The sequence below is a fragment of the Anolis carolinensis genome, chromosome 6, assembly GCF_035594765.1.
Source record: "Anolis carolinensis isolate JA03-04 chromosome 6, rAnoCar3.1.pri, whole genome shotgun sequence".
In the NCBI taxonomy this organism is placed as follows: domain Eukaryota; kingdom Metazoa; phylum Chordata; class Lepidosauria; order Squamata; family Dactyloidae; genus Anolis; species Anolis carolinensis.
Window position 1 is genome coordinate 109,412,746 of NC_085846.1, and position 999,250 is coordinate 110,411,995.

At 40.2% G+C, this 999,250-nt stretch overlaps 3 protein-coding genes and 2 long non-coding RNA genes across 11 annotated transcripts in view; 2 read left to right on the top strand and 3 right to left on the bottom strand.

Moving 5' to 3' along the window:
• The window catches only part of LOC103279079 (uncharacterized), a 19,891-nt gene extending 6,189 nt beyond the window's left edge, over positions 1-13,702 (top strand). Inside the window, exons 1-4 of one of the 2 annotated variants that reach the window (XR_010007118.1) lie at positions 1-4,670; positions 6,119-9,027; positions 10,969-11,212; positions 11,531-13,702. The exon at positions 1-4,670 is cut by the window's left edge and continues 6,189 nt beyond it. This is a non-coding gene — a long non-coding RNA (uncharacterized LOC103279079). Of the gene's footprint in view, positions 4,671-6,118; positions 11,213-11,530 lie in introns of both variants that reach the window. The other variant, XR_010007117.1, reaches the window with a different exon arrangement.
• Positions 13,703-77,722: 64,020 nt separating this feature from the next.
• Positions 77,723-91,204, bottom strand: htr5a (5-hydroxytryptamine receptor 5A). Its single transcript, XM_003221924.4, has 3 exons — positions 90,068-91,204; positions 86,576-87,573; positions 77,723-79,893 (listed from the first exon to the last, which is right to left on the bottom strand). Exons 2-3 carry the CDS (start codon positions 87,320-87,322, stop codon positions 79,561-79,563), a joined length of 1,080 nt encoding a protein of 359 aa, XP_003221972.2. The 5' UTR covers positions 87,323-87,573; positions 90,068-91,204; the 3' UTR covers positions 77,723-79,560.
• An 18,108-nt stretch (positions 91,205-109,312) lies between these two features.
• On the top strand, positions 109,313-146,320 carry paxip1 (PAX interacting protein 1). The gene is made up of 21 exons (XM_062983930.1): positions 109,313-109,920; positions 113,139-113,273; positions 114,103-114,146; positions 114,715-114,778; positions 115,385-115,498; positions 116,591-117,223; positions 119,803-120,610; positions 121,632-121,726; positions 122,211-122,306; positions 123,818-123,955; positions 124,243-124,364; positions 131,170-131,354; positions 131,717-131,760; positions 132,497-132,564; positions 133,177-133,279; positions 133,538-133,706; positions 134,109-134,209; positions 140,958-141,092; positions 141,189-141,264; positions 144,078-144,137; positions 144,524-146,320. The coding sequence occupies exons 1-21, from the start codon at positions 109,756-109,758 to the stop codon at positions 144,538-144,540; spliced, it is 3,372 nt and encodes a 1,123-aa protein (XP_062840000.1). The 5' UTR covers positions 109,313-109,755; the 3' UTR covers positions 144,541-146,320.
• An 11,750-nt stretch (positions 146,321-158,070) lies between these two features.
• On the bottom strand, positions 158,071-715,254 carry dpp6 (dipeptidyl peptidase like 6). 6 transcript variants are annotated; one of them, XM_062984637.1, is made up of 26 exons: positions 715,020-715,254; positions 347,029-347,143; positions 340,067-340,165; positions 309,423-309,517; positions 308,197-308,271; positions 276,861-276,913; positions 263,049-263,130; positions 249,001-249,121; positions 218,602-218,756; positions 218,085-218,182; positions 211,113-211,236; positions 210,567-210,605; positions 205,152-205,259; positions 203,005-203,096; positions 198,204-198,251; positions 195,653-195,771; positions 182,981-183,028; positions 179,298-179,396; positions 177,106-177,175; positions 170,804-170,998; positions 169,796-169,850; positions 167,245-167,356; positions 166,165-166,223; positions 164,088-164,160; positions 163,915-163,988; positions 158,071-160,942 (listed from the first exon to the last, which is right to left on the bottom strand). In XM_062984637.1, exons 1-26 carry the CDS (start codon positions 715,077-715,079, stop codon positions 160,796-160,798), a joined length of 2,415 nt encoding a protein of 804 aa, XP_062840707.1. In that variant the 5' UTR covers positions 715,080-715,254; the 3' UTR covers positions 158,071-160,795. The 6 variants fall into 6 exon arrangements, with proteins under 6 accessions (XP_062840707.1, XP_062840709.1, XP_062840706.1 ...); XM_062984639.1 differs by lacking the exon at positions 715,020-715,254 and adding an exon at positions 647,468-648,148; XM_062984636.1 differs by lacking the exon at positions 715,020-715,254 and adding an exon at positions 586,221-586,953.
• A 147,906-nt stretch (positions 715,255-863,160) lies between these two features.
• LOC134292644 (uncharacterized) lies at positions 863,161-870,925 on the bottom strand. Its single transcript, XR_009999901.1, has 3 exons — positions 869,512-870,925; positions 866,701-866,787; positions 863,161-865,902 (listed from the first exon to the last, which is right to left on the bottom strand). It is a non-coding gene; the product is annotated as an uncharacterized LOC134292644 (long non-coding RNA).
• Positions 870,926-999,250: the final 128,325 nt, after the last annotated feature.

Here is a 999,250-nt window from a genome sequence, read left to right on the forward strand (position 1 = left end):
GGTAGTTAATGCCAAAAGGTTGGTCAACAGTTGTATTTTCAAATGTGTTAAATGCAGGCGCCTTAGGCGAAACTGTCAAAGTCAGTTGATGGCAGAATTACCTCAGGATAGGACTTTGACAGACCCACCCTTTTCCCATGTGGGAATCGATGTGTTTGGTCCTTGGGAGGTTGTCACTAGGAAAACCAGGGGTGGTGTTGTAAATAACAAGAGGTGGGCAGTTTTGTTTACTTGTTTAGTAATACGAGCTGTCCATATAGAAGTCATAGAAGGGATGGACACTTCATCATTTTTAAACGCATTAAAAAGGTTCATAGCCCTCAGAGGGCCAATTAAGTCAATTCGGTCGGACTGTGGCACCAATTTTGTAGGTGCGACCAAAGAACTCAATTGTGTGTCTAGGTTTGGGAGAGACCCAAAGGTTCAGAACTTTACGAATACTGAACAAATTATGTGGACTTTCAATGTTCCTCACGCCTCCCATATGGGTGGTGTTTGGGAGAGGATGATTGGTATTAGTCGCAAAATCCTTAATGCCATGCTTTTGAGTCATAGGTCATTGACGCATGATGTTTTGGTGACACTTATGGCGGAAGTTACCGCAATTATCAACAACCGGCCGCTGGTTCCCCTTACCAGTGACCCTGAGAACTTACAACCACTGACTCCTGCACTTATTTTGACACAAAAGGTGCCAGGATGGAAGGACGTCATGTTGCCAGTTCCGGACGGAACTCACCGTGCCCTGTGGAAACAGGTGCAGTCCTTGGCCAACCACTTTTGGAAAAGGTGGAAAGCTGAGTACTTAAGCCAGCTTCAAGCTAGAAGAATCTGGCAAAGCCCACAGGACAACATTGAGGTTAACAACGTTGTGTTGTTAAAGGACAAAGACTTGCCCCGCCATGCATGGCCCATGGGCATTGTATTAAAGACCTTTCCTTGCCCGGATGGTAAGGTCAGGAAAGTTCAATTAAAGACTTGCAACAGAGACAAAGTGTCCATTTTGGACAGACCAATTAGTGACCTCGTGTTGCTTATTGGAGATGTTTAAAGTTCTAGTGTTTGTATTGTTGTGTATACAAAGGTGTTTGTATGTTTTTGATTGATAAATTCCCACATCCTGGGAATTTAGCGGGGAGTGTTCCGTCCCCCAGGACGATGGTTTGCCTTACCTATTGGTCGTTTGTTTGTTTTCCCGCCTTTGCATTTTGTTTGAGCCTCTGGCTGCAAAAGCCTAGGAAAAATGGCTTGGAATTTGCAAGAGCTGGCTGCAGTTTTCTTTGCAGTGATTGGTCAAAGAATGCAACATCTTAGGACCGCCCTTTTTACCAGGGTCTAGTCTCCATTTTGGAGCTTCATTCTGGCTATAGTCTTACAACGTGCTGGAGCTGTGCAAGGCTAACTGGGACAAATCATCCTCAAAACCAGGCCAATCTAAGCCTATCCAAATTAGATAAGTATTGAATTATATTGATCTGGAATAGAAAATCTAGTTAGAGGAGCAGGGTTATTCTGTCGCTTCTAGAACTAATCTTTGCTGTAAAGATAGGGAAGGAAAGAGTTTCTCCTTCTAATATAGGCAGCGTGATTAGGGTATAGTGGTTTTATAATCACCTTTGCTTTCTGGAACCAGGGATAATTCTGTACCTAAAACCTATAGAAATTTGTTTCATTTTCTGCAACTTTAAGATCTGTGCCAGGTTTACAACCTTGTATGAATAAACATCCTTTTTTGAAGTTATCCAGACTCAGTCGTTCAATATCTATAGGACAGCTTATAGGGATTTGCAGTTCGCCCGGATAAAGGACAGCACGTTTCAGTTTTATAGTTTTTATTGTCCGGCGGACGGCACAATGTCTCTTTAGTCAATCTTCTGCTTCTACTTGTTTGTCTGGTCTCTGTTATCTTAGTCAAAGATGGCTCATCCACTTGTGACCAGTCACCATTTCCTTTCTTTTTACACTCTTCCCTTTTGTTCTTTTTTAGGCGGTTTAAGTGCCTCATCATTCTTGTCCCACCTCTTTGGAGCAGATCTCCAATTGCCTCATTTTACACATAGGAAAATAAGGTTGAGAGACAGGCATTTGATCAGCCCTTGGGAAATTATGTCTTCTTTAGAAAGAGCCATTTACCAAGCATGATCACTGACCAGGCTTGTCAGGGGATTCTGGAACCTGTAGTCCAAAGTGCAACCCCCACCCCACACCTCTGCATTTAACCAAGGTCAGCCAGAGAATTCACAATGATTAAACCATCTTTTGAACACAACCCAGATCTTCCTCTGAACTACAAGCCACAAACCACCCCCTCACTTCCCACCCTCATGTTTATGTCATCTTGAGCAAATGAGAATCCTTAGGCAAAGCTAGATGTTGATTTTCTTCTTTGAAAGCATTTCGGGGACTGCTATAAACAAATGAATTGTATATGCGGCATCATGTTTGCTCCCAATTTATATGTGGATGTGTCAGGCAGATTACTCTGCACCAAATGTTTTCAGTTCCTTGCACATCCTGAAATTAGTATGCTGTAGCAGTGCCTGCTTTTCTCCAGCATGTTGTTCCTCCTGTTTTCCTATGTAAACATCCCATAATTAGTACTAATCTAGCAGGCTGTCATCAGCCTCCTCTGCCAGTCACCTATGGGACAAATTCCCCCTCAGGTCTTTGCTTTTCTAGCTCTTTTCCACCACCCTCCACGCTGAATGCATGCATTTCTCATCTTCTTGCTTTGATTTCCTCCCCAAAATATTTGGCCTGCTGCCACTTTCTTCTCTGTTACATGTTCTAGGGAACTAGTCCCCCAAGTGTCATTTTAACTCAGCTATAGAGGTCATGTTGCTGGCACAGTTTGGGCAATCATACCATATCCCTCAATATGGGGAAATTAAAAATAAAAACCGGATTCAACAAGCTTGCCATAGGGAAGATCAGGAGCATGAATTCTATCTTTCTATGTCTGAGCATATCCCTGTATTTGGCCTGCCCTCCTCACCACCCATAGACTATGGCCCCTTCTACACTGCCATATAAAATCCAGATTATCTCCTCTGAACTGTATTATATGGCAGTGGAGACTCAGATAATCCAGTTCAAAGCAGATAATGTGGATTATCTGTTTTGATAATTTGATTACATGGCAATGTAGAAAGGGCCTAAATCAGTGGGAGCTATGCACCTCTATAAATGCTATAATTTTCAGCATTCCTCATAATTATACCGAGAGATGCCTTTTCTGGCTATATCACTGGATTGATGCTGCGGGGGCATTGAAAACATGTAAGGGTCTGTATTTTTCCATACAATAGTGAAAACAGGAATATGTGTATGGAGGAGGACTGGAGGTTAGAATGTAGTGAGAAAATAGCACAAGCGGGAAAGGAGTAAGGTTTTCATCTTCCCTCCCATCAATCTTGCCTTTCAAACAGGAGCCTCAGCAGCTAAATTTCATGGAAAGGTTTTTTTCTTAATATGACCAGTATTCTATAAATTGCCCTGCTGGAATCTAGTGCATAGTAGACTACGGTATTATTTCTCTTGAGACCATTTGTCATAGTATTGGAAGAAACAAGATAAACTGTTGGTTCTGGAGCATTGATTTCATAAGACGAGGAAAGCATGTCACCTCTCCTCTACTTGGCAGGTTTGGGAATGCCAAAGAGTTTTGCAAGTGTTCTCTTTTCTAAACACATTATGCTAACTTTAGAAGGAGTAAATGCTTGCAATATGCTTAAATGTATAGCTAGCCTTTCTCGTTATAACAAGGTGTGCAGGGGATGTTAACATTTTAGTTTCTACAATAGAAGCACTACACAATTATAACATTATAATTTCGCTCTAATTGCACTGGTTCCATCCTATGGAATCCTAGGAGCTGCAGTTTAGAGAAGAGTGCAGAGGGCCCTTCCATAGTCATAAAACCCACAATAATTCACAATATCTGCTTTAAACTGGGTTATCTGAATCCACACTGCCATATAATCAAGTTCATTGTGGATTTTATACAGCTCTGTGGAAGGGGCCTTACAATCCTCTTCCAGAGAATTTAAGTATCTCACCAAACTACAAAACCAGGATTTCATGGGATGTTTCCAGAGCAGATAAAGAAGCTAAAAAAGAATCATAGTGCTGTGGTTATATAGTGTAAATATAACAAATGATTTGCCTAAGGAAATCCAGTAAATGACAGATTGGATGGAAACTATCAGAACTCAGAAAAAATATTTATGATGGCTTTGATTCTCAGAACTTGCCCAGCCAGTATGGCCAATGAATGTCATGGCTGGGGAATTCTCTTAGTTATAGACTTAAAATGGGCCTTTTCCAAAACTTGGTGGTGACCCTTGTGAAAGCATAAACAGGCCTTCCTGTTATTATGGTGGCTGTTAAGAGATACATCATAGTTATCTGTCATAACTTTGTGTGGGTGTTTGGAATGGATAATTATGGATCCAGAATTAGGTGTACAGTGTCCACCAGGCAATTGGTGGCTTTTGGAGCAGATCTTGCCCCTTGTTTGGGAGTCTTCCAGACTGGTCTCTTATTTTATTCCTAAGAGATCTGACAGCAAGCTGGATCTGCAGACTCATCGATCAACAGCCAGGTTGGTCAATGCCTAGGTCCAGACCCATATATGAGCCAATCCTGTCTACAACTGTAGCCAAATAAAGGTGTGGCCTTTTTCTTTTCAGTATGTCGTGTCTGTTTTGTCTTTGGGGTTGTTGTGGATCTCAACCCTGAACATGCAACACATTGGGCAACCATATCACCAAATCTGATTGTTAGACTGAGTTGTGTGTGTGTGTGTGTGTGTGTGTATATACACATATACACATATATATACATACATACACATACACATGATCAGAGTCATTTCATCTGGCAGAACTCATAAAATGTATGTTTTGTTCTAGAACTTATGAAATGTATGTTTTGTTCTAGTCAATTTACCAAAAGGAATATGATAGCTCCTTCTTTGGGGAATTCTACCAAGACTTAGGAAATGGGATCTCTTTCACCCCTGAATTTGTTTTTCAGGGAATATTTTCTAAGCTTCCTCCACATGATCCCTCAATAGGTGGCGATGGTGGGTGTATGTCTCAGAGGAATATCATTATTACCATCACTTTTAAATATTTTAACCTTCTTTTAGCAATTTTAAATGTTCTGTCTGCTCTTAACCAGGGTCAGGCCTGGTTAAAACTTGAATGGAAGATGTTGAAGGTATACCATGGACTGCTGGCTATATTTCAGAGAAAAAATGTTATGAAATGGATGAGGTCACCATAAATCAACAGGAAGCTCGAAGACGAGCATATATGTACACATATACATAACTCAGACAGTGTAATCCTAAATCCTGCTGCCTATTGCAATCTGTATTGAGCCTTCTATGTACTCCCTAGAATCTGTAATAACAACTTGGTTCTTAGAACCCCCTGTGCCTTGGGAGTTTTGAGTTAACATTGCCCCACTTTTGAAACAACAGTGTTTTATTAGCTAGCATTGAGGACATGTGTCCTGTTAAGCTTTCCCATCATGTTTACAATTATCCTGTTAAATTGTTGCGTATGTTAGGGGTCTTGTATTTTAAAGAAAATTCTCCTTTATGTAGTTCCATGCACTGGTTTCAAGGCACATCTTTATTGGTATAGGACCAGTTTCACATTCAGTTTCACATAATGAATTCATAGGAACCGTTAAGATCTTTCTATGACTCTGAACAAAAAATTTGTTGCCCAATAGCTTGTGAGGGCCGAATATGATGATGATAATTTGTATCCTGTTTTCCCACCAAAACTGGGATTCAACACCCTGGTGACTAAACCTGAAATGTACCTTTGAACTGACCTACCAGATGAAATGATCCAATCCCATAGTGTCTTCGGATCCTCCCAGTCAGGCCAGCAAGGGTGAATACTAACCAAAATGCCTTGGATGAGACCTTGTTTTGAATATTGTGCCACTCAATTTTGAATTACTAAATGGATATGAGATTTGTCAAGGGATGAAGAATCTCTAAGAAACTTTTGTTTGTTTTGTGTTTTAACCCATTCCGCTATTCAAACTCAAGGCCTGCGGGCTGAATCTGACCCTCCATGTCTTTTACCTTTTCCAGAACTTCAGAGCCACAAGTGCTGTTGGATTGCAATTCCCATTATCCCCAGTCCACAATTCAGAAAATCAAAAGTAATGGTGAAATCGAGCCATTTAAGGCAGTTGTGAATAGTGAGATCCGGACCACAGATAGCAATACCCACACCACAGATACCAAGCCCAGTTAAGCAAATAATTGGCACCGGTCACTGGCTGCCTGTGGATCCGTGCCTGGTGAGACAAAGACGCTATAGCCCAATGTTCCCCAATCAAGAAGTCTCACCAGTTGAAGAAGAAGCCAATGAGGTATTTTATTCAATCCAGCTGGAAAGGATGATAGCTCGTAGTAAGCCACTAAAGGAAGCTGAGACCCTTGGTACAGACAAAACATACTTTTTATGCAGAGGAATATTTGGTTTTTCCTGCTCACACCCTAGCTGGAGCTGGCTTCATGCTGATTGGCAGATCTGCTCTTGACGTCATGGCCAGCTGGAAGGATTCCTTTTGAGAGGTGGGACTGTTGTGCTCGCCAGCCAATCAAGGAGCGTTCCCCGCTTCCAATGCAGATTCCTGCTCTCCAATGGCTGATGGGGCAGGATGACTCGGGAGACAAAAGAGTGTACGGTTTTGTGAATGAATCACCTTGTCTCACTTTTGAGATGAAAAAAAGCAGGACAATCAGGTCTCTGATGGTTATGGGATTGTTTCTTTGTGTTGTGATTGACCCATCAAGGTGGGTCAGGCACCCACAGTGCCCATGTCCATTGTAGTCCATATCAGAGTATTGTCCAAAGTGATGGGATTAGAGAAGAGGGAAGATAGAATGTATCCACGGTGCTGGAAGCTGCTGCTAAGTTCTGCCGTACCTCCGGATGTTTGCATAATTGATTCTAGTGAGGCTCCGAGCTCCTGCTCTCCACGACTCTCTCCACTGTGGCTTCCTATAATACTTCATGATTAATTTGACATGTGTGTATGACGCTCAACCTCAATGGGGGTTGTCATTCAATAACACCTGGGGATCCAAAATGGGTAAAAACTAAAGAGCTATGTAAAAAAATGATCGTATCCACAGATCTTCTGTCCATTCTATGGCCCTTTGAAGGCAACCATAAGCTTGATGTGGCCCTGGATGGAAACAATTTTGACACTTCTGCTCTAAGTCACAGACAAAAAGAGAAGAAAATCTGACAATCTTTTGTCCCCTGGAAAGCAGGGCACATGACAACCTGAGCTACAAAGGGAGAAGTCTAGAGAAGAGAATTTTAGGGAGGGCAGCCAGGATACCTGCAGGATGCAAGCGAGGTCATTTTGAAAATCATATTTGGCCTTGGGTGTTACTTGTTGTTTACAGTAGTGCAACCATTAGCCTTTGACCGAGAACATGTTGACACATGCCTGAGGATCATCCGGTTGAACCTTCTGCATGAGGCCATGCTACACCTGACAATACTGAAAAAATGTTTTTTAATTTGCCTATTACAAGTTTATAATGAAAGACATGAACGCACAAAATCCCAACTTCTAGAATCTCCCTGCCAGCAAGGCCATTGTAGCTAGCTCAGGCATGGGCAAACTTCAACCCTCCAGGTGTTTGGATTTCAACTCCCACAATTCCTAACAGCCAGTAATCCAAAACACCCGGAGGATTGAAGTTTTCCCATGCCTGAGCTAGACAGATGGGAGAATTCTGGAAATTGAAGTCCTTTACCACAATTTTTCCATTCCCTGAATCAAGAATGCATGAGCAGTGATTCCCAAGGCTTGTTTTCTTTTCTCTATTTGAGAAATACTGAGGACATGGTATCATGTACAAAATATGTACTCTAAAGAAATGAACCCACTGTTGTGTTGGCTAGGTAATCTAGTCTGTCTTCATACTTTAAAGTTTTGCTTAAAAAAATAAAACCACTTCCTTCTCTTGCTTATGGAATAATATAGAGCTTTTCTGCCAGGGGAAAATCTTCTGTTTTCTGCCTACAAAAAGGAATAAACCTTGACATTACAGATTAATTATCAGTTCATATAGCCTCATTGTGTAATAAGTTTTAATGGTTTATTGTAATTATAATTAACATTGCCTTAAGACCTATCTGTCAAACATTAAAACAAGGAATTAAACCAAGGCATTAAAACCAAACAGTTCATGTTCTTAAATCAGTTACCTATCCATAGATTACTTTATCCCATGACTGCTATCTGTACTCAGGAATATTTGAAAAGGAACTATGGCCCCACCTACACTGCGGTATAATCCAGTTTCTGAATGCAGATTAACTGCATTGAACTAGATTATCATCATTAGCTTTTGATCTATGTTAATTTTATCAATAGTTGTATGTATTTTTATCCTTTACAATTTAGCTTGTAAATTGCCTAGAGCATCTTGGATGGAGGGCGATTAATAAGTAATTAAATAATGATGATGATGATGATATCCCCATCATCATAGGCAATCACTATGTTCTGCAGGTGCATAATAGAGTTAGAAGAACAATAGCTTTATAAACAAGCATCTTGGTATCCCTATAAATGTCCTGATCCTCAAACCCTCTCTGCTTCATTTGGAAAAAATGCTGCACTCGCAAAGCTTAGACAGTGTTGTATTTCAGCATTGATACCAACCTTTATGGAGAGGTGTCTGCTTAGCAGAAATGGAGAATGTTTTCTAGTTTTACACCATTAATTTTTATTGCTGGCATTGCAGAAGGATTGGTTGGTGCCTGCTGGTAGAGCACTTAACAGTGGATTATTGTTTTGCTGATGGTTAACATGATAGTCAGTGGTCTCTCATCTGTTGCAGCCTTCTTCACCTTCACAGTCGTTGTAACATGCACCATATTATCATCCGCGTGCTCCACCATTGAGGTCTTTGGACTGGTCTTCATTTGGTTCCTCCCCTATTACCCTGCCTCCTTGAGATACCCCTCTGTGAGTACTTGATTCTAAGAGCTTCACCCATAGGTTCACTGGAATACACAAGCCCCTGCACCACAACAAGGTGACGATCCATGAGGGGGAGTCCAAGACTCAACTCACGATGTCACACAATCTAATCTCACTGTGGAGGGAGTTCCACAGCTGAGGGGCCACCACCAAGAAGGCCTGTCTCTCGTCTCCACCAATCGCACCTGCGACAGTGGCGGGACCGAGAGCAGGATCTCCCCAGCTTATTTTAATGCTCTAACTCTAACATAAAAGGAGATGCATTCGGATAGGTAAGCTGGACTGGAACCATTTAGGAATTTAAAGGCTAAAGCCAACACTTGTGCTCTGTAGCAGATTTACAGCCAGTGGAGCTGACGCAACGAAGGGGGGGTGTTAAAATAATATAAAACCATATGGGGGGGGGGGGATTTCCCAGACACCAGTGTGTGCAAAAATCCATTTGTCAACTTTACATAAAACTCACATGTTGTTCATGTCAAAACATGAAGATCTTATTGAAATTCAGTGTACCTCTGTTTTAAAAACAAATTTTTAATCTGTGTCACTGAATGACTTTTGGGTAGGACTGATGGATAAAGCCATCAGTAGCTAGAAATGCAGTCAAAGCCTTGTTCCCTATCATATTCACCTATTGATTCAAATCAGGCTTTATGCTTACATAAAAAACAAATATAGGAGTAAGTTGGATACCACCCACATATTCAGCTGTCAGGCAGAAAGCTCAATTTTTAAAAATTATTTTAAATACAAAATCCAAATACAAAATTTCATTGCTCCAATATTTTCTTGTATCAAAATAAATGTTTGTGGTTACATCCAATATTTTCTTGTATCGAAATAAAGGGTTGGGGTTATATTTGAAATGTTTTCTTTTTATTTCCAAACCTAGGTAAAGGTAAAGGTTTCCCCTGAAATTAAGTCTAGTCATGTCTGACTCTGGGGGTTGGTGTTCATCTCCATTTCTAAACCAAAAAGCCAGCATTGTCCATAGACACCTCCAAGGTCATGTGGGCAGCATGACTGCATGGAGCAGTGTTACCTTCCTGCAGAAGCGGCACCTATTGATCTACTCATATTTGCATATTTTCGAACTGCTAGGTTGGCAGAACCTGGGCCTAATAGCGGGAACTCACTCCCTGGATTTGAACCACCAACCTTTCAGTCAGCAAGCTCAGCAGCTCAGCGGTTTACCCCACTATGCCACCGGGGACTCCATTTCCAAACCTACTACGTTATATAAAACACTCAGGGAATATGAGTAGACGAAAGAAGGATGAACTTTGTAGATCCACAATGCTTAGTTTAAAAAATCAGGGTAAAATTATTCCTCCCATTTATTCTCCAATCCAAATTGTGACTGGAATTTACATTATGCTTCTCCCTACCACCATTCTGCACAAGGGTTGTGAGAGGAATTGGTGCTGGCCCCCCATGACAATCTCCCACCCCCTACATTACATTGATGATATTCCTGACTGGGTTAAACCCTTGTGCCAGCTGGACTGCAGACTTGAAGGTTGCTGGTTCGAATCTGCGAGATGGGGTGAGCTCTCATCTGTCAGCTCTAGCTTGCGGGAACATGAGAGAAGCCTCCCAGCAGGAGAAGCCTCCCAGGCATCCCCTAGGCAACGTCTCTGTAGACAGCCAATTCTCTAACACCAGAAGCGATTTGCAGTATATTCCCAAGTCACTTCTGATACGATAAAAAAAATCCTAAATATAAGTCATAATGCCACCCAATAGCCTAGAAGGTAGCAAGGCTCCTTTTATGAAGGAACACAGCTTTTAAAAAACTGATTCACCCTGAAGCCCCCACTCACCCACCCTCCTGTGCCCAAGACCTTCCTAAAAGCTTTTTAGAAAGTTACAAGCGGAAGTATTCAGCTGCCTGCAATGTTTGGTTTGACCTTTCTTTTATTCTAGAGGCTGCCAGCTTTTTGCTGAAAAAAAGAAGAGGACAAAAGCCAGGGAAAGAAAGTCTATTGCAATCAGAGCTTGTACTGCGGTTTATCTCCACATAATCGGCTTCCTGGCTGAGCTGCTGCAAAATGCCTTGGTTGCCCTCTGTTGAATCCTTTTCATCCCTGCAATTCAGGGATCCTTTGAAAAGGAAAGAAAGAGAGATTTTGAACCACTTGGGGAGGAGGAGCAGTTCCTTCTAAGTCAGGTATCAAGTGGTGCTGCTTTGTTCCATTAGCCTAAGACTAAATGGCACAAAATAAAATGATCGGTGCTGGACAGAGCATTGCTATACTCTGTGAGATGTAAGCCTAGATGCTTTAAAAATGGTTACACCTGGGTCACAACATGATGCCAGAAATGATGTTACACACAACTTGACTTTACTTGTCTCAGATTTTCACCTGTTACTTTTATAGTTTCAGATATGAAGATATTTGAATATTGTATTTGTGTGTGTTTGGGGGGGGTGGTACGTTATTATGAAAAAAAGATTGAAACAAAATTTATTCCTATTTACTGCTAGGAAAAAATATGGATGTGGATCCCAAATGGAACTTTGAAAAAGGAGATGGAGGGCCTGATTCTTGCAGCCCAAGAACAAGCAATTAGATCAAATGCCATCAAAGCCAGAATTGAAAAGACAACTACGATTCCAAGTGTAGACTCTGCAAAGACTGCTTTGGATCACATCCTCAGCTTCTGCAAGAAGACCGTGCAGACAGACTATAAACAGAGGTATAATACTGTTGCTCAGATGATCCACTGGAACTTGTGCCACAAATACCATCTGCCTGTGACAAAAAACTGGTGGAATCACAAGCCTGAAAATGTTACACAAAATGAACACGTCAAAATACTCTGGGATTTCTGAATTCAGACTGACAGAGTTTTGGAGCACATTACTCCTGATCTTATGATTGTGGGGAAAAAAATGAAGTATGGATTGTCGAAGTTGCAATCCCAGGTGACAGCAGAATTGAGGAGAAGCAACTGGAAAAGCTTACACGATATGAGGATTTAAAGATAGAACTGCAAAGACCACGGCCAGTAAAGCCAGTGGTCCCAGTGGTGATCCCAGTGCCGAAAGACCTTGGCCTGTACTTAACAACAATCCGCGCTGAAAAAACGACCATCTGTCAGCTGCAAAAGGCCACCCTACTCGGATCTGTAAGCATTATTCGCCGATACATCACACTGTCTTGGACACTTGGGAAGTGTCTGACATGTGATTGAATACAAAAGCCAGCATAGTGATCTTGCTTGCTGTGTACTAATCTTGTTGTGTATCAAATAATGATAATAACAATTTATTTGTTATGAGCCTCATTGCATGGCTTGACACAGTTAAAAGACATCACCGTAAAATACTGTGATGTGCTCTGATTAAAAAGGAGGCATTCAGTATCACAAACTTGCTGAAATACACAGGGACTCAAAGCCAGATTTCTAAGAGGCAAACCCTTAAAGCTCTCTGCGTGCAGAGAGGAATCTCTAAGTTCTGCTTCTTCCCAAATTTTAATTTATAAATTATCAATTAGGAATTGTTTGTCATTACTTGGTGCCAAGTGGGGTTTGCCTTATGGAGACCCTGAAAACCAGAGTCCAGAATCAAATCATTTGTAATATCTTCTGTTCCTACTGCCTTCCATTTTACTGATTGTTGTCATGCTTTGTAATTAATCTTGTTGTCTCATGATGTGTCCAATGTATAATAGCCCCAATTTAGACATTTTGCCTGTAGGGAGGGCTCCGGCTTGATTTTCGCTAGGATCCATTTATTGGTCTTTTTCACAGTCTATTATGCCTGGAATACTCTTCTCCAGCACAACATGTCAAATGAATTGATTTTCTTCCTGTCAGCTTTATTTACTGTCTAGCTTTCACAGCCACACGCGGAAACTGGAAATGCTATGTCAGATATGATTCTGATGTTGGTGTTGGATAATACATCTGTGTCCTTGACGATGTTATCTAATTTCTTATAGTCTCCATTTTGGTTAATGACTGAGCCAAAGTATAGGAAATCTTTAATGTATTTCAGTGTCCTCATTGCTCACTGTGAATTTGCAGATGTTGATCAAATCTTATCAAATATGAACTGAAATGAAATTCTTACGCTTCCCATATTACCTTCAGATCATGCGTGCAAGAAGTTGCCATTATTTTGTAATATGACAAGCTAATATTAAGCAGACACATCTCATAAAGTGCTATGCAGAACCATTTTGTCATCCCCCCCCCCCCCCCCCCCATCCTGGTTGCACCAGAAGTCAGTAATTCATGCCTTTGGGCTATTTCTTTGCAACTCATTTCAAAGGCATCTCTTCTTACTGACTTGGAAGAAATTCATCTGAATCCCATTAAGTCAGCAGAAACCCTTCTCTCCGTCCCACTGGGTCTCCAAAGAGGTCATGAACCCTATCTGTTTGTTCCATTTCTTCCCCTCATCAGGTGGCAATTTTGTTCAATGATTTATTATAAGCCACATGCATTTATCCAGCATGACATTTCAATCATGCAAATAAGGATTTTGCTAATGAATTGGAAATTAATTTGGCGTCTGCCGCTGTGTACACATTGACAGTTTTGCTAATGTTATTACACTTGTAATATGGTCAGTGGCTTCTTCGTAATTGCTATAAAGTGTTGCATTTAACACTTAGAATAAAGGTTACATCAAAGGAAAAAAAACCCACCCAGAATGTTTCCTAATTTTGTTTTCTTGGATCTTGTTTACATCTTGCAACAAGACGGCAACAAATAAATGGGGATGAAAGCATTCCAGATAGTCTGCTGCTAGGTGGTAGATATGAAGTTGTGAATGCTCAGCAAAAAATTATTATCTGGAGTGAGCTTCAACTTTGTGAGGCTATCAATATGAACAGAGATACTCTCAGGTATTTATCAGCAACAAAGCTGTTCCTATCATTAGGCCAAGTGAAGTGACTTCCTTTGGAAGAAGATACTTGGGAGCAACAGCACTGACTATTGGCATTTCCTCTTGAACTTTGTTCAGTATTTCTCCAATCCATTGGAGGAACAGACACATTTGTATGCAACACAATCTATCCTAGGCTTTCTAAACTAGGTGTCTTTTTTTGCCCCAGATGTGATCAGAGATGCTGTTCTATGACAAGTGCTCAAGTAAAACCAAGGGCTCCATAAATCACCTGAATGTGGACTGGGTAGAGGCCACCATCTTGTTCTTTGTTTCATTGGGTGGAATAACTTGTCTTATGATAGACCACAACATAGTAAGCTTTACACTCAAAGGCACCAGATTCTGTCTGATCTCGGAAACATAGCAAGGTTATCCTTGGTGGTTAGTACTTGGATAGGAGACCACCTGCCAATGCCAGGTGTTGTAGGTTGTATTCCAGAGGAAGGAACTGGCAAAACTACTTCTGAGAATTCCTTACCTAAGAAAACTTTGTGAAATCCATGGAGTTACCACAAGTTCATAGGTGACTTGAAGGCACATGCACATATCCTAGGCCTCCTTACCAAACTATAAGCCTCTCTCAGTCTCTTGTCCTTGGTCTTCTAGACAAGCTTGTCTCCTCAGGTATTGTGAAGAACATCCCATCTCCAGTCTAGAAGCAAGGTGCAGCCTCCAATCCAGAAAGCATCTCTTCATGGAATAGAGATCAGGCCCCATTTTGACAAATATCTTGGTCCATCCTAGGTGGCTTAAGTCCTGTTAAGACAAATAGTGTTTTGTATCATTCTAAGTCACAAGTACTAGGCTCGTATATGATAATGAAGTTGAAAAAGTAACATTTTAAGATCAAAACTTTCTATATACCCAGATAACATAGGGAGAAACCATGCTGGCTATGAAATTCTGCAAGTTGTTGACCACCTCAAGTATCGTAACTCCTCCATTCCCTCTGTGAGGATCAAGCCCAGAAGAGGGGATCACAGGATTTATGCTCTGAAAACCTAGGAGGGGGGAACACTTTTCTTCATTGCATAATGCTAAACTCATTCGCTCATAAATAAATAGCAAAGAGGTCAATGGGCATTACTTTCAGGTCATTAAGTGTATCGGATTTCAGCCTAAGTAGAGAAATACATTCTATACTTAATTAGTGATGTAATTACCTAATATAAATAATAATAGATGTGTTCTGCCCACTCCTTCATATTAGGCGCAAGGAGGGGGGCATTGTTGAAGAACAGGGCAGGCAAACAAGCTTCCTTCACCCTTGGGTATATACCATTCCCTTCTTTAGAGACATACCATTGGATTGGCAGGGGTATTGTGACAGGGCTCTATCTAATGGGGGGTATCCTCCTACTATGGCCTTTTTTTTCGTGTCAGGAGCAACCTGAGTTGCTTCTGGAGTGAGAGAATTGGCCGTCTGCAAGGACATTGCCCAGGGGACACCCGGATGTTTTTGATGTTTTACCATCCTTGTAGGAGGCTTTTCTCATGTCCCCGCATGGAGTTGGAGCTGATAGAGGGAGCTCATCCGCACTCTCCCTGTGTGGGATTCAAACCTGGCAGCCTTCAGGTCAGCAACCCAACCTTCAAGTCACAAGGCTTTTATCCTCTAGGCCACCGGAGGCCTTATCCTACCCAACAAGATGACGAGGTGGCAGTTGTGTCTTTGGGCCACCAAGCACTAAGCTATGGTCCTGCTCTCAGGGTTCCCTGAGTCTCTAGTTCTCGAGTGAGGTGGATGAACCTCGGTATGAGAGCACTGCCATAAAAATTATCTTCTCACCACATTCATGTCCAGGTCCAGGTCCAGGTCCAGGTCCTGGTCCTGGTCCTGGTCTTGGTCTTGGTCCTGGTCCTGGTCCTGGTCTATGCTCTCACTTTTTACACTTGGGTGTTCATTTATTTGTTTTGTCTGAATGCTATATTCTGTGCAACTGTGGCTAATGCTTAATGATATCGTCAGGAACTGCCCTTTGTAATATAACCAGGGTCAGAGACGAAGGGAAATGAACTTAGTGATGGCATTCTGAATTCACCCACAAGGAGAGTGAGAGTCTGTGAGAAGATTAAGCCTGTGTAGCCAGTAGTGAAAACTTTGAAACAGAAATCAATTTTTGTGGAATTATCTTGATTTGTGGCGTCTTCTGCATTTCTCTCCCCCTAATCCTACCAAAAAAAATTAGATATATATGTATTGAAAATGATTTCTTGATGTTTGGAGTGCTGAGAGGTGAAATTGGCATTTCTGAGACATGTCAAGCAGATGGAGTTGAGATATCTTGATCCTGTCTCAGGAAGGGATGACAGCAGTTTAAAGACTCTATGTGTCTCTCTCCTCTCCCCCCAAACCTAAAACACCTCCACCTCCCTCACGAAGTGAGATGTCAAGAAGTAATTCAGCAGATGGACACTAATGGAGGAGCAATGATCTTACCGAGCAGGAATACACAATGTTTGCGTGATTATCACATTTTTAAAATGCTGAATATAAAATTGAGTCAACAAGAAGAGTCTGATGGAGACTATGTCATGACAGAGATATTTCTGGCCCATGTCCAACGACTGGAATGAATTTGGCGAGTTTTTTTGGAACTACAGTCAGCCCTCCACATTTGCAGTTTTAATTTTTGCAATTTTGATTTTTCAAGGATTTGATTACTATGTTCCCCGTAAGAATTTCTAGGTCTTTCAGGGCAATTTCATGGTCATATTCTAGCTGTTGACCATAAAGCTGTTATGGAGTCCTGGAGATCTGGTGCCTTTAAGCAGGCATGGGCAAACTTGGGCCCTCCAGGTGTTTTGGACTTCAACAATCACAATTCCTAACAGCCGGTAGGCTGTTAGGAATGGTGGGAGTTGAAATCCAAAACACCTGGAGGGCCCAAGTTTGCCCATGCCTGAGCTAAGCACCCCAAGCTTTCTGTCTGTTTTGCTTTCTTCCACACTTCAGTTCTTTAAAACCTCAAGTTATTTCCAACAGATTTATGAAATCATGTAAACTTTAGAAACCTTTTGCATTTTATTTTAATTCACCTTGTATAATCCTATCCCATTGCTTTTTCCAGTTCATGTATATTACTCTAAAGTGCAGTAACAAGGAACTGTCACTAGATAGCAGACTATGTGTTGGCCATGGAAACCCCAGGTCCATTGCAAGCTAACCGCTAGATCAGGAGGAAAGCTGGAAAAGTGGTTCAAAATATCTGTCCTTTCTTCCCAGAGAGAAATTGCTGGCACTTTCAAGCTCAGCAGCTTCGTAAATGGATAGCTTGAAACAGATCAATGCCAATAAATTGACCGCTTTCATAGGAAGTTAGAGATGGAATGCCTTGAAGTCAGCTGCAGTCTTGGTACCAGAGAGATGTAGAACAGTGGTAGATGAGACATCCCTTCATATACTAGACCAGGCATGGGCAAACTTGGGCCCTCCAGGTATTTTGGTCTTCAACTCTCACAATTCCTAACAGACTCAGGGCCTTTCCTTTTTCTTAAGCGGCTGAGGGGGGAAAGGAAGGGGCCTTAGGAATTGTGGGAGGCCTAAACACCTGGAAAGCCCAAGTTTTCCCATGCCTGTACTAGACCGTAACTCCCAAAAGTATAGCTAAAAATGGGGAATGCTGATTGCTATAGCCCAACAACATTTTGGAGTGGCTGCATGATTGCCACACCTGATTTAGACCTATCAGCCCAGATAAAAGCTTCAAAGGATGCACTCTTCAGTATGAAAACGGAATTTAGCAGGTGGGAAAAAAACAGATCCTATTCTTACAGCTGTGTAGACAAGAGTTTTACTTGAGCAAACTCATTTGGTCATGCTGAAAAGGATCCTTGCAGTTCCTTGGTCATGCAAAGGACCCTTATACATCCTTCTTTGCAACAGATATTGAAGTGTCTCATGTAGCTACCTTTTATTACTGGAATGGTCTACTGTAGGCACGGGGAAACTTCAGACCTCCAGATGTTTTGGACTTCAACTCCCACAATTCCTAAAAGCCTACTGGCTGTTAGGAATTGTGGGAGTTGAAGTCTAAAACATCTGGAGGGCCGAAGTTTGCCCATGCTTGGTCTACTTCACAAGGCCTGGCCTCAATTTTCAGTCCTTGGGAAGCTTCATAAACCCTTCTGTATGGTCAAAATGCTATAATTTATTCTTTGGAGGTGACCAAAATCCACTTCATTATGTTAAATGGTACAACATAATTCTTTTTAAAAAATATAATTCCCAATGTAGGACAAGAGACTACTGTTAGGACAGAAGATGGAGAAACAGAATGGTTTACAATTGGAAAAGAAGTTAGACAAGGCTGCATTTTATCACCCTATCTATTTAGCTTGTATGCCCAAAATACACAGAAAGCAGGATTAGATTCAGAGGAAGGAGGCATGTAAATGAGATGAATGGCTACTAATTACAGATGCTGCATAATGACATTCCACTGGTGTACAGTTATACTATGTTAGAGTGATGAAATATCTCTGACATTTGCTGCTCCTTGAAATGTCTTCTTCTAAAGAGGAAAGCGACTTACCAGCTGAAAAGACTCAGCAGATGCCATTAGACCATGCCAACTCCCTGTTGAGAGCAACACCATTCCCAGCTCTCACCTTTTGGCATGTTTACCTTGTTCATGACATACTCTATATCTCTTATATTACTTAACAATTTGATGTAAGAGCCAATGACACCTGCTTTCTCTCTTGCTACTGACAACATTTTCTTCTAATATTGAAATTTGCCATCAATTTGACCACAGCCGATGGTTTCTAGATATCTGAACTTCATTTGCACTTCAGTTGAAGAAGAACAATCTCAGCCTTGCATGTGCCATGATTCACAGAGTACTTGGGACTGTGTGTATATGTTACACAGTTATAGCAGTCTGTTTTCTTTATCCCTGTCCATCTTGGCTGGTTGTCCAGGGAGGAGATGCAATTTGATCTCAAATACAAAAAGAATTATTAATGCATCTCTCAGGGAGGGGAATTTTCCATCTTGTTTAAAAGAAGCAGTAGTTAGATCGCTGCTCAAACAGCACTTCCTAGATCCCTTGGACCTTCCTTTTTTGGGCAAAGTGATTGAGAAGGTAGTTGCCCTCCAGCTCCAGGTGTCTTGGATGACACACATTCGCTTGACCCATTTCAAACCGGCTTCAGAGCAGGATACAGAGTTGAGACTACTATGGTCGCTTTAGTGGATGATCTCCATCTCAATACTGACAAGAGGTTTGTGTCCCTGTTGGTGTTTCTAGACCACTCATCAGCCTTCGATACCATTGACCATGGTATCCTTCTGGAACACCTAGAGTAGGCACTGTGTTCAGGCAGGTTCCCGATGGTGGTGCTTGGGGATAGCTGCTCCTCAAAACAGGAGCTGTTGTGTGGTGTGCCACAAGGTGCCATTCTATCCCCAATGCTCTTTAATATTTACATGAAATTTCTGGGAGAGATCATTGTAGGGATTGAGCGGGATGTTATCAGTATGTTGATGACATCAAAATATATTTCTCCATGCTTTCAAAAACAGCCTTAGCTAAGGATAGTGTGTCTCCTATGAATGAATGCCTGGAAAAGGTAATGGGTTGGATGAGAAAAAAATCAAAACTGAATCCAAACAAGACAGAGGTTACATCAAGGGTTCTAATCTGGGGATTGAGGTGTGTCAACCAGTTCTGGATGGGATCACACTCCTTCTGAAATATTGTGTTCGCAACTTGGGACAAGGACTTTTGGATCTGTATCTCCAAATGTCAATCTAGGTCAGGAGTGCTTACTACCATCTTTGGCTGATATGCCAGCTGTGCCCCTTCCTAGATTTGGAGAATCCTAAGATGCATGTGTTAATAACCTCAAGGTTGGATTTCTTCATTGCTCATTATATTGGGCTACCTTTGTACCAAGTTCAGAAACTCCAGCTGGTTCAAAATACGGTGGCCAGATTGGTTATAGGACCATCCAGGAGTGAGCATATCACACCAATCCTAAAGTCACTTCACTGGATGCCAATTAGTTTCCAGGCATAGTACAAGATCTTAGTTTTGACCTTTAAAGCCCTACATGGTTTGGGTCCAGGTTACCTAAAGTATCATCTTCTCCCATACAATCTGCCTTGAATACTTAGTTCCTGCCAGAAACCGACTGGCCACCATCACCCAGAGGACCCTCTTTTCAGTGACTACCCCACGACTGTGGAATGACCTGCCAGAAGAGCTCCAACAACTAAATGATCTGTTGGAATTTAAAAACCATCTAAAGACCAATCTCTTTTAGCAGGCCTACACAGTCAGGTTTAAGCATGAATTTTAAATTTGTGTCCTTTATTTAATCTCTGTTTTATGTATTTTAATATGTATTTATAGAAATACATTTTAATATGTGTATTTGTGGTATTTTTTACCTTGATTGGGGAAAGGCGGGGTACAAATTTCATAAAGAAATAATTATATAGTATAGATACACTATTGATTTTCCCTCTTTGGCCTATCTTGGCTAATTTATTTATTCATTCATTTATTTAATTTATATACTGTTTTTCTCTCATGTATGGGACTTCATTTGGGATATAGTTGAATAGAAATAGTTAGTTTTCCCTTGTGGGTAGAGATTAATTGCAAAGGCCTTGCTTGAATAAAAAGGTTTTTGTCAGCTGAGGAAAAGTCAACAGGGATGGAGCCATCTTTACCTCTCTTGTTAATGAGTTCCAGAGCTTTGTTATCCTATTTATATGCCCCTTTTACAATGTTTTTGAAACATTTCACTTTCAGGCTAGATGGTAGCAAAAACCTATAGGAAGTGTGAGCTTCTTGCTGGACTGTAGGGGGTAATGTTGTTACATTTACTCATAACTGCTGGCTAAAATAAACCCTTTCAGTGGTTATTTGGCTGTTTGAGTGAATTTTCTACAGTGGAAGAAACATAAGTACACTGAGAGACATCAGTTGTCTCTCATCCCCATCAATAAGATGGGACCCCAACTTCAAAAGCAGGAGGCACTAGCTTATGGACTGAGTCTAGTCCTTGCAGAGCTGGTCGCAGTCAGTGTCCCTACTTGCCAACTCAATTGCACAAAGGGGCACATAAATGAGTGGCAGCTTTAGAAATGAGAATACCCACCAACAGATCTGTTGGGTGAGTGGGCTTAATAAAACACCCTCCCCATAAATGTATAGCAGAGTAACTTATTAGCAGCAGCGTGACCCAGCACCAGTAGCCCAAAGTGACAAAAAACAAAAACACACAGACCAATGTTATCTCTTCCTTTGGAGGCTTTTCCTTGTAGTAAAATAATATGGTTACACTATTTACAAGAACAGGGTTTCCATAACACAAATAAAGTTCTTTATACTTCCTTCTTTGCTTTCACATTGGGCTTCTTTCTCATGTAGACAAACAGCTTCACTCTCACAGAGCCTCCTCCCACAATGAACTTACACAGGAGTTTCACACAGTAGCTTTACACACGAAGCCTTCATACTGAAGCTTCACACACAAGGCCTTCAACCTGGGGCTTCTCTCACAGAAGCTTCTCACACATCAGGCCTTCTCACACCAGGCCTTCGCATACTGAGGCCTACTTCACACTAAGGTCTATCTCACACTGAGGCCTTTCTCCCACAGTGGCACCTCTCACACAGAGGCCTACCTCACACTGAGGCTTCTAAGCTACAGGCACACTTGCTTATATAGAACTACAGCTTTTGCGGAGTCATTGCATTCATTTAATTAATTAATTAATTAATTTACAGTATTTATATTCCACCCTTCTCACCCCAAAGGGGACTCAGGGTGGATCACAATGTACACCTACATGGCAAACATTCAATGCCATATGAATATAGAGGCAGAGACACAGAGGCAATTTAACATTCTCCAGCTTCCAGTTTACTGAGGGTATGCTGGATTCCAGCCACAGGGGGAGCAGCTTCTTCATAATCCACTGTGACACCAAGTCCTTGATGGATACTTCCTCATTCCAAATGCTCTTGGATGATTTTTATGGTGTCGTAAATTAGTAAAATTAGCCTCCCCACATAAGCGGTACCTAAACTTCCTACTTGATAGATGTAACTATCTTTCGGGTTGCTTAGGTCAACAATGAGCAGGTCTATTTTTTTTAATGGTCGGGTGCTCACTCTGATATGGGCTAGCTTCGAACTCATGACCTCTTGGTCATAGTGATTTATTGCAGCTGGCTACTAACCAGCTGCGCCACAGCCCGGCCTAGTGCTTGACTCACATTTTTGTAATGTAAAATACCTAGTTAATTTTTAATATTTCTTACAAGATTGGCTTAGGTGACTGGGCCAAGAGCTAGGAAACACTTTTAAAAGAAAACTTAATTCCCTAGCCACCATGTGGTCTAGAGCAGGACTTCTTAACCTTTCCCCACTCGTGACCCCTTTCCACCCAAGATCTTTCTACGTGGCCCCAGATATATTGGTATGATATTTATTTACGGATAAATATTGAGCCTTTGTAAGGCTTGCTAAACAAGCTGATTTCCCTTTTTGTGGATTATAGCTGAAGCATTTTCTTCAGAGTCTATTGTAAACACTGCAGGTTGTTGCTAATAGATTTGTGTAAACAGGCGGTATTCAGAAGCCTGCCAATTTCTCATGACCCCAAAACTGAGCAAAGGGACCCCATTTGGGTTTGGGACCCACAGTTTAAGAAGTCCTGGCTTAGGGCAGGGCTTCTTAAACTTTTCCACTTGGGTACCCTTTCGGCCCAAATATTTTTTGCATGACCCCGAGTACATATGTATATGAAATAGGTATTAAAAAAAACAAACATTTACTGGTAATAAACCAGCATTCACAAGGCTTGTTAAACAGTCTGTTTTCCCTTTTCATGAAGTACAGCTGAAGCATCATTTGCAGAGTCCACTGTAAACACTGCACTGCACAGCAGATTTGTGTTAATGTCTAAAACAGCCATTAGGTGATGTTCAGAAAACCTTTGGTGCTGCCAAATTTTCAGGACTCCAACATTGAGCTAAAGGGACCCTATTTGGGTTCGGTATCCACAGTTTAAGAAGCCGTGGTCTAAGGAACTATGGCCATTGCTATCCAAAAGAAGTAACTTTTCCAAACTCTGGGTGAGACACAGTAGACCTCCCCTTCTGAGTGCTGGCAAACTTTCTCCCAGTTTCCAGCCCACAAGAAGACAATACCTTGTGGGTGTCAACTATGACTTGTTGAAATTTAATAACAGAAGGTTTCTAACTAAACTGCTGCTCAAATTTGGATTCTAAACAATTGCAGAGAAGGATAGTTTACCTGTTGGGGGAAAAAATGAATTGCCCAAGGGCATGACTTGGCCTTTATTTCATTCCCTTTAGTCTTCTCAAGAGACACTGCAGCAAATGGGACAAAATAGCTGTTTTCATTGAAAGCGACTGTTTTCTCTTGTCAAGGACAGATAGCTCTGTGAGGTGTGTGTGTGTGTGATGTTTGGGAGCTAGAGTAACGTCCCCAAGTACTCTTGAGAATAAGTGCAAGACTACAACTGCCTGTAATTGAGTTTCTCTTCAATACTAGCCTTTCAACCCCTTTCAAGCAAGATGGAGCCTTTGGTATACAATAGATCTCCCCGGCAACAGAAAGATCACATAATCTTTGAAATGTAGTGTTGAAAAGGACCTTGGAGTCCAACTAGACCAACTCGGTGCAGAAACTTGTGCCCACAGATTTCTTTCAGTTGATAATGCATTGTGGAATTTGCAATGCTTTTAACAGTCCGTTCCACATATTACATGTAGGTATGTTCACTAAAGGTTATTTTAGGGGTATTGTATGTCTAAAGAAATAACATGTGAACATGACCGGCACACACCCGTTCAGGTGTGGTTTAAGTAGATATCAAAGGTGGTCATTACTCTGAAGTAGTGACTCAACATGAATTTTATCTGAGGGCCCCCAGATATTGAGAAGGCACCAGATCAAGTCTGATCCTGGAAGCTAAGCAGGGTCAGTCCTGGTGAGCACTTGAATGCAAGACTGCCAATGAAGACTAGATGCTATAGAAGGTTACAGAGGGGAAAAAACTAGCAAAAGTTGCCTGAATGGTCCTTACCTATGTAAACCCAAGTGGGTTCACCATAAGTCAACAGGCGACTTAAAGGCACTTGCACAGACATTCCTGTTTTTTTTAAAAGGAGTTATCCAATGTACTGAACCAAAATGGATAACCTTGGATAACTCTTGCAGAACTCACTGCAGTTTCTATAGAACCCAAAGTGGACACACTGCCTACAAGCAAGAAAACATATTTACATTGTCCTCTGGCTGAGAAAGGCAGCCTTCAGAGGAAGAGAACTTCCTCCATTGGAAGAGACTATCCACACCATTGTGAATACTGATTTTCCATACTTTTGGATCACATAGTAAGGCTATACAGATTAAAACGAATTGTTTAGAACGATTCTTCTATGATTCCTCCACCACCTTGCATAAGCCCTGCAGAGATGGGAAGCACAGATTGGAAACATTATATTTTGGGCTTGGCATGGATAGCTTGAAAAGTGAGGATGAGGGGGCTAGTGGAAGGCTCAGTGGCCAATCTGGAGCCCAGCAGTGCTCAACGGCTCTCTCAGCTAAGTGTTGAAGTAACACTCATGAATGGAGCTATTGCTCAGCCTGCAGAATAAATGGAAGTGAGTTCTTTTGAGCAGGCTGAGGAAGAGTTAACTGTTGCAGCTTTATGGACCTGCACAGAGAAAGATCTCAGCTGTGCAGGTCCTCAAGATTAGCTAAGATGTGATCCAGCGACAGTTAATGCCTGTGAGTTTAGGATATAAGTAGCTCAAAGGTGGCAACTGATGGCTGCAACATCAGTTCTAGAAACTACAACCTTGGACTCTTACTATCTTCTTCTTAACTCTGGACTTACCTTGGATATTGGCTTATAGATTCTGATTTAACCTTGTATTCTGGACTCTCTGATATTCAGCTTAAAATCCTGAAACGGACCTTCGGCTTCTGTTTTTGTGTTAGTCTGCTATTGTTTGCCTCTCTGTTGGACTATTGGCTTGATCTCGGGCTATTGACCCATTTTTTCATGTCATGAGCGACTAGAGAAACTAGAAGTCACTTATGGTGTGAGATAATTGGCCGTCTGCAAGGATGTTGCCCAGGGGATGCCCAGATGTTTTGATATTTTCATCATCCTTCTGGAAGCCTTCTCTCATGTCCCCACATGGAGCTGGAGCTGATAGAGGGAGCTCATCTGTGCTCTCCCTGGGTTGGATTCAAACTGGCAACCTTCAGGTCAGCAACCCAATCTTCAAGCCATCAGTCCTGCCGGCACAAGGGTTTAACTCACTGTGCCACTGGGGGTTCCTGCTGGTACAGTAGAGTCTCACTTATCCAACACTCGCTTATCCAATGTTCTGGATTATCCAACGCATTTTTGTAGTCAATGTTTTCAATATATTGTGATATTTTGGTGCTAAATTCGTAAATACAGTAATTACAACATAACATTACTTCGTATTGAACTACCTTTTCTGTCAAATTTGTTGTATAACATGGTGTTTAGGTGCTTAATTTGTAAAATCATAACCCAATTTGATGTTTAATAGGCTTTTCCTTAATCCCTCCTTATTATCCAACATATTCGCTTATCCAACATTCTGCCGGCCCGTTTATGTTGGATAAGTGAGACTCTACTGTATTTGTCAAGGCTTGTGACATCCCAGAAGCTTCCTGCCATCAGCAACTATGCTGAATGGGAGATTTAGGAAGACTCTCAGTAGATTTTTTTTCCATGTATTTTTCTGTGTGTGTTTGCGTACATCACAAGATTTACAAGCAGTGAAGCAGCCTGAGACTGCAGCTACATATTTTATCATGGGGATTCTTTGCAAAGCCCTTGTAATGCCTCTTACAGATTGCCATTCACTATAGCTAAAGATATAGATGACAGAAGAAAATCTAGAGGCAACACTCAATATGACTGACAAAGTGAATAGGTAATGTTGAAACGTTATGTGATGTGCATGGCATTTATTCATAAAGATTTAGATGTATACAGCTGCAATGGAAAGAGAGACACAGCAAGTCTCACCAGAATGCCCAGCCCTACTGTCCCTTCATATGATCCTTTCTCCAAAGGCTGGAAAAGTTATATTTTGGGACTACTGCTCTCCAGAATCAGGCAGCCACTATGGGCAATGCCCATGCTGTTTGTATGATTTCAGAGTTGTAATCTGAGAAAGCCAGCCTTTCCCTTTCAGCTACTCTTGGGCTGAAAAGAGAGAACTTTCCACTGTAAAGTCCCCTCTTCTGACTGAACCAGGGCCCAGCAGGCCCACTGAGTTGATGCCAGTGGAGCTCCACCTGCCAGGGCCTCTTTTGACCCATTAAGTGGGCGTCTCTTGAAACGTTCCTGCCAGGTCTTTCAAACCTGCTGTGACTTGATGATATCCTCTCCTGCCGTGGTGCTAATTTTCTATTCTGAGCTTCGTTGCAGGATGCAATTAAATGAGGAAAGTTTCTGAAAGTGACTTTTGTCGGAAGCTCTGGCAATAAGGAAAGAGGCGTTGGAAGCAACGGGTTTCTTGTAAATAAAAAATGCCTTGCAATTAATCCAAGACTCAGGGCTCCATTTTTTTTAAAAAAAGGTAACCTGTTCTACACATATGTGTTTTATTTAAAAGTTATTGGAGGAGGATAGGTAAAGGTAAAGGTTTTCCCCTGATATTAAGTCTAGTCGGACATGACTCTGGGGATTGGTGCTCATCTCTGTTTCTAAGCCAAAGAACCGGCGTTATCCGTAGACACCTCCAAGGTCATGTGGCTGGCATCACTGCATGGAGCATTGTTACCTTTCCACCAGAGCAGTACCTGTTGACCTACTCACATTTGCATGTTTTCGAACTGCTAGGTTGGCAGAAGCTGGGGCTAACAGCGGGAGCTCACCCTGCTCCCTGGATTCGAACCACTGACCTTTCGATCAGCAAGTTCAGCAGCTCAGCGGTTTAATCTGCTGCACCACTGGGGGCTCCTGGAGAAGGATATGCACATGGAAAGAAATAACCATTAGGGAATCCTTTTCAGAAACATGATAACGTGGATGTTTAGATCATTCCCCCTTGAACTAAATGAAATGGCGGTTTGATAATTTTTCACAATATGCCCGGAACTCGTACCATGGCCAGTATTCGACATCAGCTACTCAGATGAAAGCAATGGGCAAAAATTATAAGCAAAAGGACTAAATTCCCTAAAGCAGGCATGGGCAAACTTTGGCCCTCCAGGAGTTTTGGACTTCAACTCCCACTCCTAACAGTCGGTAGGAACCAGTAAGAAACCTCTTAGCATACCTAACTAAGAAACCCATGAAAACTGATGGAAACATCATTTACTCATGTGCCAATCACCAGCAGAATGGACTTCATTCTCCCCATGCAGCTGATGCAACCTAAAGTAGGCTAGGTAAGGAGTTACAATCAAGGCAATAGCACCACAATAGTAAATTCTGGTAGCAGATCCATATTCACGATTGCTTTATTTATGCTATACTTTATACAGGCTGAGCATCCCTTATCCAGAAATTTGAAATACACTACTCTGAAATCTGAATGTATTCTTATGAGTGGCTGAAATAATGATATCTTTGCTACTGACAGTGCACACAAAATTGGCAAAAAATAAAATAAAATATGGAATAACATTACCTTCAGGCTATATGTATAATGTGCATAGGAATGGGGGGAGGAGAGGTTTCTTATGCAGGAGGAAATAATTGTATTTTTCATCTGTAGAATTGGTGGTATGGCGGCCCCGGTGGTGCAGTGGATTAAATCACTGAGCTGCTGAACTTGTTGACCGAAAGGTTGGAGGTTTGAATCCAGGGAGCAGGGTGAGCTCCTGCTGTTAGCCCCAACTTCTGCCAACCTAGCAGTTTGAAAACTTGCAAATGTGAATAGATTAATATGATTATGTACTGCTCCAGCAAGAAGGTAACGGCACTCCATGCAGTGATGCCAGCCATGTGACCTTGGAGGTGTCTATGTACAACACTGGCTCTTTGACTTAGAAATGGAGATGAGCACCACCCCCCAAAGTCGGACACAACTAAACTTAATGTCAGGGAAAAACCTTTACATTTACCCTGGTATGTTCCAAGAACTTCACAAGTATATGCACTATGTCAGCAGCAACAATATCCTTTTAAGGATGATCAATATTACCATTCATAGCATTTGAATGTGAAGTTAAGAAAGAGAGTGATTTGTCCATAAGACAGTGGGAACTTGTGGTTTCCACACCGGTGGGATGGTGAATCCTATAAGGTTTTACTCCAAACCTTATAGGATCTCTCCAAACCAGTGAACTCTTTCTCTCTCAAATAGATTTAGCATGTTCCATTGAAATTTGACGAAAATCAAGAGTGGAATTGCCGATGTTCTGACATGAAAGCCATTAGCTGCTACGCACTGCTGTATGGTCAGAAGTTATGGGTGAGGCTAAATTTGAATGTTCTGGTTTGCAGCTCAATTTCCTAGCGAGGCCATTGCAAATACAATTATAGGCACAGCTGTGTGTCTGCTACAGCGAAAGGATCCAAATGGTACACCAAGGAAATCTGCAATGAGTGGCTTCTAATTTGCTAATTTAAATGTGAGATTCATGTCTTCCCTATGTTTGGATGCTGGTTGCTGTTGCAAAGGATGGGGTGTAGGAATGGCAATAAAGGGCAGGAGGTGCTAAAGAACCAGCCTAGAGGTTGCAGACAGGGCCAGCCTTGAAACATTCTGCTGTCTGAAACAAAGGCTGGATGCTCCTTGGAAAACTGTTATGAAGATCAGAATGATACCAAAGAGTTTGGACATTCAAAAGAAACAATTTATCTTGAAATCACAGGAACTTGGAATTTTTCTGGTTGGCTTGAAGATTGAAAGTTTAGTGTTTTGATTGTTTTAGTGCTTTGATATTATTTTTCTGCATGGCAAGGGGTTGGAACTGAATGACTCTTGTGGTTTCTTCCAATTCTATGATTGGAAGCCAGACTGTGGCGCAGCTGGTTAGTAGCCAGCAGCAATAAATCACCACTGATGGAGAGGTTATTGGTTTGAAGTCCGGATTGGGGTTAAGCTCCTGTCCATTAACAGCCTAGCTTGCTGCCTACCGAAGCAGTTCGAAAACAGTTGTGTCTGTAAGTAGAGAATTATAGGTACTGCTTAATGTGGGGAGGCTAATTTAATTTAATTTATGACGCCATAAAACTGCTGGCGGAGTGCGAAGAACATGAGGAAGTACTACCATCAAAAAGGACTCGGTGTCACAGTGGATGATGAAGTGGCAGCTCCCCCTGTGGCCAGAATCGAGCATACCCTTATGAAGCCAGAAGCTAGAAAATGTTAAATAGCCTCTATTGTCTGTCTATATATGTGGTATGTCTGATAATGGCATTGAATGCTGTTCTGTCCTGTCTGTCCAAATGGCATCAAATGTTTGCTGTGTATGTGTACTGTGATCCACCCTTGAGGAGATAGGGAGGAATATAAATAGTGTTGTTATTATTATTTTTATTCTTATTTTATGTTTCTACAATCTATATCAGCAAGTTGAGACAGATTGGAAATATTACTTTATTGGGAGGGATGTTGGGTCAGCAGTGTAGTCTCATGTTATCGCAACATCCCATTTTACTTTTGGGGGTTGTTGAATTCTTCTGTCCATACACACAGCCTTTATTGGCATACAGAAACAAAATCACAACACAAACATAATTTATCTATATAGATCTAGATCTAGATATACCGACTAAATAAAAAACAGGAAGAAGTGGTTTGGATTATCAAAGAATAAGGGAGAAAATCGTGGCTTCCAAAGTTGTCTTCTGTTTTGATGCTTAGACCAAAACTCTGGCATGGGTTCCGATTGTTGAAGGCATTACTTATGACCTTATGTTCTTGTCAATCTGTTGGGAACGTGGATTATAAAGTGAAGCTTGATTGCGTCTGCAAAAAATATATACTGTATGATGAAACCTATGCACGAAAGGAGAACTGTTCTGAGACTTGCCATTTCACTTCTTTTTGTGAGATGTATTTTGATTCACTCTTTTTCCAGGAATGCCTACCACCCTATTTTCTCCATTTCATTTAGTTCAGTGGAATTAAAGATCCAAATTATGCCCTGCTTGTGACAAGGGGAGTAGGGAACAAAAGCTCTAATGAACCAGTTGAAGAACATAATACAATGTTTCTGCAAAATGGGGAGATAATTAGAAAATGGAGTGGAGACAGGAAAAGTGAGCCACCCTTTCAACACAGTGTTTGATCAAGGGCAATGCTGTCGATCTTCCATGGGACTCTATGTGAAAGTAAAGAATACAACAGATTGCAAGTAAAAGGATACAGCTAGTGTGGCAAATAGGGCTCTGCCGTTATGGCAAAGCCGCGAGACATGACAGATATTAAATTTGTACATTGGGTTGCTGTGAGTTTTCTGGGCTGTGTGGCCATGTTCCAGAAGCATTCTCTCCTGATATTTCGCCCACATCTATGGCAGGAATCCGCAGAGGTTGTGAGGTATATTGGAAACTAGGCTAGTGAGGTTTATATATCTGTGGAAGGTCCTGGTGGGAGAAAGAACTCTTGTCTGCTGGAGGAAAGTGTGAATGTTGCTATCAATCACCTTAATAAGCAGTTGATGGCATTGCAGCTTTAAGGCCTGGCTGATTCCTGCCTGGGGGAATCCTTTGTTGGGAGGTGTTAGCTGGCCCTGATTGTTTCATGTCTGGAATTCCCCTGTTTGCAGAGTGTTTATTTATTTATTTATTTGCAGTATTTATATTCCACCCTTCTCACCCCGAAGGGGACTCAGGGCGGATCACATTACACATATAAGGTAAACATTCAATGCCTTAACATAGAACAAAGACAGAGACAAACACAGGCTCCAAGCTGGCCTCGAACTCATGACCTCTTGGTCAGAGTGATTTGTTGCAGCTGGCTGCAGCTGGCTGCTCACCAGCCTGCGCCACAGCCCGGGCCTGTATTGTATTTTATTTCCTGTCCTGCACAAAGCTGGGGGTCACAACAACATGAGGAACTATATTAAGGGTTTGCGGCATTAGGAAGGTTGAGAACCACTGTGCTAAATAATGCTATAGAGATGGCAAAGATGAAACTGGGGGAATAAACATTTCTGCTATGCTGAGGAAACGAAGAAGGGGAATGTCATGGAAAGAAGATAAAGACAATTATGGACAGTTTTAACTGGAAGATTGCCATATCAATTAGCACAATAGTCTTCTGGCTATTCCTAATCCCTTACAATCAACTCCTCTTAGTTTTACGACTTCGCTATTGGTTAATTTATGGAAGCCGCCTGTGTTAGTATTACCATGTAAAGGGAACTGTAGTTGGAAACCAAAAAGTGTAGCATATAAACAGCCTGCTGTCTCAATAAAATAAATTTTAAAATCTGTCTTTAAAATGTGGAGCTGGAGGATCAATGTTGATTTTAGCCAACATTTTGACAGCTCAGCAGCAAGCCGTGATAGACCCAATGATCATGAAATGCAGCCATCACAGTAGAAGCAGCAAAAACAGAATATCAAGGAGAGCCCTGGGGAAATTAAGTTGAACATCACACTCCAGGGAAGCAAATGAAATACCTGCAAGGCAATTGGGAACTTAAGTGAGCCATTAGCAGCCTTTTGCAAAAGTAGTCTTGGGACTGTCAGGGCTGAATGAGAGTGTGTGGGTGCACAACGTTTCTCCTTGCAATTACTCTGAATCCCAGAAAGTAGCAGGAAGGAAACCTAGAGAGCCAGCTTCGGTCTCAAGGTTTCTTCCCTAGTTTGAGTCTTGGACTACGACTCTGAAGAGCAAGGTTTCATTCCTTGCTTGATCCTGGAAACCCACTGGGTGACCTTGAGTAAATCATACACTCTCGCCTCCAGAAAGTCCCATGATAGGTTCGCCTCTGGGTTGCCATAGATTGGAAATAACCCGAATGCACACAGCAACAACAACTCAATAGGAAATCTAGCTTTTGTAGAGTTGAAACTAAGAAACCAAATTTGACTGAACTTTGTCCTGGGGTTTATTTATTTACAGTATTTATATTCCGCCCTTCTCACCCCAAAGGGGACTCAGGGCGGATTACAATGAACACATATATGACAAACATTCAATGCCAACAGAAAAACAACATATATAGACAGACACAGAGGCATTTAACATTTTTTTCCAGCTTCACGATTCTGGCCACAGGAGGAGCTGTTGCTTCACTGTCCAGTAGTGGCTGTACTTCCTCATTCCATTCCTGGCAGTTTTATGATGTTGTAAATTAGTTAAATTAGCCTCCCGCATAAAGCGTACCTAAATTTCCCTAATTGACAGATGCAACTGTCTTTCGGGGCTGCATAGGTCAATAGCAAGCCGGGCTATTTAATGGTCGGGGGCTTAACCCGACCCGGGCTTCAAACTCATGACGTCTCGGTCAGTAGTGATTTATTGCAGCTGGTTACTAGCCAGCTGCACCACTCTTTTCCTCCAGTCTCAGTCTAGGGATGTCATATATTCCTATGGGAAAAAAACGCAAAGAGGCTCAGGCTGGATCTACACTGAAATACAATCCAGTTTATCAAATCAGATAATCCACATTATCTGCTTTGAACTGAATTATATGAGTCTACACTGCCATATAATTCGGTTCATAGCAAATAATCTGGATTTGATATGGCAGTGTAGAAGAGGCCTCACTAATTGCTGATTATGGATTTTGCTAGGCTAGATCAATCAAATCTGTTTTTGTGAGTGTCTTGGTCTGCTGTAAGCAAGTGCACAGAAAAGACAAACTGCTGTCCTCCTCACAATGCACAGCCTGTTCACCAGTCCTTGTGTACCCTTTTTTTACATGTATACACAATTTACCATAATGATGAACTGCTTTTTCATAAATAGGTGTATTTATTTACAACATTTATATCCCAGCCTTCTCACCCGAAGGTGTATTGAAAGGCTTTCGACTGCTGTTGCCATGCCATATCTGTCCCAGAGATGATCACCGCAGTCAGTGGCTTCTGGTGGTTTCAACGCCAGTGAGGCAATGCTTCTCTTACAAATTTCAGAACAAGCTTCAAAGTAACGATCCAAGGCACTGAATATTATAGGTTAAACTCATTTCTGCAAACACTTGGATTTTATTACTGCTGAGCTCTGTGCAGAGAAACTGGGAAAAGAAACAGTTGAACTGAGTTACGCTTACAAATTCTAGTCCACGGGTAGAAGCACAAATACAGATAAGGGTTTCATAGCACATTACATGCACTACGCGATTTAACACAAATTTTGTTCCTGGGTTATAAATGTCATTTCCTAATTTGTTCTATCATAAAAACATGGAAAATTTTTACTAAAATGCAAAAATATGTTTTTACGCAGTGCATTTTGCTATAGTTTTTCAATGGATATCTCCTAGAGTCTCAACCAATTTAATATAGTTTGTAGCAGCCACAAAAATTAAGTTTCTGGAGTATAACAACTACTTTCAAAATAAGTACCTCATAATTAAACAGGAAATGGCACTTTTGAACCAGGAACAGATTTTTTTCAAATTTTATTACATAGTGTTATTAATACCTGAGCTACAACTGCAGGCATGCCGAAAGGGAGGCTTTTGACCCCAAGGGAACTGACTTTTGTTGTATTGCTCTCACACATTAATACTAATTGATCACTATCAAGATCTGAAATACATGTATCACTTCACGTGTGACCCATTCAAGATCACCCAGTGGATTTCCATAGCTAAATTAGCAATCAAACCCTAGTCTCCAGAGTTGTAGTCAATCTCAAAACACTACACTGGCTCCTATCCACAAAAACACATGCTGGAATATAAATTGGTTAATGTTATAAGTGCTGCTGAGTTTATTTTTTTCTTCCCCTCCCCTTTCTCTTCATATGGGTCTAAGAGGAACGTCTATTAAAGCAAAACAACTTTCTTATGGCAAAGTAAAGCAATTGTCTTCCAAAACCTCAGCAATGAAGAGACTGTTGAAGGTGATTCAGTACCTTCACTAACCTACAATCAAGCACACACATCATTTCCACAGCTCAAGAAGAAGATCAACAGTGCAAACTCAGCTGCTGAGGCAATTGACCCAAACACCCTTTTCCACAAGGGAGGACTTGATTACCGTCTGTTTTCGTCTAGGTTTGGGGATGATGAGTGTCCCTCCTCTGCCCGGATGGAAAAGGTAAACGAGAAAATAAAACTGCCTTCCATGGGCTTATTCTATTTTTTTCCTTTTAGAATAAGATACCAACTTCTTTATAAACTAGCACAAAGAGGGAGCATTTATTATTGCATCATCAGGTTTAACATATTGCAGACTCTCTTAAATGAGATGGGAGACAAAGTGTGCATCTACAATGTAGAATGAATGCTGTTTGATACCATTTTAACTGTCATGACTTAATGTGAGGCTGGGCTGTGGCGCAGGCTGGTTAGCAGCCAGCTGCAACAAATCACTCTGACCAAGAGGTCATGAGTTCAAGGCCAGCCCGAGCCTGCGTTTGTCTCTGTCTCTGTTCTATGTATTGGCATTGAATGTTTGCCTTATATGTGTGCAATGTGATCCGCCCTGAGTCCCCTTCGGGGTGAAATGGGCGGAATATAAATACTGTAAATAATAAATGTGATGGAATCATGAGCCTTCAAGGTTTTTAGCCTTCTCTGCCAAAGAGGGATGGTTCTTCATTAAACTGCAAATGTCATGATTCCATAGAGATGAACAACGGCAATTAAAGTGGTGTCAAACTGCATTCATTCTACAGTATGGATGTACCCAAAGACCCAGTAAGTGTAAAACTGACAAATCAATACTGAAACTGCTTTGTGTTTGTAATCACACACATAACATTATTCTGTGTGCTATATCTAGGACGAAACCAATCAATTGGTTTATCTATGTGTTTGTTTGTTTTTTCGTGTCAGGAGCAACCGGAGTTGCTTCTGGAGTGAGAGAATTGGCTGTCTGCAAGGACGTTGCCCAGGGGACGCCCAGATGTTTTGATGTTTTACCATCCTTGTGGGAGGTTTCTCTCATGTCCCCGCATGGAGCTGGAGCTGATAGAGGGAGCTCATCCACGCTCTCCCCGGGTGGGATTCGAACCTGGCAGCCTTCAGGTCAGCAACCCAACCTTCAAGTCACAAGGCTTTTATCCCCTAGGCCACCGGAGGCTCTATGTGTTGATACACCAATATGATATAGCAGTTTAGGAGTTGAATCATGACTCTGGAGACCAGAGATTGATTTCCTACTTGGCCATGGAAATTCACTCACTGCATGTCCTTGGGCTAGTAATGCTTTCTCAGCCCCTCAAACCACATGATAGGTTCATCTTAGGGTTGCCATTAGTTGGAAATGACTTGAAGGCACACAACAGCACATGTTGATTTTCCCTTTGGCTATAGATTTCAGTGGATCTGCTCTAGTTAGAACTAACCAACAGGATTTCAGCCAAACAATTGTGCATTTTTGTACAGCCGATGATGATTAAACAGTGCCTCAATGGGCCACTTGATTCACTGGGACTGCAAAAAGACCCAGTGCACACTGGATAAACACATCATTGACTGCACAATGCAACAGAGCAGTGGTGTAACGCGACTAATGTGTGCCAATGTGGCAATAGATTTACACTACACTAGCATGAGATAGGATTTTAGATGTATATTCACAGAAAGTGAATTTCCTGTTGCAGGTACTAAGTAGCTGGAGAAGTAAAGAACCTCTTCCAAGTTATTCCTTCCATGCTTTTTAAACGAGAATGTTGTGTTCTGATTGTACATGGATGTACTTGAGTAGCTGCACTGGTATAGAAAATGTAATATTTTAGGGTCTCCGAGGCTAAGAGTGAGATATTTATGTCGCCCAAGCTAAGTCACCAGGAACTGCTGCAAATGCCAGTTCTCATTACATTGGGCATAACGCAGCCTGTGTTTGTGCCACCGATATCTAGGAAATAGAGATCAATTGGCAGCCCAGTGTATCACTGGAAGGAAGTCAGAAAACCAATTTCCTCACCATCTTAATTTGGCTTTTCAAATCTCTTGCAACAAATATGATCATGGCTCGTCTAGGAATAAGAAAGCCAGATGTCAATTTTAATTAAAATGCTTATTTACAGATTCATATCGGGCTTTGTGCTTTGTACGGGAGCTCTTGGCACCGGCCCCCCTTCCTGTCTTTGCTTTCAGAGAAACGCTGGTACACTCTGTGCTCTAGCAAAGGACCCTCTTATGCCGCCCATCTTCCAAGGAGCCGTGTTAAAGAGATAGGGAAAGGAAATGAGATTCCTTGCCATTTAAGGATGTGGAGTTTTGCTTGTAAGATTTTTGACTGTCATCCTAGCTAGAACCGGTGCTCATCCCGACATCTAGTTCCTGGAAGTTAGCATAGCAGGATCTTCATGAAGAATTAACCCATAACATAGATGGTTCAGGTTGCCTTAACTCTCACTGCTTTCCCTTTAAAGGCCTCAATAAGTACTGCATATACAGTAGGTAAGGTAAAGGTTTCCCCTGACGTTAAGTCCAGTCACGTCTGACTCTGAAGGTTGGTGCTCATCTCCACTTCTAAGCCAAAGAGCCGGCATTGTCCGTAGACACCTCCAAGGTCATGTGGCTGGCATGACTGCATGGAGCGCCGTTACCTTCCCGCCGGAGTAGTACCTATTGATCTACTCACATTGGCATGTTTTCGAATTGCTAGGTTGGCAGAAGCTGGAGCTAACAGCGGCCACTCATGCCGCTCCCGGGATTTGAACCTGGGACCTTTCAGTCTGCAAGTTCAGCAGCTCAGTGCTTTAACACACTTCGCCATTGGGGCTCCTATACAGTAGACATGGAATAATTTACCACTACACTGTTCCATTCTACCCATTTTCCTTTTGCTTTCATCCCACATATTTGGCAGAGTTATTTTTAAATACCAGATGCCCATCTGAAGCGGTCTTATTCTGTACTGGACCATTGTTCCATCTAACCAAGTACACTTTCATCCAGGGATAGGGATTATATCACTTTCCAAATGGAGCCCCCAGTGCCACAATGGGTTAAACCCTTGTGCTGGCAGGACTGCTGACTGACAGGTCTGCGGTTTGAATCCGGGGAGAGCGGGTGAACTCTCTCTGTCAGCTCCAGCTCCCCATGTGGGGACATGAGAGAAGCCTCCCACAGGATGGTGAAACATCATACATCCGGGCATCCCTTGAGCAACGTCCATGCAGATGGCCAATTCTCTCTCACCAGAAACAACTGCAGTTTCTCAAGTCACTCCTGACCCGAAAAAACAACATTCCAAATATTACTGGATTACAACTCCCAGCACTCCTCACCATTAGCTATGATGGCTAGGGCTAATGAAAGTTGCAATCCAAGTGCATCTTAATGGCCACATGATTCCCAGCCCTCCATGTCCAGTTTGTACTGTCTACAGCTTTCTAGGGTGTCATGAAAAGTACTTTCCAAGCCTAGGTAGCTGAGATCTCTTTCATAGGAGATGCTGGTGCTGAAGTCTCTCTTTTCAGAGATATTGAAATTGCAAAATTGGTTGAGATTGGAGAATATCAGTAGTCCTTTTGACCTCTCTATCTAGGGACTTCATTGGGGAAGCAATGACCATGAGTTTGCAAGACTTGAGTAGGACTATGAGGATAGATAACTTGGAGATCTTTCATCCATAGGGTCACCATAAGCTGAAACTGACTTGAAGGCAGTTGACAACACCACCACCACCACCAACAACAACAACAAATGATTCTGTGATTCTGCATTTCCAATAGCAGAATCTTTGGACCAGATTTCTTTAGACCATCTGGATTGCTTCTTTGGTATCATCAATGCCTGTCATTGAAGTTTTTTTTTGGAAAATTGTCAAACTGCCTCAAAAGTCTTAGCCATCTTGGTAATACCTTCCTTTTCTCCCCGTTGATTCAGAACTCTAACCCACAAAGTGCTGTTTTAAAAAATTAAACTTAAATTTGATTTTATTGTTGTGGTTTTATGCCCTTTATCAATCATATTTCAAAAATCGAATAAATGATGCAAAGAAGGTGAAAGCTTTTGCTGTAGAAAGGAAAGCTGATGAAGTCAGCAGAAGAGCAAGAAGGAAGTTGATTTTGAAGGCTTTTGCTGTATAACTTTTATGAGAGTCAAGACATTAAGCTCCTCAAGGCTTGCAGGAAGAAATGGCTCCTTTCATTCACCAAGCAGAGTCAGCAGGAGGAAGGATGAAAGATACAAAGGAGTGGTGGGAAACAAGAAAGATGCTCACTTTATGTGTGCAACCGATAGCGAGGCAGAGAAAGAGAGAGTTGCTTATTTATGTGAATGCAGCGCTGTCATTACCCCAAGCAGAGCCCGAAAAGATGGTTAGGATAAGCACACAGAGCAGAGGACACAGGGTTGCATCTACTTCCCTTTCCACCAAAAGCAATTGCTGCCAAAATGTGTCATAGCAAACAGACAAGGATGATCAACAGTAGCTGCACACATCCTTTCTGTGCAGAAAGTGTATCCAGAATTCAGGCAAAGTTAAACTGCATATGACAGATTCATTGGCGAAATCCATTCTGAATTTTGATACAGTTGTCCTTCAAATCCCAGCTGGTGCATTTTCCTGGCAGTGCAAACTGTACTCTGCCACTGATTCCTTGGATAGCCTTAGGCAAGTCCTCCCACTCTGTCATTGTTTGAAATAGGCAGGAGGAGCTGGTGGAGAAGTTGGAAGAGAGAACTGGGAATGGGAGGAGGTCCACTCAATGAGTTTATTCCCTTTCATTGTCCTGAACCCATCCAGCAGGGCCTCTTCAACCATCCTGAGGTTGGTAGCTCAACATTTGTGAGGTTAGTTTTCTACCTTTAAATTTTAATTAAATGGAGGCGCACCAGTTATAGGTGTTGTAACAATTTCCTTCCAAGGGTGCATTGACACTATGGAATTAATGCAGTTTGATACCACTTTCACTTCCATGGCTCCATGTGATACAATAATGGCATCTTTAGTTTTACAAGATATTTACCCTGCTCTGCCAAAGAGTCCTCTATGTCATGGTTTGCAAAGGCACTGTGCTGTGTGTGTGTTAAATGGAAAATGAAGTGCATGAAGCCGATTGGCTGAGCCTTAAAAGACCTGGGGATTGATTTGATACTGTTTCCGTTCTGCAGCTGAGAAACCAATTTGGACAAGTCTTTCAGTGCTGACTGAGTACTGCTGGTGAAGACAGCAGTGTACTCAGAGAGGCCTTGCTATTTTGAGGTCAGTTTGCTGCTGAGAAAAGAGGGTGAAGAACCAGGACTGTATTCTTCTCTGAAGTAGATTTGTGGACTGAGAAAGGATTGTTTATGACTGTGGACTTCTGTAAGTGATCAGAGAGACCATTGTAAATACTACTGTTTTTTATCTCTTGGAATCAGTAAAGTTCCTGTATTTTTATTCTGCAAACCTGAGTGGCATGTTATTGTTCTGCGGGTGACTCTGGATCGCAGGCACACGTAAGAGCTTCCATTTATCATCATCAATCTGGAATACTCTAGGGGAGATGGGGTGGCATATAAAGTGTTAAAGAGATAGTAGATGCTACCTTTTCACTAAATCAGTCTAAGAAATACTTCTTATCAACCTAGATAATGCAAACTGAATTGTGGACCAATTCTTCACATTGGGAGGAGGAAAGACAAGACTGTCTGCTGCCCAGCTTGAATCACTGAAAATAAAGAGGAGTGTCATCCGCCTGAGACCTTATTAAAGGGAGCAAAGCTGAGTAAATGCCACTTAGCACCCAAGGGCAGGGAGAGGTGGCCCATTTGCACCCGTTTGAGGAGGTGACATGAAGAAATAACACTTCTGCCAAACAAGATTCATTCCGATAGGGAAATCCAAGCAGTTGCCCTGACAACGTTCCACTGTGATATGATTTTTTTTATTTTGAAAAAGCCACAACATTTTAGCTGAGAGTTATTTGTGGCATTCGACGCAGGGAAACTGCCAATGGAAATTAAAGATGCCAAGAAGACAAACACTACCTGGCTTTTTAGATGGAAACCATGCATATTTGCAAGCGGAGCTGTCAGAATGCTGCACATTACAATTGGCATCCTGTTAGTTACACTGGCACAACAGTTAGACATATGATATTGCAATTGCAATATATTCTCATTTGTGGTTATGACATGTTTGCCATAACTGGAAATGACCTTGAAACCTACCTTAAGAGTATTGAGTTGTTGAATTGTGTTCTAAGTAGACAGCAAATGCAGTCATTGACTTCATTCTACACTGGATTTTATGGGAGTAGCTAAACACCCTAAAGGCACCAGATCCGATCTGACATTGGAAGCTAAGTGGTGTCATCCCCAGTTGGAGACCACAGATGAATACTATATGCTATGGGTTATTTTAAAGGGAAAAAAACTGGCAAAACCATCTCTGAGTATTCCTTACATATGAAAAGCCTATGAAATTCATAAGTCAACAGACAACTTGGAGGCATATTCATAGTCACTCCAGGTTTTTATGAGAACTGTCCAATGTACTGAGTTGAAATGAGTCCAGCACCTTGGATTTTTTAAAAATTGTGCCAGAAGCGACTTGAGAACACAAAGTCGCTTCTGGTGTCCAGGGGACACCCAAATGTGTTCCTGGGAGGCTTCTCTCATGTCCCCACAAGCTAGAGCTGACAGATGGGAGCTCACCCCATCTTGCGGATTCGAACCGGCAACCTTCAAGTCAGCAACCCAACCTTCAGGTCAGCAGTTCAGATGGCACAAGGGTTTAACCCAGTGGTCCTCAACCTTCCTAATACTGTGACTCCTTAATACATGTTGTGGTGACCCCCCATCCAGAAAATTATTTTCATTGCTACTAAATACTGTAACTGTAATTTTGCTACTGTTGTGAATAGTAATGTAAATACTTGATATGCAGGATGTATTTTCATTCACTGGATCAAATTTGGTACCCAATACTGGTGGGGTTGGAGGGATTGATTTTGCCATTTGGGAGTTGTAGTTGCTGGGATTTATAATTCATCTACAATCAAAGAGCATTCTGAAATCCACCAATGATGGAATTGAAACTTGGAACACAGAACTCCTATGAGCAACAGAAAATACTGGAAGTATGAAGGGTAGAAAGTAGGCATTTAGATGATACCCTGCAATTCAGAATAAAACAAACTCTGATGCAAAGAATATGTGGTGCTTGATGAGAGGGGATTGGCCCCTGAGATCTGTTGGCTGAACACTGAGATTGAAGCCTAAATAGGACCTTCCAAGTGTCCCAGAATGTAACACATACAGTATTATGCAAAGGAGGAAACGTACCAAAAGAACAGCAAAAATTATTATTAACCCTAATATCTAACCCTAACATAAATTTGAGTAAAAACCAAGATAAAACACTTTTCCTACTAGGGACTGCAGTGAGACTTGTTTTAGCAAGATTCTGGAAAGAAAACAAAGTTCCCACTACAGAAGACTGAATATTAAAGTTTTTCGACATAATTCAAATGGACAGCCTAACACAAAAGTTAAACAATAAAAAGTCAAAAACAGATTGGTCGGGTTTTAAAGACTTTATTCGAAAAGAAGGATACACATTAATAATAGATATATCCAACATATGAAGCACTTTTTCATGACATCAAGATGGCAAGATCGGAAATAGACAAAGGAAATCATGATGAACCACAGACCCTAGAAGACAATGGGAAGTTTTTTTTTCTTGGGGAGGGGGGGGTGTATATATATTATTTTTTATTTTTATTTTTCTCTTGCCAACTTGATCTTCTATTTACTCCTTTGTTCCATCTCATACTCTTATCTCTCTATCCCTACACCAATGTTTTCCTCGCTTTCACTGTATATATTACTTATAACCACAATAAAAATCATTATATATATAAAATTATTAATAATCCTCATTAGAGGAAAATCCTCAATAGAAGCACTGCAAAATAATGCCTGTTGGGAGACAACAAAGGTATTGATCATTATTTAAAATAAAAATAGATATCTTGTATCCAGGTATCCAGGACCCAGGGTGCCTTTGAGTCATAATTCTGCCCAGCGATTCCCTCTGTCATCTCACTGCAATCCCAGTATTCAATTATTTGTTAGCTGATTATGAGGCTGCCTTGGGGTGCACAGAGGGAGAAAAGGATTGGGAGCTGAAAATATTACGATGCTTGAACATGATTGATTTGCCACGTGGGGAGAAATATTTCTAAGCTGCAAGGTGCAGGCAGTAATATTTATATTCTTAGATGTGATGATTAGAGAATCTGGTTTGTGGGAGCAATGACATGGTTTTGACTGGCTTCCTCAACCGGCAGCCCTTTTGTCTGGGAGTTAGTCGTGCATGGTGTAATTTGCAAACCCTGAGGAAGAGACATTTCGACACCTCTATCAGAGCGTAGGATTAGCCGTACAGTTGAAGTGAGTGGAGAAATTAAACAGGCTTAAAGCAAATTGTCTGTTTTGATCCTGTGATTTATATTATGAGCCAACCTTCACAGCGCATTACATCCAGGAAAATCTCTGCAATGTTCCTAGGGCTGACTTTCGCAGGCCATTGTGATGATGCTCAGAGCAGGTTAACTCCTTAGTAAAGGTAGATGGTTTAGAAAGGTGTCTTTGGAATGGCAATATGGGCAATCATTTTCCAATTAAGCCCTAAGAAGTTTCCAGACTGTGGTTAAGAGACAGGGGTTGTGCCTGCTGCTACCAGAACTATTACAAAACAGGGCTATGATCAGGTCCCATCTTGAGATTGCCTTGGATCAGTCACATTTCCACCATCACAACCAGAAATTGATGGCAATGGAGTCTTCTACAGCTCATAATCAGAAAATGGCTCAACAGGTTGATCTAAAGCAGGCATGAGCAAACGTCAGCCCTCCAGATGTTTTGAACTTCAGCTCCCACAATTCCTAACAGCCGGTAGGCTGATTGGGAATTCTGGGAGTTGAAGTCCAAAACACATGGAGGACTGAAGTTTGCCTAGCCCTGATCTAAGATGTGGAACCATAGAAGGCATCTAATTCTGACACAAGAAAGGCAGGAAACAAATAGTTTGTAGAAGTTTAAACTAGAAAACTCTACCAGCATGATAGGTTACAACTGGTTACAATGAATTTCAGAGAGAAAGATTCACTTTTTCTCATTTACATACTGTTCCTTAATGCAGACCCGATCCTACACCTTTCTGCACAATCATAATTATACAGATTCTACTATAGATGTCATTGTTACTTTTAGTGTATGCTCCAGTCATTTATGACTTGTGGCGACCCTAGACCAAACCTATCTTTGCAAGATTAGTTCAGAGAGAAGTTGTCTTTGCCTTCCTGCAAGGCTGAGAGAGTATGACTGGGGCCAGGCTGTGGCGCAGGCTGGTTAGCAGCCAGCTGCAATAAATCACTCTGACCAAGAGGTCATGAGTTCGAGGCCAACCCATGTCAGGGTGAGCACTCGACAATTAAAATAAAAAATCCAGGATTGATTGACTTCCAGGATTGAAATCTAAAGCTCTTTATAAATGTTATAGCATAGTGTTAATAGATGTTATTTGACTCAACACACACTCTATCTACTTGAAGAGTTTCTTCCAATGTGTTTAATACACAGTATTTTGCAAGTGAAAAAAAGAATGTGGAAAAGCTAATTGAAGGTAAAGGTTTCCCCTGACATTAAGTCCAGTCGTGTCCGACTCTGGGGGTTGGTGCTCATCTCCATTTCTAAGCCGAAGAGCCGGTGTTGTCCGTAGACACCTCCAAGGTCATGTGGCTGGCATGACTGCATGGACCGCCGTTACCTTCCCGCCGGAGCGGTACCTATTGATCTACTGACATTTGCATGTTTTCGAACTGCTAGGTTGGCAGAAGCTGGAGCTAACAGCGGGCGCTCACTCCACTCCCCGGATTTGAACCTGGGACCTTTCGGTCTGCAAGTTCATTAGCTCAGTGCTTTATGCAAACTAGCCATTAGAGAATATAGACATGCAAAGACTGCTAAGTCTCACAAAGATGGGCCTTTAGTGTGATCCAACAGGGCCCTTAGACTTGAATGTAATTTTTGTTTCCTATCATTGTTTGCCTTTTTTTTTTTTTTTTTTGTAAAAGGGCCCTTCCCTTACAGAGTGAATGAAAACCATTTCCTTACTTGCTTCATTCAACCGTATACAGTAACACAAATAATGAAGTCCTAAATATCTCTGAGTCACAGCCAGGCTGCAATATAAATTTAGCCCTCTCAAATCTCTATTGTTATGATGCTGGCATGGTTGGATTTGATCAGCACCCTTTTTATATCCTCCCAGTATGAGTTGTTTTGTCACTGGGGCTGTGAAATACTTTCCCCTACAGCTTGGCAACCGTTCCTCCCTTCATCTCTTCAAGTCTTCCTCATTTGTGGAAAAAGCAATATTTTCATTTATTCCCACAGCACCTCACAGTTTGCCACTCAATCTTTACATTTATTTTATTTCATTTTGCAGCACATCTTGCTTTGAGGTGTGGAGTTGACCATTCCTTAATCTCTTTTGGGACTTTGAAATTCCTGCCTATTGTTTTATTGAAAACTTCTTCTCTGTTTGCTGTCCTTGAATGACGCATCCTGAATTTCTGAGTCTGCTGAAAAACAGTAAATAAACATTTGTCTTCTATTCCAAGGAAAACAATTGGTAGTCTGTCTGCACTGTGGCATTATCCAAGCCTGAGGACTGCATTGTATTCATTATTCATGTGACTGCTATTGAAAAAATTCCCAGAATTTCACCAGTTTCAACTTACATATTTTTACCTATATGTTTTCACCTGTTCTTGTTTTAAGTTCCCTAAGCCACCTTCAGTCCCAGTGCTGAGTAATAAATGAATAGTAGCAGTAACATTTCCAGGAGATAACATCTAAGAAAGTTTAGAAATAATCCACAAAAACTCATACTAAAATGAATATAAGGATATAGTCATGGCATTTAAAGTGGGATTACAGTGCTATAATTGTGTAGTGTTAAAGACTCTGTCTCACTTAAGAATTTTCATTGCCTCCAAATATTGTTTCCAGTGTCACTTCAAAGTATTGTTTTCAATTTTAAAGCACTAAGGACCGGGCTGTGGCACAGCTGGTTAATAGCAGGCTGTAATAAATCATTACTGACCGAGAGAACATGAGTTCAAATCCAGCCCAGGTCGGAGTGAGCTCCCAACCATTTAATAGTCTAGCTTGCTGTTGACCTACACAGCCTGAAAGTAAGTTGTATCTGTCAGGTAGCAAATGTAGGTACCACTTTATGTGGGGAGGCTAATTTAATTAATTTATGATACCATAAAACCTTCCAGCAGTGTGTGAAAGAATGAGGAAGTACTCCATCAAGGACTCGGTGCCACAAGTGGACAATGAAGTGGCAGCTCCCCCTTTGGCTGGAATCAAGCATACCCTCATGAAGCCGGAAGCTGGAATGTTAAATTGCTGCTGTGTCTGTCTATATATGTTGTATTGTCTAAATGGCATTGAATATTTGCCATGTATATGGGCATTGTGATCTGCCCTGAGTTCCCTTTGGGGTGAGAAGGGCGGAATATAAATGCTGTAAACAAACAAACAAACAAATAAAATGCAGGCAAATCTGGCAGCCAAAATGTCATCTCCAAGACTTGTGATCCATGCCAGCTCCCATGCCCCAACAAAACTGGAAGTGACTGCAAATCCACTGCACGATTTGCAAACTTCCATTGAGGATGGATTTATTCTTTCTCTGTTTTGTAAGAGACTTTCCAATACTGGAGGCTTCAGAGAGTGGCACTTCTCATTTTCCCCACTTGAAATGTTTTCGGGAGTAAGTATATCAGGAATGTATAAATGGCAAGAGGGGGGGGGGCATATATGGTCCTTTGGCTGCACAGGTTTCACTGCATTAAATGGTTTTGGGCATTGATCACCGAAGGACTTTCTGCTTCTTCTTAGCATCCATAATAAACCCTCCTTCGTAAACTATGGGTAGGCTTTTGGAGTGATTGCAGCAAAATAGCCTATGAAGGTGCTCATTAGCTATTGTGAAAGTTTGGAAGTGAATTTTTCATGAAACTGAATCACAGTCACAAAGGATACATTTGGGTTGGATGCAAATACAAGCTTGAAGGCCATCTGCAAATAAGAAAAATGGAACCCATGCTGCCATAATATCTTCATGTTTTGCTGCCCAGGCACAGGGCTGCATGGAATTGTTCCCAGTGACCTGCTGGCATTTCCTGTAGTGCTTTTATAGTTGCATCTGTGGCCTCACATAATATACTTGCATGCACTCTTCCTTTCCACATTTTTAAACATTTCACTCCTATCTGTTCTAATTGCTCTCTTTTTGTTTTGCATATCTGTTCCCGTTCCTCCATAGGACTTGCATGGTTTTATGGTGTTCTGTGTACTGTTGTTCTTATATCTGAAGTCTTCTTCTCTTTCTTCTGCACAGAAGTTTTCAGATGATATCAGAGCAGAAGGGAATCCTGACACCCCAGAAGACAGAATCAGGATTCAGAATAATCTTAACAGGCAAAAACTAAAAACACGGATAAATATAAGGGACATGGACACTGTAGAATTAATGCAGTTCGACGTCACTTTAACAGCCATGGCTCAGTGCTATGGAAACCCGAGATTTGTAATTTGGTGAGTCACCAGCACTCTTTGGGAGATAAGGCTAAAGGCCTGGTAAAACTAAAATTCCTGTGATTTCACAGCATTAAGCCATGGCAGCTGCCATGTTTCCCCGAAAATAAGACAGTGTCTTATATTAATTTTTGCTCCCAAAGATGCTCTAGGTCTTATTTTCAGGTTATGTCTTACTTTTCAATGAAGAAGAATTGATGAACAAAAAAATGAACATTTATTATATCCTGTACAGTAGTTGTCATCACAAACTAGCATAACCAGACAAACTGAATCCTATCAAGAATTTCTTGTTACTACAAATATTTCCATGTACAACACTCTATGTACATTTATTTCCATGTACATTTACCAATCCTGCATGCTCTGGTGTTCTGTTCGTTGGGCATGCTTCCAAACAAAACCTTTGCTAGGTCTTACTTTTGGGGGAGGCCTTATATTTAGCAATTCAGCAAAACCTCTACTAGGTCTTATTTTCTGGGGATGTTTTATTTTAGGGTAAAGTGGTGTCAAACTGCATTAATAGTACAATGTAGATGCACCCCAGGTTACAATTTCTACAGTGAGATGCCTTGTATGTCTACATTTAAATAACAATAGGCAGCAAATAACAATTATTTGCTGCCTTCAAATAATCTATTATTGATCCTATGGCGACCCCATGAATTTCATGGGGTTTTCTCAGGCAAGGAATACTCAGAGGATTTTAGTACTGATGTCTAAATTTGAAATTAGCAAATGCAAATTTGTATCCTGCTCCTCTCTTTGTTTTTAGGGTGACACATAAATTGCCACCCTACGTTCTATGGGGGAGCCTTCAGTCATTGGCATCCTCAAACTAGTCACCAGTTTACCTCCTCCGTGATAAGTAGCTTTTCAGCCTCAGGTAGCATAGTGTATAATTAGAAAACTTGACATCCTTGTCTTTTCTGTTCCTACTTGTCAAAGGTCTATGAAGAGGAAGAGAAGCATTCTCTCCAACTCAGGGGCTTTGCTAGAACAATAAATCTGTCAAAAGCTGTCAAATCCTTTGCAATTAGTTCCGAAGTTAAATGTCTCCAGCTGTGTGTTTACTTTTCACTTTGAAAATTAAGGTGTCTCTCACTCTGTCTTTGTCATCTGCTCGAATGAGGAAGGCAAGGCGGTGCTGCTTTGAAAAACAACAAGGTAGTAACTTGACTTCAAGATGGCTACGTTCCATCCCTCAAGGCTAAAGGAAACAAGACCAGGATTGTGTTTTAAGGTGTTATCATTTAAGGTGATATAAAGCTGGCGTGGATACAACTTAGAAATGTTACTTTCCCTAGGGTTATGTTCAGATTGCTTAATCAGAGTTGATACTAATAGATGTAGTGATTCTCTTGGGTTTTTTGCAGACCAAAATGGCTTTCCAACAGGCTAGCTTTTTCCAATGCAACATCAGGCTAGATCAGGGATAGACTAACATTGGCCTTCCAGGTGTTTTGGACTCCAACTCCCACAATTCATAACAGCCTACCAGCTGTTAGGAATTGTGGGAGTTGAAGTCCAAAACACCTTGAATGCCAAAGTTGGCCTATGCCTGGGCTAGATCTAATAGGATGGCAGCCTAACCAACTTCCCACTCCAATGAATGGAAGCTGTTGACCCCCAGTTCAGTGGATCCATCCTACATTTTAGTCTGAATGTTAAAGATGCTGATCAAGTTTAGGAAATCTACAATCAGCCCTCCACATTCACTGAGGCTAGAGCAGGCATGGGCAAACTAAGGCTCTGGGGCTTAATGCGGCCCCCAAGGAAAAAAGTTTGCCCATGCATGGGCTCTAGGCACAGGACCCCTGTGAAAATGAAATACCATGAATAACAGGATTGTTATTTTTAAACTGGGGGAACACTTCTCTAGGAATTTCTAGCATGACCTTGAGGTCAACTTCTACCAGAGGCCGACCATAGAATTGCACTCTTCAGAAATATTTTTTTTTAATTTTGATTGAAAAAGGTTGCCTTTAAAGTCATTTTGGCGGGCCCAGAGAAAACATTTTAATCAAATCTGTAGACAATTAAATCCAGAAATTTCAAAACCCAAAATGTGGAGGGTCAAGTTCAGCACTTGGATAGCTCCTTTAAAGCATGAACTGGATTTACCACCTCACTTACATAGGAGTCACTAACCTTTACTGTTGTCAAAGGTAGCAGGGAGATTAAAATCCTGTGTATCCCATGGTCCTTTCACACTGTACAATAATGGTCCTCCAATTTCACAATAAATTCAATGTTTGCACTCTAGGAAACCCTGGGATTTATGGTTTGGAAGGGCATTAGGACTTTCTACTTGAAAAGTCTAGTGCTCCCTCCTTAACTGTAAATCCCAAATTGTATGATAGCAGTATAACAATGCATTGTAAAAGGTTCCCAGGTGTTATGGCTCAAAAATTGACTGTTAGCAACTGCAGAATGGAAGAAGGATGGGAGGCACCTATTGACATCCAGCCATGGTCCTTAAGTAGCCCATTGCATCAATCTAGACCCGGCATGGGCAAACTTGGACCCCCCAGGTGTTTTGGACTTCAAGTCCCACAATTCCTAACAGCTGACCGACTGTTAGGAATTGTGGGAGTTGAAGTCCAAAACACCTGGGGGGTCCAAGTTTGCCCATACCTGATCTAGACTGACAATGGGAGCTCCATATCCACACATTCTGTATCCATAGATTCAACCATCTGTGGTTTGAAATTTTTTTAATGACAAAAAATCAAACCTGGGTTTTGCCATTTTAAACAAGTGACACCATTTTACTATGACACTGTACATAATGGAATTTGAGCATCCATAGATCTTGGTATGTATGGATGGTCCTGGAACAAAACCCCATTGGATACCAAGGGCTCTCGATACATATTTCCAGTTCAGGCTCTGACCTTCTTTGACTTCTACTGTGTTGCTCCATAGTCATTCATTTCCATCATAATTAGAGGGAATATATATAAAAAAGGTAAAGGTTTCCCCTGACGTAAAGTCCAGTCGTGTCTGACTCTGGGGGTTGGTGCTAATCTCTATTTCTAAGCCGAAGAGCTGGCGTTGTCCGTAGACACCTCCAGCATGATTGCATGGAGAAAATATATCTATATATCTATATTTATTTCTAAAATCAAACCGCCAGATCCTTTCTGAATGTTTCTAGGAAGTGTCATCCCAAAAGCAAACTTCCCAGTCTCTGTGTTGTCGAACTCTTTCCAGTCTCTGATTTCCTCATCTCCTTCCCGACTGCCAGCTTTCCTATAAACTTCTTTGTCCTTCTGTTGGCTGCAGCAGGGGAAATAGCAACATTTACCCGCACATGTCATTTGCTTAGTTTCCCAAGCAAAGCTGTTATTCTTCACTGGGAAACCTGCTGCCGTTAATCACACAAACCCTACTGAAATGAAAACCCTCTTTATTAAAACTGTTGACACTCATGCAGTTTATATAACCCCAAACCTATTTGCAAATACAATCATCAAATCATTTTTCTAACACTATGGCAGTGTGCAAACACATGAGATTGAAAGAGAAGGGAAAACTCATGAAACGAAGTGAATGGCAAATAGATTTCAACCCATGAACAGCTTGGGAGCAATCATTTTTCCCAGCAGGACTAACGTGTGCTAAACGTCTTCCACGAAGTTGCACAAAGTGAACACTTTTAATGTAGTTTACTGGGGAAAGGGCTGATAGTTCAAGTTGTTCTCTTTTGGTTTCACACCGTAGCAGTTCTCTTCTCCTTAATATAATATTGTACTGATTTCATTTTCTTACATTTAGATGCACACGTATTGTTCTTGATTAATGAGAAAAGAACACTCTGAACATGGACAAGACCTTAGGACTTGGGCAGGCTAATATAGTTAGACATAAAAAAGGTAAAGGTTTTCCCCTGACGTTAAGTCCAGTCATGTCTGACTCTGGGGGTTGGTGCTCATCTCCATTTTTAAGCCAAAGAGCTGGCGTTGTCCATAGACACCTCCAAGGTCATGTGGCCGGCATGACTGCATGGAGCGCCAGGATTTGAACCTGGGACCTTTCGGTCTGCAAGTTCAGCAGCTCAGTGCTTTAACACACTTCGCCACCAGGGCTCCTCTATAGTTAGACATAGTCCTCCAGATATTCTGCATCTAAGCCTTTTATGTGTTTTGAATCCCACTGTTCAGGTTCGGTGGATGAACTTGGATTCTAGAGAGTGTAACAGATATCTAGATGCAATAGCGAGCTGTGGCACAGCTGGTTAGTAGCCTTCTGCAATAAATCACTACTGACTGAGAGGTCATGAGATCTAAGCCTGGGCTGGATTGAGCTCCCAACCATTAATAGCCTAGCTTGCTGTTGACCTAAGCAGCTCAACAGACAGTTGCATCTGTTGGGTAGAAAAATTTAGGTACCGCTTTATGTGGGGAGGCTAATTTAAGTAATTTACGACACCCTAAAACTTCCAGCAGCATATGGAAAAGGAATGAGGAAGTACTACCATCAAGAACTCAGTGTCACAAGTGGACGATAAAGCAACAGCTCCCCCTGTGGCTGGAATCGAGCATACCCTCGAAGCCGGAAGCTGGAAATGTTAAATTGTCTCTTTGTTTGTCTATATGACATATGTCTAATGGCACTGAATGTTTGCTATGTATATGTGCAAAGGAAGGGGCCTGAGGCTGTTAGGAATGGTGGGAGTCGAAGTCCAAAACACCTGGAGGGCCAAAGTTTGCCCATGCCTGTGCTATAACTTATTTATAGGTCATTATTTCTTTTCCTTTAGCTGCCTTTTTCACTCAACTCTCCCTCCTGTTGGGTCACACACAATAAATTTGCTGATCTGTTCCTCTCCTGAGACACTTCACCCCATTATAAATCTCTTCTTCTTAGACTAAACAGCTGGTTTGAAATTTGGGCTTTCGGCTGAACATCTCAGAACCGTCAGTATTTGGGGGAAAACAACTCCATAAGCATTATTTCTTTTTGGTCAGAAGGCTTAAAGAAAACATCAGGGCTCTTTTGATGAGTCTGAGCAGGGCTCCTCCAGGGAATCCATGCGGCAGACATCAAAAAGCTCCAGTGCGCCAAGTGAGAAATACAACCAATTAGCTTTTGCTTAAACTTTACAGGATAACTGATTTCTGGCTGCCCTTGTAAAAGGGCCTGTGATTCAAGCTTCATAAATTTGATGACCTTTTCAAGCCTCTGAAGTATAAATTTACCACTAGAATGAGTTGAATGCAGGCTTCTAAAGCTCAGAGCTTGGCCTGGGTTGTCTTCTCCATTTAAGCCAAGGGGAGGAAACTCAATGCAAGAGTGTTGCCTTGAAAAATATTTTCCTTCTCCATTTAGATTTAGATGACAGAGGTCAGACTTGCACAACTAGAATTCATTCTTCCCCCTTCCTCCTTTTCCTTCTCATTTTTGTCCTCCTCTTTGAAGAAGTAGGAATTCTTGGCCAACTTGTGAATACCACTTCCCCTTCAAGCAACAAGGCCTCCACAATATTATCACTTTCATGTCTGCCCTTATTGTAATTGCTGGACTCTACTCTGTTTATCCTTCAAAGTCAGAGGGTTAGTAAGCAATGGGAAAGAAGGAGCAGCAGCTTACTCCACCTGCTCACTTTCCAGTCAGTGATGGGCAAGGAGAAGGAAGCTAATTTATGATTGCGAGGAGGAACTGGGAGATATCTTGAAAATATCTGAAGTTTGGACTATTAGCAAAAGGTCCCAAGAATTCATATGGGAGCTTCTCACTCATCCGTTCCCAGATGGTGAAGCTGGGGGATACCTGCTCGGACCCCTGGCCTTTGACCTGTGGGGTCCTGCAAGGGTCTATCTTATCCCCCATGCTATTTAACATCTACATGAAACCGCTGGGAGAGGTCATCCAGAGTTTTGGAGGGTGTTGCCATCTCTACGCAGATGACACGCAAATCCACTACTCGTTCCCATCTGACTCCAAGGAAGCCCCTCGGATGCTGAACCAGTGCCTGGCCGCTGTGGCGGACTGGATGAGGAGGAACAAGCTGAGGATCAATCCTGACAAGACAGAGGCCCTCCTGGTCAGTCGCCTGTCGGATTGGGGTATTGGGTGGCAACCTGTGCTGGACGGGGTCGCACTCCCCCTGAAATTACAGGTCCGCAGTTTAGGGGTCCTCCTGGACTCAGCGTTGACGCTTGAAGCACGGGTGTCGGCGGTGGCCGGGAGGGCCTTTGCACAACTCAAACTTGTGCGCCAACTGCGACCATACCTCGTGAAGTCTGACTTGACCACGGTGGTGCATGCCTTAGTTACCTCTAGACTGGACTACTGTAATGCGCTCTACGTGGGGCTTCCCTTGAAGGCGGCCCGGAAACTACAATTGGTCCAACGCTCGGCTGCCAGATTAATAACGGGGGCAAGTTACAGGGAGAGATCCACTCCCTTGTTTAAGGAGCTCCACTGGCTGCCGTTCATCTTCCGGTCCCAATTCAAGGTGCAGACCATCATCTATAAAGCCCTGAACGGTTTGGGACCCACCTACCTCCGTGACCGTATCTCCTACCATAAACCTGCCCGATCTTTGCGATCATCCGGGGAGGCCCTTTTATCATCACTGTCTATATCCCAGGCCCTCCTTGTGAGTACAAGGGAGAGGGCCTTTTCCGCTGTGGCCCCCTGACTATGGAATTCACTGCCCACTGAGATCAGGCAAGCTCCCACTCTGTTAGCTTTTAGGAAAGATTTGAAAACATGGCTCTTCCGCTGTGCTTTCGGTGAGTAATTTTGCTATATATTTCTGTGTTACTCCCCCCTCAGCATTTATTTTCTAGACTGCCCTACTTTCTTGTGTCCCTGTCCACAATGGAGTACCCCCTCTGTCCCTCTCACTCCGAGTTTTATTCTTGTGTCCATGCGGCCTGCCCTTCTTTTATTGTTTTACTGGTTTTTTTGTTTTTTGTTTTTGTTTGTTTTTTTATTTCTTGATGTAATGTCTATTATCATCTATTGTATTGCTTTTAATTGTGTTATGATATGTTGTTTTTATATGTTATTATATTGTATTGCTCTGGGCGTGGCCCCATGTTAGCTGCCCCGAGTCCCCGTTGGGGAGATGGTGGCGGGGTATAAATAAAGTTTTATTATTATTATTATTATTATTATTATTATTATTATTATTATTATTATTATTATTATCCAGGCCCTGGCTAACATTATGCTGGTGGACCAGCCAAGCCTGCAGTAGGATCTGCAACCACAGTTCCTTTTCTGGCAGTCTTCTAGTTTTGCATTTTGTGCAGTTTGGGGATCTTGAGGCAGAAGAAGAACAAGTGGATACTGCATTCCTTCCAACATCTCATATATGAAAACTGGGAGAAGACATATGGCTGAGCCACAGCAGAGTGTGATCCAGAGTGTCTCCAGGTCATAAGAAGGCAAATGTTATTAATGAGGTTGAACACCCAAAACTACTACTTAACTAAATAAATGCATGCTGTGATATTTCAATGCTAGATTTGAGATCGACGATAGCCTCAACACACCAGAGCATGGATCCACTATAAATCTGGTTTCTGCCTCCTGCATAATTTTGCAGTTTGCAGTTTAGTGAGGTCCATGATCTGTCTGGCTGAGCAGTTTAAAGGTCCCTCATAAACTACAAGTCCCAGAATGCTGCAGGAGGCAAAAACTAGATTTAAAGTGAATCTACGCTCTAGTGTGTTGAGGTCCATAGAGTGATCCCTTGTGATGTTATTGGAAGAGAAGGTGTGATGGTCCTAAAAGGGTGATGTTACAAAGTGTAGTAGTTGATCATGTTTAATGTATCACGTCTAGGTCAGGATTTGGCAAGAAACCAAGTATGACAGCATATCCAGGTCAAAATGACAAGGCAAGTTTAAGTGTCTGATGAAACCATGAGGTAATGCCAAAACACCAGGGATGATGAAATGCAATATTTGATTGTCTGGGCCTCATATAAAAGCGGGGCAGCCAACACTGGTTGTTGGTGTTGTTGAAGAATGTTGGTGTGAGAGATCTAGATTAGAGAATTTGCTGAGAGTAAGAGAAGGAGGGAACGTGATTTTTGTACAAATCTGTTCATGTTGTTTGTGTTATGAACTGCAAGATAAAAACCTTCCTGATTTTGGAATGAAACCTTTCCTGTTTGCCTGTGTGTGCTGTTCAATCAAGTACTTCCAGACTACTTCGGTACTTAGAGCTAGCATTCCTCGCTCATACAATGAACACAAGATCCTAACAGTTTGATGGTACATTAATAGTACATTAAGCATCAACTGTAGTTGCAAAGGGTATGTCATTCAAACAAAAAACAAGATTAACAAATGAGGAAAAACTGATATTTTGAGTTGAAACGTTTAGCCTGTGGTTGATCAGGATTTCATGTTTAAGCTTGAAAGGTGAATTGTTCTTTTCGGAAACTTCCTTGGATAGTTTTTTTAATGCAAAATGGGTGGCCCAGACCATCTGGAGGTGCAGAGATGGACAAAAATAATAACGTTGGAATGAGTTTTAATGTACCATAATAAAAGGTGAGTAAGTTTGCTGTTGTTTCACTCTTTTGGTTTTGAAAAATATCTTTCCGAACTGCATTCCTTTGTATCATTTCCACTGAAGCACTGTGGCTTTTTTCTTATTTTTCTTTTCCTCTTTTCCACTCTCTCCAACCCTCCTCCTGCTTGCTCTCCTGTTAATAATACCCTGCAAGCCCTTCTTAGGAATGAGTCTCCATTTTTAATAATAGTGGAGGAAAGTTAAAGATGGTTTACTATCTGTTTGGGAGCCTTGCGATTATAGCAGTTCTGGCGAAGAACAAAGCAAAGTCCCACCTGCAAGACTGAGTCCCGGAGCGAATGCAAGACATTACTAAATGCCAATAAACATGTAGTATTAAACCTTTCCCCCCCATTTGGTTTCCATTGTGAATCTCAAATCTAATGCTGTGCCTTACAGGGACTCTTAAGCAGCAAGATCAAGCACCAGTTAATGCACACCTTCTCAATACCCAAGGTAGGGCCTGAACTATTCAGAAACAATAAACTCTCTCTGTTGCCAACAGGAGTATCATTATGTAGGCAGGCTTCTCAGAATTCAATTATTAGTGTTTTTAACCAGTGATTGTAATTTAGCAGCTTAGGGTTGGGTAGAAGAGATGTGATAACAGGGCCAGTGTGAGATATTTCGCTGCCTGGAGCAAAGGAAAACATGGTGCCATTACCTTCCACATTCAGAAGCAGATTGGACTGGAAAATGTTTCTTTTCAGTATTACCCAAGGCATTTTTAACATCTACCAGGAACACTTCCCTGGTTATAAAGAAGTCCTGGTGCTTTTGCTCTGTGTGTTCTGCTTCCATCACATTATGGACTGGTTAGGAAATTCAATGTCACCCCGAAAAAAATTTAAGCTTACACATATTGTTATCTTTGGGCTGAGAATAGTGACTTTCTTAGACTACACTGCCAGAATCCTACCATTATGGCTAAAGTAAAGGTAAAGGTTTTCCCCGACATTAAGTCTAGTCTGTCCGACTCTGGGAGTTGGCGCTCATCTCCATTTCTCAGCCAAAAAGCCGTTGTCCGTAGACATCTCCAAGATCATGTAGCTGGCATAACTGCATGGAATGCTGTTACCTTCCTGACAAGCGGTACCTATTGATCTACTCACATTTACATGTTTTCAAACTGCTAGGTTGGCAGAAGCTGGGGCTGACCGTGGAAGCTCACCTTGCTCTCCGGATTTGAACCGTTGACCTTTCAGTCAACAAGTTCAGCAGCTCAGTGATTTAATCCTCTGTGCCACTGGGGGCTCCTTAACCATTATGGCTACTACCCAATAAATATTTGATGCTGAACATAGGCAAACTTTGGCCCTCCAGGTGTTTTGGACTTCAACTCCCACAATTCCTAACAGCCTATCGGCTGTTAGGAATTGTAGAAGTTGAAGTCCAAAACACCTGGAGGGCCAAAGTTTGCCCATGCCTGACGTAGAAGATGTAAGAGAAATGTTGCCAAGAGTTTCACATGATTCCTCCCCCGAGTTCTGGTCAAACATAGAATAATGTCTACATGAAACTTAGTACTTTCTATGGGACTTGGTGGACTGATTGAGAACAAGGTGGATGTAACAGATGGATGAAAACCATGGCCAAGTTGCACAGGTTTAGATATTCCTATCTGAGAACCTACACTCTTGCCCAAAAAACTAAATCTGAGGTCGTTTCCATTTCCCAAATTTCCAGGTTTGGGGAGGGGGGCAATGAAGGCTCGACTGTTTTGAAGAGTGTTGGTCTGTTTCAGTATAAAAAGGTTAGGAGGAGGAAAGGAGTCTACTTGAACTCCAAGACTATGTGATTACTTTCAGCATGAAATTTTGCAGATTTCAGTCTTTATGTCTTCAGATGGAATGTGGTCTTCAAGCCACAGATAAAACAGTAAAGTGTAATGGGATGCAGAGGGATGCAAGTGGTCATACTGACCATAATGCTTCCTAAAGTAATGTCTTGTTAAAGGCTTTCATGGCCGGAATCATCAGGTTGCTGTGAGTTTTCCAGGCTATGTGGCCATGCTCCAGAATCATTCTCTCCTGACATTTCGCCCACATCTATGGCAGGCATCCTCACAGGTTGTGAGGTCGGTTGGAAACTAGGCAAGTGGGATTTATAGATCTGTGGAATATCTGGGGTGGGAGAAAGAGTAATTCAGCTTTTTCAGGCATTTGTTTCACCCAAAATTCATTTTTGAAAAAATTGGGAGAGGACTGAAGGGATTTTCAGGGGTACGAAAAAGGGTTTGTAGCTACATGTGTCCATCCTTTTCTCACTTCTGTAACCTATTAAGAGGAAGCAAATACACTAAATATCCCTGAAAAACCAGACCCGTGCTTCAGATAAGCATTAAATATACCGAAGCCACCAGATCCCAGCTGTTCTTATAAGCTAAGCAGGGTCAGCCATGGTTCGTTCTTGGGGTGGGAGATCACCAAGAAATAAAAGGTGCTTTAAGCTATATTCCTGAGGAAAAAACTGACAAAATAAGTCTTCTTTGCCTAAGAAAGCACTATGATGTTTATGAGCTGACAAGTGACTTGAAGGCCTTCACATACACTTACAGTATATAACACCAGGTACCCTTCTGTTTCCATCAAACAAATCAACATTCATTTTCTCTTTAGTATTGGCACTCTAAGGAAACCTTTCACCTTTCTTCCTTTGTGCTGTAATTTTTTTCAGCTATTAGACTGTCTTCTTGTAACAAAAACCTTTTCAGACTGAATCTATCCAAGGTCTGGATCAAGCAGAGCGTGCACATTTGGTATCCTTGACATTTTCAAAATCACCGCTTCTTTTTTGTTCTTTTTTATCCAGTGTGTTTTCTTTCACACAGTCAAGGTAAAAAAAAAGCACTATTTCGCCCCTCGCTGACAGTTAAAGAGACAAGCGCATGATACAGCAGGGTGCGCAGTGTTGTTCAATTCCAAGGCAAGTGGAATGAAGTTGAGGCATCGCTCATAATTCTGGAGGAAGCTGTGAAACTGAATCTGCTCTAACAGTTCCTTCTTGAGGACCCAGAGGGGAAGGAAAGGAAGAAAGGTCAAAGCCTAATATACTGAGATCTGAAGTGGTACTTCAACTAGAATTGCCACTGGTGAGCTCAGCCTTACAGAATCAAAACTGGCAGTTCAAAAAGGCAGATAGACTCAGCACCAAGGACACATATCAAGAGGCAAATGGCTCTGCAAAGAACTAATATCCTATCCAGCAACAAAACCAAACCAAAACTAAGGCTATCTGTCTATAGGGAGATTGAAACTGTTGTTATTGTTGCATACGTTCCAACATTTCACAGATATTTATCGTGTCAGAAGCAAACCAAGGATACAAGTTGTAATGTATTTGCAAATACAGTAGAGTCTCACTTATCCAACATAAACGGGCCGGCAGAACGTTGGATAAGCGAATATGTTGGATAACAAGGAGAGATTAAGGAGAAGCCTATTAAACATCAAATTAGGTTATGATTTTACAAATTAAGCACCAAAACATCATGTTATACAACAAATTTAGCAGAAAAAGTAGTTCAGTATGCAGTAATGGTACGTAGTAAATACTGTATTAACGAATTTAGCACCAAAATATCATGATGTATTGAAAACATTAACTGGATAATCCAGAACGTTGGATAAGCGAATGTTGGATAAGTGAGACTCTACTGTACAAACAAAGTTTAAAAACTTGGTATTATACTAAATGTACTTTGACCAATAGCTGGCCACTTTTTACTTTCTGACCACCTCGGGTGTTGCTATAAGAAGGTCCTCCATTGTGCATGTGACAGGGCTCAGGTTGTATTGTAATAGACGGTCTGTGATTTGCTCTTCTCCACACTCGCATGCTGTGGACTTTGTAGCCCCATTTCTTAGGGTTGGCTCTGCATCTCGTGGTGCCAGACCACAGTCTTTTCAGCACCTTCCATGTGCCCAGGAAGGAGTCTCTCATCCAGTGTCAGCCACTGATTGAGATTCCAGGTTTTAGCCTGCCACTTTTGGACTCTTGCTTGCTGAGGTGTTCTTGCAAGAATCTCTGTAGGTCTTAGAAAACTATTTCTTGATTTAAGGCGTTGGTGTGCTGGCTGATACCCAAACAGGGGGTGGGCTGGAGATGTCAATGCCTTGGTCCTTTCATTGCTGGCTGCTACTTCCCAGCGGATGTCAGGTGGTGCAATGCCGGCTAAGCAGTATAATTTCTGCAGTGGTATGCGGCATAGACATTCTGAAAACATGTAGCCAAGAATTGCAAAAATGAGGAAGGAAACACAAACTAAGAGAGGATGCAGCAATTTGCTTTTGTCTGAGTCTACTGGGAAGGGCATGATATTGCCCCTTTCTATCTTCTCAATTGCTGAGTTCAGTGCAAACTATTTTTTGCATTTTGAGCTCAGTTTTCTGCAGTTTAAAGTAAACTGAGAACAAAAGGGGAAAGTGGAAAAGTGAGACAGAAACTGGGACAGAGGGAAAAGTGGAACCACAGAGGATGAATTGGGGCTGTGCTTGCCAAACTTGGATAGGTGGGGGATATTTTATTGTCATTGTTGTCAATTATTGTATATTCTGCATTTTTTTTGTACTTCATCCCAAAGCGGCTTAGAAATCTACAATAAATGTAGATTAAAATGCACACAAACATGTACAATCGTATAATCACGGAGGTGGAAAGATCCTCTGAGACATCAAGTCCAATGCTGTGTTCAGTAGAGGATCTTCAGCATTCTCAATGCAAACAAACATGCATGAGCTATTATTGAAGTTTAATCAAGCAACCTTTTGAAATCCACTAAAAGACAGAAGCAAAAGAGGACATCATTGAAAGCCCATAAGAGTCAAGTTGCTTCTTTTTTAGGAAATCCTTCTCCATGCTACCAACCAGATTTTATCCAGGTCACCATCCTACCGCTACCTATTTATAGATGACATTTGCATGGCTTTAACTTTTCATGCTTTGCTCAGATAGAATCAGTTGTTGGTGCTGATGCGTTCAGCTCAATGTGTAAAGGCAAGGCATCAACCCTTCTCTGGACAAATGACCAGTCAGAAGATGAATTATAGTGGAACTGTAAATCTGCTTCCTAGGAACAGGCCAAATGAAATTGCCAGCACAAGCAGCAAATGCAAGGAAGCAGGGAATGATGGCAAGATCTTGGCAGACAGAGATTTTAACTTTGTACCTCCAAAGTTAAAATTGCTGCTCTGGTTTATCTTTGCATGGTTTTATCCTACAACTAGTATTGAGATAGGATTACATTGTCATTCAGTCACACTTTGTGTATGGAGTAGAAACAAGGCATCCTCACTTTGTTCTTTGTTACAGCCCATATATGGTCTGCACATTTTCGAAATATGAGAAAATAAATGTTGAGACATTTTTTCATGTCTTACAAAAAGGCCCAGAAATACTGGGCTCAAATCTATATGATGCTGGAAGAAATGGTTAAGGTTAAAATTATGATGAGATAAGAGGGGGTATTTTGGTGGGACTCTTGATGAACTTGGCAGAAAACATGGAGGACTATTTCAATATATGATAACTGCAGGGAGAATTGTCTATGTACAGAGATGGAAAGAACCTGCTATCCCAATGCAAGAAGAATGGCTGATGAAGATCTATGAATGATCCAAGATGGACAAACTGACAATGCTGATCAAGGAGAATTCCTTGACTAACTTTGAAAAATCAATGGGACTTGTTTATCACTTCTTCACAGCAACAATGGAGGCAAACCTCAACTATTGCATGTATGAATTAGAGGAACGTCATTAAAATTAGAAGTGTGGATATACAGTTATAGAAAGGGAGTGGAACATTAAAGGATAAAAATCAACAAACAATGAGTGTGAGGTTGGTAGAAGAGTTTTAGTAGTTGTGTGTCCAGTATGTGTGTCTATTAGTCTAGGCATATCTTAGGCTAGTGTGTTTTAGATTTAGTTTTGTTAGATAAAGTAGTTTTTTATCATCATAACAATAACAATTATATTTATTTATATACCTGGTTTGCTGTGAGTTTTCCAGGCTGCATCTCCATGTTCCAGAAGCATTATCTCTTGATATTTTGCCCACATCTATGGCAGGCATCCTCAGAGGTTGTGAGGTCGGTTGGAAACTATGCAAGTGGGCTTTATATATCTGTGGAATGTCCGTCGCGGGAGAAAGAGCTCTTGTCTGTTGGAGGCAAGTGTATATGCTGCAATTGGCCACCTTGATTAGTGTTGAATAGCCTTGCAGCATCAAAGCCTGGCTGATTCCTGCCTGGGGGAATCCTTTGTTAGGAGGTGTTAGCTGGCCCTGATAGTTTCCTGTCTGGAATTCCCCTGTTTTTTTCTCCATAAGAGGCTCAAAGTGGTAAAAACAATACAGCATACAATTAAAAACCTGTAGAGTATAAACATTAAAATAAAATGTAACTTCAAACTATCCAAAAATTACTAATTAAAAACAATTTCAACAGGATAAAATACTACTCACACCCCAACTCATTCCTAAAGGCCTTTTAACGATGTAGATAAGGGGGGAAATCTGTTTTTGTGGGGGGTTTTGTGTTTTTTGTCTATTGTTTTCCTTTATTTCTGAATAAAAATTAATTATGAACAATATTTTGTGCCATCCTTGCCCAAAAAGACATCTAACGCCAAGAGAACATCCATAATCTAGTGATTTCTTTTCTCTTCCCTCCTCATTCCTCTTTCCTTTTTGTATTATTTGTATTAGATTGGAAGTGGAAGCTGTCTGGTCTTTTAATCTCTCCAACATTCTTTGACAAATTATCTGCTAAGTGAATAACAACAACAATAATTTCAATGAGAAGCAGAGTTTGAAAGGAGACATTGTCCTGCCTCTATAGCCGTGCCCAACAAACGTCTTTCAGAAGCTAGTGATTGACATCTCTGTCACCAAATGTTACTCCTTCCCATGGAGCTGACGTTCTCCACAGGTTGTGTGGGCAGCTGATGGAACAACTTCACATTTTATTGAGGGGTTATTTTGACAGAAAAATTATTTCAGAACCAAAATGAGGGACTGATTGAGATCCCCAACTATCTGCATCAACATCTCACAGCAACACAGAACCAAGAAGAAGCTACCACAAAAAATGAAAGACTTAATAAAATATAATTAATTTGTTATATAAAACAACCTAAGGTGACAATATTCAAGAGACTGGCTTACCTTCATTTGAAATTCTGAGCAATTTCTCTAGCAGGCTGTAGGCTACACTACACTAATTACTATGGCTATTGTGTGCCTACAAGTTCTTTCCGACATAAGGAGATACACAGGCAAACCTATCACAGGATTTTCTAACGCTAAGAGTATGGGATTTGTCTAAGGTAGGCATGGGCAAACTTCAGCCCTCCAGGTGTTTTGGACTTCAGCTTCCAGAAATCCCAGCCAGTTACTGGCTGTTAGGAATTGTGGGAGTTGAAGTCCAAAACACTCAGAGAGCTGAAGTTTGCCCATGCCTGGTCTAAGGTCACCCAGTGGGTTTTCATGGCTGAGCAGGAATTTGAGCACTGGGTTTTGAACAGTAGTGTCAGAATCCTGCCCAACAAGTTTCTGTAAATCAGCCAATCCACAGGCAGTCCAGAGGCAGTCCAGGACTACACATTCATTGGTTAGCCAAGCAAGGAGGAGGCAAGTGTGTAAGCCATAAGTTCGTTCCACTAGTCCAAAGACAGGATATTTCACCAATGCAGTTTCCAAGTATAGTCCACAATCCAACATCCAGGGTACAGTTCAAGGTTCAAAACACATAACTTCAGTTCAATACCAACATTGCTACCAGCAACTAACTATTCCAAGCTTCAGTCATTTATGCAGATCTCTCAAGTGATCCCCCCTGCTATCCCTCTCTCAGACAAATGACTAGATCTCCACACTTGAATCCCATCTGTCCTTAATTGTAGTCAGTCTTGAATACTTAACTCCTGGTTTCCCATTTCAAGGCCCTGATCCAACCCTTGCTCTGAGCTCAGAGGAAGTCTTCCATTGTCCGCTTGGGATTGCTGTTGTGCGTGTTCCGAAGTGGTGGGTTCTTCACATGCTGATGCTCTGTATTTGAGCCCAAATTGAATGCTGGGCGTAGTAATCCTTCTTCCACATCCTCTTTGTCAGCACTAGCCATGACAAGTAGTAGCTGGTGTTCTACATAGCTTACTTAACAATGTTTATGTAAATCAGTAACATCTCCATCAACTTTACCAGGCATTTTTCCTACCAAGAGAAGGAAATCTCTTTGCTGGAGATCAAGGCATAGCTTGATGATATTATCCCTGCCTACTATCGAGTGAGGTCCTGGTTCCAACTGTCATGGCCTCATTCCTTGTCTGGACGGGAGTACATTACCGACATATGACTTAACAACTAGCAGAATGGATCTCCTTGTCTCAATGCAGCTGATGTCTGTGAAATAGATTCTGGAGAATAGTTACATTTGTGTTAATTTTGCCATGATCATGGCCTTATAGTAGGCCTGGGCAAACTTTGGCCCTCCAGGTGTTTTGGACTTCAGTTGCCACAATTCCTAATAGCTAGTAGGAATTGTGAGAGTTGAAGTCCAAAGCAGCTGGAGGGCCAAGGTTTGCTCATGCCTGCTCTATAGGAATCATAAATAAGGATCAGTTAACTTAAAAGACACAGATATCTTCCCTGGTTTGTCTCCAGCAGCTCAGTCTCCATCAGTACATATATTAATTTTTAATTTTTAGTTCACACTTCATCCTAAACTATGGTTGCCATTTTAATTCCCATTTTCCTGCTCTGGAGAGAAGCTCTTCTCAATCCATGTTTCGTGTAACCACTTTAAATAATTCAGTGTTTGCAAACCGAGCTACCCCATCATTCACCCTTTTTTTCTTATATTATGTGAACAAGTAAAAAGGATCATTCCTAGTATGGTCATCCCTCTGTATCCACAGAGTCTGCATCCAAGGACTCAACTATCCACAGCTTGAAAATATTTTTAAAATATTTTTTTAACATAAGGGACACCATTTTACTACTCCATTGCATACAATGGGACTTGAGCATCCATAGAACCAAGCCCCCGCAGATACCAAAGAAAGGCCCACTGTACAGAAACTTCATAGAATGGCCTGTTATTGAAAGAATTGCCCATTTGTTCCTCTTTCCTCATTTCTATTTTGATTCAGTTTTTGATCCATGTAAACAACCTTTCTTCTTATCCCCAGGACCACTAAGCCTTTCTAAGAGTGCTTGGTAAGTAAATAGTTCTCGTTGGAAGCCCTTTGAAACCTCAAGAAAACCATGTCCCTGCTGCTTTCCTTGGTCTTCTCCAGCCCTTGAGAGTTCTCAGCAGTGCTGCCAAATAATCTATGGGAAAGCAGTGAAATGCAAGCACATTGTTCAGCAGTTTTATAAATTGGAGCTGTTAGGATTAAGTGAAAATGCAGTTTCAGAAGCCCCTTTTCTTTTCAGTTCTCATACATTAAGTTGAAGCCTTCTTGCGAGCTGCTCTATTCCCATGAATCAAGGTTGCTTTCATATGAATTTATGAAGGCACCAACCAGCAGAGTCAGATTCATTTTTTTTCAATGACAGAGGCTCAATTGCCACCTACCAGCTCTAGAAGCACACCCACACTACACAATTATGGCACTTTGATACCAATAACTACTGAAATAAAATATCTTCTCCTGAAGGCTCAAAATGTTGAAGTGTTCTTCTATTTAGTGGTGTTTGAACTGATGCCTGCTGTTTTCATGTTGTTTCCACCTCTAGTTTCTATTAAAGAAGTGAAAGAAAAGGAACACATCTACTTTAACTATTGCGGTAAAGCTTGGAAAGGCTTCTGTCTGAAAAGCAGAAGCTTAGCTGGCAAGTCAGTGAGCTAGACTGACCAATGATTGATCCAGTTCTGTAGCATGAAATAATTTTATTTTCCTCTTACCACTTGTGTGTCTCATTTCCAAAGGAGTTGGGGGTATAACAACAGCACATAAATCATGGATGACAGTCACTTTGTTCTTTCTCTAGCTCTTCAGATGAGATATTTGATCACTGAAGTGTGATTTTTGGAAAAGTAGAGATCCCCAGGAGACATGCTGCAGAGAGAGGAAGAAAAGGGGAGATTTGGCCTTGAAAAACTGTTATATGAGTTACGAACAAATTCTGTAGATGGGATTCAGAATTCTCTTTGATTGTACGTGAACTATAAATCCCAGCAACTACAACTCCCAAATGTTGAGATCTATTGTCCCCAAATTCCACCAGTGTTCACATTTGGGCATATTGAGTATTTATGCCAAGTTTATCTGGACCCATCATTATTTGAGTCCACAGTGCTCTTTGGATGTAGGTGAATTACAACTCCATAATTCAAGGTCAATGCCCACCAAACCCTTCCAGTATTTTCTGTTGGTCATGGGAGTTCTGTATGCCAGATTAGTGGAGTTCAGAATGCTCTTTGATTGTAGGATAACTATAAATCCCAGCAACTACAACTTGCAAATGACAAAATCAACCCCCCCCCCCCCCCGCCCCGGTATTCAAATTTGGACATATTGGGTACTTGTGCCAAATTTGGTCCAGTGAATGAAAATACATCCTGCAATTCAGATATTACATTGCAATACAGTTCATAACAGTAGCAAAATTACAGTTAGGAAGTAGCAACAAAAATAATTTTATGGTTGGGGGTCACCACAACATGAGGAACTGTATTAAGGGGTTACGGCATTAGGACTGCTTTAAGGAGTCAATTTCCTTTCCAAGGGGCAAATTTCTCTCACTTCCTATTATCTCACCTCTGTTCTTAACTAGGAGTCATATGTAAATTGGATGTTTGTATCTTGGGGACTGTCTGTAATTGCATTTCTTGCTCTTTGGGTTTCTTATGTTATGGCATGGTCTGAACTTTTGCTTTAGGAGATAAATGTGCAAACAGCAAAACAGAAGTCCTGCTACTTTCCAATGCTTTCACAGATAAAATCTTTTGTTTATAGTTAGAAGCATTTTGGTTAAAGGTAGATACAATAAGACTAGACCTTAGAAAATGGAGAAGAAATCTTATGGATTACAGCTTCCAGAATCCTACAGGTGCTGGTTATTGGATTCTGGAAGATGTAGTCCTAAAAGAAACTTTGGCTAGTCTGATTGCCACATGTTTAAGGGAAAACACTAGATCCAGTTTTATTTTGTTATTTTTCTGAATAGCTGAATTTCTGTAACAACCTCTAATAACAGGCCCGGGCTGTGGCACAGGCGGGAGAGCAAGCCAGCTGCTGCAATTAACTGCAATGAATCACTCTGACCAGGAGGTCATGAGTTCGAGCCCCGCTCGGAGCCTATGTTTGTTTGTCTTTGTTCTATGATAAAAGGCATTGAATGTTTGCCTATATGTGTAATGTGATCCGCCCTGAGTCCCCTTCGGGGTGAGAAGGGCGGAATATAAATGCTGTAAATAAATAAATAAATAAATAAATAAATAACATGTTTTCCTAATAATCCTGGAAAGGCTACAGGATTTGATGAAAGGTCTGCACTCTATCCCAACTGCTACTGCCCTGGCCTTGGAAGAGAGAAGAAGAGGTAGGCATAGCTCCATCATTGCTAGGAAAAAGAAGCAGATAAAAATGCCAACTGATACTGCTCATGTAGTGGAAGGACAGAAGAAGAGCCAGGCACAAGTCCATCATGACTCAGAAATAGAAGCAGATTAAAGGCTCTTCATCCATCCTAACTGCCACTGCCCTCATCCTGGAAGGACAGAAGAAGAGCTAGGCACAAGTCCACCATGACTCAGAAATAGAAGCAGATTAAAGGCTCTTCATCCATCCTAACTGCCACTGCCCTCATCCTGGAAGGACAGAAGAAGAGCTAGGCACAAGTCCACCATGACTCAGAAATAGAAGCAGATTAAAGACTCTTCATCCATCCCAACTGCCACTGCCCTCATCCTGGAAGGACAGAAGAAGAGCCAGGCAGAAGTCCATCATGACTCAGAAATAGAAGCAGATTAAAGGCTCTTCATCCATCCCAACTGCCACTGCCCTCATCCTGGAAGGAAAGAAGAAGAGCCAGGCACAAGTCTATCATGACTGAGAAATAGAAACAGACTGAAGGTCCTTCTTCTATTCCAACTGCCACTGCCATCATCCTGGAAGGAGAGAAGAAGAGCCAGGCACAAGTCCATTGTGACTGGGAAATAGAAGCAAATTAAAGGCTCTTCATCCATGCCAACTGCCATTGCCCTTGCCTTTGAGGAAGAGAAGAGCCAAACAAAGTTATTTCATGCCTAGGTCTGGAAGCAAACGAAAGGCTTTCCCTCCATGGCAATTGCCACTGCCCTCATCCTGTAAGGAGAGGAGAAGAGCTAGGCACAAGTCCATTATGGCTGGGAAATAGAAGTAGATAAATAACCATCCCTCCATGCCAACTGCCACTGCCTTTGCCTTGGAGGGAGAGAAGACGCAGGCAAAGTTCTGCCATGTCCAGGCCTGGAATCACATGAAGACTTTCCCTCCATCCCAACTGCCACTGCCCTGGCCTTACAGGAAGTGAAGGGCTTAATCACCCCTCACACTACTATCCTCTTTTCCTTTTGTGTCATGTCTTCATTAGATTGTAAGCCTGAGGGTAAGACGCTGTTTTGTTGTTCTTTTACTTATCTAGTATCATGTACAGTGATGGTGCTATATAAATAATTTAATACCATCATCATCGTTATCGTCTTCCCAATTGAAAAAGAGATTTTCCACAGAATGCCTCGTGAGAATTGCAGTTCAGGCCCTGATCAAGAACCCACCCGCACTTCTGAATGCCCATCACATTTGTCCACCTCTCCTCCTTCCTCCCCACCTCCTTTCTTGTAGCCAGGCTCTTCAAGGAATGCATTCTGCATTTTAACTAACTTTTACATCATCGGTGCCAAGCAACGGTCTACTCTGAAGGACGGCTGGCAAGCGTCATCTGCCCGACAGCTGACACACTGATGCCACATACTGACAATTATAGGGCAGAAGAAAGAGGTAGGAGAGACAGATCTTCAGAGTGAGTGAGAAAACAAGTTTCAAAGTCCTCCTCCTTCTTTTAATTATTTTTTAAAAAAGCAAATCACCCTAAATGCTGATGGAACATCCAGGCATGACATAAAAAGTCACTCAGGAGATCATTGTTGTGTGCCTTCAAGTTGTTTCTGATTTATGGGGACCCTGAGGCAAACCTAGTGGCAAGATTTAGTCAGAGAGGGTTTGCCATTGCCTTCTTCTGAGGCTGAGACAGTGTGACTTGCCTGAGGTCACAAAGTTAATTTGCATAGCCAAGGAGGGATTTGAATGCTGCTCTCCAGAGTCATAGTCCAACACTCAAATTACGCTGGATCATGCAGCTGTTCTAAAGGGATGCCCCCATCTTGGTCTAAGTTTCAGAGAGCAAAGAACTAGCCAATCTGGGATTTTCAGTTACTTTCTTTCAGCTCCGATTTAGAGGAAACGGAAGCCCCTTATTGCAGCTGGAGACACATTTAATGAAGCTGTTTCCCCATCTCTGGATGAGTATCACTCAGTAGGTGCCATCGCATCATGTCCTAATGATAAGATCTACTTGACAGGGAAAAACACTGCCTCAGGCTGTGGCAGTGGGCCTCTTTAATTGAAAGTATTTCAGCTGAGAATGCAAAGAGACCCACCTGGGATACTTCAAATCTATAATCCTTCATTCCAGATCCTGTAGTGAGTGGAGGTATGGGGGGGGGGGGGGTGTTGTGGTTCAGCCTTTGATCGTTCTTGCACCTCATCTCACTGGGGATTCTGGGCCTGCAGGCCAGTAGGACAGTCAAGAGATTTTAGGCCCTGAAAATGAGTGGTCTCTGTCTGAAGGCTACATTCCAGAAAGGCAGTTCATTAGAGAAGCAAGGTCAGATACATCTGGTCATTGACCGTAATAAAAGTTTACATTACATTACAAGGTCAGACACAGAACTGAGCTCAGAGGAAGGAAGCCAATGTCCAGGTGCACAGTTTAATGAGCAGTTAGATAGGAGAGTTATGTTTCATCAACATGGAGCTTCTCAGGAGAGAGTACTAAGGTCAAGATGCCTATTAACCGAAAAGTCCTCATTACCCTAACAGCCCTTATCAAGTTCCCAGGGCAGAGACCATGATTTTCTCTCTATAGAACAGTGAACTATTCCATCAGTCTGGGCAATGTTGGTGACTGAGAATAGAACTTATGCCATGTCAAGTTTGGTAAAGGATTTCGAGTTCCATGTTTCCTTTGTTCATGTTTCTAAAGACTGTTCCCGAATTTCATGTTTGGATTTATCCTGCTTTTGTATTCCTGGTTTTTGATGCTACTCATGTACTTTGACTTTTGTGGATTATTCCTGATATTTGAATTTTGGATTTTTATACTATTTTGCTGAATTGCTTTTCATTTATAATCTTCAATAAACTGCTTTTCTATTTTACCTTGGAGTGGAGTGTGTGTTAAGTTCAGAGGGGGTTTCCAGCCTTGGAGCACAACAGGTGGACTAGATGACTTCAAGGGTACTTTCCATTTCTATACATCTATGACTCTATAACCTTTCCAGATTATAAAAATAATGCCAGCCATGCAAGGCATTGATGACACTTGGAGGTGAATATTTCACTTTTTAAAAAACAGAACTTAACTTTCTCCAAATTTGCCTCTGAAACAGAAGGTCAAATTCCTGTTTAGAGTGATGAGTCCTGAGTTTTAAGCCCATCCCTTTCTCAAGTCGAAAAGAGAGCTTAGCATTCATTTCCCAAATCCATATTTTGAGTTGAACTTTTTCCCCAGGCAAATAAATACCGATGTGACCTTTTAATCTTCCGAATAGTACTTGGTAATTAGTACCATACCATGGAAGGAACCATTTATGTAAGTGCGCTGGGAAATTCTGACAGTGTTTGCCATTCATTTGGAATCTGAGAAAGTTATCCAGATATCTCGATGGAAAAGTAGCTGTCTTGCCAGCTATACAGCAAACTAGCAAGAAGCAGTCTCAGCTGAACTAATTTGTACAGATTTTTATCAGGCCCAGCAATCCCGAAGCTTCTTATCCTTGCTTCATATCTTCAACTCCTGCAGAAAGGAAATGAAAACAGTACAGGCATCAAGGTAATTTCAACAGTAGGACAAAAAACAAAAAACAGAAAAAGCCTGCTTTGGGAGAATATAATCATGTGAGTTATAGCTTTACTAGCTCTTTAGTTTCTCTTGCCTTAGGGAAAAGGTAATGGTTTCCCCCGGACATTAAGTCTAGTAGTGTCCGACTCTGGGTGTTGGTGCTCATCTCCATTTCTAAGCCGAAGAGCTGGCGTTGTCCATAGACACCTCCAAGATCATGTGGCCAGCATGACCGTTACCTTCCTACCGGAGCAGTACCTATTGATCTACTTACATTTGCATATTTTGAACTGCTAGCTTGGCAGAAGCTGGGGCTAACAGCAGGAGCTCACCCCTGCTCTCTGGATTCGAACTGTCAACCTTTCGGTCAGCAAGTTCAGCAGCTCAGTGGTTTAATCCACTGTGCCATCGGGGGCTCCTTTAGTTTCACAACCTCTTTAGCCTTCCCTGCCTTACCAAACTACAATTCCCATGACTCCACAGCATTAAGCTAGGCAGTTCTATAGTATAGATCAGGCCTGGGCAAACTTTGTCCCTTCAGGTGTTTTGGACTACTGGCTGTTAGGAATTGTGGGAATTGTAGTCCAAGATACCTGGAGGGCCTAAGTTTGCCCATACCTGGTGTAGATGCATTCAACAAGCTCTGATCTAAACCAGATGCTCTCTCACATCTCTTTCCCTCTGGGTGGGCCTTTGCAGCTTAGTTTGCTAGCAAAATTGATTGAAATGTGCAACCTTGGTAATTAATCACCTCCCTGTTACATTTTCTTTTCAAGTACACAAACAGCTAGTGGGAAGCTCTTTCTCTTAATAAATCACAGCAGAGGAGGTGGCATTGAGCTCACTTTTGGCTAATAGTACTGTACCTGAGAAGCCCACCTTTTTCATGCCAAAAAGGTACCTTAAGCAGGAGGCTGCTTGCTTCAATGAGCCTTGTTAGGCTTTGAATGGGTGGAAAGCCAAGTATTCAACATGCTTTACCTACCAGAATAGTGTCCAGGGAGGACATATTTATTAATTCAGGCTGGAATGTAGCCAGTGAAGAGGACAAAGGGTCATTATGATTGAGGAGAACTGGCCAGAAAGATCCTTTTGAAGCCTCGAGGACAAGACGAGGCTTCCTATCGCATCAGAAAACGGCATTTTGTGGCACCCCTTAAGAAAGATTCTTGGAGGAAAACATCATAAAAGTAACCTTTCCAAGCATATTGCAAGATTCCTTTGCATCTCCTTTCTTTTTTATACTGAAAAGACTATCACGGCTGTCTCTGAAAACATTGTTCATTCTTATTCAACAGATAATGAACTATACAACCACATAGACCAAGGTGGGTGTATTCAGTGATAGGGATCACTTTTCTACTTATATCCCCTGTGAGCTACAATTTCTATCCCACCAAAGAACCAAAATATCTCAATTTCATTCCATTTCTGCTCCAAAATGGCTACCAAATGTGATGGTCCATCACCTCCTGTCACCATTTTGGTGAAAAACATATATATTTGAACACAGGTGTTCTGGGTGAGTTTGGTAACTAGGGAATGGGCCCCCTCCTTTGCATAATTTGGGGGATTTATAGTCTCCCACCCCATTGATCTGCAATATTGTTTTTGCAAGAAAACGAATCTTATGAAATACTTCTTTCCTGAAGTTTTCTGGCACTCAGGAAAGGACAGAGTGAAAAACCAAATTGCTCAGCAAAGTAAATACACAATGAAACAGATGGGCTGTAGGCTTAAGACAGGCAAATAGAAATTATTTCTTCACAAAGGGCCCAATTAATATATGGAACTCACTCCTACAGGATGTGTCAATGGGCAACGCTTTTATGGTGTGGGGGAGACACAATTTATCAATAGTTTCATAAATAGCCATGTCACATATCAGAAATAATGGGCTACAAATAATAGTGATCCGTAACAAATTACTGGGCTGTTTTTTCTTTGTTATGTACAGAACTACCTTTCCACAGAAACAGAATGACTGGGAACAAAATTATATTCTGGAGGTGTGTAATGAATAGCATTGTATAGGACAACTAGCCATTTTCATGGCAATGCAGCCATTCCAGATTGAAGGGAGCTGTCCAATGTGCTGGACGTGAATGCGGCAGGACTTGAATGGTGCTGAGCTTGAATAGCGCTATGCAAGCTATTGAACCTTCAAGCCTATGATAAAGAATTATTTGAAAACATAGAGAGGCCTTGCTTGCACTAATGGTTGGTGCCTTTCATTTCATTGGGGCACTAAATCCATCATGATTTTTCATCCAGATTTTTAAAGAAGTCATCCCAGGTCCTGGAGCTAATTTGGAAATAGCGATCCAGACCTGGGTTGGATGCTTTGGTTTTAAAGCCAAAGTGCATATCTTGACCCAATGTATGGAAACTAATAGTCATTGCAGGAGAAATACTGAAGAAGACCACTGTATATTGAGGAGATAAGTTTGGTGTCATAATTGTTTCTATCTATTCCCCTAAAAACGTTAAAACTATCTGTAAGCTCTTTTTTTTTTTGCAAAATATATATATTTTGAAGTTAGTTTTAACTGGGAAAGTATTAACCTTGGAATGTGGGAAGATTAAGTTTAACTCTCCTTCATTCAGTGCTGCTTACCTGGATACTGTCGACTTGTTTATTTTTTCAGGCAGCCTGTCATTTACGTGATTTACAATGAAAGCCAGTGTTTGAGTAACTATTTTTCAAACTGTATTTTCTTACATCCTGATAACATGTATTTAGTATGTTCAGCAACATTCAAAGCACCTTTCAGGCTGTCATTATTACTTGTCAGTTGTGACATTTGGCACTTTCCTCCATCAAATTGTCATTGCATGGAAAAAGGAACATTCATCTCCCCAGGTGGCAAAAGGTCGGTTAAGTTGCTTGCTACAATACCTTGAACTTTAAAGGATCTCTAATCATATCTTCCCAATGTGCATGGAACAAAATGAACAGAACAAAAGCTCTTTGTAATACAGGCTTACAATCCTAGGCTGCTCTGTCCTTCCGCAAAGTGCTACTGAATACAAAGAATGAACAAATTGCAGGAACATTGTGAAGCAGTTTCTTTACCCAAAAGGCTTGGAATGAGGACACAATTCTGAGAAACAAGAAGAGTCTTTTAGGAATCCTCATGACTTTGACCTTGTGTGGGCCAGGGAGCAGGACTCTATTCTCACCATCACTTGAGTGCAAATGGCTTGTACCAAGCATCAGGCTACACATCCTTTCCCTTAGAGCTAGTGTTTAATGTTGGCATATATTATCCAAGCCAAACTTTGACCCTGCAGGTGTTTGGACTTCAACTCCCACAATTCCTAACAACCTATTGGCTCTTACCTTTCCTTCTTTCCTTTTCCCAGTGCAATGCAAGGAGAATTCCTTCTTCATGAAATTAAATAAAGATACTACGTTTAGTTTGTGCAAGACTAAACCACAGGGGGAGATGGACTCTCTGTATGAGATTTCATGAGCTGATTTGCCTCTTGCTGTAGACATTAAGTACTGTTTATTTATTTATTTATTTATTTATTTACAGTATTTATATTCCGCCCTTCTCACCCCGAAGGGGACTCAGGGCGGATCACATTATGTACATATAGGGCAAACATTCAATGCCCATAAACACATCGAACCGAGACAGAGACAACAGACAGACAGACACAGAGGCAATTTAACCTTCTCCTGAGGAGATGTTCGATTCTGGCCACAGGGGGGAGCAGCTGCTCCATCACCCACTCTGATGGCACTTCCTCACTTCCTCATTCCAACGTTGTAAATTAGTTAAACTTGCCTCCCCACTTTTATAAGTGGTACCTTATTTCCTACTTGATAGATGCAACTGTCTTTTGGGTTGCTAGGTCAGCAACGAGCAGGGGCTATATTTTATTTTTAATTGACGGGTGCTCACCCCACCACGGGCTGGCCTCGAACTCATGACCTCATGGTCAGAGTGATTTATTGCAGCAGCTGTTTACCAGCCTGCGCCACAGCCCGGCACACAAGAAGGACAGAAGAGCAGCCAAGGCAACTCTATTGTTCTTTGGTCTTAGTAGCTGTTGAGAGATCCTCCCTTCATTCCATTGCTATGGTTCTGGCTTCCGAGGGAGAGGAGATCAGGCCAGTTGACAGTAATTGTATTGCTAGATACAGACTCAAGCTGAGATTTCCTTGGTTTTAGACCTGCCATTCCAGCCACTACACCATACTGGCTACAAAGCTTCCTCGATGTAGGCTCATATGGCTATGATTAAGCCCTTTCTAGTGTCCACAAGCCTTGGTCTGCTATATTCTCCCTGACACCACATATTGATGGATGGTTTCTATCTCGATCTTGAGTTTGTCCTCACCAAGGTGAGCAACATCTCAAAAATGAAATCCTTCCAGTGCTGGTCCTGAAGTTTCCATTAGTCCCTTGCCTCATCTTCCAGATGTTCTGAATTCTGAAAACAAAGGCTTAAATTGAAATAAATCCAGATTAGAATAATCTATGAAATTATCAGGACTTTCATACATGCTCACTTACTATTTAGCAATTGATAAAAATGGGAGCCCCGGTGGCGAACTGTGTTAAAGCACTGAGCTGCTGAACTTGCAGACTGAAAGATCTCAGGTTCAAATCCTGGGAATGGAGTGAGCGCCCGCTGTTAGCTACAGCTTCTGCCGACCTAGCAGCTTGAAAACATGCCAATGTGAGTAGATCAATAAGTACCGCTCCAGCGGGAAGGTAACGGCGCTCCATGCAGTGATGCCGGCCACATGACCTTGGAAGTGTCTACGGACAACAGCAGCTCTTCGGCTTAGAAATGGAGATGAGCACCAACCCCCAGAGTTGGACATGACTGGACTTAACGACAGGGGAAATCTTTAACTTTAAAAAAAAAAGGTTGATTGGGACTTGCAATTAGATGTAGGGCTAATAGCTTGGATTAGAACTTGGAAATGTTATTTTGGATTTTTTCGGGGAGGTGTGATCCCAAAAAGTAACTTTTACAAGGTTTGGACCAGTTTGTCGAACCCTGTCTTTATCTGAATAATTCCTTTCCACACTCTTGATTCCAATATACTTTTTCTTTTATAGTCATTGAGGCATTTAGGTTCCATACTGGAGCAACCGAGCCATGCTTCAGATTGTGTGTGGGCAGGAATGGCTTGTCCATCATCCCATCAGGCAGTCCTCTTCCCTTGGCTTAATCCTCCAGAAAGCACTGAAGCACTTTAGGCTCTGCTTTTACAATACCGGAACAGCAAGTGGCCCTCAGCCCCCCACTCCCCATTGCCTTGCCGTTTGCAATGATCGCAGAGTCCTTGGGATCAAGGAGGATTTTCTCTCCATTTTATTACACACTTAAAGGGAAGCAATGCAATTTTATCCTTCCACCAGCATTTTAAAAGCTGCAATCACTAGACAGAATCCTATTGGCTAGCCACAACTACAGTGGACTTGTTCAGTTTATTCTTGGTCAACACATATCTAAAGCCTATCGAAGCAATAGGTCTCTGCTAACTGAAGACTTACAAGAGGATTCAGCTATATCACTGCTGATGAGAGGCTTATGAAATATTTGCCTTAATAGCCCATCTCCATTGGAAATAAATCCAATTTATTTTTGGTAAACATTAAGACTTTCTAAAGAGAGTGTTGTGTTATTATTTTGTTCTGGGTTGACACAACAGTTGAAAATGTCAGCAATAGGTTTTTATCTTCAGCTAGAATCTTGTTAGTGAGTCCCAACAAGAGTAAATCCAAAATGAGTCAATACATAGGTAAGACATTCATTCCATGACTCTGCTTTAGTCAGGGCATAATAGGACTTCATCTCCTGCACTCCAGTTTCATTCATTTGTGTTGAAGAGAATGGAATCCCTTCTGTCAATTGAGTTTGAGACAATTGTCCAGAACCCCACCAACTATTTGGAGACTTTTGGAGCTTTGAGTGCCAGCATATAAGAAAGGCATCAGCTTAAGCTCACTTCCTTTTGTGATACTATTTTCTTGGAAGAACTGCTATATCAAGGCTTCAAGAGTGCATAACAGTGCGTAGTTTGCATTTCTGCCTTTAAATATCTTTTTTTTTTTTAACCATAAGCATTGATTGTTATTCTAGGTTAGCTAGTGATGTAGCTTAGTAATGTCTCTCAGCCTGCCCTGTTCCCAACTTACCAGGCAGCAGCTCTTGGGTTGTGACTCAGCTATGAATGCATAAATCTGGATTATGCATGCATGACTGAGATTGTGAATTCCAACCATAATCTCTGAGCGGAATCCAGAAAAACAGGTCACTTTCTCCAATCACTTAATATGAGCAAGTGAAGTACAAGCATGCATGGACCAGATTCCACAGAGTGGAGTCAGCTTCAAGTTTTAGCCTGAACATTAAAGGATCTGCCCAACGTGCTGAATCTAAGTGAGGATAAGTTTCAGCACCATTGATAGCTCTATTAACGCTTTGCTTTTTTGAACCTTATTTTCAGATAGGGTTCAGAGCCTTGGGTGGTTCCTTTGAGTTCAGACTAAAATTCAAAATAATGTTCAGATCTCTCAATACCATCCCATTTCCTATAGGAAGAGATACTCATCTAGAACCAATCGTCCAATATCCAATTTGTTTTTAACCCAAAATGGAAAAAGTGTTTCATACCAGAGTTGGATACTTAAGAAAAAAAAGAGGATAATTCCTGCCCCAGCATTACAAAGGAGCAGCACATTGTGTTGTCGAAGACATTACTGGCTGGAATCACTGTGTTGCTGTGAATTTTCCAGGCTGTATGGCCATGTTCCAGAAGCATTCTCTTCCGATGTTTCACCCACATCTATGGCAGGCATCCTCAGAAGTTGTGAGGTCTGTTCGAAACGAGGTAAGTAGGGTTTATATATCTATGGATTGTCCAGGTTGGGAGAAAAATCTCTTGTCTTTTTGAGACATGTATAAATGTTGCAATTGATCACCTTGTTTAGCATTGAATAGCCTTGCAGCTCCAAAGTCCTTTGCTGAACGTTTGCTTAGGATGCCTGCCTAGATGTGGGTGAAACATCAGGAGAGAATGCTTCTGGAACATGGCCATACATCCCAGAAAACTCACAGCAACCCAAGGAGCATATTGCCTTCAAAGAATAAGATGAAAGGAAACCATGTAAACAAACTGAAGGGAGTCACTGAGAAAATCTGTTCCAAATTATTCTTGTTGAATTCTGTTTGGAACCTTCACCAAAAGAACTGACTGTGAATCAGATGCTGGCAGGGGAAGGAAGTGCTATCTGCGTTCCTCATCTAAAGCATCTGGGATATAGGACAAACATGAAAAATGTTACCATTCGTTGAGCATCAAGGGCTAAGAGATGACAGGAGGAAAGAAGATTGACTCTAGATGAGCTCTTTTTGTTAAGGTCTAACAGTCAGGAAATGATGAAAACATATTGAGTCTATCTCGGCTTTGTTGTTAGAAGCAGTTTTATTACATAGGGAACACTGTGGAAATATGAAAAGGAAACACATGGGTTCTAAAGGAGTATTTCAGGTTTCCCCTTGTAACATGGACACCTAGGAAAAATCACTTCCTTAGACCACAATCCCCACAATCCTGGCCTCTGCTTTTCATTTTTGGTAGTCCAAAAAAAGGAATACTCCCAAGCCTTTCCATGCATAGACTGTGATAATTGACTGTGAATGTTGCCTCAGTTTCAGTAGTGTTTAGTCACTCATGTAGTTTTTGCTTAAGGGGAGGAGTGCAAAAAGGTATTTCTGAGAAACCTGGGGTACATCTACAGTGTAGAAAAAACTCAGTTTAATAGTATTGCCAAGACTCTAGTCTATGGAAGCCTGGGAGTTGCAGTTTTAGAAGATCTTTCATCTTTGTGTTGTCGAAAACTTTCATGGCCAGAATCACTGGGTTGCTCTATGGCCATGTTCCAGAAGCATTCTCTCCTGACATTTCACCCACATCTATGGCAGGCATCCTCACAGGTTGTAAGGTCTGTTGGAAACTAGGCAAGTGGAAAGTCCAGGGAGGGAGAAAGAACTCTTATCTGTTGGAGGCAAGTGTGAATGTTGCAAATTGCCAGCTTGATTAGCATTGAATGGCCTTGCAGCTTCAAAGCCTGGCTGCTTCCTGCCCAGTATTAGCTGGCCCTGATTGTTTCATGTCTGGAATTCCCCTGGTTTTTTTGAGTGTTGTTATATATTTACTGTTCTGGTTTTAGAGTTTGTTAAAATAGTGGTAGCCAGATTTTGTTCATTTTCATGGTTTCCTCCATGAGGAAAATGAAAAGGCAGGAAGCAACCAGGCTTTCAAGCTGCAAGGCCATTAAATGCTAATCAAGGTGGCGAATTGCAACATTCACACTTGCCTCAAGCAGACAAGAGTTCTTTCTCCCTCCCTGGACTGTCCACAGATATATAAACCCCACTTGCCTAGTTTCCAACAGACCTCACAACCTCTGTGGATGCCTGCCATAGATGTGGGTGAAACGTCAGGAGAGAATGCTTCCAGAACATGGCCATACATTCCGGAAAACTCACCGCAACCCACTCTTTCATGACAGTATGCCCGTGGTTGGGCTAGCCCATAAGGACATCCAATTTGGATATTATTTTGAGAAGGACTGACTAGGAAAATAGAAGTATTTGGGCTTGCTTTTGGGGAGTGAAATCTGGGGGGAAACTGACTCCATTCCACCATTCTTCTGAAACTCCTCGCTGTAATGGAATACCAAAAAACATTGAACTAACATTTTTAAAGTGCTTTACCTGTGTTCGATATTCTCTCCGTCTTCCCATTTTTAGGATCAAGTGAATACTGTGCTAACTAATACGGTTCACAGAGGTTTCGATCCTCTAAGGATTTAAACAGCAACATTGTTGTTTTTCTTTTCATAAAAAGACACATTAACACCACTCATCACAAGTGATTTCACAGATATCATCAACCGAATGGGCGTGACAATCACAAATGTTGATGTTCTACACAACACCAAGAACTGCCCTTGGACTGTAACCTGGGAACAAAAGAAAACCAGGTTCACTCAGCAGCAAACTATTGCTTTTTAAACACTAGGGAGAAATACAGTGTCTGCACAAGAGAAGTGCTGTCTTCGAGGGCAATGCCTGAACTCACAAGAATGTTTTATTTATATTGGAGTATCAACAGCTCATCTTGGAGCGCCTGAGTTTCTCTGCATTCATGTCTCCCTCTCTGTGCAAGGTAAAGACGGAAGGTGCTTTGACTTGTTATTTGTAAAAGAAGGTCTTTTGCTCTCGGCACACATTTCACGGCTGCCTGGAGAACAGGCTCTTGAAGGCATTGTTGTAGTTCTTGTTGAAGGCGGTGTAGATCAGAGGGTTGAAGAAGGAATTGGAGTAGCCAAGCCAAAGGAAGATGCTTTTCCAGAGAGGGGGGATGTCGCAGGAGCAGAGCGGGTTGAGCAGTTCGGTGATGAAGAAGGGGATCCAGCACAACACAAAGACGCCAATGAGGATGCCCACCATCAGGGCAGCTTTCTTCTCCTTCTGCTCCCTCCAAGTGTCTCCGTCCGTCTGGAAGGTCACGGTTGCGTGGCGGACAGTAAACACCATCTGGGGCTGCTGAGAGGCTTCCTTGACCTGCCGGAGACAAATGTACTCTTCAGAAAGGAGCAGTACTTTGTGAGCCGAGAATGAATTCATGCCCATAGAGAGATCAGGCTAGACCCCACTCCCCAAGCCTTCCATACACATGACTTTTCTGGCAAGCCTTTGACCATATTTAGATTCTTTATGAATATATAAGAGGACCTTCAGATTCTTTATCAAGCATTTTACAAGACTGAGATTGATTACTGCTGCTTTTACCTGCAGCAATTGCTGTATTTACTGTTTTTAATCAGATGGCATTGTGAAGTTTTGATCTTTATGTTGTCTGATTATTGCGTTATGTTATTGTTTCTGCACTTTTTGTATTTTGCATGTTATAATAATAATAATAATAATAATAATAATAATAATAATAATAATAACTTTATTTTTAAACCCTGCCTCTATCTCCCCGAAGTGTAAACCATAATATAACAACATAATTATACACAACATAACATAATGAAATTTAAAACCAATACATAAGTTGCTGCGTATAGAGGTGATTTGTGCCAAGACTTTTGAAAAGGTCGATGAAAAAGGTAGGACGAGTAAGGAGGACATGGAGCTGGTCATGTTAAAATACTAAAACCTATAAAATGTATAAAATGTGGGGCAATGATAAAGTGCAGAATAATTTTGTAAACAAATACATGGCTAGATACATGTTGCACCTCTGAGTGCTTTGTGAGCCGCCCTGAGTCCCTCTGGGAGATGGTGGTGAGGGGTGTAAATAAAGAAGAAGAAGAAGAAGAAGAAGAAGAAGAAGAAGAAGAAGAAGAAGAAGAAGAAGAAGAAGAAGAAGCTATAAAGATATTGGAAAACTGAGTTCTGCTTCCATCACATTTCATGGCAAATTGAGGATATGAAAAAGCCATACTCACAGAGTCAAGCCCCCAAAATTTGGAGATTTTGGCTGACATTCTGTACTGCAGTTACCAATTCGTAAGCTAGAATCAAAATCCGTAACTGCTCCATATTGTGATACTATATTGTCTTACTGTAAGGCAGGCATGAGCAAACTTTGGCCCTCCAGGTGTTTTGGACTTCAATTCCCACAATTCCTGACAGCTGATTGTTAGGAATTGTGGGAGTTGAAGTCCAAAACACTTGGAAGGCTGAAGTTTGCCCATGCCTGCTCTAAGGCTATTTAAATGTCCATACCACCTAAACTGTCATTAGCCACACTGGGTAAAGGAGGTCTGTTCAGTAGCTGATCAGGGGACAAAGAAGATCACATTCCCAGCCTCTTCCTACTAGGAAGTAAGTCCGAAACAATAATAAGTTGGACTGTTCTTGCAATTCATCAAAGCAGCCTCACTTGCTGGTCATAGGCATCTGGAATTGTCACCCTCCTTGAATCCCAATCAGTAGCTGAACAGACTTCCTTCACCTAATGCTGTTAAATTGGGCTTGGATTAGAAGACATTATTCATATAGAATATCAGCACTCATTCTTTTGAGGGACAGTGTTCAGAGGGTGGCTACCAAATTTTAGGGGGAAATTGTGATGTTTTTGAGCACTATTAAATAGCTCTGCATCAATTTTTGAGTCTAAAATAATGGCGTTTTTCTCCTGTTGTATATAATTTCTTTGCTAGTATATATCTCAAGAGCATTCCAATTTCATTTCACTTAGCAATTTTACTGCCAGGCTGTCTGGATTTTTCCATGGAAAAAGAGAAAGTAAGAGAAGCTAAAAAAAACAACAACTAGGTATTCTGGGGATGAAGAGGAAGGATTCTCACTCATTTCTAGCTAATGCTATTGTCTACACAGAACTATGGTATGGTTGGATGATAGTTTTTGTGAAGGAGCTATCCAAGGTGCTGAAAACTATGTCTAAAACAGATTCAGCACCTTGGATCACTGTTTTAAAGTTCAGGTTGGAACTTGGAGTGGATTTCCAATTCCATCGGTATTGGGTCCTCTAGTTATTACTATCTAGGACTAGTTGTAGTTCCTATAGTCATCTAGAATAGAAGGATAAGGGAATCTCTTCCAGATTGCAAACCAAATTCAGTTTTAAGGTAGTTCTTGGGATGTGGGGAATATTAGGTAATGGGTGAGGAGAAAAGGGGGGGAAAGGATCAGAATAATCTACAAAATTTGGTTTAACTCTCTTAGTGCTAGTAATGGCATCTGAAGAGATCCTCAAGAGCTGATATTCAACTCCAGCTCCATGCGAGGACATGAGAGAAGCCTCCCACAAGGATGGTAAAACATCAAAACATCTGGGTGTCGCCTGGGCAACGTCCTTGCAGACGGCCAATTCTCTCACACCAGAAGTGACTTGCAGTTTCTCAAGTCGCTCCTGACATGAGAAAAAAACCCCTAAATCCTTCCCTTGGTTAGAAATTAGCCACCCCGGGTCCTTTTGGAGCGGGACCGGGATATAAATAATGATGATGATGAATCACCAACTAGGGGGAAGGAGCTTCATCTTCCTGGGAAAGTTTAGGAAGGTTAAACTCCCCATCTCTGATCTATAAGCACAACAAAAGTAAGGTATGGAATATGGCAATCTGGATCTTCCAGTAGGTTCCTGGGTTGTTTTCAGAAAGTATCTGATTTCTATATATTTATGGGAAATAATGCTGTTCATTGCCCTGCACTGTATTGCTGAAATGAGGAAAGTGCAGAAGGACGATGAGGTACATTAAATTCTGCTGCTTAAAAGGAAATTTCAGGGCTCATAAGTCTTTAATTATAAAGCACACCGTTTTCTGCATCCAGCTTATATCTTAGAATAGTTTATATTTTTAAAAATTAAGTGAAGCCCCTGAACTGATGACAACCCAGCCTTGGAATATGAAATTGCCCAATGAAATATTATTCCCAGCAACCCCAGCCCTCTCTCCATGTAGCCTCATCCATCACCACAGCTGCCAGAAAATGCAAATGCTGCAGACAACCCAGCTGCCCAAATGAGGAGAGAAATGACAAGACCATCTGGTGCTCCCTGGCCTGAGCTAACCGGCTGCTCCTGGAAACATTCTGCTTCCCCTCCTAAACAATCCTTTGACTGGAGTTTAATAGGGGTGCTCAAGGAGCAGCAAAAGCAAGTGATGGTTGCTGCTTTTTTCAGTCCATAACACATATCATATTGATGGATTATGCTATAATTAACTGCAACTTTGCCATTGTTATGTAGGACTTTTCCTCTACCTCTGCACAACAGACAGACCCCAAACATGATGCTCCAAAGAACAAAACTGAAAGTTGTGGAGAGTTCTGGAAAAAGAATAAAATGTCATAAACACGGGTGCTTAGATCATATTTAAAAGGAGAAGCAATGCACCTTGGCTTTCATTGTATTCTTTCCTTCCAGAAAAAGGAAAAGGATGTGGTTGAAACTAGCCTGGGGGCTACATGCAATCCCAAGACACACTTTGCCCTCTTTTCTATATTTAAACTGAGAATCCAGTCCTATTCATAGCACCCAAGGACTGCCTATTAGAAGGAAATAGATTCAGCTTCATTAGGCGGGACATTCAGAATGTTCCTTATTTTGGAAATTGAAAAATCCCAGATAACTATGGCTATGCCATGGTCTCCTGCAAAATCCCAAAGAAAGTGTCTTCTCTCCCCGGTGGTGCAGCAGATTAAAGCCTTGTGACTTGAAGGCTGGGTTGCTGGCCTGAAAGCTGCCAGGTTCGAATCCAACCCAAGGAGAGTGCGGATGAGCTCCCTCTATCAGCTCCAGCTTCATGTGGGGACATGAGAGAAGCCTCCCACAAGGATGGTAAAAACATCAAAATATTTGGGCGTCCCCTGGGCAACGTCCTTGCAGACAGCCAATTCTCTCACACCAGAAGTGACTTGCAGTTTCTCAAGTCGCTCCTGGCATGAAAAAAAATCGGAGCTATTATTCTAGTTTAGCCTTGCTGAACTTGGGGCACACCAGATGTATTGAATGGTAACTCCCATCATTCTTCATCAGCCTGAGAAATAACATGTGGAAGTCAAAAGGTTGGGGAAGGATGTTTTGTCTGGTTTGTCTGTCTCCTTCCTTCCTTCCTTCCTTCCTTCCTTCCTTCCTTCCTTCCTTCCTTCCATCCATCTTGCTATGGTAGAATTTGGACCGGGTTTGCCTTTGCCTTCCTCTGAGGCTGGAGAGTATGACTTACCCAAAGTCAACCAGTGGTTTCCAAGTCTGACTGATTAATTACATTAAATTAAATAGTGAGGTCACCTATATTTGGTGCTTAGTTTATTCTGTAGGTGTCAACTGTGGATGAGTAATTAACATAACGCTTTCCAACTCAACACTGTAGAATTAATGCAGTTTGACACCACTTTAACTGCTATGGTTCAGTATTATCGAATAATGGGAGTTGGAGTTTTACAAGGTCTTTAGCCTTCTCTGCCAAAAGAGTCTTGATGCCTCACCAAATTACTACTCTCATGATTCCACAGCACCTAGCCATGGCAGTCAAAGTGGTGTAAAACTGCATTAATTCTACAGTGTAGATGCACATGTAGAAGTCACAACACAAGCCACACTGAGTATACTATTTGTACAGTTGCTTATTTGTACTGTCTTGCCATTAATGTAACCCATTAGACCAAGCAACACAACTTTTTTTTGACAAACCAGCAAGAGATCTCACCAGATAACAAGAGATAACAGCGTCTGGGTGAGGCAGAAAATCCAGACGAACTCCTCCACCTCACCACAACGATAAACACAAAGCACAGCCCAACTATGACTGCATAGTTTGGAAAGGGGCAGAGGAGGGAACAGCTGTGCACACATGCACACAATGCCTGAAATGAAGCGACTGTAGGCAAACACAATGACTGGAACCACGCAGTTCCACCATCAATTAAAACTGTTTGGGTACACAGGGTTCCATCGTCTGTGCCTCATCGGGATGAATGAAGCTTTGGGACTGTTCCTGGTCCTACATTTCTCTGGGATATCCCTACCCTTAATGCAGTGGTTCTCAACCTGTGGGTCCCCAGGTGTTTTGGCCTACAACTTCCAGAAATCCCAGCCAGTTTACCAGCTTTTAGGATTTCTGGGAGTTGAAGGCCAAAACTTCTGGGGACCCACAGATTGAGAACCACTGCCTTAATGTGACGAGACAAGGGTCTGACTTCACTTCGGGCTGCAGAGCTTCAGGTCCCATGGAAAGGCAGCTTTCTTTCTTCTTTCCTTCCTCTTTATAGAAAAATTAAGTGTTTATTAGAAGTAGAATTAATGCGGGGTATGGCCCAGTGGGTTTCCATGACCAAGGATTTGAACCAAGGTCTCCAGACTCCTGTTCAACACCAAAACCACTATGGCTCTTTGGTGAGCTCATGCAAAACTGAGCATAAGCCATGCAAACTGCAGTAAAAAACGGTATAAAGCACATTAGGGCAGCATAATGAGTTCACAAAGTATTATACTGTTTTGATGCTTTCTGAGTATTGCAATGATATTTTATAGCTTTTCTCTTCGATTTTAGTGGTGCTTGTGACTTCTCGTGTGTGTCTTCTATTCTTAATGGAAAGACAGTACAAAAATGTAATAATATATTTTATGATATGCATATTATGCAGGCACTCCCCAAGTCCCAAACAAGATAGATTCTGTAGGTTTGTTGCTAAGTTGAATTTGTTTGTAAATCAGAACAGGTGCAATTTTAAGTGTAACTCTAGATATAGACTTTAGACAGCATAGGGAAAGGTTGACACCCCTATGGTGTTTCCTTTGCTGTCTGTGCCCTTGTTCAGAAGATTTCCCTCACTTTGTGTCTCTGTAATAACTGGATTTTGAATAATTTGACTTGTTGTGGAAACAAGGATTAGTGATAAAGCTTCAGTTGAGAGACCTTTTTCCTCATGATAACTCTTCCAAGAATGAATTTCCCTTCTAAGAGTAGATTTCTCTTACTTCGTGTTGTCTCACCCCTGTTCTTAACTGACTCATTTGTAAATTGGATGTCTGTAACTTGGGGACTGCCTGTAATAGTGTGTTCTATAAACATACAACAAAACTGTTGCCATTATGTGAAGATGGAACTCACCTAGTTTACAGCATGCTTATGGGCATCATATTATCCCATATGACAGCCAGTCATGCCTAGCAAAGAACCAGACCTTTCTTTGGACCCAAATTCTCATACTGGCTGAAGGAGTTCTACGGTCCCTTCTACACTGCCATATAATCTAGATTTTCAAAGCAGATAATCCATATTATCTACTTTGAACTGGATTGTGCGAGTCTAGGTAAATGTAAAGGTTTCCCCTGACGTTAAGTCCAGTCATGTCTGACTCTGGGGGTTGGTGCTCATCTCCATTTCTAAGCCAAAGAGCTGGCCTTGTCCATAGACACCTCCAAGGGCATGTGGCTGCATGGAGCGCCGTTACCTTCCCACTGGAGTGGTACCTATTGATCTACTTATATTTGCATGTTTTCGAACTGCTAGGTTGGCAGAAGCTGGAGCTAATAGCAGGTGCTCACTCCGCTCCCGGGATTTGAACCTGGGACCTTTCAGTCTGCAAGTTCAGCAGCTCAGTGCTTTAACACATTTCACCACTGGGGCTCCTTTGTGTGAGTCTACACTGCCATATAATCCAGTTCAAAGTAAATAATTTGCATTTTATGTGGCAGTGTAGAAGGGGCCTTGGAAACATAGTGCAAAATATTGAGGAACTTTTCCTAGCACTGTAGAAAGCTCACCTCCAGGGCTTCTGGAGAGATTGGCGTGATGGAATTGCTTTTGCGTGATCCAATGCGAAACTTGGCTGCCTTGTAGATTTTCCAGTATACGAAAAGCACCACACAGAGAGGCACGTAAAATGCCCCAAATGTGGAGAATATGGTGTAGGAAGGCTCCCGGCTGACTTGGCACTCTTCGTTGCCCTCCGAGTAGGTCTCCCCCCAACCAAAGAGTACTGGAGCCAAGGAAATGATGGCCGAGAGGAACCAAGTCAGAGCAATCATGATGTTGGAGATGCGTCTCCGGGTCCGCAAGGTGTACTCCAGGTGCCGGGTGATGGACCAGTACCGATCCAAAGCAATGGCGGTAACGTTCCAGATGCTGGCGGTGCAGCAAAGCACATCGCAGGAGATCCACGCTTGGCATAGAGCCCTCCCCAGCCGCCAACGGTGCCCGGACAACTCATGCACCAAGCTGAGGGGCATCACCAAGGCGGCCACCATCACGTCTGAGATGGCCATGGAGGCCACCAGATTGTGGGGCACCCGGTGAAAAGTGCGCACACGCAGAATGGTCGCCAGCACCAGCAAGTTCCAGAGGAAGGTGGCCACTGCCAACATGGCCAAGAGGGTCAAGATGAGGACGGTGAAGACCGATAAGGATCGATCCTTGGATGGGAGATCCTCAGCAGAGTCAGAGCCTGTCTGGTTGGAATTGGCCAAAGCGGTGACCGAGAAGCAAGTGAAGTTTGGAGACCAATCCATCATGCAGCGATTAGCCGAGGAACATATCTTGGTGGAGACAACCAGATGGATAGGCTTCTTCTAAATTAAGCACCGGCCCTTTTTTATGCCCAAGATAATATCATACTTCTGGAAAAGATGATAGATGTGCCTTATTTCAGAGCTCTGGCATGCTCCCAGTTTAGAAGAGCATCAATCTGGCAAGCGTAGGCATTGGCACGGAACACACTAAGGACACGTTCGCGAACCAGTCTTAAATCCATTTTTAAATCCACCTGTAGATCAAAGAGAAAACAAAAAGACAAATTCATAAGGAGCCAGTTGAAAATGCTCTGTTGTTCTTGCTATTGTGTTCCTTATAACATATAACAACCCTAAGGCAAACAAACCTACAGTGGGTTTTATTTCTTCGGAAAATTTGTTCAGAGGGCATTTCCTATTGCCTTCCTCTGAGGCTGAGAGAGTGTGACTTGCCCAATGTCTCCCAAAGGGTTTCCTTGTCTGAGCAGGACTGCAGCCCTATTCTGCCTGATTTTTCTCAGAGTTTCCATAGCTGGGCAAATATTTGAATCCTCATCTCCCAAAACTCAAGTCACTCAAACTACTATACCACACTGACTCCTTAAACAGGGAGTCCCAAAGTTACAAACATCCAACTTACAAATGACTCCTAGTTAAGAAGGGAGGTGAGACAACAGGAAGTGAGAGAAATCTATTTCTAGGAAGGGAAATCCACTCCTGAAAGAGTTATCATGGGGAAAAGGTACTCCACAGAAGCTTTGTCACCAAGCCACATTTTTAAAAATCCAATTATCACAGGAACAGAAAGTGTGGTGAACTCTTCTGAACAGGGGCACAGATAGCAAAACACCACAGTGGTGTTACTGTTTCCTATGCTGTCCAAAGCTTTTTTATATATAAGCTTATATATAGCATATATATAGCATATATTGGAGCCCCAGGTGGCGCAGTGGGTTAAACCACTGAGCTGCTGAACTTGCTGACCAAAAGGTTGACAATTTGAATCTGGGGAGTGGGGTGAGCTCCCACTGTTAGCCTCAGCTTCTGCCAACCTAGCAGTTCAAAAACATGCAAATGTGAGTAGATCAATAGGTACTGCTCTGGCGGAAAATGAAGACGAGCACTACACTCTAGAGTGGGACACAACTAGACTTAATGTCAAGGGGAAAATCTTTACCTTTACCTATAGCATGCATATATATATGTATGTATATATATATATATACTTTTAAAATGTACCTGTTCTGACTTTCATACAAATTCAGCTTAAGAACAAACCTACAGAACGTCTCTTATTCGTAACTTAGGGACTGCCTGTGCACTGAAATTGCTTGTTTTTTTTTTTACTTTGTAACATTCCAGAGTTGAATAAACACATAAATTACACGAAAATCCATAAAAACAAGAATACAGGAGAGTGGCATTTGCAATACTAAGATACTTGCCTTTGACATGCCCACCCTTATATCACCTCATTTGACCCTTTAGTATCTTTTTTTTGTAAATATCTCTTTGCTGTTAAGCTACCTGCCAGGAGAGTTGAACTCTAGTTCCCATCAGCCCTAAGACACCTGAAAGGAAGGGATGCAAGAGACCACCAACTAAGGATGAACATGAACCTAATCCCCACACCTGGAAAGCCCATTTTGAAATTTTATTACACAATGCAGAATGATCCCTCTGAGCATATTCAAAGTGCTTTCTCTACCTTCTTACTTAAATCAAAGAAGAAAAACCTTCTAAGGAAGGAGACATATAATATCAAACCTCTATTGCTTTAGAAATTCAGTTGCACCCGCATCTATTTTAATTGCATTGCAAGAACAAAAGTGTGTATTAAAACACCCGCTTTGAAACATATAAAACGGATATTTATTTATTACAATATTTATATCCCGCCCTTCTCACCCAACAGGGGACTCAGGGCGGCTTACAATAAAATGCATATATAAAAAAATTATACAGTACAATATAAATCAGTTAAAAAATTATAACTGATAAAAACACATTATAAAATGTACAGTGTAGATATGTAAGATTAGATTGCACAATATAAGATAAAACACATTATAAAATATAGGATACCTTTATCAGTTGCACTACAGCTCACCCAACTGTGTTTGCTTTACAGCCAGGCATTTGTAATGCAAATAAGCAATGTGACCAATGCACAAGATTATGAGGATTTTTTGTTCTATTATCCACTGCAAAGTGATGGAAGCAATTCTTCAGTTACATATGACAGATAACAAACCCTTAAGGGTTCCTTTGTCATGCAGTGTGATGAAACTGTGCACTGAACTGAGGATGCATTTACACCAGGCATGGGCAAACTTTGGCCATCCAGGTGTTTTGGACTTCAACTCCCACCATTCCTGGCCTCAGGCCCCTTCCTTTTCCCCCTCAGCCGCTTAAGCGGCTGAGGGGGGAAAGGAAAGGGCCTGAGGCCAGGAATGGTGGGAGTTGAAGTCCAAAACACCTGGAAGACTGAAGTTTGCCCATGCCTGCTCCACACTGTAGAATCAATGCAGTTTCCAACTCTTATCTTTCTATGAATCTATGGCTGGATCTACACTGCTATAAAATGCCATTTGCATGATATAGCCAGTGTTGACCCATATAATGAGGTTCAGTGCCATTAAACTGCATGATATGGGTCTACACTGGACACTTAATGCAGTATGGCAGTATAAATCCAGCTACTGAAAATAAGAGTTTTGTATTGCACCCTGAAGAATTCTCACTCACCTGTAGCCTGATGCCGTAGCAAATGAGATCCGATGCCAAAGCTTTTCGGGTTTTAGCAAGGCTGCATCCAGATGGATAATAAAATCCGCGGTTTACTTGGGGGTAAGTCTGGCGAAGCTCAGGAAAGTGCCAGCTGGGTCAGGATTGACCTAACACTTTTCCTGCTTGGAAGTCAGTCCCAAAGTCTTCTCCATCTATCTCCCTTCGTGGAAAGAAAGAAGTCCCAAACCGAGTTAAGTAACAATACTTTCCTAAATCAATACCGGCGACTCTTGAAATGTGTCAAACCAAGCTCTCTTTCAACAGAGGTTGCATTAGTAATGAATTCTTCTCTAGGAAAGGGTTGGACTAGATGCCCTTTGTGGTCCCCCTTGACTCTTAAGACTTAATGTATAACAAACATTTTTTCCCTCACATCCAAATGATTACAGTAGAGTTAAAAATATGCAGAATGCCGACATTAAAAATGGATTTAAAGGACAGATAATTCTCGGTATCCACTGATAGGGATCTGAAGGTTTGGTGGAAATCAAGTTGGCACAAAGAGCTGAGCTGAGACCTGGATCTCAAAAGGGGCGATGAAATACTTCTTTCTCCCCATCATCATCATCCTCATTTCCTTGCCCATCATCCCCGGCTGACTCCCGAAAAAGCTCCTTCCTTTGCGCTTTGCTTTTCTCCCCGAAGGAACGAGATTGGAGCTGAAACACGAAGCAGCGTCGGATCAATGGGGACCTAAAGATCTGCAGGTCTTGTTCATTTCCAGGGGGGAAAGACAAAGGGGGGGGGGGTGTCTGTTTTCCTCCGAGTCGGGCGCGGCTCCTTTCTTCCTCCAACGCGATGAAGGCTTTGGGAGGAAGAGGAGGAAGAAGAAGGCGAGGCAATGCAAAGGCGGGAGAGGCACCTCCCCGGGACCCAACCCCTTTTCGCCTTATTCTGGGGGTCTTGGGAGGGATCTGTTCATACTGTTGTCTCCTGCGACTTCTGATCTCTTCGTCCAGACGTGTCCCGGTTTGATCCCGGCAGAGAGGGAGCCAGAGCGAGACTCAGAGGCGTGTTCCTCCTCCCCTCCTTTTCATTCTCCTTTTTCTTATGGATGGAGGGAGTTGAGGACATGCGACGCTTCCAAGCATGACTTAAGGTGCATTTATTTCAGGCCTGGGCAAACTTGGGCCCTCCAGGTGTTTTGGACTTCAACTCCCACCATTCCTAACAGCCGGTAGGCTGTTAGGAATGGTGGGAGTTGAAGTCCAAAACACCTGGAGGGCCCAGGTTTGCCCAGGCCTGATCTACATTGTAGAATGAAGGTAGCTCGACACCTTTCACTGCCAAAGTTCAATGCTCTGGAATGCTAAATTATTTTACTTTCTCTCCCAGGGTCTCACCAAACCACAACTCCTAAGACTCCATTGCATTCAGTCCTGGCAGTTAATGCAGCGCCAAACTGCACCCTTGTGTAGATAATACACAAGCACTCTGGAATGAATGAAGATTGTAGGCAATGGCTATATTGCGAGGGTTGAATGAAAAGTAATGCCTCCACCTTCGTAACTCCTCAACAGATGGCAGTACTGGTATGCATCAGGTACTGTCTTGTTCAGTAGACTCTCCTTTACAGTTCCATTTGGTGGGAAGCCTTAGCATTGAACGGTTGTATTGTTAAAGTGCGAAGTATGGAACCCTGCGCAGACTGTCGGTCAATGCAACTTAAGCAACCTGGCTCGACAGCAGTACCTGTGAAAAAGATCTGAGTCCTTGTGGACAACAAGTTAAACATGAGCCAATAATGTCAAGAGGAGGCTTTAAAAGCCAATGGGATTTTGGCCTGCATAGATAGGAGTTTGGTGTCTAGATCCAGGGAAGTTATGCTACCCCTCTATGTATTCTGCCTTGGTCAGACCACACTTGGAATACTGTGTCAAACTCTGGGCACCACAATTGAAGGGAGATGTTGACAAGCTGGAAGATGTCCAGAGGAGGGTGACTAAAATGATCAAGGGTCTGGAGAACAAGCCTTATGAGGAGCGGCTTAAAGAACTAGGCATGTTCAGCCTGCGGAAGAGAAGGCTGAGAGGAGACATGATGAGGGCCATGATAAATATGTGAGGGGAAGGCATAGGGAAGAGGGAGCAAGCTTGTTTTCTGCTGCCCTGGAGGGTAGGATACAGATCAATGGCTTCAAATTACAGGAAAGGAGATTCTACTTGAACATTAGGAAGAATTTCCCCACTGTGAGAGCAGTTCAGCAGTGGAACTCTCTGCCCTGAAGTGTGGTAGAGGCTCCTTCTCTGGAGGCAATTAAACAGAGGCTGGATGGCCATCTGTCTGGGTCCTTTGAATGCGATTTTCCTGCTTCTTGGTAAATGAGGTTGGACTGGATGGTCCACAAGGTCTCTTCCAACTCTATGATTCTATAGTACTGAGCCATGACAGATAAAGTGGTGTCAGAAGTCATTAATTCAGCAGTGTATGCATTACTTTCTTCTGAGGCTGAGAGAATGTGACTTGCCCAGTTACCCAGGTCACACAATGGCTTTCCATGACTGAGTAGGGATTCGAATCCTGGTCTCCAGAATCACAGGGCTCTTCCACACAGCCATATAACCCAGAATATCAAGGCGGATAATCCACAATATCTGCTTTGAACTGGGTTATCTGAACCCACTCTCCCATATAATCCAGTTCAATGAGGATTTTATACCGCTGTGTGGAAGGGACCATAGTCCAACACTCAGATCGTTGCACCACGCTGTCTCTTTTGTCTTTGTGTCTGCCCAGTCCTAATTTAACATTTTATCTTTAAATCAGGTCAGACAGGCAATGAAAAAGGCAAGGCTTTCTCAGTGAGCTGCTGAGAGCATTGATGTAAAACACAGATGATTTCTCTCTGCTTTGTATGGAGAGCAAATACCAGTGTTTATGTAACAAAGCAGGTAAAAAAGAAAATGATTCTCTGGCCTTTCATATCAAACATCTGATGATCCAGAGGAGGTTTCTTCTTTAGGTTTGAAGGACTGAAGGCCACTATATACAAATTTATCCCTAAAGAATCCAATTGTATAGTTATAGTGGCACCTTAGAGAGTTTATTAATTTTTGGGTTGCAACACACTCTTTATTGCCTTGCTTCCAATGGAATATAACGGCTATTCTTTTGTGATTGTTTAAAAGTAACTTTCCCATTCAATTACTTCTTTTTAAACATTGAATTGCTATAAGTCTATATAGAAGGCATGGGCAAACTTGGGCCCTCCAGGTGTTTTGGACTTCAACTCCCACAATTCCTAACAGCCGGTAGGCTGTTAGGAATTGTGGGAGTTGAAGTCCAAAACTCCTGGAGGGCCCAAGTTTGCCCATGCCTGCTATATACATTACATGGTCTCCTTTTGTCCACCTTTTTACTATCTGATGAGTTTAAGATGCTGTTCAATGTAATCCTAGAAACATGTTACAGCTTTCCTCCATCATTTAATAGTTACCTCTGTAACTAGAAAAGTAACTAAGTTACTTCCAAAGTAATAAACCAAGGAAGTTACAATTCTAATGTGGTGTAGAGTACACCTTCTTAACTGGAAAGAGGAATCCAGTGCAAACAACTAGTTATTTGTGATGTCCAAAGCTTTCATGGCCGGAATCACTGGGTTGCTGTGAGTTTTCCGGGCTGTATGTCCATGTTCCAGAAGAATTCTCTCCCAACGGTTCACCCACATATATGTCAGACATCCTCTGTAGTTGTGAGGTCTGTTAGAAACTAGGCAAGTGGGGTTTATACCTCTGTGGAAACAATCGGGGCCAGGTAACACCTCACAACAAAAGATCCCCCCAGGCAGGAAGCAACCAGACTTTAAAGGCAATTCAGTCCTAAATCAAGGTGGCCAATTTGCAACATTCACGCTTGCCTCCTCAGGCAGACAAGAGTTCTTAGATATCATGTATAGAACCAGATATTCCACAGATATATAAACCTCATGAGCCTAGTTTCCAACAGAGCTCACAACCTCTGAGGATGCCTGCCATAGGTGTGGGTGAAACATCAGGAGAGAATGCTTCTGGAACATGGCCGTACAGCCTGGAAAACTCACAGCAACCCAACTAGTTATTTGTAACTTATTTCTTCTGAATTCTGGGTAAATTAGGCTCATTGATACTGGCAGTTAACTGGTGGAAACTACCATTATTCCCAAGAACAATGGGAACATGCCTTTGTAACCTTTTTGAATTTTCTGCTTCTATAAATAATAAATCATAAAATTTAATGTCTATACCGCCCTATCTCCTCAGGAAGACGCAAGGTCGTTTCCAATGTAAAGCAAAACATTCAATTGACTATACCACAACATTGCCTATGTTTTCTTCTCTCCTACTTTGGGAAAAGATGCCAATCTCCCAACATAGCAATGACATATCCCTGGCGCTGGTGAAATGCAAGAATGCTTTGCACACATTGCTCTTTCAATGCTTCAATTCTTTTTCGTCAGTTTTGATTTTCCTTTAATCTTTTTGGTAAGTTGCCCAGAAAATTCTCACGAAGGGCAAAGCAGCACCTTGCATCATAAATAAGGGATAAAAATTGCAGCCCTGAAGCTAAGATCAATGCATTATCCTCTTATTCAAAGAGCACAGAGAACCATATTTACTATTTTATCTATCAATTTTCCTTTGTTTTTTTTTACCACCACAGTGCTGTATTGCCCATTTTATTTTTGTTCTGAAGATATCTATCTGACATGTTCTCCTGAATAATTTTCCTGGATAAAACATCACTAAAACATAGGGTGCATCTACATGTTGGATTAATGCAGTTTAACGTCACTTTAACGTCCATGGCTCAATGCTATGGATTCCTAGGAAATTTGGTGAGATACCAGCAGCCTTTGGCAGAGAAGGTGACAGACCTTGCAAAGCTATGATTCCACAGCAATGAACCATGACAGTTAAACTGCACTAATTCTAGAGTGTAGATGCACCCATAGTCACAGTTATTGATGATTGTATTATTATTATTATTATTATTATTTATTAGCAACATTTATATCCCACCCTTCTCACCCCGAAGGGGACTCAGGGCAGTTTACAAGTATATATACATACAATATATTATATTATACGACTATATTGCAATATTATTAGTAATATTGCATGTAATATAAATATACAATTATAATAATGAATAGAATAATACTAATAGTAGAAGCGTATATAGGGCTGCTTCACACTAGGATAAAATTATGACAAAATTAATCTGCATCAGACACACCAGGAGAACAGGAGTGGGGACTGTGCCAAAGTGAAAGGCAGGAAATACAAATAAATATTTAAACAAATGCATCTTGATGAAGCCTGTTGGTATGAAGGCAGAAGAAAGTATCAGTAGCTAGCTACTAGTCATAACAGCTATATGTTAATTATGGTTTCCTATCAATGAACACTTTCCAGGAAATACTAGAGTACATAAATTCTTCATAGTCTACTTAATTACGCAGGGTGCAAAATTGTATCTAGAATATACTGTCCCATAGCATTAGGTCCTTCTAATCTAAAACCAACTGATATCCTCTGTTCGGATATCAGCTAGCATGCCAACTCCTTAAATCAAGAAACAGCTATATAAGATCTACAGAGATACTCACAGGAACATCTTAGCAAGCAAGAGTCCAAAAGTGGCAGGCTCAAACCTGGAACCTCAATCCATGGCTGATACCAGATAAGAAACTCTCTCCTGGGTGACTTGGAAGGTGCTGAACAGACTGGGCTCTGGCACCACAAGATGCAGAGCCAGCCCTAAGAAATGGGGCCACAAAGTGGAGTCCATGACATGTAAATGTGAAGAAAAACAAACTGCAGACCACTTACTACAATGCAGCCTGAGCCCTGCCACATGCACCATGGAGGACCTTCTCACAGCGACACCAGAGGCACTCCAAGTGGCCAGTTTCTGGTCAAAGGAAATCTAGTATAATGTCAAGTTTTTAACGTTAAAATACATTATAACCATACCCTCAATTTTCTTCTGACATGATAAATATCTAAAACCAGCATAGTGTGGTGGTTTGAGCATCAGAATATAACTCTGGTGATCAGGGATTGATTCCATGTTTGGCAATGGAAGCCCCACTGGGTGACATTAGGTGAGTCTCATACTCTCAGGCACATAACTGTTACTACTGCTGCTGCTGCTACTACTACTACTAATTATAATAATACTTGCATTTTGGTATTAAGGCCAACGTGGCCAGAACCTGTTCTGGAAGTTGTCAGACAAACAGATGGCACTGATGGCAGAAAACAAATGCCATTCAAAAACTCAATTACCATTTCATTTGGGGAGCCTTTCATCCATCTGCCTTTCTTTACAGCCAGTTTTTTTCCACACCTTGGAGGACAATAATAAGGCAATGGAGCCAGGAAACAATTGACACCATGCAGGTCAATTAAGGAGGAGATCAAAGGCAGAGAGGGATATACAGGTGTTTTGTTAACCTCATTATGAGTCGCCTCTACAATCAGTGCTTTGAACACAATCCTTTCATGGGGTGCCTCTATGGTAGAATTGATGCTTGCCCTTTAACTACCATGGCCCAGTGCTATAGAAGCCCAAGAGTTGTAGTTTTACAAAGTTTTAGACTTATCTGTAAAAAAAGTACTAATGGCTCATCAGCTAAGAACTTTGTGGTATTTTCAAAAAGCTGTTCATTAATGTGCTGTCAAAGGCTTTCATGGTCGGTATCACAGGGTTGTTGTGTGTTTTCTGGGCTGCATGGCCTTGTTCCAGAAGCATTCTCTTCTGACGTTTCGCCCACATCTATGGCAGGTATCCTCAGAGGTTGTGAGGTATACAGCCCGGAAAACATACAACAACCCAGCTATTTATTATATTGTACGCTGGGAAACAATGAAGAGGGAAGAAATGAGAGCACTGTTCCTAAATAAGAGGACATCACAACCTCTGAGGATGCTTGCCATAGATGTGGGCAAAGCATCAGGAGAAAATGCTTCTGGAACATGGCCTGCAACCCAGTGATTTTGGAAATGAAAGCCTTCAACAACAGATAAAATGTTGTTGTTGTTGTTGTTGTTGTTGTCTTCAAGACATTTTTGGCTTATGCAGCCCTAAGATATTTGGGGATTTACTGTGGCTGAGAGAGTGTGACTCTCCCAATGTCACCCAGTGGGTTTCCATGGTAGAGTGGAGGGTCTAACACTCAAATCACTACAAATGCTGGCTCTCCAAATAAAAATGCTGTGCAAATCTAAAGTGGAATAGAGACTGCTTCATAGTAACCGACTGAATGTTCTATGTCCTAATGTTAAAAACCGCCATAGATGTAGATCAAGAGAGATGCCAGTTTTTCATATGCATAAAAAAATCATTGCTAAGAAAATTTATTACCTTGAATCTGGTTAAATCATTTGCCAGTCTGGAAGCTACACACATAAGGGCCGAAGGGGGAATGTGCAATTACAACAGTGAGTACTAAAGTGATTTAACCTTGCTTGAAGTTAAAAATGAGTAGGCGCCACGGTGTCTAATAAAATGCAGATCTCATTTTCTGTTTGTTGTGTGCTCTAGGAGATAACTTTTTTAAAAGTGTGAAAATGATTTAATCCACAGGGCAGCTTAAATACAATCCAGCCTGACCGGTCTTGCTATGCAGCCGCCTTTAGAACAGAATTAGAGATAAGGGCAGAGTGAAATGAATGGAAATATATAACAGGTGACAAGACTACATTAAAGCATTTCTGTCCAAGCTTACAAAAAGGTGAGTATATGAAATGCCCAGAGGAAACAGCATTACATCTGCCATACATACATTCAAATGTCACCTTGAAGGACTTGACGGCACTGTCACAGCGGTAAAACTGATGCAAACTGATTGTTTCTTTCCAGAGTTACCACAATATTATGACAAAAGTCGCCCTAGTCCTCAGTTTTCCAAGGCTGTGGACTGTTCTACAAAAATTTTTAGAACTGGAGGGAACCACAAGGGCCATCTAGTCTAGCCTGGCACATGGAAATATATAACCACAGCACTCCAAAAATATGCCCATCCAATGTCCACCAAACCCTGGCTCATGAGGCAATCTATTCCACTGTCAAACAGTTCTTATAATAAGACCTTCCCAATGTATAGGTGGAACCTCTTTTCTTGTTATTTTAATCTATTTCTTTGGGTTCTAGTCTCTGGGGTGGTGGAAGATGCCATATTTCTCTATATTCCATATATCCCACCAGGTAGTTAAAGATAACCTATCATGTCACCTCTCTGTCTTCTCTTCTCAAGCTAAACAAACTTAGCTGTTCCTTGTGAGGCTTGATTTCTAGACATTTTGGTTGCTTTTATTTGGACACCTTCCAACTTGCAATAAGGCGAGGTGTCATCCACTTGACAGCTACTCTGTGGGTGATCAAATGTTTGGATACCTCTTATGTGAGGATGGCAGAACTTGCAACTTGTGAAAAAGTCACATTTCTGGCCTTTAGAGGGGCCTTTGGTTTTATTTCTCTCTTTAAACTCTGAAGTCCATGAAGAAACAGATCCCATGAAGTAGCTGTATATTTGACTTCTGTCTTGGTGTTTCACATCATAGGAGTATCAAGGGTGGAGGTGCAAAACAGAGCTTCACGTGACCATGTCTGACCCTGCCTTGGACAAAGTGAAGCTTTATGTGTAGAAGCAATGGAGCTCCATCCATCATCACACTGGACAGTCCATCCACCATCACATGTAGTCAATCCATACACATTGCACAATCAGTTCAGCATCTCATGAGGCTCTCCATACACATTGGACAATTAATTAAGAATCATATGAAGTATATTCATATGCATTGGACAGTCTATCCACCATTGTGTATAGTCAGTCCATACATGTTGCACAATCCATCCAACATCACATGAAATCAGTCCATACACACTGGACAATTCATACAACATCACAGGTAGCCAATCCATACATGAAGAGGACATATTGGACAGTCCAGCCACCGTCACATGTAGTCAATCCACACACATTGGACAATCCATCTGCTTGCTATCTATCTATCTATCTATCTATCTATCTATCTATCTATCTATCAATCATCTATCTATCATCTATCTATCTATCTATCTATCTATCTATCTATCTATCTATCTATCTATCTATTTACAGCATTTATATTCTGCCCTTCTCACCCCGAAGGGGACTCAGGATGGATCACAATGTACATATACATGGCAAATATTCAATGCCATTAGACATCTGACACACACAAACAAAGACACAGAGGCTATTTAACATTTTCCAGCTTCTGGCTTCATGAGGGTATGCTTGATTCCAGCCACAGGGGGAACTGCTGCTTCGTCATCCACTGTGATACTGAGTCCTTGACAGAGTACTTCCTCATCTTCTGCACAACATTTTTATGGTGACATAAATTAGTTAAATTAGCCTCCCCTTGACAGATTCAACTGTCTTTCAGGTTGCTTAGGTAAACAACGAGCTAGGCTATTTAATGGTCGGGCACTCAATCCAACCCGGGCTTCAAACTCATGACCTCTTGGTCAGTAGTGATTTATCGCAGCTGGCTACTAACCAGATGTGCCACATATCTACTACATATCTACCAAAATATGAACCTATGGACATGCATTTCCCACATGTCTGCATATATCAGTATATATGCAGACATGTGGGAAATGCATGTCCATAGGTTCATATTTTGGTACAGAAAACATTTAGTGCTTCTTCTTCTTTTCCAAAGCACCTTTTTCATGTCTTGAAGTTGTAGAAAAAAGCCAAATTGCTACTCATTATTGAAAGAGAGCAAAGCTTCACCATTAGTTCTATGCTTCGAAGCCCAAAGGACAACAGTCACTCCTTTTTTTCAGCTGTGTAGTGGCAGTCACAAAGTGTGCATTGAACTTATTGGGGTCCAGGGGTGTGAAGGGTCCTCTCTTGTCCCTGGATATGTATGTAATACCTGCCACATGGGGTACATCTTCACTCCCAAAGAATGGTCCCCTTTCATTGAATATACAATGGCATCTGGAGTCTCTGCCATATGGTCCTGCTCTTCAGTATTGGGTTGTACTGCTGTAGCAGCCAGTTGCTGTTGCACAGCTGAGAAGTGTGAATTACACAAGGAGGTACTGGCTATCTTATTGCACAATGCCCCTGAAATTATTTACAATGGCATAAGCTTAGTTACTCCAACGTAAGTTACCAACAGGGCTCTGATCCATATTATCAAAGGCTGAGTTTCTACACAGCGTAACTCATCCATGGCTCCCGCTTTTGCTTTTCTGGCTCCTCCTGCAAGCTATTCAGCATATGTTGCTCCTTGCTTTTGATCACACTGCTTTACATAAACACAAACACATATGTACTATTTTACATAACATAAACACATATGTACCTTTTTACATGACGTAAAAACAACTGCTCATTCTGCTGTAAAACAATTGAGATTCAGCCCTTCACTAACTATCTATCTATCTATCTAATCTATCTATCTATCTATCTATCTATCTCAGAAATACATACAACCAGCAAATGTAAAATAAATGCAATCTTGCAACTACTTAGACCTTTCTTGGCTCTTGATTACTGCTAAATGAATAAAAAAGATGCCAAACCAATGGTTATAATTTGTATGTGGAAAGTTGCAAATAATTAGGGGGCTAAAAGTGTTCAGTACAGGACTAAATAATATATTCTACAGAACTTGCAGAAGAATAAAATGACGGATCTGTTTTAAATCAACCATCTTTGTGTTTTTGGCATTGCTAAAGCAAAGATTTGAAGAATTGGATTACTGCCTTGTTAGGAACAATGAGTTTACTGATTGAGCAAGCATCGGCAGCAACTGTTTCAGAGCATTGCTTTTAATCCTTCTGCTAGCACTAGAGAACTCAGAGTGGATTTTCATTGTTCTTTTGGGGCTGCTAAGGAACTCTTATAGCAGCATAATATAGGCAAGTTTACTTAAAAGGGAGTCTCATTGCCTCCAAAGTAAGTTGACACATTACCACAGCTTTTCCAAACTAATAAAATATATCCAGAGAGCATATCCCTTAAAGCTTCAAGAACCATATAATGAAATCATAGCACTGAAAATTGGAAGAGTGCAAATGAGGCCAAAGTGTAATCAAAGTGATACAATGGTGTGGAATAAAAGGGCCATACGGGTGTGTCTATACTAGAGAATTGATGCAGTTTGACACCACTTTAACTGCCATGGATCAATGCTATGGAAATGTGCTAGTTGTAGTTTGGTGACATGCCAGCACTATTTATCAGAGAAGGCTTAAGGACATTGTAAAGTTACAGCTCCCACGCTTCCATAGCATTGAGCTGTGGAGTTAAATGTCATACTGTGGCCCCGTTTATACTGCCATATAAAAGCCAGATTATCTGCTTTGAATAGAGGAGGGTGACTAAAATGATCAAGGGTCTGGAGAACAAACCCTATGAGGAGCGGCTTAAAGAGCTGGGCATGTTTAGCCTGCAGAAGAGAAGGCTGAGAAGAGACATGATGAGGGCCATGTATAAATATGAGAGGAAGTCATAGGGAGAGGGAGCAAGTTTGTTTTCTACTGCCCTGGGGACTAGGACTCAGAACAATGGCTTCAAACTACAGGAAAGGAGATTCCACCTGAACATTAGGAATAACTTCCTCACTGTGAGAGATGTTCGGCAGTGGAACTCTCTTCCCGGGATTGTGGTGGAGGCTCCTTCTTTGGAGGCTTTGAAACAGAGACTGGATGGCCATCTGTCCGGGTGCTTTGAATGCAATTTCCCTGCTTCTTGGCAGAGGGTTGGACTGGATGGCCCATGAGGTCTCTTCCATAATTCTATGATTTTATGAACTGGATTATATGGCAGTGTTGAGTCATATAATCCAGGTCAAAGCAGATAATATGGATTATCTGATTTGATAATATATGGCAGTGTAGATCCATCCTGAATTAATTCTACAGTGTAGATGCTTCCTATATCTCAGTACAAAAGGTGTGTTTCAGACTGTTAGTTCAATAGAGTTGTTTTCTTACAGCTACAGGCAGAAATCATCAGACTCTTAAAAAATGAAAATCAGTATTAATGTCATACCTTTAGTAGGTTAACCTTGAGACAGAAAAATGTGCAAACCTTTCTGATATCCAGATCTGATATCCAAGTAAGGTGTTAAAAAAGCCAGATGCGATTTCCTGCTTCTTGGCAGGGGGTTGGACTAGATGGCCCATGAGGTCTCTTCCAACTCTACTATTCTATGATTCTATGGGGAGAGAGGAAAAAACCCAGATTCATCTGGTGTTAAATTCATGGTGTTTTTGAATGAAATCTCCAATTCTACATTAAACTATCTTCTTTCGATCTGATACTTTTGTCCAGAAGAGGGCACTAGTGCACTGAGACAAACCATGCAAAAATCAGAATGAGAAAAGATAAAACTAATTAAACAATACTTTATAGGGTTTTTTTTGCAGTAGACATATTATTAGTGACCTTGAAGATGAAACAGTTAACAATGCCAACACTTCCATACCATTTCACTGGGATTTTTTTTAATACTGATTCTTTTTCATCCTGTTTTAATGTTTGCATATTTGTATATTTTAAATTGTACGCTGATGCTTTTATATTAAGCCGCTTTGAGTCTCCTGCAGGAGAGATAAAGCAAGATATAAATAAATATATTTTATTATTGTGTCAAACGCTAATTGAGAACGTATTGCAAGTTGCCTCTGGTATGAGAGAATCGGCCATCTTCAAAGATGTTGCCCAGAGGATGCCCTGATGTGTTACCATTCTGCCGTGGGGCTTATCTCATGTACCCTTATGGGAAGCTAGAGCTGACAGATGGGAGCTCACCCCGTCTCGCAGATTCGAACCACTGACTTTCAGGTCAGCAGAGCTTGAAAAGTACCATAAAAGAAAATGGGTTCACCTGGAACTACAAAGACAAGTATCCACTATTACAGTAATACAGAAATTGTTTTAGATGTCATTAAACCTAAATTTAGTTCAATGCATCAATATGAATACAGATACAAAAGGCGTTGCTAAACAATCAAACAAAGGACTGTTACATTCACAGTAAAAACAATATTTTTCTCTTGAAGGATGAATTTACTCCTCTTATCATGAACAATAAATGTTCTTTAGTTCTTTAATTGTTCCAAATACACAAATTGAGTCCTCTTCTTATATATAATAATTGTTCTTATTTCTTTATTATGGATAGTAGACTCCAAAACCACAACCTGTTTCAACTCAAAAGAGTCTTCATCAGGTGGATTGTAGTCTTTTTTTCAGTTTTTTTTTGAGTTTTTTAATATGGATCCTATAGGGAACATATATAGTGGCTACAAGTTATTTACAATACATGCTATAATAGTGGATACTTGTCTGTATAGTTTCAGGTCAGCAGCTCAGCCGGCACAAGGGTTTAACCCATTGTGCCCCGTGGCTAATAATAATAATAATAATAATAATAATAATAATAAGCAGCTACACCACTTGTACTGCCATGGCTTGATGTTATTGAATCATTGGCGTAGTTTTGCAAGGTTTTTATCATAAATTAAAACTGCATAAATTCTAGAAGGTCAATTCCAGTTTGCTCAGAATCAATTAACATTTATAAAATGGGAACATTTCTTTGCCTTTTTTAGCCTCAATAGTAATATTTCATTGTTTGGTTTCTAGGGGAAAATGTAGAATCAAATCTACAGCAGAGGACACCATATCTCATGACCCCAGAAAAACTGATAGAATTAGAGTAAAACATGGTGCGCTAACGCTCATGGGTATAAATATATATTTGGCCAAGAACTATTCATGCAACAGAGTTGGGTTTTTATCCCAAAAAGTAAAGTACATTGAAATAAATACATTACTTTCCCTTTTAACAAAGAGTATCCCAAAGTCACTGTCTTCAATGTCAGCTGATCTGTTGGACAAAGGGCCTGAAACCTAACTCACATTTAAAAAATAAAATATATCTATCTCCCATGTTGTTGTATAAGGGAACATTACCAGTGAAATGCTGCCGAAGAAGCCAGCTGTTGCTACAAGATTGTGTATTATTGACACAGACTCAGCCGAGGCTTATGATCACCGGAGCAAAACGAAGAAATTTGTGTTTGGAATTTACTTAGAATAGCTTTGAGGGCAAAGTACACCAGACAATATATTGAAATGGGATACGATGCAGATTGGCATCCCTGATCATCCTTCGCTGGAAACAAACTTTGCATGACATTTGTGACAACAATTCCCAAATAGCGGAACGGTATAATATTTTGGGAGGGCTCAAGCAACCAAATGCAATGTGGATCGAGATGTTAGGTAATTCCCCACTTCTTCTTCTCCTCTTCCTCTTCCTACTTCTCTTCTTTCCTTTCACCATCCAATTGATGGTGGGATAAAAGTTAACCCAACTGCCATTGACTTCAATAAGAGGAAATTACAAATTCTGTGCAGAACAAACACTTTTTTCCAGTTTGGAAAAAAGAACTGCAGAAAGTTGTCAAAGGCTTTCATGGCCGGAATCACTGGGTTGCTGAGATTTTTCCAGGCTGTATGGCCATGTTCCAGAAGCATTCACTCCTGACGTTTTGCCCACATTTATGTCAGGCATCCTGAGGTTGTGAAGTATATTGGAAATTAGGCAGTGGGGTTTATATATCTGTAGAAAGTCCAGGGTGGGAGAAATAATTCTTGTCTGTTTGAGACTCGTGTGAATGTTGCAATTGGCCAGCTTGATTAGCATTGAATAGTCTTGCAGCTTCAAAGCCTGGCTGCTTCCTGTCAGTTAACACCTCCCAACAAAGGTTTCCCCCAGGCAGGAAGCAGCCAGGCTTTGAATCTGCAAGGCTATTCAATGTTAATCAAGCTGACCAGTTTCAATGTTCACATTTGCTTCAAACAGAAAATAGTTCTTTCTCCCACCCTGGACATTATTCCACAGATATATAAACCCTACTTGCCTAGTTTCCAAGAAACTCCACAACCTCTGAGGATGCCTGCCTTAGATGTGGTTGAAATGTCAGGAGAGAATGCTTCTGGAACATGGCCATACAGCCCGGAAAACTCACAGCAACCCAACTGCAGAAAGGTTTTAAAGATGTGAAGCAATTTTCAAAAGGGATTTATATATGTGTTAAAATTGTGAATACAGAAAACTGGGTACTACAATAAGAAATGAGTTAAAATACATGATGTTGTCATTTCCTACAACTGATACAAGAAGAAAGCTTATCAGTAACTGAATGAGTCTCCTACTATTTATCATATTCGACACCTAAAGCAAGGCTTCCTTCCACTTTTTCTTGGAGTTCAATAGGAGATAAGGTAAATGTTTCCTAGGCAAATTTATCATTATATTTAATCCAAAAGAAAACATCTGCAGCTCAGAGAATAGTAAAAGTTATAAGTGGGTCTTCATGTCTCACTTATTTAAAACATAAGGGCTTTTCTGTTTCATCTCTCATTATAACTCTTGACTTCTATTTGTTGGTTTTTCTGCCTCCTTTTCTTTGTTCTCATCTTATTAAATATCCATTCCTCCTGATGGAATTAAACTTTGCGCTGAGATCTCTATCATAATTGGCCAAGAAGTGAAGTTTCGGCTCAGACTGACATTTTATTAATGGGATTTTCCTCCAACTGCAGCACCCTGCCCTGCCTTGGTTAACATCTGATGCTTTAAAGAGGCTTGTCAGGTTGATGGGATTTTAAATATCAAATGGATCTCTTATTTTCCCTGATTTGTCATGCTGAATAAATATTGGGAGACAAAAGGGCTTTATTCCAACACTGACAGTGGACTTATCAGGTTAATTTTTAATGTTTTTTTGCTTATGCAAAAGTATTTGCCATCAGAAAAATTAAAACTGATTTTTTTTACAAGGGAAGTAAAATTGCATCATGCATCTTTGATTGGGCGTGCATCTACACCAGGCATGGGCAAACTTTGGCCCTCCAGGTGTTTTGGACTGCAACTCCCACAATTCCTAACAGCCTACAGGCTGTTAGGAATTGTGGAAGTTGAAGTCCAAAACACCTGGAGGGCCAAAGTTTGCCCATGCCTGATCTACACTGTAGAATTAATGCAATTTGACACCATGGAATCATTAGAATTGTAGTTTTGCAAGGTTTTGTATCTTCTCTGCAAAAGGGTGCTGGTTCCTCAAACAACTCCCATGATCCCATAGCATTGAGACATGGCAATTAAAGTGGTGTCAAACTGGGTTTATTCTACAGTTTCCAGTTCCCCCAACCCCCCCCCCCCCCCGACATCAAATTTCGGCATATCAGGTATGTGTGCCAAGTTTGGTCCAGATCCATCAATGTTTGGGTTCACAGTGCTCTCTGGATGTAGGTGAACTACAACTCCTCCAAATCAAGGTGAATTTTCCCCAAACACCTCCAGTATTTTTTGCTGGTCATGAGAGCTCTGCCAAGTTTGGTCCAATTCCATCTTTGGTGGAGTTCAGAGTGCTCGTTGATTGCAGGTGAACTATAACTCCCAGTACTTACAACTCCAAAATGTCGGCTGGCTAAGAATATATCTTAGCACTTTATTCCACGCTGGTTCTGTTATCCATGGTTGCACATCCTGCCCCTTCCATGCAACTTGAATAGTTCCACTTTTGCTCTGTAATTGATATGTTTTTGAACTGTCTTATGTTTTAAGTTATTTTAACTTTTGTAAGCTGTGTTATTGTACTGTGGTTTTATTGTGTTACTATTTTTATTGATATAATACTGTTTTGGGCTTGTTCCAGCGTAAGCTGCCTCGAGTCCTTTGGGAGATGGAGCGGGGTATAAATAAAGTTTTATTATTATTATTATTATTGACACAACAACATTGTATGACATAGCAAACAAGATAGATATGCTGGATTTCGTATCACAAAATCACATCGAACACTTCTCAAGTGATCCCAGTAGGATGGCCTTTTGCAGTTGGCAGATCGTGATTTTGTCAATGTCTATTGTTTCCAAATGCTGACTGAGATCTTTTGGCACGGCACCCAGTGTGTCCATCACCACCGGGACCACCTGCACTGGTTTCTGCCAGAGTCTTTGAAGTTCAATCTTGAGGTCCTGATAGCGGCTGGGTTTTTCCTGTTGTTTTTCATCAATTCAACTGTCACCTGGGATGGCAACATCAATAATCCAAACCTTTTTCTTTTCCACAACTGTGATGTCTGGTGTGTTGTGTTCCAGAACTTTGTCAGTCTGGATTCAGAAGTCCCACAGTATCTTTGCATGCTCATTTTCCAGTACTTTTGCAGGTTTGTGATCCCACCAGTTCTTTACTGCTGGCAGGTGGTACTTGAGGCATAAGTTCCAATGAATCATTTAGGCCACATAGTTGTGCCTCTGTTTGTAGTCAGTCTGAAATTTTCTTACAGCAGCTGAGGATATGATCAATGGTTTCATCACCTTCCTTGCACAGTCTGCATTTTGGGCCATCAACTGATTTTTCAATCTTGGCCTTAATTGCCTTTGTTCTGATGGCTTGCTCCTCGGCTGCAAGGACCAGGCCTTTTGTCTCCTTCTTCAGGGTCCCATTCGTGAGCCAGAGCCAGGTCTTCTCCTTATCAGCTTTTCCTTCAATTTTGTCAAGGAACTTTCCATGCAATGTTTTGTTGTGCCAGCTGTCAGCTCTAGCTTGTAGTGCGTTTTTCTTGTACTGGTTTTTTGTCTTCTGTGCTTTGAGGAGTTTCTGATTTTTGACTTCAATCAATTATTATTATTATTATTATTATTATTATTATTATTATTGTGGTAGTGTGTTCGTTTTAAGATATTTTAAATAATTGTTTTGCTTTGTTTTAATCTTGTGATTTGTATTGTGCTTGAATTGTACATCAAACTGATGTTTTTAGGGCATGTGAGCCACCCTGAGTCCCTTGGGGAGATGGAGGTGGGTTATAAGATTATTATTATTACTCCCCCAAACATATTGTTTTTGTGATTAATCACTATGCTTTAATTATGTTCAGTTTGTAACAATGAAAGTACCTCCTGCATATCAGATATTTACATCATGATTCATAACGGTAGCAAAACTAGTTATGAAGTAGCAACCAATATAATTTTACGGTTGGGAGTCACCACAACATGAGGAACTGTATTATGAGGTCCTGGCATTAGAAAGGTTCAGTGTTCCTGGTTGGAAAGTGTGATTTCCTGTTTAATTGTGCTGTACTTACTTTGGAAGTGGTTGTTATATTTCGGAAACTTTGTTTTTATCGCCACAACTATGCTGAATAGGTTGAGATTCTATTATATTCATTGAAAAACTGCAGCAAAATGTGCTGCAGGATGATGTGTCTCCTGCACAAAGTTTTGGCAGTTTAATAAACTTTCCCCATGATTTCATGACAGAACCAATTAGGGACTGGCATTTATAACCCAGGAACAAAAAGCACCAACCACCCTCCAGACAACCCATAAAAGCTGGTCTGTCTGAAATGCAGGGTTTATGATCCCAGGGCCAATTAAGCCTGGAATTGCAGGGACATCTGGGCGTCTGGCTCCATCCAGCCTTTGAACTGGCCATAAAGCTCACACTACTTTCTGTCTTGTTTTTTTGGGAACCCTCTTAGCACCAAATCACCTTTGGGCGGATAGAGGTTCTGACTCCTTGCAGCTTGAGTCGCTTTCCCTCCATTCCTACCCCTTTTGCGCGCTTTCCAAAGGATCCTGGGAGATGTAGTTCGGAAAGGCTATCGCCTGCCTTAACAAGAAGTCTTTGCTTCCCTTTCAGAACTACACTTCCCATGATACCCTTCGAGACCAAATGACAGTACAGTATCAACCTTATTCCGGCGTTCGGGAGTTTTGGACTCCGTTTCCCATAAATCCTGGCCGTTTCCCAAACTGGCGGAGCCCTCTGGGAGTTGGAGTCCAAAACAGACGCGCGAGACGACTTTCCTGAGGCGGGAGATCACAGAAGGCAGAGCCAAATCATATGGGCGGGGCCTACGGCTCGGCCTCCCTACCTTAAGGAGGCGGGATTAGGAAGAGTGCATTATGCCTATAGAGAGGGGTATATCCGAACTTTCTCATGCTTATTTTTAAAATATGGCGAGTTCATTCATAAAAAAATATCAATTTCTTAGAAAGTTTAAGTTCTACTATAATTCTGGAGTATTATTGAAAAGACAGTCGTAGAGATTGACTTTTTTTTAAAAAAAAATCTATATCTCTCCCCCCATTCTTGGAAGAAATGGTTCGCTCCGCAAAAAAAAGTAACCAGAGGAGGTGGAGTCAAAAATAGTGGGCGGAGTTTACGGTTTAGGCCTCACTACCGGTTGTTATTCCTAAAGAGGCGGGAATTGGAAGAGTCCATTTTAACAGGAAGGGGGGGGATTCGAAATTTTCTCCACTTGTTTTTTTTTAATTGAGATATCGTTTGTCAAGAAAGCGGGTAGTATTAGAAGTTAGACTTTCTACTGTAATCTAAGAGTGTCCCGCCGGATGTTGGGAAACAAATGAAATATTTATTTTGAGGCCACCATTTTTCCTCCCCCCCCTTTTTTCCTGCTGATTAAGAGAGGTGGTTCGCCCCGCAGCGCGCGCCCTGCTCCCGCGGTTTGGAATGGAGTAAGTGCCTGGCGGGGGGAGCGAGGCCCTGAGCCGCCTTTTGGGAGAAGAGCCTGAGAGATCGAAGCAACTGGACGGAACCATGGCGAAAGAGGAGGGGGAGGAGGAGGAGAAGAAAAATGAAGAGGAGGAGGAAGAGGAGGAGGAGAAAAAGAAGGAGGAGGAGGAAGAGAAGGAAGAACTGAAGGTTCCCGAGGAGATGTTCAAAGATGTCAAATTCTTCGTCGTGGGAGACATAGACCCTAAGGTACCCTCGCTTTAGCTTCCTTTCTGTATCCCCCCCCCTCTTGTTCAATGGGCTGTTCCACTTGGATCCTTATCTCCCCTCCCCCCACGCTCTGCCACTCTCAGCGCCTTCTCTCTTTTCCCAAGAGGGGAGGGAGCGCTCGAACTCGAGGCGGACGGTTCCATTGTCTTTTTTAGAAGGGGGGGAGAAGGAGACATGAGCAATCTTTTCCCCCAACTGACTTTTAATATATATATTTAATTTGTATACTCCTCTCTTCTTGGCAGGGTAGGCCCTCAAGCTGAGAGAGAGATTGAAAAAGGGACGAAACATGACAGTGTGACGGGAAAGGGCATGATGGGTTTCCCCCTCTCCTCTGATTGGGTTGACAAGGCAGGTTTCCCCCCTTGCGCATGCGTGGTTCGCTTCCCTGCTTGTGGCCCTTCACCAGTAGGCCTCTGGCTTTTTTCCTGTCAGTATAATGGGAGCAGTTCCCTTGTCTGGGATTGGACACACGGCTTTGCATTCATTATATAGTAGAGTTCAGACCTGGGCCAACTTGGGCCCTCCAGGTGTTTTGGACTTCAACTCCCATCATTCCTAACAGCCGGTAGGCTGTTAGGAATGGTAGGAGTTGAAGTCCAAAACACCTGGAGGGCTCAAGTTGGCCCAGGCCTGATCTATATACTGACAGCTTCTGGATGATGCTGAAATCACAGGTTTGCAGCTTGGGAGTTCTAGATTCAGCAGCAATTCGCCCGCACCTTAAGAAGCCAGACTTGGCTATGGGGGTGCTGTCGGGGGTGCTTTGAATGCGATTTCCTGCTTCTTAGCAGGGGGTTGGACTGGATGGCCCATGTGGTCTCTTCCAACTCTACTATTCTATGATTCTATGATTCTATGGTAGTCCACGCTCTTGTTACATCTCAAATAGACTACTGCAATGCACTGTACTTGGGGCTGCCTTTGAAGACTGTTCGGAAGCTTCCAGTAGTCCAGATTGCTTACCAGAACGGTGTACAGGGCGCATACAGCCCACCCGTTATGTCAGCTCCACTGGCTGCCAGTCTGCTATCGAGCACAACATTTTAAGCAAAACACTATTTATTTATTATTTATTTACTACATTTATATCCCGCTCTGCTCACCCCGAAGGGGACTCAGAGCGGCTTACAAATCAAATGAACAAATAATATATTATTAGCATAGCACAATATAAGCATTAAATTACTATATTGTACTATATCATTATATGGTAATATTACATTTAATATATAATTAATATTATATTGTATTATTATTAGTAGTATATTATATTCCATTATAATATTATTGGGTTGTTGTATGTCTTTCGGGCTGTTATTAATATTATATGTATATACAATATATTTATAAATTATTATAAATTATATATATATATGTATATAAAATTAGCATAGCATGTTACTATGGCACAGGAGACAAGATGGAACTATCTTCCTGGCTCTCAGGTTGGTATGATGTTTACTAGGGCCTAGAAAGCCCTAAACGGTTCTGACCCACCTTATCTGTCCAAACATATATCTTCCCGCAAACCAGCTTGAGCGTTAAGATCTTCTGGGGAGACCCTGCTCTCAGTCCCACCTCCTTTGCATGCACAACTGATGGGGATGAGAGACAGGGTCTTCTCAGTGGTGGGCCCTCAGTTATGAAACTCCCCAGTGATATTAGATCAGCCTCCTAGGTGTTTGAGGAGCAGCATAACCACATTGCAATATACTTTTATGGAATCGACATAAATGAAGCAGCCTGGATGACGACTACGGGGTTAGTTGCTATGTTTTAACAGTTTTGTTTGTATTTATATGTTTTATTTTGATTTTAATGCATGATGTATGGTATTTGTATGTTTTTATTGTAATACGGCAGGGCATGAGAGAAGCTTCCCACAGGGATGGTAAAACATCAAAACATCCAGGCGCACCCTGGGCAACGTCCTTGCAGACGGCCAGTTCTCTCACACCAGAAGGGACTTGCACTTTCTCAGGTTGCTCCTGATACGAGAAAAAAAATGCAATATGGCATTGGATGATTGTGAAAACTGTAAGCCGTTCTGAGTCCCCTTCGGGGTGAGATAGAGTGGGGTAGAAATATAGTAAATAAATAAATAATATAGATCAATTTCAATCTGGTTTCAGGCCCTGCTAGGGGATGGCTTTGATCACCTTGGTAGATGAACTATGCAGAGAGCTAGGCAGGGGGAGCGTGTCCCTGTTGGTTCTCTGAACCTCTCAGCAGCCTTTGATACCATCAACCATGATATCCTTCTGGGCTGCCTGATTGGGATGGGACTGGGAAGCATTGTCTTACAGTGGCTCCAGTCCTTCCTGGAGGGATGGACCCAGAAGGTGGTGCTGGGGGACTCCTGTTGGATCTCATGGCTGTTTTTCTGCGGGGTCCTGCAGGGTTCTTTTTTGTCCCCCCATGCTGTTCAACATCTACATGAAGCCGCTGGGAGAGATCATCTGGACTTTTGGGGTTTAGTGCCACCTGTACGTAGATGACACCCAACTCTACTATTCGTTTCCACCAAAAGACAAGGAAGTGGCCCAGATCCTGAACCGGTGCCTCTCAGCAGTAAAGGACTGGATGCGGACAAACAAATTGAAATTTAATCCAGACAGTTTGTTTCCAAGCCCAATTCAAGGAGCTGGTTTTGACCTTTAAAGCCCTAAACAGTTCAGGCCAACCTGCCTGAACCCTAAGATCATCAGGAGAGGCCTTACTCTCTCTTCCGCCACCATCCCAAGTACGGTTGGCTGGGATGAGACAGAGGGCCTTCTCGGTGACCACTCTGCTCAGGAACACCCTCTCCAGGGAGATCAAAATAGCACTCTCCCTTCTATCATTCAAGCAACAGCTAAAAACTTTCTTATTCAAGCAAGCCTTCAGCGATTAAACCTCACGCTGAAGAGACAAGAAGGCTTAAGGGCGGCTAAGGATAACAAAATTAATGTATCTTGTTTTTAAATGTTTATTTATGTACTATGTGATTGTTTACAATGTTTATTTATTGATACATTGACAGAGTTTGATTTTGTACTGTATTTTAAAATGTTAGGAGCCACTTTGGGTCCCCACTGTGGGAGAAAAGATGCATATAATTACATATTTTTTATTGTTGTTGTTGTTGTTGTAGTGTGAAACACTAGATTTTCCTTATGACAGTTTAAAGTTTAAACCCGATAGTTGTCTTTCAGGTTATTCAATTTCTGAAAGATGGCAAAGGAAAGGAAGTTTCTTACAACGCACTAGCATCGCACATCATTGCAGAAGATGGAGACAATCCAGACGTGAGTGAATCTCGTGAGGTGTTTGATCTTCCAATTGTAAAGGTGAGTGTGGACAGCTGTGTAGTAAACGTCACTCATCACTGCAGTATACTTCATTTTAAGGAAAGGGGTTTCAGGAATATCAGTATCTTATTCCTTTGCCATGCATGAAACAAATGCTTTGTTTAGGGTCAGGATGGAACCACTATAAACCTTGTCACACATGCTTCGTGACTGAACCCTAAAAATCCAGCTGCTACCGCCAAAAAAAAGGTCTTAAGTTCTGTATTTTCCATATACAGTGTATGAAGAAAACAATTGCAACATTGAATGCACTGGATTCAATTTCCTTTACTTAGAAAGTTGGACTTGTTGAATGTTTTTATGTTGAATGTTTTTATATTGTGGAATGATATTTTAAATTGTAAGTCGCTCGGAGCACTCTGGTGGAGAGCGACTAATTAAGAAATAAAGTGAAGTGAAGTGACTAGGCATATTAGTGTCACCAGTCATCTTGTATATAAAGATAGGATGTAGACCCTTTGTGTCGACACATACAGGTTGTATTTCCCACAGAAGATTTGGAATTCTAATGTGGTAGGAAGGACTGTGGCTCATCTTGGCATGGAATGGTTTCACATTCTAGTTCAATTCCTCCAGGATGAGCTAGGAAGATTTCTGCCAGAAAATTTCGGAATGTTGCCAGTCAGGGTAGACAATATTGAACTAGATGCCTCAATGTCATTATAAGCTTTGTATGAATGTGTGTATGCTTTATATGAGTTGTTAACTTAAATTTGTTATGTATTCATTGAATAAGGACAACTGTTGTTACGTGGTGATGTACATTTGTTGCAAAGCACTTACCAGATTAATTTTTAAAACTTTTTAGCCTTCCTGGGTGACTTTGTCTGTTCGTTGTGGAGCTCTTCTGCCGTATCCTTTTCCAGTTAAAATGTAAACAATGTTGAGTTATGCTTACTTAAAAATTTCACAAATGTACTCAGTGGGTATATGGAAGGGGAATTCCTGCTCAGTGAAGATGTTTGCAAGTACAAGTGGTGATTTATTCATTTGCTTTTCATTGTGCTGTTCTTTGAAATATTTGAATAAACTGAGATTGTAGTTTTTCCATACCTTGTATTTGATTGTGAGCATTCTTGTTTTTATTTCTTAATAACTATGTATGATTAATTTTATGTTAGGCCATGTCTTTCCTTAAAAATTAGAAAATAAACAGGCTGGAAAACCCAGGAATAGACTCTGGTTGCCCAGCTTCATTCAGTACATTATGGCAAAGGTGGGACTCTAAATATAATTTTTCAGAACCAAGCTGTTTAATCGCTTTACATAATAGCTTCAAATGTATTGCCATGATTTCAGTGGAATTGGGCGCTTCAAGAATTAGATACTAGAATATTTTATGAGGCAACTATCAAAAATGGTATCTTTTAAAGTGTTTGAAAATTTCATTTGTATTTTTGCCTTGACTTCATTTTGTCAGAGTAAATGGCTTTTCCCCAGAATCCTGTCAGATCTTTTTTGGTGTTGTTGCTTGTCTATCTCAGGTAAGTTGTTCAAGCATTTAGTTAAATGTGTACTATGAACTCCCATTTGTTTCTGAATGTTGTTTTTGTGTGCCTTCAAGAAATTTCCGGCTTATGTCAGCCCTAAGGCTACCCCATTATGGAGTATTCTTATCAAGATTTAGTCAGAGGGAGTTTTGCTTTTTGTTATAAATGATTTTTATTGAAAATTTTTACAGGGGTTACAGCTAAAGGGAACGGTAGGGAATGGAATTTAAGGTAAGATAAGGGAAAGGTAAGAGATAGGGGGGGGGGTGGGAGATTAAACTAAAGGGGGTGTGGGGAATGGGGGGTGGATGGATACCTAGTATATGGTGTTGGTTTGGGATACTGGGGACGGGAAGAGCATAAGGGAAAAGTAGGCTGGGGGAGGAAAGAGACCCTACTCAGGAGGTGGGGGGAGGGTTAGACTTCCGCTCTTCTATCTTCCGCTTATCATCTTCTTTGTGTTATCTTCTTAATTCTTCCTCTATATATTCTTCAAATTCCGACCAGTCCGTTTCCTTCATGGCTCTACCTGCTTTTTGATGAACCTGAAAGATTTTCCTAATTAGTTGGTATTAAAACAATTTTTATATTTTCTGATAGGTTTCCTCTGAAGACCGGAGTATGCTGTGGGCCATGATTACATTTTATGGTGGGGATTGCTGGCTCAGCCTCAATAAAAAATGCACTCATTTGATTGTGCCTGAACCAAAAGGGGTAAGTATTTTATTATGTTTCATTGCTTTGCTTTGTTTTGCTTTGCCAAGCTAGAAGTAGTTTGGCTTCTGCTAAGAGAAATTGTACCTTGCCTATGTTTTCAAAATGTGGAAAGATCAACAGTGTTTCTCTGTTGAAGACTCTGAATATCTTCAAGAAGATTTTGACAAAATTGCCGAGGAAATTTGAAAGTTCTTGGAAGCAGAGTATTGAGTCTCCTTGTATTTTTTTAAGAGGCTGAAAGTTAGATAGGGATAAATTAACACATTTGAGCTGGGAAAGTTTCAGCCTTTTCTTTTGAAAAACTCAATATATTTATTTATGTATTTAAAAGGAAGTATTTTGCTTTGTGAATGTTCTGATGTTGAATTGAACACTTATTTATACAGGTGGGCATTGCCTATTTAGAATGGTATAACATGAGTACAGATTAAACTGAGTAGTACAGTTGCATCTGGATGTATGTTCCATCAAGGCAACTTCAGCTTTTTGTCATTATTGTTGTAATACTTCTGCTTATTCCTACCATTTAAACTTGCAGTCTGTGCTTATAGACTGAAACACTGCTTCTCATTCAGTATTTTTGATAGCAGAGTCACTGTGATTTTTTCTTGCTATCTATTAAATGTTTAGTTTATCACTTCTCAGCATACTAGGGGATTTTGTGCATCATAAGGTGATGCACAATAGGTAGAAATAATTAAAAACAGTTGCAATCGTTCAGGACCAAATTGATATACTAACTACTGTAGTTTTGGTAATTAAAACTTCTCTAGGAAGGGTTGCTTGGGTACCTACTGTTTTAAAATTTCCTAATACATAGGAATTAGTTTTTCATCCCTAAAGGCCAACTAAGAATGCACTAATATGTAACAATTGAAAGAATAGGTTAGACTTCAAAGGGTATTGGACTGATATTAACGTACTTTAGTATCTTTTAAAAACATTATAATTCATTTCAGGAAATGTGTCATCTTAGAAACCAGGCAGATAACTGTACTGATATAATACAGTCTTTAAAATAAATTTAAAGTTTCCTGAATTTATAATTTTTCCAACTGTAATTGCAATTCAACTTCCTGTCCTTCCCAGGAAAAATTTGAATGCGCTTATAAACAAGAGAACATTAAAATTGTGACTCCCGACTGGGTTTTAGATTCTATAGCTGATAAAACAAAAAAAGACGAGGCTCCTTATCATCCCCGATTAATTATATATGAGGAGGAAGAGGAGGAGGAGGAAGAGGAAGAAAATGAAGAGCAATATTCACCAAATGAAGGGAGTACAGATGAAAAATTATCAAGTCCAGCATCTTCTCGAGAAGGATCACCTTCAGGTGACCAAGCTTTTTCTCCTAAATCTGTTGCTGCTGACAAAACAAAAGGCGAATTGATGTTTGATGATTCGTCAGACTCTTCTCCTGAAAAACATGAAAGAAACTTAAACTGGACACCTGCTGAAGTTCCACAGACTGCTCCAGCGAAGTGTAGATTGCCGCCAGGGAAGGATTCGGGATTGATTAACTTGTGTGCAAATGTCCCACCAGTTCCAGGCAATATTTTGTCCTCTGAGATCAGAAGTAATATAATGACTTCAGTACAAAACCCCACAAGCTCTGGGCGTCCAGAAATGATGGCAACATGGAGTCCAGCGGTACGGACACTACGAAATATTACTAATAATGCTGATATTCAGCAGGTTAATAGGCCGTCAAACGTAGCACATGTAAGTATGGCACCCTTTGCTTGAAAGTGAATTAATTCTATCCTATTTCTATAAAATATAAATACCAGCAGTTCCCGAGTTACAAACATCTGACTTACAAACCACTCACGAATAAGAATGGGGAGGAGACAACAGGAAGTGAGAGAAATCTATCTCTCAGAAGGGAAATTTACTCCTGGAAGAGTTATCATGGGGAAAAGATATTGCCACTGAAACTTTATCCCCAGTCCTTGTTTCCACAACAAGCCAAATTTTTCAAAATCCAATTCTCACAGGGACAGAAAGTGAAGTGAAATCTTCTGAATAGGGACACAGAAAGTAAAACAAACACCACAGGGGTGTCAACCCTTCCTTATGCTGTATATATCTGGAGTTAAAGTCAAAAAATCAACCTGTTTTGACTTGCATACAAATTCAACTTAAGAACAAATCTATAGAAACTATTGCATTCGTAACTTGGGGACTGCCTGTAACAAATTGAACATAAGTACATTTTGCTTCCTGTTCCAATATTGCTTTTTTAAAAAAAGTTCTGAATTAAGTGAACTCGATACTAATGCATATTGCTTATTACTAATGACAGTTTTCAGTTTAGACAATGTCTGAAATTGACATTCATTTGGTTGTATACCATCTTAACTTTTTAAACCAGTTGTAACCTACCCAATGATTTAATATGTTTTTAATCTCCTTGAGTTATTTTATTGTTTGAAACAGTTTTAAAAGTGGCATTGTATGCTACCTTGAAGTCTTACAATGTAGTGTGAGATTTAATTATTTTAAATGGTCATTGCTATAGCGTAATCCTCCCAGTCATCCCACGGCCTGTGTATTGCATTGCTTGTAGTGTGTGGAAATGCAGAAATGAAATGCAGGCTTTGATAGTATCATCTATAAACAGCAGATTTGTAGCATAATTCTGTATTTGGTTAGACAATATTTATTAGTCCTGTTTAGTTGATCTTTATTTGAGGGAAGAAAGTTTTGCTGTAGGGCTCTCCTTTTTAAAATAATGTAACTTGCAGATATTATTGCACCATTAGATTAAAAGATTCCTTCCTACTGCCTTCCACTTCTTTCTAGCTGTCACTACTTTCCCCATTAATCCACATTAATCCCCTCTCAACAAGGAGGAATGACACATTTAGTAAGGCTGATCATAAGTTTGCTAAATATTGCACTACTCCATTCATTCTTACTACCCCTAGAAGGCAAATAATATATCCTTCACATCTGTGTCAATGATAATTATTTGTGATAGCACACATGATCAGAGGCTGCACTGATTTTCTTGCCTTTACTTGGCATGAGCATTCAAGAGAAAGCAGGAATATCCATGTTTAGAAGTGGTGAGGAAAATATGTGATCTGAATGTCCTTGTTTTGGGGAAAGTACAGCCCCATAGCCTTGAGCCTTGGCTTTAAATAATCTTCTCTTTTTTTAGAAAATCGAACCCTATATAGGATATTTAATCAGTTCTCTTTTAAAAAGTTTTGTAGAATAACTTTATGCTCATTCATAAAAAAGAGCATTTTAATTAAATATAACCCTAGTTATGTAATATACAAAGGTTTGTAGGAATACCTAGCAGCCTTGTGCACAGATCCATTTTATCCGTTTTTCTTTGGCTTGTTCAGCTTCTCCAGACAGTCGTAACAGCAAGGGCTCAGCCACCTTTTTTTTTTTCCTCCTGAAATGGCCCACTTGGCTGTGGGCACGGCTTCTTCCCTTCTATTTGGGAGTATGTTTTGCATGCTTCCTTAACCCCGTTGTCCAAACCCTGGCTCCCTTGAAGGGAAGGGAAGGATCCCAGGAAGGGTGCTTCCTTAACCCCATTCCTCAAACCCTGGCTCCCTTAAAGGGAAAAAAGAAAAGGAGCCAAGGAAGGATGCTTCCTTAACCCCGTTCTTCAAATGTAAGCCTCCTTGAAAGGAAGAAAGGAAAGTTTCACAGGAACGGAAAGGGGAGCCTTTTAAGTTCCCCATTGTTGCCAGTTGGCCAGATCTTCCTGGATCTTTTAGCTGACTAGCCGAAAACAGATTTTTCTATTAGCCGATTTTTGGGAGGCTCCTGAAAATGGATCTGGGTATCCAACAAAATATAGATACCAAAAACAGATTGCCCTCCAGCCAGATTGCACAAGCCTAATCTGTAGCAAAGCAGAGTGCAGTGTAGCCAGTACTCCATGTGAGCTTATGGTAGGAAACATAAGTAAAAAATATGCTCTGATAAGATTAAAATAAGGTAAAACCTCACTTTTATTGTTGCAGTGAATACAACTCAAATAAGAGAGTAGTTAGACAAAATAAAGTTATCTAACTTTGGTAGAAGAGTCTGTAATGGTGATGCTGATGTATCTGCAGAGAAGGCTCATGGTGCTCCCATCTCAAACTAAGAATAAGAAACACTCTAAAGCAAGCATGGGCAAACTACGGCCCTTCAAAACACCTGGAGAGCTGAAGTTTGCCCATGCCTGCTCTAAAGACTTTTAAGAAAAGGGAGATGTGACCTCTACCGGTTTTATGTTCTTGCATTTTCAAGAAGACATCCTTTACAAGGATTGTTGTTGTTTTTTGTAGATCTTGCAGTCACTTTCGGCACCTACGAAAACGTTGGAGCAGCAGGTAAACCACAGCCAACAGCAGGGACATTCAAATGCAGTTTTGCTTAGCCAGGTTAAACTGGCCCCAGAAACACACTTATTGCAACAGCAGCACCAACCACAACAGCACCAACCTCAGCAACAGCAACAACAACAGCAGCAGCAGCACCACCCCCTCTTACATCTTCAGCCCCAGCATATCATGCAGTTGCAACAACAGCAGCCCCAGCAGCCTCAGATTACGCAGCAGCCTTTCTCGCAGCAGCCTCATCAGTTTGTCCAGCAGCAGCAACAACAGCAGCAGCAGCAAGTTCATCAGCACCAGTTTTCCCAGCAGCAGCTTCAGTTTCCTCCACAACAGCTACATCCGCAACAACAGATGCATCGGCCTCAGCAACAGTTGCAGTTTCAGCAGCAGCAACAGCATGCCTTGCAGCAGCAGTTGCATCAACTACAGCAGCAACAAATGCAACAGCAGCAGTTGCAACTGCAGCAGCAAAACCTCCAACAACTGCAGCAACAGCAGCATCAACAGCAGCAGCAGCAGATGCAACAACTACAGCAACAACATTTGCAGCGCATGCAGCAGCAACAGCAGATGCAAAACCAGGCATCGCAACACCTGACTCAGGCACCTCAGACTCAGACACTACAACAGCATCAGGTTTCTATTCAGCAGGCACAGCACTTACAGCATCCACAGCAGCAGCAACAACAACAGCAGCAGCAGCAGCAGCAGCAGCTTCAGTCTCATCAGCTATTTGGACATGATCCATCCGTGGAGGGTTTGTGATCCATCTTGTTAAGAGCAGGGGATGAAGTCTAAGATTATTTGTTTTAGGCAGCTTTCTGTTTTTAATTTTTTTAATTGAAAGTTTTAAAATACATTTAAAATTACAAAGATTAGAAACAAAAATTTATAAGAAACTGAAATATAATATAAATAAAAGTTTAAAAATGCAGAGCAAAAGCAAAGAGAAAACAAGTGACTTGAAATCTTCATGTCGGTGGTTATGTATACATAAGTTATTTATGCCTCCCTTGCTAAAATCTCCACATAATCCCTTTCATGTGATAAAATGTCCCTTGTAGTAGTTCACATTTTCAACATTCATTAGACACCCCTTTATACATTCCATTTTTCCTGTTTTGTGACTAAGGATATACCCACACTGTAGGATTAATGCAGTTTGATACCACTTTAATGGCCATGACTCAATGCTATTAATTATGGGAGCTGTAGTTTAATAAGGTCTTTAGACTTCTCTGCCAAATAGTGCTTGTGACTTACCAAATCACAACTCCCAGGATTCCGTAGCATTAAGCCAAGCATTTATTCATCTGAATAACACTTGTGTAAGAGAAATCTTGGGCACATTAATGTGCTCGCATCCTGGTTTCTATCCACAGTGTTCTCATATTATTTAGGATCCACATAGTAATTTTCACAATGCACCTTAATTTAAGTGAAGAGCAATCCTTGCATGCTGTGCCTTCAATTAATATAAAATGGATTAAAGAAAGTAAAGCAGACATAGCTCTTGGAATCACAATAATACACACTGAGGCCCCAGTCTTCTGAACAGCTGCATTTGCAGGATACCCAGTACATCTAGATGACCTTTGTCCCAACATTCATCACTTGCTTACTTAGAAAAGGTGGATTGCAATCTAGGAACAAATAAAACAAACACAGTTAATTTTTTAAAAAACCCATAGCTAGTAATAAGATAGTAATTGCTCAATGAGCAAATGCTCACAGAGAAATTATGTAGAAGCATATTCATTCTGTTTCTTTTATTCCAGTTCCTGAAGACTATTTCTTACTGGGTTGTGTCTTTGCAATGGCTGATTACCCTGAACAGATGTCTGATAAGCAGCTGTTAGCAACATGGAAACGGGTAACTATGACTCTTGTCAATCTTAATTTTCCACATCAGTTTTTCAGACTGTCTTAACAAAAAAAAACTATTTTACAAATAAATATGTTCTCTTAATAGCGGTTTATTTATAAGACTGACACATTCCGTTCATTGCCAGAAATGTAATAGATTTTTCCTTTGTGGATGAGCCCTGCTAATCATGCAAATCTCATTCTCTCTGCCCTCTTTATTTCCCTTTCCTCTGCTGGCTAGCTTTAATCACTATTTTCACCTATCTTCATTATCTTTAATATTTAACATCCTGCTGCCAAAAATGTCTCATAACTTTATAGTGTTTTCCCCCCAGTGTACTAATAAATTCTTTCTTAAAGATTGCTTTATAATAGGCAGTCTTTTCAAGCAAGTTGCCTATTTAAACTGTGAGATATATGTAAAGTAAAAAATAATTATTGAGAGGAATTGTTAGCTACATCAGCCTTATGCATGCTTTTTTCTATTCTAGATAATCCAAGCACATGGTGGCACAGTGGATCCTACACTCACAAATCGTTGTACACATCTTCTCTGTGAAAGCCAGCTCAGTAATATGTATGCTCAGGTAAAACAATATTGGGTATGCTGCCCCATTATTTCAATAAGAAATTGGGTGATATAAAAGTCAGTGAGAAAGCATTCCATGGATGGATTGCTCCCATGAAAGATGGTTGCTCTTAATAGCAGCTTTTAGGTGTTGAATGTAGATAATTAAATCTATCCCACTGGATGAAACTTTTTGTAATTTGAATAGGATTGTTCAGATTAACTGTCCTTATGAAGCAAGTAATTCTTGTTGTTCTTTAGCAAATGAGAAACTGTAATAAATAGTTACTGCTTTAAAAAGTCAGTATTTATCATGTCAAAAGTGAACTGAGAATAGTTATAATGTATAGAAAAAAACACAAACAAAGTTAAAAACTTGGCATTATACTAAATGTCCTTTGACCAATAGCTGGCCACTTGGAGTGCCTCTGGTGTTGCTGTAAGAAGGTCCTCCATTGTGCATGTGGCAGGACTCGGACTGCATTGTAATAGGTGGTCTGTGGTTTCCTCTTCTCCAAACTCGCATGTCATGGACTCCACTTTGTGGCCCCATTTCTTAAGGTTGGCTCTGCACCTTGTGGTGCCAGAGTGCAGTCTGTTTAGCACTTTCCAAGCCACCCAGTCTTCTGTGTGCCAAGGGGGGAGTTTCTCATCCGGTATCAGCCGCTGATTGCGGTTCCAGGTTTTAACCTGCCACTTTTGGACTCTCACTTGATGTAGATCTTAGAAAACTTTTTCTTGATTTAAGGCATTGGTATGCTGGCTGATATTGAAACAGGGGATGGGCCAGAGATGTCACTGCCTTGGTCCTTTCATTATTGGCTGCTACTTCCCAGTGGATGTCAGGTGGTGCAATACCAGCTAAACAGTAGAATTTCTCAAGTGGTGTAGGGCGTAGACATACTGTGTTAATGCAATATGTCTCATTAAGGGCCACATCCACTGTTTTAATGTGATGAGATGTATTCCACACTGGGCATGCATATTCAACAGCAAAAGTCAGTAAACCCACATCAGTGATGCTCCTGACATCTAAATAATCAGATATGTCAATATAATAGTACATACGGTGCCCCTCTTTAAACATTAGGCAATCCATTTATTTCAAATTTTTTAAAAAATTAAAAATCAGTTATAACAAGCTTTATTTGCATTTAGTATCTACTGTATTACTGCCAGTAATATATACAATATATTTACATTGTAATTAATAAAAAGCATACATTTATTTCACAATAATTTTAATTGTATCTTTTCCCACTTGCTTTTATTTTTTCAAATGTCATTCTACTTATAAAAAATAAATTATAGCTTTATAGTAGATAGGACCCCTTTGTCTCTTGGCAACTAATATTTTTAGACCCAGTCTGTCACTGACAGAGTACTATCATCTTAATTTAGTTTTAAAGCATGACAGTTAAAAGCTTTGTAAATTAAATAAATCTTTTCAAAATGTTATTCTACACTTCTAAAATAGAATTTAATAACTTAAGAAGCAGCACCGTGTATGTGTGTGTGTGTGTTTTGCAGGCACTGAAAGAAAGGAAGAGATGTATCACTGCTCACTGGCTGAACTGTGTGATAAAAAAGAAGAAAATGGTGCCACCCCATCGAGCACTACATTTTCCAGTTGCATTTCCACCAGGAGGAAAACCATGTTCTCAACATGTAAGGAAACTGTATATCTAGTGTTTGGTTTGAAAGGCTCATATCTACCAGGAGGAGAAGGCCAATGGAAATTCCATAAGTGTTTTTATCAATCAGAAGTGAATGTAGTGGGTCTGCTTTAGTTGACACACTATTCTCATTGTTCACACTGAAAAAGGGCCAAGAAAGATTTGTACTTCATGCTTGTAAACTGTTCCAGCTTCATACTTTGGGAAATTAAGATTACTTAACAGAACTTAATTGGAATGTCTGTAACCCATACAATCTAACGTTCTTTTCTGTTCCAGATAATCTCAGTGACAGGCTTTGTCGACAGTGACAGAGATGATCTGAAGTTGATGGCCTACCTGGCAGGTGCAAAATACACAGGCTATCTTTGTCACAGCAATACAGTTCTCATCTGTAAAGAGTAAGTGTTGCGTATATTATGTAGTACAATTCTGGTGTCGCATATATGACTACTGTAGTACAATTCTTTCTTTGTTTAGGCAGCTTACTCTAGCACACCTTTTTCAGAATAAAACAGCAATTTTCATTTAACATGATCTGACAAGTAGTACTGGGAATGCTCAGTTACATCAGTTTAGTGCCTCCAAATGTTTTGATTGCATTTTTCAGAATAATGGACCATTTGGAAGCACCTGTTAGGGCAACAGTGAGTTACATTGTTAAGCCATACCATAGTCTGAATGTTTTCTTTTTAGTCATTAAAGGGTACTTGCATCTAAGGTCTCATCTACACTGCCATATAATGCAGTTTAACTGCATTGAATTGCATTATATGAGTCCAGACTGACCATGTACATTCTCAACATGATAAAAATGTGGCCAGGCAAACAGTAACCTCACTTTTTCTTCGTGTACTCTGTGAATTCACACTAATGGAGAGGCTGCGCCTGCGCAGGTCCCAACGGAAACTCTTCCCAAGCTGAAGTTTAAATTTTGGCGGTAGCCACGCCCCTCCGTCCCCGGAGGGCATATAAGGCAGCCCTCGGCGTGTCCTCCTCAGTTCCTTTTTTTCCGCCGCAAGGTTCACTTCGGATTCTCATGTCTACGACTCGCTTCAAGCGCTGCACTCAGTGTGCCGCTAAAATTCCTGACTCCGACGGCCACGCCAAGTGCCTCTACTGCCTTGGAGAAGCACATGTCGTCGGTACCTGCCGTTTCTGCCTGGCCCTAACGGCCCAGGCTCGCAAAAATAGAGCCGCGAGGCTTAGAGCGGCGCTCTACGAAAAATCGCTCGCTCCTGAACCCGCTCCGTCGACTTCGGGCACGAAGTCGCCGCGTAACCCGGAACCGATGTCGTCTTCAGCGGCTAAAGCCCCTTCGGTCTCGTCTAAGGCGTCCAGAGCCTCCAGGTCGTCCAAGGTCGCTAAACCACCGTGCACTCTCACCACGACCACGGTGTCGACACGTTCTGGTCGGGTCGGCCCTTCCTCGACGTCGAGCTCGGTAGCTTCCGTTTCCTCGGCTCGATCCCAGCTCGGGGCTCCTCCATCGACCTCCGCGATGAAGATCGCCTTTAAAAGGGCTCATGAGGAAGCTCGTCGGACCCAGTCCGACTCAGCAATGATCCCTCCCACACCGGGTAAATCCCTGAGGGTTCCAACAAAACAACCGCTCGCTAAGAAGAGGGCAACCCAGCGCTCTTCCTCTTCTGCCTCCTCCAAGATGGATGCCCCTTCTTCGGCAACTTCTTCTAGAAGGTCTTCTCCGATCGCTCCCGCTCAGCGACCTCGCCAGCCTTCTCCTCACCAACTCTCGGACGGCGAGTTGCAGGACTCACCCCACCACTCCACTCAGACAGTGGTCAGGGTCCCATCTCCTCGACCTGCTGCTTCTCATCGTTCATCTCGTCAGCAGCTCTTTCCCCCGACCTCGACACCGGAACGGGGTAGACAAACCACTCGCCTGGCTCGAGCGGTCCAGGCTTCGGCCTCCAAACAAACTCGGCCGCAGATAGCTCCTGCTCTTGAGGCGGTGCCGCCACCAGAGACTGTGTTGTCATCTCCTCCCCAGTCCCCTCAAGGGGCTGGGGACGATGAGATAGATATTGATCGCCCGGATTCTGCTCTCTCGGCCTCGGTGGTATCCTTAGGCCTCGATCTCTCTCCTCCCCATGATGCCTATGAGGTGGATCCTCCTTCGCCTACCGACAACATTCGGGCTTTCTCCGAGCAAATGATTAGAATGGCTGATGCCCTGGGTTTAGAAATTAAACAGACTTCCAAAGCAGTAACTGACCCGGTTTTCAAACGGGTCCAAGCCCAGGCCCCTCCAGCCACGCTGTTGCCGTTCTTACCCTATCTCCTCGATGTTATCCAATCTTCGTGGAAAACCCCCTCCTCGATCCCTCCTACCTCGAAGAGAATCGAGTCCTGGTATCGTACGGATGACGACACCTTAGAATGGCTTAAACACCACCCCGACCCGAACTCCATGGTCGTGAAGGCCTCTCAGTCCTCCGGTCGTGAATCCACTACCCCTGCAGACAGAGAGGGTAAAAGGTTCGACGCGGTTGGCAGAAAACTCTACTCCGGAGCCCTTCTACTTTGTAGAATGGCGAACTATGGGGCCTGTATGGGGGCATACCAGCAGATCCTCTGGGAAAAAGCTCAGCCCTTCTTCGCGAAGTTGTCTGACGAAGACCGGTCGGTCATGTCCACCCTCCAGCAGGAGGCCGATTCCTTAGCGCATCATCAAATCCAGATGGCTAAGCATACTGGCGACACGGCCGGCAAGATGATCGCCCACGCCATTGCCATTCGCCGCCACGCCTGGCTGAGATCTTCCGGTTTATCTTCTTCTTCGAGGCAGGTCATCGAGGACCTCCCCTTCGACGCCATGGGCCTCTTTAATGCTGGCACCGATGACAAACTTAAAACCAACCATGATTTTAAAGTTCTGGCCACTAAATGCGGCGATCAACCCCAGGCTCACCGCACCAAGTGGTTTCCTCAACGCTTTCGACGCTTCCCGCCTCCTTCTTACCGCCAGCAATCTTTCAGACGTCCCTCGGTATCGAACAACCAAAATCGCCAACAGCCCCGTCGGGCTGCACAACCTCAAAGACAACGCGGCCGGGTCACCCCCACCGCTGGTCAACCTATCCGGCGTTCCTGACGCCATCTCTCCTTCCAGAGACTCTTTCTCCGGTACCGATGTCGTTCTCACTCCTCCGCACCCCTCTCCCCCACCAAATCAACCTCATGGTCTCTTTATAGACCGCCTGGCTCCTTTCTTTCACCGATGGAAATCTATTACTTCAGATGCCTGGGTTCTAAAAATTGTCCAAGAAGGCTATGCCTTAGAATTCGAGGAACTCCCTCCCACCGGTCAGGTCCTTCTCTCCAACCCCTCTCAAGAAATTCTCGCAGAGGTCGACACCCTCCTCGCCAAAGGGGCTATTCGGCCTTCTCCATCGGCACAGGACCCTCAAAGCTTCTTCTCCAGGTACTTTACGGTCCCGAAGAGGGGTGGGGGCCTCCGCCCAATTCTGGACTTACGCATGCTCAATGTCTTCATATGCCCAACCAAGTTCAGGATGGTCTCCATCGCCTCCATCCTCCCGATGCTTCACCGCGGAGACTACTTCGTGTCTATAGACCTCCGAGACGCCTATTTCCACGTGGCGATTCGAGAAAACCACAGGCGCTTCCTCTCTTTCAAGATCCTCGACCAAACCTACCAGTTCACCGTTTTACCCTTTGGCCTCGTTACCGCCCCAAGGGTCTTTACCAAAGTCGTCGCTGTCGTGGCTGCCCACCTCCGGCTCCAGGGGATCACAGTTTTTCCCTATCTAGACGACTGGCTTCTGGTCGAATCCGACCCTGTCCTACTCCGTCGTCACGTCGACTACACCCTCTCTCTTCTAGACTCTCTCGGTCTCCAGTTAAACCACGACAAATCTCACCTCAACCCGTCGAACAAAATCCGCTTCATCGGCGCCCTGTTCGACTCAATCGCTCAGTCTGTCTCGCTCCCGCTCGACAGGTTTCTAGCTCTCCGTCAACAAATCATCTTCTGCGAGACCCACCGAAGGGTTCGGGCCCGATCCATCCAAATACTGCTGGGCCACATGGCCTCCACAGTCCTCACGACCCCGTTCGCCAGGCTCCGTCTCCGGCCCCTGCAGAGGTGGTTCATAGATGTTTTCAAGCCATTTCGCCACCCCAACTCGAGGTTTCTCTCGGTCCCGCCTCATGTTCGTCGGTCGCTCCTTTGGTGGAAGTCCCTCTCCAACGTCTGCAGGGGTCTTCCGTTCCACTCGGTTCCTCCCTCGATCACCATAACCACAGACTCATCCAATTTCGGCTGGGGAGCCCACATGAAGGGCCTCACTGTTCGAGGCCTCTGGTCTCCTTCCGAAAAGGCCAATCACATAAACTTTCTCGAACTCCTTGCTATCTTCAAGGCTCTGAAAGCCTTCTCCCGCCTGATCTCCCAAAGATCTGTCCTCGTACAGTCAGACAACACAGTAGCAGTATTCTACATCAACAAGCAGGGCGGCACGGGCTCAAGGAAGCTGATGCTTCTCTCCTCCCAGCTGTGGCATTGGTGCATAGCCCGCAACATCCAAATCTCGGCGATTCACCTTCCCGGGATCCAAAACAACTTGGCAGACGCCCTCAGCAGAATGACGACGTCCTCCCACGAGTGGATGCTCGACCCCGAGACTCTTCTTTCTCTCTTTCTCAAATGGGGTTTCCCCACCCTAGACCTCTTCGCTTCTCCCCAGAACGCTCAGCTGCCTCGGTACGGGGCAAGACTTCTCCCGTCCTCCTCTCCAGGCTGCCTGGGAGACGCCTTCCTTCTGGACTGGTCGGCGGAACCGATCTATCTCTTTCCGCCCTTTCCTCTGATACCGAAGGTCCTCCAGAAGCTCCGGTCGGTACCGATGTCGGCGATCCTGATAGCGCCAGCCTGGCCTCGTCAACCGTGGTTCCCGGCTCTTCTTCGTCTTTCCAAGGCGACCTTCTTCACTCTGCCTCTTCTACCACACCTCTTATCCAGAGAGAACGGCCAGATTCTACACCCGGATCTCCCCTCTCTACATCTCACTGCTTGGAGGATTCTCGCCTGACCTCCCTCCCGCAGAACTTACAAGAGGTCCTCCGCGCAGCTCACAAGCCGGCTACAACCAGGGCCTACACTTATAAAGTCTCTCGCTTTCGTTCCTTTCTTCGCTCCCGAGGAATCACTGCTTTCCCAACCTCGGTACCGATTGTGCTGGACTTCCTTATGTCTCTAGCAGAGCAAAAACTTTCTCTTGCCTCTATAAAATCTTACCTGGCTGCTCTATCCTGGTGCTTTCAACAACATGGTAGACCATCATTGTTCTCCGACCACCTCGTCAAGACCTTCTTGAAAGGATACAACAACATCTGCCCACCGGCCCAACCTCCTACCCCAGGATGGAGCCTCGAGCTTGTCCTTTCCCAGCTCACTGCTTCTCCTTTCGAACCCTTGGCCTCGACCGACCTACGTCTCCTTTCCTGGAAAGTTGCCTTCTTGGTGGCCATAACCTCAGCGCGCAGACCCTCGGAGCTGGCGGCCCTTCGGGTTGATGAACCCTACCTCCGTTTTCATCACGACCGCGCCGTTCTCCGTCCGGACATCACCTTCCTCCCCAAGGTGGTCTCGGCCTTTCACCTTAACCAGGACATTGTCCTTCCCGCCTTCTTCCCGGACCCCTCGTCTTCCCTCGAGCGGAGACTGCACCTCCTTGATGTGCGTAGAGCACTTCTTTTCTACCGGGACCGTACTAAGGACATTCGAAAGACCCCAAAACTTTTTGTGGCCCATGCCCCAGATAAACTGGGCAATCCTATTTCTTCTCAAAGACTCTCACACTGGATTGCTCAGGCCATTGAACTGGCCTATGAACTAGCCAAACGGCCTCCCCCCCCGTCGGTTCGCCCGCGTTCGACAAGAGGTCTCTCCACGTCGACTGCCTTTCTAAGGGGCATTCCACTAGACTCTATTTGCAGAGCAGCAATCTGGTCCAACCCCCTTACATTTGTGTCTCACTATAGGGTAGACCAAAGGACTTTAAAGGACTCAGCCTTTGCTAGAGCAGTTTTATCCTCATGCTTGTCCTAAACCTTCTGCTCTTACGACTTCTCTATGGCTACCCCTTCTTCTCAGGTGCCTCTCTTCATTGTTTTTTCTCCTGTTCAGTACATGTTTGCACTGTTCTCTGACAATTTGTGCCTTATTGTTACTACCTTCTCCCTTGGAGAATGATGTTCCTGCCTACACATGTGCTCTTACAAGGGTTATATCATGCCTTACCGGTCTGTTCTCGGTATTTGGTGTGTATTGATGCAATACCTTATTGGGTCCTCGGACCATGGTTTTTTCATGTTTTTTCATGTTTTTCATGTCTAATAAACATATGTTTGGACAGTTTCTCGTTGTCAGGGTTTGCTTAGCCCGCCTCCGAGACTTAAGCTTGCTAGTCTCCATTAGTGTGCATTCACAGAGTACACGAAGAAAAAGGACAGGTTGCTTACCTGTAACCATGTTTCTTCGAGTGTACTCTGTGAATTCACACAAGCCCGCCCTTCCTTCCCCTCTGGCAAACCCTCTTCCTTTCTCGTTGCCTTAGCGGCGTAGGAACTGAGGAGGACACGCCGAGGGCTGCCTTATATGCCCTCCGGGGACGGAGGGGCGTGGCTACCGCCAAAATTTAAACTTCAGCTTGGGAAGAGTTTCCGTTGGGACCTGCGCAGGCGCAGCCTCTCCATTAGTGTGAATTCACAGAGTACACTCGAAGAAACATGGTTACAGGTAAGCAACCTGTCCTTCTCCCTGCGGCTGGCAACTAAGGATGGAGCTGCCGGATCGGGGCTTCATCCTCTGGCCGGGTTTCTCCTCATGTCGTTGGCACTTTTCCAAAAGCCCGGTTCTCTCCCTCAGACTGGGCCTCAAAAGGGGGGGGGGCGAAATGGGATGGATGGGACTTCGAAGAGGTGGTGCATGCACACCCTAACTCCATCCCCTTAGGTCTAGAGTGGTGGTTGTGCACTTCTACAAAGTCTAATGACAGCCTCGAGCCTCTGCAATTCAGTTCGAAGTTCAAACTCTATGCCACAGCAACACGTGGCCAGGCACGGCTAGTAAATTATATATAAAAAAATGTGGAATGGATGTTAGCACATTCTGAGATGTCTAGTTACCATTAATATGGTTTTTTTTTTGTCCCTGAAAAGGCCTACTGGCTTAAAATATGAGAAAGCCAAAGAGTGGAGGATACCATGTGTGAATGCACAGTGGCTTTGTGATATATTACTTGGGAATTTCGAAGCATTGCGGCAAATGCAGAACAATCGATACACAGTGTTCAACCTTCAAGAACCACTTGCTCCTAACCAGCATCTAGTTCTAAACCTGCTCGGTAAGAGAAGCTACCAGATGGGGAAAAGATGCAAAAAAGAAAAAGAAAACTTTAGGCATCTATAATGCTGCTGCTACTTTGAAATTTAATCTGCTGGATTTGAGATATTGCAGAACATGACTCACCCCCTGATAAAGACCTTTATGACTCAGTGGAACTTACTCTCAGAGTGTTTCAAAATCATGATAATTTTAAATTAGTGGTCATTAAGACTGTTGGAAACTGCCTTTGCAAGAAAAGCTATTCCCCCTAAATATTAGGAAGAGGCATGATCCAGACCCTGATTGGCTGTGGCTCTTTCAGACAGGAATTCTTGGTCTGCTATTCTTATTTGCTTTTTTCTCCCTTTTCATTAATTTCAGATGCTTGGAGAGTGCCGTTAAAGATATCATCAGAAATTTTAATGGTATGTGAGCTTGCTTTTAATCTTTTAGCCCAGGCAGGCCAGTAGGAATTGTGAAAGTTGAAGTCCAAAATACCTGGAGGGCCAAAGTTTGTCCATGCCTGCTTTAACCTAACAAATGTTTCATTTGATAAATGAAACCATGGATGGGGAGTTGTACTGCACACATCAAATGTTTTATATAGCCCTTCAGTTCAAATTGGTTCCAGTGCAATTACAGCAGTATAAAAAGGCACCAGATCCTGTCAGTTGTGATTTAGTCTTTGTCTTCAGTCATAGAGAAAATATAGATGTTCCATGTAACCACATTTCTTGTCGAAATTATACTAAATTCTGTCTTAGCATTAACTGCAGAGTGGGATGTTGTATTTCTGACACATACTTTTGAAAAAGTGCTGAACAGAAATAGAAAATGTAAAAGCATTGGGGAAATTACTGATAAGTTGTGAAATTGGATTTTCTTGGAAAATGTTCAAGTAATTTTGTGGCCAGATTCTTGAAATAATCTCATTGAATTTGACGTGTAGATTGCACTATAAGTGTATGAGTATTTTGAATATCAGAATTAAGTAATTTCTTTCTTTGTTTAAATATTTAATCCTATTGGAATATAGAATAAACAAGTTTGTTTTGTTTTTACACAAGTTTGTTTGATTTTCATGCTACTTGGCAGGGGGTTGGACAGGATGGCCCGTGAGGTCTCTTCCAACTCTATGATTCTATAACTGTTCCATTGTAGGGTGTGAGATTGCCACTTAAACCAAAGCAAAATGAACCAGTCATCCAACCTTCAATCAAGCGACCAAGGTGAGGAAGAGAGAGATATATATATATTATGTCCAGCAGTTCATTTTCTATTTCTTGTGAATAGCATATTGTTTTCAAAATCGGTTAGACTAGTTTTAAGACAAGCAGTTCAACTGATGTTTATCTAGACAGAAGTGCCACTAGGGAGCAAATGAATCACTATTGCATTTTGAGGAGAGGCCTAAAGATAAAAGGTTCATATTTCAATTCGTAAGAAAAAATATTGTTAGTGTAAGTGTAGACTCCGGTAATATGTTTTAAGTCAGAAGGAGAGTGTCACAAAATGCTTTGCCCTGAAAGAGTAAGTTGTTGCAGTATCTTGCTCAAATGGGGTTTATGCCTCATCACCGTAAACTGCATAGAAGTATTGCCATTAATGGACATTCTACACAAAAAAGTGACGTGATATTTATAGTAGCTGAATTGAAACAAAGCAATGAACGCACATTTAGTGAACATATTTATGAGACTTATAGGTTATCTGATACTACTTTTTTCAAAGGTTTACTAAATGATTATCTTTGTTTAGATTTTGCTTTTGCAAATATATAACTACAGTTGTCTTGAATTTAAAATTCAGAAAGTGCTGAACCATATTTTTTCATTTTGTAGAATTGAAGACTTGCCACCGCCTACTAAAAAATTGACACCAGAATTGACCCCAGTAGTGCTCTTCACAGGGTTTGAGCCTAACCAGGTGCATCAGTACATCAAGGTGACTTTCCTTTTTCTCTTAAGTAAAACAAAGCTCTATTATTCTTTGTGTTTACAAACTGCCTTTTAGATCTAAAGGGTGTTCTCATGTCAGAGGGAATATGTTTTTAACCATTTTTAGTCATGATACAGTGGGGTTGTTTATATAATTTCTATATTTCAAATATACAGCAATACAATTATGTATGAGCAAGCCCTTCATTAGTTGATCTCTTATGATGTGGCTTAAAATTCTTTTTTTCCCCCCTCCAATTTTCAGAAACTCTACATTCTTGGAGGTGAAGTGGCAGAGTCAGCTCAGAAATGCACTCATCTAATAGCTAGCAAAGTGACACGGACGGTGAAATTCCTAACAGCAATTTCAGTTGTAAAACACATAGTGACTCCAGACTGGTTAGAAGAGTGTTTCAAATGCCAGACGTTTATAGGTAAGCAGGTGATAGCATTGGTCACCATAAATATGTAAAGGTTCTCTCATTAAGCATAATTGTAAAACCGGTCTCTTTTGTCGGTAAGGGGATAAACAGTATTTCAACATTTTAAAAAATTACACTATGAAAGAGGCTATTTTAAAAATATATGCAAAAATAATTATTCATTCTTTTTATGGGGGAATGTTGTAAAGCAGTATTTTTGATTTTATAATATATGTTACTATTGTTATGACTGATTGCACAAAAGTGGAAAATCACCATGTTACATGTTTTCTCCACCATCATCATCTGACCAAAGGAGCAGGATCCGTTCTAGATGTGATTCTCAGTAATAGATAACCTTTGCATTCCTTTGCATTGTCAGTAATTACGGTTATATTTTCTCCCTTATTTTAGAAGAGCAAAACTACATCCTCAGAGATGCAGAAGCTGAAGTTCTATTCTGTTTCAGCTTAGAAGAATCTCTAAAGAGAGCGCAAGCAGCTCCACTCTTTAAGGTACATCATGTTTTAGTATGATGTACAATATACAGAACGACCCCCTATTTCCCTCTAGGAATTTGCTGGATCCTCTAGGGCAGTGGTTGTCAGCCTGTGGGTGTTTTGGTCTACAACTCCCAGAAATCCCAGCCAGTTTACCAGCTGTTAGGATTTCTGGGAGTTGAAAGCCAAAACATCTGGGGACCCACAGATTGAGAACCAGTGCTCTAGGGTGTGATGACCCATGGGCCTTGTAGTCCTGCTCAGGACATTGTAATTCCTGATGAAGATGAAAACTTGGGTTTTTTACCTTCCCAGTCTGAACTGGATTCCTCTCAGCCAGATCTTTCCCAGGCAGATCTGGGAACCTTGCACCTGCAAGAAAGTTGTCTCCCAGAAGTATGTCAAACAAGCCCAGAGCCTACTTCTCCCGTATTCTTGCGCCGGGAGTTTTGTAAACAACAGAGAAGTTTGGATTCAGCTTCGCGCAGGAGTGCGAGGATTGCAGCTAAGAATGTGGCCAATTAAGACTGCTTCTCGTGAGAATCTTTGGGGAGTCTCACATCTGGTCTCAGAGTTAGCTTTCGGTTCTGATTCCCAGAGAACTGCTTCGGCGGGAAAGCTAGACTCTATTTAGGTGTTTTACCCGCGTAGTAACTTCGCGGAGTCAATTCGTCAGCCTACGGAGCGAGTTGTGTCTGGACAGCGCGCTCCGGTTCAAGCCTCGCTCCTGCTCAAGCCTTGCCTTGCTATCCAGCCTTCGCCTTGCTTCCCAGCCTTTGTTTATCTACGGACCTTGCCTTGTTTCCCAGGATCAATCCTTGCCTTGTTCCACGGATTTATCAAGTTATTCCACGGACCTTGTTCTTGTTCTTAGTTACCTTGTTCCACGTTCAAGCCTTGTTTTAAGTATCAAGTTATTTCCTAGCCTCGCTCAAGTTTCATGGACTAAAGGACCTTGTCATCTCCCCTCACTTTGCTTGGCAAAGTGAGTGTTTCGGTTATTGGATTACAACTTTGGACCTTAATATTTCTTATTGGACATTGCTTTTTTGGACTAATTCTGACCTTTCCTGAAAGGTCTAATTCCGAACTATTTTCTACACTTGTTTTTATTAACTTTATATATTCCTTCAATAAAGATATTAGATAGATTCTGGCCTCTGTGTATGGTTATTGGTGCTCTGCAGCCTGGGTCGTGACAGTTTGACTCCGCCACCCTAAGCACCAATTAACCTCGGCCAGAATGTCTACCGGAGTCGTACCTGGGCCGAGCGGCCAGCCGATTACCTACACCATCGACAAGGAAGAGGTGGACCGAATCCGTGATAAGCTCAATGCACAGGATGGAGAAATAAGGGGTTTGAAGGAACGCGGAGTTCGTCTTCCGGCCATGGCGTTGCCAACCAAGTTTACTGGAGAAGCTTCTAAGGTTCATGTCTTCCGTCGCCAATGTCAAGCTTATCTGGAGGCCCGTGCTGCCGAGTTTCCCCAAGAAGACATCAAAGTGGCATGGGTTTACAGTCTTCTAGACGGGCCAGCGGCCAGCTGGGCGACGGCACTGTTCGACCAAGCCTCTCCACACCTAAGATCAGCGCAACACTTCTTGGACCACCTCAAGGAGACTTGGGGAATCGAGGACAATTTGGAGGCAGCCGGTCACAAACTCCGTCGCCTTTTCCAAGGAGACAGACCTATGTCTCAGTATATAGCCGAGTTCCGAGTGCTGGCCCACAACACCGGCTGGAACGATGTAGCCCTCAGGGGACAATTCCGGGAGGGTCTCAACATTGAAATGCTGGAAGAAATCTCCAAGGTGGATCCTCCCCAGACCCTCGAGGCACTCATTGATCAATGTTTACGGGCTGAAGTCATGATTGCCAACAGAAAACAGTGGGTTCGAGGCCAGGGCAGTAGAGCCGGGGCAAAACCCCCCGCTCCCGCCAGCGTTCAGCCACGTCCGGTGTGGAGACCCCCACCGCCAACCCCATACCCCAGAGGAGGCGAGGAGGTGCCGATGCAGTTGGGCAATGTGCGTCCCAGACTAGATGCCGCCGAGAAGGCCCGTCGTCAACGCTTAAACCTCTGCTGGTACTGCGGGAACGGGGGCCACTTCGCCAGAGAGTGCCCAGCCAAAGGGAAGCCTGCCGCCCGTCTTGCGGCGGCGTCCTCCACGGAGACGAAGGCGTCTGAGCCGACTGGCACACAGCCGGCGGGGGAAGCCAACGACCGGGTGTAGAGAGGCTCGCCAACCCGGTCAAAAAATCCATCCAAGAGCCGCCAACCGGGGTCCTGTTCCTTCTCGTGGTCACATTATGGTCAGCAAAAAGGGGACCCGTCATGATCCACGCCATGATAGACTCTGGAGCTACCAACAATTTCATCGATAGAGAGTATGCCGACTCTCTGGGATTACAATATCATGATTTCAAGAATGCCCGTGTGGTGCAAGCCATAGACGGCCGTCCCCTCAAGACGGGCCCCGTAAGTCAGTGGTCGGAACCCACCAGGATGTGGATAAGGGAACATATGGAAGAGATTTCCTTCTTTGTTACCGAGGTCCCCCATTTCCCTGTGATTTTGGGAATTCCATGGCTGACTCTCCACGACCCTAACATTTCCTGGTCCAACAGAGAACTGCAGTTTGCTTCACCGTACTGCCAAAACCATTGCCTCGTAGCCAAGGTATGCCATGCCACAGACACCGAGCCCATCATCACCTTGCCAAAGAAGTACTCCGAGTATTGGGATGTATTCAATGAGAAAGAAGCCGAAAAATTACCCCCACATAGACCTTATGACTGTGCCATTGACTTGGTGGAGGGGGCCCCGATCCCGCGAGGGCATCTCTACTCCCTGACTGAACCAGAGCAAGAAGCTCTCAGGGAATTCCTAGAGACAAACCTTCGCAAGGGATTCATCAGACCCTCTCAATCCCCAGCCGCCTCCCCAGTGATGTTTGTGAAGAAGAAGTCAGGGGAACTACGCTTGGTGGTGGACTACAGAGCATTGAACAATATCACCAAGCGGAACAGCTATCCCCTGCCCTTAATCTCGGATCTACTGGATCGGCTTCGAGGAGCCAAGGTTTACACCAAGCTGGATCTTCGGGGGGCTTACAACTTAGTTCGCATCAGGGAAGGGGACGAGTGGAAGACCGCCTTCCAGACCAAATTCGGATTATTTGAGTCCCGAGTTATGAATTTCGGTTTATGCGGAGCCCCCGCAACGTTCCAGCATTTTGTCAATGACATTTTTCAGGACTATCTAGACAGGTTCTTGATAATCTACCTGGACGATTTTTTGGTGTTTTCCAGATCACAATCAGAACATGAGAACCACGTCAAAATGGTGTTACAACGATTGCGGGATCATGGACTTTATGCCAAGCTGGAAAAATGCGCTTTTGATCTACAAGAGGTAGATTTCCTTGGTTACCGCATCTCGCCTCTAGGGCTTTCCATGGATCCAGCCAAAGTTTCAGCAGTATTGGAATGGCGGGCGCCAACTAACAAGAAAGAGGTGCAGCGTTTCTTGGGGTTCGCGAACTACTACCGCAAGTTCATTCCAGATTTTGCCCGCTGGTCCGACCCCATCACTAGCTGCATCCGTGGAAAGCAGCCTTTCCGCTGGACTGATCAAGCAGAGAAAGGGTTCCAGCAACTAAAGAAACTATTCACCTCCCAGCCAATTCTACAGCACCCAAATCCTGGAACCCCTTTTGTGGTGCAAGCGGACGCCTCTGATGTGGCAATTGGGGCTGTACTCTTACAACCGGTGGGAGATCACCTCCACCCCTGTGCCTTTTATTCTCGTCAACTAACCACACCAGAGAGGAATTACACCATTTGGGAAAAAGAACTACTGGCCATAAAGGCAGCCTTTGAAACTTGGAGACATTGGCTAGAAGGGGCCAAATTTCCCATTGAAGTCCACACTGATCATCGTAATCTAGAACATCTAAGAACTGCCCGCAAACTAAATCAGAGGCAGCAACGTTGGGCTTTATTCTTTGAACGTTTCAACTTTCAGATCCATTATGTGACCCCAGCCCAAACCAAGCAAGCAGACGCCCTGTCACGTAAACCGGAATACGCTGCAGGACGCAAGGAGACCTTTGAATCCCAACTGCTACAACCTGAGAACTTTGCCACGCTCACGGTGGGGAACACCAAATCCATTCCCATTGGTTCAACTTCCCCTACTCCAGGACCCATCTGTGCTCAAGAAATCAGGGCTAGTCAGCAAGCAGATGCCTGGGCGCAGGACCAACTTCGCCAAGGTCTGCATTTCCCCTTTTCGCTTAAAGATGGGCTGCTCTGCTATAGAAATCATGTTTATATCCCACCCGGACCGGGCAGGGAAAAAGCGCTTCGTCTGTGTCATGACTGCAAACCAGCAGGACACTTCGGACTATTTAAAACTATGCATTTGATCCTAAGGGATTTTTGGTGGCCCAAGATCCGCAAGGATGTGGAAAAATATGTCAACACCTGCCCAGTATGCCAGCGCTCCAAGATACGAAGGGAGAAGCCCTCAGGACTTTTACACCCCCTTCCTACCCCATCTCGCCCATGGGAAATAATTTCCGCGGATTTCATCACTGACCTACCACCTTCCTGTGGATTCACCACGATCTTAGTGGTGGTGGACCTATTCACCAAGTTAGCCCATTTCATTCCCTGCGAAGGCCTCCCCACGGCCAAGGAAACTGCGGATCTATTTCTTCAACATGTTTTCAGACTACATGGATTGCCCAAGAGTTTAGTCACAGACCGTGGATCTCAATTCACCTCTCGTTTTTGGAAGGCACTACAAAAACTATTGGGCATAGACTCTCGCTTATCTTCAGCTCATCATCCCCAAACAGATGGGCAAACGGAGCGCACCAATGCCACTTTGGAGCAGTATCTTCGCTGTTATGTAAACTATCAACAGGACAATTGGGCTTCTCTGTTACCACTGTCTGAGTTTGCCTACAACAATGGAGTTCAAGCTTCTACAAAAGAAACGCCGTTCTTTGCAAACTACGGCTTCCATCCACGTTTCTTCCCCCCTGTCATTGAAACTTCAGAGGTTCCCGCAGCAGAGGATTGGCTGCAGGAACTCACAGCGGTGCAACAACTTTTGCTCCAGCAACTGGACCAAGCCAAGGAGGACTATAAACGCCACGCTGACAAACATCGCCAGCCGGGCCCCGAAATCAAGGTAGGAGATCGGGTTTTCCTGTCCACTCGCTTTCTGCCCTCCCACCGCCCTTGCCGGAAGTTAGATGCCCGTTTCATTGGTCCCTATCCAGTGGTGGCGCAATTAAACCCCGTGACTTTCAAACTCCAACTTCCGCGTTCAATGCGCATTCACCCCGTGTTTCACCGTTCCCTGCTCCTTCCGGCGGATGGTGTGCGACCTGATACAGACCAACCGGCCCCCCCTCCTGTTTTGATGAATGGGGAGGAGGAGTTCGAGGTTGAGGACATTTTGGATTCTCGCTTTCACCGCCGCCGCCTACAATATCTCATTGACTGGGTGGGTTTTGGCCCTGAGGAACGCTCTTGGGAAGACGCCTCCACAGTCCATGCTCCTGATCTAACCCGTCGCTTTCATCAGACCTATCCCACCAAACCACGACCTCGCGCCTCGGGGAGAGGGCCCCAGTTTGGGAGGGGCCTTGAGGAGGGGGATAGTGTGATGACCCATGGGCCTTGTAGTCCTGCTCAGGACATTGTAATTCCTGATGAAGATGAAAACTTGGGTTTTTTACCTTCCCAGTCTGAACTGGATTCCTCTCAGCCAGATCTTTCCCAGGCAGATCTGGGAACCTTGCACCTGCAAGAAAGTTGTCTCCCAGAAGTATGTCAAACAAGCCCAGAGCCTACTTCTCCCGTATTCTTGCGCCGGGAGTTTTGTAAACAACAGAGAAGTTTGGATTCAGCTTCGCGCAGGAGTGCGAGGATTGCAGCTAAGAATGTGGCCAATTAAGACTGCTTCTCGTGAGAATCTTTGGGGAGTCTCACATCTGGTCTCAGAGTTAGCTTTCGGTTCTGATTCCCAGAGAACTGCTTCGGCGGGAAAGCTAGACTCTATTTAGGTGTTTTACCCGCGTAGTAACTTCGCGGAGTCAATTCGTCAGCCTACGGAGCGAGTTGTGTCTGGACAGCGCGCTCCGGTTCAAGCCTCGCTCCTGCTCAAGCCTTGCCTTGCTATCCAGCCTTCGCCTTGCTTCCCAGCCTTTGTTTATCTACGGACCTTGCCTTGTTTCCCAGGATCAATCCTTGCCTTGTTCCACGGATTTATCAAGTTATTCCACGGACCTTGTTCTTGTTCTTAGTTACCTTGTTCCACGTTCAAGCCTTGTTTTAAGTATCAAGTTATTTCCTAGCCTCGCTCAAGTTTCATGGACTAAAGGACCTTGTCATCTCCCCTCACTTTGCTTGGCAAAGTGAGTGTTTCGGTTATTGGATTACAACTTTGGACCTTAATATTTCTTATTGGACATTGCTTTTTTGGACTAATTCTGACCTTTCCTGAAAGGTCTAATTCCGAACTATTTTCTACACTTGTTTTTATTAACTTTATATATTCCTTCAATAAAGATATTAGATAGATTCTGGCCTCTGTGTATGGTTATTGGTGCTCTGCAGCCTGGGTCGTGACATAGGGAGAGACTGGTTGGTGTCATTGGGTTATAAAGTCAAAATAGCAATATTCACTTGCTAATCTCTTTCAGGAAATAAACATCTATGCTTTTCGTTTCTTTCTACTTTAGGGGAAGTATTTCTACATTACACCCGGCATTTGTCCAAGCCTTTCCACCATGAAATCCATTGTGGAATGTGCAGGTGGAAAAGTGTTGTCCAAACAGCCTTCTTTCCGAAAACTTATGGAACATAAACAAAACAAAGTGAGTATAATCTCAACTCATTTTTTCAGAAAAGTATTTCAGATGTGAAAAAAAGTTTTACTTTCAGCTCATGCAGTTTCATTTGTTTCAATTTAGAGCTTGTCAGAAATCATCCTGATTTCATGCGAAAATGATCTCCACTTATGCCGAGAATATTTTGCCAGAAGCATAGGTATGTAGGCATTATCCTTCTATTTATACCATATAGTGTGGCTGTTTGCCTTCAAGTCAATTGTGTGTTTGAGATGAGGGTATTTTCACATATGTTCATGCACGAGGAGGTTCTGAGTGATTTTGTCCAGGGCAATAGACACGATCGCTCCTGAGCGTCCCCTCGCTGCGTGGAGTTGCCCCAGCTCCCTAGTTTACTGGGGAGCTGGCGGAGATGAAACGTGCAAGAAGGAGACTAGAGTGCCGCTGGCGGACAACTCGTGACGTATCTGACCGAGCACGGTCTAGAGCCGCTATTAGGGCCTATTCCGTGGCATTGCGGGCAGCCAGGAAAGTTTTCTCGACTGCCCGCATCGCGTCTGCAACAAATAGATCTTCAGAGTTGTTTCGAGTTGTTGGGGAGCTCCTCCACCCTCCTCAGGTTGGGGGAGCACCCGACATCTCGTCAACTCGGTGTAGCGAGTTTGCTCACCATTTTGCAGACAAAGTCGCTCAGATTCGTTCCGACTTAGACGCCGGCCTTGATGCATTGCCAGGTGAGGTAACCGAGGCATCTGTCTGTTCGATCTTGTGGGATTCGTTTCGGCTTGTGCAGCCTGATGATGTGGACAAGATTCTTGGAGCGGTGAGGGCGACCACCTGTGCCCTTGACCCTTGCCCATCTTGGCTCTTAAAACAAGCCAGTGGAGGGCTAGTTGATTGGTTTGTGAAAATAATCAATGCCTCTTTGGAGCAGGGCATATTTCCATCTGGCCTAAAACAAGCTGTGGTGAGGCCTGTTTTGAAGAAAGCCTCCTTGGATCCGGCTAACCTCAGTAACTACAGACCAATCTCTAACCTTCCATTCTTGGGCAAGGTCTTGGAGCGGGTGGTTGCTTCCCAGCTCCAGGGATTCTTGGAAGATACGGATTTTCTGGACCAATCGCAGTCTGGTTTCAGACCTGGCTACAGTACCGAGACGGCTTTGGTCGCCTTGGTGGATGACCTCCGCAGAGAGCTGGACAGGGGGAGTGTGACCCTGCTGGTTCTCTTGGACATCTCAGCGGCTTTCGATACCATCGACCATGGTATCCTTCTGGGACGTCTCTCCGGGATGGGCCTTGGGGGTACTGTTCTGCAGTGGCTCCAGTCCTTCCTAGAGGGCCGTTCCCAGTTGGTGAAGCTGGGGGACACCTGCTCGGACCCCTGGCCATTGACCTGTGGGGTCCCGCAAGGTTCCATTTTGTCCCCCATGCTTTTTAATATCTACATGAAACCGCTGGGTGAGGTCATCCGGAGTTTTGGAGTGCGGTGTCATCTCTACGTGGATGACACCCAACTCTACTACTCCTTTCCACCTAATTCCAAGGAAGCCCCTCGGATACTGGACCAGTGTCTGGCCGCTGTATTGGCCTGGATGAGGGCGAACAAGCTGAAGCTCAATCCTGACAAGACAGAGGTCCTCCAGGTCAGTCGTACGTCTGATCGGGGTATTGGGTGGCAACCTGTGCTTGACAGGGTTGCACACCCCCTGAAGGCGCAGGTCCGCAGCTTGGGGGTCCTCCTGGACTCTGCGCTGACACTTGAGGCCCAGGTGTCGGCCGTGGCTGGGAGGGCCTTTGCACAACTAAAACTTGTGCGCCAGCTGCGACCATACCTCGAGAAGTCAGATCTGACCATGGTGGTCCATGCCTTAGTTACCTCTAGACTGGATTACTGCAATGCGCTCTACGTGGGGCTGCCTTTGAAGACGGCTCGGAAACTACAACTAGTACAACGATCGGCAGCCAGGTTTCTAACTGGGGCAGATTACAGGGCGCGCTCAACGCCGCTGTTTAAAGAGCTCCACTGGCTGCCATTTATTTTCCGAGCCCAATTCAAGGTGCAGGTTATCACCTACAAAGCCCTTAACGGTTTGGGACCCACCTACCTTCGAGACCGCATTTCCCCCTATGAACCCGCACGACCTCTTCGCTCGTTGGGGGAGGCCCTCCTCTCGCTTCCACCAACTTCGCAGTTGCGGTTGGTGGGGACGAGGGAGAGGGCCTTCGCCGTGGCCCCCTGGCTGTGGAACTCGCTCCCCAGGGAGATTAGGCAGGCCCCTACCCTACTCTCTTTCAGGAGGAGCCTGAAAACTTGGCTATTCCAGAAGGCCTTCGTTGACTGATCCTTGTGGGATCATGTTATTTACCTATTAAGCAGTAGACCCTCTGGATTGTTTTTAGGATTCATTCAGCACTTTAAGTATTACACCTGCTGTATAATTATCCCTCCCTGATAACTTGATATTGCTTTGCACCTTGGCCTGGATCTTTTGACCCAAATCGGGATTTTAATATTATTGTGTATATTGACTTTTATTACTGTTTTTAATCATGTTGAAGTTTTACTGCTCGGTTTAATGTTTTATCTGATTTGTGCTGTCGTGTCTGGGCATGGCCCCATGTAAGCCGCCCCGAGTCCCTCCGGGGAGATGGGGCGGGATATAAGAATAAAATTATTATTATTATTATTATTATTATTATTATTATTATTATTATTATTATTTTGAAGACAAATGTTCCTCTCAAATGATACTTTTAAAATAACAACAACAACACCTGAATGTGCAGGTGCTCACATACATTATTCTGAGTAAAATAGCCAATCAGGATACATTGTCCTTTCACTTGGCAACGCATGGACCTAGGCTTTCCCAGCTAAGGCAGTTCAAGTATAACACTCATGAGATGCAGGCTCATCCAAATCAAGAGCTGATATGAATTCATCATGGAGCATTCTTTTGTATTGATGCACTGATGTATATATCTATGGTTCTTCTTTCTCTGTTTGCAGATGTTCATAACGCAGAGTTTGTTCTGACAGGCGTTCTTACCCAAACACTGGATTATGAATCATATCCTTTCAAATGCTGAAAAAATATGGCAGTGATTTCAGTAAAAGCTGCCGTCTTTTGATTTATCTAAGAAGCAAAAGATTTTTGGATATTTTGGAATAGTATTTTATTGTCTAAAGCAAGTATGGGCAAACTTGGGCCCTCTAGGTGTTTTGGACTTCAACTCCCACCATTCCCAACAGCCTCAGGCCCCTTCCTTTTCCCCCTCAGCCGCTTAAGCGGCTGAGGGGGAAAAGGAAAGGGCCTGAGGCTGTTAGGAATGGTGGGAGTTGAAATCCAAAATACCTAGAGGGCCCAAGTTTGCCCATGCCTGGTCTAAGTGTATTGAAATTGATTGTCGAGCCTGTATACATCTCAACATTGTTTCTTTCCTTAATAAAGTCTACATATAAAATCATTTGACTAGGAAGAAAGATGCCTTAAAGCTTCGACATTCTTAAAGCCTTCCCTCAAGCTTTTCCAGCCTATAGATGGATCAATCAGTATTTCCTCGTGTCCTCATTTTACACTTAACAGGTTTTTTTTTGTTGGAAGGGCAGTGAACTGGTTACGGCAGGAGAGCAAACATTTACTGCATCTGTTTAAGATGTGCAACCTTTTATTATTAAAACATAATTAACTATGTTTTTGTATTATACTACAAACTAGAGAGAGCCTAGTTTTTATATTGCAAATTAGTTTTCTTGATTTTTTTTAGGTTTTAACAATCAGTGGTATGTAACCAAAATCAAATTTGAAATGTAAAGAGAAAAGGGCTTTGTGGTATGTTTTAAATTATGAAGGTAAATATTTTGTACTTTATTTTATTACAGTGTTTCTTTTATATTGATGCTATCCCAGTTTTTAAATAAACATACTTTTAAAATATTTTTTTCTTTAAAATTTACTAGTGGTTCTTTAAAATATATATATATATATTGTGCAATTGTGGCACTCTCTGGTAAGAGTAAATTACTCTAAATGACTCTAGTTATTCTTTCAAATGCTGTAATATATTCTTCCACTTATTTTACCAGGTGTGTTTTAATATTGAAAGCCAAGTATTTTACGCAGAATTTATTGTTACTGTTATGTGTGTTTCTACTGAAGTTAGCCTGAACTCACTCTTACTCAGCTGTGATAAGTTTTCTTGTAATTTTTATGAAATAAATATGCAAAAAAAGGAATTGATGGATGCAGTTATTTCATCCAAAGTGTTTTGCTCTTGGAAATGCTACTGTATGTAGGTAATTATAAATTGAATGTGAGTTATCTTTAAAAATAATCAAAGTCTTTTGAGCAGGAACAAGTTTGGAGTAATATGCAGCCTGTTGGTTATATATGGTTCTTCTGTATTAGGGACAAATGCTTGTCTGAAATCCAAAGTTTGGTTCTTTTGAAAATACTGTTTAAGTTTGCAGCCAACATAAAAATGCAAGACAAATTTAATAGGATTCTTTCTCTGACTAAATCTGGGAGGAAATCTTATTTAGCATTATTGGTGGGGGGAGGGGGGTTCAGTAATTTGGGCTTTGCATTACCAGTGAGTTGTTGCTAATTTACAAAGCCTGAAATAACTGAAGCATTTATTTCACTTGTCAATATGCCTCCTTTGTATTTTCTGAAACCGAAGGGCCATGTATGGAAACAGCTGTATTTAATTGAAACTGAGAAGCTGCAGGTTTACTTTGTGTTACGTTTAGATCATTTGTTCTACATTTGTGATAACAATGTATTAACTGCTTACCACTAAAGTTTTTATCTCCTGCTTGAGATACTGACGATATATGCTTAAGCAAACTTCACTTTGATCTTGCATACTTTTTAAAGAGCACTACTGTTGGTAAGCTTTGGCAACTATATTGGTGAATATTTCAATGAGCAATTGGTCTTGGGACGTATTTTGGCTGCTTTATTTACACTGGTAAATGGCACACCCAACTGTAGAAAAATACAAAAGGTCCACTACCACAGCAGTATCAATAGCATGCAGGTAATAGTAATCTCTATATGCAAAACTTTTAAAAAGCACCATATTTTCTTACATGATTCTCCATGATGGTTGCTTGCTTCTAAGCTGGAAACTTCATGTCTCATATAGTTTATTTTTGCCTGCAGAAATCTCTTCCATGTTTGTGTTCTGTATGCATTTCAGTATTTTATGTATGTTCATGCTGCTTATAAAAGAACTGTGAACAAGGTATGTATCCATGTCATCTTTCATCTTCAGAAAGCTTGCGGACATGCCCAGTGTTCAGCATTTAGCAAGAACAGCCTTATAATCCTTCCCTCCTAAGAAATGATGTTATAGTGCAGGAATGGGCAAAATTCAGCCCTTCAGGTGTTTTGGACTTTAACTCCCACAATTCCTAACCGTCGATAGACGGTTATGAATTGTGGAAATTTGAAGTCCAAAACACCATGAGGCCCAAGTTTGCCCATCCGTGACCTATAGAATTCTTTCAGTTGTTCCTTATCTTTCCCATGCTTACTGTAATACATGAGACAAATAGATTTTCATAGAACATACTTGACAGAGAAGTGGTTTAAAAAATTAGATCAGTAGTAAATGAATCTGTCCTTAATTCTACCTCCTATTTCCCACTTAACGATAGTTTTGCATGCCACTGTGGCCCATTAATGCTCATTTCAAATGCTTATCAACTCACTGATCAAGCTTCGAATATTCTTTTTGAAGCGCAAGCGGTCTCGTCTGCATCCCAGTCAGATCTCTATTGTGTCTTTCCAGTTCTAAAATGTCACATTAAAAAGCAAAGGTTAAGCTCATAGAAAGCTCTCTTATACCCAGACCAGCAGTCAGTCTAGTTTAGTACTATTTATCTTGACTGGCTGATGCTTCTCATGACCTTGGCGTATCTTTTTCAGTCCTAAGTGAAGAAACTGGGGGTTAAATGTGAGGATTTTTAAAGGCAACACATGCTCTGTCACTGAATTATAGCTTCTTCTCTTTCATAAAATCAGTTTCCTGAATGCAAACACTCTTTTCTGTTATAATATAATCATATAATATAATACCATCACAGTACAAGGCATTCAAGTAAAAGAACAACAAAATAATTCCCTTCCTTCGGGCTTAGAATATAATTAAGCCGTGGCACAAAAGGAAAAGGGGATGATGGCCGGGTGGGAGGAGGTGAAGTGCAGCAGATAACGGCCTCGCCGTTGCCTTCTTTCCCTCTGAGGCCAGGGCAGTGGCAGTTGGGGTGGCCCTTCACCTGCGTCTGAGCTTGTCATTCTCTTTCATCCAGGAATTTTCATAGCAACTACCCATCCATTTCAAATCTTATTTGCTAAGTCAGTTTTTTGACTTAACAGCAATCCTGGGAATGAGGGACCTCCAAGGAGGGCCTGTTATTAATTGCCCTGCTTACACCTGTGAACAAGCTGTGAGCAAAATAGAATGCAAATTAGTATAGTAAGTATTTCCATCTCAGGTAAGTCATTTACACGTAATGACACTTTTTCAAATGTGTGTTCCTTTGCTCACAAAATGCTCCTTGATAAAACTAAAGCAACTGCTCTTCTAATCAAGGTAGCTGGAGGAATGCTAATAATAATAATAATAATAATAATAATAATAATCTTATTAAATAAAGTATAAATAAAGTTTTATTATTATTATTTTATTATGACACAGCAAACAAGATAGATATGCTGGATTTCGTATCTATCTTGTTTGCTGTGTCATAATAAAATAATAATAATAATAATAAAACTTTATTTATACCCCGCCACCATCTTCCCATGGGGACTCAGGGCAGCTAATAGTAAAGCATTGGTTAGCCTTGCACAGAGAATAATTTATTCAGAAGTGTTGTACATAAAGGTGCATTTTGTATTCATACTCAGCCAGAATTCAGAACCAAATTGGTCTGATTAGTCCTAGCAGATTCAGAAAATATTCAGAACGAAGTGGGGTCCCTTCAATGCAGACCGTGCCTCAACACACTGCTTCTGAAGATTCATTAAACATTTGGAGTCGGAGGGAAACTGAGATTGTAGTCCTCTTTGGGTGCTAATGTGAACACACATAGGATTCAATTGGAACAGGGATGTGAGCACACATTATAAGCTCCACTTAGCATCCCTGAATATCAGAGAGAAAAGACTTCTTGCCCATTGGATATGAAGATCTTAAGAAGGCTCTACATTTGACCGAATCTTCAGAGATTTACTCAGAGAGCCAAGGTCTATTGTCTGGGTGTTTAGGGTCAAGCCTGTAGGCATATTTATATTCCTTGTCCCACATTAGGTGTGATATCTTCAACTCTTGCTGTCCCACTAACCACTTCATATAAGATTTACTCCAAGTGTTTGTCCATACTCTATGAAACTTTAGTTTATAGACTGAAGGTATTGAAACACACTGGACAACGGGTAGAATGCAGATGGTGTGAGTTGCAGAGCAGATGTGACCAAGAATGAGCAAAGATTCCATTGTGTCTACTATGCAGCAGAGAGGCAGGCAAAAAGATCATAATTATACCACCAGGATTGCGTCCTCAACTTTCTAGGTAAAGGTAAAGGTTTCCCCTGACGACTCGGGGTTGGTGCTCATCTCCATTTCTAAGCCAAAGAGCCGGCGTCCGTAGACCCCTCCAAGGTCATGTGGCCGGCATGACTACATGGAACGCCGTTACCTTCCCGCCGGAGCGGTACCTATTGATCTACTCACATTTGCATGTTTTCGAACTGCTAGGTTGGCAGAAGCTGGAGCTAACAGCGGGCGCTCACTCCACTCCCCAGGTTTGAACCTGGGACCTTTTGGTCTGCAAATTCAGCAGCTCAGTGCTTTATACATGGACCGCATCCGCCTTGTGGTTGCCTCCAAAGTGCCATTGAATCCATGGATGGAGAATCCATAAATAAAGAGGACCAACTATAACTTATTTACATTGTGATCAGTGCTTGAGTTTTTACCCAGTTTGGGTCTCCAGATGTTATTGAATGCCCCGTGGAGCTGAATGAACAGAAGAAATGAGGCATCTCTCTGTTGTCTTCTAGATTACAGGAACATCACCCCATTGCTTATAGGAACAATAGGCGGCTATGACAATCTTGCAAGAACCTCGTGAGTCAAGAAGGAAAAACCCTTTAACATCCAGTTTTGAATCTGATGTGTCCCAAGGGACAGCTGGATAAGCAGGACTTATCTGTTGACTCACCATCCAGCAATCAAATAGTTGAGATTAACTAATGCACTTCTGGTTTTTACCAGCCAAAATTTAATGCTCAGTTCTTTTTTTCATAGGCACATAGGAAGATGCTTTATATATGGACAAAAACTATTTTTCGATCTCATCCAGTATTTTTTACTCTGATTATCAAGTGGTCATTGGTAGTCTTTTGGAAACTTCTACAAATAGCCCAAACAGTAACTTTTCCAAATTCCAATCTTGGGCAAAAATCATCGCTTCATTTCATCTGGAGATCTCAGCAAATGACTGTAATTTTTTCTTTTCTTGTCCAGTCTTTACTCAATTTGACCCTCAAAGCAATTTACAACAAATTAATACACAATTAAAAATTCACAAGATTAAGCAATATTTTTTTCGTGTCACGAGCAACTTGAGAAACTGCAAGCCGCTTCTGGTGTGAGAAAATTGGCCGTCTGCAAGGATGTTGCCCAGGGGATGCCTGGATGTTTTACCATCCTGTGGGAGGCATCTCTCATGTCCCGCATGGGGAGCTGGAGCTGACAGATGGGAGCTCACCCTGCTCCCTGGATTCGAACCCCTGACTTTTCGGTCAGCAGTCCCGCTGGCACAAGGTTTTAACCCACCACGCCACCAGGACAATCCCATAATTAAAGCATATATTATTATATGTTTTAGGGTACTTACAGGAATTGTTAAATGCAATCCTAAATCAGTGCCTGCTGAAAGAATGAATTTGGGAGTAAACAACACCCAAATCTGGTCTTTGCTGCCATCTTGTGTTTCTTTGCTGAATTACAGGAACAAGTTTATTACCAGATACATTTTGTGACTGTAAAGTTTAGCATATTTCTTGCTTTGAACATTTGCTGATTAATCATGATTTAATACTAATTTAAATCTACAGGCATCATGGTACATACGAGTATAACATGTTTATTTTTATAGACAATAAATGTGTCACATAGGCCCCTTCTACACTGTCCTTATATCCCAGGATTTGATCCCAGGTTATCTTCTTTGAACTGGGTTATATGAATCTCCACTGCCATATAATCTGGGATAAGCAGATAATCTGGGATCTACTTTTCTTGGTACTAATGACATTATTAAGGTCCTAGATTCATGGGGATGCATTCCAAGACCTGCACATACCTGAATCTTTGGATAACCATATGTAACAAAATTTGAAATATGTTCTGTTCCTGGTTTGAAAGTGTTATTTCCTGTTTAATTGTGTGGTACTTACTTTGAATGTAGTTGTTATATTCCAGAAATTTCGTTTTTGTGGAGGCCACAAACTCTGAAAAATGATTGCGAAATGCGCTGCAGTGTGTCATGCAAAAAACAATGTTTTTTTTCAGTGTAATACACTTTTTCCATGTTTTTATGATAGAACTAATTAGGAAATGACATTTATAGCCCAGGAATAAAATTTGTGTTACATAGTGTAATAGGAAATCCTATAATTTGACTGTACCTGGAATGGAAGTATAATGTAGAATTGCACTGGAAGATTTAGAGAGGCCCATAGACATGTAATGACAGGGTGTGTGTTTATTTTGGAGTGTGAAACCATGGATATTGAATAAGGGGATCATATTGTCCACTTTTCTCTTTTTCTGAAAAACACCAAGCAGGGATAGTCCCATCAATGGTCAAGATGTTTGGGGTCAGAGCTATACAGTCAGGACATCTATATTCATTGATTCTGCTTCCACAGATCAAACCATCCGTGGCTTGAAAATAATTTTTAGAAATCCAAAAAAGCAAACCTTGATTTTGCCATGTTATATAAGGGGCACCATTTTACTATACCATTGTATATAATGGGCCTTGAGCATTTGTGGGTTCTGATATTCCTAAGTGGTCCTGGAACCAAACCCCAGTGGATAGAGAGCCACCATATTCTCTAAGATTAATAAAAAGTACTTATATACTCGAGTATAAGCCTAGTTTTCCAGCCCTTTTTTAAAGACTAAAAAAGTCCCTCTTGGCTTATACTCGGGCGAGGGTCCTGGTTGGCTTATATTTGGGTCAGCTTATACTTGAGAATATATGGTACATTTATTATTTTTCTCTATTATTATTGGTATTATTACATTTATTTTTCTGTATTATTGTTGCTACTATTACATTTATTTTACATTATTATTATTATTATTATTATTATTATTATTAAAACATTTATTATTTCACTCTGATATTATTATTATTGTATTTATTATCACTTGTATTATTTTCCTGTATTATTATTATTATTATTATTATTATTATTATTATTATTATTATTATTATATGTATTATTTTACTCTATTATTATTAAAATGATACATAAGCACATTTACATTGAAGAAGATGAGAATAATGATTTGATCAGAGTTGGACAGTCTTATCTTAAAACTGAGCTTTATGTAAATATTAAAAAACATTTACCCTACTGATGCCTCAATTAATGTTATTTTATTGGTATTTATTTTTATTTCTGAAATGTACCACCCTTGGCTTATACTGGAATCAATGTTTTCCCAGTTTTTTTGTGGTAAAATTAAGTGCCTCGGCTTATATTTGGGTCAGCTTATACTCGAGTATATACGGTAGATAGGTTTAATGTGTTGTTGAAGGCTTTGTGTTTTACTTGCCACTAGGTGGAGTGATGCCTACTTTCAGATTATGTCTCATCTCCCCAAAAATGTCAAAAGCACCGCATCTGCCACAATATTCAATGCATTGAGAGGGTTACAAACTGCTCTTCAGTTCAGGGGAGTTCTGGCTTGCTTTTGCAGTCGTTTTACAAAACACCCCTCGCATCTAAAATGAGGCTGGAAAGAGACATTACGGGCCTGCCACCAGAGGAATTAAGCTTCTTGATGGAGCTGAAAGCCTCCTTATCTCAGCTTGCAGCACTGGCTTTACTGGCCATTGCACCCGGAGAAATAGATTGGTGCCCTACTCAATCAAACTGCTGGCCCTTGACAAGAACTACACATTTTTGTGTTCTCTTTAAATTAGGAGCCCCGGTGGCCAAGTGTGTTAAAGCGCTGAGCTGCTGAACTTGCAGACTGAAAGGTCCCAGGTTCAAATCCCGGAAGAGGAGTGAGCGCCGATTGTTAGCTCCAGCTTCTGCCAACCTAGCAGTTCAAAAACATGCCAATGTGAGTAGATCAATAGGCACTGCTCTGGCGGGAAGGTAACAGCAGTCCATGCAGTCATGGCAGCCACATGACCTTGGAGGTGTCTATGGACAACGCCGGCTCTTTGGCTTAGAAATGGAGATGAGCACCAACCCCCAGAATCAGACATGACTGGACTCAACATCAGGAGAAACCTTTACCTTTTACCTTAAATTACTACAATCTATGAATGCATGGGAATATTTGCCTGTGTGAACTCACTACACCACTGGCTTTCAGTCTTTACTCCTCTGGATGTTTTTGCCATGGACTTCCAGAATCCCCAGCCAGAATGGACACTGGACAGTGGTCAAGGAGTACATTCTGGGAGTTAGTGTTCAAAACAGATCAATGGCTAAAGGTTCAGAATTCTTTCCATTCTGAAGTGGTCCATTTTCAACTCTCCAGGAGAGCTACAAAATAGTACCATAGGGGCCATTGCCTATTAGTCTTGCCAATTGCACTTTCCTATTACTTGGTGAGCAGGTGAGCAGTTTCTTGATAGTCATCAAGATCATATTCCACAGCTGGAATGACTTTTCTTTATTTGTTCTTTGCATGATGAGAAAAGAATTAGCCTTACGAGTCAATCATGTTGACCACATAAACACATGCACACACATACGTCTTGTATGTCATGCACAATTCTGATAGGGAAGATTCTCAAGGAGACTGCTGTCAAAGATGGAATGATTATCTTGATGAATTAGTGTTTGGCCACAGGCTGTCCAGCCAAAAACAACTCTGTCATGAATCAACATTAAAATATCAAGGAGAGCAATATATTTTATTATTATTATTCTTTTCTAACAAGCGCAAGAGCTGCCGCTAAAACCTTCTGTCAGATCCCATGGGCCAGAGTCAAAACCTTCTGGCAAGGTTGATTAAGTCCAGCAGTAGATGCCAGTCGTTCCCGACAATTCAGTCGGAGTAAAATTAAATGAATGGTGGCTTTTTTGTGGCGGGAACTCCAGCATTAATAAGTGTCATGCCGAGCTCAGTGCTCTGTCCAATGCATAATTTATCCAGCTTCATAAATATCAAAACATGCCACAGCTGTTAGGACTTTTTCAGAGCAAGCGCCACAAATATTGCTTGAATAATTCAACAGCTCCACTCGGCAGAAAGCAGTCAACCGCATCCAAGGTAGACTTTCATAAAGTATCAATTGCAGGAGGCAACGTTGCCCCTGATCTTCAAGGGGTGTTGTGAGACAGGCTTAAAAATCTCCCTCCGAAGGCAAGTGTCCTGCAAAAAAGACTTGAAAGAATGCAAACCAAACTAGGGAAGATGGCCAAGGTCTGGCTGAATAAACACTTGGCTACTTGCATCTATATCCTTCTCAGCCTAGTGGTGTGAGAAAATATATACATACTACTATCACCATACAGAACTGGTAAATTTAGAAGACCAAGGTTGGAGTCCCCACACAGCTTTGGAAACCTACTAGATGATGTAGTGCAAGTCTCTTGCAGTTTCAGAGGAAGAATTGCAAATCTCTGAAGAACCCAAGGAGAGAAGCATCATGAGTCAGAGTTGCCCTGAGGGCACATAACAGCAAGAACACAATCTTCACTCTGTCATAACTTTGCTAAGAGCTGAAGGTTTTTGAAGATGATGCTGTACTGTAAGTTCCATCAGACCCAGCCAGCAAAGCAGTCCAAAAATATGTGAGTTAGCTCTACACTCAGAATTAAAGCATTTTAAATCCAGAGTTTCCCTTTGAGCACCAAGACTGCTTATATTGTTTCCACACACACAAATTCACTTTCGGTTACAGTTATTCTCATTTCAACAGTACATCTTAGGGTGAAGATAGAAAATAAATTTTCTGATGCTCAATCACAGGGGACTTGAATCCACGCTGACCTGGAAATGAGTGAGAGATCTGCCAGAAAGGCCTGCCCAAGACAGTGTGTTGCCTTAGGTGGAGGCCTACAAGCTGACAGTGTCCACGTAATATGCCCAAACATATCTGAAAGCAGCCACATTATTTTCACACATGAAGTAGAAAATCCCGCAGGCCTGTTTGTCCCTGACAGTAAAAATACCATCATGATAAAATAAGGTGCCTAAGGTATCTTTTTCACTCTGCCCAATGTTAGGGCTAGGATCTAGCTCCTAGTAAATTCTGATTTATCTTCTGTCCACCTTTGCCTTACTGTGTCTAGCAGCACAACCATGCTCTCCAATGCCTTCAAGACTGATTTGCGGTGGAACTGGATTTCTCCATCTTTGGTCTGCCAGAAAGACCACACACTGGTGAATTTCTTTGCAGCTTAATTTGCAGAACCAATTCTGGCAGCAAATACTGCTCTGTAAAAGTGACGGCTTCCTGGATGTCCCTAATGAACTCTTTAGCTGTTTCGTTCTGTTGAAGAGCAGACCTGTGTATATTTTACTCAATCTTCTGTTGACCCCCTAAACTCAACAGATAAGATATAGTGGATGAAATTGTCCATAACCCCTGCTTCTGAATATGGGCAGAGGAATGGACAATAATGTATGAGTACAAATATAAAATTTATTAACTGGTTCCTTTTTATGTCAACTGTAGGAATATTTGATATCTATAGCAGAGTGCAACATAGCCAGAGCTATACAAGAACATATAAGAAATAGGAGAAAGAATATACAGGATATGGTTAAAAAAGGTTCTGGTGTGGTTAAAACAGCAAAAACTTACTTTTATTTATAGACAAAATTAAGTTACCTAACTTTGGTAGAAGAGACCCTAATGCTAACTCTCATGTCTCTGTGTTTGGCATCTTGAGGCAGATAAGCATCATGATGATCCCTTCTCAAATAAAGAGTAATAAGCACTAAATACTTTTGGGGAAAAGGGAGAAATGACCTCCACCTGCAGACAGAAAGCAAAACACCTTGAGTGACATTGACCAAGGAAACAGAGGTGAAAAACAAGACAGCCAGCATCCTTTAAACTGGTTCCTCTGTCTGTAATTGTTCTATATGCAAGTGCTGATTTTTCTTCACTTCCAACACTAACCAGGTCAAATGATATTGGCTTGGATTCAGTTCATGACTTGTGTCTTCCTAAGTGGACTTACAAGTCTGTGAAATAGAAGTGAATGGTTTTTTAGCATCCATATTCACTAAGTTCCTGCCAACCTAGCAGTTCGAAAACATGCAAATGTGAGTAGATCAATAGGTACCACTCCAGCGGGAAGGTAATGGCGCTCCATGCAGTCATGCTGGCCACATGACCTTGGAGGTGTCTATGGACAACGCCAGCTCTTCGGCTTAGAAATGGGGATGAGCACCAAACCCCCAGAGTCGGTCATGACTGGACTTAACGTCAGGGGAAACCTTTACCTTTACCTATTCACTAAGTCTGCTGTGACATTGCATAAAGGGACATCCATTGCACTATATTGGGGGGGGGGGGGCTGCTGCATCATGGCCCAATGCACAATGGATAGCGATGTGCACCGTGAAGCTCCCCAAGTCTATGAAATGCCAGAACCAAATAGAAGCACATCAGAAGTGCCTATGGGAATTGGGTCACTCTTGCTAATGCTCTAAGAGAGTTGCATTGCGCCTCTGAAAATTCATAAAATTGTGCAATGCACAGTGTTCCCTCACTACTTTGCGGTTCACTTTTCACAAATTCACTGTTTCGCGGTTTTTCAATAAACTCTAAAAGACTATTATAAAACATAAAAAAATTACAAATTACAGCCTAAGGAAGGGTGGAAAGAGAAGCCAAAGGGAGAGAAAAGGAGCCCAAGCAGCAACGGGAGGAGAAGGCGGCTATTTATCAACACACAATTGGTTGATCAAATTTAAAATAGTGTATAACTACTAAAATAATGTATAAATATTAAAATAAATATAACATCCCTACTTGCGGATTTTCACTTATTGCGGGTGGTCCTGGAACCTAATCCCAGCGATAAGTTAGGGAACACTATAGATCATTTCATAGAATCTTGGCCATTATTATTTTTTCTCTTTAACATGGACCACTACTTCTCCTTTTCCTTCTTTACATGTAATGAAAGAATGTCTTATTTTTAATGGGATCGCATCTGCGGAAAGAGGATGAATATTACATGGTTTGAGTTCCAAACATGGCTCACTTTGCCAAACTACCTTCAACACAGTAAGGATTCATACAGAGGATGTAAGTGTATATGTTTACGCAGTATATTTGCTTATGCAAGGTATGTCTCCCATCATATTGCTGCTGGTAACCAGAAAAGCGACCAGAGTGCTTGATGCTACCCGAACGACACAAACACCAAATTACACACCAGTTCAAATAACTTGTGCAGATTACATGACAGTAAAAAGGGATGGCAGATGTTGCAACTGTAAGAAAAACTATATGTCTCACAAAGCAACAATTCAGTACCTTGAACAACGGGATGATGTTTCCTGCATTTTAAACAAGATCAGCAGAAAAAGCCTGTTTGATATCTCAGGTTAGTAACTGAACGGTTAAAAACATTCAAAATATAAGCAAATGCAAGCGAGGATTTGCATTTTGTATTCTTTTTCTGACTACACTGTGTCCAAAAGAACATGAGTTGCAAATTAGATCTTGGATGTGTTCATATTTGAAAGCTAAAAACACTGAAAATACAAACATGAGACACAGAACAGGCTTTTCCTGCTATTTCTTTGTTTAAAATGCAAGGAGCATTTTATATTTCTTCAAATCACTGAACTGTGGCCGTGCATTCATTGGGAGATATGTTTAGTGAGTTAGTGTGGACTAGTGGTTTGAGGGCTGGACTTGGACTCAAGAGAGCCGGGTTCAAATCATCACTCAGACATAGAGACACACTGTGTGACTTTGGGCAAATCATACTCTCTCAGTCTCAAAGGAAAGTAATGTCCCTTTTGAACAGGTCTTTCAAAAAAACCTCATGATAGGTTTGCTTTGAGTTGCCATAAGCAAAAATAACAATAATGACAACTTGAAAGCAAATAACAACAACAACAAATGCTATATCCAAAACACTAGGCTTCCCAAATCAAAATCCTACCAGAACATTTTGACTAACATATTTGAATTAGCTTCTCTTGACATGACTTCCAGTAATTTCTGCTGGAAGGCATTCATTTTAGAGGTTTTTTTTAGTATCCCATTTCCACTTTCCATGGTTAAGTTCAAGAATATTTTTCCATGCTGATATGTGGGTTGTAGTGCATTTAATTTTTTTTCTAGGCTGCTCTTTAATATATTATGAAAATAAATATGAAATAATGCAATGACATTCAATGCAATAATAAAATTGCAATAGTAAGAGGCTTAAAAAGCTTGTCATCCAGGGACTTCCAAACAAAGAAGGGACAGGGCTCACCTGGTCAATAGGTGCTGCGCTGTGGGAAGGTGACGGCGCTCCATGTAGTCATGCAGGCTGAATGACCTTGGAGGTGTCTACGAACAACGCCGGCTCTTCGGCTTAGAAATGGAGATGAGCACCAACCCCCAGAGTCAGAGACAACTGGACTTAATGTCATGGGAAAACTAAACCTCCCAAGTTTAGTTATAAAACAAAGTGTAAGGGTTATCTTATGAGCCCTCTAAAGAAAGGTTACATATTCTTTTAATAAAAAATGAACACAGCAACCTGGATGGTAAAATAATGCTTTATTTTATGGATGAAGAAACACTACTATGCCACTCCTGGGCTCTCCTACAAAAGTTTACAAACAGAGCAGGCTGTCAGCTCCCCTGGGTCAAATTCAGTCCAGTCCAAAAGATTATCGAAACCCAGATATGTAGCATTCACGTGGTCTATTTGGCATTTGGCTGAAGAAAGCCATGTTATTCTGCAAATCCTGTTCATAAAGATTTGGATGGACGGTAAATCATGAAAAGAACAACAATGCAATGAGAACGTCCCCCCACCTTTTCTGGTTGGTTTTTACTGGTTAATCTCCCTTAATGATCGAATTACCAACAACAACCAACAGATCGAACCTAAAACAAAACAGAGATATAATGAAGAAGACTTTCAAGATGATCCACGTTGTGTGTTGTTCTCGGGGACGGAGATTTTGAGCAACAGCACACTGTAAAAATGTAGAAATCTGCCACTGACATTCAAGCTGTCAAAAAACCATCAGAAAAAGAAGCACACAATTGATAAAGAGTTTGGATGAATACTTTAAAGGGGTCTTAATAAGCAAACGAGTGTTATCTCATGCATGCCGAACACAAGACATAAGAAATACTGGATCGGGGAGGGGGCTTGACAAATCATAGACTTACATTCCTTTTATATACAACAAAATGAATTCTACAGTATTCATACTAGCTGTACATTTGGTCAGAATAATTTACAGGGAACAACAATAGCAGGGGGGAAAGTGCAAGGAGTTCAAAAAGGGTCAGGAATAGCATTGGAGCTGTTTTGGTCTTTCCTCCAGGACTCTAAGGAAGTGGGCTGTTGGGGAGGTGCGTGTGTGTTTGTGTGTGTTCAAAATTGTAGCCCCAATCCTAAATTTTCTTCAACACAATAATATTTGATACAAATATGCAGGTTGGTTAGCAATGATTATAATGCACACTGGATTGTAAAGGTAACACTTGCAGTTTTAGAACGGTTACAATCAATAGAAGCTGGATTGTAAAAGGGTAAGGAGAGACAGACTTAATGGGGATTCAAGTGCCATACAAAGAAGTTCACACATGAGGCCAAAAGTCCTATCCTCAGTCCCTGTAAACATTGACCGACTGGCCTTTTAGGAGACATTTCTTGTACTTCTCTGCCTTTTTCATCCACAGAAACCCCCGGTGGCACAATGGGTTAAACCCTTGTGCCGGCAGGACTGCTGACCAAAAGGTTGGGAATTGGAATCCGAGGAGCTGGGTGAGCTCCTGTCTGTCAGCTCCAGCTCCAGCTCTAGCGGGGACTTGAGAGAAGCCTCCCACAGAATGGTAAAATATCAAAACATCCGGGCATCCCCTGGGCAACATCCTTGCAGATGGCCAATTATCTCATACCAGAAGCCACTTGCAGTTTCTCAAGTTGCTCCTGACAAAAAAAAAATCCACAAGAATAACATAGATATGTATTGTTTTATAGCATTTCTGTTCTAAGTTAGTATTCTAAATTTTGTAGGGCAACAAGTACTTTTTAAAAAAAAAAAAAAAAGATTTAACCATTTGACAAAATATTTGATATCACTATGTGACATTCTTGAATCATAAAGCTGAGTCACAACCAAAGCCCACAAATTCCTGAGCACTGTAAAGAAAGATCTCAAAAGCAGGAACATATTCTAGTGTCATTTGTTGTGTGTGGCACAACGGGTTAAAACTTTGTGCTGGCTGGACTGCTGACCCGAAGGTTGGGTTGCTGACCTGAAGGTTGCCGATTTGAATTTGCGAGACAGGATGAGTTCCCGTCTGTCAGCTCTAGCTTGCGGGGACATGAGAGGAGCCTCCCAGCAGGATGCTAACACATCTGGGTGACCCCTGGGTAACGTCACTGCAGATGGCCAATTCTCTCACACCAGAAGCAACTTGGAGTATCTTCTCAAGTCGCTTCTGACGTGATAAAACAAAAAAAAAAATCATTGTGTTAAAATATTTTGTTCTCCTTACCCAGAATACATTGCAGCACTGAATAATCAGTCCAGGGCTAAATTAAAAAAAGAAATTAAAAACTATATACAGAAATATTCCTTCGACACACAAAATTTAATTAAAAGGTTAGTGTAACTAACTACAGCAGTGATTTCTACAAAGGAAACCTCTGCTCAGCTGAGCAGTTCTGTAGTAAATGGTCACTTCTTTGAAAATGGAGAAGACAATGGGGCAAACAACGCATGAATCGGTACGTCTGAAAAATAATTGTGCTATAATCTTGTTTTCATGGTTGGTAGTTTTATCTGAGACAATGAGGCATTAACTAAGGGAACCCTAACACAGACAGATGGTGGGTTTTCATTCCTACAGCTTGAACCCTTTTGATGCAAAGGGTCTTTTTCAGAGTCATCTTAGGGGAAATCTCTTTCTAGGTCCAGTTTCCTGAACATCTCATTCCAGAAGTCACTTTGTGGCAAGAAAGGTGATTAGATCCTTTTCTCTCTTCTTTTTTGTTTTTGTTTTGTTTAAAACTCCGTTTGTTTTAAATGAAGTTCTGCTGAGTTCTTCATGCTTAAATGTTCTTCCATTCGGGAAGAAAGGAGTCATGATCCAGTTCGAGCAGGCACACTGCTTTCCCTGTTCCAGTTTTGTTAAATACATGCTCATGATAACACTCCTTTCTCCAAGGGGGAAAACAGAGAGATTCAGTTGCATATTATTATTATAAACTGCCTTGTGCATCTCAGCACAAGCCCGAAGGGTTAATCTTCATCCTCGTCTTCTTTCGTTACAACTACTGGGGCTTTGTCTTGTTCTATGAAACATTCCACAAAGAAATTGACCATGGACTTGTACAGGTGCTGCTCAAGGGACGGACTGTTGAAGTAATGGCCTTCGTCTGGGTATATCTGCAAAAGAATGAAGGCGGTTGTGAGTAGTAGCAATGGTTTTCTTTTTTTTCTTTTTTTCAGTTTTTTATTTAAATTTTTGAAAATTTTTGAATTTTACATATTCAGTACATAAAACTTATACATTCTTTAACATATTTGCAATACAGAGTTATGTATATCATAGCTCCTATGGTATTTTCACTCTCTAACTATATTACATACTCATATTATTTACCTTTTGTTACCCTTCACCTAGTGCTATCCCTTCACCCCAGACCAGCCAATTACAATATTTATTTCCAAAATTCCATTGTTTCTTTTACAGGTTTTCCCCCCTTTCCTTCTATGTATACAAACTCTATAATTTTCCCCCATATCTTCCCAAAATCATCCTTTTTTAATAACCCTTTTTTAATTTTAATATTACATGTCAATTTATCATTTATCGCAATATCCCAAACCTCCTTATACCATTCTTCCAATTGGCACTCCTCCCTTCCTTTCCATTTTTTGGCTATTAACAATTTTGCTGCTGTTACCAAGTTGGCGATTAGTTCCTTTAACTCTTTTGATATTTGAATATTATCCATAAATGACAACAGTGCTATTTCAGGCGTTCCTATTATTTCTGTTTTGGTGATTCCCTTTATTTCTTTAAAAACGTTCTCCCAAAATATTTGAACATATTTACAGGACCACCACATATGTATATATGTACTGATTTCCTGACAGCCCCTCTAGCACTGCTTAGAGTATTTCTTATCAATTTGATTTAATCTAACTGTTGTGAGGTACCATCTCCAAACCACTTTATAACAATTCTCTTTTATTCTTATAGACATGTTTTTTAATATACGCATATTCCACATTTCTTTCCAGATTTGAGGGAGTATTTCCTTATTGCAATCTAACTCCCACATTTCTTTAAGGTGATCCTGCTCTTGCTCTTTATCTATTAGCAATTTGTAAATATCACTTGTTATACCTTTAGTTCTTTCTTTTCCTTCCCTTCCCCCCCTTTGATTAATCATCTTCTCAAATTTTGTAAGTTCTCTATCTCCCTTATATTTCTTTCTTATTTCCCTTGCCCATCTTTCCAATTGTAGCAATGGTTTTCTACCGGGATATAGATGCATGCCATTGAGTGGATAGATACAGACCTCTTGGTCTTCACACGTAAGGTCTACATTAGTGGTTCCCAACCTTCTTTTGATCAGGGGCCACTTTGACTACTCTCCAACGTTAGTATCAAAAGGATTACGAATCAATTTTTTGTCAACATTAGATTCGGTTTAGTTATTTGGGGTGCCGATTCAGAAAATTTCATTGGATAGACCACATCAGCTCTAGTTTCTGATACAGAACATATACCATCCAGTAGTCACCTTCTACTTGCCTACAGAGAACTATAGTTAATAATCTAGAGCTGATGTGGTCAATCCAATACAATTTTCTGAATCAGCACCCCAAATAACCCCAGGAACAGGCCTAAAATCGAAGACATCAAGGCGCCTCCACTTCTAGGTGCCACATGGAAAAGGTTTGCTCAGAGGGAGGGAGGAGAAGGAGAAGCAGCAGTCAGAAGGCTTGTTGTCATGCCTTTCATGGGTAATCAGCCTCTCCCCTCCCAACATCCCTGCTGCCTTGGCACTATAAGGTTTCGTGAGACCAGTTGCTTTCGTTCCAATGGTGTAGCAACAGTGAAGCAGCAGACCATATTTTAGTTCTTGGGGACCATTGGTGGTCCATAGACCACAGGCTGGGAATCACTGGTCTACATAGATGGTCAATGGACCCCCTGGATGGTGTGAGCAGAGATATGACAAAGAGCACCCCAATAATGGATGAAGGGGCATTTTGTGAGCAGCGGCCTTCAACTTATGGAAGATCCTAAAACCTCAATACACTCATCATGATGGGTTTCAACTGAAGTACCAGATCTTCAGACAACCTTTGGGACCATCCAAAACCATTCAGTTTGATTCATCCTTCTCAAAACTGATAATCGACTGACTGATCTATCTCTCCAATCAGTTCTATCCAACCTATCCAATCTATTTTATCTAGCAAGCTATTTATTCATACATCTAATGTATTCTAGCTATGTTATCAATTTATCTTACTAATATCATTCTCTCTCTCCATGCAATCTATTTCACTTGTCTATCTTATAAGCCAGCCATGGTATCATAAAGACTAATTAAATGTAACCTGAAAACTCTTTCTCACCATAAGTTAGTTGACCTTGACCCTCCTATTGCGAATTATTAAGTGCTCCTTTCTGATGAACGTCTTTTTCAACAATGAACAATGGGACATTTCTAACCATCTCACAAATTGGTCAAGATGGATATGTAGTCATTACGAATTTAGCAAGCTTTCAAGCAATACTTGTGAGCTCCCTCATTCACTGATATCCCTGAATAACACACATTTGAGTCTGATAGAAGGAGAAATTTTGAAAAAGCAGGCCAGGTGGGTGTTCAGAATCAAATGGATTTCGTTTCCCCACACAAAAAAGTAAATGGCCAAACATGTATTAAAACATTCTTTTCAAAAATGACAATTAATGTAAGTAATTTCTACAGCCAATCTAAATGTTTTGTCTATCCCATCTTTAGAACTATTGTCAATTCTTTGTTTATGCCATAGGTACCATAGGTAATGGAAACCCACTTGGTGACCTTGGGCAAGTCATACTCTCTAAGAACGTAATGGTAAACTCCCTCTGAACAAATATTGTTAAGAAAATTAATGATGGAGTTACCTCAAGATTGCTGTAAGTCAAAAACAACTTAAAGACACACAAGAGCAAACCAGGTTAATCCTTTAAACATCTGGGTTGGAGGATCCCAAACAATTTATTGTTCATAGATTTGCAGTGAAGCACGTGTGTATTTGTATATCACTTTGCATACCACTGTGTATATTCAAAAAGTGTGCAATAAACTTAACAGCTGTATTTAGAAAAAAGAATAACAATACATTACCTGCAAGCTGTAATTGGCCGCTGCCCTAATTAGGTGTGTAATGAGGTCAGCAGTATGCTGAAAGTGGATTTTCTCTGTAAAATCAGAATAGGATCATTATCATCAGAAAGGTAAAATAAGTATTTCAGCCTTATAGAATGTATTGAGTGCCGGGACTCAAGGCGGATACTTACCATCAGCAGTTGCATGAATGATCAAAAACTTTTGGTCTTTTGTTGACCGCACTCTGTGTGCCAGTTTGGTACTCTGAGAAGATGAAAAAAAAAAAACACAAGGGAAATTCCACATTACATTTTGGCACTGATACCAAAAAATTCTGAAATAAACCTACATGGCATGACATTTACCCAGTACAGTCAACTTCAATCAAATCATCACCCGGTATTCACAAAACATTTATGTGCTCATATTTCAGTAAGGTAAAGGTAAAGCTTTTCCCCTGACGTTAAGTCCAGTCGTGACCGACTCTGGGGTTGGTGCTCATCTCCATCTCTAAGCCGAAGAGCCGGCATTGTCCGTAGACACCTCCAAGGTCATGTGGCTGGCATGACTGCATGGAGTGCCGTTACCTTCCCACCGGAGCGGTACCTATTGATCTACTCACATTGGCATGTTTTTGAACTGCTAGGTTGGCAGGAGCTGGGGCTAACAGCGGGCGCTCACTCCGCTCCCGGGATTTGAACCTGGGACCTTTCGGTCTGCAAGTTCAGCAGCTCAGTGCTTTAACACACTGCGCCACCACCAGGGCCAGTTAAAGCAGTTACAAATGTTCAAAAATGAACTTCGATTAGAGACAACTCTTAGGCTGGATCTACACTGCCATAGAAAATCCAGTTTATTTGTCTTGAACTGGATTATACAGGAGTGTAGATTCATATAATCCAGTTCAAAGCAGATAATCTGGGATGAGATCCTGGGATATAGGGCAGGGTACATCCAGCCTCAGATTGCTCCAGCCTACTGAATTTGGACAGAAAGACCAAATTCCACCTTAGTTTCCCACATAGGGATATGATACAAATGCTTGTTTCTTAGACCCCATCTACACAAGACTTATAATTCACACTGAAGTGGATTAACGTGAGTGTGGGGAAATGATGCATGCCCACAATCCAGGCAGAACCATATTAAATGGAAAAAAACGTGTGTTTAAAAAGATCTGAAGAAAGTCCATGTTTGGCTGAAAAATGTGCTGCAACGGACGGACACTCTTATATTCCAGGTACGCAGAAAATATAAGACTTTGTGAGATTTCCATGCAGTGTACTGGTGTTGATGGCACCAGCACATAATGAATGAAACTTTGCTTATAGCCCTAACTATCTCCTTACAATAAAATACACAGTGGCAAACATTCAGTGCCGACAGTAATATATATAAACAAATTAAAACAATGCAATAAATTATAAAACAACGTAAATAAACAAGACATAACATAATCCACATAATTACAAACATTAAATCCTTAAAATCTCATTAAAAACTACATTAAAAACTCAGGACATTATTGCATTCTTCGCATGCGCTGCAGCGCATCTCCACACCTACGTGGAGGGGAAATAGCCAATTTGAAGTCTATGGTTTTTATTACCATGGAAATCCAAGTGTTGAGTTTTGTCTTGGTGACTCTAAATGCCTTTGCCTTATGACATTAAATGGGGGAAAAGGGCAGAGTTTGGAAAAGTTCCCTTTTTAAAATTCAGAAATCTTAGAAATCTGTCAGCCAATATAGTTGGAGAATTCTGGGCATTGTCACCTGATAATGGAACTTTCTCAAGTTCTGGGGAGGGTCTTATCTGTCATGAAATTCCTACCATGGGTCACCCTTTTTCTTAACTTAGATTTAGGTTCCAGGTTTCAAAAAACCATTGTAGCATTTTAAGATACTAATAATGAAGTTACTTAATGCTGTTGGTTAATTCCACACGCTGTTCTAAGTACAGTCTTTGTTATAGCTTCATTCTTTTGTGTTTTTGTTTTTGCAATATTTTAAGCCACTTTGTGAATGTTTTGCTATACTGAAAAGAAATGTATTTATGTCTTAAGCAGCAAAACATGCAAATAAAACATGGCACATCATCTAAGCCAAAATCAGCAGATGTCTTTTTAAGACTAGCAGTTTTAACTTATCCGAGTCTCCATATTTTCAGCTCTCAAGCGGCATCCATGTGGGCAGGACTATAAAGCTAAATGGCATCCTGTATCAGGGCTAAAAATAGATGTTTCTGCTGCCATGATCCATGCGGTTACCTCATATGCTTTATTGTCAATCCCTTGTAATCCTAAGTATCTTTCTGAAAAGGCTGAAGCTGAAAAGAAACAAAGAGAAGCATGTTAGGTACTATTTACTGGGATTACACCAAAGCTTCAGATAATGATAATGTTGAGAACTAAAGACTTTCCTCTTCGGAATCTTTCCTCTTCAAAAGATTTATTCAATATTTATTCTTTTTAAAAGACTGGGTTTTTGATTCTCTGAAAAACCTGGACAGATTAAGATGGTTTGTTGACCAAGGATTGAAAACTCTGTTCATACCTCTTTTTCTGTCCACTAAGATTGTAACTTGAGGCTCATCTGTGAATTGTACAATAGCCTTCTAAGGTCCCATGTACACTGCTATATAATGCAGTTTGAAACTACATTGTATGGTCAGTGTAGATTCATATAATGCAATTTCAAACGACATTCTTAGAACTCTGAATCAAAACGAACTGACTGGAAAAGATGGGGTGCCTTAAGAGTAGAATGAATGTAGCAAACCCTCCTAGGACTGCCAGGCTGAAAGTTTCAAACAGTTTCTCTGCCTTTAATGGTTGTGTAGAATTTCAACAGGTGTTGCTGACTGTGTGATAAGCAACATATAACAGAAATTCCCATCTTTGCACATCAATTAAAGGAGCAGGAGTGGGCTCCAGTTTTCACTCTGGCAATCCTACATCAGGATCATGTGAAACATGGCCAAGTAACATCAGAGTATGATCAAGATGATATATATTGATATATATTGATGGAGAAGAACAGACAAGCTAGAAAAGCCTAAAGGAGGGTTATTTACATTATCACTGCTAATTATGGATGAAGTCATGTAGGGCACAGAAAACTCTACCCATTGAAGCCAACTATCTACTGTCTTCGTTTTTGAGATTTCATTTTCTGTGTGCTTCAAAGCTAGTTTTGCATTAAGGGTTCGAAGGATCTATTTCTGAAGTAGCAGCAACAACAGCTTAAATTTTCCAAGGTAGTAGCAGTGTTTGCATTTGCCAACTGCAGTCTCCAGACTAAAGATTATATGCTTTTGTATCTATTGCTTTGATGGAATCTGTATTTACCATATAACCTGAAGTCTGTTAGTGGTGAAAGGGCAGCACCACATTGGAAGAGTGGCTCCTTATTTTCCTCTCCAGCAAGAAGTATGTAAGAACTCAAGTAACCTCCGTAATCCTGAAAGGTAAGAAGAGAAAGCAAGAAGATGACAGCTCGGCTCTTGGCAGGCAACAGTATTGTTCTGGAAGTGGCTGCCATCTGGCTGAATGCTTTTTAATAAACATTTATTTATTTACCTTATTTGTACTCTGCCCTTCTCAACCCCAAGGGGGACTCTGAGCAGAACATGAGTTATTTTCCTTATTTTATTCATTTATATCACACTTTTCTTCCAATAAAGAGACTAAAGGGGGCATACAACATATTTTAAAACTCTATCTATCTATATATACATATATATATCTGTATGCACACACACACACACACACACACACCAGCATAAGTTTAAATACAGAAAATATTTAAACGACAATTATACAATATATGGTTATGAAATCAATTAAAGGGTGATACAAACAACGAACACAGCACAGAAAATTACTAAAAGCCCATCCTATTCAGTTTCTAAAAGCCTGATGACACAAGACTATTGAACCAAATGGAATAAGAAGAGCAAGAATGGGGCCATCCTGGCCTCTCCAGTTTTAAAGTCTTGGAGCAGCTACCAAAAGTAAGTAAGTAAGTAACTTTATTCTTATACCCTGCCACCATCTCCCGACAGGGACTCGGGGTGGCTAACTAAACAAATACAACAGTTAAAACACATTACAGTAAATAAAACCACAATAAAACCAACACTATAGAACAATACATTACAATGATCATAAAACTCATTTAAAAGCATAAAATGAGTACAGACATAGTAAAATGGAACGAACCACCAGGTTAATGGAGGGGGTAGTATGGAGGGGACATTTGAACTAAAGTGCAGTAATATTGTTATAAAGTGCTGTGGGACAAACGACAAGATGGAATTTTTTTAATCGTTTACAGGGGATGGACATCTCCAGAAGATATCAGAACTCTAAAAGGAGATGTAGTCCTTCCAATATTTTAAACCAAGCTATATAGAGCTTCTTGAGTCATCACTGGCACAATGACTTGCATCCTACAATGAACTGGCAGCAATCTAGGATACACCTATATGCCAGGGAACAAACCAAAGGGGTTTGTGTGGTACTCTCTCGGCATTACAAGATATATCTTATTTGCATACAGGAAGGGTGATCCCATGGTAGAGAAGCTTCTTAGCTAAACAAAAAAACAAAACAAAACAATGGACTAAATTAAAGTGACCCTCTTGATATGGTTGAACTGTGACTCTCAGCCAGGATAGTGAACGATATGGAGCACTGGGGGCCCATAAACACATTATTCCACATTATCTGCTTTGAATTGGAATATATGGTAGTGTGGACTCAGATGACCCAGTTCAAACAGATATTGTAGGATTTTCTGCCTTGATATTCTGGGTTATATGACTGTGTGGGAGGACCCTAGGATATTATATTCCAAGAATATCTGGAAGGCCTCTGAATGGGAAGTCAACACTTATGTAAGTGCCATTGATTAAATAAGAGTACTGTAGTAAGGAAATAACAGTTTGATTTAGACTTGATTTATAAATTTGCAAAAAGGAAGAACCACTCTAATTCATTAATCAGGCCAGGGATATGCATGTAAATGTCTGATTTACATAACCAAAGGTCCTTAACCCCTAGATTCCATGTTTTTTTGAGCACATGGTTACTATAGCTACAGCTAATTTGTTTTTGTTTTTTTAATGGATTGGCACCACAATAGTGCACTTGTTCATTGCTTACATCTTGAGTAGATTATGAGAGTGTAGTCAGCAGTGTTTGTCTCCTTCTCCCACCCCCAATGCTTCATTGCATTGGTGCTTAAAGAGACACATCCAAGGTTCACAAACAGGCACAAAACGGAACCTGGGCAAAATCTCATCCATGTTCCATGTAGTGAATCTCCCAAAAGAAATATTGCAACACTTGACAGCAACATGAAAATGGTCAAGGGTGGGCGACAGGGGTGTGTCATCCAGGTTTGGGGTGGAAGTTATAGCTATCAAGCTATGTTTTCATAGCTTTGAAGTCTGATGCAGCATTTCAGCATTTCAAAAGCAGACGTGGAGTTCTAGATACTCCAAGTTTTTTTTTACTGTTCTCTATTGGTATTATTGTTCTCTAATGGTACATTGCAGGGTTCTTACTGCAGTCATCTCCATCACCCTTGGCTTAAAACTAAATACAGTATGGCATCTGTATCCCAGGATCCTGAGAACTAACATTAGAAAGAAAGATGATAATGGAAAATTCTCAGTGAGAAACCTTCTAAGAAACAAGCAGTATGCTTCTCTTTCAAAATGGGAGTTATAAGAAAATGAAGACTGACATTGTGATTAAAAACATCTGAGCCCTCATCCTTTGAAGCAACAAGCATCCATAATAAATCTTAGTCAGACACAGTCAATCTTTCAAGATATAGATCTCAATCCTTAAGCAAACTAGAGTTGAAAGAAGTGATTTCAAAGGAACTCACCTTTCCAAACACACCAACTCGGGAATTGTCAATAAATGTGTTTTGCAGCATTTTCCTACAGGAAAAACAAAGAAGACTTAATTATTCTAATGAGTTGCCTTAAATATAGCAGCTGGCAGATAGTAATGCTAATGCTGCCCAAATTTCATGTACTGGTAAAATTATCAGATGAATAATTTGCTTGTTGTCATGCATGAACTGAACCTTTTCCAATCCGGCCACCTCAAGATGTGTTTGCACCACAACTCCCATCAACCCCAGACATGCTGACTGAGGAGAATTGAGACCATAGTCGAATTGATGTTGGGCACCAGGAAGGCATCTTGAGTTGATTAGTTATCTTGAATTGTCCATATTGTTTTTGGAAAAGTAGAAATGATTTTGGGAGGAAAATACTCTTTTTTGGATTACAGCTCCCCAAAATGAACATTCAAATTTCAGGAAATTGTAGTCAAGAGCAGATTTTCCAAGTTCTGCTGAGATCCTGCACCGGAGGCTATGATATGTAACCTTATGCCAGTGGTTCCCAACCTTTGGGCCTCCAGGTGTTTTGGATTTCAACTTCCAGAAATCCCAGCCAGCTTACCAGCTGTTAGGAAGTGTGGGAGCTGAAGTCCAAAACACCTGGAGGCCCAAAGGTTGGGAAACACTGCCTTATGCTGATGGATTTACATTGTGGACATGATATATAACCTAACTATTCCTATAATAAATTGTAGTGATGCACAATGGAGAACTGTGCAAGTTGTTTGACACTGATTTACAATGTATCCCAATGTGAATCAGTACATTTGTGCAATGAGCATATTGCTGGCTGCATTTGTGCAATGGTCCTAGAAGTGTAGCTATGCTTCTTCTCCCTCCCTGAAATTATACAACATCGCAATTCACCTTTATGTAATTGTAAATCAGATTATAACAATGTAAGTATCTGTCAAAAGGCCATTATTTGAAAAAAAAAATACAATTGCAAACAGAATTTTGTTGCAAAACGACTATGGCATTCACCGGACAGCTTCTGTTTGGTCCTTCTCTTCGAAAAGGCCCAGCTTTCTTTTAATGTCATGGAGCAGCTTGGTCCCTTGGAATCCACTTCCACGGCCATCAAACTTCATCACAATGGCACCATGAGAACTGACCATGACGCTTTCCCAGTTCACTTCAAATTTGTCTGTTACACTCTGCGTGCCAGGTGTTCCATCACTGAAAAAGGAACAAACAAAAGAATCTCATCATTTCATATCTATGGATAGAATAGGATGATGAGCAAGTCAAACCAATGTGAAGAGAAGGATTGTAGTTTGGTGATGAAGCACACACAGACAGGGTCCTGAAAAGTGCTATTTTTGGACAATAACTCCCGGAATTCTCCAGCTGGCATTACTACTGACATACTTTGCATGCAGGTTCTAGATTCAATTCCTGGTACCTCTAGTTAAAAGACTGAGTAGCAGATGATAAAAGAGAGGCAATTCCCAGAGAGCTTATAGGCACCACTTCCAGCCAAAGTAGATATCACTGAACAAGGAGGGTAAATAATCGGAACTATTTCTTATATTACTTATTTGTATGAGTGATCTTGGGTTCCCTGTCCTTTAGACCTCCAAACCACCCCAGAAGGAGGGAATCTTGTGTTCTCCCATGATGGTAGTTGACATGGAGTCTCCACTGGCTGACATAGAAAAAAAACTAAAGTAATTATGCACCAGAAATAGAAAAAAAATCCATATACAGTAGAGTCTCACTTATCCAACACTCGCTTATCCAACGTTCTGTATTATCCAACACATTTTTGTAGTCAATGTTTTCAATATATCGTGATATTTTGGTGCTAAATTCATAAATACAGTACTTACTACATAGCATTACTGCATATTGAACTACGTTTTCTGCCACATTTGTTGTCTAACATGATGTTTTGGTGCTTCATTTGTAAAATCATAACCTAATTTGATATTTAATAGGCTTTTCCTTAATGCCTCCTTATTATCCAACATATTCGCTTATCCAACATTCTGCTGGCCCTTTTATGTTGGATAAGTGAGACTCTACTGTATATATATGTGTGTGTGTGTATGTGTCTGTATATATATATATATATATATATATATATATATATATCCACACACACACAGTAGAGTCTCACTTATCCAAGCTAAATGGGCCAGCAGAAGCTTGGATAAGCAAATATCTTGGATAATAAGGAGGGATTAAGGAAAAGCCTATTAAACATCAAATTAAGTTATGATTTTACAAATTAAGCACCAAAACATCATGTTATACAACAAATTTGACAGAAAAGGTAGTTCAATATGCAGTAATGTTATGTTGCAATTACTGTATTTACGAATTTAGAACCAAAATATCACGATATATTGAAAACATTGACTACAAAAATGGCTTGGATTATCCAGAAGCTTGGATAAGCGAGGCTTGGATAAGTGAGACTCTACTGTATTTTCAAGTGTTGATAAACTCTGATGAGAAGAATCCTGGACTGAATGAAAATTTCACAGTTTTGGATTTTTTTCTGTGCAAACTTTGCAAATGGTTGTTTTGTGTAGAAAACAGCACACTCTGTGCAGAAAACAGCATTTTCTGCATGAACAATTTCAAGCCAGAAATATTAATTCTTGCTCAGACAATGTTCCATTTGCAGACTAAACTGCATGGGGAATTGTTCTGCATAAAATTAGCACATAATTAATGTGCACAGTAAATAGCATCTCTGACACTGAAAACAGAATTTCCGGACACAATACTTCTGCATCGTAATATTGTTTTCCATGCAAAACTGTTGTTTCCCATGCAGGAAATTGTGTTTTCTCTGCAAAACAAGCATGTGCAAATTTTGTACAGAATACGATGTCGAAGGCTTTCATGGCCGGAATCACTGGGTTGCTGTGAGTTTTCCAGGCTGTATGGCCATGTCCCAGAAGCATTCTCTCCTGATATTTTTCCCACATCTATGGCAGGCATCCTCAGAGGTTGTACAGAACAATCATAGATTGTGGACAGTGTGCATGGTTTCTAAATACTTCCCTGCTATGGAGATCTATTGCTGAAACTACTCATTGTTATATTTGCAAAGAAATTTCGTGAAGAATAACATCTCTGTTTTACAGAAATGCCAGGAACTTAGAGGTTCTCCCAGTTGCCTACTTTAGGAAGCCCACTTTTCTCTTGTGGCTGCATAACAAGCATTGACATTTTATGGTAAGAGTCAGGCTTATCTGTTCTTTTGCACAGATGCTGCAACACAGATACATTTAAAGCAATACTGAGGGATTCTTAACATGCTTCCTTGTCAAGCCAAGCTGTCAGGTTTTAATTTCTTTAGGGCAGCTCTAGCCACAGGCCACACTAAGAAAAATGCAGATGACCTGCTTCAGATTTTGAAAGACAATGGATGGCGTCTCTAGGAAAGCCAGCATGATTGTCAGAAGTAATTTCACTCCATTATTTTCCATTGCTATCTCTCTTCACCCTGAAAAAGTGCCCCAAGGGAGGAAACAAAACCAAATTACAATAAAAGGCATGTAGCTGTCTATCAAAGCGCCTCCTTTAAACATCATCATTATGACATAGTGTATCATAAAAGCTTGTCTGCGTTTTGAGCTTTTGAAGGTTTGAACAACTAGTGGTACTTAATACTAAATTGATAGGTAAATAGAAAAAAAGGCTTGTGTTGCATTTTAAATTAGAGAAGCAAATAAAACGCTTTGCTTTTTAAATGCTCTTTCTTTTATACTGATGCTATCACAGCGTTTAAACAAACTTACTTTTAAAAGATTTTGCTTTAAAATTTAGCAGGAGTCTTTTTCTAAAATATTGTGCAAGTATGACACTCTTTGGTTAAGAGGAAATTACTTTAATTGTTCTTCTAAATATTGCAAGACGCTCTACCACTTATTTTTACCAGGTGCGTTTTAACACCAAGAGCCAAGTACTTGAAGGGAAATGTGCTGTTAATGTTAAGTGTATGCCTCCCAACGTTACCCAGAACCTAGCTAAGATCTAATCAAACTGGCATCTTTTCCTGCAAATACGGAGAGTTTAAAGCTTTTAATCTTCTGGACAATTAGATCAGGAGGGAATGGAGTCACACTAAAAAGGCCCTTCTTCCCATGAATATAATTCACTTAACAACCCTCATATTCTAGACAGCAGATACTTCTAGGAATCATGTGCCCATCAAATGCTGTCTAACTGTAACTTCTGGCATCACTCTGCATTGGCTTTGCTGTCTGGGATTGCTAGGAGCTGCAGATTAACACCATATCGAGAACCATGCAATTCCCACCTGATGTATGACTTTAAAGGTTAAACTAGCACTGTAAACTAATGTATTTTATTTATTTATTTATCATATTCATATCTCGCCTTTCTCAATCTCTGAGGGGACTCAAGGCAGCCTTACAACAGGCAGCAATTTCATGCCATACACACATATATCAAATAAACAATTACAATTAAAACTAATGATTACAACATGAATTATTAAAACATCAATTAAAATCACACCATCCAAAACATAATCCAGGGCCGTTCCATTTGTCAATCACATTGATTCATAGTGACATATTGCACTGCCCCAAATTACTTATCAAAATCTTGGTCCCAAAGTCACATCTTGAGTTTTTTCCTGAAGGTCAGGAGAGAAGAGGCTGATCTGATCTCACTGGGGAGGAAGTTCCATAATCGAGGGGCCACCACTGAGAAGGCCCCGTCTCTTGTCCCCACCAATTGCACCTACGAAGGTGGTGGGACCAAGAGCAGGGCCTCCTAGATGATCTTAATCTCTGAGATGGTTCATAGAGGGAGATACATTCAGACAGGTAAGCTGTACATTTAGGGCTTTATAGGCTAAAGACAGCACTTTGAATTGTGCTTGGTAGCAGATTGGCAGCCAGCAGAGCTGGTGTAACAGGGGGTTGTGTGCTCCCTGTAACTCAGGGGCTCTAAGGGCCAACAAAGACAAAGTGAGACCACTGCCTTAGATGGCAACCAATCTTCTTGAGTTACTTAGGCTTCCCTTTGAATGTAAGAAAAAGCAGTATTCATCACATGGCTTGCTTTCACACTTCTAACCAATGCTTCTAAACATATCTTGTTAGACCAACAATTTCCACCCAATGGGTCAAAACCCAATGTCATGTTTCTGCCATATCATTATAATATTTTCATTGTTTCTTGGAAATTTGCTATGGACCAGCAAACAATGGCTGGCGAACTGGTACCACTTTCAATAGCAGTACTCTAAACAAGTAATTCCTAAGCTGTTTGACAAGATATTTTCCTCCTGAATCCTAAACTGCACCGTATTTGTTCAGATTTACTACAAATGTTTCTTTCTATGATGGAAATGTCTGCCCTGGACTTCACAGATCAGTACTGATCCATGGACTACCATGTTGAACAGCACTGCCTTAAACTAATGACTTCAAATCCTGGACCTCCAAGTGCTTTAGACTCCAGTCTCCAGAGGTTCCAGACAATATGGCCAATCCTCAGAAATTTGGGAGCTGGTGCCTTGGACATTTGAAAGACCAAATATTGGTGACCACAGCTCCAAACCAGTGCTGCTCACAGTAAGGGTCCCTGACTGATGTTCCACAAACCATCGGACAGTTTCCAAGAGTAGAAGAAGCAGTTGTAGCCAATGTGCACAAATATGGTACCAAACCCTAATGTACTGGAAAAAAATAATTTCTGGTTTTCTATGTCAGTGAGAATGAGAAAAATTACTCTAAACCATTCTGTTGTCCTTTAAGGACAATGAGGAACCAATCTTATTTAAACAAGATTCGGCTTCTATTTCAGTTTGCTGCTGCTCCGACCCCAATTTCCTCAGAAAGTGAAATATTTTGACTGGCTGGCAACCAAATGCATATTCCTGTAAGAAGCCACATAAAAGCTGCAAGAAAGGATAGGGAGTTTGGCTAGAATAGTTTGCAAGGAGAAAAGAACAAGGAGATCATAAAGGCATCCAAGCTACACATTCTTAGCCTATTCCTATCCCTTTGGCAGTGAGACAAGAAATTTCCTTCCAGCTTGGCTCTGTGCTGTGAGTGTAACATTTCGTTCCTTCTCCTCGTGTGTGACTTGGCTCATTTGCATTCGTTCAACGCACACACCCCAGCAGCGCATCCTCATTCGGAGCCGGCCTAATCAAGTGTTGTTAGCTTGATGAGTAGCAATCTTCCTCAAGCACTTGTATAATGAAACACATTTCCCCAGAGATCGTCCCGATGTGATGTAACTGCAGGCTTCACGGCAGAGCTTTTGTCCTCCCTTCCAGCAAGCTTCAGGGTGACATTTTGGAATACTCCAGCAATGTCACCACTCTCCCTTCAGCTTGCCAAGAGAAAGGAAAGCCAAAGCAATGCAAAACATCACCACCACGTTCTTTGATGTCCTCTCTTTTTAGCCTTGCTTGCTTTGCAAAGCTTTGAGGTCACATCTAGGAAGAGTTGGAGGGGGTTGGCCAAAATAATCTTCCTTCAGATTGAAATCATTCCTAAATCCTAAAGAGCTGTTGTTAATCAAAGCTGACAATACTGAGGTAGATAGACCTAGGAATTATATGCTGGAATTCAGGGTGGACTTGTATCTGCCAGAAATAGTTCAGAAGAGTTTCACAAGGGGATGTTATGAGTTTATTACCAAAGGAGCCAATGAAGTAAGTGTTGTGCATCAGGACAGTGGCAAGGGATTGCCAATGCTCATCAGTAAAGGCTGATGCTCATGAAGGCAATGGTAGGCAGTGCCAATGTGCATTGCTAGTGTCTGATCTTTCAGGACACCAGCTAGAGAGTGCCAATTTGCATCAATACAGCCAACTATGCATTGGGCATTTTTGCATCTTTGCAATTCACTAGGATAGATGCATAGCTCCTCTGCTACACAGCTAAGTGTACAATGTTACTCAATTTATTTATTTATTTATTTACAGCATTTCTATTCTGCCCTTCCCAGCCCGAAGGGGACTCAGGGCAGATCACATTACACATATAGGCAAACATTCAATGCCTTTTAACATAGAACAAAGACAAACAAACATAGGCTCCGAGGGGCCTCGAACTCATGACCTCCTGGTCAGAGTGATTCATTGCAGTTAATTGCAGCTGGCTTGCTCTCCCACCTGTGCCACAGCCCGGGCCACAATGTAGACCACAAAATAGAATCGCAGTTGTAGTTAGTTTCCAAAGCCCAGACCTTCCCACATGAGACATTTCTCTGAGTGACAAGCAAAGTGCAGTCTCAGTTGGGTGTTTGTATACACCAAGAAAATGGATAAAATTACTCACACAACGAGAAGCAATGGGTAGTGCATGTTTTCAGTGAAGATCGCTGGCTTGGAGACTTGAATCAGCAACTCTAGTTAAAGGCAACAAGAGAAGAGAGCAGTGTGAACTGTGCATGAGCTGGAACTCAATGGGGATGAAATGACGTTTGACAAAATAGGCTGGCAAATTACATGCTAGCAGAATATATACTTCCAAAGACAAGGCTGGCAATGTAATAGCAAGGATGACAAGAGATCCAGCACAAGGGCACTATAAGAGGCACAGTCGTGTATCAAGCATGCAATTAGTGGCTGCTGATATGTATAATTTCTCCCTTTAGGCAGGTGGATGAGTAGCCTAGTGCGGCAAACCAATATTTTGGAGGCCCAGGGGAGAGAGAAATGGGAAGGAAGGCGCAACGTGAAATGAGAATGCCCCATGGTGAGCAGCAGAATGAAAAACCCTTGCCGTGGGGGTTTTAAAACAAAGGGTCCTCACTGTGCATGTCAAACTCTGAGGGTTTGATTGCAACCTGCCTTGACTCACAGAATAAAATATTGGTTAAAAGATGTAATTGGATGGATCAAGTTAAAGGGAACATTTCTGGGAACTGCCAGCAGAAGGAAGGTCTGCCCTAGAACTACATTAACCCAGGCTTTGCTTTTCCCTGAATGTGTCTTGGTGCACTTGCATAAATAAGTTGCGGAAGGAGTCTCTTCATGACTTCATTTGTTTCCAAAATGTTAACCACCTTTCCAATTACCCCCAAAGAATAGCAATTAAATATAGCTTTAGCAGCATTTTCAGGCCTGTTAATAGCAAGAGGAGTCAATGTGTGTAAGTGGCTCGCTTGGCAATCTTTTCACAATACTTTTGCCTAATTAATTATTCCATCAGACAGGCTAATGGATGGCTGATGGGATCATTAGTCCCAGGACACGGCAGACTTTGGGCTCAAAAGTATACAAAACAATGAGGTAGATGAGATTGCAGCAGAAACGGAGCAAGTGAGATATGGTTATGGTGTTACTGCTGGTTTATATTTGTGACCCTTTTAATTAGCCCCATGATCCCATTTTAATTGCCATGGCTCCATCAGTGGAATCCCAGGTTTTGTAATTTGATGAGGCCGTGCAGCAATCTGGCAGAGTGAGGGAAATTTACCCCTTGGAAGAGAAATCCACTCCTGGAAGAGTTATTATCATGGGGAAAAGTAGTCTCCATTGAAGATTTATCACCAATCTTTGTTTCCACAGCAATCCAGATTTTACAGAATCCAATTCTCACAGGGACAGATAGTGAGATGAAACCTTCTGAACATGGTCACAAATAGCAAAACAAACACCTTGGACACAGATATCAAAACAAACATCTTCCCTATGCCATCCAAAGATAAAATATAAATGTTTTGGTTGGAGTTACACTTAAAAAACATACCTGTCTCAACTTACATAAAAATTCAATTTAAGGACAAACCTACAGAACCTATCTTGTTCAAATTTGGGGGCTGCCTGTATATGATTGAATTTCATGCACAGCTTGGAAACGTTATTTTTTCAAAATAACAACTCCCCAAAAAGTAAATCTTCCAAACCCTGATTTCCTGTGCTAGAGTTTAAAAAAACTCTCAAATAACATCTATAGAGGGGCAATCAAGATTTTGCAAGGAACATGCAAGAAGAGAGGTGAGAACTTAGAAATTCCTTCCTTCTATGGCTCTGACAAAAAACTGAATCTTTGAAGCATACTTTGGTCACATTTTAAATTGTTTCTGGGCAATCAAATCAGTGTTAACACATCTATTTCTACAAAACAAAAAACAAAAACAAAAAAACTTTCAAATGCTATACCTTTATATGCAATCCCAAATTTGACCTATTAGTTTAATTCTAAAATGTTCCTGAGCTCAGTGGCCATATCATAACAGCAGCCGCGGTGGCACAATGGGTTAAACCCTCGTGCTGGCTAGACTGCTGACCTGAAGGCTGGGTTGCTGACCTGAAGGTTGTTGGTTCAAATCCGTGAGATGGGGTGAGCTCCCATCTGTCAGCTCCAGCTTGCAGAGACATGAGAGAAGCCTCCCAGCAGGATGGTAACACAACTGGGCATCCCCTGGGCAACGTCTTTGTGGACAGCCCATTCTCTCACACTAGAAGCGATTTGCAAGTTGCTTCTGTCACAACCAAAAATATCATAAATTGTATTTAACTTACTGTAATCATGAATTTTCATATCTACATAGTCCCGGATGGGCATCTGTCTTTCTGCTACTGTCTTCTGCACTTTTTCATTTAATTCTAGATCAAAGAGTTCTGAAAAGAAAAGGTAGAAAAAAAATCAATATTTCAAAAGTTTAATTCATTATACATTGATTAATTGCAACCATGTTTTGTATAATGGAAAACTGGAGTGGTTGGGGGGGGGGGGACCACAAGCACAACATTTGCGCAACACAGAATTAAATACTGGAATATCAGGACTGTAAGAAAGCTAACTGGCTAGGTTTGTATGATCAGAGACTTTCCTCAAAGGGACTATTTCTGGTGCAATGCTATCAGTCTTAAGCACCACCCCAACTGTGCACACATGGAGCTCTTTCAGAAAAACAGCTAACATATGCACCAGCTGTTTGATGCTTATTTTTAAATCATTATTTCATTCCTCACAATACAGTTCTGGATCATGTCATCACTGCTCTCATTTTTTTTAACAAAATCTGTTACTATTTGTGTTTTATGGCCATGATATTGTGGCAAGCTGTGTTTGAAAATGCTTTGGTGGCTGATCATTCCAAGGGCCCAAAGTAATTTCAAAGAGACTATCCAAGGCACTGAATATATTTCGAAGGCTAGGATTCAGAACCTTGGATAGCTCCTTTAAAGCCTTAATTAAACCCTGGTGGGAATTCACTATCCTAATGTCATGAGAAATGCTTATTATTGAAAGATATATTTTTTAAAAAAGGCCATTAACTGTTTCATCTGTCCATTGATACATGAGAAAAAAATTGTGATGTCACCAAATCTATTTTTCTCCATCTGTTCCACAACAGCTGATCACTTCATGACAACATGGCTCTTCATCCATATCATGGGGTTTTCTTGGCAAGCTTTGACTTTGACTTCCTCTAAGAGTGTGGTTTGATGAAAGTCACTTATATAGTTTAATGATGGAGTGGGGATTTAAACCTTAGTCTCCAAAGCCATAGTCAATGGCTCAAACTATTATACCACACTGGCTTCCAAACTGAAATTACACCGGGTTGCTGTGAGTTTTCTAGGCTGTATGGCCATGTTCCAGAAGCATTCTCTCCTGATGTTTTGTCCACATCTATGGCAAGCATCCTCAGAGGTTGTGAGATATATTAGAAACTAGGCACTGAGGTTTATATATCTGTTGAAGGTCCAGCATGGGAGAAAGAATTTTTGCCTATTGGAGGCAAGTGTGAATGTTGTAATTACAGTAATCTCATTTATTAGCATTGAAAAGCCTTGCAACTTCAAGGTCTGACTGACTCCTGCCTGGAATCCTTTGTTGTGAAGTGTTAGCCGGCCCTGAATGTTTCATGCCTAGAATTCCCCTGTTTTCAGAGTGTTGTTCTTTATTTACTGTTCTGATTCTAGAATTTTTTAAATACCAGTAGCCAGATTTTGTTCATTTTCATAATTTCCTCCTTTCTGTTGAAATTGTCCACCTGCTTGTGGATTTCAATGGCTTCTCTGTGTAGTCTGACATGGTGGTTGTTACAGTGGTCCAGCATTTCTGTGTTCTTAAATAATATGCTGTGTCCAGCCTCCGACAACACATGGAATTACACCATCATAATTCTGTAGTGTGAGAATGCCCATAAAGCATTATTACTCTTACTTGACATTCAGAACTTCAAAAAACCAACTGATGCATTCCCAGTGTCTGTAAACATCTCTGAATATAATCTATGATTGGATTGCCATACAAACTAAAGGAATAAATACTTGTGTACTTGCTGGGACTTGCAAGCATGTCCTGGGCCCACATGTTTGTCTCCGATGAATTAAGCAAGGAGAGGCTGCGTTACAAAGCCCTGCCAATTCCAATTAATGAGCTTTCTTTCATAGAGATTTCAGCAGGTGGGTTTAACGGTTCAGTGAGCACTCAGACGGGTTCCTGAAAAGGCTCTCCTCATCTTTATTGAAATCATAACCCTTCTGAAAGCTCCAAAGCATCAGACTATTAAGTTTGGTTAAATGTTAGGATCCTTATTTAATTATGGCTTGCACAATTAGCTTTATCAGCAGAAAGAGGCTGGCCACGCAGGGACTCGGGAAAAGCCATTCTATTTGCTCACATAATTGCATCCAGAGAAAAGCAGGAGACGAGTGGAGGAAACAAGAGGAGACTGACATATCTCCCAGAGAATCCTCAATTTACTTCCCTGCCTTAGGACCGCTGGGAACCCTTGTCTGCGCAGTACAAATAGCCCGCTCTTAATTAAATGTAAGCACACCATAATATTGGGTGAGATTTGCACTTATCTGATCATTGCAGAATTCTCCCTTAATGTGGCCTCACATTATGAAATAAATAGAACTTCGTGAACAAGAGGCGCTCACAATGGTTCCCTTTATCCACCGAGCCAAGAGAGAGTTGCCTAACGTGCGGAAGATTGGGCAAAAGGTAATCAGATGCAAAATGAGGCCATTCAGCAAATCTATGCGTGCCTCATTTACCCTCTTATATCTTTTGTACATAAACACATTTTACTTTCCCAAATCCCCAACTTTCACCGCTGGCCTTGTTCAAATGAACTTAAGTTGGTGGATTCCTTGTCCCTGTATGTGTCTACGTTTCACATCCAGCATCTGTATCAAAACTTTTGGAAGTTGCTCTGGGCTGTGGCGCAGGCTGGAGAGCAAGCCAGCTGCAACCAGCTGCAATGAATCACTCTGACCAGGAGGTCATGAGTTTGAGGCCCGCTCGAAGCCTATGTTTGCTTGTCATTGTTCTATGTTAAAAGGCATTAAATGTTTGCCTATATGTGTAATGTGATCCGCCCTGAGTCCTCTTCGGGGTGAGAAGGGCGGAATATAAATGCTGTAAATAAATAAATAAATAAATAAATAAATAATAAGTTGTCTAAAGTGCCAGAATGTCCAGTATTAGGTTAAATACCTTGTATATCTTCTATGAAACTTAAACAAAACCCAAGAATGAATGAATTAGCCAATTAATGTGAGAAATAACCACCACTGCAGCCCTACTTCAGTTGTGTGCATTGAACTTTTACAAATATTTGGTTTCCACTCCAAAAGGTAGCAGAGGGAGATGTATAAAAACCACGGGTTTACCAAGCTTCCAAATATTTTGGTAGCCAGGTTCAAACACTATTCCTAAATACAGTGAGTGTAATTTGTATACATTTGCAATACAGAAAGGTTGAATCAATAAATTAGAAGGCAATGTGTTGTCAAAGGCTTTCATGGCCAGGATCACAGGGATGTTGTGTGTTTTCCGGGCAGTATGGCCATGTTTCAGAAGTATTCTTTCCTGACGTTTTATCCACATCTATGGCAGGCATCCTCAGAGGTTGTGAGGTATATTGTATATCTCATAACCTCTGAGGATGCCTGCCATAGATGTGGGTGAAACGTCAGGAGCGAATACTTCTGGAACATGGCCATACTGTCTGGAAACCACACAACAACCCAATTAGAAGGCAACTGGTGCATTTTTATAAATCATGGCAGTCAAAGCATGATCGAACTGCTGTAACTGTGCAATCCCTCTTTTGCTAAATTCAGTTATTCAGACAACTGAGAGAAAGAGCTTCAATTTCAGCGGCGAGTCTTTTCCTTCCTAAAATCCCCATCTCTCCAAGAGTGAAATGCAAAATGGCACCCTTGAGATCCCTACTTACTTTGTTTGTCAGATACATTGTAGACAGTCACCATTGGAACTCTTGGACCTAGAAACGAGGAGGAAAAAATAGATTGCATTAAAAAATAACACAGCCAAAATTATATCAAGATGTCTGATTCTGTTAAGGATTTGATTGCTTGGAAGACTGGCATAAATAGGACATCATCCACGGCATATAAGGATATTTAGCTTCTGCTGAAAATAACAATCACAACAAAAGACAATAGCAGTGATAAAAAGCCTCTGCCACCACTGCAACCATTAGGTTAGAGCAGGCATTGGCAAACTTGGGCTCTCCAGGTATTTTGGACTTCAACTCCCACAATTCCTAACAGCCAGTAGGAGTTGAAGTTTACCCATGCTTGGGTTAGATAGACAGTCAAGTTTCCTTGATATGTATTATCAAAGGCTTTCATGGCCGGAATCATTGGTGTATGTGAGTTTTTCGGGCTGTTTGGCCATGTTCCAGCCAACGTTCCTAATATTTCACCTGCATCTGTGGCTGGCATCTTCAGAGGTTCTGTTGGCAGTGAGGCAAGTGGAGTGTGTGTGTATGTGTATACACACACACACATGCATACACTTGTGGGATGTTAAATGTGCACATGGTGCTTTAAAAAAAGAAATTTAATTGATATAGGAATGGAGCAGATCAGATTACTGAATTAGCATTTGCTTTGCTGACCAATATGTCAAGCATACTGCAACGTGTGGGATTTGCAGGAGGGAAATTGATGAAAGAGTTCAAGCCTTGATTTGCATGTACATCTGTATCCAGCCAGAGTGACACAAACGCACCAGCAATCTTGCTTTTATCTGAGCCACTGTGATGCATTACATTTTCCTACTCACAAAGTCAAAACACAGGAAAGAATGTCATTTGATGACGGAAACCTAGAATGTGGGGTGTGAAATCTGCTGTCACCAATATGCTTTCATGGTCTTCTCTTTTTCAGGCCATTGCCTGGAGGCACACCAGTGTAGGAGATGGGAACATTTTGGGAGTTTGCAGTATATGACAATGTTCTCTGTGCACCAAAATACCTAAAGTGACTCCAGATCACTGTGCTGATGTGTTTAACCCACAGAACAGCTTTTTTATATATAATCTGGGCATGATCAGGTAAAAGAAAAGAAAGGGTTTAGATAACTGTTATATTTTCTACAGAAGACATTTCAGAATGTGATTAGCCTTTCTGATTCCCACCTAACACAAAATCTCCTCTTTTACTAAACAGAAGAACTTTTCCTCCTTTGGATTTAGTTGTATTAGAAGATAACTAAACATCTGAGACTGCAGGGAAAAATCTGGATTGTATTTACATATATTGCAAACACTTATCTCCTTCCCCACTCTCCATTCAGGGTACGGTATACGAAAGAATATAAACATAGGCATAAAAAATAACAACACTCCTCCATTAATATTGGATATAGAGCACCAATTCATCTAAGAAACAACAAGAACCAACGGAAGAGATAAACATAGCCAAGAGTGAGGTACGTTTCCCCCTCTTTTATGTAGTTACTTGTTGATAGGCCATACATAAATGCTCTGAAGGCACCAGTTCAAATGTGACCTTGGATGCTAAACAAGGTCAGGCTTGGTTAGGGATCTGGCAAAGAGACTATATTTTAGACGAAAGCAATGGCAAATATGGTGTTTGACTCATGGAGCAAAATTGATTGCACTGCAAAGTGGAAGTGGAGTGATAGGTGCCATGCTGGATCCACGGGGCTGGACTTTTTCCCAGCACTTTTTGTGGCTGGGCGAAGAGTAGCTGAGGATGACAAAAAGGACAGCTATTGGATTAAAACTAAGGTTTGAATCCATTGGCTGGATGGATGTGGTGGTCCAAGCCCAATGGTGTTTTTACTTTGGTTGGGCACCACAGTATAATCCTGGCTCTTGGATTCAATTTGCTCTGAGCTTCAATCCATCCTTGCACCCTATTGTTGGTTTGTCTTGTGATGTATTGCTACATGTCACAACTTTGTGTGCAATGGTTGGAATGTGTAATCAGTGTCCATTGGGTATTGATTAGGAGGTTCCAGTGGGAAATTCATGTGGTCTGCATGGCATCACCTAACTGTGGGGTAGCCATACTACACCCCTTAGTAACTGCAAGACCATGCTGGGTATTTGCACAGATGGATGTCACATGTAATTCCTGGATTCAGGTTGTGCTTGGAAAATTAGCTCGTTGATCAACAGTGGGTTGGTTGATGTCTAGATCCAAAATCATGTGTGCGCCAACCTTATCAATAGCTGTAGCAATCCAAGTTGTGGCTAATTTATATCCAGTAGTCTATTTTTCTTTCTTTCTGGATATAAAGCAATTATAATTTTGTAGGCATATATGTATATACAATATACACCTACTGCAAATATGCTTCTGTTTGGTTTGTTTGAGTGGACCAGAACTCACCATTACAAAAGTGAACTATTTCTGAGTAATTACAAAGTAGCATACACAATCATTAAGTCTCCTTGGCAAGTCTATGGCAGATAATGTTGAATTAGAAATCCATGCTCACTTGCCATATTTGTTGGGATTAATGGGTTTGGAGTCAAACAATATCTGAAAAACCACTCTCCCCAGTCCTTATGGCAAAACTTAAAGCATTTGTTTTCCCCAGCTCTCTGACAATACACTGATGAGCAAGATATTCTATTTTTGTTACACTGGTATTGTGTGTGGTTTTAAATTATTAATACTAGCACAACATATCATATTTTCTCCAATACAATGCCCGCAGTTGGAATAGGGCTTACGGTTTGGAGTATTAAGTGGGGGAAAATTTGCTGTCATCTATACTAATATAAATCTTCCAATATTCCCCACTAAAGTCACGGAAATGGTCTCAGATTTCTGTCTATTTAAGAGACTCTTTCTGTCTTTTGCAGAGAAAATATATTATTAGCGTTTGTTCCATTTTTCACTTCAGACAAATTCCTCATTTATATGGTACGGATGGTGAGGGATGGCATCTAGACTTCTTTTTCCTGATTAATAAGGTGATTCTGATTCTCATTCCCTGTTAACGAGAGACTCTTCATTAACAAGCAGATCTTTGTATTCTGTACTGGGGAAATGGGCAGTAAATGAAGCATAATCTGGAGAATATAGAAAAGGACACCCTGAAATGATTTTTAATTTTTCATATAGATATTTAACTGAGTGCCATCAGATTTGATTTCCTGTATAAATAATACATGCAGTATAAGAGAAAGAGACTGTCTTTCATCTACACCAGTGATTCCCAACCTTTGGGCCTCTAGGTGTTTTGGACTTGAGCTCACACAGTTTCTAACAGCTGTTAAGCTGGCTGAGATTTCTGGGAGTTGAAGTCCAAAACACTGGGAGGCCCAAAGGTTGGGAACCACTGATCTAAACCATCTAGTGCAGTGATTCCCAACCTGTGGTCTGCAAGATCTAAAATATGATCCGTGGCCTCACCTTTACTACTACAGATAATAACACAGCCCAACCAAAAAAACATTTTTTTCTTGGTGTCTTCATTTTTTGACCTGTTCCTGGGGTTTTTTTAGGGCACTGATTCAAAAAATAGCATTGGATAGACCACATCAGCTCTAGATTATTAAATACAGTTTTCTGTGGACAAGCAGATGGCAACTACTAGATGGCATATGTTCTGTATCAGAAACTAGAGCTGATGTGGTCTATCCAATGCAGTTTTATGAATCAGCACCCCAAATAACCAAACCGAATCTGCGCCGGGCTGTGGCGCAGCTGGCTACTAACCAGCTGCAATAAATCACTACTGACCGAGAGGTCATGAGTTCAAAGCCCGGGTCGGGTTAAGCCCCCGACCATTAAATAGCCTGGCTTGCTGTTGACCTATGCAGCCCTGAAAGACATTTGCATCTGTCAATTGGGGAAATTTAGGTGCGCTTTATGCGGAAGGCTAATTTAACTAATTTACAACATCATAAAACTGCCAGCAAAACACGAGGAATGGAATGAGGAAGTACAGCCACTACTGGACAGTGAAGCAACAGCTCCCCCTGTGGCCGGAATCGTGAAGCTGGAAAAATGTTAAATGCCTCTGTGTCTGTCTATACTGTATGTTGTTTGTCTGTTGGCATTGAATGTTTGTCATATATGTGTTCATTGTAATCCGTCCTGAGTCCCCTTTGGGGTGAGAAGGGCGGAATATAAATACTGTAAATAAATAAATAAATAAAGCTGACCAAAAAACTGATTCGTAACCCTTTTGGTACTAATGTTGGAGAGTGGTTCCTGGTCAAAGTGGTCCTGGATCAGCTTTCCTCCTGTTAGATAAGCAAGAGCCTTGAAACGAACAACCACCTTCCACCACCCTCCCTTGGCCACCTCAGAATCATCTTCCCTTTTTTGTGCCTTTTATGTACATTCTATTGTGATATAGACACTTTTATCAGTTTTGATTGTTGCCCATTCATGTCCTATATTGGACTTTTTACTGGCATGTGATGACTGTTAACTATTTTGTGTTTTTATTGATGTTTATTTAAACTACAACCTGTTTAAATTGTTTTTATTAGGATGCTTGTTGTATAACTGATTACCTTATGAAGTTTAATGTGATTGATCGGGCTTGGTCCCCATGTGAACCGCTCTGACTCCCCATTGGGGGAGATGGAGGCGGCATACAAAAATAAAGTTGTTATTATTATTGTATGACACAGCAAACAAAATAGATATGCTGGATTTCGTATCACAAAATCACAAGTCGAACACTTCCCAAGTGTCTAGGACTGTGTGATGTATTTTCGGATGATGCGTGCAGACCCCAGTAGGGTGGCCTTTTGCAGTTGGCAGATCATAATTTTGTCAATGCCTGTTTCCTATTGTTGTTTTGCTATGTTATTATTATTATTATCAGTGATGGCCAACCTATGACACGCGTGTCAGCACTGACACACCTAGCCATTTTTGCTGACACACTGCTGCATGCAGATTGATTGGATGACTAATGTCTTTTTTGACCAAATTTGGTGTGATTTGGTCCAGTGGTTTTGTTGTTTACTCCATGGGAATTATGCACATTACATTTATATATATATATATATATATATATATATATATATATATATATAATCATTCTATTATTATTCTATTATTATTGTAGTATATTATTATATTACTACAATTATATTATTATTATATTATTCATTATTCATGACTACATTGAAACTACAATAGAGAGAAACCAGCGTGGAAACTGAAAGAGGTACCATAGATTGTTGAACATGGAAATAATGGTAGTCAATAGTTTTTGATTTATTAAATACAGTTATATATTACAATTATATATTTTTGTTATTTAAACTATATATATTGTGAAATTATGGTTTTTTTCTCGAAGTGACACACCACCCAAGTCATGCTAGGTGTTTTGGTGAATTTTGACACACCAAATACAAAAGGTTGCCCATCATTGTTGTTGTTGTTGTTGTTATTATTATTATTATTATTATTATTATCAACACAACGACGTTGTATGGCACAGCAAACGAGATAGATATGCTGGATTTCGTTTCGCAAAACCACAAGTCGAACACTTCCCAAGTGTCTAGGACTGTGTGATGTATTTTCTGATGATGTGTGCAGATCCCAGTAGGGTGGCCTTTTGCAGTTGGCAGATGGTGATTATTATTATTATTATTATTATTATTATTATTATTATTATTATTATTATTATTTCCAAGGGTGAAATCTACACTATAAAATTCATGCAGTTTGACAATTGAGGCTCTTAATGAATCAGCTCAGCCATGACTCTGAACCAATATAATTCTTTTTCAAATTGCCAAGGGCTTTTAGAATAAAACCCTGGCTGAAATATCCAGAGTGTATAGCCTTTCTCTTCCTTTCTAAAAGTCCAATGAAAGCACTGACATCGAACAATCAATATTCCGCACCATCTTGCAATATAGAGAAAATATCTACTATAGATGTAACGATGCGAAAAGGTGAATGAACGACCGCAGAGTGACAACTGAAGTGATTTCTGCTGGCTTCCACCAGAGTATCTCTTAAGCAGTAATAATGAATGATTTAAAAGGGCAGCTGCAAGTGGCCAGACAGTGGGGAAGCGGGGAGATTTGGAAGCCAGGAGGTTGGAGGAGAATGATAATTGGCAACAGCTGTCTTCCCCGCATCCCTCACCCCGGTGAGCGGAGCCCAGGATCTCTTTATTTGCTAAGCCATGAATTATTTATCTCTTAATGCATGCAAGTTCATACATGGAGGCCATATTATCATACTAATAAACAAAGGCACCGGGAGCGTCTCAGAGCTGCCGGCTTTAATTAAAAGATCTGTCCCATCCATGGAGCACCCAGAGTCAATACCAGGCACAGATGTTCGTGGCATTTGCTGGCAGTCCTAGATAGGAAACAAAAGGGGACTGAGACTGCTTTTGAAAACCTAAGATGCTTTGTGTCCCCTGGACCCCTAAACCCAACTACATAGTTCTTCTTTTACAGGTATGTATGGTGCATGAAGCAAAATAATTTTTGTCAAGGTTTAAGAAATCAAGGCAAGGCAGCACACATTTTTTGCAGACATGTTCTGGGAGACTGTAGTAGGGATGGAAAAAAATATTTTAAAAGATACAAAATGACTACAAATGTTGGGTTGCTGTGGGTTTTCCAGGCTATATGGCAATTTTCCAGAAGCATTCCCTCCTGACATTTCACCCACATGTATGTCAGGCATCCTCAGAGGTTGTGAGGTCTGCCGGAAACAAAGCAAGTGGGGAAGGTCCAGGGTGAGAGGAAGAACTCTTGTCTGTTGGAGGCAAGTGTGAATGTTGCAATTGGCCAGCTTGATTAGCATTGGATGGCTTTGCAACTTCAAAGCCTGTCTGTTTCCTGCCTGGGGGAATATTTTGTTGGGAGGTGTTAGCTGGCCTTGATTGTTTCTTGTCTGGATTTCCCCTGTTTTCTGAGTATTGTTCTTTATTTACTGTACTGATTGTAGAGTTTTTTAAATACAGCTAGCCAGATTTTGTTCTCTTGAATTCAGGAAACAATCAACCTAATATTGAGTCCAGCTGGCACAGGAGGCGAAAGACCCAGCTCTTCTTAAAGCCTTAAATCTTGAGGGATGGGGACATCTGCACTTAAACACTCAAGAATAATGAGTTCAGCCAAGGTCTTTCTCGTCAAGTGGGATGTAAACAGGGTCCCTTCCTCCTGATCTCAGAATGTCTGCTGGGACAACTTCAGAGTTTTATTACATGGCACTCCATAGGGACTCCATTGCTATGATCATTTAGTGATTCTGAAGGGAACCACAACACTCACCACTTTTCAAGGCAGTAATCTTTCTCTGAGATTCCTCCTCTTTGCTCTGGGAACCATAGCAAATATTGAAATTTATAGCAAAGTTCTGCTTTGCATGAGTTCTACAACTAAAATCTCTTCATATTTATTCATAGACACCTTGATTTACAATTCTATATATTCGACACTGTTCTTATGCTAGAAAATCTGAACGCTATTATTTTGTTTTATTCCACTCCATACAATTGGAGAACTATGCAATACACTGTGTTGTCGAAGGCTTTCATGACCAGAATCACTGGGCTGCTGTGAGTTTCTCGAGCTGTATGGCCATGTTCCAGAAGCATTCTCTCCTGATGTTTCACCCACATCTATGACAGGCATCCTCAGAGGCTGTGAGGTCTACTGGAAACTAGGCAAGTGAGGTTTTTATATCTGTGGAAAGTCCAGGTTGGGAGAAAGAACTCTTGTCTACTTGAGGCAAGTGTGAATGTTGCAGTTGGCCACCTTGATTAGCACTGAATAGCCTTGCAGCTTCAAAGCCTGGCTGCTTCCTGCCTGGGGGAAACTTTTGTTGGGAGGTGTTAGCTGGCCCTGATTGTTTTCTGTCTGGAATTCCTTTGTTTCCAGAGTGTTGTTCATTGTTTATTGTCGTGATTCTAAAGTTTTTTTTTTTAATACGGGTAGCCAGATTTTGTTCATTTCCATGATTTCCTCCTTTATGTTCAAATTGTACACATGCTTGTGCCTTCTCTGTGTAGTCTGACATGGTGGTTGTGAGAGTGGTTCAGCATTTATGTGTTCTCAAATATTATGCTGTGTCCAGGTTGGTTCATGCAGTGCTCTGCTATGGCTGCTTTCTCTGGCTGAGTGAGTCTGCAGTGCCTTTCATGTTCCTTGATTCGTCCTTGGGCAATGCTGCGTTTCGTGGTCCCTATGTAGACTTCTCCAGAGCTGCATGGTACATGGTAGACTCCTGCAGAGGTGAGGATGCCTGCCACAGATGTGGCCGAAACGTCAGGAGAAAATGCTTCTGGAACATGGTCATACAGCCCAGAAAACTCACAGCAACCCAATGTAATATACTCTTTGCCAAAATACAAATTGCTTGGCTTAACACCTGTATTGTGATGCTGCCAGATTTCCCACAATTCCTTTGTAACTATTTACATCTATGATAAGCAAACAGGGCTGCTCTTCCATAGAGTCATCCATTTACGCCATTTTCATGGATAAACCTTTGTACCATGTGAATGTCAATGGTATTGTAAATTGGAAGCCACCACTCGCTTTTCCCTATTTCCCATTTCCCCCTTATTTCCTATTTTTTACATGTCAATGTTAATTACTGTAATTAATATTAAATTAATGATGCTTCACACTACAATAAAATATTTTATGACATACAAATGGCTGGTCTGTTCAGAGGAAGCAGTAACGTAACACCGACATCCACATGAGTGACAAATCAAATTAATCACAGTCGGCTTTAATAAGTACTGGTATATTGTTAAAGGGTGACAGAACAGATGTTCTTCTTTAAAACATTAAGTGAGCTAGTTAACATCCTATATTTAGCGGGATGAACTGCACTTCAGACAGTTAAACTTTCTACAAAAGACTTCCAATCTGTTCGGTATTCAACTCAGTAGGGCTTGAATAAATGTTCCTTTCCCCCCCTTGAGTTCCTGTTGCAAGAACTATTAGCTTAACATGCAAACTACCGCTATGGCTAGTATCTCCCAAACAAGAGTTTTAACGTAATGCTCAGGAAGAAGACGGATTCTGAAATGGAGCCAGCTGTGCGCGAATTATTTTGGACACAGGAGCTTCTAAGTTGCCCACTTGTTGCAGCAACTATATATTGTTTTTGACATTTGAACCTAGATATGATCATATCTGTGCAGCACTGTCCCACTTGATTTGTTCCGTGCTGTTGCTGTAGCTACAAATTGAGGATAAGAAGAGGTTTTTCCAATATCTGGGCAAGGTCAACAGGACCAGATTAAAAGGCAAACCCCAGTGTCAGGTATCACCATGGGCACTTTATAGTGCTTGATTTAACATTTGTACAACACAGCTGCAAGGAAATGAGAAGCTATCACTTTTATTTTCAATTAACTTTACTACATTAATTTATATTATTTCTGAACTCAAATGTAGACAATTTTAAGTATGGTTTAGGTCAGTGTGGTTCAACCTTTAGTTACCCGAGGGCCAATCAAACTTTAGTATAGGAATGTGAGAGACAGAGACATTCCAGAAATAAAATGTTTCTTAAAAACTTAAAGCAGTAAGAAGGGTAAACAATTTTTTCCAAATGTTAAATTAAAATATTTTTTCCAATAAGAAGGGCAAGGGCCAACAGAAATAAATTGGTGGGCCATATGCAGCCTGGACCACACTGGTTTAGGTAAACAAACCAACTTTAAAAACCTGGATAAATTTATTTGCTTCTTTATCTTATTTTGGGTAGGAATTGCTGTTAGGTGGAGAACAAAAGAGAAAGCTTCTGAATTCTACATATTGCCTCTCCTCAATTGATCTTCCAAAATATATTACTAAAGGGAGGAAAACAGATGTTTATTTCTTTATTATCTTTATTTATACCCCACCTTTCTCCCTGTGGGGGCTCAAGGCATACCAATGACTGAATAGGTATGAAGCCTTACCTATTTGACAGTCTTACCTATCAAATATATTTTTGTTCCAATAAGTTAACATAATTACACATTTTTCTCTGCTTTGGCAGAACATGCAAAATTATGTTAATTGATTCTGAATATCAAGCATAACTTGTTTTCTAGCTTTCTGAAAAGGTTAATATTAAAGTCATATAAACTCTAGCTATTAGGCATTTCCCCTTAAAGCAAAATAAGAATAATTTAAGTGTTCAGAACACACTTCAAAGAGTGAGAAATACGTAGCTAGCTACAGGCAAATTTTATACATTCTAAGCCTTCAGCAAGTATATATCTTTTTCTAACAGATTATATGTGTTATGGATCAGGAATATGGAAGAAACAGTAGTTTTCACTTGCCCTGAGCAAACATCCAAGTGCTTCTTGCTGCAAGAAACAACAGTTCTATCTGGTACATACAAAGTCAGTAGAAGGACCCAATAAATTGAACAGGAATTCTGCACCGCTATGCCATACACACACAAAGTTTTCTATTGTATTATGTACACTGCATTTTACACTGTCTTGTTATATATGTAAATAAAGGCTTATTGGATTGGAGTCACCACTATGCAAATCAAAGAATCCAGCTCTTCCAGGCCAATTCCATTGCTGGAGGACCTAGAGATTCTTGGCTAATTATGCTATCTAAGAATTTCTTGGTCTTTCTGGTGAAATTTGACTACAGAGTCATCCTGGAACACTTAGAGATTGCTAAAGAGAACACACTAATCAAATCTACAAGTAACGAAACCCCCAAAAGTTAAACCTGCAAATGTGGAAGGGCAACTGCAGTTGTTGTTGTTGTTGTTGTTGTTATTGTTGTTGTTCTTACCTGCCTCTCCTTGTGGCCTGAGGCAGATTGTAACAATGCTAAAAATACACAATCTTCTAAAAACATTCTACAAAATATGTAGGGCTTTAAAAGTAAAAACCAACACCTTGTACTTTGCCTGGAAACTAATTGGCAGCCAGTGGAGTGGCTTTAGGATAAATGTGGCAGGTTCACTCCTGGATGCAACCAATCTGGCTGCCATATTTTGAACCAACTGGAGTTTCCGAACTTGGTACAAAGATAGCCCAAGGTAGAGCATGTTGCAGAAGTCCAACCTTGAGGTTACCAGCACATGCACTACCATTTTCAGGTCCTCCAAATCTAGGAAGGGGCGCAGCTGACGTATGAGCCAGAGCTGGTAGTAAGCACTCCTGACTGTTGCATCTACTTGGGCTGACATTTGGAGAAGTGGAACCAGGAGCCCTTGTCCCAAGCTGCAAACCCCTTCCAGGACTGGTTGACACACCTCCATCCCCAGATTAGGACCACTGAAGGCAAGCACCTCTGTTTTGTCTGGATTCAGTTTCAATTTGTTTTTCTTCAGCCAGCCCATTACCTCCTCCAGGCATTCATACAGAAACACACACTATTCTGAGCTGAAGCTGTTTATGAAGGCATGGAGAAATATATTTGGGTGTCATCAGCATAATGATAACATCCCACCTCTCCCAGCAGCTTTGTGTAAATATTAAAAAGCATTGTGGATAGAATGGCACCTTGTGGGATGCCACATAACAGCTTCTTTTTTGAGGAGCCAAGTGCCACCACATGGAATCTGCCTGAAAAGTATGACAGGAACCACTGTAGCTTAGTGCCTCCAATTCCCAGCCCCTTCAGGCCTTACAGAAGGATACCATGGTCAATAGTATTGAAGGCCACTGAGAGGTCTAAAAGCACCAAAGGGGACACAACCCCCTTGTCAGTGTCAAGACGGAGATCATCCACTAACTAAGGCAACCATAGCAATCTCAACTCTTGCTCTGAAGCTGGTTTGAAATGGGTCAAGGATGTGTGTGTCATCCAAGACTGCCTGAAGCTGGTGGGCAATCATTTTACCCAAATGTTTGAGACTGGTCTATAATTATTAAGGAGCAGGAGAGGACTTTTAAAGCAATGATCTAACTACCACTTCTTTTAAACAGGATAGAAAGTTTCCCTCCCTGAGAGATGCATTAATAATTCTTCTATTTGAGATCGAATTGCATCTCCTCCCTAGATGACCAGCCAAGAGGGATAGGGATCAAGAAAACAGGTTGTAATCCTTACTTGCCCCAGAAGCTTATACATCAACAGTACTCGAACAATTGAAACTGAACTAGAATTGACTCCATGCTCAACAGCCAATGGGTCATACCACAGCCTTCTTGAATGTCTTCAAAAACCCATGAAGAATGAATGATGAAAAAACCAAAGGTTCACGACACCCACGTTGTCTTGATAATAGGCAAAATATTGATACGTCTGATTATGGAAGTGCATTTTGGACACTAAGATATTAAGAAATAGTGGTTTTATGTTTGATGGCCAGAAACAACTGCTTAGCATGAGAAGTGGGTGAGCCAGTGATTTTGACACTTGTTTAATTAGGAGCGGAGGAGGTAAGTAATTGCCACTCAGCCTTGATTTCCACTAACATTCTTGACTTTTATCTACCATAGAAGCATGTGATAACAAAATTCATTCAAACTTTCCATACTAGCGGTTTGCCAGATGTTTAAAACAACTGCATATCTTAACATTATCTGAATGTTAATTTGTTATTGGTCTTGGAATAAACCTACACTTTTTACACTTTGCTTGGTTTATAATGGTGATCAAGGATCTCCTGGGGGGGGGGGGGGGTCATAAGAAACCTACCTTCACAGGTCAATATGAAATATGCCATGTTGTGGCTGAATGACGCACTGAAGTATGTGCAGTTTTGAATCAAATCACAGGAGATACACTGCCTGTTGAAGTTCCCTTTAGTGCTGGCACTGGAAAAGAAGAAGAAAATAATATATCCATGAATATCAAGAAACCTAAACTGCTTTTAATTGGTATGTTTATCTATTGGGCTATAGCATCTTATGGACCCTCAAGTGCTACTACTTGATTAAAACTACTTGAGACACATGGGAAATCAGAACGGCCATAGCTCAGTGCTTAGTAAGTCAGTCATATTCATACTCGGGTATAACTCATAGGGGAGAAACAGTGCTTTCCAATGCAATATAAGGCATATACCCTGGTACATAACACCGTATGATAAAGCAAGCCCCAGTTTTAAAATTTCACATTTTCAAATAAAGTCATCAAATAGTAAGTGAACATTTTTGCTTGGGAATCTTGAAAGTTATTGTGTTCATTCAGAAGAATGCAATACTGAGCTAGATAAACACTCTGAATCCTTACAAGACTGCATCCCAATGCAATGTAATATTAGGCTGAACTACAGCTCCCATCATATCCAGCCTATTTGATCCTAATGTCTTGGCTTGCTGGAGACTGTAGTCCAAAAATTGTTTTTAGATAGTATCAATTGTGTGGATAATTCAATTACTTTTTGACAATGACTTTTAATATGTTTTCCCATATCTCTTTCTAAATGCATTTAACTGTATTCATTTTTTGTAACCTGGGATATAAATGTTTTCATCACCATCCTCACCACTGGAAGGGTAAAATGGGACTTTGTGGAGTTGAATTGTAAGCAGTAGGCATTATTCAAGTTTAAAAGAAGTTGATGGATAACGTTTTCCCAAGAGATAAAGTGGAAGTCAGATCCCAAGCTCTTGGTGTCAGCTAATAATTTAGAATGAGTCTATCCATCACTGCAGCACATCGGGAGCCATATATAGCTCAACCACCCATCATTCTGGCACAAACGTGGAAGGCCAAAGCGTTTTCAATTTGCCTGTCTGGAACACAGCCGACTCGGCTGAGCCCAGAATTCTGCTTCCCTTAGATTCAAAAACAAAGCACAAAGGCAGCTGGCCATCCTTTTTAAACTCTTGTAAGAGGTATGCAGATATACCATAGCCCTAAACATGGCAGGGAGAGACTAAGTCTTCAGTCAAATTAAATGAACATGTTGAGTACTGGTCCTTAACATATCCTTTGTATCCATGAAGGATATGCTTCTGTTTGGGTCATGGTTATGTGAAATCATTAACATGAATGAAGTGAATTATGTTACTTCCAGTCCCAGCATAGCAGTACAAAAGGTTCTAAAAAGATAAAGTCAGTTGTTAGCTAAAATGATAAATCTGTTGTACCGAGCCGTGGGACACACCATTTCACCAGACACCATGCAGGGATGAGAGAATTCACTAAGTAAAGTTTATTAAAAAACATTTAAAAGATAAGAAAAAGCATAATAAAAAGTACAATCCAAAGTTGCTGAGTATAGATGACATTCAGTTTCATGAATCAAATCACAGGAATTCAAAAGCTTGGAACCGCATTTTGAGGCGATACAGTGAAACAAGGCAAAATCCATACATTTGACCAAAATTATATTCAGAACTTGAGAACAAAATAGAGTATAAGCCAGACCAAAAACCATGAAGACCTGAACAGGAATTACAATCCAGAAAGTTGAAACTTAACCAAGAAAACATGAACAAGACACACAATCCAGAAACTTAAAACACTTGAAGCAAGGCCATAGAACTTTAGAGTTGTTTCCACTTGAAATGCAACATTGTTCTCACAAACAGCTGTACTCTTGGAGCCCATTTAAAACCCTCAGTTTCCTCCCATTACATCATTCTTCGTAAACCTGCTTCTTCGCTGCTTATCTCAAAGCTGCTGGGAAAAACGAGTCTGTATCTCTTTCACATACTTGCAGCACAGCTGCAACTACTCTAACCTAGTAACAAACTCACACTCCCCCACATTTTTCTCAAGAGCAAACTCTGGCAGATTCTCATGGAAACAAGTTTCACTTTCTCTAACATCCCAAGAACTCCCAGGAGATTCACTAACACATCTCTCCATGCCACTTCCATTCCCCAAAACCACCTCCTGAGACCCCACAAAATGTCCTTCCTCATTCTCTGAAGCATCAGATTCTTCACAAACCACAACAAAATCATCCCTGTTTGGGAAATTAATTTTTACAATATAACTCCTTTTATTTTTATTGGGGGGGAAAATCACACAAGTTCATCCTTCCCTCCCAAGAAAGAAACAAATCCAACAATCTATTCAAATAAAGCAAAAGCAATTTTTTTGGAAACAAACTCTTCAGAACTTTTGGAAACAAACTCTCCAGAAGTTTTGGAAACAAACTTCACCTCACATTTCATGACATGGTTGCATGTATTTGCTTTCAGCTTATTTTGCAGATAATCTGCTCATGTGTTAGAAGAACAGGCAACAACCTCTTTCCGAGAATTTTTTTTCCACTTAAAATTCATCTTACTTGTATAAATGTCGTGTCCTTGGTAATTCTTCTGTGCTGAGGAAATAGCTAAAATAAAAAGAACATTAAATATAATTAGATATTCAGCAGAAACATTTATTTCATCTGTATTACCTGCACAGGTATGTATTTTTTATTTGTCCATTTATTCATTATGATGCCCCCTTTCCTCTACAAAAAGGGAGTCTCTGAAAAGCATCTTACCAATATAAAAGCAAAGCTCCTAATCATGAAATCATAGCAACCAGCTAAAAGCCACAGTAAAGACACAATAAACCAAACTAGCAGGCAGTTAATAGCATTAAGCAATGGAAGAGCCAACCATGTTCCACTTTCCCAAGGATTATTGGCTATTCATGCAAGTTATGGCATTTCATGGTATGTCTAAAAAGTTTCATAAACACTACTAACAACCTTCCCAAGCCTTTTGACTTTATTCAAAATTGAGATCATTTTAATCTGTATGTTTTTAAGAACACAGTTTTCAGACCAATCTATGGTAGTGGAAGAAAGAGACTATGGCAGAAAGAATCTATGGCAAATCTAGGTCAGAAGCCTACCAACTCATATCACTCAGGATATTTATTTGTTTATTTATGGTATTTATATTCCACCCTTCTCACCCCGAAGGGTGGATCACAATGTACACATACATGGCAAAAATTCAATGCCATTAGACATATGACATATATAGACAGACACAGAGGCAATTTAACATTCCAGCTTCTGGCTTAATGAGGGTATGCTCAATTCTGGCCACAGGGGGAGCTGCTGTTTCACCGTCCACTTGTGACACTGAGTCCTTGATGGAGTACTTCCTCATTCTTCCGCACGCTGTTGGAAGGTTTTATGGCATCGTAAATTAGTTAAATTTGCCTCCCCGCATAAAGTGGTACCTAAATTTCCTAATCAACAGATGCAACTGTCTTTCAGGCTGCACAGGTCAACAGCAAGCTAGACTGTTTAATGGTCGGGAGCTCACTCTGACCCAGACTGGCTTCGAACTCATGATCTCTTGATCAGTAGTGATTTATTGCAGTTGGCTACTAACCAGCTGTGCCACAGTCCAGCTCAGTTGTAGATGATAAGGAGAGAGAATATCCATGTTTTACACTTGCTTGGGGTCTGCCAGGGATTTTGAGACTAGAAAATCTGAGGTCACAATGAACTCCCACAGCCAAAACGCTTTAATTTCTCTTCATTGTAGAAATACCAGCAGTACATCTAATAGCAGCTTTCTGCTGGCTTTATGGGAGCTCTTCTAGGAGGACAAGTGCCTAACAGCAAGACTTCCACAGGATCACAAGGCAGATTAGGTGCTGGCTGGTTAATTGCAGGGTTGCAATCTTGATTGTTTAACATGTAAAGCTTTCAAAAGGTAATTCTAGAATAGTTCACATGATGTTGTAAACTTAGAGAACACACTTTCAAACTCCAATGCTATTATAGGTTGAGTATCCCTTATCCAAAATATTCCAAAAATCCAAAATTGTTCACAAGATGGTGACATCTTTGATTTCCAATGTATACAAACTTTGTTTCATGTACAACATTATCTAGGATACCTCCAGGTTATACAAGATGTATATGAAACATGAATGTGTTTAGACTTGGTGCCATCTCCAAGATATCGTTATATATGTCTATGCAAATACAGGTATTCCAAAATCTGGAAAAAAATCCAAAATACTTCTGGTCTGAAGCATTTCACAGGGGAATACTCAAGTTGAATTATAAGTTGGATTCAAACAAAGTTAGTGACACTTTATTCCCTTTGAAATGAAATCAATCAATTAGCAAACAGTAGCTTAAAGCCTAATTGATCTTACTGAGACTAAATGATGAATCAATTAGTTTGGTTCTTATCTAAGCTTTTTCAAAATTATTTTTGACTACAACTCCCATGGTTCCCCTGGTATGATGGGCATTGGTCATGTTGGCTAGAATGTTCTTGCAGTTATGATGCAAAAAATATAACTTTTTCAATCTCTGATCCAAGCTGTTTTCGTTCTGCCCACACGCCAAAACTGTTTTTGACATATATGCCATAGGATTGGCTTGTTTTACAATTGTACAAATTTCTCAAAATCCCTAGAAAATATCTATCCAATTTGTTTTGCTAAAAAGATAATTATGCGGCATGCATGGTGTTGGCGCAACAAATATCTCATGCAGATTTCTCACATTTGAAGATAACTGTCACAGAAAGCGCAATGCGCTCACAAATTGCAGTTGAACATGTGATACGCTTGTCATAAAGATATGGAAATGGTTAGTTATATGCAATTAAATATAGAAAATTAGAAGCAGCATCCCAGCTGTCAGGAAGAAATGAACAAAGAATCTTATTAATATTCTTCAACAGCTATAAAAGCCATAGGAAATGAGAACAGCTGTCCATTGTGCTGATTTTGCACTGATGTTTCACATGTATGGATATATAACTCTCTCTCTCTCTCTCTATATATATATATATATATATACACATATATATACACACACACACACACTTCTAAAGCTTTCTGAAATTCCATGCATGCATCACTACCCAGAGAAACCTTAATGTTAAGTACCAATCTTTGTAATGTTGAATGTCTTTACATACTGTCTTTAAGACATAAAATTTACATGCTAATGTAAGTCCACTTTCCTTCTAATATGACCAATACCACAAAACGATAGGGCTTGGAAAAACTATTTTTTGGAGTAGAAATTCCCAGAAATTCCCACGCCATCTGCCCTGATAATTCTGGAAGTTGTTATTTAAAAAGTATATTTTCCAAGCTCCGTTAAAAGTGAAGATACATCAAAAATATAAAGAAGTTTAGCCTCTGGGTTGCTGTGAGTTTTTTGGGCTGTATGGCCATTTTTCAGAAGCATTCTCTCCTGATGTTTCACCCACATCTATGGCAGGCATCCACAGAGGTTGTGTGGTATGTTGGAAACTAGGCAAGTGGGGTTTATATATCTGTGGAATGTTCAGGGTGGGAGAAAGAACTCTTGCCTGTTTGAGGCAAGTGTGAATGTTGCAGTTGGCCACCTTGATTAGAATTGAATGGACTTGCAGCTTCAAAGCCTGGCTGCTTCCTGCCTGGGGGAGTTCTTTGTTGGGAGATGTTACCTGGCCCTGATTGTTTCATGCCTGGAATTCTCCTGTTTTTTGAGTGTTGTTCTTTATTTACTGTCCTGATTTTAGAGAAATTTACCCCTCAGAAGGTAATTCAGTCCTGGATGAGTTATTATCATGGGGAAAAGTGTCTCCACTGAAGCTTCCTCTCCAATCCTTGTTTCCACAACAAGCCATTTATTTCAAAATCCAATGATCACAGGGGCAGAAAGTGGGGTGAAATATTCTGAGCAGACAGCAAAACAAATACCACATGGATGTTGAACCTTTCCTATGCTATCCAAAGCCTTTGTCTGTCTGTCTGTCTATCTATCTATCTATCTATCTATCTATCTATCTATCTATCTATCTATCATCTATCTATCTATCTATAATCTATCTATGTGTGTGTGTGTGTGTGTGTGTGTGTGTGTATATATATATACATACACACACATACACACACACACACACACACACACACACATACATAGATGGCTGGAGTTAAATTCAACTTAAGAACAAACCTACAGAACCGATCTTATTCATAACTTGGGGATTGCCTTATACACAATACTTCAAATATTTATTGCATGAAACAAAGTTTGCGTGCATCGAATAATCAAAAAGCAAAAATGTTACAATCCCTGTCATCATCTTGATGATTTTGAGGTATTTCAGATTTCTGGAGTTAGGAAAAGAGATTTTTATTTATCGTATCAGAAGCGAAACCAAGGTTACTGTTGTAATGTATTTAGAAGCACAAAGTTAAAAACTTGGCATTATACTAAATGTCCTTTGACCAGAATTTGGCCACCTGGAGTGCCTCTGGTGTTGCTGCGAGAAAGTCCTCTATTTTGCATGTGGCAGGGCTGAGATTGCATTGAAGTAAGTGGTCTGTGGTTTGCTCTTTCTCACACTCGCATGTTGCGGACTCCACTTTATGGGCCGGAGATGTTGTTGCCTTGGTTCTTTCATTGTTGGCTGCTACTTCTTGGCAGATGTCAGATGGTGCAATACCGGCTAAACAGTATAATTTCTCCAGTGGTGTAGGGCGTAGACATCCTGTGATAATGTGGCATGCTTCATTAAGAGCCACATCTTAATTTTAACGTGGTGAGATGTGTTCCACCCTGGGCATGCGTACTCAGCAGCAGAGTGTAGTAGCAAAGCACAAGGGCAGATATCTTCACTGTTTCTGGTTGTGATCCCCAGGTTCTGCCAGTCAGCTTTCATATGATATTGTTTCCAGCATCCACTTTTTTGCTTGAATTTCAAGCAGTGCTTCTTGAACATTAAGCAAAAAAGAGATAATCAAATTTATGCAATATTCTTCACTCCCTTCTGCTGTAATATAATATCAGATACTGTAAAATATGTTAATGTGATTAATTTCACTGCAGGCTTCTCTTAGCAACCACTCCTCTCAAAACCCCGAGGCGGCTTTTGGGCAAGAGAGCTCTCACAATTGCAGTGTGATTCTGATGCCCATTTTGAACATTCAGATTTAATCAGTGCTCAGTTTCCATATTTAACCCAAATTCTTTAGGTTTCAGTCCATAGAATGATTCACCAGGTTATCTAAGTAATCTAGTGGTCCAATTTCTCTGCTTATTTGCAACAACAACTGATGGCAAATATCACCTTCAAAAAGATGAAAGTTCTTTTCAGCTCTGAAAAGAAGAGACTACTTACATTTTATGCTGCTTTTCATCATATCCCAAAATCTTGGTCACATCCCAGTCCCCCGATGTGATGGTCTGTAGGTTATCATTGCTGCTGTTGGGCTGCCAAAAAAAATTGAAAAAAAGTTGAATTTCAGACAGAAATGCCAACCTGTCTTTTCTACCTCTACAGATCTTCAAAGCAAGCCATCCCAATGTCTCTGACACAGTTAGTTAAAAAGTAAGGTACTCATTTATTATTATTCTTCCTTCTGCTAAAGTCCTGGGAGTATAAGTGACAAACATAAATGGAATGAAATCTGTGCCTGACATAACTCTAGGAGTTCCCAAAGTATGTTGTAGTCTCCCTGAAATGAGATGAAAAGAATGTTTGAAGGCTGCATCATATGGTTAGTCCGAACTTGTGTAGAGTCATGGATTCTCTTGAATGTACCTATGGATTAACTCACCACTCATTAATTCAACAAATCTGCACTAGATGGAGCTAACCAATATAATTCAAAGCAAAGTTTCCACAAATGTAGTGTTGGATACATTGATCAATTTTGGTTTCCCTCACTTTCCCATTTCTCCAACCTTTTTTCCCCGTTTCACTGTCATAAAGTATTTTCAAACCAAAATGACACAAATTGCATTATTTTCATGCATATTTCTGACTGCACAGTTGTTCTCATACACAGCTTTGCTGACTATGTTGAAATCTACTCATTCTTTTATTATATTCTTTTGTTTTTTATTGATAAATAGATGGATTTGGCTGCATGTTTTCATCCAATATACACATTTAGGATGTAGTTTTGGCTGATCCAGAAAATTAAAATAAGTGAATGTACCCATTTTCCAACGCACTCTGTCCTAAAGTACACATCTTTGGACTGGAGGATGTCATTGTGAAATGCTGAGAACTGTGAATACTGAATGTTAGCAGTGTTTCAATATATTCATTGGTCTTGAAAGCATGTATTAGATAGGCTTGCATCAAAATCATAATCAAATATATTTTCTTGCTGTCCATTTGTGAGTTTGGCAAAGACAAGATGTTACTCTTAATTGCTATTTAAGTCAAGTTTGATTTCTGGAAACCCATGCTTGAAATACATCCAAGTCACACTGTTATCAGTATCTCTACAGCCTCTTCCAAACTCATAGCTGTGTCTTTCTTGACTGAGTCTAGTCACCTTTAATGCACTTTCCCTTTTATTGTTTTGCCTTGCCATGCCTTGCTGACTTTTCTTGTGACTCATCTCTTCTTGGGTAATGGCCAAAGTATGACAATGATAGTTTAGTCACCTTGGTTTCTAGGGAGTGTTTAGGCTTAATTTGCCCTTGGACCTATTTATTTATCCTATTAGCAATTCTTTATATGCTCAGAAATCCACCCTTTCATAATGACCAAATCTATCCCCATCCCCAACTTAGCATTGAACCACTGGAACCCAGTCATAGTTGTTCTGTGGCTAGTGGAAACTGGGACATCAGAGAAGCATCTGGCTATGTCCCCATAGTCAGATAAGAAATTATGGAAAATGGTTGTATTAGCCATCCATTTCTCAGTGGATGATCTGGTTCCAGGGGCATAGCCAGATGCTTCCCCAATACCACACCACCACCACTTTCCACCATTCATGGAATGACCATTGGAGTTATCTCCTTCAATGCAGCAGCTCAAGAGCAAGTATTAATGGTCCTCAATAACCACCTGTAGTGTAGTCCTGCACGTATTTTACGGTGTCATGTTCTGCCATATAGGATTCCAACCGAGGTGTGCATTATTATTACTTCTCAAGTGCTTATAAAAGGAATTAGGCAGCAATTTAAAATAATAATAATAATAATAATAATAATAATAATAATAATAATAATAACAACTTTATTTTTATACCCCGCCCCATCTCCCCGAAGGGATTCGGGGAGGCTTACATGGGGCCTTGCCCGATAAAACAATCAAATATCAAAACACAGCAATAAAACAGTTATCCAATAAAAACATCAATTACAGTAAAAACAATCGTTAAAATCAACATAAAACATACAATATTAACACTGGAGACTAATTCATAGAACCCAGGCAAAGTGCAACATGTGTCGAAATGGGCCGAAATGGGGAAGGTAATTTCACAGTTGAAATGGACAAAGTGTAATATAGGGTTTTCTCACCTGTGATGAAGACATGGCAATATGGTAGAATTCACCCCGCCCTCCCTGAGGAATGGCTCGGACAAAGAAGAACTTCCTCCCATCTTTGGAAAAGACAGGCTCTTCATTCTGCAAATGCCAAGGAGTTGTAAATGGATGTGAGTAATATAAACATACTAGAAAGTTTTTAAATAAAGCATTTGAAAGGGTGTCATAGTGAAGATGGAGCCAGATTGTTTTTGGCTGCTCCAGAGGCTAGGACACAGAGCAATAGATTTAAATAGCAGGAAAAGAGATTTCACCTAAACATTAGATGGAAAAAGCTGTTCAGCAATGGAATATGCTACCTCCTCGGAGTGTGGAGTCTCCTTCTCTGGTGGCTTTTAAACAGAGGCTAGACAGCAAATTGCCAGGGCTCCTTTGATTATATATATTCGGGTGCCTGATGAACCTGTTGGCCACTGGGATCTTTTCCAACACTATGGTTCTATGATTCATGCTAAAAGGACAATGATTCAATTTCTTTGGATACCATCCACCAACCAGATGTAAGTCAAACCTTGGAAATTTCAGAAGCCCAGCTTAAAACATGTTCAGTTCTGCCGAACTTTTTCCTGTTGGACTGGGTTTTGGAAATGGCTGTTTTCAGGTTGTCAATGTGATGGTTGTATAGAAAAGGTAATTTTACCTACGAACCTTATTTTCCCTGGCATTTCCCCTTAATATGGTGATAGGGAATGATATAATTTCATGTGTCACCAGTGGAAAAATGGGGTATTTTGGCTTTCTATGGAAATGTGATCAGTGAAGGGAGTCAGAGGAAAGAAATTGCACATATTTGAAAAATGGGGTTATATTCACAAAAATCCACTGGAAAATAAAACTAGCTAGCCTTAAAGGTGCTTCCACATTTATTTTTCTTGTTTCCTTCCTTTTAATAGTGAAACCCATGTTGTTCTGCTAGGATAGCCCATAGAGTCTGTCCAAAATGTGTATTTTCCAGACTTCAACACAAGACTAGGCAGGAAAGAGAACAATTCCTCTACTTTCTGTAGTTGTTGCTTGAGAACTACAAAGTGAGACGATTGATCCTTCGAATCACAGAGTGATGCTGTTTTGGAACTATCTTTCATTGTCATTCTTTGAGATTGTAAGGCTTTGTTCTTCTTCTTTTTGACTTACCATTGTCTAACAAAGAAGAAACCCTGAGGAGATCGGGTGCACTGAAGCATTTTAATCTTCAAGGATATTATCCTTTTGCAACATTAAAAAAAATCAAACATATATAGATCTACAGTGAACCAGCTGGAAGGCACCTCTGATACAAGCTTCTGTGAAAAGAGGTTGCAGCTGAATACGTCTTTTCTACCAAAGGCTACATGGTATAATTTAACAATTGAGCCAAACTTAGCTGTTTGCATGCTTTCCTTGCCCAAAAAACTGTCCATTTTGCTGTTCACAAAGACACCAACAACACTCCATTATGAATTGCACTATTGTTCAGAACAAAAAGCAGGATTTTGAAGAACTGCCCAGGGTGTAGATATGTTGCAAGAGAACAAAATGAGTATATTGTTTTTGTTGCAGGCCTCCAGGTTGTTTCTAATTTGTGTCAGGGACAGTCTTGACTACTCTACTGTTGTCCCACTTTGTCCCAGTCTTTTTCTCTTCTTTCCACTTTGTCCTCTGCTTACATCGGTCACTGCAAAGTGAGTTCAAAGTGCAAAGATAGCATTCAACTAACTGAATGGCAGAAGGGGAAAGGAGGGAATAAAATCTTCCCTTCCCAGTCAACTTAGGCAAAAGGAAAGTGCTGCAGCTTTTCCTAGCTTGTGAGGTCTTCCTCATGATTGATTTTTGCTGCCTTGATCACATCTAATTGCTACTTGATTTTCATCTATGCAATGATGGAGGGTATAGTATTATTTGTTAAACCAATCAGGAAAGCAACTTGTTTGGGACTATACAAACAAACAGACCATAATGGAAAGACATGTAGAGAGAGTATCAATCCCGGGTAAAAAGGCAGGTAAGAGATGATAGTCTGGCCTTCTTCCTCTTTGTGGTCTTTGTATGGTCTCATCTGCAGAAATAATGAGCCCCCTCCCATTCCTCCCTTTCTTTCTTTGCTAAATCATTGCTTTAGCAAAGCCCTAGCAATGGATCTTTGATGCACAGGTTTCGTGATAATTCTGTTCCTTAGTTTCCCTAATTCACACTGTCACGGTGTGCTGGGTTTTCTAATGATTCCCATTCTCTCAGCTTTACTGAAAATTACATGGCATGAATTACATTATTTAATAGGAGGCAGAGAAATCTGTTGAAAAGGCTTCGGTTCTTTTTGTCAGGATGCAGAATTGAAACTGGTACAACACTCACCGCTGTCACTTGATGTGCTAGTTTATTGTTAAGGACTATTTATTAGTTACACATATACCCTGTCTTTCCTCTAATGAACTCAAAGTGGACTGCGTGGTTCTCATTCATTTCACTTTGTCATCATAACAACAACCGTATGAATGAAGTGAATCAAGCTGAGAGAGCATGATTGGGCTAAGGTCACACAATGACTTTCATGGCTCAATGGAGAACTGAAATATAATTTCCTAAATCCCAGTCCAATGGTTTTAGCATAACATGCCATGGTCTTGGATGTATTTCTTGCAGTTTTTTAAAATATTGTTGGATTCCAGTTTCCCTCATCTCCAGACTTTAGGCCTGATGGACACCAGATCTAATGATACATAGAGGACCCAAAGTTCTCCATCCCTGATCTAAGGGGATGTCTAACATGAGTAATAGCCAAATCGTTTTGCTATATAAAATGATTGACAGTAACATCCATTGCAATTTGTGGTGCTAAGACCAGTTTTAATGGAACAGCTATCAACTTTGTGCTTTTTTAAAAAAATACATAGTTCGAACAATTCTGAAAATTACCTTCTGACCTTAAAAGAAAGGAAATGGGGGAAATCTATGAGATCTAAAACCTAGTAATTGGTATGACTGTTATAGCCTGATAATTTGAGACAGTATTAAAAAAGAAAAAGAGATGTCCTATTAATCAATCACTTAATGAAACTGAGCAGCTTGGAATAGCCATGCTATCAAATGCAATTCCTGTAGACTTCCTTAGGAAAGCAGTTTTTACTTATCTGTGGAACTGTGTCAAATGCTATTATATTTTGGAGTGATTAATAGCATAGGATTCTTCCCCTGGGCCCTAGTAACTTAGGGCTCAGAAAAGGGATGTAGAGAGCAACAGAGAATGTTGGACCTTTGTGGGAAGCAGGAGATCATGGTTGAGAGAATGCAGCAATACAACTAGCCAGTAGTTGGCTCTCCACTTTTGCAGGGATTGAGGGGTCAGGACTCCCATAAAAGTGGGAAAAAGTTGGTATCTTAAGCCCCCTGCTCAATAGGCATGCTGCTAATTCTGCTGTGTTTTCTTTTAACCTATGTTGTAATCTGTCTCAAGTCCTACACTGGGAGAAAAGTGGAAAACTGGTTTAAATACATACATACATTCCAGGTCCTATTTATTTCCATACTTCAGTCTTACAGTTACAGAATCATAGTGTTGGAAGGGATCGCATAAGTCACGTAGTCCAAGCCCTGATCGCATAAGTCACGTAGTCCGTAGCCCAGGATCTTCAGCTAAATTATTCCCAGCAAGAACCTGTCCAGCTTCTTTTTGAAGATTTCCAGACAAGGAGACTCGCCACCTTTCTAGGCAGTTGGTTCCACTGACAAATGGCTCTTACCATAAAGCAGGCATGGGCAAACTTTTTCGCCTTAGGGCCAGACTGCGGGCCTAAGGAGTGGGGGGCCGGGCACATACTGGGTGGGAAGGACCCGGGCCTGGGAGAGGGTGGGGCAGGAGGGGGCAGAGCAGGGCCTGGGTCATCCTTAGGTTGCCCTCCCAGCATAAGTACAGGACTGCTAGCCCCATCCTTATGCCGGGAAGAAGGCAGGACACACGATGACTGCCCCGATCTTTGGGCTGTCCTCTTGACATTATGCCAGGAGGAAGGCAAAAACATTTGTGGCTGAGAGTGCTCTGGAGGGTTCTGAGCTGCCACATGTCGTCCTTGAGCCTTCCTCCTGGCATAAGGATGGGGCTACTCGCACCGTCCTTATGCCGGGAGGAAGGTGAGACACACAGTGGCTGAGAGAGTGCCAGAGGGTTCTCAGCTACTACGTGCCTTTCCTTCCCCATCTTTTTGCCATAAGGACATGACAGGCCACCGTGTCTTTCTGCAACAGGATAGGGAAAATTAGGAGGGCCTGAGGTAAGACCCCTGGGCCTTAGTTTCCCCATGCTTACCATAAAGACGTTCCTTCCAATATTCAATAAACAATCATTCTCTTATAACCTAAAACCATTAGGCCTCTCGGGCAGCATAAACAAACCTGCCCCCTCTTCTCTTTGACGTAGGTGTCAGTCTTTGTTGTGTGTATTTGATATATGCATTTTAATATGTCTGTCTGTTTTAACCATGTTGTACTCTGCCTCGAGCCATAAGGAGGGACAGGTAATAAATAGAATTATAATTATAATATTATTGACATATTATTATTATTATTATTATTATTATTATTATTATTATTATTACAGTAGAGTCTCACTTGTCCAAGCTAAACGGGCTGGGAGAAGCTTGGATAAGCGAATATCTTGGATAATAAGGAGGGATTAAGGAAAAGCCTATTAAACATCAAATTAGGTTATGATTTTACAAATTAAGCACCAAAACATAATGTTATACAACAAATTTGACAGAAGAAGTAGTTCAGTACACAGTAATGTTATGTTGTAATTACTGTATTTACGAATTTGGCACCAAAATATCACAATATATTGAAAACATGGACTACAAAAATGCCTTGGATAATCCAGAGGCTTGGATAAGCGAGGCTTGGATAAGTGAGACTCTACTGTATTATTATTATATCACTGACAGTCCTTGAAAGTATTTTAAAAGGGTAATCATGTAATCCTGTAATCTTCTCTTCATCAAGCTGAACAAGCCCAGCTCTTTCAACCTTTTTTCCTAGGTCTTGTCCTCCACACCTTTCCACATTTTTGTTGCTCTTCTCTGAATCTGCTCCAATTTGTCTATATCCTTAAAATGTGCTTCCCAGAGCTGAATGTAACATTCCAGATGAAGCCTGACCAGTCCAGAATATAGTGGGACTATTTCTTGTAAACTATGCTTCTATTAATGCAGGCGAAAGTTGAATTTGTAAATAGGAACTGGGAAGGCAGATCCTGAGATCACCATTAATCATCGCCAAACAATTAATTTACATCTCTTAAACTTGTGCCTCTTTCTCTTGAACATGCACCTTAGTGGTTTTTCTCTGTTGCTTTAGATGTTGGGCAGAAATCAATCTCTTTTATTAAGGACAGAAGGAAAAAGGAAAGGCCTGCATTACCTGTCGATGCAGCCAGGCTGTGCTCTCATCTTCGTGTTTCTGAAATGAAGAAACATAATTAAAATACTATACTGTGGTGTACATCTATTATACCTGGCTCATCAGGGCAGAAAGCTATTTGACTCAATTTCAACCTGGGATTAGCAAACACAGAGGAAATCATCTGAGCGTGCTTTATGAGAAGGCAATGCGAATGCCGCTCATCACGCTGCCCTCTGCTTCTGCTTCTGGTTAAACAACTGGCTGCATTTAAAGTGGGGTTGTTATCTTATGCCCGAGAATAGGCAGATTTAAGACCTTTCTTTCTTCGTTAAACTGAGATCATTAGGGTGAGGAGAAAAAGAGGGCGAGGTTTTAGGAGTGTCCAAGGTCAACCAATGGGTTTCCATTGCTAAGATTTTCTTGCAAAGAGACAATGAGTACTGCATGACATCATGTGATAGAGACTGTCATCAAAGCCACTGTTATTCAAATATTTAGGTATCTAAACATGTTTAGTTTCTGGGGGGGGGGGGTTGTTATGTGTAATAGATTTAAAATATATACCTTTGTGCAGACCCCTGTGGTTGCATCACAGAGAGTTAGGATAGAAAAATTCTGTGCCCTGTTTAGCCAGTTGACTGCCACTTTGGTACTGGTTGCCCATTTCACCATGGTTATGTAGTGCTCCCTGAAAAAACAAACAAGGGTGTTGTTTGCTTAATTGTCATGTACTAAATAAAACAATAAAAGCAAGGTAAAAGAACGTTATGATATTTCATTTTGTAGCATTGGTAGAAGGGTGCATTATTTCAGCTGGAAACTGCCATAAGAAGGTTGTTCCATTCACTATGAGTGTATTCAATTCTAGTGTCCTCAGGGCAAGAGATAGGACAATTAAGTTATTCCCATTAGTCTTATTAAGACCAGCTGCCATATTGGCTCCTGCCCATTCAGCCCTGCTTCCTGTAGCCCAGCCAATCAGCATGGCCATTAGCTAACTTCATAATTCAATTTCCCTTATCTGGCTTTGCTTGTTTGCCTCAGTTTTCCTGCCACCATTTACAAGGAATATTTAGTCATCACCACCACTGCCTTATTTCTTATCTGCCTTTCCTCAAGGCTGGGTACAACAGAATTTACCTGTATATACTCGAGTATAAGCTGACCTGAATATAAGCCGAGGCACCTAATTTTACCACAAAAACTGGGAAAACTTTTTGACTCGAGTATAAGACAAGGGTGGGAAATACAGGAGCTACGGGTCAATTTCAAAAATAAAATAAATATTAATAAAATTGCATTATTTGAGGCATCAGTAGGTTAAATGTTTTTGAATATTTATATAAAACTGTAATTTAAGATAATAAGACTTTAATAAGATAAGACTGTCCAACTCTGAATACCTATATACTCAAGTATAAGCCGACCTGAATAGAAGCCGGCCAGGATCCTCACTCGAGTATAAGCCGAGGGGAGCTTTTTCAGCCCTAAAAAAGGGCTTATACTCGAGTATGTACAGTAAATACATAGATAAAAACAAATATATATATAAAATATATGGACGTAAGATTGAAACACATAAAACATTAAAAATAATTTAAAAGGTCCAGTGTATGGGCAGCTGAAAAGAGGTGATAGCCAGGAATTCCTGGTACCAAGTTAGATGTTTTGTCGGGAAAAAATCTCACTTCTTTGTACCAGTCTGCTCAAAGAGGGAACAGATAAACCTGTCAGTGTGTGTGAGTGTATGTATACATGTGCAAACAATTGTCCCTCCATATCTATGTGTTCAACCAACCATGGCTTGAAAAGAAAAAACCTTGTTTTCGCTGTGCAACAAGCACTATGTATAGGCATACCCTGTTGCAACCTCCTGGCATTTCACAGATGCTCAGGTTCCTTACAGCATTCATTTGAATGGTTCACCATTTTACTCTGCCATTGTACATAATGGGATTTGATTCTGGTGACAGTAGAAGTGTCCTGGAGTCAAACCACAGCAGATACCTAGGGCCCACCATAGATGGATGGGTGGGTGGGAGGAACATGGGGTAGATGATCTCAGCATCTTTGATAAGCAAAAAAGTCCCACCCCTGTGACCCCCGCGAGGTCCATTGCACTACTGCCTAGTGATTTGAAATGTGAAGAGGCAAGGTCACACACAGGTCAGCTGTATAGGAATCACTTCTGCCTCTGTGTATTGCTCCGGCTGCTGCTGAATGTTTAATGCATGTCAGGATTGTGCAAAGCTCTGGAATGATTCAGTTCAGGTCCAAATGGCTTAAAATCTGTGTCAGGCAGCAGACAGTCATGTCCACAAGCTCATTAACAAGTGAGCCCTGGGGACACGAGATGGAGTGAGCAGGGAAAGGGAAAACGGAAAAGGAAAGCAAGTCTCTCACAACAACAACAACAACCTCAAATCTGCCACGTGGAAAGTAACCGAGTGGGGAAAAGGTGGGTAGATCAGTGTAAGAAGGTAGAGGTTAATACAAGTCAAAAGAAATTAGTCTTTCAGTACTGAGTCAGCTGCTCAACTATCAAGCAATAAAACTAGAAGGACACAGCAGGATTTGTTGTCTATATAGGCAGTCCCTAAGTTACAAACAATCGACTTATGGTTAAGAATGGGAGTGAGACAACAGGAAGTGAGAGAAATCAACCTCTTGAAAGGAAGGGAAATTCACTCCTAGAAGAGTCATTATCATGAAGAAAAGGTGTCTCAGCTGAAGCTTTCTCTCCAATCATTGTTTCCACAACAAGTCAAATTTATCAAAATCGAATTATCACCGGAAGAAAAAGTGAGGTGAAATCTTCTGAACAGGGGTAAAGAAGACAAAACACCACAGGGGTGTTCACCCTTCCCTATGCTATCCAAACCACATATATATATATATATATATATATATATATATATATATATATATATGTGTGTGTGTGTGTGTGTGTGTGTGTGTGTGTGTGTGTGTGTGTGTGTGTATATATATATATATATATATATATATATATATATATGGGTTGAATGAAAAGTAATGTCTCTGCCTTCGTTACTTGGGTTTGGATGGGAGTATTTTAATAAATCAAACGCAAAAATAATCCTTAGAATGTGCTCTTTAACTGCCATTATTCACTTTTCTACATAATAACCAGACAATTGGATACATTTCTGCCAACGATGAACAAGTTTTCTGAAGCCGTCACAGAAGACGTCGACACTCCTTTTCCGCAACCAGCGTCTCACAGTACCCATTGTGCACAGATCTTCCGATAGCCAAGCAAAGCAATAATGTGAAACACACATTCTTGTGAAATGCCAATTATGCTTGAAATTTCTCTCTGAGTGATACGATGATCATCCTGAATCAATCTGTCAACCTCTTGCTTGTGAAACTCGGTGGTTGCTGTCACAGGACGTCCAACGCTTTGTTTGTCATGCAAGTCAGATGTTCCCATCTCAACATCTTTAAACTTACTCGCCCAACGATGCACAGTACTCACATCAACACAATCACCATAAACAGCTTGCATTCTCTGGTGAACCTCTCTTGGGGTGACACCTTCTGCTGTCAAGAATTCAATGACTGCACATTGCTTAACTGACCGCATTGACTGACCATTTGCGCAGGGTTCCATACTTCACGCTTTAACAACACAACTGTTCAATGCTAAGGCCTCCCTCCAAATGGAACTGTAGAGGAGAGTCTTACTTTTTTTTTCGTGTCAGGAGAAACCAGAGTTGCTTCTGGAGTGAGAGAATTGTCCGTCTGCAAGGATGTTGCCCAGGGGACGCCCGGATGTTTTGATGTTTTACCATCCTTGTGGGAGGCTTCTCTCATGTCCCCCTTAGAGCTGGAGCTGATAGAGGGAGCTCATCCATGTTCTCCCCAGGTGAGATTCGAACCTGGCAGCTTTCAGGTCAGCAACCCAACCTTCAAGTCATGAGGCTTTTATCCCCTAGTCTTACTGAACAAGACAGTACCTGCCACATACCAGTACTGCCATATGTTGAGGAGTTACGAAGGTGGAGGCATTACTTTTCATTCAACCCTTGTGTGTGTATGCTTGTGTGTGTGACCTTAAAATGTACCTGTTCCAACTTACAAACAAATTCAACTTAAGAACAAACCTATAGACCCTATCTTGTTCATGACTTGGGGACTGCCTGTACTCATGTATAGGTCAATCACATGCAAAAGTTGAGGGCTACTTTTGGCGATAAAATTGGAGATTTTGCTATGATTTTTGGATAAACTGAGGGTAAATATTAGGGGCATATTTAAAACTTAGAGACATACAAGCAGGAATGTCTATGTGTAGAGTGCGTAGATGTTGTAGTGGTGACCCTGGACTTCAACTCCCACCATTCCTAACAGCCTCAGGCCCTTTCCTTTCCCCTCTTAGCTGCTTAAATGGCAGAGAGGGGAAAGGACAGGGCTTAAGGCTGTTAGGAATGGTAGGAGTTGAAGCCCAAAACACCTGGAGGGCTGAAGTTTGCCCATGCCTGTGATAGTGGGATTTTTGCCTAGTATTACTAATTCAATCTTGGATGCATGCAGTGAGCAGCTCCTGCTCCTCAAAAGTTGAGAAATGAACAAGTTCAGCCTCTGCAAGATTGTCAAACCACCCAGCATTTACATATTCAAGTTGAATGCACAGGTCAAGCTATCTTTAAATTATAATACAATGGCTTTTCAGAGTGTGTACAGTCCATAAAATTTTTATGAGTTCATTTGTTTGCTATAAAATATGCATAAGGAACTGTTGCTCTCCTTGGGATTAACGTGCTGCCTCACTGGAGAAAACCTGCCTTCTGGAAAGGGTTCGTCATGCATACAGAAGAGGGAGGCTTCGGAAACACTGACAATCTGATTACCCAGCAAAATAATAAGTTAGATATTAACTCCGTGGTGCTTTGCAATGTTTAGCACAATAATTCAGCAGCTTCATGCTCAGCATTTGAAGACAGAGCCACACAATCTGTGATGGGAACGCATCAGCATCAACATTTCTTTCTCATTTATTGACACATCACTCCAGTACATTATGGAGGATAGCTTGTTGCACTATGAATTCTGGAATAAGTGTAATTTGTGCATAATAATAATGAAAAAAGTTTTCTCTCAGCAATAGGCTACTGCAATTGGAGGGAAACCAATACAAAAACTAGAAAATTGCTGGTAGAAAAAGGAGATTTTTCATTATTGCCTTATTTGGTGAAAATATTGGTGAAAGTTATGAAATCTGAAGTCTATTTCTTATGCTTTAGACCAGGAACACACAAATTATGGCCTTCCAGAGTTGAACTGCAATACCTATCGACATAGTCATTGATGAAGGATTCTGGAAGTTACCATCCAATAAGTATCTGAGGGGCTGTACTTCAGACCAGTGGTTCTTGACCTGTGGGTCCCCAGATGTTTTGGCCTTCAACTCCCAGAAATCCTAACAGCTGGTAAACTGGCTGGGATTTCTGGGAGTTTTAGGCCAAAACACCCAGGAATCCACAGTTTGAGAACCACTGCTTTAGACTGTTCAAGAGTTACTACATCTTTTTTTGAATGAAAGAACTTGCAGTAAAGTCCAAATAATCTAAAAATATGCAAGAGGTTGGGATTTGGACAACGCTTATTCAACAAATCCACCAAATTCCATAGCCAGGGATTCAGAATTTGAGACAATGTTTTTTGGACAACAGCTACAAGCCATGGCCAGTGATCATGTTGGTTGAGAGCTTCTGTGAGCTTTAGCTGAAAAACTTTGAAGATCACACCATAATAAATCACGTGATTTGTGTAGTTACGATACTTGATTATGGCCATAACCTCCAACTGATTTTGTAGGCACAATCCGGACCAACCTCTGTCTCTGTATGCTTTTAAAATGTCATAGTTCTTTTTCTCTCCTCCATGTTTTTCTACTTTGTCTCTAGCTTTTTTTTCCAACTACTGCAAGTGGAGTTCCAAATGCAACAGCAGTTTGCATTCAATTAACTCAGCACAGGGCAGAGGAGGGTGACAATCTTCCAAGTAGACTCAGGCACCAGAAAACCACTGCAGCCTCTCCTAGCTTGTATGTTCTTTCTCATTAATCAATTTGCTATCTTGGCCACATTTCCTGGATTTCATGTGTGAGATATTGGATGGTATACAAGACCTGAATCCTATTAGTTAGTTTCCATCTTGGGCAGACCTATTGAATCGGTGGTTCATTGGGTGAGTCACAGCATTAGTATATCCAACTGACTCGACCAATCCCCTTTAGATGGGAAGAAGCATAGACTTTATAGGATTTTCCGAGTCGTATGATCTGGATAGAACAAATGTTAATAGTAGAGGGTATCCATGAGACATAGTAAAGGATCAGAGATGGCAAATCCAGAATTGCTCAGGGTTACAAGGTAGTCCTTGTAAGAAACTGGCCACTGGCCCAGAGTCATTGCTTAAGGTAAAGGTAAAGGTTTTCTCCTGACATTAAGTCTAGTTGTGTCCAACTCTGGGGGTTGATGCTCATTTCCATTTCTAAGTCGATGAGCTGGCATTGTCCATAGATGTCTCCAAGGTCATGTAGCCAGCATGATTGCATGGAGCGCTATTACCTTTCCACTGGAGTGGTACTGACTGATCTACTCACATTTACATGTTTTCAAACTGCTAGGCTAGGTTGGCAGAAGCTGGGGCTAATAGCAGGAGCTCACCCCGCTCCCTGGATTTGAATCATCGACCTTTCAGTCAGCAAGTTCAGCAGCTCAGCGATTTAACCTGCTGCGCCATCAGGGGTTTAACCCACTGCTTATTTCAACAAAATTGCTGGCATCTATGCAGATCCACCTGAGAGCTGTGGTTCGAGCATTTTTACATATTTAGACACACTCATGGTTGTGCATTTGGGCCCTGATTTATTATTTATCTGACTCTGGGTTTTGTAAACAGTTTTAGGCCATGGCTAACCACTGCACCTTTTAAATACCTAACTCATCTCAATAAACTTCAAGGTGAATTTGGAGCTTTTAAATCTAATTTGGGACCTAGAATACAATCTGCAGAGCATAGATGATTAACCTTACCAGTACATTGGATGTGTGTGACAGCACAAACTCGCTGAGTGCCCTGGAAGGTGTCCAAAGCTCTGAAGTGATCAGAGATTTTAAAGAACATTAGCGTCATTTTCATAAGGTTATGCTGACATGAAATCCAATCGTTTGCTAAATAATGTGTTTCAAAATTAAGCCTGCTTCAAAGGTAATTCCAGATGAACAGCTCTTAGTAAATGAAAGGCACTGTATAGCTATTAAGTCTTTCTCCTGTTAACAGATTTTTGATAAGAAAAAAATGGAAGGAATGGTATGAAAACTGCAGAGACAACCAATTGAATATGAGGGCATCCGGACTCTTCTCCTTCATGGGTCAAATTACTCTGCCAGCACCCAAAAGATGGAAAGAAGAAGGGAAAAACAGGAAAACGAGGAACTGCAGAAGAGAACAAAAGAAATAGTAGCTATTTGTCATATATTCATATTTTATTAACACAACACAAACCTCATTCTTGCATCATCAGGAGGAGTCATTTCCAAATCATGCGTAGGCCCATTCAAACCAATGACATGTAACGATATACTTGGATTTTCTGTTCCAACCTAGCAGACAAAAGAAAATAATTATTTATGAAATGGCCTAGGACTGTACAAAACAAAATCTTGTTGATTTAAATGGTTTTTCCTCTATATATTGCTAAATTTAGACCTAACCCACTTTCCATCTAAGACAGTTGTTCTCAACTTGTGGGTCCTCAGGTGTTTTGGCCTACAAAATCTTAGCTAGTTTACCAGATGTTAGGATTTCTGGGAGTTGAATGCTAAAATCTGGGGATCCACAGGTTGAGAACCACTGATCTAAGATAACCTGGCACAAACAAATGAGGATTTTGACATTGAGCATAGTAAGTTTTGGAGCAGCATTAAACATACAGAACAGACAGTGTCAAACTATATGGTATCTCTCAGTCCGTTTTCTCCTCTAAAGGGAATGTTTTCTAGCATTGTTGACTCAAACCTACCTTTGGGTAATGATAGGTTTCTACTTTAGGGTAAAGGCTGCCAGTGAACATGGGGATTTCCATTGTGGGGACTCTGGAGTCATTGATGGTTGCATACGCCAACCTCGTGCCATCCGGGGACCACCAATGGGCAATGTGAGTCTTCAGGATCTCCTCTGTATATAAACAAGAGAAAAGCAGGCAATGAGATCCAAAATGATAGTTAGAAAAGATGTGGAGCAGAGAAGTAAAGAAATTTCAGTCAGTGTGCAGTGCATCAAAAGAAGAGTCTGAAATTAACAAAGAATACCAAAGCAGGATCTATTGTTATGAAAATACCGATCACCCAACCTTGATTAGACTTATAGTTTTCCACACAAAGGAATACTTCAGCAAAGCGGAATATTAAGTGAGGCAAATGAAGGATTAACCAACTCCAATGAAAAGGAATGCTGGCAGAGATAGATTGGAGGCTGCAATTCTTTACTTGCTTACTTGGAAATATATTCCATTAAGCACAGTAAAGGCGATTTATTTCCGAGCAAGCTTTCAGAGGACTGCAGTACCTGAAGGCCTGTTTTTATAACCCAAGTAGTATATTTTTAGATTTCTTTAAACAGCTGAATCTAAACTTTCTGGAAGCAGTGGGGTGACACAGAAACCAATTTAAATGACCATATCCTCGCATATGAACAAACACGGTGAAATGCGTTGGACATTGGATTATGACTCCAGAGACGAGAGTCTGAATCCCTTTTCGGTTATGGGAACCCACTGGATGATCTTGGGCAAGTCATTCTTTATTGGGCTTGGCTTCCAGAACTGTGGTCTGGCTGGTTATATATCCTGCATCAATATTGATAATTAAATTGTACTTCCACTTTTGTTTGATGTGTACTTTTAGTTATAATAATAATAATAATAATAATAATAATAATAATAATAATAATAATAATTTTATTTTTGTACCCCGCCACCATCTCCCCAGAGGGACTTGGGGCGGCTTACAGATATAAAACCAGCATACAGTATACAGCATACAGTAATATCAAATACAAAAACACACAAATAAATTTAAAAGGCATTAAAAAAAATCACAATCATTATAAAACACATGAAAAACACAGCAATAAAAACTTTTGTAAGCAATAAAAACAGTTGTATCTGTTCTAACTTTTGTAAGATGCCATGAAACCAAGGGCTGGAAAAAAGATGGCAGCAAAATTAACTAAACAAACACATATGTATATTTTATATATTTTAATATTTCAAAAACGTATGTTTTTCCCTTCAGTGAAGTTAGAAAAAAAACTGGAGATAGAATATATTTCTAGATGGTTCTCTAGTTCATTTTTGTATCTTTATTTTCACCCTGAAATCCTATTATATGTGTTTCTTTAGGAATCAATTCCGTTAAACTCAATTGGAGTAATAGCCAAAGATCTACAGTATGAGCTCTTGATGCAAGTTTTTACAGGAATTTAAAAAAATATATCAGGTACGACTCAATAATTAAATGTCTGATGGGAATAAAATGAGAGGGCTGGCAAGTCCTTGACACTTCAGCATTAATTAGGAATTACTTTATTCTGCAAACATCTTTCTCAGATCTCTGAAGCTTAATGAAGCACTTCAAGAGAAGATCATTTGAGATTCTAATCCTGGTTCCGGAGGGCATTTTCACATGTTATTTAATGCCAGAGACTTTTAAAGGTACTGAGGCATGGTGAGACTTTATGAAAAAGGAGCAATTGTATAACCAATTCCGACTCAATATTAATGTCAAACTGTAAAATAGCAGATCAAACTATCCTTCACCATTTCATTGAAAATCAGGACAGATGTGGTCAAGATGGAAAAAGTTATAAAGCAGGAATACTTAAATTAGGAGAAGCAACAGCAGTTTGCATTGCCTGGGAATGGCAAGGACTCTCAATTCAAATGAGTGCAAACATTTGCACTTTGGTCTCAATTTGTGGTCTCTTCCAACTCTGTGATATTGAAACCATATATCAGATATAAGTTCCAAAGCAAGAGCAAATTTAAATCATCCTTAGAGCAAATTAGATTTTGGATATATAATTAGGGGAACAGATGACTGTTTAAAATAAGAAAATACCATATATGATAATTAATTAGTAAGTTGACTGAAAAACACAGCCAAACAAACAAACAAAAATCTCTTAGTGTCCTAGCTTTTAGACCTGTGCTTATTTGAAGAACTGATTCAGAAAATTGCATTGCATAGACTGCATGAGCTCTCGTATCTTACAAATGGTTATCCTAGTTTTTTATGGGCGAGGAGATAGCAACTGGTATATGACATATGTTTTGTATCTCAAAAACATTTATTTATTTATTTATTGGATTTATATTCCACCCTTCTCACCCGAAGGGGACTCAGAGCAGCCCACAGAACACACATATGGTAAACATTCAATACCATTATACAAACAAGACAGACAACAGATAGAGGTATATATAGGCATTCTCAACTGCGACGTCTTGAAGGTTGTGCTTGATTCTGGCCACAGGGGGGTGCTGTTGTTCCATCCTCCAAGTCTTAGAGCTTAGATCACAAAATTCCTCCTTTCTTTTGAATGTCGGCATTTTCTGGTATTTCCCTTTTATGGTGCCATAAAATACTTCCCTGCTTAAGTGGTGCCAAAATTTATCTACTCACAGCTGTTTTCAAACTGCTTAGGTGGGCAGTAAGCTGAGCTGAAGGTCGGGCGCTCATCCTGACCCGGGCTTCAAATTGCCAACCTTTTGATTGATAAGATCTATTGCAGCTGGTGATTAACCAGCTGTGCTAAAGCCCTGTGCTAAAAACTATAGCTGATAGAGGAAAACTGGTGCCATTTTTGGAATCGGCAGGTCATATATACACACCAAAATGTTGGACAGTGTAATATCAATAGGACAGTGCATCTGCTCTTGATGCTAGTTTGAATGTTACAAGAGCAATCCAAGGTTCTGAACTCATTTTGGAGACGGGTGATAGGGCACCGCAGATGCATTGCCCCATTGATTTGAGGTCACCAGTCACTGCTGCAGGGAGAACTCAGGGCTTTGCAGTAGATATACATCACTCTTCATTAAATAAGCTGGGCATGGCAGAAGAAATAAAGGGCAATGAAATACTGAACTCCCAAAGCAACAAATGGAATGGAAAACTGTGGTACAGTGCAGTTTCCAGTACAGCTAGCTCCACTTAAACACTTTAAGCTCCCTAAGTCTCCATTACTGCCCCTACTCAAAAGCCAAATTATTTTCCGCTGTCCCTTCACCTTTTCATGGTTTCACAAAGAACAACAACAACTTTTATTTATTACCCGCTTCTCCTTACGGCTAATGTTATTTGGCTGCATCCCAAGATCATTGCACCCAGTCTTCATGGGTTAACTGACACAGCCAAATATGTAACATCATCCTTGAGCCCTTTAATATCTATTCATGTGCATTAGAAACATGGCTTGGCTTTCAGATAGGGAGCTGGCAGTGCCCAAAATGTCACAAAATGGCAATGCGGAACCGGCAACAAAATGATGGCAGATGTAGGCAGAGCTTGACATCAGAAACCGGCACTCACTTCCTGATTTAACTGAATCTATAAATTGCTTTTCTGTCCACCAGTTCCTTGATAAAAGCACACAACGCAGAAACGGAACAGGACAAAATATTCATTAAAAACAGTTACTGGTATCATTATACACTGATGTTTAATTCATGTTTGGAAACTGCAGAATTCGTTTCCACAAGGAGTTCCATAATTCATCTTTTCTCAAATTAAGTGTGGAACGGACTCCAAAGGCAACATGACTCAGCCTCCCCTTTTTTGGGAGGGGGCATGGCGTTAAGTCGATATCACGCCTGTCCCTTGAAAGACAGCTCTCCCAACTTTTAAATGCTTCTTCTGCAAATACACGTAATTGTTCGAAAGGTCTCCTCCTACCTTGGATAGAGAGCCCCTTGACAACACACTTCCCATGAAATGCCATGTCACTGTCCTTTGCTTGAGGGAAAAGGGGAAATTTGCTGTTTTTGCTCTTTTCTCAGTCAGAGTGTCAGGTCACTCTGTCTTGTGTTGGCAAACCTCAGGAAGAGGAAAGAGCAGGGAGACAAGGTGGACTATTTCTGCTTCACACCTGGCATTAATCCACTATGACAACCTGCTTGTGGAAATTAGGGAAGGCAGTGTCATCCTTAATTATCATTGTGCCATCGTGCTAGGAGATCTTTATTATTTTAGTGCCTCAGAGTGTAAGCAGCGAATGTCTGTTTCCTATCTAATGACAACCATAATGCTACTCGAGTTCTTCCTAGTAAATAATTGTTTTATTGCCCCAATACTCTTGTGGCTGTATGATAACAGTACTGGTCTCCTTTGCAGGATTGTTGTAATGAAGAGAAAAGTTGCATGAAGTTGGGGAGGGGGAGACCATACCATAGAATCATAGAATAGTAGAGTTGGAAGAGACCTCATGGGCCATCCAGTCCAACCCCCTGCTAAGAAGCAGGAAATCGCATTCAAAGCACCCCCCGACAGATGGCCATCCAGCCTCTGCTTAAAAGCCTCCAAAGAAGGAGCCTCCACCACGGCCCCGGGGAGAGAGTTCCACTGTCGAACAGCTCTTACAGTGAGGAAGTTCTTCCTGATGTTCAGGTGGAATCTCCTTTCCTGTAGTTTGAAGCCATTGTTCCGTGTCCTAGTCTGCAGGGCCGCAGAAAACAAGCTTGCTCCCTCCTCCCTATGACTTCCCCTCACATATTTGCACATGGCTATCATGTCTCCTCTCAGCCTTCTCTTCTGCAGGCTAAACATGCCCAGCTCTTTAAGCCGCTCCTCATAGGGCTTGTTCTCCAGACCCTTAATCATTTTAGTCGCCCTCCTCTGGATGCTTTCCAGCTTGTCAACATCTCCCTTCAACTGCGGTACCCAGAATTGGACACAGTATTCCAGGTGTGGTCTGACCAAGGCAGAGTAGAGGGGGAGCATGACTTCCCTGGATCTAGACGCTATTCCCCTATTGATGCAGGCCAGAATCCTGTTGGCTTTTTTAGCTGCCGCATCACATTGTCGGCTCATGTTTAACTTGTTGTCCACGAGGACTCCAAAGTCTTTTTTGCACACACTGCTGTCAAGCCAGGCGTCCCCATTCTGTATCTTTGCATTCCATTTTTTCTGCCGAAGTGAAGTATCTTGCATTTGTCCCTGTTGAACTTCATTTTGTTAGTTTCGGCCCATCTCTCTAGTCTGTCAAGATCGTTTTGAATTCTGCTCCTGTCTTCTGGAGTGTTAGCTATCCCTCCCAGTTTTGTGTCATCTGCAAACTTGATGATCGTGCCTTCTAACCCTTCGTCTAAGTCGTTAATAAAGATGTTGAACAGAACCGGGCCCAGGACAGAGCCCTGCGGCACTCCACTTGTCACTTCTTTCCATGATGAAGACGACGCATTGGTGAGCACCCTTTGGGTTCGTTTGCTTAACCAATTACAGATCCACCTAACCGTAGTTTTGTCTAGCCCACATTTTACTAGTTTATTTGCCAGAAGGTCGTGGGGGACTTTGTCGAAGGCCTTACTGAAATACCCCCCAGCATTTCACAGATGAATACCAGGACATGTGTGGCCAAGTAACAGTGGATGAAGATGTGTGGTCAAGATGACAAAATGAGGATGAATACACTAGGAAGGAGAGATTGCAGCAGTTTGCTTTTGCCTGACTTGACTGGGAAGAGAAAGATTTTGTCTCCTCTCCTCCATATTGCCTCACAAACTATCTGCACTTAACTCAGACCCCATCTACATTGACCATTTAATACCATTTAAAACCAGTATTGAAGAAAGTGGTTTCACTATGCGGATGATTACACAGGAAATCCTGAAACCATTTTGAGACCTGGATGATGATTACATAAACCACAGAGCACTGATTGCTGTAGATCACCCAGAGGCTGATGGTTTAACTGAGGATTTAGAGAAGATTGTGGGCTTTCCTGTGGCAAAAAGTGGTGGGCTCTCAAGCCTGGGAAATTCAGATCTGGGAAATGATGTTTCTCTCTGTGAGAAAACTGGCTCGGAAAGTGCAGGACCTCAAGGCCAGTCCGAGGAGTCAAAACTAGATAACAATTCGAGCGAAGAGCTAAGTGATAAGGAGTGTTCACAGGAGAAACCACCTGTTGCTACAGAGATCAACAAAAGTCTCAGTTTACAAATGAGAGTCGAACATAGAGTACACCAGGCTGAGAGATTATGTGGGATAGTTGGGGAGAAAAGTCATGGGAGACATAATGCTTTCATGGGTGGCTATCAAACAACAAGTTGTTGACCTTAAGGGTAGTTCAGGCAATGCTGCGTTAGAGTGAAAAGCTAAGCCTGAGTTCTTTTGTTCATGATTCAAGTCAAGCCTTGATTTTGGATTTAACATATCCTGGAAGTTTTCTATGTTCCTGTTCATGTACTCCTGCTCAAGTCTTATGATTCCTGGCTGTTCCTGGATTTTGTCACTTTTGGAACATGCAGATTATTGTTTGGTTCTCACCTTTTTCTAAACCCTTTTGGATTATATATCTTCCTTCCTTATTCCTGATTTTCTACATGCCTTTTATCTGTTTTAACAATGAAGTGTTTGCTTATATTCCTGGACCTTTGTGTGGTGCAGTGGTCATAGGTGTTTCTAGGCCTTGAGTGCAACACTGATGAGCTTTCTTTCCAGTGCCTTTGTGGGAGTTGGTTGTATAACCGCCACAATTTGAAGCTGTCTTCAAAATGCATTTAATGGTTAATATAGATGGGACCTGAATTTGCAACAACTATAGTCAAGAATAAAAACTGGAACATTCCTAAAGCAGCTCAAATAGTGGAATGACAGAGGATGAATTGCTCTGCTAATTCTGGACATTTGGAAGATATGAGGAAGGAAACTATTTACTCCATAATGATTACTGCTATTCAGACAATCTGCTATACAAATTGTCTGACAGGATTTGTAAAAATAGGAGTGGGATGGAGCCAGATTGCCTTAGATCCAAGTCACAGCACCGGCCTCAAATGTTAGCCCTGTGTTGTGACTCAGCAGTAGCGGAGTCAGAGTGAAGATGAGGAAGGGGATTTTGGGTTACAGATGCAGGAAACAATAGATGATGGGATGCAAGATGAATTCCAGGATGATGTAATGGGGATGGGAAATCATGGAGTCATACAGGCTGGTTCAGAAGCACAGCCTGTGGATGAACTCTTGAACTAGCCTGTCATAGATAAATACCAGGGAGACATTCCCATGGGAAATAATGAGCTGGATTTGTCTCAGGCTCCTGTTCAGGTGCAAGATAATGAACCGTGTGACCTTGACAGTCAAGAAGCTCCATTGCTATCTCAGGCAGATCATTTGCAATGGAAAGGAATGCCTTGGCGTAGCCTGAGATTAGCTGGAAAACGGGAGGCCACTGAGGGGAAGAGAAATGCATTTTTAGGTTGCTTTTAAAACTGTGTGTTGAGAGACAAATTTCTGTCAAAGCAAATTCTCGCTTCATCAGAGTGGATGGTCTAAGTCTTCATGCTTTGGAAATTCTCCTGTTTATGAATCCTTGTAACCTGTGGCCTATTATATCTTTGGAAATGGACTTTTGGTTTTTGCCTGTGGATTACTGGATCTGTTGACTCTATTTTATAACTACTTTGGGAACTATATTTCTGCCTGCTTTGATATTATATATATATATATATATATATATATATATATATATATATATATATATATACACACACTACTTTTGCTCAATAAAACTACAAAAGACTATCTTCTGTGTGTGGCTTGGTGTCAATAGCAAGGTGAACTATTCTGAGGTGCGACACCCTGTTTCTGGGTATATTTGACCTGCTGATTCTAAGAACTAGCAGCTGTAGATTTTGAGATACAGATCATGTGCCATATGCCAATCTTCATCTACTCGCTCATAGAAAGTCATGATATCCATATCTAAGAAACTAGAGCTGATGCAGTCTATCCAATGCAACTTTCTGAATAAGCACCCCAAATGACCCTGGAATAGGCCTAAAAACCAAGGCTGTGTTATAGTTTGTGGCTACCATAGATTTTGTTCTTGGTTTCAACAGCCATGACTCTCCACAATCTCTACAAATTATACCGGGTGATAATATATTTAGACTCTCATCTCTGAATTAGTCATGCATCACTAGTCTTCAGCCTTCATCTCCCTTTTCTTAATATTGTTTGACACAAGGCTTTCATCTCGCCTTCCTGCAGGAAAGATTATGAGATCAGACTCCCTGTTTTCCGCGCGTCTGCCATTGAGCAGGATCAATAGTGCTCTCTTATAAAGGGGAGAAAAACAAGCATGTTTCCCTTCAGCCTACACAGTTTCCAGTCTCCCTGCAATTTTCTTCCAGCATGAACTGCCACTCAGATTTGATGTAGTGCATGATATATTTATTACAGACAATATTGGGTCTCTAATGGCTAGATCATGCCTTTCAGTGGTTCTGAATGGCAGCTCACAGGGAGAGGCAATAGGTATTTATTAGGGCTACGTTTCCATGCAAAAGTGCACCCAGATCGGCAGGGCTTTTGTGAAATTTGGTGTCAGTATTTGTACAAAACACATTCCTATTGCTTTTCTGCTCACTTATTATTATAAATTTCCAAAGAAACCCTTGTATGCAATTTCAAGGTATAATTTCGGCATTTTGCACAGGTCCCTTTTGGCTACCCTCTGTAATATTTGTATTCAAAACATGGTATTTACTGAATTATAAAGAAAATATGATGTAGTAGTGTGAATGTTGGAACATGACTCCAGAGACCAGGTTTTGAGTCCCTATTTGGCCATGGAAGCACACTGGGTCACATTGGGCAAGGCTCACTCTCTCAGCCTCGGACAACGGACACAACAAACCCCCTTTGAGCAAATCTTGCTAGGAAAATCCCATAATGGATTGGACTTAGAATCATCACAAAACTAACAAAATAAATTTCAACAAGGTGCAATGTAGGCAGAAAAAAATTAACTGCACAGATACAGAATGAGTGACACCTGGCTCGAAAATGGAAAACGTGAAAAAGATCTTGGGAGTCTTGGTGGACAACAAGTTGAACATGAGCCAACAGTGTGATGCAGCAGCTTAAAAAAGCCATAGGGATTTTGGGATGCATCAAAAGGACTATTTTTGTATGTGTCAGGAGTCACTTGAGAAACTGCAAGTCGCTTCTGGTGTGAGAGAATTGGCTGTCTGCAAGGGCGTTGCCCAGGGGACGCTCGGATGTTTTACCATCCTGTAGGAGGCTTCTCATGTCGCCGCATGAGGAGCTGGAGCTGACAGATGGGAGCTCACCCTGCTCCCCAGATTCAAACTGCCAACCTTTCAGTCAGCAGTTTTGCCAGCACATTGGGCCAATGAGGGCTCCTAGGCTCCTACCATAGTGGCTAAATCAAGGGAAGTCATGGTGCCTCTCTCTTCTGTCATCCTAAGATCACACAAAAAAGACACCAAACACATGGAAAACAATCTAAAATCTCATAAGAATCCCAGAACTTCAGAGTGTCTTTTTATTGCAGCTCATTCTCTAAAACCGCCACCTTCACATAATCATAACAACTGGTTGGAATTCTGCACACAGTTAAAGTTACCTATCTTCTGTTTATTTCACAGAATTTGAAGTTCAAATTGCAGTGACAGCTGCTTACAGTCCTCTCTCCCCGCCCCCCCCCCCCCCCCCAGTCTCCCCAGTGGCGGTATATGTGCATGGTTTCCATTCCTGGTTATTTTGCTGTGATATTCAAAACAGAACTGCGACTTGGGAATCGGTTCAACCTTCTCCATGCTCTGCTAGTTCCCCATATTATTCTTGCCTCTCTTTGCAATATTGCCCAAATCTGTTTGCTATTTCCACAATTCCATTTTTATGTGTGTGCGCTTAAATGAAAAGCAAGGAAGCAGTGGCTTCTGTTACAAAAATCAATCCAGCAAAACTTCATGACTCAGATGCAAAGAAACCTATTGGAATATACATTAGAAGCATGTTATTGGGTCTAGAACTATGGGGAGAAAGATCCCAGTTATATTCATACTGGTGATCTTATAAAGGGAACCTACCCTCTCATACCTACTATCATTACCAAAAGATTTGATAAGCTTGTGATAAGATCACTAGTGGTATACAAAGCATATAAGAATCATGAGCTGGAAACTCTTTTATGGATTCAGTTCGTTATACAATTTATGCACAATGCAATTAAAAGAGTGAAATATACCCATTGGATTAAGCTACACATTGGCTCACCATTCCACAATTGGATCAATTAGGTTACCAATAGGATTCCAAGTGATAATAAAGTAAAGGTAAAGGTTTTCCCCTCACATTGAGTTCAGTCGTGTCCGACTCTGGGGGTCGGTGCTCATCTCCTTTTCTAAGCCAAAGAGCTGGTGTTATCCACAGACATCTCTAAGATCATGTGGAAACTGGCATGACTGCATGGAGTGCCGTTACCTTCACACTGGAGCGGTACGTATTGATCTACTCACATTTGTATGTTTTCGAACTGCTAGGTTGGCAGAAGCTGGGGCTAACAGCAGGAGCTCACCCTGCTCTCCGGATTTGAACCGCCGACCTTTTGGTCAGCAAGTTCAGCAGCTCAGTGCTTTAAACCACTGTGCTTCCAGGGGTTCCAGTGTTAATACATTCCATATATTTTACTTTGGAAAACAATTGGGAGAATTACAGAGGCTTAATTCCAATGACCAAAAAAACCTACTGTACATTCTTAGTAACTTTTGATATCCCAAAAGGACAGAGGTATCCCGGTAGCCTGTATGCACTTGCCTGTTTGGCCATAAGTGAAATAATTCAGAACATTGATCTGGGATATCACAAAGGACTATTATAGGAAGGCAATCTATTAGTTAGCCCAGAGTTAGCAGAATAGAGGGTAGACGACTGAGCTGCGAATCAGTATGTTGTCGGTTCAATTACCATCCCAATAACTCATACATTCTTATATAAAAACTTGGCCAGAATTTCTTTTTGTTGCTAAAATAGGTTACACATCATGGCATTAGTGTAATGGGAAAGCTTACCAGGCAGATGCAGGTAATTATGGGCTGTAGAGCAAAAGGGTCAAGAGGGCATTCAGAGATGTACAAAATAAAATAGTAATGATTCATTATATAACAAAAAAAACATAAACATCTAGCTTAATGCTGGTTCCATACACAATAGATGATAACAACATAGTTTTAAAGTAGCAATTCTCTCTGAACTCTCTCTACAATTATCACCTCTGGAAAAACTTTACCCAGCTCTTCTCAATTCCTGCTCTTCCTACCTGGCCTTCTTTCTGTTTCTACCTGGTCTTTTTTAAACAGACGTGTGGTTTATACATTTCTCACCACAGGTTGCCCTACCATGAGTTGTGATTGACTGAATTTATCCAGCCATGCCCAGCTCCTCACTTCACAGATAGCTATGAATGCATTGCACTCCTTTCTGGCATAGTTCTCCAAGAGCCCGATACAACTTTTTTGAACCTTTGTTGGAATGAGAATAGCCTTTGTATCACATCTTTACATGTTGGCACTAGACCTGAATTGCTTGAAGATCAATAGCCTTTTAGTGACTGGTCTTGGAAGTATTCTTTGGTGGTGTTGAAGGATCTATGGTTAAGAATAGCAGCCACTAGGAGTGGTTTCACCCCAGGACAGCAGCCTGCTCTGATGGTGCCATCCGGTGAAGTTGGGTCAATTAAAAACAATAAACTAATAGGCAAGTGCATGACTGGAAGAGTCAATTCAATGCATGAGCCCCTGCAACATGAAGCTCAGACATAGTTTTAACTCAGCCATAGAATGACAAATAGAGCACATGCCCTTGTAGCACCGCCCTGTTATTATCGGGCTATAAATATGCAAAAAACAAATAAATTTTTGATGTACCTAGAATAAAATATTCTCTTATAATGTGCAGAGTCTGAAACTACCTAGAAAAATATGAGTGTCAGAAGGTGGGATCTGCATATTTATGGGAGACAAGAAAAGGTGTCATATTTATAAAAACAGCAACCCCAAATGCATTCGTTCTTCACTTACTTTACTTCTCTACAAATGACGTGTTTAATACCAGCGAAGGAAAAGACTAGAATAAAAATTAGGCAACCTGCTCACAGCAAATCCAGCGCTGCAAAGGTAAACCCATATGCAGACTCATTCTGGATCTCAGCCTAGTCTAACAACCATTTCTAATTAGAATCATGCTATTTGCATTTTGCATTGTTCCGTTGTAATCAGAGAAGATGATTCTCAGCTGGAATCTTTTCAAATAACAGATGCTACTGCATAGCTCGAAGCTGCGGCCCAACTTGAAAATGATTTTGCCACATGGTGGCGCTTTGGGTTTTTAGAAGGATGGATCAAAGCCACAGGCTTATCCTCTGCTGCCACGAAGGGCTTTAAATCCAGGCACATTTGCATGAATTCTGCACCTCACTTAATAGCCACAGAGAGCATAGCTTGGATGCAAAGGGAAGTGTGAATACCAGTGTAAAGATATGTAAAGACTCACAAATTTGATTAGTGAGCCAACTAAGGAAATACATTCAAATATTTTGTGTATATATCCCATCTCTTCTCTTTGTTAGAGCAAAGGGAATTGGTTCTGCATAGTGAGCAGAAAAAGAGGCTTTTCAAAACCCAGATTGGCTGCAGGCAGTGACTTCGCTATGGTATGCCCCACACACCCATCTTTACCATCTCTGCTTTAGCCCCTACAAATACTGTTGGAAATATTAACCTTCTCAAGCCTCCACTAGTTTGCTTACTACATTGTATATGTATGTTTTGGTATGCAGCTTTCCCTTTATGTTTGTTGAGGTTGTGGGAAGGGCTGCAGACCACATGATCAAATTTGGGACTACCCTGATATCTGAGACTCCGTTTTAGAAGGCAAGAAATGCTTTATTCACGAGATACTTTGGACTCAGACAGCTTAGAGCACAGACTACATCAGACGCCATGTAGACTTTGGACAGTTAAGTGTTTAAAGCCAACCTTAAAAACTGTGGCATAGACACTGAGAACTGGGAAGCTCTGGCCCTTGAGCACTCTAATTGGAGGTCAGCTGTGACCAGCAGTGCTGCAGAGTTCGAAGAGGCACGAATGGAGGGCTTAAGGGAGAAACGTGCCAAGAGGAAGGCCCGTCAAGCCAACCCTGACCAAGACCACCTTCCACCTGGAAACCGATGTCCTCACTGCGGGAGAACATGCAGATCAAGAATAGGTCTCTTCAGCCACCTACGGATCCATCCCCAAGATAACAGAAATGGAGGACCATCATCCTCGAACTACAACGTAAGTAAGTAAGTGCAAACTCATGTTGCTCTTGATTATTAGAAAGATGCCCTGTGTTATCTGCCCAGAGAAACTATTTCAAATCCTATCTATAACTGGATTGATAAGTTATGTACCTGTATGCTGAACACATGAAGGTTGTGAGTAAACTAAATATGTTACTTTTAACAAAGTCTGCTTTATTTTTGTCTCTTCAGAGCATGATATAGAAACAATATGTTTTATGGGAGAGGAGATGTTTTTGGGCACTGAAAAGAAAGACTTCTGAAGAACTACTATTTTGTGCATTGGCATAATCTCTGTTCCTAACAGATCAGAGACAACAAAGTTATCAATCGAACAACTGAAAAGACAAATTGCCTTGCATAAGTACATGTGGATATAAACCACTAAAGAGAAGATTTTACTCAAACAAGTTTTTGGCTCATCTCTGGAAGATCACACTTCTACAAAAGGTTATGATTTTCAAATGGTTGTGAATTCCATTTTTTCTCCAAAAGGTTATGGAGATTCTGGTTTTCCAAAAGGTTACAATCTCTAAAAAGGTTATGCCTTTCCAAAAAATACAAGATAAGAAAGAGGAAAATGCCACTAGATAAGGAACACCAAATTCAAAACCACATTGATGACCAACTATGGAATGACAAGACCAGACACAGAAAGTTGGATTAAATAAGGTCCTCCTGATTTGACAGCCTCTTCAAAGACACACCCCAAGCTAGTCACAAAACTCCCTCAGATACAGTATGGGGTAGGCAAAAAGAGGGTGAAAGAGAAAAAGCCTTGAAGGGAATAGTAAACTCACATTGCACAGAGGGTGGGCGCATGAGTCACATTGTACTGACTGACTGAAGCATGAGGGAGGCAGCCAGGTCTTAAATAGCCTGAACATAGTAATAAAAATGTGCCCTCTTAAGCAGCATCCTTTGCTGAATCTGTGCAAGTATGAATTCCCAGAAAAATTCTAGTTCCAATTTTGATATGACTGTTTTTTCCCTTGTGCAGTACACAACAGATACCCTGTTTCCCTTAAAATAAGACATCCCCAGAAAATAAGACCTAGTAGAGGTTTTGATGAATTGCTAAATATAAGGCCTCCCCCGAAAATAAGACCTAGCAAAGGTTTTGTTTGGAAGCATGCCCGCCAAACAGAACACCAGAGCATGCAGGATTGGTAAATGTACCTACCATATACATGGAAATAATGGTAGTAACAAGAAATTATTGACAGGATTCACAGTTTGTCTGGTTACGCTGGTTTGTGATGACAACTACTGTACAGTATATAATAAATGTTCATTTTTTGTTCAACAATAAATGTGAATTCTTCTTCATGGAAAAATAAGATATCCCCTGAAAATAAGACCTAGCGCATCTTTGGGAGCAAAAATTAATATAAGACACTGTCTTATTTTTGGGGAAACACGGTATGAACACTAAGCAGCCATTTTAGAACAGAAATATGATCTCCTTTGTTGCCATAAGTTCTTTCTTTCTTTTCTCTCTGTCACTTACTGATCCTCTTGGAAGAACTAGGAAGAAACATAACTTTTAAAACTATCTCACAATATGCTGTATTTAAAAGTCCATAATGTATCTCAATCCAAGCATGTGAGGAGACTGTCTGAGGACCTGCCCAGGCCAATATATATTAGGGCATGGAAGCTATTCATACAAATGTCAGGATAAATCAGTAAGTGGGAGGTGATCCTGTTGGAAAAACTAATTAATAGTGAGCCACTACCCAATTAAAGCAGTTTTTCAAAGGCTTTTTTGTGGCAACCACCATTCCATGACAATCATTCTGAATCATTTTATGAGTCATAGTTAATGAAGAGAATGTGACCTGCAAGGAGAAGTTGTGATGAGGAGTGCTTTTGTGCAGAGTGACAGCAAACCATGCTCTCTTCCAGGAAACTCTATTCCAAGTCTGCCCACTCTGGGATTTTTCAAGTTCTTCCCCCTCAATGATAGGAACAACTTTATGGCCTCTCAATGGGGAATGGGATGACGTGGCCTTTGTCTGCCCACTTCATTCTTTTGCCCTAATTTTCCAAACCCATGCAAATTTTGGGCACCCTCTAAGGTAGCTGTTACATGAAACCTCCTCCTTGTGCAAGATGCCCTGTTTTGTCTTTGTAGAGATCTTCAATCAGAGAGTGAGTTCATTTTGAGCACAAGTGGGAAATCTTTGGTCTTATAGATATTTTGGACGTTAACCACCAGCAACCCCAGATGCCCTGTCCAGTAATGCAAATTTCAAAATACTTGGAGAGTCAGCGGTCCCCACTCCTACAATATGTTGAGGAATAAAACTGGAGGAAGGCCTTGTGTCATGCTTGTGCACTTCTAGTGGTCATTTGTTGGATTGTATAGATTCCCATAGAAATCAAGTGATTCTTTGGTCTGAACCAGAAGGTCTTCTGCCTCCTCCTGAGAAGATGGAACCAACTTGTTTTCTGCTGCTCCAGAAGATAGAGCACAAACCAATGCTTTCAATGGTTAAAAATTGCAATCCTGATGAAATTTCAGGAACAATAGTAGAAAAAGACTGGCTTGGATAACAATAGTCACTCCGTCTTGTGAGGAGAAGACAATAGAAAATCTATTTTTAAACCTGCAGTGAAAGAGTTCGCTATCTTCAGGTACAGTATAGACCAGGCATGGGCAAACTTCAGCCCTCCAGGTGTTTTGGACTTCAACTCCCACAATTCCTAACAGCCTCCCGGCTGTTAGGAATTGTGGGAGTTGAAGTCCAAAACACCTGGAGGGCTGAAGTTTGCCCATGCCTGGTCTATACTACAGCACTGTTTGGCAGTTCATATTGACAGAGTTGCTCCAAGGAAGAATATTCAGTTTTAAGTCGAATATTCAGTTTCTTTCTCCAAATTTTTCACATGTACCTTTCCTTCTTATTAATACAAATGTCTGGAGTCACAATGGTGCAATGGGTTAAGCCCTTGTGCTGGCTGAACTCTGACCTAAAGGTTGGATTGCTGACCTGAAGGTTGCTGGTTTGAATCCATGAGATGGGGTGAGCTCCCATCTGTCAGCTCTAGCTTGCAGGGACATGACAGAAGCCTCCTAGCAAGAAGGTAACACATCAGGGTGTCCCCTGGGCAACGTCTCTGTAGACGGCCAATTCTCTCACACCAGAAGCAACTTGCAGTATGTTCTCAAGTCGCTTCTGACATGATTAAAAAAACCACACAAATCTCTGTGTAGTATTTTAGGTAAAGGTAAAGGTTTCCCCTGACGTTAGGTCCAGTCATGTCTGACTCCGGGGGTTGGTGCTCATCTCCATTTCTAAGCTGAAGAGCCAGCATTATCCATAGACACCTCCAAGGTCATGTGGCTGGCATGACTGCATGGAACGCCCTTACCTTCCCACTGATCTACTCACATTTGCATGTTTTCGAACTGCTAGGTGACTCCAGACATTTGTATTAATAAGAAGGAAAGGTATATGTGAAAAATTTGGAGAAAGAAACTGAATATTCGACTTAAAATCCAGCATCAGAACAATCTGCTACTCAGGAAATATCATGATAAAGATGTTTTTTATATGCATTCTTCTCCTTCATAACAGGCATTTGAGTAGAATAGCACTGGGGTTACTTTGAAGGATAGGGAAGAGGAAAAGCTAAAATCTCACCACAAGGTGGCATATAATATTCAAAAATCTTTTCAGAAGAATAATGTGAGCTTCAGAATAGAGCCCATGAAACCATGGTGATGGGGAGATTAGCTTTGTCTTTACCTCTCTAGAAGAAATCCCTTTTCCCATCTCAGTCTCTCACTTTCTGCAAAAAAAAAGGGGGGATATGAGAATCCAGGGCATCTCCAGCTGTTTGCTGGAAATGAACTTGTGCTTTGGCTTCAATTCCGCACAAGCCATTTACTCCAAAGTAGCTTAACTGGGGATAAATAGTTCCAGGACTGTATCTAATGGGGCATGCTGAAAATCACTTAATGCAGATTAGTTACCCCTTAACGCTCTTCAACCACCCAGTCATTCTCACAGTAAAAGAGTGGCTTTGTTTCTGGGTTTTTTTCCCCCAAAGCATGATGATGGGCCAAGCAAGGATTCTTACTGCAGTAATGATTATACCCACTGATGAATGATGTAGTAGCTTTTCCAGGCTGATCAATATGGAAAACACTGATTAAATCATTTGCAAAATTAGACTGCGATCATAGCCTATTCTATGTCTTCTTTTAAGCCAATGATTGTTTTTGGTGCTTTTGTAAGCACAATTGCCTGAACCCCTGGCTAGTCTGCAACTACAGTAGAGTCTCGCTTATCCAACGTAAACGGGCCGGCAGAATGTTGGATAAGCGAATATGTTGGTTAATAAGGAGGGGTTAAGGAAAAGCCTATTAAACATCAAATTAGGTTATGGTTTTACAAATTAAGCACCAAAACATCATGTTATACAACAAATTTGACAGAAAAAGTAGTTCAATACACAATAATGCTATGTAGTAATTACTGTATTTATGAATTTAACACCAAAATATCATGATGTATTGAAAACGTAGACTACAAAAACATGTTGGATGATCCAGAATGTTGGATAAGCGAGTGTTGGATAAGTGAGACTCTACTGTACTTTCTCATTTAGAAAAGACAGAAAGAATTTGAAACACAGATCATATAATTTTGGTTGGCCTTAATTTATTTGGTTTGGAATGCCACAGAGTTTGAAAGTTCATCTCAAAAGAGTAGTATGTTACAGAATCCAATAGATTTTAGCTTTGGTTATACTCAAAAATTTAAAAGAAACTTTATCGTCTCTCATTTTCAAATGTAACTTGTTGCGTCTTCATGGCTTTTTGAAAGAAATTTGAATATTACAAACTGCTGTTCTGTGGTAAGAAACATAAAAGTACAATTGCGTTGCCAGATTTCAGGGTAATAATATACTTCTAAGGTTTTCTATTTGGGGAAGAAATTAAAGGGTGTAGTACAGGCAAGGACAAACTTGGGCCCTCCAGGTGTTTTGGACTTCATCTCCCACCATTCCTAACAGCCTCAGGCCCTTTCCTTTTTCCGAAAAAGGAAAGGGCCTGAGGCTGTTAGGAATGGTGGGAGTTGAAGTCCAAAACACCTGGAAGGCCCAAGTTTGCCCATGCCTGGTGTAGCACTCAGGTTTTTTTTTTTGTGGGGTGGCTTTAGACCTTAGGTAACCATGCCTATTGATTTCATATTTTCCATTACACTGGCAAAATGATTTCTATACTCCCCACCAAGTTAACTGAATTGAAAACGCTTTTTCATTCTGACCACAGCTTCCTGCAATTGAGATGTTGTGCACCTGAATGTTCGACATTTCCTCCTATTAAGACTGTAGCTTCAAACTTCCAAGGGAGCATGAACCAAAACCATAAAACCTAGAATGAGTCGGTATTTTTGCCAGGTGGTATTTAGGAATGGAAATAATATTTAAAACTATCCCTGAAATGAATTACCAACAGGTTTCTCAAGTGCTGGCCAACCCTAATGAGGATAGTCTTCAATATGATACTTGTTCTGCATTTAAAATGTTCATGGGTGGGATTTTTTGTACAGAAAATGACATTTTTCTGTAGGGGGAAAACCATTTCTCCTTTAAAAAAAACATTTCTGCATAGTATACATAATTTTCTGCACAGAAAAGTTATTTCTGTGCAGAAAAATTTGGGTGTTTGTTGCACACTAAGCTTGGAACACCTTTTTCCCCAGCACCACACAGAGTCCAGTAGTTACTAACTACAGCAGTTTGTTTACAAAGCCTGTACACAAGGAGAGAAAGGACAATTCCCAAAAAGCAGTAGAAAAGATGCTATGAAATAGCAGTAGTCCATATATACAAAAGATCAATAGTCCAAAATAGCAAGGTACATGAAATCCAGGAAATCAAGAACATAGGCATAAATCCATAAGCATGAAGACAAGAACTTTTCCAAGGCAAAACTCCTTCAGGTATATAGGCAAACACAAGAGAATTAGATTCATGAGCATGAGAGCTGAAACAGGATGTTGATTTATGGCAACGTTGTCTGCTCTGGAAACACAAGTAAACAAGACTTAATTTAAGCTCAGGCCTAACCAAGAAGCCATGAAGTCTCAAAGTCTTCTCACTGAGTCTTTCTGAATGCCTAATTAATTAACATATCCTTGACTCCCTCTGTGCAAAGGCTTAATCTGATATCATGGGAGAACTCCCCATCTGCACCTGTAGAAGGCCCTGAAAGTGAATGATCAAAAGAAATTGACTTTCCCCCGGTTGCTAAGGAATGGACATTGGAATCCAAAACCTCCCCTGTCTCTGCTGCAATGGCCGGCCCTTCTCTCTGATATGAGGTCTGCAAATCACCCTGATCACACACAGACCTGTCAATGGGAAACCCATCATCCTCCCTTTTCTTCCGAAGAATCCTCAGCATCTGGCTGCTGAACCCCAGCAGTGTTTTTGGCCCATAAAACTATGTTTTCTTTTCACGTAACTTGTTTTCTGTATAGAAACTTTGTTTTCTGCACAGAAACTGCAGTTTTGTGGACAAAGATATCCTGTATGATTTTCTTCATGTGGATAATAAGTCCCAAACTTCAAATAGCCTTTGAAATGTATATATTTTTGGTGTCTTTTTCACAGCCAGGGAAAAATAGTAACACTAATCATTCTCCCTGGTGAGAATGAAATTTACGAAGATTTTTATATACCTGGATCCTCCAACATGAGATGAGACACACCTCATAACTATAAAACATTGCAGCTATACTTCAAAAGGAGTGAACTTATAAATTTTTAACTAACCATCATAACATGGCATCCTTAAACCATAGTTATTGGGGAAGGGATCCAATTACAAGTAACCTCTGAGCTGTGTGCAAATTTCAGATACTTTTCAAAGGCAAACGTGCTCTTCACCTCCTGTCTCTGTTGCTGGCAATTATCATAGATTTCTTCATGATTGCCAGCACTATTCAAATGAACAGGGATCCCAGTGATTTCAAAGAACAAGTGAAGAAGGGCCACTGAGTGTTAAGAACAGATTGTTCGGGCTTTAAATGATATGAAACCTAAGCTGCAATAAACCTAATGAGGGGTGTGTGTTCAACTGGGATGCCTCTTTTGTGCAGCTTGAATGGCACTTAAAATTCCAGCAGGGATGGATTGCAGCTGAAATATGACTCAAAAGTCTTCCAAACAAATGATGCATGCTCTTGCTACCATACAGAATGATGGGGAAACATCTGTTTGTTCCTCCTGACCTGGCACTGCAATGCTCACTCGTGAAAGGGAATGACTTGCTGAAAGTATGGGAGGCTAGAACTTACTACAAGGGTGGAAAAGTTGCCTTCTTGGACTACAGTGCTCAGATTCTGCCAAACAACATTGCAGTGGTCATGCATTGGTCTGACTTCAAATCTAAGCACTGTTTCAAAGGGAGGAGAAGGCTAAAGATACAATTGATAGGCAAATGGGATGGACTTTCTCCTTAATTGTTCGTAGATTGTGAAATGGACTGCCCTCATCTCAAACTTCCACTTTTGCAGTGTTTGGGAAAAGGCTGAAGACCCACCTTCTCCATCTGGTCTCTTATGCGGTTTGGCTGAAACAATTTTTATAGTATTCTTGTTTAATCTCTTTTCTGATTAATCTGTGCAAAGTCTAAGAATGTTTCTTAATATCCTGCAGAACTATCCCCCCCCCCTCCAATGGACTGATGAGAATATAGTAAAATAAGGGATTTGGGACATGTTTTTGTTATGAAGATATATACAAGGGATGGGAATTATGTAACATTCAAGATATTGTTCTACTGGAACTTCCAGCATTCCTCACCATAGACTAGGTTAGCTAGGGCAGGTGGAAATTGCAGTCCAACAACATCCAGAGTGTTGAGTCCTTCTCTCACCTAACATGTTCCGTCTGTCTTTCTATCGAAAGCTTTAATGAGAATTTGAAAGCAATGGGCAGGTGACAATACATGGCTCCCTTGCAAACACCAGCAGCCAATGTTGTTCTAGTCACTGATGTGCTTCCAGTGGTCAGGTCATCCCAAATTATCTGAGGTTTGGAGTCAAATTTCTCCCAGGGGGGAAGCAACCTTCCTGCAGCTTATCTTCTTCTGACAGAGAGTCTATGTTGTGGGGGGAAACCTCAAGTCCTGGGTCTAAGGCCCCTTCTACACTGCCATATCTTTCAGATTATCAAAGCAAATAATCCACATTATCTGCTTTGAACTGGATTATATGAGTCTACACTGCCATATAATCTAGTTCAAAGCAGATAATCTGGATTTGATATGGCAGTGTAGAAGGGGCCTCAGTCTCACTTTCCTGTAGTCCCAATCTAGACCTTCAAAGTTTTCCAGATTTTTTTGGACAATTCCCTATGAGGGTAGCTGTGAGTTTTTTGGCCTATATGGCCACGTTCCAGTAGCAGTCTCTACTGATGTTTCACCTGCATTTATAGCAGGCATCCTCTGAGGTTTGTTCAGAGGTCTGAACAAACCCGAGGGTGCCTACCATAGACCTGTGAACAAATCTCAGAATGCCTTCCGCAGATGCAGATGAAACGTCAGGAAAGAATGCTACTGGAACATGGCCATACAGCCCGAAAAACTCTCAGCAACCCAGTGATTCCGGCCATGAAAGCCTTCAACAACACAATTTCCCATGATATCATTTAACAGTTTTCTGGTTCTTGTATGAGTTATTTTCTCCCCTCCAGAAGGTTTAGGCACTGGCAGAAGAATCTTTCAGGCCAAAATCAGCGTGACTTTGAATATATGCTTTTGTCCTGGCCAATGGAATGCAGCTTTGAATTTGGGCATCATGCTGAAAGATGTCCTCATCTTGCAGCCCTTGTTCTGCATCAGGATTTGGATTTATGCAATCCTCCAGATATTATGTCCCAGAATCACCAGTCAGCAGTGGCAAGGAATGCTGAAAATCTCAGTGTAACGTTTGGAGACTCTAAAGCTCATGGGGTTTGCTGCAGACTATCCAATCTGACAGAAAGAAGGACTCCAGCATATTTTAGGTCTCCTATCTTAACATTTCAAACACTAGCATCTGGGATGTTAAAATCCAAGGAAGTTTCAGCAATCTGATATCGTGAGACAATGACATCACAAGCTTATCAATAACTTTGGTTGTTCTCAAATTTAAAAAAAACTGCAGACTTAGATCTTTCCAGAGCTGCTGCGCAAATACTTCAAAAGACAGTGCACTAAATATAGATAAGTAAAACATATCTGGTCTCTTTCCCATTATGCTAAACACATAAAAGATGCTGTTTGAAAAGTAAGCTATTTGATTTGATAGATGTAGCAAGGGATGGCGCCTTTAAGATGACAGGATTCTAAATATATATGTTTTAAGTGCTTGATCATTTGATTGCCAAGCAGATAGAAGAGGGTGAATCATACTGTCAAGCGGAGAGAAAGGACAGCCACCCAGATTTCCAGCCCTACGTATGCATATATTATAAGAATAACAGAAGACCCGTCATTCTTCATATCTGGTCACACTAATTATAAGAGAGTTTCCTGGTGACATTGTCGCCAACATACGCAGGTCATTCGGGGACAAAAACTTACGCTTCTTTTTTTGAACCTAAAATATTCGATCAAAGCAGTGACATCTTAGTCTCATCCAGCAGATGTCAGTGTAAAGTTATGGCATGGAATAACAACAACACAGGTATGGACACATTAAAAGTTAAGAGGCTATGAGAAAAATCCATTGCTTACTACGGTAATGTATTTTACTCCATACCATAGGAGCAAAAACACTGCAGCAATGATGTTTGAGACATAAAGTGGCGCAAAGATTAATAACAGGGAAAAATGGTTGTATAACAATTATGTTCTGTGACAGACTGTTAATGGATGGATACACTTCTGTATCTGCTTACACTACCTAAAATTACAGATGTGAAGAAGTCTCACTACATGGTTCATTTGTTATGAGACAGCCTATTAACGGTCTGTAATCCATAATATAATAAACACTTTTCTGAGGCTGGAGGTAAAGGCGTCTGCATTTTTCTCAATTTCTCTCTGCAAAATTTATTTTACAAATCAAAGGACAGAGATGCGTTGTAGCAGAGTTGTAGACTCATAAGGTTGGAGAGGATCATAAGGGCCACCTAATTCAATCTCCTGCCATACAGGAATCTACTGCCAAAGCTCCTGAAAAAGAGATCATATTACAATAAAAGAGAGCCTCCTGCTTTCTAGGATAATGCTAAACAGATCTTATCACCAGGAAGTTTCCAATGCCAGTTATTTGAATACATGCCTTTGGCTGTTATCCTCTGGAGCAAGCATGCACCATTAAATGAAGCCCATACAGATAGGTAAAGACAATCATGCCGGTGGCGCAGACAGTTTAAACTGCAGAGCTGCTGGACTTGCTGACTCAAAGGTCAGTAGTTTGAATCCAGGGAGCACGGTGAGCTCCTGGTGTTAGCCCCAACTTCTGCCAACCTAGCCGTTCAAAAACATGCAAATGTGAGTGGATCAATAGGACCCGGTCTGGCGGGAATGTAATGGCGCTCCATGTAGTCATGCCAGCCACATGACCTTGGAGGTGTCTACGGACAATGCCAGCTCTTCGGCTTTAGAAATGGAGATGAGCACCAACCCCCAGATGCTAGCCTTTACCTATGCTATCTCCAAAGGGCCATGAGCACCAACCCCCAGAAATGGAGATGAGCACCAACCCCCAAATGCTAGCCTTTACCTATGCTATCTCCAAAGGGCCAGCATGGTGTAGTTGTTTGAGCATTGAATCTTTGCTTAGTCATGGAAACCCACTGGGTGACCTTCAACAAGTCAAATGCTGTCAGAGGAAGGAAAAGCCAAACTCCTTGTGAAGAAACCTTGCCAAAAAACCCCCATGATACTTCGCTTTAGGGTTGCCATAACTCCAAAACAACTTGAAGGCACACAGCGATGAATGAGTCATATTTATCAAATCCATCTATTGCTATACGTTTTCCATATACCACAAATGAGGTTGCCCTCTGATATTCGTGTTGCAAATGACCTAAAGCAGGGCAAAATAGGAGTCAGTAGGAAAAGCAGAAAGCCATATTACAGATGGATTGATACAATCAAGGAAGCTTTCGGCTGTGGATGAAAGGGTTTCTTGGAGGTCTCTCATTCATGGGATTGTGATAGACTGAACTTGACTTGTCATAAGTTGACAGCAATAATGTGATCTTAGTTAATTCCAGTCTGAATTGAATATGAATCACCTCTCAGGTTTGCCTTCTTCAGGCTGAACATACAGAGCTTCTTCAAATGCTCCACAAAGAGTCTGATTTCCATCCCTTTCACCATCTTGGTCACCCTCAAAAAGAATGATTGAAAAGATACAAACAACTGCTCCAACACATGAAAAACTTCATGCAACAAGGTAGGAGCTGCTACCCATTCACTATGCAATCCATGCAATGTAACTTGCAGAGAAATATATATGCATAGAAATTTTTGCGATTCCTCATTGCTGTACACAAGAACAGAACAAGTATGGATTTACATACCAAGCACAAATAGCTGTATTTTCTGGTGATGCCTCATTGCACATAGAAAAATATGTGCACTCCACCATGAAAATGTATATTTACAGGCAGGTGAATATAAACTTCTCTACCTGTATTTAGTAGTTTGCTGTGCCTTTTACAATGCTGCTATTACCTACATTAAATCTTTGCAGTTTGGAAGTAAGCCCTAACTTCTCTTTCAATGGCTCTATGAATTTTTAGTAAACAAGTCAATGCAAAAGCATCTAAAATCCACCTCTGTTTTAACCATCAGCTCCTTTTCTTCAGCTATGTTCCTTTTCTCTCTGGGGTGTTTCAATGACAATTGTATAATTATCAACCCTTCAATAACATATAAAACATTAAAAAATAATGGTGTTTGAAGAAGAGGTCTTAACATGATGTGTCTCATTCGAAGGAGGATATTGGTGCATCTAGGAAAGCAGCATCTTGCCAGTGTTGCTAAGTTTTCAAAATAACAATAAGGGACAAGCAAAATTCATGGCATGCAGGGTTGATAATAAGGAGGAAGCCGTTAACATCTTTGTGTTTTAATAAATGAAAATACTGACTTCAGTTAATGTGGTCTAATCATGTATTTCTTTAACATTTCTAGCTGGTAGATTCTAAGACTTGTAGTCACATTATCACAGGATATCTACATCCTACACAGTTGGAGAAATTATACTGTTTAGCCGGTATTGCACCACCTGACATCTGATGGGAAGTAGCAATTAAAGGACCAAGGCATTGCCATCTCCGGCCCATCCTCTTTTCAGATATCAGCCAGCATGCGTACGCCTTAAATCAAGAAACAGCTTCCTAAAATCCACAGAGATACTAGCAGGAACACCTTAGTAAGCGAGAGTCCAAAAGTGGCAGGCTAAAACCTGGAACCTCCATCCATTGCTGATACCAGATGAGAAACTCCCTCCTGGGCACACAGAAGACTATTAACAGCTGGAGTTCCATCTACACTGCCAGGTAGTGCAGTTTAATCTGCATCATATGGTCAGTGTAGACTCATATAATGAAGTTCAGTGCAGTTAGACACCACTGTTTGAGTCTACATAATGCAGTTTGACGCGGTGTAGATGGGGCCTGGGTTTAATTTTACATACCAATTAGACTGAATGATTTGCAGCTGGATCCCAACTCTTCCAAAACAGATTGGTAAAGGGCTAAAAAAAGGAAGTGCTTGAAACAAGCAACAGTGATGTTAAATGTTTTATTCCTATAGAATCAAAGATCTGGAATTAACTCCACTACAGGTGGTTCGGGCCCTTTGCCCTCTCTTCTGCTGTGTTACGTACTACTATTTTGTTTTTGCACTCAAAAGATTTTTCTATAAAAGTAGAAAAGCTAGATCATAACGTGCAAATGCAATGCTAATGTTCCTTTCAGCTTCAAAAACCAGGCTTAATCTAGCCTTTCATGTTATGACCAATCTATTCCCCAGCCTGAAACTTTCCAGCTAAAGTCACTAAGTAGATTATACTGCAACATCAGTGCTGATTGATTTGAATATATTTTTGGCCCTTCGTATCATCAAGAGTCAACAGTTCAGCGTAATACCTTGGAGAAAGTTTACCCTTTAGTAGATTTATTGAAGTTTATCTTGGACACAGATAAACTCTTGCATTTCAAACATAAACCCCCTTTAAATCCCTTTCCGGATTTACAAAAGAAACGCAAGTTGAAGGCGTTGTTTTGATTAATACTAGAATTTGTTTTCTTTATAGTAACAAAAGCACTCATGTGCCAATAAAGAGACAGGTGGAAATCCCCCTCCTCCCCTTCCTGGCTTACTGTAGGAACCATAATCTGAAAAGTCTAAACCACACATGCAAAATAAATCTTACCAAGAAAAGAAAAGCCAAGATCTTTGCAAGCAAAACATTTACCACTTGCCTCTAGGGGAAAACAAATGGGAGCTTCAAGAAATAATCCTCAAATTGCATCATGTTTTGGGGAAAAAACAATAAAGCAGATTACCAACCTCAGCAATGGCTATGCTGGTGGTTGCAGTTACATTACTCGCACATCACATACAATTTTGAGGAGCGAGATGACAGGACAGCCACACCTCCCTCCTGGGGTAGATGCTGCAAGCTTCATCTCAGTGTGCTCGGTGATTACATGGTGTCTGTATTTTTGGCGCAGATGGAAAGAAGGCTGAACATATGCTCACAATCCACTCTGCCACAGACACTCGCTAAAGCGAGAGGAGCATAAACAAGTACAAATATAAGAGTGCAAATCCGTGGAGACTGACAGATCGAGAGGGCAAGCATAAGGAACCCAGCGGAGGCTTGTCAGCTTCAGTGGGTTGGCAACATGTTGGAATAAGAGCAAGTCAGTGCTGGAAAATAAGTTCTTTTTAGAAGCTCCTGTCCAGAATCCCCCAGACAGTATAGTCACTGGCTAGAAAGTTTTTGGAAGTAGCTTTTCCGTCATTTGGAGAAATTCATAAAATGATTTTTTATCGTATCAGAAGCAATGTCGCTTCTGGTGTGAAAGAATTGGCCATCTACAGAGATGTTGCCCAGAGGATGCCTGGATGTGTTACCATCCTGATGGGAGGCTTCTCTCGTGTCCCTGCAAGCTAGAGCTGACAGATGGGAGCTCACCCCATCTCACGGATTCCAATCGGCAACCTTCAGGTCAGCAGTCCTGCCAGCACAAGAGTTTAACCCATTGCGCCACTGCAGCTCCATGATCCCATGATAAAGGGCAGAATAGAAGCACATTAAATATTCACTCAATCAATATGTAATGATGAGGATACATTTTACCAGTGTGGCACGATTTCTCATCCTAGCAGTCTATATTATGTTATTGAACAAATTATCTTGCGAATAGCCTCATCTACACTGTCATAAAATTGCATCATATGGCCAGTATAGATTCATATAATGCAGTTTTTAACTGTATGTAAACTGAGTTATATGGCAGTGTAGACGGGACCCCAGCTACCTTAAAATAACCTATGTATCTAGGCTTTCTTTTTCCAAGAAGCCCAAAAAACTGAGTGAGCTCAAGATTTAATTAAACATTGATTGTATCAAATTTTTTTCCAATAATCATTTAAGCATTCCCCAAGATAGAAAAAATAGTGACATGTTTTCTGCTTCTCATAAAGGACTGGCTCAGAAGGCAAAGTCAAAGAGGTATTCCAATAATGGAATACAAAGAAGTGTCAGCAAAGTATCAGCAACATTGTTCTCCTCGCCTCTGCCCTCCAAACACATCAACATAAATAATTTCTACCTGTCAGCAGTTTGTCTTGAGCAGGACATTTGGAGAGGGGAGTTTGTCCAAGGGAACTTTCTGATAAAGCAGATACATTGTTATGCAAATGTTAGACAACAAAATATGATTTCACCCAAGCTTACTTTCAATTGTGTGCATATAAGCACACGTGAAGGAGGAAATGGGCAGTATATGGCCTTATTGTAAATTAAAGGGACCTTGGGTCAGTCAAATATATCTTGGGCACCATTTACATTGCTATAGAATACAGTTTGAAACCACATTAAATCAACAGTGTAGATCAGGCGTGGGCAAACTTGGGTCTTTCAGGTGTTTTGGATTTCAATTCCCACAATTCCTAATAGCCGTTAGCCATTAGTTTGCCCACACCTGGTATAGATTAATAAAATGTAGTTTAACTGCGCCACACTGCATTCTATGAGTCTACACTGACCAACTAAACCAATTAGCATTACCTAAGCACCTAACTCTATGCATATGTCCTTGAACTCTTCTGGACAAAAGGACAATATATAACTCTGGCAAGGTTGATAATACTTCATTTTTCCTTAACCTGACCTCTTATCAACTACTAAGCTCAATATTTTGAGGCTTTGGTGTCATCATTTCAGATGATACAATTCTGTGTTGCCAATCCTTAAGCCCTTGAGTTTAGCTAAGTAAGTGAGTTAGAACTGTGAGCCTAAATAAAAACCAATTAGTTATTAATAGTTGTTGTTAAAAATTAGCACTCAGCCCTAGTATCTCGCAGCACCTCATCAGTTAGGCTGTCCAATTACAGTATGCTGAAGCTTACTAGAAAAAGGTCACATCATTATAAATTTTTCATACATATTCCCACATAAATGTCAAAATCTGTTTAATAGAAAAATAAGCTTTAGCCAGCAGCAGCAGCCTTCGCTGCTGGAGATTTTCTGGAAACATCAAGATTTTCCTAGAATAATTTTTTAAAGCTCTAACATATTTTTGGCAAACCATGTCTGCTAAAATCCAATACTTGTGAAACCTTCAAATGATTTATCACAATGACCCTCACAACGTATTTGGAAGATTTATTCACAATTTAGACAAATTGGCAGTGGCGACTCATATAATCTGTATAATTATATGGCAGTGTAGTAGGGCCCTAGAGGTCTCTGAGCAGAAACTAGATGTCAAGACCTCTGGGGAAGATATTTTTTGTGCATTATCCAGAAACTGAGGATTTTGAGATTCTATAACTTGAATCCTATTCTTAGTCTAGAGTAGACTCATTCAATCAATGAGAAACTGGCACAACCTGGGGATCACAACCAGACACAGTGAAGACATCTGCCCTTGTGCTTTGCTACTGTGCTGCTGAATACACATGCCTAGTGTGGAATACCTCTCACCAAGTTAAAACAGTGGATGTGGCTCTTAATGAGACATGCTGCATTATCACAGGCTGTCTACATCTACACCACTGGAGAAATTATACTGTTTATCCGGTACTGCACCACCTGACATCTGTTGGGAAGTAGCAGCCTGTAATGAAAAGACCAAGGCATTGACATCTCTAGCCCATCCTCTGTTTGGATATCAGCCAGCAAACCAACATCCTTAAATCAAGAAATAGCTTTCTCAGGTCTACAGACTTACTCACATAAACACCTCAGCAAGTGAGAGTCCAAAAGTGGCAGGCTAAAACTGGGAACCTCAATCAGTGGCTGATACCAGATGAAAAACTCCCCCCTGGGCACACAGATGACTGGGCCACTTGGAAGGTGCTGAACAGACTGTGTTCTGACACCATGAGATGCAGAGTCAATCTTAGGAAATGGGGCTACAAAGTGGAGTCCACGACATGCGAGAGTGGAGAAGAGCAAACCACAGACTACCTATTTCAATGCAGCCTGAGCCCTGCCACATGCACAATGGAGGACCTTCTTACAGCAACACCAGAGGCACTCGAAGTGGCCAGCTTTTAGTCAAAGAAAATTTAGTACAGTGCCAAGCTTTTAACTTTGTTTGTGGTTTTTGTATACAGTATAATGTATTTTCAATTCGCTTCTGACACGATAAATAAAAATTGGGAAATCCATAAATATTGATTTACCATTCATTCAACGAGCTTGCTCTTGCTAGAACTAACCATAGAATTTAGGAAAGCGAATCTGTGATATATTATGTTAACTATATCCTTTGGTACAGTACACAACAGGGCAAGGCCTTTGGGAATGTCCCAGACCTGGCCGTGCTTTTGACTCCTCCATCCTACCTTCATACAGCCAGTCGCTGAGCCCATTGAAAATAACCTTCTCTTTTCCAGTGGAGACCACGCGGATGGCTTGCTTCCCCACATGGGCACAGTAGTAGATGTTGTTCTCAAAGATAAATATCTGCACAGAAAAAAAAATGAAAGAAGAACCATTTTGATATTTTGATCAATATGGATGGCTTAACAGCATAACACAAACAGCTTGATAGCAAAGAGCATTCATGGGCTAATAATGGACAGTATGGAAAATTTGGGGATTATAATCCTACAAACTCCCATTCATCATAATGTTCAGGTATATATCTCATGAGTGGAGCACACTGCCTGTTAATATTGGAAGCAATGTTTTTTTGGGAAAAAACCTTGCCTTTGATATAGGCTGGATCTACACTGCCATATAATGCAATTTGAACTTTATCAAACTGCATTATATGGTTAATGTAGACCAGGCATGGGCAAACTTGGGCCCTCCAGGTGCTTTGGATTTCAACTCCCACCATTCCTAACAGCCGGTAGGCTGTTAGGAATTGTGGGAGTTGAAGTCCAAAACACCTGGAGGGCCCAAGTTTGCCAATGTCTGGTCTATATTAACCATATAATGCAGTTTGAATTGCAGTATATGGCAGTGTAGATTCATCCATTAACAACTGCATGGCAGATGAGACCACCCAATATGAGCTCCCGCCAATGGTAGATAAAAAATTGGGTTTTCTCTTGTAAAATTCTTCCAAACTATCCCTGTTTATTTATCTATGTACCACCATTCTCCTAGCATGGGGCCCAAGGAGGCTCATAACAGCAAAAAAACAAGATTAACTAAATACCTGACAATGTTAGAACACAAACATCACATTAAAACATGATTACATTTGAAAAGAGATAAAATCATTTGTAATGTTTGCCATCTTATCCACATGTTGATGTTGTCTTGCCACACCTGTCCCAGTTTTGATCTGTGAAATTTTGCATGGTATATATGAAAGTCATTTGCCCCATTCCCTAGATTTTGTTAGAAGTCCATATCCCAGAAGCCTCCAACTACCAGAGCCAACAACATCTCATAAATGTGGAAATCGTTTTTCTACAACACTAAGTTTATTAATGTTTAAAGCCAACATCGCTAGTGTTAGGACTGATGGGCAATGAAGTCCAATAATATCTGAAGGTTCATAGTTCACCCAACCATGTCTCAGAGGAATCTTTGTTACAGAGGAAAATGGGCCATGGTCTGGTTATTCTGTATAAAAGAGGACAAAAGATGAAAACTGATGAATTGTGAAAACAGAAAACAAACATAGAATCCAATGGATGATTTAACATTTTGTAACTTCACATGCTTCTTCTTCTCTGAATGAATGCTGGAGCCTAAACCAAATGCTAATCCTAAGGAGAGAAGATCCATGTAATCAACCCCAGCGTTGCAAATCAACACTTATATAAGTTCCCTTGATTCAGCCAGATTAGTCCAGTTAGAACTAGTATTGGGGTTCATCTACACTGTGAAATTAATGCAGTTTGACATCACTTTAACTGCCATGGAATCATGCGAGGTGTCATTTGGTGAGGCACTAGCACTCTTTGGCAGAGAAAGCTAAAGATCTTGCAGAACTACAACTTCTGGGATTCCAGGGCATTGAGCCATTGCTGTTAAAGTGGAGTCAAATTGCATTAATTTTACAGTGGAGATGCATGTTTAGGTCGCTGATTCCTAGTATCAACAGCAATGGAGCTATTGTTTGGATTTCTTTGTTACGACTAGAAAATAGTATTCGGTTTACAAACAGCATCTCTGAATTTTAAAACATCTCTGATTTATCCTGAAAAGCCTGTGAGTGTATGGAATAAGCAGCCTGGAAACACTGAGATTTAAAAGACAATTATGGTCCTCAGTAATTTAAAATGTGGGTTTTGTACATCTGAATGTACTCAGGATAACATTAAATCTCTGCTCCAATGTCAGTCACCAATTTCCTGCTTCATGCTTGTGAAAAGGCAGCAGTGAGAAAAGGGATTTGCTTTCTGCTCAGGTTTCAACCCAGTGCGAGTGGGCATGTATGTTTCGACCAGAGAAAATCTGGAACGGATCCCAAAGCAAGTAGAGATCCTAATTTATTTTCATCAGCTGTTTGGATGATTTAGCTTGTGGCGAAAAAGAAAATTAGAAATAATAGAGAAATAGCATTATTGTATGCTTTTCAAATCTTCGTGGAGTTAGGAAAGGCTTACAACAGAGCTGCCTTCAATTCATAACAGCTGGAAATAAACATGCTGCGACAGGTATTGAAGAATTTCCTTCTTCACTTTTTTTTTCCAAATCCTTCCTCATTTTGTGAGATATTGAAAATACAGAGTGAAACAAAGAATAGAATGAATTCAGGGAGCCAGAAGAGGGTATGTATAGCTCTTCCAGAAAGTCCACATTTTGCATACAAAAGGCAACAGAACTCTCAATGCCAGTCAATGAGGGATCTTCATGAACTTGGCCAGAAGAAATGGTTGAATCCCATTACTAGGGAAAGAGGTTGGATATAAATAAGGCGAATACAGGTTAAGCATGTCATCAGGCTTCTAAGATCCGAAAGAGTCCAAAATCCCAAATGGTTCACATAGGAGGCTGAGTTAGTGACACCTTTGCTTTCTGATGGTTCAATGTATACAAACTTTGTTTCTTGCACAAAACTGTTAAAAATAGGTGTTGTCAAAGGCTTTCATGGCTGGGATCACAGGGTTGTTGTATGTTTTCTGGGCTGTATGGTCATGTTCCAGAAGTATTCTCTCCTGACGTTTCGCCCAGGTATCTCACAACCTCTGAGGATGCCTGTCATAGATGTGGGCGAAACATCAGGAGAGAATACTTCTGGAACATGGCCATACAGCCCGGAAAACATACAACAACCCTGTTAAAAATAGGCTTTGAGTATACTAAGGTGTATTTGAAATATAAATGAATTCCATGTTTAGACTTGGGTTCCATCTCCAAGGTATTTCACTATCTACATGTTAGCAAAAAATCCAAAGCATTTCTAGTCCCAGGCATTTCAAATAAAGGAGATTCAATCTATATTGCTAATTCTAATGGGATTGCTAGGTTGCTAGTGATGTCCTAAAGTGTTTTGCATTAAGTATCAACCACAATTGCTCACAGCTTTTTCGTTCAGAAATCAAATTAGAAATCTTAGTTGAATTGTCTCATCCCAAATCGAGAAGAAATTACAACATTTTGTTACTTCAGATGTTTCTTTGAATGAATGCTGGAGCCTAAGGCAGTGGTTCTCAACCTGGGGTCCCCAGATGTTTTTGGCCTACAATTCCCAGAAATCCCAGCCAGTTTACCAGCTGTTAGGATTTCTGGAAGTTGAAGGCCAAAAACATCTGGGGACCCCAGTTTGAGAACCACTGTCCTAAGGAGAGAAGCTTCATGCAATCAACCCTGGCGTCGCAAATCAACACTTATATAAGTTCCCTTTATTCAGTCAGATTACTTGAGTTGTTGGGGTTCATCTACACCAGGCATGGGCAAACTTTGGCCCTCCAGGTGTTTTGGACTTAACAACCTCTGAGGATGCCTGCCATAGATATGGGCGAAACGTCAGGAGAGAATGCTTCTGGAACATGGCCATACAGCTCAGAATACTCATAGTAACCCAATGAAAAGATTATTCTTTCTTATCTACTTCCACAAAGGAGACATAGGACATTTAGTCTAGCAACCTAGAAAGTAGATGCAAAGCAGAATGGAGGCTATGGTAAGTTAAGAAAGTAGTAAATAAACTTCCCTCCCTATCTCGTGTCCTTTAGCTTGCCTGTGAGCCATTAGCATAGGGAAAACCTAACCAGAGAAGCAGCTACAAGGTCATAACTTGATAATATTACAAGACATACACACACATATTTAACTTTCAATCTCCATTCAGAATAAATGGATTTATATTGTGCAGGAGTCCCAAATTACCCATGACAAAGATATGATTTGTTCCTGGAAATAAGCTTCTAACATTATAACAAGCTCTGATAGTTTTGACATTAAAAAAAAGAAGACAGACGTCTCCCCAAATAGCTTTAATTCTTGGAAGTGGCCCATATTTTATATGAATTACAGGCAATATAAACTGTAAGAGACAATAATTTAATACATGCTGCATAATAGTACATTACTTCCCCTTGTTTCCTCTGTTTTCAAAGTTTATCCATCCTAAGTAGACCTTCAGTCTCAACGATGGGGCTACCAAGCTGAGGAACTGAGTTGCCCCCAAGTTTGATTAAATTCAGTGAGTTCTAGGGTGCATCCACACTGCATAATTAATGAAGTTTGGCACCACTTTAACTACCATGGTTGCATGCAATGCAATCCTGGCATCTGTAGTTTAATGAGGCACCAGCACTCTTTGGCAGAGAAGTCTAAAGACTCTGTACAATGGCAACACCCATGACTCCCTTGGTTTGAGCCATGACGGTTAAGATGCTGTCAAACTACATTAATTCTACAATGTAGATGCATCCTCAATCTGATGCACAGTAAGCATATTGGACTACAACTCCCAGAACTGCCCATTAAATGTAAAAGGGGGCAACATCTGCAAAGCAAACTACACATAAAGAAGAACAAGAAAAATCAGAGAGGCTACATTTGTCTTTCAGCATACAGCAATGCTGAGTAAAGAGCATGCATCTAGCATGCATTTTAGTACCTTTCTGCGTGAAACCAAAACTGCAATAATGCATTAGTTATACATTCTAGTATCTATCTATCTGTTTTTCGTGCAGAGGCAATGTTCTCTAAGGACCATGAATGAGCTTGCCAAATTCATTTCTTTGCTTTCCCTAACAAAAAAAGAAATCAACAAAGCTTATTCACCAGCTGAATCCAACACTTTCCATCAAGACATGGGAGACATTTTCCTCTTTCTCCAAGTAGAAGGTTATAACCTTATAAATATGATGAGGTTATGTCCTTGTACCTGGGGCTCATTCATATAGCAACATTTTAATGCTATTATTCCACTTTAATGGTCACTGTTTCATCCTGTGGAATCATTGGGTTTGCCATTTGGAGATGGGCATTTAGGTTTTTCCGCTTCAAAACATTATAACCTGTAGGACTCTAGTGGATTCTGCCATGGCACTTAAAGTGGCACAATAGCACTATAATTCCACAGTGTGAACAGGACCCTAGAGATGGGGAAAATACTCTTCATCTCCTCCCAATATCTCAAAAATGGGTTTTGGGAACCCTGTGCTAACCATGGGCTAGATTTTCCCCATTCCTAATATAGATGTTTACACACACACACACACACACACACACACACATACATACATACAAATACACACACACATACATATACACACACACACACATACATATACATACGTATATACATATATATATATATATATATATATATATATACATACACACACATTACATACACACACACACAGATTTTATATATATATATATACACACATACACACACACACACACACACACACACGACTGAGGATAAAATCTAACAATGCACATACATTTAAAACCGCCTTATGGATAAGGAGCAGAAACAAAGCTAGCCCCATTTCCTTATTATGGTGGCCATGTGTTAATCACAGAAAGGATATTGGAATTGGTGGCTCTGTTTCTGGAAACTGGCAAATGAGATTTGCAGAAATGATTTGTTGCTGCTATTTCAGGACAAGCTCTGTGCAAATCAGGTTATGTCCACACCAGTTGTTTCTCTTGTTAAATGTGCCAGACTATGGTTCAGAAAAACTAGTACAGCTCACACACTACCGTAAATGGCAATTCGATAATATTATCTTCCAGGAACTATCTAGGGAAACCAATATTCTCATTTTTCAGCTTTTACTTTCTTGAAGGCACAACTGAATCTTCCCCCTTCATCTGTGATCTTCCTGACAAAACAGTTAGAAAGTCAGGAAGAAAGCTACACCATACTCCTTTTACACATAAGGAATTTCCCATGAAAAGGATAATTCCAACATACAACCTCTTCCTTTATTTTTAAGAGGCAGAGCCTGTAATAGAGCTCCATCACTGGCCTTTGTGGAAGCATAAATCTGTTCTTTTAGACGGAAATTTGGAAACTTTTCCTTTTGGAGTACCATTCCTGGAATTCTCAGTCCAAATGGTCAGTGGCCCTGGTGCTTGGGGAATTCTGGGAACGCTAGTCTAACAAATGCATGATTCCAATGTCTGCATTTATTCCAAGAATCCCAATTGCATAGAGAGATGGTGAGTTTTCCTTCTTTGAATAAATAGCTACCTGCTGGGATTGAATATCCTGCATTGAGGAGAGCATTGGCCTTGATGGCCCATGAGGTCCCCTCCAACTTTATGGTACTATGATTCTAGGACAGTGGTTCTCAACCTGTGAGTACCCAGGTGTTTTGGCCTACAACTCCCAGAAATCCCAGACAGTTTATCAGCTATTAGGATTTCTGGAAGTTGAAGGCCAAAACATCTGGGGACCCACAAGTTGAGACCCATTGTTCTAGGGGAACCCTTCAAAAGAGTTCCATATTTCCATGACATCTCCAATCTACCTCTCAGAATCATAAGGGTTGAAAGAGACCATCCAGTTCATCCCCATTCTGCCATGCAGGAAAACACTATCAAAGCACTCCTGACAGATGACCTCCAGAGAAAGAGACTCCACTAGACTCCCTGGCAGTATATTCCACTGCCAAACAGCTCTTATTACAAGGAAGTTCTTCCTAATGTTTAGGTGGGATTTGAACCCATTGATCCATGTTCTAGTCCACAGAGCAGCAAAAAACAAGCCTGCCCCTCCTTGGTGGGACATCCTTTCATATATTTAAACATGGCTATCATGACCCTTCTCAGCCATATTTTCTCCAAGTTAAACATACCCAGCTCCCTCAGCCATTCCTCATTGGTCTTGGCTTCCAGACCTTTGACCATTTTGGTCACCCTTCTCTGGACATGTTCTAGCTTGTTGATAACCTTCTTGAATTGTGGTGCCCAGAACTGGACACAGGATTATTCTAGGTGAGGTCTGACCAAGGTGGAATAGAGTGGGATAATTTATTTCCCAGATCTCGAGACTATACTCGTATTGATGCAGTCTAGAATTACATTAGCTTTCTAAGCTTCTGCATTACACTGTTGACTCATGGTTCAGCTTGTGATCTACTAAGACTCCTAGATCCCTTTCACATGAACTGTTTTCAAGTCCACATGGTGGTATCACCCACCATGTATCTCCCTTTATTATACTTCACACTGACCTGACAAGGACTATATTGCTCTTTAGAAAACCTGAACATCCTAGTCTACCCATTGTATCTCCCCTCCTGTCTTCATATGCTTTCTTCTCAAAGGCACTTCTGCTGTAATTTTAGCCAATTAATAAAATAAACATATTGGCTTGTGGTTCCTGTGTGTGGAAGATCCGGACATACCATCTGCAACAACAGAAGGATTTCTGGCAAAGTAAGTCAGTGGTTTTGATGTCAGTGGGGTGCTGAATGTGCTCCAAGTTTCAGTCCAAAATTTCAAGGAGCAATCCAGCATATTGAGCTCTATCCTGAATGATACGTGTCACAAAATTTCAAATTTGTTCTGCAACAATTCTGAGCTGTCAAACCAAAAGACACCATTTTATACAATCACTTGCCTTGGAGCTCCAATTCTAGAATTCCCCAAGACAAAGAAAAGACATTTCATTCTGACATTTCCCATCTAAAAATATTATTGTAGCAATACTCCTTTTGAGTGATCTGAACAAATCTAAGCATTATAAATATACTCTATTGCTCATTTGTATATACTTTAAAACCAGCTTCTCAATCCTAGAAAGGGACACACTCCTCTTCAAGAACTATACCTTGAACTTTAAAACCAAACAGCTACAATAATTTCATCAATTTTAAAGAAACCTTGCAACACATTTCAAGTGCTTTAGAGAACAGAAAAGAGGTTTTTAATGTCTCCAAATAGAACTGTGGCTGGATAGAATTCTGTGCCCAGACTTCTAAAGTGGTTATTTTGCATGATAACTGCCTAGTTATATTACTTCAAGTATGTATCAGTAAATGTGGCTTTTAATATGAGCCCTGATTTTGCTTTTAAGTTCTGCATGATAGATTATCTTGTATTCTTTAACCCGATATCACTGATGCTTGTGTAGGGCACCACTGTAAATTAGATTTTCCTCATGTGAAATGATACACACTGCTTCATTGATAATATTTTATTACATTATAGAATAAGAAGAGAACACAGTTTCGTGGTTAGCATAAATAATGAAGAACTTAGGATTCATGCTAGGCAGTCGTTGGCAGAACAATCTGACAAGTTCAAGTCAAGGTTTTTAAGCTGTGGAGAAATGTGTGGTTGCTGATAGTACGCAAGCATGGGCTGGATACTCAAACAAATCAATGGCCATCTATATTCAACAATAATGATATTCTACAGTTCCCCAGTTCCACTATTATTGCCTACAGAGGAAAATACTGGAATACATTGTTCATGTGATGAGTAGGATTGGAGAAGGTAGAGGAACTGGGCATGTTCAGTTTGGTGAAGAGAAGACTGAGGTGTGACATGATTGCATTCTTTAAATTCCTCAAAGGCTGTCACAGAGACAAGCAGGTTTGTTCTCTGCTGACCCAGGGGGTATAATGGTTTTAGGGTACAGGTCCAATTGTTTTAAGTTATAGGGGCATAAATTATGTTACAGGATGGCAGAACCTGAGAAGGAGCTTCTTGACGGTAAGGTAATTTTGGCAACAATCCCCAATTACCTAGAGAGGCAGTTGAGTCTTCTTCTCTGGATGTATATGGTTCCAGTTCAAGCTATTTGGCAGACTATATCTCTACTTCTTCACATATAACATATACTGGATTATCTCTGACTTGAATGCCAAAGTTGACATAGGTCCACTGGATATAACATTGGCTTGTCTCATATGAATGGGGATTTTTCAATGTGTACAGCCCAAAGATGTGAACAGGATCCTTGCAAAAGTAAGAGCCACCACATATGTATTAGACCCTTGCCCTTCTGGACCTATTATATCAGTGGTTCTCAACCTGTAGGTGCCCAGATGTTTTGGCCTTCAACTCCCAGAAATCAGCTGTTAAACTGGCTGGGATTTCTGGGAGTTGTAGACCAAAACACCTGCGGATTCACAGGTTGAGAACCACTGTATTACACAGAAGAAGCAGATGTGGGTAAGGGAAGCAATTTGTGCATCTTTGGGGTCCCAACATGCCTGAAGGATGCTTGTGGAAAAAAAAAACATTCCCTGGCTCCTATGGTACTGGACTGGCCAGTTTTAAACATTCTGTTTTTTGATACTAGAGCATATGGTTTCTCGTGTTCAGGGATTTCTATCTGAGGCAGATTATCTAGATTCATTTCAGTTTGTTTTAGGCCTAGGTATAGAATGGAGACAACTTTGGTTGACTTGTTAGATGACCTATGTTGGGAACTGAATGGAGTGATGTGTCTTTCTTGGTTCTGCTGGAACTCTTAGTGGAATTGACCATGTTATCCATCTTGGTCAGCATGCTGACATGAGATTTGAAGGCATTGTTCTTCAATAGCTCTGTTCTTGACTGGAAGGCGATTCTCAGAGTGTGGTGCTAGGGTGTTGGTGGGTTCCTGTTTTATTACTTGGCTACTGGTTTGTAGAGACCTTTGTGGTTTTGTCTTCCCCATTAAGTGATTCAACATATACATAAAACCAATCAGAGAGGTTGAATTTTAAAGTTTTCAATGTTTAATATTTTAACTTTATAAATGGTTTCATCGCCGTTTACATTACTCTTATAGTAATATAATATACTCTTATAATATACTCTTATAATAGTTTCCATTTGTATTGCTTTTAAACATTTTGTTAGCTGCCTTGAGTCCTACACTGGGAGTAAGACAAGATATAAATGAAATAAATAAATAAATAATAGATTGATAGACAGATAGCAGATTGATTGATTGATTGATTGATGGATAGATAGATAGATATCTATATTATGATACAAATATTCAGGGTTGGGAATGAATGAGTCAAGACTTCAAGTCCTTTATTACTTTCCTGAGTGACAGATGGTCATTATGAGCCTCCTTCTCCTGTATAATTCAGCCTTCCTGACGGTTATTTTTATAGCTTATCCTTTACAAGCTAGATGGATATAACTGTTCACAATATGATACCACCATGGTTTCCTACTTTCTCCAACAAGTCCTCTAAACCAGCCCAATTATACACGGAGGGTAGAGTTTAATACTGACTCAGATGTCACTGCAAATGATAAAAGATATACGAGAATAACATCATGAAAAATTAATGGTCTGACTTTGTGAAGCTTTGCTAGAAAACAAACACACCTGCCAGGTTTACATTTATGTGTAGATCAAAAAGCCAGCTGAAGTTAAAAAAAAATGGCAACTTAAGAGCCAGCTTTGAAGTTGTTCTTCCTTTCTGTTTGGACAACATCATGAAAACAAAGTGAGATCCACAGCCCTGAGCTCAAGTCAGCAAAAAATAATGAGCAGATGAGTCAAATAACTATTGCCACTAAGCTCTTCTGTGTTTTAAAGTATTTATTGACCCACCATATGCTCTGCATGTCAATGGTCCCACTGACTGATTGATTCATTCATTTAGACTATTTTGTATTCTGTCCCTCAACCACATTATTTCCTAGAGCAGTTGACAATGATTTAGACAGTTCCTTTCTTGTTCTCAACTTTACAATATAAATTAGACACAATGCACATATGTAGAAAGGGGGATATTGGGTGCAAATTAAGTTCAGCATTTTCTGGCTGCTTTCCTCCCCACTTCCTGAGGCCACAACAATGGCAGCTCCAGCTTCCCATGCGGGGTCATGAGAGAAGCCTCCCACAGGATGGTAAAACATCCAGGCATCCCCTGGGCAAGGTCCTTGCAGACGGCCAATTCTCTCACACCAGAAGCGACTTGCAGTTTCTCAAGTTGCTCCTGACATGAAAAAAATGGCAGCTGGATCATGGGAGAAGGGTGTTCACCCTTTACTAGATCCTGGGCATAATGGAGCTATGCCGGACCAATCTCCTCCTCCTCAGAGACCACAGCATTGCAGAACATGGAAGAAGGTTCCTCAACTGATTGAGCTCTGGTATGATGGCGGTGTGGCTGGATTATCTTTCTCCCTCAGAAACCACAGTAATGGCAATTGGGACATGTTCTCCAATTAAAAAGCAACAACACTGTACAAGACCCCCTCTCTTTCCATTTTTACAGACATTCTGCCAATTTGAATAATGTGAGCAGTATTGGGACAGGCACACCAACATGATGGTGAAATGACTGAACACTGCTCCTTTTACACCTTCTCATTCAGATGCAGTGAACGCATGTATGTATGTGAGGGCACTGCCATGAAAGAGTATATCCTCTACCTATGGTTGTAGACTATTTCCTAATGTCGGTTCTGTCTACTTGGTCACAGGTTTTTTCTGCAGCAGCGGTGGAGTAACCTATAGATTACCAGATATTGCTGGACTGACAGCAAAGCCAAGGTAAGGGAATCTGCAATCCAACAATATGGAGAGCTTCATGTCTTCCCCATTCCTACTCCAAAGGATATTTGCAGAGAGGGCACTCTATGCACACAGCTATACATGAAAGAAACACATTGCAGACATGTCAAGGATTATGAAAAAGTTAGGGCAGGGCATGTTGCTAAAATACTACAGTTGTCTCCTCCATAGGTTTGTTCTTAGAGAATGAACTGTGTTTCTCACTAGGCACATCAGGAAAGGGCTGCTAACAATGTGAGTATCATCTGTATTTATTGTTTTTGAAACAATGATTGCTTTTAGTTTCTATTGATTGTGTGATTGTAACTTAATTTTGGCATGTTTCAGTATATCTGTAAATTTTGTAAGCTGCCTTGAGTTCCAGAACTTGGAGAAAGGTGAAATATAAAGAAAATGGAGGAGGAAGAGGAGGAATCATAGAATCATAGATTAATACAGCTGGGAGAGACCACATGGGTCATCTAGTCAACCCCCTGCAATGCAGGAGGAGGAAGGGACGAAGAAGGTGGAGAAGGTGGTGGACATGGGGAAGCAGCAGCAGTCCTAAGACTTTGACAGCTATGTTGAAAGCTATGAGAAATCTTCAATATCTGTGGATATTGCTTCATCCCTCGATTTCCTGAACCACTGACACCAGGGGATGGAAATTCTTGGACATGCAACTCTGTGTCAAAATTGGCTGATTCTAGTGGGTGAATTGTGACAAAACCTTGTGATGATCATGCCGAAAAAGGAAAAATTTCCAGTCCTGTATACTAGTGCAAGAAGTAAAGCAACTTCTACAGAACAAAAGGTGTAAATCCAACCGATTTGATGGTAACACCTGCTTTCCAGCGATATCACAGAGTCCTTTGCCCTCAAGCCCTAAGCTGGAAACTCCCCAAAGCAAGTACAAAGCTATATAACAGGAGTGTATAATAGAGGAGGCATTGTCTCCATCTGAATTATTGGTAGATGTGATGATGGAGAACAAGAAGAGGTTATCCTTCCCAATCCTGCCATTACAGGCAGATGAATGCATATTGATCACTCATGCAGCCTCAGCTGTAAGACTCCTCAGTGGCTCATTTCTTTTGCAGACAGCAGCAACAACAAACAAGCTTGCAAACCAACAAAAACACCAGATCATACTTGGAATCCATTTCCTTCCTCCCATTTCCTCTGTGAGCTTCTGGAGGCTGTTTCTGGTCAAGGTACAAGTGGTTTATTAGATACAGAATTGCATTATGCAGCACAGTCTTAGAAAATGATCATGCCAAACACAAAGGAACAGGGCTCATGACAAACTCAATATGCTGTACCGCCAACATCACAGAGAACCTTCAAATTGTCATTTTATGCAAACAGTATTCTCTATCCCCATCTGTCTTCCTAGCTTTCTGCACAAGAAAGAGACATCCAAACCCCACACTACTATTGCAAAATAGAAATCATGGAATGGCTTGCTTTGCTTGCAGGAATAGGATCTGTTTGGAAATTGTCCATGTTAATCCAGTGCGATCCCTGTATCTGTAGGGGCTGTTTCTGAACTTATCATGGAAGCAAGAAATCGTGAATAATAGCAAAACCTATTGAAATGAATGGCTTCTACCCCTCTCCACTGTAATCCTAATGAATTTTACCAGCAATGTCTCAGAAAGACCTCTCATGTTTTCTCGCCCTTTCAAAAACAATGTCCTGTTGAATTTTGAGGTTCTCTATATGAGATTTCAATTTGGAACTCACCAAAGCAATTTGGGCAATAACCCAAAACTCTTTGTTAAATTTTGAAGTAGCTACCACAATGTCATAATACGTTATGTGATAGGCCTCCTTTTGTTTTTAGTAAGCCCCCTCAACAAGAAATTTCCAACTTTTTCACTTGAAAGGTAATTCTGCCACTTTGATATCTTTTCTCCCAACACATGAACCAAGATTTCTTTCATGATATCCCAGTGAATTGTGGATGTTAGAGACATCTAAAAGCATACAGGCCTTCACTTTACCACAGATGTTTTGAGGATATGGAACTAGAGACAACTGTGATGTTATGTAGCAGGTCTACTCTTATTTTTGCAATACTTTCAACAATTTAAATGAACTTACAACCAAAGGTGTTATTAAAACAGCTCTGTACATTGAGTCCATGATCTCTGAAGCTAAAAGATATTTGTTTACTCAAATGTCACTTTGCTGAATTTAAACTGGACCCAAGAATACAAGATACTTCTTTACATTTTTCTCCTACAGTTACTTTCAACATTTCACAGATGAAAACCAAGACACATGTGGCCAACCAATATTACAGTCTGGGCAAAATGCCCAAAGTCAACTGCTCCGAACACAAGCGCTGACACACATTCTTCTGCCTGTTAATGTATGAGCAACAGGGGAAGGCAATATGAAATGCTATAGAATCAAAGAGTTAGAAGAGGGCCGTCCAGTTAATCACATTTGTGACTGTATCTAGGTAGCAAAATCATACTAGAGTTTTCTTACCAGCTGTTGGCCTTTTGGTCCCCATCCGGCATACTGGAGCTTTGTGTTGCTAACTTCAGGAGGGTACAAATTCTGAGGCTCTCTGTAAGAAATGAGAAAAAAATGTTGAGCCACAGAGCATTTTTTTTACATTAGCACAAGAATAACTTGAGGCTCTTTCCAGATTTTCAAAGCGCTTGTCTTTATTGACTTCCATTTGGAAAGCTATGTAGAATACAGCATGGTGTGTTGAGAGAGAGAGAGCTGGGGACATGTTTTTTCATTTTGGATTTTAAGTTTGGATTTTGCCATATCATGCCAATTGTGTTTTGTCCATTTCATCCCACTTTATAATAGTGATAATCCTTCTAAAATATTTTTATTTATTTTATCTTAATTCAAAACATTTGTTATACATCATTTGTTATATAGCAGACACATAATTGACACATAGTCATATTTCTTCTTGCCTCAAGAAAGTATTCAAAAACTGTAGAGTTCTTACCCTGGCAGTATAGATGAAACAATATTAAAAATATTTGGAAAATGTTTTAAAAAACTGTTTCCTGCAAAGAAAATGTTGTTTCCTTCATTACACAAAACAGTTGTGTGTGCATTTTGTTTAAAATAAGTCTTGAACTGCAAAGAGTTTTGTCAGTTTGAGATTATTTTTGACAAGAAACACATTTGTCAACAACTGTGGAATTCTGAACATTCCTCCCTTCTCTAGCTACCTTTCTTGAACCTAAACTGTTCGATAGTAAAATAAACATGGAGGCACAAACCAACATGCCTTTGCAAGTTAACTATATGAAGACACGGTTATTTATCATGTTGTTGTGTGCCTTTAAATTGTTTCCAACTTATGGGGACCTTAAGATGAATCTATCATTGGGGTTTCTGAGGTTCAGAAGGTATGACTTGCCCAAGGTTGCTCAATGAACTTCAATGGCTGAGTGGAGATTCAAACCCTATTCTCCAGGGCCAAAGTCCAATGCTGAAACCACTACACTACATTGCCTCTATTGATTATCATACTATCCCCTAATAGTATAATTTCCATTCTACCCTTCTCTCTAGGGCAGTGGTCCTCAATCTGGGGTCCTCAGATTTTTTTGGCCTTCAACTCCCAGAAATCCTAACAGCTGGTAAAGTGGCTGGGATTTCTGTGAGTTGTAGGCCAAAAACATCTGGGGACCCCAGATTGAGAACCATTGCTCTAGGGAGTATCTGGAGTAAGTCCACTTCATTTTATGATCACAACAACTCTACAAGTTCTTATTAAAATGATGTACATTCTCCATCTATTATTTATAATATACATTTCATTTATCTCTGATAGAAAACTCCTTTTAACGTTATTATTAGCACTTATTTTCAGTATTCCCATGGAAGACTGATGATGATAGGTGGAACTGGGCAGGTAGAAAAGCCTTATGAGTCCATTAATGCATCAACTACTACCGATAATGTTTTTCTCCATTTGTCTCCCTCTTTTCCTGTCTCTGAGAGAAAGAGAATGTGAGAGAGGAGAGAGACTAATTCACAAGGCAAAGAACTTTGGCACCTCTTCAATTTCCTTTGCATCTGATATGCAAATTAACATAGTGGAATACTATTTGTACTATCTGCTGAATACCGATCTGTCACAGCTCCTTTCCCAAAGAATCTTTTCTGTTTGCTCGTTTGAAACTTTGATTGCGTTTAAAAATAAAAACCAAGAGTGAGTGTGGCAAATAGGATTTGGGAATGGAAACTAGACAGTTCATTCAATAATCTATACCAGAACTGGGAATCCATGGGAATATATGCAGCCCTGGAGGGGTGCTGTCCAGCGTAACCTTTGAGACCTTCATACTCACAATAATGTGGCCTTCCATGATCTTTGAAGAGCCCAAAATGGTTCTTTTAAGCTCTGGAGCAAGTCCTCCTCTTATTACATTAATGAGAAGTGGGCCTGGTTTGGTCTCTTAATAAACAAAACACCCATATACACAAATCACTTCTCAGATGTATTATTTGTTCCAGACGTCTAAGTCATGGAGGCACAATGAGCCTGCAGCTCATATTAGATGGGATATGAATAGCCCACTACGAGTCATGGTATAGGCAGCAGGAGCTTTGCAGAAGCAATAGAATCAGAGTCAAAATTCCAATTTGGGAGATTTGGGCATGAAATGGTATGCCATCCCATCACTCTTTTCTTGCATGTTTAACTTGCACAATAAGAAAGCTCAGTTGGATGGATAATGAGCAATGCACTATGATGGTATTACTTACTCCAAAAAATGATAGCTGCATAGCAGCTGGTGAGTGCAATTGCTTACTAGAAGTGGAAGCACCCTCCATTTCCAGACTGTCTGACTTTAGTATCAGTTTAACATATTGAGATATAGGTAAAGCTTTTCCAGATATATAGATTAAAATTATCCCATATTTAAACAGGCATAAAAGCAGAAAGAATAAAAATACTCCCTTCCATTGCCCCTTTGCTTAAAGCACGAAGGTGCATGTTTATAAAGCTATTGTCCTCCCAACTTTGCTATATGCATGTGAAATGTGGACTGTCTACAGACGTGACACTCAACTCCTGGAACGATTCCATCAGTGTTGCCTCTGAAAAATCCTGTGAATCTCTTGGGAAGACAGGTGGACAAATGTCAGTGTTCCAGAAGAAGCAAAGACCACCAGCATTGAAGCAATGCTCCTATGCCATCAACTCTGCCGGACTGGACACATTGTACAAATGCCCGATCACCATCTCCCAAAACAGTTACTATGCTTCCAACTCAAGAATGGAAAATGGAATGTTGGTGGATGGAAAAGATTTAAAGATGGACTTAAAGTTAACCTTAAAAACTGTGGCATAGACACCGTGAACTGGGAAGTCCTGGCCCTTGAGCACTCTAAGTGGAGGTCAGCTGTGACCAGCAGTGCTGTGGAATTTGAAGAGGCATGAATGGAGGGCAAAAGGGATAAATGTGCCAAGAGGAAGGCGCATCAAACCCACCCTAACCATCTTCCATTTGAAAACTGATGTCCTCACTTTGGAAGAACATGAGGGTCAGGAATAGGGCTCCACAGTCACCTATGTGTCCACTGCCAAGACCCTACCTTTGAAGGGCCATCATACTCGGACAATGAGGGATTGCCTAAGTAAGTAAGAAAGTGAAGTAAGCTTAAAGCAGCTCTTCTTTAATTACTTGGCCCTCAAACAAAAGGGAAAGGCATCAGAGCCCTAATCCAGGTAAATTCTGCGCCCTCTCAGCATCCATTAGATACCAGTTCTATGGATCAAATCCATGAATGCTCAAGTCCCTTATCATCATCATCATCATCATTTAATAACTTATTAATCGCCCTCCATCCACGATGCTCTAGGCGATTTACAAGATAAAATTGTAAAGGATAAAAATACATACATAAAAATATTAATAAAATTAACATAGATTAAAAGCTCTAGTAAAGAGCCAGGTCTTGAGTGCGAGGGTAAATCGCACTCAATATGTTGTATCCCCATATATTTCATTATCACAATTTATGTATGTGTCCATACCTCTCATAATGGGTTGGTTTAACCTCCAGTTTGCTGATAAAACTGAATTACTGTGTCGTGAAATTATGCATGTTTGGAAAGTTCTGTTTGAATGTTTCAGCTTGTCATCTCAGCTAAGCTAGGACATTGTTTGCAGAGCAAGGAAATGGACAAGCTCTCTTTCCTTCCTCATTAGGTTTTTAAAGTAGGCACAGCAGGTATCATCGCCCAGGTTTAAAAACATTCTTGTAAGCAAACTTGTTTTCTATTTAACAGAAATGTGACAATGAAAAAGGCCAAGACAGTCCCATCATCTTTCTAAACAAACAGGCTGTGCCATGTTCAGACCTCTAACTAAGACTTTGGAGAATGAACTTGGCACGGAGGAGCCACAATCCCAATTATGAACAATCATCCAGAACATGTCCTGTCAGTTCCTCTTGATGCATCATCTTTCACAAAAACAAGCATCTATTACAAGCAGAACCTATTGCAGAAACCTGCTTTGATAACTGATAAGGGATGATGTAAGACGGCCTTCTTCCAACAATATCCCTTTGTTCCTGCCATAGTTTTGCCACAGATAGAAAGCCAAGGAGATTTTTCTTTGCTTTTCAGGACTCCCTGTAATCTATTTTTAAAGCTGAGGAAAAATAACAATGTCAGCTATTGATCTTCTCCTGATTAGATGATGCAAGTCTACAAAGCCTTTCTAGTTTATTTCCAAAGTCTACAGTGACTTCGCAAACAACTGCAGGTGAAAAAGAAATTTCATTTTTGAGAGTTTTGCTGGGGAATTCAGGAAGGCATGCTTTTTTTGCAGCAATGGCATTTGCCACAGGTAGGGGTGGTTTACTGGTCTCATTCTGAAGTCAAGCAGTATCTTTTGCACATTGGTTGGTTGTGCAAGCTGGAAAACCTGGTGGGAGAAAAACATTTGTAGCAGAATTGAGGAATGATGGTTGATGGATATAGACATCCCATTTGTCTCTGGTGAACTGGAGTGCAGAAATATCATTTTATAACAACTGTAAAAACCTGACACTCCTATTTGAACAGGTTGACAGTAATGGTTTTGCCACACCACTTCCAATAACTGGAAAAAGTCTGTTCTCTGCTTGAGTTGTTAAAGCACTCCTTTTTGCCTCCTCCTTCCAACATTGCCACTTTCTCCTTTCTATTGGGTCTGTGAATGCCATGGAGCAGGTTATTTTTCTTTTTGTCACTCCTTGACTTCACAAACCTAGGGTACATGAAAGAAGGCTGCACAACACTTTCATAGGATTTATCTACATGATAGAATTGTAGCAATTTGATATTACAGTTGACCATATTTATGATTTTGACTTTTGCAAATTTGATTAATAAATTCTCTATAGGACCCTCTAGGTCAGCATTTCTCATCCTGGGGGTTGGGACCCCTGGAGGAGGGGTCGTGAGGGAGTGTCAGAGGGGTCGCTAAAGACGATCAGAAAACAAATATTTCTGATGGTCCTAGGAACTCCTTTAGCAGAGAATCCTGAATATCTCTTCACTTGTCTTTCCTTTTTGGAAACAGATGGCAAATCCTCCCACCAGGAGCCTAATTTGCCCAATTCTATCATTGGTGGGGTTCAGGGGATCTTTGATTGTAGGTGAACTATAAATCCTAGCAACTACAACTCCCACGAGTCAAGGTCCACCTGTCGCACCTCAGGATAGCTTCACCTTGCTGAACACACCAGGCTGTACACAGGTTGAAGACTTTTGTAGTTTATTAGGAAATAGGAAATAAATAGTTCTTAAAAAGCAAAAGTAAAGATCCAAAAGGTTTTTGCAAAACCAAGGCTATACAGATTAATCCAAGAAAACCTTAGGCATAAAACTCGGTTCCATTAATACATGACATAGTCCCATGAACTTGATTACAGGATAATCCAAGAAAGCAAGAGCTGCTTCTAACTCAAACGAGACGCTGCTTTGACAAAAATTCCTCTCTCAGCAGACTGTTTTAATAGCATAACATGAAGGCATTCCTTTGCCCTTTGATCTCTCTCTTATTTGCTATTCTAAGACTTCTGCGAACCCTCCTAAATTCCAAGCGGCTGGCCCGGTCCAGAGATGCTGTATCGTCAAGGCCAAACTGCTCGTTAGTGTTATCAGGCTGGGAGCTGCTCTCCCTTCCTGCTTCTTGCACCTGGGAAACATCCGCATCAACAACACCATTTCCTCCTGTGGAAAAGCCTCCCTGTTTCCCATCTTCCACAGAAGGAACACCCTGCACCTGAATCCCATAATTCCCATCATCTTGAAACTCATCCTGGACCTGAATCCCCTCATCCTGAACCTGTATCCCAAAATCCTCATCAGAGTCACTCTGAGGCTGAGTCACAACACCACAAGTGTTCACATTTGGGCATATTGAGCATTCATGCCAAGTTTGGTCCAGATCCATCATTGTTTGAGTCCATAGTGCTCTCTGGATGTAGTAGCATTATGAAGTAGCAACAAAAATAATTTTATGGTTGGGGGTCCCCACAACATGAGGAACTGTATTAAGGGGTCACGGCATTAGGAAGGTTGAGAACCACTGCTCTAGGTCCTCTAGTTAACTGGAAGTTGATCTCGTTTCCCAGAGAGATATTATCTCAAGTTAGAAATGTTTTTTATTGATTTCCTTTTTATTTTTTAACTTTTGTGAAGATCCCATGATCCTAACTATAGCAAATGTGGAGAGACTGCCATGTGTTACCTGTTGTGGCACCTTTGTATGGAACTGTGGGATTTTAAAAAAAATTAGTGGGGTAGTAAGTTTTCTGTGACACAAGACTCTAGTGCTGTGGACTGGGGCTTCTAGAGGGATTTTTGACCACCTCACCAAATTGCAATCATGGGATGACGTCATGACATTTAAAATAGCATCAAACTTTCAATATACAGTATAATACACAAAGTGTGACCTTTATCAGAGGTTATATATGAGGGAGGGTTGAGATGGGTTTGAAAAGCACTATGAATGAGATGTATGTGCAAAATTACATATTAATTTTTGGGTAGGTTTTGAAACAGAGAATCCAATTCCTTTCAAAATAGTGCTTTGAAAAAAAATTCAGAAACGGACTGATTTATCCATCCGTGCCTTGAGGCCCTTCTTCCAAACACAATCTCAATACATCTCAGAGGTGAATCCAATGTTGAACTTGACAGAATACAGCTCTAGAAAAAATCAAAGGTTGCTCTTATAGACAACTCATGAACTGGATTATCCTCTCATGGATGACTTTACAACTGAATTCTTAAGGAGTAATCCATGGTGGACCCAAGATAGTTCAGCAAAGTTTGGCCAGAAACATAGGATAGTGCTCTTGGCTACATACATGAGAGTGTGTGCTTACAACCACACACATGTATAGGACTTTTTTTCTTGCACAAACACAAATGGGAATTTAACAAGTGTCCCTTATCCATCAGGCTTCAACTGACAAAGTGTCCTCTCCTAAAAGATTAACAGCAGTAAAAATGAGGTCTTGCTTCATTTTTATTTGACAACAAAGTGGAGAAGCTGAAGGACAGAGTGTGCTGACTAAATGAGTAGGGTTTTGTTTTTTTCAAAAACTTCACCTTAAGAGCCATAAAATAACAACCCCTGGGTTCTTTCTGAGCGTTTCATAAATCGATAGGTACTCTCTGTTACGTCTGGTACTTGTTGATTCTCCCGTCTCCATTCTTGCCTCTGACAGTTATATTAAGTGCATCACCTTTTCCAAGGGTCCAATTTAGCTGACAAAAGCTCATCACCTGTCTTCTTCCTCTGAGGCTTCCCTTGCGGCCTCATTTGAAGAACAATGGCAGGTAAACAAGGATTTGGGATGCCATTGCATTATTGAATTCAGGGAAATGTGTCCAACAAGCTCACCTCGTTATGTATCCCTTACGTTATCACTTTCTCTCTAACTACTCAGCAAGGAATGGTCCAATTAATTTTATTCCATTCTGCCAGGATATTTTTTGAGTATAATGGCTACTGCCACAGTGCAAACAGTATGGACTTCTGAGAAAATTCAGCCACAAAACATACTGCCTTCTGGTGATGGATATCTATAGACAAAGGTCTGATTTATTTACCCCCTCTCTTCAATTTCACTATAGATAGTAATAAGCAGGAAAGGGAAAATAAGAATATACTTATTGATCTGTCTTTACTGATGCTGGTCAGTAATTTCCATCTGATAGGTCTAATGTTGGCCCATAATGGTGACTTGGTGCTATAGTCATGCATCTTTCTTTACAGGAACAAGTCATCTAAGTGAAGTCATCCTCTGTTTCATATAAGAATCATGTGGCCCTTCAGGTTCCATATATGATGGCAATATCACTGACCCCTTGTAAGATTTCTAAATCAGTCCATGTCTCAGCTATTCAAGCCATTTCTATCCATGTAAAGTTATTTTTTATTGTGTCAGAAGAGACTTGAGAACATACTGCAAGTCACTTCTGGTGTGAGAGAATTGGCCGTCTACAGAGACATTACCCAGAGGATGTCCAGATGTGTTACCATCCTGCTGGGAGGCTTCTCTCATGTGCCCACAAGCTAGAGCTGACAGACGGGAGCTCACCTCTTCTCGTGGATTTGATCTGACAACCTTCAGGTCAGCAGTCCAGCTGGTACAAGGGTTTAACCCATTGCACTACCATGCCTTCTATCCATGTAAAGTGAAACCAAAAAAACCAAAGTATCCAAATGATGAAATTGACGATTTAATTCCAGTTGGTGTTTGCAACTGGAATTAAAGAGAATGGTTATTTTGCAGGTCATTAGCTTCACCAGGGACTTTCCATCATAAATGGGGATGCTGCATATGGGGGGGCCAGGAATTATACCAGTCATCGTTCTTCAAGGACAAATAGGTCTATATCATGTGCAAAGGGAAAAAAAAGACCAAAATCTGACATCCACAATGGCAATATTCAAAAATCAGTGCGGGAACAATTTATTCTTCCAGGATTCAGTGTTTGCAACTCAAGATAGCCATTGCTGAATGTATAACCTGCAAGACTGGATCCAATACAAAACACTGAAAAGAAAATATCAAAGGACTATGGTTTAAATCACCACTTGGTCATTCTTTGATCTTGGACGAAAAGTCACACGCTCTCTGCTGCAAAAGGAGCTAAAGCTAGATCAGCTCTGAACGAATCTTGCCTAGAAAACCCTATGACAGGATTACTGTGCGTTGAAAACTATATAAAGGCACACAACAACCACAATTTTCATAATACAGTAGAGTCTCACTTATCCAACATAAACGGGCCGGCAGAACGTTGGATAAGCGAATATGTTGGATAATAAGGAGGGATTAAGGAAAAGCCTATTAAATATCAAATTAGGTTATGATTTTACAAATTAAGCACCAAAACATCATGTTATACAACAAATTTGACAGAAAAAGTAGTTCGATACACAGTAATGCTATATAGTAATTATCATATTTATGAATTTAGCACCAAAATATCAAAATGTATTGAAAACATTGACTGCAAAAATGCATTGGATAATCCAGAACATTGGATAAGTGAGACTCTACTGTACTACTATGAGGGTTGAGCCCCTGGTAGCGCAGTGGATTAAACCTCTGAGCTCTGAACTTGTTGACCGAAAGGTCAGTGTTTTGAATCTGGGGAATGGGGTGAGCTCTTGCTGTTAGCCCCAGCTTCTACCAACCTAGCAGTTTGAAAACATGCTAATGTGAGTAGATCAATAGGTACCGTTCTGGCAGGAAGGTAACAAAGCTCCATGCAGTCATGCCAGCCACATGACCTTGGAGGTATCTACAGACAACACCGGCTCTTTGGCTTAGAAATGGAGATGAGCACCAACCCCCAGGGTTGGACATGACTAAACTTAATCTCAGGGAAAAACCTTTAATTTTACCTACTATGAGGGTATTAAGACAATGTGTTTTGTTAGGTTTTCAGTCAAAAGAATGCCATTAGAATCAACTTTATGGAACCCCCCTATACAGATGATTTTGTCAGGCTTCTAAGATACATTTCAAGTAATTCAAAAGAATACAGTAATGCCACAGAAAACTATGGCGTTATCTGTTTACAGGAGTATTGGAAGTTATAGTAACATTAGAGTCCACGAGATGGCACTGCAGCGCAGCATGATTTTCATTAGGAACCTAATAAAATACTGCGAAAAGGAAGATGGACAAAGGTGCCCAGATTCCTTGTTTGTGGCTCTGCTAATAAACTTCTAATGTGAACATCTGCTGCTGCAAATGTGCACTTTAATAGGTCATCCTGCTGGAAAATAAAAATAATAAAAGGAGGTCTTCATGATAATGGGGCTGTTTGAACTTTAAACTTTTACTCCAAAGGCTGGAAAGCTCCCAGGTTAGAAAAATATGATATGATTTGCAGGGCAGGGGGAAGATATCCATTAAAAGGTGTTGGAGCTGTAACACACATGATAGGTATGTGTATGTATGTTCTGTTGCAACATGCACAAATTACAAAATATTTTATATGAGCATCTGTAACATTTTGAAACACTGTATTTTATTCGAGTTTTATTTACTGTAATAATTTTGGTATGGTTTTTGAAGTACAGCAAACAATTTGGAAGAGGAAAAGTTGATATTGCAGGCAGCATATTTGTGGAGGAAATATGAATGAAGAGTGTCCAAAATAAGGTCAAACAAAAATCTTATGATCTCCTAATTTTGCTGGTATTTCTCATTAAAAATAAAAATAAAACAATTACATTAAATTGGGAGTGAAAACCATACCTCAGTGGCAGAAAATAGCACATACAGAAAGTTCAAGGATTCTCCATTTATGCAAACCAGCTAGAAGGCAAGACAAAGATTCCATCTAGACTGCCATATAATGCAGTTTGAATTATGTGGTCTGTGTAGACTCATATTATGAAGGTTATTGTGAGATCTGAACTGCATTATATGACTCCAAACAGACCACATAATTTAATTCTAAACTGCATTATATGGCAGTGTATATGGGGTCAAAGATCTCTGCTAGAGGTTGTGCTGTCAAAATTGATAAACGATTGACTTCCAGAAATTCTTGCTAGCTTACAACTCCTACCCTTCTTGATCATTGGTCATTTTGGATAAAGCAGATGAGAACAGGAGTCCAGCCACTAGATACTCTGACCCTGCCTTGCAGCATCAGTATTGGCAATATTGAACTGGTTGAACAAGCTATCTTATCTAGCAGAAGGCATCTCACCAAGGGTGTTTACTGATGAACCTGAAGTACATGCAGTCCCCAAGTTTCAGTCATCCAACTTACACCCGACCCATAGTTAAGAACAGGGGTGAGACAAGAGCATGACAGAAAACAGAGTGCAGACTGATTAATCTGATTATACTATTATTATACTTATTAATTGTTATGCACTTTTATTGATGGTTTCAGGGTCAGAAATATCACTGGATGGAACAAACCAAACTGAAATCTATTTGGGGCCGTGGAAATTTCATGGGAAAAATACAGTTCCCATTATGGACTTTTAGCTTCAATGTAACAAGGAAAACCACCATGGGCACCCCTTCCAACATTCAGGATCCTATGTATAATATCCTGCCAGTGAGTATATACTCAAATGCTTCTGTACACTGACATATATACATAACATAGTCAATCGACTATGTTAGTGCTAATAGCCATCGACAGAGCTATTTGCTATGCATGATTTCTCCAATCCATTTCAAAGCATTCTAAAGTAGTGGCCAGTGGCATGTATTAGCTGAGGTTAATTCCATAATTTAATTAGGGGGCAAACAGGGAAGCCCTTTTCTTCTAAACCAACTCCCAATGAATTTCACTGAGTAACCAAAGAAGGTAAGGAGGTCAGAACTCCTTTTCCTCTATAGAGCAATCTCTGCTCTAGAAAGAGAGTTTGACTCATAAAAAGGGGGAAATAAATAAATAGGGGGGGGGGGGAGGGGGAAATAAATAAATACTCCATTCTTCATTGGCATGCTGATTGGGAATAATGGAGGCAAAGAAAGATGAGAATGATAATGATGATGATGATTAATATTATTATTATCTTTATTTATACCCTGCCTTTCTCCCCATGGGGATGCAAGGTGGCTAACACTCTGCACTAGGCAAGTTTAAAAATTGAAATACAAAAGTTAAAAAGCAATTTTAAAGCAATTAAATAGTAGGAGTGTGGTGGAAAAAAATAGTAGATATACTAAAATGACATTTAAAACTCATATTCCTTCCAATTGCACCCACATAACCCCCAGAAGATCTCAGAACCCAAGCAGGTTCGTACAAGGAGACACGGTTAGCCAAACAGCCTGGACTTGAACTGTTTGGGGCTTTAAAGGTCATAGCCAGCACTTGGAATTGTGCCCGGAAACAGGCTGGCAGCCAGTGTAGCTGCTTCAACAGGGGGATTGTCCGCTCCCTGTAGCTCCCCAGTGAGCAACCTGGCTGCAGCTCTTTGGACCAGCTGAAGTTTCCGAGCACTCTTCAGAGGAAGCCCCATTACAGTCATCCAGTCAGGATGTAACTAAGACATCCACCACTGTAGCCAGATCTGGCTTCTCTAGGAACGGGCACAGTTGGTGCACAAGTTTTAATTGTGCAAAGTCCCTCCTGGCCAAAGCCGACATCTGAATGTTCAGGTTCAGTGGCAAGTTTAGGAGAATCCCCAAACTGTAAACCTGTGTCGTCAGAGGGAATGTGACCCCATCCAATACAGGGCTGGGTCCCTATTGCCTTCCAATTGACCGGGAGTATCTCTATCTTTAGAAATAGTCAGGCCTCTGAGTACAGAGGTATCTTCTTTCCATGACAAAAAGATAAGCAAATACTATAAAGGTTCAAAACATAAAATGCAATATGTATATTAGAGCATCATATACATTCAATTCACCTGAGAGTTAACAACAATAATAAAAATAATAAGTACAGTCAACTGTTGTAATACACAGTGGTATCCTACAGACTGTAATGTTTTAAGGAAACTGTAATCATAAAGGCTTAAATGTGGACTATTATTTTGCAAAGGTTGAATGTGTTTATAGTGTGTTGTTTGCCAAATCCAATTGGAGTCCTCGGAAACTGTTTAAATAGTGGAGACTACTTGATATGTTTTGACTCTAGTACACATCAGTGTACATCAGTGGGGCTCAATGGTTTGCATGCCATACCAGGACCTAAAGGGAGGCATCTAAGGTACTGATTTGTGGGATAAGAGCTAGTATCTTAGAATCTAATCTAATCTAATCAAAGTTCAGACTACAATCCGCAGCAAATTCACTACTACATGCTATGATGATTGCCAGCCACTATTGTATCACAATATTATGGGATTTATTTCCACCAGATCTGATGATGACCATCAACACAGAGGAGTTGAAAGGGGGAAATGGAAAAATTCAAAATTCACAAAGCTATCAACTAACCATGATGGGTGATGGGATCACCAGTATCAGAGACAATATGACTCTCAGGATCGGGCATTAAGGAATGGATTTCCAGAAACACATCAATTGTAGAATGGAGCACCAGGTGGCACAATGGGTTAAACCCTTATGCCGGCAGGACTGCTGATTTGAAGGTTGGGTTGCTGACCTAAAGATTGCCAGTTCAAATCCGAGGACAGCGTGGATGAGCTCCCTTTGTCAGCTCCAGCTCCCCATGTGGGGACATGAGAGAAGCCTTCCACAAGGATGGTAAAACATCAAAACATCTGGCATCCCCTGGGCAACGTCCTTGCAGATGGCCAATTATCTCACACTAGATGTGACTTGCAGTTTCTTAAATTGCTCCTGATATGAAAAAAAAAATCAATTTTGGAAAACCAAAAACTGAATTGGACAGACTTTTGAGCCATAATGCATAAAAAACTATTTTTGGACTGCAACTTTGCAATAACCGAGCCATCATAGCCATTTGGGATTCTTGGAGTTACCATTAAAAAAGTAAATATTTGAAGCCCTGAACTGAGCAATGTTCTGCTTGGTTTCTTGAAACAAAAAAAAGTCAGATTAAGAAGGGCTTGTGGATTAGCTGGCATCAGTGTGAGTGCTGGTATAGCAACACTGTTTTGTTCCCAACTGTGGGATGAGGCTGTTGAGATGAAACTCAATATGCATCCTTTTCATTATAGGACCTGTCAATTTTCATGCCATGCTCAATGGTTAAAGTAATGGAACGCACAGCAGCATTGCATAGGACTGTTCAATACACACAGTTTGTCTTCCTTGTAGTATCCTGCTTTAAAGACAATGCATGTGTTTAAAATGCAAATGTTGCATTACATCACTTACCCATTAGGCAGTTTTCTGAGGACATAAAAAGCTGTATACGAATGCCGGTAAATCTGCAGGTTCAAATGAAAATGAGAAAAAAGGGCGGATTAGTAATGTAAAGTGTCAAGAAGCCTGCTATCACAACCAGCCTGGCACTGAGTAAATAATCTGCGTTTGGGCATTTGTCTCATATTTAATTGTATTTGCAAAGGGAAAAATAAGAGATGCAAACCAATTTCCTTCCAGCCAGAGAATGAATTGATACACCACTCTCGCCATTGTGTATTCTTTCCACCCTGCACCTTATTAGAACGATTGACAACTCCTCTCGCTCCAGATGCTCTGTGTCATCACTATGGATACCAGGTCTTTGATTATACCAGGGGCAGAGGCTCCCAGCAATAGCTAAATTTGGAACAGCCATTAATGAGGACACCTTGGTCTGCCAGAGACAGGACACACAAGTATAACCAAGCTCAACAGGGAAATATCCCATGCACACCGTTCTCATCCATTGTAAATATGCCCAGGCATTGTATATTTGCTAGTACTGGAGAAAAACTCACAATGTCCTTTCCTAACAGTCATGTCAGAGCTCATTGGCTTAACCCTTGTTTTTACATTTTAAATTCTGATCTTACTGTTTATTGCTAGAAGTGCCAATTTACAATAGGCTGTACGGAGCAAAATCATTGACCCAAGAAGATGAATTTGGGAAGTTTCCAAGAAAAGCATCAAATATCAGCCTTGGCATTGTGCAGGGAAGAAAAATATCAACGTGTCACCAACTAGGATGCTAGCTCTCATTGAGATCTTCAGGATGATAATAACATTTATTACAGTACAGATGGGTATTCATGGAGGATACATTCCTGGACTTTGCATGCATACATGCACAAAACCAGAGATACAGTAGAGTCTCACTTATCCAACATAAACGGGCCGGCAGAATGTTGGATAAGCGAATATGTTGGATAATAAGGAGGGATTAAGGAAAATCCTATTAAAAATCAAATTAGATTATGATTTTACAAATTAAGCACCAAAACATCATGTTATACAACAAATTTGACAGAAAAAGTAGTTCAATATGCAGTAATGTTATGTAGTAATTACTGTATTTACGAATTTAGCACCAAAATATCACAATGTATTGAAAACATTGACTACAAAAATGTGTTGGATAATCCAGAACGTTGGATAAGTGAGTGTTGGATAAGACTCTACTGTAATAGCAAAGCCTACTGAAAAGAAGGACCTCTTGTCCAAGAATACAATAGTGTTATGCTGAAAGACTTAGAAAACGCCTATAGAGGACATATTTTGCCCAACCATAGGAACTGCTTCCATAGATATGGGAGTTGTACTGGATATTAAAAATACAGAAGTTCAGTTGGTTAATATTAATGATTTTCTGAGGATTCTCATATATTTTTGTATTGTTGTTGTGCATGCCCAAGTTGGTTCTGACTCACGGCAACCCTAAGGCAACCCTACCATGAGGTTTTCTTGGGATGATTCATTCACAAGTGGTTTGCCATAGCTTTTCTATGTTATATTACAATATTTCTAAGCTTACTAGTCTCAGTTTTGGGCTTCTGCTGAGGTCTGAGGTTTGATTTGCTCTCAAGACTCATTTATTTACTCAGGATAGATATACTGCAAGAAATGAACATATCTAAAAATATCCAGGTAAACTTTTGAGAAATAAAATGACAATGGCATGGCTCATTTTGTACAAAATGGGCAACAAAAAAAGAATAAAATGTTTGAAGCAACCTAGAAATCATTCATCTTGTCTCCAAAATACACCTATGTGCCATTATCTTTTGCAAATCTGGCAACACATTGGACTCCTGAAAATAGCTTACATAAGCAGGCACATGCGTGTACATGCACAGAGATCGTATACTTTTCCTCCCATCTCCAGAATCCTAAAATAGATGATCTGGGATCGCTTTGATATGGAAATGCAGAAACATTTTCACAGTCTGGGGAAAAGCAGCCTAGAAGCTGTTCATTTATTGCAATGCAAATTTTCTGCTGACATGAATCTAAATTTGGATTTTTCCTTTATTTACCTTCAGCATATGACAATAGAGTTTTAAATAGAGTAGGAAAATGTCTGCCCCATTTGAAAACTATTCTGAATTTGTTTTGACACTTTGCAGCTCATCAAAAGGGAGTTATTGCCAAAATCTATGAGCAAACTACACCAGAGAATAGCCCCAGTGGGATTTTGCTCTTCTGGTCATACAAGCATAAATGCCATTTCCTCATATGGAAATAAGTTGCAATTAACATTGGGATAGACTCTATTCTAATTGGGAACCAAATTGGTAGCCCCTTGGTATGATGCATCTAATGTATTCAGAAGAATGGAGCAAGAGTGATACTATTTATCTTTTAGGTACAGTAGAGTCTCACTTATCCAAGCCTCGCTTATCCAAGCTTCTGGATTATCCAAGCCATTTTTGTAGTCAATGTTTTCAATATATTTTGGTGCTAAATTCGTAAATACAGTAATTACAACATAACATTACTGCGTATTGAACTACTTTTTCTGTCAAATTTGTTGTATAACATGATGTTTTGGTGCTTAATTTGTAAAATCATAACCTAATTTGATGTTTAATAGGCTTTTCCTTAATCCCTCCTTATTATCCAAGTTATTCGCTTATCCAAGCTTCTGCCGGCCCATTTAGCTTGGATAAGTGAGACTCTACTGTACTAGTTTTGCCCTAGAGATCAATGGTTGTCCATCATTTGTTGTGATATAGGAGCCATGGTGGCAAAATGAGTTAAACTCTTGTGTCAGCTGTATTGCTGACTTGAAAGTTTGGTTGTTGACCTGAAGGTTGTCAATTCGAATCCGCAAGATGGGGTGAGCACTTATCTGTCAGCTCTAGCTTGCGAGGACATGAGAGAAGCCTCCCAGCAGGATGGTAACACATCTGGGCATCCCCTGGGCAACGTCTCTGTAGATGGCCAATTTTCTCACACCAGAAGCGACTTGCAGTATGTTCTCAAGTCGCTTATGACACACTAAAAAACTTGTGATTCAGATACCTCAAGCTCAGTTTTGGTTTCTTTATAAAAATGTAACCCAAATGAATTTCAGTATAGATCAATCTATTTCTGATATCTTAAACCAATACTTAGAATGGTGAATTTCAGGTTGTGGAGCCAAATCTGAACCTCTTGAATGTCCAAACTGGTCTCCTGAGGTCCCACAGAAGGCCACACACCCTTCCCCATAACATTATAATTGGGTGTGTTTCTAATTGGGTGTGGAGTTGTCCCTCATTCAGAAAGATTGCAGAGTCAAGGCATAATGACTTGAATGCTGGTCCTGACAACTTTGAAACTAAATTGAGCTCTTAGGCTAAAAAAGGTTCCTTCAGCATTGCAACCTACAACCTAGAATCTTTCAATTTTTAGACTTTTATGAATGTTTAGATACAACTGAGATACTAAAAATCCCATCTGTTATGTGCTTGCAGGCCGTTTCAGACTTACAAAGAACCTAAGACAAAACTATCATAGAGTTTTATTAGCAAGATTTATTCACAGGTGGCTTGATATTGCCTTCTTCTAAGGCTGAGATAATGTGTCAAAGCTCAGCCAATGGGTTTCCTCTGGTTGAGAAGGATTTTGAATCCTAGTCCAATAATGAAACAATTATATCACACTGCCCTCTTCTCAAATGCATAGGTCAAAGGAAGCTCTGTACAAAATAAAAGGCCCACATTAGGGAAACATATCGAAAAATGTTGTGGTGCTAGAAATGTTTGTAGCAGGTGGCATTGTTAAGAAAATGTCACAAAACATGAAAATACTGAAATGCAGTAAAACAAATTGAAAATAACTAGAAAATACAGTAGAGTCTCACTTATCCGAGCTTAACGGATAAGTTAAGCAGAAGCTTGGATAAGCAAATATCTTGGATAATAAGGAGGGATTAAGGAAAAGCCTATTAAACATCAAATTAGGTTATGATTTTACAAATTAAGCACCAAAACATCATGTTATACAACAAATTTGAAAGAAAAAGTAGTTCAATATGCAGTAATGTTATGTAGTAATTACTGTATTTATGAATTTAGCACCAAAATATCATGATATATTGAAAACATTGACTACAAAAATGGCTTGGAATATCCAGAGGCTTGGATAAGTGAGACTCTACTGTATTACTTATTAAACATTTTTAAAGGGTGGCCTAAATATAACTGCTAGTACTGAGTGATAAACGGGATTTACAAAAGTGGGATTTAGTAATTAATTCAGTGGCCATATTGCAGTTGAGACTTGTCTATGGATTTACTCCATTGTTTCCACTTACTAAGGAACTCCTGGAATGTGATTCTCTTATGCACATTTACCAAATAAAATGGGAAAATCTTTATGGACAGGTATTTGAGTTGTAGTTTATTACTTCAGGCTCTGTTGCATATATAATTGTGGATGTTGGAACCCTATATTTGAAATATTTGCAATAAAGTAACATAACTGTGACTTTGATGGTAATACCTAAAATAAAATAAATGTATGTCTGTTGAAGGCAAATGTTAAACCTGTTTAATTAGAATATTTTCTGTTTATTGTTTTTTTCCCCTTACTTGAAGTTGGACAGATCTGACATTCAGAGAAATATATCTGAGTGGGCTATAATTAGGAGTTTGTGGAGATAAATGATAGATTGCCAAGAAGGAATATCCCAAGGTGTTTAGGAATACATTCTTAACTGACCTTGTCTGCCTTTGCCTCAATGCTGACAGTTCTGCAGCTAAAAGCAAGAGAAATGAAACATGTTTTCATAGCTGGCTTCTCCTCAAATGACCCCATAAGGTTGGACTGACCAAGGGCACTTCCTAGAAGACCGCAATGAAGATTTCTGAGAGTGAGCTACACAGCCTTAAATGGCGGAGGTTCTTCCAGTTCTTTGGAATGAAAACCTGTTGTATTTCTCTGCCTTATCCTCTCTCTGCTCCCAACCTGTTCTTCAGCATCTGTTCTTGAGAATTCACTCTGAAGTGGATTAGTTGATTTGGAACAACAGGGAGATAATTGCCTCACTTCTGTGTGGGAGACGTTAGAGTGATGTTCCTTTTTACCACTTGCGGTGTGCTGCCGTGGCAAAGCCTGTGGTCATGGAAACACTCTGACTTCTAATTGCCAAGGTGCTTGCTTCTGACATTTCTGATACTGTCGTTCTTAATGACATGACGGGGACATCTAAACACAGAGAAAAAGATCCAGTTCTATGGGGCCTTCACTGTTTTTGAAGGAAAACAAAAGGCCTGGACATAAATATCATTCCTTCCCAAACCACCAATCTGAGATAAATAAATCTTACAAAATGTCATTCAATTTTAAAAAATAAAAATTATTTCTTTGTGTATGCCCACAGAGACAGAGAGAGCAGTCCTGCAGCACAGAGGTAAATAGCAGAACTTCCAATATTATATCTGTCCAGACCTGTATTGACCTATATCCTATGGGCAACCCAGACATCACTGGACAGGTTGCTTGAGAGTCCAGAGGAGGGCAACAAAAATGATCAAGGGTCTGGAGAACAGGCCCTATGAGGAGCGGCTTAAAGAACTAGGCATGTTTAGCCTGCAGAAGAGGAGGCTGAGAGGAGACATGATAGCCATGTACAAATACGTGAAGGGAAGTCATAGGGAGGAGAGAGCAAGCTTGTTTTCTGCTGCCCTGCAGACTAGGACACGGAACAATGGCTTCAAACTACAGGAAAGAAGATTTCACCTGAACATCAGGAAGAACTTCCTCACTGTGAGGGCTGTTCAGCAGTGGAACTCTCTTCCCCAGACTGTGATGGAGGCTCCTTCTTTGGAGGCTTTTAAGCAGAGGCTGGATGGCCATCTGTTGGGGTGCTTTGAATGCAATTTCCTGCTTCTTGGCAGGGGGTTGGACTGGATGGCCCATGAGATCTCTTCCAACTCTACTATTTTATGATTCTATGATTCTATGAGGTAGGTTCTCACCTCAAGGTCCCAAAAGTCCAAAGTCTAAGCCAGTGGCCAACCATTGCTCCTCCAGGTGTTTTGCCCTTCGGTTCTCATAATTCCTGAGCATTGGGCAAGCTGGTGAAGGCTTCTGGTAGTTGGAGTCCCTAACACCTGGGGGATTAAAGGTTAGACACGGATGGTCTAAGCTATCCATGGGACAGGCTACTTAAACAAGGGCAGTCCCCCAAAAAGGTCAATATTCAGCACAAGGGGAAATCTAGCCAAGTCAAAAGTCAAGCAAATTAGATGAGAGTGATCAAGGGCAAGGTTCAAACAGCTTAAGTCCAGTCTGAGCTCAAGCAAGCCAAGTTAGAGTAGTCTACAGCAGGGTCAAACATAGGCATAGTTCAAGTACCACAGGGTCAGTAACATTAACAGATTATAAAGTACAAATGATCAACAGATATTGCTTCCAAAACTAATTCAGAGTGGACCTTAAGTTTTGTTGCCTGGTCTCGTTGCAGACCTTTGCTTTAGAGACTCTTCTGTAAAGATCCTCCAGTTCTTTATTGACATCCATTACAACAGACCCAAGGTAGGTTTACAACAAGCTTAAAGTAAGATTTTATAAAAATATCTGGTGATATGAAATATTGTTTTTAAGAGTTCAACTGATAAGCTGGTCAATGTTGACAGCCCAGATTTTTTGATTCCAAAAAACACATGTTTTGATAGTACTTGACAAGTAACTTCAGTGGATATCTTTAAATGGTGATTGCTGTAAGTTTTTAAAATTGTTTTATTTGATGTTAACTGGTTTTTTATATCGGGATATGATGTTTTAACTGATTATGTATTGCGGTCGGATGTAGTTGTATGAATTTTATATGTTGTGCACCACTTTGAATCCCACCCATGGGAGAAAAGCGAGATAGAAATTAATTAATAATAATAATAATAATAATAATAATAATAATAATATGTTCCCGTTAGTAGCACACTTGCTGTCTGCCACTGCTGTGGTTTTTCCCACCCAATTCCAAGTGATATCCTAGTGAGCACCAGAGAAGAATTCTACGTGTCCTATTTTGGTGCATTTTGATTGAGGATTTGGAAAATGTAATCTAATACTTGCCAGGAATAAAAAATACTTGAGGGAGCTAAGCCTTCTCTCTAGAATCTAATTGTCTTATATCTAATTAGATTGGCTTGAGAACAGCTTTATCAGTTGTCAGTCACCATGCTAAAGTTTAGTCCCATCTGATTAGTGTTTGTCATCTGGATGGCATGCATTCCCCGGTCTCCACTTCTGCAACCTCTGAGACTCTTCACCATCCCCTCAAAGCCCTTAAACCTTCATTTTTTCACATTCTTTGCAAACTTTTTGGGCACTTTTTGTTTGAAAAACACCACAGGGGAAAAAAAAACCAATGCATGAAACACACCAAGAAACCCCGATGCCCTAACAACCTTCTCATAACACCCAAGTATTCTCCTCTGTATCATTTCAACATCATTTCAGGTACCATTTAGAAAGGCAAGGCAGAGGGAAATGTAGATATTTCAGCTGTTTGTCAGTCAGTCTGTCAATCTATCAGTCTGTAGAAGGGGTTTGTGGCCTAAGCATCTAATGAGATGGAATTAGATCTATCCATCCCACCTCTGAGTTTCCATCAATCTCTGCACTTTGTTTGGGTTATTCATTATATTACTAATATATCAACATTACTTGACTTCTTGATCAATTTCTGTCTTCTGCTTTATGGATTACAGCAAAGTCTTTGATTGTGAGGTTCATGAAAAATGATGGATTCCTCTAAAAAAAAAAAGTGGAAGTGCCACTGTATTTGGCTTTCCTGATATATAACCAACCATATATTCTATACAAGAGGGTACTGTTGGGACAAAGAATGGTTTTTCAATAGCAAAGGTTGGGGGTCATAAAAAGATGAATTTCAATCACCCTATGTATATTATTTAAATGCAGAACATATCACACAGAAAGTACAATTAGAACTGAAGAAAGGGGATATGGAAATTGGAGGAACAAACATCAATAATTTAAGATACACAGTTCATTATACCAGCAGAAAGCCTTGAGACAATGACTGATTGAAGTTAAGGAAGAAAGTACAAAAACAGGGGTGCGGCTGAATATTAAGATAACAAGAATAATGTCCAAAGATGTTTTACATAATTTTTAAGTAGGTGATGTAGCCAACAACATTGTCAAAGATTTTCGGTATCTTGGCTCAGGCATTAATCAAAATTAAGATGATATTCAAGAGATTTGAAGAAGACTCAGGTAGCTATGGAAGAATTAGATATGATCCTAAAGTATAAAGTTTTATTAATGAAACTCCGAAGTTAGAATAATTTATGCCATGATGTTTCCAGTATCTATAAATTGTTGTGAAAGCTTGACAATGAAGGGAGCTGACAAGGAAAAGTCAACTCATTTGAAATGTGGTGTAAGAGGGGTATTCAGCAGATAAATGGGTCAAAATTAAGTCTGAACTCTCATTCAAAGCCAAGATGTCTAAGCTGAGGCTATTGTAGTTTGGGCATATCATGAGACGGCATCACAAATGGGAAAATATGATAATATTTAGTAAAGATGAATACAGTAAGAAACTTGAAAAACATGTGCAGAGCAGTTAATAGAAGAGTCTCTTGGAGGGATGAATTCAATTTGAAGTACATAACAGCAGCATCAAGGAGTTTACAGCATAATCCTTAAAGATTTCTATTTTGTGCAAATTCATCCTAGCCTGCACCATCCATCAATCATCATATGTGCTAATATTCATTTCAGAATAACAGGTGTTATTCTTTCTACCAGATTTAAATGTTCCCTAGGCTGAACAGGCTAATCGTCAATGAAAAACTCTCTGTGCTGCCTGGTCATGGCATTCCATAATGAACTGAAATTGATATATATCTGAATCTGGTTCACTGCCTTTCTAGAGCCAATCTAGAGACAAAAACACACAATGGTTTTGTGTGGCATTCTTTAATATTTGATGGGAGGAAGAAAGGCAAAATAGGAAGAATGAAAAGTCTTATGAGGTTGACACAAGGCTACCAGAAATGGCACCAATTTCCCACATATAACATTGGTCATAACACGTTTTGGTGCCTCAAATGTTAGACCTGTTTCTGAATATATTTGATGTGGTGATTCCAGAAATGTTACATTTTCCCTGATCAGTTTTTAAGATACAGAACATATGCCATTTACTAATCTTCATCTGCTCGCCCATTAAAAATAACCATATCTAACAAACTAGAGCTGATGCAATATGTCCAATGCAATTTTCCAAATTTTCGGAATAGTACTGGAAGATCTAGAGAGGCCTATAAACAAAAGTCTCTAAATTCTTTAGTGGTATTCTGTGGGATGTTTCCAGCCCACATATAGAAAAAATATAGGGTTCCCTATTATCTGTGGTTTCAGGTACCTATGTTTTTTAAAATATATATCCCCTGAATATGGTGGTTGTACTGTACTTCTTTCATAGCTCTGAAAAAATAATTACATCTATAACACCATTTAAAAAGTAACCCATTCATATGATCAAAAGATGTAGCTTATTCAATAATTTATTGTACCATGAATTATTTCTGTATTACTTTCTTGGTGTGGTTAGTTGAAAAATTCCAGGGGATATTTATAAAAGTGATCCTTCAAGGTAAATTTTGAAAATAACTAGAAAGTATTTCAGGAAGAATTCCAAGGATAACTTGAGAGGTTCATTCAATAGCTGCTGTCAGATTACCTTCTCCAACTTCTAAAAGTTGGAGATGCAGCTGGAGACCAGGTACTTCCTGAAGCAATGCCAAGATATTTATCTTACCTACTATCAGGCATAAGAGTATAATAAATCATCCTTGTTTTGCTATTTTGACACTTACTATTTTCCAATGATATTCCTGTTTCTGAAAATTTATAATCAGAGTCAGATTAAAAAGACAAATAAAGAAATAAAGGCCAGAAGGATCTGATCAAGAGCACAAGAAATTTTAAGCATGCTGGAGATTCACTTGGTTTTTTGGGCAATTTCAGTGATAACTTCCCGGGGGTTGCATGCAATTACTTCCTTGTGATCCCATGAACACTTAAAACATGGAGCAAGTTTGGTATCCATTATAATGGTTTATACAACATTTTGTTTCTCTAAACCTTTAAGCTACAGTTTCATCCTCCCAACTCTTCTCACTGTGCAATTTCTGTGACTTATAATAGCAGAAATGACTTTCACGGAAGGCATTTCTTAGCAATTTATACTCTGCCTCTGCTTCTCCTTTTGATGATGACAGACTGTGAGGAGCTCCCTTGCCACCTGCCACTATTAACAGTTTTTTCTCTGGCACTGGTGGCAGATATTTCACATGAATCCATTTCCCCTTCCTCTCAAACTGAAAACATATGTATTTCTACATACATTTGAGATTCTTGTTCTGCATGACCATATCTCAGACGGCTTCAACACACTCTTAGAACTGAAATCCCAGCCCACTATGAAAAGATTGTGATCTATAGTTGCTATATACTAAAATGTGTCACCATGGACAATGGTATCAAAATCCTCTAAGATATACAACAGAATTAGTAGAATTATGCCCCTCTAGTTCATCTCTTTGCATAAGTTACCTTCAGGACTCTGCAAATTACTCTACTTCAGTTGGCTTCCCAGTAAATAAAGAAGTTAAGCTGAAGCAGGTTCAGTTATATGGCCAAAGATGCTTGAGTATCAACAGTACGTTAATCCCTTTATTCCACACAGTATCCTGAACAAATTCAATGTTAACACACTGCTCTGAACACAAGAAAGGCCATCTATTTTGGAAATTAAGACCGGGTTGGTACTTGGATGAGAACCACCAGAGAATACCAAGGATCTTCAATTCAGATTCCTGTCTGAACACCTAGAAGATTGACAATATAGTACAATCCCTGAATTCTTGGGGAACAAAGTATCCCATACTCTGTTTATCCAGATAATAGCAAACACTATTGACATATCTATATGTATAAAAGGGTAATGAAATTTTGGCCTAGGACAAAACAACAAAACTACACATCCCAGAAACACTAACTTGCCAGCACAACCCCTCATCCATGCCTCTACGTTCATACAACAAAAAGAAAAGAAATATAAAGTCCTAATTAAAGGGAGAGGAATAATTGTCTTTATCCAATTGCTGCCAGTTAGAAGGCTAAGCTCCACCCACTTGGTCTGCTGTCAGTTAGAAGGCTAAGCTCCACCCACTTGGTCTCCTAGCAAACCACTCAGCCCAGGGCCACTTCAATCAGGCCTCTTCCACACTGCCTATAAAATACAGATTATCTGATTTCAACTGGATTATATGGCAGTGTAGACTCAAGATGAGCACCAACCCCCAGAGTCAGACACGACTGGACTTAATGTCAGGGGAAAACCTTTACCCTTTACCTTAACTACCATCAGTTCCTCAATACTTTATTTCCCATACCACCATACTTCGCCACAGCAACGCATGGCCAGGCACAGCTAGTGTATGTATGTATGTGTGTGTGTGTGTATGTGTGTATATATGTGTGTATATTATATATATATAATAAAAGTGAAATCGGAGTATGTATCAGCGTTTTGATTGGCCTGGCGGAATATGTGCTCGCGTTTTGATTGGCCACCACTATCCCAGGCCACTGAGACCAACAGGAATGACGGATCTGCACCAAACTTGGCACACTTCATCCCCACGATGCACTTTATGACCTGCTGCCATTTGGGGGAGGATGGACCACAGATGATGGGATTTGCAGTACTTTCAAACACTTTAACTCCCACAGACTACTGCAATGCCCACCAATGATAGAAATGGAACAAACTTGGCACACCGAACTCCTGTCGACCCCTTTACATCCTGATGTATATTGGGGCAGGATGGACCAAGGATGATGGAATTTGCAGTACCTTCCCTCACTTCTTGAGACCACAACAACTGCCACAAATCACACAACTGAACCAAACCAGGCACACATATCCCAAATGACACACTTCACATGCTGCAGCAGTTTGACGGAGGGTGGACCAAGGATTATGGGATTTGCAGTACATTCATCCAATTCACCTCCCACAAACCACTGTGATGCCCATGAATGACAAAACTGTATCAAACTTGACACGCAGGTGCAGGGTAGCCCACTTTACATCCTGGTGCAGTTTGGGGGAAGAGGGACCGTGGATGAGGGGACTTACAATATCTTCAGTCACTTCCTGGGACTACTGTGACCCCCACCAATGACTGATCAAGACCAAACTTGGCACATAGAGCCACCATGGCCCACTCTACATCTTGGTGAGATTTGAAAGAGCTTGGACCTTGGATGATGGGACTTGCAGTATATTCATTCACTTCCTGAGACCACTGTCACCCCCATCAATGTCTCATCAAGACCAAACTTCAAACAGAGAACACCCATGACTCACTCTACACCCAGGTGCAGTTTGGAGGATGATGGACCATGGACGATGGGACTTCCAATACCTTCACTCACTTCCTGAGAGCACCGCGACCCACACAAATGACTGATCAAGACCAAACATGGTACATGGAGCCCTCATGACCTATTCTACATACTGGCTCTGTTTGGAGGGGGATGGACACTGGACGATGGGACTTGCATATGGGAGTTGGAGCTCACCCGCACCCACTGAACCCAGCTGACATTGGATATAGGCTACACTTGGAACACAGGCAAACAATGCCTTTCTCAAATGACCCGGGCATCGCCGGGTCTCCAAGCTAGTATATATATATATATATATATATATATATATATATATATAGAGAGAGAGAGAGAGAGAGAGAGAGAGAGAGAGAGAGAGAAAGGAGGGAGCAAGCTTGTTTTCTGCTGCCCTGGAGACTAGGGCATGAAACAGTGGCTTCAAAATACAGGAAATGAGATTCCATCTGAACATTAGGAAGAACTTCCTCATTGTGAGAGCTGTTCAGCAGTGGAACTCTCTGCCCCGGAGTGTGGTGGGGACTCCTTCTTTGGAGGCTTTTAAGCAGAGGCTGGATGGCCATCTGTTGGGGTGCTTTGAATGCAATTTTCCTGCTTCTTGGCAGGAGGTTGGACTGGATGGCCCATAAGGTCTCTTCAAACTCTATGATTTTATGAAGGACATCCAGCCAAAGGATATTGCACACTGGAGCCAGAAGACACAATACATGCATCAGGAAGTATAAATCAAATCAAATCGGTGAATTGATTTCATTTGCAGAGGAAAGGATTCAAAAGTAGGACCCCATTCTCCATATCCATCATTTGATGCTGTGTGTCTTCAAGTTATTTCTGACTTATGGTGACTCTAAGAAGGACCTATCATGGAGTTTTTTTGGCAAGACTTGCACAAAGTCACCCGGTGGGTTTCCGTGAGTTGTGGTCCAACATGAATCACTACTTTGGTCTGGTTCTCCATGCAAAGTCAGTGGAATGTAGATGACTGCATCTCATATTAGCACAGCTGCTAAAAAATACTTTAAATATTTAACCAGACAAGAAGATATCAACCACACAATAAAAGATATCATAGTGTTCATCATAGTGTTGGGTGGCAAATGAGAAAATACAGATTCAGCTTGATAATAGATAATAGAAGGACCACAAATAGCACTTGAAACATAGCCTAGCAGCAAATAGTCAAGTACAATAAGCATAATGGAAATAAATTGGTGCTGTATTAAATGTACAATGCATGGAGAATCCAATATTCTCAGAAATATAAAAGTAATCAAGAGTGGCTTTATATAAATCATTCAATGAATAAAACGTCCAATGTGCTAAGATTATTGAACAAATATGTGAGCAGGTGGAACAATGATTCCTGGAAAACCCAAAAGTGGCTTGTTAAGCAAATCAAAACAAATATATACTGATGTCATAATAATGTGCTTTAGGTGTTTAATGGCTGAAGATCTGTATTGATTTCTCACTAAATTTAGCACAGAGTTAAGGAGAATGATTCAACTAGTTCCTAGTTTTATGCAATCTGCTTTATTAGATATGTGATTACTATTAATTGAATAATAATATTCCAGTACATTATTTGTTAACCATAAGTATTAATTCAATTTAACATGGCTAATTTGACTGTTATTGCAGCTTATTTGCACACCCTGCTGAACCTCATTACTTTTTCTTAATAAGTGGTAAAATATTCCTAGCATTCACTGAGCCCTACTGATGCTAGTCTTTTCAAGTAATGTTCGTCCTGTTACTATGGTAATATAAGAGATTTAGCACATTTTAGGCAGATTCGGGACATCAGAGGGGAAAAGATTTGCCTCTACTGTTTGCTACCAAACATTTGGGCCACTGCAAAAAAATCAAAAATCAAAATATCTATATCATAGACAGAGTGTTGACCAGGGATTGGTTATAAGTATATGGAGTTGCACAGTCTCATATAATGTGTAAATATTTGTCAATGTACTTTTTCACTCACTGGGATTACAGAAACATTTACTGTGGTTCCATCTATACTGTGCCATGTAATAAAGTTTGCTACTGCACAATATGATGCAGCTCAATACAGTTAAACTGCAATATATGAGGACACTGACCATATAATGCAGTTTCAAACCAAATTATATGGCAGTGTAGACAGGACTTATTGGAAAATGGAAAACTTAGCAAGCACTTTAGTAAAAAAAAGTTGGGTAGTGCAACTACTATCAAGTGCAGATGTACACTTCACAACAGAGTATCTTAGCCTTTGTTTTCCCTCTATCAAATATCCTTTTTATTTGCACATTTTTTTTGGCATTCAAGCAAGGCTGCTGTTAAAGTAGGTTTAAGATCTGTCAGGAGTTACTTCTTTTCTTAAAACTGACATGTTTTTAATCTGTTCTAACTTTTTTTTGAAGTGCTGTGACTGGTAGGCTCCTTGAGTGCCATGTTCTTCTCTCTCTTTCTCTTTGCAGGTAGGCAACATACATTTAATCAATAAAAATAGACTCCAGCTGAAATTGCACAGGCATAATCCTTCTGCCTTCAGGGGACAATATTTGAAATGGCAGCACTTGCAATGATGTCAGCTTGCCGTGCAATCCATGTTTTCAAATCTTTGTATGGCTATCTGAACCACGGGTATTGTGCACACACAAACCAAGCTGTAGGAGGACCTTAATCCAATCCGCCACCTGGTATATGGCATGCTCTAGCAGAGAAGACAAGCAAAATACAAAGGAAGATTTTTTGTTGCTTGGCCACCTGTCCCTCACAGCACCCCACCAGCTCCACTAGAATCGAAAGGTCAGCAGCAACGGAGTGGAGGACTTTTTCTTTATGTTACTATTTCACTTTTTCCATGAATAAGTTGAGAAACTGCACATCCCTGACAAAACATCCCTAACAAAATTTCAAGTTAACCGAGATTATTGCCTTCTCTCTTTTGCACACATGTAAGCAAATATTTACAGAGTGGAAAAAAAGAGGAAGAGGTGGATGAGGTGGGTACCTATTGTTACTGATCTTTGTCATTGGCGGCTGGTAGCTCCCGTGGCAGTGAAGTAATGCATCTACCCCAAATTTTAGTCCAGACTTCAAAGGTGTAAACCAAAGTGCTGAACTCTCCCCATCAGAGTACATTCAGCACTTTGGATAGCTCCTCTGAAGCTATCCTAAACCAATTTAGTGATTTGGTTCAGCTGCTGCTGAGTACTTGGAAGGGGCTAATCCAGGTATGGACAAATTTTGTCCCTCTAGGTGTTTTGGACTTCAATTCCCACAATTACTAACAGCTGGTAAGCTGGCTGAAATTTCTGGGAGTTGAAGTCCAAAATACCCGGAGGGCCAAAATTTTCCCATGCCTGGATTAATCTGTATCATTTTTGGAAGATGTCAAATTGACCTTTCCTTCCAAATAATGTTTCACAGGCTGCAGAGATTAGTGGTGAAGGCTTGCTGATATGATCAGCAGTTGAGATTCTCTGTATAAGAAGAGGTCTGCAAAAGATTGCTCTTTGGAAACAGTACCATTGCACTATGGGATGTGTATTTTGGCTGTTACCCCTGGGTTGGATCTCAATACCTAGACCTTGCTCTTGTGATCCTGTCATGTATTTTGTTTTATATCTTGTGATACCTGGATACATGAATTCTGGACTGAATTCCTGGCTTGACTTGTTGGATTTGAATACCAGTTTGTGCCTTTAGACTATGGTCTTCAGTTAACCTTGCTTATCTGTCTTGTTTTAGGAATCCTGACTTCAACATGTTTTGGAACATGAGACTTTGTATTACCACAGCTGTGTGCTATATTTCTGTGATGTAGTCAGTCCTTGGGATGACTTTATGTTTTAGTTCTTAGGTTTTGGCATATCCTGGATTTGCTTTGGTTAAACTCTGCTCTTGTTGCCAGCTGAGAGCCCTGGAACATGACATATTATTTATTTATCAAAATATTTATATCCTGTCCTCTGTCTTGAAATCTCTAGGTGATGTGCAATAAAATCAATCTAGCACACTTAAAACAGTAAAAAATAACAATTTAAAGTATTTTTAAAAGGCTAAATATATATCAAACAAGTAACGCATTAAAAAAATAAATTAGAAGTGTTGGTGTAACTCAAAATAAATTAAAACTACAAACAGAGGATGGTTTTTAAAATAAAACCAGTCAGACTTCCAAAGCTTTAATGAATAACTATATTTTTCGAAATGCCTTAACAGCAGCCTTGTTGGTGCCAACTGGGTCTTTCTGGTCTTCTTTAGAAGGCAGTTCCCCAAAGTTATGGAATCCAGTCTAGTTTGCAAACATCCCCTTGAAATAGCAGGTTAATACATGGCATGGCCGACTACTTTCCCTTTGTTTTTTCTTGTTTACCTTGAGGACAAGTGCATGCAAAGCCAATGGAAACCGCCTTTGTCAAACTACACACAGAAAAGGAAATCAGCTCTAACATCTCCTTTGGAGCTCTCCTCCTGTGCATCTGTCTACACAGTCCTCCTTCCTGACTTTCACTGCCTTTGCACAAATGTCATGTAGAGAATGGAACAGCCAGCGATGCTATCTGATGCTAAGAAACAAAACATATCCCCCGTTCTGTGCTCTGCAGGTGATAAGAACAAACAGCCAAAAGATTCCTTACAAAATCTCCTTTTCCATTAGGAAACTCAGCAGGGTTGAAAGATTTGTTTTCCAAATGTTAAAAACAAATTGTGGGGCCAGAGCCTGGCATCTCCCAACCATCCCTATACTGAAAATCCTGATGAAATTTTGCATTTTTCCTCTCCAAAAAGAATAGTATTTTTACCCCTCTCTCACAGAGGAACAAATCTGCCTTAGAAAGGGAGTAGGAAATTTGGTTCAGTGTTACCAATAAGCAGAGATTAGTGTATTTTATTAGTGAGATAAGAACTTCAAGAGAAGACAATTACATCATTAAGACATTGAAACATATGCAAGATACATACTACAAATGAATGTATTAGTCCATTTTCCCAGTTATTTAACTAGTGATTTGTAGCTGTTGGAATGACCCAGTTCTACCAAACTTCCCAGCTTGGTTTCTTCAATATAATTCTTCCTTGCCACCAATGGCCAGGTAAATGGCTATGGAAATGTCTGAAGTAAGAAGCTCCCTCTCTGAGGGTCTTATATATTATGTATCTTCATATTTCTCTACCCACTAGGGATATCAGGTCATAACCTAAGGCCTTTCGTGCTATAATGATAGCACAACCAAGCCAACTTCCACTGCTTGGCACTTCAGGGAAGGGCACTGAGAAATCTTAACCAGAGAGCCCCAGTGCCTGAATAAACTACAAATCCCACACCGTGTAGCCAAGGTATTTGAAGTACCAGCATATAGTGTAGCACAAAAAGGCACTGGAGTTTGAATAGTCCTACAGCTGTGAACAAAAATGTATGAACATTTCCTAGGTATTTTTGCATCCTTTGTCCTGCTAGAACAGGTGTAAGCAACTTTTCAGGGCCCAATTTCCCTCCCAGGTATCCTTTTTTGACAACTAGACCCTCCCCAGTATGCCATATTACCTCTGTCAGGGGTACTTTAGTTGTGCTTACCCTGCATGGCATGAGGTTGGATTGTGGTTTCTACGTGGTCTCTTCCAACTGTATGATTCTATGTTCTTCTTCATATGGCAACTAGAAGTGGCAGTCTTTTTGAGATGAACTCAGAAAGCAGAGACACAAATGGATGGGTGAATTTTAGTGTTTCTGTGTCGGCATGTTTTCATGTGTATGGGGCTTCTTGTGGTTTTCAGGAGAAACAGTACTGGGGATTTGGGGCTTAGTGGGAGCTTCAGGGCTCACAAAAGTAGGAATCTAGGGACTGTGTGTACCCCAAAGGTGAACCTTTCCTCTATAATGTGTTAAAATACTGAAACAGGGTATTTCTCAACCTGTTTTGTTGTGGGAGACTGTGACTGGGAGTACAGACTATGGTATCATCTCTTCCCTTCCTTTCAATTACTGTACATTGGACTGGAAAATGTTATAGGTTCATGTCTTTGCTACTCATGGAAGACCTCATCCCCAGTGCTTTTGAACCAGCAGCCATGAAAGGAAGGCCATGAAACATCAGCCTTATGGAGTTACCATTTGAGGCCAGTTGTAATGAGTAGGGGATGACACGAAGGTGGAGGCAGGATAAACCAATGGAGACACTGTGACTGTCTCTTTACTTGGTTCACCATCCAACCAACACATTCCTAGATGCTCTAATGAAAACCAATGAGATTTTTTTTTTAAAAAACCCATCTGCTGGTTAATGCAAAATGAATGAGTGGCCAAAATGGGACTAGCTCAGAGAAAAACAGATCCAGAAGAATTATTGAATGCTCTTGGGGATTTTCCAGATTGGCATTTCATATCTCACTGTGGTTCTGTGGAATGGTGAGATGACCTGGGCAGTTGACACACTCATTACTGATAATCTTTTAATTAGTGGTAAATCATGGGATTTGTTGTTTTCTAAGTTACCGAAAGCAAGGAAACACCTAGGGCTGCTTCCACACAGCTGTATAAAATCCACATTGAACTGTATTACATGGAAGTGTGGACTCAGATAACTGAGTTCAAAGTATATAATGTGGATTATCTGCCTTGATATTCTGGGTTATCTGGCTGTGTGGAAGGGCCCTAGGTAGAGGTCCTGAATGATAGTAAAGAAAGAACCTAGGATAAATATGATAAAACAGCTGGCTGGGCTGTGGTGCAGCTGGTTAGTATCCAGCAGCAATAAATCACCACTGACCAGGAGGTTGTTAGTTCAAAGCCCAGGTTGGGGTTAAGCTCCCAACCATTAATAGCCTAGCTTGCTGCCCATCTAAGCAGCTCAAAAACAGCTGTGTCTGTAAGCTGAGAATTCTAGGTACCACTTAATGCAGGGAGGCTAATTTATCTTAATTTATGACACCATAAAACTGCCGATAGCATGTGAAGAACATGAGGAAGTACTACCATCAAAAGGACTCAGCATCACAGTGGATGATGAAGTGGCAGCTCCTCCTATGGCAGGAATCGAGCATACCCTCATGAAGCTGGAAGCTGGAGAATGTTAAATAGCCCCTACTGTCTGTCTGTATATGTGGTATGTCTGATAATGGCATTGAATGCTGTTATGTCCTGTTCTGTCCTGTCTGTCCAAGTGGCATTGAATGTTTGCCATGTATGTGTACTGTGATTCGCCCTGAGTCCCCTTGGGGAGATAGGGCGGAATATAAATAAAGTGTTATTATTATTATTATAATATATTAAATATGAGTTTGAAAACCTACTGCATGGTAGCAAGGACAGAGTGAGAATAAACCTGTTTCTCATAGTTCTAGGATTATTATACCTGAGATTTCACAGTATTTAGGAGGAACCATCAGAAATGAAATGAAGCTGCAAAATATTTTGCGGAAAATTTGCTTGGATCTGTTCTGTCTTGGACTTAGAACTTTGAAAAGTAACTCAGGTTTAGATGAATGAGTTTCATTTTGTGCCTCATGGTCACATGGACAAGATAGATGGAGGAACTTGGTCAACCTCTTGTCCAATCTGGAAGATTAGAGTGGTTATACGGCAGGTATGGTCAAACTTTGGCTCTCCAGGTGTTTTGGACTTCAACTCCCACAATTCCTAACAGCCGGTAGGCTGTTATGAATTGTGGGAGTTGAAGTCCAAAACACCTGAAGGGCCAAAGATGGACCATACCTGGGTTAGAAGGAGTCTGGCCAATTGTACTTCTTTGAGAAAGAGTTGTACATCCAAGCCATACACAGCAGTGGAATATTTCATATTGAAATGGCCTTAACCTCCTCCAGAGCTAGTAGATGAAATCATGGACCTTCACAATATTCAATATACACCCAGAAGCAATTGCAGATTTTATAATGGAATGAGCTTCAATGTGTGAGCCCTCCTTCATGGCTGGTAGATGAAATCCCAGGTCTTCAAGATATTCAATATACACACAGAAGCAATCTAAGATTTTATAGCTGGCTGGACTTAACTCTTGAATTATATGTGTGAGCTCCCCTGCAGGGCTGGCAGATTTTCATATAAATTCTGAACAGACAAGTGGAAATACGGTGGAGGCGGAGGGCAGGACAGCCTTTCAGAAAGACGGACACTCGCCAATATGATTACTATACTCCGAGATATATTCAGCAAGCTATTGCTCGACATGGCTCAAGCAAGCAATTAATAGAAAAACAATTGTCTTCCTTTCCAAGGCTGAGTTTCCTCATATCAGAGCTAAACCAGTAATTACTTGTCACATGAAATGTGTAAACGATCATGCTAAAAGACACACCATTTCTAACATTTGTAGTCTAAAAACTAGTGGAATACAAAGTTTCTAAAAGTGAGAGCACAAGAGTTTCCATTAGCTATACCTTTTAGCTTTTGACTTCACCAAATCATCTGTTTTTTTTTCTCTAAATGAAGAAGCCAGAGAACCTGGAAAATTATTTGGTTTCTATGTTTGCGCAAACTGACATAATTCTGTATAATTTTACCAAAATATATGTAAATTATTTATTCATTTATACTTATTTATTGTTTTCAAATGATTTTATTGTGTTGTTGAAAACTTTCATGGCTGGAATTACTGGATTGCTGTGGGTTCCAGAAGCATTCTCTCCTGACTTTTCACCCACATCTATGGCAGGTATCATCAGAGGTTGTGAGGTCTGTTGGAAACTAGACAAGTAAGGTTTATATATCGCTGGAATATTCAGGGTGGGAGAAATAAGTATGAATGTTGCAACTGGCCAGCTTGATTAGCATTGAATAGCCTTGCAGCTTCAAAGGCTGGCTGCTTCCTGCTTGTTTCCTGTCTGGAATTCCCCTGTATTTTTAGTGTTTTTCTTTATTTTCATCAGGGACAGCTAACACCTCCCAACAAAGGATTCCCCCAGACAGGAAGCAACCAGGCTTTGAAGCTACAAGGCTTTTTAATGCTAATCAAGGTGGCCAATTGCAACATTCACACTTGCCTCAGACAGACAAAAGTTGTTTCTCCCACCCTGGACATTCCACAGATATACAAAAACCCCACTTGCCTAGTTTCCAACAGACCTCACAACCTCTGAGGATGCCTGCCATAGATGTGGGAGAAATGTCAGGAGAGAATGCTTCTGGAATATGGCCATACAGCCCCGAAAACTGACAGCAATCCAATTTTATTGTAATTTTTGGATTACATGGGTGGGATATAAATGTTTTAATATGAATGAATGAATGAATGAATGAATGAATGAATGAATGAATGAATGAATGAATGAATGGAGACTTTCAGGACAAAAACCCTATTAAGCAGAGTTTGGAGGAGCTATTTATTTTTAGACTGCAGCTCCTAAAATCCCCCAGAGAGCATGGCCTTTGGAGATTCTCAGAGTTGTAGTTCACAAAAGTAACTTTTATAAGATTCCACCCTCCCTTCCCCAATGGATTTGGTTTAGGTATGAATTGTCACTTACTCAGTGTTCAGTGAATTCAGGTGAATTTGCCTTTGAGTGTACAAACAAAAATTTGAATCATTATAAAGAATAGTTTTAGCCCTCCAATCAGTTCTTCCCAGTCAGAAATGGGCTAATTTTAGTTAAGTGCTTATTAATTCTTTGCAGTTTTTCAGCAATATGGAGTCACACTGCATTTAACACAAAACAAATGACAGAGTAAGTAGACATCTCTACGGATTAATTGTAGTCTTCAACTAATCTTGCCTTTCTCGGTTTTTAATTTTTATTTAGTTGTCTAACATTAGCTACAACAGACTGAGAAATCAGGAACAAAGAAAATTCAGACATTAAAAAATATCTGGACAAGCTTTACCAACACCAGGTTAGAGCTATACCTATTCATGACAAAAGGAATTAAGTATCCTCTAAGTAATACCTTGTGTCACATAAGAAAGCCAGTTATACTCTCATTTACTTTCTGGTGTTTCTTTTATTACTCACTAGCTTGGAGACTCAGAGGTGCCCAGGTTATTAGAAGAAGACATTGTTTGTTTTGGGATATTAGATAATATCACTTACGTTTGGTCCAAATCCATTGTCAGCTGGGTTCAGGGCTCTCTAGATAAGGGTGAACTACAACTCCCAGATTCCCAGGGCAATCACCCCCAAACCCTGCCAGTATTCACAGTTGGCCATGTTGGGTCTGTGTGCCAACTTTGGTCCAGATTTTTCATCAGATAAGTTCAGTGCTTTCTGGATGCAGGTGAACTATAACTCTCAAAATCAAGGTCCATTCCTACTAACCCCTACAGTATGTTCAATTGGTCATGGGGCTTCTCTGTGGCAAGTTTGGTCCCAGTCCATTGTTGGTGAGGGTCACAGTATCAGTGAAGGTACTGCAAGTCCCATTATCCATTCAAGTTTGGTCCAGATCCATTGTTGGTTGGGTTAAGTACAACTCTTGTAAATCATGGTGAATTCTCCCGAAACCTCTTGTTCAGTTGCTGATCAATTCCTCTGTTAACTGTGTGCCATAGCAAAGGGTAGGAAAGGGTTAAGGGAGAAGCAGTGGGCAGGGTCATGCAGATTAAGGAACCCTGGGATAGCTATTTGGGAGGAAAAACTGAACATCTAGGATGAAATAGTCCCTGCATGAAAGCCTTCGCTCGGGTGGTGGGCAGTATGGTGTTTGTGGAGGACAAGGGAAGGGTTTGGGCTACATGTTCCTGGCACTCACTATAACCTGCATCCTCTTGATGTCCCCCCAGCAACAGCAAGGGTGTCCCTCTGGGCAGCTAAACCAGGCAATTCTAACTGGATGGCCCCTCATCTGGGTCTTCCTCCAGGGGCAAGCCAAGAATGGGCAACTTGGAAGTCCCTGAACAGACTCAGAAGTGGAGTGGGCAGATCAAAAGACAACCTGGCAAGATGGCACTACCTGGAGGAATCTTCCACCTTGTGTGACTGTGGAGCTGAACAAACAACTCCTCATATGTATGCTTGCCCACAATGCCCTGCCTCATGCACGGAGGAGGAGTTGTTTAAAGCTACAGACAATGCGATTGCTGTTGCCCGCTTTTGGTCCAAAACTATTTAGCTGTTTGTGATTCCTTTATTTTATTACTTTTAAACTTATTTATTATGCAATGCTTTTGACACGAAATAAATAAACTATAACCTGCATATCAGTGGAGGGAGGGCTATTGGTGTCTTCTTCTCAGTGGGAGCCATAGCTGTTTGTAGAGGTGGGAGGCTGTCGGTGTAAGAGGATACCTCCGCCACATACACTCATACACATTTTTCACTTTTACTATGTGTATAGATGTGTATAGAAGACTGAAGATAGATTATGTTAATGTGGGATTTGTGTATTGGTAGTGTTTAAATGAAATTTGTGTCTTTCCTGTATTGCATACTGATTGCATCATCCAGAGTGTAACATAGTCTGGAAAGAGTTAATTACTAAGAAGCTGTGATGTCCTTGATGTGTGGCTGGAACCAGGGAGTGTCCAGACACAAGTGTGTGCATTGCTGATTGATTCAGTTCTGTTCTGTTCCGTTCTGAGTTGAGTCGAGTGCTGTCTGCTGAGAGTCAAGTCCTGTGTCCATTGTCTACAAATCTGTTTGTCTTGATTACTGCTTTCAGTAAAACTTGTATATAGTTTTACTATTGTCTCTGATGTCTCTTCGTTCAGCGTTCTACTGGCTCCATCCAACTGCTGCTGCGCTGCTTAATTACTCTGACAGATTATGTGTATAGATGTCTATTATACCAACTCTGGTGGCTAATTCAGATTACCGTAAGGCCTTAGACACAGTGCTATAAAGTATTTTGGCATCATTAAGATATAGACAGCCGGTAGACTGTTAGGAATTGTGGGAGCTGAAGTCCAAAACACCTGGAGGGCTGAAGTTTGCCCATGCCTGATATAGACCATACTTTCCAACTGTTTGGCTGAGAAGTAGCGCAGCTTGACACCATTTGAACTGCCCTGAGATTTCTAGTTTGGCCATTGAAACACATTGGGTGACCTTATTAGGTTTGCTTAAACTGGCACTGACTTGAAGGTACACAGCAATAACAACAACGTCAACCTCCTTACACTTTCATGGATCTTTGGATCTAGTATTAGAAGGTCTTTATTTGGACAGTTTAAAATTCGCTCTCATTAAAGTCTGAGCAAACAAAAAATGGCTTAAAACCTTCTTCCTGTTCCAGCATTTAAAACTCCTTTGGCAGAAACATACAACTGACTGCAATAAGAAGGGCTGAGTGAGCCTCGCAAGACAGAGAAGTCTTGGTTCAAAAAACACTGGGGAATATTGTCCCCAAAGAATCCCTGGCTGGAATAGGAGCTGCCGGCAATTCAGGATCAGCCTGAACAATGTAGGAATTGAGAGTACTGTGAAATCCCCCACAACATGCATTTGTGTGAAATTATAAAACCCTCCCATTCGTAGCTCCTACTCTACCGACTTGAATTTGCAGCCAAACTGAACGAAGGCAATAATGAGGAAGATTGCTTTGGCTCAGCTTTTCTTGTAAGAGTAATATACTGAAATTGAAACTGTTCATTTTGTCAGTATAGAAATGGAAATAATAAGGAATCTTATGATGCCTGATGGACTAAAAATGTTTCTTGATATGAGCTTTTGTGGACTCCATATTACACCCATAAAAGGTTTTGTTTTCTAAAGTTGCATTGTGCTCTGAATTGTTTTTCCTGCAAATGACTGATATTGCTGGAATGTAGTGGCCAAAGGATATGAATTTTTTAAACTTTTTAATGCAAAACAGGAGGGGGGCTGCAAATATTTAACATAAAGACAAATATCAGCAAGTCTTACGATACTTTGCACTCATCATTTGGTTGCCTTTTTAATTGTAGCATGTAATGCCATATCCTGTGGTTGATATATTTAATTTGGTAATATGTCCCAGGCTTTTTCATTGAATTTCAACATGATATACAAATAAGATTAGTGGAAACAAGATGGCATTCTGCTTTGAATGCACATATGCCTCTGTAAATGGTCTTAGGAGTGCCGAAAAACTGAACTGGATTGATTTGTATCATCCATAGTAGCAACCATGATGTCACAATATATGAGCACTCATTGTGCAAAAGTGGAATGACTGATGCACAATAGGAGTGTCTAAAGGGTATTAAATGTTTAAAATATTTAAACATGGGTTGCTGTGAATTTTCCGGGCTGTCTGGACATGTTTAAGAAGCATTCTCTCCTGATGTTTCGCCCACATCTATGCAAGGTCTACTCAGAGGTTGCAAGGTCTGTTGGAAAATAGGCAAGCGGGGTTTACATATCTGTGGAATGTCCAGGATGGTAGAAATAACTCTAGTCTGTTTGAGGCAAGCGTAAATCAGCTAGCTTGATTAGCATTGAATAGCCTTGCCACTTCAAAGCCTGGCTGCTTCCTGTCTGAGGGCATCCTTTGTTGGGAGGTGTTAGCTGGCCCTGATTGTTTCATGTCTGGAATTCCCCTGTCTTCTGAGTGTTATTCTTTATTTACTGTCCTGAATTTAGAGATTTTTTTACATACTGGTAGCCAGATTTTGTTCATTTTCATTGTTTCCCCCTTTCTGTTGAAATTGTCCACCTGCTTGTGGATTTCAATGACTTCTCCGTGTAGTCTGCCATGGTGGTTGTTAGAGAGGTCCAGCATTTCTGTGCTCTCAAATAATATGCTGTGTCCAAGTTGGTTCATCAAGGGCTCTGCTATGGCTGACTTCTCTGCTTGAGCTACCTTGGCTACCAAACTTTGAGTCACCCTTCTCTGGACACCTTCCAGCTTGCCAATATCTTTACTGAGTTGTGATACCCAGAAATGGACAGTGCTATCCAGGTTAGATCTCACCAAAGCACAATAGAAATGCCCAGTGTGCATCAGAAGTCTCCAGTGCATATCAGATGTGTCTGATGCACATGGGAGCACCTTGCCCAGTGGGCAGATGCATGTCTTTGCAGTTTGCCAGTGTTGTGTTTCTGTAACGTATGGATTTGTAAAGTTACAAATTGTAGACCAGGGGTCCCCAAACTTTTTATGCAGAGGGCCAGTCCACAATCCTTCAAACTTTTGAGGGGCCAAATTATCATTTGAAAAAAAATACAAACACATTCTGATGTTCACTACGCATGTCTTATTTGTAGTGCAAAAACAACAAAAACAACAAGAACAATGAAATAACAATGAAAGAGCAATACAATATTTAAAAATAAAAACAATTTTAACCAACATACATTTATCAGGATTTCAATGGGAAGTGTGGGCCTGCTTATGGCCAATGAGATAGTCAAGTTAATTAGGATTGTTGTTGTTGTTGTTGTTGTTGTTGTTGTTGTTGTTGTTGTGTGCCTTCAAGTCATTTCAGACTTTGGGTGAGCCTAAGTCTAAAATTTATTTATTTATTTACTATATTTATTTACTACATTTGTATCACACCCTTCTCACCCCAAAGGGGACTCAGAGTGACTTACAACTTATATGTACATACAATATGTTATATTATTAGCATAGCACACTATTAGCATTATATATTACTATATTGAACTATACCACTATACTGTAATATTATTAGTAATATATAATATATAATTAATACTATTGTATGGTATTATTATTATTAGTGTTATATTGTATTACATTATAATATTATTATCAATATTATATGTATATACAATATATTATATTATTAAAACTGATATAAAAATATTATATTATAAATGAGGGCGGGGGCCAGGTAAATGACCTTGGAGGGCCGCATCCGGCCCCCGGGCCTTAGTTTGGGGACCCCTGCTGTAGACCATAGTGATGTACAATCTTAGCCCAGAATTCTTCAAGCAGAATTTGATGCAATAACAAATAACTAAAAACATACTAATCAATTTAGCAAGGCATAATAGGTTTTAAAAAGGCAAAGGCAAACTTCAGCCCTCCAGGTGTTTTGGACTTCAACTCCCACAATTCCTAACAGCCGGTAGGCTGTCAGGAATTGAGGGAGTTGAAGTTCAAAACACCTGGAGGGCCAAAGTTTGCCTATACTTGCTTTAATGGCTGTGTAGAAGAGAAGGCTTCAGCAAGTATTGCTTGCATGACAAACAGTTGCACTAAAATTAATTGAAGTCAACACAGGAAACTCCTGCCTAATTAAAGGGAGCAGAGTTTTAGCCAATCAATCTTTTTCCATCAATTAACTGATTAATCGATAAAACACAGTGGACGTAATCAGATGTGGTAAAACATAATGAACATCTACAAGGATTATTTGGGTAGTGTTTCTTTACAACTAAATGTGACATTATTTGGGATAAGAGGGGAAAGGCTTCTAAATCACAGCAAGTGGTCACAGACAGGTACAAGTACAGGTACAAGTTGCTGGGCTTCTTTATTTCCAAATTAATTGTTCCTAAAGACCAGGCACTTGGCAGTGAAGGCCTGTTGCCATGATGGTGGACTAAAGCCATGCATATCTGTCAACACTGAAAAATTACACCTGGGTTTCTATAACCCGCTGAGATGATGATATACCTTGGCTGAAATCCCCATGCTGGGAGTTTTCGTTTCAGAAACCTGGTATTTGTCTTTCGCACAAATATATCCAAGCCATAATGTCACCTGCGGCCAACTTTGTCCTTCCTCCCCACTTTTAATAAGAAGGGGTATGTGTGTCAATTACTCCTATCAAGATGTACAATGAATATAGGAGAAATATAGTTGGCTGTGTCCCTGATCTCTATTTGTTGTTGTTCAATGCCTTCAAGTTGACTTTAATTTATAGGTAAAGGTTTCCCCTGACGTTAAGTCCAGTCGTGTCTGACTCTGGAGATTAGTGCTCATCTCAATTTCTAAGCTGAAGAGCCAGCATTGTCCGTAGACACCTCCAAGGTCATGTGGCCGGCATGACTGTATGGAGCGCTGTTACCTTCCTGCCGGAGTGGTACCTATTGATCTACTCACATTTGCATGTTTTCGAACTGCTAGGTTGGCAGAAGATGGAGCTAACAGCAGGCGCTCACTCCACTCCCCAGATTCGAACCTGCGACCTTTTGGTCTGCAAGTTCAGCAGCTCAGCGCTTTAATACACTGCACCACCAGGGGCTCGTGATGCTATAAAATGAGAGACCTCCAAGTCTCCCCTTTGCCCCACAGCTCTGAAGACACAGGGTTGTGGCTTCCTTGACTGAGCTTATCCATATGGAACTGAGTCAAGGTATGGAAAAAAATGAACTATTTCAACATGTTCATATATGATTTCCATTTGTGAATGTGCATGCAGGTGTCGTCCCTATGCACATTCTAATAAATTAAAACTGAAGTAAAACTTTCGGGGAGGGAGGTGTCTAAGGACATGAACTATTTCAACATACAGTAGAGTCTCACTTATCCAACACTCGCTTATCCAACTGGATTATCCAACACATTTTTGTAGTCAATGTTTTCAATACATCATGATATTTTGGTGCTAAATTCGTAAATACAGTAATTACTACATAGCATTACTGCGTATTGAACTACATTTTCTGTCAAATTTGTTGTATAACATGATATTTTGGTGCTTAATTTATAAAATCAAAACCTAATTTGATGTTTAATAGGCGTTTCCGTAATCCCTTATGTTGGATAAGTGAGACTCTACTGTATTTATATATGATCTCCATATGCGAATGTATATGCAGGTGATTTCTCTATGTACATTTTAATGAATTAATACTGAAAGAAGACGTTTTAGGGCAGTGGTTCCCAATCTTTGGGCTTCCACGCGTTTTGGACTTCAGTTCCCACAATTTCTAACAGCTGGGATTTCTGGGAGTTGAAGTCCAAAACACATGGAAGCCCAAAGGTTGGAAACCACTCTTTTAGATGTATCTAAGGACAGGATCTATCAAACTCATTACCTCTCCAGAGATCATAGCATTTGGTTTGTCCAAATGATTCAGATTTTCTAGCTCACCAGGCCCATATCAATACATCTCTCATTATATTTAGAACAAAATAGCAGTTATTATTCAACTATCAAATGTAAGAGGAAGCAATACCATATTTCTGCCAATCGGCTATAATTGTGTCTCGGAAACCATACAACATCCCAGTTGTGTCTCTCTTCCTGGAAACCCTCCAAGGACTTGCAGCTGATGGCTCATGAAACATCAGCATTGTTGTACACATTCCTCAAATCCCAACAAATATCTTGACCTTCAGCATGAGCACATTGGACTAAATGTCCCTCTTAATGAATTCTGAGAACTATAATTCAAAAAAGTCACTTTTTGGAGTCTTGCCCTCGATCATTGTCAAAGAATTTCCAATCACCCTTTAGTCTAGATTTATTTCTCTTTTTTTAAAAATCTGAAATATGCATTTGCCTCGATTCTAGGGACACTGGCTCCAAGAAGACTAGATTCAGCTCTTCTGCATGATTTCCCTAAAGAACTGAAGATCTGAAGATCTAATAGTAACAAAATCCAATAATCCATCCTTAATTCTGGTAGTAGGGATGGAAAGATTAAATTGAATTGGTTCTTTCAGGACCAAAAGACAACTATATATAAGATGATTGAGGGAAGAGGATTAATGGGAATATTGCAGAAAATCATATAAAGAGCAAATTTAGAAATAGCAACAACATGCCTGCACAACTGCACAAGCACTTTGTCTACAGATCTTGGTTCTATATCCATTGCATCTGCTAGATGGCAGTGTGACCCACTTGGGAAAATATGGATCTCACTTCAACATGGTATATAAATGCTGGCAGTAAAACAGCCAGCGATGGCATATGCTCCCGCTTAGGAGCACTGCCTTTTCCCTCCAGTGTCTACTGTATTCGTCCCTGATATGGAACAGACGGCCATAAAGTATCTCTTTCCACTGCCAACTTTCCTGGATTTCTTATGGCTGGGGCATAATACTCTCTAGAGTCTATAGCAGCCAGCAGTTAAATCTGTGTGATACACTAAAACATATGCTGATATGCTGGAAAAAATATGGGCTTCCAAGACACTAGGGAACTATACATGTTGGAATTTTAAAAAATCTTGCAGGATGGCAGACTAAACTCAAGACTAACAGAAGTGGCAAGACCTTTGACTTTTTTAGACTATAGCTAGTATATTTCCCCTTCTGTTATTTATTTATTTGTTTGTTTGTTTATTTATTTATTTACAGTATTTATATTCTGCCTTTCTCACCCCAAAGGGGTCTCAGGGCGGATTACAATGAACATATATATGGAAAACATTCAATGCCATCAGACAAACAACATGCAGTATAGACACACACAGAGGCAATTTAATATTTCCAGCTTCATGAGGGTATACTCGATTCCAGCCACAGGGGGAGCTGTTGCTTCACCATCCACTAGTGACACCAAATGCTGTACTTCCTCATTCCTTTCAGCGTGCTGCTGGCAGTTTTATGGTGTTGTAAATTAGTTAAATTAGCCTCCCGCATAAAGAGTACCTAAATTTCCTAGTTGACAGATGCAACTGTCTTTCAGGCTGCTTAGGTAAACAGCAAGCTGGGCTATTTAATGGTCAGGGGCTTAATCCAACCCAGGCTTCGAACTCATGACCTCTCGGTCAGTAGTGATTTATTGCAGCTGGTTACTAGACAGCTCCACCACAGCCCGACCCTTCTTCCAATTTTAACTAGCAACCAATGACCCTTTTGCAATTTTGCTTTCCTCCATTTATGAGGTGCTCCAACTAAAAGGTGAAACAGTCAATGGCATAGTTATCTGACACTGAGTTTGAACAAGCCTATATTCTCAAGCATCCAAGTTTGTCCTGTCTGTATGCATGTTGTAGTTAAAGGATAAATTAAATAAAGCTATATTCAACTGATCAAAGTTGGTAAATACAATATTTGCTTCTTGGTCTGCTTACTTACCGGTGCAATATCATATGCAAAAAGTCCATATTGTCTGTCTGGGGAAACTTCATAGCGAATAGCCTTTATGGACACCTAGAAACCAATAACCAAAATAAACACTTACTTAATAGGTGTGTACAAGTTTGAAATTCAAAACTTAAACAACATGCTCCTGAGGCATTTTCATCTATCTTTTCTCAGATGCATGAGACAGACATGCCCTACCACTAAAAACATAGAAGGAACTTCAAAGTTTATCTAGTCCAACTAGCAAAGAGCCATAGCAATTAAAGAAGTCAAACTGCAATAACTCTACAGTGTAGACACATCCATATCTCCTGCCTTTCGAGGTGCAAGGGCATTTACACACCACTTTAAAGCAGAGCTTGAGAAACTTCCTGTTTTTAAACATTACAAGTTCCAAAATCCAATAATAATAATAATAATAATAATAATAATAATAATAATACACTTTATTTATATTCCGCCCTTCTCCCCAAGGTGACTCAGTGTGCATCACAGCATTTACATACATAGGCAAACATTCAATGTCTTTACTATCATACACATACAAACACAAGCAAAGGCAAATGCTTCTCCTTTCATTTCCGGCTTTGGAGGTGGTGTTCATTTCTGGCTCTGGGAGGTGCTCTTTCTCCATTTTCAAGCCAAGGAACCAAACATTGTTACCTCCTGGTCATATGGCTGACAGGATTGCTTGGAGCATTTCTTTGTCTTTTCCCACAGAAGCAGTACCTATTTTTCTACTCACATTTGCATGTTTTCGAAGTGCTAGGTTGGCAAGGAGCTAGGGCTAACAGACGGGAGCTCATCCCTGTCTTGCAGATTCAAACTGCTAACCTTCAATCAGCAGATTCAGCGGCATAAGGGTTTATCCTGTTGCACCACCTTGGCTCCATAGTTGGCATGGCCACTTTAAAAAATACCATCCCATCTGTCCAGTTCTGTGCAAGAACCGAGCGCATCTACAGTTTAGAAATAATGTAGCTTGATACCAATTTAACTGCCATGGCCCAAGTCTATAGAATCATGGAAGTTTTACAAGGTCTTTTACTTTCTCTGCCAAAGAGTGCACCAAACTACAACTCCCAGGATTCCATTGCGTTGAGCCAGGGCAGTTAAGGTGCTATCAAAATGTATTAAATAAAATACAATATAGATGCACCTTAAGTTAAAGAGCCAAAACAATTGTGAAACGAAACTTCCCATTAAAAAATACTTACAATGATTTTATTCTCTATTAACACTGTTGAGTCGTTCGTTTCAACGTTGTGTACTATCACCGAACCATTTCTGTTTCTATAAATGAATTCTGCATCTGAAAGAAGAACAAATGACAAAATAACCATCTAATACTTTCAAAGAAAATGAAGCCATATAGAAAATTTGGTGAATGGTAGTTTTTGGCATCTGGACTTCCTTGTCAGTAGATCAGTAAATGCACTTAGGGTTTTAGTCTGGACTTTGAAAGAACTGTCTAAGACACTGAACACCATCTTCAAAATAGGTTCCGCTCCTTGTATATCTCCTTTAAGCTTGGACTAAAATTCAGATTGAATATCAACAATAATTCACCTACTGCGGGATAGTGTTTTAGTGCAATAAAGTCCTTGGAAAAAGATTTCTTGTATCTATTAGTCTTTAATCATGTCCTTCCTTTCTTCCATTGTGGACTATCTCTCAGTTCATTAGAACTACGTTTAACGATAGCCCCAGAACCTATATGCACTGTATAAAACCCATTTATAGTATAAATACATGAATAAAATGCTTCAAACAGATTAAAAGCACCCCTTAAATTAAATTTAAAATAGTAGACCATTAAAACATCAAGAATAGTCACCTCTAATTCAAGAGACTAAAGGCCAAGCAAAGTAATATAGTTTTAGCTGTCTGACAAGAGTCCAGATATTGTCCCTTTGACCTTACTTATTTTATTAATAAAATACAAGTGTGCAATGTGATAAGCGAAAGTTAAATCCATTGTATTCACTGACATTAAGCAGCAAATTCCCAGAAAGAAATGTATGTATATATGTTAATTACATCTGTGGATGTTGCGTTTTATCAGGAAACCATAAGGCACAGTGCTCTGAATCAAAACCCACGAAGTGGAAATATTTCACATAAATATATTCTGAGTCCAGTTTTGCCTAGTGAGGATTTAAATTTGGGTCTAACTATGTTTAAATTAAAAATTAAACAAGTAAGTTAAAATTAGGGCATCTTCATGTTAAAGTTTCATTTGACAAATATTCAATTTAATAATAACATTCAAGAGGCATATTCAATTTTCCTTTTTCTAAAGGCTTCATATTGTATTCAAGAAGTTAATATTAAAAATGTCTTTTAGTGGACCAAGGAAAATACAGTCACCTAATTATATGATTCATATACAATAAGAACTACAGTATACCATTTTTCTAACCATGACAGTGGTTAGATTAACTTAAAATAGAGCAACTGAATAAAATATTAACTAAATCATGAAGCCAACCGGGTGTGTATGGGCCATAATCTACAAAATTTCATACATGAAAACTGGAACATATGTGGGCAAATGACACCAGGTTATAGTCGAAATGATAAAAATTATTAATGAAAAATAACACAATATTAAAGCAATGATATTATATGACACGATGTAAAATATAATATAAGGGTTTGTTAACTTTTCCTATCAATTGAGACTTTGGGGACATCCTGTAATATTAAACTGCTGTATCACTGTAGTGAGAAATAAAGTTACAGAGCCAACGAGAGTATAGATATTATCACATCACTAAACTATGCCCAAAAAGGAAGAAGGATTTGATGCAAAATAGAATTGTTCACCTGAAGTACAGCCTCCAAGGTACAGATGGAATTTGGAGAGATAATGTGCTTTTGCCGAAAGAATAAGCTGTTGTGGCTCAGAAGCAGCCGAGGATTTTTTCTGACATTTTAGAGGACGAGGGATTTGATGGGTTTCAAAGTGAAGAGTCAGTCAGTGTTAGGAGGGAATTGCAGCCAGATGAGGCCAATGTTTTGGATTCCTGTGCTCATTCCCAGGCAACCAAGGAAAGTGAAAGTCCCCGGTCTCTTGAAAAACGGCCTTTGTCTAATAGGGAGTTTTTCAGAGAAGGCAGATTAGGCTTGAGAATGGAGGGAGTGAAAAATAGATTAATTAGATGCTCTGAGAAAATCTGTGATAAGACCTTGAAGCCCAGGTGCGTTCAGCATGGTCTCATGGCTATTTGGACGGGCTTAAAATAAGTGGTGTTGGTTTCATGCTTCTCAGAGGAGACAACGTCGCCATATGGGATGGCTCTCTTGTCTCTGCTCTCAAATTCATGATTCAAGTATTCTCAAGTTTCCTGTTCTGAGTCATGCCTTTGTTTCCTTGATGGGTTTACCTTGGAAAAGTACTTGCTTTCTTGTTTATGGATTTATGTTTGAATTATTGCTGTGGATTTTGGGTCTCTTTATGAACTTTGTCATTTTTGGATTACTGCTATTTTGTATTTTCCATTCTGTGGATCCCTTTTGGAAATGTCCTTTCCCCCTTTTTATCTGCTTTCTTCAATAAACATTTTGAGATAGAACTATTGAACTCTGGTGCAGTGCTGCATGAAAAGGTGTTTCAGTGCTAGAGCGCAATATAAGCTTATTAGACCCATAAAGGAAATCAAGCAACATATTCATCACCACAACAGTAGACAGAATGTATCTACGCATTTAGATGTGAAATAATTAAACCATCTCCCATGGATTTCATTGTCCTCCAGAAGTTCAGATTGCAAACTCCACCTCATCTTAAAATGAAGGGAAAAAGTAAACAAGCATTGATCTGATGGGCCTGTAGATTTTGCTGCTACGGTCAATATGCGTCATCAGCAAAGGGTCGAAATCTAATGAAGAGCAAATTGGCTTTCTTTAAAGAAGATGAAATTGATCGGCTTTGTGACCCAAAGCAAAACACAATTCAGCTTTGCTGGTCTCCAAGTTCTGTAATCACTGTCGCCTTAAGAATCAATGAGTAATAGGCCTTCGTTTGTGTTTTGAAATGTGTGATTCGTATTATTGAAGCTGCATTCATTTTAATAGGGTGTCCCTCAATCAAAGGCAGCAAATAATGCAACAATCTTTGTCGATAATGAATTCTGTCCAGCGGGTTGATGAGAATTTCAGCCTGATTTATAGCTGTCATCAGAACTGATAAAGGTCATCACTGAATTTCATTTTTTAATGCTTCCCAGTTTTTAGAGGAGGCTTTTGCAGCTGAAACAATGCCCAAAATGTCCTAATTCATAGTGAAAGAGCTGTATATATGGAGGATATCCTGAAATCCCTTCACTCACCTGCCTTTCTCACTTTTGGTGTCTAGAGAACTACTTGATAAAACTCATGCACTCAATGGAAAATGCTTTTGTGCATGCAGACAAGAAGGGCTATGTTTGCTGGCAAAGGCCCAGAGATAAGAAAAAAATAAACAGTTTATAAATAGTTTATAAATAGTTTATAAAATAAAATGTAATTCTATTCTGTATTTTCACTGAACAGGGGATGTTATAACCATTAAGTTAATTTTAAAAATGAAATTTAAATTAATGCTACATTGCTACACTTATCGTATTTTAAAAAGTACTGCACCAGAATCATGGCTTTTTAAAAAACACACATTTTATGGCTTTCCCTTAACCTTTCCTCAATTTTGAGCATGATTTCAAGAAGGAAACAGTTGTGCGTGTATGTGTGTGTGCAATAAAGATAGCAGATTAATGGTATTGACTCGGACAACGACTTGCATTGTGTGATATTAATTGATGTTTTTAATGATTAATGTTTAATTGTATGGTTTTTAATTGTATTTGTTTATTTTTTGATTGTATATGTGTTGGCATCGAATTGCTGCCTGTTGTCCCCTTCCGTGTGAGAAGGACGGGATACAAATGCAAGAAATAATAATAATAATAATAATAATAATAATAATAATAATATGTATATATGTAGGTATGTGTCTATACACACCATACATATCATTTCTCAATCAATCAAAACTTTATTATGGTCCAAATACCCAATTTGCCCAGCGGTAAAAGGTGCACAACTGCAAACAAATTCATCAACTGATAAGACCAATTGTGCGTTTAATATCATTTCTCATCCACCCCATCAAAACCCACCTTTTCTACTCTTTTTGTGCTCCACCATGGATGCCAGCAAATGCCTAAGGTCTAAGATAGTTAAAGTCTTCGAAATTCAGTTTTCTGGATGGATGAGGCACTGTTATGCAATTATGTCACTGAACACAAGAGGGACTTGTATACGAGTAAGTCTTGAAATTATTCATTCACAAGGATGAAGTCTGAAGGAGTGAGGACTAAACTTTGGAACCAACTGAGAAATGAAAAATCATTACATTCCTTGGTTGCTCAGAATTGTAGTCCATTTAATAAAGTAATAATTTAATATTGGAGGAAAATTTCTGCCAAATTTTCAACTTAAAATAAATCATGTTTGTTAAAAAATATATTCACTTAAATAGCCCATATTTTTCTCAAAGTTTTCACTGAATTCATCACTTGATTGATTTTAATGTGGTTGTTGATCTCACTGTGACGTGTGATCCTTGCTTCTCCTCCTGTCTTGGAGGGGGATTTCCTGGGAAAGCTTATGACCGAAGGAGCAAGTGAAAAGTTCCCCTCCATGAGCAAAATTTACATTTTATCTTTGTATTTTATGATTTGTATGTATAGTGTATGTGCACATTTGTTGGTCCTATCTATCAATAACAAACGTATCTTCTGTATGTGTCATCAAAGTAGCTTACAAGAGTGAAGAATCAGCAGCTTTCAAAGAACTTCAAAGATTTTACAAGTACAGAATACCCTCCTGCCACCTAAAAGCAACCTGATGGGAATTGAGCATGCTCTGGACAAAATTGTGGCTACATGATGAAAAAAATGAAGAAACCCAGAAGGGAAGGATAACCCAATGTAAGATGAGACTGGTTTCTGGTTGAACGTCTAAATGAGGGTCCTGTTCATGAATGTTTGCAAATGTGAGCATTGAGCACGATTGTGGATCCCATTATTTTGATTTATTTAGAGCACATTATGAGCACCATGCTTATTCAGAAGATACGTTCTTGAACTTACAGTGGAAACAAGAAACTGTGGATAACAGACAACCCAATTTAAAATACTGACTTCTGCCAAATGTTTCTATAGAGTCACTCTAGAGGACTTACAGATGAATTTGATAGGTCCTCCAAGAGGACTCCATAGTAATCTTTGGCAGAGGACATCATAGGAATATTCTTTGCGAGGATATATGCAGAGTTTGTTTTCCAACGTTATCAATTTTTTTTAATGAGTTATTGGTGGCAACACCTTGTTGGCTAGGAATAGAATATTATGTACAGATCAAAACTATCCAAATGTATCAAATTACTGTGGTGCAGGGCATGGAAAACAGCATTTTAGAGCAATAGAATGCACATTCTTTTTGATCCATGTAAAATTATTCAGATGAATTTGGTATCTTTTGGAAACAAGCTCCCCATATGTTGCTGGATGCAGGTACAGGGATCAGACCACATTTTTGGATTGCTATGTCATAAACTCAGAGTGCTTAACAGTACATAGAGAATATACAAATCTGGATTGAATGAGACTATTAGTAAGAGTGATGTTCAAGAACAGAAAAAAGACTGTTGAAGGAAGAGAAAAATCAATTCTTTCAAGCAACTTCTGGCTCAACTTCATCCTGAATTCCATTCAAGTGGATGACCAAAAGACTTGCAATTGTAACACCCATCTAATAAATTTATTCATGTTCTCAGAGTTTGAGTTTTCAACTTCTGTCTTAACTGTTTAACCACAGTGACCCTTTGGAAACCAGTAAGAGCCAAAATACTTTGTTTTATTTTAAACCTTACAGCAGAATAGTTGTTTGTGACTAAAAACATTCACACAATGAATAATAAAGTATCAATTGCAGTAGTTTATCCAAGTGGTTAGGGGCCAGCTGCCTCCAAAAATGTTACCTTTTATTCTTCTATAATAGCAGCAGCCAACGATCATCAAAAGAAAACTAGAAAAAGACAAATAACACTTGAAAGGGGGGAAAAAACATCACTGCCTCTTTTCTCTCTCTTCTTATCTTTTCACAAAGCAACAGTTTAACATGGCTGAGCTACAAAAAAATTCCTACATGAACAAGCCAAGCATTTTTTTTAGCATTTGTTACTGTTGTAGTGCCACATTTTGGAGTTTGGGCTGTAAGGATGGAAAGAATATTTGAAAATATTCAAAAATGGTAGCAGAGAATCCTGAACTGATGGAACCCTTTACAGTTTTGGATTTGTTCAGCATCAAAAACACAAATTGCATTTTTGTAAAGAAGAGAGTAGATTATCTACAGGAAATAACATTTTCTGTGCAGAAAATAATATGAAAAGAAACAAGGTAACATCCCATAGAAGGGATGTAGAGAAGAGTAGCATTCTCAAGGTGTGGAAATGTTATTTTATTTTTCCAATTAGTCCACTGGGTTGGGTTTCCTCATCAGGAGCTTATCATTGCCTTCCTCTGAGGCTGAAAGAGTGGGACTCGTCCAAGGTCATCCAGTGGGTTTCCATGGCCAAGTGGGGATGCAAGCATTTTTCTTCAGAATCCTGGTCCAACACCCAAAACTGCTTTTCTCTAAATCAGGCTGGGTCTAAAGGTGCATTCTTATGGTGCTAATTGTCACGTGCCTTCAAGTCATTTCTGACTTATGACAACCCTAAGCCTAATTTATCCTGGGATTTTCTGAAGCTAAGAATGTGTGACTTGCCCAAAGTTACTCATTAGCTTTCCATGACCAAGCAGGATTTGACTCTTGTTCTCCAGAATCCTATTCCAACACTCCAATTGCTACACTAGGATAAAACTATAGTGCTATTATTGTGCTGCTAATTTACATGTGCCTTCCAATTGTTTCTGATTCATGGGCACCTAAAAATTGGGATTTTCTGAAACTAAAAATGTGTGACTTGCCCAAAGTTGTCAAGTGGGTTTTCATGGCTGCGCAGAGATTATCTAGACTGAAACCAGTACATTACACTGGCTCCCAAAGGTGAAGAACACCAACGTTTTACAGATAAAGACCAGGACAGCTGTAACCAAGCAACACTGGAATGTGATCAAGATGCCAAAAAGTTATTAATGGGAAAAGACCCACAAGTTAGGAGAAGCTGCAGCAGTTTTCTTTTGCCTGTGTCTACTGGGAAGGACAGATTTCCTCCTACTCTTCCCCGCTGAGTACAAATTTTGCACTTTTAATTTAGATTGAAGATGAAGAAAGAAGGTGGGAAGAGATTAAAGAAACTGGAACATTTTTAAAGTATGTGTGATATGTGGGATGACAGATAATTAATTAATGTTGTCCCTACCAAACTGTGACATTTGTTGAGCATGGTGCACCTTTCCATCCTTATTGAAAAGGAGGCTAGCTTTCAAGTGACAAAAAAAGGTTTTCAAGGAAGGAAACCAGACCATCAGCAGCACATCCAAACCCTTGCCCCAGTGCAGTCATATATTCTATATGGTTCATACCTAGTCATTGGTATTCACAACCTATGAGGCTGCACATAAAAAGCATTTGGCTGAGGTGTTCAAGCAGATGGCAATGGCTAGGTTTATAGCAGATTTACAGATTAAAAACAAATAAGCAATTTGCCAGTGTGTTCTCCATGTTTCATATGGAATATAAACAGGGAAGGCAATGGAGGCAACTCTACATTAGGAAGATGTTTCTTTGCAATAGAGAAGAAGCCCTTGACAGGTGGATGAGAACAACCTGATTTTATTTCTAGATTATGCTGGCCTTTAAAAGTAGACAACAGTCAATGTTAAGCCTTCATTCACTCCCATTGACAGATATTGGTAGAAAGCCTTAACACAAAGGTGAATGATGGAAGTTGAAAAAGTGGAGTTATACACTATAGCTGTCCTCTCAATTTCTCTCTTTCAGTATTTTATTTTGGGAGAGGGATATTGATTCAAAATAGCAAATAGCACCCAAATCTATCTCATCTTTTCCCTCTCTATTCTGCTCCAATCCCTCCCTTTATGAAGAAAGGCTTGTACAGATTGAGCATCCCTTCTCTGAAATTCCAAAATCCAAAATACTCCAAAACGCAAATTGTACAGGTGGAGACAGTGACAGCTTTGCTTTCTGATGGAAGCTTTATTTCAAGCACAAAATGATTAAAATTTCCTTCAGGCTATGCGTATATGTGTCATGTTCTGCCAGTTAAATTAATAAGACAATATTCATACAAAGTTTCTAATATAACATAGAAACAGCCCAGAGCTAAGTCCTTTGGAGCTCAGTGTTAAAAAGCACACACTAAATATTGAAAGTAATACAAGGTCCAAATTTCCAAGTCCAAAAACCATGGTCATGCTGAGAGAGTTCCAGAGTCACAAAGCCGGTCAGGCTGATGATAACCAAGTCCAAGGCCGAAGACAAGATCCAAATGCAGAAGCCAAGATCCAGTCCAGAGTAAAAAAAATCAACAACAAAGCATCCAGAGTTTCCCCACACAGAATGACGTTGCTTCCAGCAACCAGACAGTAAACTTGAAAGCCTTTTATTCTATGTTCTCTGGTGTTGCTTGTGAAGAACCCATTTCTCTGCTAATCACGCAACCTGTGATTTGCAACACGCTCTCATTTTAATTGCAAAAGAGATAGAACACTTCCTCATCCTGTCCTGTTGTACTGGCTTTTGCTTGTTGATCCTGCTAAGAAGCGGTAGCTTCTGTTGAAGGCCCTTCTGCACTGACTAAGGAGGGCTGCTGAAGGCTGTTAGTCTACAAATTAAACACTTTTCCTCACTGTCAGAGCTGCCCACAAAAATAAGATGTATAGGAAGCTTAAATTAACTTCATGTTCAGACTTGGGTCCCAGAGTCATGATATCACATGACTAAGACATTCCTCCAGACTATACTAACTGATAACAGAAGTAACATCAGAGGATTGTGACTCTAATGCTGCAACCTATCTTCTCCTGTACGCTTTCCAACATGTTTGCTTGATGAAGACGAAGCGATGAGTTGGCATATTGTAATAACAGTATGAATGTTTTGTGGATTTTGAAAAAAATGTATTTAAAAAGAGTGGAGTTGGTTCTCAGCCCAACACTTAAAACCAGGAGTGGGGAATCATGGAAGATTGGAGGCTGCATTAACTCATAAGGAGACTGCATCCCAAAGGAAAGAAGTGGAACTCACTACCTCATTTTTAAAAACACACACATATTCTTGATAGCCCAAGGAGAGGGCAAAATGTGGCCCTCTCCCTGGGGACAATATTTTTTATCCTTGGGAGCCCCGGAGACCAAAAAATACCAATACTGAGGGGATCTCATATAGAAAGTTCCTGACTTTATGACCTGTGTTTGTACATTTTGGGGCTGGAACTAGGAGGGCGTCTTCATCCCTATCTATTTGAATGCAAAAACCAGCCATTCCTTCTGCTTCCAGATTATTAGAATGAGAAACACAACTGGCATAGGCAACTGTTTGCTTATAGTGTTATGAAGAGGGCCTTTAATTCCCAGAGACACCCACCATATCTTTTAAAAATCTCTCTGATATTATGGCTCATTATCTTCTTCTTTTTGTACAGTTCCCTACACTGTTCTATTTCTTTCCTTTTTAATGGGAAATTGGGCTTGGGGAGACTGCTAAACAGATGATTTGCTGAAATGTAGCTAAACAATGAATATCTTAATACATTGGGACATTAAACTGGCATAACATGGTTTTCTATGCCATTATGCAAGAAATTACTTTAAACACTCTTCATTTGGATGGGATATGTTTTGCACCATTCCAAAGTATCACACATGCACTTCCCACAAATGGAAAGCAAATACTTTCCTTCCAGTCCAAGAGCATTTGTGTGTCTCCTCAATTGCTGAGAGATGGATTGTTGACTAACTCCATGACATGAAACTCGTCTGTAAAGTATCAGACTGAAAATACTGCAGGAATGGTAGTAATTATAAATACAACTCTAGCACATAAATGGATACTGGAGCAAGGTTGTGTTCTGCTGCTCCAGAAACTAGCACACAAACCAATGGATTCAAATTACAGGAAAAAGGATTCCACCTGAATATTAGGTATACCTTTATTTTAAAAGCTGTTCAACATTGGCAAAAATTGCTTGTTGAATGGCTTTGGAATTTTTTACGCAGAAGTCAGACAGGCCTCTTTCAAGAGTGATGCAGTTGTATATTTCTGATGGCAATGAGTATTTGGATTTATCAGCATGGCAAGGAGTTAGATTGGATGGTCTTTCTAGGATTCTGTGATTCTATGAATGGAATATATTCACAGGAGAGTATGCTTAGGAATGTAGACTTAGCTAGCAACAAAACTCAATTCATTTACCAGCTCTTACTTCTGAAGAGGCTTGCATAGGACTGTTTTGTTGGCTGATTAAATTGAGTAAAACCCTTGGGATCAATCTATCAACTGTATCTGCAAGATACAAAGAAATTATCTTTTCAGATCGTCCTGGGGAGATAGGGTGGGTTATAAATAAAGCATATTATTATTATATCATCCCTGACCATAGGCCTTGTGGCTGAGGATGATGGACATTGTAGTCTAAAACATTGTGTGGTCCATTCTAGATAGAGTTTTATGGGGATCCGGTTCCCCTAACTCACACTAAAGTGAAAGGGCTACTGTAGTCACTGTGGTGATTGAATACATGTTACAGTGCAATTGTAAGCATGTTTGCTCGTAGGAAATCTCCTCAATAGTATGTGTACACCCACATATGTGTGTGTTGGTGTATTGCCAAGCTCTACTGCAAAGTCAGGAACCATATGGTGCTCCAGATATTTTACACTTCAGTTTCTAACAACCTAAGCAGCATAGACAGTAACAAGGAATTCTGGAATTAGAGTCCAGCAATGTTTGTAGGGTTGTAGGCTTCCCCACCCCTCCTGTATAGGACTGTAGCTGTCAAATCTTCCAGGGAGCAAAGATAACACAGATGAAAGAAAAGCCATTCTAGCTTAACCTTGCCTGTACTTCTGCCAACATTTTGCTGTCCTTTACTTCATTCCTATTACACATTTGTCAGACCCTGATATCTCTCCTGTTACCAGTGAGCCCTCTGTGGTGACATAAAATGTAAGCCCTCCGTGGAAGTGCTGTGCCATTTCTCTGTTCTATATTTCACACTGTCAGTGCTATAAAAATATTAAATGGTTCTATAGATTGTTGACAACCAGAAGTATCTCATGAACAAGAGCTGGCTTACTTTTGACGCCTTTTTCTGCCTGTCCATAATAGGTGCAAACTCTGAGAACCAAATCAAATTAATTATAAATTAGGTTGTTTTATATTGTATTGATTGACTCATAAGTAAAAACAACTCTGTTAAGAGTTTCTAAGTATATTTGTTTTACATTTAAATATATTTGTAACCCACTGATTAAGTAGAAAATGGATGGATTGTATACTTTACATCATCATCATCATCATTTGCATTTATATATGGCTTTATCTCTCTCAAAGAATTATAAATATAAATATCAAATATATGATAAATAATATAATAATTGTATAAGATCAAAGAGAAGATTATTATTATTACTATTATTACTGCTACTACTAACCTCAGCCTTTCCCCCAAGGTGACTATAAATTAAAAATCATAATATACCATATATACTCAAGTATAAGCTGAAGTATAAGGGCACATCAACTTCTGAAGTCTGGCATCACCTTCCAGCTGGTGTAGGTTTCAGTCCACACTAGTTCCAAACGTCCAAAATGAAATTAAACTGGCTAAAACTCCATTTCTAATGTTGTAAAACTATTTCGCGGGGATCAAAACAAGATGCAATCTTATTTAACAAATGAAGTTGCTATTTCTGGGTGGAGATAACAATTTTTAAAGGACAGTGTGATCAATGGGAGAAAGATTTTCCTCCTTGTCCGATTCCCATTGAATTGCCATAGAAGAATAATTTACCTACCAAGGCATGATGGACATAAAATAATCTCTCTTATTCCATTGGACAGATGTTAACATTTGGCCACTATGCTTAAAAGGAATTTAAACCTTTTCTGTCTGATAGCATTGCTCATTTTTCTACAGTTTGGTACATGGAAATTATGTGACTTGAACTATGCTGATCTATTTTTGTGAAGCACCATAAATGTCAGAGGTTTTGGCTGTAGGCAGAACTTTGAAAAGCTACTTTTAATGAACTAAACCCAAGGATGTTTTTTTAAACCTATTTTTTACTACAATTCCCTGTGGTCCTATTGGCTGGGGGATTTGGGGAGCTGTGATGCCCTCAGAATTATATATTTTTTCAAGTTCGGGCACAAAGGAACAAATTTTGTTTTTTAACATTTTAGAATGTCGCTAGTTACCTCCCTCTCCCATGAAGCAAAAGAAGGAGACCAGAAGCTATTTATTCACACAGCAGATGGAGAGGGAAGAACAAAGGATGCCAAAAGAGAACATTAAAATTTCCTTCACATTATAAAAAGCCAGGTCTGATGGAAACTCACGCAGGGCCCACCTTCTGACAGGCTCCAGCAGCGAGGCTGGAAGGTTTTCCATGAAGAATTGGCAGGCGTGGACTCTCAATATTTTCCCCTTCCCTTCACTCCAGATTGTGTTCAAGGTCACTGTCTATCAGATGCACTTTGCTTGCTCTGAAGAACAGACCTTCTTTACAGCCGACTGCCCGAATCCCACGTTTGCTTTCTTGTCACCCAGCTACAACATGGGCTCTGGTTTACCCGCATGGCCAGTCAAACGTCTTTAGACAGCTGCTACTCAAACAATGACTGATTTCCACACCATATTATTTTAACTCAAATTCACCATTATTTGCACTGGTTTAAGGCCACAGCAACTTCTCTTCATCCCATCTCCTTGATGGGAGACCAATCTTATCTGTTTAATAGAGCTCTTCCCTCCCTTCCTCCTTCTGACTTCCCCCTTCTTAATTTCTTAATAGCATTTATGGGGTTTTTTTTTAACTGAAAGAAATCTGAATGCTTGGTGAACCAACCTGAACACAGCATATTACAGTAGAGTCTCACTTATCCAACATTCTGGATTATCCAACACATTTTTGTAATCAATGTTTTAATACATCGTGATATTTTGGTGCTAAATTCGTAAATACAGTAATTACTACATAGCATTACTGCGTATTGAACTACTTTTTTCTGTCAAATTTGTTGTATAACAAATAGTTGCTTACCTGTAACTGTGGTTCTCTGAGTGGTCATCTGTGAAATCCGCACATGTGGTAGTTAGTTGCACGTGTGCAGCTAGTTCGGAACCTTTAACAGCTGTTTTCAATTAGAGGGCTATGGCCCCGCCCCTCCTCCCCAGAGGGTATATATATGGCTTGCGTGGCCATAGCCGCAGTTCCTCCGCCGTGTAACGGCAGAGTCCCCAGGCATGACAAACAGCGGGAGGAAGGGCGGGGATGTGCGGATTTCACAGATGACCACTCAGAGAACCACAGTTACAGGTAAGCAACTATTTGTTCTCTCACGTGGTCTCTGTGAAAACCGCACATGTGGTAGATTAACAAGCTACTCACCGAGGCAGGTGGGTGTCATGCCACCGCTGAAAAAAGGACTGCTCGTCCGAAGGCTGCATGGCGTTTCGATAGAATGTCCAGTTTGTAGTGTTTAACAAATGTTAATGGTGTGGACCAAATTGCTGCTTTGCATATGTCCTCCAAAGGGACACCATGGTTGAAGGCTATCGAAGTTGCCACTGCTCGTGTAGAATGCCCTTTGATATGCATGGGGGGGTCCTTCCCCGCCATCTGGTAGGCTAGACGGATGGTGGCAACCACCCATCCCGAGAGTCGTTGTGGAGATACAGGGGAGCCTCTAGTGTCCTTACGGTATTTGAGAAATAGTTTGGGTGAAGAACGAAAAGGTTTGGTTCTGTTTAGGTAAAAGGAAAGTGCTCTCCGTACGTCCAAAAGATGAAGGGAGCGTTCTAATGGTGTGGTCGGTGTTTGAAAAAAGGCTGGTAAAATAATATCCTGTGAGATGTGAAAAAGAGATGCTCTCTTGGGCAGGAAGGATAAATCAAGTCTCATTACTATTTTATCTGGGTGAAAGCGGATATATGGTTCATCTGAACGGAGAGCACAGAGTTCGCTGGCCCTACGACCCGAAGTTACAGCTACGAGAAAGACTGTTTTCCATGTGATATATGAGAGATCTACTGTTGCCATTGGCTCGAAAGGCGGTTTCATGAGTGCGGAGAGCACAAGGTCAAGATGCCATGCTGGTGGTGGAGGGGCATGGGGAGGGTTGATATTTTTGAAGCCTTGCAGAAAAAGCTGTACCATGGGGTCTTGGAAGCAAGAAGAGTGACCATGTCGTCTTCTGTATGCGGTGATTGCGGCAAGGTAGCAGCGGATGGATGAGAGTGAGAGGCCAGCGGCTGCGAGGGAGGCGAGGTATTCCAAGAGGACAGAGGTAGGTGCTAATAATGGGTCTGCTCCATGAAGGTGGGCAAAGGAAGAGAATTTCAGCCACTTCGATTCATAGGAGCGTCGAGTAGATGGCCTATGGGCTGCATGTATAATGTCCATTACTGCTTGAGAGAGAGGTCTCCGTGTATCCTCCAAGCTGTGAGGCGGAGGCGATCTATGTCTGGGTGGCGTAGACGACCTTGGTTGGCTGTGAGGAGGTCTCGGCGACGTGGAAGAGTGACACAGTTGCCCTTTGCCATGGTTGACAGAAGCGGAAACCAAGGTTGGCGGGGCCACCAAGGTGCGAGTAGGATACAATTGGCTTTGTCGCTGTATACTTTGGCGATCACCTTGATTAGAAGAGGTACCGGAGGAAAGATGTAGAGGAAAGGACCGTTCCAATTGAAGAGGAAAGCATCGCCCAAACAGTTCGTCAGGTTTGGTGGGGATGCCCGGGCACAGTAAAGACGGCATTTGGTGTTGAGTGATGATGCAAAAAGGTCGATTTGAGGTTGGCCCCATTTGTTGAATAGCTGTAGAGCTTGGGTCAGATGAAGGGACCACTCGTGCGTAGCTAGTGTGGCCCTGCTGAGATGGTCGGCCAAGATGTTCTGTTGGCCCGGTAGATGTATGGCTATGAGAAAGATGTTGTGATCGATGCACCAGTCCCAGATTGCTAGTGTGATGTCCAGGAGGGTCTTGGACCGGGTACCTCCTTGTTTCTTGATGTACCACATTACCGTTGTGTTGTCGGTGCAGACTTGAACTGTAGTATTGGATAGTATGTCCTGAAACGCCCGCAAGCCCTTGAAGAGAGCCAAGAGTTCGAGGACATTGATGTGGTGTGTTATTTCTGTAGAGGTCCAATGGCCGTGGGTTGCAAGGTTTCCTGAGAATGCTCCCCATCCAGTGAGGGAGGCATCTGTTGTGATGGTGGTGGATGGGTCGCTTGGGCGGAATGGAACGCCCACGCAAATGTTGTTGCGATGAGTCCACCATTGAAGGGAGTGGCGGACGTGACTTGGGAGTGAGAGTTTGGTGTGTGGAGAGTCCTTTACAGGGTCGAAGGCCTTGATAAACCAGGCCTGAAGCGGACGCATCCTTAGGCGGGCATATGGAGTGACCGCCGTTGTGGAGGCCATGTGGCCTAGAATGGTTTGTATGTCCTTGGCTGAAGAGAAAGGGCGGTGAAGAATGAGGAGGAGAGATGTGCGTAGAGCACGAAAACGGTCTTCTGGGAGTTGAGCTGTGTACGTGGTGGAGTCTAGTAACGTGCCGATAAAACGGATCTGTTGAGTTGGCTGAAGGTGGGACTTCTTGAAGTTGACTACGAGTCCTAGATTCTGGAGGAGGGAAAGGGTAGTGTCAATATTGTGAAGGAGGGACTGTCGTGACCTCCCAATTAGAAGCCAGTCATCCAGGTAGGGGTAAAGAGTGACTCCTTGCAGGCGGAGGTGGGCTACTACTGCCGCCATGCATTTAGTAAAAACACGGGGGGCTGTAGAAATACCGAAAGGTAAAACACGAAAACAAAAAGCTTGGTCACCGACCATGAAAGCAAGGTACCTGTGGTGTTCTGGAGCTATAGCCACATGAAAGTATGCATCCCGTAAATCCAGGGTAGCAAACCAGGCGCCTCTCGGTATTAGGGGTAAAATTGTGGTTATTGTCACCATTCTAAATTTCCGAGAAGTGATATAAAAATTAAGGGGTCGCAAATCAAGGACTGGGCGTTGGCCTCCATCTTTTTTTGGGACCAAGAAATAACGAGAAAAAAATGAAAATGGAAAAAAGGAAGGGTGTAAGGGTACAATTGCCCCTTTTTCGAGCAGGGTAGTAATCTCCTGGCAAAGGACAGGGGATGGGGTTGTGGATCTGATGTAGCCTGTCCTTGGCTGTGTGTGAAATTCAATAACATAACCATGTGATACTACATTAAGCACCCACTTATCTGTGGTAATATGGTGCCATTGATGTGCAAAGTGTGCTAAACGTGAACCAAAATAAACAGGAGGCTGGTGATCAGTGGAGGGAGGAGTAACAGGGTGGTGAACGTGTGCCTTTAACTCAGTGAGGGGAAATGGGTTTGGAGGTGAACAGGGGGAAGGTTTGTTAAAAACAACCCCGTGATCTAGGTTGGTACCGTCCCCTGCCCTGTTGGCGAGAGCGAGTAGATGCTGGCTGTCTCGAAGGGGGGGGGGGTTGGGATGGTTGCGGCAGTTGTCTGGTATTGGAACCATAGGGCCTGCGCTGGTAAGATGAGTATGGGGTCCATCTATTCCTGGGAGGGTAGTTACCAGAAGAAGTAAAGCCGTAGCTATGAGTTGTCTTTTTCATCTCCTGAGTACTCTTTAATTGGCCATCAGTGTCCGGGTGGAACAGGGCATCATCATGGACTGGTAAACTCTCCGCAGTATCTCTGCCCTCCTCGGAGAGTGTGGAAGCTCGAAGCCATGCATGTCTACGAATAGCTGTCGCCGTTGCAAACATGCGACCTGCGGTATCCGCTGTATGTTTCGCCATCTCCTTTTGGGCTCTTGCAAGGTCAAGGGCTTCATGGTGGCATGCCGTAGCAAAGGAGCGGTGTTGCGGAGGTAGCATGTCGAGGTATGGACCGACCTTCTTCCATAAGTAATCTTGGTAGGAAGCCATATAGGCCCCATAGTGAGCAAGCCTCGTCACGAATCCAGCGGTGAGGTGAACCTTTTTGCCCAATCCCTCCAGTTTCCTGCCTTCCTTGTCAGCTGGGGTAGGGCATGACTTGGAGGAGCGTCTACCCTGAGTGACCTTTATTGCTAAAGAATTGGGCTTAGGTGGTCTTGCTGCCCAAAGGTTGGAGGTAAGGTCAATCCTATAGAGGCTGTCGCATCTCCTTGAAACCGGTGGGACAGCAAAAGGAGGGGTATCTGGGGTTCTGGCCAGTTGTAGGAGGTATGGTAAAGGAGGAAGAACCATAGCAGGGGTTGGAGTTTGTTGTTGTTCTGAAGGAAACAACGGGTCCTCTATAGGCTTCTGTGGGTTGGGTATTGGTAATGCTAAAGCCCGCGAGAGTCTCGTGATAAGGGCTGAAAATGTTAACATTTCTTCGGGTGGTGCGGGGTCTGACGGTGGTGGCCCCGCTTGGTCGCCCTCAGATATGTAAGATTCTGAGTCGGAGGCAGAGAGGTATTGTGGTGGCTCTTCATGTTGGTATGAAGGTTGTGTCATGGGTGGGGCGTCTTGTGGAGATAGCAAGGGTGGTTGAGCTTGATTAAAGGCTGCTACTGGGCCAAAAAAATATTCTCTACCACCAGGAGACCGGTGAATAAGGTCTTCATGTAGTGGAGGGAGTGCACTGTGCATAGGTGGTTCACTCCATGTAGAGCGACGAGGAGGAGATTGGAAGAGGTCATGAGAATAGGAGGCAGCCTTTGGTGAAAGGAGGCGCTGAGCCGGAGAGATTCTTTCAGGCGACGGGATGGTAGGAAGGGAGGTGGTTGCCTGGCCCTCCTCCGCATTGTGAGCCCTGCGTGCCTCGGTCCCGAGAGCACGGGCCCGTGTGTCCAGCCTCATCGGGGTGGAGAGGCTTTGTTGAGACAACGGTGCAGGGGGATTGGCTGACTCCTTTAGGAGCAGGGCCGTTTCCTCACCCCGAGAAGGTGTTGCGTTCGGAGGCTGGGGTTGCCCCGCCTCCTGGCTAAGGTGACGCCCTGGTGTGGGCGGAATTGGCGACGGCGCCGCCCTCGGAGCGGTGAAAAGTGAGTGAGAGAGAGACTGGCTGGAGGAGGCGGAGCGATGCTTCTTTCGTTTTTTCTTCTTCTCCTTCTCCTTTTCCCCGCCAGCATGCTCCCTGGTTGTGGAGGAGGAACGGCTGCGTTTAGCTGCCGCTGACGGCGTTGGAGGGAGAGACTGAGGCGGGAGACAAAGAGAGCGTCCTGGCGTTGGAGGTGCCGAGGGGTTTGCTTGAGCTGCCTGAGGAGGGAGGAGCGCTCGCTCATAAAGGAGTGCTTTAAGTCTTGTTTCTCTATTTTTCCGCGCCTGGGGTATGAAGGCCCGGCAGGCAGAGCAAGAGGCTGTGGAGTGAGCCTCTCCTAGGCAAAGAAGGCATTTGTCGTGCCTGTCGGTGTCCGGGAGCTTTCCTCCACACGACAGGCATTTTTTGAAAATTGGAGTCGCCATGTTTGGCAGAAGGGGAACGAGGTAAGTAAGGGAAGGAAAGGGAGTTACAGGAGGTTCCTATAGACTGCTGCTTACACGGCGGAAAAAAAAGGAACTGCGGCTATGGCCACGCAAGCCATATATATATACCCTCTGGGGAGGAGGGGCGGGGCCATAGCCCTCTAATTGAAAACAGCTGTTAAAGGTTCCGAACTAGCTGCACACGTGCAACTAACTACCACATGTGCGGTTTTCACAGAGACCACGTGAGAGAACATGATGTTTTGATGCTTAATTTGTAAAACCATAACCTAATTTGGTGTTTAATAGGCTTTTCCTTAATCCCTCCTTAGTATCCAACATATTCGCTTATCCAACGTTCTGCTGGCCCATTTATGCTGGATAAGTGAGACTCTACTGTATTTGAGATCACAGAAATGCTATAGGACTCTAACAAACACCATGTCAGACTACACAGAGAAATCATTGAAATCCACAAGCATGTGGACAACTTCAACAGAAAGGAGGAAACCCATAATTAAAAAAAAACTCTAAGATCAGGAGAGTAAATAAAGAACAACACTCAGAAAACAGAGGAATTCCAGGCGTGAAACAATCAGGGCCACCTAACACCTCCCAACAAAGGATTCCCTCAGGCAAGAAGCAGCCAGGCTTTGAATCTGTAAGACCATTAAATGCTAATCAAGCTGGCCATTTGTAAAATTCACACTTGCTTCAAACAGACAAGAGTTCTTTCTCCCAACCAGGACTTTCCACAGATATATAAACCCCACTATATAAACCCCACTTCACAACCTTTGAGGATGCCTTGCCATACATGTGGGTGAAACGTCAGGAGAGAATGCTTCTGGAACATGGCCATACAGCCTGGAAAACTCACAGCAACCCAGTGATTCTGGTCATGAAAGCCTTTGACAACACAATCTGAATGCAGCTCAAGCCCTGCACAGTATTGCCACAATGACCCCTTTCAATATTAATGTGAATGCAATTATTACAGGTGCTTAAAAGTTTGTGTTTATCATCAAGTGGGAGTGATCATCATCCAATGCCTAATACAGTCAGATCTCCATATCTGTGGGGGATATGTTCCCAGCCAGACTGCAGTTAACACCATTAAATTTACCAATTTCTAATCCCAGCACACTATAGAATCAACTTTAAGTATCTTCTCTAGGAATTTGGTGAGGTATGATAACTTCTGGAGGAAGCATAAAACAGAACTGCCTGGAGGACCTAGCAGATTTCTAGAGCACAGTTAACTGAAACTGAAGATATGGGTGACATGGTTATACAGGCCTTACAGTGTTTATTCTTTGCTGAGTGTTTAAACATCACTAGGTGTTATCATAATTTAGAGAAAAATCATCATCCTCACCACCATCATAATTGTGAAAAACAATAACCTAGAAGTTCCCAAAAGGCGTGATCACCCACATGAGTGTCTTATGATATTTTAATCCATTATTCATTTTATCTAATGGCTCAATTCCACTTGTTGGAGAAAGTGGATGAAAAAAGGAAGGATAGGTGGTATAGAGATCTGGATGTTAGAAGGGCTGCTGCAATCAGCATCACACAAACGCTCTGCACTAGGTTTCATGGTTGCTTCTTCCAGCATGGAATGAATTGGCACTGAATTAAGGATGGTTGTGATGCTGATGGCAGCAGAGTTAACCACAAACTTGCAGACAAAGAAAAGGAAGATGAGACAGAACATAAGAAAAGTATGGGTGGAAAGACTATTAGAACCCATCAATGAGACAAAAAGTCAAGGAGAGACCACAGCTAGAGGAATCTTCAGCTTTGGTGTTCTTGTTTTCCAAAAAAGGAGCATAATAGAAAGAGGCTGAATACTAAAGGCCATATATGTCCAGGGCAAAGGCATAACCAAAGAAACATAGGAAACAACGAGAAATGAGGAAAGCCACAGGGAACTGTTGGGATGCTCAGCCTCCCAAAATCTGTCGGAATAATAAAAAATGGACAGCAGCAGGAAGTGCAGTCAGTAGCAACTAGGGCTCCTCACATGGACCTACTTGTGTACTTTTGTTATTATTTAATCCTCGTTCACACATATTAGGAGAAGGAGAGAAAATGATGCAAAAATGAGAGAGACATAAAGAAGAAAAATGTCAGCTGGTGTGGGCAGAAAACCTTGAATCACTCTGTTGAGCTCCAAGACTGATTTTGTGTTTCAATAGCAGATAATCTCCTGTGTGTGGGCTACATCTTTCAAGTGTCAACACCAAATACCGTTCCCACCCCTACTGTCATCCTTTATTTAAAGAGAGAGGGAAGGAGAGATGCTCCATTTGAAAGCATGGAACAAGAGCAAGATCCTGTGACATTTTGGCAGGTACAGTTATAAGATAACATTGCCGTACTCAAAAGCTACATTGAGTTGTAAAAACATCCCACCCCAAAGGCTGTTTTTGGGACTTTTCAGCAAGGGTTGGAAATCTGGTTTGAGCTATGATTCAATGATGGTCAAAGTTTGTGTTCTAAAAAAACAACATGACTACTTTATATTGAAACTACCTTTGCCCGGCCACGCGTTGCTGTGGAGAAGTATGGTGGTATGGGAAATAAAGTATTGAGGAATTGGTGGTAGTTAAGGTAAAGGGTAAAGGTTTTCCCCTGACATTAAGTCCATTATAAATGGGTTATATAGCTGTGTGGAAGGGCCTTGAGTCTACACTGCCATATAATCCAGTTAAAATCAGATAATCTGTATTTTATAGGCTGTGTGGAAGAGGCCTAAGTGAGGCCTAACTCTACCTGTCCCCTGGGCTGAGTGGGTTGCTAGGAGACCAAGTGGGCGGAGCTTAGCCTTCTAACTCGCAGCAATTGGATAAAAACAATTATTCCTCTCCCTCTAATTAGGACTTTATTTTTCTTTTCTTTTTGTTGTATGAACGTAGAGGCATGGATGAGGGGTTGTGCTGCCAAGTTTAGTGTTTCTGGAATGTGTAGTTTTGTTGTTTTGTCCTAGGCTGAAATTTCATTACCCTTTTATATATATAGATGGGAATCAATCCAGTTTGGGGTGCATCTGCATTCTAGATTTAATGCAGTTTGACACCACTTGACCCATACTATGGAACAGCTCCTTTTGAATTTCCACACATATGAACAATCTACATTGTTTTCTTGCTAGTACCATCACAGTTGAGGCACCACTATGGAAAAGATCTAAACGTCACAAATTGAAAAGGTGAAAAAGAAAGGAAGTCTTCTTTTTGTATACTATAAAGATGAAGCTGCCCTGTTTGATCTTGAAAAGAATATAGGATTAGAAAGAGAGACTGAGACTTGTGCCAACACATTGGGAAGACATGTGCCTGTCTCTCTGCAAAAACATGTTTGAGATGGAGAACAAGGAGAGCTCAAATTAGAAGGGGAATTTAAATCAGGATCTGATTTGGGTAAGAAATAACAGGATCCATAACACAGTGAGCTGCTATTCCTTTGGGTATGGAATAGAAGAGTGGATCTAAACCTGCACACTGTGTTTGTACAAGTGTGGCAACTATATCATTTCACTCCATCTCATGCTGAAAACAAAACAATAGCAATCCCCAATGGTCTGTATACCCAACAATGCTCAGGTGTAAACCCTCCTCAGTCCAAAGCAAGACAACAAAGAAGGCAGCACAGACATTTTCTCCTGCATCAAATCTGGCCCCAAATATCTCCCCCACTTCCTCCAAGAAGTGTTCTGCTTGCAGTTTGTCCAGTCACATTTTTTTCCTTCTAATGGCTTTTAGTTGAAGTTGAATCCCCTTCACCGGTCACCACATTCATCTGACCTTTCAAAGCTTGTCTCGACTCCACCATCCTTGCCCTTTGGCTAGACTCCGCTCATTCAGGAATGATTTATGCCACTGCTATATTTAGGCACCAAGACCAGATTTCTTTCCCCTTTCAATCCAAGCATCTGAGAACAGATACAAGGCTGACAATCTGGTTGCTGAGACTTTGTAACAGTTGCTGGAAAAGGTTTTAGGCAAGGGAAATTTCCACGTTGCCCCAATAAATCTATTAAAAGTGCTATCATTAGAGATCTCCAGAACCCAAGCTTGGAAATGTTACATTTTTGGTCCATCATTAAGTGTCACTTGTTGTGTTTGACTGAAAGCCATTACAAATCCACTAATGGGAATACATATATGTTACGTAGATAGAATAATCAAAGTTGATTTTGCATCAATCTCTAGGCCAGAACAGGCTTCAGGGTTCTAGGAGATATGGTGAAAAATGTGTTTTATCCAAGCTTCATGCTGTTGTTGCATTTCATTAACTATTGACACTGGCATGAAAAAGAACAATGTAACTGGAGAGATCTCTCATGATCAAAGCTTTCATGGGCTACTGAAGCAGCTTGTGAACCTGCCAATGAAGTAGCTTTATGACTGTTACTTCAACCCCACATATAAGGTCAAAGTAAATTTAGAGTAGTCCCCAGATTCATCAGTAATCTTTGTCATAATTTGTGATTTAACAGGTCTCTAAAGCAGGCCCAACACATATAAAGGATTCTGGTTCTCCTCATATAAAAGATGCAACGAATGGGCTGGACTGCTTTTGGTTACAGTGACACAGACAGATTTATACATTACTTGGCTGACGACAGTGAGGTCAACAGGTTGACAACTGAAATTTTTAAGTTTTGGGTAAAGGCAGAATTCCCCACAAAGGCTTTCTGGTGGTACTTCTTGATGGAAGATTTGAAGAGTGATTATTCTGTCCATGTGACATCCATAAATCCCAATGGATTAGGATGGTTCCCACTGATCTACGCAGAACACCAATGGAACTATAGAGCCAGTAAACCATCTGATCTTAAGTCCAGTTCCTTGACCCAAGGTCAGACTTTATCTCTCTCTCTTGTAGTCATACAGCTAAGCTGAATTGCCTTTCCAGAGGGAAAAAGGTGCCTTTCCTTACAAGGCAATGAGGAAAAGGACTCAAAAGCAAAGAATCAGTTGGCATAATTAGACAGAATGGTTGCAAATGTTTTATTGTTGATCTTTGTTCGCTCTTAGCAGAGAAAACACATGCTTGCTGAACATGTGAGATTTCTCCACCACCACTTGGTTTAAAATGTAGGGTTATTAGTTTAGTTCTTGTCTTTTTTGCAGGGCTTTAATTGTTAACTAGCTAAGGGTTCAGGAAAATATTGATCCTACTTCATCCATGTCTTCACAATCAAATGGCTAGTTACTTTAGGTAGGGCAGTGGTTCCCAATCTTTGGGCCTCAAGGTGTTTTGTACTTCAACTAGGGCGTATCTACACTGGGGAATTAATGCAGTGTGAACCACTTTAACTGCCATGGCTCAATGCTATGAGGTCATAAGAGTTGTAGTTTTGGAAGCTCTTGAGCCTTCTCTGCCAAAGAGTGTGCAGGTCCCTCACCAAACTACAAAGTCTCCATTGTCTGGTGCAACCTTCTTGGCAAAAGTTAGTATATGCATGGTCCAAATTCTGCTGTTAATTCTGACTACTAGGATAGGCCATTGGATCAATAGATTCAATTTTTTAAAGCATGTCAGAAGTGACTTGAGAACATACTACACGTTGCTTCTGGTGTGAGAGAACTGGCCATCTACAGAGACATTGCCCAGGGGATGCCTGGATTTGTTACCATCCTGCTGGGAGGTTTCTCTGATGTTCTCGCAAGCTAGAGCTGACAGACAGGAGCTCATCCCATCTTGCAGATTCGAACCGGCAGCCTTCAGGTCAGCAACCCAACCTTTAGGCCAGCAGTCCAGCTGGCACAAGGGTTTAAGCCATTGCGCCATCATGGCTCCAGGATTCAAAATGTGGATTTTGACTCACCATTCAATAACTGATTGAATAGGTCTACTTTACTTGGGATTAACCATTGGTACGTCAACCCGTGTCTTGGCACTGCATAGATAGGAAACCATTCAGAAATGACACATATACTATCTTGAGTTCAGTGACAGAGGAACTAGGGCTACTATGTGTCAAAGAAATAAATGATTTCACCAAGTGCTTCTTCTCAGAGGATATTGGGAACTGACTTCTAATTTGCAAATAAAGTCGGTACTTCATAAGTGGAAGAACTTTGCCAATGAGGAAAAAAATCTCTTTACCTGACAGTTCTGCTTCTTTTAAAAAATATCATGAAGGTACTAATGCTTCTTTACAAAGGCTCTTTAAGTATTATGCAGAGTAAACCATAAATAATTCATGTCCCGCCCACATGTCTGAGACTCATTTGAGAAGCTCCTGTGGCTTTATCAGCAGATTGCAATAAATCTACTGTCAATCTCAGGTCACAATTGCAAAAGGGATGCAAGCAGATTATTTTATTTACCATCAAAACCATATATAAACTTCACAAACCCTCCATGCCATGAACTTGTCCTTGGCCCTTAGCTCCAGTCATTAAGAATTTGCATAGCCTTTCATGCTGCACTGCTGTATACGAAATCAAACTATTTCTTTGCCATTTAGGGATAGAAAGGAAATTTATATCAGCCAAATGTTCAAATGAATTCATCCAATTTGTGGCCTGTGAGTATATCAATGAAAAAATAACTTATCTGTCATTTTGCTGTCATCAAAGAAGAACTAAGAGCAGCATTTTATCATTCTACCCCATTTTAAAGAAATTATGTAAATATATAGTCACAAGGCAGAATGCATTTATTTCAGAATTTTCAGATAAGGGAGGCTCAACCTGTATCAAAACAACTCTTTATATTTTAAGAAAGGTATGTGCAAAAACAGGTATAGAATACTGGACTGGGAGAACACAAAAAGTCACATAGCCCAATAAAAAACAATAGGGGCAACACTAGAAATTCAGAGAAATATTTAAAAAAATGAGAGATCATTGTGCTCTTTATAGCCAAATGATTTAGGTCAGACATGGGCAAACTTTGGCCCTCCAGGAGTTTTGGACTTCAACTCCCACAATTCCTAACAGCCTTCTGGCTGTTAGGAATTGTGAGAGTTAAAGTCCAAAACTCCTGGAGGGCCAAAGTTTGCCCATGCCTGACCTAGAATGTATTACTCTGACTGGCATATACTCCCAGCACCTCAGGCCAATCTCTTTCCCATCACCAAATACATATTTGATCCCCTTCTACTGAGCTATGGTCCCTTCTGTAAGGTCGTACTTAGTTTTATGTTCTCAGACAGTGAGAATAACTGCGATTTTCACTCTATTAAACTTCATATTGATCTGTAAAAATTAGTAAGTTGCACATTACAAAAAAGCTTGAGGAATACAGTGACTGAAATGTTTTCTCTGATCACCAAGAGCACCCAAGGCAATGGATCCAAACTACAGGAAAAGATATCCAACTGGAATATTTTTTAAAAAAAACTTCCAGATGATAAGAGCTTTTTGACGGTGGGCTATGTTGCCTCCAAGTGTGGCGGAATCTACTTCTTTGAAGGTTTTTAAACAAAACCTGGAAGGTCACTGATCAGGAGTGTTTTGATTGTGTATTCTGATAGAGCAGAATGGGGTTGATTCTGTGATTCTATAAACTATCTGCTTATTCTGAACACTAGGGATGGAAATATAAAACAAACAAGCACCCTCCCCTGCAAAAAAAAAGCATGATTAATAGATTGTGAACAGGCCCCCACACTGTCCTCCTTTTGCATGGATTTGAAGACATAGCTTTTCAAACAAGCTTTTGAGAATGCTTAGTCCCTAGATGTTCTGTGCAGTAGTCGCACATCTTTGCTTTTTTTCCTATGCCCTCTCTCCATCGTTGCAACTTGCACTTATTCCATTCCTATTGTTTACAGCTTGGCCATATTTACAGCAGCTTACTGCCACTGGTTGATGACCTGAATTTATTGAGTCTGAGTTATTGTTTTTATATGTGTATATGTTTTATTTTATTGTATTTTATATTGTGCTTCATTTTTATGTTTGTTTTTAGGCGCTTGTGCCATCCATAAGCCACCCCGAGTCCCTTCGGGGAGATGGTGGCAGGATATAAGAATAAAGTTGTTGTTGTTGTTGTTGTTGTTGTTGTTGTTATGCCTCTTTTCATGCTGTCTCCCACAAAAAAGAGGGTGAGGGTATATAACCACATTTTGTAGGACCCAAGACATTTTAAATCCGGGACTGGCTTTTTTAACAATAGGAACTGACCTAAAAAAATCTTCTCTTCCTTTAGAATTAAGACTTTGCCTGGGCATGTAATGATCCCAGGAGCACAGATATGTGGGGAAATGTCCTCAGGCACCCAGAAACTCTTCACACAGGGACTTACCGTATGTGGGCACATGTCATCCATGGGCTATGGAGCCTCCGGTGGCCTAGGGGATGGAAGCCTCATGACTTGAAGGTTGGGTTGCTGACCTGAAAGCTGCCAGGTTCAAATCCCACCCAGGGAGAGTGTGGATGAGCTCCGTCTATCAGCTCCAGCTCCATGCGGGGACATGAGAGAAGCCTCCCACAAGGATGGTTAAAAAAGCATCAAAAAGCATCCGGGCGTCCCCTGGGCAACATCCTTGCAGATGGCCAATTCTCTCACTCCAGAAGCAATTTTGGTTGCTCCTGACACGAAGAAGAAAAAAAACCCCATGGGCTGTGTTTTGCCCTCTTCCATTTAGATAAATGTGTACGCATCTTCATATTTAACCTTCTAGTCTCCAAGACCAAGCTGTACTCATACAGTCTGGCAACACGTCATGCTGGCTATTCAGAAACTTTTGAGTGTTTATATTTCTTTGTATATCTGCATTGTAGCTTTAGAGAAACTCTTCTCTTGGACATTATTTGTGGATGTTAAGACAATTTGGACATGACTGATATCCATTCTTTCAAATTATCTTCCTAGATTCCCAAATATATTGTTGTAATCCACTCATCAATATACATTAATGCATGGCCCCTAGAACTGTTTTCTGCTAAGAAGGGTTATTGTACATTAAGACATTTTCCCAGTCGGTTGAAACAAAGAGAAAGACAATAAAATTGGTTGGAGACCACATTGTACATTATATTGTTCCAAGGCCTAGGAGACGAGCACACCATATTGTATTCCCATACCATCTACTGTCTTTCCGGTGACCTTAAAGATTCATCACTCTGTTTTGTTGTTTACCCAGCTGTAAAACGAGTGCAATCATATTTGCCTGCCCCACGGGGTGATGCAAGAACTAATTAAGTCTGCTGAATTGTTCTGATGACCTCTGATGAAAATAATGGCATTTTAATATTTTTCAGCAGGGGCCCCTCTCTTTGTAACACAGGGCTCATAAATTGGACAGAATGCAGTCCTACGCCATGGAGACCCTTTCTGAGCATTTGTGTCAAATGTAACTGGAACCAGAATCTGAAACCTCACAATATGAAGCAGAAGCAAAAGGCCAAGCCATTCTGTTCAAAGAGCCGCTTGACATTTATTTAATGGCTTTCCTAGTGACAGTTTGCCATAGATCTTTTTCAGTGCCCGATCAACCTTCAATCTTCTCAACCTGAATCAAATCCTAGTCAATGAGTTTCTTCCCACTAACCCCACTGGATGCACAGCTCCATTTTTTCTTTTCTCCCCAAAAGAACACAAAAGCAAAATTATACCTTTATATGAAGCTTTGTGTGAAATTGTCCTGCCCTTTCTTAAAGAAAAGTGGCCACTTGAGGCTGCAATCAAGACCATAGAAACAGCAAGCAAAAAGTGAAGGCTGACCCTCTATATTTTATTTTCCAAAATGCCCCCAGAAGTTTATCTTGTGCTTTCTACAGGTTCCTGGATCTGCCTTATTGTCATCAACACTTTGTGTGCTCCAGGCTTCCCAGCCTACCAGCCAGCCAATGTTACTGATCAAGGTGCTCTATTTTATTCAGCTATATTCCACCTCTCTCCTTGTTCAGAAGCCAAAGATCTTAAGGAGCTGTCCAACAGAAGCTTTCTGAAAGTCTGCCCAGTCAAGATGTAACATCAGTAAAAACAAGAACTTGTCACCAACTGAGTACCAATATAGCTGTTGTGTCTACTCTACAACTTCCATTAGTATCGGTAAGTCCTTGAACATATAAATAACTTGAATCCTTGAAGCTGTTGGTTAGCAGTGGGACACAGTTGAGGCAGAAATCCCCTACACCAATAGTTCCCAACCTGTGGGGCCCCAGGTGTTTTAGCCTACAGCTCCCAGATTTCTGGAAGTTGGAAGCCAAAGCATCTGGGGACTCACAGGTTGAGAATCACTGCCCTATATATGTCTTGGGAGTAAGTCTCACTGAATCTAATATAGAATGTCCCTATATAGATGCCCCATAAAGCTCCAAAATGTCATTGCAACAAACTCTCCCACTCATACTGATTGGGATCTGCTTGTACACTGTCCCCAAATGTCTGCAAACCAATTGCTAAGAACCATAGTTTCAAACAATGACCAACACCTGTTCTGCTACAGTCTTATATACATTTAACATTTGTTTAGGGGTACAATTCTTCTTTATGTGCGCCTCTCCACTTCTGCTTGCAGTTGTTAAGGATGTGGCTATTAACAACATGACAGAAGATAAGAAATAGCTAAATGTTGTCATAGGAAAATATGTGATTGTGGAGATCAAGGTGCTCAGGGATGATGCTTGTATCTGTATGCCTATGATGACTGAAACATCTATCCATGCTGCTCTCAGTCTAGAGTTGCAAGAGGACAGTTTACAGTCTGATCATTTATTTCCCCTTATTCGACCACTGCTAGACAAGCATTAACTAGCAGGATATCTGTATAAGAAAACACGGATCAAGAAAGATATGGATAATTTTAAAATATCTAAGTATAAGTTTTCTCTCCACCTGAAAGAATATGGGCTGGATTTGATATCCATGCTAATGAGATGGGACACTTACACATTTTATAATGGGATATCTGTTCCAGAATACAAACCGTAAAGTGAGAACTGGCCTTTCTGCTTTACATAAGGTCAGGACCCCAATAAAAAGCAAAAAGCATATCAGGTCTAACTAGATTTAAATCAAAGGGAGAACTCAGCATAAAATTATCTTGTGAGCTATTTCCCCATACTTCTTCACAATGATTTCTTTCCAGAGCACTGTAGCAATATTCTGCAGTCTGAGTCTGACTATCAAGCCAGGCAAGTTCTGGGGTTCTTAACAGAGAACAGCTCTGCAAGGTTCTTCAATACAGCAAAGTTGAAATGCAGCCAAAATCTTGTGGATTCACAGACTGAGTTATGCAGCTGCTATGTTAGTTTCTCATGACTGTAAATCCTCCATGCAGTAATTCTACTACAATTTAAAGAAATTAATAGATCAAGGTTAGCTACTAAGCACATAGGAAAGCTCCTATATAACATGGAGAGTTTGCCAGTTTTTGAGCCTAGCTTCACCATTCAGCATGAGAAACAAGAGAAAGCATTCTTCTCCATACTGGCCTTTGAGTTATCAGCTTCTCTCCATAATATCTTCTGCCCTTCATTCTGACAATCTGCCCTTCCAGGGAAATTCAGTGATAGTGCATTGAAATGGATCTATTTCATTATCAGGAGGCAGCATATTCTAGAGCAGGGTTCTGAATCTAGAGAGAGTCATGCACATGTATGCAATTGTTTACCACATGTATCTAATATCCTGTGTCTTCATGCAAAGAAATCAGATTAAGGTATTTTAGGATATTCCTCATTGCTACTCATTCTGTAAGGCATGTAAGTTGGGCAAGAAAATGAGCAGATGTTTCAGAGACAAATAAGAGACTTCATAGCTCTGTACAGAATATGTATCTGGATCTATTGGATATTTAAGGGTCTAAAATACCTGTAATTTTTATGCTTTTCAATATAACTGTATAGAGAAGTTTAAGTTTCATTGTGATATTAATGACATGAAAATAAATGACATTTTGGATTGCCTTGAGATACACTTTGGAATGAATATGAATGACTATCCCTCCTTCAATAGCTGGGTATTGATATTTGGGAAATAGCATCTACTTCATCCCAGAGAAAATAGCTCCCAGTTATGAATCGACAACACTGGATTAGATGGGCTACAGTTTTGGCTCAATTGAAAGTACTGTGGCTTCAGTTTGTGAAAACTTGCAAGATAAAAATAAAGTGAAATGCAGCGTGAGTGGGGAGAGAGGAGAGCTTGAAAACCAAATGATACAAGAGGTGACAGAAGTTAGATTCGCATCTGATTGCAAGACTTACCACTTATCCATTTAGCCTCTGGGTCATGGATTTTGAAGTCATCAGAGAACAGATCTTCCACTGTAATCTTCTTCTTTTGAGACTGGCTGTTATCTTCAACTGGAAAACATTCAGAAGGGGGGTGGGGAGATATGCGTTATTGCTCCACATCCCACAAATTCCATCTTATCATTTTCTACTGACCAAGGACCATGTAGCTTTCACTGAAATTAATGTTACTGGTCCAGCAGATATCTGCAAGAGTACTCCTGAATCAATGATGGAAAGAGAGTAGGTTCAATGACCCTATTTATTCATGAACCTGGGAAATTTATATTTGATTAGAACTCTCAGAAGTCCGAAAGCATAGATTCTGGAGGCTGCAGCACACAAAGGAAATTTTCTGAATAAATGCACCTGTTCTGTCTTTTACATGGGCATCTTATAGAAAATAGTGAGAGAACAAATACTTTAATAAGCCATGTTGCACCATTTTCTTCTAATGGAATTTTATGATTATGATGAATTTTAAGATTTTTGGGTGAGTTGGGTGAGTCTGTGTTGGGCTAGCCCTATGATCAACCAAAACAAGGTAACTGCCTCAAGTGGAAGATATCGAAAGCTCTCCTTCCTGGGGCCAACAATCTGTTCTACAACCCCAAATACTCATTTCTGGAACTGTGAAAGACAATATTTAATAAATACCCCTGACACCATGTTCTCATTTGCTTCAGACATCCAAACCTCCTGAATCAGGTCTTGTTTGCCCATTTCTAGGATTTCCATGCACCTCTCATTCTTGACCTACTTCTTTATCCTTAGCTCCAGAATATAACAGCAATGCATGTTCTGTAAACCTCCACTCCATGAAGCCAGAGCTAGGAAACATTACTTTTTGGACTACATATCCCAGAATCTCCCAACTAGAGTGGTCACTAGCCATGCTGGCTGGAGAGTTTTGGAAATGGAGGACTTTCAGTATGCAATGAATAGATGCAAATGGAGCAAGAGGTTTCTTTGAAATTTCTGCTGCATACCAAGGAGTGACGAATCCATTTCAAACTACAGCCAGGGAAGCAGACGGCATTTAAGAACTGGGACACAATGAGTCATAAATATTAATAATCATTTTCATTATGGGCAAATGGCTGCTCCTTCGTGCTCCAAGGAGCTGTAGTTTTATTCTGAAATATGTGAGTATTGTGCTTCCTCTCCCCATACTGATATTTAATCATTACAAATGGATTAGCCACCACAGTGGCAATTATTTTTTAATGGCTACCACGCAAGTATATTCTTGTATATTTTTAATGTGCATTGGTTCCTTCTCAAAGCAAAAATTGCACGATGTATGGATTCTAGCTAACATGCACATCTGTCATGGATGGGTCAACAGAAGGGGGGAAATTAATATACATTTGATGGTCAATGTCTCATTGCTTGCCCAAAATTCTGAAGGGTTCAGATGCTTTCTAAGCAAGAGGGTGAAGGTAATGATAGCTTATACTCTTATTTCCCCAAAGCTGCTAGGCTGGCTGCCTTTGCTCTAGACTGCCTCCCACTCCGTTTCTTAAGGTCTCTCTCCTGTGGTTATAACACAGGTTTAACAACAAGCCAATAAAATCACCAAAGCTTCTAAAAAACAATGAATATGTTCCAAACATCATTCCACCTACTCGCCCCACTCCCAGGACAGCAACCTCCATGAGGAGATGCAAGATTTCATAAGAAGAAACTGGCAAAACCACTTCTGAGTATTACTTGCCTTACAAACCCTATGAAAAATTCATGGAGTTGCCATGAGTTGACGGACAACATGAAGGCACACAAAAATAACAACAAATGACAAAAGTTACTAACGCCTGATGTATCTTCTTGAAACTCAGCTCGATTGGTTCCAATGGGACAAAGTCTTTGGGGAGACATGGAAACCGGGCATATGTATATATATTATATTTATTCAAATCCAGTGTTCACCTTTTTTCCTGCTAAATTACCTTCCCAATTAGAGTGTGCATTAGAGTTGTATAATATGGCAAACTTTTTTTGATTTCAGGGTTTTGAAAATTGAGGTGTGCAACTGTGCATTAGGCTTGAGTAAATAGTATGTAAGTTTTTAAGATGGAGCAAACTGGTTTTCTTCTGTTCCAGAGGCTAGGGGTGCACACTGTGTAATTATTGAGGTTTGCTACCACTTTTATTACAATGACTTGATGTTTTGGAATTACAAGAATGGTAGCTTTATAAGGTCTTTTGCCTTCTTTGCCAAATAGTGCTAGTGCCTCACCAAATGACATATCTTGGGATCCCATAGCCTCGAGCCACAGCAGTTAATTTGGTGCCAAACTGCCTTAATTCAACAGTGTAGATGTCTCCTAGGACACAGAGAAATTGATTCAAACTACAGGAAAAGAGATTCCAGTGAGTTTCAGGAATACCTCATGACATTAGATGCCTTTTCCTGTTTTTTAATATTAACTTGTTATGCAGGCAAAACACATCCCTGTTTAGAGATGCCATAAACAGACTCCAATGAGCCAATTAATGGAGGAGAAAATGGCTTTTTACTTCACTGGTCCCAAGGTACTTGAGCCACTTAAGATTCCAGTTTCTCTCATTAATAGGCACACAGGCTTCCACTTGCTACTATATTCAAGTAGCTCAGTCCTAAGACTTATTGTTTTAGAAGTATACATGGGGAAAATGTTACTGAGGGCAATGACAATGAAATGGAAATGCTACGGTATCAGGAACATCACTAAAAGCCCAATTGCCAGTGAGGAAGAGGTAAAAAGACCTCAGTTGAACCTCTTCACTCACATGACAGAGTTACCTTAGCCAAAAGGACAAAATTTTATTGCCTTGCATGTCAAGTCCTGTGGAATTCCTTCACTTTTTGCATGCAGTATCACTAAGCGTTTTGGATGAAGTGAATGCTGTTCTGAAAGGCCCTAGCATTAGGTAGAAGGGGGTAACCAACTTAGATTCTTCCGGCTATTCCTATAGTGCAATGTTTCCCAAACTCTGGTCTTCCAGGGGTTTTGAATTTCAGCTCCCAGAATCCCTGGTTGCTTGCCAAAGTGGAAACGGTTCCTGGGAGAAGAAGTCCAAAACACCTGGAGAACAAGAGTTTGGGTGTCACAACTTTAGTGTGTCCTAGCCATTCTCCTCTGGTGGAAAACAGAGGTTTGTATAACACTTGGTGTATCTTGCCCTGCACCTCAAATTAACTTTCTTCAGATGTAGCATAGAATACCCAACTGTGTAATGTGGTATATACTTGTGCAGAAGTCTAGACATTTTGATTTTAAAAGTCTCAAAAAACTTGGGTTGACATATTCATGGGTCCATGTAAGTACTATACCTTAACCCACCAAAAACGAAGTGCAGAGGTGAAAAGTGAGACCTCAATCCTTCCTGGAAAAATCCATAATATTGTTCCCAAAACCTGACCTTGACTTATGCACGAGGTCGACTTATACACAAGTATATACGGTAAGGTCTTTCATTTAACTTTCTGATGTTTAGCCTGGCAGACGTAAATGTTGGCTGAACATGTACCTAGCTGTTCATAAAATCAGTTCTTTATCCTGTTAAAATAATCCATGCTCTTCTCTATCCCTGCTCTCAATAACAACATCTTGCAGGAGCTTTCTGAAAACCTCACCCTCTGCCAATCCCTGTATGGATGGCTGCTCTGCTGTTGTGAATTGGATCAAATCCAAAGTAAATATGCTAACATGCCACTTCCTTTGAAAAGTATTAGTGGTGATTCTGACACACATCGAAGTTATTGTTTCATCTCTAATTGTAATATATCATACTCTTCTTTGTCATCTTGTCATATTCCACTGTTGTAGGCTGTCTCCAGGGTCTAACTAAAACACACTAATAAGTGTCGGGTAGAATGGTGACCTTCTGTTTGGCATGTTCTTGGATCATTTCTAAAAACAGAAGTTGTGGGAAGTCACAGCTGGTAATCTGTCATAATATGAATTATTCGTAACACTTCTGTCTAATAGTGTTGCAGATGATAATTCTAACTTCTGGCCAATTCTTGCACTAACTTTCTGCTGTCGGAAACATTAAAATCAGAACTAGAAAGCTCTAGATCAGGAGTAAGGACAATTTGGTCTATGGGACACTTGTGCCAAAAATGTTCTCCCACTTGAGTTTTTTTTTTTTTTGCATTCCCCCAGGCCATTTTGAATCCATAAAAGTTCTTTAAACAGTTTTGTTGAAAAAATGGGCAGCCTTAATTCAAGAAGGAACAGCACAGTCCACTGGTTCAGCCCATGCACAGGCTGCACAAGATTCTCATGTTTCATCCTCTATGTTTCTAATTAAAAGGATCAGGGACAAAATGCGAGTTAAGGCTCAAACATGTTCAAACTGCAAAAGTTTCCTTTCCAGAACTCTGTAAAACTCTTCAAGCCTCCCAGAAGCATACAAAAGCAGAATTGCCAAAAAATTAATCATCTCTTTGGGTGCCCACGTAGCCCACCAGGCAAGAATAGGATGGAAAAATGTCCCTGCGTAGTTGCCCACTCTTGGGCTAAACTTGTCATTCTTACATAGACTAAAGCTTTTGAAATGAAATGCACTTATTAGTCATCATAAATTGATGTCCAGTTCATTCTAATGGGCCTCATCTGGTTAGGACTAGATTCAACCTATTGCTCTCTGTTTGGTTAAGAGCTGGTAAGGTTAGTGACACTGTGTGATGGACAATCACAACAGAAAGGGTGTGTCCATGTGTGTCTTCAAGTCCTCTGATGACATAGGCAAGATATGGTTTTGCCAGTTCCATTCTCCGAAATATAGCTTACAGCACTGGTATTGGGTGTAGGTCTCCCATCTTCTTATATTGAATTAGACCACTACATTTATTGGTTGAATTTTGAACCACAATGATTATGCCATGGGAGCTTTGGATTTATGATCAGTCTGCCTTCTTTATAGTCTCCATAAACCAAACTTCATATAACATGTTCTGCTATGCAGTGGAAGTTGTGTTATATTGAATCATCTCATTGGCTCACTTAGACTAGTATTAACATCTTTGATGGGACGTGTCTCTCTAGAACAAACTTCAGCCCTCCAGGTGTTTTAGACTTCAACTTCCACAATTGTCTGCTCTAGAATTTCAAGTATGGTGCTTCTAACTTGAGATCCCTAGCATTTCCTAGTGATCTCCCATCCAAACACCAATGAGACCTGACTCTGCAGTTATCATCAGGTATGTTCAGGGTGACAAGATCCATAATCAATCTATTTTGTGAAGTTACCATCCATGCAAGACAATAACACTGTGTCTACTTTTTTAACCTTGATCATGCATGTACATGGAGCCCTTGGTGGTGCAATGGGTTAAACCCTTGTGCGTGGAGCCAATGCGTGGAGTATATGGATCAAGTCTCTGACAGATCTCCCCTCCTATGTGGGGTACCCCAAGGTGCAATTCTCTCCCCTCTTCTCTTCAACATCTACGTTAGACCCCTTGCAAGTTTGGCTCGGAGTTTTGGCCTAGACTGCTATCAATATGCAACTCCTTCTGCGCTTGGAGCCTGGAGCAACGTCAATACCAGACAATTTCACCTTATGTCTGGAGGCTCTGTCGAACTGGCTACGTGTTAGTAGATTGAAGGTGAACCCGGCGAAGACTGAGATTCTCTGGCATGGCCGCTCAACTGGTCTGACCCACTTGCTACCCACCTTCGATGGTGCTGCCCTATCTCCTTCGCCCACCGTTAAGAGCCTGGGTGTCGTTTTAGATTCGCAGCTGACAATGGAAGCTCAGGTCGCTGCTGCCAGCAAACAGGCCTTTTTCCATCTACGACAAGCGAGGCAACTGGCACCCTATCTATCTGATGAGGCCCTGGCAACAGTCATCCATGCCACGGTCACGTCTAGGCTGGACTATTGCAACGCCCTGTATGTTGGCCTTCCGATGTCCACGACCCGGTAGCTCCGTATTGTTCCGAATGCGGCAGCCAGGCTACTCACAAGAACACCTATGAAATGCCACATAACACCAGTGCTGCAGCATCTGCATTGGCTTCCAACTGATTACCGTGGTCTATATAAAATGCTAGTCCTGACTTTTAAAACTCTTTATGGCCAGGGCCCATCATATCTTAGGGACCGTCTCTCCTTCTCCCATCATCAGAGGTCGCAACGACCATCCCAACGAGACTTACTCTATGTACCGGGTCCTAGAGAAGTGCACTTGGAGAGGACCAGGCGCAGAGCTTTTTCTATTTCTGCCCCTGCCTTATGGAATGCCTTGCCACCCTATGAGAGCCATGCGTGAGTTAGGGCCTTTTACCCTAGCACTCAAGACCTGGCTCTTTACTAGAGCTTTTAATCTATTTTAATTTTTATCAATATTTGTATGTATGTATTTTTATCCCTTACAATTTTATCTTGTAAATCACCTAGAGCATCGTGGATGGAGTGCGATTAATAAGTAATTAAATGATGATGATGATGATGATGATGATGATGATGATGATGATGTACATGGAGCCCTTGGTGGTGCAATGGGTTAAACCCTTGTGCAAGCAGGACTACTGGCCAAAAATCGGCAGATTGAATCTGGGAAGCGGGGTGAGCTCCAGTTTGTTAGCTCTAGTTTCCAATGCAAGAACATGAGAAAAGCTTCCCACAAGTAAAACATCTGGGTATCCCCGGGCAACATCCTTGCAGACAGCCAATGCTCTCACACCAGAAATGACTTGCAGTTTCTCAAGTTGCTCCTGACACAAAAAATGCATGTAAATGTTCATCCATATTTTTTAAAAAACAAGTATTCCTGCCCTCAAGACAGTGCAAAAACAACAGAAGAATTTTTTTCTCCACCTGACTGATCTAGCAGTCAAGTTCACTTCAATCAGTCATCTGTCTTTTTTACAATGAATCCCCATAGTACATGCTGGAATTACAATAGCAGCATCAGCCACAGCTAAAGGTTATACAAATACCTGGTGTCAGCAAGATAACGGAGGTGACAATCAAGGAGCAAATAACCAGAATAACAAGTAACGCAATTGCGATTCCTTTCCAGTTCCTTTGCGGAGGGTTGCTTCCCACCAGTTCCTGAAAAACAGCAAAAAGAAAAGGGATATTTAGCAAAGGCAAGGGACAGGAGCCAAACCTAAGGAACAATTAGCACAAGGAGAGCTATAGTTTAAATAGCATGGCTGCAATAGCTTTCTAAGTTGCAGATGAAGATAGAACAGGATCGATGATTTCACTCAAAACTGCTTAACAATAGCCACCTTTTGAAATGATAGTTCCTGAAATATAGGAGACCTTGGATTGCCTGGAACAAGCTTTTCTTCAAGAAAAATTCCTTTCTGGCACAAAAAAAATCAAATTCCCAGGCTTAGGGACGCTTCATCTGCAACTCTTAAGTGCATGTCTTTTGCACCTGGCTCTGGTTGGTGGATCTTGCAGTTCTAATGCAAAAATGAAATAGGTTTAACCCAAAGACAGCTCACCTCGACCCTATGTGATTAGGAGAGCAAAACAGCATGGAACTGCTGCCTGAGGAATTTAGCGATGGTGATAAATTTTTAAGGCACAGGATGTAGATGGCTCTTCTTGCCATTGGCAACTTTGATATCAGAGAGGAACTAAGCCAAAGTGCTTAAGGAAGTTGGAAGACTAAAAATCTCAGCACCTTCCAGCTAGCATGACCAAAGGAGGGATGGCCCACAGACATGAAGGAAAAGAAATGAAAGCCTAAAGGAAAGGGAAAGTAGGACAAAAGAAAAAAGGCTTCTCAAGTTGTTTCAGACTGTGAATTGAGCTGAAATCCCACCCAGTAATTCCCAGAGAGACCAGGTTATTTCAGAATATAGCATCCAAGTCTAACAGCTATGTTTCTATAAATGCTTACAGAGGAAATATCTATTTCTGGAGAGCCTTTAAACACTAAACATATCAAGCAATATCCTCTTACATTTATTGAAGGAGCTGGAGATATGTGTAACAAACCTCCGACTTATCAAGAAACCTTTACAATATCCCAGAGACAACCCCTTACTGTGCTTTTTGTGGGAAAATTGTGTCTTTACTGTGAAACATTAATTTATAATTTTATAAATCACAGGCATACAAATCTATACACTGGGTGCACCTTTTCTACGACTGAAGGATGTTTTTTGTCACTCAACCTCCCTTTTGTGCTGCACAGTAGCTCAGATTATCTACTGTTCAATGAAGCATCCAGGTTTTGACTAGGTATCCACGAATAACATTTCAAAAGAAATGTGAAATATGCAAGAACTCTCAACTCATGGCTCTCTTGTGGAGAGAAACACTCAACTAAGCTTGCTGTCCTATGAATCCTTTGTGTGTTTCGAAAGCTTGGAGATGCAGGTAGGAGAGAAGTCAATTTTCAGGAATTCTAAAGAAATTGTTCTGAATGCTTAGCTGTGAGTTTCAGCAACAACAGGGTGCCAACCACAGGTGGGCTAATTTATGTTCTGGGATATAAAGAATGATTGCATATCAAGATGAGACTTATTTGTTTGTTTATTTTTGTATCTTGGAGTTGTTGCATCCCTACAAATTTTGCATAAAAACCTGTATCTTTTTGTGAGAAAAGGGTTTCCCACCCCAGCTTTCTAAGTAAATAATGGTTTCATGCATATTACATGTAAAATTTCTCAAGACTTCTCAAATGCAAAAACTTCTTCAAAACACACAAAGGCTCAACCAGCAAGTGAAAGACTTTTGGAATTCTTAGTTCTTTCATCATGTGTGAATGATCACATTTTTATTTGAGATTTTCAAATAAAATAAAAAAGAACATACAAAGGGAAAGCAAGAAAAGGATACCACAAAAAGTAGGAAAGGTAGTTACATTTAACACCTGACTTTCCTAACTGTGATTATAGATAAATGTATGAAATAACTTCTCTTATTGTTCCATTTTACCAAACCCACCCATTATCAAAACCTACTGTTAACATATTATTACCTCTTTTTCTGCAAAAAAAAGCCAAGTAAATGTTCCCTGTCTTTGAAAAAATATTGTCAATGGTTTTCTCTGATCCTTATTGTGAATTTGTCCATTTCGGCAACCAAGAGGAAGGAAGGGAATTAATCAAAGATGGATTTTCATGGCAAAGGTAGTGAGATTATATGGTACACTAGGCTGGTGCTCTCTTTAGGAAGACTGAGCCGGTTGCCTCAGGTGACAGTGTCTGAGACTTGCAATGAATGCTTGGAGGGTCAGAGAAATGCATGTCATTCAGCCCACCCCATGCTTTGCATGTGGAGAGAAACACTCTCCTAACTCAAGTGCTGGAGTAAAATTCAATGACCACATTAAAAGGTAAAGGTTTTCCCCTGACATTAAGTCAAGTTGTGTCTGACTCTGGGGGTTGGTGCTCATCTCCATTTCTAAGCCAAAGAGCTGGCATTGTCCATAGACATCTCCAAGGTCATGCAGCTAGCATGACTGCACGGAGTGCCGTTACTTTCCTGCCGAAGCGTTACCTATTGATCTACTCATATTTGTATGTTTTCGAACTGCTTGGTTGGCAGAAGCTGGGGCTAACAGCAGGAGCTCCCCTCCCCTCCCTGGATTTGAACCACTGACCTTTTGGTCAGCAAGTTCAGCAGCTCAGCAGTTTAACCCACTGTGCCGCCGGGAGCTTCAATGACCCCATAGAACACACAAAATAGGCATAGACACTGTCTATTTTGTCCTGTGTTTTAGACAAGCAAATTTCTTAAAGCTCACTTGGATAGGATTATAAAGCTCAGTCAAGCAAATACATGGCATCATAGTGTCAGTGTAAAACACACACACACACACAATGTACGCTACAGCAACACTATATTGGATTTGACATGTGTTCCATGTACGAAAACATTGTCCACTTCTGGCAATGTTGGATTTCCTGAGAGTACCTTTTCAGTTTTATGGAACACAATCTTGGAAGTTCTTACAAAGCAACTTGATGCTTGGTTACATAGAAAACTCATTACATTGTTGGACCCATTCTAGCATAATGGTTGTCCTCATTATCTATGTGGTGGAAAACAAGTGACACTGCATAGGTGGTTATGAGTCTCAGCACAGCTAATGCTACTTAAGAAAAGTAGTCCAATAAGAAGAGCCACATATGCTGCATCCCTGATACATTCTTGGGAACTTGGAGACATTACCCTTTTTAGATTACAATTGTAAACTATATTTTAGGGTCTTGCTTCTAGTTTCTTCTTCTTCTGATAACCTCCTTTATTGTATATCCAACAGATACTGGCTATAGAATTCTAGCAGTTCCAAAAGGAATGTTTCTAAGGACTGATTTGCACCATTCTGTTTAAACCCTTTGCACTTCAATTTTAGATAGACACCTATCCTATTGCATTGGTTGGTTTGAGGGAAACAACAAATATTTTTTTTCACCAGTTTAAAAATAAGAGGAAGAATGAGACAGGAAATCTGGGAAATAAAGATGGAAACACTAAGCCTCCAAAACAACAAAACCAAGAGGGGTCCATAACATGCTTTTATACAAGCACTTTTCGAACATTAAGGTCAACACATCTTTGGAAACTGAAATAAATGTATCATTTTCCTATACATGAGAGGTAGAGTAGAAATGCTTTCTTCATGTCTCAGCAAAGGATATAGAGATTTAGTGATTTCTCCAATGTCAGGATACTGTTAGCAGGACGGCCAGGAAAACAATCCAAGACACGTTATCTCATTTCACAGCCAATGCTTCCTTTCACATCAAAAACACAGTAGGATGAGAAAAGGAAGGGCAGAAAGACTGGAGGATTAGTATGAGACAATGCTACCAAGAGGCCAAAACCTGCCCCAACTGTTCAAATTAAAACGAAATCCAAACCCCACTCTTGTCTTGTTCTTGAAACTTTCAGAAGCACCAGGGTGACAGAAACCATCAGACACAGTTCTTATTAGCCCGGAACAAAAACAACATCTATTAATAGTTCTACCCTCAACTCACTTTCTCTCAAGTTGTCTCAGTAGCACTCACAGAATCATAAAATCTTAAATCTTGATAGTCCAATTGTTAGAGATATACAATTACAGCAATCTTGAAAGATATCTATCCAACCTCTTATAAAAGACTTCTAAAGATGGAGAATCCATCAGCTTTTCAAGCAGTCTACAGTGTGATAATTTCAAATTCTGGTCATCATTGTTGTTGCTGTGTATTTTCAAGTCATTTCCAATTTGTGGTGATCTCAAGCAAACCTATTCCAGGGTTTTCATGGAAAGGTATGTTCAGAGGGATGTTGCCATTACTTTCCTCTGGGAATGAGAGAATAGGACTTGCCCATGCCCACCAGCTGGGGTTCAAACCCTGTTCTTCCAGCACTCTAATCACTACACCAAGCCATCGTTTTCTTTCAATCTGCCACTGTTGAAAAGTCTTCCTTTCTCATCCCTCCTACATTATTGCTCCAACACTATTAGTCCAATGCTGGGGAGAAGAATGATAAAGATTCTTACATCAGCACTAGACTTTTAGGGTTTTTCTGGGCTCTAACAATAGACAACCTACCTTGAAACTCCAATGCTGGAAAAAGGTGAGCAGTATGATGGGGACAGTGTGAATGACATTCTGGACCAGTAGTTCCCAACCTTTTTTTGATCAGGGACCACTTTGACCAGATACCACTTTGACTAGGGACCTCTTGAACAGGGACCACTTTCCAACATTAGTACCAAAATGGTTGTGAATCAGTTTTTGGTCAACTTTAGATTTGGTTTGGTTATTTGGGGTGCTGATTCAGAAAATTGCATTGGATAGATCACATCAACTTCAGTTTCTGATACAAAACAAATGACTTCCAGTAGTCGCCATCTGCTCGCCAACAGAAAACCATATTTAATCATCTAGACCTGATGTGGTCTATTCAATGCAATGGTCAACTCTACAGAAAGGAGCAGCGTCCCGTTGGGTGAGAAAGGCGGGGTAAAAATGTTGTAAATAAATAAATAAATAAATAAAATTAATAAAATAAAATAAAGAGGAAGGAGATTCACGGACTGGATTTTTATTCTCAGCCAACTGCTGGGCCGTGGCCCACAGGTTGGGAACCACTGTTCTGGACTGAGCATGGGAAAATATATATAGCAGCCCCAAAACTAGTCCATATTGTCCCTTCTCCAGTACTGCAGAAGGAAATAGTAAAATAAACAAGTAATAGTTTTCTGCCTCTTCTCTATCACATGGCAGGGCTTTGGAAATGTCAGTGGGTTCCCATGCGATGGCATTATGGCTATAAGCTCATTATTAAAAATAAGAAGCCTAGCCAGATGTTCATGCCTTTCCCCCTAAAGCAGAAAACAGCAGCATAAATTAACCCAATCTTGTTTTTAAAATGTGCAGTTGCATTAACATTCCAGCATGCCATGCTGCTATCCATAAGTAAGACTTAGAGAATCCAGATCTATACTCAGTAGCATATTTGTTAAACCAAGTCTAGGGGGAAAGATTATAATACAGTCCTGCTAAGAAATATTTTGTTGAGCTGTTTTCAACAGAAGAGTTCAAATTATTTTCCCATCTACGCTTTGTGAATGCTGAAAAGATACACTATAAAGTCCTTCTTTATGTTCCATGGGCCATTTGCCATGGCTGGAGAAGGTAACAACAAATTATAAAACCAACAGTGCATATATTTCGAGCATGGGAAGCTGGCGTCTAATCACTTCTCTTATTCCTGTAGAAAGATATTAGAAGGCCAGTAGAGATGCTTAAAATAATTTCCATGACTGCAGAATCCTTTGCAAGATTTATGCTTTCCATCTCGATTTCATGATTACCACTGATTAATTCACTAAATCATGCCCTCGTTCGCCTCTGTCTTCTGCAGACCGTTTGCCCCTCCTTCCTTAGAAGTCTTTGCTCCAGGTTAAACAAGTCCAGCCATAAATCGTGGTGCTCCATGAAACATTCAGGAAGGCCTGTGCCATTGGGATGGAATTGCCCTAAAATAAATGAGAGGGAAATCTTTCTTTCTCAGTGCCCTTCCCCAACTTTCAACCCTCTCAGGGTTCACAGAGTTTTGAACATTTCTGATCAGTGATACTTCACATGAATACGTAAGATTTATTTATTTACAGTATTTATATTCCGCCCTTCTCACCCCGAAGGGGACTCAGGGCGGATTGCAATGAACACATATATGGCAAACATTCAATGCCAACAGACAAACAACATACATTAGACAGACTCAGAGGCATTTTAAACATTTTTCCAGCTTCACGATTCCGGCCACAGGGGGAGCTGCTGCTTCACCGTCCAGTAGTGGCTGTACTTCCTCATTCCTTTCCTCGTGTTTTGCTGGCAGTTTTATGGTGTTGTAAATTAGCCTCCCGCATAAAGCGTCCCTAAATTTCCCTAATTGACAGGTGCAACTGTCTTTTGGGGCTGCATAGGTCAACAGCAAGCCAGGGCTATTAATGGTCGGAGGCTTAACCCGACCTGGGCTTCAAACTCATGACCTCTCGGTCAGTAGTGATTTATAGCAGCTGGTTACTAGCCAGCTGCGCCACAGCCCGGCCCAACAAATAAGCCAAACAGACCTCCTAACTGTCTTAATTTGCTATGATCTCCATTATTTGTCATCCCTGTTTTTTTCAGATGCCCTTTCTCTCCTTCTTCCGCTTCCTTCCTTCCTTTTGAGCTCACCTCATTTGCTAAAACTGAGTTCAAAATGAAATGTAGGCTGTCTTCAATTAACTCATTGCAGGGAGAAGCTAAGAAAGCCTTTGCTGAATTTTCCTTGGCTGTAGACTCAGGCAAGGGCAAACTTGGGTCCTCCAAGTGTTTTGGACATCAACTCTCACTATTCCTAACAGCCTCAGGCCCTTTCCTTTTCCCCCTCAGCTGCTTAAGCGGCTGAGGGGGAAAAGGAAAGGGCCTGAGGCTGTTAGGAATAGTGGGAGTTGATGTCCAAAACACTTGGAGGAACCAAGTTTGCCCATGCCTGCTGTAGACTCAAGCAAAAGCCAACTACTGTACCTTCTCTTGGTTTGCACTGCTGTTATGAGGTTCGAACAAGATTCTGGTGGAGATACCTCTCTGATGACGGGTGGGGAGAAATGATAAAGCAGCAGAAAAAAATTATAAGAGCAGAAGATCAGTATACAATTACCATGTAAATAACCACCCAGAGAACAGCAGGCAATAAGAGCAGCAAATGGGCCAGCATTGCCTACTGGAAGCTAATGCTGATCACTGTAGCCCTAGGCTAGTTCTGTTTCTCCTCCTAATCCTCTTTCCTTCCTTCTTCATTATAGCCAGGAGGTGGCTGGCTGGGAAAGTATACACAGATACGAATGCATTTATTTATTTATTTGTATGTATGTATGTTTAAAATAAAGAGCCCCGGTAGCGAAGTGTGTTAAAGCACTGAGCTGCTGAACTTGCAGACCGAAAGGTCCCAGGTTCAAATCCCGGGACCGGAGTGAGCGCCCGTTGTTGCTCCAGCTTCTGCCAACCTAGCAGTTAGAAAACATGCCAATGTGAGTAGATCAATAAGTACCGCTCCGGCGGGAAGGTAACGGTGCTCCATGCCGGCCACATGACCTTGGAGGTGTCTACGGACAACGCCGGCTCTTAGAAATGGAGATGAGCACCAACCCCCAGAGTCAGACATGACTGGACTTAACGTCAGGGGAAACCTTTTCCTTTACCTTTACTATGTTTAAAATATGGTATCTTTTTGATAACAAAATGGTGTTTAGTCTCAAATAAAATTCATTTTGCACCAGGGCATCAGACACAATCGGCATTTTATTGTTGTAGTCATGACAGTGCTCTCATCTCTGTGGGTTTAAAATGCAAAATTCAAAAAGCCCAGATTATTTTTTAAAAATATGGGTTTAAAGCGTTTTTTTCTCCCCTTGCTGTAATGCATAGGTTAAAAGCAATTCTTCCTACTCCAGCAAATCACCATGTTGTGGAGCTGATCTGGAGGTTCATGAAATCTAGGCGAATGGAGTGTGAGATATTGTTGTCAGTTCTACCAGATTAATCAGGATTCATGTAAGTGTTCCCTCACTACTTCACAATTCACTTTTTGCAGATTTGCTGTTTCGCGGATTTTCAATAAACTCCAAAAAACTACTATAAATCATAAAAAATTACAATTTACAGCCTAAAGAAGGGAGGAAAGAGAAGCCAAAGGGAGAGAAAAGGAGCCCAAGCAGAAACAGGAGGAGGAGGAGGCAATTTATCAACACACAATTGGTTGATAAAGTCTTAAAATAGTGTATAAACTACTAAAATAATGTATAAACATTAAAATAAATATAGTGTCCCTACTTCACGGATTTTGACTTATTGCGGGTGGTCCTGGAACCTAAACCTCGCGATAAGTAAGAGAACACTGTACATCTCCGAAAGCAAATTATCTGTTGTCTATGAACCAACCAAGCTAAGAACAGCCACAAGAAAGGTAACAAATTGGCTTGATTCATAAATTGTATTTGTGGTCTCCAGACAAAAATGATATCTAAGTCCCTAGTGGTTGTAGAATAGGCTTCTGTGGCAAAATTGTCCCCTATGTCCCCCAAAGAGCATCTGGATGGCATTTGGAGCAAATGTGCACACGAGGGTATAGTAGTGAACAATGTGGTCCCAGAACTCACATCCCTCCTCTTCTAGTCAACAGGTAGCCAACATTATGGAAGATGGAAATATCAATATCTATTAGTCATGGAGATTGAACAAAGATTTCTGTTAACATGCCATGCCATTTTCTTTGCTTTGGGAACAAGCAAGGCCTATTGTCCTCTTGTTCTGATGTGGGATTGTGGTCCGCCATTCTGAGAAACGTGACAGATTAGACAGACCTTTGGCTGACCCAATGGGCTCAGCTTATGTTCCTATGCTAATAGCTTTCTTTGAGAGCTCCACTCCCCCGATCTTATCACCCTAGAGAAGCTTTTGATAGGTAGGGAAAATCACTGCCTTTCACTGACTCAGTCCAATTATATAAAACCAAAAGGACAGAAACAGCTCAGTCCTACAATGTTCAATTCCAAATTCTAAAGAATCCACTTTGCTTTTTAATAGTGATGAGCCTGTGTGGTTATTAAAGTGGGGTGGGATGAGACCGGGTACACAAATCTCCCACTCTTAACAAATGTATGTGTCAGTGAGGCACACATAATCAGTCAGAGAAACTTTCAGATAATAGAAGTCCTTTGCTTTTTTTTTGGTAATGACAAAGAATTAAAGCAAAGCCTGCACGTCATTTGCAAATTAATCAAAACTCCTGTAAATCCCGTTGCACATACTTCCTGCTTTCTTTTGATTTGTTTTGTCCTGCTTATATAAAAAGCTTCATGCTGGCCCTGAATGTAGCATGCACAGACAATCATTATTAAAGCTTGGGAATGCCATTTAGTTTTTTTTTTTTAAAAAAAACCACTCGGATTTGCCCTGAATATTTCCTTGTAGATGAATATATAATCCACCTGCTCAGCAATACCTTCCCCTTTCCTTTACACCTTCTAACATAAACCCTGATGCTTGAGTTTAATTTTCTAGTAGCTATCACAAGGCTCCAAGATGGCACAGCTTCCCGAATGAACCAGTGAGTCTGGAAATCTTTCATTACAGAAGGCTATCAACAAAATCATTACTGGCATGTTTATCTCCAGTCTGCCAAAAATCTGCCACCTCAGTTGCCATTGTTTACGTTTCTCACTGACCTCAGGGAAATGCTCTCTAATCATAGTTTAAATTTGCCTTTTAAACTATCATACAAGTAAATCAGAGAGGGAACGTGCAGCTATCAATCATTAATCTAATATACACATATATATGTATCTCTTAATAGGGGGCTAAACAACCTAATGGCATCAGTTTCCATTTAATCTTGAAGCTAAGTGGTGCCAGCCCTGGTTTCTATTTGGATTGAAGACCACCATCAGGTGCTGTAGAAAGGAACTGTCAAAGCCACCTCAAATGTACTCTAGTTGACTAGAACTCTAGTTCTTAATGACACATCCCTGTCTTAAATCTATACATGTTTCCTTTATTCTATTTCTAAACACATTATTTTCACATCTCTCTTTTCCAGGCAAAAATGCAAGGTAGTCATAAGTAATGGAGCAGCAGAGCCAGGTAGCATTGATGGCTCTGCAGTATGAAAAAGAGCTTGCATAACTGGCACCTATTCCAATTTTGTAAGTTTCAGAACTGCTTGTCAACATCAAGGTAGGAACGTTCAGCTATGAGAGAAGAAAGTCAATGCTATTTTTGTTTTTAACTGGCAACAAATATTCTGCACTTGGCAGGTAGATGCTGGATGCTGAAGAGGCCTGTCAATGCTACAGCGCATTTGCCCAGATCAAGCAAGGAAGAGTCATACTTGGAAAAGTAGAAAAACATCCAAGAGTCTAGTGGCACCTTAAAATCTGACAAGATGTGCTTGGCATAGACTTTCCTGGACTCCAGCCCACTTCATCAGATGTGGAATAGTTTTCTGCATGTAAAATAGCTTGTGGTGCAGGTGACCAATGACTGTTTGCTCCAGAGGTACTAGTGAATGGCTTTAATGCCTGCGGTGGATTTATCTCTGTATCTTGTTAATTTATTTAATATCCTTTAAACGTTTTCCTGCATGAAACAGTTTACTGTATACTATCTTGAGATACAGTGTGGATACATCTTTTAAACAAACAAATACATACATACATATAAATATACACACACACACACACATACATCCTTTTGTCATCATTAGGTCTGGTGGTAGGGCACTCACGTTTTGCAACTCTGCACATTCAAATTTTTTCTGACTTACAATGACCCTAAGGCAATCCTATAATTGGGTCTTCTTGGCAAGATTTCCCTAGAGGCAGCCTGCCATTGGCTTCCTCTGAAGCTGACAGAGGGTGACTTGCCCAAGGTCACCTCCAATGGGGTTTCCATGGCCAAATAGGGAACCAAATACTAGTTTCCTAGAGTTTTAGCCCAACACTCAATCTACTATGCCCTCTTTGCCCATCCAGGACTTCTGTAGATTGCTAAAACCTTCTATATTGACCTCAAGTCAAAAGCGTAGGTACAGCATGGAAATAATGGTGTAGAATACATTTCTATTGAATTTGATCTCTGTCCATGCTTATCCAGAACCATTAGGAAGAGTGAGGCCAAGCTGGCTTGTTCCTTTTCTATTTAATCTCTTTGTTCAGCTCTATGTAGCCGTATGCATACTTTAAAACCACATAAGCATAACAGACACTGAACCTCCATCGCACCTCCCTATTCTTCCTTGTAATATCCAACTTTATAAAAACCTCCATTGCACCTCCCTATTATTCCTTGTAATATCCAACTTTATAAACTGCTTGAAAGACCATAATTTGTTCTATAAATGATTTGGCAGTAAAGGGAGCAGGAAAAACTCAATTACATTTCCCATATTGGCTTATGTGTACATTAAGATTTGGCTTGAGATGTTTTCCTGGGCTAGGGCAGATGATGAAAAGAATAGTATTTTCTTTTTGGTACGTCTCTGGCTTCAGAATTTGGTCAACCACCTCCAAGTCCATCCCATCTTTTGCTGGCATGTCTCCTTCCTCATGCAACAATGGGTTTTGCATATCATTCAGAAGATTAAAGCGTGTGTGTATGTGTTGTTTCAAGTCATCTATTGACTTTGCCAGACACTATGAATTTCATTGGATTTTCGTAGCCAAGGAATACTCAGATATGGTTTTGCCAGTTCTTCCTTTGAAATATCGCCTGTAGGACCTGGCTTACATTGGCAGTCTTCTATCCAAGTACTACCAGGACTGACTCTACTTAGCTTCCATGATCAGATGAAGCTGATGCCTTTAGGACATTGATTCTCAACCTTCCTAATGCCGCGACCCCTTAATACAGTTCCTGTATTATTTTCGTTGCTACTTCATAACTGTCATTTTGCCTCTGTTCTGAATTGTAATGTAAATATCTGATATGTAGGATGTATTTTCATTCACTGGACGAAATTTGGCACAAATACCCTATATGACCAAATTTGAATACTGGTGGTGGGGTGGGGATTGATTTTGTCATTTGGCAGTTGTAGTTAACTTACAATCAAAGAGCATTCTGAACTCCACCAACAATGGAATTGAACCAAACTGAGCATACAAAACTCCCATGACCAACAGAAAATACCGGAAGGGTTTGGTGGGCACCGAATTTGAGTTTTAGAGTTGCTAGTCACCTACACCCAGAGAGCACTGTGGACTCAAACAATGATGGATCTGGACCAAACTTGGCACAAATACTCAATATGCCCAAATGTGGACACTGATGGAGTTGGGGGAAAATAGACCTTGACATTTGGGAGTTGTAGTTGCTGGGATTTATAGTTCACCTACAAACAAAGTGCCCCTTGAACCTCACCAACAATAGAATTGGGCAAATTGGGCTTTTGGTGGGAGGATTCGCCATCTGTTTCCAAAAGGGAAGGGAAGTACAGGCAAAGAGATATTCAGCCTTCTCTGCCAAAAGGGTTCCTAAGACCCTCAGAAACATGTGTTTTCTGATGGTCTTTGGCAACCCCACTGACACCTCCTTACCACCTCCCCAGGGGTCCTGACCCCCAGGTTGAGAAATGCTATTTTAGGAGATAGATAGATAGATAGATAGATAGATAGAGCAAGTACACACTAAACTAGACTAAACTATATAAGATTGAGGAGAATTACAAGATAATTGGCTATAACAAATCTATTTTTTTAAAATGTATATCCTACTTTCCTCCTGAATAGAGCTCAAAGGGGTTGACACTATGTAGCAAAGGATGAAGAAAAGAATGGCAGACTTCCTAAGATATGAAGGGGGCTTCTGAACTCAAATCTGCCCCAAGATTCAGGGAAGAAAACATGAATTCAACCCATTCCATCCCACTTAGAACATACCTGCCTATGTCTTGAAAAATTGCACATTTCTTAAAAGATGAGTAACATCTTAAGGCACTGAAGGTCACAGTTTGCTGAGTCAGACCATGAATCATAGGCTTTATGAAGGAATGCATGAAAACCAGCAGGATTTTACTTTAGCAAATGATAACTTGATGATGATGAATGATCTTTCAAATATAAACACTCTGAGCCAAACAATGACAGGTAACAGGGTAGCTAAAAGAACATATTTCTTGAAACAGCCAAGATAATACACTGCTACAGGCTCTTGTGACAGTCACTGGCAGTAATGGCTTCAGAAAATGACAAAGAAATCCATGGAGCAAATATCTATCTGCAAGTAAATATTTTTCTCTACAGAATACCTCTTTCACATATTGGGATGTTAAGATATAAGAATTCTGCAAATTACCATAACTGTAAATCCTTGCATACAATGTTGAAACAGTTGAGAATTTGCATCCCTATCTTTGAGATGTGGGACTAAGGGACAACTCTGAAGCAATAATCTATTCTTGACTTCTTGGGGTGCATCTAAACTATAGAATTCAAGTAGTTAGACATGAGTTTAACTTCCATTGCTCAATGCTGTAGTATTATGGAAGTTGTAGTTTGGTGAAGCACCAGCTCTATTTTGCAGAGAAGACTAAAAGCATACACCTTATTATTCCATAGCATAGAGCCATGGCACATAAAGTAGAGTCAAAATGCATTGATTGTACAGTGACACACACAAACTCTTTCTCAAGTTCAGGACTTGCATAGTTTTTTCCTCCAAAATGAAATTTTCCCAGTAGGATTTTATCAAAGTTTTCTTAACAGAAGCTAAGATCAAAGCTGAAGTTAACTTTATAGCTGTTCCATAGAATGCATGATCCTATCTTGACTGAGAAGCAAGCCCACATACGATTTGCTGTCAAGATAGTGAATTATAGTTAAACCTTGCTATCCAGTGCTCTCCAATTAAGCAGCTATTCATCACAGATAATGTGAAAGAGATCTTTGACCTCATTAGACTTTACCATTCCCATGGCCATGTATTTATAGAATTCCCAGTTCTGGGATGAATTTAGCACTTGACAAACCAACATGACAACTTGTCAAGGCTCTGCGGTCAAATGGTTTCTGGGTATTTACAAGTCTATTCTTTGGGCTCCCTGTTAATTAGTTTTTTGTTTTGTTGTTGTTGCTGCTCATTTTCATTTCCAGAAAACAACTTTAGTGACAGCGTGAAGCAGAGAATAAATAATTTCTCTTGGGAGGGTATTATGTTAATTTTCTCTACAGCCAATAGCCAGGGACACAATAATGCACAATGACTTGCCTTTCCTCCCTTTCAGTGCTGGGGACCATTTTTGCTTTTCTGACTCTTTAAAAGAGTGATGATATTAGATGATAAATATCGCTAGTGCGTGGAGAATGAATGCAATGTATTTACAGCCCAAAGCTATCCATGTGATTCGAATGAAAGCACCAAGGTATACTTTTGGTTACAGAGACATCTGAATGTGTGCTCTCATAGGAGAGCCTTAGGAGCGCAGATATTTGGAGGAGAGTGCTGTAGTTTGATGAGGCACCAGCATGCTTTGTCAGAGAAACTTGAAGGCCTTGTAAAACTACAACTCCCATGATTCAATAGCAATGAACCACAGCAGTTAAAGTTGCATCAAACTGCATTCATTCTACAGTGTAGATGCACCCTATAAGTAGAAAAAGATGGCACACTTTATTTATTTACAGCATTTATATTCTGCCCTTCTCACCCCGAAGGGGACTCAGGGCAGATCACATTACACACATAGGCCAACATTCAATGCCTTTTAACATAGAACAAAGACAAACAAACATAGGCTCAGAGCGGGCCTCGAACTCATGACCTCCTGGTCGGAGTGATGCATTGCAGCTGGTTACAACTGGCTTGCTCTCCAGCCTGCACCACAGCCCGAGCTTTGACATCCAACATGGAGATCTCAGAAAAAAAGGACCGAGGGCCCTTCCACACAGTTGTATAACTCAGAATATCAAGGTGGATAATCCACAATATCTACTTTGAAAACGATTATCTGAGTCCACACTGCCATACAATCCAGTTCAGTGTGGATTTTATACAGCTGTGTGGAAGGAGCCTGAGTATGATAGTAAGGATTGGCTTTTTCCTATTACCCAAAAACTGTAAATGACTAAAGAGGCTAACTCTGTTCTGGTTTTCTCAAAAATCAATTAGAGATAATTGGCTCAGCTGCAAATTAGTCTTTCATTCTATGGGAGGGAATCTTCAAACATACTTTCACAAGAGGGAAAAAAAGAATTTAAGAGAAAACTAGGCAAAATTGTATTGCTCCCTGATGTCTTCAGACAGAGAAAACAATAGTGACAATGTGTATTTGATGTTCTTTGATAAGAAAAAGTCTATTGTAAATGAAGGATGGTGTTAAGTCTTAATTAGAAATCTCTTTCTTTTTCTTCACTTGATACTGGATTTGAAGGGAAGGATATAAATCTAAATAATAAAAGAGTATAAAAATAAAGAAATGAAGAAATAGACTCTCAGAGTCCCTTTTAAAAGATTGTAGGTGCATCTACATTGTAAAATCAGTGAGGTTTGACACCGCTGCCATGAATCAAGGCTATGGAATCATGTGGAATTGTAGTTTTACAAGGTCTTTATCATTACCTGCCAAAGATGATGTGCTTCACCACACTACAGCTCCCTTGATGCCATAGCATAGAGCCATGGCAATTAAAGTGGTGCTAAGCTGCATTACTTCTACAGTGTAGACCAGGCATGGGCAAACTTTGGCCCTCCAGGTGTTTTGGACTTCAACTCCCACCATTCCTAACAGCCGGTAGGCTGTTAGGAATTGTGGGAGTTGAAGTCCAAAACACCTGGAGGGCCAAAGTTTGCCCATGCTTGGTGTAGACGGACTAGAAGCATGAGATTGTAGCTGACTGGGATCTGCTTCCAAGATCAGGAACTTATTTCCATAGATAACAGAGGAAAAGTGTGTTCAAAAATATTGTACTACTAGTCTGATTTCATGCATTTGCAGTGCTATTGCTATTCCTGTAATAAATATTATATTTAGAATAGGTGGTGCACCTTCACTCATATGTTGTTTAATTTTTCATGGTGTGGGTGGATGGCATATTTATTGGTCCTTCACTTGTAAATGCCCTTCAATCTAATCTTGCACAATATTATTCCAAAATAAACACATTTATTTTCCGTGAACTAATATGATAGAAAGATTGCCTATCTCAGATTTGTCGTGGTTGGGAATATCGGCTTAGATAGTTATCAATTTTTAATTTATAGCCATATAGTCAGACGTTTATATTCATTTTTCTTATATATTCATTTAAGATCTTTGGTATTTATGCCTCACATAAATCTGATGGCAATGTAATTTAACACATATTTTATTTGTGTTGTTTTTATTAAGTTTCTGTATTATTAATGTTTTATTAATGGATCCTGCAGGGTTTTTTATTTGCTGCTTGCCACCCTGTGAATTATGACTTTGCCTTGTTTTAAGGCAAAGAACAACATCTTCAGGGGGACTATTTGTCCTCTAGTCCTAGCACAGTAAGGTCAAATGGATAACATTTTGGGAGAAACATGGCTATTACAATCAGAAAGTATTATCCTGTCTTTTGGAGTGTTATCTTCATGCTTCCAAGGTAGACAAAGTACATGCTATGTACTTGAATGAGGTTGTGAAGAAAGACTATTGATCACAATCTTTCAGCTGCATTGCTGTCTGCTTACCTGATTTAGGAGTAGCAAAATCAGACAGGCAGCATTTTAAAAAAAAAAAAACAGACCAGCTGTCTGAGCATATATTCCCTAAGTCATGATCTCGCTTCATCCTCATATCTTGGAGATTAAACGCTCCAAAAATCCATTTTTAGTCCTATGGACTAGGGTGGATTGATCAATGGTAACGTGGTAAATAAACATTTATGTACATTCCATTGATTTAATGGATCTACTCTAGTAGGTTAACAATAAGATTCAGGCAAATGTGTCTGAAATGAGCAGTTTGTCAAAAATGGCCACCTATAGCTCTTTGACTTTTTCCACACTGCGAACCTATAGTGATTTTTATTGTTTATTTGGTTAGTCATTTCCAACTCTTCGTGGCCTCATGGGCCAGCCCATGCCAGAGCTCCCTGTCAGCCACCCCCAGCTCCTTCAAGATCAAGCCAGTCCATCTATCTTGCCCTTGGCCAACCCTCTTCCCTTCTCCTTCCATTTTCCTCTACATCATTCTCTTCTCCAAGCTTTTCTATCTTCTCACCATGTGGCCAAAGTACTTAATCTTTACCTCTAAAATCCTTCTCTCCAGTGAGCAGCCGGGCATTATTTCCTGGAGGATGGACTGGTTGGATCTTCTTGTGGTCCAAGGCACTTTCAGGATTTTTCTCCAACACCACAGTTCAAAAGTGTCTATCTTCCTTCACTCAGCCTTCCTTATGGTCCAGCTCTCACATCCATAGGTTACGGCGGGGAATAGTGATTCTCATCCTGGGGTCCCCAGATGTTTTTGGCCTACAACTCTCAGAAATCCCAGCCAGTTTACCAGTTGTTAGGATTTCTGGGAGTTGAAGGCCAAAACATCTGGGGAACCCAGGTTGAGAAGCACTGCTCTAAAGTCCCAGGACCTCATCACATGGAGGTCCAGAAGCCAGGGAACATTGAGGGAAACTGTGGGTCAGCACCCAGCTTCATCCACATTGGAGTACCCCTCTGTCCCTCTCACTCCGGGTTTTATCTTTGTGTTCATGCAGCCTGCTCTTATTTGACTGTTTCTTGATTTCTTGATGTGATGTTTATTATTATGTATTGTATTACTTTTAATTATGTTATGATATGCTGTTTTATATTTTATTATATTGTATTGCTTTGGGCATGGCCCCATGTTAGCCGCCCCGAGTCCCCGCTGGGGAGATGGTGGCAGGGTATAAATAAAGTTTTATTATTATTATTATTATTATTATCCCCTTACTGTGGTTGGTCATTTCCCAGTTGTGACCGACATCCTCCCGTGTTGTCTCCAGCTTCTCTTAATGACACTGCCAGGACAGAGCCCAATGGAGCCCCACCAGAAGTAGCCTTGCATCATATAATGGGCTCTGGTGGATTCCATCCCAGCAGCATACTAGGATGGAGGAAAGAACGCGTCTGATGAAGTGGATAGTCTGATGTTCAAAGCACCTCATCATACTGTCTCCAAGAAAACTGTACTTGTATACGCTTCTAGAAAAGGATGGTATGAATGCATCCATTATTACCACTATTATTGTCCATCATCATTATCATCACCATCATCTCTTCCTTTATGTGAATACCACCCATCCCAAACCTTCCAGATACATCGCACTTCAGCTTCCCAAATACTGTGGTTATGGTCAAAGGCTGGCACTGTTTGCTTGCTCTACAAAAAACAACTGAGTGAGGCAAGGAAGTGGAGAGAGCTCTCAGGGTTAATTTACTTTCATTATCAGCTGGCATCAAATTAAATACATTGGTGCAAGGGGTTCTTTGGAATGAACAGAAACCACAGCTGAATATTTGGTTACATAAAAGCTATTTGTCCCCCAAGAGTGTCTCTTCTGAACTGCAAAGGAAAGATGGTAGTGATTTGTTATGCCTGGAAAAGATGTCTGTTTTTTGCATCTCCAATCAGCAACCCAACCACTACTCCATCTATAGACATAGGTAAGAGAAAGAAAGGCCTACTTTCACATAATGGGAGCAGGCAGCTCATCGTAATCATCTGTTGCTACAGTTAACAACCAACACTTTCTTACTAGTTTTGCCAAGAGAGAATGGAGCAGATGAACTCCTCTTGGAAAATACTACTGGGTATTACTTTTCCTTTTCCATTATCTGTCAGATCCAACCTCTTTATATTTCATTAGCTCCTTTTGTGCTGCACGAATGAACACTATGTTTGGTTTCGGCTTAATACCTATGCTATCAATTATTTAAAAGCATTGGTCTCAGGAGGAAAACTGACAGTGCAAGAATCCTTGCTGAAGAACTGAACGTTCAGTAGCTATCAGAGAGAGGTTTGAACCAGAGACGTTCTAATCCTTGCTTTAGACTTCTCTGTGTTCTTGCACTTGTCAGGTAGCCTGTGGGTGGGCTGAGACTGTGACACTGAAGAAAACATGACATTGTTTACAATAAGGCAGTCTAAAGGGATGTGCAAGGAACTACAATTACAAGGTGCTGTGGCAAATGGGAACATTTCTTGTCCCCCTTTTAGCTGATCTAATGCCTCTGTTCCAGGCTAAAGGCAGACTTGCAGCACCTCTCCTGGGCCTCTGAAGACATGGAAGCCAGCCAGAACAGTAAGGAAAAGAAGTTGTTTAAGGTGAAAAGACATTTTTTCAAACCAAGGGCAAGTAGAAAAACTGGAAGAAGGTTGTGGAAATAAAGGGGCATGCAAGTGGATTTAGCGTATAAAGAATGTATGTTATAAGGTAAGTGGACAGACCAGTCTGTAAAAATTGTGTGTTTCCACAATAGCTCCCAGAATCTACCACACTGGCTGTGAATTTGGGAAAGCCGTCAGGCCAAAAGTTGACTTTCCCTTCTACATTCTAAGGGCCAGGCTGTGGCAATAAATCACTATGACCAAGAGCTCAGGAGTTCGAAGCCAGACCGTGTTGGAGTGAGCACCCGATCATTAAAAAACAGCCCTGTTCATTGTTGATCTATTTATTATTATTATTATTATTATTATTATTATTATTATTGTTGTTGTTGTTGTTGTTGTTATTATTATTATTATTATTATTATTATTATTATTATTATTATTATTGAGTTTATTTATATCCCGCCTCCATCTTCCCTGAAGGGGGCTCGGGGCGGCTCACAGAAATATCAAATAAAAACAATAACAGTATACAGTACATCAATGGACAAAAACATGCATCTAAGCAACCCGAAATATAGTTGTAGCTATCAAGTAGGAAATTTAGGTACCGCTTATGCGGGGAGGCTAATTTAACTAATTTACGACACCATAAAAATCGAGCAGCAGCATTTGGAATGAGGAAGTATCCATCAAGGACTCAGTGTCACAGTGGATGATGAAGCAGCAGCTCCCTCTGTGGCTGGAATTGAGCACACCCTCAGCAAGCTGGAAGCTGGAGAAAGTTAAATTGCCTCTGTGTCTCTCTTTGTCTCTGTCTCTATGTTCATATGGCATTGAATGTTTGCCATGTATATGTACATTGTGATCCACCCTGAGACCCCTTTGGGGTGAGAAGGGCGAAATATAAATACTGTAAATAAATAAATAAATAAATATGTATGTATGTATGCTGTGCGGGCATGATAAATTGAGGCATTACACAGATCACTTGTATCAGTGTGAAACTGGCAGAGGAGGAAGCGGATGATTACATGGGAAGTCTTGGGAAGTGTGAGGCCTGAATGCTATTTATATATACCACAGAGGCTTTCATCCTATTCCGAGGTCCACAGTATCCACAGCTTCACTGCTATGGAGAATTTTTTTTTCCTCCCTGCTCCAGAGTGCAGGTGCGAATTGTTGGAACTCCCATTCCTTAATCCCATTCCTTTTGCTATGCAATATGGTTAATATTAAAGTGCACGGATTTACACTAAGGTCTCTATTTCAAAGTACTCCTTCCCCATCTTTGGTTATCTCAGATTAAAGCTCTTAATATGCGTTACTATTCATGCATTTTATAAAAACTGCATTGTGAATCTGCCTTCAATCCACATTAAGTGGTCAATGAAGCTATGGCCTGAGAGATTATTGGAACCACTGTCCAAAAAAGTAATTTCCCAATCTCTGGGGCAGACTAAGCCCCTTCTTAAAGGCTGACATACAGAGGCTGTCCAATACATGCCCATTCTGAAGCATTTTGGTACAGCTGACCTACATGAGTGGACCATTACAAAAACAAAAACCAGATCCATATCTTCCTAGCACACAGTATCATCTAAAATTCAATACTAGGTATAGGTAGCAAGTATTATCAGGTGCCACAGTACTTCAGTCTATAGACCTGATATATCAGGTGCTCTTTTCTACTATGGTATCTGTATAAAGTGACCCAAAGACAGAACTATAAAGCTCTGGTTTAGATCACCTGCCGTTAGTACAATTTCTTGAGGCTGGAGTCAGGCTGCAATGTTAGCAATACATCATTCATGGTTACAGGGAATATTTCAACACTCAGTCCTCCCTTCCTCTATGCTGTGTTCATTGAGATGGTCAATCTGAGGCATTTTAACGCTTTTGTGCAAATGATGATGCACCACTGTGTTTTGGCATAGCAAATGGAAAAAACTAGAAAGCATTTTCAAGCACGTTACTTCTGCGGGAACACAGATTAAGGCTCCTCTGCACACAACTCACACATTAACATCTCATAAAGGTTTATTGCATCAGGTTGCCAGAATCGATATAAAATTGGATTTTACTACTTTTCTTAATCCGCTGAAATAAATCACTCATAATGATGCTATTCTATTAGAATTTTCAGGAAGGATTATGCAGATGAGAGAGAAAAAGAAACACTTCTTTGAAGAATAAATACATAATGTTTATTACATTAAAAGGGGGTTGTTTATCAAGGGTGAAGATAATAGTACATAGTCACTGCAGTTAAGCAAAGAGCTAAGAGTAACTTATTAAAGACAGCTGATTTAACCTTAGAGCTGGAAAGAGCTAAGTTGATTTCACCATATAGTTAGATAAAGATGGAATATGATCTGCAAATGAACATTAGTAAATGTTCACAGATCAGGGATGATAGGATATGCAGTACAAAAGATCTTAAGCATGGCAGGTTTCCCAAGGTTGCCACATCCAAGAGAGAAAGATAACAACAGCAAAAAGAGCTCAGAATAAGCACACTTGTAAAGGGTGAGTCTACATCATGTTCAATCTAGCACATGGATTATGCTGTCTGGAGTAAATCCAACAACCTAATCTGTATCCAATAAATTATTTCCACTGTCAACTGGGCCCTAGGCAGAACAGTGCAAATGAATGAATTTTTAATACCTTTGCCTGCTTTGCTCTAATGAGTAGTTATAAATAGTTAAACAACTACGTCAAAATCCTGCATTTTATTATTGAGGAGGATTAAATCTTGGTGCTGCAGCCTGTGCTGTAAGAATTTATCAATCAGATAATCAGTCTTGAGATTAAGCCAATATCCTTGAACTATAGGATCAATTATGGAAGCTGTCATTCTAATTTATATCACAGAAAACACACCAACATGAATGTGCAACGTAATAGCCTTTGAAATGTTGCAAAGAAGTGTCATACTTCATAAAATCAGAAGTTGAACTCAACTAGTTACAAGTAATAAATTACTTATAATCCATTTTACACATGAGTAATGTGTGACAATATTAGGTCTGCTACTTAACATGAGATCAGTTTACTTTTTTGTAATCTTACTGCAACTTTTAAAGTTATGTTGTGGTTACAGGAATGAAGAAGAAGAATATCACCTGGTTGAAATGTCCTATGTTTTGCCTCATACCTTTACTGAATCCTTGTTGTGAGAGTTATGGTGACAATGAGGTGGACATTTTTTTTATACCACATTAGTGCTAACGAATTACTTTTTGAGACCTTTGTTACCACAATAGTTGGCCCGAGTCCCTTCGAAGAGAGAGGTGTGGGTTAGAAATAAATTATTATTTTATTGTATGACACAGCAAACAAGATAGACATGCTGGATTTCATATCACAAAATCACAAGTCGAACACTTCCCAAGCGTTTAGGACTGTGTGATGTATTTTCGGATGATGCGCGCAGATCCCAGTAGGGTGGCCTTTTGCTGGGATATTATTATTATTATTATTATTATTATTATTATTATTATTATTATTATTATTATTATTATTATTGTGGCAGCTTTAAAAAAAACCTTTCTAAGATTCCTAATGTATTGCTTCCCTAGAAAGGAAAAGGGGTTTGGTTTTTTTTGGCAGCAGTGGAGAGGCATTCTTTTTTCCAGCCAAGACTTCATGGGGAATTTCTAGATTTAAGATGAGTTAAATATCATTATAAACAAACAAATTGTATAAAAGTTTATTTTTAAGACTCTAGGAATGGATGAACTGGTGGTTGACCACTGAATCATGCTAGAGGATATACCAGATAACCTATTTTTTATTTCTATATGTGATTGTGAAAGATAGACAGAGAAGGAAACTGGCAGTAAACAAAAGCAACACATATGAAATATATTCCTGGAAGAGAACCACCAAAAACATAAACAAAGGCAAACAAGAGCAAATCAAGGCTGAACTCTCACTTGAAGCCAAACACCTAAACTGAGACTATTTCACTTTGGGCAAATGATAAGAAAACATATGTATATGGAAACACATGATTCAGTAAAACAATACAATGAAAAATTGAAAGCAATTGATAAAAGAAGTTTGTGTTGCAGGTGAACTGGCTCATTAAAAGAAGCCATGATTCCGAGTTTCTAAGGTTTTGGGAGAACTATTAGTAGAAGGATCTGTTAAAGGTCTTTCATAGGATTGCCTTAAGTCAAAGTCAGTATGAAAACACATAACAATGAAAACAACATACAGTAGAGTCTTGCTTATTCAACAAATGGGCCGGCAGAACGTTGGATAAGTGAAAATGTTGGATAATTAGGATGGATTAAGGAAAAGCCTATAAAACATCAAATTACATTACGATTTTACAAATTAAGCACCAAAACATCATGTTTTATGAAAAACCAACAGAAAAAGCAGTTCAATACACAGTAACATTAAGTAGTAATTACTGTCTTTAAGACTTTAGCACCAAAACATCGCAATATATTGGAAAAAATTGACTACAAAAAATTGACTACAAATAAAGATAGAATTTCTCTCTAGAGAAACATCTGTGGATCCAGGTGGGAGGCAGACTGTGTTGGATAATACAGAGCATTGGATGAGTGAAGGTTGGATAAGTGAGACTCTACTGTTGTAAGTACAAAACACATATTTCCAAGCTGTGCGAGGAATACCATGGTCATGTCATTTAGTTATCTAGTTTGCCACTATAGGAAAAAAGGATGCTAAATATGACAGGTCTTTGATCTGATCCAGCAAAGCTTTTCTTAGATAAAGATCCTCCTTTTATTATGAAGTATGTGTCAGTATATGAGTTGGAATACAACCTGGAAAAATAGGAGTTCTGTACTATTATCTTGCACTCAAAAACAGTTGAAAATCTCCAAAGATTTCCAATGATTTTCAAAGTCAGTCCAGATTTGCTAACACCAGCAAGAATGGCTGCTCTAAATAATTTATTGACACTTCCACACAAATTAAATACTGCAAGGTGAAGATGCCATGAACTCTGCAGTGCTTGCTACATGGTCAACAATCCATCTACCAAAAATGATTTGAATATCCATACTTAGGTTTCCTGCTGGGAAAGAGTTCAAGAGCTCTAGTGACTGCAAGGTATTAGTCACAAGGTTACTCGCAAACAAATGAGCAGCCAAATGACAAATGATGTTTCAAGTATGAATTATACTGAGAAGGAAGGAATGAGTCCTAAATTCATATTGATATTGATGGGGACCGACCTTGCAATAAGGAGGGAGAGATCAAGGTAATAACGATGATTGACGGTGATAATTTCATCCCCAGCAAAATGGGTTATTTAGAAGACTAGGTAAGAAATTCTGAAAATGGGGGGAATAAATAGAAATGGTACATCATGCAAAAAACAACAACCCAAAAACATGTTGTTTGAAAGCAGACACCAGGTTTAAAAGACATCCCATGCATACTTTCCAATATTTCACAGATTAAAAAGTGGGATACATGCAAAGAAGATGGCAAAAAGTTTTTAATGAGGAAGAGCACACAAGTGAAAAGAGATTACAGGATTTTATTTTCCTGGCTCCTAATTTTCGTTTTTGACTGAATCTACTCCCTTTCCCACTCCCTACCGAGTTAATTTACAGAGAAGACTTTTGCATTTTGAACTCAATTAGAAGCAAACTGAGGATAAAACAGGAAATTGGGAGGAAGAGAGAGAAACTGGGATATTAAAAGAAAAGTTGAAAAGTAGGATAATAAAGGAGACATTTCGAAGGCATGGTCTGATTCCAGCAAGGAATCAGAAATCAAAACTCCTATGTATATCTGTCAAAAGACACACTGAGTTCTAGGGAGGTTAATGCTGAAAAAGCAATTTAATAAGGTTTGAGAGGACAATTATTTCACATATTCGTGTCTCTGGCCACCTCTTCACACAGCCCTTTGACTTACTGATTCCTTATTTTTCAAATCAAAGCGCTTTTGCCAGCTTCAGCGAAAACTAACAAGGAAAGAAATCTTCCGGTGTATCATAGTGGGTTACTGCTGTGTGAGAATGACAGCTCAGCATGCTGTGACACTGGAAATGGCAAACTCAATTAAGACTCATTAAAACGGGTACTGGAAATAAAAATGGCAATATCAGCACAACTCCATAGGCAGCTATAGTTGGAGAGCTTTTTTTCCCCCAACAATGAAAAGTCAAACTACTTGAGTATTTTTTGTTTATGTCTTAAAAGGCACAATTAGCCATGGCAAATAAAGTGTTGTAGAATTGTACAGTGTAGATAAGGCATGGGCAAACTTTGGCCCTCCAGGTGTTTTGGACTGCAACTCCCACCATTCCTAACGGCCTCAGGCCCCTTCCTTTTCCCCCTCAGCCGCTTAAGCGGCTGAGGGGGAAAAGGAAAGGGCCTGAGGCCGTTAGGAATGGTGGGAGTTGCAGTCCAAAACACCTGGAGGGCCAAAGTTTGCCCATGCCTGGTGCAGATGCATCTAAAGACATCTAAAGGAGAAGCAAGTTGTTGACCAAACTCTGTGAAACATACACAGGCATGCAACATGACTCACCTAAGACTGATGCCTGTGGCTTAAACGTGACCTAGGAAAATGGGAGTTGAAGGTCTATTTCAAATTACTCTCTTAGTTAAGCTAAGGGTGCATCCACACTGTAAAGTTTGGTGAGGCACTAGGTCTCTTTGGCAGTAAAAGTTAAAAACCTTGTAAAAAGACAACTCCACAATCTATAGCATTGAGCCATGACTGTTAAAGTAGCGTCAAAGTGCATTAATTCTACAGCGTAGATGCGGCCTCTGATCAATGCAAAGCTTGATGGGTTTCTTCAAGTTTGCATTATTTTTATTTTGTGTCAGAAGCAACTTGAGAACATACTGCAAGTCGCTTCTGGTGTAAGAGAATTGGCCATCTACAGAGACGTTGCCCAGGGGGATGTTACCATCCTGCTGAGAGGCTTCTCTTGTGTTCCTGCAAGCTAGAGCTGACAGACAGGAGCTCACCCCTTCTCGCGGATTTGAACCAGCAACCTTCAGATCAGCAATCCAACCTTCAGGTCAGCAGTTCAGCCGCCACAATCTATAGCATTGAGCCATGACAGTTAAAGTAGCATCTAAGTGCATTAATTCTACAGCATAGATGTGGCTTCTGGTCAATGCAAAACTTGATGAGTTTCTCCAAGTTTGCATGATTTCTTTCGTGTCAGAAGCGACTTGAGAACATACTGCAAGTTGCTTCTAGTGTGAGAGATTTGGCCATCTACAGAGACGTTGCCCAGGGGGATGTTACCATCCTGCTGGGAGGCTTCTCTCATGTTCCCGCAAGCTAGAGCTGACAGATAGGAGCTCACCCCATCTCGCGGATTTGAACCAGCAACCTTCAGGTCAGCAACCCAACCTTCAGGTCAGCATTTCAGCTGCCACAATCTATAGCATTGAGCCATGACAGTTAAAGTAGCATCAAAATGTATTAATTCTACAGCATAGATGTGGCTTTTGGTCAATGCAAAACTTGATGAGTGTCTCCAAGTTTGCATGATTTCTTTCGTGTCAGAAGCGACTTGAGAACATACTGCAAGTCGCTTCAGGTGTGAGAGAATTGGCTGTCTACAGAGACGTTGCCCAGGGACACCTGGATGTGTTCGCTAGGCGGCTTCTCTCTTGTCCCCACAAGCTAGAGCTGACAGATCGGAGTTCACCCCATCTCGCGGATTTGAACCAGCAACTTTCAGGTCAGCAACCCAACCTTCAGGTCAGCAGTTCAGCCGTTACAAAGGTTTAACCCATTGCACCACTGTGGCTCATTTGCACGCTACTACAGAGATATTTTGCTATCTGATGTGGAGCAGCCAATCCATTCTCCAGATGCAGATCAACTCAAAATAGATAAAGGTAAAGGTTTTCCTGACATTAAGTCTAGTCACGTCCAACTTTTGGGGTTGGTCCTCATCTCCATTTCTAAGCCAAAGAGCTGGCATTGTCCATAGACACCTCCTAGGTCATGGGGCCAGCATGACTGCATGGAGCACCATTACCTTCCCGCCGGGGCAGTACCTATTGATCTACTCACATTTGCATGTTTTGAACTGCTAGGTTGACAGAAGCTGGGGCTAATAGTGAAAGCTCATGCTGCTCCCCGGATTCGAACCGCCAACCTTTCAGTTAGCAAGTTCAGCAGCTCAGCGGTTTAATCCGCTGCGCCATGCAGGGGCTCTGCCAACTCAAAATATGAAGTACTAAAAGCTAGACATACCCATTAGGTCCCTTTTGGGCAGCCCTGGTGTTTTAAAAAGACAAAAAAATCATCAAACAGCTGGGAATCAGTGAGCACCAAAACCCTGCCATCTGTAGCAGCCATTGTCACTGTACTACGTAATGACAGAGCTGGCCATGGGGTCTCAGTCGCTTCAAGTCAATTCCCTTGGCTCTCTGTAGGAGCCATCTTATTTGAATTGCTTTTGAATAAAAGACAGTGATGGACAGGAAACAATATTTTTCTTGAAGATGGAGATTCTTGGATTGTAGGCATTCATTCTGCCTTTGCAACTTGTGAACAGGCGACATTTTTTTTTTTTTGTCGCATCTAAAAACGTGTTTGGTCAGACATGAGAGTAGAAGAAAGAGAAATGTTATACCCAAAGGGCACTCATCTTTGAAATCACCATTGTCTGTCTCCAACCCCAAATCATTCAAACTGCCAGATGCAAATTACTGAAAAGAACAAAGCATCCGAATCAAATCCAAAAACCTCAGAGATTGTAACAGTTCTTAAGATTTTTAATCTTAAAAGAAATCAGCAGCGACTGTAATAAGAATGGACCTTTACAACATTATAATAAGTTCTCATGGGGAAGTTTAAAAAGACAGATTAAAAATAAATCCTTCCACGATCCATGGTTTATGGTTCCATAGTTCTGTTTAATGTCTTTCTAAATTCTTTTGTTTGTATTAGCATAACTTTCCTTAAACAATAGGTAAAAAGAAATGTCAGTAGTAAAGGCATCAGATATTTTAGATTTATGAGAGTGCAAGTATATTGGTGCTTCTTTTCTTTTAGAAAACTTAGCTCTGTGGTTATTCTTGTGTGTCTTTAAGTCACATTATATTATTATACCCTAAAATGGTGTCCTTTATAGGAAAAGGTAAACGTTTCCCCTGACGTTAAATCCAGTCGTGACCGACTCTTGGGGTTGGTGCTCATCTCCATTTCTAAGCCGAAAAGCCGGCGTTGTCCATAGACATCTCCAGGTCATGTGGCCAGCATGACTGCATGGAGCGCCATTACCTTCCTGCCAGAGCAGTACCTATTGATCTACTCACATTGGCATGTTTTCGAACTGCTAGGTTGGCAGGAGCTGGGGCTAACAGTGGGCGCTCATTCCGCTCTCGGGATTTGAACCTGGGACCTTTTGGTCCACAAGTTCAGCAGCTCAGCGCTTTAACACACTGTGCCATCAGGGGCCCCATGGTGTCCTTTATATAAAATGGAAAAATCAAAACTTTTAAAGTTGTGGGTGAATACCAAATCCTTGGACAAAACGGGCTGACTGTACCACTTTCCTAATTCTTTCTGAAATTACTATTTTTGAATTTCAGTGTGATTAAAATTAATTTATGGCAATGCTGGGAAGTGGATCCAAAACATTTCCTAGCCTACCTAATCAGTCATTGTATGCTCTGCCTCCCCACCCCCACCCCCACACACACCATTATATAACCAGCCATACGAAATAATCCATCCCAGCATTTACTTTACTGCTAAACAGTCGGTCACACATTAGCATCAAGGGCCATCTGCTTGCATGCAATGCCAGTCCACCCTGAACTACAAAGCTTAACATGTCTAACTAATTGCCCATTACCAGCTGATTCTTCGAGGTGCCATAAGAACAATATGAATACTGAGCATATTTGCTGCAGATAAATGCTAATGCCTCCAAAAACACCAGTCCATTTGACTAAACTGCAAGCTTATCTCCAGTAGAGCAGTAGATCCATTCGAGGCACATAACAATTCCTCACTGTTAGCAGCCGGCATTAAACGGCATGAAGAAAAATGGGCGCACTCCTGTAAATGTACTTAGATCTTTAAACAAATGTTCAGATGAAGAATAGCTAAATTATTCATACTTAGATGCTCTGATTTGTACAGCCATCCGCCTACTTACCTTGCACAGTGGCAAAGTGCGTTTGTGCAAGCAACGTTTTCAAAGTCATCTCAGAAATTGCATGTTTTTCAGTCATTGGACTTGGAAAACAACAGCTAAGTAAATCTTGTTTAGCTCTAAACATCCAAATCCCATCACGGAAAGTAAATGTGGTGGCACTGGAGGGCTTGCAAGCTGACAAAGCAATAGCAACATTCTGCATTAGACAGTTGGGATTCGCAATTGCATACAGAACTCAATTGATGCAGATAGTTGGGCCAGCCCTACTATTAACCAGAGGATGCTGATGAAGGCCCTCCTGTCATCCCAACTGCAATTGCCCTGCCCTTGGAAGGAGAGCAGAAAAAGGAGATACAGCTCCATCATGATTAGACCCAGAAGCAGATGAAGGGCCTGGCTGTGGAGGGAGAGAAATGGCAGGCACACCTCTATCTTGTGTTGGCCCAGAAAGCTGATGAAAGACCTCCACCCCAACTGCTACTGCCCTGGCCATGAAGATAAAGGAAAGAGGCACATCTCCATCATGCCTAGGCCTAGGAGCGGAATAATGACTTTCCCTCCGTCCCAATTGCCACTGCTGGAGCTTCCAGAGGGAGATAAGAACAAACGGGCATAGGTCCATCTTCTGGATGAAAGGCCCTTTCTCCATCCCAGCTGCCATTGCCTTGGCCCTGGAGGGAGCAACGTTTTTGCCATTCTCAGTATTGCCATCTACATTGCCAAGGTGAACTAAACCACCTAAACTGGGCTCTACAGACCAATGGATACTCCACCACAGACATCAGAAGAGCTGCAAGGCCAAGAACAAGCCATGAGAGTCAAGACAAAGATCCACCCAGAGGAAAGGTGTTCTTACCATACATCAAGGGAACCACTGACCACATAGGCAAACTAATGAAGAAGCACAACCTACAAACTATCTACAGACCCACACAGAAAATCCAACAAATGCTATGGTCAGCGAAAGACAAGAGGGATCCTCTCTCCTCTGCAGGAGTCTACCGGATACCATGCAGCTGTGGACAAGTACACATAGGGACCACCAAATGCAGCATTGCCCAGACACAAATCAAGGAACATGAAAGGCACTGCAGACTAATTCAACCAGAGAAATCAGCCATAGCAGAGCACTTGATGAACCAGCCTGGACACAGTATATTATTTGAGAAAACAGAAATGCTTGACCACTTCAACAACTATCACGTCAGACTACACAGAGAAGCCATTGAAATCCACAAGCATGTGGACAACTTCAACAGAAAGGAGGAAACCATGAAAATGAACAAAATCTGGCTACCAGTATTTAAAAACTCTAAAATCAGAACAGTAGATGGGAACCAACACTCTGAGGGCAGAGGAGCCCCAAGGACGGCTAATGACTGAACAAAGGATGCCCCCCAGGCAAGAACCAAACCTTTCCAATGCTAATTAGGGTGATTAACTGAAACATTAATGCTGGCTTCCAACTGACAAAGGATTCTTGTCACACCCTGGACTCTCCACAGATATATATTTTTTTCCTTTTGTTGCTTAGTTTATCCATGCCTCACATCTCTGAGGATGCCTGCCATAGATGTGGGCGAAATGTCGGGTGAGAATACTTCTGGAACATGGCCACACAGCCCGAAAGACATACAAGAACCCTACATATTAATTGCTCTTGGATGCACTAAGGCAATATTTACAATTGTAACGCCTTTTGGTGTCTATACAGGAACCATCACTTCTAAGTGCCTTGGCCACTCCTGCAGTGTTGGAAGCATTACCAATATCCTGAATTGACCTGAAACAAACACATTGAATCTACAAATGTTTGAAAGCACGAAACTTGAGGCAAATTGAAGTTAGAATTCTGCAGAACACAGAGTTGAATTCCAGAATGTAAAAATTACATATGGTTCAACGAATTTTGAGGAAAGGAAAGTATATTAGAGCTTTTTAGAAAACAATGTCTACCCCAGGCTAGTGTTGGTAATACAATACAAAGGAAGCTTCCTTGTGGCATATTATGCAAGCACGTTCAGTTATCTTTTCTGGGTGGAGGTGTTATGATTCACTAATTTTATATTATGAAATCTCTCTTTTTTGTATGTGTGTCAGGAGCGACTTGAGAAATCAGAGGCTTTTCTCATGTCTGCACATGGAGCTGGAGCTTAGAGAGGAAGCTCATCCAAGCTCTCCCTGGGTTGGATTTGAACAGCAGTCCTGTCAGCACAAGTGTTTAACCCACTGTGCCACCGGGGGCTCCTATAAAAATCTCTGATATTTGTAGACATACACATATCTTTAAACCATATCTCCATGACTTGGAATTTAACTGATGGCCAGAATAGATTCTCCATTTTTTACTGTAGATAAAAGAATTACACTCCAAAGTTGAAAAATTAAAATTAATCTCCCATCAATAAAATTAATCTCTCATCAATAAATGGTCAGAAGATTCTACAGCTAAAACTATACCTAGAGATGTATTCATTCTCATTCTCTCTCTCTCTCTCTCTCTCTCTCTCTCTCTCTCTCTCTCTCTATATATATATATATATATATATATATATATATATATATATATATATACACACACACACACACACACAGAGACACATACATACACGAGAGCAGCTTATATTATGCACAATTATATGCTACACAATCTCCACTCCCTTTTCTTTATTCTTCTTTCTCCCTTATCTTTGTATTTCTCTTTCAAAAATGCAATTAAATGATTTTAAAAACTTAAGCCTGATTCAGATTGATAATTGCCATTTACAAAACCTTCCACGGTAACACACACATACACACACACCCCAATGGGACATATTTATGTGATACTAAATAAGACTAACCACAGCAGATAGTGGGACATTAATTGCAGTTTCCAAATGTTTGGCAGATTTCTAATTGCCACATCAATGGAAATGACACCCTCTCTTTTGAATTCATTTTTTTCTAATGAGATGGAGAGAAAAAAATCACATTATTGCTACTGTTCTTATCAAGGGAAATGAAAGGCTATTTCGGTTTAATTACACAATGCAGTTGCGGAGTGTCCAATTATTGTTATTACCATTACTATATTGCCTGAGGGGGTGTGGGGGTGTCATGATGCTACTAATATTGCCAGCCTGGAGTAGTTCACCTGTCAGTCGTCCAAGTACATACAGCCAGACGGTCAAGCAAGCTGTCGCAGGTAGGACAAAATCTGTGCTCCTTTCATATTAACACAATATCTGTTTGTAAACCATTGATCTGCAAAAGGAATGAGAATGGTGCATTTCTACAGATATTTTTCCGCAGTTCTAGCCAACACAGCTAAAGGTGAAAAATGTTGGGAGGCGCAGACCAACAACCTCTGAAAATCTGCACAATTCCCACCCTTCATATGTAGAATAGGATCCAGCAGCACCAAAACAATAAAACCTGACAAAGTATAGCATGTTGCTGCATTATTACCTAAAATTTGCATTCTAGGACTTCATCCCACAAACAGGGGGGGGGGGGGACTCAATGGGAATCCATCTTTGAACTGTCTTTGAACCATCTTTGAAGCATGTAGAACGATGCCTCCATGGGAGTCCATCTTTAAACCATCTTTGAACCATCTTTGAAGTGTGTAGAACAATGACTCCATGGGAGTTCATCTTTGAACCGTCTTTGAAGTGTGTAGAAACAGAGGGAAACTGTCTGATGAAGTCCTCGGTCATCCCACTTTCACAGAGATGAGCCTACCAAAACTAGAGAATTTATACTGCTGTATCTTGTCCAGATATAGCCTATGAAAACTGGAGAACCATGGGCAGGCCCTGATATCTAGCAATCATAATCCTCTTTGTTAGAAAGATGGTAAATATCTAAAATAGGGTCTTACTATTGTCATAAGTTTGTTTCAGTCTACAGAGCATGAAAACAAATATTATCATGGCATTTGTGGCACATACATACAGATGTACGGCTATACATACATACACTGAACTTTACATATGTAGGCAAATAAATGTAACAAAAAACTTCCTTCCATAACTGCCCAGAGGATACTGGGATTTGTAAGCCAACATATCTGGACAGCACCAAGATAAAGACAGGCGATCTTGCAGAGAAGTACATTTCTCAACTTGCTGTAGTGAATGTGTCCAACACAAATTATTCTTTCCACATCCCTGTTTTGATATGGTGTTTCAAATGTTTTGAGATTTCACCCTACTGTTCTGGGGAAATTGTTTCCAGGCTTTCTCCTCTCAGTTTCTTTTTCCTTTTATATCTCTTTAAAGAAGACAATAAAGGTAAAGAGTTTGTTCTGATCTCAGCATCTAAACATTTGGTTGTTCCCAGCAAGGATTTTGCTCTGGGAGAAACAGTCTGGCTGTCATTATTGCTCAGCATGGGGAACCCTGGAGATATAGAAACAGCATAAAAGCAAATACCAGTTTGGAGGCTAGCAAAACCATTATTAGTGTACCTGACTGCTGTGTTAAATGCAGTGACAGACATGCTATAAAATCTATTCCAGCTTTCACTGTGGAGATATTCACCCAGTTCTCCCAGAAACTATTCTTCCTTGAAAGGTTTGCAGATCACACAAGAGTTTCTTCTGTTCTGACGTGACCATTCCAATAAGTTGTATGTAGGTGGATGGTTTATTAATTATTCAATATTAATTTAAAGTGTGTCTTCCTAGGTGGCTAACAACAATGGCAGGTTAGAATAACAAAAAGGTCAGCTACTTTAATAACAGATATTAAAATGATTTGTTGTGTTCATCCTTCAAGTTGTTTCTTATTCATGGCAACCCAAAGACAAAATTATTGCGGAGTTCTCTTGGTTCCCTCTGATGTTGAGATTGTGTGACTTGTCCAAGATCAACCAAAGGGTTTCCATGGCCAGGTTGGGGTTTGAACTCTGGTCTTCCAGAGATTTCATCCAGCACTAAATCCATGACACTATGACATCTCTTGAGTTGGCATACTATTGGCGGTTCTGTGTGTTCGGTATTGGTGATCCCACTGATTTAGTGCATTGCTGCACAATGCTATCACAAATAGAAGGTCTGGGTTATATCCTTGGTGCCATCTCCCGCTGTTGTAGGAAGGTGGAAACTTACTATTATGAATAAACAGTAGCTTATGCAATTTAGCCCAGGAGAGGTCAGCCTTTCCATTATTATCTCCTGAGCATAGTCCCATTCATGGCTATGGCCATTAAAGTCACCAATTACTACCGCCCTTTGGTGCCTATCAAAGTTCTCAGGAGATTGAACTTCAGAAACACAGATTGGCCTAAATTCTCAGACATGTTAGATGATAAGATCATATTGGTCACCCCAATCTCTGAGGAATACGAGCACTGTCTCTTGAGTTAAAACCATTCATACTATGAAGCACCTTATTTCTCTAATGTCTACTTTCTTTAGTGGGGTATAGACAGGGAGAAGATCCTACAAAGCCACCATGACCTTGAAAATTTGGGAAATTGCCTGGAAAATTGCCATTTGTATGGTATAGTGACTCCACAAGTTAGTCTCCCCAAAATACCTAGACTTCAGGATGCATAATTTCTTCAAAGTAGGAAGTGGAGGAAGTCTTGGCAACCTTCCCTCTTGTCCTCCCATCTTTCTTCACCATCACTAACTGATTTTTCCAAAAAAAAAAAAGTATTAGAGGAATGCACCAATCGATAACATGGAGACAGGAAAAATTGAAGTGTTATCCCTTTGTGTAAAGTGGTCAAAAAACAACCTAAAACCAAATATTGAGTCTAAAGAATAAAATATATCTGTGTACAATGATATACATTTGGCCCTCCACATATAGGGAGGGCCAATGTATATCATTGTACACAGGTGTACATGGTAGATTTGATTTGATTTATCCATTGATTTAATTGTTTACATATGTGATGAATACTTTCACTCTAGGCATTTCTAGATGCTTTGAGTGAAAGTATTTAGGGAGCCCCTGGTGGCTCAGCGTGTTAAAGTGCTGACCTGCTGAACTTGCGGACCGAAAGGTCATAGGTTCAAATCCAGGAAGTGGAGTGAGCACCCGCTGTTAGCACCAGCTTCTGCCAACCTAGCAGTTCAGAAACATGCAAATGTGAGTAGATCAATAGGTACCATTCTGGCAGGAAGGTAATGGCACTCCATGCAGCCATGCCAGCCACATGACCTTGGAGGTGTCTACTGACAACGCTGGCTCTTTGGCTTAGAAATGGAGATGAGCACCAACCCCCAGAGTCAGATATGACTGGACTTAACGTCAGGGGAAAACCGTTACCTTTACATTTCTAGGTTCTCTAGGTGGATTCTATGGCAAAAATGCTATTTTTTAATTTAACAATTTTTCACTTTTGTTGTTGTCCTGCTCCCAACAAGTGAAAACAGAAGGCCCACTATATATACTATACTCTCTCTTTCTTTTAAAATAAGATAGTGTATAATCAGCTGAGCCTTTCTGTTTCCTTTATTGTTTCCTGCACTAAAAAAACACACACACCCCAAGACTACCGAAATATGTGAGCTCAAAGGCTTTTATTATGTGCTTTTATTATGTATTCCAAGACCCATTTGTCAGACCTTTCCATGGGGGTCAATTCACTCTGAAGGCTTGTTGCCTTCCTTCTGACAGCTGAATGACAAAGAGGGAGCTGGAATAACTATTTCAAATAATAGGAAACAAAGCTATTTCTATGCTAATATGTTGGGAAATATTATGTTTCCCTGACAATATCATAATGTTGGGAATCTATAAAATGTCTGTCTGCTGTTTCCTTGCTGTAATGACAAACAAACATTCATTATTCTAATTTTGTCCTTCAGCAGTCTCTAAATAAAGGAAAACACAACTTTGACAAAGCAGCACTAGCATCAACATAGCCCCTGATGGCTGACAAGGTGTTTTATAGCAATAATAGTAGTAAGTAGTAGTAGTAGTAGTAGTGGGAAATCTGTTTTCTCACTAATTAAAGATTACAGGTAATGAACTGTCATCTAAGGGTGCATCTACACTGTGAAACTAATTCAGTTTGATCCCACTTTAATTGCTATGGCTCCATGCTATGGAATAATGGTAGCTGTCATTTGATGAGACAGCAACGGTTTTTGGCAAAGAAGGCTAAAACCCTTGTAAAACTACAACTCCCATGATTCCATGGCATTGAGCCTAGGCAGTTAAAGTGGTGTCAAACTGCATTAAATCTATGGTATAGATGCACCCTTAAATTTTGGCTCTTTTAGTGTTTGTGTTGTGGACAGTCATAAACGGTTTCCAACAGCTTAGGTCTTGACCTTGGAGATGGCATTCAAATAAAAGAGGCCAAGGCTTCATTCAGTTGAGGCTTCTCCAATTACTAGGAAATAGGAATGACATCAGCAAGGAAGCCCTAGGGAGCCATATTAAAAACCACCAATGTACAATAGTATAAATAACGTGTGTGTCTGTGTGTGCAGAGAACACTCATATAATTGCACACTACTCTTTAAACTCATCATAGGAAACCATACATATCCCACACTGGATATGATCTAGGAATTATCCATCAGCTGCTCAAAAGTCTTTAAAGAAAGAGCAAGCTTACTAACTAAATAAATAACTGTAATCACCATCATATTTGCAAGCAGATTAGGGAGGCTTACCGAAGTAATACCACAATTAAAAGATTCTGTTTCAGTACCATGTAAAGAGATTGAAAAACACTGTGGCATAGGCTCAACTTTTAAAAACAAACCATACTTTCAGAGAGGACGAAGCACAAAAACAAATAGTTTGAGATGGTTCAGATAAGAGAAATAAAGAACCAAGGACTATCGCTCTTTCCATGCATAGGGCTAAGATATATACTGACCTATCACATTAGAGCTGAAAGAGTAGGCAAGGAGTGTGCATCTCCTCTGAAATCATGTGGATGCCTCCTGCAGAATTCTGGGGCTTGTAGTTTATGGAGAGGCCTTTAAAATGCTCAGCCAGAAAGGTCTTGGGTCTCACTAAATGATGCTTTTGCTTAATGGGATGCCGGCCATAAATTGAGCAATGGACTCCACTTCTGTCCCAACCTTGTTTCTTCCACTGCCACCTACAGCCTAAATATCCCTGTATTTTAGTAAGTGAAAAGGGATGATGATAAAGAATGCAAAGGGAAGCCTAGGTGCATTGCATGCTTCATCCAGGGTCTCCATACACAGTCTGCTGGCTTCCATGTCATTGAGATGGTGAATCTACTCCAGGACTTAATATGACCTCTGCAGGATCTATCTAAGGTGCTGAATCTCCTTTGAGGGTTATGCTCAGCACCTTAGATTGCTGCTTTGTCATTATGTTCCTTCAAGTTGGTTGTCCCTTTTGGTAACCCTAAGGCTAAACCTATCAAGAGGCAAAATGCATTCAGAGGGTGTTTGCCTTCTTCTGAGGTTGAAGAATAGGATTTGGCCAAGGTCACTCAGTAGATTTCAATGGCCAAGACAGGATTCAAATCCTGGTCTCCCAGCAGCCTACTCTAACACTTCAACAATTATACTGCACTGGCTCCTTAAATAATTCCTTCTACATCACAACATGAATTCGCTGCTGCACTGCCATGGAACCCAACAACCACAATTGCCTACACATAAGCAGTTGTGTTTATAAAGACACACAGGTGTCAAGAGAGCAGACCCAAATGGTAAGAGTATACTCCCCTTCTTCATCCAACTTATGGCATCTCTATGTACCAGTAACATGAACATAGGGTTTGGTAATAATTTGTTATGATGGAAGCAAACTCACAAGGAAGTTCTCTAGATCTTACAGTAGGCTGGCAACCAGGCTTACAGTAAGACCCCCATAATCATAGAATCCATAGCTGTGGTCTCGCTTACCTGTGCTTCAGGAAAAACAGTTTTGAATTTGGTAAGTTAGGTATGAAACAGCAGGTTCAACTCTCATTGCTGCCTATTATATTCACTGAATGTCAGTCTCATAGGAGTTCTGTGTTCACATACAGAATGCATAAAAGGTGTCATTAAAATAACCAATATAAGTCCTGGATGGAGCTTATGGGTTTCATCCAATGCTGCTAAAGCATCCCTGACAATCCAGGCCAGGACTATTAGTTGTGGATTCCCACACAAGTATGGGATTAGATAGGTTTTTGGGGGTTCCTTCCCAACTCTATGATTTTATAGTGTCATTCTAGTATTGCAAAGCTTCTAGTATTGGATGAAACCAAATTTCCATCTCAACATAAATGTCAGATCCAACCATTTGACTCTCCTTGCACAGACCATCCAATAAGCGATTGCAGAAGGCATACCACCTGCACTGTGACACTCATTACCATTTCAGTGGGATAGGAATCTGTATCACTAATGCTCCTTCTGCTGTTGAGTTGCTGGATGCCAACTCTTATAACACTAGATAGACTAGCTCTATGCAAATATATCTGCTCATGTGCAAGTGCTGCACAAGAAAAATAATGTTCCCATTAACTTCTACAGTTGTATTTATGGAGACAAGGTCTGGACTTTCTTCTAAATGGGGTGGTTGGAACTTCCTTCCCCCTCTCTTTCTATACATGTCATGTTAAATGAACAGGGTTACAGTTAATGGAATATTAATACAAATGCAAATCAGATTAAAGCTCAGCTGCTACCAGCTGAGAAAGCCACATAAGATACTAAAAAATGACCACTGCCACCCCACTCCCCAAAACCGAGAGTTAAAAGGACACTTTATAGTTCCTTGGCTCAGGAATTTGAAAAGGATTTCTTGTTTCCCAGCAAGATGAGGAAATTATTTATCAGAAAACTGATGCATGACAGTACTTACCTTAAACCTACTGACATTATTGCCAAGAAGAGAGTGATTCCTTGAAATATAAAGTCTACAGATCATGTCAAGAAGAAGCAAATTCCTAGCACTCAGATCTATGAGCAATAGTGGTTGGCTAGTGGATGCTACACCAGGAAGGAGAAAAATCTGGGCTAGAGTTTAGTCTTAACTGTTAAAGGAGCTGTGCAAAATGCTGTACTGAATTTGACAACAATGGGGTTAAATCCATTGGATGTTTGTTTTCAAAGTTCAGGCCAAAACTGTGGCGCAGGCGGGAGAGCAAGCCAGCTGCAATTAACTGCAATGAATCACTCTGACCAGGAGGTCATGAGTTCGAGGCCCGCTCGGAGCCTATGTTTGTTTGTCTTGTTCTATGTTAAAAGGCATTGAATGTTTGCCTATATGTGTAATGTGATCCGCCCTGAGTCCCCTTCGGGGTGAGAAGGGCAGAATATAAATGCTGTAAATAAATAATAAATAAAACACAAGGAAATTCAAGGAGGATTCACAACATTTTTACTCGAATTGTTTTTCTGTGTTTAGAGAATGGAAATACCACCAATTACAAGAGTCTAGGAGGTGAACTATTATAAAAAGGCTTTGTGTTGAGAAAAGTACACTTCTCCATTGATATTGCATATCCCTGGAAACACTTATTGAAAAACAAGTACCCAAGCCCTAATCTGCATTTCAAGCATATACATATTATCCACTCGCTGACCCTTCAAATCTCATTTACCAGAACAGGACATCTTAACCCATCTAAGATTCATGTTTTGTTGCATAATCCGCACAATTTGCATCATATTTTCCTGAAGAGCTGAAAACATTATTCTTGAATTTCAACCAATTGCTCTGTACAAGCTTTCTTTTCATATATCTGTGCCCATGTCTCCATCTCTCTGTCTGACTATGTCTGTCTCTGTCTCTATATCTATGGCTGTTGTGTGCCTACAAGACATTTCTGGCTTATGATGAGTCTAAGGTAAACCTATCATGGGGTTCTCTTGGCAAGATTGAACAAAAAAAAGAGCCTTGTGCCCAGAGGAAGTTTGTCTTTGCCTCTCTTTGAACCTGAGAAAATGTAACTCGGTCAACCAGTGGGTTTCCATGACTGAGAGAGGATTCAAACCCTGGTCTTCCAGTGCTGAATGCCTAAACCACTATCTCTCTGTGTGTCTCTTCCTTCCCTCTCTCTTCCCAGAAAGATAGATATCCCAGAAAAATCGATTGATATTTACTTTGGAATATAAATATCCCATCTTTTCTCTCACACATTTCTTGATAATTGGAATGTATTGTGTGTTTGGAGGGGAGTTGTGCCCTGCTCTCCCTGTCTCCTTTCCCCACCCATTAAACCATAATATGGTAAAACAGCAGATGACTATGTTTGGGGGAAACCAAATCTCCTCCACCATGTGTTCACATTGCAGTTAATTAGGTCAGGAAATACCCCCAGGAAACAAAACTATTCATTTTATTTCACTTTCATCCCACATGGAGCTTCTGGGCATTTTGGGGGGAAAGATTGCACTTGACTATATGCATGAGCACTCCTATGGTGATGGAGGTGTTTCTGTTCTTCACAAACTACTGAAATTCTCATTGGAGAATTCAGTTGTTGGGGGGCGGGAAGTCCTCCATAAGTTACACAATGCAAAGTTATTGTTTTCCCAAATTCTAATGCATGAGGGTTATATCAGACACACACAGGGAAGGAAACAACCTGTTGTGAATTAATGTGGATGTTTGTTTGGATTTGATGTTTGTATATAATTTTGTTTGACTACATGTAGTTTAATTTATTGATGTTAGGTTTAATTTACTGATGTTAGACTTTAAACTGATGTTAGGTTTTAATGTTATTTTTATATGCAGGGTTTCTCTGGGATTTTTATGTCAGTATTTGTTTGTTTACGGAGGCATTGAATGTTTGCCATTGTATGCTGGAATCCACCCTGAGTCCCCTTGGGGAGATAGAGTAGAATACAAATAAAGTTGTTTATTATTACTATTATTATTATTATTATTATTATTATTATTATTTTATTATGACACAGCAAACAAGATAGATATGCTGGATTTCATATCACAAAATCACAAGTCAAACACTTCCCAAGTGTCTAGGACTGTGTGATGTATTTTCGGATGATGCGCGCAGATCCCAGCAGGGTGGCCTTTTGCAGTTGGCAGATTGTAATTTTGTCAATGTCTGTTGTTTCCAAATGCCGGCTGAGATCTTTTGGCACGGCACCCAGTGTGCCCATCACCACCGGGACCACCTGCACTGGTTTCTGCCAGAGTCTTTGAAGTTCAATCTTGAGGTCCTGATAGCGGCTGAGTTTTTCCTGTTGTTTTTCGTCAATGCGACTGTCACCTGCAATGGCAACATCAATGATCTAAACCTTTTTCTTTTCCACAACTGTGATGTCTGGTATGTTGTGTTCCAGAACTTTGTCAGTCTGGATTCGGAAAACCACACTATTATTATTATTATTATTATTATTATTATTATTATTATTATTATTATTATACCTTGTGTCTGGATAGCAAGGTATCAAAGAGAAAGCGGCATCATGGGCTCATAGCTGAATGCATTTTACTTTCATTCCTCCCCATTTATACCAGAATTCTTTATAATGGAGAAAACAAAAAGAAAAAAATCAAACAAAATACATCTTATTCAATGATTTCCAGAGGAAGGAAGGAAGGAACAAAACCTTGCCACCTTCTAGCACAAGGGATTTCATTTTATGACTCATCCTGTAAAATGATTTCATTTTTTTAAAGAAAAGATTTTTATATTTGTCTAATGAGACCTCCTGTGTCATCAGTCTCCTGAAGGTGATTATGAATTGTGCCTAAAAGCCTTGTTCTACAGAACCTGGGATAGCAAAGGTACTTCATTTGTGCCAGCTCAGTGGGGCAAGTCTGCAATGTCAGAGATGCCCGATTATGGACAGGGGCTTGTCCTCTGCTCATTGTTGTGTGGACAACACACCTTCTCCAGTTAATCAGAGACAAGGAGATAGAGATATTTCCTTCTTATGTCATAAAGAAGCTTCAAAAAGATGTGCTGCCTGCAGGAACATCCCCTCCTCCCTCCACTGAAGTTGCATCAAATCCATTTTAATTTAATGTTATCAAGACCTCTCTTGTTTCTAGCAGAGGAATGATATGGAAGGCATATCCTTTGTCATAGTCTTGTAAATGGCAATCCAAGTGAATACTGTGAGTGATACTGGAAGAAAATGAAACAGCCCTGACTCAGAAGAAACCCCACAGGCACAAGGTAGATAATCCGGATGGTGGGAAGACAAAGGCAGGAGATGCGGATGGTGGGAAGGATGAATTGGAAGCAGAAGCAGCAACAGAGGAGAGCTCCCCTATGGAGATGAAAAGGAAGCTCACACCATTTGGAAACATGCTGGGGAGAGAAGGGAAGATTTTCTTCATGCAAATGCTCAGCACAAAAAGAGAGACAACTGTTCTCAGCCTTGGCTTCTTATCTCTCCCAGTTCTTATCCATCAATTCACTAAAGTGAGCCCCCATGAGACTAAAACAACCTCTATGACGAAAGCTCTTCTCCCACATTGACCACCCAGATCCTGGAACCAAGGCATGGAATTGGTAGGTAGAAAGGTCTCTTTGGAAGCCTAGAAATAAAGTCCTTGGCAAAGAATCTAAATAAATGCTGTTCTGGAGCTATCAACTAAAAAGACCAAGGAAAAGGGGCAAAGGGCTAAAGCAATAGTGGAGCCATACATCAAACCTTTAACTCTGATTCCTCTACTCCAACTTGTTTTTACTGTTCAGCTCCAGAGGATACTCTTTCAAGTTCACAAAAGTGATTGTCATGCCATCTGTGAAATACTGGAGGGCTGCTGTGTGAATTCTTGCAACTAAAGGGGGGAAGGAGATATATAGAGATGTCCTGAAGATAGGACTTTTCTCCAAAATGAAATATCTGTGTGGTTTTTTTCACCATTTGAACAGCATCATGTCAAAATCAGAGTCTGATTGCCATTAGGTCAGACTGGTAATGAACATATATTGATTAGAAACAAGATGGGGTGGGAGTGCAGAGAAATTCCCAGCAATTGATTCTAAGCTAGAAAGATGGAATACCCCCGAACCTATCTGCATGATTCTATAGGAGAAGTAATGAACGCTGGTAATTTATAAAATGAGATGGGAAAGAAACCAAGATAATAAAGAAATCAATGACACTAAAGGTTACTAATTGTTACTAATAACTAGCATTACTAATAGCTATATCAAATGACTTCAGCAGTTTCTCTTTCTCTGCTGAATGCATTTTAAATAATCCACTCATTCGATGAAGCTTGACATGTAATTACTGGTTAAAATCTCTCTCTCTTCAATCTCCCTATCTCTCTCTCTCTCTTGCGCATTAAATGCCAAGCATTCCTTGTTCATACAAGTAAGGCTTCTGTCCAACCGTGAAATCCAAATACAATAGAACTACTCATCTTATCCCAAGAGAAAAAGGGTGTAAATAACACAACATAAGACAACACTATTATTTATGGGCACTCAACTATTGTTGGGTCTAGCAAATGCATTTAGGTCTCAACTGAGTCTTCAGAATGATCTGGCTCAGAGTTTGGCTGTTTGAAGATGAAAGACTTTGCCAACATGCTGGTTGGGGAAATTCTGGGAGTTGGAAGTTCAAAAATAGAAATAACCTTTATTTAATTCTGGCTTATATTGAAACCTGCTTAGAAATAGTTGTAAAAATTGCAACAAGGGTGCAACTAAAGTCCAGGCTACAGGTTCTAGAGAACAAAGAACTGTACATTCAAGTCCACATTGCCCTTCATCACTAAGACATTGTTCAAACTCAATTGTAGCTGAAGCAAGAAAGTAGGTAAGCCACCTGATGACTGCTATCGTATGAAAAGAGGAAAGAGGGACAGGATCTGGTCTCAAGCCAACATCAAGATGTAGGCCTGTGCTATGCTGAGCCATATGCCGTCCCCCATGAGCACCAATATGTGTAATAGTTTCAGTGTTAAACTACAACTTTGGAGAACAGGGTTCAAGCCCCTGATCAGATGTGGAAACTCATTGGGCGACCTTGGATGTGTCATTAACTCAGCCCCAGAAAACTCCATGTTAGGTTCACCTTATCTGAAAATGACTTGGCAAACAACAACAATACTCTCCATTGTAATGCCCCTATAGCCATCCTATATGGCCAATTCATGCTTTGCAGCTAGAAAGCAAGCTTGGAAAAGCATCTGACAACATTGCCATAGTCAAATGCAAATGATCACAGCAGCACTGAGATCTATGGAGGACCCTGGAGAATCTCAGAGTTGCATATTTACTAATTTGGTGTAAAAATGCCAGCATAGGTGATGGTGACAGCAAGAGGAAAGGGCACAGGTGGAGTAGCTGAGAAGCAAATAAGGCAGTGGAGGCTGATTGGAACTGGCCAGTTTTCTCAGCGTCCCTCTGCCATTATACAATCACATGGGCCATAATTCCAACATGTCAAGGTGATTCTTTAGGGTAGAAATGGAACCAGGAAGAAAACTACATTCTACCACACTTCTTTCCATCATGTTTATTTCTCCCCCCTTTTCTTCTAATTGTCAGTACAAATGGGGGGAGGAGAGAAAGACCTGGTAGTTAGGAATTAATTCCACTTCCTATTGTTACATACAAACCTGAAATAACAAAGGTATCACGGCCAAAGGGAATCAGGGCATACGGTTTATAATTAACAGCTCACTTCATTTTTTCCTGAATGATATCATTACAGACTTTCATTACTCTGACCCTTTAAGTGACCATTCCTGATTACATCAACTCCTATTATGAGCTGATTATCAGTTACTCAAGAGTTCCAAGTGATACTGACAAGTAAAAAAGATATACGAAATCTAAGAATTAATAATAATTATAATCATTCTGATTTGTAAAAGAGGGGGAATGGGCCATTATTTAAGTACTGCATTTCTAAAACGAATGGGTGGAATAAATTAGCAATTGAAAAGCCTGATATGAAAATTAACATTAAATAAGCCGTTAGTCTTCTTCAACTTCTTCTTTGGAGAGGAATGAGTGATTGGGCTCCTTTTCGAGGTTTGAAGGACATCCCTGGATAATGTGACATGTTCCACACAGTGTTACTACTTGTTGTTGTGTGCTTTCAAGTAGTTTCCAGCTTATAGGGTCCTTAAGAGAACCCTAATGTGGGGTTTTCTGAGGCTAAGAGTGTGTGACATGCCCAAGGTTACTCTTTGGTTTTTATAGCTGAGTAGAGATTTGAACCATGTTTTTTTCAGAATAGTAGTCCAACGTTCAAACCACAACCATCACTACCACCACCACCACCACCACCATCATCATTATTTTTGTTCTTGAGCACTCACTTTTCCCCCATCCCAGATTTTCTCAACTTTCCATAGGCTAAAATTAAAGCATGCAGATTTTGCAAGTTAATTGGCACTAAAGCTTCAAAATTACCTATCAGGTACACATGCAACAAAAAAGACATATAACCTATTCCTCAGAGAGAAGCAATTTAATCCATAATAGCGTACTTTATTATTATACTGGACCAATGCTATTAGCCTAAGAACGATAGGATTGCTAATTCCCTGAAAGAAGCTGAAATTCTCCACTTTGTATGCTGCAGCAAGGAAAGGTAAGAAAGGCTCCTATTAAAAAGATGACAAGATTTTGAAAAATAGGCATTCAGAATAGATGATTTTTTTTCCAGAAGCATGACAAATGGCAGCCTTCAGTATGGCAGGCACGATGTAGCTACGCTGTATTTTACAGCCTTAAAGAACAAAAACTATGATTACCTGTTCTGGCACAAGTTATGTAAAGGTAGGTATCAGGAGCCATCACTGCTGCTGAATTTAAGGAGGCGTTTTGTACGGAGACAGGCCACTTGGAGTATTATTGGTGATGGATAAGAAGTCCTGAAGGGCTTGAACTTGGGACTTTCTGCTTTCATCCTTCCAAAATGCTAAAATAAAAGCAGTTGGTGATGTGACGCTAATGCTCGGTCTTGCACTCAATCCTCATTGCTCCAGGCATAGAGCAAAAATAGACAATATTTTGTGGCAACAACTGCATTATAGGATTTCTGATACTCTCACTTCAGCCTCCAAAGCAATGTCTTCAAAGAAAGACACAACTCACCATGATATTTCCCAGTGTAGATGCTGTACTTTAGTGTTTTCAGACAGACAAAAGACCACCCTGTGCCCATGCTCTTGACCCATATATCCTGATTTTTGTAGTCGCTGTTGTGTGCCTTTAAGTCTTTTTAAACCAAAGGCATTCTCAGGTGAACATATTACAGGATTTTCTTGACATGATTTTTTCAGAAGTTTTCCACTGCCTTCCTTTGAGGGAGAGAATGTGGGGCTTGCTCAGGGTCCCCCAGTAGATTTAAACCTTAGTCTCCAGAATCACTGTCCAATGAACAAGCCACTACACATGATTTTTAAAACACATCCCATGTCCTGGAGGATGGTATAATTTCACACTATAAGCTTTATTTATATCCCACCCCCTCTCCACACAGGACTCTGAGTGGCTTACAGAGTAAAACACAGTGCAAAACATAGAATAAAACATAATACATAAAGGGCAATGTCAAAACCTAACAGAAAATAAAATACAAAAACTAAAGCAAAAATAAAAACATAATCTATAGCGACATTATCCAAAACCTAACAGACAATATAACAATAGCACAACAAAGATTAGCACAAGTTAAAACTTATTTGCTGGATTTAAACATGTTCAATGTGTTGTCGAAGGCTTTCATGGCTGGAATCACAGGGCTGTTGTGTGTTTTGCGGGCTGTATGGCCATGTTCCAGAAGCATTCTCTCCTGTACAACCTCACAACCTCTGAGGATGCCTGCCATAGATGTGGGTGAAACGTCAGGAGGGAATGCTTCTGGAACATGGCCATACGGCCTGCAAAACACACAATCATTTAAACATGTTGTCCACCAAAGGCAAACAAGTTCAAACTCGTTGGCATTTATAGCCACCATTATATTATGAATCAACCATTTTTGAACGCCTGCTTCCACGTCCATGTTTAGTTCTTTCCTGAAGGAAGCTAAGAAAGGAGCCTGCCTAATTTTCTTTAGGGAAGGCATTCCAGAACCGGGGAGCCACCACCGAGAAGACCCTTTCCTACATTCCCACCAGCCACACTTGTGAAAGTGGTGGGACCATGAGAAGGGCCTCCTCGGGACTTTAAAGCCTGTGCAAGTTCATAGGGGAGACATGGTCACGCAAATAGTCTGGACCCAAATTGTAAAGGGCTTTATGGGTGATAAACTACTCTTTGAATTGGGCACAGAAACTCACAGGCAGCCAGTGGAGCTGCTTTAACAGTGGAGTGGTGTGCTCCCTGTAATCAGCTCCTGTTAGAAACCTAGCTGCTGCTTTCTGCACTAATTGTAGTTTCCAAACCATCTTCATAGGCAGCCCCATGTAGAGTGTATTTCAGTAATCCATCTGAGATGTCACCAAGGCGTGGAGAACTGTAGCCAGCTCAGACTTTTCGAGGTATGGGTGCAGCTGACACCTGAGTTTCGAGGTCCAGGAGGACCCCCAAACTGCAAAGGTTGAGCGCAGGTTGCCACCCTATACCCCGATCAGCCCTGCAACTAACCAAGAGGATCTCTATCTTGTCTGGATTAAGTTTCAGTCTGCTAGCTCTTATCCAGCCCATCAGACATCACACAAACTGAAAATATATTTTATGATTCTAATTCTATATTTCTGACTAGTCATTAGATTTTTTACATTATGTTATTAATGATTTAGACTGCTGCCAATACGAACTGTGTGGGACTCTAAGGGACCACAGTTTTGGGGTAGCAAATATTATAATGATAATTTCTAAATATGGAGCTTGAAATTGATTTTGCTTTAATCACTCCATAATGTGAATGTAACCCTAACAATAGCTATAACAAAAGTTTTTGGACCCCAGAACCTGCAAGACAGTATGGCTAGACCTTGCATTCTTTTTCTCTTGTACTTTCAATGCTAAAGGACACGTACAACACAAAAGAGGCTCAAAGTTGCTTTTTAGTGGCAAGTGAAGAAATGTCAAAGTGATCCCTTCTCAAGGTCATGAAAGTGGGCAGCTCTAAGTGCTAACATTAGAATTCCAGGCTAGGAGTCTAGCTCCTGACCTGAACCTTGTCCCTATTAAATATACTCTATGCAAATTAACATTGTGCAGTGGAATTCAAATGTCAAACCAATAAGTCTGCAGAAAAGGTTAAGGGAAAGCAATGATTAATTAGAGCTTCCCCCATTTGGATTGTTCTCGCCTGTCAATAAGAGGGAGCAGATGAGCTGCCCAGCTGAGATGTGCCACGTTTTTAGCTCTTCGGCACTGAAAATGAGGCAGAAGTTCAATTTGGCCACTATAATTTATTGTTTTAGAATCAAGATTCTGTCTGCAACGTTCTCTCATCTGTTACCTTCAACAATTCCCATAGCTATTTGTTATTTCCCCCTGAACAGCTTTTGAAGCTAATTGGTCAACCTGAGCCAAACTCCAAACAACTAAGAATGCTTTTGCTGGCTTTATATATATATCCTTTTTCTGTTTATGGAGATAATAATATGAACTTGAGCAATAACTTTATCCCCACTGAAGAAAAAGGACCCCTGATTTTCAGGAAAGGCACACTTCCCTATTGATTCTTGGGTGGCAGATGTTGTATTAATCTGTTACAGCAAAAAGAATAAAAAGTATTGGGCACATGAAAGATTAGCATGTTAAAAGTAAAAGCTTTCACGGACAGCTACTTACTCCATTAGATGCATTTTTAAAGTACCAGAAAAGTAGAAAGAAAGAAAAGAAATGCATCAATTTTCCTTTTCTGCACAGGCAATATGTTTTTTAACATTCAGGAAACCCAGAGGTGAAGAATAACATGAAAGTGAGAATATTGTGCAGTTTTTGCCTGGTATTTGCATATCCTAAAGTGGTTTGGAACGTAATTCTGCACAGAAATACATTCCTACTCACAACAACATGCCTCACAACACCCTCATTTCTCCACATAAGAGCCATGTGTGTTTCTGGAAAGTGTTTTTTCACATCACACAAAACCCTCTCTTGCCAGGAATATACTAGTGTTTTTGCACAAAACCACAATTATTGCACAACATGCTCAAACGTGGTTCTGGAACCTGTGCCTGGCATTTTGTTCAGTATTAAAGATGTCAAAAGTCTGAACTATGCCATAGATTTTGGGATTCATATTGCACTCTTGCAAGGATTATATGTGCCTCTCAGGATGCACAGTTTAAGAAGCAGAGCGATAGAGTGGGGCTTCCACAGAGTCCCATCACAGCCGCCTTCTGCAAAGCCTCTTGCTGCCAAGTGAAGGCTGTGGGCATTATCACATTGTTCTGTTCTCCAATGCCTTGGAAATCCTTCTGTTGGTAGGAATGCATTGCTAAAAAGGTAGATCTGGGGAGGGGGGTAACATTGGGAGGTGTAGCTATGACAACGGAGCTCTGTCACTATGCATTTTGATGTAGGGTCTCAGCTAGTGTATATAAGTTTATATTGATTTCTTCCTAAAATCTTATACAAATGAAAGGAAGGGGGGAACTGCGCCGAAACAGGGAGAAAACCGTGGAACTGACTCATCCTTGCATGCGATGATGAATAGTCAAAGATTACAAAAGACATTTTGCTTCTATTTCATAAGCTAGCAAGCCTTGGTTTACTGTGCAATGCCTTCTTTAAAAGGTCACTCTACAATAAAGAATACGATTGAACCCAGATTTTTGACACTGGACAGCGCAGAGGCAGGCAGTTTTCCAGACAGTTGAAAGCAACGGAAATAGATATGATCATCCATTCTAAATATACATTTTTTCTCTGTCAGCTCTCATCATAAACCAAATTGAAAGCTTAGCTTAGTCCTCAGTCAAGTCTTTTTCCCTTCTTTGAACAGGAATTTGTTTATGTAGAGGTGCAGCTACTGAAACATTTCCTGAAGACTGAATCTTTTCCTTGCAACCCATGCAGAGCTTGTATCCACAAGACATAATCCAAGGTATGGCCACATTGTCATGTCAAGAACAAGCATTTTCCCATGTCACTTTGTTTTCTTACCTCCAATAGGCAGAATATCTCATGGCAGTTTACATTGGTGCTAAAGAATCAGCTTCATTCACATTAAAGCAGTGGTTCTCGACTTGTATGTCCCCAGATGTTTTGGCCTTCAACTTCCAGAAATCCTGACAGCTGGTAAACTGGCTGGGATTTCTGGGAGTTGTAGGCCAAAACACCTGGGGACCCACAGGTTGAGAACCACAGCCTTAAAGCAAGGAAGCTGTGATTCTGATTTATGGTAAGGAGATGTCAAAGCTGCTCTCCTCCATTGGATCCAAGGAGCTATCTGTTGAATCTGTTCTCATACTAATTCAGATGGCGTACAGGCAGTACCCAAGTTACAAAGATAGCTTCAGTAGGTTTGTAATTTATAAATTGGAACAGGTAGTTTTAATTGTAACTCCAACCATATATATATATATATATATATATATATATATATATATATAGTTGGAATATATATATATATATATATATATATATATATATATATATATAGTTGGAGTGTGTGTGTGTGTGTGTCTGTATATATGCTTTGAATAACATAGTGAAAGGTTCCTCTGTGGTGTTGCCTTTGCTGTCTGTGCCCCTGTTATTTGTTATTTGGGGAGTGCCTGTATTCACATAAACCCTTCCAATGAACAGATTTCAATGGACAATATCCTGACCAAACTGTCCTATGAAAAGAACTGGAGCAACAGAGGATTAATCTTGGCGCTTGCTTCCTCTAGCCATTTCTTCCGGGGTCTACAATTCCCAAATCTCTGTCTCTGTCTCTATTTCTGTCTTCCTCCCTTGATCATCGTTGTAGTTTTCACCAATCCTCACTTGCTGAATTACTTTAGTCCATTTAAACAATGCCCTGATTTTGCTGGATCTTCTTCTCTCCATCTGATGATATCAACATCTGATGCCACTAAATAGCACTGTCATCTTGGGCTAAAGTTTTGTACAGCACAGACCAGCAATTTGCTAACAACTTGCCACCCTGAGTCCCTTTTGGGAGATGGTGGCGGGATATAAATAAAGTTATCACAATGATGATTATGATGATGATGATGTTTCTGACAATTTAGTGTGTCTTGTTGACTTGTCCAATCTGAAATAGTCTCCTGGATTTGCATTAGACCCATGTTAGATGCTATTAAAAACACTGTATAGAAAAACAGAGTTTACAATAACTGCATTACTATATGGAAATGTCTGTATCCTTATATGGAAATATCTCTATACAACTCCTATCTTGACTCGTATATAATTTCTGTTGCTTGCAAATAATCACAAATAACAAGTGTTGTGTTTGTGTATGCATACACATGGGCTTCGGAGAGAACTATTATAATTACTCACAACAGATGTGCTCCGGATTGTTTATTTGCCCCCATTCATTCGTTCCACTTACGCACCACATTTCTCCTGCCAAGGCACCCAAGGCAGTTTACAACATTTAAAATAAGAGTTTAGCAAAGATAAACAAACAAACTCAAGCAAAATTATATCTTGCAGAGTTATTTCCACAGACACCAAATCTACATAATCTGCAGATTTATAAGCAGGAAATTCATAATGGGTTGCTAACAATATTCCATCAACTCCCATCTCCATTCTTACACCAAATATTTATCTCTGAATATTTGAAGACATGTAAGCTTGTCTGCCAAGAGAGTTAGATCATTACTTTAATCAGCTAGAATTGGCCGAGTGAGTGAAGATTTCTGCAAACAAACACCCAACCCTAACAGTTCAATTCTCAGATGGCATGAAGCTATGCACTAATCCTTGTTTGGTGATTCAGAAGTCGTATGGGAGGCCTCAGAGCAATGAAAAAGAATGAACTATAGCTTTAGTTGATTGTTGATTCAGCAGCTAACAATTTCAACACAAACAGTATACAGCAATAAACAGAGCTCCTTAGATCTGCAGCTTTCTTTCATTTTATTAAAAAATCAGTAGTAGTAAACAAGCCGAAAGGTTTGCTGAAGTCCACAAAGACCAGGCAGGTAGAGGAGATGAGAAAAAGCCACTAGCAGATTTGATAACAAATTTGGAAAACATGAACTGTTGTTCTTCACAATTTGTTTTTTAAAAAAGCAGAAAGTATAGCAAATCTCAGCAAAACAGGCAGGTCTGCTTGCAGCAACCATGTCATATTCAGAAATCAGCATGGCAGGCATGCCACTTTGCAGTTAATAAACTGGAACACTCTGCCCATGTCTCCCTTGTGTATGAAATATTTACAATTCCAGTTTGTTTGAGATGGAGGCGGAAGAGCAACCTAACCCTCTGGTGTGTAACCCAACCAGCTGTTAACTTTATCTGTTAGCAGCTTATGTTCAACATAGCCCTATGCACACACATTGCTCTTGCCTGCATTATTAAACAACAAAATCTTCGCAAACTGATATATTACAACCACAAATGATGATTTTTTTTTTGTGGGTCAGTGCCAATGATCCATTATGCCTAGTAGCTGTTCTCCAACCCTGGTGAGGATGAGGTGTCTTCTTCATATAAAAAGTAATATAGGAAGGTACTCAAGAGATGGCTGAAGTTTTTGCCTTTCTAGATTTCAGGGTCACGGGGATTTAGACTTACAGTTTAGATGCCACTTAAGGGATACTTTGCACAAAGTCTCAAATGCACCTTTAAAACGGTTAACTAAGGTAACAGCTAATTGCTCAGTGACTGAGCTGAAGCTGGAATTTACTAGGCTTCCAAACTTTAAGACTTGTTTTGGTGCCAAACCTCTCAGAGACAGTCGAATATCTAAGGCAAAATACACTCCAGCCCCATTACTACATGGATTTCCAAACGCTTTTCATTTTATAGATCAAGCCAGGAGAATGAGAATAAATTCATTTCAGCTTTCTGCTGTTTCTTAAAAGCACACACTGGAAGCAGATTCACTTACCAAAAAGTGCAACCACAATCACATTTTGTAAATGATCCCTATTTATCTAAGAAATTCAACTTCAATATATGCTTTTCAAGCATTTCCTACAGTTCCCTGCAGATAGAAAGAAATGTTTGCCATGGTAACATTTATGAGATTTCACCCAGACCTGATCGGATTTGGCGGATACTTCCTCAAATCAATGGGATTTAATCCATACCATTGAGTTCAATAAATCTGTCCAATGTAAACACAGCTAAATCTGGATTCAACACAAAAAGATATTTCTGGGGTATCAGGGAATATAGTTTATGACAGTGATTCTCAATCTGTGGGTCCCCAGGTGTTTTGGCCTACAACTCCCAGAAATCCTAGCCAGTTTATCAGCTGTTAGCACTTTCTGGGAGTTGAAAGCCAAAACATCTGGGGACCCACAGGTTGAGAACCACTGGTCTAAGACCTTTATGTCACTAAAACACCAGTGCTGAACACTTTTGGGAAATGATATTAAATCTCTGAATACTTTAATTGAAACAAGCCCTATATCATATGCTATAGTTCCCTATTACACACATATATTTCAGGAAATGGTTTCAGCTGTGATGAGGACCATCAAAGTACCAGCTGCTAGGTGCACTTAGGTGCAATTGCTCCTCCCTTATTATAGGATGTATACGATGAAGGTAAAAATGGGAGAGAGAGGGAGAAGGGGGATGGATGAGGTTTTGTTTTAAAATAGCATTAGCATGCTGGTAATAATTCAAAGGAACAGTCTGCGATGAATATATGATGCACGTGCATGAAAACTGTCAGCCAAATATCTGCTGAGCTGCTGAGATTGTTGACCAAAAGATTGGTGGTTCGAATCTGGGGAGTGGAGTAAGCTCCTGCTGTTAGCCCTAGCTTCTGTCAACCTAGTAATTTGAAAACATGCAAATGTGAGTATATCAATAGGTACCGCTTCTGCAAGAAGGTAATGGCACTCCATGCAGTCATGCTGGCCACATGACCTAGGAGGTGTCTATGGACAATGCCGGCTTAGAAATGGAGATGAGTACCAACCCACAGACATAACTGAACTTAATGTCAGGGGACAACCTTTACCTTTACCTTTACCTATCCTATAGGCTAGCTTTCCCCAATATGGAATCCTTCAGATGAAGTTGATGTCAATAGGACCTCATCACGTAGTTGCCAATAACTTGCCAATGGACATTGATGGTGATGGGTCTTATAATCCAATATGTCTGGATATTACCAGATTATGTTTTTGTTTACTGATGTATTGTTTACTGTCATTGTTTTTATCTGATATCTGTGAGCTGTCCCGAGTCCCCTTCAGGGGCGATGGAGGCGGGGTATAAATAAACTTATTATTATTATTATTATTATTATTATTATTATTATTATTATTATTATTTATGGAAGGCTCTTATAGGTTATTTCTGTTCCAATGTGGGAATCAGCCTTACAGATTACTGGCTGAAGCCATATCTCCAGTCTATGAGAGATGTTTCTAAGCATACTCTCTATTCACTTTTTAAGCTAGGTTGTAACATAATTCCCTATTATCATTTGAGGAAGGAATTCAAAAGGACAAAGCAGAGCTCCAGACGACTGGAAGGGATGACATATTTTGAACAATGATAAACTCTGTTAGCCCGGCAATAATGGACTGCTTTGTGCATTCCTTCCTTCCTTCCTGCCTTCGCTTGCTCCATCACTTCTTGATGTCTCTCCCTTCTTAAATTACTTAGAGAGGCAGAAAGTGACTATCAAATGAAATCTGTTTAACAAATCTTTAGCTCTGCCCTGAGATACACTAAAATGTTCATCCTTCATGAAGAAAGATGGCATTCTGAATAACGAGGCAACCGTCAGTAATAAAATGAAAGCATTTTCAATTAACTTGTCTGTAGCTTTCTCCTACCAGAATGCTGTAAAACCTACACTTTTTGTCATGTCTCTCCTCCCCTCCCTTCACTTGCATAAGTGCTCTTTATATTTGGCCTTTCTGACACAGCATAATAAGATTTTCAAAAAATGCCACGCAGCCACCTAGAGTCCTGTTTTCCAGCGCAGTAGATCATTCTTGCTAACCTAATGAGCCGTAATGGATGAAACAAATTCTTAGGTATCTCAACTCACTCTTGGGATATGAAATCTCTTTATTCCTCTTTATTTAATCTCTTTATTCCTACTGTTCCTAGTGGTATTACATTAACACCGAATTTAGTGGCATAGACTAATGCAAGTACTAATCTGTATTCAATACTCTCCAAGGTTATTTACAGTCGATGGCTTGAATCCCCTTGGCATCTTATGCTAGTATGAATGGCATTATGCTTGTGAAAGTAATGTTTTGGCATTGCACAAGGAGGTATCCTATGCCTTGCTGTGCAGGTGTTTTCCCCAGAGTAATAGCTGACAGATAGCACTAAATACAGCTTCTCTCCCCAATCCAAATGGCCAGTACTTGCTCAAAAATTGTGTATTTAGAATATACAATTACACTATTGCCTGGTCAACAAACATCAGCCTCCTGGCTTCTATATAAAAAGACTGGCAGAGCTTTACCTTCTGCCTGGTTTTCAAGGTACACTAAGAAAAAAAGTTTCTACAGGAAGCTTCTTTGCCATTATGAGTAATCTTATCATCCAGATATTGCCAGAGCACCCGGTGGTGCAACGGATTAAACCCTTGTGCTGGCAAGACTGCTGAATTGAAGGTTGGGTTGCTGACCTGAAGGCTTCTGGTTCGAATCTGGGGAGAGTGAGGATGAGCTCCCTTTGTCAGCTCCAGCTCCCCATGTTGGAGCATGACAGAAGCCTCCCACAAGGATGGTAAAACATCAAACATCCAGGCGTCCCCTGGGCAATGTCCTTGCAGACGGCCAATTCTCTCACACCAGAAGCAACTTGCAGTTTCTCACTCCCGACACACACACACACACACAAAACAGATACCAATATCATTTTGAAGTTGCTATACTATTGATATTGTTAAGACTGCAGTAATTACCTGGGTATAAGCCTTACTGAATACAGTGGGACTTATTTCTGTGACTCAATTTATCATCATATGAATTCCTAAGAAAACAGGATGAAATCCATATGTGGTTCCGTGGTCAAAGAGAGGGAATAAAGGTGGAGCCTCAATCTCACTTTTCACCCCAAACTGGATCTATAATATAGTTCGATACCACTTTAACTGCTAAGGTTCAATGCTATGGAGCCATGAGGTCTGTTGGTCGAGTAGGCTAAATATCTTGTAATATTACAACCCCCCATGATACCATCATCTTGAACCATGACAAGTTAACTTGATATCAAACTGTGCAGATGCATTACCAATGGGAGAGTTACCTGAAAGACCAATGATGCCCCAATAAACTTGATAATTTTTATATCTTGCAAAAAAAACAAACAAACCTTTATCTGGCATTTGCGTGATTATTTCATAAAACCAGCACCACCAGAATGCTGACAACTACATAATTATTCAAACACCTTTAAACATCTATCCAATGTAAGTGCTAAATGAGTCCTGCGCCTTTGAATGAGCCTGTACTTCCGAGAGGCAGTCAGGTGTTTAAAACAACAATGGAAAATGAAGAAATATTCGACCTTCCCTAGAATGAAAGTCAGAAAGGTTCACTGATCAATAAACATTTCACTAATGGACAAGCCTTATGTGCTAAGTACTTTCAGAGAATATTTCAATCAATTTCTCCTTGGATTTTGCTGGCTTGTAAATTTAGTTTCACCCAGGTACTTTCAGTGTGCATGTGGAGATTTTTTTTAAAAAAGAAACTTCCTGCTTTAATAAAAAAGCATTGAGAGTAAAGTCTAGCATCACTACGAACCATGTAAAACCCCGCATTACACCTTAAGAGGACACGGCCACAGAAAAGAATCAGATGTAATTCTCCTGAATCTTGTGCCGCTTAAGCTTCGTAGAGAATTAATCTCTAAGCCTTTACTTTCAGAAGGTCATCATTCTAAGAAATGACAGCATGCTGAACTTTTCATCAACCACATTACAGTAACAGGGAAAAAAGAGGATGATTTCTTCCCTCATTTTAATAGGGACTGCAATGTGAATCCAAAGGATACGAGACCATGGACAAATAACATCCTGACAAGGAGGAAAGCAAATATCTTTGTCCAAAGGGAATCATTAAGCTCCCACTTTACTTATTGATGCAATTGGATATGCCAACGGCTGCTAAAGCTACAACCTTATCTGCATGTAGTTGGGAGTAATTCCCATGGTATTAAATGCTTCTTTGCAAGATTGTGCTGTATATAATGTTGCACAGTTTCTGTTCTCTACATATACCCTATACACTGTTGGGTGCTTCCTGTTATTGAAGCTGCTTAATAATATTTTTATAATGGACATTAGCTGCAAGTGGAATGAAAACTAATAGAATAATTGTTTGCCCTAGGTCTCCTCATCCACAGCTTCCACCCTTGGATGACTGGAGGCCCTTGTAGAGTTGGAATAGGACTCATGTAGGCATTCAGATGTTTGAGGACTGTAATTCCCAGCAAATATATGAATGATGGGGTTTGCAGTCCAGCAAAACCTAGAGTCTACTTTTTATCGCATCAGAAGCAACTTGAGAATATACTGCAAGTTGCTTCTGGTGTGAGAGAATTGGCCATCTACAGAGATGTTGCCCAGGGGATGCCCAGAAGTGTTACCATCCTGCTGGGAGGCTTCTCTCATGTCTCCACAAGCTAGAGCTAAGAGACGGGACCTCACCGTGTCTCACAGATTCCAACCGGCAACCTTCAGGTCAGCAACCCAACCTTCAGGTCAGCAGTCCAGCTGGCACAAGTCACTGCGGCTCTAAGTAGATTCTACTACAGTAGAGTCTCACTTATCCAACACTCGCATATCCAACATTCTGGATTATCCAACACATTTTTGTAGTCAATGTTTTAAATATATCATGATATTTTGGTGCTAAATTCATAAATACAGTAATTACTACATAGCATTACTGCATATTGAACTACTTTTTCTGCCAAATTTGTTGGCTAACATGATGTTTTGGTGCTTCATTTGTAAAATCATAACCTAATTTGATGTTTAATAGGCTTTTCCTTAATGCCTCCTTATTATCCAACATATTTGCTTATCCAACATTCTGCCGGCCCGTTTATGTTGGATAAGTGAGACTCTACTGTATATAGTAATTTAGGGAAGAGAATAACATAGTTCTTTTACATTGAAAAAACGTGATTTGAATACATTGGTTTGAGTAAGTCGATCCTGACATATTGGTAATATTGACCCATCCTCAACCTACTTCCTTAATAAACAATTATGACAACAATGAAGATGATGATGAAATATACATGCATACAATATCCTTTACTCCGGTATTGACAAATAATGTGTGCACACATTTTTAAAAAATAGCTAATCAAAATAGCAAAGTTCATACTTGAACAGTCAATATATTTAAACCAATGAATGGAATATATGTTAATTAAGTCTTACTACGGGAAACATCTCACTATAAAAGATGAGGCAACTGTTCTCGATTGCACTAAATTAAAGCTAGGCTATGGGCTGTGTATAATAAGCACAGCATGCATCCACAGACAGTCAACTCTGCATTTATTGTGGTATCTCTGCAGAACTCTAACAATAATAAATCAAGCCCTAACTGCAATATTCACTTTCCAAACACCATACAATGGAAATAAGCATCTTACGGCCCAGCCTCAGCAGCAGCAAATCCACCAAGACTCAATGCCGGGATTCCAATTTCTTATTTCTTATTTATACAGAGCAGCCATATGCTATGTATCAAAAACCAAAGGCAGGCTCCTGCCCCTTAGGAGCTTACAATAGAATGAGCAAGGAGTGAGAACGAGTAGAGAAAGAAGCAAGCCCTTGAGCAGATCAGGAGGAATGAAGGTCATATCTGGCCATGACAGCAAGAAGAGAGCAGTTCTGCAGTAAAACATCTCAAAATGTATGATACCACATTGGTACATTCAAAAATAAATTAGTCAAAAGCAGGCCCACACTTCCTATTAAAATACCGGTAAGTTTATGTTGGTTAAAAGTGTTCTTCATTTTCAATATTGTATTGTTCTTTCTTTTTTTGCACTACAAATAAGATATGTGCAGTGTGCATAGAAATGCATTCATGTTTTATTCAAACTATGGAGCCCTTGGTGGTGCAGCAGATTAAACCACTGAGCTGTTGAACTTGCTGACAGAAAGGTAAGTGGTTCAAATCCAGGGAGTGGGGTGAGCTCCCACTGTTAGCCCTAGCTTCTGCCAACCTAGCAGTTTGAAAACATGCAAATGTAAGTAGATCAATAGGTACCGCTCCGGCGGGAAGGTAACAGCACTCCATGCAGTCATGCTGGCCACATGACCTTGGAGGAGTCTACAGACAATGCTGGTTCTTCAGCTTAGAAATAGAGATGAGCACCAACTTCCAGAGTTGGACACAATTAGACTTAATGTCAGGGAAAACCTTTACTTTTATCTTTATTCAAATGATAGTCCAGTTCTCCAAGAGTGTGAGGGACCGCGAACCAGCCTTCAGCTTAAAAGGTTTGAGGCCACCTGCTTTATTGCATTGTTTACTGCAGACATGCTGGTATGTTTGTTCATCTCCAAATGGAAGTTTTTAAGATGGATGAAAGCACTCCGACAGATGGTCTTCCATCTCTATAAGTCTATGAAATGTGTCAAGCTAGGCTAGGCATGGACAAACTTTGGCCCTCCAGGTGTTTTGTACTTTAACTCCCACAATTCCTAATAGCCAGTAGGCTGTTAGGAATTGTGGGAGTTGAAGTCCAAAACATCTGGAGGGCCAAAGTTTGCCCATGCCTGAACTAGGCAGAAGACAAGAAAAGGAATGGGTGGGTGCTAGGCTCAAAAAGACACACATTTTCCATTATCTGTTTCCATGCTGACAAAGGGCCAAGGCATTATAGAAAATCATGGCATGGTGAACTCAGGAGCCAGTTCATAAACTCTCATTTGTATTGTTCTAACTAATGCAATTCACCTCTACATACCCTTTAACTAACATGACACTAGCATCAGATTGAATCCCATTGCTTCTGCCTATAAAAACTGTGCAGGCAGAGACAAAAACCTATCCATTGATAGCCTGTATTTCTGGCAATGTGAGAAATGCTGCTTCTGTCTTGCACAAGGCTTGTTAGCAGCTCTGTAACTTGGAAGCTCTTGCTAGAGAACTCAGCAATATCACATTACATTACAGCTTCTCTAGGACCTTTTTGCAGGAAACTAGTACACTGAGAAATGGGTTAGACGACACCAGTGGGATAACAGTAATGATTAGATTTTACTTTTATATTGGGCCCACATGACACTATACGGCAGTAGGAAAGAATAGAACTCATACTGCAAGGTACTCAGTTGATGAGGGACAACTATGAGATCTAATCCAACTTCTCCTCTATCGGTATTGTGCTGAATGAGTCAGCAGTGCTCCAATTGTAGTGAGAAACAGAGGAAGAGTTCTGGCCAGTGAAGCAGCACCATGGACAGCTCTAAACAAAGCCAGGAGGAGGATATATTCATTCATACCAGAGACATTCCAGCTGGAGTCTGCTAGAAAAGCAGGGAAATAGAGAACCTTTGGAAAGGGAAGCAGCTTTGAGTCAGGCTGAGCAACACACCAGACATTCCAACTCCCGATTAGACACAGTTTTAGATGCATAAAATGCTGTTAGGTCATCTGCCAGAGGAATGAATCATTGAGAAGGGACACTGACTGTGGATTTCATGAGCAGCTCTTCTAACTAAGCATATCCTCTTGCTGAAGCAGAAATCCACAGACAGAAAGCTGGATAGACAAGCCTGCCATAAAGGACAGAATTAAGACTCTTTAAGCAAAAAACAGACCAAATAAATTTCAGTATATAGTTTGGGAAAATCCTGAGAGTGCCTTGGACTGCAAGAAGATCCAACCAGTCCATCCTCCAGGAAATAATGCCCGACTGGAGGGAAGGATATTAAAGGCAAAGATGAAGTACTTTGGTCACATCATGAGAAGACAGGAAAGCTTGAAGAAGATAATGATGCTGGGGAAAATAGAAGGAAAAAGGAAGAGAGGCCGACCAAGAGTGAGATGGATGGATGGTATCCTTGAAGTGACTGGCTTGATCTTGAAGGAACTCGGAGTGGCGATGGCCGACAGGGAGCTCTGGCATGGACTGGTGCAACAGTTCACTTTAGTGGAAGTGTTTGAGGGTTCTGCAAACACATTGAGAGTTGCTGAAACAGAAGATTCCAAATGCCTAGCATTTAATAAATATGGTCCTCTCTGGGTGTGGTGTGGTTGTCTAGTCTGTGTGCAAGTACCTGTTACACTGCTATCTTGACTCTGTATATGTGTAAACAAGTATGAATTATTTATGCCCTCCCCTTAATTGTAGTTAGGTTTTTGTAAGTGAGAGGAAAGGTGAAGAAAATGTCTGGGAGGCAAGTGCTGGGCTTGACAGTTAACTTGTTTTTGCTGAGTTATAAAAAAATCCAGTAAAGAAGGAAGAAACAAACATTGCTTCTGAGAATTTGAAGAGCTCTATTGTCAAGTTTGTGATCTCAGCTCTACTCCCTTTGTGGGTGAAATGATGGGTTTTAAGAGGGTGAGACCCAATTCCTCAAGGAATTCCAGAGGAGACTTTGGATCTGCCAAGAGTGTAGACATAGGCCAGAATCTTGTGAGTGACCTACACAGGAGTAAGTGAGGCCAAAGACACAGGAGGAAAAAGACTGTGAAGGAAATAAGCCACTGGAGAAAGAAGAATGTAATCTGCAGGACAATGCCAACAAAAGTACAGTACTTGAAATCTGAAGCAATGAGCAAGGAAACTTCTCCAGAACATGAAGCCATGGCAGATTTCTGGTTCCTTGACTTAGACTAAAAGTCTTTTTTTTTAAGGTGACATTTTTCATGGCACCTTGTTGGTCCTTTTGCTTATAACTATCATAGCAGATTTCTACTCTGCTTTTACATCTCTCTCCTTGACTGCTTCCTTGAATGTCAATACCTCTACAAGGACATCCATCTTGTTGGTCCATAACTACATTAGAAGAGATCCAAAAGCAGGATGTGGGTTTGGCAAAGAAACTCAGTACACACAGGAAGGGATTCACCTTTGGGAGGGGAAAGCTTTTCAAGTCAATGTTCAATAGGAGGCCCATGTTGCCAAGAGGGAATGCTGACTTCACAATTTCCATGGGTGACTGAGTTTGCCAGCTGCTTCTCAACTGGGCAGCCTAGGGCAAGTGATTCAGCAAAATCCCTGATAAAGTCCTTGATGTAGTACAACAAATGGGAGGCAGCTGAGTCATAGTTTTCACTGTGCGTTTTTGATGGAACCTTGGCTGACATTTTTAACCCACACAATGTTTCTGTTCATGTAGAACTTTCTGCATATAATGTGGTGGGAATCAAATGTGCAGTAGGGTGCTTGTGAGTCATGGGCATCCTAAAGCACAGCCCCTCCCTGCTCAAGACCCCCTAAGTTATGTGTAATAACAATCTTGGAAGTGTGGGCTGAAGTTTTTCTAGAGAAGAAATGAAGAAATAAGACACAGTCAACTATCACAAATCATCTTCTGGACTCTACTGGCTTTGGGGATTTGAGGTCACAGCTTTGTCAAGGCTTTTGGATTTCCACCAGAAAGGGAACAAATGCCCTTTGCTGAAATTTGGCTACCTCTACCAAAATAAAGACAAGAGAGTTGGGCAACTCTCTTCCAACTCTGGATTTTTAACTACTGTGGAAATAAAAAGGTCAATGAGATGGAGGGCAACAAAACAAACAGTTTAATTTTAAAAGGCCCTTGCAAATATGAATGGGTTTAAACCCATTCTATTTGTTTGTACATAATGCTAAACTCCATTTTAGTGCTACATGCATGAGATTTGGACACAATAACTGCTTCTACCACTCTTCCAGCAGAAGATCAGAAACTTGCTCTTCCATCTTCAACTACCTACAGCAATAAATGCCTTAAATAGTGTTAACACCCATCATGAAGGCAACAAAAAGACTTATGGAGAAGAAGCCAAGATTATTAACAATTGTCTGAACTTGGCTTGCTTCCCTAAATCATAGGTAATGCTAGCCATGTTCAAATAGTAAGAGGAGGAGGGAGGAGCAGTACATTAATAAGACCAATATTCATGTTTGTTCAGATGCAATGACTTAGGGTACATTTATACCAGGCATGGGAAAACTTCGGGCCTTCGGGTGTTTTGGACTTCAACTCCCACAATTCCTAACAGCTGATAAGTTGGATGGGATTTCTGGGAGTTGAAGTCCAAAACACCTGCAGGTCCAAAGTTTGCCCTTATCTGATTTATACTGTAGAACTAAGGTGGTTTTGATACTACCTTAACTGCTATGGCATAATGCTATTGAATCAACTGTAGATTTACAAGTTCTTTAGCCTTCTTCAGCAAAGAATGCTGGTGCCTCACCAAACTACAAATATGAGGTTCCTTAGCATTCAGCCAGTGTAGATGCAACCTTAGTTTCAAGACAAGGAATAGTTTTAATCAGGTTGTGCCCTGGAGCCAACCCAGTGGCCCTGAAGGCAACTAGAGAGGGAAACCTTGTGTTCTCTCTTATCAGAGAAGCACAGAGTTTCCTAGCATCCTCTCAACCAGAAAGTAGAATGGTATGAAAGTAGATTTCTTTGTGGGAGAGAGGCAAACTGTTGATGTACCTCTAGGCATAGACATTTCCTACATATCCCACTTACTTTCCAGACTGGGAAAGCAATATGAGCAACAAGAAGGGTGAACAATTAGGGAAGGAATCCAGCTTTTCCATACAATAGGAAATGGATAATTCCACTCTTCAATGAACACACAGGCTACTTCCCAGCTGTCGCCACTAACTGAACCAACTGTTCCAACCAGTATTAAGGGGTCCACTGGAAGCTGCTACTGGGAAAATTTGGGGGCAGGATCCAGATGAGATCCCACAGGACTGAAGTGTTCTCAAGTTCATCTCAAGTGATGATGTTTGAGTTTGAGTAAATGTTAGCCACTTGGAATATATTTCTCCAGTAACAGATAGGAGTTTTAATCAAATATAAAACCAAATGAATACCCTTGGCAAAGCAAAGACTGCAGGAGGAAGAGATACTAAAAAGTTTTAACCTGAACTGTCTACAAGTTGTGAGCTTGTCAAAGATTCACAGCAGGACAAACTGTGTACGCACACTGATAACCTTTCACATTTGGATTTCGAGCAGAAAGGCTGTGCCAGTTCATACTCCACATCAATGATTAATTCTTGAAGCTTGGAGTGGAACAGGCATAAACTCCAACTCCCCTTCTTGAAGGCTCCAGATTCAGCATCCCTGACCCTTTATGCAATGTTATCTGCTGTGCTTGTTGTACAATGTGCATTCTTACATCCTCTACAGTAAAATAGTCCCATCTGATTTCACTTTGGTGATACTGGTGTAAAAGACCAATCATGGGGTCGATAAAGTTCTTAATATCCTGTTTAGGGACAACCCTTTCTCTCAACAAACTTGTAGACTAGCCAGTGTTTAAACTAATAAACAGATTAATTTCCTAGCTTTTAAAAATCATGTCAGAAGCAAATTGAGAACATACTGCAAGTTGCTTGTGGTGTGGGAGAATTGGCCATCTACAGAAACGTTGCCCAGAGAATGCCCGGATGTGTTACCATCCTGCTGGGAGGCTTCTGTCATGTCCTCATAAGCTAGAGCTGACAGACAGGAGCTCATCCCATCTCGCAGATTCGAACTAGCAACCTTCAGGTCAGCGACTCAAGCTTCAGGTCAGCAGTCCAGCCTGCACAGGGACTTAAGCCATTGCACCACTGCGGCTTTAATTTCCTAGTGATTAGCGTCAACTGGACCTGAAGCATCATGTCACTATATTTCAGTGTGCAACTTTTTCTCTAATACAAGTAAAATATTTTAATGGAAATCATTGGGGAAAATGCTAGTTTTCCCAAATGCATTGTAGAAAGAATAGTTATACAATTATACTTCAGCTAATTCAGATGTCTCAGTGGCATCATAAGGAAGGAAAGAAGAAAATGTTCACAAAATTTTGTGACAGTAACAGCTGCTACTAAAGTGAGAACACGGCAAAATCCTCAGCTCAACAAACTTTTGCCTTCCATTAATAGCATGGATATTTTTTTTCGAAATTTCAACAAAAAGGGAAGAGTGTCATGGCACAAATCTGACCCATGTTCCCATTTAGACAAGACCACTGACTCCAAGGGATTTACATGAGTGCTGGTTTACCAAGTTTGTTGACATTGGCCAACTGTAGTTGGGATCAATCCAATATTGAATAAAGGCCTATAACTCCAATTCAACAAAAGACACAACACTCACAAATAAATACCAAACTGGAATTCTTTACAAACTACATGTTATACACAAAATAAGTTACTAAGTTATCTGTGGGATTTAAAAAACAACAACAAATGCATCATCCAAAATAATATGAATTAAAATGTTTTTTTGGGGAGTAATAGTATGAAGAGTTCCAAAAGTAGAGCTCTCAGTTGATTGTGAAAATAATATTTATTGGCATGTATGTATCCATGAGTGCTTCATATGTCTGTATGAGATCAATGTTATAGTAAAGGTAAACGTTTTCCCTGACATTAAGTCTAGTTGTGTCCAACTCTGTGGGTTGGTGCTCATCTCCATTTCTAAACCAAAGAGCCGGCGTTGTCCATAGACGCCTCCCAAGGTCATGTGGCTGGCATTACTGCATGGAGCGATGTTACCTTCCCACAGTAGTGGTACCTATTGATCTACTCACATTTGCATGTTTTCGAACTGCTAGGTTGGCAGAAGCTGGATCTAACAGTGGGAGCTCACCCCACCCTCTGGATTTGAACCTACAGCCTTTCGGTCAGCAAGTGCAGCAGCTCTGCGGTTTAACCTGCTGTGCCACCGGGGGCTCCGATTAATGTTATACATGAAACAATATACGTTCTTAACACAGTTACTTTGAACACGTGGGCACACTGCCTCCTCATCAATTATGAAACATTTTACCAGTCAAAATTCTCAATAATACCTCCCTCCTAGAATCCAATCTTATCTGCCTTTGCAGTTTCTCAAGTGGCTCCTGACATGAAAAAACAATCTGTCCTTGGGAAACAGAACCCACTTATTTCAATAAGAGCCAACTTTATGAGCAAGCATGTGCAGGATGACAGTGTCTATGTGGAGGGAAAATTGCTGTCAGAACCTCCCCCATAACCATTCTGAGGGAGAGGGAAGGAGGAAGGGAGAAAAGGAGCTTCCTTATGTAAGAGCAATAACTTACATAAAGAGTTTCTTTCCCCTGTCTTGGGAATCAGTACTCTTGCAAAGGAGGCCTGTTCATTTGGTTTGCTGCAAAGGAACAAGGAAAATGATAACCGCAATGTCTATATGGAAGCTTTACACTGACACAGTGTTCTTCAGCAACTAGAACGGAAAGGGAGAGAAATCTAAACATATGAAGGGAGCAGAGGCCAGGCTGCTTAATGATGCCAAGGTGCCTTGAGTCACTTTGGGAAGCAGCTTATTTGCAACACTTCCAGCAAGGAAGGAAGAGGAGGACGATTAACCAGCAGGAGGGAACAGCAACACTGCAAAGATCCAGGAACACAAGACTTTCAGACACAAGATTATTAATTTTAAGTGCACACCTTCAGAGGCATGCTTTATCTATAGAAAACAGATAAATGCCTGAGCTATAAATACAACCAATCTTTGAAAAGAGAGGTGAAAAGCCATTTTTAACAAGAGAGAGTCCTTGTGAATTAAAAGAGTATGTGCTGGGAACAAGGACAGGAGTTACTTCCTACTTATGCAAAAAAAGCTGATCAAGCTTTTCTCTCTTTCAATAAAGTGCCACCCTGAACAGACATATCCTTTTGTGCTCTTTCTGGTTGTGTTGCATCTCAGGAGGAATTAGCTATCTGGTCTTCCCGCTTTTCTTTAAACATAAACACATGCAAAGGAAAATGAGAGGCACGGAGAAGATGAAGGCAACTCTCAGCACACTGAGCCAGAGGAAACCTATTTTAAGAATTAATTTGCATCTTGAGAGACCTGTTTTAATTAGTTTGCTACACTGTCCCAGCCAATGACTAAAAGGGGCAGTATTACAATCTCTTCAAAGTAAGAATAGGCTTTTGAAAAATGTTAACAACAAATTACAGTTTACCAATAGAAGAGGGAGAATCAGTGAACCTTGGGTTTGAATATTCCTCCCTCCTTCAACACACCCACAAAGAATATTTCAGAAACAGCAATTTCTGCCTTAGATTAACCACAGCTTTCTGCACCATCTGAATCCAGACAAGCAGTGTAGTTTTTTTCATGTCAGAAGTGACTTGAGAACATACTTCTGGTTGCTTCTGGTGTGAGAGAACTGGCCATCTACAGAGATGTTGCCCAAGGGACACCCAGATGTTTTACCATCCTGCCTGGGGAGGCTTCTCTCATGTCCCCGAAATCTAGAGCTGACAGACAGGAGCTCATCCCATCTCTCAGATTCAAACCAGCAACATTCTGGTCAGCAACCCAAGCTTCAGGTCAGCAATTCAGCCAGCACAAGGGTTTAACCCATTGCACCACCATGGAGGAACAGTGTAGTTAAACTGATCTAAAGTAGAGTTAGATGCAGAAAGCCAACAGGAAACCAGAGTTTACAAAGCTGTCTTGTTGTAACATAAGATTGGCAACTAAATGCAGTTTAGCATTTAGACAACATCTGACACCAGGATTAAAATGAAAGGGGAGCAAATGCTTCTGGTCTCCCTGGTCTGGCTGTACTGGAGGAGAAAGAGAAGTGATGATGGGCCAACGTGTGAAAATAGAAAGAGGCGAGGCAAGGAAAAAGTCCTGATCATAGTGACAAACTATGGTTTAGGTGATGTCTGAATGAAGCAAAAGATGTGACATCTGAAGCAGGAGATTAACCATTTACTTCTCAGTAAACTCTCTGGCAAATGTGAGTGAAAGGAAGTGAGAAGGGGAAGCAGCACTTGTTGGGTGACAAAAGAGAAAATGTTATTTTGCTAAGCTACTGTACAGGAAGACCTCTGAATTTTATTTTATTTTTTGCAGTGTTCAGCTGCATCTCAGATGTCTTGGCCAGCCTTCTTATATATCATCCCTTCTTATCTGTGCCTATTACTCAGGCCCAATGAACAGCTATTGCTTTAGCAGCAGGGAATGTTGATTCTGTTGAAGAGGAAGTCCAAAGGAGAAGCGTTGATTTTATAAACTGGGCCAGAAAAATCAATCAACCATTCTTATGTAAAAGGTGCAGAGGTGAGTCTAAAGCATATTTTCCCCTTTCCTTTTACTGGTGGTGTACCTGCATGTTTTAAGGGGAGAAGTTGGCATACGTGTGTTAAGGAGATGAAACATGGAGATAAATGACCAGAAAAAGTTCCATTTGATCTATATATGTATGTATATCAGGTTTCTGCCTCTTTTCAGAGCAAGGCCATGGGTGGGTAGAGTGGGAGGCTAGGAATGGCAAACCTGTTAGATTATGTTAACAAACACAGCATGGGGTTGTTGTACACAGTAATGTGCAGTGATTTCCCCATTAAGAAATCTTAATCCAATTGATCTCTGCATGGAGCAGTGCATCTCTCTGGCTGTTCACAATCAATGGTACTGTTAGGGTAAAACTTTTGAGACAAACATTTGAGTATCCACTCAACAGAACGGAGAAGAGGCTTTCCAAACACAGTAGGGCTAGCTGAGTATATTTTGAAGGAGATGCAATCGTACATACTGTCATCTAAGAAGAAGTGAACATCCACAATGCCAGTGAAATCTAGAGACTATATCCTCCAAAGTGCACTACTGCTCATAATTTTTTAAGAGACAGAAAGAGAGAGAGACACCAAAGGAATGATGCTACCGTGGCAATTTCACTGGCAAACACACAAACCTTGCTTATGCCAATTAGGGCACAACTGGAGACAAGAATAAACTCATTAGCACAGTCATCCCTTGTAAGCAAGTTTTAAATGCTCCAATGGGGTCATTCCACCAAGAAGTGACTCTCCCCTTGCTCCTGTCCTACCTGGATATATTCAAAACACACACACACATTAATATTGTCTGATTCTATATATGAAAACAATAGGACTACAATGGTAATACCAACACACTCGAAATTTCAAATTTATGCTCACATGTATTTATAGTCAACGACAGCTCCGAGGTAACAGCACTGACTTGGTGACTCATTTGGAAACATTAGCCACACAGTGTCAGAAAAGGGTGGGGGGAAAGAAGTCGGCACGCAAACTGACAAATACACAAGGCAAACAATCCTATACCTGTCCTCTACAAAAGAAAGTCAATGGCATTACCTGTTCCTGTTGTTGGATTGATTTCCCCGAAGAGCTTGCCTCCTTAGCTGTAGTCATGTTCACCTACTTGTGCCCACTGCAGAGGCAAAACAGAGTTTCACACGTCTGGGTGTGTGTTTGATGGTGTGTCCGTGCATGCAAGAGAGAGGAGGAGTGAGGAAGCGTTCAACTGTGTTTTGAGCCACCAGAGCTAACGGAATATGAATGAAGTCCAGCCCTTCATCACCAACTGAGAGAGCAGCTCCTTTTCCACACACCCCTTCCCAATTAAAATTTAACGCCACCAGAATAAGAGCCCACCCTTTATCCCTTCTTGTCCTTTCTTTCTGCCTCTAAAATTTTAAGGAGGAGAGTGGAAGAGCAGAAAGGAGGATGCTGAGAGGCAATTAGCAACAGCCTCCGCAATCGTCACAGAAACAATAACTGCTTGGCAACCAGGAACTGGCAGCTCAGAGCTCAAAAGACCGCGATGTGGTACTCCTCTCCCCCCTCTTTCCACCTCCACAGCCAGTTGAGGACTAAATCTGCGCATGCTCCAGCCAGCCTTGTGCACAGAGTGGAGCTCAGTAAGCCAATTTAAACTCCCGGCATTTCAATAAAGAATCAATAGGGACAAATGCTGAGCTGGCACCTCTGATAAACTATCCTTGCATTGTGCTCACTCGCTTAGGCTTAATCACACGGAATAAGTGGCTGCCTTGTGGCTCCTTTTAAAAAAAACCCAGCACAGTGGCTTTCTCACAGCATGTGTGTGCTTGTGTATTTTGAATGAGTGTGCATTACTTGTGCACACCTAAGTGTGGCACCTTTCCTTGGTGATTTCATAGATGGGGAAAGTTTGGCAGCTTTGACTAACACATTACTGTTTCTATAGGGTTCTCAAGAAGCAACTTGAAAACATACTGCAAATCGTTTCTGGTGTGAGAGAACTGGCCGCCTGGACATTGCCCAGGGGACATACAGATGTATTGCTGGGAGGCTTCTCTCATGTCCCCACAAGCTAGAGCTGACAGATGGGAGCTCACCCCATCTCACAGATTCGAACCAGCAACCTTCAGGTCAGCAGTTCAGCCAGCACATGGGTGTAACCCAGTGGTTCTCAACCTGGAGTCCCCAGATGTTTTGGGCCTTCAACTTCCAGAACTCCTAACAGCTGGTAAACTGGCTGGGATTTCTGAGAGTTGTTGGCCAAAAAGGTTGAGAACCACTGGTTTAACCCATTGCACCACCATGGCTCATTCTTTATGGGTCACTCATCATAGTAAAAGCAGTTTCAGTAGCTTTATTGTGTCAACCATAATGTATGTACTGTGACCACTAAGTACATTACAGAGATCTTATAGATCTTTTGAGAACACAGCAAGAAAATAGAAACTCATAGCTAAAGTCTTAAATATAACAAAGAAACACTCTCTAGTAAAATATTGTGAAAGCCACCCACTGCATGACTATCAGCCTCCTTCCACCAGACTCAAATCAAGGAAGGGCTTCATGAGAACCACCACTCCTCTTGATGTTCCTCCAGCAGCAGCAAGGGTGTCCCTCTGGGCAGCTAAACCTGGCAATTCCAACTGGATGGCCCCCCAAGAGGGTCTTCCTCCAGGGGCAAACCAAGAATGGGCAACTTGGAAGTCCCTGAACAGACTCAGAAGTGGAGTGGGCAGATCAAAAGACAACTTGGCAAGGTGGCACTACCTAGAGGAATCCTCCACCTTGTGTGACTGTGGAGCTGAACAAACAACTCAGCATATGTATGCTTGCCCACAATGCCCTGCCTCATGCACGGAGGAGGAGTTGTTTAAAGCTACAGACAATGCGGTTGCTGTCGCCCGCTTTTGGTCCAAAACTATTTAGTTGCTTGTGATTTCTTTTTTTTTCTTTTTTAATTTTCTTTTTATTTCCATTATTTGAAATGTACAATGCTTTTGACACGAAATAAAGTAAAATATATCCGGGGTTAATAAATCCAGAATTATAGTGTACAGTCATTAGCTACATGTGAGTATGCTCTGAAAATGCTGGGTTCATTATTACTAAAGGATAAAAGGGAATTCTATCAGAATGCTCCTTTGAGCCCAAGTTTCAGCAGCAAGATTCAGAACTGGTCACAAGTTGCTGCAACTTGTGCCTAGTGACTTCTTGCTTGGAATTTCTGAGCAGATCAATAAAAAAAAATCCTCACTAAATTATTGTGCTCACAAAACAAGGAGATAACACCATATGTTCAGTCTTATGATGTGATGTCAATGAAATGATTCCTTTTATAATTTTTGAAACAAAATGGGGCAGGTAGTAATTTTAGAAGCAGAAAGCATAGAAAAGGGACAACCCCATCCTCTCCCGTCTTTGTCATGCACAGTTTGAACTTGAGTAGTTATCATTACTATAAGTGCTGAACGCCTCCCTGGTAAATTAGCTTATGAGTAGCAAATGCAAATGTTTGGAAAGGAGCTTATTTTTTCAAATGACCCATAATGACTGTATGATGGCAATCTGTGTCTATTCACATGCATGCATCCTTTCAATATGTAGCATCCCACTCTTAACACTCACCTAGACTTAAGTTCTGAAGCCAAAGTATGATAACAAACAGTCTTAGGTCACAAAATTGGCCAGTGAAAAACACATCTCTCAAAATAAATGTAGGCATCTCAACAGACCAAGGAGTAGCTGTTATGTCTGTTGCAAAATTCAGGAGAGGTTTGCTCATGCATCTTGCCTCAGACTCTGTGCCAGCTTTCAGTAGCCTAATGTGAGTTGCACTGTTAGGTTATTGTAAAATGCTGTCAAGCAGTCAGCCAGTCACCAACATGCTGTCAAGGATAATTTTTCATTTGGGGCTCTACTCTTTGTGAAGAAAGGCATTTTCATTGTTGCTAACAGTCAGATATAGCCTTGCCTCTGCCCATAGCAGTCATATAACATGATTTCGAAATTCAGTTGTTGAATTTCATGGTAGATCTCTACTCCTGGTGCACACCTGAAATGCTGAAATTCTTGGCTAAATTGATTACTCAAGTCTGGACAAAGTCAGAGCCAAGATACTATTCTGAATTGTGCCTCCAAGTGCATTATCCCCATTCCCTTTTCAAAGTACTCAGTCAATTTCAGCATGCAATGGTGCGTTTGTCCAGGAGCTTTTTGAGCACCTGGCTAGTAAAATGCAGACTGAATAAGCACAAAGTGGGTATTTAAATCCATCATATTCCTGAATTAACGTTATGAATGGAATACAATTTTCAGAGTTAATAGAGCTAGGTACATATTGTGAGTTTAGTAATCTGCATTGCAAGGTCAGTATTTGGGCCCGGGCTGTGGCGCAGACGGGAGAGCAAGCCAGCTGCAATTAACTGCAATGAATCACTCTGACCAGGAGGTCATGAGTTCGAGGTCGCTCGGAGCCTATGTTTGTTTGTCTTTGTTCTATGTTAAAAGGCATTGAATGTTTGCCTATATGTGTAATGTGATCCGCCCTGAGTCCCCTTTGGGGTGAGAAGGGCGGAATATAAATGCTGTAAATAAATAAATAAATAAATATTTCCAAGCATACTGTATGTACGACTGCTAATGACAACTTACAGTCTTAGCATATCATGTCTCTTTTAGAACCATGATGGAAAGTATGATTGATTGATTGATAGACTGAACACATAAATATAACAGATTGGTTTAATTTTATTTTTTTTATTTTGCCTTTCTCCTAAAAGGAAACCAAGGAGACACATAACATGATTAAAAACAGGTACCCATAAAAAGATTGTAGCTTATATTTTAAGACAAAAATAAATAGTTTAAATATTAAAATACAATAATTTAAAGGCATTTCCAAAACAATTAAAATATTAATTTTAAAATATAATGTAGTAATCCATTATTGTAGTCATCTAGTTCATTGACCAAAGTCTGCCTCAACAACAGAGTGGGGATCATGTGATTCTACAGAGGCTGCTGGACTGCAATCCCAATCAGCACAGCCAATTGTGAGTAATGCTGGGAGCCGCAGTCTAACAGCATCTGGGCGGGGAGTCTAACAGCATCACAGAGGATTCCCATCCTTTTTGATTTCAGCAGACCAGCCTTTATTGGAATGGTATTCAACTATCTGGGTTGGCAGTAGGCAATGGTACACAGGTCTTTTTGTGGCTCCTTCCTTCCACTCACACACGTCACATTTCTTTCAAGTGACATCACAGAGGACCACTTCATCTAGCAACAGCCAATCCTCACCTAGCAACAGCCAACCCAACAACATCACTAAGGGTCACTTCACCTAGCAATAGCCTTTGTGGTACAAACAGACATATATACTAGGCATGTGCAATCCATTAAAAATGTCATTACAAAACTGGGGGAGGGGGGCACTGGCATTTTGTTTCTAACGTATCATTAGTGAAAATTTCATTACTGTAATGAGAGTAATGAAATTTTGTTATTTTTCATTATAGTAATGAATGAATTACATTAATTGTAATTAATTCAGGTGCTCCCTTCTCCCTAATTTTTACAGCTATTAAGGTGAAACTTGCTACAATGATTTAATCACCAAATTTCAGAATGTTTCACTTATCCACAGATTTTTGGGGAATTTTTAAAGTTTTTATAAACAACATTTTAAAAAACCACAAGAGCTATTTCCTTGAATTTTGTATCCAATGACACAAGATAACAGGAGATGATTGAGTAAGTTTCAATTTGTAAATTTTTGTCCTGACCACACCGACATGTTGGAAATCACTTCGGAAGTACAGATTTTACAAATTTTGATCCAATCTTAGAAACTTTTGCACAAGTCTAATATAAACATACTTTTGACTTTTATATTTAATGGAGCTATCCAATGCTGACCCTATTTGTGAGATGAGGTCCAGATTGAAGCCTGGAGCATCATCATTGGCCCATAGACACTAGAGCCGCCATCTACCAACTCACCACAAGTCAAAAGCCAGGGATAAAATCTGAGAAACAGACCTATTTTCCATTCTCTGCCAATGCTTCCAGCAACCAGCCAAGATGCAGTTGCTCCTCTTTTAATAGTGATTCATGTTTGCGATAAAATTATACTATTTTCCTCAGGATTACTTTTGACTAGTGATGTAATTCTCTCCTAATTTTCTTCTGAAAGCAAGTAATTGACCAAAACATATACAAGTCCCCCTTTTAAACACTCCCTGTACATGAAAATAACACAAAAAGGCTTCACAGCATTGTTTTCTTTTTCCTTTTTGTTTCTCTTTTGACATTAGAACTTTCTTTGAAGTGACAATTCCCAATGTGAGATACATCAGACAATGCTGTTGGTTGTGTATCTTGGCTCTTCATTTCTGAAAAATGTTTGACACTGAATTTTGTAAGCTAACGTGTCAGTCTAGTCTAAAGCAAAGCCAAAGATATCTGGCTGAAAGCGATAGGTCACTAGCAAGAGAATGGTGGCTTGTGCCACTTGCATCCCTTGTCAAGCTGTTGGGTTCTGACTTCCAGTCTTGTCTCCATGGGCTCATTCACAGCCATCTGGACAAGGTCAGCAATGTGATGTGTGTAAGTGAATGATGAAGGATGAACAAGACTTCTTTCACCTGTCATGCTAGCTTCTGTTCTTTTCCCAGCAATTCCAGCATCTGTTGCCACTTCACAACCTAGACTTCCACCTGTGCCAAACGCAGCTACACATCTCGTATAATTAATACATGTTGAAACAAAGGATCAGTGGGGAACTGAGACACTGAAATAAATGAATGAGTTTCCAGCACCATCAAAGAAAGAGATGGCCTCACTTCTTTTGCCCTTCTGACAGATACACCTTTCAACATGGTTTGCCCTCTCATAATGTCAAGGAAGTCTGATGGTGAAATTAAATACAGCTAGAACGAGGGGTTTGGGATGGATGGTGGTGGTTTTAAGGTGGTTCAAAGTAATATTCCACCAAAAGAAACTTTGGTTTGATAGTCTATTGTCTTAGGTTAGGCTTAAAGTAGTTAAACTTATCGATCTGAACTACTTAACCAATTCTTTGGCTGCAGACTAAACAGTATCCAGCCATTCTGGAATGTGGATTGTGCAGGTTTTTAACTGGTAGTGGCTACAATATGCTGGTAAATCTAAGAAGCACTAGTTAAAAGAGAAGTAATTGATTTTTAGTTACTAATTAGTTGCTATTACTGCCAATCAATCTCTTTATCAACTATGATCTATGCTACATCACAGTTGGATTTTACCAATCTTTTTGTGATGCAACTATAATAGTTTAGTGGTCATACTAAATAGCAGAAGTGGAACATGCTGCTTCATTATATGATCTCTGACAATGTCACACTACATAATTATAGCACAAGTCTACTTTAGTATGTAATTTAGGACTAATTCTCAGATAAAGAACTCTATTGCCATGTCAACTACATATCCCATGATTCCATAGGATGATGCCTTGGCACTTCAAGTACAATATATTGAAATAATTGTAAAGTATTTATAGGCTATGTTGTTCTGTGTTAAAATGACAGCAAGAAAAAGGAAGAGTGCCTTTATCACAGGAGAGGAGATTGTATGTAGCATTCCATTTTCTTTAAGAGCAATTCAATTACTGTTGCTATTGTTGAGAAACCGGACCGTAGAAAATTATAGTCTTGAAGAGGAACTAACTACAATGATAACTAATTGGTTGTGGCAGGCCTGGTGCCATAACTATAATTAATGGCTTTTTAAAAATTAAAAGTGGCTTTTCAAGCTCTGCTTTGTTGATATAAATGTAAAGTGCCCAGGAAAGGAATGATTCAAGTTGGACAGAAACATACAGGCATGAGACTAAAAGAATATTCAGCATGCATTGCTTTCAGCTTGGTGGAAATACTAACACTGAAGGAAGCAAACCAAATAATGACTGTGTCTTTTGCCAAAATGTAATAAAATCACTGTCCCACTGTTATGGAACCAATCAGTCAGTTAAAATTAAAGTAAGATATTGCTTCTCTTTATTGATCTATTTCTATTTTTTGTTTTAAAATCAGTTGTTTGTTTTTGCTTGTTTTTGCACTTTTCTGCTGAGCCCTTTTTTGATATGAAGTTGAAAAATATATTGAAAAAAAACCCCCAAATAAATTGAATGAATCTGGATGGGCATTCATGCATGGTCAAAACAGAGGGAGTGCCTAATCAAAACAGAGGGTACAGATTTGTATAAAATGTGCCCGTGCTCATTTGTATTCCTAAATGCAATGCTAGACATAATTACAATAATGTAAACAGTAATGCTAAACATCGCACCCTGGTGAAATGCAAGAATGTGGGGATCCACTAGGAAAGTGCCTACTCTGAAGTTAATATGTCTTTCCAGTGCTCCCCCCATACTGTGGTTCATTCATTGGGTTTGCCTACTATCAGAGATACCAACATTCTGATTTAGCAATCTCTTCCAGTTCAAGAAACATTCGCTTCTGGGCAGCTAGGCAGGGGAAGTTATATCAGCTGGAAGAAAGCAGATTCTTTCTGTCTTCTTTTCTTCCTTTTTAATGGCCATTGAACTGCTAACAGAAGTATGCTTGGATAGGGTCACTAGAAACAGTTTCTATGGCTAGCTGTTTGAACGGATTTATTTGCAAAACCACAAATAACTGTTGAAACATAATACCATATTTTAACTAGTCTTGTGATTTGCGTAATAGATCTCCCAGGAAAGCATTATATTCTAACAGGAATGCTATAGTAAGCTAATTGCTATCAGTATCCAGGTTTAAAATGGTGAAGTTGGGAAGCAGACTATCAATACTACTGTGTTTTCCCGAAAATAAAACAGTGTCTTATATTATTTTTTATTCCCAAAGATGCGCTAGGTCTTATTTTCAGAGGATGTCTTATTTTTCCATGAAGAAGAATTCACATTTATTGTTGAACAAAAAAATGAACATTTATTCTATACTGTACAGTAGTTGTCATCACAAACCAACATAACCAAACCAGACAAACTGTGACTTCTGTCAAGAATTTCTTGTTACTACAATTATTTCCATATACAACTGGTATGTACATTTACCAATCCTGCATGCTATGGTGTTTTGTTTGGTGGGCGCTGGGCATGCTTCCAAACAAAACTTTGCTAGGTCTTACTTTTGGGGGAGGCCTTATATTTAGCAATTCAGCAAAATCTGAATGGGTGAAAAACTCGGGGCTATGTCTGTTTTTATTGTTGCTTTTATTGTTGTTTTTATTGTTTTTATTGTTATTTTAAAGCCAAGTGTATTGTTTTAATCTATATTTGTAAACCGCTCCGAGCCAAACTGGGAGTAGCGGTATATAAGTTTAATAAATATATAAGTTTAAGTTTAATAAATAAAAATCTCTACTAGGTCTTATTTTTTGGGGATGTCTTATTTTAGGGGAAACAGGGTATGATTGTTTCCTACCATATCTGCTTTCCATTTAATCTACAGTAGTTAAGTTATTGTATAGCATCACAGTTGTACATGAATGAGTTTTCCCTTTCTCTGAAAAATAATAATGGTGAAAGAATCCAATAATGCCTCAACATTTTTGAATTCAACCCCACCACCCAATCACATACACTTCCTAACTTAGCATCAAGCATCTGTCCACAGATGTGTACTATGAAGATGCAGCTTGTACACACTTGACTTTCTCTCAACACATCCATAGTTGTGTTGACTTTGCACGTAAACATTTATGGTTTCGTCAACTTTGCATTTATACATCTGTGGTTTTCTTGACCTTGCAATTATATTTTTGACATGAGAGGGTTTTTCTGTTTGTTTCTTGAAAACTACTTGCAGATGACTGGCCATTTTGTCTGGGAGATTTGGAGGAGGGATGAAATCTAAAAAAGTAATTTTTCCAAAAAATTTCCAACATTGGGATTAGAAAAGGACCACCTCAGATTGTTGGTGACCCTTCCTAAAACTGCAAACAATAAAGTATCACACAGACAGACAGACAGACAGACAGACAGACAGAGTATTCAACAAAAAATCAAGTCGGAATGATAGCACAAATGGAGAAGCAGTAACTGAAGGAAAAATCCTATAGTAGCTGACATTTGTTCTTTAATTGCTAAGAAAAAGAAGATTCAATCTAACTTTCCAAGGAAGTCTGCATTCCTCAATTCTAAGTCCCCCAATGTTTCTCCTCTTATTTCAGAACTAATGCCTTACTCTGAAAAGTTATTACCTGAGGGGGCCCCGGTGTAAACAGAAAGCCCAGAATGCTCCGTGTTTTAAGCTCAGTGAACACGCATCTTCACGCCTGAGAAGGGCAGTGAGTATTTATGGTGATTGCCTGGTTACTACCTCCTACTCTGCTTGCCAGCCTATAAATCTTACTCAGGATGGTGGAGCAGACATCTAATAAACATTTATCCAGGCTTACAAAGTCTGCCTCATTATTTCACAGGTACTGCTATTTTTAATAACCTTTCATTCCACTTAAGTGTATTTACCTTTAGCACAGAAAACACACAAGGCAACCAAACTTAATAAAAAGTGTTAATGAGACAGATCTTGCATTAGTCTCTCTACTGTGTATGCCCTCATTATTTCACCTGCTTTTGCAATGCCATGAACCATCCTGATAGGCCTGGGAAGGCATTAAACCTTATCTGGTCCAAAAAGTCAATCTGATAACATCTTTGTTTGCAACTTCAGTTCCTAACCTCCCATCATCTTTTATGCATTCCTGTCCAGTGACCAAGATAGTTGTTTCCAACTCTTTCCCTTCAGGACCACTTTTATCCTCCTCCATTTCTTCTGCAAAGCCTTTCTGGTATCTTGATTGATTTCCCCATTTTCCTTACATCTGCTTTATTTATTTCTTGCTGCTCCTTTATCTCACTCCAAAGCTCATTCCATTCTTTGTCTCTACAACCACATTAGCAAATCCACTTGCCAAGGAACATGGACATCCAGTGCTTGCAAGGCATCTTGGCAAGAATGTGGCACTAATTAAATGAAACATTAATAAACATACTCATTAATGCTCCATATATTAGTTAACTGCAAGTATTCATAGAAATTTTGCTTTCAGTGACTTTCATTAGCTGGACTCCTAGTTGAACTGTTTCAATAAGTCACAGTGTCTTGAAATAAAATTTAGTCCTATTTAAGAGTAGATTCACCAAGAGTAATGGGCTTAAATATTATCCACAAGGAACTAAAGTCTCTCTGATTTCAACATGACCAATAAGATTAAATCTGGATCCAGTTTATTAATTCTACTTATTAGAGAGAGAATCAATTGAAAATATTTTTCCACATAATTTTCTTCCCAATGTCTTCCCGTTATTAGACTTTTTTAGAATAATAAAATAGAATTTTAGAGCTGAAAGGGACAATGTTCAGCCCTCTGCCATGCAGGGATACACAACTAAATCACTCCTGAAAGATGTCCACCATCTCCACTTCAAAACCTCCAAAGATGGAGAGTTCACCAAGGTAGTCCATTGCACTGTGTTCTTGCAGCCATTTATGACTCTTTACACAGCCTTCCAAAGGGTTCTGGAGCAGACAATTTCAAATATTGGTCAAAATTCAAATGAAAGTCCCAACTACAGCAGAGTCATTCAATGGATCTCACATAAGCTTCCATATCAAGTTCCCATTGTTCCAATGTGTCTATTTTTAATTGGAACTAATGACTGGATTGAGGCCAACTTACTCATCCACATTTCAATACAGATCTTGTAAGTAAAGGGTTTTTTAAAGTCATATGTTCTGTGAACTTGTTACAAAGGCACAATTCATTCATTAGCATGAGGAAAAACATTCTGTAACTCACATCACTCATTAAATAACTCATTGAGTTACTGAGTGGATTGACTTTTGACTTTGTACAAGTTGGTGATGAAAAATGCTTCTGTTTTACCCTTTTAAATATGTGTAGCTATTGGTCACTGTGTTGCTGCCCAACTCTTCCATTTCTCATCTAAAATGGAGAAAAAATGTATAACAAGCATATGGTATCACTCAATCTCAAGCCATGTGAGGATGTTTGGCCACCTGAGAGCCACACATCCCAACACAGTCTGAGACTGAAGAATAAAAAGGAACCACATTTGTTGCACCATTCTTTGCTATTCCAGCTGAAAAATAAACAATTCAGGAGCCAGATGGCACACAACAGCATTCCTTCCTATCTCCAGTGGGGAAATGAGTAACAATTGTGCCCAAAATTGGAGTCTTTGGCTAGCAGCTTACATCATGCAGGTAAGAAGTAAATGCCAGGCACAGCTCCAATGAGCTTTGGTCCTAGTAGCTGGTGAGGAGCCCTTACTCCAATTGTCACAGCTGTGGCCTCTGAGGAGGATGAGAACAGCCAATATTTGCCTGACAATTCCCTCTCCTACTGCCATCCCCTTTTCTTTCTGTGCCATGTCTTATTAGATAATAAACTTTAGGGTAGGGAGTTGCCAAATTAACAATTTGTAAGCTGCACTCTGAGAGCCTTTTTAGTTCAAGGCTCTTTTTTATATTGAAAAAAAAAACAACTAACTTAACACTTTGGCCATATAGTTCTACATCTCTCCCACTTGCTGCTTAGCATGCTATTATGGCTACTTTCTAACTGAAAGGTAGGAGCATCTATTTGTAATTCTGCAGCTGGGGAAAGGCAGCTGACATCACCCTGGAGACGTGTTGGTGATCCAAGAGGACTACATCAATTCCTTTCTTGCATATTTGTACTAACTTGGAACCTCTTACATTCCCACTTGCCACCCAACTAGTAAATAACTGTGACAGTTCCAGTCTTAGAACTGCTGGAGAGGGGAATATAGCACAACAAGGTACTGAATAGCTCCTTCCACGATGTCTAAAAAAGGAACATATGTATGTGCAACCCCATGTTACATGTGTATATGTCACTAGCAGAATTCCAGCTCTTACTATATATACCCATGTTGACCTTATATATAAGGTGATTTGGATATATATAGATTTGGATATAACCCAAGGATACGTCAAGGGTCATTCCACATAGAGGGGAAAGAGTCACAGAATTATAGATTGGGAGGAGACCTCACAGGTCATCCAGTCCAACCTCCTGCCAAGAAGCAGGAAAGTCACATTCAAAGCACCCCCAAAAGATGGCCATCCAGCCTCTGCTTAAAAGTCTCCAAAGAAGGAGCCTCCACCACACTCCGAGGCAGAGAGTTCCACTGCTGAACAGCTCTCACAGTTAGGAAGTTCTTCCTAATGTTCAAGTGGAATCTGCTTTCTTTCCTGTAGTTTAAAGCCATTGTTCTGTGTCCTAGACTCCAGGGCAGTAGAAAACAAGCTTGCTCCCTCCTCCCTATGACTTCCCCTCACATATTTATACATGACTATCATGTCTCCTCTCAGCCTTCTCTTCTGCAGGCTAAACATGATTCATCAGTGTTGAATCATGAGGCCGGCTGCCCCTGGCCACCACCATTAATCTCCCATCCAGTCAGTCAAAAAGTCCAGAAGAGTCCAGAAAAGTCCAGAGGGCATCAGTGCTTCTTTTAGGTCACAGGGTGGGTTAATTTATTATTTATTATTTACTTCATTTCTATCCTGCTTTTCTCCACCCCAAAGGAAACTCAAAGCCCTTGCCCTTCACTCTTCTGCTCAGAGAAGGGATGGTTCCTTTGTTTGATAAGAGTTAAATTATAATATTCATATTGAATATTAAATTCACCCAGCTTTTTTTGGTTGGGGAGTTGATTTTTGACTAAAATTTCTAGATGTATATATATGGGTATATTATCCATTACCCCACCACCACCAAAGCAACTTATCACAGGCAACATTGTTCCTTGCAACATATTATTTTCAAGCTTTGCTTCAATGTAGCATCCACAAATACAATTATACAGAACTGTCATATTCACTTGGCATGCCGCGGTTCTGATGCTGCCGGCTAACACCAAGCTGGCCGCTTTTCCTCCAGCTTCCTGGGTCTGTTCCAGCTGGTATGACCTTGACAGCTGGAGAACCAGACAGGCCTCGCTCTCGCTGGTTATTGACCCTCAGGAAAGTCTCAGGCACTTTGTCATTGTGCCACTTATACAAGTTGCAGGTACACATGCTAACTCATTTGGTTTTTTTTTAAAAAAAAAAAAACAAACGTAATAGTATATCTAGTAGAATACAGAAATTAAGGTAATGCAAAATATCAAAAACTGTAAACAAATGTTCGAGTTCCCCAGAACTCTTCTTTGGGCTATATGTTCTAAAAAAAAAAAAAAGAAAACAACAAAACCAAGGAAGAAGACATAAAAAAAACCCTGTTTTTGGTAATCTGAGGAGGGAGCCAGATTGTTCTGTTGTGAAGCAACACATCCAAACTCCAAGAAAAGAGATTCTACATATAGATTAAGAAAAACTTACTGATGGTAAGAGCTATTCAACAGTGGAGCAGAAAACCTTGGGTTTCTACTTAAGCAGATGCTGGATGGCCATCTGCCAGGACTGTCAAGGGGTTGGACTGGGTGGCATTTGTGATCTTGTCCAGCATTATGATTCTATGAACAAATAAGTCCCAAGGCCAATAATCCACGTAGATCAAGTAAAAGTTATATGTCCATTAGAGAGATAGAGTTGGATTTTTTTTTACCAAATGAAAAGTTTTGGGAACTGTCCAAAAGGTAATTTTTTAAAGCTGTTCTATGGGGCAATACAAATAAGTAATCTGCAGGTAATGTAGGCGTATAGGTTTGTAACATAACACACAGTCTGTAGACACTAAATGATGCTACTTTAGCAATATTTTGAGTTCAGTTGGGCTGTCTTACTTAAAGGCACGAGCAGACCAAGTCTTCAAAGCATCAATTCTTCCATTGGGAGAAGGTCATCACCAGTTTATGTGTTCCCATCTAAGTGAGTCGGAGAGATACTGCAGCAACCTTTCAATGGCTTTTCCCATGATGCATGTTGTCTTGGTACAATTTTATACTGACAATCACTCTTTAATGTTGACCATGGCAGATACTGCCGAACGCTCCCACATCAAGTTAGAAGGCAATGAACAGAAAGTGAAGTCTTCCTCTCATCCGCTATATAATAAGGATAGCAACGTTAAAGTTACAGCCTGATCATTCTTCCAAGACACCCCAGGGAAGACTAATGAGTACTTCTCTAAACGGCCCATCATGTAAGACCTTTCTACCTCCCTCGCATTTTATAAAATAACATCTGAGCAAAGATGGGAGGAAGGGAGGGAGAGCAAAAGGGTCACATGGCGTTCAATGCAGTGGTGTGAAATATCCTCACATGCTGTCTGAGGATGGCAGGCTCAGACTCACCAAATAGGAGGAATTTAATTTGCAGGCTACTGAGGTTTGAATTTTCTGCATATGCTGGCATGTCATCCTAGTGACATCTCCTTAAATTATTTTCTCGCACAGAATAATTTCCCCATCATTCTTACATCACAGTCCTCTAATGTACTGTGGCAAGGCAGTGGCAAGAATGGCACAGCAACTCATTCGATCAGGTGCCAGTGTCCCATTGCCACCATATAAAGGTCACAAATACTGCACATTACCAGTTTTCTGACCCTTGTCTGAGGCTCTGCATAAAAGCAGCCACCAGCAAACTCCTCACAGGTTAACACAGGGCAATGGACAGGTATTTGTAAGATTTAAAAACAAAAGCAAAAACCAGGGCCAAATTCCCAAAAATCACTGTTTTGCCTCTTTTTGTTTAGGTTGTAAAGCTGGGGGGGGGGGGGGGGAGGAAAAGATCAGAACTGCTGAAGAGTTGGCAACTGCAAAGATCTAGCAGGTATTATTCTAATGAACAGCCTGAACTATTTTGTGCAGTGGGAAAATAAAAGATGTAGTTGGGAATAGTTTTTTTTGTCCAGTTGGGAATGTGGATTTCAATCAGAAACAAGGCTATTGTATACACTCATGTACTGTATGTCAAAAGTGGAATTTGAGGCCATGATCCATGGAGTGTCAAGGGCCATTCCATGGAGGCATGGGAGAAACACCAATACCACTTGAAAGGGCCAGTGTTGCCATTTTTCAATCCAGATATTCAAAATACCCTTTGCCATTCTATTCGGGGAAGGGAGTGGTTACTTTTGAAATACGAGTTAAGATAAAGTATTAACTCTTATAAACTATGAACTATCACCCTCCCTGAGTTGGGTGGTGAAAAATAAGAGCTTAGTCAATCCCAGGAGCAACTACAAAATGCATCGACCCCGTTATTCTCTTCGCACGCTCTTGAGGGGAAGCGCCAGAGAGCTGCCACTGCTGTTTTCCCACCCAGGCATTCATAAATACCAGTAATGTCTAGATTATGGGGAGATACTACCAGAAACATTTACTAACACTGGGCAAATAATTCAGTTGGGAAAGGAAACTATTCCAAATTTCTCTCCATCTCCGAACCCAAGAAAAACAGAAATCTTGCTCCGTCTGGAAAAGCCTCCAAATGAAGTGGAGGGCCCCTATGCATATGTGAGGAAAGTGATGGTGATGAAGGAGGGCTAGGTGCACACATTCTCCCACGTATATGGCAAGTAACAATTGCTGATCTTCCTATGTGCCTCCAAATCATTTCTGACATACGGAAACCTTAAACCAAACCAATCACAGCATATTCTTGGCAGAATGGGTACAGAGGGGCTTTGCCCTTGTCCTTCCTCTGAAACTGAGAGAATGTGACTCACCCAAGGTCATCCAGTAGTTTCTGTGGCCGAGTGGACATTTACACACTGGTATCCCAGTATTCTATTTCTACACTCAGTTGCACAGGGCTTCGAAGTCAACCAGTTGCAGACCAGGGAAGGGTCTAAATACTTTCCCTCAAGTTGAGTTAGATGCTACTTACTCTTCCTCAAGTTGAGTTTGGTGGTGCTGTACAGTAAACTTGATCTCATTCAATATACCACAGTGATCCAGCTGTTAGTTATCACTTGCCTTTCTAAATAAACAGCTGTTTTAGCCTATGTGAAAACTGAAACTTTCTCTCACGTGAAAAATCCAGTCTTCTAAATCTCAGTTCAATGCATTTATTCAATCTTTTCCTGCTTCAATCAATTAAGAATTGCCAGATAGCATCCCTTAGGCTCAATATAGAAAAAGCAAAAGAAAAGGATTTCAGCAAGCATCTTGAATGAATCTGAAACGAATGTCAATGAATTATTCCTGTAACACAGTGCATAATATCCCTGGTGGACTTGCAAGACTGGATTATAACCTAAATATAGTTCTCTAATTTCATTCCAGCACTAATCAAAAGTTTCTCCTTTTCTGCCTTATGTACAGCCTGTAAACCAAATGTCTAATCTGAAGGCAGTGGAGAGTTTTCCAGTCTATTTTTCAGCCACTTAGGAATCCCACACCCAATTCAGAATACCAAAGAAACTACTTCTGGGTTTTAACAAAGGAAATTACATACAAGGTAGCACATACAAGATTGCATAAATAAAACCAGAAATTGCAGAGTACTTTACAATGAAAAGGGACTGAAATGGCAACTGCTACAGCAGTGATTTCCTTTTCTTTGCTTGATTGATATTTTTCTGCTACAGAACAGGAGCTTTGTAATTGTGCCAGATGTTTACATTGGCCTTAGTTCTCCTGCCGCAGTGGAATCCCTAAAGTCAATGTGAAATTTACTAAGCTTAGCCAGAGGTTTAGGGTCTAATTCAAAAGCCAACCTTTCCATTTTCTTCTCTCTATTCAACATCACTCTCTTTTAGAATAGTTCTTTCAAGAAAAAAATACAGAAAGAAACATAGAGAGCAAAGAATCTCACCGGATTGTAATGCACCTTAAGGGACACAGTAATTTAATATAATGCCATGTAGCTCATGAATGCTATTCAAACACGACAGAATGTCAACCAGTAGAAGGGGAACAGAACAACAGCCCAAGTGAGTGGGTTTTATAATGGCATTACCAACTGTTTCAATACTTTGAAAAGAACTACCTTTAAATGCCAATTTCCCCCTTCCAGGTCTCTTTATTGTTTCCAGCAGCTCCTACTCCTACTGTTATGATTACATATTACCTAAAGACCCATTTAGTTACACAAATAGAGGTGGAGAAAAGGGGGTAGAGTTCCAATCCTTTAATGCAACTATATGAACCACCAACCTATATATAAACATCCATTGCCCCCAAAGAGGTGAAACTAAATGAGCTTCCAGATTTTTCAGCTGCTTATTGGTCCATCAAAGCTTCCAGTTGAAGGAAGTTAATACAGTTCCTCATGTTGTGGTAACCCCCAACCATAACATTATTTTTGTTGCTACTTCATAACTGTAATTTTGCCACTGTTATGAATCATAATATAACTATCTGATATGCAGGATGTATTTTCATGCACTGGACCAAATTTGGCACAAATATCCGATACGCCCAAATTTGAATAATAGTGGGGTTGGGGGGATTGATGTTGCCATTTAGGAGTTGTAGTTTCTGGGATTTATGGTTCATCTACAATCAAAGACTATTCTGAAATCCATCAAGGATGGAATTGAACCAAACTTGGCACACAGAACTCTCATGACCAACAGGAAATACTGTTGAGTTTTGGAGTCGTAGTACATCTACATCCAGGGAGCACTGTGGACTCAAACAATGATGGATCTGGACCAAACTAGACACAAATACTCAATATGCCCAAATGTGAACACTGGTGGAGCTTGGAGAAAACAGACCTTGCCATTTGGGAGTTGTAGTTGCTGGGATTTATAGTTAACCTACAGTCAAAGAGCCCCTTGAACCTCACCAAGGATAGAATTGGGCCAAACTTCCCACACAGAATCCCCATGACCAACAGAAAATACTGGTCTGGTCTTTGGTGACCCCTCTGAACCACCCTTGTGTCTCCTCCCCACCCAGGAGTCCTGGCTCCCAGGTAAAGAGACACTGCTTTAAATGATCATTTCATTAAGTCCTCAAATTTCCAGCATTGCAGTAACAAAATTCAGTTGAGTACAGGCAGCCCCAAAGTTACAAGCATCTGACTTACAAATGACTCATAATTAAGAACTGGGGTGGGCGGGTGGGGGGGATGAGACAACAGGAAGTAAGAGAAATCTACCCCCAAGAAGGAAATTTACTTCTGGAAGAGGTATTATCCCTGGGGAAAAGGGTTTCCGCTGAAGCTTTATCACCAAACCTTGTTACCACAACAAGCCAAATTTTTCAATATAAAACAATCCAATTAGAATGTGAGGTGAAATCTTCTGAACAGGAACACAGACAACAATACAAACATCACAGGGGTGTTAACCCTTCCCTATGCTCTCTATCTGTCTGTCTGTCTGTCTGTCTGTCTGTCTGTCTGTCTGTCTGTCTATCTATCTATCTATCTATCTATCTATCTATCTATCTATCTATATAAAAGGGTAATGAAATTTCGGCCTAGGACAAAACAACAAAACTACACATCCCAGAAACACTAAACTTGGCAGCACAACCACTCATCCATGCCTCTAGGTTCATACAACAAACAGCTCCAGCTGCTCCAGAAAACGGACAGGCTTTGAGACTGCAAGGCTATTCACTGCTATTCCACTGGCCAACAAAGGATTCCCATAAGCCACAGCAACGTGTGGCCGGGCAAAGCTAGTCTATCTATAAAATTTATGGAATTACACTTAATAAATGGACCTGTTCTGACTCATAAGGGAAAGGTGAAGTTATCAAAGGAAAGTGGACACAGCAAACATAAAACATAATTCATATTCAGAGGTAGTAATGCTGTCCAATGGTAGCCATGGTGACTCTGTGGCAAAATACACAGTTATCAGATGTATTTTCATAATATTAGCTGCAGCTACACTGTAAAAGTAATGTAGTTTGACACCACTTTAATTTCCATGGTTCAATACTATGGAATGCTGGGAACTGGACTTTTACAAGGTCTTTAGTCTTCTGTGCCAAAAAGTGCCAATGCTTCACCAAACTATAAATCCAAGGACTCCATAACATTGAGCCATGGTAGCTGAAGTACTGCTCAACTGCATTAAAGATGCAACCATTACCTATAATATATGACAACGGAGCCTTTACTCTTGAGCCCTGATCATATCACTGTCCTGTTTTTACCTTTGATGGATTCCTTGTTATATAACCAGTAGCGTGAGTCACTGGAAGAGATGATCATGAAAGCCGGGCATTATTCCTTGGAGGTCAAGCTTTTGCAAGCATCCCAGAGACCAAGGAATTGGCCCATACTCAGTGAAAAGCTCAGAAAGACTCAGAAACTATTAGAAAGTGCACACAATCCTTTCTCCCCGGTTATTTGTTGGGAAAGCAAAGATGGAGAAGATGGTACAATGTGTTTCCAAGGCCATCAACTTATATACAAGCACTTTGCTGTCTTTCTGATTATTTAACAGCTTTGGAAAGTAGTTAGATTCTTCATTGGGGTGGCATTTTATCTACATTAGCAATCACTATTTCCATTTTTAACCAGATATAAAACATTACACTAGATCACTTTTCATTAGATCACATTTCATTATGCCAATAGCTATTCAGAACAAAACCTTGACAATTAACCTGAAGAGCTATAGTATTTGCTTACTATTTATAATACAAAGAATGCTGGGCCAAGCAGAAGGGCCCGGTGTGTTTATTATGATGCAAAACTCTGTCAATATTCAAGGTACCCTTCACCAGAGGTAATTTCCTAAACTGACAAAGCAGATCCTTTTATCTAGATCAGCGCTTCTTAAGCTTTTCCCATTCACAACCCTTTCTGCCTGAGAAATGTTTACGTGACCCCAGGTATATAGGTATATAAAATAGGTACAAAAATCAAACATTTACTGATAAATCAGCATTTGCTAGGCTTACTAAACAGGATGCTTTTCCTTTTTGTGATAGTTAAACACATGATGCATGTTCTACAGGGTTCACTGTAAACATTGCATGTTATTGCTAACCGATTCATGTAAACAGGTGGTGTTCAGAAAACTTTTGTGGTTGCCAAATTTTTGTGATTCCCAACATTAAGCTAAGAGGGTCCCCATTTGGGGTCAGTACCCACAGTGTAAGAAACTGTCATCTAGATGATTTCAACGAAATGGTCATACTATATCTATTTGGAACTTTGCATATTTCCTGTGACCTTAGTTGAAGTGGAACTCAGTGCCTTGGAGTCCAGTGGAAGTTCCTTCTTTGGAGGCCTTTAAACAGGAGCTGGATGGCTATCTGTTGAGGGTGCTTTGGTTGTGCTTTTCCAGCATGACAGGGGGTTGGACTAGATGGCCCTTGGGGTCTCTTCTAGCTCTAGGATTTTATGGCGAAGGGCATATCACCCAACTGTCCAATTTGGGACAGTCCTTATTAATCCTCTACTAGCCCATTTCCAGCTATTTTTGAAATGTTCTAGTTTCAAAAGTTCTAGTTTCAAGGAATGCCCTGCCATGATTTCTGATTTCATTTTATTGTATAAAACCATTCCACAAAATTTAGCATTCCCCTAAAAAGAACAAATAAAAATAATGTTTCTTCAACGGTCAGGAACAACTAACACAGGGAGTTATTTTATAACAAAGATGGGAAGATGTGGATTCTTTAAATGCACACACACCCCTTTTATTAAAAATCGTATAGCATTGTAAAGTTTAGCAGGAAAAAGATTGGCAGTTTTAGAACAGAGGTATACATTTTGTCAAGGTATTGTGTTTTGTTGTCAGTTAAGATGTTCTGGAGGGATATCAATGCAAGCAGAGGTGACTGCTCCCTTTGGCTTTGAGAGAGAAAGGGTCAAAACATTCAGGCAGTAAAAAATCAGTTCCATTAACACCAGAAAAAGTAACTTCCCTGGAGATCCAGGCTGTTTCTGTCCTCAGTGAAGCTATCTTTTTCTCAGACAGAAAACACTGATATACTGACGATTTACAGTGTTTTATTGTGGCATCTGGAAACATATTGCAGTTATTGAATTGGTAATACTTGTCAAATGTAGTCCCCTTGCTAACTACAGGCAGTCCTTGAGTCACAAATATCTGAATTACAAATGACTCATAGTTAAGAATTGGAGTGAATGAGTTATCATGGGAAGAAAGGGTATCCACTGACATTCATCACCAATCTTTGCTTCCACAACATGCCAAAATTTTCGAAATCCAAATATCACTGGGACAGAAAGTGAGGGGCACAGACAGCAAAACAAATACCACAGAGGTATTAACCCTTCCTATGCTATCCAAAACTAAATATTAAATATATTTGGCTGAAGTTACACTTTAAAATGTACTTGTTCTGACTTACAATTTAAAAATAAACCTACAGAATCTATCTTGTTTGCAACTGTACTTCATAAGTAATCCTTCCCATCTAATGAACATAACTTCCCTTTATCACAGCCCATTCTTTCTGAACTCTTCGCTTGTAGCTGATTAGTCCAGAATTCACTAGATCTTCTCTCTAAGGAACCCTGAGCATCTATTCCTCCTCATCCTTTTCCTCCCAGAGCTTCTGAGCCACTTTGTGCTTGAGAAAGTGATTAGGAATCTCTGCCAACAGAATTCAGTTTCACTTTCAGCTTCCAGCTCATCATTTCTGAGGTGTAATTCATCTGGATCTGGAGCCTTGTCAATTCCGAAAGGCCTAATTGCTTAACTATCTGGTTTGGTGTAATCATAAAACCTTTTAACATTTCTCCTATGCCCACAGGAAAATGAATTCCAGACGTGCAAATGTGACCTTCAGCTAATGCTTAAGAGAAGGGACTCAACCAATGTTCCAGCTATACTAGCCATCCTGGACCCTCAGGCCTGGTCAGCTGCCAATATGTCTCTAGGGTACAACACAGCAGAGTTTCCCAAGTATCAGGCATGTTTCATCACTACCACTGACACTTGCAAACCTCATGGAGAATTGTACCAATCACTGCTTAACGCAGGACAGGATTAGCATAGATGACAAATAAAAATGATGAGGTTTCACTCAACTTGACATCTCTTTCTCAGTGTACCTTTAATCACTACATTGGCCCTATGGAAGATGCAATCTATTACACAGCTTTTGTATCTTGCATTGCTTTATCAAAGTTCCTTTGTCATTCAGACAGAAATGGTTGCAGAAACAATCTCTTCCCAAGGCAAACATAGATAAAGGTTTCCCCTGACGTTAATTCCAGTCATGTCTGACTCTGGGGGTTGATGCTCATCTCCATTTCTAAGCCGAAGAGCCGGCATTGTCCGTAGACACCTCTAAGGTCATGTGGCTGGCATGACTGCCTGGAATGCCATTACCTTCCCACCAGAGCAGTACCTATTGATCTACTCAATAGATCTGGGACCTTTCGGTCTGCAAGTTCAGCAGCTCAGCACTTTAACACACTGAGCCACCGGAGGCTCTGAAGGCGAACATACATTTGTTTAATATTTTTCAGTTACAGACTTTTCTACTTCCCAACATTCCTTTCATTTGTTAGTGCACAAAACAGAGGCAAACAGGTGCACGCTATTACTTTCCTAACTAAACATTGAGAAAAACTTCCTGACAGTAAGAGCTGTTCAACAGAATATGCTGCCTGGGAGAGTAACAAAGTCTCCAGCCCCTTCCACACAGCTGTCTAAAATCCCACATTATCTGCTTTGAACTGGGTTATATAGCAGTGTGGACTCAGATAACCCAGTTTAAAGCAGATATTGTGGATTATCTGCCTTGATATTCTGGTTATATGGCTATGTGGAAGGACCCTCCTTCTCTGGAGGTTTTTAAGCATAGGTTGGAAGTGCTTGGATTGAGTGTTCCTGTGTGGCGGAGAGATTGGATGGGATGGCCCTTCTGATGTCTTCAAACTCTATGACACATATTTGAAAACATAGTGGAATACACACAAAAGGCATTCTATCTATGGGCACATTAGTGAGTTTTCATTCTGGTTGCCCTGCAATTTTTTAAAAGGAATGGCAAAGCAGCACCACATGCAACATCAGGAAACTTCAAAGCACACAAGTGTGCTTTTCTGAGCCACTGTTGTCTTGAATGGAATTATTTTGAAGCACCATTAAGTAAGCTACATCTTCTGATCCTTCCCTCCAAAACTCAACCTAATAAGCAGCAGCATTGCCACCTCTGTCTTGTCAAAGAGCAGCAACATATCTAATTACTTTCCTGTAGCTGGATTTGCTGTGTGACAGAGATCTGAAGACATCTGCAGGGGTCCTTTGAAGGTTTCTGCAGATGATCTCCTTGTAGCACACCCAGAGACAAGAAAATAGCTGGGCTTTTGTTCACGGATTCCTGCTCTCCAACAGTACAGAAATAAGGATGAGTTGGAGGAGAGGACCCATTCCATGTAAGCTGTCTACACTTATATATGTTGATACTTCAATTGCAAGCAATCATCATTTTTCATCCAAACCTCCCTCTACCTACCTACCTTTAAATTTCCTGTCAATTTATGGCGATTCCATGAATTTCATAGGGTTTTCTTAGGCAAGAAATATTCAGAGATTATTTTGCCAATTCCTGGCTCTGGAATATAGCCTGAAGCACCTGGGATTTGTTGGCAGTCTCCCATCCAAACAATAACCAGGGAGACCCTACTTAACCTTCCAAGATCAGACAGGATCTGATGGCTTTAGGACGTTTAGAACCAGGCAATTCTATTGAGAGCTTATAAAAGCACTTATTAGTAAGCAATTCTGAAACGGATGGATTTTCTTTTGCCCAAGATAGGGTCTCTCTTCTGCTTCCCTCTTGTAATCCAGTTTACACTTGATAGAAATGAAGACTTCTTTAGACACCATTTCTTTTCCCTAAATACTGGCTTTAAAAGCCACCAGATCCCCCATTGTCTATAATCCCTTTTATTACAGAGAGCTATCCAAGTTAATTCGTGGATTTCATTGTCTGTATTTTTGCTGTACTGGTTCTGTTATTGTACGAAAGATCTCTATCCCCAGATCATATTGATTTGCTTCATGCAATTCTCTGCTGCTCTCAGATTAGTACTGTTTGCATCTGCTGTACTACTTGAAAAGAGATTATCCATACTTATTTTGTGGGCAAAAAAAGGCAGCCAAAACCAGGGCTCTCAGCTATATAAATATGAGGATTATCAGTATTCAAGGAACACTCAAATTCCTCAAATTCTCAAATGTTTTTTCACAAATATAAGCAACGAAGATCCTGCAAGATATTTTTTAGAGAAAAGGAAAAAACTGTACTATGGTGATTAATCTTGTGTTGTTGAAGGCTTTCATGACCAGAATAATTGGGTTGCTGTGGGTTTCCCAGGCTGTATGGCTATGTTCCAGAAGCATTCTCTTCTGATGTTTTACCCACATCAATGGCAGGCATCCTCAGAGGTTGTGAGGTTGCTGGAAATTAGATGTGTGAGGATGCCTGCCAAAGATATGGGCGAAATGTCAGGAGATAATGCTTCAGGAACATGGCCATACAGCCTATTTCCCTACAGATGTCACAACCTCTGAGGATGACTGCTACAGATGTGGGTGAAACGTCAGGAGAGAATGCTTCTGAAACATGGCCATACAGCCCAGAAAATTCACAGCAACAGTGATTAATCTTGTTTATTCTTAGGTGTTATCTACTTACTCAAAAAACCAATCCCCCCAGGCTATATTTCTGGTTCATGATGGAATCAAACTTCAGTAGATGCTAAAGGCCCATAGTATTTACAAGAACAGATGAGCATACATGTGTATTATTTCTGAAGCACAACCTTGCTCCAGACTCTTCCCTTCCGTGTCTTCCTTTGACCTAGGAGATCCAGTACTCCACAATAATAATAATAATAATAACTTTATTCTTATACCCCGCCCCATCTCCCCGAAGGGACTTGGGATGGCTTACATGGGGCCATGCCCAGACACAACAATATAAATGCAAACAAAGCAATAAAACAAATCAATCAACAATAAAACAACAGTAATTGATAAAAACAATCATAAAAGGTCAACATATTAATCAGGTGTTAAAAACATGAGTTGAGTTCACGGATCAGGGCCAAAGTGCAAAATATGTCAAAATCTGCATTAAGAGTGCTGCCAGAAAATACCTCTGAACAATTTTGTATGGAGGCTGAATTCTGTAGTCAACACTCCACAGACAATGCAACAGCAGGCTTTTCTTTGCTTTGAGTCGGATCATATTGCATTAGCTCTCCAACACAGGCCACATATGAACTTTCACACAATGTTACATTTCACCCATTATCTATCCCAAAGAAATTTAAGAGCCAATTGTTGCTTTCAAGAAGAGAAGACAATGAGAGCCAACAAAGGGAATGAGAGCTGACAATACCACATCTGAATCCTTATGAATGATTTCAAATCTATCCTGTTCTGTTAGCTACCAAATACAGCACTTGGAAATTCTTTTACTGGGTTTCAGGCTTCCATCAATACTGCATTATGACAATGAAAAATCCTTCAGTGAGACAAGATTTTTTTATTATTTAAAAAAAGGCCATCAAACCAATACTCTCGCGTTCACTTTGCCTGCTGCTTCCCTCTGAAATCAATTTTCAAAGCCCATCAGGGATGATAAATGGAATCATAAAGGATTATTTTTATCACCATCGTTGGCTGTTTTGAATAAATGCCTTTTCAAAATGATGTTTTATGACAACAACTGAGAAACTATTAAATTATAATACTTATGACCTACTATGCCTTCCGTTTGTGAACAAAACTGAACAGCTGAGGAGCAATATACTTAGAAACACTTTAAGAAACCCAGCAGTCATTCCATTCTGGTTTTGAAATCTAAAATTTTATCTTGGTTTGCCTCAGCCATAAAGGGAGAAAGGAGTGAGGAAGACCAGGCAGGCCCCTCAATATGTATCAACACATACATAGAAATAGGTAGTGCAATGGGTTCAACCCTTGTGCTGGCTGGACTGCTGACCTGAAGGTTGGGCTGCTAATTTGAAGGATGCCAGGGTGAGCTCCTGTCTGTCAGCCCTAGCTTGCAGGGACATGAGAGAAGCTCCGCAGAGGATGGTAATACATCCGGGTTTCCCCTGGGCAACGTCACTGTAGATGGCCAATTCTCTCACACCAGAAGCAACTTGCAGTATGTTCTCAAGTCACTTCTGACATGATAAAAAATATATAGAAATGAAGTACTGAGGAACTATTTAGCCCAACTCCATCATGGAGGAATACAATGCTAAAGCTGTCCTGAGAAATCACACGCATACACCCCAACTTGTGTTGAATGATCAAATTCTAACTATACATGCAGATGAGGCAGCTGTGCCAGTATTGACTATGATTAGTCAACGTTCAAGACTCCAAATGTTGGATTACAATTCCCATAGTCATTCAAATTACTTGCTTCTGATTGGAAGATTCTAACTCAAAAAATGCCCTTGCAAGGATGCAAAGGCTCTAAGACTTGGGGTGTGCATATCTAAAAAAGGACCTATGACCTGTGAGGTTCAGATGTCACTGGGAAAGAAAGAAAGAAAGAGAAGGAAGGAAGGAAGGAAGGAAGGAAGGAAGGAAGGAAGGAAGGAAGGAAGGAAGGAAGGAGCTCAAAAAAGAGAGTGCTGAAAGAGTTTCCTTAGCACACACACTACTCTGGGGACCAGGCTGTGGTGCAGGCTGGTGAGCAGCCTGCTGCAATAAATCACTCTGACCATGAGGTAATGAGTTCGAGGCCAGCCCATGGCGGGGTGAGCAACCATCAATTAAAAAATAAAAAATAGCCCCTGCTCGTTGCTGACTTAGCAACCCGAAAGATAGTTGCATCTATCAGGTAGGAAATAAGGTACCACTTATAAAGTGGGGAGGCAAATTTAACTAATTTACGACATTGGAATGAGGAAGTGCCATCACATTGGATGATGAAGCAGCTCCTCCCCCCTGTAGCCAGAATCGAACATCCCATTAGGAGAAGGTTTAATTGCCTCTGCATCTGCCTCTGTCTCGGTTCTATGTGTATATGGGCATTGAATGTTTGTCCTATACGTATATAATGTGATCCGCCCTGAGTCCCCTTAAATAAATAAATAAATAAACAAACAAACAAATACTCATTTGCACATGAAAGAAAGAGGGGGGAGGGTAGGATGCTACCGATTTTAGCATCTTTCTTGGACTGCAGCTGAACTTTGGGAATCAACATGGTCAAGCAGTTTTGAGTCCTGGACTAAGTCAAGTGTTGGAGTCCTCACTCAGCTACTGACCCCCTTGAGGGAGTCAAACTCTCTCAGCTTCAGAAGAAGGCAATGGCAAACCATCTCTGAACAACTCTTTGCCAAGACAGCCCCAGGATAGGGTTGCTGTAAGTCAGGGCACATCAAATTGGATCTTGCCTGCGTAAATCTCCTGGAGGCATGAGATTTTGGAAGCTAACCAGACCCAAGCTTAGTTGTTGCTTGAAAGTTACATTGTCAGGGGACCCCAGGTGTTGGAGATAATATTTTAGAGGAAGATAACTACAAACTGCCTCTGGGTGTTCCCTGCCTAAGAGAATCCTATGGAATTAATGGAGTCTATGTAAGTTGACAGGCAACTCGAAGGCACATACAACAACTACTCTTGATTGGATTTTCCTGAAGAAAATTGGGGGAGAGAACTTGGGGAAAGTGATCCTTGAAGCCAAATCCTGGAAATAGGAAACATAATAGACCAATGCATCTCTTTGGGTACAACACTTGGTTCTATGGTATCAGAAATTAGATTTTAGGTTAGGCTAATCTAGAATGAGACTCTGGCTTTGGAGTTTTAGATTCAGATTTTTAAAAAAGATTTATAATTTTAGATTGAGAGAAAGAGAATTGGAACTTTATTTAACCGATACCAGAATACTCTGCAAACAACTTCTTCAGTGTTCAATGGAATAGATCATAAAATGCCTTTTAACTTAGATGTCATTATCTGCAAGGATAAAGCCCAAATGCATATTGTTTCATATGCTATAGTGTATCTATCTGCCTATTAATGTAAACCCTAGCTAATCTTGTGAAACAACGCAAGGTAGCTCACAGCATATCATTAAAGTAAATAACATCAATCAAAACAAGGCACAAAAATAAGAACTGGGAAATCTGCTGCATTAATAGCAACAATATTATCCCTAGCAGCCATTTGGAACAGAAAATAAAGTCCAAACTTAAGATGGGGAGGGAAAACCTGAAATATTATCATTTTAACTGGCTTATATAGTTGGAGGATTCTGGGAGTTGTTGTCCAAAATACTTTGTTTTCCTATGCTCCACCCAGAAATAAAGGTGCACAGTTCAGTACAGACCAAAAGTACAAAATTTTGGCTAATAGTCTACCCTTGAAACTGGTCCTCCAGAGGTCCTGTTCCTGAAAAATGGGTTTTATTCAAAAGTGTTACCCATTCCAATAAGAAAAATATTCTTTTTGGTAAAACTAACATGAAGGTGCTTGGAGTGGCAATTACCTTTGCACTGGCTGCTGCAAAATGACAACAAGAACGTAACTCAAATACAGATGGAAGTAATTTTTGCTTAGTACAAGGCTGGTGGCTTTATATATCTTTTGGTGAATTTTTGTTCTGTTCTCTGGGTTTTTTTTTAAAATTGGATTTGATATTGTTTTGACATTTATTGCATAATTATCCTTTTATCCTTATGGCTTATATCTGAAATGAATACACTGTACTAAACTAGAACTCAAATAGTTCCATCAAAATGTCAGTGGAAGTTTATGCCTTTGTTCTTTGCTTCTGTTCAAACTAATCCCAAGAGTCTGGAACAAGTGGCAACATTTTAAAGATCAGACACAAAGAAATATTGGGAAAATTGGGGATGAAAAGGGGTTTCAGCTTTCTACCTGTTTCCTCATAAATTCTTCTGATCATCTTAAATAGGACCATTCACTGGTCCTTTTTACCCACCGACTTTAAAAACAGTGCTTTGAGTCATAATTGCAAGGACTTCCTAACGATAAAACCTTCCAGAGAAAATTAATTCCTCCTTCCTTTGTGTGCATTGATCACAGTTTAATCTGTATTCATGTGTCCTTTTCTCTTACTCTTAATTCCTTTCTTACTCTCATTCATGTGTTCATTTACATTTCACACCTACGTATAGGATTTTGTCTATGGGGAATGAATATGGAAGCTGGCTAGGTTTAGCTTGGAGAAAAGAAGATTGAGAGATGAGATGAGAGCCATTATAAAATATCTGAAAGGATGTCACATGGAATATGGAGTGATCCAAATTATAAGAAAGGATATTCTACTTCAAAAATGAGGAAAAATGACTTATTGCAAGAATAGTTAAGAATGGAATGAACTGGCTGGGAACCCTTCTTCTTTGGAGGATTTTTAAGCAGAGGTTAAACAGCCATTATGTGGGTAACTTTAGTTGTGTATTTCTGTACGTGAAACAATTAGACTAAATGGCATTTACAGTAACTTCCAACTCTGTATTTCTGTTATTCCAGTATTCTCTATCAGTGCATTGGAAATAGCGCATCCATGCAAACCGAGAGTCATAAAAACTTCTCCATCACATCTAGGATCAGAAGCAGATAAAAAGCTCACCATCTATCCCAACTTTCTGGTTTTGCAAGCAGCATCTGCTGGACCGAATCCCCTTTTCTATTGGTGCCAAGTCTTAATTAGACTGTAAATCTTAAGGCAGGGACCTGTTATTTTTTTACAAGTACAAGGCACCATGTAAAGTGATTGTGCTATATGAATAAATGATGATGATGATGATGATAATTCAAAGAGAATGGTCTGGAAGGTAATCAGCATAACATCTACACTGGAACATGACAAGCCAATCTTTCAGACTGGTCTTCATTGTCTTTTCCACAGTTGTACTATAACATAATCCCTTAAGACTCAAAGTATTGAGGGCTTTATTAATATCAGCATCCAAACTTCTGCTATGGAAAAAGAATAGGAAAGTTCCAGGTAAGTAGCTAAATATGGCCTTCCAGGTCTCTCCGTTTGCAAATGTATCTTCTGATGGCCCTGTCTGGACCTGCTTCTGGAAAGAAAAGGGTTTTCCTATTCAAACTTGGCAGCAAACAAAGCAGAGCCGGCTCTCTCCTAAGCTGTCAGAAACTTCAAGCGTCGACACAAGCCAGGCCATTGGGAGTTGAACTCAGAAAAGCTTTAAGTAGCACCTCTCCTTGGCTGACATAACCCATCACAGCGGGGAACCTCTTCTGGATGCAAAGCAGATGTCTTTTCCCCGTGAATATATATATTAATTCAGCTGCATGCCAGACGCCCAATAAAAGCAAACTCTCTGATCTTCTAAAATCTTCATGGCTTGAGAAAAGCAGATCTGAAGGACTTTCTATCTTTCCATTGTGCCTGCCCACATTCTGAGGCAGTGACAGACAAACATCACAACTGCCTGTGATCTAGACATTCTTTGATATCCCCCCTCCAAAAAAATCCTATCCTTAAAAAAAGATACTAAAAGTTTACTTTCTGTTTTGTCGAGGCACACCTTGCATTAGAGGAGAACCAATATCCTTCAAAGTTGACAGGACTGAAGTTCTTTTTTCTGATATATCTTACCTATGTTCCTGTAGGATTGAAAATAATTGGAGGTTCACTTACAGGTGGTAAGCTACCTGTGGCCCATTCCAGCTCTAAGAGCATCAACAAAAACCCTTCTCCAGTTTCCCCATGATTTGACCTACAGCAAATTAGGCTTTGGTACCATGATATTTGGAATGTCCTCCACAAGGAGATTTATATGGTACTCTATTTGTAATCTTCCCTCATTCATGGGGGATACACTCCAAGATCCCCAGTGAATACATGAAACTGCAGGTGGTACAGAAACCTCTATCTTCAAACCACAGTTGACTGCTTAAATTTAATCGCTATCTCAGAGTTAAGGGGAGCTTAGTAATAATATTTCCCATGGTGATGAGAAGTACACACATCTCTCACCTGCTGTCTTATGAAGAGCAAGGAAACTGATCTACTCCCAACATCTCTCTCATCACTGGCACAACAAGCAAATGATTGACTTCTGGCTCTTGTAAAATCATAGAATCGCAGTAGAAAACTGAGGAATGCCCAAAACTCTTCTATTTTTTGGGGAGGGTGACTTAGAGGCAATTTTCAAATCTAATGAGGTTGCAAAATCTGATCGTCAATACGCTTTTAAAAAAAGAAAAGTTCTATTTTTTTCTACAGACAAAAATCAAGCAACAGTCTAGGAAAGAGGGTTTTTGTACACAACAACCTCAATCTCCCAGGATATGTTTGGACCACAGTTGACTGATTATTGAAACTGCAAAAAGTGAAACTGTAGGTGAAGGGGGACTACTGTAATTTCCATGCAGGCCAAAAAAGAAAATTTTTAAAAATACAACTTTCGGAGGCCTTGTAATTTCAGTCTGTTCTATTTCTACTGAAGGTCATTATGCCATTTTTAGATTATAATGCTGGCTGATTTGTATGTTTTGCCTTGCTTTAATCAGCTTGTCATATTCTAATTGTGTTTTCAAACATTGCAAGAAGCCCCGGGAACCTGTCTCTTGGGCATAGGTAAAATCATTCAAAGAAACAAAAAAGCAAATGCATAAACAAGGAAGGAAGCATGACTCCACTACAGGGAGGAATATCCAGCATAGAGCGTTCAAGGACAACATGACAAATTGCACATTGTAACTCCAAACAGGGCTCGTAAGTCTGCAGCACTGCAGGGGAGAAATGGCCTTTTTGGAATAATTGATAAATGCCACTAGAAATATGTTTCTATACAAATGTTATTCCCTGAATTATTTAAATACACATATTAACCATCTAAAGATAATTGACAGAGAGCAATGGGATGCTGACATCTGTTTATGCTCTCCTGACATGAACACAACACAGACACAGATATGTGCCAGATAGAATCATTTTTGTAAGGTAACATATTCTCAAATGTTATAAATTGATGTAGAAAGATGAGATGTGTGATATGATTTGTGTATGATTTTAGTCCACTAAAAGTCAGAGGAATGCTACTGTTTCTCTTTGCCATTTATAACCTCCAGAAATCTGCCGGTATCCATTTCTGCAGAGGATTTCTTTGTTTGGAGCAAGATGGAATGAATGGTGATTAAATGTTCTTCCAATTAATTTGAGAGGTGAATTTAGCTATTGCTCATAACGATGTCAAGGGCTGTGCTTGGCATTTGACTGAAAGTCATTTGGAATGGCTTAATTGATCCAACTTTTTAATTTTTGCAATAATTAGCCAAGGACAGTTTGGAGTGAAAAATTGTCCAAGAATAATTAATATATTCCAAATACAGAATATATAGCCTAATTCCTTATGAGGCCACTTGGTTAGCAAAAACAAAATAAAGCAAGAAAACACAGTAAAAAAAGTCTTGCGGCATCATAATGCTAACATGTATATTATGATACAACAATGGTTATCTAAAGCAAATTAGATCTCTGTGGATTGAGAGAGAGAGAACATAAAGCATAAATGATCATCTGACAAAAGTAATATGCCTTCAGCTGGAAATCTTCCAGGGCAATTTTTCTGTTGCAGTTCTAACCAGATGGTAAATTCCTGCCTATGCAGGTCACAAACCATGCTTGGGAAAGATACTTTTGTGGGTCATAAGTCCTAGAAATACTAGGAAAGACTATTGAAGAAACTGAAGGAAGGAAATACAAATGCAGGTTTCCAGGGGAACATTAATAAAACAAAAATAATGGCCACAGATGATTTACATAGCTCTAGAGCAGATGATGAAGAAGGTCAACGTCCACCAAAGTTTGACCACAGAATCACATTAGAGGCTTAGAGAGAAAATGCTTCTCTAGGTATTGCTGGGTCCCTCTTATGATTCTATGGTCGGCTTCAGTCAGAAGGACAAAGAATAGTTCATTTTAGGTAAGAAAAATAGGGTTACAAATTATATGTGAAAATCCTGTTACATGAAGGGTCCTGGAACAGATCCCTCTTGCAATACAGATTGGCAGTGCGAACTTGAGAAGAGTGGATGAGCTCCCTCTGTCAGCTCCAGCTCCCCATGCGGGGACATGAGAGAAGCCTCCCACAAGGATGGTAAAACATCAAACATCTGGGCATCCCCTGAGCAATGTCCTTGCAGACGGCCAATTCTCTCACTCCAGAGTTTCTCAAATCGCTCCTGACATGAAAAAAACTTTATAAAAGCTATACCCTTATCCATAACAATGTTACTTCTGCTAGGAATGAAACTGGCTTTACTAGCAACAGCTTGCAGTCTGGGATAAACAATTTCACCTTGCCATTGACTTTTATGGGATATGGTGAAATGACTGCAAACCATGTTGATCAGAGCCAAGCTCACCTTCTTTCCCATAATTTGTTCACCATTTCCATCCTACTAATGCAAAATGAGAGTTAATGAAACCCACAGCAGTAAGCGGGAAATCATACCTTGCTTCTGAGCAGAAAGGGCAGCTGTGTACAAATAAGAAAACAGCCTGTCTGTAGAAGATAAGCTCAGCAGATCTTGTTGATCCCATTTTGTGCTATTTTATATGACTTCTAGTGATACCGAGGCGCTGACCTCTCAGAATGAAGACCTAACAGAGCTTTGAAATCAAGCCACTCCAAGAAGAGGTTAATTTTCCAATTTGTTGCCCTTTAAGAACCCCTTAAATCTTTGAAGCTCTCTGGGCCTATATTAATTGCAGTGTGTCAAAGAGAGACTAAAATGGGAAATACAGAGAGACAGATGCGTTATCTTTAAAAGGCACTGGGGGAACTTTTCAAAAAAGCAATGATAAAAAATGAACAGAATATCTTTAAAGTAACAGAAAGGCAGATTGGCCCATGAAAATTGGTTATGTATTTGAGACTTGTCTTTAACGTGTGAGCTAAGAGAATGCAGAAGACATTGCAGAAAAATCAGATTGTATATAAACCCAAGATTTATGTGAATTGAAAATGATCAAGTACAAACAGATGATATAGAAGACGTCTCCCTGAATCCTGAAAAGACATGACTAGAGCACTGGACTGAATAATCTGACCTAATCTGAGTGACTTTCCATAGGTTCCAGGCATGGGCAAACTTCGGCCCTCCAGGTGTTCCTACCGGCTGTTAGGAATTGTGAGAGTTGTAGTCCAAAACACCTGGAGAGCCAAAGTTTGCCCATGCTTGGTTTATACGGTTAGTTTAATTTGGATTATCTCAGGTACTTGTGTTGTCAGAACTTCTTTGTTCAGTCCTCTTCTTTAGTGTAGCTAAGTATATATAGAAAAGAAACCATCTGGCGGACTTGTCTAAAAATTAAATCAATTGCAATCTTTTCTTAACAGATTAGTTTGCACTTGTAGTACTAACATATGTGCATCAGACATGTATCATACCAACTTTCCAAGTATAGTGGGTAAAAAGGGAGAGGTTAATGAGCCAATCCAACTCTTACTTAGTCATCCTGTTAATTTTATAACTGTCTTCAGTATGTTGCAGATACTGATGGGTTCTCCAAAGCTCTCCTGAGGAAACCAAATGTGCAAGTCGCAATGAAAAAAAATTAATTCATAATAATATGTTCTCAAATAATTGTTTCAAGGATAAAGAGATCTATAATGATATTTTTTTCGTGTCAGGAGCGACCTGAGAAACTGCAAGTTGCTTCTGATGTGAGAGAATTGGCCGTCTGCAAGGACATTGCCCAGGGGACACCCAGATGTTTATACCATCCTTGTTGGAGGCTTCTCTCATGTCCCCGCATGGGGAGCTGGAGCTGACAGAGGAAGCTCATCTGCTCTCCCCAGATTTGAATTGCCAACCTGTCGGTCAGCAGTCCTGCCAGCACAAGGGTTTAATCATTGCTATAATTATAGAAATCATTATAACTTCTATAATGATGAAATTAGCCACTATTCTGCCAATTGATAAAGTCTTCAGCATTCCTGAAAAAAACATCTTTTCAAATCCACTGCAGTATTTTTTACTAGACCATGAGGACAATTCAGTTGAAATCTATATGAACATATTGGTTTAATAACAATAGCAACCAAAGCACAGGTAAGCTTAAATGTGGAAACTGCCTGTTTTCTTTCTCAAAAGTGGATCCTCCTATATGGTTTTGCATGTAAAAGCCCAAAATGCTTGAGCTGCCACTAGAAGACCCATGTCAGCTCAACCTCATGATATCTCATGCAATTCAATGAACTCAATATTTAGTGGACAACAGTGGGTTAAGTATGCAATAATTTATCTTACTTTTGGAGCATTCAAAAAACTGCATTGTTAAGCCTTTTCTTCATATCTATATTGTAGTTTGCAAATGAAGGACATAATACATGACTGCCGATAAAATAACACATATGTAAGGTAAAGGTTTTCCCCTGACGTTAAGTCCAGTCGTGTCCAACTCTGGGGGTTGGTGCTCATCTCCATTTCTAAGCCAAAGAGTCAGCACTGTCCAAAGACACCTCCAAGGTCATGTGGCCAGCATGACTGCATGGAGCACCGTTACCTTCCTGCCAGAGCGGTGCCTATTGATCTACTCACATTTGCATGTTTTCTAACTGCTAGGTTGACAGAAGCTGGAGCTAACAGCAAGAGCCGTTCCCCGATTCAAACTGCTGACCTTTTGGTCAGCAAGTTCAGCAGCTCAGCGGTTTAACCTGCTGCACCACCAGATTAATATGGAACGTAAAATTTGGCTCGATCTTTGCAGATACTGTTCTGAAAGGCAGAAAATGAATGTCAAACAGAGAGTTTTGGCACATCCTGCACAGCCATCCCAAATAAACAGAATAGTGATTTTTTTTTTCAACTAACTTCTTTCCTTGAAAAAAATGTATCGAGTTTGACTACTGATTGCTTGTCTCTTTGTATGTGTCTTTGCTGCAGTCCTTCCCTGACATCTCAATTCCAGCATCTGCATCCCAAACCTATGCAAATATTAGCCTTTGCCTCAGTTCGTTCTCTCACAATTTCTCAGCACCTGTTTCTTGACACACACACACACAGTCTCTCTCTAACAGAAACTTTTTTCCTGGTTCCTTCTGACTCTGCCACCTTTATCCTTTTCTAAGTGAAATGATTGTATTTTACCAGCTCTTCCGAGCAAGATAATTGGCAATTACTTATTTTTTGACATATGCAGGAAATGTAGCAAAATTTAATTCAAATTCGGTTACCAGTGACAAACTCCTCTTGTGGATTGGTACAAGCCAGGGCTCTTCTCAGATTTCAATAAACCTAGTTTTCCATTGCAATATATTGTTAAAATATGCAGTATGCTGCTTTTTATCAAGTCTCTCCATCCTCTCACCAAAAGAAGGTGCAAACAGTTATGCGGATGTGTCTTTACTGTCTTTTCAATTCTTCACTTCTTTGTAAAAAGCCAGCTTCTTGTTAATACTCTCTCCTACAAAATTCAGTTCATACATTTTTTTAAAAAAAGTACTATACCCCTTCCGCTTAAAGTTATCACATTGTTATTTCGATTTGTAAAGAATATCCAATATTTCTCTGGGGTTGAATAAAGACTAGTAAGATTTCATGGTGAAATAGAATCATGTCAGGAAGGCAGACTGGACAAAACCAGATCAGGAATTGAAAATTGTGTGTGTGTGTGTATGAGAGAGAGAGAGAGAGAGAGAGAGAGAGAGAGAGAGAGAGAGAGAGAGAGAGAGAGAGAGAGAGAGAGAGAGAGAGAGACATACAGAAAGAGAAACACAGAGTCACAGCTTTCAAGTAAACTGTTCAATGACAGCGACACCATGAATTTCATAAGGTTTTCCCCTGCCATTAAGTCTAGTCATGTCCGACTCTGAGGGTTGGTGTTCATCTCCATTTCTAAGTCAAAGAACCGGCATTGTCTGTAGACACCTCCAAGGAAATGTGGCTGGCATGACTGCATGGAGCGCCATTACCTTCCCATGGGAGTGGTAACTATTGATCTACTCACATTTGCATGTTTTCGAACTGCTAGGTTGGCAGAAGCTGGGGCTAACAGAGAGAGCTCACCTTGCTCCCTGGATTTGAGCCTCCAACCTTTCAGTCAGCAAGTTCAGCAGCTAGGAGATTTAACCTGCTGCGCCATATAAGGTTTTCTTAGGCAAAGAATATTCAGAGGTAGTTTGCCAGTGTCTCCCTATGAAACTTGGCCTGATATTACATGGTGGTCGCTCATCTGAGTACCAACTATGTCTGTTGTGGAAAATTATGGAAGCAACCAGTTGGGTTGGACTACATGGCCCTTGTGGTCTCTTCCAGCTCTATGAATCTATCAAATGGGGGATTTCAAAAGAATTACACTTTGTGTTCCACCCTATCTTCCCAAGGGGACTCAGGGTGGATTCCAACATACGCAAACACAAAGGCAATGCCTAGAAACAAGTAAAGGTTTCCCCTTCTGGCTCTGAGGGGTGGTGCTCATCTCTGTCTCTGGGGGTGGTGCTCATCTCCATTTCTAATCCGAAGAGCCTGCATTGTCCGTAGACATCTCCTAAGTCATGTGGCCAGAATGACTGCATGGAGAGCCATTTATCTTCCCGCTGAGGAGGTATCTATTGATCTACTCATATTTGCATGTTTTCAAACTGCTAGGTTGGCAGAAGCTGGGGCTAACACCAGGAGCTCACCCCATCATGTGGATTTGAACCATAAACCTTCAGGTCAGCAAGTTCAGCAGCTCAGTGGTTTAACCCGTTGTGCCACTGCAGTCCCTTCAGATCCTTCAGGTTTAAGATTCTGGGCTCAATTGGGTCATTTCAGGGAGGGGTGTCTCAAAAGACATGTTGCTCCTGGAGACATTTAGAAATATGAATAAACTTGCCCAAGTGTGTATATGTGTGGATTTTAATAGAAATATTATTGCAGATGAATAGTTTGGGTGAACACAGGAGCTTGGACCTACATACACCCATAAGCTATATTTTCCCTGCATTTGACCTCTGCAGTAGACCCCAAACATTGAGCTAACCTCCAAAAAATTACCACTTACAACGTCCATGTCCGTGGAACAGTGAATCTGTTTTGGTGTTTAATAAAAATATTTTAAGGAAGCTATCCATGATACTAGGTCCTTTAATATTATTCAAGCTATAATTAATCATCTGTTTTCAAAAAGGCCACCACGGTGTTCAGAAAGAAGCACCTCCAATGTTCCAGTTAATGTAGATTAATACAGGACAGGGCTCTTTCTTCCATCTCTGTATACAGAAATAATGTCCATATTCACACATAACAGTAAACCAGATGGTGATTTGTTGGTTCTCTCTCACTATTAAATCTGAACCCACTCTTGAAAAACTAATCATTCTTGGACAGCGAGATGGATCCCACAATGAAAAGCCATAAGTTGTTATTGCTTTACAAATACTGACTTGTTGAAACCATAGTTTCTCATTATGTCAGAACAGACTAGAAATCACAAAAATAAAACAAGAAACCAAGGCTTGAATCTAGCCCACTATGAGCTTTGTTTTATTTTTGCAGTAATTATGCTGAATTACTATAAAAGGCTTACATTGTTTTGCAATTCCTCTTAAGTTATACACTTCCAGACAATAAAAGTAAAGTTCTTATTGTCTCTGAAATCTCTGGATCTTTTAATAAACAACCCTACTTCTGAGTATATAATGACAGTAATTAATTCTATTTTACTTTTGTCAAACGTAATTTGCTAAGCCTGCACTCTAATTATTTCTTGCTAAGCCCTAGAGCACTTTAATCACAGAAAATCATTTTTAAATGCAAAACAATAGCAAAAGATGTCATTTTCTTCAAACTGATTTAGGGTATTGGATATACCAAAGATGCATTCAGACACAAAAGTTGTGATCAGATAATAAACACTGTATGGTAAATAGGCTTTTAAAAGTATGATGAATGTCTGATAAACTCAGTAATAAATATGGAAAGGTATAATCTTTCTGCCCTTCCAGTTTAGGTAAGGCCAGGCACAGAAGGATTATAATTTTTATATCCATGTTTATTAATATTTTAATAGCCATCGACAGACTCAAACGCTACCTTTATGGGAGACTGAATCAATACATGCCGAATCTGTGAATGCAGAGGGCTGACTCGATTGAAAAAAAAAAACAACAACATTTACTTCTTGGTTTAAATAGCTTTTTGTAACTTTCTGCTGAATTTCAGCTTTGCATGCAATATTGGATGTGGACAACATTGTGGAGCCATATGTTGCTCACGGCTCTGATTTCTAAACATTTATTTACTCCCTGCTCCACATTGTGCTTCCAGATACACCTATACAGTCACTTGTGGATTCCTGTGATCATCGGAATGGGAACCCCGGATCAGTCATGGATGCAACCACATTAGAATAAAAACACCAGTTTACATTTCCAGGCGGCAAGACAAAGAAAATAACCCAGTTACAAACAAGAAATGGGCAGCCAGATGCAGGAAATGGGAGGGTGTGAATGAGCCACAAAATGCTAAAATTATTTAATGACAATCTGATGTCTAGCAAATATTGAAGGTTACAGTTCTCTTTGGAGAAAACCACTAAGCAATGGTGAGGACGTGAAAACATGATTCTTTTCAAAATCCTCTGCTTGTGAAAAGAGTGCTCTTTTTTGAAGCATGGATGAGAAATGCGTAATATGTCCGTTCACAATATTTACTGAACAAGCTGGCACAAACCCAAACTAAAATGGGCAGGAGAAGAAAAATGTGTCCATGATATACTATGATTGGTACAAACTGACAGAAGATCTCTCTCAGTATAAGACTGAAATATACTAGTGGTTATACTACAGGATGCGGACCACAAGGAAGCCACAGACTGAAGAAGACACTTTCCAAAACAGGCATGGGCAAACTTTGGCCCTCCAGGTGTTTTGGACTTCAACTCCCACAATTCCTAACAGCCAGTAGGCTGTTAGGAATTGTGGGAGTTGAAGTCCAAAACACCTGGAGGGCCAAAGTTTGCCCATGCTGGCTCTAAAAATCAGGTGGTTGTTGCAACAAAGACATGGCTCCTTTCGGTCCCATAAATAGGCCATCTTTACTTAATCTTCTTGACAGATATCTGCCTAAGCTGTCACTTGAAAATCCCAGGGGAATGGACTAAGCAAATCGATTGTTTTCCAAACGGAATGGTGTGATTGCGTTTGACTCAAAAGAAAAGCAGAAAAGGGTGGAGGGAGGTTGAACAGAAACAGGTAAAAAAACAATGCATATTCCTTTCTCAATGCAAAATGTGATCATTTTACAAGAGAGTGCCTCTTATTTCAGGCAACTTATATTCAATAAACATCTCCCTGATTCATATTAAGTACTGTAATGGAGCCACTCAAGCAATATTCTCAACCCAACAATTTAGTCACACAAATTAGCCTTTGCAATTGCTGATTTCATTGAGAATCCCAAGTCCAAAGCTTTTACTGTTGTTGTTATTGTTGCAATGTTGGAATGATTGCAGAAATGGCTAACCTGTATTGTCCCACCCAGCTGAAGTGCACCAAACTTAAGAGTGCAGGCAATGAGCTGATTGATGCTTTTGCAGCATGAGGCTGAACATGGATTTGCAAATGGGAATCCAGTAGATGAATAATATCCTCCCTCCTAATGTACAACTCCAGAATGTATAATTTAGCATTTCTATTACTGCTGGCATCACCTGTATAAATGCTTTAGTGCACAAAGCAGTCTATCAAGTACATTAGCAAACAAAATCTATATAAAGAACCCTTGAACAACCAAAAAGCAACTCATGAATAATTCAGAATTCCACGCATTAGGAACAGTCTTACTAAAGAGGCACAAAGTGCACTTAACTTGTCCTGGGAAAAAACTTGATAAATTACCAGAATAATTGTATATAATATCAACATAATATTTCAATTACTATAAAGGATAAAAGTTGCTTTCCCTGGGTGACTTTGAAAGCAATTTGCAAGCTTGCTCAATTTGTGCTGACAGTAATTGGCATACAGCTGTTTGAATCAGAGCATCACGCAAAATGGAAAAGAGCCTCATATGATGCGGTAGAGGGAAATGCAACATTCAATGCCTGAATCAAAAGAGAAGATAACCTGCTTTGTTATGATTTGTCTTTGGCTCTTCTGCTTGTCTTGTCACTCCCAAATAACTGAAATAAAGTTGTTCAAGAGCAAATGTGTGTTTTGGCCAATTACTAGTCTTTGGACTATACCTTTTTAATTTGTGGGTCATGATGACCCCACTTGGGGTCCCTTAACTGAATTTGGGGGTCATGAAAAATTTGTGTAGCTTGCCACCTAGTGGTTGTTTTAGACATTTATCTGAATCTGAGAGCATCTGCATGCAGCAAATGCTTCAGCTGCCACTTGAGACTGCAAACCAAGAATGCCACATGGCATAAAATATGCTGAAGATGCTCTATATTCTATAGTATCAAGTATTCAGCCAAGATTTAATTCTTTATGTAAAAATAAGCAAATACATCCATCTCATTAGTACACCGATTTGCAATAAACAGTAAAATTTTATATATATACAAGAATGTTTTAAAATAAAAATCCTTATGATTTATTATCAGTAAATGTTTTAATTTTTACTTATTTGTGTGTGTGTGTATACACACACATACATATGCACATACTGAGAAATTCATAAAAATTTATCAGGCAAAAATGGTTTGTGAGTTGAAGAAGTTTAAGAAGCAATGGTCCACACCAGTCTTTCTCAAACTCTGCTCCTCTGGGTGTTTTGGACTTCACTCCCAGAAATCCTGGCTAGCTTACCAGTTGAGATGTTCAATGTGTTGTCGAAGGCTTTCATGGCCGAAATCACTGGGTTACTGTGAATTTTTGAAATATGGCCATACAGCCTGAAAAACTCATAGCAACCCAACTTGCAAGCTGTTGGGAATGGTAGGAGCTGAAGTCCAAAATGTCTGGAGGAGCAGTTTGAGAAGCCCTGGTCTAGACATTTGTAGGCACCCACATTTTGATGGCGCTTGCTGCTCTGTGTGATAAAACTTGAACAAATGTATAGCCATTCAATAAATATAGGACACAGTTTGTAATGTACTTGTTTTCTGGAGACTGTACTATTGTCAAGAAACTGTCAAATCCGAAACAAGTGACTAATTCAGGCAGAGAGCAACACATTTTTAGGATGGAGAGTGTGTTTGGTTGCTAAGGCTCCTGTCTTCCTGCAAGAAGCAGCATCAAAGAAGTCATCAACATTTTGAATACAGCCGTAAAGGAGATAGGTTGCTCAAATGAAAAGACACAGGGACAATCAGTGGACAATGAGAATATTACACTCTATCATCCACTTTTCCTGATCTGGCAGGGACATTCCCAATTACGGTACTTCTCTGTTGTTGCCCACACCTCTTCACAGAAGCTTTTAAAATGTCTCAGTTTCTCTGTCTCAATTTTCCCCTTTGTCCTCACTTCAATTGCTGAAAGAGTGCAAATGCAAATGTAGTATGTACGTAATTAACTCAGAAAGGAGAAGGTAAGGAGAGGACCAAATCTTACCCTTCTGTATAGATTTAGACAAAGGCAAACTACTGAAGCCTCTCGTTTCAAGTGTTCTTCAATAACTTGCTCTCTTGAGCACACTGTGATATTGCTTGGCTACATGGTACCCATGTTTCCCACTTGGAACCTATGCTACAACAGTAGTTGTTTGATGTAAAAACAAGGGAAGTACCTTCAGCACATTGGGATGATGCTTTCTGCAGGATTCTTGCTTGATGGACCAGAATAACATAACATAAGATGGTGAGGAATAGGTCTAGTTTGCATCGGAGGAAATTCGAAGCTATTTGCATTGATGCAAGCACAGATCATAAAATAATTCATGGCATGTTTTAGTAGCATCATTTTCAATTTTGGTAAGCCACCATGATTTCAATTGACATCATAATTCTGACACACACATGCAGGGACAGGCATCCTCAGAGGTTGGGAGGTCTGTTGGAAGCTAGGTAAGTGGGGTTTATATATCTGTGGAAAGTCCCGGGTGGGAGAAAGAGCTCTTGTCTGTTTGGAAACTACAACACTCAAACCACGAAACTGAACAACACAACGCCCTTGCGGCTGGGTTTAGACGACTAAGCCATAATTCACATCAACATCCGTGGCCAACACAAACCCAAAAAACCCACAAAAACCATGTGCACTTGCCCAGCGTGTGAAACTCACCCCCACCCCCTCCTCCCCGCTCCCTCGCTCACCAGCTACTGCGACCACCGCTATCTTGGCCACCAGCCCCAGCACACCGCCTCTCGCCATCTCACTTCCCTACACGCTCCTAAGTGGCAGGGAAAGAGAACAGCGAAATCGGCGTTTTTCACTATCCTACAGATCTGGCAAACAGGCGTGAACGAGGTGCCTTCCCCACCTGCAGAGCTACCGACGAGGAGGGAAGGAAGAGGACAAAAGCGGAGGTTTCTTCTCTCCTTCTCTTCATACAAACAGCCAAGAGCTAGGTGGGTTTCCCGTCTGAGGAGATATCAGGAAGGAGGAAAGGAGGACGGCGAAACCACCGCTTTTTTCCCTCCTTGACTTCGGACACCTATCGACCCTGGAGGGTGGAGGGGGGAAAGACGGCCTAATGGCGGCGGTGGAGCTCGCCCCCAAAGGGGAATGCCAGAGATTTTAAAACACCGCGCCGCCACCACCAGAACACCCACCCGCTTCCTTTCCCGCTCAAGATCTTCCTACCATAAAACAGGACACATTCAAACATTCAGACAGATGGCCATCCAACAGCTGTAATAGCATAAAATCCAAGGGTTCACAGAGACCCCTCAGCAACAACCACTTCAACTTCCATCTACCATAACACAGGACACAATCCAAACATTCAACACAGATGGCCATCCAACCGCTCTAATATCATAAAATCCTAGGGTTCACAGAGACCCCTCACCAACAACCACTTCAACTTCCTTCTACCATAAAACAGGACACAATCCAAACACTCCTAACAGATGTCCATCCAGCCTTTCCATAATAATAATAATAATAATAATAATAATAATAATAATAAAAAAAACAATAATAATAATAATCAACATCGCATCACAGAATCAAACAGTTACGACAGACCCCTAAAGACCATCCAGTCCAACCCATTTCTCCCATAGAGGACACAATCCAAACACTCCTCGCCGATGCCCATCCAATACCTCCACAATAATAACAATAATCCATCAGAAAATCATACAGTTAGGACAGACCCCTAAACCCCATCCAGCCCAAACCATTTCTCCAATAGAGGACACAATCCAAGCACACCCAACAGATGGCCATCCAGCCTGTAAATAATAACAACAACAATATCATGGAATCCTAAAGTTAGGAGAGACCCCTAAGGATCATCCAGTTCAACTTCCTTCTACCAATCCAAACACTCCTAACACATGGCCATCCAACCTCTACATAATAATGATAATAATCATACTGATAATAAAAACAATAATAATCATAATACAACCATACAATCCAAGAGTTTGGAGAGACCCCAAAGGGTCATCCAGTCCAACCCTTCTACCATGCAGGACACAATCCAAGAACTCTTGACAGATGGCCATCCACCCTCTACATATGCCACAGCAACGCGTGGTCGGGCACAGCTAGTTTGTTGTAAAACATGATGTTTTGGTGCTTAATTTGTAAAATCATAATGTAATAGGCTTTTCCTTAATCCCTCCTTATTATCCAACATTTTTGCTTATCCAACGCTTTTATTTTTCAGTGATTGGTTTGGGGGGGGGGGGACTAAAATTCTGTTCGCTTACACTTGAAAATTACCTAGGGCTGGCCCTGCACACACGGGTATGTGTATATGTATACAAAGTCCCCGAATTACAAACATATGACTTACAAATGACTCATAGTTAAGACTAGGGCTGAGACAACAAGAAGGGAGAGGAATTACTTCTAAGAAGGGGAAATCCACTCCTGAAAGAGTTATCATGGGGAAAATGGGTCTCCACTGAAGTTTCATCACCTATCCTTGTTTCCACAGCAAACCAAATTTTTCAAAATCTGATTATCACAGGGACAGAAAGTGAGGTGAAATCTTTTGAACAGACAGCAAAACAAACATCACAAGGGTGTTTACCCTTCCATATGCTATCCAAAGCTAAAAGATAAATAGTTTTGGCTGGAACACTTAAAATGTACCTGTTCTGACTTACAAATATATTCAACTTAAGAATAAACCTACAGAACCTATTCTTTTTGTAACGTGGGAACTGCCTGTATAACATGTTACAAGCACCACACTTCTTATTCAAATTAAAATAACCTCAATGTGATTTGATTAATTCTGGGAGAAAATCAGGATGAACATTAATTAAAGAAATAAATACATGCTGCTGCTCCCTGCACAATTTTTGAGTCCTGCTCGGTGGATTGTACATAGTAATCAGGTGATATAGAATATTATTGCTCTATCATATTGCATAAATATTACATCAGCTCTACTGTTGTTAAGCAGAGTTAATCAAATCAGACTGATATTTTAATTTGAATAGGAAGTGTGTTTGTAGTCTGATTTAATATAATAATAAAACAATAACACTTTATTTATATTTTGCCCTTCTCCCTGTGGGGACTCAGAGAGGATTACAGTATATATAAACAGACACAAGCAAACATTCAATGCCTTGTTACAGTACATTGAGACACACATACACAGATAAGGCAAAGGCTTCTTTCATTTCTGGCTTTGGAGGAGGTGTTCATCTCTGACTCTGAGGGTAGTATTATTCTCCATTTCCAAGCCGAAGAGCCTGCATTGTCACCTCCTGGTTGTTGACTGAAACAGTACCTATTTATCTACTCACATTTGCATGTTTTCAAACTGCTAGGTTGGCAGGAGCTAGGGCCAACACCGGGAGTTCACCCCGTCCAGCGGATTTGAACTGCAAACCTTCAGGTCAGCAGTTCAGCAGCATAAGGGTTTAACCCATTGTACTATGGCAGCCCATATTATGTGTGTGTTGGAATAATGATGTCAATGCCCTTTTGCTGTTTTTCTTGCTTTTTTTTTGTTTTGCTTTTTACTAACAGAGGTGCCCCTGAAAAATTTGCTTATATCGTTTTATTCAGCATATCATCGTTATTCTTGGACAATTTTTCACTCAAAACCGTCCTTGGCTAATTATTGCAAAATTTTAAAAGTTGAACCAATTAAGCCATTCCAACTGGCTTTCAATCAAATGCTGAGCACTGCCCTTGACACAGTTATGAGCAATGGGTAGGTTCACCTCCCAAATTAATTGGAAGGACATTTAGGACCTTATTCCCATGCTAATTTTCCCTGTTGTCTTATTGTCTCCGTATACTGGCAAAATGGATTCCTCTGCAGGAATGGATTGGATGCTATCAGATCCCAAAGGGTAAGAAATGGAAAAGGGAAACAATTGCATTCCTTTGACTTCTATTAGGCTAAAATTATACATCTCATCTTTCTATGTCAATTTGTTATTGTAGGATAAGTTGCCTTGCAAAAATGATGTGCTAAACAGATACAGACTTTCCTTTCCATTAATATGTCATACAAACACAGAACAGTTTGTTGTCAAAGGCTATCATGGACAGAATCACTGGGTTGCTATGAGTTTTCTGGGATGTATGACCATGTTCCAGAAGCATTCTCTCCTGATGCTTTGCCCACATCTATGGCAGGCATCCTCAGAGGATGTTAGCTGCTTTAAATTTCTTTTTAGAAGCAGGATAGAAATAATATAACAACAACAACAACAACAACTTATTATTACTTATTCATTTGCTCTCCCTTTATGAAGGCTGTCTCTGTCACTATGTGTTTTGTCATGTTTTGAAGTGTCAGATATTAATTACAAGCTATTTCCAGTTATGGCATGCTACTAAATGTGAACTATTGATTCCAACAGGGAATATTCTCTCACTCGAGATGCTCTTGCTCATCCACTCTCTCTCGCCTCTTCCATAACAATAGCCACCCTTGCCTCTCCCATGTTTGCCCTTGCTTGTTCTCATTCCATCTGCTGGAAACTCAATTCCAGCACCAAGTCCCTCTGGGAACCTTTTCTCTGCTAGATATCCATTACCTTGCCTACAGCGACAGCACTCAAGCGTCCCTGTTCTATCTAAACGGCTTGTTCACAACCCTACTTCATGATTGAAAATAAACAATTTCAACTTAACATGGGCACTAGGATTTTAAAAGAACCTCTTAAAAAGAGATAGGGCAGACAACATTTTTCCCCCCACTTCTCCTATGTTGGTTACATGAGAAGCCTCACTTAGTCAGAAAGTCAACATTTTGTCTTCAAGTGTGGTGGTCCCTTAAGATCTAGAGGACAGGTCCAGGAAGCTCTTATGTTAGCTGCATCCAGGCCAACTTCAACTTACAAAGATTCTATGGATGAGAGATTTTCAATTCATCATCATCATAGGCAATCACTTGTGGCCACATATGACTGTCTTCCAGAAATAGAGACTTGGCAGTGAGTCCATAAGTGATTGTGAAGACCTGTACTGAATCCACACAGTATTTCACATTGAGGACATAGATTTCCAGATGGCAGGCAGTCATGCCAAGGATTTTCTTGACATGCCTTCAACTCATCCTATTGTTAACATCCCTGCCCAGGTCTTGCAGACTCTGGGTTTTCATGATTGAGTCTATCCATATGGAATGTTGTCTTCCTCTTTTCCTACTGCTGTCGACCTTATCAAGTACCACTGTCTTTTCTAGTGAGCCATCTCTTCTCATGATATAGCCAAACTTCTCATGATAGAACCAAAGTACGATAACCTCCGTTTAGTCATCTTAGCTTTTAGGAAGAGTTCATGTCTGATATACTCCAGGACTCATTTATTTACCTTTTTATTGGTCCATAGTAAAGATTTTCCACCTTCCTGACTCCAAGAAGCCACATATAAAGACTCAATAGATATTAATATTTAAGCTACCACATACCCTGTTTTCCTGAAAATAAGACATCCCCGAAAAATAAGACTTAGTAGAAGTTTTGCTGAATTGCTAAATATAAGGCCTCCCCCAAAAGTAAGACCTAGCAAAGTTTTTGTTTGGAAGCATGCCAAGCGCCTGCCAAACAAACACCAGAGCATGCAGGATTGGTAAATGTACATACCAGTTGTACATAGAAATAATGGCAGTAACAAGAAAATCTTGATAGGATTCACAGTTTGTCTGGTTATGCTGGTTTGTGATGACAACTACTGTACAGTATATAATAAATGTTCATTTTTTTGTTCAACAATAAATGTGAATTCTTCTTCATGGAAAAGTAAGACATCCCCTGAAAATAAGACCTAGTACATCTTGGGGAGCAAAAATTAATATAAGACACTGTCTTATTTTCGGGAAAACACGGTAGCTAATCGTATCGTTCCAAGCCCATTGCATGACTGGAAATGAAATGACAATGCTAGAAATAGTACTCCTGATACTTGAATTGAGAGCCATCCAGATAGAAGCTTTGCACAAACATCTGAAGTGGAAATTGTACACAGCCCAGGAGTGCATGTTCATATTTCTATTTTATAACAAATGATAATATGCAATCCTCAGTTTTTCAGTCTCCCATCATATGAATATAAAACAGAGCTAATTCTAATTCCTAATGTTCAGATCCAAGTTCCTAAGTAGGTTCATCAACCCAAGAGAAACAAAAGCCCTCTTCTGACGTTCCTGATTTATTCTAATTTAGACAACATTGTATTCTAGAGCATTTACTCTATTCGTTGTCACTTACTTGAGAATGAGGGAGATTGAAAGCAATTTTAATCATTGTTCATTATGGATAGAGTTCTGTTAGGACAACATAAGACTCTTTGAACCTTACAGTATTGATACACACATGTATACATGTGTAACTCAAGAGTGGCAGCTGAGCACACTAGAATCAAGAACACCATTAATGCAAAATCCTCCAAAATGTTGAAGGGATAGCCTTTGGTAGACTTCCAGTATCTGAACTGAAGTTCATACTTCAAACACAACTTCCCTCACATTATGGAAGAGGTTACTTCAAAAAGATCCCCACTGTTCAGGGAGATGTTTGCAGTCCATAGAGAGTCCAGGTCTCTTGGAAGAGCATAGCTGCCTCTTGATCATACATATATCACCCCTACATCAAATACTTGAGTTCTTCCCCATAACTGATCATTTATCAACACCTTCTTTTAAAAAAAAAGAATAGGTAGATTGATTTATTGCAGAACTGTGCCAAAGTAGCCATATAATCTACACTGGCATATAATCAAGTTCAAATCAGATAGTCTGGATTTTATATGGCAGAGCAGAAAGGGCCTCAGAGGGTTCCCATGGCTCAGTAAAAGTTTGAATCTTGGTCTCCCAGAATCCTAACTCAAACCCATTTGCCATGTTGTTTCTCTCTCTTTCTCTAATTTGTCTCTAAAGAATATATTTCAACTATAAGATGTAATAATATAATAATAATAACTTTATTCTTATACCCTACCACCATCTCCCCAAAGGGACTCCGCTTACATATGGGACAAATTAAATTAAAATAAGATCATAGTAAAATATAATCCAGACAAAAGCATTGGAACTCAATCAAAAAATGCTCAACAAAACCAATAGCCAGTAGTACAATGGGCATGACCAGGCTACCAAAGGGCCGGGCATGGGGTAGTGTAAGCAACATACCTGATCCTATGACCTCATATATATATATTACTGGCGACTGAAATTACACTATATGTTTCATGTACAACAGCAAAAAAAAAAAAAAAAAGCAGCCAGATTTTTTTTCTCCCTCTCTTCATATGCCTTTCTGATTAAAAGACATATCTTTTACTTTTGGCCAAGAACAATAATGTCTAAAGCCATCCTAAAATCTCAAGACAGAGGCTCTTCTACACTGCCATATAATCCATTATCTGTTTGAGCTGGATTATCTGAGTCTACACTGCCATATAATCCAGTTCAAAGCAGATAATCTGGCAGTGTAGAATGGGTCTTAGAGTTTCAAATTGCATCACTGAGGGCCCATGCAGACAGTACCTAAAACACAGGATTTCTCGTATTAAAAAGAAGGGTGGCTGTATGACGTTCATGGTAAATATGTGCTGATTTGCAACAAAAATAGAAAAGCGCAAGTTGAAAAGTTCCCCCTTTATCTCGATTCCAGCCAGAAAATGTGCATATTTCCATCGCTGTATATCCCTTCAGATTTGGCTGAATCTAGCGTATTGAGAAATATTTGGTTGAGATTACCAAAACATAGCATAGCTTCTAACAAAGCAGATTGCATTTTGATTTGAACCCATCCAAATTATATCAATAGGGCCACAGAGTCAAAGCAATATGTCCAAAAAACAATTACGGTATGTTTTTCTCCTCCAGCTCACCACAGAAAGAAAACAACAGGAAGGGGACAGTATGTAGTTTTGTGAATGATTTCTTCAGATTCTATTCACACTGAATAGCTTTATCAGTGGTTTCCAGTCCCAGAGTTTTGGAGCAAGAATGCTGAAGAAAAATATTATCATTTCAGCTTCATAGCTTCCTCACCCAGGAAATAGGAAAGTGCTTGTGTGGGCTCTGTGGGAACTGGAAAAAGGAAGCACTGCTTATTTAAAACATAGTTTATTCTATCTTACCTGTACAGCTATATGTGTCATATGTACCACCTACTTCAAATTCCATGACCTTGGTGCCATATGAACAGAAAATCAAAATGCCTTAAATTTTAACACTGGCCATAACTCACCAAGGTGTCATCTACACTGTCATATAAAATCCAGATTATCTGCTTTGAACTGGATTATATGGCTGTATAGACTCATATAATCCACTCAAAGCAGATAATCTGAATTTTATATGACAGTGTAGATGGGGCATAACTTTCTTTGGAAATTATGTTGATTCTTTGTCTAAGGATACAAAAAGCCATTTTATAAATGTGTCCATTTGCATACAGATTCCACCTTCTGAAATTCCCCACACCAACAGGATAAGGAGAAAACTCTCTTCCACAAAAACCACTATGCCTGTCAACTTGAATATCTGTAGAGTTCTTAAGGAGGTTATTTCTATGTGGTACTTCATTTTCCAATTTTCCAGGAAACGAAAGGGTTCATCCTTTTTTTTTTTAAAGGGCTGACTGCTGTTGCTGTAAGTTCTCTCAACCCATTCATCATTGACAAAAATGATCCTCTTGGCAATAATCCAACTCAATGAATTCTACCAAGATATGCAGTGCTAGGCAAAATCGCACTGGGTGAAAAGATGGCATCAAAACCCAAATATGATGTTGTACATTGATTCAATCTATATTGCAGCAGACATTTCATGCACAACAATGGACTTGGAGGAAAGCAGTCAATGAAACTACATTTTGAATTGCACTTAGACTTATTCACAATTACTTGTTGTGCAACTTGAATCACCTAAATCCCATTAATTTCAGTGGATCTGCTCAAAGCATAAGTAAATCTATCCTACTTTATGTGCAAGCAATCTCAAGTTATGTGCAAGCAATCTGTCTCATAGGTCAACCACAGGGCTCATTCAATGCCAAGGCAATTCAGTATAGGTTAAAGGCATTGTCTGTCTGCTTCAAAAAGAATATTGTTGACTGGTGATGTTTTAGACGGTGCTTTTGTCTAATTTGCTAAAAAAAAAACCCCTGTGGAATCTGTGTTTTCAAGCCCATTTATAATTTGAGGTATCTTCTGCTGCCCTCTTTTTATACAACTCTTGCTTTGATTGCTAAAGCATCTTTGAGTCTGCTAATAAAAGTCACTATACAGAATCATCCATTCACTCTTGGGTGCAGTAACCCAGTAGGTAGTTTCCTGTATCAAAGCCTTCAATCTGCTTCCTTTTAGCTGACTGAGCAAGATAAAGGAACCCAACATATTTAGAAACAAAACCTCAAATACCTTTCTTGGGCAAACAAAAAAATCTAGTGCAACAGAACTTCAACCTATCAAGAATTTATAAGTAACCACAAGCTGGACTGCATACGAAATAGTCAAAGTCTTTGAAGTAGACCTCAGCCGCTCAAGAATATTATTTAAAATGTAGTAAATAATGCACAGCATTAACCTCAAGCCTTCATTGGAACACACGGTACTGACCGAGTTGATGGATTATGTGACCAAAAGAGAGAAAGGTGCATGGGAGATCTATTTTCTGGGCTTGGCACCCACGCTTGTATGCTTTGTGGTGTGAGAAGTCCAGCATAAAGCCATCCATCCACAATCTGGTGCTTTCCTCGTGTGCTGAAGAACAATCCCATCACAGTCCGCCAACCTAGGGTGCTTGTGTCAGAATACATCCGTTTAGAGAAGCCAACAAGGAAACCATTGCATATTCTTATCTACTCCTTTCACCCTTGAGACTTCATTTGTGGAGCTTTACTTGATTACTAGGTGCCAAGCATTGAGAGAAGGCTTTCCAGGACATGGCACCAAAGATTCCTGGCCTCCAGGATTTATTTAAGAGTCTTCTTACTTGAGTCTTCAATATTTTTCAAAGCCAATGAAGAAACTAAAATATTACAAATATAATACAGCTCATGTGTCTTCAGGACTGGTACCCTATGGTTTAATTTATCTAACAAAATATGGCATCTCTAGACATATTCAAGTTCTCCATAACATTCTTAAGCCAGAAATCCTTCATTTCAATAGAGTTTGCTATTATCTGTGGTTTTGTATATGGACACAAAGTCCAGGAACATAGTCCCAATGGATACCAGGGTCATACTGTACTTAATCTTTTTTTAAATGGAGCATATAGTGTTATTAAAAAATTTATACCAAAAATAAATTTGTCAAATAAGTTGAAAACTACAATTCTCAATCTCCTTCTTTGGAGGCTTTTAAACAGAGGCTGGATGGCCATCTGTCAGGGGTGTTTTGAATGCAATTTCCTGCTTCTTGGCAGGGGGTTGGACTGGATGGCCCATGAGGTCTCTTCCAGCTCTATGATTCTAAATTCATACTGAACTGGCTATAAGCTAATTTTCTGTTTCAATAGACAGATAATGGAAGAACAATCTCTGCTATGCCATTGTAAGTGTTAAAATGTAAGATGATTTGGGGGCTAGGGAATTTGTAATGTGCCAAGTATGTACTGCTTCATTATAATTAGATCAATGTTTTCTAAAGGTTCTTGCTTCAGGAATTAAGAACGCGAAACATTCAATTTTCACCTTTTTTTTTTCTTTTTAAAGCATTCAGCTTCACGTTTACTAATGAGGAAATCATAAACCTGAGACAATATAAATACATAATGGTAACCGTGTCAGTTCCTTATTATTAGATGCTATATTATGATATTTCCTAGACTCATTGTTTCATTCCATATTAACCTGTAGGAACCTTAATGCATAGCACACCGATGCATTTTGAAAAATTATCCCTGCAGGCAGGAACCAGCTATTATGTATGGTATATTTGTGAGTTGAATACAATACAGTCTTTTGGTCTATTGAGTAACATAATATGTTAAAAGTAGTGACTAAATACTTCTTTGTATGATTGACCACTATGGGCACTCTACTGCATAATGCAAAAACATACATTAAACATTTCCTACACAAAGACTTTAAGTGGAATGCACAATAGCTACTTTACTCTTTCAGAACCGCAGTAGGTTTCTATGACTGTCTGTTTAATCACCAATGAAACCTAACAAGCCTGTCATTAACAATAGTCCTGGAGACTTTGAAGAGCTGCAGAGAGACCTTTATACTTTGCAATGCAGAACTAAAAATGTTCACAACTCTCTGCCATCACATTTAAGTGAATGTGAGCACCTATTCAAAGCGATCATGATGAAAAGAACATGGGAGAGAATGTGCCATGTTTCCAGGAAGAGTTAGAGCAACCTGGTGGAAAGCATAGGCTTTTGATTTATTATAGCATAGGCCTCTTATGGATAGGCTACTCAATGGCAGCAAAGGATTTACAGGTGGAGTATCCCTTATCTGAAATGTTTAGGACCAGAAGTGTTTTGGATTTTGGAGATCCCAGATCTTCATCTATGTACATTAGATGTCATGGAGATGGGACCCAATTCTAAACACAAAATTAATTCATGTTTGATATACAGCTTATATGCTTATTCTGAAGGTGATTTTACACCACGTTTTGAATAATGTTGTGCATGAAATGATGTATGTGTACATCGAGCCATCAGAAACCAAAGGTAAGACTATCTCAGCTGTCCATGTAGACCAGTGGCTCTCACCCTGTGGATCCCCAGATGTTTTGGCTTTCAACTCCCAAAAATTCTAACAGCTGGTAAATTGGCTAGGATTTCTGGGAGTTGCAGGCCAAAACACCTGGGGACCCACAGGTTGAGAACCACTGATGCAGACAATCTTGAAGTATTTTAGATTCTGGAATTCCAGGAAACGGATGTTCAGTCTATAGTCATTTATGTCTTTTGGCTGATGGTTGCTCATAATATAGGAAGAATTAGAGCAGGTTTAAATGTGGATCAACACACTATACAGTTAGTATGTTTCTTAATTAACACTGAAGCAGACAAAATGTCAGCCAGTATATTGTTCATATGTCCATACAACTCAAATGTAAGGAAGGGATGAGAATGCTACTTTAAAACATCATTAATTGTCTCTGGTCCTGGAATCAGATTGGGAGTGTGGTGAGGAATCAAAGAAATTAAGTGTAGGGATGTAAATGTGGAAAGAGATGTGGATACATGGAAAGATTCAGCTCATATCGCCCGCATGCCACTTTCCATACTAAAATTAGAGCATTTGTACTTTAAAAAGGACTGACCATGAAGTAATAGACATGACTGCCATCTTCCTGAGTTTAATTGGTGATCCTCCAAGTATCTATAGTTGAGGTGACAGGGAACACACAGGGCTACCATTCCCAAGTTATTGTGACCCATCTGCATACTAAAATGTTTAATAATTACACAAGAAAACAAATAGGAAGCACCAGAAGATAGCAATGGGGAGAGGATAGACCAGGCATGGGCAAACTTGGGTCCTCTGGGTGTTTTGGACTTCAACTCCCACAATTCCTTACAGCCTACCGGCTGTTAGGAATTGTGGGAGTTGAAGTCCAAAACACCTGGAGGGTTGAAGTTTGCCCATGCCTGGAATAGACTGAATATAGAAATGAGTATCTAGGTTCTTCTCCCAGCCATAAATTGTCCAAATAAGAGCTATAACTGAAGTATCAATAGGATTTACATAATCAGTTTTAAAATATGTCAAGTTATGGAGAACACAACCCATTATGAAAAGCAATCAGTACTGAAAGGTCTTCTGAAATAGAAATGTCTTCATTTATTGGTGAAGTAATGATAAAGAGAGCACCAGTCCAACCTCCCTAGGAAGGGCATTCCAGAGGCTGGGATCGGCCACTAAGAAGGTCCTCTCCCATGTCCCCATTAGATGTTGATACCGTGTTTCCCCGAAAATAAGACAGTGTCTTATATTAATTTTTGACCCCAAAGATGCTCTAGGTCTTATTTTCAGGGGATGTCTTATTTTTCCATGAAGAAGAATTCACATTTATTGTTGAACCAAAAAATGAGCATTTATTATATACTGTACAGTGGTTGTCATCACAAACCAGCATAACCAGACAAACTGTGAATCCTATCAAGAATTTCTTGTTACTACCATTATTTCCATGTATAATATGCTATCGTACGTACATTTACCGATCCTGCATGTTCTGGTGTTCTGTTCAGTGGGCATGCTTCCAAACAAAAACTTTGCTAGGTCTTACTTTCAGGGGAGGCCTTATATTTAGCAATTCAGCAAAACCTCTACTAGGTCTTATTTTCTGGGGATGTCTTATTTTAGGGGAAACAGGGTATAGAGGAAAGGGCTCCCCAGAAGATCTCAAAACATAGACAGGCTCTTACGAGGAGATATGGTCTTTCAGACAGCATGAACCTAAGTCATATTGGACTTCATAGTTCACAGTCAACACTTTGAAATGTACCCAGGAACAGATCAGCGAGTAAAGGCTGAAAGTTTTACAACCCAAAGAAGCTAATATGCATAATGAACCTGTATCACCCAGTTCTACTGTATTACATTCTGTGGTGTGTAATGACTATGCTTTTTACTCAAATATTTACTCTTAATATTCTCCTCTGGGGAACTCCTTTTACCTTCACATACGAAAAAGTGAAATATGACCAAACTTTTCTCCACTTTCCAGACGTTAACCTATTTAGATTGAATGGGCCATATAACAAAGACACTGAATAGGGACAAAACCTTTAAAAAACTAGACGGAGCAGGGAGCATGATATTGCACTGTTAACTATTCATCGTATTCCTTTTTTTACAACAGGATTTTGTTGGCATACAGCACCAAAAAGGTGAAGCATTCAGTTGTAGAACACTATAGAAAAGTTAAACCTATGCCAGAATAAAATTTTAAAATGTAATTATTCCCTAGGCTCATTTAGAAGAGATTCTTCCGAAGCAGTAATTATCTCGAGTCACTTGAAATGATATAGTATCTACTTATGGGAAACCAATATATATTAATTTCCATGTAAACTACCTTTTGTTTTATGCTATCAAGATGCTGCATGACTATTGAAACAATATTTATTCAATACATATGTGCTATTTCTAACAACAAACTATAACAGTAAGAGCAACAAAAAGCAATTATCTCATATTCTACATTTGGAATATTTGCTTTTATACCTGAAATTGCAATCAACTATCAAGTCAAACAAAGCAACTGCATTTCCTGCCACTAATATCAGCCCATTGTAATAAATGCCCTTAATTACTATACTCTATGCATTCGAAGCTATAAAGCAGGCATGGGCAAACTTTGGCCCTCCAGGTGTTTTGGACTTCAACTCCCACAATTCCTAGCATAACCCAGAAGTAAAGAAAGATTCGGTCCTTTCACTTGTTGCATATATACACTGCAAAAAAATTTCTTCAGCCACAATGTTGTATTGTTTCAATTGTACAGAACTCAAATAACAAGGTAGCTAGGATTAATAAATTCACCTTTTTAGGGTAAGAGAACTTTTCGATTGCCCATAAATAACAATGTCCTAGTTACTTGATAATCTGAGATAACCTATTGTATTTGGATCATTAGACTTTTATTCACCCTCAGCTATATTCTAGTCCAGGCATGGGCAAACTTCGTCCCTCCAGGTGTTTTGGACTTCAGCTCCCACAATTCCTAACAACCTACCGGCTGTTAGGAATTGTGGGAGCTGAAGTCCAAAACACCTGGAGGAACGAAGTTTGCCCATGCCTGTTCTAGTCAGTAGAAACACAAACACAATTAGCCAATATAGTTATATCTGTAGTAAATTTCCTCTTATCCATCTATATATATAAAAGAGTGATGGCATCACGGCGACCCACAAAACAACAAAACTAGAGGCCCCCCAACCTCGAAATTTGACAACACAACCCATCATCCACGGCTCTAGGTTGATACAACAAAAAGAAAAGAAAAATAAAGTCCTAATTTGAGAGAGAGGAATAATTGCTTTTATCCAATTGCTGCAAGTTAGAAGGCTAAGTTCCTCCAACTTGGTCTCCTAGCAACCCAATAAAAATAATAAAAAACACTAAAAATTAATACAATAAAATACTATAATAACAGAAAATAACTAAAAATAATACAAGAAAATAATAAAATATAATAAATAAAAATATAACTTACAATAAAATTAATAAAAAATGCAAATAACGTCAAATAAAAATTACACAACAATTTTTAACCAATACCACCACCACTTTGCCACAGCAACGCATAGCCGGGCACAGCTAGTTGATTTATAAAGCTTTAGATGTGGATGTGGGGTAGAAAAAAGATCGGAAAAATGTTTGTTGATTAGGATCTCTCTATTTTAAAAACAAAAAAACCCCTATTTTTCAGACTTCAATTACATTCTGATACATTTATAACAGATAAGCAAATCTTGAGATAAAATGAATCTGTAATCTTGAACTCTATAAAGCTCTCTTCCTGCTAAAAGCAACTAAAGAAAAAATCCAGTGCACTAAAAATATTTTTGCCATTTACGACACTTCCTAAAATAACTTAGAATTGTATACCGAGATTGATATAAAGTAAGAAGAAAACTGCTTTGCTTGATTTCCACTAGTAACCCCCCTCCCAATTGCTTATCATTACATTTCCTGCAAAAGAAAAATGCATTATTATTTCACTTACCCTCCAAATTTTTTTAATTCTGCCAACTCTGGACAGTTTTGCTCTGTACATCCCCAACGCTCCTTTCAGTTCCAAGATGTCTATCCTATATCGGTGTAAGTATGTTCTACAAGCAAGATCGGCTAGAGATACGTTCTTGAAAATAAAAGGCACTTTGCTTTTAGTGTTCCTTCCAATAGCCACTCAATTCAAAGCTCAGCATAAATAAAATAGCCACTAACTGAAGCTGGCATCCAAATGGAAGGGATCCCTCTGCAGAAAGCACTGGGCAGCGGACTTCAGCTGATCAAAGCCAGATTTAGGTTAGGAAAGAAGTTGTCTTTTTGCCAGGCATCTATCCTTAAGAAGAGACAGGAAATGGAATGATTAGGCTTTCAGACACTGTTCCTGAACTTACTTGTGGACTGTTTTAATCCTGTTCTTTTTTTTTCTCCTCAAATGCAAAGCTGCTTCAAGGCATATGGGATTTTTAAGAGATGTTACAGGAATATTTAAAATAATCTGCAATGGAATAAACTGCTGCTAAGAAGATGCACTCATTTCTAGAGGGTTATGTGATGCAAATGTTCCTTGCCCTAATTTCATCAAATGCCAAATGAAGGGATTAAGTGCATTATAAACTGATTTTTTAAAAAGAAAAACACACGTACATGCACAACACTGTAATTTTTGTCACAACAGATTAGTCCAGCACAGTGTGACCCTGCAAACAATAATATGCTTCGTATGCCATTGTGGAAAAGGATTTAGCCAATATAGTGGGCAGCAAAACTCAAGCATCAATGGAGCCACTGTAGTTTTCCCCTATAGGCAGTTTACCAGCTGTTAGGATTTCTGGGAGTTGAAGGCCAAAATATCTGGAGACCCACAGGTTGAGAATCACTGCCTATAGGGATGCAGTGTGATATGGTGGTTTGAGTGTTGGACTAAAACTCTAGAAACATAAGTTCAAGTCCCCATTCAACCCACTAGTTAATCTTGGGCAAGTACAATATCTAAGCTTCAGAGGAAGGGAATAGGAAACTTCTTCTGAAAAAACGTGCTAAGCAAACTGAATAGTTTAGCTTTAGGACTGGAAATGATTTGAAGACACAACAACGTTGACAACAACAACAACAACAACAACAACAACAAAGTGGACATGTGTCCTTCTGTAGAGAAGATAATTCTCTACTTGATTGGCAGCCTACCATTTCAGAGTATGCTGAATTAAAAACACTGTTGGGTCTCAAATCTGGTTCCATGTCCTGTATGTGTTCCAGGCTATGAGCCCATAGCTCATCAGCAAATATTATTTATTTATTTATTTATTTATTTGCAACATTTATACCCCGCCCTTCTCACCCGAGGGGACTCAGGGCGGCTTACAAAAATTGGCAAAATTTAATGCCCAAAATGCAATCATAAAAACAAAACAATATAAACAGATTCATTAATAACATTGTTAAAACACATTATAAAAACCTTAAAGACATATATATCTTGGAGGAAATTAATTACTTATTCACATACACAGCCTCAATACCTGCTCCTTCAGTCTCATAAAGAAGAAAGACAGGATGCTTAATGTATGACTAAATGGATGAAAAGTAGGGGTTGCAAATCCTCTATGGCAGTGGTTCTCAAACTTTTTAAGCAGAGTTCTGGTTCACAGGCCCTCAGACTATTGGGGGATCAGACTAAAGTTTGAAGAAAATGTAAGAATTCCTATATACACTGCACATATCTTATTTTTAGTGCAAAAAAATTGAAAGAACAATACAATATTTAAAACGAAGAACAATTTTAACCAACAGAACCTTACAAGTATTTCAGTGGGAAGTGTGGGCCTGCTTTTGGCTGATAAGATAGTCATGTTCGTTAGGATTGTTGTTGTTGTGTGCCTTCAAGTCGTTTCAGATTTAGGGTGACCCTAAGTCTAAGGTTTAGGGTGTGGCCCGGGAAAATGATCTTGGAGGGCCACTTGTGGCCCACGGGCCTTAGTTGGGGGACCCCTACTCTACAGTTATGAAGTTGCACAGAGGTCAAAGAGGAGAGAAAAGAAATCATCCTCTAAAGACCAAAGGATGAGTTCAGAAGAAAAACCTCTGAAATCTATCAACAGACCTCTTTCATCAGCAGAAGGTCCCCCAGTTGGATTCTGGACAGAGTGGCCAGAAGAGGACTACAGCAGCCTGTGTTTGCACAATATTCAAAAGCATCCACAGATCTGTAGACAACAACTTGAGGGTTTCACAACATTTAGGACCTGGAGATGTTGCAATAGTCTTTAAGGATGCCAGAATGCAAAACCGAAGGTATCTTTTGAACCTTTTGGATAGTTGTATAGAAAAGGAAATTTCAGAAGTGGCAAGAAACATCTGCAAAAGCAGAGGTAGAGGTGCCATATCCCATTTTAAGTCTGACAACCTAAATCATGTTCCTTATAAGAGAAGATCTTTCCTGGTCTAAGAGATTATTCAGAACATCCGTGTCCCTTGACGGAGAGAAAGGTGCTGAGATCTTTGCTCAGGCCTATCCCAATAGAAATAAGAAAGTAGTCTCATTTCGTGATGCAATAATGTGGAGAAGTATGGATGAAAAACCAATGGAAAACCAATGAAAAACCAATGAAAACATTTATCTTTTCTCTTCCTAACATACCAACAAATTTACCTTGCACTACAAAAGACAGACTACATTATAAAGTGCAAAACTCAAGGGAAGGGAAGAGCAAAATTGCTTTTAAAAAGTTATTTATTGATAAGTTTCTGTACGTGATGTGCCTGAAGATGATATGAGTTTTTCATTAACTGTAGCTGTAATATGATCTGGGTTTCATATAAATGGCTCCACGCCCACACACCTAGGGCATAGAAGAAAAATTGCATTTCATTAAATGCCTCCTCTCACATTAATAATGAGTTTCCAAACACTTCTCAAGGTGGGATCCAAATTCAAATTGTCATTCAGTATAATTGAATGAAATGCCATCCGATTGTATCACATTAAAAAGGTGCAAGAACATAATTTATTGGAAGAATGAGGAACAGAAGACACAGTAATTATTAAACTTCTGTCTAACAGCAGCTGCACTTAAACAGTCCTAAGAAGTAATTCGTACAAATAACTATTTGTACATAATTCCTTTTTTCTAATGAAAAAGATATAACTAAATAACATGGTTGTAACATAATAGCAACTTCTGGGAAATAGGAAAGTGAATAATAAGGTTTAAGTACAATTAGAAAAATAACTAGTTCCATTTTGGATGTGGAAAGTTATATAGTTATAGCCTTCCAAAGTCTGCCTACTATGGAATACTACTGCAAATAGTGGTCATAAAACCCAATTAGCACCATTAAATTTAACACAATTTCAGCAATAAAAGCTTGCATGTTTCTACTGTAAAACTATCAAATAATTAAAAACCACATTCTGTAATTGCAAGCTATACTATACCATACATATACTGTAAAAACTCTCATCAATATAGAGAGGTATAGATTTCTAGGAAGAAGCAATGAGGATTTAGAGCTAGTTTGATTATTTTAATTGTGAAAGTGAGATGCAAACAGCTGCAATAGAAGGAACTGCATGCCATTGAGTTTCCTCGAAACTATAAAATATCCTAATATTGATAATTGCATGTCACCATTTTAATGTGAATGTGCTTATTATTCTTTCCCCTTTGCTTTTGCACCATGTACATCAGATATTATGGTGGCACCTCTCTGCTTTTGTTTTGCACTTTATAGTACTTTGTAAATCATTCAAATGATAACAACAGAACACAATTATGCTATGTACACAACGTTTGGAATAGTGTGTCATGGGCAGGACTATTTCTAATTGGATTTTTTTTCATTTCCCTAAAAGTATCTATAAAAGTAAAAGTAAAGGTTTTCCTCTGACATTAAGTCCAGTCATGTCTGACTCTGTGGTTTATGTAGAGGTGCAGCTACTGAAACATTTCCTGAAGACTGGATACCACTATTCATCTTTGCCTTGCAACCCATGCAGAGCTTGTATACACAAGACATAATCCAAGTTATGGCCAGATTGTCATGTCAATAACAAGGATTTTCCCATGTCACTTTGTTTTCTTACCTCCGATAGGCAGAATATTTCATGGCAGTTTACACTGCCATATAGACCAGATTTTCAAAGCAAATAATATGTATTATCTACTTTGAACTGGATTATATTCATCTACACTGATATAATGATTATTCAAAGCAGATAATCTGGATTTTATATGGCAGTGTTGATGGGGCCTGAGTTCAAAAGGCAAAAGTAGCCTGCACTCCACTCAATGGGAAGAAAGGAAAAGGGGCAGAATTTTACCCTCCCCCCCCCCCCGCCCCCCATGTACACAACAAAAGCTACGGTATTTGCTGAACTGCACCCTTTGAAAGCTCAAGGAAATAATGCTACATGGACATGGTACTTAGGGGTCAGGGTCGAAAAATACTATGGCTGTATGACTGACACTATGAGACCCACTAACACAGCATAGTGACTGATTTCCATTAGTCCATAATGCATTTTTGTAATTGAAAATTCAACATACATATTCTCCTAGAACCCATGGCTCCCTGAGTATTTGCAAGCCATGAATTTCTACTCTCAATTGTTTCTGCAATTCATATTCCCCAGAATTTCAGTTCTGGCATCTTAAATCTTCATGTATATGGCTTATATTGCAAAATCCAATTTGTACCAACTGGAATTAAAGAATTTGGCATGGATGAGTCACCTTGGGGTGGATAGGGCGGGTTACAGATAAAGTATTATTATCATCATCATAATCATCATCATCATCATTCATAATTTCATACAGATAGGGTGGAGCCATAACTCAATGACAGAAAATCTACTGTGCTTATCAAAGGTCCAAGGTTGGATCTCCAATCCTTTCATATACAGCTGCTGACGTCCTGTCTGAAATCCTGATGTTCCTCTTTGTATCAGTACATTTGAGCCATATGGATCAATGGATTGATGTGGAACAAGGAAGCTGCCCATGTTTACTAAGGATGAAGCCCAATGACCGCCAATCAGGGTTGTAGCTGACATCAATCCAAATAGTATTCATCCAAAAAACAAAATAAAAAAGATACCGTTGAAACATAAACTCAAGCAACCTTGGTGATGTTCCAAAAATAACATAGAAGTAGGTAGATAGAAAGAGGCACATCATTTTTCCATGTGCCTGTTTAATAAACAATAGTTATGTGGATTAAAGAAAGCATAATGGTTCAGCTCAGACAAATCTGGGTCGAGCAGACATGTTACAGAAACATGTATTATGCAAAAGCCTACATAGTTTTAGCATTTTTGACAAATCCCGTGCATAATATAAGATGGAAGTTGCTAAACTCGGTGTGATTCTTAGCACTTAGAAATTTTTGCATGAAAGCTTTTCTTCTACAGCTCAGGTGCAGTTGATAAAGGTTTGCTAGCAGTTAATACTGAGACATTAATCACTCCATGTCCTCGGAATCCTTCTAAAATTACTTCCCCTCCATAGAAGAACAACACAATATAATTTGAAATATGTGCTGGGTGGAGTTTTAAATGCATCCCCGAAGCATTGCTCTTAATAATGAATGTTACCGTAGTAATTCTATTACTCTGTAAAGTGCAGTGTTCTCCAAGAAGTCGTACGGTTGGGTAAAAGCCATAAAATAAATAAAACAAGATGGAAAATCCTTATCTGCGTATTAGCATATCCTCCAACTGTATCAGTTTGGCAGAAACAGGCTCTATTAGTCGTTTTATCCCATTTTCAGCTGCTTTTAAAATGTCTCAGGGATTGTCTAGATATGGGCTAAATTCCTAGATTCACTGCATAGTATCCTTTAGAAGTTTATACCTATTTGTGCCATTTACATCCATTATAAACCATTATAATATGAACTCAATTTGTTATTGGATCACATGCTTTTCCTTGCAATAAATTGGTGTAAAAAGGATTTGTTATTTGTTTGTTTTGTAATCCTTGACATGCACTAAACCCATCCCCATGCAATCACTTTCACCCATGTTTAGTATAGCGTGAGGTTTGTCTGGATATCATTGTAGTAATGAGTTATCGGAGAAATTAGCTTGTTAATAGCCCTCACTCTAAGAATAGTTTTTGAACATTGGTGCTAAGTGACCATAACAGTGCTAGACATTTTGTAAAGGGCATTTCGCTTTAATTGCTACATTATGCAGTGTAGGAAGAAGGCTAAGTATTTACATCATATCATGTATTGAAATATTCCTCTAAAAGGTCAGTGAATATATTTTTTATTGAAGTCCACATGAGAAAAAAATCCACCTGTATAATTCTAGATTCTTTTCCCAAGGAAACTTTTTACGAGTAAGGAAAGTAAGATATTAGCTAACAGTTAAATGCAAAACCAAGAACAAGTTGAAAGTGATATGGTAGAATAGTTTGAGAATTTGGACTATTATATTCAGTTGGATTATGATTAGATCACACTAAATATGTCTTTGAACTCCTGCTTCCAATATATGAACAGATGCAATGGTGAACTAAGGCAAAAATATACATTTACTATTTAAACAGTTTTAGAGATATTTTATTCAGGGTTCGTATTTATCTATGACTTCATAAACCATCAGATGCTATGTGTTGTTGAAGGCTTTCATGGACAGAATCACTGGGTTGCTGTGAGTTTTCCAGGCTATATGGCCATGTTCCAGAAGCATTCTCTCCTGACGTTTTGCCCACATCTATGGCAGGCATCGTCAGAGGTTGTGAGGTCTGTTGGAAACTAGGCAAATGGGGTTTATATATCTGTGGAATAATGTTCAGGGTGGGAGAAAGAACTCTTGTCTGCTTTAGCCAAGTATGAATGTTGCAGTTGGCCATCTTGATTAGCACTGAATAGCCTTGCAGCTTCAAAGCCTGGCTGCTTCCTGCCTGGGGGAATCCTTTGCTTGGAGATGTTAACTGGCCTTGATTCTTTCTTGTCTGGAATTCCCCTGTCTTCTGAGTGTGGTTCTTTATTTACTGTCCTGATTTTAGAGGGTTTTTAAAAATACTGGTAGCCAGATTTTGTTCATTTTCATGATTTCCTCCATTCTTTTGAATATGTCTTCTATAGCTGGCTTCTTTTAAGGTCTGAGTGAAAAGTCTTGCTTCTATTAATCCAAGTTGCCATTATGTCAATAGCAGACAACTCCAATGTAAGACTAGCATCTAATGGGTTGCTGATGGTAATAATAGACGTGGGTGAAATGTCAGGAGATAATGCTTCTGGAACATGGCCATACAGCCTGGAAAACTCACAGCAGACAATCAGAAGCTAGTTTATTACCATCAGCAACCCATCAGATGCTAGCTGATATTCAGTCTTTCATTGGAGTTGTCTACTATTGACATAATGGCAACTTGGTTTAATGGAAGCAAGAATTCTCAGTCAAGGATCTTAAAGGAAGCCAGCTATAGAAAACATGAAGGAGAGAGATTTTATTTCAAAAGGAGGGCATCACCAAGCAACTTCTCCATATCTTCATGAACCCATGACCAACTTCACAATCCAGCCACTGAAAATATATTCCTGTTACTTCATTGTGGTATCTTGTCCTGCTTTGTCCACAATGTCTTCCGCATTCATATTCCTTTATGGACATTTTAATTGATTGGTGCGGTGAACCTCATCAATTGATCAGTGGTATCTTGATGCTGGATCTAATGTGATAGATCAATGCAACAAAATCATAGAGGTCAACCAGCATAAATTAGATTTAAATGGCAGGGTTTTTAAGGTAAAGAAGATTGCAGTGAAGAGAAGTAATCATTCCACAGACATACATTTTAAAAGAACATATGCTTAGCTCTATGAAATGTCATGTTTTAAGGGTTATCTCAAAGCTGGAGAATATCTAACCCTAACATAAATTTTTAAAGGCTTCCTGGATGTATGCAGTTTGTTATGCTCTAGGTGTGTCTTATGGATCTTCACAGTTCCATAGGATGCATATCCTTGTCCTTCTTATATTCTAGCTTTCACATATACCAACAGAATTGAGTTGCCAATGCTACTCCTGTCAGAGAAGGACATTCTATATCTATCCGCAGGCAACATCCTACAATCTACTGCCCTTAAATTAAATTGGGTTCAGAACATGCTACTTTAATTTCACTTGAGTCAGCGTGTAAAAGTCTCAGGAAAATGCAGACTTAAAAAAAGGTCATGCTGTCATTGCCTTGCCTTTGAAATTTCCCTGTGGATAGAACTGTGTGCATCTCTAAGCTTCCTGTATTTCTAAAAACAATAGGGAACGACATTGGATATCCCACTAAGTATTGACAAGAGCAACCCCATTTACATTTGTCAAAGTTAAAAATAATATAGTACTGGAATATGGATATAGAAAAGTAATCCTTCCTTGCTCCACAACCTTGCAAAAGTCATGGTATGGTGGTCATCAGTCAGGCCCCTTTTACACTGCCGTAAAATCCAGATTTTCACATTATCTGCTTTGAACTGGATTATATGACAATGTAGACCAGGCATGGGCAAACGTTAGCATTTCAGGTGTTTTGGACTTCAACTCCCACCATTCCTAACAGCCTCAGGCCCTTTCCCCCTCAGCCGCTTAAGCAAATCAAACAATCAAGATTTTATATCGCAGTGTGTTTGTTGTGTTGTCCCTTCACTGTGTTCAGTTTTGTCTTCCATTGCTCTCAAAGGAGATGCATGTAACTTTAGTCTTTTCCATCCAAAGAGCATTATACGACTCAGAGCATGACACCTGCCAAATTTATGGACACTGTACAACTCTGAGCATGACACCTGTCACATTTCAGGACAAATCAGCAAAGGGTTCCTGCTGTCTGTGTGATCAGAATGGGTGACATCCCAAATTCTTTCTGCTAGATTCAATAGTGACCCAATGTGACAACTATGGCTTGTTTTCTACCAAAATAAAATAAGCTATAGATGTTACAGGTTTCTACTATTTACTTTTAGGAAATAATTCCTTGAAAATGTCAGCAGTTAATACAGAAAAAAATCAAACGTCTCTGCATATCTGCTTTGTGTGTGCACATGTCATGTCACCTATTGACTTATGATTACTTATTCATTTCATAGGGTATTCTTAGGAAATGGCTTTGCCAGCTCCTTCCTCTGAAATATAGCCTATATGTACCTGGCATTTGTTGGTCATCTCCCATCCAAGTACTAACCAAAGGTGACTTTGCTTAGCTTGCTAGATCAGATGGGATCTGGTGCCTTTAGGCTTACACAAATCTGTTTTACATCAGACTAAATGTAAAATGAATGGGCATTCATTCCATTTTTCAGTCATTCTTAAAATGAACGCAGAGCCCCACTTAGTCCATACCTGATTCCTTCAAGCTATGGATGCTAGACAGTAGGCATGTGTGATCCATGAAAAAAATGGTTCAGTACATGCTCCAAAAGTAGGGGGTGCTGGAGCTTCGTTTCTAACGTCATTTCCGAATTTTGAAGCAAAAATTTCGGAACTTTCCGAAAATGCAGAATATAAGTAATTAATTCGTTAATGGCTGACGCACATGCGCAGTGGCAAAAAACAGCACTGGAGCTATCCTGATTAAACTTGGTACAGAGATGGAACACATTTACCACTGCTAGCTCACCAAATTTCAGCATGTTTCCCTTATCCTCTGATTTCTGGCAAGTTTTCAAAGCTTTTATAATAATTACAGAAATCTGTTCTTGGTTTGACAGTCTTATTTCCTGTTTCATTCGGTTGTCTTCACTTTGAAAGTCCTTGTTCTACTTCAGAAACTTTGTTTTTGTGACTGAAACTCTGTGAAATTGGTGGACAGCAGACACCAAGCCCAATCTCCCTCTCCCAACCCACACACCTTTCTTCTCAAAAATAAAACTTTTCTTTAGTTAACTTCTAATTATTTATTTTTAAAAATTTAAAAGAAAAATAAAAGGAACCCCTTTCCCCTTACATCCCTTTTCTTCAATGGCTGGCTGTGGCTGCCTGCCGGACACCAAGGCCAAGCAGGCAGGGACACACAGCAATGGTACTGCAAAGCACTCCAAAGGTTGCAGGAGAAAAATAGCCACCCGCCACCCAAAGCCAGCCAGCCAGCCGGACCCAACCTCCCTCCCAACATGAATTGCAGCCTCGTGGCACTCCACAGGAGCTTTTCAAGGAGGCATGTATGGAGGGACGTGGAGGACGTACAAACCGCTCCCATTACATGAACGTGCACTGCGCTTGGTCAGTGAGGCAAGCCCAAGCTAGGCTGTGCTCCGCTCCCAAACAAGTTTAGTTGCATTAAAAAATTGGCTTCATTTCTGATCAAATAACGAAGCCATTAAAAATATTTGGCTACAACACTTCAAAATCACAGGTTAGATCCGACGTGATAACCCACGTCAGAACCACATTCGCAAGTCAGATTAAATACGAATTTAATCCGAATTACGAGGTTTTCGAGATTTTTGCTCAACCCTACTAGACAGAGATCTATGTAGATGGTAGGCCAGGAGAGCTAGTAATATTTGTTGGCTTCTTGACAAGACTGTTGTAGAGAAACAAGCATCACCATGACATCCATTCTACTTTCCATTCACTTTTCTGCCACAGAATCATAGTGCGTTACAATTTATCTTAGTCCTTGAATTTCTGAATGTGTTCAATATCAAGTTCTAGAGGTTGAAAAGCGCAAGAGGAGAGGATTCAATGGCCATGCTTATGAGGGCTCATTGTCACCCTATTTGTGTTAAATAAATAATTTGAAACATACACTCACATCTTGCCTTTATATTTCAAAGACAGTTGATAATTGGCCACCTTTCAAATTAAACTACCTTCATATAATAATAATAATAATAATAATAATAATAATAATAATAATAATAATATAACAACAACAACAACAACAACAACTTTATTTTTATACCCCGCCCCATCTCCCCAGAGGGACTCGGAGCGACTTACATGGGGCCATGCCCAACATAAAAATACAATAACAGCAATAAAACAGTAAAACAATTTCACATCAATAAGACATCAACATCAGTAAAACAGTCATAAAAGTCAGCATACTGCATAAAATGTTAAAAACGGGAGGCTAAAACACAGATCTGGGCCAAAGTGCAGAAAACTTCACATGGGAGAGGTAGTTTCATAGCTAAAATAGTCAATAAAGTGCAAAGTAATAATTATAGACTTTATGACTGAAGGACCCCAGTAAAGTTCCAAAGAACACCAGGATTCCCAAACATCATTAGAAAACTACTGCTGGACATCACTAAAAATCCCATAATACACATTGTACTTGCAGCTTATCAAAGATAAGATCAGTTGTGCCCAAGGGCACAGAAAGACTAATAAAACTAGTTTGCTGAATAAATCTGATTTTCTCCCAAGGTGTTCACAGTTAGTGAAATATTACACATCCTACCAGCTTGTTAATGAAAATACATCATTCCCATTCAGCTTAATTAAATGTCTGTCTGTCTAACACCAAAGAAAATGGTTCCAACTTGAGGAATATATTTACCGGCAGCCTGCACAACTCAGTGATGGTATCTCATAAAGAGTTATGTCTGATCCACATGAACTCCTTTCAAATATGTTAAATATTAGTAAAGCTGAGGCTGCTTTTTCCTCCTCTGCACACAAAGACAGCACTCGAAGGAGAACTTAAATCAAACAGGAACAAAGAGCTCCAAAATAAAAAGCACCAAAGAACTACAAACTAAAAAAGCACCAAGAATTCAAATAACTTTTCCAGGACCAATACTTTATATATTTGATGAAGGTAATCTGATTGATTAAAGTTTATGCCATTATACGTTTGCACGTGTCTTTTGGCTAATTTTGCTGCTATAGATTAATATGGCTGGCTATCATTCTGGAAATTGTTACAAATGCAAAGAGGAGCTGCATATATATGAATGATCATTATTACAAAAACTGAGCACAGGACAAGAGGGACAAAAATCATGGGCACATGGACATGGCTTGGGTTGTGAAAACAATAGGCACAATTCTGGCCCCAGCTCCATGGTTCCAGCTCATATGAACAATCTTAGTCAAGCTTTATATAATACTTTTCTATATTATCCGTACTTCAGCAATAAATTGCAATCAGAGTGTGGAATCCTACCTTGCAGCTTAGCAAAAAGCAATATGTTCTCATGATGAGCTATAAATAAGTCTCTAATTAAGAGGCCTTCCATTTTCAGTGTTCTGAATCATTTGTCCTTCAATGGTTTTATATAATGTCTGATAACAATTTTCAGGCTCAGATAATATTCCAATAGTTAAGCATGACTTATTAGTTCATTTTTCTAAGATTCATTCATCATCGCTTAAAAGGAATCTTACACTAATGAGCCAGGAGAGAAACTGATGCCCTCTCCGTTTTTTCTGGCTTCATGGTTCCATCCCAAAACTTCAAAGGATATTTTTACCTACCATAATTTTTGCCTACACAGAATTGATATTATTTTTCATATTTGTTTGTCATTTTGTTCCAAATTCTGCCCAACCTTCAGTACAAAATAGCCACAGAAATGAACAAAGCTTATATTACTAATTTCTCATGACAATTCTCACTGCCAAATAAACAAGACACTTTTATACTTTGTGTTTTGGGTATAGTGAACACTATAACAAAAGCAAAACGCAAAACTCCTGCTTCAAGTATTACTGTATAGCCCTTCTTTGGATTCTAGCCTATTTCAAGACATTACCCAAGTTAACTTTCTAAATGTCCTGTCCAATTGTGTCATTCCACACAATAGTTATCTTAAGATAGTGTGGATCATCTGGTGTGTCCACAGGTACTTATAGGAAAATCTCTCTTTCCTAAGCAGGACATGACATGTCATCATAGGTGGTCCCTTGTGGCTGAGTATGGTTGTTTTCCAGAAGTAGAGTCTTGGCGATGGGTTTATAAGTGACTTGTTGGGTTTTTTTTAAATGTCAGGAGCGACTTGAGAAACTGCAAGTTGCTTCTGGTGTGAGAGAACAGGTCGTCCACAAGGACGTTGCCCAGGGGACACCCGGCTGTTTTACCATCTATGAGAGGCTTCTCTCATGTCCCTGCATGGGAAGCTGGAGCTGACATATGGGTGCTCACCCCACTCCCTGGATTTGGTCAGCAGTCCTGCCAGTACAAGGGTTTAACCCATCGCACCACCTGGGGCTCCAGTATAAGTGACTGTAGAAACCTATTCTGGATCTCCATAGTCCTTTGCAGTGAGGACATATGTTTCCAGATCAAAGGCAGTCCCAACAAGGATTTGCTTGGCACACCTTCCTCTTGATATATATCTCCCTTTCGCCCTGTGTTCGTGCCTCCACATGATCTTTACATACCAAGTACAGTATTGTTTCACATAGCAGCCAGAATGTACAGTGTTTAATTGCATGTTCCATAGCATGCCTCCAACTGGTAATGGAAACATTCAATAACCAGCTAATCCGTCTTCGAAGAATACCAAACAGTGACAGTGACTCATCCAATGGTATCTGTCTTGTTTCCACTGCTGCCCTAATAGCAGCTTGAGAATGGGTTTTAGATTGAGGAATGATGTTGAGAAAAGGGGTGTTCTTCCAACAAAATTGCTTTAATCAAACACAGACCCTCCTACAATTTCTGTAAAGAACTCCGAGCAATGAAAGAAGATTTGATCACAGAGGAGTCTTGTCATGTCTAGTTTTTAAACCAACCTTTATGGGAAATATAATTGGATTATATTTCCCATAGTATATTTCCAACATTGGATTGTGATGCGCTAGCTAGCAGAACGAATGCCTGTTATCTCAAAGTATACCCACTACATCTCCACTATGGATTGAGAAACAGAATCCACAAGTGTTCCTCTCCATGAATGCCATGTTTTTTCTAAGTCAGAACTACAGTAAGCCAAAGTCACAAAGAAAGCATTAAATAAGCCAGAGTCTATAAGTCTGCATAGGATTCTTCTTTCAAACAATACAGCGGCTGATGGAGTTGCATGCAAATGTTGATGATAATAGTATTTAATGGAGACATAAATCAGAACTGGTTACTTAAGGATTTAAGACTAAGAATGCAGCTATCCTTGCCACTACCCTCCTCCAAAATAATCAACAACTCTCTTGCTTTCAATGCTCTTATTTTGTTCCATTCGCTGTTTGCCAAATGCTTTATTTCTTTGGTTCACATTGTCATCTTAGACTGCTACTATTAGAGGCAAGAGTTAGATGTCGCTTCTTAGATGTCATTTTGTCAGCTGTGCTTCATCTTTAGCACACACCACCAGCAGAATATCTATAATGCTGGAAAAAAGACAACCATCATGAAAAAAGGATTTGAGAGTTGTACTGCAAAAAAAAGCAACTTATCCAAAACAGGATAAAACTGTTGTTGTTGTTGTTATGTGCTTTCAGGTTGTTTCTGAATTAAACTGAATCTATAACATGGTTTCTGGGGGTGGAGAGGGTGGAACTCATCCATTGGTTTCCATTCTTGAATTGAACCCTGATCTCCAGAGTTCATGCTCAAAGCACTACATCGTGCTGGGTCTGTGAAGGGACATAGTTTTCTGTGAAATGAAAATACACCCTGAAATACTCACTGAAGATACCTAATGTTCTCTACTCCCTTGTGGCATCATTATACAAGGAAAGATGATGTGGTTGCTTTTCAGCTGTGGAAAGAGAGGAAGAGGAACACAGGAACACAACTTGAGTAACATTGTGGAGCCTAAATGAGTCCCATTAATGCTGCCAATTCAGTCACAAATTAATATCATACAAAAGCTGACTGGCACAACCAGGGGATCACAATCAGATACAGTGAAGACATCTGCCCTTGCGCTTCGCTGCTCTGTTGCTGAATACACATGCCCAGTATGGAACACATCTCACCACGTTAAAACAGTGGATGTGGCTCTTAATGAGATATGCCGCATTATCACAGGACGTGTGCGCCCTACACCACTGGAGAAATTATACTGTTTAGCCAGCATTGCATCACCTGACATCTGTTGGGAAATCACAGCCTGTAATGAAAAGATCAAGGCATTGACATCTCTGGCCCATCCTCTGTTCGGATATCGGCCAGCATGCTAATGCCTTAAATCACGAATCAGCTTCCTAAGATCCACAGAGATGCTCACAGGAACACCTCAGCAAGCAAGAGTCCAAAAGTGGCAGGTTAAAACCTGAAACATCAATCAAGGGCTGACACCAGATGAGAAACTCCCCCCTGAGAACACAGAAGACTTGGAAGGCACTGAACAGACTGCTATCTGGCACCATGAGGTGCAGAGCCAATTTTAGGAAATGGGGCTACAAAGTGGAGTCCATGGCATCCAAGTGTGGAGAAGAACAAACAATAGAACAATGCAATACTGCAATGCAGCCTGAGCCCAGCCACAAGCACAATGGAGGACCTTCTCAAAGTGACACCAGAGGCACTCCAAGAGGCCAGCTTCTGGTCAAAGGAAATCTAGTATAATGTCAAGTTTTTGACTTTGTTTGTGTTTTTTAAATACATTATAACTGCATCCTTAATTTGTTTCTGACATGATAGATAGATAGATAGATAGATAGATAGATAGATAGATAGATAGATAGAACCAGAATGTGAATTGGTAAGAGTTTGTTCAAGTTTGAATACATCTAGACTGGGGTGGAGAACAACCTAGTTCTGGAGTCCATGAAGTTTGTTCTGGTTGATCTTATAGTCCCTTTTCAGCAAAGACAAAGAAAACAGATTTTATCACAGAACATATAAGAGACTGTGACTGTGAAGGAAGGGCCGTTGTGTGTTTTCTGGGCTGTATGGCTATGTACCTCACAACCTCTGAGGATGCCTGCCATAGATGTTGGCGAAACGTTAGGAGAGAATACTTCTGGAACGTGGCCATACAGCCTGGAAAACACACAACAACCCTGTGATTCCGACCATGAAAGCTTTTGACAACACTGTGAAGGAAGGATCCAATAGTGGAAAATTCAGAAAAAGAGGGGCTAAATGATGTAAGATGGCCCATAAACCAAAACCAGTGCTGTTTGGTATAATAGGAGTATAATATCCTCTATCTCACAGAAGAAAACCAGGAAACGTGTGGCCACATATATGACAAAATCTATCCAGTAATATTTCCATGGAGAGTGGAATAAAAATATCAAATAAAGAATGAGTAAAGCTCAAACTGGAGATGGAAATTAATCCAATCATTCAGTCCTTTTGTTAACAAAGTTGTGTTAGAAAAAATCATTTTCAGTGTACTATCTTTTATGGCAGGTCTAAAGAGTAGAAAAGCATCATGTTTTTATCATGTTTTAATTGTTTTGTTTTTATAGTATATTTGTTGCTGGCCCTCATGGCAGACTGTAAGCCGCTCTGAGTCCCCTCGGGGAGAAGGGCGGGGTATAAATGCATGTAATAATAAATAAATAAATAAATAAATAAAAGCATAGGGACCTTAGAAAATACAGAGAGACGAGCCCCAGCTAATTCGAGCAAGACACAAATTGTTGCAGTTAAAACAGAGAAAAAAAGAGGCAAGGGAGAAGGGAAGCTATTATTATTTAATCCAAGTAATTATTTGATGTAGCACCAATACAGAAGACTTTAAAGAGAATTATTAAAGGCAATTCCGCCTAGTGGAGTTCACTTCCCATGTAATGCTCCATTTCCCTTGAGGTTGTAAATTCAATTGTGTTATTCATAACTCAAGGGCCTGTGACTCAATAAGAATGACTCAGGAGATTTCAGCCTATTTGATTGTTTTAATGGAAGAAAGCTATATGACACCTCTTGCATGCTGGGTTCTCTTTTCAAGAGCTTTTCTACCACTTCAGATTCACATCAGGTTAAGACAAGTTCTCCTAAACTGATATTCATATCCTCCAATGAAAACCAGGGCATATGTGGTCCAGCAACGTCAGAGTTTGGTAAAGAAGGCAAAAGTTATTTATGAAAAAGTGAAAGCTATGGACATGTAACCCTGGTCTGGATTTCTTTTTCTGCAGTTGAGTATGGTATAGTGGTTTCAGTGTTGGACTATGACTTTGGGGACTAGTGTTCAAATTTAGCCTTGGAAACTCACTGGGTGACTTTGAGTGAATCACATACTCTCAGAAGGCAAGGGCCGATCTCCTCTCAACAAAGCTCGTCAAGAGAAACCCGTGATAGGATCACTTTTGGATATCACAATAACATAGGGTTGAAAACAACAACAACAGCAACAAATCATGGTCAACAAACAATGGGAGTTGTAACATTTCAAAAAGTAATTTTTTCCAACATTGATATGGCAGAATTGTCCATGGAATCTGACATAGTAATGCACTGTTTTTAAGGTGGCCCCAGACACTTTACTTGTTACATCTTATTGTAAGAATTAGAAATCAGCAAGTATATTATACTAACGTACTGAAAAAGCAGCCACACAAGGAACTAAAAGGACCCCTTTCCCAAATTTGCAACTCATCCTACAGCCAGCCTTTTTTTCTATCGTATTTTTATAGAATCATAGAGTTGGAAGAGACCATGTAGGCCATCTAGTCCAACCCCCTGCCATGCAGGAAAAGCACATAAAAGCACACGATAGATGGCCATCCAGCCTCTGTTTAAAGTTATCCAAGGATGCAATTTCCACTACATTCCAAGGCAGATAGTTTCATTGTTGAACAGATCTCACACTCAGGAAGGTCTTCCTAAGGATCAGTTCAGGTGGAATTTCCTTTGCTGTAATTTGAATCCATTGCTAAGAATCTGAGTCTCCAAGGCAGCAGAACACAAGCCTGCTCCCTCTTCTTTATGACATTCTTTCCAATATTTATACATGGCTGTTATGTCTCCTCTCAACCTTTTCTTTTGCAGGCTAAACAAACCCAGCTTTTTGTGCAACTCCTAAATGTAAAAAAATAAGAAACTCAACTACTTTGAAGTAACCTTTAAAAAACAAGAATTATGCTTGATTAGACTATCCTGTAATTCCTCATCACTAAAGCAGAGGTTTTACACACAGTCACTCACATGTTACCCAATTCAGTCAACTGGGACAAGTAATTACTTTTGATAGATGAATAAATTGTCATAAGGTATTTTTTCCCCATGTAGTTAAATGCTGGGAGATTAGACTCTTATGACTGGGTTCATACATTTCCATGACACAACTGCAAAGCTGAAGGAACACTCAAATAGAAGGGAGCTTTATTATATATTAAAACTATACACAGTATGTGTCAAGAGGTGTTAAGACTTGTCACTCTTAAACTGAGTCTTATACGAGCAGGGGAAAGAAGAAGAAGAAGCTTGAAACTACATAACTAGGTAACTAAACAAATTTCCACACAGGCTGGGCTCAAGATGTAACTTTGTCATTGACTCTTATCACCTCATCACATTAAGTCACCTAATACAGGCAACAGCAAGCGGATTTGCCTCCCATATTCTCGTTGCTCCCTCGTAGGACACTTTTAACATGATTTGGGGACAGAGTCCCACCAGAAGTAGCTGTATGTCATTTGATGAGATCCACCAGGCTCCGTCCCCAAATTGTGCTGAAAGCATCATACGATGGATACATCTGCCTGTGTGATGAAGTCCTTAGTTTCCATAAGCAGAACAAATCCCTTAGATAATGTCTTCCATTTTTTCAATGATCTGTATAACTTCTGACTCACCAATCTAATTTTAGGCCAACATTAATAAACATGGTGCTGTTTTCAGCTTGGAATTGCAACACTGAGCAAGTGAGCAAGGAAATGCAAGACTACCTAACCCAACCCTTTTCATGAAGTAATACATAACTAAGAGACTCATGGAATATATCAATGAGTCCCCTTGGGTGAGAAGGGTGGGGTAAAAATGTTGTAAAAAAATCCAATCTCTGTTTAAGGAGAACGAGAGTTCACCACTCTCTGAGGAAGTATATTCCACTATTCCACTTTGAGTCTCCTTGTGGAGAAAAAGCGGGGTATTATTATTATTATTATTATTAATAATAATAATAATATAGATCTTAAAATCAAGATGTTCTTCTTAATAAGCATTACGAAGATTTTAAGTAGGGCAACTTGTAATTTGAATTATTTTTTATGATCTATTTCTAAAGCAGCAGAAAATAATCCTACTCCACCTTCTATAGAGCAGACATGGGGAAACTTTAGTGCTCCAGGTGTTTTGGATTTCAACTCCCACAATTTCTGCCAGCTATTAGGAATTATGGAAGCTGAAATCCAAAACAACTCGAGGGCCAAAGTTTGTCCATGCCTGCTACAGAGACATGCTTCGCCTATGGCCTACCTATCAAGATCTCTACAGCTGTTTCACATATGCTGAGATTAAGTCAGGTGCCTCAATTTCTATATTTGTGCATTTTTTCTGCATAAATGTTGAAAATGATATTTATCTTTATTGGGACTCATTTTATTAGTACTGAAACACCTTTCCAATCTGTTAAGGTTATTTTCAATCCAGATGCAGTTGTTTAAGTTATTTGCTATTCCTACTAATTTGGTGACATTCCCAAATTTATTATGTATGATTTTTATTCCATCATTCAAGCCATATATAAAGATATTAAAGAAATGTTAGTCCAGAATCAACTTAGAAGTTCTCTACTGATCAAAACTAATAAATACTAAAACATCAGTTGGGCACAATCTTACACAATCTTCCCTTTTAGTTAACACAAAGTAAGCTTCTTAAAATAATTATTCTGTACAAGAACTGTAAGGATACTTCTTGGAGTGATAATAATAATTAATAATTTTTAGATGGCAAGGATCAAAGAATACAGGAATATGTTGAATATTTATGAATATAGCCTCCTCTAGATATCTGTAGTGAGCATCATCATATCAAAATCAGGCTTCGCTTATTAATCATCAGAGCACATTTGAGGAAATTACCGATGCAAAGACTGTCTTAAAAGAAACATACCAGACTTTGACAAAACACCAAAACAGAGAGATATCATAAGTTTCCCAGAGCTATATATCTATAAGGAGCCTGTGGTGGCACAGAGGGTTAAACTGCTGAGCTGCTGAACTTGCTGACCAAAAGGTTGGCAGTTTGAATCCGGGGAGCAGGGTGAGCTCCCAATGTTAGCCCCAGCTTCTGCCAACCTAGCAGTTTGAAAACATGCAAATATGAGTAGATCAATAGTTACCGCTCCAGCGGGAAGGTAACGGCACTCCATGCAGTCATGTTGTTCCCAACTCTGGAAGGTGATGCTCATCTCCATTTCTAAGCCAAAGAGCAGGCGTTGTCCATAGATGCTTCCAAGGTCATGTAGCTGGCATGACTGGTTGGAGTACTGTTACTTTCCTACCAAAGTGGTACCTATTGATTTACTCACATTTGCATTTTTTTCAAACTGTTAAATTGGCAGAAGCTGGGGCTAACAGTGGGAGCTCACCTCACTCTCTGGATTCCAACCACCAGTGTTTCGGTCAGCAAGTTCAGCAACTCAGTGGTTTAACCCACTGTGCCACCGGGGGATCCATAAATTATCATACAACACATTAAAATAAGCAAATATTATTTTTGTTGTTGCGGATGGTGGTGATAATGAATGTGATATACACATGATATCTGCTTCCCTCTATGTACATTAGGGAAATTATTTTTTTTCAAATCAGGAGCAACCAGAGTTGCTTCTGGAGTGAGAGAATTGGCCGTCTGCAAGGACGTTGCCCAGGGGACGCCTGGATGTTTTGATGTTTTTACCATCCTTGTGGGAAGCTTCTCTCATGTCCCCGCATGGAGCTGGAGCTGATAGAGGGAGCTCATCCCCGCTCTCCCCGGGTGGGATTCGAAACTGGCAGCCTTCAGGTCAGCAATCCAACCTTCAAGTCACAAGGCTTTTATCCCCTAGGCCACCAGAGGCTCCAGGGAAATGATTACACATTGCAGTACATGTCACAGTACAGAATGAAGCAGAGAGTGTTTGAAGATCGGTACATCCATAGGGATACCAAAGTGCGCGCTTATATAGCTATTGTCCTCCCTGTCTACAGACGTCACACCCAACTCCTGGAAAGATTCCATCAGCGTTGCCTCCAAAAAATTCTGCAAATATCTTGGGAAGATAGGCGGACAAATATCAGCGTGTTGAAAGAAGCAAAGACCACCAGCATTGAAGTGATGCTCCTATGGCATCAACTCCGCTGGACTGTCCATGTTGTCCAAATGCCCGATCACCATCTCCCAAAGCAGTTGCTCTACTCCCAACTCAAGAATGGAAAATGGAATGTTGGTGGACAGGAAAAGAGATTTCAAGATGGGTTTAAAGCCAACCTTAAAAATGGTGGCATGGACATCGAAAACTGGGAAGCCCTGGCCCTTGAGCACTCTAACTGGAGGTCAGCTGTGACCAGCAGTGCTGGAGAATTCAAAGAGGCATGAATGGAGGACAAAAGGGAGAAACGTGCCAAGAGGAAGGCATGTCAAGCCAACCCTGAACGGAACCACCTTCCACCTGGAAACCAATGTCCTCACTGTGGGTCAAGAATAGGTCTCCACAACTACCTACGCATCCACCGCCAAGACACTACACTTGGAGGCCCATCACCCTCGGGCTATGAGGGACCACCTAAGTAAGTACAGCTTAGCCCCTGTGTGGTTTCATCATGAGATAGATTTTCCCTTGTAACATGCTAGAATAAAATCTCTAGACCATGACCACTTCTGAGCTCTTCTTCTTAAAAGATCTAATAATGGATTTCCTGAACAAGTTGTAGCTTGGCCTTTAGAAGAAGGGGATGGAAGCATTCCTAGGCTACATCCTTTTTTATAAAAAGCTCTTTAAAATGTGTCCATGAACCTCCTTGCTTTTTTCCGAGAAACTGGTCTATTACATTTCTGTATCAGTCTCTGACAGAGGTGAGGAGAGATAAGTGGAGCCAGCATTAATTCCTTCCCTAATAGCACTCTGAGCCCCAACGTAAGAGGCGAGCAGTTCTTCAAAGGAGGAACACTTCGGCAATTTCGAAATCCCATCCTCTTGATATATACCTCCATCAAAGCGAAGCCTTGTCTTGCACTGTTCTTCCTATAACCATGTCCCCAGGAACACAGCTCCAAATCGGCCAGAGAGCATGTGATTCCCTTTGCGGTGGGAATTAATGAGATTATTTCAACCATATAAATAAAGCTTCTTAAAGACACTTGTATTTCATTACCAATCCGTGCACTCTGGTGTTTTCTTTCAGAAGCCTAGCTGTTTGAACTCCTTTCAGATCTTCCCAACTACATAAAACTGCTAATGCAACACCAATCCGTGTTAGATTATTTAACTTCCTTTCTAATACAATGTGTGTTGGGATGAACCTGCTGCTATACTTGATGAATGATACCTCCTACAGCTTTACAGGCTGAAATAAGAAACATGAATACTAGAAGGTCAGTAATGGAAGAAAATTCACCTTTTAATACCAAATACATATTTTCCTTATACTATTCCTATATGCAGTAGCTCAACTAGAAATGAATCTTACATGAAGAATGACTAAAAAATCTCTGTGTAAGTGGAACAGGTTATGGTACCAGGCACCAATGAAGAAAAATAATCAATGGATAAGTAGCAAGGAAATACAATTCACAATTTTTTTAAGTTGCAAAACAGGCATACACAGTTCTCTGCAACCAGGTCAATTCTTAGAAAGATACACCCGATTGAACTTTTTCTCTTCATGCATATTGTTATTTCATCTGATTTTGACATTACTGGTGAGACACAATGGATGCTCCAACAGCAGACCTCAATACTAAGCTTGTGCATTTTGGGTGAATCACTATCAGTTTCTGCTTGCCAATTACCGGAATCCCCCCCCCCCCCAATCTGTTTTCCAGCACCTCCCAGAAACAGGCACCCTGCCCAATTGATGTTTTTGTTCAGCATCCGAAAAAATGGCTCTTTTCAGCCCATTGGCGACAATGGGGAACTTACAAGGCTCCTCTTTCTCCTGGGAACCTTTCCTTTCTTCCCTTCAAAGGAATCTCAGCAACAGCGTTAAGAAAGCACCCTATCCAGCCCATCATGGGGGGGGGGGGGGGGAGAGACTTCCCACAGGCTCCCCTTACATATCCTTTATTAAGGCCTGGATTTAAAAAGCATCAAGAGTTACCACTCTTAAGATTCTGGATCCTTTCCCTTCTGTTCGTAGAGGAGGACACTGGGCTTACTGCTTCTTAAAGCTGTTCTACTCCAGGGCCTGAACCAGCAGCACACCACACAGCTTTCCAACTTAGGCATTTTAAGGAGGCCCAAGGAATGAAGAGCAATTACCTGGAGAAAACAGCGGAAACTGAGAAAACGAAATCCATGCACGACCCTACTCAATACTCTGGTAGACACCTAAGGATTGAGGTCCAATTGTAAGGCCCCAAGCTGTTTAGGACTCCAAATATGTTCACAAGCATCTTAAATTAAGACTGGAGGCATATTGGAAGCTAATTCTCTGTGGACCAACATTATGAGGTATCCATATTGTATTTCGTTGAACCACTACATTTTGCACAAGCTGTAAGCTCTGGGCAATCTTCAAGGGAAGCACCAACTTTTCACTGCCAAATTCTTATCCAATATTCCTTTCAAAAAAGAGAGGAATGCAGAAACAGTATGGAATAAGCTAATGAATCAACCTACAAGAAAATGGCAAGTATGGAATCAGGTGATTTAATGATCTCAACTGACCAGGAGTTCTTTCTTGTACAAAAAGTTGTTAGTTTTTTCACCTTACAAATGTCATAATCAAGACTATAATAGTACAGTGCACTGGGAACAGCCACAACTTTGTAATTATTTTTCATTTACAAGATCTTAGCATTCTCTGGTAAGACTGGAAACACCCCTAATTGAAAAAAATGGAGAACTATTGCCAATAACAACAACAACAACAACAACAACAACAACAACTTTATTTTTATATCCTGCCACCATCTCTCTCGGGGACTCGGGGTGGCTCACATGGGGCGAAGCACGACAACACAATTGAAATGAAATGAACAAAAAATACATAGTACACAATTCATAGAATAGAATAAAATAAAATAAAACAGCAATACAATATACAATGTCAATAATATTCAGTTAGGAAGCCCTCACGTCTAGCTCTAGGTAAAACATTCCCCTGCATTCCAAAAGAGAAGGATTTACTTATGTTCTTTTAAACATTTCCAAAGTTTGACTTTTCTGAGATAACTTTCAAGCATTGCTCTGCTTTTCCAAATCAGATTTCATTCCCTTCTATTGCAGAAGGCAGAGATGTGATGCAAGTTTTCTGCCATTCCAGCTTTGATAAGAGGAGCGAGCAAGGAAGGAGGAGGATGACAATCTCTGTGCTAATGGCGCGGGTGCTTTCAAGGGCCATTCAAGCATCAACAAAACTCTGCATACATTACCAATACAGTAGAATGGAATCCCTAATGTGTTTTATAAAAATGCATCCATTATTTAAAATGAAGGCTATGCATTATTTATATTTCTCCCATTACTTTCTAAACACACTCCTTGGAAATATCAATATGGTTTTAACCAGTTTCTCAGAGTACATTGCTGAATGATTTCCCTGGTGCTGCCTGACCCAAACTTATGAGCAGAAATCTACACAATAGTTCAACCCAAAAAGACTATCTCTGACTCCTAGAATATGCTTTTAATGGTCCAGATGAGTCACCAAAGGTTAGGAAAGAGTGGGTGCATTCATTCTAACTGTAACATTATTAATCACTTATTATATTTAACCCAAACTATTTTGCTATATAGAATAAACACAAAAAATGCATAAGAGATGCTCTCAAATATTACTCCCTAACACAGGTATTGTTATACAGTTGTGAGATTCTTTTTTCATTTGTAAACATTTTGCAGGGATAATGTCCACATGCAAGTCTTGTTCTCTCCTAAGATCTGGTATCATGTGTGTTGGTTTGAGATATAGTTTTGGAGTTCTAATTCCTTCTCAGACATGGAAACCCATTGGAAACCTTTAGGCAAGTCATATTCGCTCAGCCTCAGAGGCAAACAATAGCAAACTCCACTCTCAACAAATCTTGCCAAGAAAACCTTAAAATACAGTCACCTTAGGATCACCTTAAGTTGGAAACAACTTGGAAGGCACACAACAACTGTTCTGTCTGTCTCATTGAAGACTAATATGGCCTTTATATACACATGAGCCAACAACCTGTAAAAAATTGTCCACTTACCAAATATTGCATTATTATCAGTACTACTGCAACAGCCCTTTCTTTTTCTCCATCGATCTTTTCCCTTTCAGCTATCTCCATGAGCTAAAAGGAATTCTTTTTTTTCTTCATTTTTGCCAACTGTGCTTAGTAAAGTAATACCCACTGAACTTAATGGGACTCATTAAGTTCACATGAAAAGGACTGTATTATTAGAAGCCTCACACAGTGTACCCTATATGCTAGGCTACTCTATGCCTATCTTCCATCACTTCCATTAAGAACTGAATTTCAGATACTCCGTTTAAATTAGCAGTCCATTATTTTTGTGAAGCATTGTAATGGAGGAAGAAGGAGCACTCTTGGGAATCCCAGTTCAAGAATAATGTTGCAAATGAGATGGGAGCAGAGAGAATAAGGTGGCAAAAGCTTCAAGGTGAGATTAAAAGCAAGATTGCAGGAATTGAAGAAACGCTCAGCTCCAAATATTCCTGCCTGTATCACATCAGAACACTTGCTATCCATTCTTGCCCATGGTCGGCTTGCTTCAAATTCCCCAGCCATGCAAAAAGCCCCAAAAGTAGTTCTTACCTGATCTATATTGGGAGCCATCCCTTCAGCAAAGAAATCCTCCATGGCCACTGAAGCAACCGGGGGACACGAGAAGTTGGGAAACTGGTAACTCTCCGCTGCTGAGACTGCAAATGGCAGGATGACCAGCATCTTCACTAACTGAACACATGTAAAATTATATAATATTTATTTCAAATAATTACAGGATAAGCCAGCAATACTCCAAACAAGCCAGCAGTCTTTGGAGGATATTTTTTTTAGCAAACGCTCATTACACAGACTCTGTGAGGGGTTTCAAAGATTCCTTTGCTCAAAGGGTTTCTTTACTCCCCGCACAGAACAAGCAAGGACAGAAGCGGAAACTTTGAAGAAGAAGGACAGGGAGGGGAAGCTATCCATGGTTCAAGATTCAAAGAGAGGATCTGGAATATACCAAAAGCGGTACAAAGGAGCCCTACTAAAAGCAGTGTCCCATTAAGATTGCCTTGAGGAAGCACTTTTGTACAACTAAATATTATAGTTTATAACTTTAGTTTATAACTCAAAGTGTTCTGCCATTTGCAGTTCCAGTGGTAGATTTTCCCAGTTTCCCAACTTTCCATTCCCCCTTAGTTGCTTTTATGGTTATGGAGGATTTCTTTGTTGAAGGAATGACTCCTGGTGACAAGCATCAACTGGACCTTTCATACACATCTGGAACCTGAAGCATGCCAGCCAAAAGGGATAATTATGTAATTACATTAAGGTCCCCATAGATGCAGTGAATGTACTCTTGACTAGTCTGTAGTTATATGAAACTATGGATACAACTGAACAAGAGTACATTTAGTCTACTGTTGTGAAATAGGCATACAATTTGTAGGTTGAGGACAAAGAAGATCAATCTGATGTTCCAGTCCTAGTTCTTTGGCTGCTTTTACTGGAGCTTCCATTGAGCTGAATGACTTATTTGTCTGTATAATTATAGGAGATGCTAAATCCTTCCAGGTATGATGTGGTGTAGTCTTCTGAGTATTGGCCTAGGATTCTGGAGATCAGGGTACAAATCCCAATTTAGTCATGGCTGGCTACCCACTGGGTGTTTATATTGTGTTAGAAGCTACTTGAGAACATACTGCAAGTCGCCTCTGCTATAAGAGAATTGGCCATCTACAGAGACGTTGCCCAGGGGACTCCTGGATGTATACCATCCTGCTAGGAGGCTTCTCTCATGTCCCCGCAAGCTAGAGCTAACAGATGAGCTAACACCCCGTCTTGCGGATTCAAACTGAACAACCTTCAGGTCAGCAGTTCAGCCGGCACAAGGGTTTAACCCCTTGCATCACCGCGGCTCCCACTGGGTTATCTTGGGGAAGTCACTCTCTCTCGGCTTCTCCAACAAAGGCAATCCCCCTCTGAGCAAATCTTGCCAAGACAACCCTGTGATAGTGTCATTATAAGTCAGAAGTGACTTGAAGGCACACAACAAGATTGAGAAGAGACATACTTGAAAGGATGTCATAAGGAAGAGGGAACAGGCTTCCTTTCTGCTGCCCTGGAAACTCGGACTCATAGCAATGGGATCAAATTACAGGAAAGGAGATTCCACATGAACATTAGGAAGAACTTCCTGACTGTAAGAAGAGCTTACAGAATATGGTGGAAGCTCCTTCTTTGGATGCTTTTAAACAGAGTCTGATGGCCATCTATCGGGGATGTTTGATTATGCTTTACTGCAAGGCAGGGGGTTGCTGGATAGCCCATATGGTCTCTTCCAACTCCATGATTCTATGAATAATAGAAGTGGACATTTACTACACCCAAAGATATCATGCTGAGAGCAACGGTACCAACACCAACATCATTTTGCATCATTTCCAAGACAGAGAATTCAACTTTTTAATATTTTTGCCAGATAAAGGGTAGTGGGGAGAGGACTACAAAAAGAGCAATGGGGTGTACATCCAGCCCCAGGCCATACTATTCCTATTCCAAAATTAGACAGTACTCTGTGCTTGGATTTAATTCTTCAGCAGCTGCCTTCTTTTCCTCTTCTTCATAAGGCATGCAATATAAGTTAGAGAAGCTCCCCTTACATGTTATACTGCAAGTTTAATTTCTGCAGAGATGGGAATTCATTTGCTAGAATAAATGTGTATACACACAAACACACACACCACAAATTGAATTGCAATGTTCAAGTGACTATGAATCACTTATCCAAAGACAGAGAGAGAGAGAGAGAAGGAGAAGAATATATTACCACTCACAAATCAATACATGCATTTGGTTTCCAAGCATTCAGTGGGGTTATTTGTAAAGAAATGACCTTAAAATATTTTTCATTATCTGTGGTATGCACAACAATGCCCCGGGAGAAATAGTATGTTACTTTATTTGTTAACATCCAGAGTTGTCATTCTTGGCAACAACCTGAGGCAATTGCAAAACACATTCCCACTCATAATTAGCATTTGGCATTAAGTGACATTTTCTCAAGCAAGGCAGCATGACACTAAATAGCTCACTGAGAAGGAAAATACTGAACAATTTAAATACTAGTCTCAAAGTGGCCTTGGCCTCATCTATTAATATTGCTTTTGTGAATTTTAAAGTCAGGTCCTCCTGGGTGCTTTTTGTTTTAAATATTTAATAGCATCTACAGTAGATGACAGATTCCATAAACAGAATAGTAAAACTGTAGGGTGTGAAAGGTAGAAATAGAGGGAAACTTCAGTGTGGCAGGTTATCACTGATTAATTTTGAAAAACTGACAGGTGCTGAGGCTTAAACTAGAACAGAATTAAGATTATTTTGGTCATTATTTATCACATGTTCCTCCAAGGAACTCAGGAATGGCATACATGGCAGGCAGCTTTTGCAATTTGAATGCTTGCAAGTACAAGAAGAGAAGGTCACCTGTTGAGATTTATAGCTGAACAAGATTTCTTTCTGTATGTTTTCTTCCCATTGCTGTTGCTGTTATTTGCAGTCAACTTTAATTTATGGTGACCATGTGAATGATAGAAATTCAACATCTCTGGCCATAAATCAGCTTGGTGAGCCCAAGACTGCGGCTTCCTTGTTTGGATTGATCCCTCTTAATCCAATCTTCCTCTCTTCCTACTGATTTCCATTACCCTCTTTTCCAAATAGTCACATCATCCCATGATATTTCCAAAGCACAACAGCTTCAATTTAGTCATCTAGTTCAATTTAGTTCAAGTCTGGTTGGCCCTTGTTTTGCAGATCATGGTAGCATTTTCTTCTAGTTCAATTTAGTTCAAGTCTGGTTGGCCCTTGTTTTGCAGATCATGGTAGCATTTTCTTCCAGCACCATGTTTCAAATGGATTGATTTTCCTCTTTTAAGCATTCTTTACTATCCAGCTCTCCAACCATACATAGAAATCAGAAATATACTTGAGGATCGTTGTTGTATCCCCGGGTAGGAACACCTCTGCCCTTAATCTCCACACCAGTTCAGTAAAAAAAGCAAGCAATTTCTTGAAGAATATATGTAAGCAAAGCAGTAACAATGAACAGTATAGTCCAAAACAGTATAATCCAAAGATAATAGTTAGTCCATGAACTTCAAAGTACAAAGATAAAAGCACAGAATCCAAGGATGCAAAAACCAAAGAAACATGACAGAATGAAAATCCCAGACACAGAACATGAACCTGGTAACTTGAACCATGAAACTAGAAATTCACTTGGAAGAAACTGGAATCTAGATGTTCACAAAAATCCAACGTTGCCCAAACTGATCTAAAATCCTTTCCCCGTCTCATATAAAGCTTTCCCTGTTTCATGACATGACATGAAAACATTCCATTTATCACTACAACCAGATAAGGACCTCTTTTCTCTCTTTTCTAATAAATGGGCTGACCTTTTCTTTTCTAATAAATGGGCTGGGAACTTTCCCTTAGTTTACAGAAGTTTTGCCTCCTACCTTCTAGCTCATTAAGCTCTACACCTGAGAATTCATATTCAGAAGACAATTCTCTAGAGAAAGACTGTCCTGCGCCTTTCAGAAATTTGACTTCAGAATCTACAGGAGAGCCGCACCATTCATTCTCAAGACTATAGAAACTTCAGGCCTTTCAACAAAGCCAGGTTCAAGCCTTTCAGCAAAGTTAGACTTAGCAAGACCATCATCCCCAGTGACATCAGACACAATCACAGGCTAAACTGTAACAATCGTGTCTATTCCTTTCATGGTTGTCATTCCAGATCTTAATTCTTCTGATTCGTTGTACAGCAAAAAGAAAAGAAACAGAAAGACTACAGTCCTATTTCACAGTACACCATCGATTGATTGATTGATTGATTCCTTCATTCATTCGTTCTGCCTTTCTGCGTATACAAGACCAATTTAGATGGCGTAGTTTATCCATCCTGCTCATTCTTTGACAATTGAATGGACAATTGTCCCAGATTATGGTATTGATTTATATATATGTATCTGGCAATGCTAATAACACAGTGATTGTAATGTCTGCATCATGAAGATGATCAGTAAATGCAAAAATATTTTGAAGCCTACAATTTGTTTTCTTCCCACATATTTGTATAGTCACTGACCCTTGGGAAGCTGTTCTCTGCATGTTTCTGTCTACACCTACAGCAGCAACATGGGCCTCAAATCAATAAACCTCAAAGCTATTGTGTTGTGACTAAATCTGGAAAACTCAATTTCAGATCCCAATGTTGGTTAATAAACTCAACCCTAATGCATATTAAGAATTTTAATATGCAGTATATTTTTTAAAAATGCATTGAACATGATCTTGTCACATTGAGTGAAACAGAATCAACCAACTGACTATTGGAGTGCATCACATCATCTTCTCTGCATCACAATTCGACAAAAGAAAAGTTTGTGCCAACACAAAGTATTCTAGCAGATGTAAAATAATGCCAGTGGCATAAAACCAATATAATTCCTGGGACATATTTTACTTGCTTTTTTTTGGTGAAACAAACCCTATGTAGGAAGAATGACTGAAATGTGTGGTGCTGCCCACCAAAAAGATTGTTGGTCCTTCAATAAAAAAAAACTCTGGAGCATCAAAGTATGTGGACCTGATGCCTGGATGTGGCATTGTACTGTGAGCATCAGACTATGATTCTGGGAGACTAGGATTCGAACCCCCACTCAGCCATGGAAACCTCCCAGAAGACCTTGGGCAAGTCACACTCTCAGCCTAAGAGTGCATCTACACTATTGAATACATCAGTCCTCTTGGCTAGTTCATCTGACAAAATACATTAGTAGTTGTGGACTTCCGATTCGGTATCCAAATCTCTTAGAAGAACTAGACCCAAAAATAGTTGCTCAACGAGTACTGGATATAGAAGGCCAAAAAGACATTGCTACCCTGAGTAAAGCGGGCTCATTGAAATGGTTAAGCCATTTTATACATACTTTCCAAACAGCCAGGTATCTAAAGACAGAAATGCCTAAACACCTCAGGAGGGTATTTAGCAGAGCCCGTTTTGAGCAGCTGGATACGATGGTCAAACACGGAAGGTTTAATCAAGTTCCATACAACGAACGATTTTGTATTTGTGGAGCATCAGAGGTGGAGGATATCGCACATGTTTTGTTCAGCTGTGAATTGTATAAGAAAGAGAGAGACCAATGCCTCGGGCCATACATTATTCACAAAACACACTGGGACCCACATATTAAAATTTCATTTTTGTTGGCCGGCCAGAATCCTAAAATAACACACAAAACAGCCCTTTTCCTATTCAAAGCCACACAGCTGAGAATTGCATAACTGGAATCAACTGGGGTAAACTGTGGAGGTGATGCAGATATTTGACCTGAACGGGGTCTTGTTAACAGCTTGTTTATTTTAACTTCTTTTTTTACCACGGGTTGTATGTTGTATGTTGTATGTATGTCTATGTGTTAAAGGTTTTGATACGGCCAATGGGCTAATCAATAAAACGTGATTTGATTTGATTTGATATTGAATACATGCAGTTTGAGACCGCTTTGACTTCATAGCTCAGAGCTGTGGTATCAAGGTAGTTCTAGTTTTAAAAGTCTTTTGCATTTTCTGTCAAAGAGTCCCGGTGCCTCACCAAACTACAAATCTCAGGATTGCATAGCATTGAGTCATTGCAATTAAAGTGGTATCAAACGGCATTAATTCTACAGTGGAGATACCGCCTCAGTTATAAATCTTGGAGCCAACTTGAAGGCACACAACAGCAGCCAATGTTTAATATGTGATAAATAAATCCACTGACTTTTTAAACACATAAATTCAGGACATATGTCAGGAAAGTAAATTGCATGGAGCATTTTGAAATGAAGCAGCCTGCCATCCATCTCCTGTAAGCTTTAACCCAGCTATACAGCACACGTTGATATCTGATCATATGAAATATACAAACGGATGCCGAACACTTAGAAAGGAAGTGACAGTCTGGTATCAGGGATTTTGGGAGATCCGGCAGTTCAGATTGCTAGTATTCTGCTTTCATTTAGTGTATGAACAAGTTTCTGCCTTTCTTTGCTGATCTCCTTGGCCTTTTTTTTTCAAGAAAAAACTTGGTGTAAAAAAACCCTTATCAATGTTTATGTCAACAATTGTTTTTGATTCTCTTTGGTTCCTGACCAAATGTTTTGGGGACAAGGATGCTATCCTGAGGAAGAAACTCTTCAAATAATAAGCTCAGGTGTGATCCCTGCTTTGATACCCATTCTCTTTTTATGAGCATGCCATATGTGAGCAATATGTGGAAAGCAAGGTTGCCATGGCAATTACTCATTATTCTTCCATAGTAGCCTTGCCACTTTGGGAGAAAGAAGTCCAATATATCTTTTTAATCCCAAGAGAAAAAGAAAGAGAGAGACCTAATTTATACTGTACACAGAACTTTCTTTTCTGACACTTCTTTAAATATTCAACAGACTGTAGATCAGCATGAGCCTAATGCCGATAACAAAATGTCCAACTTAATCTGGCCTTTAGGTTGGGACTAGACATTAGGAAAGAGGTAGGCACTGCCACTAAAACAAGATAATGTTAGATAATACCCTAAATTTTCCACAAGAAGCAGGTTAAAACAGGAAAAATTTTGGTGTGATATCACTAAGGATCAGCATATCTGTCTAGTCCAGTGGTTCTCAACCTGTGGGTCCCCAGATGTTTTGGCCTTTAACTCCCAGAAATCCAAACAGCTGGTAAACTGGTGGGGATTTCTGGCAGTCGTGGGCCAAAACACCTTGGGACCCACAGGTTGGCAACCACGGGTCTAATCTATTTAACAGAATCATAGAGCTGGAAGAGGTCACAAGGGCCATCCAGTACAACCCTCTGCTATGCAGGAATACATAGTCCGAGCCTTCTCGGGTACTTTTACCCGATGGCCATCCAGCTTCTGTTTAGAAAACTCCAGGGAAAGAGACTCCATCAGAGTCCCAGTCAGGCTGTTCCACTGTTGAACAGCTCTTACCATCAAGAAATTTCTCCTAATATTTAGGTATAGTCTTTTTTCTATAAGTATTCTCCCATTTCTACCTCCAAACCCATCCCATGCACATTTCCTCTTATCTCATCATTTAAAAGTCTTGTCTTGCTACACAGGCACTAAAATCCAACTTGAGACTGGTTGAGGTTGGAGTTACAAAACGTACATCCTCAATGCAAGTTTTAACCCATATTCAGCTGGAAAGAGCATATTCAAAACTCACCAGAAATTCCGAATCAAGCCATACTATTCACTGAAACTTTATAAATAATATAGAGCAAGGATCTGGATCCACCATGCAGAGGACAGGGCTAATGCTGAGGCAGTCAGAGAAAGAAACCAAAAACACATACTCGCTCTTCTGCTTTGCTTTGATCAAGCAATGAAAGACTATTTCTTACCAGTATTTCTGGCTGCAGGAGGTGGGAAAAAATAACCTTTGGATTGATCTGCAATGAAAGGATCTTTGTGGCCTCTGCCATAGTTTGGAACTGGTTCCTGGGTTGCCTGTGTAGGCACTCCACTGTGAACAGGATGTCTTTAATCCACATTCTGACCCAAATTACTTGATCATGTAGAATTACCACTGTTGGAAGTATGGATGTATTTGTTCTCTCCAGGACCATGGCGAGCCATAACTCTCCATGTTTAGTTTGGATAAGAAAAGGCTGAGAGGGGACATGAGAACCATGTTCAAATATTTGAAAGGATGTCACATTGAGGATGGGGCAAGCTTGTTTTCTGCTACTTTGAAGACTAGTACACAGTGAAGGAGTGGATTCAAACTGCAGGAAAACAGATTTCATGTAAACATTAGGAAGAATCTCTTGACAGTTACAGTTGTTCGGCAGTGGAATATGCTGCCTCAGAGTATGGTGGAATCTCCTTTTTGGAGGTTTTTAAGAAGAGGCTGCATGACCATCTGTGAGGGGTGCTTTGATTGTGTGTTCCTGTGTGGTAGAAGGTTAGACTGGATGGCCCTTGTGGTCTCTTCAAGTTCTATGATTCCAAAAGATAATGCCTCCAACTGGCAAGCCGAACCTCAAAAGCCGAGCAGTTTCTATTTAAATGCTGTTGATTTGCTAACAAAATATATGATTCAGTGGGTAGTTGACCTTAATTAGAGTTACATTTGTAAATGTTGATTAGCACCACTTTCTGCAGGTATTTCATTAGATCTTCTCCTGTTTCTTAAGTGGACAAAGCAAAGAAAAACAGGATGCTTTTCATATTAGCAATGCTGGCGATTTGCTAATCTCATATAAAGGTCACTAGGTAGATGATCTTATTAGTGTTACATGTTTGGATTGTGACAATTGACATTTCCTGTGGTTGTCCCACTATTCTGACCATTAAGTAGACTAAAGTACCAGAGTAAAAAAAAAAGAAGAAGAAAAGATTGGAGTTTTCACATAAGCAATGCTTGTATATTGCCAATATCATTTTCATCCAAGTCTTGTTGTTTTCACTTGTACTGGGAAAATTCAATCAGGTATCTATTCACAGGTAAATTTAATTTTCATTCAGCAGTAGCAGCAGAATTTTGCTTCCGTTGCCCATGATATATTACTCTGTCTCTGCAATGGGAAAGTTATTCACTAAAGAGGTAGTCCTACTCAAGCAGGAAGTACAAGCCAGGATGATACTACATCAACTAAATTGAACAATTGACAACTTCAATACTTGCATCAGGAGGTATCCAAGACTTCTTTGCACAAGCAGAAGATCACAATGATGATAAATAGTACGCAACTGCTATAACTCAATGCACTTGCAAATCACAACCAAAGGAAGAAATGGCATATTTAGAGCCACCAGTTGTCCAATGCATGGCTCTAAGGCAGGCATGGGCAAACTTTGGCCCTCCAGGTGTTTTGGACTACAACTCCCACAATCCCTAACAGCCTAGCGGCTGTTAGGAATTGTGGGAGTTGCAGTCCAAAACACCTGGAGGGCCAAAGTTTGCCCATGCCTGCTCTAAGGGATCCTTAGATTCAAGGAACTATGCAAGAGGTGGCTTGGAAATGCCAGAGTCAGGCATTGGAAAAATCTGCAATGAATGCACTGTCACAGATTCTAGCAGAAGGCTCAAGTTGAGCAATTCTGTATAACAACACTTTGCTACATCGTAATTGAAAAAGATCTTGGCCCAGGACAAGGAGATGCAAGGCTCCTGTGAAGTCCACCTGTCTTTGCAAGGAGAAAATTCAGTTGTCCTTTAGTTCATGATGCAGAGCTTGGGATATTTATTTATTTGCCATATTTACTGTATTTCCCACCCTTCTCAACCCCGAAGGGGATTCAGAGCGGTGCACATAGAGACACATTTCGATGCCATATAACGCATATACAGCAAAGAGAACATAAACATTAAAACACCTCTAAACCATATCATCATTAAAAATCACCAAGGGAAGTGGTTTCATTCCTTTTCCTTAACCCAATATTATCACTGAGGCCCTGATGAAAATACAGAGAATTACTCTTTGGTTCTCCCAAGTCACCAGTTCTTATATTGCCTTTCAAAAGTGTCACCTTTACTATATTAAAAGTCATACAAAGAGATATTAAGTCTCAGTACAAAGTTCTGCAGCCCACATCTATTGAGACACGGCCCCTTATTGGGGTCGTCCTCCTCATTTCACATACAGAGGACCCTTTGTCAGACCCCTGGCTGCTGGGCACCAATAACCTTACACGGAGGCCAATCTCTATCTAATATCTTTATTAAGGAAATATATAAAAGCAATAAAAACAAGTGAAGAATATAGTTCAGAAGCAGACCTTTCAAATGAGGTCAATTATAGTCCAAAAATGTATTGTCCAATAAATGATATTAGAGTTCAAAGTTCTCAATCCAATACCGAAACACACACTTTTGCCAAGCAAAAGTGTGGGGAAATGTCAGAGTCTTAGAGTCCAAGGTAGCTTGACAACAAGGCTGGAATCAACTTGGTTCTTAACAAGGTTCGTGACTAAAATACAAGGCGACCGGTGAAATCCTGGAATGAGGTCCGTGGTTAAAAGCAAGGCGAGACAAAGGCTTGAAAGCTTGATCCGGGAAGCAAGGAACTGGGGTTACGAAGTCCACACACGATCTCACTCCTGAAGCTGATCTGTTGACTCCGCAAAGAATCTCCCGCATCAAACACCTATATTGGGTCTCGTTTTCCCGCCAACAAATCTCTTTCCCTAGAGAACAAGAAGCGAAACCCAACTCTGTCCAGATGCAAGACTCCTTAGAATTTCCCAAGGGAAGCAGGCCTAATCAGCCTGTTGTTTGGCAGCGATCCGTAAACTCCTCCGATTTGCTTCTCTGACTCCTCTGTCTCGAGAGTAAGATTCCTTCCTGGGAAACGGAGGCGAGGAATGCCCAAGGTCTGATTTACTGAAGTCTTGAGGACAAACATCAACATCCGGCAGGTGAAGGGACTCCGGCTCTTGTTGAACCGGCAAAAACCCCATGTTTTCATCTTCATCTGCCACGATAGTACTAGGAACAGGACTACAAGGCCCATGAGGCATCACACCCTTTCACACAGCCCTATATCCCGGAATATCAAGGAAGAAAATCCCACAATATCTGTTTTGAACTGGGTTATCTGAGGACCCTTCCACACAGCCATATAACCCAGAATGTCATGGCAGGAAATTCCACAATAACTGCTTTGAACTGGATTATCAAAGTCCACACTGCGAAATATTCCAGTTCAAAGCAGATATTGAGGGATTTTCTGCCTTGATATTCTGGGTTATATGGCTGTGTGGAAGGGCCCTGAGTCAACCCTCAGATAATGTGGGATTTTCTGCCTTGATATTCTGGGATATAGGGCTGTGTGGAAGGGCCCATAGATAGGAGGGATGGGTTTTTTTAATGGGGAGCTCAATTTAAACCCTCTCCTCTTTAAAGTAAAGCCCCCAGTTTATGTTTAAACTGCAAGGCATCTATTTCCCTGTGTTGTCGATGGCTTTCATGGCCGGGATCACAGGGTTGTTGTATGTTTTCTGAGCTGTATGACCATGTTCCAGAAGTATTATCTCCTGACGTTTCACCCACATCTATGGCAGGCATCCTCAGAGGTCGAAACTTGGTTGTGGGGCCAGGCTTTCGAATAACAATTGGCAACACTAATTATTATTATGTACACTGGAACTCAATTGACAGACCCAGTCTTTTAGACTCAGAACATGCCCATCTGTATTTTATAAGTGTTTTTATGGATGTCTGATGTAATTTAATAACTTTTTAATTGATTCACAATGTATTGTACAATTTTATATGTTTTATTGTAAGCTGCCCTGAGTCCCCTATTGGGTGAGAAGGGCAGGATATAAATATTGTAATAAATAATAAATATAATAAATTGTGAGGTCTGCTGGAAATTAATCAACTTCAACAGAAAGGAGGAAACCATGAAAATGAACAAAATCTGGCTACCAGTATTAAAAAACTCAAAAATCAGAACAGTAAATAAGAAGCAACACTCTGAAAACAGAGGAGTTCCAGACATGAATCAATCAGGAGCAGCTAACAACTCTGAACAAAGGATGCCCCTAGGCAGGAAGAAGGCAGGAGATGAAGCTATTCAATGCTAATTAAGGTGATTAACTACAACATTCACACTGGCTTCCAACTGACAAGAGTTCTTCCCTCACCCTGGACTTCCCACAGATATATATAAACCTTCCTTGCTGAGTTTCTCCACACCTCACAACCTCTGAGAATGCCTGCCATAGATGTGGGCAAAACGTCAGGAGATAATACTTCTAGAACATGGCCATACAGCCCGGAAAACATGCAACAACCCCATCTTTTAAAAAAAGACCAAGCTTGGGAGGAGGAAGAAGAAAAAGTGAGGAAAAGAACAGAAAGAAGCAAAACAAAGACAGGAGAATGATGTATATTTATGATCAATCCTCAACCCAACCCTATGTACTTTACTCTTGGTGATTTCACACATATTTCTAATATTGCTATACTAAGAATCACAATCTAGGATGGTATTCGGCCGAAAATGCAAGGAAAATTGGGCAGATCTCCTTTCAAAGGGAGGAATTTTATGATCCACTCATTGCCAACAGCAAGAAATCCCACTTTTGCATGCAGCTACTTTTCATGACTTCCTTCCTTCCTTTCCAAGACCAGGAGTGATTTTCTGCACAGCAAACTCTGCCCTCTGCTGGCAAAATGGCGTCAATGCAGCCTCTGATTCTGTGATTCCATGCCCTATATTTGCATTTAGATTGCAATGAAATCATTGCAAATGACAGCTATTTAGAATGCTTAGGGGGTCTTTGTATATTCCGTTCCTGAACGCCTTAATCAGACATAATAAATAAGATTATACTCTTTCAGCCAGATTTTCACTTTCCTCATACAAAAGTAATGAACGCGCGGCACTGCCATTTTCATGTGCAAATGATGTTTTTCAAATTCACCCATCTCATTTCCCTCCTCAAAGTGACCCCGATGCTCTTGATTTGTTACAACAGGATTTCTTTTTTCCAAATGCATAAGATCTTGCCTTTGCTGAAGAAATCAAACATTTCAATGATACCAAAAAATCCCTATAAAGACTAAAAATAGGGGACTTTTCCCCCCAGGTTGGAGTAAAGATAATTTTTTCCACTTGTGTTTTTACAGAAATTTATTATAAAGCTTCAACAGTTTGAATTATTTAGACAAGACCTTATTCACTTTATGGATACAGTAAAATGAAAAATTGTCTTTATCAAAAGAGGAAATGTATGCCGTCAGATCCACCAGCAGCACTGTCTTCAGAAGGAGAAAGAATAAGCACTATCTATGGAAAATGATAGACTCATTAGATGGTACTGGAAGGAAGTACATTTTCATCCACAACTTGCTGGTTTGGTCCAATTTATCATATTTTTCTCCATCCAAATGGAGTACAACCCCTTATTCCTTAGGAATCCTATCACCATTAGTTCAATGGGAAAAGCAGTTATAAATGCAAGAAATAAGGAGATCTATCATGGATTCCAAGTCATGGCTGATGGTGCATACTGTTGAATCAATGCTATGAAATCATGGGAGTTGTAGTTTGGCAAGATACCAACATACAGGGAATCCCTCTCTGGAGGATCTTGGGGCATGGACAGCCCTGGATTTCTGCCTTGTGTGACTGAAGGCTTTGAAGTTGCGGGAAGAGGCAGCACACTATGTTCAACTCCTTTCTGAAAAGCCTTCCACTTATTTCCAGAACTGGCTCACAATCCTCCTGAAAGCAGTAGGCTAACACCCTAGACTCATCTACACTGCCACATATTATGGTTTGAACTGCTTCATAATGGTCAGTGTAAACTTTGTCCCTTTGGGTGTTTTGAACTTCAACTTATAGAATCATAGAATCATAGACTCGTAGAGTTGGAAGAGACCTCATGGGCCATCCAGTCCAACCCCCTGTCAAGAAGCAGGAAATCGCATTCAAAGCACCCCCGACAGATGGCCATCCAGCCTCTGCTTATGGAGAGTGTTCCACTGCCGAACAGTTCTCATAGTGAGGAAGTTCTTCCTAATGTTCAGGTGGAATCTCCTTTCCTGTAGTTTGAAGCCATTGTTCCGCATCCTAGTTTCCAGGGCAGGAGAAAACAAGCTTGCTCCATCCTCCCTATGACTTCCCCTCACATATGGCTATCATGTTTCCTCTCAGCCTTCTCTTCTGCAGGCTAAACATGCCCAGTTCTTTAAGCCGCTCCTCACAGGGCTTGTTCTCCAGACCTTTGATCATTTTAGTTGCCCTCCTCTGGACGCTTTCCAGCTTGTCAACATCTCCCTTCAACTGTGGTGCCCAGAATTGGACGCAGTATTCCAGGTGTGGTCTGACCAAGGCAGAATATAGGGGGAGCGTGACTTCCCTGGATCTAGACACTATACTCCTATTGATGCAGGCCAGAATCCCGTTGGCTTTCTTAGCAGCTGCATCACATTGCTGGTTCATGTTTAACTTGTTGTCCACAAGGACTCCAAGATCTTTTTCACATGTACTGCTATGGAGCCAGGCGTCCCCCATTCTGTATCTTTGCATTCCATTTTTTCTGCCGAAGTGAAGTATCTTGCATTTGTTAGTTTCAGCCCATCTCTCTAGTCTGTCAAGATTAGAAGTCTGTTTCAAATTCTGCTCCTTTCTTCTGGAGTGTTGGCTATCCCTCCCAGTTTGGTGTCATCTGCAAACTTGATGATCGTGCCTTCTAACCCTTCGTCTAAGTCGTTAATAAAGATGTTGAACAGAACCGGGCCCAGGACGGAACCCTGCGGCACTCCACTTGTCACTTCTTTCCCTGATGAAGACGATACATTGATGAGCACCCTTTGGGTTTGTTTGCTTAGCCAATTACAGACCCACCTAACCGTAGTTTTGTCTAGCCCACATTTGACTAGTTTGTTTGCCAGAAGGTCGTGGGGGACTTTGTCGAAGGCCTTACTGAAATCCAGGTACGCTACATCTACGGCGTTCCCTGTATCACAATTCCTAACAGCCGGCAGGGAGCTGAAGTCCAAAACATGCAGAGGGCTGCAGTTTGCCCATGCCTGGTGTAGAACTTATATAATGCAGGCAGAACCACATTGAATTGGATTATATGAGTCTACATTGCCATATAATCCAGTTCAATGCAGTTAATCATGTAGTGTAGATGAGGCTCCTGTCTTTGAGGGAGCACCTGCTTCTACCAAAACGATGATGATGATGATGATGATGATGATGATGATGATGATGATGATGATGATGATGATATTTATACCCTGCTATTTATCTCCACAAAGAGATGGACCTCCACTCTTTCATCAAGTAGCTGGAGCCTATATGTATATTATGCCCCTCGCACACAGCTGTATGAAATCCACATTTAACTGGATTATATTTTTGCACCTCAGGTTATCTTCGCCTTGCTATATATACCAAACTGTACACAGGTTGAAGTCTTTTCAGTTTATTAGAAAATAGAAGATAAAAAGTTCTTTAAAAGCAAAGTTCCAAAAGACTGTTGCAAAATACAGTCTTAGAGAATAATTCCAGAAATCACAAGGAATAAACAAAGTCCCAATAGAGCATGACAAAGTCCCAAGAACATGAATACATAGGCTGCAAGATAATCCAGGACAATGAGAGCTTGCTTCTTGGTAGAACGAACGTTGCTTTGACAAAGGTTTGTCTCCAAACACATTGCTTTAATACCCTTTGCAAAGCATGAAAGCATTTCTCTAGCCTCTAGCCTCCTTCTTGTTTGCAATTCTCACACTCCTCCGAACCCTGAATTCCAAATGGTCAGCTCGATCTAAAGATTCCATCTCATCAAGGTCAGCCTGCTCGTTAGTTTGCTGAGCCTCAGACTGAGAACTATCCTCCTTTTCCAAGTCAATTTGCACCTGGCTAGTTTCAGTATCATCAACATCATTCCTTGCTGTGGCAAAATGAACTTGTTCCTCATCTTCTACAACAGGGACATTTTGAACCTGATTTTGAACCTGAATCCCATCATCCCCATCAGAGTCAATCTGAGGTTCCAGCTGAGTCACAACATATATGGCAGTGTGGAAGGGCCCTAAAGTATACAACTTCTCATTACAGCTGGCTCTTTGCATTTATGCATTTTATTTTTGGAGGCTTATTCATGAATTTGAGTATAATGTTTTCGCTAGGTCTGTCAGATGTCTAGGAAACTCTGTGTTCTCCAGTATGATTCTGAGGTCATTTTCCAGGGGATCCATACAGCCATACTGGAGGATCTAGAGATTCCTACAGAAGTGTTCTTTCAGGTAAAAAAAAAAGGCTTTTTATTTGCATTTTTCCACTTTTATGGAGGTCCTGTGTCCATAACTCCAGCTAACATGGAGGTCTCATTATATTTACCTAACTTATACTTCTTGTAGATTTCACTAATGGGAGTCTCAATGATGCAGTAGTGGAGATCACACACTTGATCTTCACCAAAAGGTTGAGAAACAATGCAGTACGGAAGACCAACAGTTTACTTTCACAGCCAACCACATACACAAGACCTTCTGGAGCATCAGAGACCACAAGAAGCTCTTTATCCCAGAGATCACATTTGACTTTGCTCATGCAGATGGCAAACACCACAAGAAGCAATGAAAGCTGCCCAGTGCAATGTTTCAACCAATTTTGTCTCTGCTGCAACCTATATGGCAGGACAGGTATGATGATAGTAGGTGTAAATGTCTCTTTAAGAATATGTTAGGCCTCTACAAGGATTCAGTGCATGGCTTTGCTGAAGAAATGGGTTATATGAGCCAGAAAACATTTGAATTGCTAAGTATAGAGCAGACCAGAAGAGATGTTAGTAATAAAAAGGAAAGTAGGCAGAATAGTACTCGAGAGGCATGCAAATATTAGTAAACATGCAAAATGCATTCCAGGGATAGGAGCCTGATTAGTACCATGTAATTGTTATCTTATGCATGCGCTATTTGCAGGTTCAACAAGTTGCAAGTCCAATTGCACCATGTACAAGTTAATTGCATAACATGCATCTTGCAATTCACGCACTTAGACTTATGCAGGATCATTCCCTTCCTTTCTCTCCTTCAGCAGGACAAACTTGAGAAGAATGCCAAACATAATAATATACTCTCCATAGTCTTAATTTGTTAATTGTGCATGCATTTTAAAAACCCTGGTTTGTTATTGAAAGCCTAAAGTCTTGTTCTCTCTTTTTTGGAAAAAATTATAATAATAATATACACTTGGAATCCTTTTAATCAATCCTTTTATGACGTTAAAAAATTGTCTCCTATTGACCTTCAGTGGAGCAAAGAGTTTTTTACTGTTTGCCAGTTGGCAGATCAAATGAAATAAATGCAAAATAATGAGATTGAAATTAAATTAGGGTTTTCTTGGGTTAGAAAGGCACATTGAGCTTGCTGTTAGAAAAAAAGGATCCTTGGGGGAATTCTTAGAGCAGACTCCACATAGCAAATGCTATACTATACTATAGCACTATACATATAATGTACAGTACTGTATAATGTACAGTCAACCACAGGGCTAAAACTGTAGCTAGCCACTTTGTATAGCTCATAGCCTTTAAACTGGATTATATGAGTCTACACTGCCATATAATCCGGTTCAAATCAGATAATCTGGATTTTATATAGCAGCATAGAAGGGACCTCACTCTCCATGGGACTAAGACTGCCTCCAATACACATACATTTTAATTTCATGCATTAATGCCACAACTAATTTGTCCCTAACTCTATAGTAAACACAAACAAATATTAGAGACGTAGAAAGTGAAATGCACTGGAAATGTGAAATCCACACCTGCTTTAGCAATGCATATTAAAGTTGGCATTGACATTCCTAGAAAAGATCAATGCCATAGGTCTTTTCAAGACAGAATAAAGGTGAGGCTATAGTAAGAAAAACATTTTCAGTGAAATAACTTTCAGGTGACTCAAGAAAAAGCAATGCCAAAAAAAAGTGGTAGCACTCCAATTCCAAACATCTCATTTACGAATATAGCTTGGTAAAAAGGAAATCTATGCTGCCATACATGTCTTCTCACTCTTCTCCCATTTCGTTCCTCGTTGGCTTTCTCGAACCCTATAAATATCTGGCTTGTTGTCTGGGCAGCTCTCCATCTGTTTGCTTGTACCTCACAGTCTAACCTTCTCATTTCATCACATTAGCTCCTGTTTCCATCTCTGACAATCTCCAACCCTGTGCTTTAAAACCAAAAAGCCACGTTCTTCGTTAACAGCACTTTTGCAGCCAAAAAGCCAAGGAGGGAAGAAAGCCCCGCCATGTATATCCTTCCTCTTGCCACATTATCTTTATCTAATTGCATGCACTTTGGCTCCGTCTGACATTTTGCAAACAGCAGATGCTTATTAGCTCTTGTTAAGTTTTTAAAAGCATGCATTTAGGCCAATTGTTAATTCTCAGTTTAACAGACATATTGTAACAAATGAAAACTTTCACCCATTCAATGCAGAACTAAACTAGACGATTTATAAAGTTATGTACAGATATTTGGTATACCATTTTGCACCAAAAATTCAAGAATCTGCAGTGGTTGTTGTTGTTTTTGTTGTTGTGAGAATAGTAAAACATGCAAAAAAAAATTAACCTGAGGCCCCTTCTACAATGCCATATAAAATCCAGATAATGTTCTTTGATCATCTGTATTATATTGCAGTGTAGAAGGGTGATGAAATTTAGTAAGGGAGAATTTTTGGGTTGGGCATCTAGATAAAGGCTTAACATGGATTAGAAAGGACTACATTTGCTCCATGTGTGTGTGTGGTGTTAAAGAATAGATGGCTTTATTAGAAGTCCATTCCAAAATAAATACCAAGGAATAAATGTATCAGGGAAGAACATTACTGGTCCTACAAACAAGTCAAGGGTTGATCACCAGAGTCAATTCAGGTCAAACTATAACATTAACCCAGCACAAACAATGGGTCCATATATGTTTCCAGAAACCTACTGGTACATTATGCACTTTTTCCAATGTTGGGTAGCAATGTTAAGGGCAGGTGGACAAAATCTATTAGTTATTGGAGCCGATTTCCCCAATGCCTTATTTCTATCATAAATGCTGTATCCAGAGCTTATTTCTTCCTGCTTCCACCAGCTACATAGCTTGGATCCAATGGCCCAAAATGGAAATATAATTCTGAGCTGCACATCCCAGTTTACCAAGAAGACTCTTCAATTCTTCAATGTCTTCATAAACACATTGCTGCTGTTGCCATATGCCTTCCTGCCACTCTGTCAACCCTATGATAGGATTTTGGTAAGATTTATTCAGAGGAGGGTTACCACTGCCTTCCTCCTTAGGCTGAGAGAGTGTGATCACTCTGGCTGGATCTACACTGCTATATATTATCAAAGCAGATAATCCAGATTTTCTGCTTGGAACTGGATTATATGAGCCTACACTGATAATATGGGTTTTATATGGCAGTGTACATGGGGTCTCAATGGGTTCCCAAGGTTCAGAAGCTTAACTCAAACCAATCTGCCATGTTTTTCTCTAATTTGTCCCTAGTTAATATATTTCCACTATAAGATTTTCTTTTTCATGTCAGGAGCGACTTGAGAAACTGCAAGTTGCTTCTGGTGTGAGAGAATTGGCCATCTGCAAGGACGTTGCTCAGGGGATGCCCAGATGTTTAGATTTATTTACCATCCTGTGGGAGGCTTCTCTCATGTCCCCGCATGGGAAGCTAGAGCTTACAGAGGGGAGCTCACCCCGCTCTCCGGATTCAAACTGCCAACCTTTCAGTCAGCAGTCCTGCCAGCACAAGGGTTTAACCTATTCCGCCACTGAGTGCTCCTCACTATAAAGTGTACCTGATCCTACCATCTTCTATATTCCTGACCACAGAAGTAATATGTCATGTCACGTTTCACCACTAGTAATGGTCAGTAGCTTAGGAAGCTTTTAAAAGGGAATTAGACAAATTCAATGAAGACAAGTCTGTCAATAGCTATTAATCACGATAATGATAGAGCTATACTCTCCATGTATAGAGACAGCAATAAGGATAATGTTAGATTGTATGGACCTTGGACTTATTTTAAACTCTATCTCATTTCCCCTAATTGACTAGTTTTTTGTCACTGCTTCTCTATCTTGTGATTAACATTATGAATGAAATTATTTAAAAGTGCAACTTCTAATGGTTCTCTGACTATACTTCTTATCTCAGGGAGTGACAGTTCTTTGCCGTTATCAGTTACCTTGAATGTATCTGAAGATAGCTCTTGTTTTTGTCACTTGGGCTTCCCGGTCAAGAGCACAGCATTGTCCAAATAGCAAAATCAAATTTTAACGCTCTTCTTAAATATTGCTTATAGACTGAAATTCATCATGGAAAAATAGTTAGGTAGATTTGTATTTTCTATATTGTTTGTTCATCAGACATGCAATTGATCATACAGATAGTTCCTATCATGTGAACGCCTTTTGTGATCTACAGTACGTCTGTTTTTAGCCAATTATTATAAGAATTTTGCAACTTCAGTTAGTGTGCCTCAGTTCCTTTTTCCCCACCTGCATCCCATCATTTTTCCCCATTTGTTCACCATGCTGCTTTTGGGCCCAATTCCCTATCTCCCAGGTACTTAGGATTTTGAAGGTTGTGGTTGTTGCTTTTAAGCTCCGTGGCATTAAGATAGGATTTTTGTACCTTCTTTCATGTTATTTATTTTGTGCCGTGTTTGTTTAGAAAGCTTAATATCTTTAGCTTCTAGTCCTAGCTACCAAGTAGACATTGTTAATTGGGTGGTAGATAAACAGTGTAAATATAATAAATTAGATAAAGTCCGAGAGGCTTTTTAAAATCTCGTGCAAACTGCTCTGAGCCAGTGCGGCATCGTGGTTTGAGCTTTGGACTATGACTCTGTAGACTAGAGGTGATATTCTCTGCTTGGCCATAGAAATCCATTGATTGATTGCAGCCATGGAAACCCACTAGGATCTTTCTGTCTCAAGGTGCCTCTACACTGTGGAAGTAATGTAGTTTGATACCACTTTAACTGCCATGGCTCAATGCTATACAATCATGGAAGTCAGTCTAGCAGAAAGTTAAAGAACTTGGAATGCTACAACTCCCATGAATCCATAGAACTGGGCCATGCCAGAACTCAATGGCATATATATTTACTCAATAATGTGTCTGAAAGGAGATGCATATAAAGTTGCATTGTAAGAGTCGTTCCTATTTTTTCACACATAGATGAAAATGCTTCTTCTAATGCCTCAGGTGGGTGCATCACCTAAAACCAAAGAAAGTATGCCCCTTTTCCCCAAAAATATTTTTAATCTGAAAATTCAAGTGACAAACTAGCTGCTCAGCAGCCTGACAAAATGCCTGTAAATGACTGTTGTGACATCCACATTTATGACAATGCTTCAATCTCCAAAGATTTATTTTCTTCCCATTGCCATCTGGTGAAAATACAAGAGAAGATATCCTGATGCTCTTTGCAAGGCTGTTGCATCAGCACCACTGAAACCTGCCAATGCAAATGTTTCGGATTCTCCATGTATTTGTTATTCTTCATCATCCTTCTCTTGCCCTAAATATCAATGTTTATTGCAGCAATTTGCTACTCAGTGGGATCTTTTTTATTGTTCCCCATAAAATCTGCACTTTCTTGCATTTTCCTCAACCATCATTTTCCCAGCCTTGAATGTTAACACATTCCATAATCAATGTCAATTGCTTGTTTTGCTGAAATCTGCATTTCAGAGAATATTGTGATTTGCTTCTGCCATGCTTCAGCCTTCCCTTCATTCTTCTGCCAGATCAAGGAACAATGTGTGTGCAAGATTTTATTTAATTGAGGACCTGATGCTATGCAATCACAGAGTAGACAAGACAACTTCTTGTATTATCTGTAGCTTATGTGCAGTATTTGTGTGCTCTTAAAAATAAGAGTTGCTCAGTTATGTTTTGGGAAATATATATTATCGCCACGAACCTATGTGGTCAAATCTACATAGGGACCACTAAATGCAGCATTGCCCAAACACAAAACATGAAAGGCACTGCACACTGACACAACCAGAGATGTCAGCCATAGCAGAACACTTGATGAACCAACCTGGATACATTATATTATTGGAGAACAGAGAAATGCTGGACCACTCGAACATGTCAGACTACACAGAGAAGCCATTGAAATCCACAAGCATGTGGACAATGTCGACAGAAAGGAAGAAACCATGAAAATGAACAAAATCTGGCTACCAGTATCGAAAAACTCTAAAATCAGGACATTGCTCAGAAGACAGGGGAGTTCCAAACAGGAAACAATCACGGCCAACTAACACCTCCCAACAAAGGGTGCTTCCAGCCAGGAAGCAGCCAGGCTGTGAAGCTGCAAGGTTTTTCAATGCTGGCTAATTGGAATGCTCACACTTGCCTCAAACAGCCAAGACATCTTTCTCCCACCCTGGACATCATTCCACAGATATATAAACCCCACTTGCTTAGTTTCCAACAGAACTCACAACCTCTGAGGATGCCTACCATAGATGTGGGCAAAATGTCTGAAGAGAATGCTTTTGGAACATGGCTATACAGCCCGGAATATACACAGAAATCCAAGAATCTAATTAGTATTAGAACACACGAACAGGAGGTAACATCGCAGGCTTCTTGGCTTGAAAACTGAGAAAGAACACCGCCCCCCCCCCAGCCAGAAATTAGCACTGCCTCCAAAACCAGAAATGAAAGGAGAAGCATTTGCCTTTGTTTGTGTGTATATGATTGTAAAGACACTGAATGCCTATGTATGTAATGCTGTAATCCTCTCTGAGTCCCCTGGGGGAGCAGGGCAGAATATAAATAAAGTGTATTACTATTATTAAAAAGGAAAAAAGAAAGAAAAGAAAGAGAGACAAGGTATACAAGGGAAAGGGAGGAAGAAAAGAAAGAGTCACAAACATAATGAAAAGCCAGGCAATGCCAAATATATCACACTTGTGATGAATGAAGGAGAGAAAGGAAACCTTGAAGCATTCATTGCTCTAACTTTATAGATCTGACCACTGATAGGCAATTCCCTTCAAAAGAAATAACTTAGTATCACAAATTTAATTTTTAAAGGATTACTGTGATGATCACTTTTACTCTCAATGTCCTGTGAAATTAATCGATATTTTGCATTAGTCAAAAGTGCTGAATTTCTTATGCACTTGATTAATGCATTATTATCATCACAGTAATTAAAAGGAACAGGGTTACACACAATCAGCCTGTACATCTTACTCAGCACCTTTGGCAGTTGCCGGCAGAAATTAAGCTCGTTAATCACTCTGACTGCAAAGGGAAAGTACGCTGGAGAAGGAAACAGGGAGGAAAGTTTTATTTTATGGGATAGGGCTGCCATGGAAAAAAATGCCCATTAGTCTGTATGGAAAAGATTAATCTCAACAGGAAAAATATGAGTGCAATGCCAAAAATTATAAATGAATGTGCTCCTGATATAATTTTCTGTAGTTACTTTGGTTTCTTCCCCAGAAACTGCATCCGTAACAATTAATCCAAGGAGGCAGGTCTACAAGAACATAATCCATAAATACCACGACACAGTTAATATGAGTTCATAGTTTTGAAATCAGTATCTTGTGCAAGATTATGTTCTATATTAAACTCATGTTCAATACTAAACAAGGCTTAAAATGTATGCCTTGTCAGTGAATGGGGTTTATTGAATATCTCTGTGTGTGCTACAAGAACCCTTGAATTTGGACTAATATTATTCTCTCCATATTAATAGTGAGGGATTAAAGACTGGGAGTTTGCCTATGGGACTCAAGTGAGCCTGGGCCACACATTTCTCACAGAGTGATTTTCCTTTGTTCTTGTTTTGGTTGTGTGCCTTCAAGTCATTTCTAACTTTTGGTGACACTAAGTGACCCTATCATGGGGTTTTCTGGGATTGAGAACATGGTTTTCCATGTCTAGGAGAGGAATCAAACTATGGCCCCAGCTTCTGTCATCTCTATAGCTTTCTGGGCAGAAAAAAATGTTAACATCAGCCTCAAAGAAAGGAACTATTCCTCTACTAAAAACTCCATGTATTCACAATGGCCTCCTTTATTGTTTCTCTGTTGGGGATAGCATGGACTACAAAAAACAATGTATTCCTACTACACAATCTTTAAATCAGCATGGCTGGCTTTGACATCACTGTTCTGTTTCTCTTTCCTTTCCCTGCCTTTTACTCATTATTATGTATTTTAGAAAAGGACCACATAAACATTTGATATTGTAGGTTGTTGTGTGTTTTCATCAAGCGGAACACAACAACCCAGTGATTCCAGCCATGAAAGCCTTTGACAACACATTTTATATTGTAGCCTAATGGTCAGAATGCCAGCCTAGAATCATGCTTGCAGCAATAAATTTAAGCTCACTGATTAAGGACAAAATGGGGCAATGTGGAAGGGGCTGTAAGATTCTGGTGCAACCATAAACACTTCTCAGATCACTTTGCAACGGAGCCCTCGATGGTGTAGTGGGTTAAAGCCTTGTAACTTGAAGGTTGGGTTGCTGACCTGAAGGCTGCCAGGTTCAAATCCAACCCGGGGAGACCACGGATGAGCTCCCTCTATCAGCTCCAGCTCCATGCGGGGACATGATAGAAGCCTCCCACAAGGATGGTAAAACATCAAAGCATCTAAGCAACGTCCCTGCAGACTGCCAATTCTCTCATACCAGAAGCGACTTGCAGTTTCTCAAGTCGCTCCTGACACAAAAAAAGATCACTTTGCAAAAGAGACCTGGTTAAGATGTAGTTAGTATTAGTAAAGTGAGTAGATAAATAAGTACCGCTTCGAGAAAGGACAAAAAGATGCTCAAAGCAGTCATGCCAGTCAAATGATCAGGAAGTGACAATGCAAGTTCCTCGGCTAGGAAATGAGAAGATCACCAGAGCCGGAAATGAAAGGAGAAGCCTTTGCCTTTGTCTGTCTATGTATGTCTCATTGTAACAAGACACTGAATGTTTGCCTTTATTTATTTATATGCTGTAATACACTCTGAGTCCCCTTGGGAAGAAGAGCAGAATATAAATAAAGTGTTGTTGTTGTTATGGAAGTAGCAATTGTACCAAAACCATGGCTATGGAGACATATTATGGATGGGGATGGGGTAAAGAAAGCCTCAGTAACTGATCCATCCCCACCCCAATGAGAAGGACATTTCTGAGAGCAATGTCTGGGAGAAGGACATTCCATGCTATCATGCAACTACTCACTTCCTAGGTATTTTCAACCTTGAGTCTCAATCCTGAGATCTTTTACTTGGAAGCTCCGAAGGCTGAACCTACAGGCCATATGCTTAGCTACTTTTATGGGGATGCCCTCATTAACGCCAAGCGCTTCTTTGCTCAGTTTTAGCCTTTAATATGAAATTTATATTAGATGCCTAATCCTCCCAGATAGGGGTTTATAATGCAATCACCCGCCTCACAGCCAGTTATCAAACATAATCGCATATAGCTGTGGTAGGATTTAGCCGAATTTCCAGCACCCGGGATTGCTAGCGACTGTGCAAAGTGGATTCGGCTGAAAGCTGTCAAAATTCACACGGCCCTGAATTTCATTTAGCCACGTTTGTCCTTGGGCATCACCTTCCCTCAGAATGGACTATATGGCGAAAGCTACAGCAATTTATATTAAACCTGCATTTGGAAGTCCTGCCTACGGTCTCACTTCTAAGAAGCACCACTTGCAAGGAGGAAGGAAGAGACTGTATTATTTGTTTCTCTGTGATCTCCCCCCCCCCCCCCCCTCAGTTGCCAAGGTCAGAAATCCTGTCTTGGCACACAAGCCGAGCTCTCTTCTCTAGGTGACAGCAAGCTCCAGAAGGCCAACAAAGCCGCCAGCTCCCTTCAAATAACTCAATGCAAAAGTCTGCCAGCAAGAAAAGAAAGCTGAGTGGCAGAGCTTTAAAGGCGTCAGCACCTGAGACAGCTCTCAAAGACAGCGCTCTTCAGAAGAAAGAAAAAGAAGAAGACCCTGGATTTGCAATGCTGTCTCTTGGCAAAGGAACAGACTGTGTGAATCTCAAAATCCTTCCCACTGCTTCACATTCACCTTGACCCTCTCGCATGAATATACATCACTGCAATACTTTCTCCCACTTGATCCAAACTTCTGTTATCTAAATCAGGGTTTGGTTTCTAAGGGTGCCTTTACACTGTTAAATTAATGCAGTTTGAGACCGCTTTCACTGCCATGGCTTATTGCTATGGAATCCTGAGAAATGTAGCTTAACAAGGTCTTTAGCCTTGGGTTGCTGTGAGTCTTTTGGGCTGTATGGCAATGTTCCAGAGAGGGCCTTCTTGGTGGTAGCCCCCCCCCCCCCCCCAGCTCTGGAACTCCCTCCTGATGGAAATTAGATTAGACCCCACCTTGAGCACATTCTGGAAAGAGCTGAAAAACTGGCTATTTCAATGTGCATTTGACTGTTTTGGCACATTGATGTTGTCCTTTCACCTCCACCCATACCCAGCTATTGCACTTTATTCTGGCCCAGATCTGAGGTGGCAAGATGTTGCACATAAATAAATCTTCTGCCTTATCGCCATCCTGATTGTGCTCACTGTGCCTAGAAGGCTATTGGTTATTGTGAGTATGTCTTATTGTATTTTCTATGCCTTTGATTTTCTATATTTTAAATGTACCTTGTTGTTGTATCGTGGTGTATTTTGGGCTTAGTCCCCATGTGAGCCACCTCAAGTTCCTTCAGGGAGATAGGGCAGGATACAAGAATAAAGTTATTATTGTTATTATTATATTATGACACAGCAAACAAGATAGATATGCTGGATTTCGTATCACAAAATCACAAGTTGAACACTTCCCAAGTGTCTAGGACTGTGTGATGTATTTTCGGATGATGAACACAGATCCCAGTAGGGTGGCCTTTTGCAGTTGGCAGATCGTTATTTTGTCAATGTCTATTGTTTCCAAATGCCGGCTGAGATCTTTTGGTACGGCACCCAATGTGCCGATCACCACCAGGATGATGATGATTATTATTATTATTATTGACTCCTGATGTTTCGCCCACGTCTATGGCAGGCATCTTCAGAAGTTGTGGAAACTAGGCAAGGGAGGTTTACATATCAGTGTAAGGTCCAAGGTGGGAGAAAGAACTCTTGTCTGTTGGAGGCAGGTGAGAAAGCTTCTGGAACATGGCCAAACAGCCCGAAAGACTCACAGCAACTCAGTGATTCCAGCCATGAAAGCCTTCGACAATACGTCCTCCTTAGCCTTCTCTGCAAAAGAGTGTTGGTGTCTCAATGAACTGCAACTCCCAGGATCTCATAGCATCAAGCCATGGCAGTTAAAGTAGTGTATATTTATGCTATGGGAATACAGGAGGGGAATTTACATGCTTTGATTGTCACAATTTATATTTTGATCTCTCTGGTATCATTTTTGTATACTATCACACTATCTAAACCAGACATGGGCAAACTTGGGCCCTCCAGGTGTTTTGGACTTCAACTCCCACAATTCCTAACAGCCGGTAGGAATTGTGGGAGTTGAAGTCCAAAACACCTGGAGGGCCCAAGTTTGCCCATCCTGCTCTGAACTATAAAGCAATATTATTCAAATTCAATAGGCTGTCATTGGGAAGGAATGGGCCAAATGAGCCTTTTCTCCTTTGCCTGAACTGGGAGGAAACTGGTGACATAATTCTCCTCTATACTCCTAATGTTCCCAACTTTGGTAGATGCAACCCATGCCAGCATAAATCACTTGCACATGTTACGCTCTATTATTTGTTTTTCTGCTCAATGCTCTAGATTATCAGAGAGACATCTGTCTTATTGAAAGCTGGGCAGAGGGTGGGGAGTGAGATGTAAGCATCAAGCTGAATATTAAGAAAGGATAGGAAGCTTTTTTTTCTTGTTTCCCTCCAAAAATCCTTTGCTTTATTACACTGCCATCTAGTGGGCAGTGGTGGGATAGGCTAGAGACAACAAACAAAACAATCTGAAGAATTATATCATTGTGGTTTGTTTGCTTGGAAAGAAATCTATAGGTTATCAAATTAGTTTTATACCTGTCTTTGATATCGTCACCCTTTACACACTAAGTATTCCAATGGAACCTAAAATAGATTTATTTATATTTAATCCGGGAATTATCTCATCTTATTTGTATTGGGGGGGGGGGGTAAATATAACCTGTAGCCTCCATTTCCAGGATTTTGCTTCTTCTCTTATTGTTAAACAGGGAAAGGAACCAACTACCTCAAACTACCTCACAAAAATGTTTTCTCATTCAAGAAATAAATAGGGACAAAGGAAAACACCACAACTTATTTGCTAAGAGCTCCCGTCAACAGGAATCAGAAACGGGTGAATCAGAAAGGAACCACCATGCCAGACTACACAGAGAAGCCACTGAAACCCACAAGCATGTAGACAATTTCAACAGGAAGGAGGAAACCATGAAAATGAACAAAATCTGGCCACCAATATTTTTAAAAAAACTCTTAAATCAGGACAGTAAAGAAAGGACAACACTCAGAAAACAGAGGAATTCCAGACATGAAACAATCAGAGCCAACTAACATCTCCCAAGAAAGGATTCCCCCAGCAAGAAGCAACCAGGCTTTGAAGTTGCAAAGCCATTCAATGCTAATCAAGCTGGCCAACTCCATAATTCACACTTGTCTCAAGCAGACTTCTTTCTCCAACCCTGGACATCGTTCCACAGATATATAAAACCCACTTGCATAGTTTTCCAAAAGACCTCACAACCCCTGAGGATGCCTGTCATAGATGTGGGTGAAACATCAGGAGAGAATGTTACAGGAACATGGCCATACAACCTGGAAAACTCACAGCAACCCAGTGAAGCCTTTGATAACACATAGTCCCCAGTTTGTAACAATTACTCATTCTTTCTATCATTAAAAGCTAAAAACTGCTACGTAGCCAAGAGAAAAGTATCCGGTAAGGAAAGACAAGCAATGGTGCATCTACAATGCAGACTAAATGCAGTTTGACTTGAACTGCCATGGCTCAAGGCTATGGAGTCCTGGGAGTTGTAGTTTTGCAAGGTCTTAGCCTTCTCTGCCAAAAAGTGCTGCAAACTACAACTGTTAGCATTCCATAGCATTGAGTTGGGACAGAAAATTGTATCAAACTGCATTCATTTTAAAGTGTAGCGCCAGCCATAGACTACTGGGATTTCTCTCTCTTTACCCAACTCTTATAACTTGCAAGTTAATCCACAATTAACTATATGTATACCATATATATACACAAGAAAAGGCCAGAAAAGGACTTCAGGGCAGGACAAAGCAGTTCAACAGGTGCTTTTGAACAGGAAGGGGATCCAGGCTCAAGGCAGCAATCCCTGGGGATCAGCCAGGATTGTCATGCTCTTGCCCTTTATGGCAAATGGTGAAACCCAGAGGATGTCAATGCCTTCCTTCCCTGTAAGCCACCCTCCGTTCCAGGATCCCGCAAGTGTCCCGGATGAGTCACTGGTTACTAAGGCGATATGCAAAATGCAAACTCTTTGAAGTCTCTCCTGGCAGAAGAAAGGGAGGATTTGAGAAAGGAAAAGAAAGAAAAATGTGCAACGTTGGCCTTAATTTACACCTTTGACACCTTCTGGGTGCTTTAACACAGCGGTTCAATAAAAATAGAAATGGGTGAGGATGGGAGGAAGAAAGAAAAATTGCCGCCATGAAAGTGTCCTTCCCCAAACCCCATAAACAACTGCAACCAAACTCAATGGGACAAACTCCCAAAGAAATCATTACTCAAAAGGATAGTCTCCTGGAATAGTGTGTCCAGCTCTGGACACTGCAGTTTAAGGGGAATGGTGACAAGCTGCAAGGTGTCCAGTGGAGGGTGACTAAAATGATCAAGGGTCTGAAGAATATGTCCTATGAGGAGCGGCTGAAAGAGCTGGGCATGTTTAGCCTTCAGAAGAGAAGGCTGACAGGAGACATGATGACGGCCATGTATAAATATTATTATTTATTTATCATTTATTAGCGACATTTATATCCCACCCTTCTCACCCCAAAGGGGACTCAGGGCAGTTTACAAGTATATATACATACAATATATTATATTATATGACTATACTGCAATATTATTAGTAATATTGCACGTAATATAAATATACAATAGTGAATTATAATTATTATTACATAGTATTACATCATAATATTATTATTAATATTACATGTATATACAATATAGTATAATATTATTATATATTATTATATCATTAAATTGATACAGGAGACATGGTGGAAAGATGTCTTCCTGGCCCTGACTTCTTCATTCTGGTCCACAATGGCAGTTAGACCTGTGATATGTGAGGGGAATATGTGAAGGGAAGTCATAGGGAGGAGGGAGCAAGTTTGTTTTCTGCTGCCCTGGAGACTAGGCTTTAAACTACAGGAAAGGAGATTCCACCTGAACATGAGGAAAAACTTCCTGACTGTGAAAGCTGCTCAGCAGTGGAACTCTCCACCTCGGAGTGTGGTTGAGGCTCCTTTTTTGGAGGCTTTATAATAATTATTATTACTATTTTATTTTTATACCCCACCCCATCTCCCCGAGGGGACTCGGGGCGGCTTACATGGGGCCGGGGCCAGGCAACAAACAATATAAAACTCCAAAGTAAAAACAAATTATGAAGAAATAAAATCACATATAGCAATACACAATAAGCACACTTTGATAAAATCCTGGGTTGGCTCCTAAAAGGGGAAGAGGGCCAGAAAAGTGCAATTAGTTTTGTATGATGCAAATTAAGAAAGAGGTAGGTACCAGGGACTATTATCCCATTAAGGTGCTGGAGGAGGCATACACCTAAAGACTATGTATGGCTAGGTAAAGGTAAAGGTGCTCATCTCCATTTCTAGGCCGAAGAGCCGGCATTGTCCATAGACATCTCCAAGGTCATGTGGCCGGCATGACTGCATGGAGCGCTGTTACCTTCCCACTGGAGCGGTACCTATTGATCTACTCATATTTGCATGTTTTCGAACTGCTAGATTGGCAGGAGCTGGGGCTAACAGTGCTCATGCCGCTCCCGGGATTTGAACCTGGGACCTTGTGGTCCGCAAGTTCAGCAGCTCAGTGCTTTAACACACTGTGCCACCAGGCTAAGGAGTAAAAAGTGATATAAAAATAGAATAGACAACAGGGCAATCCCAAACTAAGGAAATCACTCTTTGGAACAGAGGCTGGATGGCCATCTGTCGGGGGTTCTTTGAATGTGATCCTCCTGCTTTGTGGCAAAATGGGGATGGACTGGATGGCCCATGAGGTCTCTTCCAACTCTTGGATTCTATGATTCCTTCTCTGCAGGGTTTTTAAGCAGAGGATGAATGGCCACCTGTCGGGAGGGCTTTGCATGGCAGAAAGGGGTTGAAGTGGACATGCCGGGGAACCAGAGGTGTCCTGTGCTTTGCAATATAAAAAAGTCATAGATGTGCCATCTATGTGCCATAGATGTGGGCGAAACGTCAGGAGAGAATACTTCTAGAACATGGCCATGCAGCCTGGAAAACCTACAACAACCTTGTGATCCTAGCCAACAACAAAGAAAAAAGTCACATCGGAGAATGGAGCTGGAGAGCAAAGTCTCCCTTCAGAGGAGAGACAGGGACAAGGGAAGCAGCAGACACAACAACAACAACAACAACAACAACAACAACAACAACAACAACAAGAACTTGGCCTTGAAAGAGAGGAGGAGCAAGGTTGGATTGGCTAAGAGTCTGGACCAGGCATGGGCAAACTTGGTCTTTTGGACTGCAACTCCCACCATTCCTAACAGCCTCAGGCCCCTTCCTTTTGCCCCTCAGCCGCTTAAGCGGCTGAGGGGCAAAAGGAAAGGGCCTGAGGCTGTTAGGAATGGTGGGAGTTGCAGTCCAAAAGACCTGGAAGGCTGAAGTTTGCCCATGCCTGGTCTGGACCCAAGGAGAGACTCCCAGACTGAGACAGACTCCCGTCCTGAGACAAACAACTCTCTTGCATCTCCATCCCACGCCTGGCCTTTGCTCCAGAGGGGAAGATGAGTCAAAGGGAAAGAGGACCAAGGCGCAAAGAAAGGGGGGCTTGCATAGAAAGAAGGGCCAAGGCTTACATCTTCCTCCTCGCAGTCGCTCCTCCGGGTGTTGTACTGGAAGCGCGGGGCTCTGCCGGGGCTCTCCGGGCTCGTCCCCGGGCGCAGGGCGGCGTTGGCGTGGGCTTTGCCCCCTCCTCCGTCCTCCTCTCCTCCGCACGGGGGTCCCAGGAGGTGGCTGGCCTCGGGGGTGGCCGGGAAGGAGCGCGAGGTGTTGATCTTCTCCCCGAGCCTCTGGTACAACGAAGCCATGGAGGGAGAAAGCCCTGGTCGGGAAGGGGCTCCGCTTCTCTGTCCTGGTCCTGAAGCCCCCCAGAAAGATCAGAGGCGAGACAGCCTCGACCCAAGGATGCGCGCAGGAATGTAGTAGCAACCCCAAGCAAGCCGGTGCTTCCTAAAGCCTCCCTCTCTGTCTCTCTCTCTGATCTTCCTCCTCCTCTTCCTCCGCTTCAATGGGGCCGCGGAGACAAGAAGGGGGCTTGGCTCCAGTTTACGATGAGAAAGAGAGAGAGAGACAGAGAGAGAGAGGGAGGCGTGTGTCTGTCTGGCTGTTTGGGGGGCGGGTTGGCTTCCCAAGTCTGCGAGGAGGAAGGAAGGAAGGAAAGGAAGAGGAGGAGGCAGAGGCAGAGCGAGAAAGGCCGGCGCGGGAGCCTCATTCCAAGCACGTTGCGATGGGGATGCGATGGGGAGGGACCCCCGGGGCAAAGGGGGATCCGGGGCTCATTGGCCGAACTTGGCACAGAGGATAGCAATGCTTTGGGGAAGACGAGGCTTCCAGAGACCCCTCCCCAGAGATAAAAAGGGGGCGACGTTCCCTCCTCCGAGCAGCCGAGGGCGCCTCCGGCCTCCAGCAAAGGGAACGACGGGGTCGGGATGGAAATATTGGAAATAAATAAGGACGGGGCCGCCTATTATCCGGGCGCTTCAGGAGGGAGGCTTGGAAGGAGCCCCTTGTTTCCTCCCCCGCGGCTTTCCTCGCCTCCCTGCCTTCCTTCCATTCATTCACGCACACACGCGCGCCACTCTCTCCTTTCATCAGCCCAAAGGGGCTCCTCGATCATTGCTTCCACCGTTCCCTTTTTTGCTGCATTAAAACGTGCTCCAGCGCCCCTCCGTGGAGACCAGCGCGCATTGTTTTCCCCGCTGGAGAGAAGGAAGGAAGGAAGGAAGGAAGGAAGGAAGGAAGGAAGGAAGGAAGGAAGGAAGGAAGGAAGGAAGGAAGCTGAGCCACTTCCCCAACAAAAGGAGGAAGGCAATGGGGAAGGAGAGGGAGGAAGGAATGGCTTGTTGTATGTCTTTCGGGCTGTGTGGCCATGTTCCAGAAGTATTCTCTCCTGATGTTTTGCCCACATCTATGGCAGGCATGCTCAGAGGCTGCGAGGCATGGATATTTATTTATTTTATTTATTTACAGCATTTATATTCCGCCCTTCTCACCCCGAAGGGGACTCAGGGCGGATCACATTACACATATAGGCAAACATTCAATGCCTTTTAACATAGAACAAAGACAAGACAAACATAGGCTCTGAGCGGGCCTCGAACTCATGACCTCCCGGTCAGAGTGATTCACTGCAGCTGGTTGCAGCTGGCTTGCTCTCCCGCCTGCGCCACAGGTAGGCAAGGAAGGTAAATATATATCTGTGGAGAGTCCAGGGTGTGACAATACGCCAACTGGACATGAAATCAATCACAGGATCATCTGCATATCCATGTCATGACTCTGAACAAAGGATGCCCCCCAGGCAAGAGACAAACCTTTCCAATGCTAATTAGGGTGATTAACTGAAACATTAGCGCTGGCTTCCAACTGACAAAGGACTCTTGTCATACCCTGGACTCTCCACAGATATATATTTACCTTCCTTACCTAGTTTATCCATGCCTCGCAGCCTCTGAGAATGCCTGCCATAGATGTGGGTGAAAAGTCAGGAGAGAATACTTCTGGAACATGGCCACACAGCCCAAAAGACATACAACAACCCTGTGATCCCAACCATGAAAGCCTTCGACAACACGAGGAAGGAATGGTTAGGAGGAACGCTGCCCAGGAGACCGTCCTGGAGCTCACCCAAGGCTTGCTCTTTATAGTATTTATTTATTTATAACATTTATATCCTTCCCTTCTCACCCCGAAATGGATTCAGGGAGGCTTACATGAGTGGCATTATTTCATGCCCGATCAACAACAACAACAATTATAACAACATACGTAAACATTAGACAACTATTGTGCATAGATCCAAAGCCAGATATTCAGATACAGAAGAGTCTCACTTATTCAACATAAACAGGCCGGCAGAACGTTGGATAAGCGAATAAGTTGGATAATAAGGAGAGATTAAGGAGAAGCCTATTAAACACCAAATTAGGTTAGGATTTTACAAATTAAGCACCAAAACATCATGTTATACAACAAATTTGACAGAAAAAGTAGTTCAATAGGCAGCAATATTACTTAGTAATTACTGTATTTATGAATTTAGCACCAAAATATCACCATGTATTGAAAACATTTACTACAAACATGCATTGGATAATCTAGAACATTGGATAAGTGAATGTTGGATAAGTGAGACTCTAATCATATTCATCAATCCAAAGCAAATTCTAACTATATTGCACAGATAAATATGCTGGGCCAAATGCTTGCTCCCAAAGGTTTCACCTGCGAAATGATAGGAGGGAAGGGGCCGATCTAATCCCACTAGGGAGGGAGTTCCACAGCCGAGAGGCCACCATTGAGAAGGCCCTGTCTGTCATTGACACCAGCTGCACCTGCAAAGGTGGTGGGACTGAGAGCAGGGCCTCCCCAGAAGATCGCAACCTCGTGATGGTTCTTAGAGGGAGATGCGTTCAGAGAAGTAAGTTGGGCCGGTGCCATTCAGGCATTTACAGGCCAAAGCCAGGACTTTGAATTGTGCTCGGTAGCAAACTGACAGCCAGTGGAGCTGGCGCAGCAGGGGGGTTGTGTGCTCCCCATACACCGCTCCCATCAGTAATCTGGCTGCCACACGTCAGACTGGTTGAAGCTTCCAAACAGTCTTCAAATACAACCCCACATAGAGTGTGTTGCAGTAGTCTATAAAGGTGTAAGCAGCATCTAGTAGCATAGACGTCAGTGATGGACTCAGGATTTTGGGAGAGAATGGGACACAAAAGATAGGCTAGAACCCATTAAGTTGCTGGATTCCCTTCACATCTCAGTCCTAGAAAACCCAATGATAGGGTTGCAATAAGTCACAAACTACTCGAAGGTACACAACAGCAACAAGCATGGTGTAGCAGACGGAGCACTGGACTAAGGCCCTGGGAAGCCAGGGTTTGAATCCTCATTCAGCCATGGAATGTCCTTGTCTAAGTCACACTCTCTCAGCCGCACAGGAAATCCCCTCTGAACAATTTTTGACAAGAAAACTCTATGATAGATCCAACTTGAGATTGCCATAAATTGGAAACAACTTGAAGGTACACAACAGCAACAATTCAGTAGTTTGAGCACTGGACTAGGACACAGGGAAACTGGGAATCAGATTCCCACTTGTTCAGGGAAACCCACAGTGTGGTCTTAGGTAAGTCACAATCTTGGCCTCAGAGGAAGACAAAACCAAACCCCCTCTGAAAAAATTTTGGCAAGAAAACCCAGTTATTTTGCCAAGAAAACCCTAGAATCACAATAAGAAATAACTTGATGGTACAAAGCAGCAGCAACAACGGATTGTGAAGATCGCGTTTCCTCCTGGCCTCCTGGATCCTTTTTCTGTTTACACGGGACTTGGTTTCTTCCCCCTTCTCTGAGAAATGTCTTCACTGTCATTAAATTCTGATATGAGTGGAGAGGAGACCTCTGCTCTGCTTAAATTTGGTCTTTCTTTGCAAACAAAATACAAAACACAGGGATTATCCTGTTAGCCTTGAGACAAATGCCAGAATGTGTATTGTGGCCAACCAAAAAAGCACTTCCCAAAAATGTACAAACTTTAGTGATTTAGGAGGTCTCTTCTTCAGGAAAGATGTTAGCAACAACAACAAAAAAGCAGATGAGGAAAGGAAGCGGAGCTGGGATGATCATCACGTGAGCTCAATCCTCATGCTGTGTGGAGGCGGTATGAGAGAAACAGCTATTATTCTACTATTCAATTTCAATTACTTTTAAATTTCACCTTGAAAAGTCTTCTAGGTATGCTCCTAAGTATTGTTTATTAACATAAGCAATAAACACAGATTTCCAACTTTAGAAATAAGAACAGCCTCCTTGAAAACTCAGAACTTGGAATTTTCATTGCTCAGGTCATCTATATTTTATTTGCCAGTTGCCAGAAGATACCTTCCATCCAAACAAAGCCAACCAAAATAAAACAGCGACCTAATGGCACCACATTTTCCCCCTCTGCACCCCAAAGAGCTTTGATCTGCTGAAGTCTTCAAAGCCAATGCTGGAAAGTCATAACATTTAGATGAAAGCAAGGGTCTCAGTTTGTAGGAAGGCCTCACATCTGTCCTGCCTGGAGTTGAAAGAAAGGAGACTTCATTTTGATCTTCAGTAGTCAGATCCTGACATTTAATTGAGAGAAGGCAAGAAAGTGAACCCATGACTCTCAGAAATAAAACGTCTTTTGCATTAAGTCAGGCAACCTATCACGAGGTGTGACAAATTGTCACCTAAATGTAAACCAGTGCAACTTGCCACAGACCAGTAGCCCATGAGATTAATTCATCATCGTGTCACAGAGTGAATCCAACCTGGTGCCGAATTTTTGTCATTCCCTTCATTAAAAACAATAATCCTGTGATGAATGCCTTGGCAACATTCTGAGAAGCAAAACAGTAAGTGCCAGATTCTCATTTTAAACTAACTGGCTGGCATGGGATGGGATGGCAAAAATCAAGGAACAAAATGATCATTTAATAAAGATAATGTTAGAATTTTTTTCTGTAGACATGTGGGTGTTGGTGGAAGATTCCTACAAGAAATACCAAAAACCACAGAATCTCAATGGAATACAAATATGAAACTCGAAGCATTAAAGTGATACATTTTAGTAAAAGAGCTTAGCTTTACATGCATCAGAGGAAGCAAGCTCTGCAAAAGTCAAACTCACTAATGTGGAGAATTGACTGTACTGGAAAGGCATTCAAACCAAGCAGAGGGGTTGCACATTTCAAAAATAAGCAAACATTTCATGGCATTTCAGCATAGACAGTGTTTATTGTTCACGCCACACTGCAGCTTAAATTTTGTTTGCGCAAGGGAAGACTTCTACAAGCCTCCTATACTAGTTATTTGTTATGTATATAACTGAGACTGCTTACGATATTGTATGTATACAGTTTTTCCTTAACTCTACAAAAAGAGTTATGATTATACTTTACAAAAAGGTTATGATTATTCCAAGCAGTGTGAACGTCAGTTGATCTCCAAAAAGAGTCACGCTTCCAAATGGCTATGGAAATTCTGGTTTTCCAAAAGGTTATATGTCTAAAAAATCTCCAAAGTTTCCAAAAGCCTGCACAAGGGAAGACCTTCTATATAGGATTACTTTATCTGAAAGCGAACTTTTACTGAGTGCTGACGGAAACGGGGACACCGAGAAACTGGAAGAAAGTATTGCCTTGATGACAGGGCAGTCTGAAATGGGCAGAAGGAGAAAATATTTTAAAAGATACTGAAAGAGGTAAAACAAGAAGAAGAAACTACCAACCAGCAAAGAACAGCCCCAATGGGAGTGGAGTACTCTTAGTGGAGTGCACAGGCCCCATCTACACTGTCATATAATGCAATTTGAAATGGCATTATATGGTTAGAATAGACTCATATGACTCACCCAACTGCATTATATGAGTCTACACTTACTGACCATATAGTGTAGTTTCAAAGGTAGTTTAGATGGTACCATCAAATACTATTTGCCAGTTAGGAAAGCCAGTGAAATATTGAGCATGATAGAAGGTGACTTATTACAGAATGCATCACGACTAGTTCATGGTTCCTTGGTTGGCACCCTCAATCGAAGGCTTCATGTACTAAGTTCAGCACTCCCCACAACTACTACTAACATGGTAGAAACTATCATGTTATTCTTCTCCATTGCATAGGACTAGGACAGTAGAACTTGCAGGCTCTTGTAATTTGCATTGCAGGAATTCTGACAACTTAATGAAGCAACCGTGAGTTTTCCTTTACAGTCAACCACATGCTAGATCCATTCTTATAAAAACACCTTGTATTGCAACCTGTAGAGCTCTCCAATCAGCCTGAGCACTGTAATGCAAAAAGGTAACTTTTGCAACCAGCTTAGCACCGAAGAGAGGCAGATGTGCACCTGGTACTTTACTGAACATCTCACATTATGGAAGGAATAAGTCTCTCAAATATTCTTGGCTTAAGCTCTTTGATATTTTGAATGTCAAAACCAGCGCTTTGAATGCCACATCTACAAATGAAAGATATAATGCTCTTTTGATGAATGAATGAGCTAAGAATGCTTTGAAAAGGAGTGCTAAGAATGGAACTTTGTAAGGTAACACCGCCATCATAAAACCAGTCTTTGTAGCCTCACATATAGAAACCAATTTCTCAGCCTTCCACAAAACACTCATACAAATGTACAGCAATCTGAGAACAAATTCTTGCAAGGATAGGGTTTAATTTTCCTACAACTTAAATCAGCGGCAACATTCACAATTGCTGCTGTATGCCTTTAACTCATTTCTGATTTATGGCAACTCTAAGCCAACCTTTCATGGGGGTTTCTTGGTAGAGTTTGTTCAGGGGGTGGAGGTTGCCCTTACCTTCCTCTGAGGCAAAGAGAGTCTGATTCATGCAAGATCCCTAGGGTTTTCCCATGGCCAAGTAGGGATCCAAACCCTGGTTCCCAGTATCCTAGTCCAATACTGAAACCACTACCCCATGCTAGCTCTGCATTAATTATTACACTGTGATAATCTTTTGACACAAGCAAAGCAAAGAGAAGGCAGAGCTGTGGGTATCTAGGATCCTTCTTTGTTGTCACTTGCCAAAAGATGTTTGTTTATGTGCAGTTCTGAACCCAATTCACTGTCCAAGAGTGCACTGAAAGTGGATGTCTCATCTGGAACTGGATGCATGTTAATCATTTAATTAGTGATTGGGACTCGCCATAGTAATTCAGACCAATGGTCCATCGACCTCAGATTTCTTATTTCAGGCACTGCCAAGAACTGAATGTTTCAGAGGAAGTACAGAAGCAGCCAGCAGCTATTACAGAATTATAGCCATTGGCTATTGCTTACTTTTTAGATTCAAACTGCCAGAGGTTAGGGAAAAAGCTGATTTCCCAGGATGAGATCTTCTAATATCCTATGAAAGGAAAGAATGGGGAAATCTCCTGCTCATATCTGCACTTGGCCTGTAAGGATGCCCCTGCCATCCTGCAAGCTTTCCTCCTATTGTTATTTTACATCAATGAACAGAGATAAAAGGCTACTTAAAGCCTGAGAAAATGTTATATGGACTTGACTTCTGCTGGATATGTAAGGACCCTTAGAATACAAACCTGATGTACTATGAAGCCCCCAATTAGAACTGTGGGAATGGAGTTCAGTCTCTTTTATTTATTTATTTATTTATTTATTTATTTACAGCATTTATATTCCGCCCTTCTCACCCCGAAGGGGACTCAGGGCGGATCAGATTACACAAATAGGCAAACATTCAATGCCTTTTAACATAGAACAAAGACAAGACAAACATAGGCTCCGAGCAGGCCTCAAACTCATGACCTCCTGGTCAGAGTGATTCATTGCAGTGATTCATTGCAACTGCTCTCCAGCCTGTGCCACAGCCCGAGCCCAAGGATTTTAGATTTGTTAGCACTCAGTATTTTCCACCTTACATGGAGTCAGTCTCAATTTGTTAGAAACCATCGAGCCAGTTACCAAGCTCAAGCCCTGGTTCAAGATAGCCAAAGCTTTCCCAGAGTCATGGGAACAATAGAGATCAAGTTCAGTCATATTTCCATAACGTTGACAACAAAAATTAAATATTCCATATGTTAACAGAGGAGAAAGTAATATCCTCCTGCAAAACTCCAAAGTATGGCTGTCAAGGGTTTAAGAAATAATGTCTGGAAATGACAAACTAAGTTAGCAAGGAATGACTACCCAAGCTAAACTAAAACAAAGTACCTAGAAGGATATAGTGGTACAGAATTGCACTGAAATGTTCAGAATCACACTACTTCTACTTCTTTTGTTCAGATAAGCCATCTGGAAGGAATCCCCTAGTAGGCTGAGCTTAAAAATAATCTAACAGTGATTGGAACTGATAGTCTACCACTGTCTCAATGGTATTGTCCAGAAAGAGAATTTCAGCCAAAGTCTATAGCTGATAACTATGATTAGTTTCTTCAGAAACATTTGGCTCATGTTTTCCTAACAAGCAAGGATCAAGTATAGGAATTATTGGCCAGACTCAACCAAACAACGTGTTCTTATCCTAAAACTACAAGAATTGAAACTTGAGCAGATGTCACTGTGGATAGCCCTGTACCTCTCATTGCATTAATTACAATATGCAAGACATGGTGGAGAGAGAGGCCTCTAATTGTCAAAGTGTGTCCCAACTGCATCACTGCATGCTTTTTGGGGGTCCTACAACATCTACCCCGGAACTAGATTTGAAAAGGCTGTGCACCACCTAAATAAAATGTGATAGATGACCCTGAGAAAATGTAATTGTGGTGATGAATTGTTTCTTTGCTCCCAACATCAACATTCCTTCCTCATAATATACTCAGATCTATCTGAGTCAATCTTTTTATACTGCATGGTAAGCAAGACATTTTACTTATTGTGTCAGAAGCAAATTGAGGATACAGTTATAATGTATTTTAAAAAGTTGACATTATACTGGATTCCCTTTGACCAGAAGCTAGCATCTCATCTGAATCAGAAGCAATAATGAGTTGTGACGTTAAATTTCTTTTCATTTTTTTGCAAGATTTATAATTAATGACTTCCATTGTTCTTGAATTTTCAACACTTCCTATTAAAATATTTTCTCTGTGAAACTTTCCCTGCACTCAGGAGTATACAGCTTCAATGAGGATTTTTGTGTGTCTTGTGGACTTTACCTTGGAAAACCTAAGCCCCTCCCTCTTTATGTTTTCTTAGAAATTGACATAAGGGTTCGAAATTCCTTCAAGCTATAGAGATTACAGCGCTCAGGTCAGGGACAGATTGGGATGGTAAACTATCAGTAATTATTTTTGTGAAAAGTCTTCCTACATATGCTTTTGACAAGGAAGAGAGTGAATACTGCCTGAAAAATATAAAACCAAATGATGTCTGTATATACATGATTGCATCTGCCAGTCCAAAAATCTAGCATAATTAGAAAGGAATAAAATGTAATTCAGGATAAAAAAAAAATATTTATCTTAAAGGCAAGAGACCATGAAAGGAAAGGAGAAAGAATGAGCTGCAAGCATAAAAGAGAGAAAGGATGAATTGAAGATCAAAATGCAGATATGAATGGCTTGCTAGTGAAGTTTTACAGGAGTTCTTTCAATATGATTTTATGGAAAGCAAAAAAAAATGTGTAAGATACACAAAAGGCAGCAAGCTTTGGAAGATAATGACAAAGTAGAGATGTATAATAAATCTGTGCTGATCGATGAAATTCTGATTTTGAGAATGAGAAATAAACCTAAGTGATATAACCTTACAAATAATTATGATGACAAAATTTGGAAAGACATTTGCCTGATTCCTTGTTATGTAATTATCTGCCAATTCTGAATATAGAAGGAAATGCAGACCCTTCTTGTGTGCAAGAATTGCCAGAATGGAAAAAAGGAAAGGAAAGCCTCTCAGAGTTCCTTCTTGAATTGCCGTGATTATTTTACACAGTGCCTGAGCATGGAAACAGAATAGATCTTTTTTTGGGTCCTTTTACTGGACAAATTTATGCCTCCACTTAATTCAGAGCTTGGCAGTGTGGAAGCTAGCACCTTGTTTATTGCATAAAAATTAAAACCCAGAAGGAGCAGATTGAATTCTGCTAGCTAGCAGCTGGATGGATCTAAAAATGCTTCCTGTTTTTCTAGCAGGAGCTTAATAAAGCATTCACTTTTTAAAAGGGAAATGGTCTTACTAAACTTATAATCCAGTAAAATTGACTTGGCTTCATAAATCAAGAATGGGAACGGAAAAAGGGAACTGTGCCCAAACACAAAAGTGGGGGAAACAGCAGTATCCAAGCACATTTCATTGGTGAGGCATGGGTTTCACCCAGAGAGTGAGAACAATGATTACAAATTTGGGCTTGATAAGCGAGACCAGCTAAAATTTGTAGACTTCTACAGATGTTTATCATAAAGGTAAAATCACCATAAATTGATGTTTAGCTTTTAGAAAGACCCTCCATGTTGACATGTTTAAATTTTGCAGATTTGATTATTCATGCATGTGATTAATACAGTCTCTCTGGGCATCTTTAGTCCTGCAGTCATACGGGGTTTTTTTATCATGTCAGATGTGACTTGAGAACATACTGCAAGTCTCTTATGGTGTGAGAGAATTGTCTGTCTACAGAGAGCTTTGTTCAGGGGATGCCTGGATCTGTTACCATCCTGCTGGGAGGCTTCCCTCATGTCCCTGCAAGCTAGAGCTGACGGACAGGAGCTCACCCTGTCTCGCTGATTGGAATTGGCAGTCTTTAGGTCAGCAACCCAACCTGCAGGTCAGCAGTTCAGCCGGCACAAGGGTTTAACCCATTACGCCACCGTGGCTTCTTATACAGTCAATTTGGGGCATTTGTGCTAGACAACCTAGAGATTCCTAGAGAGATGTTTTCTCAGGTTAAAGTAATAGCTCTCTCTATCCATGTTTTTACCACTTTCTCGGGGTGACTGTATTATATGACAAACCAGAATGTGTGTCAAAATAACATACAAAATGTCCTGCGGTCTATCTGATTTGTGGCTGGCCAGGCTTCATTGAACTGCCATAATTTTAATTTGGCACATTTGGTATTTATATGCAAGCCTCCAGAGAATATGAGCAAGAAACACCCCCGATTTCTCATTTTGGAAAATCTTAAGAAAGAAGCTACATTTAAAAAACCCAGCTCTTATGACCTACCAGTTAAGCCCGGATTGCTTTGCAATAAATCTCAAGGTGTTTGTGGCAATTCCAGATAAGAAATGCTTTTCTGGATGACCAGAATCCACTGTGGGACCCTTCTAGCAACACGAGGCAGCCTCTTGCCCCAAAGAGATGTCAGAACAGCAGCCAAAACCCCATTAGTATCATTCAGAAATGGAAATCAAAGTCAGAAAATATTTGGGAGCAAAGAGAGTAACTTTAAGGTTTTTAATAGCAAGCAGTTAAATACAGTACTTTCACTGGGTTTTATGCATTTTCATGTTTAATTGTGCCAAAGTATTTCCCCTGCTTCAGAAAAAAACAACAACACAAAGACTGTCATGAGGATAGCACTTGACATATGTCAAGATTTGGTTTTAATTGGTGCTTTTGGAAACAAGTACTCAAGGGCTGGAAGAGGAAAATACACAAGAATGTCTTCCTCTAAAGATGTCAAGGGCATTTTGTCGAGGTTTTGTAGGCATCACAACCATTCACACCTCTGCGTTCCCAGGGGAAAAAAAGATAACTAGTTTTTCACAATGCCCTCCAGACCTACGTAAACCTGGCAGCATTCCAAGATATATATCATGACTCCCTGCAATGGAAGGACAACATGTAACCAAAACCAACTCAGACATCTTGACATACACACCGGATAAGAAACTTTCACAATCCATTAGTTAATTTTTCTGAATAAAAGGATAACTCTCTCAGCACTTCTATATTTGCATAATATGTGGACTATTGTTCACATAACTGGGAAGATGAATGGTTGAATGACATTAACATCACTAATACAAAATTTTGTTTAGTATACACCCATCATCTGCTATATTTTTGCTTTTTGTTCTGCCTTATGTTCCCTTTTGCATTGCAGAAACCCAAATTCTAGACCAAGATAGAGCCAGATTCCAAGAGTTTTACATTATGCAAAATAATCAAATTTGCAAACAATGCTTATTCTTTAATGTGGTAGAGAATGGGTAAAGATCTATCATATGCAGCAGGCCAATAAAAGTCTTATTCAGTCACCAGGCAGGCTTCTGAGATCTAACTTTCCCTAAATATATGTTGACATCCATAATTATAGAAATATGTGCATTAAAAGGGTGGGGGGTCTGTTAGCTCAAAGCCTGAGAAAGCTAATTTCTGTGCCAAATAACATTGGAAAAGCAGAACAGCAAAGGGCAAAAAGGGCCCTTCCATACAACCATATAACCCAGGATATCATGGCAGAAAATCCCATAATACCTGCTTTGAACCAGGATATCTGAATCCAGACTGCCATATATTCCAAAGCAGATAATGTGGGACTTCATTCAGCTAAGTAGAAAGGGCCAAAGTAATGGAATACTTCTTGTATCTGCAACAGAATCTGCAACAGAAGCCTGGGAATGCCTAGTTAAAATTAAATTCCAATATGTACAGTGGGACATACTCCCTAGTAAGGGGCATTCTGCATTTCAGCTTTAGGCCTCTTCTACACTGCCATATAAAATTCAGATGTTTTGCTTTGAACTGGATTATTGTGGCAGTGTGGACTCAAAGAACCCCACTCAGAGCAAAAAAAAATCTGGATCATCTGCTTTGATATTATATGGCAGTGTAGATCCAGCCTTAGTTGGGCAATTATTCAGTTTCAAAAGAACATTCATAGAATCATAGAATCCTTGAGTTGGAAGAGATTTCATGGACCACCCAGTCCATTCTGCCAAGAAGCAGGAAAAACGCATTCATAGCACCCCCGATAGATGGCCATCTAGCCTCTGCTTAAAAGCCTCCAAAGAAAGAGCTTCTACCACACTTCAGAGCAGAGAGTTCCACTGCTGAACAGCTCTCACAGTTAGGAAGTTCTTTCTAATGTTCAGGTGGAATCTTCTTTCCTGTAATTTGAAGCTTTGTTCCATTACCCAGTCTCCAGGGCAGCAGAAAACAAGCTTGTTCCCTCCTCCCTATGACTTTGATCCATGGCCCTCATCATGTCTCCTCTCGGCCTTCTCTTCTGCAGGCTAAACATGTCCAGCTCATTAAGCCACTCCTCACAGGGCTTGTTCTCCAGACCCTTAATCATTTTAGTCGCTCTCCTCTGGACACATTCCAGCTTGTCGACATCTGCTTTAAATTGTGGTGCCCAGAATTGCTTGTTCCCTCTGTATTGCTTGTTATCGTCAACAGGAAGCAATAATACTCCAAGTGACATTATGTGTCTGCCTTGACCACTACTGTCTATTCTGATTGGCAGTTGCTTTATAGAGATCTTTCATATCACCTTGTCCTTCTATCTTGCTGACAACTGTGATTAGAGGTTTGCCTCAGTGTCCCAATAGTCAGTACAACCAATGGCAAGGAATGCTGAGAACTGCAGTCCAACACCTGGCGCATCATGGATTTCCATCCATCCAATTATATATGCCAGCAACTGAACCTAAAACCTTTAGGACATAGACTATGCCCTTTAGTATTGAACTATAAACCCTCTCCTAAAAGGTTTTGGGGAAAAAAACCCATTTACTATCAGCATGGAGGATGCAAGAGAATATACTTCAAAACCTTGTCCATTGCCACTGGAGGGTGCTCCTGTAGTTCCTAATTGTGAACTCTGGGATGTTCCTCTACACTTTCCTTTCAATGCAGGGTTGCACTGCAGTAGTTTAATTCATTCAGTATATGCTCTGACATTTGGAATGGAAAACATTTTCAACAAATGTCCTGAATCATGCAGGCTCGGGTAAGGAGAGTTTAAATCACGAGGAATTTGCTAGCTCTGTTATGTCTCACTGATTGGATAAAGAGGGTTGGTGAAATGAGCAAAATTGTTGTGTTCTTTTCCTGCACCAGATGACCACAAATTCAAACCTGAAAGTGAATGACAAATTTCTACTGAAACATAATATTTGCCATTACCTGCTAAATTGCTTTTGTGTCCAGCTCTTTCAGTATAGCAAGGCATTTGAATAGCATTTAATGGAAGGCAGGAAAATGCCACAGGATGTGTTCTTATAGATGAACATATAGAAAATGGGCATACAATCATCATAGAGTTGGAAGAGATTAAAAGAGTCATCCAGTCCAACTCCCTGCCAGGCAGGAATACACAATCAAAGCACCCTCAGTAGATGGCCATCCAGTCTCTACTTTAATACTTCCAGAGACAGAGACTCCACCACCTCCGAAGCAGCACATTCCACTACCAAACAGCTCTTACCATCTGGAAGTTTTTCCTAATGTTTAAATTCAATCCCTTTTCCAGCTATTTGAATCTGTTGCTCTGTGTCCTAGTCTCCAGAGCAGCAGGAAATAATTTTGCCTCCTCCTCAATGTGACATCTTTGCAAATATTTGAATAATATATAGCTCTTGTGTCTTCTCTTAGCCGTCTTTTCTCCAGGCCAAACAACCCAGCTCCCTCAAATACTCCTCATAGGACTCTGAGACCTTTGACCATCTCGATCACACTTCTCTAGATACCTTCCACCTGTCCATATCCTTCTTGAATGATGGTGCCCAGAACTGGACTTAGGATTCTTCCAGGTGAGGTGTGACTAAAGCAGAAAAGAGTGGGACTATGGTTTCCTTTGATCTAGACACTATACTCCTATTGATGCAACCCAGAATTGCTTTGGCTTTTTAAGCTGAGGCATCACACTGTTGACTCATGTTCATCTTGTGGTCTACTTGTGTGTCAGAATCGACTTGAGAACATACTACAAGTTGATTCTGGTGTGAGAGAATTGGCCGCCTACAGAGACACTGTCCAGGGGATACCTGGATGTGTTAGCTGGGAGGCTTCTCTTATGTCCCCGCAAGCTAGGGATGACAGATTGGAGCTCACCCCATTTCGTGGATTCGAACTGGCAACCTTCATGTCAGCAGTTCAGCTAGCACAAGGGTTTAACCCATTGAACCACCACGACTCCTATTGTGGTCTACTAAGACTCCTAGAAATACAGTAGAGTCTCACTTATCCAACATTTGCTTATCCAATGTTCTGGATTATTCAACGCATTTTTGTAGTCAATGTTTTCAATACATCGTGATATTTTGGTGCTAAATTCGTAAATACAGTAATTACTACATAGCATTACTGTGTATTGAACTACTTTGTCTGTCAAATTTGTTGTATAACATGATGTTTTGCTGCTTAATTTGTAAAAATATTAACCTAATTTGATGTTTAATAGGCTTTTCCTTAATCCCTCCTTATTATCCAACATATTCGCTTATCCAACGTTCTGCCGGCCCGTTTATGTTGGATAAGTGAGACTCTACTGTAGTTCCTATCACACGATAACATGTGCTACCCATTGCTGGTTTGCCACCTCCTCACACACACACACAAATCCTCTGATACAGAAAAGTAAATCCTACCAATAGCTCCTGATTGTGCCACAATGTTGCAAATTGCTTGCACAGGATTGATATAATGGGGTAAGATTTTGGTCTTTGTTGTAATTGAATCAATTAAATTTATTTTTATTTGTTTTTATCCTAAACCTTGCTACAATTCCAAAGTTGATTTTAATGAAATAGTAAAGAATTCTGCTGCTACTCAGAAGTGCAAAGCATCACGATGGAGCAATGCTCAGAGATGTGTGATAGTGACGGCAATCATACTGGTAATTTGCCACTCTCCCTAGTCACGTGAATGCCGCAGGATAGCAGTTTCATGCAGTAAAGTCCAAAATCTGCCAATTCCAAGCAGCCTATTTTTCCAAAGCTACACGTCTTTCACTATTTCTGTGACCTTTTCCCTGTTTATTCCATCACCTACGTTGGCATAGTTACACTTGCCTCGTGCACCAGGACGATTCCACCCACCGTCTGAGACTTATTCTCTTCCCATCTGTAGTCTGATTGATTGCATGCGGTTTCACGGTAACCCTTCTAGGAAACGAGGAAGATGTGTTAACTGTAATGTAACAACCGCAACAACACATCCCACCCAAATACCTACCACCTAGGAGAGACATGACACTCAACTCAATCACAGTTCCCTTCTAAACGTAAATTGTGTGGAGAATTTGTGAGCTCATTTTTTTTAAAAAAAGAAGGAACTGATAGTTGTTGGTCTCAAGTTTTTTTTAATAGCCTGGAACAAAAAAAAACCTATTTCCCAAAAAAATGGGCAACCTTGGTCTAATTACATGCAGCCCTTGGCCTAAATTTAACAGGCTTTTGCAAGAGACCAGTTCAGGATCTGGCAAGAGTGATCCATCTCTGGACTGGAAGGCTGGTAGACAAAGATGGGGAATGAAGCAGGTTCCTGAGGGTGTATCTACATTGAAGAATTAATGCAGTTGACAACACTTGAAGTGACATTTTTTCAATGCTATGAATTTCTGGGAGGTATAGTTCGGTGAGGCACCAGCACTTTTTGTTCTGAATTTTATGTTGTTGTTTATATGCGTATATGTTTTATTCAGTTGTATTTATATTGTGTCTTATTTCATGTTCTGTTTTTTAGGCACCTTATGCCTTGTGTAAGCCGCCCCGAGTCCCTTCGGGGAGATGGTGGTGGGATACAAGAATAAAGTTGTTGTTGTTGCTTTTTTTGTTGTTGTTATTATTATTTGTCAGAAAAGGATAAAGATATTGTAAACTACAGCTCCTAGGATTCCATAGTGTGAAGTCTTGGCTCTGCCTTTTCCTCTCCTTTGCTTTAATTCACTCTGTTTAGGTTTTCCCAATAGTGTAGATACTTCCATTTGTAATAGTTATTGGGTAGAGCATGAAATCCCCCTACAGGCCAGCCTTAGTTGGTTTAGTCCGTCTGCCTGTTCAGAGCTCTCTTGCTAGACTCCCCTTTTTCTGCAGTAGAACTATAGAGACTATAGGCCGGGTTTTTGTCTGGAAATCCTAGTCCTAGCAATCCAAAACAGGCATCCTTAGCACTAAACACTACATTCAGCAGCATTATTATACCACCAGTCCCAGAGACAACGGAAGCCTTTGACCAGCTTAGGTTTCACAAAGAAAGAAGATCAAGACAGTCATTGGGCTCCAGCTTGTGAGCCATTGCTTTACACCAGAGACAGAGGACTTTCAGAGACTCCAGAGAGATGACTGCAATCAACAAAATCTCCCTTTGTAATGTATTGTTTTAAGCTATCTTACAATAGCCCCGGGTGGAGTTAACCCTTTATTCATCTTGTTTTCAGTAAACTCATTTCGGTTATCTTTTCACCTTGCCTAAAGTGCTTCTGTATGTTAAGGGTCTTGATCTTAATAGAAGGTATACAAATAGCCTCCGTGTAAAGCCAGATACTATAGTTTTCCCAAATATTTGGGCATGCCATCACACATAGCATTGAGCCAGGTGCAAATGGTGCCAAACTGCATTAATGACAGAGTGTAGATGTATGCGGAGAGAAGAAGAAAGCAAGATTGAGTTAGCACATGCTCCCAGTGACAACAGCAACATGCCTTGGCAAAGAACATCAGAATGTGGTCAAGATGGCTAAAGTTATTTATGAGGAAAGACATATAAGCTAGAAGAAGCTGCAGCAGTTTGCTTTTGACTGAGGCTATTGGGAAGGGCAAGTTTCTCATCTTCCCTGCTAAGTTAAATGAGAGCAAACAACTGTTGCACTTTGAACTCAGCTTACTTCTGACACAGGCCTGGGCAAACTTGGGCCCTCCAGGTGTTTTGGACTCCAACTCTCACAATTCCTAACAGCCTACCGGCTGTTAGGAATTGTGGGAGTTGGAGTCCAAAACACCTGGAAGGCCCAAGTTTGCCCAGGCCTGTTCTAACACATCGATTATTGACATGCCTTCCCCAGCACATGATAGGAAAACAGCACTGAATAGACAGTCTCTCATGAGCAAACACACACTTAACTGGAAACAGCTGAAGCCAAGAATTTGTACGGTGCGAACTGGATAACATATACACTTGATAGAATGTGTATGAACATATGCACTTGGAATCTATACGTTCGAAGGCAAACTTTCTTCCATTCAGCACAACACTTTGATTAGAAGTTTGCTGCTTCTAATTACAGTGAAAAGTGCTGTATGCAGGGCAAAGGATCAGCATGCAGCAAGGAAGAAACTAGGCAAGACGCAATGCCTCCCCATTTCAAAGTCAATGTCTCAGCAGGAATTCTCATACCTCCGTGAAAAGCTGGAGTAAAACTATAATGTTTAAACATAAAATACTCCCCCTGTCTCATCCACAGTGCTTGAATATAAACCAGATTAGTAGGAATATATATGAGACGAAATACCGTCCTTCTCTGAAATGTGCAAAGCCAGCGCTGATGGTTTGTCCTCAAAGACGAGACCCATATATTAGAAGAGCAAGGAAAGAGCCATGCTGGCACACAACAAAGACATCTCTAGCACAGCTTTCTGCAAATCCTTGCAGGAAGCCCACTATCTCTCACCTTTTGGCTTCGCAAAATATGTGATCTGGATCTACAAAGATGTGCTTTCTCACCTAGGACTGAGGACCAGCAGAGTCAGTTCTTTAGAAGAAATTACAACTTGAGAAAAGAAAAGGACCCCAGGAAAAAAAACATTGAAGACGGCAGCAGCCTTAATTCCAAACTTCCCACTTCTGCTATTTCTGCAGTTTAACCCACTGGCCATTTCTGCCCTAACTCACATTCAAAAGGAGATCAAAGACCCATTGAGCAGTTTACAAGTTCAATGCTTTACACTTTAAAATGTACAAGGATTGGGGGGAAGGATCCTCTTGTTGGCTGCCCTCTGAATGGAAAACAAAGAGACCTTGGGACATACCAGAACACAGGATTGTGCCGATCACTATGAACAAAATCTCTAGCATTGCATTACAGGGAAAACAGGATTATAAGAAGGACAATGCAATTTTTTAAGCTGGAAAATGAGAAAGGAGGAGTTCAAATATTTTATTCTGCTCTTTCCTTAACGTCCTCAATGGATATTTTGCAATTCTACTTAAACAGTGGTAATCTTGATATTTTCTTTGGTCATCCTGCTTCTGACCTAGAAAACCAAATGGATAGAGATACTTAGAACCCATCTACACTGTTCATCTAACGCAAATTGAACTCCATTATATGGTCAGTGAAGACTCATATAATGTAGTTCAATGCAGTTGAATTGCATTATATAAGTATACTATGAACATATAACACAAACTGCATTATACGGCAATGCAGATGGGACCTTAAAGGCCATTGAATTGTCTATTTAGGAGTTTACAGATATTAAAGGATATTCGGAGCCCCGGTGGCGAAGTGTGTTAAAGCACTGAGCTGCTGAACTTGCAGACCGAAAGGTCGCAGGTTCAAATCCCGGGAGCGGATTGAGCGCCCGCTGTTAACTCCAGCTTCTGCCAACCTAGCAGTTTGAAAACATACAAATGTGAGTAGATCAATGGGTACTGCTCCGGCGGGAAGGTAACGGCGCTCCATGCAGTCATGCCAGCCACATGACCTTGGAGGTGTCTATGGACAACGCCGGCTCTTCGGCTTAGAAATGGAGATGAGCACCAACCCCCAGAGTCGGTCACGACTGGACTTAACGTGAGGGGAGACCTTTACCTTTTAAAGGATATTCAGATGAAAAATTGAGAAATACAAGCTGAGTATAAGCATTGGATTTTAGATTTTTTTCCCTCCAGATTTGGGAATATCTGTATTTGCCCCTACATACAGAATAAGCTATCTTGGAGATGGGACCCAATTCCTGCACTCAGTGCTGACGCTTGAAGCTCAGGTGTCGGCGGTGGCTGGGAGGGCCTTCACACAATTAAAACTTGTGCACAAGCTGCAACCATACCCTGAAAAGCTTGACTTGGCCACAGTGGTCCACACCTTAGTTACATCTAGAATGGATTCCTGTAACACACTCTGCATGGGGCTGCCCTTGAAGACGGCTCGGAAATTGCAATTAGTGCAAAGGTCGGCAGCCAGATTATTAAGTGGGGCTAGCTATAGGGAGCATACCATGTCCCTATTAAAGCAGCTCCCAATTCAAAGTGCAGTTCATTACCTACAAAGCCCTACATGGTTTAGGTCCTTCCTATCTTCGTGACCATATCTCCTTCTATGAATGGGGGTAGGTTCTAAGATCTTCTGGGGAAGTCCGCCTCTTGGTACCACCTCTGTCTCAAGTGGTTGGTGGGGATGAGGGAGAGGGCCTTCTCGGTGGTGGCCACTCGGCTCTGGAACACCCCCCCCCCAGAGAAATTAGTCTAGTCCCCACACTCCAAGGTTTTCATAAAAACCTGAAAACATGACTTTTCAAACAGGCCTTCGAACAGGGTTAAACACTGGCTTATACTTGAGGAGCAAGCACTTAACATGGCTGATATTGATGACCATTTTATCTGCAACTATCACTGCATTTTACTGAGTTATTGTTTATAATCTTTTGGCAATTTACTGTATTTTATGCATTTTATGGTGTTTTATTGTATTTGTATATTCTACTGCACTATTATGTGCATGTAAGCCACCCCAAGTCCCTTTTTGGGAGATGGTAGTGGGATATAAATAAAGCTATTATTATTATTATTATTATTATTATTATTATTATTATTATTATTATTATTATTAAACATGACATGTAATTACAGTAGAGTCTCACTTATCCAAGCTAAACGGGCCGGCAGAAGCTTGAATAAGCGAATATCTTTGATAATAAGGAGAGATTAAGGAAAAGCCTATTAAACATCAAATTAGGTTATGATTTTACAAATTAAGCACCAAAACATCATGTTATACAACAAATTTGACAGAAAAAGTAATTCAATACGCAGTAATGTTATGTTGTAATTACTGTATTTATGAATTTAGCACCAAAATATCATGATATATTGAAAACATTGACTATAAAAATGGCTTGGATAATCCAGAAGCTTGGATAAGCGAGGCTTGGATAAGTGAGACTCTACTGTATTATGTTCTATATATACCTTATACACATAGCCTGAAGGTAATTTTATACAAAATTTTAAATATTTTTTTGTGCATGAAACAAAGTTTGGGTACATTTAACAACCAGAAAGCAAGCGCTGTCATTATTTCTGCCACCCATGTGGTTAGTTTTGGATTTTTTGGAATTTCGAATAAGAGATGCTCCATCTATACCCAAATGGCTATTCAGGTGACATAGTTAAGGACTGACATTAAACAATGCAATAAACAGAAATGATTGCATAAATGGTCATTAGACTCAACAGATAATGCACCCCCTGCTATTAAGACAACTCTCAGTCAATTAAGTTGCAATTTATTCCTGTAATGATCATTTTGTTTCATCGTACCTCACGCAGCAATGGTTTTAAAATGCTACTGGGTTTTATTCATTGCCCATTGTTGCTTATATTGGTTTTACTGTTCTCAGTTTGCAAAGATAATAAGATGCATATTATTTTATCTTTTTAGTCCAATCTTATTTTGATCTGTCTGTTAGTTTTATCTACATATTTATTTTCCTTAAGCCACTTTGAAGACTTCATAGCAGCCTAGTAATTTCTTAAATACACCCAGTAATCAAGAATTTGAGCAATGTATAAAAAGGGATGTTTAAAAGGGCCTCCAGCTTGAAATTTCAGATGGGCTACTTTAAAAATGGATTCATAAGTTCATGACTTCCCATTGTCTGAATCATATAGTTTAAATACTAGGTAGAACTATAAAAATATATGATCATTAGGGAGGGTGAGTTAAGTAGTACATAAGCCATTACTGAGAGGCATTTTAGCCTTTGTCAGCTCTTAAAGTTTCAGTGCTTCCATCACAGAAAACGTAAATGCCATCATTATTCTGGACACCGAATGTGGCCAAGATCAGTATAAGGTCACACACATTAAATAGCTGGACCACTGTTGAGAAGCTTGAGATGTGAAAATCTCACTGTATGACTGTGATGGACATAGCTGGTATCTGGTCATGCATAGGTTCATCCTATCACAGCGTGAGGAATATGATAAAGAAACACTGAAGAGAAAGAGGAGGAGAAAAAACAGTTTGGTAGTATGAGTTCTAGGAGCCCCCAGTGGCACAATGGGTTAAACCCTTGTGCTGGTAGGACTGCTGACTTGAAGGTTGTGTTGCTGCCCTGAAGTTTGCTAGTTCGAATCTGGGGAAAGTGCAGATGAGCTCCCTCTGTCAGCTCCAGCTCCATGCGGGGACATGAGAGAAGCCTCTCACAAGGCTGGTAAAACATCAAAAACATCTGGGTGTCCCGTGGGCAACATCCTTGCAGACAGCCAATTGTCTCACACCAGAAGTGACTTGCAGTTTCTCAGGTCGCTCCTGACACACACAAAACTATGAGTTCTGGACAGCTGGCAGAAGGGGGAGACTTTTGGAAATAACTAGTAGTTATTTCACATTATTAAATTATAGTCTTATTAGTCCACTTTAACTGCCATGGCTCCATCCTAAGAAATCCTGGGGTTGGTATTTATGGGAAAGGCATTTGGGATTCTTAGCCAGAACACTCTAATGTCGCACGAAACTACAGATCCCAGGATTCAATAGAACCATGGCAGTTCATGGAATAATGGCATTCTAATTCTATGGCGTGAATGGTTCATGTATCCAGGTTTTCTGCATCCATGGATTCAGTCATCCATGGATTGAAAATGTTCTAAAAACATTCCAAAAAACCAAAGCTCAATTTTGCCATTTTATATTGTATTATGCTATTATATATAAAGGGATGAGAGCATCCCTAGATTTTGGTATCCCATGGTGGGTTTTTATTTTTATTTATTTATTTATTTCAATTATTTATACCCCGCCCTTCTCATCCGAGGGGACTCAGGGCGGCTTACAAGTGGCAATTGATGCCGTTACGCTGATATACAATGAACTAAAATGTTAAAACAGTTAAAACAGTCATAAAATACAATATACAAAGTTTAAAACAATGCAAAGTGCTTATGCCATTCATCCACCAGACCTTATACAAGAATTGCTTATACAAGTTTTGGAATGAAGCCCATATTGAGCCAGCCTAGAATTGTTGATATTTTGGAGATAAACTTTGAAAATATAACTTCTGTGGCTTAGTGTCTAACCAATGCTTAAGCCCATTTTTGCCATAGAAGTTATTGGATGCCAGGCACACAGTATGAGAGCTGAAGACACAGAGAATTATTAGAGTCAACTCATGCCCTTAAAATAATACAAAATGGATTGAGGAGGAGGATTGTAAATGAAGCCAGGTGGCATCTCCCTAACCCACAGCTATATTGCGATCAGGTCAAAAGCCATTGTCATATGTAACTAATAAAGGGTTTTTTCCATGTCAGGAGCAACTTGAGAAACTGCAAGTTGCTTCTGGCTTGAGAGAATAGGCCATCTGCAAGGACGTTGCCCAGGGGATGCCCGTATGTTTTTTATGTTTTACCATCCTTGTGGGAGGCTTCTCACAGAGCTGGAGCTGACAGAGGGAACCCATATGTGCTCTCCTCAGGTTGGATCCAAACCAGCAACCTTCAGGTCAGCAACCAAACCTTCAAGTCAGCAGTCCTGCCAGCCCAAGGGTTTAACCCATTGTGCCACCAGAGGCTCCATTAATAAAGATAAATCAAATGGATAATTTTAGAAGATTTTGGGTCCAACTAGTAAAGATAAATCAAATGGAACCCAAAATCCTGAAAAATTGTTCTATTTTCCTGTTTCATTTTTATAGTAAAAATGACTAAGTTTGCTATAAGCAAAGAGATGTTAACACTGATGTAGACGTCATGCTTAAATGAATTGGAAAATGTTTGATATTCCATCAAGATATTTCATCTCAAAAGATGTTATCGATATTTTATTCTCTTCATATTTGTTGATTATTCCAGAAAGAAAGAAAACATTCATTATGGCCTATTCATATTTCTTCAGTATTTGTATTGATTATAGGATCAGTCAAAAAAGAAGAGCATTACTTGCCTAACAAAAAAGGGTGTTTTTGAAAGATGATAAAATATGCTATGGCATAATATTCATTTTGTTTTCAAAGAGTATTCTCAAATTTTAAAAAATATATATACGGTGGTGAAGTGGTTTGAATGGTGAACTGTGGCTCCTTGAAAACAGGCTCAAATCACTACTCAGCCATGGAAGTCCATTGAGTAACCTTGGGCAAATTATACTTTCTCAGCTTGAAAGGAAAGCAAAGCCAAATGCCACCTGAACAAATCCTTCAAAGATAGGTCAGGTTAAAACATCCTTAGAGATGCCATAAATTTGGAATGACTCCAAGGCACACAACAACGTTATTTATTCTAATGGGGAGAACATGGCTTACAACCCAGTGATTCCAGCCATGAAAGCCTTCTACTTTTTAATCTAATGCTGGAACATTAAATTCCAGTTTTGAGAATACGAGTAGATGACAACAAAGACAATAAATTTCACTTCATTAAATGTATGTGAGGTTTCCTACCCTTTCATTATATATATACAGTTTACTTAATTAGTATTGTACATGGTGAGATCAGAGAGAAATTAAATGTATAAAGTAATTATAAAACTATTGCTCATAACACAGGGAGGGATTTTGTTTATTGATACTTGTGATACTCATGCCACACTCGTGCTAAACACTTGACTAGACATCCATCAAAAAACGTTACTTTGCGAACGACTCACTTCCCAGTCTCAAACCTTTGTTCTCAAACTCTGGGCAGCAGCACAGTTCTCAAAGTTTGTCTTGTTGCAAATGCAGAGGAGGAGGAAGATCTATAGCAGCTACGACTAAACAAAAGATAATAAAGTCAATAGACGAAGATCAGCAAACCGAGGAGGCACTTGGGATGCATATAAAGAGAAGGCAAAGACGTGTGAGGAAAATTTAAAAAGCTTGCCCTAGCTGTTTCTAGCATTGTACGCTGACATGCAATTCCTTGCTTACTAAGCAGGCAAAGCACTTTGTTAACTGAGCAAAAATTACTACAACCTGGCATAGTAAACCACTATTATTCTCTGCATAGCAAAGATGGTGGGACTTTCCAGTGACCTCAGAAATTATCTAAGACTATCTACCATCATTATGCCACATTTTCCAAATAGAAGGTTCCCAGTAACTATTGTGTGGTTCTCATAATGGTCACATCAGGCCAATTGTCTCCAAAATCTGTGTTGAGAAAGGTGTGAAGAACCACTTGAGCTTCTTTTCACCTGAGATTGTGGCTCTTCAAAGTGCTGTTCTGGCATGAAATCAGTAGCCTTCTCTTGATTTTCAACCATCTCTTTAAAGCCCAATTAATTATAAATAATGTGAGAGGGAGACTGAGGGCGGAGAAGAGATGCACTGTTGATAGCTACTGGAGAACACTCTCAAGAAGGAGATCCAAAACAATCCTTTCTTGCCCAATACTCAAAAATGCAACGGGAGTCAAAAGGGAGCATTACAGCTAGCCAATGAAGTGCACATGGAAAACATGTATCCAGTTAAAAAGACAGAAATGAGATAGGGCGCTGTCATGAGCAGAGAATATTTTTCCGCATTCCACAAATAAGGGTCAGCTGTTGGCTAGAAATACAATATGGGTCAAAAATAGGGATGGAAAAATATTTTAAAATGGTCAAAATATGTTTTTTTTAAGTATGAAGAAACCCTGGCAAGAAGAATTCTGGACTGATGAGATTGTTCATAGTGTAAGTGCAAAATTCACAAATGGGTGATTTGCTAAGAAAAAAACTGTTTTCTGCATAGGAAACTGCTTATTCTGTGTGGGTAACTTTTCCAATCTGCGCTCTTCTAGGACAAGTCATGTGATAAAGTATGGTTCCTGTCATAGAACTGGTATGAGCACTGCCAGGCAGCTTTCACTGGTCTATGGAGCTGTCCATGGTGGGAAGAGTGAGAGATTTATTTAAAAAAGAAATCAGGTCTATTTGAGAATTCCAGAGAAGGCACTGGAACTTTAACTGAAAACAGAGCATGCAAAACATTCCAACAGCAATATCTCCATAATCTACTTTGCATAGGGGTATGAAACATGACGTTGTTGCAAACTAACATCAACTCTGACCATCTTGCCTAACATTGCAACAATATCTGTAGACAACCCAATTCCCTTGTCTTCTGTATACTTTCAGCACAAAGGTCTGAATAGCATTTCTAAGCACATTCAAGGAAACACATTCATGAGCCTTTTTCATACTTTTTAAACTGATCATGGGCAACACATATTATGTGAGGATATTGAAGACTCTGCTGGACACTTTAAGGCTCCATTCATTCAGTCAGACTCCTCATTACTGATCACCATTTCTTTCTCATGGTCAGCTCACTAAACAGGCCAACCTATGGCTCAAAATACTATAATACAGATAAAAGCACAATAGCTCAAACTAGTTGATAAATCCCTGGCACATTTACAGCAGAACACAAGGCAACTTCTACTGAAACCAGAGTGAGTTTGCAAGAACAGAGAGCACTGAATCATTTTAAAGAAATTCAACGAGGTTCGCTTACCCAGCTATATCCATTAATCCCGAGTGCTTTACTGATCTTTGTTCTTCATCAGTTTTATAGAGAAGAAGCCCCTTTCCCTTTTCTCCTTGAGTATGAAGGCATAATACAAGAAAGTATAAAACAGATTTATTCTCCTCCCAGTATATGTTCCATTTTCCATACTTGTTGCAAGGTTCATCTGTGTTCTAAGATCAAACAAAATGTCTTCTCCTTGCCAAAGGTCTCAAATTAGTTCTTCAGCATGAGGTGTAGAACTGTTTTTCAAGAAGCACAGAAATATCTACCAGTCCCTTGAGGGAGATGGTGGTGGGGTATAAATAAATATGTATTATTTATTATAAGGATCTGAATCTCTACTTGGCCATGGAAACCCACCTTAGACAAGTCACACTCTCCCATCTTCAGAGGATGCCAAAAGTAAGCCCCACTGAACAAATCTTGCAAAAAAAAACCCCTTGTGATATAGGCTTTCACCTTAGAGCAGTCATATGTTGAAAACATACAAAACAAAATAATAATGTGATTGAACATTGGCTATTGTCCTGAATGCAGAAACTTTTATTCAGAACCACACTCCAAGGCAGCATATCACAATGCTGAACAGTTCTCACCATCAAAAAGTTCTTCCTAATGTTTAGGTGGAACATCTAACATGTTATGCATGACATTAACTTCGTGTGTGTGTGTGTATGTGTGTGTGTGTGTGTGTATCTCAGGGTGGGGGAACTTTGGCTCTTCAAGTGTTACTTTACTCATTTGCATCCTATCTTTGAGAATCAAAGATTTTTACAGACTATTACAAATAGAATAGATTGAAACTTATATACAAACATTTTAAAGGGATTAAACAATCTAAGAAATTAAAATAATTCCAGCATGATTGCAAGAATTGCCTGTAGTGGGTGTTTAATGGTTGTGTGGGGGAGAGTTGTAAAATTTTGTCATTTAATAAATTTTAAACACCCACTACAGGCAATTCTTGCAATCATGCTGCAATAGGAAAGTTATCAAGCATTGATGGACTCAGAAAATGTTGCCATGATTATAAGTGATGGGACTTGTATTCCAACTTTATCCAGCTGTGGCATGTTCCTCATCTCTGATTTATACTTTGCACAAACTGTGCTACACATTGAGATCACCTATGCCTGCCCAAAGGCTTATCAGGTACTATATGGTCAGCATAAGAGGGGAGAGACTCCGATAGAGATCAAAGAGCAGCCGTGAAGAGAAGAGGGCAGAGCTAAATCCATGAAGATGCAGGAAAGCTGGGTTTCTATTTTCTTTAAGTAGGGTTTTAAATAAAAATTTAAGGAGGAGAGAGAACTGGTGCCAAGGGGAGAGGATTAGCTATTCCATAGAGAGGTAATGAGGACAAGAAATGGAAAAGGAGAAGTGAAAACACCCCAGAAGAACAAATGACTTTGGGTTGTTGTATGTCTTTCGGGCTGTGTGGCCATGTCCCAGAAGTATTCTCTCCTGACGTTTCGCCCACATCTATGGCAGGCATCCTCAGAGGCTGTGAGGTATGGATGATGTGGGTGAAATGTCAGGAGAGAATACTTCTGGAACATGGCCACATAGCCCGAAAGACATACAACAACCCTGTGATCCCGGCCATGAAAGCCTTCGACAACACACAAATGACTTTGTTCAAAACAGGAAAAGAGACAGAGACATGGAAGTACACTGAGAAGCAGAAAATTGAAGAGTTTCAAAGTGGAACGTGAGGATGTGAACATAGAAATATATCAAATTTAGATAATCCCTGGTCAATCTCTATCCAAGTTATTAGCTTCCAGAATCAAATTCAGATGTATCCAGGGTGTTAAGGTGATCTTAACAAAATAAGCATTACACCAGTGTGCAATTATACAATTATAGATTCTCTGTTGACTTTATCCATTGTCAAAATCTGTGCAGCTGAATGGAGCTCTCAATGTCAAGAAGAAACAGATTCTGCACCAACATTCCTCCTAAATGTCTTTGGTTGTCAAGACAGGTATCACAGATGGATTATTATACAGGATGATACTTTGTTCCAGTTCCAAAAGTGCAAATTCCCCATAAAATTGTCTGAGTCACTTCTAAAACAATTAAGTGACCTGTGTGCTATTGTTCCATCATACAAACTAAATGAATGGGGCACATCAATAAAGGCCCATAGTTGAGAAAACTTGCTTTTTTGGTCCACAATTTCCATGTCTTTGGTCAACATGGCCACTACGTACATTGGCTAAGGGATTCTGGAAGTTATCATCCAAAGAGTAATTTTTCCAAACTCTTTATAGCCTCTTTAAAGACTACTTGATGTCTCTACACATTTGACATTTGAATGCATCACTTTTAGCACATGCAGCTATTGTAAGCTGGCGAGTTCATCACTATTCCAAGTTGAAAACCCCGCACAGGACTCTTTGAAAGTAAATAATATTTCCCATCTTATTTCTCATCAGCATTTTCTTTGCTTCCAGGCTGTAAGTTATAATCCATGTATAATTCATAAACATGAGAGGCTGCCCTTTGCTAATCCCATAACTTCCTCTTATTAATAATTAATGCTCAGATCTGAAATGTAATTATATTTTTAACAACTCATTTAAAAGGGGGAGAGGTCTGATCAACAAAAAAGTGCCCTCCCATATAGGACTAAAATATTACTAGAAGGTGAATAGAGAGAACAAGAATAATGTGTCTATATTTTATTTAATGATTTTTGGATTTTTAAAAATGATTGTACTTTTTTTAAAAGGTAAAAACAAAACAATCCAACTTCCCTGTGACCAGAGCAGCATGGAGGAAGGAGGTTGATTTGCTGGCCTCCAATGGAGGAAACCACATCATAAGCAATGTCCTCATACTAAGCACCAGGATATAGAAGGAGAGGTTTGAGGTGAGCCTATTTAAGCCTTCACTGCACCTAGCCCTTCTCTTTTCTATGGACATTTGACCCACTCTTCTACCTCTCACATAGTATAAGTTCATTGGTCACTTCAGGGTAGGAATTTTTACCTTTCCAATGGGGTTTTGTCCACCCTACACAGTCAATAGGGGACTGGACAACTGGCCAGGGTGAGATCTAAACAGGTGTCACTTGTCAAGTATTTTGGGAGAATAGACAGGTATGGTGAGCACCTACGACACTCTTTAAGTGAAGAAGAGGCTCCTATGAGCCATCCAGCAAGACGGTTGGGGAAGGAGATTATCTTTGGTTTTAGTTTGCGGAACTTGAGGATGTATTTATTTATTGTGTCAGAAATGAATTGAGAATACAGTTATAATGGATAAAAATCAGAAAAAAGTTAAAATCTTGGCATTTTACTAAATTTTCTTAGACTAGAAGCTGGCCACTTTGAGTGCCACTGGTGTCCTGTAAGAAGGTCCTTCATTGTGCATGTGGCAGGACTCAGACTGCATTGTAGTAGGTGGTCTGTGGTTTGCTCTTCTCCACACTCTCATGTTGTGGACTCCACTTTGAAGCCCCGTTTCTTAAGATTAGCTCTGCATCTCGTGGTGCCAGAGCGCAATCTGTTCAGCATCTTCCAAGTTCCTCAGTCTTGTGTGTGCCCAGGAGGGAGTTTCTCATCCAGTATCAGCCACTCATTGAGGTTCTGGGTTTTAGCCTGTCACTTTTGAACTCTCACTTGCTGAGGTATTCCTGCGAATATCTGTTTAGATCTTAGGAAACTGTTTCTTGATTTAAGGTGTTGGCTTGCTGGCTGATATCCGAACAGAGGATGGGTTGGAGATGTCAACGCCTTGGTCTTTTCATTACTGCCTGCTACTTCCTGATAGATGTCAGATGGTGCAACTCTAGCTAAACAGTATAATTTCTCCAGTGGGGTAGGGCATAGATAATGCGGCATGTCTCATTAAGAGCCACATCCACTGTTTTAACATGGTGAGATGTATTCCACACTGGGCCTGTGTATTCAGCAGCAGAGTAGCAAAGCGCAAAGTCAGATGTCTTCACTGTGTCTGGTTGTGATTCCCAGGTCATGCCAGTTAGCTTTCATGTGCTATTATTTCTCACACTCATTTTTTGCTTGATATTCAGCATGCAACTTGTAGCATGGAACTAAATTTGAGGATAGGATCAGCCTTTGCTTGACCATTTTCTAGAAGGAACCCAGTTTTGGGAAATAGTTTCTTTTAGGAACTCATTTGTTTTCATCCAGGAGAAGGTGGGGAGGAGGTCTAGAAGAGATTAAATGCCCCGGTTGCTCCCATAATAGGTTGTTCACCCTATTTTTCCAGATATTAAAGTGAAATTAAATAGATGACAATTTTATACAACGTCGACAATATTTCAATCCATATCTTGTGTTTAGTCACATTATTCCAGAGGTTGGTCAGCACATCAAAAAAGCAAAAGTGTTTAGGAATATTTCTATTAAAAATGTTAAACAGTGCAACTTATTTAAAAGGTAAATTGCTGCTCCTGGATATTTTCAGGAAAAAGACATAATCTTCTTTTTCTGTTTTTCTTTCAGCTACATAAAAAGGGCAATCGTAGATGTCTGGAAGCCTGCTAAAACAGCTGACTGTGTTCCCAAGGCTGTACTTTACCTACCCCTAAAACACCAGGTCTCAATATATTTCACAAAATCGTTTATCCAGCAAGACAAAAAACAAAGCAAAACCCCTAAGAGGAACCACGGGAATAGAACCATTCTCAGGTCATTCTAATTTTTACCATCCTGGGGAGCAATGCCAAAATTGCCATCTAATTGGCATGAAAGGTCATTCAAAATATGGATTACCAGAGTCTAGCATGTGTTTCTCAAGTGGGAAGGATGTTCATTTGTGGCTCACCTGAATCGGAGACAGTGGGGCTGTGACTGAAACTGTGACATGTATTCAGTCTGCTTTCTGTTGTGCAGTTTAATAGACTGGAGACAAAATCAAATGTGCAGAACAATACATATGTGCTGGAGAGCAAAGTAAGTTATCAGTATTTCTGAATGTGAAGCTAGGTTGCCTTCATGCGCCAAATTATCTTGGCTACAAAGGATGTCGATTATAGTTTCCACATCTAACAATGAACCTCTTTCACTCTCCATCCTCAGACTGAGATTTGAGCATCTTCCAAAGCCATCACAATTGTATTGTATTGTATTTTAATGTGAAGTCTCGATTTCAGCTCAACTAGGCTGATGCCTTTGTTAATTTTAATTAGATTTCAAGTGGCTATGAGTCTTTTAAAAATATATTGTTACCTGCACACAGCCAAAGTCTGAAATCACCAAAAATGCGATATACAATTGGTTTAGTGCACAGGCAGTGTATATTTTTATTTCACAAATGTTAAATGTGAATGCAGGAAGTAGGGCTGTGCGATCGATAAAAAAAGTTTCAAAACTCATTACAAAATTAGGGGGCGCCAGCGTTTCATTTCTAAAATGTTTCTAAATTGTCATTAGTGAAAATTTCGTTATTGTAATGAGAGTAACGAAATTTCATTACTTTTTCATTATAGTAATTGTGCAAGTGGGGAAACTTTAAGGGCTCAGTTCTCCTTCATTTTTAAAGCCAGTGGGGTGAAACTTGCTACAATGGTAGAATACATATTCCACTCTTAGCCCATCAAGTTTCAGAACATTTGACTTATACACAGATTTTTGGAAAATTTTCAAAATTTTTATAAATAGCATTAAAAAAACGACAAGACCTATCTCCTTGAGATTTCTATACAATGACACAAGATAACAGGGGATCATCACCCCCTCCCCCAACATTCAGAAATATTCATACATCTAATGATTTTAAAGAATTTTTTAAAGTTTTGACAAAAACTTTTTTAAGCCACAACAGCTATCCCATTTAATGTCTCATATTAATCAATGGAATTTCCATTTAGGGATTTCTTCCCAACCCAACACAGAGAGTTACTTACTAGAAGTATCAGCCAGTTCTCCTCTTTGCAGATTCAACAATGTATTGAAACTCTGGATGGCTCCTGCTATGGAGAGACAAATCTCTCCCCGCTCCTGATCAGGGCTTTCTGATGCTGAGCAGAATTCTCAGAAATGTAGTTTAAAGCAAGACCTTTTGAACTCTCTGGCATATGACTCCTTGCCTTCCCAAACTACATTTCCCAGAATTCTGTATTTTTCCAGTTTCTTTCCCAGTGAGCTTTGCTTTCTCCCTGCTGCTTCCCTCTCCTCATGGTGAGAGGGCATTAATTTAACGAGGAAAGGCAGCCTTTTGGCTTGGCTTTGCTTCCTTGCATTGAAAATGAAATTGACTTTGGGAAGCTTCTGAGATTTACAAAATGCAAATGAAAAAATATTGGGTAAGTTTCTATTCCTAATTTTTGGCACAGGCCATGCCCACGCATCGGATATCGCATCATAAGTACAAATGTAATACATTTAATACCTTAACTAATGAAAACATTGCACACTCCTAGTAGGGAGATGTCTCAGACACTATCCAGGGTGCTGGAAAAAGATAACCTCTTAGATGGCTGTACGGACCCTTCCCTAGCTTTTGACACCTCACTTTCTGTGGACTTGCTCTTTCTAAGCTTGAAAATTACAGGCACCCCCATTAATTGGATGAAGGGCCTGCTATTTCATTCATTCTTCTTGCCTCCTGGGCTTGCTTAGGACTGCTTACTGGGATCTCCTTGAATCACTTTTGAATGCTGGCAAAAGCTCTTTTAGCCTTAGCCCACAATCAAAAGTGTGTTGTTTACATTTTTCAGAAAGCAAAATGCATTTAGAGGCTCAGTAGTCTGTACTAGGGAGAAAAAGGTTATCTGACATCTAAATATTGTTGCACAGAAGCAAAGAATGGCTTCCCCGGATTGTTACAGATGTACTCATCAGGAATCGTGAGTTCAACAGAGTTCTGTTTTTTGTTGGCCACAAATGCTACACAGATGGTTTCATGAAGAAAGAATTGCAATGAGCAGAGATGGTTTAATTTCTTTTCAGACTGTTGCTAGAGCAATATCAAATACCAGTCTCAATGGTTTTGGAGGCTGGCACTATCAGTTCTCCATGTACCAATCTCCTAGATGATCTACAACAAAAATATGCAGTTTGAGTTCCCAATTAAATCCTCAATAAGAATCTGCTTTATCTCCAGTTACTTGTGACTATCATGTAAACAGTTAATTCAGTTAGCCAACGAGAAAGAAATAGGTACAGGCAGTAGAAGGAAGAAAGCTTCCAAAACCGATTTCTCTGAGAGACAGGTCCAACTATAAAACACACCTTCAGGACTGCGTTATTTTGTGTTTGTCATCATAATCACTGCCAACCCCAGATAGAAAATGGATACAGCCAAAAAATAAGCACTATGTGTAAGAATCATACCTTAGCAGGATAGACTTTGCTAGATATCTTTGAGAGACAAATGGGAAGTGAGATCAAGCTCAGGGCAAGACATGAAGCATGATGAGATCCAGAAATATGAGGGCAGTCGAATAATAAAACAAGAATAACAGAGCTGAAGGAATTGGGACAGGCAACAAAAAAGGGAAACCATTATAGTGTAATGGAAATATTTACAACTGCTGAACCCCACCCTTCCAAATATTTAAAACCCAAAATGCAATATCCCCATTAAGTAGCCACGATATTTGCTTCAAATCAAAAATGGACCACAAGCTGCAGAGTTATGATTTACAATCATTTTAGATGTGAGCACCATGTAATTTCGATTTGTGTACCCAAGCAAAATAAACTGCTTTGCAAACCACACTCATAACTGCATTTTTCACAGAGAGGCAGGAGTTCCCCCTATGGCCCATATTCATATTCTCATCATGCGTGTCTTACTGCAGCACTGTATTGGACGGTCTTGAGTTCACCTTGATTTTGTCTGCAGATAAGAGCATTAAGGAAGGCGTAGCAGGGGGTGCAGGGCTTTCTCTCCACCACACCCAGCTTGCCTCAAGCCTGAGAAGCATTTATAAAACTCATTGCCTTGGAAAGTCTGGAAACGCCATGGTGCCTTTTATCACTGTTAAAGATTCCCTGGTGTGTAATAAAACAGTGTTTGGGAAACAGATAAATTTGAAAATGCTGTTTCTCTTAAATGTGCCTTAGAAATGTTTCTAATTGGGCAAAGGGTGGCCCTGGGACCATATTAAAGTCCCAAGGCTATTTTTCTTCTATCCTTTGGTCCCTCCAGACTATGTAATCTAGACCAGCCCTTTTCTGCCCATTACAAAGAATGAATTTTCTCTCCTAGGCTAGCTAGGTGGAGCTGCAGCTGTTTGCTTTGGCCAAAACAAGAGAAAGCAATGTTACCTCTTCTTGTGATCTTTCCCCATTGGGTTCAGTACAAATAACTTTTGCACATTGATCTCAGCTGCAGCAATTGAAGTAAGCTGAGTACAAGAGGGAAAATGAGAGGAAGGGAGAGAAATGAGGATACTGAGAAGCAGCCAAAAAGGTAGGGTGACAGGAGATTAATTGGGACTGTTGCGGCCAAACTGGGTCAATTGGAAAATATATAAACTGAGTGACAGGTGCAAGTTGATGAAAAATATGTTAACTCACTTCAGATTCTTGTTTTGGTTTTTAGACCTGTTCCTGGGGTTATCTGGGTTGTTGAATCAGAACATTGTGTGAGATAGATTCAAAGACTGGTATATGGTATATCTTCTGTATCTCAAAAACTAGAGCTAATAAGGGGAAGACTGGTGACATTTTTGGAATTGGAAGGTCAAATATATCCAGGTCTAACATTTGAGGCACAAAAAATGTGAGTTAGTCAGTGTAATGGAGCTGAACTTAGAAGGCCAGCCACAAAATAACAAGATGAGACACAGATAGATGGATTAAATAAGGACCATTTTGCTTGAATCTATTTAAACTGTGTTGAACCTAGAAAGAAGCAAGAGCAGCAACCTGATGTGGGCAAGTTGCTACTCTTGCTTCTTTCCAAGCTCAACTGAGTTCAAATGTTACTCCTTGAAAACCTCACCCTTCACGTGAGCGAAATGCCTGAGCTCAAAGGGCAAGCTTAATAACTAGATGGCTCCTGAGCTGGCTATCTACTGAAGGCAGACCCAAGACACTCTCCCCAAGACCCAGATCTTAGTGTGAAACCAAGACCCCCAGATTCAACTCAAGGGCAGGCTCCTTCTTCACTGATGGGTCCCAGGACCTAATGAAACAGTTCCAAAAGGAATGCCAAGGTTTACAATGAACATCTGATATTCTATCCCCCTGTCTGCCAATGTGTGTGACACACACACACACACAGAGCCAATTGTCCAAGTCCCCCAGATATCATGTGGGGTAGATAAAAAGGGAAAACAAACAGGTAATAAGGAGGAAATTCCTGCTTTGAGGCGACCAGCAAAGTTCATACTGCAAAAGTCTGATTCATTAAGCAGAATATCAATAGCCATGTGAAAGCATGGACACTAGGTCTTAAAGTGCCTCTGGCTCTCCCCTTTCCAAAAAATATATTGGTACAAATGCCATACAGAAAGACTTATGATCTCTCAGTTATGGAGGCCACCAAAGCTAGCCTTTGCAGCTCCATTCTCCACACAAATCTGGGACCATATTTTGTTAAAAGTAACCCCAGATTACACTGCAAGAATCTCCCTTGGAAGCATCTTTGTTTAAGAATTAAGAGCAGCAACAGAGCATTTTGGGAGGCCAGAATTTTCTCCCACTTGTTTCTGAATGTTGTCCTTCCCGATGCTGGAGATGTGTCCATTTATTATTTATCCTACATGGAATCCAGAAGGGCAGAATAAATGAACACCCTTCTTATTGTGACTGACATTTTTAGATCCTGTAATACTGAGCTGGCATCTGAGTTTGTTCCAGGATCCTGTCAATGTGTCCCCATCTCTTTTGCATGGCCTGTTTTTGATTTCTTTTTGGTTTGAAGGCTCCCTAAAAATGAAGCTATTTGAGAAAAAAGTATCCATGACCAGAATCGGCTATAGACATAATCTTTAAACTGGAAGTTATACTTAACAAACAGTGTCTTTGCCTCTCTTTTTCAGGATCCCCAAGATGCCAGTTCTGGGTACCAGTCTGATCATATTGATCTGCTTTTTCATTTGAGTCTAACCAGTGTTTGATGTAAATGCTTAAGTTGCAAGTTTCAGTCCGTTAGCATTGAAAAGCTATGATGTCCATTCAGCAAGTGGCAGAGAAAAGCTACTTAAAAGAGAACGTTACTAAATGGTTCACAGTGCAGTCCTATGTACATCTACTATGGAACTCACTAGGATTTTCTGAGACCTGTAAAGGATTCAAAAGCTAATTGTCTAAACAGAATACACCCTGGCAAAGTATATGTTCATCACCATGCACCCTTTGTGTTTGCATGGATGTATCTGCTCATGTGCTTATCCTTTAGAATGAACTCCAAAGGATTCTCCTGTTCCTCCTCCTGACTGCTGTTAATTGTTGTCGTTGTTATTTTAGTGTAAATTCCTTGCTGTCCTGCTCACAGAAGAATCTCAAGGGCAAGGATTTATTTTATGCAAAAAAATTAAATAAGTTTCTAGAAAAACAATTTGTTCTGTTTTCCTCTTGATTACAGACATCAAAGGCTTGATTCCAGAAGAATTGCCATATTTTCAGCTAAATTGCTTAATACATTCAACAAAATTGTTTCCTAAATTGCAAGCACATCTTTTTAAAGTGTGTGTCCAGACTCTGTTAGTTCAATGTTGGAATCCTGAAAATTTTGGCAACCGTAAAAGTTTTCTGAACACCACCTAGTGGCTGTTGTAAGCGTTTGCACAAATCTGTTGTGCAATACGGTGCTTACAATGGAGTCTGCAGAAGATGCTTCAGCTGTACTTCATAAAAAAGAAAATCAGCCTGTTAAGCAAGCCTTGCAAATGTTTTGTTATCAGTAAATGTTTGATTTTACACCTTTTTTATATACCTATATACCTGGGCTCACATAAAACTTTTTTGGGCCAAAAGGGGTTCCAAATGAAAGGGTTTAAGAAGCCCTGGGTTAGACCACTCCCTGTCCACCTTTTTAAAAACCCTTCCCATTACAAAATTCTGTAATGACCTTTTCCTCAAACAACCCAGCTAATGTAGTAACTTCTTTCCCTGCACAGTTTTACCCAGACGGCAGGTATTAAATCTTTTCCTAACTATGAAAGAGGAAAGAGGGAGTGCAAAACTAATTTGGACATAATTTCATATTTCTCATTGGATACTGGATTAATGAAATGTACTCTGTGTTTCTGTGCTTCCTTCCTAACAATTTGCAAAAGCATCTCGTTGTGTGGTACATATGCTTTTTCATGAAACAGATCCCACAAAATTTGAGTATCATCTTATAATTAGAAAGAGGGTTACTCACTAAAATATAAAAATTTCCAGGTTGGCTCACATCTAAGAAACCATACAGACCCATTGAGCCCCACACTGATCAGTCTGATGCCATCAGAGCTTGCAGTAGGGGCATCTACACTGTAGAATTAATGCAGTGTAACACCACATTAACTGACATGACACAATGTTGCGGAATCCTAGGATTTGTAGTATGGTGGGGCCCCACTTCTCTTTGGCAGAGGAGGCTAAAAATCTTGTAAAAGTTCAGCTCCCGTGATTTTATAGCACTGGGCTATAGCAGTTAAAGTGATGTCAAACTGCATTAATTCTGCAATATAGATTCATCCACTGTTCCAGCTAACTGTATTGGCTGGGGGCACTTTGTGAAGTGTGGACCAGAAAAGTAAGTTCTCCATGCTCTGGGTAACTCAGAAAATTCATAAGCAGGCCAGGATAGAAATATCCAACCCATATTGTTTCTGTCTGTTTTCCAATAATCAGGCTTATATTTCTTCTTACTATGAGGCTCAACTCCTAGGTGTCATAGCAAATAAAAGTACTAGCAGAAATGCCCTTCCTCCACCAAGTCACCAACTGAGTCAAATTCTTTTTTTAAAGAAAGCCAATTAAGCTGACCAACATCAGAGCCGACTGGGAATCTGTCTTAGAGAAAAGATAACCTGGGGATTCTCCACACTTCTCTGTTTAAGAGGATACCGTAGGTTTCTTATCAAATGTGAGCATATGCAAGAAGAAGCAGAGTTGAATAATGTTTGTGCTTATCTGATTTTTCCCCCATCAAATAATACAACTGCTGGCATTGGATATCAAGGGGATATCTATCTATCTATCTATCTATCTATCTATCTATCTATCTATCTATCTATCTATCCATCTATCCATCCATAAATAAATAAACAAATGTGCAGAAATTATAGTAGACCAACCCAGTCTTCTTAAACTGTGAATTTTAACCTTAGATTTTATTAGTATTGTGTCAATCTTTGTTTTCTTGTATTTTAATATATGCATTTTAATACGCTTATATTTTATCTGTATGTTTAACCATATTGTACCCCACACTGAACTGTGAAGAGAGGAGGGTATCAAATAAAATGTATTCTCATTACTACTACTACTACTACTACTACAATTTCTACTACAATGGCAAAAACCCCAACTCAGCTGCCACAAATAGATCTCTATAATCTGTCAAGATAGGCCCATTTTATCACCATAAGAATGAGACTATATATTCAGACACTGGGATGAATACTCCCTAGAGCAATGGTTCTCAACCTGTGGGTCCCCAGATGTTGTGGCCTTCAACTCCCAAAAATTCGAACAGCTGGTAAACTGGCTAGGATTTCTGGGAGATGTAGGCCAAAGCACCTGGTGACCCCCAGGTTGAGAACCACTGCTCTAGAACATATTCAAGTTACTCTACATTCTTTGCTCCCAGAACCTGGAAGTCCACAAAACAAACTTGGCCAATGCAAGATAAAGAAATTAAACGAATACAAAGGATGTTGCATAGGCCAACACCCAATAAAAAGGTTTCACAGTGTATAGTTATGTCAGCATAGCTTTGCTGTGGGTACATAGATTATGCTGTCCAGGTGTTTCATTGTGTCAGTGTTTAACTAGTTGAAACAAATCACCGGAGGTTGGTGCTTTGTTCCAAGCAAGTCAATGTGCAAATTCTCTAGGGGGTCTACTTGCAGAATGTACGGATACAACGCTTTGTGCACCACACATCAATTGTGGAAAGTTCACATTTGTTGTATTTAAGTCCATTACTTTACATCAACAGAACTCTAATTGTGCAGGTATAAACAGGATATGACCCTGGCACAACTTTGAAGGAAGTACAAACTCCGCAATAAAGGTACTTATATAAATAGAACTTAGTTCAAGTATAATCAAGGTATGATCCTTACATAATATCATGAAAGTGCAATTGCCTGCCAAAGTGTGAAAGTCATCTCCCTAGTTCCATGGAACTGTGAAATATTCCTATCCCGTGAGAAGGTTATTATCGGAATGTCTATGGAACATCACTTATATCAGTGGAATTTAGGAACACCTTTTATTGCATCTATGCTGCTTTTTTCCCGATGCTTACAAATGTGTGTGATGCTTTTTGCACCAACTACCAGCTATAGGAAGTTCAAGCACACTGTAGGATTTAGACTCATTCCTGCACATCAGGTTTTTTTTTTAAAAAATTGTAAATCTGACAAGCCACTTTTAGCAAGAAAATATTAACCACTCCACTGAGAAAAGTGACAGACTTCACTGGATCTGTTCAGCATGTCTGGAAAGGTCAGTTTTATCACTTAAATGAAGGAGGCACAGGATTGAAACTGCTTCTCAATTTCCTCAATCCTGTGGAGAATCACAGGTAAGTTGCAGTTCGAAGCATTATTTTTATTAACAAGTGCAGAAGAATCAGAGCCTTTTGGGTGTAAAATTACATACATGAATAAATACATTAATTAAATTATGTACATAGATAATCTGTCATTCCTTAGTCACTCTTAAATTGGTTGAAATTAAATGAGAAAATTACGAGATTGGAATTATAGTAAGCATAACAATACAAAAATGATTTAATTTCAGTGAAACTATGCTCACCATAACCCTTACTTCTAGTACAGTGACTTATGTTTGAACCTTGTTTTGCATAAATGATTTTTATTCTAAAAATGTAACCATACAAATCACAAAGGATGCTTTCAATTGTTTCTTTTTACAAAAATGAGCAATGATTCAAAATCTCAACATTATTTCTCTTAAAGCACGTTAATAACCTCTCATTTGTATACTCTATCATTGCGCTAAGATAGTTTACACATTCTAAAACTTCAATATAAGAATGTCTGGGGTCAACGGAAAGGTCTTCTACTGTGTCTAATAATAATTGGTGTGTCTGTGTAATCATTTATAATGTGTGTTGTGTTATTTTGCTTGGAACAATCAAATAATCATTGGAGGAAGTGGGGGTAAGCACTCAAAAATATCAGGAGCTGTTCTGTTGCAAATATAATGGGTTTTCTAAATGCCAAATAACTGTGATCTTTTTATGCATTCATTTTGTATAACTAAACATTTTATTTTTGAAAGTTCAGCATTAGAAAATTGTATGAAAGAAGGGCGTTCCGTGGGATATAACATCCTTTTTTGTTAAAAAAAAAATCATTGCACCATGATGTGCCCTTTTTGAAATTATTGCTTAGCAAACAGTTAATGACAGCCACTGAATGAAATGTTTGCTAAAAATCAATGCCCAATTTTTAAAAAGGCTTTCAGTGACACATATTAAAAACTCAGATACAAGCAGCCCCCAAGCCAACTAACAATTATGACTCCTAAAATGAGACGTTGCCAGGAACGTCTTAATTACGTATATATCACACACAGTTTTCTAATAATATAATAATAAAACTTTATTTATACCCCGCCACCATCTCCCCACGGGGACTCGGGGCAGCTCACATGGGGCAAGGCCCAACTAGCACAATTTACAAAAACAACAGCATAAATACATTGAACAATATACAAAAAAATAATAAAACACAATAAGACAATAAAACAAGAGTTAATACAGCAGTAAATCTCAAAGAATATGTATATGTCTCAAAGGCTCAGTAGTCATGAACTCAACAGCTAGTTTCAGGTAAAAGTTTTCTACTAGTGTTTCCCTTGGATGAAAGCAACTTTTGTGTGTCAAAGTAGTTACAAAAAAGGGTTGATGTTGTATTTGGGGACAATAACTGCTCCATGTTTATGGCGGGATTGACTGTATGTTGCTTTACAAGGAAAGGACGAGATAGGATAGGATGGGATGGGATTATTTAGGGTGAATAGAGAAACTATTACTGTACCTCCTACTTCTGCATGCTATGGGTGGTAGATCCCATGTCAGAAAGACAGTAAATACAGGTTTAAGGTAGCTTTAAAAGAGCTATCCAAGGTGCTGAACTATCTCTCTAAAAGAGGTTGAAGCACCTTGGATAGCTTTGAACTGAAACCTTCACTGGATTCAACAGTTCAATGATATGGAAGCCAAAAGGCATCACTGCTAATGATTTACTGATGTTTTGTGCTCTGTATTTGGGAAGTTACTACAGCCATAAAGGTGGTCTGTTGCTAGAGGCTTGTCCTCTCTAGGAGTCTTTTCCTAATTGTCCATTGTGCTGCCATTGCCAATATTGACTCAGGAATTCTGCAGGTTGGTAGTAAAAAAAGAAAGAAGTTCCTTCTAGCTGTTTACCATCACCATATCCATACTGTATCTCACTCACAACGCACTTCAGAGCCATAACATGCTGTGCACACATTGAAGGCCCCTTCTTTTCTTTTTTAGTAAATGATAACCCATGCTGCTGCTTTCATGGCCAGATTTCTTTTCACAAAAGACCCCTTTTGCTTGTATACTATTCCCAAAATATAAAAGGTAGTCATTAAACTACTTCCTTGTGCTTTGCCGTCATCCCAACTTGGAATTTTTGTTGTTATATGCTCTTTGAAGTTTTAATGGTCACTGAAATATTAACCAGGAAACTATCCACTGCAGGAAAGCTAACGTGAAGAAGAGGCCACAACAAATTGCAGCAAAAGAAGGTTCTGCGTGGAATGAAGAAATCAATACAAAGGTTACATTTGTGCACAGAAATAGTGGGCATGGGATAGAACAAAACCTACTCCCTCTGCCAGGAGTCTATTCTGCATCCAAAGTGGAAGAATCAATATTTAGTAAAGGCTCAGTTTCCATCTGCACTGCCATATAATGCAGTTTGAATCAAATGGTCAGTAGACACATATAATGCAGGTTAAGTGCAATGAACTGCATTATATATTGGTCTGCAGTGATTATATAATGCAGTTTCAAGCTACATTATATGACAACATAGATGGGGCTTAGTTCCAGAATATCAGGCACTTAGTCTTGGACACAATGTCCCTGCACAACTTGTATCTTGAGCAGAACTTCCATATTGTTGTCTCCATTACCAAACTCAAGAGTCTACAGTACATTTGCAAGACCTGTGACAATTTTCAAGCTGCTCAAAAATTGGCCATGTGTGGAAGTCATTACTGGATTCTTTTTATTGAGCTTCTCACTCAGTGTGTGAGGATGTCTCATTGCCAGTGCCGTGCATTTGTGACCTCAACAGGCATCTGCTCCGACACTCCCTGATACGTATTCATGTTCCGGTGCCCTTGGTTCAGTTCACTCTGAACTCATTCTTCATGCCACATAATCAATAAGTCTGTGGATATCTCATCATGATTCCCTGTTGCTCCGAACAAACTAGTGGCCACTGAGTAAAAAATGAAAAGGAGGGAACCATTTGGAAAGAACGAGGCAACATGAAGCCTGAATGTAATATGAATTGTAAAGGTATCCTGGTTAAAATGCTATGTGTACATATTAAAAATAATACCTTTTAAATAGAGGGAATATAGAAGAACAAACATAAAATAAGAAGAGCAGTTGGGAAATGCACCTAAAATGCAATTCTTGGTTGTGTAAAGAGATACTTAGGATTACAGCTTGAAGCATCTTCTGGTTGGGAGAAGAATACTCACATTTGATAAAACTATAGCTGAATGACTTTCCAACAAATTATTTATGTTCATAAAACAAGGGTGGATAACTCTGGCCTTCCTGGTCTGTACTGAAGCTCCCATAATCCCTTGGCACTAGGCTGAAAAATGTTACAACCCAAAAACATTACTACTGCAGTGGAAAGAATGTTGAGAATCAAGATTGGCTAAAATATTTTGTTGATTGAGACAAAGGATGAAATGCTGCCCACTACATCCCAATGTCAATAGGACCATAAAATCTAACTTCAGCACTGGCAACAAGACTGTATCAAGGCTTGACAGCAGTACATGTGAAAAAGATCTTGGAGTCCTTGTGGACAACAAGTTAAACAGGAGCCAACAATGAGATGAAGCAGCAAAAAAAGTCAATGGGATTTTGGCCTGCATAAATAGGAGTCTAGTGTACAGATCCAGGGAAGTCATGCTACCTCTCTATTCTGTCTTGGTCAGACCACACCTGGAATATTGTGTCCAATTCTGGGCAATGCAATTGAAGGGAGATGTTGACAAGTTGGAAAACGTCCAGAGGGCAACCAAAATGATCAAGGGTCTGGAGAACAAGCCTTATGAGGAGCAGCTTAAAGAGCTGGGCATGTCTGACCTGCAGAAGAGAAGGCTGAGAGGAGACATGATGAGGGCCATGGATCAAGATGTGAGGGGAAGTCATAGGGAGGAGGGAGCAAGCTTGTTTTTTGCTCCCTGGAGACTAGGATGTGGAACAATGGCTTCAAACTACAGGAAAGGAGATTCCGCCTGAACATGAGGAAGAACTTCCTAACTGTGAGCAAGCGCTGTTCAGCAGTGGAACCCTCTCTCTGCCCTGGAATGTGGCTCCTTATTTGGAGGCTTTTAAACAGAGGCTGGATGGCCATCTGATGGGGGTGCTTTGAATGTGATCTTCCTGCTTCTTGGCAGAATGGGGTTGGACTGGATGGCCCATGAGGTCTCTTCCAACTCTAGGATTCTATGAGTCATCTGACACACAGTAGACCCACAAGAACTTTATAGGCCTCAGAGTAAAATACATGAAACACACAGCTCACTACTTCAAGAGAAAGATCAGCGGTGGAGTCAGAAAAGATTGAAAAGAATGGCAGGGAGCTGCTACTACTATCGCCAGTTTCTACCATAGGAGATGATAGTAGTGCAAAATACAACAGAAATGATATAAGACTAGTTTTTAAGGAATTGCACCATTTCCAATACACATCTGGTCTAAATTTAAGGAACCGGTGGTAAAATGTAAAGCTTTAAACACTCTGGGACCTTGATACTTGAAGAAATGCTTCTCCCTGTATAAACCCACCCAAAAATTAGAGTTTCTTGGAGGGACACAGTGGGGGCAATATACTGTAGGAATATGTGGGAGAGGGTCTTGTCTTCTGTGGCACTCCATTATGGGATGCTCTCCTTTCAGAGGTCCAATTGGGAATTACAATTCCCAGTCAAACTCTGCTCTGAGTCTCCTAAGGGAGAAGGGCGGAATATAAATAAAGTATATATTATCATTTGTTGAAGTCCTTGCAATCTTTGCTTTTTCTCAATTTATTTATACTATTTACAATGTTTTGTTTCCAGAGTTAAGTAGTTTCATTTGATTTTAGCCTTTGAAAATTATACCTGTTGATTCAAACTGTTCTAAGACTTGAAGTTACTAGTATGTGCACATCCATCTTTAGGTCCTTCAGCTCTTGGAAGAAGTGCACCTGACATTTCAGCTTAAGGCGTTAATAAGCACTCCATAGTATCCATATCACTTGGGATACAGAAGCATCCTTAAACTGCAAACATAGTGTCTCAGGGTTAGTGTAACTCCATCCAGAAATAGCTGACATACCCCCAACACCAAGAAGGAGCTCCATCTGGTCTGAATTTAATATATATATGAGTATACATTGCCAGCCCTTGGGCTTTACATAAAAATATTTTTACTGCATGAAACCAGAAAAAACTATATTACATTGATCTGGCCAATAGGTGAAAAAGAACTGGAATTATTATTATTATTATTATTATTATTATTATGTATTTTTATTTTTATTTTTATTTTTTATTTACTTTACATTTTGTCTGTTGCTTTATCAGTAGTAATGTCACGCCTTTGTTCCACCTGGTTCAAAAATGGCTGGAAAGATAAGAAAGATTCCTCAGCACATGCTTACACCATTTTTTCATATAATTTCTTACTAAATAACTACTTGTCAGTGTTGGTGCTTCTCCTGTACAGATGTCTGTCTCAATATGCACAGCATTGCAGAAACAAGGCGCAGAACCCATATATTTCAAATGCTTCCATCAAAAGCCTTAATACAATTCAAAAATGCTGACTTCTATGATTTTGATTCAATTTCCACTGCACAAACATCACATTAAGAACTCCTCAGGAAATCAGATGGGTTAGAGTGTAGATAGAAAATAGGTCTTCTCTTCAAAAAATGTATTTTTAAGGATTTTAGAAAATACGTAGATAACTATAATTATGTTTGCATAGATCCATTCATGTTTAATCTTTATTCTCCACTTACATCCTAATTTAGCAAAGAAAGAAAGAAAGAGCCACATCTTTTATCTCAGATGTAAAGTGTGTGTGTGTGTGTGTGTGTGTGTGTGTGTGTGTGTGAACACACACAGAAGACAGAAACTAGGATTGTGTGCTTTAAATCAGACAACTTCCAGTTCTGATATTACCTCTCCTATGAATTTGGCAATATTACTTGCACTAGTAATATACTGAATATCCTTATTGGCTGGCAGAGATAAACATATGCAATGCATCTTGAACATCCAAAGATACACCATATAAATTGTTTGGTTTAAATCAAAAACACTTTGGTTTTCAGAGACATATTGTTGTTGTTTAGGTATTGGCATCATGAATTCTGAACATGAACTGAAGCCAGTTACTTGACATGACTCAAGATCCACTGAGGCAAAAGGGACATTTAGAGAGAGCAAGTACAAACAATCTCATCTGTGTAACACAGTATATTGTCTGTATTACCAAAATGTATGCACATGGGGATGTCTTGGAAGAGTGGTTGCAAACGTAAACTGGTCCAAAGAGCTAAAACCAGATTGTTAATTGGGGCTGGTTAAAGTAAGGACACAACTCCCTTGTTGCAATAGCTTCCATGGCTAATAGTCTGTTTCCAGCACAAATCAATATACTGATACGATACAATTCATATCTTCCTCTGTTTACATTTGTTGTTCTTTTCAGATGTCACTGTTTTAAATGCTTTTCATTTTATTGATCGTTTAATTACATTTCAACTTTTGCAACCTGGCATGATCCTTGAACTCAACTGGATATTGGGAAGCAGAAAGTGTGTATGCGTTGTACTAGATTTGCCAAGATTCAGAAAACCTTGGCAGGTTTGTCTTCAAAAGATATAATTAATATTTTATGTAGAAGTGTATGGCTGTTTTCCTTCACCTTTTAAAAAAATGATTCATGAGCACCTTTTGCTATCCAAATTTTCTTTCTTTTTAGTCAGATTGACAGGAACCATCTGCTAAAAATCTTTAGCCAATGAAACCATGGCAGCCAAATTTGTTCCCGCTTGCACCTCACTTCTGCTGGGCAGGGCAATGCCAAGAAGTGAATTCAAACCTTGTGCCTGTCATATAAAACTTTTCAGAAAGTAGAAAGAGGTTACACATGCGTAGTTTGAGCCCTATTTTGTTTTCATTCTACAGAGAGAAAGAATGTAAGCCATGGTTATATCTCCAATTTTATGCTTTGGGAAAATGTTGCCAACCTAGCAAAAGACACAGACAAGCACTTGGGAACTTGCTTTGTCTACTATGAGAAACAAAATGGAAAAGCTAAATGAAGGATGACAAAACCCACGCATCCATAAAGCTGAGAACTCATCCAAAAATTCTAGTTAAAAATGCTCACCTCCACAAAAAAGCTCCTTCTACCTATAACATGCTCTGACCTTGAGAAAGTTACTTTTTGGACTTAGACTCCCAGAGTGGTGTGGGATTCTGGCACTGCCATCCCCAAAACGTGACTTTCTGAAGCTCCAATTATGCTGGATCACCATAGAACCGTCCTTGTACACAGAAAAGAAAAGAAAAACCTGGAAGAAACCTTTTAATATGAGCACAACAGCTAAACTAAGATAAGTGTTGCATAAACGAACAAAATAAGATTAATAGAAATACATGTATGTGCAAACCCATGCAAGGACTTCACTGTGGAACTATGAAAGACAAGACACAGCCAATTTTGAAAATAGCTCAATTTATCCTACAATTCAAGGAGGTAACACCCAAAACATTGAAATAACCCTCAACACTAGTTTCAAATTCAGTGTCAAAAAAGAAGGGAACCTTCAGATGGAGACAAAATGGGCTTCAAATATCTACCACTTGCTGAGACAGATCTCCATTAGGTTATGCCAACACCAGGCAACCAGGAACTCTGCAGTAAGCAAACTACTCGCTGCAAAACAACCAAGACATGTTCTATTTAAAGTTCGTTTAGTTTGCCACTAAATGGTTTGTGTGCAGACTCCTTGGAAACCACTGATAATAATAAATCCATATAATACAAGGTATTTCAGGAGAGAAAGTGAGCTGTTATGGTTGCTGTCTGAAGTGCGTGGTATACACTCCATAACAACAACCATTGCCTCTCTTATTCCATCATAAAGACAAAGCTGAACACAGATAAGAGATTGTCATCCTTGCTTCCAAATCAAAGCTGCGTAATCTTTGGCAAGCCGGTCACTCAAAAAGGATAGCCACCCACCATAGCTATCCTTTTCGAGGGCCTGGCCAAAGATTATCAGGAGATCTTTAACGCTTAACATAAGGAATCTGAGTTTACATCTCCATGGTCTTCACACCAAATGTTATCTCAATGGGGATTGGAAACAAAGATCACCTCTGCCTTTCTGCATCGAACAAAATTGCCTCCAATGTTTGGCTACATGTTTAGAGACAAAGCAAAATTGGGGATGTTTTTGCTGTGGTGCTTACAGCAGTATAACCTTGGGGGCTACTATATATGGTTGGGGTGTCCAATGAGGGCACCAAAGTTGCTGAAAAGTTCCCTTGTTACAAGTCTTGTTATCCCTGGCACTTTTTGTTAAAAATGCATCCACTTGTACAAGCTTCAGCAAATAAGCAAATGTTTTACTTCTCTTCATTTCCTCTTTTGTATTGTATTTCAGCAGATATTTGTAATTTATTTTTTTTAGCTATTCATAATCTGTGTTTTTAACTGCATTTTCTCTGGATTGTTGGCCCTCATGACACTTTATGCGAGAAAAATAACTCATCACAAGCATTTGTTAGTAAGAGGGAACAAAGGTTGTTGATTAAACACACCAGAGCATCAGAGTATCTCAGATGGACACCCAGATGTGTTAGGTGGAGGCTTCTCTCATGTCCCTGAAAGCTAGAGCTGACAGACGGGAGCTCACCCCATCTCACGGATTCGAACCGGCAACCTTAAGGTCAGCAATTCAGCCAGCACAAGGGTTTAATCCACTGCGTCACCACAGCTCCTTCATCCTGTAATGGATGAATAATGGCTGATCCTAAGAATATTATCCTTTAAAAACATTTAGCTGTTAAGTTTGAAAAGAACATGTGTGCAATATCTTGTAAAGTCTCATAAGCTTGTAAGTGGTAACAAGATTTGTGCATATTGTCAAATCCTGATATTGTATGTTGAATTCTTGTTGTCTAAATCCATGCCTGTTGGCTTCACCAGATTTCTAATGTGATGGCCTTCTACTCCCAAAAAGGACTTGAAGCCACGTTTCTTGCAAAATGCCCTAAGTTATCAGAAAAAAGATTGTAAATATATTTGGTGACATTCTCTACCTTTTTGACAGAGTACATTATAGGTCCTGACTCCTACAATCATCTCTTCTTCCACCATCCCTCAAGTTAGCATCAGTTTATGGCAACTCTATGAATGAGAGACCTCCAGCAGATCCTACAATGAATACCCTGCTTAGGTCTTGCAGATTCAGGATTGTGTCTTTCTGTCGTGAGTCAATTCTGTTGCAATATAGTCTTCCTGTTTTCCTACTGCCCTCCGTGTTTCCCAGCATTATCATGTTTTCCAGTGAGTCACGTCTTCTATGTCCAAGCACAATAGCTTTCAGTTTAGTCATTTTGGCTTCAAAGCTGAATTTTCTCCCAAATACATCTATTTATATTTTGGGTGGTATCCACATAACTCTTTTCCAATGCCACATTTCAGATGAGCTAATTTCCCCTATCAGTTGTGACAGATTGTGAAGAATTCTGAAATCCAAAACACCCCCAAATCCAAAATTGTCCCCATGGGTGCCTGAGATGGTGACACCTTTGCTTTATGATGGTTCAATGCACACAAGTTTTCCTGAACGATCAAAATTATTGAAATGGTGTATAAATTTACCTTCAGGCTATGTATGTAAGATGTAGAGGATGACATCTCTACAAAACAGATTTACATAGTTTTCACTTATTTACACAGTGCCTCTACACCTTCTTCCCAAGGTGCATCTATCTACACTGTATAATTAATGCAGTTTAATTCCACTTTAATTATCATGGCTCAATGCTAGGGAATCATGGCTAAAGACCTTGGAAAACTACAACTCCAATGAACTCCTAGTATTTTTTTTAAAGTGGTATCAAACCTCAATAATTCTACAGTATAGAGACACTCTTAGTACCGCAATTGTTTGACCCACTACAAATAATAGGGTTTGCTATTATTCATAGTTTTATGTATCCGTGAAAAGTCTAATGTATTCCCCAGGTATATAGGGATCATACTGTATATAAAATACAAATGAATTTCATATTTAGACTTGGATTCCATCTCCAAAATAGTTCATGATGTACATACTGTATATACAAATACAAGTATTTCAAAATCCAAAAATTCCAAAAGACAACTGGTGTTTGTCTCCAGGTTACTATGCCTTCCTATTCCCATTACACCCAATTTACTGTTTTTACCTTAGAAATGATGGGTCACGTTGATGTCTGTGGCAAAAAGAAGAACTGCAGTCACACTTTATGAACCAGCTCATCACCTGAGACTATGAATCTATATATCACCCAACCATCTGAAAATAGTGCCTCTCTTTTGCCTGATACCATCTCCTCTCTTTCTCGCTCACATAACATACAAGTCTATATCTTATTTAAGATTCCCTATTAATTAGATCTCTAAATTATCAGTTCCTTCTTCCATATCTGCTGCTTTTAACCAACAGTCTTTGTTGACATTTAGTTCTGGAAAATAATGTCATTGTTTTTGTGATTATTTGTGTGCAAGCTGCCCTAAAGGGTCCAGATGCTGTCTGATCTTGGATGTTATGCTGGGGCAGCCCTCGTTTGTACTTGAATGGGATGCCAATAAGAAATCCCTGCTTCAATAGCCTTTATTTCAGAGGAAGGAACTTGGAAAAATTCACTTCTATGTATTGCTTGCCTAAGGAAATCCTATGAAATTCAGGGTTTTGCCATAAGTCAGGCACATACACAGAAGCTGATCTAAAGATGTTCATGTTGAATTCAGGATACAAAGATCCCATTACCACCAGATATGGACAGCTGCTGTCCATAAGTGGTATTGCTAGGAATTCCATTCATTTTTCAAAGGCGGTGATGCCTTTAAAAGCATTTTAGCTCAAGAATCAGACAAAAATTAAAATATAATCTGCTTCTTAAAGAAAAAAAATAGAAAAACTATTTTTGAAAGACGGTAGGTACAGTTATATTTCCGATCCTGACTCAAGTAGTTATCATACTTACAAGTTATTTAAAAAAGCAATGGTTTACTTTTCTGTATCTCAAGAGTAATTCACAAGTTACTTTTAGTTACTATTTTGAAATGATAATACTATTTATTCTGTAGAACAAAGCAGAGTACCAGTCAGAACCTGAACCATGTGATAGTCCTTTTCCACTACTTAGTCACATCATGGTAATTATAAAAGTAATTATAAGTTGCAGTTACAAATGAAAGGAGTTACACTCCATTTGAAAGGGAGTTATCCCTCATTACACCACATCACAATAGTTACTTGAAAAGGAATTAGTTACAAGTAACTAGTTATTAGTAACTTTTGCTGGCTAGCTTTGAAACAAATCCAAATTACTTTAAAATTTACAACTGAGCACCAGATTATCTTTTTCTTCAATCTGTAATCTTTCCAACCATGCCAAATAAAATTTCCTTATGCACACTCTGAAGTTATAGAATTATGTGAGGATTATACCATGTTATGACCATGAGAATGTCATTTTCTTTGGGTCTCTTCCTCCTGATATTCAACCATACACACTAGCTATGCATTTTCACCCAAAATCTCTATTGAACTATTTTATTGTGTGTGGAGCCAAATCATTAGTGTCACAAGTGACAAATGCAACTTTGGGGATTAAGAAAGTCTCAGAGACAAGCAGTGTGTGTGGAGACACACACTCCAGTCATAAAATTTTATTAGTTGCAAGAGCCATACAGTAAACTTGGCAATGACAAAAAATATTTCTGGAGTAACAGGAGAAAAAATACCAAGTTTCAGGCTGCACTGCAGAGGAGCAAACACGCTGGCAGTGATTTTTGTCAAATCATCCACATCCCTACCACAGTGTAATTCCGAATTACTGGCTGTGAACCATTTTGCTAGGGAAAGTCCTTTTTTATCATTATTTAACTGCCCATGGAGGTTCATTTCACACAAGAAGCAGGTAGGATAAAGATTCTTATATCCCTGCAGCAATCCCAGGTCTGGGAAGTCCCTTTGTCCTAGACTCTAGTTTAGTGTGTTACGGGGGAGTCGAAATGATGTGCATAAATGTGCATTGGGGGGAAACAGGACATAAAAGTGTGGGTGACTTTCCAGCTTCAAGACAGAGGCAATGCTCCAATCCAAAAATGCAATCGATATTAATTAGTTGGAGGTGCCAGTCAACAAGAGCAAGGGGTGGCGTTTGGTGGAGTGATTTAGGATTTGGCCAAAGGGCTACTCACTGCCTGTTGATGGATTGGCTAGTCCTTGGGCACACTGACCCTCTTGCTATGTGGCTCTAGATAGCCCTGAATTCATTTCCAGGCTTTTCCTAGAAGCCTGTCTGCCTCCAAATTGGAGTCTGGGGGCAGAGCCTCGCTCAGGTACAACAGCTTGATGATTAATCAGGTGGGAGAAAGAAAGAAAATAGAACTGACTCTAGAACCCTAGCAGCTAAATTTCTGATAACATCTTGCAAGATGTTACATTTTTGAAAAAATACTCCCATAGTGTAATTAAAAAGCATATTCCCAAATCAATGGTATGCATGAATGCATTGAAAGACAAGATACTTCTGAATGTGTGTATGTGAATGTAGGTTTGAAAAATGCAATATCTTCCAGCCTCTCCCCCCAGCTTTACAGAGCTTCAGCGTAAAATGCTGATCCAGAGCTTTACGACCAAAAGAAAAGAAAAGAAAGGCTGTTGCTGTTGTTAGTTTAAATGAATCGAGTAATTCATCTCTCCCCACTCATTCCCCCTCCATTTGCCCAGCACACCTCTATACATCATGCACTAACTTTCAGCTGACTCTTCCTTTTAAAGCCATGGGAAGAAGAAAGCGGGGAGAAGATGGGGGGAGGGAGGGAATGGAAAGCGGAAGGCTGAATTTCCATAGTAATTCGCTGCTGAGCTGAAACAGAACAACTGCAGCCCCCAAATTAATTCATCCTCTCATTCCCTGATGCTCTGGAGAGCGCCTGGCTCTCGCTCTCTCCCCCACCTTCCTTCTCCTCACAGCATGTGCTTGAAGGCACAATTGAATTCTGAATACACCCTGGCTCTGTAGCAAAGGTCTTCCCCAACCTTACACACTCACACACGTGTTTGCACAGGCACACGCTTCCCAAACAGCTGCTGCTTCTCATCCCCATTCACTCTTCTTACACACATACACATGCAAAAGTTTTGCACACTACTACTCTTTCACAATGACCAAAGGAAACACCCATCTGAGGTGCACATTCTTAGAAAGCTACCGTAAGATCAATGACAGGATCCATGCCACATCTGTTTCATATGGCAAAACAGGAACATTTCTGTAATAAACATGGATGGATGCATGCACACCTACCAGTTTACTGACGGCAGAGGCTGCTGAAGGAAAGGTGGTGGCAGTGGTGGCCACTTTTTGGGCTGAGATCATCATAGACATCGTGGCTAAGTGGCAGGAGACCGCTTTGATTCTCCAGCTCAGTTGAAAGCCATGCTTTTTCTCTTTTTCACCCACACCAAGCGCTTCCCGAAGCCTTTCTTCCCACACTCAGGGTGCCTTCTGCTCCTTTTCATTAGGAAATCATGCCTCAGGAATCCAACATTGCTTTGTATATGTTTCTATAGGCTCTCGCCCTGCTTCCTCTGGGAGGGGGCTTTAGATCCCCCAGATCAAGGAGCCCCTCGGCTATTCCTTCCCAGCAGCCAGAGTCAGCCCACCAGGATATTTTGTGAATGGTTGGGCACAGGGATGTACTCCACCACTTCCAAGCAGCACACAACTGCTTGCTTCGTCCCCCAACTTCAGCTCTGCCAGTTCTCCCGAGACACCTAGCCAGCCACATCATTTCACAGCCCACCCCTCCATCTCTCCCCCTTCTCCTTCCTCAAGCCCACCAGCTCCAAAATGCGGCTTATAGTCTTTGGGTTGCGATAAACCCCTCGCAATATTTATGCTGTTGCCTTAGCCTGTCGTAAATTATTCTGGCTCCCAGGAAGAGATAGCCCCTCTGGCTCTGCTGGGTATGCCATTTTATTTATGTTGCACTTACATACCTGAATACTGAACTCTGTATTTAAATAAGACAACAAATCAATGCTACAAGGAGGGAGGGAGGAGGGAAGGGAGGAGGGAATGGAGGGTGGGGGGCTGAGAGAACAGAAAGGCTCTAGTATTTCCTCTCCAAATGATGTGCTGAAAAATCAGGCTGCATGGAGAAACTGCTGGGAAGGGGTGGGTGTGGGTGGGAGGCAATTCCTGCCCTTCCTCTGCTATGGGTGCACCCCCTTAAAGGATGGAAGGAGCAGAAGGGTGGAAGAGGGGGAGATCTCCATTAAAAATGTCAATTGAGTTCCCTCTTACAGATGGTGCATTACCAAGGGAAGGAAACAAAAGGCAATTGCTACACCTAGTGTAGCAATCCGAGTCGGCTTTGGAGAGAGAAAGAAAATATTTGAAGCTAAGCAACTGGTTTCTCAACATGACGGGACTGAGAAGGGACTCACAAGGCCATTTAGACCAGCCTCCTGTGACACTGCTTCCCCCAATCCAGTGTCACTGCAACCACACAATCTCACACACTGCTTCACAAAGAAGAGTGGGTGTGTTAGTCTATTGCAGAAGGAAGAAAACACAATAAACCCTTGTTGCACCTTAAAGAGCAACAGATTCATTAGGACATAATCATTCATGTATTAGGACCCGCTTCGCGAGATGCATTGTTATCCTAAATTACAAAGGTTTTATTTTCCCCTCCGTTAGATTCCTGAAGAAACTCAAAAAATAGGCATTTCTTATCACTCATTTTGCTTTGACTCAAAACTGCAGTTTCTCCTTAACACGGTCCATAGCACTTCAAGCTGCTTGTGAAATCCAGACTGAGGAATTTCTTTTATGTCAGACTGCCTAAGCCCATACAGACACTTGTTGAGGAACAGACACCCTTTCCCTGCTCCATAGGGCTTGATCCCCCCGAATTCTTACCCCTTTCACCACCATATTTTGTGGCATAATTCTGAATTCTCCCTCCAATGATACAGGATGAAAGCAATACACAAGCTAAAGCTAATATGGCCATGATGTAAAAACCCCAAATACACAGCAGTGGTTATTATCAATATGCCTGGAAGACACCTTGGAGGAAGAGTGACAAGATATACATATATGCATAATGCCCACATCCAGAATAGAAACAAACTGACTATGGAACATGCCATACATGCCATAGTTAAGGTAAAGGTTTTCTCCTGACATTAAGTCTAATCGTATCCGACTCTGGGGGGTGGTGCTCATTTCCATTTCTAAGCCAAAGAGTTGGCATTGTCCATAGACACCTCCAAGGTAATGTGGCCGGCATGACTGCATGGAGTGCCGTTACCTTCCCGCCAAAGCAGTATCTATTGATCTACTCACATTTGCATATTTTCAAACTGCTAGGTTGGCAGAAGCTGGGCCTAACAGCGGAAGCTCACCTCGCTCCCCAGATTCGAACTGCCAACCTTTCAGTCAGCAAGTTCAGTAGCTCAGGGTTTTAATCCGCTGCGCTGCTTGGGGTTCCATAAAATACATACCATAAAAGACCTTAAATACAATATATATTAGGACAAAGAGAGCAGTAATACAAAGAATTGGAGAAATAGCCCTTTAAGAAAGATGGAAAAAAGAGAGGATTACACTTGTCATGAAGTACAGTGTTTGATGTCAAGTGTAACCAAACCCAAATATATGTCAGAACTTGAGTGTGGAAGGATAGGAGGAAAAGCCACAGCAGCCATACAGTCGGCACATCTGTCACTACACACACACATGCAACATAACAGTTGGAGGTCTATACCTGAAGAAGAGGAATCAGAATGTACCACAACAGATCAACCTGCCAGATTATTTTTAAGGTGAAACAATGCAGGACAGAACAGGAAAAGTCACAAGGACACAACAGTCCAACACGTGTGATATCTACATGGCCTCAACATGTGCCACACAGTCCCCTACATAAGAGAATCGTAAAATAAGTAACATCTGTATTTCCACTATACACACACACCTGAATAGACATTTTATGTCACAAAATGCAATTATGTTTTACTATGAGATAAGGTAGATAAAAGTAAAGGTTTACCCTGACGTTAGGTCCAGTCGTGTCTGACTCATCTCCATTTCTAAGCCGAAGAGCCAGCGTTGTCCGTAGACACCTCCAAGGTTGTGTGGCAGGCATGACTGCATGGAGTGCTGTTACCTTCCCACCAGAGCGGTACCTATTGATCTACTCACATTTGCATGTTTTCGAACTGCTAGGTTGGCAGAAGCTGGAGCTAACAGCGGGTGCTCACTCCGCTCCCCAGATTCGGACCTTTCAGTCTGCAAGTTCAGCAGCTCAGTGCTTTAACACACTGTGCCACTGGCGGCTCCTAGCCATGCGATAACCATCTATCAAATACATTATACCATTATAACACATGTACACATTTCCGTTTTGTAGCAGAAAGCCAAATTGAGCTCCCACTATGCAGCCCAAGAGATGTCTCACATTGCAATGTCTGTGAAGATTCCAGTATTACAGCAATATGTACAAAATAGCATTTGAAAAAACGTAAATAATGAAAACCCTGCCCTTTGGAAAGAAAGGGGGATGTGGGTGGTGAACATGGGAATTATTTGAAGTGGTGGAAGATGAGTACACATCTTTTCACACATTTTTATATTGTTCTGAAGATGACCTGTGCTCCTTTGCAAAATAAAATAGCTGTTAACAAAACTGTGTGTTTGTGTGTTGTTACCTTGGGAGTTTTAGAAGTTGTTCTCCTAAGTATGCAAGCTAAGGAGCTAGTGATATAGTTCTAATAACCATCCATTATAATATTTCCACATAGTAGAAATGGAACATGGATCCTAAATCAGGCAACAGCTCTGAATGCACCAGGTTAAAGAACTGCACACTCCCAGGGCATTTCTCACCTCTCAGATACCCAACATCCCACAGGTGCAATGTCACAGAATAACTTGTTCAGACTGAATTTAGGCTCAGAATCCCATCCTCTTATTTACCTGGGTTAAAGATCTGCCCATCTCTGTCCACTCTTATGTGAGATTAGTGTACACCTAAGCAAATGTATCCTCATTCGCCTTAAGCATTTCCTTGGTTTAAAAATACTACAAAAGTCCAGGCCTTCAGTGCCCAGTGATTATGTGGTTTTCATCATATTCATTGGATCTAGTCTTCGAAACTGTTTTAGCCCAGGCTTTTTACTTGATTTTCAGAAACTAATATTTCTGTAAGCAAATCCTGCTTATTCTTTTTCTTTACCCAAGAAGAGACCCACATCTCACCCATCTCCAATGCTTCTACCCCCCTCTAAAAATTCCTCACCCCGACACTGAATCTTCAACACAATACAGGAAAGTCCCATTGTATCTTCTGGATATTATTTCACTATGCATTGCAGCCATTGTACTTCTTTCGCAGCTTTTATATATGAGATTATCTTGCATAGAAAGACTCTTAATCCCATCCTTAAACCATCTGGTCAGTGTAAATAATGTTCTCCAGAATTTTATATTCTGTGGTGTTCCATAGGCTTCTAATTCCAGTCATATTCCCTGTGCTATTACATTATGTAACAAATTTGAAAAAAAAATCTGTTCCTGGTTTAAAAGCATTATTTCCTGGTTAAATTGTACAGTACTTACTTTGAAAGTAGTTGTTACACTCCAGAAACTTTGTTTTTGTGGCTGCCTCAAACTATATTGAATTGGTTGAGACTCTATGAGATATTCATTGAAAATCTATAGCAAAATGCACTGCAAGATGTCCCACAAAACAAAGTTTTTGTATGTGTTGTCGAAGGCTTTCATGGCCGGGATCACAGAGTTGTTGTATGTCTTTCGGGCTGTGTAGCCATGTTCCAGAAGTATTCTCTCCTGACGTTTTGCCCACATCTATGGCAGGCATCCTCAGAGGTTGTGAGGTATGGGTAAACTAAGTAAGGAAAGGAAAGAATATATATCTGTGTAAAGTCCAAGGTGTGGCAAGAGTCCTTTGTCACTGGGAGCCAGCATTACATTGCATAGGGACCACCAAACGCAGCGCCCAAACAAGAGTCAAGGAACATGAAAGGCACTGCAGACTAATTCAGCCAGAGAAATCAGCCATAGCAGAGCATTTGATGAACCAGCCTGGACACAGGATACTATTTGGGAACACAAAAATGCTGGACCATTCCAACAACTATCATGTCAGACTACACAGAGAAGCCATTGAAATCCACAAGCATGTGGACAACTTTAACAGAAAGGAAGAAACCATGAAAATGAACAAAATCTGGCTACCAGTATTACAAAACTCCAAAATCAAAACAGTAGATGGGAACCAACACAATGAAGGCTTGACTGAACAAAGGATGCCCCCAGGCAAGGGACAAAACATCTCCAATGCTAATTAGGGTTATTAACTGAAACATTAATGCTGGCTCCCAGTGACAAAGGACTCTTGCCACACCTTGGACTTTACACAGATATATATTCTTTCCTTTCCTTACTTAGTTTATCCATACCTCACAACCTCTGAGGATGCCTGCCATAGATGTGGGCGAAACGTCAGGAGAGAATACTTCTGGAACATGGCTACACAGCCCGAAAGACATACAACAACAAAGTTTTTGTAGTTTAACAAACCTTTTTATGTTTTAATGATAGAACCAATTAGGAAATTATATATAACCCAGGAACAAAAATCATGTTACAGACAGTTACCTTATATCTTATAAACAGGCTGTCATAACAGAAATGAGTTTTGGGTTAGTGAAAAGGAAAAGGCCTGGTTGTCACTCTGTTATTGAGAAGCCCAGGTCTAAGTTGCACTATGCATGCAGAGTGATTTTTTTGATAATGTGTAATGCTCCTATCTAGCTGATGGTGGCATAAGCAGAATTGCACATGTGGGTCCGTCGTGTATGCAGAAGTGCACTAAAAAAAGACAGAGCAGCATATCCATTGACCTTCCATCTATGTATTGCCATTGCCCATTATCTATTTTAGTTACACAAGTTGTCAGCATTCACACCGATCCACATACTGTGTGTGATAGGGTGATTTCATTCCTCCCTTGCATATATTATGCTATGCTGGAATGATGCAAAATCTCAATCACTGTGTGCATGTCTTGAGCTTTGCTATCCTTATTGTTCCAGAACTTTGTCAGGAGTGCTTTGATTGTGTGTTCATGCATGGCAGAAGGTTGGACTGGATGGCCCTTATAATCTCTTCCAACTCTATGGTTCCCTATGATAGTATAACCAATGCAAAAAAAAAAACAGGCTCTGCATAATTTCAGATTTCATACCCACTGCAAGGTCTCTTTGTTTCCTACTTTCCAGGAAGCCCTAGAGCTGTGGTTCTCAACCTGTATGTCCCCATATGTTTTGGCCTTCAACTCTCAGAAATCCTAACAGCTGGTAAACTGGTTGGGATTTCTGGGAGTTGTAGGTCAAAACAGCTGGGGACCCACAGGTTGAGAACCACTGCCCTAAACAATGTCTGTAGGCACATGATGATATCACTAGGTGGACCTAATCTAGCCCATGTTGGGATGGGCGATCTCCCGGGAAGACAGTATAATAGCACAACACTTTCAATTTCCAGCAAAGAAAATCAATATAATGAAGTGCAATAAAATAAATAGCATATTCCTTAATCGGAAATAAAACTGAACATCAAAATTTTCCTCAAATTAAGTTTGCTACAGTTTAATGTCTGCTGCTGTCAGCGTGAGATTTGTGGAAGATACTGTTTATCAAAGCAGAGTTGTTTTGCGTCTCATGTGTAACATTTTAATGAAAGACTGTAGAACATTTTTTTGAAACAGCTTTTTTTGCAAAATCTATTTTTTCTCCAAACATAGAGTAACAAATACCTAGGAAAGGAAACAAAATGATACAATACGTGTGTTGGCAGAAGCCATTCTATGTCAATAAAATTCAATAAAACCAACCAGTTTCATTAATGATTCCATCCAAAAGGAAATATGATTTAAGTATCCGGTTATCCTGTGCTTTATGGACATATAGGTGCCCACTTGAAAATGACCAGTAATTGCAATGCAACATAATCTTACTTTTTCAGTTTTCTATTACCTGTTTGGCCTATTAATTTTCTATGATACTGATATATTAATTTTCTTCAGTTTCCTACAGTATATTTCAAATGGCTCTGGCTTATGTTTCAAATGGCTGTGCTATATTTCCAGATGGCTTATCTACCAAATGGCTCTGCTCGCTTGGTCTCATATGAAGCAGGTGCCTTGTAGGATCAAATGACTCATCAAAACAAACTAATGTATTTTTCCAGTTTAACTCGTGAATCCCGATCCACACTTCTCCCACAGTTGTGGCATTTTGAAGAATTAAAGCAAGCATATTATGAACAAGCAAAATTGGTCAGCCCCACCATGAAGCAAAGTGGGGCCATCAACAAAAGTAGCAGATGCTGGATGGCAGCAGCACAATTCTCTGAGTTGTTCTTCCCGATTCCACTTCTATCATTATCACTATTTACTTGAAAGAACTGTGTATGCCACACATTGTCCTTTGTCCCCTAGACAACGTGACTACTGAAGTACTGAGAGTTAGAGGTTCCCTACACAATGTGTTAAATTCCCTCTGGGTTTTAAACTGAACTTTGAAGAAACTGTCCAAAGTGCTGAGCCTTATCTTCAAAAGAGGTTCAGCACCCTGAATAGTTCCATCCACACATTTCAAAGTGCTGGTGAAGTGATCTATGGATACTACAGACAATGAAGAAAACTGAATGGGGGGGCATTAATCCATTTAAAATGTGATGCTGGAGAAGAGTTGTACAGGTGCCATGGACCACTGAAGAGACAAATAAATAGGTCCTAGAGCAAAACAAGCCAGAAGATGAGTAAATGGAGACAAACAACATATCATGATACAATGTGACTCACTGGAAAAAGATGGTAATGCTCTGCAACGTGACAGCCAGTTACAACGTTACAGGTGGATTGATTCTGGATATGGAAAGCAACAGATCTGGGTTCACAAGTCCTGAGAAGTGGCTTTGGTAGGTCCATCATTTATAGGAACTCCCTATGATAAAATTGATTTGATTGCGAGAAATCACAAATGCAAACATCTTGGAGAACTTCTCGGAGAACCTACTGGAGCTGCCTCATCCATGCTATATTGTGGAAGAAACCATCCCAACAGAAGCAATAAAGTAAAACTCTACTGAAGTACATTGAGTTAAGAGATGGGATGGAGCTGAGAGAAAGCTTTGGGTTATCTCTGAATAATACTAATTCAAGGCACATCTAGCCCAATACTATCTTTATAGCAGTCTATACTATTCAAAGAACACTTCTCCAGCACCACATTTCAATTGAACTGATTTTCTTCCTATCAGCTTTCTTCGCTTTCCAGCTTTCACAACTATGCAAATTGGATATACAATGGAATTTATTTGCTTACAACACCACTTACTCAGGAGTAATTCTTACTGAATTCAGGAGGCACTTACCCTCCCTAATGGAGATCATGCATCTCCATCGCTTGATTGATGAAGCTTTTTAAAAAGAGATATAAATACTGATGGCCCGAGATTTTCTTGACTTTTGTTGCTTGCTTTGAATACTGCTTTTCTTACTATTGTGTTTTACGATACTGCTTTGATATCAGTCCAAAGCAATGGTATCATTCTACTATCCTCTTTTTTTCAGATCTAATCCTGAATACTGTATCCAGAAGGATAAATGACAAAGTGGAGAGGAGAGGAGGAGAGCAACAAAGATATGAGCCACCTGTAAATCAATATGGGAAATGGTTGAAAGAGTTTGTATATGTTTAGCCTGATAATTTATGAAGCGCTGTCACATAAATGAAGGGCTCATTTGTTTTTTGATGCTCCAGAGGAAGGAGTGGAACTAACATGTCCAAATTTCAGTCAGGGGTTTTTCAATAAACATTAAGAGCAACTCCTTGGCTATATCGGCTGATTTGTAATGGAACAGAAGCCCTCAGTAGGTGTGGAATATGCTTAAATAGAAGCTAAATGACCACCTATCAGAAATAATATAGTAGCAGATTATCTGCATAAAAGAAGATTATACCCCATGACCATTGAAGTCTCTTCAAATACTGTGATTCTATTATTTTTTCAATTTTCTAGTGGAATGAAAAAATGGATATTTTTAGGGGTGAATCAAATTGGGGTACAAATCGGCTAAAAACCAAGGACTGTGTCCTATTTGGTGTTTGAATCATCACTACAGACATTAAAATTATTTGACAGTTTAAAAGGAAGTATGAAATGCTCCTAATAACTTTAGCCTTAGAGTACTTTGGCTATCTCCCAGTCCAAGAAGATTACTATTTGAAGCAATGTTTGCTGGCTTCTCTTGCCAATCACTGCCAACAATCATTCATTCACATCTTGATCTTGTAGCCTTGTGTTCCTGAGAGACTTTCTCTAAAGTACAGAAGGAATCACTGTCAGAGCTGCAATCTGAACCATTATCCATCTCTTGGCAGTTTTTGGATTACTGCTGTGCCTTCTGGCATCACTTTAAAGATGCAAGCTGCAGAGTGGGAAACATGGAGCATTCTGAATTCATGTGTATGCGTTTAAAGGCATTCTGCACACACACCCTCAAATCCCAAATTGCACACAGTGGTGGAAGTCATCAAGGGAGGAAAGCACTCATCATGCTTTTCCTATTGTTGGTAAATCCCCATTTTCTCTCTTTTCTGACTGACTTCCTCTGAGATAAATAAAGCAGGCAAAGCGGGGGTGGGGGTGGGGGACAGTAGTTGGATGCATTGCAGAGACAATATTAACTGCTTCTCATAGCCTCACAAGTATGTTCACCTTCCTAAATAGATAGATCAGAGGAGAAGAAAAAAGGAGATCCTTCACATTTAGAAAAGATGGCAAGCAGCATAGGAAAAGGCAATAGCAAAACAGATGGACCTCCCATTCCAATATTTGGATGTAGAGAAACATAGGCAGGCAGCTCCAGAAAGGTGAGCTGCTTGTCCGCTTCATCAGGAGGAACCCAGATGAGAAAGGAAATCCAATAAGCTACACTAGTAAAATGCTTCAACCCTGAATTATGTTTCTCCTCCCCCAAACCCATAAAAATGTTCATACTTAAACAGGAATGGGGATTTATTGCCCAGGTAAGATTATACATGGCCAAAGCACAGCGCAAAAGCAACAAACAGCACTTGGGCATGAGTGACTGGATATATTGGCCTGATATCAGGAAGGATTTGGGGGTAAAGACTGCTATTTGGCAGGCATGAGCTCCCCTCCTGTTTTCTCTGTGCAATGAAGGCACATTCTGTCTCCTGAGTAAGATTCATGCAGCATTAAGCAATGAACTAGATTGCTCCTATACATTTGATATTGCTATGTGATATTGCTGGGAATTGTGTGACTCTCCAGGTTTTGTGGAGTTGCCATTCCCTACACTGCTAGGCAACATAGTAAATGGTGAGGAATGCTGTGAGTTGTAGTTGATTCCCACCCTTGGTCTAAAGAAGAAATTGTAGCTTTCTCTTTTGCATTAAAAAAAAAGGTTGCAGGCAATTTCTTTCTGAAACACAATCTCTATCCAATTGTTTCTGCCCAAGGGAACAGAGCTAGTTACACCCTGCTCCTGAACAGTTTGCACTGCCTCTTTCAATCAGTCCAGGAGAAATAGCAATAAACCACTGTTAGATATTCAAGGGGAAATTCCAAACAGCAAATCAGCAGCTAGAAAAATGCCAAGTGTTCTGCATCCGGCAGTGGTTTCAAAAGGAAAATGCCAGCATGCAACAATGCAGTAAAAACAAAGAGAACTGAAAAGACTGTTGCTAAACAAAATATCAGAATTCCTGGAATACAGAGATCTAGCCTAGAGTATAATACCCTAAGGGCACCATCTGATCTTGAAACCTAAACAGAGTCAACTCTGGTTAATATTTGAATGGGAGACTACCAATAAATGCCAGGGGCTGTAGGCTATATTCCAGAGGAAGGAATCAACAAAATCACCTTTGAATCATCCTTGCCTAAGAGAACCTTATAAAATAGTTGGGGTTGCCATATGTACACAAGTGACTTCTGGGCACATACACACAAATGCAAACAAAACCTTACAGGCTGGGAATAATAAACTCACATAAATGAACAATAGTATTGCATCATCAGGTTTCCTCCCTTATTGTTTGAATGTCTCAATAAAGTACACGAGTTTATTATGTTTATTATACTGTCATAAATTTAAATGAAAATATACAGGTCAGGAGACAAACATGCTGCAGTAATACTCCATCACACCTATGAATTTGAAGCCCAAATGTCTTCCATGGGGTTATAAGGCTTTATGACTCTGTCTCCTCCAAATACAATTGTGTGGCATCAAATTATTCAGTGCACATACATTCAAAACTAACATGTCGGAAAATGTTCTAGGCTAGCTTTTTCTTCGCATCTTGTTTTCTATGCCTTTTTTCCTCCTCTCTCCATAGGAGAGGTGAGAACTCATAGAAAGTGAGCAACCCTCCAAGATGAAGTCCAAAATAGCAGTGATCGTGGTATGTTTTACCTCTTGACTTTCTCTCTCATACACAAAGAAAGTGCAAGAGACAGAATGAAGCTGGAGGAAAAATACATACCATAGGAGCCTTCTCCAGTTTCTCTTTGCTATTGCTAATAGTCACTCAAGGATGACAGCTGAATTACTACACCAAGTGTCATCAGCAAAGACAAGGTGCTATAGCTTTTTCACAGATACAAAATGCTTTTCTGTGGAGGTTTGCCAAAACCTGCAAGGATGTAAGACTTGAAAGCCTGTATCACCCCACATGAGCCTCCGGGGTCCTCTGCACTTTGGAGGAGAGCTTTCTCTAAATATTCCTGCTGTCACAGGCTTGTCTGGTGAGAACATGGGAGAAAGCCTTTTTGGTGTCTGCTTCTAAGCTACGAAACTCCCTTCCAAGGAAAGCTTGGTTCCCCCCTCTGTTCTCTTTTGGTCAGGAGACTTTCACCCCTTGACCTAGTAAGGCTTCAATAGATGTGCTGTTTCTTAAAATGGCTATATTTTTGATGTATTTTAACTGGCGGAGATCTCCAGTGAATCCAATAAAGCAGCAATGAAACCACATCGACAGCATGCCCACTATGCTCCCAACGTCGCAACAAAATAAAATGAGAAATTTGAAAGAGAGTGGTGGTGAAAACATAGTAGAATAAAAGGTCACTGGTGAATTATTTCAAGTAGGAAAAGAATCCTTTTCCAAATAAGCCACAACACTGTGATTAACTCCAGGTTAAGATGGGCGTAAAGCATTGGTACTGTAGTATAACTGTGTCTTGTGATAAGCACCTCAGTTAGCATCAGTCTCAAAGAGGATGCACAATCAAATACATTATTCACAACTCAATGAAATACATTATTCACAACTGGGCTTCAGAGACTGGTTGACAAGAGTCTGGCTGTAAGGAGGTGCACTAGGAAGGAGATGATCATTGAGCACATTGCTTAACTACTGATTACATTAGTGGGAGGCCAGGAGTTGAAACTTGAAGAGTGAGCCTGATGAGATCATAGTTCATGAAGAAGTGGAGTAATGCACTCGTAAGAAGGTAGAAGTGCTTTAACATCTAAGTATAGCCATAGGGCATGATGTGGAACTTTTGATTAGAAGCCATGTCTTGTCTCTGTGAATTCACTATTTGTTTGGATGACCTTAGTTTTAGAACACCGTGGAGGAAGTGGCTTGCATTCCCTGCAGCCTGGTTTTGCTTAAAGCAGTATAAAAGGAACAACTAACAGAAGGGCACCTGAAAGCAAGAGCAAATTAATACCTTAGGTAAATTTGCCCTGATTGAAAAAAAGGATCTTTCTTGTCTGGTAGCTTTCAGGTTAGTTATACTGCTATATAATCCAGATTATCAAAGCAGATAATCCACATTATCTGCTTTGAACTGAATTATATGAGTCTACACTGCCATATAATCTAGTTCAAAGCAAATACAGTAGAGTCTCACTTATCCAACATTCGCTTATCCAACATTCTGGATTATCCAATGCATTTTTGTAGTCAATGTTTTCAACACATCATAATATTTTGGTGCTAAATTCGTAAATACAGTAATTACTACATAGCATTACTGCGTATTGAACTACTTTTTCTGTCAAATTTGTTGTATAACATGATGTTTTGGTGCTTAATTTGTAAAATCATAACCTAATTTGATGTTTAATAGGCTTTTCCTTAATCCCTCCTTATTATCCAACATATTCGCTTATCCAACGTTCTGCCAGCCCGTTTATGTTGGATAAGTGAGACTCTACTGTAATCTTATATGGCAATGTAGTATGGGCCTAAGTTAACTGGGAATTGAGGATTAGAAGAACCTACTAATGAAGAAACTAGCAGCGACACAATGGGTGAAACCCTTGTGCCACTGAATCTGCTGATTTGAAGGTTAGCCGTTTGAATCTGTGAGATGGGGATGGGCTCCCATCTGTCAGCCCTAGCTCCTTGACAACCTAACTATTCGAAAACATGCAAATGTGGGTAGATAAATAGATACCACTTCTGCAGGAAAAGGCAAAGAGATGCTCCAAGCAATCTTGCCAACCAGGTAACAGAAGGTAACATCGCTATCTCCTGGGCCTGAAAATGTAAAAAGAGCACCTCCTAGAGCCAGAAATGACCACAGCCTCCAAAGCCGGAAATGAAAGGAGAAGCATTTGCCTTTGTTTGTGTTTGTATGTATATAATTGTAAAGGCATTGAATGTTTGCCTATGTATAAAAATGCTGTAATCTGCTCTGAGTCCCTTAGAGGAGAAGGACAGAATATAAATAAAGTGTATTATTATTATTATTATTATTATTATTATTATTATTATTATTATTATCATCATCATCATCATCCAAGGCTATCATTGATGTAGAGTCAGTAATTCAATTCTCTTTGGGAGAAAAAGTGATTTAAACCCAATTGCTAGTGCTAAATAAAGTAGACTCATTGAATAAACTGTTGAATTATAAACAAACGTGTAAATGAAAACCACTGTTAAATACTGTAGCTGGAACAAGCAATTGGGTTTAGGCTTATACGTAAAGAATACTTGGGTTTAGTTTATATGTTAAGAGTAAATTGTATGCAAGTCATGAGTGATAAAGATGTTATCAACATATGCCAAGCCTCTTCTATAAATATGAAATGTTCTCTTCTGTCTGCACTGCATATGTCTGTTTCAGAAAATAAAACTAGCAGTACATCAGTTGCCACTGATTCTGATTAGACCTAGAACGGAAACAGATGGCTAGTTACAACTGTGTCTCTGTGTTTTTCTTTACCTACAAGTCAGATGCAATTACATGTCCTGTGACATTCTTCTTGGGTTTTGAGTCCTTGGGAAGCCATGTTACTATACTCTTTCTACCACAGATGACCATGGAGATGCTCAGTTCACTCTGTGGGTGGAGTTAACTGGTTAAGTCAATTGGACATTAACTTCCTTGCACAGGATCCCAGGATTGCAAAACCTCTGACACTCCAGAGTTGTTTATCAATAGCAGTGGCTCCCAAATTTTGATTCTCCAGATGTTTTGGATTTCAGAATTCCCAAATGTTAACCAATCTGGCTAGGGTTTCTGGAAAATGATGTCCAAAGCAGCTGGAGGTCAAAAATTTGAGATCCATGATCTACAGTAACTTTCCCAACACCAATGGAGGGTCATAGCTTTGTGATAGGGCACATGGTGTGCAGATGGCTCCAAATTCAATACCTTTTCCTCCACATAGAATTGCAAAAATTTCCCATTGAAAAACCTTAAATGTCACTGCCACGCGATGCCCACAACATTGTGCTGGTTGAAACAATGCCCTGACTAGGTTCCGATGTAGAAGAAAAACAATGTTAACAGCACTGGAGAAATATACATTTGGATACACACAATTTTCATTCTTTGCAATCCATTTTAACACTATAGTGAAATACATCTTCCTCTCAAGACGGACAGCCTCAAATAAAACAAAAAGGAGACAACTCATACATTTTAAATGGTTAGGAAAATAAAGACAAAAGAAACAATGGAAATTACGTGTTCCAGGTAATGTTGTTGCTGGTCATTATTTCTTGGAATGGAATGACAACATTCTTCTTTCATTTCAATGTCAATGCTAATCCATTAATGCCTTTTAATGTAGCAAGTAATATTCACTCATTATTCTGAAAGTATTTTTTTTAAAAAATATGGAGGATATTGGGACATTTCCCCATTTTTAAGACTTAAAAAAATAAACAATGCCTTGGTAATATTATTAATGCTCGTCTTTAAAATAAAAAAAATTGACATGAAGATGTCATGTATTTTTAAAATAATGTTTAGCTAGATCACTGCAAGTTGCTTCTGTTGCTACTGGTGTGAATATAAAGCAAAAAGTATGTGCTAGAAAAAATATCATGCCAAAACTGACTGGCACAACCTGGGGATCACAACCAGATACAGAGAAGACATCTGCCCTTGCACTTTGCTACTCTGCTGCTGAATACCCATGCCCAGTGTGGAATACATCTCACCATGTTAAAACAGTGGATGTGACTCTTAAAGAGACATGCCACATTATCACAGGATGTCTACACCCAACACCACTGGGAAATTATACTGTTTAGCTGGTATTGCACCACCTCACATCCATCGGGAAGTAGCAGACTGTAATGAAAGAACCAAGGCATTGACATCTCTTGCCCATCCTGTTTGGATACCAGCCAGCAGGCCAATGCCTTAAATCAAGGAACAGCTTTCTAATATCTACAGAGGTACTCGCAGGAACACCTCAGCAAGTGAGAGTCCAAAAGTGGCAGGATAAAACCCCGAACCTCAATCCATGGCTGATACCAGATGAGAAACTCCCTCCAGGGCACACAGAAGACTGGGTGACTTGGAAGGCGCTGAAAAGACTGCTCTGGCACCACGAGATGCAGAGCCAACCTTAAGAAATGGGGCCACAAAGTGGACTCCATAATATGAGAGTTTGGAGAAGAGCAAACCACAGACCACTTACCACAATGCAGTCTATGCCTCGCCACATGCATAATAGAGGACCTTATAACAGCGACATCAGAGGCATTCCAAGTGGCCAGTTTCTGGTCAAAGGAAATCTAGTATAATGTCAAGTTTTTAACTTTGTGTTTTTTAAAATAAATTATAACTGTACCCTCAATTTGCTTCTGACATAATAAATAAATAGCTAAATCACTGCACCTTGGAGTATGGAAAAAGTACTGAAAGTGCCTAATGTATAATGTGAATTATCTTAAATATATATAATGTTAACTTTTTTATACATGTATATTTCTTAAGACAGAATCTTCAGCAAACGTGGGGTCAGTTCATATGATGAATTGATGTCAGTTGATATATTTACTTCCATATATATAAATATATATATACACACACATACCTACATACACACCACAATGAAAGATGATGGTAAAAAACTTTGAACAGACTTTTAAAAACTGCCTTCTGGCAAACGGATAAATTAAAAATTTCAGTTTTCACATGATGAAGTTTCTTTTTTAATTAAGCAAAAATATATCAAGCAAAACTATGCCTTTCAAGCTCACTCTGCCATATAGCCTCAGGTCACTATGACTCTTGGCACAAGAGCATTCATATTTACCCAAGAACACATACATTTTTGTATGTACATATTTTATACTCCCCAGGACATTTGGATAGATGAGACTATAGTGCAGCAGGTTAGAAACTATAATTTAGCTTTTAAAATGCATCGAAAAGGTGGTTGTTGGCACCGATTTCCTCAACCATAAATGATCCTTTACTGTGACTGTATTTTACTTGTTTTGAAAAGATTCCTATATTTGATTTATTTCAAACCTTTAGCTAAATTTAGGGGTTTCCTTTCTGTTAAAGGAAACAAAACACTTAAAATTTATTCTTGCTAAAAGCAAAGCCTCAGAAATACTAAGGAAATAGGGCCTTTCCAAAACATATGCAGCAGACACAAGTGAAGGGCATGAGAGCAAGGTGGCATTTGCTTATTAATTTGGACACATATTCAACCTTGGTGGACTTTGACTGAAGGGGAACAAAATTATTTGTTGCAAGGAACATGGAAAAAGAGCCAACAATCAGAAAACTACTGGAAAACTTGAAGAGCCTGGAGTCACAGGATGTAAGACAGGCAAAACCCAAATTATACTGTATCATAATAGTGATTAGCATTTTCTTTAGCATATAATTTCCCCCTGAAGGTCTTCTGAGCAGCAGACATAACTCTCAATTTCTTTGCCGCATCTCAATCGGATATCGCCAGATTAGGGGTTTATCTACACTTGTTGAATTAATGCAGTTCGACACCACTTGAACTGCCATGGCTCAATGTCTTTAGCTTTCTGTGGAAAAGACTTCTGGAGCCTCACCAAACTACAAATCCCATAGATTCCATAGCATTGACCTATGGCTGTTAAACCTGCAGTGTAGATGCACTCAGAGAAAGCTAAAGACATTGTAAAATTACAACTCCCAAATTATTATTATTATTATTAATTATTATTATTATTATTATTGCTATGGAACCCTGGGAGTTGTAATTTTACAATGTCTTTAGCTTTCTCTGAGGAAACCGATGAAACAATTGATCATATCATCAGCTGCTGTAAGAAAATCACACAGACAGACTACAAACAGAGGCACAACTATATGGCCCAAATAATTCATTGGAACTTATGCCTCAAGTACTACCTCCCAGCAGTAAAGAACTGGTGGGATCACAAACCTGCAAAAGTATTGGAAAATGAGCACGCAAAGATACTGTGGGACTTCCGAATCCAGACTGACAAAGTTCTGGAACACAACACACCAGACATCACAGTTGTGGAAAAGAAAAAGGTTTGGATCATTGATGTTGCCATCCCAGGTGACAGTTGCATTGACAAAAAACAACATGAAAAACTCAGCCGCTATCAGGACCTCAAGATTGAACTTCAAAGACTCTGGCAGAAACCAGTGCAGGTGGTCCCAGTGGTGATGGGCACATTGGGTGCCGTGCCAAAAGATCTCAGCTGGCATTTGGAAACAATAGACATTGACAAAATTACGATCTGCCAGCTGCAAAAGACCACCCTACTGAGATCTGCGCGCATCATCCGAAAATATATCACACAGTCCTAGTCACTTGGGAAGTGTTCGACTTGTGATTCTGTCAAACGAAATCCAGCATATCTATCTTGTTTGCTGTGTCATACAATAATAATAATAATAATAATAATAATAATAATAATAATAATAATAATAATATACTTTCTTTATATTCCACTCTGTCTCCCCAAGAGGACCACGGGTAGATTACAGAACAAATATCCAGCAAACGTTCAATGCCAATTATACAATTAACAAGGACAGACAATACACAGACAGAGGTAAAGGCTTTTCCATTTCCGGCATCTGTTGCTCCATCTTCCATGCCGAGGAGCTATGCCGTCCTTAGATGTCCTCCTGAATTGTTGGCATGTCCTTATGGGTGCCTTTTACTATCTCCCCGCTTAAGTGTTACCTATTTATCTACTCACATTTCTGCTTTCGATTTGCTAGGTGGGCAGGGAGTTGGGGCTGATGGTGGGTGCTCACCCCAACCCAGGCTTGAACTGCCAACCTTTTGATCGGAAGGATTTTTTGCAGCAGCTTAACACTGTGCTATGCTCAGGCCTCATTGAGCCATGGCGATTAAAGTGGTGTCAAACTGAATTAATTCTGCAGTGTAGGTGAATCCTAAGGCTTTGTGACTAGAAACCAACCAGCTTTACAGAGAAGCCACTAGGTCCCTTCAGATTCATACTGAAACTTGTATATTTCAGCTTTCTAAGCCCTTCTGTGCATTAATCTTGGGGAGCCTGGTTCAATGCTATAGATAATTTGTAGTTGGTGGCAAGTATATCTTTTGGTCAACCTCTAAAGGAAAGCTACCTATATTAATTCCTATAGTAAGGCTATTTATCGTAGAATGTATTTATCATGAATATCTTGGGTAAAACTTGTTTATGCTAGTAACATCCTTTCATATTATGAGTGAGTTAAGTACAGTCTGTATATAGTTATCATGGAAAAGATTACTTCTTATGCTGAAGGACAGTTGTTTGGATTTTAAAATACTGTAAGTACTGGATTTTGTTGTGACATATCTGTATGAAATGTTTTATAGATAACATATGTTAAAAAGGAGACCCTCGTCTGCTAACCAAGCATGTGCTACAGACTAAAGTACAGACATCTTCTGTTTCTCCACATTTAACTTCTGTGCTTCCATGACATTCTTTTGCAGTTAGATCCTAATTTTGTATTATAGTTAAAACTCATTTTAACATTTCTGATTACGCTTGCATGTACTAAGAAGACATGGGAAAGGGCAAGATAAAGATCCAAATAAATTAATAAATGACGAAGCCCTTGTACTTCCCCAGTGACAAAAACATGGCTCTGATAATTATTTACTACTAATCACTGTCAATTTGAGGCATCTGTTAACATAAAATTGAGCTGCCTTGCCCACACTTATGGGCAACAAAAATAGGCACAGTTGTCAAGAAAAGTAATGTTCTAGCAGACATATTTATGAAAGCGGAAGCATTTGCAAGGACTGTATTCAGTTCCAACACAGGAATATTACAAGTCCAGATTCCTCCCTGGATCCCAGCCCAGGATTTTTAGATATGCATGGTCTCCTCCAGATATAACCACATTTACTTTTATTGCTCCTAGCATAACCATAGATGTTGTTGCGCTTACCTTTAGATCCCATGCATGGATACACTCACTCTCTTACACACATAAATTGCACACAGAGACATAAAATCCATCATAGTCAATTATGCAAAGTCTATTCCAAAATCTTACCAACTATAGTTCAGCAAGAAACACTGGTAGAGAACAAGAGGACTGCAGTGGTGCAATAGATTAAACTCTTGTGCTGCTGAACTGCTGACCTGAAGGTTGACGGTTCAAATCCATGGGATGGGGGTGAGCTCCTGCTGTTAGCCCTAGCTCTTGCCAACCTAGCAGTTCAAAAACAAGCAAATGTGAGTAGACAAATAGGTACTGCTTCGGCAGGAAAAAGCAAATAGATGCTCCAAGCAGTCATACTGGCCACATGACCAGGAGGTGTCTATGGACAGCACAAGCTCTTCAGCTTGGAAATTGAGAAGAATACCTCCCCAGAACCAGAGATGAGCACCACCTCCAGAACCGGAAATGAAAGGAGAAGCCTTTGCCTTTGTCTGTGTGTTTGTGCCTCATTGTATTTCATTTTAACAAGGCATTGAATGTTTGCCTGTGTCTGTTTATATGCTGTAATCCACTCTGAGTCCCCTTGGGGAGAATATAAATAAAGTATTATTATTATTATTATTATTATTATTATATGACACAGCAAACAAGATAGATATGCTAGATTTCGTATCACAAAATCACAAGTCAAACACTTCCCAAGTGTCTAGGACTGTGTGATGCATTTTCTGATGATGCATGCAGATCCCAGTAGGGTGGCCTTTTGCAATTGGCAGATCGTTGTTGTTGTTGTTGTTGTTATTACTATTATTAAAAAGAGGAGCACAAGGTATGGTTCTCATTTAGCACTTCTATCTTAACTTGCAAGTTAGTTATGGTATTTTCAAGCTTAGATTGCTATAGGTGTCTTCCTTCTTAGTTCTAGATATATGGGTTAATTTTCACCAGAAGCAATAGCTGGTGTCCAAATCTGGTCTTCACACCGGAACAGTACTATATTATCCACATTGAGATCTATCTCCATTTGGGACTTGGGATTTTCAGGGGCTCTCAGATCAAAGGGTCTGCTATTGGCAATAGGGTCACCTTATTTACAGAATGTGAAAGCAAAGGAGCTGTAGGGCAGAGTCATGTTTGCCAACTTAGCTTGGTAGCCGGTCTCCAGGGCTTCCTCTTGTACATGAATCTCTGCCACCCCATCTGGAGATAGCAGGCACCTGACTATTTGCATGCAAGGCCTATGCCATGCTCCAGGCAATGAACACTATAAGATGCTAATTAGTTAGAAATGTGCTGTAAGAGGTAATTGCACTAAACAAAATCAAAACAACCCATAGAAAAACAGCACCATTTCACCCTTCAGTAGCACCATCAACACACGCCACATAATCTTCCGTTTTATTGATTTAAAAGAGGAGACAATCATGCATCCAAAGATAGTGTTATACATGATTTTAATAAAATAAGAAATAATTGGGCAAAGCATGTTATCTACTAGCATTAAATTTTCTAGACAGTTAGAGTTGCACCTAGCTATAAGCAGGAGCTTATTTGCACTTACATATGAATAAATCCCATTGAATTCATTGGGGATTTCTTCTCAGTAGGGATGTGGGTGTGTATGTGTATTTACAGAAAAATATAATAGAATCATAGAGTTGGAAGAGACCTTGTGGGCCATCCAGTCCAATCCCCTGCCAAGAAGCAAGAAAATCACATTCAAAGCACACCCAACAGATGGCCATCCAGCCTCTGTTTCAAAGCCTCCAAAGGAGGAGTCTCCATCACACATCACACTGCTGAACAGCTCTCACAGTTAGGAAGTTCTTCCTAATATTCAGGTGGAATCTCCTTTCCTGAACTTTGATGCCATTGTTCCCTGCCCTAGTCTCCTCTCAGCCTTCTCTTCTACAGACTATACATGCCCAGCTTTTTAAGGCTCTCCTCATAGGACTTGTTCTCCAGACCCTTGATCATTTTATTCGCCTTCCTCTGAATACATTTCATCTTATTGACATCTCCCTTCAACTGCAGTGTCCAGAATTGGACACAGTATTCCAGGTGTGGTCTGACCAAGGCAGAATAGAGAGGGAGCAGGACTTCCCTGGGTCTAGACACTAGACTCCTATTTATGCAGGCCAAAATCCCATGGCCTTTTTTGCCACCTCATCACATTGTTGGCTCATGTTTAACTTGTTGTCTACGAGGACTCCAAGATCTTTTTCACATGTACTACTATTGAACCAGGCGTCCCCCAATCTGTATTTTTGCATTTCATTTTTTCTGCCTAAGTGGAGTATCTTGTATTTGTCCCTGTTGAAATTTTATTTTGTTAATTTTGGCCAATCCCCTCGCTAATCTGTTAAGATTGTTTTGAATTCTGCTGCTGTCTTCTGTAGTATTACCTATCCCTCCCAATTTGGTGTCATCTGCAAACTTGATGATCGTGTCTTCTAATCCTTCATCTAAGTTATTAATAAAGATGTTGAACAGATGAATGAATAGATAGATAGACTGACAGACAGACAGACAGTAATGATTGTACCATAATGGATACATTAGTTTTATCTTGGTCCAAATGGTGGTGTATAAACATGCATCTTTGATGTTAAGCTATGCTTCTCCACTTTAGTTCTGTTACTACGTAATATGGCGCTTAAATAGGAGATGTGAGCACATATAGAAAAATACATCATTTTAGTGGGAATAAAAACCAGCAACAGATAATACACCAAAAGAGCTGGTTAAAGCTACAGAGTTGGAATCCATTCAAATTCAAAGACAAATATGCCAGCATGTATGGAAAATTCTAAGTGGGAATCTAAGATCCTTACATTTAATGGCTCAATGGGAAAATGACCACTTTCCTTTGGAAAGGATGGGACCAGCTAAGGAACAAAATGAATAAAGTTCCAAGTTGAACCGAATATATTCAGGTCCAACAATTCAAAATCAATGACAATTCAAATCATAAGGCAATGTTCTTCAAAGGCAAGTGCTGCAGCTTCTCCGACACGTAATGCTGATCTTTAGTCTCTGATCATATAGACCAGGCACGGGCAAACTTGGGCCCTCCAGGTGTTTTGGACTCCAACTCCCATAATTCCTAACAGCAGGTAGGCTGTTAGGAATTGTGGGAGATGAAGTCCAAAACACTTGGAGGGCCGAAGTTTGCCCATGCCTGATATAAACTGGAAGACATCAGTACAATGCTACATCCACTTAGAGATCTGAGAAATCAGAGAAGATTCCAGTATATGATAAGGTGAAGCATATCAACCATAGTTAAGATGTGATAATATACTGGGAGGCTCCCTCCAAAAAGGAAAGCAACAACTATGACACACAGCATGCAGCCTTAGGTGAAAAGAAGTTTGCATCTTCACTTTTTCCAACTTTCTTATTCATTCTGCACAACATAACCTTTGCCTACACCGTTGAGGTTTTAATGAAGGCAAAACAGAATGTTTAGTGGATTTCCTTTTAATACGATTAAATTATATGATGCATGGTGAGATTAATGCGCCTGGCTTTTAAACACAAATCACACTTCCTGTAAAATCTTCAGAGTTTTGAATTAAAAGGATTTGCAAAGCTAAAGTGAGTTTGTGCTTCGACATCCTCTTGTTGACTGCGGAATTTAATTAGCTGACTCTGGGTTCTGGGTTGTGTCTGGAGCGGGAGGGAAGGGAATTTGTTAATTCACTGACTGCTAGTGTGAGGCTTCTTGTTTTCCTACCCTCTGAGAACATGAACAAAAGTCTGTTTATAACATATCCCCTGATGCCCTTTCTCCTGCTAAGAAAGAGCTACATCAACGACTTTAAGAAAATGAGACTGTTTTTCCAGATACAAAATTGAAAGCGGGGAGGTGGAGAAACAAGGGTTTTTTTTCATATCTATACCAAAGCATATAAGACTTAATCTAATTTTGCATGAACTTTAAGGATTACCATTTTGCAGTCATGATATAAATAGTGCAAAAATGTCATGAAGGTTATATGTCCTTAAGCCGATGCTCAGACTTCATGCCAAATCAGGTGTATATGTAGAAGGCCTCTTGGTTTCTAAATAGCTAAACTGTTCTGAATGCTATTGGAAGAATTGATGCTACAGTATTTAAAATATGAATAAAGTATTCCAAGAGGTAACCATCATATATGGTTTGTAGCTGTCATCATGATGTGACTTCAAATCAACACTCACTTGTGGTCACCCTCTCATGCGGTTTCCTTAGCATGCTTTCTTCAGAGGAAATTTACCACTGCTTTCCTCTTAGTCTAAGACCCCTTCTACACTGCCATATCATTCAGATTATCAAAGCAGATAATCCACTTTATCTGCTTTGTACTGAATTATATGAGTCTACACTGCCATATAATCCATTTCAAAGAAGGTATCCTGGATTTTATATGGCAGTGTAGAAGGGACTTAAGAGAGAGTGACTAGGTCAAAGTCACCAAATGGGTTTCCACAGCTAAGCAGCGATTGATTCTATCAATTGATCAATCTACCTACCTAATAATCTCTCCATGTGTTGTGAAAGTCTTCCTTTGCTGCTATTCATGCCTTTCACTGCGGAAGGAAAGGAAAAACAGCTCTTTGATTCTTTAGAAAGTGGTAGCTCTACTATCAGTGAAACCAAATCTAGTATCAGTGAACCCAAAACTGAGCTGCTGAACTTGCTGACCAAAAAGTCAGCAGTTCAAATTCAGGGAATGTGGTGAGCTCCTGCTGTTAGCCCCAGCTTCTGCTAACCTAGCAGTTAGAAAACATGCAAATGTAAGTAGATCAATAGGTACCGCTCCAGTGGGAAGTAACAGCACCCCATGCAGTCATGCCACCTTGGAGGTGTCTACGGACAACGTCGGCTCTTTGGCTTAAAAATGGAGACGAGCACCAACCCCAGAGTCAGACCTCATATCAGGGGAAAACCTTTACCATTACTTTACCTTAATTTACCTTTAGGGTAGAATTCTCCACCTTGGCTAGCTCCTTTAAAGGATTTATAATTAAAACTCTGTGTGGATCCACTACCTTGTGGACATTGCAGCTACCACCTGCCACTAGATAATTGCCTAAAAGTCCTATGCAAAGAGGCAGACCTGCCTAAAATGCTCAATGTTTGAAGCCTTTCCTTGCTGTATCCTTCTACTTGCTTTGTCCTCCTAATATAATTCAACCCTTCTCAGGCAATCATCTTTTATTTTTCTCAGGCAACTCTTATCACAATGTTTTTGACACACTATTTGCAAACACTCTGCCAGTTTAGCATGGTAGTTCTATAGCAACACACGCTTGCAGAAGACAGCTGCTTAAATAGCCTTGTTTACGGATACTTCACATATACTGCACACCTTTAGAACTTTCTACCAGTATAAACTGCCAGTACTCTTTCCGAAAGGATTGACATAATTTTGTGCTGCTTGATTGACAATACATCTCCAAGTATTCTTCAGCTTTTTACCCTGGTTTAGGTCCAATGCCTCTTCTTACATTTGTAGACATAATATCAGAAGTAGTAGTAGTAAGGAAGAACAGCAGCAGATTAAAATAACATGAAGAGATTAGACATATAACATCAGTTAAAACATGTAACATCAGTTAATTATAGTGATTCTCCTTCAAGCATTTATAAAATTACAAGCAATACAATCTCAAAAATAACAAATTGTACATAATAACATTGCCAGCAACACTTTACTCTTTGTAAACACAGAGGCATAGCAGTGTTTTTCTTATGAAATAACAAAATAATTTATAGCATCCTTATCTGGTGTGTGTTTAATGTTCAAGTTGGGCTGGGCTTTAGTACAAATGGTAAATCACCAGCAGTAGATCTAGCAACCAAATGGTGGTCAATTCAAAGCCTGGTCAGGGTGAGCACCCGACTGTGAAGCCCAGCTCACTGTTTACCTAAACAGTTTGAGAACAGCTTAGAGCTGTGAGTAGAGAAATTAGGTACCACTAATTAAGTGGTGGAGGTATTTTGGTTTAGGTTAGGTAAAGGTTTTCTCCTGGCATTAATTCTAGTTGTGCTGACTCTGGGGGTTGGTGTTCATCTCCAAGGTCATGTGGCCTGCATGACTGTATGGAGCACCACTACCTTCCCGCTGGAGCGGTATCTATTCATCTACTCACATTTGCATGTTTTTGAACTGCTATGTTAGCAGAAGCTGGAGCTAACAGTGGGAGCTCACTCCACTCCCCAGATGCAAACCACCAACCTTTCGGTCAGCAAGTCAGCAGCTCAGCAATTTAACCCGATGCACCACCGGGGTATTTTATGACATCATAAAAAGAAAAAGACCAAAAATGCTGGTGACCAAAAGGAAGGAGGGAGCCCTAATGGTTCTTAGTCAAAGAGAATGGAGCAACAGCACCCCCTGTGGCTGAATCCGAGTACAACCTCTAAGGTATCAAAGCTGGACCTCGACACAACATACCTCCTTTCTGTCTGTTCTGTCTGTCTGTCTGTCCAAATGGCATTGAATGTTTGCCATGTGTGTACTGTGATCAGCCCTGAGTCCCCTTGGGAGGATAGGGTGAAATATAAATAAAGTGTTGTTGTTGTTGTTAAGTTTAATTTAAACTTGAATTCTGGTTTAATCAATTCTAACTTTATATTGTTGCAGTTTACTTGGGAAGTAAATGAATTCATAGTCACAGTTGTTGTTGTTTGTCATGTTGACTTTAGACTATGAATGAGACGCCTCCAAGACCCTGGTCATCCACCACTCTCTAAGGGCCATGGCTTCCTTGGTTGAATTGATCCACCTCTACTGTCTTCCGGGCCTACTGAATAATGCCATTTTTTTCCCAATGAGTCACATCATCTCATTATAGGTCCAAAGTGTGACAAACTCAATTTAGTCATCTTAGCTTCTCCTGAGAGTTCAAGCTTGCATTTTTCCAAGACACATTCATTTGTCTTTTTGGCAGTCCATGACATTTGGAGAACACTTTCCCAGCACCTCGTTTCAAATGAGTTGATTCTTGTTAGTTTTATCTAGGACATACAGAATGGCCTCAATACCTGTTTTGGTTTATGTGCCCAAGACTTCTTCACAAATAAATTACCTCTATGTAAAGCGGGAAGCCATACTTATCCATGAAAAAACAGGATTCTCTGTTCACGTGTAGAATTCACTCACTCCTAGTGACTATTGTCTACCACTGCTATCTTCAGGTTAATCTTGTTTTACAATGGACAGTCCTCTATTTGGAGGTGTCTCTATGTGGCGGGCTTTTTATCCAAGTCAAATTAAAATTAAAGAACCATAATGAGGGAGAATAGGGACAATTCAAAGGGAACGCGGGAAAGTTACTGTGCACTGGACAGTTGACCAAGCAAGCAAACAGGATTCCCAATCACAGTCTGTCTCATTGTGTTGTACTATTAATATGTATAGTATTTTTCCTAATTTTGTACTTATACTTACAAGTTAGGACATGCATTTTTATTTGTGAACTTTCATCCACTTTTCTGTCATGTAATTTTTTTTCTGTAGCGCATAAATGGCTGTCCTACTAGTCCTAGAGGCTACATTATGTGCTAGCGGAATGAGTCCTGGATATGCCATGTCTTTCCACTCAACCAACCCTCTGCCAGTCTGTTCCTTAGTGCTTAGCAGATACCCTTGGATTGAAAAGGCACTGTGAAAAGCCATTTCTATTTTAATTCCGAACACAGGCAGACAATCACAGTGTGCCAAAAGGAAAAGACCACAGCTGGTACGGAAATTAAATTTACTTGCATGCTTCCAATAATGTATTAGACACAGCACAAATGATGAAGGGATAACAATAAAGAAAACACATTTGAAAAGTAGGCCTGGCAGGGGATTTCAGAAGTTTGGGGCATTTTACAGAATGAATTTTGTTGCATTTTCTTTTTAAAAAATTACATTTATTGGTACTGTTAGTGTTAGCATATGGAAAATAATGATCAGCCAGTTTTCTAATGGTCACGTTTTATCTCTTCATTTGAAAGATGGGAATTAGAAAAGGCACCGTAAACTCAACGAATACATTTATCCATTAGAAATGTTGTTAACCACAGACAAACTTTTTGCAACACTCTGTTAGAGATATCAAGGTCTTTTCACACATTACATTCTTTGGTATTCAAACTAAAACTATTTTGAGCAGCTCTCTGAAATGAAGCACATGAATGTGATCAAACTACAACCCACAGCTTGGAAAAGTTACTTTTTTGACCCAGCCTTGTCGACTTGAAGATTACGTATTGCTTTTTCACAAAATAACTTTTTTGGATTCTGTTGCAAACTCATATTATGCTAAGGTATGTAAGACTTACCGGTAGTACCAGATCTGGCTTCGCCCTGCATAAGTTTCTCTAAAAAAATGATTATGAGCAAGTTCACAAAATATTATCCTATCAGTGACACCTGAGGAACACTTTGCTACTTTTGCAGTGTTTCTCAAACTCTGGTCTTCCAGGTGTTTTGGATTTCAGCTCTCAGAAATCCCAGCCAGGCTACCAGCTGTTAGTAATTGTGGAAGAAGTAGTCCAAAACACCTGGAGGAGCAGAGCTTGAGAAATAGGTACATACTCAAGTATAAGCCAACCTGAATATAAGCCGAGGTACCTAATTTTACCACAAAAAAACTGGGAAAACATTGACTCCAGTATAAGCCAAGAGTGGTAAATTTCAGAAATAAAAACAGATACCAATAAAATTACATTAATTGAGGCATCAGTAGGTTAAATATTTTTGAATATTTACATAAAGCTCTAATTTAAGATAAGATTGTCCAACTCTGATTAAATCATTATTCTCATCTTTTTCAATGTAAATGTGCTTATGTATCCATTTAATAATAATAGAGCAAAATAATACATGTAATAATAATAATAATAATAATAATAATAATAATAATAATAAATACAGGAAAATAATACATGTAGTAATAAAGAGAGCAAAATAATAAATATAATAATATCAGAGTGAAATAATAAATGTATAAAAATAGAGTAAAATAAATGTAATAGTAGCAACAATAATAGAGAAAATAATAAAAGCAATAATACCAATAATAGAGAAAAATAATAAATGTACCATACATTATCTAGTATAAGCTGACCCAAATATAAGCCAACCAGGACCCTCACCCGAGTATAAGCCGAGGGGGGGGGGTTTTCAGTCTTAAAAAAGAGCTGAAAAACTAGGCTTATACTCGAGTATATACAGTAAGTATTCTCATGTTGGGTGAACACATAAATACATACAGTAGAGTCTCACTTATCCAATCTAAACAGGCTGGCAGAAGCTTGGATAAGCGAATATCTTGGATAATAAACATCAAATTAGGTTATGATTTTGCAAATTAAGCACCAAAACATCATGTTATACAACAAATTTGACAGAAAAAGTAGTTCAATACGCAGTAATGTTATGTTGTAATTACTGTATTTACGAATTTAGCACCAAAATATCACGATATATTGAAAACATTGACTAGAAAAATGCGTTGGATAATCCAGAACCTTAGATAAGCGAGGCTTGGATAAGTGAGACTCTACTGTATTAGTAAGACTCATTCCAATCAACATTTCAGAGATGAAAACCTGGATATTTGATGTCAGGCAACACCAGAATGTGGTCAAGATGGCAAAACTTACTAAGAACATACAAATGAGGATTTTACCCCTTCCTCTCCTGTACTGAATGACTAGAGTGCAAACTACTTTTGCAGTTCGAACTCATGTTGCAGCACTTGAAGTAAGCTGAGAGCAAAGGAGAAAGGGGAAGGAGGAGAGAGAGACTGGGACATTCTGAACACAGTTCAAAAAATGGAACACCAAACTGGAGTGACATGAAGCTCTTCGCCTAAGCCATTGTCTAAGTGTCCTGAAAGAGTACTGTTGGCCCTCCAAATTTGAAGGTTAGACTTCTGTGGATTAGATATTCACAATTTTGATTAGAATGTCATCTTAAGAGATCTCAGATTCTAAATTTTTAAAATAGGAGGGTGTGGGTTGAAGGAGCAACTTTAGTCCTTCTTCTGATCAATATGGCTGGTCACTTTCTTAGGCATCACTTGTTGTAATGTGCCTTCATTTCCAACTTGTGGAAAGCTGACCTTATCAGGGGATTTTCTTGCAAAAGTTGTTTTGTGAGGGTTTCCCTTTCATAGAATCATAGAATAGTAGAGTTGGAAGAGACCTCATGGGCCATCCAGTCCAACCCCCTGCCAAGAAGCAGGAAATCGCATTCAAAGCACCCCTGACAGATGGCCATCCAGCCTCTGTTTAAAAGCCTCCAAAGAAGGAGCCTCCACCACAGTCTGGGGGAGAGAGTTCCACTTTCTTTACTTTGAGACTGAGAAGATGTCACTTACCCAAGTTCAATCAGTGGGTTTCCATGGCCAAGACAGGTATCCAGAGTTGGTCCTAGTCCAGCACTCCATTCACCAAGCTCTCCGTCATGTGGTTATATATTGCTACATTTACGGATAGGCTGGTCAGGGACCAAGAGTATACATTCTGTTCTTCCAGCATATACTTCAAATGCTTACAATAAGGATATCAAGAGACAACATGTGTGTGATGTCTTACTTGGTTTCCTATCCCCTGCTTATTTCCTGCTTGGCTGATCTTGGGTGGAATGTTCCATTGGCTCTTGTTTTGGGGGTGGAGCTTGGGTAGGATGGTTCAGCCTGCAGCCTGTGAGCTAGTCTCTAGAGCAGGGGTCCTCAAACTTTTAAAGCAGAGGACCAGTTCACAATCCTTCAGACTATCAAGGAGCCGAATTATCATTTGGAAAAAAATGAATAAATTCCTATGCACACTGCACATGTCTTATTTGTAGTGCAAAACAACAACAACAACAACAATGAAAGAACAATACAATATTTTAAAATGAAAGTAATTTTTACCAACACAAACCTATCAGGATTTCAATGGGAAGTGTGGGCCTGCTTCTGCCCAATGAGATAGTCAAGTGAATTAGGATTGTTTTTGTTGTGTGGCTTCAAGTCATTTCAGACTTTGGGCGAGCCTAGTCTAAAATTATTTATTCATTTACTACATTTATTTACTACATTTATATCCCGCCCTTCTCACCCCAATGCGGACTCAGAGCAGCTGTATGTATATACAATATATTTTATTATTAGCATAGCACAATATTCACATTATATATTACTATATTGAACCATACCACTATACTGTAATATTGTATGTAATATATAACATATAATTACTATTATATGGTATTATTTGTAGTATTATATTGTATAACATGGTAAAATTATTATCAATATTATATGTATATACAATATATCATATTATTAAAACTGATATAAAAATATTGTATTATAAAACCGAGGGCGAGGGCCAGGTAAATGACCTTGGAGGGCCACATCCGGCCCCTGGGCCTTAGTTTGGGGACCCCTGCTCTAGAGGCTTTTTTCCCTCCTTTTTTTTGGCATTCCAGAGCAAAACCTCTTAGAGATAGGTCTTAGAATTTACTCTGGGTTCTTTGACCTGGCAAGTTCAAATAGGCAACATAAATCACGTACTTACCTTATAGTCACAGTATATCTCATAGCTTATGGACTTACCTTATAGTCACAGCATATCTCATAGCTTATGTACTTATGTACTTACCCTATAGTCACAGCATATCTCATAGCTTATGTACTTCCCTTATATTCACATATCTCATAGCTTATGTACTTACCTTATAGCCTAGCGTTTACCATATAGCCTATTGTTTACCATATAGCCTAGTGCTAATCAATATAGTGAAGTACTTACCTTATAGCTTATCACCTTATAGTTATTTCATAGCTACTATTTACCTATAGCTTAGATAGCATACTTCATAGTGAAGTATAGCTTATAGTTTAGCTCATAGCCTTGTATTTACCTTATAGATTCTTCATAGCTAGTACAGTAGAGTTTCACTTATCCAAGCCTCTGGATTATCCAAGCCATTTTTGTAGTCAATGTTTTCAATATATCGTGATATTTTGGTGCTAAATTAGTAAATACAGTAATTACTACATAGCATTATGGCATATTGAACTACTTTTTCTGTCAAATTTGTTGTATAGCATGATGTTTTCATGCTTAATTTGTAAAATCATAAACTAATTTGATGTTTAATAGGCTTTTCCTTAATGCCTCCTTATTATCCAACATGTGTTTTTATTGTTGTGTCTGTTTTTATTGTTGTTTTTATTGTTGTTTCTATTGTTGTTTTTATTGTGATTTTAAAGCTAAGTGTATTGTTTTAATCTATTTCTGTAAACCGCTCCAGGCCAAACTGGGAGTAGCAGTATACAAGCCTAATAAATAAATAAATAAATAAATATTCGCTTATCCAACGTTCTGCCGGCCCGTTTATGTTGGATAAGTGAGACTCTACTGTACTTACCAAGCCTTGTATTTACTTTATAGTTTCTTCATAGCTAGTACTTATAGTTTTCTCATAGCTTTAGGTACTTAACACCATACCTGGTACTTACCTCAAAGATATCTTAGCTTATAGTTACCATCATAGCCTATAGCATATACCATCATTGCTTGTGCTTACATTATAGAAAGCTTTCACCTCACAGCTGGCACTTACCTCACCTCACAGCCTACCTTAACTTATAGTTTCCTCATAGCCTTCATTCTCAATCAATATATTCTATTTCTTTATAACTTCCATAATTTTACCTCATATTATTTCTAATACAGTAAAGGTTTATTATCTGTGTAATTCAACTCAATCTACAATCTTTGTTTTCTATAATATGTTATTCTGATTCAACATTCAAGATTACTGCCTGAAATTACCATTTCTTGTGTTCCAATAAACATATTTTTGGTTATCTGTTATCTGTTTGGTTAGCTTCAAGAGTGTTTAAAGATTTGAGGTATAATAAAGGGTAAACCGAAAGCCGCTTGGGTAGCCAGACACATACCGTATATACTTGAGTATAAGCCGACTCGAATATAAGCCGAGGCACCTAATTTTACCACAAAAAAACTGGGAAAACATTGACTCCAGTATAAGCTGAGTGTGGTCAATTTCAGATATAAAAACCGATACCAGTAAAATTAGATAGTTAGATCCCCCAGCGTGCTAGTAAAACGTCTTCGATATCAGCAGAACTGAAGTTTTCTTAACCCGTGTTATCCCCGTTCTACTGCAACTCCCCGTGGTGCCAAAAATGCTCGAAATAGTTTCCCAGCTCGCCATAATGGTGGAAGCTAAGCCATTGGATCCTAGTCGGGATATATATATATATATATATATATATATATATATATATATACCCATGACAAAAGAAACTAAAATTTCTATGGTCTGCAAAAATATCAACCTAGAAGTAGTTATTTTAATGGAGAAACCACAAAAACCAATTTGGAAAAAAAGGAAGAGAGATGTCCTAGTTTTAGAGCTAAAATAAATAGTTCAAGAGGTCAGTTCACATTTGCAACACTGCCAAGAAATTTGCCTGGCCTAAAGATGGAAATATGATTTTAACCTCCTCTGCTCTCCAAAGCTGAATTAGTGACTGAATAGGCATACATAACAGTAGCTACTATGTATTTAAAATATTTTTAACTTGCTAGGACAGAGTTTCTCAAACTGTGCTCCTCCAGATGTTTTGGACTTCAGTTCCCACAATTCCTAACAGCTGATAATCTGGCTGAGATTTCTGGGAGCTGAAGTCCAAAACACCTGGAGGAGCAGAGTTAGAGAAACACTGCACTAGGACATCTGGATAGTATACAAGAAGCTAATCCCGTGCACTGTCTCTTCAATCACTAGTAATAAATATTCAATAATACAGTAGAGTCTAACTTATCCAAGCTAAACGGGCCGGCAGAAGCTTGGATAAGCAAATATCTTGGATAATAAGAAGGTATTAAGGAAAAGCCTATTAAACATCAAATTAGGTTATGATTTTACAAATGAAGCACCAAAACATCATGTTAAACAACAAATTTGACAGAAAAAGTAATTCAATACGCAGTAATGTTATGTTGTAATTACTGTATTTACGAATTTGGCACCAAAATATCATGATATATTGAAAACCTTGACTACAAAAATGGCTTGGATTATCCAGAAGCTTGGATAAGCGAGGCTTGGATAAGTGAGACTCTACTGTATTCAATGTGGAGCCCCGGTGGCGAAGTGTGTTAAAGCACTGAGCTGCTGAACTTGCAGACCGAAAGGCCGCAGGTTCAAATCCCGGGAGCAGAGTGAGCGCCCGCTGTTAGCTCCAGCTTCTAGCAGTTCGAAAACATGACAATGTGAGTAGATCAATAGGTATAGCTCTGGCAGGAAGGTAACGGCGCTCCATGAAGTCATGCTGGCCACATGACCTTGGAGGTGTCTACAGACAATGCCGGCTCTTCGGCTTAGAAATGGAGATGAGCACCAACCCCCAGTCAGACATGACTGGACTTAACGTCAGGGGAAACCTTTACCTTTGCTAATATTCAATATGAATGATGGCATTTGTGGTTATAACTAACTACAGGGATATTTCTATAGAAATAATAACATTCTGCTGAAATAATGCACAATAAGAATATTGTATGCAATCCCTTTGGTGTCACCCAGTGCACCCTTCACCACCATAATGGCTCCACAAATAAGTCTTAATTTTTGTGCCCACAGTAAAGTACATACCAGGCAACTATCTTCCAATATTCCAACACGAGCGAGACGACTGCTTCAGTTCACTTCCCCCCTTCTCTTGTAAATTGACTCAGATTTTAATAGCTAGGCAGAAAAGGCAAATATGCTTTACATGTCTTCTTCTGAATATTCAGTCTTTGCAAAAGAAAATAATTGAGACGTTAAAATCTGCAAGCCAATTGTTTAGACTTTTCTCTTCAGGGTATCTCCATAACAATATTTGTATAACCAATTGAAAAGCATCGCTCAGAGCTATAATAAACGTTCTGGGAAAACATATTAGAAAGTCCCAATTTATATGGGAGAAAATTGTGTTTTTGAAGTATTTATGTGGGCAGGATATAATATTAAACCTTAGAGTGAAGCTGTTTGTACTTATAGCCACAGAGACTCTCAGTTACAAATGACAGGATAATTATTTTAAATAGTACTTTGCTAGAATGCAGAGTATAACGGTCTACAGCAGACATAAGGAAATAAGTAATTCATGTTTTGCAATATGTGTATTTTTCCGATCTCACACATCAAGTAAAATAGTTTACGGTTGAAATTTACAATAACAAATGTATTGGGGATGTCAGTGATGTGTACACTCTTTATGTTTGCCGAAAAGGAAAGCTATCTTCTGAACATATTCTTTTAAATTTCTCACAAGTGAGTCATTGCTCAGTTGAACAACCAACTCCTCTACGAGAACTTAATGAAATTGTCCAGATCTGCCAGGGGACCAGTCACGATTGCTTCTTCCTCTTATTATGGGTGCCTCAAATATCTAAGCAGAAGAAAGGAAGTTCACGCCATCTTTTAGCCCTTCCAGTATTTAAATATGAGGGTTCTTCAAAATGTTTCTGCACTTTTAAAAACTCTATTTATTAAGAATTTCCAAAAATCATCTCTTTTATACATAGTCACCTTCCTTGGCAATGCATTTTTTCTAGCATTGTACTAACATTTTAATGCCATTAGCAAAAAGAAAAGAAAAGAAAAGAAAAGAAAAGAAAAGAAGGAAGGAAGGAAGGAAGGAAGGAAGGAAGGAAGGAAGGAAGGAAGGAAGGAAGGAAGGAAGGAAGGAAGGAAGGAAGGAAGGAAGGAAGGAAGGAAGGAAGGAGGAAAGAGAAAGAAAGAAAGAAAGAAAGAAAGAAAGAAAGAAAGAAAGAAAGAAAGAAAGAAAGAAAGAAAGAAAGAAAGAAAGAAAGAAAGAAAATGCTTTAGCATAGCCACTGATGCAATAACACAAATCAGTTCCAGGGTTCTTCCTTCATTTCTCATTTTTGTGGTTGTAGCTGGATGTCCAGAGCGCTCAGCATCCATCACAGCCATTTTCAAACATTTCAATCCACTCATAGATGACTCTATGAGAGAAAACATTATCCGCATACTTAGCGCACATGTGGAGATGAGTTTATGCTCCCAGCACACCTTCTTCCCATAAGAAGCTACGACAGAACACTGTTGCTCTTTGGTGCAATTTATGAGTTTTTCAGCCATCTTCATCACAGCATGACAACTCTATACTAAACTGCAAGATCATTCCGCTTGTAGGCAGACTAATCCCATGACACTCTCAGACCAATTTACACTTTTCACTCTCACTGTTTCAAATGAAAATATAAACATGTAGAAACTTTTTGAAGACCTGTATCACATAACTGCTCAAGAGTCTCTTCTCCCAACAAAACATATCTAGCCCCCTAAGTTGTTCCTCATAGAGCTTGATTTCTAATCTTTATATGTACAGTAGAGTCTCACTTATCCAACACTCGCTTATCCAACGTTCTGGATTATCTAATGCATTTTTGTAGTCAATGTTTTCAATATATCGTTATATTTTGGTGCTAAATTCATAAATACAGTAATTACTACATAGCATTACTGCGTATTGAACTACTTTTTCTGTCAAATTTGTTGTATAACATGATGCTTTGGTGCTTAATTTGTAAAATCATAACCTAATTTGATGTTTAATAGGCTTTTCCTTAATCCCTCCTTATTATCCAACATATTCACTTATCCAACATTCTACCGGCCCGTTTATGTTGGATAAGTGAGACTCTACTGTAAATATAAACATTCTTCACATACACACACTTAACCTAGCTTGGTCCTGGGGTGTAAAATGTGAATTCATGACTCAATATAGCAGGTTGGCCAACTTACGAAGGGTTTCTTTTTATTTCTCTCTCTTATAGTCAGGAAAGTTGTCTTAAGCAGAATTAAACTATCTCATTAACCTTTGCGGGTAAGTCTCACTGTTGTAATGTTAACATGGGTATCCAGCAGACTTTTGAGTTCTCTAGGTCTCCCATGCCTGAAATCAAATTAAATTACAATTATCCATTATCATCTAAGGCAGTGAAGGCGCTTCCAGACAGATAGCGCCAAACACTTTGTGTTAAAAGAGACTGTACCGCTTATCCATCTTTACCTCCTCCACAGATTTTTTTTTCTGGTTAGAAAATGAAAAAGATATGGGAAAACATATGAGGGTTGCATATTGGGGAAAACATCTGCTCCCCAGCCAGTAAAATTGAAATGAGGCAAGGTGATGGCACAACAGAGACACAGTCTGGATAGACGAACCGTGAGTGGGAGAAAACCGACAAGTCACAAGTTGTGTTCCATGTATGAACAACTACTGCCTTCTGCTGGGAGTTAAATTCTGGAGTTTCAACTACACTTCCAATTTGAACATCAACGCAGAGAATGAGCACACTCAGAAGTACCCATTACACATTTGCAGCATGCATTGGGCTGATCTCGTTTAAGAGATCTTCCCTGTTTCAATGGCAATGTTTTGTATTCAAGGTCAGAAAAACAATTCATAGTCATTATGCATTGCAAATGCCATGATAATAATTCAAAGCATCTCTTAATTTTTGTCTGTCTGTTTGTTTAATGGAAAAGAAGCATAAGTCTGTTCCCTTGACTTAATGCATCGATCAAAACTCCACATACACAGGCAGGATCTACACTGCAAAATAATAGAGTTTCAGAATGCAGTTTAACAATAATAAACTGGATTATATGAGTCTACACTGTCACACAATCCAGTTCAATGCAATTAATGCAATGCATTATATGAGAGAGTAGATCCAGCCACACTTATTTACTCTGCATGATAGAAAATACTTTCACAGCTATCTACACAACTCTTATGCCATGTGTGGGAAGATCCATGATTTTCCCCAAGAGGGTCTATTTGAATCATTGTGTCCATTGAATATTTCCACTCCTGGTTCCAATAAAGTATGGTAAGTGTTCTTATGAGTTAATGTCATTAAATTGTCTGACTTTCAGTCCCAGTATGCCATAGAGTCACCTTGAGGGACCTAGAAATTCCTCTTCTAGGAATTTGCTAGGTCCTTCAAAGTGAACCTGTGGTAACTTCCAAGGTAAGCAAACCACAGAACCAACTGGGGGACCTAGAAAATGTGTAGATTTGGGTGCTGATAAGTTCCATTTAGGTTCCATGGTTATGTGGGACTTACTGCAGATTAACTGATTATGTTTCACAGGGATAAGGATGCAATTAATGTGTGTCAACATCCCCTTCCCTTGCTTTCCATATGATGAAGATTTCCTTTATCAATACTTATACTTATGCAAGCAAAATTAAAGAGATGCTACATAAGAAAAGACCACCATTGTTCCTCTATGACATCCCAGGACTAGATTAAAATGGCCTTGATAAATAAATAATAAACAACTTTAATTAAAAACATTGGGGTCACTATGAAATCCTTCCAGAGGCTGCAATAAAGCACTGATCAGTGAGTAATCTGCTTTCTGCAAAAGCAGCTCTAATACCCGCAGGATCCAATTCAGCAAAAGTACTGTATCAACTTCAGTTTGGTGTATAAGTTTTAGAGGGAGAAAACTGAGATTCATTGAAAGATCAGTCTTATTTCCTCCCCTTTAAATCCCAATTCCCTAGACCTACATGTCAGCAATTAAAAGAAAGAGAGGTAAGGAATTCAAATCCTGGTTCAGCAGATTCACTGTACATTACATGGTAATTAATGTCTGCTTGAGCCTTTCAGTCAAAAGAGCCCTTTACAATTGTTTACAATACAGTCACTTCATTGAACAATGATACTCTATTTTGGAATTAAATTCGCTGCTGAACTCAAAGCATGAATATCTCTTTTCAATGTATGTGCCTTTACATTGCCACTGCCTTGTAAGGATCCTGATTTGGTGTTTTCTTGACAAGGCTTATTCAGAGGAGATTTGCCATAGCCTTTCACTTAGCTCCTTGCCCATTCATAGCTGAGCTGGGATTGGGACTTTCCCAGAGTCCAAAACTCAAACCGCTACAACATACTGGTTCTCATTTAACCTCAACACTAATTTCCACAGCAGAATGAAAATGTCCCTTTTCATTTGTCCCATGATCATCCTAGAAGACCGAATGGCAGCAGAAGGGAATTTGCCATCCACATTTAGAGGAATTACTTTTATGTTTAAAATACCATCCGCCTTCCACGCTTTCTGAGGTTAGGGACACAGGATTTCTGTGAAAGTGAATCTGCATTATGTGGTCACAGTAGACCCATCATATAATTAGTGTTGTTGTTGTTGTTTACTTTATTTATATCCTGCCTTTCTCCCCGAGGGGACTCAAGGATGCTAACACCCACCAACTTTGACCAGAACAGACAATGGTTGATGATATCACAGAGTTTATAGCAACTGGGCAAGAACTGAACAGAACAGATGCATGAGGTGCTACATTGTTACATATAGCTGCTGCCAATGGATATCTGCATGCAGCAGAGATCTTCCTTGACCATGGAGCAAGACTGGACCTCAAAGATTGGGATGGCTGAAAACCCCTCCATACTGCTGCCTTCTGGAGACATATGCACATGGCAGAACTGTTAGTGTCCCATAGTGCAAGTTTGAGTGCCCAGATAGCCATGGATATTGATAGACCTCTTGATGAAGAGAAATTTGAGGTTCTACTCTTGCATGAAGCCATCATGAAACCTTAGATGGAACACAAGAAACCTCCTTGAGCTGGAAGCAAAGGGAACGTGGTACAGAGGGCAAGGAATATGAGAAGGAGGCAATTATCTGTCAGCAAATAGAAGCTTCAAAAGAGCATAGAACCTCTGATTACACTGGAGACATCCGAGAGACATACTTCATCCAAGAGAACACAAATCCAAACTCTACAGGAAATACAGTAGAGTCTCATTTATCCAACCCCTTCACTTATCCAACGTTCTATGTTGTCCAACGCAGTCTACCTCCCACCCAGATCCACAGCTGTTTCTCTAGGCAGCAACGCACAACGGGTCAACACACCCAACAACAACACAAGTGCAGCCACGCTTCCAAACAAGTGACAGGCTTGTTGCAAAACATGATGGATAAGTGAGACTGTACTATATGTCCATAGTTCTTCCAGAACTGGCAACCAAAAGCACACAGGAGGAGGAGGAGGACTAAATACATCCATATGTACCTTCACCTAGCTGCTAACATCCACCCTGTTAACCTACTATTTTCCATCTTCCCTCCAACAATTTTAGTCTACTTTTAGATACTTTAATGAAATTTTAAGAATTTAATATATTTGTAGTTAAGTGGATCATGTTATGTCTTATTTTATTTAAGTTATTTTATAATTTATTGAGTTGTTTTTTTTATTTGTTTGTGTATTATTGTCAGCATTAAATGTTTGCCACTGTGTATTTTGCTGTAAGCCGCCGTGCATCCCCTTGGGGAGATAGAGCGGGCTATAAATAAAGTTTCATTCATTCATTCAATTTGAAACGAAGCCAATACAAAAATTAAAAAGCAATTGAACAATGCTGTATATGTTAGGTAAAAAAAATACAGTTAAAATACAATAAATACAATTAAAATACATTTTAAAAAACACAATTCCCCCCCCCCCCCAAATCCCATCCACAACCTCCCCACTAACGTGTCCCATATCTTTCTCCAAATGTTGGCCTGCAGAAAAAGGTCTTGACCTGCTTTTGGAAGGCCAGCAGGGATGGGGTCCAGTAGGGATATAATGCAGGTCAATGCAGTTAAAAAAGCATTATATGAGCATATACCGTGTTTCCCCAAAAATAAGACAGGGTCTTATATTAATTTTTGCTCCCAAAGATGCTCTAGGTCTTATTTTCAGGGGATGTCTTATTTTTCCATGAAAAAGAATTCATATTTATTGTTGAACAAAAAAAATGAACATTTATTATATACTGTACAGTAGTTGTCATCACAAACCGGCATGACCAGACAAACTGTGAAGAATCAAGAATTTCTTGTTACTACCATTATTTCCATGTAAAACACTATGGTACATACATTTACCGATTCTGCATGCTCTGGTGTTGTTCGGCGGGCAGGCTTCCAAACAAAACCTTTGCTAGGTCTTACTTTCGGGGGAGGCTTTATATTTAGCAATTCAGCAAAACTTCTACCAGGTCTTATTTTCTGGGGATGTCTTATTTTAGGGGAAACAGGGTAGTACAGTTTCAAACTGCATTGATATGGCAGCATAAATGTGGTCAAAGTTCCAAAAGATGTTATTGGGGTAAAACACAGCTTTTCCCCAGTTGATGCAGTGTAGATCAAGTGGTGCAAGGCAGAGTGTTTGGCACCTACAGATTGCTTCTGTAACTCTTTGCAACTTGTCACTTCTCTCTATCTGCTGCCTTGGGGCACTGCCTCATTCTAAGGAATGGTAGAACTTGTATTGATAATCCAAAAATGGCCAGAAGATTTATTTTTTTAAACCCTCAGCAGTTGTAGTAGTTGCTGTTGTAACCCACTTCTGTTTCCTCTCTCTAGCTCTCTCTCTCTCTCTCTCTCTGGTTCTGTGATGAACCATAAATAAATGAAACAGAGAAAAATAAAGCATTCGTTTGGGGCAGGCATTTGCATTTATATAGCAGCATTTATCAGAAGATAACTATGCATTCTCCTAAGCACCAATTAATTACATTTCTCACACAACATCCCTGCAAGACAGGTGGATTTTACATTCCCATTTTACAAATGGATAGACAAAGAACATGCAGGGAAGTTAATTAAAGTTCAGCGCTTCAATGGGAATTTGCTCTTAGGTTTTGATATTAAAGGTGTTTGTTTTTCACCTCGGAAGCCAACACAAGCTGGTTCAAAGAAGCTACTGGAAGCTTTCCTCATCACCCTGAGTAGTTTGTTTAGCATCATACTTCATAAAAACTGGTGATGGTGTCCATGCAAAACAAGCTAATACTGTACAGGGAGGAAAATAATGGGCAAAATAATGGGAAAATAATGATATCAACAAATATCATTTGAGTGGCTTGGACTTCGCTGAACTTATGCTTGTTATCATGACTGGTATTAGAGACAGGCTAAGGTAAGTTTCAAATCTCGTCTACCATCATACTCATGCTGTAAGGTACTTTGTTAAATGCATAACATTATTATAAGGAGAAAGGATGTATCCCTACATGCCCTTTAGTTTTTTAGAACTGCAGTGACATAAGCCTTTTATAGCTTGAAGTTACTTTTATATCCAGGCATGTAATAATCTGTTCTATATTCGGTGCTGCATTCTGAACAAGCCTTTCAAACGGCTTCAATGTGCTCTTCTGCTGACATCAGTTGCAAATTACAACCTAGCTCAGACCAAGATACAAGTCACTAGGTCGATACTAAGCATGCTCAGTTTTTGCTTCCAGATACTTAATGATTTTAGCCTTTGGGTCTAAGTTGAGCAGAGGTCAAAGTTCAGAAAACATTTTAAATCGATAACAAATCAGAGAAGCCTAAAACAAATCCCACTTCAGGGTCTAGCAAAACTTTTCCACCTACTTCAGCTAGTTAAATAGCTCAACACAGTGCGACTTCGACAATTGGCCACAAAAATCAGAGAATCAAAGTTGGAAGAGGCCACAAGGGCTATCTAGTTCAACCCCCTCCTACCAGGCAGGTAAATGAAATCAAAGCACTCTTGACAGGTGGCATCTCACCTTTGTTTAAAAGTCTCCAGAGAAGGAGACTTTGCCACTTTTCAAAGCAACTGCATATTTCACTGCTGAACAGCTCTTACCATCAGGAGGAAGTTCATCTTAATGCTTAGGTGAAATTTATTTTTCTGCAGCTTGAATCAATTGCTCCATATTCTAGTCTCTAGGCAGTGGAAAACAAGCTTGCAGCCTCCTCAACATGACATCCTTTCAAATATTTAAACATGGGTATCATGTCCCCTCCCAACTTTTTCCAAGCTTCCTACTTCTAACCTTCTCCCGTCCAAACTTTTTCCAGCTCCCTCAGCCATTCTTCATAGGGCTTGGTTTCCAAACCTTCAATCATTTTGGTGGCCCCTTCTATCTTTCTTATGCTCAGAACTGGACACAGTATCCTATGGGCTATCACCAAAGAATAATACATGGCTACTATTACTTCCCTTGATCTCTAGACACTATACTCCTAATTATGCAGCAAAAATGAGCACACTTTGAAGCAACATTCGGTCCATAGATTTATTTATTTATTTACTCTATTTTTACTCTGCTCTATCTCAATCCCGAAGGGGACTCAGAGCGGCTTCCAAACTGGCAATAATTCAATGCCAAATTAATGTAAGACAAATAAAATACAACATTTATTGTGTGTTAAATCATGAAAGTAATAAAATACTAACAAATACATAAATTAGCTGTTAAAACATTTCACTTAGACCAAAAATCATAACCCAGAAGCTGGTCCTATCACATTGCCATTCACTTTGTAGCTGCATATAGCTATGTGCTACTCTCCAAACACTTGATTCCATAGCCAGGTTATTGTTCTTGCTTACTTTTGCCCCTTTTTCTGTGTTCTTTCTTGCCTTGTCTTCCATACACCTGTGGCAGAGTTTTATTTAGTCTATAACACCAACTTTTAGCACCAACTTCTAAATGTGCAATGTGTTCTGCCTCTTTGCTCCACTCGCACCTTCTTACAAATGGCAAGGCAGCTGCTGGAACTGGAAATGGATGTCAAGGAAATACCAACTCAGTGCCACACTCTTAGGCTGTGTTTACATGATCCAAACCAAATGAACTCACCTCAGTGAAAGTAGTCTACACAATGTATGGCAATGTGTTGTCAAAGGCTTTCATGGCCGGGATCACAGAGTTGTTGTATGTTTTCTGGGTTGTATGGCCATGTTCCAGAACATGGCCATACAGCCCAGAAAACATACAACAACCCAATGTGTTATGAAGCAGAAGTGATGCTTCCAGTTGTTAATATGTCATAAGAAGAACGGAATGTTACTCCAGAGCCTTCAGGAAACTCCAGTGTGATCCCAATGTTTTTGACATATGACAGGATAGGGATGGATCTTGGGCAATCCAGTGTCCATATAACAAAAAGACCCAAAGCTGTGTCACTGGCCAGAAACAGAACACTGCCAACAACATCACTTCTGGAAACCATATGGCTGGGAAACCTGTTGTGACCTCACCAGAAGTGCCATTGCCAGCAAGGCTCTACTAGGAAATTATTTTGGCAAGTGAGGTAGTGGCAATGGCTCCCAGAAGGACAAGTCACCAATGCTGATGCATTGACTGCTCAGCCAACCATCTGGCCAGCAAAACAGCTCTCAGGTACTCCCATGATGTATCTGGTCCAGCTCCAGGGCAGAATACTCTACAAAGCAAACTATCCAAACCTACAAAGCAATAGTATGCTATTCACCTATCGTTAACACATCGCAACAGGATCTGGTTGGGAAGTCTGGTCTAAGCCCTTTTTCTGATAAAACTTCATCCCACCTGCTCAGTGACTTGTCTTTTTTTAATAGACCATAAGTCCTCTAGGCAAGTACTATGTTCCTTCTGTGCTCTATACAACACTTCACACTGTTAGCATTGAATGCCTGTTACCTGAATCTTTTACAAAGACATTTGTCTACAAGCCGGTCCCCATACACAGCATTAGCAAATGTGTGAAATGCTTCCATTTTAAAATTATTGTGGCAGAAGCAAAGAGATAAGATATAAAAGCTGCACTGGCAGTTATCCAATCAATGATGACTTTTTTGGTACATGATGTGATGTCTCGGCTATCAAGAGATGTTCAAGAGGAAAGCTGATCTCAATGAGCTCAGAGAAAATAGTAGACAGTGTTCTATGTCTTGAGATATTAAGAAAGGATCACACCATGAGTGGGAACTCCTGAAATATGAGTTACTAAGAGGTATAATCACAAACAATTCCAATGGAAAAAATACTTGGTGACACATACGATTTGTGATGTGCAAAAAATGAAAAGGACAGGTGTAACAAATGGAAGAAAAGGCACCTACGTAAGAACAAGTATAGACTAGTAGCACAGATGTGTAGCAAGAGCTAAAGTTCAAACGAGATCGGTGAAGAACTCACAAAAGGGTTTTTTTAAAGTATATTCAAAAAAAGGAAAAAAAAACAAATTGCAGCTCAGAAAGTGAAGTATTAACACTAAAAAGAAGGCAGGATTACTATATTTTGATTCTGACTCATAGAATTACAAAGTTAGAAGGAATCTCTATGCAGATGACACACAATTCTGATACTCTTTTCAACCTCATTCAAAGAAAGCACCCCGGATCCCGGACCAGTGCCTGGCAGCTGTGATGGACTGGATGAGGGCCAATAAGTTGAGGCCTCCGGTGGCCTAGGGGATAAAAGCCTTGTGACTTGAAGGTTGGGTTGCTGACCTGAAGGCTACCAGGTTCGAATCCCACCGGGGGACAGCGCAGATGAGCTCCCTCTATCAGCTCCAGCTCCATGTGGGGACATGAGAGAAGCCTCCCACAAGGATGGTAAAACATCAAAACATCCGGGCGTCCCCTAGGCAACGTCCTTGCAGATGGCCAATTCTCTCACTCCAGAAGCAACTCCGGTTGCTCCTGACACACAAAAAAAAAATCCAAACAAGACAGAGGTCCTCCTCCTGGTCAGTCATGAGGGCGATCAGAATAAAGGGTAGCAACCTATGCTCAACAGGGTTACTCTCCCCCTGAGGACACACGTCCACAGCCTGGAGGTCCTCCTGGATTCATCGCTCATGCTTGAAGCTCAAATGTCAGCAGTGGCTGGGAAGGCCTTTGCACAATTGAAACTTGTGCGCCAGCTGTGACCGTATCTCAAAAAGCCTGATCTGGCCACTGTGGTCCACGCCTTAGTCACATCTAGAATGGACTACTGCAAAGCACTCGATGTGGGGCTGCTTTTAAAGACGGTTTGGAAACTGCAGTTAGTGCAAAGATAGGCAGCCAGATTGATAACTGGTCCTGGTTATAGGGAGCATAACATGCCCCTATCAAAGCAATTCCACTAACTGCCAACGAGTTTCTGGGCTACCTAGGTGCAGCTTCTGTTCTTCCAGTCTTTAGGGACAGTGGGAGGGCACTTCTTCCTGCAGAGTACTTAGATAACCTTATTATCCCAAAACATAGGAAGGCCTTCTCTTTGGCTAAATTCGATGTACTCCCTTCAGCTCTACTTGAGGGAAGATATAACAAAGTACCATACACTGAACGCCTATGTCCCTGTGAGGCTGAGGCAGTGGAAACTGTGGAGCATGTCTTGTTGTACTGTTCTTTTTACCGAGACCTTCGTAAACATTTTATAAATCCAATTTTAGAAAGTTTACCAGGGAGATCTGTAAGGTTTTATGTTGATTACCTTTTGGCAGACCAAGACCCCAAAATTGCTAGCCAAAGTTGCTAGCTTTTGTGCAGCAGCGATAGTTTGTCGGTGCAAGATGTTGTCACAGTTTTAGAAGGTTTTAATATTTACTTCAGCATTTATCTTTGTCATTTTAGCATATAAATGTTTTATACCGTTTTATTTATTTATTTATTTATTTTTCAAACTTATATGCCGCCACTCCCCTAGGGCTCGGAGCGGCTTACAAGAACCGGCTAAAATCAACAATTTAAAAAACATCTTAAAAACATCTTTAAAAAAAATCTTAAAAAACATCTTAAAAAACATCTTAAAAGCACCTTTTAACTATCATATTCAATACTGTGTTTTAACCTTGTTCTTCACTGTGCTTCTTAATATCTAATTGTATACGTTTCTACGCTATTCTGATGCTTGTACATTTTCTGTTGCTGGTCATTGACTGTAATAAATAAATATATACTAACTGCCAATGAGTTTCTGGGCCCAATCAAAGTGCAGGTTATTATCTACAAATCCTTATACGGTTTGGGTCCAGCTTAATTTTGAGACCACATCTTCTTCTATGAACTGTCACGGGCCCTAAGATCAGCAGGGGAGGCCCTCCTCTCAATCCCACCTCCGTCTCAAACGTGGTTGGTGGGGATGAGAGAGAGGGCTTTCTTGGTGGAGGCTCCCTGGCTTTGGAATGCCCTCCCTAAAGAGATTAGGGTAGCCTCCATTCTCTAAGCTTTCCAGAGACACTTTGACCATGTTTAGTGATTATGGCCTAAATCACTACATTCAAGGATTAGTGATTTGTTTCACATGCACTTTATGGGGACTGATATAGTACACAACCGCTATTTTTCGTAGCTTCCTGGGTTTTACAGTATCTTTTAAATTTATTGCTGCTTTAAGTGTAATGGGATCAATTTTAATGTTTTTAATTTATACTTTTTTGTACTTTGTTATACACTATTTGTATAGTGTTGCACTATTGAGTGCTTTCTGTGAGCCACCCTGAGTCCCTTCAGGGAGATGGTGGCGAGATACAAATAATGTTTATTATTATTATTATTATTATTATTATTATTATTATTATTATTATTGAAGCAAAGACATAGTATGACACAGCAAACAAGATATACTGTATATGCTCGAGTATACGCCTAGTTTTTCAACCCTTTTTTAGGGCTGAAAAAGCTCCCCTCGGCTTATACTCGAGTGAGCATCCTGGCTGACTTATGTTCGGGTCGGCTTATACTCAAGTATATAGGTAATCAGACTTAGACAGTCTTATATTATTAAAGTCTTATTATTATCATAAATTACCATTTTGTGTAAACATTCAAAAACATTTAACCTATTGATCTCTCAAATAATGTAATTTTATTAGCATCTACATTTATTTTTATTTTTGAAATTTGCCAGTAGCTGCTGCATTTCCCACCCTCGTCTTATACTCGAATCAATAGGTTTTCCCAGTTTTGTGATAAAATTAGGTGCCTCGGCTTATATTCAGGTTGGCTTATACTTGAGTATATATGGTATATGCTAGATTTTGTATTACAAAATCACAAGTTGAACATTTCCCAGTTGTTGTTGTTAAGTTTATTATCTCATAGGATAATCCTTGCCTCAAAGCATGGACTCCAGTTTCTCCTCCCAATTGTCTTATAATGACCCTATGAATTTAATAGGAATACTCAAAAATAGTTTTGTCAGTTGCATTTATGTCTATGAAATAATAGAGAACTAAATGAATGCACTGATATATGCCTTTAGAATTTCTGTCCACCAATTGTGATCAATCCTAAATAATAAGTGAGTGACCTATATTACTGGCAATATGCTGATTTTTATATTAGGGTTCAGCTTGAATTCCTGTTTAACTGGGAGTTATGGTTGTCTTTCATACCGAAACACAGTATAACTCATGTAATTTCCTACTGCCTTTGTACCATGACTATGAATCGCTTTTGCTTCCAGATAATAGTATCTTGCAGTGTCCACTAAAATTAATTTGATGTTCTTTGCACCATCTCCGCTTCCCGCTTTAAGAGGACACGAAGGCTAAGCCTAATTATTCTCCCAGAAAAGTGTTTAACCAGGCTGTCTCATTAATATTGGTACTGTTAAATAATTTTTGTACAAGAGAACAAAATGTGTCAGCTCTTTTTAGGACAGGAACCCCCACATAATGAATTTACAAATGACTGTGAATGAGACAAAAATGAAATCAAATCGCGATTTAATAGGAATAATAATAGTGGATACTGCGCGGCTAAACAGGCAACAGTAAGCTAAGGAAAGCTGAATGTATCCAAAGTAAAAATTGAGACAAAAACTGAAGCTCTGAGAAGGATAAATTCTGACCTAAGGACCCTCTCAGAACATGACTATTACCTAAGTAGATGCACTCACTAAATGTTGAACACAGATGGACAGATTAGCATTAGGCTATTGTGTCTGTGATGGATTTTCTTCTTAAATTTCAGTTGCAGGCTGATGCCAATAAAGCTGGTCATCCAGCTGTGGTGATTCATAGTCTTACCTCCTCAAATGAAGCAGAGGTAACTGCCATTAGTGATTGCATCCTCAAATAGGGTGCATCTACACTGCAAAATCAATGCAGTTTGACACCACTTTAACTTTCATGGATCTCAATGCTATGGAGTTATGGGAGTTGTGGTTTGGCAAGGTGACCTTGTAAAACTACAACTCCTATGATTCCATAGCACTGAGCCATAGTAGCTAAAGTGGGGTCATACTGGATTAATTCTACAGTGTAGCTGTGCCCTCAATCATACAAGGATAAGCACATCCTCTCAGCATGAACAACCAAGGCCTCATCTACACTGCTATATTATTATTATTATTATTATTATTATTATTATTATTATTATTATTATTATTACATTTTCTTTTATCATGCCAGAAGTGACTTACACTTCTGGTGTGATAGAATTGGCTATCTACAGGGACATTGCCCAGGGGATGCCTGGATGTATTAGCTGGGAGGTTTCTCTCATGTCCCCACAAGCTAGAGCTGACAGACGGAAGCTTACCCTGTCTCACAGATTTGCACCATCAACCTTCATGTCAGCAACCCAACCTTCAGATCAGCAGTTCAGCCAGCACAAGGTTTTAACCCATTATGCCACTGCGACTCCAAAAAAATTACGTTTGTTGCATCCTGCTTTTTCTCTCCATAAGGAGACTCAAAGTGGCTAACATTAAAAGCATTAAAATACAATTTAAAATACACAAATACTTAAACAGTATTAAACATTGTTAGTATTAAAAACATAGAACTGCATTATATGAATCCACACTGACCACATAATGCAGTTTCAAACAGGTGTACATGGGACCTGACTCACTGACTATATGAGTCTGCACTGATTATCACATATTGCAGTTTCTAATTGCATTATGTGACAATGTAGATGGGGCTTCAGACAACTTGCAACACTTCTACCACGTTTAAGTCCAATTCACTATCATAGGCACCAGTCGGAGAGAGCATTCAAGTATCCAGCACTATTTGTATGAAATCCTCGCACAATTCAATTCCCATAAGTATTAGCATGACAACCCATGTTATGAATATGTTATGAATATGCATAACACTAATCTATATAGTACAAATGGACACTTTGCCCAGGGTGACTTCTAGGGTATTTTCCGACACCACAGGAATTTCAAAATACTTCAGTGTAAACACAAGTACCTCATGTCTTCACTATTGTTTGGGAGTACAAATGAAGGAATTCCATAGTATTTCTTCCTACCAAGAGATAGTAAACACATGTTCACAGGAGGCAGAACATTTGTTCTGAGCAGCTGACAGACCTTCTTCTCTGCCAAAAAAATGTAGCCAATATAATTTGTGTGTTCTAACAATTTGATCAGTTGCTTCCGAATGAAAGAAAACCAAACCTAGGTGTCAAATCCCTTCAAAATAAGAAATGCATATGAATCTTGCACTTTTTTTCATTTACTTGGAGGAAGCTTTAGAAATAGCGATATTCTGGTGATGTTTTATGGGAGTGCCTTCAAGTCACCTGTCAACCTATGGTGGCCCCATGAACTTCACAAGGTTTCTTAAGACAGGGAATTCGTTTTGCCAATTGCTTTCTTTGAAATATAGCTTCCAGCACCTAGTATTCATTGGCAATCTGTCAATGTTCAGCTATGTTTTAATATGTTAGGATAACTTCAGTGCCCAGCAGTCTAGAGTTTAAAACTGATAATGATATATGTGTTTTATGCATAATTGTATCTATGTAATTTGGATTTACATAATGTGATGATTTATTGTCCACATGTTGGGTTGTGGGATGAGAGGTTTTGTATTATGTACTTGTTTGTAGTCTTATGTACGCCGCTTTGAATCCCATTTGTGGGATAACTCACAACCTCTGAGGATGCCTGCCATAGATGTGGGCGAAACGTTAGGAGATAATACTTCTGGAACATGGACATACAGCCCGAAAAACATACAACAACCCTGAGATAAAAGTAAATAATAATAATAATAATAATAATAATAATAATAATAATCCAAATTTAAACCAGAGCTAACCTTGTTTTAGCTTCCAAGGTCAATTGGGATCTGATGCTTTTAAGTATCTTTCTAACCCATAACAAAATAGTCACTTCCATCATTTGTTGGCTTCTTTTGTTGTTGTTTCTGCTTGTTGTTGTTTGGTTGGCATTTGTGAAGAGCCAGTTAATATACAGAGTCCTGGAAGAACTCTTGAAATGTTAACAAAGTGTCATTTTTTCTGGTTATCTAGAAGTGACACACTACTAAACAAGAGTGGCTTATTAAGCCTTGCACTGAAAACAGAGTCTAAGCAATTTCCAACACTTCCAGATTTAAGACTAGGTATTTTAAAACTCCCAATGACAATGAAACATTTTGCCAGCCTTTTCCCACAAAACATTATTATTTTAATTGAATGAGTCTACATAGTTGGTGGGAGGAAACAGTTCTACTCTACAAAGGCTTTTGCTTCAAACCATGTTCTCGCAAAAATAATTTTCAGCTTCCAGAGTGCGTTATAAGAAAGCATTAGGAAAAACATTTTTCACACTCTCATAATTAGGTTTTCATTTCTGGCAAAGGAGGGGGAAAGCAATATAAAACCCACACATGGGAAGCCGTGGTTGCTTTATCTCTTATGGGAAACCTAAGGGATGCTGTAAAGAAACAATGGTGAAGTGCATTTCCAGAAAGGCACCAAGGTAACCATCCTATAGAAAGTCATTAAGTGATGCGCCTATTCATCCTATATATTGCTAACCAACAGAAAAGATAACAAACCCAAATGTGCATTTGTAAATATAAAGTGTAAATGTAAATGTGAGTAATTTGCTGGTAACCACAACCAAGCTGGGTTTGTTGTTAAAAAAAATGCTTCATAGATTCACTGAAAGTAAATGAATCAATACATACAAGTATACACTCAGACAATAGTTTGCAAACACATTCAAGGCAAATTACCACAGAAAGGGAGATAAATTCATATGACCACATATGGAGATTCAAGTGCTTTCCTATATAGGCTGAGAATCCCTTATCCAAAATGCTTAATGCCAGATGAGGTTCCATTTTTGGAATACTTGCATTTGTACATAAATACATAATGAGATCCTGGAGATGGGGCCCATGTCTAAATATGCTGTAAGGTGTATATGAAGCGTAAGTGTGTATTTATGCTTCATATAAACCTTATACATACAGCCTGAATGAAATATTGAACAATATTTTTAAATTAATTTTGTGCATTAAACAAAATTTGTATACAGTACTTTAAACCAAAGGTGACTTCAGCCTTATGAAGAATCTGTGGATACAGAGGGCCACATATATATATATATATATTATATAGCCATCAGTGCTCTTTAGATTTTACCCAATTTGAATCTCCAAATGTTATTGAATGACAACTCACATCACTTCTGATTATTTACCATGCGGACTGGGGATAACAGGAATTGCAATGCAATAGCACTAGTGACTCTGACACTGAGGAAAGGTTAGACATTGTAACATCAGGCATCCTATCCACAACCCTTGTATCTAAATTCAAATCCCATTATCCTGGCAAAACAGAACAAACTGCAGCCTTCCAGATATTACTGTATCACAATTCCCATCAGTTCCAATCATGATGTAAAATGATGAGGAATACAGAAGTTGTAATCCAACATCTGGAGGGCCACATAAAATGACATGGTGGGCCAGGTTCTGCACACAGGACTTGAGTTTAACACATGTTCATTTAACTGACAGAAAGCAAAGGTGTTACTATCTCAGCCAGCCATGAGGACAATTTGGGATTTTGGAGTATTTCAGAATTCCATTTAAGGGATCTCAGTCTGTATTAAAGGTTTATGGTTATGCTGTTGTATAGTTCCATGAATCTGTCTGTAATTATTAAATGACTACTTATAAGTATTGCAGAACCATCACAGAAAATCTCTACTATAGCTGTATTATGGACAGAAGCACTGCAAATGCAATAACAAGAATTGGTAAACTGTCCTACTTGTCCTATACAGATGTCACGGATAAATATGATGTATGATTTGAATGGAATTGTATGAAAGGAGTATGAATGGGGCCTAACTGGGCTGAAAACCCAATTCTAAAATATTGAGGCCTGGAAACCAACTACATTCATGGACTCTAATTAAAAGATGCTTAACTGCTGACACTGATAACCAGAGACAATGATTAACTGTTGACATTGATGACCTGGTGATTTTTTTGGTGACAACAAAATGCTTACATTATCAAAGACAATGGGTCTTTAAGTTAAGGAAACTTAAAGAAGGAAAGTTATGTTCCTTCTTATGTTAAGAAAGAAGTCAACACAAGGCTCCTCACATTTACCAACACCAATTAGGAAGGGTGCATTTTGGAAGTTTTGGAACTGTGTGTTGGTAGGCTGCAGGGAAAGCAGGGTCTGGCCTAAGCAGATGCTTCTCCAAGGAGGGAGAAAGGATATGGTAATATTTGGATGAATGAGGATGAATAAATGTGTATGTGTAATGTGAATACTGAATAAAAATGTAATTCCCCTTTGTTAGTCAACATAACTGTAGGTTGTTTGTGGATTCAATGTAGTTAGATACAATCCTTATGTCTGTATGACCAATGTTGTTCTTTGTGTAAAAGTTCGGCTATCCTGTATCATACTGGAAAATTGCAATAAAAGGAACTTATGCTTTCAAGTTATTGAAAAGTTATTCATAACACAAGCAGTCCCCGAATTACAAACATTTGACTTACAAATGACACATAGTTAAGAATAGGGGTGAGACAAGAGTAAGCGAGATAAAGCTGCCTCTGGGAAGGGAAATTCTGAGATCACAGGGGTGTTAACTATCCAAAGCTACAAGATATAAACATTTTTGGCTGGAGTTACACTTAAAAAAATGTATCATTTCCAACTTACATACAGATTCAGCTTAAGAACCTATCTTGTTCATTACTTGGGCTGCCTGTGTTATTAACCAAGACAATATGGACAGCAAAAACCAAGATAACTTTTTGTGCTATCAGAAGTCAGGTTGGAAATCAAGGCAATGGTAGCCTAGAATTGTCTTGGAAGAGAGAAGAACAATCGCCATGCCTCCAGCTCAGAGTTTGAAAGATACCTTTAATGAATGCGACAGAGAAAGTTAAACTAAATTCTGACCTCAATTAAGGCTGTTTCACTTCAGTAAAAGCATTCTCCATTTATATGCCACGTTTACAGCTCATTACAAGTGGATACAACTGCATAAATTTCGGTACTATTGTACCTTTTCGGAAATATAGCTCATTGATTTGCAAAAAGGTGTCTCCTCTAATATTCAACTTACTACATGAATCATAGCCAGCTCCTCCTTTTTTTTGCAGCTATACAAGGAAACATATATTCAGATTCAGGTGCTTGATGTGAACATAAAGGCCTCACAGGTCTAAAAAGCATATTAAATTGAAACTATATATATATATATATACACACACACACACACACACAAACACACACACACAAATATATTCTTCTTTTCCACCAAATGTATCAAACAAAATATGAAATGGCAGTAAGTTGAAAGCCCACTCAAAGTACTTAGCAAGGCTATCAAATGAAAAATACAAAGGCATGAAAAGAAGTTTCACCCACAGGAACATTCCATTCCATTGCTTGATCATCAAGGCCTTATTCTTACATAACACAGCACTGAAGCTAAAGGAAGACCATCATATTGACAAATCTGAATAAATGATCTCAAAGGGAAAGATAACATTTGGCTTATATGAAAGCGACAGCAGCAGAGGAAAAATGCTGACTTTTAAATATTTAAAAGATTATGAAAATGAAGTAAGTGAAGAATTATTCACTAGATTTATTGAGATTAAAGAGAAAGGACAATGTTACAGGAGATTCAGCTATTCATCCATTCCAGGGAAGATGGCAAATTGAACATGAATTCACAGGGGAATCTCCTAGCCAGATCCTACTTCTTCAGTACAGAATATTCACTTCTCTTGTGATGACAAAGAGAGACGAAATCCCAGCCGTATATCGTAAGTGAAAAACCTCCAGAACACTTCTAGTGTCTTCTATAATTAAAAAGTCTAAATATCAGCTGCCCTTGTTCTTGAGTTTTTTGAAAGTTTTAGAACTTCTGAAAGTTTTAAAAATACATGGTGCTTCTCACGAGGCCATTCAGCTATATATCTTTTCCAAAGTTCTCCCTTATTTTGTAATCCACAACAAAGCCATGACTGAATCATAATCATAACTAGGCTTTGAAACAATGTGATATAGTAGGTAGAGCACTGGAGAACTCTGAATTGAAGGCCCACCTTAATGATAATGCTTGAGTCGAGGTCCAAAACACCCAGAGGGCCTAGGTTTGCCCATGCCTGAGCTAGCCGCTATTTCTCAGCCCATTTTCAAGGTTGAACTGAGAACACAAACTGTAAATGCGTGATCCCTATATGCAAACTTGAGTTCACTGGAGGAAAAGTGGAGTGTGTGTGTGTGTGTGTGTGTGTGTCCCAAGTAGCAACAGTAAGAACAGACCCCTGAACAATAGACTGATTCAAGTTTGGGAAAGGAGTATGGCAGGGCTGTATTCTCTCACCCTACCTAGTCAACATCATACAACGTGCGGGGCTTGATGAATCCAAGGCTGGAGTTAAAATTGCTGGAAGAAACATTAACAACCTTAGATCTGCAGATGATACTACTTTAATGGCGAGGAGGAGCTGTGGAGCCTTATAACCAAGGTGAAAGAAGAAAGTACAAAAGCCAGGTTGCAAGTTCAACATAAAAAAACCCAAGATTATGGCAACTGGACTGATTGATAACTGGCAAATAGAGGGAGAAAACGTGGAGGCAGTGACAGACTTTGTATTTCTAGGTGGGAAGATGACTGCAGATGCAGACTGCAGCTAGGAAATCAGAAGACGCTTATTTCTTGGGAGGAGAGCCATGACCAACCTTGACAAAATCGTGAAGAGGAGAGACATCACACTGGCAATGAAGGTCCGCATAGTGAAAGCAATGGTATTCCCCATAGTAAGCTATGGATGTGAGAGCTGGACCATAAGGAAGGCTGAGAGAAGGAAGATAGATGCTTTTGAACAGTGATATTGGAAAATCCTGAGAGGGCCTTGGACCATGAGACAGTTCAACCAGTCCATCCTACAGAAAATAATGCCCAACTGCTCACTGGAGGGAAGGATATTAGAGGAAAAGATGAAGTACTTTGGCCACATCATGAGAAGACAGGAAAGTTTGGAGAAGACAATGATGCTGGGGAAAATTGAAGGAAAAAGAAAGAGGGGTCGGCCAAGGGCAAGATGGATGGACAGTATCCTTGAAGTGACTGGCTCAACCTTGAAGGAACTGGGGGTGGTCATGGCCGACAGGGAGTTCTGGTGTGGACTGGTCCATGAGGTCACGAAGAGTCAGAACTGAATGAATAAAAAAAAACCTACACAAAAACTATGAGGGGAAGGAAGGAAATATCCCACACTTGCGAAACTAATATTAAAGGAATCGTTTTACTTTCTCCTTCCACACATTCACAGAAGTATGTGTGTGGACCTTCTGTCAACTCCAAAAATTCCATAGTTTTTAAGGCAAGGAATATCCAGAGGTGGATTTGCCCTTTACTTCCTCTGAACAGACTACGATCCAAGTACTAACCAGGATTGATCTAATCTTTAGCTTCCAAAATCTGGTAGGATCTGGTACGTTTTGGATATTCCAGCCCTACAAAAATCTATATTTTTCACAAACTGGGCACAAAAACAAGAACACAAACTGTGTTCCTTGCATCCAGTGCCATTAATTAAAGTAAACTCACTCAAAGTGAAAACTATATATTGGATTTTAAGTTTCTGTTCTGAAATAACTTCCATACTTAGGTGAGTCTTTGCTTGGAAAGTATGACCTATAAATTTCTTGAGGTCCAAAACTGAATAAGGTTTCTACCACCAAAAAAATCATTTTATGTAGCACAACAAATTGTGATATGTAAAGTCAATATGCTGATTATGTCCTCTATTGGAAGCATATAACTAGAATCCCATTGGTTAATGCAGTGGTTCCCAACTTGTGGTCCATGGACCACCAGTGGTCCCCAAGAACTGAAACATGGTCTGTGGGCTCACCATTACTACACCGTTGCAACAAAAGCGACGGGTCTCACAAAACCCTCTTATAGTGCCGAGACGACAGGGATGTCAGGAGGGGAGAGGCTGACTACCCACGATCAATAAGCCCCCTGACTGCTGTTTCTCCTCCCTCCCCTTGAGTGGAGCCGTTCCATGTTGTGCCTGGAAGTGGGGGGGGGGGGGGGGGACACCTTGGTGTCTTCATTTTTAAACCTGTTCCTGGGCTTGTTTAGGATACTTATTCAGAAAATTGCATTGGACAGACCACATCAGTTCTAGATTATTAAATATGGTTTTCTGTGGGCGAGAAGATGGCAACTACTGGATGGCATATGTTCTGTATCAGAAACTACAGCTGATGTGGTCTATCCAATGCAATTTTCTGAATCAGCACCATAAATAATCAAAATCAACCTAAAGTTGACTAAAACTGATTTGTAACCCTTTTGCTACTAATGTTGGAGAGTGGTCCCTGGTCAAGGTGGTCCCTAAAGGTTGAGAATCACTGAGTTAATAAAACAAACCTACTGAATCAATTGTTGAATAGTAAATTGCTATGTGGGTAAATCCAATTGATGTTAGTTCAGACTAATGGGGTTTATGCCTATGAGAGTTTATTTTTAAAAGTAATTGATTACACGAAGGCAAACTTATGGTCATGTACTGAAGCATTTTGCTAAACGAATGAACTGAGAGCTCTGCAATCTTTATGAAATTCCCTCTCCGAGGATGATAAATGAGGGAGAATTCAACACAGTAAAAGCAGGTGCTTTTCCAGGTGAAACAATGTATACCTGTGGGAGTGTATTCCAAAGGCAAGAATAGATGTACTATTTTGTGTATATGTTTGTGTGTGTAATTCACACAGACTGTTTTTTCCTCAAACCATGACTTATTAAGAATTAATATCAAAAAGTATAAAATGCTCGAAACACGGTGAAAAGTATCCATAACAAAAGCAAAAGCTGTGTTTTTACAGAGTGCCTCATACACTCTTAAGAATGAAATGGTTCAATTTAACAAGAAGTTTTCAATGAGAGAAAGAAAATCAATATGTACTTAGCTAGTTGTCAGAATGTTAACCTTTTCTGAAAGTATTTGAAGGAATATCATCCATGAAACACTTTGAATGACTTGTAGCCTTCTGCAATTAGCAGGTAAATGTGCATTCATGAGTGAAAGAAACATACCTAAGACTTTTGAAAGGAATAATATGTATAATTAACTCCCGCAATGGTATAGAGAAGGCTAAATGCTCTCAATCAGAGCAGGATTTATAGACAGGTTCCAGCAGATTCTCAGAACGTTTTCAAGATAATCGTACTACTACATGAAATAAAACTATTTCATTTATTTTAAACTGTATAGTCTTGAAAGAGACCTAGTATTATTTAGTATAGTAAATTACTCTTGTTGGTTTTTTTTAAAGAAAAAACTGTGAGTAAGCTGCAAAAGTATGAAACATTTACAGTCAAGAAGATAAAAAAATGTACTTTGGAAATGTTAATATTTATCAACAGTGACGATATCTTAAATCCTTTTAAAATTAAATGGTACAATCAACCAAATAAATGTCAACAGTGCTAGGTTTATTTTTACAACTTGCAATTTAATTGTCAAATACTAATCAGTGTGGCCAAATGCAGCATTCACACTTGGTTCAAACAGACAAGAATTTTTTTCTCCCAATCTAGACCTTCCAAAGTCATATAAACCTCACTTGCCTAGTTTCCAACAGACCTCACAGATCTCTGAGGATGCCTGCCATATATGTGGGCAAAGCATCAGGAGAAAATGCTTCTGGAACATGGCCTTACAACCTGGAAAACTCACAGATACCTGTCAATTAATAATTTCTTTAAAAATAGTAACATTTAAACCAAAGATATGTATGTTGGTAGTAAGAAAAAAAAAACCAGTATTTCTATTAGAGTCAGCCAATCCATTGATTAGGCTGACTGAAAGATCATGGAATATTTTTAATATCCCCAAAGAAAGGTATTACACCAATACATATAGTAGCACACCAAGGTACAGTCTGTCATGGCTAGATAAATACCAACTCTCCTCAAAAGCCAAGACAAGCACAACCTCTAAATCACTCCTGCTTGTGATACTTTTCTTTTTCATAATCCTGTTTCTTCTAATCAAAATTCACTTTCAAAAGCCAAAAGAAGCCCAGATTAAGAGCAACCTTTATAACCGGGTGGGAATTTTGAAGTCTAAAAAAATCCCAGCAAAGTAGATCCCCACTAAGGGCGAGGCAAGCAAAACAGACTCTGACCTGCACAAGACTTCAAAGTAGACAACTGTGGAATTAATGGAGTTCTGTGGATATCAGCCAGTTTTAGCACCAATTTCAACAGAAAATCAATCCAACCACTTTTTCCTCTTGCTAGGTTGTTAGTTCATTCACTGTGACCTAGAATCAAGTGCAGAGATCTGTGCTACCCCAACAATACTTACAGAAACATTTCTTTTCCCTTTTCAAGCCTTGCAAGGAAGAATAACACACATTTCTTTTAAAAGCATTTCTTTTGAAACCCCTTCCTCCCCACTGTAGAGAACATCAAAATATAATGGTTGGAAACACACACACACATATATGTATTAATACTCTGACACAATGCATGCTAACTAGGCTATAATAATCCCAAGTGGCCCAGTGTGCTTGTAGTCATAACCAAGGCAAATGAGCTACAGTGACCTTTCCAGCAGCAACTAGAGGAGGAGGAGGAAGGGAAATACCTCCATGATATGAAAACTTCCACAAGAGAAGGATTCACACAAGGAAGGTGGCCACAGTCACATCACCTTCCTTCCATGCTTAAAGCATTTGCTCAAGGTTTCTTTCCAATCCACTTGGTTCAAGCCGCAGGGCCCATAACACCTCACCTTTTGGATGAGAAAACTATATTGTGATTCTTTTTGAGGTGGGAGGAGAAGGAAGAGAAAAATCGTGATCCTGCCAAGGCTTTTCCACAGCAAAGGAAGAAGGCAGTGAGTCACCAAGGATGAGAAGACACTGGATACTTAATAATAATAATAATAATAATAATAATAATAATAATAATAATAATAATGTAACTTAATTTTTTATATCCCGCCACCATCTCTCTGAAGAGACTCAGGCCACTTACAGGAGGGACCAAACCCAGTACATACAACAAAGTTTACCAACTAAAAAGACATTTAAAAAACATAATAAACATATAACAATTAAAAACAGCAGAGTATAAAAATAACATTAAAGTGAATCAAAACAATCCTCAATAACCAGAACCAGGAATAAGGTGGGCAAGATCAGAAATTAGAGAGGGCAGACCATGGGCTTGTGCAAAAAGCAGGTTATAGGTCCAGGGCTGGGGTAAAGTGCTGAGTTCATTCTAAGATTGAAGTCATGGAGAGGGGGCTAACCATTATCAAACGCACACTGAACATCCCGGTTTTGAGGTCCCTGCAGAAGGTGGACATTGTGGGTGCTAGCCTGGCTGTTTTGTTTGGGGTTGTTGTGAGTTTTCCGGGCTGTCTGGCCATGTTCCAGAAGCATTCTCTCCTGATGTTTCACCCACATCTGTGACAGGCATCCTCAGAGGTTGTGAGGTATATTGTTTTGCATGTCTGTTTTAAAATACTTAAAGAGACAAGGTGAATTTCTCTACCTCCCCTGTCCTGTCCATCCAGGTGCCCTGGCCATTCATTAGACATGCAAGATCACAAGGACCCTGAAAAAGGAAAAGCTACCAACAGGTGAGGTTTCCTTTCTTGTAAAGGTCACCAAGAGTCGGAGACGACTAAACGACTGAGCAGCAGCAAAGGCTTTTTATTAAGTTGATTAAGTTAATAGCAGAGAAACCTAAACACCTTTGGGTATATATTGTGCCTAGTTCAAGGCAACCAAAGCGCCCCAAGGGCGAGAATCTCCCCTCTCGATCAGACTAGAATCGCATCCTGATTGCTTCCAATTCCAACCCAAGAAGCGCCCGACTCAACACCTAGAGACCGTTCCTCCTCGCCCACCGACCCCAGAAAAGCGAAGCAAGAGGACAACACGAATGCGTCTCCACCAGCCCAAGATGGCATCCAGTCTCTGGCGGAGAGATTCCCGAATTTGGTGGCTTAAAAATAAAAGTATGCAGCCCTGCACAGCTGGATGAGGAAGGAGAAGGGTTGGCTGGAAGAAGCGGGAGGGAGGAGGGAGGAGGGGGAAGGAGACCCCGTGCCTCCCATCCACCATCAGGCGCCAAGTTGCCAAAGTTTGCCAAAGGGAGGGGAGGTCCTTTGGTCTCCCCAAATTCATCCTATTCTCCTCCAGACATCTTGAAACCTGGGGCGAGCCAAACAGCCAAATAGTACGCCCGTCAAAGTACAAATAATTGGGGGCTTAGGGGGAGGGGAGAGAGAAATAAAGTGTCGGCAAATCCGAGGGTTCAACTTCAGCTCTGTCTCCTTCCACTAAGCACAGGAGCCTCGCTTTTTTCTCCCACAACCGGGGCTTCAAAAGTGACAGGGACCCAATTGTCGGGAGGGGAGAAGAGAAGGAGATCCACCCCCCAAAGGAGAGGGAGGAGACCCCCCCCCCCTTAAGTAAGAAGACCCCATTGAGAAAGGGAGGGGGAGATCCTGGGAAATGTCTACCCGGATCCCGCCTCCCCCTCCGAGAAAATCGAATCAACCCTCCAAAAAAAAAAAAAAGACGCCCCAGGAGTTGTTTCTGGAGGCAGAGGCGGTGGCACCCACAGCACAGCAGCACTTGCCACTTACCATCATGTTCCCTTGCATTTTTGCCGTTTTGATCATGGCCTTTTCCTTCATTTTGACGAGCAGGAGAAGGAGGAGAGGAGGAGGAAGAGGAAGAGGAGAAGGACGGCGCGGATGAGGAGCCGGGAAGGAGCCACTCGCCTTCGCCGCCGCTCCCTTGGCCCATGGAGGCTTTACTACTTAATAATCCACCGTCTTGGCCACTTTCGCCAGGAAGCGGGCTTTTTACACTTGCGAGGAGATGTGTTTATTCGTGGGGAAGCGGCGGAAAAAAAAGAGGGGGGGAGAGAGAGAGAGAGAGAGAGAGAGAGAGAGCGAGAGACGGGAAGCGCAGGGAGGAAGGAGGGGGAGAGTTGGGATGTTTTCTTTTCTGTTTCTTTTCAAGCTCAACGCCCCTTTGGAAAGAAAACAACCACAGAAATCATAATTTCCAGCTCCTCATTCATCCTTGCAGTCAAAGGGAGGGAAGCGTCTCAATCGGTTTTCAAATCAGGGGAAGAAGAAGAAGAAGAGCAGCGTCTCCGAGCCTCCCTCCTCTCGTTCCCACAAACCCGAGATGGCAAGGAACCACCACCACCACCGCTGCTGCTGTTGTTGTGGTGACAAGGTTTGGGGTGAGATGGACCTCAAGTTTGGATGAAGGGTCTCCAGGGCGTGTCCTTGGCTTTTCTCAAGGTTAAGTCGCCCCAAGGAGACCCAGAACAGGTTGCAAAGGCTGAGTGGTGGAGCTTCTACACCAGGCATGGGCAAACTTCAGCCTTCTAGGTGTTTTGGACTTCAACTCCCACCATTCCTCACAGCCTCAGGCCCCTTCCTTTTCCCCCTCAGCCGCTTAAGCGGCTGAGGGGGAAAAGGAAGGGGCCTGAGGCTGTGAGGAATGGTGGGAGTTGAAGTCCAAAACACCTGGAGCGAGAACCCAAGTTGGCCCATGCCTGCTCCACACTGCGGTTTGGCATCACCTTGACTGCCATGTCTGAATGCTAAGAGATCCTGGGTGTTGTAGTTTGATGCACCAGCATCCCCTTGTGAAACTACATCTCCCAGGATCCCATAGCCGTGACCCCTGGCAGTCGGGCGGTATTCATTCCACAGTGCTGTCACATGGATGCGGTCTCCGCCCTGGGATAAATAACGCCCCCCTCTCTCTCTGTGCAACCCAGCCCCCTAAATAAAAGGCTGGGCTTCATTGGAGAGGCATTTCGGATCCCCTTGATTCCGAGGGGCGTTTCCTTCCCGGCCTTGTTCTCCTCCCCCCAGCGAATAGGACCCGCGCCTGCTGCAAACAAGGAGGAGGGAGGGCAGGCAAAGGCTGGCTATCAATAACGCCGTTGTTACGGGTTACTATGGGACACCCGGTGGCGTTTCCATGGCGGCACTGGTTGGAGCCTGCATCGGAATCAGCTGCTTCCGAAAGAAAGGGGAAAATGGGGAGGGATTTCGCGCAGCATCCTCCCCTCTCCATCCTTCCTTCCATCTCCAAACTCTTCCTGGATCCCTTTCTCTCCCAAGCCTTTCCCTGTGTGTTGTCGAAGGCTTTCAAGGCCTGAATCACTGCGCTGCTGTGAGTTTTCCGGGCTGTCTGGCCATGTTCCAGAAGCATTCTCTCCTGACGTTTCACCCACATCCGTGGCAGGCATCTTCAGAGGCTGTGAGGTCTGTTGGAAACTCGGACAAGTGGGGTTTGGATATCTGTGGAAAGTCCAGGATGGGTTGCTGTGAGTTTTTCAGGCTGTCTGGCCATGTTCCAGAAGCATTCTCTCCTGACGTTTCGCCCACATCTGTGGCAGGCATCTTCAGAGGTTGTGAGGTCTGTTGGAAACTCGGACAAGGGAGGTTTATATATCTGTGTAAGGTCCAGGGTGGGAGAAAGAACTCTTGTCTGTTGGAGGCCAGTGTGAATGTTGTAATTAGAATCATAGAATCGTAGAGTTGGAAGAGACCTTACAGGCCATCCAGTCCAGCCCCCTGCAAGGAGCAGGAAAATCTCATTCAAAGCACCCCCGACAGATGGCCATCCATTAATCACCTTGATTAGCATGGCCTTGCCTGTTCCTTGATTTGTGTTTGGATGTTGTGTTTGGTGGTCCCTATGTAGACTTGTCCACAGCTGCATGGTATATATGGTAGACTCCTGTAAAAGTGAGAGGATCCCTCTTGTCCTTTGCTGAATGTAGCATTTATTGGATTTTCTTAGTGGGTCTGTAGATAGTTTGTAGGTTGGGTTTGTTCATCAGCTTCCCAATGCAGTCAGTGGTTGCACACAGCACATACCCTCCATACTAAGATGGAAGAAACAAAGGCAAAGTAAAGGTTTGCAGTAGAAAAGTATCCGTTCTACACTACCAATCAGAATGAGAGCAGAAACAGAGAGGAGAGAAGAAATAGATACATTCCCACCTGGGTTGCTGTGAGTTTTTCAGGCTGTCTGGCCATGTTCCAGAAGCATTCTCTCCTGACGTTTCGCCCACATCTGTGGCAGGCATCCTCAGAGGTTGTGAGGTTTGTTGAAAACTAGCCAAGTGGGGTTTGGATATCTGTGGAAAGTCCAGGGTGAGAGAAGAACTCTTGTCAGTTGAAGGCCAGTGTGAATGTTATAATTAATCACCTTAATTAGCATTGAATAGCTTCATCTCCTGGCTTCTTCCTGCCTGGGGGGCATTCTTTGCCCAGAGTCGTTATTTATTTATTTATTTATATTTCAAACTTATATGCCGCCACTCCCCTGGGGTTCGGGGTGGCTTACAAGAACCGGCTAAAATCAACAATTTAAAAACATCTTAAAAACATATTTTTAAAAAGCAAACAGAAAATCAAGCTAGAATCCATTCAAGGCTTTTTTGTACATCCTTTCAGGTGCTTGTCAGAGGTTTCAGGCCAGCTGGTTAATATACTGATCCCCACCCCTCAAAAAGAGCTTTTTCTCATTTCATGAAAGTTAGCTGCCCCTGATTGATTCATGTCTGGAAACTCCTCTGTTTTCAGAGTGTTGCTTCTTATTTACTGTTCTGATTTTTGAGATTTTTTAAAACTGGGAGCCAGATTTTGTTCATTTTCATGGTTTCTTCCTTTCTGTTGAAGTTGTCCACCTACTTGTGGATTTCAATGGCTTCTCTGTGCAGTCTGACATGATAGTTGTTGGAGTGCTCGAGCATTTCTGTTTTCTCAAATAATATACTGTGTCCAGGTTGGTTCATCAAGTGCTCTGCTGTGGCTGACTTCTCTGGTTGACTTAGTCTGCAGTGCCTTTCATGTTCTTTGACTCGTGTTTGGGCAATGCTGTGTTTGGTGGTCCCTATGTTCTCTTGTCCACAGCTGCATGGTATATGGTAGACTCCTGCAGAAGTGAGAAGATCCCTCTTGTCCTTTGCTGAAGGTAGCATTTGTTAGATTTTCTTAGTGAGTCTGTAGATTAGCATTGAAAAGCCTTGCAGCTCCAAGGCCTGGCTGCTTCCTTCCGGGGGAATCTTTTGTTGGGAGGTGATTACCTGGCCCTGATTGTTTCCTGACTGGAATTTCCCTGTTTTCTGAGTGTTGTTCTTTATTTAAAAAGGTAAAGGTTTCTCCTGACGTTAAGTCCAGTCGTGATCGACTCTGGGGGTTGGTGCTCATCTCCATTTCTAAGCCAAAGAGCCGGTGTTGTCCATAGACACCTCCAGGTTATGTGGCCGGCATGACTGTCCTGATTTTGAGTTTTTTAAAAAACTTGTAGCCAGATTTTGTTCATTTTCATGGTTCTCTCCTTTCTGTTGAAATTGTCCACATGCTTGTGGATTTCAATGGCTTCTCTGTGTAGTCTGACATGGTGGTTGTTAAGAGTGTTCCAGCATTTCTGTGTTCTCAAATAATATGCTGTGTCCAGGTTGGTTCATCAAGTGCTCTGCTATGGCTAACTTCTAGGCATGAAGATCACTGCAGATGCAGACTGCAGCCAGGAAATCAGAAGACGTCTGCTTCTTGGGAGGAGAGCAATGGCCAATCTTGATAAATAGTGAAGAGCAGAGACATCACACTGACAACGAAGGTCCGCATAGTCAAAGCAATGGTATTCCCCATAGTAACTTATGGTTGCGAGAGCTGGACCATAAGGGAGGCTGAACGAAGGAAGATAGATGCTTTTGAACTCTGGTGCTGGAGAAAAATCCTGAGAGTGCCTTGGACTGCAAGAAGATCCAACCAGTCCATCCTCCAGGAAATAATGCCCGGCTGCTCACTGGAGGGAAGGATATTAGAGGCAAAGCTGAAGTATTTTGGCCACATCATGAGGAGACAGGAAAGCTTGGAAAATATCACGATGCTGGGGAAAATGGAAGGAAAAAGGAAGAGAGGCCGACCAAGGGTGAGATGGATGGACGGTATCCTTGAAGTGACTGGCTCGACCTTGAAGGAACTGGGGTGGTGATGGCCGACAGGGAGCTCTGGTGTGGACTGGTCCATGAATTCACAAAGAGTCGGAAAAGATTATGTGACTGAGCAGCAGCAGCATGGCTAACTTTGGTTGAGTTAGTCTGCCGTGCCTTTCATGTTCCTTGATTTGGGTTTGGGCATGCTGCATTTGGGGGTCCCTATGTAGACTTGTCCACAGAAGTGTCAACAGAAAGGAGGAAACCATGAAAATGAAAAAGATCTGGCTACCAGTATTTAAAAAAAAACTCTAAAATCGGGATAGTAAATAAAGAACAACACTCTGAAAACAGGGGAATTCCAGACATGAAAGAATCAGTGCCAATTAACACCTCCCAACAAAGGATTTGCCAGGCAGGAATCAGCCAGGCTTTGAAGCTGCAAGGTATTTCAGTGCTAATCAAGGTGATTAATTGCAACATTCACACTCGCCTCCAACAGACAAGAGTTCTTTTTCCCACCCTGGACATTATTCTGCAGGTATATCAACCTCCCTTGTCCTAGTTTGCAATATACCTTATAACCTCTGAGGATGCCTGCTATAGATGTGGGCGAAACTTCAGGAGGGAATGCTGCTGGAACATGGTCATACATCCTGGGAAACTCCCAGCAACCCAGTGATCCCGGCCATGAAAGCCTTGAACAACACAATGATAACATTGCGCTTGCCACTTCCACTTCGCCCAGGAAGCCTCTTTGGGGATGCATTTCCGGAGGATGCGCCCAGACGCAAAGATCCGGGCCACGAGAGAGCCCTTGGCCTCCTCTCTTGCTTCCCCTTCCCTAGTGGGTGCTCAACCTGTGGCCCTTCGCAGGGGGGCTCGCTGCGTGCGCATCCCATTCACACGTTTTGCGCACAGGCGCTGTGTGAGCGCCTTCCTTCCCTCTCTGCCATTCAAAAGCCATCTCTCCCCCGAAACAAAGCTGCATTTCATTTCCCAATCCGGTCACGCCACCAGCTAGATAACGGTGGGAAGAGGAAAACGTTGCTGCTCCTCCTGCCGTTTTCTTTTTTTGGCGCCGGAGCCGGAGGCGCATGGAAACGGAGGCGGCTCAGGCTCAGAGGTCCCCTGTGTCCTGTAAGCAGGTTCACATTCACTCTTTTTAAAGAGTCGTTTGGCATTCAGCAGCCTGGAAACGCAGCAGTCATCTAAACAGGGAAGGAGATGGTAATGGGAAAGGGTGGGTTTGCAAGAGGGAACACGCTGCTTTGCTGAGGAAAAGGGAAGCTTGAACTTCCAACACATTACAATAAAGGATCTAGGGCAGGCAGCAGGCATGGGCAAACTTCGCCCTCCAGGTATTTTGGACTCTAGCGCCCACAATTCCTGTTAGGCTGTTACGAATGGTGGGATTTGAAGTCCAAAACACCTGGAGGGCTGAAGTTTGCCCATGCCTCATCTACCCTGTTTCCCCTAAAATAAGACATCCCCAGAAAATAAGACCTAGTAGAGGTTTTGCTGAATTGCTAAATATAAGCCCTCCCCGAAAGTAAGACCTAGCAAAGTTTTTGTTTGGAAGCATGCCCACCAAAGAGAACACCAGAGCATGCAGGATCGGTAAATGTACGCACCATAAAGTGTTGTACATGGAAATATTAGTACAGTAGAGTCTTACTTATCCAAGCCTCGCTTATCCAAGCCTCTGGATAATCCAAGCCATTTTTGTAGTCAATGTTTTCAATATATCATGATATTTTGGTGCTAAATTCGTAAATACAGTAATTACAACATAACATTACTGTGTATTGAACTACTTTTTCTATCAAATTTGTTGTATAACAGGATGTTTTGGTGCTTAATTTGTAAAATCATAACCTAATTTGATGTTTAATAGGCTTTTCCTTAATCCCTCCTTATTATCCAAGATATTTACTTATCCAAGCTTCTGCCAGCCCGTTTAGCTTGGATAAGTGAGACTCTACTGTACCATAAAGTGTTGTACATGGAAATATTGGTCGTAACAAGAAATTCTTGATAGGATTCACAGTTTGTCTGGTTATGCTGGTTTATGATAACTACGGTACAGTATATAATAAATGTTCATTTTTTTTGTTCAACAATAAATGTGAATTCTTCTTCATGGAAAAATAAGACATCCCCTGAAAATAAGACCTAGAGCATCTTTGGGAGCAAAAATTAATATAAGACACTGTCTTATTTTCAGGGAAACACGGTAGTGGCATCTTATTAAAACTTAAGTGGCTTTCATGGCCTGCAACCCACTTCAAGAGATGCACCAGGCGCCTCCGGCTCAAGTCGCAGGATGTTTATGATAGGTTTAGAAGTGTAAAGGGAACCCCGGCAAAAGAGTACGTGCATGAAATATAGTTTATAAGTTGTAAAGGTAAAGTTTTTCCCCTGACATTAAGTCCAGTCGTGTTGGATTCTGTGGGTTGGTGCTCATCTCCATTTCTAAGCCGAAGAGCCGGCGTTGTCCGTAGACACCTCTAAGATCATGTGGCTGGCATGACTGCATAGAGTGCTGTTACCTTTCCACCGGAGTAGTACCTATTGATCTACTCACATTTGCATGTTTTCAAACTGCTAGGTTGTCAGAAGCTGGGGCTAACATCAGGTGCTCACTCCACTCCCTGAATTCAAATCTGTGACCTTTCAGCCTACAAGTTCAACAGCTCAGTGCTTATGCTGCACCATCAGGGGCTCCAGTTTATTACTTTAGCAGGAATTATTTAAAAGTCAACCTGTTATTATTGATATATTATTGGGTTGCTGTGAGTTTTCCAGGTTGTATGGCCATGTTCTAGAAGCATTCTCTCCTGATGTTTCACCTTCATCTGTGCCAGGCATCCTCAGAGGTTTGTTGGAAATGAGGCAAGTGGAGTGTGTGTATCTGTGGAATGTCCAGGGGGGAGAAAAGAACCCTTGTCTGTTTGGAGCAAGTGTGAACATTGCAATTAGCAAGCTTGATTAGCATTGAGTAGTCATGAAACTGCAAAGTCAATCAGTATGGGTATACTATTTGCATACAGGTAGCCTTGCTGTTGTTGCCTGAAGGCATCCTCTGTTTTTGTCTTTTATGCAAGTGAAACATCAGGACAGAATGCTTTTGGCACATGGCAATACAGCCCAGAAAACTCACAACAACCCGGTGATTCTGGCCATGAAAGCCTTTGATAACATACAGTATTATTATTTTATTTCTTACCCAGAGCTCCTTGTGGCTCAAGGTACGTTACAACATGGTTAACACACAATCATCTTAAACATTCCATAAAATACATATTAAAATACATAGAATAAACATTAAAACACAAGACATGAGTTTAAAATTCATGATTGAAAGTGACTGGGGCCTGCTGGGAGAGGTGATGATGATGATAAATGTCTTAGCTGTCTCTATTCTCCAGGTTTGATACAACACTCAGATATAACACAATGTCATAAAATAATATATTAAAATGCATAGTATCAAGAGTAAGACAAATTGAATGTACATTTAAAATTCATAATTTAAAATTAATTAGGTAGACCTTTCAGAAGAGAAATGTTTGGAAGCGAAATGCATGGAAATCATAAATCACTTGGGAAGGTTTATAATGCCAACAAAAAATACCCACAGCTTAGGTAGTGTTCTTCCTAAAGCTTGATTTGCTGTCAGTGTAACGTGCTGTCAGACTATTAAATCTGGATGACATTGGGCAAGTCACACTTTCTCAGCCTCAAAGGAAAGCAAAGGTAACCCTCTTTTGAACAATCATTCCCAGAAATCCCCATGATGTTTGTCTTAGGGTTGTCATAAGTGGAAAATGACATAAACAGGGAAGGAATCATAGTAAAATTGGACAGAGAAAGCCAATAGCTTTATCAACACTGATCACAAGCAACTTAAACATCTTGGCAATGAGTGAGCACATGAGAAGCATCTGTGTTCTAAAATGCTTGACTTGTAAACAGTTAATTGCCTCCGAAGTAGTGAAAACCTGACAGGGACATTTTCATTATAACTATGCATTAAAAATGTACATTCCGCATAGAAGCTAAACTATGACAAGCTTATTAATTTCAACCATGACTCACAAGCTACAGAACTCTGAAATACATTTTTAACTGGGCCATAGTACAACTCTGTGCATATTTACTCAGCAATAAGTTATGTGCGCAATGACACTAAATCCCAATTAACTATGGGTGGAATTACTGCCATGTTCCTATATACTTTTTTTTGAGTAGCTACACTTGCAGCTTTGGACTTATGACTGGTCAAAAAGTGATTGTCAAGAGATGAATCAATAATGAGGTCTATTTGAAGCATTCGCTTAATTAAATTCCTATTACCATTGTAACAAAACAAGAGAGATACTTAACATTCGCGTGAAAAGAAATTAATTTATCACACAACCATGAAAATTAGCTTTTAAATATGGGATTGATTAAATGACACAAACTATTGTTTGGAGATGGTTGCAGCCACAGTATATGGTCACCAAGAAAAGCATTGCTATGCTGGCATATTTTCCCCACAATCACTTCTAAATGGCTAAATATTAGAACTATTACTTTCTCAATAGTCTTCTGAGCTTCTTAACATGTTTGACTTTCTGGTTTAAAATACAACAAAAACACCCACACTTTTTTTAAACAGTGCATTATACTTGGTAATTGAAAAGCTACAAGCTTTGTGTAAAATCCAATAAAATATCATTGAAAATCTTATCTGTTGCACCAAAGACAAGGACAAACATGTTGGTCTCACTTTAATGTTCCACACTATCTATGCCTGAAAGGGTCTTTGAAGTATCAGCACCAAAATAGCTCACTAGAAGAGTTCTGGATGCAGTAATGATGCATCTAGAATAGGGAGGAAATGAAGCCTTTAATGGTGAAAGCATGTATCCTGATCTTCAGATTGATTCTCAGTCTGAGATCAAGAGATAAGGCATGTGAACTTCATTCAGACATCTTGCAAGTATCTATTAAAGTCCCCATACCAAAAATGTTTGGCTGTAACCAAACAGCAAGTGTTCATTTGACCAGCATATCAACTGTTCACCTTACATTTAAAATCTGATACTTAAGTGACTTGTAGAACTCACCCACATTGACAATGAAACAATTTTCCCCAGTGATTTTGAAATGTTAGTCCTTTGACTGCTTCAGTGTGCCTAGACTGAAGATTCAGACACAAGCTGAAATTTCTTAGTCCAAACCGGAACAGACCAATGTAATCAATAGCAACTCGGTATATAACATACGTAACCCTCATTGATTCAATGGATCTATTGTGGTTCAGACTAACAAGAGACTCGAGGCCATGGTCTTTCAAACCATCACAATACATTTCATGGTATGGGCTGAATATCCTTTATCTGCTTGGGACCAGAAGTGTTCCGTATTTCACATTTTTCTTCCAGATTTTGGAATACTGGTATATACATAATGATGCGTATTGAAGATGGCACAAAGCTCTAAACACAGGGTTCAGTTATGTTTCCTATATACCTTACACAGCCTGAGGGCATTTTTATACACAATACGTTTAACGACTTTGTGCATGAAACAAAGCTTGTGAATAAACAGAAAGCAAAGCTATCACAATCTCAATATTGGAGTGTTTTGGATTTTGGAATTATAGGTAAGGGATTCTCAGCCTGTATTATGCTGCTGTACTTAACGGACAAGAATCATAAGGTTGTTGTATGTTTTTCAGGCTGTATGGCCATGTTCCAGAAGTATTCTCTCCTGACGTTTTGCCCACATCTATGGCAGGTACCTCACAACCTCTGAGGATGCCTGCCATAGATGTGGGCGAAACGTCAGGAGAGAATACTTCTGGAACATGACTATACAGCCCGGAAAACATACAACAACCCTGTGATCCCGGCCATGAAAGCCTTCAACAATACATTGGACAGGAATCATGTTGTTGTATACCTCCAAATCATTTCCGACTTATGGCAACCTTAAGATCAGTGCCAGATTTGCCATTGTGCTTAGGTGTACTTAATCCCCATTGGCTTGGGGGGAGGGGGGCATCTTGCCAAAAAACATTTTTATGATGAATTTTGCCAATGTAGTACAATTCTAAATTTGAAAGTGTTTTGTTTCTGAGTTATTCCAGACATAATGATAGAATTGATAGTTTATTAGAGTGTGCCACAAAGCAGGCAGTGTATGCCTATCTCTTTCAAGGCCAAGTAAGAGGCTTCATAACTTAACTAGCACATGGCCTCATTTGTCCCCAATCCACCACTGCTTAAGGTAAAACTATCAAAGGGCTTTCTCAACAAGGTTTCTTCAAAGGGATTGCCACTACCTTCCTATGAGGCTGAGAGAGTATGACTTGCAGAAGGTTTTCCAGTCCGTTCCCATGAGTGAACAGGGATCTGAATTGTGGTTTTCATCATACTAGCCCAGGCATGGGCAAACTTTGGCCCTCCAGGTGTTTTGGACTTCAACTCCCACAATTCCTAACAGCCGGTAGGCTGTTAGGAATTGTGGGAGTTGAAGTCCAAAACACCTGGAGGGCCAAAGTTTGCCCATGCCTGGGCTAGATCAATACCCAAACTGCTACAACACTGTTTCTTACAAGAATCAAGGAGCTTTCTAATCCTTTCTGAGAAAACTACTGGGTCCTTAAGTACTAAATAACTCATGGTGATCAAGAATTTTTGATCTGTACAATACAATGGCTTAAAACCTTAGCAGAGTAAAGCCATTAAATCCTATTTTGAAATGATGTAAACAAGATAAAACACATCAAGCAAGATGATTGTTTAAACCACTTTCGAAAGCCACAATTCAAAGCCATGCATGTGTATGTTTTGACATAAATTAGTTCCCCAAAACATTCATGTTTTGGGTTAGCACAATCCAATTTTGGTGCCAGCGGGACCCCCAACCTTTCCCTTCAGCCTTAAACGTATAGTTTCCCTATAGAAATGCTAGGAGGATCCTTGAGAGAGGGCAACCTTTTTAGCCAACTGCAATTGCTTGAAGGAAAGTGGGATTAAAACCTAAGAGCAATCAAAGGAATGCATGAAAGCAAATATAGCTAGTCTTTTAAGTGTTCCAACAAAGCAAATTCCACTGGGCGAAAGTGACCTTGGGATAAAAGAATATTAAAAGTCTTACTCATTTGGTTCCTGAATGCTTGTGTATATCAGATACTGCATTTCTCACTCCCTCTATTATTCTAATGCATTTGTTGATTTTTTTTCTCCCTTACTGTTTCACTTAATTTTTTATGTCTTTGGCACTACTCTAGCAATTGCTCTGATTAAAAATAATTATGCTTCTAATATTCATACTTCTGGTAGGTTCTTACTGTTATTTCTCAGATTTGGAGTGGAGTGGTTGCCACCTTATTGCAATTTCTGAATTCGATTAGCACAAAAGCTTTATAATTTTTGCAGATTTCTCCCCGTTATTCACAGTAAGACCTCCCGCTTGGTCCATTCTGTAAAGCAACATTCACTTTTTTTCAACTGAATTTGGAACAACTTTCAAGGCTGAATTTTTCAACATACCGGTAGTTTTTGCTATCTTGAATTCCTTTTATGAAATAACAAGAATGCCTGATGAAGAAAAGTCAACTTTCAATGCCATAGTAAAATTAGAATCTTCTGCCTATGCTCTTTATTGTGTGTGTTGGATTGGACGCCATCATGATGTATGAACGAGACAAGACAAAGTCAGAAAATCATTTTATTTACATTTTTCTCAAGATGTTAACTGCTGAGGTAGGGGCTAAAATCCCATTCAAGCATCTAGAGTTAAATACAGACATGAGTATAATTTAATTAATGTCTTAATGTTGGATTAGATAGGCAGGCAGGCAGGCAGGTTTTGGCTATACAGGCAGTTCCCAAGTTACGAACAAGATAGGTTCTGTTGGTTTGTTCTTAAGTTGAATTTGTTTTTAAGTTGGAACAGCTGTAACTCCAGCCAAAAATAGATCTTTTTAAACTTTGGATAGCATAGGGAATTGTTAACACCCGGCAATATTCCCTTTGCTGTCTGTGCCCCGTTCACATGTTTTCACTTCACTTCCTGTCTCTGTGATCATTGGATTTTGAAAAATTGGCTTGTTGTGGGAACAATGATTGGTGAGAAAACTTCAGTTGAGACATTTTTCACCATGATAATAACTCTTTTGGGAGTGAATTTTTCTTCCTGTTGCCTCAACCCCATTTTTAACTGTGAGTCATTTGTAAGCCTGATGTCTGTAACTCAGGGACTGCCTATATTTTTTCATCTACACTGCCAGCTATCATGGGTCTCATGTTTGAAGGTAAGTAATAAAATAATTTGAAGATAAGTACAGTAGAGTCTCACTTATCCAACACTCGCTTATCCAACGTTCTGGATTATCCACCACATTTTTGTAGTCAATGTTTTCAATACATCGTGATATTTTGGTGCTAAATTAGTAAATACAGTAATTACTACATAGCATTACTATGTATTGAAATACCTTTTCTGTCAAATTTGTTGTATAACATAATGTTTTGGTGCTTAATTTGTAAAATCATAACCTAATTTGATATTAAATAGGCCTTTCCTTAAGCTCTCCTTATTATCCAACATATTCACTTATCCAACATTCTGCTGGCCTGTTTAATTGGATAAGTGAGACTCTACTGTAATACAAATAAATAAATGTATATGTTCCCCCAATCCCCCTTTCATGGATATATCATGAATAGAAAGGGGCAGAAAAAGTGATCCTTATTCAGTATCCAAGTTTGATGTTTCATAAGCAGAACACTGGTTGTTACCATACACAAGTAGTTGAGATCCTGACAAAGATGCCACTGGCAAAACCTGCATTTTTCTGTTGTGTGACATCCTCTAATTTATATTTCATTCACTTAAAAAAAATCCTGGCTACCAGAAATGAGTCAACACTTCATCTATGATGGCTTAATTTCTAAAATATTTTGAAAAAACACTGCCCAGTTTTTCTGCAGAACTGCCAATGCAATCAACTTTTATTGGCTTGTATGCCTTCCTGTGCAGCCAAAATGCTACTTAATTTAAGTAAGAAACAAACAAATGAGAGCTAGCTAGCCACCTTTAAGAATACAAAGGACAGTTTAATATACTTGATAGTGCACCAAAGCCTTTTTATTATTTTTAATCTGTTTCTTTCTTACAGTTGAATCAAAAGGCATGGCACAGAGGATTCATATCCTTATAAACTACCCCAGGAGATAAGTAAGGCAAGAGGTGATAACAGACACTTAGATGTAAATAATGGTCTCTGGTTTTTCAGATTTCTGGATCACTCTGCCTCAACATAGTAACACTGAGGGCTAAAAATCCCATCATTCTGAGCCATTGTTCACAATGACTGAATTGATGTGAGTTGTGGTCCAAAACATTTGACCTAAATGAGATTGAGTAAGGCCACTTTGTTGTAAGCAATGAACACTACTGTTGTTGCTGCTGTTGTGTTATTTCTGACTTATTGCAACCCTAACGTGACTCTATCAAGGGGTTTTCTTGGCAGGATTTGTTCAGAAGAGGTTTGCCATTGCCTTCCTTTAAAGCTGAGACATTGCGACTTGCCGAAGGCCACCCATTGTATTTCCACGAACAAACAGATTTCAACTCTGGTTTCTTAGTGTTGCAGTCTAACGCTCATACCACTATATCATATTTGCCTTAAAATAGTATCTTATACCATTTAGTTAATAGAACCCCAGGAGCTGTGGTAGTGCAATGAGTTATACTCTTGTGCCGGCTGGACTGCAGAACTGAAGGTTGGGTTGCTGACTTGAAGGTTGCCAGTTTGAGCCACAAGACAGGATGAGCTCCTGTCTGTCAGCTTTAGCTTGTAGTGACATGAGAGAAGCCTCCCAGCAGAATGGGAACACATCCGGGCATTCTCTGGGCAACACTAGAAGTGACTTGTAGTATGTTCTCAAGTCACTTCCGACACAATTTTTTAAAAAACCTCAATTAAAAAAATACTTTCCCTTGTACCATGTTATCACCCACCTGTTCTGCTGTATATGACTTCTAACGAATTGAACTGGCACAAGACCTCTATGAAAGACTATGATTTTTTAAAATGCTATTTTTTAATGTGAGCAAACATCTCTCCAAGAATCTTTAGGTTCTCCAGCATGAATTTGTAGTCAATGTCTGCTGGAAGTTGGCCACAGAGTTGCACTGGAGGACAAAGAAATTCCTATAGAGGACCTCAATCAGCATAAGTGGATGAGGGGGAAAAGGAAGGGGCCTGAGGATGTTAGGAATTGTGGGAGTTGTAGTCCGCAACACTTGGAGAGCCCAGGTTGGCCCATGCCTGCTCTAGCATCTAACTCCCATTTCACCGCATCAGATCCTCTGAAATATAGGCACCGTGACCACCAAGTTGTCTACATGAATGCTGCTAAAATGTGTGGTAAGGGAAAGTGTATGAGTCAATCCTACACTTACTTTTGCAACTCTCTTATTTCCATTAATTCTTATTTCCTGGTTTTATGTAATAATATTTAGAATGAACTTTGGTTAACTCTCTGCAGTCTTTTGGTGTATTTATTGTTCATACAACGCTGGCACTTGATGCTGGTGGTGCATTTATTTACTGAATGTATATCCTGCCTTACTCCTAATATGAACCCATATTGTGTGAAGTACGCCTAATTAATTGAAACGTTTCCTCCTTGCTCCCTCCCCCTGCAATTTCCTTCTCTCTTGGCTTCTATGTCTCTCTGGCGCTGATCAAAGAGTGACATCCAGTATGACCTGAAATATCCGCAGGGGATATGTTCCCGTAATTCATATGGATATGCAAAACTTTGGATAATAGTGGATCCCATTGAAATGAAGGACCTCTGGCCTGCGGATTCCATAGAGTCATGATGGAAGATCAAGATATGCTGGAGGACCTAGTAAATTTTTAGAGAGGAAATATTTCATTGAATGCAGATAAATGAAACAATGGATACAAATCCTGTGGATACAGGACTCATACTGGGCATTGAGATGAAGCTATTCATGTTCAGCCTAAATCCATAATCTCTTATGTCTCCTCAGAAGTAAGTCCCACAAAATTCAATGAGGCTGACTCCCAGGTAACACGACATAGGATTGCTGTATCCATTCCTAATAAATCGTTCTTTCTGTGGTGAAGCAAGAAGGAAATGAAGAAATTCAATTTCACAACAGAGTCCCAAGAGGCCACAAAGGACAGGCTTTGAGAGCAATTTCTTTTTTGGTTTCCCTAGTCCTTCCTGAACCCTTTCTGCAAACATTTAATATATTTATGTGAAAGACAGATGGACAAACTGAATTAGAGCAAGCATCACTATATTTCATTCGCTTTATAATACAAGGTCAAGAGGTTTTTACACAGTTATTATAAAGGAAAGATCAGTAGAGAGAATGGTAGCTTTACTGAGCAGCCCAACAACAAAAATATTTCTTGATGTCTTGGTTTTTAGTATCTAATAGCACATATATCTATATTAAGTGACAAAACAAATGTTGTTTACTGCTAGAAGCACCAAATATAAATGGTTCTAAAGTATGCAATCATCAGTTTAATGTGACTTAAATATCAGCAATCACTTAATAATAGCTAGCAAGGTTCAAGACCAAGTATAACCGCTATTGTGAATTCTATCTCCCGTGGGAGGTTTCTAGTCCAGTCCAAGCTTGTGAATATGATGTGCTCACTATTGAAAGCCTGACAGCAGAGCCAAATCCATGTTGGATGTTTCGGCAGGTCTTTGGAGATACAGTCATTAATTAATCAGCCCCAGAGGGTTTTTAATAATCTATCCCGTTTTTATTACGATTTTACCATTTATGTGTTTTAAATGCAATTTTTTATCTTGTATTTTTGTTTTAATTGATATATTGTATTACTGTTTTATCTTTTTATAGTGTGATTTGTATTATGTTGCCTATGTTTTGTTTTATGTTGTTTGGGCCTCTGCCCCATGTAAGCCGCCCCGAGTCCCCACGGGGAGATGGTGGCGGGGTATAAATAAAGTTTTTTTTATTATTTATTATGTATTAGAGAAGTAAGTAACAACATACATACAACCTTGTTCTTTGTAAACTGTTTATTGTAAAACTTTTTCATTTTTTTTTATCTTTGACTGCTATTGGGTGCTTTGTTAGCATATCTGTTTTGTTGTTCTGGTAACATCCACTTAGGATTTCATTGAAAAAGTCATGCTTACAGGGAAGATATCACAGAAACCTGACGAAGGGAAACCTTCCCGAAATGAGGTTAAAACAACCCGGGGACTCTTGTCGTCAATGTTTAGCTACTTCAAGAACATTATAAGTATCTCTTTAGTTTAACAATTACTATTTGAACTTAAGACACAGCCTCCCATGGGAGATAGAATTCACAACAGCGGTTACACTCAGTCTTGAACCTTGCTAGCTATTAAGTGATTGTTGAAGTTTAAGTCGCATTAAACTTATGTTTGCATACTTTAGAACCATTTATAATTGGTGCTTGTAGCAGTAAACAACATTTGTTTTGTCATCTTGGTTTTTAGGCCTGCTCCTGGAATTATTTGGGATGCTGATTCAGAAAATTGCATTGGATAGACGGCATCAATTCTGGTTTCTTAGTTATGGTTATCTTTTTTTTTTTGTGGGTGAACAGATGGAGACGGTATGTGACATATGTTCTGTATCTCAAAAACTAGAGCTGATAGGGGGAAACTGCACCATATTTGGACTCATCAGATCAAATTTATCCAGAAACAGGGCTAAAATTTGAGGCATCAAAAAGTGTGTTGGCCTCTGAATTGATTCTTGAAACTGGAGGTGCTATGGATTGGATTTGGTATCTCTTGCTCTTGCATATAAAACACATACTCTTCCGTGGTTCTTTACCGACCACGCTCTTGTCTGGGAATAGGAAGCAGAACAGATACAGCAATTTAACTATGCACAAAAAGATTATGAATGTTCTCAAATGTACTAAAACATTTAAGTATCTAGCTTCTGATCTTTATAGTTATTCATTTATTACAGCACTGGCAAAAAGGATCATTACTTTGTACTGAAATAAACATGGGCAAATTTTGGCCCTCCAGGTGTTGGACTTCAGTTCCCACAATTACTAACAGCCGGTACCTTTAGCCAAGTCCATATTTCACCTTTAACCAACAAGATGTTTAAATGCTGAATGGTCAGTGCACATCCTGGCAGAGGGAAGAAATGTAGATCATTGATAAATAGCAACTCAACAGGCTGTAAAGCAGTGGTTCTCAACCTGTAGCTTCCCAGATGTTTTAGCCTTCAACTCTCAGAAATCCTAACAGCTGGTAAACTGGATTTCTGGGAGTTGTAGGCCAAAACACCTGGGGACCCACAGGTTGAGAACCAGTGCTGTAAAGTGAGATCCTATGCTTTAAGACAGCCTTTTCCAAACTGACAGTTCTCGGATATGTTGGACTTCTATCAAAGCCAGGCAACATCCCATCTAGGGCAGAAAGTAGGCTGGGTAAAGGCAACTTTCAAATGAAAAAAGGAGTCAATAAAAATATATGGTCCTAAGGACTAATAATGGCATTCTCAATGCCATTCCCGGCAATTCCCATATTGCGTTCTTTACATTTAAGTAACTATTTAATTGGTGTTAATTTAACAAAAACAATTACCATTTTATTGTTAATGGCACTAAATTCCTAATTTCTAATGGCCAAGATTAATGAATTCATCTTCAAATTTACCACTACAAGCTCTGCTTGATTTAAATACAACCTGATTATGTATCCCCTCCTCTGTCTATTGTTGAAGCGTACCTTCCAGATAAATAAACTATTTACAAGCACTTGTTTAGGTTTTGGTGCATTTGTTTGTTCATTTGTTTTGCTTTCCATGTGTCCATTTTTGCATAAAAACTCAAAGGAAGCATTCATATATTTTAGGTATGGTACATGGTGTTTCTGGAAGCCAGCGTAGGGTATTGGTTAGACCTAGGACACTGAGACCAGAATTCAAATCCCTGTTCTGCTATGGAAACATGACATTGGACAATTCACATTCTCCCAAGCTCATAAGAACATCAGAGTAAACTTCCTTTCTGTCAAGAAAGCCCTGTGACAGATTCATCCTAGAGTTGCTATAAATCGGAAATGACTTGAAGACATCCAACATAAAGTCTCATTTAAGAACTGTAAAATTTGATTAGGGCGACAAGATTAGTTCCCATCTTGAATTGGGAAAAAAATAAGAACCTGCTCCCATATACTTGCGGTAAATGCTTGCTAAGGGGAAAGACTAGCCTCTGGTTGTGTGCACTCAGCACCATGGACAGAGAGCAAATCACTTACATCGTGTTCAGTGGCTTTTCCATGAATGGAAGCACTGAATGGTTGTGAAACATCTCACTTCAGATTGGTATGACCCGACAGGAAACCAGAGTTTCTGTCCTGAGATTTCAACCAGTGCCTTATCACGCCATCCATGCGCTAGAGCAGAGCTTTCCAAACGTTTCATATTGGTGCATCCTTTTGCGATATGATAGTTCAGTTTTACTAGCAAACTGGAGGTTAAACCAACCCCTTATAAGATTTTCATAGAATATAGGTTTATTATTATATGGTATTATATATGTTTGGATTGTTTTCCTTTATGCATCTTATGTACTACAGTTGATTCCCATGTGGTTAATCACCAACATCATTTTTAACAGATTTTATTTTTTTATTAGTAACTTATCAATTTTACTGATAATTAGTGAAATTCAATATAATTTGTGCAAATTATAAAAGTTATAACAGTACCTATACTTGAACAGCACCAACATTCCCCTTGTGCAGTTATTAAACCTCTCTGGACTAAAAAACAAAACAAAACATGTCAGCACTGTCCCTTTTACTTTATTAGAACACAGAACTATATTTTGTGGCTGCAAACTTTAAAACACCCCAATCACATTATTTACAATTAGCACAAATCTGTGTTACATCATGTAATGTTCATTAACTTAAGCAAAATGCCATTAAAATCATTACAGGACAGTAAACATAGCACACTTTTCTCTCGGATGGCTCTGTCTGAAGACTGCAAAATTCAGTTGCGCTTTGTTTTTTGCAATTCCAAGCATTTCCACTTCTGCTGTGATATCATCTAGCATCTCTGTAGATGATTTAACATCTGCCAATTCACAGTCATTCTCAGCCAGACACTAGTCCAGAAGGTATAGTGTCTGCCTTATGTTTAGAACACAATGTTAACTACTTGCGGAGGATTCAATTTACGTTTCTATTCAAATATCCCTGTTGCATTCTTGCTGACTGGATATTTATATCAAAGGGCCAGCATATTGTAAAATTTTGAGTGTTTGACACTAGACAACCATGGTTCAAATCCCCATTCAGCCACAGAAACCCACTGCATGACCTTGGATAAGTCACACTCTCTCAGCCCCAGAAGAAGACAAGAGAAACCTGTCTCTGAACAAATATTGCCAAGAAAACACAGTGATCATTATCCTCTATCCTCATAGCTGCTGTAAGTCAGAAATGACTTGGAGGAACACAACAACAACCACAATCTTTATAAAATGTAGTATTCCAAATGCATTTATGGGATACTTGTATAAGAGAGGAATCTGCCCACTCCTTGCCCCTTTACCATGACCCTTGTAGCCATACTTAGAAAGTAGGCAGGATTTCACTAGATTAATTTACTATGACCTTTGTAGCCATACTTAGAAAGCAGGCAGGATTTTACTAGATTAATTTCTTTGGATTTGTTTACAAAAGATAGTACAAGCAGTCTTTGTTCATTGTCTAATGATCTCCGCTCACAGTTTTTGCAAACATTAACATGGTTAAAGATAAAAGGGGATTTGGTACATAAGTGGGGAAGGTTAGCTGCTTTCCGGATGAAAACCCCTCTCCAAAACCTGCTGCTTGTTCCTTGGTACAAATTATTACAACCTCACAAGCTGCACTGTATGTTGTTGCACCATTAGATAAACAATAGTTTCAGAGACAAGCATTTCAGAACTATGGCAACTCTAAGGAAAGTCACTGGAGAGAGGAGACTCTGCACGGCTGTGTTGCACTCTAGCTTTGAGATACCTTTTTACCCAGCACCATACCAGAGTCCAGTAGTACTAACTACAGCAGTTTATTAAGAAAAGTATGTACAAAGGTGGGAAAGGGCATTTCCCAAAAAAGCAGTAGAAACAGAGCTATAAATAGCAGTAGTCCATATACAACAGAGCTGTAATCCAAAAATGGCAAGGTAGATGAAGTCAAGATCACAGACATAAGCATGAAATCAGGTTTTCCAAAGCAAAACACTTTCAGGAACATAAGCAAACACAGGAAACTTGAACTTGAGAGCTGAGACAGGAACCTGAACCTATTGGCAATGTTGTCTAATCTGAGAGACACCAAGTAAACATCACTTAATTTAAGCCCAAACCCAACCAAGAAGCCATGAGATCATGCCTCACACACCTGGGTTTCAAGGATTTCTCACTGAGTCTCTCTGAACACCTAATTAATCTATCCTTCACTCCCTCTGCCCGAAGACCTAACCTGATATCACGGGAAAACTCCTCATCAGCTGTAGGCCAATTTCCAAGAAAAATTGACCTGGTATATTAGGCTGCTAAATATAATGATAAATATAAAGCAAATTTCCAATTTATATCAGGAACTTCTACAATCAAAGCACAGCTACCCATTTCCTTGCTCTTCTTCCAATGTGATATATGCCAGCAATTGCTCACTGCATTGGACAAAGAGGATAGCCCAGGCATGGGCAAACTTCAGCCCTCCAGGTGTTTTGGACTTCAATTCCCATAATTCCTAAGCAGCTGAGGGGGAAAAGGAAGGGGCCCGAGGCTGTTAGGAATTATGGGAATTGAAGTCCAAAACACCTGGAGGGCTGAAGTTTGTCCATGCCTAGGATAGCCTGTACACAAGAAGCTTTAATAGACACACATCTGACATTAGACATGGCAATACCCAAACCTTGTTGCAGAACACGTCAACCTTCCTGGACACACAGCAAGGAATTTGCAGGTTGTGATCTTTGGCCAAGGGAATAAGAAAGAAAAACTCAAAAGTGAAACAGCTCAACTGAATTATATTCACAAATCCCAATCCATGTGCAGAAGTATGAACAAAGGCAATGGCTTCATGGCCCAACACATATGCTAATACCAGAGTCCTTGCTCCTGCACATATCACATGAATCTTCTCCGAGAGAGTTCTGAACCCAAGGAAATTGACTTGCAGTAAGCAGATGTATTGCTTTCACACAACACTGACTGTCCACTATAAAGATCTTCTAAAACATCTTTATCACATTTTACAGCCCTTTGAAAATTCAGGGCATCTTTCTGGATTCTATTGCATCCTATCTTTCTCACTCCCTCAATTGTATAAATATGTTTTATATCTGATGACATAACAATACCGCTCAAGGAGTGGGTATATATGCACAAATGCTCGTACGAAAATAAAAACTAGTAAAGTCTTACAGGTGCTGCCATATTTATTAATTTTCCCTCCCTTTTCCTTCCTCGATTATCTTAGCCCTGTCTTAAAAGAAAAACTCTCCTGCTAAGGTCATCTATATACGAAGCCAAAAATCTTCACATTCCACTCCCTATAACACAGCTATTGGTATATCTATAACATTATTTTATCTAAAAGGAATTGGTCATTATGACAGAATATTAACTTGGCAAACCAGCAGAGGGCAAACTCAGGCTGTATATTCTTTCGGCATTCAGCCTCCTCTGTCAGAACAAGTAACTGCATATTTATCTTTTATCCAATAGTCAATGCAGACACCTGGCAACATGCTGCACCTTAAAGTACAGCAAGATGTAACTGCATTAATCACATCTGTCACTAAATGGCTTTTCAAGAAAGCCAGTTGATATTTATTAGAGACGACGGGACTAACTGGCAAAGCACAGGCTGCAAGAACATTTCATAATCTTTTAGTTCATTAATAGTATTTTTTTAAAAATCGTCACTACTGAGAAATTCAGCTCTTTTAGACCAAAGCAGATATAGAATCATAGAATAGGAAGAGACCACATGGGCCATCTAGTCCAACCCACTGCCATGCAAAAAAGGCACAATCAAAGCCCCATCCAGCATCTGTTTGGAAGCATCCAAGGAAGGAACATAATGGAGGGCAGACATGGCTGTTTATTCTCTAGGCTAAAACGACATAAGCCAACTGGCATCAAAATTATTTGTTTTCTTATATTCCAAAAAGCTGAATTTTCAACCAAGGTTCAGATTCCTAACAGAAAGGATTTCAAATAAATGTGAAGAAGAAAAATGTCCAGACGAGGTACTGTGGATCACATTTGAAAGAAGGACATCATATTGACTGGCATACAATACATTAATCCAGACTAATTCAACCAGAGAAGTCATCCATAGCAGAGCACTTGATAAACCAACCTGGATACAGGACATTGTTTAAGAACACAGAAATGCTGGACCACTCTGACAACCATGTCTACACAGAGAAACCATTGAAATCCACAAGCATGTGGACAATTTCAACAGAAAGGAGGAAACCATGAAAATGAACAAAATCTGGTGGCTAAAATCAGGACAGTAAATAAAGAACAACACTCAGAAAAAGGGGAATTCCAGACAGAAAACAATCAGGGACAGCTAACACCGCCCAACAAAGGATTCCCTCAGGCAGAAATCAGCCAGGCCTTGATGCTGCAAGGCTTTTCAGTGCTAATCAAGGTGATTAATGGCAGCATTCACACTTGCCTCCAACAGAAAAGAGTTCTTTCTCCCACCCTGGGTATTATATAAACCCCACTTGCCTTGTTTCCAACAGACTTCACAACTTCTAAGGATGCCTGCCATAGATGTGCATGAAACATCAGGAAAGAATGCTTCTGGAACATGGCCATACAGCCCGGAAAACTCCCAGCAATCCAGTGATTCCGGCCATAAAAGCCTTTGACAACACAATATATTAAAATATTTAGATTGCATTCAGTATTGTCCTCATGGAAATATGCTTTCATACACAGCATGTTTCCTTTAAGGGCATTTCCCTTGAGGATCTCCCCAAAACAATTTTATCAGATGGGAGAAAGAGGAAGGGAAAACAAAATTTTCTTAAGTATATGTATGTAGCAATAATTCACTGGAACATACTTATGAACATGATAGGACTGCGCTATTTGTCTATATCCAAACCTATATGCTAATAAGTTACATTCTGTACTGTAAAGCATTTCACATTGTTTTGTTTCTCCTTTCAAATGTATTTTCAAACTATTCTTTTGGGCACAGATTACTTTCCTTTGTTTTTCTTCCATCCTCTGCAATGCAGGCACTTCCAAGACTTTAAAGGACAAATAAGAAAAAAAATCTCAGGAAGTTTCTTCATATAAGCTTATAGTAAAGGAGAACACACCATTCTCTTGGGCAACCTGTTCTATTATTCTCCGGTTTTTTATAAATTTAGAATGTCGATCTTAATGTACTTCTCGCTCCTCTTAAATCCACTGCTTCACACCTTTTTCATATTTCAAAGGGAGTTTCATGCCTTCACTTCCATTTCCTTTAAGAGCTTGGTTCAAGCCACAATACCAGGTACTAGAGTAAAAAAAAACTTCTCCCCAGAGTTACTTGTAATAGGTTTTGCGTCTCCCACTATTTGCTTTATCCTTCTACAATAGGAGCAGAAATGCAACCCATCTCAGAATGTGATCCAAATAGGTGAAGTCAAACAATCAAGTCCTACTCCTTAAAACATCTGTCTCAATGTATAGCAGGCATGGGCAAACTTGGGCCCTCCAGGTGTTTTGGATTTCACCAAATGATGGGAGTTGAAGTCCAAAACACTTAGAGGGCCCAAGTTTGCCCATGCCTGTTCTATAGCTACATCACTATTCTTCTGTGGATGGATGCATCTACACTATAGAATTAATGCAGTTTGACAACACTTTGACTGTCATGGCTCAATGCTATGTAATCATAGGAATCCACTGTTGCATTAAGATGTACAGCCTAGAGGTGAGCATGTATACCTTTTCTTCATGTGGCACTTGTATGTTCACAACAGGAGAGAAAGAATTGTTACAATCTATGGCATGGCTCCATACGAAGGCAGGTCCTGCTTCTCAACATCCGTGCTCTGCTGTTTATCTAGGCAGATCATGAAGCTGCTGCCTTTCCCCCTTAGTTGAAAAGCAGCCATGTGGTCCCAATTAACCTCTCATGTGGTTGATCTCCCCTGAAGGCATTATTACCCTGTCTCTTCAAATGTCATATCTGATTCATCCTTGTCTGAGTGACAACACTTAACATGTCGTAAACAGCCGCTTGCCTCTATGCAACCAGTTGCAAGAAGTGTTCCCCATTCCTCCTAAAGCATGTCTTCACTTGAATAAAAAGAAGCCAGAAAAGAAAGAAGTGGTGGATATGTTTAAAATGTAGTATTCCTTCTCCTATGCAAAGGAGGACTTTGAATGCACTGGATAAGATGTAATTTATAGATGTTTAAGAAATGTGCCTTTGTACATAAGAGAGGCATCCCAAAGAGATTTTGTATTCTCAGGCATGAATAGAGAACTTTGCCTGAAATTATATTAAACCCAACGCCAGGAGTTGTACACAATACAAATGCAGCAAGATGATGATGATGATGATGATGATGATGATGATGATGATGATGATGATGATGATAATAATAATAATTTACAGTGTTCCTTCATTACTTCGCAGTTCACTTTTTTGCGGATTCACTGTTTCGCAGTTTTTCAATAAATTTACAATTTACAGCCTAAGGAAGGGAGGAAGGAGAAGCCAAAGGGAGAGAAAAGGAGCCCAGGCGGCAACGGGAGGAGAAGGAGGCGATTTATCAACACACGATTAGTTGATAAAGACTTAAAATAGTGTTTAACTATTCAAATCCCACCTGGGGAGAGCGCAGATGAGCTCCCTCTATCAGCTCCAGCTTCATGCGGGGACATGAGAGAATCATAGAATAGTAGAGTTGGAAGAAACCTCATGGGCCATCCAGTCCAACCCCTTGCCAAGAAGCAGGAAATTGCATTCAAAGCACCCCCGACAGATGGCCATCCAGCCTCTGCTTAAAAGCCTCTAAAGAAGGAGCCTCCACCACAAGGATGGTAAAAACATCAAAAAAACATCCGGGCATCCCCTGGGCAACATCCTTGCAGACAGCCAATTCTCTCACACCAGAAGCAACTCAGGTTTGCTCCTGACACGAAAAAAACCCTACTAAAATAATGTATAAATATTAAAATAAATATAGTGTCCCTACTTTGCGGATTTTCAGTTATTGTGGGTGGTCCTGGAACGTAACCCCAGCGATAAGTGAGGGAACACTGTATTCTTATATCCCACCCCATCTCCCCAAGGGGACTTGGAGCTGCTTACAAAGGGACTATGCCCAAACAATATAAAAATATAACAGTAAAAAAAATCCAAACACAGCAATAAATACATCAAAAAAAGCATACAACAACAACAATTTAAAAACAATTAAAACACGTTCAATGCCCTGGAGTGATATAGTTGGTACTTCAATCTTCAGACTAAGGGCGAGGAATAAGGTTAACAAGGTGCATTATAACTTCTAGTGGAATGGTATAGCGATAAAGTGCAAAGTGTTGGAATTCTGATATCTGAATAACTATATTATCATATATTATATGATTTCTATTTGTGGTAGTGCAGCAGGTTAAACTGCTAGCTGCAGGAAATCTGCTGACCAGAGGATTGGCAGTTTGAAGCTGTGAGTCGGGGTGAGCTCCTGCTGTTAGCCCTAGCTTCTGTCAACCTAGCAGTTCGAAAGCATGCAATGCGAGTAGATCAATAGGTACCATTCCAGCAGGAAGGTAAAAAGAGCACCCCATGCAGAGATGTCAGCAACACGATCAGAGATGTCTGTAGACAGCAGGCTCCTCAGCATGGAAAAATGACACAAGAGCACCTCCCCATGGCCGAAGTTGAGCATCGTCTCCAGACGCCAGAGATGAAAGGGGAAGGCCTTTACCTTTGTCTGTGTATTGTATGTCATTGTTGTTCACTGTGTAAAAGGCACCAAAGTTTGCCTTATATGTGTATACTGTAATCCCCTCTGAGTCCCTCCGGAGAGATAAAGCAGAATATAAATAAAGTGCATTATTATCATCATCACATATTTCTGCTTGTTTAAATAACACGATAATGTTATCCATGGCAAAATTTTCATGTCTGACTTATTCCTCAAGGCTAGGCCTAAAAGGAAGCAGATTCTGCCTGATTTGGGAAGCTAAGCAGAGCCAGCCCTGGTAAGTACTTGGATGGGAGACTGCCAATGATTACCAGATGCTGTGGGGTATATTTCAGAGGAAGGAACTGATAAACCACCTCTTTGAAATTCATGGGGTCACTGTAGATTGATAAAGAACATGAAGGAACATATACACACATTTAATTCCACTCCTCCTTTACTCATTCTTCTTTCAAATTGCACAGTAATGAAGGGTACTTCTTACTGCTGCAATTTCCTTACACAGTGCAGTGATTGGGGACAGCCATAATCCAAAGCACTCCCTTCCTGTCCATAATACTTAGAGCAGCCACACTTTAGTAAAGCGGCAATAAAGGAAAATGTCTTTGGTTTTTTAAAAATAAAATTATGGTTCCAAAGTTCACATCATGGATCACATTTACAAAAGTGACAAAAACCATTTCTGAAATCTCTGTTCAGTCACCACTCTGAATCCATGGATTCAGCCAAGTACGGCTTGGAAACACTTTTAAAAATTCCAAAAAGCAGGACTTCAGTATGCCATTTTATATAAAAGGCAATGTTTCATTATGCCATTGCATGCAACAGGAGTTGAACATTAATTGATCTTGGTATCTATTTAGGTTCTGGAACTGAATTCCAGTGGATATCAGAAATCTGCTGTATCTAAGATAAAGCTAAAGGTTTCCCCCTGACATTAAGTCCAGTCGTGTCCGACTCTAGGGGTTGGTGCTCATCTCCATTTCTAAGCCAAAGAGCCGGTGTTGTCTGTAGCCACCTCCAGGGTCATGTGGCCAGCATGACTGCATGGAACACCGTTACTTTCCTGCTGAAGCAGTACCTATTGATCTACTCACATTTGCATGTTTTTGAATTGCTAGGTTGGCAGAAGCTGGGGCTAACAGCAGGAGCTCACCCCGCTCTCTGGATTCAAACTGCTGACCTTTCAGTCAGCAAGTTCAGCAGCTCAGTGGTTTAACCCGCTGTGCCACTGGAGGCTCCATCATTATCTATATTTACAAATACTGTAAAGCAGACAGGGTAAAAGTTTTTTAAAAACTTTTTTGTGCAAAAAAGTTGTAACTCTGTTTAAATTATTCTGTATACTTAAAAATATCAAAACTGTTGGTTATATACTCTTTATGGTTGCCAACACCTGCATAGGATACTCACTCTCTTCCATTATCTGTTGGATAAACAGAGCAATCCTATCTGAAGTCCTGCACTGATTGCTTGACTGACTGAACTGAATGGAGGGAAATGAGCACTTTTGAGCCTGTGCACTCACTGTGCACACTGTATATAGCTTAGCTTAGGCAGCCGATCAGGCAGGCAGCCCAATTATAGGAAGGAATGGAAGACAAGATGATGAAGACAAAAAAGGCAGCAGGGCCCCAGATGTGCCTGGCTTGCTTTTTAAGGAAGTAATTTGTTGGGTGAAGTGGGATTTTGGACAGGGGAAATGAGCACTTAATGCAGCAGCAACACCCATGTTGACAAATGCAGGACCACAAAGCAATTTAAGCTTCCAAGGATGCATCTACACTGTAGAATTAAAGCAGCATGAGAACATTTAAACTGTCACGGCTCAATGGAAAGGAATCCTGGGAGTTGTAGTTTGGTGAGGCACCAGCACCCTTTTGCAAAGAAGGCTGGAGACTTTGTAAAACTACAAGTCCCATGATTCCATAGCATTGAGCCATAGCAATTAAAGTGGTGTCAAACCGCATTACTTCTACAGTGTAGAAGCACCTTTAGTCTGAGCACTGTGGATCAAGTCATGGAGATCATAAAGATCAAAATTCCTACTAAACCCTCGCAGAATCTTCTTTGTTTTACAGATCAAATCGATCAATAACACACATTTAGATGTCATGCTTTTCACTTGAAAATGCTATAAGCCAACCCTAAGATATATAGGGGGGATTATAATTTACAATTTCTGGTAAATATTCTTTACCTCATCATTCTTTATCCCGTAATGTTTTGTCCCTACAAATCTTCATTGACTTTTCTTTGTGTTAAGAAAGCTTCATCAGAAATATGTATCCATATGCTTTTCCACTTGACAATGACAGTTTTATCACTCGATTGCTGGATATGTATAGAAGTAATATCACATAGAGTTTATGCCATCAGCCAATTACCCACTGCAAGAAATAAATAGAAGGAAATTCCAGCTATCACGTTGTTTTGCTAGCATGAATCCTCCTTGGAGCTGCATCTTGCAAGCAGGTGAGGTTGTAGCTATCAGCTTATCATATCCCAACACACCTCTTAGTGATAACACCTGCATTTATGAGATAGAATGCTCCACTAACCATAATGGTTATGCTTCAGTAGACTTCATTGTAACCAAGGTTATGCGATAATGAAAACTCTGATACAAGAGGTATCTCTTGCACACATACTCCCTACAGATTTGCCAGATATCTGGATTTGAGCATTGTGCTTCAAAACTAGGTGATATCAATGACATTCCATGAGCAAAATATAATTCGTGATTTCAGCCTTGATTTAACAGAGCTCCCACACAAGATTTATTAGCTGCTGCACCATGAAAAAAGGTGAAACATCATTTGCAACATAAATTTATTTATTTATTTACAGTATTTATATTCCGCCCTTCTCACCCCGAAGGGGACTCAGGGCGGATCACATTATGTACATTTAGGGCAAATATTCAATGCCCATAAACACATCGAACCGAGACAGAGACAACAGACAGACAGACACAGAAGCAATTTAACCTTCTCCTGAGGGGATGTTCGATTCTGGCCACAGCGGGGAGCAGCTGCTTCATCATCCACTCTGATGGCACTTCCTCACTTCCTCATTCCAACGTCGTAAATTAGTTAAACTTGCCTCCCCACTTTTATAAGTGGTACCTTATTTCCTACTTGATAGATGCAACTATCTTTCGGGTTGCTAGGTCAGCAACGAGCAGGGGCTATATTTTATTTTTAATTGACGGGTGCTCACCCTGCCACGGGCTCGCCTCAAACTCATGACCTCATGGTCAGAGTGATTTATTGCAGCAGCTGTTTACCAGCCTGCGCCACAGCCCAGCCCCATGGAGATACTACGTGGACCACTAGGTAGAATGTTAGATGAAAGATATTTAAGTATCTGTTCATTAGCCTACCATTCAAATGTCAACATGAAGAGATGAAAATAGAATCTGAGATGCAGTAGTACAATCATGTTGAATTCACCTGGATAGGTTGAACGAATATCCCTTATCCAGAATTAGGAAATCCAAAATTGTCCCCATAGGTGGCTGAGATGATGACATCTTCGTTTTCTGGCGGTTCGATGTACACAAAGTCTGTTTCATGAACAAATTTATTTTAAAATATTGTATGAATTACTTTCAGGTTATGTGTAAATGGTGTGTTTGAAATGTAAAGGAATGTCATGATTAGACTTGGGCCTCATCTCTTAGATGAGGCCCAAGTCTAATCATGGAATATCTGTATTGGAATACCTGTATTTGCATGTGCAAATACAGGTACAGTAGAGTCTCACTTATCCAACATAAACGGGCTGGCAGAATGTTGAATAAGCAAATATGTTGGATAATAAGGAGGAATTAAGGAAAACCCTATTAAACATCAAATTACATTATGATTTTACAAATTAAGCACCAAAACATCATGTTTTACAACAAATTTGACAGAAAAAGTAGTTCAATACTCGGTAATGCTATGTAGTAATTATTGTATTTACGAATTTAGCATCAAAACATCACAATGTATTGAAAGCATTGACTAAAAAAACATAGCCTACTAAAAGGCAAACTGCATTGGAATGTTGGATAAGTGAGACTCTACTGTAGTCCAGTACAGGTATTCCATTCCATTTCAATATCTGAGAAAAATTCTTCTGGTGCCAAACATTTCAGATAAGGAATACTCAACCTATATCAACACTAGCACTGACAAAAGAAAGCCAGTGTTACATATCACATTCCCTTTGCAAAAGATTATATACATTCACAATCCACAATAGTTTATTTTCAGGACAATACAATGGCATTCCCGTAGCAGTTTCTGAAAGTTTCTGATGTTAGAAATTTTCTCTCATGCTAGAAACCAAAGACTAACTGATAGTTTATATTAGAACCAGTGAAAGTTGGAAGCAGATTTTCATGGAGAGGTGAGGAAGGTTAAAATTCTTCTTGGGCAGATCCTATACCAGCCTGGCACTCTCAAAATATCTTGGGGAGCAAAGCCCATCATCTCCAACCAGCATGCCCATTGATGGTGGCAACAATCCCATACTTTTGGAAAGTATCACATCAAAAAAGGCTGGCATACCCTATAGCAAATCTATTCATCATCAAGGTGCCAGAGGACTTGGCTTCTTTACTCTTTAGACAGTGATTCAGGAAGCTTTTTGCAGACTAATTATACCAGATTGTGCCAAGAGTCTGCACAATGCAAAGTATGCAACAACAAGCCAAGAATCGCAAGCCTCATTTGAAAAACACAGAAATCTAGGAGTCCTTTAGATGGTGCCTCTGTAAACATTATTTTATAAGGTGGAGAGCAGAAATGAGGAAGGGTGTATTCGCAATATCATAGGCAAATTAGCAAAGCTGGAGAAATAAATGTGGCCATGCCTGAGAGATGTTTGCTCTCCCTAGAAATGTAACACACACACACACACTTTTGATAGCATATAGAAGGGTTAACATGCTTGTGTTATTTATTTTGCTGTCTGTGTCTCTGTTCAGAAAATTTCACTTCACTTTCTGTCCCTGTGAGAGTTGGATTCTGAAAAATTTGGCTTGCCGTGGAAACAAGGAGAGGCATAAGTTCCAATGAATCATTTGGGCCACATAGTTGTGCCTCTGTTTGTAGTCTGTCTGTGCGATTTTCTTACAGCAGCTGAGGATATGATCCATGGTTTCGTTGGTTTCCTTGCACAGTCTGCATTTTGGGTATTCAGCTGATTTTTCGATCTTGGCCTTAATTGTCTTTGTTCTGATGGCTTGCTCCTGGGCTGCAAGGATCAGGCCTTCTGTCTCCTTCTTCAGGGTCCCATTCGTGAGCCAGAGCCAGGTCTTCTCCTTATCAGCTTTTCCTTCAATTACCATATAGATGAGTGAGTGCCCGGTTGGGTCTTTAAGAGAGAGGTTCTCTAACATTGTGGTTAACACATCCTAGAAATACAGATGTTAAATATTTATGCTTTAGGTTAAATATACATACTTAAGATTGAATGGTAATACAGCATTATTATTTCTTCATAGACCACTAGAACTAACTCAAACACAATAGTGGGAATTCTAAAACTGTTGTGAAATTTAATCTTTACTTTACACCATTTACCTTTGACAATGTGCTATCACCTGCGCCAAATTAATGAGAAATTGCATCTTTCATTTGTGGATCTCAACTGCCAACTCCACTGCACTACAAGGAATCTGGGTTTCTTTGCTTTAAAAATGGTGTACATTTGTGAGCCATAAATATATGTGATAGATTTTTTTATAAATAGAAAGTCAAACAAAGAAATTCAATTAAAAAATCTGCCAGCTCCAGATGGCTCTGTCATCATAAAATCTATTTGCTCTTAGATTAACACTTTGCTCAAGATAAATTGGGGGGAGCAGGAAAACAAAATAAACCAAGGTCTCAACTGTAAGAGATAAACAGAAAAGATAAGTGTATATCCTATTTGTTTACATTATAGAGTGAAGCACAAAAGTCATTTGTTAAAGCATTTGCCTCTGAAGATAAGCTGTAATTTAGAAAGAGGTGTAGGAATAATTCCTAATGGAGAAGAAGCCAGAGGAAGAAGAAAGGAAAGTAGTTCTTAGTGTTTTATATTCCCACACCTGCCTCCAACAGAGAGAAGTCTTATCACATGGAACTGAAAATACAATCCTACACACATGTACCTTGGTATCACTCTCTCCTGCAGCAGGAGGTGCATCTACACTGTAGAAGTAATGCAGTTTGGTATCACTTTAACTCCCATGGCTCAATGCTATGGAATCATGGGAGTTGTTTCCAAAGTCTTTAATCTTCTTTGCCAAGGAGTGTTGGTGCCCCAAGAAACTACAGATCCCATGAATCCATAGCATTGATCCATGGACGTTAAAGTGGTGTTAAACTGCACTAATTCTACAGTGCAGATTCACCCAAAATTTTAGAGAAATGTCCTTTCCAGCCATACTTGGAAATATCAAGGATTTAATATGGGAGCTTTCTGAGGCAATAAACTCTCACTAACAGAGGTTTAACTACAGATTGCAAAGTTTATATATAAAATAAGTAGTTATAATTTTAGGACACACACTTCCAGGTAGTTTATCACATTTCTTGCGTACCTTCTTGTCATTTCAACATCTTCAACAGAGTGGAGGATAGTGGCTCCAAACACAGCCAGCCCTGAACTGTGTGCTGTTCTCCCTTTGACCATTTAAGGAGTCCACCCACTCCATAACAATGTAAGAACTAAGAACTTAATTGAAGCAACTAAAAAGTTAATTGTGCCACAAGCTACAAATGGAATAATGTTATCCCTGATTAAGTTAGAACTATAATGCAATGCATTTATAGTTTGTTATTGGAACAGTATATTAATCACAATTGTTTATAAATTCATTTCAGTTTAGGGGGCACAGGATCACCATGAAAATGAAAAAACCATGAATAAATAATTCCTTTTTTTAACCGCCCAGGAGATACCCGGATGTTTTACCATCCTGTGGGAGGTTTCTCTCATGTTCCCACATGAAAAGCTGAAGCTGACAGATGGGAGCTCACCGGCTTCCCAGATTAGAACCGCCAACCTTTCGGTCAGCAGTCCTGCCAGCACAAGGGTTAAACCCATTGCATTACCGAGGGCACTGGAGAACCTGTACAGCAGGCAAGGGCAAACTTGGGCCCTCCGGGTGAATCTGCTTGGACTTCAGTCTGAACTTTAACAGAATGACAACACATTTTGGGAATTCTGAGTTCAGCACCCTAGAAAACTCTTTTAACTTTCTGATGAAAACCCACTGACCTGGAGTCTTTGGATGCCACTGCAATTAGGACATGTGGAAAGGGTGAAGTTTCCTAAGGGTCTGTCTTCACTGACATCACTTTAATTGCCATGGCTCAAGGCTATGAAAACCCATGACTCACAACTTTATGAGGCACCAGCACTCTTTGAGAAAGCAAGCTCGAGACCTTGTAAAACTACAAGTTCCATAACTCCATAGCCTTAATCCATGGCAGTTAAAGTGGTGTTGAACTGCATTAATTTGACAGTGTAGATGCAAAAAAAGAACATTAATTCAGTAAATAACTAAGCTTCATACATTTCCAAGATTTAAATGTATTCAAAGCTGGAGTGGTTTAATACAATTATCATTTATAGCTTTATCATACAGGAATTAACTAGAGGAATATAAATTACTTTCAATGAAAGGTTCTGGTATTTGGATTTGGAAAGGGCCTTTTTGAAAAGTGAAGGCCTTTATGAAGATAACATCCTTATAGCTTTAAGGGGAAAATACATTTATCGCTATCGAGGCAGCAATATCTTTACCAGCTGCTGTGTAGAAATATATATCTGAAAATACTTAGTAATGCATAAAAAGTATAGTAGCACTAGATAGACGACATTCTAAGAAAGCTTGTACCCATGGCATAAAAGACTGTACCTGGAAATAAAATACATATTTATTTGTTTAGTTATTTACTCTATTTATATCCAACTTTTCTCTACCCTGACGAGGACTCAAGGCAGCTTACATAGAGGCAATTATTCAATGCCTTAAATGCATAAAATTCCAAAAATTGTAAGTTCATTTTATGCAATTCTATCTTTATTTGCAGTCAATTTGTTAGTAGCCATTTTTTTCAATATATTGCAATGTTTTGGTGCTAAATTCATAAATACAGTAATTACTACATAACGTTACCATCTTTTGGGCTGCTTTTTCTGTCAACATGATGTTTTTGGTGCTAAATTTGTAAGATCATAATGTAATATGACTTTAAATAGGCTTTCCTTAATCCCTCCTTATTATCCAACATTTTTGCTTATCCAATGTTCTACAGGCCCATTTATGTTATAACGAGACTCTACTGTATATAGATAATGGAGAGCAGATATTACACTGGGATCTTCTGTTTTTAAGGAAGTTTTCATTCTTACTGGAGCATTGGTATCAAGGGAAAGGGATTTAAATACTTTCTACACAAATTCTGTGATCTTAATTGAATACTTGACCCCCTGCAGTTTGGTAATGGAAATATACAGATATGGAGGCACTAACAACTTCAAGGGAAAATTGGGAACAGAGCAAGCAAAGCAATGTAGAGCACCAGTAAACTGAAAAACTAGTATTTCTTCGGAAAAACTGCAAAGTACTTTGGAAACATTTGCATAGTTTCCCTACATTATTCTGTTCTGGTCACAAATCAGCCCTCACTTCAGCAAGGAGCTGTCTAGCAATCTTCAACAGACTGTCCAGGTTGTAATGTTTAATCTCTGCAAGTGTAAAATACTCTACTGACTCACATACTGTGCCTGCAGTTTTCTTACATCTGTGAATCCATTTCAAACTTAACAGCCTGTAACCGCAAACAGGCATTCTGGGTCCCACTCAAAGGTTTAACCAGCAAATCATTCCTGCAACCTCATTCTACTCCTCCTTCCACAACAAACCACAAGCGGGTTCAAAATTAATCTACATCAGGGGTCCCCAAACCTTTTAAACAGGGGGCCATGTCACGATCCTTTGGACCGTTGGAGGGCCGGACTATAGTTGGCCACTGAGCAATAATAATAATTAATAATAATAACAACAACAACAACAACAATAATAATAAAAAAGAGGGTTGGGAGAGACCCTTTGGGCCATTGAGTCCAATCCCCTTCTGCCTTTGTGTACCGAAAGCACAAGCAAAGCACCCCTGACAGATGGCCACCCAGCCTCAATGTTAATAATAATAATAATAATAATAATAATAATAATAATAATAATAATAAAGAGGTTTAGAAGAGACCCCTTGGGCCATTTAGTCCAACCCCTTCTGCCTCTGTGCACCAAAGCACAAGCAAAGCATCCCTGACAGATGGCCACCCTGCCTCAATGTTAATAATAATAATAATAATAATAATAATAATAATAATAAGTTTTGGAACACAATACTCCTGACCTCACAATTGTGTTAAAAAACAAAGTATGGATTGTCGATGTTGTAATCCCAGGTGACAAAAGGATTGAGGAGAAACAACTGGAAAAGCTGACACGATATGAGGATTCAAAGATTGAATTACAAAGACTCTGGCACACGCCAGTCAAGGTGGTCCCAATGTCCAAGATCATACAAAGTTTTTCAGCCTCCATCACCCAAACGTATATTCAACACACTTTATTACAAAATTCAGTTGCATTCCTACATTCTGTTGCATTCTTAATTGTGAACAGTAATACCCAACTCCCTCCATTGCCTCTAAGCCAGTAGTTCCCAGGGATCACTTGACCAGAGACCACTTTTGACCAGGGACCACTCTCCAATATTAGTGCCAAAAGGGTTACAAATCAGTTTTTGGTCAACTTTAGATTCAGTTTGGTTATTTGGGGTGCTGATTTAGAAAATTGCATTGGATAGACCATATCAGCTCTAGTTTCTGATACAGAACATATGCCATTTAGTAGTCACCATCTGCTCACCCACAGAAAAACATATTTAATCATCTAGAGCTGATGTGGTCTATCCAATGCAATTTTCTGAATCAGCACCCCAAATAACCACAGGAACAGGCCTAAAAACAAAGACACCAAGAAATTTTTTTGATTGGGGTGTGCTATTATCCGTAGTAGCAACAGTGAGGCCACAGATCAAATTTTAATTTTTGCGAACCACTGGTGGTCCATGGACCACAGGTTGGGAACCACTACTCTAAGCAGACCAATTATATCATATTTTGCTAAATTGCCCTTGCCCATCTTAGAAGATTAAATAAAAAATCATATAGTTTTAAATAAATAAAAGGAACATTTTTATTTCATTTACAACCTGTTCAACAGATAAAAGATCTCTCTAACCAAATCCTTTATAATAAAGTCAAGAAATAGTGTATCTTCGTTGTAGAATTAATGAAGTTTAACCACTTTAACTTCCATGGCTAAATGCTATAAAATCCTGGGAACTGTAATTTGGTGAGGCACCAGCCCACTCTGGCAGAGAAACTTAGAGACCCTGTAAAACTACAAGTCCCATAATTCCAAGCCATGGAAGCTAAAGTATCAAACTGCATTAATTCTACAGTGTAGATCAGTGGTTCTCAACCTTTGGGCCTCCAGGTGTTTTGGACTTCAACTCCCAGAAATCCCAACCAGCTTACCAGCTGTTGGGGAACTGTGGAAGTCCAAAACACCTGGAGGCCCAAAGGTTGGGAACCACTGGTGTAGATGGACCCAAAGTCAAAGTGTTTGGGCTGAAACAGTGCTTTGCAAATTATCTTATGTGACCACCTGCATAAAATAAATTATCTCTGTAATATAATTACCTTATTCTCGTCGTTTCCTAAAGACTTCATAGACCACAATTTTTATCATTGTATGGAAGTTTTTGATTCCAAATACCATATTTCCATACAATTTCAAACTTGTAAGTTTGAATAACTCCCAATGTCCGAGTCCCATATTTAAGTTCAATTTGGTAACATAATGAATTATTAATTTTAGATAATTTATTGAACAAAGCCACCACATTCTATCTACCACAGTAAAAATTATATTCAAGGAAAAAAGAAAACATTTCATTCATTGCTCCACGGATGCAAGAGTTCCCTTAAGGCCACCATGTTATATCTGTCACAGAGTTATAACGACAGAACAAAACAATTCATTCATTGCTTGAAGGATGAACAGCTCCCTCAAGGCATGTTTAAAACTATGAATTTGGGTTTCAAAGCAAACTCAAAGATATAGAGAGGGGAAAAGACAGTCACATGTAGGCATTTGGCTTTATATTCAAGACATCTCGTGTGAATTAGCTGTTTACAGCCATTGAAAACTGCTACAATTAAATATTAGATGGCAAAAATACAAACCAGTTATGCAATTATTTTACATATCTTATCATGATGAAGGATAATATGGGTTGGTCTGGTCAAAACTTTGGTCTCATCCATCAACTACGGCAAATCGGATCTATCTATCTCTATTATTCATGCCCTGCAGACTTTCAACACAAACCCTACCACTCTGTTATTCTTTTCTTGCAAAGATAGAGGAAATATTAGAAAAATATGAACAAGTGACCTATTTTTCTGCCTGAGTCAAAGCACAAGATGGAAACCACTCTCTTTTTCTACATGCAGAAGCCAATAGTCTCTATTGCCATTCTACATGCAGAAGCTAATTGGACTTGCAACTGAATCTTAGGGTGCTTCTACAACAGGCATAGGCAAACCTCAGTCCTCCAGTGTATTAACTGTACACTGTAGAATTAATACAATTTGACACCACTTTATTTTCTATGGCTCAGTGCTATGAAACCATGGGAGTTGTAGTTTTACAAGGTTTTCTTACAAAGAGTGTTGGTGCATCAACAAACTGCAAATCCTAGTATTCCATAGCATTGAGCCAAGGCAATATCAAATTCTACAGTGTAAATGCACCCATAATGGTGATGGAACAAATGAAACTGAAGCAGTAAGGTATTGTCAATGAGGGGACACAATTTTCTGTTCAGTGGACAATGTTCTGTCCTTCAACAGAGAGAAATGGCTGGAGGCTCATGAAGAACTACTGAGGAAAATGCCTTCCTGCACAACATCTTTCGCTCTGACTAATGGTAGGACCAACCCTGAGAATCAATGCTCTTATAATTACAGGAGTATAAGCACAACTTTTTGAAGATGTCATGTCTTCTTAGAACATAATCTCACTTTGGAGAATATAGACAGAGAGACTAAAATACAATAGCTAGTCACCAAAAGAACAAGTCTACTGGAACAGTGGGATTTGTGTAAGGGTAACTTATCAGAGAACCGTAGAGTTGGAAGAGACCACATTGGCCATTCAGTCCAATGCCACGAAGCAGGAAAATTGTATTCAAAGCCCTCCCAACAGATGGCCATCCAGCCTCTGCTTAAAAGCTTCCAAGAAAGGAGCTTCCACCACACTCCAAGACAGAGAGTTCCACTGCTGAACAGCTCTCACAGTGAATAAGTTCTTCCTAATGTTCAGCTGGAATCTCCTTTCCTGTGATTTGAAACCATTGCTCTGAGTCCTAGTTTCCAGGGCAGTGGGAAACAAGCCTGCTCCCTCTTCCTTATGACACCCTTCCACATATTTGTACATGGCTATCATGTTTCCTCTCAACCTTCTCTTCTGCAGGCTAAACATACCCAGCTCCAGAATCTTTCCTGGCATAGATGTCAGGCTGACTTGATGGCAATTGTTTGGGTCCTCTTTATCTTCCCTTCTTGAAGATAGGGGACAACATTTGCCCTCCTCCAGTCTGCTGGGATTTCTCCTGTTCTCCAATAATTCTCAAAGATGATTGCCAGTGGTTCTGAAATGACTTCTGCTAGTTATGATTCTCTGGACTTATTTTAGTTGGGTCTAGAAATCAGGATTAAGTCCAGCTCTTCACTGACCATTTACTCCAGGGCCAAATTACACTGAAAGAGATCTGGACTGCACAATTTTGTCTGCATGAATAAATTGTCCAAATGTTGCAAATCTACAGGCAAAAAGCAGCCAAAGAGATGGCCAAGTATGAGACCCATTCAAGCAGTTGTTGAATGTTAATGTTAAATCAACCCATAGTTCAATCCCATTGACTCACTAAGGCTGGATCTACACTGCCATATAATCCAGATTATCAAAATTAATAATCCAGATCATCTGATTTGAAGTGGATTATCTGAGCATACACTGCCAGGTTTAACAAAAACTGTCCGAGTACATGAAAATTTTCAAAACAGTTGACCATTTCCTTGATGGAGGTGTCAATCAGCCAGGGGATCTTTCAGACTGAGAATAAGGAAATGTGCAAAAATTATGTGCATCCCTATATACCATTAGTTTAGTTCCAAAATATCCATTAGCACTCTCTTCTACTCTATTTTAGAATTTAGATTTTATTCTATTATGTGACTGTTTAACTCGGGTTAAGATTCCTGCTATGTTTCTGAAACCAACAAAGGTTATAGGGCAAGCCTCAATTGCTACTTTATAAAAACAAAACAAATTAGTCAACACTTCTAAAATTAATTATCATGGCAATTAGAATCAACCAGATTAAAAACAAACAAAAAAAACCACTTCTATATATTGGAATGTTTTCATACACCATCTCTGTACACAAAAGTAATCGTATTTTGAATTGCTTTTAGCCTCAGGGGTAAAAGTACATTTCAACAAAAAAGCACTTAAAATAATGCAGTAGTTTTATAGCCACATTCACCTTGTGTGGGTTCACATCTAAGGCCCCTTCCACACAGTTGAATAAAATCCCACATCTGCTTTGAACTGGTATATATGGCAGTTTGGACTCAGATAACCCAGTTCAAAGCAGATAGTATGGGATTTTCTGCCTTGATATTTTGGGTTATATGACTGTGTAGAAGGGCCTTGAGACCTGGTATACCAAAGCACAAAAGCCCTCCATCTTTAATAACTTTTACAAACCTTTGATCAACCACATGGGATGGGACAATCTTCTATTGGGGATTCAGAACATTTGGGGACATAGGAGTCCTTGACCAAGACTGTATCTACATTGTAGAATTACGGCAGTTTGACACCACTTTAACTGCCATGGCTCAATGCTATAGAAACATGGGAGTTGAATGATAATGATGATGATAATAATAATAATAATAATAATAATAATAATAATAATAATAATAATAATAATATGAAATCTAGCATATCTATCTTGTTTGCTGTGTCATAATAAAATAATAATAATAATTTATTTCCCATTTCTCCTTCTGGCTCAAAGCTGGGCACAATATAGTCGAAGACATCTATAAAAGCACACAGTAAATCAGTTAAAATGCAACCATAAAAGTGCATACTAAAACATGCACATATTAAAATACATGACACAAAAGAATAATAAAGGTATAAGGTCTTGATCCTTCTCCACTGAAGAGTGCTGTTGCCTCTCCAAACTACAATGCCTATGAATTCATAGCATGGATTTGTGGCAGTTAAAGTGGTGTCAAACTGCACTAATTCTACAATATAAATCAGTGGTTCCCAAGCTGTGGTCCGGGGACCAGCAGTGGTCCCCAAAAACTAAAATATGGTCCGTGGCCTCACCATTACTACACCATTGCAGCAAGAGTGACTCTCTTACAGTGCCGAGACAATGGGGATGTTGGGAGGAGAGAGGCTGACTACTCACAAAAGGCATGACAACAAGCCTCCTGACTGCTGCTTCTCCTCCTCCTCCCTTGGTTTCTGCATTTTTAGCCATGTTCTTGAGGTTATTTGGAGCTGATTCAGAAAATTGCATTAGATAGACCACATCAGCTCTAGATTACTAAATATGGTTTTCTTTGGGTCAGCTGATGGTGACAACTGGGTGGCATATGTTCTGTATCAGAAACTAGAGTTGATGTGGTCTATTCAATACAATTTTCTGAATCAGCACTTCAAATAACCAAACTGAATCTAAAGGTAACCAAAAACTGATTCATAACCCTTTTGGTATTGATGTTGGAGAGTGGTCCCTGGTCAAAGTGGTCCCTGGTCAAAGTGGTATCTGGTCAAAATGGTCCCTAGTTAAAGTAGTCCCTGGTCAAAGTGGTCCCTGGTCAACATGGTCCCTGGTCAAGTAGTCCCTGGTCAAAGTGGCCCCTGGTCAAGTGATCCCTGGCCAAAATTATCTCTGGTCAAGTGGTCCCTAGTCAAAGTTGTTCCTGGTCAAAGTGGCCCCTGGTCAAGTCACCCCAGGTTTAAAAAAAAAAGGTTGAGAACCACTGATGTAAATGTAACTTACATTGAGACTTTGGAACATGGACATTTCCCTGAACATGATAGAAGTAGCTAACACAACAAGGAATAAAAGCAAAAGCAGTATTATTAGTGCACATATATAGCACATATTGGTCTGACAAACTATTGTGCAATCTAGAAGTTTGACTAACTCCACACCAGAGAAGAACCACAACAGTTATACAGTATTTAGTTCCAGAGAGCCTTTATAGGAGCTTCAGTATTTCACAGTTTTTATGTTTCTTGCGCTCCAGTTTGTAATGTGATTGTGAATCAGAGTCGGCAACTATGCTCATTGCCAATATGAATTGTGGTTGAGGTTCCTTCAAAGCAATGTGTTTTTAAATATACCAAATTCAGTTGTCTAGGTTTTATGCTTTTTTTTAAAAAAGGTTACTCTGCTATTTCCAGCTAAAATAGTGCTTCCTCTTTCTTTGCAATGTATAACACAAGAAATGAGAAGGAATACCAAATTGGAAGAGTGAGAAAAATAAATAGCATCAGAAAAAGAGGCTATGGCATTATAAATACGCTATGGTGCAAATCTAGCATGTGAAGGCTTTTCCTCCATCACTTTCATATGTTCAGTGGGATAAAGGAGATGTACCATGTGACTCTTTGTTATGTAATCCCATCAATTAAAAATTGATATATTCAATAATTAACATTTAATTGGTTTACAATAACTGAAGTAGATATTTTTTGTAAAAAAAAATGATCTGTTTCATAAGTTTGCAAAATCCATGTCAGAACATAAGACAATGAAAAAAAGATTCCAGATATAAAACTATCCCATTTTAAGACTTCTCTTCCCTAACCAGAAATGCTAAATATATCCAATATAAGTCACAACGCTAACAACTTATTACAGTTTGGAGACCCAAGACCTGTCAGAAAGCTGCTTTGTGATCAACTGAGATCAAGGTTGCTTTGTTGTCATGGAAAATAAATAGATACTAGGGAGTAAGTAATAGATTTGTCACATGTAAAAAAATTAAAATTCTAATTTTATTTTTCCCCACAAAATTAAATCACAGCATTTATTTTTCAATGAAGTATTTGATCAATGCCTATCACCAGAAGCTTTAGTATAGAAGATTACATTAGCAACACTGGAAAAAAATTGCAAAGAGGTTTCAAGGTTTGTATGTAATGTATACAATAAACAATATTTCCCAAGGCAACCCCAGGGTGTGCATTTATACTGAAGAATTAATGCAGCTTGACATCACTTCAACTATTATGGCTCAATAATAATAATAATTTATTTTCCACCTCTCCTTTTGGCTTGAGGTGAGGCACAGCATTGTTAAATAGATACATCTATAACACCAAATATTAAAACATACGGTAGTTAAAATGCAACCATAAAAGGATGTATTAACACATACACATATTAAAATATCTAAGACAAAAGTCAATTCTTTCGGATCAGCTACATCTATAGTTGTAGCTTCAACGTGTCTTTAATCTTCTCTGCCCAATAGTCTGAGCGCCTCACCAAACTACAACTCCCAGCATTAGCATGATACATGACAGTTAAAGTGGTATCAAACTGCATTAACTCTGCAGTGTAAAGGCACCCTAAGACGAGGGACAGGGCCTTCTCGGTGGTGGCTCCTCGGCTGTGGAACTCCCTCCCCAGCGATATCCGGCAAACCCCATCCCTCCTGGGATTTAGAAGGAAACTAAAAACTTGGCTCTGCGCCCAGGCATTCAGCGAATAAGCTCATTGGCTGATGTAATCGGGTCGCAAATCTGTAATTGTAGCAGTATTAAGTGACTGAGGATGGTGCAATATCGCTGCCTTGCAGCGCTTTAATTTTTGTATACTTTTATCATGTTTTTATCATGATTTATCATGTTTTAATTGTTTTGTTTTATAGTATATTTGTTGCTGGCCCTCGTGGCAGAATGTAAGCCGCTTTGAGTCCCCTCGGGGAGAAGGGCGGGGTATAAATGCATGTAATAAATAAATAAATAATAAATTTAAAGTACTGCTAATAACTTTTAATAATAATAATAATAATAATACACTTAATTTATATTCCACCCTTCTCCCCGAAGGGATTCAGAGCAGACTACAGTATATGTAAAGGAGAAAGAGGCAAACATTTAAAGCCTTAGTTATAATCACATGCAATTAGACACACAACAAAAACAAGGCAAAGGCTTCTCCTTTCATTTCTGGCTTTGGAGGTGATAGCCATCTCTGGCTCTGGTGATAGGCATTGATCAAATACTCCATTTTCAAGCCAAGGAGCCTATGTTGCTACCTCCTGGTCATGTGGCCAGCATGATTGCTTGGAGTGTCTTTTGCCTTTCCCAACAAAGCAGTACCTATTTATCTACTAACATTTGCACCTTTTCAAACTGCTAGGTTGGCAGGAGCTGGGGCTTACCACGTGACCTCACCCTGACCTGCGGATTCAAACTGCTGACCTTCAGATCAGCAGCAGCAACACAAAGGTTTGATCCATTGCGCTACTGCAGCCCCATTATGTCCTGGAATTATGTGAATTACTAAGATCAACCATTCAGACCCTGTCCATCACCAATAAGATCTATTACGTCAAACAGACACAAAACATTACTTTCTGTGATATCCCTATTGTTATGGATATGAACTGGATGCTTCTCAAACTGTTTCCAGTTGGGCCTCTCAATTTGCTTTGTATGTCCATTTTTGTCTTAGAAATGTGAGGTTTTATCACTGTTATTTTAAACGGTTGGGTTGCTATTTTAACATAGCTTTTACAAGCCAATCAAGATTTGATATGCTAGAGTCCCTCTCTATGTATTTTCAAAATGTTTTGAATGTTTTCAGAACATTCCAACTTTGTTAAACTATCACATGCACACTGATATATAACTCTCTTTCACTATCATTCACATTTTAAGGTTGAAGTTGTGCTTTGCATACCTTTGGCATCCACAATATCCCCATGTGCTTGAACATTTGAAATCTGACATGTCAAAAGTAAATGCCAGACCAAGCTTTACAGGAATGCACTAAACTGTGCATCAGAAACTTACTGCTGCCATTTGTTGAATTAGGTCCCCCTTCTGTGTAAAAGAGCTACAGAAAGATAACCCAAAATGAAGTTGTTTGAATTTACAGTTAGAGATACATCATAGATGTAAGTTCAGGCAGACACTGTGTTTTTTCAAAGAGAGCTAGAGACCCTTACTGGTAGCTCGAACACTTAATGAAAGTAAGAAAGAAATTGAGAAGGATAAAACTAGAAGAATGTAATTCCATTTTGTCACACTTTCCGAAACTCATTCCTGAGGTCTGGCTACAGCTCAGCAGCCACAGTAACATTAAGATCTGATTAATTATTTTTTTTCTCTGTGCCATCTCTAAGAGAATATTACATATTTAATTGCAACTGACATGCCAGAAGAAATTTTAAGCCCAATGGGAGATTGTAACAAAAGTAAAATTACCATAAACATCCATATAGCGAAGTCGTATTATCAAAAGTCAAAGAACCAGATTCAGAAGAGAGTTAAACTAGGATGGTGATCAGGATGTTGTTAATGCAAATGAATTTTATGAAATGTTAAGAATCTGATGTCTCTGATGATGAATGATCATGGCACTGCCTAGTATCCAAGAAGACCAAAGACTAGTTATTTCCTGAATGTTGTATAAGTAGTTCTTGCAATAAGAACAGTCCCTTTGGGGAGATGGGGCGGGGTATAAGAATAAAGTTATTATTATTATTATTATTATTATTATTATTATTATTATTATTATTATTTTAGTTGTTGTGCATTTTGTTGTTGCATATGTTTCCTGTTCTCCTTGCAACTCCCAGACTAAAAAGCCATCCATTTAACTCTTTGGCTCTAAGTCTTTAGCTCTAAGTCTCATCTAGACATGGCTCAGAGTAGGCAAACTTCAATGTGAAGAGAACCACGTATTTGATTCATTGCCTTCTGTTCTGTTCCTAGCCTGGTGCTGGGAATGCTGGGGATTCTGCTTCGGAGGATGAAGGGGAATTATGGATTTTTCACTGAGTCTGTGTATAACCAGGCTGAACTTCAGACAGAAATGCAGGCAGTAAATCAGAGAGTAGGGCCAACAGCTTCCGAAGAGTTAGAGAATGTTTCAGATTCCAATTCTCTTGAGAATCGGCCTTCTAGGTCTTCAGAAGATTGAGAGTTACCCCAAGATATGAGATTAAGGCTTCACTTGAAGAGAATGAAAGAAAGGTTAATTAGAAGGTCAGAAGAAATTGTGAGAAGTGGTCCTTGAAACCCAGGTGCTGAAGGGATGATCTCATGGCTTCATGATCAGATTTGATCTTAAATTGAATGATATTTTTCTGGTCTCTTCAGAGCAGACAACGTTGTGTTAATATCAAGTTCATGTTTAGCTCTCAAGTTTGCCTTTGTTCCTGTAATAGTTTTGCCTTGGAAAAATTCCTGTTTCCATACTCATGGTGTATGCCTATGTTTCTGACTTCATGGATTTCATGTACCTTGCTACCTTGGACTTTTGATCTTTGTAATTTTGGACTATTGCTATCTTATAGCACCTTTTTGACTGACTTTTGGGAAAAGCCTATTTGCTCTTTTGTACTTGCTTTTTGTAAATAAACTACTGTAGTTAGCCCATACTGGACTCTGTGTAGTGTTGGGTGAAAAGGTGTTCCTTCCCGGCCTAGATGCAACACCTTCACTAGCAGCAAAGTGTTCAACAAAGCCACTGGAATCAGGCACAATGTCATAAACAATGGACCTTGGCATCCATAAAACTCATGCCCTAATCTAGACATATAGATCACAAGAGTACGTACTACACAGTATGAGTATACCTTAGTGACACCAACATTTCCTGTCACAAGAATTAGTCACGCCATTAGATCTGAAGCCATTCCTGAGCAAGTGTAATGCTGCACACATCCAGTTCTTCCCTGACTAGTCTCTCCAGCCAAAGCATAAATCAACAGAAACATTTACAAAAGCCATTCAGGAAATGGCTTGATGCTTTAAAGCTATATTTTGCAAGATTAGTGTGTGCAATATCGTATGCCTTATTAGTGATATGGCTCTAAAACTGTCAATACTTGGAGCTTTCCAAAGTCTGGGTCAAAACTCCATGAGGATTTCTGAAGATAAAAGCTTGTCGCTAGGAGCCATTTACCAGGACCAACAGCAATAGGAGTGTTGAGTGCGCTGGGAATAAAAGCCAAGCTGGTGTCTTACTGCACTCTGCATAGTTTGCCAAGTGATAGACAAGTTGCATTATCACATGTGTGATGATAGTAGAAATTTTAAATCCAAGGCATTTTTCAATGTTGTCTGAGGCTTCAGAGAGTAGCTGAGCTAGAACCATATTGGAGGACCATCATAAAGTGATGAACAAAATGAAATTTTCTCAAGAAACAAAGAAGTAGAAGAATCCTTACCATTCTATTTCCCCAGAAACATATTTCTATATCAGTTTTTCTCACAAAGGGACTCAGTGGAGAAATGTTGATGTAGGTGAACCCTCCTGATGTCTATGTCTGTGCTGTGACTCCAGTCCAGTATGGCCCTATTCTATGATCACAATTGTGTTATCATAGGACCTCATCACACACAGTATAGGCTTCATTTCCATGGAGTCCCATGGAGGCCATCACATAATGTAAGGGCACTTCCTGTGGGGCTGCATGGGACTCAGATTCTGCAGCACATGGAAACTGAGCCCAGACTGCATTTTCAAGAGTTGAGTGATACTCGACTCCAAACCAAATGGTAAAAGACAGGGAAAGACGAGGAAAAGATGTGGGATGGCTGGCCATACTGGCAGATAGATCTTAACAGTAGGGAATGAAGTAAGACAGTTCCTTCATTTCCCCTCGCTTTCCCTCCTTATGGCTCCATAATGTATAGTTTAGTTAAGACTATGATATGCTGCTTTAGCTCATTTCAGCACCATGGACACAACCAATCAAGCACTGCTGCAAACTAATAGTTATTACGTAAGTGTATTAGTAGCAGCTTCTGCTGATAAGCATGCATAAGCAAGACGAAGCGCAATGAACTCAGTAGGGCATACTTCTTTCCAGATGTACATAGGGTGATCTATCTTTGCCTTATGGTCTAAAAGTACCTGAAGAGTTTGGTTCTTTACCACCACCACTTTTGTAAGATAATAAATGGGTTATTTTTCAGGCATAGAATCAAGGTCTTAACGGGCCATCTAGTCCAACCCACTGCCACACCAAGAATGTACCTCTAAGTGGCCTCTGAGAGATGGCCATTCCACTTTTGTTTATAAACCTCCAATGAATGAGAGAATCCACAATCTTCCAAGTTAGACTATTCCAAAGATAAACTGCTTGGACTCATAAAAATTCTTTCCAATGTTGTAACAAAATCACCTTTATTGCCATCAATATCCATTGTTCCAGCTACCAATATCTGGAACAGTATGGTAAAAACTCACTGCAATTTCTACATATCTCAGATATTTAAAATTGGTTGTCGTGTCTCTCAATCTTTTCCTCTTTGGGTTGTCCAACTCACTTAGCCATTTCTCATAATAATTGGAAGTTCTTCTCCTCAATGCCCTAGAGAGAACATACAAAAATTCACAAAGAATAGGCTCAATGAAGTTTGTTTCTAGGCAAACATGCATAAGACTGGACTGAGATTAAGTGTGTCAACTGTCTCCTCCTGCTCTGGTTCAGTTCATGAATGCTCACTGATAATGAGGTGTTATTTCCACAAGAACATTATAATATAAAATAGGTTGTATTGTCAAAGGCTTTCATGACTGGAATCACTGGGTTGCTGTGAGTCTTTTGGGCTGTATGGCCATGCTCCAGAAGCTTTCTCTTCTGACGTTTTGCCCACATCTGTGGCAGGCATCCTCAGAGGTTGTGAGGGCACCTCACAACCTCTGAGGATGCCTGACACGGATGTGGGTGAAACGTTAAGAGAGAAAGCATCTGGAAAATGGCCATACAGGCTGAAAGACTCACAGCAACCCATAAAATAGGTTACTTTTTATTTTAAATTGTTATGTCCCCTTTTTTGTCAGACAGCCATCTTAACCCTATATCATTCCCTGCTTCAGAAGAAATCTGTAATTTGCAAGCCCATCAAGCTGTTAGCAAACTGGTGGCGTTTAAAGTATGAGTTTGCTTATCTGAAAGTAACATTTGATGCACTAATGATACAGAATGATATCAGGAAAGTGCTTGATTGGTTCATCTAACCCAGTACCGATGAGGAGGGGTTTACTGGCAGTAGCTGGCACAAGCCTTTCCCATCACTGAGCATTTAATTGGTGGTATGACAATTCAGACTCATCTTTCATGGCTGCAAGTCCTGACTAATTGCATGTATATTTCAAAGGTCTGCCTCAAACATTTCATTCTAGGCTGGAGCAGCTCTCTTCCATCTTGTTAATATTAACCATACATTTCCTGCAATATGTATGCACATGTCCATTGTCAGCTCATTCCTCCTTTAACAATCACTCTCTTTTTCCATTTTGACTTTTTGCCCCTGTCAAATCAGACGTTTGTTGTTAGTGCAGGAGTTTCATACACACATATATTTAAAAATGTTATGACAAGAAAATAGACTCCAACTGCAGCATGGGATTTTGACCCAATTTAAAACTTTTCCATGCTAGGTGTGACACATAGCATTTTATCCACTTTAAGACTGTAACCAAAGTGATAAATGTTGCACAATTAAATATACCTGAAGTCCACCCCCTTTATTATGAAAAATGAGGTGTGCACTATTTGTAGCTGTTCCTCCTCTGGACATAAATTTCAGGATCACCTGATAGCCTGGAGCTCCTCTTCTCCAAATCAATATATATTTAAGCACATATTTCCTACAAGTAGTTTCCCTGCAGATTTAGCAAAAGTGGCTTTTGTTTTCATCCAAGAATGGCCGTGCTTATGCTTAACACTGGACTTATATGCAGCTAATTGCAAATCATGGCCAGCATCCAAAAAGCTACTTTAGATATGCCTGTGCTTACCTTGAGGGATTTAAGGAGGAAAAAACTTTTCTCCTTTGAATGCAAATCACTTTAGAAACTCCTTCATTTTAAAAAATAATGTTTTTTTCTCCTTTAGCTGTTTTTCAAGAGAGACAAGCCCCAAACCTCCCAAATACACGGAGTAAGATCGACAGATCTTTAGATCCTGGCCTATATAGAGACACATAGGCAGCATATTTGATGATCCTGCTAATATTCCTTCTCACAGCCCTTCCATGAGGGAAGCCGTTTATTATTCACATTTGACAGATAGGAACGTTAGTTAGAGATACTGACTGGTCCAAATCAATCCTGATTTGTTTATGGATGAGTTTGTGGCAAACTTGTGAATACCTGAAAAAGTATCTCCCATGATGCCAACCATCACATGTCTTCACAACTTCAGAGGTACTGCTCATTTTAATGAAGCTATAACAAAGGAACTAGATAGAGAACCTTCTGTCTCTGGAATGCCTTGTACAATTGAAGAATGACTGGTGCTGATGCGGCATCATTTCAGTGTTGGAAATAGCAATCTTCCTCAAGCCTCTATTAGTAATTTGCTTTGCATATGATTCTGTTTGCGTACTGCATTGTATGTGTATGTTTTGATATGCAGCATTCCCTTTACTCTATATTTCTTGAGGTTGTGGGAAGGGCTGTAGACCACATGATCAGATCTGGGACTGCTAGGATCTCATACTCCATTTTAGAAAAACACCGAGATGCCATGAGACTTTGGACTCTTAAGAGCAAATTCATGTTGCTGTTGATTATAAGAAAGATGCCATGTGTTAGCTGCACTGAGAAATCACTTCAAATCTATCTGTAACTGGATTAAGAAGTTATATACCTGTATGCTGAATACATGAAGGTTGTGAGTAAACCAGATACGTTACTTTTAATGAAGTCTACTTTATTTTTGTCTCTTGAAAGCATGATATGGAAACAAGATATTTTATGGAAATGTAGATACTTTTGGGCACTGAAGAGAACACTTCTGAAACCCTGCTATTTTTGTGCATTGGCATGATCTCTGTTCCTAACAGTGTTATCAGTCTAACAACTGAAAATCAAATTCCCTTGCATAAGTACATGTGCTTATGTACCACTAAAGAGAAGATTTTGCAAAAGGTTATGATTTTCAAATGGTTGTGAATGCCATTACAGTATTCTCCAAAAGGTTATGGAGATTCTGGTTTTCCAAAAGATTATGGTCTCTAAAAGGGTTTTCCAAAATTCAGTGCTATGTTAAAAATGAGTGATTTGACCAGAAATTTTAAACCATGATCCTAATTTTGATCTGTTTTTATTCGTGTTGCCTTCTGAGTTTTTTTCTGCATTTGTGGCACATTTGGCTGGTTGTTCTCTTTGCTAGGTTGGTTCTTCAATGTCCTACTGTTTTAGATAGACAGCAAGTTAAAAATGTTTATTGCAAAAAATTAACATATCAATTTGCTTGGATTTGGGGTATATGGATTCAGATGTCAGTTCATCTAGATCTACCACCATTCATCTGGAGAATATAATTTATTTATTTATGTACAGCATTTTTACCCTGCCTTTCTCACCTGAGGGGACTCAAGGTGGCTTACAGTAAATAGGCAAAAATTCAATGCCCGAAAACAATATACTAAAAAAACAGTTCATATGAAACGAATAACATTACAGAATAAAAACACATTATACTATTATACAAAATTTAAAACATATCTAAGTTAAAATCCATTCGTCCAAAATCCTCATACGTAAATCTTAGTCCAGATCATGTGAAATCGTTGTTCTCATTCATTAAATGGTTGTGTGCACAACCATGTCTTTAAGGCTTTTCTGAAGCCCAGGAGCGTTGGAATCTGCCAAATGTTGCTGAGGAGAGTGTTCCACAGATCAATTCTCTTGATCAACTGAGTAAATGAAACCAATGATAAACCTAGCTTGCTACTGTTTCCTCTTAGTAACATTGGCTCCCATACATGCCACGTGCAGCCTTGATTTATGTGACTCCAGAGCAATACTAACACAAACAAAATTTGGTTGTGCAAAAATATTAGAAAATAATTATCCAAGATGTTCTTAGAATCATACATTGTCTTCAAAATACAGCACGAAGCACCTCTGGGCCCTTTTTTTTAATTTACTATGTTTATATCCCGCTCTTCTCACCCTGAAGGGGACTCAGAGCGGCTTACAAATCAAATGTATATACAATATACTATTAGCATAGCACAATATAAGCATTAGATTACTATATTGTACTATATCATTATATGGTAATATTATTAGTAATATTACATTTAATATATAATTAATATTATTATATAGTATTATTAGTATAATATTGCATTACATTGTAATATTATTATCAATATTATATGTGTATACAATCTATATATATAAAAGAGTGATGGCATCAGGGCAGCGGACAAAACAATAAAACTACAGGCCCCCCAACCTCGAAATTTGACAACACAACCCATCATTCACGGGTCTAGGTTGATACAACAAAAAGAAAAGAAAAATAAAGTCCTAATTACAGGGAGAGGAATAATAGTTTTTTATCCAATTGCTGCCAGTTTGAAGGCTAAGCTCCACCCACTTGGTCTCCTAGCAACCTACTCAGCCCAGGGGACAGGCACAGTTAGGCCTCACTTAGGCCCCTTCCACAGATTATCAGATTTGAACTGGATTATATGGTAGTGTAGACTCAAGGCCCTTCCACACAGCTATATAACCCATTTAGAATATTATATAATCTGCTTTGCACTGGATTATCTTGACTCCACACTGCCATATAATCCACTTCAGTGTGCATACTAAACATAAAGACAACCATACAACAGACATTCAATACCACCACTACCTCAACAATTTCTCACCAACACCACCAGAAAATGCCACAACAATGCGTGGCCGGGCACAGCTAGTATATTATATATTGATAATTTTTTTACACACACAAAAGGGACTATAACAACTTCCTATTTTGTCGAGACTAGTATTGCAACCTGTGGCACATCCTGGATCACAAACCCCTTTATCAATGGACTGTGCTGAGAGATTTGGCAACAAGGCAGAGATGAAGGCAAAAACAGGAGGATCACATGCCTAGAGAACGGAAGACAATAGCAGACTGTGAGCAAGAGGTTCATAGTGTAGACTTTCTGTTTGTTAGTTTTGTTCTTTTTACTTATGTGTATGATAACGCTTCTTGCAAGTAATCCCTTGCATATTTATCAGAACTATCAGGTTTCGGTGTCATCCGGAAAAACTCCTGCTAAACACAACAGGGACATCTTTTTCCCTTTTCTTTGTGGCAGTTAATTATTAACCAAGCACCAATGTGGAATAGTAGTCTGAATGCTGGACCAGAACCCTGGGAGACTAAGGTTTGAATTATTACTGAGCAATGCTACTCCTCTTCCTTAGTTTCAATTTCTTGTTCTCCCAAAAGAATTACAATAAGACCTTAATATCTACAGCAGATACACTGCCAGCTGGATATGATTGAACACTATTGAGTTTCTTCACATCCAGTTCCACCATACCACATAGTTGTGTTGGTTTCTATAGAGCAGGCATGGGCAAACTTGGGCCTTCCAGGTGTTTTTGGACTTCAACTCCCACCATTCCTAACAGCCTCAGGTCCCTTCCTTTTGCCCCTCAGCCGCTTAAGCCGCTTAAGTTTGCCCATGCCTGCTATAGAGGCACCCACAGAGCTGCTTGGAGGATCTAACTAATTCCCAGAGAGATCATTTTATTGACTTCCATGATTATGAGGTCTTACTACAATGTACATTTTCCCCTTAGGTTTCCACCTTGAGATTTCCCTCTATAATTGTGAAGATCCATCAACAGCACTACTTGGTAAGTATCGTGTAGCTATAAACAGAAAATTTGAGACCAATATTTATTCTTAAGCCCACATACGATGATCTTAATTAAAGAGAGAGGGGAAAGCATCATTAGCATTATTAATGTCCTAATCATGAATGATCAGGTTTGTAGAAATAATAAAAAGATAAAAGGGACAAAGAAGATGTAAGATGGGTTGCTGTGCGCTTTCCAGGTTGCCTGGCCATGTTCCGGAAGCATTCTCTCCTGACGTTTCACCCACATCTATGGCAGGCATCCTCAGAAGTTGTGAGGTCTATTGGAAACTAGGCAAGTGGGGTTTATATATCAATGGAATGTCCAGGGTGTGAGAAAGAACTCTTGTCTGTTTGAGGCAAGTGTGAAAGTTGCAATTGGCCAGCTTGATTAGCATTGAATGGCCTTGCAGCTTCAAAACTTGGCTGCTTCCTGTCTGGGGGAACCCTTTGTTGGGAGGCGATTAGCTGGCCCTGATTGTTTTTTGTCTGGAATGTTGTAAGATGAGTGGGTGTATGCTTGTCTGCAATGTCATGCCTCATGTACAAAGGAAGAATTGTCTGAGGCTACAGAGAATGCGGTTGCTGTTGCCTGTTTTTGGTCAAATGATATTTAGCTGCTTTGATATTTATCAGTTTTATACTAACTTATGCAATGCTTTTGATACTAAATTTATATATAAATAAATAAGATGAGTGGGTCAATAATATTTTGATATTGAAATGTATCACAATTTCTGAACATTTTACTGATACATACAAGACACATAAAAAATGTGTTTTATGTATAAGCATACAAGTGCCTTCTGCACCTAAGAGACTGACACATAAGCACCCATGGGAATTTGCACCACATTTACAGTAAATCCTCTGGCATTTTGCCACCGCTGTCAAGGGCTAACATTGTGCCACGTAAATGGACTTTTATTTACATAATATCCATCCTTCGTGGTCGGGAGAAAAATAGCTTTGTGAGCAATTTTAACGATAGATACAAAGCGTTCATGGTGATCTGCACACTATCATTTCTATAAGCAATTCCATTTATTGATTGTCATTTTTTAAAATAGAAGGAGCATCTATAAGCCAAGCCACAAGGCAAGAGTGGTCATCCAGAAAGCCGTGCTGAGAATGGTGTTCTGATAGATCTTCTTTCTTAACATTTGTTTTGATCCTATTCTTTGACTTATATGTATGTATGCATGTCAAGAGGTTATCAGCTGAGCTACTTTCAGCTTTGGCACCATTTGCCAGTGTCATCACTTAGTGTTTTTTCTGGGGTTAACCATGGGGCTCTTGGCTCAGAGTTTTTCTGTGGATCAGATTTAGCAACATCAGCATTTAATTCTGAAAGTTAGCTATTAAATTCCTAGTGACAACTCTATAATGTTATCGCCTTTATGCCACATACCTTAATTATGAATTACTAAGCATTTTTCAGCTTAAAAAAACCCCTGAAATTGGTGGTAAAGAAAGCTGGAACTATGACAACTCAAGATCAAGAGTCCACAAAATGTTGCCCTTCATTAATAGCTGATCATTTAATTGCAGTCTTCAGTCACCTCTTTCACACACTCAGGCCCCTTCTACACTGCCATATAATTCAGATTATCAGATCACATTATCTGCTTTGAACTGAGTCGCCTTTTACACTGCCATGTAAAACCAGATGATCTGCTTTGAACTGGATTATATGGCGGTGTAGAAGGGGCCTGTATTTTATGAGTCTACACTGCCTTACAATCCAGTTCAAAGTAGATAATCAACATTATCTTAAGCAGCTGAGCAGGGGAAGGAAAGGGCCTGAGGTCAGGAATTGTGGGCATTGAAGTCCAAAACACCTGGAGGGCCGAAGTTTGCCCATGCCTGGTGCAGATGCAGCCTGAGTTCATTGTCCTCAACAATGTAACTCAATAAGTATCAGAATTCTTCACTTACGTTCACCATTATGCTTTACAAGATATTAAAAACTAATATTTGCAGCCAAATGCACAAAACTCTAACATTACAGCAATGCAATCTCCCCTAAAGAAGCTAGTGCTGAGTTTTCCTAAAAGGAATAGGATACTAATAATTGATTATGAGAAAAAGCAAACAACCTAGTAGGAAATAATTAAAACTTCTATTTTTTCACTGTAAACACATTTTTGTCCTATATGGTACAACTAACAACTTTCATATATTGTCAAAGGCTTTCATATACCTCAAAACATAAATAAAAATAGCTGGTATATTTCCACCTAATGTAATATTAGTTTATAAAACACTAGTTTATATAAAGCTACAGATGAGTTTATAGTTTATATAAAGCTGCATTATATAACTGCAAATGAACTGTTGAAACGAATTAAGAAAATAATCAAGATTATTAACTTCATGAATTAATTTTCAGTTTATCAAGTTTTCTTATCTGGTACTTTATATGTGGATCCAGTATCTGATCCCAGATTATCTGCTTTGAACTGGATTATATGAGTTTACATTGGCATATTATCCAGTTCAAAGCAGATAATCTGAATTTTATATGGCAGTGTAAATGTGGATTTGCTTTCCACATTCCTTTTAAGAAGATTTAGGCACCCCAAAATTCAGATTCCTATTATGTTTAATCTATTCTTTGGAGCATGTGAGAAACAGCAGGCCCCTTCTACACTGCCATGTAATCCATATTATCCATCACCTGCTTTGCACTTAATTATATGCGTCTACACTGCCACATAATCCAGTTCAAATCATATAATCTGGATTTTATATGGTGATGTAGAAGGAGCATTACATTGATAATTTGTGCATTCAGAAGTGCAAATGAAAAAACAAACTGGATTATATGACAGTGTGGACTCATATAATCCTTAAATTTAAACAGCTGAATGGGGGAAAGGAAGGGGTCTGAGGCCAGGAATTGTGGGAGTTGAAGTCCAACACACCTGGAAGGCCAAAGTTTGCCCATGCCTGATCTACACTATAAATTTAATGCAGTTTTACACCACTTTAATTATCATGGCTCAATTCTATGGAATCATGGGATTTGTAGTCTGGTGAGGTTCCAGCACTCTTTGGCAGAGAAGGCTAAAGACATTGTAAAACTACCCCGATTCTATAGTACTGAGTTATGGTAGTTAACGTGGTGTGGAACTGCATTAATTCTACAGTGTAGACTAGTAAACATACTCTGTGAAAACTTCCCTTACAGTGAACATGGATATATATTTCAGTTTATAATTCTTCCAAGGTTGAGCTACAACTAAATATTGAAATGACATATTTCAAGTGCAGAATTTGGCTCTTGTAGTAGTCAGATTGTTGGATTAAGATCATGAAGATCCAAGTTCAAATTTCTAATCAGTCAATAAACTCACTACGTGACCCTAAATTAGTCATTTTATTCACATTTCCAATACCGCTGACTTGAGCAGACAAAGAGTTTGTGAAGATAAAATAGGTGGAGAACTTTGTACTCCAGGTTGGACTCTACAGAGGAATAATAGGATATGAAATAAAGAAATCAATGAACAGAACTTCTCAAAGATGTGTAAGAAATTCTACTTAAAACCACTGGGTATATAAACCAGTTAAAACAGTATTATGCAATACATTTCTCTCAGATGCAAACTAAAATTATATCCAGAATAGTATAAAATTGGATTATTCACAGAAGTGTCAAATATATTTATGAGACCCATTTATCTTCCACCTTTAAAAATACAAACCTTTCCAAATGAAGCTACATCATAACAGAATCCCAACTGAGCAGAAATGAGACTCAATCTCCCTCTTTCTTAATGAGAAAACTGAAGTTTACAGTCATGTTTACTAGATGATAGCAATATTTATATTCCAGTATTAAATGAACCCTGTTATATTGCTGTTTTGAGGTTGTACTTCAGGAGAGGGCAACTGCGTTATGGTCCAAGTTTGTTTAAAAAATGTTATTACACAGACTTCTGCTAAGTGCTTAAAGCACCAACTGTTCGTTAATTTTGTAAGTAGATACACCCAATAAAATTTTACTATGCGTTTAACTCCCATTAAAAATGAAAAACAGCTGTAGAGACCAGTACCCAAAAATAATAGTCAGGCAACAAGCAAGCAACTGGAAGTGTGTTTAGTGTGTTCTTTCATTACATCAGTTTTATTTTCTTTAGCTAACTTGCACCAACGGCCCAAATCTACAGGAAAAACACTGCCCTATAATCCTGGATCTGATCTCAGATTATTTGCTTTGAACTAGATTAATTATATAAAATTACACTGCCTGATAGTCTGAGATAAGCAGAAAATCTGGGATCAGATGCTGGGATATAGGGTAGAGTAGATCCAGTCTTAATCTTGTTTAAGGGTATTGTTTCCAATGGGCTCAAGAAAGCCAAATTATACACTTATTTTAGTCCTATATCTTTAAACTGAGGATGGGCTCAATGGACTAAAGTGGATTATTACCCACACTTGCCAGAACAGCCAACAATGGGGATCAATGGAAGTCTTAACCCTCCAAAAAAACACATGGAAAGTCTTGCATTCCCACCCCGTCCTTTAAAGCGCTATAACTGAACAGTTATAACTTGGAAAGCTACAATACAAGGAAGAGTGGTTCAAATAACAGGACTCGTTTGAAGTGTTTTGAATGACAAAAGTCAAACAACATCACTGGGGCTCATACAAATTTGACAATTATCTACATAAACTCAAAATTTGCTAACATCATTTTCAATCCATCAAGCAAAAGGTTGAGCATCTCTTAATCATGGGAATCATGGATAACTCCTTCAGGAGTGAATTTCCCTTCCTGTGGGTAGATTTATCTTACTTCCTGTGTCTCACCCATATTCTTAATTATGGGTCATTTGTAAGTCAGATGTCTGTAACTTGGGAACTGTCTGAATATATAAAGAGATACCTTGGAGATAGAACTGAAGCCTAAATACAAAAGTCATATATGTTTCGTGTACACCTTACATGCATAGACTGAAGATAACTCTAGACACAATATTTTGATAACTTTGTGCACAAAACAAAGTTTGTATTCACTGAAACATCAGAAAGTAAAGGCGTTATTATCCCAACCAGCCATGCGAACAATTTTGGATAACAGCGTTCTTTAACTGGATGTAAGGCTCCTTTCACACAGCTGTATAAAATCCACATTGAACTGGAATATATGTGTGGACTCAGATAACCCAGTTCAAAGCAGACATTGTGGGATTTTCTGTCTTGATATTCTGGGTTATATGGCTGTATGGAAGGGCCCTAAGTCATCCTGTGCCAACAAAAAAGTACGATATAAAGGTATATATGTATGTATGTAAAGGAGCCCCCGATGGCGCAGCAGGTTAAACCGCTGAGCTGCTGAATTTGCTGACCGAAAGGTAGACGGTTCAAATCCAGGGAGCACAGAGAGTTCTCGCTATTAGCCCCAGCTTCTGCCAACCTAGAAGTTTGAAAACATGTGAGTAGATCAATAGGTACCACTCTGGCAGGAAGGTAACAGTGCTCCATGCAGTTATGCCAGCCACACGACCTTGAAGGTGTCTACGGACAACGCCGGCTCTTCAGCTTAGAAATGGTCACCAATCCCCAGAGTTGGACATGACTAGACTTAATGTCAAGGGAAAACCTTTATCTTTACCTATGTATGTGGGGATTGTGCAAAAAGGTACGGGATGCCTCCTTCCATAGTGATCACCATAAAAACTCTGGATATTAAGAGGTTAATAGTAACCTGGCCAAGAGAATCCCATTCAGTACAAAGAGGAAGGAGCCAAAATCCATTTCCCATAGGCTGCTGAGCTTTACAAAATAATGAACATTTTAAAGTTGCAAAGCATGCTTCCATTAGACAGACAGTCACAGCTGGTTATACGAGCGTGCTTGGCAGGAGCTCTTTTAAGAAAGCTCAGTTGAAGTTTTTGGAGAATTGTTTTTCTAGAGAAAACAACCACAAGCATCTACCCAAAGTGCCCAATTAACTTACGATATTGCCAGGCAACTCCTAAACTTTTGAAATGGGTTGGACTAGAATTTTAAAGGAGATTACCATGCCTCACTCCCATGGAAAATAATAGAAGGTTTGACACCAAAATGGAGACTTGCTAGAGCACATTCATAAAGTGTGAAATAAAATGAGACAGGTAGAACTTCTCACAAAGCCATTAGTGTTAGTCACAGTTGTCAGAAAAGGCAAGCCAAGCTCTGCAGCAAGCCCCTGAGTGACAGGTTGTTATTTTCTACGAGGAGCTCTCTCTCAAATTGGGGATTCCCTATTTTCTCTACTTTCCAAGCACTTTCTTCTAGACATCTCAAGCAGCTGGAGACTGATGTACTGTAGAGGAAAGCACAAATATGCTTCAGATCTCAACTTTTTTTATCAAACCTTAGGCACATCTGCAACCTTTAGCATCCTTCCCTTCTTGTTCTCATTATCTGACGAACAAGAATCAGCCTTGCCTAGCTTTCAGAGCTGTTGTATATAATAATGAATATTTGAAGTTACTATAGAAATACTGTGCAGTGTATTATTACCATTTCACTTGCTGTCATGACTCCTTAGAGGTCATGCCATAAATGTTGAAATTGAACATGCAGTTATTGTATATAAGATATATAAAGCAACAAAATACTATTCATTCTTCAGGAGGATGAGCTTGGAAGATTGAACTTTTTTGTTTTACAAAAGACAGACATTGGAACAAAGGGTGAAAAACATGAATGATGAATAATTAGGGAGGTTGTGGGTGGAATGGGGGGGGGGGGCTGTGAGTTTTAGAGGCTATTCTAAGTGTTTTAGGGGCCCCGGTGGTACAGCGTATTAAACTGCTGAGCTGCTGGACTTGCTGACTAAAAGGTCTGTAGTTCGAATCCAGGGAGTGAGGTGAGCTCCTGCTGTTAGCCCCAGCTTCTGCCAACCTAGCAGTTTGAAAACATGCAAATGTGAGTAGATCAATAGGTACTGCTCTGGCAGGAAGGTAATGGCACTACAAGCAGTCATGCCAGCCACATGATCTTGGAGGTGTCTACGGACAATGCCGGCTCTTTGGCTTAGAAATGGAGATGAGCACCAACCTCCAAAGTCGGGCACGACTAGACCTAATATCAAGGGAAAACCTTTACCTTTACTCCAAGTGTTTGTATTATATTTTAATCTGTTTTTTATTTTTGTATTGTGCTTTCAACCTTGTCTAAAGTGTGGGATTATTAGCCACCTTGAATCCCCTCAGGGAGAAAGACAGGGTATAAATAAAGTTTATTATTATGATTATTATTATTATTATTATTAATTGGCAATTCAGATGTTTCTTTTTCCTGAATGGGAGTTTTGATTGCAGGACCTTTTATTAGGCTAGTACTGTCATAATTGCTCAGTTCTGTAGCTTGTTTTTGCTGCTTGCTAACAAATAAAATACTATCTTGTGACAGTGTGACTTTTTAAAAAAAACAAACAAATGGTTAGACTGCCTTGAATCCTGGCACTTGCCACTACTTCAATACAGTTAGGAATGGATACCATTTGATAGGAAAGAGGCATCTCACCACTTCTTTTGGAAATTACAATGATATTTTTAACCATCTCAACAAAAGGGCTAAATCCCTAATGAATCAAACAGAAATATATGAGTCAGGAAGATTTCTCAGATAACTCCTTCTGATAACCACCATATCAGACTACACAAAGAAGCCACTGAAATCCACAAGCATGTGGTCAATTTCAACAGAATGGAGGAAACAATGAAAATGAACAAAATCTGGCTACTAGTATTTTAAAAATTCTAAAGTCAGGACAGTAAATAAAGAACAACACTCTGAAAACGGAAATTCCAAACATGAAACTATCAGGGCCAGCTAACATCTCCCAACAAAGGATTTCCCCCCAGGCAGGAAGCAGCCAGGCCTTGAAGCTGCAAGGCTTTTCAATGCAAATCAAGCTGGCCAATTGCAACATTCACACTTGCCTCAAACAAACAAGAGTTCTTTCTCCCACCCTGGACATTATTCCACCGATATATAAACCTCACTTGGCTAGTTTCCAACAGACCTCACAACCTTTGAGGATGCCTGCCATAGATGGGGGTAAAACATCAGGAGAGAATGCTTCCAGAACATGGCCAGATAGCCTGGAAAACTCACAGCAACCCAGTGATTCCGGCTATGAAAGCCTTCAACAACACAACTCATTCTGAGTTGCTTAGGGTTCAAACATGGCCAACATCCAGAACAACTCTTCCAACAAAAGTTTTATTTGTTGTCTACACACAGCAACAGAACCACTGTATTTTACACCAGATAATTGAGGATAATGGACAAATGTTTTGATCTCAACATACCAAAGTATGGGATGCTCACAGTCACTTTCTGTGCAGTAATGTATTTATAGTACTTGCATGTCTATTGTGTAGCGGTTGACCTCCATCGATGGGTTGATTTGGGCAGGGAGGCCTTTTTTGTATGACAAAACCAATTGCCATGACTTTTATTATGAATACTCGGTTTTAAATTGATTTTGAGTGGCAACGGCAACTGTATTCAGTCCACTTTAAAAATTCTTTTGAATTCGGGGGTGGAAAAATAGTGGGTTTTTAAATGTTCTTCGGTGAAGCATCACTCCAGCGATGATGACATTTATTCAGCCTCTTACTCATTCTTAATAGTCTCCTTTTCTTTCCATTCTTTTTTTCTTCATACTATTGCTGGACTCTGAAAAGCTACTTCTGTAGTCTAGTCAGATATACAGAGAGGTTTTGCATTTAATTGCATAGCTAACATTATAAAAAGAGGAAATAAATAACTTTTTCAATTGAAATGGGTTGACAACAATTCTGGAGGGGTTTTTTTACATCAAGTTAACAAATCATAGTAGGAATACTCGAATTTGACTTATATCTCACACATGCTCTCTTTCAGACACCAGCACTTTGTCTTTCATTTAGAGTGGAGTTTAAAAGTGTTCAGGATAAAATACCGCACAATAGCAAACTTGCTTATGTTGAATAAGGATGTCATAATTTGACCTAGCTTAGTCATTATTAAAATAACTCTCAGCAGATCACAAACCCAACAGTTCACACAGAGGCTTTTCCCTCAAGAGCCTTCTATGATAAGAGCCCATTCTTGCCAATTGTAATTGTAAGAGCTCATTCTTGCCAAGGAGGAGGAAGCTGTAATATTGAGCAGTGGCACCTTCCCCACACATACAGATTAGAACTGCACTCTATTATAGGGAAGTTTATATGAAGCCCAGACGTCAAAAAAATGGGACCGAAAACATAAAAAATGGAGTTTGGAAAGGAAAGGCATTTTCACTACATTTTGTATGGTCACAAACAAATTTAGCCCCAGTAGAGTGTCTAAAAATTGAAAGTGGCTTCCACTCACATATTCTTGTTTAAAGAGGGGTTTCCTGGGTCTAAAATTGCACAGGCAAGAAGAAATGCATGCTGAAAATGCCCCCTGATTCAGCCCCACTGAACAGTCACCCTACATGTGCCATGCTGTCACTGCCATAGTTGCAGCCGCAAAGCTGCAGTGTCCCTGGTTGCCTTTGTTGATGTAAGCAAAGGTGCCTAAGTAAAGGTAAAGGTTTTCCCCAACATTAAGTCTAGTTGTGTCCGACTCTGGGGGTTGGCACTCATCTCCATTTCTAGGCCGAAGAGCCGGCGTAGTCCGTAGACACCTCCAAAGTCATGTGGCCATGGGCATGACTGCATGGAGCACCGTTACCTTCCCGCTGGAGCAGTACCTATGGATCTACTAACATTTGCATGTTTCCGAACTGCTAGGTTGGCAGAAGCTGGGGCTAACAACAGGATCTCATCCCGCTGCCTGGATTTGAACCGCTGACCTTTCAGTCAGCAAGTTCAGCAACTCAGCAGTTTAACCCGCTGTGCCACTGAAGGCTCCAAAGGTGCCTACATGGCTCAAAATGGGGAAATGAGTCCCCACTTACATCTGCACCTAGCCCTTGACATTAGCAGGTTTGAGTTTTGTGGATTTTTTCACTTATTTTATTAAAATGTTCTCTCTGGGAATGTTATATTGCAACACTTTGGTCCACTTCTACCATGAAGTTGATCATAGTCATGCTGGAGAGAACACTTCTCTAAGACTCTCTAGGCCCTCCATTGAGATTCTATGGCCACTGAAGATGCCAGCCACAGATGCAGGTGAAACGTTAGGAGAGAATGCTGACAGAACATGGTCATACAGCCAAAAAAACTCACAGCAACCCAGTGATTCTGGCCATGAAAGCAGGTCAAAAATACAATGCTCAGTAGACATAGATGCTGGAGAACCTCAACATACCTAGAAAGATGTTGTCTTGGGTGAACAGATTCCTCAGTTTTGTGATAGTCCTGTGTCACTAAGCCCAGCAAATATGGAAAAATTGCTGTAAGATGTGCCGTGTCTTCAATTCCCCTTTCTTTGCCTAAATCAGTGGCTCCCAACCTTTGGTCCTCCAGTTGTTTTGGACTTCAATTTCCAGAAATCTCAGCCAGCTTACCAGCTGTTAGGAATTGTGGGAGCTGAGGTCCAAAACACCTAGAGGACCAAAGATTGGGAATCACTGGCCTAAATAAGCTAGCGTGTGGTTTAGTTCAATCCACTCTCTTCTGTTTTGGTCAGACCTCAAGCTGGAACACATCTGGAGAAAGACAACTAAAATGGCCAGAGGTCTGGAAGCCAAGCCCTATGAGGAACGGCTGAGGGAGCTGGGTATATTCAGCTTGGAGAAAAGGCTGAGAGGTGACAGGATGGCCATGTTTAATATTTGAAAGGATGTCACATGGAAGCATAGCAGGTGTGTTTCCTGTTGTTCCAGATACAAGAACAAGGAGCAATGGAGTCAAACTACAGGAAAAGGGTTTCCACCTAAAGATTAAGGAAGAACTTCCTGAAAGTTACAGCTGATTGGACAGCAGGCTACTCTGCCATGGGGTCTGGTGGAGTGTTTAAACAGAGGTTGGGTGGCCATTTGTAGGGAGTTGGACTGGATAATCTGTCCGAACGTATCTCCCACTACGACCCACCTCGAAGCTTAAGATCATCAGATGAGGCCCTGCTCGTGGTCCTGTCAGCCTCACAGGTGCGGCTGGTGGGGATGAGAGACAGGGCCTTTTCAGTGGTGGCTCCCCGCCTATGGAACGCCCTCCCCATTGAAGTCAGGCAGGCTCCCTCCCTCCTATCCTTCCATAGGAAGGTTAAAACTTGGTTGTGGGGCCAGGCTTTCGAATAAGAATCAGCAGCATTAATTACTATTATGTATGCTGGAACTCAATTGACAAACCCAGTCTTTTAAACTTGAACACGCTTATCTGTATTTTATAATGTGTTTTATGAATATCTTATGTAAGTTAATTTTTTAACTGATTTATAGTGTACTAGCTGTGCCCGGCCACGCGTTGCTGTGGCGAAGTCTGGTGGTATGGGAAATAAAGTATTGAGGAATTGGTGGTAGTTAAGGTAAAGGGTCCCCTGGGCTGAGTGGGTTGCTAGGGGACCAAGTGAACAGAGCTTAGCCTTCTAACTGGCAGCAATTGGATAAAAACATTTATTCCTCTCCCTCTAATTAGGACTTTATTTTTCTTTTCTTTTTGTTGTATCAACCTAGAGGCATGGATGAGGGGTTGTGCTGTCAATTTTCGAGGTTGTGGGGTGTTTACTTTTGTTGTTTTGTCCGCTGCCGTGATGCCATCACTCTTTTATATATATAGATTGTACAGGTTTTATATGTGTGTTTTATTGTAAGCTGCCCTGAGTCCCCTGTTGGGTGAGAAGGGTGGGATATAAATATTGTAATAAATAAATAAATAAATAAATAACCCAGGCATGAACAAACTTCGACCCTCCAAGTGTTTTGGACTTCAGCTCCCACAATTCCTAACAGCCTCAGACCCTTTCCTTTTCCCCCTCAGCCATATAGCCTGGAAAACTCAAAGCAACTCTATGATTCTAGTTTCAGGAGATGCCAGAAAATGAAACAAAACTTTTGAAAGGAAGTTTAACATCCTCCAGACCCTGGGGAAGGAGTGCCACAGAAGTTTGCCATACATGTCTGGAGCAACTTTGGGGCGCAGTCCAAATGGCAGAAAACTCGGCCCGCTCAGAGGTAGGAAGGGCTTCAAAGGAAGCCCCAGCCACTCCCTACGTGCCGCGTGGACCATCCACGCCGGAGCCTGGGACGCAAAGCTCCGGCTGCGAGATGGAATCAACCAGGCACAGCCTCCAAGTGCGCAATCGAGGCGTTTCTTTCTCGCGCCCCTCCTCGGTCTTCCCATCCATCCTCCTAAACAAGAAAACCTAACTGCGGAAGAGATAATACACCCGTCTCTTTGGTCGACTCGGCGGCTCTGACGCTTCCTTTGAGACTGCAAACCCCGCTTTGGAAGGGTGGGGAGAAAAGCCCAAAGAAACGGTCCCATCGCTAAAGTTAGTGGAGATCCTGCCTTTGTCAAGCATCCAACAAGAAGCCAAGTTATGCAGCCCGAAGCAAAGCAGCCCGCGACAGTGTTGTGGAAGGCTTTCATGGCTGGAATCACTGGGTTGCTGTGAGTTTTCCGGGCTGTCTGCTATGTTTCAGAAGCATTCTCTCCTGATGTTTCGCCCACATCTATGGCAGGCATCCTCAGAGGTTGGGAGGTCTGTTTGGTACTAGGCCAGTGGGAAGAACTTTTCTCTGTTGGAGGAAAGTGTCTGTTGGAGTCAAGCGTGAATGTTACAATTGGCCACCTTGATTAGGACTGAATGGCCTTGCAGCTTCAAAGCCTGCCTGATTCCTGCCAACAATGAATACCCTAGGCTAGAAAGAGCCAGGATTTGAAGCTGCAAAGCTATTGAATGCTAAGAGATTGTGAGGTACAGTAGAGTCTCACTTATCCAACATAAACGGGCGGGCAGAACGTTGGATAAGTGAATATGTTGGATAATAAGGAGGGATCAAGGAAAAGCCTATTAAACATAAAATTAGGTTATGGTTTTACAAATTAAGCACCAAAACATCATGTTATACAACAAATTTGACAGAAAAGGTAGTTCAATACGTAGTAATGCTATGTAGTAATTACTGTATTTACGATTTAGCACCAAAATATCACGATGTATTGAAAACATTGACTACAAAAATGTGTTGGATAATCCAGAACGTTGGATAAATGAGTGTTGGATAAGTGAAACTCTACTGTATATTGGCAACTAGTCAATGGAGGTTTATATATCTGTGGAATAATGTCCAGGGTGGGAGAAAGAACTCTTGTCTGTTGGAGGGAAGTGTGAATGTTGCAATTGGTCACACTGATTAGCACTGAATGGCCTTGCAGCTTCAGAGCCTGGCTGATTCCTGCCAGACTCTGAAGGATACCCCTAGGCCGGAAGCAGCCAGACCTTGAAGCTGTAATGCCATTCTGTGCCAATCAAGGTGGCCAATTGCAACATTCACACTTGTCTCAGACAGACAAGAGTTCTTTCTCCCACCCTGGACATTATTCCACAGATATATTATTCCACTTGCCTAGTTTCCAAGAGACCTCACAACCTCTGAGGATGCCTGCCACAGATGCGGGCGAAACGTCAGGAGAGAATGCTCCTGGAACAATGGGCCATGCAGGGCGGAAAACTCAGAGCAGCCCAGCCCGCAGCAGCCTGACATGCACTCTCTCCCCCTGACGCGGCTGTTTTATCCGGCTCGGGAAGGGAGGGGGAGGGCCAGATGGAGAGAGAGAGAGAGAGAGAGAGAGAGAGAGAGGGGGGGGCTGAGCTCGGGGATGGAGGAGGCGAGGCTGCGCTCCCTGCTCTCCCGTGGGCGCCCCACGGCCTTCCCTCCCTCCTTCTCTCCAACGGGAGCCAAAAGGCTTCTTCCTAGTCCTTAAACGCAGACCACCTTCAGATAGACCCTGGCATGGAGGAGATGGCACGGCGCAGGAGGCTTTCACTCTTCCAAGTGAACCAACTGGACCATCAGGACGCTTTCCTCCTTCCCTCCCTCCCTCCTTCCCTTCCTCTCCTCCTCTTCTTCTCTTTTTGTGCCTCAACTTTTCCAAAGGAAGCGCAGAGGTCCCGGGCGCTAACTCACTAACTCTCCCAGATCAATCCCTACCTTTGCGCCTTTGGCGCTCGAGCAGCGGACGCTGTTGGAGACGCCGGCCGTCTGGTTCATCTCGAGGAGTTGGGACGGATGTTCTTGCTGGGGATGGTGGCGAAGAAGAGAAAAGTTTCCCTTTCAGAGGCTCCTCTTCCTCCGACCTGGTGGAAGTCTCCTTTCCTGCTTTGCGGCGCGAGTCGCGCCTCTCAAGTGAAGGAATCCCCGGGAAGGAAGGAAGCAAGGAAGGCAGGAGGGAGGGAGGGGAGAGGCAGGCTCGGCTTTCTCCTTCCTCCTCTTCCTCCTCTTCGGCGGGAGGGGAGAGGGAGACTCCTCTTTGGGGGGACTTGGCGGGAGGATGAGACTCCCAACCTTTGGGGAGAGAAGAGACAAAGAAGGCAACGAGCACCACAGGGAGAAGATCCCTTGCCTTCTTTTCCCCAGAGAGCCAGGAAAAGGGTGAGAAGAACCTGTCGCTTTTCAAGGACCACAAGGTTTGGTTTCGTGGGATTTCTTCTCTCTAAACCAGGCTCCCCTCCGACTTGCCCTTCCTCGGCCTCTTTGGTGCCTCCCTCTCTCCCTTTTTCCTTTCTTTCCTGGATCAGGATGCTTTCCTGGGACGGTCAAGAGGTGGCACACTCACACTCGCTCTCACTTTCTCTCTTTGCCTGGCAACTGCCAAGCCATGCCTCCTCCCTTGGTGCCTCCTTCCCTGGGCAAAAGCAGGAGGGAGGAGGAACCCATAATACGGAGTTATGGTATTGAAAGTAGAGTCCAAGAGCATTCATTCCATACTGTAAATGCACCAAGAGAAAGGTATGGACCTTGGGAAACTATCACTCCCAGGACTGGGCAGCATGGAGACATGGCAAAGTATGGATCATTGATGTTGCAATCCCAGGTGACAACAGGATTGATGAGAAGCAACTGGAAAAGCTTTCAAGATATGAGGATTTGAAGATCAAATTGCAAAGACTCTGGCACAAGCCAGTCAAGGTGGTCCCAGTGGTGACTGGCACACTGGGTGCAGTGCCTAAAGATCTTGACCTGCACTTAAAAACAATTGGCACAGACAAAATTACCATCTGTCAACTGCAAAAAGCTGGATTTGCATGAATTATTCACCGATAATAAACACTTGGAGTGTCAGGCGTGTGATCCAATACAAAAGCCAGCATAGTCATCTTATTTGCTGTGTACAACTAATAATAATAATAATAATAATAATAATAATAATAATAATAATAGATTATTATAATATTATAATAGATTGAACTTCAAAGACTCTGGCAGAAACCAGTGCAGGTGATGGGCACACTGGGTGCCATGCCAAAAGATCTCAGCCGGCATTTGGAAACAATAGACATTGACAAAATTACGATCTGCCAACTGCAAAAGGCCACCCTACTGGGATCTGCACGCATCATCCAAAAATACATCACACAGTCCTAGACACTTGAGAAGTGTTCAACTTGTGATTTTGTGAAACGAAATCCAGCATATCTATCTTGTTTGCTGTGTCATGCAATAAAATAATAATAATAATGGCCTTTCAAATGGGTCCCGACTACATTTATTCTCCAGTGCAGATACATCCAGAGAAGGGTATGGAACCTTGGGAAACTATAACTCAAAGGACCACATAGTATGGAGCTATGGTATTTAAAGTGGAGTCCAAAAGCATTCATTCCATAGTGTAAATGCACCAAGAGAAGGGTTTGGACCTTGGAAAACTATGGCTCCCAGGACTGCACAGCATGGAGACATGGCATAATAATAATAATAATAATAATAATAATAATAATAATAATAATAATAATAATAATAATAATAATAACAACAACAACATTTCAAATGGGTCCCATCTGCATTTATTCTCCAGTGCAGAGAAGGGTGTGGACCTTGGAAAACTATGACTCCCAGGGCTGCACAACATTTTAATATGGTTCTACATTTTAATATGTTTCCCTGGGCCACAGTCTTAAGCAGCCTTATTGGTGAATTCAGTTTCATCAGACTTATTATTTATTTAACGTATTAATAGGCTGCCTTTTAGAGCATAGCTAACTTGAGGAAATATAGGCAATGGGATGAGAAACATTAAGATACATTAGAAGCAGCAAATTATAAACATGCAGTATTGCCAGGTACAGAACAGCCGCACTAAGAATAGGCAGATCAGAATAGAGGTGCATGCATCCTGCTGCTGTTGTTTAAGCTGCCATGAGTGTATCTCTTTATAGATGGATGTCCGGTAAAACCTTGAACATATTCAGCAGTGCTTACTGAAATTGTTTAAAGAAACCACCATAGCTCTTCTTCCCAGAGCAACAATAAGGCATTCACTTTCAGATGAGGGTCAGTGGTCATATCAGTAATAGGAAAGGCCAATAAGTATTTTATGTCCTGCTTTGAACAGGAATATATGGCAGTGTAGACTCATAATCCAGTTCAAAGGAGACACTATGGGTTATCTGCTTTGATAATCTGGATTATATGGCAGAGTAGAAGGGGCCAAAGACTACTGAATATGGATGTATATAGGGGAATTGCTGTTATTATCTGAAACTACTGAGGCATCATTCTTACTGAATGATGCAGGTATGTACACCTTCAGCAAGTGTAGTTTGATTTCCTTGTTGGAAGAGAAGATCCAGCAAGTTGAGGCCCATGCATCTGCTTTTTCAGCATAGTAGAGAACATGAGGATTTCTTAGACAGAGCAAAGCAGACCAACCTGGACACAGAGGGACATCTTTGAGGAGGAATTCAGTTCTCAAACAGGAATCAAACATTTGAAGGAATGTGACACACAGAGGTAGAAGAACCAGGACTTATTCTGTGAGTTAGGAACTACAGAATCAAATGTTGATGCATTCTGTGCATTTGGTGCTGCAGAATCAATTCAAACCTCTGGTTGAGGATGTACAGGAATGTCTCTGAGAAGGAGGCAAGTTTCCTAAGACAGGAGGCAAACATTTGGAAAAATGAGACACACAGAAGAAGGACCAGAAATAATCATATGAGTTTGGAGCTACAAAACCCATTGTTGAGGATGAAGAACATCAACAAGAGCAAGAATAGTCCTCAGAGAATGTGCAGGAAGCATGGAAAATTTGGCACATGGAATGGAACCTGCCAAACCTCTGTGGAGTAGAAGACTCCATGATGAGAGGAATAGAGCAGTGGTTTGTAGACCTGACATCATGACTCTGGGACAAAAATTCATGATGTCACAGAAAAACTGACAAGGAAGCTGAAGGGCCTTGATGCACTAGTTGACATTTTGTCTCCCTTCCTATCGAACAACATGGCCCAGGAAAAAAAGAAGAATAGTGGAGATGAAAAACTGGTGCTACCAGAAACTATTTGGCTTCTTGGGCCATGGTCTGTGGTACCTTTAAGACTTATGGTGCCTCTAAGGCCCCTTCCACACAACTGTATAAAATCCACATTGAACTGGATTATATGGCAGTGTGGACTCAAATAATCCAGTTCAAAGCAGATGTTATGGATTAGCTGACTTGATATTCTGAGTTATATGGCTGTGTGGATGGGACCTCAGACTAACTAGTGTATCTCAGCATAAGCTTTTATGGACTACAGTCCACTGTTTAGATGCAGGAAGAAGAGTGCTTTAGTTCAAAAAAGAGTGTATTATGATATAAATTAATTAGAATTAGATGTAGCAGGAGGCTCCTTTTTCCACCCTAGCTTTTTGGATACAGTTTGTGTTAGGCTGGATCCACACTGCTATGTAACTACATAAATTGCACTAAATTGCATTACATGGGTCTACACTGGCCATATAATACAGTTCTAATTGCATTATATGCCAGCATAGAACTTGCTTTAGTTTATGTTGCAACAAAGAAATGACAAAAAGTCTTGTGGTGTCGATCTGAGATAGAACAGCAATCAATCCACGCAAATATTTTAGAGGTTTCTTCTGTTCTCAGACAAAAAAAAGTCTGCTCTGCCTTATTTATTCACCACAGTGTGGATGTGTCTCTGATAAGCAGCACTAATTTTGGGTCACAGCCCATTGCAAGCAGAAACAAACAAACAAACAAAACCCTGCTGATTACTGTATTGATTCAAATGCTCCCACACTGTATATTTCAGAACTGGGACTTGTGCATCTCTCCAAGTATTATTGAACTGCATCTTCCAGAAGCCTTGGCCTGTGCAACTAAAGGATGAAGAATGCTGGAAGCTGGAGGGATGCACAAATCCCATCCTTGGTATATTCTCACACTCTCCTGAGGGACACTTGTGATTATGGCAATATTCAGCAGCAGAATTATTCCTCCACCGAGGGCTTTATCAAACCCCAGCCATGACTATCAAGCATGCCTGGGAAAGTAGTATCAGGCACCCTGGAGCCATAAATTCACTATCGCAACACACAGACTGGCAAGCTGTGCCATAAATTTGGTGGTTCCTCCCTTATTTGTAAACAGCGTTGTTGGGACTTGGTTATCTGACACCAAGTAAGATTTAAAGTGTTTTGCTCTGGACTCATAGTTTAGTGGTTTGGTTTCATGCTTTACTGAGTAAGGGACTAACTTTACTATAAATCAAGCCTCAGGATTTTGTGAGGTGCATGACTTAAAAGGTATTTGGATGGTAGTGTTGACTCTGAAGTTGCAACAATGCTCTGGGAAGACAAAAATAACCAAGATCAGATGCAGTGTCACCTAAGCACAGATGACAATTCGTTTCTGTTAAATGAGCCTTGTTTCTAAGTAAGCATGCATCAACCATTCTGCATCTTCTGGGCTCAAAATTTAAATTTAAAATACGCACAAAAGGAAATGTGTAATTGACCAAGGCCTTACTCTTGCTGATTAGAATAGCACTCTTAACTGCACTGGAAAGGAACAAAAACATATTTAATAATACAGGTCTGCAAAATTCTAGGTCATAAAGACTATTCGAAAAAAATGTATCCTGATTTTATAGGAATTTGGCATTCAAAGGTGACCTCAGAGTTGCTCAATTATATACAGCTATTTTCACAAATCACAAAATACAACTTCTTTTCTTTATATCATACTAGCTGTGCCTGGCCACGCGTTGCTGTGGCTTATGGGAATGCTTTGTTGGCCAGGTAGAATAGCAGTGAATAGCCTTGCAGCCTCAAAGCCTGGCCGATTTCTTCTTATTGGAATCCTTGTTTGATGAGCTGGAATACAAAGGAATAGGCTTGCTGCTGGAAGGCTGGGTACTTGCATTCTAGGGGCTGCTAGAATTGCAATGAATAGCCTCATTACTTCGAAGCCTGTCTGCTTGCTACCTAGGGGAATCTACCTAATTTGATGTTTAATCAGCTTTTCCTGAATCTCTTCTTATTATCCAACATATTCATTTATCCAACATTCTGCCAGCCTGTTTATGTTGGATAAGTGAGACTCTGCTGTATATTTATAATCTTACATTATCTGCTTAGAACTGGATTATATGAGGCCCCTTCTACACAGCTGGATAAAATGCACACTGAAGTGGATTATATGGCAGTGTGGACTCAAGATAATCCAGTTCAAAGCAGATAATATAAGATTCTAAATGGGTTATATAGCTGTGTGGAAGGGCCTTGAGTCTACACTGCCATATAATCCAGTGAAAATCAGATAATCTGTATTTTATAGGCAGTGTGGAAGAGGCCTAAGTGAGGCCTAACTCTGCCTGTCCCCTGGGCTGAGTGGGTTGCTAGGAGACCAAGTCGGCGGAGCTTAGCATTCTAACTGGCAGCAATTGGATAAACACAATTATTCCTCTCCCTCTAATTAGGACATTATTTTTCTTTTCTTTTTGTTGTATGAACGTAGAGGCATGGATGAGGGGTTGTGTTGCCAAGTTTAGTGTTTCTGGGATGTGTAGTATTGTTGTTTTGTCCTAGGCCGAAATTTTTTTATCCTTTTATATATATAGACTAGCTTGGGGACCAGCAGTGCCTGGGTTATAAAAAGAAGGCATTGTTTGTTTTGGGATTTTAGATAATATCAGTTAATTTTGATCCAGATCTATCGTCAACTGGGTTTAGTGCTGTCTGGATAAGGGTGAACTATAACTCCCATATTCCAAGAGCAATCACACCCAAACCCTGCCAGTATTCACAGTTGGCCATGTTGAGTCTGTGTGGCAAGTTTGGGCCAGATCCATCGTCGGCTGAGTTCAGGACTCTATGGATAAGGGTGAACTACAACTCCCAGATGCGAGGTCAATCACTCCCAAAGCAGGCCTGTATGCAGTTGGCCATGTTGGGTCTGCATGCCAAGTTTGGTCCAGATCTGATGTCAGCTGGATTCAGTACTCTCTGGATAAGGGTGAACTATAACTCCCAAAATGAAAGTCCATCCCCACGAATCCCTCCTATATGTTCAGTTGGTCATGGGTGTCAGAACCCTGGCAGCAGGGCACCAATAACCTTACACAGAGGCCAGTCTCTATCTAATATCTTTATTAAAGAAATATATAAAAACAATAAAAACAAGTGAAGAATATAGTTCAGAAGCAGACCTTTCAAATGAGGTCAAATATAGTCCAAAAATGTATTGTCCAATAAATGATATTAGAGTTCAAAGTTTTAATCCACTTGACCGAAACACACACTTTGCCAAGCAATAGTGTGGGGAAATAGCAGAGTCCTATGAAGCTTGACAACAAGGCTGGAAATAAACTTGATTCTTGACTAGATCCGTGACTGGAGACAAGGCAAAACATGAAGCATGAAGCAGGGTTCGTGGTAAAACCGCGAGGCAGGGCAAGGCTTGAAGCTTGATCCGGGAAGCAAGGAACTGGGATTACGAAGTCCACACACGATCTCTCTCCTGAAGCTGATCAATTGACTCCGCAAAGAATCCCTCGCGCCAAACACCTATATTGGGTCTCGTTTTCCCGCCAACAGAACTCTTTCCCTAGAGAACGAGAAGCGAAACCCAACTCTGTCCAGATGTGTGACTCCTTAGAATTTCCCAAGGGAAGCAGACCTAATCAGCCATTTGTTTGGCAGCGATGCGTAAACTCCTCCGTTGAGCTTCCCTGACTCCCCTTTCTTTGGAATAAGATTCTTTCCTGGGAAACGGAGGGGAGTTCTGCCCAAGGCCTGTTTGGCTGAATTCTTGAGGGCAAACATCAACATCCTGCAGGTGAAGGGACTCCGGCTCTTGCTGAACCGGCGAAAACCCCATGTTTTCCTCTTCGTCTGCCACAATAGTACTAGGAACAGGACTACAAGGCCCATGAGTCCTCACAATGGGGCTTGTCTGTGCCAAGTCTGGTCCCAGTCCATTGTCAGTGGGGGTTACAGTAATAGTAAAAGTACTGCAAGTCCCATCATCCGTGACAAGTGTGGTCCAGATCCATTGTTGGTTGGGTTCACAGTGCTCTCTGGATGTAGGTCAAATACAACTCCTGTGAAGCATGGTGAATTCTCTCCCAAACCTCTTGTTCAGTTGCTGACCAATTCCTCTGTTAACTGTTTGCCATAGGAAAGGGTAGGAAAGGGTTAAGGGAGAGGCAGTGGGTGGGGTCATGCAAATTAAGGAACCCTGGGATGTCCATTTTGGAGGAAAAACAGAACATCTAGGATGAAATTGTCCCCACACTTCACTTGGTGGTGGGCAGGATGGTGTTTGTGGAGAACATTGGCAGGGTTTGGGCTACATGTTCATGATGCTCACTATAACCTGCAATGTTCCTTGGAGGGAAGGCTATTGGTGTCTTCTGTTCAGTGGGAGCCATAGCTGTTTGTGGAGACGGGAGGTTGTCTGTGTAAGTAGACACATCTGCCACATACACACATGCACATTTTTCACTTTTATTATGTGTATAGATTTATTATAGGCATGTGCTTATCAAAAAGCACATGCCTAATGGGGTTGGTTGTATAAGTGTATTATGATGAACAACATTGTTGAACACATTTTCTTTGGCATGTGCTTCCATGGGATCCAGCCCACTTTAAGCATCTGATGAACTGGGCTGGAGTCCATGAAAGCTCATGCCAAATACAATTTGTTGATCTTTAGTGTGTCACAAGATTCCATGTTGTTTTTCCCTTTTAAAAATCACCCACCTTCCTTCAAAACAAGCTACTAAAATGTAAGTGCAATTAGGGCCACATTACTTTCCTGTGTAACTTAACTTCCTGTGTTCCTTGATAACTTAGCACCTTGCTTCCAGAAATGTTCATTAACCCTTGGTTATTTGACAAGATTCTTTAGCTTTTGACATTTTATATACAAAACAGAGCCAGGATGGTGCAGTGTTGGGTTTGGGAAGACCAGGATGTGATTCATTTCTCAGCCATGGGTGAACTTGGGAAAGTCACACTCTCTCAGCCTCAGAAGAAGGCAATGTCAAACTTCCTCTGTATATATTTTGCCAAGAAAACCCTATCATAAGTCAGACTGGACCTGAAGGGACATAACAGAAATACAAAACAATGGAACTCCTATTATTTCTCTCTCTTTCTTTGATTAAGAAAGTACTGAGATCTTTATACCATGGCAGAATCTAGGCTACACAGTTAACTTGTGTCCCTTCTAGACACAAGAGATCTTTCAACTTTGGAAATAGTTTATCGCCAGTAATGTAATACATATAAAAGCATTTTAAAACAGAACAACGATGACGAAAGGATGGCATTAAAACAATATTAGGAGTCCTTTCTGTATCATCAGTTAATCACAATAAATGAGTCTCCAAAGTGAAAGAGGAGGAGACAAGAACAAGGATAGATCTGGCATATACATGCATTCTTCATTTTGAGTCTGCCCTGTCTCCTTTTCACCCCTTATGTCTTTATTTTCCAATTATTTCTGTCTCATCGAATATTCTTACAGAGGAATTTCAAAAGGGAGAAATGTAAGATATTACACTTAGGCAGAAAAAAATGAACACTGCAGAGACAGGGTGGGTGATACTAGGCTTGAAAACAGTCCATGTGAAAGATATCTAGGAATCTTAGTAAACAACAAGCTGAACATGAGTCAACAATTTGATGCAGCAGCTGAAAAAGCCAATGTGATCCTAGGTGGCATCAGTAGTGTCCAGACTGAAGGAAGTCATAGTCCCACTTGATTCTGCTTTAGTCAGACCTCACTTGGAATATTGTGTCTAGTTCTCAGCACCTCTATTTAGGATGGAGATGGAGAAGCTAGAACATGTCCAGAGAAGGGTGATCAAAGTGATCAAAAGTGTAGAAGCCATGCCCTATGAAGAATAAGTTGGGTATGTTTAGCCTGGAGAATCTAAGGCTGAGGAGGGGCATGATAGCCATGTTTAAATCTGTGAAAGGGTGTCTCATTGAAAACGGAGCAAGCTTGGGTTGCTGTGAGTTTTCTGGGCTGTATGACCATGTTCCAGAAGCATTCTTTCCTGACATTTCACCTGCATCTGTGGCGAATCACATATTCAGAGGTTTGTTCAGAGGTCTGTTGGAAATGAGGCAAGTCCAGGGTGGGAGAAAGAACTCTTGTCTGCTTGAGTCAAGTGTGAATGTTGCAATTGATCACCTTGATTAGCATTGAAAAGCCCTGTAGCTTCAAGGTTTGACAAGAATTCCAGACAAGAAACAATCTGGGCCAACTAACATGTCCCAACAAAGGATTCCCCCAGGCAGTAAGCAGCCAGACCTTGAAGCTGCAGTGCTTTTCAATGCTAATCAATGTGATCAATTGCAATATATACACTTGCCTCAAGCAGACAAGAGTTCTTTTTCTCACCCTGGACCTTCCACAGATATATAAACCCCATTTGCCTAGTTTCCAACAGACATCACAACCTCTGAGGATGCCTGCCATAGATGTGGGTGAAACGTCAGGAGAGAATGCGTCTAGAACATGGCCATACAGCTAGAAAAACTCACAGAAACCCAGTGATTCTGGCCATGAAAGCCTTCAACAACATATTGGAGCAGGCTTGTTTTCTGGTCCATGGAATAGATTCAGATTATAGGAAAAGAGATTCCGCCTAAACATTAGGAAGTGTTTCCTGAAAGTAAAAGTAGTTTTCTGGTGGAATATGCTGTTCCTCGGAGTATGATAGGCTCTTATTTTATGGAGGTTTTTAAACTGAGGCTGGATGGCCATCTGTCATGAGTGCTTGAATTGCATATTCCTGCATGACAGAATGGGTTTGGGCAGGATGAACCTTGTGATCTCTTCCAGTTCTATGTTTTTATGATTCCATTACCAGAGATAACCCGAGGCTATTTATAGGTACTTTCTTAGGTGATCCCTCATTGTGCAAGTATGGTTGTCTTCCAGGTGTGGTGTCCTGGTGATGGATACGTAGGTGACTGTGGAGCCCTATTCTTGAACCATATGTTCTTCCACAGTGAGGACATTGGTTTCCAGGTGGAAGGCAGTCCTGATCACGGTTGACTTGACGTGTCTTCCTCTTGGCATGTTTCTCCCTTTCGCCCTCCATTCATGCCTCTTCAAATTCCACAGCACTACTGGTCACAGCTGACCTCCTGTTAGAGCACTCAAGGGCCAAGGCAACTGATTCTAGGAACAGCTGATTTGAAAGATGTTTTTAAATCATGGGACAGAAACTAAGAATCAGGTCTTTAGACAAAGGCACAGGACACATAAAGTGAGAAAAAACTGAATTACAAAGAAAATGTAATGCAATGATTAAATGAGAGGCACGATATAGAACAACTTGGATTTAAGATCAGATAAACTTGGCTTTTGCACAACAAACTTGCAATGATTAAATGAAAAATGCAGTGTGTAACTATTTGGATTAAAACAACAGCTGAAGCTGGTTTTTATATCTCAGATTTGCAATATGCAAAATTAGCCACAGGTAGTCCTTTACAAAACTCTACTTTTGCTGTTAATGTTCCTCTATTCCTTTGCTTCTAGCTTAATATCTGTCTAGCATTCTGGCAATATTTGCCCTAAAAACTGGAATTCGGAGTTGGAAAGACTTATAGCTACCTGAATAAAGGCCAGGTGCTTAGAGATCCAGGAGATAAAGATGAAAGTTGATCTAGGATATATTATAATTATTTTCTTGGGCTATCTACCTTTCTATGGCTCGTGAAAATTCAGATGTCAAGGGATGAACAGAAGGACCATATAAAAGGAAGTACTGAAGCCTGGGCCTTTATGTGTACCAGGAGATAAATTTTAAAAATAAAAGGAGTAAGGAAGAAACCCTAGAAAATAAAAGCTTATTGAAAATTGCCATAAGCCATAAAAATCTAACCAGGGGGAAAGTATTGCTATGTAAAAGTCACAAGGAAGAGCTCTGATTGAAGAAGACCAGATCTTCCAAAAGAAGCAATAAAGATTAACAAGAGCTGAACAAAGAGTCTGAAAAAAATTCAACACTGGAAAAACAGATCCACAGTTAAAAAAAAATAGAGGCTAAAATAAATGCATCTGAAAAACAGCTCAATTTCTACTGTATTTTTGAAAGAAGAGATACTTTTCACCACTTGCACTATTTGGCATAGGGGGTTAGAGATCCTGTAAAGCTACATCTCCCATTATCCCATAGAATTGACTCATGGCAATTAAAGTAGTGTCAAACTGCATTAATTCTACAGTGTAGATGCACCCTCACTCTGTTAAAAGCTGCCTTTAAGAAGCCATGGGGTGCATAAGATAAAATAATAATAACAACAACAACAACACACTTTGTTTTCCGGGCAGTATGTCCACGTTCCAGAAGTATTCTCTCCTGACATTTCGTCCACATCTAAGGCAGGCATCCTCAGAGGTTGAGAGGTACCTCTCAACCTCTGAGGATGCCTGTCATAGATGTGAGCAAAACGTCAGGAGAGAATACTTCTGGAATGCGGCCATACAACCCAGAAAACATAAAACAACCCTGTGATCCCGGCCATGAAAGCCTTCGACAACACAATAATGCACTTTATTTATAATCTGCTTTATCTCCCTTGAGGGGCTTAGAGCAGATTACAGAAACACATATAAGACAAACATTCAGTGCCTTTTACACAACAACATGCAATACACAGACAAGGTAAAGTTCTTCCCTCTTTTTTCATCTCCGGCGTCTGGAGACGATGCTCAACTCCGGCCATGGGGAGGTGCTCTTGTTCCATTTTTCCATGCCGAGGAGACTGTTATCGTAGAAATCTCCAATCGTGTCCTCGGCATATTTTTGCATATCTGCACGTGGCAACCTTTTACCTTCCTGCCGAGGCAGTACCTATTGATCTACTCGCATTGCATGCTTTCGAACTGCTAGGTTGGTAGAAGCTATGGCTGACAGTCATGAGCTCACCCCGACTCACAGCTTTGAACTGCCAACCCTCCGGTTGACATAACCTGCTGCGCTATTGCGGCCCCAATGGGATACAAACTTGCCTTAGCTCAACAAGCAAACCAACAATATATTGGATTAGAATAATATTCCTTTGTAAAGAATGCATATTCACTTTCTCCAAGAATGTCAAACTACATAAAGGTTCAAGATATGAAATAAATGTTGTGAACCGCAAAATAAGTTGTGGTTATTAGAAACATTGGATGTGTTCGGACAGCACTAAGAGGCTAACTCTTCCAACGCTTGTTTAATGATGTAAAAGACAGTTTGTGGACAGGCTTGAGGTTTGATAGAAACAGCAATAGATGCTAAGATCAGGCATAATTCTAATGTACAGCATTTTGAGCATTAGGGACTAGATTTTTGTGTGGTTGACAGTATGGACGTTCATGAGGTTATTTCTCATTTATCAGGCATGGGCAAACTTGTGCCCTCCAGGTGTTTTGGACTTCAACTCCCACAATTCCTAACAGCCTATCGGCTGTTAGGAATTGTGGGAGTTGAAGTCCAAAACACCTGGAGGGCACAAGTTTGCTAATGTCTAATCTAGATGCACCTATTGACCAAGGAAGGTATGTCTAGCTGCTTTGGATCCAAATGAGTTGCTACAAGCATTTCTGATTGTGTTCAACAGGCCTTTTGCACCACGGCAAACAAAACAAAACAAAAACCTGGCATCTGTAAAGTCTTTCTTCTTTTCACCCAGTTTTCTAACAACTTTTACTAGAATTGAACAGAATTTAAAACTATTGGTATCTTGGATGCAACCAAGCAGGCAAAAGAAGCACAATTTATTCATTATCATGAGTTGGCAGAACAACAGAGCACAAAACAGCACAGCATAAATTGCTTTCAGACATACCCAGTCTTGCAAGCACTCTAAGACACTGTGTAATATGAAATGAATTTTATGCCAGCTCAGTAGAGTTTAAGCACAGGCAAGAACGGTTTTACAAGACTGTTGGAAAATTAGGGTTGAAAAGGAAGGGGCCTGAGGGTGTTAGGAATGGTGGGAGTTGAAGTCCAAAACACCTGGAGGGCCCAAGTTTGCCAAGAACTTGCTCAACAGCCGGGCTGTGGTGCAGGCTGTTGAGCAACCAGCTGCAGCCAGCTGCAATGAATCACTCTGACCAGGAGGTCATGAGTTTGAGGCCAGCTCGGAGCCCCGTGTTTGTCTTGTCTTTGTTCTATGTTAAGGCATTGAATGTTTGCCTTATATGTGTAATGTGATCTGCCCTGTCCCCTTTGGGGTGAGAAGGGTGGAATATAAATACTGTAAATAAATAAATAAAATAAACTGATTTAAAAGCTCAGATGTCTTTTTTTGTTGGATGTTAAAGCTATGAGCAATATCTGAACGCTTGGGAATACCTGGTTCTTGAATCATTTTAGAAAATGCCATGTGTAGTTTTTTTTAGTATTTGAGTCATTAGACAGATGATGTGTTCTTAGTTTTATTGAGCATGTGCTCAGAGTTAATACTCAAGAAATGAAAAGGGGAAATGAAAGTACTGAATATCACACAATCACAAAAAGAAGCAGAAAACTATCCTGTGATTTCTCTGAAACACCATGAGACGTTAATATTAACTGGTTTTCACATTGCAGACTATAACTTGGTCCCTTCCAAAACTGCAGATGGCTTCCAGAATTCATAGTGAGATATAATCAGGCATCTTTGAAGAGGTTGGCTTATTGCATTGCTGATCTAGCTATTGACATGTGGGCACTAAGACTTCAATGTGTTGTCGAAGGCTTTCATGGCTGGAATCAAAGGGTTGTTGTGTGTTTCTGGGCTGTATGGCCATGTTCCAGAAGGAAAATGGCCATACAACCCTGAAAACACACAACAACCCCACTAAGACTTCATCTCACATCATTTGAACTTTCTAATGCACATGCACTTTGGTCAGAACTGTCATTATTACTCAATTATAATAATTTCCAAACACATGCTTTTGATTGCATACATGTTGCTATTCTCAATTTTTAATAGTTGATTTTGGCAGTGATATAGAAGCATTCAGATTTACAAATAAGAGGGCTGAGAAGTGACACATAGCCATGGTTAAATATTTGAAAGGATGTCACAATGAGGGAGGGGCGAAGCTTATTTTCTGCTGTCCTGTAGACTAAGACACAACAGAGCAATGGATTCAAACTGCAGGAAAATATATACCACCTAAGCATTAGGAAGAAATTCTAGATGGTTTGACGGTGATATATGCTCTGGAGGTTTTAAAGCAGAGGCTGGTTGGCTATCTCTCAGGAATGCTTGGATTGTGTCTTCCTACATGGTAGAATAGGGTTAGTCTGAATGGTCCTTGTGGTCTCTTCCAACTCTGCTTCTGTGAACATTAGTACAAAAACATTATTAAGGGCTCTGTATGGTCTAGAATTGGAAGAGTTTCATGGGGGTGACACCATGAGTTATCACACTGGGTGCCACCAACCCTTGTGATGCCAACTGCTGGTGGCTAGAGCAAAAATTACTCTCCACCTATATGGAAGATTTTAAAAATAATGATAGCACAGACTTAAAAAAAACCCCATGCCAGCCTTGGCTACTCTAGAGACAACAAAAATTCTATTCAGTTACTGGAACTGTCCCAGGTGCTGAAGAGATTAGTGAGCTTAAAAGTAGCCCTTAAAGTACGAAATGTTCCGTATGACATATTTGCCATTTTCATCACAGACAAAAACATACGCTTCCAGGATGCTGTAGAGGCAGCTGAATTGTCTGCAAAGTCTGAATATGAGCCAAAAAAGATCCAGTTTTGTTCTGTTTACACAGCTCAGTTTCAATTGAAATTGCTCAGTCCTGTGGACAGAATGCCAAGCTACAAAAGAAACAAGTTTTCCTTGGCTTCATGTTCATCCTAGTTTCTGAAGATAAACTGGGAGGAAAGACATTCGCTAGTTGCCAGAGCAGATTGACTCATGAGTAGATAAAGTATATAACTTCCAGCGGTGGCCTAAGAAGCTCAAATGTTTGCCTTCTTACTCCTTAAACTTATGCCCAAAGTCCAGCCTTCATTTGGGTGTATGTCTTTTTAATAGCACTGCAGATTTCAGTGCCTCTGGACTACTGAAGTCCTGTACCTTTGCCAATCCAATTTTCTTTTATTATTGCCTGCCCATGGCTTTGGGTGAGGCTTTTTTTGGTAGCAGCAAATATGATCTATAAATCTGCAGATAAACAAATAATTTCTGAGCAGCTAGTAACCTTGGGCAGACTTTTAATGGTGGCCTTGATATCTCTTCAGAATGCCGTAGTTTCTCTCTTGGCAGAGTATGCTGTCAAGATAAATGTCATAGTGGTCCAAATTCTGCGCACACATCAACAACTCAATAATGAGTCAATATATAAAGTCATCTGCTGCTTATCTTAATAATACATTCTTTATTCACATTTTGATATAGTCGGTTAGAAGAAAATCAGAGTACTCCGATTCATATACCTGAAACTGAATTATGAAGATATACAGTATTCATGGAAACTCTCCATAGATCCTCAGCATTCTGAAAACTGCTTCCCTCAAATATTCACAAAAGTGCAGTTAGGGAACTTAAAACTTTTCAGATGTTACTCAACATCAATTCCTAGCATCCTCACCATTGGCTATGCCAACAAAGGCTTATGAGAGCTGCAGTTCAACGTAAGTCTTAGGGCCACATGCTGCCCATAGCTGCACTAATAATGAAGACTTTTACAGAAGCAATATAAGACATTCCTTAGAATAAGAACTGTTTCAATGCAAAGCAATTTTCATTTCAAATATTTGATATTTAACCCTTGAAGAGCAAGACCTTCTGTGTCAGAATGAGAAACAAACCTTATTATTATACAGAAATAAATAAAACAGTGGAGTTCCAGGGTAATGCCTTCCTAAATTATGAGGCTACCCATTATGAGGCTAAAGTCAGAAAAACAATCACAACAACAACAGCAACAATATATGTCCACTCAGAGGAAGAGCCATTGATATCATTAGGATTGACTCACAATTAAGTGTGTATAGAATTTCAGCCTTAGTGCATTTTGAACTCACTGAAGAAGACATGTAATGTCTTGTTTTGTATTAAAATAAATGGAAACAGTCAAGTTGAATTGTGAAAGTTACACATCGTAATTTGTCATTCTTACCCATTTAAATATTCAAAATTTAAGGTAGACAAAAATAAGAACTTTGCAGATGTAGGTTTGGGAGTAACAAGCAAGGGAAGTATTTATTTTGTTCAACTTTGGGGAGACTAATAACTTTGGCCTAGATTGTCAAGTTATGATCAGAGAAAAGGATAATGTTATTCAACTGCTTTCCCCACCACTGCTCTCTTGATGTTTTCTTTTGAAATGTGTTTTGTGACTTGCACAGAACCCATAACATGTATGCACAAAGCATTGGTTAGTATCTTCACTTAAAGAAGTGGCAAGGAAACCACAGACCAAGGGATTCCTGGAGAACCTATAATCTCCCAATTTATTTCAGCTTTAAAATGTCTAAAAAAAAACACCCCACAATCTAAACCATGGCAATTCAATTCCCTTGGCCCTATATGACCACTCTCAAAAGCAAAGTAGTGGACAGACATTTGCAATATTTCACCTGGTCTCCAGAATCAGAAATATTGTCTCGTCACTTCAACTTGCAAGTGTTGTATTTATGAGGGAATGGAAGAAGTAGCACTCATCCCCTCTGCAGTTGGGTGTGTTTGTGTGTCTGTGTGCCTTCGACTCACCTGTTTGCTTATAGGCCCCCATGTGTTTCATAAGGATTTCTAATGCAAAAATACTCAGAAATTGTTTTGCTAGCTCCTCCTCTGAAAAGGCAGCCTACAGGACCTGGTCTATGTTGGTGGTCATCTATGTGACCCTGCTTAGCTTTCAAAATCCAATAAGATATGGTGCCTTGAAGTTACTTGCCCAACTCTAAATTAAAAGGTATGAGCACCTCATATATTTCTCTCATTCTTATCAACAGGTATGTCTGCTGAGGACTCAAGAATGAATCTTTTCAGTGGCTGCTCCCAGATTATGGAATTCTCTTCCAAGAGAGGATCAATTTGCCCCTTCTTTGTTCTTTTTTCACCAAAAGGCTCTCAGGTTTTAATAGTTCAGGGCAGTGCAATGGGTGCACTAGTTTTTAACATCTATAAAGTTTTCATGTTTTTTGCTGTTTTAAATTAATGTGCTTAGGTATATTGTTGTTTAATGCTTTTTAAAAATGTATTCCGATTTGTACACTACTTTGGACTTTATATAGTTTAAAAGTGGAATATTAAAAACAGGAATTAGGTGAATAGACTGGAGCCCCGATGGTGAAGTGTGTTAAAGCACTGAGCTGCTGAACTTACAGACCAAAAGGTCCCAAGTTTAAACCCCGGGAGCGGCATGGGCGGCCGCTGTTAGCCCCAGCTTCTGCCAACCTAGCAGTTTGAAAACATGCAAATGTGAGTACATCAATAGGTACCGCTCTGGCAGGAAGGTAACGGTGCTCCATGCAGTTATGCCAGCCACATGACCTTGGAGGTGTCTATGGACAATGCCGGCTCTTCAGCTTAGAAATGGAGATGAGCACCAACCCCCAGAGTCAGACATGACTGGACTTAACATCAGGGGAAACGTTTACCTTTACTTAGACTAGGCAAAGTGCAACCACAGGACTTCATGCAACCCACACCTCTTTTTGTGGACATCTCAGATCAGAGGATGGCAACCTGTGCCCCTTAGATATTTTTGAATGATCTCTGTCATTATAGTATATTCCATACAGCCAATAGTAAGAGATAAGTAGAATTACAGTCCAGCAACATTTGCCTAATGTAAAGATATTCCTTAGACCAGTGGTTCCCAACCTTTTTTTGACCAGGGACCATTTGAGCAGGGACCACTTTGACCAGGGACCACGTTGACCAAGGACCACTCTCCAACATTAGTATTAAAAGGGTTACGAATTGATACGCGGATTCACAAAATAGCATTGGATAGACCGCATCAGCTCTAGGTTCTGATACAGAACATATGCCATCCAGTAGTCTCCATCTGCTCACCCACAGAAAACCATATTTAATAATTTAGAGCTGATGTGGTTTATCCAATGCAATTTTCTGAATCAACACCCCAAATAACCCCAGGAACAGGCCTAAAACAAAAACACCAAGACACCCACGCTTCCAGGCACAACATGGAATGACTCTGCTCAGGGAGAGGGAGGAAGAGGAGAAGCAGCAGTCAGGAGGATTGTGTTGCACCTTTCGTAGGTAGTCAGCCTCTCCCCTCCTGACATCCCTGTTGCCTTGGCACTATAAGAGGGTTTCGCGAGACCAGTCGCTCTCATTGCAGCTGTGTAGTAACTAACAGTGAAGCTGCAGACCATATTTTAGTTCACTGGTGGCCCACGGACCACAGGTTGGGAACCACTGCCTTAGACTGAATCATATTCTAGGGAGAAGCAACCCTCTAACGCAGGATTAAGTAATTCTAGCTCTTTCAGGGAGGAAGTTTTCTGTCCAAGAACTTCCAAAAACACTTTGGAAACAGCATATCCACTTCCATTTTCGAAAAATGTGCATTTTTGAAATACAGATATGATCTCAGTTCAAGGAAATCCATTTTCTTAGCATCGAGTTGCATGTTACAAAAGAACATGTGGTTTCCACCAAGAACAGCATCCTCAGCTACTCCTGTCTTATAAAAGGCCCTGGGATATATCTTGAGTAAGCGGATTCATTGGATTGAATCAAAGACCTCTTGCACAGCTGCCGTTTACTTTGGTAAAGCTTGCTCAAAAAATATTCCCAACCGTTAAGGCAAAGTATAGCTGAGGGTCACAGAGCAATGTATTCTGCCAACAGCATGCCCTCCATTTCCACCAATACTTTCCTAGGGACTGATGTTCAGTCAGCTCAATTCCAAGACTTAATTTATTGACATGAGAGGCTGTAAGATAGACCAAGCAGCCTGACCTAACAGGCCTTTGAGAAATATTTAACTGAAGGTTATCAGAATACGCAGGTCAAAGGATGGGCAAGTCTAGACTCAGAGTCTGCTTCCTTTCCCAAACACTATTCTATGAAATATTTAAATCTTATTGCAGAGACTCAGATATACAGATCTAGAGGCAGTGTCAGAAAGGGGGAGCATATATAGGTAAGCTGTTGGTGGCACACACACACAAATCCCGGGACTTGTGGTTTGGCCTTCTCAAAAAATGCTGGTGCATCAGCAAACTATAAATCCCAGGATTCCATAGCACTGAACCAAGGTAATTAAAGTGACATTGAACTTCATTAATTCTAAGGTGTAAATTTTGTGTGTATGTCAGGAGCAACTTGAAAAAGCACAAGTCTCTTCTGGTGTGAGAGAATTGGCTGTCTGTAAGGACGTTTCCCAGGGGATACCTGGATGTTTTACCATGGGAGGCTTCTCTCCTGTCTTCGCATGGGGAGCTGGAGCTTACAGAGGGAGCTCACCCTTCTCCCTGGATTCAAGCTGTTGACCTTTCAGTCAGCAGTCCTGCCAACACAAAGGTTTAACTCATTGTGCCAGTGCAATTTACAGTGTAAATGCACCCTACAGATATAGGCATTAAAAGTTTGCCTTTTGTGTTGTGTATGCTGGAATCTGCCCTGAGTCTCTTCGAGGAGCTAGGACAGAATACAAATAAAGTATTATTATTATTATTATTATTATTATTATTATTATTATTATTATTATTATTATATACTAGGTTAGATACATATAATATCAGCATTATGCAACTAGCAAAGATGGCACAATTTTTCAGTAGGTTTCTTTGCACATTCATGAGTAGATATTTTGATCTTCTAGAAAAAGTAACAAGGTACAACACTGATGTCATTTTCAGAGAAAGACACGTTGATCTATGTGCCATAAATATGAGAGGATACAACCTGGAAAAGTCTATCATAACACTTGTGAGTCCTAATTCTGCCATCTACTGGAGACTGTGTTTCATCATGGTAGGCTCTGCAAATGTTTTTATCTTGCGTTGTTTAGAAAACTGCATCATTTGTTGTTGGAAGGCATCAGAATGCACCACAAGTATTTACACTAGAATGTCAGAATAGGCACGAAAGCTATCTGAAATTGGGAAAATGAATAATCTTGCAGAGCTCACCGCGGCTGCCTTCCCCATCATAGTGTATGTTGTCAGACACAGATTCACACTGTATTGTGAAAGAGATGCAAATGATAAAATGCCTTTGGAGCCATTCCTAGCTGAAAAACTGGGGCATCAATATAATTAATTGATTGCAAAAGGAAATATTTCAGAATATGTGTAACTCTCATACTGAAATCCATGATGTTTCACAATGCTTAACTTTGGATAGATCATGTCCATTGTATTTTATTATATTGTGAAATCCATCATGTGAATTATATTTGATTGGAAGAAACTGCATACATGATTCCAAAGACTCTATAAGTAGAGATCTTATAATATATAAATATGGTGCACTTTAAAACATACATTTCTTCATAAGTACTTGTTTACTACTTGAAAAGGTAAACAAGCGAACGAGGGATCACCAGCAGAAATTAATCCTTCTTTTAAAAGTGTTTAAAGTGTGTGGAAATTGAGGTTTTAGGAGCCTTTGACTTATTATGATAAATTGTGGCAAGTTCTTGGTGGTATGGGGATACCAAGCTACCTTGCCTGTCTTCTAAGGAATCTGTATAACAACCAAGTAACAACAGTCAGAACAAACCACAGAACAACAGACTGGTTCAAGATTGGGAAAGGACTACGGCAGGGCTGTATATTTTCACCCAACTTATTCAACTTGTATTCAGATCACATCATGCAACGTGTGAGGCTTGATGAATCCAAAGCTGGAGTTAAAATTCCTGGAAGAAACATTAATAACCTTAGGTATGCAGATGATACCACTCTGATGGCTGAAAGTGAGGAGGAGATGAGGAGCCTTCTCACCAAGGTGAAAGAAGTGCAAAAGCTGAGTTGCAGTAAAATATCAAGAAAACCAAGATCATGGCAACTACACCTATTGATAACTGGCAAATAGAGGGAGAAAACATGGAGGCAGTGACAGACTTTGTATTTCTAGGTACGAAGATTACTGCAGATACAGACTGCAGCCAGGAAATTACAAGACGTTTACTTCTTGGGAGGAGAGCAATGACCAACCTCAATAAAATATTGAAGAGTAGAGACATCACACTAGCACAAAGGTTTGCACAGTTAAAGCAATGGTATTCCCTGTAGTAACCTATGGATGTGAGAGCTGGACCATAAGGAAGGCTGAGCGAAGGAAGATAGATGCTTTTGAACTGTGATGTTGGAGGAAAATCCTGAGAGCACAGCATAAATTGCTTTCAGACATACCCAGTCTTGCAAGCACTCTAAGACACTGTGTAATATGAAATGAATTTTATGCCAGCTCAGTAGAGTTTAAGCACAGGCAAGAACTGTTTTACAAGACTGTTGGAAAATCAGGGTTGAACATCTTCAAGAAAATGTATAACTGATTTAAAAGCTCAGCTGTCATTTTTTTTTGGGGGGGGGATGTTAAAGCTATGAGCGATATCTGAAAGCTTGGGAAAACCTGATTCTTGAATCATTTTAGAAAATACCATGTGTAGGTTTTTTTTAGTATTTGAGTCATTAGACAGATGATGTGTTCTTAGTTTTATTGAGCATGTGCTCAGAGTTAATACTCAAGAAATGAAAAGGGGAAATGAAAACACTGAATATGGAGGAAAATTCTGAGAGAATTTTGGACTGCAAGAAGATCCAGTCTGTCCATACTTCAGGAAATAATGCCCAACTGCTCACTGGATGTAAGGATATTAGAGGGAATGTTGAAATACTTTTGCCACATAATGAAAAGACAGAAAAGCCAGTAAGTCAGGCATAGGATTTATGTCAAATGCTGAATTGGGCAGAACCACAGCCAAATCCAATGTGGTGCTGAGGGGAAACAAAATACAATATTACAGAAAATACAAAGACAAAAACCTGGTATATTCTTGATATCCCTGGATCCACTGCCAAAATCCACCAATAATGGGTTGCACTGGCAATAGTACCCTCATGCTGCCCACAAAGGTAGTGCCCACAAGCATCCGCCCACTCATGGCAAGCCAGATGATGCCTCAGTGCCCCCTCTCCGTCTGTCTCAATGACACAGACAACAGCAACTCGACTTCTCCAGGAGTTCAAAACACCCTCCTACCCCAAACTGTTCAGAATTTCACTTAATCACAAGGAGCCTTGTAAATGCACAGTTATGTCTGAAACATACAGGGTTTCCGCTGATGTATTTTAAGCAACTCTGTTTTCAACAGTAAACAGGTTGTGTAAAGAAATTGTTTAGTTTTAATCCTCTGCATTACAACCACTGTATTTAATTCCAGTCACAATCAGTACAATTGAAGCATAGGCTTGTACCTTAAACTCAATGGAGAACATTTTACATTTGTTGCTATTCTCAACACAGAACTGTTGAGACATAATTAATCCTTATTTTTGACATACTGGGGAGAAACAATGGCCTTTGACATTTAAAATTCTTTCCAACTGTAATATCCTATCTGTTACCACATAATGCATGCAATAATTGCTAATAAAAGCACTACTTTCTGTAGCCTATGTTCTTTACTTTGTTTAATCTGGTTCAAAACTGCATTTGGTTTTACATAATTTATTTTATAATGATCTCAAGAGACACTATTGACTTTTTCCTGTAATGCAGAAAGGAGAAAGAAGTGTGGTTTACCACCATGGCTTTTAAAAACATGATAGAAGGAAAGATTCTGGCATTAAGAATTGTAACTAAAACAGTTTCCAAATGTGGCACCATTTCCATTGTTCTGATGTCCAAGTTTAATCTGATGCATTCAATAAATATATATTTACTGCATTTCTATACTGCTCTCTCTCACCTCGAGGCGGACTCAGAGCAGTGTACAACATGGCAAAAAATTCAATGCTGCCAATATACATACATATAAAAACAATACATAACATTAACTAAAATCAAAAACATATAAATATGAATTAAGCCATTAAAACACTATATATAAAAACATCATCACATAAAGCATAGAGGATATCAACATTGTACCATTCCCATTGTCGTCACTTAGCTCCTTCATTTAGGTGTTATAATGCAATATTATCACTTGCCAAACACCGGCTGGCATTAGCAAGTTTTAAGTTTCTTCCTGAACACCAGGCAGAAGGGGGCTAATCTAATCTCAGTGGGGAGGGAGTTCCACAGCCAAGGGGCCACCACCGAGAAGACCATCTCTCGTCCCCACCAATTGCACCTGTGAAGGCAGTGGGACTGAGAGCAGGACATCCCCAGCCAATCTTAACACTCAAACTGGTTCATGGGAAATACATTCGGACAGGTAAGCTGGACTGGAATCAGTTAGGGCTTTATAGGCTAAAGCCAGCACTTTGAATTGTGCTTTTTAGCAAACTGGCAACCAGTGGAGCTGACACAACAAGGAGGTTGTGTGCTCCCTGTACACCACTCCAGTTAGAAACCTGGCTGCCACTTGTTGGACTACTTGAAGCTTCTAAACAGTCTTCAAAGGCAACCCCACGTAGAGTGTCTGGCAGTAGTCGATTCAAGATATAACAAGAGCATGAACCATTGTAGCCAAATCTGGCTTCTCAAGGTATGGTCACAACTGGTACACATTTTAATTGTGCAAAAGCTCCTCTGGCCAGACTTTGTATTTCTAGGCACAAAGCTTACTGCAGACGCAGACTGCAGCCAGGAAATCAGAAGATGTTTACTTCTTGGGAGGAGAGCAATGACCAATCTTGATAAAATAGTGAAGAGTAGAGTACATCACACTGTCAACAAAGGTTCGCATAGTTAAAGCAATGGTATTCCCCATAGTAACCTATGGATGCGAGAGCTGGACCATAAGGAAGGCTGAGCGAAAGATGATAGACTCTTTTGAACTTTGTTGCTGGAGGAAAATCCTGAGAGTGCCTTGGACCGCAAGAAGATCCAACCAGTCCATCCTCCAGGAAATAATACCCGACTGCTCACTGGAGGGAAGGATATTAGAGGCAAAGATGAAGTACTTTGACCACATAATGAGAAGACAGGAAAGCTTGGAGAAGATCATGATGCTGGGGAAAATGGAAGGAAAAAGAAAGAGGGTCTGACCAAGGGCAAGATGGATGGATGGCATCCTTGAAGCGACTGAATGAATAAACAGAAACAACTCCCCTGGCCACCGCTGAGACCTAGGGTTCCAGGCTCAGTGATGAATCCAGGAAAACTCCCAAATTGTAAACCTGAGACTTCAGGGAGAGTGTAACCCCATCCAGCACAGGTAACCCTATACCCTATTGGGCCTCCCAACTGACCAGGAGAACCTCTGTCTTGTCTGGATTCGGTTTCAGTTTGTTCATTGTTATCCAGACGGTCACAGCTGCCAAGCATCGGTTCAGGACCTTTAATGACTACATTTAGAAATCAGCTCTCTGATCTTTTTTTCTTTAGCAGTGATGCTGCCAAAGTTATCTTCATCCACATTTCTCCCCGAGTTTTTGATTTATTCTGAATTGCTTTTGTCTTTCTTCTGAATTTTTGACAGCCAATACATTCTGAATTCTCCCTATTGTGGTTCTTATTTCATTTTATACTGAATCCTGTCTATGGGCAATTTACTCCAGCCTTCATTTGTTCCAGTTCCTAATACCAAAATTACTTTAGAAATGCATTGCTATATAGAAGTAAGCTAATTCCAAAGATACTATTGTAAAACTAGCCTTATATTGGGAAAATATGTTTGTTATAAACTCTGTAATCCAGGCATAGGTAAACTTGAGCCCTCCAGGTGTTTTGAACTTCAACAATTCCAAACAGACTCAGGCCCTCAGGGATTTGTTTGTAGAGGAGGCTGGATAATTTAGGGCCATGTATATTGTGGATAATTTAAGCCATGTATATTGGATCTGTGGATGCACAAGTCATACTGGGAAATTGGGAGGCAGTACGAGAAAGAGGAAGAGTACTTTACAGGTGGATAGATCCAATCATGGAAGCCACAGCCCTGAAATTGTGGGATTACCTGGGGCCCCTTCAACACTGCCATATAATCCAGATTTTCAAAGCAGATTATCCACATTATCTCCTTTGAACTGGATTATATGAGTCTACACTGCCATATGGAGCGCTTAGTGGCGCAGCGGGTTAAATTGCTGAGCTGCTGAACTTGCTGACTGAAAAGTTGATGGTTCGAATCCAGGGAGCGGGGTGAGTTCCCTTCTGCCAACCTAGTAGTTTGAAAACATGCAAATGTGAGTAGATTAATAGGTACTGCTCCGGCAGGAAGGTAATGGCGCTCCATGCAATCATGCCAGTCACATGATCTTGGAGGTATCTATGAACAATATTGGCTCTTCGGCTTAGAAATGGAGATGAGCACCAACCCCCAAGGGCGGACAAGACTAGACTTAACGTCAGAGGAAAACCATATAATCCAGTTCAAAACAGATAATCTGGATCTTGTATGGCAGTATAGAAGGAGCCTGGGGCTGTTGATGATAGGCTATTTGGAAAGTCTCTCATTTATAGAGTCTCCATAAGTCAAAGTTGACTTGATAGCAACTAACAACACAATTGGGTCATTGCTAAGGATGGTTGTTAAGCAATTCAAAGCATTCTGCTTCATTTCCATTCTCCTTATGCCTGTTCATGTAAAGAGCTAATTGACCACACTGCCAAGCATCCATTGGTTGTTCTATGTGAAAATTCATATTAGAGTCGAGGCAGTCACTCATGACAGTTCTTTGACTCAGCTTTCTTTGTCACCTCAAACTGCCAATGCAAATGAACAGTTTCAGCTACAGAAAACATTGTGCCACAATGTTTCAGCTAGAAGCTTAGGCTGTTTCCTTTTAATATTAATTAGAATTAGACACTATCTGTTCCCTTTCTCCACCATCATTTGGATGAATTCCCCTGAATGCTTTATAACATCTTAATGCAAATTAGTCTCCATTGATTTCTAGCGCCCGGGAAGAAATCAAGATTGGATTTTGTGTAAAGGCTGATACACTGAAACCAGCAAGAGTTTTGGGTAAGAACACTGATGAGCCATGCTCGATATTCAGCAGAATGAATTTTGAATGGGTTTCTTCCTTCTAATAAACCATTTAGAGGAACCAACACACGGGAGTAGATGCATCTCCCTGAAATAGCATCCAATACCTGCAATGCATCACTTGAATAATTCCACTGAGAATAGAATGGACTACTAAAAGATTATCATTGCATTTAACTTACTAAAGAAACCTTTAGAATAGTTTCTATTTCTCTGTTTCAGCTTTTTTTTTCAGCTGAGTGCTGAAACCTTTATAAAGTGCCTTTAATGCTCCCATTGGCCATACCTAGGACACGTAAGAAGTCTCATTTTCCAGATGCCCTTGAATTACTCAAATATTGAGAAATAATGTTTTTTAAAAGTTGTGTACTTTGGCAAAATGATTATATATATTTGGAATAATGAAGTACTATGGATTACAGCAGGCATGGGCAAACTTGGGCCCTCCAGGTGTTTTGGACTTCAACTCCCATAATTCCTAACAGCCTCCGAACTCCACTGTTTAGTCAATTGAAAATAATAGGCTTCACTATTATCCACAGTTTCAAGTGTCCATGCAGATTCCAGAACATAACATTTCTTGGTTGGTCTATAGTTTGTAGGTTGTGTTTCTTCATCAGCTCCCCTATGCAGTCAGTGGTTCCCTTGACGTATGGCAAGAACACTTTGTCTTTACTCTCATGGCTTGTTCTTGGCCTTGAGAAAATCCAACAAATGCTACGTTCAGCAAAGAACAAGAGGAATCCTCTCACCTCTGCAGAAGTCTACCGTATACCATACAGCTGTGGACAAGTCTACATAGGGACCACCAAACGCAGCATTGCCCAGACACGATTCAAGGAACATGAAGAAGAGCACTTGATGAACCAACCTAAACACAGTATATCTGAGGATGCCTGCCATAGATGTAGGTGAAACATCAGGAGAGAATACTTCTGAAACATGGCCCGGAAAACTCACAACCACCCAGTGACTTAGTTTATTTGATTTTACTGAAGTTATTGAAAAATGTGCATCGTTAAAAGCTAGAAAATATACTTTGAGATCATTTTGATATTATTGTTTTTATTATGTAAATTCCTACAATTTTTAATAAATATACATACAGTAGAGTCTCACTTATCCAAGCCTCGCTTATCCAAGCCTCTGGATAATCCAAGCCATTTTTATAATCAATGTTTTCAATATATCATGATATTTTGGTGCTAAATTATTAAATACAATAATTACAACATAACACTACTGCGCATTGAACTACTTTTTCTGTCAAATTTGTTGTATAACTTGATGTTTTGGTGCTTAATTTGTAAAATCATAACCTAATTTGATGTTTAATGGGCTTTTCCTTAATCCCTCCTAATTATCCAAGATATTCGCTTATCCAAGCTTCTGCCGGCCCGTTTAGCTTGGATAAGTGAGACTCTACCGTATTACTTTTGTGTCATAATTTAAACTGCCTTATTTTATCTTAAATAGAGCATGACATTGCCCTTAACCTTATTGGTAGATAGATCCTGGCTTGAGGGCCTGCTTCATGATATGGGGTCCATGTAATGGAATCATACTGTATTGTCTTTTCTATTAGAGGCACTATTCTTAACACAGCCTTTGTCCCCTTGTTCCTTATCAGATAAAGAACTATAATTTATCTGCTAGAATGAAGGGGGAAGCTCCAACAGCCATCAAAAAAGGAGGAACACGTCTACAAACACCTTGATTGATAACAATTGAAAAACTGGGTGGGACTCAACTGTTCTGACCCACATTTATAATGATGACACTGTTCTTGTGTGTAGGTCTCTTTGACTATCTGCTTTTGTTTATGAGTTAGACTGTTTTATGACTGTGCTTATCGATAACCTCCTTGAGTCTTCTAATATAGATTGACTACCTGGCTCTTGACTGGACTGGTCTCAGCAAACACTTTTCACCCCTCTCAATTATATCCTTTTTGTACTCCTGGAAACTGGCTTCTGTTTCCCAGAGCTGCAAATACTCACTTTTATCTCTAACCAGTTTGACTTGGCACTGACAGAAATGGCCCATAAGTCGTAGCAGGACACTTTTCTACCCAGATTTCCAATGGAAGGGTGTTGCTCCCTAGTTTCACAACAATACAGTAACAAAAAGCAAAACTGCAATTGCAGAAACAAGATCTGGTGCAGGTATAGAATGGGCTGATAGTTGGGGTTTTTGCATGTTTCTCTTAGAGCAACCATAATAACTTGAAACTCTTTCCAGCAGCTAGACCTTGCATGAGCCAGGTGTGAATGGTTGTTTTTAAAAGTGGTGAGCAGCTAATGCATCCCACACGATTTGGTGCCTCATTGATGATGGCAGGTCTGGTGTGTTGCTCTTTCCAGGTGGCTAAGTGCCAAAGTACTATCTTACAACAAACAGAAGCATTTGCTAGGCACCACCTGGAGGAAAGTAACCTTCAAACTGACACTAGATTTACGGCTCAGTTCCAGAGAGCAACGGACTGGCCCAGAACTGATTAGTGTGGAGGGAAAAACAAACTCGCCTTCTTGCCATTGACAGAAGAGACACAGGGCTTGTAAAGTCCTTTTTGACTTAAGGACAAAAGGCCTGTGTGTGTTTCCCAGAAGAAGTAGCATGTTACGCCTGCCAGTTATTTAACAATTGATCAAACTCACCAACTTCTTGACACAATGAGATAATGTTACATACATTTGGGAAGTGAGTAGGAACCCACTATGCATGTTTTCATTTATACTGCAGTGAATCTATTTATAAAAAAGGGTAATGAAATTTCGGCCTAGGACAAAACAACAAAACTACACATCCCAGAAACACTAAACTTGGCAGCACAACCCCTCATCCATGCCTCTACGTTCATACAACAACAAAAAAAGAAAAATAAAGTCCTAATTAGAGGGAGAGGAATAATTGTTTTTATCCAATTGCTGCCAGTTAGAAGGCTAAGCTCCACCCACTTGGTCTCCTAGCAACCCACTCAGCCCAGGGGACAGGCAGAGTTAGGCCTCACTTAGGCCTCTTCCACACTGCCTATAAAATACAGATTATTTGATTTTAACTGGATTATATGGCAGTGTAGACGCAAGACCCTTCCACACAGCTATATAACTTATTTATAATGGACTTAATGTAAGGTAAAACCTTTATCCTTTACCTTAACTACCACCAGTTCCTCAATACTTTATTTCCCATACCACCAGACTTCGCCACAGCAACGCGTGGCCGGGCACAGCTAGTAACATAGAAACTTGTTCATTTAGTCATTACATCTATTGTAGAAAGAGGTATTAATTATTTCTTTGTGCAACATCCTTCCCATGTGTAATGGGCTTCCTCACAGCATCTGGCTGCCTATTATCAGTAAAAGAAAGCTGAATTAAAAAGTACTTTGGGCCTTCTTTTCATTGGCTAACAGCAACCGATAGTCCCAACTAGTGGCATTCAATTGGAAAAGTCCTTTGCCAAGTTCTCATTTATTCAAGTTTTGTGCATTTAGTATAGAAGGACATTTTGTAGTAAACAGACTTGGCTAGCCAAAGTAGGGTCTTGTTCTACAATGATCTTTTTTTGCTTTTGGGTTGGTTGGCTGGTTTACTGGAAACAGTGGCATTTGAAATGCTCACTGATTTTAGGTGTTTTGCTTTATGATTCTTCAGAGCTTTTCTAATTAACTTGTCAAGTGAACTTATCAGACAGCAACGTCATTTAATATAAGTATTGAGAACTTGGTTCGCTGTCCTGCTGTCAAATTCCAACCTGTTCTCTCCAACCAGATGACAAGACCTCTTATTTATACAGAAATTGCAACACAAAATATACTGCACTTTAGCTAGTGAAAGTGAGCATAGTTTAAAGGTAACATTCATGGTTCATGTACTAAAAGTCCTTGATATATACACTTAGGCCCCTTCCACACAGCCAAATAAAATCCCACATTATCTCCGTCAGACTGGGATCTATGGCAGTGTGGACTCAGATAACCCAGTTCAAAGCAGATATTGTGGATTATCCAACTTGATATTCTGGGTTATATGGCTATGTGGAAGGGCCCCTTGAAAAGGTTCCTATCAGAACCTAACCAAGCCAGTATGGGCAACAATGAAAGGAATAATAGATCAGTCATCTGATCCAGTATAAGACATTTTCCCAGTATAAGATTCTTGAATCCTAACATGTGTTAATGTGGGATTTGTGTATTGATAGTGTTTAAATGCAATTTGTGTCTTGGTTTGTATTGCATACTGATTGCATCATCCAGAGTGTACTATAGTGTGTAAAGAGTTAATTACTGAGAAGCTGTGATGACCTTGTGTGGCCGGAACTGGGGAGTGTCCAGACACAAGTGTATATGCATTACTGATTGCATCAGTTCATTTCTGTTTCTGTCTGCCTAGAGTGAGAGTCCTGTGTCTATTGTCTGCAAGTCTGTTTGTCTTGATTATTACTTTTAGTAAAACTTGTATATAGTTTTACCATCATCTCTGATGTCTCTTCGTTCTCCATTCCACTGATTCCATCCAACTACTGCTGCACTGCTAATTACTCTGACAATATGCTCCAGGTTTTATGTTTATTTCTATGAGATTTATTTTCATATTGCTGCATGGGAATAGTGCTTGATCACTTGATAAAAGATTGTAAATTTGAAATGTCAATTCTATGCTTAGTTGAGTATAATGCACTTCAAATGTAAACCATCTGTAACAGTTATAACCTGTGCTTTTGAATTGTTTCTGCCCCTTTAGCTCAGGTGCTTCAAATTATCTCTTAACTCTGTTTGTGCTCTTCTACCAAAAGGTATTGGAGGATTTAAAAAATTAATACCTTTGTAATAAATATATACATTATATCCATGGGACCAGCACCTGCAGTTTCATTTTTCCAACAAACTATGTCTTCTTCAAGCATTTTCTACATTCACCAACACGACACTGTAACATTCTTGGGCCAGGTATCCTTTAGTTTAATATGGTTCATTATTACCTGTGGTTTCACATATCCATAGTCACATTGTACTAAAATCTTACTTTCCCAACATTTTGCACCCTTTGTCTTCATCACCCTTGTGTTTTGGGCTTTCTTCTTCCAAAGACTGAATTAATTTCTGGTGTTTAGTGATACAGACAAATGTTTTCAATGACTGTTTCAGTTGTGAAAGTTTTCCTTGAATCAGTAGGAGAAAAACCCTTGACGTTGGTAAAATGTATGTGTGTTTATGTGTGTGTCAAGCCTTCAAATAAACAGGCAAGAAGTTGTTATTTAAAAAACATCTCTAAAGACTTGAAAATAGCTCCATGAAGCAGGCACACAGGCAATTGATCTTGCAGAGTTGTCTGGGTTTATATTTAGTTAACAGCATGATTTTATGCACGTTTGTTTGGAAATATGGCCTACTGTGCATAATATAATACTACTTGGTAATCAAGCATCCAATCACACGGCTAACACTACAAATTACTGCCTAAATTCATTGCATGAGGACTCAAACAAGCTGTTACATCCTAAAAATAATAACATGCCATATATTTATCACATGGAAACTCTGTTAGGTAACCTATGTGCGGTCACACCAACACTGGATCTATACATCCTCAACTGTTTTACCCTGGAGGAACCCTTGAAAAATAATCCGGTCTCGGGAAACTCAGCATATATCTATGTCATGGAGCCAGATCCCAGGGCTGAATTTCCGAGCCCTGGACCTGGCGTCATAACATAAATAACCCTGAAAGCACCTGGCGGGAGAAGATAGTATGAGCCTGGGAACTCAGGGTTGAAAGTATAAACAATTATAATTGGTATAGTGTGTGGGAATAGTAGTAATGTGATCCAGAGGGTGGGGTTTGATGATGATATTTGCGTGTGGTGTTACGTTGCATCAGAGGTGATAAAAATGGATGTATGTAAACATTAGGTCATTCTCGACTTTTCCAAAGTCATGTATTCTTCAATAAAGATTGGATTTGAGAGCAGCTATCTTTGATCTGCGTTCAGACTGGTCCTTTGAAGTGAGCCTGACATTTAAGTCGAGAATCCCGTTCTCACCCTCCTGCGGATTCGCAGTGAAGTGATAATGAGTGGAGAAGGAGATCAAAGCCCAAATGGAGCAGGGGCCCGGCCGTTGGGAGAAGAGACGTTGCAAGCCGTAGCTTCCTCTACGGGGTACCCCAGGCCGAACGGCGTGACTCAGAGGATTCCCAGAGGAGGAAGAGGCGTCTCTGCGGCTGCAGAAACCAGTTGGGGATCTGGAGGAAGCATGCCAGAGACCGTAGCCCTGCGGTTATCCATCCTGGAAACTAATTTATCCAGGCTGTCGGAAACCGTGGGGAGGTTGGTCCCACTATTGGAAGAGAATCTCCAAAAAGAGCCCATCCGATATGGCGCCGAGAGAGAGCCAAGTAAAGAAGGAGATTGGAGCCAGAGGGGCCAGCGCGCATCAACGCAGAGTCCCGTGGCGGCGAGGGACGAGGGCGATGAGGAATACTGGCGGGAGCTGGAGTTCCGAGACAGAATGGCCCGCGAAATGGAGCGCCAGCGAGCTCTGGGAACTCTGAGGCCGCCAACTCCAACAGAACTTCCAACCCCCCGAATGGGTGTCGGGGTGGAAAGGCCACTGGGGCCAGGGATCGGGTCCAGTGGATTAGCAGACGAAGGCGGAGAGGAGCCGGAGATCCAGGAAGAGGAGGAGGATGTGCCGTACGACGAGGAAAGGCGAGGTGCGGGGACTACAGCGAGGCCCGCATTCGGATGGGTGGAAGGGCCGACAGCAGCGGCAGAATGTCGGGAGCCGCGCAGAACGACTACCGGAGTGGGGCGCGGCGTGTTCAAAGGGGCCGCCCAAGGAAACTCGATGCAACCCTTCCCCATGCCCCCCAGACAGCATCAACGGGCCGCAGAGTGGATGCAAAGGAGGGAAGATCTCAAACTAGAATACGGAGGGGAATCATCTGAATTGAACTTTTTTCTCATTAGCATCAGAGGATACATGGAAGATAATGCACACACATTCCCCTCCGAAGCAAGCATGGTTCGAGCCATCGGCAACACACTAAAGAGAGGAGCTGCCAGCTGGTATGTACAACTACATGCCAGACGCGACCCATGCCTGAGGTCAGTGCCCCGCTTCCTCGCCGCACTAGAAAACCGGTTCAGAGACCGGCTAGAGCAACTGAGGGCTCGAGACCAGCTTAAAGGAATAAAGCAGAGGGACAAAACGGTGCCCGAGTACGCAGAGGAATTCCTCCACCTCGCGGAAAGGGTACCAGAGTGGTCTGAAGTGACCAAAGTGGAGATATTTAAAGAGGGACTACGCCCCGAGGTTTTTAGCTGGGCAGCGCACAGAGATGACCCCGAAACACTCCAGGGCTGGATCCAACTAGCGGGGCGCGTTGAATCCACCCTGGCCCAAGTAAAGCGCTTCAGGGGCAGCGGCGGCCAGCAAAGACCGGTGGCGAGAGGTCGAGGAGAAATGAGGAAGCATGAAAAGCCCGGAGGGAGGCCGGGGATCCCCTTCAGAGGAGATGACAACAAACCCAAACCGGGATGCTTTGTATGTGGGAAGACGGGCCATCGAGCAGCAGAATGTTGGGCCCGGAAGGGGGAGCCGCCAAAACCCTCAAAGCCCAAGCCAGCAACCGGGAGGCGTGCGGAGGAGGAGGTGCAAGCCCCAAAATCTTCGGAAAGGCTGGTGAGTCGAGACAAACGCATGCTAGTAGTGCCAATTTGCCTATCGGGGCTAGAGAACCGGGCTACCTGCAGGGCATTCGTGGATTGTGGTTGTTCTAGGAACATTATAACTCCGGAACTAGCAGGAGCGCTGAAATGCCAGCAGATGTTGCTTGACTCCCCAATTGCATTTTCGCAGCTAGATGGATCAGTTGCGGCTGGGGAAGTATCTACAAAGGAAATACGGGGGGTCCCATGTAAAATAGGCAAATGGGAAGGAAGAATATCCTTTGTGATAGCCCCTATCGCCACATACCACGTAATATTAGGGATACCGTGGCTCGAACAGGCAAATCCTGAAGTAGATTGGAGAGGAAAGAGCCTAGCATTTAAAGAACAACAGACGCAATGGGAGATAAGCAAAATTGCAGGAGAGGAGGACGAGGGAGATGAAGCAGGTGAAATAGACCCACAGCTATTGCCACCTGAATACAGAGACTTTGTGGATGTTTTCAATCAGAAAGAGGCAAGTAAATTACCTCCAAAGAGGAATATAGAAGTAGAAATTGAAATAACCCCAGGAGCAAACTTACCAAAACCAAAAGTGTATCCCATGTCTGTTCAGGAGAAGGAGGAATTGAGGAAATATATCGATAAGAACCTGGCGCGAGGCTTCATTAAGCCATCCAATTCTCCTCTCGGAGCCCCAGTGTTATTTAGGAGAAAGAAAGACAACTCCCTAAGATTGTGCATTGATTATCGAAATTTAAATGCAATTACTAAGGACAATAAATACCCTATGCCCTTAGTAAAGGATTTAATCACCGTATTGAAGAAAGGGAGCATATTTACTAAACTTGATTTAATTGAAGCATATCATAAATTAAGAATCAAACCTGAGGATACTTGGAAAACTGCATTTTCCTGCGCATTCGGCCATTTTGAATATAAAATTTTGCCATTTGGATTAAAAAATGGCGGCGGTTGCTTTATGCAGCTTATAAATGAAATACTACACCCATTGTTGTACCGAGGGGTATTCATATTCCTTGATGATATCTTGATCGTGAGCGAAGATAAAGAAAAGCACGTGGAATTGGTCCGGGAAGTTTTGCAGAGACTAAGGGAAGCAAAGCTGTACGCAAAACTGTCCAAATGTGAATTTAATAAAACTCAAATTGACTTTCTGGGGTATCGGATATCTCCAGAAGGGTTAGCTATGGATCCGTCTAAAGTATCAGACGTAAAAGAATGGGGAGTACCTCAAACTAGGAGGCAATTGCAATCATTTCTGGGGTTTGCAAATTTTTATAGATCCTTCATAAAAGGCTTCGCGCAAATAACCGCACCCCTTACTGAACTTTTAAAAACAAAAGGGAAAGGGGAGACAGCAAAAGTGAAAGCTCCTGGCGCCAAACTGAGTTGGACGCCAGAATGCCAAAAGGCATTTGAAACCCTAAAAGGATGCTTCACAGAAGAACCCGTCCTAAAACACCCCGATATAAGGAGCCCTTTCATAATTCATTGCGATGCTTCAGACTGTGCATACGGGGCAGTACTATTGCAAAAGGATCAAAATGGGAACTTAAAACCTTGTGGATATTTGTCCCGGAAGTTCAGTGAAACTGAAAAATGTTGGCCCATATGGGAAAAGGAGGCATTAGCCATATTAAAAGCCTTAGAATGCTGGCGACACTTCCTCGAAGGAAGCGGAATCCCATTTGAAATTTGGTCTGACCATAAGAACCTCCAGTATTTAAAATCGCCTCGGAAATTGTCCCCCAAACAAATTAGATGGGCACAATACTTCAGCAGGTTCGATTTCCAATTAAAATTTTTCCAAGGGAAGCAGAATGTCTTGGCAGATGCTCTTTCACGCATGCCTCAACACGAAGGCGTAACCACAGCCAAAGAGGGAACAATATTCTCTGATAAACAATGGGGCTTAGTTGTCAGGACAAGAGCGCAAACCCAAAAAGAGAACACTGCTATTGTTGAAATCGACGGGGAAAATAGTTGGGGAAAAGAACTGAAACAGTCTTATGAAGGAGATCAGTGGATCGCATCCAACGCAGAAAAGGGGGAGCAGAAGGGGGGATTTTGGTTTGTGAACAAGAAACTGTATATCCCAGCAATATTAAGGATTAAGATTTTGCATCGTTTTCACAATAACCAGAGCGCTGGTCATACAGGAATTACAAAAACAACAAAGGCAATAGCAAAACATTGTTGGTGGCCAGGAATGAGGAAGGACATAAAGAATCATGTTGTTCAATGTGACGATTGTGCCAGAAATAAATCGAGAGGAGGGAAGCCAATGGGATTATTACAAACAGTAGCGGAACCTACCAGACCTTGGGAATGTGTAGCTATGGATTTTGTGGGGGAACTGCCGGTTAGCAAAGGACATCGTTATATTTGGACAGTATTAGACCTGTTTTCTAAACAGGCCCACTTTATAGCACTGACGAAATTACCATCGGCAGAGAAACTAGCTGAATTATACATAAACCATATTTACAAACTTCATGGATGTCCCAGTAGAGTGGTCAGTGACAGAGGAGTTCAATTCACAGCAAAATTTTGGGAAAAATTCTTGGAAATGCTAGGAGCAGAAAGGAGTCTAAGTTCTGCTTTTCACCCCATGACAAACGGGGCAGTAGAACGTACTCAACAGACACTGGGGCAGTTCCTTCGAATGTACTCTAACATGAGACAAAATGACTGGTCTAGGTGGCTGGCTTTTGCGGAACTAGCTTTTAATTCGACTATACATTCAGCAACAAATAAAACTCCCTTTGAAGTAGTTTACGGGTATGAAATACAGCCTTTGCCCCAGTTGCCAAGATGGACAGAGGATGAAGAAACAGGGGCAGGGAAATGGAAAGCTCAAATGCTAGAATGCTGGAGTCAATTGACTGCATCCTTAAAGGAGGCACATAAAAAGTATAAAACGTTCGCAGACAGAAAAAGAGTGGAAGGCGATAAATTAGGGAAAGGAGATCTAGTGTGGTTAAGTACCCAAAACATCAAATTGGGGCTACCTTCGAGAAAATTGGGCCCCAAATATATTGGACCATTCAGAATACGGGGTGTTATCAATGAAGTAACTTTCCAGTTGGCATTGCCAAAGAGTTTAGGGAAAATACACCCAGTATTCCATCGCAACTTACTGAAAAAGTATATGGGGACTTTGGACAAAATGGACACATAGAGTTATTGTTTGATTTATTTCAGGATTGTGATGAAAGAAGAACCGAAGAGGAGGATGAAGAAAACGAGGGCGCCATGTCATGGAGCCAGATCCCAGGGCTGAATTTCCGAGCCCTGGACCTGGCGTCATAACATAAATAACCCTGAAAGCACCTGGCGGGAGAAGATAGTATGAGCCTGGGAACTCAGGGTTGAAAGTATAAACAATTATAATTGGTATAGTGTGTGGGAATAGTAGTAATGTGATCCAGAGGGTGGGGTTTGATGATGATATTTGCGTGTGGTGTTACGTTGCATCAGAGGTGATAAAAATGGATGTATGTAAACATTAGGTCATTCTCGACTTTTCCAAAGTCATGTATTCTTCAATAAAGATTGGATTTGAGAGCAGCTATCTTTGATCTGCGTTCAGACTGGTCCTTTGAAGTGAGCCTGACATATCTACAGCTGTAGAACAAATGTTTGGGTTTTTTAATTGACATCTCTTGAACTTCTGTCGTGGAATCCCATGGTTCTCGGTTGAGAAACCATAAGATATCCTCAGATGTTGTGAGATCCTCACAACTTTTGAGGATGACTGCCATAGATGTGGACGAAACATCAGGAAAAAATGTTTCCGGAATATGGCCATATAGCCCAGAAAACTCACAGCAACCCATGATTCCTGCCATGAAAGCCTTTGACAACATATAGTAAAATTCTTCCAATTCTCTCCCACCCACCCCTACTATAGACCTTGTTAATGTATCACTTCAAGTAACTCAAAATACAATTAATTGGGCAACTCTCTGCCTCTGAATGTGGTGGAAACTCCTTCCTTGGAGGCTTTTAATCAGAGACTGGATGGCCATCTGTCAGGGGTGCTTTGATTGTGCTTTTCCTGCATATCAGAGGGTTGGACTAGATGACTCATGTGGCATCTTCCAGCTCTACTATTCTATGATTCTATGAAAACGCTTTGGGCGCCTCTTTTCATTAAAGCCTACTTTTTACCCATAGCAACTCAGTGTCTTTTTCCACTGGAAAAATGTTTCCAGTTTCTGATGTTTTTATTCCTAATACCCACATTGATCTAACTCATTAAATTTTAATTCAGTGCAATCCCAGGTGTATGTTTTTGTACAAACATATTATCTAGGGATGTCAATGGGCATTTTGCTGGGGCTGAGTACTTTATATTGATTTTTACAATATGAGATACCCCACAATCTTTTCATTTGCAATTACAGAAGTACTGCTAGCAACCTTGAAGGGAAGGTAGCTTTGATGCCGGCACACTGCAACAGCATGCTTTTTTTCTTTTTCTTTTGAAACAAATCATTCTTCAGCTCCCAGCATTTTTCAACTCTCTTTTAAAGGCTTCCTTAAAATGATGCCAAACATGTAAGAACTGTAAGAACACAATGCTCTGCTGATTTTGATGTTGTTCTCAACACTTCAGCACCAATCATTACAATTAATGGGGGAAACAATTGTTCAAGCAATATTTATCTTTCCATAGGGTAATTCTAATATGATGTTGTGTACCCTTCATCTTTGGCTTCAGTGCCCCAAACATTTGTTTTTCTTCAAATGTTTTCCAACAACACTCTTTTTGCTTGACTATCAAGCAAAAAGTGGGTGCTAGAAATAATATCATACAAAAGCCGACTAGCAGAACCTGGGGATCACAACCAGACACAGTAAAGACATCTGCCCTTGTGCTTTGCTACTCTGCTGCTGAATACGCATGCCTAATGTGGAATACATCTCACTATGTTAAAACAGAGGATGTGGCTCTTAATGAGACATGCCACATTATCACAGGATATCTACACCCAACGCCGCTGGAGAAATTATACTGCTTAGCTGGCATTGCACCATCTGGCATCCGTCGGGAAGTAGCAGCCAATAGTGAAAAGACCAAGGCATTGACGTCTCCAGCTCATCCTCTGTTCAGCTGGGAGAAATGAACCTCTGTGAGGAAAAAAGTTAAAATAGCCTGCAAGGAGAAGTGCTATATATTGTAGAGAGCCTCTCAGAGACAGAGTGTTTATGTTAAGAGCCTCTGGAAAGGAGGACTGAAGGGTTTTGGAAAGCCTGATTTGTTCTCTTGTGAGGGACCATAGTTCTAAGGTAGACAAGTTGAGAAACCATGTTCTTTTAAAGAAACAGTCTGGTATTCCTCTGAAACAATACACTACCTTTTTGTTCTAGTTTACATAAACTTCACAATTCTGTTTTTACTTCACCACAAGTTCTCAGTGTGTCTCAGTAAAAGGTAAAGGTTTCCCCTGACATTAAATCCAGTCGTGTCCAACTCTGGGGGTTGGTGCTCATTTCAATTTCTAAGCTGAAGAGCCGGCATTGTCCGTAGACACCTCCAAGGTTATGTTGCCGGTATGACTGCATGGAGCACCGTTACCTTCCCGCCGGAGCGGTACCTATTGATCTACTCACATTTGCATGTTTTTGAACTGCTAGGTTGGCAGAAGCTGGAGCTAACAGCGGGCGCTCACTCCGCTCCCCGGATTTGAACCTGGGACCTTTTGGTCTGCAAGTTCAGCAGCTCAGCGCTTTAACACACTGAGCCACTGGAGGCTCCCAGTGTGTCTTACTGTGCATCAATATAAGGAGGGGGTCTATCTGCTTATTAGCCATCACTCTATAAATTGGAGTTTCCCTCCAATAGTGAGTGGCTCTGCATACTGACTCCAGTGAGCAATGGCACATAATTGCCATTGGTGGCAATAATTGGTGGCAACAATGGCTCGTATGCTAAACCCTACTACCTGCACAATGACACCAGAGCACTCCAAGAGGCCAGTTTCTGGTCAAAAGAAATGTAGTATAATGTCAAGTTTTTAACTTTGTTTGAATTTTTTAAAAATACATTATAACTGTACCCTCAATTTGCTTCTCATACAATAAATAAATAACAACACTCTCCACAAAAACCAGAATGATTACTATTTTTATTTTGTAATTGGGAATGTGGGTTCATTGACTTCATTTTTACATATTTTTACCTATTTTTCCTTCCATGCTCTACGCATCGTTCTCAGAGTCCTTGTGGCCTTTTCAGCTTTGGGTTTCGCTGCATCTACAGTGACCACATCCTTGCACTGAAAGATGAGTGCCATTCATTTACAGTGCATAGCATTTTTTCACAGCTTCCATTTAAATTCTAGTCTTTGCCAATACCCACCAGATCAATAGTGGTTGGAATGCCTCCTACTGTGTAAAGTGGCAAATTCCAGGAATAACTCTCTCATAGGACAAGCTGTTTTGTCTAGACTGAGACGGAGCACTGAGACACTTTAGTCTAAATGATGTGTCGGTGTGTATCTGTGCATGGTGAATAAGAGGACACAGTTTCCAAAGGTGAAACTTTTCCAGTACAAGCACAACAGGTTTCATCCCTCCAAATGAAATAATAAAGAAGTCTGCATTTGTCTCTGGTCCATTAACCCCCAGGATATGCTGTTCTGCAGTTGGCATCCAGAGCTGCACTCAAAAGCTGATTATGGAAATAACTATCTTTGCCACTCTGCCCTGCTTTATTAATCTGATTTTGATGATACATCCATAAACAGTAACTGCATGCTACTCTTTAATAATATCTACAAGATCACATAGAAACACTGAGAAAGGTACCCCGTTTGACTACATCTCCCAAAATGCCATAACGAAGATGTGTAATACACTGAGAGTTTTGAGTCCCTAAAGTACATTTTCCATGCTCTGGTTCCATATGCCCAACAACTTAACACATAGGTTTATCTAGAATGTGTCCCCGGCACAAAATTCAACTAAGGGGGATTACATGCACCCATTTGTCTTCTAAAAAGTATCATGTGAACATTATGAATCTATATATCTAGCCCAATGTCATCTAGTGGCTGAGCATTTCAAACTGATAGCATTTCAACCTCACAGTGTTGAATCTGTTCAAGGTTTAAGTCCAAACATTAAGGACCTATCCAAAGTGATGAATCCTGTCCCCAAATAGATTCAGCAACTTAAACAGCATCTAGACCAGGCATGGGCAAACTTTGGCCCTCCAGGTGTTTTTGGACTTCAGCTCCCACCATTCCTAACAGCCTACTGGCTGTTAGGAATGGTGGGGGTTGAAGTCCAAAACACTTGGAGGGCCAAGGTTTGTCCATGCCTGATCTGGACTGAAACCCACCATGGCTTTACCACACTATTGGTAACCACCATCTGCCATTCAAATGTTCATTCTGATCCATCTTATATGCTTAGTCAAATCTTTCTGATCCTAGGTGGATATTTTGAAACACTACACCACATTTCTGTTTCTGAATTCAAGCCACTGTTATGCAACAATGTACCAAACTGAAGATGCCCTCACTTATCTCACAGCAAAAGAAGAGCCAAACCAGGTTAGTACTCAAATGGGAAACTGCCAAGAAATATCAGCGATGTCTAGGCAGGGCTAGGAAAGAATCTTACCTGAAATAACAAAGAACCGTTGCTGTCAGTTTGAACTGACACTACATCATCATAGGCAATCCCTTGTGGCCAAGTATGAACAACAACAACAACAACAACAACAACAACAACAACAACCCTTATTTATATCCCGCCTCCCTGCCACAAAAGGACTCAAGGTGGCTTACAACAGAAAAAACACAATATAATAATAATAATAAACATACAACCAAATCAACTTAAAACACACAATAAAGCATAAAAAACACATAAACGTATTAATAAAATTCAGAAGGGCATGGACCGATGGACAAGGAGGTATGTGACAGTTAAAACATACACTGAGATTAAAAAGATTACAAAAATCAATCCTTCTTATAAACCAGTTGATTGCCTTCCAAGTTTAATGTCTTGGTGGTGGGACTGTTGGTGACTGTAGAGACCTGTTCTTGATCTGCATGTTCTTTTACAATGAGGACATCGATTTCCAGGTAGAAGGTGGTCCCAGTTAAGGTTGGCTTGACGCATCTTCCTCTTGGTATGTTTCTCTCTTCCACCCTCCATTCATGCCTCTTCAAATTCCACAGCACTGCTGGTCACAGCTGACCTCCAATTGGAATGCTCGAGGGCCAGGGCTTCCCAGTTCTCGGTGTCTATGCCACAGTTTTTAAGATTGGCTTTAAGCTCACCTTTAAATCTCTTTTCCTGTCCACCGACATTCCATTTTCCGTTCTTGACTTGGGAGTATAGTAACTGCTTTGGGAAACTGTGATCAGGCATTAGGACAACATGACTAGTTCAGCGGAGTTAATGGCGGAGGATCATTGCTTCAATGCTGGTGGTCTTTGCTTCTTCCAGAATACTGATATTTGTCTGCCTGTCTTCCCAAGAGATCTCCAGGATTTTTTGGAGGCAATGCTGATGGAATCATTCCAAAAGTTGGGTCACGTCTGTAGATGGTCCATGTTTCGCAGGCATATAATAGGGTTGGGAGGACAATAGCTTTATATATCCCTACAGAAATTACAAGGATGGATGGAACAATATAATAACTCAATATAAGACAGTTTTTGTTCCTGTCCAGAAGAATCAAATAGATCCGTGGATCTCAACCTATGCATCCCTAGATCTTTTGGCCTACAACTCCTAGAAATTCCAGCCAGTTTACCAGCTGTTAGGATTTATGGGAGTTGAAGGCCAAAACATCTGGGGAACCATAGGTTGAGATCCATTGAAATAGACTATAAGCAGCTAATCAAAACCCAAGACTGGCTGATTAAGACCACACACACTGCAGAATTATAGCCACTTTACCTACCATAGATTCCATCCTATGGAATTCTGGGATTAGTAGCTTGTTGTGGCACCAGAACTCTTTGTCAGAGAAGGTTAAATATCTCACAAATCCCAAAATTCCATAGTATAGTTAATGTGATATCCAACTGCTATAAATTTTCTATGTAGATACAACCTGGGAGTCCCTTAGAACACACGCAAGCTCCAGGGAATATGCTTTAACGCAACCACAGTGCTTAGAGGATTGCTCCTATCTAAATACCCTTAGTGCTACAGAAGAATCGTTGTGGCAAAAGTGGCCTATGTGTATAAAAGTAGCAAGCGAAGCACTGTGCAAAGAATGCATTTCCTAAGGTGAAGAAAAATGACTTTATCCTCCTGATGTAGGGGGGATTGAACCAGTCGCAGCATGTCCCTTTCTTTGCCTTCTGCACTCCAGCACTTTTCCTCCATTTATCTGCAGAGAAAGTGATGGAGAGAGAGAACGAAAGACAGAGGAAGTACACAGTAGCCTGCCTATCATATGAACATTTAACAATAGCTTTCAAACCTTTTTTTTCAAATAGGGAAAAGTTTGAAAGCTGCAGTTGGGAGAAGAAAGGGAAATCAGAGAAAGGGAGAGAGAAAGAAAAGAAAAGGAGGGAGGGAGTCCAGCAAAATGTTTTCAACCAAGCACACACAAGGAACCTTGAAGGAACATTGTAATAAACTGGTGGTGTATATATGCACAGACACATACAGAACACAGCCACACACACAAACACAACAATTCACTCCTGATTACTGTTGATGCCTAATCGCTGATTCTGCTCTGTTGTCAATTGATAGCATGAGGAAAAACAACAGAAGAGATCAGTCAGAGGAAGTGGGTTGAATATTCATTCCTTTGAAGTGAGTAGAAAGGCACGTGTCTATGCAGTTGAAGGGCTGCCTCTGTTCCCAGTGACTCAACCTGAATTCGGTGGGACCAAGTAAACAAGGTGCAATTGGAGGGAGGCTTGAGAGGAGAGTCAAAAGGTGTCCCTTTCTTCAGACATTAGTATCTGGGGCAATTTTTATTGTGTCAGGAATTACTTGAGAACATACTGCAAATCACTTCTGGTGTGAGAGAATCGGGCGTCTACATAGACATTGCCCAGGGATATCCGGATGTGTTGCTGAGAGGCTTCTCTCATGTCCCCGCAAGCTGGAGCTGACAAATGGGAGCTCATCTCATCTCATGGATTCGAACTGGCAACCTTCAGGTCAGCAACTCAATATTCAGGCCAACAGTTCAGCTGGCACAAGGGCTTAACCTGTTGAGCCACTATGATTCTATCTAGGGCAGTAAGGACAAGGCAGGAGAGGGGAAAAAATGGAAATTTAAAAAGCAGCTGGAAAAGGATGAAAGGGGATCAATCAAGTCTCTCCTTGCCAGATCTGGACAATTGCAGAATAGATATAGGTCACTGGAAAAGCAAGACAAAAGCAATACCCTGGAATCTCCAAGTTTTAACCATCAGGACAATTTGTTGGATAAAAATGGCACAGCACTTCTAATCCCATAAAAATACTGTTTGATGAACATGTGATATATTGATAGCACCTGGGGCTGACTGTTAATGTCATGATGCAATACCTAAGAGAACGTGGTAATGGCTGGGTCACCATGTGAGGTGGGGATTATTGCAAAGGGGTTGCATCAGCCCATGTCCCTTACTGATGACCTACCAGGAGGTAGCTATATAAGGAGGATGAAAGAATCCATCTTTCTCTCTCCTGTGTGACTCAGTGCGAGTATCTGCCTATTTTCTGTATGTGACCATTTGATGACTGATTGTTTACAAGTACAAGGGAAGTGGATCTGTTTGTACATTGGTATCTATTGCAATGGTGAAGATTAAAGCCTCTGGATATTTTGGATGAAAACCTGAATCTGTGAGTTTACTAAACAATATGTGGAGATAAGGTCAGATGCTGGCAGTTGGACTTTGCTAATAAATGGGGTGAAGCATGTGTTTGCTGTGAAAGGGCTCTGCCATATTTTTGCTTGCTTCTGAGACATTTGCTATCCAGCTTGCAGCAGTTCAGGAAGGTCAAGATTCAGAAACTATAAATCACTTCACAACAAGCAAATCTCATGACACATTTCCCCTAGTGTTTAAGTGAAATCTCTTCCGCAATTCAAATCCATTGCTCCATATCCTAGTCTCTAGAGCAGCAGAAAACAAATCTGCTCCTTCCTCAGTATAACATCCCTCCAAATATTCAAACTTGGCCTCTGTGTTCCCTCTTAAACTTTTCTTCTCCAGACTAAACACATCCAGCTCCCTAAGCCCCTTCTCCCAGAACTTCTTTGGACATGTTCCACCTTGAATATGAATGCAAAGAACCTCTCTGAAATTGAAGTGAGAGCTTCCTTACATGGAGTAGTTGTCTAGCTCAGTTTACTGTAAAGTAGCATGTTATGCTTGAACTCAAGTTCATGCTCCTTTACCATAGAAATGAAGTGTTTGGAGTCTGTCAATATGCATATTGACTCAAGGCAGGCATTAAATGCTGCATTGCCATCTCAACAATTCTGAACTGGGCACAACGGATCACAATCTCAGAAAAGTGTTTGATGTTAAGACTGTTCTATAGTGCACTAGAAACTTTTGTGATTAATGAATAGTTTTTGCTGTGCCTCGTGAATGTTTCAAGTGTTTTGTTGTCTCAAAACAGAACAGCTTACATCTACTGAATCCCTGGCCTCTTTCAAGTGGAAAGGTCACTGGCAGTCTCAAAAATGCTGAAGGATTCAAATCTATTCCAGATTGACTTTTTGATATCCTGCTTGAAGTAAAATAATTTATGACTGGAAAGACAAAAGTCAATTATTTTTATCTTAGATGCAAGTCTATAGAAATTTTCATTTCATGTTTATCCTATTCCTAAGCCATCAACAATGCAACAAAAGAATCTGTAATATCTCCAGGACATCACATATTTTTAACTTAGTACTACTCCAAGTGGTGCTGATCCATGAGCCATTAGCATCTGGTTTGTAGTGGTTTACTAGAAAACAAAGAAACCATTGCAATGAATAGCAGGATGGTACCTGCATCTGGAACATTAGTGGGGGGAAATGCTCGTTAAGTGTATCAGTTAACATTTGATAGCTAATGGTTAATACAAAATATTTTCAAAAAAATGAACTAACGCCAACGTTTCTGACCATTGCCATCAGCACAACTCTTTCTGTTGGCAAGTAAGAGCCAGGTTAAAACTTGTTCAACAACTCCAGTGGTGCAATGGGTTAAACCTTTGTGCTGGCAGGATTGCTGACCAAAGGTTGACGGTTTGAATCGGGGGAATGGGGTGAGCTCCCATCTGTCAGCTTTAGCTCCCCATGTGGGAACAGCCTCCCACAGGATGGTAAAACATCAAACATCTGGGCATCCCCTGGACATCGTCCTTGCTGACAGCCAGTTCTCTCACACCAGAAGTGACTTGCAGTTTCTCAAGTCGCTGCTGACATGGAAAAAAAACAAGTTAAAGTCATGTGCCTGCCTATACATTTAAACTAAATTGTTAGTGTGTATGTGCCTTTAAGTCACCGGCTGACTTTTGATAATCCTCCTCTGCCTCTCTAAACTACTTTTATAACCTGTGGCCTAAGCCTTGTAATTTCTCAACTCTGAAGTGCTAACCAAAAAAAAAGAAAAGAAAAACAAGCCAGAGTTTTGTCATAAGCCAACTGGGTAATGTACAATTTGTTGACAATTTCACACTATGGCTTCTTTAATTAATCACTTAATTAATAAGTTATTTTTTTCTGAGAAACATCAGTGTTCACATTCCAACTTACGTCAAACACTTTAGATACAAACAAATTTAATTAAGTAGTCCCATTTCATTGACAAATCCCCAATTCATAACTTAATTGTTTTCAGTTTCTTGGTTCTTATTCTGCAAAAGATACTTCGAAACCTGCCAATTTAAACCTGAGCTGCTAGATCAAACTTACGATTTAAAGTTTTTAGGACACTAAATTGCTAACTCTAAGATGTGATATTGTACAGGCAGCCCCCAAGTTATGAACAAGGAAGGTTCTATAGGTTTGTTCTTAACCTGAATCTGGGCTGGGTTGTGGGTTAGTAGCCAGTTGCAATAAATCACTACTGACCGAGAGGTCATGAAATCGAAGCCCGGCTTGGGTTAAGCTCCGACCATTAATAGCCTAGCTTGCTGTTTACTCAAGCAGCCTGAAAGACAGTTGCATATGTCAAGCATATGCAGGAGGGTAATTTAACTAATTTACAACACCATAGAACTGCCAGCAGCATGTGGAATGAATGAGGAAGTAATACCATCAAGGGCTCAGTGTCACAAGTGGACAGTGAAGCGGCAGCTCCCACTGTGGCCGAAATCGAGCATAGCCTCATGAAGCCAGAAGCTGGAAAATGTTAAATTGCCTCTGTGTGTGTCTATATGTTGTATGTCTAACAGCACTGAATGTTTGCCATGTATATGTGCATTGTAATCTGCACTGAGTCCCCTTTGCGGTAAGAAGGGAAGAATATAAATATTGTAAATAAATAAATACATTTGTTTTTAAGTTGAAACAGGGACATTCATAAAGTATAACTCCAGCCAGCCAGCCAGCCAGCCAGATAGATAGATAGATAGGATACGATAGCATAGAGAAGCGTTTACACCCCTGTGGTGTTTGTTTTGCTTTCTGTGCCCCTCTTTGGAAGGTTTCACTTCATTTTCTGTCCCTGTGATAATTGGATTTTGAAAATTTTTGGCTTGCTGTGGAAACAAAGATTGATGATAAAGTATAGTGGAGATCCCTTTTCCCCAGGATAGTAACTCATCCAGGAGTGAATTTCTCCAAGGAGTAGATTTCGCTCACTTCCTATTGTCTTATCCCCGTTCTTCACTATGAGTCATTTGTAAGTCGGATGTTTGTAACTTGGATATTACCTATATAGAAATAGAGACTAGCAAACAAAGGGTAGTTCCCTGTCTTAAGTGTCAAGGGGAATGGCAGAAAAAAGAAAGGAAGGTCTTAGAGTGAACCGACTGGATATTCACCATATGGATAGAGGCCACAAAACTCAATCTACTAGATACCTATGAAACATATCTGTGGAACTGGAAAATGGGGATTCATCTGTCTGTACTTTAGGGATATCCTTTCCCTCATCACAACATATAATCTTCTTATTAGTTAGATTGTTCTCTCTGCAAAGGGGTGTCTGTGTGGATGAATCTAAGGTCCTGACCCTGCTCCATGCAAGTGCTTGTTACAGGTGTGCCTAGTCTGCGGATTTCATTCTTCCTATGGTATATCAGCCTCTGAATGGAGGAAAGCCAGTCTAGAAAATGAAAGAAAAGCGGGGTGATGTACCGGTCATGTTGCCAAAATAGATAAATAACAGATGGAGACAGATAATCTTGGGCAGGATATAGAGCAGAATATAGGCATAGAAGTGCCTGGAGTGTGGAGTCATGCAACAAAACTGAACTCTGCTCCTATCCTTGGATCTAAGGGGAGGAAATGAATGATGAAAATGCAGGAAGGAATTATCAATAGGTTTGCCTACTAAAGCCTTCCGTCCAATTTAGTGGATATCTAGAACCTCCTGAAAAGTGTCACTCATGTTAGCATGATTTTTGATGTCAATCCTTGCACATTTTACACAAACATAAACCTCTAAAACTACCTCCAGATTTCAGTTTAGACCTTTATAGCAGGCAAATTCACCTGTATTACCTGTTCAGGAGTCCCAGGTAGCTTCCATATCAATTGGGAAGTGAATCTGCTCTGGCCGTTTATCTAAGGGTCGAAGGAGTTATCCAATGTGCTGAAACATATCCCCTAAATAGATTCAGCACCTTGGATAGTGCCTTTAAAAGGGTTTCTTGCCTCATTGACTTAAAAGTCACTAGTCTGGTATGTGCAGACATTATTTGGACTGAAACCTGAAGCAAATGTATTCCTCAACTGTCATGGGAAGCACCAACCATCATTGTACCTATTCACATTGCATGAAATAAAACTTCACCACACCCAAGGCTAGTATTCTTCACCAAGTTTCTTCTCAAAGGGAAATAATTCCAGCAAATTTCTTCCTGCTGTTTCCTATGCAAAAACATTGTTTTTCTTCAATAATCACCCAGATGCAAATTTTGCACAATGCACAATACAAGTATCCAAATACAGCATGAAAGAGCCTTATTAAGATTTCATTCAGGGTTTTCATGTGCTTCCAATTTAGGCTGTGTGGAGCCATCTAGAGCCTGGAAAATTACTTTTATGGTGTAAAAAAAAAACCTACAGGCCACTGGCCATTGCTGGTTAGGGAATTCAGAGCACTGTAGTCAAATATATAATATCCCCCATGCTCAAGAACTATTATCTTGATATATTTTCCTTGCAGGTATATGTTTGCTGCTATCCACTGCCTCTCTTTCAATTTAAACCAAGAGCTACCTCACTTTTATTTATTTTTTATTGCTTAAGATTTCCATCCTCCCTTTCTACCTTGTGCCCAGAGTCCAGGGCTGCTTTCAACGATGTATTTTTAAAAGCAATATAAATGGATAATAAAAACCATAGAAGAATGTTCAAATGTTATGCTTCTTCATAGATGTGCACTTAAAATATGGTGCCTTATATATCTGAAAAGGTAGTATTTGAATGGGACAAAATGTGTCAAATACATATCCTTGAGGTACAGACTTTTGGATACAGATGGGGTATTTTTGTGCTGTTCTTTAGTGAGCCATGGAATGCAATAGGTAACCTCTTTCTCTTTGTGTACTTGCCCCATACATATTCAACCTAATCTACACTACAGGAATGTTGTGAGGGGAAAATGTAGGTAAACTGGAAAAAAAAAAAACCATGAGCTCTTTGGGTGCATCTCTGCCCAATGCAGTTTGACACTGCTTTAACTGTCTTAGTTCAATCCTATGGAATCCTGAGATTTGCAATTTGGTATCAGCACTCTTTGGCAGATAAGGCTAAAGGCATAACTGCAGTTCCCATGATTCCATTGCATCAACCTATAGCCGTTAAAGTGGTGTTAAACTGCATTCATTCTACAGTGTAGATGCACCCTATGTGTGTGTTTTGGAAGGAGAGACAAGATTTGCAAAAATCAAGCAAAAGATAGCAAGAGCTGCCAGATTGTTCTTGGCAGTCTATGTTCTGTTCCCCTGTTCTTTATTTGATTAAATATATTTCATGAGAGATGCTGGATTTACATTGAAAGTCCTCTGCCTTCCCTGAGCTCCCTAATTGCGACGGATGTTACGTCATATCAATACATCTCAACCCCTCATGTTTAGGGATTAGAGTACATTAGGGATTCGGATGAAGCTGCTAAGACTCAATTCCCTCCGGACATCTCACAGAGAGCGAGTAATGATGTCCAATCACTTGGTTTAGATGAGGATATGAAGCAGGGTCAGCATTTCTAATCCTGCAAATCAGTGGATCCCATTTGTATGAGGTTGTACTGTAAAATACACGCACGCAAGATAATTGTTGTATCCTTCCTGGAGTCTGTATCTAGAAGAAGGGAATGAGTTTGTCAGTTAAGGAATAAATAATCTAAAGAGAGAGAATGAGGGATAGAAATTACAACACACTTTTCTACAATGCAGGAATGATATTTAGCATTTTTATGGTGTGATACATGATGTAGGGACAATTGCAATGAATTTTGTGCTATGTGTGTGCAAAATAAAATTTTCAACAATCTATTATTATTATTATTATTATTATTATTATTATTATTATTATTATTATTACCACCATACTTTTATCTCTGGAAACAGAGACCTAAAGCAGCTCACAACCTTAAAATACTATGCAATTAAAAACATTAAAAGAAAGTGCCTATTGGCATAGATTGACACTGAACTTGAAAGTACTCACTTGATCTGTGGAAACACCAAAGTTTCTAGAGAAGGAATCCCATGTGGATTTTCTGCATATGGAAGTCTTCATGGGTCAAGGAGGAGTTCTTGCAAAACAACTCCTTTATTCTCTCATCTTGCACTCACTGACCCAACTCACTTGCCCTTTACTTTCAATATCACAAGATATCACACGATGCAATGAAATCTAATATTCAATATAGCTTTGTCATAAGATCCCGTTTGCTATGTGGCTTCAGTTTGGGTGGAACCAGTGAGATGATCTATCAAGAGAAGCAGCTGGAATGGAAATGGGATTTTGCTTATGGAATATTACCCAGGAACAAACAACAGTGTTGAAAATTTAAAGGGTGGACAGTTACTTCTTATGTAATAAATAAAACTGAGATATTAGATGGCAGGTTGGGTCATTTTGCTCTGGGTTTGGTTTCAAACATTAAAGGACTTATGTCAGGGTGCATCCACACTGCAGAATTAATGTAATTTGATACTACTTTAACTGCCATAGTTCGAAGCTATGGAATCATGAGAGCTGTAGTTTGGTGAGGCACCAGCATTCTTTCCCGGAGAAGGATAATGCCCTTATAAAACTACAGCTCCATGATTGCATAGGATTGAGCCATGGAAGATAAAGTAGTGTCAAACAGCAGTGTGTATGCAACCTAGGCTTTAGTTAAAAGTCCAGTTATCATCTGTAATGGGAATAGAAGGTGCTGAATCTGTTTGGGGTGTAAGGTTCAGCACTTTGGATAGCTCCTTTGAAGTATTCTAAAATCGGAAGCCAATTAATCATTCAGTTTGTGTGAAGGACATGTCCCTGGATAGCATATCAACATTTCAAAAAGGAACACGGTCAGAAGAAAATACTGCAAGAGCAAAAATGCTGTTTTCTAGGAAACAGCAACATTCCTGCTTGACTATTTAAAAGCAGCTTCAAATATGTCCATCTTACTAGCAAAGCTCAATATTTTCCAACCAGATAACCAAATGCACTATGATCATTCCCAGCCATAATGGCTACCTGGAGTCATTTACCAGCACATCTATTAAGTTGAAGAAGAGAGGTCAAAACTATAGTTTTCAGTTTGGGTGAAACAATCTGAGTTCAATTCCCAAGCACATTCATGTCTCAAGTGTAAAGTGATCCTTAGTAACACAGTATGTTTTGCATGCCTCAAGGTGCATCTACACTGCAGAATTAATGCAATTTGACACCACTTCAGTTCTGATGCTTCAATGCTATGGACTTCTGGGATTTAAAGTTTTGTGAGGCATCAGCACTTTCTGGCACAGAAGGCTAGAACTACAACTCCCATGATTTCATAGCATTGAGCCATGGCACTTAAAGTGGTGTCAAACTGCATTTATTCTACAGTGTAGATGCATCCGAACTCTAGTGAAGAAGATTGGGTAGCAGACAATGAAAAGGAAATCCTTATTTGAATTATTTTTTCCAGAGACTCTGAACAGTCTCTGTCAGCCGAATGGGCAATATTGGAACAGATGGACACGCTGCCTGACCTTATATAAAGCAACTTCCTATGAGATTTGAAAGAGACCTATTTCCTAATAAGTCTGTTTAGGATTGCTGCCCTGGGCTTTAATCTCTGCTCAGAAATGAAACTCTGTGGGTGGTCTTGTAATTGTCATCCTCAATGTAATGTTATCACACAGAGACTGTTGTGAAAGATTGAGTGGGATTGCAATGTACTGAGTACAAGTGCTATAGAAATGATAAATAACAGCAGTTGAAACCCTGAGCACAGTTCGGCTGCTTAAATCTCATTGGTTTCAATGGGATATTGGAGGCCTCACTGTGGGCAGGATTACAGCCCAACATGAAAGCTAAGTTATGCAAATCCATTCACATCTTCATCATTGTTTAGTTCTTTAAGGCATCAAAGGTTAAGAGATTTGGTGCTTATGTTTTTTACTCATGTTGGTCTAGGTCTTGTGCTTAAATATGAAGATCATTAAAAGGAAGTTAGCAGATGCTGGATATATTTTACAAACTGAGTCACAGCACAGATGTCCTTTAAAAAATATTTAACAATGAAGCAGAGAAGATTTTGTACCAGGAACTCTTACATATTTCACTAATACATTTCTGAAGGCGTGATGTTTGAATAATTGGTGCCATATTTTAAATAAAGAATAATACTTAATCCAGGTGCTTTTACAAGTGTACTGTAAAATATAATATTTGACAAAGACCTTCACTAAACACCATCAATAGGAGAAATACATAACGTAATATCAACTGGTAGCCACTGGGATTTGGAATAGCATCCTTATATAAAATGGCAAAATCAAGGGGATTAAAAATGTTTTCAAACCATGGATAGTTGAATTCATCATACCAACCTGAGAGCCAGGAAAATAGTTCCATCTTGTCTCCTGTGCCATAGCAACATGCTATGCTAACTTTATATATATACTTATAATATTGATAATAATATTATAATGTAATACAATATTATACTTTTTTTCATGTCAAGAGCGACTTGAGAAACTGCAAGTCATTTCTGGTGTGAGAGAATTGGACGTCTGCAAGGATGTTGCCCAGGAGACGCCCGGATGTTTTTGATGTTTATCATCCTTGTGGGAGGCTTCTCTCATGCCCCCGCATGGAGCTGGAGCTGATAGAGGGAGCTCATCCGCGCTCTCCCCGGGTGGGATTTGAACCTGGCAGCTTGCAGATCAGCAACCCAACCTTCAAGTCACAAGGCTTTAATCCACTATGCCATCGGGGGCTCCAATATTATACTAATAATAATAATACAGTATAATAATATTAATTATATATCATATATTAAATGTAATATTACCATATAATGATATAGTACAATGTAGTAATTTATTGCTTATATTGTGCTATGTTAATAATATATTGTATGTACAATTGATTTGTAAGCTGCTCTGAGTCCCCTTCGGGGTGAGAAGAGCAGGATATAAATGTAGTAAATAAATAAATTTCTTCTATGGATGTCATTGTCTCCTCCTTTTTCAGATGCAATCCTTTTTCCTGAGAAAGAAGGCATATTTATTTGCTTTCTTCAGTAGAGCTGGAGACAAAGATGACTCCCTGCATTTCTACTTTTCATAGGACAAATTAAAATCCCTGGCTGACCTGTGGAGCAATTATGATGTGAGCTAGGTTTATGACTTTGTAACTGTTTGGCATAATCATTTACAATATTCTCATTTACCATGATTGCAAATGCTTCCAAAGGCACATAAAATCTGGGCGGTTGTGCCAAGGAACTGGGTTCTGCAGTGCTGGTGAGTGGGGTGTTGAAAGATAACACATCCCGCCCCTTCCCACCAGTCAGTTACAATGCGACAAGGAGTTGCAACAGGACTCACAATGGTCCCCGTTTCTGCCCATCACAACATTGCTCATTGGTGGAAGGGGCTTGGATGCATCATTCATTAGCATCCTAATTGCCAGCTTCGAATCATAGAATAATAGCGTTGGAAGAGACCACATGGGCCATCTAGTCCAATCCCTTGCCAAGCTTCACATAACTACATCCGTCAATGCAACTGCCTGGATTTTGAGTTTCGAGGCTCAAATTGGGAGATGAAGCATAAACATGACATCACAGAGACTTCACTTAATCCTTAGGAAGACTACACTGCTATAGGTGATCCCTCGTAGCCAAGTATGACTGTCTTCTAAGGGTAGAGTCTTGGCGACCTATTCTGGATCTGCATAGTCTTTCTTTCACAGTGAGGATATATATTTCCAGGTGGAAGATGGTCCAAACAAGTGTTGGTTTGAAGTGCCTTCTTCCTCTTGACATGTTTCTCCCTTTCTCCCTCCATTCATGCCTCTTCAAAATCAACCACATTGTCAGTGATAGTTGACATCCAGTTAGAATGCTCTAGGGCCAGGGCTTCCCAGTTCTCTGTATAAATACCAACAATTTTAAGGTTAGCCTTAAGCCCATCTTTAAATCTTTGGTTGCCCACCAACATTCCATTTTCCATGAGCCAAGAATTAAAGTGGCTGCTTTGGGAGATGACGATGGGACATTCACACAACGTGGCCGGTCCAGTGAAGTTGATGTTGGTGGTCTTAGCTTCTTCCGGAACACTGATGTTTGTCTGCTTGTCTTCCCAAGAGATATGAAGGAGTTTTTGAATTGATCAAATTGTTCCACAAGTCGAGAGTGACATTTGTAGATGTCCATGTTTCGCAGGTGTACAATAGAATTGGAAGGACAATAACTTTTTAAACAAGCATTTTGCTATCTCTACAAATGTCCTGATTCTCAAACACTCTCTACTTCATTTGAAAAACTACTTGATGGTAAGAGGAGCCATTCAACAGTTGAATATGCTGCCCTGGAGTGTGGCAAAGTCTCCTACTCTGGAGATTTTTGACAGATTCTGGCCATCTGTCAGAAAGGCTTGGATTGTGTATTCCTCTATGGCAGAATGAGGTTGGACTGGATGGCCTGTGGGGCTCTTCCAAATCTATGATTTTATGATCAGAGTTATGTGTTCGATGCAAGAGCTCAGCCTTTCTCTTCTTTCTTTCTTGTTGAAATGCATTTCCTACGACAAATGCTATCTTTCTTATTTTGCTAAGTGAAAAGCCTGTGTGATTAGCCCCAGAGGACAATTTGGTCTTCCAGGCATCTTGATATTGCAGAGGCCCACTATGCATAATCTTAGCTTGCTAAGGGTAGTTTAAACATTTTAAGTCATAAAATAAACAATTGTTTTTAAAAATGTGGTTGTTGCAAACATTATTTGAAAAGAGACATTGCTCATTTTGCCTTTCATAAGAGGGAATGTTTATTTATTGATTGGTGTTACTTATTTATATGGAGTTTTTTTTCCCCATCTTGTAAAAACTTTTGCTGCTGACTGGTGTGAGCTGCGAGAAGATGGAAGAAGCCCCCCAATATCTGGTAGAGGCACTTTCCAGTCTCCTTCACATCCATAAAAGACAAATCCTAGATCCAACTCAATGTTAAACAATTGAGATGGAGACATAAACACTTATGCTACTGTTAGATCCCACTGTAGTGTATAACATTTTGCCCTATTATACACTAATGATTCCTTTTATTTTAAAAAAATAGTTTTCAAGGTAATGCAAGAACCTTCCAAACAAAGGAAGCCAGTTGTCACTTTTATAACTAAGAGGCACATGAAATCAAATGCAGAAAAATCAGAAGAAGAAAGTAGAGACTATATTTGAAAATGCCTGAAAACCATCAGAGGAATTGAAAGACAAACCTCATTAGAGACAGTGGTTGTTCATATGGGGCAAAGTGTATGGACGTTTGGTTGTTATGTGCAGACATTAGCACTTCCAAAGAGAACCTGAGATTTAGTGTTTTTAATAGCATCCGCTTTCTAGTTACTAGATTTTGCCATAAAGCAAGTAGGCTCAGCAGAAACATTATTTCAAGCACATTGTGCTGAATGAACGTTTACACAAGATAATCAAAGCTTGCAACTTTTCTGCACAGGGACCGCAATAAAGCAATTCTACATTTATCATCCCAGTTAATTGTAATGAGCCTAAAACTAATGAGCCTTACCTCTAAACTCCATTTAAGACAATAGTTAATTGCTTCATTTTAATAAGTGTTGACAGAAAAGTGGGCAGAACAATGACTGAACGCTCAATTACTACACAGGCTAGAAAATTAAGATGTAGAGCACTAGTGATGTGCACACACAATCTGAAATGCAATAGGGCCCAAAAGGTAAGAAGAAGCAATACTTTGGGGAAGAACTTGCCAATGGGCTAGCATGGTTTCTAAATGTGTAGGGGAGAGTGGGGAGTTGGCTCACTCAATAAAGAAGAGTAAGCAGAAAAGAGGCTGTCACTCAATGGTAGAGCACAGGCTTTGCATACCAAAAGTCTAAGATGCAATATTTGTCACTTCTGCCAACTGTACATTTCTATGCTCTATGCCAGTGGTTCCCAACCTTTGGGACTCCAGCTGTTTTGGACTTCAACTCCCAGAAATCCCAGCCAACTTACCAGCTGTTAGGAACTGGGGGAGCTGAAGTCCAAAATACCTAGAGGCCCAAAAGTTGTGAGCTTCTCTCAGGATCATGGGTTGTGCTGCACTCAGGCTTCTTCCCTTATACCCTGTTTCCCCGAAAATAAGACAGGGTCTTATATTAATTTTTGCTCCCAAAGATGCACTAGGTCTTATTTTCAGGGGATGTCTTATTTTTCCATGAAGAAGAGCTCACATTTATTGTTGAACAACAAAATGAACATTTATTATATACTGTAAAGTAGTTGTCATCACAAACCAGCATAACCAGACAAACTATGAATCCTATCAAGAATTTCTTGTTACTACCATTATTTACATGTGCAACAATCTATGGTACCTCTTGCAGTTTAGGTTTCACAAGGTTTCCACGCTGATTTCTCTCTATTCTAGTTTCAATGTAGTCATGAATGATGAATAATATAATATACTATAATAATAATATGATAATATAATAATAATAATATAATGATATACAATATATTAATGAGATAATATAATAATAGGATATAAAAATAACAGAATATGATAATAATATGGTATTAATAGGATAATATAATAATGGGATATAATAACAGAATAGCATAATAATATAATAATAATAATAGAATAATATAATAGAATAATAGAATGGAATAGAATGATATAAAATATATTAATAGGATAATATAATATGGAATATAATAATAAAACAGAATATGCTAATAATAATAAAATAATAATATGATAATATAATAGAATAATAGTATAGAATATAATGATATAAAATATATTAATAGGATAATATAAAATAGAATATAATAATAACAGAATAATATAATAATATGAAAATATAATAGAATAATAATAGAATAATAATATAATGATATTATAATAATAATAGAAAAAATATAATATGATATAAAATATATTACTAGGATAATATAATAATGGGATATAATAATAGTAACAGATATGATGATAATAATATGGTAATAGAATAATAGTATAAAATAATCAGTTTCATGGCATAGGATTGGAATAAGGATGAGAGGAGAATCCCTATGCGTCCTGTACCTTTAAGAAACAGAAAGAGCAGGAAAGCCCTCTTCCTTCCTTCCCTCCCACCCTCCCTTGCCCTGGCTCCAGGAGCCAATCAGAACCCTTGGGGGCAAAGGGAGCAGGGCCAGGAACAGAGCCTTCTCTTGAAAGGAAGAAACGGCAGCGCAGCAGCAGCCAGGGAGGCTGGGGGACAGGCAAGGCAAGGCAAGGCCAGCAAGCACTTTCCCTCCCTCCCTCCCTCCGGTGTGTATGAATGAGTGCTGCTTCTGCCCTGCAGCCATGCTTCCCAATGGAACTCTGCTGCAGCCTTAGTTGCTAGGTCTTACTTTCAGGGGAGGCCTTATATTTGGCAATCCCCCCAAAACCCTGCTAGGTCTTATTCTTTGGGGAGGTCTTATTTTCGGGGAAACACGGTAGCTCTCCTAATACCGTATTTCCCTGAAAATAAGACAGTGTTTTATATTAATTTTTGCTCCCAAAGATGTGCTAGGTCTTATTTTCAGGGGATGTCTTATTTTTCCATGAAGAATTTATTTATTTATTTACAGCATTTATATTCCGCCCTTCTCACCCCGAAGAGGACTCAAGGTGGATCACATTACACATATAGGCAAACATTCAATGCCTTTTAACATAGAACAAAGACAAGACAAACATAGACTCCGAGCGGGCCTCGAACTCATGACCTCCTGGTCAGAGTGATTCATTGCAGCTGGTTGCAGCTTGCTTGCTCTCCCGCCTGTGCCACAGCCCAGGCCCATTTGATTTACATTTATTGTTGAACAAAAAATGAACATTTATTATATATTGTACCGTAGTTGTCATCACAAACCAGCAGAACCAGACAAACTGTGAATCCTATCAAGAATTTGTTGTTACTACCATTATTTCTATGTACAACAATCTATAGTATGTACATTTATTGATCCTGCATGCTCTAGTGAATGGTTTGGCGGGCATGCTTCCAAACACAAACTTTGCTAGGTCTTACTTTCGGGGGAGGCCTTATATTTAGCAATTCAGCAAAACCTCTACTAGGTCTTATTTTCAGGGGATGTCTTATTTTCAGGGAAACAGGGTATGTAGGAGCTCTGATGGCAGAGATATAGCAGGAAAGAAGACATAGCTCAATAGAAGAGCATTCGATTTCCCTCCAGCTTCAGACCCAGTAGGACTGATGGTGCAGATACTTCTAATCCTGATAGAATGGGGAAAAGAGTCCCATGCAACTCCAACTATGTCCAAACTGAGCCCAAGGGATAGGCCAGTGTTGTGATTATTTTCCACCTAGCTCCCACTGCTGCAGTTATGCAGCATGAGTTTTGTGATTTTCCTTCTTTTTCTTGTTGTTTTTATTGTATTTGTTGTTGTTGTTTTGATTAATAATATTATTTCCTACCCGCCTCGTGGGCCATCCAGTCCAACCCCCTGCCAAGAAGCAGGAAATCGCATTCAAAGCACCCCTGACAGATGGCCATCCAGCCTCTGCTTAAAAGCCTCCAAAGAAGGAGCCTCCACAGCACAGTCCAGGGCAGAGAGTTCCACTGCCGAACAGCCCTCACAGTGAGGAAGTTCTTCCTGATGTTCAGGTGGAATCTCCTTTCCTGTAGTTTGAAGCCATTGTTCCGTGTCCTAGTCTGCAGGGCAGCAGAAAACAAGCTTGCTCCCTCCTCCCTATGACTTCCCTTCACGTATTTGTACATGGCTATCATGTCTCCTCTCAGCCTTCTCTTCTTCAGGCTAAACATGCCCAGCTCTTTAAGCCACTCCTCATAGGGCTTGTTTTCCAGACCCTTGAACATTTGACTCGCCCTCCTCTGGACACATTCCAGCTTGTCAACATCTTTGAGGATTCAAGTTTACCTCTGGCTCTCAGACACTCCTAAATCCCTCCTTTTAGCAGCAGGCAGCTGTGCTTTCTTGATTTTGCCATTCCGTTTTCTGATACTTGGTCTGTGTTGTTGTGTTCTTAATCACACTTACAAGTGTGATTAAGGACCAATTGCTTTGTGTTCATGTGTCCTTAATCACATTTGCTGCTTAAGATAACACTTTGGAGGCCCATTCGGAAGATCATAATCATCTGTTGGTTCTTAGCTTCGCTTACCAACCTGGGAAAACCAGGATTCCGCCCTCATTGTGCCTTACAACAAAACGGATGATAAACAACAAAGATAGCAACCCCCTGATGATTCCTTGTAAACATTTATCAATCCAGTTTCTTACAAAACATGCACAGAAGGGGTTTTCTCTTTAGAGCCCTTGATGATTTTAAAGACGCCTGCTAATGCATTTCAGCTCCATGTCTGTGCCGCCTTATTATTATTTTAATTAGCAACTGAAGAATTGTGTTGGGAGCTTAATGGATATCTGAGTACTTTGTAGTTTTCCATTTCATTACAGAAGCATTTAAAACTTGGTACAAAATGTTCTCCCAATTTGAATTTGGGGATGGAAACATACTGTTCAGGAGATGGGGGGGGGGGGACTTCCCTTATGGCTGTGAATCGTTTATTTGTTCTCTACTATTTGTTTCTCCTGTTTTGGCAAGATTCCTCCCCCTAGAGTCATCATGAACAAAATGACAGGACTGCATAGCAGGCTTGGCTATATAAAAACTAGGAACAGCCTGCAAATCAACAAGAAACGCATCTTATTATTTCCGGCACCAGTCCTGCTCAGACCACAAGCCATCCCAGGACCAGGCTGCAACATCACCAAACACAAACAAGGCTAACGGAATATGAAAGCAATGCTTCTGTCATGAACAAATCTAGTTACCTATATATTATAGAATCACAGAGTTAGAAGAGACCCGCAAGGCCATCCAATCCAACCCCATTCTGCCATTCAGGAATACACAATCAAAGCACTCCTGGCACATGATCCCTCAGTCTCTGTTTGGAAACCACCAGAGGAGAAGATTCCACCAGACTTCAATGCAGAAACAAGTTCGTTCCACTATCAAACAGCTCTCACCATCAGGAAGTTCTTGCTAATATTAGATGGAATCTCTTTTCCTACAGGATTACTTTCAATTTCTGTGATACCTCCAAGTAAAATAAAACATCAAGAAATCACTCTTTAGAAATTATTTATTATTTATTTATAGTATTTATATTCCGCCCTTCTCACCCCGAAGGGGACTCAGGGCGGATCACATTATACACATACAGGGCAAACATTCAATGCCCATATACTCATCGAACAGAGACAGAGACAGACAGACAGAGAGGCAATTTAACTTTCTCCTGAGGGGATGTTCGATTCTGGCCACAGGGGGGAGCAGCTGCTTCATCATCCACTCTGATGGCACTTCCTCATTCCAACGTTGTAAATTAGTTAAACTTGCCTCCCCACTTTTATAAGTGGTACCTTATTTCCTACTTGATAGATGCAACTATCTTTCGGATTACTAGGTCAGCAACGAGCAGGGGCTATATTTTATTTTTAATTGACGGGTGCTCACCCCGCCACAGGCTGGCCTCGAACTCATGACCTCATGGTCAGAGTGATTTATTACAGCAGCTGCTAGCCAGCCTGCGCCACAGCCCGGCCCCAAAATTGATCCACCAGATGTTTTGGACTTCAGCTCAGAATTTCTGATTTGGTGCTCTTTCCCTCTCTAAAGAATCAGGCTGGTTGGGGCTAAAACACTTGGAGGAGCAAAGTTTGGCAACTGCTGGCTAAATATTCATTTATGACATTTGATTTTACTCTCTGCTTGATGTCATTTGATCTAACTCTCTGATTTAGTACCAAATAAACCTGCTTCTATCATTTAGAAACCATAAGATTTTTTTCCACAATATATCTGTGACAGAGTAGTTACAGTCAATATCCTCTTGCTTTCCTGCATTCAAACCAATGGAAAAAAAATAGATGGACTCATATTTTTAGGAAACCCAATGAAGATTTATTGGCCCAATTGACCTGAATTCTAACTCTCCTTTTGTCTTTTGAGATATTCTCATCTGCTTCCAAATCTATCTGCCAATTATATGGGCTAGAAAATAGTGGCTTCTTCCAAAAAATACCCCAGTAGAAACCTGTATTCTGTGTATCCGACGTTGTCTTATGCATTTTTCAGAGGTTTGGGGCATTCATACTGACCTATGTCTGAATGCTCAGTTCAGCTTTATGTCAAGACTGGCAGGAGGGCTGTTAAGAGAAAATAATATACTAACTCTGCAATCCTCTAGACAGAGGTGAGCCATATCACATTCCATGGCATTTGTTCCCTGGTATGTGTTTATAGAATCAAACCCTAAGAATATTAACTTCTGGAAGTTCCCAGGATTAATTCAGAACCAGGCTTTGCAACAGAAATAGATTTTTTATAATCCTTATAAAGAGAAGGGACTGTCAAGCACATTACTTAAGCTGGAATAACCCAGCTCATAAATAAATAGGTAATTTCTAAGCAAATAAGGATAAACCTGTCCCTGGCAGGATTCACATGTGAACTTTAGTTCAACTGTAGCATGACACAAGAGTCCAGACAGCACACGTATATGCACCATAAATGTATTTGTTGCAGATGGGTCTATCTTTTTTCCGACCAAACAACTCAAAACAGATGGAAGCAATTTTCTTTCAAAGAAAATATTGGAGGTGACTTAGGAGGCAAGGTATCTATTTTCTACCCACAAACCCATGAGTGTTTTCTCCCCTCACATAAGAGACATGAAATGTATTTCTGCGGGCAATGTCCTGTCCTTGGTTTTTATAGGTTAGGAAAAATAACCTTGTGGCTCTAAATGCTTTCAAATATGTTTACTTACTCTCACAATGTTGGCAACTGCAGAAACCAGACTTGGAGTGTGTGTGTGCAGGTGTGCCTTTGTGTTCCCACATCGACAGCATTCTTTTTATATACACTTATCAACTGCCCTTGGAATAATAACTTCACCTTTTTTGTCATCATGAGCATGCCACTTCATCATGAGCACAGCACTACATCTCAATTTTCTTTCCATGCTTTCAAGGGATCATAGGGCTTTTATACAGACAACATATGGCCCTATAAATGTTATGGACTATAGTTACCAAAAGCCTCACAAAGGAGAGGAAAGCGGTGTCTCTGTCAGCAGAAAAGGGAATCCAGGTTGTAGTCATTAAAGGGGCTATCCATGGTGCTGAACCTCTTTTGGAAATAAGATTCAGCAGTCATGGAGAGCTCCTTCAAAATTCATACATTAAAATATGGAAACAGCTTCCTCGTTCCATTGGCACAGAAGTGACTGGCATGCCTCCAAAAAATAACCAGTGACCTTAGACCAGGGGTCCCCAAACTAAGGCCCGGGGGCCGGATGCGGCCCTCCGAGGTCATTTACCTGGCCCCCATCCTCAGTTTTATAATATAATAAATTGTATATACATATAATATTGATAATAATATTATAATGTAATACAATATAACACTAATAATAATACCATATAATAATATTAATTATATATTCTATATTACATACAATATTACTAATAATATTACAGTATAGTGGTATAGTTCAATATAATAATTATATAATGCTAATATTGTGCTATGCTAATAGTATAATATATTGTATGTACATATAATTTGTAAGCCACTTGAGTCCCCTTTGAGATGGGAAGGGTGTGATACAAATGTAGTAAATAAATGCAGTAGATAAATAAATAATAGATAAATACATTTTAGACTTAGGCTCGCCCAAAGTCTGAAATGACTTGAAGGCACACAACAACAACAACAACAACAACAACAACAACAACCCTAATTAACTTGACTATCTCATTGGCCAGAAGCAGGAGCACACTTCCTATTGAAATCCTGATAAATGTATGTTGGTTAAAATGGTTTTTATTTTTAAATATTGTATTGTTCTTTCATTGTTGTTGTTGTTGTTGTTGTTGTTGTTGTTTTTGAACTACAAATAAGACATGTGCAGTGTGCATCGGAATTTGTTTGTATTTTTTGTTTTCAAATGATAATCCGGCCCCTCAATAGTCTGAAGGATTGTAGACCGGCCCTCGGCTTAAAAAGTTTGAGGACCCCTGCCTTAGACCATTCATTCTGTTGTAAACTGTATTTGTTCAAATATTTTGTTCAAATTCACACATTGTCAACTTTGCAACAGTGCCTTCCATAAACTGACACCTGAACATGTAAGCTGTCATTTTCTGATATGATACTTCAGTTTTCTTATAGGATATCCAAATTGCAATTTGAACTATATATATATATGGAGAAAAATAATAGTGCAAAGCTATTTTAATAGTAAATATAATTAATATCAGGCTAGTTCTTTGACTATATTTCCTTACTGTTGTCATGGTTCAGTGAAATAGTAGTGTCAGGGCTTGCAGAGTCAATGACTTGCAACATTTTGAGTAATAGGAACCATGGCAGCATGTGCCACCCACTATGGGCTTCCCTATTCCCTCTAGGTGTTTTTGCAGTACTTGTAGCTGAAAGGGAAATAGATTTTCTTAGGAATTATGTATTATTATGAGCTACCATTGCTGTAATGGGATTGGTTTCACAAAAGATCTCTTCCTGGTAAGAATGACAATAGCTGGAAATAGTTTTACATCAACAATGCCACCCACACTTTTGGGATATCTATGAAGTGCACTAGGGGAGGGGTTGGAAGCTGTGAAAGACTAGGGCATCACAATAGTTCTCATGTTCATATGCAAAAAACACTCCCAATTTTGCCCCAAATTTCCCATTCCTATGGGAATTTTTTCTCCATATTATCAAGCCTTCCTGACTCCTGGTCCTAAATTGTCTAGAAGGGGCTACAAATGTGGTGGAAATACCCTCCACATTGCCATAGATGTAATTTGGTGATATTTTGGCTCCCAAAATTTGGATCAGTATGGGTAACTTGGGGTCCCTGGTGGCACAGTGTGTTAAAGTGCTGAGCTGCTGAACTTGTGGACCAAAAGGTCCCAGGTTCAAGTCCCGGGAGCAGAATGAGTGCCCGCTGTTAGCCCCAGCTCCTGCCAACCTAGCAGTTCAAAAACATGCAAATGTGAATTGATCAATAGGTACTGCTCCGGTGGGAAGGTAATGGTGCAGTCATGCTGGCCACATGACCTTGGAGATGTCTATGGACAACGCCGGCTCTTCGGCTTAGAAATGGAGATGAGCACCAACCCCCAGAGTTGGTCACGACTGGACTTAACATCAGGGGAAAACCTTTACCTTTTAACCTATGGTTAACTTGGGGCCATATATGATCCAAGGGGTGTCTTGTGGAGAGCCTGCATTTCCAATTTAACCACTACACCATTGCCTGAGTCCAAAGCCATTTAGTTTAGATAAAAGGACAAAATTAATTATAAGAATAGCTGCAACTAAAGGTCAATGCAACTACTACAGCAATGTCAGCAATGTTTAAGTCACAGAACATTTTTTTTCGTGTCAGGAGCAACCAGAGTTGCTTCTGGAGTGAGAGAATTGGCCGTCTGCAAGGACGATGCCCAGGGGACGCCCGGATGTTTTGATGTTTTTACCATCCTTGTGGGAGGCTTCTCTCATGTCCCCGCATGGAGCTGGAGCTGATAGAGGGAGCTCATCCACACTCTCCCCAGGTGGGATTCGAACCTGGCAGCTTTCAGGTCAGCAACCCAACCTTCAAGTCACTTAGTCCACTACGCCATATGGGGGCTCAGAACATAGTAAGGGGAGAGATCTTTTAACTACCCAGTTTTTCCATGTAATATGGAGAAGTCACTTAGCTGAGGGCAAGGGGATGAAGGTGGTTCTGGTTGGGCGACATGCCAAGGAAGCATATGGTGATAGAGAAATGAGGAGGCTATGTGCATGAGTTACAATGTAGATACCAAGGTCATGAACTGAAACTGATTTATCTGCATTTAAAAAAGCTGAGCTGTGTCTTGGGCACATGAGACAGATTGAGATTTGGATTAGGTTCAGAAATAGGAAAGTTACTTCTTAGTATGATAAGTCTCAGAATCTCCATGATGGTAGTGGTGGTATGGATCTCGTGCAGGCTAGGGGAGCCTAGAGGTTTCAATCCTGAAGTTAACTTTTCCAAGTTTTTGCAAATTTTCTGCAGATAGAAATCCTTTATAAAATACATATTACACACAATGGACTAAGTTCTACTGATAGTATCCACAGAAGTAGATATCAAATGTTGAATGTAAATGTGATTCTGTAGTTGGAGGAAGACTAAGGACCTTATCACACCCACCTCAGAAAACACATTTTGAAGCAGGCAACCCAATGTTTAAGAATTTATTCATTGTGTCAGAAGCAAATTGAGGATACAGTTATAATGCATTTTAAAAACACACAAAGTCAAAAACTTGTCATACTAGATTTCCCTTGACCAGAAGCTGGCCACTTGGAGTGCCTCTGATGTCTCTGCAAGAAGGTTCCCCACTGTGCATGTGGCAGGGCTCAGGCCGCAATGTAGCAAGTAGTCTGCGGTCTGCTCCTCTCCACACTCGCATGTCATGGATTTCACTTTGTAGCCCCATTTCTTAAGGTTAGCTCTGCATCTCATGGTGCCAGAGCACAGTCTGTTCAGTGTCTTCCAAGTCGTCTAGTCTTCTGTGTGCCCAAGGATGGAGTTTCTTCTTTGGTATCAGCCATGGGTTGAGATTTTGAGTTTTAACCTGCCACTTTTGGACTCTCGCTTGCTGAGGTGTTCCTGTGAGTGTCTCTGTAGATCTTAGGAAGTTATTTCTTTATTTAAAACATTGGCTTGATGGCTGATATCCAGACAGAGGATGGGCCAGAGATGTCAATGCCTTGGTCCTTTCACTACAGGCTGCTATTTCCAGGTGGTTGTCAGGTGGTGCAATACCAGTTCAACAGCATAATTTCTCCAATGGTGTAGGGCATAGACATCCTGTGATAATACAGCAAGAACCACATCCACTGTTTTAGTGTGGTGAGATGTATTCCACACTGGGCATGCGTATTCGGCAGCAGTGTAGCAAAGTGCAAGGATAAATGTCTTCACTGTATCTAGTTTTGATCCCCAGGTTGTGCCAGTCAGTTTTCATAAGATATTATTTCTAGCACCCACTTTTTGTTTGATATTCAAGCAGTGCTTCTTATAAGTCAGAGCCGTGTGACTTGCAGTATCTTTAAGAATACTAGATGAGGACTGAATACCTATTCACTGCATCTCATAGGCTTCTTTCCTTTCTGTATCTAATCAAACAATGTGTGCCAGGCTTATCACACAGCTGAGAGATGATTCCTCCCAATCCCTGCCATGTTCCATTATGTCACTGTCTTAGTTTTCTTTTGGTCAGATCTTGCGCAACCATGCAAAATCATAAACGTACAAAGCAGCACAATTCCAAAATTGTAAAGAAAAAGAAAAACAATAATGGGAAGGTGGAAAAGATTTATGGTGGAAAACATTTTCTTGTGGTATTTCTCTGACTGCTACCAGAAGTGTACTGCCAGCCATTTCAGCAAAAAAAATACAGAGCAAAATGAAAAGATTGCCTCCAAAACACACTCCAAAGGAGACAAGACTAGCAGAGAAGATGAGATGCATACATAAGAAAACTGGACTTCTGACATGAGGAGCAAAATTAAAGATGATTAAAGTCAATTGCTTCCCATTTTTCAAAAAGTACTTGTAGCATGTTCTCTGCCTACAAGGGCCTATGAGTGTCCGACAAAATGAAATTTGGACCCTGTAATGGAACTTGTAGACATCAATAGGCAAAGAGCATGATATAAGTGTGTATGATAAGGTCCTAAGAATCAGACCATTTTGAGAGTGCTATTGCAGATTGTGCTCTAAATTATCAACGCACCTCAAATACATTTCCACTTACTTTTTGCATAACTCACTCTGCTTCTCAGACATTCACAACAATGATATTTTCTTGAAGATGACAAGACTGGATAGCAGTAGCAAGCTATTCCATTCATCTCTAATGATGAATCCATTGCTGTATCCCGCAAAAGCCTATGTTTGAAATACATAGGCTTTTATATTTTTATTTGCCAAAACAAAAAGTAAAGTTAAACCTTTCTAAACAGTAAACATATTTAATGGACAACTAGATAAGAGGGAGGGAACTTCAGCTAATGAATTTCGACCTGGGCTGTCATATAGATTTACACAAAAATCTGTTATTGACCAAGGAGACAGCTCTTCTAATCCCATTTTATAGTACCTAAGGATATTTTGCCCTGCTGCGCGAGTGCAAAAATAAAATTTGATTTACTGCTGCACTAAAGTTATTGAAATTTTATATGGGTCATTAACAGTGTTTTACATTGGAGATTTGTTATCTCAGAAAGCAGTAAAGGTGGGACGCATCAAGTTCCTATTGCTCCATACTGAGAAGTTATTGAATTTGTATGTAAAGAGGGCATTTGCTAAGGAAAGATTCACTGCCCTGTGCCGCAATGTTAGAAACTGATTCCACTGACACATCTTTCATGATATTGTGCTCCAGAGCTCCATGTAGGAAATGAAATTAATTAAGGGTGTTAGGATTCTGAGAAGTGAAACTTGTCGTGAAAACTGCACAAATTATGTGACAAGGGAAAGGATGCCATTATCTAAACACTACTTTCGCAGATTTGACAGAACAATGAAAACTTCTACAAGTGTCCCCTTTGGATTACTTATACAGAGGAAAGGGGGAGGCAAACATAATCAGACCTAAATTTTGGTCTTTAAGAAAACATATTGTGGTAGGCTTGGGAAAATACTAGGTGGGATCCCATGCCAGAAATGCTCATAGTGAAAGGAGTTCATGGTGCATCTGAGTTTCTTAAAGGCAATATACATTGTTGTAAGCAGTTACAAACAATTCCAAGTCTAAAGAAACCAAGATGGATGCACAAAGAAGTTTCAGATGAGCTGTGATTTAAATGAGGGATGTTTAAGAAACAGAAGATGAGGGAAACAGAGACAAGGCTAATACTATATGTTTAATACTATTTAGCCTCAGTCTTCTCCCAAAAAGAAACTATCATTTTTGTTGTTTATTCATTCAGTCACTTCCGACTCTTTGTGACCTCATGGACGAGCTCACACCAGAGCTCCCTGTCAGCCGTGGCCACCCCCAACTCCTTCGAAGTTGAGTCAGTTCAAGGATAACATTCATCCATCTTGCCCTTGGTCAGCCCCTCTTCCTTTTCCCTTCCATTATATTCTTCAAGCTTTCCTGTCTTCTCATTATGTGGCCAAAGTACTTCATCTTTGCTTTTAATATCCTTCCCTCCAGTGAGCAGTCAGGCTTTATTTCCTGGAGTATGGACTAGTTGGATCTTCATATGGTCTAAGGCACTCTCGGAATTTTCCTCCAACACCACAGTTCAAAAATGTCTATCTTCCTTCCTTCAGCCTTCCTTATGGTCCAGCTCTCGCATCCATAGGTTACTATGGGGAATACCATTGATTTAACTATGTGGAGCTTCGTTTCCAGTGTGATGTCTCTACTCTTCACTATTTTATCAAGATTAGTCATTGCTCTCCTCCCAAGAAGGAAACGTCTTCTGATTTCCTAGCTGCAGTCTGCATCTGCAGTAATCTTCACGCCTGGAAATACAAAGTATGTCACTGCCTCCATGTTTTCTCCCTCTGTTTCCTAGTTATCAATCAGTCTGGTTGCCATAATCTTGGTTTTCTTGATGTTTAACTGCAACCCAGCTTTTTCACTTTCTTCTTTCACTTTGCTGATAAGGCTCCTCAGCTCCTCCTCACTTTCAGCCACCAGAGTGATATCTTCTGCATATCTAAGATTGTTAATGTTTCTTCTAGCTACAGAAGAGCCCTGGTTATCCGAGATAAATGGGCGGGCCATCTCGGATGACCAAACGGCTCAGATAGGGCGAGGGCTCGCCGAGGGACGTCTCCCCAGATCTCCCTCCGCCAGGCCCTCGCTGGGGGAAAGAGTTTCCTCCAGCAATGGCCTGGCTGAGGAATACCCACGGCACACTCCTCAGAGCTCGGTTAACCCAGGGCTCTACTGTATTTTAATTCCAGCCTTGGATTCATCAATTCCAGCACATCACATGATGTGTTCTGCATACAACTTATTCAAAGTTGGGTGAAAGTATGCAGCCCTGCCGTACTCCTTTCCCAATCTTGAACCAGTCTGTTGTTCCGTGGTCTGTTCTTACTGTGGCTACTTGGTCTTTATACAGATTTCTCAGAAGATAGACAAGGTGACTTGGTCTCTCCATTCCACCAAGAACTTGCCACAATTTATTATGATCCACACAGTCAAAGGCTTTAGAATAGTCAAAAAAACAGAAATAGACGTATTTCTGAATCTCCCTGCCTTCCTCCATTATCCAGCGGATATTGGCAATTTGGTCTCTCGTTCCTCTGCCTTTTCTAAACCCAGCTTGTTCATCTGGCAACTCTCGCTCCATGTATTGCTGGAGTCCACCTTGCAGGATCTTGAGCATTACCTTACTGGCATGGGAAATAAGTGCCACCATACGGAAGTTTGAGCATTCTTTAGCATTTCCTTTTTTTGGTATGGGGTTATACATTGATTACTTCTAATCTGATGGTCATTCTTCTGTTCCATATTTGCTGGCATGTGGCATGAATCACCTTGACAGCATCATCTTTCAAGATTTTAAACAGTTCAGCTGGATCTGAACTACCATAGCCCAATATCGTAGAATTATGGGGACTGTAGTTAGCAGAGGCACTAGCACACTTTGGCAGAGACGGCTAAAGGTCTTGAGAAACTACAACTCCCTTGATTCCATATTATTGGGTCATGACACAGTGGTTTATTTAAACAGTAGAAAGGCACCCTTAATGAATTAGAATGCATTCTTATAATATTTGCAGATGACATCAAATTAAGGGGATAGTTAATGCCCAAAGGAGAGCAACACAATTCAAAATTGCCTTGAAAGTTTAGAGACCTGGGCAAAGCATTACAATTCCCTTGATTCCATATCATTGAGCCATGGCAGTTAAAATGGCATCAACCTGCATTAGTTTTACAGCAGAGATACATCCTTAGAAAGCAAAATGAAATAAACATTGTGATTTGGAATCATGATTCCTAAAGGTTTGAACAAATGATCAGGGTTTCTCTCTCTTCTTTTACAGTTTCTGTGATTTATTTATACCTACAACTTCTTTTAATTGCTATATTTGGGCTGAATCAATATTCCTCTAAAACATGTGCTTTTTTCTCAGAGTAAAACAAAGGACTTGACTAGACGGCATACAACATTTCAGAAATTGATTTCCACCCATTTCCAGTGACCCTTTTTTATTATTATTCAGGAGTTATAGTTACGGTGCTAAAGTGCTTTAGCAATATAGTTAAGTGTTAAGATCATTTTGCTTTAATGTTAATGTTCTTCTTTTCTTTGTTTGACCTCTACTGTGTTTGTGTCCTTGAAATGACGGTTGTGTGTATTTGCCACCATCTTTACTGTGTCGCTAGAAACACAAAGACAAGTCACCAATCCATTTAATTTAGAATGTTCTGGGTTAAAAATAAACACACCTTGGAGCGGGAATAATATGTCTTTGGTAGTACCAGGGGTTTACTGAAAATATACCAAAACAAAGAAAAAGCCATTTGGATATCAGAAACAAAATCGGTTTGTATAGATACAAAATCTGGTATTTCCAGAGACTGTTTACCCATCTAGTAAACCTAAGAGAAGATGAAAAAATGAGTAAAAAATAGGTTGTATTTTCCTCTGAATAAGCCATCAATTGTGAAAAAGCCATAAGTAAATTTTGAAAACAGATTGCCAGAGGCCTCTGTAGACATTATTAATCTATTGGTGTGTCAGAGGCAAATATAAATATGGATGTCACTTATGTGTTTTTATCTTGATGTGTTATGAATCTATTACTATTGTAGTGGTTGCATTGTCCATTTTTTTTAAAAAAATAGCTCAAAGAGGTTTTAATATAATTAATCAGTCAAATGCACTGGGCATTTTCAGTGAACAAAATCCAATTATTTGATGTCTTGAGAGTAAGGATGGAATACACCCATGTGAATTCCTTTACACTTGATCATTTTTGTCTCTTGCACAACAGATATATTCCATTCAAGTTTATATAAATAGAATTCTCCCTTATTGGGAGAAAGGTAGGATATACATGAATAAAATAAATGAATATAGTATTGAGGCCTGGTCTGAGGAGGAGAGGGACCCTTTGGTGGTGAGGCCTTGTGCTCCTGAATTGGAGCCTTAATTGGAGTCTGAATGGGAGCCCCCCACTCCTGTAGTGTCTCAGGGAGAAAGTAGCTCTCCTCTGGATGATGGGAATTGCCTTACAGACAGATCTGCTTTTAGTGAGAATGTTTCCCAGGAAATGCTGCCAGAGGCTCTTCCTGATCCTGAGAAGGAGGCAAGGGAGGTGGAAGATGCTGGATTGTTGCCTATACCTCAGTGCCTCCAGTTACAGAGAGATTGTGCCAAGGAGGGCAATTAAGGTTTTCCCAGTGTCTGAAAGATAAACAAAGGGATGCCAGGTGTTAGACTGATAGTGTCTCCATGGGAACTAATTTGGTTTCTTAAGTTAGACCCTTGAGTTGTTCTATGTGAGAGCAACTTTGATTTTTCAAGAGAAAGTCACCTTTTTCATGTGCACCAGGATGGGCGTTTCTGGCCTTGTTTTCATGTCATGTTTTCTTGTTTGGTATTGGGGAAATCATATTTTGGATACAGTTCTTTGTCTAAGTTATATAGATTTTTGGGTTTACTTTCAGTATTGGACTCTGCCATTTGCTGCATTAAGAATATTATGACTGTAACATTTATTTTGGAATAATTTTTGAATAATAATAATAATAATAATAATAATAATTTATTTCTCATAACCTGCCTCCATCTCCCTGAAGAGACTAAGAGCGACTTATATGAGGATAAAGCCCAAAGAACAAGAAGTTCAACATACAATTAAAACACAATACAAAATAAAATATTAAAATGCATAAAAGAATAATTAAATAATTAAAACATATTAAAATAAATCATACATCATCATCATTACAGGACAAAGGTGGGACTATTCAAATTGCCTGGGAAGGGCAGACTTGTGTAAACACAGATAATAGGACCAGGAGCAGGATAAAGTGCTGGGAACCAAACAAGAGTAATTTAGGACTTTACAGTGATAGTGCTGATTTATTCAAAAGCACATTGAAACATCCATGTTTTCAAGCTTTTGTGGAATGTGGTCACAAAATGTTGTGCATTCCTTGCTTCTCAATGGGCAAGCACATTGGCACTGATTGTCAACATTCAGCATAGGAGTGGTGTAGCACTGCTACCTTTTTATTCCCATTTTTCATTCATCGTAGCCAAGAGTCACCACTCATTTTTTTTTCTGGGTGGCAACTGTGTGGCAAGAAGATCACCAGTTAAATATGTGAATGTTGCTTTACACTGTACAAATACAATGCATGAACTGAGCCTGGATCTCTTTTCCTCATTGGGTTTCACTGGAGGTTTCTAGTTTATATTATCTGGTACTTTGTTTCAGACTTTCGTCTTCATAAATGACCTTATATCAGTGCAAAATTGAAATGAAATGAGGTTGTTGTGATGTTATGAACAGCTATTTCACAATAGTACTTCTGCACCATGGACAATAATGTAGGATCTTGACGTTCATTTTCTATTAGGGCGAGAATGACAAAATACTCCAAGTCTTTCCAATAGTGACACTAGGAACCACCAGCCCAGCTTGTCAATATTTGCTTGTCTTCTGTCTTGGCTAACATTGCTATCTTTTTAATTCCCATTTTTCATTCAAGGTAGCCAAGAGGCGCAGCTCATTTTTCTTTTCCAAGCTGGCAACAGTGTAGCAACAAGATTAAATACTTCTTGAAGTAAATTAATATGCCAGCTGCTTGTTGATCCATTGATCTTCAAGTAAGCCCTGAGTAGATTGGTGAAACTGATTTTTAAAGTCAAAGGCTTCAGATTTAGTGAAACGTCACTCCATTTCCCACAGTAGCAAAACTACTGATTAGACAAAGAGCCCCTTTCAATAGCTGTCAGAACTGCACACGGCTGTAAAAAGATAATCTTGTTTCCAATAGGAAAGGAAGGGGAGCCAGGTTTTTGTGCTATTTGAGACCAGGAAATTATATTGCTAATTTATTTAAGTCATACTTTCTAGAAGGTCAAATTAACTTTAGTTATGAGTAGTCCCTGAATCTTAGTAAATGAAGTGAGGACAGGAGAAATGGGTAGAGCTCTTGGAAAGTTATTTTAAATTACAGTTACCAAAATACCCAGAAAGAATGGTTGGATGTAGAATTATGGGAATCTAAAAAGTAATATTCCAAATTTATGACTGTGGAGCAAAGATGGAAACCCATTTAGTCCAATTTATTGAGCTGTGAATCCTTTTTTGAGCATTTTCCAGTCTCTAACATAGAAAGAAGTAGGGAGTCTGTGGACCTCCAAATATTTTTTACAGGTATTTCCATCTATTCCAGCCTATTTAACCCATGACCAGACATTTTGGGAGTTGTAGTTTAGTCACATCTGGATGTCCACAAGTTCTCTACCAATTTATATGGTAAATTGTGACATATATGTAATAGTGCTCCACACTCAATGGCTTCAGCTTTTGTATCTCCTTCTGTTCTTCTTTTCCATCCTGGGAGTCCCTCTTCATATTTTTTTCTCTGTGGATTAGTGAATCTGCTCTGAGTTTTTATCTGAATTTTAAAGAAGATATTCAAAGTGTTATCTCACTATACCAGGCATGGGCAAAATTCGGCCCTCCAGGTGTTTTGGACTTCAACTCAACTCAATTTCAACAGCCATTGGGTTGTTAGGAATTGTGGGAGTTGAAGCCCAAAACACCTGGAGGGCCAAAGTTTGCCCATACCTGCACTATACCCACAAAACAGGTTCAGCACCTTGGATAAGTTCAGCATCTTGTAGTGGGATAGTGGGTTCCTTTATCATGGCATTGGGAGCACAAGGCAGTCACTTCTAGAAAAGTTTGCTCTCATCTCTCCCAGGAAGTACAAAGTCCCTGTCCCATCCAGCTCCTTCTGATCTCTGCCACAGAAGTATTCTCTTTGTCCCCTTTCATCTTGCTGGAGGAGACGTCAATGGCACAACACTTTTAGCATCCTCTAAGGTTTCTCCTTGAATAAAATTATGGAATGGAGACTTCAAACATATGCCTAAGGCCTTTATTTTTTCAGTGCAAGACAGAAAGGGAGCACTGCTGGACAAACTTCTTGATTTTTTTTGTCCTTTGGTGATACTTATGCAAGTCAACTCAGAAACAAATTTTTACTCTCTGCAAAGAACCATGAAAATAAATCTCTAACCCTGTAGATCGGGGAGAAGGGACACTACTCCTTATCCCATTGACCACGTGAAGTCCCAGAACTCACTTTTGCAGTGCCTCAAGGCTCCTAGTCAGTCCCACAATGCCCAAACACCAATGATAAAAATGTATGCAATATTCTGGTTATTTTCACCTCCAAGCTACATCAAATTCCTCACAAATACATGGACGCACCAACAGAATAAACTGGACTTCCAGATGTTATGGTATCACAATTCATCAGCTCTAGTCATGGTATATGTCTACTGATGCCCAGCAAGCATAGCATTCACATGTTTTCTCCCTCTCAAATCCTGACTTCGGCAAAACTAATGTTACTGTGTCCTTTCACAGATCTGGGACAAATGAAAACTGCTCAATAATCTGATATTTTCTTGGTATTATATCATGATGTTTTCTTTGTTCACAGCAAGGTGGAATGTAGGAGAGTTAATTGTACTAAGAAAAATGGAGATGTGTGTTTGTGGGATCAATCTAAATACCATCTCACCCATGGCATGGCAGTCTAATGGGATTTCAATGGTATAATAGTATCTAACCTCCTTAAACTGATTGGATCTAAATCACGGAAACAAATAACTCAAGGACATCCCTTTTGTCCTTGCACATATATAATTAAACAAGCCTTTCAGAGACAGGAGAACCTTAGTATTCAACCACATAGATGTTCCCAAAGAAACAGCTTGTCACAGAGCAGATCCTGATGCATAGCGGTCATCTAGGATGAGCAATAAGAAAGAAGACAATGGATGGTCTTTTTGTGCTGGTTTACATCAATGAAGTTATAAGAGAGATGATTACAGAGCAAGGTCAGAATCCCATATCACATTTTCCTATCTGTGGGCCCACAATGTTTCATAACATATGTCAAATTCAAAGCCCACATGCTAAATCTAGCCATGTCATTTTATTTGGCCCTCCAGATGCTGAGCTACAACTCCTAAATTCCTCATCATCAGACATACACCATGACTAGAGCTGATGAGGAGTTGTGATGCCTGCAACATCTGGAAGGCTGCAGTTTGTTCTGTTTAGTCCGGAGAGTGGGAATCAAATTTAGATGCCCAGCTTGTGGATATCATGTGTGATGTTAAAATGCCCTTTAACCTTTCCCCAACTTCAGAGCCACAAGTGCTGTTTGGATTGCAATTCCCATTATCCCAAGTCTGGTGGATAATCAAAAAGTGATGGGTGTGTTGTTCAGTAACATCTGGGGACCCAAATTGGATACAAACTTAAGAGCACCAACCACTATATAAAAATTATAGTTGGCCTTCTGTATCCATGGATTCTCTGTTCATGGATTCAATGGCCCTTTGAAGGCAACCATAAGACTGGTGTAGCCTTCGATGAAAATGAGTTTGGCACCCCTATCTGATAAGAATATGTATTTTTCCAACTTGAGCCAGAGCCAACCATTGCATTACTCTACTGGGAGATTATAATCATGAAATGATGGTGTTGGAAGAGGACCAGTGGAGCTTCATGTCCAAACCTCTGCTCAATGCAAACTCTCCATCTAAATCATCCAGACCCTTTTTGATTTGTTCAAGGTCACCCAGTGGGTTTACATGACTGAACAGATATTTGAACCTTGATCTCCAATAGGAATGGATGGTTGTACACCCAATGGGCTCGTGTGTGTTGCACTTTCCCTTTGCTAACAGTAGAAACACACGAACTAATATGTTTAGCAGGCTAATCATTACAGTGTCAAAGAAGATGTGGTGAAGCAGATCTTGGCTCATGAATGCAAACTGATGGTGTGAGATTGCAAGTATTGCAATCAACAATGCCCATCAAAATGTTGTGGCAATCATGATGCCACTCAAGATAACCACCAGAGAGTGTTTAAGCAGTTGAGCTCATCTTGAACACAAATGAAGTCAGTTGGACCATCTGTTGACCATAGAGTTGGTCAGATTTGAAAGGACATTCCAGACAAACAGAACAAGATGAAAGCTGTTCCATTAAGTCTGCAAAGGAGAGACAAAGAAGGAAAGGCTTTAAATATCATATTTATAGATGTAGACTGAACAATGGGTTGGATAAGCCTTACTGCAGCAATTGGGACCCTTTCACACTATACAGTTATAATACTATGATTCTGTTTTAACAGTCATAGCTGCATCCGATAGAATCTGGGACTTGTAGGTAGCGAAGCATTAGAGCTTTTCATCTAAGAATTCTCCCCAAATTCCAAAATTCAACATTACGGAAGTGTGGCAGTTGAAATGGAATCATAGTGCTATATTTGGTGACTGATCTCTGTATCATCAACCGGTTGTCCATTACAGTGAATGCCTTCCCCAGTATTATAATGGCACTTTATAGCCATTACAATTGAGTAACCTCCTTCCCCTGATGACATGATTTATTTGCACTCTTAGCACTTTGGCCTAGATTCTTTGAACCTAATCCATGATTTTAACATTTTAACTTGTATGTGGTTTTCATGACTTGCTTTTATGGTTTGATTATTGGTTTTTTGTCTTGTTTTTATTGTTCTGTTTGGGCTTGGACCCATGTAAGCCGCCCCGAGTCCCTTCGGGGAGATGGGGTGGGGTATAAGAATAAAATAATAATAATAATAATAATAATAATAATAATAATAATAATAATAATTATTATTATTATTATTATTATTATTATTATTATTATTATTATTATATTTGGGAGGTGTGAATTGGTACCTAATTTACAATGTTTGCAGTATCCCATTTCTTAGAGCTTGGACAGGCTGGCCAAGCAAGTGTTAAGGGATGTATCTGGTTATATGGACATTTTGTTTGGGAGTAAGTGTAGAATACTTAGTATTTTATGTATTGCATCTAGCTGGCAGCAGTTCCTTTTTCCCAGTTTCTGTTATTGAATGTATAAAACAAAAATGGGGAGGGGAAAGAGATATTTAGGATCTCTATTTGCTATTCTGAACTCCCCTCGAAGATGTGACTTGTGTGGATTTGTGCCGAAGTCAATAAAAATGTCATCTGTAAATGGGAGAGACTATAATCTCTTCTGATAATGCAGGTAATGATATAATGGGATTGGTCATTATCCAGTCTTCACTTTTGCACTCCAGGAAAGCCCTCCTGCTCCAGCGTAGCAGCATTTTCTATTGCATCACTAAGCAATCTCTAGAAATAGATTTGTGAGCAGGCGGATCCGAGCCTAATCACATTATTACTAAAGGTAACAGGAGTTACAGAAATGATTTATTGACAGTGATGGCCATTCACTGGGAGAAAGGAAACAAATCTTTCTATAATGATGAAATATAAACCTTGGTTGCCTTATATTGCAGAGATCAGAATGAGGAGCTAGGTCATTTTTAAAGTTTTAGTGGTAGCATAAAAATGAACCTCCTGGATTTGAATGTCCCCATCCATCAGTAACTTTATTATCAAATCATTTAGCCACTCTTAATAGCAGCACAGTGCAATTTCTCATTCACATACCTCCTTACAGGAAAAAATTGGGGCTCTCGCCATGTTTTGCCTTAAAATTCTTCTGTGGATGTTAATGTTTTATATCATGAACACCAGCACTGTATGCATCTACACTGCAGAATTAATGCAGTTTGATACCACTATAAATGCCAGGTGTCAGAGCTGTGGAATCATGGGGGTTTCTGTTCTTTTACAGTGAAATGAGGCCACGTCATCATTTATAGATAAAAAGGCAAAACCTTAAAAGCAAACAAACAAGAAATCAGTAATTCAAGTTCCCTTCCCCATCATCTGCAAACAGGAATGGATTGATTGGCTAAGAGGCAATTTGTGATACATTCTCCAGTCCTGCAGAATAGGAAACAATTAATTGCAGCTACAAAAGTGGTTTATTTCTGAGTAAACTTTAAGGAGAGCCATAGAGAAGAGATTTGCTATGCAATATAGTACTAAATTAAGCCCAGTGTGGAATGCTACTTTAATCTGCTTTCATCTGATTGGGAAAAAAATCAGTTATTTTCAGCAGGTTTAAAAGTCCTTGCCTTGAAAGAAACCGGAGAAAGTCAAAACCGGTAGAAGTGGATGTCACATATTATGCCTGTGGAGACTAGCCTTCTTTACAACAGCACAACAGTGAGCAGAAAATGAGCAAAGAATATTGATATGTTTTCAGTTTATCTGGAGATGTCTATTGCTGTAAATTGATGGATCCATTACACCTAAGATTCCTACTTAGAAATTATATGAAGCATAATAATTTCAGAATCAATGTTTGACCTCAGATCTGCTACTTGTTGTACTATCTAACAGTATTATGGCAAAAGCTGCTAAGGAAGAAAAATCTAACTTTCACACCCCTGCAGGTCTCACTGTCTGTGGTCTGGTGTGAGGAATGGAATACGTAAAACATTTTTTAACCTCAAAAAAAAATGCTCCATGTTGCTATATCCTGACAATAGTAATAGATTTGTAGTTCAGAAACTCTTTTGACACAGTTGCCAAGTTTAAAACAAAGGGGTTTTTTTGTGTCGGGAGCAACTTGAGAAACTGCAAGTCGCTTCTGGTGTGAGAGAATTGGCTGTCTGCAAGGACGTTGCCCAGGAAACGCCTGGATGTTTTGATGTTTTTACCATCCTTGTGGGAGGCTTCTCTCATGTTGGAAAGGGAGCTGATAGAGGGAGCTCATCCCTGCTCTACCCGGGTTGGATTCGAACCAGAAATCTTCAGGTCAGCAACCCAACCTTCAAGTCAATCTTCAAGTCATCAGTCCTGCCAGCACAAGGGGTTTAACCCATTGCGTCACCAGGGGCTCTTACTGTACCAGCTACTGGTCAAGGGACATTGAGTATAATGCAAAGTTTTAAACTTTGTGTTTTTAAATACATTACAACTGTACCCTCGTTTCACTTCTGATATTGCCTTTGGAAGGCTACCTAGCTCCTGGACTTGGGTCAAACCCTCTCACAATGGATCAGGGAAACGTGAAAAGCTGCTTAACGTAAGCATTCAAAGCATACCTCGTTCCCAGTGATAAAATCTCTCCTGCACTTATGAACTAAAAACTTTTCCATTAATATATATTTCATTGAGAAACTTTCTGCTGTCATTGAGAGGCTTTCCAGCTTTCATTGATACCATCTGGACTATCTGCTGCTGGGAATCAGCACATAGGTTGCAGGCGAAGCTTAGCTCACTGAACTGTTGATCACTTGCAATTACTCATTGTCTTTACTGGAGTATTCCTTAGTGTTTAGCTGGACTGGGCCATTGAGTCAATCATGGACTCTTTTGCATATTGCCCCACCGCATTCCTGGCTCCCACACCCTCTCTCCAGAGGCAGATCTCTCAACAAACCCAGACTTCAAACTGGCAAATGACAGCTCCGTGAGTTGGCATGGGTATTCTGAATAGCTGTCAAGGTGCGTAAAAATGCTCTGTACTTTCCAATGCTTTATGTCAACTCTACTAATATTCCCCTTGGCCAAGGAGATTAAAGATCTTCTCTGCTTTTGCCTTCACGCTGTGTCTCATTCGACCTTTTGAGTGCGTGACATGCCGGGTTTGTGGACCTGTGATTCAGTGGTAGCTGTAATCACTCTACACTATCATTAGACAAATGGATGGTCTCAGGCAGGAGATGTTGTGGAACTATTGCTCCTGTAGGTCTCTTTTTTCATGCTTCTGTGGTATATATGTATGTAATCTGTCCAGGACGTCCTAAAATAGGTTACTGTTTCTGGAAAGGTGGTGGACCCTATACCATCACTAGTGTTGGAGTAACATTCAACTGCCAGATAAGTCAAATTATGTATATGGCCTGAGCAGGGGAGGTATATAATCTTCTCCTTCAGCCCAGGCAGCAAAGTGACCTAGGCTACAGGTGTAGATATGAGAAATAGAACCAGTGATGCTATGTCGAAAATCTTTGTATTGAGAATTTTTTAAAAAACATCTAAGGGTCATTCTTTTGAAAGAGAAGTAAATTCTAAAGTGTAGGCCCTTATACACATCCTCACAGGCCCCTTTACATTGGCATATAATTCAGATTATCAAAACAGAAAAATCCACATTATCTGCTTCCAACTGGATTACATGAGTCTACACAGCCATATAATCCAGTCCAAAGCAGATAATGTGGATTTTACATGGATGTCTAGAAGGGGCCTCAATAAAATTACTGATCAGTAAGCAACCAGAGTTCAGGAAAGTTACTTTTCCAACCAACAGCATCCCAAACTCCTGAGGAACTAGTAACGGTTCAAAAAAAATTACTATCCCAAGGACACAATTTTGAGTTGTCAACTTTCTATCCTACTAACAAGCCTTTCTTCTCCCATTGTTTTCTTCTTCTCTACCTAACAAGGCTTCCTCACAATGGACAGCAGCTGGATTACAGTTGCTGAAAAAGAATGCAAGTCTTTAACACTCAAAATAAAACCCAGCCCTTTACTTTCTGTTGCCATTCACAAGCCTGGCACACGCTGATTAAAGATGATCGCTACCCTGGATTTCTGACAGCTATATAGCGAAATGCTGATTAAGTATGCAGTCACCACTCACAAAGGAATTATAGCACAGGCAGCAGAAAGAAATTGGAGCATTCCAAAAACAAAAACAGCCATTTATTCCTTCTCATTACAATTGATGCTGCAATGATGACACATTTCTGTGGCAGAAAAAAAAACAAAATATGGACATGATAAGGACTAGAACAGTGTATTCTAAACACAGAGGCATTATTTTTCTTCAGGATTTTAACTGGAAGAAACAGAGTCAAACCCCAGCAACTTAACTTTAGAGGCAAGGTCTACTGCTAAGAAATCTCTTAGTATGTGTCACTCTCTTAGTATGGGTATATTAAGAGCAGATGGTCTTGATATATCTGTGTGATGAATGGATCATGCATGATCCACACATCATGGCAGAATTCCTTTCTCAAATGTAGAGATGACTTGGAATGAGGGTGACTGGAGCATTGCATCCTGCAGAAGTTCAGTGGCCAGCCCCATTTGTGGATCTAATTCTGTGCACAGTTGCATTTAACACAGAACTATCCTGCCTATCGCTCCTTCCCACTCTGCAGTTCTGGCCCATGGTTTGCTGCAGCCTTGCATTCAAAGGATACTTCAAAATACCATTTCCATAGGGGCCATAGGGTACACTCCAACATTTCACAGATGAAAACTGGAATACATGTAGCCAAGGAACACCAGAATTATGTTGTGTTTATTCATGAACTATACTGCACCACCGTTGATTATCTTTGTTGAACTCTTGAATACCACCACTATCATTATAGTGAATGCACACACACACTTAAAATCTTCTATTATTGACAGAACAGGTGTAGCTATTTTTGCTATTTTTGTGTGACCTATATCAGTTTGTATTTGTTATAATTTATGTCTTCATAAGAGTGAGTGTTTATTTATGAACTATACTACACCACCGTTGATTATCTTTGTCGAACTCTTGAATACCACCGGTATCATTATAGTGAATGCACACTGACTTGAAATCTTCTATTACTGACAGATTAGGTGTAGCTACTTTTGCTTTGTGTGACTTATATCTGTTTGTATTTGTTATAACTGATGTCTTTATAAGAGTGAGTACCTTGTCATGACACTATATAAACCCATTTTTCTTTTTTCTTTTTACATTAAGAGAACCATAAATACACATGAACATGGAAATCGCCTTAAATGTATATTTAAATGTATAATTATGTATATTTTAATGGATATTCTTAATTTTATTGTAATTTTTAATCTTGATGGATTTTTAAATTTGATGACAACTGTTTTTAATGTGTATGTTTATATTGTAAGCCGCCCTGAGTCCCCTGATGGGTGAGAAGGGCGGGGTAGAAGTGATGTAATAAATAAATAAATAATAAATATGATTAAGACATATGGTAGTGTGAAGGCAAATACTTACATTAACATTATTTTCTTTAAAACCTCTACATTCGAGTATACCGTATTACACCACTTGACCCTCCACAAATACATAGACATCTGTACACATCTAGACCCCCATCTCTCATGTCACCATTTCCACTCCCAGTCAGCCACAGAACTCCATGTGAGCTCCTGACAGTGGGAAATACTGTGTTCTGATATCATCAGAGGCCACTCACATGTCCAAGAAGAATTAGGACGTATTCACACTGGCCTTTTCCTTGTGCTGATGAGTGATGATGGCGATGATGACAGTGTCCTATGTGGACAAAAGACTGGTCCAAATTGGATTGATCCAGCTCTTCACTCTGCAGAGTTTCAAGCAAATTCTGGAGCATTTCCTAGATTTGATTGAAGTGGGGTAAAACTGGTTTGACCCAATATAAGCCACAATATACTCATCAGAAGCATAGGAACATAGTAAAGGTAGCCAGGAGTCAACTCAAGATGATTCCAGGTTTTCATGCTTGTGTAGACCTACCTTCAGAGGCATGTGGGTGGCAACTGTGGGATTCTGATCATACGTTTCACTTATCTTCATATAACTTTGGAGCTGAAGGGATCAAACTAAGCCTAACCCATCCAGAAAGTGCAATAGGAGTTGAAGCATTCAGTCCTTTGAAAAATGAGTGGTGGGCTTTGGGTTTAAAGACTATGCTTCAGCAAAAGGAGTTGAATACTTAAATTCACAGAAATGCTGCGAAGCAACACACATATACACAAATGCAAAAACACCCAGAATGAAAAGAGAAATGTGAACTGAAAAATCACTATAATTATTATTATTATTTTATTATGACACAGCAAACAAGATAGATATGCTGGATTTCATATCACAAAATCACAAGTCGAACACTTCCCAAGTGTCTAGGCACCCAGTGTGCCCATCACCACCGGGACCACCTGCACTGGTTTCTGCCAGAGTCTTTGAAGTTCAATCTTGAGGTCCTGATAGTGGCTGAGTTTTTCCTGTTGTTTTTCATCAATGCGACTGTCACCTGGGATGGCAACATCAATGATCCAAACCTTTTTCTTTTCCACAACTGTGATGTCTGGTGTGTTGTGTTCCAGAACTTTGTCAGTCTGGGTTCGGAAGTCCCACAGTATCTTTGCGTGCTCATTTTCCAATACTTTTGCAGGTTTGTGATCCCACCAGTTCTTTGCTGCTGGAAGGTGGTACTTGAGGCATAAGTTCCAATGAATCATTTAGGCCACATAGTTGTGCCTCTGTTTGTAGTCTGTCTGTGCGATTTTCTTACAGCAGCTGAGGATATGATCAATGGCTGCAAGGAAACCGATGAAACCATTGATCATATCCTCAGCTGCTGTAAGAAAATTGCCTCAAGTACCACCTTCCAGCAGCAAAGAACTGGTGGGATCACAAACCTGCAAAAGTATTATTATTATTATTATTATTATTATTATTATTATTATTTGAAACACAAGACACTCTGCTGGCTGTTGTACTGGATCACACGTCGGACACTTCCCAAGTGTTGTTATTATTATTACTGTTATTATTACAATGTATTAATTATTAATACATCACACAGTCCTAAACACTTGGGAAGTGTTCAACTTGTGATTTTGTGATACGAAATCCAGCATATCTATCTTGTTTGCTGTGTCATACTATGTCTTTGTGTCAATAATAATAATAATAATAATAATAATAATAATAATAATAATAAAGTAATAAGATAATGAAAACAAGAAGGAAGTAGCTGAAAGAAAGAAAAACACATGATGATGAAGGGGGAAAGAGGTTTTGACAAGTACAATGCAAAGTTTTCTCCAAAAAGGAAAAACAAATAAGTACTCCACACAAATATAAATGATAGAGGAAGGATACTCTACTGTTGAGAAATGCATGCAACGAAAAACCGAATCAGGCAGATAAAGAGCCATCATCAGAAAAGTGAAGCCATGGGACTGTGTGGGAGGAGGGAGAGAATAACACTAAAATATAGTCGCTTGAGAATAAGATGAGCCCAGAGCTAAGCTAAAGTGGGTACAGAGGGAGGGCTCCTGCCAAACAAATGTGGAAAACAATATAAATGAAACAATGCTCGCAATGAAACATTTTTCTAAAGAAGCCTCTTATTCACTGGCAGCAGGCAAAGAAGCAAAGGCAAAGGAAATGAATCACAAAAATGATGGGAGAATGTGGTAACAAGAGAAGATAAAAATATTCCTAATAAGGAAGACGTGGAGACAGAAGTGAAACAAATGGGAAAATATTGCCAAAGAGTCTTCCACAAATCGGCGTGCCTGGACCTAGGAGAACAGCTGAATGCCACAAGCAAGAAAGGCAATTTGTGCATCTATGTAGTATGACTAGCTTAAGAAAACTGAGTTGCCCGAGGCAAAGTGTTACTCAGAGAGAACTTTGTTTCTGCTTTGCTTTCTTTGCCAAATAAACCCTTCCAGCATCTGCTAATGAATTCCAAAATGCTTCCAGGGTCTAGGAGGCATCTCTCTAAAATATACGCTGCTCATTAAAAACCTAGAGTCAAGAATAAAGCCAAGGTCAGGCATTTCAACATGGGGCTAAAGAGGCACTTACAAGTTTAACAGTCTCCAGTTAAGGATAGTCCTTTATCTTCTAGGGTTTACTGCTCTACTCTTGAAGAGCTCTTATAGTTAAGATGTTCTTCAAGGCAGAATGCCTTTTCTTGTAATTTGAAGATGTTGGTTCATGGCCTAGTTTCTGTGGCAGCAGAGAACAAGCTTGTATATGACATCTCTTCAGGTATTCAAAGATGTCTGTTACATCATATCTCAGTCTTCTGGTTTCCAAACTGAGCATATTCAGTTCCTTTTCCAACCCTATGCAAATGCTCCAACATGAAAGGCACTGCAGACTACTTCAACCAGAGAAGTCAGTCATAGCAGATCACTTGATGAACCTGCCTGGACACAGCATATTATTTGAGAACACAGAAATACTGGACCACTCTCACAACTACCACGTCACACTGCACAGAGAAGCCATTGAAACCCCCAAGCATGTGAACAATTTCAACAGAAATGAGGAAACCATAAAAAAGAACCAAATCTGGCTGCCAGTATTTTAAAAAAAACCTCTAAAATCAGAACAGTAAATAAAGAACAACACTCTGAAAATATTTATTTATAATTTATTTATTTGCAACATTTATTCCCCGCCCTTTTCAGCCCAAAGGGAACTCAGGGCAGCTTACAAGTTATATGTACACGCAATATATATTATTAGCATAGTACAATATAAGCATTATATATTACTATATTGTACTATACCACTATATATAAAAGAGGAATCCCAGACATGAATCAATCCAGGACAGCTAACACCTCCAAACAAAGGATTCCCCCAGGCAGGAAGCAGACAGGCTTTGAAGCTACAAGGCATTCAATGCTAATCAAAGTGGCAAATGGCAATATTCACACTTGCTTCCAACAGACAAGAGTTATTTCTCCCACCCTGAACCTTCCAGATATATAAACCTCCCTTGCCTAGTTTCCAATATATCGCACAACCATTGATGATACCTGCCATAGATGTGGGCAAAATGTCAGGAGAGAATGCTTCTGGAAAATGACCATACAGCCCAAAAAATTCACCGCAACCCAGTTCTAGGTTAAGTGTGGTACAAGGTCTCCAAATTAGATAAGATATTGCTTTTCCTTAATTCAATTGCGATGCCCATATTGATCCATTTGAGTTGAATGCAAGGGGGTATATGCAGGGTTAAATTTACTGTCCATCATCCCAAACAGCTGCTGCATCTGCTGCCTGTGTCCCTAGCAGCTGGACATTTGCTGTTAATGAGAAAAGGCCTTCTGCCAAGGGTTGGCAACTGACTCAGAGTGATGTGAGGAACCCATTTCAGGTGTGTCATCTGCTTGAAGGCCACCCAGATTTTGCATTTATGTCTATTTCAGGTGTTTGTGGTTTATTCACTGCAGATTGTATTAAATTAATCACATTCATTATAATAAATTCATTAAATTCACTCTAAAATCCCTCTCCAAAACACATTAAGTTTAATTATATTCATTAAAATTAATTCTTTAACTACAATTCATTAGGATTAGGGATTATAGTACAGTAAGGCTAGGATTTGCTATAGCAGGGAAGGACAGGCAGAAGCAGCAGAACTATCAGCTCATTGCCTGAACCAACCTCAGTTTTCCTCTGGCAATGAAAGGCTTCGCAGTGAACTTCAGATTAATGACTGGGCCAAGATATAGAAACTTTTGAACTATTTCGATGACTTCATCATTGAAGGGATGCTAATCCTTTGTGGTCATTATTTTTGTTTTCTTAATGTCCAGCTGTAAACCTGTCATTGCACTTTCTTCCTTGATTTTCTTCGGTATTCGTCCCACATCTTTGCTATTTTCTACTAATAGTGTGGTATCATCTACATGTAGGCTCCCTTCTTCTGAATCTAATCTTGCCATACAAACTAAACAATTAGAGTGAGAAAATGCAGCTTTGATTGACCCTATTCCCTATTGGAAATGGATCGGTTTCTCCATTTTCGGTCTTAACAGTACCTTCTTGTCCTAAGCACAGGGGCTACATCAGGACAATTAAATGACGTGGTACACCCATTTATTTAAGAGCGGTCTATAGCTTTACATGAGCTACATCTAAACTTTTAAAGGAGAAGGACTCAGACTGTTGGGGAACCAGACTATAGATTGGAAAAAAATGAACCCATTCCTATGCCCACTGCACATATGTATAGTTCAAAAAAACAAATGAAAGAACAATGTAGTATTTAAAATGAAGAGCAATTTTGGCCAACATAAACTTACCAGTATTTCAGCTGGAAGTGTGATCCTGTATTTGGCTGATGAGTGAGTCAGGTTAATTATGATTGTTGTTGTGTGTCTTCAAGTCCTTCCAGACTTAGGGTGGCCATAAGTGTAATGTTTATGGTGGGGGATGAGTGTAGTTGGACTCTTAAAAAAGGCAAACAGTCTGGAACATGGCCATACAGCCCAGAAAACTTACGGTGACCTAGTGATTCCGGCCATGAAATCCTTTTGGAACATGACCATACAGCCTGGAAAACTTACAGCAACCCAGTGATTCTGGCCATAAAAGCCTTCTGGAACATGGCCATACAGCCCAGTAACCCAATCTCAAAATGGCTTAGTTAAAATGTGGCTTAGTTTTTCTGTCATGATGCCAAATTCAGAGATGGAAGGAACTCCATGGGTCACAAAATGACTGGGTCTCTTGCAGTTTCGTAGGGCCACAGGGACCTTGAAGCAGGCAGCAGCAATGAGATTATCTTTGAGATGGGAAGGACAAATGATAGTTGATCAGACTTTGGTAGGGCTTTCATGGAAATTTGGTCTGTTCATTTTATTTTATCATAAAACAGTTGCTTGAGTAGAATTATTTATTTTATTTATTTATTTACAACATTTCTACCCCACCCTTCTCACCTGAGGGGACTCAGGCGGATTACTGGAAATACTGACCAAAAGGTCAGCGATTTGAATCCGGAGAGTGGGGTGAGCTCCTGCTATTAGCCCCAGCTTCTACCAACCTACCCTGTTTCCCCCAAAAATAAGACATCCCCAGAAAATAAGACCGAGTAGAAGTTTTGCTGAATTGCTAAATATAAGGCCTCCCCCAAAAGTAAGACCTAGCAAAGGTTTTGTTTGGAAGCATGCCCGCCGAACAGAACACCAGAGTATGCAGGATGTATGTACCATAGAGTGTTGTACACGGAAATAATGGTAGTAACAAGAAATTCTTGATTCTTCACAGTTTGTCTGGTCATGCTGGTTTGTGATGACAACTACTGTACAGTATATAATAAATGTTCATTTTTTGTTCAACAATAAATGTGAATTCTTTTTCATGGAAAAATAAGACATCCCCTGAAAATAAGACCTAGAGCATCTTTGGGAGCAAAAATTAATATAAGACACTGTCTTGTTTTCGGGGAAACACGCTAGAAGTTTGAAAACATGTAAATGTAAGTAGATCAATAGGTACTGCTTCAGTGGGAAAGTAATGGCGCTCCATGCAGTCATGCTGGCCACATGACCTTGGCGGTGTCTATGGACAATGCAGGCTCTTCAGCTTAGAAATGGAGATGAGCACCAACCCCGAGTCAGACATGACTGGACTTAATGTCAGGGGAAAACCTTTACCTTTTATCTGTGAGGTCCTAACTGAACTGTGCATTTTTAATCTAACGAAATCCGCAATACAGGTCAAGAATAGAGCATATTTCTGGTTGATCTGGTAACAAATCTATCCCTGACCTCCAAGAAAACCTCACTATGGGTTACTTCTCTATTATTTTTCAGAGGTAGACCTGAAGTCCCTTCAATGTATTTCCACCTGTGCCTAAACATCCTGATTCCCTTTACCCCATGTAACTCTCGTTCAGATTGTTAATAGATTTGTAGAAGACCTGAACTTACCTATTCATCTTGCATTTCAACCCCAAATTCTGCTGAGCAGGTGACACATGAAATACAATAAGGTACATTTGGAATGAAAAGCAAAGCTTCTTACAGCAATTTTCCCCATAAGGAGGACAAATCAAAAAACCATATTAGGACAATACCTTTATCGGGCAAATACAAAGGAATGGGTAAGAGTAAGAAGGAATGGGTAGAAATAACAAAACCTTGCAGTTCTATGAATTATTTTTTAATTGGACATATTGGCGGGAAGACAGAACTGATCATGAGCATAGTGCATTCATGCCTAAACGAGATAACTATCCAAAAAGAGCCATTTTCTCGGTTTGTTGTCTGCTCATTATTTTTATTGCTTTCTTCCCCTTAGTACGTTTATCCTCATAATACAAACCGCCTTGGGCAAAAAAGAAATATCTTCATGGAGAACAAAAGGGAAGAGAAACACCAGGTAAACGCTATATTGTAACTGTTGACAATTATGTCACGTTGTGTCTCAATATCTAAAAAGGTGACTTTTTGTTCCCACCTGCCATCTCCAATTATTCTTCCTAATCTTTGAAAAAGATTATTTCAGCTCAGCGATGAATTGAGTGCTTTTTGAAATCCATTTGCAGAGTTTGAAGAACTTCGTGCAAGTCAAAAATCTAGGTCTCTTTTTGTAGGAGTAAATGAGCAGCGGTGAGTAGCACATTGATACTTCATAGCCTGTCTTGTTGGGTCTGGTGGCTCTCATGTCAATGAATGCTGGACTTCAAAGGTGCTATCCAAGTACTGAATCTCTTAAAGAGTAAATGGGCTCCAGTGCCTTTATTTTGGAGACCGGGCTCAGCACTGCAAGCACCTACTGTATATACTCGAGTATAAGCCGACCCGAATATAAGCCGAAGCACCTAATTTTACCACAAAAAAACTGGGAAAACATTGACTCCAGTATAAGCCGAGGGTGGTAAATTTCAGAAATAAAAAATAGATACTAATAAAATTACATTAACTGAGGCATCAATAGGCTAAATGTTTTTGAATATTTACATAAAGCTCAAATTTAAGATAAGACTGTCCAACTCTGATCAAATCATTATTCTCATCTTCTTCAATGTAAATGTGCTTATATATCCTTTTAATAATAATAGAGTAAAATAATACATGTAATAATAATAATAATAAATACAGGAAAATAATACATGTAATAATAGAGTAAAATAATAAATGCAATAATAATAAGATCAGAGTGAAATAAAAAAAATATTATTAATAATAAAAATAGATTAAAATAAATGGAATAGTAGCAACAATAGGAACCCTGGTGGTGAAGTGCGTTAAAGCGCTGAGCTGCTGAACTTGCAGACCGAAAGGTGCCAGGTTCAAATCCCGGGAGCGGAATGAGCGCCCACTGTTAGCTCCAGCTCCTGCCAGCCTAGCAGTTTGAAAACATGCAAATGTGAGTAGATCAATAGGTACTGCTCCGGCAGGAAGGTAACGGCGCTCCATGCAGTCATGCCGGCCACATGACCTTGGAGATGTCTACGGACAACGCCAGCTCTTCGGCTTAGAAATGGAGATGAGCACCAACCCCCAGAGTCAGACATGACTGGACTTAACGTCAGGGGAAACCTTTACCTTTACCTTAGCAACAATAATAGAGAAAAATAATAAATTCAATAATACCAATAATAATAGAGAAAAATAATAAATGTACCATATATTCTTGAGTATAAGCTGACCCAAATATAAGCCAACCAGGACCCTCACCTGACTATAAGCCGAGGGGGGCTTTTTCAGTCTTAAAAAAAGGGCTGAAAAACTAGGCTTATACTCGAGTATATACAGCATTTTGAATTTTGGGTAAAAACTCAGATTGCATTCATTTGTCTTGCAATGTCAGGCAACCATACTAATTTAAAGTCAAGGTTGGCTTCATGTCAGAATCTAAATTCTGCAAGGTGGGCTTGATTCTTCTCAAGATATGAGAACATTTATTGGGAGCACAAGAGAATATTGACAAGCTAGAACAGGCATGGGCAAACTTCGGTCCTCCAGGTGTTTTGGACTTCAACTCCCATCATTCCTAACAGCCGATAGGCTGTTAGGAATGGTGGGAGTTGAAGTCCAAAACACCTGGAGGGCATGAAGCTTTCCCATGCCAGAGCTATAATGTTTCCAGAGAATGTTTGGAAGGCAAAATTCTCTAAGATTTGCAAGGAATAGCTTTAGAAGCTGGGCATATGTTTAGCTTGGAGGAAAAGAAGGTTAAAGGGGATATCATCATCATGTTTAAATATTTGAAAGAATGTCACATTGAGGAGGGGGCAAGCTTGTTTTCTGCTGCTCTGAAGGGACATACAACAATGGATTCACACTGCAGGAAAAAATATTCCATCTAAATACAGTAGAGTCTCACTTATCCAAGACTCACTTATCCAAGGTTCTGGATTATCCAAGGCATTTTTGTAGTCAATGTTTTCAATATATCGTGATATTTTGGTGCTAAATTTGTAAATACAGTAATTACAACATAACATTACTGCGTATTGAACTACTTTTTCTGTCAAATTTGTTGTATAACATGATGTTTTGGTTCTTAATTTGTAAAATCATAACCTAATTTGATGTTTAATAGGCTTTTCCTTAATCCCTCATTATTTTCCAAGATACTCACTTATTCAAGGTTCTGTCAGCCTATTTAGCTTGGATAAGTGAGACTCTACTGTATTAGGAAAAGCGTCCTGGTAGTTAGAGCTGATGGACCACAGAATATGCTGCCTGGAGGTCCAATAGAGCAGGGGTCCTCAAACTTTTTAAGCCAAGGGCCAGTCCGCAATCCTTCTGACTGTTGAGGGGCCAGATTATCATTTGAAAAAAATACAAACAAATTCCAATGCACACTGCATATGTCTTATTTGTAGTGCAAAAACAGCAACAACAACAACAACAACAACAACAATGAAAGAACAATACAATATTTAAAAATAAAAACAATTTTAACCAACATACATTTATCAGGATTTCAATGGGAAGTGTGGTCCTGCTTCTGGCCAATGAGATAGTCAAGTTAATTAAGGTTGTTGTTGTTGTTGTGTGCCTTCAAGTCATTTCAGACTTCGGGCGAGCCTAAGTCTAAAATTTATTTATGTATTATTTATTTATTTATTTATTTATTTACTGCATTTATTTACTACATTTGTATCACACCCTTCTCACCCCAAAGGGGACTCAGAGTGGCTTACAAATTATATGTACATACAGTATATTATATTATTAGCATAGCACAATATTAGCATTATATATTACTATATTGAACTATACCACTATACTGTAATATTATTAGTAATATTATATGTAATATAGAATATATAATTAATATTATTATATGGTATTATTATTAATGTTATATTGTATTACATTATGATATTATTATCAATATTATATGTATATACAATATATTATATTATAAAACTGAGGGCGGGGGCCAGGTAAATGACCTTGGAGGGCCGCATCCAGCCCCCGGGCCTTAGTTTGGGGACCCCTGCAATAGAGTCTCCTTCTCTGGGGATTTTTAAACAAGGCTTGATGTCCATCTATCAGGAGTGTTTTGATTGTGTATTTGTGCATGGCAAGGAGTTGGACTGGTTGGCTCTTGGAGTCTCTTCCAATTCTATGATTGTGTGATTCTATAAGGAAATCTTTTTTCAGAGGAATCCCAAACTGTTCAGATTCTAAATGAAGCTGATACAGTTCTTGGATCCGAGGCGTCAAAGCCCTTTGGAAAATTTCCTAACCAGCTTAGGATGGGACAGTTAGGACCCAACTTGTCTCCCTGTAACTGAGCTGGACCTAAAGCAACTCAGAGCTGGAGACTCCTGCTTTCCCAATTGAGCATCCGCTTTGAAATACTCATGGATGCAGCCTCCTCCAGCCTCAGATGATCCCAGCACAGCAAAAGGGTGGGATCCTGTATCTGTTGTGCATGTCCACCCAGGAAAAGGTTCCCTTTCTAGGAAGGGCAGTGAAAATGAACATCAATGACAATAAGCCTGTGGCACAGGCTTTTGAGCAGCTGCAATAAATCACTCTGACCATGAGGTCATGAGTTCGAGGCCAGCCCGTGGCGGGGTGAGCACCCGTCAATTAAAAATTACAAATAACCCCTGCTCGTTGCTGACCTAGCAACCCGAAAGATAGTTGCATCTATCAAGTAGGAAATAAGGTACCACTTATAAAAAAAGTGGGGAGGCAAATTTAACTAATTTACAACCTGGAATGAGGAAGTGCCGTCAGAGTGGAGGATGAAGCAGCTGCTCCCCCCTGTAGCCAGAATCGAACATCCCCTCAGGAGGTTAAATTGCCTCTGCGTCTGTCTGTCTCGGTCTCTGTTTGATGTGTTTATGGGCATTGAATGTTTGCCCTATGTGTGTTATAATGTGATCCGCCCTGAGTCCCTTTCAGAGTGAGAAGGGCAGAATATAAATACTGTAAATAAATAAATAAATAATAAATAATAAGACCAGTTCTGGAAGGAACAGCGGTAATATGGCAGTCAAAGCCTTTGACTCAAAAAGAAGTCAAAATTGTTGAGTGTTACTCCTAATATGCTGGTGAGGGAGGCATAAAAGCCCACATTAGAAAATCGGCCAATCTCTCCCTTCCCCTGTATTTATGAGCAAGAACCTGAAATTACATGCTGTGACATAGGCGGTGAAATAGTAGCATAGCTGGTTCCTGGACAACTTGGTTGCATGCAAAGTAAAAGTGTATGAGAAAAATAACTAACATAGAATGTGGTTTTTCAAGTCCGTTTCCAACATGCAAGAGGACTGCAATTTCCAGTATCTCCCATTACTGGGAGATGGGAACTGTAGGTTAACAGTGTCTGCTCCTGTTATAATTATTAAAAGAATCTGACATTTGAGTCCATGTTGATAGATTTTGAAAGCAGAATTCATTTCATTAGTAGCCCGAGTGCTAAGGAACAAAAGTGATAATAAGTAATGAAGTTGTTTCCATTTACAGTGGGATAATTGACGAAAAGAGCTTGGAAACCTGCCATTAAATTCTGTGACAGAAAACCAATGACAAGCTCAGATTCTAGCAAATGACAATATAAAGCTCAACTTTTATCTCCTGACTTCACTTGGCCTCTGAACAGCGCATATTTCTGTGATGTATGCGGGTGCAAAAATGCCATTTTTTGCAATACAAATTGAAATAATAATTTAGACTTCAATTTAAGAGAGAGAGAAAGGCACTATTAAACACAGGATTTATTGGCAGTACATAACCAACTCAGCATATCTGATGAAGCCTTGTCTTTTGAAGTCAGGTGTAATGGGATTTTTTTGAAGGAAATGGAGCATCAATAATTATTTCAGCATATATTGTAAGCCACTTTATCTCAGCATTCAAATAAAAGTCGCCATGCTCTGAAAACTACGATGGTGGCACCAAATGAATGCAGGCTTTAGCAAAAAGAATATAGAGCAAAGCATTTTTCAGAGATTTTAGGTAAGAGTTTTAGGACCTAAACTGTCTACCTAGAAATAGACATATCAGCTTGTGAGCCGCACTGTACATTTTGATAGGGATTGAAACTGCATTTAAACCCAAGAGATGAATGCATTTGGGAGCTGAATGAGTGGCAAAATATGGAATAGGAAGAAAACTTTGGAGTAAGGAATCCATAAGGAAGGAAACCCATAAAGAAAATAGCAGAGGACTGAACTGTGGAAACCCACAAGTTTATATTGATGCTTTTTAGGGCCTAAATGATTTAATGCTTTACTTTAAAATGATTTAACCTTTTAAACCTTATATATTAAATTGTTTAATCTTAAAGTTACTTCAATTGTCTTTTATTGTATCCTAACCCAAGATGCCCAGTATACAAGGCAGAATATATGTGTTTAATTAATATATATTTTAATGTAGTGCTCCTGGTTTAAATCAGCATTTATTTATTTGTTTATTTATTTATTTACAGCATTTATATTCCGCCCTTCTCACCCCGAAGGGGACTCAGGGCGGATTACAATGAACACATATATGGCAAACATTCAATGCCAACAGACAAACAACATATATAGACAGACACAGAGGCATTTAACTTTTTTTTTCCAGCTTCATGATTCCGGCCACAGGGGGAGCTGTTGCTTCACTATCCACTAGTGGCTGTACTTCCTCATTCCTTTCCTCGTGTTTTGCTGGCAGTTTTATGATGTTGTAAATTAGTTAAATTAGCTTCCCGCATAAAGCGTACCTAAATTTCCCTACTTGACAGATGCAACTGTCTTTTGGGGCTGCATAGGTCAACAGCAAGCCGGGCTATTTAATGGTCGGGGGCTTAACCCGACCCGGGCTTTGAACTCATGACCTCTCAGTCAGTAGTGATTTATTGCAGCTGGTTACTAGCCAGCTGCGCCACAGCCCGGCCCAGCATGGAGACCTACAGCGAATTCCCCTCCTTCCACAAGGGCCACACATACTCATAATCTTCCAAGGTATAATCTCAGAATAGTTCAATCTATCACCGACTACAGCTAGTTTCTCTCACTTGGACAAGTTTGCTTATCCATGTTTTGATGTCCCCTAGCGCAAGTGGACATAGCTTGTATTTCAGCCCTGAGTAGCTGCTTCAGTGTTGATCTATCAGTTCGGATTCTGAAACTGCATAACCTTTCAAACCCTTTTGGCTCTTGGGGCTTGTAATAACATTGAAACTTCTTCATCATGCCAGAAAAATGCACCTTTCCAGTTGGGTGAGCATAAACGTGCATTACACTTCCAAGGCTGCTTAAAACGACAATTGTGAGCTTCTTGGACAGTTGTCTCCTGGCTATACTTCCAGTCATTGCAGGTGTAATAAAAAGTTCACAGCTTCTTTCATTTATGTATCTCTTGGGTATGAAAGATGGTTTCTAACAATAGATCGTCACTTAGGTTGGGGATGTATGCCTAAATCTTAAGCTTGGAGGCAGCAGACGGTGCAGGATAGCATACTCTGTGTAAATCTGATTGATGGTGTACTTTGCAAAGTAAGGATGCCATAGCCTTGCAGAATGTGAATTTATTAAGCTTCTTTTGAACAAGATCATTGCTCCATTTGGCTCTGTAGTACAGTCTGCATCCAAGAGATCAACCATGATCCTAGCCAGGGGACATGGGAAGTTGTTTCCAACTCTACAGTCTGACATTCAGAGCTTGGAACAGTTATATTGCAAGACTACAGCTTTCTGAATAACCCACCAAGCATGACCTTTGACTCCCAAAGTCTGCAGAAATGTGATGTTTTCAAGTATTGTTGAAACCCTTTAACTAGAGGAATTGCTTGGAAGTCTAATTAGAGTAGATCCACTGAAGCAATTTGTTTAAACTCATCCAGATGAGAGCCAAGGAAAGGTCTCCTCCATTATAAAGTGGTAGTGATCCAAACAGGAGTTTAAAAGGAGCCAACATCTCCTCGGATGAAATAAGAGCCATCATTGCCAAGCTATAAATTTCCCATCAGCAGAGGAAATGCTTGCTGTAAGCAATCAATCAACAGACTTGTGAATTGTCTCATGTGATTTCAGATGTCTCGGACTCTTGGTCTTTTGGACTGGCTATATATCCTGGCCAAGATTCTGAAAATGCAAAAGAAGCAATGAGTAAAAGGAATGCAGGATGGAATACTGTAAATGGGCCTCTGGCATCTACTGAGGTTTGGATCCAACACCCTGTGGATAGCAAAATCAATGGATGCCCAAGTCCCATGATATATAATGGTGTGGTTAAATGGGATTCCATATATAAAATGGTGAATAGCTCAAACGATGAAACACCAAATATCTGTGACAATGGAGGGTGACTATAACAGGTATGCCCACACAACAGTATAATGCTCAGTAAACAACAAAATAAAGATTTACTTTTTGGAAATATTTCATGCTGGGGAAATATTGGATGCAGAACTGAACTCATGGATGTTGATGTTTGCCCTGTTCTGCAGCATTTAAAAAGTTGGTTGCATCTATTTTTCCCCCTTGGGGAAACTGGCCTTAGCCATGGCATGATTAAATCAGCAGAATTACATGGAGGAAATTAACATTGCCTTCCTTTAAAATAAATCTCCTATCACTATAGAAAGGGTAGATGTCTTCCATGCCAAGCAAGATTCTAATCAATGAGTAAAAGAGAAGCAATCTGACTTATGAAATCAAATGGATTTCTAAATATGCCCGTCATTCAGTACCTCTATTAATAAATGTCATACACTCATTCCAGGAGAGGAAAGATGCTACTGAGCCTTGAAATGATATTATTGACTGTGCTGTATTTCTAACGCAATGCTTTACAAATTGGCATGCCATGTTTCCAGAAAAACTCCTAGATCAAATTCTCCAATCATTTCACATTGCAGATGCTTGAATCAAGGCCTGTTTTGCCCCTATTTTCTGTGCACAACTTCGTGTCAGCTACTGTAACATAAGGTGTGATATTTTCCATCCATCACATGGAGGAAATAATATACTAGTGCTGTCGGCACTGCTGAGGTACTTTGAGAAACATTCAAAAGAAATGCTACAGAAATTATTATATTTCACTGAATACTGTTGGTTAGACCCAACTGAAGAAGACCTTTCAATGAAGTGTTGAACAGTGAGAGGACAATGTGTTGTCGAAGGCTTTCATGACTGGAATCACTGGGTTGCTGTGGTTTTTCTGGGTTGAAACTATGTTCCAGAAGCATTCCCTCCTGACATTTCACCCACATGTGAGAGGACATGTACGTAAACCCACTTAATACAATTGATCTTCTCTAGTTGGAACTAATCAAAGTTGACAGTCACTGCTGACTCTGATTGACTCACACACACACACACACACACACACACACATATATATATATGAGCCCACGATAGCGCAGTGGGTTAAACTGCTGAGCTCTTGATTTGAATCCGGGGAGTGGGTGAGCTCCCATTGTTAGCCCTAGTTTCTGGCAACTTAGCAGTTTGAAAACATGTAAATGTGGGTATATCAATAGGTACCACTCCAGCAGGAAGGTAATGGTGCTCGATGCAGTCATGCCGGACACGTGACCTTAGAGGTGTCTATGGACAACGCCGGCTCTGCAGCTTAGAAATGGAGATGAGCATCAACCCCCAGAGTCGGACACAACCAGACTTAACGTCAAGAGAAACCTTTACCTTTAATATACCTTTGCAAAACATATTAACTGTCCTCCCACCTATTGTTCCTTTTGTTTTCCTTCATGTCTTCCTCAATCATTGTTTTTTTAAAAAGAATGTTTTATATTTAAAGGTCTTTGTCTGAATTGCTAACTTAATGCATTATTATCCAACCAGAGTTCTGGTTTCTTGACAAATAGGCAGGATACAAATTTAACAGCCTGATAATGAACATAATAAGACTTCTCAACGGAAAATGGAACTTGAAATGTAAAGCCAAACAAGCTTACAGAGATACTTAAATAATAGCAAGAAATCAGTGTGGAGTCAAGGGTGTAACTCGGGGAACCAGTGAGAATGTGGGTCTGATCAAAGCGTCAGGCAACTTAAAAGAATTCAGCATAACAGAGACTACTTTTTATGCTTATAAATATCTCAGTATAATTAGCATGCTCCATGTTGGAGCAAAAGACTCCATCTATAGAAGCCTGAAATCGAGCAAATCCCAGCTTGGTCGTGCAAAAACTGAATGGCCTTGAGCAAGTCTCTATCTCATACCTGCAGTACTCCATTTGTGAAAAATGTGATTATGGATACAAAACGTTCTACTTCATAAGAATGGTGAGACTGTGAGAGGTTAAATACAGTATTTAGAGAGCTAGTGGGAAATGTTGGATGGAAATGAGCCTGGGGCAGTAAAGAAATAGAGTTAACACTTTTGGCTTGTTTTTAGCAGAGGTTGAAAAAGTTCCATTTTGGAACCATAGGAACTATCATCATTACTTTCCACTGTCAGAACATTTTTATTCATATAGGGCTGTGGTTCTCAACCTTTGGGCCTCCAGGTGTTTTGGACTTCAGCTCCCACACTTCCTAACATCTGGTAAGCTGGCTGGGATTTCTGGGAGTTAATGTCCAAAATACCTGGAGGCCCAAAGGTTGGGAACCACTGATAAAGAGCTTTGGCATTTAATGTGGAGTTAAAATGGGAGTTAAAAGAGAGATACAGGCAAAAAGGAACTTTTCCAAGATCAGTTTTTTGGTCATAGGAATAGGATTGCCACACTGGGCTCCTTTTTATTAAAAAAAGAGGACAGTTGGTTATGATTTTTGGAATGTTATATTCTCGAGCTAATGCCATACCATGCAACTCTCCCAATTTGGCGAAAACAATCCCAGTTAATCCTCTTGAGGTTCCACTTTTTCAGCTACTTTTAAATTTGCAGGAGTCTACCATATACCATACAAGTCTACACAGGGACCACCAAAGGCAGCAGCATTGCCCAGACACAACTTAAGGAACATAAAAGGCACTGCACACTAATTCAACCAGAGAAATAAGCCGTAGCAGACCACTTGATGGACCAACTTGGACAAGCATATTATTTGAGAACACAGAAATGCTGGACCACTGTAACAACCACCATGTCAGACTACACAGAGAAGCCATTGAAATCCACAAGCATGTGGACAATTTCAACAGAACGGACGAAGCCATGAAAATGAACAAAATCTAGCTAACAGTATTGAAACACTCTAAAATCAGAACAGTAAATAAAAAAAGAACAAAAAAGAACAGGGGAATTCCAGACATGAAACAATAAGGCCCAGCTAAAACTTCCCAACAAAGGATTCCCCAGGCAAAGCTAATCAGGGTGGCCAATTGCAGCATTCGCACTTGCCTGAAACAGACAAGAGTTCTTTTTCCCACCCTGGACATCATTCCACAGATATATAAACCCCACTTGCCTAGTTTCCAACAGACCTCACAACCTCTGAGGAGGCCTGCCATAGATGCGGGTGAAACGTCAGGACAGAATGCTTCTGGAACATGGCCATACTGTCCAGAAAACTCACAGCAACCCAATCATGGTATTTTGTCAAATGTGGCAGAGAAATCTCACAAGTGCCACTCTTGGTCCTGGATATTAAAAATGCACTAACAACAAATAAATTATTAATAGTTGCTCTTGTTTTATGATATTCAAAATCTACTTGCTGGGGCAGGATGACTCACCTTGCCTAATAGTAAAGCCAGATGTAATTAGAAAGCATTGCAAAAACAGAAGGAGATATATAAAGACAAAATACACAACAATTCAAAGCCCAGAAATATCCTTATAAAAAACTTATTGTTACTCATTTTATATAAATAGTATGATGTTAATAACCTTTGTGGATTACACATGCAGAAAAATGGCTTGCCTTTCTTCTTCTTTTTTCCCTCCCATAAAAATGCGGAGAGATTCATAATACGTTAAGAAAGCTTTTCCACCCTTGCAATCAGTAAGTAAAAAAGTTATTTAAAAAGGCATGAAATTGCTCTATTAATACGTGGGAGAAGTAAAGACATCACCCAGGAAAAAAGAATAGAGAATGAACACGGCATGTGATTTTCTCTGCTAAATTATTAATTGATAAAAATGGGAAGTGTGCAAAAAAAAAAGTTTTCCACTGATGAATGGTTAAGAAGTAATTGGGATTCAATCATAATGTGGAAATCTGAGTTGTGGTCTTAAATTGCAGTAGGGGATTTTGTGTAAAAAGTTCTTTTGCAGGTAATTGCTTACCTTTCATCCAATTTGGAGAAAGGGGCATAATGTGAATTATGTACCCAAAGCCATTCTCTGTTCGGCATTTAATTTCTTTCTTAGTCCTCTTTTTGTACTTTATTCAATTTAGGAGAAGAAAACACTTTTCAACATTTCTTTTTATTTTACAAAGTTTGAAGATACAGTGATCATATCAGTCAGACCACATCTACAATTGCCGATGTTTTGAAAAGAGATTTGAGATAGCCGTAAAAAGCCAATTTTCTGAATCAGTGCCCCAGATAACCCCAGAAGCAGGCCAAAAAGACACCAAAATTTTTGTTGTTGGGCTGTGTTATATATCACAGCCATAAACATCCATGTCATGGTAATTATGACTTTTACAAAGAAGTGAAAGCTGGATACTGAAGAAAGCTGATGGGCACTGCAATAGGGATCAACTCATTTGAAATGTGCTGGAGAAGACTTCTGTGTATATCATGGAAGGAGCTGCAGTGGCGCAATGGGTTAAATCCTTGTGCCAGCTGTACTGCTGACCTGAAAGTTGGATTGCTGACCTGAAGGTTGCCTGTTCAAATCCGTGATATGGGGTGAGCTCCCATCTGTCAGCTCTAGCTTGCAGGGACATGAGAGAAGCCTCCCAGCAGGATGGTAACACATCCGGGCGTCCCCTGGGCAACATTTCTGTAGACGGCCAATTCTCTCACACCAGAAGCGACTTGCAGTATGTTCTCAAGTCGCTTCTGACACAATAAAAAATGGACAGCCAAAGAGACAAATAGATAACTCTGTGAGTAAATCAAGCCTGAACCCTCACTAGAAACCACATAACTAAAGTTAGACTATTGTACTTCGGACACATCATGAGATGACTCAACTCATTTGAAAAGAAAGTTCAAGGAAGTTATGCATAGTAGGAAAAGAGGAGGAGTAGGTTACAGATGTATTATGTCGCTTTTAACCTCTGGCCACGTTTTATTGTGTGATGGTGTGTTTTTATAACTATGTATTAATTTATTATGATTGTATTGCATTTTATGTTGTCCTACTGGGCTTGGTCCCCATGTGAGCCCTGAATCCTCTCAGGGAGATGGGGCGGGATATAAGAATAAAGTTGTTGTTGTTGTTGTTGTTGTTGTTGTTGTTGTTGTTGTTGTTGTATTATGACACAGCAAACAAGATTTTGTTTCACAAAATCACAAGTCGAACACTTCCCAAGTGTCTAGGACTGTGTGATGTATTTTCGGATGATGCGTGCAGATCCCAGTCGGGAGGCCTTTTGCAGCTGGCAGATCGTAATTTTGTCAATGTCTATTGTTTCCAAATGCCGGCTCTGATCTTTTGGCACGGCACCCAATGTGCCCATCACCACCGGGACCACCTGCACTGGTTTCTGCCAGAGTCTTTGAAGTTCAATCTTGAGGTCCTGATAGCGGCTGAGTTTTCCCTGTTGTTTTGCGTCAATGCGACTGTCACCTGGGATGCAAACATCAATGATCCAAACCTTTTTCTTTTCCACAACTATGATGTCTGGTGTGTTGTGTTCCAGAACTTTGTCAGTCTGGATTCGGAAGTCCCACAGTATCTTTGCGTGCTCATTTTCCAATACTTTTGCAGGTTTGTGATCCCACCAGTTCTTTGCTGTTGGGAGGTGGTACTTGAGGCATAAGTTCCAATGAATCATTTGGGCCACATAGTTGTGCCTCTGTTTGTAGTCTGTCTGTGCGATTTTCTTACAGCAGCTGAGGATATGATCAATGGTTTCGTCAGCTTCCTTGCACAGTCTGCATTTTGGGTCATCAGAATTCAAGACTATCTTGAAGAAAAAAACGTTGTTGTTGTTGTTGTTGTTGTTGTTGTTGTTGTTATATTGACTGTCAATAAAGCCATGAGCAGTGTAAGTGGAAGCTAATATGACAGCAAATAATACCATCTATTTGAAGTTTTAAAATGTTACTTTTTTAAAAATAGTATTTATTTGAATATAAATAACAAATAAAAAATAGCAAAAGAAAAAATAAATTGCTACTTTTTGGTATCACAAATCCCAGAATCCTCTAATCAAATTGGTCAGTGGCAATGCCAGCTGAGGGATAGTGAGAGCTCTAGAGGCTCAAAAGTATTTTTTTCAAACTCTGTCTGTACTAAAAAGTCATCTGAAATAATAGGGCTAAGCTGGTTATCATTACATTCTTTTTTTCTTCTGGCACAAAATTGCAAACATGTTTTGTCAGTGTTCCAGTAACAGTAAGCCCTTTCTTCAGACAAAACTTTTTACTTAGCGCAATTGGTAGTATTTTATTGTAATGATGATTGTTGCTGTTTATTAGCTGTGCAGCCCCCGCAGCATTCTGAGCTCTCCGAGTGGCATGAGCTTCATTAAAAATGATAGATTTACATTAAAAAGTGCATTCAATCCACTCATTTGAGTTAGTGTCCGCATTAAACAATGGCAGGTCATTTCTCATCTCTTTGTTATTTTTCCCCCAATACGGTTCCCTCGGTCATAATTTTTAATATGCTGTCTTTACTTATTTTGCTTTTGATGTTTGATAGCCTTTCTAGAAATTAATCTGAGATGCAGGTGAAAATAGGGTGAAAGCACTTTTACAATTAGGCCTTTTTGGAAACTAAAAGATTACAACCAAGCTCTGAGAATAATAGAAAAAAATGGTTTTCAGAAATGAATGCTTCTCATCTAACAAATGCAAGGATATTAAAAACTACTCCAAGACCATAGCTTTAAAAAGTTGCAACCCAAATATTACAGCTTTGAAAAGAAAGATGCTCGGAAATTAGATCCTACCATTTATATTGCAATATTTGGATAATTTTCTCCTAGTCTTTATATGATTTGTAACTGGTATATTATGACTTGTTGGCTGAAGATTTTTGAGTTGTATCCACCATTGGTCTGTAGCAACAAAGCATGTTTATATTGCCATCTTACTGAAGAATTAATGCAGTTGGGCGCTACTTTAACTGCCATGGCTCAAGGATATGGAATCATGGAACTGGTTGTTTGGTGAAACACTAGTACCTTTTGACAAGGAGGGCAGAAGACTTAAATCTACAAGTCTTCTCAATGAGTCCATACCATTGAGCCATGGCAGTTATAATTGGGCCAAAATCTACAGGCAAAGCCAAGGAATATAATGGCATGTAACTTTCTGTTTGAAGTATATGCTTTCCACAGATGAAATGAATAATAATAATAATAGCAGAGGCTGGATGGCGATCTGTCGGGAGGGTACTAATTGTGCTTTTTCTACCTAGCGGAAAGAAAGGGTGGACTAGATGGCCCCTGGAGGTCTCTTCCAACTGTATTATTATTATTATTATTATTATTATTATTATTATTATTATTATTATTATTTTATTATGACACAGCAAACAAGATAGATATGCTGGATTTCGTATCACAAAATCACAAGTCGAACACTTCCAAGTGTCTAGGACTGTGTGACGTATTTTCAGATGATGCGTGCAGATCCCAGCAGGGTGGCCTTTTGCAGTTGGCAGATCGTAATTTATTATTAATGGCACATTGTATTTATATTCCACCCTTCTCCCCTAGAAGACTCAGAGCAGATTACAGCATTTTCAAGCCAAGGAGCCTGCATTGTCACCTCCTGGCTGGCAAGATTGCCAGCCTGCAAGGAGCCTGCATTGTCACCTTTTCCCACTGAAGCGGTACCTATTTATCTACTCACATTTGCATGTTTTCAAACTGCTAGGTTGTCAGGAGCTACCAGTTCAGCAGTACAAGGGTTTAACCCATTGCGCCACTGCAGCCCCTATGAGCAATGAGAGTACATTCTCTATAAAAATAGAGCTAGACAATGAGATGACTGTTTAATGTAATTGTCCTTCCCAAGAGCTGTGTATAAATGTATACTACTGCTCATTTAATAAATATCAAAGTTAACAAAGCCATCTGCCTATTCTCCCACTCTTAAACAGTCTGAAATTCCAAACCTTAAGCTGCCAACTGGACAATAGTGGCTGTTTACAACATTGGGATGTCCCTGTGATCAAAAGAAGAAACTTCAGCTAAATACAGGCTAACTAAAAAATATCAAGGAAACTCCTGTCCCTCAAACCAAGCTAGAGAGGTGAGTAAACCATACCTGTTTCAGTGTGCACACTGGAATTAATTTGGACTAATTGTGCCATGCAGAATTTTCAGAACTTGGTCAGAATGTAAGACAAAGAAGATATCATAACAGAGAAGGGAGGGTGTGATGAGAAGACAAAGAATTCCCAGCTTGTTTAGATGTGAAAACTTGTTCCAATTTGATCACACACATTAGTCCAGGTATAGAATAACAGCCTGGCCCTATATTGCTGGACATGTCAAATCCAGCTCCAATAAACTATTGTCATGTATTTATTGCTTGCTATATTAAGTGTTACCAGGTAGCCTTGAATGAAAACATTTCTTGATCTGGGACTTTATCAGGAGCCACCATACTCATGTAAGTTCAAGAATGGTCCAAATGAGACAAAGCCATTTGTACAAACAATATTTACTGGTGTTTCGTGGATGCTGCAGGTATTTTAAAGCAGAGAACATTTATATTGTACATCAGTTTGGTAAGTCTGTAAATCTACAGACGAAATTGCATTGGAATAATTTCTCCTAGAAGCTTCACACTATTTATCTTTGTGGGTCTGATGGACCTTTCAGGTGCTTGTTCTTTACCAGTAAAGGAACACTTTACTATCAACTTTGGAAGGAGTTTTTTTTTTAACATGGGGAATAAAATAAAAAGTACCCAGGTTTTGAAAGCATTGAAGATTTTTTTAAAACACGAAGACTGAAAAACTATGCAAGGTCATATAATGCTAAACTTAATTCTTTTTTAAAAACATTGTCTATATATGCAAGCCCTTGCTGTTTGTTGACTTACATTTCTCTGAGAAGGACATTTTCTAACACTAAATGCTACAGCATAGCAAATGGGTTTGTATGTTCAATCAATATTAACCAAGATCTTCCCCAAACTTTAAATGATGTCCATGTTATTCAGGTCAATGACTTTCCATGGACTATTATATTACATTCTCTTATTACATCACTCCATTTCAAATCTGTTGGCCTAGGAATTTAGTTAGGATGACACCTGTAAGCACTAAAACACTGAATATATCAAGATACTAAAGAAATGGTATATGGCAAGATCAGTGTAGTCAATATAACTTCATTTATTTTATTTTCCTAACAAATGGTGGAAGGACCAAAGCCAAGGTTAACCTCATCCTCTTGCACTATATATCTATTGCAAATGCAAAGATTTTGAGCACTAATGTCCACAATGCCCTTGTAATTGCATTAAAATTCTTAGCTAGGTGTTGATCAATAAACTCTGAGCTCCTGGGATAGCCAAAGTGTGTGTGTGTAATCTTCTATACAGATTTTAATTAGGTACAATGAAAAATTGCCATGTTAATAAGAAAAAAGTATTACTATTAATCAAATTTAAACAATTTATGCCTAAGGATTAACAGTAGCCTACATAAATCACTGAATATTTAGAAGCACAAGATAATAGTTAAAAGAGATAATTCACTGTTACAGAAAGTCCAGCATCACAGTTTTTGAGTATAAACCAGTCTGAGTTTTACTTTGGAGTGTCACTTAAGTATGCACATCTGTTCAAGTTCACACTCTTCGATATGGCTTGAACCTGGGATATTGTCTTCATTCACCATTGCAATGGTGCAATGGGTTAAACCTTTGTGCTGACTGCACTCCTAACCTGAAGGTTGTCGGTTCAAATCCGCAAGATGGGGTGAGCTCCCATTGTCAGCTCTAGCTTGCGGGGACATGAGAGAAGCCTTCCAGCAGGATGTAGTGTGTTCTCAAGTTGCTTCTGACACAATTAAAAAAACCCCACATGTGACGTTGGGAATAATTCTTCAGATGGGGAAGAATAAAGCAAATAGATGGCAGGCCAAATCGTTTGGGAGACATCGAGATGTTGTCCTGTTTTGAAGAGACTTCTTCAATGCAGGCACTAGTTTAAAAAAAAGGGGGGGGGGAGAATAATATAGTTGGAAGAGATCCCAAGAGACATCCAATCCAACCTGCAAAAAGATCTTTTCAGAGACAGGAAATATGACATAGTTTTTCCTCCTGGGCTTTTATATTACATTTCCCTGCAGGTGTAACATTTTAATGCCTGAACTTGGTCCAGGTTTGTGCAATGGTGGCAAAGAAAGATAGAGGAACATTTGTCATTTCTTAAGTATTTGTCATCTCTAAATATTGGGAGCCCCTGGTGGTGCAGCAGATTAAACTACTGAGCTGCTGAACTTGCTGACTGAAAAGTCGGCAATTCGAATCCGGGGAGTGGGGTGGGCTCCCGCTGTTAGCCCCAGCTTCTGCCAACCTAGCAGTTCGAAAACATGCAAATGTGAGTAGATCAATAGGTACCGCTCCAGTGGGAAGATAACGGTGCTCCATCCAGTCATGCCAGCCACATGACCTTGGAGGTGTCTAGGGACAATGCCGGCTCTTCGGCTTGGAAATGGAGATGAGCACCAATACCCAGAATCGGATACAATTAGACTTGTTGTCAGAGGAAAACTTTACCTTTAACTAAGTATTTTATTTCCCCAATTCATTCCCTTTCTCTTGGCCATTGAACCCATGGCCTCTGCCTTGTGTCAACACCTGTTTTGCCAGTATAACATCAAGAAGAGCCCTGCCTCCATCTGCTTTGCATTTTCATATTACGCTGGAGGCTACTATTACAATTGTAACACCACATCCTAAATATTTGCTCGTAGAGTGACTCGGGATTTTAAAGCCAAAGCAATTAAAAATTAAGACTATAATCTGTTCTGGATCATAGGATCAAACACTCTGGTTTGCACACCTCATTGAGGGAATAAACATGAGTTATCTACCGAAATACAGGTATTTTCCTCATTATCTTGTCCAAGAAAGATAGCTGTTAGACGAACCCATATTATTTTTGCTATTGACAGCAAGGTTCAGACTTGGAGAGATTACTACTACAAACCATAAATGGCAGCACTCATTTTAATTGTCATGAACCTATGTAGTTTAGCCAGGTGGGTGAGTGACAAACTGCACATTATTTAGAAAACATTTCCCTTGTGGCTGGGCAGGGAGATGGGCACCAGGGGATCATTTATTAATGATAATGAGGTTTTATTCTGCCAGTCAAACTAGAGGATGTGGTTTGTTGGTTTTCTAATTAGCAGCTTAATTTGGAGATTTAGCATAATATTCTGGTTGCCTGCAAATATTTGTATTTCTAATAAGATGCATGGCTTGAATTAGGTTCTGTTAGTTTTTGTCCTGAAAGAATGAAGTGTCACACAGCAGGCAGGCACTTAACATTGTGCTTAGTTTTTTAAAACCAAATTCCTAGCAGGAATCCAATATGCTGTGTAAACAGTTAAATGTTACTTAATGTGGTCCTGAAATTTCTTTGGGAGTTAGCATAGTGTTGTGGCTGGAGTAAGATTTTGAATTCCTCCTCACCCATGGAAACCCATTGAGTGATGTTGGACATGTCATATATTCTCAGAGAAAGATAAATACGAAGGATTTTTTGCAAAGAAACCCCAACTGGAACTTGTATATAAATGTTCCGTGTTGGATAAAAATGCCCAGGTTTCCACAGAGGGAAGGACTCCTTTGTGCGTAAGGCACCAACTGGATTTTGGCTGTTGTCCTATGAAAAGTTTAGAGAAGAGCATCCATAGCAGGGAATCCAATGTTTTCAAGATAAAGGAAATAAACAGATCTGTTTCTCATATTTGTCAAGTAAAGTGTAATTCATCTCCAGGCACAGAGATATGGTTCTAGGTTTTCTTTCATCTTTTCATATTAAAGTGTATAATGCAAATTAAGATACATGAAAAGACACAGAACAAACAGAGAAGTGAGCAAGTGAATGATTTGGCTAGGGAAACTTGCTATGATTTTCACTAAGTGACCTTAGGATAGGGAAAAGGCAGCAAAACAACTCCACCTGCAAAAATATATTGCTAGTAGCATGTCATTCTAGTCATAGGCTACCAAATTGGTCATTAATGAGAGCAGAGGAAAGACATCACTTTGAATCTATAGCATTCAAAGCCTCTCTGTTTCCTGAAGACATCACTCAACTAAGCAAGTATACAGCGTGTTAATCTACCCCCTGCTCCAGTTCATTTAGGTAGGAGTGAAATTCCTGTGAAAATTTGGTTCATTGAAAAGTCAACTAAAGCCTCCACCCACACCCCTATGATCACCATCTCCTGCACTGGATGTCAAATTAGTCAGGCTTTAAAAGTATCTAAAGCACTACTATTTTATCCCTTATTACTGCACTTAGGACTTGATCAAATGGTTTTCTTCCTCCGTTTCTATACACTTCAAAGACAGTTCAAAGACAAAGTCTTACAGAGTCCATAAAATAACACAAGATTGCTTCCACTGGTTGGCAACTCCTTCCCCACAAAACTCTGTGACAATATGGAGCTGCGGGAAGGGGTGACCAGCTGGTTGAGGACGCAAGCAGCAAAGTTTTGTGGGGAAGGCGTTGCCAAGCTCATTAATCGCTATGATAAGAGCCTAGATTTGAATGGCGACTACGTTGAGAAGTAGTATTTGGGTGTGGCTTTCAACTGCATATGGTAAATGCTTTCTCCTATACTTTGTTCATTTTTAATTCCAAAACGTAATCTATTTTCTGGATAACCCTCGTAGAAATGGGGGGAGGTGATCCTATATAATTGGAGTAAATTCCCCATCTTCTTTAAAGATGAAACCCCATAAAATAGCACACAAAGAAGACAATTACTCCAACTCCCCCCCCCCCTCAAATGGGATGAGGTCCTTAGTGTTGCCTTCTGAGGCCACAATCCCATTCACTTTTATTATTTAGTATAACATACTCTTGCAGAGTAATGATGGATTCCACTGTTGTACAGAGGACCGTACAATGGATACCAATCCTTTGTATCTATGTATGACAGCCAACTAGTTTACCATTCACCACATCATTGGGGGTTGAGAGGGTCATGCTTGTGGTTACTTGATAGCGTCTTCAATGACTGGCTGCAGTAGAGACTGAGCAAATGCAACAAGCATACAATGGACTGGGTGGCCCATGAGGTCTCTTCCAACTCTATGATTCTACGTATACAATGTTTTTTACACTAGAGTAGTGTCTCAACCTATGTACTATGTTCCAGCCTATGTACTATGTCCAGACAGTATGATTATTTGTGTTGCTCTTTGCATGCTTGGACCCAGCTTGGCAATCCAGTTCATAACTGCCTCTCACTGTCTCCCTTCTAAATGCTGGTCATATTTAGGAAACATTTATTACTTCCTCAGTCTGATCAAATTAAAAAGCATTACATTTTCTATTACGATCTTCAAATCAGAAGACTGGGATAATTACAAACTCCATATGAACCAGTAAATTATATTTTCTAAAGCTGTTCTTAGACCCATCCAAGAATGAGGGCAGAAGGAGGGGTTGAAAGGGGGTATAAAATTTGAGCTACAGTTTATTCAGGATGCAATTCCAAAATAACAAGGTGGAATGTTACCTACTGTGTGACAGTGCATAGTGTTTATGAGGAACCAAGATTTATTTAACACACCACACACAATTATATCAAGAAGGTCACCGTGCTGAGCTTTACTTAATGATTCATCTTTGGATGGGTTTGTGAATTTGTTTGCTCTTTAATTGTCACCAAAGTAATCAGCCTAGAGGTTTGTGTTGTGTGTCTCTTGGTAATTATAGGACAAACAAACATGCATGTTGAATTTGAGCTGAGGCATATGTCACATTTAAAATGTGGCATTTGAGTTGAGGTTGGCGTCAATCCAAGGCAACCGATTGCTTGTGCCGATTGGCCAGTCTGTGTGCAGTGGTGGCAAAGAGCCTAAACAATGCCCTAAAATCCCCACTTTCACATTTCTACTCAGCGTTTAAACTCAAAATGGTGTTAGACAAGCTGTTATCTCTAAAATTCAGGATGCATCTGTAAACATGTATAAAGAAAGGCATTAGGCAATGACTGGCTCTGCAAGATATTAGCATTTTGAGGATGCTGCTGGACAACATGAGGTGAGCCAGGAACTGGAGGGTCTGGGACAAAGCCAGCTGTCAAGATCAAAGAATAGGTCAAAGCCAAAGAAATAGGAGGTAAGACTGAGAAATCAGCAAGAAGTCAAGAGTGAAGATTGAACCAGGTCCAGAGGACAACCCAGGAGGCAGGGTCAAGGAACAAGACCAAAGTGTTGACTAGATGCAGAAGAAGAACCAAGACTAGCAGAACATTAAATATTGTTATACTTCTTCTTGTCCAGAAAAATCCAATGGCTTATCAGGATGGACACATTCAATCTGGAATCCAATGACCAGCCAGGGTGCATCCCTCAAATAAGAATCTCCAACCCACAGTTCAATGGCTCCCTATGTGGGGCATCTACTAACGTGAAATTCGAAACACATTCCGGCCAGCATTTGGTTAGTGACATAACTCATTTGTAAGTCTCACGATAGCTGTGTTGTGAATTATTCACCATTGTCCAACAGATCTATTGGTATTGTCATAGGCTTTCATGGCCAGAATCACTGGACTGCCTGTATCTGTGGCTGACATCTTCAGAGGTTCCTCAGAAGATGAACCTCTGAAGATGCCAGCCACAGATGCAGGCAAAACATCAGAGGAGAATGCTACTGGAACATGACCATATTGCCCAAAAAACTCACAAAACCCCAGATTTATTGGAAGTGGCAGAAGCAGAGTTGTATATACAGTCATGCTACTACAGTAGAGTCTCACTTATCCGACATAAACGGGCCGGCAGAATGTTGGATAAGCGAATATGTTGGATAATAAGGAGGGTTAATAAAGAAAAGCCTATTAAACATCAAATTAGGTTATGATTTTACAAATTAAAAACATCATGTTATACAACAAATTTGACAGAAAAGTAGTTCAGTACTTAGTAATGTTATGTTGTAATTACTGTATTTACGAACTTAGCACCAAAATATCATGATGTATTGAAAACATTGACTACAAAAATGTGTTGGATAATCCAGAACGTTGGATAAGCGAGTGTTGGATAAGTGAGACTCTACTGTGTTTGGCAGAGGTTGTGTAGGGCTGGTGTAGTGTATATTCATAAGTGTATATTTACACTATGCTGGGGGATGTTGTAATGTGGCCATTGTCTAAGTCAAAGTTTTGCAAACTGTGCTCCTCCAGATGTTTTGGACTTCAGCTTCCACAATTCCTGGCTGGGAATTCTGGGAGCTGAAGTCCAAAACACCTAGAGGAGCACACTTTGAGAAACACTGGTCTAAGCTACTTTGATTAATATGAACTTGCAGAAATGGAGGAAATGTGCATCTCTTCCCTGAAGCAAGAAATGTGAATTTTAAACTAACACAGTTAGGGTATCTTCACATTGATTTGATTCCCACCTGTGATCCACCTTCCCTCCGATCCATGAGGGATTGGATAATGCTCTTATCTTTCTTAAACACAGAGCCAACATTCGTATCCCTGTTTCTCTATGCCTTTCAGAGACTACAATAATTGAGGCTCATTTGATAATTTTTGCAAGACAGTGAAAAGGAATGACAACCCAGGAAAGGCTTACTGGTGGCAGCAATAGTATATGTGGTCCATGGTCCATGTCTTATCCATTCTGAATAATGGATATATATTCAACCTATATTGAATAACAGTAGTTCTCCCAAGTTTTGGGCTGGAGCTTTTCCCGACTCTTTGTGGATCAAATCCAGAACCTTCTGAATCTAAAGCATGATGAATACCACTGAAATCGGGCACTTTCCTTATGTTTGCTGACTGGGCGCAGAATCTAGTAGAACAGATATATAAAATATGATTTATATTACAGTCTTCTTTCAGAGATTATTGAGGGATTGGAATGACCTACTTGAAGCATTTTAGTATTCATGAAGTGTGTGGATTTTTAATGCATTGCTACACTGACCTTCTGGATTACACAAGGCTAGCTCCTCTATTGTAAAACCTAAAATGTTTGAACTAAATAAGGATTAGAAAAAGATATGTGTTTATGTTGCCTTCAAGTCACCTGTCAACTTACAGTGACCCCATGAATTGTATAGGGTTTTCTTAGGCAAGGAATACAGTATTCAGAGGTGCTTTTGCTAGTTCTTTCCTGTGAAATATAGCCCACAGTACCTGATACAGGTTGAAATACCCTTATGTGAAATGATTGGGATGAGAAGTGTTTTGGATTTTGGAGTTTTCCAGTTTTGGAACACCTATATTTATATACAGTATGTACATCATGAGATATCTTGGATGTAGAACCAAAGTCTAAACATAAAACTCATTTATGTGATGTAGACCAAAGGTAATTCTATACACAATTTTTAAAAAATGCATGAAACAAAGTTTTTATACATTGAACCATCAGAAAGCAAAAAGTGCCATCTGGATAAGGGATATTTGGCCTGTATTCCTTGTATGTCTCTCAACCAAGTACTAACCAAGGCTGACCCTACTTAGCTTCCAAGAGGAGACAGGACCTGACACAGTTTACACGTATATGCTCTAACATATAGAAAATGTTCTTATTTGGTAGCTTGGTCCTCTTATGCAGAACTTGGTCAACTTTATTTAGACCTGAATGTATTGGATTTTAACCAACATGGTTATTAATGAAGCCAACTGTGTGCAGAGTAGGTGGTCCAAACACTTTTTTCAATGTTTATCTCATTGCATATCTACCCAAAAGTAAATATAATTGAAGTCAAAGCCATTTGTTCCAGAAAAAGTGTGTTAGAGCCTCACCCATCATTTTGACTAAGTTGTTGGAGGTTCTTCCATTAACTTGCTCCATCTTCATATTTCTTCTGATGGCATATCTTCGCCAACAAAGCAGATCTGCCACCAGACTGATCTTCTGTATTCAGACAGAAGACATAAAAATGTGAAAAGCTTTTCCATGAGTAGCAGGGTACTTACTTCTTCCACCCAAAAACACTTCTGCTTAATCCTAATGACTAGAGTTTATGCACCTTTGAATAAGGACTCTCCTACATTCTCAAAGTCTATAGTAAATAATTTGTGCCCTTTTTTGGTTTAACAAGTAATAACTTCCTGGCAATTTTCATTAAAATGGTTAGACATTGTCTACCTTCTTATTTTCTAACACAATGCATACGTTTAGCTGTAATTACATGCTAATGCAATTTATTTTCTCACATTCTTCAACTGATGACATTTTTCTGTAATTAGTACACAGAATTCCTGTGACTGTTATCACATAAGAGTGCTATGGTGCTATATATTGAATCCATATAAATTGACAAAAATATTAAAGGTTATAGAGAAATATTCATTCCAGTAATCCTGTTACTTATATTAGCAATGTTACACCAGATTTTAATTAATTTAGGTTTCATTTCTGTGGGTGTATACAAGACATATTGCCAAGTTATGCTAATCAAACCGAAAAAAGAAAATATATCAAAAAGTCTGTAAAGATTAACATCTAAGCAAAACACAATTAATAGAAAAACAAAAATTAGAAATGCAGTATAACACTAATAATGCAACCATTAAACAAACTCCATCATAAAAAACATCATGAAAAAGCTGCAATCCTCTACATATTTACTTGGGAATGAGAGCCAAACCTGATGTGATAATTTACACATGGTGTGCTCTTTAAAGTAGCTGTTAAAACGAAATATAAAAGACAAGAAATTATATCATGGAATGAGTGTGAAGGCTAGTGTGAAGAGTATTAACCTTGAGATAACTCAGTTTCTATCAAGAGAACCATAAAAATGGAAGTAAAATAAAACTGTGAGATAACAAACATCATACATTAAAATAACTGTTAGAGCCATGATAAGGATGCTAAAAAAATTAGCTTTTTGTTCTTCCCTGGGCTGGGTAGATTGCAGCAACAGATAAAAGACTGGAAAACATACAATCAAACATTACAAAATATATGACTATCATTCTGAAATATCATGGCAGATGCCAAAGCTTTTAGGAATAATGGAGGCACATGCTGGGTGGGAAGCAGGGTGTTAGAATCGAGAAATATGCACCATATCAACTACTTTGAAGTCTTAAGGTAACTAACAACCATTGGATAAAGGAAGATATACAATTTCTCTATAAGAGTTGATGACAGATTCATCAGCCAGTCCAGCCAGTTTTTGCTTCTGGAGTGGAAAACGATTTCCATCTTCTCATGAACCACCAAAATAACTAACACAAAACTCCAATTCCTGTTACAAACAAGTCAACTTACCACCACTTAAGGCAGTGGTTCTCAACTTGTGGGTCCCCAGGTGTTTTGGCCTACAACTCCCAGAAATCCCAGCCAGTTTACCAGCTGTTAGGATTTCTGGGCATTGAAGGCCAAAACATCTGGGGACCCACAGGTTGAGAACCACTGACCTAAAGTTTCCAAATTTCAGTGCCTGTCCTCTACCACAATCCTATATAAGGTAAAGGTTTCCCCTGACGTTAAGTCCAGTCATGACTGACTCTGGGGGTTGGTGCTCATCTCCATTTCTAAGCCGATGAGCCGGCATTGTCCATAGACACCTCCAAGGTCATGTGGCCGGCATGACTGCATGGAGCCCCGTTACCTTCCCAGAGGAGCGGTACCTATTGATCTACTCACATTGGCATGTTTTTGAACTGCTAGGTTGGCAGGAGCTGGAGCTAACAGCGGGCGCTCAAGCCGCTCCCGGGATTTGAACCTGGGACCTTTCGGTCTGCAAGTTCAGCAGCTCAGCGCTTTAATGCACTTCGCCACCGGGGCTCCTGCAACTCTTTTGTAATTCTAGACATTTTAGTCAAAAATCAAATGAAAAAACCTAGGTCAACTTATCCATGGGTCAATGTAAGTACTGTACCATAATTCTTTAAAAATGAGCTATCACCTTCTCTGAGTAGACTGATGAAAGGCAAGAGTTTAGTGGAAAAACTTAAAAGAATAATTGATCTACTCACATGCAAATGTGAGTAGATCAATAGGTACCGCTCCGGCGGGAAGGTAACGGCACTCCATGCAGTCATGCCGGCCACATGACCTTGGAGATGTTTATGGACAACGCCGGCTCTTCGGCTTAGAAATGGAGATGAGCACCAACCACCAGAGTTAGTCATGACTGGACTTAACGTCAGGGGAAACCTTTACCTTTACCTTACTATTTTATCACAGGCCCACTTCTGGTAAGGATAAGGCAGCAATTGGGGCAGCACTGGTACTTTCTCTTCTCTGTGAAATGATCTTCAGTTTTTGGTTGTTGTATGTCTTTCGGGCTGTGTGGCCATGTTCCAGAAGTATTCTCTCCTGACGTTTCGCCCACATCTATGGCAGGCATCCTCAGAGGCTTTGTGGCATGGATCTTCAGTTTATCCACAAGTCATATCAATATCCATAATTTGCCCCTAAAACCTGCTCTCAACTTATACATGAGGACAATTTATACATGAGCACATACACAATTTATTTGTTGCTTCAACTTCGGGAGTAAGTCTATTTACTTAGCTTCCTCCAACTTCCTCAGTCACTAGAGCATCTGGGCTCATTCTTCATTCTGTTCTGTCTTTTGACTGAAACGAGGAGGTTATATTAAATGGTCCTTATTCTGTTTTACAAAATGAAAAGGAATAATTACCTCATTTCACTTTGATCTAAGAGCAGCTTCCTTAACTGAAATGTCTGTCTTAATTTCGAAACAAGAAAATATCTTGTGTATGTGTTTGAATGATAAGTAGTGAGCAACTGTGGTTGGTTCTCAATACAGTGTTTGAAGACATCACCAAGGATTATCCATTGGTCTCGGGTTTTGTCATGGAAATCTCAGAGTTTGAACTTGCAACCCTATCACCACTTAATCTCCCCCAATTCTGAATGGTTGGTAAGCTGACTGAGATTTGTGGGAGTGGAAGTCCAAAACATCTGGAGGACTTATTATTATTATTATTATTATTATTATTATTATTATTATTATTTATAGACCGCCCTCTCTCCCCGAAGGGGTTGGGAACCACTGTTCCAGAGCACTGAGAAGAGAACATACTCTGGAACCAAGAGGGTAGTATTCACCCTACAGTCACGTTGTCAGAGCTGTCAAACGTGATAGACACATCATTGTGGTTTACCTTTGCAGAGCTTTTCTTGGTGTTTCAGCTTGGGGTACAAGTATTTGCACACAGTAAGCCTGCTTATTATGTGAACTCCTTGAACACAGTTTCAATCAAGAACCCTGACCACCGATTGGACTGGAAAGCCTCTCAATGCCTAGAGATGTGTTTTCTCTAGGCATCTAGCACAATTATTTGGACAAATTGCTCTGGAAGTTCAACTGGACATTGGCCACAGACCTGTAATGGAGGTCTAGAGAGCACACTTCTCTAGGCATCTCTAGGTCCTCCAGTGTGATTCTAGGCTAGAAGACTGAAACACCATTCATTTCAGGTATGGAAAATAGGGTTCCAAATTATATGTGGAAATCATTTATTATTTATTTATTTACAGTATTTATATTCCGCCCTTCTCACCCCGAAGGGGACTCAGGGCGGATTACAATGAACACATATATGGCAAACATTCAATGCCAACAGACAAACAACGTATATAGACAGACACAGAGGCATTTAACATTTTTTTCCAGCTTCACGATTCCGGCCACAGGGGGAGCTGTTGTTCACTGTCCACTAGTGGCTGTACTTCCTCATGTTACATAAAGCATTCTGGAACAGATCGCTCACATAATAAATTTTAAGTTGGGGCCCCTTCCACACAGTGGAATAAAATCCCACATTATCTTCTTTGAACTGGGATATATGGCAGTATGGACTCAGATAACCTAGTTCAGAAAAGATATTGTGGGATTTTCTGCCTTGATCTTCTGGATTATATGGCTGTGTGGAAGCGCCCTGGGACGTAGCTGAAAAATATTTTTCAGTTCCTTGTCGTAATGTGCCTGATTAACATTCAAACACAGATAGTCAATATCCAAGTCCAGAGGTCATACGCAGAGAGATCTTGAATCAAAGCCTAAACCCACAATCCCAGTGCCAGTAATGGCCTCATCACAAAGGCCAGGTGAAGCATCCCACTTCACCAGGCATTGCAGAGAAAGGAAAGGAGCAGTGGGGCAAATCTGTCAACCTGTATGCAGATCCCTCTTAGCAACTCTTTTCCCATCACACAGGGGAAGCATTGCCCTTCTGCGATTGACCCATTGGAGCCAGCACAACAAGGGAATCCTCTCCTTGTTATGGGGAAAGCCCCCATCAATGCTTTCACCCCAGTTGCAGGTGGAGCTTCCACTGGAAGTCACACAATGTTGTGTGATGGAAGGTGTGGGGCTCCATCCAGAACATAATGTTCTAGGATGCTAAAATCCCACCATCTGATGAGGTTGTAAGTCAGTGTCCACATTCTGAGATCAAACAAGCCAGTAAATAACAGTATAACAAACTGTAAAACAGAATCCAAAGTTTTATGTGCAAGGTTTTTCGGATGAATGGTTTTAAGCACTTTATATGTTCTATATTTGTATATTGTTTTATTGACATTGCTTAATTGTTTTTAATTGCTTTATGTTTTATCATACTACCCCGGTGGCGAAGTGTGTTAAAGCACTGAGCTGCTGAACTTGCAGACCTAAAGGTCCCAGGTTCAAATCCCGGGAGCGGAGTGAGCGCCCGCTATTGCTCCAGCTTCTGCCAACCTAGCAGTTCGAAAACATGCCAATGTGAGTAGATCAATAGGTACCGCTCTGGCGGGAAGGTAACGGCACTCCATGTAGTTATGCCTATGGCCACATGACCTTGGAGGTGTCTACGGACAACGCCGGCTCTTCGGCTTAGAAATGGAGATGAGCACCAACCTCCAGAGTCAGACATGAGTGAACGTCATGGGAAACCTTTACCTTTACTTTTTACTGTTATTTATTGGCATTGAATTTTGCCAGGTTTGTAAGCCGCCTTGAGTCCCCTCGGGTGAGAAAGGTGGGATAGAAGTGATGTAAGTAAATAAATACATAAATACTTAAGTCCAGTTCTGGTCCAGGCTTCACAAATCCAGTCGCACAACGTGTTCACAATAGCATCATCCAGCAAGACGTTGCCCCCAGCAACAAGACTAGAAACTCAAGAGTCTTTTATGCCAAAACCACAGCTATTGCTTGTAGATAACCTGCTTCTCAGCTAACCTGGCAGACCTACATAATTGAGTTTGCCCTTGACGAAGTTGCACATGGGAACGCCTGCCCTAAAATGCTGGGTTCTGCTTACTCCTCCTGATGGGACATGGTGGCAACTGCTAAGGGTTCTCTTTCTGCAGCTACTACACTCTGCCATGTAGGCTGCTAAAAGCTGTTGGTCTGCAGCATTTGCCCTCGCTTTCAGAGCTGACCAAACCCCCTCACATTTCTAGGATCTTGGCAGGAATCACTAGGGATCTCCTGGAATGCACAGAACCTTCTGCTTGTGGTCCATGGGACATATTATTCCCACACCTTCTCTAGGAAGCTGCCGACTCTTTTATTTTGAATCTAATCAGCTATTTTAACTGTGGGCCAAGTTTATTAGACTAGAAGTAGCTGAAGCAGAGATCCCTCTGGGCACTGATGTCTGCATTTCTTTAACTGGAGGTGATGGACAGCTTTGGGGTGAGTTTTTGAAGGGATTGGACTTGCCAAGGATTGCAATGAAATATGAGTCTCTCCAATCTGACTTGCTTCCTAGACTCTGGGGAGGGAGGAAGCCTCAAAATCAACATGAAATATTTAATTAGGGCACAAGGGAAAGTACTCATCCAAGGTGAAGTGGCAGCTGATTAGAACAAGAGAAAAGAATCAATTTGTTGTTGGTGTTTTATAAAGTACATGTTGGACCCAAATCTTCTGCATGTTTATCCAGAGCTATGTTCCACATAGTTCAGGGAAATTTAGTCCCAGGGAAGCAGGCATTGAACTGAAGCTTACATTTTACATAATAAAATCTGATTTTTACAATGTTTGCACAGCAGTGGCCTTGTGGAGTAGACCCAAACAATTACTGCCAAGTTACAAATGGGAATCACAGGCTGAAAAACAAGTGTGTTCTGATGAGAAATAGAGCATATGGATGCATCAAATCCTAATCTCTCATGTTCAGTTTTTTATATATCTGTTTTGATGTTCTGCACAGGTGACCATCTCTTATTATTATCATGAAAATTACTTAGAAACCCGAGGAAGAAAGCACATTCAATTTTGTTTGTATAAGGCATGATGGTTACATTATGAAGATTCTGTATATTTATATTTTAAACTGCACTTGGGTCAAATGAGTTTCCTTAAAAATAACATTTCTATAATATTTTACATCATTCAAAACAGAACAGTAGAAATGTGCATTCAAATGGCAAATTGTGAGCACCAGCAGATTTTATGTCTCCCTTTTGTATTGGTGCAGAAGTGGTTGCACTTTAGAAACTGTTGACGTCTGTATATTCTGATGATATGAAACCGACACCTTTTTTTTTAACATGTTGGTTCAGTACAACAATATGTTAGCATATGGCAAATGCAAAATTAAAGATACAAGTCACATCTACTTTAGGGAGGGACAACTTCTGACTCAAGGGACAAACTTCTCTAATCCTGTGTGGCTTTAGCTGCATGAAATTGCAAAATCCCTTTGCAAGGAATAAATTCAGATCTGTGGCCAGTGTAGTAGCCTTTTGGCCGTTACAGAAGAGATAAGAAGAAAAAGGCAAAGAAGGTGGCAGAAAGGGAGGTGGTATGTCTAAAGTGTCTTTGGTCCACATATTAACACAGACTTCCCAAAATAATGCACTAAACTGAATCCAATAATAACCCTTAACATTGCTCCAAATTTTGCAATGTATCTCCCCAATTTTAATTGCACAGGAGAATATGGGGAAATTGGATATAAAATACCACAGCCCAACAACAACTATTATTGGTGTCTTTTAGTCCTGGGGTTATTTGAGGCACTGACTCTGAATATTACATTGGACAGACTGCATCAGCTCTAGTTTCTTAGATATGGTTAGTTATCATGGTTTTCTATGGATTTTTTTAATTGTGCCTCAAATAATATGCTGTGTCCAGGTTGGTTCTTCAAGTGCTCTGGTATGGCTGACTTCTCTGGTAAAATTAGTCTGCAGTGCCTTTCATGTTCCTTGATTCATGTCTGGGCAATGCTGCATTTGATGGTTTCTATATAGATGTGTCAACACCTGCAGAGTGGAGAGGATGCGGCTTGTCCTTTGCTAAACGTGTAGATTGTGTTCCTTCATCAGCTTCCCTATGCTGTAAAAAACAAAATCAGGGGAATTCCAGACAAGAAACAATCAGGGCCAGCTAACACCACCCAACAAAGGATTCCTCCAGGTAGGAAGCAGCCAGGCTTTGAAGCTGAAAGGCCATTCAATGCTAATCAAGCTGGCCGATGGCAACATTTGCACTTGCCTCGAACAGACAAGAGTTCTTTCTCCCACCTTGGACATTCCACAGATATATAAACCCCACTTGCCTAGTTTCTAACGGACCTCAAAACCTCCGAAGATGCCTGCCATAGTTGTGGGTGAAACGTCAGGAGAGAATTCTTCTGGAACATGGCCATACAGCCTGGAAAACTCACAGCAACTGACTGTAGCATATATTTAACAACATAGAAATAGAAAGTGATTCTGAAAGGTCAATAACTGCAATGTGTTGGCAACTAACCAGAGATACCACAAGTGATCACTTTAAAACACTAAAATGCTAAGAACAGTCATACATTTGAAAAATTGACAGGCCAAAGCTTTGCCTATTTTTCCCCTAGCCACATTGAGTCCAAAATAATGGGAATGGTCGCCCAAGAAGCAATTTCTGCAAAGTGACTGCTAAAACAAGCTTTTAAAAATTGCACAGAACCAGCAATGGATTGGGCTGCTGTCTATTTAACAGGGAATAATGCATTTCTGCACAGTTCTTAAGAGAGGAACATCCAGCAATAAAACAATGCAAGCCAACGGAAATGTGGAACTCAATGACAATTCTCATCTTGACTTGCACTTATCTTTCCATTAGGTTTTGTTTAACAAACATAGATCCCTTGAGGGGATATTTAGCTGCTGGGCCACTTCATTTTTCTCCATTTATTGCTGGTTTTTGTTTTGTTTTGGGGGGATTCTTTTTTTTGCTTTTTTAAGCAAAGCCCTCTAAACAATACTAAAAGCTGATCCTTATTTTTAGCCCACTTTTCCTAAGTGATCTTGAATGCGTTATTTTTACCTTTGTGGTCTGGATTACGTTTAGTGTAGTATTGATTGGGAAGGGTTTGATGAAAGGCACTTGTGGGTTGGCCGTATCCTTTACATCTTTGTCATTGGTGCCTCATTTTGCCAACAGTTTCAGGAGCATTTGTCTTTGCATTGGCTCCCAGCAAATCAAGCCAAAAAGACCTAGCTTTTGATCCTTAGGAGTTAAAAAAGTGGCTTTTCTTGCACATTAAAAAGCACTAGCAGTAGATAAAGGCATTATAATAGTCAGGATCATTCGTTATGGCCTGAGCATATCAGCTGCAACTAAGTAGATGCCTTTCGTTGAGTTAATAACCCAGTGGTTCATAGAGTAATTGCATGTTCTTCATGGTTGTAAGTCTTTTGGGCAAGGCCAGAGTAGTTTCCCATCATATAACACTAAAATGGTTCATTATACATCTGAACAAAGTCCAGGTATTGGAGCTATTGCAACCCAATAATTACGAGGCAATATAATGCACATGGCACAAAGTCTTGGATAATGAGAGTCAAAAAACATAGCTTCCTCTCTGTTTCTAATTGCTCTAATTACCCCAATCTTAAATTTACCTTGTTCCATTTTCTTTTCAAAATTAGGACTTCCATGCACGTATCTACTGGAATATTCATATTTTTGTATGCCATTTTGCACAGTGTGAATTTTTTTACAAGCAATTTTCCAGTTGCAAAGACAATGACTTCATTTATTTATTTATTCACAAGGATGTCTCACGAAATGAGGCCAGCAGCTGCATTTTTGCCAAGAAACAGACTGGTTATCAATGTGAATGAAATCGTGTTCTCCAGTCAACAACACTATCTTGGGAAAGCCTGGTATGGAGAAAAAATATATTTATTATTTACAGTATTTAGAGTCCGCCCTTCTCAGCCTGAAGGGGACTCAGGGCAGATCACAATGTACATATACATGGCAAACATTCAATGCTATTAGACAAACAACATTCATAGACAACCACATATAGACAGACACAGAGGCAATTTAACATTCCAGCTTCTGTCTTCATGAGGGTATGCTCGATTCCGGCCACAGGGGGAGCTGCTGCTTCATCATCCACTGTGACACTGAGTCCTGATGGAGTACTTCCTCATCTTCTGCACACTGCTGGAGATTTTATGGCACCATAACCTAGCTAAATTAGCCTCCCCGCATAAGCGGTACCTAAATTCCTACTTGACAGAAGCAACTATCTTTCAACTGCATAGGTCAACAGCAAGCTGGACAATTAATGGTCAGGAGCTTACCCTGGCCCAGACTGGCTTCGAACTCATGACCTTTCAGTCAGTACTGATTTATTGCAGCTGGCTACTAACCAGCTGTGCCACAGCCTGGTCCTGTGCAGCAGTCCTCCTCCAGGTTGTTATAAAACACATCTTACACAGTTAAATTTGCAGAGCTTTCAAAATGAAATTAGTGCCTTTTCAAAAATGGAAGCCAAGATATCCTGCCAGACAGAATAGCTAAGGGAGGTTGGTTTCCCCATGGGATGGCTCAGCCTTCCAGATATTCACCATTTGCCAAACTGTAGGTGAAGACGAATTAGAACAACTCAGGCCAGAACTCTCCCTAGGAGCCAAAATGACTAAACTGAGACTGTCATAATTCGAACATATCATAAAAAGATATGACTCACTACAAAAGTCAAGGGTAATATGTGTGGTCGAAAGCTTTCATGGCCGGGATCATAGGGTTGTTGTATGTTTTCCGGGCTATATGGCCATGTTCCAGAAGTATTTTCTCCTGACGTTTCGCCCACATCTATGGCAGGCATCCTCAGAGGTTGTAAGGAGATATCCTCTAGTTCTTCAAGCAACAGTTTTGTTCAGTGACGTATTAGCTTATTTCCATACTAAGAAAAGGTAGATTATTAAATAAATAAATAAATAATAAACAAACAGACAGATAAAACTCAGACATAACCCAAATGGCAGCTAAAAGGTCAAGGGGGTAAAATGCCCCCATTTCTATTGTTGTCATTAGATGCAAAATCGGTGTTGGAACTAATAATATTTCAGCACTGGAGTCAACAGAATGGGTAGAATACTGGATCATAGGAAATCCAGTAATTGAGAGAGAGTTTCATTGAAGTGAATACATTTTTGAAACATGCATGACATCAAGCTGCATGTAAAAAAATCTGGATTTCTTGCCCCCGAGAGCCCTCTAGCTTTAACAAGCCCCAACACATACTGCATTTATATTTTTCATAGTGCCTAACTGAAACTAAAAACTTAACTTTTGAAACTTCTGAATAAAGGTCCAAGACTGCCAAAGGAACATGATATTAGGGACCACATTGTTTAAATTAGGTTTGACTGCAAAGATGCAAGCTTTAGTAATAAATTCAAATTGTCGACATTTTCAATGCTTGATTAAACCTTTGCAATATGTTGTATTTCAACAAATATTGTTTAATCATTTTGACTGTACTTTGAAAATAAAATTATCAAACACTTGGGACAACTTTGGAAAGTTAGCAGTCTTTCAAAGTGTGCATTTAAATGGTTATATCCAATCACCCCATTTCGGTGTACAGGAGGAACTGAAAAACCTTGCCACTAGGAACTCATAATCCTTGCAGAAGACTTCAAAAGATGTGAGACTTTCAATGCTGGCCTCTGGGGGAGAGGTAATTCTGCCAATGGATTAACCTTTCCAAATATACATTTTCCTAAAGCAGTTATTGACATGGGGCATCCCGGTTCCTTTCTTCTCTCAAAGCTCAGAAAAAAAACGAGTGGCCTTCCTCCTGGGCTGAGGGAGAAGTGGAGCAACTACCAGCGCAAGATGAAAGTAAGTCAAATCCTTGGAAAGTTAATGAAGGTGAATTAAAGATCATCATTTAAGGCCAAGAAGTTGGCCTTAAATGGTTCACCTGCTAAATGGCGCAACTTGTACTAATACAAGAGCAGCTCTTTTCTGCAGTTTAGCACTAAGCATACTATTTAGTTGTCATGGCTAGCACTCAATACAATTATTATTTTCATATGTTCCTGCCCAAAGAGAAGCCGCACTGTATTTAGCAGAGACTTACTTCTGAGTGAACATTCACCTGATTCCAGCCTTAGTATTTCAGCATACTAATGTGCTTATGAATATTTACATGATAGTTTTTTTTCTTCATTTATAAATATATCAGACTAATATCATATTTCTTCAATTAGACGATGCCATCAATTGGAAGACGCACCCTAATTTCATTACTACCACCAAAGATACATAAGATACACATGTGGTCCTGAGGCCCATCTACACTGCTATATAATGCAGTTTGAACTGCATTATGTGGCCAGTGTGGACTCATAAATTGCAGACTGAACTGGATTACAAGCAGTACAAAGTTACAAACTACTCATACCCTGTTTCCCCTAAAATAAGACATCCCCAGAAAATAAGACCTAGTAGAGGTTTTGCTGAATTGCTAAATATAAGGCCTCCCTCGAAAGTAAGACCTAGTAAAATTTTTGTTTAGAAGCATGCAGGATCGGTAAATGTACATACCATAGATTGTTGTACATGGAAATAAAGGTGGAAAAATAAGACATCCCCTGAAAATAAGACCTAGCGCATCTTTGGGAGCAAAAATTAATATAAGACACTGTCTTATTTTCGGGGAAACAGGGTAGTTAAGAATTGAGGTGAGACAACGGGAAGTGAGAGAAGGAAAATTCACTCCTTAAAGAGTTATTATCATGGGGGAAAGGGGTCTCCACAGAAGCTGTATCACCAATCCTTGTTCTCACCACAAGCCAAAATGTTCAAAATCCAATTATCACAGAGACAGGAAGTGAGTGAAATCTTCTGAAAAGGGGCGAAGTTAGAAAAACAAATGTTACACAATGTTAAGCTGTTCCCATGTTCTCCAAAGCTTTAAAAGATATATATTATGGCTGGAATTACACTTAAAAATGTAACTGTTCTGACCTATGTACAAATTCAACTTAAGAACAAACCTACAGAACCTATCTTGTTCATAACTTGTGGACTGCCTGTATTTGAGTTCAATCTGCATTATAACGACAGTGTAGATGAAGCCATAAAAGCACCCCAATTTTAGAGATTTTATATAGTTAAAAAGTGTGCCTTAGAATTGAAAAAATACAGTATATAAATGTGGAAGGGGGGAAAACTACACTATAGTCCACCATTCCCTTTCTCATAGCAGTGAACTAGATGTAGAATGAATGAGGTTTGACACCACTTCAACCACCATGGCTCAATGCTATGGAGTCTTTGACTTTGTAGATTGATGAGGCACCAGCACTCTTTGCAGAGAATGCTAAAGACCTTGTAAAACTACAGCTTTCGTGACTCCAAAACATTTAAAGTGATATCAAACTTCATTAATGTGTGAATGCATTCGTAGCACCTGTAAAGTTCAGACTAATGCTCTGACTGGACTTATTGATAACTGACATGGAAGCCACAAACTGCTACTGTCCAAAGCTACTTTTTCAAACTCTTAAGCAATGCATTGGGAGGAATACCCAGGTTGGATAAAATGTTGCCCTATACATACCCCCCACACACATAGACCAATTCTGACAATTTCACTCTTAATCTGTGCTATATTTATTGCAAATCTCAGTCTGGTGCTGTTTGACTTAAATTGCACTTCCTGTCAGTCAGCAGCAAATGCAGATGCAGACAGATGCTAGCTAAGCATAACACCAGGATTTTTGCATGCAGACTGAAAGGCAGTGGGAGCAGCCCTGACAGTGAGGAAAATGAATAACATCCATTCATTTTTTAAGCATTTATCTTTTAGAAGCTGCCATTAGAAGCAACAGAGCAGTTTCCAGCTCAGCTCCTACAGTGCAACCAGATGCTTCCGCAGCACACATGGCCAGAGGAACAGGGTACATCAATGGCATATGCAGAAAAAGCCAGAGAAAGACATCACTTGATCAGCTTCAAAACAGCCAAGCTGCCAACAGAGTTGGAAGGGTCTGGCCTAGATTAGATTAGAGTCTTCGAAGAATATACAGAGCAGGACGATCTCAGGAAAAGGCACAGAGCATGGCGATGACTTTATGGCTGCAACAACAGGATCCAAGTCAGAACAGAACTATTAGTTCAGGAAATGCCCTGAAAAATTAGATCAGGTTATAACACCCTCTCCCCTTCCATCAAGCATGAAATAGGAATTCTGCATTTGGATTGCCATGAAATTAACACTGGCCTTCGCAGCTTGGGGTCATGTAAAGAGCGGCTGTTGTTGTTCTGTACCTTAAAGTCATTTCAGAATTATACCCACCTATGGCAAAGTGATAATGGGGTTTTCAATGGCAAGATTTGTTCAGTTTGCCTAACCCTCCCTCTGTGGCTCAGGGAGATCGGCTTGTCCAAGGTCATCCACTGGATTTTCTTGGCTAAATTGATATTTGTGACCCTGGACTACAGAGCTGTAGTACAGTGCTGGCTCTCCATACACACATTGGTGAGGAAAGAAGATACTGGGACAAGCAGGGTATTATTTTGTGTAGCACCCAGTCGATAAGTGGCTACCAGACTTACTCTGTCCCCAGAAAGGGCTATTACTACCAATTCGGTTTGCAAGACGTTGGCCAAGGATGTTGTCTCACCTGATTCTGAAAATCCCACTGTAACTCTCCAGTGGAGAATCTGGATCCCCAAAGATCTCAGATTTTTCTGCTAATATTTCCTCAAGTATTTGATTTGAGCATGTACAGCTATTGACATCATTCAGAAGCTATCATAGAATCAGAGTTGGAAGAGATCTTGTGGGCCATCCAATCCAATCCATTCTGCCAAGAAGCAGGAAAATCGCATTCAAAGCACACCCGACAGATGGCCATCCAGTCTCTGCTTAAAAACCTCCAAAAGGGAGCCCCCAGTACACTGCACGGCAGAGAGTTCCACTGCTGAACAGCTCTCATAGTGAGGAAGTTCTTCCTAATGTTCAGGTGGAATCTCCTTTTCTGTAGTTTAAAGCCATTGTTCCATGTCCTAGTCTCCAGGGCAGCAGAAAACAAGCTTGCTCCCTCCTCCCTAGGACTTCCCCTCACATATTTATACATGGCTATTATGTCTCCTCTTCTGCATACTAAACATGCCCAGTTCTTTAAGCTGCTCCCCATAGGGCTTGTTCTCCAGACCATTGATTATTTTAGTCACCCTCCTATGGACGCATTCCACATCTGCCTTAAATTGCAGTGCCCAGAATTGGAAACAGTGTGATTCCACATGTGGTCTGATCAAGGCAAAATAGAGGGATAGCATGGCTTCCTAGACTCCAATTTACGCAGGCCAAAATCCCATTGGCTTCTTTTTTTTGCTGCCACATCATATTGTTGCTCATGTTCACCTTCCTCTCCACGAGGACTCCAAGATCTTTTTCACACAGCCTGCTGTCGTGTCAGGCGTCGCCTGTTCTGTATTTTTGTATTTCATTTGTTCTGCCTTAGTGGGGTATCTTGCATTTGTCCCTGTTGAACTTCTTTGTGTTAGTTTTGGCCAATTATCTCTCTAATCTGTTAAGATATTTTGAATTCTGCTCCTGTCTTCTGGAGTGTTGGCAATCCCTCCCAATTTGGTGTTGCCTGCAAACTTGATGATCATGTCTTCTAGCCCTTCATCTAGGTCATTAATAAAGATGTTAAACAAAACCGGGCCCAGGGCAAAACCCTGCAGCACTCCACTTGTCACTTCTTTCCAGGATAAAGAAGATGCATTGGTGAGCACCCTTTTGGTTCATTCACTTAGCCAATTACAGATCCACTTAACCATACTTTTGCCTAGTCCATATTTGACTAGTTTGTTGGCCAAAAGGTCATGGGGAACCTTGTTGAAGGCCTTATTAAAATCCAGGTAAACTGCATCCACAGCATTCTTTTCATCAGTTCCTTTCAGAAGGCCACTTTATGTCTAAAGCAATGGTTCTCAATTTGTGGGTCCCCAGATGTTTTGGCCTTCAATTCCCAGAAATCCTAACAACTGGTAAACTGGTTGGGATTTCTGGAAGTTGTAGGCCAAAACACTTGGAGATCCACAGGTTGAGAACCACTGGTCTAAAGTTTCAGCAATATCTTTTACAGTCTGGTCCACCTTACATTTCTGCAGGGGCATTTGACACATGGAAGGGGCCTGCAATATATCGTAGGTTTATTGTAACTCATTTCAGACCCACTACGATGAATGCAGCATAACTTGTTTGGTTTTTACCACTGCTGAATCCACTCAGCTGAATGGGAACTCTCATATTGAACTAGGATTCAGAACTCACATTTGATTCAGAGTGGATGCAGAGGAAGTGGATGAAAAATTGGCCACTGCCATGGAGGAAAATTTATGTTTTGTCCATCTCCTTCCTCTACTGCTTCTCTGGACCCAATGGTTCAGAGATCTTCGTGGTTGAGCAAAGGTTTCCATATGAACATGTCCAGTCCCATTCTGGCAACTTAAGAACTATAACACACCATCTTGGTGGAAGCAAACACTCTCAAATCAAAGTTTTTACACAGCAGATAGTGTCCTGCATGCCATTTAAGAAATATGTTTCCGACCACTGTCCTCTGCTTTCCAATGTCCAGCCAGTATCTCATCAGACCAAACGTTCTCCGCTGCCCTTCTTATTTGTAAGGACACATGCTCCTTTGTGCAACCCGAAATAGGAAAACTGGATGCCGAAGGATGTTTCAAAATAACCGGAGACACTGGGTCACATCTTGCAAATTAGAGGGGGTTGGAGACGCCTTGGTGTCTACGCCTAGAAATATATTTATAGACCTACTAAAGGTGGAACTTATTTATGTGTTACTGCCTTATAAATATCCCTCTGGTAAATCCAGGCCAGGTAGATTATCTTTCGAAAGCTTCATGGAGATGGATGCTTCCAGGATAGCTGTGAAATTAAACCAAGGGAAAGTTGGCTGCTTCATTTGCAGCTATCTATAAAGCCAGTTACATGGGGAATGTTAAATTATGCTTGCCCGAGTCTTCTTTATTTCCTTTCCCAAGTTGCATCAGAAAAATAACAAATGGGCAGCACCAGCTTCTTCCTCTGCAGGCAGATCTTTAACCTGGAGTTGTAAAAGTGGTTTGAAGGGAACACTTGCATTGCACTCCTATAATGCTAAAGTCCCCAGAAAATTACTAAATATAAATTGCTGAAAATGTGTTCCAGGAAGGACTGGCTACTATGAGAAACAAGGATGGAGGCAGTGCAGTTCTGGTGCCCAAACACCATCATACATTATGAGGACTTCACACCCGTTTATACAGAGAACGTCTTACATGTGATGCTTCTTTCCCTCCTGGAGCTGCAATATTTTAGCTAATTATGTGAGTCAATAGTTCAGGGCATCTTTGGTAGTGAATTAAGAACAAGAAATGTATTACAGCTAATGAAAAAATGAGATCATTTCACAACCATAAAAAGTTGTGTCCAGATTTACATTTGAGTCCGGCACTTTGATATTAAACTTACACGCACACATTTCCATCCACCAAAATACAAGATGCGAAGTCTGCATCTGGATGCATATTGGCAGTGAACCCTATCGTAAACCATCTTTAGTAGGACCTCATAACTCCTACTCTTTTTCAGCCTAAATCCATCATGGGTGGTCATATATATGGCAATCCCTTTGCTATTCCAGCCCTATAGTAAGTTATTTCTTTCCCTTTTCAGTGTTACCAATAACTACATGAACTCAGAGTGCTTTGCCCCTGGGCACATGAGCTGGAAAGAAAGCATCTCAGAACACATGCAACAGAGCATGCTTACACAGAGTTCTGCACACTCATCATACCAAACATGGTATCTGTTGTAGATTTGCACATATAAAGGCATGTTTGAAGTACCTTAAAAGGTAAAGGTAAAGATTTCCTCTGAAATTAAGTCTAGTTGTGTCCGACTCTGGGGGTTGCTGCTCATCTCCATTTCTAAGCCGAAGAGCTGGTGTTGTCTGTAGACACCTCCAATGTCATGTGGCTGGCATGACTGCATGGAGCACCGTTACTTTCCCACAGAAGCTGTACCTATTGATCTACTCACATTGGCATGTTTTCAAACTGCTAGGTTGGCAGAAGCTGGGGCTAACAGCGGGAGCTCACTCTGCTCGCCAGATTCGAACTGCCAACCTTTATGGGGCACTTTATTCAGAAAACCCGGAGTGGTAAAGAGTGGACTCATCATTTTTCTTCTAATCAACTTTTAAAACTTCTTAATCCTCAGAGTTTAATAAGTCTGTATCATTTCTGCTCTCTATCTGCACAACCCACATACATGCCTCAAATTAAAATTGTTTTTGAGTGGAGCAGAAACCTTGGAGGCATTATTAACTCGTAAAAAGAGCTACATATTTCCTTATCAGGAATACTGTTCTATAGATTACATGCTTTGAGCTTTCCAGAATTGTGAAAAATGGAACTTAGCTAACATGTTGCTAGTCCTCAATATTTTAAATAAGCCTCCATCCTATTAGCTGAGGTCAATTGAAAGCCATTAATATACCACTGAACTCCATTAGCCATTGGCAGCTGAACTGGAAGGTGCTTTGGTCCACTTGAATTTAAAAATAACATGCAGCATCTAAGCACTTGTTGACCTTGTTTGTATAGCCATGGCTAATTTGAAATAATAAGACAGAATTAGTTTCCAATTTGATTCTAAAAATGGTAGAAGACTCACTGCATTGAATTAAATTAAATGCAATATAATTTCAGGAAATTGTGCTATGAATTGTAGTCTTAACGGTAGAGTAGCAAATGTGTTGTCAAAGGCTTTCACAACCTCTGAGGATTCCTGCCATAGATGTGGGCAAAACATCAGGAGAGAATGCTTCTGGAACATGGCCAAAAGCCCGGAAAACTCACAATGAAGTAGCAAATGTTTGTGGCCATGTCTTTACTTCTGGCTTTGAGTATTGCTGTACATTGCCATTGTTTGTTCCGTTCTTGCAAGCAATACAAGTTTTACATCATGCTTTGTAACAGTGTCCTGACACAGTAGGCAGCAAATATATTCCATTTTTGCTGCAACAAATTTTAAGATCAAGCCGTAAGTCACTGGAATGGAATTCAGAATGAAAACTATATTGATTCATAGAACCCCAGAAGAGATAAACTTCAATGTTTTGCTCATCTAGGAAATAAATTATTAGAATTAACAGCAAGATGCAGAAAGAAGCACTAATTCTGCTCAAATGCCTGATTACATGAACCCTTCATTATCTGCCACCTAATTAAAAAAAGAACAAAGAATTAAGCAGAAAAGAGGGTTCTTCTTTTTTTTTTAAGGTGGAGCATATTAAATTGAGTATATTTCGGTTGCTTTTTTAAAAAGACACACACAGCTACATTACTTACCCTTAGACAGCTTCCTGCCAATTTTAATAGCTTTTGCTAAAACTCTGGATGAGAGGGAAAGTGCCTGGAGGGGAAAATGGCAAGTATTAAAAAATGAGATTGAGCCGCAGAGATGATTATTTCTTATACGAGATTCCTCCACAAATCATCTTAACCTTTGTAGTTAAACAAATGCTCTAAAAATGAAACACTAAAACTATGACAGGGATGACTGCCTGGGTCTCGATCGCCTTTAGCGTTTGACACAAATTGATGAGCACAAGAGCTGGAACGATATATGCATTTAAAGTGGATTCATTCTACAGCAGGCATGGGCAAACTTTGGCCCTCCCTCCAGGTGTTTTGGACTTCAACTCCCACCATTCCTAACAGCCTACTGGCTGTTAGGAATGGTGGGAGTTGAAGTCCAAAACACCTGGAGGGAGGGCCAAAGTTTTCCCATGCCTGGTCTACAGCATAGATGCACCCCAAGGTTTGTTTTCCATTGGCGGAAGATTTGGTGTCCTGACACTTTTGTCTAATTCTACGCATGCAACAACTCTAATGGTCAAATTACAAAGAGTGCACTGCATTGTCGAAGGCTTTCATGGCCAGAATCACTGGAACATTCTCTCCTTCTGGAACATGGCCATGCAGCCCGGAAAACTCACAGCAACCCAAAGAGTGCACTTTTTGCCACTGTGCATTACATCCCACAGGAAATACTCTTTTTTTGGTTTCAGAGTTTTGAAATTTGAGGTCCGCATAAGATTTCATGGCACTGGAATAAATGCGGTAGTAATTTTTCCAGTGTGGAGCATATGGAGCTTCCAAAACCTTCTTAAAGTTAAAATATTTGGCACTGGAAGCAAGCTATGGGAGGAAACAACGGCATGCAGAGTTCAGACGGGCATATATCTCCTGTTCATCTCACCATTTGATACAATATACGAAGCCCCCAATGTTGCAGCAGGTTAAACTGCTGAGCTGCTGAACATGCTGACCGAAAGGTCGTGATTAGAATCTGGGGAGTGGGTTGAGCTCCCACTGTTAGCCCCAGCTTCTGCCAACCTAGCAGTTCAAAAACATGTACATGTGAGTAGATCAATAGGTACTGCTCTGGCAGGAAGGTAACGACCCTCCATGCAGTCATGCCGGCCACATGACCTTGAAGGTGTCTATGGGCAACGCCGTCTCTTCAGCTTAGAAATGGAGATGAGCACCAACCTCCAGAGTTGGACATGACTGGATTTAATGTCAGGGAAAAACCTTTACCTTTACCTACATGTAGCTATTATTTCCTTACCGTGCAGGCTGATTCACAGCCTTTTTTGCTCACCATATTACTCAATGCAGAAACAGGAGCACTAGTTGAATACAGTTCAAGTTATAATTATAGAGTCATAAAGCTGGAAGAGACCAAAAGGACGATCCAGTTTAATTCCCTCCCATGCTGGAAAACACAATTAAAACACCCCTGACAGATGGCCATCCATCCTCTGCTTGAAAACCCCCAGAAAAGGAGACCTCACCCCTCGCAATGCAGCATATTCCACAGCTGAACACATCTTGCCATTAGGAAGTTCTTACTAATCTTCAGACGGAGTCTCCTTTCCTGCAATTTGAATCTTTTGCTCCATTGTGTCCTATTCTCCAAAGCAGCAGAAAATAAACTTGCTCTCTCCTCAATGTGACCCCCTTTCAAATATTTAAACAGGGCTACCATGTGCCTGCTCAGCTTTCCTTTCTCCAAGCCATATATACCCAAGTTAATTGTTAAAACCTAACTTCGAGTCTCTTTGACATTTTGAGTCTCTTTTAAGAGAGAGAAGCTGGCATATAAATAACAATAATATTATAATAACTTTCTGCTAAAATTGGGATGGGGAATTAACTACTAAGTTATGTTGAACTGCTATTTAAATTTAAGTTATACATACTAAAAGTCTTAACAGAATTAACTTGAAAAATGCCTTCAGTGATTTTTAATGAGTTATTTTATTACTGATTCTCACATGCATTTTTTTTGCAAAAGTGCTAGAATTAGGATCTTGAAAATTCAGTTTCCTGAAAAATATTAATTAAAAAGCCTGCAGTGAAATATATCTAAACCAGGAGACAAGAAAACTACCTAGATGCAAAGAGGAAAACCCACCTTCCAAACTGCATTTACTATTTCTTGGTTTAAAACCTTTTACCATAAAACTTGTTGGATTTTTGATCCTTCTTCATTTAATAACTTTCAACTTAAAGGCTCGCTTTAGTTTTAACATAAATTGAAGTAATTTCACCTTGTCCAGCTTAACTGATAACTTCATTGAGTCAAACTTGTTTGTTCTTGTCTCTTTCCAGACATCTTTTGGGATTCTGAGGACTGTTGTCCAAAATGGAACTAGTAACATTTAATTGCTCCAGGTGAGGAAATAATGCATCCATGTGCTGGAATAATCCAGCAGTATATGGCCCAGAGGGTAATGCCCAATTGTTCCTTATAAAAATTTACCCCATAGGAACTAACCTTCAGATCAGCAACCCTTGTGCCGGCTGAACTGCTGACCTGAAGGTTGGGTTGCTGACCTGAAGGTTGGCAGTTCAAATCTGCGAGATGGGGTGAGCTCCCGTCTGTCAGCTCTAGCTTGCGTGGACATGAGAGAAGCCTCCCAGCAACACATCCGGGCACTCCCTGGGCAACATCTCTGTAGACAGCCAATTCTCTCACACCAGAAACGACTTGCAGTATGTTCTCAAGCTGCTTCTGACATGATAAAAAAAATTACTCTATGCCATAGAAAATGACAGAATGGTGACTCATAAGATGCTTAGCACATCAGTTGTTCACATGCTGCTGAACACAAGTGAACAGTTGTTTCATATGCTGCTCAACAACTGTTACCCGCAGTAATAGAAAAGTGATTCACATGATATTCAGCGACACTCGTAATCTCGGGGAGTTGGCAAGATCCATTCTAACACGCATGGTTTGAGCTTATTAATGATGAGGCTAGGTAGATAGATAAATAATGTGTCTCTTGAGTTCCTCATTTGCAGATTTTGCAATGAAATTATTACTCAATTCAAATATTCATTTACGGTAATTCATTTCTCACACCCTTTCAGACTATTATATTCTCCTTGATTAACATTGCCCTGATTACTTCCATCATTACAGCAGTAGCATGATGTTAATTTGTTTTAGGTAGATGGAAAGTGCGGAAAGACATAAATCTTCCCATTACAGCACTGGTTTTGCACGTTATTTTCCTCCAAAGATGGACAACCACTGATGTATCTTGGCTTCTCCAAACATGCCCAGGTGGTATTCATCTACAACGAACTGTAAGCACCTGGTTGACTGGCAATATTCCAAGCAACTTTTTGAAAGCTGATAAACATATTTATCTTTCCTTCTAATAAGAATATATTGCAAACACTTTAAGGACATTAGAAATGCTGGATCAGGTTAAAGGCTAATCAGTCCAGCCTTCTGTTCCCAGTGACCAGTTGGATGTCCATGGTAACTCCACAACACTCCCACATGCACTGCCTCTGATGCCAGAAACAGTTTAACATCATTATAAATAATAGCCCTTGATAGGTTTATCCTCCATGCATTTATCAAATCTCTTTGAAAGCTATTCATGTTGGTGGCCATTATGGCATCACACAGTAGCAGAGATGGCTGGTGGTTTTTATGTCATCTTAGAAGGTGAATCTCCTCTACTGCAATAGCCCTATCCAAGGTACTCAGCTTGTTATGGGCATTGCATACAGCACATCTGGTAATTAATGCAAAGTTGAGACCCAGAGCAAACCCACAGACCCACACTGAAAATGGGATGGGAAATAATAATAATAATAATAATAATAATAATAATAATAATAATAATAATAACAACAAGAAAACTCATGACCATTCATCTTTCACTGCACCCTCGCAGTGATGTTGACCGGCTATATCTTCCTAGAAATCAGGGGGCAGAGGACTCTTACAAGTCAAACAAGCAGTCAAAGAAGAAGAACATGCCCTGGCAGAATATGTAAAGCAAAGTGAAGAACCTGCTTTGATTGAAGTCAAAAATCAGAAACTCCTCAAAGCACAGCAGACAAAAAACCAGTACAAGAAAGCCACTCTACAAACTAGAGCTGACAGTTGGCACAACAAAACATTGCATGGAAAGTTCCTTGACAAAATTGAAGGAAAAGCTGATAAGAAGAAGACCTGGCTCTGGCTCACGAATGGGACATTGAAGAAGGAGACAGAAGGCCTGATCCTTGCAGCCCAGGAGCAAGCCATCAGAACAAATGCAATTAAGGCCAAGATTGAAAAATCAGCTGATGACCCAAAATGCAGACTGTGCAAGGAAACCGACGAAACCATTGATCATATCCTCAGCTGCTGTAAGAAAATTGCACAGACAGACTACAAACAGAGGCACAACTATGTGACCCAAATGATTCATTGGAACTTATGCCTCAAGTACCACCTCCCAGCAGCAAAGAACTGGTGGGATCACAAACCTGCAAAAGTATTGGAAAATGAGCACGCAAAGATACTGTGGGACTTCCGAATCCAGACTGACAAAGTTCTGGAACACAACACACCAGACATCACAGTTGTGGAAAAGAAAAAGGTTTGGATCATTGATGTTGCCATCCCAGGTGACAGTCGCATTGACGAAAAACAACAGGAAAAACTCAGCCGCTATCAGGACCTAAAGATTGAACTTCAAAGACTCTGGCAGAAACCAGTGTAGGTGGTCCCGGTGGTGATGGGCACACTGGGTGCCGTACCAAAAGATCTCAGCCGGCATTTGGAAACAATAGACACTGACAAAGTTACGATCTGTTGACTGCAAAAGGCCACCCTACTGGGATCTGCGCGCATCATCCGAAAATACATCACACGGTCCTAGACACTTGGGAAGTGTTTGACTTGTGATTTTGTGATACGAAATCCAGCATATCTATCTTGTTTGCTGTGTCATACAATGCCGTTGTGTCAACAACAACAACAACAACAACAGCACACTTTATTATTTATTTATTGTACCCTTCTCCCCAAGGGGACTCGGAGTAGATTACAGTATTTACAGCAGATATAAGCAACATTCAGTGCCTTTACATTCACATACAATGAGACTCACAAACACAAACAAAGGCGATGGCTTCTCCTTTCATTTCCGGCTTCTGGAGGTGGTGCTCAACAACATTCTATAAAATACACACATTAAAGCATATTTCTACAAAATACATATTATAACACACAGAACAAAGATTAAACATAAAACACAAGTTTAAAATTCGTGCTTAAACCTGGCTGGGTAGGCCATCGGAAAAAAATGATTTTAAAATTCCAACACCTTATTTTGCTATTGGAGTTCTTCTAGCAGGTCTTTCCACTGTTTTGGGGTGGCTGATGAAAAGGGAGTTTGGATGATGGTTGCCAGTCGAGTTCTGGCTGGTTAGAATAACTGCCCCTCAGAGGACCTAAGTGTCCATAGGGATGGATTATACTAGAGAAGGCAATCCTGTAGCTAACCTGGATCCAAAGCATGTAGGGCTTTAAAGGTCAAAACCAACACTTTGTACTTTGCCCAGAAACTAATTGGCACCAGCGGAGTGATTTTAGTATAGGTGTAATATGCTAACTCCTGGATGTTCCTATAACTAGTTTGGCTACCACGTTTTGAACCAACTGGAGTCTCAAAACTTGGTATAAAGGTAGCCCAACATAAAGCGCATTGCAAGAGTCCAACCTTGAGGTTACCAGCCATGTTGCACACATCACTTTAGTAGCCAAGCACAGAGCTTCAGAAAGCTCCTATCCATTGGTGGGCATCTTGCCTGGCATCAGCAAAGACACCTGTGCAGCCAAGAAGAAGGAATGGGGATTTTTTGAGCTTCTTGACTAACTGTTGCAATGACAGAGACAGAGTAGTTTTAGCCCAGCTGGACTTTACCCCACCAGTGCGATGGAAATGTCTGAAGAGCTATGGCATGTGGCCATATTATTCTATGATTCTATGTGGCACCCAGGCCCAGACTGGAGTGCTTCTACTATGGACTGGTCATAGATTTTAATGTAGGTTTAGAAGAGCCCTATGTCTCTGGTTCAGTAGACAGTATGATCACCTTTCAAATATGTAAACATGGCATGCCACCTCTTCACCCAGGCTAAATGTATTGAGCTCCCTAAACCATTCTTTTTATCTCCCTTCTTAAGGCATGTTCTAGTTTGATTTTGAATAGCAACTCACATTATCCTATAACCATTGGTTATGCTGGCTAAGGATAGTCTAAGTTGCCCCACAAAGCACGTGGAAGGATGCATCTACACTGCAGAATTCTAGCAGTTTGACACCACTGCAACTGCCATGGCTCAATGCTATGGAATCATTGGAGGTGTCATTTTACAAGTTCTTCTCTATCAAAGAGTGCCAGTGCCTCTTCACATTACAACTCCCGTGAATCCATGGCCAATAAAATAGTGTTTAACTGCATTAATTCTACAATGTAGATGTAGACTAGATGTAGCTATGTCACTGCAACCATTTCTCCCAATGCAAGATCTCAGTCATGAATGCATTATATTAGGAAAAATCGTCTGAACAATAAAATGTGCATGATTTATTTTTCTGCTGAGTGTTAAAAATCTGAAAACTGATGCAGAAATGGAATGAAATAAATGGAAGCCTGGAACGGAAGCACTAAATGAAATCAAAATGAAAAGATTCATCTATTCCTAGTAATGCATAAACTAGTAGATAAATTCTTCTGCTTTGCAGCTTGTGACTGATCTTTTTGTTTCTCCTAAATCTGAAATGTTATTATTCTCCCTTTGCCACTTGCATAATAAAATGAGTTAAAAGTAAATGTGACATGTTTTCTGCAAATGAACAGAAAATAGCACTTGTGTTGGGAAGAGAAATGCATTGCAGTCACAGTCCTGAACCTGGACAATTACCTGGAACCATTTACATGCCGCACACGCTTGTAAGTTCTAAATCAGGTGTGTTATCTCATTGATTAGATTTGGAATTTAAAAATTTAAAGCCATTCTGGTCAGGAAAGAAATACAACAAAAGAAAAGCCTAGAAGATTGGTAGCTTAGTTGTAAACAGCTCAGCAAATAAAAGCTTTATTGAGGAGAAAGGTTCACAAATTGTGGGATACCAGACCCTATCAATTAATTTTCTAATGGTTATCCACATTTAGGAAGCAAATGATTCATAATAGTAACTAATATTTGCAGGTCATAAAATGAACTCCGTAATGGTTTGAGCTATGAAAATAATGACTCTTTATTCAAGACTCATTTCATCCTAGTAGCAATCCTAAATCCGATTGTATTCTAGCACAAACTATACAACTGCATGAGTCTTCCATTTTGTTAGGTAAATCTTATTTGATATGTATTACTTTCCTCTACAATTTCTGTTTCAAGTACAGTAGAATCTCACTTATCCAACATAAACGGGCCGGTAGAACGTTAGAAAAGCTAAAATGTTGGATAATAAGGAGGGATTAAGGAAAAGCCTATTAAACATCAAATTACGTTATGATTTTACAAATTAAGCACGAAAACATCATGTTTTACAACAAATTGACCGAAAAAAGCAGTTCAGTACATGGTAATGTTATGTAGTAATTACTGTATTTACAAATTTAGCACCAAAACATCACAATGTATTGAGAACATTGACTACAAAAACATTGACTACTAAAAGGCAAACTGTGTTAGATAATCCAGAATGTTGGATAAGTGAATGTTGGATAAGTGAGACTCTACTGTAATGTTATCTCCAAACCAATTTGGGATTAACCTCCCAATCTGACCAGCTTGTCTATCAGTAAGAGAATATATGAGGGAATCTGTTTGCCTTCTGACATTTCCATTGGCTTTGTACAAGACACATAAAAAGAGGTTGAAAGAGAGTAAGGCTTTTTATACGTCTGGATATGCTAACTTGTACCCATTGTTTAAGTAGAAATATAACATAATGGGGAAGACTCTGTGACAATGGCCCTTCTGAGATCCTGTTTGAAGCTGGTGAGGTATAAATTTTGGCATCCATATTTAGATTTGTTTCCTAGATGCCATCTTGAGGTCATTGTGCAGTCTGGCAAAACCAGTAGGAAACAAATTCTTCCTTATACAATGCCAAAAACATTAGTTATGCCAGCAAAACCTTTGGATGCACTAGGATAAAGCTCCAAGAGGATCCCAGTCTGAAACGGCAATTTCAAGGTCCCTTGCTTGGGCAATCTTGTGGTTCTTTATCTGGATGTGGACTGGGCAGCATTTCAACCAGAAAATGCCTTCAAAAGCGGTTATCTTTGAGCAACCCTTCAAAGGACCTGCTATGCTCTAAAAGCAAAACACATGAACTGGAATCCTGTTGGTGTCTTATAGAGTTGGACATTTTTGTCTAATGCAAACATCCATATCCATTGTAGATGCCGATGCAGAAGTAGAATTATGTATCTTGTACCATTGCATATATGCATCGTGCACTGCAAGGATACATCACACAAACAGATGCACAAGACCATTTGTTTGCATATTAGGTTGTACAACATTGCAATTCCCTGATGAAGGAGCATTTCCAACCACCATGTATCTCTATGAGCATATAGTTAAGTTCTGCCTCCTTGATGTAGAAATTTAACCATTCCATTTATTTGAAAGTACTTACATTTTATGTTATCTTGGTATATATTGTATTTACTATTGCAATTTCAGAGCCAGGCCAGGACAAGAAGGAAAGGTGTCCCAATAGGAAATGCTTTGGAATTATAGTAATAATTTCTGCATTGCTCAAATTGTATTTTTGTTTTTTTTACAGGTCTTCCCTTCTGCCTATTTGATCAATGCTCTTTTTCCCTTCAGCTCCTACTGTTACTGCTTCAACAAGGACAAAATCAATTGAACTGCTTGTGACCTCAAGAATAAGAGTTGCAAAAAAACAAAAACAAAATACAGTTGAAACCTCTGTGCAGGCACATTCTTTTTATGGGAAAAATCTAAAAACACTCATCTTTGACCAGCATACTACTGTGTTTATCTATTGTATATTGTTAATATATGGAAATTGGCACTGCATACAACCATTTATTGACCTAATAAACACAGGAGCTGAGGAGCCTTCTAACCAAGGTGAAAGAAGAAAGTGCAAAAGCTGGGATGCAGTTAAACATATAAAAAACCAAGATTGTGGCAACCAGACTGATTGATAACTGGAAAATAGAGGGAGAAAACATGAAGGCAGTGACAGACTTTGTATTTCTAGGCAGGAAAATTACTGCAGACACAGACTGCAGCAGGGAAATCAGAATAAATTTACTTCTTGGGAGGAAAGCAATGACCAATCTCGATAAAATAGTGAAGAATAGAGACATCACACTGGTAATGAAGATCCGGATAGGTAAAGCAATGGTATTCCCCATAGTAACCTATGGATGCGAGAGCTGGACCATAAGGAAGGCTGAGTGAAGGAAGAGAGACACTTTTGAACTGAGGTGTTGGAGGAAAATCCTGAGAGTGCCTTGGACCACAAGAAGATCCAACCAGTCCATCCTCCAGGAAATACTGCCTGGCTTCTCACTGGAGGGAAGGATATTGGAAGCAAATATGAAGTACTTTGGTCACATTATGAGAAGACAGGAAAGTTTGAAGAAGATAATGTTAGCCGCCCCGAGTCCCCGCTGGGGAGATGGTGGCGGGGTATAAATAAAGTTTTATTAAGCTGAGGATCAATCCTGACAAGACAGAGGCCCTCCTGGTCAGTCGCCCATCTGATCGGGGTATTGGGTGGCAACCTGTGCTGGACGGGGTTGCACTCCCCCTGAAATCACAGGTCCGCAGTTTGGGGGTCCTCCTGGATTCAGCGTTGACGCTTGAGGCTCAGGTGTCGGCGGTGGCCGGGAGGGCTTTCGCACAACTCAAACTTGTGCGCCAACTGCGACCATACCTCGTGAAGTCTGACTTGACCACGGTGGTGCATGCCTTAGTTACCTCTAGACTGGACTACTGTAATGCGCTCTACGTGGGGCTTCCCTTGAAGACGGCCCGGAAATTACAATTGGTCCAGCGCTCGGCAGCCAGATTAATAACAGGGGCGAGCTACAGGGAACGATCTACTCCCCTGTTTAAACAGCTCCACTGGCTGCCGTTCACTTTCCGGTCCCAATTCAAGGTGCAGACCATCATCTATAAAGCCCTAAACGGTTTGGGACCCACCTACCTTAGGGACCGTATCTCCTACCATAAACCTGCTCGTTCCCTTCGTTCATCCGGGGAGGCCTTCCTTTCGCCACTGCCTCTGTCCCAGGCCCGTCTTGTGGGAACGAGGGAGAGGGCTTTTTCTGCTGTGGCCCCCCGACTGTGGAATTCATTGCCCACTGAGATTAGGCAAGCCCCCACCTTGTTAGCCTTTAAGAAAGATCTAAAAACATGGCTTTTCCGATGTGCCTTTGGGGAGTAAATGTAATATATTGCTCTGGCCATTCCCCTTGGTTTTTATTCTTTAGACTGCTCCACCATTTTATTTCCCTGTTTCCCCCTATTCCTATGTCTCTCTCTCCCGAGTTTTTAATTAAGTGTTCATGTGGCCCGCCCTGTTTTTTACTGTTTTCTCTGATTTGTGCTGTAATGTATATGATTATTTTTGCACTGTTATATTGTGTTATGATATGTTGTTTTATTTTGTTATATTGTATGGTGTCTGGGCATGGCCCCATGTAAGCCGCCCCGAGTCCCCGTTGGGGAGATGGTGGCGGGGTATAAATAAAGTTTTATTATTATTATTATTATTATTATTATAATGATGCTGGAGAAAATGGAAGGAAAAGAGAAGAGGGGCTGATCAAGGGCAAGGTGGATGGATGGTATCCTTGAAGTAACTGGCTTGACCTTGAAGGAGTTGCAGATGGCGGTTGACAGGAAACTCTGTCATGGGCTGGTTCATGAAATCACGAAGAATCAGAAGCAACTGAACAAATAAACAACAACAAAACACATAAACATCACTTACAATCTGTGTTGGACTCATTTCCACATCTCTGGACCTTAAATCTGCTTTAATGTCTATTTTAAACTCATCGTTGTTGAGAATACTATTGTGCATGGTTGGCCAACTCAACTGTTGTTGTAACCCTTATCACAGTCCCCACTGCCATTTTCACTGCCCAATGACAAAAAACACAGTTGTAAAATACGACATAAAATGGGGAAGGAATGCATCTTGTTTTAAGGAGAATCCCTTTGAAAGCTTCAAGGAAACATGATTCTCCTCAAAAATATATGCACATCCACGCACCCACTCTATACAGATCGATAGCAGATAGATAGATATCAGCCTTGGTATGGTGAGATAGAGCTGACTAGAAATATAGTAAATAAATAGTAAATAAATTGGTTGGAATCCTGTTGATGGCCTAATGTACTGTATGTATCTATGTCACAGTAAGCATAAGTTTCAAGCCAGACTAGCAGTTACAGAAGCACAACTTCAAAAGCCAACTCTGTGCAACCATAAACCAGCTTTGGAGGTGGTTCTCTTGGTGGAGATTGTTGGAGTACCCACACTTACTGCACTTCTACCACTCTGCTTTTCCTTCTACCACCAGCATAGTTACACAAGCCTATAGGACTTCAACCTATGAGGTAGAAGGTAAAGGTAAAGGTAAAGGTTTCCCCTGACATTAAGTCCAGTTGTGTCCAACTCTGGGGGCTGGTGCTCATCTCCATTTCTAAGCCGAAGAGCCGGCGTTGTCCGTAGACACCTCCAAGATCATGTGGCCGGCATGACTGCATGGAATGCCGTTACCTTCCCGCCGGAGCGGTACCTATTGATCTACTCACATTTGCATGTTTTCAAACTGCTAGGTTGGCAGAAGCTGGAGCTAACAGCTGGCGCTCACTCCGCTACCCGGATTTGAACCTGGGACCTTTCGGTCTGCAAATTCAGCAGCTCAATGCTTTAACACACTGAGCCACCAGAGGCAACCTATGAGAGCAATGTACTAATCCAATTGCTGGGTAACAGTCTATTTCATCCTAGTTAGAATCAGTGGAATTTGCCTATGCATTGACGAAGCATGCATCAGATGATACAATCTAGCTAGACTAGCAACAGTATTCCTGTCTTGATATTCTCTAAACACTAACATAATGCACTTCAGACTGTTTTGAATGTGAGGTCAATGAGATCTAGTTGTCAGAGTCCTTTGAGGCATTATAAAGAAACATGCAGTGGCAGTTTTTCTTCCTTTTATGTTCAAGATAAAGACAGGGGAAAGTCAGCCCGCCCTTTGAAACAGAAAGTAAAGAATGCTATTATGATGGCAGCTACCAGCATTATATTTGATATATCACAGTAGTATCGTATCTGCTTTTGGAAAGTTCAGAGCAACCAGTCCAGCAAATCCAAAGAGACCCTTAACTATCCCAATATGAGATGCTCCATGGCCTTTCCTTCAGGGATTGCTCAAGACTCTTGATTGCCTTAAGTGAAAAATCCCTTCTCCCCATTGCCACGTACCAAGGCCAAGAGGACTGGCAACTGAGTGTTTCTTAAACTCCATCAACACCTGAAGGCAGCATGCCAGCTTAAAGGGCTGGAGGCAAGTTGCATACTATAGTTTGCTCCAGGCTCTTGTCCAACACCATGTGCCCACCTCCCAGGATTAGATGCCTGAGGCAACTCTCTCATTCTGTCTTATTGTTACGAGCTCAGCTGTGCACAGAATGACCCTGGTATTTGCAGGGTTCGTAGTCTTTGCATAGATATATGAAACTATGGATAATAGCAAACTCTGTTGAAAAAGGATTGCCTAGAAAATATCTAGAGTGATCACATTTTGTTGGAGTTGGATACCGATCCGGCACATACATCAATCATGCTAGCATTCAGCGGTTTTTGGTGGTTTTTGGTTGTTGTTTTTTGCACCTATTGGTTTTGTAGTTATTGTCACTGCCCTCCACCATGGCCATTATATAAGAGTTGTTTTTAGTGGCTATTTCCAGTTACTTGAAAAGAGTTAGTGTTCACAATTTTAAGGAACCAAGTTATTCTCACCACAAGATTTCTTCTGCTTTTCTCTTTTGTGATCCCAGGCTCATTATCCACAGGTTCTCCAGCACATACAGCAATTTAATAAACCTTCCTGTGTGGCCTGGATATTCATATATGTAACAAATGGACACAAGAGAAATACTGTTTCAACCAGGACCAAGGGGCAATCCAGATGGATGACTTAGCATAAGCATTAGGAAACAGTCCATCAGGTAGACAAGGCATGATAAACAGATGGGAGGTCAGAGGAGAGTCGCAGCTGAGAGGGCCTTCAGGCCATGGTAATATGGGACACAGAGCGAGAGCAAGTCCTGGCACCAAAAACAGGACAAGACATTAGGGAGGTTGGCCTTTTTGGCCTTTTTATAACACTCTTTAAAAAGCTTAATAAGCAAATTATCACAAAGTGAATTTAGGCTTGAATCCCATTGTTATTCTCAGCTACAATAAATAAATGAATACATGAATACACCTTATTTATATTCTTCTCTCCTAGGGAACTCAGAGCGAATTACAGCATTTACCTACATAGGCAAACATTCAATGCCTTTACAATAATATACAATGAGACAGAAAACACAAACAAAGGCAGAAACTTCTTTTATTTCTGGCATCTGGAGGTGGCGCTCATTTCTGACTCTGGGTGGTGCTTTTCTCCATTTTCAAGTCAAGAAGCCTGTGTTATGTGACCGGCAAGATTGCTTGGAGTATATCTTTGCCTTTTCCCACCAAAGCAGTACCTATTTATCTACTCACATATTGCATGTTTTCAAACTAGGTTGGCAGGAGCTGGAGCTTACAGATGGGAGCTCACCCCACGTTGCAGATTCGAACTGCCAACCTTCAAGTCAGCAGTTCAACAGCACAAGGGTTTAACCCATTGCACCACTGCGGCCCCTTTCAATTTATGAAAGTCAGTTCAACTTTCATAAATTGTAGATCAAAATGGTTTAAATTAATTGGAACAAACAATATAAGAGTCTTTAATGCAATGATGGGAACTGAGTGGCTCTCATAACATTAGACTATAACTTCCCACATTCCTTGCCATTAGCTAAACTGGGGCTGCTGGACACTGCAGTCCAAATAATATCAGTGATTTTTTTCAGTTCTACAAGCCTTTGCTCCATTAAATTGCTGCTCTTCCAATTCTGTCCATTGTGCTCTTTTCTCTCCTTGTAGGCAGGGGACTTTTACAATTTATCTGAGATAGATTTTAGTTCCTAAGAGTTATGGAAATTGGAAGACAAACCATCATTAGTTTGCAAAACATTTCATATTTTTGTCACAATCAGTCCTAGCTAGTCTTCTCTGCCCTCCAGAGCTGCTTCTGGATCCTGGTAACCATGTCTTCAAGGGTTATGTCTTCCTTTGAAATCAAGAAGGTGTTTCTCCTTTGAAAATAATTTTTCCTCAAGAGGCAAATATCCTTCTGATCAATATTTAATGTTGTCTTTTGCTATTCTCAGTTCTTACTGGGCTCTGATGGTGATTTTCTGCTGATGGCGACCTAGCAGAGTCAGCAACACAAACTATATTTTCTGCTGAGCTATCACTAGGAAAAACTCAGTCTACACTTCTTCTTTCCCATAAGTCATGGGCTTGTTTTAGGGTGCAAAGGAAACAAAAATCAAACCTTTTGAAACTGTTGTCCCAGAATCCAGATTTGAGCCACAGCATGTGTTGCACTTGCAATGTAAGGATACAGATTTCCGCTTTTAAACTTTAGACGCCACCAGTAGCAAGACTGGCTACTTTCTTCTATGAGTCAAAGCTTTATTGATTTTTGGATCATGAGGAATGTGTAAAGCCTTTCACTTACACAACTTGGTTTCCAAGCAAGTTTCTAACAATGTTGTGTAGTAGTTTGACTCTGGAGACCATGAAAATCCATTGGGTGACCTCAGGTGAGTCATATACCCTTAGTCACAGAAAATACTCCAATAGGTTTGCCTTAGGGATGCCATAAGCCAGAAATGACTTGATAACATACAGTAACAATAAAACAAAACTCCCAGCCATTCTGGGCCCTAGTTTGGTGAACTACTTGACCCAATATATTTGAGCTTCTTTTTTCTTTCTTTTTTCTTTATTTTTTAGAAAAATAGGAATATGAGTGTGTGGCACATTTGACTGTGACTGTCAGGCAATATGAAGGTTTTTGGATTGGCCAGAATTTATGTAAAAACTAGGAGCTTCTCTTTCCACACTTGGTCAAGAAAACTGTAGTGTTGCATTTACCATCTTCAAATATTGGCAAAATGTGAATTTTCAGAAGATACTGAAATCTCAGCTATCTCAAGACATGTATTTTCACACTGTTTTGTACACTTCACATGCTAAAACTTCAGCACCATGTTTTGTTTTTTTTCTTAATGGCATGCCCCCTGGTCAACAGGGTGCACATCTATGTGGATATAATGATGTTTCGGATAAGTTAATGATGCCCAATAATACGTAGGCAGAAGGACTAGAAACAAGTGCAGATGTTAAATCTAACAGCCTGTGATGTTTGTAGCTAATGTTTAAAGGCACCTGCTTTTAATTCTGATGCTGTCTCACTGTTGCACATTAGCCTGGATTCACCTTTGCACTCAACACCACACAGAAGTCCAAGGATACTAACTAAACAATTTATTCAGAAAAGCAAATCTAAAAAAGGAAAAAGATAATATGAAAATGCAATGTCCAAACAGCAATAGGAAGAAGGCCTTCAAAAGGCCATAGTCCATACAGCAAGGTTCAGTTTAAAAATAACAAGATATAGGAAACAACCAGGAATCAAAACATAGGCACAAATCCATAAACAGGAATACAGCAAATTCTTTCAAAACATGAATCCATAAACATGAGTATCAGACTTTTCCAAAGGTCTTTGACCTGGATATGAACAAGACCCAAGATCTACATGGTAATGCGGTGTTGCCTCATCTGACTCTTAAGAAAACAATCTTTTAATTCAAAGACCACAAGGCTATGGAATCATGCTTTGGGCATCTGCTCTGTTGCTTCAAGGATTTCTCACCCTGTTGTTCCTCATGAATTCGTTGTGACCACCGTAATCTGGCTTCCTTCTCTGAGACTGAGTCTCAACTTCCTACTAACTGCAAGTGTGTTCTCAGGGGAAAGTTCTCTCTCTTCTAACTCCTTATCTTTTGTTGCTAAGGCATGACTAGGAGAAAGGATCTCTTTAACGTCTGATGCCACAGCGTCTCCCTGTCTGCTCTGCTCTGAAGCAGTTTCACTCTCACCGGACACAGGCCCATTCTCCCAGGTGGAATCATAGCATCATATCTAAATCCTGGGTTTTCTTATCTAAATCCTGATCTAAAATCCCCCATTTCCCTCTCTGGAAAACCCATCAGTCCTCACAACCTCTGATGAAACAATCCCCTCATCTTCAGCCTCTGGCTGAACTACAACACTCTCACTGGAGTGTGGAGGCCTTTCTAGTCTGTGGGTTTTTTCTTTGAACAACTGTGTTATTTTTCCTTTGCTAGAAACATAGATTTGAATGTTTTCTCTCTCTTTGAATGAGATTTTCCTGCTTCTTGCAGGGGGTTGGACTGGATGGCCCGTGAGGTCTCTTCCAACTCTACGATTCTATGATTCTATGATTCTCTTTGGAGGGCCCGGGATCACCCTCTCATAGCCATAAAGCATGGCTGCCAAAATGAGCATCCAGTTTCTCTTTTAATTCCTCTTGCTGGGAACATTCATCTTGACTCTCCTCCTCCTCCCTGGAGGAGGATTCCTCAAGATAAGACATGATAGAAATGTCAAGAGCTTGTAAGATGGATCTTATTACAGTTCCCAGAATCTTCCAGCAACAGAGCCATTGGTCATGGGAAATTATGAAAGTTGTGATCCACAAAATTAACTTTTTGACACTCGGGTTAATAAGATGGGTTCTCATTAACAAAAGTCCCTTGCACTGAGATGTTCATAAAATAAAAAAGATACATCAGCATTAAGCAGTACCATTTGTCTACTACAGAGTGTAACTTCCAACCTCACTCCAGCAAACTTCATCCATGCACTTTAATCCCTTCCTACCTTACCTTATCCCATATTTTCCCAGTTGACTCTCTGACACTTGTTTATACACTTTATTAAAGCTTTGGATATTGTGTTTTATATGCCCGACCCCTTTTATCTCCAGTGGCTGATGTTGTACTATTACTCATTTGTTCTGATTTTATGTGTTTTATTGTATTTTTAAAATATTTAAATTGTTTATTTAATTTGATTTATGTTATTACTGTTTTGTTTTGATATTCATTGTAATTGCTTTATTCTGTTTTGTTTTGGGCATCGCCCCATGTTAGCCACCCGAGTTCCTTCGGGGAGATGGTGCCAGGATAGAAAAATAAAGTATTATTATTATTATTATTATTATTATTATTATTATTATTATTATTCCTCGATTGATGAAAACAAGTCTCCAGGTATGTCTGTTTGTTGCAAATGTTCATAGTAAAAAAGCATCACAAGTTCTTTTGTCTCACCTGCTGGGGCACATAAAATCTGAAATAATAAACGCAAGAATCAGAAACATTATGGTGTGTTTCAATATTTCATTGATCAGTCTTCAAGGTCTTTAACGATTCCCCGACTCCTTTGGTATTTTCAGGTTTTTTCACTTCTAATTTCTAAGATGTGCACTCTGAAAGCCTTGCGTATAGGATGGGCCAAGGGCATCTGTTCTTCCATCTGTCTTCAGTATGTGGGTGAGTCATTCCCACATACTGAAAGAAAAAAAATAGAAGAGTGCAAGGTTTAATTTGGCCTAATCTAATAAGGTAAGTGAAACTCTTTGGTAATATATAGTTCATTATATAGCGCAGGTATGGGCAAACTTGGTCCCTCCAGGTGTTTTGGACTCCAACTCCCACCATTCCTAACAGCCTCAGGCCCCTTCCTTTTCCCCCTCAGCCGCTTAAGCGGCTGAGGGGGAAAAGGAAAGGGCCTGAGGCTGTTAGGAATGGTGGGAGTTGGAGTCCAAAACACCTGGAAGGATCAAGTTTGCTCCAATGTGCTGAAAGGAACAACAACTGGATCTTCAGAGATATCCACTCTTATTAGTAATCTTGATCAAAGGGGTCTCTGTTTCAATTTTAGGCTTTGTATGTTAAAATGGTAAAACAGAATAAATCCCATATAAGAATCTGATTGGCTTCCATTAATATTAATGGTCTTGCTAAAGGTGCCATTTACTAGCACTGCCATGATTTTGACAAAGCACAGCAGGAAAAGATGCAAATGTTGACTGCAAACTGACACACAGCGAGGCAATTGTTATTTACATAAACAGCACAGAGTCCGCAATTGTCCACGGGATAATGCGAGCAGATGTTATAGTAATGCATTACTTAAGGATAAATGTCAACGTAAATCTTGTTAATAAAACAAAGTTGCTTAATTTTCAATTAAATGCCTAGCGCTCGTCCCGCATTTCCATCAACACACAAGGTGCTTTCCACGTTTCTTAAGCTTTCCCAAAGATCCTCGGTTTAGAGCTTATGAAAGCTGTATTTCACGCTTACCTCAAAGGTATACAAGAGTGTTTACTGCTTTAGGCTGGGATGCTGCGAATGCTATAAATCGGCTGCCAAAACTCCTCTCTTTCGCATCTGCAGAGCAGATCGGGGAGAGAAAATAATTATCTCCTATTGGACCATTACGTTCACAGTAGCACAACAATTTTCCAAAATGAGTCAGTTACAACACAATGATGGTGATCCAAACTGACTATTTTGCTGCCTCAGAATGGTATAATAATAGAGTATTCTCTCAAGATTGGGTTATACTTGGGGCAAGAGCAGGGAAGGGCTGTAAGAAGAGCCATTCCTTTCCAACTCTTGACAACTTTAACCGATGTCAAAATGCTTTACATCATTGCCACCACTATCTCTTCTTTTGAGTATATCTCAGAAAAGCCCAAACCAAAGCATTCAGCTAAAAGACGGACCCCATTTTCTCTAAAGCCTTTCTCTCCGACAAAAGACATTTAACTTTTTTTCTACCTCATTTGGAAATAATTTTAGAAATATTTTAGATTTTTGTGGTTGAGAAGATGTGAATTTCTCTTACCTTTTCAAAATGGCTTAGATACTTACAGTAGAGTCTCACTTATCCAACACTCGCTTATCCAGCGTTCTGGATTATCCAACGCATTTTTGTAGACAATGTTTTCAATACATCATGATATTTTGGTGCTAAATTCGTAAATACAGTAATTACTACATAGCATAACTGCGTATTGAACTACTTTTTCTGTCAAATTTGTTGTATAACATGATGTTTTGGTGCTTAATTTGTAAAATCATAACCTAATTTGATGTTTAATAGGCTTTTCCTTAATCCCTCCTTATTATCCAATATATTCGCTTATCCAGCATTCTGCCGGCCCGTTTATGTTGGATAAGTGAAACTCTACTGTATGTGTATAGAAAATGGGGAACCAAGCAGACCTATTAATACAGTAGAATCTCACCTATCCAACACTCGCTTATCCAATGTTCTGGATTATCCAACACATTTTTGTAGTCAATGTTTTCAATATATCATGATATTTTGGTGCTAAATTTGTAAATACAGTAATTACTACATTGCATTACTGCGTATTGAACTACTTTTTCTGACAATTTTGTTGTATAACATGATGTTTTGGTGCTTAATTTGTTAAATCATAACCTAATTTGATGTTTAATAGGCTTTTCCTTAATCCCTCCTTATTATCCAACATATTCGCTTATCCAACATTCTGCCGGCCCGTTTATGTTGGATAAGTGAGACTCTACTGTATGTGTATAGAAAATGGGGAACCAAACAGACCTATTTAGAATAAGAATAATAATAATAATAATAATAATAATAATAATAATAATAATAATAATAATAATACAGTAATAATAATAATAAAAACTTTATTTATACCCCGCTCCATCTCCCGAAGGACTCGGGGCGGCTTACACTGGAACAAGCCCAAAACAGTATTACATCAATAAAAATAGTAACACAATAAAATCACAATATAATAACACTTCTCACAAAAGTTAAAATAACTTAAAACATAGACAGTAATCCCAATCCGTAGTCAAGCACCATAGGCCATGGGCCATTTTAAGGGGAATGGAAATCTAAAAATGCATATTCTTTGGTGGCTAGGGATGGGAACGACTAAAGGTAATAAAGTGCATGGAATGGCCAAGGTCTAGGTAAAGCACATGGACAATCAATCATCAGTTATGAGAAGGCACATGTGAACATCCAAAAATGGAATGATAAAAATATTAGGATTCAAAAGGTCTTGGGTATTACAAAAGCACTTCAGAAATAAATGGTTGGAGTTCTGCTTAGATGTCTGCATGGGGCCGCAGTAATGCAGCGGATTAAACTGCTAACTGCAGGAAATCTGCTGACAGGAGAGTTGATAGTTCAAAGTCACAAGTCAGGGTGAGCTCCCACTGTCATCTCTAGCTTTTGCAAACCTAGCAGTTCGAAAATATGCAGACAACAGGCTTCTTGGCATGAAAAAATGGAACAACAGCACATCCCCATGGCCAGAATTGAAGATAGCCTCCAGATGTCGGAGATGAAAGGAGAAGGCCTTTACTTGTCTGTCTGTGTATTGTATGTCACTGTTGTTCATTGTGTAAAAGGCACTGAATGTTTGCCTTATTTGTGTTTACTGTAATCCACTCTAAGTCCCTTATTATTAGACTTAGCCCCAAAGAGAGTACATCCATGGAATCATTTGTTGAATCATGTGACACAACCTGGAGTTGACTCCCATTGATGCAATGGCCCTGCCCTTGCTAGGATTATTCATAGGATTTAAGACCATGTTTAAGACCAGTCTGGATTACAAATCTCAGTTTCTGAATAAATCCCTCCGAATTATTTTTCCAAGGTTGCAATTAATCTAGGCACAGATATTTCAGAATCACAGCAGAGATACATTGACAATCTTCCATCTTTTAAGCATATTGGGACATGACTCCAGTATCTTTGGTGATGAGACCAAGTAGCCAGTCTAGATGAATTCTATGACTGGATACAAGACTACTTTCTGAGTGTACTCCTTATCTGTCACCGTGTTTGATTAAGCAATAGGTAGATGAAAAAAACCATTGCCCATAGGATTGACTTATAACTGCATAAATGATGTGTACGGGCTGAATATTTCATAAGAACATTTGCATCTTGTTTTCAGCTGAACTGAAATCAAGATTCAGGGGCTGTTTTGATCTGATAAAATATCTGTGGGTTTTTTATTACTGCTTTCCCAGTTTGTTGTCAGCCTGTGAAGGAAAGGCTTCAGAGGTACAAATATGAGATTTTTGTATACTCACCCAGGGGGACCTCACGTCTTAGATTTTCATACATAAATGCATTCCTGGAGGGATGGGAAAAGGTGAAGGAGGAAAGCATATATAACTATTGAAAACATGTGGTTTTGCTTTATGGAGTACACTGAAAAATTGGGATTGTTTCAAGTTTTCCAACACATCACATGGACATATAGCAAGCTATGTAGATAAATTATCATGTACTACTTTCATACGTTGTCTACTCACTCATGTTTCTGACATCAAACCTGGCAAGATATCTTAATGTGGCAAAGACAGAACTACTTATTTTTCCCCACAAACGTACTTTATAGTATACATTCCTCAACACTGTTAAATGTTTTCCCATTTAATAGCACAGTTACACAGCAGAAATCAAGACTTTATATATTACATAGTAGTAAGAAGACAGTTATTTCTTCATAGAGATGTCTTTATTTTTTACTTTTATGTTTTGTGGTTTTTTTAATGTGTGAGGCGAGAGGAGAAATAATTTTAGGGGTGAATTTAACATAAGTAATATAAGATGTTTATAGTATACTAGGGATGTTTCTATTTTGATATAACACTGTACTTATATTGCAACAATAAAAATATTAACAGAAAAGAGTGTTACTATTTTTTCTGCGAAGGAACCAACATAGTTTTGGCTCTATTTTTTACCCTTCTTTGTTTTTGGTTGCTTATATTGAGGCAGCAGCCAAGTTGTGTTGATTTCTTTTTATATAACATTACCAAAAATCAAACTGTTCATTTCTTATTTCTTTGCCAAGCTATTTGGCCATTTCCCACCTTGATTATCGTAATCTTCTTTTGCCTGGTCTTCCATTATCTCGCTTTCATCCTCTGGTTTCCATTCAACAATCTGTAGTTAGGATTATCAGTCATTTGGACCATGTTACTCATCCCTTTCAGGATTCAGTACAAGCTTCTTGTTGTATTTGCAGACTGCTTATAAGTTATTTTAAAATCTCAAAACTTTCTTAGGGGAGAATGCAGATAACCCTCAAATTGAGAAGCATTTCTAGGCAATTTGTATAGTATTTTTCCAAATTTGAAGTTTCACCTTCAGGGTCTGAGGATAGGAAAGTCCATTTCCACCAACCCAGACTCATGTAAACCTTGAAAAGTTTCTTTTCTGGACTGCATCTCTCCCAGTTCTTATGGCCAATATTGGAATGTTATTGTCTCTCCTGCATATAAACAGTGAAATAGACATACCAATCTTTGGATTTTTTAGGAAAGACAGCAGGTTTGAGATCACTGGAAGATAATTATCTGTAGCAGATGTAAGTGGTTTTATGATGTGTGGGAAAGTTGAGAGTTAGCATCTGTTTAAATTCTTATTTGTAGGTGCCTCCTAAACTTTTGGAAGTGTTTTTAGCATCATACAGAGGCAGAGTGTAAAACACACACACACAGAGATAAACTATGCACTATGCAATCAACTGCAGAGAGGAAATGAGCTACAGGCTTCCATCTGTTTAATTTTTTTTCCATTGGGCAAACCCTAACAGCAGAGAAACACAATTTAACATCTGCCAGAGAAATAATAGGTTCTCAGTGGCTGGCACTGGCAAACCCAGTTTCGAAACCCACCAGGTCTGATAAGGGAGGAAAAACCAGTTATGTTTCCAAATACTGTGGTGAGGAAGAAAAAAAGTGAATCAACATGCCTCATTTGTGCCTTTCCTTCCTTATTTTTACAAAGAGAGAGAAAGAGTGGAGGCTGATAGCTTCTGCATCAGCGAAGCAATGAATCACTTTGGATTTTAATCTGATAAGTTTTAAAAGAGCCATCCAAGGTGATAAACATATGGGGATATGATCCAACACTTTGGATAGTTTGGAGAAAGTTAGATTACACTGTGTATCTGCCAATGTGCCTGCGTCTTGGCCCGCAGCACAATGGGGAAGGCAGAGATACTGCTTTGTGTTCCTAATGAATCAAATGGTACACTAAGATCTCTGAAAAATACTTAAGTGTGTGTATGTGTGTGCTTGCAAGTCACCTGTTGACCCATGGCAAGCCCATGAATTTGATGGTTTTCTTAGGCAAGGAAGACTCAGAGGTGGTTTTATAGTTCCTTCCTCTGAAATTTAGCCTCCAGATCAAAATTGGTCAGATGAGTTCACTCTTGCACTTGCAGGTTCCACATAAATGTTGTCAAGTCTTGGTTTATTTATAGCATTATATACTAGGAGTGGGAATTCAATGGTCCTCTAGATCAGGGGTCCCCAAACTAAGGCCTGCGGGCCGGATGCGGCCCTCCAAGGTCATTTACCTGGCCCCTGTCCTAAACTTTAGACTTAGGGTTGACCTAAGTCTACCTGGTCTTTGGAGGTCTCTTTGCTTGCCTATGGTCTTATGAGACCATCTAGATGGCTTTTGGAGGTCATTTTCCTTACTATGTTCCTATGAGACTGTCTAGATGGCCTTTGAGGGTTCCTTTCCTTACCTATGGTCTTATGAAACCATCTAGATGGTCTTTGGGTGGCCCTTTCCTTATCTATGGTCTTATGAAATCATCTATATCAGGAGTCCCCAAACTAAGGCCCATGGGCCGGATGCGGCCCTCCAAGGTGATTTACCTGGCCTCTGTCCTAAACTTTAGACTTAGGGTTGACCTAAGTCTGAAATAACTTGAAGGCACATAACAACAACAACAATAATCTTAATTTTGGACTATTTCGTCATAGTCCGGCCCCCTAACAGTCTGAGAGACTGTGAATTGGCCTTCCACTTAAAAAGTTTGAGGACCCCTGATCTAGATGTTGCTGGATTAAAACTCTCAGCACTTTTCACTATTGGGTGGTTCACTAAGGCTTAGGTCACTGTAGAGTTGTGTGTTTCAGGGAAAACCAAATGGACACAGTGAAGGCTATAGCCAAAATATTTAGCATCTCCCCTGCACCAAGACTTTTTGATAGCAAGGAAAGAGGACTGAGTTGTTTACATGGAAGAGGGTTGGTAGAAGGCCAGTTTATGTAGATGCATGGCCTGGAAAGACAGCATAGACATCTGCTAGAAATGTAGGCTGAATGGAAGATAATCCCAACACATGTGCAGTGTAGAAGTGGAAAAGCAACCTTTAAGTTGTTATATGAAGGTGAAGAGAGGCTGAGTCCTTGACCCACCAGCATATCCTTTAATGAAGAGACTTGTAGTCTAACTAAAGGCTTTAAGGTTCCTACTCATTATATACTATTACCTGGCAGAGTTTTAATTATGGGACCATGCTCGTTTAGAGACTTGGGGAGCTGAAGTTCACAAAAACATTTTTCTCTCTCTTTCTTAAACCTTTTGTACAATCTTCTAGTAAAGATGCCATCTTGCTTGGTGATGAGCAGCAACCTTTAGAGGACACCCTTGGTCTGGAGATAATGGGGTCCTCCTGTGCCATTGTTTTGTCACAACAATATTGGGAATGTGAAAGGCAAAGAGAGGGGGCACATAGCAAGCTTTATTGACTGATTGCTAATACTAGACACCTCACTCTTATTTGCACACAAGACTCCAGGAGTGGTTACCAAATGGATGCCTTGCTATCAGTAACAGGAAACGAATGTGCAAATAAAAGGCAACAGCTATTTAAACCTGAATGATTCCAAGCATCTTCCATTATAGCAGCCGAAGTTTCTAAGTGCCACGACGGTTATAAAACCAGAACGTATTATCTTCTCCATCCTAGCTTTCCAACCCTAGCTTACATGAAAGGAAACGGACTGGGTGAAAGACAGAAAATCTATAGCAATTTTTCCCTAAATGGCCTATTACATCAAAATAACAGCTGCATATCATATTAGCAGTTTTATCCCCTCTCTTATTAGCATTGCATCAAGGGCGAGATTGATTGGTATTACTTCTGCTACAGAGGCGGCAAGAAGAATGGTGCCTGCTGAATGTTGACCTGCTACAAAGAGCTCATAAAGGAACATGATTCCGTTTCTCTCTGGAACAGTCCCAGAGCTCTTTGTAAGCAGGGCCAACAATCACGGCCCTTTCACCCTTTACAACTGCAGCATTATGGTGCCATTTAGCTGCCAAGGCTGCAAATCCTGGGTTTTGTAGATTGGTTTGAGCATTGGATTGTGACTCTGGAGACCAGGGTTTGAATCCCCACTCAGCCGTGAAACTCACTGTGTGACCTTGGGCAAGTCACATGTCTCAGAACCTGAAAAAGGCAACGTAAAACCTCTTCTGAACAAGTCTTGCCAAGAAAACCCTGTGATAGGGTTGCCTTAGATCAGAAATGACTTAAAGAAATATAACAAAGATAATAAAGCTCTCTGGTTGGGAATTGTAAATGCCCCTCCATACACTGCAAACTCTATATTCTATTTGATGTTGTCACGTCTGTTAACGTAGAATCATAGCACCGTAATTCTGTGTAGACACAGTTCTCTACACTGATGTTACCCTCTAGCATGGGCTACCTGGTCATAGGTAAAGGTAAAGGTTTCCCCTGACCAGTCATGTCTGACTCTGGGGATTGGTGCTCATCTCCATTTCTAAGCTGAAGAGTCGGCATTGTCCCTAGACACCTCCAAGGTCATGTGGCCAGCATGACTGCATTTAACGCCGTTACCTTCCCGCCGGAGTGGTACCTATTGATCTACTCACATATGCATGTTTTTGAACTGCTAGGTTGGCAGAAGCTGGAGCTAACAGCGGGCACTCACTCAGCTCCCCGGATTTGAACCTGCGACCTTTTGGTCTGCAAGTTCAGCAGCTCAGCGCTTTAACACACCGAGCCACCGGAGGCTCCTGGTCAAACCCATATTCTAAACATGGATGTGGAAAAAGTTGCTTTTGGGACTACAACTCCCAGACCCAGTCCCTCAAATGATGGGGTGTGTGGCTACTATGGGCAGGAGTGGAGTCAAACAGCTAAGGTCATGAAGAGGACCTGCTATATCACCTCTCCCTCGGAGGCAGTGTTTTTATTTTCCCCACCAACCTTCAGTTCTTTGCTCCTTCTTTCAGAAGTAATGGCTCCCTTCAATTTCTATTGGATTCTCTCTCATCCTTCCTGTTTCTCTGACAGCAACCCTCCAGGCCCCATACTGTGATTCTCCATGGTCTGTGTTCTGCTGTCTTCTTTGATTTGTGTACTGCCATTTGGGATCAAGACTCATCAGAGAAAGCAGCTGCAGCGTGAGCCGGCACACATATGTCAATGTTATATCGGTATCTATTGAAACCCGTTACTCCCCAGGCATCCTCGGGGGCCCTGGCTGTCCATCAGATCTTCACAGCTGGATGAGCAGCAATTTTCCAGAGATGAGGAAAACAAACACAAGCCACTGCTTCCATGCTGCTCTCAGCTCATTGACATTTCAACCCGAGTTCACAGGTTGCTTTTCATTTATGGCTATGAAATTTGATTCTCCCACCTCCACCCGCCCCTTAAGCCACTGAGAGATGTGTACGGCTTCAAGATAATAACTCTGCTTATGAGTACTTATGGGCGATGATTTCTCCTTGCTCAAAATGCGCAGAAAAAAATGAAAACAATAAGTTGTGCCACCTAAAATAAAAATACGAAAGGCTGAACTTCTGCATGAACACAGTTTGAAATCACCAAGTCACACCTGAAACTCAATGGCAGACTTTATGCTCGGCATACAGAAGACTCCCGGTATAAACTTTTCTTAAAGGATTGTAAAGAAGGTGATGGGAATCTGGAGGGCTGTTGCAGAGATGCAAAAAGTTCTTTTGGGGACCTGAATCCAGTAGGTAAATCTGAACTAAAAACAGGCACATTGAATCCTTTGAGGAATACTGTCATCCCATTGATTCAATAGGTCTGTTCTAGCTGGGACTAGCAATGTGATAGAGCAGGCATGGGCAAACTTTGGCCCTCCGGGTGTTTTGGACTTCAACTCCCACCATTCCTAACAGCCTACCGGGTGTTAGGAATTGTAGGAGCTGAAGTCCAAAACAGCTGGAGGGCCAAAGTTTGCCCATGCTTCGGATATAGGCAATAGCAATGCTGGCTGAGGATTCTGAGAGCTGTGATCCAAAAATGGATTTCTTCTAAGCCCAGCTGCTGCCAGTTGGAGTCATGGGCAAAACAGAAATTGTGGTACAAAGCAACTTCTTATATTGAAAATGACAGTTTCACTTGCACATCAAATATTGCTATTCCTTAAAAATAATCTTGTATATTTAATATCAAGGAGCTAGCGTGGGTGCTTTGAGGTAACGCGCATCTAATTACATATTTTCAACAGATAATTTGTTGATGTGTTTTTGCTAATATCACATTCCAACATGAGCATCCATAATGTTCTACAATTAAGTCTGAAATATTTCTTGCATAATAGATGGTTGCAAGCGGAATGTGATATAATTCTAGTGCTCACCTAGTCTTCTGATCATGTTGTACTATCATCCTTTGGGATTCACTGCAATTACATAGTGTTGGAAACAACTTCCCTATCTGCTAGTTTTCCTCCAGCGGTAGGTCTTATCAACATCAGCTGAATAGTTTACAGTCACTATGAATTCATTCCCAGCTGTTTTCATGAGATACTTCCAGTTCTTATCATGGGGAAAACAGAGTTAAACTGGTTTAGCCCTATGTAAAGGAAATCCAGAGTTTGGTTAAAAACTCCACAATTTGGGCCAAGTTCACAGAACAATAATCCAAAGTTGATGATTCCCATTTTGAAACATTCCTCAGAGATCCTTTTTGGTGAGCTACCACCTTCGATGATTAGGCTTCCATACTTGGCTATTAAAGAGTATTTTTCATAGTGGCATCCAAATTATGGAACTTTGCCTATACCTTTTAGACAAAAAAAGAAAAAACATACTATTCCCATTTGCCTTTAATGACTTGTAAACACACCAGAGTCGCAGTTTATCTTATGTTGTAGCCAAAATTTTGATTTAAATGCTGGTGGCATTGACTCATGTTTTATTGTTTGTTTGTTTTTTCTATTTTGCTATTTTATTATGCGGTCTAGAAAGAGGCAAGCTGTAGAGTTCTGAGGTCTAACACCCCCACCCCCCCACCCCCGCCGAAAGTAAGCAAAAATTATCTCCCAGTATTGGAGAAAAACATGGTCAGAAACAGTTTCACCAAATATATGCTCAAGTAGGGAGGAGAGGTCCCAAAACCCCATTTCTGTGGTCCCTAAAGCTCCACCCATCCCCAACTTTTGAAAATTGTACAACACAAAGATTTCTAGGGAATTGTTATTTTGAAAACAGCTGAATATGCACAAAAGTCAGGCTGCAAATGCAGCAACTAAGGGCTCAAATGCTGCAAGATGAATGATTTATTCTTCTGCCTGATACAATTTGCACTTTTGTTATAAGTGGCTGTTTCGGAAGAGCAAGATATGAATACTGATATTAAAGAGATGAACATAACATAAAGTTAGCTAGAGCTATATGCTATAACAGCTGGTTGTGTTGCCATATGTGCAGATACGCCCTGGGTGACATATATAGACTGATTGTCACCTAAATCAAGTTTTGATATGGAAACGCACTGCAATCATCTTTATTCCCACGGCAATGCTCCTTTATAAAGACCTCTGCAGGTAGGATATGAGCTTTATTGATCTCAGACTTATCAAATATTTATCATATAGCAGCTTACTGATATACAGCTGGCATTCTAATGCACAGTTTACTTACATTTCACAGATCCTAGAACATCTTTATGTGCTGCTGACTGGCAAACTATACCGCTATCCCCATATCAGTCCCAGAAAGCAATCTTCCAAATAAATGGTTAAGATTCTGCACATAACTGAATTAGTGCTCAGATTTGCACTGTAATAACCAATAAATCTTCAGCAGGTCCAAAGTTCTTTGAGGTTCATTGCAATAAAATGCTTCGTGTGCATGCATTCTGCTATTTATGTACGCATCCGAAATCAGCACCAACCTAGACCTACCAAACAGTACATCTTTTAAAATTAGTTGGGATTTACTTCTGAGTAGGTAAGGATTCCAATATTTTGTCCTAATCATCTGGAGCAGATCCATCCCTCCTAGCTTTCAGAAGGAAAATGAAAACCTGACTCTGGGATCAGGGTTTTGGAGAACAGCACAGTGCAATAATAGATTTGGAATACAGTAGAGTCTCACTTATCCAACACTCGCTTATCCAACATTCTGCATTATCCAACACATTTTTGTAGTCAATGTTTTCAATACATCATGATATTTTGGTGCTAAATTCATAAATACAGTAATTACTACATAGCATTACTGTGTATTGAACTACTTTTTCTGTCAAATTTGTTGTATAACGTAATGTTTTGGTGCTTAATTTGCATAATGATTACCTAATTTGATGTTTAATCGGCTTTTCCTGAATCCCTTCTTATTATCCAACATATTCACTTATCCAACTTTCTGCCGGCCTGTTTATGTTGGATAAGTGAGACTCTACTGTATGTGCAATGACTATGTAATGGACTTAGACTACGATTTCTGGGTGGCGTGATTTTAATATTCAATGTAATGTTTTTAAATAAATCCAATATGTATTAATTTTAATTCAATTTATTTCAAGCTTATGTTTTGTGTGTGTTTAAGGCATTGAATAATTGCCATATGTAAACCGCCTTGACTCCCCTTCGGGATAGAGAAAGGAAGGGTATAAATAAGGTAAATAAATAAATATATAAAATCCATGGAATTTCATAAGCCAACATTCATGTAACTTCTGTTAATCCAATGGGCTTATTCTAGTACTTTAGTGTAAACCAAACTGTTGTTGGACTGGATTGTTGTGTGTTTTCCGGGCAGTATGGCCATGTTCCAGATGTTTCACCCACATCTATGGCAGGCATCCTCGGAGGTTGTGAGGTTGTTGGACTGCAAAGCCCAGCATTCAACACTGGTGACTATGGTGTCTAAAGCTGATGGGACTTGCAGTACCACCTGGAGAGCTATATAATCCTGGCTGCATTTAGGCCTTTCAAGTCTTTTCTATCATCCTGAAAAACTGACAATTCGACTACTTATTTTGTTCTTAATATAGCATGGCAAAAGTAAGATCAAATATAGCGCTGAAGCAGGGACCTAGCTGCTTGCTAGGAACAAGAAACCCCTACTATTTTCCCCTGACAAATAGCAACAGTTGGGCTATATTTGCTTTAATCACAGCTGAGCAATCTAGCTTAGGCTTTTTTTTATCCCTGTAATAGATGTGTGATGAGCAGAAATTCCATCAGTGAAGCCTTTTCTGGCATTTGGCTTTAGGAGAGGATAAAAAGCTCCAGAAACAGAATGTGTGTTTGTGTGTGCGCGCATGCACTCGATTCCTAACTATGCAATATTCCTCCATAATAAAAAGTACTCCCTTGGAGATCGGAAAAAATATGTTCCCTTTTGTCCAGAATGGCAAAAAGAAGGACACTGAATGCCTGCTTAAAGATTTACAACCATCTATCTATTAAATCCAGTGTTTTCCCCCAGTCTTCTCGAGATGCCAGCTGGGAACGTTAAGATTGCCACGTATTTCAGATAAACATAAATAGAGCAAGCTGATTGTGATCTCACAAGAACTGGTACAAACAATTCTCTTATCTCAACAGAAATCAAAAGAGTTGCTGACAAATGGGGAAAGAAAAAAGATAACAGAGGCTCTGCTTAATGGGGGGAAATGTCAGATTACAATCACAGATGAAGCATCTAATAAGAACTTTTATATTCTGAAATTCTAGCCCATGGTGCCTTACATAACTCTGAATTCCTTGCAGCCCTCCCCTGATGAAATCCCAGTCATCAAATCTGAAACCAAACCCTTTATCTATCCAATTAATGCAGTTTGACACCACTTTAACTGTCATGACTCAATGCTATGGAATCATAGGAGTTGTAGTTTGGTGAGGCACCAGCACCCTTTGGTAAAGAAGGCTAACAACATTGTGAAACTACAACTCCCATGATCCCATAGCATTGAGCCATGGATGTTAAAGTGCTACTAATCTGCATTCATTCAACAGTGTAGATACACCCAAGGTTACACTTGAAGTCTGATACATATGTGTCTCCAAGGCACCTATCAACCTGAGTCAATCCCATGAATTTCATAGGCATTCCCTAGGCAAGAAATACTTAGAAGTAGCTTTGCATGTTTCCTTCTCTGAAATATTGTTCTGGGCAGCCAAATTTTGGAGCCTTTAAACAGCAAACCCTTAAACCTTCAAGATCCGGTTTCCCAATGAGGCGCTGAGAGGTGAGGAGATTGAGATACACAACAGACTTTATTCCTCAATACATTTTTAAAATACATTATAACTGTACCCTCAATTTGCTTCTGACATGATAAATAAACAAAAATATTTGTAAATATAGACCTTTGGGTAGCAACAGTGAAAAAAAGTGCCACTCTAAATGAAGCCTCTCCTGAGGTTTTTATAGGATTGGCAAGTACATTTTCATACCTTCATACATTTCTCCTTACACACCTCTCTTTCTCTTTCATCCTGCTCCTTTTCCCTTTGGTCAGTTGTTTGTCAAAATAATTCAAGTAAGCAATTTCTCCACAATTTCCCGATTACAAATCATTCAATCTATCAAACACCATTTGGACTTCCTGGGCCTTGTTTGAACTTTCTTACTTCTTTTGAGACTCCCATTTGGTTCAGTCCATCAAAACACCATTCATGTTTGAACATTATTACATCTCAGACTGTTGCTTTTACCTAATGTTTATTGCACTGCCCCACCTGAGTAAGCTTCCTGTCTTGACATTTACCATGCAGACCCTTCAGTTGATTTTTTTTTTTTTTGCATTAACTAAGGAAGGCAATGTGCTTTTTATTGTTGGGTCCTTACAGCTTCCATTTGGTGGTGTTTTATTACCATGCTTATGTGAGCCTTTTTCCTGTATGTTTTTTCAATTGATTTCTTCTACATAAAAAGACTAAGACTATTTATTAATCAAACCTATTCTTCATACTATTGCTATTTATTAATCAAACCTTCTATTTTTCAATTAAAACAGGTCCTTGTTCCTTGTCCCCTTTAATATAGTCTACAACACCTGATGTTCTTTGGTAGTTTCCCATCCAAATACTAATCAGAGCCATCTCTTCTCAATTTCTAAGATCAGATGGAATTTGGTTGAGAGTATTTAGGCCACTGAAGTAGTGAGTCAAATACACACACACACACACACCATTCATTCCCTGGATCTACTCAAGTTGGGCCTCAACTTGATTCAAGTTTCATCTTTCTTGCCTGTGTATATTGAAGGGGAAGTCATGGGAAATGACATAATTGAAAAGACCCTTCAAGCCTTTAAAGAAAGAATGAGGATGCTAGGAAAAAAGGAGCAGTATTTTCTATTTATTTGAGCAATCTGAAACCATTGTCTCAGGGTAGCAATTTGAGCCCATACTGTGAAGTGCCAATTTATAGCAGATATATGATAGATTTTTGCTTCTCCAATAGCTTTACTAAAGCCCTTCCCAACTTCTTTTTCTCTGTGTCCCTCTGAACATGTTATTTACTTTGAACCCAGACTTTTTAACAATTAATCATTCTTTAACCCCAGCCAGCTCAATTATTCATCTAAGCATTGCTCATAGATCTGCCAATGAGAAAGTTCAGGATACAAAGGGAAGGTGCTCAAAGCCTTCATCTGATGATGAAAAGAAATGATCAGTAAGGAACGGGAGAGCCAGCCATGAAGGAAAGGTTATCTTGGTCAGTAAAACTAAAGGTCATGGAGATGACAGCGTGGATGCTGCCTTTGGAGCAGAAAGTCCCTACAGTTTATCATCTGTGCAATTTATTCACCTTCAAATTACACACTCAGTTACACTGGCAGAAGAGCGGCATAATCTCCCTTGGAAAGTTTTTATTACAGGTTATGGAGTTTAGAAATGCAATCTTTGGCTCAACATTCAAAGAGTTGGAAACTGGCAATGAGCAGAGGCTCCCATTTGCTAGTCATCTAAACCTTGCGATGCTCTTGTGAAAGCCCTGTTCAAATGATATGGCCACTCTTTGATCTGTTAAAAACTCACAACATATTTGTTCACTCTCCCTCTCACAAGTTGCCATTATTTCCCTGACTTCATGTAGGACTGAGACATGACAACATGGAATAGCTGGATAAATACCAGGGCTACACAGGATAACATAGTGAGAGTCACCATTCATGGCCTTGGGATAGTCAAACTCTGCTAGCCCTAGAGGAAGGCATTGGCAAACCTCCTTGGAAGAAAGCTTGCAAAGAAAATCCTATCATCTTGCCTTAGGGTTATCATGAGTTGGAAATGACTTGAAGGTATGCAACACACACATATGAGGAGACCAATTGCTGACTAGACCATCTGTTCCATGCCCTTGGGTGACTAAAATTGCAGCTGCCATAGTTCCTTCTCTAAAAGAAGTTCTATTGCTAACTTATTATGGATTAAGTTCAAAAGGAAAAGCAACTCACAAACTCCCAGGAAAGGCCACCAGGTTATGAGGTTTTTTAATTACTTTTCTCTTATAATGCAGGGATACCAAGATGCTTGTTTATAAAGCTATTGTCCTCCCAACCCTGTTACACCTGTGAAATGTGGACCATTTACAGATGTCAGACTCAACTTCTGGAATAATTCCATCAGTGCTGCCTCCGAAAAATCCTGCAAATCTCTTGGGAAGACGGGTGGACAAATGTCAGCATTATGGAAGAAGCAAAGACCGCCAGCACTGAAGCAATTATTTATTTATTTATGTATTTATTTATTATTTACAGTATTTATATTCTGCCCTTCTCACCCTGAAGGGGACTCAGGGCGGATCACATATAAGGCAAACATTCAATGCCATATAACATAGAACAGAGACAGAGACAGACACAGAGGCAATTTAAACCTTCTCCAGCTTCCAGCTTCCTGAGGGCATGCCCAACTCTGGCCACAGGGGAAGCAGCTGCTTCACCATCCACTGCGAGGGCAACTTCCTCATTCCAACAGCGGCTGGGTGATTTTTATGGTGTCGTAAATTAACCTTCCCACATATAAGTGGTACCTAAATTTCCTACTTAATAGATGCAACCGTCTTTCGGGTTACTTAGGTCAACAATTATCCTTCGCCATCAATTTTGTTGGTCTGGACACATTGTCCAAATGCCCGATCACTGTCTCCCAAAACAGTTACTATACTCCCAACTCAAGAGTGATAAACAGAATGTTGGTGGACAGTAAAATAGATTTGAAGTTGGGATTAAAGCCAACCTTATAAACTATGGCATAGACACCAAGAACTTGGAAACCCTGGCACTCGAGTGTTGGAACTGGAGGTCAGCTGTTATCAACAGTGCTATGGAATTCAAACAGGCACAAATGGACAGCAAAAGGAAGAAACGTGTCAGGAGGACAGCACATCAAGTCAACCCTTGTCAGGACTGCCTTCCATCTAGAAATCAATGTCCTCACTGCAAAAGAACATGCAGATCAAGAATAGGTCTCTAGAGTCACCTACAGACCCAGAGCCAAGATTCTACCCTTGGGAGGCAATCATACTTGGCCATGAGTGATAGCCTATGATGGTGAAGCAGAAGCAGCAGAACTTCCTACATTTAAGGAAAGCAACAAAACCATAGCCACATGTACACATATAGACTTATGGCAAGGACATTACCAGATAGGATAGGACTGAATAAGGCACACTAAAGGTTTTCATAGTGACAGTCATATCAGAGGTGCAGTGAATACACCCTGAATTTTACGTAAACTTTAAAGGAAGTAGCCATGCTGCTGATCCCAGTTGGGGATAGGACATTGGATAGCTCCCCTAAAGTCTTTATTAAGACCTAGACTTTTGGAGAGCTTCTATGGTTCCATCTACACTGCTATATTATGCCATTTGAAACTTCATTATAAGGTCACTGTAGACTCACATGACACAGTTTAACTGAACTAAACTGTATTATATGAGTCTACAAAAACTGCATTATATGTCTTGTCTGAGGCTTTATATGGTTGTGTGATTGGGGCCTTAAATGAAGCTGACTTTCATCCAGACCCCAAAGTTGTCCTTGGCCTAATATTTAAAGCATGCATGTGACATTAAGGAACTCATGGTTACCCCCAAACTAAAGCACACAACATCGAAGCTCATTCCTGAAAGTCAAACCAAGATTCATGATGCTGGGATGCGTAAGAAATAGCAGAGTGGGAAAATAAACAGAGAAAAGTAAAATGATCTCACACTTTTCTGCTGAGTTAATGCTGCAGAATTTGGAACTGATCTTCTGCGGTGGAATTTAGATGAATGCTTTATCCATTTGATGAACTGCTAAACTCCAAATGGGTGGAGTGAATGGGAAAACACAAATTTCACTCTGTTCTTTAGAACAATAAAATTCAAGTGCTGTCCAAATAAAATGGACATCCTTTTAAAAATGCATGGATGACTCCGTGGTACACACGGGGAAAAAAAAGAAAATAGTTGTTTAAACACAGCACTGAATTAATGTTCAAAATCCCCATCTGTTGGATTTTTGAGCAGAACCAAGCTTTAATGAAATATATTATTCCCAACCATGTATTTTATTATTTATACTAATGGAGTGTAGTGGGAAGGGGGATTGTAGGGGAAATAGACAAGCAGAAGGAGGTTGTTAAGGCTCCAATGGCCTGCCAATACACAGCAATTTTTAGTTCCCAACCCACAATGCAACAAAACTTGATGTTCATCTGACTGGAGCAGAAGGTCAGAATGGTTTCAGGGGGACGTTCACAGAATAAATCAATAACCATGAGAAAAGTGAGATTCACTTCTCACTTGCCAATGTTCATCTTTAAATGGTCTCCTCACTCCTGATGGATCTCTGCAAACATGATATTGGAACAATGTGTTTGCCAATACAACACTGAAAAATGTATGTACATTCACTGAGGATTTGCTCATCTCCATAATACCCTACATTTCTTTTGAGACAAAGATTACCACCACAGAGGCCAACCCATCTTTAAATCTGATTACTTAAATGCTATAGAACGGTCATGGGCAAACTTGGGCCCTCCAGGTGTTCTGGACTTCGACTCCCACAATTCCTAACAGCCGGTAGGCTGTTAGGAATTGTGGGAGTTGAAGTCCAAAACACCTGGAGGGCCCAGGTTTGCCCATGCCTGCTGTGGAGCTGGAAAGGTCTACAAAGGTCTCTAAAACTACTCCATTGCTATCCATAGACACATAATTAAAACACTCCCAAGAAATGGCCATCAAACCTCCAGACAGGCATCCGTTTCCACTGCTGAGCAATTCTTCCCATCATGATGTTCACCTTAATCTTTAGTGAAATATTTTTTCTTCTAATTTTGCATTCATTTTTTTGTTTCCTAGTCTCCAGAGCAGTAGAAAACAAGCTCATTCTATTTGCATGATATACAGTAGAGTCTCACTTATCCAAGCTTCACTTATCCAAGGTTCTGTATTATCCAAGGCAGTCTGCCTTTTAGTAGTCATTGTTTCTGTAGTAAATGTTGCAATGTATTGGTGCTAAATTCGTAAATAGAGTAATTACTATATACAGTAGAGTCTCACTTATCCAACACTCACTTAGCCAACGTTCTGGATTATCCAACACATTTTTGTAGTCAATGTTTTCAATATATCATGATATTTTGGTGCTAAATTCATAAATACAGTAATTACCACATAGCATTACTGCGTATTGAACTACTTTTTTTTTGCCAAATTTGTTGTCTAACATGATGTTTTGGTGCTTCATTTGTAAAATCTTAACCTAATTTGATGTTTAATAGGCTTTTCCTTAATGCCTCATTATCCAACATATTTGCTTATCCAACATTCTGCCGGTCCGTTTATGTTGGATAAGTGAGACTCTACTGTAACATTACTGTCTATTGAACTGCTTTTTCTGTCAATTTGTTGTAAAACATGGTGTTTTGGTGCTTAATTGGTAAAATCATAACGCAATTTTATGTTTAATAGGCTTTTTTCTTAATCCCTCCTTATTATCCAAGATTTTCGCTTATCCAATGTTCTGCCAGCCCGTTTATCTTGGATAAGTGAGACTCTACTGTACTTTCAAATATTTCAGTATGTCCTCTCTGTGTCTTTTCTTTTCTCCAGGCTAAACATACCCACCTTTCTCAACTACATAGTACTCACAGAGCTCCATTCCTTGACCTTTCATTGAGACATGATTGCCATGAATAAATATGTGAGAGGAACTCATAGGGAGGAGGGAGCAAGCTTGTTTTCTGCTGCCCTGCAGACTAGGATGTGTAACAATGGCTTCAAGCTACAGGAAAAGAGATTCCACTTGAACATTAAGAAGAACTTCCTAACTGTGAGAGAGAGCTGTTCAGCAGTGGAGCTCTCTGCCCTGGAGTGTGGTGGAGGCTAATCCTTTGGAGGCTCTTAAACAGAGGCTAGATGGCCATCTGTCAGGTGTGCTTTGAATGTGATTTTCCTGCTTTTTGGCAGGGGATTGGACTGGATGGTCCATGAGATCTCTTCCATCTCTAAGATTCTATGATTTTATTTACCCTCCTCTGGACGCTTTCCAAGTTGTCCATGTCCTCCTTGAACTGTGGTTCCTAGAGCTGGACACAGTACTCCAGATGAGGTTTGACTAAAGCAGAATAGGTAGCTTTTCCTAAGTATATGGGTGCAGGGAACTATATTGACCTAAATTTAGAAAGATCACATCAATAAGGATTTTGATCATACACTGCAGTATAACTTTGCATACACATAACTTAGTGATCATTGCACTATTGCAATTTTCATCTAAATGCCAACATTGCATAACTGATTGCATATCTGCCATTACATACCTGATTACTAGGCTTGATCGATCCATGAAAAATTTGATTCTAAACTCGTTTCAAAACTAGAGGGGGCAGTTTTTCGTTTTTGTTGCTAATAACGAATTTGGCCCCCAAAATTTTTCGAAATTAACGAAAATTCGTTATTTTCTAAATTAATTCGTTAATGGCGGACGCGCATGCGCGGTGGCCCAAAAACAGCCCGAAGGGGGGGGACTTAGGGGGCTCTCCCGCCCTCATTTTTTGAGTGATCTTCTTCAAACTTGGTACAGTGGTAGAACACATTTAACACTGATAGCTCACCAAAATGTGGAACGTTTCCCTTATCCTCTGATTTTTGGCAAATTTTCATAGCTTTTATAATAAACCATTTTTTAATAATTGCAGAAATCTGTTCCTGGTTTGAAAGTCTTATTTCCTGTTAAATTGGGTTGTCTTTACTGTGAAAGTCATTGTTCTACTTCAGAAACTTTGTTTTTGTGGCTGAAACTTTGTTAAATTGGTGTGTGTGTGATATATATTGTGTATATATATATATATATAGTCCCTGCTTGTGTGTGTGTGTGTGTGTGTGTAGGTAAAGGTAAAGGTATCCCTTGACGTTAAGTTCAGTCATGTCTGACTCTGGGGGTTGGTGCTCATCTCCATTTCTAAGCCCAAGAGCCAGTGTTGTCCATAGACACCTCCAAGGTCATGTGGCCGGCATGACTACATGGAATGCCATTACCTTCCCAGAAACACCCAGAAAATGGGAATTCCAGACAGGAAACAATCAGGGCCAGCTAATACCTCCCAACAAAGGATTCCCCCAGGTAGGAAGCAGCCAGGCTTTGAAGCTGCAAGGCTATTCAATGCTAATCAAGGTGACCAATTGCAACATTCACACTTGCCTCCCACAGACAAGAGTTCTTTCTCCCACCCTGGACCTTCCACAGATATATAAACCCCACTTGCCTAGCTTCGCACAGACGTCAAAACCTCTATGTCTGCCACAGATGTGGGTGAAACGTCAGGAGAGAATGCTTCTGGCACATGGCCATAGAGCCCGGAATACATACCACAACAGTGTGATCCCGGCCATGAAAGCTTTCGACAACACAACCACAGTATCCATTCAAGTTCATGTAGCGTGGTATGGACTGGAGACCTGTATTGGGGGGAGGGAGGGTGCGAATCTGGGCCCCTGGGAGCAGCCGAGGACGGGCCTGGCCCACACCCCCTCGCATCCCGGGCCTCTTCCTCCTCACCGCCGGGCCCCTCTCGGTCTCTCCAGGCCTGAGCTGAGGCGAGGCGGCGGCGGCCATTTCCCCCCTCCGTCTTCCTCCTCCTCCTCGGCCTCCTTCCCCCTCGCCCCCTCCCATTGGCTGAGCCTCCCATTGGCTGAGGGGCAAAAGGAAAGGAGTTTGGGTGATTTGCAAAAGCTTTTTTTCTTAACGAAAAAAACGAAGAAATAAGAAAAAACGGCCTCTCGCGATTCGAAACCGCGATATCCAGACGTGTGGACAACCAAGGTTCTATATTGCTTCAAAACAAACGAAAATAACGAATTAATAACGGGTAACGGGAAAATCGAATTATTTGAGCAAGCCTACTGATTACATATGTGTTTAGGATACCATAGTGAAATGGGAAATGAGCAATAGCTATCTTTGCAATCCCAGTGAATCAAACAGTGCATTAAAGCTCTAATAAACTGTCGTGCATCATCTAGAAATTTGCTTACATACCTATGAATTAAATATGGCCATTTCACTATGGCCAACAATGATAAAAATAATGGAATAAACAAGGAAACTTACATGTTTATATCATGCCAACAAGATTCTGGTAAAATTTACCAGAATCAAAATATCAAAATGTCTGCTTTCTATTTGGTTCTTGTCTCAAACACAAGCTACCAGCAAACTGTTTTCCAAAACCCACTCACTGATGAAAGCGAATGAAGCTTTTTTTAGACACTTCACAACACATAATGCAGAGAGTTTATTGTATATAAGATGACCCGCAAGGGATGGGAATGTTAGACAGAAAACAAGAAGTTGAAAGAGAATACCAAAACATAGAATCAACATCCTGAATAATAGAGCAGGGGCTCTATTAACAGAAGATTTTGAAAAGCAGCGGCGCAAAGCCTCTTGATAAATTTATGTATAAAAACATGCAGATACGTGCACACACTGCAAAAAAAGTGCACACAAAGGAGGGAAAACAATTATTAAGGAGATGGGCTTTTTGAATGCTAAGAGTTTTCAGAATTACAGCAAAAAGATTAGAAAAATCAAGGTAGGGAAAGCTCTATCAACCTGAGTGCCAGATTCAGTTTCAGAGAAGATATTGGAGATCTCATTCTAGTGCAAAACTGAAAGGCTGGAACCAAAAAATACCAGCATATTTTAGCTGAAAGCTTTTACTGGGGCTCTAGGCAGCTACTTCAAACTTTTGCAAGAGGAAGAAACTAATACAAAACCATCACATAAGAGTGTCTCATGGAAGTGGGTGTCAGGAAGCCATTGAGACCACAGAAGGGCACGACTTGAGGTCCCCCAATCCTGAGACAGATGAAGGAACAAGTACAGAGAATATAAGGGCTGAATATGTGTCTCAAAGGTTTCCAAAGTGAATCCCAGGAGAACAATTTTCTTAAGAACTTCCAAATTGAATCTATGGAGACAGGGCATGCAATTAATGCAGACTCACTTTTCCCAGAGAATTTGAGATAAGGAGTAGAGAAGCAGGTGCATGAGACAGGATGTCATGGGATGTTTGGGGGTTTTTTAGAGTGGTTTCTGCTGGTACAGTCTTTGTGAGAGCAATGCTGCATTCAGGTAAAGAGCTCTCAGTTTTTTGGGACTTGGAATTCATGTACTCAAGTTTCTAAGCTGTTCCTGTTCCTGTAAGGCATAGTTTGTCTGCCTTGGATGCATGCTACCTTGTCTTTGGATATCTTGGTGGAATTACTTTGGAAAATGTCTTTGAATGGATTTTTGGACTCTTGACTTTATGGGAATAATCTTTTGAACTTCTCTTTTGTATTTGCTTGCTTTTCATATACTCAGCCTGTACTATACTCTGCTTTTAATAAATTATTACTTATTGGATCACCTGGACAGTATGTGGTTTGTGGTAGAAAAAGGTTTCAGGATCTTACTGCAACACCCAATTCTGTTGGTTTCGTACAGCTATCTATAAACCAGCTTGAAACTTTAATATCCCAGTGCAATAAGTATGCTTCAAGTTGGCATTTGAATAACAATCCTCTGAAAGCCCATCAAGAAAGAAGGGGAGCTACCACCAAGGAGAAGCTTTTCATGGTAGATTAAACCAGAGAAAAGTGTTGCCTGATATTCTGAAGTTCTGGGCAGACTGGTATACAGGTTAAGGATGCTCCACAAGAAAGCTAGGTCCCATTTGGGGCTTTAAAGAAGTCAAGGCAATGAGTGCATAGAAAAGGTTCTGAATGAGTAATTTAAGGATAAATATGTCCCTCGGCGCATTTATCTTAATAAAGTAAAAACTAAATCTGCTTTTGTTATAGGAACCAAAGCATTATTTATCTCTTAACAGCCTAATTTTGCTGAAATGTGCCTAATGGGCTTATTAAGGATTTGATCACTTCCAACAGCTGTGGATTCCCAAGGGTCCCATCATTAAATTTTCCAAAATACTTACCATAATCATGTTTTGTTCAGAGATTAGTTCTGTTTTACTCTTGGGATCAATTACAGCACAACTCAAAGCTGGAAGCAAAGAGTTTTTCCTCCTTTCTTTCCTTTTTTCTTTCCTTGAAACAAATCCACCCGGAAAACATGCCAACCACTCAGCAGAGACAGAGTGACAATTTACTATTTAATATATGACTCTGAACTTGAAAATCAGCTTCTGTTTCTCATTTTGCAATGGACGGTTTAAAATTGGCTTCCCACTCACAATGTATAGACTTGGCTGTGGCAATGAAATTCAGTATTTGACCACTAGCCCTGAATACATTGAAGACCTCTAGTTGCATTGGAGTAGGAAGTCCCTCATCAAAGCATATAGAATAAAAAAATCAAAGAATCATACTTGGAAGGCGCCCCACAGACCACTGAGTCCAACCTTATGCTCAATAGAGTAACTCCAGCTAAATCATTCCTAGCAGGTACATGCCCAGCCTACTTTTGAAGAGGTTCAGAGGAGCAGATGCTACCACCTCCTTTCAAGCCATTGCTGTTGATAAGCAAACATCTCCGTGGAGGCAGCTGAATTATTTAACGTGGAACAGCCATATCAGTTAGTTGTGGATGTGAAATACTGCGTGAAGTATCACAAGGGTATGCATAATGCATGTGCATCCATTTGTGCACTTATTTGTACAGTTTTGCAATGGTGTGACACAACTGCAATATAACTCCATAGGTGTAAAGTCATGCTTCCTCTCCTGCAATGTAGGATCTCAGCCTAGGGGTTAAACCAGGGGTCCCCAAACTAAGGCCCGGGGGCCGGATGCGGCCCTCCAAGGTAATTTACCTGGCCCTCGCCCTCATTATAATATAATATTTTTATATCCGTTTTAATAATATAATATATTGTATATACCTATAATACTGATAATATTATCATTTTATACAATACAATACTAACAATAATATCATATAATAATATTAATTATATGTTATATATTACATATAATATTACAGTATAGTGGTATAGTTCAATATAGTATAATGCCAATATTGTGCTGTGCTAATAATATAATATATTGTATGTACATACAGCTGCTCTGAGTTCCCTTCGGGGTGAGAAGGGTGGGATATAAATGTAGTAAATAAATGTAGTAAATGAATAAATAAATAATTTTGGACTTAGGCTCGCCCAAAGTCTGAAATGACTTGAAGACACACAACAACAACAACAACAATCCCAATTAACCTGACTATCTCATTGGCCAGAAGCAGGCCCACACTTCCTATTGAAATCCTCATAGGTTTATGTTGGTTAAAATTATTTTCATTTTTAAATATTGTATTGTTCTTTCATTGTTATTGTTGTTGTTTTGCACTACATATAAGGTATGTGCAGTGTGCATAGGAATTGGTTTGGTTTTTTTCCCCAAATGATAATTCGGCCCCTCAACAGTCTGAAGGATTGTGGACCGGCCCTCTGCTTTAAAAGTTTGAGGACCCCTGGGTTAAACCCTTGTGCCAGCAAAACTGTTGACCTGAAGGTTGAAGCTTTGAATCCGTGAGATGGAGTGAGCTCCTATTGTCAGCCCTAGCTTCCCATGCGAGGACATGAGAAAAGCCCCCTGCAGGATGGAAACAAATCTCTGTAGACAGCAATATTTCTGTAGATGGCCAATTCTCTCACACCAGAAGCAACTTTTCTCAATTCGCTTCTGACTTGATTTTTTAAAAAGGATCTCAGCCTGCAATGATCTCACTCTGTTATTGTGTCCAGTTGCTGTGGCCAATTTATCTCCCTTTGGCCAGCATTCTTCAGTGTGGAAAATTGCTTCTCATAGAAGACATACAGGGCCCACCTTTCCAGTTCCAAAGCCTTCCAAGGAACCTCCTGGTATTTGTTAACCCAAACCAGCCCAAAACTGGCCACAAAATGCTCACGCATATACCTAAAAGCCCCCAGCAAGGTAATTAAAAAGGCGGAAAACTCAGTCTAATTGGGAGACAGAAGTAAGGCAATATTACCTCGGATATGACAGTGTGGCTTGTAGTGACAAAAATGTGATTCCTTACCAGCTTTGTAGTATATGTTACAACTTTCATGGTGTTCTAGCCTTTGAGAACCCAGGATTACTTCTACAAGTAAAACTCTGGATGATTTAAGATACAAGATTTTTTTACTTCCTTATTGGTTTACTCAATTTACTGTATTAGCCTTTCTTCCTACATCTTTGATGGCTGAAGCCACACTCTGTATATCAGTTCTTAATCATGGTGAATTGCAATGGCATAAGCCAAATTTTGCCTCTGCAGCTCACTTTTGGGTTGTGGCAAAAGTAGGAATTCTGTTCCAACCACTCCACCATCCAAATCCTTCCTAAACTCAATGCCCATTTCTATTTTCATTTTATCTCTGTAATATGAACTTTTGAATTTGTATCTCCTTGCTTTCCAGATTTAATCAACAGACGCTGCTTTTGCTGACTAAAGGAATTAGTAATACATCCAGAAGTCAGGAAGCAATGCTAACTACCCCGAAGGATGTTGCAATGTATCTTCTGTTAAAGATGGTTGAGCTAGCTGACATGGACAAATTCGGGTCCCTCCTTTTCTGTCTGGTCCACACCAAGATAACCAAGCTTTTTATCTGTAGCTAGAATGGGAAAGGTCTTTAAACAGAAGATGTGAGACCTAAGTTAAGCTGAGGCATAGACGGCAAGAGAGTCAGGACAATGGCTTGTGCTCATTAATACGCCAAGCTGGCCTGGAGCATTTTGCAAGCTTGGTCGGGTGCTAAGTGACTTGTGAAATCAGCAAGTGTGAAGGGGAACGGCGCCTCTTGATCGGGGATTGACCCAAGACAATTCGCTGCCTCAGCAAACGTCCCTCCCTTGACCCTCCTAATCAAGATGCATAATACCCAAAGCTGGCCAATTTATTTTGGCACGGGAGGCAGAAAATCCTCCAAGTGCCTATTCCCGACAGCAAAAATCAAATAATAATACTTCGCTGGTATCATTTCCTCGTTTATGGTGGTTTTGCCCTTTAGCCAGAAATTATCGGATGAATGTGATAAGCAACATTAAACCTTTTAGCCATTATGAACTACATCTAAGCCCTGTATTGATATTGCTGAGGTACACTAAAAAATCAGGTCCCTAATGATGCCCAAACAATGCTAGGCTATGTGTTAATAGCAGCTCATATTTCATGGGTTAAATGTTGGCAGACTTTACACGGTGCATCAACATAGCAAACAAAAGGTATGGTCTTGTATGTTCATGAATAAAATAATTGGCTGCAAGGTACTATGGGAAAAGCTCACCTACAACTTATCTCAATGTCTTAATTATTTGAGTGCATTACAGTCTGGTGAAGATGTCACTTAGCAAAATAGATTAGCTAGAATCCTGATGAGTAATTATCTTGAACTGGACTAGGAAAGCACACAGGTATAGATGCCTCCAGCTCTTTTCAGCAAATTTATTATTTGCTCATCATATAAGAGCTCGGCCATTACTGATTCAGTAGATCTTGAAAAGATTCCACTTCTGCTTGGAGAACCGTTTCAGAAAGTGATGCTATTTGCATCAGCACATGGGAACTGACTTTGGGAATTCTTTAGAAATCATTCCCAACCTTATTCCATATCTACATGGAGCTTCTTTGGAAATACAAAAGAGTAGCAGAGAGTGGTATCATCTATATACTGTAAGCCATGGCAAACTCCAAAACACTTCCAGGTATTTTGGACTTCAACTCCCACAATTCCTAAGAGCAAGTAGGCTGTTAGGAATTGTGGGAGTTGGAGTCCAAAACACCAGGAGGGCCCACGTTTGCCCATGCCTGATCTATATACTGATGGCAGCTAGTAATAATAATAGCAATTCCCTTATTTGCGGGTTTTCATTTTCATTTTTGTAGATCAGTCACCAGTGCTGTAGTATTTTCTGAGCCCAAGTAGTGGACATTCCTCAAAAGAGAATGAGTTCTGAAGTCATCTCCTTTTGACAGTCAGATTCTAGCAACTCTAAAAGGGCAGAAGCTGAGAAGACAGGGAAGGAGGTCTTTCTAAAGCCATTGCTCTTGACTAATCCTTTTTTTGAAAAACCTCTGTATTAAGCACAGTATTGTTATCTCCAATATTTCTCCTTTAACGGAATGTCTTTCCTTGGAAATGAGAAAACGAGACAATTCTTGTTCAAGAGTCTGGCTTTGCTAGCACAGAAAGAAACCCTATATATCTGCTTTTTTCCTTGCAAGCTTAGTTACAATAGCATTTCATCAGTGGTGACAAGACAACTTATCTCCATGAGCACAATCCTATGCTGCAGAGAAAAGGACTTTGTTAGCTCCTTCTTCTTTTTGCCTGTCTCCCTGTGTTAAGAAATGGCTAATCAATCAGTGATCCTCAAAAATACCATTAGTCAGTCAGCAGTAAAGGAAACTCAGTGGCAGAAGGCAAACGGATCAAGAACAAAAGAAGCTGCTTATTCATTATTATTTTTCCATGAGGGTTTCTGCTCTCTGTGTCCCTTTAATGAGCAGACAGCAAGCGGTGTGAATAAGTCCCCAGAGATAAGGTGACTGATGATGAAAGATAATTGGGAGCAATTATAAATATTAGATTTCAGAATGGAAAAAGGCAGAAACCAAGCAGAGGTGGCTCACTCCAATGTCTCACTCCTCAAAGTAACTCTTCCAAAACCAGAGTGGTCCAGATGGGTGGAACTGCTCCATTCATGGACATTAATCTCATTAGCAAGCAACCCATCCAACCAGAATACTAGCAATATGCTCATTCCTTGGCATATCAAGTCAAGCTATGAATGCACCACAGCTGAGTGAATTTACTTTGAATTTCCAAATCTCAGTTCCATCCATCTATATGTTTTGACTTCTCATCCACACATGCTCAGTGTGGAATACATCTCACCATATTAAAACAGTGGATGTGGCTCTTAATGAGGCATGCCACATTATCACAGGATGTCTATGTCCTACACCACTGGAGAAATTATACTGTTTAGCTGGTATTGCACCACCTGACATCCATCGGGAAGTAGCCGCTAATAATGAAAGAACCAAGGCTTTGACATCTCCAGTCCATCCTCTGTTCGGATATCAGCCAGCATGCCAATTCCTTAAATCAAGGAACAGATTCCTAAGACCCACAGAGATACTCGTAGGAACACCTCAGCAAGCAAGAGTCCAAAAGTGGCAGGTTAAAACCCAGAACCTCAATCCATAACTGATACTGGATGAGATACTCCCTCCCGGACACACAGAAGGTTGGTTGACTTGGAAAGTGCTGAACTGACTGTGCTCTGGCACCACAAAATGCAGAGCCAATCTTAGGAAATGGGGATAGAAAGTGGAATCCATGACATGCGAATGTGAAGAAGAGCAAACCACAGACCACCTACTACAATGCAGCGTGAGCTCTGCCACATGCACAATGGAGGACCTTCTTACAGCGACACCAGAGGCACTCCAAGTGGCCAGCTTCTGGTCATAGGAAATATTAGCATAATATTTTAACTTTGTGTTTTTCAAAAATACATTATAACTGTATTTATATTATTTGCTTCTGATACGATAAATAAAATAAACTTCCCATCCTTACATTATATTATTCATGTGCTTTGATATAGCACAGCAACATAAAGTATTCCTTAGGTAATCACATGTATGTTCTATTAAGGTTATATTTTGTAGAGTTTCAGTGCAGCCAACATCTGCTTCTATGCATAATCAAAGCCTCATAATTATCACATTAACACCTTCTTAATATAGCTGGACTTGGGATTGTTGCAAAATTGCTTCTCTTCCTCCACTACTCTTATCACTTAGCCAGATAGAGAGGAATACAGCATTACAGATGGATAAACAGAGTGAAGGAAACCACAACCCTGAGTTTGAAAAAGCTTTGCAGGGCTATTAATAACAGGTTGTTTTGAAGGTCTCCCATTCATAGGATTGTCACAAGTTAAGGCCAACTTGATGGCAAATAACTGCAACAATCCCATGTGAGGTCAGTCTTAATATTTGATGAGATAAATTGTGTGTGAGTTTGTGTGTGTGTGTGTGTGTGTGTGACGTTCTGTCCATTTGTCAGATTCTGAATATAACCCTTGACTACTAGAACACCTATATCTGTCCCTTTGGAAAGTTCGGGCATTCTCAGGGCCGTATTATCTACCTAAACAAGAGTCATGGACCCATCAGGTGCAATGAAGCATTTATCATGAACTGTAAGGATATTGATCTGTTTTGCTAGAATATTTACCGCATTCATTTGTGCAGCTGCTTCTTGTACAGGGAAGACAGCCGTATGCACGAGGAGACAAAACGCAGGGACACCCTTGACTGTTCTGGAGCTATCCAAGGAAGAATGAAGGTCTCTGTCACAGGCAGATCGAAAGATAATTCTCCCGAGACCCACCCAGCAAAATGAAAAGGCAAATTAACTGTGCCCCAAAGAACATCCCCATTAAAGTAAAATTTGGTTTTAACGACCAGTAGTTAAAGCCATCATATGGTCTTAATGAACAATTTGTCCTTGCCAAAAACAGCTCGTGGAATAATAGTAGCCACTATGTTTGATGCCCTTTTAATGGTCCATGAGTTTCATTTGTAACAACCCAATTAAGAAGCCTGGCCTGGGTGCCTCTAATCGCCCACTCCTAATATTGCTTCTATAGCATCACATTATTATTTCACACTCTGCCACATCACCTTGTGAGCAATAAGAGACTTTGTCCCGCCAAAAAAAGAGGGTTTAGCAACTCGTTAAACCTCAGTTTGCGAATGAGATTCTGCAGAAAAGAGAAGAACACTGACCTGACACCAACAATGGAACTAAGCTGCTGCAGCAGAGTTTCATTCTGTCTAGCTTTCTGACTCTTTTTGAAAAGGGCATCTTATGTAAACACTTTGGAAAAGGCAACGACAAAGGCAGCCGGTGATTTCATTAGAGGCTTTCTCAAGAAGGCATTAGGAAAAAGCAATGAAAATCATTGAGCCGCCAGTGATGAAAAAAGAAGAAGCACAAACTTGGGAATGATTTGGATCACTTTGTTGTGCCTCTTTTTTGCCTTGGGTATATGGAGCCTCCGTGGCGCAGTGAGTTAAACCTGCTGAGCTGCTGAACTTAGCATCCGAAAGGTCAGTGGTTCAAATCTGGAGATCGGGGTGAGCTCCCGCTGTTAGCCCCAGCTTCTGCTAACCTAGCAGTTCAAAAATGCATATGTGAGTAGATCAATAGGTACCACTTTGATGTGAAAGTAACAGTGCTCCATTCAGTCATGCTAGTCACATGACCTTGGAGGGGTCTATGGACAATGCCAGCTCTTTGACTTAGAAATGAAGATGAGCACCAACCCCAGAGTCAGACATGACTAGATTTAATGTCAAGGGGAAAACTTTACCTTTGGTCACCCTGGTAGATGACCTCTGCAGAGAGCTCGACAGGGGGAGTGTGTCCCTGTTAATTCTCTTGGACATCTCAGTGGTTTTCGATATCATCGACCATGGTATCCTTCTGAGACGGCTGTCCTTTCCCAGCCAGGAGTCCAAGCCTTATTTGTGCTTGATAGTAATGGGGTTTGTGGATGATAGATGAAAGCTCTTACGTGTGCCTGTGAGCCCAGAGATAACCTGCAGAATGATGAGCCACTCAACTTTGCAGAACAGATAACACAGGCACTTTTACTAAATCCAAGAGATCAACAGAACAATGGTATTTACAATAGTCCCTCTGATTGCTTACAGAAATCAGCAGTCAATAGGCAATCCTTTCTTAGTCCATGAATCTGCTTCAGTGAAGATCAACAGCAAATAAGGCCTCAGAAATAGTCAGGCATCTCTGAGTACAGAACCATCTTCTTTCAAGCCAGTACTCAGAAGACTCACACACACACACACACAGAGAAACCAGTTCAAACTAGTTCTCCAGCAGCAGGATAGCAACAGTTTCAAAACCAATTCCCAGGTCCTTGCAAACTCAGCCAATCGGCTCCATGCATTTGATTTTCCAGTTAACACACATATAGTATCTTTGCATACCATGACAGATAGCACATGCAATGCCAAAATCTACCATCTTCTAAATATCTAATTTTGCTTCATATAACATTCCTTGAGCAAGAGGAAAACCAATGTGGGCATGACTTATTTGGCTACTTCCTTCCTCGATTTCTCATGTATCCATGGGTCATGTACAAGTCACGTTGCCTCAGTTTACAGCTTGGACAGAAGCTGGCTTGCTTTGCTCTGCCATGGAGAGTGTGTTAAACTCAATTTCACTTTGAAGCAGTTCCCGAAGGACTCAGATTCTTATGCCTGGCACTCTGTGTTATGAGACCGTCAATTGGGCAGCACATAACACCATGTTGGTCCATTTCATTCCGCCTTCTAATCGCCACCACAGAAACTGCAGGAGTTTCACCTCCTTTCCTTGTAGGAGCAGCTCATTTAGTTTCCCCAACAGAGATTTTACGGCTGCTCCCAGAGTCCAGGGTGTATAACAATTTGCACCTTTGATTTGTAGCACAAGCTCCAATCCATCTCCCAGCGGCCCCGTCAACAACAATTCCAGGGGAAACCTGGTCATGTACCATGTAGCTGCGTATTATTACTCCTGTTTCTACTATGGTGGTCAGGCAATTGCTAGCTCAGAGCTGAAATGAGCTAGACTGGAATTGTACATCTTTCTGCTTTTATTAGAATCAGCCTGGGGGTGCTTCAATGTCCATCTTAAGAGCCGAAGAAACAAAGCTGTAATATTAGCAATATTAGATTTTTTAATAAAAATAACCCCTCAACACAACCCTGTCTTAAAGCCCTTGAAGTGAAATGAGCCATTCAACACCAAATATTACAGATCTAGATGCTCTCTTCGGAAGTAGTTATTGGACTTTTCTGTTAAGTATTTTGAGAAACATCTAAGAAAATAAGAGCAACAGGGGAAGAGCGATAAACCAGTAACTCACAGTGGTTTCTTTGCTTACATTTACCATAAAAATTAATAAACACAGACCCCATCTGATCTCGCAAGCTAAGCAGCATCAGCCCTGGTTCTCAGGTGCTCTGGGCTTTATTTCAGAGGAAGGAATGAACAAAACGACTGGGTTGCTGTGAGTTTTCCGGACTGTATGGCTATCTTCCAGAAGCATTCTCTCCTGACATTTCACCCACATCTGTGACAGGCATCCTCAGAGGTTGTGAGGTCTGTTGGAAACTAGGCAAGTGAGGTTTACATATCTGTGGAATATCCAAGGTGGAGGAAAGAACTCTTGTCTGTTTGAGGCAAATGTGAATGTTGCAATTGGCCACCTTGATTCCCCCAGGCAGGAAGCAGCCAGGCTTTCAAGCTGCAAGGCTATTCAGTGCTAACCAAAGTGGCTAATTGCAACATTCACACTTGCCTCAAACAGACAAGTGTTGTGTTGCTGTGAATTTTCCAGGCTGTATGGCCATGTTCCAGGAGCATTCCCTCCTGACATTTCACCCACATCTATAGCAAGAGTTCATTCTCCCACTCTGGACATTCCACAGATATATAAACCTCACTTACCTCATCATTTCCAACAGACCTTACAACCTCTGAGGATGCCTGTCATAGATGTGGGCAAAACATCAGGAGAGAATGCTTCTGGAATATGGCCATAGAACCCGGAAAACTCACAGCAACCCAGTTATCCCAGCCAGGAAAGCCTTCGACAACACAACAAAATAACTACGATTCCTTGCCTAAGAAATTCCTATGAAGTGTAGAGTTACCATAAGTCGATAGGTAAATTGAAGGCACATAAACATACATCAGCATTCAAATAGGCTAGAAATGTCACATGTTGGCAACAATTTGAATGCACATACCACTTTCTATGGACACTGGGTCCCCATTCACCATTGATTAACTGAGTCAATGAGTCAACTCCTGGAGATAACCATCTTGACTCAAGCCATGGGGTTGTGCAGTCTTGGGTAACTATTAGCTAGTGCCTCCAATTTACCACTTTCTTCCCTGGAATTTCAGGAAAAGTCCAGTGTATGGAAAGGTGGCATAGGACAATCACTATTTAACTACAGAAAATTGATTTTACATTTTGTGAGCATAGTAAACAATCTTGGCTAACTATCTTGTTCTTTCTGTACTTGGCACTTAACTGTAACTAGAACACCATGGAAAATCCAGCACCCTGGACAGCGCACAAGCAAAACTGGAAGGCAAAAGTAGCTTCACACTGTTTGCTCACCACATGATACACTTTAAACGCGTTCATAGCAAATACACACCTGCACGGACTGCCAGGTGCTTGATAATAATCACAACATGATCATAATATTTTCAGTTCTCAATACTACACACACACACACACACACACACACACACACACACACACACACACACATATAGCTCCAAAACAAAAATATCAGACAAGCAAATCCCATGACAAATCCATAACAACAAAATATATGCAAAGGAGCAAAAGAGATTTCACAGCATAAAGAAATCAATTGTTGTTTAATTAGCTATCTCAACAAAGAGCAAGCTACACCACCAATTACATTAATACAAGGAACAATTGAATTACTTAATTCCCATTACTTTGTTTGAATTCTGTTCTATAGCTCTAGAAAGCTCAAATCATGTCCTTCACATTAGAAACTTGGAGTAAGACTAATCAGAAGTTCTTAGTCATTATAACACAGTTTCACCAGGTATCAGCTTTTCTTTGCATTTAGCAAATAAGCAACAATTACTCAAAGAAACAGAAGTTATTGTGAAGGAAGGTGGTCTTACCTGGTACACCACCTCTTCCCAACCTATAAGTAAGCCTTTACCTGTTTGTTTTAAAGGGAAATTAAGTGCTATTCTGGTTAAATAGTGGAGTTCAGTTCAAATTCCCTTATGAACGTCAATGTATTGCTAGCTCCAACTAATGTTTGTTTGTTGGTGTTTGTTTGTGAAGCTTTACCTATGTGGTGCTTTACAAGTAAAAAAAAACAATGTAACAGTTGCGTGGCCTCCAGCTTACTATCTAATTAAGACATGACACACACAAAAAGAGAATGTCAGTGTGGGAAGGGATGAAATCCAGGAGATACTGTCTCTTCTTCTTTCCCTCTGAGGCCAAGGCAGTGGCAGTTGGGATGGATGAAGAGTCTTTTATCTTTTTCTTCTTCTCTTCCTCCATTAACAGGGCAGTGGCTAATGGGATGGAGGAAGGGCTTTTCATCTGCTTCTGGGCTTGGGCATGATAGAGCTGTGCCTGTGTCTTCTTTATCATTGATGCCAGGGCAGTAGCAGCTGGAATAGAGAATGGGCATCCTAAAGTAGACTTACTAAACCCATGCAATTTACATAAGTGCCAATTTACCTTTCAGCAATTGATTAATTGATTGAAACCTGTTGGAACAAAATCGAATGGTTTCAGGCCTCGGAATTTTGCTTAAAGAATAAATCAGTAATAATTATGATTTTTTTTTCGTGTCAGGAGCGACTTGAGAAACTGCAGGCTGCTTCTGGTGTGAGGGAACTGGCTGTCTACAAGGACGTTGCCCAGGGTATGCCCGGATGTTTGATATTTTACCATCCTAGTGGGTGGCTTCTCTCACGTCCCCGCATGAAGCTGGAGCTGACAGAAGGAGGTCATCTGCACTCTCTCCAGATTCGAACCAGCAACCTTCAGGTCAGCATCCCAACCTTCAAGTCAGCAGTCCTGCCGGCACAAGGGTTTAACCCATAGCACCACCGGGGTCTCCAACGATGATGATGATGATGATGATGATGATGATGATGATGAGCACTCTATCTGGATTCGAACCAGCAACCTTCAGGTCAGCATCCCAACCTTCAAGTCAGCAGTCCTGCCGGCACAAGGGTTTAACCCATAGCACCACCGGGGTCTCCAACGATGATGATGATGATGATGATGATGATGATGATGATGATGATGATGAGCACTCTATCTGGATTCGAACCAGCAACCTTCAGGTCAGCATCCCAACCTTCAAGTCAGCAGTCCTGCCGGCACAAGGGTTTAACCCATAGCACCACCGGGGTCTCCAACGATGATGATGATGATGATGATGATGATGATGATGATGATGATGAGCACTCTATCTGGATTCGAACCAGCAACCTTCAGGTCAGCATCCCAACCTTCAAGTCAGCAGTCCTGCCGGCACAAGGGTTTAACCCATAGCACCACCGGGGTCTCCAACGATGATGATGATGATGATGATGATGATGATGATGATGAGCAGCAGTCCTGCCGGCACAAGGGTTTAACCCATAGCACCACCGGGGTCTCCAACGATGATGATAATGATGATGATGATGATGATGATGATGAACACTCTATCTGGATTCGAACCAGCAACCTTCAGGTCAGCATCCCAACCTTCAAGTCAGCAGTCCTGCTGGCACAAGGGTTTAACCCATAGCACCACCGGGGTCTCCAACAATGATGATGATGATGTATTGAATCATATAAGCCTGAAAATATTAAGTAAACTGGCAGCAAGAAAAACAATTCCCCAACATCCTGCTGACATACTCATGTAATTGGAGGAGAAAAATCTTCTACACCTAGCATCATATCACAGATGCCTCCTCATTTCTTCACAGCAATTGCAACATTCACTTTTCGTGCCCAAAAACATTCAATTTGTGATTTGCACAATTTTTAACAAAATCTACATAACAAAATTTGATTTTTTTTTTCTATTCCTGGTTTGAAAGTGTTAGTTTCTGTTTCATTGTGCAGTACTTACTTTGAAAGTAGTTGCTATACTCCAGAAACTTCATTTTTGTGGCTGCCACAAACTATGTGGAATTGGTTGAGACTCGATGAGATATTCATTGGGAAACTACAGCAAAATTTACTGCAGGATGACCTGCAAAAACAAAAATTTTGCATTTTATTCAATTTTCCCCATGTTTTTGTGAAAGAACCAATTAGGAAATGACATTTATAACCCAGGAACGAGAATCGTGTTACATAATGTAATTTGCACAATGAAATAATTAAACTTATACATGATAGCAATCAAACTATGGTAAAGCTCGATTCAGGGTCATTTTTGATCTTACCTTTTTCCAAACTGCTATCTGTTGCATTTAAAACAAGAGCTATACTTTTGCATCTGTCAGAAGGTCCCAACTTCAATCCCAGGTGTTGTCACTTAAAAAAAATCAAGGAGCGGATGATGTGAAAGACTCCTACCTGAAACCACAGAAATCTGTCAGAAAATGGTAGAATTCCCATTTAGCAATATTGGACTAGATAGGTGAATATTCTGATTTGATTCCTATGTTTACCTGAATCATTTTTTCATTTAAAAAAAAGATGACATTCTTCATTACGGCAAACAAGGACTCCCTCAGCCTGACACAGAGATGTTCTGGATCTTCAGGGCCCATAACTCCCACCTGACAATGTTGTATTTGCCTTTGACTAAGTTTTAATTTCATTTACATTTAGGGTATTGATGCAATTCCCCTTTTCAAATGCAGAAAATAGCTGAAGATGGGTTTTTTTCTCTAGCAAATATCTCTAGAACATAAGTGAGAAATTTTCTTCCCCAGGGTTTGCATGGACTGCTAAAAATGCTTCCACAGAAATGAAGAACAAAACTGCACCTAAGTCTACTTCTAATATAGGGAGAATTAATGTTGCTTCTGCATTAAAAGAGGACAATAGAGGCCACAACATATTTACAAGGTGAATTGCCAGTCCTGGAGTTTTCCAAGGGGGTTCATCACCAGAAGAAAGCTGATCCAGAAGAACCTGGTGGGATTCAGGGCCATACAAGCAACTTTGAGAGAGCCACATAAAGACAAATGGGTCACTGGACTGCAAACTGTATACAGTATGTATTGATTTTATTTGTCTATGAAGGCACCCACTTTCAAAGAACCAAACAGAACCCCAAAATACTAATTTTATGGACTACCTCTCCCAGCTTCTCCATTCCCTAGAAACACTGATGCAGCATCTGCACAAGCAATTTTCTCAGAACTGGCTGTCTGCCTCTAGTATAAAACAGTTTGATGCTTTGATTTGAAGGAGCATATTATTTTTCCCCACCTCATCCTTTTGGAAAAGGTGAGAAAGTGCAGCAGTATTTGTAGTATTTATCCACCATGACTTGCAATCTGGTTTTTTCACCTATCGCTATCTTTGTAGCTCATCTGCCACCTTGTGGCTATTGTGGAAAGGCCAAAAAAATAGACACTCAGATCTGTTAAAGTGCCACAAAATTCTTTGTTTTTGCCAACAAGACTTTTAACTCTTATAAAAAAAACACCACTTCCCCTTGTAGTTGTTGTTACGTGTCTCTGAGTCATCAGGTTTTCTTGGCAAGATTTATCCAGAGGAGGTTTGCCATTGCCTTCCTCTGTTGCTGAGAGAGTGATACATGCCTGGTAGATTTCTGTGGCTAAATAAGGATTTGAATCATGATCTCACGCAGCCACTATGCCACAGTAACTCCCATGGGCTTTGACTTTATATGGCACAAATCTCACTGAACTTACTCAACGTACTACTGCATACAAATGTATAGGGCTCTGGAGTATTGCATTTAGTATAGTGCTATTATCCATACACCAAGGTCCAAAAATATAGTTCAGACACAAGTGTGGACTTCAAGTTCCAGAATCTCCCTATGGGAATCCCTGGGAGATTCTGAACTTGTAAACTTGAAGGGGCTGGGGTCCGATGTTGTGGTGCAGATCCATATTATGAGCCTAAACTGACCATATATAAGGCAGTTTCAAACTGTAGTATCTGGCAGTATAGATGGGGCCTGAGAATATGTGACTTCCCCAAGGTTCTCCATTAGGTTTTCATTTGAAACCTGTTTTCCAAAGTCATAATCAGATATTCAAATTACTATGCTACACTGGTTCCCCTGAGATCCTATAAAGCACTTAATAATCACTACCATTCAAACCTTTCCAAATACTCGAAATGAAAAAGGAAGCAAAGGAAAGCGGGAGCAAAATATGTTGGAAATAGCAACCTTCTTCAAGCCTCCACTTGGTATTTGTTATGTATATAATTCAGATTGCTTACTGTATTGTATATGTGTATATGTGTATTGTATATGGTTTGCAGTTTTCTTTAACTCCATGCTGTGGGAAGGGCTACAGACCATGTGATCAGATCTGGGCTTGTTCAGGACTCAGACTCCATTTTAGAAAAGATGCAGTTTGGAAGAACAAGAACCAGAGAGATGCTTTGGACTATGCAGAGTTGATTATATGACAAGATGCCCTGTGTTACCTACACAGAGAAACTACTTCAAATTCTATCTGTAACTGGATTGATATTCAAAGTACCTGTATGCTGAGTACATGAAGTTTGTGAGTAAACCAATTATGTTACTGTTTAAGAAGTCTACTTATTTTGTCTCTTGAGAGCATGATTTAAAGACAAATATACTTTAAGGGAGAGTAGATGTGCCTCTGGTGGCTGAGCTGCTGAACTTGCGGACCAAAAGATCCCAGGTTCAAATCCCGGGAGCGGAATGAGCGCCTGCTTTTAGCCCCAGCTCCTGCCAACCTAGCAGTTTGAAAACATGCAAATGTGAGTAGATCAATAGGTACCGCTCCGGCGGGAAGGTAACAGCGCTCCATGTAGTCATGCCGGCCACATGACCTTGGAGATGTCTATGGACAACGCCGGCTCTTCGGCCTAGAAATGGAGATGAGCACCAACCCCCAGATTCTGTCATGACTGGACTTAACGTCAGGGGAAAACCTTTACCTTAGATGTTTTTGGGCAACCAAAAGAACACTTCTGAAATTCTGCTATGTATAAATATGTGTCTGTTTTGTGCATTGGCATATCCTTGTCTCTAACAGTTCAAAGAAATATCTAGGTACATCAGTTTAACAGCTGAGAAACCTGATTGCCTTGCATGAGTGCCATTTATGCAAAAGGTTATGACTCTAACAGGTTATGCTTTTTATCAAGAGGTTATGGCATCATTTTCCAAAGGTTATGACTTCTAACAAGGTCATGCCTTTCCAAATATCATAAAATCTCCAAAAGGTTATGGAAATTTCCATTTTGCAAAAATATAGTGGAATTATCCTACCTCCACACCTGTTGCTATTTCTCTCATACACAAAAGAAAATAGAAGCAAGACCAATACAGGTGTGTGGGCAGACTCCAATTCCTATTGTTTTCTAAACACAACCCTTGTGGTGAAATGATGGGATGTGATTGCATGGTGGAGCTTTCAGGGGGTGGAAGAATTTGTTTTGTCTGATGAGAAAGTACTTATCCCTAATTGTAAGGCAGAACACACAATGAGGCATAGAAATGATATGTTCGCCAGCAGTGTTTGCGGAGACTTTACTAGAGCTGACACTATTCCTTACAATCCACAGGGAGAACCAGAGGCACGTCTCAAAGTGCTCAATTGATGGCTGTTTTACTTAGAAAAAACTCAATGCTTTTGGGACTCTCTCTCTCTCTCTCTCTCTCTCTCTCTCTCTCTCTCTCTCTCTCTCTCTCTCTATATATATATATATATATATATATATATATATATATATATATATATATATATATATATTCTATTGCCTCCTTCAGGGGCAATAACAAATCTAACTGCAGATATTTTCTGTCCAGCAGCAGAGTAAGATCCTCAGCTTCGGAAATGTCTATAGTTAGATTTGATGTCACTCCTGAAGAAGGCCATAGATATATATATATATAGGCTGAAATTTCATAGACTTTTCCTAATAAAACACAGCCACCAATTGAGCACTTTGAGAAGTGTTTGTAGTTTTTTCCTTTAGATTCCATTGGATGTGCTCAAGTTTTTGTCTATTCTTTGCAATACTTAGAGAAAGAGAGGATGAAATACAGTGATATACAGTAGAGTCTCACTTAAACGGGCCAGCAGAACGTTGGATAAGCGAAAATGTTGGATAATAAGGAGAGATTTTTAAAAAGCCTATTAAACCTCAAATTATGTTATGATTTTACAAATTATGCACCATGTTTTAGAACAAATCGACAGAAAAACCAGTTTAATACATGGTAACGTTATGTAGTAATTACTATATTTATGAATTTAGCACCAAAATATCGCAATGTATTCAAAACATTGACTACAAAAACATTGACTACTAACAAATTGACTACAAATAAAGATAGAATTGAATAAAATGAACTTACAGTAACAACATTGTTGGAAATTAAATTTGTAAAACATTCAGTCCTTGCTGCCTAGAGACACAGCTATGGATTTGGGCGGGAGCCAGACTGCATTGGATAATCCAGAATGTTGGATAAGTGAATGTTGGATAAGTGAGACTCTACTGTACTATAGTTTGTAAGGGCTGACTTACAGTGTATGCTTGTTTAGTTTCAATCTACTCATATACTTACACAGTAGTTGTAAAACATTACTGCTACCAGTATAGGTCCACAAGCCATTGGATACAAGTCTCAGGGTGCATCTACACCAGGCATGGGCAAACTTTGGCCCTCCGGGTGTTTTGGACTTCAACTCCCACAATTCCTAACAGTGCAATTACTCCAAGATGCTATGCCTCCCTTTCTATCTTTAGGAGACCCAACATGTGTTTACAATATTTTGGTTTTGGCAACTATCTGAATGGAGGCAGCCAAGAACTGGAGATCTATAGAGAACTTGTCTGTAAATTCCTGACCTTGTCAACATCTCCCTTCAATTGTGTTGCCCAGAATTGGACACAGTGTGATTCCAGGTGTGGTCCTATCAAGGCAGAATAGAAGGATAGCATGACATCCCTGGATCTAGACATTAGACTCCTTCCTGTTGATCCAGGCCAAAATCCCTTTGGCTTTTTAAGCAGCCGCATCATATTGTTTGCTCATGCTCAATTTGTTGTCCACGTGGACTCCCAGATCTTTTCCACATGTCGAGCCAGGCGTCCCCCATTCTGTATTATTTTTTATTATGCATAATAAAAAGCAATATTACTTTGATTCGGTATAATTAAAAAAATGTATTGTGATTGAACAACCATCGCCTTGATGTCCACAGCAAAACCGACTGAAGTTGTAAGAAATCCATCTCAATGGACATGCTGTTGTCAATAATATTGATTCCGGTGCTGAAGAAGACGTATAGAAGTGCTGATTCTGAATCAAGATGAAAGAAAAAGGAGGAGGAGGAGGAGGAGGAGGAGGAGGTAAGGAAGACAATAAAATGTATGAAAAACCAATACTCTTTATAGTTCTGTGTATATTCCTGCATAAGTATTGATAAATATCCTTTTTATTTTGTTGCTAAGTTTTAGAAGTAAATTTGAAAACAGTTCAGTGTCCATCAGTAGCTTAAAGCATTCCCATCCCTTCTACTGCAAGTGTAAATCAGACGGAACTCTCATGTTACTTTAACCTAGCCTTTATTCGCCTCAAATATAAACATAAAATCCTAATTGTGTTGATAACAAATGTGTGTTTATGAACAAAATCTCACTATCAGTATTAAAAAAAACTCTAGAATCAGGACAGTAAATTAACAACACTCAGAAAATAGGGGAAATCCAGACATGAAACAATCAGGACCAGCTAACACCTCCTAACAAAGGATTCCCCCAGGCAGGAAGCAGCCAGGCTTTGAAGCTGAAAGGCTATTCAATGCTAATCAAAGTGGCCAATTGCAACATCCACACTTGCTTCAAGTAGACAAGAGTTCTTTCTCCCACCCTGGACCTTCCACAGATATATAAATCCCACTTGCATAGTTTTCCAACAGATCTCACAACCTCTGAGGATGCCTGCCATAGATGTGGGCTAAACGTCAGGAGAGAATGCTTCTGGAACATGGCCATATAGCCCAGAAAACTCACAGCAACCCAAAATCCTAATTATTTGAATTATTTCACTTTCAACGTACTTGGCACTTAGCATTCGATTTAAATTTTGAATTCAAAATCCAAATATCTGATACAATGTAATAAGGGATTTCTGTGGTAGAGCTAAATGCCCCTTTTTTCCTCCTTGTTTTCCTCTTTCTTAGATATGTAATTCATGCTGATAAAACTCGCTCATCAATGAAGGCAGTCTTTTATGGAAGTAAGCTAACACAATAGAGAAGAATCAACAGGAAAGGGTTTTTATTTGGCAAAGGGCCACCCTGGGAATTTGAAGCCTGCACCGCTGCAAGCACTGGGATGCCTTATTGAGAAGCAAATTATAAACTGGAACCATTGGTCCCAATTAGCAGAGCATTTGGGGACCGTCCCCATTGCGCGTTTAATGGTGGCACATTGTGCTGTGTTTCATAACTGAGTGGACAAGTTTTATGATCACAACAGGAAACGTCTGTCCCGGATCAGCTCTTGCTTTATACGTCCAACGTGTAATCTTTTTTCCCAGCCCTGCTGAGTGCCAGATAAAACATCACCACCTTTTTTCCATTCTAATGAGCCAATATAGATACCCTCGGTTTGTGAGTATTGATCTCCTTCATTTCAAGGATTGTTATCCCAATGAGAGTCTTTAAAACTCTTTCATTTTCCTCCACTGGGGAAAAAGGCAAGGAGATTAAACACCCCTTTGATTGGCAGGCCCCGTACCAGGAAACATGCAATTAAACCGCATGCAGTAAAAACCACAGGACTCTGAAGAGAACGACATTAAAGCCAATTTGCAAAAGTACATTACAGATAGTGGGAAAGATCGTGTACAATCGACAATTGAATTGCTGCAGAATTTTGTTGTCAAAAATTAAGGTGGAAGCTGCACATCAGGGATGGGAATCGTGTGGCCTGTATTCATTTGTGGACCTTTGAAGACTCAATGGAAACACCTATTGATTCCCTCCAATGCCTTGCACCCATACAAACATTGTGATTCTGAACCCCTTGTTTTGCGGAGGAAAAAAAAACAGAACAATTCTAAGATTCTTCACAATGCTTTGGAGACATCCAATCCCAAGATAATATTTAAAGCAGTTACTGAAGTGCTTCCCCTGGTCAATATGAATACTTACTTACTTACTTACTTACTTAGGTGATTCCTCATTGTCCGAGTATGATTGTCTTCAAGGTGTAGTGTCCTAGTGGGAACATTTTTCCACTGTTGGTGGATGTGTAATAAAGTGAAGAAATACTGGAAAGAAATCCACCAAATAATACAAAAGATGTTGCAAATTAAAATTGAGTTTGACCCGAAATATTTCCTTCTGGGGATGCTTAATATTGAAAATGACAAAAATAAGGAAACCCTTTTCAACTATCTTATCACAGTGGCAAGAATAATCTATGCTAAATATTGGAAAAAGAAAGAAATTCCCGAATTAAGCTGTTGGTTAAACAAGGTTTTGGAAATAATGAATATGGATAAATTGACGTATCTATTAAGAAATAATTATGGTATTCCAAAGAAACAAACGAATTGGGACCCGATAAAAAATTATATGGTAGAAATGCAAATGAAGGTGTTAATTTAATCCTAATAGATGGTTTGTAGATACAAACTGAAGGTAAAGAGGATGCTGACCCCAAAGTAGAAAGAAGAGAAATAAAGAAACAAGGATAAAAAGTAGAAAAGAAAACTTTTATAAAGTAACTGTGTAAAAGATGGAAGTCAACCCTTTTTCTTTTCTTTTTATTACTATTCTTTGTGTTGTAATTTTTTTTTACTTTTCTCTCTCCTTCTATTTTAGATTTTTCTTATCCTTTATGTTCACCTTGTTCATTTCTTTTTCTAGAAACTCAATTGTTCTCACACTTTCTTTGTAAATTTTAGCTGGAAACTTAATAAAAAAATTATATATAAAAAAAGGTGTAGTGTCCTGGCAGTGGATACGTAGGTGGCTGTGGAGCTTTGTATTTGACCAGCATGTTTTTCCACATGGAGGACATCAGTTTCCAGGTAGAAAATGGTCCCGATCAGAGTTGGCTTGACTCTCCTTCCTCTTGGCACGTTTCTCCCTTTCGCCCTCTATTCATGCCTCTTTGAATTCCACAGCACTGTTGGTCACAGCTGACCTCCAGCTAGAATGCTCAAGGGCCAGGACTTCCCAGTTCTCAGTGTCTGTCACACCTTAACACTGGTTCACCTTGCTCCAACACACAGACTCCAACACAGCAGGCTTACGTCTTTTCAGTTTATTGAAGAAAGATAGCAAAACTTATTAAAAAGCAGAAAAATAAGTAAAAACCAATTGCAAGTGCAATCCTTAAACACAGTTCAATGATTTCGTAGATATTAGTCCAAAATCCCCAAAATAGCACAGTAAATCCAAGGTAACATGAATACATGAGCTTCAAAAGTAATCCAAACACAGCTTCTAGGCATGAGATGAGGCAAGAGTTGATTCTCCAAAAGCGAGGTTGCTCTGACTGGAATCTTTCCCAAATTACATCTCTTTTAACCCTCCTTGCAAAACATAAACACATTCTTGTGCACTCTTGTTTCTCCGCATCTGCCTGCAATTCTCATACTATGATGAAGGCCTGATCTCAACTTTAATCTGGAATCTCTGTCTAACAAGAATTCAGCCCCCTCACTCCCATCCGAGCTCTGTTGACAATTTTCAGACTCCTGTAGAAGGTCATCCTTATCTTTGCTCGGATTAGAACTTTTCACATTCCCTTCTGTCTGTTTTCCCAAGCCATCCTCAGCTCCCGAATCCACCTGCCTTTCTGAGTCAACAACTTTCCCTGCGGCTCCACATTTCCTGGAACAAACTGTTGTTTCCCAAATCCCCTTTCATCATCATCTGACTGAACCACAACAGTGTCTATGCCACAGTTTTTAAGCTTAGCAGGGTTCAGAAGGCAATAGCTTTATAAGCACCTTGGTATTGTTACGGATGTCCCAATCTTGAAACACTCTGTGCTTCTTTTGGAAATTGCTGCACTTGCAGAGCTCAGGCGGTGTTGTTTTTCAGTGTCAGTGTTGACTTTTGTGGAGAGGTGGCCGCCAAGGTAGTGGAAATGGTCAACAATTTCTAGCATTACACCATTAAGCTGAGTCCCTTCGGGTGAGAAGGGCGGGATATAAATATTGGGATATAAATATTGGAAATATATCTGGCATTGCAGAGAAATTGGCTGGTGACTACTGGAAATACTGGAAATACATGGGGGGACACTCCTGGACTTCATGTAGAGATGTGAAACTGTGGATGATACCAAATCCTATTGAAATGAAGTGTGATAGAATTGCATTGGAGAACCTAGAAAATGCCTAGAAAGGAAATATTTTGCTGTATAAATGAAACTGCCTACACAGCTTATACTGCAATGCATTTGGCCTCATAGGTTGGGCACAAAGGAGGGATCTGAAATGCCTTCAAATGAGACTCCTTAAAAGAACAAAAAACAATATCCTACCTTTGCACTTACAAAGGCAAAGAAGGACAAAGTCTGCGCCTCCGTGGAATTTCCAAATCCATCAACTCTTCCTTTAATGCAACAGGGGAGGAGAAGAATACAATCAAGAGAAAATAAAAGAGCGTTTTTTAAATTAACAAGGGCAATTACTTCTAATTGCAAAGCTCATACATTTTTCAAAAGGGAAAATATTTTCTTCTTAATTGCTATAGGTGCATTTGAATAGGCAATTAAAAACACATTAAAATGGGGAACTGTAGATAACAAGACTTGGATTTCTGTCCTGAGCAGATTACGGATGAAAATTGTGTCAGGAACAGGTTCTTCTTTACCAGCAAAAAGAACTTCTCTTATTTATTATTTCTCCATGCCAGGCACTGAAAATGTTGCCAGTAATGACTGAGTGAAAAAAGGGTTCTGCTCTTTTAGGATTGATAGGATGTGACTGTCAAAAATAAATGACTTCTGAACTCCCAACAGAAGGCCATCCAGCCTCAGCTTAAAAGCTTCAAGAGAAGGAGACTTCATCACAGTCCAAGGAAGCATATTCCACAGCCAAACTGCTCTTACCATCAGGAAGTTCTTCCTAATCTTTAAACAGAATCTCTTTTGTTTATTTATTTATTTACAGTATTTATATTCTGCCCTTCTCACCCCGAAAGGGACTCAGGGCAGATTACAATGCACATATACATGGCAATGCTATTATCAGACATGCAACATTTACAGACAGACAAATATAGGCTAGTTAACATTTTTCCAGCTTCCGGCTTCATGAGGGTATGCTCGATTCCAGCCATGGGGAGCCGCCACTTCATCATCCACCGTGACACCGAGTCCTTTTGATGGTAGCACTTCCTCATGTTCTTTGCACGTCGTTGGCAGTTTTATGGTGTCATAAATTAAGTTAAATTAGCCTCCCTGCATTAAGCGGTACCTAGAATTTTCTACTTACAGACACATCTGCTTTCGAGCTGCTTAGGTCAACAACAAGCTAGGCTATTAATGGTTGGAAGGTTTAAACCCGACCCGGGCTTCTAACCAGTGACCTCACGGTCAGTGGTGATTTATTGCTGCTGGCTACTAACCAGCTGCGCCACAGCCCGGACCTTTTCTTTTCTTGCAGTTTGAATCCATTGTGTCTATTATGTCCTAGGGCCCTTCCAGATAGCCTCAAAATTTGGGACAAAGAAGTGGTACTGTGGTACTTGAAAGCAAGTCCAAACAAGGAGTTGTCATTCCTGGCAAATAATCCCCCGGCATCCTGAAAGGTTTATTTGTAGCAGATTTTAGAAGTCCACAAAATCCAACTGAAGTTTTCTTTTAATTGTTTTATTGACACTCGAGATGTGCAGAACTTCATAAGTGCTGATGCAGATATACAAATGTGCACACAAGCAGATTTCTTATAATTATCTCTCCTCACGCTCCTGCTGCCTTTACATTTGCTCTCTTAAACCCTGCTTCCTTTTGGAGTCACCTGCCTGCCATGCCAGTGCTCAATGTATAAATTCAAGCTCTGTTTAATTTCATAAACATGAGTATAAAGGAATGCTTGCAGAAGTCCTGTGTTTTTCATGAGTGCAGGGATATTATGTTAAGTGAATATGTGTATTTTTTTCAGCCCATCTCAGTTTGTAAGCAAGCCTTTTAACCTATGCTTTCAGCCAATGATGCAAGTCAGTGTGCATTTTTCGGCCGATCTCTATTTGTAAGTGAACCTTTTAGCGTGTGCCAAACATACCCAGTTCCCTCAGCTGTTCCTCATTAGGGATCCATGGTTTCCAGATCTTGGACCATTTTAATCGCCGCTCTCTGGACATGTTCCAGTTTGTCGATAGCCTTCTTGAAGAGAGACTGACTTTACCCCGGATAGCAGAATATCTAGGAATGATCCACTTTTGTCTTACAAGCTACCAGACTACACCAAGCTCTACTTGGTATTACATACATAAAACAACAAATAAAGATAAACATTACCTGTAACTTACAATCTCTGTTCTCACTGCTTCCATAATGCCCAGAATTATTTGTCTTCAAAAAACAAAACAAAAAAGCTCCTCTGCCAATTGTCACTTTTGTGTGCGTAAGCACTCCGCAGGCATCTCAGTTACAAACTACAAGTTCAAAAACATTGTTGTTTAAAACCTTGATTAATTTGCCTTTTATTGCACAGCATGGCGGCTGCCCACGCACTTGTATACTACTGCTTAACGGAAGAATACATGAAGATTAATTGTGCTCAATATTTTTTCATTATGTAAATAGTGAAGTGCCCACTGCATAAATTACTCCGCATAAACATTTTTAATAAAAGATGAATGGGCATCAGACTTAATTTTAAAATGCCAAGTGTTAAATGATCGCCCCATAAGTAAAATCTATGGGCAATAAACAACCGTGCAAACAAATGTTTTATTGGCTGCCCCTAAAATTGTTCATATGCAGAATCTAGTTATAACAATGAATGCTTGCAAGCTCCACAGCTTTACAAATTATTGCTCTCTCAAGAGTAAAATGCTGTGCAACTTTATGGAAGTTTGCTCATATTTTATGGCTGACATAAATCATATCTAAGACAAGTGGTGCAATTTTAGGCTATCCCTTTTTCTTCTATTGTAAGAACTGAAGCAACACCTTATTAGAGGCAGCAATGGGATTTTGAGGTCCAACACTTTATTTGTTGTGATTGTATGGTTTGTTATTTGTCTCAGTTGTATTCTTTGTCTCTAAGCATCTTGCTGGGAAACTGTATAAAAGACGGTGGGGAAAAGTCATTTTAGGCTTCTCAAAAGTTTGCTAAAAATGGTCACTTGCATGCTAAATATCCTAATGCACCCTATGCATAAAGGTCTCTTTTTGCCAGATACTAGTTGAGTCTCCCTTATCTGAAATGCTTGAGACCAGGAGGATGTTGAGGGTTTGGGATTTTGGAATATGTGTACACTGGCATATACATACATCTGGAGATGGGACCCAAGTCTAAACTTAGAATTCATTCATGTTTCATATGCACCTTATTCACCTACCCAGAAAGTAATTTTATACACACTATTTTGTGGATGGAATAACATTTTTGAATATTGAATTATCACAAAGCAAAAGTGTCACCATCTCAGCCACCCATGTGGATAATACTGAATTTGGAGAATTTCATATTTTGGAATTCTAGACAAGGGGTGCTCAACTGTAATGAGATACCATGACATGGTAACCTTCAGTTACATAAACTAAAGCAACATAATATGACTATTTTGATCTGGGCCTTGTCTTTCATAGATGGGCGAGAGTATGAGGACCACATGGATGAGGTCTTCATTTGCCAGATGCCTCTTGTCATGGTTTGCAAAGACACTGTGATGTATGTGTTAACTGGAAAATTAAGTGCATGAAGTCAATTGGCTGAGCCTGCAAAGACCCAGGAATTTGATTTGATACTTTTTCTGTTCTGCTGCTGGAGAACCAGTTTGAACAAGTTTCTGTTCAGTATGTGTGTGTGTGGACTGAGTACTGCCTGGAGAAGATGGCTATGTACTCAGTGAGGCCTTGCTATTTCCGAGGCCTTGTTTGTTGCTGGAAAAGAGGATGAAGAACCAGGACTGTATTCTTCACTGAAGCAGATTTACGGACTGAGAAAGGACTGCTTATGACTGTTGATTTCTGTAAGCAATCAGAGAGACTATTGTAAATACCATTGTTCTGTTGATTTCTTGGAATCAGTAAAGTTCCTGTATTTGTTCTGCAAAACTGAGTGGTGCGTCATTGTTCTGCAGGGTGACTCTGGGCTCACAGGCACATGTAAGAGCTTCCATTTATCATCTACAATCTGCAACACTTCTCACACTATGCAGTGATACCACTTTAACTAATTTGACTCCATCACATGAAATCCTGGGATTTGTAATTTCATGAGCTAGCTAGAATTCTCTGTCAGAAAGCTCTGCTACCTCCCCAAATTACAAATCCCAAGATTCTGTAAGATGTAACTATAGCAGTTAAAGTGGAATCAAAGTGAAATATGTAAGACTCCTCAGTCTGCAACACACAACTGGAAGATTTGGAAGAGCTTGTCTCGCTAACCTCCACCATAAAATGATGCATCTTCTGAGCTTAGTGTGAGTGTAGGCCAGCTCCAAATAGATGAAGTGAGATTCTTCATTCAAAAGATAGAGGTAATACTATGCTCATGAAATGATGTAGCAAGTTTGTAATATCATCTTATTCGTGAAATGTAATTACTTACTTACTTACCTAGGCGATCCCTTGTAGCCCGATGATGGTGGCCCTCCAAGGGTAGTGTCTTGATGGTGGATGCATAGGTGTCTGTAGAGACCTATTCTTGACCCACATGTTCCTCTGCAGTGAGGACATCGGTTTCCAGACAAGGTAGTCCCAGTCAGGGTTGGCTTGATGTGCCTACCTCTTGGCACATTTCTCCCTTTCGCCCTCCATTCGTGCCTCTTCGAACTTTGCAGCACTGCTGGTCACAGCTGACCTCTAGTTAGAGCGCTCAAGGGCCAGGGCTTCCCAGTTCTCAGTGTCTATGCGACAGTTTTTAAGGTTGGCTTTAAGCCCATTTTTAAAGCTCTTTCCCTGTCCGCCAACATTGCATTTTTGAGTTGGGATTATAGCAACTGCTTTGGGAGGCGGTGATTGAGCATTCGGACAACACGGCCAGACCAGTGGAGTTGAGGGCGTAGGAGCATTGCTTCAGTGGTGGTGGTCTTTGCTTCTTCCAGCATGCTGGTATTTGTCCACCTGTCTTCCCAAGAGATTTGCAGGATTTTTTGGAGGCAGTGAATTGTGATATTGTGAAACTGAATGCCCGTGGCCAGTTGTGTGCAATGCAAATCAAGGTAGAGTCACACAAATATCATGTACAAGGCTATATGTGCAATTAGGCACAATCACACCGCGTGTGGAACTCAGCCTTTATAACACTGAATAACAATAATATTCTGCATGAACAAACATGTCCAGCTTGGGGAAACTTGTGCCAAGACATCAGCAAGATTCCAGCCCTTGTACTGATTTCCAGAGAATTAGCCATGTTAGTTTGCTGCAGGAAAGCAAGACCTAATAGATGTTGTACCTAATAGATGTATCACCTTTATTATGACAAAAACTTAAACCACAGTGTGCTAGCTTTTAAGTTGTCACAAGACTTTTCATTAACTATACCAATTTCATGCATCGACTTGAACAGCATTACATCAAATGGGGAAAAGATATAAAAAGAGGAAGAAATTGTTGGCCTCCCTGATGTTAGAGCTCTTCACTTTCATATTCTTAATGCCTGCAACAACATGGTTAAACCCATTCTATAAAATCCTTTACAAGACTTTTTTAGTCTAGCATGGAATTTGTGAAAATAGAATCCCAAATGAGGCTTCCTCCAAATGAAATACATTTGGAATATATATTTTATGCATGCTTCTATAGTTGCCATTGTTTTTAATCAGAGGAGGAACAGAGAGGGATTACCCAGCAGGTAGCCCAAAAAATATTGGCACAAGTGAGTATGCGAACATCTTTGCAAAATACGACTGCAAATTATGGAAACCTTGATTCACTCAGCAGGTGATGATGAAGAGGAACGACTAAGAATTGTGTGTACTGAAGTACTTAATAAATATGTAAAATACATAACAATTTTTTCTCTGCAGTTTTCACAGATCTGAAGACAAAAGCAGATATGGTGAAGGGGATCATATTTCTCTATGTATTTATTTGCAAACTCAAAGCATCAGTGAAGAGGGACACAATTTAGCTGAGGAAATGGCACTAGGGAAAGAATACCTATGCCAATGCCTTGATCTCTCTCTGTCTCACTCTCTCACACGTACACAAATACGCATACACACATTACTACTAGTCCCTTTCAAATAGGAGACAACTGTTATGCCTGTCTAGAGCATCAAGTGAGTGGGAAGTGATGCAGAAATGGTATGCCAAAAATGTTATAAATCCTTTCCACTGATTTGATGCCTCCAACGCTAATTTTTCAAGGTTGAAAAAGGCATGCAGTAGGTGCCACCATGAATCTCCTGAACTGCATCCCAAAACAATACAGTGCTATCATTGATGTGGAAAGGTGATTAAAATTATTATGTATAGACTATATAAATTTGACCATCAAAGTGCTGCTTATTGAAAAGGTTACATGTTCAATACTTAGGCAAGCTTTTACTGTCCTTCATCTTCAAACTATGCCTACAGCTGTGATGGATGGTAGATAGATACTCATACTCCTCTGTCCCTCCATTTGTGTATTAAAGGAGGCCCAGAAATTAGGATTTGCCACATTATTTCTTTGTCTCCATGTTATATTCAGAACCAAGATACAAATCATTGGGATATAGTCTGGGATGTTGTGTGATTTCCAAACTGTATAGCTGTGTTCTAGCAACATTTTCTCCCAATGTTTCACCTGCATCTGTGGCTGGCAACTTTGGATGATCTGATGGTGGTAAAGCAAGTGTATATATACCTGTGGGATGTCCAGGGTGGGAGGAAAGAATCATTGTCTGTTACACACACGTAAGCTTGCTACTTGCACCCTATTCTGTTTAACCTACATTACAATAATGCATCAGAAAATGTTTTCTTTCTCCTGAGTGGTACCAATTCTATGGCAGCAGGCAAGGTTTCTCTTTTTGCCCTGACAGCAATAAAGTGTTGCTGTAAAGAAAGTAGTACAAGTGAAGGGAATCGAGGAGTCTTTATACCACAAGCTGAACATGAATCAACAGTGTGATATTTATTTACAATATTTATATTCTGTCTTTCTTACCCTGAAGACTCAGGGCGGATCACAGAACACATATATGGCAAACATTATATGCCGATTACTGGAATACTGTGTCCAATTTTGGGCACCGCAGATGAAGGGAGATGTTGACAAGCTGGAAAGCGTCCAGAGGAGGGCAACTAAAATGATTAAGGGTCTGGAGAACAAGCCCTATGAGGAGTGGCTTAAAGAGCTGGGCATGTTTAGCCTGCAGAAGAGAAGGCTGAGAGGAGACATGATAGCCATATACAAATATGTGAGGCGAAGTCATAGGGAGGAGGGAGCAAGCTTATTTTCTGCTGCCCTGCAGACTAGGACACGGAACAATGGCTTCAAACTACAGGAAAGGAGATTCCACCTGAACATCAGGAAGAACTTCCTCACTGTGAGGGCTGTTCGGCAGTGGAACTCTCTCCCCCAGACTGTGGTGGAGGCTCCTTCTTTGGAAGCTTTTAAGCAGAGGCTGGATGGCCATCTGTCGGGGGTGCTTTGAATGCGATTTCCTGCTTCTTGGCAGGGGGTTGGACTAGATGGCCCATGAGGTCTCTTCCAACTCTACTATTCTATGATTCTATGATTCTATGATTATAACAATGAGAATTGAGACAACATGTAGAGGTATATATAGGCTTTCCTATCTTTTGGCATCTTTGGAGGTTCCGGCCACCGGGGGTGCTGTTGCTCCATTTCCCAGCCAAAGAGCTTTCTTGGTTTGTAAATGTCAAACCCAAATACCTCCTTGTTTTAATGCAGTTCCTATTTACATTTACTCCCATGTGTTTTTGAACTGCTAGGTAGGCAGAAGATATGGCAGCTAAAAAGGCAAATGCAATTCTAGGTTGCATCAATAGGACCATAATGTCAAGATTGAGGGAAGTCATAGTCTCACACTGTTCTGCTTTGGTCACACCTCACCTGAAATAACCCTGTGTCCAGTTCTGGACACATAATTCAAGAAAAGAATATTTACCTGAAATAAAGAAAAGAAGATAAAAGAAGGCCTTGCTAGAGCTGAGCAATTTGTTTTGAATGCCTTATTTCCTTAACTTGTGGCCTTCTTGTTCCTAGAGCTGTCCACATTGCTTATGCTACCATAAAATACTAGTAGGAGCCCTACTGCAACTTTATCTTGTTCTCATCTTTTTAAATTCACACTGTTAGGATACATTCATAATGGACCATTGCTCACTCTTCGAAAATGACAGCGAGCAAATAAGGATTGAAGCAAAAACAAGACCATGCTTGCCTTCATCTAGCTCTGGAAACCAAGGGAATCTAGCTCGGGAAACCTTTATCTAGCTTTGGAAACCTTGCAAGATCTTCAGCAAGGTATAATAATGCATATGTGGGGAATGAGATGTTAAAGTTTCTGCTCAATACCTCAAAAAACTATGAACTGTTATTTCCCAGTGCTCACATTATTGGTAATGACCATCAATTCAGATCCGATGTCTAGTGGCCCATGCATGCAACATAGAGGTTTATTTCAGTATTCATTGGACAACGGTGTTTTCCACGTTGGTCAGCTAGAGTGAAATCTGTTTTTAAATAACAGTTATCTATGGAGCCAGTGTGGTGTAGAGGTTTGTGCATGAAAACTCACTGGGTGACCTTGAGCAAGTCACACACTTCTAGTCTCAAAAACCCCCATGATAGTTTCGCCTTAGGGTTGCCATAAGTGAGAAAGTCACACTTGAAGGCACGCAGCAGCATTTACAACCTGGCGGATATGCATCCCGTTTTTCCACCAAGGACAGTGCATCAACACTTTCTTTTGCTAACTGCCTGAAGCTACAAATTAAAAGACATTGGGAATCAGTGAACTCCCTGGAGAGGTGGCTATGAACAGTTTATGACTTCTGCAGGAAAAGTGAGCTAAGCAACAGGACTTATAGAATGAAATAGAGTGTGGTTTTCAATTAACCTCAGCAATCTCCCTTCTAACAGATAATCATACCATTCAAAGCGCAACAAAAACTTGTGAACAACTTAGGCACAACCTGAGAACAATAGTATTAAAAACAGTCACACAGCAACAGTTTGAGATCTGCCCACACACATTTTTAGCTGTGTTGGGCAACCAATAAAATGGCGATGTGGCCATACATAGCTAGTACATTACATTGGTTTTGTTGAATCCAAGTGTCCCAGATCTTTTTCAAAGATTACTTGGAAATTGATTCATCTATTTGTCTGTTTCTCTGTCTACAACATCTGGACTTCTAGGATTTACAGTCTAACACACATGTGTCAAACACAAGGCCCACTACCTCAATTTTTGTGGCCAGGGCTTTCAGTGCCAGGGCAACATAGATACATTAATACAGTCTTACAATTACAAATGGCCCTTTGAAGACCACTATAAGACTATGTGGCCCTCAATGAAAATAAGTTTGGAGGACTTTTCTCTTAAGCTTTTTGATTATTAGACAGTGTAAAGTCTGTTTGTTAGATAACAAAATGTGCTTCATTGAATACGTAGTCATTTATGTGTAACTAAGGGTGCATCTACACTTCAGAATTAATGCAGTTTGATACCACTTTAACGATCATGACTCAGAGCTATAGAGTCATGGGAGCTGCAGTTTTACAATAACTTTAGTCTTATCTGTCGGTATGGTGATACCTCACCGAATTTCAACTCCCAAGATTGGAGAGCATTGAGCCATGGAAGTCAATGTAGTATCAAACTGCATTAAATCTGCAGTGCAGATGTCATCTAAGTAAAGTCTCACCTTTCCACCACCCACCTGAATTGCCAGCAGCCATATCAGCAAAAGAGGTCTGTTTAACTAGCAGAGGTTAATGTTTCCAGCCTCCGCCTACCAGCAAATGAGGCTGTAACTAGGAATTGTAACTAGGATCTTACTTCTGATTGTCACAATCTTGATCACTGATGATACTTCTGCCCCAATCAACAGCTGAGCAGATCTCCTTCATTTACTGCAGCTATTGGCTGTTGAGGTGAGCTGGAGGGGCATTTACATAGTCTTACATTTTGACTATGCAGTCTTACTGAATACAGAGCTGTTACTGATATGTATGAATACGTAACTGCAGTGCAGAATTGCAGCCTTTGGTTTTACTTTAGTACGCTTTATGATTCAACAACCATTCAGAAAGCATCTACTGAAAAAATAAAGACTTCCTATGAGTATGGAGATTCTTTGACATTCAAAAGCAGGTTCTTTTCATAGAATCATAGACCACTTGGGCCATCCAGTCCAATGCCCTGCTATGCACAAAAAGTACAAAGTACCCCGACAGATGGCTGGCACACATAAAAGTGGCAATTGGCAAATGAGCTTTTTTATTTTGTGTTTTGAAGACAAATAATGCTGGTCAAAATTTGGAAACCATGGATCCCTAATGAGGAGCAGATTGGGAAGCTGGGTATGTTTAGCTTGAAAAAGAGAAGGTTAAGAATGGACATGGAAACCATGTCCATGAGGCATTGTTTGTTTCTGGTCTGCTGGCTGGGACATTTGATGTTTTTCAGTTTTGTTCTTCAATGCTTTCGCATGCTTAAACTGTTTTTTGTTTTTAATACTTTCTATTGTTATTATTAAGCATGCACATATTATAAGTACAGTAGAGTCTCACTTATCCAAGCTAAACGGGCCGGCAGAAGCTTGGATAAGCGAATATCTTGGATAATAAGGAGAGATTAAGGAAAAGCCTATTAAACATCAAATTAGGTTATGATTTTACAAATTAAGCACCAAAACATCATGTTATACAACAAATTTGACAGAAAAAGTAGTTCAATACGCAGTGATGTTATGTAGTAATTACTGTATTTACGAATTTAGCACCAAAATATCACGATATATTGAAAACATTGACTACAAAAATGACTTCGGTAATCCAGAAACTTGGATAAGCGAGGCTTGGATAAGTGAGACTCTACTGTAATTGATACTACATTATAACATCTACCCAGATGAAACCATCACATAACACCCCCCCCCCCAAAAAAAAGCTCAAAATATGGCTTTCCAACCATCCAACTAAGGACACAAATACAAATATGCCTTCCTTCCTATTTATCCCTCTAGCCAGGAGCCATTTCTAGAGAAGCTAACATTCAAATCCCATAAGGCTTAAGTTTCCTTCTTTTTTTTTTCTTTATAAAATTTAAAAACAGCTTCACGTCATTTAAAATTTATCTAAAGGCTTCTCTTTATCATTATTGACAGGTTATCCATTTCAACTAATTTAAATACATTCTCTAACCAATCTTCAGTAGCAGGTGAGACTTGGAACCCAGAGTAGGCTAAGCAAAGTTTTACATCTTCATGCTGGAGCTCACATAAATCAGATAAATAAATGATCACTTGAGATGTGCTATCATGGCCTTCAAATACTTGGTATAACACACTGCTTAAATAAAACATAAAGTTATTCTCAACACCCTGCATCACTCTCTATTCCAAATGAAATCATGCCACTGTCAGAATATTTCTTTTCCAAAAAAACCCCACCTTGTTTATTCATAATACATTTTTCAGCTACAGTTATAAAGGAACAGTTTTCCTCCTTGTAGAACAAAGTTTTGCTGAGCAGAGAAAGTGTGGTTTATTCAAGAAAGTTTCTTTTTACTATGTAGAGTACTGCAAGCAAGATAATCTTATAACACAGTGGTTCCCAACCTGTGGTCTGTGGAGCACCAGAGGTCCGCAAGAACTAAAATATAGTCTATGTCCTCACCATTACTACACCGTTGCAACAAAAGCGACTGATCTCATGAAACCCTCTTAAAGTGCCAAGCGTTAGCAAAATCCACAAATAATAACACAACACAACCAAAAACATTTTTCCCCTTGGTGTTTTCATTTTTAGGCCCCATTCCTGGGGTTATTTGGGGTGCTGATTCAGAAAATTGCATTGGATAGACCACATCAGCTCTAGATTATTAAATATGATTTTCTGTGGGTGAGCAGATGGTGACTACAGAATGGCATATGTTCTGTTTCAGAAACTAAAGCTAATGTGGTCTATCCAATGCAATTTTCTGAATCAGCACACCAAATAACCAAACTGAATCTAAAGTTGACAAAAAAACTATTCGTATCCCCTTTGGTACTAATATTTGAATGGTCCCTGGTCAAAGTGGTCACGGGTCAAAAAAAGGTTGGGAACCACTGTTGTAGATGAATTTCCATTCTTCCACATTTGCAGTTTTGACTTTTGGGGGTTTGATTATTCACAGATTTGATAAAAATGTTTCCCTAGAAATCTCCAGGTCCTCCAGTGTAATTCCATGGTCAGCTTCCAACAGAAGTCAATCATAGAATCATGCTAGAAGACCTAGACATTTCTAAAGAGGTGTTCTCTCTGATTGAAAAAAACTGACAGTTTCCTTCAATTGCAGTTTTTCATTGTCATGGTGGCCCTGTGCTCTTAACCACAACAAATGTGGAGAGCTGACTGCATTTTATTATGTTTTGTACCATTTCAAATTGCAATTCGATCTCTCAGATGATATCCCAGAAATCAACGGATATAATGGAACTCTTACAGTGGGTCTTCGTTCTATGGTCATGAAGTCCTGCAATCTAGGAAGATAGCCTACCTCTTAGAGCAGGCATGGGCAACCTTGGTCCCTCCAGGTGTTTTGGACTTCAACTCCCATAATTCCTAACAGCCAGTAGGCTGTTAGGAATTGTGGGAGTTGAAGTCCAAAACATCTGGAGGGCCCAAGATTGCCCATGCCTGTTCTAAGAGATAGAGGGCAGAGAAAGGGCATGATTTCCAATGGGTCTTCTCTAACTAAATCTGTATCTACTATATCCATTACTTCAAATAAATGTGTACAAACCTATTCTAGAAGCATTTTCCTTAGCATATATCAATCCCAATTTAAATATGGATCCATATTTAAAATAAAATTCTCAAAATCAAGTTTGTTAATTTAACTGTGACTTACATGTCCTATCAATTGCAGTGACTCTCCATTAAGCATATCCAAATCTGCATCCGTGGTTCCCAATGTTAAAATCACAATGAGTAAATCTTCTTGTGGTTTCTGTGTAGTCTCCATAAAACTGAATTATAACCTGATGCCGAGCTAATTAAGGAGCATTAATATGATTGATTTGGGAACAAGCTCTTATTAGTTCTTGGTTGTGTCAGCAGTTTAAGTGTTGCTTCCATGACCTCCACCGTCTTGGTTTTCCAGAAGGAAGGTCCTCAATAGTGCTGCAAACCCCCAACGACACCATCATTAGATTACCTCCTAAGTGATTAAAGAGTAGTTTCATCAAAATGCTTCACTGCCCTTCCATGGCCCCATTCAGATCATTACACTTTCCTCACCCCAATCTGCAACATCTAATTACTTCTCTACTCAACTGTTAATTCTTCATGCACAGGTTGTCCCTTATTCATGGGATGTTATACTTTAGTATTAGGAGATCATAGGGCTACCTCACTCAATAATATTAATGAGGCAGAATGGAGAGTTTATTGGACACTCTGAACTCACAAGTATGAATAAATGTGGTGAGTCTCAGAGTTATATGAAAGCATAGGAAGGAGAAGAAGATCAAATCCTGATGTCGTGCAGCATTTTGTTCAGGAAGGAACTTATCAGGTGTTCATGGGAAGTCCACAAGCATGGAATCGGTGCAAGAAAAACTATCACTGATCTCACTCTGTAACTGATAATGGGAAGAATGAAGCTTTTAATACTGTCATGGCCATCAAGACCAATAGCTTTATCCTTCATGCATCTAACTCACACCTTTTCAAAGCCTGTCAGTATCAAGTTGTCAGCCATCATGACATCCTGTGATAGCAAATCCCACAGTTTAGGTCTGCACAATGTAGAAATATAAAAAATGTGTCCTGAAAGTTTTTACCTTTCAACTACATTGAATGAATTTTCTGAGTTCTGGCAATATTAGAAAAGCCACAGGGAGAAATATCTCCCTGCCTACTTTCAATAGTTGTCATTCTTATTTGTCATCAAATTGACTTCAATCTAAAGTGACTTTATGAATAAAAACCTACAAGAATTCTGACAGAAAAGGTTAAAGACCTTGTAATTCGATAGTGTAGGGACATCCTTCATCTGCAAAAGCTTATGGGGAAAAGTAGGTTCCACTTTAACTACCATGGAATCATAGAGTTGGAAGAGACCTCATGGGCCATCCAGTCCAACCCCTTGGCAAGAAACAGGAAAATCACATTCAAATCACCCTGATAGATGGCCATCCAGCCTCTGTTTAAAAGCCTTCAAAGAAGGAGCCTCCACCACAATCCAGGGCAGAGAGTTCCACTGCTGAACAGCTCTCACAGTTAGGAAGTTTTTCCTCATGTTCAGGTGGAATCTCCTTTCCTGTAGTTTGAAATCATTGTTCTGCGTCCTGGTCTCCAGGGCTGCAGAAAACAAGCGTGCTCCATCCTTCCTATGACTTCCCCTCACATATTTATACATGGCTATCATGTCTCCTCTCAGCCTTCTGTTCTGCAGGCTAAACATGCTCAGCTCTTTAAGTCACTCCTCATAGGGCTTGTCCTCCAGACCCTTGAACATTTTAGTCACCCTCCTCTGGACACATTCCAGCTTGTCAACATCTCCCTTAAATTTGGTACCCATAATTGGACACATTGGGATTCCAGGTGTGGTCTGACCAAGGCAGAATAGAGGGGTAGTGTGACTTAATAATAATAATAATAATAATAATAATAATAATAATAATAATAATAAACATTATTTATACCCCGCCACCATCTCCCCAACGGGGACTCGGGGCGGCTTACATGGGGCCATGCCCAGAACAATACAATATAAACAGCATATAAAAGAACAACACATCACAACACAGTGAACAATACAATAAATAATAATATCCATTACAATGCAAATCAGGGAAACAATAAAAACAAGGGCAGACCACATGAACATTAAGTTAAAACTCGGGGTGAGAAAGACATAAGAATAAAAAACCACAGCGACCAGGGTCATAAGAAAGTGGTGTAGTCCAGAGGATAGATATTAGAGGGAGCAACGGGGAAAAAATATAAAGTAGTTACTCTCCAAAAGCACAACGGAAGAGCCATGTTTTCAAGTCTTTCTTGAAGGCTACTAATGTGGGGGCTTGCCTAATCTCAATGGGCAGTGAGTTCCACAATCGGGGGGCCACAGCAGAAAAGGCCCTCTCCCTTGTTCCCACAAGACTTCCCTGGATCTAGACACTCCTATTTATGCAGGCCAAAATCCCATTGGCCTTTTTAGCCGTCGCATAACATTGTTGGCTCATGTTCAGCTTGTTATCCATGAGGACTCCAAGAGCTTTTTCACACACTTGAACCAGGCGTCCCCCATTCTGTATCTTTGCATTTCATTTGTTCTGCCTAAGTGGAGTATCTTGCATTTGTCCCTGTTGAACTTCATGTTGTTAGTTTTGGCCAATCATCTCTCTAATCTGTTAAGATCATTTTGAATTCTGCTCCTGTCTTCTGGAGGATTGGCTATCCCTCCCAATTTGGTGTCATCTGCAAACTTGATGATCGTGCCTTCTTGCTCTTCATCTAAATAAGTGGTTCTCAACCTGGGGTCCCCAGATATTTTGGCCTTCAACTCCCAGAAATCCTAACAGCTGGTAAACTGGCTGGGATTTCTAGGAGCTGTAGGCCAAAAACATATGGGGACCCCAGGTTGAGAAGCACTGATCTAAGTCATTAATAAAAATGTTGAACCGAATCAGGCCCAGGACGGAACCCTGCTTATGGCACTTCACTGAGAAGAAGCATTGGTGAGCACCCTTTGGGTTCGTTCTCTTAACCAATTACAGATCCACCGAACCATAGCTTTGCCTAGCCCACATTTGAGTAGTTTCCTTGCCAGAAGATCATGGGGAACCTTGTCAAAGGCCTTACTGAAATCCAGTAATCATGGAAGTTATAGTCAGAACTTAAGAGAATTTAGGTCACTTAGTGTACATGTCCTTGCAACTTTTGGGACTTTCGTTTTGCTTCTTGTATGTCCTAATTTTGAGGATGGACAAAAGCTTTTATTTTTAAATTGAAGATAAACCAACAAAGAGTTGTCTGAGAGCTTTGAAATAACCAAAACAAAGCCCTTACATCTCAAAACTTTTTGTAGAGAAAGAGGAGCATTTTTGTTTTGATTTTGTTAGAAGTTACGCATCCATCCTCACAAGAAATCCTTTATAGCTGAAGAGGAACATTAAGTGGAGCCAGGGAAAAAGAACGCAAATACAGATCTGTGATCTCCCCCCATTGTGTTCACAACCAAGGAAGTGGCTCAGCTGTGTTCTGTTTAGAAAAAAATGTTATCAAAAGCTCAAGCTGAAAACCCATGAGTTGTTGCCTATAATGTTGTAGGAAAAGCTATCTTTCTGAAAATGTTTGACCAAGTTTAATTACCAGAATATCTAAATCTAAAGCGAGCTACTTTTTGGCAATTTTAGATTGTGAAGACTCAAAGAGAAACCTGTGAAGATGGGCTGAAGGAAATCAGTTTGTCACCCACTTCCATGCCATTTTTTTCATACTGTGAAGCCTGAAATTGCCAAGTATATCTCTGTCCACACAAAAACATGTTTAGAAAGATATCCGTAAATGCACTGCTCTAGATAGCCAACGACACCATATTTTGAAGTACAGTATAAACCTTGTATCTGCAGAGCCTATGTTCCAGGACTTTGTGTGGATATGTGAAACTGTGGATAATAACAAACTCTATTGAACAAATGACTTTTAATAGAGTTGCTGAGAGTTTTCTGGACTGTATGACCATGTTCCACTGAAATACCTAGGGATTGATCTATCTATGGTCAACTTCCAGTGAAACATAACAAAGCATTATCGTGAAAATACCTAGAAAGGACAGCTCTGCAGGTACTGGTCCCGTGGCTACTGTGGTCTTAATATATGAAAATTAATAAGCTCTTCTTTTCTGTTGTGATAGGGTTTAAGCAACTTGAATAATGAATGTGTTAAAGACACAATTTAGTCCTCGTTAACTTTCAAGTTCTGTATTGACTAAAATACTGTGCAGGTTTTCTACGTTTTCCAGACATACTAGGAAATGCATGCATACAAAGCAAAGAGGTGTGCAGGTAGCTGATATCTCAATCTTTATGCACTTCAGATCATAATAACCTTTGAGTCTCCCTTGGGAGAGATAAATAAACATAAGAAGAAGAGGAAGAAGAAGAAGAAGACGAAGACAAGGAAGGTCAGAGCAGATATCTTCAACACTGCAGTTCTACCAGCAATATTATATGCATCTGAAACATGGGCAACAACAAAGTTAGAGGAAGAAAAACTGGCAGTGACTCAGAGAGCAATAAAAAGAAGGATGTGCAGCATGACAATAAGAGATAAAGTCAGCAATAAAGAGCTACATCAAAGAACCGGGGTACCTGGCATGGTCAATTAAATCTATGAGGCAAAAAGAAGAAGGGCAGGGCATATAGCGCAAACAAAAGACAACCCAAGGGCATGGCAACTAACAAACTGGACACCAAGAGATCACAAGCAGCCCTTGGACAGACTCCGTACTCGATGGGATGAAACAATGGTTAAGCTACTTGGCCAGAAACTGAAAAGAAAAGCATAGGATCATATATTTTGACTAGATAGATTTGCGTGAAGCCCAAAGGAGTGGATCGATGAGAAATCGGATAGGATAGGAATAGGAATAGTAGTAATAATAATAATAATAATAATAATAATAGACAAAGAATCAGTACAAGAAAACCGCACTACAAACTAGAGCTGACAGCTGGTACAACAAAACATTGCATAGAAAGTTCCTTGACAAAATTGAAGGAAAAGCTGATAAGGAGAAGACCTGGCTCTGGCTCACGAATGGGACCCTGAAGAAGGAGACAGAAGGCCTGATCTTTGCAGCCCAGGAGCAAGCCATCAGAACAAAGGCAATTAAGGCCAAGATCGAAAAATCAGCTGATGACCCAAAATGCAGACAGTGCAAGGAAGCTGACAAAACCATTGATCATATCCTCAGCTGCTGTAAGAAAATTTCACAGACAGACTACAAACAGAGGCACAACTATGTGGCCCAAATGATTCATTGGAACTTATGCCTCAAGTACCACCTCCCAGCAGTAAAGAACTGGTGGGATCACAAACCTGCAAAGGTAATGAAAAATGAGCATGCAAAGATACTGTGGGACTTCCAAATCCAGACTGACAAAGTTCTGGAACACAACACACCAGACATCACAGTTGTGGAAAAGAACAAGGTTTGGATCATTGATGTTGCCATCCCAGGTGACAGTCGCATTAACGAAAAACAACAGGAAAAACTCAGCCGCTATCAGGACCTCAAGATTGAACTTCAAAGACTCTGGCAGAAACCAGTGCAGGTGGTCCCGGTGGTGATGGGCACATTGGGTGCCGTGCCAAAAGATCTCAGCCGGCATTTGGAAACAATAGACATTGACAAAGTTACGATCTGCCAACTGCAAAAGGCCACCTTACTGGGATCTGCGCACATCATCCGAAAATACATCACACAGTCCTAGACACTTGGGAAGTGTTTGACTTGTGATTTTGTGATATGAAATCCAGCATATCTATCTTGTTTGCTGTGTCATACAACGTCGTTGTGTCAATAATTATAATAATAATAATAGCCTTCATCTTGTAACTGGTTACTGGGACAGTGACTCTGTGGTGGGTTTAGAGAAGAGCTACCTAAGGTGCTGAGCATTAACACCTACATTAATTGAGCACCTTAGATAACTCTTTTACAGTCCAGACTGAACTTTTGAGTAGACGCCGTCCATTGCAGTTGATTATAACCTCAGGATGGAGACAATATACTGCTTCTTTTTAAATGATAATGCTAAGATGTTGTAAGGGCCAACATGGTGTAGAGGTTTGAGAATTCAACTAGGACACTGGAAAGCCAACCACTGAATTGCCACTTGGCCATGGAAGCCCATTGGCTGACCTTGGGCCAGTAAGTTGCACCAACACAGAGAAACTCTGTCCCATTTCTCTTCCACATTTCTTGTTCAGAAAACTTATGTCAGATTTATTTGTGAGGACAAACACCCATCTTGGAACAAAAGAACACTCTAATATGTAAGTACAAGCTACTGACAACGAGGTTCATTCAATAATGAATTATTTTCAGTTTTCTCTGACTTCAGTTTCCAAGAATCCAGCCAGCTGCAATCCCTCACCAGCTATATATATATTACCCTTTCCTGGATTTCCTCTACATCAGCAACATTTGTATAATTATCTCTCAGTGATGTTATTATATAAAAACCATCACAATTGACCAGGGCCTGGGGTTAACAAGATTTTGGAAGCCATACCAGGTAGAGAGGAATGGTTTAATTGGGCTCTATTGGGCTAGTTCCAGATGATGGGAGCCTTTTTTTAAACACATATACACTACGAATTCTAATCCGCTATGTGTAAATGAACAAACCCAAAGTATCTGTGTTCTCTTTAATGTAGATCCAAACCATGGCCAGAGACAAGCAGGGTGTCCTCCCTACAATGTGGAACTGTTGCTGGAGCTATGAGTAGTTATTCCACAAGTTTGAAAGTAAAAGTAAAGGTAAAGATTTTCTCCTGACATTAAGTCTAGTCGTGTCTGACTCTGGGGGTTGGTGCTCATCTCCATTTCAAAGCCGAAGAGCCAGCGTTGTCCATAGACACCTCCAAGGTCATGTGGCCGGCACGACTGCATAACTGAAAAGGAGCTTCCGGTGGCCTAGGGGATAAAAGCCTTGTGACTTGAAGGTTGGGTTGCTGACCTGAAGGCTGCCAGGTTCGAATCCCGCCCGAGGAGAGCGCGGATGAGCTCCCTCTATCAGCTCCAGCTCCATGCGGGGACATGAGAGAAGCCTCCCACAAGGATGGTAAAAACATCAAAACATCCGGGCGTCCCCTGGGCAATGTCCTTGCAGACGGCCAATTCTCTCACTCCAGAAGCAACTCCGGTTGCTCCTGACACGGAAAAAAAAGTACATGAAGCACCGTTATGGTGGTGGTATTGATTAAAAATTGTTGTGTGATTTTTATTTGACGTTATTTGCATTTTTTTATTAATTTTATTGTAAGTTATATTTTTATTTATTATATTTTATTATTTTCTTGTATTATTTTTAGTTATTTTCTGTTATTATAGTATTTTATTGTATTAATTTTTAGTGTTTTTTATTATTTTTTATTGGGTTGCTAGGAGACCAAGTTGGAGGAGCTTAGCCTTCTAACTGGCAGCAATTGGATAAAAGCAATTATTCCTCTCTCTCAAATTAGGACTTTATTTTTCTTTTCTTTTTGTTGTATCAACCTAGAGGCGTGGATGATGGGTTGTGTTGTCAAATTTCGAGGTTGGGGGGCTTGTAGTTTTGTTGTTTTGTGGGTCGCCGTGATGCCATCACTCTTTTATATATATAGATATAGATTTTTTACTTTGGATTTTTTCTTTTTTTCTTTTTTCCTTTTTTTTAATCCTCTTTCCCCTTCAAAAAACTTTGTTTCCTACTTTTCTATCAACCAAAATGTTCCCCCACTTTTAATGTACTTATTCAAAACTATAAATAAATTTTTTTAAAAAAGAGGCAGGGGGGACATTCATTCATTTGGACCAAGCTGATGGAATGATTTCATCTGCTGAGCACTGCATTTCCTCGGTGATAATTTGCCAGGGCCTCCAAATCAGTGGCAAACCCAAGCAGCCCCTTCTCTCTCTTTTTGACAACCTTTCCGCCCCTTTCTACCTGCTCAGTTGATTGACAAAGAAGGGAAAAGATTGCCCTTCCCAGAAATACAAATTGGTAGCTTGCAGGTAGCTTCTGAAATTAGATTAACTCTTTCCCCATAAGGCTATTGATTATATATATATATATATATTAAAAAAAACAAGACAGAAATGTGTCAAGCCATTTCTTGGAAAACCTGGAAGCCCAAGGTATTGTTTAATGTTGAATATTGTTCTGCCCCTGACCTGTCCTAATAATTATGATTTGTTTCTGACTTATGGCAACCCCAAGACAAATCTTGGTAAGATTTGTTCAGAGAGAGTTTGCTTTTGACTTCCTCCGGGGAAACGTGTTCTTCCAAGAGCAGAGCAAAAGTTGATAGTTGTTCACTTCAATTTAATAGAAAACGAGCAATCCTTAAGACCAGGAGGGTGAGTGGTTTTAAGCTGTTTGTTTTCTCTCCCGCAATTACCCTGCATCACGGCATTTTGCTCCAGCTGGCACTAACTGTGTCGGAAAAGAGGGGCAGGGGCTTGATGGATCTGGTGCAGCTGCCGCTGATTGCTGTTAATTAGCTTTCATTTTAAATTGCTGTTTCTAGTTCTGCCACCTTTTTAAGCCCTGGGTTGTGCTTGAATTAAACCAATTTCATTAACACAGGAGAGTGTGCCTTGACTTGTTTAGGGTTGCATCAGCAAAAAAAAAAAAAAACTCCAAGGAAATCCATTTTACCTGCTTTGCTTGTGGACATGGATAATTTCCAATATAATCTCTGGGAGAAGCATGGTATAACAGAGACCTGCAAAACCGAGGGTCCTAAAAACCCCTTTTTAAAAGTACTGTGCTGGTTTTATGGGAATTCGGCATTCTAAATCCAAACATGACCTCAGATTTGCTCCATCACATGCAGTTTTCCATACCTTGCTTTGATGTTTCTATGTTGTAAGATGTGGCTAGATGAAATTAGTAATGAAGTTTAGTGAAGAACTGTGTGTAGTCTGATCTTTTTACTGTAATTATCAAATTCACCACCCCAAAATACTTGAGAAAGAGCTATAATAATGGAAAACACGGGCCTTTTTAATCTATGCAGTTATCTATATCATTTGGATTGTCAAGTGGAAAACAGGATGGAGTTCCTGTACCTTCCATAGTTAATTAGAAGATGAAATTTAAGCGATACTGTTTGTCCTGAAAAAAAGTAAGAGGCATCCAGAGAAACTAAGATAGGTATATTTTTTAAAAAACATTAAGATGCGCTGACATGTAAAAGAGAGGTATGAGGAATGGAAAAGGAAGGAGATCACCAAAGAAATAGACAAACTAATAACCAGACCTCAAAACCTCTGGGGAAAACGTCAGGAGTGAATGCTTCTGGAACATGACCACACAGCCCAGAAAACACACAGCAACCCAGTAATAACCAAATCTTTGTTAGGAGAATGTTAGAAAAGCTAGAGCTCAGAATGGCCTCAGAATTGCTACTGAGGCTTTACAATAATTAATTAAGCAAGAGGGAGAAGGAGAAAATTCATGGCAAAATAGTGTTAATGCTTTGTAGCAGAGTTGCAAATTTAGTAGATCAGGGGAGTGCTGTGAATTTAGTATGTCTTGATTTCAGTATGTCTTTTAGCATATTTAGTATATCTTGATTTCAGCACAGCAATGGCTTAAATCAAGAAAGTTTTCTAAGATCTACAGAGATACTTGCAGGAACATCTCAGCAAGCGAGAGTCCAAAAGTGGCAGGCTAAAACCCAGAAACTTAATCAGTGGCTGATGCCAGATGAAAGACTCCCTCCTGAACACACATAAGACTGGGTGACTTGGAAGGCGCTGAACAGACTGCGCTCTGGCACCACGAGATGCAGAGCCAACCTTAAGAAATGGGCCACAAAGTTGAATCCATGACATGCAAGTGTGGAGAGGAGCAAACCTATTTCAATGCAACTTGCGCCCTGCCACATGCACAGTGGAGGACCTTTTTATAGCAACACCAGAAGCACTCCAAGTGGCCAGCTACTGGTCAAAGGACATTTAGTAGAATGCCAAGTTTTTAAAAAGTATTTGTTTCTTTTGTGGTGTAGAAATATATCCCTATTCTTTCACTGCTATTTCTATCTCTGATTCTAAGGCTGCATTTACACTATATAGTAAAGGTAAAGTCTAGTCCAGTCTGGGGGGTGGTGCACATCTCTATTTCTAAGTTAAAGAGCCAACATTGTCCGTAGACGTCTCCAAGGTCATGTGGCCAGCATGACAGCATGGAGCACCGTTACCTTCCTACCAGAGCAGTACCTATTGATCTACCCACATTTTCATGTTTTTAAACTGCTAGGCTAGCAGAAGCTGGGGCTAGTAACAGGAGCTCACCCCATCCTGTGGATTCGAACCAACAACCTTTCAGTCAGCAAGTTCTGCAACTTAGAAGTTTAACCTGCTGCTTACACTGTATAATTAATGCAATTTGACATCACTTTATTGACCTGATGATATGTTATTATAGTAGTTCTAGTTTTGCAAAATATTTAGCCTTTTCTACCAACAAACTACAGCTCCTATAATTCTGTAGCATTGGCCCATAAGAGTTAAAGTGATGTCAAACTGCATTCATTCTGCAATGTAGAGCTAGCCTAAATGTTCAGTTAAAGAAGTAATGGCCAGTAACACATGCACTTCATTAACGGAGGCAATGTCATAATCTTTTCCCATCCTCTCACCTGGTTTCTTAACTGGGCCCACAATAAAAGCAAAATGCAATTAGACACAATTCGCGCGGCAGCAGCATTTCAAAAGGCACCTTCACGAGGGCAGAAGGACAGCAATGCAATTTGCAAAGGATTTGGAACAAATTTGCAGTAATCAAAAGGATGCCTTGGATAGGAAGCAAAATAAGTAAAGATCTAATGTATTTGACAAGGAGGCACATCAAAACTAATCAGGTGCAGCTGTGTGAGGCTGCGGAGGGCTACCTTGGGTCCTGAATCATTTATTAGGAGCCGGTTTGTGGTCTGTCAGAGTATTAGCATATCTAAGGAGAGTTAATCCAGTTTCATCATTCTGATTAAAACTGCTGACAAGGATAGAAGCGCATGATAAACAGAGTGGTTCAGAAGCGGTGAGAATATAAATGCCACAACGTGTATGTGTGGGGCAGCGGTTGAGGGATTGATGTGAGTGAAAAAAGTTCTGTCTGTCCCAAAATATTCTGCAAAGTATTATCCCATCTGTAAATGAATGGTTAATGGTTGCATCAGTAGTGTGACCATATCTAAGTGACACAAATGCTCATGTTATATTTACCTATATGTTGATTCAACAGTCAACAACTGATATATTCAATTTACTCTACTTGAGACAACCAAGATTCCAGCCAAGATTTCATTGATCAATACCTTCTATTCAATACCTTGTGTCCCATTATCTTCAGTGCAACTATTTTCAATGGGGCTGCAGAAACATCTACTATATAGTCTCCTTTATGCAACAAAATCATAAACAAGCACATTGACAGATACACCATTGGTTCCACAATCTTGATATTCAACAGAAAGATGGTATAACATAACCACCATCTTGTAAAGGTGTGAGTGTAGGCTTGCACCCACCAACCACAATAGACTATCTCAATCTGATAAATAGAGAAATAGACAAGCAGACAGATAGATCTTTGTCCAGGAATTTCGAGCAAAATCTGTCTTGAATCTTCTATCTAAGGAGAACCATTGAATCTATGAGATTTGCCTATATGTTGAATCACCATTTAACCATTGGTTCAATTGTTTACACTAGTTCAGGCATGGGCAAACTTCAGCCCTCTAGGTGTTTTGGGCTTCAACTCCTACAGTTCCTAACAAACGGTCCAAAACACCTGGAAGGCCAAAGTTTTCCCATGCCTTAACTAGTTGGAACCAACTAGGATCCATATCTCTGACAGTCACCCTTTGCTATCTATAGTAAAGGTAAAGGTTTCCCCTGATGTTAAGTCCAGTCATGTCTGACTCTGGGGGTTGGTGCTCATCTCCATTTCTAAGCCGAAGAGCCGGCATTGTCCGTAGACACCTCCAAGGTCATGTGGCCAGCATGACTGCATGGAGCGCCGTTACCTTCCCGCCAGAGCGGTACCTATTGATCTACTCACATCGGCATGTTTTCAAACTGCTAGGTTGGCAGAAGCTGAAGCAACAGCGGGTGCTCACTCCGCTCCCGGGATTTGAACCTGGGACCTTTCAGTCTGCAAGTTCAGCAGCTCAGCGCTTTAACACACTGTGCCACCGGGGCTCATATACACATGATAAAAATGAAAATGTGTATGTGGTACAGGTATCAGAGTCCTGCCTCCACAAAAAGGCTATAGTTCCGACTAAGCAGGAGACACCCATGTCCCTCCCTCGAAAGACATTCTAGGTTATAGAGAGCGCCAGGAACATGTCCAAGAGCCCTGCCAATGTCCTCCACAAACGCCATATTGAAGTAAAAGCTTTCATTCGTGGACAATTTCCTCCTGGATTTTCTGTTTTTCGTCCACCAAAAACACCTCCCAGGATTCCTTTCTCTTTCAATTGGGGTAGAATTTGCATGACCTCACCCACTGCCTAGACCCGACACAGCCAACTTTGCATACTGCCAAGGTTTGCGGGTGATTGACAATGGCATCAGGAAGTTATAGTTCACCCGTATTCAGAGAACACTGAACCCGGCTGATGACGGATCTGAACCGAATTTGGCGCACAGACCCAATACTGATGGAGTTTGGGGAGGACTGACCCACAATTTTGGGAATTGTAGTTACCTCCACATTCTTGTGCATTTTCTAATGGGAGAATTCACAAAATACAAAAGCCAAGCAAAGTGTTACAAATTACCAAACTAATATTACCTAACCTCAAAAAAATAAACAATGCCTTTTTCAAATAACCTGGACACTCCCAGATCCCCAAGCTAGTTGTAAATATATATAATACTAGCTGTGCCCGGCCACGCGTTGCTGTGGTGTTGTCTGGTGGTGTTGGTGAGAAATTGTTGAGGTAGTGGTGGTATTGAATGTGTGTTGTATGGTTGTCTTTATGTTTAGTATGCATTTGGTTGTTTGTGTACTGTGAAAGTGGTGAGGATAGAGGGGATCTATGTGCGGAGCTTAGCCCTCTAACTGGCAGCAATTGGATAAAAACAATTATTGCTCTCCCTCTAATTAGGACTTTATTTTTCTTTTCTTTTTGTTGTATCAACCTAGAGCCGTGGATGATGGGTTGTGTTGTCAAATTTCAAGGTTGGAGGGCCTGTAGTTTTGTTGTTTTGTCCGGTGCCCTGATTCCATCACTCTTTTATTTATATAGATTTTTGTATATATATATTTGTTTTATCCTTGTCAATTCCATTAATTGTGTTCCTGTTGTTGGTTATGATTTTGTAATTTGGGATAATTTGAAATGAAATGCAGTATGCAATACATCTTACATAATTCAATTAAAACATGAAGTTCATGCTGCTCTATTCTGCATACAAAGTCAGATGATTCAAGGAATGGTTTATATACCACATTTTTAATTATAGTTAATTTCTTCCATGACAGGAAAATATATGTGGGAATGAAATAAATTCTGGGCCAATGATACTATTCTAAGATAACCTTTTAAGACATTTTTTATTATTTAAGTCTCAGGGTTTTTCTCTTTTTGTAAAAGAAAAATCAATGTGATTGAGTACGTAACACTGAGAGCAATATGGCAATTGTCAAGAATACATATTTTTAATAGAATTGTGTCTCTGAGTTCTCTCCCTGCTCCCATCTCTGGAAAAAAAATCCTTCGATTAGAGCTTCTTTTTTTAAAAAAGAAAGAACGAATTATTGCAATAAAATATAATACAATACAAGACTGCATAAAATTTATGGAGCACCTTTTATGAGAACGTCCCACAGGGATGCAATGTAATAGCCATAAAACAGTCAAATATACTGTGGCACAGATTTAGTTTTTAGAGAAGGGTAGGTGTGTGTCTGTATATTTACGATTTACCATCAGTATATGCCGCTGGAAGTTATTATGAATACTAAAACTAATCTAGTGAAAGCTGTCGAGTGTTTAAATACAACAGGATAGTATCCAGCTGCACCTCACCATTTCATGGTTTACGTTTGTGCTCTGAAGTATTAATGTATGAAGGTGGCCTTTAGATCAGCATCGGTGACACATTCTTAACTAGAAGCTACTTAAGCCAATATTGTGGCCTTCTTGCCCATTTCTTGTAGAAAGCCAGAGATTGTACAATAATAAGAGCAATTGCATAGTACTGGGAGCAATTGTATAGTACTGGGAACAATTGCAGATTACGTCCAAACTCCTTTCCATCTGCTGCTAAGGAGGCTGTTCATGCTAAACCAGTGCTTGGCAGCTGTGATGATCTGGATGAGGGTGAACAAATTGAAACTGAATCCAGACAAGACAGAGGTACTCCTGTCAGTCATAAGGCCAAACAGGGTATAGGGTTACGGCCTGTGCTAGATGGGGTTACACTCCCTCTGAAGGCTCAGGTTCGCAGCTTGGGAGTTCTCCTGGATTCACCGCTGAGCCTGGAACCCCAGATCTCGGCAGTAGCTAGGGGAGCTTTTGCACAATTAAAACTTGTGCTCCAGTTGCACCTGTACCTTGAGAAGTCAGACTTGGCCATTGTGGTCCACACCCTTGTTACATGCCGAATAGACTACTGCAACGCACTCTATGTGGGGTTACCTTTGAAAACTGTTTGGAAGCTTCAAGTGATCCAACGGGCAGCAGGCAGGTTCCTCACCGAAGCGGCGTACAGGGAGAACACAACTCCCCTGTTACATCAACTCCACTGGCTGCCAATGTACTACCAAACACAATTCAAAGTGCTGGCTTTAGTCTACAAAGCCGTAAACCTGTGGTTCTCAACCTGGGGTCCCCAGATGTTTTTGGCCTACAACTCCCAGAAATCTTAACAGCTGGTAAACTGCCCCCTGATGGCGTAGTGGACTAAGTGCCTTGAAGGTTGGGTTGCTGACCTGAAAGCTGCCAGGTTCGAATCCCACCCGGGGAGAATGCGGATGAGCTCCCTCTGTCAGCTCCAGCTCCATGCGGGGACATGAGAGAAGCCTCCCACAAGGATGGTAAAAACATCAAAACATCCAGGCATCCCCTGGGCAACATCCTTGCAGACGGCCAATTCTCTCACTCCAGAAGCGACTCAAGTTGCTCCTGACACGAAAAAAAAAACTGCATGAAGCGCCGTTACCTTCCCGCCAAAGCAGTACCTATTGATCTACTCACATTGGCATGTTTTTGAACTGCTAGGTTGGCAGAAGCTGGGGCTGACAGTAGGAGCCCCAGCTCTCCGGATTTGAACTGCCGACTTTTCAGTCAACAAGTTCAGCAGCTCAGCGGTTTAACCCACTGCACCCTATTTTGAAAAGGTCAAACATATCTTGTTGCTGTCCAAGAACTGAAAGACACTATTCCCAAAATTTGGGGAGAGGACAAAATGAGCTTAATATGACAATCAATCTATTTACATCTCACAACAATCCATGGTCTATTGCTTAAGCCGTGATTGCATAGAAGAGCACCAAATAAACTACAGCTTATCTTCCCCATCCTTAATTTGTTTGTAGTTTCTTTCTCTCCTGTATTTTTCAGTTGTGCATTTTGACCCCACATCAAACCATGTTTAGATTTATACAGAGACCATAAACCAACAAAAAACCATGGTTAGCTTACAGTTGGGCTTGCCTTTAAAAAGCCAGTGAATTTCTTTGGAAACTGAACAGTATCACTACAAAACGGATGGGGAAGCAGCAATTATCACTAGGTTTGTTTTACCTAACTGTGCCCATTAAAACGCAATAGCTATAAAACACTACTGGTCTTTTATTATCAAAGCCTGGGAAAGTCCGTTTTTGGATTTTTCCGGAATCACACAAACCTGCATGACGTATAGAGGTTTCTGGGAGTTGTAGTCCAAAAAAAGTAACTTTTTAGATAAAACTGAATTCAGTCAAAAGAAACCAAAGCAGAAAGGAACACTGGATCTGATAAATATTATTATTCAGAAAAAGGAGTATATGTTAAAGTTGTATCCTATTAAAAGTAGTTTTCATATCTAGGCTTCAAAAAGGAAGTGGAATTGGAAGCATAGGAGGAATCAAATTCCTTTTGCAGAATCAAAAGACTTACTATACATTCCTGTCTCATAACAATTAACCCCATTGGTTTTGAATCATTAAATGGACCAAAAGGGTTATCTAGTCCCTCCCTTTGCCATGCAGGAAAGCTTAAGCATTTCTGAAATATGACCATCCAGTCTCTGTTTAAAGACCTCCAAAGGAGATGAGCCCACTATTCTTTGAAGCAATCTGTTCCACTGTTGAACAATCTTTACAGTAAAAAGTCTTTTCCCCATGTTTAGGTGCCATTTCTTTTCTTGGTTCATGAACTGGTCTCTGGAGCAGGAGAAAACAAGCTTGCTTCATCTTTTACATAAGATCCCTTCAGCTATTTAAAGTTCAGAGGAACTGACCCACAAGTAAACATGTCTCGATTTGCAGCGTTGGGTTTACCAGCCTTCTGCTTTGGAGCCTCTAGAAATATTTTTAATGAATAAACTTGGAAGTCCAAACAGATGTTTTGCTGGAATGCTTTTGCCCCAATGACTGACTGACACTGCAGGAAGGGAGAGACAGAGAGGTTACTCTCCGTGCAGCCTTACATGCCACACAGCTTTGGAATTATAAGGAGCCTTTGGCTATGGAACCAAAGAGACATATACGGCTCCCATGGGTCCGTTGCTACAGAGGCCTTTTCTGCTGAATCTGGCTCCGAGCCTTTTTAAATGAGAGGCAGCACCAGAAAGTTTAGGAGCCCGCTTTGACTGCAGCTCCTGCAAATGAGTTGTTTGAAGAGAGATAAGCCAAGCAGGATACAACACAAAATTAATAGGCTGCATGAATTATAAACTGACCTCAGGGAATAAAAAAGAACATGGGATGGAATTAAGAGGGTTTTTTTTTTACTGCTTTGATATTTTAAAAGGAACTGGAGAAGAGAAGGGGGCAGAGATATTAGAAAGCCACAAGACCTAGAGCAGAAGAGTCATAATATCATAGGTAAAAAGGTAAAGGTTTCCCCTGATGTTAAGTCCAGTTGTGTCTGACTCTGGGCGTTGGTGCTCATCTCCATTTCTAGGCCGAAGAGCCAGCATTGTCCATAGACATCTCCAAGGTCATGTGGCCGGCATGACTGCATGGAGTGCCGTTAGAATCATAGAATCATAGAATAGTAGAGTTGGAAGAGACCTCATGGGCCATCCAGTCCAACCCCCTGCCAAGAAGCAGGAAATCGTTACCTTCCCACTGGAGCGGTACCTATTGATCTACTCACATTTGCATGTTTTCGAACTGCTAGGTTGGCAGGAGCTGGGGCTAACAGCGGGCGCTCATTCTGCTCCTGGAATTTGAACCTAGGACCTTTTGGTCCGCAAGTTCAGCAGCTCAGCGCTTTAACACACTGTGCCACCAGGGGCCCCCATAATATCATAGGAAGTAGTAATAAAAATATGTCCTAGTGATTGATTTACTGCTGTATTAACTCTTGTTTTATTGTCTTACTGTGTTTTTTTATTGTATATTGTTCAATGTATTTATGCTGTTGTTTTTGTAAATTGTGCTAGTTGGATTTTGCCCCATGTGAGCTACCCGAGTCCCCGTGGGGAGATGGTGGTGGGGTATAAATAAAGTTTTATTTTATTTATTTATTTATTTATTATTATTATTATTATTATTATTATTATTATTATTATTATTATTATTATTATTGGCAAAGTTTTAGTCATTAGTAAAAGTCCAGACTGTATTTTTCAGAGAGGATGATGACAAGTGTGGTATCTAATGACACCATTGAATTTCTAATGCTCATGCTTGCATGGTTACCTAACAGTAGACTGTCAATCAACTGGCACCCATGGGTATTGGTAGATACTGGATAAAAGTAGTTTCTGGTTGCTTGAGAGTTACTATTAAAATAGTCTTAATTAATACTATACCCCCATGCGATACCATACCATAAATGGTGTGGTATTGGTGTTAATATTGAAATGCAGTAATTAAAAGCAAATTAAGACAGATAAAGTCAAACTTAAAGTAACACAGCTTGGCTGTATTATCAAAGTATTTTATTTTTTATTTAAAATATTAGTTTTTCAAATTTTTGCTGGTTGCTTGAGAGTTGTGATTGAAGTTGCAGTTAACTGGGAGTATACTGTATATGTGATCTAGGGCTCATGAAAATGCACAGTCCTGAATAGAGGCGGTCAATAGTTCTGTTGCTTTGAGATGATGAACTCATATTGAGTTTTACAGAAACTCTCAATAGTGACCCTATTGGGGAATAGGGTTCTGTGTATAACACCCTGAGAGCTTCTGCGTACAACATTCCCATGAAGCCCAGATAAATGTCTCAGAATATAGAACTGTACAGTTGAAAGCTCTGGGGACACAACAAACTACAAATCCCAGGATTCCATAGGGATTTGTTGAGTTCCATCAGAGAAAGTGGAGCTGCTATGGCACAATGGATTAGCTGCTATGGTACAATGGATTAGCACCTTAAATGTATATTTAAATGTATAATTATGTATATTTTAATGTATATTCTTAATTTATTGTAATTTTAATCTTGATGGATTTTTAAATTTGATGAAAACTGTTTTTGATGTGTATGTTTATATTGTAAGCCGCCCTGAGTCCCCTGATGGATGAGAAGGGCGCGGTAGAAGTGATGTAATAAATAAATAAATAAATCCTTGTGCCGGCTGAACTGCAGACCTGAAGGTTGGGTTGCTGACCTGAAGGTTGCCAGTTCGAATCCGTGAGACAGGGTGAGCTTCCATCTGTCAGCTGTAGCTTGGGTGCCCATGAGAGAAGCCTCCCAGCAAACACATCTGGGCATCCCCTGGGCAATATCTGTGTAGATGGCCAATTCTCTCACACCAGAAGCGACTTGCAGTATGTTCTCAAGTCACTTCTGACATGATAAAAAAAAATCAGAGAAAGTAGTGTTAAACTGCTATCATTTTGCAGTGTGGACAGCCTCTGAGTCAAAATATTGGCCCATATCATTATTATGGCAGCTTCAATGCATTTTGGGTAAGAGATGTTCCATTTTGCCCTTGAAAGTGCTGAGGCTCAAACCTGTGACAGAAACTGGTCCTAATCTCCTTGGACGCTGGTGTCCAAAAGCCAAAGCTGTGCTCACAGCAGCATGAAGCCAAACAGGCGAAAGTGTCAAGCTCCCCTCCAGCCAAGTTGGGGCCATTTCTCTTCAAGTCATTTTCTTTAAGTAATATACTTGCAATTAAGCAGCCCAATTATTTACTGAATGGACATCACAGTGGTCTATCCACCCGAAATAACACATTGGGAGAGGTTTAAGCTTTGATCTCCCTGAGATGTAACAACAAAACTCTGCAGGAGGAAAATGATCTAATAATTATATCTCCCAGCAGGCTTAATAATTCTGACTGATCCGAACGCTGTAAATGAATGAATAAAATTGGTATGTTTTACAAAGATGGGTAAGCAATCAAAGCCTTGCAGTACGGAACTGCGAAACCTGGAGACTCACCGAAGGCAAAAGCTCCTTATGTCTTAAATCCCCAGCTCTTAAACAAGCCGGTTGTAAAATCCTTTAATCAAACCTAATAACCTGGGATAATCTTCAAAATAATGACTGTAGAGGAAGAGCCAATGACAATTTCCGATTACCTATACAGGTACCTAGGGTCTTAGAAAATTGATTCCTGCCTTCTCTCACTTGCTTTGCAACGTGTTGAAATGCTGCCTGATGCATAAATATCAACCCAGTGAAGGCTGTTGCACTAATAGGAAAATGTGATTACAGATTCATAGTGAATTAAGGCCGATGTAAGAAATGACAACAATGCTAAGGCTGCAATCTTGGAAGGAATACATGAAAAGGGTGAAATGCCATCTCATCTGTGCAGGTAAACAGGGATGTCAAAATAGGATGCAATGAAGAGTGATTTCCATCTCTTTTTCTTTTCATAATGAAACTTCAATGACAAACTGTGAAGAACCCAAAGCAGAAACATTTATGACCTTTACCTTTCAGGGGCTTCTTCCACTGAAATCAATTGGACTTTAGAATGCTTAGATTGTGCCTTATAATTGTAAATAAGTTTTTAAATACTTATTTTATTTACATTCAAAGGGGATCCCAATTACACACGATAATGTTCCAGCATAACAAAAGCAGGAAAATAAAAACACAGAAGGTGAAAAGGTAATAGTATTAGTTGTAAATTTCCATAAAAGTTGACCAAATGTCTATTTATAGATTTTATTTGCACCTCATTCTTTCATTGTTAGATTTTCTATCCATTGGATTACACATGGAAAAAATTAACTTATTTGGGGGGGGGGGGGGTCCTGTGTCAGGAGCAACTTGAGAAACTGCATAAATGTCTTTTGCACTTTGAAGCCAGGATGCAGAAATTGAAGTAAGCTGAGGAAAAGTAGGAGAGCAGAAGGAGAAGAGAACGTGGGACACTTTTAAAGGAGAACCTAAAAGTCAGCTGACAAAGGATTAACCAGGACGGTTCCTGCCAAATTGAGACACAGTAGTTGGAGAGGGTGCAACTAGGGAGGATGATATGAGTCATCATTGCTATTGCTTTGCCCCATGATGTGGCCACCTCACCCTGCTCTTTGACTAGACAACCACTGTTGCCCATACCTGCATCTTCCAATCCATCTCCATCACTATCTTGCACAAATGCCTGAAAGTCAACTCTGCACTAAAATTGGAGACAGGGTTTATATCATCTCCACTGCTGTACCCTCGTGAGGTCTACTATTCAAAGGTTGTTTTTTTTTTTCATGTCATGTTCCGTCCCCCAGGACGATGGTTTGCCTTACTTATTGGTCGTTTGTTTGTTTTCCCTCCTTTGCATTTTGTTTCAGCCTTTGGCTGCAAAGCCCAGGAAAGGTGGCTTGAAGTCTGCAAGAGCTGGCTGCAGTTTTCTTTGCAATGATTGGTCAAAGAGTACAACATCTTAGGACCGCCCTTTTTACCAGGGTCTAGTCTCCATTTTAGAGTTTCATTCTGGCTATAGTCTTCCAACGTGCTGGAGCTGTGCAAGGCTAACTGGGACAAATCATCCTCAAAACCAGGCCAATCTAAGCCTATCCAAATTAGATAAGTATTGAATTATATTGATCTGGAATAGGAAATCTAGTTAGAGGAGCAGGGCTATTCTGTCGCTTCTAGAACTAATCTTTGCTGTAAAGATAGGGAAGGAAAGAGTTTCTCCTTCTAATATAGGCAGCGTGATTAGGGTATAGTGGTTTTATAATCACCTTTGCTTTCTGGAACCAGGGATAATTCTGTACCTAAAACCTATAGAAATTTGTTTCATTTTCTGCAACTTTAAGATCTGTGCCAGGTTTACAACCTTGTATGAATAAACATCCTTTTTTGAAGTTATCCAGACTCAGTCGTTCAATATCTATAGGACAGCTTATAGGGATTTGCAGTTCGCCCGGATAAAGGACAGCACGTTTCAGTTTTATAGTTTTTTATTGTCCGGCGGACGGCACATGTCAGGAGCAACCTGAGTTGCTTCTGGAGTGAGAGAATTGGCCGTCTGCAAGGACGTTGCCCAGGGGACGCCCGGATGTTTTGATGTTTTTACCATCCTTGTGGGAGACTTCTCTCATGTGCCCGCATGGAGCTGGAGCTGATAGAGGGAGCTCATCTGCACTCTCCCCGGGTGGGATTCGAACCTGGCAGCCTTTAGGTCAGCAACCCAGCCTTCAAGTCACAAGGCTTTTATCCCCTAGGCCACCGGAGGCTCCTACTATTCAAAGGTATTGGTTTGTTTCAAAAACTTTGGCTGTCTTTTAGCCCAAGCTTTGAAAATGCCTAAGATAGTGATAGAATCTAAATTACATCAAAATATAATGAAATAATTGTAGAGGAAATACCATGTTTTCATACATGGCAATAAGGCAGCAACAGAACCAACAAGGCTGTCGTAAGACCAAAGTGCAGAGGTAATTGCATGCCCTCTGTGCTAGGAAGGCTTTGTCTTCAATGCTTTCTCCTTCCCCTGGAACAATGCTAGCCATATATTCTGGAGGAGATCTTTCTACAAGTAAAGCCCTACCCTGGCAGAGCCCTTTCCTCCAGATATCAGCCATCTGCCTTGTTTTTACAGGAGGCTGTACCTGGAGGCTAGCTTCTGAAGCACATCTTGAATTGGCAGGTTCACAGAGAGCTAGCTAAAACACTGAGTGTGCATGTGCATTATGAATGGGTTCTACTATAGACTTCCTATTGCTTATGAACTCCTACACGCTACCACCTCCAGCAGGCAACAGCATGGTGCATCTGAGCCCACGTACACTACAAAAAGGCTTAATAATGTTACCAATCTGACACAATATCAGATATGTTAGAAATATTGACCTCACTATGCCTGTACTCAGCATTCATATGTCTTTCTAAGAGTTTAAGCATAGCCTTGAATGCATGCCATTTCTTATTTGTGAATCCCAGGCCTCATCTACACTGTCATATAATCCTGTTTCAGATTGCAGATTAACTTAATTGAACTGGGTTATGTGGCCGTGTAGACTCATAAAATCCAGTTCAGTGCTGTTCAAGCTGAATTTGAATATGCTTTATTTCTCTTCTAGACTCTCTGTAGAAACATGACTCTGGTTGTTGCTCATAGTCTGCTTGCAAATACTGCTTTTGAGATCAACAACAACAACAACAACAACAACTTTATTTGTATTCCGCGCTATCTCCCCAAGAGGACTCAGGGCAGATTCCAACATACAATGGCAAACATTCAATGCCTCCATAAGCAAACAATACTGAAACCCCGCATATAAAAGTAACATAAAATCTAACATCAAATTAAAGCCTAACATCAGTGAATTAAACCTAACATCAATAAATGAGCACTGCTTTCTCTCACATTACTCAACAAGAACAGGTGTCCATGCAGGACAGAGAGTACTGAAGCAGAACTTGGAAAAATGACTTTGTGAACTACAATTCCAGGAACAAACACTCTAGCATGAGCAGTGGTCTGTGTCTTGTTATATTTTGCAATACTTTTGGCAACCAATATTGATAATTATTAGTCATGGAACTTTTGTTCACTTCTACATAACATACATTCCCCATAATTCAACTCCAAAAAAAAAATTCAAGCAGAAAACATTGGCGCAGTCTTTTGGCAGTGGATGAAGGGGTTTTGGTCACTGTCCGAGAATATTATATCTTGGCCCAGACACATTTTGAAGATTGGGTCAAGCCAAGACATTTTGCTGATTCACAAGATACCTCAGTTCACTATACAGAAGTCAAATCGACTAGTAATTGAATAGTGGACTAGTAAAAGAAACTAGATTGGGATAGCAAACATTGCAATATGAAAATACTAAAGAGTAGCTTGGAGCTGCAAACTTCATCTGCTTACATATTTTGAGGCTTCTGCCTTCCCTAATGATGTGTCCAGTTCTGTTCCAGTTGTTTTCCCTTTTTTGTGAGCAAGAGCACAACACTGATTAAGCCTCGGTGGGCTGCCACTGACATCAGTAGCCAATTGGTTACATGTGCCTTTTGGCATCAAGTTGTGAGTCTAATCTCAAAGAGTACTCCTTTGACAAAGAAGATCCTGGCCAGAAGCTGAATCTTCCCCATCTCCTGAATTTGAAGATATCTTGAGCTTTGTGAATCACAAATAACATAGCCTATTCCAGAGCAATTAATTGCCACTGTGATCCTGAATGATCAAACATAGCAAAGTTTGAGTTTGCTACTCAAAGAACCAACTGTTGACACTTCTCCAGGGCTAAGAAGAAAGGAAGGCAAAAGAAAGGTAGTTTGTCTTAGACTCTGGGAAGGAAAGGATGTTATTGACAATAGAAACGGAAAACCAGACTCAAAGAACACTGTAGCAGCACAGCGGCATAAATAGAATTAATGACTTGTGAAATGATCATAAATTGGAAGAAGGATAATGAGATCCCTCTAGGCCTGTATTTGTGCTTCCCAGGTGCCATTATCTACTAAAATCACTTTCTGTGAGAGGCAAAAAAATCTAGAATAAAGCAACATCATGTGGCCTACATCTAATGTAAACATCATTTTAATTAACAAAATATTTCAGGGTAGGAATAAGTGGCACAATTAGCTGGAAAACAGATGCACTGCATGCTGCCACTGAGAGGAATTGTGTTCTATAATTAATGGGCTGATCAGGGACAGGGAAGATGTTTTTCTCCATACCCATTCTGGCAAACACCTTTCAGTTCAGAACTTCTTCCAAGGAATGCTCCCATTGCCCTTGTCAGCCCTAGGTTGGCTATTAGGTTTTTTTATCATGTCAGAAGTGACTTGAGGACATACTGCAAGTTGCTTCTGTTGTGATAGAATTGGCCATCTACAGAGACATTGCCCAGGTATTCAGTGCCCAAATCACCCGATATTAACATCAACTATGGTGGAGTATTGTGCTCCCCAAGGTACACTGGCAGCACCTGGTGGCGCAGCGGGTTAAACCGCTGAGCTGCTGAACTTGCTGACTGAAAGGTTGGCAGTTCGAATCCAGAGAGTGGGATGAACTCCCACTGTTAACCCTAGCTTCTGCCAACCTAGCAGTTCGAAAACATGCAAATGTGAGTAGATCAATAGGTACCGCTCTGGTAGTACTCATGTAGTCATGCTGGCCACATGACCTTGCAAGTGTCTACAGACAATGCTGGCTCTTCAGCTTAGAAATGGAGATTAACTCCAAAAGTCAGACATGACTAGACATAATGTCAGTGGAAAGCCTTTACCTTTACCTTTCAGTACACGTGTATAGACATTATTAATAAACAAGCACCTTCATTAAAACATTCTTGCTTCTTAGAATATAACTACACATAAACTTATTTGCATAAAAGTCTAAGTGTAATTGAAAAGAGTCAAAAGAGCAAATCATCGAAATGCAGACTGTCAAAAAGTGAGGGACATCTGCAGAATATGTCTACATAAAATATACAAATTATCAGCCTCCTGAAAACTCACAATTATATTCTCTCAGCTGTTGGTATTATCTTTCTCAGTAGCAGTGTATCTGCCACATTTCCAGGTTAGGAAAGGGGTATACCTTATTGCCACTCCCTGGGACTTTATATATTATTGAGGTTACCATTCAGGTTGCCATGAATCCAAAACAACTTGAAAGCACACAACAACAACAACAACAACAACAACAACAACAACAACAACAACAACATACAATGTAGTTGGAGGGGAGGGCAACACGTTGAGCAATGTATTGCCTGTATGTCGTTGCTTCTCTTGCATAAATTACATTCTTAGAAGTCTCCCACCTCTTATTAGGAAACAGAGACATTGCCACAGGAAATGCAGTGAAAATGCCCAAAGGTTATGTTTCCATTCTGGCCACATTTCAATTTTATCATTTCAATTTTATTCTCCCCTGATAGGAGAGAATAACCATAGCAAAATTGGAAAGAATTAATTCCTCTTGCATAACAGTCTGAGTGTATTTGAAAAGAGTCAAAAGTTTCATTGTAAAAAATGAAGATCACATCAAGTTGTATTTAGCAGCAAGCAGATAAAGAAAATGTCTTTTTCAGCTCTTTCCTCTGAATTCAGGTAGCAAGCAAGACACAATTGTGTTAATCAAAAGATGCTATTAAACCTTGCTGTTGTAAGAGACTTGTCTGCTATACAAAAGAGTAACTTTTATAATGTTATTATGGATCATTAGCTTAAAATGGCTTTCAGAGAATCCTATTTCCAAATTCAACAGTCTCAGAAAGCCTGAGCCTTTCCATGAAATGCCATAGTTCTTTATTGACTTCATTGCTCTTTTCTTCTGCTGTGCGGGTGAAATTTGTTACTTCTGAAGGCTTAGGTTTTTGTTGTAACAATAAGGTTCTGTAATGAAAGAGAGTTTATTTATTGGCCAAGATATAATGGAACGCCGGCCATGACCCGATTTGTACACATCTCACTTATTCTCTATTGGTGAGGTCTTTTCTAAATCACACCATTTGACGGATTTAGTCAAACAGATTCCAAATGCATGTCAGTTTTAATGCGTGCTAGCAATCATGTTTCCCTCAAAGAACTCTATGAACTGTAGCCAGGCAAAATGTTACAAAACCAATTTAACTTTTGCTCGTAATCTGATGATTTATACCCTTTCTGAAAATACCTTGTTCTCAACAATAAATGCCGTTAGCACAACTTAAAATCCCCAAGGGGGGAAATCGCATTATTAAAACACAGGGAAACTATACCAGCAATTGTATGGTGGCAAAGGAGGACAGACAAAGCCAATGCTAAGAATATAAAAACAAAACTATACAGCTATCTTAGATCTGGTCTGATTTGAACATTATCACTTATACAATCCCAGGGGATGTAACTTTTGCCCTTCCTCTATCTATTGACAACAAATCCTTTTCCATTTGTACAGCCTTAGGATGTGGACAAAAAAAAAGGAACTTTGGAGAAGTGAGAGTCACTGTGTTTGTCCTAGATCCTTGTTCTTCCTTGTTCGTTGCCTCTTTACAGCAAAGCCAAGTTCCAGTAAACATCTAAAATGAAGTTATAAGACCTTTGCTGAAAAATCCCTCCGGAATTCTACTGTACTAGATAATTATATAGCTTGTATAACTCCTGAGGTGATAGGCAAAATAGATAATGGCCAACCAATTGCCAATGATCTATTTGGATTGTTCCTTAGTTCTTGGGAGTCTTGGATGAAATGGATTATCTAGGTCCATTTCCATTAATTTCAGGCCCGGCTATGGGATGCTAATAGCTTTGGTTGTCTTGAAGAATGACCTACACAGAATCTAAATGGGGTTCCTGATGCTTCTCTTTCACCTCCTGATCACGGTATCCTAATAGACTGCCTTGCTGAGATGGAATATGGACACACTGTTTAGTCTGCCAGGAGGGCTTTCACTGTGGATTCCTTTATAACAGTGGATCCCAACCTTTGGGCCTCCAGGTGTTTTGGACTTTGGCTCCCACAATTCCTAACAGCTGGTAAGATGGCTGGGATTTCTGGGAGTTTAAGTCCAAAACACCTAGAGGCCCAACGGTTGGGAACCACTGCTGTATAGCAAGGAGTTGGATGGCCATTGTGGTCTCTTCCAGCTCTGTGATTCCAGGATTCATTTCTTCTTGGTCCATCAACTGCGCTTATTCTTATCTGGCTGTGGAGACAGATGCTTTTGTTATAACTGGCCACTATTCTGGACAGAAATTGATCCTGACCTACAGTGGGCTCTCTACTTCTGATGGTGGGAAAAGCACAATAAAAACACATTTTTATGAGATTAACATGTTCTCTCTACGAATCCCTAGGTTCTCTAGGGTAACTCCATGGTGAGTTGCTCTGGACTTTGCTAAAGCAGTCCCAGAACTTTGGAAAATCTACTCTTAATTTTTTTTTCTGGTTCTCCCAGTTGAAGCAAAGTAAATATATGGTGAGATAGTTTCCTTTATAGGCTCCGTCACACTTTCTATTCCCCATGCCTGTTTTCATGCATGAACAGATGCAAGAAAGAAATGGTCTATTTTATTACTTTGGTCTTGTACTTAAATAAATTCAGGGTGTTATAATGCGGTCATGCTGTCAGTCATTCATTAGCACTACTCACTTGCATTTATAGCCGTACTTGCTCTGACTTTCATTTGGAAGCCTTAACAGCTTCTAAACCACTTTTTAATTGGAAAACCTTTGCGAAACAAGAGCTCACAGAGATGAAATAAACCAGTGGTGATAACATATTTATCCAAAGGGAGCTATTTATTATTATCCATTTTGTGCAGGAAGAACTGATATTTGACACCGTTTGAACATAAAGCAAAAGCAAAACCATTTAGCACCTGGTCTGAATTTTAAAAAATTGGTAATTTCATTATCAAATGGTAATTGTTCTGCCTATACAGATGCATTCGAGTCTGTATATATTACTCTATTATAGGATAATGGGTAATGTAGTATTCTTAATAAATATATAATACAGTTTACGGATTTCAATCTTACTTTTAATTTAATCTTGACAAACACAATGGTTTCTCATTCATGGGCACTTTTTTCCTTCATTATTGTCCTTTACCAGCCCTCTTTTTAATTAAGATAATGGAAGTTACCATGTATTTTTCTGTCAAGCAATTAGGAGAAATGAACTCTCTTTAAGGAAAAGGAATGTTGAAAGAATTAGGACATATTTAACCCAATAACAAGAATGTAAGAGCTATCCTAGATCAGATCAAAGGCCTTTTTAGTCATATATCCAGCAGCCTAATATTGTGCTTTATGTGGCCAAAGCAAAGTCAAATGTCACATTATTTCTGCATTGTGTCTGAAGTTTTGGGAAAATTGGAAAAGAGGATGGATTTACCCCCAGCCTTTTCAGGAAAGAAATCAAATTTTTTCAGAAAAAAATGGAAAATCAATATTTACTTCCATTTATAGATAATACATTTTATTTATATTCTGCTTTATCTCCCCAGAGGGACTCAGAGTGGATTACAGTAGACATAAGGCAAACATTCAATGCCTTTTTACACAAACAACGACAATACACAGATAAGGTAAAAACCTTCCCTTTTTCCATTTCCGAGTTCTGGAGGTGATGTTCAACTTCCGGCAATGGGGAGGTGCTCTTGTTCCGTTTTCCATGCCGAAGGAGCCTTGCTGTCCGTAGACATCTCCAATCTTTTTGCCGGCATGTGGGGTGCCCTTTTTACCTTCCCACCGAAGCAGTACCTATTGATCTACTTGCATCGCATGCTTTCGAACTGCTAAGTTGACAGAAACTAGGACTGACAATTGGGAGCTCACCCCGACTCGTGGCTTCAAACTGCCTTTCCTGCAGCTATTGTTGTGGACTACTCTTCTGCTTCTGAGGAGGAGGTAGAACAGGAGGCTGAAGGGATTTGGGGCCAAGTGTTGAGGAAGGAGAAGGTGAGGAAGACATAATACAAGTCCCTACATTTTTAGAATGTCGAAGGGCGAAATAATAAAGGAGAAGCACAGCTAGAATCACAGCAAAAATACTGAGCAATCAGACCTTGTCCTAGGAACATCTGTGGGTGGAGCTCAGGGCTATAAATCAGCAGCAAAAGCCAGTAGTCAGTGCTGGCTGTAACTGACTTACCTGGTGTGTTTGTGTTCCAGTCTCCATGCTACAGTTCCAGCACTGGCTTTGCAAAATACTTCTTGCCACAGACTCTTGTTTCTGTATATTGCAAACCTTTTTTTGCTAAAGATTCTTGCTCCTGTCTGCTGTGAAGACTTGCTGCCAAAGACTTTTGTTTCGTGTCTGCTGTAAGACCTTGCATTGCTTTTGAACTTTACTGCTTCTATTTCCTTTACTGCTGTTTGCATTATTATTGCTATTTTGCTGAAGTAAAGCTTTTTTGGTCACCAAGACTGTTTCTGGAGCAAAACAGGACACCTAGTTTTTAACCGCTGTGCTATTGCGGCCCATTCTCCCATATCTTGAAGATCTAGAAATATTGGAAGAGACAAAGTAGTCTACCAATTTGCTTGCTGTGTCTAGGTGTTTGTTCACATGAGTTGCATCATTGTAAAATAACTAATCTAAAGGAAAGCAGGAGAGTTGAGTAGCAAAATTAATTAAAAGCACAGAAGGAGAAAGAATGAGGCTGGATATGCATTCAATAGCTATTAGCCCAATTATTATGGCTTACCAGAGAATTAGTGAGTGTGATGGTGGATTAAAGATGTGAATTATGAGCAGCCGGTCTCCTAATAATTGGACAAAGATGGGTGAAATATTTTAAGTGTCTCTCACCGTTGCCTTCCTGCTTTACTTATGACTTAAACTCACGTGAGGTTAAATAATGTACCATAAAAATTAATTAAGTCACATTAATGTGAACATTACAAGGACAAAATCCCATTTTTAATACTCACCTTCCTCAAGGGTTCACAGTGGTTTCGGGCAAAGTGCACATGGCTCTGAAATCTGAACCCGCAACAGTGGAAGAATACATTCTGTCTGTTAATCATGGTGATCAATGGGAAAGTTTAAATCCTGGCTCATTACAGACTAATTTTAATTCTTAAGGGCTTGGTCACCACTTTCATCCTCAGGAGTTAAATTCAATTGCAGAAAAGCTTTTGAGAAGCCACATTCTAACAGTAGATGCGACAAATGCAAATGTGATGGATCAAACTATCGGGGAGGGGAGGCAGACCTTAAAGCTCTCATTGCAAAGGCATTTCAGCCTCTTGTAGAATAGGAAAAACTACAGATTGAGCATCTTTTAACCAGAATTCTGCTGACCTGAAAGTTCAAATCCACGAGATGGAGTGAGCTCCTGTCTGTCAGCCCTAGCTTCCCATGCGGGGACATGAGAGAAGCCTCCCAGCAGGATGGTGACACATCCGGGCGTCCCCTGGGCAACGTCTTTGTAGACAGCCAATTCTCTCACACCAGAAGCAACTTGCAGTATGTCCTCAGTTTGCTTCTGATACAATACAAAAATCTCTATCTATCTATCTATCTATCTATCTATCTATCTATCTATCTAACTAACTATCTATATCTTTGGATAGCATAGGGAAGGCTTAACTCCCCTGTGGTGATTCCTTTGCTATCTGTGCCCCTGTTCAGAATATTAATAATAATAATAATAATATAATAATAATAATAATAATAATAAATTTATTCTTATATCCTGCCCCATCTCCCCGAGGGGACTCGGGGAGGCTCACAACAATAATAAAAACAGTGACAAATTACACATTGTAAAATCAAACATGAAAAGCAGTCATACAATCAATACATACATCACATGTTAAAAACAAGGAGATAAAACAGTTCTAGGCCGAAATAGAGGGCTTCTGTAGCTTCGTGGCAGAAGTACTCAGCAAGGTATCAATAATCATGGCAGAACACTCTCTAATTAAATTAAATGGGCAGACAAATCAACCCCCAAAAATTAGTCGTCGAAGGCCCTCTGGAAAAGCCAGGTTTTAAGGCTTTTTCGAAAGGCAAGGAGGGTGGGGGCCTGTCTAATATCCCTCGGGAGTGAGTTCCAGAGGCGGGGGGCCACAGCGGAGAAGGCCCTCTCTCTCGTCCCCACCAGCCGCAACTGCGAAGGTGGTGGGAGCGAGAGGAGGGCCTCCCCTGAAGAGCAAAGAGATCGTGCAGGTTTATAGGGGGAGATGCGGTCTCTAAGGTAGGTGGGTCCCAAACCGTTTAGGGCTTTGTAGGTGATAACCTGCACCTTGAATTGGGCCCGGAAAACAAACGGCATTATTATTATTATTATTATTATTATTATTATTATTATTATTATTATTATACCCCACCCCATCTCCCTGAAGGGACTCGGGCGGCTTACATGGGGCCAAGCCCAGGCAAAACAGACAATATAAAAAACTCAATGATAAAACAAGTCAATCAACAATAAAACAAATCATAAAATGAATGAGGTCACATACAATAAACATACTTTTTTTTTTTTTTTTTAATAAATTTTTATTTTTTAAAACACAAAAAATACATACCGTAGACATACAAAACATTTACAATTCCCACCACCAACACGAGGATTGTTTTCTTTTTACATATTCATTTCTTTATGAGACAATTTTTATATCTTTATCTTAATCCATTTCCAACCTATATACTATATAACATTTGTATCTTATTTCTTATGGCTTGATCTCCAGATTGATTCATGATATAGTTCTTTACCATTGTCCATCTTTCTTCCATTTCTCTTGTTCTATTTTCATTAGTTTTTACAACATTTAGTTTCACATTCATAATTTCAAATTCCATTTGCTCCACCATATATTGGTACCATTTATTTACTGTCCATTTTGATTTATCTTTCCACCCTAATACTATTACTGCTTGTGCACATTCAATTATTGCTTCTTTTATTTCCCTTTTATTTCCCATTTCCTCTCTTTTCCCTAATACCGCTATTTCCTTTGTTATGACCCACTCATTTCCTAGTATTTGATTTGACTCATTTTGTATAGTCTGCCAAAAATATTGTACATGTTCACATTCCCACATCATGTGCATAAACCGCCCTTTCTGATGACATCCATGCCAGCAGTGACTACTCCCCTTTTTATAGTAGTATGCTAATTGGCAGGGTGTACGATACCATTTGTGCAATATTTTCCTCCTCATTTCTCGTACTCTGGTATTCCTTTTCATCCCTATTGTCTCTACCACATTTCTCATCTCTTGTTCTGTGATTTGCAGCTCTGTTTCCCACATACTTTTCAGATCCCGTATTATACATCCATCAGCCTCTATGAGCATTGTATATATTTTGCTGGCCTGTGCCTTCTTTCCTTCCCCCTTTTCTCTTATTATCTTTTCAAAGGCGTTATCTTCTCTCTTAACCATATTAATATTTTCTTTTATTTTGCAATATGCACAGATTGCTCTTATCTGTAACCAATTTTCTTCTCCAAGCCATTGTTTAATTTTATTTTCTCTTACCGTTCCCTCTCTGTCATATAGTTGTTCTAGTCTCTCTATTCCTTTTTCCTTCAATGTTTGAATATTTCTATTCATATTTGATTCCTTATCCTTATTGATTATCCATACTGTTGACATTTTAGATTTTAAGCTACTTATTCTCCCTTGCCATTTCTTCCACACTTGCATTGTTCCTTTCATTGGTCCTATTAATTTATCTATATTTCTCTTATCCCATTTTCTAAAGATTATTTCTTCACAATTAACTCCATTCATTTCCTTTTCAAATCTCACCCATTTTTTATTTGTCACTTGTAATTCTATTGCTCTTTCAATTTGGAAGGCATCACTATATAGCTCTAGGCATGGACAGCCCCATCCCCCTTTCATTTCTTTTGCAATTATCAATTTTTTCCTTACTCTTGGTCTTTTCCCTCCTTCAACCCAATAATTTAGTTTCCTATCCCATTCCTTTAATTTTGCCATGGGAGGAATTCCTGGGAGAGCCTGAAATAAATACATCATTTTTGGAATTATCAATATTTTCAATGCCCTTATCCTAGACATCTGTCTCAAATTTTTATTCTTCCACCTACTCATTTGTTTTAACATTCTCTTCCATGCCATTCTATAATTTCCATCTATTATTTTATCAAGTGTCTTAAATATCCAAATTCCCAAATACTTCATCTTTTTAATACCCAATTTTAAACCTGATTCCTTCCTTATCTCTAATTGTTCCTTCGGTGGCGTATTAATAAATAATATCTCTGATTTCTCCATATTTACTGATAGCCCTGATACTTTTTTAAACTCCCTCAATATTATTTTCATTGATTTAATCATTTCCCTTGGTCTCTGTGTTAAAATTATTGCATCGTCCGCATACAGGTTCAATCTCAACTCCTCCTTCCTCCCAATCTTATACCCTTCCCATGTTTCATCCATCCTTATTTTATATGCTAGGGGTTCTATTACCAGAGCAAATAACATTGGGGATAATGGACAACCTTGTTTGGTCCCGTTCTCAATTTGAATGTTTTCCGTTCTTTGTCCATTCACTCTAATACAAGCCGTATTCTCCCTATATACATTTTTAATCATTTCACAGAAATTATTCCCCAAATTTAGTTCTTTACATAATCTATACAGATATTCATGGTTTACTTTGTCGAAAGCTTTATACACATCTAACTTTAGAATTGACAATTTTCTTTTTGTTTTTGTCGCATGACAAATCACATTAACAACATTTCTTATTGGTTCACTGATACTCCGCCCTTTAACAAATCCATATTGGTCTTCTCCTATAATCTTTGGTAGAATAATTTCCAATCTATTTGCTATGATTTTCATGAATATCTTATAATCTTGGTTTACTAAACTGATCGGACGATATGATTCTGGGAGCTCCGGTTGTCTATCTGGCTTCAGAACTGGAATAATTTCAGAAAGTTTCCATGTTTCCGGGACAATACCTCTCATATATACCTCATTAAACATTTCAGCCATATATGGTACCAACTCATGCATAAAGGTCTTATAAAATTCTGCTGTATATCCATCTATACCAGGTGCCTTATATTGTTTCAGTCCTTTAATTACCTGAATTACTTCTTCCTGTGTTATTTCATCATTTAGCATAATTTTATCCTCCTCATTTACTTTATTCCCAATTTTTATTTCTTCATTATTCACCTGTTCTTTTTGGTACAACTCCCTGTAAAAATCTCTCATTATTTCTTCGAGTTCCTTTCTTCCATCTTTCACCAATCCATTTTTATCTTTAAGTTTTGTTATACATGACTTTTCCTTTCTCCTCTTTAAATATCTCACCATTTGTTTCATTGATTTTGTACCCCATCCATTAATTCGTTGCCTCACACTCTGTCTCATTTTGTTCCATTGCACCTCATCCATTAATTCCAATTCTTTCTTTTTCTGCCTTAATATACTATTTATATTTCTTCTCCTCGTTATTCTCAATTGTTCTTGTATTGATTCAATTTCTTTTATACATTTTTCTCTTTTCTCTCTCCAACTTTTCCTTATGTAGGACTCAATACTAAAACACTGACCTCTTAATACACTTTTAAATGAGTCCCACACCACAGTTTTAGATAACTCTCCATTATCATTTATTCTATAATATTCTTTTATCTCCTCCTGAAGCTTCAATTTATATTCATCTTTTTCTGTTACCACCGAATTATATCTCCAAATTCTTTGACTAATCTCATTACTCAATCCCAAGGTTGCAATCAGAGGACTGTGGTCTGACAAAAATATTGGTTTCCTTTCTACCTTCTTTATTTGGGCTTTGCTTGCTTTATTTAGTAAGATATAATCTATACAGCTAAATTTATTGTGTCTTGCTGAATAAAAAGTATCCCTAATACTTTGATTTGCGTGTGCATCCACCATATTAAGCTTATTTACATTTATTGCTTTTTTATTTTTTTTAGTTAAGTCCAAATTGAAATCGCCTGCCCAAATCAATGTCCCTTCCGCATAATTATCCAGCTTCTTTTTAGTATTCAATATATACTGTTTTGTGTTTCTGTTCGGTGCATATATCACAGCTAATGTTATTTTAACCTGATTTATCTTGCCTTTCACAAAAACTGTTCTTCCTTCCCTATCTCTTTGAACATCAAGCTCCTGAAATGGAACATTTTCATTGATTAGAATTGCTACCCCTCGTGAGTTCCCTGTCCCTCGAGATTCATAAATTCTATTCCATGTTTTATCTTTAATCAATTTATCCCTCCCCCTCTTTTTATGAGTTTCCGATAACATTATCACATTTATCCTACATTCCTTTGCCATTTTCAACATCCTATAAATCTTAAGATCTGCCATTCCATTTATATTCAGTGCCAATATAGTTAAATCACCCATTTGTTTTGTATAATTCCATTTTTATCTCTCCCCCTTGTCTCTTCAGTTTCTTTTCTTCTCCTCTCCCCCTTTTTGCCCCCCTCCCTGGATCCCCATTGTGCCCCTTTCCCCTCAGAGTCCAGTCCTTTCCCTTCTCCCATCAGAGAAGGACTCGAAAGAGTTCTATTCTCTTCCCTTCCCAGACTCCACTTGGCGGCTGCATTGCCCTTCGCCAGTTCCCACACCTGCAAATTATTTTAACCCAGTTTATCAAAGTGGTTTTTTACATCTTGGATCTTGTTTCCATTCTCCTTGTTTCCTCTTTCAGCTTTTGCTTTTTTAGTTCTCTCAATTGTTTTTCCAAAGTTCGTATTTGGTCTAAGTCCATTTGCTTCAAATTTCTTAAGTCTATAGTCTCTTGTAAATCTTGACCATGCTCTCCTTCCCTATTCATCAAGTCTCCAATAACAGATATACTCTGAGTCGAGCATGATTCTATTTGCCCGCCTCTGTCTGCAGCTTCCAGCTCTGTTGATCTTATCTGTCCAGCTGCCTGAAGAGTGTCCTTGGCCTTCTTACTCCCCTTCTTTCTTTTGAAGCTTCTATGGACCTCTTCATTATCTGACTCCTCCGTCTCATCCGATACTCCCCCTTCTGTACAAAATCTCAGAAGTCTAAGCATGGTCTTTCCACTAGCCAAATCAGTAGCTTTATATAATTTACCATCTCTATAGACGATCAGGGTGGCAGGAAAAGCCCAAGTATATCGCTGGTTCTTCCCCTCCAGGACTTTTGTAATTTCTTTCATCTGTGCTCTTTTATCCAGTGTCTCTGATGAAAGATCCAGGAGAGGCCAGACCTTTTTACCTGCCAAGGTAAGGTCTTTTATTTTCCGAAGCTGATTATACACCTTTTCCTTCGTTGCCTCCCTTGAAAAACGGATCAAAATGTCTCTGGGTTTTTTTCTACCTCTATAAGCCCAATGCGATCGTTCTATATCGTCCGGTGAGATTTCCATCAAAGTCTGTAGCCAACTGACAATATTTTGTTTTAAATTGTCACTCATCTGAAAATCCTGCCCTGCTGTTCTCAGGCGTATATTTGCTCTTCGTGACCGATCTTCCTGGTCAGCAATCTTGTTTAGGAGTTTTTGGTTTGCACTTTCTAAATGTTTTTTTAAGTTGGCTATTTCCTCTTTCTGTTTTCTAGTCTCCTCTTGCATCTCCATAAATTTACCTTCATACTGTTGCACCTTTGACTCCATTGATCCCAGCCGGGTGTTAATCATTTCAACTTGTTCTTTTAATTCATCATTCCCCTTCTTTAAGCTATCAGAGCTTATCTTTAGTTCATTCAATGTTTGTAATATTTGGTCCAGCTTCCGCCCCCATTCCACTCCCTCCGCCATTATGGCACTCACGTTCAGTTCTTTCCTTCACCCGGTCTTCTGATTTATTTTCTGAGGTTTCAAGTTTCAGACGCTCAAACTGCGATCTGCTTTGCTTCCTCTTTTTTCACGACCGGGTCCAGGTTGGAGAGAGAGATTTATGATCTTCCTGGGCTTTAAAAATAAGCTTTATTTCTTTTGCAGTTAGGGAGCTCTCTTAGGCACGTCTATCTTATCTGACGCATGCGCAGCATCCCCCATACAATAAACATACTTGATAAAATCCTGGGTTGGCTCTTAAAGATTCCCCTTCACTTTCTGTCCCTGTGAGAATTGGAGTTTGAAAAATTTGGCTTGCTGTGGAAACAAGGACTGGAGAAAATGCTTCAATTGAGACACCTTTTCCGTTATGATACCTCTTCCGAGGGGTAGATTTCTCTCACTTCTTGTCATCTCACCCCATTTTTAACTATGAGTAATTTGTAAGTCGAATGTTTGTAATTCAGGGACTGCCTGTATATGGAAATACATTTATTCCAAAATTCAAACATTCTGGTACCAGTTATCTCAGATAGAGAATATGCAGCCTGTGTAAAAGCTGAGAAATAATGCTATCCGACCAAAACAAAGTGGTTTTAAACTAGTGTCAGACTCGTTTAATGCAACTTTATTTATTTATGTATTTATTTTACTCCCCCTGCAGGACCCAAGCTGCATCAATTGAAAACATTAATTTAAAATGGTTTTAAAACATGTAAAACACACCAATGGCAGTAATTGTACAGCATGTGCACACATGTACTATTCTGCAGCCAAAGGCCTGTCTAAATATAAAGATATTTGCCTCCTTAGTGGAAATAATCCCCTTAAAACTTTAAAATTCTGGGATCAGTTTTGAGCCAGTTTTCAAACATAAAGTAACAAATATGGAAATGCAAAGATGGGCAGGTGTTCCTAACATGTTCCTAAGCAGGGAAATGCCACAATACGTATGAAGCTCCTCAAATTTGGTAGCCAGCCTTGTTTGATGTGGAATCTTCATCGCGTGGAAAAACCCCATTGCTGGATTTATGAAAGCAGTAAACCTTATTCTGCCAGGTGACAAAAGGTGAATCACCATTAAAGAGAGTGACCCAGGCTCCCCGAGAAAGCCGGCAGGAAAAGAATTGGAAACCTGAAACATGGCTTCCCAAATTACAGCTACAAGATTGCTTTGAAATAGGGAAAAACCCAGGGGGAGGGAGAGAGGTGAAAAGGTGTTGCGCATGGGAGGATTACAAGGCAGGTCTTCTGTTATTTGGCCTGGGAGAAGAAAAGAAAGCAGGAAAGTTTTAGAGGAACCATAAAAGCAATTTCACTCATAACAAGAAAAACCCCACCAGGTAAAGCTTTGGAAAGAAAAATTAGGAGGTGAGGTGACCAATCAATCCTCCAAACCGAAGGCAGCTAAACCAGGAGAGAAACTAATGAATGAGCCCATCCACCTTATACAGGATGGCTATTCCAATTCCATCTAAGATTTTGTCCAAGAACCAAACCTTTTCCTCTGTTTGGTTTCTGTGTTCTTTTGTTCCTGGCCCAATTTTTTTTGCCTCTGCCAGGGTTGGAGGTGCAGAATATAAGGAAGCAGTTAACAAAAAAAAGTTATTGAGCTCCAAACCATCCTTGAAAGCAGATCTGACATAGGTAGGTAAGGTAAAGGTTTTCCCCAGACTTAATGTCCAGTCATGTCCGACTCTGGGAGTTAGTGCTCATCTCCATTTCTAAGCTGAAGAGCCGGTGTTGTTCGTAGACACCTCCAAGGTCATGTGGCCGGCATGAGTGCATGGGGAGTCGTTACCTTCTCGCCATAGCAGTACCTATTGATCTACTCACCGTTGCATGTTTGGCAGAAGCTGAGGCTAACAGTGGGCGCTCACTCCGCTCCCCAGATTCGAACCTGCAACCTTTCGGTCTGCAAGTTCAGTAGTTCAGTGCTTTAACACACTGCGCCATCGGGGGCTCCTAGATCTGACATGCAAATAGTAAAATGTTAAACCAAGTGCACAATATGAGTGTTATCCATTGTTTCAGTCAGGTAATTTTTGATTGTGGTTTGAACGCAACAAACATTTTTCTTCCCCATGTCACTTCCATTCCATACTTCACAACTAGTTATACAACTATGGTACAATCCCCATATCCACAAGAGAGATATGTTACAAGAGACCTAATTGGTTAACTGAAACCACTGATAGTAGTGAACCCTATATTTTGACTATACTTGGACTAGAAGCATACCATAGAACAGCACTGGGAAACCTAGACTGGCCCACAAACGCTTCTAAGGAAATATATATTTTAAGTGAAACCATGGAAATTGAGTCCATGAATAAGGGGGTCATACAGTTTACACTCATGACACAGTAGAGATAGAGATGATGGGTGGTTAGATAATTGGGTAGATCAGCAGTGATAATGATAGAGGTCTTCAGATCATTCCAATGTCCCTCAACATTTTCAGGGTGTTCCGTGGACCGATGATGCTTAAGTGTTGTTTGGAGAAAGGCTTATTTAGTTACTTTACTCTCAGCTCAAGAACAGAAAACAGGATGTCAGTGGACAACAAAAGAGATTTAAAGATGGATTTAAAGCTAACCTAAAAATGTGGAATAAACACCAAGACTGGGAAGCCATGGCCTTAGAGCGTTCCAACTGGAGTTCAGCTGTTACCAACAGTGCTGTGGGTTTTGAAGAGGCACGAATGGAGGGCAAAGGGGAGAAATTTGCCAGAAGGAAGGCACGCCAAGCAAACACTTGTCAGGACCGCCTTCCATCTGGAAACAAATGTCCTCACTGCAAAAGAACATGCAGATCAAGAATAGGCCTCTACAGTCACTTATGGACCCAACACCAAGGTTCTACCCTTGGAAGACAATCATATTTGGCCATGAGTAACAGCCTATGATGATTAAATGATAGGTTGAATAATATAAGATAAATAGATAGATAGTTAGATCTATCCACAGTTCCTAAAGACTCCTTGCCAACATGGATTCTGTATATTCCCAGGCAAAACATGTCTCATTGGTGCTAGGGTTGCTTGTCACTCCATTATACATAATCACCCCAAGGATCTTTGAGTGGAAAGACCTGGATTTTGGTCCTTAAATACATCCAACCCTAAAACTAATCATTTTACTGAAAGAGGAATTCTCTTGTGCATCCTAAACTATCTCAACTTCCGGACAAAGTTGCTCAAAGTTTTGCTTCAGGCCATGAAGCAGTTCTGTCACCGTTCCTATTTAAATTCTCCAAGCAAACGGCATACGCATTTTGGAGAAGTCTGTGATTTTCTGTCTGATGGGCTTTCATTTCACACTCCCTTGTTTTAATTACATTTTAAGATTAAGTGTGGGATTGCAGCTAGTTATATCCAGTGGATATTGTACTGATTAGAAGGGTCATCGCAAAGAGGACTAGGGGACGCGGAGAAGGGGAGAAAAAAGACAGTTTTTGACATAATTGTTGGAAGCAGCCATTAGAGCACAAGCAGTCAAGTGTAGAGTGGAATTTAATAGGAATCTGGCTTGATTGTGATTAAAGAATTTGTTGAATGAATGAATGAATGAATGAATTCCCCAGCTCAGAAGCTTGGCTTTCCTTCCCATCTCATTTTAAAGCATAGTATCAAGCCGCCCAAAAAGCAGAATCAGCAAGTCTTCCCTGACCTTATAGGTTTCAATAATGGAACCAACAGATGGCTGGAACTGGAATGTTGCAGTAATGCACCTTATTTATTAGACTTCATTACCTCCACTTCTACATGCCTTCTATATGCAGAATGGGATCCTGGGTGCAAATTTAAGTCTTTGAGAATCTCACTTGTGCTTGAAAAGCAAATGACCAGTCCTCACTCTCTGATTTTGGTGAAGAGGTCATTCCTGCTCTCTAGTCTCTGTGGACCACATCTGCCTCTTTTTTCAAAACCAGGTGTTACTAAAAGCTACTAAAATCAATTATTTGGAGTTTTAAAGGGACTATTTAGAGCCAAAACCTTGGGTGCATTCCTCTCCCATCCTTAGCAGCTACAACAGTTAGTTAAAAGCAGATGCTGGAAAAATTTTCCCTTGGTTGGATTACAGCTCTCATGTGTTGTTAAAAGCAGTGTTTGCAAAGGCAGTAAAAACAGCTGTGATATATGATATTACAATTAGAAGAGACCACATGAACCATCTAATCCAACCCCCTGCCATGTAGAAATACACAAGTAAAGCACTTCTAAAAGGTAACCATTCAACCTCTGCTTAAAAACTTCCAAAGAATGAGAGTCCACCACCCTTTGGGGCCACCCCACCACCACCGTCATCAGACAGTTCTTACAATAAAGAAGTTCTTCCTAATGTTTGGGTGGACTTTCCTTTCTAGTCAATTGAGTCCATTAGTCAATTGAGTCCACTAGACGCTCAGGCTTCAAAAACAAGCTTGCTCCATCTCCTACCTGACATCCCTTCAGAAATAAGATAGCAACCAGGTCATCTGTCCTAGGATTGGACCTCTTAAAGACTCACAGATTATTGTTAATGCTTTTATGTTTTTATAGTTATGCTATTTTAAACCATGGTTGCTTAATCTGTTTTTAGTATGATGCTTGTGTCTTAATTGTTTATTTTATGATGTAAATATAATCTGAGTGGGCTTGTCCCCATGTAAGCCACTCCAAGTCTCTTCAGAGAGATGGTGGCAGCATACAAAAATAAATTTATTATTATTATTATTATTATTATTATTATTATTATTATTATTATTATTATCTGATTAATCTTCCCTTCTCCAAGATGAACCTACCCAGCTCTCCAAGCTGTTCCTTGTAAAGTTTGGTTTGCAAAGCAATAGTTATTCTATATTACACATTACTGGAATATCACAGGATAGCAGCTCAGATAAGGTCCAGTTCCCATGTTCTAAGTAACTATGGTTAATGTTTAATGTGCCATGCTCAATGGCACCACTGAGACCTTCCTTTCCCAAAATCTCAAGTTCTATGCACTAGCTAGGCAAGCTGTCCAGTAGAGGAAAAGGGAAAATCCTATGTTACAGGCACCAAACATCCCATAGCCAACAGTTGTCATTGGCAGTGTTGGCTGTTTAAGTGGGAACAGCAGGATCAAGACCAAGGTGTTTCTTCCTTAAGACAAGTCTAAGCCTAAACCTGCAAAGTCAGGGTTTAGGGAATGTGTTGATCAAGATTAATGTATACATTACCACAGCAGACATTTTAATGAATGTGGGGGACCACTTATTTGGAAGAGGCAATCATTAATCGTTTGCCTGAGCCATGAAATTAGCTTGTTAACAGATGCAAAATAAAAAGCAACACTTGCTTGGTCCCGTGTTTGTTGGAAGCATGTGAAGTGGGGGACTATCAGTCAAAGTGACACATTTGTATTTGAGATTAACTGAAAGAGATGGGTATTCCAATGATTGGGAGCAACCCCTGTCATTGCAGGCTACCTGCCTTTGGGACACAAAATAAGCTATTGCTCAGTCTCCATCAAACCTGGTTGTTTAATGGACGTCTTAGAGTATATCTGCACTACAGACTTAATGCAGTTTGACATCACTTTAACTACCATTGCTCACTCTTATGGAATCATGTGAGTTATAGTTTGGTGAGGTATCCAAATATTTTGGCAGAAAAAGCTAAAGGCCTTGTAAAACTACCATAAATTGAACCATGTCAATGAAAGTGGTGTCAAACTGCATTAATTCTGCACCTTTAACAGCTATCATTTTTAATCATATCAGAAGTGACTTGAGAACACACTGCAAATTGCTTCTGGTGTGAGAGAATTGTCAGTCTACAGAGACATTGCCCAGGAGATGCCTGGATGTGTTACCATCCTGCTGGGAGGCCTCTATCATGTCCCCACAAGATCACCCCACTCCGTGGATTCGAGCCAACAACTTTCAGGTCAGCAATCCAACCTTCAGGTCAGCAGTTAAACCAGCACAAGGGTTTAACCCATTGTGCCACCGCAGCTCAGCAGCTATCATGAATATGAAATAATTACAGATGAGTAAGTCTTGTTAACTCTTTGGGATTTACAATCAAAACATAGGAACAATTGTGACACTATTGCCAAAATTATAGTTTCTCCCAAAGCTACTTTATGGGGCATCAGCTGGATGAGAAGGAGGTCCATCCTATCAGAAACTGGATCACAGATGAATGGTGTTGAGGGCAGTCAGGCCAAGAGACATTACGGAATTCTGACACAGAATTCAGCTCATAGTGTATTCTGTAGGTTGTAAATGGGGACCCAAATACATAGCATTCTACACCTAAAGATTAGGCCTCATAGACCAAGTCACAGCAACTTTTGAAAAGTACACTTTTCTAGAACTTCAGCATCTTAAGCACCAGAGCTGGTGATAAAAAAAACAAAACAAATAGACTCATGCTAATTAAATCAATAGCCCAAGCAAATTAGTTTTTCAAGTGGAAGTTCTGTTCAGCCTTATTTTATTTTAGTGAGAGTTTGTTACAAAGAGAAGGGGCGAGGCATGGGTTGCCTCCAACCCCATTTTATTAGCCTTCCCAGCCAATTAAAGCATGAGTGCCTAGTTTAGATACCAAAGCAAAAGCAATCATGTTTTAATGATGGTGAGAAACTTGTTGGTGTGGTCAATATCATATCCCAGTTTATTCAGGGAAAGAAGGATTAAGGCGACTATAAAGATAGGCATTGCTAAAGAAGAGTCAATGCAACAACCAAGAAAGCCAGTCCGGTGCAGGGATTTGGGTGTCCGACTGCATTTTGAGGTAAAGGAGTTCAAATCCCCACTCAGCTGTGCAGTGGTGCAATGGGTTAAACCCTTGTGCTGGTTAGACTGCTGACCTGAAGGTTGGATTGCTGACCTGAGGTTACTGATTTGAATCCACAAGACAGGGTGAGCTCCTGTATGTCAGCTCTAGCTTGCAGAGACATGAGAGAAGCCTCCCAGCAGGATGGTAACACATCCAGGTATTCTCTGGGCAATGTCTCTGTAGACAACCAATTCTCTCACACCAGAAGCGACTTGCCAAGTCGCTTCTGACACAATTATTTTAAAAAACTGTAGAGAAAGGCAAGAAGTTTGCATAAGTCCAGGGCTCACACAGTGACAGCCATGGAGTTTTTGATCAATAGGGACAATAACATCAGTTGCCATCCTGAACCTAGTTATACTCCTCTGCAGACTACAATTCCCATAATATTTGAAGTAAATTAATTTTCCCATAAGTGAGATATTTTTCTGAGCTATGCCAGCTGTAATGCAAAATATCTGAGGGTTGCTTATTCTTGAGTAAACAAGAATTATTCATTTTGCAAATGAATTGCACTACATCCCTGCTTGTAGTGGAGATGAAATATACCCAAAATTTATGAAAAATGTAGATCATCACCAGCATTTTGGGAGATGTTGCTATTGGGGCTTTAATGACGAATTCCTACGCTTCAAAATTTAACAGCAGACCTCTGCTGGGATTATCTGTTCACTCTAATAGTAAGGTTGGGCTTCTTTACAGAAGTAGTCTGCAATAGTGACACACACATCAGTGTTATGTTGAATCCAGTTGGTTTTTCAGGAGTTGTCCAAAGTACTGAATCTATTGGAAATTAGGTTTCAGGACCTTGGGTAGTTCCGTTTCCCCAACATTGATTCATAGAATCATAGAATCGTAGAATTGGAAGAGACCTCGTGGGCCATCCAGTCCAACCCCATTCTGCCAAGAAGCAGGAAAATCTAATTCAAAGCACCCCCGATAGATGGCCACCCAGCCTCTGTTTAAAAGCTTCCAAAGAAGGAGCCTCCACCACACTCTGGGGCAGAGAGTTCCACTGCTGAACAGCTCTCTCACATAGTGAGGAAGTTCTTCCTAATGTTTAGGTGGAATCTCCTTTCCTGTAGTTTGAAGCCACTGTTCCACGTTATAATCTCCAGGGCAGCAGAAAACAAGCTTGCTCCCTCCTCCCTATGACTTCCCTTCACATATTTGTACATGGCTATCATGTCTCCTCTCGGCCTTTTCTTCTGCAGGCTAAACATGCCCAGGTCTTTAAGCCACTCTTCATAGGGCTTGTTCTCCAGACCCTTGAACATTTCAGTCACCCTCCTCTGGACACATTCTTGCTTGCCAACATCTCCCTTCAATTGTGATGCCCAGAATTGGAAATGGTATTCCAGGTGTGGTCTGACCAAAGCAGACTAGAGGGGTAGCATGACTTCCCAGGATCTAGGCACTAGACTCCTATTTATGCAGGCCAAAATCCCATTGGCGTTTTTAGCTGCTGCATCACATGGTTGGCTCATGTTTAACTTGTTGTCCACGAGGACTTCAAGATCTTTTTCACATGTACTGCTGTCGAGCCAGGCGTCCCCCATTCTGTATCTTTGCATTTCATTCCAGGCCTTGGATAACCTCTTAAAGTCCATTATCCACCAACATTGATTCTGGACCATGGATAGTTCCTTTTGAGTTCACTCTCCCACGGGCATTGATAGTTGTATAGTTAGTTCCCTTAGAGATCCCTATCCCATCAGCATTGAATCCATCTGAGATATGGAGAATATCAGACTTTTCCAGCTCCAGACTACTGTGATTCATGCCGCAAGTCGAAAGACTACCAACAGATTATTTGGCAAAGGGAACTCAGAAATAAGTTTAAGAAGTGAGCAAGAAGCCACTACTACTTGTTAGTAGCCTTGCTATGAAGACAGGATGGCAGTGGTCTGTGAGAAGTAGAAAGCGTGGAGGAAGTGCTTTTGTGAGTTTTACATGTGACACAACCTCTGCAAGAACAAGCAGAAGAAAAAAGAAAATATTAGTCATGTAGGGCAGGAGAGAAGCAATCATCTCTCCAAGGCCTCTTCTGCCATCAGAAGGCCACCTTGACTGCTTTATATAACATTTAATAAAAGCCTTCTATTTCCTGGGAAGGCTTTTTATGACTGAGGCTAATGCCTCCTCAGAAATCACCTGCTTGCGTTTTATCTGTTTAAATTTAACAGCCACAAATTCCTGCTCAGAAGATAAAGCAAAGAAAATAGACCCCTTTAAAAGGCAATTGCTTTTCTGACATAATAGATGGCTACTGAACACCCAAGTGCTTCATCAGCCAACTCTTGACATCCCTCCACCCAGTGGTTTGTAATACAACTTGTCTGGTTAGATCCAGAATTGAGGAAGTTACTTTCTTGGACTTAAGCTCCCAAATTCCTTCCAACCAGCATAAACAATGGATTTTGGAGTTTACAGTCCCCCAAAAACGAACATTCCCAGATTCTGGGTGAGATCGTTTTACTTGCCATATGCTGAGAATGTGGTGGAATTTAAATTAGCAGAAGTACATCAGACAGCACATCTTCTAAATAAAATTGCCAAGTTTTTATCTCACAATATGATGCAATCTCACACCCCATGTGCAATTGCATCAAAATCTAGAGGGCAAGTGGATCCTGTTCTTAATAAAGCACAACCTTCCTACAAAGAATTCAAGTTAGCCATCAGCTATGAAGTTAGCCTTCTCTCATCTTTTTTTTTCTTACTGCATTGGTCATATCTGGTGGCTTTCATGTCAACGGGACAATGAATCCATGCCAGCTTTTAGTCTGAACTTTGGAAGAGCTGCTGAACGTGTTGAACTCCAATGTGAATCAGCACCTAGGATGGCTTCTTAAAAGTCAGTCCTTTCTGTTGTTGCTGCTGCTCACAGCATGAATTGAATTTCAAAATGCCATAGAAAACAGGAGCACATTAAAGACTACAAGACTGAATGGAGCTGAATGAGACCAGCCTGTGGCACCACTGGTTAGTAGCCAGCTGCAATAAATCACTACTGACTGAGAGGTCATGAGTTCGAAGACAGCCCAGATCGGAGTGAGCTCCCCACCATTAATAGTCTAGCTTGCTGTTGACCTATGCAGCCTGAAAGACCGTTGCATCTGTCGAGTAGGAAATTTTAAAAGTAAAGGGTAAAGGTTTCCCCTGACGTTAAGTCCAGTCGTGACCGACTCTGGGAGTTGGTGCTCATCTCTATTTCTAGGCTGAAGAGCCGGCGTTGTCTGTAGACACCTCCAAGGTCATTTGGCCGGCATGACTGCATGGAGCGCTGTTACCTCCCCACCGGAGCGGTACCTATTGATCTACTCACATTTGCATGTTTTCGAACTGCTTGGTTGGCAGGAGCTGGGGCTAACAGCGGGCGCTCATTCCCTTCCCGGGATTTGAACCTGGCACCTTTTGGTCCGCAAGTTCAGCAGCTCAGCACTTTAAGACACTGTGCCACCAGTGTCTGTCTGCTTTATGCGGGGAGGCTAATTTAACTAATTTACAACACCATAAAACCTCCAGCAGCATGCGTAAGAATGAGGAAGTACTCCATCAAGGACTCAGTGTCACAAGTGGACAGTGAAGCGGCAGCTTCCCCTGTGGCCAGAATTGACCATACCCTTATGAAGCCTGAAGCTGGAATGTTAAATTGCCTCTGTGTCTGTCTATATATGTCGCATGACTAATGACATTGAATGTTTGCCATGTATATGTGCATTGTGGTCTGCCCTGAGTCCCCTTCGGGGTGAGAAGGGTGGAATATAAATACTGTCAATAAATGTGTTGTCGAAGGCTTTCATGGCCGGGATCACAGGGTTGTTGTATGTCTTTCGGGCTGTGTGGCCATGCTTCTGGAACATGGCCACACAGCCCGAAAGACATACAACAACACTGTCAATAAATAATAAATATTGGAGGGCAGCACTGTGTGACCGGACCTGGGTCCCCTAAATTCACCTTGAGTATAGAAAAGGACATTGCCATATTGCCAGTGACAGGAGAGATCTGCCCCATGCCCTCCATCTGTCTCTCCAAAGGGATCCAATTGCAGTGAATAGACTTTACACCTGCCGTTGCTTTTATGGGGATGGGAAGACAATGCAGCTTGCCTCTTAGTAATTACCAGGCAGCTTCAGAATAAAACAAAAAGCAAATTGGGGTTTCTTGGTGCATTCATTCATACTGCCAGAAGATTGTTCTCCTGTTTTTGTTGAAGACTCAGCACTTTAAAGAAGTGAGAAGTGGGAGAAGTGGTAGCACGGCAGCACCTTAGCTGAACATGTGCAAATTTGGCAAAGTTTGTAGGAAAGTGAGCTCTTTGGGATTTGCTTTGTCTCTTTCACCTGAGGCTTTAGCAAAAAATGTTCCCAACACTCTCTTGAGACAACAATGTTCTCTTAAGACGGAAAGAAAGAAGTTGGTTTGCTATTTTAAATTAGCTGTGAAAACTAAAAAAAATATGCTGCCAAGTGCCAACTTCTTTTTCTCAGTCTCAAAAAAGCTTCAAAACTCCTTTGTGTACATATATTGTTGTTGACCCTGTTACAGGGTTTTCTTGGCAGTATTTGTTCAGAAGGAGTTAGCCTTTTCTCTCCCTAAGGCTAAGAGAGTGTGACTTGCTCAAGGTTGCCCAATGGGTTTCCATGACCAAGTGAGGATTCAAACTTTGTTCTCCAGTCATCTAGTCTAATGTTCAAGTCACCACCCTACCCTGGCTCACAGCACATAAACTAGCATGTAAATACTGCTGAGAAAAATAAGATGGGTTACATAATGTTTTTAGAAAAGAGAGGGCTGTGAACAGATGTCTTCCCCAATCTGTTATCAGATTTTTTTTAAAAGGTCCACAGGGAATAAAGCTTACATCGTTTTCCCAGAGTTTTTTCCCCATTGACATAAGAGAGACACAGAGAAAACAAGTGATTAGAATATTGGGTGGAAAAGGGGATAAGCTCTCCACAAATATAAATGTATTTAGTCTTGAAATGAGAACAAAAAAAAGTAGCCTTACAGGAAAAAAGCTATTTCTGTTTATAAATATTATTACCTGGGTTCTTTTATCATTTCATCCCATGCGGGGACATGAGAGAAGCCTCCCAGAAAGATGGTAACACATCCAAGCGTCCCAGAGCAATGTCTTTGTAGATGGCTGATTCTCTCACACCAGAAGACTTGCAGTATGTTTTCAATTCGCTTCTGATACGATAAAAAAAAAAATCTTACTAGCCACCATTTTAACTTTGGGGTTTTAATGAATGAATAAATAAACAGTGTTGGAAATAAGTAACAAATAAATAGTCAACAACAGCATGCAAGCTAGACCCTGGCAGGCAAACAGATAGGAGAATCCATGGTGGAATCCTGTTGATGTCTTATGAAGGTGAAAATAGTGTTTTGCATGAATTTCTTTTTCTACAATATGCAAGTTTTCAGCTAAAAGTGGCAGAAACAGACTTCTTAATGCAGAATTCTCACATGTTCAGTAACACTTTAATGTTCAGAGAGTAATGTGCTTTGATATGTACATTGCAGAACATGAAGACAGCTATTGCTACCCAATATAGGGGAAGTGGATTTTAACTCCACTGGTAAATATTTATGTTATACTCAAGCCACATATGTTCTTATTCCATGAGTCTGTCAGTCGAACTTCATGCTAGGAGCAACACATGCTTTTAAGGTGGAGCTACGGTGGCACAATGTGCTGGCTGAACTGCTGACCTGAAGACCTGAAGGTCACCAGTTTGAATCTGTGAGACAGGGTGAGCTTCCATCTGTCAGCCCCAGCTTCTCATACGGAGACAGGAGAGAAGCCTCCCGCAGGATGATAACACATCCGAGCGTCCCCTGGGCAACGTCTTTGTAGACGCTGATTCTCTCACACCAAAAGCGACTTGTAGTGTATTCTCAATTCACTTCTGACATGATTAAAAATGCCTTTAAAGGGTCATGAATTGAGGAGACCCTTCCTGGATGAAGATCACCTATGCAGTATGGTTAATAGAGTGACAAAATGCAAAAGAGGACCAAGCTCTTGCCTCAAAAATATGTGGAAGAGGACCATTTCAGTAGGAGTCACTTATTCATAGCAGTTTCAGCTGCTGAAACTCCCAGTTCTTTGTTATTGTCACTGACTTCAGTATATAACTCTGCTCAGGATTTTTAGACTCAGGACCATGCCTTCTTTTATTACATAAATCTACTTGGAATGTGGTATACCTCTTTTCCTACTGCCTCCCACTTTTCCAAACATTATCGTATTTTCCAATGACTCATGTTGTCTTGTGATATGTCCAAAGAACAATAACTTCTGCTTAGTGATTTTGACTTCCAAGGAGAATCCAACCTTGGATCCATGTGTTGACAACCCATTTCATCCGCAGAACTCTTCTCCAGCTTGAAATATCAAATGGATTTATTCTCTTCCTGTCAGGTTCCTCACTGCCTAGCTTCCACATCCTTACATGAAACTGGAAATAATATGTCATGGATGATTATTTGATATTTAGTTATAGATTATGTTCTGTTAGAAATATAAAAATCTTGTCCTCGGCTGCATCTGGTCACCCTATAGGCCCCATCTATGATGTGTATCTGCTCTGTAGTTTGTGTCATCATCGTACAAAACTTGATCTGATTCCAGGGGTTTTTCTATAATCTTTTACACAACAAGACCACTTTCTTCAATACCAATTTGAAGTTGCATTAAATAGTTAATATAGATGGGTCACAGACACACCTTTTTTCCCTACTGAGATTCTACAGACTCCATCTTGGATGTTAAATTGTTTGCAGAGACCATGAACATAATATTTGATCAGGATTTTTGGACTCTCTGACCAAAACTGAATTGCTTGCCCAACTAGAATAGACCCATTAAATTAAATATGAAATCAACACTTATGAAAATATAATTTGCTTCAATGGATATATTCTAAATAGAATTAATAGTTGAATTTAGGCCTCCCCCCCCCCACTCTATTCATCCTCTGTACACCTCACTGGGTTATTTTTAAAAGCAAGATGTTACTGAATTATAACAGCACTAAATAAAATATTTATTATTTCAACATTTGCATCATAACCAAGCCCTACTTAGCATTCACAACCCAAGGTCGTTCAGCGATACAGGGAAAACTTTGATTCCAGCTTGAGTCGCAAATTTGTCCCACCTTAAATCATCTCACTGGCACAATTTATAGCCAGGTTTACTGCATTTACCATTTTTAATATGGCTAAGGTCAGCAGCGATGCCGGGAGAAGGAGAAAAAGTTTACTTTTGGCTTTAAATCAGGGATGAGGCAAAGATCAAGCTGTCAGCGGCCAAAATTCCTTCAGGTTGGAACAGCCCAGATGTATTACAGCCGGGGAATTTGGAGATGTCTAAAGAATCACCAACTTTGCCCATGATTTAATGTGCATCTGTTTCATTATCAAGAAAACGGCAAGGAAGCTATTGCATTTGCAAGGTCTGTGTCTCCTTGCTGTTAGCAGAAGAGTCCGCCGAGGCCCCGCTCTCTTTATATTCAAGGAAATGCTGGGCCATTGAACTTTAATTAGCGGTGAAATATAATCCCAGCTAAGTCAAACAGGACTCCTGTTTATTCTTGTAGAATTCAAATCAATATCGCCCAACTCCCAACGTGCCTGTAATTCCTATTTAGTGTTTAATTGTATCTATTTAATTTTAACTGCTAAAGGCCTCCCAAGTGGAAGGCGGCAATGATTCCTGCTGTTGTCGGGTAGTAGACTATAGGCAACGAAACGGCTGAAACTGAACAAAGGTTTGTGGTGCCATTTCTGCCAATGCAAAAAAAAAAATCATAAATATACATTCTGATCTGCTTTCACATCAAAATGAAATTCACTAAGAACTGTCACAGGACAAGTCTGTGCCATGTTGTCCATTCTGTATGTACATATATGTGTATCTATATATATAAAAGAGTGATGGCATCAGGGCAGCGGACAAAACAACAAAACTACAGGCCCCCCAACCTCGAAATTTGACAACACAAGCCATCATTCACGGCTCTAGGTTGATACAACAAAAAGAAAAGAAAAATAAAGTCCTAATTACAGGGAGAGGAATAATAGTTTTTATCCAATTGCTGCCAGTTTGAAGGCTAAGCTCCACCCACTTGGTCTCCTAGCAACCTACTTAGCCCAGGGGACAGGCACAGTTAGGCCTCACTTAGGCCTCTTCCACAGATTATCAGATTTGAACTGGATTATATGGCAGTGTAGACTCAAGGCCCTTCCACACAGCTATATAACCCATTTAGAATCTTATATTATCTGCTTTGAACTGGATTATCTTGACTCCACAATGCCATATAATCCACTTCAGTGTGCATACTAAACATAAAGACAACCATACAACACACATTCAATACCACCACTACCTCAACAATTTCTCACCACCACCACCAGACAACGCCACAGCAACGTGTTTCTATAGTTTCCTGGCAGGGTTCTTAACAGAGCATCTACACTGTAGAATTAATGCAATTTATACCATTTTAGCTGCCATGGCTCACTCCTATGGAATTTGTAGTTTGGTGAGAAACCAGCACTCTTTGGCAGAGACCTTATAATACTACAACTCCCATGCTTCCACAGCATTGAGCCTTGGCAAACTGGTGTCAAACTACATTAATTATCCAGTGTACACAGGCTGAATCATTTTTAAGGAACAATTGATGTATTTGTTGGAAATTACAACCTTCTTCAAGCCTCCTCTAGTAATTTGTTTATCTGCAATCCTGTTGCTTGCTTATTTTATATGTGTGTGTGTGTGTGTGTGTGTTCTCGTATGCAGCTTTCTTTCCTTGCTCTATGTTTTCCTGAGAAGTTGTGAGGGTGCTGCAGACCACATGATCCGCTCTGAGATGAGCACAGACTTCTTTAGACTTTGGGATTGCTTAGATCACAGACTTGCAAACACTTGCCTGCTGTTTATTGTGAGAGACATGTTCTGACTGGATGGCACAGAAACTATCTCAAACATATCTGTAACTGACTGGTAAGTTGTGTACCTATGTATGCTGAACACATGAAAGTTGTGAGTAAACCAAAAATGTAATTTTTTTTTACCAAAGTCTACTTTATTTTGTCTCTTGAGTGCATAATATAAAACAAGTAGGAGGAGAGTAGCTATATTTTTGAGCACTAAAAACACTGCTGAAGAACTGCTATTTTTGTGCACTGGCATATTCTCTGTTTTTCTAACAGATCAGAAACAACAGGTTATTCAGTCTTGCATAATTACATTCGGTTGTATACCACTTGAGAAGATTCTAATCAAATGGGTTTTCTTCTCTAATAGGTTATGATCTCTAAAAGGTCATGCTTTTCTAAAAGTACTGTTTTTGAAATCAACAAATCAGCTGAATTTTATTAGTACTGGTTGGGTACCTTTCATCTTAAATCCTTGGGACCTGAAGTGTTTTGGATTCTGGATATTTTTTTGCCATTTTTGAAATGTATATATACATATATAAATGCACATGCACACATAATGAGATATTTTGGAAATGGCACCCACATCTAAATTCATTTATGTTTCATATAGGCTTTATACACATATATGCTTTATACACATGGAGCCCCTGATAGCGCAGCAGGTTAAACTGCTGAGCTGCTGAACTTGCTAATTGAAAGGTCGGGGTTTGAATCCAGGGAGCGGGGTGAGCTCCAGCTGTTAGCCCCAACTTCTGTCAACTTAACAGTATGAAAACATGCAAATTTGAGTAGATCAACAGATCTATGGACAACGCTGGCTCTTCAGCTTAGAAATGGAGATGAGCACCAACCCCTTGAGTCGGGCCCGACTAGACTTAATGTCAGGGAAAACCTTTACCTTTACTTTATATACATAGCCAGATGGTTATTTTGTGAAACATTTTAATGAAATTGTGCATAAAATAATGTTTGTGTATTTTGAATTATCAGAAAGAAAAAGCATCACTATCTTAGCCATCCATCCATGCGGATGATTTTGGATTTCAAATTTTAGAATTCCAAACAAGGAATGCTCAACATATCATATAAGATTTAAGAGCTATTACTTGTATAAGAGTATCCAACTAAAGAGCATCTAAGAGCCACATCTCACACAAAGTATATTAAATGACTCAAAATATACATAAACGTTGATTTACTAAGTCCTCATTGATCTGGTGTATATTAGTTGGGACTAAGATTTGAAAACAGAAATATGATACAATTTACAGAATAAAGTATTGCACCCCAATTACATACCCTCCAACATTTCACAAATGAAAACCAGGACAATTTCATCTGTGAAATATTGGAAAGATTGGTGGAAAAACAGGCCAGTCAGAAGCAAGAGATGAGATATGCTTTGTGTGTGACGCTGGAAAAAGTGCATCCACCAGTGTGGTCCATCAATAGCATTTCAGTCCATCTTCCCTGGATATTAATAGCCAACATCTATAAAATAACAGCTGCTATCACGTTTTGCCATAAGCAATGACAATCTCCTCCTCAGTGAATTAAAAAACACAGCAGCTCCAATGCTAAAGTGAAGGTTACCTAGTCATGTCTCCACAAGTGCTCCAGAAGCTATTGCCAAATTGGATCCTAAACGTCTACCTCTTAAAAATAATAAACTACTGTCTTCTTGCTTTATTGGCTATCTCCTCCTGCCTCGGATTCTTTAGTGCTAGGTGATAACTCCTGATAAAACTTCACATTTCACTGTGAAAATTGCATTTGTCTCTGTACTTCATATATTTTATTCCTTGTCCGTCAAGGCACTTCCAGCTACTCAGCCCCTTTGATGGACTTTTTGTATCTCCTAACAGCTTTGTCGTGTCATCAATCCACAATAGATCTCTGTGTCTTCTCTCTGTCTGTCTTTTTTCCCATTGACCAGAAGAAGAAAAAAGAAAGAGGAGGAAAAAGAGGAGGAGGAGGAGAACCCTACAATAATAATAATAATAATAATAATAATAATAATAATAATAATAATAATAATAACTTTATTTTTATACCCCGCCCCATCTCCCCAATGGGGACTCGGAGCGGTTTACAAGGGGACCAAGCCCGAAAACATACAACAATAAAATGATAAAACAATTATACCAACAATAAAACATCAATATTAATAAAACCATCATAATAATCAACATATAGCATAAAGTATTAAAAGCAGAAGATTAAAACAAGGATCTGGGCCAAAGTGCAAAGTATATCAAATGGGAGAGGTAGTTTCTCAATAAAGTGCAAAATATAGTGGCAGAAAAGACCTGTAGTTGGATGGGCAGATAGTTCAACCTAATAGTTAATCGTCGAAGGCCTTTTTGAAGAGCCAGGTTTTTTGGGCTCTTCATTCTGTCTTTTGAATGCATTAGCCAAAATATGCGTGCATAATTCTCCTTTTGTATTATTCATATCTCTTCTAGTATTCGAAATTTGGACTTTGGAAAAATGAAGGCATGGGATCTCAAATGGATAGTAACAAAAAGAGGGGACAGAGAGATCATTAGTACCAATATGGTGTACTGTGTACACCAGACTTGGGAGGGAAATAATGAGTTTCAAAGTCACTAAGACATTGCGTCTGAGGAAGTAGATGTAATGTATGAAAGCTTCTGCTACCAATTTCATTCTCTGTTTGTCTCTTGGGGTGCTACAAGATTCCACCGCATACTGATGTTCCAGACTAACACACCTATGTCTTTGAAATACATTAAAGATTTGTCAGCACTAGAAACCCATACCAGTTTAATAGTAGTTTGGCAGGTGTAGCTTTCCTTGAAGGATTCTGGATAATTATTGTTTGGTAAACAGTGTGTCTGCACAGATCAGCAACACCCAAAGTTCTTGTGGAGAGCAACAGGTGTGAAACCAATATAAAGCTGTAGTGTTTATACATAATAAGGTGTGACATTCTAACACATAGAATGCTGTCTCTGCTTGCGCTGCTTTCACACCGTTTTTTTCAACACTTGTATTTTATCAAGGAGATGTCTACTCTACTTGTCAAGAAGTTGCTTCTCAGGTACCAACTGGTTTCTTATGATGTATGTTTTCATGCTGTCATTTCAAACCTGTTGGATCACAGAAGAGGCACAAAATGTGTTTTAACCACCACTTCTTTTGATGAGTGTGTTCTTCATCCAATCCCTTGAAAATATCTTCATCAAAGAGACAAAGGCTATTGGTTGCAGTTTTCAATAAACAATTATCCCAATTCTATCCAAGAATCAAGAAATCCTTGTGGTATCGTAAAAGGTGTGGCATGTTCCAAGCACTACCATTTTTGCTAATTGGGCTTTTGTGCCCCTGCTCACAGAAATATCATTCAAATGTTTTATCAATCTGTTCAGAATTACGCCCAGAGCACCTTTTATTTTAAAACATTGGGTTTTTCCTGTTGTTATTATAGCAGTTCTATATTAAACCACGGAGCTGCTGAACTGGCTGACCAAAAGGTCAATGGTTCGAATCTGGGATGTGGACTGAGCTCCCTCTGTTAGCCTCAGCTTCTGCCAATAAAGCAATTTGAAAACATGCAAATGTGAGTAGATCAATAGGTACTGCTCCAGCAGGAAGGTAACAGCGTTCCATGCAGTCATGTCAGCCACATGATCTTGGAGGTGTCTACAGACAACACTGGCTCTTTAGAGCAGGGGTCCCCAAACTAAGGCCCGGGGACCGGATGCGGCCCTCCGAGGTCATTTACCTGGCCCCTGCCCTCAGTTTTATAATATAATATATTGTATATACATATAATATTGATAAAAATATTATAATGTAATACAATATAACACTAATAATAATACCATATAATAATATTAACTATATATTCTATATTACATATAATATTACTAATAATATTACAGTATAGTGGTATAGTTCAATATAGTAATATATAATGCTAATATTGTGCTATGCTAATAATATAATACATTGTATGTACATATAATTTGTAAGCCACTCTGAGTCCCCTTTGGGGTGAGAAGGGTGTGATACAAATGTAGTAAATAAATGCAGTAAATAAATAATAAATAAATTTTAGACTTAGGCTCACCCAAAGTCTGAAATGACTTGAAGGTACACAACAACAACAACAACAACCCTAATTAACTTGACTATCTCATTGGCCAGAAGCAGGACCACACTTCCCATTGAAATCCTGATAAATGTATGTTGGTTAAAATTGTTTTTATTTTTAAATATTGTATTGTTCTTTCGTTGTTGTTGTTGTTGTTGTTGTTTTTGCACTACAAATAAGAAATATGCAGTGTGCATCGGAATTTGTTTTTATTTTTTTCAATTGATAATCCGGCTCCTCAACAGTCTGAAGGATTGTGGACCGGCCCTCGGCTTAAAAAGTTTGAGGACCCCTGCTTTAGAGGAACTAATCATTAATAGACCACACATCTTCTCATTTTTATGTGGTCTGGTGCACTGTCTTGTCCCACCATGAGTCATAAGGATGAACATTTTCCCTGCTCCCACTGCTCCTGGTTAAAGCTAAAAATTGCAGAAGATTTAGAGCCACATTAAGAGGGAATCCACCCAAGGCCACTGATCTGAATGGAATCCTGCAACCTAAGAGTGTTGCAACTCTGGCATCTACGTAGAACACTTTTTCCACAGAGTTGGTTAAGCTGCCTTTCCACAAAACTTTCAGGACGGCACACAAAGAAATAATCTCGTTCCCTACAATAAGCTCACCTTCTCCTCCAGCTAGAAATGCAAGACCTTTGAAGCAATGATTTTGCAAACCGAATGCCTTCAAAGTTATGCTGCACGATTAAAAATTCCTTGACATTAATTTAATTGGAGAGAAAATGTTAACACTATTGAGAAGCATGAATGAGCTGCTAATACAAAAAGGAAAATTTGGATTTGAATAGTGGCTTGGCCTTCCCTTCTTGCTGCTCATTTGCAGCCTGCCAGATGGTACGTTCCTCTGACTTTTATGGCTTCTATATCCATTTTATTAGCCATATGTTTTGATTGATCTTGTTATTCCTGACAAGAAATCAATTGGAAGACGGGGGGAAATACTGTGCTAGAATGGATCTCTACTTCGATGGAACAGAATAAATTTACAAAAACAATAACCAAGAAAGCAGTGCAGTCAAAATTGAAGCAGGGACAATGCCCTCTGATTCTTACAAAGCTGCATCAGCTGACATCAAACTGGACTGTAAAATTAGAGGTAACTGTTTACTACTGATTCAGCACTGACATTGGGCAACCTCCAGAGCTAAATCCATTATTAATCTATTTGAAGGAGACCTGTTGAAATGCATGGGATTTGCTTTCATAGTTAACTCATTGATTGCAATGGCATATTCTGAGAAGAAGTACAGTAATGGTGATTTTTTCCCCCAGGGTTGAATGGTCCTTCAGATGCTGCTCAACTGCCATTACCATCAGACCAAGCAAAGATGGCAAGAAACGCTGTGTGTGTCAGTTCAACAACATCTGGAGGCTTGTAATTTGCCCAACCACGAACAAGTCCTATATGGTAACCAAATTCTACATATTGGGTGTCCTCCCAGATAATACGTCATGAAACCATGACATAGTGGAGCAAGCTTGTTTTCTGCTGCTCCAGAAACCAAGACACAGAGCAATGGATTCAAACTCCAGGAAGAGAAAACCCACCACAATATTAAGAAGAACCTCCTAACAGTAAGAGCTGTTCATTGGTGGAATACGCTGCATTGAAGTATGGTGGAGTCTCCTTCTTGAGAGCTTTTTTAGCAGAGACCATATGACCATCTAACAGGAGTTGTTTGATGGTGTATTTCTCCAATGCAGGATGGAGTTGGATGGGGTGGAACCATATTCCCTACCCATATGTTTCCTGCAGAGATTGAGTATAATCTACAGAGAACTTCACACTGCTGCAAAAGTTGAGAAGTTGCCATAAGACAACTACTCAAACCCACATAGTGGAAATACCTTTATGAAACCAAACAAAAATACAATGGCCATACAGCTCGGAAAGCATACAACAACCCTGTGATCCCAGCCATGAAAGCCTTCAACACCACAAAAATACAATGTGTAAACAATAGGATTTAAAGATCAATTCATCCCCAAAATCTTCTCTGACTTTTTTTTTTGGGGGGGGGGGATAACATCTTGATTCTTGATGGAACCTGGAGGTCTTGAAAGTTCACCTGTTTGAAGGATGTCTTTTTGTTGGCCTACTGAAGGTAGTGTTGTAGCCTGGTCAGATTCTGAGTGCTTGGATGATAAGGAAGGGGGTGCTGGGATAGAACCTGAATGCCCAGAGGAAGGTAGTAGTGGCCTGGAGAGAGTTGTTTTAAAATTTCCTGGCAGTTCCCATGAGATTGAAGAAAGTGATATCAATTCTCATGAGAATTTGCCAAAAGTACTGGTCTAGAGAAGTGAGGGAGACGAATATTTGTGCAGATCAAGGTGCTTGGAACTTCAGAGGCAGAGCGTACAATAGAGACAGACTCGCTTTTCTCAGTGGCTTAGAGATAAAGAGAGGAAATGCAAGTGTGTGAGAAATGATGTAATGGGAGGGCCTTTTAAGTGATTTCTGCTGGTAAAAATATTTGTGAGAATTCAAGGGGGAAACAGCTCTCGGTTCCTATTGTTAGGTTTTGTTTCAAGTATCCAAGTTTTCATGTTTGTTCATGTTTCTAGTTCCTGTCTGGATTAGGCTGCCTGCCTTGGATTCCTGCTATCACGTTTATGGATTAATTATGAAGACTGTGCTCTAAATGGATTTTGGCCTTCTGGGATTCTTTTAGAATAACCTTTTGAACTTTGATGCTTCTTTATAAAGTTACAGATTTCTTTATATAGTCATCTTTTAAGAAACTTAATGGACTATTTGGACAAAGTGTGGTGAAAAAGGTGCTTCAGGGCTTTAGTGCAACAGGTATTGCTACAATGGATTCAGAAATTCCCAAATTGCAAAAATGCTGTGCTTCCTTCATAAGACACTGTAGTTCTATCTGATGACCCTGCTGAAGTTGCCTTGTGTTTCTTGGAAAAGTGTGGAATACAAATGTGATACATAAATAAAAGACGAGAGTCAGAATCCAAGCTGCCGGAATGGAAACCCATTACACCCAATAACTTTCAACATGAAAAAAGTCTATGGTACATTCATTAAGCAACACACTTGGTTCAGTAAGCAGGCATCTTGAGTTACGGCCATGCATTTGGGCCAACAGACAATCAATGTTCCTTCCTGCATGCAGTTATTTGTAAGAGAGTGATTTATGTACTTGAGAAGGGGAAGTGGATTCACTCCCGTTATACGGCACATCCCACGACAGTGTGTCAGAAAAAGAATGTCTTCTGCTTAATATATTGCCTCTCTCCATTTCAGGACTTAGTGACAACCCATAAAGTGGCACTTCATTAAGAACCAACCAGGAATAATCCATCCGAAACTATTTTTTTTATTGATGAAAAAATGAGTGGAGAAATATCAGGGTCACTTATCACTCCCCACGTAGGGAAGAGACAATGAAATCTTTATTGGAAAATCCTAGCTGGCAGGAATGCATTCAGTCTTGTCATAGATAGCCCATCCACCCAAATATATTGGCTGATCTTTACCACAGCTACTCTAACCAAACGTGCTGTGCCAGCACATTACAGAGCTGAAAATGACTTTCATGTCAAAATATCTCTGAGGTTTCCATTTTTCCATGTCTTTTGCAGGGGAAAATTGACAAAAACACCATCGCATTTTGTATAAGGACTTTGAAGGCTTGTCTTTCGTATCGAAGACTTCTTCATTTAACATGAGCTAAGATTAGGATTTATGAAGTAGCAAGATTCCAAATTGTTTTCCAGAATTCAGTTTGGATTTGCTTGTCTGATCCAGCATAACATGATCCAGAAGGATTTGGGGAAAATGAAGACAGGGATTGCTGCTTCTGCTTGACTTCAGCATTTTTCTTGGCAATGCTTAATGAAAGAACACAAGCCATATCTAAGCCTCATATGTGCTTGATGAAGAAATTCAGAAAATATATGTGTTATTTTATACATAATTAATTAAAGATTAGAAACATTACTTTCTGGACTACAGCTCCCAAGCCAGTTGGGAGATACAGCCCAACAAGTAGCTTTTCCAAATTCTGCTACTATTTAAAATAAATTTAAAATGCGCTGAGATGAAATATCAACCTACAGATTTGAATGCACTCTGGTTGAATTTCTGTGCAGTAAATTCTATTGAGCAAAATGAGGTATATTTCTGAAGAAATACATTTCAGTTGCTGGTTCAGTCTTTACACAATGAGAGAGCTCCCTCTAGCCCTTTTTAAGTGCCTTCTGTTAAAATGAAAATCAAAACAAATATCCATTCTGAAAAATCACCAAGGGATACTTCTTTTGAAGGTGAGCACATCTGAGACATTACTCATTAAGATTACATCCCAAAGCCTATTTTCCAAGCAGCCCTTGAGATCAGCTATCAAATAAGCGGCCACAGTTATCTCCTGCCATCACCTTGTGCCAGAGCTGTTAGCCTTGCAAGGGGAGAAAACAAGCCTAAATAGAATTAAAGACTCACACAGATCTGCAGGTATGTTCTGACTGATGCTAACTCTTTTGCCTTCTCATACATTGCTTAATGCTCATTCATTCACACAGAAGAGGGAACTGTGCACTGCAAGGGGGTGAGGTGATAGAGAGAGTAAGGGAGCATCTCCACTATAGAATTAATGCAGCTTGATACCACTTTAACTGCCATGGCTAAATACTATGGAATCCTAGTATTTGTAATCTGGTGTTGCAGCAGTACACACTGGCAGAGAGGGCTAAAACTTCAACTCTCAGGATTCCATAGCATTGGGCCATGGTAGTTCATGTGGTTCATAACTGCGCTAATTCTGCAGTGGAGATGCACCCTAAGAGGCAAAGATGAGTGAGCTGTGTGAGCAGACACATATTAGAAGCAAAGAAGATTAAAGTCACAGAGGGCGGAGTGGAGAGTGCAAGGCAAAAATACGGGAGATCATTGTATATCAGGAAGATAAGTCTGGTGAGCCTCAATACATTCCCATGTCTTCTGAAAGACCTTAAGATTACATCCTTTAAGGACTGGGTTTTTCCCCAAGGTTGGAACGGACTGCGATGGAATGGCCTTGAATGCAAGAGCATATCCTAATCAGTGCATCTCTACTGTACAATGAATGCACTTAACTCAATGCTCTGGAATCACAGTAGTTGTCGTCTGGTGAGGAACAATCTCTCTTTGGCAGAGAAGGCTAAAGATGTTGTGAACATACATATCCCATAAATCTACAGTATTGAGCCATACATTAGCAGTTAAGGTTGCATCAAGCTGCATTAATTCTACAGTGTAGATGCACCTGTTCTCCACTCACTTTGGCTTATATTTTGGATGGGGCCACCAACTGGAATGTGGTCTTTGACTCAGGCCTGTAGCCGTGGGGGGGGGGGGTTCAACCCCCCCCCCCCCCCGAAATTTTTCAGGTTAAAAAAAAAACTGGTTTACTCATGAATTTTAACTGGTTAACCAAATCCCCATGCTAAGTCTATGAGACGCAAAAAATTAAGAGTCCCTCCAGACACTATCTCAAGCAGATATTGACAGGTCTGAACCCCGGGGGGCGGGTGGATCAGGGGTTCAACCCCTCCTCCCCGAAATTTTCAAAACCCCTCCCGAATTTTTTTTCTGGCTACAGCCCTGTTGACAGTACATAGCACCCAGCCTGGCTCAAAAGTGAATCTTGATGCAGACTGAGACCAGAAAGATACTGTATGCCGGTCAAGACTGGGATATTTCTCATTGTCAGTCCTTGGGCTACTGACAACTAATTGAGTAAGTTTATTAGGTTTCACTTTTGCCAACTTTATCAATAAAATATTTAGATAGTTCTGTTACCCAGGTGGAGGCCAGTAGGGGGCACTAGAGAGAGAAGAATAATCCATTTTACTGGGGGGGAGTTGAAGGAGGAAAACTATTTCCCCTGTTTTCACTGGTTATTCCCACTCCCTGCTTCCCATTCCATAAACAAGGGTTGTTTCCATGATGAGGGCATGTGTGGGAGGAATAACAAGAAAAGGGGGGGGGGAAATGATTTTCCTCCTTCAGCCCACCTTCCACCCCGTAAAATGGACTATCCTTCTCTCTCTAGTACCCCCTTGTGGCAATGGAACAGTACCAATATGTTAATTATTATTTCAAGTCTTTGTCAAACACCAGCACAAGGGAAAGCATACAAGAAGGAATGGGGATTTACTGTAGGGTTGTTGTATGTATTCCGGGCTGTATGGCCATGTTCTAGAAGTATTCTCTCCTGACGTTACGGTGGGTTTGTTGAGAAGCAGTGATGACCTAAAGTCACCTGGGAATTTCCATGACCAAGCAGAGAGCCAGCACATTCAACGTTAGTCTGTACTAGTGTTCTCAGATCAGTTACAACTGCAGTAGAGCCTCACTTATCCAAGCTAAACGGGCCGACAGAATATTGGCTAAGCAAATATGTTGGATAATAAGGAGGGATTAAGGAAAAACCTATTAAACATCAAATTAGGTTATGATTTTACAAATTAAGCACCAAAACATCATGTTATACAACAAATTTGACAGAAAAAGTAGTTCAATACACAGTAATGTTTCATACAGTAATCACTGTATTTACTAATTTAGCACCAAAATATCACGATGTATTGAAAACATTTACAAAAATGTGTTGGATAATCCAGAACGTTGGATAAGTGAGACTCTACTGTATTTTAAAAATGGTATGAAATTTGAAACATAATGGAAGAAAAAAAGTGCAACAATTCATGTGATGATTTTGAACAATCAAAATGCAAATGATAGTAATTTGCATAATTAAATTTCCTGGGTTTGAGGAACTGGGGAATGGTAACCCCACATCTCATACCAGTAAACTTGACCCCATTACTCTAACTAAGCATTGAACAACACTCCAATTCTGTCCATCTGAACACAGTTAAAGTGTGCATTCCCAAAGCATAATTTCACACAAAGATGTGAATTAACATGCGCCACTTCTCTTAATCCTAAATCCTACTGAAGTACTTGTTGACATCAAAAGACATCCTTGAAAAATGTGTGCCTCGCGCTGCAATTTGGATTTTAGAGATTAATTGCAAAGACATTTCACTTATCTCCGTTTTAATTAGCCTGCATTCTTATCAGGATCTAAGGCTTGCAAAGGAATCATACATAGAGTGCAAAAGCATTTTAGCAAGCCATAATGGCCTAGCATCCACTTCTCACTTGCGAAGATAAAAGCTTTACAGTCCTATAGACTTCATAATAGTCTCATCAGCTGCCACTAACTGGTTTTCTATTAAGGCCAAAAGCCAGGCATTGATATACAGAATCATCTTCTATCGCTTTTGCCCTCTGCAGGAAGTAATGCATGAATGCAATAAGAAAGCTAATTGGCTTCCTGTGGCTTGGGATGTACACAAACAATAGTACAAGAAAGGTCCAAATTGCTCTTCCTAACTTAAAAAAGCAGGGCCATTATGGAAATGAATTTCTCTTTCCAAGCATTCTGGTCCATTTTGCTCACTTTTCTTCCATTACAAAGACACCGTATTCATTGTGAATAATTTCACATGACTATGAAGATAATTAAAACATACCACCAACACAATATGAAGATTATGTATCCTTGGCATCCTTTGTGAGGATGTTCACAGCAAGGTAGGCTATGCGTGTTTGTATCAGAGGGATGTAATAGTCACTTCCTCATTGTTCTGGAAATCTGCATTTACCTAAACTACACCAATAAGAATATAGTGGCTAGGTCAAGGGAAGTAATAATACCCACGGTATTCTGCTTTGGTCAGACCTCCCTGGAATAACCCTGAGTCCAGTTCTGGCCACCACAATTCAAGAAAGAAATGGAAAAGCTGGATAGTGGTGACTTCCACTGTTCATCTATTCCAGAGATATACACTCCACCAGATATAGCATTTACATCTAACTTTGTTTTTTGGAGAGGAAAGCACTTCTATCATGCACTGGCACATCACATACAAATATATATTTTGCACAGTTGTATCCATTTTACTCTTGAGCCTTAATAGTATGAATGGATGAATGAATGAATGAATGAATGAAGTCGTAATAGTGAAACTCTGGCCTAGAAATGCCTTTTTTAAAAGCTTCATGCAAGCTCTTAATCAGCCCCCACCCTTCCATAAAGGTGACCCAGATTATTTTGGCAGAAATAATCAAGAAAGAGAGGAGGGTTACCAAAATGGCCAAAGTTCTGGACGCCAAGCCCGATAAGGAGAGATTTGGAGAATTGGAATTGGTAGGTTTAGCCTGGATTAGAGAAAATTGAGAGCAGACATGATAGCCATGTTTAAATATTTGAAAAGATACCATATTGAGGTGATTTTGCTTTCTACTGCTCCAGAGGCTAAGACATGGAGTGGTAGAAAATAGATTCCACCTAAACTTAGGAATAACTTCCTGATGGTAAGAATTGTTTGACAGTAAAATGTGCTGCTTTGGACTATGGTGAAGTCTTCTTCTCTGGAGATTTTCAACCAGAAGCTGGATGACTATCTATTGAAAGTCCTTTGAATTTATATTCTTACATGGAAGAATGGGGCCAGACTGCATGGCTCTCATGATTTCTTCTGACTCTGATTCTGTGATTTTATCTCTAAAGATCTGATTCTTATGAAAGACCTTAACGAAATCTAGGAGTAGGAAAACTGCAGCCCTTCTCATGTTGCTAAACATCAATTCCCACCATTCCTGCCCTTTGGCCATATTGCCTAGGACTTCTGGGAACAACATATGGAGAACATCGATGTAGAGCAATGGTTCTCAACCTGTGGGTCCCCAGGTGTTTTGGCCTACAGCTTCCAGAAATCCCAGCCAATTGGCCAGCTGTTAGGATTTTTGGGAGTTGAAGACCAAAACATATGAGGACCCACAGGTTGAAAACCACTGATGTAGAGCAAGGGTCCTCAAACTTTTTAAGCAGAGGTCCGGTTTGTGGTCCCTCAGACTGTTGTGCAACAAACTATAGTTTGAAATAAATATGAAGAAATTCCTATGTACACTTCACATATCTTATTTGTAGTACAAAAAAAAGAAAGAACAATACAACATTTAAAATGAAGAACAATTTAAATGAACATAAACTTACCAGTATTTCAATGAGAAGTGTAGGCCTGCTTTTGGCTTATGAGAAAGTCAGGTTAATTGGGATTTTTGTTTTGTGCCTTCAAGTTCTTTCAGACTTAGGGCGACCCTAAGTCTAAAGTCTAGGGCGGGGTGGGGGGGGGGGGTAAAGGATCTTGGAGGGCCACATCCAGCCCATGGACCTTAGTTTGAGGACCTCTGATGTGGAGGAATAAGTTCTCTAGGATTATGTCACCCAGCAAATCACAATAACCAGTTCTTTGCTCTTAAGACCACTTAAGTGGCCTGTGTTCTGAAAACATTTTGAGCAAAAGTCAGATAAGATCGATATCCCATAAGTTTTTGCTATGAAACCCAGCACAGGATTTGAGAATTAGAAAAAGATCAAGTGTGTAGCATGGGGATGAGGCAAAATGTGAGAATTGTGCCTGAAATTTTAAAAATGCCCTTAAAAATATACTTCTTTACAGTATTTATATTCCGTTCTTCTCACCCCGAAGGGAACTCAGGGAGGATTACAGTGAACATATATATAGCAAACATTCAATGCCATCAGACAAACAACATACAATATAGACACACACAGAGGCAATTTTAACATTTCCAGTTTTGTGAGGGTATGCTCGATTCCGGCCACAGGGGGAGCTGTTGCTTCATCATCCACGAGTGATATCAAGTGTTGTACTTCCTCATTCCTTTCCATATGCTGCTGGTGTTGTAAATTAGTTAAATTAGCCTCCCCGCATAATGCGTACCTAAATTTCCCAATTGACAGATGCAACTGTCTTTCGGGCTGCTTAGATTAACAGCAAGCTGGGCTATTTAATGGTCAGGGGCTTAACCCGACCCGAGCTTTGAACTCATGACCTCTCGGTCAGTAGTGATTTATTGCAGCTGGTTACTAGCCAGCTGCGCCATAGCCCGGCCTCCAATATCCAAATTCCTAGCATTGCAGAGAATGCGGTATTGAAAATCATTCACACATAAAACAGAACCATTAAATCAACTGAATTTACATAAATATTGACTTATTTGGTAACTGCTTCAATAAGTGAAATCTAACTGGGCCAAGCAAATAGCTATGGGAAGATTTCATCAAGGCTACAACAACGGATTATTGGGATCCTCATTTGTTTGGGGTCTGTCTCCTCCTAACTCAATATTCCAGTTATGATAAACCTCTCTTCTCACCCATATACTGTATTAGCTGCTATTTAGAAATAAAACTAAACGTCTTAAATGCAATGAACGTAACATCCTGTTAAATGAGAAAGCGACCATGTTCTCAACGGTGCTTTAAAAGGTTCACCGGACAATTATTAGTATGAATAAATCAGCTTGATCTTAAGTGATACATTATGAACTAAGGGACAATAGGGATTTCAGAAGGGCATTGAGTTCAGTGTGTTCCATCTCCAAAGGTGTACATAAATAATTTTGTACAAGAACAGCCAAGCAGAACAGAATTGGCTTCAGCTGAGAGAAATTGGGTTAATATGACCTCCTATAGGGACATCCACACAGCCCTACTTCTTAATCACCCCAACAGTTCTCTTCTATGCATTTGGCCTAGTTTCTCTTTCCTGCAATGTGGTTCCCATTTTTATACAGTGTTTGAGATTTAGAAGTTGTTCAAAAACTATGAAGTCTTATTACACTAAAAAAAAAACCCTAAGAAAAAAAAGAAAAGAAAATCAGAAATTGCAAATACATATCTGGAACATTATATTATTGCCTGTTTGTGGCAATTCTATCATCATCCACAAGAGACTCTGGGATCTAATTTTAACCTAGTGCTCAGGGCCGGGCTGTGGCGCAGGCTGTTGAGCAGCTGCAATAAATCACTCTGACCATGAGGTCATGAGTTCGAGGCCTGCCCATGGCGAGGTGAGCACCCGTCAATTAAAAATAAAAAATAGCCCCTGCTCATTGCTGACCTGGCAACCCGAAAGATAGTTGCATCTATCAAGTAGGAAATAAGGTACCACTTATAAAAAAAAGTGGGGAGGTAAATTTAACTAATTTACGACGTTGGAATGAGGAAGTGCCGTCACAGTGGATGATGAAGCAGCTGCTCCCCCCTGTGGCCAGAATCGAACATCCCCTCAGGAGAAGGTTAAATTGCCTCTGTGTCTGTCTGTCCCGGTCTCTGTTTGATGTGTTTATGGGCATTGAATGTTTGCCCTATGTGTGTATAATGTGATCCACCCTGAGTCCCCTTCGGGGTGAGAATGGCGGAATATAAATACTGTAAATAAATTAATAATTAATAATTAATAAACCAGAGCCATATATCAACAGCGGGGCTTGGCTTACATATGTTTTGAGCTGAGATTGGATGCATTTTCAAGTTTTCCCAAGACAATTGGTGCATCTACACCAGGGATGGGCAAACATTGGCCCTGCCGGTAGGCTGTTAGGAATTGTGGGAGTTGAAGTCCAAAACACTTGCAGGGCCAAAGTTTGCTCATCCCTGATCTATATTATACCAACATCGCGTGGTCTTATTGCTGGTAAATGATGCTGCAAGTTGTTCATAGCCAAGAAAGTGAAGTCCTTCAGCTGTAGGTGTCTGCGTTTTCACATGGGTAATTGGCCTCCTAAGTAACACATTCTACCTGTATTTTTCCAAAGTTGGCATTCTATATCTCCACGGCTGGATAACAGGTCTCATGGGTGAAGATACACACACAAACTTTATATAGTGCAGAAGCAAACTAAGGAAATCAAAGCACTCAAGCGTGATCCATCTTCCTAGTAGCACTCCAAATAACTTTTTATTAAAAAAAGTTGGTAATTAATCTGTTCCTAGGTGCTGATCTCATACTCTTCAATGTTTCACAGAGGAAAATCTGGACCAAAATCAAAGTGTGGTCAAGGTAGTAAAATTTATGAATAAAGAAAACAGACGGGCGAAAAAAGGTTGCCATGGTTTGCTTTCACCTGAGCATAGTAGGCAGATGACATTTTCACTTTCTCTTTGCTTTGTTTCTCTGCTGCTGAAAACTTATGCCCAGTGTGGAACACATCTCACCATGTTAAAACAGTGGATGTGGTCCTTAATGAGACATGCCACATTATCACAGAATGACTATACCCTACACCGCTGGAGAAATCCTACTGTTTAGGCAGTATTGCACCATCTCTCGGGAAGTAGCAGCCTGTAATGAAAGGACCAAGGTATTGATATCTCTGGCCCATCCTCTGCTCGGATATCAGCCAGCATGCCAACACCTTAAATCAAGAAACAGCTTCCTAAGATCCATAGAAATAGTTGCAGGAACATCTCAGCAAGCAAGAGTCCAAAACTTGCAGGTTAAAACTTGGAACCTCAATCAGTGGCTGATACCAGATGAGAAACTCCCTCCTGGACACACAGAGGACTGGTCAACTTGGAAGGTGCTAAACAGATTGCACTCTGGCACCACGAGATGTAGAGCCAATCTTAGAAAATGGGACTACGAAGTGGAGTCAACGGCATGCGAATGTGGAGAAGAGCAAATCACAGACCACTTATTACAATGCAACATGCACAATGGAGGACCTTCTCACGGTGACACCAGAGGCACTCCAAGTGACCAGCTTCTGGTCAAAGGAAATCTAGTATAATGCCAAGTGTTTAACTTTGTTTGTTTTTAAATACTTTATAACTGTATCCTCAATTCACTTCTGACACGATAAATAAATAACCTTCTCTTTACCCTCTGCTGGGTTAAGATAAAGCAAATTACTTTTGGACTTTGAAGTTCATTTGCAGTAATTGAAGAAAGCTTAAAATACAACGGGCAAATGGGGGAAAGAAGAGAGAAACAGAATATTTCAAAAGTAATTGAGAAAATCAGATGAGATTAATTAATCCCTGCCAAATTGTAGGGTATGAAATCTTTTCCAAAGCTTGAACTGCCAAACTATTAAATGTATGTGATTTGCTATTACTCACTTTTCCATGAGTTGCCCATAGTGAAAGGATCAAGGCTATGAAAATTCAAATGAATATAGGATCTTTGATCATAGATTTTCCCTGAAATCAGTGTGCTAATAAGCTAATCATCTGGTGAAGGAACTGTGTAAATCTTAATTCCCTGCTTCTCCATATAACATTCGAAAAGCTATTGGAAAGCTGAGAAAGTATATATTTACTAATTGGTTCTATCATAAAAACATGGAAAAGGTTTATTAAACTGCAAAAACTGTTTTTGTGGGGCACATTTTGCTCTAGTTTTTCAATGACTACAGTAGAGTATCACTTATCCAAGCTAAACAGGCCGGCAGAAGCTTGGATAAGCGAATATCTTGGATAATAAGGAAGGATTAAGGAAAAGCCTATTAAACATCAAATTAGGTTATGATTTTACAAATTAAGCACCAAAACATCATGTTTAACAACAAATTTGACAGAAAAAGTAGTTCAATATGCAGTAATGTTATATTGTAATTACTGTATTTACGAATTTAGCACCAAAATATCATGATATATTGAAAACACTGACTACAAAAATGGCTTGGATAATCCAGAAGCTTGGATAAGTGAGACTCTACTGTATTTCATTGAATCTCAATCAATTCAACATACAGTAGAGTCTCACTTATCCAACATAAATGGGATGGCAGAATGTTGTATAAGCGAATGTTGGATAATAAGGAGGGAATAAGGAAAAGGTGTGGATGACCGAGAAAATCCCAGCAGACTTCAAGGATGCCACCATCATCACCCTTTTCAAGAAAGGGGACAGAACAGACTGCGGGAACTATCGTGGTATCTCCCTTCTAACCTCCGCCGGGAAAATCCTCGCAAGAATCCTTGCAAACCGCCTTCTCCCTGTCTCAGAAGACACCCTCCCAGAATCCCAGAATGGCTTCCGCCCCTCCAGAGGAACAGTGGACATGATCTTCACTGCTCGACAGCTCCAAGAAAAATGCAGGGAACAAAACCAACCTCTGTACATGGCATTCATTGACCTTGCAAAGGCATTCAACACAGTGAATCGCAGCGCTCTCTGGACCATCCTCCAAAAAATCGGGTGCCCTGACAAATTTGTGAACATCCTGCGGCTCCTCCATGATGACATGATGGCAACAGTCTTGGACAGCAACGGCTCCCAAAGTGACCCATTTAAGGTGGAATCAGGTGTCAAGCAGGGATGTGTTATTGCCCCCACCTTATTTTCCATCTTCATCGCTATGATATTTCACCTTGTTGATGGGAAGCTTCCCACCGGAGTGGAAATCATCTATCGGACAGATGGCAAGCTATTTAACCTCAGCAGACTGAGAGCCAAAACCAAGGTCACCACAACATCTGTTATAGAACTCCAATATGCTGATGACAACGTAGTCTGTGCGCGTTCAGAAGAAGACCTACAAGCCACTCTAAACACCTTCGCAGAAGCATACGAGAAGCTCGGCCTCTCACTGAACATCGAGAAAACCAAAGTGCTCTTCCAACAGGCACCAGCTAATCCCTCTGCAAAGCCAGGAATACAGCTTAACGGTGCAACATTAGAAAATGTTGACCATTTCCGCTACCTTGGTAGCCACCTCTCCACAAAAGTCAACATCGACACTGAAATACAACACCGCCTGAGCTCTGCGAGTGCAGCATTTTTCCGTATGAAGCAGAGAGTGTTTGATGACCGGGACATCCGTAGAGAGACCAAGGTGCTTGTTTATAAAGCCATTGTCCTCCCAACCCTGCTCTATGCCTGCGAAACGTGGACTGTGTACAGACGTCACACCAAACTCCTGGAGCGTTTCCATCAGCGTTGTCTCAGGAAAATCCTGCAAATCTCTTGGGAAGACAGGCGGACAAATATCAGCGTGCTTGAGGAAGCAAAGACCACCAGCATTGAAGCGATGCTCTTACGCCATCAACTCCGTTGGACTGGCCACGTTGTCCGAATGCCCGATCACCGTCTCCCAAAGCAGCTCCTCTACTCTGAACTCAAGAATGGGAAACGGAATGTTGGAGGGCAGGAAAAGAGATATAAAGATGGGCTCAAAGCCAACCTTAAAAACTGTGGCATAGACACTGAGAACTGGGAAGCCCTGGCCCTTGAGCGCTCTAATTGGAGGTCAGCTGTGACCAGCAGTGCTGCGGAGTTTGAAGAGGCACGAACGGAGGGCTTAAGGGAGAAACGTGCCAAGAGGAAGGAGCGTCAAGCTAACCCCGACCGGGACCGCCTTCCACCTGGAAACCGATGTCCTCACTGCGGGAGAATATGCAGGTCAAGAATCGGTCTCTTCAGTCACCTAAGAACACACGCCCAAGATACCAAGGTTGGAAGACCATCGTCCTCGAACGACGAGGGATCGCCTAAGTAGTAAGTAAGTAAGTAAGGAAAAGCCTATTAAACATCAAATTAGGTTACCATTTTACAAATTAAGAACCAAAACATCATGTTTAACAACAAATATGACAGAAAAAGTAGTTCAAAACGCAGTAATGCTATGTAGTAATTACTGTATTTACGAATTTAGCACCAAAATGTCACGATGTATTGAAAACATTGACTACAAAAATGTGTTGGATAATCCAGAACATTGATTGACTACAAAAATGTGTTGGATAATCCAGAACATTGATTGACTACAAAATGCGTTGGATAATCCAGAACGTTGGATAAGCGAGTGTTGGATAAGTGAGACGCTACTGTAGTTTGTGACAGCCACAAAAACAAAGTTTCAAGGGTATAACAACTACTTTCGAAGGAAGTACAGCCAAACAGGAAATAACACTTTCAAATAAGGAACATAATTTTTTTTTCAAATTTCGTTACACAGTGCTATTTGAATCCAGGATGGCAACTTCATTTATTTGAACGGCACAACAAAAGGATGAAATAGAAGTGTCAAAATACTGTAATGATTAACACAGAGGATACATCTTGGTGTCACATCCTCAAGAAGTCTTTATGAGATCAAAGCAGGCAACTTTTTTTTAAAAAAAACCTTGAATGACGTTATTTTCATCATGTATTTTGGCGCAAAACTTTGCTGTGTTGGTGTAGATTAGAGAGAACTTAGCAAAACGCTGTCAACACTGGTTTCGACACAGCATCCTTGTGATTAAAAGATTCATTCTATGGAAACAACAAAGGGGCTTCCCTGATGCCACTAAAAACACAAACTGTGTAAGCCTGAACTGCGTGTGCAGTGCAAATAGTTGGTAATCCCACACAATTAATCCTAGCACATCAGGGCACAGGCAGAATAATTATAGTATAGGCAGCCACAGACTCATTTAAGAACTTTATTCCACAGGGCTGTAATTACAGCCTGTCCCTAATCCTTTAATTGCCACTAGCATTTGATGTATTATAGGTGATACCATAGGATAAATGGAGGGAAAGGGAAAAATCAGCATAAAACCCCAAGGCACCAAGCACTGCAGGCAACAAAGCTGAATTACCTACCTGTTGGAGAAAAAAAAAATGAGAGCCCAAAAAGACAGTATGTTAAAGGCACCCCTGTACTTAACATGCATATTTCTTGTTCTTTTAAGTCAACAGCAGCTGCAGGGGGTGATGATGGTGACAATTAGTATCACAGTAGATTGGGATGTGGAATTAACCCTTCCCTCCCTGCTGCAATCTTGATCTGGAATCTTCTCTGCAGTTGCTATCTGCATTGAAGGAAACCATTCATTGGAACCAGTGAGAGGATTGTGAAGCAAAGCACACAATTTTGATTATTTTCATAGTTCCAGAAGGTTTTCTCCACCAGCAAGAGCATCTAGGAGGGCTCAACAGGAAAAACCGGTGAAAATCAAACGCTCTTGCCTAGAGCAAGCAACCACACTTTCCACAACCACTAACTCCATACATGCACACCATTGGATACAATCACACCAAGAGACAATCAATTGATTAATCAATCAATTGACAGATTAGATACAATCTACCCAAAGTGTAAATTATGTAGCTCTCCGGATGTTGTTGGACTCAACATCAGAGGCATACATAATTTGCCCTCTAGGCAGTCAGACTGACTGAATACTAGATCTTAAGATCATATAAGGAAGGGACACTATTGATTTCTTATGCTCCTTGTAAGCTCCCTGGTCCTCACAGCTGGAAACAAGATGTTGAACTAGACAGATCCCTTGATCTAGCAGGTCTGCTCTTCTCTGTTCTCTGCAAGAACAGAGATGACTAGGATTCAAATGATATATGAGCCAGCCTTTATATTCTTCCTTGCATTTCCTCCAGAGGTTACATGTCCAGTAGATATTTAGAAACCAGTGCACATTCATTCAATTTACCTCAATTCCATGTGTGTGTGTGTGTGTGTGTGTGTGTCTACTGCAGGCGTTGGCAAACTTGGGCCCTCTGGGTGTTTTGGACTTCAACTCCCACAATTCCTAACAACCTACCGGCTGTTAGGAATTGTGAGAGTTGAAGTCCAAAACACCCGGAGGGGCAAAGTTTGGCCATGCCTGATCTATAGAGTTGACCACTTTCTCAACCAAGGTTGTTGGCCCTGTTCAACGATGGAAACGAATATCATACAATTAAAAGATCCCTACAGGTGTTTAGGATAGGAAGCTGCATCCTTACAGGTATTTAGGGTAGA

Coding starts and splice junctions, on each gene's coding strand:
- htr5a (XM_003221924.4), bottom strand. CDS start 87,322: ATGATGGATTGGTCTCCAAACTTCACTTGCTTCTCGGTCACCGCTTTG. Junction 79,894..86,575: donor TCTCTCCAGAAGCCCTGGAG/GTGAGCTTTCTA, acceptor TGTCTCCGGCAG/GTCAAGGAAGCCTCTCAGCA.
- paxip1 (XM_062983930.1), top strand. CDS start 109,756: ATGGCGAAAGAGGAGGGGGAGGAGGAGGAGAAGAAAAATGAAGAGGAG. Junction 109,921..113,138: donor TGGGAGACATAGACCCTAAG/GTACCCTCGCTT, acceptor GTTGTCTTTCAG/GTTATTCAATTTCTGAAAGA. Junction 117,224..119,802: donor GGCCGTCAAACGTAGCACAT/GTAAGTATGGCA, acceptor TGTTTTTTGTAG/ATCTTGCAGTCACTTTCGGC.
- dpp6 (XM_062984635.1), bottom strand. CDS start 532,909: ATGGCTTCGTTGTACCAGAGGCTCGGGGAGAAGATCAACACCTCGCGC. Junction 177,176..179,297: donor TATGAAAATTCATGATTACA/GTAAGTTAAATA, acceptor GCCTTTAACTAG/AGTTGCTGATTCAAGTCTCC. Junction 160,943..163,914: donor CGGCCAATTACAGCTTGCAG/GTAATGTATTGT, acceptor ATTCTTTTGCAG/ATATACCCAGACGAAGGCCA.